This window comes from Schistocerca americana, chromosome 2 (assembly GCF_021461395.2).
Source record: "Schistocerca americana isolate TAMUIC-IGC-003095 chromosome 2, iqSchAmer2.1, whole genome shotgun sequence".
NCBI classification, from domain to species: domain Eukaryota; kingdom Metazoa; phylum Arthropoda; class Insecta; order Orthoptera; family Acrididae; genus Schistocerca; species Schistocerca americana.
Window position 1 is genome coordinate 289,661,614 of NC_060120.1, and position 1,153,433 is coordinate 290,815,046.

General features: G+C 42.8%; 5 protein-coding genes, 1 non-coding gene and 1 pseudogene across 11 annotated transcripts; 3 read left to right on the forward strand and 4 right to left on the reverse strand.

The window, feature by feature from the left end:
- Positions 1-23,321: 23,321 nt before the first annotated feature.
- Positions 23,322-160,898, forward strand: LOC124595731 (ATP-dependent DNA helicase Q1-like). 5 transcript variants are annotated; one of them, XM_047134602.1, is made up of 13 exons: positions 23,322-23,472; positions 47,878-47,996; positions 67,367-67,540; positions 70,953-71,132; positions 71,286-71,416; positions 91,094-91,268; positions 98,260-98,426; positions 104,574-104,804; positions 112,734-112,835; positions 114,288-114,442; positions 128,237-128,415; positions 154,357-154,539; positions 160,262-160,898. In XM_047134602.1, exons 2-13 carry the CDS (start codon positions 47,945-47,947, stop codon positions 160,798-160,800), a joined length of 2,268 nt encoding a protein of 755 aa, XP_046990558.1. In that variant the 5' UTR covers positions 23,322-23,472; positions 47,878-47,944; the 3' UTR covers positions 160,801-160,898. The 5 variants fall into 5 exon arrangements, with proteins under 5 accessions (XP_046990558.1, XP_046990559.1, XP_046990560.1 ...); XM_047134603.1 differs by having other exon boundaries at positions 23,323-23,468; XM_047134604.1 differs by having other exon boundaries at positions 23,323-23,459.
- A 5,383-nt stretch (positions 160,899-166,281) lies between these two features.
- On the reverse strand, positions 166,282-752,743 carry LOC124592476. The gene is made up of 5 exons (XM_047131839.1): positions 752,616-752,743; positions 683,823-685,940; positions 621,897-622,061; positions 620,006-620,407; positions 166,282-166,599 (listed from the first exon to the last, which is right to left on the reverse strand). Exons 2-5 carry the CDS (start codon positions 685,823-685,825, stop codon positions 166,410-166,412), a joined length of 2,760 nt encoding a protein of 919 aa, XP_046987795.1. The 5' UTR covers positions 685,826-685,940; positions 752,616-752,743; the 3' UTR covers positions 166,282-166,409.
- LOC124592492 (protein yellow-like) lies at positions 176,388-181,260 on the reverse strand. Its single transcript, XM_047131840.1, has one exon. It carries the CDS (start codon positions 181,041-181,043, stop codon positions 179,676-179,678), a length of 1,368 nt encoding a protein of 455 aa, XP_046987796.1. The 5' UTR covers positions 181,044-181,260; the 3' UTR covers positions 176,388-179,675.
- Positions 752,744-842,559: 89,816 nt separating the features above from the next.
- On the forward strand, positions 842,560-922,890 carry LOC124593673 (putative pyridoxal-dependent decarboxylase domain-containing protein 2). Its single transcript, XM_047131966.1, has 16 exons — positions 842,560-842,712; positions 842,913-843,095; positions 848,922-849,148; positions 852,464-852,653; positions 866,670-866,817; positions 868,012-868,184; positions 875,010-875,081; positions 880,152-880,310; positions 880,586-880,687; positions 907,450-907,521; positions 907,752-907,862; positions 908,018-908,182; positions 914,601-914,829; positions 917,114-917,266; positions 918,164-918,325; positions 919,379-922,890. The coding sequence occupies exons 1-16, from the start codon at positions 842,650-842,652 to the stop codon at positions 919,612-919,614; spliced, it is 2,445 nt and encodes an 814-aa protein (XP_046987922.1). The 5' UTR covers positions 842,560-842,649; the 3' UTR covers positions 919,615-922,890.
- Positions 922,891-965,896: 43,006 nt separating this feature from the next.
- On the reverse strand, positions 965,897-1,144,283 carry LOC124595736 (protein tweety). Of its 2 annotated transcripts, none has more exons than XM_047134612.1 (10): positions 1,144,117-1,144,283; positions 1,032,424-1,032,584; positions 996,660-996,771; positions 993,045-993,283; positions 982,382-982,477; positions 982,217-982,289; positions 981,020-981,375; positions 979,197-979,298; positions 976,072-976,164; positions 965,897-966,524 (listed from the first exon to the last, which is right to left on the reverse strand). In XM_047134612.1, exons 1-10 carry the CDS (start codon positions 1,144,249-1,144,251, stop codon positions 966,350-966,352), a joined length of 1,542 nt encoding a protein of 513 aa, XP_046990568.1. In that variant the 5' UTR covers positions 1,144,252-1,144,283; the 3' UTR covers positions 965,897-966,349. The 2 variants fall into 2 exon arrangements, with proteins under 2 accessions (XP_046990568.1, XP_046990567.1); XM_047134611.1 differs by having other exon boundaries at positions 976,003-976,164.
- LOC124597429 lies at positions 1,017,730-1,017,847 on the forward strand (annotated as a pseudogene).
- On the reverse strand, positions 1,134,387-1,134,460 carry Trnat-ugu. The gene has a single exon. It is a non-coding gene; the product is annotated as a tRNA-Thr (tRNA).
- Positions 1,144,284-1,153,433: the final 9,150 nt, after the last annotated feature.

Sequence of the window (1,153,433 nt, forward strand, 5' to 3'; positions counted from 1 at the left end):
CTCAAGTACAGATAGTGTTGAGGATCAGTGGACAAAGTTCAAAACCATCGTACAATATGCGTTAGATGAGTATGTGCCAAGCAAGATCGTAAGAGATGGAAAAGAGCCACAGTGGTACAACAACCGAGTTAGAAAACTGCTGCGGAAGCAAAGGGAACTTCACAGCAAACATAAACATAGCCAAAGCCTTGCAGACAAACAAAAATTACGCGAAGCGAAATGTAGTGTGAGGAGGGCTATGCAAGAGGCGTTCAATGAATTCGAAAGTAAAGTTCTATGTACTGACTTGGCAGAAAATCCTAAGAAATTTTGGTCTTATGTCAAAGCGGTAGGTGGATCAAAACAAAATGTCCAGACACCCTTTGACCAAAATGGTACTGAAACAGAGGATGACAGACTAAAGGCCGAAATACTAAATGTCTTTTTCCAAAGCTGTTTTACAGAGGAAGACTGCACTGTAGTCCCTTCTCTAGATTGTCTCACAGATGACAAAATGGTATATATCGAAATAGACAACAGAGGGATAGAGAAACAATTTAAATCGCTCAAAAGAGGAAAGGCTGCTGAATCTGATGGGATACCAGTTCGATTTTACACAGAGTATGCGAAGGAACTTGCCCCCCCTTCTTGCAGCGGTGTACCGTAGGTCTCTAGAAGAGCATAGCGTTCCAAAGGATTGGAAAAGGGCACAGGTCATCCCCGTTTTCAGGAAGGGACGTCAAACAGATGTGCAGAACTGTAGACATATATCTCTAACGTCGATCAGTTGTAGAATTTTGGAACACGTATTATGTTCGAGTATAATGACTTTTCTGGAGACTAGAAATCTAATCTGTAGGAATCAGCATGGGTTTCGAAAAAGACGGTCGTGTGAAACCCAGCTCGCGCTATTCATCCACGAGACTCAGAGGGCCATAGACACGGGTTCACAGGTAGATGCTGTGTTTCTTGACTTCCGCAAGGCGTTCGATACAGTTCCCAACAGTCGTTTAATGAACAAAGTAAGAGCATATGGACTATCAGACCAATTGTGTGATTGGATTGAGGAGTTCCTAGATAACAGAACGCAGCATGTCATTCTCAATGGAGAGAAGTCTTCCGAAGTAAGTGTGATTTCAGGTGTGCCGCAGGGGAGTGTCATAGGACCATTGCTATTCACAATATACGTAAATGACCTGGTGGATGACATCGGAAGTTCACTGAGGCTTTTTGCAGATGATGCTGTGGTGTATCGAGAGGTCGTAACAATGGAAAATTGTACTGAAATGCAGGAGGATCTGCAGCGAATTGACGCATGGTGCAGGGAATGACAATTGAATCTCAATGTAGACAAGTGTAATGTGCTGCGAATACACAGAAAGATAGATCCCTTATCATTTAGCTACAAAATAGCAGGTCAGCAACTGGAAGCAGTTAATTCCATAAATTATCTGGGAGTATGCATTAGGAGTGATTTAAAATGGAATGATCATATAAAGTTGATCGTTGGTAAAGCAGATGCCAGACTGAGATTCATTGGAAGAATCCTAAGGAAATGCAATCCGAAAACAAAGGAAGTAGGTTACAGTACGCTTGTTCGGCCACTGCTTGAATACTGCTCAGCAGTGTGGGATCCGTACCAGATAGCGTTGATAGAAGAGATAGTGAAGATCCAATGGAGAGCAGCGCGCTTCATTACAGGATCATTTAGTAATCGCGAAAGTGTTATGGAGATGATAGATAAACTCCAGTGGAAGACTCTGCAGGAGAGACGCTCAGTAGCTCGGTACGGGCTTTTGTTAAAGTTTCGAGAACATACCTTCACCGAAGAGTCAAGCAGTATATTGCTCCTCCTACGTATATCTCGTGAAGAGACCATGAGGATAAAATCAGAGAGATTAGAGTGCACACAGAAGCATACCGACAATCCTTCTTTCCACGAACAATACGAGACTGGAATAGAAGGGAGAACCGATAGAGGTACTAAGGGTACCCTCCGCCACACACCGCCAGGTGGCTTGCGGAGTATGGATGTAGATTTAGATGTAGATATAGCAGAAGCCTTGATAGCAGTTGTTTTTACTCACCTTCATTTATCGAACCAGTGAAACAAGTATCATTACAACTGATTCATTTTGTACAAGTTATTTGATGAGGTGGCAGTAGTATTACAAACTATAAGTCCCAAATACATTTCCTTAATCTCTTATTTCCTTCATTGCTCTTAAAACAATATGCAATAATAAAGTTGAAGTAGCCTAGCTGACAAACACATGAAAAATGTGTTTTATTATGTGAGGAAAAAAATTCAAAATCATCTCATCTGACAGCTTCATTTGAAGCTCTGTTAAAGTTTCATCCTGTCTGATAATTACCTTGTGTAAAACACTCGATTTTTGCCGTATGTTGCTCATTGACACTCTAGGATCATTCTAAGTCAATAACAGTGTTGTGGAGAACATGTACAGTTCACAGTATCGTGAGCAAATTCTGGTGATGTTTGTACTGGCTTCCAAAATATGCTCAAGTTAGCGCTTATTATTCCAAATGTACATTCAATTAATTGTTGTGGTCTGGAAAAGCGTTTGTCGAAATATTTCTCTCTGGATCGAAACCCATCGACCGAAAGAGTTTATAAAATATCTCAACAGTGGATGTGCCTCATATCCAATGAACACAAATGACAACACACCTGATGCCTTTAGAAGTGTTCATCACAGACGAGGGCATCCTCAGGAGTGTCCCAGAGAAGTGTGATAGGACCACTATTATTCTCTGCATACGTAAATGATTTGGCAGACAGGGTGGGCAGCAATCCGTGGTTGTTTGCTGATGATGCTGTGGTGTATGGTCAGGTGTTGAGTTGAGTGACTGTAGGAGGATACAAGATGATTTGGACAAAATTTCTAGTTGGTGTGACGAATGATACCTAGTTATAAATGGACAAAAATGTAAGTTAATATGGATAATTAGGAAAAACAAACCCATAATGTTCATATACAGCTTTAGAAGTGTCATGCCTGACACAGTCACATCGTTTGAGTATCTGGGTGTGACATTGCAAAGTGATATTATGCAATTACCATGTGTGGATTGAGGTAGGGAAGCATATGGTTAACCATAGTTTGTTGGGAGAATTCTAGGAAAGTGTGGTTCATCTGCATATAGAACACTAGTGCAACCTATTCTTGAGTATTGATTGATTGTTTGGGATCCATACCAGGTCACATTAAACGAAGACATCCAAGCAACTCAGAGCTGGGCTGTTAGATTTGTTACTGGTGGATTCCAGCAAGATGCAATTATTACAGAGATACGTTTGGAACTCAAATGGGAATCCCTTTAGGAAAGGCGACATTCTTTCGAGGGACGCTTTTGAGGAACTTCAGACAACTAGCATTTGAAGCTGACTGCAGAACGATTCTATTGCCTCCACTATACATTGCACGTAAGGACCACGATTAGACACGGGAAAGTAGGGCTCATACGGAGGCATATAGATAATCGTTTTTCCCTCGCTCTATTTGCAAGTGTAACGTGAAAGAAAGTGACTATTAGTGGTATGGGGTACCCTCTGCCACGGACTGTATGGTGGATTGTGGAGTATTTATGTAGATGTAGTGGCGAGTCTGGCGGTATATTAAGCTCTCCTTCTGCACCAAGCGCAGTACAATAGAAGAATGAAACCTAGCACCTTCTCTTTACTTCTCATATCACCCAACATCGATTATAAAGGATCTGAAACTGCTTGTAGGAAGATTGAATTTATTTTCTTTCAACATCACTGACTGCATTCAGGGCTTTTGTTTATAGTATTTAGAAAATCATCTTCAAAAGGCAATCGTGTAGTGGCTAGAGGCAATACCGCAATACTTTGGTAGTTGACTCCACAATTCTTACAGTGGCTCTGAATTGTATTTTGAATGTCATGTTTCGAAAACTTCTTGTGGTTTCTAGGAAGCTGTAACTATTATCTTTTCACCAGCTGTCGATGACCTTTAAAAATTACATTATTTCATCGAAAAAAAGAATCTGGTATTACTTGTATGTCGCGCTAGATAAGGAAGTTACGCACAGTAAGCATATGGCAACATACTGTCCTATTTGCATGCTATCCCTTGCCAAAACTCTTTTTTAAGATATAAGTCAGTTTATGAGATACAGGGGTGTTATGAATATTTCATTCTACTTTTATCATTTGGGCATGCGAGTGAAATGGAGTGCACTTTATGCGACACATTGAGTGAGTTATAGATCGCATCTCAAGTTTAAAGAATAGTTCAGTATGTTAACTACATTTGATATGTGACAAAATACAACCTAACATGCACCAAATGCAAATTCATAGCGACCTCTGTATTTCATTGTAAACTATTCGATTTTCTTGCAGCAGTTTCCTTACTTTTGAAATATCTTAAAAACTTATTTTACACCGAGTGGTTTCCTTACAATCGTTTGAGAAAAATTGCGCGTTAGCCATCCACATTGTCAAGTGAGGCTGCCGCGCCGCGCTCTGCCTCTCTATACCTGTGTCGAAGGACCCTTGCAACTTTGGGACTGATGACCTTCGCTGTTTAGTCCCCCTTAAACATGGCAATAACCACCACCACCCTTGCAACAGCTGGCCTACATGCAGTCCCGCTTTGCTCTGCTGCGCCGTTCTACTATAATCCGAGACTGAGGAGTGCGGTACGTGGCGCCCATGCAGCGACTACTGAAAACTTAATGCTCAGACAGTGGCAGACCGGTACCCAGTACCCCTGCTGCGGAATTACAATTACGCTTCACAAGGCGCAAACGTGTTCAGCACTGCACTAAGGCTTTCACTCAAACCCCAGTAGCAGAAGATGACGTCCCTAAAACAGCCATAATCACTCCACTTGGTTTATTTGAGAGTCTTTTATGATATTTCGCCTACATAAGTCTCCACAGTCGCGGCAAAGGTTCATAGACTCAATATTGCAGGGAAATATCACAATAACTATGACGACTGACGAAATGATGAACAGTTTATTCTGAAGCTGAGGAATAAAGCTATACGCGAAAACGTATTGTGTTTCGCGTACTTGGACAGAATCCTTGCCTTTTCGGCCACTGTGTAACACCACCAACAACACCTAATCAAAATGTTGAAATGCACAGACCATCATGGAGTGGTGCTGAACACTGCTGTGTGTGTGTTTGACCAGTCACAGATTAGCTATGTAGGCCATCAGATTACCTCCCCAGGCTCACTACCATCGCTAGAAAGAGTAGAAGTCACTGCGAAGATTACATGACGAAATACTGATAAAGAATTACCCCACTTCTTGGATATGTTGAATTTTTACCGTCACCATTTGCCACATTCCACTGAACTGCAGGAACCACTGACTGCAGCACTAGGTGGTCCAAAATTCAAAGTAAATTTTCTGATTTAGTAGACAGACACAGTGAGCTCTCCGTTTGAAGTGGCAGAACAGAGCGTGGCGAATTCTGCACTCCTGGCACACCATGAATTGGATGAACCACTTGCGAATTGGATGAGCCACTTGCTTTAGTGGTAGACTTGAACCAGACTGCTATCGGTATGACATTGCAGGAATTACATGATCTGAATTAACCGACCTGTGCTTGGCATGAACAAACTGTGTCTGGAGGTTTCACAGAACAAAATTCTTTATTTTACTAACAAAAAATGGTTCAAATGGCTCTGAGCACTATGGGACTTAACTTCTGAGGCCATCAGTCCCCTAGAACTTAGAACTACCTAAACCTAACTAACCTAAGAACATCACACACATCCATGCCCTAGGCAGGATTCGAACCTACGACCGTAGCAGTCGCGCGGTTCCAGACTTTTACTAACAGTGTCTGCCATAAAGATGGGACAAGTGGTTAATAATTTGGATACAAATCTGAACGTTTAACTCGCAGCTGAAACGTTCTGAACATGCATATAACTCAGGAAGAGGCAGAACAGTAAAATTTCCGTTGACACACACTGTCTTCCAGAGAGACTGGAGAAAACATACAAACATAGACCAAACGAAATCATGTAAAAATTCACATGTCAAGGAGTAAACAATACAAAAGAATATAAAACGTATAATGAAACACAGTGCCACTGGTGGTAGGCACAGAAGCTGTTTGATGGCTGCGATTTCTTTGTTAACAGGGACCACACCATACACAACACTGTACCACTGAACACAATAACAACATCAGTTGGTGCGAACTGTGTAGCAGACGCTACATCAGCCCCTGCAATGAAAGTGAAGTCTTGTCATAGAACTGGGCAGCAAAGTGTACATGACGGCCTGAACGAGTTGTGCGCTCTTGTCAGTCGAATTTGGCCGGTCTTTGCAATTTACCACACTGTCTAAAGTCTGCATGCTTCATTGTAGCACACAGTACGGGCCAGTGTTTGATGGTTGCAGCGGTGGCTTAAAACTGTTCAAAGCATCACGTGTGTGCAGCTTTCCAAGTCACAGGGCACATAATTGGTTGCCATACTATGCCTGGAGGCTGTGGGGGGCGTACACGTGTGATATGGTCTCTTAATTCTTGAAGAAATTCGGACTAATCTGAGTTGGGAACTGTAGAGAGGTAGCCTCAACAAATTTCCCAGAAGAGACAGTGGTTCAGCGTAGACTAATTCTGCAGCCAAGGAGTCCAAATCTTGCAAATGCATTGTCTTAGGCCCAGGAGAACAACCAGAATGGCGGAAATACAGGATGTACCACGGTACAGAAGTGCTGCCTTCAGGGAATGGGGCCATCTCTCGACCATGCCGTTAGTAGCATAATGGTAGCTAGTAGTTTCATGATGCACATACCTGCAGAATCTACCCAGCTCGGTGAACAGTTCTGATTCAAACTGCCTGCCGTGTTCGGTAGTTATATGGAGCGAGCAGTCAAACCTAGCTAGCCAAGTTGGTGTGAAGACAGAGGCTAAGGTTTCTGTGGTGATGTTGCTCACAGGTGTTGCCTCCGGACAGGGCGTAAATCATTTGATCACTGTAAGGAAATATTGCTGGCCGTTCAATGGGGAAAGTCGTCCTACAACATCAAGACGTACATAAGTGAAGCGAGAGGTTGCATCTCAAAAGTTACCCACGGGCAGATGCACATAATGGGACACTTTGCAATGCTGGCATTGAAGGCATGTCCACTTCCACTCTCAGCAATCCCTCTCCATACCTGACCAAACAAAGCACTATGACACTAGGCGAAAGGCAGGATGGAATCTAGGGTAACTTAGAGTGTGAACACTGTCGAAGGCTTGTTGTTCAAAGGGTGACGGGAGAAAAGGGTGAGGTCTTCATTGGGAGGCATCATAATATTGTCTGGCATCTTCTGCCATAACACCGACGAGTTGCAGCTGCAATGCTGACGTGGGATCGGTGACAAAAGTTCGGAGCTCTTGGTCATCTAGTTGTGCATGTGCCAGTTCCGAAAAGTCAATTGGGCTCACTAAACTGCTGACACATGAGAGATAGTATGCCACTAAATTATCGATGCCAGATAGGTTCCTTAAGTCCATACTAAAGTGGCTTATAAACTTCAAATGGTTGAATCGGCAAGAAGAGCAGCTGACGCTATTCCTTTTTAGTGCATAGATCAGTGTTTTGTGATCTGTGTGTATTGTGGATGTCCTAACGTCTATCTGTGGACGGAAGTATTTAATTGCCACATACATGGGCACGAGTTCGTGATCATATGCACTCCACTTACTCTGCGATGGTGACAATTTGTCGGAGAAATATGCAATAGGTTGCCACGAATCTTATGGCTATTGTTGCAGTAGTGCGCCGACAGCTGTTTGACTTGCATCTACCACTAACACAAAAGGTACGTCCAGCGTAGGGTGCACAAGCAGTGCTGCATTTGCTGCGCTCTTTTTTGCAGCCTCAAAAGTGGAGGACATAGTTCCAGTCCACTGCCCTGCAATGCTGCCATGAACCTTGCGGCCATAAAGTGCTGCATTCAAATGCTCTTGTAGTTCCACTGCACAGGGAAAGTTTCGGCGGTAATAGTTCAGCATGTCTAAAAACCAGTGTAATTCCACGACTGTCATTGGTCGTGGTGTTTAAAAGATTGCTTTGACCTACTCAGTTAGTGGTGGGAGCCTGTAGATAAAATGTGGTGGCCTAGGAACATCACCTCAGGCTGTCGACACATACGAGGTGTGGCTAGAAAAAACCGGACTAGTACTGGTGAAACAATAAAACGAATGCAATAAGGCTGAAAGTCGCGTGGCCTGTCACGTGACTCTCGCTCCTCCTACTGCTCGAGTTTCATCTGCCTCCTGCACTCAGTCTGCCCGTGGCGTCTGTTTTAAGTAGTTGACGTTTTGTCTGTGCGTCGGAAAATGTTGAGTGTACAGAAAGAACAGCATGTTAACATCAAATTTTGTTTCAAACTAGGAAAATCTGCAAGTGAAACGTTTGTAATGTTACAACAAGAGTACGGCGATGATTGTTTATCGCGAACACAAGTGTTTGAGTGGTTTAAACGATTTAAAGATGGCCGCGAAGGCACCAGTAATGACACTCGCACTGGCAGACCATTGTCAGCAAAAACTGATGCAAACATTGAAAAAATCGGTAAACTTGTTCGACAAGATCGCCGTTTAACAATCAGAGCAGTGTCTGAGTTAACAGGAGTTGACAAGGCAGATTCTTCATGAAAGTTTTAACTTGAACAAAGTGTGTTCACAAATGGTTCCAAAGCGTCTCACAATTGAACAGAAGGAACGCCGAAGAATGATTTGTTCTGACATCCTGGAAAACATTGAAAGTGATCCCACCTTCTTACAAAATATTACTTGCGATGAATCGTGGTTTTTTACTTACGATCCCGAAACTAAACACCAATCGATGCATTGTAAAACTCCTGGTTCTCCACGACAAAAAAAAAAGCACGAATGTCAAAATCGAAATTCAAGGCAATGATGATTGTTTTTTTTTTTGACATCAAAGGGATTGTGCACATTGATTGGGTACCAGAGGGACAAACAGTGAATCAGCATTACTACATTAGCGTCCTGGCTACCCTACGTGAGCGAGTACGGAGAAAACGGAACGATTTGTGGAGAAAAAAGTCATGGATCCTTCACCAAGACAATGACCCAGCTCACAGTGCGTTGTCAGTGAAGACGTTTTTGGCAAAACACAACATTCCCATCTTAGATCATCCACCCTACTCACCTGATTTGGCCCCCTGTGACTTTTTTCTTTTCCCTAAAGTCAAGTCAGCTTTGAAAGAAACTAGATTTGAGACTGTTGAAGCAGTAAAAGAAAAAGCGACGGAAGTAATCTATGGACTTACCGAAAATGATCTGCAGCATTGCTATGAACAGTGGAAAATTCGTATGGAGCGGTGTAGAGACCGAGGAGGAGAGTACATTGAAGGAGATAACATGAAATTGTAAATAATTGTAAATAAATGTTTTTTCCAGCATCAGTCCGGTTTTTTTCTAGCCGCACCTCGTACTTGGTCACATTCAATATCACGGCATGTTGCTGTAGATGCTCAAATATTTCTTATAGGTACTGGTTATGTTCTCTGGTGGCAGGAAACACACCAATATGTCATCCAGGTATGTGAAGTAAAGCGGCAGTCCTCGTAGAACAGAGTCAGTAAACCTCTGCCAGGTTTGTGCAGCATTCTGTAACCCAAACGTCGTAAATTTGTTCTCAAAGAGCCTGATTGGATTGATTGTGTCCATCTTGGGAATGCCCTCTGTGGCACAGGTACACTGAATATCGTTGCACTGTGCTGCGCTTAATTATAGTCATGCAACAAAGGCACTGTGTATCGATCAGGCACAGTTCTTGCATAGAGAGCGCGATAGTCACTACGTAAGCGCCAGGCTACTCCTTTCTTTGGAACAAGGTGCTGCACAGACGGTCACAGGCTGTTTCATGGCCGGATTATACCTTCCTTAAGCATCACATTGAATTCTACTTTAGCAATGGCGAAACAATCATGTGCCAATCTCCTGGGTCTACAACACACCGGTGGGCCATACGCGGTTTCTATATGGTGTGCCACGTGCTTAGGTGCACCTGGTGGCCTGGTCAAGGTCAGATATTGCCACAACAGTGCAGCATACTTCTCGTCACGCATCTGTATTAGCTTGGCACTATGCACTAATGTGTCATGGTGAAAACCCGCTGCAGTCAGTCCAGTAACACTGTCAGTCAGTTTGGCATTGGTTACATCTGATAAAAGATGGTAACATGCCAGAAGTTCAGCTGTTATTATCGGCTCCATAACATCAATTATGGTAAAGTTCCATGTAAACGGATGGTGTAATTCCAAATTTAACTCTTCCGCTGCATTCCATGTGTAGAGATGGATGAGTTGTTTGCAGCATATAAGTAGAACACAGTAAGCGGTCTACAGCGGCGAACTGGAGTTTGTAGCAGGATGCTTAAGTCTGAGCCAGTGTCTGTTAACTATTTTTGACCATATCTCTTGTCTCTAACAAACAGGCACCATGACTTTATTGAACAGTCGGTTGCACTTACTTCCGGCTGCCACTCGCATTTGGGTGGGGACGTGGTGCTGTAAATTTATGTGCCTGTTCGCCAAACCTAGGGTTGTACCAGTTCCGTGTTCGACGATGCAGCTTTAGTTGATGACCGGCTTCTGAATCTCTGGCGATTACATCCTCTACCATTTCAAACACCGCCCTGAGACAGTAGCGCTCCGGTCTGTGTGCTTAGCGTGTATACATAAAAGGGGCGTTCAAAAAGAAACGAGCGAGAGGCAAAATTACAGAAACCAGTATCTGAATGTTATAACTATTGACCCTGCCTGTTGAGACACTTGTCCCACTGTGACACAAGGTGGTGAATAGCTGTCTCATAAAATTCCCAGTGCTGCGCTGTTAACCAGTTCTGCACAGCCAGCTGTACGTCGTCGTCCGAGGTGAATCGTTTGCCCCCTTGCTGACGTTCTTCTTTGACCGAGATGGCCCCCTTCTGATTCACTTCCTGCAGCACGGGACTACAGTAAATGCCCAGTATTACTCGCAAACCTTGACCACTCTCCGCCAAGCGATCAAATCAAAATGACCAGGCAATCTCACCCATGGGGTCACTCTGCACCATGACAATGCAAAACCTCGTAAACCCAACACAGTTGCGGCACTCCTGCAGAAATTCAAATGGGAGGTTCTCTGCCACCCTCCATACAGTCTGGACCTCTCACCCTGTGAGTAAGCCATTTTTGATCCCCTTGAAAAGGCTCTGAGGGGCAAACGATTCGCCTCAGATGACAACTGCCAGCTGTACGCGCGGGACTGGTTAACATCGCAGCACCGGAAATTTTATGAGACAGCCATTCACGGCTTGTGTCACAGTAGGACAAGTGTCTCAACAGGTAGGGTCAATACTTCTAACATTCAGGTAATGGTTTCTGTAATTGTGCCTCCGGCTCATTTCTTTTTGAATGCCCTTATACTTTTGCTGCCAGCAAGTTCATTCCATGTGCACAATTGTCGGTGTTACTGTCGCTCTACTGAATGACACTGTCACTGCACTAGCCTGTGTGGGTGCGATGGCCCCTTGAATCTGATCTCTTAGCCCTGCCACTGCATCCAGTGACATTTCTGTCTGTGACGCAACAATTGCTTTGACTTGCGGAGATAATCAGGTACTCCACAGGGTGCATAGCAAGTTGTTAAGGACGATAACTGTATCGACTTTGCTCCACACATGACGCAGATATTGCGATGGCTTATGGTCACCAATGTCTTCTTGCACCTATATCTCTCTGATCCACTCTTCGTGCTACACAGTGACTCTCCAGATTAATTCCGATTTGAGCTTCTCATTTGAATTTTCGTCTTGCGGTGCAGTGATCATGTCTTGTACCTCTGCAGCATAGCGATGGTCAATTTGGCTCTCAACGAGGTCGAATTTTGTTGAGTCAGCTGTAATTCCTGAGTAGCTGAAACTGGCTTCGGCTTGAGAAAACCATGAAATCCGGTTGTTTGACCAGAACGGAGGTAAACGGATCGCTAGTGTACACACACTTAGCTCATCTGTATCTAGCATGATATTTAAGATCCATAGTAGTCGCTCAACCATTTTCTTCATCCCAGATCACGTTGGGGGATTAGTACGATTCGAACTGACCAGCCTTTGCTTGGCGTGAACATACTGAGTCTGGAGGTTTGACAGAACAGAATTCTTTATTTTGGTAACATTGTCTGGCAAACAGAATGGACACTATCTAATCTGGATGTCAATCTGAACGTTTAACTCGCAGGTGAAACGTGCCGAACGTGCATATAGCTCAGGAAGGGATGAAACAGAAAAGACGGTCGTTGACACTGTCTCTCACCCACACAAACTGCACCATTGAACACAATAACCACGCCACTTCGTAGCAGATGCTACAACACAATGGTGCATGGCAGCTGTTCACTTTTTATTCGCATAAGCTGTCACCCTAGCAGCGAAAGTGTGGTGCATATGATCCAGAAGTTCTCACTCTCTATGAAGCAATCAAGTAATTCCCTTCAGAGCTGGAAGCCAGAGAGTCCATCTTCATGGACCATAAACCGGTCACCTATGCCCTTTGACAAAACAATCAATCACATCAATACAGCCGTTTGAAATTTATCTCTCAGTTAAGGACTGATATCAACATATCTCGGGCATCAACAATGTAGTAGCTGATTATCTTTCTTTCACCAGCAGTGTGACGAGAACCATCACAGTTTGCCAAGGCACAATACACAGACCAAGAGCTTCAAAATATCCTAAGTGATGAATCATCAACCTTAAATTTGCGACTAGTCGATGTTCCTGGTGCAGATGTCAAATTATAGCGTGATGTCTCAAGTTGAAGGCCTTGCCCCTTGTTGCGAACTACATTCTTCAGATGTGCCTTCGACAACATGGATAGCTTGTGCCACCCAGCTGTCAACCATCATTTCGCCTGGTCTCGAAAATATTCGTCTGGCGTAGGATGCAAAAAGACTGTCGCAAATGGACTTGTATATATATCCAATTGTAATGTATCATACTATTATTATTTATCTTTTCTCTCTTGCTCGTTTCTTTTTATACATATAGGATTAGATATATAATTTTGTACCATAGATAATACTGGCATAGAAACAAAACAAGTAGAGATACGCTCTTCAACTGTGAATTTTTGTATGTTCACCTGACTGTCTCAATAAGTGATAGTGCGCGGACATATTACGAGTTCCACTGAGTTAATATTGTAAAAAAAAATGTGTATTCTAATGGTACATTAAAAAGTATTATAGAAAGTTATCAGAATAGCAAAGTTTATTCTCACAGTCATATTCTGTTCGTTATTCCGCGACGCGCCGAGATCCTGCATCAAGAATATTGAAGCTAACAAGAAGAATTTGCGTGAGCAGAGGAGAGGCGATCCGGAACCAGTATTGTCATATCAAACTCCATGCACAATAGTGGTAACAAGAAAAGGCTGTACGTAAATTTACGAATGTTAATCTAAATATGTATCGAATATTGATATTAATGCCAGCTAAAGTTACTCAGGATATGAGTACTTTCCATTTTTTTCAATTATTCTTTCGAAATTTCTTTTTTGATCATCTAACCAATAATTTTAATCAGTTTCCATTATGTATTATATTTTATGCACGACACCCTATTCTCCTATTCCTCTCAGCAACTATTAAATGGCGGCCACTCAATGGATGGCGCCGAGCGGAATATGAACAGACCTTTCAATTGTTGAGATAAAATTTTTATGAGACAAATGATCCATTTTATCGTTACAAGAAACTACTGAGGCATTTGTTACATGTACGTGGGATTGGAACTATTAACAACTTGAAGGAGCAAATTGAAATTAAATACTGCCAGAATACGTGACGCGGCCGGAATGATGATTTCAGCGATAAAGGGAGGAAGCTGCTACGCTGTATGCTTATATGGCCGCTCTTGGCGTCGTCTCTCTCGCAGTAAATAATTCCTTTACCTTCCAATTAATATCCTTTACGGAAAGTGCATTTGTATACGAAAGACGAAAATTTATGTAAAGTCAAGATTAAAGTGCAAAATAATTCATTCAAATTCTGTAAGACTGTATCAGAGAAGAATCAATTTCATTAATGAATACGCATATAAATCTGCTTTAATTGAAAAATACCGATACAAACAAAATTTCTTGTTTAATTTTTTTTTCTTTTCATAATTTTGTTAAACACTGTTCACAGTGGAGTCAAAGGAAACGGCCATTGTTGAAAACTCATTAAAAAATGGAGTATGCCAAGATGGCAGAAATTTCCCTCAGCAACTCTTCACGGTGTAAATGGAGCATGGTACACTGCCATGTGCCTACACCAGTGAGAGGCTGCCCAGACGCAACTTTAGAATTTGCAGATCAATGTTGTAGGCTTACTATCACCGGGAGATGGTCAACGTTTCCTTCTAATAGTGATTGATTGCTTCACTTGCTGGCCTGTAGCGGTGGCAGTTGATAACATTTCAGCAGAAATGCTAGCCTCAATATTGGTATCAAACTGGATATCTTGTGATTTATATCAGCGATTGTCTTGGAATTACAGTTATCAAGGAGAACTGTAAGTGTTAGTCTGATATAAATGAATGATACAAATGAAGTGAGAAGAAAGCATGGTCGAATCCAAGACTAATAATGGTTGATGTCATGAAACGATTCAATTGAGCCCTCTTGAGCAATAGTATGGAGATCACTTGAGGTTGTAGAATTGCATAATAACCACCTTTATGTTGTTTACGTTTATTCCACTTCTCTTGCATTGGACGAGGGTAAGATGCGTGATGTTATGCATATAATCCGTATACGGTGTTTTGTAGTCAAGAATACTGCCTGTTGAAATCGCTTAGTTAGCTAAGATGATCACTTCCTTGTTGTATTTTATACCTGCATAAGAATAATTTGGCCTTTCTTAGAGCAGCGATTAATTTCCTTGATTAATTTCCTTGATCACATCCAGAATACAGTGGTTATTGATTTATTCCAATGCCGAAGCTTGGAATTTTTCAGGACACTATGGGAATCCAACACAATTAAAATCCTAGAGAATGAAGTTGAAAATATAAATTTAAGAGCCTCTAAAATTGCTACTGCTTCTGTCGTGAATATAGAAGTTGTCTTGGGTAATTTGTATGTCTTCCAGATTTGAAGCTGGGGGCAAATATAAGCGCATCCAGTATATTCCTCTTACGAATCTTTTTAATCCATCAGTATAAAGATAAGTGAAATCTGGCAACTTTTCTGTAGAGTAGGAGTGAAAATAGAGTTTATTAAATATATTATCCCAAGCGATCTGTCCAAAATAACGTACTGGTATTTGAAAGCTGAGTACATCTAGATCGTACTCAGATAGTGGGAACAGAGTGGAACATTTAATGTCTGAAGTGATAGTGTTGAAACTGGAGCAGATGGCATGATTTTTAATTCTTCTGTTAGAAACCACACTAATACATTAAAAAATGCTATCTTTACTTTTATAGACTGAGCTGTCCTTAAATACAGTGCCTTGAAGATAAAATTTATCAGCAAGTTTTTATCGCCGAATGTTAAGGGGATAGCCTTCACCTCCGCTAATAGTGCATTTGTAGGTGTCAATCGCTTAGCCCAAACACAAGTAGGAATGGTTCTGAATTGTAGAGTGTCTAATTCTGATGCCAATAGCTTCCTTCTTTATGGATTCATTATTCATACTCATGTGTAAAAGTTCTCTCAACTGCGTTTTCTTATCGAGAAATGCTTTGTCTATGTTATCCTGAATAAAGATATTTTCCAAGGTAGGCAGAAGTTATATTTCTTGTATCAGCCAGGCTGAACATTATGAGAAGCATTTGGTCAAATTGTTTGGATGGCCTCTGCTTTAGTCTATTCGAAACACTTTTTGCAGACGATACCTGTATATACCACGAAACGTATCTGCAAAATTATATCATTGTATGATACACAATTCAGGGAATATGACACCATACACAATTAGATGCGTGAAAAACTAGATTCTGCTTAAAATGATTTACTTTATAACATCATTAGTACTAATTCGCAGCACACTTTGCTGACTGCATCCACATGGATCACTGTACCTGCGAAATTATATCATTGTATGACAAACAGTTTATCAGATATGACGTAGTAAACACTGAGATGCATGAAAAACTAGCCAAATGGTAATCATCAAGTGTTTCGTAATAAAAACACTCAGCGACTTCCAACAATTAGCCTAATTTCAAACCTTTCTGAAATATTTAACACATTAACTTGTCTGCAAAATAATCAGATGTTTAAAGTTGTTCCGTACATGGGCGTTCGATTCTTTACAGAACTGGCGCTTCCCTGATACTGGGGATATTGAATAGATACAAAGAAGTGTAGAGTAACACATACGGTCACAGGTTTGTTCCACCCACGGGAGAGTGTCACAAAGATGTTGAGACAACTTTACTGGCGGACACTATCCTGTGAAAGTCTACTTAGAAAGTTACTAGAAACAATTTTAAGTGATTGATATAGGAATATACCACAAACACTATATAGGCCTATAATATTGCCATAGGTCTCACAAAGATAACATCAATTATATCGCACACAGAGGCGTTTAAGCAATCGTTCATCCTGGCCTCTTTATTTGAATTGAGCAGGAAGAAACCTGTGGAACTCCAGTACATAGTGATAGCGAATGATAAGGGACACATTAGTATGGAGTACACAACACACTTTATTTTATACAAACTCGATACATACAAGAATAGACAATGTAACACACTTGAGTCACAGAGTGAACTGACTTGCTACTGTCAACCGTCATAGCTAAGACTGTGAGTCTGAGTCGTTTTCTCTGGCCAGCGATGCTAACGTTCCCACAGAGCCTCCCCCTCCATCCTCGGTAGTGCGTAGAATGGTGTAGATGGGGCAATGACTGGGGAGTGGAAGTGCTGCTCTGGTGTAGGGTGTAGAGATGATAATCATGGTAATGGGTGGCCATGTGGATGGCGTGGCCTGCATGGGGGGGGGGGGAGGTGGGGAAGATGTATCCCCCAGTATTTGTGCATGAGGTGGATCTGTTAGGAGCTCTCTGTCCAGAGGGGGCAGATGAGTAGTGGAGATGGCCAGGCAGCCATCATCAGTGACATGTGCATGCGGAGTTGTGGGGTCGACAGGTGAAAACTTCCTGGAAATGGTGTAGCATGGACCCAGGTGAGATTGTATAGTCATCGTGGGCCCCTGTGACTACCAGCTCCTTTCTGTAACTATGAGGCTAAGATCCTCTAGGCAGAAACAGCACACGAGTAGTGTCTGGAAATGAGGGGATGCAGTCACAGGAGGAGTAGGGTCAGGAGTAGGGGGGATCCACATGATGGTAGAGTCTGTATCAGGGAGACAGTCGGTGAGATACCATTCAGGTTTCAGTCGGTTGATGGGGACAGTGGCTGGCTTCCCTCTAAGCAGAATGTTATAGGTATTGGGACTGCATGTGGGCCCAAGAATGGGGGTCTGAGTATGTTACGGACAGTACCATCATGCAGCATGATGTGGTCGCATGTGGTTATGTCTTTGGAACTAAAATTTTTGGATGGGATGGGGGAGGGTGGCAAAACATGAAGGTTGGCAATGTGACACCAAACATTGTCAACCAAGTTGGGAAGTGCAGCTGATGTAGATGGGCAGTCGGAAGAGACAAAATCACCGGGGACGGACAGTGTCTCACCATATAAAATCTTTGGTAGTAAGGCATTGAGGTCTTGTTTATTTGCCTTGCTGACACCCAGCAGCACCCATGGGAGTGTGTCAGACCAGTCACCTCTGTAACCTTTAGGGTTCAGTGCCACCTCTCAATAAGCCCTTTAGCTTCAGGGTGTTAACTGGAAGGAACCCCAGCATTGGCCGTATTTTGTTGTTTTATTGTCCACAAAATCAATTTTCGGTCACTTAGTGACCATCCTCAGTGCTGTAATATACAATTAAAATTGGTAGGCACTGGTATCAAGCTATAACCACAAGCTTAGAGCGTTTATGTGATCGCTCTAAGCTTGTGGTTATAGCTTGATACCAGTGCCTACCAATTGTAATTGTATGTTACAGCACCGAGGATGGTTACTATGTGACTGAAAATTGATTTTGCGAACAATAAAACAACAAAATACGGGCATTGCTGAGTTTCCTTCCAGTTCTATCCACTATTTGGTCGTGGTGCACAGAACACTCCATGGAGTCGCCAATCAATTGAGGGTGTCAGGCGGTGGTTCAGTAATGGGTAATCCCACACAGTCTACAGAGTTCAGCAAACAGCAAGGACTAGAATTATCTACCTTGGTCTGTGATTATGGAGGCAATGTGGCTGAAACCCACAAACCATAGACACGAGAGCACTGGCAACTGTTTCCAGCAGTGATGTCTTGGGGATGGTGTACTTTCTACCCAGTGTTTTACCCAGTCAACAATAGAGATGAAGTAGCAGTAGTTGTCAGATGGGGGAAGGGGCTGACCAGGTTCACATGAATGTGCTGGAGGTGTCTCTTTGGTGTGTGGAAGGTGCCTAGTGGGGGCTAAGTGGGCTGGGTGGTTTTACATCGCTGGCTTGGTACACAGGACTTCATCCACAACTTTCAGTCTCACTTAATATAGAGCCAAACATATTACTCAGTTATGAAGCAAGTAATAGGTTTGAGATTGGGGTAGGTGAGGTTGTGAAACAGGTAGAAAATAATTCTGCAGAATTATTGTGGGATGATGGTCATGTGCATCCCTGGGACGTGCCACAGAGAACAGGGCAGGTTGAATTGGGGATCTTTGGCTCAGCGATGAGGGTGGAGGAGGCATTATTTAACAAGTCCTATAGCTGACACTCGTCCTGCTGAAACTGCACGAACTTGGGCTTCTATCCCTAAACAGCTTAGGACAGCAGTGATGGACAGGGGAGCTTCTGGAATAGGGTGAGCGAAGGTGGCTGTCTGAAACAGATCGTCCTTGATCACTTGGAAGGCGCACTGCATGTCTGTGGTCCATGTGAGCTTCCTGTGACCAGCTGTATATTTGCTTTTGAGGGCCCATGTTAAGGGTGCCTGCAGGGCAGCTCATTGCACTCTGGAGTTGCCAGAAGTGTTAACGATGTGCCCCAAGATGGTGACATGCACCCAATGGAGCTGACATCAAGAGCACCGAGAATTGTTTGATATGAACAGAGTGTGAGTTAATATCTGGCGAAAAAAATGAGGATATATTTCAGATATGCATAGCAAAAAGAAAATTTAAAAAGCAGGCTGTCTATAAAGTGTTGCCATAATTGCGAAGCGCTTTTTAGTCCATAAGGCATAAAAAGGAGCTTCAACAATCCAAATGGCATGGTTATGGCAGTCTTGTGAATGTCATCTTTGTACATTGGTATCTGAAGATATACCTTCTTACAATCAATTACACCGAACACTTTAGCACTGGCGAGATAGTGTGTGAAAACTTGGATATTAGAAACATGATTGTGTGAGCATTCCAGGCATGATAGTCCCTGCACAGTCTGACTGAGCCATCCTTCTCATGGACGAGGCAGATGGGTGACGCCCAGCTGCTATCTGATGGGTGAATGATACCAGCTTGTAACATCTCGTCCACTGCTGCCTTAACCATGTGGAGGCAATTGGGGGGTAGACATCAGGGGTGCTAACTAACTGGCGGGCTGGGTGTAGTGTTAATGCAGTGCACGATGTTTTAGTGGATTGCTGACAAGATAAAAAGATCACATGGGGTGGAGCCACTGGTTGTGTGAGCATGTGCAGTGTGGAGGACAGTGTCCTGAGCAGCAGAAATGAAATTGGGTTTCAGCTGTAGAGTGGAGCCAGATTGCCTGACTGAGCAAGGTGGCAGTCTGTGTGTGCACGGCGCAGTCAGTCAGCTGTGGAGTTTCAAGTGTGGTGCAGTGCTACGTGCAGGTGCTGGCTTGGCCTGGGAGGCAGTGGCGTCAGATGGAGGCTGCAAACTGGAGCTGGGCTACCTGGATGAGGCCAGCGCTTGCACGTGCCTAGTGACGTTGACGAGTTGCAAAGATTCGGTCATGGTATGGCAGGCAGTGCTGGGTGCAGGTGCTGGCTCAGCATGGGCAGTGGTGTACCGCATGGGCGTGGGTGTGGTGCAGGTGAGGCTGTTCTGCACAGACTCAGGTGTGGAGCAGGAGGCAGCGTATTGTGTTGGTGTGGACACAGCATGGCAGGCATCATCTGGCATAGGCGCAAGGGTGGAGAAGGTGAGCAGCAGTACTGTCAGCATAGCAGAGATGGCAGCAGGTGGTGGAGCAGCAGGCACAGAATAAGCGGCAGGCAAGGTAGTGACCTGGGTGAACAGTGAGGCAGGGGCGGCTGCGTCAAGCAACTTGAAGTATCAGGTGACAGGTGCAGGTCTCCAAGCATAGGCAATAGGTGAGGTTTGGAGGCACTCGAGGCTGGAGCAAACCTCTGCAAATTCTGCCTGTGCTGTTTGGATGCGACTGTGTGGGGACACGTTGTCCTGTCGGAGGTGAGTGAGTGTTTCTTGCATGTCCACACACTGTTGACAGATGTGTAGCAAGCAGTCAGCGTAGTCCACACACTGTTGTATGTACTGTTGTGTGGGCATGGCTGAGGGTGAAGGAGAACTGGTATCATTGCATTGTGGCTGTGTGGTGGGCATGGTGTGTGTGCTGTTAGCAGTGCAGTCAGGAGACATGTAGGTGAGCTTGTTTGTGTGCAGTAAGGCCACAAGGTGAAAGGCCCATAGGAAATAAACACACAGGACCAGCTTCATAACATCAGCAACAATGAACAACCACATGAAAGCTGTTGTCAAGCCAAGATCTAGAGTGCATGTCCGGATACCCCTAACGGCGATAGGAAAGCAATTAGAAGCTGCCAAGTGAAAGCGTGAGTCTTCAGATGTAGGCAAGACAGGCATATGAGGCGTCATGCAGATCTGCGATCTGCTGTCGACCAGGAAATGCAGTCTGCTGATGCGGTAGAGGATGTAGAAATGATTGTTCAGAGTGACATCAGAAGCCAGCAGCAGGTGGCCACTTAATGTGTGTCAAGGCAGCCTATGCATAGTTCATGGCTCATGGCACCTCAGGTGAGGCGAGTACAGTGTAGTCACAAGGTTGATGACAGAGGCACACAGTGTCAGCAAAGCACACGTGGTGCCAGCAGAGGCGAGACAGTGTGTGCACGGCTGCTGATTCATTGGGAGTGACAGCTGGAGCCAACTTTGATTTGTATACACAGTGGGTGGTGGTCATTGTGACGCAAACATTAGGCATGGCCGACTGTCGATGGCTCCAGGAGGTCGCGCACGTGGCAGTGCAGCGTGGATACCCATACCATTGTTGGGAGCTTTGTTGTTATTGTGCCTATGTCGAGAAATGACAAAAATTCGGTCGGACAAGGACAACCAGGCGTCAGGAGTCTGGTTACGAGTGGCAAGTAAACTCATCTGTACCTAGGATGGGAGCTTGATGATCCAGATCGTCCACAGCACCTCTTCAGACATGATGCGTGGGTGTATTTTGCTGCAAAGTAGCCGCCACAATTAGGAGGAAGTCCCATTCTGAAATTGTTCATTGTAAAGTACCTGTTGCAGTTGCTCTTAGGGAGTCTGAGAGAGATATCATAAGAGGATTGTTTTGGCGGTCACATACTTGCCATAGACGGTGGTGCCAGGATGACGTTGTAGATAACGTCAGTGTGGGTTCCAAGGTGACTGAGTGGAGTGACGTACTTCATGTCGTCAGTGACGATGGCGTTGGAACCTTTCGACGATCGTGAACCACAGGCGTCTGTTGACTGTATGGAACGGAGGTAACGTGAGCCATGAAGCAATTGTATGGTAACGTGGTTGGAATACAGCCGCACAGCATTGGGAGAACTGTGAGTGAGTGGTGACAGATAATACAGGCGTCTGCATGGACTGGGACGGACGGCCCGTCACGCGGCGTGGCTGAGACGGGACGCATATTGGGAGGACACGTGTACGGTACGTACGATAGTGGCCACGACGCGGTCGGCACGGATCGGTAATCCAGGTCGTGAAAATGTTGACGAAATGAAAGGGTAAAAGTTACACTGGTAGAGTCTGTAACAAAGTCAATAAGCGAGTTGTCAATTGCTTTGCACTGCTGTGCCCCTGCGATTTGCAATGAGAATGCAATGTGAGAAATGTCACTGTCTCTTTTAGTCACTTGGGCAACATTCGGAGCACTGTTCATCTCTGTCGATAGCAAGAGGCGCGATAGTTCAACGAAATTCGCCGTCGGCGTGACGCAATGGGGGTGTGATGGTCAGATTGTCGTGACGCGAATTTGGACTACTTTAATGTTCACTCGTAGTTCAGGGTCCCCAATGTGGATCTTTGGTATGTAGTGATAGTGAATGATAGGCGATGCAGTGGTATGGAGTACACAACACACTTTATTTTATAGAAACTCGATACAGGCAAGAATACAGAACTGTCTTGCAACCATCATAGATAAGACTGCAAGGCGTTTTCTATACAGGCGTCTAATAAGCTTTAGACGCCTGTGTTTTCTATGGCCAGCGATGCTAACCTTCCCAAATGCCCTACTAACTTGTCCAATGTAAAGTGCCCCATGCTATTTACTTCACAGTGATTTGAGGAGCGTAAATGTAGATGTGGACACTGCCTCAAAAGATTATAACGGAGGAGATTATTGTGTGCAAGTGTTGTAGCAATCCCGCATGTAGGCTAACATATTGAGGTTTCTAAGCTCAAAGCAAGCGGAACTAATAATTTGTTTATGGTCCATGGGATGTTTTTTCTTTTAAAATTACAGTTTGCTGTTTGCTGCTGCGTCAACTCTCTTATTTTCTCTATTGAAGAATTGAGAGCAGCTGCCTTCTTATCTCAATCACTGTAATCTTTGAGCCTCTCCTTCCACAAACATGTGACTCCTATATAGTTCAGTACATCCACCAATGAATTCGCGAAAGCACTGTCGTGTATCAATCACTACAGAATTGACTGCTTTCCCAATAATGAGAACTACTACACTGAACAAACAGCAGACTCAAAAACTTTCACGCCCCGTATTTTCGGCAATCTTCTCTGCAGGCGCTACTATTTTCCTGGACCGATGTGATTTATGACCACAGAATTGGGCAGTTTTACTCAAACCAAATTCCAGGTTTATGCACATCTTTCCACAAATCTCTTGTTCACACGCTTAGGTCTGTCTCCGCCGTTGAGATGTCCGGTGAGCACAGATTTTTGTGCAGGCACATCGTTCCGTGTTGATTTGTATCAAGGATGTAACCACCACACTACAGTAACCACTACAGTCTTGATCAGTATCTGGGATTCTGGGAGAAACGAAGTTATTCATCTATCATCTATGACTGAGGAACTGTAGTCTTCGTAGTAACTGCACTGAAACTGGCAGACGAATTGAATAATAACGTTTATAAACAAGAAGTAATCCATTCCAAAACAGAAGAGCAGGTATATAGTGTAGGTGGGAAACCATAACTTATGTATTTAAAGCTGCACAAATAAGTATATCAAATATCAATGCCAGTCAGGGTGAACTCCATTTACTGTCAGTTACCTGTGAAAACAGGCGGATGGACAGCAGTCACTTTGCAGTGAAGCGAAATCGTGACACTAAATAATAATAATATGCAAGGGACTTTGATTTCAACGCCGCATTGAATTTTATGAGGTCATTTACTACCTTAATTTCTTTTGGCTCCTTATTATAGATAATTTTACCATTGCGTATTGTTTTTCTTTGGCAAAGACACATTTTTATTTGTTGCTTGTTTTCTGCCAGGTGTTATGATAATGAATATTTTGATTTTTGCATAAAAAATATAGAATATGAACAGAAGTTTGTTGCTAAGGCAGAATATTCAAAATTTCTGGATGTGTGCATTGACGAGAAATTGAATTGGAAGAAACACATTGATGATCAGCTGAAATGGTTAGGTTCACCTACTTTGGGTTATTGCAAATTTTGGCCTACTATGCCTATTTTCATTTACTGCTTTCATATGGCACTATATTTTGGGGCAATTTATCATTAAGAGAGAAAGTATTCATTGCACAAAAGCGTTTAATCAGGGTAATAGCTGGAGCCTGCCCAAGATCACCTTGCAGGCATTTATTTAAGGAACTCAGCATGTTCACAGTACCTTCACAATACATATATTCACTTACCGAAATTTGTCATTAATAACCCATCCCAATTCAAAAATAAGTTAAGTGTATGGCTACAACACTCGAAGAAAGGATGATCTCCACTATTCTGGATTAAATCTCACTTTTTCACAGAAAGGAGTGAATTATGCTGCCACAAAAGTCTTTGGTCATTTGCCGAATAGCATTAAAAGTCTGACAGATAGCCAAACAGTCTATAGCCAACCAACATTTAAAGACAAATTAAAAGAATTTGTGAATGAGAACTCCATTAACTCAATAGATGAATTTTCAGATACGAAGTTAAAAAAAAACCTTAATTATATCACGCAAAGAAAACCTGTGTTAAAGCGAGATGTTCCACACCATTATGAAATGTCGTATTCACGATCTATGGAACAAGGGTTAATGTTGAAATGTCGTATTCATGATCTATGGAACACGGGTTAATGTATGTATACCAGGACATATTATTGAATACTCCATAATAAACACTGCACTTTCGAGACTGTAAGTCAAAGAGGAAGCATCCCCAGCTTTTAAGAGTCATATACAAGGTTTGATCTTTTCGGTTCATCATGATTCTCACTATTCTTTTGTGCACGCTAAAGAGTTGTAATGAGAATGGTGGGTTGCCCCAGAAAGAGGTCTCATACATTAGGGGAGGACATAAATTAGCATAGTACACAAGTCATCAGACAGTCCTTATGAAACAAGTTTCAGGCTTTTCATTAAGTAGCACAGGGTACTTAATCTGTTAAACATACCATCAATATGTGAATCCAATATAGGGTTGTCTTGAAGCCAGATCACTAGAAATTTTGCAGTGGCTGCACTAACAATAAATGCGTCCGACAAACTGACTTTACATGTCCTCCTCAGTCTCTTTGTCACTGTTATGGAAATTTAATGCTACGATTTTACTTTTACTCATTATCAGCTTTCTTTTTTTCTTTTTGGCTGAACAAGTTTGAAGTATTTCTGCTGTCTCACCACTGATTAATATGCTTCTTCAATCAGCAAACTGAATAATGTTGTGAAAGTGTACGTTTCCTGTTAGATCCCTTAGATAAATCAAAAATAGAACGATTCGCCATACTGACCTTAGTGGCACATTTTATTTTTCTTCATTGTGAACAGAACAGTGGCTGGTTAATTTTTTTTTTCATTAAATTGTATTTCTACTACTTGCTTGTAGCCAGTACGATCTTAGTCAGTCATTAGGTGCGCTTCTGATACCAACACTATCAAATGTCTGCAGCAATAAATTATGGTCTATAATGTCGAAGGCCTTGGACAGGTCAATACATACACCTGTAACTTTTTTGCCACTATCAGGCTCTCAGAGTTCTTCATTGAGATATTCAAATATTTAAAATTTCTGTTGATCAGCCTTTCTGAAAACTGCATTGGCTGTAGTGAAAATATTGTATTTTCTACAAAATTAACACCTTCTTCTGGAAAACTTTTTGTCCAGTATTTTTGAAGACGAAAACAACAGAACAATGGGTCTATAATCAGATAACTCTCCTTTTTTCCCCCATTTTGAAAAGTGACTTGAGCATCATGATCTTTAAATAGCAAGAAAATATTCCACTTGTAAATGTAGTGTCGAACAGGTGGACTAACGTTATTGCAATGAGGTCACCAATGTTTTAAATGACATAGTCCGGCACTTTATACTTCCCAATTGAATATATTGTTTTTAACATTCTAATTACTTGCATAATCCTGTGGGTTGGTTGGAGAAAGGAAGAGGGAGTTAGGTTTTGTATTCAGTTATACAGATGATATTGTACAATATCACCACTCAATAACTGATCACAGATATTTGAAAAAAATGTGGAAAAAGTAGTAGAAGCTGACCTTAGAAATGTAGGACCACATGAGGCAGGGAAAGGTGGCAGGAGAGGGGGGGACCCCTACCACTTATCTTAGAAGACAGGTTAAGGAAGGGTGAACCTACATTTGTGTTTATAGCATTTGTAGACTCTGAAGAAGCTTTTGACAATGTTGACTAGACTACTCTCCTTGAAATTCAGTACTAACAGGAGTAAAGTACAGGGAGCAAAAGGCTATTCACAACGTGTACAGTAACCAGACAGCAGTTGTTAGATTAGATTAGTACTTGTTCCATCATGAATACGACACTTCGTAATGATGTGGAATGTGTCAGGTTAATAGTGGGTGTCTATACAAGATATTACATTACACAAAATATTACACAACACTCAATATTTTTTTTGTGGTGGTTGGGGAATTACCTACCCACTTACTATATCCAAAAATTCATCTGATGAGTAGAAGGAGTTGCCATTAAGAAATTCTTTTAATTTCATTTTAAATGCTATATGGCTATCTGTCAGACTTTTGATGCTATTAGGTAAGCGACCAAAGACTTTTGCGGCAGCATAATTTACCCCCTTCTGAGCCAAAGTTAGATTTAACCTTGAGTAGTGATCATCATCCTTTCTCCTAGTGTTGTAGCCATATACACTGCTATTACTTTTGAATTCGTTCAGATTGTTAATGACAAATTTCATAAGTGAATATATATATATTGTGAGGCTGCAGTAAAGATCTCTAGCTCTTTAAATAAGTGTCTGCAGGATGATCTTGGATGAGCTCCAGCAATTATTCTGATTACACGCTTTTGTGCAATGAACACTCTTTTACTCTATGATGAGTTACCCCAGAATATGATGCCATCCAAAAGCAGAGAATGAAAATAGGCGTGGTAAGCTAATTTACTCAGATGTATATCGCCAAAATTTGCAATGACCCTAATAGCATAAGTAGCTGAACTCAAACGTTTCAGCAGATCCCCAGTGTGTTTTTTCCAGTTGAACCCCTCATCAACGCATACACCTAGAAATTTTGAATATTCTACCTTAGCTACCGATTTCTGATCGAAGTATATATTTATTAATGGTGTCATTCCATTTGGTGTGTGGAACTGTATATACTGTGTTTTGTCAAAGTTTAATGAGAGCCCATTTGCAGAGAACCACGTAATGATTTTACAATTTCACCAATTAATTCTTGTCTGTTGGGTGTGATAGCTATACTTTTATCATCAGCAAAAAGTACCAGCTTTGCATTTTCGTGAATATAGAATGGCAAGTCATTGATATATATTAAGAACAACAGAGGACCCAAGACCGAACCTTGCAGCACCCCATTCTTGATTGTTCCCCAGTTTGAGAAATCACCAGTTTTTTGCATATTGTATGAACTGTTTATTTCAACTTTCTGTGCTCTTCCAATTAGGTATGATTTAAACCATTTGATTCATACCACAGTACTTGAGCTTATCTAGAAGTATTCCATGATTTACACAATCAAAAGCCTTTGATAGATCAAAAAAAATCCCAATGGGTGACTTCCGGCTTCACAGAGCATTTAATATTTCATTAGTGAAAGTATATATGGCATTTTCCATTGAAAAACCCTTCTGGAAACCAAACTGACATTTTGTTAAAACTTTTATTTTACAAAGGTGTGAAGCTACTCTACAATACATTACTTTTTCAAGAATTTAGGATAAGGCAGTCAGAAGAGAGATTGGGCGGTAGTTGTTGAGATCAGACGTATCCCCTTTTTTATTCAGTGGTTTAACAATGGCATACTTCAGTCTATCTGGAAAAATACCCTGCTTCAGAGAGCTGTTACATATGTGCCTAAAAATCCCACTTATTTCTTGGGAACGCGCTTTTATTATCCTGCTGGAAATGCCATCAATTCCATGTGAGCTTTTGTTCTTGAGAGAGTTTATTATCTTCCTAATTTCAGAAGGAGAGGTGGGTGGAATTTCAATTGTATCAAATGGTGTGGGTAAGGCCTCTTCCATTAACTGCCTTGCTTATTCTAATGAAAATTTAGATCCCATTTTCTCTACAACATTTTAAAAATGATTATTCAAAATGTTTTAGACTTCCGGCTTGTTGTTTATCGAGTTTCCATTTGCTTTGATGGTGATGCCGCCATCGTGTACTCTTGGTTGCCCTGTCTCCCTTGTAATAATATTCCAAATTGTTTTGATTGTGTTATCAGAGGTATTAATCTCAGACAGGATGCACATGCTTCTGGACTTTTTAATAACCTTTCTTAATGGAGCACAGTAGTTTTTATAGTATTTGGCTCCTTCTGGGTCATTACCCTTTCATGTTGTTAGATACAGTTCCCTTTTGTGGTTACAAGATATTTTTATTCCTTTAGTAAGCCAAGGTTTTTTTGCATGGTTTCTTATAATTAGATTTAACTACTTTCTTGGGGAAACAGTTTTCAAATTCTCTTACAAGTGTATCATGAAATAAGTTATCTTTTAAATTAGCATCGGGTTCCCTGTACACCTCATCCCAGTCTAACTGCTGAAGATTTTCTCTGAAATTTCTAATTGAGTCATTAATTGAACGCACAACTTTGGAGGGTAGTTTTGAATTACTGAATGGAGCTATGTCGTATACTGTAACTAGCTGAGCATCATGATCAGAAAGTCAATTCTCAACAGGACAATAATTTATGTTTTTAAACCTATCTTGGTCTATGAAAGTGTTATCTATCAATGTGCTGCTGTCCTTTACTACCTGAGTAGGAAAATTAATGACAGATGTCAAATTGAAAGAACCGAGCAAGACTTCCAGGTCATTCTTCCTATTACACTCTTTCAGTGAATCAACATTGAAGTCCCCACAAATAATTATTTGCTTTCCCCTATCTGACAGATAGCACAACAAGGGATCCGAGGAATAAATGAAAGTTTCCTGAAGGGGACCTATATACTGTTGCAATTATAAAAGAGCCCTCCTTCAGTTTAAGTTGACAGGCACATGCTTCTATATGTTCCTCTAGACAAAACTTTTTTGTATGTAAGCTTTCTACACAGTGATAACTTTTGACATATATGGCAACTCCTCCTCCCACCTTATCCTCTCTACTCATATGTGCAGCTAGTTTATAACCACTGATATTTACCTTTTCCATATCAGACACAATGTGATGCTCAGACAGGCATAGTATATCTATTACATTATCAGATTCAATGTCATCTAAACAAACCAGGAGCTCATCTACTTTATTCTTCAATCCTGGAATATTTTGGTGAAAAATGGTAAAATTATTTTTTACTTTACTTTTGTGAGGATCTACTTTTTTCTTAATCCAACAATATTTTGGTTAAATATGGTGTACCTCCTTTTTAGACTAATACTAGTGTCCAATGAGAAGTTTAGGCAGGCAGGTGCTAAAGAGGTCCAAAACTCACAAAATTCTCACAACAGGAAAGTACTAGTCCCCACCTTATGGATTTCGCTAACAACCCTGCCAGTTTACCCTTCCCTTTCCTATTGAGGTGTAGGCCATGCCTTGTGAAATCCCCCCCTATCAATAGCCTCAACAGGAACCAATCCAATGTCTAACAGAGTGGCCGCCGTACGCAACTGATCCAACTCCATGTTTACCCTCCTGACAGAGTGGTTCAACTGGGGCTGATCATGCCGCATGAAAGCAGGCACCAGCCCAACATTGGTATGGGTCGTTGCCAAGGCTATTTTCACCAGGTCACACTCAATACTGTAGCCCTGATCCCTATCAATACTGTTTCCCACTCCACCCACTATCATCACATGATCCTGCTTTGTGAATCCCTTGCACAAGGAACCTATATCGTCTACCACCTGGCTAAGACTTGCACTTGGCTTGAAAAAGTTTGTGACCTGGTACCTCTCACTTAATTTTTCCTGCAAAATCTGGCCCACACCTCTTCCATGGCTGCTACCTAGCAACAGAACTTTCCTCTTACTATCTGCTTTTTTTGAAACGGTTTCCTAGTGAGATTCTGTTGCATCTTAACTACATCTACTTCTACTGGAGCCTCTTCCTTACTTAACTGTGGTTAAGTGGCATGTAAAGTAATCAGTGGTTGAGAAGGTAGTGAGACAATGTTGTAGCCTATCGCTGATGTTACTCAATGCGTACATTGAGCAAGCAGTAAATAAAACAAAGAAAAAAATTGGAATAGGAATTAAAGTTCAGGGAGAAGTTATAAAAGCTTTGAGGTTTGTTGCTGACATTTTAATTCTGTCATAGACAGCAGTGGACTTGGAAGAGCAGTTGATTAGTTTGGACAGGGTGTTGAAAGGGAATATATCATGAATAGCAACTAAACCAAGGCAAGACTAATGGAATGTAGTTGAATGCTGAGGGAATTAAATTAGGAAATGAGACATTTAAAATAGTAGATGAATTTTGTTATTTGGGCAGAAAATAAATGATTGCCGAAGTAGAGAGGATATGAAATGTAGACTGGCAATAGCAAGAGAAGCGTTTCTGAAGAAGGGAAATTTTTTAACATCGAATTCAGACTTAAGGGGAGTTAAAATGCAAAAAAAAAATTTTTCACATTTTCGGATTTTTATCTCATTATAAAATTTGCAATTTTCCAAATAAAATGATATGTATATATCACTTATAAACTCACATGGGAAGTAGTTCATTTTATTTTTTTAAAATATAATCTACACTGTAAGCGTAGGCTTCCGCGGCCGTTGTCTTCTTCAATAAAATTCTTCAGGGTATCAGACCACATCGTCATAATTTTAAAATGCGCCAACGTTTCGGCCAGCGTTGCAGCTAGCCTTCATCAGGGCCATACGTTAACTGCTAAATGAACACACTTGGTTCCTTAAATAGCTGCACGAGAAAACCGTGTCGTTACTTGATTGGCTGTAAAAGGAGGAGGAGGAGGGGTGAAAGATATGCTTTATTGGTGTTTCCTTTATTATCTGTCATTGGCTGAAATAGCTGTTTTCTATTGGTCTTTATATTAATCCACCCCATTGGGGGAGACGGACGAATAGCGAACAGGTGATGGCTGTGACGTCACACTGTTTCCATGCTGTCCAGAAGCCGGCTGTGGTGTGCCATTGCTTTGTGTGCTCGCGACCACTACTGCGGCTCTCCGCGTGTCTGCATGGGCCGCCACGGCTCTGCCGCCGCTCCGTAGCCCTGCTATTGCAGGCAGCCAAGCCCTCGGAAGCTTGTACCCGTCCTCTCTATTCATGTTGGCGGGTCTTTTGGCTATTTCTATCGCCTCTCTAATCTTTCTTTTGAAAGTGAGAGGCTGTTTCGCCAGGACGCGGGCTTCTTGAAAAAATATTGGTTTCCCGCACTCGTCTCGGTGTTCCGCCACTGCTGACTTAGTGTGTTGTTTCAGGCGAATATATCTTTCATGTTCCGAGAGCCTTGTGCTAATCGGACGTCCCGTCTCACCTATGTAGACTAATCCACACGCACAACCAATTTCATACACGCCAGCTGTGTGTAGTTTGTCAACTGCATCCTTGGTAGAACCGAGCATGTCTGATATTTTGTTTCTGCTTCGGAAAATTGGTTTGATGTCGGCTTTTCGTTGAATTTTGCCAATACGTTCGGTGACCCCTTGTACATATGGTAACACAGCAATGCTCTGTGCCTCCTTCTCCTCTTCCCTATTAGTCTTCTCCCTTGTCGACATGGTGCTGTCTATCATCTGCTTCCCATAGCCATTAGTTCCGAAGATGGACCTGAGGTGTTCAAGTTCTGTCTTCAGATGTTCTTCGTCGCTTATCCTGTACGCTCTATTCGTTAGCGTGTGCAGGGCGGACTTCTTCTGCGTGGGGTGATGGTGGGAGGAGGCGTGAAGGTACCTGTCCGTATTGGTTGGTTTCCTGTACACTTTGTGGCCAAGTTTACCATCAGGTTTTCGATAAACTCAAACCGAGTCCTACGTTAAGGATTCCACTCACTTCGTGTCTCTCCTAAAGGAAATGCGTGTTACGGACCAAGATCTGATGGTTAGTTTCGACGTCAAATCCCTATTCACGAATGTCCCAGTGTCAGATACTGTGAACATCCTAGAAGAACGCGTGGCACCTGATATATGTGAGTTTGTGCGCCACTGTCTGACGACCACCTATTTCAAGTGGAGAGATCAATTTTATGAACAAACTGACGGTGTAGCTATGGGCTCACCCCTATCGCCTATCGCAGCAGAAATTTTCATGGAGGCATTTGAGGAAACAGCCCTCCAGTCCGCACCATTACGTCCAAATTGTTGGCTTCGCTAAGTCGATGATACTTTCGTCATCTGGCACCACGGAGAAGAGGAGTTACAGAACTTCCACAAGCACCTTAACCAACAGCATAGGAAAATTCAGTTTACAATGGAAACAGAGAAGAATGGGGTGCTGCCTTTTCTCGACGGGGAAGTTTATCAGACATGCTCGGTCTACCAAGGATGCAGTTGACAAACTACACACAGCTGGCGTGTATGAAATTGGTTGTGCGTGTGGATTAGTCTACATAGGTGAGACGGGACGTCCGATTAGCACAAGGCTCTCGGAACATGAAAGATATATCCGCCTGAAACAACACACTAAGTCAGCAGTGGCGGAACACCGAGACGAGTGCGGGAAACCAATATTTTTTCAAGAAGCCCGCGTCCTGGCGAAGCAGCCTCTCACTTTCAAAAGAAAGATTAGAGAGGCGATAGAAATAGCCAAAAGACCCGCCAACATGAATAGAGAGGACGGGTACAAGCTTCCGAGGGCTTGGCTGCCTGCAATAGCAGGGCTACGGAGCGGCGGCAGAGCCGTGGCGGCCCATGCAGACACGCGGAGAGCCGCAGTAGTGGTTGCGAGCACACAAAGCAATGGCACACCACAGCCGGCTTCTGGACAGCATGGAAACAGTGTGACGTCACAGCCATCACCTGTTCGCTATTCGTCCGTCTCCTCCGATGGGGTGGATTAATATAAAGACCAATAGAAAACAGCTATTTCAGCCAATGACAGATAATAAAGGAAACACCAATAAAGCATACCTTTCACCCCTCCTCCTCCTCCTTTTACAGCCAATCAAGTAACGACACGGTTTTCTCGTGCAGCTATTTAAGGAACCAAGTGTGTTCATTTAGCAGTTAACGTATGGCCCTGATGAAGGCTAGCTGCAACGCTGGCCGAAACGTTGACGCATTTTAAAATTATGACGATGCGGTCTGATACCCTGAAGAATTTTATTGAAGGATAATCTACACTGGTTGAAAATGTTAAAAAATTTTATGTGCGTTACTTAAAGATCTAATAAAAATCAGTAATTTTTTGTATAGTAGGCTGTGGATTGCTGTGTTACAAAGGTTAACAGTGGTGGTCATGTCCAGAAGATGATGGGCACGAGGTTGAGGAAATTGAAACGAAGTTTGAGAGACAAGAAACATTCTGATGGTAAAACCATAAGAGGCAGGCTGGCAGACAGAATGATTGATGAACTACAGCAATATTATGGGATAGCGATTAGAAATAATACTGAGGATTTGTTGAAAATGAAGCAGGCAGTATGGGCTACCTTCTTCCATGGACTGTCAACTGATGAAAGACCAGTACACCACCTTTGCCCTCCTGGACCTGAGTCATGGTGCAATTACTGCAATGCCCAGTACTCAAATAGTTCCTACAGCCATAAACATTTCATCCTAGCAGCAGTCATGGATATCATAAAACCTATTTACAGAGACTGGTAAATCCTGAATTACTGAAGAAGCGTCTGCATAGTCAGACTCAAAATCCCAGTGAGTCATTCAGTTATCTTATATGGACTCACTTACCAGTAAATGTTTTTGTTGGAATGAAGACACTAAAGTGGGGCATCACTGATGCTGTTATTGCTTTTAATGATGGCAATGTTGGTAAGGTGAAAGTGCCACAGCATAAGGGAATTAATCCAAGAGCAAACTGCATCAGAGAAATTGAACAGATGGACAGGTTCATATTGATAAAGAAGAGTATGCATCACAGCTGGCCACTACGGAGTCCAGAATAAAGAAAAGAAGAAAAAGCTTGGAAAAAGATCGAGAGGATGCTATACCTTACAGTGCAGGGTGCTTCTGAGTGACTAAAAATAAAAAAATAAGCATATATTAACATACATATCCTGAGGCTACTACATTAAAAGAACAACATAATGTTATGTATAATTAAAATTATTTAGGATAACGTACAAAAAAGTACACAAAATTTCAACTGTGTAATTAAAAAACCGTATTTCTGAAAGCAGTGACTGAAATGCAATTATTTGTAGTTCAGTAGACTCAGAACATGCATTTTAATGCCATGTAAAAGTTCCATGTCAATGGCTACAGTGGTTCCTGAAATATAGGGAAGCTAAGTCACTAAATTTAATATTGTCAGGATAGGGCATTCCAGCTTCCCTTAAGTGTTAAGAAGCCTTTTCTCAAAGTATTTGTATTGAGTGTAGTCATGTATGGAAGTGAAACATGGATGATAAACAGTTTCGACAAGAAGAGGATAGAAGGTTTTGAAATGTGGTGCTACTGAAGAATACTGAACATCAGATGGGTAGATCACATAAGTAATGAGGAGTGCGAACAAACACACACACACACACACACACACACACACACACACACACACTTTTTTTCCAGTTTATATTCTCATCAGTATGGACACCTAAAATTTCTGAAGTTTTCACTCTATTTAGTATATCCTCATCACATGTTACTTATCATTGATGTGGTACCTCTAGGTGTGCAAAACTGAATACATTGTGGCTCTTAAAATTGGGAGTTAGCCCATTCGCAGAAAACCAGTCAATTGCACTTAAAAAAAAAATAGTTTATCACTGTTTCTCTTGCTGCATGTATACTTGGATTGATTACAATACTAGTGTGATCCGCAAAAAGAACTATTTCTGTATGTTGCATTTTACTGAAATCAGTATATATATGAGGAACAGTAAGAGGTCTTAAGTTTGAACCTTGGGAAACCCCATACATGAATTCTCTCTAGTCAGAATAATGTTCCCTGACTACATTGGTTGAATTAGTAAGTAACACTTTCTGCAGCCTTTTGGCTACATATGACATTATCCATGGTTGACTATACCGTCAGTCCTATAACACCTCAGTTTATCCAGGAGAATATTGTGAGTCACACAGTAAAATGCCTTAGATAGGTCACAGTAAATACCAACCAGTGCAGTTTTGTTATTTAATGCTTGTAAAATAAGGCGAGTGAATGTTTAAAAGGCATTCTCTAAAATCCAGACTGCAAGATATTACAGCACATAATGTACATTGTGTGAAGAGTGCTGCTAGAAACTTGCTTTCAGTGAGTGAAATAGTAAGGACAGTAAATTATTTTTTTATTTAAATTGTGCAGAAATAATTGATCAGAGTGGCTTTGTAATAGCCACAGTAAATAACGAAAGCAGTATTTATAAATTAGATGCTCTTCAAGTTGGAAATTGTTATCCAGTATATCCTGCAAAAGGTTTTTTGTGAAATCAAAGACTTGGCTATCTTAATTGGAAAGGTATTGCCTTGTGAAAAGGTATGGCAACAAGGGTAAAAGTAACTTATGAAATTTGAATACAAGGAAAGCTAGCCAGATTACCATTCAAAACAAGTAAAAGTAGATTTATTGAGCTTTTACAGCTGATACTCATAAAAGTGGGCCTGTGGAAAAGGAATTTATAGGAGGCAGTAGTTATTTCCTTAACTTTATTGATGATTTTTCAAGATATACCCATTTTTATTTCCTTAGAAACAAGGACAAAGTGAGTGAAATATTTGACAGTTTTCACGCTATGGTTAAAAGAGATACTGGTAAGAAGATAAAAATTCTCAGATCAGACAATGGTACCCAATTTGTCGACAAACAGCTTAGGCAACAACTGAGTGAATTTGAAATCAGACATCAAACTACGTTATTAGGCAGAAGCAGCATCAACTGCAGTGTATCTAAATAATAGATTACCTTCTGAAACTGTACTAAACAAGATTCCACATGATATTTGTACTGGAAACAAAATCCATCTAGATCATCTAAGAATTTTTAGATGCAACACCATGATCCAAGTTCTCAAATGACTTAGAAGAAAATGCAACCGTAAATCTCAAAAGTATATTTTATTGGTCACTGTGAAGATTCCATATGTTACAGACTTACAAATGCTAAAAAGAAGAAGATAATAACTAGCAGAGATGTAATATTTTTAGATGTGCTTAAAATGAATCAAAGGGCGAAAAAGTATGTGAAGATATTAATCCTGAATATGATGTACAAGAGAATGCAAAGGCAAAGTTAGAAACTAAAAGACTTGAATAAGTTGTTCAAGAATAGTTATATATATGTTTATTTAAGATGAAATGGATGATGAGATCCAGTAAACTCCAAAAGCAAAGTTCTGTACATGTACATGGCTGCTCAAACATCCAACAATAAACATCTTACAGCTGAGGAAGCTGTGGCCAGACCGAATGCAAATAACTGGAAGAAAGCTATAGAAAAGGAAGGTAACGGCTTGCCACATAGTTGAGGTGCTGTGTCATCAAGAGTTACATGAACAAAGACAGAGAATGCTGCTAGCTTTGAGCATCCTTCTTTTGACTGTGATTGACTGACATGCGGACACACACACACACACACACACACACACACACACACACACACACACACCTGTTCACTGTTAGTGAAAGCTTCCAATGTTCTCAGTCTTTTTTTATGTGCCCGGTGACGACTTGGAACCTCATCTATCCACACCTATAGAACAGAGTGTACAGCTGATAGTAAAGAAGATGAAATGTATGAAAAGGAAGTACCTTATTTGGAGGCAGTGGAAAGTCCTGTACATTTAGCTCAAATTTCCATGCCAGATATTGTCTTAGCAACGAACACTGTGAACAAATTTTGCAGAGACTATAGAATTGTACATTGGGTTGCAGTTAAATAAATATTTAAATGGAACAGTTGATTACAGATTAAGGTATTGTAAGGCAGGAAACTGGAATGTCTTATTGATGCAGATGGGCGAAATGAACTGCATAACAAATTTCTGTTACAAGTAGCTGTTTCAAGTAGATGGGAGGAGTAATATTCTGGTCTTGTGAGAAACAAAGAGTCTGATTGTCTCTCACCTTACGAGGAGTGTTACGGTTAAGAACTCTGAAAGGTGAATCTGAGCCGCATGTGATTACTGAACCGACCAAAGTGCATTGAAAGGAAATGAGAGCTAATCATGTTATCTCAGATTGAAATAACAAGTGTGAGCTCCAAGCACATTGATATTAGGCAACATCTTATTAGGTACCACCGAAAAAAGAATGATATTACTATGAAATATTTGTGTACAAAGGAAATGCTTTGATTTATTGGCCAAGCCAATCCATAAAGACAAATTCCAAAAATTGGTAAACTTGTGTGGTTTAAATGCATAAAGTTCCATGCGTAGTGCTTTGAGATGGTGTAGCGTTCTATATTATTGTGAGCACATAAAAATATTTGTTCAGAGTGGGGTGTTGGGATTTGGCGAACAAAGTATTTGTTGTGTTTGTTGGCAGTGAGTTAATTTGTATTGAGTCTCTGCCTATTATATGTATTCTTAAGTGCTCCGTAGATGGTCAATAATATTGGCAGTATTTCTTGGATGCACAGTAATATTGACCAACTAGGAGTGAGATTGAGAGGTTGCGCAATAACGTTCAGAACATCAAAAACTTTGAAAGTATGTTGTGGACCCTGGAAATATTGTGCTGACTGTGTGTGCAGTGTTGATGATATCCTTGACAGTCCCTTGGTGTTACATAGACAGAGGAGATTGTTGTTGTGTGGAAAATGAGTTCAAAACAAGACGAGAGAGCATTATGTGTAAATCATTGCTGGCATTGTGAGATATAAGGTCACATCAATATAAAAAACTGATGTGTTAAGAATGATGAATTATGTGTCATGTTGCTCAGAAAATAAATCGAATGACCACAAAGGAAGATATTAAAAATTAATTAATGCAAAGTTTTGAATAAAACTATGTATGGCTATTTATCCATGTGTTTATGTTACTTATTTTACTGTTTAGTGCACATATTATTGCATGGTATGTTTCCATAACTATGTCTCCTCGTGAGTCACTTGTGTCCTATATCACTGTAGTGCCCTTAGTGGCATATTTATATATTGTTTTAAAGTTTTGACTATACCTGTTATGTATTCAGGTGGAAAATGTTTTAATTGTGGTTTTAATGTTTTGACTAGAGCAATGCCTCTCAAATTTCCTTTTAACCACAAATAAGGTAACAGTTTCTTCTGAAGAAGGTGCCCCTAGTTGGTGTTGAAAACTAATTAAAGCATTTTAAATTCTATTTGCAACCCGTTGGCTGGAAATTTGTGACATTGCCAGAATATGAAAATAAACAAATTTGTTTTGGCTTCTTACTACTGCAGGAAAACTGGCAATCAGGGTGGGGTGGCAATTTACACAAATGAAAATGTAGATTTTATTACCCTACCTGACTTAACTAGAACAAATGTCGAAAAGGATTATGAAATTGCAACTATAAAAATTATTTAGTTCAACCTGGTTATTGCCACAGTTTACCGATCACCACCTGGAAATTTTGAACTCTTCTGAAACAAAATGGAGTCATTGCTAAATAAAGTAAATAAAAAGGATTATGAGTTGATAATCTGTAGTGACTTCAATATTGATTTCGTTACAAATAGTGGAAATAGAGAGACCTTTTTGAACCTCACAACATCCTACAATTTAAAGGCTGAAGTAAAAGTGGCTACCCGAGTAACAGAAACTTGCCAAACTGCTCTAGATCAATTTCTAGTCAAGAAGTCTTTACACACCACTTCATTAAAAATTTTCAATGCAGATTTTAGTGACCATCTTGCTCAAATATTAAGCACAAAAGTAATAGGCAGTATTATTAACAAGATGTCTTTAAGTATCTCGTGTAGAAGTTATAATCAGGATAATGTAAACAACTTCAACACCTTATTACAGAAAGAAAAATGGTCAGAAGTGTACAAAATGAACAATATAAATGAAAAATTCAACACCGTCACTGATACATTAACCCATTTCTATCAAATTGCATTCCCACTGAAAACTGTAACCATAAAGGGGAACTCTAGAAAAAACAGCTGGATCACAAGGGGAATAAGAATTTCATGCTAGAAGAAAAGACTGCTTCATGAAATATGTAACTCAAAAAATTCCTCACTTGAAGTATGAGCGTACTATAAAATATATAAAAAATACTCCTAGATATTAAGAAAAGTAATAAAAGCAGCAAAAATAATACATAATGATGAATTCATTTATAATTCGGCTAATAAATCAAAGGCTATCTGGAGTGTTATAAAAAAGAATCTGGAGAATATAGACAACCTTGCAAAAAGATAACACTATCACAAAAAAATAAAAAAGTAACAAACACCTTAGAAGTAGCCAACACATTTAACAACTTTTTCACAGGTGTTGCTGATAATATGTTACAATCGAACTTACATAGGAGCACCCGGGCAAATGAATATAAAATAAGTGCATGTAGAGGATCAATGTACATAAGTTCTGTTTCACAAGATGAAGTAGTTAAAGCAATGAAAGGACTGAAAAATTCCAACCCTGTAGGCATTGATGGTGTACCTGCAACAAAATTAAATAAGAATGCAAGATAAGAAAAAAATTACGTATGAGAAAGTTATGAAATTTTTAAATAAAAACTACGTTGTATGTAAAGAACAACATGGATTTAGAAATAAGAGGTCAACAACAACTGCTATTTACGAGTGCATCAGTTCCATCCTAAACCTGATGGACAAAAAACAGGAATCAATAGCACTAATTGAACTGTCAAAAAGCTTTTGATATGGTGGATCATAAAATTCTGCTATGAAAGCTTGAAAGATACAGTATTTGAGGTCTGTCCGACAACTGAATCAGTTCCTTTCAGACTAATCGAAAGCAGACAGTGTGCATCAAGCACACACATATCAAACTAAAAACTGTACCTGAACAGTTACCTGACTATAAACAAATTAAATGTGGTGTACCCCAAGGATCAGTAATGGGACCCCTTCTGTACATAAATGATCCGAGCTTAACTGTTGATGCACATAAAACAATCATATTTGCAAATGACACAACAATTCTACTAAAAGGAACAGCAACGAAAAGTTACAGCAGTCAGTAAACACGGTCACAAAACAACTTAGCAGCTGGGCATAGAATAATCAGCTTGTAATAAACATTAAAAAAAAAACATTTCACTAAAATTCCACAATGCTCCTAACAAGGACATGTTCATCCCGTCAGTCTCTATCAATGGCAAACTTGTTGGTAACAGTATTGAAACCAAATTCTTAGGACTTTCGCTGCAGAGTGGCTGATTTTTGCCCGGACATGGCTGCTTGTCCTGTTCCAGAGGTTGCCCCTCAGTCTTCAAGATCCGGGCGGTCGCAGAGGGTGGGCTTACTGGTAGTTGGGAGCTCCAATGTCAGGCGCGTAATGGGGACCCTTAGGGATATGGCTGCAAGGGAGGGGAAGAAAACCAATGTGCACTCCGTGTGCATATCGGGGGGAGTCATTCCAGATGTGGAAAGGGTCCTTCCAGATGCCATGAAGGGTACAGGGTGCACCCATCTGCAGGTGGTTGCTCATGTCGGCACCAATGACGTGTGTCGCTATGGATCGGAGGAAATCCTCTCTGACTACCGGCGGCTATCTGATTTGGAGAAGACTGCCAGTCTCGCTAGCGGGATGAAAGCAGAGCTCACCATCTGCAGCATCGTCGACAGGACTGACTGCGGACCTTTGGTACAGAGCCAAGTGGAGGGTCTGAATCAGAGGCTGAGACGGTTCTGCGACTGTGTGGGCTGCAGACTCCTTGACTTGCGCCATAGGGTGGTGGGGTTTCGGGTTTCGCTAGATAGGTCAAGAGTCCACTGCACACAGCAGGTGGCTAGAAGGGTAGCAGGGGTTGTGTAGTGTGGGCTGGGCGGTTTTTTTAGGATAGATGGCCTCGGGCAAGTACAGAAAGGGCAACAGCCTCAAAGGGTGCAGGGCAAAGTCAGGACATGCGGGGACCAAGCAGCAATCGGTATTGTAATTGTAAACTGTCGAAGCTGCATTGGTAAACTACCAGAACTTCAAGCGTTGATAGAAAGCACCGAAGCTGAAATCGTTAAAGGTACAGAAAGCTGGCTGAAGCCAGATATAAATTCTGTCGAAATTTTTACAAAGACACAGACAGTGTTTAGAAAGGATAGATTGCATGCAACTGGTGGTGGCATGTTTGTCGCTGTTAGTGGTAGTTTATCCTGTAGTGAAATAGAAGTGGATAGTTCCTGTGAATTGTTATGGGTGAACGTTATACTCAACACCCGGGCTAGGTTATTGATTGGCTCCTTTTACTGACCTCCCAACTCAGCAGCATTAGTGGCAGAACAACTGAGAGAAAATCTGGAATACTTTTTACATAAATTTCCTCAGCATGTTATAGTCTTAGGTGGAGATTTCAATTTACCAGATATAGACTGGGACACTCAGATGTTTAGGACGGGTGGTAGGGACAGAGCATCAAGTGACATTATACTGAGTGCACTATCTGAAAATTACCTCGAGCAATTAAACAGAGAACCGACCTGTGGAGATAACATCTTGGACCTACTGATAACAAACAGACCCAAACTTTTCGACTCTGTATGTGCAGAACAGGGAATCAGTGATCATAAGGCCATTGCAGCATCCCTGAATATGGAAGTAAATATGAATATAAAAAAAGGGAGGAAGATTTATCTGTTTAGCAAGAGTAATAGGAGGCAGATTTCAGACTACATAACAGATCAAAACGAAAATTTCTGTTCCGACACTGACAATGTTGCGTGTTTATGGAAAAAGTTGAAGGCAATTGTAAAATGCGTTTTAGACAGGTACGTGCCGAGTAAAACTGTGAGGGATGTGAAAAACCCACCATGGTCCAACAACAAAGTTAGGAATCTACTGCGAAAGCAGAGAGAGCTTCACTGCAAATTTAAATGCAGCCAAAACCTCTCAGACAAACAGTAGCTAAACGATGTCAAAGTTAACGTAAGAAGGACTATGCATGAAGTGTTCAGTGAATTCGAAAGTTAAATTCTATGTACCGACTTGACAGAAAATCCTAGGAAGTTCTGGTCTTACATTAAATCAGTAAGTGGATCGAAACAGCATATTAAGACACTCTGGGATGATAATGGCATTGAAACAGAGGATGACACTCGTAAAGCTGAAATACTAAACACCTTTTTCCATAGCTGTTTCACAGAGGAAGACTGCACTGCAGCTCCTTTTCTAAATCCTCGCACAAATGAAAAAATGGCTGACATCGAAATAAGTGTCCAAGGAATAGAAAAACAACTGAAATCACTCAACAGAGGAAAGTCCACGGGACCTGGCGGGATACCAATTCGATTCTACACAGAGTACCCGAAAGAACTTGCCCCCCTTCTAACAGCCGTGTACCGCAAGTCACTAGAGGAACGGAAGGTTCCAAATGATTGGAAAAGAGCACAGGTAGTTCCAGTTTTCAAGAAGGGTTGTCGAGCAGAGGCACAAAACTAAAGGCCTATATCTCTGACATCAATCTGTTGTAGAATCTTAGAACATGTTTTTTGCTCGCGTATCATGTCATTTCTGGAAACCCAGAATCTACTCTGTAGGAATCAACATGGATTCCGGATACAGTGATCGTGTGAGACACAACTCGCTTTATTTGTTCATGAGACCCAGAAAATATTATATACAGGCTCCCAAGTAGGTGCTATTTTCCTCGACTTCTGGAAGGTGTTCGATACAGTTCCGCACTGTCGCCTGATAAACAAAGTAAGTGCCTATGGAATATCAGACCAGCTGTGTGGCTGGATTGAAGAGTTTTTAGCGAACAGAACACACCATGTTGTTCTCAATGGAGAGACATCTACAGATGTTAAAGTAACCTCTGGCGTGCCACAGGGGAGTGTTATGAGACCATTGCTTTTCACAATATATATAAATGACCTAGTAGATAATGTCGGAAGTTCCATGCGGCTTTTTGCGGATGATGCTGTAGTATACAGAGAAGTTGCAGCATTAGAAAATTGCAGTGAAATGCAGGAAGATCTGCAGCGGATAGGCACTTGGTGCCGGGAGTGGCAACTGACCCTTAACATAGACAAATGTAATGTATTGTGAATAATAGAAAGAAGCATCCTTTATTATATGATTATATGATAGCGGAACAAACAATGGTAGCAGTTACTTCTGTAAAATATCTGGGAGTATGCGTATGGATTGATTTGAAGTGGAATGATCATATAAAATTAATTGTCGGTAATACGGGTGCCAGGTTGAGATTCATTGGCAGAGTCCTTAGAAAATGTAGTCCGTCAACAAAGGAGGTGGCTTACAAAACACTTGTTCGACCTATACTTGAGTATTGCTCATCAGTGTGGGATCCGTACCAGATTGGGTTGACAGAGGGTAGAGAGGAGATCCAAAGAAGAGTGGCACGCTTCGTCACAGGGTTATTTGGTAAGTGTGATAGTGTTACGGAGATGTTTAGCAAACTCAAGTGGTAGAATCTGCAAGAGAGGCACTCTGCATCGCGGTGTAGCTTGCTGTCCCGGTTTCGAGAGGGTGTGTTTCTGGATGAGGTATCGAATATATTGCTTCCCCCTACTTATACCTCCCGAGGAGATCACGAATGTAAAATTAGAGAGATTTGAGTGCACACGGAGGCTTTCTGGCTGTCGTTCTTCCCGCGAACCATACGCGACTGGAACAGGAGAGGGAGGTAATGACAGTGGCACGTAAAGTGCCCTCCGCCACACACCATTGAGTGGCTTACGGAGTATAAATGTAGGTATAGTTGTAGAAAATGGAATAAACATATGCAGTACTGAGAAAAGCATGTTACCTTCTTTGCTCAATAAAATTATGCTGTAGTGAGAAAACAGTAATGAACGCATATCATGCTTACTTTCATTCTCGTATTAGATATGGGATCACTTTCTGGGGAAACTCTAAAACTGCTAATAGCACTTTTAAACTACAGAAAAGGGCCATGAGAATCTTATTTGGGTGCAAGTGTAGAGACTCTTGTAAACCTCTGATTAAGAAATCTGGTATTCCTCCATTACTCCCCCAGGGGGTCCACAGATCTTTTGTGGATACGTTTGTGGCAAGCACGGGACCCTGAGCTAGTGCGGCCCTCTTTCCTGTCCGGGCTGCATACCTTCCTTTTCCACATCCTTCCCCATCCCCCATCCTACCTACCCCCCTCACCTCCGCCTCTTCCCTTCCCCTTCTCCCCCTCTGGGAGTATGTTTTGTGCCTACATCCGGAGATGGACGCTTGTAACTGTAAGACAGTCTCTCATCTTCACTTTTTCTGCTGGAAAGTCTCTGTCCTTCTCTTTTCCTTGCTTCTTTTCTCTACCCTCTTCTCCGCTGCAGCGCTTGAGACCTCTCTTCTTTCCTCTCCTTTTCTTTGTACATCCCTTTCTCTTATTTCCCCCCTGTGCGTGTCTGAAGGCTGACCCACGCATTCCCATGTGTAGCTGGTGACGGGGTAACGCGTAATTCCCCACCCCGGGTGGACAGGTAGGACACACACGTACTCTCTGGTAACGGCCAAGCCCAAGGAGGGGTGATTACCCGAGCTGGTACCTTCCGAAAGTGCCGATTGGTTCCTCTGTCCGGTTCTCGGGAGGTGTGAACAATCACCTAAGATGGGAGTGCCCTCAGAGAGGGCCCCCACAAGGAAGGAGCGTGCCATCGGAGACGTCGGTAATCATGGGGGATACTTCCACAATGGTTTCCTCATGATCTACTATGTCTGCTCACAAGCGAAAGTTAAATCAGTCTCAGCCATGGACAATTCTTCCACTAGTGCCACAGTTACTTGTTGTTTCTTGGTCGGACGAAGGTCAAGACTTCTCCACAGTCAGCTCTTTCATTATTCAGAAAGGTGTCGATGCAATTGCAGGTCCTGTAAAGTCTTGTTCCCGATTACGAAATGGCACCTTGTTGTTAGAAGCAGTCAGTGCCCTCCGGGCTCAAAAATTGCTGCGAACTTCACTGCTACACGCCTTCCTTGTCCGAGTGGAAGCGCACCACACTTTAAATTCATCACGCGGGGTAGTTTATACATGCTCCCTTGACGGATTTTCTGACGAGGAAATTCAAAACTACCTGTCTGACCATGGTGTAACAGCTGTTCGAGTCATGAAAAGGATTGACAAGGACCCGGTTCCAACCCGTACTATCTTCTTGACATTTGACAGAGTTCAACTTCCATCGAACATAAAAGTCGGCTATGAGATAATTTTAGTTCGCCCTTACATCCCCAACCCTACTCGTTGCTATCGGTGTCAGCGGTTCAATCATACCAGCCAGTCGTGTTCCAATCCAGCCAAATGCGTTACATGTGGCAAGGATGCCCATGAGGGTGCTTGTCCACCTCCATCCCTCATTGCATCAACTGTATGGGTGACCACTCTGCTTCCTCTAGAGTTTGCCCCATTTTTAAAGATGAATGGCTCATTCAGGAAATCAGAATGAAGGAAAAGGTGTTGACATTTGCTGATCGAAAGTTATTCGCCAGTCGAAAGCCCACTGTGCCTCCCGCAGGTAAATATAGCACTGTTCTTGCATCTCCTCAGCCTACTAAGGAGACAGCCACACAGACTTGTGATCTCACCTTTAGTGCCACGGTCGTCAGATTGGCCAGTGCAAAGGTTGCTCATTCAACCTCCCCACTATCACCTGCTCACTCTATGGCTCACCCTTCATTGGCTTCTGCTAAATCACAAGCCCCAAAATCAGAAACCCGGACTTCCAAAAAAGAGCCTACTCGCGAAGATTTTTTACGTACCCTGCCTTCACAACCATCGATTCCTCCCTCATCACAACGTCCTATTTCCAAGAAGGCTCATAAGAAACCCAGTTCCTCTCCTCTTCCATGGCGTGTCTCATCTACAGTGCCACCTGACGGTAACCGCCCTCGGCCGTCTTCCGTGTCGCCAAAGCGCACTGCTGGCTGCCAATCACCCGCCCTATTGCTGGTGGCAGGAGCTGCTCCTGAACAACCTATGGATCAGGATCTTCTGCCTTCGGCTGAATGCCGTTCCATGCTGTCGGCTGCCAGCTCTTAGCAGTCGTTGAGTTGAGAGCAACCGTGGTAAGATTCTTCCCTTTCTGTCCACCCTATGTCCATTATCCATTGGAATATCCACAGCATTAGAGCCAATTGGGATGAATTGTCGATCCTATTATGATCCTACCGCGTTGTACTGTATATATTCCATCGTCCACACCGATGGCAAGAGCTGATCTCCTTCATCTCCTTGGTCAGCTCCCGCCCCCTTATTTGCTGGGGATCTCCACGTCCTTGTCCGCAAGGCTCCTCATTGATTGATGTCTTCCACCAAGTGGATCTTGTTTGTCTCAACACTGGGGACCCTACATTTTTGTCTGCCTCCATGACACATTTCTCTCATTTGGACCTTTCGGTCGGTACTGTTCAGCTAGCTCGGCACTTTGAATGGTTTGCTCTTGCTGGTACACACTCGAGTGACCATTTTTCATGTGTCCTTCGATTGTAGCAACAACTGCCATCTATGCGCCCGAGATGCTGGAAGTTTGGCCAAGCCAATTGGACACTTTTTTCGTCTCTAGCAACATTCGATGACCGTCACTTTCCTAGCGTCGATGATCACGTCACTCATATTACAGAAGTTATTCTTACAGCCATGGAACGTTCAATACCTCGCACCTCAGATTTGCCCCAGTGCCCCCCAGTTCCTTGGTTGAACAAGGCGTGCCGTGATGCAATATGTGAGCGGCGACATGCTCTTCGCATTTTCTGCTATCATCCTACCTTGGCCAACTGTATCCGCTATAAGCAGTTACGTGCACAATGCCGTCGCGTCATCCGCGGTAGCAAAAAGGGAGGCTGGGACTTCTTTACTAGCTCTTTTAACACCCTCACTCCCTCCTCTGAAGTTTGGAGTCAAATTCGACGGTTATCTGGTGCACCTAGTTCCCCCCAATCTCTGGGCTCACTGTCACGCATGATACTTTAGTGGACCCCGTCGCAATTTCTAACTCATTGGGTCAACACTTTGCTGAGATTTCGAGCTCTTCAAATTACCCACCAGCCTTTCTCCCAAAGAAACGTGCTGTGGAAGTGCGACCTCCTGCTTTCTCCTGTCAAAATAGTGAAAGCTATAATATTGTTTTCTCCATGCGGGAACTCCAACACACACTCTCTTCTTCACGCTCTTCCGCCCCAGGACCAGATGGTGTCCACATCCAAATGTTGCCCACCCTATTTGCCAAATCATTTATGTAAATCGAGAACAACAAAAGCCCCATCAGACTTCCCTGGGGCATTCCTGGCTATACCTTTGTCTCTGATGAGCACTCGCCGTCGAGGGCATACTGTGTTCTATTATTTAATAAGTCTTCGAGCCACTCACATATCTGTGAACTTATTCTGTATGTCTGATTCATCACTTAGAACTGTTTCATCCAATTTTGTAATCAGGATTTCAAAGGATAGTTTGCATCTATCTTCAAGTATCTGCCAGTTCAATTTTTTCAGCATTTTAGCACTTTACTAGTTTCCTACCAGTGAATTGAGGGCTGCTGCCTACACAAAATTTTACTTGGTTTTCACTCATGGTATTTTCTATTTCTGTGGTCTCAGTTATGCTGTGAGGAGCACAAATTTCACTGATATGTACTTAACATCTGTGTGACTGGCAGTGATTTATTGTAAGAATAGTATGTGTGTTAGGAATTTTATGTAAATTTGGCTTTCATTCATAACCCTTTGACATATTTTCTATTTACAACTCCAGGTGACTAAAGACATTGATAATCCTGAGCAAGACATTCATGTAACAGCATAGAAGCTAAAAAGAGGAGATGGCTTCTCATTCGTCATCTAGTAATCCAGACAAAGAAGATAGCTATGAAGGTGAGTTTGAGTTATAAACAAACACCTTCCACACTGACTAATTTGTTCATTTCTAATGTCATTATTGTTACCTCTCTCATCATTCTGAATTTTTTTATTTTACTTACCTTTTAACCAAAACTTATTAGAAATGTATCAAACCGTTAAATTTTGGGAGTGTTACTACTAGATAATCTCATTTCACATTTTAGTAATTTTGAAATAACCCAGATAATAATTTAACTACAGTTAGCAGGAAGAACAGTCAGATTACGAGGGTAGTTTATAAATAGTTCTCTAAGTGGAATAGAAAGAAATGACTTACCTCAGTGAAACATTTCTATTTTACAATGTAGTCTAATACTGACAAAGAGATAGAGGGGCTGGCCAGTACTTACCTCAGCTCAGTACAGCCGATAGATACACAAAAAACAGAACCGAAAATTTACGTTCCTAGCTTTCGGAACAAATGTTCCTTCATCAGGGAGGAGAGAGGGGAAAGAAAGGGAAGAAGGGAAAGTGGATTCAGTTACTCACAACCCAGGTTATGAAGCAACAGGGAAAGGAAAACAGGGAGGGTAGCAAGGATGGAGGCATGGTTGTCAGAGGGAAGCCAAAGATATTCTACTGTAAGTACTGTGCCAGCTTCAAACCAAAGAGGATGCATACAGAAGTAAAGAGGTATACAGTATAAAGATAAACACAACTATGTAGGATGAATAGATGTATGAATGGCTAAAGAGGAAAGGGAAACAGGAGAAGACTGAAGAGTAAATGGGAGTGAGGTTGTTTAACATAGGTTCAGTCCTGGGGGATGGCGTGATGAAAGGATGTGTTGGAGTGCAAGTTCCCATCTCCGCAGTTCAGAGGGACTGGTGTTGGGTGGGAGAAGCCAAATGGCACATACGGTGTAGCAGGTTCCTAGGTCCCTAGAATTATGCTGGAGGCATGCTCCGCTACTGGGTATTGGACATCTCCTAGGCGCACACTTCGTCTGTGTCCGTTCATGCGCTCAGCCAGTTTAGTTGTTGTCATACCGATGTAAAAGGCTGTGCAGTGCAGGCATGTCAGCTGATAAATGACATGTGTAGTTTCACACGTGGCCCTGCCTTGAATTGTGTATGTTTTACCAGTAGCGGGGCTGGAGTAGGTGGTTGTCGGGGGATGCATGGGGCAGGTTTTGCAGCGGTGTTGGTTACAGGGGTAGGAACCGCTGGGTAGAGAAGGTAGTCTGGGAATATTGTAGGGTTTAACAAGGATGTTACGGAGGTTAGGGGGGGCGACAAAAGGCAACTCTGTGTGGTGTGGGGAGAATTTTGTCAAGGGATGATCTCATTTCAGGGGTTGACTTGAGAAAGTCATATCCCTGGCGGAGTAATTTGTTGATGTATTCGAGGCCAGGATAATATTGGGTGACAAGGGGGATGCTTCTGTGTGGTTTGGGGGTAGGAACATTGTTGTTGGACGGGGAGGAATGTATTGCTTGGGAGATCTGTTTGTGGATAAGGTCTGCAGGATAGTTGTGGGAGAGGAAAGCACTGGTCAGGTTATTGGTGTAATTGTTGAGGGACTAATCACTGGAGCAGATACGTTTGCCACGAATACCTAGGCTGTAGGGAAGGGAACGTTTGATGTAGAATGGATGGCAGCTATCAAAGTGAAGGTACTGTTGTTTGTTTGTGGGTTTGATATGGACAGAGGTGTTTGGGAGAAGGACCAGGTGAAATTCAGATTCTAAAAGGAGTTGAGGTTATGGAGGAAATTAAGGAGTGTTTCTTCACCATGAGTCCAGACCACAAAGATGTCATCTATAAACCTACACCAGGCCAGGGGAAGCAGCTGTTTGGTCTTCAGGAAAGCCTCCTCCATGCGGCCTATGAAGAGGTTAGCATAGGATGGAGCCATCCTGGTTCCCATGGCCATTCCCCTGATTTGTTTGTAGGTCTGGCCTTCAAAGGTGAAGTAATTATGGGTTAGGATGAAGTTGGTAAGTGTGATAAGGAACGAGGTTTTTGGAAGATCTTCTGGTGGGCATTGGGAGAGATAGTGCTCAAGAGCAGAGAGACCATGGGTACGTGGGATGTTTGTGTTAAGGGATGTGGCATCTATGGTGACAAGAAAGGTTTCAGGTGGGAGAGGAGTGGGAATGGATTTGAGGTGTTCTAGGAAGTGGTTTGTGTCTTTGATGTAGGATGGGAGTGTGCGGGGGATAGGTTGGAGGTGTTGGTCTACCAGAGCTGAGATACGTTCTGTTGGGGCTTTGAAGCCTGCTACAATGGGACGGCCAGGATGGTTCTCTTTGTGGATTTTGTGTAATAGGTAGAAGGTAGGAGTACGGGGCTCAGGTGGAGTGAGTAAGTCTGTGGAAGCCGTTGTGAGGCCTTGTGAGGGACCTTGGATTTTTAGGATTTTCTGCAGCTGAGTCTGGATGGAGGGAATGGGATCCTGGGCAACAGCTTTGTAGGTTGAGGTGTCGGAGAGTTGATGCAGTCCTTCTGCCACATACTCCACACGGTCAAGTACCACAGTTGTGGAGCCTTTATCCGCCGGGAGGATGACAATAGAGCCGTCTGTTTTCAGCTCCTTAATGCCACGGGATTCAGCTGGGGTGATGTTGGGGGTTGTCGGATGTTCTTCAAGAACGACTGGGAGGCAACACTGGATGTGAGGAATTCCTGAAATGTCTGCAAGGGATGGTTTTGGGGGAGGGGAGGAGGATCCCTTTGAGAAGGCGGTCGGAACTGTTCCAGACAGGGTTCAACACTGGGTCTAGTATTTGCGGGCTGTGTTTGGGTAGTGAAGTGATATTTCCAGTTGAGGTTCCGGGTGAATGAGAGGAGATCTTTAACCAGGGCAGTGTGGTTGAATTTAGGCGTGGGGCTAAAGGTTAAGCCTTTTGATAGAACAGATGTCTCTGGAGGAGAGAGGGATCTGGATGAGAGGTTTAGAACTGAATTGGGACTGGTGATATGTGGCATTTGACTGTGGTTATAGTTGAGATTTCGTCTGTGTGGGGTATGTGCTGGGATGGGAAGATTGAGTAGGGTGGCTAGGCTAGGTTTGTTGGCTATGAGGGGGGTTTGTTGAAGGTTCTGTTGTGGTTGGTGTTTGTGAGGAATAGGGAGAGGGACCCCACTTCTTAGGTGTTGCACTAGCACTGTGGATAGTTTTTTCAGGTGGTGTGTGGCATGGAACTCAAGTTTGCAGCTGGCTTCTAGGATGATGTTCATGAGTGTGTTCTCCAAGCAAGGGTTTGAGAGGTGGAGGACTTTGAAGAGAGATAGGAGCTGTTGGGAGTGGTGGTTACATGAAGTAGTGTAGAGATTCAGGACAAGTTGGGTAAGGGCTAAGGATTGAAGGTTCTGGAAGTCCAGGAGAGACTGGTGGAAGGAAGAATTGCACCCAGAGATGGGAACTTTTAAGGTAAGTCCTTTAGGGGTGATTCCAAAGGTTAAGCAGGACCGGAGGAAAAGTATGTGGGATTGCAGTTTGGCTACGGTGAATGCATGTTTCTGGAATGAATGTAAATAATGTGGTATAGGATTAGGGTACATAGTGGGTAACTGGTGGGTAGGGAAGTCAAATAACTAAAGTTAAAATAGTAATCATAAGAAGGAATAAAACACGGAGGGAAGGACGATAAAGAAAGAAATTTTGTTGGTAATGTTCAGTACCAAAGGAAGACCACTAAATAAGAAAAATACGGAAAAAGTTGACCAGACCAAGCAAGTATGTCCAGATCAGGGGAAAAGAACACACGTTGCTCAAAAACTGAGATAGCGAGTGGCAAAAAAAAAGTCGCGCATGCCGCAAAAAAGATCGCGCGTGCCGCAAAAAGTTCGCGGGTGGTGCAGAAATGTCCCAAAAAAATTTTCCTGTGGCAGAGAAAGATAGCCAATGACACAAAATTATCCCCAGCAACACGAAATCGACGGAAATGGATGATACTGGTAGGTGTGGAAGAGATTGTTGGCTGGAGAACAGCGAATAACGAACGTTAAAACTATGGAATGTTGGTTGGTTGGTTGGTTGGTTGGTTTTGGGGAAGGAGACCAGACAGCGTGGTCATCGGTCTCATCAGAATAGGGAAGGATGGGGAAGGAAGTTGGCCGTGCCCTTTCAGCGGAACCATCCCGGCATTTGCCTGGAGTGATTTAGGGAAATCACGGAAAACCTAAATCAGGATGGCCGGACGCGGGATTGAACCGTCGTCCTTTCGAATGCGAGTCCAGTGTCTAACCACTGCGCCACCTCGCTCGGTCTATGGAATGTTAAATAAATAAATCAATAAATAAAGAAGGAGAAGTGGACTATAAATGGAACAAGATAATAGGAGGAAAATGAAACTAGCACAGTTGGTGACGAAACTATTTATTTATGTATATATAAAACACTGAAGAAGAGAAAGTGTATAGATGACAGATGTAAGTGATAGCTAACAAAAGGGACAAAACAATGAAGGATGTGGACCATATAGGTGATCTAAATGATTAATGGAAAATCTCATATAAAGATGTGAAACAAATACTAACGAAGAGATAGAGGGGCTGGCCAGTACTTACCTCAGCTTAGTACAGCCGATAGATACACAAAAAGCAGAACCGAAAATTTACGTTCCTAGCTTTCGGAACAAATGTTCCTTCATCAGGGAGGAGAGAGGGGAAAGAAAGGGAAGAAGGGAAAGTGGATTCAGTTACTCTCAACCCAGGTTATGAAGCAACAGGGAAAGGAAAACAGGGAGGGTAGCAAGGATGGAGGCATGGTTGTCAGAGGGAAGCCAAAGATATTCTACTGTTAAGTACTGTGCCAGCTTCAAACCAAAGAGGATGCATACAGAATTAAAGAGGTATATAGTATAAAGATAAATACAATTATGTAGGATGAATAGATCCGTGAATGGCTAAAGACGAGAGGGAAAAAGGAGATGACTGAAGAGTAAATGGGAGTGAGGCTGGTTAATGTAGGTTCAGTCCTGGGGGATGGCGTGATGAAAGGATGTGTTGGAGTACAAGTTCCCATCTCCGCAGTTCAGAGGGACTGGTGTTGGGTGGGAGAAGCCAAATGGCACATACAGTGTAGCAGGTTCCTGGGTCCCTAGAATAATGCTGGAGGGCATGCTCCGCTACTGGGTATTGGACATCTCCTAGGCGGTCAGTTCGTCTGTGTCCGTTCATGCGCTCAGCCAGCTTAGTTGTTGTCATACCGATGTAAAAGGCTGTGCAGTGCAGGCATGTCAGCTGATAAATGACGTGTGTAGTTTCACACGTGGCCCTGCCTTGAATTGTGTATGTTTTACCAGTAGCGGGGCTGGAGTAGGTGGTTGTCGGGGGATGCATGGGGCAGGTTTTGCAGCGGTGTTGGTTACAGGGGTAGGAACCGCTGGGTAGAGAAGGTAGTCTGGGAATATTGTAGGGTTTAACAAGGATGTTACGGAGGTTAGGGGGGGCGACAAAAGGCAACTCTGTGTGGTGTGGGGAGAATTTTGTCAAGGGATGATCTCATTTCAGGGGTTGACTTGAGAAAGTCCTATCCCTGGCGGAGTAATTTGTTGATGTATTCCAGGCCAGGATAATATTAGGTGACAAGGGGGATGCTTCTGTGTGGTCTGGGGGTAGGAACATTGTTGTTGGACGGGGAGGAATGTATTGCTCGGGAGATCTGTTTGTGGACAAGGTCTGCAGGATAGTTGTGGGAGAGGAAAGCACTGCTCAGGTTATTGGTGTAATTGTTGAGGGACTAATCACTGGAGCAGATACGTTTGCCACGAATACCTAGGCTGTAGGGAAGGGAACGTTTGATGTGGAATGGATGGCAGCTATCAAAGTGAAGGTACTGTTGTTTGTTTTGTGAGTTTGATATGGACAGAGGTGTGGATGTGAGCTTCAACAAGATGAAGGTCAACATCCAGGAAGGTGGCTTGGGTTTTGGATAAGGACCAGGTGAAATTCAGATTCTAAAAGGAGTTGAGGTTATGGAGGAAATTAAGGAGTGTTTCTTCACCATGAGTCCAGACCACAAAGATGTCATCTATAAACCTACACCAGGCCAGGGGAAGCAGCTGTTTGGTCTTCAGGAAAGCCTCCTCCATGCGGCCTATGAAGAGGTTAGCATAGGATGGAGCCATCCTGGTTCCCATGGCCGTTCCCCTGATTTGTTTGTAGGTCTGGCCTTCAAAGGTGAAGTAATTATGGGTTAGGATGAAGTTGGTAAGTGTGATAAGGAACGAGGTTTTTGGAAGATCTTCTGGTGGGCATTGGGAGAGATAGTGCTCAAGAGCAGAGAGACCATGGGTACGTGGGATGTTTGTGTTAAGGGATGTGGCATCTATGGTGACAAGAAAGGTTTCAGGTGGGAGAGGAGTGGGAATGGATTTGAGGTGTTGTAGGAAGTGGTTTGTGTCTTTGATGTAGAATGGGAGTGTGTGGGGGATAGGTTGGAGGTGTTGGTCTACCAGAGCTGAGATACGTTCTGTTGGGGCTTTGAAGCCTGCTACAATGGGACGGCCAGGATGGCGCCAATTCCTGTTTTAGTTCATGTATTTTTGCCATGACAATGCCACTTGTGCATGGGCATACATTGTCATCTAAATCTGCGTTACTACTCTGCAGTTCACATTTAAGTGCCTGGCGGAGAGTTCATCAGATCACCTTCAGACTATCTCTCCACTGTTCCTCTCTCAGAAATTGCGTGGGGAGAAATGAACACACGAAATTTTCTGTACCATCTTTGATTCCTATTGTTTTATTATGATGGTCATTTCTTCCTATGTAGGTTGACTTCAGTAAAGAAATTTAGCATTCAGAAGAGAAAGTTGATAATTGAAGTTTTATAAAAAGTCCTTGTTTTAAAGATGGCCACTGGTTTATCATATCCATGGCACTCACTCCCCTATTTCACAATAATACAAAATGAACTACCCTTCTTTGGACTTTTTTGATGCCCTGCATCAATTCTATCCAGTAAGGATACCATACCATACAGCAAAATTGTAACAGAGGATAGACAAGTAGTGTAATCTTTTGTTTGTCTTCCCCACATCATCATCTATGTGATCGTCCCAATTTAAGTTGCTCATAATTATAATTCCCAGGTATTTAATTGAATTGACAGCCTTTAGATTTGTGTGATTTATTGCCTAACTGAAATGTGATGGTTTCCTTCTAGCACTTGTGTGCATGACCTCACATTTTTTGTTATTTGGAGTCAACTGCCTCTTTTCGCACCATACAGATATTGTGTGTAAGTTATTTTTCAATTGGTTTTGGTCTTCTGATGACTTAACCAGATGATGACTGACAGAATTGTCTACAAACAATCTAGGAAGCGTGCTCAGATTGTCTTCTAGATCATTCATTGTATTGCCTTTGCTTCCTTTGGTGGTGATGAATCAATGTTTTCATTACATTGACTGTTTTGTCTGTGGGGTAAAGTAGTGGATCGAAGTTTCATCTTGAGGGGTCTTGTTGTAGATTGATTTTAAGTGATAAATATATTTCAAGATGCCAAGTCCTTACTTGTTCCCTGTAATAACAGTTACCTGATTCTCCATCCGTTGCTGTCTAGTTTTCTCTTGATTATTTTAATAATGTGGTTTGTTTGTTTACCATGAGATGCTAAATTTCGCCCGCCATTTATCTTAAGGAGTTACATGTTAGAATTTCATCTTGTCTTACTTTCCACATTTACAAATCTCAGAATTGTTCTTGTTCAATGTGTATTCAAGAAGGAAAAGTCTGCAAAATCAGTCAGGTCCTGGTAGGTCCATATGCTTTAACTATTGTCGAGAATACTTCCTTGTTTTCATTTAATTTACTTTCCTAGTTTTGTATTTTTACATTTGCTGCATGCTCTCATAAACCAGCTTTCTGGTTCTTCCTTATTTGAATCCACCTGATGTTTTAAGCTATAGGTTCTCTCTTTCATAGGTGTAGGTAAGCCTCCCTCTCATTCCTACCAAACCTGTTCAGGTCCTTTCTTCTGTGAATTCACCTGACCTCAGGTATAGGTTCCCTTTTTCTAGGTAAACCTACCTTCTCGCCCCCCCCCCCCCCCCCCACCTCTCTACAAATCTGGATACACGTCTCCTTCATGCTTACAATCATATCCCTAGTCTCTGACCATACAGCTTTTACCATTTCTAATATTGAAGATTTCTCCTTAGCAAAGTGATCTTACCCAAAAGCTACATAAAACATTAGTTTCTTACTTCCTTCATTTCTCTTATCACTCCTCTTTCTCAACCTGTTGTTATTTGTGTGTTATATAAGTGCCTTTGAATAACTTGGCTTATATTACTATGTCCTTCCTCTCTAATCAGTGCGGGGTTGTAGCCATCTGTTGTGTGTGGCCGAGACTAATACAGTGTGGTTCATAAGTAGAGCGTGCAGTGAGGTTCGTAAGGTACCAAAAGAAACACAGGAACAAAGAAAAAGAAGAATGGACATTGAGTATAGTAATGCATTAGAAAATAGTAACAAAGGATTGAAGAAAACATAATCTAAGCTTTCGGCCCTCAGAGGTTATTGTCAAAAATAGATGACACACACACACACACACACACACACACACACACACAGGACTGCAGCATCTGGCAGCTGAAGCCACACTTTCAGCTGCCAGAGGCTGCAGTCCTGTGTGTGAGTTTGTTTGTTTGTTTGTTTTTTGTGTGTGTGTGTGTGTGGGGGGGGGGGGGGGGGGAGCGAGGGAGGGAGGGAGAGGGGGGGGGGGAGCGCACGTGTATGTGCATGCTGTGTGTGTTTTCCACAAAGGCTTTTGATGGCCAGAAGCTTAGATTGTGACAGTCTTTTTTTGTGCCTATCTGCGACTCAGCATCTCCGCTATATGGTGGATAGCAACTTCCCTTTTCATAACATTGGTGCAACATCTTATTTCCCACATTACTCCCGCCGATATCATTAATCCTATACCTTCAAATTGATTACTCTGCCTGTTTCACTCTCCTGTATTTTTGTGTGTTATATCCCACACTTTTCTGGTGCCTCATGATCTTGTATCTCATCATACGAACCCCTCCCCACCACCCACTCTTTCTCCGTTCTGTCACAGTTTGCTCCCACTCATTCCCTCTAATTCACTTCGTCCAGTCACATCAACCATCCCCCTTCTTCGCACGTACCCACCCTCAGACCTGCTACCCACAGTAAAACCTTTTTTAAAATTATTTCTATCTTTTTTTTGGTCTCATTGTCACTTATCACCAATTTTTGTGAGTATTCACCTTTTGCTGTCGTCGACTCCATCAGATTTCATGATGTTTCCCCCATTTTAATCCATTTCTTCCTTCTCATGATTTTTCCCACATATTTGGCTGTATTTTTGCGAATTTTTCAGATGTAATTCTGTCATTTATGTAATTTTTCGCATTTTTTCCACCACCATGGATCCTTGCTCCTTCCACCTGCATCAATACAGAGAAGTTCCCTTATTCCTAGCCAGAACCCAGTCCCACATACTGTTCCTGCATTGTTGCTGGGCACATGGAATCCCCCAAATGGCCTTACCATCAAATTAACCATCTCTGGCTGCCACCCCTTCTTCCACAGTTACCTCCATCTGTTCAGATTCCGCCAGTCCTTAGCCCTCACCAACATAGTCCTGCAAAACCATATCAACCTAGCCCCTACCTCCTTGCAATACCTTCTCTCCATCCATAAAATTCTCCTGCTATACAATCCCAAATTCCTGGAGCCCATAACACACATCGAAACTCTAGTGTCAATTTTTCTTGCGAACTTGTGGACCAATATTTTCTCTTAAATTTTTCCTAAACATTTTCCCATGATTTAAATTCCTCTGAATGAGCTGTTCCCCATTCTGCTGTATCAGCTCATAAATTTCCTAGTGCAAGATTTACTTTTTTAGTATCATCCCATTTTGTGAAGCATAGATCGAGAAAATACTCCCAAGAAATATGTCGGCTGTCCTCCTCCTTCCAGCTTAAACTTTGAAAACTGCTTAGTGCAACTAGTTCCATTTCTATGAGTAATTCTTTTAATAATGCTTGTTTTCTTTGTTCTCGAATCAGAAACATACAAATTTACAGTAGCCATACACATCAATAAATATGTACATATATATACACAAATTGTATTTATATTACATGTGCCCAGTACTTTGCAACCTCCAAGGTGCTTGGAGTGGCTTGCAGGAGATCAATCTTTGTGCAGGAAGTAGGGCACAAAAGGCACTGGAGCATGTGGCTTGTGGTTTGTTCTTGTCCACAATCACAGGACGTATCTTCTGTTATGAAGCCCCATCTCTTCAGGTTGTCTCTGGATCGTCCAACTCCTGATCATAATCTGTGTAAAGATTTCCACACCAGCCAGCTCTCGTTTTGTCCAGGTGGTAGTTCTTCAGCTTCTGGCGTCTGTAGGTGAGGCGTCGACTTCTTCCATAACTCTAGCCCTGCCTTCTCTGGTGAAATGGTGAGCTTCTCGGATGTTGTCAGGAAGCTCTTTCGCAATCTCAGCCGTTGCTGTGGTGGATTATGTCCGTGTAGTGGATGGGTACTGGCCTGTTCCACTTTCAATCTCTCCTTGTTGGCAGCCACTGTTCTGCGTATCCATGGTGGCGCTATTCCAGTCAGGCAGTAGAGCTTATCAGTTGGGGTAGGTCTTAAACAACCTGTGATCAACCTGCAGGTTTCATTGAGAGCAATGTCTACTTATCTGGCATGAGATGACCTGTACCAGACTGGAGAAGCATATTCAGCAGTAGAAAAGCACAGTGCCATTGCAGAACAGTGAATAGTTTGTGGATGTGATCCCAACTGTGTCCCCGCTAGTTTGCGAATTAGGTTGTTTCGAGCGGAGATTTTCATTTTGGTGTTCTTGCAGTGAGTTTTGAATGTCCGAGTTCTATCGAGAGTGACTCCCAAGTATTTAGGTGCATGATGATGCTGGAGTTGGATGCCTGACCATGCAATATGTAGCTCACGATTAGCTTCCCTGTTCCTTAAATGAAAGGCACACATTTTTGTCTTCGAAGGGTTTGGTCTGAGTTGGTTCCGATTGTAGTAGCTTGACAGTGTTCTAAGTGCTGTTGTCAGGTTTCTTTCCACTCTTTCAAAACATGTGCTCTGCATAGCAAGAGCTCGGTCATGTGCATATAAAAATCTCCTTGTGCCTGGGGTCAATGGCTGGTCGTTGGTATAGATGTTGAAGAGAAGTGGAGCCAAGACGCTTCCCTGAGGTAGACCATTTTTCTGCACTCTCCAGCAACTGCGTTGTTCTTGAAATTCAACAAAAAACCTGCGGTTTTGGAGGAGGGTGCTGAGTAGTCTAACAAGGTGGGCGTTGTTGATCATATTGTATAGTTTTGCGTGGAGTAATCGATGATGGACAGTATCATATGCTGCTGTGAGATCCACGAAGATCACGCCTGTTACTTGACGGGTTTCAAAACCATCCTCTATAAACTGTTTGTGATAATCCTATGTTAGATGTAGCTATTTTGCTTCTGAGTTCCTATTTAGTATCTTCTAATTCTTTCCATAATTTCTGTAACTTTCTCATATTAATAATAGTATTATCTGAGGAATTACTGGTAGTGCTGTTGGAATCTACTTTTTCTTGTACTTTTTGCTCTACCATTTCTTCTAGACGCTTATCCAAATCAGGTGAAGTATTTGGATCACTAGAAATTTCAATAAGTTTTTTATTTAGTGCTGATATTTCTACCCTACCTCATGTCTCTAAGTTTTGATTGCATATAGTTTTGTAATTGCTTGAAGATGGTTTCTGTAACTGTCATCTTATCATTTACATTTTTAAACTGGATTTTTACTTCTTGTGTAACTATATCGCAACGGTCGACTACTTATGTTTCGAACTCCTTAGGTAAATTAGCTAAGGTTTCCTCTAATTTGGAATTTTTTTTTTTTATTTTGTGGCTAAATTGTCTAATTTTTTATTATTTTGAAATAGTTCATGTAGTTTATCAGCTCAATTTTTTCTATTTTGGGATAGTTCATCTAATTGCTCCATTTTATGAGATGTCTATTTTATTTGCTTGTTCTTCTAGTTTATCTGCTTGACTTTTATTGTTTTGACATAGTTTATCTAATTTTCTAATGCTGTAATTTTATCTAGAATTTCTGCTAAGACCATATTGTCCATACTTCTGGTTGTGATAGGCATGTAATCAAAATCACTGTACTACTTACATCACACTAAAAACCTTCATTGTTAAGCAGTGTATTTGCATCATCACCCAATGTTGTTCACTGTCAATTATTTCAGATTAAATAACTACTCACAAATTCTATACAGCTCACATAATTTGCGTAACCAGGTGCCATAGTGCCCTGCCGATGCCATCGTGTGTAGTGCAGTCTAAGGCAGTTGCTCAGTAGCCGCTGCCATAGTCTGCTGCACTGCTGCTGACTATGAAGCGATGGAGTGTTGCCGTTGGAAGCCTTCACAGCACTTGTCATCATTGAAACCACTCGCCAAAAATCTTCTCTGTAGTCAGCTTATCTTCATGTGATTTACATGCCAAGAACAACTCCAACATGTGAATAATATTTGTTGTTGACCTGATTGCTATGGCCAACTGGTATTCCTTTTGTTATAGATCATGACAATCTAAGTTGTTTGGGTTTAATTAAAGCCACAGTCTCTTTAGTTGGAATAATTCGCTGTTGTTTGTACTGTTGCAGCATATCTGCTTACGATACAGTTCTTGATAGCTTGTTTTCTTTTGTCGCCATTGGCAGCGATGTACATCTTCCCATTTTTTGTAAAATTTTAGTTTTAATTTCTTGTTGCTTCACTTATGATGCCACATAATGTGTTTTTGTTGTTCTGGGTTGATTTTAAGTGATCAGTATATTGCGAGATGGCAAGTCTTTACTCGTTCCTTGTAATAACAGTTACCTTCTTTTCCAAATATCCCAGCCCCTGTCTTGTTTTCTGTTGATGCTACAGTCCTGCTATGTAATGCTACGTATTTGACTGCTGATTTCTTTTCCAATTGCAGGGGGCAGGGGCTGTAAAAAAGCTTCTGCATCTAAACAACTCACTATGAAATCACAAAACACAGTTTCCATAATTCTTCTGTATTCAAATAAATTCTCAAATCACAACTGATAATTAACAAAGCTTTTCAAACAATGTGTTTGTACATGATGCTTCAGTGCTTGTCCACAACTATAAGTTCATACTTAACTACTTAACTTGAGATAGCATAGCATAGAGTCCAAATAACAACTTTCATTTTTCTTTAGTGCTTGACCATTGTCATCAGGCCCCTTTCATGTTTGGAGTCCACAGCACCCCCAAAGCCCACCTGCTAAGGGTAAGTGGCCCCTCATTGGCCAGTCCGAATTACACATATGTTGTCTCTTTCTAGTATCTGCACATAAATTCCAACAAACCTGGGCAAAGTGGATGCTCTTTATGCTACTACTAATTAAAGTCACACTTTTCACATGCACGTCTTTCAGCAGTCTAGTAAAGGGTAAGTGAGACGTATTGCTGTGCTTTATAGCAACATTCACCATACAATGTGCTGTCACAAACCAGTGCAAAAAATCTTGTTGGTTGCTCTGGAAGTGAGTCAAACATAGTTTGGACATTTCCATTCTGATACATTTTTTATCTTGCATTAAGAATTGCAGCACCCACCTAACAGACAAGTTTCTCATGTTCAGTTCTACTGGCAAAATGTGATGTGCCCATTCAGGTGACATCCTTACAGCTTCAGCAATTTTTCCCACTTTCAGTCGGCACTCCTCCATGACAATTTTATGCATTTTCCCAATAATTTCTGGGGTAGTAGCGTATCTTGGCTGACCACAGCACAGACATAATCTAAGCTGTCCTGATAATGTTTAAACTCTTTTGTCCACCTGGCAGTATTTGAATATGAAGGAGCGGAGTTCCCCAGTGTGTTCTGAAAGCCAGCATTAATTTCCTTTTTCTGTCATTCTTTTCTTTATCAAGCACTTAATCACTGCTTGAATCTCAGTTTTTCCATCTTCACAAATAACTACACAAGAACAACAACAGTGGGAGATACTTGTATCACAGAGCTCCACCCAGAGTGTGCATGCGCGCGCGCGCGCGCGCTCACACACACACACACACACACACACACACACACACACACACACACACACACTCTCTCTCACTCTCTCTCTCTCTCTCTCTCTCTCTCTCTCTCTGCGTGTTTCCTTATGAAGGATGACCTGTTATGCAGGAATTTCGTTGCAGTAGTTCTGACACCTGGTGGTGATTCCGTGTACTTTTAAAACCACTCTTGCTTCACCTGGTATTTGTCATTCATATTTGTTGTGTCTTATGTAAATTACTTGAGACAAAGTGTACCACCTCATGGCAACAATCTGTCCCATTTCAACTGTTATGAATTATCCCTTATGAAGGAATAATGTGTTTATGTGTTGATGAAACAATGTCAAAGATTTATGTGTTGTGGGAACAATAAGGCACTCACTAATTCCATAAAAGTGGTGAACATTTGGGCAGTAGGCCAGTGGAAACACCTATTCATCCAAGAGACCCTTGGAAGAGTGCCTCCCTGATCAGGTATCATTAAAAGAAAAGTACTGTAAAAGAATATGCCTAGCATGTCAAAATGTATGAATAGCCATTAAGTGGCAAGAAGGTACATTCAAAAAGGGTACATCCTTTGGCATCCAAAGAGCTTCAGAAGTTTAGGTGCTTCCCTAAAATCAGTCAAAAGACTGAAGTACAATTAAAAGCTAAGAGAAAAGGGAGATGTTAGGAAAACACCAGAGAGCGAGAGTGGGAGAGCAGAGGTAGCAGGCGAATAAGACTTAATAATAAAAAACACAATAAAATGATGATAGTGGAAAAATAATGACAGTTGAAAAGAGGAGGTGGTTTATGTTAATGGAGATTAAGTTCAGAAGAGTATTGGGATGCAAAGATATGTTGCAGGGTAAGTTCCCCTCTCAGAGTGGAGGATCACTATACTTCGTTTGTCATAAGAATAAACCTGATGTAAACAAACACAAACGCTATGATTGGTCAGCAGCCATAGCTCTCGTAAACTGTTGTTGTTGCTCCACTCTTGGAAGTAGGTGCCACTTATGTATGTATGTATGTATGTATGTATGTATGTATGTATCAAAACATGTGGTGCATGCTAAAAATCTTTTCAGTGACAAATCTAAAGTGTTCAGTGAGAAAGATTTACGTGAGCAACGATAAGAATGTTATGAAAACAAACACTCCAAACTGACATTTCACATAAGTCACATCCAATGAAAATCTGTAACGCAACCATCTGTGTGTGGCATGCTTATAATTATGTATTATTTATATTTTAGGACAATTAATCTGTAAAAAAAATGCACCACATGTTGTAAGGAAAGCATGTAAACCGTCTGAAGATGAATCACAATGATTCGAAACTGGTAACAGTACCCTGTGAATAAAGGAACTGAAAGTAAATTTGTGGCTGGTTGCTGCCAAACACCATAAACATTTGTCTTCGTATAACAGCCATGGTCTCCAACCATGCCATCATATGACAAAATTGCAAATCATTGAATATTTTGAAATGGGTAGCTGACGGGTTCTACCTCCTGCAGCTTTACAGGGCATTTTTCAGATAGATTATGGGAGCATGGTTTGTGGATCAACATGCACCTCCTATCTCAAGATGTTAGATGCTGCCTACCATGAGGGCATTCGGATATCAACTGGAACCTATCGGACTGGCCCAGTTCAGACACCTTGTGCCGAGGCCAGTGAAATACCACTCCAGATTTGGCACCAATCCTTCTGGCTTGACAGGCCCTGAAAATCTTTGCATTGCCTCAGTCATCAGCAATAAATCTGGCCACCCATCTCAAGTCTGAGCGGCTGTTCAGGAATAGGCCCCATATGACCAAACCATTTATGATATGTGCTACTGACTGTCTCACAGATATATCGTAGATATGCAGCCAGGGATAGAACGAATTGCTACACTGGTGTCTTCAGAGGCCCAAAATAATTGTAAGCTTGATGCAGTTCTATAAACATGCGCCCCAGAGTACATTTTACATAATTTATTTTTATCAGTTTTAAGTATATACCATGGTTTTATCATTGTATATACTGATGGCACTCAGCACAGGAATGCACTCACTATGTTCTCTAATGGGGTACTTTCCAAGTACACCTTCCAGAACATTACAGATTATAATGTGGATTATGAATGCACTGGATTGAATCCAGATCATCACAGTGTGAAGTTTCTCAGCTACTCAGACTGATTCAGTGCATTACAAGCAATCCACCAAATGTATCCAGTAGACCTGTTGACTTAGATCATGCACGACACACAGCAGATTCCACACCAAGAGGGAGGAGGTGGTGTTTTGTTGTGTACTTGTACATGTCAGTATTGTTAGTATACAGGGTAATGCCATAGCTGACAATGAAGCCAAAGAAACATCTAGCGATGTTGTGCATCGATGTACCTTGTATGCCATCATCTCATTGACAAAAGAATTGTGCGTCCCAAGTGGTGACCAACAAACTGCGGTCACTTGTATTGACCACACAAGCTTGGTGGACTCATGCCAGCCACACAGGTAGAAGGAAGTGCTGCTCACTAGTCTCTGAATAGGACACTAACACATGGTTTCCTCTTCCAATGGGAGGATCCACCACTCTGTGAAGTTTGTGGTGATCTCTTTCCAGTTCAGCATGTTTCGGCTAAGTGTGTTTTACATACTGACAGTAGAGCAACCCCCAGTTTGGCAAGATATCTGCCCTCCACCATCGCTGATACTGACACCAATGCAATACTGGCACTGAAATTTTGTAAATTGCTGTGCCTCATCCATAAAGTGCTGGGGAGGAGAGGTCAACATGCTCTGGTTGGATAGCTTGCCCAGGCAGTTTGACATTTTTATTAAATGGGTTTCATTTCAATAGTTCAATTAATAATGAGAGTATTTTTTTTATAATTGCTAGGTGGTGTGTCAGACACTATAATCAACTCCATCTGTGAGGACAGCCTTCGTGCCCCCCCCCCCCCCCCCCCCCAGCAAATGGCATGCTGACATTTCATAATGGTGCTGATAACTATGCTGTTGGGTGCCCCACACTCAACATCATCATCATCATCAGATAGTTATGATTCCAAATCTCTGAAGTCAGATTAAAATGGAATACTTGTTTCTCTTCGGCCAGTGCCGTTGGGCCCTGATGGCCTGTTTTGGCGGAGGTTTTTTTTCCCTTAATGGGACTGGACCACACACAATGTGCAGTAATAATAATGTCCTCTTATTACCAGAAATAGCACTTCATGATATGTTAAATGAAAAATGAGTAAAATTATGTATAGTCCAGGTAGCTAACAAACTAAAACACAAGCAACATCTGCTAAAGCAAAGAATTTGTTCCTTCTTTCCTTCCTTCCTTCCTTCCTTCATTCATTCATTCATTCATTCATTCATTCTGTCATCCATCAAGTCTTGTAGATATGAACATGAAAATTAATTCAACATGATGACCTCCCAAGTGCAAGCTTATCTTCTTTTGCTTTAGCTTATAGTTCACTGTAGGACTTAAATGTGCCCAAGATCGTTAGCTAGCACTGATCCAGAGCTGTGTTACTGTCAGTGAGAACTTGTGGCCTATAAATGCCTGTAAGTTGTTTAGGTGTCACCATACAGCCTCACACTGTGTCCCCGAACTTAAATAAAAATGAGTTTATATTCATAAAAGAGAGGAATGTGGTTGATTCTCTTAATTAATGTTTGGGCAACCCATAGTTTGAATTTTAAACAGATAGCAATCTGTTTCACCCCACACATCTCAGATGTGAGACAAAAAAGCATTTCATTGGCAGGACACTTAGAAGATGCAACAAGTCTACTAAAGAGACAGCTTACACTACACTCGTTCGTCCTCTGTTAGAATATTGCTGCGCGGTGTGGGATCCTTACCAGTTGGGATTGACGGAGGACATCGAAAGGGTGCATAAAAGGGCAGCTCGTTTTGTATTATCACGTAGTAGGGGAGAGAGTGTGGCAGATATGATACGCGAATTGGGATGGAAGTCATTACAGCAAAGACGTTTTTCGTCGCGGCGAGATCTATTTACGAAATTTCAGTCACCAACTTTCTCTTCCGAACGCAAAAATATTTTGTTGAGCCCAACCTACATAGGTAGGAATGATCATCAAAATAAAATAAGGGAAATCAGAGCTCGAACAAAAAGGTTTAGGTGTTCGTTTTTCCCGCGCGCTGTTCGGGAGTGGAATGGTAGAGAGGTAGTATGATTGTGGTTCGACGAACCCTCTGCCAAGCACTTAAATGTGAATTGCAGAGTAGTGATGTAGATGTAGATGTAGAGGATTTAGCCATAGGAAAAACTGACTAACACTAGAAAGCATGAATTAATGTTTTGCAGAATTGTATGCAGTGGGCCAAAAATGAAATTGTAATTTGCAATTTGGCTAAGTACCAGAATAACTTTTGTCGTTGTTTCCAAGTGCAATAACAAGTAATTTAGAGTCTTGTAAGAAGCTCCCAAAAATGACACAAGTTCTGTCTAACTCTGCATTAATTTTAAACAGTGGAAAATCCAGGATGGAGTAGCGACAATATTATGGAAAGGATAGATTGCTACTCGCTACTTGCTACTTTTAGAGGAGATGTTGAGTCACAGACAGGCACAGCTGGAAAACTGCTTTACACCTGAGGCCACCGAGGCCTTAGTGGCCAGAGACAGTGCTTTTGTGTGTGTGTGTGTGTGTGTGTGTGTGTGTGTGTTTTGTGCTTGCATGAATCTGTGTGTTTTCTATGTTAGAAGAAGGCCTATTGACCAAAAGCTCACGTTTATAGCAGTATTTTTGTTGTACCTGTTTTCAACTCAACATCTGCTCTATATGGGGAGTAACGATCTATCCGTTCCATAATATTTTCGACACTAATTTTATAAGAGATAACTAGTATTACTGTTTTACTTTGTGTATGTCTTTTGGCTCAACAGTTCTCAGTCTGTGGTTGTTTCCTTTGATAGAGCTGTGCATCTAATTAATTAAGATAGCAAAATCCTCATTGGACTTCTGACCTCTAACTAATGGGAAGAACTCCTAATTACAATAGGGACCTCGTAAGTCCTGTTACAATCTCTCATAAGCAACAAATGTCCCTGTTCTGCATGCAAAAATATTAAGTTCCATGCTTTTTCTTTCTTTTATATTCAAATAAAAAGTCAAGTAATTGTGTTTACGCATGACCTCGATCATATATCATATTAATTCTTTGATCACATGCTGTATTAATACTTTGAAATCATGTAATTACGCCGATATTACAGAATATTACAGACTGTAGATATTACCTGCTTTATGCATTTTAAAATGATTTATCCTTTTTCAGCAACTGCGGAGGAAAAGCTTGCTGCAGTTGATTATGAACTGCAAGAAATTGAAGCTAAAATTCAAAGTTTACAGGAGAGAAAAAATGCATTGGCGAAAATGAAAGAAAAACTGAAGGATGAAATGCTTTTGAGGAAAAGCGAGCAGGCAGCAAGTCGTAAATGGGATACAAAAGGTAGGACTGTTCTAAATAATCTAGTTTCAGTACTTGCAAGAGTAATTACTCCTCAAATGAATGGCAGGAAATCCATTCATATTAAACATGGGATTGAGAGAGTTGAACCTTTCCTGACATTAATGTTTTTGTAATACTTAAGAAATTGCTGGCTTTTCAGTGTAAAGCTTTATAAAAAGAAGACAGTATCAGAGGTTTGAAACTTTGTTAAAGAGTCTGTGAGTCCATGATATAGTCAGTACCATGGTTTTCTTTCTCAAAACAGCTACAGTAATACTTCACTGTATTTTAAGTGTATGGGAGAACAGAAAGGTGGAACGAATAATGAAATCCTCCATCTTCTGGTGGAAACTGGCCATCGTATAATTTCTGGTGATGACTGGTGTAGCTTAACTCATCCCATATGCTAAGATAATGCTGACTCAGGGTAAGTTAAACAAACTCAGCAGCCTACTTAGTAAGTAAAAGTGAACAGAGATATATGCAGCCAATGGCACAACTTTGAAGAAGCATTACCACAAAAAACCAGTATGGTTTAAGGGAAACAAGAATGATTACACCAGCTATAAAAACCTCCTACGAGAGTGAAAGAATATTCCACAAGTTGCGCAAACAAAGTAATGGCTCCCGTCAGTTACTCAAATACTATAAAAATTATGTTTCTATCCTGAGGAGTGATAAGACAGGCAAAAGGTTGCACAGTGATGAGTGCCTTGACAAACACAACAACAAAGTAAAAGCAGGTTGGAGTATTATGTAAAGAGAAAGAGGGGAAATCAAAGCATGCACGCAAACATAGAAATTAAACACAACAATAAAGTAGCAAACTAATCTGGAAACTTTGGTGACCACTGCCAGAAAACTCTTTTCAGGCATTAACTAAAAGTAATGCAGTCACAAAATATCAACCAGAAAACTAAAAAATGTGCATGTGCAAAGAGTCAATGTCTTTTAGTACAATCACTAAAGGTAGCAATGAAAAGCCTTCAGAGGGTTAAAAAGTTCTTATGCAGTGGGCTTCGATGATGTTCCAGCGATCGCCAAAAAATGCGGGCATACTATGGTATTGCTGAACCACTAACTCACATCTGTCACTGTTCTTTGCAGGCAAGTAATTTCCCAGAGTCACTGGGAAAGACAAAAATAATTCCCATTTTCTAAAAAAACATGACAAAATGGACATGAACAGTTATTGGCCTACATCTGTAAAATATTTGAGAAAAAAAATTATGCCCAAAAAACTGATGGGCTTCATTGGCAAAAAAGTTGTACTAGCATACATGTACCTCAGCGTGGGTTTAGACACAAGTCTACACAAACAGTTGTATACGGCTGAATTAATATGATACTAGATTCAAAATGATGGAGCACAGCAATCAGTCATCCTTTTCTTTCAGGCTTTATTAAAGCAAATCTGGATTTCAGCTAGTGCCTAGCCATTATCAATGCACACTATTTCATAGTTTCAGTACATGTCCTAGTCCATCAGTCCCCTGTTGTTCGGACTTCTGTCATAATTCTTTCAAGACTACTGTATAATGAAAGTAGGCTTTGCGAAGAACTTGTTTCTCTGCAAAGCCAATGTCCTATCACAGTCATGGAGTGTATCCACATTCCTAATGGAAGGTAACGTGATGGTACTAGATCTTTTGGATGCAAAGTAACCTGCCACAGGCATATTTATAGGTCTGTCAAAGCCTTTCATACAGTGAATAATAAATTATTGCTGCTAAAAATTGAACAGCATGATATTAGAGGACTCGCAAACAAATGGATTGCATCATTCCTAAGCAGTTGTGTACAGGAGGTTCAATGTGACATGCACAGATGACTAACTTATTTCAGCAAATGACATGTTTATCTGGAAGTAAAACAGTCAAGCAAGGTGTGCCTCGGGGCTTGATACTGAGACCTCTTATATTCCTCTTGTATATCAGTAACTTAACTGTGAATATTGATCCCCACCGAACTGTTATATTTGCAGAGGATAGAACTGTTTTCCTTAAAGGGGATAACACAGAATACTGTGAACTTAGCTACTTAGCGACTGAGCCATAAATAGCAGACTAATGATCATTGTTATAAAGAGTGTTTCACTAAGTTTGGCACCACACAAAATACAAACCCAGTCAACTATCTGCAACAATTAATAAGCAACCAATAGAAATTATCACTGAATTCACAGTTGTGGATCTGTGGTTAAAAGATAATCTGAAATGGAATGAATATATTGACCAGACAAATGTTAAAATAAGCACTAGCTGCTATGCCTTAAGTGTGGTGTGAGCATGTACTACTCAGAAAACAGTAAAAAGGGCATACTATACATACATAACAAGTTCACTTAAGGTATAATTTGATATTCCAGGTAATTTTTGAACTGCTCTTATCATTTTCCAAATCAAGAAGAGAACCGTGAGGAACATTAATGAAAGCAAAACTAGAGACTCTGGCAAACCCATTTTTTAGGAAACTGGAAATCCTAACACTACCTTCTTATATATTCTCGAGACTGTAAAATCCTCAAAAAATCTCATAGTGCCAACTGAATGCAGACTGAAGAAAAACAGTGAAATTCACAATCATTACACTATAATATATTCAAACCTGTATTTGTTACATGCTAATACATGACTTTGTTCAAAGGGATAAAGTTCATGGGCCTTCAGCTGTTGAATAAGCACCCCACAAGTGTAAAGCTTATTGAAACTATCCACAATTTTATGGGCCATACTGTATTTGCTGTGGCACTGTTCTTACTTGTAAAGCAATACCTAGAACTGTAAATGTGCTGGTTATGATTAAGTGCAACACATGAACTATCCAGTGAAGCAAATTTTATACAGACTTGTTGCAATATATTGTAAACCATAATTTACCCAGTATAAATATTATCACACCTGTAGCACACTGATGATTTCATATCACATGGACCAAATAAATAGAAGAAATGACACATTGCAGATCATGTGCATAGTCCTTGTGAAACTGAAAAAATATAGATGCATTTGTAACATGAAATACCACACAATGTCTAACATTACGTACATATGTTATAACAGCATATTAATTGCAATTATTTTTTGACAAGTTGTCTTACTTGTTGTCATGCATGTGGAAAAGACTGCAGTGACAATACAGTGTGCCAAGAGATTTTACACAATAGTGCTATGACACATCAAGAGATAAGTGATTAAGTGTGTTAAGTGCTATAACCACTTTTATCAGCTCTTTGTTTTTTGTCTTTGAGTAAGGTAATGGTCTTCTGTAAGTCAAAGGCAGTTCATATATGTTAGTTTTACTAGGAAGGTTCTAAAGTAATAGGGTGGTTTGCCCTTTGCTTATATGTAAATAGCTTTTATAACTATTTATGGAAACACTGACTAAATTTATATATTTTTGTTTGGTCCAGAATTTCCATGGTCAAAACAGCTTGATGAAGCACTGCACAAGGTTTTTGGCCTGACAGACTACCGTTCATTACAGTTGTCTACTATTAATGCTGTTTTGTCAAAGGAAGATGTAATATTAGTTATGCCTACTGGGGGAGGAAAGAGTCTATGTTACCAGTTGCCAGGTGTAGTTTCTAAAGGTAAGGTAGGTAACACTATATTGTTCTGTGTGTTTTTCACTTCTGTCAGTTTATCTTCTTGATCTTTTCGTGTTAATAATGTGGTGAAATATCATAATGCTTTTTGTGTTGTTTAAAAACAGGTTGGTTAATGTGTATTTTCTGTTTTATAAGGTGTTACTCTTGTAGTTTCACCACTAATTGCTCTGATGGAAGACCAGATAATGGCATTAAAGGCTCTGAAAGTGGGAGCAGAGATGTTAACTGCTACAGCTACAAAAGCAGATGTTAACTCTATACAGGCAGTAAGTATACATGATACATCTGATTCAGTTACTGTAAATTGTCAGTCTGTGCTTCAAACAATTAAATAAAATGTGTACGTTTCTGGACGTAGCATGGCATTAAGCTTCTGTAAATAAAATGTTGACATCTGCTAAACTCATACTAAGCTTCTGAAGATTACAAATTAATTTATCAAAACCGGTAAAGCATAAAAAAATTATTTGCAACTGATGACTGAATTTTCTCCTGAAAAAATACATACTATAGTTTCTGTAAATTAGAGCCATGTACAAAATAATATGTATATGTTGTGTTAGTAAATCACAGTGGGCTACTCTCATTTTCAAATTTGTCTTAATGTCAATAGTATTTTTACAGCAGATAGAAAATAAGCATGAAATTTTGCTTAGTTGCAGCAAAGCTGTAGCTTAAGCATTGGGTGTCATTAACCTATAATAAACTAGTGAATTTTACTGAATATTTTCCAAAATGTGTAGTGTACATTATATCTGGCCATTATGCTTTACACTAATAAAATGCCAGATGAATGGAAATTAGTTTTTGAACATTTGTAGAGTGATTGTCACTGCTTAATTGATATTTTGAGTAACTTGGAAACATTGTGTTATTGGAGTGAGTGGTGTGTGTAAAGAAATAAGAATATAAAGCTACTGACATCTGCATCACTGCTCTGCATTCCATATCCAAATGGTTGGCAGAGGTTTTTCGGAACTACTTTTCGATTATTTCTCGACCGTTCCACTCTCAAATAGCACATGAGAAAAATGAAAACCTAAATCTTTCTCTTTATTTTCTATTTATTTTACTATGATGGCCATTTATCCTTACGTATGTGGGAGTCAACAAAATATTTTCACGTTCTGAGGAGAAAGCTGGTGACTGGAATCTTGTGAAAAGATAACTGGTGCAACGAAAAGTGCTTTTGTTTTTCCCATTGCCATCCTGCTCACACGTCATATCCATGAAACTCTCATCCCTATTTCGCGATAATAGAAAATGAGCTGCTCTTCTTCAGCCTTTTTCAATGTCCTCCATCTATCCTTCGTGGTAAGGATTCCATACTAAACAGTAATACTCTAGTAGAGGACAGACAAGCATAGTGTGGAGAGTCTCTTCACTAGGTTTGTTGCATCTTCTAAATGTTCTGCCAATAAAACACAGTCTTTGGTTTCAATTCCCCACAACATTTTCTCTGTGATGTTTCCAATTTAAGTTGTTCACAGTTGTAATCGCTAAGTGTTTGTTTGAAGTGAGATACTTTAGATTTGCACCATTTATCATGTAACGGAAATATAATGGATTCATGTCCACCCCAATAGCTGAATGGTCAGTGTGACGCGCTGCCGTCCTAAGGGACCCAGGTTCAATTCCCGGCTGGGTCGGGGATTTTCTCCACTCAGGGACTGGGTGTTGTGTTGTCTTCATCATCATTTCATCCCCATCCGGCGCACAGGTCGCCCAATGTGGCATCGAATGTAATAAGACGTGCACCTAGGCGGCCGGACCTGTTCCGTAAGGGGCTTCCCGGCCAATGACGCCAAACGCTCATTTCCATCTTTGTACTCAAATGGAGGACCTCACAGTTTTTATTGTTCAGTATCAATTGACACTTTTTGCACCATACAGATATTTTGTTCAAGTTATTTTGTAATTCAAATTGCTCATCTGGTGACCCTACTAGATGATAAATAACAGCATCATCTGCAAGCAATCTAAGAGGGCTGTTCACATAGTCTCCCAGATCATTTGTATAGATAAGGAACAGCAGAGAGCCTATAACATTTCCTTGGGGAATGCCAGTGTAGCTTCTGTTTCCCTTGATGACTTCACTCCAATTAGTAGGAATTATGTCCTTTCTGATGGGAAATCACAAATCCAGTTGCACAGCTGGCAAGCAGTTTGATTAGAAGTCACTTTTGAGGAACAATGCTGAAAGTCTTCTGGACATCTAGAAATATGGAGTGAAATGAGATACCCTCATTACTTCATGTGAATAAAGGGCCAGTTGTGTTTGGGATGAACTGCAAAACACATTTCCCCTGGGGGGGGGGGGGGGGGGGGGGGGGGGCGGGGCAGTTGCAGAGATACGTTATGTGGGACGATGATGCAGTGGAGATACAGTATGAGGCTAGGAAGGGTTTAAGAGAGAGTGCAAAGTAAAAATGGCATGATCTAGACATTACAATGCTTTGTTCTATAAAATAAATTACACTGTTATTACAATCAGAATGCCTTTTATGTACACAGTGTTGCAGGGCTTGTAATTGATTCTCATTTTGAGAATAAGATATTCATATCAGAGTATTTAATTTCTTTGCTAAGTTTTCAGCAGTATAATTCCTCAGAACTACAATTTTCTAGCTAATATGAAAAATACAAAGGTCATTTAGAAAAATTTGTGATTGCACCCAGAGCCGCCATGTTGATAAACTGGAATTCATGTTTATAGTAACAGAGAAGGGGTATGAGGCAATAATGTGGTGCAATTTCAATGTTCTGATGTCAGTTTTTATGTAACAGTTCTAGGAAAAAATGGGAGTGTTAAGATTGCCTCCAACTAATTGTGAGCATCATGCGGTTGTATTTCTATGTTCTCAGAAGCAAACACCAGCAGAGACACCATGAGCTGAGTCATGTGTATCGACCTAACATTATGAGAGTGTGGTCGGAAATAAGGTGCAAGAAATGCAGTGAAGGCTGAACCAACGTGCAAGACAAAGACCATTGTGACTGGCTACTCTGGGAAAATCAGGGGCACTTTTAATTAGAATTTTGACTTTCCGATAAAAATATACGCTGCTCAACCAAATCATTGTGATCACCTAGCTAATAGACAGTTGTCCACCTTTGGCATGGATAACAGCAGCAACACGTCATTGCATGGAAGGAGTGAGCCCTTGGTAGGTCGCTGGAGGGAGTTGGCACACCTGCACACATAAGTTACCTAATTCCTGTAAATTCAGGGGAGGAGGGTGATGAGCTCTGATGCCATGTTCAATGACTTTCCAGATGTATTCGCCCAGGTTCAGATCTGGTAGGTTGGGGGGACCAACACATTAATTGGAAAACACCATTGTTATCGGGACACATGAGCACCATCAAGGTGTGTATGTTGTCTGCAACCAGTGTGCGATGCACCTTGGCCATCATGATACCTTGCACGAGCTCCACTGTACCCATGAATGTCCACGTGAGTGTTCCCCAGAACATAATGGAGCCACCCCTAGCTTGTCTCCGTCCTGCAGTACAGGTGTTAAGGAGCTATTCCCCTGGAAGATGACCGATTTGCGCCCTCCCATTGGCAAGGCGAAGAAGGTAGTGGGATTCGCCAGACCATGCAGATCTCTGCCACTGCGGCAATGTCTAATGCCAATGGTCACATGCCCGTTTTAGCTGTAGTTGCCGGTGTCATGGTGTTAACATGCCCAGCATTAAATCATGATGTTACTTCCGCCACAGTTCGCCTCCTGTCCTGTTTTGCCAGTCTGCCCAGCCTACAATTTTGGACAAAAAGTAATGAGGGGTGGCTGTACGACCCCATGATGTCTGGACGTGGTTTCACCTTGGTTTCGCCACATGTTGAAGACACCACAGCACTCCTCAAACATCCGACAAGTTGTGGAGTTTCCAAAATGCTCGTGCCGAGTCTCTGGGCCATCACGGTCTACCCTCAGTCAAACTTGGAAAGAGTGTGCGACCTCCCCATTCTACACAAGGATAGCATGTTCACTGATACTACATGCACCATGCGTGTGTCTGACTAGCAGTCATTCCTTGCCAGTTGACACTTCTATTACCCAGGTGGGTTTATATTGATAGTAAGTCAGTGGTGATAATCTTCTGACTGATTAGTGTACATCACAGAGTTGAGCAAGACGAGTATTTTTGGGTGGAATGGTCTTCCTCATTGTCAAATGTCTCATCATACATTGTAAAAGCTGCTTGGCCACCTCACGAATTCACCAATAGAACGAAGTTGTTGTTAGCAATGTAAGTTTTTAAATGTTGTTTCCAGAAACTTTTCATAAAGCTCTTTTGTTAGTGTTAATGACTTGAAGCAAGAAACGATGATATTCTTATATTCTTCTTCTGATTTTTTCACGGTACCAGCAACTCGAGGACCAAATTTAGTGCCAGGCTCCTGCATACATAAAAACACAAGGGATAACAGTTTCCATCAAGCAATTAAACTGTACTGTGCTGTGCAACAGTGGATGGTTTGGGAGAGAGTGAGTTTGTTCACCAAAATGGTCTTCGAACTCTTGTAGTTGTGTGTGCTGCTGTACACTGATTCATACTGGCATCCAGTCTGGTCAGTGTTAATTACATAATCAAGGTTGAAGTTTTGAATTATACAGGGTGATTCAGAGAAATGGGAAATATTGAAAGTTGTGTTGGTAGTCATGGGTGATTAGTAGCACTGAATAGAGTATGCATGTCAATGATACCCTGCCATGTAGTTATCACTGATGCTGGGAGTGGTGTGCAATGTGCATCTGCAGTCAAAGCGTTTTACGAGAACAATGATTGTGTTGAGGGGGCACATAGAGAATTCTGCTGTCATTTTAATTTAGTCTGCCATGATTGTGTTCCATCAGCACATACAATTAAAACATGGATATGTAATTTTGAGGAAACTGGTTTGGCAATGAAAAAGAAGCCTCCAGGCTGTGTGCAAATGGTTCATACACTGCACAATATAAAAATTGTTTGAAATGCTGTCATAGGAAGTCCATACCTGTCAATCTGTCGCTACACAGCATCTTTACGGTTGCATAGTTCAAGTGTTCAAAGAATATTAGTGCAAGACTTGTAATGCCATCTACAAGTTGCAGATCGTCCAGGAACTGATAATCAGTGATCATGTTCTGGAGATGCACTTCTGTGAATTAGTGCTTGGAAAGATAATTGAGGACGAGGAGTTTATTAAAAAACTATGAATATCAGATGAAGTCCATTTCCAACTCAGTGGACTTGTTAATAGACTAAATTTTAGATATTGGCACAAGACAGTCTTACGGAACTACACAAGCATTCATAGCACAACCATAAAGTTGCTGTGTGATTGCTATGTCGTCATATTATGCGATAGGCCCTTATTTTTTTGAGGATGAGACTGGCCATGCAGTTTTAGTCACATCATATTGTTCCATCACCATACTGTAAACCTTTCTTGTGGAACAACTTCAGAGATTTCCACACATTAATGGCACAACCTGGTTTCAACAAGATGGATCAAGGTCACACACGTGCAACAATGCGGTTTCTATGTGCTCGTCCAACAGAAATAATGTTCCCTCACTTTATGGTGAATTTCTTCTTCCGCATTCTGGTCCACACACCTTCCCTGTAAAAAAGGAATGATGTTGTTCTTCTGGAATAGCTGTAGTAGAACCAGTAGCATTATATCAATTGAGCAGGAGCAACAAATGCTTTTCAGTATCAGGTTAACTGAGCAATTAATAAAAAGATACTTTGTGTGTGAAAACTTCAATATATTGTTACTTTTTTATACAAAAACACTGTTAAGCCTGTGCTAATCTTAAGTTCTAGTTTCAGCACTCTCAATCAATCATAGTCGCTCGTAATAGCCAGCTTATGGTATTGATTCGAACATGTTACCTGAAAGGATTACAAAATGGATTAACCATGACAGTATTCTCGCTCAAATATTATACAATTTAACCACCAGAAGTGCTCAGCTTGTGGGCACTACTTGTATAACATGCCACAGGGATTTCATGTGTTCAATTTTCTCACATGTCCACATCCACTTTGCAGCACTTCACACTCAAGTTTTAATCATTATTCTGCAAAACCAACACATGTGTTCAGAGATCCTTATATCCACATCTGAACATGATGATGGCTGAGTGCTGAACTGGACCGTAGACTTCACAAAGAAATTCTTTAGCCCACAAAATTCGCTCGTACATACTTTCCTTTGATTGGCTGATACACATCATAGCCAATCTGATCCTAGTATTAAATCGTGCAATCCTGAGTCTTTTACCTTTGACCGATCACAACTTTATACATTTTATGAATAATTTACTAAATGAACAAATTCAGAAAATGCACAGTTATAAAAATAACTCCTCTTTAAATAACAGACTTATTATAATATATTTTTTGTTTCCCCAGTCCCTTAAGCTGGCTAGTTGCGCCTTACAATTTCCCCTGAATATGATTCACTCTCACACTAATGCATACTCAGTTAATAGACACAGCATTATTAATTTCTTATCTTATTTTCCATTCACACCATCATTCATACTAATAAACAAATTAAATTAACAATAATTAATGAAAGTTGTAGTTGTCACAGTAGGGCAGTTTTGTTTCTAAAATATATTTTAACTGCATATTATTTTATAGTATGTAAGATACTGATACCTTTCGACCACAGTCATAACTGCTTGCAGATAGCTACTGGATCAGAGCACAACTGTTATGTGATGGTATGAATCGTTGTAACTATCTGCTTGCTTCGGTCTCATACTTACATAGGTGCGAAGTAAGGCACTGCGCCTTACAGCATGAATATCGATGGCTGCTTTACAACAATTGTTTGGGGAATGTGTAATTTCAGAGAAGTAATTGCTGAAATTCCAGTTGAGATGTTACATCAAAGTGTGAACAAGGTAACGATGAAACTGCAGGAATATTTGCTTAAAGGAGGAGCTCACCTGCAAGATGTCATCTTCAAAAAATAAACTGTACTTTATGTATTCCAAAAAGACATTATGTTTACTACCAAATGATACAGATAAATATTTTTAAAAAATTGTCTTCATGAAATTATATAATTTTCTAAATTCCCAATTTATCTGTATCACTCTGTATGTCTTGTCTGTATATAAAACTTCTCTGCTGCTTCCACCGTTTCTTCAAAACTAGCAACTTCTTTTTTGCTGACAAACTTGGTGATTTTTCACTGCCTTATTGAATGTTCGTGTTTGAAGGCTTTTGTTCAGATATCACTAGCAATAAACTGACATTTTTCTGCTAAATATGGGAATGCGACTGCCATTGCCCATTGTTGTAATGTTCTCATCATTACTTGTTCATAACAGCCTTGTACTTCTTGAAATCTTTACCATGTTTTGGAGCTGATGAATGCAGTTTTGTCATTTCTTGTGCCACCTTGTCCTGTTTCTTTACTCGAAATCTGGAGATTTTTTTCTCCTCCAAGGTTGAAAATTGTGATTTTAGTGATGGGGACTCCCATTTGGGATGGATATCACCAAAACAGATCACTTTCTTCTTATGAACCAGGGGCGCCAGAGTGTGAGAAGTATATTTGTCTGGATCATACTCATCATCATTCATGGCTGTACTTGAAGAAAGAACCTGTTACAAATAAAATAGGACTGCATACAGCAAAAGTGTATGTGGACACATAGAGGAAGAGAGAATGAGAAAATCCACATACCTCTTCATAGAGATTTTGTTCATTTGGTTCAGTGTGTAATATTAAAGCTGTATCATTTACTATGAAATTATCAGTCATAATTTCAGTAACCTGCTCTGCAGTTGCTTGACCTATGGCTGTTGCTGCAGGACCCACAGGTGTGTGAGGATTGTCCGTTATCATGCATTTTTCTTTACGAAATTGAATAAGTGTAACAAAGAGCACTGGTGATTTTTTTTTAATCTTCATCAAAAGTTTTATTTACAATATTTTCACCAGTCACTTCTCTGGTAGAAAATCCTTGCTTGGTTTCCATTTTCCAATAAAATAAGTTTTTATGATAGATCACCGCAGACACTTGGTGAAATACTGTTCACAGTTGTAGAAATTGTTACATTATCTCTTAAAACGGGTGAAACAACAAACTGTTAGAGATGAATCATTTAAAATCAATCCCAGTTTAACTATTCTCATTATTCAAATTAAAGTAATCATAACTAATTGTAAATTGTATATATTAATGTTGTGTACATAAATTGAACTGTTAAACTATATTTAAATTTTGTAAGCGATGATTTAACTTTGTGAGGAATAAAATACAATGAATTAAAAAAAAAAAAAAAAAAAAAGAAAAATAAAATAAAATAAAAGAATTGGGGAACAGTGAAAATCAAACTTGAGCCACGGAATTATCACTCCATTATACTTTCCAACTGTACCCCACCACTAAGTGGACAATAGTTATTCCAACATTACTCACAACGTAAGCAAAAAACTTTTGAGAGCATTTTCCCTTTTTCTTCGGCCCAGTCAGACAAAATATTTTAGGAACTTCAAAGGATCAACATGTACTTGTTTCTACTCACACAATTTGAGCCAAATCGATGGGACTCATCCCATGCTCTCCCCTTGTCAGTTTAAAAAAGAATGCAGAAATTTTTAGAGGAAAAAGTTAAAAGAAATTTGTACGTCTAAAAAATGATTGATGTGTGAAGCCTACAACAACTTCCACCATGATATGTTAGGGGAAGATCTTGCTGAGAACCTGAGAAAATTCTGGTCCTACATAAATTTGCTGAGCAGGTTGAATGCTTCTCTCATATCACACATTAACCAATCTGTTATGACAAGAGAACACATCAATAGGAAAGCTTAAGTTTCAAATTTTATGTTTAAGAAATCATTTGCACAGGAGGGCTGTACAGACATGCCATTGTACAGACTTTTGTGTGAGGGACATAGTAATACGAATCCCAGGTGTTGAGAAGTACCTGAAAGGGTTGAAAACAAATAAATTGCCAGGTCCAGGTGGAATCCTAATTCAGTTTTACAGTATTTGACATCGGCTCTTTACTTAGCTTGTGGATATGACAGATCTCTAGCCCACCAGTGCAGAAGCCCATGTGACTGGCGGCGGGGGGAGGGGAAGGTGGAGGGGGAGGGAATGGGGGGGGGGGGAGAGAGAGAGAGAGAGAGAGAGAGAGAGAGAGAGAGAGAGAGAGAGAGAGAGAGAGAGAGAATGCAGTTGACCCCTGTGGATCCACAAAATTACAGACGAATATCCATAAAATGCAGAATTTTGTAACATTTGGTGTAGAAAGCTTGTTTTTCAATTAGAGCAACTGGAGACTGTTTCGTGATGAGCTTTCGATATTATTAACTTGAGATTTACCAACAGTGCAAATGCCATTTATATGGCAGGTAAAGCTATATGTTCCAGGAGGTTGTCTTGGTATATTTTATAGATTGAACTATGATGCACATAACTATTCACATCTTATCAACAATATTAGGATAAGAATAGACTGCTACTCACCATAAAGATGATTCGTTGAGTTACAGATAGGCACAAAGTTTTTGTTGTGTCTGTCTGCAACTCAATGGGTCATATTTACAGAGAGTAGCAGTGTACCATTTTCCTAATATTGTTGATATTCCAACCTGGAATTTCTATTATTCACGTCTTATGTTTCATAACTTGTCCCGATAAACATTTCACTACCTTAACCTCATTTGTGATCTACTTTTGCACACTTTTACATATATTTGTTTTGTTTTGTTTACTAACCTCATTCTCTTCTTGAATGTTCCTGTGTTTACTGTTCCTGGATTGTTGCCTTTGTTTACATTTACAGGGTTATTACAAATGATTGAAGCGATTTCACAGCTCTAAAATAACTTTATTATTTGAGATATTTTCACAATGCTTTGCACACACATACAAAAACTCAAAAAGTTTTTTTAGGCATTCACAAATGTTCGATATGTGCCCCTTTAGTGATTCGGAGACATCAAGCCGATAATCAAGTTCCTCCCACACTCGGCGCAGCATGTCCACATCAATGAGTTCGAAAACATTGTTGATGCGAGCTCGCAGTTCTGGCACGTTTCTTGGTAGAGGTGGTTTAAACACTGAATCTTTCACATAACCAAATGGTTCAAATGGCTCTGAGCACTATGGGACTTAACAGCTATGGTCATCAGTCCCCTAGAACTTAGAACTACTTAAACCTAACTAACCTAAGGACAGCACACAACACCCAGCCATCACGAGGCAGAGAAAATCCCTGACCCCGCCGGGAATCTAACCCGGGAACCCGGGCGTGGGAAGCGAGAACGCTACCGCACGACCACGAGATGCGGGCCTTCACATAACCCCACAGAAAGAAATCGCATGGGGTTAAGTCGGGAGAGCGTGGAGGCCATGACACGAATTGCTGATCATGATCTCCACCACGACCGATCCATCGGTTTTCCAATCTCCTGTTTAAGAAATGCCGAACATCATGATGGAACTGCGGTGGAGCACTATCCTGTTGAAAGATGAGGTCGGCGCTGTCGGTCTCCAGTTGTGGCATGAGCCAATTTTCCAGCATGTCCAGAAACACGTGTCCTGTAACGTTTTTTTCGCAGAAGAAAAAGCGGCCGCAAACTTTAAACCGTGAGATTGCTCAAAACATGTTAACTTTTGGTGAATTGCGAATTTGCTGCACGAATGCGTGAGGATTCTCTACCGCCCAGATTCGCACATTGTGTCTGTTCACTTCACCATTAAGAAAAAATGTTGCTTCAGCACTGAAAACAAGTTTCCCACTGAACGCATCCTCTTCCATGAGCTGTTGCAACCGCGCCGAAAATTCAAAGCGTTTGACTTTGTTGTCGGGTGTCAGGGCTTGTAGCAATTGTAAACGGTAAGGCTTCTGCTTTAGCCTTTTCCGTAAGATTTTCCGAACCGTCGGTTGTGGTACGTTTAGCTCCCTGCTTGCTTTATTCATCGACTTCCGCGGGCTACGCGTGAAACTTGCCTGCACGCGTTCAACCGTTTCTTCGCTCACTGCAGGCCGACCCGTTGATTTCCTCTTACAGAGGCATCCAGAAGCTTTAAACTGCACATACCAACGCCGAATGGAGTTAGCAGTTGGTGGATCTTTGTTGAACTTCGTCCTGAAGTGTTGTTGCACTGTTATGACTGACTGATGTGAGTGCATTTCAAGCACGACATACGCTTTCTCAGCTCCTGTCGCCATTTTGTCTCACTGCGCTCTCGAGCGCTCTGGCGGCAGAAACTTGAAGTGCGGCTTCAGCCGAACAAACTTTATGAGTTTTTCTATGTATCTGTAGTGTGTCGTGACCATATGTCAATGAATGGAGCTACAGTGAATTTATGAAATCGCTTCAATCATTTGTAATAGCCCTGTATATAGGACTATTCATATGCCTTTGTTAAAGTGACTAGCATTTTTTCTATGAAACTTCTTCTTTGTATCAACATTCCCAAGTATAACAACTTTGTAAAATGTAAAGCTAGGCTTTCATTACTTTGATATGGAGAGAGGCAGTGGAAGATTAAATGGAAAACTGCCTTGAGTTGCGCTCGAGTTGCTAAATTTATAAGAGCACTGCTCTAAATAAGCAGGCATCTGTGTTCAAATTCCATCTGGTTCACAATTTCCATCTTGCAATTAATGTTTAATTCTTAACTAGAACTGAAAAAGGATATATTTTTAAAATTACATTATTAAAAGGTATTAACAATATTTCTGGAATCCTCAGATGTTAATTAACAAATATATATTTAAAAAAAATTACAGCATTTGTTAGTGAGAGCACTGACCGTGATGTAATGGTACTAATTTTTCAATATTTGGTATCGTGTTTGTCACGATCAGTTTTAAATCACCATGCTCTGTGGTTGACAGTATGTTTCTGTTCTTGCTAACCACGCTAAATCCTCTTTGCACTAAATGCTTCTTTGTTGCAGCTCATAAAGGTGTATGTACTATAGGAATTTGCCTTTGAAGCCATAAATAAATCTTGATATCCCTCTTGGAATTTTAATTTTAACCTTTAATTTGTTGAAAGTTCCATCAGTGGTTCCTGCAAGGATAATGCTGACATTTGTGGGTCAGAGAAAGGTGTCAGTACTGAACCTGAAATGGTCACTTGATGATCCTGTAATCTGTTTGTAAAATCTTCCACAAGTGCGTCCGAATGTTGACAACAATATCCTAAAATGTCTTCATCATTTGTTTCCACAGGAGAAAGATTTGGAAACTTTCATACACAATGATAAGGAGAGGTGGGCTCCAGAGCAGCACAGCAGTGTTGTAGGGAAGCTGGACAGGAGCAGAAATGATTAGCAAACACGTAAATACAGCAAACAAAAGTTTTATTTAACTTGTTACTTTCTCTAAGTTTTGTGAAGAAACTGTAGAGAAGACCAAACAGCAATAAAGTCCAGCTATTCCAAGAAGCAAACTAAAGAGCCTCATGCAGTGTGAAGCTCCCACTTCTAATGCATGGGTGAACTGTTGAAGGCTGCTTAAGAATGAAGATGGTCAATCACTGCAGCTGAGACTGGGCATGTAGCTGCTGCAGGTCATCCTATATCGCGGTGGCGGAGGGAACTTGTAGTCGGTGCTGCTGAAGGTGTGGAGCAGTGGGCACACACTATCGCATCTGCTGGGTCCCCACGTGACTTTTGTCGGTGTTTGTCAGAATGTGCGTTTCCATTTCCAGCTGAGAGACGCGAGTGAGCGTGCTATCGATCTATAACACCACAGTTTTTGATAAAAATTATATCTGTACTAGACAAGTTTTGACACAAAAGTAGAAATATACTACACAACAGTTGAAAGGATTACTCTTTCAGCGTTCTGTAATTGTTTCCCTTTGTGCCACACAAGTTTGAAATTTGGCTTGAAGGTGCCTACAACCTTCATCTGTAATGGTGCAAAATCATGACATTCTGCTACATGACTCTCATGCTGAGCGATGATTCAATCAGCAAGGTGTCAACATGTGGGAAAGAAAGGCCACAGCTCAGAAGTTTATGTGAGCTATAAGGTGGGCTAATGCTGTCATTTTGGCACCAAATTTCACCTTAATTCTGCTCAACACCACCTCAGTTGTGTCACACAATGAGAAGGTTGTCACAGCCCCTCTTACCCACATTTCACCCCTTCTTTTGACGTCTCAGCAGTGGAAGTCAGAGCCGTGACAACTGGCACTGAAGTAATGCAATTTTCTGATTTGTAGCTGAGCAAAACATTTCGGACACACCACTGCTCAGAATTGACATGAAAAGGCCACAGGGGATGGCATAAATGGCGTCAATGAAACTATCCCTTTCCCCGGGGCACTCGTTCTCACACATTATGTGATTGAAAATGATAGTTCGCAGTGTTATGAGCAGCAGGAAGAAATTCTTGTCGCCCTGACACTGCTGACACCCTCATACACTTCAACCTTTCTCTGAGGACATGTGGGGCTACATTCCCTCTGAGTGTGATCAAACCCCTTTGGAGTGCGGTCCGAACACAAGTTTTGCTCTTGTGTATGGGTTGGAGCCACTAGGAACCGTTCAAAACCATCTGATGAAATTTGAACACGATCTGAGGCAGTGAAGGATATATATGTTTTTTCAACTCTCCTATTTTTCACCCTCCTATGGCATGATCACATGTGTGTTAATAAAAGAGCAAAGGGTCTCTCTAAGACCCTCCAGTTTGGTAATGCCCTTGGTGCCAATGATGCACCTATATTGAGCATGTTAGAAATGTACCTTCAGAAATTTTGACACCAAATTAGCCTGGCAGCTACTCTAGCAGTTGAAGGTTAGGCAACACGTTCACCACCCCTCAGGTGCGGTTTACCTATCTTCGGACTCTAGAGCAGGTGCGGGCTGAATTGGTGTCAAAGTTTCTGACAGGTACATTTGTAACACACTCAACAAAGGTGGGGTGGGTGGTTCCAAGGGTGTTGCCCAACTGGGAGGTCTTAGATGGACCCTTTGCTCTTTTATTCGTGTATATGTTACAGTTGCACTCCCATGTGATAGCACCACAGGAGGGTGAAAAACAGGGGGGCTGAAAAATCATAAGTATCCTTTGCTACTTCGGATGACATTTGAATTTCATTGAATGATTTTAAACATTTCCTAATTGTTCCAGCTTGTAAATGAGTGCAAACGTTATGATCACGCAGCACTCCAAAGGGATGCCATCATGTTCAGCAGGGATGCAGACCCACAATGAACTTGGGGAAGAATTGAAGCATATGAGAGTGTCATCAGTGTCAGGGTGATTGCACTGTGAACTATCATTTTCAACTGCATAATGAGTGAGAATCGGCATCGTAGGGAAAGGGGTGGTTTCATTGAAGCCATTTATGCCATATCTCCCAAGCCCTTTTTATCATGTCGATTTTGAGGAGCGGTGTGTCTGAAATGTTTTGCTTAACCACCAACAAAAAAACCACATGATTTAAACACTGGTTGTCGTGTCTCTGACTGCCACTGTTGAGATGTCAAAAGAACGCATGAAATGTGGGTAAGAGGGGCTGTGACATGTCCACGGTGCTGGGCAGAATTGTGCTGACATTTAGTGCCAATGTGACATCACTGACCCACCTTACAGCTCACATAAACTTCTGAGCTGTGGCCTTTCTTTCGTGCTTGTTGACATGTTGCTGCTTGGAGTGTTGCAGAGCCTGAGAGTGACTTTGCAGGGTGCCATGATTATGTGCCATTACAGAGAAAGGTTGTGCTCTGCTTTGAGCCAAAATTTCAAACTTGTGCATTGTAATGGGAGACAATTATGTGGTTAAGAAAAAGTGATCCTCTAAATTTGTTGTTCTGTGTAGTTGCTGTTCTGTAGATTAAATTGAAATCCTCACCTTGCAGCTATGGATTTGTGTCATTAAATTTACTCTGTAAGTAGTGAAATATGCTATATCATTCTTAAACTTCAGTAAATTATCCCTCAAAGAGTGATCTTTGTTTGCAAAAATGTTACAACTGTATCAAAGAGGTTTTAAAATCTTTTGAGCAGGTACCCTCTGACAGCCAATGAACCTCTGTGTGCAGGAGCTGGCAACTGAAATCTTCGTTGCTTTCATCGCATAGATTCTGAAACTATCTATCATTGAGCGTGCTGCTTCTAATCTTGTTAATTATAGTAATTTTGTACTGTAAGGAGCTATGAGTATGATAAGGAAAGTTTTTTGCCACCAAATGTTGTCTGTGAATAACACAGTGTATGACTACTATGTTTGGTACCACCTTTTTTTGAGTATGAAATGAGCCCATGATATCATCCTACCATTGTTGAGATAATATTTTGTTGAGGACCATCTTTTTCTTTAAAAATAGTGTTCCAGTAGATAAAACACTGATTTTCCTTAAGAATTGGTTTATAATTTTCTGGCAAATAATGATGCGTGACAGATTTTATCATGTTTTATGAAACGAATGTAAGCAAGAAGCGAATGGTCATTATTTGGTAATATTGATTCATTGACCTGCAAAGAAAATTAACATGTCATTAAAAAAATAAAAAAATAATAAAAAATAAAAATTGTTAGTGTTCTTGACATTCTCGGACAGTCCATTGATTCATCCCTGTACTGAGCTGTTACTCAGTGGGACTTTCTTAATGGTATCTGACAATGGTTTATGCAATGCAGTTTGCAAGACCTCACTAACAGTTGTAGTATCAATTCCTCTCCAATAGTGTGGGGTTTTTCAGATTTAGCAGTAAGTAAAGAAATTTTATAAGAGGCAAGTAACCCATCCTTATTTTGATTCAGTGCCACGCTAAACGTATTAGGTATCATTTGATGCATTGAATGTCATTCTTTGAGGCTTTGTAAGTAAGACAAATTTTTATTTTCTTTATCAGGATGCATTTTTATCAAATGTTCTTCTAATCACGAAGATTTCGTGACTTCATTTGGAAATACTTTCTGGCATATCACTCACATTGGTAATTTCTAAAAACCTGCTTTAGCCGCCACCATACAAATCATTGCTATATTAAATTAGTTATTATGATTTAATTGTGTAAATATAAATGACATTTTGATTTGTGTTGTTATTAGAGTCTGCAAATACAAATATAACATGAAAAAATAAAAATTTGAAGTTTAATTGAAGATAATATTTCCTGCATGTTTTTTTACCTGTGTTTTCTATTGTAACTCGTCCCTCATGGGAAAAATTTATGAAGCTGTTCCGTAGTATCTTAGTGCACTATTGGCCTATGATGCACAATTTTTGTATTTTTTTGTTGCTGAGTGTTTTACCTTTCAAGTGCATACAACAATAACTGCTTACAAGATTTCGCAATATAAGGTGAAATGGTGGAGTACAAAATACCAGCATGCAGTAATGGATTTTTTCTCTAGCTATTATTCAGTTATGGAGATAATATATCAACTTTCGGCGCAACACTTCCCAAAGTCCCACCTAAGTAAGCTATACTTCAAAATATGTCTTTTTGAGAAATAACTTGCAGTGTTGCCCTTATACAGAATATATTTAAGGTCTGTGCCAATAAACCAACAAATGTTCTTTAAAGGTGCCATAAGAAAAGTAACTGAATTCCTATCAAACGAAATACTTTTTTACATCATGGAACAAGTGTTTGTTCATATGATATTATTATTATTATGTAATGGTAAGACAGAGATTCATGAACCAGGTTTTAAATTGTAAGACATTTCCAGGGGCAGATGTAGACTCTGACCACAATCTATTGGTTATGAACTGTAGATTAAAACTGAAGAAACAGCAAAAAGGTAGGAATTTGAGGAGATGGGACCTGGATAAACTGAAAGAACCAGAGGTTGTAGAGAGCTTCAGGGAGAGCATTAGGGAACGACTGACAAAAATGGGGGAAAGAATGGGTAGCTTTGAGAGATGAAATAATGAAGGTAGCAGAGGATCAAGTAGGTAAAAAGACGAAGGCTAATAGAAATCCTCAGGTAACAGAAGAGATATTGAATTTAATTGATGAAAGGAAAAAATATAAAAAATGCATTAAATGAAGCAGGCAAAAAGGAATAAACACATCTCAAAAGTGAGACCAACAGGAAGTGCAAAATGGCTAAGCAGGGATGGCTAGAGGACAAATGTAAGGATGTAGAGGCTTATCTCACTAGGGGTAAGATAGATACTACCCACAGGAAAATTAAAGAGACCTTTGGAGAAAAGAGAACCACTTGCATGAATATCAAGATCTCAGATGGAAACCCAGTTCTAAGCAAAGAAGGGAAAGCAGAAAGGTGGAAGGAGTATATAGAGGGTCTATACAAGGGTGATGTTCTTGAGGACAAATTTACAGAAATGGAAGAGAATGTAGATGAAGATGAAATAGCAGATATGATACTGTGTGAAGAGTTTGACAGAGCACTGAAAGACCTGAGTCGAAAAAAGGCCCCGGCAGTAGATAACATTCCTTTAGAACTACTGACAGCCTTGGGAGAGCCAGGCCTAACAAAACTCTACCATCTCATAAGCAAGATGTATGAGACAGGCGAAATACCCTCAGACTTCAAGAAGAATATAATAATTCCAATCCCAAAGAAAGCAGGTGTTAACAGATGTGAAAATTACTGAACTATCAGTTTAATAAGCCACAGCTGCAAAATTCTAACACGAATTCTTTGCAAATGAACGGAAAAACTGGTAGAAGCCAACCTCGGGGAAGATCAGTTTGGATTCCGTAGAAATGTTGGAACAAGTGAGGCAATACTGACCCTATGACTTATCTTAGGAAATAGATTAACGAAAGGCAAACTTACGTTTTTTGTATTTGTAGACTTAGAGAAAGCTTTTGACAGTGTTGACTGGAATACTCTTTTTCAAATTCTGAAGGTGGCGGGGGTAAAATACAGGGAGCAAAAGGCTATTTACAATTTGTATAGAAACCAGATGGCAGTTACAAGAGTCGAGGGGCATGAAAGGGAAGCAGTGGTTGGGAAGGGACTGAGACAGGGTTATAGCCTATCCCCGATGTTATTCAATCTGTATATTGAGCAAGCAGTAAAGGAAACAAAAGAAAAATTCGGAGTAGGAATTAAAATCCATGGAGAAGAAATAAAAACTTTGAGGTTCGCCAGTGACATTGTAATTCTGTCAGAGACAGCAAAGGATCTGGAAGAGCAGCTGAACAGAATGGACAGTGTCTCTTAAAAGGAGGATATAAGATGAACATAAACAAAAGCAAAATGGGGATAATGGACTGTTGTCAAATTAAATTGGGTGATGCTGGGGGAATTAGATTAGGAAATGAGACACTTAAAGTAGTAAATGAGTTTTGCTATTTGGGGAGAAAAATAACTGATGATGGTCGAAGTAGAGAGGATATAAAATGTAGACTGACAATGGCAAGGAAAGCATTTGTGAAGAAGAGAAATTTGTAAACATCAAGTATAGATTTAAGTGTCAGGAAGTCATTTCTGAAAGTGTTTATATGGAGTGTAGTAATGTATGGAAGTGAAACGTGGATGATCAATAGTTTAGAGAAGAAGAGAATAGAAGCTTTCGAAATGTGGTGCTACAGAAGAATGCTGAAGATTAGATGGGTAGATCACATAACTAATGAGGAGGTATTGAATAGAATAGGAGAGAAGAGAAATTTGTGGCACATCTTGACTAGAAGAAGGGATCAGTTGGTAGGGCATATTCTGAGGCATCAAAGGATCACCAATTTAGTATTGGAGGGCAGTGTGGAGGGTAAAAATCGTAGAGGGAGACCAAGAGATGAATACTCTAAACAGATTCAGAAGGATGTAGGTTGCAGTAAGTACTGGGAGATGAAGTAGCATGGAGAGCTGCATCAAACCAGTCGCTGGACTGAAGACCAGAACAACAACAAGTAAGCAGTGTTTCATTATATTTCTGGTATTTCATTTATCATATTACATACATTATAGGCTACTTTGTTCTTTGTCAGAAAGCTTAACAGACACAATTATAATCTGTATAAATACAAGTTCATTTGCCACCCTGAAAATTACTAATATCAGGTGCTAGAAGAAATACTAAACATATAACTCTAGAAAATGTGATTGTAAACGTACCTCTGTTGTAAACAGTTATTGCAACAGATATGTGTTTTTAACGAGCGGTCCGTGTAAGTAATCCTTTGAATTGGTGTGCAGTGGTTCACAGTTGCTCTGAATGACCTTTGAAAAAAAATCTACTGGAAACAAAAAGCCTTGGGTGTTTGAAATACTGTAAAGCATAATGAACCATCGGGGGAAAAAACAGGTATCTTCACTATTCTGCACATATGTTGATCTTGCCACAAACCACTGCAAACTGGTATAATGTAGGCTTTATAGATTCAGCCACATCAATTGCAGATTATTCCACTTGGTTTTGCTGTGTGTCAGATAGCTAGGTGCATCAGAAGGTGTAACGAAGAAAAGACAGCAACATAAAAAAAGAGGAACTTATACTTACTAAGTAAACTGTCATGTACTCCTTGTCAAAAATGTAGTAAGGATGAGAGCTGATTGTACTGCACCTTTCCATTGTGGCTTTGTGAGTATTGCCTGAAGGGAGAAAGGTGTGTGTGTGTGTGTGTGTGTGTGTGTGTGTGTGTGTGTGTGGTGGCGGTGTGGGGGGCGGGGGGGGGGGGGGGGGGGGGAGGTGTGAGTGACCATCAATACCCTTTAAATTTGCTCTGGATCAACCCCCCCTTCCCCTCCCTTTCCCAGCCATCATGACTGGCCACCGGTGGGTGGTTCCACCCCAGTAAGAACTGCTGCACTTGAAATAACTATAAATGAGAAATATCTTACATGAATAAATCAAAAGGTCCAGTTTCAGATACTGGAAACATAACTGTGTGCAGCCTCTCAGTGATACTAGTTGCCGGAGAGTATTTCTCTGGAGATAATTTAATAGCCTTTTGTTTCTTTTTTATTTATCTTGTTTCTTTCAAGGTTGTGTTACCTGTTTGTGACTTTCCAGGCTATGCTGGACCATAAGGCTTCATTAAAACTGTTGTATGTTACCCCCGAGAAGCTAGCTAAGAGCAAACGGTTTATGGCAAAGCTGCAGAAAATGTATTCAATGGGAAGACTGTCACTTCTTGCTATTGATGAAGTACATTGCTGTTCCCAGTGGGGCCATGACTTTAGGCCAGGTACGACAAAAAAGTACTATAATGCTTGTGTGAGTGTGTAAATCATTTGTTTCATTGTGTTTCTTAGTATAGACGTAATATAAAACTGGACAGGACATCATAGTAAGTAATGGCATACCATTTGAAAATGTTATTCTTGTTGAGTTTGTGTTAGTGGTGAAATTTTTATTAGATGAGTTTTGAAACTGATATCAGGCTCATTCTTTGAAATATATACAATTATAAGTGTGATAGATCACAGTTTATTGAATAGACTGAATTATGGCTTTTAATCAGAATATATGGCAAAGATGCAGTGAACACCCGAAACCAAGAATTTCCATTTTTAACTTGAAACAGGTTGTGGGATTGAAAGGACCAGACTGCTGCGGTCATCGGTCCTAACTTGAAACAGGAAAAATAATGCTCATACATCAATATTTGTGTTGGCCAAAAATTTGTGTTTTCTAAGGCTTTTCCATTTCAGTTTTGTTAAATTCTTCTAGCTATCAAAAGGAGTCAGGTGTTCCCAATTTCTTTGATGATAAATCCCATCTGAAATGTCTTCAATTTGATCACCCTATTGGTGTGACATGTTGAAATACACACATCAAAAATAGTTTTGCATCAACCCGGTTCCCAGAATTTCTGAAGATAGACATTGATTGTGGATATTGTATCACAGACGCAGTCCTTTCGACTGTTCAGAGATCTCACTAAACCCGCCCAAAGACGTAAACAACCATGCATGAGCAGTGCCTATTAGACGGAGGGGGTCGGACAGCTGATCAGTTCCAGTCATTCCACCAGGAAGGAGGTACATGGCTCGTGTTGTCTGTAGTTCAACTGTGCCTAGACGGTCAATACCTTGGTTCGATCACACCCGCATTGTTACTTTATGCCAGGAGGAGCACTCAACAGGGGAAGTGTCCAGGCATCTTGGAGTGAACCAAAGCAATGTTGTTTGGACATGGAGGGGATACAGAGAGACACTGTTGATGACATGCCTCGCTCAGGCTGCCCAAGGGCTACTACTGCAGTGGGTGACTGCTACCTATGGATTATGGCTCAGAGGAACCCTGACAGCAATGCCACCATGTTGAATAATGTTTTTCATGCAACCACAGGACTCAAACCATGCGCAGTAGGCTGCATGATGTGCAACTTCAGTCTCGATGTCCATGGTGACGTCCATTTTTGCAACCACGACACTGTACAGTGCTGTTCAGACAGGCCCAACAACATGCCGAATGGACTGCTCAGGATTGGCATCATGTTCTCTTGACCAATGAGTGTAGCATATGCCTTCAATGGAACAATTATCGGAGACGTGTGGAGGCAACCCGGTCAGGTTGAATGCCTTAGACACATTGTCAAGCAAGTGCAGCAAGGTGTAGGTTCTCTGCTGTTTTGGGGTGGCATTATGTGGGGCCGATGTATGCCGCTGGTGGTCATGGAAGGCACTGTAATGGCTGTACAATATGTGAATTCGCTGTACGATATGTGAATTCCATCCTCCGACTGCTAGTGTAACCATATCGGCAGCATATTGGCGAGGCATTCGTCTTCATGGACTACAGTTCGCACACCCGTCGTGCACGTCTTGTGAATGACTTCCTTCAGGATAGCAACATCGGCCGACTCGGGTGGCCAGCATGTTCTCTAGACATGAACCCTGTTGAACATGTGTGGGATAAATTAGAAAAGGCTGTTTATGGATGACGTGACCCACCAACCACTCGGAGGGATCTACGCCGAATTGCTGTTGTGGAGTGGGACAATCTGGACCAATAGTGCCTTGATGAGCTTGTGGATAGTATGCCACAATGAATACAGGCATGCATCAATGCAACAGGATGTGCTACTGGGTATAAGAGGTACCAGTGTGTATAGCAGTCTGGACCACCACTGCTGAAGGTTTCGCTGTATGGTGGTACAACATGCAATGTGTGGTTTTAATGAGCTATAAAAAGGGAGGAAATGATGTTTATGTTGATCTCTATTCCAATTTTCTGTACAGGTTCCAGAACTCTTGCAAAATGTTTTTGGTTATGTGTACTTTTCACTGCCTCAGAAATATGTTCTTTTACTTTTGTATTTTCTTTTTAAGTAATAAAACAACATTCAATGCAATGCTTCTTATCAGTCAATTATTTTCTGTTCCTCAGTTTTCATCTCATAAAGATTATCATTTTTTCCAGCATATTAACACTTTCTTTTTTCTGTACCCCTTTTTTCTGTCCAACACTTTCACAAAGCCTTCAGACCCATTGTAATTTTAGTTTTGCATGCTTCCTGATGGCTGAGCAAGGTGGTGCAGTGTTAAGACATTTGACTTGTATTCAGGAGGACAGCAGTTCAAATCCACATCCAGCCATCCTGAGTGAAGTTTTCTGTGATTTCCTTAAATCACTCAAGGCCAGCATCAGGATGTTCCGTAAAAAAGGCATGGCCAGTTACTTCATGCAAACTGGTTTAGTGCTCTGTCTCTAATGAACGTATCACTGATGTGATGTTAAACCCTAACCTTCCAGCTTCCTGGTCATTACAACTGTAAAGTAATGTACACAGTTGCTTTCTTTTGTCTGTTCGAGAAAGCAGAAAATTAACAATAATATGAATTAGGTCAGATTGCTACTCCATGCATAGAGGAGGCATTGAGAGTCATATGGGCACATGTAAAATAAAGAGTGGGGCTGCAACATCCAGACTACAGATGACAGTGGCCATATGTGTTTGAGTTGTGTGTGTATGAATGTGTGTGTGTGTGTGTGTGTGTGTGTGTGTGTGTGTGTGTTTCTTTGTCTGATGGAGGAGGATGACTAAATAATTAATATCCAGCAATCTGCTTTTAAATCTACCTGTCTGCTGTACCACACATCCTCCATGTGGTGAGTAACTATCCACTACAATTTATAGGCTTGTTCCGTCTTGTATTTTCTGTTCTTTTGTTTCAGAATTAAGCTATTCTGCCTGTCAATTAGTCCAGAAAAGATGTCATCTGTGAGCTGTGTCCTGTGATAAGCTCTCAACCCTTGAATTTATTTTGTATGTTCCATTTTATGATGGTTCTTTTCAGACAATATGCTTGTAGGCTAGGAGTGGGCAGGGGGCATTAGGAGTGTGGTTGCATTTCCAGCATTTGGTTTCGCTGACAACCAAGAGAAACCTCCTAAAAATGTTTCTAGGTAATGGGGGCTTGGAACTATTATTTCTGTACATGACGTATGTATGTGTGTGTATGTCCTAGGACCTCAGGGTAACACATTGTAGCAGATCCCTGAAGACATTTACATATGAGTGAGCTATTCAAGTTTTAGTAGTTGTTGCATAATGCATTTGTAATTTTTACCATCGTAGGTGACTTTTTGTCAAAATGAGGTTTTAGGGTGATAAAAATGATGCCTTTATTTGCAGTCAATATGGTACTGGGAAAGGGCATGGATCAGGAGCATGTAGGCCTTGTATATGTGCACTGTTAGTATGGTGTGATGTGATAACAGTAATGGCAAGAAGTGTGTTATGTTGGAGTACAGATTTGAGCCAATTAAATCTGTGGTTAGTGTCCTGTGTTAAGGTTGGGAATTGACAGACAATGACATATAGTTGGTAAACTAATGGCAATGTATGTTGAGTGGAAAACTTAAAGGTAGCAACAGGATGACTGCCAACATGACTGGGACAGTGTCTTAGGAAATGAGTAGAAGATACAAATGCAAAATTCAGACTGTGTGAGAAATTTAATGGAGCCAGGAGCTACACACTTACCTGAAACAGCTGATTTTGAAGGCCTTTGAAGTAGGCTCAGATTTTTCACATAGAATCACAGGGATAGATTTTGTGCACTGTGTGTAATTGAAGAAGGCCCTTGACCATATAAAAATTACTATGTAGCACAAATGTAGTGGAATCTTTGTCACCTACGAGGGTTATATACCATGAGCACAAGAGCAAACAAATGATACAATGTTTAGCAGGACTTTATTGGGATTCTGAATGTCCCTGTATAAGGACTGGAAATAACCGAGTTCTAAAAGGTTATTGGGAAATGGTGGAAAATCATAGTTTGCTGATGGACAAGATTATTCTCATTCAGGGTCACATATAGCAGCTGATCGTGCTGACAGTTGATCTTTCCACAATAGGGCAATGCATTTCTCACTCACCAGTTGTATGTAATGTGTTAATATAAAATGAAAATGGAAAATCTGCGATGGAAAAACAAAAATATGAAATAGGATATATCACTGCCCATGACATGAAGGAGGTATTGAGCAGCAGACTTGCATATGACTGCAGCGAACCAGAATCTCAGATGGGATGGAAGATAGCAGGCATGTGCGATGCCAGAGTGGGAGCTTAGCTTGTAGATCACATGGGACTAGCGAAGGTTGAAGTGGGGTAGGTGGGTTAAGTGAGTGTAAGTAAATGAAAGATATGTTGTGGGGAGAGTCCCCACCTGTGCATTTCAGAAAAGCTGGTGTTGGTGAAAGAATCCACATGGCGTGGTCTGTGAAGCAAACAGAGAGAGAGAGAGAGAGAGAGAGAGAGAGAGAGAGAGAGAGTGTTGTATGTTTATGTGTATCTGGTTTTCTATCTGAAGAGTACTCTTCTATCCATAGGTTATGATACCTAACAGTCTTCTCTCAACATGCCTGTCTGCTGCTCAGTGCCTCCTCTATGTGGTGAATAGCAATCTGTCCTCTTTCATATTGTTAATATTGATGCTCCGTGTGATTCTTTTTCCTTACAGCCTATTTTGGAGGATGAGGAAACACCTGGATTGTCACTTTATATGCTAATTTTTCTCTTCATTCACTTAAAATAAAATCTGTGATTCTGAAACTAAATAGTTCAAATACTTGTCTTGTCTGAAAACAAATTGTTTTTCTAGCTCTCCTCTCTGTGTGTCTCCTTCTCTTCATGTACCTCTTGTTCCATATCTTTCTTATTTATCTTGTAGAGATATGGAAAACCAAACAATGGAAACTCCAGGATGGAATAATGACAATGTTGTGTGAAGATAGATTGCTACTCATCATGTAGTAGAGATTTTGAGTCACAGATAGGTACAACAAAAACATTGTTAAACAAGTAAGCTTTAGGCCAAAAAGGCCTTCATCAATATTGAGCAAAAAGAAAAAAGAAACACCCCACAAAGACACACACACACACACACACACACACACACACACACACACACACACAGATCACACACACACGACCAGGGTCTCCATCCGCTGAGACCAGACTGTAAACAGCAGCACATGATGGGAGGAGCAGTCTAAGTGGTGGTGGTGGTGAGGGAGGGGGGTGGAGGGTGAAGCGGGGATCAGAAAAGGAGAGAAGTAAAAAGACTGCGGGTGTGTTGGTGGAATAGAGGGCTGTGTAATGCCAGAGTGGGAACAGGGAACAGAATAGACAGGTGTAGGACAGTGACTGACAGAGGTTGAGGGCAGGAGGGTCACAGGAGAATAGGATACATTGCAGGGGGAGTTCCCACCTGTGCAGCTCAGAAAATCAGGTGTTGGTAGGAAGGATACAGATAGCACGGGCTGTGAAGCAGTCATTAAAATGAAGAATGTGTTGGGCAGTGTGCCCAGCAACTGGGTGGTCCAGCTGTTTCTGGGCCACAGTTTGTTGGTGGTAACTAATGCAGACCGACAGCTTCGTTGGTGGTCATGCTCACGTAGAACACAGCACAGTGGTTGTAGCTTAGCTTGTAGATCACATGTCTGGTTTCACAGGTAGCCCTGCCTCTGATGGGATAAGTGATGCTTGTGCCTGTACTGGCACCGGTGGTGGTGGGAAGATGTGTGGGACAGTTCTTGCATCTTGCCTATTACAGGAATATAAGCCATGAGGCAAGGGATCGGGAGCAGGGGTTTGGTAATGACGGAAGTGGGTATTGTTTAAATGGAACATTACTATTGAAGGAGTGGGAAGGGTAGTGGGTAGGACATTCCTCATTTCAGGGTAGGACAAGAGGTATTTGAAACCCTGATGGAGAATGTGATTCAGTTGCTCCAGTCCTGTATGGTAATGAGTACCAAGGGGAATGCTCGTCTGTGGCCAGACAGTGAGACTGTGGGAGGTGATGAGTGACTGTAGAGATAAGGCAAGTAAGATCTGTTTGTGTACAAGGTTGGGAGGATAATTACAGTCTGTGAAGGCCTCAGTGAGGCCCGTGGTATATTTCGAGACGGACTGCTCATCACTAAAAATGAGACATCCACACGTGGCTTGGCTGTGTATAGAGGGGACTTCTTGGTATGGAATGAGCAGCTGTTGAAGTGGAGCTATTGCTTGTGATTGGTTGGTTTGACATAGACGGAGGTACTGATGTAGCCATCTTTGAAGTGCGATCAGCATCAATGAAGTGGCTTGTTGAATTGAGGAGGACCAGGTGAAGTGAACTGAAGAGCAAAGAGCTGGACCACCCAGTTTCTGAGCACGCTGTCCAACACCCAACACAACGTTCTTCATTTCAATGACTGCTCATTGTGGAAAACACACACACACACACACACACACACACACACACACACACACACACACACACCTATGCCCTTCCCTGTTCCCACTCCAGCACTACACAGCCTTCTATTCCACCAACACACCCACAGCTTTTTTACTTCTCTTCTTTTCATATACTTGCTTCAAGGATAGGAAAGTCAAGGCAAAGGGAACAGAACGTTCAGAAGAAAAAATAGCGTGTAGGTAAGGTTGTAACGGCCAAGATTTGACTTGCACAGTGCCAATAATAGAAACTTTACAGTTACCAAATCAAAGATAATATAGCAAAAAACTGAAAAAGGATTATTATGTGCAGATAGAAATGTAAGTTTACAGATTGAATTAGAGGTGTGGATGAGAACTTAAAAAGGTGAAACATCATGTTAGAGAAACACTTTATTAATGCAGAAATGTTTCATAATAATTGAGAATCTACATTTTACCATTGCAATACATTGATGATTGCCTATTTTGATACCATTTTCTCTTATTTCAGATTATAAATTCTTAGGAGTGATGAAGGCGATGTTTCCTGATGTTCCTATTTTGGGACTAACAGCTACAGCAACTGCAAAAGTGATTACAGATGTCCAGAAAATGCTCAATATTCAAGGGTGCCTTGTCTTGAGAGCTTCATTTAATAGGCCTAATTTGTATTATGAGGTAATATTCAGTTCCCCTACACATATGTATCACTTTTTTTCATGATGGTATAACAACAGTATTGTGAAAAGGATAGATTGCCACTCGCCATATAGGGGAGATGTTGAGTCACAGACAGACACAATGGAAAAACTGCTATACATTTTAGCTTTCAGCGAAAAGGTCTTCGTCTGAAGTGGGAAACAAACACACACACGCACACACACACACACACACACACACACACACACAAAGAATCTTCAAGGATTGAACAAAAGACACATGGGTGAAACACAGGTTGCTTTATTCACACCTAACATATTGCAAATATTAGATGTAGGTGAACAGATATCTATAAGCATTTGACACCATAATTAATTGTCAATGTGATCATATGGATCATCGTCACAAATATGTGATTAGTTCATGGAATATTTGAGTAATAGAGCACAGTATGTTATTTTGAATGTCAGATATTCCATTTGGTGAGCAGACATTTCAACTCCAGCTCAGATTATCTAATCCTATAACATTTTATACAACAATGTAACCAGGCACTACTAAATTTGTTTTTAATTTTAAAATGTGAAAATTCAAAACAAGATCACGATGATTTGTTGTGCTGTTTTATTTGTGTGTAAAACGTGGACCTGGTCTACCCACCATTGTTATTTTTAATGTCATCTGTTCAACATAGAAAAACATGGCCTTCAATGTTGAACCTTTATATAGGTTAGGCAGTTATGTCATCTTTTTCTGTGTCTGTCTGAGAGTCTAGCCAAGACAAGTGATTGTGCAGTGGTTTTTGTCTTGGTTAAACCATTAGCAAAAATTTGGAACACTCGCTGTGGGTTCAGGAAGATCCTCAGACATCCCACATCATCATCTTCAGAGAGAAACTGGGCTAGATGGTGCAGTGGTTATCATGGTGGACTTACATGTGGGAGGATGGCAGTTCAGATTCGTTTCTGGGCATCATGATTGGATTCCAGGGTTTCCGAAAATCAGATGAGACAAATGTCCAAGTACTTCCTTTAAAAAAAAATATGGCCAATTTCCTTCCACATACTTTCTAATCCACATTTACATCTGTACTCTGCAAACCATTGTGAAGTGCATGGCTGAAGGTACTTCCCATTGTACCTTCCCATCCATTCACTTACGGAGTGCAGGAAAAATGATTTCTTAAACACCTCTGTGCACATTGTAATTAATCTAATCTTGTCTTCATTGTCTATGAGAGCAATAGATTTATTATTTATATTATTATTTATATTCCTAGATTTTTCATTGAAATTTGTTTCTTGAAATTTTGTTAATAGGCTTTCACTGGATTGTTTGCATTTATGTTCCGATGTCAGTTAATTTTTTTCCCTGCATCTCCATGATTTATTTCCATGTCTCAAGCAAATCTGTCACAGTTTGTGCTACTCTTCTGTATATATGATCAATATCCCCTGATAGTCTGGTTTGATACAGGTCCCACACACTTCAGCAATACTCTAGGATGGGACACAACCTGCTTTGTTATGATTGAGCCTCTGTGATCATTCATTTTGTATCCCAGTTATAGGATACTACGTGTTTTGTTTTGTGAAGTGTGCAATTTTACATTTTTGAACATCCAAAGCAAGTTTGCTAGTCTTGTCACCACTTTGAAATCTTATCAACTGGATGTCCACTTTTGTTTTCCATGGTTTCCCAAAATCAGATAAGATAAATGCCCAAGTACTGCCTTTGAAAAAGTATGGTCAGCTTTCCCCGTTCTTCCTGTATCTATATTTACATCTATGCTCTGCAAACCACTATGAAGTGAAAATTCGTGCAGCCTTTTTTGGTAAGTGCTTTATTACAGACAACTGTAACTTAAAAAGGTCTGAAGGTACTATTAACATTATGTGCGAGGTCATTAATATGCAGTGTGAACTCCAAGAGTCCCAGGACATTTTCCTGTGGCACACCTTAAGTTATTTGTACCTTTGTCAATGACTCTCCATCCAAGATAACATGATTGCATCCTTCCTGCCAAGAAATCATCAATCCACCCATAAATTTTGCATGATACAATACAGTTCTACTTTTATTAATAATCATTGGTGTGATACTGAGTCAAATATTCTTGGAAATAGAGTATCACTGCATCTACACGACTGCCTTGATCCATGCCTCCTGAGATATCATGTGACAAGAATGCAAGTTGTTTTCCACAGAAACGATACCAGTTTTGACCCTTTCCTCAGACCATCTTCAGACTTTTCCTTGCTGTTATGGCTGGTGGTGGCAGCAGATGGAGCAAGATCTGTAGAAGTAAAGTTGTCACTGCTGCTGGAGCTTTGTTCAATTTGAGTGATTTCAGCTTTTCCACAATATCACTGGCACTAATAACTTATCTCACTCATCTTTCCTGTGGCATGAGAATTAAATTGGGGCAATATTCCTGGGTTTTCCTGTGTGAAGGAACATTTGACAATGAGGTTCAGCATTCCTGCTTTTGCTTCCCTAACCACAATTTCAGTTTCAGTGTAATCTATTAGTGTGTGAAATCCGACTTTCATGCCACTGACAACCTTTACATAAGACAGAATTTCTTTGGGTTTTGTGAGAAATGTTGTGATAATATTCTGCTGCGACAGTCATTTGAAAGCCTTATGCCATGTGTTCTTGACAGTGAAATGAATTTCTTTTAACATTTCCCTATGTATAGATCCATGCTTTGTTTTGCAGGTATTGTACAGTAGTCTATTTATTTATAGTGGCTTATACCATGGATGGTTGTTCTGATCATGAACTGTTCTATTAGGTATGTTTCTATCCAGTGCAGGGTCAAAAATGTTGTAAACATGAGTCACATTTATTCTGTGTGCTCCTGGCCGGAGATAGAAGTTTTCAAGTTCCCTTTTGAGATACACACAACTCCCTTTTTATTTATTTTAACAACAACATGAAAGGAATAGATTGCTACTCCCACGTAGAGGAGATGTTGAGTCACAGACAAGCACTATGAAAAAGACTGGTAAAAACTTAAACTTACAGACAAAAAAGTCCTTTTGAAATAGAAAAGATTTGCACATTCTCACAAGCACAACTCACCGTTGTGCTGCCTGTGTGGATATGCAAGTGTTGGAAGGCTGAGTGGGGATGGTGGCAGGAGGAGGGGGAGAGGAGAAGAGAAGAGAGAAGTAGAGAAGGGGAAAAGACAAGTAGGTGCATTGGTGGGAAGGGAAGGGATAGGTAGGAGAAGGACAGGGATTAGGGAAGGTGAAGGCCAGGAGGTTTACAGGAATGAAGGATATATTGTAGGGAGAGATCCTACCTGCACAGTTCAGAAAACCTGGTGTTGGGAGGAAGAACCCAGATGGTGTAGGTTGTGAAGCAGCCATTGAAGTGAAGCACATTGAGTTGAGCAACAAGTTCAACAACTGGGTGGTCCAGCTGTTTCTTGGCCGTAGTTTGGCAGTGGCTATTCATGTGGACCGAGAGCTTGTTTTTGTCTTGCTCACATAAAAAGTGGCACAGTGGTTACAGCTTAGTTAGTAGATCATATGGCTGCTTTCACAGGTAGCCCTGCCTTTGATGGGGTAGCACATGGCTGTTACAGGGCTGGAGTAGATTGTAGTGGGAGGATATACGGAAAGGGTCTCGTATCTAGGTCGGTTGCAGGGATGAGAGTCATGAGGCAAGGGGTTGGGAGGAGGAATGGAATAGGGTTGGGCCAGGATATTGTGTGGGTTTGATGGGCAGCAGAATACCACTGTTGGAAGGGTGGGGGAGGATGTTCTTCATTTCAGGGCACAACGAGAAGTAATAGAAAGCCTGGTGGAGAATGTGATTCAGTTGCTCCAGTGCTAGGTGGTACTGAGTCATGAGTGAAGTGCTCCTTCATGTCAGATTGTGATTATGTGGAGGATGGTAGGTGACTGGTGAGACAAGGCACAGATTGTGATTATGTGGAGGATAGTAGGTGAGTGATGAGACAAGGCACAGGATATCTGTTTCTGGGTACTGCATCCGGACTGTTCCAAGCTGTCAACAAGAAGAGTTCTAAAGTCTGAAGCACTAAACCAATTGAAACAGAACATGAGCAAGAACGTCAAAAGGGCACATAACGTGACAAGAGGCAAACTGAGAAAAAAAAAACCCCTAAATATGAAAATGTGTAAGTGTGGTAGAATGTAGGCAGGTCAGGCTTCTAAGGAAGCAAAAATACAACTGACGTGAGTCAGAGGCAACCTTAACTCCTCACCGCGGAGGCTCTCTCCAGCACCGACAGCACGGGCATGCTCTGCCAGTGACCACAGTGACTAGTTCGCTGGCTGCCAGCACTGTTGGTTCTGCATCCTCCATTGCCACGGCATTATCAGCAGCCACAGACACCAAACTGAACAAGGTTCGTAGTGTATTTTCAGTCTGAGAAGGCCGCAGTGAGACCCTTGGCATATTTGGAGAGGGACCACTCATCACTGCAGATGTGATGACCTTGATTGGCTAGGCTTTATGGAATGGTCTTGTTGGTATGGAATGAGAAGCTGTTGTTGAAGTGGAGATATCTTTATCTGGTTTGCTTAACATATGAATCATTCTACTTGTTTTAGTTGCCATTTGTACTCTGGTAATCATTGTTGCTATAATTATTTCATAGTCTGTGACCTTAGTTTCAGCACGGACATTCTCAAAGAGATCAGGTTTATTTGTTCCCATTAGGCCCAATATATTTCCATAGTGAATGGCTGCCTGAACTGTTCTACATATTTTACAGAGAAGGCATTTAGTATTGTTCCACAGGATGTCTTGTCAGGGTCATCACTTACAGAACTGTAATCATCTCAATTGATTGCTCAATGACTAAAGTCTTTGATTATAACAGTGTGATTGGAACTTTTCTACTAGCGAAATGAGTCATTCCCCTCCCCCCTCCCCCCAAGGTTTTCAGTCAAATTTGAAGGTGAGTCTCATGGTTGAAAGAAAGATCAAATTGTAGGTTTACACCCATCCTGGGGACTGAGTTTTGTCATGTAGTCTTACATAAAGTTTCAGTTTTTATCTCAGTGGAACTGATTTTCTTGTTATTGTGACCAATTCACAGTCTCTGTTTCCTATTAGGCTATCCCACTGATATTCGCCTAAATTGTGCCCAAAAATCTCACTGCTATCATTTTTGTGTTTTAACCAGAATCTTGTGCTCAGTATTATGTGAGCTCCACTGCATTTTCAAACTCTGGTGCATTGTTGTGAGTGCTTCGGTAGTTAAACTCTAGGATTTTAGTTTTCTCACCTGTGGATGGCATTCTGTGGCTGTTAAATACTTTGGAGTCTCCTGCAGTTCTCATTCCATTGAGTGGCTGCAGAGATGCCTCATTATATATTATTGATATTGAGGTAAATCAACAATGTAGGAAAAGATAGAGAGCCACTTACCATAAAGAAGACATGGCAAGTTGCAGACAGGCATGATTATAAGACACTCACATGTTGCTTTCGGCCACAGCCTTTGTCAGTCAATACACACACACACACACACACACACACACACATGTGTGACTGTTGTGTGTGTGTCCCTCTTTACTGACGAAGGCTGTGGCCAAAAGCTACATGTGAGTGTCTTTTAATCGTGACTATCTGTAACTTGACGTGTCTACTTTACGGTAAGTAGCTGTCTGTCTTTTCCTACATTGTTGATATTGAGGTAAAATAAGTGTGACAACACAAATGTATTGTAATGTAATGTTTATTGTCTCTGTAGGCAATATACATTGTATAGACCAAGTCAAATTTGTACTACAAGCATGGAAAAAATATAAACTACAATGTCCAATTTGTAGCATTTAGCAAATTATAATGATATACCTCAATATTGTAGGCCTATGTCATACTAAATTACAATTTTGTATGTGCCACCTATGCTGTGAGCAAGTTTTATTTTAACTAAACAACCTTTTCCATAACTAAAGATTTCATTTTATTGTGGTGATTACTATGTGAAATTGTAATCTATGCTCATGACATGAATATAATGATATTCAACCACCTGAGCAGACAGTGATTGCCTTAGTGTTAGAGAGAAGCCAGGCATCTTTCTGTTGTTGGTCTGTTGAAGAATTCTAATTGCTAAAAATATGACTAAGATACAAATAGATTCCTGCTATAAATTAAAACCCTTCATTTGTAAAGGTACGCCCAAAGCCAAACAGTCAAGCTGATTGTGTCGCAGAACTTGTAGACCTCTTGAAGCACAGATTTGCTGGCAAGTCTGGCATCATCTACACAACATCCATTAAGGATTGTGGCGATCTAATGGACGAGCTGCGCAGCAAAGGATTGGCTGTAGGCATGTACCATGCTAACCTGGATGCTCAGTTACGAAGCCGCTGCCATGCCAAGTGGCTTAATGGTGAATATCAGGTGTGTTAATATGTTAACATGACTGATTCATTAAGTGAACTATTTCTTGAATCATTGTTTTCTTCTTCGTGACTGTATTATCTTACTGTCAGTACTCTGTAAGGTTTTTTTATCTAAGAAATTATGTTTTGGTTTTGTATAACCTCTGCACAAAGGAACTACCTTTTTTTATATTGGTTAGATAAAAAAATCTACTCACCAAGCGGCACCAGAACACACACATAAAAGGAGGTTGCAATTTGGCCAGCCTTGGGAGCCAGTGGCTCCTTCTTCAGGCAGAGGGGTTGGAGGAGAAGGAAGAGGGATGATGGAAAAGGACTGGAGTGGTGTAGGAAAAGGGATAGATTTTGAGAAAGTCACTCAGAACCGTGGGTCAGGGGAGACTTACCACACGGGAGGAGACGGAATGAGTCTTTCCTTTTCATCCCGTGCGGTAAGTCTCCCCTGATCCATGGTTCTGGGTGACTTCCCCGAAATCTACCACTTTTCCTAGATCTCTCCAGTCCTTTTTCCTCATCCTTTTTTCTCTTTCAACCCTTCTGCCTCAAGAAGGGGCCACCGGCTCCAAAAGCTTGTCTAATTACAACCTCCTTTTATGTGTGTGTTCTGCTGCCTCTCGGTGAGTAGATTTTTTATCTATCCAATTAAATTATTCTGTCACAAATTGATTTTAAGAATGTGTATGTTATTTTTTTCATGAAGTCAGCAGACTTACATATTTGGCAAAAGTTAGAAATAATAGTATTACAATAGTTATGCTTATAATGTATGTGTTTGAATGTCCCTTTACTCTGATCAGTGTACATTAGGATTTTGGAAGCAAGGCTGTTGGTTCCAAATACTGTCAGATCTAAATGGTGATATGAATTTAACTCACTGCTGAGAATGGGAATGACGTGTCACTCAACTGCAATACTTTTGATATGAAGTTATTAATGAATACAATGATTTAAGTTGCTTCTAATGTTCTATGGAAATTAATATTTACGCTGGCTGAATAATTCAGTTGCTTCAAATAAACTAGGATAATTTTGAAGTTTATGCAGTTGCCAGGCCAGCTCAACAAACTTCACTGCAAATCAGTTGATTACAGCAATATGTAAAATAAGGGAAAGGCAACCACTCACCCTACAGCAGATCCATGCATAGTGCACAGACACACACAGCAGAAAGTAGCAGTCACGCATAATGTTGTGGGTCAATACTGTAGTCTACCACACAGATCTACACTGGTACAAAACACAATATTCTAGGTAAATTAATTTTTTCAAAAGAGTCACTGTGATAGACAATTTGAATTATTGATGACTCTATGTGTCAATCTTACATTCTCGTGATGCTGATGTGTCAAACATCGCACTCTTGTGGAGATGTTGGTCCTTGACAATAATGCTCCTGAACAATTCCATTTCTGAAGTTTGCGACAGCTCATTAATATCGTGCTGTGACGTAAACTGGTGGTCCAGTTTTCTTCTCTGCCTACTGCAAACCATAAATGCCAGGATTGTGAGAAATCACATGCTGTTAAAGTCACACCCCACAAATGAATGTGAGTTCAGTCTGCCATTTATGAGCCCACCTTGTGGCTCAAACCTGCTGCTTTACAATGCTCTTTGCCCTGTCGTATTCCAGCAATTGCAAGGATTACACATCAACACTAGAAGTAAGGAATGTTTGATTAAAATAAACTTCATCATTGCTCAGGAACAGTAAACCTGACTATGTTACTATATATTAGAGAAATAAAAAAATAAGAAAAAATATGCGTAACTAACTTTGTTGTGCTTTTATATGTGCCTTACGGTTTCTCGGTGAATGATTACAACATGAAAACAAGGCAACATCCAAACAAACAATGTGTCACAACGCTCAGGAATCTACAATGTTTCCTTACAGTACCAAAATTTCTTACATAAAAGAATCTCCACCACTGTTAGGCTCTGAAGATCAAGTGATTGTCTGTTGGTCACTGTGTCATCCTCTGCCATGGCGTATCATGTGGATGCAGTATGGGAGGCATAGTTCAGCACGCCGCTCTCATAGGTGTTCTCGAATTTTCAGACCTTGGAGCTGCTTCTCAGTGTACTCTGTTCTAGTCCTTCGTATGAGTGTCAGACGTCCTGACTACTCGGCTGTGGAGGTGGACTTCTTACATAGAGCAGTTAAAAAAAAAAGTGTGAATTATCTTTTTTGCATGAAATAGAAATGTGTACCAGTTACATTATTGTGTCTGTGTAATGTTCTCTCATACATAGTGCATGTTGTATATGAATAAATTTTTCATGTTCACAGAAAAAGCTTACACAACAAATTTGTGTCACAGTCACCTAAAACACAATTGTAACATTTTTTCTTGTGTACTTCAAAACATAGTTGTAAAACACCTTAAACTGTTAATTAATGCACCAAATTGTAAAAATGTTATGCACATATGAAGAATATTGAAATCTTAAGGATGTAATGCTTTTTTAAAATACTATTATCGAAATAGAGTGATGATAACGAGCCTTTTATTTACCACAAAATGTATATTGAAAACCAAAAGATGTGTTGTGCATCTTGTTGTACAATATATTTAACAAATATACATAATTTTATTAGTTAACTGAAAACAGAAAGATTCAAATGGTCATTTGTTGCAAAAGAATCAGATTAATACAAAATTCTCCTTTTCTCCTAATACAGGTGATATTTTTAAGGGTGAATTCTGTAGCTTAATTCACAGAATTATATATCTTTTTCCATTATTCCTCAAATATGCCCCATGTGGACACATTTTACCACTTAGTTTTGCACGTGCAAAGGTTCAGTTGACATACATCTGCCTTTGCTCATGCATCATATCACTGACATTCCCTTTCCTCTTTTTTCCTCATAATCACTGGATGACTTACAGTGTCCAAAAACAGTGCTTTTCACCTGTATGTTATACAGTTGTCTAAGTACATTCACAAAATAGAAAATGTTTTGCTCTTAAAATGTTTTTTGAGCTGCATCTACGACCTTAGTTTAAGATTTCTTTAACCTAATACTTGGTGTCATAGATGATCACTATTGAGACTGCTCACCATGCAGTTAAAAGCTCTTGATTACATTTCAAATAAGACTTGCATAGGTATCGGTGTGCTGTATACCAGATGTTTTGAAATGACCTTGAAAACAAATCTGGACTTCGAGATTTCATTATTCAGTTCACATGTGTTAATGGGGACAAGGACACCTTCCTTAAATTTCACAGGTGTTTTTTTTTTTCACTTGTTCGTGTGATACCTCCTTTTTCTGGACAAGGTCCAAGTCATGCCTTAGTGAAAAGTTAACCACTTCTCCCACTAACTTTTTCACCTTTTGTTTTTCAGAAGAAAACTCTGTACATTCATGAACTAAAGTGTATAATGTGAGTTTGAATTCAGGTACTTATTTGCTCCGTACCCTGTAGTTATGATGACTACACAGTCTTAAATAATCTGGCTAGCTCATGCATGTAGTGTCCCATTGTCCTCTTGTAGAACGTTTTTCTCTACTGCCAAGCCATTCCATAACAGACCTTTCAGTTTGCTGTTTCTTGTCTCATCTGCTTGGTTTCTTTCTTTTTTTTCTTTTTTCCCAATTGCTTTAGTAACTTTGTAGTGATGCTGTAACAAATGTCTGTCTCTGTCGGGCAGTGTTTTCACTCTTTTTCTCTCTTCAGTCTTTTGCTACTTTATTTCAGTTTTGCATGTGCCTGACATTTCATTAGTGTATGACTGTTTCTCATCTGACTCCTCATTATCAGACCATTTTATGTCCATTTCACTTCGTAGATACTGAAATCTCTGTGTTCCCCAATGATATATACATGGTCATCAGTTTTACCTTCCTTCCACCCCCAAGTGCTGTCCTTGCTCGAAAAGTTGTGTTAACAGGTCAGCATGATTTGGCTATGGCATCAACAATGAACTGAGCCACTTGCATCTGTTGCATGGTGCACTTCTCTTTAAACTTGCTAATTCATCCGGGTCAGGTGACCTATGATAACTTTTCCCACCATTTCCCCCTTTCTGTTCTCTGTCATGATGTACAAGCCCTTAATACAGTCAACCAAGCTGCTTAAACCAAATCACCAAATATTCTGATTCATTATCCTGTATAATGGCAATTTTATCCATTTCCAGATGATGTATTCCAAAATGCCCCTTTGTTCAACAGGGCTATTTCCTTGAGTGGTAACTTTCACCACAACTAAATTTTCACTTTCGACCATTATTGTTTTGTCTTTATGTATGCTAGGTTTGTCTCCTCTGCAAATATCACATTTTAATTCTTGGGTCACTTTGTGAAGCTCATGCATCTTTGTGTTCTCTAATTCAACTTCATGGCAGTTTTCTGTCAGCTGTTTTCACCAGTAAGGTAAGCCATTGATGTTTTTAGGCTTTTGGTTGTGCTGAAAACACCTCCCTGTGCCCACTTTGCCCATAGCTAAAGGTTCTACAGATTTCCTGCTCTTCCCATAGAAGCACCATTGCTGTTCTCTCTTTTTGTTTAAAGAGGTGTATTATTCCACCATCCTCTCCTCCCATCATTCCTCGCCATATTTACATGCTAGCTCTTTCATTCATTCCTGTAATGTTCCCTGTTCCTATCTTGACCACAATCATAGCTTTGATGAAAAGTTCTCTGGTTTCCAGCCAGGTGGTAGTGTTAAAATACCGTGACGTTTCGAAGAGTGTCATATTCGTGATCTTCTGGCAGAGCGTTGGGATGTTGTAATATTTACACTAGCAGTGGACCCTCTCTTGGGTACTGTCCGACTGGCGGGCGGGGTGAGGGTCGAGGTTGCAGTGCTTGGTATAACAGGTGTGCTAGAGGCTGTGCATGAATCTCTGTCTGGCTGTTCCAGTTGCATCTTGGTGTTGTGGTGTTCTTGTATTGTCACTAGTGCAGGATTCTATTCCAGACTAAGTTATTATCCTTCATCCCTATTGACCAGGTACCACAACATCTCTACACTTTCCCAGATGATGATGATTATGTCACTCTTCAAGACATCACAGTATTTTAACACTGCCACCCTCTTGGACAACTGAGCACTTTTCATCAGTAGTACACACTGGAAAAGTCAACATTCCCAAATAATTCCTTAATTATGATTATCTGGTTATCATAATTATTTCTTCAATAGTTGTCCTCATTAACATGTCAATTGTCTTCATTTTCAAACTGAAGCGAATGCTCTGCATTTGCAACCTATAATCTAGAGTCATCTGGCAATTTTTTCCAGAGCTGTCAAATAATTTTCAACTCTGCACTGCCTTGCAAGTACTCCACTCTGCAAATCCAACCTTAGCAAAATTCCTTGATTATCAGCCTATTTGCGAAATGTCATGCCATTCGGAGGTAAATTTAATACTCACCCCTTTGCAGATCCAGCAAACACATCAATTACAACATTAATCTTTTCACTGTTGGAAATTACTGCAAGTAAAACAGATTCACAGTTCCTTATGAATTCCACGCCGGCCGAAGTGGCCGTGCGGTTAAAGGCGCTGCAGTCTGGAACCGCAAGACTGCTACGGTCGCAGGTTCGAATCCTGCCTCGGGCATGGATGTTTGTGATGTCCTTAGGTTCGTTAGGTTTAACTAGTTCTAAGTTCTAGGGGACTAATGACCTCAGCAGTTGAGTCCCATAGTGCTCAGAGCCAACCTTATGAATTCCACAGAATACCAGCCGCCCTCTTTCTTGTGGATTGAAATTTTCTTCTTTCAGTCACACTTCCATGTAGTCCATTTACCTGCGGCATGTTTTGACTGTTCAAGTAATCTTCTTTCTGTAGCAGCCAGTTTGTTACTGAGTTCAGATGTGGTAGTGGTTAACATATCTACTGACTAACCTTTCTGTCTGCAGGATTGGTGTGTATGTTAACTTCAGATTTTGAAATTTTGGTTCTCACATTTGAGACCTCTACATAAGTAACTTGCTTACTTTCATGTTTTACTACTGAAAATGTAATTCAATGACAGTATTTTCAAAAATAGGACTTATATTCTCCTCTATTTTTGTAACTTTTTAACTGCATTGACTATTTATCACATCCACAGTGCATTGTGTTGACTTCTGGTTTCAGGATTCGTTGTCCCAACGGTATTATTTATAGTATTCACTTTATCATCTAAACTACGTACTTAGCTTGCCATTCAGTGCTGATGATTGTGTATTAAGCTATGATTTTATTGTTGATGCCTATGCATCTTGCTAGTCAAAACTGTTAATAAATCAGAAGTGAGGTTATCAGTTCTGAAAACTGTTGAAAGGGGAATCACATACAGCACACTGCCATGAATACCAGGGGGGATTAGAAAACTCTTCAGTCCCACTAGAGTTTATCACTCTTATCTTAGGCTCTTAAGTGACCATCCCTCCCTCACAACCTTCCCCAACCTCTCTCTTGCTGCTCCCCAAATAAAGAACTAATAGTTCCAAAACCTAAGAATGTACTATTTACTTTTATATATGTGTATTGGTAGTAGTAAACATTTCGTTTCCTGAGGGTAAGGGCTATCCAGAAATTCTACATCATAATTTTGTATTTTTCCAAAGTGTATTTTCCTTTTTATACAAAGTATAAAAACAGTAGCAGTTATCTACCATGCAAGAATAAACACTATGAGTTACTCTGAAGAGAACTTGAAAAAGGCCTTAATGGCCGAAAACTATAATTGTGTGAATCTTTTTGTTGTGTGTATCGCGACTCAGCATCTCCGCTGTATGGTGAGGAGCAACTTTCCTTCTCTGGTATTGTTACATTCCATCCTGGATTTTCCATTGTTTGACTGTAACCCTTCTCAGATCAGAATCTAAGCATAACAGATATGCAGTCTACTGGATTCTGGAACAGCCAGACACAAAAAAAGTTCAGCTTAACAATGCACTCCCCTCCATTCTCTCTCTCTCTCTTTCTCTCTCTCTCTCTCTCTCTCTCTCTCTCTCTCTCGCTCGCTCGCTCGCTCTACACACACACACACACACACACACAAACACACAAGTCTTTCTTACAGAGTGACAGCATCCAGTATCTTAGAAAGATAAAAAAAAATAATTTTTCTATTACCAGGAATGAAGTGCTTTAGAACCCTGTAATAGAAAATTGGGAGAATGATACTGTCAAGTACATTGCAAATAGTAAAGAGGGAGGAAGATTAAGACTTAACATTTCATCACTGACATATTCACTAGAGACAGAACACAATTCTGGATTGGGAAAGAATAGGAAAAGAAGTTGGTTATGTTCTCTAGCAATTAACAATTTAGGAAAAGTGTAACAAGCCAAAATTTGGATGGACAGGCAGATGTTTGAAACCCAATGCTCTCAATACAAACCAAGTGTCTTAAAAACTGCACCTCCTCGCTTGGAAAGAAACAGAGACGAAAGAAACTGGTTTTAAAATACCTGCTGTTCATACTGTCAGAAATTACAAAACTATAGGACTCAGTCCTTTAATGAAGTCTATGACTACCGGCACAACAAAAAGTTTATAATAAGATAGATGGGGGAAAACAAGAAAGGAATGGATTGAAATGATGGGGCTTGAGAGAAGTGGATCAGAAAGAGAAATAGTCCTGGATCAATAGTACCAAGAAGAAACCTCAAGTGCTTCAATGCTGTACCTGAGAAACTGGACTTGAAAAATGGTGAGTTTGATGATGATGATGGAAGAGTAGAGGTATATGAGCAAGGGTAGCAGGACTGAAATATAAATAGACCACAGACAAAATTTTGCACTCATCTGATACTCGCCATAGCCTCACCTAAGGGTCCAATACATTATATTTTCGTTACTCCTGTATTTGTAATTTTTTGAACCATCCTAAAATAACAGTTGTTATAAGTAGTGTAATACATTAATTTAATGTATCCTGGCTTTGAGTAACTGCATAAATTACATTAATTTCAGGCAGTTGTGGCAACAATAGCATTTGGACTCGGAATTGACAAACCAGATGTACGATTTGTAATTCACCATGCCTTATCAAAGTCCATGGAAAATTTTTATCAGGTGAGGAACATGATGTGTTTTTAATGTTTTTTTTTTCAAATTAATGTATTTCTGAAGATATTTTTGAGCTAACAAAAACATTGTGTAATATTTGTGAAGAGGACACACTCTTGAAATGCATTTGCATATGCACTATATAGCTTTTGCAGAGGTAATTTGTAGAAAAATAAAAAATTCCATGTTGACATAAGATTTCAGTTTGCACAGAATACTTTAAAAAGCACTGAGAAGCAACTCAGTTTTTCGCTGTGTATTGGTTGGATTAATAAATGGTCTCTTCATTAACTTGTTGACACCTCTTCTCCATTGTTAGCAGCCACTAGTTCTAACTAGATCATCTATTTCATATGTTCATTGATAGTATTGCTGGGCACCAGTAGTAGATGACATTAGAAAACATGCAAGTGCAACATGGATGCATATAGCCAAAGACTGTAGTGCATGGAGAATTCTAGAAGAAGCCTTCATCCAATGGTGGATGTCAAACGGCTGATGATCTACTTCAGCTTCTTCCAGGACTTTATAATTCTTACAGTTGTTGGCTGGAACTTTTAGTTCTTATTACTCCCACACGTATGAGATGGGATCTGGAAACTCTAGAAATTCAGAACTTAATTAAAAGCATTTCTTAATTACTGTTGTGTCTGTAAATCATCTGAATATCTCGATTCTGAATTTGAAATATTGCCTTACACAGTGATAAGTTTACTAAACAGGAAAACAGAAAATTTATAGTGAAAGTTAAAATAATGTGTAAATTATCAATCTGTGACCTTTTTTGGTAATACTCACTTTTTTAATAACTTGTTATTTTCTAACTGTAGATAGAAGACAGCTATTGTTAATGGTATCTGTAGTTTTAATTTGCAAAAACTTTCATCAGTGTTTTTTTGTATATTTTGACAATTTCCACATACACAAGCTTTCGTCGGAAGGACATCTGCAACTGAGCTTCATTGTAGAATCAGAAAATTAATAGCTTCATTTGTAAATAGGTTTACTGCTTCAAATGCACAACCAGTTTCAGGCAATTACAAACCCATCTTCAACTGTACATGAACAGTGAGATGTGGGGCCACCGCACACTGTGAACACTAGGCTGCCGACAGGTGGCTGCCGCACGTGATGCCGAGATGCCTGTATCTCAGCTTCATTTGCGGCGGTCACCTGCGCACAGCCTAGTGTTCACAGTGTGCATCAACCACATGCCTCATGGTTCTTGTACACTTGAAGATGGGCTTATAATTTCCCAAAGCTGGCCATATTTTTTCATCTACATTGTCTCCAAATTGGATCTACAGAACATTGTGTGGATTAATGTCTTCAACATGATGGCCACCTCTAATTTGTCTTCAGTGTATTTTAGATTTTTCATTACATTACTTGATATTAATGTATTTTTTTCATAGCTTTCAGTTTTTTTGCAGTAGTTGATAAGGCCGTCTGTTGTAGGAAAGCGGTCGTGCAGGGCGTGATGGGAAACCTTCAGACTGCATTCTCTTCTATAGGTTTGCTGACATTTTCCGTTTAAGTACCATGGTATTTTCTCAGCAGACTGGTCTGGAGAATCTTTACAGTATTGTAGATTACTGTCTTGATACAAAGCGGTGAGTACATGATGTATATGATTGATTGTGCATTTTCCACCTTTCCTCTTATTGTTACTTTAAGAACCAGCTAGCTTTCAAATCACCTATGTTGGGATTAGTTGTTGTTGTTATTGATGATGATGACAGAAATAGCAAGTACAAGGTTTTTTTGGCACATGGCAAGGTCTTTAGTGTCTGTACTAAATTGTTAAAGTGACTTAACATTTTTTTAAAAAAGAACTACACTAAAATGAGAATAAAATATTTTCATTAATCTTCTTTTACTCAACACACACACACACACACACACACACACACACATACAGACACAGAAAGTAATACAAAAATGACTAGTGCAAATACACAACACTAACGTTAGCAGACAGCAGTCTGGTAATGCTTTGGTCAAGTTTTGTTGTGCCACCAGTCTTGTTCTAGAATACAAATTATATGCACGAAAGTCTATTAAAAAAACTGAAAGTAACCCTAAAAGTGAATGAAACTTTCAATAGGGGGAAAATAATTATACTAATAATAACAAAGACAGAAAATTAATATTTCTCTTGGACTAGGTTGAGAAATACATTAAGTGTATTGTAAAAGTGCAGTGCATCTGCAGAGTATCTCCACAGCAGCAGCACATATCGCACAGGCATGTTCCGTGGACCTGCAGTGATAGGGTGGGTGTAGTACTGTTGCGTGTGTGTTGCAGTTCAATTGTTAGCTGTGTTATTATCAAGTTCTTGTGTAAGGTGAGTGTAGTGAGAATGCTTACTATTGCACAGAGTGCGTTTTTAGTGGAAGAGATTTTTTTTTTGTGCAGCAGGAATTACGGAGCATGCGGGGCAGCAATTTAGATTGCATTTTCCTGCTTCGAGGTGTCCACATTGTTACACTGTATGTGGTTTAATTAAAAAATTCCAGCCAACAGGTTCAGTTCATGATGCACCACAAACTGGTAGACCCACAATTTTAACAGAATGGAAGCTTGAGATTTTGGGCATCACGTTGTGGAGTTCGACAAAATCAGTGATGAGATTGTAGCAGGAGGCGAAAGTCTCTCATACAGCAGAACACAGGACCTTACCAAAGATCTTGGGGTGTATTCCATGTAAAATTACTGTTGTGCAACAATTAGATTCTATGGACCATGTGAAATGAATAGTGTTTTGTGAATGGTTTCATCGATTTGTTAACTCATGTGGAGTTGGTGTTTTAGATCAATTTTTTTCACTGATTAGGCTTGGTTTCATCTATCTGGCTACATTAGATCCCAAAATTCTTGAATTTGGTCATCAGAAAATCCATATGCCTTAAGAGAAACGCCATTTCTTGCAGAGAAAATTGGAGTGTGGGCTGCCATAACACGAGTGTGAATTGTAGGGCTGATCTTTTTCGATACTACAGTCGCTTCTGACGCATATTGGTCCCAGATAATTTATCCATTTATTGCCCTGCTGAATGAAAATGAGATCAATAATTCATTTTTCCAACAAGACTGCTACTGCTTATGTGGCACACCAGCTTCTATGGCTTTTAGATGAAATCTTTGGAGACAGAGTAATTATGAAAGGTCTGTGGCACCCGTGCTCACTTGGTCTGTCTCCACCTATTTCCTTTAGGGTGCAGCTAAAACAATTTTGTTCTGAAATAACCTGGAGACTATAGATGAACTGAAGATTATCTGCATTTAATTATGCATGAAGCACTGGTAAAGGCATTCACAAATAAATGTAAATGGCCTGAGCTATGCCTTCAAGAAAGGAGAAAACATTTCCAGCACCTACTATGAATTGGTGAGTACAGTTTATTTCATTGCAATTATAATAATTAATTAATTTCATTGTTTTAGTTGTAATAATGTTGAATCTCAGCCCCTAGCTTATACGTTGACATGAATGTGCTGCCAAAGTTACGCACCCCGCAAGGCAAGACACGTGGAGCTCGCCACAGTTGAGAGACTTTGCGGATGCACTGTATCTCTAGGAGAATGAACATATTCTTTTATATGCTTAGAGCTCTCCATAAGCACACTAAACCAAGAACTTGAGTTCCTGCTTCAGGGTTTCTGTAGCTGTTGATCACAAACTGGACAGAGGAAGGAAGAAATACAAACAGTCATATTGTTAATTTTTCCTTAGGAGGTAAAATGCTTATAGGTGATCTGTTCAGTACTGAAAGATAACTTTTCACATTGCCCTGTGATATGCAGATGACTCGTGGAGTGTGAAAGGAGAAACTTCTTGAAGAAAATGTTGCTCCGTTATGGAAACTAGTCCAGAAAAACCAGTGTGTGTCATATTTGTGGAGATATCATGTGCAAATCCCCAATTCCCAGTGCTATGCAACACCACATTGATGTAAAAAATTGTTCTTTGTGGGTACTAAAATCTTATAAGGAGGATCTGATGGCACATTGTGTGTAGTGATTCAAAGAAACTGTCAAAATATTTTAAACTGTTGTGTTTCAGCATGTAATCAGAATGTTTACATATCACAAAAACTGTATTTAATTTCCATGCTGTTCCAACCGAATCATTGAACAAAATGTGCATGTTTAATTTGATCATTCACTCACTCATTTACTCATCCGTCACATTCTGTAGAATGTTTGAAGGTGAGGGCACACCTATTGCAATCTGAATTCTCTGTTTGTAGAGAAGAAAATGATTACTATAATGAATTTATTGAAATCTTTCACACCCTCCCCACTCCCTTACACACACACACACACACACACACACACACACACACACACACACACACCCTGACAGTGACAGTGAATGACAACCTGAAGTTCCAAGGGCACTCTAAACTATGTGTTTAAGGATGAAACATTTTTAAATATTTGTGTTAATCCTTTATACAAATTTGATATCGGCATTTTAAAACTGCAGTAAATTGCAAAGTCCTGGAGCAATCTCCCACCAACCATGATACTGTCATATGTAATGATGCCCTGCTTCCACAGCCACAGACTTGAATAAAAGGTTGTAGAGAAAGATAGATTGCTACTTACTGTAAAGAAGACACATTAATGTAGACAGGCATGATTAAAAGACACTCACATGTAGCTTTCAGCCACAGACTTCATCAGTAAACACACACACACACACACACACACACACACACACACACACTTATACACATACACATGTGTGTGTGTGTGTGTGTGTGTGTGTGTGTGTGTGTGTGTCCCTCTTTACTGATGAAGGCTGCGGCTGAAACCTACATGTGAGTGTCTTTTAATTGTGCTTGTCTGCAACTTCATGTGTCTTTTTTATGGTGAGCAGCAATCTATCTTTTTTCCTAGATTGTTGATATTCCTACCTGGAGTTTCCATTGTTTGAATGAAAGGTTGGTTAGTTTATGCAGATGAGGAGTTGATGTGTTTCTAGGGGACAGTGAATGTGCCTAGTAAAATATACAATTTTCACCCCTTGGAACAATGTTTGATGTTTTATTTTCTTGATTTAAAAGCAGCATTATGTGTTGTGTCAAGTGCTGTAAAAATTAAAACAAATTGATCTGTATTTCAGTATTTTGCAAGTTCCGTCCCTAACAGTTCACAGTTCTGCTGCATTCTAACTACTCACTGCCATAAAAAAGTGAAACAACATTAATTTCTGTGTAATGAACCTGAGCTGACGATTGAAAATTCTTGCCAGACCAGGAGTCAGACCCTGATTTCCCACTTATTGTAAGCATTATATTTAACCATTAGACTGCCCCAAACACACCTCGACTCTTGACTCAAACTTTCATTGTCGCCCCCCCCCCCCCTGCGGGTTCGGGGGTAAGAATAGGCCCGCGGTATTCCTGCCTGTCGTAAGAGGCGACTAAAAGGAGTCTCAAACGTTTCAGCCTTCTGTGATGGTCCCCTCTTGGGTTTGACCTCCTTTTTTCCAAATTTCCGTTGTTAGTGCGTGCCATTTGGGGAAGGACACCTTATGTGGTGTTTTTCTATTGGTCCATCATGCACCACCATCTTGCATGTTACCTATTGTCGTGTGGGGGGGACTACACCCAACATCTTCTGGGTTGGCTCCTTCTCGTCTTGTGCGCAATCCTCTTCTTAGCGCCCACGACAACTGTGGAACCTTTCAACACCTAAAATCCAGCACGGTAGCCTGTCCGTTGTGGTGGGGTCGTCATGTACCCTCTTGGTGGTAGCCCCCTGACCACGCAGGGATCGCACTACAGATGCCAGAGCTGTTTCCTCCCCATGCATGCCAAGGAGTATGTGCCCATCTTGTCTGGGGCACGGGGACTCCAGGCAACGGGATATCGGCCAGGTACCCGTTGCTTTGGCTGGGTGGCGCCCTTGGGGAGAGCCCTCGTTCGGAGTAGGTGGCATCTGGGCGGATGTGGGGCAATGAAGCGCAATAAATCACACCAAGCTGGTGGTCGCACGGCCACCAGCGTCTCTAACCGAGGTAGAGTAGACTTTGATGCTGCGCAATATGACCCTCAGTCGTTCGCCTCGTTGGCTGCGCCATGGGAGGGACGCCGATCTAGTGCCAAGCGGGAGCCTTACGTACAGCAATACCTTGTCTGCAGCAGGACTGATGGTGACTCCTTTCTTACGACGAAGCCTCTGTTTTTTGTGGAACACCTGGAGGATAAGTTTGGGGAAGTGGCGGGGTTGTCTAAAATGAGGAATGGGTCCATCCTCCTCAAGACGTCCTCCCCAGCCCAGTCACGAGCGTGGCTCTTTTGTGATAAGCTGGGTGACGTCCCTGTTACCATCACTCCCCACAGTAGCTTAAATATGGTCCAGGGGATTATTTACCATCGTGACCTCTTGTTACAATCCGATGACGAGCTGAGAGCCGACTTGGAACGACGTGGTGTACATTTTGTCCGTCGTGTACATAGAGGACCCAAGACTAACAGGGTGGCCACCGGTGCCTTTATCTTGGCCTTCGAGGGTGATGTCTTGCCCGAGAAGGTCAAGTTGATGGTTTACCATTGCGACGTCAAGCCATACGTCCCTCCCCCAAAGCGGTGCTTCCAGTGCTGGAAGTTTGGGCATATGTCCTCCCGTTGCCCGTCCAGCGCTACATGTCGAGATTGCGGACGCCCCTCTCATCCCGATTCTCCATGTGCGCCTCTGTCTGTATGTGTCAACTGTGGGGAGCACCACTCTCCATGCTCACCGGATTGCCCTGTTCTTCATAAGGAGCGAAAGATCATGGAATTTAAGACCCTGGACCAGCTTACTTATCGAGAGGCAAAACTGAAATATGAAAGGTTGTATCCTGCTTCCCTTCGAACATCTTATGCTGCAGCCACGTTATTGTCGCCCACGCGAGCGATGGTTGTCGCCTCATCTGTGCCGCCTTCAGTGGGCCCTCGGGGCCTTGCATCTCTGTCTGCCCCCCTCGTGCCTGGGGGCAAGCCTTCCTCTGTTGCCCCCTTAGCAGTTGGGGGCAAACCCTCTTCTGTCGCTCCCCCCACGCTTACTTCGGGAGTGACATCTCCTCCAAAACCGGGGGGCTCGATCCCTCCCCCTCCTTCTCCGCCGGCGTTGCCTCTGCCGGTTCCTCTCTCGCGGAAGGGGTCCCTCGGGGCTCTCCCTTCCTCCGTTTCTTCTCCTACCCAGCCGGATGTCAGCCAGTGGCTGAAGGTTCCGCCACCTGCTGGTCGTAGGGCTTCTGCGTCGTCGTCAGCCTCCGACGCTCCTTCAGAGAAGCTCTCCCAGCCCTCTCACCCTAAGGGCCGACGTGAGAAGAAGGAACGGAATGTGTCCAAGAAGAAGGACGTTCCGGCGGTTTCAGTACCGCCTGCTGTACATAGTCCTGGCTCCGGGGATGAGGTGGAGATCCTCGCCTCTGCCGCGGATCTCGCCCTCACGGAACCCTTGGGGGCCTTTCCTATGGACTCAGCTGACTCTCCCCCGGTGGCGGCAGTTGGCTCTGAGGCGCCGTCTGCCTCTTAGTCGCATTCACGCCCTCCAAGTCCCTTCCTGCTTCCATTCTCCAGTGGAACTGCGGCGGTTATTTCCGCCACCTGCCTGAGCTCCGGATGCTTCTGAGTGTTTCCCCTGTTTGCTGCATTGCTCTGCAGGAAACTTGGTTTCGGGCAATGCGGACCCCCGCCCTTCGCGGTTATCGGGGATACTATAAGAACCGCGCTGCCTGTCAATGAGCGTCAGGTGGGGTTTGCCTTTTTGTTCACCACTCTGTCTGTAGCTCGCCAGTACCCCTTCTGACGCCTTTAGAGGCAGTCGCTGCCAGGGTTGAGCTCTTGCCAGCTATTACTCTTTGCTCTGTTTACATTCCTCTGGATGGGGAGCTCCCCCGACATGTCTTGGCTGCGCTGCTGGCTCAACTCCCGCCACCTTTGCTGCTTCTGGGCGATTTCAATGCCCACAACCCTCTGTGGGGTGGGACTGTCTCCGATGACCGCGGTCGGGCCGTGGAGCATGTGTTGGCTCAGCTCGACCTTAGCCTCTTGAATACCGGTGCTCCCACGAATTTCAGTGTGGCCCATGGCTCTTTGTCGGCCATCGATCTCTCTCTTTGCAGCCCCGGGCTTGTCCCATCCCTCCACTGGAGAGTGCATCCTGACCTGTGTGGTAGTGACCATTTTACCATCTATTTATCACTGCCCCAGTGTCATTCTTCTGGGCGCTTGCTCCGCCGGGCTCTCCACAGGGCTGACTGGCCGGCTTTTACTTCTGCTGCAACCATTGAGTCTCCCCCACAGGGTGACATTGACGAGGTGGTCCGTGTCTTAACCACATCCATCATTTCGGCGGCCGAGGCTGCCATCCCCCGCTCTTCTGGACTCCCTCAGAGGAAGGCTGTACCCTGGTGGTCGCCGGAGATTGCTGAGGCTATTCGCGACCGTAGGCGGGCTCTCCAGCGTCATAGGCGGCACCCGTCTCTGGAGACCCTCATCGCCTTTAAGAGGCTCCGTGCCTTGGCCCGTCGTCTTATTGCCCGGCGTAAGCAGGAGTGCTGGGAGAGGTATGTCTCATCCTTGGGCTCTCGTGTCTCCCCCTCACTAACGTGGTCCCGGATCCGGCAGATTTATGGATACCAGACCCCTATGGGTGTACCTGGGCTCTCCTTGGACGGCGCTGTCTTCACGGACGCTGCCGCCATTGCTGAACTGCTTGCCGCGCACTTTGCTAAGAGCTCTGCGACTGCATCTTATCCCCCCGCCTTTCGCTCTCTAAAGGAGCGAGCCGAGCGGACGCCTTTCTCATTCCACACGTGTTGTTCTGAAAAATACAATGCTCCTTTCAGCGAGAGGGAATTCCTCGCTGCCCTCGCCGATTGCCCTGATACAGCACCAGGACCAGACTGCATCCACGCGCAGATGCTGAAGAATCTCTCCAGGGACTGCCAGACACACATTCTCGCGATATTTAACCGCATTTGGAGCAAAGGCGTGTTCCCGTCGCCATGGCGAGAGTGTGTTATTGTCCCCATCTTGAAGCCCGGTGCGGACCCACTGGCGGTGGACAGCTATCGTCCCATTACCCTCACCAACGTTTTGTGCAAATTGCTCGAACGTATGGTGGGGCGGCGTTTGTGTTGGGTCCTCGAGTCGCGCGGTCTCCTCGCTCCATCCCAGGGTGGCTTCCGTCGGGGCCGGTCTGCAGCGGACAATTTGGTGCGGCTGGAATCTGCTGTCCGTACGGCCTTTGCCCGACGTCAGCATCTCGTTGCTGTATTTTTTGATCTGCGGAAGGCGTATGGCACCACATGGAGGCATCACATCCTTGCTATGTTACATGACTGGGGTCTTCGTGGTCAGCGCCCGGCTTTTCTTCAAACCTTTTTATTGCGCCGCTCTTTCCGGGTGCAAGTGGGTGCCGCCTCTAGTTCATCTTATATGCAGTAAAATGGGGTCCCGCAGGTCTCGGTGTTGAGTGTCTCCTTATTTCTCGTGGCCATTAATGGTCTGGCTGCAGCCGTAGGGTCGTCGGTGTCTCCTTCTTTGTATGCCGACGACTTCTGCATCTCCTTTAGCTCCACGACTACAAGAGTCGCCGAACGCAGGCTGCAAGTAGCCGTTCGCAAGGCAGCATCATGGGCTCTGACTCACGGTTTTCAGTTCTCTGCAGCCAAGACTCGAGTTATGCACTTCTGCAGGCGTCGGACGGTCCACCCTCATCCTGAACTTTACCTCGCCGGGCACCTGCTTGAAGTGGTGGAGACTTGCCGCTTCTTAGGACTCGTGTTTGATGCCCGGCTCACGTGGGTTCCTCATCTTACTCAGCTGAAGCAAAAATGCTGGTGGCACCTCAACACCCTCCGCTGCCTTAGCCACACGTCTTGGGGTGCAGATCGCTGCACGCTGCTGCGATTGTACGGAGCCCTTGTGCAGTCCCGACTTGATTATGGGAGCCTGGCCTATGGGTCTGCATCACCCTCAGTGTTGAAGTTGTTAGACCCCATACACCACTGTGGGGTTCGGCTTGCAACTGGCGCTTTCCATACGAGCCCCGTGGATAGTCTCCTGGTGGATGCCGGGGTTCCCCCGCTGCGGATTCGCCGCCATCGACTGCTCGCCGACTATGCTGTCCACGTGCATTGCTCGCCCGGCCATCCCAATCATCGCCTGCTTTTCCCTGCCGTGGTCCTCCATCTGCCCGAACGGCGACCTAGGTCTGGGCTTTCCATAGCTGTCCGCGTCCAGTCCCTGCTGTCCGAACTGGGGTCATTCCCTCTTCTGCCTCCCTTCCGGGTCCGTGCACCTACGCCTCCCTGGTGTTTGCCCCGGCTGTCCGTCCGTCTGGACTTGGCACAGGGACCCAAGGACTCGGTTCCGCCTGTGGCCCTCCGTCGCCGTTTTCTTGCGCTCCTCGCCTCATTTTCGGGCTGTGAGACTGTCTACACTGATGGTTCCCTGGTTGATGGTCGCACTGCCTACGCTTTTGCTCACGCTGCCCATGTTGAACAGCGCTCCTTGCCGGCTGGCTGCAGTATTTTTACTGCAGAGCTGGTGGCCTTATTGCGCGCTCTTAAGCATATGCGTTCCTGCTCAGGTACGTCCATCGTCATCTGCAGTGACTCCCTGAGCAGCCTCCAGGCCATCGACCGTTGCTATACCTCTTCTCCTCTTGTGTCCTCTATTCAGGAGTCTGTTTCCGCCATTACCCGCTCTGGTCGTTCGGTGGTCTTTATTTGGGCGCCAGGTCACGTTGGCATCCCGAGGAACGAACGTGTCAACAGGCTGGCCAAAGGGGCGATCGACGCCCCAGCTTTGGAAATCGGCCTCTCGGCTCGCGATCAGCAGCTGGTGTTGCGCCGTAAGGTGCTTGGAATGTGGACTGCTGAGTGGCGTGGCATGACATCCCCGAATAAACTGCGGGCTGTTAAGGAGACGACCGATGTGTGGCGCTCCTCCCTGCGGGCTTCTCGCAGGGACTCTGTTATCCTGTGTCAGCTCCGCATCGGCCATACATACCTGATGCACGGCCATCTTTTGCGTCAGGAGGATCCCCCCCTGTGTCGGTGTGGGTCCCGGCTGACGGTCGCCCACATTTTATTGGAGTGTCCCCGGCTGCGCACCCTCCGGCAGTCTTTTAATCTCCCGGGCACTTTGCCTTTGGTTTTAAGCGACAATGCCTCCATGGCTGATGACGTTTTAAATTTTATCCGTGGTAGTCCTTTTTATGGTTCCATTTAGGGAGGTCCTGCTCCTTTCCCTTTGTGTGTCTCTTGTCCTCGAGTCTCTCATATTTGGGTGCAGATTTTAGTGTGTAGTCGGTTGGTTGACTCTTTCCCTTTTTTTGTTGTCGTGGTCAGTCAACCAGTCTCCGGCCATCTTCTTTTCTTCTGTTTCCTTTTGTCTGGTGTTCATCTGTCCTCTTCGTGTCTGTAGTGTTCGTTACCGCATTTGTGTTCTTTTAGGGCCTGGGGGGGGAGTCTCCTTCCCCTTGGGGTTTTACCTGCTTCGTGCATTTATGTCTCGCCTGTTTTTGGAATGGGGGACTGATGACCTTAGCTGTTTAGTCCCCCTTAAACATCCCAACAACCACCACCACCACCTTTCATTGTCACTAATATCGCCACCTACAGTAGTGCTTAGGCAGCCTTGTGATTAAAGTGTCTTCTTGAGACAAGGAGGAAAGGTGAATTTTCACCTTGGCAGTCACACCTTTGTGAGTATATTTGAAAACTGTTTCACTAAGAAAACAGTGAAACATAATTGGAAGAACCCACCTAAAATTCCATGGCTTACTGAAGGGATAAAAATACCTTGTAAACAGAAAAGGGAAATGTATCTTATAGCTAGAAGGGCTAATGATCCAGAAACAGCCAAACATTATGAAAACTACTGTACTGTATTAAGAAAAGTTATTAAAAAGTTCAGAAGTGTGTACATTAGACTGGGATTAGTACCTCCGATAATAAAATTAATACATTTTGGAATACTGGTAAAAGGGAAGCAGGGTAACTGAGAACACAAGAAGGCTGTGTTTTTATTGAACTCAGTGAAAAGTTTGTTAGCAAAAAGTCAGAATGAAAATAATTAATAATCATTTTTAAGTGTTGTAGAGAAAATAGGATCCAGCTGTTCATTAGAACATGCAAGGCTGCATATGGAATAGGTAAAACCTATGCGATTTGATAAAATTGGAATTCAATCCACCCCTGCTACTGAAATTAGGAAAATAATAAATTCACTCAAAAGTAAAAGCTTGCGTGGAATTGGTCGTATTTCCAACAGAAGACTTAAAGCTTGTTTTCAAAAGACAAGTAGGATTCTCAGCCATGTATTTAGTAGTTCATTGAAACAGGGCACTTTCCAGATAGACTGAAATATGCTATCATGAAACCATTGCAGTAAAAAGGGGATAGGTCTAATGCTAACAGCTACCGCCCACTCTCACTTCTGACAGCTTCATCTAAAATTCTTGAAAAAATAATGTATCAAGACTAGCTTCACATATTTGTGAAAATGAAGTACTAACAGGATGTCAGTTTGAATTTCAGAAAGCCTTTTCAACAGAAAATGCCATATATGCTTTCATTGATCAAATATTAAATGCTCTGAAAAACTGATCATCACCCATTGGGATATTTTGTGATCTCTCAAAGGATTTTGACTGTGTAACAATATTCACCACATAATGGAGATGCTGAGTCACAGATAGGCACAACAAAAAGACTGTCACAAATAAACTTTCAGCCAGCAAGGCCTTCACCAAAAATAGATCACACACACACACACACACACACACACACACACACAAACGCAACTCACACACATGCATTCCATCCTGGATTGTTTGAATCACAAAATTCTTTTATATAAGCTTAATTATTGTGGTATGAGTGGGACAGTGTACAAATGGTTTAATTCATATTTAGCTGGAAGAATGCAGAAGGTTGAAATTATCTGTACAGGTCGTCTGCAAACATTGGCAGAGTCCTCTAACTGGGGAGCTATCAGGAATGGTGTCCCACAAGGTTCAGTTTTTTTTTTTTTTTGGGGGGGGGGGTTCCTTATTGTTCTTAATATATATTAATGACTTGCCACTCTATATTCATAAAGATGTAAAGCAAGTTCTTTTTGCTGATGGACAAGTATACTAAGCACACCCAACAAACAAAAATTAGCTGAGGAAATTGTAAACGTCGTCTTTCAGAAAATCTAGTTTGCAAATGGACACACACAAAATTTTGAGAAAACACAGTATATACAATTTTGTACAGTAAATGGTAGTATAACACCACTGATAAATAAGGACTTTGAACAGAAGTGTGTTGCTAAGGCAGAATACTCAAAATTTCTGGGTGTGTGCATTGATGAGAAATTAAATTTGTGATGAAGCAAGCTGGGATCTCTTTACTTCCTCTCTTGTTTTGTCATCTGACTCCTTAAATTCATTTTGTTTTAATTTTTGCCTAATACCATTAACATGCATGAGTATAATCTGCATTTCTATAAAAGAGAAAGGTTGGCCCTCAGTCTTAAAGAATATAGCACCAGTTCTAATTATGTGCTTAGTTTTGTGTATGTAATTTATTTCATAATTTATTTTTACCATTCCTAGTTAACACCTTTGTTATAAGATGAAATCAATAATTGTTTTGTGACTTAGATTCAATTGTTGGCTTACAAACAATTATAAATTGTGTACTAATTATAAACATTTGGAAGACATACTACTAGTATTCTTATAGTATTTATTTGGCCCTATTTGAAAACACATTAGCAAAGCCACCACTTAATTAATTTCAAAATAATTACCATGTTTGTCAAAAGCATTGTTTATGTAACTGTGTCTGTTAATTTCATTACTTAAACAAATGATTTGGCGGAACCTTTGTAGTAGAAGAAACTGTTAAAAAGAAGGAATTTTTCGATGAATCCAGTTAATTGAATGAGTTATGTTTTAATTGTAATTTCTGTAACTTAAGCATTGAACAATGTACAGTTTCAGTGCCTATTATTGTGAGGATATATAAAGGACAGATTTTTGGTCTAGAGGCAGTCAGTCCACAGTCAATTTTCAGAGGGGAATAATATACTGTTTCAAGTAACAACAATGCATCAACTTAACAATAGAATTAGTGTAACACAAATAGGCCATGCGTTAAAACAATGACAGTGTATGTTCAATTTATTTGAGAAATAGTGTCACACGTACTGAATTATTTTCCAAGAACTGTGAACTCTGTGGTTAGGTTTTTACTGCTTGTAGATGTTCAACAGCAAACTTGTAGCAGTGTGTGGTGTTTGCCTGCACACTATGAATGAGGCTTATCAAACTTTACCAAAAGTGAAGTGGCCATATAACTATGTAATATTGGGGGGTTGTGAACAGTGAAGGGGGGTGTGCAACTGTTGGCTATTTGATTTAAAGTAGTCAGTGTTGAACTTCTATCCCCCTCCCGTTTTTCAGCCAGTATAACATTGCAGTATGTCGACACCGAGGACTATCAATGAAGGAATAAAGCAGGCGACCATCATAAATTGGAAGAAACAATTAGGTTCAGCTTCTTATGCTACTAGGGTTATTGCAAATTTTGGCGATAGACATACCAGTAGATTAGCCTACTATGCCTATTTTCATTCACTGCTTTCATATGGCATCATATTTTGGGGTAATTCATCATTAAGAGAAATGTATTCATTGCACGAAAGCATATAATCAGAATAATATCTGGAGTGCACCCAAGATCACCTTGCAGACATTTATTTAAGGAACTTAGAATGCTCAAGAACCTTCGCAATACATATATTCACTTATGAAATTTGTTATTAATAACTCATTCCAATTCAAAAATAATAATGAAGTGCATAGCTATGACACTAGAAGAAAGGACAATCTTCACTATTCTGCGTTAAATCTGACTTTGGTACAGAAAGGGGTAAATTATGCTGCCACAAAAATCTTTGGTAATTTGCCAAATAGCATTAAAAGTCTGATAGATAGCCAGTCAATATTTAAAAACAAATTGAAAGAATTTCTGAGTGTCAACTCCTTCTATTTAATAAATGCATTTTTAGATATGAAGTAGTAAAACAAATTTTATATATATGTGTATAAATAAATGAAAACTTGTGTTAAACTGATGTATTCCACATCATTATGAAATGTCATTTTCACGATGTGTGGTACAAGAATGTAATGTAGGTTCAGTGCATTTGAACAAATTGCAGTGACATCATTTCATGTAACAGCATCTTCATCAATTTCACAACCATCTATCAGTTATTTCATTGTAGCGCAGTTAATTCCTTTTAATTAATCTCTCTCTCTCTCTCTCTCTCTCTCTCTCTCTCTCCGCCTCCCTTTTTTCCTTAAAGTTATTTATACATTTTATTTTTTACTGTAAGGTGTCGACGGTCAGTCATAGCATCACACTTCGATGAGACATGGGAACCAGAACATTGCAGGGCTATGTGTGATCACTGCAGATCTCCACGGGAATCTAAGGAGATTGATATCACAAAATATTGCAGACAGCTGTATCAAATATTGCAAAATGCTGCTAAGGGTGATGTTAAACTTACAGGTAAATAATAGTAATTATGTTTAGGAATGATATATTTGGACTGCTTAAATAATCTTTGTTCATGTAGCATGTGAAGTTTTGTTGGCAGAGGCGTACTGAAATGTCTGTGTTCACCTGTAAAATGAAATATGTTGGCTGCAATCTGTGGTACTGTTAGGGAAGGAAACTGATTCCACTTGTAATAGGAAATGTATGACTTAGTAATGTATTTTAATTCTGTTTCCAGCATGCATACCCGCTTCTCTCTCTCTCTCTCTCTCTCTCTCTCTCTCTCTGTGTGTGTGTGTGTGTGTGTGTGTGTGTGTGTGTGTGTTGGTTTACAGAGTATAGATGTAGAAGTGGCCTTTACAAATGTCTGCTTGTGTCTGTGTATGTGCGGATGGATATGTGTGTGTGTGCAAGTGTATACCTGTCCTTTTTTCCCCCTAAGGTAAGTATTTCCGCTCCCGGGATTGGAATGACTCCTTACCCTCTCCCTTAAAACCCACATCCTTTCGTCTTTCCCTCTCCTTCCCTCTTTCCTGATGAGGTAACAGTTTGTTGTGAAAGCTTGAATTTCATGTGTATGTTTGTGTTTGTTTGTCTGTCTATCGACCTGCCAGCATTTTCGTTCGGTAAGTCACATCATCTGTGTTTTTAGATATATTTTTCCGAAGTAGATACAAATATAGATTTTCTTGACTGGACAGGTGTGCACAGATGTCCTTGTTAGCAGGTAATGCTAAGTTTAAAAGCTAGGCTGCAGATTTTGGGACAACGTTCTTGTCACAGTGAGATGCTCAACAATTTTCTTATTTGGTGAGTACTTGTCATTTTGCTCATAATTATCCCTTTTTCATAAAAATTAAGCACCCATGAATTTTAAAATTTCCCCAGTGAATCAATGCGCAAACAAATTTCAGGCTTGCAGCCGGTTGTTGTTGAATTCATCGCACGATATTTCGACTGGGCACCTACTAGTCATCTTCAAGTGACCCATCAAAGACTGGCGAAGACTTGCTCTTCCACCGTATACATCACGCAGTGGGTATTCCGCACGTGCATCAAAATTCAAGTTGGCTGATGGACCACACATTCCGGCAACAATGCCCTGGCTGGTGGAACTGCGGAATTTAGCTGTCCACTGTGTTACCTGTCACCGCAGCCATTGGTGCACTCTGTTGACATTAATTAGAACAAATTGTGGAAATTATGGGGTTCCATGAACTCCCCAACTGATAGCTGATATCACAGTTCATCAGATTTTCTGCCAGGTGAATTTCCACTGATTTTTTAATGTTGGAGTCCCAAAACCACACACACTGTGAAAGAATGCTGCACTGAGCATCAACATAGCACTCACCTTTTGCATACAATCAAGTCTGCCATTGCTGAACACTGTCTTTCAACTGGACAGTCAGTGGGGTATGATTAAACACAGATTCTGAACAAAGCAACATGTTTTTGAGATTACATTATTGAAGAATCTGTGGAAATATGCTGGAGGAAAATCTGATGAACCGTGATAACAGCTAACAGTTGGGCAGTGCATGGAAACCCATCATCTCCATGATTTATTCTAATTGAAAATGACAGAATGTGTGAATAGCCACGGTGAGTGGTAATGCAGAGCACAGCTGAGTTCCACACTTCACCAGTGAGGTGCTGCCTCCGGGAAGTGCGGTCTGTCTGTCAACTTGAATTTTGTCGAATGCACGGGATACACACCACACTATATAGGGTGAAACGGAACAAGTCTTTGATGGCTCATCTGAAGATGTCTGGCAGGTGCTCAGTTGAAATATCTACTTCTACATCTACATCTACATCTACATCTACATCCTCACTCTGGAAGCCACCCGATGGTGTGTGGCGTAGGGTACCTTGAGTACCTCTATAGGTTCTCCCTTCTATTCCAGTCTCGTATTGTTCATGGGAAGAAAGATTGTTGGTATGCCTCTGTGTGGGCTCTAATATCTCTGATTTTATCCTCATGGTCTCTTCGCGAGATATACGTAAGAGGGAGCAATATACTGCTTGACTCCTCAGTAAAGGTATGTTTTCGAAACTTCAACAAAAGCCCATACCGAGCTACTGAGCATATCTCTTGCAGAGTCTTCCACTGGAGTTTATATATCATATCTGTAATGCCTTATTCATTACTGAATGATTCTGTAATGAAGCGCGCTGCTCTCCGTTGGATCTTCTCTCTCTCTTCTATCAACCCTATCTGGTACGGATCCCACACCGGTGAGCAGTATTCAAGCAGTTGGCGAACAAGTGTACTGTAACCTACTCCCTTTGTTTTTGGACTGCATTTCCTTAGGATTCGTCCAATGAATCTCAGTCTGGCATCTGCTTTACCAATGATTAATTTTATAAGGTCATTCCATTTTAAATCACTCCTAATGCCTAGTCCCAGGTAATTTATGGAATTAACTGCTTCCAGTTGCTGACCTGCTATATTGTAGTGAAATGATAAAGGATCTTTCTTTCTATGTATTTGCAGCACATTGCACTTGTCTACATTGAGATTCAATTGCCATTCCCTGCGCCATGCGTCAATTCGTGCAAATCCTCCTGGATTTGAGTGCAATTTTCCATTGTTACAACCTCTTGATATACTTCAGTGTCATCCGCAAAAAGCCTCAGTGAACTTCTAATGTTATCCACAATGTCATTTATATATATTGTGAATAGCAACGGTCCTACGACACTCCCCTGCGGCACATCTGAAATCACTATTACTTCAGAAGACTTCTCTCCATGCTGTGTTCTGTTATCTAGGAACTCTTCAATCCAATCACACAGTTGGTCTGATAGTCCATATGCTCTTACTTTGTTCATTAAACGAGTGTGGGGAACTGTATCAAATGCCTTGCAGAAGTCAAGAAACACGGCATCTACCTGGGAACCCGTGTCTATGGCCCTCTGAGTCTCGTGGATGAACAGCACAAGCTGGGTTTCACACGATCATCTTTTTCGAAACCCATGCTGATTCCTACAGAGTAGATTTCTAGTCCCCAGAAAAGTCATTATACTCGAACATAATACGTGTTCCAAAATTCTGCAACTAATCAACGTCAGAGATATAGGTCTATAGTTTTGCACATCTGTTCGACATCTCTTCTTGAAAACGGGGATGAGCTGTGCCCTTTTCCAATCATTTGGAGCACTATGCTCTTCTAGAGACCTACGGTACACCACTGCAAGAAGGGGGGGCAAGTTCCTTCGCATACTTTGTGTAAAATCGAACTGGTATCCCATCAGGTCCAGTGACCTTACCTCTTTTGAGTGATTTTAATTGTTTTTCTATCCCTCTGTCATCTGTTTTGATATCTACCATTTTGTCATCTGTGCGATAATCTAGAGAAGGGACTACAGTGCAGTTTTCCTCTGTGAAACAGCTTTGTAAAAAGACATTTAGTATTTTGGCCTTTAGTCTGTCATTCTCTGTTTCAGTACCATTTTGGTCACAGAGTGTCTGGACATTTTGTTTTGATCCACCTACCGCTTTGACATAAGACCAAAATTTCTTAGGATTTTCTGCCAAGTCAGTACATAGAACTGTACTTTTGAATTCGTTGAACGCCTCTCGCGTAGCCCTCCTCACATTACATTTTGCTTCATGTAATTTTTGTTTGTCTGCAAGGCTTTGGCTATGTTTATGTTTGCTGTGAAGTTCCCTTTGCTTCCATGGCAGTTTTCTAACTCAGTTGTTGTACCGCGGTGGCTCTTTTCTAACTGTTACGATCTTGCTTGGCATATACTCACCTAACGCATATTGTACGATGGTTTTGAACTTTGTCCACTGATCCTCAACACTATCTGTACTTGAGATAAAACTTTTATGTTGAGCCATCAAGTACTCTGAAATCTGCTTTTTGTCACTTTTCTTAAACAGAAAAATCTTCCTACCTTTTTTAATATTTCTTTTTACGGCTGAAATCACTGATGCTGTAACCGTTTTATCGTCACTGATTCCCTGTTTTGCGTTAACTGTTTCAAATAGTTCGGGTCTGTTTGTATTCAGAAGGTCTAATATGTTATCGCCACGAGTCAGTTCTCTGTTTAATTGCTCAAGGTAGTTTTCAGGTAATGCACTTAAAAAAATTTCACTGGAGTCTTTGTTCCTGCCACCCAATATAAACATTTGAGTCTCCCAGTTTATATCTGGTAAAGTAAAACTCCACCCAAAACTATAACATGTTCGGGAAATCTACTCGAAATATTTTCCAAATTTTCCTTCAGATGTTCTGCCACAACAGCTGCTGAGCTGAAGGGCCTATAGAGACATCCAGTTACCATGTTTGAGCCTGCTTTAACTGCAACCTTTACCCAAATTATTTCACATTTCGGGTCTCTGTCAATTTCCTTTGATACTATTGCACTTTTTATCGCTATAAACACGCCTCTCCCTTCACTGTCCAGCCTGTCTCTGCCATATGCATTCCAATCGGAGTTAAGAATTTCATTACTATTTACGTCTGGTTTCAGCCAACTTTCTGTCCATAGTACTATGTGGGCATTGTGACCGTTTATTAATGAGAGCAGATCTGTGACCTTTCTATAGATGCTCGTGCAGTTTACTATTACCACATTAATATTGTCATTCCCTGTTGCGTTTCGCCTACTGCTACCTTGTCGTGTCTCAGGAGGTGCCTTGTCGGGCCTAGGGAGGGAATTCTCTAACCTAAAAAATCCACATGTGCACTCCACACATACTCCACTACCCTTGTAGCCGCTTCCTGAGTGTAGTGTGTGCCTGACCTATTCAGGAAGATCCTACATTTCTCCACCCGATAGTGGAGGTCGAGAAATTTGCAGCCCAGATCTCCGCAGAATCGTCTGAGCCTCTGGTTCAAGCCTTCCACTTGGCTCCAAACCAGAGGACCGTGATAGGTTCTGGGAACGACACTACAAATACTTAGCTCAGATTCCACACCGCGAGCAACGTTTTCTGCCTTCACCAACTCCACCAACCGCCTGTATGAACTGAGGATGACCTCTGAACCCACACAGCAGGAGTCATTGGTGCTAACATGAGCACAATTTGCAATTTGCATTCGGGTGCTCCCTGTGCTCTCTATCACTGCCGGCAGGGGCTCCTCCACGTCTCGGATGAGAGCCCCCGGCAAGCAGACAGAGTGAACACTGGCCTTCTTCCCTAACCTTTCCGCTATTTCCCTAAGGGGCTCCATCACCCGCCTAATTGGAACTCCCAATCACTAATAACCCCCCCCCCCCTCCCCCCCTGTGTGCCTGCTTGGACCTTCCTGAAGGAGCGACCACATGTCCATTCACAGGCAGAGCGGGCGATGCCACATGGCCAGCCTCCACATTGACCCTCCGCCTCGTGCGACGTGAATGCCGTTGAACCCGCCACTCCCCTTGAGGAGAGGGTGTCCCAACCGCGTCCGGTACCCGTGAAGATGTCTCGACAGCAGGGACTGTGAGTGAAGCGTGTAACACTGGGGTGTACCATGCGACGCACCAGACTCCCCACTGCCGCTACACTACGAGGCAGCAGCCTGAAACGGCTGACCGCGGCCATCAGCATGCTCAGCTGTTCGTGAACAGTGGCCAGCTCCTCCTGCATCCGTATGCAGCAGTCACACATCCTATCCATCCTAAGAAATCAAAGGTGGCTGATAGCTGACTAAACTGTGGTTACTAGACACTTCTTGTTGGAAATAATGAAAATAAGCACTAACTGTCTCTGGACTGTATTCAAAACAAACACAAAATCTGTGGAACACTATTACTAGTATTCGAAAATTAAAGCTTCCTAAAAGCAAAAACACACGGAAAAATAAGTGACAAGTAAGAAAAACACAGTTATTACTTAAATTTATGTAGCTTGCTGCACAGGAGATGTGAAGCAGATGGCAGTTACGACAACACTCATGAATTAAACGAGACTGCCTACAAGCCGGAAATTTGTTTGAACAATTAAGTACCCAATAGCAAATGTCAGCATGTTGTAGTTTAAAACATGAAAGCTGTCAACAAAAGGATATGGATATGTGGTTTGGCAAACATATGATTGTTGCATTCTTCAGGTAGCCAAATCCTCTCCTAATTGTGTGATGTGAAGCTCAGTCTGTATCTAAAACTATCAAATAATTTGGCTGTAAATTTCCATCTGAGATGCGTTGGACTTCCTGTAAGGTCAATCCAGAACAGAAGGTTGATACCAAATGTACAATTATTTATAAAATTAAGAATGTTAATTGCAAAATACCTCATTTGCTCTGGATTGTCCTCAGATGTTGTCTGCAGCAGCAAGGAGAAAACATTTGGGGTCACACTGTTTCCGTGGCCAGGGTAGAAATTGATGATGTTAATTCACCACGTTCTGTTAACTGAATCTTCCATCAGTTCTTGGTAGAACAACATTATAATCAATGAAAAGCACTAGTTTGCTTTTGTTCTAAAGTATTACTTTTCTTGCGTTTACTGGTTTTCGGATTACAAGGCCATCTTCAGACATTTACTGAATTTTGTCACCAAAGAAGCTACAATGTTTGTAAACACCATTGGAAGAGAAGTTACACATGCAGATTGAAGCAGAAATGTGCAGCAAAAAACATGTTTGACAGTGTGGTGATAATGCAATGTAAAAAGTAAGTTGAATAGTTAATAAATAAAAATGGAGTAAACAGGAAAAAACTTTAACACAAAACATGTACAGCAAGCCTACATAACAGTTTATATTAATAAACAAAACCAATAAAATTAGTACTTGACAAGGCTACTTCAGGAGGTATAAAACATGGAGAGTGATACACAAACCAAGTAAAAGAAGAAAGTATTATCGATGTAATAACAGAATATACAGTAGAAGAAGAATGGATAGTTTTGAGAGATGAAATAGTGAAGGTAGCAGAGGATCAAGTAGGTAAAAAGACGAAGGCTAGTAGAAATTCTTGGGTAACAGAAGAGATATTGAATTTAATTGATAAAAGGAGGAAATATAAAAATGTGTTAAATGAAGCAGGCAAAAAGGAATACAAACGTGTCAAAAATGAGAGCGACAGGAAGTGCAAAATGACTAAGCAGGGATGGCTAGAGGACAAATGTAATGACGTAGATGTGCATATCCCTAGGGGTGAGATAGATACTGCCTACAGAAAAATTTAAGAGACCTTTGGAGAAAAGAGAACCACTTGCATGAATATCAAGAGCTCAGATGGAAACCCAGTTCTAAGCAAAGAAGGGAAAGCAGAAAGGTGGAAGGAGTATATAGAGGGTCTATACAAGGGCGATGTTCTTGAGGACAATATTATAGAAATGAAGAGAATGTAGATGAAGATGAAATAGGAGTTATGATACTACGTGAAGAGTTTGACAGAGCACTGAAAGACCTAAGTCGAAACAAGGCCCCAGGAGTAGACAACATTCCATTAGAACTGTTGACAGCCTTGGGAGAGCCAGGCCTAACAAAACTCTACCATCTCATGAGCAAGATGTATGAGACAGGCGAAATACCCCCAGACTTCAAGGAGAATATAATAATTCCAATCCCAAAGAAAGCAGGTGTTGACAGATGTGAAAATTACCGAACTATCAGTTTAATAAGCCACGGCTGCAAATTACTAACACGTATTATTTACAGACGAATGGAAATACTGGTAGAAGTCGACCTCGGGGAAGATCAGTTTGGATTCTGTAGAAATGTTGGAACACATGAGGCAATACTGACCCTACGACTTGTCTTAGAAAATAGATTAAGGAAAGGCAAGCCTACATTTCCAGCATTTGTAGACTTAGAGAAAGCTTTTGACAATGTTGACTGAAATACTCTCTTTCAAATTCTGAAGGTGGGAGGGGTAAAATACAGGGAGCAAAAGGCTATTTACAATTTGTACAGAAATCAGATGGCGGTTATGAGAGTCGAGGGGCATGAAAGGGAAGCAGTGGTTGGGAAGGGAGTGAGACAGGGTTGTAGCCTATCCCCGATGTTATTCAATCTGTGTATTGAGCAAGCAGTAAAGGAAACAAAAGAAAAATTTGGACTAGGAATTAAAATCCATGGAGAAGAAATAAAAACTTTGAGGTTCGCCGATGACATTGTAATTCTGTCAGTGACAGCAAAGGACCTGAAAGAGCAGCTAAACGGAATGGACATTGTCTTGAAAGGAGGATATAAGATGAACATCAACAGAAGCAAAACGAGGATAATGGAATGTAGTCAAATTAAATCGGGTGATGCTGCAGGAAGTAGATTAGGAAATGAGAGGCTTAAAGTAGTAAATGAGTTTTGCTATTTGGGGAGCAAAATACACTCCTGGAAATTGAAATAAGAACACCGTGAATTCATTGTTCCAGGAAGGGGAAACTTTATTGACACATTCCTGGGGTCAGATACATCACATGATCACACTGACAGAACCACAGGCACATAGACACAGGCAACAGAGCATGCACAATGTCGGCACTAGTACAGTGTATATCCACCTTTCGCAGCAATGCAGGCTGCTATTCTCCCATGGAGACGATCGTAGAGATGCTGGATGTAGTCCTGTGGAACGGCTTGCCATGCCATTTCCACCTGGCGCCTCAGTTGGACCAGCGTTCGTGCTGGACGTGCAGACCGCGTGAGACGACGCTTCATCCAGTCCCAAACATGCTCAATGGGGGACAGATCCGGAGATCATGCTGGCCAGGGTAGTTGACTTACACCTTCTAGAGCACGTTGGGTGGCACGGGATACATGCGGACGTGCATTGTCCTGTTGGAACAGCAAGTTCCCTTGCCGGTCTAGGAATGGTAGAACGATGGGTTCGATGACGGTTTGGATGTACCGTGCACTATTCAGTGTCCTCTCGACGATCACCAGTGGTGTACGGCCAGTGTAGGAGATCGCTCCCCACACCATGATGCCGGGTGTTGGCCCTGTGTGCCTCGGTCGTATGCAGTCCTGATTGTGGCGCTCACCTGAACGGCGCCAAACACGCATACGACCATCATTGGCACCAAGGCAGAAGCGACTCTCATCGCTGAAGACGACACGTCTCCATTCGTCCCTCCATTCACGCCTGTCGCGACACCACTGGAGGCGGGCTGCACGATGTTGGGGCGTGAGCGGAAGACGGCCTAACGGTGTGCGGGACCGTAGCCCAGCTTCATGGAGACGGTTGCGAATGGTCCTCGCCGATACCCCAGGAGCAACAGCGTCCCTAATTTGCTGGGAAGTGGCGGTGCGGTCCCCTACGGCACTGCGTAGGACCCTACGGTCTTGGCGTGCATCCGTGCGTCGCTGCGGTCCGGTCCCAGATCGACGGGCACGTGCACCTTCCGCCGACCACTGGCGACAACATCGATGTACTGTGGAGACCTCACGCCCCACGTGTTGAGCAATTCGGCGGTACGTCCACCCGGCCTCCCGCATGCCCACTATACGCCCTCGCTCAAAGTCCGTCAACTGCACATACGGTTCACGTCCACGCTGTCGCGGCGTGCTACCAGTGTTAAAGACTGCGATGGAGCTCCGTATGCCACGGCAAACTGGCTGACACTGACGGCGGCGGTGCACAAATGCTGCGCAGCTAGCGCCATTCGACGGCCAACACCGCGGTTCCTGGTGTGTCCGCTGTGCCGTGCGTGTGATCATTGCTTGTACAGCCCTCTCGCAGTGTCCGGAGCAAGTATGGTGGGTCTGACACACCGGTGTCAATTTGTTCTTTTTTCCATTTCCAGGAGTGTAATTGATGATGGTCGAAGTAGAGAGGATATAACATGTAGACTGGCAATGGGAAAGAAAGCATTTCTGATGTAGAGAAATTTGTTAACATAGAGTATAGATTTAAGTGTGATGAAGGAAGTCGTTTCTGAAAGTATTATTGAGTGTAGCCATGTATGGAACTGAATGTGGACCATAAATACAGGGTGTTCGAAAAGTCTTTCCCTGATTACATAAATTGATAACTCAGGCTAGAAGTAAGATACAAATATGAAACTGGTGTCTAATTGTTTACAAACTATCAAAGTTTTTTTCACACATCAGAAAACTTCCACATGAGCACCCTTGGTAACATGTAGCACATCTAGGCGACATTCAATTTCCGTCCACACATTAGCCAACATCACTGGAGGGATCAGTTCAATGACTGTCGTTGCCGCAGGGTTTCAAGATCTGGTACACGTGTTCGGTAGACCTCATCCTTGACATAATCCCATAAAAAGAAGTGTAATGGGGTTATGTAAGGGGAGCTTGGAGGTCAAACCGTTGGCCCATCATGACCAATCCATCGCCCAGGAAAGGTCGTATCGAGATAGGCACGGACGTCCAAACCCCTTGCTGAAACAAGACATCGGGGTGATACTGAAGCAGCTGAGGAACAGCATACAGTTGCAACATGTCCAGATACACTGCAGATGTGATGGTAGCCTCAGCAAAGAAGAATGGCCTGATAATTCGATCGTGCAATAGCGCGCACCAAACATTCACCTTTGGACTGCCTCTGGTGCACTCCGTGACCTCGCGAGGGGGCTGTGAACCCGAAATGCGCACATTATGGTGAGTTACTACTCCAGTGACAAAAAAGGTCGCTTCGTCGGAAAAGTCAATTCTTCTGAGATAACCATCATCGTCCTCAATAGGTGATAGCATTTTGACCGCAAAGTCATATCGACATGTACTGTCATTCGGCAGCAAGGCCTGAATGATTTACACTTTGTATGCACGAAACAATAAACGTTTGTGTAAAATGTCATGGAGAGAGCTGTAATTCACGTGAGGCCCTGCGCACCAATTTCTTCGGACTTTGCAGAAAAGACTGCCTTACAGCTTCCACCCTGTCTGCTGAGGTTCTTGGTCGACCAGACCTCGGAAGGTCAGCAACCGATCCTGTGTTCTTGAACTTCTCATACCAGGCTTTAATGCTCCTGATATCAAGTGGATTCCTTCCAAAGGTTGTCTGGAAGTTTCTCTGCACTGTGGTTGGTGATCGTGTCTCATGGTACCACAGGACACACTGTGCCTTCTCCTGATTGGTTAACATAGCTTCTTGGGTACTGCACCTCATCCACTACTTACGTACTGCAAATCTAAAACAGAAAAAAAACTTTGATAGTGGTGAACAGTTCGACACAAGTTTCATATTTGTATCTTACTTCTAGCCTGAGTTATCAATTTATGTAATAAGGGAAAGTCTTTTCGGACACCCTGTAGTTTAGACTAGAAGAGAATAGAAGCTTTCAAAATGTGGTGCTACAGAAGAATGCTGAAGATTATATGGGTAGATCACATACGTAATGAGGAGGTATTGAATAGAATTGGAGAGAAGAGAAATTTGTGGCGCAACTTGACTAGGAGAAGGGATTGGTTGGTGGGGCATATTCTGAGGCATCAAGGTATCACCAATTTAGTATTGGAGGGCAATGTGGAGGGTAAAAATCATAGAGGGAGACCAAGAGATGAATACACTAAACAGATTCAGAAGGATGTAGGTTGCAGTAGGTACTGGGAGATGAAGCTTGCACAGGATAGAGTAGCATGGGGAGCTGCATCAAACCAGTCTCAGGACTGAAGACCACAACAACAACAACAACAGAATATACAAGAAACTTAAGCAATATCAATAAGATAAACAGAAATGAATAAATGCATGAAAAAGGAGTGTGAGGGAACACACTGTAAATGAAATCTTTCAGAGTGTGTTGGTACTGCATTTTAAAAGGTAAAAAAGCTAAAAATATACAAATACAAAAGGAGTGAACAGGAAAAACATTAACACTATACTCAAAACTGTGCCTATATAACAGTTTGTATTAAATAAGTGAACAAAGTAAAATAAAAACTATACACATTCTCGTAGTAATGTGAAAAGTGATAATGGAACAAACAATGAAAAGTCCAGTATGGCCTAATATATTGCTCATATAATAATAGCTCGAAGAATTTACCTCAAATTGGTGCAGGTATTATAATCAACAAACAAATCCGAAGTATGACTGAGGAGCAAGCAAAATGGAATACAAGCAGATTGTCTAACCTTCTCAGATGATATTGTGATGTCTTGGAATCATTAGAAGAGGCAGCTAACCCAGTCCACGCAACTCCAGAGATGAGCAAGTAAAGTATAGCTACAAATTTCTATAGAGAAGATGCAGTGTATGGCAGACATCAGAGCAGTTCCTAGGTGGAGGTCAATAGAAGGAAGAAAGATTCAGAAGGGGGGGCAGAGATACCTGGGAAAATGGAACATTTACAGTAAGAAGACTATTTCAGTCAATGGAAAATTGAGACATTATCATACAGTGATCTGCCCTGAAGTGTTTTAAGTAGCAGGAACTCTTAGCCTAGTAAGAACAGGAGACCAGAATTGGTGGAATGAGAGATTCTCAGGAGGATATCAGGACCTCGAAGAACAGAAAATTGCGTTCATCCAGTTGCAATTCAGCTAGTGCACAAAATCAGTTATTGTTATTGCATCAGAATATCCAAGGGCTAAGGGGGTAAGCTTTAATGAGTTGCTTATTTGTGTTGAAGAATTAGAGTTGAGCAAACCAGTTGATATAATCTGCCTATCTGAACATTACATGACTACTGGTATAGATATGTTAAATGTTACAGGATTCAAGTTAGCTTTTTATTTCTGTAAAGAAAATATGGAGAAAGGGGGAGTTGCCATATTTGTCAGAAAATGTTTTGATTTCAAGAATATTGATATTAATAAATTTTGTTTGGAGCAGCACTTAGAAGCTTGTGGAACAGAAGTAGTGTTTCATAATAAGTCCTTCATAATAGTAGGTATATGCAGAACACCTTCAGGAAATTTTAACCTCTCCACAAAAAATCTGGAATGTCTGCTGTCCCATCTCATGGGGAAAAAACAAGGAAATAGTGATTGCTGGTGATTTTAATGTGGATTTATTGAAAAGCTCTGTCAGTGAACAATTATTGCAGTCAGTAACACTGTCATTCAATTTAGTTCCTACTGCGAACTTTAATACTAGGATATGTGAATGCTCCAAGACTGCTACTGATAATATCTTTGTAGACAAATCTATGGAAAAAAGTCATATCACAAAACCAATAGTAAATAGGCTATCTGATAATGACATGCAGCATATTGTGTTAAATGTTGAAACTTGTCAGAATAAAAAATCTATTAAATCTGAGTAGAGTCAAAAATTGAGAAATTGAGGAAATTGCTCAAAGACATGAACTGGATAATGTTTACAATACTTCTGGCTCAAATGGAAAATACATTCAGTAATAAAGTTACCTCCACTTTTGAAAATTGTTTTCCTCTAAAGGTAACTCAAATCACACAGAAGTCAAAAAATAAACTTTGGATTACACAAGGAATAAAGATATCATGTGGGACAAAAAGGAGACTGTGTCTACTATCTAGGAACAGCTATGATGTTAGAATTCTAATGTATTACAAAGAATACAGCAAAATATTGTAGCAAGTAATCCAGAAATCGAAGCAGCTTTATTATGAGAGAAAGATAATTACATCAGGCAACAAAATAAAAACTGTATGGGATATAGTGAAGACAGAGACAGGTGGGGCCAAAAAGGTTAACAGTGCAATGCATTATCTGAGACCAGTCTTTAAAAATAACTTCAATAAAATGGACATGACACTCACATCTCCCAAAGAAGTAGCATCCATCATAAAATTCTTAAAATCTAGGTATTCCAGTGGGTATGATAACATATCAACGAAGTTAATCAAAGAGTGCTCATGTGAGTTGAGTTCTATCTTAAGTTATTTGTGCAATCAATCTCTTATCAGTGGAACGTTTCCAGACTGGCTAAAATATGCTGAAGTTAAGCCTCTTTAGAAGAAGGGAGATAAAGAGATACCATCAAACTATCAACCAATACCACTTTTTCCGGCTTTCTCAAAAATATTTGAAAAGGTTGTGTTTCAGTGTCTTCTTAAGCATCTGACTGCAAATAATATATTGTCCAAGTCACTGTCTGGATTTCTTAAAGGTTCTGATGTAGAGAAAGCTATTTCCACTTACAGTGAGAATGTACTTAATTTATTAGATAATAAATTAGAGGCTACTGGCATTTTCTGTGACCTGTCAAATGCTTTTGACTGTGTGAACGACAGCATTCTTTTAAGTAAATTAGAATATTATGGTGTATCTGGTTCTGCTGCCTAATGGTTTGAGTCTTATCTATCTAACAGGAAACAGAGGGTGTCGTCGTGAAATACCTTTGCAGTAAGCAGTCAGTCTTCATCTGACTGATAATTACTTTCATATGGTGTTCCTCAAGGTTCCATCTTGGGTCCATTGCTTTTTCTTGTGTACATTAATGACCTCTCATCTGTTACATTGCCAGATGCTAAGTTTGTTTTGTTTGCATATGATACTAACATTGCAATAAGTAGCAAGTGAAATACAGATTTAGAAATAGCTGCTAATCAAATTTTCACTGTAGTGGTTTAAAGCTAATTCACTGTCATTAAACTTTCAGAAGACACAGAATATGCAGTTCAGAATCTGTAAGAGATTTCCTTCCAGTATATGTATAACATATAAAAACGTGCAGATTGAAGAGGTTGACAGTGTTAAATTTCTATGATTACAACCCGATAATAAATTCAGTTGGGATGGGCATACCACAGAATTGCTTAAGTGTCTAAACAAGTCTATATTTGCCGTGAGAATGGTGTCAGATGTAGGAGATATAAATAAACATAAGAAAAGTTGCATACTTTGCTTACTTTCATTCTATTATGTCATAGGGGGTCATATTCTGAGGCAACTCACCAAACCGAGCAAAAGTTTTTAGGGTGCAAAAGCGTGTTATAAGAATCATTTGTGGTGTAAATTTAAGAACGTCATGTAGAAACCTGTTCGAGGAGCTTTATATTCTAACCTCTGCTTTTATTCTTAAATGAAATTTGTTGCAAGCAATACATCTGTTTCCAACCAATAGCTCAATACATAGCATCAGTACTAGGAATAAGAACAACCTACATAAAGACCTAAAATCACTTATCTTGGTCCAAAAAGGGGTCCAATATTCAGGAACGCACATTTTCAATAAATTGCCGGCAGCCATTAAAAACTTGGTTTCAGGTTAAGCACAGTTTAAACAGAGTTTGAAAGACTTTTTGATAGGCAACTCCTTCTACTCCATTAATGAATATCTTAACAGAGACTGTTAGGCCAGCTTAAGTAAAAATATCTGTTAGATTTCAGATTTGACAGCATTTGGTCACAACAGTCATAATTAGATATTTTGTGTATGATAAATTTATTAACAGTAAATAACAGTGTTTCATTCTGACAGCGTGTTACTTCTGTAAATATTAGCTGTTCCAGTTTACCACATTGCATTCGCCTATTTCGACAATCTCCTGACAAATGATCAGGGTAGTAAGTATTACATTCAAATGTTTTATGTTATACTTTCTGACATGTTCCACACCCATGAGAATCATTTTATTTTTTGGGTCTGTGGAATGAAACCTGAACCTAATCTAATATATGTATAGAACACTAGTGTGACCCATTCTCGAGTACCACATGAGCATTAAGGATCCCCACTAGGTCATAATCAAAGCAATTCAGAGGCTTAATGCTATATTTGTTACTAGTGGGTTCTGTCAGCACACAAGTATTATGGAGATACTCCATGAACTTGAATGGGAATCCCTGGAGGGAAGATGATGATCTTTTCATAAGGCACTATTGAGGAAATTTAGAGAACAGGCATTTGAGGCATATCACCACAGAAAAATTATGCTGTTGACTGCATACATTTTGCTTAAGGACAATAAATATAAGATGAGAGAAATTAGGGCTTGTACAGAGACTTTTAGACAGTCATTTTACCCTTGGTTTATTTGGAACTGGCACAGGAAAGCAAATCACTAGTAGTGGTATGTGGTGCCCTTTGGTATATGCCGTATGCTGGCTTGCAGAATATGAATGTAGACATACTTGTATTTCACATGTCACAATCAAATAAATAATGACTTCAGCCTGTTAGTCCACTAGTACTTGACTGCCACCAATAATGATATACGTTTGGTCACCCCTGTCACGATCTTCCTCAAACAAGGGATCGCTATTGCTATTTGTGATCTTTTGTACATTTGTGATGTCAGATATGTCAGTATTAATAGAGCATATGTATGTAAAATACTTTTGTTAGCACCATCTGTGAGTGCCACTTATATCATCTCAGATCATCTATTAACAGAATTTTAATATGTGAAACAAATACTAACAAAGAGATAGGGGGGCTGGCCAGTACTTACCTCAGCTCAGTACAGCCGATAGATACGCAAAAAGAGAACAGAAAATTTACATTCCTAGCTTTCGGAACTTTGTTCCTTCATCAGGGAGGAGAGAGGGGAAAAAAGGGTAGAAGGGAAAGTGGATTCAGTTACTCACAACCCAGGTTATGAAGAAACAGAGAGGGTAGCAAGGATGGAGGCATGGTTGTCAGAGGGAAGCCAAAGATATTCTACTGTTAAGTACTGTGCAAGCTTCAAACCAAAGAGGATGCATACAGAAGTAAAGAGGTATATAGTATAAAGATAAATACAATTATGTAAGATGAAAAGATGTGTGAATGGCTAAAGAGGAGAGGGAAAAAGGAGATGACTGAAGAGTAAATGGGAGTGAGGCTGGTTAATGTAGGTTCAGTCCAGGGGGATGGTGGGATGAAAGGATGTGTTGGGTGGGAGAAGCCAAATGGCACGTATGTTGTAGCAGGTTCCTAAGCCCCTTGAATTATGCTGGTGAGCATGCTCTGCTACTGGGTATTGGACATCTCCTAGGCGGACAGTTCGTCTGTGCCCGTTCATGCGCTCAGCCAGTTTAGTTGTCGTCATACCAAGGTAAAAGGCTATGCAGTGCATGTCAGCTGATAAATGACGCGTTGTTTCACATGTGACCCTGCCTTGAATTGTGTATGTTTTACCAGTAGCGGGACTGGAGTAGGTGGTTGTGGGGGGGATGCATGTGGCAGGTTTTGCAGCAGGGTCGGTTACAGGGGTAGGAACTGCTGGGTAGAGAAGGTGGTCTGGGAATATTGTAGGGTTTGACAAGGATGTTACGGAGGAGGAATGTATTGTTCGGGAGATCTGTTTGTGGACAAGGTCTGCAGGATAGTTGTGGGAGAGGGAAGCACTGGTCAGGTTATTGGTGTAATTGTTGAGGGATTAGTCACTGGAGCAAATACGTTTGCCACAAATACCTAGGCTGTAGGGAAGGGAGCATCCAACAACAATGTTCATACCCCCCAGACCACACAGAAGCATCCCCCTTGTCACCCAATATTATCCTGGCCTCGAATACATCAACAAATTACTCCGCCAGGGATATGACTTTCTCAAGTCAACCCCTGAAATGAGATCATCCCTTGACAATATTCTCCCCATACCACCCAGAGTTGCCTTTCGTCACCCCTCTAACCTCCGTAACATCCTTGTCAAACCCTACAATATTCCCAGACCACCTACTCTACCCAGCGGTTCCTACCCCTGTAACCGACCCCGCTGCAAAACCTGCCACAAGCATCCCCCCACAACCACTTACTCCAGCCCCGCTACTGGTAAAACATACACAATTCAAGGCAGGGCCACATGTGAAACAACACATGTCATTTATCAGCTGACATGCCTGCACTGCACAGCCTTTTACATTGGTATGATGACAACTAAACTGGATGAGCGCATGAACGAGCACAGACGAACTGTCGGCCCAGATGTCCAATACCCAGTAGCAGAGCATGCTCTCCAGCATAATTCTAGGGACTTAGGAACCTGCTACAACGTATGTGCCATTTGGCTTCTCCCACCCAACACCAGTCCCTCGGAACTGCAGAGATGGGAACTTGCACTCCAACACATCCTTTCATCCCGCCATCCCCCTGGACTGAACCTACGTTAACCAGCCTCACTCCCATTTACTCTTCAGTCATCTCCTTTTTCCCTCTCCTCTTTAGCCATTCACACATCTTTTCATCCTACATAGTTGTGTTTATCTTTATACTATATAACTCTTTACTTCTATATGCATCCTCTTTGGTTTGAAGCTGGCACAGTACTTAACAGTAGAATATCTTTGGCTTCCCTCTGAAAACCATGCCTCCATCCTTGCTACCCTCTCTGTTAACCTTTCGCTGTTGCTTCATAACCTGGGTTGTGAGTCACTGAATCCACTTTCCCTTCTTCCCTTTTTTCCCCTCTCTCCTCCCTGATGATGGAACAAAGTTCCAAAAGCTAGGAATGTAAATTTTCTGTTCTGTTTTGTGTATCTATCGGCTGTACTGAGCTGAGGTAAGTACTGGCCAGCCCCTCTATCTCTTTGTTAGTATTTGTTTCACATCTTTATATAAGATTTTCCATTAATCATTTAGAATTTTAATATGTATATTTCTTACCCAAACAGTTTCTTTACAGAACGACCATTTTGTGTCTCCCTCTTTCAGGGTCAGGGATGAGTCCATTCCTCTGAGCACAAGAGATATCCCTTCTCTCAAACGGCATCTTCGTTTTCAGTTTTGCCACAGTTGTATCCATACACTAACCTTCTAGAAGCTGCTGTATCATGTAAATCTTCCGACCATGTCAGCGACCCCACTCAGCCGTTTCTTCTCCCATCTTCTGAAACAATGGCAGATATGGCTATCTCTCACTCCCTTGAATTCTGCTGCTCCACTGTCTTCAAAATTGTATACAAATCAAACTGTAAGTCTGAGTTAAATGCTGATCGCATCAATTAAGTGGAAATTTTCTACTGCATATTTTCGATCCAAGTACCCATAGTTTATTCTTTATGTTAACTTATATTATAATGAAATTTATTTTTGGTGATGAGCGTGGCCACTGCCTTGTGTCATGTGATTAACATTTAACAATATGCAACATGAGACAACTTGTACGATGTTTTCTTCTCAGCAAAAGGTCTTGAATGTAAATGAGGATCAAAAATTGTTTTGTATCACTCTTAGATGCAGAATGAAATGTTTATATTTGATATGACTGACACCGAAACATGCAAAGCTTCAGAATAGAGAACAAACATCTGTAGACAAAAATTCAGGCTGTGTGTGAGCCTATTGTGAAGTCTATTGTCAGAACTGCACCATACTAAGTGGATTAAAATGCTTTATCAAACTTTAATGTCTTCAGATTCTGATCAGAGACATGAACGTGCAAGTGTGAATACAGATAAGGACTTGTGTGTGGATGCAGTGTGGATAGGGATAGCATACCTCTACCAGTATGATATAAGCATCACCACCAGCATATGAAACTACTAATGGAGACACACATCTTTCTGGTAATATTTGTAGTGGTGTCGATAATGTTCATAGAATGTAACAGTGGTAACTCAGCAACTATTTGCACCAGTACCCTACAACAAACTCCATTGCAATTTACGTCTTTTCTACTATCACAGTAGTACTAATAGCATAGTACTAATAAGTTGAAAAATGTATTTGGGATGCTATTAAACATTATTATTATTTAAGCTAACTTCATGAGTTCCATTCAGTATAAACAACTCTCTGTTACACGTCTCTTATGGGAAATATTCATGGTGAGAGATTCCATTGAATCACGTGGTGTACAACGTGACGTATATTGTGCAAAAATTAATAAAATTCATTTAAGTACTACTCTAGGTTTCGGTAATACTTTACTTAATTTGAATGTCATTTTGTAAATTAGTATCTGGTATGTTGTTGTGCTCTTCAGTTTGTAGACTGGTCTGATGCAGGTCTTTATGCTACTCTATCCTGTGCAAGCCTCTTCATCTCTGAATATACCTACACATGCACACACGTGCATGCATGTAGCTACATTGTACCAATGAAACACACAATGCCAGGGCTACAGTGTGGCAGGTAGTTTGGCATCAAGAGTTGTGTTGGGTGGGATGGATAGAGGGAGAAAGAAGCAGGGAGGAGGGGAGTATTGGAGATGGGTAGCTGATGGCTCAGAGGGAGGCAGTAAGTGTATAGGGTAGGAATGCAACACACAGGGAGTTTGTGCAGCACATGATAAAATGAGGTGGAGAATGGATTGGGAGGAGGTGACAGGACACAGGAAGGGGAGATTGTTGGGTAGAAGATGTGGGTATAGTGAGTTAGCAAAGATTGAGGCCAGGAGGGTTAAGGGAGTGGAGGATATGTTCAAAGGATAAATCATATTTGCATAGTTCAGAGAACATGATGGGATGAAGGATCCAGATGGCACCAGTTGTGAAGCAACTATTGAACTCGAGTGTTTTGTGCTCAGCAGTGTGTTCTGCCAGTGGGTGGTCAGCTCTGGTCTAGGCCACGGTTTGGTGATAGGCATTCACTCTTTTGGACAACTGATTGGCGGTCATGCCCACATAAAATGCTGTGAAGGAATTGCAGCAGACACAGATGCTTCCACAGGTGTCCCTGCACCTATCAGTATTGGGTAAGCCTGTGACAGGAATAGAGTAGGATCTGCAGGGTGGGAGACTCAGGCAGGTATCGCACCTGGATCTTCCACGGGGATATATGACCGCTTTGGCAAAGGGTTGGGAGTGGAAGTGGCATAAGGATGGACCAGAATGTTTTGTAGCTTTGGTGGCGGCTGAATAACACTTCAGGAAGGGTGAGAAGGATTGTGGGTAGGATTACCTCATATACAAGCCTGGTGATAGTTAAATCCTTGACAAACAACTTGGTTCATTTGTTCCAGGTTGGCAGGATATTGGGTAATGAGAAAGGGGGGGGGGGGGGGGTACTCTTTTACCTTTTACAGCTGGTTCTTGGGGGATGTGGGATTAGGGTGTATTTGAGAATATGGTGCAGTTAATCTGTTTGTGGACTGGGTTTGGTGGATGGTGCCTGTCTGTGAAGGACTAAGACTGTGAGCAAAGGAATTCTCATCACTACAAATACACTTTCCACAAGTGGGTATGAGAAATGGCAGCTATTTTTTGTGTGGAAGAGATGGCAACTGTCAAAATGCAGTTACTATTGGTGGTTAGTGGGCTTGAGATGGACAGAGGAGTGGATGGAGCCATCAGAAGGATGTCAGTGTGTGTTTGTCTTGGGTCCAGATCTTGAAGATATCATCAATTAACCTGAACCAGATCAGGGATTTGGCAAATACTTTCATTATTTGCAGAATTATGTAGAGAACTTTAAAAAAAATCATTCACATAGCTTATGAAGGGATATGGAGCACTGGAGCACTGAGGAACACCAAAATCTGTATATCTTATTCTTGACCATCTCATCTCTAGTACTTCTCAATTTTCTTATGTAATTTCTCAACACTGTTGTTTAATATTAAATATGTTGCTAGTCATTGTATGGGTTTTACAATGACACCACCTATTGTAATTTATGACAAGACTGCATCAAGATGTTCTGCGTTGAGAGGTCAGTTAATAGTTCTGCTGCTGACATGGGACTTGAACCATTTCTCAAACCTGGAAATCCCTTAATATATCAGCGTTGTTGTAATGTTCCAAGATGCTTTTTAAGATAGTTTCTCAACCAGTTTGCTGTATGCGGTTTCATGCAGACACCACTTTCAACAGTATCTATAAAGTAATGAGTAAAAATATTGCTAAGTAGAAAGGAATCAGAAGTGGTATAGTTATTCACAGTTAATTCTACATTATTAATATTAATTTATGTTGCATGGTTTCTGATTATATTTATAACTGACCAGCAAGACTACAAAATTTTACCTTAGCATCCCATAGGAAACTTCCTGACAGATTAAAGCTGTATGCCGGACCGAGACTCAAGATTGGGACCCTTGTCTTTTGCGTGTAAGTGCTACCCAAGCACGACTCGTGAACTGTACTCACAGGTGAACTTCTGTGAATTTTGGGAGGTAGGACATGAGGAACATGTGGAAGTAAAGTAGTGAGGACAGGTTGTGAGTCTTGCTCCAGTGGCTCAGATGGTAGAGCACATGCTCACAAAAGGCAAAGGTCCTGGGTTTGAGTCCCAGTCCAGCACACAGTTTTAATCTGTCAAGAAGGTTCTTGAGAACTCTCATGTTTGTTGCACTACTTCAGATGTTGTATGGATGTCATCACTAGCTGAGTGAATACATTCAACAAATCTTGTGGAAGTGTTTTCACTGTCAGAGTATAATGATGTGTAATGCTGTGGCTGATCATTGCATTTGAAGCAACCTCTTTCACCAATGTGCACAATCCAGAGTGAATGCTCACCAAGGAATATGCCCTGTATGTTCATAACACCTGCCAGCTTTGACCAGTGCAATTCAGTATCCTCAACAAAATTCTTCAGTGATTGGAAACCAAGTTCCTCATGTGTAGAGGTGTCCATTGAATCTGAGAACAAGTATTTTTCTCTCATTTTCTTTCATGACATCATCTTTTGTGTGTTGAATGTAAAAAAGCAGCAGTGAATGAAATCCAACATTGACCAGTTTATCATCCCATGAAAGGAAAAAATCCCACAGCAAACACTCTTTCTCCTCACTCCTTATGATCAGGTATGTCATGAAAAGCATAACAGTATCATTGCACACTTATATTTAAATGAGGAAATCTGACTGTGCCACAACTTCCAAAAATGCTCTCTTTATTCTGCACCTTTGTATTTTGTACTTCACAATGTCTTGTGAGTACAAGTCGTGAGTCATGCTTGGGTAACTCAGTCGGTAGACTACTTGCCCGCAAAAGGCAAAGGTCCTGAGTCGAGTCTGTGGCACACAGTTTTAATCTGCCAGGAAGTTTCATATCAGCACACACTCTGCTCCAGAATGAAAATTTTATTCTGGAACTATCCCCCAGGCTGTGGCTAAGCCATATCTCCACAGTATTCTTTCTTCCAAGAGTGGTAGGCATTCAGGCTTTGCAGGAGAGCTTCTGTGAAGTTTGGAATGTAGGAGGTGAGATACTGGTGGAAGTAAAGGTGTGTGTTTGGGTTGTGAATCATCCTTGGGTAGCTCAGTTGGTTGAGGTAAGGCAAAGGTCTTGAGTTCGAGTCTTGGTCTAGCACATGGTTTAAATCTGCCAGGAAGTTTTGTACCAGCACACACTCTGCTGCAGAGTAAAAATTTCATTTAGGAGCTTCATATATGTTGGGTAATTCTTTTCTGCATTCAATCTCCTAACTTATTTTCAGACCTGATATTTGTGCTGCTTCTAGAATTGTTTATATAACTTGTAGTTAGTCTGTGCAAGCTATACAATTTTCAGAACTTTTGTTATTACATATAATGGCAAAGGTTTTTATTTTAAAGGTGGATTTTTATAGATATTATTCACTTTTTTTGAATGCGATTGGTACTGTTTTTGTCCAGTGGGGACTTCTAAGAGGAGGTTCCATTTATTGTTGACCCACGACTGTGTCTACGCATAGCAATTATGTGCAGATATATATCTTTTGTGTTTGTACATTTTTCTTGGTTTTAATTTGGTATTGCAATATCTGCTGAGATGATGTGGTCATAATGATCTATTAAAATACCGTTTGTGTTAACTGTATTGCAGGTACTTGTCATCATAGATCTTTAACCTCATAAGATAGGATGCAATATGTTAAAGTTTGCTTTCCTGACAATCATGAGAAGTGTTCATTTTTAGATCTCCGGGTATGGTGTTATTTAAATTCCTACACCATGGCATTAATTTATTCAAAACTCCATCAAAAGATTTCAGGAATGAATTAAGTTTTCCAGATGAGAGTATGTATCTACCAACAACAAAGAAATAAATAGAGTGAAACGTGAATTGAAATTTTGACTCTTTGTCAACATAAAACTTATTCACGCATGACACTTTCCCTGTAGTGCATAGAAGCTTATATTTTCTCAAGTATATGACGATGCCACCTACTTTATTACGTGTCATGCAGTAAGATGTTTCTAGTTTATAATTTGAAATAGTGAATGTTATCTACTGATTTCTGGTGTTCTGTTACAAACTACTGTAGATGGAGTCAGTCCTGTAATAAATGATGCAAAAGCATCTCATTAACATCTTGTACTTATAACGCAAAAATGATAGCGTACTCTTTCATGAACTTAAGGATGTATGAGGCATATATGAAACATATTTTCATTTTCCAGGCCTTTATTGTGTTTCTTCATGGGATCAGAACGTCAATTTTTGGATTTGGCATTGTTAATGTTAGAGTATGGCCAGATGCATTTTCTGTCACCAGCTGCAAATGTCTGAGTCTAGTATTATCTCGTGTAAAAGTGTGCAAATGTTTTCTGTACATTTAGAAATTGTGTAACTGAGGTAGGACATGAGAAGCAGCCTGGTATTCTCTTGTTGAATGTGAGAAACTGCCTAAAAACTACATCTGTGCTTATTGGCGCTCTGAATCTCATTGTTAATCCACCAGGTGAATTCCAGCCTGCTGATGTGTGCGGATAACCATGTGGGTCCATAAGTGAAACACACACGCTGGTGTTATCTCATGTAGCACCAATACAGTGTTTATTTGTCCTTAAAAAAAAGGTCACGTTTGTCCTGCATGTGCATTGCTTCAGTGACATAGTATTTCAGGATTAACTCTCCCAAGAAATTGTAATTTTTGTCCTTGAGATGAATGACCTCTGCAACATTACATTGCACATTCAACTTATTGTTTACTATTTCTAGAAACTGTGTTTATTACCAAGTCCTTCCTTAACCTACTGAGATGTAGATAATGGGTCATATGGAATTTTCTTCCTGTGCAGCTTATGTCAGCAAATGTTATTTTATTAAATCTTGTGTATGTATTTTGTATCTCCTTATTTACACATGACCAGTCTGCTTACTCGTTATGATGCTTCTCAGTGTGTGCAGTCTTCTTTTGTCAAGATCACTAGATCTTTTGTTTCATTACTTGCTACATGGTTCGTTTCCACTAAGATCAAGAAAAAGTCTTTGTTTGATAATGGTGACATCCGAACAGAAAGCATCCCATAGAAGTTGCTGCCTGCAATTTTGTGCCTAGTTTCACTGTACTGGTTATATTTTGATGTATGTATGTATGTACTACTTCTATTTTGAAACTTTGCAGCTAAGATTTGCCCTTCCATATAGAATTATTTTACATTTTTTGACAGTTTACTGATTTTAGGCATAATAGTACTTTGGTGCTGTGTGATGACACTGTTTTGTCTTTTGCCCATAGTAGCTGATAATGCCGTATGAGAAATTCTTTCAGATCACTTCATTATCAGTGACCACACTATGATAGCATTATTTTTATAATACTGAAAATGTCTGTGTCATGCTTTGATTTCAGTTTAGTTTTTCTTCTCGTGTGATTCGAGACTGCTCATTGCACTCTCACAGTCTGTAACTAAAAGCCCATAAAAGGGGTTTGGGTTTTCATGTACAAAATTTGTGTTGCATGCACTGTTTACATGATTACAGACTTCTTCCATGTTGTATTTGTGTGTAACTTCCATCCACTTTCAGAAGCAGATTAGATACTTGCACAACTTCTAGCATATTCAGCTTACTTGTTCCTACATGAAATTTCAAAGTGTCCATTTTCAGTGCATGAATTGTAAACTGTAACCTCTATGCATTCAACTTCATGATTTTCACATGCTTTCTTTGTAATGGGGAAAAATTAACATTTTTATGAAGAGAAATGTGATCAACGTACACATTGGATGCCATCTTGATCTTATCTGTGTATTTTTCTCTGGCATTTCAGTGAGTTCCCTTTCACAGTATGGCAGTGGCATGACTGCAGTTCTCAAAATCTCTGTACACAAAAATTTGGCGTTTTTTTCTTTGTACATCTTCCACGGTTGTAATCAGACATGATTGGTATGGTTGCTATGGGTCCCACACACAACTGCACTACTACATACGATGTCTTACCAGGAAAAAGTACTCTTCTTGCTTCACCTTTCTCAACCAGCCCTCCAAGATTCTTGTCACTTCCAAGAAGACCCTGTTTGCCTTGCAGTCCACCCCACTTTCATGCATTTGTGTTTTAAGCCAAAATAATTAGATGGAAACTTTGGTTCCCTACAGGTCAAATGTTGATCGATGCCTGGCTGGGTAAAGGAAAAGCCAACCTCAGGGTGAGTGGTGTTCCTGTACCACAGTTCAGCCGTGAGAATTGTGAGGCAGTGGTGGCATATTTATTGATCCAAGGGTTCCTGCAAGAAGATTTTCATTTCACCCCATATTCAACTCTTAGTTACGTCAAAAGAGGTAGGTATTTAGCTTATCACAGTTTTGAAAATACCATTTTGATGAAGAAATTTTAAATTTTTGTGTAAAATAATCATCATTTTCTAAAATTTTTGAGAAGGTAATGTACTCCATGATTGTTGCCCACCTGTATAGTAATGGGGCAGCCTACTTAGCCAATCACAGTTTGGATTTCAAAAGGGCGCATTCTATTGAGTCAGCTTTTTATACATTTATACCCCACATAATACAATCATCAAATGATAAAGTATAATCAACTGGGATCTTCTGTGACATGTTGAAGGCTTTTGATCATGTCAGTCTTTATATTCTATTAGAGAAGTTAGGTTTTCATGGCATGCATAACTCACCTAATACCAAACAGTGTTGTGAAGCTGAGCAAAGCAGCATCATCAGAGAGGATAGTAAATGATGATTTTGTGATAGTTACTGAATAGTTTTGCATAAAGGGCTAACTTTAAACTTTAAAAAACACAGTTCATCCAGTTTTGTACTGTCAAAAATATCCCACCTAGTATGCCAACAATAAATAATAGAGTAGAAAATAATAAGTTCTTAGATGTACATGTTGATGAAAACTTAAACTGGAAAAACCATTTAACTCAGCTACTTTTGCCACAAGAATAATTGCCAACATTGGGAAACAGAAGTCAGTAAGATAACATATTTTGCATATTTTATTTCATTGATGTCTTGTGGGATAACATTCTGCAGTAACTTCTCAATTAGGCAAAAAGTATTTATTGCACAAAGCAAGATAATTAGAATTATGTGTGGAGTTCACATGTGTACATCTTGCAGGGATCTCTTTAAGCAGCTAGGAATACTAATGACAGCCTACAGTAGGTCTACATTTATTCACTTATGAAATTTGTAATCAACAATCCATCTAAGTTTAAGATGAACAACACTAGAAGAAAAAATGATCTGCATTACGCTTCAGGGAATGGCACTTTATCACCAAGTGGGATGAGATACGCAGCTATAAAACTCTTTGGCAATATACTTGTGGAAATAAAATGTCTGGCAAGTGGCTGAAATGTTTTCAAATGTAGATTTAGCAACCTCGTCTATATCATACAGGAATTCTTAAGTAGAGATAGACATTTTTAAATAAAAGCACCTGTAAATGACCAGCACATAGCCTTATAATTATTATATTTTATTTTTTTAAATTTGTTAGTTTTTTGCATTTGTTCTGTTGAAATATTGCATATAATAAGGTTTATTGTGAATTTAATGTGTATAACAAGTAACTAATTAAACTAAAAAAAGGTGTTTTCTGTAATAAATTAAAGTTATATGTTAAATACAATTACTGGACAACAGTCCTGACACCATGCATTTAAAATGGATAAGCTGTTGCACCACAGTTTGGAGTCCACATTAAACTGTAGGTCCCCCAGTAACAGATGAGGTAAGTCAGTGCAAAGGCTGAAGGAAGGTAATGGCATACCATCTCCATTAGGACCATGCCTAGTAAAGCACTGTGGCATACAAACCAACCTTTGGGTTGATGATAGCTTTAGTTTTTTATTTCTCATAAACAGTTTTTATATGCATCTGTAAGAGGTAGTTCAGGTTTTGTTCAGAAAAGGGAAGGGAAGGGATATGTAACACAAAAGAAATTTTTCCGCATGTCTTATTATAAGAAGCTAAATAAAAATAAGAGGTGGTAGGAATCAGTTGGAAGTAGTTGGTCCAGAATGGTCATGGAGACTAGAGTGAGAGGAGAGGGCAAATTAATGCCTTAACATAATTCGTGAGTTATCTTGTTTTATTATTTTGACAGAAACTTAAAATCCTGAGCATACTTGGGCTATTTAAGGACAGATCTCGCGGAGGGGGGACCACTTGTATCTGTTTCAACACTTATAATTAAGTGTGCGGCTGTTGAGTTTTGGTTCAGGTTGTTGCCACTAGGTATCCTCTTTACTGTGTACGGCTTTGGATACTTGACAACAAAACACGCACTTTCAGCCCCTCTCCTGTGGTGTTGTCAATTCGACACTTTCAACAGAGGATGGCGATAGTGATTCTGAGTTTGAAGTTGAATATAGCAGCTCAGAAAGCGAAGAAGAAATTGATGTTACTGCATTAGAGCTGAAAGTGACAACAGTTTGTCAGTTGAATGACAAGTGCTTGCCAGTGGTACGAGATAAATACACCCACTGAGCTTCAGACAGCTTCTCCATGATTTTTGTTCACATTAAACCATTGTAAAATACATGGTTAGACTTCATAGTTACACAGAAACTAAAAAATAACTTCAAGTTTCAGGATATTTTAGTGAAAGTCCAGTGCATGAGTATACTACGGATTTTATTATTGGTGAGATTCAATTTTTTTTAACCCATTATTTTGAGCTTTGAAAGCTATCTTTATATTCTGTGTGTAATGCCCTTCATTATAAGATGTTTTTCACCAGTAAAAAAATGTTTTTGTAACATAATTTGAAAAAAAAGTCATTAAGTGAAGCGGTTGATAAATTTGAAAAAAAAAGCAAAGTTTAGTTAACTTACAAAAGTTGTTCAAGGAGAGGAAGTATTTATCTAAAGCTGATATGAAGTTAGACTGGCCAGTTGTGTTACCAAAACAAGAAAATAATTTGACTGGATAGATAAAAAATCTACTCACCAAGCAGTGACAGAACACACATGTAAAAGACAATTGCAATTGTCAAGCTTTCGGAGCCAGTGGCTTCTTCTTCAGTCAGAAAGGTTGAATTGGAAGGAAGAGGGGTGAAGGAAAAGGACTGGAGAGGACTAGGAAAAGTGGTACACTTCGGGAAAGTCACCCAGAACCATCGATTAGGGGAGACTTACCACACAGGATGAGAAGGAAAGACTGATTGTTGGGGCTGCATCGGATGAGATTTGAAAACCTGAGAGCTTAAAGGTTTAAGACAGGGTAACATGCAGACAGAGATTACTGCTTAAATATCATGCATGAGTTAATAAGGGGGAAAAACTAAGTGCATTGTACGTAACAGAGGTGGGAGGGGGGCAGTGAAAAATATATGGGTGAGACAATGAAAGATGTAGAAAACTAAACTAGAGTGAAGCAAATAGTAGTTACTGTGAAGAAATGCTGAGACAGAAGAAATTAACATAAATTAAGGCCAGGTGGGTGGCGAGAACCAAGGACATGATGTTGTGCTAGTTCCCAACTGCGGAGTTCTGAGGAACTGGTGTCTGGGCAAGAATCCAGATGGAACATGGGGTGAAGCAGGCGCTGAGGTCACAATTGTCATGTTGTAGAGCATGCTCTGCAGCAGGATATCGCAAGTTGCCAGTATACACCATCTGCTTATGCCCATTCATCCTAATTGATGATTTGGTGGTAGCCATGCCAATGTAGAAGGCCGAGCGGTGTTTACATAACAGCTGGTATATGACGTGTGCCGTTTCACAGGTGGCTCTTGCTTTGATAGTATATGTTTTGCCAGTTACAGGGCTTCTATAGGTGGTGGTAGGAGGGTGCATAGGGCAAGACTTACAGCGGGGACGGTCACAGGGGTAGGAGCGATAGGGTAGGGAAATGGGTTCAGAAGGAGCATAGGGTCTGACAAGAATATTGTGGAGATTGGGAGGGTGACAGATAACTATTCTAAGTATGGTGGGCAAAGTTTCAGACAGAATGGATCTCATTTCAGGGCATGATTTTAGGAGTTTGTGGCCTTCGGTGAGGACAAGATCAACATCAAGGAAAGTGGCATGGGATTTGGAATAGGACCATGTGAAATTTAATTGGGAGAAGGTAGTCAGAGATTCCAGGAATTTTAGCAGGTCAGCCTCACCATCAGTCCATATGGTAAAGATGTCATCAATGTATCTAAACCAAACCAGGAGCTGAAGACTTATGGATCCCAGGAAAGTGCCCTCCAAGCGACCCATGAAACGGTTGGCATTTGAGGGAGCCATCCTGATTCCCATGGTCGTACCCGTGGTCTGTTTGGACGTCTGTCTGTCTGAGGTGAAGTAGTTGTTGGGAAGTATAAAGTTGATTAAGGTGAGTAGGAAGGATGTCATAGGTTTGGAAATGTTCAGCCGCAGCTGACCATGTATGTGGGGGCTGTTGGTATAGAGGGAGATGGTGGGAGTGGGACGGGCATGGATTTCAGACGATCTAGGACATGGTTGGTATCTTTGATGTAGGAAGGGAGTCTTTGTACTGTGGGTTGCAGGTGTTGATCAACTAAACTATGTTTAGTGGGTGCTTTGAAGCCAGTAACTATAGGATGGTCAGGATTATTGGGTATGTGGATCTTAGGAAGAAGGTAAAAGGTGTGGGTGTGTGGTTTGGATGGGGTGAGAAGCTCTATGGATTGAAGTGTTAGCCCTTGTGAGGGGCCTGATGTTTTAAGGAGGGACTGCAGGTCAATTTGAATCACAGGGATGGGATCTTGATGGCAGACACTGTATGTAGAGGTGTCAGGCAGCTGGCATAGACCTTCACTAACATACTCCTTTTGATCAAGTAATGCAGTGGTAGACCCTTTGTCTGCTGGGAAGATAATGATGGAGTCATCAGCATTTAGGGAATGTAGAGTCTGGAGTTCTGCAGAGGACGGGTTAGGGTCATGTTGTAGGGAAGATGTTTGAAATGTCTCATAATAAACATAGAATGTCAATGCTGTGTAAGGTAGTGATGCACTGCAGGAATTCTTGATTTCACCTAATCAGTGAGAAAATTCCACTACCAAATACAAAGATATCTGATTTAACTATGAATGATTGTACTGTGTTGTGGAAGATGGCCAGTGGTTTGTAGGTCTTGAGTGAAGGTGGTTTGAAACTCAAACACTGCATTAAATTTGTTGATGGTCAGAGCTAAGTGTTTAATTCTCTGTGTTCACATAGGTCTACATTATCAGGACAAATCCTTGATAGAGAAGTACACATGGTAAGAATATGTTTTTGACATGAGTAACATTCTAGTTTGAAGAATACTTTAATGTAAAAATTGAAAGCTTTCTGACAGCATGTTGTAAATTAGGCAGAGCAGTTGTCATAAGCTGTGATTTGCAACTAAGATATCTAAAGAAGAAAAAGCAAACAAGAAGAGATGTACAAGAAAGTAGCGTGCACCAGTCTCTTGGCATCCCACTACAAAATGTTTCCAGTGGATGAGGGTTCTGGACTTGTGTTGACCAGGGCAACAGTCAAATACCTTCTGGCTCCAGAAATAGGCCAAGATGGCACGGGAAACGGGCAGTATTGCATTATCCAAAATAGAATGTCAAGAAGACTTCGAAGATAGAGCACAGTCACCAGACGTAACACATCAAGAATGAAATGCATATTATCTAAACAACTTTAACAATTGTTGCATGCAATCTTCAAGGTGTTGCAATTTTAATGAGCAGTGTTGTATGCGGTGTTGGATCACAAGCCTTGCCACATCTCATATTATGAGCATATGCCAGACATTGGTGACACATAATTTGATTGGTTGATTCAATGGAGCATGTACCACTTCTTTACTTGTGTAATAGTCTCACATGTAATAGTTTGCTGAACACATGTCACACTAGTTTTTGGAAAACGGGGTGTATACTTCTCCTTGTGGTGCTTTCATAGAAGTTAGCAATGATGAGTAATCTTCCTGTATGAAGAAAAATTTGAAGAGTCTGTTAATGGTGATGTACATTTTCCCCTGTCTTTGCTTATCATTTGAAAAATTTTTGTAATTTAATTACTGATGTGATTTTTTCCCCCAGGGCCGAGGGCAGCAAGTGTGTTGGCGAACAGCTACTGTATAAAGATGGCCGTCCCTGGCAAGAAGCTCCCAATGCCAGTCGTGGTGAAACCTGCACTTGTGTCATCTGGTGCAGCTGAGAGAGAACCAGGAGCATACAAAGAGAAGTGTACAAATAATAAGACTACAATTGTGATAAGTCCTGATAGGGAAACGGATGTGAAAAAGGATAAAATGAAACAGGGTGGTGGGCACTCGGACTGTGGCTCGAAGTTGAATGGTGGTCCGAGTGCTTCCTCTGCAAAGAAACGTAAGAGTGATCATGAAACATTGTCCAACAAAAAACACAAATCAGAATCAAAATCTGATGTGCTTAGTAGTTCTTCTAATCATATTACCAAGAAATCAGATTTCATACCTACAAGCAGTGTTGAAACTGTGACGTTAGAGGACTCTGATAGTGAAGAGGCACCTGTTTTGAAGAGCACATCATTTTCGGCCAAGAAGCACAAGAAATATATTAGTTCAGGTAGCAGTGATGAGGACTTGGAATGTGGTTGAAATATGACCAAATGAGACTGTAATATGGCTATTTTTGTTACAAATGTATTGTGTAAAATACTGAAATATTAATATCCATTGCATTTTTCTAAAAGTAATTTACATATTTATTTATTTATTCATTCTGAATCATTCCATTAATGTGGAATAAGAAATAATCAAACAAACTTTGATTTGTATATTTTCAACCTCAGCTTGAGTATTTTGTGTATTATACAAGTAAATATGCAATAAGTAGATAGATCAAATTGAAGTGTATTTTGACATCATTTAATATTGTCAGTCAGCTTCCAAAACAAGAATAGCATGATCGTGCTTGACAAGCCAATAAAACTCTTTAATTACACCACTTTTAAAAAGACACGTCTGTAGGAGAAACAACAAATTAGAATGTAAGATGGGAGGAAAGTAAGCATGGGGACTTTAAGAAAATATGTGTTAACACTTCGAAGTGTGGGATTTGGGGAGTAACAAACTGAAGAAAAGTATTTAGAAATAACAGTGAATTATAACATAAGATTCAGGTTCCAGTTTGCTTACAATGCATTGGCAGAATTTTATATGTAAAAAAATTGAGAACTTCATTTGAAATAAAGGACAAGATAGAAACAAAAATAAAAGAAATGGTGAGAAAGGAGAAAAAAGCGAGGCAAAGATTAAGGGGGAAGTGAAGGTGGTAGTTTTTTGAGAGGAGGGGGAAACAACACAATAATAATAATAATAATGTAGCAAGCCTAATGTATATGTCTCTGTTATCTTCAAAAAGGCCTATGACTCAATCCACAGACCCCCACTATTTAGGATTCTTGAAGAAAAAGGATTGGATTGGAAAATACAGAAAATCATTCAGCAGACACTAACAAATACAACATCCAAAGTGAAATTTGTGGAAAAACTTTCAAAACCATTCGAGATAATAACATGGCTTAGACAATGTGATGGGTTATCGCCTTTGTTATTCAGTGTAGTTCTAGATAGAGTCATGGAAGAATGGGAAAAGAAACTTCAAGAAAATTGCTGGAAACCAATTTCATTAGGGGGGGGGGGGGGGGGAACCTATGAATCCCCTACTTAGCCTTTGCGGATGATCTCCCAGTAATGGAAGATTCTTGTGAGACGGCTATAAAACAGATAGAAACTCTAAAAGAATGCACAGAGAAAGTCGGCCTGTAGATCTCATTTGAAAAGACAGTGTTTATGACGACAAATTTAGACATTTTCAAATTACAAACCAAATATGGAGAAATTAACAGAGTATCACACCTTAAATACATAGGAGGAATTATCTCTGAAAAATATGAACAACAAGAAAGAATACAAAAGCTCGTAAAGGTTTAGGATTTGTGCAAAACCTCTATAATAAAAAATGCTTATCTTTAAATGCCAAAATTAGACATTACAAAACAGTAAGTAAACCATCAATGTTATATGCCAGCGGAACCTTGGCACTAAACAGGAAAACGGATATAGAAAATCTAAAGAAAGAAGAAAGGAAAATAATTACAACAATTTTTGGACCAAGATGGACCGCGTATGGATGGAGACTACAGAAAACGTCCAAAATTGAGGAATATTCTAACAAAGAGACAGACATGAGGAAAAGATGCCTCAAATTCTATGCCTACATAATAAGGCTTCCCGAACACAGACTAACAAAAAGAATAGTAAAATACATAGATTCCCTCGCTAATGGAGGAGAGTGAATCCAAAATGTTAAAAAAGACTTGCAATTAGCCAAAATCACCAAAGAAGAAATAGACGTAAGGAACAGTTTTATAATAAAAGTAGAAAAATTGGAAGTTAAATCAGAGACAAAAGCCCAAAGAACCGGAATGAAATGGAGCAAAGAAAGAAGAACTAAATTCTCACAAACAATAAAAAACTCATGGGCAAATAAAAAGAACCAGAAGAACAAGAAGAACAGAAAATGAATGATCCTTACGTAGCGTCCTCCACTCCGGGAGCTTTAAGACTAATAATAATAATAATAATAATAACAATAAGGACAGAAAAGGCAATATATACAGTGAGACGGAAGGATTCATGATTGCAATACAGGATCAAACAATAAACACCAGATATTACAGCAAGCATATTATTAAAGATCCCAATACTACAACAGATAAATGCAGACTTTGCAAACAACAAATAGAAACAGTAGATCACATCACAAGTGGATGTACAATACTAGCAAATACAGAATACCCCAGAAGACATGACAATGTAGCAAAAATAAGACATCAACAACTTGTCATACAACATAAACTAATAAAACAACACGTTCCCACATACAAGTATGCACCACAAAATGTACTGGAGAATGATGAATACAAATTATACTGGAACAGAACCATTATAACAGATAAAACAACACCACATAACAAACCTGACATCATACTCACCAATAAAAAGAAGAAATTAACACAACTAATCGAAATATCCATACCCAATACAACAAATATACAAAAGAAAACAGGAGAAAAAATTGAAAAATACATCCAACTGGCTGAGGAAGTCAAGGACATGTGGGATCAGGATAAAGTTGACATTATACCAATTATACTATCAACTACAGGAGTCATACCACACAATATCCACCAGTACATCAATGCAATACAGCTACATCCAAACTTATATATACAACTGCAGAAATCCGTAATTATTGATACATGTTCAATTACCCGAAAGTTCCTAAATGCAACATAACATATACTGTACAGTTAAAAGGAAGTGACGCTCGATCAAGGTCCGCGTCACTTTCCATTTTTAACCAGACTTAACGTCTGAGAAAGTAAAGAAATAACAATAATAATGTAGAGGGAGACAACAGCTGCTGATAAGCCAAATAGTAAAATGCATGAATCTATATAGATGGGGTGGGGTATGTGTTGTAAAGTCACTTCTTGCCTCTGAACTTGAGTAGTGTTGTTATTTGGATCGGAAATACAAATGATGTGAGTGGTTAGGTGTGAAGGAGGTATACAAGTTGTCTCTGTTATACATCATAATGTGCTTGAGAACGGAATATTGAATTTTGTTTGTGGACATTCATTCTGAGCGTGACTTGTAACATTCACCTGCTTTAATTCCTCATTGATTGTCCTCAGTGTCGACACACAGCGTTGCTACACTGGCTGAAAAATGGGGCGTGGAAGTTCATCACTGACTACTTTAAATGATGTAGCTGACAGGTGTAGTTCTTTACTTTCACGGTTCATAACCCCCCAATAATACACAGTTATATGGCCAGTGCGCTTTTGTTTAACTTTCAATAAGTCTCATTAATAGGTTGCAAGCAAACATCAACATACTGCTACAGTAGTTTACTGTTGAACATCTATGAGCAGTAAAAGCCTAACCACACAGATCTTGCCGCATAATATGGTACGTATTGAACAGACACTGTCATTGTTTTAGCACATGGCCTATTACACTTATTTCACAGTTAAGTGGATACATTGTTGTTGATCTAACCAATGTTCCTCGTGTGATATTCGGCTGTGGACTGACTGTCTCGGGGCCAAAAATCGAGCTCTTATATATCTTCACAATAATAGGCACTGAACCTACACATTGTTCGATGTTTAATTTAGAGAAATTATAGTTAAAACATACCTCATTCAATTAACTGAAAATGTGGAAAAATTCTTTCTTTTCAACAATTTCTTCCACTACAAGGGCTAAGCCGAATTATTTGTTTAAGTGATGAAATTAACAGATATAGTTATGCGAACAATACTTTTGACAAAACTGGTAATTACTTTGGAATTAATTAAGGGCTGACTTTGCTAACATTTTTCGAACAGAGCCAAATAAATACTTAAAGAATGCTATTAGTTATTCCTTCAAATGTTTGTAATTACTACAGAACTTATATTTGTTTATAAGTCAACAATAGAATTTAAGTTACGAAACAATTACTGATTTCGCCCTAAAACAAAAGATATTAACTAGGAATAGTCGAAATAAATTAGAAAATTACACACATAAAACTAAGCACTTACATAAAACAAAGCACAAAATTAGATCTGGTGTTATATTCTTTAAAACTGAGGGACAACCTTTCGCTTGTATGAAAATGCATATTAAACTCACACATGTTAATGGTAATTAGTCAGACATGAAAAAATGAATTTTAAGGAGGCAGATGGCAAAACAAGAGGGGAAGTAAAAAAATCCCAGCTTGCTTCGTCACAGACTGGTGCAGGTAGAAATTTAAAAACGGGGCTAGGCACAATGTTCACAAATATGAATGTAAATTAATAACAGTTTTTCTCTCTTTGTAGCATCTTGTCCTGTAGAACTCCATACCTACATATTTTTGGTATTCTGTATTCAGTCAAATACTTCCATAAATTACATTATCATCATTCTTATGGTTATAACTGAAAACCAGACGATTCTGCTTATACTTTGATATTGAGCTTTTGTCCAAATGAATTACACGACATAGTGCTTGTTACTATGCAAGATTCGTAAATGTATTTCTGCCCTTTCTGTCAGTGTGAAGGGAGTCGTTGACTGGTGTAAGTTCATGTAAGTGTGTAAACAACCTGGCACAATTATTGTCATAGTACTATCATGGTTGAAGCCCTAATAATTCCAAAACATGTTTCAATTCTTCAATGAAAAAATTATAGATAGGTGGGTGAGCTACCGAAGCCTGTTTCACAAATGAACTTTGGTCTCTCTTGTACCCTGCCAACAACAAATAACAATAACTTTTCCCCATTTCAAGTTGAACTAATGAAAGCCTCTCTATTTTTCCCCTCCTCATGCGGTTACTCCAGTTTTTATAGCAGACGTAGACATCATATTTTCAGGCGTCTAGTTGGATGTGTAATTCCATTTCATATGCTGAATATTCCTGTGAGTAATAAAAAAAGTACAAAAGGCAATCATTCAGTTTTAGTTAAATGATGGGTGGTGCTTAGGTACACTTAACAGACAAAAAAATCACTCTTGGTTTCAAACTTTTGTTCTTCTGCCATTACCCATTGTTGGTCATTGTTCTCTCTATCTCAATCAATCAGAATCATCATCATAATCATCATCATCAGAATGATCATCATTATTTTTTGGGTGTGTGTCCGGGATAGCATTTTATCTTCTTTCAACATTTTGGCTGGTAACCTCACAGCCATCTATTAGGTGAGTTGCTGGCAGTATTTCAACCACTTAATGCAGTACTGTGAAACTGTGGATTAAATGGATGTGTGTCAGAGGTAACTTTGTCAATAACCCAACTTGAAGATGGCTGTAAGATTATCAGCTGAAATATTGGAAGAAGAAATAATACTGTCCTGGGTTCATGTCCAAAAGATGATGGAATATTTTATCTGCTGGTAAAACCTCAAGGAACACATGATAAACCTCATTCATTCTAATGGAACAACATCCAATTTCATTGTGTTTGTATTGTATCTTTAATGTCTTTGAATTTATATTGAAAAATTTTAATCATATCATCTGTATTGTTTATATTTATTTCACCATTACATCCAACTCATTAGGAAATCAATAACAGTCAAAACAAAAGCAGTGACAGGTGGAACTGTTCAGTTTCACTAACAAACACAGACATCTAATTCCTGTGTTTGTTAACTGTTCTAACATTCAATTCTGTGACTCTTTTTAGCTTGCTGATATTCATCTCGTTGCAGTGCCTGTACAAGCCAGTCATCTGTTTCAGCAATTTCATTTTCTTCTCCATCACTGCTGGCATCAGATTCGGTGGAGGCAATAGAAAATGAATGTTGTCGTGCCTGCTGCCTCTGGTTTGCAGTACACCTTGCCACCCTGAAAATGAGTAAATGAACCATTGTCACCCATGAAAATATTCTACAAATTGATGTATGTTTTTCTGCCTGCTTTTAAAGCAAACACAAAAAAAGGAAATTTAAAAATGATTTTTATTTGCTGACAATCATAATTGTGTTTTCAGACGATGGGTTTCAACCATCTGCAATGGAATCCTCAGACATTTGTGTGCTGCACAGCAGTGTCATGCATTGTCCAGGCAGTACATGGATATGAGGATGGTTGTTGGAGATGTTTGGAACCTGTTATCTGAAAACACAGTTGTGATTGTGTCAGAAAATTAAAACAATTTTAACAGTTGCAGCAGTTATGGTTATCTTCACTTTATGATTAAAATATGATACCGTACAATAAAATATGATGTCGTTCTGCAGTTTCTCTAAGTACATTTGATGGCAACAAACTGCTTCCTATTTTGTCCAAATGGTACAGTATTTAAGAGTGTGTCCAAGACAAAATAACAATATTATGAAAAGGATATAAATCCAACATGATTTCCAGCCCCTCCTCAAATCTGTAGGTCCGCCCCAGAACCACCCCCTGAGTCTGTCTACCTCCTGATCCTACAACTCCCCACACTCCTACCTTCCTGAAGTCAATAAACCCAACCACCCAGATTCCTTTTGTGGCCAGTTACTGTGCCCCCACTGCTCTTGTGAACCAGCACCTTCAGCCTATTACCCATGACCTACCTTCCGATATGAAAGACACCAACAATTTCCCTCACCAACTTTCCACAGTTCCTGTTCCTTTACCACACATTACCCTGCTCATCATGGTTGTTACTACCTCTCACTACACTAAAACCCCCAATGCTGTAATTACTTCTCCTTTGAAGGCATCACCTGCAAAAAATTCATGTCACCATCCTGTGTCAATCTATTCAAGGGTCATCCAGAGGAACCACTCCTAACCACTCAGAATCCCAAGCCCCTCACCTGGTCCAGATTCATTGATGACATTTTCATGATCTGGACTGAGGATGAGGACAACACTATCCACACTCCTCCAGAACCTTGACACCTTCTCTCCCATTCACTTCGCCTGATCCTCTTCAACCCAACAAGGCACTTTCCTCAAAGTTGACCTCCACCTCAAGGGTGGCGGGTGGCTACATCAGTACCTCTGTCCATATCAAACCTACCAACCTCTAGCAGTACCTCTACTTGAATATCTGCCACCCATTTTAGAATGAGCGTAGCCACCCATGGTCATTGCATCTGCAATGATGATCAGTCCCTCTCCAAATATACCAAGGCTCTCACTGAAGTTTTCGCAAACCAAAATTACTCACCCAGCTGTGTACAGAAGCAGATCTGCCATGCCTTATCCCTCCAGCCACGTACCACCTCCCACATATCCACTGCCTGACCACAAAGTAACATTCTGCTCATGTTCAGTGCCGCCCAGGACTGGAGCAACTGAATCATGTACTCTGCCAGGGTTTCGACTACCTCTCCTCATGCCTTGAAACGAGGAACATCCTCCTCACTATGCTTCCCACCCCTCCCACAGGGGTATACAGCTGTCTGTACATCCTGCCACCACTCCTGTCAGATCATGAGCATCTTCTATCCCATCTGGAAAAGTAGTCCGTGATCTACAGATTAAGCTGCAATCACTGTGCTGCTTTCTATATGGGCATGATGACTGACAATCTGTCTGCCTGCATGAATGGCCACTGCCATATTGTGGTCAAGAGACAGCTCAACCACCCAGTTGCTGAACATGCTGCTCAACAGTGTGTTTTTCTTCAACAACTGCTTCACAGCCTGCACTATCGGTATCCTTCCTACCAACACTAGTTTTTCTCAGTTGTGTAGGTTGGAACACTCCCTGCATTATATGAGGGTGGTTTTTAAAGTTCTCGGAATCACCATGAGAGGTCAGTGCTAGCGCAATGAGTTGTTCACGTGATATTCATCGGGCTGTGGCCTGTAAACACATGTCACGTCAGTGCTCTTGGAAGAGATCTGTGGCAGTGACGTGGCTCTGTTGTTGTTCCCGCATAGTGATTTGCAAAGATGGGAAAAATTGAGATTAGAGCAGTGATCAGTATTTCATAAAGAAAGGTACGAAAGCAAAGGACATTCATGCTGATTTCCAGAATACACTGGGCGACTCTGCTTTTTCATAATTCAACTGTTATCAAGTGCACAAATGAATTTAAATTTGGTCGGGAGAGCTTCAATGATGATCCACAGGGTGGTCGGTTAAGACGTGTCAATACTCCAGAAATCATTGCAAAGTGCACAAAATGGTCATGGAGGATTGCTGATCGAAAGTGCATGAAGTTGCTCATGCTTGCCATATCTCATCTGAAAGGGTATATCACATTTTGACAGAAGAATTAGAAATGAGAAAATTATCTGCAAGATGGGTGCCATGACTCGTGATGCACGCCCGCACACGTGCTGTCCCTATGGCAAAATTATATGAACTCAGGTATGAATTGTTGCCACATCTACCTTATTCACGTGATATGGCTCCATCAGACTTCCATCTTTTCCCAGAACTGAAAATTTTTCTTGGTGGTCGAAGATTCACTTCAAATGAAGAATTGGTAGCCGGAGTTGACAGCTGTTTTGCAGGCCTGGAGGAAACTCATTTTCGAAATGACATTCGCAGCTACATGGTTCTCTACTCGTCTCTTTTTACGTCTCTACTACAGCTGTTCACATCACTGCAGGTTAGTTGGATCACTTCCCTGGCCAGTGCTGTCCAAGTTACATGCGGCGGTAAAGCTGTTGCCCCATATTATCTGTGAGCCAATGGACACGTAATGTACAGCATAGAACATATCCTCATCATCATACTTGACTGTATTCGAACATCTTCACTTCTGCTCCATGTGAAATGAAATCCAATGAGCTTCCAGCAAACGAGGAAAAATACATCATGTAAAGTTTACAAGAGATTTATTCTTAAGATGAATGGAGTATAGTTATTCAACAACAGCTCCAATGGCCATGCCATTTTTATTCCACCATTCTCCATCACTGTCTTCTCAGAACAGTCTTTCTATCACATCCTTCAGTCTTGCAATCCCTTCAGTCTACACCTCATAGTTTACATACACAGCTGTCCTAAAATATATGGTAGCTTTTTGAGAGCAGTAAGGAAAGATTTCATTCATTCAGAATATCAGTAATTAATTCAGATGCTGCCTTCCCCATTCTGCAGTCTTTATGGGATTCCAGTTCATAATCCTAATTAGAGTTGTCATATTTATATACTTTAGAATCCTACTCTTCTTCTTGACCTACATAAATAACTTACTAAGACATTAGAGAATTTGAAACAAATACAATGATAACGGATCCAAACACATTCATGCCAGAGGCAGCATGGAGAAGTGCAATATGGGCTTACAACTGGTTCACAACAAACAGCTCAACTCTTTGATCTTACAAAAACTCATATTATTCACTTTCTAGCCAACAAAAATGTCTTACAGGTACTGGAGATATTTATTATTTCCTCCTCATGTGTTACACTTAGCATTGATGTAGTACCTCTAGATGTGCAGAACTGAATACTGTATATTGTGTCTTTTAAAAACTGAGGGTGAGGCCAATTGCAAAAAACTAGTCAATAATACTTTTAAGGACCTTGTTTACTATTTCTTCTGTTGCTATATGTATGAAAGGACTGATTACAATACTAATGTCATCTGCAAAAAGAACTAATTCTGCTGGCTGTATATTAGATGGAAGGTTGTTTACACATTCGTATATGAGGCACAGTAGCAGACATAAGACTGAACAATGGGGAACCCCATATGTGATTTCTCCCATCGGAATGATGTCCCCAGACTACATTGGTTGAATCACTAAAGGTTGAACAAGTATGTAGCCTACAGAAATGTACAATAACAACACTAGCAGAGATGCTGAGTCACAGATAGGCAAAACAAAAAGACTGTTGAACATGTAAGCTATCAGTCAAAAAGGCCTTCATTGGAAATAGACAAAACACACACACACACACACACACACACACACACACACACACACCCGCGCGACCACAGTCACTGATTAATGCCTTTTTGGCTGAAAACTTACTTGTTTGACAGTTTTTCTGTTGTGCCTATCTGCGACTCAGCATCTCCACTATATGGCGAGTAGCAGCTATCCTTTTCATAAAATTTTCATTATTCCATCCTGGATTTTCTATTGTTCAGTATCAATGTTTGTTAGTTGCGTGGTCCATAGACCATTTTGCATGATAAATCACAATGATGTGGAATGAAGCATGTATAGCTGATAACCCGACTGCTTACATTAACTTCTTCAGTGGCCTTGGATTCCTTACACTTAAATGATAAGGAATTTAGTCCCTAATGGTATTAGTGGTCAATGACAAGAGTGGAATGAATGTGAAATACACAATCACAATACATCGCAACTGGTTTTCAGTATGCTTTACAGTAATAGTGTGCAGTGGCTACTTCTGCCAATTGATGTATTTTGACTGCCCCAAATCCCTAATGATTTTTGTTAGTGATGGGATTTGCAAAACATGATGTGCAAATTAATTAATTTATTTGTATACCGTAGTATTAAAAATATTTGAGTTCATTGGGATGTTTCTGAATGGATGACCCTGTAAAGACAAAGACTTCCTTTTTCTTCATTGTTTATCTTCTTCTTCTTCTTCTTCTTCTTCTTCTTCTTCTCCTACTCCTTATGCTCCTTGTTTGTGGCTTTTATACCAATCTTAATGGGGTCAGTATGTTAATTTATTGATTTGACAATGTTAGTGGTAGAGGGTGGCCAGATGCCTGTTCGTGAACCCCTCCCCCTCCCCCTATGGGACAGACGTTATATGTCCCATCTGTCTGTGTCTAGTGTTACACCATGTGAATGTGAGTGAAAGTTTCCGAAATGTTTGCCAGTTGTGTGTCTGGAGCTAGCCTGCTAATCCGTGCAGGCTTCAGAAAGGACTTCCTAACAGTTAAATTTGTATTAGAAGTTAAGACATTCCTCTTTTTCAGATATGTGTTCTTGCTGTTTCCTGTCTGCATTTTATATCCTACTAGCTGACAAACCCAACATTGCCTGGGTATTAATTTTGCCAATTTTCTATTAGAAACAAAAACGAAAAATTAACTGGGTTTGTAGTGTAATACCTAAAAAATTTAATTTCCATGTATTCGTAGAAACACCTGAGAAATTGTGTGAGAATTTGTGTGTGCTGGGCACAGCTGCTTCATGCATTTACAATTTGATGTTGCAAGTGTCTCTGTGACAACACCTCTTCATAACTCTGTAGGCAGCTATTGTTTTTGCATACAGCCGTTTGCACTTCACATTTGAAAGCTGTCAAAAGCTTTGCCAGGTATCAGGGATTTCCTTAAGTTGACTTGACTGTATCAGTGTCCTAGTAGTAAAGAACAAAAGTATTAAAACTTCATGCATGATACAGCATTTTTTCACACATCTCAGTATTAATGATCTCATATCTCCTGAATTATGTGTGTTATCATGACATAATTTTGTAGGTTCATTTTGTGGCATATGTGGATACTGTCTGTGAATTTTTTTGTGAATCGAGCTAGTAGGTAGGTGGTTCTTATGCCAATAGTGATTTTTGCCTGGCAGTAAGGGATACGTGTACCAAGTTTGGTTGAAATCGGCCCCTTTGGTTTAGGAGATATGAAACATACACTTATATATTCTAGGGATGGCCATTATTTCTGAAACAACAAATTTTTTTGTCTGCAGTTAACCTGACTATTAAAGCCATTCAAAATAGCCAGTTTCTGAAACAAGTAATTTTTTAAAAATTGTTTTTACTTCCAGTAATAAATGTGGACTTCATACAAAGATTGGAAAATTATAATGAAGGTGAAGGTACACTAGATCACAGTCAACATGGGGTTTAGGCTGTGTCATACATCAGTCTCATTGTCCCCATGAAGGACTGTGATGGTGTAGGAGATGGGTGCGACAATATTGAGAGAGAAAGTTCACAAGCTGATGTCTTCCCTGTGTCTTCAGGATGGTATCAGTTTTTCACCCTAAAGCAACCACAAAATTATGAGTTCAGTTATTGTCTCGAGTTTATAGCATGTCAATAAAATTATAGCTAGGAGGATGTGATGAAAAGTGATGATGATGATGAGGTCCCATACTCGAGGAGCGTAGGGGACGATGCGAGAGACCCGCACCGCTGTACTAGGCTAGGTCCTAGTGGAGGTGGTTTGCCATTGCCTTCCTCCGACAGTAATAGGGATGAATGATGATGATGAAGGTGACACAACAACACCCAGTCATCTTGAGGCAGGAAAAATCCCTGACCCTGCCAGGAATCGAACCCGGGACCCCGTGCGCGAGAAGTAATGCCTCCAAATTTTTTATGTGAAAATGTTAAAGCTTTTTATATAAAACAAACATGATTAACATTGTAAATCATTATTCTTGATATCTAGATAATTGCAGCCCTCTGCCACTAGAGAGCTCTGAATTGTAGCATGTAACAGGGTGGTGTGTAATGTAACTGTCGGTGCGTGAGGAACAGCTGCTGTAATCGAGTATCGATTTCGAAAAGTTTATCCACACATGAAGCACCTTCTTCTTCAGCTTCACAATGCTAGACCGCACATGAGCACTGCGCCATCTGCAACAATCCAGGAGCCTAGATTCACTGTCATCAAGCACTCTCCATAATGTACAGTCCTGACTTGGCCCCATCTGACTTTCATCTGTTCCCAGTACTCAAAGAACTACTTCAAGGACTTCACTTTGATAGTGATGGAGTGGTGCAAGCAGAGGCGAGGCTGTGGCTCCATCAACAAAGTCAAATATTCTACAGTGACAGCATCGACAAACTGGTCTGTGGTTGGGAGAAATGTGTTTGTCTCCAGGGTGACTATGTTGAGAAATAAACATGTAGACATGAAGAATAAAGATGCTGAATAGTAATGATGTTTTGTTGTACTTAAAAACTTTAAAGTTTTCACATAAAAGCTTCAGAGGAATCACTTTTCAGCACACCCTCATACATCAATTAAATTTACCTTCTCTTCTGTGGAACATTGTGGACGTTTTCTCGTTATATGATGTCGCAAGTTTGTTGTGCCTCCTCCCATCTTTAATCTTTGAGAGCAAATGTAACATTGTACTTCACTGCTACTGCACTTTCTAAAATACTTGCAAACAAGGGATGGTATCGTTCTGCAATGCAACTGATGTCCGAGGCCATCACTGAGAAACTATCATATAGACCAGGTGGCGGCAAAAGAAAGGAAGAAAGATCAAGATTTAACGTCCTGTTGACATCTAGATAATCAGAGATGGTGACGAACTCTCAATGTTTCAAGGATGGGGAAGGAAATCTAATTTCAAAGGAACACCTGATGCAATTTAGGGAAATTATGGGAAGACTAACTCTGGATGGCTGGATGCAGATTGGAATTGTTGCCCTCCCAAATGAGAGTAGTGTGCTAACCACTGGGGCATCTTGCTCAGTCAGTTTGGGGGCAAGTCTTGCACACTGCATGTTCACGTACACCGTCTGATAGGCCACGCCACACGCCAACAGATACATTATTGTCACTGCAGTGTTGAACTAATTCTTATGTCATGTGTAGGCATTGTTATTAAAATAGTGCTAAAAGCATTCCTCAATTTCTGTACCAGTCCAATATTTCAAAGTAATATAAATTCTATGAGAAAACTTAACTCATTTCTAAAAAAAAGTTTTATTTAAAAACCAAAAATTTTACTGCTGTTACTACGGCAAATAGATTTGCTGGTTTTATACCCGATTATCAGTAAAAAATGAAAGAAACTTGTTATAACTGAGACTAAACAAGTACTGGAAAATAATGGTCATTCAGAACTAAAATACTGGTATCATTTTTAACCAGTCAGTTTTTCCCATCCCTAGTATATACATCAATTTTTATAACATCTGCTTAAACTATCCTAAGTTATTTTGCTGCCCAAATAGCAAAACTTATCATTACTTTTAGTGTTTCACTTCCTAATTTAATTCCTTCAGCATTGCCTGATTTAATTTGAGGACATTCCTTAATTTGACTACATTCCATTATCCTTGTTTTGCTTTTGTTGATGTTCATCATATACTCTCTTTTCAAGACACAATCCTTCCCTTTCAAATTCTCTTTTAAGTCTTTTGCTGTTTCTGACAGAATTACAGTGTCATCAACAAACCTCTAAGTTTTTATTTCTTCTACCTGAACTTCAATTCCCTTTGCAAATTTCTCCTTTACTGCTTGCTCAATATATAGATTGAATAACATGGGGCTTAGTCTACAACCCTGTTTCACTTGATCCTTAGCTACTGTCCTTTCACTCCCTGTATTTTACCCTGCTACATTCAGAATGTCCAAGAATTATTTCAGTCAACATTATCAAAAGCTTTTTCTGAGGCTACAAGTGTAAGTTCGCCTTTCTTCAACCTATTTTCCAAGATAATGTGTAGGATGAGTATTGCGTCACATGTTCCTGCATTTCTCCAGAACCTAAATTGATCTTTGCTGAGTTCAGCTTCCACCAATTTTTCCATTCTTCTGCAAATAATTTGCATCAGTATTTTGCAATGTGACATGTTGAAACTGTTTTACCATCAGGTATGATGCTAATAAGTGCAAAACAAGGCGTGTGTGAGGTATAAATAATTGAATATTTGCTGTCCACACTTAACTCATTAGTGAAAGTGCCAAAATTGCTGTTGCCTCTAGTTTTTCTTGATAAATGAAAGAAAACTAAGATTGGAGAAGTTCATAAACCAGCCTTTCCAGCATCAAATTCCATACTGTTTTCTTGGACACTTAAAGAATGATCAATACACTAATAAATTTCTTTTGTGACTGTTCCTTCCACGCTGGAATGTGAACAACTTTAATGTTGATATGTAAAAAAAGAAGGCATTTGAAGCACATACATGCACTAAGGTATAATTTTCTGGCCTGATTTTCCCGAGATGATCTGTAGAATATTTATTCGCGAAAATTGAGGAGTAAGAATGTAGTGCCGTGTAGAGAAATGTACATCTCAAAGCTATCTTTATGGTAAATGTCCATTTGCATGACAGTATTTTTAAACAATATTATGAAAAGGAAAGTTGCCACTCAGCTTACTGGCCAAAAGCATTATTTGTGACAGTCTTTTTGTTGTGCCTATCTGCGACTCAGCATCTCCGCTAATGGTGAGTGGCAACTTCCCTTTTCATAATATTGTTACATTCTATCCTGGATTTTTTACAGTATTTTTAAAACTTTATGATTATTAAGGAAAAGTTGCAACTGTGTCAGAGCAATCTGTACAACTTCAGAAGTTGTCTGGATTGGGTCGCCGAAGCCATAACATTTCCACTGCTGGCAAAAAGGAGTTACTGCGCAGTGCTCCACTTTTTCAGTGAGCTGCACCTTCTTATTTTGTCTCCTCTGGTGGTGTGCTATGATACCAGGATTCCTGACTTGTACTTGCAAACAAACAACAAATGAATTACAGAAATTTATTTTTCGAAGTAATGATTAAAACTGTATGGTTACCCCTCATACATATGAGGAGCGCATTGTCAAAGACGGTCAACTCCACCTTTCATTACTATGATCCTTTAAAAGTAAATTTCAGTTCATTTTTTTTATATAGAGTGAATAACAAAGTTGAAATTTGTGAGTAAATTTAGGAGCTGTCCAGTTATGTTGCACATATGAGTATTCTGTGGTCATGTTCTGATTACTTCTATCTCTTGACTTTTCTTACTTGTTTAAAATGAACTTCTTACACATTCCCTTCTGTAATTGCACTTTATTATGTTAAATTGTAATGTAAGATACAACTGAAAATACAAAATCTTACAACATAAGCGGTTCCGCCAAACTGGATATGCGTAGCAGTATGGGAATGCCAGAAAGGTGATCCTGTCATTTTATTGGCTGCTGCTGATGTTGGCCTGATATGAAGCTGAAATATAATGGAGATGCCCAAATTTTGTCCATTTTTGAAACTTGAGAAGTTTATGATTAGCTTTGACTTGAAAAGTACTACTGGAATCAGTTAACATCTAAACTTAATGAAAAATGGAATTGTCCATCTTTGTAATGAACTCATTTGAGTCAGAGCCATTTGACTGAAGAAGATGATGAATACTATTTCTATTCTTTGGTATGATGCATAGACAACCAAAATCAGTGCTTCCCTATTCTTTTGCATATGACAGATCACTTTATGTTTGCATGTGTTTATTTTGATTTTTGTTGTATAATTTGTTTGGTTCAATTTAATGAAACACTGCCAGGAGAAGAAATGAAGAAACCACTGAAATGTGACACTCTTCATATATAAAAGAAAAGGAAATAATTCTTCATTCTCCTTATGGAATTGGTTGTTGCATATCTCAAGAAATCTAAATTGACTTGCTGAATCTAAAGTGATACTTTTAATAGTTTTCAACTATTGAATGTAATGTTTTCTCTGGCAGAAACAGAGTAGGTGATTTCTTAATGACTGGTTGACAGAAACATTTTAATTAAATTTTTCCAGTAATATTTGATTAAATCATATATGCAATATACCTGACACATTAAGATATATCACAGTCACACATTTAGAGCTAGATTAACACTTCACCAAGAATTTGATAATGCTTCATAGATGTTGAGAACTATATCCCAGCCTTATGAGAGTATTTTACCACTCAGCATGGTTAGCAAATTTTCTGGTTCAAGGTAAAGGTTGATTCCCTCTTCTCTCTCTCGAAAGTATAAACAGAATGTGCTATTATAATACATGAGACAAAAAAGGCCAGAATTTTGCCATTTTTGCACTATTTGGAGATTGAGTTCAGAAATGGAACTGCATACTGAAAGAATGATAAATATCTATGACATAAGCATGATGTGAATGCCACACAACCAAAGATTATAATTTGCTGTGGATGAAAGCGACTCTCGAACATTTGAAAATATTGTAAATGGGTTCTCTGAAAGCAAAACCAAAACTATGTTAAGTAAATTACACAATGGAAACTAATAATTGTGAAGATAAATTTTATTATAGCCATTATCACGAGGTCAAAGTATACATTATAAACAGTTTCACATACGTACACACAGTGTTTAGAGTTAGTTTTAGGTAACATTAAATTTCTGGATGTGTGCTCAATGATTTCACAAAGTTATGTGTCACTAATGAGTAATGCAGTTTATTTCATACAAACCTTAGCAGTTATGAATATATAGCTACCTCATTTGTCAGAGATTTTATAATATTACAGTTATAGAACACAATCTATGACAAATATTTTACCACTCAAATGAAAAGATAAAACTGCTATTAAACTGAGTGCAAAACTGAAGCTGTAAATATGTTTAATTTGATACGAGTTTTAGCTGAGAATCTGAAGTTATATGCTTAACTATAAGATGTGTTCAGACTGATTTTCTACCTCTGATGTCATATAGCCTGCCTCCCTTTGTTGAAAGTGGAACAGATTTCATGAACAGCAAACAGTTTCATTTAACAAGGACTCACACACCACACAACATCCAGTCATTTATCATTTGGATCACAGTTCTTATGAATTCTATATTATTACTTGCTCAGTGGATCAGTACATACACAAATACATATTTACAAAGTGGACACAGTATTTTTACAGATAACACAAGTAGCTGATAGCTTCCAAATACATAGAACATCTCTCAGACCATCTGCAGAATTTTCTGAAGAAAATAACGAAATAATATGCACACTCTCTCTCTCTCTCTCTCTCTCTCTCACTCACTCACACACACACACACACACACACACACACACACACACACACGCGCGCACACGTGTGCACTGAAGCTAAAGAGGCAGCTGAATGGGAGGAATGATACAGCGGACAATGCTGCCCTGTAATACTATTGGGAATACCAAAACCCATTTTAATTCTTATGCTGATGATGTTACATTCAAGGTAATTGTCAAGTATTTCTGTTACTGAACAGCGTAACGTGGAGGAGGAGGAAATAAGTCTGTTCTGTATTAATTTTGTGGTATTTTTCTGTCCAAGTGATAACAGATTCTGTGCCAGATGACTGCCTTTTGCTGGTGAACTCTCACTTTCCACATACTGACAGATTCAGCCTCCTTCCTTCCACAAATCCACCTCACAGCCAGTCTTCTGACAATGTAAAGTGGTTTTGTTATCTTTAAACAATTTGACGGTGAAATTAGACACACTCAAAGTGTCGCTGTAGAATGTAAAAGTGGCCAGCACAGACATGTCACTGCTAGCTAAATGCCTGTCTTCTTTTACAAATGGAAAACTTGGTACTTAAGTCCGTCTACAGGGTTATCAACGGCGTTTTTACTACGCCAATGTGCATTTCAAGGCACAGCTCCATCACCAGGGGTTAAGTCTCTTATGGAAGGAGCTTCTTGTCACGTGAAAAAACCAGAAGCTCGATTATGGATGATATCTGTCGTAATGTATCCGACATCGGATCCAAATACATAGAACATCTCTCAGACCATCTGCAGAATTTTCTGAAGAAAATAACGAAATAATATGCCATAAAATACACAACTCACATCTGTCACGTGCCCAAAATTTTGAAAGAAGAATTGTACCGATGCATTTTGTAGGCAAAGGTTTAAAAAATATTTCCCTATCCTACAAGTTGTTTACACTATTGTACGATCACAGACAGTTGTCAACGATGATATGGAGTTACTTCAGTGTAATGTTGTTTAACTCAGAAATTGGAAAAATTTGTAGATTCGCTTTTCTAGTGTGCTGGCATAGAAATGAAGGTCCTTTGACAACTCGATGAAGCCTTTACGTGGATCTGTGCTTCAAAGTGTCCATTGGCAGTAGAGGGGGCTCGTTTATTAAGTTTTCCATTTATTTCACTGTCTCAGTTTTGCGAAGAACAGAGACTACGGTTACCACGAAAGAAGTACAGCGAATTTTGAAAATGTTGGTCGAGTGCCACACTCTAATAAGAGTGTTCTCGCTTGTAGCGAGCGTCGTGCGGCGCGACTAAGTACGAGTGCTCGGTGATTTTTACTTCACAGTTATTACTGAGCACCTCAGGCTAGAACGACTAGCATCGGTAACAGCAGTAACGAGTAGAGTAGCACCGTGACGGCCGGAGCGGAAGCCCCGCCGTCTGCGTGCAGCGGCACTGTAGTGGTGGTGACGAAGCTACTGGTGCTGCTGCGGGTGGTGGCGGCTGCTCCGGGCACGGTGAAGGCGCTGCCCTGCTGCGGCGTCCACGCGTCGTCGCTGTACAAGTACGACTTTGCATCGACGAAGGCGCGGATGACGCGGTAGTTGGGCGTCTGCTGGTTGACGGTGCCGGCCATGAAGTTCTGCAGCCGGTTGCTGACGACCCAGAGGTTGCGGTCGGCGTCTACGGCCAGCGACGAGATCCACTGCAGGCGCTCCGGGTCCTGCGTGAGCAGGCGGGCCTGCGCCAGCGGCTGCGAACTGTCCCAGCGCGCGACGGCGTCCTGCTGCAGGTAGCCCAGGTAGAGGTTGCCGTGCCAGTCGGCCGCCGCCGCCTGCACCGGCGACTGCATGCGGCCGTGGTTCCTGACGAGCGCCGAGACGGCGACGCCGGGCGCGGCCAGCGCATCCGCGGGCAGCGAGAACAGGTCGTAGCTGCTGAGCGGCGAGTAGAAGAGGCGGCGGGGACCGGCGCGCGGCCGCGGCGACAGCGCCAGCGCGAACACGTTGTGGCGCAGCTCGGTGCGGCGCTGGCCCACCTGCACGAAGGTGCTGTCGGCGCGCATGGTGCGGTCGCGCACCTTCCAGGCGCGGCTGTCGCGCGCGCTCACCACCACGATGCCCGGGTCGCTCGGGCTCGCGTCGCTCACGTACGCTACGTCGTCGTCGCCGACCACGACGTCGGCGAGCAGCGAGTCCGGGGCGAGCAGGCCGGGCTCGAACTGGACGGTGCGCTGCACGCGCCCGCTCTCCACGTCAATGACGAGCAGCTTGGGCGGGCAGCGCGCGTCCGCGTTGCCCGACTGCGTGTTGACGCGGCCCGAGTCGGGCACCCACATCCTGCCGGCGGCGTCGATCTCGACGCTCTGCACGTACTGCAGCGCGGTGCAGTTGCCGACGGCCTGCATGTCCCAGGACGGGAAGGGGTCGAGCGGCGGAGAGTAGGCGGCCGGCGGCGCGGCGGCCGGCAGCGAGGCGAGCGTGGCCGGCACGCCCGGCAGCAGCCGCGGCACCGTTACGTACAGCCGGTCGCGCCACGCGCGGATGCCCGACAGCGCGCAGTTGACGGGCTGGAAGCGCGCATCCGACAGCGCGCGCAGCCTCGCCGACTCGTCCGGCCACTTAAAGTCGAACTGGTTCCACATGTACACCTCTTTGAACTCGTTCAGCTCGGGCCTCTGCGCCGCGGCGACGCAGAGGAACGGCAGCAGCAGCGCCAAACACCGCATGGTGCTACGGAGACTTCGACGCGCGGACGGAGCGGCAGCTCTAGTCGATTGGGTTCGCACGCGTGCGCGCACGCTCACAGAACGGTCGCGGAGGGACTGGAGCAAACCCCGCCTGTGCGCGACCCCTCTCTATATACCCGGTGGCGATACGACGCGTCACGCGGACCCACACGGCGCAGTCCGAAGTATCCCGAAGCGTGACTGCCTAATCTCTCGACTGTAGTGCGCGCGACTGTGGCCTGCGGCTGGCGGCAAGCACGAGGCCGTGGAGGGGGGCGGGGGCGTCTGTGCCCGAGGTGGGGACGGCGGCCGCCTACGCGCAGACGGCTCCCTCCACTCTCCGCGACAACTCGGTTTAACCCTAGCGTACTACCAAGGGGTGGGAGGGTGAGGGGGTAGAGGGGCACTTTATACCCAATTTCGTCAACTGCTGTTAATGTTCACTAGCAACATCCTTTTTAAATAGATACTGATGCATAACAAGGATGCAGGACCTGAAAATATCTTCTGCGCAGTCCTAGCAGTACCAACGCATTTTCCGTAGAGTGTACACAGAGAGGAGGGGTAGTTTATGACCACAAAAAAAAAAAAAAAAAAAAAAAAAAAGATTTCGTTAGTTATCGTTAAGTTTTATTAGTTTTATTCACACCATACTTTTTAAAGATACAGGGATGTGAAGGAAGGGAGCTGAACTTGAAAATACCGGTATGACATCGGTCCGAATCGCCTAGTCACTCATCATCAGATGGTACATATATTAATTGTTTGCAACAGTGAGGCAGTCATGTAGCTGTGCCAAGATGTGTAAATGAAACATGTAAGCACTGAGCGTGGCGAGAATTATTCACATTTTGAGGTAGGTTTTGTTGCTTTATTTAAAGCGATAAGTATCCGTTGTACACCGTATTCTGGAAAACGTAGTGAATGATTTCCGGGGATTTTTGCGTTACATTTAACTGAAAAAGTCAAAACAGTTACGCAGTCAGCTTTAGGAAAGCATTAAAACATATTTTTTCAGAATTTTAAGATATGTTACTAGGGTACGATATTTTCAAAAGGTGAGCATAAAGCACCCTCGCCCCTCTCTTCGCTTGGTGTTGCGAGGGTTAATACGACGCAAAATGTACCACCTGACAAATTTTGTTCACAAACAAGTTCTTAAATGCCCCGCCTCGTGTAGTGCAAACCGACCAGGTAAGTTGTAAGAGGACGACGTAACTCGAACCTGTACCGAATACGAACGGCTGACTGTTGTAGCATCCCAGCCAGCTTGAATGAGGCATTTAGGTTTTCTTCCTACTACCGACTAAGCAGTACGTCTCAGAAACCTTGCAGGTAAATAATTTCAAAAGGACATGTCTGAGTAACAGATAGCGATTAGTTTTGTTTTCCACACTTAAAATGAAAGGTAATGTAATTTTACAATTTGGGATAAAAATAAGTACACTACAGCAAAGAATAGAGAGTATCATGCCCGGCTCGACGTACCACGTTTCGTACCAAGTATCTCGTCAAAATCACTCCGCGTATAACGTTTTAACTGGTCTGAAGATGACAAACGTCCGAAACTAGTCATTCCTGAAGTAATGTTCCGAAGTGACGGGCGAAAATATCATTGACAATGAAAGCCTGGAGGTGTGTTCAAATGGCGTACAAGTTGAAGCGAGTACTCGCTAAAAGCAGGAAATCCAGGTTCGAGTCACCGCCTCGCACAGCTTTTCACTTATCACTCCAGACGCAGCAGTAACTGATGAGAGACGAGGAGATGCGTGAGCTTGCGCGGCTGTGTTCCGCACCCTTTATTGCGTAAGGCCGGAACTGTGGACGCCGCCGTCTCTACCCCAGCGATATCGACCACCGCGTGCTCGGTAAAACCCAGACAGCTGACACGGCGTCGATTTTCGACGGGGGAACGCGTTAGGCGGGCAACACGGTGTGGGTTACCCCACAGCACAGCACTGCGCTGCCTTGCCGTGCCCTGCCCTGCACTGTCACTGACGAGGTGGCGCAGTGGTTAGCACACTGAGCTCGCATTCTGGGGGACTGTTCAAACCCGCGTCCGGCCATCCTCATTTAGATTTTCCCTAATTCGCTTCAGGCAAATACCGGGATGGTTCCTTCGAAAGGACACGGCCGACTTTCTTCCCCATTCTTCCCTAACCCGATGGGATCGACGACCTCGCTGTTGATCACCTCTTCCCAAATCAACCGTCTCTCGCCAGAAGTAAACCACTGAACTGGGTACCACAGCTGTAAAACAGTGGAACTCAGCGTCTCAGCAGAGACTTCCGTTAACGTATCCGAAGATCTGCTCAGAATTTCTACCATTTCGGGGGATCACACGTGGTCAGTATGACAACATGATAACAGGACATTCTGGCTGTAGACTGATAGATTCAAAATGTCTGCAGAAATGACACTGGAGCTCAGACCTGATGGTTTTCTAAGGATTCGCATAAAGTCTATAATAGAGTGTTGCAGCAACTGTTAGAAAATTACAACCGACTATTTATTTCAGACGCAGTTCCGATTTTAAGTCTACACACAGCCGTCCTTTGAAATACAGTTCGGTATAATTCACGTTATGGGACACAGCTCGTATTTGAAGATCAGTAATCTAGATCTACACATACTATGCAAACCACTCTGAGCGCATGGAGATGACGCTTACGCTTCTACGAACTGAATAGACTTGTTCCAATTCCATTAGGGTACAGATAACGGGAGGAATGACTGTTTAAATGCCTCCCTGTGCGCTGCAATGTTAGACTAATCTTGTCTTCACGTTACTGCACGTTGGTGACTGAAGCAGATTCCTACATTCTTCATTTAATATTCAAATAAAATGTGTGTGAAATCTTATGTGACCTAACTGCTAAGGTCATCAGTCCCTAAGCTTACACATTACTTAACCTAAATTACCCTAAGGACACACACACACACACACACACACACACACACACACACACACACGCGCGCGCGCGCGCGCCCGAGGGAGGACTCGAACCTCCGCTGGGACCAGCCGCACAGTCCACGACTCTAGCGCCTTAGACCTCGCGGCTCATTTAATATTGGTTCTTGTAATTTTAACGTACGCTTTCGCGGGAGAGTGATATTTACCTTCAAGCGTCTCCCAATTAAAATTTTTCAGCATCTAGGTGACATTCTCCCGCGGGTAAAACAAAGCTATGACTATTCCTGCAGCCCTTCTTTGTATAGCCTACCTACAGTAACTTCTGATAGTCCTATTTGGTAGGAGTCCTACACACCTGAGAAATGCTGTAAGACAAGACGCACAACCGTTTTGTAAACACTTTCCTTTGCAGACTTACTGCATTTTCTCAGCGATGAACCCGTCCGCCACGTGCCGTACCTACGATTCCATTTCATGTCTCCACAAATGGTTATTCCCCGGTGTTTGTATAGGTTCACTGATATCAGTTATTAGTCACGAAATTTTAGTCATAGAATACTACTTACCAGCGTTTTCTGACTTGCACAAGTTCAAATTTAAAACCAGTTGCTAAACTCTGCAGCTCTCTGAACGCTTATCAATATCTGCTGGGATATGTGTGCAGCTTTGTTCGTAGAGCACTTCGTGGTAGATAACCACATCATCTACAAAAAGTCTGAGGTTGCTGTTATCTGCCAGATCACAAATATACAACATGAACAGCAAGGGTCCTAAAACGGTTCCCTGAGCCACTCCTGAAGCTATTTTCGACTCTCCACCTAACACAACGTGCTACGTCCTCCATACCAAAAATTCATTTTATACCCCACTGATAGAACATTCTCTCAGTAAAATTTTGTATGCTACTGAGACAAATGTTTGTTGGAGTCATGAAATACTGGATCTACATGACTGCCTTGAGCCACGTCTTTCAGGATGTCATGTGAGAAAAGCACAAATTGGATTTCGCATGCTAGATGTTTGATCTTCGGATACCTTAAGCTTACTTACGGGGCACCTCGTTAACGTTGTATTTCAATGCTGAGGGAGCCACATACGGCGAATAAGTCGATGAGTTACACTGTAAGTAATGTGAAGAAATGTGAAGATGGCTACAACGCTCTGAAGTAAATAATGATATATTACTCCTGAAGTTTTGAACTGGCGTACAAGGCGTGCGCAGTTGGGAAATGTCATGTCTTACGGTTGGATACTTCCTCTGCTAGCAATCCCTTGTCGCGTTTCTGACAACTGGGAGAATCTTCTTTAACTGATTATGCGCAACTTTTTTTAATTTTTCATAGTAATGATCAAATTTATATTAAGATATTGTGTCACTATCCGCAGCTCGTGGTCGTGCGGTAGCGTTCTCGCTTCCCACGCCCGGGTTCCCGGGTTCGATTCCAGGCGGCGTCAGGGATTTTCTCTGCCTCGTGATGACTGGGTGTTGTGTGATTTCCTTAGATTAGTTAGGTTTAAGTAGTTCTAAGTTCTAGGGAACTGATGACCATAGATGTTAAGTCCCATAGTGCTCAGAGCCATTTGGACCATTTTTGAAGGTGATGGCGACCTGGGGAGAGGTCCGACTCTTCCAATGTTTTGGACAGGCACAGTGATGTTACTCGTGGCGTCAACGCGTGGGGAGCGGTCGAGTATGATTGCAGGTCAGAGGTGATAGCGATTAAGGGAACTCTGATCGTTCAAAGGTATGCTACGGACATCCTGCGTCCTCGTGTCTTACCTTTCGTGCGGCAGTATTGTGGTGCCATTTCTCAACAGGACAATGGTCGCCCACACTTGGCGATTGCGTGACGTTTAGGTACTCCCATTACCAGCAAGATTCCCACATCCGTCCCACACGGACCTCAACTCTGTGCCGTTGCCGATAGCCAGGATATCAAGGATCATTTGCAACAGTCGGCGCTAACTTGCCTCCGGAGAGAACAGAACGGCTTTATGACAGCATTCCCAACCGAACCAGTGGATGCGTCCAGGTCAGAGTGAGTGCAACGTCGTACTAATACATGGGCCCATACTGCTAAGTTCTATATAAATCTGAGTCGATTTTGTAATCGCTGAAATAACACCCTCTATGACATTCAATGGGGTGCTAACAAGCCCTTCCATGTGAAATGAATGTACATTAATTCTGATGTTTTGGCATTAACCCTTGTTCTTTACATTACACGTGATAGTAATTGCGCCCGCATCTCGTGGTCGTGCGGTAGCGTTCTCGCTTCCCACGCCCGGGTTCCCGGGTTCGATTCCCGGCGGGGTCAGGGATTTTCTCTGCCTCGTGATGGCTGGGTGTTGTGTGCTGTCCTTAGGTTAGTTAGGTTTAAGTAGTTCTAAGATCTAGGGGACTGATGACCATAGATGTTAAGTCCCATAGTGCTCAGAGCCATTTGAACCATTTTTTGATAGTAATTGCATAGTAATAACATTGGTTTTTATTTTTCTGGGCAGATTTGAAGTGAACATGGCTGCAAGAAAATAGGTAATTCGTAGTGAAAGAGAGTCGTGCTGTGATTGTCTTCTTTTTGAAAATGTAACACCGCTAAACAAATTTATGATGATATGTCAGTTACATTGAGCGGTAACTGTCCGTCCTACTCCACTATCAAGGTTTAAAACAGTGCTAAAAATCAAGCGCGTCCTACAAGGCCAACTTAAGTCACAGTTCCTCAAACCGTGGATGCTGTTCATTCCATCACAGGCTGTGTGCATATCCCGAGAACTTCAGCGTAATATTATTCATCAGATTTCGGACATGAAGAAGATCTCGGTCAAATGAGTTCCCAAATGTTTCAATACAGACCAAAAGCATGTACGAGTGATTCCTTCACTGTCCGTTTTTGTCCAATTTCGCCGGAATCCTGAGAGATTTTTGGATCGTTTCGACACCATGGACAAAACGTACACTTATGATCCAGAGACCAAAGAATGGAGACACAGTGGTTCTCCACGTCCAAAGTAGTTGAAAACACAAAGATCAGCAGACAAACTGCTCATGTTCGTCTTTCGGGATAAAGATGGAAGCCTATTTATTGACTACTTACAACAGTGTTAAACCATAACGGCAAAGTACTATGTTGAATTTCGCGAGGTCTCCAAACGTCACGGCAAGCTGAGAAAAGGAACCTAGATTTTGCTGGACAATGCCGCTCCTCACAAGATGGCCATCACGCAGCAAAAACTGGCAGATATTCATTCTGAAATACTCAAACGTCCACTATTCACCTGACTTGATTATTTGTTCCCAAACCCCAAGAAACGTCTCAAGGGAAGACGATTTCTGAACTCTGAGGAAGCCAGAAAGGCTGAGGATGAGTGGGTTGCAGTACAATCGAAACAACTGAAGTTGGAACAAAGCCGTCATAAATGTGTTGAGCTCAAGGGGAAATATGTTGAGCAAATAATTTTTTGTCAATCCTGTAACAGTACTTTTTCTTTATAAAGCCGAGGACTTATCAGCACCTTCTCATATATACGTAGGAGGCTGTTGAATATTCGTAGTTTGTTCCCTGAGAGTCGGTTCTTGAAGTTTCCTCAGGCTTGCCTGCCTGCCTGCCTGCCTGCCTGCCTGTCTGTCTGTTAAGATTTTTAGACGTTTCTGTTATAGGTCTCTCGCTGGTGAAACGAATCTGTGACCATTCGCGCCGCCTTTTCTGTATGCCCGCTGTCTCCTGCTGGTCCGACCTCATTTAGTAGAGAAATAGTATGAAAATGGTTCGATGAATCCTCTGCCAGGCACTTAAGTGTGTGAATTGCAGAGTAACCATGTAGATGTAGATTTTGATCACAAACACTTGAGCAGTGTTCAAGTACGGGCCTTTGAAGTGTCTTCTGTGCACACTCTACTGTAGACGAACAGCAGTTTCCCAGTCTCCCACCAGTGAATGAAACGTAGCCTGCCATTTGGGTTACCTACAACTGAGCTTCTGCAGTCGTTCCATTTCACGCACAATGTTAATCTGCAATGTCCGTACGGCGTGAATGACTCCAAATCGCGTGATATACAGAACTTTTCATTTCTCTACATCAAGACCGAGGCGCCTATCTTTCCATCACGCTCGTATTTTGTTGAAATCTAACTGAACATTGTTTCACTTTTTGCCAGGTATAATTTTCTCATAGACAACCGAAACATGTGCGAAAAGTTTTAGACTGCAACTAATATTACCCGCTTAGTGATTAGTGTATAACATGTACAGCAAGACTCCTATTACACTTCCGAAGGTTGTCTGGGATGCATAAGCGATTCCCGTTACTGATTACTTCTGAATCGCTGAAACAATAAGTGATGAATTCTAAGCAAATCTTGAGGGCCAACCGAGCAATGATGAGCGCTCACGAAAATCTTCCTGCCAGTGCCTTCGCTGTGGAACAACAGAACGATCTGAAGCACGATTTGCAGGGATCTCCATCCCACCCAAGAGATTTGGCTTTCTCATACTTCTACCTGTCCCACATGCAAAGAAATTTGCGACTGGAGAAATATTTTTGGTTTAAAACAGAGACTGTGCTATCCGTAGGTGGATATCTCCCAGATCTTCCGAAACTGCAATTAAAGTATAGAAACAGCTTTGCTTAATAAAGGTTCCAGAATTGATGTGATATCTGATAGGAGAGAGAAGTAGTGATTTCGCTGGTTCCCTTATACAGGATGCGCAGGTAGGAGTGGTCAAACTTCGTGGACAAAACAGGAACGATCATTCGAAGTAATAAAGTCCAGTAAACGTGGAGCCGGCCGCGGTGGTCTAGTGGTTCTAGGCGCGCAGTCCGGAACCACGGGACTGCTACGGTCGCAGGTTCGAATCCTGCCTCGGGCATGGATGTGTGTGATGTCTTTAGGTTAGTTAGGTTTAAGTAGTTCTAAGTTCTAGGGGACTGATGACCACAGAAGTTAAGTCCCATAGTGCTCAGAGCCATTTTTTTGTAAACGTGGATTCTAAAAGCATACCTTAAAAGCTGTGAGCATTTGTTCAGTAGAAGAGTTGTGTTTCACAGTAGCAATGATGAGTAAGTGCCTTTTAGAGCGTGTGTTTACAGAGACATTTTTGCTTTCAATGGTCGTTTCTGTCATATCCCGGAATAATGACCATTCCTCCTGCATAACCCGGTATAGGAGTACTGTTAGATTACAGTCAAAGGCTTTCTAACTTTCAAGTAATGATTAAAAACTCTGCTCGCCGTTTGGTGTTGCGGAACCTCTAGACCGGCGGCAGAAGGCGTTACGCCATCGCCCGTAGCTAGAGCGATTACTTTTCCTGAAAGGGTCAAGACTTTCAACTCTGCTCTACTGGTCGTGGGAACACTGGGGGAATATCACTCGTATCAACAGTTCCCACGAACATACGTCAAGTGGCGAAAATTTATTGGACTATCAGTGACACAAGTCAAAAAACGCACTTGTTTTTCTAGCTCCCATTTAGGGCTGTGTGTGATGATTAGCGTGTGTGAAACTCTGAACAAATGGAACATAAGAAAAATTGAAGTCAACGAAATGAAACAAACTCTCACACATCGACAACATCACACAGAAATGGCATAATACACAGAAAACGCACTTGAAAATGGGAATCATTTCCCGAAACGCGTAGTGTGAAAAGCAAAAAAACAATCGTGACTGGTAGCAGAAGAATTATTTATAAACAAACCTCTCGGCAAGTCATGACACTAATGCTACTAACAACGCACGTGCTTCACAGCGATCAACATCTGACGCTGTTGACGCCTCTTACCCTACCCTGCCAGGCCTGGTGACGGCATTAAACACTAACAACTCTACTGCTCCCTGGTGGCTGTACTTCCTGTCACAGAGAATTGCAACTCTAATCACTTACAAGCCCGCCGACGGTGTGTACGCGTACCTAGTTACACTGACATCCGACTATGTTTTCCGAATGTTTCACATTTTTTTGTCGGTCAGTGTATACAGTGCAGTAGACAAGGACCCTTCGCCTTGCCTTTAGGGAGATGTAGGTATCAAAACATTTCCAGCACGTGAAATCGACGCCTACATCTCTGGTGTCGGGCCCTCGACTTCCTCCCACTTCTTAGGCAGATATTTCGTTTCTGCTGTGACTTTATTGAACTAACGACCCACGCTCAGCAACAAAGCGACCCACAACAATTCCCGGATTCATCTTAAAATGGTCCAGTTGCTACTGAAACGTTGTTTTCGCATTGACCTTTGAAAGTTGGAAGTTGTGGTAAGGTTCTATGGAACCAAACTGCTTAGGTCATCGGTCCCTAGGCTTACACATTAATTAATGTAACTCAAAGTAACTTACGCTAAGGACAACACATACACCCATGCCCGAGGGAGGACTCGAACCTCCGACGGGGGAAGACGCGCGAACCGTGACAAGGCGCCGTAGACTGCGCGGCTACCCCGGCGGCATTGACCTTTCGTCTACTTTTGTCTCAGCCAAATCTTCAAGGATGACGTACCGCTCCCTTTCTTCTTATTGGCCCGCGTCGCCAGCTGTACGATACACTATTACCCGTCGACCCTCCAGTACCGTACTGTCTACGCTGCCAATGTTTCCTCTGTCGTTGCTGGCCGCGGTGGTCTAGCGGTTCTAGGCGCGCAGTCCGGAACCGCACGACTGCTACGGTCGCAGGTTCGAATCCTGCCTCGGGCATGGATGTGTGTGAGGTCCTTAGGTTAGTTAGGTTTAAGTAGTTCTAAGTTCTAGGGGACTGATGACCACAGTAGTTAAGTCCCATAGTGCTCAGAGCCATCTGAACCATTTTTTTTCCCTCTGTCGTTGAGTTTGGAGCATCCATCGTGTGGATTGTCTGTTGTGCAATAGAAGTACGGCGACGCTTGAATTCATCTCAAAAAGAAGAGAAAGAATGTAATGTATTAGAACTCATGTGGTGCTGTTCTCCACGTTTTACTATCTTGGACTGAAGTTTTAACCTATAATTCTTGCACCCTATGGTCTGTATAACCTGTTTTATGTATTGTACCCTTGGTCTGCTTGTGTTACTTTTCCCCTCCATTACTTCCAGTGCCATCTGTTAACTGTCCCTGGCGGCCGTCGAATATGTCCCAGTAAGCGTCCCTTCTCCTGGCAAGTGTCATACACAGACTCGTATCCGCACCCGTTCTTGTTAAAGCGTGTTTATTATTAAAAGCAAGGACGTAAACATCAAGAGTGCAGTGGGAGAGAGAGAGAGAGTGAGAGAGAGAGAGAGACCGACCGTGTAAGTGGAAACCAGAGCCCTACTGAGCCCACGGCGAGATAGGCCCCCGCCCAGGACGCAGGTATACAGAGGGCGCAGAAACTGGATGAGGGTGAAAAAATCACGGAGGTCGGTTTAACACTAACTGCGAGAATTGCGTCAGTTCACTTGCCGTGTGTTACTACCTTCTGCCTGCGAGGAGTCGAGACCGTAGACGAACACTGCTGTCACAATGTCAGCTCCTCCAAGTACCATCGTAACGAAGTTACTACCGAACAGGCGTCACAGAGGTTATGCGCCAACGCTGCAGTTGCTTCATACAACTGCCGCCTGCACTGTTTGCTCCTGGTCAGCAACTGAGTTTTAAAGATTTCGCTGCAACTTCGCAATGTTATTAGAGGACCTCGAAGGTTCGCGAGTGGGTGCTGAAGCAAATATGCTGCCTGACTCAAAGCATACGATTTTTGTCGATTTCTGTACTACTCCAGTTTTCATTTTACAGCCTCTGGCTCATTTCTGCTTAAATGATGATAATATACAGCGTCATTTTTTTCCACCGTGTACAAACTCTAGGGACTGATCGATGAGAGGATACGAAACAAAGGAGGTATAATGGGTTTATGTCCGGAAATGCACGGTTTCCTTGCTACAGACCACTTATTCAATCATACATTGTCACAGAGACCGCGGTCTAATGCGCGGTGTACCATGCAGCCACAGTTACAGTATGTGCTGAAAATGGTTTCCATGTACCTCAATGCATGCGTGTACGCGCCATAGCATGTTCTGTCTTACATGTTCACATCGGCCAGGCTCCATCCGAACAGATTCAAAGGCAGCATGAATATGCCGCTCCAGTGTCTCCACACCTCGAATGAGCTCTGCGGACACGATACTTTTGAGGTGGCCCCATAACCAGAAATCGCATGGGCTGAGACCCGGCGAACGAGGAGGCCATGCAACTGGATCCCCTCGTCGGATTCACAACCAGGGAAGACACGATTGAGATTAACCCCTTGAATCATCAATGGCACTTCTTCCAGCAGGGAAGGCGTAGTCACCCGTAGGAAACGCCGATAGTTCCGGCCTATTACGCGACGTGGAAGGAAGACTGGTCCCAAAATACAGTCGCCAATTACCTCGGCCCACACATGCCGGCTGCACCGATGCTGATTATTCGCCTTCACCGTTCCGTGGCGATTCTGCATACTATCCCACAGATGACTGTCATGAAAGTTGAAGATACCACTCCGCGTAAAGGTGACCTAATCTGTGAATAGGATGGATGACACAAACCCCGGAAACGTGGTTACCTGGTGAAGAAAACAGTGACGAAACTGCTCCCGATGTGGAAAATTTGTCTCTAGTAGGCCCTGCACACGCTGTAACTGATAAAGGTAGTAACAATTGTCACGGAGAATGTTCCACGCGGTCATCTGGCTTACCCTGTATTGGCGGGCCAACTGCCTGGTACTGACACGGCGGTCGCATTCCACAGTGTTAATCATATTTTCCTCCAAGTCTGGTGTCCGAACATTTCGGGTACGTATTTCATGATTTCGTGCTTCCTGAAATGACCCTTTCTCAGATAGACGGTGAAACACTTTTGCAAATATTGAATGCTGTGGTTGTTGTCTGTGAAGATAGGTCTCCTGATGAAACCTTGCTGTCCGCCGCCCTCTGCCATCTGCCTTTCCGTAAGTAAACACCATGTCGGCAAGCTCTCGATTCGAATACAGAACCACTGCGTACAACGCTGTATCACATCCACTACATGGTGAGTCAGCAAGAGAAGTGAATCGGACACATTGCCAATGACTGTGGCAGGAGAGAGCGCGAGTGCATGACGTGTGAGGAGCAGTACCACCCTCCAGCCGCAAACCATGCATATTGTAAATGTGGCTACAAGGTACAGCTCGTATTAGACCGCAGTCTCTGTAACAAAATATGATTGAATAAATGGTCTCCAGCACGGAACATGCATTTCCGGACATAAGTTCATTAGACCTTTTTTGTTCCATATCCTCTCGTCGATCAATCGCTAGAGTTTATACACGCTGGAAAAAATCACCCTGTATAGCTCATTTAACTAATGTTTTCCAATAATGTTAAATTTTTTGTAACTTGTGAGACAGAAGTTACAAAAATGTCCTAAATCTATACAGAAAAAATTGCAGAGTGTTAGTTTGTGTGTGTGGGGGGGGGGGGGGGGGGGGGCGCAGACTTTGCATTCTGCCAAGGGCACAGGACCACCACCGTTCAGCTCTGGTGGAAAGAGTACACGACCTCTACGAGGGGAAGGACGCGTCTGATGATGTGATAGAAGAAGAAATGAGAGTCGATATGAAATACGTAAGGAGTCCATATTAGAGTCAGAGCTTTGGAAGACTTGCGATCAAATAAGGCAGAAAACACAGATAATGTTCCTTCGGAATTTCTGAAATCGTTGTGGGACGTAGCAACCAAGCGACTATTCAAGTTGGTATGTAGAATCTATAACTCTGGAGACATGTCGTCACTCTTTCGGAAAAATATCACCCACACAGTTCTGAAGATAGCCATCGCGAGAACTACCATGCAATCAGCTTAACGGCTCATGCTTCCATGTTCCTGACAACAGTAATCTACAGAAGAGTGGAAAAGGAAACTGAGAATCTGTTAGGTGACTATCAGTGTGGCTTTTGGAAAGGTAAAGGCACCAGAGAGGCAGTTCTGTCGTTGCGTTTCATGATGGAAGACTTAAGAAAAATCAAAACAAGTTCGTAGGATTTGTTTACCTGGAGAAAACGTCCAACAGTAGGGAATGGTGCAAGACGTTCCAATGTATGGGGAGGGAGGATGGCGGCGGGGTGAGCAACACAATTCTGAACGTTATCCAGCAACAGAGTTTGATTTCACTCATGTGCACCTTAGAACAGGCTACCTTTATTCTAGCTGTTGTTTTGTTTTTACTCCACATCAAAAGTTTTTGGTCAGATGGGGCTGCTAAGTGCTATACCACCTACTGCACTCCCCTGACTTAAGCCTTCGTGAGTTCAACTCGGTTTCTAAACTGAAAGAAGCACTTCACGGCATTCGCTTCAGAACTGCTACAAATTCGTCGGACAATAGACCGCGCAGCTCGAACTGTCAGCACAACTGGCACTGCTAAGAGTATCCTACGACATCCACAACGGGTTATACACAATGCTGGTGACTACTTTGAAGGTCAATAAAACTTTGAAACACGTATCTATTTTGTACGAGCTGTAAATAAATAGTTGCCAGTATTAAAATTCCAACCCTCGTATATTACACATATATTTCATTTGCTTTTGAATAATGCTAGAAATCATGTACAACAAATCAGGCGCGTCAAATATTTCTCTTAAGTAAAAAATTTCACAAAACATTTCACAGATTTTTTCCAAAATATTTTGTTATTCAGTTTAATGAGGCTTATTCTTTCTTTCTCACTCACTCCTGGATATATTTATGGGTCGTGAAACGCGTTTGAGCTGTTTATTTTAATAACTGGCAACTGTTTGTTGTCCATAATGATTTCCACATTACACACAAGCGTCGAAAGCCAAGGATTTCATATCCGTTATTGTATTGCTTGTAAGCGTTGACGAGACTCATAAAAAACAGTAAACAGCCCTAATCAGTCAAACCATTTAAATGGCTGTGAGTAGTAGTACGAAGCGATGTCAATGAAACGAATTTGTGGTTGTAAGACAGCGATTTTTTGGGTGAATAACGCGGTGTGTTAACGAAAGCGCATGCAGTACTCCAGTACGAATACTCGTCCAGTGTTTGAATCCTTGTCGAATGGATCTGATGGCTGACGTTGAAAGAATTTAGACTCGCGCTGCTTGTCTGATAACACCTCGAGCGCTTCCCTTACGAAAGTGTAACGGAGATGCTGAGAGAACTCGAAGTTGAAATCTTTGGAAGAAAAGTGAATTCGTTCTCGCCATACACTATTGGATAAATCTAGAAAACAGATATTCGAAGCAGGCTGCAGTACATCTACAACCTTTGGGCGTGGGTACCATGCGAATGAGATACTGGACATGAGCACGCACGTCATACGCGAACGGGATACGTTAGGACTATGTAAAAAGATTACGAAATACCATCCGCAGTTGTCCTTAAGTAAGAGACTAGCAGTAAGAAGATAAGTAAAAATAGAGGGTAGCAACAAACTGTTTGCTAAAAAACAATTGCAAATCGGATTTTTGGCTATTACTTATCAGTATGGGGCCCTTATTGATTTGGATTAATGAAGGAGACAGAGAAAATTCACAGAAGAGCGGCGCGTTTCGTCAGGGAATCATTTAGCCAGCGCGAGGTGCCCAACAAACTTCAGCAGCAGACGCTATGAGGAAAAGAGGCGTTCGTGCATCATAGAGAGGCTTATTGTTGAAAAGTCAGAGAGCGTACGTTCCGGTAAGGGTAGGACAACAAATTAATTCTTCATTTTCTATGGCAGGGTGTCGTCGTCGTCCCAAACCATCTCGTGAGATGAGTCTGACGAGAAAAATCAGAGAATTCGGAGCTCATACGTTAACTTTACGGACATTCATTCCTGCTACGCACCGTTGGCGAGTGAAACAGGAAGGGGCAGAGGTACCCTCCACCACAAACAGTAAGGTGACTTGAGGAATGTAGATGTAGAGGTAAATAGTGTAGTTTTCGGAATGTGGATTGAGCGAAGAAAGCAAATTAAGAAATGGAGGAGAAAAAAACCAGACAAATCTATTTAAACCTACTGAAATTTCCCAAGAATGGCATAATTCATGAACCACCCCTCCTCCCTCTCCCTCCTACACTATCCATATACCTTCATTTCCTTTGCCAGGAAATTTTGGATACAGATCACAGTCCGTTAGAGCACACCACATTCTAGAGAACCTTCTGGTGGGGCATTAAAGTGCTCGATCTCTGGATGGATGCAACACAAGATTCCATCTCATATCTCTTACCTATTCCTGTGCATATCAGTGACCTTTCAACAGTGTCATTACCTTATGCCAAATTTTTATTGATTGAAGAGAATACAAAAATTGCAAAATAGCAAATGTTTTATAATTTTAGAAAGCCCAGTTTATGAGATTTTTGTAAATGGTTCCTAGCCAATTCTTTGTCAATAAACTTTGAAAAACACACTACATACAGTTCAGAACTTGTAGGAGGTTTCCCGGCAGTAAATGCCTCAAATATGATAATAAGCAGATGGAAACAGTTACAGCGTTAAATTCTTGCGATTACAACTCGATAATAAATTCAACTGGGAGGAGCATACCGTAGAACTTGTGAAGGGCCTAAGGAAATAATTATTTGCAATACGAATGTTGTCAGACGCAATTAGGTGATATAAAAATAAAAAATGCTAGCTTACTACGCTTACTTTCATTCCATAATGTCATACGAGGTTATTTTCAGGGGTAACTCATCAAGCCAAACTAAAATTTTCCGCGTCCAAAAACGTTTAATCAAGAATTATTTGTGGCGCGAACTTAAGCACGTCCTGTTCAGGCGTGTTTAGGAAACTACGGACACTAACTTTTGCTCACCAATATATTTATTCCTTAAGGAAATTTGTTATTAAAATGTATCTCTTTTCCAAATCAACTTAACTAAAGTCGCTTACTTTCGGCCAGAAATGTGTCCATTATTCAGGAACGCACATCTTCAATAACTTGCCAGCAGCGATAAACAGTTTAACTTCAGATAAAGTTTAGATTAAGAGGAAAATAATGGATTTATTGGTGGCTATCTGCTTTTTCTCCATTGACAAAATGGTTCAAATGGCTCTGAGCACTATGGGACTTAACATCTGTGGTCATCAGTCCCCTAGAACTTAGAACTACTTAAACCTAACTAACCTAAGGACATCACACACATCCATGCCCGAGGCAGGATTCGAACCTGCGACCGTAGCAGTCGCGCGGTTCCGGACTGAGCGCCTAGAACCGCTAGACCACCGCGGCCGGCTTTCCTGTTTTGTGACAAGATTGTTATTACCTTTTAAATGAAAATATTTAAGATTTTTAACTTATTCCATACCCATAAGGACCACTTTACTTGGGGTTTGGGGAAGGTACATTGGCATATCTGTTGTTCTTGTTCTCTGACACAGTCTGCATCCTACAGGATCTCCTCACTATGGATCTATTGGAACAATAGGATCGTCTAATCTAATGTAGACGACAGGCAGAAGCAGCGGCAATGCTGGCTTCTCCGTCGTGATCGATACGCAGAGCCCGCACTTCCCGGGTTTTCCCAGCCCCACTGGGTTATCCCCGCCTAGGAAACCGCATTGCGGAGCAGCAGAGAGAGGTCTGTGGCACAACTGCAGGCCGCGTACCCCAGGCGCCCGTCACATCCTGAGGTTTCTCGTTTCCTGTGGCAGGTGGCCTCACGGTCCCGGACCGCAGGCATCACGGTTCTCAGTGTGTGGGCGTGCTGAGTTCGCCAGAGCGAAATGACGCAGTGGTCAAGACAGACAATGGACTCTCATTTGGAAGCAGTGGGGTTCAAATCTAGTCCAGCCATCGAGATTTCTGTTTTTGCTGGTTGCCCTGAAACACTTCATCTACAGACATAACTCCGCAAGCTACTGTATTAGTATCCATGCGACAGCACGCGTACGTAATATGTTCTAAAACGCCGCGCATAAAAACGGAGTTTTATGGTGCTCATACCACGGGTTCCATTGGTAATGAAAAGGTAGGGTAAAGTGTTTTGGATAGCCCCTGGCCCAGGGACCATTTGTCTACGCAACAAAGGATTGTTCTATAGTACATGGTCAAAGTGTGAATATCACACTTCCTCCTATTTACGAAAAAGGACGAAATAGTTTGGTTCTTTTGCATCTGATGTGGTCTATAATGGGCTTGATAGGAGTTGTGGAGGCACCAATAGTTAATGGGCACTTTGTCGGAAAACCGATCTCGAACAATCTTGAAAATTTTCTGGATGTCTTTATCCGTTTCCGAGACACAGAGGTTCAAATCTACCCCTACTTGTACGCGTAAAATCCGGTGTGAGGCGAAAACGTTGTTTATAAGATGATGTAGCACGGAGAAATATGCTGTAAAGTATCTCTGTCATCATCTTGGAATCCCATGTTATAGTACTGAAGCACATGCAAAATTTTTTGCACGTAAAATCATGTCTGAGGTGTGAAGTTAGTTTAGCGTTATTTCAGTTTCACATAAATATCCTATCTAAATTTTAATGACCCATTACATTTCTTTTCATATGAGTTACATGCCCTGCTGCAGCAGGGAGAAGATGGGAACAAGCGGAAAAAAGGTTCCTATTTGAGCACAAAAAATTGCAAATATGCTGCTGTTTTTTTAAAGACTCTGACTGAAAAGTGGGGTATGAGCTGCATTTTTCTACCTTCCTCAGCACCTTTAAAAATGTTCCCAAAAATTTTGGGATGCGAACATATTCGCGCTTTTTTTCTGAGAGAGAAGAAGACAGGAGCAATGACAAAGAGACGGAAAAGTAATAAATACTGGAAGATAGGAGACAATGGGAATGTGAAAGAAAGAGAGGGACACAGTGGCAGTGGAATATAGGTGACAGTGAGAGAACAGTGATAAGAAAGGAGTGAAGGGACAGTGCCAGTGGGAGAGGAATAAAGAGGAGAAAGGGGAAATGGGTGGGAGCCAGTGATAATGAGAGACTGGGTATATGACGACGACTACGAAGAAGAGAGATAGTGACAGTGAGAAGACACCACAGCAGTGTGAAGGAATAAATGAGCCAGTAGCAGTAAACGAAAGCAAGAGGGAGACAGTGCAGTGGCAGTGACAGTGACAGTGAGAGGAGACTGGAGACAATGACAGTGAGAGAGACACAAACGGATAACGGCAGTGGGTTTGGCTAAATGAGTGAATGAGAATGGTCAAGTAGTAGAATGGATGGGTATGAGCGACTTACAGTGATGGATTAGTAAGTGTGAATGAGTTACAGGTAGGGGAGTTTGGGGGAGCGAGAGATGAGTTGCATGTTAAAGAGAATGCGCTTATGTTAGCACTCCAAAATGTTTGGGAAAATTTTTAGAGGTGCTGAAGAAGGTAAAATGAGGCACCTGGTACTCCACTTTTCAGTCAGAGTCTTTTAAATAAATGGCAGCATATTCGCAATTTTTGTGCTCCAATAGGAGTATTATTCTGCAGGTAGTACATGGCGGAGTGTATTTCGTACCATTGCTAGGCATTCGCTTTCCCTTCCACTCGCAAACAGAGGGAGCACAAACGACTGCTTGTGTTCCTCTGTATGAGCCCTTATCTACTTAGTCTTTGTAAGATGAAACATTAGAGGCTGTAGAAACACCTTGCAGTCTGTTACAATTGTTGGTTCTCTAAACTTCCTCAACAGCAAACGCAGTGATAGAAATTAACGTACGTACGAATCCGCCGCAGATCGCGTGTTATTCTTTGCCTTATTATTAGTTTAGGTCTTCAGACGAGAGCATTCTCAGATATTCATTGTCCTAAAGACAACGCATTCAATGATTTAAAGTTTTCTAAGCAACCATTGTCAACACAAAGTGTGAGTTGGATAGATGAGGTACAGAATTTCAGAATTATTTCGTCTTATTAGGAAAACGTACGAAAGACGACTATTTACAGAAAAAGCGTTACGGTGATACTAAAGAGGAAACCAGAACCGGACAGATGTGATAATTATTGGACCATCAGACTGACTTCTCATCTACATATCTAACTCCCTTTAGTAATATACAGAAGAATAGAAAGAAAAATGTAAGCGTTACCGGATGAAGATCAGATGAGCTTCAGAAGATGCGGGTTACAGGAAAGCTGCTCCTCTATATCGCTGTGGACGGCGGGGCGTCCGATGTGTATAAAGATACATCAGGATACCTTCATCACTTTTATGGACCCAGACAGACGCGTCAACATTGTAGGGTGTAATACGATGTTCGGAATTTGGATGATGATGATGATGATTGGTTGTGGGGCGCCCAACTGCGCGGTTATCACCGCCCGTGCAAATTCACAACCTTTCTCAGTCCACTCTCGCTACTTACACAAATGATGATTAAATGATGAGGACAACACAGACACCCAGTCATCTCGAGACAGGTGAAAATCCCTGACCCCGTCGGGAATCGAATCCGCGACCCCGTGCTCAGGAAGGGAAAACGCGACAGCGAGACCACGAGCTGCGACGGGAATTCGGAAAAGAAGAGGATAAATGAATGATCTTATACCCGTAAAAATTTAAAAAGTAAATAAAGATGAAAGAAATAAAACTGAAAAATTGAACACTAATTATTATGGTGGGCGCTATTGTGTTAATAAAACTCGATTTCAGAGCAGAAAAAAAATTGCAAGCATAACAGATGCCAATTCTCAAGAACTTAACAGAACTGTTTAATCGAATCTACAACGTATGTGCTGTACAATATGTATCAATGAAAACAAATGAAAGGAATTCATAATAGTTGAAAACAAATTATCGACTTCCTAGACATCAGATTAAGGGAAGATGTGGATTGCACAAGAGAGCCAATGAGAGGATGTCATCAGAAGCTGATAGAGCCAAGCGAAGAAAGTTTTCCCATACAGCAGAGCATCACTATGCGTCACATTTTGGCACATAACAGCGAAAGGATATGTGTCACGCTGTTCCTTCTGAGGAAAGCATTGAATGAAAGTGTAATAGTAACACACGAGAATGATCTGAAATCATCTGAAATGTGCTGTTGCAAAAGGGTGTAAAAATTAATCGGATAAGTACTTTACGGAAAGAAGAGAAAGTAAGTATAATAGTGTAGGAAGGAAGTCAATTACCGGCAGAACGGGACGGGTTAGTGGGTACACGTGTCCAAAACTAGTTACCTTGTAGACCAAGAAACAGTACAAGGGAAACGCTACGGAAACACAGAGCACTGAAATAAGACTTTTCATATCTGCGTGACTCCTGCAACCTATATCCATTCCAACCTGATTCCTGTATTCATCCGTTGGTCTCGCTTTACAATTCTTACTCCCCACACTTTCTCCTGGCGATTCATTGATGCTTCAGAATGTGTCCTGTCTAACGATTCCTTCTTTTAATCACGTTGTGCCACAAATTTCTTTTCTTCCCATTTCGATCCAGTACTTCCTCATTAGTTATTACGACTATCCATGCAATATCCAACATTCTTCGGCAGCACAGCATTTAAAAAGCTTCTATTCTCTTCTTGTGTGAACTATTTATCGTCTACGTTTCACTTCCGTACAAGGTTACATTCCAGACAAAAACTGGCTGCAAAAGACTTTCTAACACGTAAATTTCTTGTTAGCAAATTTCTATTTTTTATAAACACTTCTCTTGATATTACCATTCTGCATTTTATATCGTCTCTACTTCGGCCATTGTCAGTTATCTTGCTGCCCGTGTACGAAAACTCAACAACTACTTTTCGTTTCAAATTTACTAATCTAGCTCCCTTTGCGTCGCCTGACTAAATTCGATCACACTCCATTATTCTTCTCTTTCTTTTTCTTCCAAATCGTTTTCAATCTCCCACAGAATTATAAGATCAGATTTTATTTCTTCTACCCGAAGTTTCATTTCCTTTCCAAATTTTCGTTTGGTACATATGTACAGCTTGAATAACGTAGTGGATAGGCCATAACTATGTCTCACACCTGAATTTTCAAACACTGTTTTCCGGTCAACATTGTCGAATACTTCGTCTGTATTTGCTTAAGGCAATACTGTTTTTCTCCGCAGTGAGTTTTTAACGTCAGTTGAGTAGCGAGGTCGCAGAAATCCTCGTCCTGTGCCATCAGGTGACGCAACAACGGAAGCATCCGTGGCCGTCATGGGTCACATACAACAATTCCACTCTGACGTGAGAGGAAAGTCAGCGTGTGTGTGTGTGTGTGTGTGTGTGTGTGTGTGTGTGTGGGCGCGCGCGCTTCGGGGAAGTTGCGTGCCTGCTGAAACCACGGCCATTGGTTTTGAACTTGACTTATCACAGTGACGGATCAATCAGATATCATGGCTGGCTGCATATTATACGACGAGTTCCTCAAAAACACACCTTTTTCTCGACACACCCCGCGTGTACCAGCTGTAGAAGTATGAAACCGGAATTTGGTTGCAATAATTACACGTCTGTTGTTTGAAACGGATAAAAAATATTTTATTAAAAACAAAATCCATTCCTATTTATACATTTCTCCCACCTCTCCAGCAGGCTATGAATGACACGCCACTAAAACAGTTTTTTCTTTTGAAGCTAACCAGTCAGCGAACTTATTGAAGCTTTGCTCAGCGAGAGCGTACCCCAGTGACGCAAATAGATGATATCGGACGGAGCCAAGTCTGGAGGATAAGCCGTATGCCCTAGTGTCTCCCAACTGAACGCTTCGATCGTTTCCCTAACGCGTTTTTCTGTGTGTGATGGGGCGTTATCATGGAGCACCATGACTTTGTGTTGCCTTTTCCCATATTCCGGTCGTTTTTCATTTAATGCTCGATTGAAGTCGATCATTCGCTGTTGGTAGCGATCAGTGGTAACGGTTTGACCAAGTTTTACCAGCTAATAATAAACTCCTGGAAATTTAAATAAGAACACCGTGAATTCATTGTCCCAGGAAGGGGAAACTTTATTGACACATTCCTGGGGTCAGATACATCACATGATCACACTGACAGAACCACAGGCACATAGACACAGGCAACAGAGCATGCACAATGTCGGCACTAGTACAGTGTATATCCACCTTTCGCAGCAATGCAGGCTGCTATTCTCCCATGGAGACGATCGTAGAGATGCTGGATGTAGTCCTGTGGAATGGCTTGCCATGCCATTTCCACCTGGCGTCTCAGTTGGACCAGCGTTCGTGCTGGACGTGCAGACCGCGTGAGACGACGCTTCATCCAGTCCCAAACATGCTCAATGGGGGACAGATCCGGAGATCTTGCTGGCCAGGGTAGTTGACTTACACCTTCTAGAGCACGTTGGGTGGCACGGGATACATGCGGACGTGCATTGTCCTGTTGGAACAGCAAGTTCCCTTGCCGGTCTAGGAATGGTAGAACGATGGGTTCGATGACGGTTTGGATGTACCGTGCACTATTCAGTGTCCCCTCGACGATCACCAGTGGTGTACGGCCAGTGTAGGAGATCGCTCCCCACACCATGATGCCGGGTGTTGGCCCTGTGTGCCTCGGTCGTATGCAGTCCTGATTGTGGCGCTCACCTGCACGGCGCCAAACACGCATACGACCATCATTGGCACCAAGGCAGAAGCGACTCTCATCGCTGAAGACGACACGTCTCCATTCGTCCCTCCATTCACGCCTGTCGCGACACCACTGGAGGCGGGCTGCACGATGTTGGGGCGTGAGCGGAAGACTCGCCGATACCCCAGGAGCAACAGTGTCCCTAATTTGCTGGGAAGTGGCAGTGCGGTCCCCTACGGCACTGCGTAGAATCCTACGGTCTTGGCGTGCATCCGTGCGTCGCTGCGGTCCGGTCCCAGGTCGACGGGCACGTGCACCTTCCGCCGACCACTGGCAACAACATCGATGTACTGTGGAGACCTCACGCCCCACGTGTTGAGCAATTCGGCGGTACGTCCACCCGGCCTCCCGCATGCCCACTATACGCCCTCGCTCAAAGTCCGTCAACTGCACATACGGTTCACGTCCACGCTGTCGCGGCATGCTACCAGTGTTAAAGACTGCGATGGAGCTCCGTATGCCACGGCAAACTGGCTGACACTGACGGCGGCGGTGCACAAATGCTGCACAGCTAGCGCCATTCGACAGCCAACACCGCGGTTCCTGGTGTATCCGCTGTGGCGTGCGTGTGATCATTGCTTGCACAGCCCTCTCGCAGTGTCCGGAGCAAGTATGGTGGGTCTGACACACCGGTGTCAATGTGTTCTTTTTTCCATTTCCAGGAGTGTAGATGATACCGCCGAAGCTGGCCGGCCGGTGTGGCCGAGCGGTTCTAGGCGCTTCAGTCTGGAACCGCGCGACCGCTACGGTCGCAGGTTCGAATCCTGCCTCGGGCATGGATGTGTATGATGTCCTTAGGTTAGTTAGGTTTAAGTAGTTCTAAGTTCTAGGGGACTGATGACCTCAACTCTTTAGTGCTCGGAGCCATTTGAACCATTTGAATAGATGGAACCCTTCTGATCCCACCAAACACAGAGCATTATCTTCTTTCCAAAGCGATTTGGTCTTGTGGTGAATGTGGATGGTTTGTCTGGATTCACGCATGAATTAGACGCTTAGAATTCTCAAAATATATCCATTTTTCATTTCCTGTCACTACTCGATGTAGAAAGACTTTCTTTTTTATCTGGTGAGCAGCATTTCACAAGTAGTCCTTCGATTTGCTTGCTGTCTTTCATTCAGTTCATGCGGAAGCCATTTTCTCACTTTCTGTACCTTTCCTAGAGCTTTCAACCGAAGAGAAACGGCTTTCTGTGTCACATTCAACACATTCAATTGTTGAGTTTGAGTATCATCTTCATCCAATAAGTCCTGCAATTAGTTGTCTTAGAACTTTTTCTGTGGTTTCTCGCGCTCGTCGTTTCTCACGTCAAAATGACCACTTTCGAATTTTTTTGAAGCACAGAAAGCTTCGAAAAGCATTCAATGCGATTCTGCAGCAGTTTTTTCAAATGATGACAGAAAACCAATGCTGCACACAAATCGTAGTTCGTAGGCACAAAACTTGACATTTTTATGGGTTTGAAACAGATACCGATGTATGGAACTTGGGTTACTGAGTGTTGACATTCGTCGTCAGCCGTTACAGGAAGCAGATGGCGCTGTAGACGAGGTCTCAGGGCCCCTAATCTGACGGCTAGCACCATCTATAGGGAAATTTCGGTTTCATACTTTCTACACCTGGTAATTCGACACAGATACTTCACCAGTTCTGTGTTTCCGAGTCGTAGAGAGGGGAGAAAATCTTCGCACGTATACGTCAACCTGAAGCGTCAGCAGAGTCATGCCAAAGGGTTCTTGTCCCGCATAGATCTTAGAATTCAAACTCTTTCATCAATCTACATAGAGGATGACTCAAAAGTAATGTTCCACAGGGCAAATAGAGCGAACCACCACTCCACCGACAAACAAACAAATGCTAATACCTTGTAAGATACGCATTTTAGTGCCCATGTTCACTAGGTACTTTTTTTTCTTGTTTTGGTCCATACTACCACCTCTATAAAGTTCTTCGGTGGAGTTTTGGTTCACCCTGTTTGTCCTACGGGACTAGACTTGAATCACCCTGTATACACTAAAATGGGATTTGTTGTCGACTATGTCGACTGACTCAGAAGAAACTGGAACATTCATTCATTGAACACCAGATGGAAAACGATTTGCAATTGAATAAAACTTTCTTAAGCGTTGTAAAGAAACGTGTGAACTTTTCAGCAGATTTCATTTCCAACAAGGTTCCAGCGGAACCGAAAAGAAAGTGACTGACAAACCGCAAATCTTCAAATACAAGCGGAAAGATTTCTGTACAGGAGTTCCTCGCAGAAACTGATGACCTTTCTCTATAATCTGTTATGCGCTGCTGGGAAAAAATGCAGCACCTTCAACGACTATGTTCAGCGGAACCTGGGTGTAATGTGTGCACACTGAGGAGCTGTTGTGATTCATTTGTCATCGGCGTGCGTGTGTGCGCACTGTCTTGACTCTGCAGGCTCTAACTTTTCTGAGTTTAGATGTGAACGGTATCTGCAGTGTTCATTGTAGGATACAACCTTGTCCCACAGACGAGTACGTAATCCTGTTGAACAGCTTCAAGCATTTGAAAGGGGTCGCATTGTGGCATGCGGGAAGCTGGGTGGGGTGGCCGGCCGAAGTGGCCGCGCGGTTCTGGCACTGCAGTCTGGAACCGCGAGACCGCTACGGTCGCAGGTTCGAATCCTGCCTCGGGCATGGATGTGTGTGGTGTCCTTAGGTTAGTTAGGTTTAACTAGTTCTAAGTTCTAGGGGACTAATGACCTCAGCAGTTGAGTCCCATAGTGCTCAGAGCCATTTTTTGAAGCTGGGTGGGCGTATCGAAGGACTGCTGCTCATGTTGGGCACAACTTATCGGTGGTGGTCGCTGCTTTCAACAGTGGTATGCGGAACATTTCCATGTCTGTAGACCAGGTTATGGACGTCCGCGTAGTATAGACTCACGTCAAGGCAGACGCACTGTGCGTGAAGGAGTGGCCGGCCGATCATCGTCCAGGGGCGAAATGGGGTAAGTGTTGCCGTATCATCAGGGACCATAGGGAAGCGCCTACTTGCAGCAGGATTAAAATAGCGTGTGCCTCTGGCCAGGCTACCACTGATAGCACGATACTGCCAAGCGTGGCTACTCTAGTGTTGCGAAAGAGACGACTAGAGAATTGAATGGCGCTCTGTTGTCTTCAGTGATAATGGAAGGTGCTACCTGTATGCGGGTGATGGTCGTACACGTGTACGATGTAGGCGTGGTGGACGGCCTATTCCGGAGTGCATCCACCCACGCCACACAGGTCCCACTCCGCGCGTCATGCTGTGATGGGCCTCCAGTTACAACTCGCGGCCACATTTGGCGTTCTTTCAGGGTAAAGTAACCAGTGTCCGCTACAGTGCACAGGCTGTTGGCCCAGTGTTACTACCATTTCATCGACAGGAAGGTAATATGCTTTTCCTGCAAGACAATGCAGGTCCACTTATAGTTGCTGCGACACAATGTACCCTTCGTGGTGTGCACCAACTTCCCTGGCCAGCAAGAACACCAGATCGCTCGCCAATTGAACACGTATGGAACATCGTGAAGCAGGAACATAATGGTTCTCCACAGCCCGTAAGAACCAGTGTCGAATTACAAAAAGAGGCGCATTGTGCTTGGGACAATCTATCGCAGTTTCATGACGTTTGCGTTCCGGAATAACGCCTGTGTTGTTGCCAGAGATGGGGTGCACTGTGTATTGATGCGACTGTTTGGTAACTCTTTACCGTGACGTGTGCGTTTCATTTGGTCTGAATTTGTTATCATACACTCCTACAATGGTGATCTACCTGCGACCTTACCTGTCAATAAAATGACTGGTCATTGTGGTTCAAAAAAAAATGGTTCAAATGGCTCTGAGCACTATGGGACTTAACATCTGAGGTTATCAGTCTCCTAGAACTTAAAACTACTTAAACCTAACTAACCTAAGGACATCACACACATCCATGCCCGAGGCAGCATTCGAACCTGCGACTGTAGCGGTCGCTCGGTTCCAGACTGAAGCGCCTAGAACTACTCGACCACAGCGGCCGGCCGGTCATTGTGGACGTTGCATTTGTAGTGATATATACATATCTCTTGATGTGTGTGTTGTTGAATGAAATGTGGGGTTTTATTATTTAATATAATTTATATTTTATTTTTATTTTTAATTTGATTTTGGTTTCACTGCAAAGAATGCGAAGGCACGGATCGTTTTTAGATTTTACTGACACAAAAATGTAGCGTGAGATCCTGTATAACTATTGAAATTACTCAGACGAATCCATGCTCAAAAACAGTTAATCATTATAGGCTACATACACACACAAAAATGTATTTCACCATTTTCAATACGTAAGGACCTACGTAGGATTTAATTACGTCTTAGTGCAGGCCAAATCTGTCTCCTATTGCATGTAACATAAATCGTCTGAATAAATCGTTAAGTACTTTGAAAATAGTTTCCCATAGATCATAAACGAAAGAAATAACATCGCCGATCTCCATCGTCCCCTATGGAAAGAACGAGATAAAAATTACGATAATTTCAAATTGCCGCTTAATGGCGGCCAATTGTCGCCGCCCAGCGATGTTCAGCTTGCTGCCGGCGCGGCGTCTGAAATTCTTTTAAGAATGATGGGACAAGCAAACGGAATATGCGGTGCAGGTTACAGTTAAAATTAACAACATCAGTACTGTAGACATATATTGGAACTCACTGCTCAAATAATAAAACGTGTACACACCTTGTTATGTAGACTGCGCACAATGGCGTCCTATCCGAACAAGACAAAGCAGGATAGAGCCTGGCGCTTTTTGTTTCACGCCGATACCAAAAAGAACAAAATAATGCTTATGTTACAGATAATAGTTTTTCTTTATAATCGCATTATTCCTTAACTTTCAGTGGAGTTTCTTTTACACATGACAATTATAATTGCTTAATATCGTGGAAAAATATTTAATCATTTATAGTTAACCTAATGTGAGCCATGGGACCTCATACGAGGGCAGTTCAATAAGTAATGCAACACATTTTTTTCTGAAACAGGGGTTGTTTTATTCAGCATTGAAATACACCAGGTTATTCCCCAATCTTTTAGCTACACAACACTATTTTTCAACGTAATCTCCATTCAATGCTACGGCCTTACGCCACCTTGAAATGAGGGCCTGTATGCCTGCACGGTACCATTCCACTGGTCGATGTCGGAGCCAACGTCGTACTGCATCAATAACTTCTTCATCATCCGCGTAGTGCCTCCCACGGATTGCGTCCTTCATTGGGCCAAACATATGGAAATCCGACGGTGCGAGATCGGGGCTGTAGGGTGCATGAGGAAGAACAATCCACTGAAGTTTTGTGAGCTCCTCGTGGGTACGAAGACTTGTGTGAGGTCTTGCGTTGTCATGAAGAAGGAGAAGTTCGTTCAGATTTTTGTGCCTACGAACACGCTGAAGTCGTTTCTTCTATTTCTGAAGAGTAGCACAATACACTTCAGAGTTGATCGTTTGACCATGGGGAAGGACATCGAACAGAATAACCCCTTCAGCGTCCCAGAAGACTGTAACCATGACTTTACCGGCTGAGGGTATGGCTTTAAACTTTTTCTTGGTAGGGGAGTGGGTGTGGCGCCACTCCATTGATTGCCGTTTTGTTTCAGGTTCGTAGTGATGAACCCATGTTTCATCGCCTGTAACAATCTTTGACAAGAAATTGTCACCCTCAGCCACATGACGAGCAAGCAATTCCGCACAGATGGTTCTCCTTTGCTCTTTATGGTGTTCGGTTAGACAACGAGAGACCCAGCGGGAACAAACCTTTGAATATCCCAACTGGTGAACAATAGTGACAGCACTACCAACAGAGATGTCAAGTTGAGCACTGAGTTGTTTGATGGTGATCCGTCGATCATCTCGAACGAGTGTGTTCGCACGCTCCGCCATTGCAGGAGTCACAGCTGTGCACGGCCGGCCCGCACGCGGGAGATCAGACAGTCTTGCTTGACCTTGCGGCGATGATGACACACACTTTGCCCAACGACTCACCGTGCTTTTGTCCGCTGCCAGATCACCGTAGAAATTCTGCAAGCGCCTATGAATATCTGAGATGCCCTGGTTTTCCGCCAAAAGAAACTCGATCACTGCCCGTTGTTTGCAACGCACATCCGTTACAGACGCCATTTTAGCAGCTGCGTACAGCGCTGCCACCTGTCGGAAGTCAATGAAACTATACGAGACGAAGCGGGAATGTTTGAAAATATTCCACAAGAAATTTCCGGTTTTTTCAACCAAAATTTACCGAGAAAAAAAATGTGTTGCATTACTTATTGAACTGCCCTCGTACATCTTTGTCCCTGGCTGTATATTATTACACTATCTCATATTTGTTTTCGTGTTTCATGAACTCTGTAGTTTCTTTTCTTATATACGTTTTCTAACCAGCGTTCTGTAAACCATATACCGACTCGTATGACGAAGCAGTTTTGGCTCGTCGGGTCTCACGGAACCTGACAAATAAATAAATAATGTGCAGAAGTCTATGAGAGACTGCCGATAGATATCAGATAGAAAACTGAAAATCACCGGATATATTGAAAAGCGAAATAAAAGAGTATCTTATGAGCCACTCTAACAATTGGTCAGAATACCTGGACCGTGGGATCTAAGTTCCACTGACCACTCAGCCTATGTTCGTGTTATACACGTTTCCAACTTTACCTGTATATAGACAGCTGAAAGTAGTGACATCGGTAGAGTTACATAAATGCTTAGTATGAAGGAGCAGAACGAAAAAGAAGTTAGTGAGTGAAAGAGAAGGATCAGTGTTTTTCCCCAAATTAGCAGCTTCTTCTCTAATATAAATCAAGTTATTTGGAAGTCATTGCCATAATTATCAGCGCGAGTAAATATGCATTAGTTGTAAATTGATGTTAGTATACGTTACAGAAGCAGCCAGGACTATTTGCTCCTGCCTTTTGGTGTGTAATTTGAGTGTTTCCTCAACCCTGAAACCTCTACTTTGTCATGGGATTTATGAAGCACAATGTGTGACTGAACCAGAGATTGAATGAATCAGTGTGCTTTGTCACTGTACTCTCCTAGTAGATATTCAGGTGAAAATATGGATCCAGGAGGTGACGTCTGGCGTTAAAATCACAAGCTGGGAGGCTTGTTTCTTCCTTCACGTCCCTCCGCTCCCGACTCACGAGTCTCCGCCGCCACTCATCTAACTGAAAACTCTTCGCTTGAGTCTTTTGTCGGGAATAAGGGGCTCGACCCGTCTGGGAAGGAGGCGAGCACACGAGTTTACAAGTATAACCGCCGACTAGTGGCACTGCCACTACATACGCAACGGTTGGGCATGGCGATTATTATATACCAATAGAGTGGCTGACGGGAAAAAGATCGCGAAAACCAAGCAGGAGTAGTGCGACATACGAGGTGCGGCTAGCAAAAAACTGGACTGATGCTGGAACTAACATTTATTTACAATTATTTACAATTTCGTGTTATCTCCTTCAATGTACTCTCCTCCTCGGTCTCTACACCGCTCCATACGAATTTTCCACTGTTCATAGCAATGCTGCAGATCATTTTCGGTAAGTCCATACATTACTTCCGTCGCTTTTTCTTTTACTGCTTCAACAGTCTCAAATCTAGTTCCTTTCAAAGCTGACTTGACTTTAGGGAAAAGAAAAAAGTCACAGGGGGCCAAATCAGGTGAGTAGGGTGGATGATCTAAGATGGGAATGTTGTGTTTTGCCAAAAACGTCTTCACTGACAACGCACTGTGAGCTGGGGCATTGTCTTGGTGAAGGATCCATGACTTTTTTCTCCACAAATCGTTCCGTTTTCTCCGTACTCGCTCACGTAGGGTAGCCAGGACGCTAATGTAGTAATGCTGATTCACTGTTTGTCCCTCTGGTACCCAATCAATGTGCACAATCCCTTTGATGTCAAAAAAAAAAAACAATCATCATTGCCTTGAATTTCGATTTTGACATTCGTGCTTTCTTTTGTCGTGGAGAACCAGGAGTTTTCCAATGCATCGATTGGCGTTTAGTTTCGGGATCGTAAGTAAAAAACCACGATTCATCGCAAGTAATAACATTTTGTAAGAAGGTGGGATCACTTTCAAAGTTTTCCAGGATGTCAGAACAAATCATTCTTCGCCGTTCCTTCTGTTCAATTGTGAGACACTTTGGAACCATTTTTGAACACACTTTGTTCATGTTGAAACTTTCATGAAGAATCTGCCTAACACTTTCCTTGTCAACTCCTGTTAACTCAGACACTGCTCTGATTGTTAAACGGCGATCTTGTCGAACAAGTTTACCGATTTTTTCAATGTTTGCATCAGTTTTTGCTGACAATGGTCTGCCAGTGCGAGTGTCATCACTGGTGTCTTCGCGGCCATCTTTAAATCGTTTAAGCCACTCAAACACTTTTGTTCGCGATAAACAATCATCGCCGTACACTTGTTGTAACATTACAAACGTTTCACTTGCAGATTTTCCTAGTTTGAAACAAAATTTGATGTTAACATGCTGTTCTTTCTGTACACTCAACATTTTCCGACGCACAGACAAAACGTCAACTACTTAAAACAGACGCCACGGGCAGACTGAGTGCAGGAGGCAGATGAAACTCGAGCAGTAGGAGGAGCGAGAGTCACGTGACAGGCCACGCGACTTTCAGCCTTATTGCATTCGTTTTATTGTTTCACCAGTACTAGTCCGGTTTTTTTCTAGCCACACCTCGTAAACGGAAGTTGGTAGGCGTGTTTCTACATCTGAAAGACGATGTCTATGCAGACTTCGTGACAGTCGCATACGAGTGGCGCTAGCAGAGCTACTATGGATGCAAACCAGGTCTGCTTTAAATACACGTCGTAACGGTCGTGAGCGTTAGATACTTTTGAGATTGGACGTGGTGAAGTGACGTTAGACAACAACGAGTTTGAACGAGTCGTGTAATAGGACAAGAAGAAGCTGGACGTCCCTACTGCAATACTGCAGTGACTTGGAAAGAATGCAGCCAGTGTACATGATTGCCGGCAGCGGTGGTCGCAAGAATGCACGGTCGCAAAAAGACTGGGCTCCAGACGGCCACGTGGCACTACCGAGAGGGAAGACCATCGTCTTCGGCGTATGCCTCTGGCGCATCGTACTGCACCTGGAGCACCAATCTGAGCAGTAGTTGGCACCACAGTGACACAACGAACTGTTACAGACACGTTACTTCAAGGAAAGCTCCGACCTAGACGCCCTGAAGTGTGCATTACAGTAACCCCATACAACCAGTATTTGCGACTTCAGTGATGTCAAGCGAGAGCTCATTGGAGGGCAGGGTGGAGGTATGTTGTGTTTTCTGATGAGAGGTGGTTCCGCCTCGGTGCCGATGTTGGTTAGAAGAAGGCCAGTTGAGGACCTTCGCCGCGCGGGATTAGCCGAGCGGTCTAGGGCGCTGCAGTCAAGGACTGTGCGGTTGGTCCCGGCGGAGGTTCGAGTCCTCCCTCGAGCATGGGTGTGTGTGTTTGTCCTTAGGATAATTTAGGTTAAGTAGTGTGTAAGCCTAGGGACTGATGACCTTAGCAGTCAAGTCCCGTAAGATTTCACACACACATTTGAGGACCTTCAACCAGTCCATCTTCGTAGTAGGACCTACTCCTGGAGCTATGGTCGGGGTGCTATCTTGTATGACAGCAGGAGCACTGTCGTGGCTATCCCATGCACCCTGACCTCAAATTGTACGTCAGTCTGGCGATTCGACCTGTTGTGCTGCCGTTCATAAACAGCATTCTAGGTGATGTTTCCCAACAGGATGACGCTGGCCCACATACCGCTATCGTAACCCAGCACGCTCTACAGAGTGTCGACATCTTGCCTTGGCTTGCTCGATCACCAGATCTGTCCCCAGTCGAGCATACGTGGGACATCATCGGACGACAACCCCAGCATCATCTACAAACAGCATTAACCGCCCCTGTATTGACCGACCAAGTGCCACAGGCATGGATCTCCAGACCGAAAACTGGCATCTGGCACCTGTGCGACACGATGCAAGCACGTTTGCATGCTTGCGTTTAACATTCTGGTGGTTGCAACGGTTATTAATGTACCAGAATTTCACATTTGCAATGGATGATCTTGCGCTTACATTAACCTTAGGTATTGCAGCGTTGATCACTTAAATATGTTACCTAGATGAATGCATTTCCGAAACTACATTACTCTACATTAATTATTTTTTGTGTTGCGATTTTTTCCCGCCAGTTGGTTGGTTGGTTTGGATAGAAGGGGTCCAAACTACATCTATTCAGGGAATGTCTAATAACTACGTTGCCATACACACACTTTTAAGGCGCTGCCAAGCATGTGATGACAGTACAAGAAAACATGACATGAGGACGAAGTACTTTCTCTAAATGGTGATTATTTATTAAAATAGATTTACAATAGTCTACAACATAAATACAGAAGCGAACGATAAATTACACAACTCGCTGTTAGTCCACAAACGAATGTTACCATGGCCATGATCGATGGAATAGCGCGCTTTTTGGTTGCGGGGCAGAACAGTGACGTTCCTCTGTGGCCAGTTTTCGTATGAAGCAGCACACATGTTTTCTCATGTTGAAGGTGGAATAAACAAGAATATAACCACTTTGTTTGCACTGGACGAAATTGCTATGTTTTGCATCTGAAGCTTGGACTGTAGTATGGAACTTATTTAAGACATCACTCCTCTTCTAATGGAACACATTTGCAATTGTATAGACTGCATCGCTCAAGTTCCGCCTTACACCATCCACAGTCTCAGAAAACACAGTTTCGTTGGCCATCTGATCCTGACAATTGGTCATTTCGCCTTGTTGGTACTACTTTACAACAGCAAGATCGTGTACTCAACTTCCATATTAACAAGTAGTCACGACTAGCCTTATACTCCTGCACGCTTAATTTATGAAGAAAAAGTCTACAAGTATGAAGCGACTGCAGCGCCACATTTCTCGGGCTCATCACACTCGCGGAACTACAGAAGGAAGGCAGGCAGGGAGGCAGGAAGGAAGGACTGACGTAACAGCGGCGCCTTGATTTGTTAGGTATGCAACTCTCAATGTTAGACTCTTAACGCGCTCCATTTGTGATCTCCACTGCTGACTCATCGGCGCGCCGGTTTACCGCCTCGCGCTGCCCCACCACTGCCACAGCTTGTTAGTCGAGGTAACAGGCACATGGGTATTTGAAAACACCAAACAGCACATCTGTTTCCACCGAGTGAGTCAGTGGAGTAGGTAAGACACAAAGTTTCTGTCAGGCAGCAGTTGGATTCAAATCCCTGCTGCCCCTATCGAACACAGTTTACCACATGTTCCATGCAATCAGCTCTGGCCAATTCTAAGATAATTCCCTCTAAAAAAAAGTTGCAGTCGATTTCCTGTTCCCTACTTGTCTGACTGTAGTAGTGTTGCATCTCTAGTGATGCGGCATTGATAGGCCATCACCCCATCACCTCTAACCTATCTTCCTTTCTTCCCTCTTTTGACCCTTCTCTGCACCTGCATGAGGCCCCATCATAGGATGTCTTAATGCCTCAGTGCCATACTTGGAAAGGTGATAGCTCACATGGATAGTATTACTCACTGTTCACGAAAATAATGCATCAACTTCTCATTCATGATCTATGCACCTGAGAAATCTGTAACATTCCAAAACCTTTCACGAATTATATTTCATTTTTAATGTATTTAGGTACTGTAACACTCAAGTTGTAGCAATACCCAGCCTTATGAAAAGAATGGAATCTCCCTAGCATGACACATCACAGCATCTGAAAAAGCTAACTCTGTAAGCTGTTCCCTCCGTGAAGCTGCATATGGAGGGCAACGTCGGACAAATTACGAGAGCGAATTCTTACAGTCTGCATGTCATGATTGGTTGATTGTAAGAACAGAGATCTGCTCATCTTGTGCCATCTAAAAATGTCTCGTTGTCCCAATTGGAATTGCTCTCCATAGGTCAAAGCTTCTAACTTAGCTATTTTCAACAGTGAAAATAAGTGTGGCTATGGGGATCGCTACTCATGGCACTACAGGAATGTTCATAGTTTTTGACTTAATAAAAACGGACGCCATCTTATTTATCTGTATATCTGCTGAAATAATGGAAATGCTTATATCGGTAGGTATGGTAATATAACTGCCGCATGAGAGCCAGTAAAAATGCATAGATCAATGTTACAATCGCGATGTCTAATCATGACATCGGACGCAGCAACTGTTGTGCATAATATCACTGTCTTTCCTTGAGAACCACTTGGAAGGGTTGTTGGAAGAAGTCTCTGTTTTGCATGGATTAAAAATGGTTCAAATGGCTCTGAGCACTATGGGACTTAACTTCTGAGGTCATCAGTCCCCTAGAACTTAGAACTACTTAAACCTAACTAACCTAAGGACAACGCACACATCCATGCCCGAGGCAGGATTCGAACCTGCGACTGTAGCGGTCGCGCGTTTCCAGACTGTAGCGCCTAGAACCGCTCGGCCACTCCGGCCGGCACTGCATAGATTAGTCTGATCATATTAACAGTTGTGTTTTCGAATGCACATCATGCTGGTAACACGTATTTCAATTGGTACCGCTAGGAAGAACTATTTTCTAAGTAAATTCTTTTGTCTTACTCTGCAATTATGTTTTTGTATTGGAAATTAAACGATCGTAAAAGGTGCAGTAACTCAAAATGAGTCTCTCGTGGGTTACCACTTTACTCCACAAATCCCTTAATTTAATATTGCATTAGGCGTCGTCGAGGCACTTTTAACATGTATATCTTTCGTTAACGAGTTAAATGTTAAACATTACCGAGCAACCGAGCTAAACTGATTGATGACCACATCTAACAGATTGCTCCCCTGGCCTCTCAAGACGCATACCCATCAGAGATGGGCGCCATTTCTGCTGACATTCGTTACGTTAATTTGGTTCATTTGTGTTTTTTCCGAAAGCTTTTGTTAAAAAAATAATGTTGCATTTATGAAACTTCAGCATGAATAAGGATTCCCTTGTGGTCAGCTTGCTTTTTGATGAAGTGTTTATTAGTTACCGTAAGTTAAAGCTGTAGCTATTACCGTCAGCTTTTACGGGAGTTCCAACGGTCTGGTTTAGCTCGCGAGCAAAGTCCTCGGCCGGATGAAACTCCCCCTCACTCAAGGTCCAGATGACCATTCGTCATTTCGGAGTGTGTAGCCCGACTACCTCTTCTGACGGGCACAGCCATAGCACTGAACGTAATTCTGTATCGGAATTACAGTACGATAAGCAGCGTGGTATAAACGCCACAACGTGTGAACCTCACTGCAAGCTGCATACCAGCCAGAAGGAAGGAAGCTGAGGCAGGCTTTAACGTCCATCTGCGACGAGTGGGATTGACGCCCCACCACGGCGAATTCATTAGACACAAATCTCACGGTTTGGGTAAGGAAATCGGTCGTATCCTTTGCAAAGGACCCATTCCGGCGGTTTCCTTACGCAATTCAGAGAATCCTAGATCTGCATGGCTGGACAAAGATTCGGACAGCTTTCTCCCGGTCTAGGATGGGAGTTCCGTGTACTGACCAAACGACCTGGGTCCTGGGTTCGAACCTAGCCCCTCCTTAGATATTGAAAAAAATTATGAGCAATACTGACTGGAGACTACCTTCATAAGAAGTCACCCTCGTTCGGCCAAAGGCCTTGTCAAAGAGGGCGGAGGAGCGGACAGAGGTTCAGGCACTCTCTTGCCTTTGGGGCGGGACACTGCCCCTAAAAGACGGAAGAATCAGCAATGACCGACAGCATGAGAATGCAGAGGCAGCAGAAACCACTGACTTAAGGGCATGTAAGATGTATCCACAAGATATGTGACCTGTAATTAAAAAGTGTCTTGGAGATCTCTCTATTGCCAAAAGATTCCGAACTAGGCCCCTATTCAGATCTTCGGGAGGGGACTGCAAAGCGAGAGGTGACCATGACAATGATTTCTGGGCAGATGAATACTGGGTAATATCAACAGCAGCAGAAAAGGGACGCAGGATGTAGAATTCAATTATGAGTAGGAAGATCGGGCAGCGAGTGAGTTATTGTGTAGAGTGCATGATAGGATTGCTCTTATCAGAATCGACAGCAAACCAACACTGACAATAGGCCAGGTATACATGCTGACATCGCAAGCAGAAGACGAAGAGATAGAGAAGGTATATAAGGATACTGAAACGGTAATTCAGATGCAAAGGGAGCTAGTCATAGGCGATTGGAATGAAGCAGTAGAGAAAGGGATAGAAGAAAGGTTGGGGGAGAACGTGGGCTTGGTAGTAGAAGTGAGACAGGAGAAAGGCTCATTGAGTTCTGCAATAGATTTCAGCTTGTTATAGCTCATTTTCTGTTCAAGAATCACAAGAAGAGGAGGTAACCTGGGAAAGGCACGGAGACACGGGAAGATTCCCGCTGGATTTCATCATAGTTAGACAGAGATTCCGAGATCAGATATTGGATTGTAAGGCGTACCTAGGAGCAGACACAGACTCAGATCACAAATTAGTAATTATGAAGAGCAGACTGAAGTTCAATGGAACCATCTGGAGGATTCAATGTGGAACTAAGTAGGATACTGATTAAGAATGAAATGCGTTTCATGTTCTCTGAGGGCATGGGTAATGTGACAATGAATATCACAGTAGGCTGTTCAGTTGAAGACGCATGGACATCTTTAAAAAGAGCGATGACAGAAGTTGGCCTGCCAAACATACGTTCAAGGAGGGTAACTGCGAAGAAACACCGGAAAACGGAAGTAATACTTCAAGTGATCAACGAAAGAAGGAAGTACAAAAATGTTCAGTGAAATACAGGAATACAGTAACATAAATGGAATGAAATAAACAGGAAGTGCAGGGAAGCAGAAGCGAAATGACCACAGGACAAATCTGGAGAAGTAGAAAAAGAAATGTTCGTCAGAACGATTGGCTAAGCGTGTAGAAAAGTCAAAATAATCTTCGGTGAAATAAAAAGCAAGAGTGGTAACACTAATTGTGCTATGGGAATTCCATTGTAAACGCAGAGGAGAGAGCGTATAGGTGGAAAGAGTACACTGAAGGCCTCTACGAGCGGGAAGATTTGTCTGATGACGTGATAGAAGAGGAAACTGGAACTGATGTGGAAGAGATAGGGAATCCAGTATTAGTCAGAATTTAAAGAAGCTTTGTAAGATTTAAGATCAAATAAAGCAGAAGGAATAGATAACATTCCATTGGAATTTCTAAATTCATTGGGGGAAGCGGCAACCAAACGACTATTCAGGTTGGTGTGTAGAAACTATTAGATTGGCGAAATACCATCAAAGTTTCGGAAAAACATCAACACAATTCCGAAGATAACAAGAACTTACAAGTGCGAAAACTGTCGCACAGCTTAACAGCTCATGCATCCAAGGCGTTGACAATATACAGAAGAATGGAAAAGAAAATGAAGGATCTGTTAGATAACGAGCAGTTCCGCCTTAGAAGGGTAAAGGTACCAGGGAGGCGTCCTCACGTTGTGGTTGATAGCGGATGCAAGACTGAAGAAAAATCAAGATATGTCCACAGGATTCGTCGCCCTGGAAAATGCATTGGTCACTGTAAAATGATGGAAGATGTTCCAAATTCTGGGCAGAATATGAGTAAGCCATATGGCAAGAAGGATAATATTCAGTATGTACAAGAACCAAGAGAGAACAATAATAATGGAAGACCAATATCTATATGCTCGGATTAAAAAGAGCGTAAGACAAGGATGTAGTCTTTACATCGAAGGAGCAGTGACTGAAATGCAAGAAAGATGCAAGACATGGATTAAAATTCAGGGTAAAAGGGTATCAATGACAAGATTCTCTGATGACATTGCTACCCTCAGTGAAAGTGAAGAAGCGTTACAGGAAGTACTGAACTGAATAACAGCCTAATAAGTACAGAATGTGGATTGAGAATAAACCGAAAAAAAGACGAAGGTAATGAGGAGTAGCAGAAATGAGAGCAGCCAGGAGCTTAACATCAAAGTTATTGACCACGAAGCAACGAAGTTAGGGAATTCTGCTACTTTGGAAGAAAAATAACACATGGCGTGCCAAGCAAGGAGGACATAAAAATCTGACTAGCACAAACAAAGAGAATGATGCCAGTGGCGGAGGATGACTCGGCGGTAGATCGGTATCGATTGCTCCCCAGGGCCTGTGGACACAGCACAGTCAAAGTCGGAATTCATGGCCAAGAGAAGTCTGCTAGTATTTCGATGTCTTCACATCACACCCTTCATCGCCAACATGCTCACCAAGTAGACTCCCAATTTTTCAAAAGCCTTGATATTGTGCAGCAATTTTACTTTTTTATTGTGTACATGTACTTTACACAAAAACTTCTGTATTACTGACGTTTACTTCTGTTTTAGATACGTAGCATGGTATGTCGAACCTAAACTTACATTCAGGAACATTTACATACAGTACGCTGTCCATTACATTTTGCTTTGATGAAAGTCATTTAGTATGGTACGGAATGTTACAGGACGTCTAAAAACGCTTCGAGGACCGGTAGGAACGTCGCAGTGGTTCATTTTGTGATGAAGAATACATCGTTTATTACTGATAACTGATGGAGACACACAAAGCAGATTAATGCTGCGACGGAGCAACTTAAGATGCGGTGCATATTGACCAAGCCACCTAGGTCTGAACTGCCACGCAAGATCTGCTCCGTTCTTAAACGAACACGATCCAACACTGAAAGGTGTGCCGACTCTTTTTACAAATGGAAGAAAATAATTTCTCCAAGTTGTGACTGTGGTGTTGAAAAGCAGACTATATGGATCAAGAATGTCCTCTGAGACCTTCTCCTTGAGATCCAACAGAGTTCCTGGTGGTGACGGAGAGACCAGTAGACTACATTCGTGGCCTGGATGTTACACTACTGGCCCTTAAAACTGCTACGCCAAGAAGAAATGCAGATGATAAACGGGTATTCATTGGACAAATATATTATACTAGAAGTGACATGTGATTACATTTTCACGCAATTTGGGTGCATAGATCCTGAGAAATCAGTACCCAGAACAACCACCTCTGGCCGTAATAACGGCCTTGATACGCCTGGGCATTGAGTCAAACAGAGCTTGGATGGCGTGTACAGGTACAGCTGCCCATGCAGCTTCAACGCGATACCACAGTTCATCAAGAGTAGTGGCTGGCGTATTGTGACGAGCCAGTTGCTCGGCCACCAAATACCAGACGTTTGCAGTTCGTGAGAGATCTGGAGAATGTGCTCGCCAGGGCAGCAGTCGAATATTATCTGTATCCAGGAAGGCCCGTACAGGACCTGCAACATGCGGTCGTGCATTATCCTGCTGAAATGTAGGGTTTCGCAAAGATCGAATGAAGGGTAGATCCACGGGTCGTAACACATCTGAAATGTAACGTCCACTGTTCAAAGTGCCGTCAATGCGAACAAGAGGTGACCGAGACGTGTAACCAATGGCACCCCATACCATCACGCCAGGCGAAACGCCAGTACGGCGATGACGAATACACGCTTTCAATGTGCGTTCACTACGATGTCACCAAAAACGGATGCGACCGTCACGATGCTGTAAACAGAACCTGGATTCATCCGAAAAAATGACGTTTTGCCATCCGTGCACCCAGGTTCGTCGTTGAGTACACCATCGCAGGCGCTCCTGTCTGTGATGCAGCGTCAAGGGTAACCGCAGCCATGGTCTCCGAGCTGATAGTCCATGCTGCTGCAAACGTCATCGAACTGTTCGAGCAGATGGTTGTTGTCTTGCAAACGTCCCCATCTGTTGACTCAAAGATCGAGACGTGGCTGCACGATCCGTTACAGCCATGCGGATAAGATGCCTGTCATCTCGACTGCTAGTGATACGAGGCCGTTGGGATCCAGAATGGCGTTCCGTATTACCCTCCTGAACCCACCGATTCCATATTCTGCTGGATCTCGACCAACGCGAGCAGCCATGTCGCGATACGATAAACCGCAATCGTGATATGCTACAATCCGACCTTTATCAAAGTCGGAAACGTGATGGTAAGCATTTCTCCTCCTTACACGAGGCATCACAACTACGTTTCACCAGGTAACACTGGTCACCCGCTGTTTGTGTATGAGAAATCGGTTGGAAACTTACCCCATGTCAGCACGTTGTAGGTGTCGCCACCGGCGTCAACCTTGTGTGAATGCTCTGAAAAGCTAATCATTTGCATATCACAGCATCTTCTTCCTGTCGGTTAAATTTCGCGTCTGTAGCACGTCATCTTCGTGGTGTAGCAATTTTAATGGCCAGTAGTGTAGATTACAATTTGAGGTGATAGTAATTTTTTGTGATCTAGCCACACGCTAAGGAAATAAATAAAACGTGTCGTTTATGAGAAATATGATTTGGAGAGAAGGACTGCTCACAGGACACCAAGCGCCATCATGGTGAACTTGTAGTTTGTTATTCTGATCCTAGGCCTGAAACCTCACCAGTTGTTGTTTACACGTGACGTTTTGAGTCCAGTATATACTACGGACTGTATTACCCACCGACACGATTTTGTATTACAACGAGTCGCGTCTACTACTATCGATTTTCAAAGAGAAGACATTCCTCTAGATAAACAGTATTATCACACTTGCGTACATTTCAAAACAGAAGCTTACCAACATTTAAAAATTCTGACAACTGGCTGTCAGATGTTACTTCTTGGTCGCGAAGCTTTCCTTGAGACAAGTTCTTGTGGTTCGGTACTGTGCTGAAACTAGCTCCTTAATACTATAGTTAAAGACATAACATTAAGAACATCATTGTCCATTCTGAATGCAATAGAGTGTGCATATTTGTACGTGTCTTTCTGCTTGTGAACTATGATTCTAGGAGGGTGAGGGCGCAGCGTAATAGAGATAGATATGCCTAGGTCTGGCTATGCGTAAGTAAACTGTTCGTGCCTTTTCACATCAGTTCAGACAGAAGAGGCTTGAACATTCGCAGTAGCACACATCGTTTTCTAAAGCGGAGTATTGATTTCACAGTCGAGGAGTCATGGGAATGCCAGAGGAATTAGGCGGGAGATCCCACATGTAGCATCAATACCCGGGTTCCGCAGCTCCGGAAAAGAGAGAAAACTGAGCCGGATTTTATCCAGATACAGTTACAAACTTTCCACAATTAGTGATAAGCTCAGTCGCCTTTTGTAACACTCGCGGCTTTCCAGCCGAGTAAAGTAGTTAAATCCGCAAAATTTACAGCCAGAAAATCTTTCTAGAGTCACTGAGTTCAGTAGAAATGCTGTTACAAGCTAGAATGAGTTCACGTCAGGATCAGCGGTCGTTATTTCTGCGTAAAATTCAGCTTCTCGTCCCGGCAAGTAGTCCACCTGTGCAGGATAGCTTCTACGCCGATATACACCGAAACGCCATAGTAACTGGTATAGGTATGCGTATTCAAATACAGAGATAGGTAAACAGGCAGAATATGGCACTGCGGTCGGTAACGCCTATATAAGACAACAAGTGTCTGGCGCAGTTGTTGGATCGGTTTTTTCTGCTACAATGGCAGGTAGGTTATCAAGATTTAAGTGAGTTTGAACGTGGTGTTATAGTCGGTGCACGAGCAATGGAACAATGCATCGCCGGGGTAGCGATGAACTGGGGATTTTCCCGTACGACCGTTTCGCGAGTGTACTGTGAATATCAGGAATCCGGCAAAATATCGAATCTCCGACATCACTGCAGCCAGAAAAGATTCTGCAAGAACGGGACCAACGACGACTCAAGAAAATCGTTCAACGTGACAGAAGTGCAGCTCTTCCGTATATTACTGCAGATTTGAATGCTGCGTCATCAACAAGTGTCAGCGTGCGAACCATTCAACGAAACATCATCGATATGGGCTTTAGGAACGAAGACTCATTCGTGCGCCCTTGATGACTGCATGACACAAAGATTTACGCCTCGCCTGGGTCCGTTAATACTGACATTGGACTGTTGATGAGTGGTAACATGTTGCCTGGTCGGACGAGTCTCGTTTCAAATTGTATCGAGCCGATCGACGTGTACGGGAATGGACACACTTCATGAATCCATGGCCCCTGCATGTTAGCAGGGGACTGTTCAACCGAGTTGTAAGTGGGCTGCTTCTGTGTTGGCAGCGCTGTGTAGCGCTTGGCATTGAATCTCTGACTGCCCTTTATTTGTAAGAGACTCTGTGACTGGTTGGACTCGTTGTTGGAAGATAATCGCCAGTAGTGTTGGGTAGTTGGAAGTTAGTCGCCAGCAGTGACGAAAGTACTGTTGGGCAGTTGGAGGTGAACAGCCAGCAGTGATGGATGTTAAATGTGAGAAGTTAGCACTGATGGAGGGTAGAGGTCTGAAGTGTTAGCGTAGGCTAACGATCTGGAAGTATCCGACTTGGAGATTGAAAATTATTCGTGATAGTACTGGATTTCAATGACGATTTATATTCGTGTTTGAACTGGGTGTCATATTATTAAGGTAAAAAATACATTATTTGGTTTGCAACAAAATCTTTCCTTTGCTAACCTCATGCCTATTAGTAGTTAGTGGCTTTAGTAGTTAGAATCTTTTATTTAGCTGGCAGTATTGACGCTCGCTGTATTGCAGTAGTTCGCGTAATGAAGATTTTTGTGAGGTAAGTGCTTAATGAAATGTATAGGTTATTGTTAAGATTTCTTTTTCGTCAGGGCCATTCTTTTGAATTAATTATTTGAAGTCAAGTTGTAATTTTTTGAGCAGTCAGATTGCGTTGCGCTAGAATATTGTGGGTCAGTGTTGACATGATAAGAAAAAGTAAAGAGAAAGTAGGCTCAGTACGTTAAGTTTTGCACAGTTGTTTCAGAATCAAATGACGTAGAAGTTTCATCTTCTCAGTCATTCAGCAATTTAAGTACATACACACACATTTAAATAAAGAAGTTTTAAAGTGGAGGCTCTGTAATGGTGTGGGGTGTGTGCAGCTGGAGTGATATGGCAGCCCTGATACGTCTAGATACGACTCTGACAGGTGACACGTACGTAAGCACCCTGTCTGGTCACCTGCATCCATTCATGTCCATTCTGAACAGAATTCCGGCAGGACAATGCGACGCCCCACACGTCCAGAATTTCTACAGAGTGGCTCCAGGAACACTCTTCTGAGTTTAAACACTCCCGCTGGCCACCAAACTCCCCAAACATGAATATTATTGATCATATCTGGGATGCCTTGCAACCTGCTGTTCAGAAGAGATCTCCGCCCCTTGGTACTGTTATAGATTTATTGACAGCCCTGCAGGATTCATGGTGTCAGTTCTCTCCAGCACTACTTCAGACATTGGTCGAGTCCATGCCACGTCATGTTGCGGCACTTCTGCGCGCTCGCGGGAGCCCTACACATTAGGCGGGTGTACCAGTTTTTTGGCTCGGCAGTGTAATTTGCGCTGCGTCATTGCTACTGAGTTGGATGAAATCTTTTCATTAAAATGAAATACATTGGCACAGTAGATAACGTCAACCCCCAACTAATTTCGCCCTCCTCTCAGGCCTAGGAGCATGAGAAGTGGAACACAATTCGCCATTTCAGCATATAGAAGGAAGGCAAAGTCGTAATAAAAGCATGTCCGCTAAATCAGCGGCCGTCTTTTCAGCTACAAGTCTTTCACCAGCAAGTCTATTTCTAATTTAATGAAGAAACCAATGAATGGATCTCCGAGTTTAGCGTCCAGACGGCATCGAGGTCGTTACAGATGGAGCATCAGCCCAGGCGAAAGAGAGAGCTTAGCAGGGAAGGGACAGGGAAAGCAGTGCATGATTATCTTAAGGACCCATCCCTGCATTCGTCTGAACCACAGAAAAGCCAAATAAAAATCGTGGATCTGAGCTGCTTTCCTACCGAATCCATCGCATCAAACACCTCACTTGATGATGCCAAATGAATCTGAACCCTATTTCCCGATGACGTCAATATTCCCAGGATATACCGTTTGGTTTTTCATTATCAGTACTATGATGTTCCTCTGTTGAAATTTGTCTGGTATGAATATTTGTCAGTAGGAGTACGCTTCTACATCAGCTTCAACTAAAGAAACCACTACTATTGTTTATAAATGCACAATGATGACTCAGAAATATGACGATGTATGAACAAGCTGACCAACTACAGAGCGATGTAGTTAGCTACAGGCTTTAGCCTTGAAATTAAATTCAGCACATACACCTTCAGTGCTGTAATGTACACACTTTAACAAGTAACTCCTGATAAAACAAGTCTCCTTACGGCATAACTGTGTATAAGATAGTGAAAGAGCTAATATAAGAGCGATGAGTGAAAAGTGACGTGACCTTACACAGAACTTCTTAGGACGTGTCTTACAAAAGAACATTACTTGAAAATTTTCTGTCACATCGAAGTAAGAGTAACAACACACACAAGATTCATGTCCACGGAGGGCAGATAATTCAGACGCAGACTTATTTACTCAAACCATCACAGAAGGTCAAAGTAGCAAAAGAGATCATCTGGCAGAAATGCTCACTACCACCAAGTCAACCATTTCGATGTGAAAATGTCGTTTGAACAGCTCTATAAAGCAGACGCAATAAAAAGCAGACGAGGTGCAAGTATGGAGAGTCATAAGGGAGGAAGCTGCTATTAACATCGTTGTGCAGCCTCAAAATTAATTTTACGTAATACCACAAGACGAAATCGAAAGTAACTGTAACGACAGAAGTACAATAATTATAATGTGATTCCTTACGCTCTAACTGAAAACAGGTTTCTAGAATAAATAATTGCATCGGATTCTGCCTGTTGAGGCAAAACACCAATTCTCCTTACTTTAGTTTCTTGTTCACACACTTTACAGCACATCTTAGTGTTCTTCCGTCGGTACCTAATGTATTGAAATATGAAGTTACATGATATTTTACAGTAACAATTGCCAGAGAAAATTAGCGCTCAGAACATTTTTTTCAGTTATTAAAAAAATCACAGTCACATTTGCTGACCACTAAGTTGCCCGCAGCCACTGTTCAGTAAAAGTGGAAACAGTTCTAAAAGAACAACTTGCACCAAAAACTTGCCATTCAAGAAAACTTTCTTTTTATATCATTACATTACGCTATCCAGCACAATGTTTAATACATTCAAAGAATTATACAGAAAAGAGCACACATATAGAGTTAGAAGGTTGGAGTGCACACACACACACACACACACACACTCATATACGCGCGCGCTCTAGTGCTTGAGAAAACAAGATCAAGACAGAAATTCAAATGATGCGCCATATTAAGTAGTACAGCAATAGGATATCGACGTATAGCAAGAGCATGAGCATTGTGTTTGCAGTTAACGAACTTGTAAGTGCCGTTACAAAGAATAACATGTGCAGCGTTTTTACACCCCCATTTTCACTGGAAGAACATATCCTTAATGTTAAGAACGTCTAAACGAACTGTTAGTACACACGAAATATTTTCACAGAATTAGAGTGAAAGAATTGAGTTTCAATAACTTCTTAATTATTATCATGAAATACCATCTTGTTGCAGATATGCGACCCATCCAGTTAGTGAACATTCTATCTGTCCATACATCTTCTTCAGTGTGTCTTCTTCTAATGAAGAGGCCGGCCGAGACACAAGCAGCAAAAGGGAAGTAACCGATTTTGTGACATTTTAAGAGATCCTAACCAGGAGCGGATTACATAGTTTCACCTGTGTGCTTTAGTGGTTTAGTTTCTTGAATTTCTGGGTGTTTACGTTTGTGTCGGAAAGTAAACAGATTTTTGGAGATTCAAAAGGATGTAGGTTGCAGTAGGTACCGGGAGATGAGGAAGCTTGCACAGGGTAGAGTAGCATGGAGAGCTGCATCAAACCAGTCTCAGGACTGAAGACCACAACAACAACAACAACAACAATTACAAGTTCCTAATCAGGTGCGAATTATTTAGTCTCACCTGAGTGCTTTGGTAGGACATGTTCTGAGGCATCAAGGGATCACCAGTTTAGTATTGGAGGGCAGCGTGGAGGGTAAAAATCGTAGAGGGAGACCAAGAGATGAATACACTAAGCAGATTCAAAAGGATGTAGGTTGCAGTAGGTAGCGGGAGATGAAGAAGCTTGCACAGGATAGAGTAGCATGGAGAGCTGCATCAAACCAGTCTCAGGACTGAAGACCACAACAACAACAACAACAATAACAATTACAAGTTCCTAATCAGGTGCGAAATATTTAGTCTCACCTGAGTGATTTGGTAGTTTAGTTTTTGTATCTCTGCATGTTAATCTAATTTATTAGACACCTTTCTTGCGTTTTCGTCAGTGTCGACAGTAGAGTTCCATACCGTGTGTCGCTAGTCCTTTGTCTGTGTAGTGTAGTTTTCCGTTACCTGTAGTACGGATAGCGACTGTGATTCTTGTGTGTGGATGCGAGCCAAGTTGGTGACACTTCGCTCTCAGCTCCAGGATGTGATAGCTTCGGTTTCACAGCTTGAGGCTGCAGTGGATGGCCACCTCTGTTGAGGGCCGGCCTTGGCGATCCAACGGACATCCATCCCGACTCAACAGTCAAACCAGTTATTGTTCCCACTGAGATTGACCCCTCACCGGACCGGTGGTCGAGTGGGAGGTCTCCTCGGGGCGTGGCAGGCGCCGAAAGATGTGCTGGGGGGGGGGGGGGGGGGGGAGGGGAGGCGAACGTAAGGCCTCCTCGGTTAGTCTGACAAAGACGTTGCAGGTGCCGTCCGTGGCTGACACTGCCGCTCAGCCAGATGTAGTCACCTGTCCAATTTTAGAGGAAAGCACTCAGCCTGCATGGAATGGGAGACCACAGAGGGTGGGCTTATTGTTGTTTCGGAGCTCTAACGTTAGGCGGATTATGTGGCCACTTAGGGACATGGCTGCCAAGGAGGGGAAGAAAGCCGGCCGTTGTGGCCGAGCGGTTCTAGGCCCTTCAGTCCGGAACCGCGCTGCTGCTATGGTCGCAGGTTCGAATCCTGCCTTGGGCATGGGTGTGTATGATGTCCTTAGGTTAGTTAGGTTTAAGTAGTTCTAAGTCTAGGGGACTGATGCCCTCAGATGTTAAGTCCCATAGTGCTCAGAGCCATTTGAACCATCTGAGGGGAAGAAAGTCAATGTGCACTCCATGCTCATACCAGGTGAAGACATTCCAGGAGTGGAACGGGTCCTTCTGGATGTCATGAAGAGCACAGGGTGAAGCCAACTGCAAGTGGTGGCTCACGTCGGCATCAGTGATGTGCGTCACTTTGGATCAGAAGAGATTCTCTCTGGTTTCGAGCTGCTAAGAGAAGTGGTAAGGGCTGCCAGTCTTGCTCGCGAGATGAGAGCAGAGCTCATCATTTGCAGCGTCGTCGACAGCACACATTGCGGACCTCTGGTACAGAGCCGAGTGGAGGGTCCAAATCAGAGACTCAGATGGTTCTGCGACAGTGTAGGCTACAGGTTCCTTGACCTGCGCCATAGGGTGATTGGGTTTCAGGTTCCGCTGAATAGGTCAGGAGTCTACTACATGCAGGAAGCGGCTACACGTGTAGCAGGGGCTGAGTGGAGTGGACTGGGCGGTTTTTTAGGTTAGAAGGTCTTGGAATTACACAAAAAGGGCTTCAGTCTCAAAGGTTGCAGGCCGAAAACAGGAAGAACCTAGACCCAGGAACCATCGAAATAACAGCTGTAAACTGTCGTAGCTGTGTTGGGAGAGTACCAGAGCTCCAAACGCTAATAGAAAGCACTGATGCTCAAATCGTTATAGGCACTGACAGCTGGCTAATGCCGGACAAAGGTTCAGCCGCAATTTTGCGAAGGACCTAACGGTGTTCAGAAAGGATAGGCTAAACAGAGCTGGCTGTGGCGTGTTTGTTGTTGTTAGAAGCAGTTTACCTTGTAGCGAAACTGAAGCAGGTAGTTCCTGTGAGATAGTAAGGATAGAGGTCATTCTTGGCAACCGGAATAAAATAATAATTGGATCCTTTAACCAATCGCCCAACTCAGATCATAAAGTTGCTTAAAGGTTCAAAGAAAACTTGAGTCTAATTTCAAACACATACTCGACTGATACAATTTCAGTTGGTGGTGACTTCAATTTACCCTCGACTTGTTGGTGAAAATACATGTTTAAATCCGGAGGTACTCACAAAATTTCGTCCGAAATTGTGCTAAACGCGTTCTCTGAAAATTATATTCGCGCATTTAGTTCATGAGCCTACTGGAATAGTAAGCGGTTGTGAAAACACTCTGGAACTCTTAACATCAAATAGTTCTGAGCTAATAACGAGCATCAAAACTGATTCAGGGATTGTTAAACTCAGGGTTACCGGAGGGAGTCACTGTAACTCCCAAATACTCAAAAAATAAATGAAAAATATATCCATTTAAAAAAGAAGATAAAAATTCGCTTTACGCCTTCCTGAGAGACATTCTCCACTTCTTCCAAATTAACAATGTAAGTGTAGACGAGATTGGGATTGAATTCAAAGAAATAGTATCGACAGCAACTGAGAGATTTATAAATAAATTAACAAACGATGTAGCTGATCCTCCATGGTACACAAAACGGGTTAGAATATTTTTGCAGAAACAACGGAAACACCACGCCAAATTTAAACGAACACAGAATCCCCAAGAGTGGCAGTCTTTTACAGAAGCTCGAAATTTAGCGCGGAATTCAATGCGAGATGTTTATAATAGTTTCCAAAACGAAATTTTGTCTCGAAACCTGCCAGAAAGTCCAAAGAGATTTTGGTCGTATGTAAAGTGTGCTAGCGGCAAGACACAATCAATGCCTTCTCTGCGCGATAGCTATGGAAATACTATCGACAACAGTGCTGCTAAGGCAGAGATACTAAACTCATCCTTCCAAAATTCCTTCACCAAAGAAGACGAAGTAAATATTCAAGAATTTAATCAACAACAGCTGCCAATTTGAGTAGCTTAGTAGTAGATATCCTCGGAGAAGTGAAGGAACTTAAATCACTTAATATAAGCAAGTCTTCTGGTCCCGAATATATACCAATTAGGTCCCTTTCAGCGTATGCTGAGACAGTAGTTCCGCAGTTAACAGTCATATACGTCTGCTCGCTCGATGAATCATCCGTACCCAAAGACCGGAAATTTGCACAGCTTAAACCAATATTCAAGAAAGGCAATACGAGTAATCCAATAAATTACAGGGGCATATCATTAAAGTCGATATGCAGGAGGAGTATATATTCTGTTCGAGCATCATGAATTACCTCGAAGAGAACGGTCTATTGACACATAGTCAACACGGATTTAGAAAAGATTGTCGTTGTGAAACACAACTAGCTCTTTACTCACACGGCGTGCCACGTGCTATTGACAAGGGATTTGAAATTGATTCTGTATTTTTAGATTTCCATAAGGCTTTTGACAACGTACCACACAAGCGACTTGTAATCAAACTGCGTGCTTATGGAATATCGTCTCAGTTATGCGAATCGATTCGTGATTTCCTGTGAGTGAGGTTACAGTTCGAAGTAACTGACGGAAAGTTATCGAGTAAGACAGAAGTGATTTATGGCGTTCCTCAAGGCAGTATTAATTGGCCTCTGCTGTTCCTTATCTGTGTAAGCGATTTAGGTGGCAATATGAGCAGCCGTCTTGCGTTGTTTGGAGATGCCGTTGTCGTTTACCACCTAGTAAAGTGATCAAAAGATCAAAATAAACTGCAGAACGATTTAGAAAAGATATCTGTATGGTGCGAAAATAGGCAATTAACCCTAAATAAATGAAAATGTGAGGTCATCCACATGAGTGCTAAAATGAATCCGTTAGACTTCGATTACACGATAAATCAGTAAAATCTAAAGGTCGTAAATTCAATTAAATACTGAGGAATTACAATTACGAACAACTTAAATTGGAAAGAACACATAGAAAATGATTTAGGGTTCAAATGGTTCAAATGGCTCTGAGCACTATGGGACTCAACTGCTGAGGTCATTAGTCCCCTAGAACTTAGAACTAGTTAAACCTAACTAACCTAAGGACATCACAAACATCCATGCCCGAGGCAGGATTCGAAACTGCGACCGTAGCGGTCTTGCGGTTCCAGACTGCAGCGCCTTTAACCGCACGGCCACTTCGGCCGGCAATGATTTAGGGAAGGGGAAACTAAAGACTGTGTTTTATTGGCAGAACAGTTAGAAGATGCAACAGAGCTACTAAAGAGACTGCCTACACTAAGCTTGTCCGTCCTCTTTTGGAGTACTGCTGCGCTGTGTTTTGTATTATGGCTATATAGGTGATTATGCAGGATTTGGGATGGACCTCATTAAAAAACAAAGTCGCGTCTCATTGCAGCGAGATCTTCTCACGAAATTTTAATCACCAGCTTTCTCCTCCGAATGCGAAAATATTTTGTTGACTTCGACCTACATAGGGAGAGATGAGCATCATAATAAAATAAGGAAAATCAGAGCTCGCACGGAAAGATATAGGTGTTCGTTTTTTTCTGCGCGCTGTTCGAGATTAGAATAATAGAGAATTATTGTGAAGGTGGTTCGACGAACCGTCTGCCAGACACTTACGTGTGATTTGCAGAGTATCCGTGCAGGTGCAGACGTAGGTGTAATGTCTGAATTCCTTGTACCTATGTGACCGGTGTCTCCCTCTTTTCTTCCTTCGTTGTGATTCCCGTTCCGTGATTTGTAGTGGCTATTTGTCCTCTGACGTGCTTTACGTATGTAGATACCATAAGAGTTGTTTTTCTTCCATAAAATCAAAAATCAAACTTTTAATATTTATTTTCATCCCCAGAACTTCATTTCTGACCCTTTTACGCTGGATACCCTGTAAACCGTCTCAAATAGTCCACCTGATTTGCTTTTGACTAATTCGGATTGAACTGTCGATGCTACTGATCCACATGTCATAACGTTTCTGATAATTGTTTTGAAGACTTTTTCATTTGTCTCCTTTCTGATCTGTTTATCCCATAGGGCGCCTACCCAAGTGGCGGGTGGAGGAATGATCATTAAATACGGCGTATCTCGGAAAAATGAAATACTCCGGGCGGACCAAAACTGCCAGCTCGTGCCTGTTGTTAGATATTAACTTATCAAAGGCTAAAGGAAGACAACAGTGAACAAAAATTATCTGGTCCTCCAGGCTGGGGGTTGATCCGATAGATGAAGTTCCCCATTCATCGTAAAATGGACTCTGAGCACTATGGGACTTAACATCTATGGTCATCAGTCCCCTAGAACTTAGAACTACTTAAACCTAACTAACCTAAGGGCAGTACACAACACCCAGTCATCACGAGGCAGAGAAAATTCCTGACCCCGCCGGGAATCGAACCAGGGAACCCGGGCGTGGGAAGCGAGAACGCTACCGCACGACCACGAGCTGCGGACTCATTGTAAAAAAACAGATGTTAACGAAGTAGTAACTTAAGTAAAAAATCGCAATAGACGCTAACATATTTTTCGACACTGTCTTCATAAAAGTTTTGTATTTTCAGATTTGATTAAAACCCCACTGATGACGGCGCAGATTTGTTGAAACACGTCTAGGGAGAAAATTAAGATAAAAAGTTTATTTTTCAAAAAACGGAAGGAACCGAGTCATATAACTGGACTGCCCAGTTACGTTCATGTGACCGCCTGTCAAAAGCCGGAATAACCACCTTTTTCAGCCTGGACTGGTTCGAGACGTGCAGGAAGGCAGTCAGTGAGATTCTGGTTGGTTCAAATGGCTCTGAGCACTATGGGACTCAACAGCTGTGGTCATAAGTCCCCTAGAACTTAGAACTACTTAAACCTAACTAACCTAAGGACAGCACACAACACCCAGCCATCACGAGGTAGAGAAAATCCCTGACCCCGCCGGGAATCGAACCCGGGAACCCGGGCGTGGGAAGCGAGAACGCTACCGCACGACCACGAGATGCGGGCAGTGAGGTTCTGGAAGGTATCACCAGGGACGTGTAGCCATGCCGACTCCAGCGCCGTGGCCAGCAGCGCCAGGTTTCTGGGTTGCCGCTCCATGGCGAGAACAGCACGATCGAGGTGGCGCCACAGATTCTCGGCTGGGTTTTAAATACGGGGAGCCTGGTGGCCAGGGAAGTACTATGTAGTCATGCTAGTGCTCTTGGAACCACGCACATACGCTGTGAGCTGTGTCACACGTTGTATTGTTCTGCTGGTAGATGCCATCGTGCCGAGGGGCAGACATGATCCCCAAGGACAGATGAATACTTGTTGATCCAGTGTACCTTTGAGAATGATGAGGCTACCCAGGGAGTGCCACTAAAACATTCCCCAGACCATTACACTTCGTCCTACGGCCTGGACTCTTCCGATGATTTTTGTAGGATGTTTTTGTTTCCAGACGTTTCACGACGGATGGGGCATAAAACGTGATTCATATGAAACGGCCACCTGTCGCCACTCAATTAAAGTCCAGATGCTGTATTGGCTAGCAAATACCAGCCTACGACGTGGGTGCTTGAACCAAGCGCCTGCCACAGAGGCCCATACGCTGCAACGTTCGCTGAGTGGTCGTTGACGAGACACTGTTGGTAGCCCCTTCTGACATCTGGGCGGTCAGTTGCTCAACAGTTGCAAGTCAATTCGGCCGTCGTTCATTCTCCTGTCATCTATGGCTCGTGATGCACCATAGTTGTCTCGGCACCGGTTTTGGATGGCGCCATTTTACCATGCACGATATACTTTAACCACGGCGGCATCCGAAGAGTTTAGAAACTTATGCTTCCATGCTTGGCCCGAAAGCCAATGACCACGCCCCTTTGGACATCTCATAAATAGCTCCGTTTCCGCTTTATGACAACGAGTGCATTGTTTTCCTCATTCCCCCGACACGCTTTATATACCGTCCACTGCTAGTACTGCCCCCTCCGCTCTGTGAGTGATTCTTGAACGTTGACCTCGGATATAGGCGGCGGTCACACTAATGTGACTGGACTGTGTATAATTTGCGAGAGATGCAATACTTTCTCGAATATCTTCTATACATCTGTAAACTGAATACGCGAGACAATAATAGGAAACTTGACCAAAGTTGTATACATCAGTAGCACCCAAGAGTGGTTTTTTATATACTTATTCCAGAACTCAATTGTCCAAAATACTTTATGCTCTCGACGATGTTTACCTCGGAATGGCATTATTTTTGTTTTATTACTAGAAAGTTTAAAGTTGAGTCTCTTACGTATTTGATTCAGCTGGTATATTGAACTTTGGATGTCATCTTCACTCTTTTGAATAATAAAAATGTCGTCTGCAAACGAAAATACATTCAGGTATTCCTCATTCGTACTCTTAATCCCTTTATTTACTTTACATTTCCATTATTTAGGCTGTGTCATAAGCTTCGATTTTGACTCTGATATTGAGAGTAAAAGCAAACAGATTCCAAGCTGTCCGTAGCACCATTAGGAGAACATTGGGCCATAAAGAACAAAAAGAGAGCGTCATGATATTCTACACTGAAGCGCCAAAGAAACTGGTACAGGCGAGCGTAGTCAGATACAGAGATATGTAAACATGCAGAATACGGCGCTCCGATCGCTAACGCCTATACTACTGCTACAATGGCAAGATGTCAAGATTTAAATGAGTTTGAACGTGGTGTTTTGGTCGGCGCACGAGCGATGGGACTTAGCATGTCAGAGGTAGCGATGAAGTGGGGATTTTCCCGTATCCGGTAACACATCAAATTTCCTAAGAGAATCGTTCAGCGTGACAGACGTGCAATCCTTCAGCAAATTGCTGCAGATTTCAGTGCTGGGCCATCAACAAGTGTCGTCGTGCAAAGCATTAAACGAAACATCATCCACATGGGCTTTTGGAGCAGAAGGTCCAATCGTGTAACCTTGATGACTGCACGGCACAAAGATTTACGCCTCGCCTGGGCCCGTCAACACCGACATTGGACTGTTGATGACTGGAAGCATGTTGCCTGGTCGGATGGGTCTCGTTTCAAATTGTATCGATCGGATGGATGTGCACGGTAAAGGTGACAACCTCATGAATCCATGGAACCTACATGTCAGCAGGGGACTGTTCAAGCTGGTGGAGGCTCTGTAATGGTGCGGAGCGTGTGCAGTTGGAGTGATATGGGACACCTGATACATCTAGATACGACTCAGACAGATGACATGTACGTAAGCATCCTGTCTGATCATCTGCATCCATTCATGTCTATTGTGCATTCCGACGGACTTGGGCAATGCTAGCAGGATAATGCGAAGTCCCAGACTTTCAGAATTGCTGCAGAGTGGCTCTAGGAAAACTCTCCTGATTTTAAACACTTCCGCTGGGCACCAAACACCCCAGAAATGAACATTATTGAGCATACCTGGGATGTTTTGCAACGTGCTGTTCAGTAGAGATCTCCGCCCTGACGTCCTCTTACGGATTTATGGACAGGCCTGCAGGATTCATGGTGTCAGTTCCCTCCATCACTACTTCAGACATTAGTCGAGTCCATACACGTCGTGTTGCGGCACTTCTGCGTGCTCGCGGGGGCCCTCCACGATATTAGTCAGGAGTACCAGTTTCTTTGCCTCTTCAGTGTATATGTGCTCTCATTTACTTTACATTTCCATTATTTAGGCTGTGCTGTAAACTTAGATTTTGACTCAGATATTGAGAGTCAAATAAACAGCTTCCAAGCTGTCTGTGGTGCCATTAGGAGAACATTGGGCCGTAAAGAACAAAAAGAGACCCTTCATGGTATTCTCTAAAGTGATGGCAGTTCCTGTGTTATCCCATGAAAGCGAAAGCTAGGTTACCACAAAAAATAAAAATAAAATAAAAATCAAACAGGAAAGATGAGGTTGCTAAGGAAGAGGAAGGGCTGCACGAGAAGAGATGTGATTAGAAATGAAGACATTAGGGCAGAATTAAATATCTGCAAGATAAATGAGAAAATTCAAACATATGGTGAAGACTGGAGACAATACGTCAGGAGAATGACAGGTTACAGAATCCCGCTTATCCTGATCAACAGACGGAAATGGGAGAAGAGATACCAGAAGTCCCCGAAAAAGATGGGAATGTTTTTGTGAAGTCGGAACAGGCAACAGGATAATCCTTGAAAGGATAATGATGATGTTGATGATGATGGTGACGGGTTTTTTAACACATTGGGGACTGTGTATTTGCTACGCCATTGTAGCCTGTTTAACACTTACAGCACGGTGCCCGTACGCCATACGGGCGCGGCCGCTCTGACGTTGGCGACGGCGCCCGTATACCGTACGGGCGAGACTTTATTTCGCTCCGTAAGCGCGTTTAGCGCGTCTTCGAAGCAGTTTCGTTAACTAATGTGGAGGTATTTCATTCTTCTTCCGCAAGAGGCAAGCACTTATCGGCTATCTCATCATGGGAGCGGCTATGAGCACTGCAATGACGAAGTTACTTGCAGTTCATTCACAGGTGTTTACGACCGTGAAAATATCGTGCAGCGAGTTGACGGAGGCAGAGATCTTAGATATTCTTTATGGAGATGCAGGATCTGAAATTGACGATTCTTACAAAGAGGATTCGTACTCTCCAGACGAAAGTACAAGTGATGATTCAGGTATGTATATGTCTCAATTGTTCATAAAGTGAAGAGTTCATTACCGCATTTTGTATTGTGAGTAATGTTCATTACTTCACTTGCATTTAGTACCTTTTAGTACCAATGTTAGTATTATTTTTTTTCTGTGCAGACAATGGTACAGACCATCAGTCACCGTCTGTGGTACCTGGTCGTGTGTGCCTCACTGAGCACAAAGAGCAAGATTGGTCGCAACTGGACGATCAGCCAGCACTGCCGGATTTCCAGAAAGTAGTCGGCGTAGCATCATATTTTTCAGATGCCACTGAGGAGCTTCAACATTTTAGTTATTTCTTTGATGACAATCTTATTCGGCTCATCAAAAGTGAAACCAATCTGTACGCTGGTAACGTTATTACGATAATGAAACGCAAAGGTAGCTTGAAAATAAACTCTGTTTGGCATAAGTGGTCTGCAGTAAAATTGCAAAAGATTTACTGGTCTCTCAGTATTATTTTGCATATGTGGGTCGTCAAATTGCCGAAAATCAGTGATTATTGGGCAACAGATTCGTTTCCGCAGAAATGATTTGAGAGTAAATTTTTGAGTCGCGATCGATTTTGCGCTACATTGTCGAAGTTACACTTGAATGACAATGCTACGTTAATTAGCAGAGGCGAAGAAAAGCACGACCCACTTCACAAAGTGAGGCCTTTGTTTGATTTCTTTGTGAATAAAAGCAAAATTAGTTTTCGTCCAGGCATGAATCTGACATTAGCTGAGGCAATGTGTCCCTTTCGTGGTAGAACAAGCTTCAGAGTATACATGAAAAACAAACCCAATAAATATGGAATAAAATTGTATGCTCTCTGCGATTCATCAACTGGTTATATGCTAAACTGTGATGTACATACAGGTTCTGCAGGCAGTGTTGACAATAGTATCCAGGACATTGTAAAAAGGTTGTGTTCACAGTACTTTGGCAAAGGACATTGCACTTATATGGGTAGGTACTACACCAGTCCATCTCTTTTGGACATGTTATGGGAAAAGAAAGCTCTTGGAGTGGGAACTACACTCCTGGAAATGGAAAAAAGAACACATTGACACCGGTGTGTCAGACCCACCATACTAGCTCCGGACACTGCGAGAGGGCTGTACAAGCAATGATCACACGCACGGCACAGCGGACACACCAGGAACAGCGGTGTTGGCCGTCGAATGGCGCTAGCTGCGCAGCATTTGTGCACCGCTGCCGTCAGTGTCAGCCAGTTTGCCGTGGCATACGGAGCTCCATCGCAGTCTTTAACACTGGTAGCATGCCGCGACAGCGTGGACGTGAACCGTATGTGCAGTTGACGGACTTCGAGCGAGGGCGTATAGTGGGCATGCAGGAGGCCGGGTGGACGTACCGCCGAATTGCTCAACACGTGGGGCGTGAGGTCTCCACAGTACATCGATGTTGTCGCCAGTGGTCGGTGGAAGGTGCACGTTCCCGTCGACCTGGGACCGGACCGCAGCGACGCACGGATGCACGCCAAGACCGTAGGATCCTACGCAGTGCCGTAGGGGACCGCACCGCCACTTCCCAGCAAATTAGGGACACTGTTGCTCCTGGGGTATCGGCGAGGACCATTCGCAACCGTCTCCATGAAGCTGGGCTACGGTCCCGCACACCGTTAGGCCGTCTTCCGCTCACGCCCCAACATCGTGCAGCCCGCCTCCAGTGGTGTCGCGACAGGCGTGAATGGAGGGACGAATGGAGACGTGTCGTCTTCAGCGATGAGAGTCGCTTCTGCCTTGGTGCCAATGATGGTCGTATGCGTGTTTGGCGCCGTGCAGGTGAGCGCCACAATCAGGACTGCATACGACCGAGGCACACAGGGCCAACACCCGGCATCATGGTGTGGGGAGCGATCTCCTACACTGGCCGTACACCACTGGTGATCGTCGAGGGGACACTGAATAGTGCACGGTACATCCAAACCGTCATCGAACCCATCGTTCTACCATTCGTAGACCGGCAAGGGAACTCGCTGTTCCAACAGGACAATGCACGTCCGCATGTATCCCGTGCCACCCAACGTGCTCTAGAAGGTGTAAGTCAACTGCCCTGGCCAGCAAGATCACCGGATCTGTCCCCCATTGAGCATGTTTGGGACTGGATGAAGCGTCGTCTCACGCGGTCTGCACGTCCAGCACGAACGCTGGTCCAACTGAGGCGCCAGGTGGAAATGGCATGGCAAGCCGTTCCACAGGACTACATCCAGCATCTCTACGATCGTCTCCATGGGAGAATAGCAGCCTGCATTGCTGCGAAAGGTGGATATACACTGTACTAGTGCCGACATTGTGCATGCTCTGTTGCCTGTGTCTATGTGCCTGTGGTTCTGTCAGTGTGATCATGTGATGTATCTGACCCCAGGAATGTGTCAATAAAGTTTCCCCTTCCTGGGACAATGAATTCACGGTGTTCTTATTTCAATTTCCAGGAGCGTATAATGAAAAACAGGAACGGTTTGCGACGAATATTCAGAACACTAAAACTATAAAAAAAGATCGTTTTTAAAAGGAAACACCATCTCTTGGCAGTGAAGTGGAAGTCAAAACTAGATTTTTTTTGTCTTGCCACAAAGCATAAGTCTACCAGCACTAATATTCAAGTGAGGGCCAAAGGTGGAATAGCAGAAATTGTAAAGCCAGACGTTATTATTGATTACAATAAGAATAAAGCTGGGGTAGACAGAGCAGATCAGTTCTCCAGCTGTTATCCGTTTGACCGAAAAACTTTGAAGTGGTGGTAAAAGCTGTTTTTCCACTTGTTTATCGTGTCAACTGTCAACAGTTTTATTTTATATAAAGAGAACTCTAGGAAGAATGTATCCCTAGTAGACTTTATTCACAGAGTGGGGAAGAAATTGGCTGAGAAGGGCGGAAATATCTTTCAGCAACAAGCCGCTTCATCCTCACAAATTGAGAGGACATTTGCAAGGCACTTTCCAGAGACGTTCCCACCCACTGCAAACAAGGTGAATACTACTAGGTACTGCAAAGTATGTTCAGACGGGGGGAAGAAAGAGACGGGTAAGCGCATCAGGAAGGAAGTAGATGGTGGTGCAAGGACTGTGGCGTTGGCCTTTGCCTCCCACAGTGTTTCCAAGATTTTCACACAAAGGCTAACTACATCTGAACTATTAAAATACTCTAGTTTACAGGTACCTGCAGTTAGACAGTCCAGTGATATTTTGTTTTAAATTTAGATACAGTAATAATGGCACTACTCAAGAGAGAGATCATGTAAAACTTCTTTATCCACGATATTTTTGTGTTTTCTTTTTTTAATTATAACACCCATTTGTATTTTATATTGTAAAATAGTCTCAGATTCATGTAAAGCTCTAACTTTTTCCTTTTAAATGATGCAATTCCTATAATTTTTCTGTTCTTTGTAATCTAATTTCAAACATCCATTAAATATGCCAGTTCACAGCCGGTTGTAAAGAGGGCAGTGTTGAAAGTGTTAACATAAATAACTCGACTTTTAAAAGTGAATTTAGAGGACTTCTCGGGACCGGCAGAAGACGGCCTGGAGATTGGTGGTCCCGAAGTGAGTGCGGGAGGACGGCTACAGGACGTACTCTGACTCTCTGGGCACCACAGGTGAGTCAGCACGCCGTGCGTCACCGGCGAGCCGCGTCCAGGTGCGTTGACACCCGCCCGGCAGGCCGCGGCGGACTCGCCTGTTAGCGGCCACGGGCGCTGTTTGCGAGCCACTTCTGGCCGTGACGGCGTTCCTCGAAAATTCTGCGGACGGCGCCGAGGAAGCGACTCTGCGCTCACAGTGTGGGAACGCCGGGCTGCCCTCAAGATGCAGCACTTGCCCCCAAAACAGTTTAGTTACCCATATCTACGAACGTAGTCCGTAAGCCAATGGATAGCGCGTGGCGGAAGGTGATTCGTAACAATATTAGCGATTCTCTCTCCTAATCGATTTGCGTACTGAGCGCAGAAAGAAAAATGATGTTTATATACCTGAACACAATCTGATCAAGAGTATCAGGACATCTACTGGGGGATATGAAAATGGGATGTGTCACGCCTTCGCCCTTATGACGGCTTCAGCTCTGCTGGGGACGCTGTCAATGAGGTCTCTAAATATCTGTGGACGAATGGCAGCCAGTTCTTCCTGAAGAGCCGGAACGAGAAAAGTTGGACGCTGGGGTCTGCGGTGAAGAGGACGCTCTAACTCACCCCAAAGGAGTTCCAAAGGGTTCAGGTCGGAACTGCAGCCAGGCCAGTCAATTTCAGTAATGTTAATGTCCACAGACCTCTGCCTCGCAGATGCCGCTTTATAACACGGTGCATTGTCATACTGATACAGTTGTTGCTCTGCTGTACGCAGTAGAAAATGCTGTAAAGTGAGTTCGTATTCTTCCGCATTAAGAGTTTTCTTAAGTGCAAAAAGTGGACCACACCCTAACTACGAGAAACACCCCCACGCCGCAACACCATCTCTTCTGTACTCCACTATTCGCACAGCAGGTCATGCATGGCACGTAACGACCTCCAGCCAGTAGACCAAATCAGATCTTTCCTGTCATCCACTCTCTCTTTACACCGTCTCAAGCGGTCATCTAGCATTGACTATAGAAGTACGTCGATTATGAAGAGCTCCTCGACCATTGTCCTCCCGCCCCCCCCCTCCCCCCCTCCTCTCCCCCGCACCGATTCCTTTTGAATCCCTTCGCACAGTTATCGTGCTACCTAGACTGTTGGCAGCACTTTCGAGCTCACGAGTGATTCCTTCGCCTGATTTCACGTGATTTTTTACAATTACCCAATACAATCCTCCTTAGTCCCTATCCCTCAGTACATGACCTCTGCCTGGTCTCGGTTTAGCTGTGATTGTTCCTTTGCGTTTCCATTTCACAATCGCATCACCAACAGTGGATGGAGCAGCTGTAGAAGGACTGAAATATCCCTAATGGATTTGTTGTTCTGGTGATATCTAAAGACTGGTCCACGTTCCAATTCAGTGAGCTCTCCTGGACGACCCATTCAGCTGTTCCTGGTTCTCCACTAACAACGCAGTACTAATGGTTCAAATGGCTCTGAGCACTATGGGACTTAACGTCTGAGGTCATCTGTCCCCTAGAACTTAGCACTACTTAAACGTAACTAACCTAAGGACATGACACATATCCATGTCCGAGGCAGGATTCGAACCTGCGACCGTAGCAGTCGCGCGGTTCCAGACTGAAGCGCCTAGAACCGCTAGGCCACACCGGCCGGCAACACAGTACTACCCGCCAACTTTTGTGCTTGCGTGTCTGCCTCTCGTGACATCTGGTGGTCAGTTTCGCATTACACAGCGGTTACTTTTGATCAGATAGCGCATATGGCCTTCAGTTTGCTTTAAGACACCCAGGAATTAATGACATTTATCTGACAGCGGACACTGATTTACACCCATGGGGGATGTTTAAAATTTGTGCTGGAGTGATATTTGAATCCAGGCCTCCTGCTCGCTAGCTAGACGGTCTGACCACTAAGCCGTCCCGACACAGTGGTCATCACAACTGTACAAACTACCCTAGCATGCTTCCCGTCAGGTCCAAATTCTCACCTTATCCACACACTACTGACGTAGTGCCCCTGCCCACTATGCTCTTTACTCGCGGCATTTCGTCGATTCCCGTTAAGAGTTCGAGCGTGGTGTGCATCTGCACTTAAGACATCACTGGCCCAGCTTTGATTATATACGTGTTGTCTGTTCTTTCGGACATCTCCTAAAGAATTGACACAACGTACATGTCAATTTGTTTTATTTTATCATCACGGTTCCTCCGCGAAGCATACGATGGTGGCACCAGAATTCTCCTAAAATTTCCCTTCAACAGAGGTTCTCTAAATTTACCCAGCACGTTTCGCGACGGTAGCGTCACCTTTCTTACAGACGTTCACTGAAGGAAAAAAAATCTCAACTCCAATGAGTTGTGCGACATAATCGAAAGTTCGTAGGCGTGTTTCTACATCTGAAAGATGATATCTGTTAAAATTCCGCGCCAGTCGCGTAAGAGTGGCGCTAGTGAGTGAGGATCCAAATCATGTTTGCTTTACATACACACTGTAACGGTCGTGAGCGTTAGTTACTTTTGAAATTGAACGTAGTGAGTTAATGTTAGTCAAGAATGCCTTCAAGGCGACAAAGACGTAGTTATCAACACCTCACTCACTTTGAACGAGGTCTTGTTATAGGGCTACGAGAAGCTGGATGTTTCTTCAGCAATATCGCAGAAAGAATTGGCAGGAATGTAGGCAATGTACGTGACTGCTGGGAGTCACTGGCACGAGAATATATGGTCGCAAGAAGACTGGGCTCAAGCCGACCATGTGGCACTACAGAGAGGGAAGACAATCGTTTTCCGTTTCTGGCTCTGGAGCATCGTACTAGATCTGCAGCAGCAATATGAGCAGCAGTTGGCACCACAGTGACACAACGAACTGTCACAAATCGGTTACTTCAAGGACAGCTCAGACCCAGACACCCTGTACCGTGCATTCTTTTGACCTCAAACCACCGCCATTTGCGACTTCAGTGGTGTCAAGCGAGAGCTCATTGGACGGCAGGATGGAAATCTGTCGTGTTTTCTGATGAAAGCTGGCTCTACCTCGGCGCCAGTGATGGCCATCTGTTGGTTAGGAGGAGGCCAGTTGAGGTACCACAGCCAACCTGCCTGCATTTTAGTCACACTGGACCTACACCTACACCGCGCCCAAGCCATAAATCCATATTGTCTGTGATGAGATTTCGAATGACAGTTCCGGCGCTCTCGTCGTTGTCTCACGCATCCTGATTCCAATTTGTGCGTCAATCTGGTGATTTGACCTGTTGTGCTGCCACTCATGAATAATATTGCTGGGGGTGTTTTCCAACTCGATAACGCAATCCCACATACAGTTGTTCTAACACAAAATGCTCTACAGAGTGTCGACATGTTTCCTTGGTCTGCTCGATCACCAGACGTGTCTCCAATCGAGCACATATGGGACATCACTGGACGACAATCCCAGCGTCATCCACAAACAGCATTAACCGTCCCAGTATTGGCCGACCAAGTGCAACAGGCATGGAACTCCATACTACAAACTGACATCCTCACTTGTACGACACAATGCATGCACGTTTGTATGCTTGCACTGAACATTCTGATGGTTACATAGATTACTAATATACCACCATTTCACATTTGCAATGGCTTATCTTTCGCTTACATTAAATTTTGATGTAGCGATATTAATCACTTAAATACATTACCTAGACAAATGTATTCCCGAAATTTAATTACTCTACATTAACTGTTTTGGAGTGTTCCAATTTTTTTCCGTCAAATTCCTCAAAAACCTCTTACATATTTAGTACGATCTTGACCAACCCGTTGCGATTCTGACAGCGTGTTTTTGAATTCGTTCCAAGTCTGGCGCGATGCCTATTTCCTAAGGACCCGAGAAGCCGGAATAAAACTCTACAGTGGTCGCATTAATGTCTTGTAAGCAATTTACCTTACAGATGCAATGGACTTTTCTAGTACCCCACCCGTCACATCGAGTCACTTTCCTTAATACTGATAACATCTGTCACATCTGTTCATATTACTTTTCAATATTATCCCTCGAAATTTATGCGATGTGACATGCTCATAACATTCGGGCCTAATCTTGTAATTGGTTCTTTCTCTTTGTTACAGGTGTTTCGTGTATTTATCCACACTGAAAGAGAACTGCCATGGACTGTGCGGCTTGTCCCGGTGGAGGTTCGAGCCCTCCCTCGGGCTTGGGTGTGTGTGTTTGTCCTTAGGATAATTTAGGTTAAGTAGTGTGTAAGCTTAGGGACTGATGACCTTAGCAGTTGAGTCCCATAAGATTTCACACACACACAAAGAGAACTGCCGTAACATAGCACCAAGTAGGTATTTTATCCAGGCCTATGTACACTTCTGTACGATCATTCTACATAGTACTTTCGTGCAGACAACAGCATCGCCAAGTTACAGACTGTCAGTGTTGTTGTTCTTTGATAAACCATTTATGTATACTGAGAACTTTAGAAATCGTATTCCCCTTTTTTGGGGGCACGCCCATTATTTATTTTCTGTGTGTGGAACTTTCTCCGCCCTATAAAATAGTGAGTTCTATTAGTAAATACTTCATCGAACCAGTCGCATATCTCTTGCTCTACATGATCATATATAGGGTGTTAATCAATATGTGATACAGTCCTGAACGCCTTTCATAACCGAGGACGACGTAATGTAGTTGTTCACCTCCGTCTGTTGTTTGCAAGATATCATCTGAGAATAAAGCAAGCTTTGTTCCACATTTATGTGGGTTCCCAAAATCTTTACACGACTTTTTAGATTATCAACATTAAAAGCTTCGTTCGCGTTGGCCCCAACTCTGAGTATATAGTGCTCTGCTTAGACTGGCCGTGCTTTTGCCGGGTACTCACTGGTCATCCTGAAGGAAAAACTGATTATTACCGTGTGCACGTATTTTTTTACACTCTTAGTTTCATTCCCAAAATGGGATGCATCCGTGGAAGAGACGTGGAGAGACCGAAAGTTTTCAGACTGTTTACATAACGGCAAGGCAGGGTTTTCAAAACCAAATTTTAATTTGCACATCATTTCTGGGGGCGGTAGATGAGAACCATGACCATTTGTTCATGAATTGCAGATCAAAACTCATGAAATTGCAGAAAGACTGGAAATTAAGGAGGTGACTCCTGGATAAATTGATAGAACCAGAGGTTGGTGAGAGTTTCCAAGAGACCACTAGGCACGATTGACTGAAAGGCGGGAAGGACTACATAAATGAAATGGTGAGTGCAGTAGAAGTCAAACGGGGAACATTACATTGAGGCGTCCAAAGTCATGGGATAGTGATATGCACATATGCAGATGGCGGCAGTATCGTTTACACAAGGTATAAAAAGGCAGTGCATTGGCGGAGCCGTCATTTGTGTTCAGGTGATTCACGTGGAAGGGTTTCCGACGTGATTGTGGCTGTACGACGAGACTTATCGGACTATGAACGCGGAATGGTAGTGGAGATAGACGCATGGGACGTTCCATTTCGGAAATCGCTGGGGAATTCAATATTCCGTGCTGCACTGTGTCAAGAGTGCGCCGAGAATGTGAAAGTTAAGACAAAGCTGTGGCCAACGGCCTTCGCGTAACTACCGAATACATTGACATTCGCGTAGAATGGTCAGTGCTAACAAACATGCAACACTGCGTGAAATATCCGCAGAAATCAATGTGGGACGTACGTCGAACGTACCCGTTAGGGCAGTGCGTCAAAATTTGACGTTAAAAGGCTATGTCAGCAGAACACCAACGCGAGTGCCTTTGCTAACAGCACTACATCCCTGCAGCGCGTCTCCTGGGCTTGTGACACATCGGTTGCGCCCTAGATGACCGGAAAACCGTGACGTGTTCAGATGAGTCCCGATTTCAGTTGGTAAGAGCTGATGGTGGGGTTCGAGTGTGGAGCAGGCTCCACGAAGCCATAGACCCTAGTTGTCAACAAGGCACTGTGGAAGCTGGTGATGGCCTCATATTGTTGTGGGCTGCGTTTACGTGAAATGGACTGGGTGCTCTGGTCCAATTAAATCGACCATTGATTTTAAATAGTTACACTCGTCTACTTGGAGAGCATTCGCTTTCATGGACTTCATGTTCGCAAACAATGATGTCACCGGGCCATAACTGTCTGCTATTGGTTTAAAGAACATTAGGGACAATTCGAGCGTTTATTGGCCACCCAGACATCAATTCCATCGAACATTTATGGGACGTAATCGAGAGGCCAGTTCGTGCACAAGATCCTGCACCAGCAATGCTTTCGCAATTACGGACGGCTAAAGAGGCAACATGGTTCAGTATTTCTGCAGGGGCTTCCAACGACTTGTTGAGTCCATGCCACATCGATCTGTAGTACTACGCCAGGCAAAAAGAGGTCCGCCATGCTATTAGTAGGTATCCCACGTCTTGTCTCACTTCAGTGTAAAATGAAGGCTTTCACGACCGGATCACATGGCTGCTGGTAAACCTTTCGGGATGTGAGGTCGTGGTCCAAGAAACTCTTCCGTTCCTGACGTTTCGTCCAGGACTGCGCTGGACATCTTCAGACGCACTGAGTCGACATGACTCAAAGGAGGAGCGCCTCTGAAGATGTCCAGCGTAGTATTCGACGAAACGTCAGGAGCGGAATAGTTTCTTGGACCACGACCTCACATTCCGAAAGGTTTACCCGCAGCTACTTCAGTGTAAACTGGAAACTTACGAATGAGTAACTGCAAGTCTGACAGCCTTCAAACTTACAGCTTTACTTGAAATGTAGAAAAACATTATTTCATATCTCTGGTATGACATGGCTTGATAGCTCCCTACCAACGTTTGACAACGTTAAGAAGGGGAACCGGCAGTGGAGAGGGACCAGCAGCACACACGACGCCCGTGTGAGCTTCCCGCTGTCGTCTGGTGAGGTGAGGTCACCCAGCGTGGGAGGGCAGAGGCGGCGCTGCGCTGCGTTGCGAAGTTCGCCCTTCGAGCACGCGCCGCGCTTCCGCCGCACTTTACGAGCTGGGGCCAGGAGCGTCCAACCGCGCAGAAAGCGCGCGGGCGTGCGTTGCTCGCGACTGCGACTGCAGTGCGCACCTCCTGCCTCAACACACTGACAGGTGGGCGGGAGAAAGCACTGGCCTACTTGTGAACGTTATCAAGCTATAATCTGTCTTGTCCACCCGATCAATTAAAAAAAAAAATAAAAAAAAATGGAAATGTTGTGTGGCTAGGGCCTCCCGTCGGGTAGACCGGTCACCTGCTGCAAGTCTTTTTGGTTGACGCCAGTTCGGCGACTTGCGCCTCGATGGGGATGAGATTATGATGACAACACAACACCCAGTCCCTGAGCGGGAAAAATCTCCGACCCAGCCGGGAATCGAACCCGGGCCCCTTGGCGTGACAGTCCATCGCATTGACCACTTTTTTTTTTTTTTTTTAATATTTTCATTTTGTTCGGTATTGTTCGTTGCGCTTGGTCTGGGCGGACGTCACAAGACTTCTGTTCAAGTTGATCGTTGATTCCTTGACTCAGTTTTTTTTATTTTTTATTTTTTATTACAGAGAACACGCAGCCCTCTGACCGAACACGCTGAGCTACCGTGCCGGCACACAATACCCAGTCCTTGAGCGGGAAAAATCTCCGACCCAGCCGGGAATCGAACCCGGGCCCCTTGGCGTGACAGTCCGTCGCGCTGACCACTGAGCTATTGGGGTGAAACCGATCAATAAATGGACGGCGATCTGATCGCTTTTCAGCACGGAAACTACCCCCGGATATTCGTTGATCGGGCGTTGTGCGAGGTCAAATTTTGTGAACGGTTCGGATGTGGTGACTGGGCGTGCCCTCCACAGTAAGAAACAGAGCACCGAGCAACAAATGCCAATTCGGTACGAAAACGTTGACCTCCAACCCACTTGCACAGTGCGCGTCGACAGCGTAAAGATTGACGCGCTTGGTGGGCTACAATGTGTGGCGGTGCGCTCAGTACTAGGTTGGTGCATAATCCGTAGCGTTTTTCCACAAGTTTACTAAACACAACAAACAGACATAGCAGAGACCTTAGTTCAAAATGGTTCAAATGGCTCTGAGCACTATGGGACTCAACTGCTGAGGTCATTAGTCCCCTAGAACTTAGAACTAGTTAAACCTAACTAACCTAAGGACATCACAAACAACCATGCTCGAGGCAGGATTCGAACCTGCGACCGTAGCGGTCTTGCGGTTCCAGACTGCAGCGCCTTTAACCGCACGGCCACTTCGTCCGGCAAGAGACCTTAGTCATCAATAATGTATTTTCCTTTACAACCGCCTGCCAATGTAGAAACTACTTGGTTTTGAAGCGAAGAACTCGTTGCGCCGTGCTCGGAGCGCATTTTCTTTCGGAAAGGAAATTCCTTGAAGGTTGTTCGATAGAGGGCGGAAAATGTGAAAATCTGAGGGCGCAAGATCAGGTGAATAAGGAGGTGCGGATTGACTTCCCTACCCAACTCCTGTGTAGTGCCTTTTGTCAGACTAGCAGAGTGCGGACTGGCGTTATCGTGGAGTAGCATCACGTCACGCAGTCTTCCTGGTCGTTGCTGCTGGATTGCGTCTGCAGGACGTCTCAATTGTCGAGTTGGATTGTTTTGCCGGCCGCTGTGGCCGAGCCGTTCTTGGCGCTTCAGTCCGGAACCGCGCTGCTGCTATGGTCGCTGGTTCGAATCCTGCCTCGGGCATGGATGTGTGTGATGTCCTTAGGTTAGTTAGGTTTAAATAGTTCTAAGTTCTAGGGGACTGATGACCGCAGATGTTAAGTCCCATAGTGATCAGAGCCATTTGAACCACGTTTTTCTGTTAACGTCATTTGCATCACTGATGTGTGGTTTTGCAATTCCAGCTCGCCATGCAATTGTCTGCTTCTGGAGCTCCCTTCGTGTTGTTCTGGTGCTGATAGGGTTCACGAGTGCGACATTCAGTTCTACAATGACTTTTAAGCTGGCGTCCTCATATTTTTCTTCACAATGGTCTTCAATGACTGCCTGTTACGATCAGTCAACTAGCGCACACACTTTCGTCCGCGTTGTGACTTAGCATATGGTGCTTTCCCGCTTTCGTCGTATGCGGTACCAATCTTCGATGCGGTTCCTTTTGAAACATCAAACACTTCTGCTACCTTGGTTACGGAATCACCTAACGACAGTTTGCCCGCTTTCGAATTCACTTTGCTCCGACATAATGCACTCACTACGACACAAAACACTGTTCGCACCACAACCGACACTTATAAGTTATTCAGGGCATTTCACAGGAGCCATTCGTGGTCAAATGCAGCAGCGCCACCTACAGGCTTGGCTAGCATCTAGATTTCTCGCGATGTTTTCATATTTTCGTTCAACCACCGTATTGTTACAGTGTTGCTTATGGAAGGTATGGGTGGGGATTCCGGTGCCGGCTCTTGGGAGGCAGGCTACTCATCTGCCAGGAAATACCGACGGCCCGGAGGACCGCGCATTCCCTTCCTCTAGATGTATCTGCGTCACCGTTCTAGCGCAACCTCACCCCGCAACACACTGCCGGCAGTTCTAACTGCAGGTACTGACACAGGGGCCGTCTGCTGGCGCTGAACCGTACACCGCACGCTCTCCTTCCTTCCTTGTCGGTAATGAATGTTCGTAAAGCGAAAATCGTGATGACCAGTTAGCGTCAGCTCGTTAATAGGTGTCAGCCGTGAAGGTAGTCCTAAGTAATGGTGTACTTGAGAATTTTTCCATTGCCTGATCCTGACACACACACACAGGATGTTTCAAAAAGGACTTTACAACTTTGAAAATTCATATAAATTAATTGACAGTACTTACAGCGGTGATTGTAGTGTCAATTTGTAGGGAAATACATAAAGTTTTGTCTCGCGTACTTCGCTAGTGCAGAATCGCACCGTAAGGAGCGCTAGCTGCAGTTGCGTTAAAGATGGCTGTCTTCATTGGACCCGAGCGTGTTAGCTGTGTGTTTTGGTTTGAAGAATCGAAGTCGGCGAGAACAGTTCAGGGTAATTTCCGTACCAAGTACGCTAATGATCCTCCTAAAAGGCCTACAATTTATGAGTGGATTAATGTTTTGTAGAAACAGGTTGCTCGGTAAGATACGGGAAATCATCAGGTCGTCCAAGCACATCTAACGACGTCATTGAGCGAGTGAGACAACGTTTTGTCAACAGCCCTACGAAATCGACCCGGCGTGAAAATCCCACATACTGTTTGGTGTATGTTCAGAAACCATTTGCATTTGAAACCGTACAGATTGATGATCGTACAAGCAATAAAAGACACGGCAAAAATTGCTCGCAAGAACTTCTGTGCGGATATGTTAAATCGATTACATGAGTATGAACATTTCTTGGACAAAATCATATTTTCTGACGAGTCGACTATTCACCTAAGTGACAAGGTTAACACACACAACTGTAGGATTTGGGGCAGTGAAAATCCACATCAAACATTATAACATGTTCGTGATAGCCCTGAACTGAACTTTTTTATGCATTGAGCAAGAACAAAGTGTACAGGTCCTTTTTTCCATGAGGGAACCATCAATGGGATAGTGTACCTGGATATGTTACAACAATTTTTGATACCACAGATCGATGAGGATGACCAAGAACGAAATGTTTACTTCATGCCAGATGGTGCAAAACCCCACTACCTGGTTGACGTCCGGGATTTTCTCAATGACCGCTTTCCAGGTCAATGGATTGGCCGTGATGCGCCAATTGCATGGCCCCCACTTTCCCCAGACCTGACACCATTCGATTTTTTTATGGGGATTCATCACAGATATAGTGTTTCTTGCTCCTGTGCCGGCTTCCCTACCAGAAATTAGAGCAACAATTTACGCCGCCACTAAGAAAGATACACCTGCAATGCTACAGCGAGTTTGGGAAGAAATTGACTTCCGATGGGACGCGTGCAGGAGAACTTTAGTCAAAGGTTAAAAAAAAAAAACTTGATGGGTTTCCCTTCAAAATAACACTAAGCCCAGCTCTATATCTTCTTTCAATAAATTTATATGAATTTTTAAAGTTGTAAAGTCCTTTTTGAAACATCCTGTAGACTAGGTGCCACGTCCAGTGACGTACAGAATTGGTGCATGCGCTGGATGAGTATTTTTGTAACAGGCGGAAAAGCTGAGGAAGGGCAAAAGGAAAGGGAGAGTATAGCAGGAGAAAGAGGAAGAAGAAGAAGAAAGAGGAGGGCAGTGAAATGGGAAGGGGACGGAGTTGTGTGAAACTCATCACGCTGGAATTCAGATCGAGCAAGAGCTCCGTAATATGTTCTTACTGCCACAGAGGCGCTCTGCACGCGTACTGCCATTCCGAGGTAGCCTTGTTTTGAACATTTCAAGCTGCTGTTGAGTGCAGCTGGTCATTGTCGCTGCCGCCCCCGCTCCCCCCCCCCCCCCCATTGCCACGTCAGTACAACACACAGAGCATACACACAACCATGTGAAACTATCAGAGAAGTCCTTCTTTTTCGGATGTTGCTCAACTCGCGCGTCACATTGGCTTGAATTTCAGTTACGTCATTAAAGCGTTTGAGCCATCATGTGAATTTCTTCACATTGTCATTTTTTAATATGTGAATTTCTGGACATTGTATTTTTGTGGTGTGTGAATTTCTGTACATTGTCTTTCTGAGGTAGGTTCGTACTGATAACACCAAATCTCGTCACCTGTGATGGTTTCTTCCAGAAAACAACTGCCCCGCGTTTTTCATTTCCTCTTCTTCAAAACATTCTGGAAAAGTCTTAACAGTCGGTTTAGAGGTGTTTCTCTACTGCGAGTTTTGGCACAGCAATGTTGACGCACTGCGGCCGCAGGTCCACTACTTAAGACTGCTGCCCACAACTGAATGGTCGAATGCAAGCCTGCTGCTTACAGTTGTTAGTTGATGTTGCAACCGTAATTACTGCGCTGACGTTGCTTACACGCAAGGATTAACATCAGCCTCGTATCTTTTTTGACGGCTGTTGTATGTCCTATGGAAGAGCGGTTGCGGTATACAAACAACGCGGCGTTGGTATTAAGCACAGAGTGTGATTTTAATGCGACGTATTGATGGTATAAAAACGCCTCATTTATTGTAGTAAACTGCATTCTGGCAAAATCTGGTGAGCAGAAGGCGACTGATTACCGGAGCAATAAGTACGCACTCATGCGGTACATCTGGGGCGGTAATACGACGAACTCTAAAATATTTTCGGAACACGATCAGACAAACCCCTATCGGGGCTGAGCTAGAGCCAGTGCAATTTCGGCAATTGAAAATGGCACCTCACGTAACTACCGTGAAGCATTCAGGACTTGTAATTGCAATAATGGCCGGCCGTTGTGGCCGAGCGCTTCTACGTCCTTCAGTCCGGAACCGCACTGCTGCTACGGTCGCAGGTTCGAATCCTGCCTCGGGCATGGATGTGTGTGATGTCCTTAGTTAGGCTTAAGTAGTTGTAAGTTCTAGGGGACTGATGACGTCGGGCGTTAAGTCCCATAGTGTTCAGAGCCATTTGAACCATTCAGTGCAGCAATAAAAGGACTGCGCAGCGATGAAGATAAAAGGGAATAAAAAGTGGGAGTAATGATGGCAGGAGCGGCGTGGGAGCGCCAAGCCGACGTTCGCTCAGGGGACGAACGAACCACTTCCGCAAGGTGTGCTGCCGCCGCGCACGTTCCTCCCACGCAGCGAAACCCTCCACCTGCAGGGCGGTGCGGCGGGACGCAGGAGACTGGGACTTCCCTGCGCTGACGTGGCACCGGCTCACGTCACACTGACTCACCCCTGCTCCGCCGGCTGAATCCCGAGGCGGCCGCAATACTATACAGGACGTATTCTGCAGCCGCGTTGCTGTGGTAGGGAGGGGCGGGTTGCGACACGCGCCACTCACCCACTACCTGACCGGCTTAGCGAGTGCCGACGCCACAGCATCCTTCTGTGGTTATTAACGTACCTTACAGCATGCTGCGATGGAAACGTCCGTCCCATTTGGGCCCTGGTAGAAAATTGGTAAAGGGCGCCCTGAAGCAACAATCCCTAATAAGTGAAAGTTTATTCACATATTATCTACGATCTTTTTTTAATTCCATATTTCTGCCTCCTGTCATCCTCAGGTTCCTTTGTAACACCGAAAATGCAGATAAAATACTTTCTGCACCATACAAAAATATTTGCCGTTTAATATCCGTTGATAACTCGTACTGTACTTCTGTTTATGAATCTCTAAGCCGTATTACAGAAACCGTATTTCAAAAAATGGCTCTGAACACTATGGGACTTAACATCTATGGTCATCAGTCCCCTAGAACTTAGAACTACTTAAACCTAACTAACCTAAGGACAGCACACAACACCCAGCCATCACGAGGCAGAGAAAATGCCTGACCCCGCCGGGAATCGAACCCGGGAACCCGGGCGTGGGAAGTGAGAACGCTACCGCACGACCACGAGATGCGGGCAGAAACCGTATTTAATGCGTAATCGATATAATAGTGTATTTATTTTTGACTGTATATAATTGATTGCAATTATAACAAAAATATTGTAAATTGCTGGGTGATAGCCGAGGGAACTTTGTTTAAATGTATCGATAGCAACGACGAAACGGCAGTAGCTGTGCCGTTGTTTATCTTCGCGTATGGAGAGTCTCTGTCGCGCCGCGAGCAGAGAGGAGACAGAGCAGCTTGAGTTATGAGCCGCACGGGATTAGCCAAGCGGTCTCAGGCGCTGCAGTCATGGACTGTGCGGCTGCTCCCGGCGGAGGTTCGAGTCCTCCCTCGGGCATAGGTGTGTGTGTTTGTCCTTAGGATAATTTAGGTTAAGTAGTGTGTAAGCTTAGCGACTGATGACCTTAGCAGTTAAATCCCATAAGATTTCACACACATTTTTTTTGAGTTATGAAAGAGTGCGGAAGTGTTTGTTGTGCGCTCCCGCAGACGCGGTGTACAGCAATGCTTGCACTAGTGTTGGCGCGCCTAATTCTTTCTAAACTCCTCCTGAACAGGCCATGAAGGCCCAATGGTACCGACTGGCTGCCTTGTCATCCTCAGTCCATAGGCGTCACTGGATGCGGATGGGGAGGGGCATGTGGTCAGCACACCGATCTCCCGGCCCTATGTCAGTTTCCGAGACCGGAGCCGCTACTTCTCAATCAAGTAGCTCCTCAGTTTGCCTCACAAGGGCTGAGTGCACCCCGCTTGCCAGCAGCGCCCGGCAGACCGGATGGTCATCCTTCCAAGTGCTAGCCCAGCCCGACTGCGCGTAACTTCGGTAATTTGACGGGAACCGGTGTTACCACTGCGGCAAATCCGTTGGCTGCCTAATTCTTTAACAGGCAGTTACTGAGAGCACGGTAGGAGTGGACAGGCGGAGGAAGCTCCAGTTCCAACTGTTGCCTGTGCCATAATTATCCGTGGCTCTGGAGACAACACCAGGGTTCTCACCGAACAGCAGCAGCAGCAGCAACAACGACAGCTCAGCATTGTGGTCGGCTACATTCTTCGTCGTCGCAAAGCTACAATATCGTAAGACTGTTAAGTGAAAAATTATAAACTTACGTAGATATTACCCAACAACATTTCTTTCATAAAGTATGGCTAACCTGAATAATAACATGCAATAGTTAAAACTTGTAGCGCACCAGTGTTGTCATTGACCTCAGACATTATTAACAAGCAGGGTCACTTTTTATTTCCATGCAATCACCGAATGTCGTAAGAATATGAAAATTGATTAAATATTTACGGCCAGTTTTGCGTGTTTGCTATTGACAAGTTTCAGTCTAAATTTTCTGCCTCTGTAACTATTCATTCTCGTATTGCATGACAAAGGCTACTTAAAGTAACCTAAAATTTAACTGGCAAAACTAATAACTAAAAGATACAGCACAAATTAAGAGTGCACGTTTCATTTATTCTGTATTTGCCTTAGTGAGTGACTTCTGCTGGATTCGTATATATCTTATTGCTATTATATTAAAAGTAAAATCAGTTGCTCATTTGCTTAAACTAAACTTAATTCAATCTTTCAATATTAAAGCAAATTGCTTGCCTTTTTCTAAATTTTGCATTACGTTACACTACGGTTACTGAAAGTAATTTTTTCTTTTTACATAATAAAGTTTTAGTTACATTTAACCAGTAATTCCATTTAACTTTATTTTCAAAATTTAATATTTCAGAATAAGTAACTGCAAAATCAGTGCTTTCTGATTCATTTATTTTCTCGTGAACTGTTGTGGTGCGGAAAAGGGTGACAATCTTCTGTTGCTGCGCCAGTGATTATTGCTTAAATTTCTTTGCCATTGCCTTTCTTAAGATTCTGGAGCTAATGAGTGTTTAATTGTATTATCAGTAATATTGTAGTAAATATTAATGCTACCCTCCCCCTCTCCCCCATGTGTGCTTCGTGAGCGATTGCAATATATTCCACCCATTTCAAAATAATCATAAGTGTTCAGCTTAAGTTTAGAACAGATTCTTCCTTCAGAAGAGTCTGTTGAACATTTTCCTCCAACTGACCGGTGTTATTTTCCTTCCATAACGATAGTCTTACTACTCACTGTAAAATTTCATTAGGCATATGCGATCACGGTCAGTCATATTGCAATCCAGTAGGCCGATTAGGAAGGTGCAGGTTACACCTTACATTTAAAAATTACCAAAAAGTTCCGTATCTGATTTTTTTTCCTGGCGTAAAAGCAACGCCAGCGCAATAACTGCGGTGGCAGCTGGAAGTAAGAAGTATAAACAAGAGATATGCACGTCCGACCATTCAGTTGTCAGCAGGCAGTGGTAAGCAGTGGCCGGAGGCCATTTCGTGTTGACGTCGTTGTGTTACAAATCACAATGCAGCAACATGTCTAAACCAAGGGTTCAAGACATTCTACAGAAGGTTTTAAAGAAGAGGAAAGTCTGAGCAAAGTTTGTCCCACACACTTTGACTTCCGAAGAAAAATAATGGCGCGTGGAGCCCTGCCGTGACTTGCTGTAAAAGCAAAACGCGGACTGGAAAACACCATCAACGGTGACAAGACGTGGTGTTATCAATGCGAGCCTACCAGATGACGATACAGTGTGGAAATTTCAGTGAAGGGTCAACGGTTTGACGACATGACGACACTGAAACCAAATGGTGCGCGAGTTGATTAGATTCACTTAATTACATAAAAGTTGTGTCCGTTGTACTCAAGTGCAGGGAGACTTTATAGAACACCTGAATCATTAAAACCATGATCTTAACTTTTCTCTGTTGTTTATCAATCCGGACTCGAAACTTTATGGGCTGATGGGGTACGCAATACTGCAATAGAGGTTCAGGAACCAAGGTGCATAAACTGAATAAAGTATAAAGTATCACAAACAATATTTAAAACAAAGAGTCAAAAAAATGAAGAATATGACAGGATAAATGAGATACTCTGTCTAATCGTGCAGAATACACTTATAACTTCCTTTTTACACTGCCAGACAAAAACAGTGACGCATCGAGAAGACATGGTGGGAAGTCAACGTATCTTCACACACCCGCTGGGTATGTAAACGATTAGAGCTGCAGTTCTCTGTGGCAGGTAGAACGGCCACCAGAGTGCATTACATTAGTTCGTGTTTGGTGTTGTTATCAGGTCTGCTAGGGTGTATAATGGGCGTGGACACTGTCGTATACTGAGTGATTTCTGTGAAGGACACGGAGATGCTGCGCACTCGTGTGACACAGTGTTATCAGCACCTGACGGAGTTTGAAAGCGGCCTCACAGTGTGTCTCCATTTGGCTGGCTGGTCAAGTCGTGCAGTATCCAGATTTGTGGGACATCGTGGAAGTCACAGTTGCCAGATGTTGGGAACATGAGGACAGGTTCAATAGGCGTCAAGGTTCCTGTCGGCAACCTCTGACCACCATAATGGAGGATCACCATAATTTGCACCAGTTGCTTACTAACCCCTTCACGTCTACACCTGCCAAGCGAGGATATGTTGTGGATTCTCTGCAGATTCTGTGTCACTTGCATCATTGGTCAGACACTAGCAGCAGCTGGACAAGAGAATTACCGTCCAATGTAGGCTGCCGTTGTGGGGCCATTTTTCAACAGTATAATACTCGTCCAAATATGTCTCGCGTCTCTATGAACCATCGTGGTAATCACGTGGCCAGCAAGATCCCCCGATCGTTCTCGACAGAACATGTGTGAGGCCAGGTCGGACATTAACTCCGTCCCAGTGCCAATATCCGGGATATCAAGGATGAGTTACAACAGCTGTGGGCCAGCTCGTCTCAGGAGAAGATACAATGGATTTATGGCACCCTACACCGATCGAGTCAGTGCGCGCATTCGGAGCAGAAGGGGTGTAACGATGTACTGATAAGTGGTCCCATACTACCATGTTCTTTGTAAATTTGGTTCTATATTGTAATCACTGAAATAACATCACACATCCTGTCAAGCTTTGACCCGCCAGGTTAGCCGAGAGCGCTAATGCACTGCTTCCTGAGCTGGAGTAGACGCGCCGGCCCCAGATCGAATCCGCCCGGCGGATTAACGGCGAGGGCCGGTGTGCTGGCCAGCCTGGATGCTGTTATTAGGCAGTTTCCCACATCCCACTAGGTGAATACCTGGCTGATTCCCACGTTCCGCCTCAGTTACACGACTCGCAGATATTTGAATACGTTTGCACTATTTCATGGTTTACACTAGATGCAAATAGCTGGGGTACAATACTTCTGTGCCAGGGGGATACGGGGTGGTGACAGGAAGGCCATCCGGCCACCCTCTGACACTAACATCGCCAAATCCATAGTAACAAGGCCGACCCCGCGTTGAAGTGGGACAAAGACCCAACAAAAATGATGATGATGATCCTGTCAAGCTTTGCTTTCATTTCTGAGTGATTCACTTTCTTGTCAGGCAACGTATAAGGTATAGACACTTTCCACGTCCCTCTAGATCAGTATAAACCTGCCTAAAACTGGTTATGCGGCTAAATGTGTTACAAATGTTGAAGGCACAGCACGAGTTCCATTAGTTCAGTAGCTCAGTTTCCAATAGTGACTTGTTACCGTTGATTGTTAGCTCGGACAATAGTCGATAAGATGCTAAATCGTTTAAATCTAAGTGGGTTTGGATTCTAGTTGGAAACTGTTGGCCAAGTTTTTTAAGATTACTTTCGAGTATTTTACGTGCTCGTTCTCCCTGACACATCGAAAAAAGAACGAAAACTTGTAGTTTGTATCACATAGTGGTCTGGTACTAAGGCTGACCCTGTGAAGATGTTTCTTGAAGTTCCAATGATTAAACTTCAGTCTTGAATAGCTGTAGTGTTTTTCTCATGAAAACCACGTAACTGCAGGGTTATTCGATTAATTAATGCATAATAGCCACCTTTGATTTTAGATATTCTTGACCATTCACCTTGCGATTTGAATCTCATCTGCTGTTTGAGCAAGGGAATCATATTCTTTACAACGATTTTCTCGTATTTAACGTTCCCATTTGCAGATGCCTGCTTAGTGAGGATGTTTACCTTTTCATTTCCAGGTATTCCAGAGTGGCCTTTCATCGCAGTTATTCCGATTTTTCGATGTTTTCTATTCATCTCGAACATGACAAAGGCCATGTTAGCTACTGGATTTGTATGGCTACTGTGGTGCTTTCTGATTAATTGCAGGTCGGTTATGTTGTCGAATGTTTCGACTGTTGTGATCTCTCAGTGTTTCTCGTCGCCGTTGATTAAAGGCGTGCTTCGGCGTGTTCTGGAAACGCACTATTAGTTATGATTGTTTTTCCTTCAATGGTCGTCTGCGCAAATATCAAGGCTCCCAGTACTGTAATCATGTCAGAAGTCACCACGGTATAGTCTGGGTCCAACTTATATTGTATGATCCTCGTTGTTAGGCACATTATATTCTTTGTACATGCTACTCCCATTTGTTGTAGCTGTTGCTCAGTGTAGGCCCCGGAATATAAGAAACATCCAGGGGAGTAAGGTGGGTCACGTGCGAAGCCTTCTGCCCTGCTGGAAGAGCACGCCTTCCTGGATGTTGTGGTCCGACGCACTCTGAAGGATTTCCCTCTCCTGGTCGAAGCGTCACCAAGCGGGTCGAAGCAGTGACACGAGAGGGCTGCGGCTTATGTCTAACACGCCTTCTCAGCCTACAACGACGCGCGAGACAAGAGGCCGCTCCCCATGAGACACACATTCCCAACTTAATGTCACCACACTACATTCGTAGTGCCCCTGCCCATTACACTCATTACTCGTGGCAGACGATCTTACCGACTCCCGTAAGAGTTCGAGCAATGTGTGTTCATCCAGCACAGAAGAAGACGGTCAATGGCCGGTTAGCCTTAACTATATGAAGATGGTATCTGTTCTTTTGGACATGTCCAAAAGAACAGATACCATCTTCATAGAGTACACTGTTTGTTTGTTACATATTTTTACGAGCATCCAACAGGAGCGACTTCAGTAATGCATAGGAACAGTGATTGCTGTGTGCAGATGCGAGCTGAGTTTGTGAACGTTCGCTCACAGCTGCAGGCAGTGTTGGCTTCTGTCACACAGCTTGAGGCTACTGCCAAGGGGCATCACTTTGGGGGGGAGAGGGGGGGGGCGGACGCCGGGATGCAGGGGACGTCGAGCACGTCCCACGTGTCCCCCGATCAGTCCACTGACTGTACTGAGGTCGACTTGTGGTCGAGTGGGAGATCATTCCAACATCTGGCAGCCAGCGAAAGACTCTCTGAGGGGCCGATTGCTGAGCCTCCCCGATTCGTTTGACGAACAGGTTTCGGCTCTTATCTGTGGCTGACGAAGTCTCCAAGCCGGATGCAGTCGTCCACCATGTTCCGGAGGAAGCTTCTCGGCCCGGAAAGTCTGGGCATTCACAGAGGGTGGGTTTGCTACTCTATCCTGTGCAAGCGTCTTCATCTCTCAGTACCTACTGCAACCTACATCCTTCTGAATCTGCTTAGTGTATTCATCTTTTGGTCTCCCTCTACGATTTTTACCCTCCACGCTGCCCTCCAATACTAAATTGATGATCCCTTGATGCCTCAGCATATGCCCTACCAACCGATCCCTTCTTCTAGTCAAGTTGTGCCACGAATTTCTCTTCTCTCCAATTCTATTCAATACCTCCTCATTAGTTATGTGATCTACCCATCTAATCTTCAGCATTCTTCTGTAGCACCACATTTCGAAAGCTTCTATTCTCTTCTTGTCTAAACTACTTATCGTCCACGTTTCACTTCCATACATGTCTACACTCCATACAAATACTTTCAGGAACGACTTCCTGACACTTAAATCTATACTCGATGTTAACAAATTTCTCTTCTTCAGAAACGCTTTCCTTGCCATTGCCAGTCTACATTTTATATCCTCTCTACTTCAACCATCATCAGTTATTTTGCTCCCCAAATAGCAAAACTCATTTACAACTTTAAGCGTATCATTTCCCAATATAATTCCCACAACAACACCCGATTTAATTCGACTACATTCCATTATCCTCGTTTTGCTTTTGTTGATGTTCATCTTATATCTTCCTGTCAAGACACTGTCCATTCCGTTCAACTGCTCTTCCAGGTCCTTTGCTGTCTCTGACAGAATTACAATGTCATCGGCGAACCTCAACGTTTTTATTTCTTCTCCATGGATTTTAATTCCTACTCCAAATTTTTCTTTTGTTTCGTTTACTGCTTGCTCAATATACTGATTGAATAACATCGGTGAGAGGCTACAACCCTGTCTCACTCCCTTCCCAACCACTGCTTCCCTTTCATACCCCTCGACTCTTATAACTGCCATCTGGTTTCTGTACAAATTGTAAATAGCCTTTCGCTCCCTGTATTTTACCCCTGCCACCTTCAGAATTTAAAAGACAGTATTCCAGTCAAAATTGTCAAAAGCTTTCTCTAAGTCTACAAATGCTAGAAATGTAGGTTTGCCTTTCCTTAATCTATTTTCTAAGATAAGTCGAAAGGTCAGATTTGCCTCACGTGTTCCAACATTTCTACGGAATCCAAACTGATCTTCCCCGAGATCGGATACTACCAGTTTTTCCATTCGTCTGTAAAGAATTCGTGTTAGAATTTTGCAGCCGTAGCATATTAAACTGATAGTTTGGTAATTTCCACATTTGTCAACACCTGCTTTCTTTGGGATTGGAATTATTGTATTCTTCTTGAATTCTGAGGGTATTTCACCTGTCTCATACATCTTGCCCACCAGATGGTAGAGTTTTGTTAGGCCTGGATCTCCCAAGGCTGTCAGTAGTTCTAATGGAATGTTGTCTACTCCCGGGGTCATGTTTCGACTTAGGTCTTTCAGTGCTCTGTCAAACTCGTCACGCTGTATCATATCTCCTATTTCATCTTCATCTACATTCTTTTCCATTTCTATAATATTGTCGTCAAGGACAACGCCCTTGTATAGACCGTCTATATACTCCCTCCAACTTTCTGCTTTCCCTTCTTTGCTTAGAACTGGGTTTCCATCTGAGCTCTTGATATTGATGCAAGTGGTTCTGTTTTCTCCAAACGTCTCTTTAATTTTCCTGTAGGCAGTATCTATGTTACCCCTAGTGATATGTGCCTCTACATCCTTACATTTGTCCTCTAGCCATCCCTGCTTAGCCATTTTGCACTTCCTGTCGACCTCATATTTGAGACGAAAATGGCTCTGAGCACTATGGGACTCAACTGCTGTGGTCATAAGTCCCCTAGAACTTAGAACTACTTAAACCTAACTAACCTAAGGACATCACACACATCCATGCCCGAGGCAGGATCGAACCTGCGACCGTAGCGGTCGCGCGGTTCCAGACTGTAGCGCCTTTAACCGCGCGGCCACTCCGGCCGGCCATTTTTGAGACGTTTGTATTCCTTTTTGCCTGCTTCATTTACTGCATTTTTATATTTTCGCCTTTCATGAATTAAATTCAATATCTCTTCTGATACCCAAGGACTTCTATTAGCTCTCGTCTTTTTACCTACTTGATCCTCTGCTACCTTCACTATTTCGTTTCTCAAAGATACCCATTCTTCTTCTACTGTATTTCTTTCTCCCATTCTTGTCGTTCCCTAATGCTCACCCTGGAGCTCTTTACACTCTCTGGTTCTTTCAGTTTATCCAGGTCCCATCTCCTTAAATTTCCACCTTCTTGCAGTTTCTTCATTTTTAATCTACAGATCATAACCAATAGATTGTGGTCAGAGTCCACATCTGCCCCTGGAAATGTCTTACAATTTAAAACCTGGTTCCTGAATCTCTGTCTTACCATTATATAATCTATCTGATACCTTCTAGTATCTCCAGGCTTCTTCCATGTATACAGCCTCGTTAAATAATTCTTGAACCAAGTGTTAGCTATGATTAAGTTATGCTCTGTGCCAAATTCCACCAGGCGGCTTCCTCTTTCATTTCTTCCCCCCAATCCATATTCACCTACTACGTTTCCTTCTCTCCCTTTTCCTACTATCGAGTTCGAGTCACTCATGACTATTAAATTTTCGTCTCCCTTCACTATCTGAATAATTTCTTTTATCTCATCATACATTTCATCAATCTCTTCGTCATCTGCGGAGCTAGTTGGCATATAAACTTGTTCTACTGTGGTAGGCGTGGGTTTCGTATCTATCTTGGCCACAATAATGCGTTTATTATGCTGTTTGTAGTAGCTTACCCGCATGCCTATTTTCTTATTCATTATTAAACCTACTCCTGCATTACCCCTATTTGATTTTGTATTTATAACCCTGTATTCACCTGACCAGAAGTCTTGTTCCTCCTGTCACCGAATTTCACTAATTCCCACTATGTCTAACTTCAACCTATCCACTTCCCTTTTTAAATTTTCTAATCTACCTGCCCAATTAACGGATCTGACATTCCACGCTCCGATCCGTAGAACGCCAGTTTTCTTTCTCCTGATAACGACGTCCTCCTGAGTAGTCCCCGCCTGGAGATTCGAATGGGGGACTATTTTACCTCCGGAATATTTTACCCAAGAGGACGCCATCATCATTTAACCATAGAGTCAAGCTGCATGCCCTCGGGAAAAATTACGGCTGTAGTTTCCCCTTGCTTTCAGCCGTTTACAGTACCAGCACAGCAAGGCCGTTTTGGTCAGTGTTACAAGGCCAGATTAGTCAATCATCCAGACTCTTGCCCCTGCAACAGCTCGTTTTGTATTATCGTGAAATAGGGGAGATAGTGCCACAGACGTGATACGCGAATTGGAGTGGCAACCATTAAAACAAAGGCGTTTTTCGTTGCGACGGGATCTTCTCATGAAATTTCAATCACCAATTTTCCCCTCCGGTTGCGAAATCATTCTGTTGGCACCCACCTACATAGAGGGAAATGATCATCACTATAAAATAAGAGAAATCAGGGCTCGTACAGAAAAATTTAAGTCCTCGTTTTTCACTCGCGCCGTTCGAGAGTGGAAAGGTTGAGAGACAACTTTAATGTGGTTCATTGAACCTTCTGTTAGGCACTTTGTTGTGAATAGCAGAGTAATCACGTAGATGTAGATGTAGATGTAGATGAAGAGCGGAGAAAGCATGACGTAGCTTCGAGTCCTGAGAGGTCGTGAGAGGGGTAATGCTTACTTGTTCCTTGGTCCGTACTGGCAACCAACGGATGTGCTCGGCTGGTACCGATCAGTAGCTGTAGTATAAATAAAGCACGGAACTAACAAGGACTCGCGAAAGCAGGTTATAGGGACATTCGGGTTCAAACACACTCGTTATATTATATACTTCTCAGCTGACCTGCACAAGGTTACTGTCAGCTGTGTAAGCGTGACTTCAGAATGGCTCAAAGGGTAATGTCGATTAAAATCAACGTTCTTGTTACAGAAGTTCATCATTGGAACGACAAAGAAGTGAAGGCGTTCTCAAATCTACTAAAATATTTTGGTAATGGCAGCAAGGACATTAAAAGCATTACAGGTGAGCTAGCCATAGTTATTCACATTGTCAAAGATAGTATCAGCAACAGAAGTATGGATTGTGGAAATAAATTATCTACTGATGGATATTTTCCACGATTCCAATTTAGGAAAGGTTATGACATGTGCTGGAACTAAGGCAGAAGCATCTGTGAAACAGGTTTTGGCTACAAAAAGTGTTGAGAACTTCAGTGGTGTCTTGAAAGATCCAGCTAAATCAAGCAACTTTTTCGCTCCAACGAATAAAATAGAAGGTATTTTGACCATGAAAAGGCAATAAGAAATATGTTTCTATACGTTACTGAACAGGCTGATGTTCACAGACTCATCAAGCCTTCACTGAATCATCACTGCATACTGTGCCGATAATTAAACGTTAATAAACGAAAGCATAACTGTATGTTTGAATTGTTTCAAGAAGACAACAGGGACTTGGTGAAACCACATATTCAAATAACATGCTGCATAATGCAACAAAACATGCATGTGATGCAGTAGATATAGAAATTGAAACACTTTTCTTTAAAATCTATGGACATTTGTCTGTATCACCAAATCCAAGAAAACGCGATGTAGTCGTGCAGTTGAAATTTATTGCGACTAAATTCCCCTTGTTGTTGTTGTTGTTGTTGTCTTCAGTCCTGAGACTGGTTTGATGCAGCTCTCCATGCTACTCTGTCCTGTGCAAGCTTCTTCATCTCCCAGTACTTACTGCAACCTACATCCTTCTCAATCTGCTTAGTGTATTGATCTCTTGGTCTCCCTCTACGATTTTTACCCTCCACGCTGCCCTCCAATGCTAAATTTGTGATCCCTTGATGCCTCAAACCATGTCCTACCAACCGATCCCTTCTTCTAGTCAAGTTGTGCCACAAACTCCTCTTCTCCCCAATTCTATTCAATACCTCCTCATTAGTTATGTGATCTACCCATCTAATCTTCAGCATTCTTCTGTAGTACCACATTTCGAAAGCTTCTATTCTCTTCTTGTCCAAATTATTTATCGTCCATGTTTCACTTCCATACATGGCTACACTCCATTCAAATACTTTCAGAAACGACTTCCTGACACTTAAATCTATACTCGATGTTAACAAATTTCTCTTCTTGAGAAACGCTTTCCTTGCCATTGCCAGTCTACATTTTATATCCTCTCTACTTCGACCATCATCAGTTATTTTGCTCCCCAAATAGCAAAATTCCTTTACTACTTTAAGTGTCTCATTTCCTAATCTAATTCCCTCAGCATCACCCGACTTAATTCGACTACATTCCATTATCCTCGTTTTGCTTTTGTTTATGTTCATCTTATATCCTCCTTTCAAGACACTGTCCATTCCGTTCAACTGCTCTTCCAAGTCCTTTGCTGTCTCTGACACAATTACAATATCAGCGGCGAACCTCAACGTTTTTATTTCTTCTCCATGGATTTTAATACCTACTCCGAATTTTTCTTTTGTTTCCTTTACTGCTTGCTCAATATACAGATTGAATAACATCGGGGAGAGGCTACAACCCTGCCTCACTCCCTTCCCAACCGCTGCTTCCCTTTCACGCCCCTCGACTCTTATAACTGCCATCTGGTTTCTGTACAAATTGTAAATAGCTTTTTGCTCCCTGTATTTTACCCCTGCCACCTTTAGAATTTGAAAGAGAGTATTCCAGTCAACATTGGCAAAAGCTTTCTCTAAGTCTACAAATGCTAGAAATGTAGGTTTGCCTTTCCTTAATCTATTTTCTAAGATAAGTCGTAGGGTCAGTATTGCCTCACGTGTTCCAACATTTCTGCGGAATCGAAACTGATCTTCGCCGACGTCGGCTTTTACTAGTTTTTCCATTCGTCTATAAAGCATTCGCGTTAGTATTTTGGAGCTGTGACTTATTAAACTGATAGTTCGGTAATTTTCACATCTGTCAACACCTGCTTTCTTTGGGATTGGAATTAATATATTCTTCTAGAAGTCTGAGGGTATTTCGCCTGTCTCATACATCTTGCTCACCAGATAGTAGAGTTTTGTCAGGACTGGCTCTCCCAAGGCCGTCAGTAGTTCCAGTGGAATGTTGTCTACTCCCGGGGCCTTGTTTCGACTGAGGTCTTTCAGTGCTCTGTCAAACTCTTCACGCAGTATCGTATCTCCCATTTCATCTTCATCTACATCCTCTTCCATTTCCATAATATTGTCCTCAAGTACATCGCCCTTGTATAGACCCTCTGTATACTCCTTCCACCTTTCTGCTTTCCCTTCTTTGCTTAGAACTGGGTTTCCATCTGAGCTCTTGATATTCATACAAGTGGCTCTCTTTTCTCCAAAGGTCTCTTTAATTTTCCTGGAAGGCAGTATCTATCTTACCCATAGTGAGATAAGCCTCTACATCCTTACATTTGTCCTCTAGCCATTCCCCTTAACATCCCTTAAAATCAAGGCCAGGTGTTGATCATCTCCCTCAAAACGATCTTCAAATGCTGGTCACCCTATTTCGCTTCCAGACCATAAAGTCAATCCTGAGCTCTATCCAATCAATTGTAACCTGCTCCACCTCTTCCATTCCAAATTAAGGCTCCAGTTCACCCCTCCCCTATATTCTGCCCACCTACTACCCTACTGCCTGCAGTGCATGCTGTTGTGGACCTGAATGGGTATGCCTGGGACCAGTTCAAACGCCAGCCGCATCGCCGTAGGAATCGTCTTCTCACCTGGGTGACGTCGTTAAGACAGTGAAATCTATGTAGAACAGAGTGAGGCACTGACGATATGAGAGACTGACTAGCAGTCCTGATGGTATATTTTCCAGTGACCGGTGACGCTGGACTTCGGGCTGCTAGATGTTTACGCCACTTTACATAGACTTAGAAGAGACGTCACAGAATGAAAGACCGGGCAGTTCCTCGTCGCAGCTCGCTGGCACTCTTCTTCCGGCTGCGATGTGTTTAGTTTGCTGGGCAGGTGTTTAGGAAGCGCAGACGCGGTGCTCGTTCACCAGGAGGCCCACACTCAGCTGGAGCACGTATGCAGGAAGCAGCGACTAATTCAGCTGAGTAAATCGTCGTTAATGTTAAAATAAGCACGATCTGCAAACTAATTTTTTTCACTGAGGAGTTCATCCGGTTCTTTGCGTTTCAGAAAGTAAAACACCAGTTATTCTGAACTTTCTAACCATCTTCTTGCTTCGACACTGTGTACGATTTTTAGTTATTGGCAATGCTACGAATATTATGTCCCTCATTTTGCGTATGTAAACCTAATGCTGTTTTTATTGCTGGCTTAGGTATATTATTTGAATCTCAAGTCAAACGCTGGCCGGAGTGGCCGAGCGGTTCTAGGCGCTACAGTCTGGTGGTGGTGGTGGTTAGTGTTTAATGTCCCATCGACAACGAGGTCATTAGAGACGGAGCGCAAGCTCGGGTTTGGGAAGGATTGGGAAGGAAATCGGCCGTGCCCTTTCAAAGGAACCATCCCGCCATTTGCCTGAAACGATTTAGCGAAATCGCGGAAAACCTAAATCAGGATGGCCGGAGACGGGATTGAACCGTCGTCCTCCCGAATGCGAGTCCAGTGTGCTAACCACTGCGCCACCTCGCTCGGTGCTACAGTCTGGAACCGCGCGACCGCTACGGTCGCAGTTTCGAATACTGCCGTGGGTATGGATGTGTGTGATGTCCTTAGGTTACTTAGGTTTAAGTAGTTTTAAGTTCTAGGGGACTGATGACCTCAGAAGTTAAGTCACATAGTGCTCAGAGCCATTTGAACTATTTTTTTCAAGTCAAACGACATGCCAGTTTGTCCAATATACTGTTTCTCACAGTCATTACGTAGTATTGTGTAAATGCCTGACTTATGGTATATATTTGATTCCCCAGTTGCGTGTTTCAGTTTCATCTTTAGTGGGTTATTGCTTTTAAATGCTATTGTCACGCTTGTATTCTTAAATAAGTGGCCGTAACTTTCTAACACGTATTAAGGATCATACTACTGGTACTGCACGTACCAAATCAATATTTGGTCAACATCTTGATGGATACAATCATTCTGAGGGTTGCATTTCTAACAATTTGAAAATATTACATACTGTGCCAAAAGGACTACTGCTAAATACTTTAGAAGAAATTGAAATCTTTTCACTTCACAAAAGTAATCCGTTACCTGTATTAAACGAACAACTTCAGTTCAAAGACAGACATTTCTTTGAGCTTTCCGATGATCTGCTTTAGAATGTTCACTCTTCTGTCCTTCGTTTTTAAAATTATTAAGACTTTTAGGAAATATTTTGTCTTTACTTTATAATTTTATTTCACCAAACATTATTTTATGACTGACTATCTGTTTTTAGAATATTTGCTTATTTGCTTTCAGACTGCATATTGCTAATTCACATCCCTTTATTTTTGACAGTACGGCTCGTAGTATTATAATTCTAAATTCATTCCATTTTCATTATTTTTTATAAGACTGGCATGCAACATAAGTAATAGCAATGTCTTTTTAAAAGTTGTCACATGTTATTTAAAAAAAATGGAATCTACATACGAACTTCGTAGACAATATTTCATAAATACGCACAACTACTGTGCCCTCTCGATTTTTTTCTCTTAGTATTGATCTGTAAGAATTATTATGTAACCTATGTAAATGAAAGTCTCTTATTACACCAGTAAATCGTATCTGTGCAGCATGTACTGTACATACCAGATAAAGATTATTGCAACCTACTCATTGAAAATCGTTTCAATAAAGACATGGCCGGCCGCGGTTCTAGGCGCGCAGTCCGGAACCGCGCGACTGCTACGGTCGCCGGTTCGAATCCTGCCTCGGGCAAGGATGTGTGTGATGTCCTTAGGTTAGTTAGGTTTAGGTAGTTCTAAGTTCTAGGGGACTGATGATCACAGCTGTTGAGTCCCATAGTGCTCAGAGCCATTTGAACCATTTTTGAATAAAGACATGTTGCTGCTCAATAGTACATCGTCTGACGTGACAGTCTTTGCCATTCCACTTTCGCAAGAACTTCGTTTGAAAGAAGCCTGCTGCCACATCTCTGCACTGGCGTTTACCCTCACGATGGCAACCACTAGTTTGCCTATCGACTTTACAACAACTTCAGTGGAAAGGAGCCTGCTGCCTCATCTTTGAAACGGCATCCAACTTCACCATGGCAACCAGTGGTTCCAAATGGTTCACTAACAGGCCTTGAGAGGGCAACCCATGTACTGTCAAAACGAAGTTCATTTATCCCACATGTTTAAATATTTTTAACGGTTCTTAATTGACAATAGCTGTTAAATGAGCTAAGTTTAGTGTGTGTTTATTTTTATTTCTTGACAATGTTCTTTTAACTGAGAAATTTTACATTGTTATTCGACCTATAACCCATTGGATAGTAATGACATCATTCCGTCAGAAGTGGGCCTAGCCTCCATTATACAGGGTGAGTCACCTAACATTACCGCTGGATATATTTCGTAAACCACATCAAATACTGACGAATCGATTCCACAGACCGAACGTGAGGAGAGGGGCTAATGTAATTGGTTAATACAAACCATAAAAAAATGCACGGAAGTATGTTTTTTAACACAAACCTACCTTTTTGTTAAATGGAACCCCGTTAGTTTTGTTAGCACATCTGTACATACAAACAAATACGTAATCAGTGCCGTTTGTTGCATTGTAAAATGTTAATTACATCCGGAGATATTGTAACCTAAAGTTGACGCTTGAGTACCACTCCTCCGCTGTTCGATCGTTTGTATCGGAGAGCACCGAATTACGTAGGGATCCAAAGGGAACGGTGATGGACCTTAGGTACAGAAGAGACTGGAACAGCACATTACGTCCACATGCTAACACCTTTTTATTGGTCTTTTTCACTGACGCACATGTACATTACCATGAGGGGTGAGGTACACGTACACACGTGGTTTCCGTTTTCAATTACGGAGTGGAATAGAGTGTGTCCCGACATGTCAGGCCAATAGATGTTCAATGTGGTGGCCATGATTTGCTGCACACAATTGCAATCTCTGGCGTAATGAATGTCGTACATGCCGCAGTACATTTGGTGTAATGTCGCCGCAGGCTGCCACAATACGTTGTTTCATATCCTCTGGGGTTGTAGGCACATCACGGTACACATTCCCCTTTAACGTACCCCACAGAAAGAAGTCCAGAGGTGTAAGATCAGGAGAACGGGCCAATTTATGCGTCCTCCACGTCCTATGAAACGCCCGTCGACCATCCTGTCAAGGGTCAGCCCAGTGTTAATTGCGGAATGTGCAGGTGCACCATCATGCTGATACCACATACGTCGACGCGTTTCCAGTGGGACATTTTCGAGCCAGCGAGGATTGTCCACGAACCAGTAATGCATGTTCCGTAGATTCACTGCCCCGTGGTTTGTGAAACACGCTTCATCGGTAAATAGGTAGAACTGCAACGCATTCTCTGTTAATGCCCATTGACAGAATCGCACCCGATGATTAAAGTCATCACCATATAATTGCTGATGTAGCGACACATGAAACGGGTGAAAGCGGTGACGATGCATTATGCGCATGACACTACTTTGACTCAGTCCACCGGCTCTCGCAATGTCCCGTGTGCTCATGTGTGGGTTCATGGCAACAGCAGCTAACACACCAACTGCACCCGCTTCTCCTGTGACGGGCCTGTTACGGACCCGTTTGCGTGCTACGACCATACCTGTTGCATACAGTTGGCGGTAGATGTTTTGCAATGTGTGGCACGTTGGATGCTCTCTGTCCGGGTATCGTTCTGCATACACCCTGCAGGCTTCAGCTGCATTTCGTCGGCACTCGCCATAGATGAGTATCATCTCCGCCTTTTGAGAGTTCGAATACACCATGGTCACAGTTCCTACAACACTACACTATCACAGACGTCTGGTAACACGGTGTACTACAGTTGGTCTGCGTGCGGAGACGAATGCAGGATAAGAATAGCAGCAAGCGCTACGTGCGGACACTGCGACAGCTACACCAAACCACAACAGTGCACTACAGCCACACTCGTAAACACGGTCGTCATCGTAAACATGTCCCTGCAGATGCTGCTCGCCGACCGTGGCCCGTGTTTGTTACAACACGCAACTGAACGTCGGAGGTTTCAAGCGCCAACTTTAGGTTACAATATCTCCGGATGTAATTAACATCTTACAATGCAACAAACGGCACTGATTACGTATTTGTTTATATGTTCAGATGTGCTAACAAAACTAACGGGGTTCCATTTTAAAAAAACGTAGGTTTGTGTTAAAAAAATACTTCCGTGCATTTTTGTATGGTTTGTATTAAACAATTACACTAACCCCTCTCCTCACGTTCGGTCTGTGGAATCGGTTCGTCAGTATTTGATGTGGTTTACGAAATATATCCAGCGGTAACTTAGGTGACTCACCCTGTATATAGTAAGACGAAATGGTTCAAATGGCTCTGAGCACTATGGGACTTAACATCTGTGGTAATCAGTCCCCTAGAACTTAGACCTACTTAAACCTAACTAACCTAAGCACATCACACACTTCCATGCCCGAGGCAGGATTCGAACCTGCGACCGTAGCGGTCACGCGGTTCCAGACTGAAGCGCCTAGAACCGCACGGCCATACCGGCCGGCATATTGTAAGAGGTGCACTGGTTTCTCCAGTAGTGATTCTCCAGCGGAAGGAGATTCTTACTCATTGGTAATTCATCGTTCTATAGCTTTATAACTATATGTATTTTCTTTAATGTATGTAGCCCTCTAATTAAAGCTTTGTATACGACTTGTAGGTCTGAAGATGACTGCAATAGTGGTCGAAACCGGTCACCGTAATAAATAAGTTGTGATCAGGACTGTTTTTGATAGTAAATATTTGTAACACATTGATCACTGTCACTCCCATAATGTATTCAAAAGTAATTAACTTCTTACTGGTGGCTGGAAGAAGTAGCGTCATGAAGTCATGCGTGAACTTTTCAGCGCAGCCTCTTTTTCGTTTGAGGAATTCAATGTCTTTTAATCTCCCGGATTTCATACTCTCTTCTGTTATCATTCCACTTGACAAAACAAACTGCGCTTTTCATTAGCTTTATTCACTGTCATGGTAAAATCCCGTTTCAGAAAAGCTTCTTTGTATGGGTTTTTCCAGGTGGTATGGCCCTTAAAGAAGGGAAGAGTGTGTGAAGAACGGGTAGCGGAGAGCGAGAAACACACGGTAACGTATTTCTGAACAAAAGTGTCGCGAAAATGTAACATTATTTGTCAAGAATGTATTGCAACTGACATTTACTATACTGATGAGTTTAATATTACGTCTATTTGCAACTGAGTTAATACAATTTATATTTCGCTACGAACTTTTCACCTCAATTCATTATTAAGCACCTTCAGTAGCCTTACATGCTGCGCATGCCATTTTTTTTATCCGTATACGCAAGTAATCTCAAAATTCTCAATACAGTATTGCTACATTTTGTTCATTGTAAGATTAACACAGATATCATTGCGCTGTGTATTACCCGGCAAAGGACAGTGTAACGGCACCGTGTTTACAGCCCCGTACAAACTGAGCGCTCACGAAGGCTCCGTTTCCTCTGACGTACTGACGGCACGCTCAGTATGTACGCGCCTTAACATATTCAGATAGTATTTGCCAGGACACTTTGAATTTACAGTATATGCAGAAAGAGAACCACTGCTAAGAATAGCGTTAAATTTGAACAACATATTATGGACGGAGAGGGAACCGCAAAAAAAAAAAAAAAAAAAAAAAAAAAAAAAGAGAGAGTCAAATTTTACCAATAAATGGCGCTCTAGGCGTCTTAACGTAAATGGGTCGGCTACAAAAGATAGATGAATCGCAATACGGCGGCTATGGTTTGAGTTACACATTACACTATCCATACTGTTCAATGTGCATCACTGCACAAATTCGACAGTCAACAGTTGTTTCACTGTCAGTTAGGTAAGCCCATGCGCCAAGGCACGGTCGTACCACACCGGATGGGAAAAGTCGGTTTTTAAGTGTCCCGAGGTCAAAAACATCATTAAAAGCAAAATGAGCCGGCCGAAGTGGCCGTGCGGTTAAGGGCGCTGCAGCCTGGAACCGCAAGACCGCTACGGTCGCAGGTTCGAATCCTGCCTCTGGCATGGATGTTTGTGATGTCCTTAGGTTAGTTAGGTTTAACTAGTTCTAAGTTCTACGGGACTAATGACCTCAGCAGTTGAGTCCCATAGTGCTCAGAGCCATTTGAAAAGCAAAATGATAGCGGTTTTTAAATGTCTTGGAGCCAAAGACTGGGTAAAAAACAAAATGACATCGGTTTTAATCGTCGTGAGACTGGCGTAAGACATGTTCAGTATGCTGTCCACCGTTTTGTACCACAAATTGAAATAGAGCAACATCATATTCCACAACAGATCGCAGTGTCTTGGGGATGACGTTCAAATGGCGTTGCACTATGCGAGCCTTCATTTCAGCTATGTTCGTAACTGGAGCACTTAAAACAACATCTTTCACATAACCCCATAGCCAGAAGTAACCCGGATTAATATCAAAAGATCTGGACGGCCAGGCTGTAGGGAAACAACGGCTGATAATTTTAGCATTTCCGAAATGCCTCTGCAGCAGCCGCTTCACTGCTTGTGGAATATGAGGAGGAGCGCTATCTTGCATAAAAATGATCATACCCACACATCCACGCTGTTGCAGGGTTGGTATGACGCTGGCGTGCAAAAGACTCCCATAGCATTTACCAATGACGGTACAGGTAATAAGACCCGCAGGACATATCTCCTCGAAATAATAAGACCGTGTGATAAACGATGCCGCCAACCTGTGGAATGAAGTGATACCGGCTGATGTGCGAGTGGATTTTCTGTTGCTCACAGTCTGCAGTTCTGCATATTGACATATCCTTGGAGTTGGAAATGGGCTTTGTCTGGCCACATGATGTTCCATGGGTATCTTGCGTACAAGAAATTCCAGATCGAACGTTTGTCTCGTTGGCAGGTCAGCAGGAAGCAACTCCTGAACTGGGTAATTTTGTATAGATAGCAATGCAGGATGTTTCGTGGGATTTTATGCACTGTGCTCGCAGGCATGTCCGATGTTCGGGCGATTCCCCGTGCACTGCATGTTCGCACACACCTCTCGACCCCTCCAGCAATGCCGTGGCCACAACTTCAACAGACATCGCGTCAACTGCTTTCCTCCCTCTATCACATTGCGCTTCAAAAGAACCCGCCTTTTCGAATTCTGTAATCATTTACTCCAGATTTCTTGCAGACAACGCACCAATGACTTTTTCATACCGTTGAGTGTCCGAAATTTCTGCAGGGCTACTGGCGTACAGTCACTGTTCTTGTAAAAGAACTTTACCAGCCGTTATGCTGGTAGTGATGGGGTGGAGTAGCAGTCATGGAGGCAGGCATGTTGGCCGTCTCTGACGCACACTGAGGAACAGCCGTGTGCCGTGCGTCTGTTGGCGTGCATATTCTGACGCTTGCAGCGTCACCTATTGATCAAAGTTTCGTTAAAATATTTGTTGTTCTCATAATGAGCAGTGGCTCTCTTTCTACAGCGTTGTCAAACTGGAACTTTAATTATTGATATCCTGTCTAAGACTGGTAAACGAATCCCCACAGGCGAGAAAGATGTACAGGTATTTTACAAGCACAAAAAATTATTCAGATGTGTTAGCTGCATTTGGTACATAGCAATGTATAATATAAAGTACACCAACCGAAAAGTAGCAGAATTTCTCATAAACAATGGTAGATGCGAGAGCTTCTTGAAAGAATTTTTATGGCAAAGACGCTAAAAACGAAGGTTGTGATGGAATTCAGAAACTCCTTGCTGGTGACTACAGAAGTTTTCGAAAGACTCCTAGAGTTGATTGAGGAATGCATTTCGAAAGAAGACGACAGTGTGAAGCTCCCAATTTCTGCTTTCCTCACAGTATCAGTCGCACTTCGCACTCGTGAGTCACTGAAAATACTTCGAACAACGGGCAGTGAGTTACTTAACTTCGAATATCGTAATAAATATTGTCAGTAATGAAAAGATAGCCACTTCATCGTCTAGCTGCGATGTGGGACTATGAAATACAAAATATTTTTACCGAATAGTTTCCCAGAAATCATTTGAAATCGACGGAATAGCGAGAAAACAAGCTGATCCAAAATCTGTGGCTTTTAATTTTTTATGTAAAAACTAAACCTTTTTCCGAAAACCTACTTCAGCAAGCGATGCAGCTTTGTTTCGTTTGCATAAAGAAATTTTTTTCATCAGTGCAGCAGATGACTGACTTTTGAGCTTTCTGGTTTCCTTGAATTAAACCTAGACACAGACACGATTATTTGCACGGTAGCGTGAAAAAGTCTGCGACAAAGAATCCGCGACAGAGGACTGAGGCACTTAGTCTGAACAATGAACGACCACAGTGCGCACTGAGGTTATCAAATGAAGTGCTGCCACGGGCTACACGCCCAGATCGGTGGAGCTCAGGACGCGCCGTGATGAAAGAGGGCGACCAGACGGACACTGCAGTCTCTGCGCTGGTTACATTTGTTGTAGCGTTCATCCCATGCAAAGACAATTGCTGTACTGCGACAATATCGAGTATTTCATCCTTTTATGTTCATGAAAACATTGTAACAAATTACATCTCATAGAATTCTGTAAGGATTTTCCTCACCCTAAATCTCCTCGATTTCAAAAGCTTGAAACCACTATTATCTTTGAAATCATACGTACGTATGTGCAACTTTCATTCCACAGTGAAAAAGCTGACTTAAACATCATTTCAGATGTGTCTAGTGATCTTTTCATGATTACAGCTCAGTGGCAACGGAACTAGAAAGGAACTTATACACCTATTTACATCTTGTCAAATGGGCTATTTATGTCTGATAGATAAACGACAATCAGTGGTCCCAAATTAGCAATTTCTTACCCGAGCAATGGCACTTGGATAGGAAAATTTTCACTTACTCGCTTCTCTTTCCTTCTGGTTCTCGTTGAGAAGCTAGTGAAATCAGAGGCACCGACAATGCATTTATTCACGTTTTCATCATCTTGGTTGGTGAGTGAACGACTTACAAACGAAAGAAGAACAGTGAACGAGCCGATAATTCGTTGGAACCAATAATGGACGTCCCACGCCAAGCAAGTGGCCGGCAACCCGATAGACAGCCCTTAGTTTCCGCATGCCTGCAAACAGGAGCTAGAGCAGCAGTAGAGCTTCGCTCAGCTGAATGAGCATCGAAGTTTCTATACAGGTACGGATTTGAAGTGTTCAACAAAGGTGTACAGGTGGAGCCAAGGTTGTTGCCGAACTAAGAGGGATCCTTCACCATTTTATTCACGTACATGCCAATGCTACACCCCCCCCTCCCCCCCCCCCCCCCAAATCACCACGCCCACAGGGGCGCGTAATACAAAGGGACTCAAAAACACAAACATCCTTTGCTACCTCGGATCTCATTCAAATTTCGTCGAATGGCTTTTAACAGTCCAAGCTGTAAAGCAGAGCAAAGATTGTGGTCGCGCTACATTGGAAATATATCAGATCTCGTTCAATGGTGTTGCAACCCTACGATGTCCTTAGTGAAGTGTTCAATCGTCCGGTGGTTGTCAGCAGACTCTTTGGCATTAGTCAGTCATGCAGGCAGGCAGCAGCAGCCGACCGTGACAGCGGCAGCAACAACACGGAAGCAACAGATTTTGTGATATTCATAAAATGTCTAACTAGGAGCGAATCATACAGTTCCATCTGTGTGCTTTGGTAGTTTAGTTTTTGAATCACTGCGTGCTAATCTAATTTATTAGGCACAGGTCTTCCGTTTCCGTCAGTCTGTACAGTAGAGTTTCGTAGCGCGGGTCGATAGTTGTTTGTACGTCTGTTTAGTGCAGTTTTCCAAGGTCGTTAGTATGGATAGGGTCTGTGATTGTTGTGTACGGATGCGAGCCGAGGTGATCATACTTCGCTCTCATCTCCATGCTTCATTGGATTCAGTTACTCGTCTTGAGGCTGCTTTGGATGGGAATCACTGTTGTGGGACGGCCGTGGGGATCCAAAGGACGTCCAGCACACCTGAGTCCTCTGATTGGTTCTCACTTGTGCCCAGCCCAGTTACATTTCGCACTGAGTTGATTCCTCACTTGCGGTTGAGTGGGAGGTCGCCCCGGGGCGTAGCAGCCGGTGAAATACTTCCCAGGGGGTTGTACGTAAGGCCTCCCCAGTTAGTCTGACAGACAGGTACCAGGTGCTGTGTGTGGTTGTCATTGCCCTCAGCCAGATACAGTCACTTGTCCTATTTCAGAGGAAACCTCTAAGCCTGCAACATCCGGGCAACCACAGAGTTATTGATAGTTGGGAGCTCCAATGTTAGGCACGTTATGGTGGCCCTTAGGGACATGGCTGCCAAGGAGGGGAAGAAAACCAAAGTGCACTCCGTGTGCATACTGGGTGGAGTCATTGCATACGTGGAACGGGTCCTACCTGATGCCATAAAGAGCACAGGGTGCAACCAATTGCAGATAGTGGCTCGCGTTGGTACAAATGACGTGTGTCGCTATGGATCGGAAGAGATTCTCTCTGGTTTCGAGCGGCTATCGGAAGTGGGAAAGGCTGCCAGTCTTGGTTGCCAGATGAAAGCAGAGCTCCCTACTTGCAGCATAGTCGACAGGACCGATTGCGGACCTCTGGTACAGCGCCGAGTGGAGGGTCTGAATCAGACGCTCAGACGGTTCTGCGACCATGTAGGTTGCAGATTCCTCGACTTGCACCGTAGGGTGGTTGGGTTTCGGGTTCTGGGGACTAAACAGCGAGGTCATCAGTCCCATCGGATTACGGAAGGACGGGGACGGAAGCCATCCCGGCATTTGCCTGAAGCGATGTAGGAAAATCACGGAAAACCTAAATCAGGATGGCCGAACGCGGGTTTGAACCGTCGTCCACCTCGCTTGGTAAATAGAAAGCGCTGATGCTCAAATCGCTATACGCATGGAAACCTGGCTAAAGCCGTAGATAGTTCAGCCGAAAATTTTGCGAAGGACCTAACGGTTTCAGAAAGGATAGGCTACACACAGTTGGCGGTGGCGTGTTTCTTCTTGTTAGAAGTTGTTTATCTTGTAGCGAAATTGAAGTAGATACTTCCTGTGAGTTAGTGTGGGCAGAGGTCATTCTTGGTAACCGGAATAAAATAATAATTGGATCCTTTTACCGACCTCCCAACTCAAATGATACAACTACTGAAATATTCAGAGACAACTTGAGTCTAATTTCAAATACGTACCTGGCTCATACAATTACAGTTGGTGGTAACTTCAATTTTCGCTCGATATTTTGGGGAAAATACATGTTTAAATACGGAGGTATGCATAAAACTTCATCTGAAATTGTGCTAAATGCATTCTCTGAAAATTATTTCGAGCAATTAGTTCACGAGCCCACTCGAATAAAAACGTTTGTGAAAACACTCTTGACGTTCAAAATGGCTCTGAGCACTATGGGACTTAACTGCAGAGGTCATCAGTCCCCTAGAACTTAGAACTACTTAAACCTAACTATCCTAAGGACGTCACACACATCCATGCCCGAGGCAGGATTCGAACCTGCGACCGTAGCGGTCGCGGTTCCAGATTGTAGCGCCTAGAACCGCTCGGCCACCCCGGCCGGCCACTCTTGACATCTTAGCAATAAGCTAATAACGAGCATCAGAACGTATACAGGGATTAGTGAATGCAGCGTTGTCGTAGTGAGACTGAATACCGTAACTACCAAACCCCGCCAAAAATAAACGAAACATATATCTATTCAGAAAAGCTGGGACAATCTCCACTCCTTCCAAACTAACAATGTAACTGTAGACTAGGTATGGCTTACATTCAAAGAAATATTATCGATAGCAGTTGAGAGATTTATACCGATTAAATTAATAAACGACGGAGCTGATCCCCCCATGGTACACAAAGGAGATCAGAACAGTGTTTCAGAAACAACGGAAAAAGCATGCCATATTTAAACGAACGCAAAATTCCAAGGTTGACAGTCTTTTACAGCAGCTCAAAATTCAGCGCGGAATTCAATGCGAGATGCTGATAGTAGTTTCCACAACGAAACTTTGTCTCGAAACCTGGCAGAAAATCCAAAGGGATTCTGGTCGTATTTAAATTATGCTAGCGGCAAGACAGTCAATGCCTTTTCTGCACAACAGCATTGGAAATACGAGTACTATCGAAGACAGTGCTGCCAAAGCGGAGTTCTAAACGCATTCTTCCGAAATTCCTTCAGCAAAGAAGACAAAGTAAATATTCCAGAAATCGAATCAAGAACAGCCGCCGATATGAGTAACTTAGAAGTAGATATCGTCGGATTAGTGAAGCAACTTAAATCACTTAATAAAAACAAGTCTTTCGGTTCAGACCGTATACCAGTTACGTTCCTTTCAGAGTATTCTGATGGAGTAGCTCCATAGCTAACAGTCATATACGACCGCTCTCTCACCGAAAGATCCGTACCCAAAGACTGGAAAATTGCATATATCACACCAATAATAAAGAAAGGCAGTAGGAGTAATCTACTGAATTACAGGTGGATACGCAGCAGGATTTTGGAATATCATGAATTAACTCGAAGAAAACTGTCTATTGACACATCGTCAAACCAGATTTAGAAAATATCGTTCTTGTTAAACACAACTAGCTTTTTATTCAGATGGAGTGTTCAGTACTACCGACAAACGATTTCAAATTAATTCCTTTTTTTTGTTTAGATTTCCAGAACGCTCCAAACACCGTACCTCACAAATGTGTCGTTAATGTCGATGCTGAAGTTCAGTTTACATCCACAGAAAACTGCGGGTCCATCTAGAAGCGAGTGTGCAGCAACAGATTTTATTGTATTCTTCTTTTTGTCTGCAGTTGAAGTTGTCATTTCCACATCTTCAATGGTCTTATATATTGTATGTCTTGCACGACGACGTAGTCTTCTGTACCGCATGCTGGCGGCGTTCAATGCAGTTGCCTGTGCGACAGCAGCAGCGCGTATGAGCCGCTGGCGCGGGAACGCTCGCTTATGTAACCGCGCGATAAGCGCTCTGTAGCGGCCGCTGTAGCAACTCGTCCCAACGCGTTATCGACCCCGTGTCAAATAGCCTGCACAACTCGGTGGCTCGGCCCTAGTAATTTTAAGGGCCGAGCCTACTGCTGGCACGGTGACGCAATCGCGCGGTTGCGCAACCAGCGGCCGCTTATGGAATATCGTCTCAGTTATGCGATTGGGTTCGTGGTTTCCTATCAGAGAGGTCGCAATTCGAAATCATCGAGTAAAACAGGAGTGATTTCTGGCGTTCTCGAAGGTAATGTTATAGAGCCTCTACTGTTCCATATCTATGTAAGCGAATTAGGAGACAATCTGAGCAGTAATCTTGGGTTGTTGGCAGATGGGGCTGTCGTTTACCGGCAAGTAAACTGATCAGAAGATCAAAATAAATTGCAAAACGGTTCAGGTAAGATATCTCTATGGTGCGAAAATTGGCAACTGACCCTAAATAAATAAAAGTGAGAGGTCATCGACACGAGTGCTAAAAGGAATCCGTTATACTTCTAATACACTATAAATCAGTCAAATAAAAGGACGTAAATTCAACTAAGTATCTAGGAATTGCAATTACGAACAACTTAAATTGAAAGGAACATACAGAAAATGATGTGGGGAAGGTGAAATAAAGACTGTGTTTCATTAGCAGGACACTTAGAAGATGGGACAGGTCTACTACATTGCACTTGTCCGTCCTCTTTTGGAGTACTGCTGCGCGTTGTTTTGTATTATGGCGAAGTAGGGGAGAGAGTGTCACTGGTATGATAGAGGATTTGAGGTGGGTCTCATTAAAAAACAAAGGCGTTTCTCGTTGCGGCGTTATCTTCTCAATAAATTTCAATCACCAAGTTTTTCCTCCGAATGCGAAAATATTTTGTTGACGCCGACCTACATAGAGAGAAACGATCATCATAACAAAATAAGAGAAAGCAGAGCTCGGATGGATAGATATAGGTGTTCGTTTTTTCCGCGCGCTTTTAGAGATTAGAATAATAGAGAATTTTTGTGAAGGTGGTTGGATGAACCCCCTGCCAGGACTTACGTCTGATTTGCAGGGTATACATTTAGATGCAGATGTAGATGTAGCGATGTCGAAGGGTGTCAAAAACATCCTTCTGTTGCTTATCGCATTCCGAATTGTCGTTTTTGACCTCGAAATGTGTGCGAATCAACGCCCCAAGTCAAGGGGTGGTTTTCATTGACTCCCTTTATGCCACCTCTGAGACCTTTCCGTGTTGATTCCGAGCGGCGGCGTGCGTGAAATGTTTAGCTCGGCCACCCAGAAGAACCGCGTGATTTTAACGCTGGGTGTCGCGGTTCTGACCTCCATCGCAGAAGCGTCGAAAGAAAGGGTGAAATGTGGTTAAGAGGATGTGTGTACCTTACCATCGTGCGACATGTGCATGGTGGCGCTGGGCAGAACTGTGGTGAAATTTGGTGCCATTGTGACATCATTAACTCGCCTTACAGCTCACACGAGCGACTGAGCTTACTTTTTTTTTTTTTTCTTTCCGCGCGTGTCGACACCTCTCTGTTTGAATCGTTGCCGAGTTCGAAGGTAACGTCGCAGGACGGCCCGCTTTTTCACCATTACAGAAGTATGTTGCACGCATCTTTGGGCCAAATTTCAAACTTATGCGTTGGAAATGGAGACAATTACCATGCTTCGAGAAAGTGATTCTTTAATTTTGTTGCACAGTGTGTGTCTGGAAACCAGTACCCGTGGATTGTAACGGGACGTCCTCCTCTAGAATTACTTTTCCTCAACAGTAGTTGTCGATAGCAGTATTATTTTTCGAATTTTGGACAGGTCAATATTATCTCAGTTGCTTTTCTGAAAAAATTCATATAATTTTATACACGGTATGGTATATTTCAAGCTAAATTTTATGAAAAAGAATTACTGTATAAAGTATTTTAGTCTCGGTGTTATAATCGATAAGTCCTAGTTCTGAACACACAGTTGAAATTATTTTTGTTTAGAAACATTTGAAATTACGAATTATTGACACACTTAAAATTTCTATTATTAATTACTCAATTGTGTACTGTTTACTATATTTATTTCTGGATTTATTTATGATATAATAATCGAAATTAATAATGTAACGAAAACTACTAGACATCAATTTGTTAAGAAAAATTGTAAACCCTTTGGAATATTGTTATTTCCTCTGAGTGTGAGAGTCGTAAGTATGCCTCTTATGTGATGGGACGTATTTTTGTATTTTTGTGCGAACAATTTAATTTCGGCTTTGGTAATGTTAAAAATCAAAATACTGTATGGTACACTAAAATTTGAGAAAATATATTTACATAAAAACAAAAATTCTGCAACAACAATCTTCAAATTTGTTTAGTTCAATCCACCGGTGCGGATTTAAGATGTAACGTTTTCAGCTTCATGAATCAGACCCCTAGACATGACAAGCTAAGTAAACTAGAAAATTTTCAGTAATCTTCGCTTCTCTCAAATCTTGATAAAAGACATTGAGCAAAGTAGACTATAGATGGAAGTAGGAAGGAGCAGGTGGATTGCAGGAGGTAGAGCCAGTCTGTCCTCTCATCACAACCTGCCTGTTAACGGGGAAGTAGGTACTATAGGCATATCCTGACACATACTTCAGCCCCTTTTAGCAGTGAATCACACACTCTATCAACTGCAACTGACTCATTTCGGATTCCGTAACAGGCATCGGTGACACACCCCTGTAACATCTGCAAATTGTCGATAGCTTGGGCTTACCGAACGCCTTTAAACGTTGAAAGGGTACAGTACCGCCCGACATTGAAAATAGGTACAACATACTTCACTATTTTTTGTCATAACAACACATTTTTTTGTAATAATAACTCAATTTCAATTAATACAGTGAAGCCGGATACCAGTGTGGGAAAGAATGACAATTTATTTATTTAATTGATCACATGTGCACTCCCACAAAATAAATCCCTACATCCAGTTTGGTGAGATCTGTGAAATGAATGAATGTATGGTCGTCTGCTAACCGCAGATAGTGAATTTGAATATATGATCATCTTTGAGACGATCCTTTGGCCACCTTTGGTGGGACCAAAGAGATGAAATTTACCTGAGCTTTGAGCACCTGAAATGTGGCTGACCAATACGGTAGCAAGGTGCTCCCCCACTTCGACAGAGGTGCGAGAGGACCTGAAGAACGGCCATGTTTCAGCACTCTGCCGCTGGATCTTGTGCTGTTAAGACCTGTCTTGGGTGTGCTCCGTAAAGACAAAAGAGTGGAGACATGGTATGCATGTAGAATATTTAAGAGTAGTTTGAAATAATAATTTCTCTATTTCAGGAACTTTTGTGGGGAGAATTAAATGTCAGGCAGGTAATATTAATGGGATCGTAGTAATCTTCGGAAGTGACCAACGGTCACAATGAAACCACGTGTAGCAATAAGTTGAAATACTTCCGTGTGCTTAAGTTAAGCTGAATTACTAGCGTGTGTACTATAAGTTGAAATATTTAAGAAATAGCGTGTGCAAGACTTGAATTAGAGGCGAGTACTTCCACGTGGTGAGTACTGTGTGAGTCTCAATCTGTGTATGAGACAAAGGATAAAGAGAAGTACTCGCCCATGGTATCAGTTGAGGACTCGTGTGTGTGATGAACATGTTCTTTATATTACTTTGCGTGATATGTTTCCGTGTGACGCTTGATTCAATCTATAATACTCTGAGAGAGAAGCAAGGTGAGTCAGCCGTCTATCCAGCAACGCCACTTGGCTTGCATTGCACAGGAAGATGTGCATATATCTCCAGAATTCATAGTAGGAAAGAAGAATTACGAAGTGGGGCAGTGTCGTGTGAAACTGGGATAAATACTAATTGAAGTGGGAAAGCTGAAAGTGATAATGTTGTGACTATTCCTTGTGTTGTATTCCATGTTGTAGTGTGGTGTATGTCATGTAATTTAAGTATGTGTGGTTTGCATTGGAGAGTTGCAAGGTAGTTTCAAAGGTAGTGGGTGTGCATGTTCCTTTTGTACCGCTCGGTCTGGAGGAAAGTTTCATGATGATGGTTGTGAGAGTCGAAGTGTGAGATATAGCAAAAGATCCACCATCCTATCCAGAAAGTGCACTGTAGCGTTAAATAATTACGAGACCATAAGGTAGAGAATCACCAATGTAAAGCCATGCCCACTGGGCGGAATTTCTCATGTGTTATTGTTGTAGATTATAGAATTTGTGTGTTTAGCTTATAGAATTTATTGGAATAAATACGATAGTGAAAAGAAAAAGATTGGTGGACTTTTCCTTCGAATTGTATGTTGTCATGATATCCCGAATTTATAATGTGTGCGCCATTCATATTCAGTGCGATGGCCACGTGTTGATAAAAGCCGTTAAATAAAAGAAAAAAGAAAATGTGGTATTGCCAGTGCGTAGTGAACAGTCAGAGTAGTGTAAATTACTAATAGTCAGATGTGCGTTTCCGTTGCATAATATTCACACAGGAGGATAATTTGTAACTTAATTGTGAGTACGAGAGTTCATGTTACTTGATAAATAAGAATGAATCCACTCGCTTGGCAGACCACTCATCTTGCAGGCCTGACTGCTTGATGCCACAGTATGAGCAAGGCATGTGGGTGCCTGTCAATGTAATTACAAATTTCCAAAGGATTCGGGTCCACGAACATTCTACCTGACCTAGACCAATCCATCGTTCATGAAACTTTGCAGTAAGGTAGAGTCGCACGATCCGCCGGGAAACCAATGGAGCCCCATAGTGCATAAGCCACAATCGTCTTTCGCATAGGTAAGTTTCAGCAGTAGCACTGGTAGTCCATCGCCCAGACACTGGTGTTACACAACATCTTTGAATCTGTTTGGTAAAGTGTATGACCCTGTAAGTCTCTCGCCGACAATTTCTGCCAGTACAGTGATAGTGAAGCTATCCTGAGGCCTCACCTCCACATTTGCTTGAGAACGCCCACACGTGCGTATTGCGTTTCTTTCCTACGCCACCTCATGTGAATCCTACCCTATCTCAAAACAAAATGCAGGCTGCGGATTGCTGATCTTCCACGACCCGCATTGCAACAGCTTTTGGTGTCCGGACACATCATTATAGGAAATCTTCTTCTGTTTTTGACCAATACTTCATGTGACACTTTTTTTAAACCCACTGTATTTCTTAATTCAAAGCAGCTGTGAGTTTCATTGCGTAACATACGAGCTTAATTATGCTACATTGTGGAAATGTCCGATTCTGAAACGCAGCATACCTTCTTGCATTGACGTGCACCGAAATTTAATATCATGTTGGCAATAGTAACCATGTGGAACAGATGTGCTATTATCAACGGAAACGAATTACCCTGTAATTTGTTTAAAGACCTAGGGAAAGCTCCGTTTCATATAATGCTTTTGTTCCTCTTCCTGTTCACATGAGACACGGAAGTAATTGCTAAGGCCGTAACGAGAGACAGGAATAATGCCTTTCCTTAACGACTTCAGAAGCAATGATTTGCAACTGTCGCCAGACAGTACGGAGTCGCTTGGTGCCCTCTGCTGCACGGCCAGAACTGAACAATGGCAGCGAGTTCAGTAGGTGAGAGAGAACAAAGACCCAGCGGGGCCTGGGGTTCCCAGAGCTACTGCAGTCCATCAGCAGAAGTAACGTGAGAACTGTGATCTCTCTGGTGAGATACAATTCCAGACCGGGCCGCGTGGGACGCTATATACACAGTTGCATTTACTTTTCCCAATCTGCTTTAACGTAGATGCGAGGATGCAGCTCTTTTATCACTCCCTGTTAACTGTTCCGTTTTTGAAAGTGGATTAAAACATTTTGTAGTCGAATATTTGCTCGATAAAAAGAAGAAACTGCGCAGCTAGTTTGGTCTCTCATAGTTGCAAGATGACCCTGTTTCCAGTGTTAGACAATAGAAATACGCTCGGTCACAGCTACTGTCTCAAGAGGGGCAACACGGACGGGTCTGAATAATATCCGTAGATAGCTCGATGAATACTCGTTCTTGGTGTTTTCTGAGTTCGCCTTTACCACGACACGAAGACTTATTTTTCTACTCTAAATTTTTCTCTACGTTTCTGTAACACCCTCTGAGTAGACAAACAAGCCTCTGAACATTAGAGTCCGTGTACCCTGGATGACGGTAACGTCACCATGTCAGTGAACAGTATTCCATCGTACGCCATATAAACGTATAGTACAAAATGTTCTTCAGAGACATCTTACCAATGAAACAAAGCTTTCCTCTTGTTTTATATACGTTTAAGTTTGAATCAGAATTTCACTTAATACACATAACCATTGTTGTTTCATGACCATGGACTGACAAAAGTCTTTGATCTTGATAGGCAGTAAATGACATCTGCATTTATATTCCACACACCACCTTGCCGCCGGCCGAAGTGGCCGTGCGGTTAAAGGCGCTGCAGTCTGGAACCGCAAAACCGCTACGGTCGCAGGTTCGAATCCTGCCTCGGGCATGGATGTTTGTGATGTCCTTAGGTTAGTTAGGTTTAACTAGTTCTAAGTTCTAGGGGACTAATGACCTCAGCAGTTGAGTCCCATAGTGCTCAGAGCCATTTTTTGAACCACCTTGCCGTATATGGCAAAGCTCTTTCGTGCAGAACTACGATTTTGCCCCCATTTCCCTGTTTCCTTCGCTTATGTCGCCGTAGTATCAGGTCGAATGTCCCTAACTTTCTCGTCCAAGTCAGTTCGCAAGACATATGTGGGAAGACGGAATACGTTACCCGATTCTTGTTGTAACGTACGCTAGTCAAATTTTAACAACAATCCTCTGAGTGACTCACAAGACTCTCCTGCAGCGTCTGCCCCAGGTGTTTGTTCAGAATCTCCGTAACGCTTTCGCGGTAATTATACAATCTAACAACGAAATGTGCCGCTCTTCGTTCTTCTACTAACACTTAACTGCATAGTGTTCCATATTTGAAACATGGATTGTAAAAATTGTTTTGTGCACCTCTAGTGGAAATTTGGTGAACTAATCAAGTTTTACAGATGCAAAGAAGCTCACAGAGAGAATCTCTGATACTAGGCATGTAGTTGTTGGCTGCACTGCGGACTTCTGGTAACCTCTTTGGATGAGACCAGAGAAAGCTGTCGAGTACGAATTTTTCTTGGTTTTGGATTGCGTTAGCCTTACTAAGAGCCAGCTTAGGAAGTAGGGGAAAATCACACAAACTAAAGCAAGTATGTAGAACCATATTAAACAAAAACAGCTGTGCAAGTTATACAACTTCAGACTGTGTATGTTGCATGTGTGGAACCTAGTGTGAATACTGAAACACAGCACTATTCAGACCGCTTTGCTTTGTCAGGATTTTTTACGTAAGTATTCTCATTCAATGTTCTGTTTTTGTGTTGGGTGTTATGTTTTAGGATGGTACAGGTACTACAGCAGTTAATTATTGGCTGTTTTTTTGTGGTGGTAAGACCCTGTGGAACCAAACTGCTGAGATCATCGGTCCCTAGGCTTACACACTACTGAAACGAACTTACGCTATGGAAAACACACACTCCCATGCCCGAGGGTGGACTCGAACCTCCTATGGTGGAAACCGCGCGAACCGTGACAAAGCGCCCAAGACCGCGCGGCTACCAAACGCGGCTGTTGGCTGTGATTTAAAAAAAGTGTTTTAGGTTAATCACAGTGTTTTCTTACCTTATGGGAATGCTGATGAGCTTAGTGACTTTGGCGGTTGCAGTGATGAAGATCCTGCAGCAAATCCGAAGAAGTAACATGTTAACACCAGTTCTGAAAATGATCTCTCAGCGAAAGATAAAACAGAGACTGTAGAGTTATGACACATCCCTGCAAGTAGTTCACAAAGGGTTGGAAATGAGCATATTTCTCGTTATGTTAAATGAATAATTGAGTACCATAACAGCAAACCCAATGACTGTGCTCATAAGCATTCTCACAAGAATGGTGAACCTAAAAGCATGAAAGCAACTAAAAAACTCAACCAGTGCATATGGGAAAGAAAGAACCTCTCCCTCATTGAGGAACTAAATAAATTTAAAAGGAACTTAAATTATCGAGACGAAAGAAAAATATTTCAGGCTGGTTTACCGTTTGCCTGATCTTTCAATCAGAAATTTTTGGGCCGTTTATAAGGAAGTAGTGCTGAGCAACCCTTAAATCAGCAACAGTTCAGGATTAAGATGGTGCAATTTTTTCGTAACACAGAAAGATCTGGACGAAAGAAGGGAAGATCAAACAATATAATACAGCAGTAACTAGAGACAAGAAAGAAGTGTCCCAGGAGTATTCTCCCACAATAAGATGTGCGAAGTGACACTAATGGCCACTGCCCTATATCTGCGTCATGCTCCGCAACCACCTAATGGTGTGTGGCAGAGGGTAGTTTTGCACCTTAAGTGGAATGCCAAAAGAAATCGATGCAGGTATCTTCGATGTCGTGGGTATACTTTCGTTTCTTGTAGAAAATGTGATGTATACCTTTGTTCAACAAAGACAAGAACTGCTATTTAAGTTTCCATCAGTAGTTGGAACTTACTGTTACTACGTGGAACATTGGTCAAAATTCATACGCGATGTTACCATTGCAGTTTGTGTTAGTTACATATTTGTAAAAATGTCAGATTGATGTAGAGTAAGTATGTGAGTTTAATTTCAAAATATTTTAGAAACAAAATTGTAGGATTGATGTTTTTCTACGTTGTATTGTGTTGTTTATTGACTGGCAACGGTATGATTCCACACGGTGTTGCATACAGTGTGCTCAGAAAGCAATTCGATACGTTGAGCTGTTTCCTGGTTAACTAGCATTGAAGTTAGCCAGTCTGGCCGTTGAGCGCCCAGATTCTAACGGGCCGCCACATACAATTAGTATCAGTTGTTTTCACAGCGTAGATGATAGCACACGAGACTGCTTATAGTCCGTGAGACGAGTGATTGGTACTGACAGTTCCGGCGGGCAGTCGGCGCTGTTGCCGAACGTGGCTCACAGCACGCGGCGCCCTGTCTGCTACACGCATTCTCTAGCAGCAGAAATAAAAGCGAGACAAAGTACAAGTCGTATTGGTACGCGTGAATTTATTTAAAGTTGATGCTTGAAATATATTAACTCGAAAACTGATAAGAGCTATTTGGTACAAGTACCTAAGATGCTGAAACATAATAAAGTTATTTGTTAAACTTCACAACTGAAATGAAAACTATTTTCGCAAGTTGTTGAACATTAGCAGTTTTGGTTTCCACTGTTAAGTATTAGCATTATTAATTTGTTCTACTACAAGCTACAGAATAATTGGTCAGTGTATTAAGAGTTATAATCTGAAGAAAGTACTCGCAATATGATGATCTGGTTGTAGACCGATAGCAAACTCCCTCCTTACATTCCTGAATACGTTGTAGTTACTGTAATGGAAAAACACCACTCACATCACTGTCAGAATCTGATTTGACATTGTCTTCCTCAGCACTACTCGAACTATCACTGCTCTCTGCCAGATGTATAATTAAATTTTCGATGCATTCTTCCACAACCCCTTCGGTTTTGGCCGCCTCTCTGATGGCACTTGCAGTGCTGTTTACAATTTTAGCCCACGTCTCGCTTGTCACTTTATTGATAGCTGCTGGAAGGAGAGTTTCCACTTAGATCGTGATTTTTTTATTGTTTGCAGCAATGTAATTTTTTATCTGCGCCCACACTCCTTCAATTGCATTGAAGTGACAGTGGTATGGAGGAAGCCGAACGATTTCATGCCCGTGCCTTTTAGCAATCTCGTCAATTACATATGTTAGAAATTGGGGTTTCTTTTGTGCCACAATTTCGAGCAGTTCCACCTTCCTTAAATCTTCTCTGAAATCTACTTTTTGCCGTTTCAACCACTGAATGATATCGTCTGTTTTTGTTGCCAAGGTTGGTGCCTTATCGTGAACAACGGAATGATAAGGCGCATTGTCCATAACAATCACTGATGGACTTGTCAGATTCGTCATAAGCGATGTCTCGAACCATTCTTGAAATACTACACTGTTCATTTCTTCATGGTAATCTCCCGTCTTTTTTGACCGAAACATTTTCAAGCAGTTTGGCACAAAACCTTTCGATGTTCCTGCATGTAAGACAATAATACGCCCTCCTTTGCCAACAGGCACTGCCATTGTCCCCTCGGGCGTTCCATCATTCCAGCCACTACGTAAAGAATGGCTGGCATTGACCCAAGTTTCATCTAACCACACTATACTTTCGAATTCCACACCCATGATCCTGCGCAGCAATCTGCACTGCCATGCAACTACATCTGTCCTTTCCATTAATATTTTGCGTCCGTTAAACAGTGAATAGCTGAAGCCTATGTCTTTCAACACTGTACGCAATGAAAATTTGCTCCCTTTAAAAAGATCGTCTTTCTGAAGCGACACCTGTAATTTAGATAGAGTGGGATGTTCCCTTCTCTTATAATAGCTGTATATATGACGACGAATAGCGTCTTTCTGAAAATCGTCCAAAGCTGTCACCTGCTTATTTCTCGGTCGCTTCTTTCCTGGTGTGTGCAGCTTTGTTGTGCCACTCTCGTCACAATCTACACTATACTGTTCTTTCCCTATCTTTACAACAGTGTTCTTACATATTTTCAATGCTGCTGCAGTTCTCTTCACAACCTGAACAACAGGAATTAAGGGCCCACCTTTGTCCTTTTCTTTCTCAAAGTAATCCCTCACAGAGCACACGAATTGCCCGCATCTCGTGGTCGTGCGGTAGCGTTCTCGCTTCCCACGCCCGGGTTCCCGGGTTCGATTCCCGGCGGGGTCAGGGATTTTCTCTGCCTCGTGATGGCTGGGTGTTGTGTGATGTCCTTAGGTTAGTTAAGTTTAAGTAGTTCTAAGTTCTAGGGGACTGATGACCATAGATGTTAAGTCCCATAGTGCTCAGAGCCATTTGAACCATTTTGAACCAGCACACGAATTCACGGGCCTGGGTGTGTAGCACACTTTTCTTCCTCCGTTTCACTTACAACGAAACATAAACAAAGAAACACTAAAAACAACAAAAACGAAATAAACTGCTAATTCAACTTCAGACAAACGGCGAACGACCCCACCGCCTGCACGCGAGACACTGGTAATTTTCATAAGCGCGCGCGACCGGGTTTCAGAGCGGCAACGTGGCCCTTGCTACCCGCTCAAAGTCAGGCCGTCATTGGCTGCCTGCCTGCGGTCGCTAGGCAACGGAAAGACGCTACCGAGCTGTCAATACCAAAGACTCGTCTCCCAGACTATAACCATTGGGTTGGGTTCAGCCTTTATTACCGCCCGATGTCCAATTGTTGCATCGCTCTCTTGTTTGGTTTTAGGAAACCAAACGAGGAACACGTTTGGCGACACCATCTCTGGTGGGCCGCTTGAATTTGCGCGCGCAACGGCCTAATTGACCAACTCCAATGGTAAATAACTGGGAAATAGCGCATCGTATCGAATTTTTTCGAAACAATTATTTCTCAGTACAATCTACCCTGCAATACAATCTACCCTGCAACCCTTACACGCTTTTCAGACTTTTTCTGACCACTCCGTATACGCAATATGTGGAAAATATGTTTTCTTTTTAAGTTATTGGTTTTTTGTTTTTGGAAACTGATAACGCAGGATTTTGCCTCTGTTGTCCCCTTGCTATGAACCTACTTAAAGCAGTGGACGTCAACCTTTTTTGTCCAAGAGCCAGTACTAACATGGTGGGGCGTCCTCTCGGGCCGCATACGTACCGATCTTACGATTTATTTGTAAGCTACGTAAATTAGTGTGTTACAAGCCGCCAGCAGAGTAGCTACAGTAACGGCTTCGTAAGTCGGCCGCTGGCTCCCAAGTACTGATCGTTAACAGTCGGCACCATTCGGAACGCTTTATGGTGACTCTTCTGTTTCATATTCCTGCCACTCTGAGTGACCCAAAGTACTGTACTTGCCTGACGAAGTTTTGTTGTGTTGTCTGTGTGAGCCGATGATTACTTGATTAATAACAGTAACTCCGCTTATACGAGGGTAATCCCAAAAGTAAGGTCTCCTATTTTTTTATAAGTACAGAACTCTGTTTGTGTGGCAGTTGGTCACGCTGTTATGAAGAATGCTTCACGCCATGTGTGTAAACATGCGCACGCCGCGCTGAGGCGCTCGGTCTTGGCTTGGCAGCCGTTGAGAATGGAGCTCCCGTTGCATGTTGCCGCCAAGTGCGAACTGCGCGCAGTTATTCGGTTTTTGAACGCAAAGGGCACTGCGCCGATTGAAATCCATAGCCAATTGACGGAAGTGTATGGTGAGTCGTGCATGGATATCAAAAATGTTCCTAAGTGGTGTAGAGAGTTTGCAGCTGGTCGGACCGAAATTCACGACTAACAAAGATGCGGGAGACCGTCAATTTCTGAGGAGACAGTGTTGAAGGTTGAGCAAAGCATGCGTGAAGATCGGCAGATCACCCTGGATGATCTTTGCACGTTGGTTCCTGACGTTTCCCGAAGCATCGCTCACAGAATTTTAACGGAAACATTAAACCACCGGAAGGTGTGCGCAAGATGGGTGCCACGCATGCTGACTGAGGACCACATGCGGCAACGAGGTGATGCTTCCCGCGCTTTTCTTCACCGCCTTGCAGTCGAACAGGACAACTTTCTGGACTCAATTGTCACGGGTGACGAAACCTGGGCATACCACTTTACACCTGAGACCAAGCAACAGTCACGCCAGTGACAGCATCCTTCTTCAGCATGGCGGCGAGCTAGTATGACATGGGCATACAAAAACTGCCACAGCGTCTACAAAAATGCATTGACAGAAATGGTGATTATGTCGAAAAATAGCTAAACGTTCAAGCTGTAAACTGAAGTAAATCATTGTAGAAATAAACAGTTCTGTGTACTTATAAAAAACTAGGAGACTTCACTTTTGGGTTACCCTCGTATTTAAATACACTATTGAACGTGAGACACCTCAAAAATCTTACGAAGTATTTTGAATGTTATTTTTCTTTTATCGTTTTGGTATATTGCTGCACTCTTAATTTAATTTCATGTTACTTGCTACAAATATGTGCCGCATTTGAACACGACAGTCTCTATAAAGCGCACTAACGAATCCATGTTACTTCCGTGTCAAAATCTACGGTATACCGCCGCAGTGGATCGGTGCGAGCAGCGCACGACCGTTAGTGGTCAGTACTGGAAGACAAACAGTAAAACATTCCCAGTCTCGCATCTCTAACCCCGCAGTGACCACGCTATTTGAGGTATGCACACAACTTTACTTGGCTGGCAACCAAATTCACCAACTTCAGTTAAAATTAAGCACATATTGAAATGCTACTGCCTCTTAAAGTACTTCTATACCTCACAGAGCAGGAAAACTACTTTGTTAAGAAGCTCTTAACGTCGGTTGACTTTTTGGATTCGGCTGTTATTTGCTACATGCACATTATGATAAAATAGGCTGAGAACCGATAGCCACACTAACACTTGATTGAACACTAGCCATACCAACACCCACTAACACGGGCCACCGTTTGACGACCACTGTCTTAAAGATTTCAAAATTAACTTCTGAAGAAAACATAAAAAAATCGTGCATACCTCGAGATGCCTGGATGTTGTTGTATCGTCTTCATCATCATCATTCATCACCATTACGGTCGGGGAAGGCAATGGCAAACCACCTTCGCTAGTATCTTGCCTAATCGGCGGTGCGGGTCTCCCGCATCGTCCCCTACGCTGCTCGGAGTATGGGACCTCATCATAATCATCATTTAACGATTAACACTTCCTGGTAATCGTTGCAAGCTACAGAGCTATCTGTCAAACGACGGCCGGCCCCTGTGGCCGAGCGGTTCTAGGCGCTACAGTCTGGGGCCGCGCGACCGCTACGGTCGCAGGTTCGAATCCTGCCTCGGGCATGGATGTGTGTGATGTCCTTAGGTTAGTTAGGTTTAAGTAGTTCTAAGGCTAGGGGACTGATGACCTCAGATGTTAAGTCCCATAGTACTTAGAGCCATTTGAACCATTTGTCAAACGACGGTTTTACAAGTTACCTCCTTCGTGAAAGAACTCTTCCAATGAATCTTAGCCTAGCAAGTGCTTTTCCTGTGACTCGCTTTATGTGGTCGTCCCGCTTGGGCGGTTCTGTACGATTACATCTGTGTGTTTTACGGCTGTTGCTGTTGCCATTGATTTATCGCCAACCGCGTAATCATCCAGTAGTATCTCTTCGCCTGTTTATGTGCAACACGTCACACTTATTCACGATCAGGGTCAAATGCAAGTCTCTGCGCCAATCTTAGATCCTTACATACCTCCATACATTTCCATACAATCTACTGGTATTCTAACCTTTGTATAGACAACAAAATTGTCCATGAACAGCATCACGGATTTTCCGACTTTATGCACTGGATCATTTATATGTATTGTATGTAGTAATTTTCTCAAAAAACTCCCTTGGAACACTCTTGAAATTACCTTTACAGTTATTGAACTTGTCCCTTTAAGAGCGGTGTGTTAAGTTCTGCCGGCCGGAGTGGCCAAGCGGTTCTAGGCGCTACAGTCGCAGGTTCGAATCCTGCCTCGGGCATGGATGTGTGTGATGCCCTTAGGTTAGTTAGGTTTAAGTAGTTCTAAGTTCTAGGGGACTGGTGACCTCAGCAGTTAAGTCCCATAGTGCTCAGAGCCATTTGAACCATTTTTGTTAAGTTCTATCTGCGGGGAAGTCCCGATCACATTCACAAATGTGACCTGATACTCAGCAAGGTCATTTTTTTCACTTATCTACATAGCGGAATTGTGTCGAATGTCTTGCGAAAGTGAAAGAAACATGAATGTTTTCGATCTCCGAAAAGGCCTTAATATGTGAGCACAAAACAGGTTCCACACTTGTATACAGTGCTGCGTTCTCCTTACGGGAGACGAGAAACAGTGCTGCGCCCTATTGTCAGTCGTATTTTGCACACCGTTTTCTATTTTTGTGACTAGGAGGATGTCGCCGTGGCAGACTGGCTGGTTTTATCTTCGCGTGTCGTTATTGTGTACCTCGAGGCACTCATTGTCATACAACGCTTCTCACCAACAAAGAGGCAATAACAGCCAAGAGAAATGACGTGTTAGTGCATTTTCTTCGGAGCAAGCGTCTCTTGCTGCCGTGCCTTCTGGCTCGTTTCACTGGTTTCGCACTTGATCTGGCACCCAGCAGAAGGATAAAGCCTTCCTCTGTCGGTTTTTTAGGTGAATGGTGTCTTGTACATCATGTGCCAAATTGTCTGCTAGGTATGTCTGCATAATTTATTGCTATATTTCGTGACGGAACCTATACGCTTTACAAACTCCAAGGAGAAACTATGGAATATTTAACATGACATGAGTGTTTGAAACGACGAAGACTAAGACATTTCTAACAGCAGCTTAAATTTTCTTGTGATAATATTCTGCCTGTTTTGTTGCTTAGACGGCCGCTAATAGTAGAATCGTCATGCCGCACGGCGCGGCATTTGAGGTCAGGTTAAAATATGCGTCATTGATTGACTTTTTCACATATGAGACCCGGGTCTTCTAATATGAAGCACTTAACTAAATTATCTTTTCACGTGTCTTCTTCAGTCCTCAACCGCTTAAGGGTTCTGCTACGCAGTTTCTTCAGCAGTTCTCACCCACTCACTCGCGTTGAAAGAAGTTGCTTTCTTTTGATCCACACGAGCTTTCTCTGGTGATTGTGCTGGCTCTTGGATATTCTTTATAAAGCTCCTCTTTGACCTAAATCGCGACGTGCAGTAAATGTAACAGTAATAGGAACACCTACTGCCTCACAGAGACTTATAAATTTCACATCAGTACAGACTATTCTTCTAATGTTTGATCGCAGACTTCGTCATGTGATTTGGGTATAAGACAACCAGTGACAAACCGTGCAAGTGTTTTTGAGTTCAGTGTCGCCCACCTAATGGTCTGAACGGTACTTACACAATCAGAACATACCCTTGAATTATTACATAGCTCAGACACACGTCATCTGTTGCAGGGACTTTAGGACCGCGCAGTGTTCTGCGTCAAATACCGCAAATTAATTTTCAGACGTCATGGAAAATTACCGAGGCAGCGGAATTTTCTGCTAACTTAGACCCATCGCTACGTACAACTGTAAAGAACAATTACCCCTCTAAAAAAACTTTGTAACAAGAATATTTATTAATTCAGTCTTGTGTACAGGGGCTCTTGTCCTTGGGCAAGTGTTAAAATGGCTCTCACTGCCGGCTAGGGACAAAACTTACTGTAACACTGTGTCATAACGTTCAGCTTTGCTACACCAAGAAACATTCGTCAACCATCTTACATCAACTGATAGAAAACAGTGTTCCGGCGTAAAGACTAGCGCGGGCACAAAGATCAAGAACGATACAGCAGAGGGGGCTGTGAGATGACGTCACGCTGACGGGGACCGCGCCACGACGGGAGCGGCCTCTACACGAAGAGAATAAAAGAGACGCGCCGCCTAGCCTCGGCCGCTCTAGTAGACCGGCACCACACGACGGACTAGAAGAGAGGCACTAGAAGAGCCGTAGTCATATTAACGACAGCAGTGACGTATGAACTTGTGTGATTAGCTTCCACAGAAATTGTATCTGTCAAAGGACACTCGAGCAGTACTCAAGACTGGGTGACGCTATTATTCTACATGCCGTCTCGTTTATAGATCAGCTACACTTCCCCAAAATTCTTCCAATAAAATCAAGTCGAATATTCACCTTCCGCACTACCGTCATTACGTGCTCGTTCCAGTTCACTAGCTTTGCAGCATTACGTCCAGATATTAAATTGATGTGATTGTGTCAAGCAACACGCCACTAATGTTGTATTCGAAAATTACGGGTTTGCGGAATGACATTTTCGCTACCACTAATGTTGTATTCGAAAATTACGGGTTTGCGGAATGATATTTTCGCTATGGAGAGAGTATGTGCTGGTATGAAACTCCCTGCCAGATTAACAGTTGTAATGCCGGCTTGAGTGGCCGAGCGGTTCTAGGCGCTACAGTCTGGAGCCGCGCGACCGCTACGGTCGCAGGTTCGAATCCTACCTCGGGCATGGATGTGTGTGATGTCCTTAGGTTAGTTAGGCTTAAGTAGTTCTAAGTTCTAGGGGACTGATGACCTCAGAAGTTAAGTCCCATAGTGCTCAGAGCCATTTGAACCATTTTTTGAACAGTTGTAATCTGACAGGAAGTTGCGTTACAGATTTGTTTTTCTTACTCATTTGCATTAACTAACATTTTTCTACATTTAGAGCAAGCTACCATTCATCATACTAACTAGAAACTTTGTCTAAGTCATCTTACATCTTTTTTCAGTTACTCAACAATGTCATCTTCCTGTACACCGCAGTGTCATCAGCAAAAACAGCCACAGATTGCCGCTCATCCTGTCTGCCAGAACATTTACACATGTACAGAACACTTTGCAAGACTGTACTGCACTTGCGGTATGTTTTGGAAGGGGACAGGCGACTCTGGTTTACCGCGCTGACAGAAATCGCTTTAACGAGTAAACCTTCCGCTTGCCTACCTGTCCCAAGCATCTGATACATCGATTTTGCCCTTCAACTGTGTGTGTTACTGATAGAATCTAAGTGAACATGAATGCTGAAACAGTGTTGTCGAAATGGTGGTCGTGTCATTATTTTTGTCAACAGTTGATGGGTGATTAATGTATCAGTAGGGGATTGGTCTTTTATAAAAGTTATGGCACAAGTTTATTGGTAAAAATTGGACAAAATACATGTTAAGCATGATGATAAAAAATAAACATGATCTGATGGTAGCACAAATATGCAACGAACAATTGACAACCGTGTGGGATGGCTGGTTGGCGAAGACTAACGTTTGTCTGATTGAACTATTTACTCTGGCTCTAAATATGGATAACTCATTTTGAAATTATCTAACACTCAATAAACCTTGATGCATTTATTCTACACAGAAGCTATACTACGTTGGTGCACCTGAGAACAAGTGGCAAGATTGTCATCTTGTTTGCCCTAGCAAGCCAGAGCAGCTTTTCTTGATTTGCAGTACTGTCTCAGGTGACAGTCGTGGTTCAAGCGTCTGCAGAGCAGCGATGTGTGGCGCCTGTAACTCCCTATCGTGAGCACAAAATATGCAAAGTCGCTGCTAGCGATCTGTTAGATGGTTCGCAAATACTCTCTAATGGAGCTCTGAAATCGCAGCTGATCCAGCGTGTGACACTCCCGCTCACCAGTCGCACCGTGGACCAATTTGACTCACTTCTTATACAGCAGTGCACACAAGGAGATCAAACGTCAAAGCGGCAGACCTGTCAAGAATAAGATTACCTCGGCACAGCCAGTTATCCGTGATGACTGAGGCCTAAACTGTCGCTACATCTAAGCATTCACCACAGGTTCCCCAGTCAACATCAGCGCTAGCGCAGAGTCATGCTCAGGTTATGTGTCCCAAGTGCAGCCCACTCGTAACAAAAGTCAAGACCAGTATCCTCTCTAGACCGAAGTCTGAATCAGAAGGCCCACTACAACCCAGAGTCTGAATTGGAAGACCCACTCCAGAACAGAGCCTGAATTGGAAGACCAAATATCTCCTCTCCTCACTTTACATCAAACCTTGGTAAACTCTACAAAAGCATTCCTGCAACTGACCCAATAAGGGTTTCCTGCCAATCACAAGTCTCCATGAGTTCCATGTCTCCCCTGTAACTCATCTGTTCTACTCATCGACCAATCATAAACAAAGTTCACAATATTCTTAACTTTTCAGGAGAAGCGGCCAATCCCTGACTCAGAAATTCCTGTGCAGAGAGGAGGAGCCGCTGCGCTCCCGATTTTTTTTTTTTTTTTTTTTTTTTTTTTTTTTTTTTTTTTTTTTTTTTTTTTTTTTTTTTTTTTTTTTGGCAGCATGTTATTTTGAGTTTCCTCGTAACTCTAGAGTGAACAACACATTTATCATGGAGATCATTTTCTGGACGGCCTGAATGCTACCGCGTGACCGACCATTTGTCCTTGTCAAACCAAGAGAAGTGATTTTGTATCTCAACATCATCGTTTCAGAGCTCCCATAAATGTTCTATTCCTTCTAAAATTGATTGTAATGTCTGAGGCTTCCCAAAAAACTCTGGCAGGCTGAGGGATGACAGCACCTGATGGCTCCCTCAACAGCGTCCTGCCACGATCAGCATGGAAACCGCGAATTTTTATGGTCACCATCACTGTTCACTAAGGCCGTTTGTGATGCTGTCGTAACGTATTGGCCTGGTGAAGTGGATTTCTCTCACGCCCCCGACCTATGCTGTGGCAAGGTGCGTCTAACAGATATATCTAGGTAGGCCGTTTTTCCACATCGTCGACCGAATGCATTATCTGCACTCCATGGGAGAAGTTCTTGGGCCCAGAATTCTGTCCCCAGTAAGTGCTTTGAGACGTCCCTTTAGCTAATAGGTGCATGTGGCTTTCAAGCCCCAAGCGTTCACTGCAAGATTTGTTGTTAAATGACCAAAGTGCCTCTTGTTCTCAACTCCAGAAAAATACTGTTGGAAGGAGGGCCACCATAAAAACCACGCGTACATTAACAATGTGCATGCTTCCATCATTCCCTGCTCATGATGATACTTCAAGACGTCTCACAAATTTGATGTCAAAAAAATGGTTCAGATGGTTCTAAGGACTATGGGACTTAAAATCTGAGGTCATCAGTCCCCTAGACTTAGAACTACGTAAACCTAACTAACCTAAGGACATCACACACATCCATGCCCGAGGCAGGATTCGAACCTGCGACTGTAGCAGCCGCGTGGTTCCGGACTGAAGCGCCTAGAACCGCTCGGCCATAGCTTGTGATGTTGTAGGAGAGAAATCAACATCACTAAATTGTACCCTTGAGAGAGGAGAATAGTGAGAGAGTGACTTGTCCTCTCTCAACTTCCCTGGGGCACTCCTGACGATACCCTTGTCTCTGATGAACATTCGCCGTTGAAGAAACCTACATGGTTCTATTACTCAAGAAGTCTTTGAGCCATTCACATACCTAGCAAGCTATTCGGTATCTCAAACTTTTGTTAACAGACTGCAGTGGGGCACTGCATCAAACATTTTTTGTAAATCTATGAATATTTATGAGACACTGTGGGGTAGTTTGGAATGTAACCCAGAAGATTGGCATAGAGAGAGAGAGAGAGAGAGACATGATCAGAAACTTTACGCCGCCACCTCTTCTCCCCTCCCCTTGCCGGCCGATTACTGGCAGTGAGAATTTCATCCACCACCAGGATTCAAACCGGCTTGCCTCCGAGTCTGTGCTGACGCACAGGAGTGCGTTGGTGACGTATGCGGGATTCACTACGGTGATGTGATCCCCCACTGTCACTGGCCCAACGTCGCAGACGTCCATTACTGGCATCCTTGTGAGCTTCGCGCCCGAAAGTATTAAGCTACATATTGCACACGAAAATGTCAAATATCCGATCTCTGCCAACTCATCTCGACGAGTCCCCGGTATATATTTCAAGACACAGAAATGCATCTAATACTTCTGTCAGAGACCTGGCGCAAACCTAGTATTCCCACAAGTACGGTAAATCTAGAGGGGTTGGAGTAGGGGATTTCTCACCTAGGTGCTACACACGTCCAACAATATCGAAGATAGACAAGTGGAATTTATGTTCATAGAGACTAAATCCCTCAACAGAGAGTGCCTGATATGTCTCCTCTACAGAATAAAAAAAAAAAAAAAGGGTTTGCGTCTTTCGAAACTGCTCTTTCAAGGTCCGCAGCTCGTGGTCGTGCGGTAGCGTTCTCGCTTCCCGCGCCCGGGTTCCCGGGTTCGATTCCCGGCGGGGTCAGGGATTTCCTCTGCCTCGTGATGACTGGGTGTTGTGTGCTATCCTTAGGTTAGTTAGGTTTAAGTAGTTCTAAGTTCTAGGGGACTGATGACCATAGATGTTAAATCCCATAGTGCTCAGAGCCATTTTTTTTTTTTTTTTTGCTCTTTCAAGTCTCGAAGCGACACACGAGCACGTAATTATAGTTGGTGACACTAATACAAATTTGATGTAAAATAGTCCATACAGTGCGAATGTAGGCGGGTGCTTTCTTCTTCAGATGGGTCACTACTTCAGGCTACTCCTACCCATCACACCAACAGTAGTCACACTCTCACAGATATATTTGCAACTAAATCCCCAGAGTAAATCGTACTTCTCTATTGTCTGCATTGCTCTTGTCCGCCCATGACATAATTTTTATGACGTATTCGTTAGAATATCCCAGAAAGAAACCGCAGTTGACTACATAGCGAGACTTCAAATGCATTAATTTATCTGAACTTGCAACTGATGCGAAATAAATAGCTTAGGGGACGTCTTCTATTACTCTCTCGGAGATAAAAGAAAAACTTCGTAGGTTTACTAATAAACTCGCTCAACTACGTGACAAACATGCCCCCTTAAAGACCAGAAAAATAAGAAGGAAAGCTGCACCTTGGCTAACATTCCATTAACCACGTTTTGCTGTTATTGATGTTCATCTTTATGCTCCTTTCAAGACACTATCCATTCTGTTCAACTGCTCTACCAGGTCTTTTGCTGTCTCTGGCAGAATTACAATGTCATCGGCAAACCTCAAAGGGTTTATTTCTTCTCCTTGGACTTCTACTCCAAATTTTTCTTTCGATTCCTTTATTGCTGGCTCAATATACAGATTGAATAACATCGGGGTAGGCTACAACCCTGACTCAGTCCCTTCTTAGCCACTGCTTCCGTTTCGTGTCCCTCGACTCTTACAACTGCCATCTGCTTTCTGTACAAATTGTAAATAGCCTTTCGCTCCATGTATTTTACCCCTGCCACCTTCAGAATTTGAAAGACTGTATACAGGCCAACATTGTCAAAAGATTTCCCTAAGTCTACCAATGATAGAAACGTAGGTTTTTACCTACGTATGTTCTAAGATAAATCTTAGGACTTTGTAAGGAACGGGAAGAAAGGAGATTCATCTGTAGTGATTCACATTAGATTTGTCTCCTTTTCAGTGAAGTGGGTGGATGAGTGCGCATTTCCAGTCGTCTAGGAGTTCTTCACTTCGCCATATGTTCTGAATGATCTGTGTGATTTCCTCTAATGACTGTATTCCGAGTTTTTTCATTAATTCTGTCATGATCCCATCTTCTCCTGATGTCTTTCAGTTCTTCAGTTTTGTGATGTTGGGTCGGATTTTTTTTTTTTGTTTTTTCGGCGGATCGGCGTCGGGTACCGTGTGACTTGGGGATGTGTGTGGGAATCGTTCGGATGGTTAAGGGCAATTAAGAAGGTCGGAAAAATAGTGTGCTAGTTCTTTGCAGTTCTCGGTTGGCGAGTGCGAGTTTCCCATATTTTTTCATGAAGGTTAAATTTCGTGGTGAGTAACCTTTGATTCGGTTAGCGAAAGCTCTATAGAAATTTCTGCTGTTGTAATTTCTGAAGTTGTCCTCAATGGAGTTGAGCTGTTCGGTGATGTAGTCACGTTTGGTTTCCCTGATGGTTCTGTTGGTCTCTTTGTGGATACAGAGGAAATGTTGTAGGATTTCCGGCGAGTTGTTACTGTTATATTTCTGAAAGTCTATTCGGCGATTGATGCTGGCCTGCTCGCAGTTGGAATCCCACGATGGGTGTTACGCCTTTTCCTGAAGTGGGATTAATTCTTTGGCTTTGGTAATTATTTTACAACAGAAGTCAGTCCAGTTGTTTGTCTTTTTTTTTCATTCTTCTGTGATCTTTGTTTCTTGAATTCTATATGTGTCGAACTTTTCGGTATGCGGTCACAATTATTGTTGTTATTATTATCATCGAATTTTCTCATTTTGAGAATATAGAAGGAGCGATCTGTTTTACTTGCTAAAACACTCAGCAGCCTAGATCATTTAAATATTTCTTTAAGACTGGTTGTCTCAAAAATAAAGAAATATTTAGGCGATCTATGCTCTTGAATGGTTTTAGCAGTTAGTGTTGTCACTATTTGTGGCTGCAGCCGCAGTAGCAGAAGTAATGGCAATATTAACTTTGTTAGTTCATAGTCAGTATAATTTAGTCATACCGCCAATGCAGACACTCGAATCATTTTAATACTAGTTGTCATACTAAAATAGTTATTGTGTTATTTATTTATTTATTTTACACGTCTAGTTTCTTAGGACCAAACTGAGAAGCAAATCTCGAAGGTCATGCAACGTGTTAGTACATTAAATTACAACATAAAAGTAATAACAGATAACATAAAATGTTTATGAACCCAAAAAAGACAAATGGTACGTTTACGTAAACGCAGTCAACAATATAACACAGGATACAGGTCAATTTTTCAAGCAGCTCCTCGGCAGAATAGAAGGAGTGACCCAGGAGGAAACTCTTCAGTTTCGATTTGACAGCGCGTGGATTTTTGAATTCTTGTGGTAGCTTAACGAAAATGGGTACGGCAGTGTACTGTACGCCTTTCTGTACAAGAGTCAAGGAAGAGCGAATCAAATGCAGATCGGATGTCTGCCTAGTATTAACTAAGTGGAAGATCCTAATTCTTGGAAATAAGTTGATATTGTTAATAAGAAACGACAGTGAAGAATACATATATTGAGAGGTCAGTATCAGAATGCCCAGACTAGTGAAGAGAGGTTCGCGAAGTTACACCACTTATTGCCCGAACCGCCCATTTCTGAACCAAAGATATCCTTTGGGAATGGGAAGAGTTGCCCCAAAATATAATACCATAGATCACAATCGAATGAAAACAAGCAAAGTAGACTACTTTTCGTGTCGAACTGTCACTTACTTCAGATGCCCTTCGAATAATAATAATGGCAGCATTAAGTCTTTGAACAAGATCCTGAACGTGGGCTTTCCACAACAGTTCTATCTGAACACCTAGAACTGTTGAATTTCACCAATGGCATGCCAATTCTGTGAAATTAAAACGGGTTTTGTTGAATTGTGTGATAGAAAATGCAAAACGGAGTCTAACTGTGATTTAACGTTAGTTTATTTTCTACAAGCCATTAAGTTATGTCATGAACTGCGTTATTTGAAACAGAGCCAATGGCACACAATATACTTACTACCAACCTAGTGTCATCATCAAACAGAAATATTTTAGAATTACCTGTAATACTAGAGGGCATATTATTTATATAAATAAGGAACAGGAGTGGTCGCAGCGAGGATCCCTGTGGCACCCCCCATTTGACCGTATCCCCTCAGACCCCACATCATAGCCATAGGTAACTATGATGTAATATGTAGAGTATGTGTGAAGTCCTCGTCCGGTGTAAGAGAGGGCCTGATGGCCCCTATCAGATAGGGTGAAATAAATAAATAAAATGAGAATATGTTGATAATTAGGCCGCCTGGGGTGGCCGAGCGGCTCTAGGCGCTTCAGTCCGGAACTGCGCGACTGCTACGGTCGCAGGTTCGAATCCTGCCTCGGGCATGGATGTGTGTGATGTCCTTAGGTTAGTTAGGTTTAATTAGTTCTAAGTTCTAGAGGACTGATGACCTCAGATGTTAAGTCCCATAGTGCTCAGAGCCATTATTTTGTTGATAATTATGTCGCCTTCCGCAGTCTGCTCTCCGGTCAATTCGTTTGTTTGTTTTTTCTTCAGCCTTTCTCGTAATTCCCAAAACACGAGCACGGTTTCCGTCGGACAGCAGACGATTGGCCGTAGTCGGCCTCTGTCTGGTTTACCTAGAGTTGTCGATGCCGCGACGCAGCGAGGACGGTCGCGCCGGCGGCAGCTGTCGGGTGACCTCTGTGTCTTCTGTTGGAGGTCAGACTTGCTCGTCCCCATTGCATGCTGTCCTAGGACGAGGCCACCGCGAACGGCAAGTGGCGCTTGTGTGTCACACCTCGGCTGTTGCTGCTCCTGTTGCGCGAGCACCGCCGACTCGGCGCTAAACGGGTTTCTCGGGTGGAAACCTTCCACCTTCCTGCCTGTCACTCAGACCGCAAGTGAACCTCGCCACCGGAGGCGGCACGCAGCGGCGGCCCTCAGTAGTCTGATAGGCCGGTCAGCCCTGTGTATCAGCCACGGCCTGAGGCCAGTATTCATATGTCGCTAGTCGAGGTCGTACGGCTGCCAAGTCGATGATCGAGGTTATTCCAGCACTTTATCGCCGCACACGTCCGCATCAGAAACCGTCCCAAACGTTATGATTCTCTCACTGATATACGGGCCGCTTCTTTGACGATGTTGCAAACTTTCAGGTATGATAGAGAAGGGTGAGAGTGTCAATTTGAGGTAAGGGACTCTGGTTCGGAAGCAACCGAGCCGGAAGTTATAAGCGAAAATCGTTTTTGGAAATTTGTGGTAAGGTGTTATGGACCAAACTGCTGAGGTCATCGGCCCCTAAGCCTACACACTACTTAATCTAACTTAAAGTAAGTTACGCTAAGGACGACACACACGCCCATGCCCGAAGGAGGACTCGAACTTCCGGCGGGGGGAGCCGCGCGAACCGTAACGAGGCGCGTCAGACCGCACGGCTACCCCGCGCGGCGAGCGAAAATCGTTCTGATGCCTCTGACAATCGACCTCTTGTACTGCAAGCTCTCCATATTTTGAGGGGAGCAGAATAAAAACAAAAAAATTGGTCAAGTGCCGCTGGGACTCGTCCACAGAGGGTTCTGTACAAACTTAGCTATGTGTATAGATAGTTCATCCATCCCGGGAATCGAGAATCTCGGTAGTTTTTGCCTGTTGTCGATGTCGATACTGGCAAGATATCGGTCCCAGGGATTCGAATGCCGTATAGAAATGTCCACAGTAGCTCCTGGGACTAGCCTGGACATACAGAATGGAGCGAATAGGTGACTTCCATTTATATATCTATAAAGAAAGTATTTAATAAAATATTTTTTATTTACTTACTAGAAGACCACAACTTACATTTTATGATTGCATGCGGTAATATTTTTTCAATTACGCTTCTGACGCATGATGAATGCAGTTTAAGTTATAATGGCGAAAAGATATTTTTTATATAATATAATTACAATTTAAATATTTTCGGGCTTCTTTTTTCTATACTTGTACTGTGAGAGATCGTCTCCTGTCAGATTTGTTATGCTCCAGGATAGTACTCCCGGCGGACACTAAAATCTCGTTCAACTTCTACCTTGGCAGCTGTTGGAAGCCGAACCGCCTGTGTCAATGACCAGTAGACCGCCAGCTAGGAGGAAATGCTGAGCGAGTTGCTGCAAACACGGAAGCTGTCGCAGCATGGGGAACGACCGAGAGCCCTAGTTTACAAGCTAAGCGTAATGACTTTAAGGAAGCTGAGAGATACTGTCATACTAATGACAGAGTTTCGTAAGGAAGGCTAGTTACGACGCAACAATGATTATTCAGGTGTTGAGCCAGCAGAAAAGAGCCTCTGAAAGGTGAAGTTGCGAAAATCGGAAAACATTAGGAGAACTGACAGCGAAGGAAAACCAGGACACATGACGTCATTGCCACCACCACAAATACCCCGCACATTCATAACAAATGTCTCACTGCTGAATGGTGATAGCTGACCGCCCAGTGCGTAGTCTTAGTCCATTTGTCAGTTGCATCTACCGAGTGTGAAGGGAGGCTATGGAGGTCGACCCTCGGCAAGCGTATCTGTCTTCGATCTTCTATGGAATGACGAATTTGGTTGGAAGGACGCTGCTGCTGCCAGCAGCACTGCCATCTTCTGAAAAAACAATGATGGGGCGCGTCTTTGCCGGAGTCTTGACCTGCATGACCTGGGCAAAGTTCGTCATCCGCCTCCGAGAAGGGGGGTACTGCAGCTGCTATTCCCGCTCCAGTGGTAGATGCCAATGCTGCCGACTTCTAAACAGGGCTGAGAGCCGACACCTGCATGCCAGCGAGTACTTCCGGTGCAACTGCGCGAGACTTCTGACTGCAGATCTTCGACGACAATTAGTGCACTTTGGGGATCGACACGTACAGCTGGACGCCGCAGATCGACGGCCGCTTCTTGATGTAGCAGCCGCCACCCGAAGCCTCGGTGTCCTGGCAGTATGGCAAGACAATCACTGCTCTGCTGGCCCAACTGTGGCGTGGCGCTCTGGAAGATAATTGTTTTTACTGCCCAATAAAACTACTATTGTCAAAGACGTATTCTTGGCACTCATGAGCGTAGCTATGTCTTCGTCACCGCATCCCTTCGAGCGCTCTCCTGACGACTGTAAGAGTCTGGGACTGGATTCCTGTAGATTTCATGACTGTAGGTAAACGAGAAGTAGCCCTTAGGTTTTGATGAGTGAATCTAAGAGTATCTTTTGCTTGTACCGAGTTAGAAGATTAAATATTTTATTCCAAGAGAGCGTAGACCTTAATACACTACTGGCCATTAAAATTGCTACACCACGAAGATGACGTGCTACAGACGCGAAATTTAACCGACAGGAAGAAGATGCTGTGATATGCAAATCATTAGCTTTTCAGAGCATTCACACAAGGCTGGCGCCGGTGGCGACACCTACAACGTGCTGACATGAGGAAAGTTTCCAACCGATTTCTCATACACAAACAGCTGTTGACCGGCGTTGCCTGGTGAAACGTTGTTGTTCAAATGGCTCTGAGCACTATGGAACGTAACATCTGAGGTCATCAGTCCCCTAGAACTTAGAACTACTTAAACCTAACTAACCTAAGGACATCACATACATCCATGCCTGAGGCAGGATTCGAACCTCCGACCGTATCAGTCGCGCGGTTCCGGACTGAAGCGCCTAGAACCGCACAGCCACCATGGGCGGCAAACGTTGTTGTGATGCCTCGTATAAGGAGGAGAAATGCGTACCATCACTTTTCCGACTTTGATAAAGGTCGCATTGTAGCCTATCGCGAGTGCGGTTTATCGTATCGCGACGTTGCTGCTCGCGTTGGTCGAGATCCAATGACTGTTAGCAGAATATGGAATCGGTGGGTTCAGGAGGGTAATACGGAACATCGTGCTGGATCCCAACGACCTCGTATCACCAGCAGTCGTATCGCGCAGCCACGTCTCGATCCCTGAGTCAACAGATGGGGACGTTTGCAAGACAACAACCATCTGCACAAACAGTTCGACGACGTTTGCAGCAGCATGGACCATCAGCTCGGAGACCATGGCTGCGGTTATCCTTGACGCTGCATCACAGACAGGAGCGCCTGCCGTGGTGTACTCAACGACGAACCTGGGTGCACGAATGGCAAAACGACATTTTTTCAGACGAATCCAGGTTCTGTTTACAGCATCGTGATGGTCGCATCCGTGTTTGGCGACATGGCGGTGAACGCACACTGGAAGCGCGTATTCGTCATCGCCATACTGGCGTATCACCCGGCGTGATGGTATGGGGTGCCATTAGTTACACGTCTCGGTCACTTCTTGTTCGCATTGACGGCACTTTGAACAGTGGACGTTACATTTCAGATGTGTTACGACCCGTGGCTCTACCCTTCATTCGATCTTTGCGAAACCCTACATTTCAGCAGGATAATGCACCAATTGAAAACGTCTGGTCAATGGTGGCCGAGCAACTGGCTCGTCACAATACGCCAGTCACTACTCTTGATGAACTGTGGTATCGTGTTGAAGCTGCATGGGCAGCTGCACCTGTACACGCCATCCAAGCTCTGCTTGACTCAATGCCCAGGCGTATCAAGGCCGTTATTACGGCCAGAGGTTGTTATTCTGGGTACTGATTTCTCAGGATGTATGCATCCAAACTGCGTGAAAATGTAATCACATGTCAGTTCTAGTATAATATATTTGTCCAATGAATACTCGTTTATCACCTGCATTTCTTCTTGGTGTAGCAATTTTAATGGCCAGTAGTGTATTTTATTCCATGAGAGCGTAGACCTTAATATGCGACAACTTGATACATTTATCTGTACCTGAGGAAAAGGGTTCTAAACAGTCGGACAGATAGAGAGCAAAGCTATCCTATGAGGGTCCCCTTTTTACGGATTGGGGTGTATTAAAATGCAAGCCTCTCCAGTTGTGAGCACTTCTTCTGTTGCAAGAGACGTGTTTCAGAGTAACAAAGATGAACAAGATCTCATACCTCGTAATGTTTGCAGTTCGCAGCCCATGTTTACCGGAAATTTCTTTCTTGTTTTGGTCCATATTACCTCACCCCAAAACATGGAAAGCAAAGAACCTGCAGTAGCAAAGGTCCACTGTCAGAGGTATGAGAATTATCTTCGCTTATAACTTTCGATTCTGTCGTTTCCGAACCACGGTTCCTGACCTCAAATTGATACATTTACCCTTCTCCCTCATCCCTCAATGTTCGCAACCTCGTCACCGAATCACCCTGTATACTGGTGAGCCACAGCGCTTGCCCACACTACGTGTGAATTGTCGCCTGGTGACGTTGCTGGCACGTGACGCCGTAAGGAAAGTACATAAGCTGGTCAGAGACAAATAGAGGGTCAATCCTCAAATGCGTGTGTGTGTGTGAAATCTTATGGGACTTAACTGCTAAGGTCATCAGTCCCTAAGCTTACACACTACTTAACCTAAATTATCCTAAGGACAAACAAGCACACCCATGCCCGAGGGAGGACTCGAACCTCCGCCGGGACCAGCCGCACAGTCCGTGACTGCAGCGCCTTGTCTGCTCGGCGCTCAGTCCTCAGAAGCGCAAAATTTTCGCTTCACAAAACGGGAAAATGTAGTACCCTATGACTGCAATATGAATGAGACATCTCTGGAATCGGTTAACTCGTATAATTACCTGGCTGTAACGATTTGTAGCAATACGAATTGGAACATTCACATAGACTTAGACGTAAATAATGCAGACGACAGACCACGGTGGATCGGTAGAATACCAGGGAAATGCACGAAGTCTACAAAGGAGATTGAATACAAAACTCTCGTGCGACGCATACTAGAATACTGGTCAAGTGTGTGCGACACTTGAAATAAATTGTCGTATTTACTCATTTTTATGTCAAAGTACAAGATGTGAGGCATAACATATTTATATGGATGTTGTTACGAGACTGCCACACTTTGTGTGACATTACAAGCATAATGCCCCAGATAAGTCTAGTGAATGGTAAACGTGCACTCAAAATTCATCTCATAGACAAACTGTTGTGATAATTAAACTATTACAGATAAATAAAGTTTCTGTATGACGAAGCTCACGGGAATGAAAGAGCTGCCCGTCGCATTTATCAAGATCGTTAGCCACAACGTCCGGCTCCATCGCATACCCTTTTCGCCACAATTACGCAACGGCTTCGAGAAAGGGGAACCTTCAACGTCAGCAGGCGTGACTCATGCTCCAAGGAGACGCCGCAAACCTGAATCGGAAGAGGCACGGTATTCATGAAAACTGATTAATTGTTTGTTTCTTTATTAATGAGTGGAGTTGTAAAAAAAAGATGTACTGGGTTATACCTAATAAATTACTTGTAAAAGTGGTCGCGTCATCAACATGCTTTTAAATGGTTTTAGCGCGAAAATGATACTTTTCAGGACGACGGGTTCCCATTCAAAATATTATCGTCTTTGTCCCCTCTACAAGTCCTAGAACTTTTTAAGGGGAATTTTAGAGCACCCTGTAGATAAAGGCTAAGGTATTCTACATGTGTGGGGCGAAAATGCTACCTGTTCACCACCAGATATTTCGTGGAACTATCAAACCTCCTTAAAAAATTTATATACAAAGTGTCCCAGGAGGAACGGTAAATATTTAGGGATATAACGGAACGATCATTTGAAGCATTAAACTTCACACAGACGTATGTCCCATTCCAAATGGTTTTTCGAGACAGAACAATTTAATATATAATGTTATTTATTTTCCCTACTATTCGGTACATTGTCAGGTTTACACTTCCACAACAGTTAGTGAACATTAAAACACGCGTTTTACAAAGTATCAGTTGATAAATACGTATTTTAACACACTCACCTCAAACCATTGTCGTACACGTCACATTACAGCTGCTGTACTGTTCACAATAAATGTTCGAATATCCCACGGTCAGCTTCAGTGCATTTGTGCGCTCTTCAGAGACATATGTTGCTTGTCTGAGTGTGTGTGTGTGCACTTTCCCTAAGGACGGCAACAGCGTCCATTCTGCGACCAAGCAGTTCATCTCGCTTCTTTCGTTTGTAGATCTCAGACTTCATCCAACACTATAAACAAAACTCTAACGGTGTAAGGTCTGTCGATCTCCGTGGCCGGTTAATTTTGTTACAACGAACAATCCAGTGATTAGCAAAAGTGTGGTTCAGATGTCCCCTCACATGACTGAACCTATCAAAATGCTACCGATCATGTTGCACCAAACAATTATTGAAAAACAAACCCGGAAATTGGTTTCCGCTGTAGCGTGTGGATTTTCCTGCTACTGTAGATGATTATTACGTGTGTCGTTAATTCCACTCCGTGTACACGTGGCTTCCTCAGTGAACAGTATCAACGGGAGCAATTGAAGATTGTCATGCAATCATCGACAAAATCCAAGTAGTGAGGCATTGTCGCCAAAGCGAAAATTGTGGACACACTATACATATGTGCTACGGACACAAGTTTTCCACATGTAATGTTCGCCATACAGTTGTTCGTGGCCCATTGGTACGTGCAGAAAGTCTCTGTGTGCTGGTAGCAGCACTACGCTGCACCATTTCAACGCTGTGTTGCTGTTGCTGGAGAGGTTGTTGAACTGCACGTTCAGAAGAAGAATGGGAACTTGGTTGAATACTTGTTTCAAGCAGTGTGCTAAAAACTCTGGTAAATGCTCCACGACCAGGTATTCGGCATGTCGGAAAGGGCGGACGGGATTCTTCGACAGCAGCAGGAACACTACGGTTGCAGAAGTCGTAAATATACACCTTACCTGCAATTTCAACATTCGTGTAGATTTGTGGCATTTTGGCCAGCGCGTGTACAAACACAGTTAACCGATGCTTCTGTCTGTTACAGTATCCCGCACTATTTCACTCACAAACAAACCAGGAACAACGGCACGTTCAACGAGCTAGTGTAATAGCGGAAAGAGATCCTGAGCGAAGAGGTTGGAAACAGCGAGGTAGTTTGGGCTGGAGTAAAACATTACAGAGGCTGACTGTCTAGGGTCACATACTTTGATGAGCCAAAACATTGTGACCACTGCCCACCGCGAGGTTGAGTTCCTGGTACTGTTGCAGACGTGTGAAGCAGTAAGGAAAGAATACGAGCGGAAGAGAGACGAACGGGCAGTCACTAAAGCGGATATACGGGCCGCAAATGCGGAAATCCACTGATATAAGCGGTTTTGACAAAGGCTAGATCGTTGTGCCGCTGCGGCTGGAGACGAGAATCTCTGAAACGGCGAATCTGGTCGCCTGTTGGCGTGCTAATGTCGTGAGCACGTATGGGATGTGGTTGAAGGATGGTGGAATAATGCGTAGGCCATATGGTACTGGGTGACCACGACTCATCACAAAACGTAGAGGTCGGAAGGTCCCCCACTGTGTAATACAGGATAGGCAGCAATCTGCGGCAGATCTCACGACATAATACAATGGTCGTGCAGTCACAAATGTTTCGGAGTACGCCGTTCAAAGCCATTGTTGAACATGGAGCTCCACATCACACGACCCCAACGTGTGCCTGTGTGGACTCAACTACATCGTCAGTTATGATTGCAGTGGGCACAGATTCACTGGGTTTTCACCCTGTCGCCTGTCGAATGAACCGCAGGCATTTCTTATTACACCAGGTCGATGGCTGGGTCCTCACACGCCGTCATGCAGGCGAATGGCTGCAAGAAACATGCACCGCGCCACACGTGAAGGCCGGTAAGGGCAGAATTATGCTGTGTGGCACAATGAGCTGGGCTTCCATGGGATCTGTGGTGGTAATCGAAGGCACTGACATCTTCTAGCGGGATAACTGTCCGTGTTGCAAGGTCAGAATCGTTCTACAGTGGTTTCAGGGGTTTTGTAGTGAACTCACATTGATGTCTTAGGCAGAAAATGTGCCTGATCTGTATCCATTGGAACACATATCGGATGCCAGCTGCGTGCTCGTAAACCACCATTCTGTAATTAGCGAGAATTGTTTGACGTTTGCGTAGACGTCTGGTGCCTCATATTTCTGGAATCCTGTCAAGGATTTATAGAATCAATGCTAAGCAGAATTTATGTTGTATTGTGTTTGAAAAGTGGAACAACACGCTGTTAAACAGTTGGTCGTAATGTTTTGGCTCATTGGTGCACGTGCGCGCTACTAGCCCAAAAACGAATTTAAATTAAGTGAGTTTTGTCTCAGAAGCCATCAGGAATAGGGCATACTTCCATGTGAACTTTTTTGCTTCAAACGAGCGTTCCTGTTATATCCCTGAATATTGACCATTTCTACTGGGAAACCCTGTATGTACAAGAACACGTCACAAAGGGGATATTTCCAGTTGACGAATCATATGCCGACGGTTGGTTATCGTCACAGTAAGTGACATTACGAGTGAGACAATGCGCTGGAGGTGAAGTACCGTTGCGAGTGTTTGTTTTCGCGAGGAGGGGGTAGGGGGAGCGCAGTGAGCGCGTCTTGTACGCCGCAAGGGCCCACGGCTGATTGTGAGCGGTCGACAATGCGCATTGTGCGCGTCTGACACGCACGCCACGCATGCCGACGCGTCCCTCACGCACGCTGCGTGCCAACGTCCCGGCACAGCGCCACAACGCCGCTTGCGAACCGTCTTCCAATGCTGTCTTCTGAGCAGGACGGTACCTTACCGGTATAGCTTCACTGTAGCTGTGTGGTCTTCAGTCCGAAGACTGGCCGGATGGAGCTCTCCACACTACTCTATCTTCAGTGTATCTTTTCGACACTGCATAACTACTACAACCAGAATCCACTTCAGCGTGCTTTGTATACTCAAAAACTTAGTCTTCCTCGACGACATTTCACTCTCACACGTCCCTACATTAGAGTATTACCTACTCCTTGAGCAGCAGGATGGAAACACTTTTAGCTATGTTGTGTAGTAAAGTTCTTTTCTTCACAGCTTAATCTCTTCGTTAGTTACTTGAGCTACCCATCTAATCTCTAGCATTCTTCTGCTGCCCTACATTTCAAATGTTTCTATTCCTTTGCTGTCTGAACTCTTTACCGCGGACCTTTCACTCCCGTGCAAGGCTAACCCTAGACAAATCTTTAGGAAAAGGTTTCCTAACACTTAAATTTAATTTGATGATATCATATTTGTGTTTTTCATAAATGATTTTCTTAATGTTGCCAAACTACACATCAAAATTTCACATACTATCTACTTTGGCCATCGTCAGTTAACCTACTTCCTCCAGCATCACTTACTTCGACTTACTCCTTTACCCTCTTTTTACTTTTATTGATTTTCTTCTTGTAACCTATTTTCAGGACACTGTGGATTCTGTTTAACTCATGTTACAAGTAGTTTGCCGTCTCTACCTGCCGGCCGCGGTGGTCTAGCGGTTCTAGGCGCGCAGTCCGGAACCGCGCGACTGCTACGGTTGCAGGTTCGAATCCTGCCTCGGGCATGGATGTGTGTGATGTCCTTAGGTTAGTTAGGTTTAAGTAGTTCTAAGTTCTAGGGGACTGATGACCACAGATGTTAAGTCCCATAGTGCTCAGAGCCGTCTCTACCAGAATCACAACACCATCGCCAAACCTCAAAATTTTTACTTCCTCCCGCATGACTTTAATGCCTGTCCCAGATTTCTTGTTGGTCCCCTTTACAGCTGCTCAGTGTACAGATGGGCCAGAATCCTGTCTTATTCTCTTCTCATTTATTGCCTCAGTTTCTTGTACTTACACTCCTACAGATGCACTCTAGTTTCTGTTCTAGTTGTAAATAACGTACTATTAGTGCTACAAAATATATGGATTTATAACTGGAACAATAATTTTTTCATAATTCGAACACGGTAGCATCTTGTGTGTACAATATCTGTCCTGTGCATAAAATGCAACTTGTCTGTAGCGAGCGCTTGTACAGTGTGGTGTAGTTTCTTGTTACAGTTTTGGACGATGGAAGCGCTGCATCACATCTCCGCTGTACCACAGCGGTAACTGCCTACGGTAGGGTCACTAATGTACCCCGGAAAGATGACGTTCTGGATGAAGACAGTTTCGTTGGCTGGGAGGAGCTACACGTTGAGCAGATAGCTGGTACAATTGATGGGAATATCTTCTGCCTCACTTCCTGCCACTCTCCCAGTCAAGGATGCATGAGGCTGTGGAGGGACAGTGCACGTAGGGGGACTACGTGCTAGGTAATGTGCAGACTTCCCATACTACTGTATCCGCCGATTTATCTTTCCGAGTTCCGAAATGCTCTGCCATCGAACTAAGCATTACCTTCTTCCATAGTCGGAACAGGAGGTGGACGAAATCTTCAATTCATTAGGCTATGATTACATTTCCCCTGCTTAAGTAACCTTAACATCAGAGGTACCTCGATGTAAACACTGCAGTTGATTATCAGAGGCAGAGCAGACGCTTAGACGAACCAGTGTAATTTGAGAAATAACTACGTTGTTTACTTAAGAGGTCGTGGACTAACCATTTAAATTTGCAATCCAGAATGTAATTTCTCTTGTACTGCAGGAGATCGGAAATAGCTCGGAATCTCTTGACCATCCAGTACGACAGTCGGCTTTAACCGTGGACTGACGCTTATCTCCGGTCTCCTTCGTTCCCGACTGGCTTTGTGGATCGCTGGTGATTGGAGGAACACGACTGTATAGCGGGAGCGATCAACCGAGTGGCGACGATAGTCGATCGAACAGGATGCTGTATGACGCAGCTCGAGGCGCTTCAGTCAGATAGACAGTGGTCACTTACTAATTCCAGCACAGAAAGTGTCTATGCCGTTGGTCCCGTTGTCACCTGTGGTCAGCAGAATCCTCTCATGGTGGACAGCGTAGATGATATTTTAATGCATATCTCTTGGTACTCTTTTCAGCTGGAATTCATGCAGTCCATTCCAGGCACAACCATCTGTGGACTTCAGAAAGTTGTAGCAGATACTCTCTGTCCTCTTTCCAAGAACTGAATCTGGAGCATGCAAGAATGCCTATTAGCTGAGCTTGCTATCAAGTATGATCCTCGTTATGTAACTGGCCTCTCTTGTACCTCGTCTCTCTGAATCTGAAGCACTGAGAACATTTACAAAGCATGTGACTTAAAAAGGAGCCATGAATGCTGCAAATGGACGAATCCAAACTTATCTGTAGAAAATCTAAACCCAGAGCATCCCATGACTGATCCAAGGCTTTTACCTCACTACAGTCAGTTGCAAAATCATTCACAAATGTGGAGGGCTGAGTTAGTCTCCTAATGGAGAACATTTTACTGTTGATGGCTGGTTATGACTATTACTTCAGTTCTGTACGGACTTCTTCAGGCGACGCTTGCTTATGCGAAATTAATGAGGTAAGAATGAACATTTATTTTTTCGTGCAGTTAGAAGGAATTAAACGGAGCACATCGAATTCAAAAGGTAAAACGATGTGTAACAGTCATTGGAAGGAAGGATGATAGGTGGCGTAACGTCGATTAAAGTATGTTCAACTGCTCGCTGCAATGTAGCCACGAGATGTAAACAAAGATCAAACAGAGCTTGCTTCACTCACATGCGATTAGCTTCGGACTGCGGACATCTCAGGTTTCCGAAAGACTGTTGTTGATAATTCTTCCGGGTTATATGGCCGTGGTCTATGGAATACTTCTATTCCTAACGTTTCGTCCAATACTATGTTGGACATCCTCAGAGGTATGGCTGGTCCTGTTGAGTCCTGCCGACTGACGAGTGGGGCGTCGGAGAGCGGCCTAAATACCGAGGAAAGTGGGCGTGGTCTAGCTTGCACACAGTAGCAGAGGGAAAACTAGTCAAAGATAAAATGTAACTATCGATAATAGTCCGTCATAAATAAAAATCACTTATCGATCCTGTAACGCCACTGTCCATATCTCGCTTAATTTCAATGCCTCTTCTTTTCTATTAAAATTATCTTCATATTTATAAATTTCAATAGCCTCCCTATACAGTCGTGGATAATAGTTCGTGGTAGCACTTAAAACTGTAGTTTCAGAAAACTTAACTACATGGTCACCGGACTGAAGTGCATTTCCCGCAACGGCCGATTTATCTATTTTGTCCAGTCGGCAAAGACTTTTATGCTCCTTTACCCTCGTATTCACACGTCTTTTCGTAGTACCAATGTAGACCTTGCCACAGGTACACGGAATTTTATACACACCGTTAGATGATAATGGTGGCCATCTATCTTTAACAGAACGAAGTACTTGTCCTATTTTTCTGGTAGGTTTGAATACCGGTTTCACATTATGTTTCAGCAAAATTTTGCCGATTCGATCTGTAACCTTACCAATGAAAGGTAAAGACACCGTGTTCTTCCATTGTTTGAACCATCCTTGTCCTTTGGCCTGCTGTAATTAGGTTTTAAAACTCTAATAATTTCTTTGTTTGAATACCCATTCTTTTCGAAGGCCTGTTTCAGATGATTCAGTTCCGTATCCAGATGTTCCGGCGTATAAATCTGCTTTGCCCTGTCTACTAAACTCTGAGGATGTCCAACGTAGTACTGGACGAAACGTTAGGAATAGAAGCATTCCATGGACCACGGCCATATAACCCGGAAGAATTATCAACAACAGTACCATCCGGTCGTGAAAGCCTTCATTGTTTCCTAAAGACGTCCCCTACTGTACCACACCATCCAGGTGACTCTCATTACTATCTTTACAAATATGTAGTTGTGTCGAGGACTTTTGGCAACCGAACACAGTACGTTATACTGGGCAGTGGACGTTCAGCAGAAAGGAAAGTTCCAGTGAAGTCTAACAGGACCTCTGATGCTCTCCGTGTCCACCTTTGTAGCTGGTCAGCATGGCTGCCTTCCATGCGGGGTACCAGGTTTCGACACCCGGGGTTTTTCCTCGGTCGTACGGGGTGCACTCAGTCTCGACCGGTCAGTAGCGGTTCGAAGGTCGAAAAACCCGACAAACGCCGAGAGAGTGCTGTCCTGACAATATGCCCCTCAATACCGCATACGATGACGCCATTGTCGGAGGATGGCACGACGGTCGGTCGGGCCCCACTGACCCATCTAGGGCGAGAACGCGCAAGTCTACCATCACCTTTAGTGTCCTCTGTACACATTAACGATGGATCAGATAGGATCTACAACATTGTCAGATTGTTCGCTGACGATGCCGTCTACAGGAAATTATCATCGATATTCAGAAAAGTTTGCCCAACATTTCAACGTACTGTAAAGAACGGCAACTCTCTCTGGTTGTGGGTAAACGCAATGTAATTCCCAGAAGAAAGAGAAACAGCCCGATAGTAGGTTACTCGCTTTCAAGGTAAGTGGTCAACATACACGCAGTATATCACGTCGTCTCAGTTTTTAATGTAATACTCGAGAGATGGGAGGCGAAGGGATAATGAGAATAAGATACGGGTCATTAGGGAGTAATTCAGAGGAATACAGACCGTCGCTTTTCCCTCCTTCAGTACGTGATGGGACAGGAAATGTACTTTCAAAGTACCATCCGCCACGCAGAGGACAATGGTTTGGGAACTATACGTGTAGATGTAGATATGGATATTCCGATTAGGCGCGCGTTCGCATGGCAGTTAACGCTTACATACATGAGATGAAGTAAAACAGACGTCCACGTGGTTCCTTTCTTCTACGGGTTTCGGCAGGTTCAGTCGGAATCTACGGATGGCAAGTTAAATATTCCGCGGAGCTGTGGAGATAGAAGAGCGCCGCTTGGCACAGAAGTCTGCCTGTTCTGGAGCCGTGGTTCCACGTGCAAGCAGTCGCGGTTTCTGATCTCACGTAGGCAGATAGCGCGCGCACCTCCCGCGCGGCTTGGACTGCCTGCCTGTGTGTGTGTGTGTGTGTGTGTGTCTTGTCTCCAGTCTGACGTAAACGCGCTGTTGCGCATCGTCCGCTCTCCATGGTCGCCTGTGAGACGCATCTTCAGCAAAAACCAGTGCCAGGATATGTTCCGCGGTGTTAGGCCGGTGGCCATTAGTAACAAACTGATCAGAGCAAGTTCTGTAGTAAATTAAACGAAACAGTTCTACATGACAAAACCACTTCCAAATGATGAGTACGAAATTACCTATTAAATATGCTCATAAAGTTTCGCACCGCCTTCTAGCTCTGCATAGTTTGTGGCTTTTGAGCGGAAACACTTTTCTCAACATTCTTTTGATCGCAGGTAATTGCTATCTGTGTAACAGAGGTAAAGTAAACCAGCATTCAAGATGAAATTTCGTAGAACTCGCTGTACCTCCAATCATGAACGGGACAGTGCGGCGTTGTGAACGATCTTCAATCCGTCCCTTTACACCAAGAACGGTTTTCAGTACGCGAAGTTTCCTGTTGAACTGACGCACCCCACCGAGCATTAAACCACTAACGCGAGACACAATACATAAAAGATCTGCTTTGTGGTCACATACGATCAATAACATCAGTTGATAGCCGCTGTTTCCTACCTATAGCTCAGAGGTACCCCGATAAGAACGCAACAGAACTTTCTGGAGGGAACTGGTGGACTCTGTCGACTGTACGTAACCGTCTCCACACTATCTACAACTACAACTACACCGCAAGCCACAGTACGGTGCGTGGAGAAGGGTACCCTGTACCACCAGTTGTCATTTCCTTTCCTGTTCCCATCGCAAATCGAGCGAGGGAAAAACGACTATCTGTATGCCTCCGTATGAGCCCTAATTTCTCGTATCTTCGTGGTCCTCACGCGCACTGTATGTCGGCAGCAGTAGAATCGTTTGGAAGTCAGCTACAAATGCCGGTCCTCTTAAGTTTTCTCAGTAGTGTTTCTCGGTCAGCGTGGTCTCTGGGCGTGCCCTACAAAAAACAGTAAAAAGCTCCAAGCCTGTGGTGCTTGTAAATGATGGGCAATGAAATATCTGGAATCCAACCTGGATCAGTGGCAACGGATTATCTTGACTGACGAGTGTAGCATCTGTCTGACGCTTACGGTCATCGTAGAAGTGTGTAATGGCGGCCAAACACCAAAGTACAGCACATCTCAGACATACAGCTCCATGGCCTCAGAAGGAAGCTGGGTGAGACATGTTTTGGGCTGGTGTCAGGTGCGAATGTCGGACGGCTCTCAAAGCTATCTAGCACAATTTGAGGGCTGTGCAGTATGGGAGACAGGATCCTGTAACCTATTGTCGAGACCCACACTCAACATTTCGGCGATGGGTTCGTCTTTCAATACAATAATGCCTGAATACACTGCGCCCTCCTCGTGAACATATTCCTCCAACAAGCAGCAATCATCCGAATTGAACGACCTGCGGTACCTGCTTCCGAGGTCCCCAACCGAGCATGCCGAGCTGAAGTCCGCAATGCGTCGTCGTATGGGCCCTCCTCGTGCACTGTAAGACCTCAGGAGAGATGCACATTACGGACTTGAGCAGCAGCGCCTCCACCACCTCGTGGATAGCTTGCCAACTAGCACCCAGGCGCGTAAGAGTGCTAGGGATGGAGAAAGATGGTACTGTATTTCACCCAGCAGTAGATTTTGATTTCACAGATGTGGAAAGATGTGTACTTTCGAACAGACTGGCTGTTCAATTCCCTGCTCCCCTTGAACCAAAGTCCACTTATATTTGCGGAAATATTGTGGCACTAACCTTTTTTGAGCTGTTTATGTCAGAAGGCGCGGGCGTGTGTGAATCTTCTAATTTAACACTGGAACTGCTGGCAAAATTTCAACCAATCTCGGTACACATATGAAAAAAGTGATGTATGGTAAGTCACTGTTAGGAGCCACAGTGAAAAAAAGTCTCCAACAGACTGTCCACATCAGAAAATACTGACTTTTATTTTATTTAACACATCGTTCAAGTTGTTCACAGTGAAAATATATATATATATTGGCGGCCGTTGTGGCCGAGCGGATCTAGGCGCTTCAGTCCGGAACCGCGCTGCTGCTACGGTCGCACTTTCGAATCCTGCCTCGGGCATGGATGTGTGTGATGTCCTTAGGTTAGTTAGGTTTAAGTAGTTCTAAGTCTAGGGGACTGACGACCTCAGATGTTAAGTCCCATAGTGCTCAGAGCCATTTGAACCATTTGAAAAAAAATATTACTACGATAATAGTTCCGAACATCGATCAGCGGCCACGACAGAATATCAATGGGAAAGCTCATGTGGCAGCGAAGGCGAAGGCACGGGAGCCTGGGCCACACCTTCCCGTATGATGTGTTTCCAAACTCTGCTGTCAGCTCCTGGGACATAAATAAACCAGCTCACATGTGTCTGAATGCGGACTCCATCGGGAGCTGCGTGAACTACCACGACCACACCAGTATTAATATCAAAAGATGGGTCAGCATTGGTCGTTGAAGTAGAAATCTTTATTTCTGGTGCAAATATGTTTCGATCACTACGTCATCAATGCTGTAGATAAAACAAGAATAACATAATCAGACTTGACTACAACATACAACATCCACCCAAATATACAAGTAAGGACATACAGAAGCGATCGTTTACATTAACATATTTGGTAGTACAGCCTTGTGGACTCATAAATGCAAGCAGTGAAACTGTAATATCTGCATATATCAGTGACGAGTACTAGTAGAACTGAAAATAAGAGTGCAGCTGTGCTGGATGCTTACACTGGCCTACGCAGCTGCGCTCACTGCCAACGTCGGACGCAACAGCGTCCTCTTTAATTACCATTATCACAATTTTTTTATTAATAAAAATAGAAGACATGACGAAGTATAGTATCTAATCATCGCACGCATCAAGAACCTTAAACGTATAAATCTGGAGGATTAATAGTAAAATCATAAAACTGACAGTGCTCACGCCTTCTACCGTGTGTTACAAGAACCATGCCCCGACGCATGCGGTGTACCATGAGACATTCGAGAACATAGCATTACAACCATTATATTAACATAACACTGAAATAATTCCAGCGAAACCAAAAGAATTGGGTTACACTGTTATGCAGTTTGATATTAATTTTTATGCTCATACAATTTCAAATACCCACATGATACACATGTTTAAAATACAATGTAGGTATGGAAATACACAACACCGAGTAAAAACTTATAAAATCCAAATTCCACATTCGTCATTAATCATATTTAGGTAGAGTGACTGTACTCACACCTTCGGCCTTAATTTTGACGCTCATATGTATTTGAATGACGAATGAAAAACATCTAGATGCTAACACAGATAAAACACCATCTAAAACCTTTTAAAACCAGCATAGAAAATTTTCATAATCATATTTAGGTAAAGTGACATTGCCATCATGTATTGACATAACATGCTCATGGCGTTTTGAATCCGAAGAATGATTACCCTACTTTACTGCAGTTGAGACTTAGTCTACAATAAAACATTACAGTTTGCTATTATGAAGTGGTTCTTGTTTATCTTCTATATGTTCTTACTTGTATGACTGGGTAGATGTTTTATGTTATGGTGTAGTCTGATTATTTTATTCTTGTTTTATCTACAGCACTGATGATGGCTACTCAATGATTGAAATGGATTTGCAACAGAAATAAAGATTTCTTCTTAAACAAGCAATACTGCCCTTCCTTTTGTTATTCATATTTTTTTACCATGATAATCTTAAATCTATGGATCAAGGCGGTCAGGCAGATGTAACTTTTCTTGACATCAAAAAGGCACTGGACTCAGTGCTACACACATGCTTATTAACGAAGGTGCCATCATATCAGATGCAATTTGTGGCGGTATTCAGGATTTCCCGGTAGGGAGCACGCAGCAAGCAATCTTGAATACACGGTCATCAACAGATATACACTGCTCAACAAAAGTTTGCAATACTTTTGGAAAATGTGGTCTACTATCCTGGAGGCCTTATTAATATAGGCACGTCATGCATTATCCAGTCAGAGCCCATGTACTGTACGGTGTTTACTACTGGCATAGTTTGCGGCCGTTTCCCAGCCATGTAAACATACCGTTGCCGCAGCGACATACTGCGAGCAGTCCAGCAGCGACAACAGCTTCATTCAGGTTAGTGTTCCGCACTGCAGTAACATGCCACATGCGGGCATACAACACTTTGACAGAGTCAGCATAGTGGCTTTACTTTCAGCGGGTCATACGCAGAAGATGTTGCCGGTCGGTCACATGTCACTCAAAGTGTTGTGTCTAAGGAGTGGAGAAATTACAGAGAGAAGGGAAACGTGAACGACAGACCTCGCAGTGGTCGTGATTGTATGACAACACCAATGCAGGATCGTTTCCTCCAACCGTCGGCTCGCAGGCGCCCGGCATCAACTGCCAGAGATATTGACTTCTCCCGGGCAAAAGGGATTCGTATCTCAGACCAAACAGTGCTTGGAAGATTGCGTCAGGGTGATCTTCATTCCAGAAGACCAATGAGAAGCTTTGCACTGAACCAACGGAACCGACGCAGTCGAAGGACCTGGTCTCTTGCACATCAACATTGGACCATTGCAGAATGGAGTAACGTCACGTCTGCTGACCAGACCAACAAGTCCTACAGTCCTGCTCAGGAGCACATTCAAACCTCTCGAGATTTGTAGTCTCTTCAGAAGTTGAAGTATAGATCGGTCGTTCACCGTCCAGAATTAATCACTTATAAGACCGAATCACGCACTTCACTGCAGGCAGGTCTGCCTTCTTCAAGAACTCGACGCAAAGTGCCAGAATCGCTCCCTTGAGCTCTTCACTCGAAAAATCCCAGTCTCCAGTTGACTCCCGTAGTGTTCCGCTTCCGTCGGCTTTTTCATTGGCCGATGGCTATCTTCACCAAAAGTACACCGTTCTGAAGCTCTACAGATACGATTTGATTCAGGATGACCACTTCCCGAACTAAAGTAATATACAGAGTCCGCCAGAAAAATGTATACACACTTTAAGGAACGAAAAGTATTACTTCTGTGTTTATTTTACATTTAATAATTGATCACACATGTTGTACAACCTTCAGTTTAGCACATGGTTACTTTAAATGTTCAAAACGTTCACCGTAGGCCGCTATACACATAACAGAACGATGAGCGGTCGCCCCAACTACGTCAATGTTATAGTGGAGATCGCTGCACATGTCGCTGTAATCTCCTGACGAAGTTCCTCCAACGTGCGTGGCTTACGTCGTTAGGCGTTATCTTTCCCAGTTCCCCGCAAGTAAAAGTCCATAGGTGTTAGATCTGGTGACCGTGGAAGGAACTCAATGGGCCCTCTTCGTCCAATCCAGTGCCCTGGAAAATTGTCATCCAGGGAAGCTCTTACGGATAGGTGGTAGTGTGGTGGCGCCCCGTCCTGTCGGTAGAAGATCTCTTCATCAGCTATATAAAGTGCACGTTTACCTGGCAAAATTAGTGTGCGTAACATTTCCAGGTACACTTCTCCAGTGACAGTAGCATCAAAGAAAAAGGGTCCTACGAAGCCCCTAGATGACAGTCCACACCACACATGAACCTCTGGTAGATTGACCGCTTTATCCAGATAAACATGCGGATTTTCCGGTGCCCAGTACACACTGTTACGCCGATTCACGGTTCCATTAAGTTTAAATTGTGCCTCGTCACTCCACGCTACCTTGGTCACAAATTGTTCGTCATCACTTACCATTTGCTGGTACCATTCGCAAAATTGCATTCGGCGATCAGAATCGTCATCTTTAATCTCGTGCAGTAATCGTGCAATGTGAACTTTCCACTTTGCAGCTTTCAGAATTCTTCGTACACTGCAAACCCCCACTTCACGTGCACATTGCGTAGCAGACTTCTATGGAGAGTTAACAAACGTCTCCAACACGAGAGCAGACGAAGCAGAACTTGTAGCTGTACGCTGTCTTGCCGGTCTTCCATTGTGAATATCAAAAATCGTTCCATGCAATTCAAACTTGTCAATGATGCGTTTAACTGTTAGGCGGGTTGGCGGTACAGTTTCAAACTCCCGCCTCCATTGACATCGCACTTCAGTGGCATTGTCAAACCTGAAAAACCACTTTACAATACATTTTCGTTGCTCGAATGTCAAACGTGCTCCAGCCATCTTGTTTTCTCAATACCTAGATGAAAGTACTAACATCGGTTGAGCCAAAGACCATACTACAGCACAATCGTAACTCAAATCGAACGACAATATCGATATCTCGATAGAGCCTGACAAAGAGTGCATACATTTTTCTGTCAGACTCTTTATTATAACAAAATTTAAATAGCTAAATGTTATAAACATTTGGTCACAGTCAGACCATTAACAGTAAATATAAATAAATTTTGTCCATACACAAATAAGCCTGTATTCTGGCATAAGTGTGCTCACGATAACAGATTGTACGCTATATATTGTTTAATGAATTGTTTAGACCTGCTTGTCAGAAGTGTCTTTTGGTACTCTTTTGCAAAGATGGTGTCAGAGCTAACACATGCAATTGTCCACTTCTTAAAATAGCTCAGTTTTTAATAACACTTACAGTCATCATTTAAATAAAGTTACTGGCTAAATAGGAAACTGTTCATTAAATAAATACGCAAGTATTCATACTGTGTTCATTTTCTGTGTAACTTTGGAGAATACGATGGTCTGACAAATATTTGTTTAATAAAAAAGATACAAAAGACTTCATAAGCCAATATAAAAAAATAAATACAGATAAATGGCTTTCTGAGATGATAGCTACCGTGCAATGCTTTCATACGTGATAGCGTTTGCTGACATCGCACGAAGCGCTTAAAATTTGCTAACTCAGAGGTTCATCATATAAATGTTTACTCACAGTGATACATTAACTTCTGCAGTTTTAAAAATATTGAAATAATGTCGTGTATTTCGATGCACCTCGTTTATCTGGGGTCTCCGATTATCCAGATTTGCGTTAATACACGACTGTGGGCTACTGTCGAATCTCAGAGAGCTGTAACTTAGCCACCTTTAAGACTCTGTGACACTCCGCCATTTTTGGAGTATCGTCTCCTGCACAAAGGCCATGTGAACAACAGCCGTCACAATTCCCGTACTAGAATTTTTCCCATTTCTGGCTCAACTGCTAGTCTTTGTACCTGAATTCGCTCGTAGCGTTCACCTAGCCGCAAGCCGGAACTGCCGTGGTGCGTCCTGAGACCTTTGCCCGCTAGTGTTCAGCCGTACAACAAATTCATCTTACAGCGTACAAATATTGGGCAACCGATTAGCTGGCCTAAATACGCGTGAGGTTATATGGGGGAAGGTGGTAGAAATCGCAACAGAAATAAAAGATTTAGAAAGTAGCACAAAGACGTGTATCCTGAACCAGCGGAGAACAACGTACTCTTAACCGAGGGCGGCCTGCACTGACATAGATACATTCAAAGAGTGACGTATAGAGGTAGAATTCATGTATAACTACTCATGTTTAACTGAGAACACTCCTGAAGGAGAATACTGAACCATGAGAACTAGGTTTCGGCAATAAAAGAGGGGAAAGGGGGGGGGGGAAGGGGTGGCAGACTTGGGTGAACCTTACCGCATGGCTGGCGCTGCTGCTCTCCCGTAGTATCGCGAAATACTCGCCGTCGCTAAACGACCGTAATAGTGATCGAACCCGGGCATCGTTATTAGACTGTGCCGGAGCGCACACCTATAGACAACAGGCGGTCGAGCGCGAGACGGCAGCTAGTGGACCTCCCACGAAGACCTTCTAGAACGGGCCGGAGCGGCGATGCTTGAGTATTTTGTTAGCTGGCCGGCACCTCACACTAGTATGGCTACGGCTGAAACAAGTAGTTCCGGTTCCAACTTGCTGGATGGTCAAGCCGCTAGCTGCCGCGTGCTGGGCCATAGAAGTGATAGCTTCCTTTCTTTCCCCAGAAGTTTGCTAACCTGGTACAGCCTCGGCCGTTGGGATGGCTGGATGTTCTGTGTTCGTAGCTGCCTCAAGAAAAAGAAGACGCTCCGTTTCAACTTGAACCTTTCTAAAGGCCGCCGCCATTTTGAAGAGTTTATTAATTCCTCTCAAAATGACGCCAGACGTGGTCTGTTTACGGTTTTCGGTTTCTCTGTATCTAGAGAATTATTATTACAAGGTTTCTTTAGTTTCTGTATTATTTAGCTGCTTTAATTCGCGGTTCAGTCCTTGTTGTTGTTATTGTGGTCTTCAGTCCAGAAACTGGTTTGTTGCAGCTCTTCATGCTACTCTATACTGTGTAAGCCTCTTTATCTCCAAATACCTGCTGCAACCTATATACTTCTGAATCTGCCTAGTGTATTCATCTCTTCCTCTCCCTCTACAATTTTTACCCTTCACGCTTCCCTCCGATACTAATTTGGTGATCCCTTGACGCATCAGAATCCGTCCTGTCAACCGATACCTTCTTCTAGTCAGATTGTGCCACAAACTCCTCTTCTCCCCAATTCTATTCAGTACCTCCTCATTAGTTACGTTATCTACCCATCTGCTTCAGTCCGGAACCGCGCGCCTGCTACGGTCGCGGGTTCGAATCCTGCCTCGGGGTCTAAGGCGCCTTGTCACGGCCCGTGCGGCTCCCCCAGTCGGAGGTTCGAGTCCTCTCTCGGGCATGGGTGTGTGTGTTGTCCATAGTGTAAGTTAGTTTAAGCTAGATTAAGTAGTGTGTAAGCTTAGGTTCAAAAATGGCTCTGAGCACTATGGGGCTTAACATCTGTGGTCATCAGTCCCCTAGAACTTAGAACTACTTAAACCTAACTAACCTAAGGACATCACACACATCCATGCCCGAGGCAGGATTCGAACCTGCGACCGTAGCAGTCGCGCGGTTCCGGACTGAGCGCCTTAACCGCGAGACCACCGCGGCCGGCTGTAAGCTTAGGGACCGATGGCCTCAGCAGTTTGGTTCCATAAGATCTTACCGTAAATTTCCTGCCTCGGGCATGGATGTGTGTGATGTCCTTAGGTTAGTTAGGTTTAAGTAGTTCTAAGCCTAAGGGATTGATGACCTCAGATGTTAAGTCCATAGTGTTTAGAGCAATTTGAAACATCTACCCATACAATATTCTGTATTCTTGTGTGGTAGCACATTTCAAAAGCTTCTATTTTCTTTTTGTCTAAACTATTTATCGTCCATGTTTCACTTAGATACGTGGCTACACTCCATACATATACTCTCAGAAAAGACTTCCAGTCACTTAAATGTATACACGACGTTAACAAATTTCTCTTCTTCAGAAACATTTTCCTTGCCATTGCCAGTCTATATTTTATATCCTCTCTACTTTGATCATCATCAGTTATTTTGCTCCACAAACAGCAAAACTCATTTAGTACTTTAAGTGTCTCATTTCCTAATCTAATTCCCTCAGCATCACCCGACTTAATTCGACTACATTCCATTATCCTCGTTTTGCTTTTGTTGATTTTCATCTTATATCCTCCTTTCAAGACACTGTCCATTCCGTTCAACTGCTTTTCCAGGGCCTTTGCTGCTCTGACAGAATTACAATGTCGTCAGCAAACCTCAAAGTTTTTATTTCCTCTCCACGGATTTTAATTTCTACTCCAGATTTTTCTTTTGTTTCCTTTACTGCTTGCTCAATATACAGATTGAATAACATCGGGGGTAGGCGAAAACCCTGTCTCAGTCCCCTCTCAACCACTCGTTCCCTTTCATTTCCCTTCGACTCTTATAACTGCCATCTGGTTTTTGTTCAAATTGTAAATAGCATATCGCAACCGGTATTTTACCCCTGCCACGTTCAGAATTTGAAAGAGAGTATTCCAGTCAATGCTGTCAAAATCCTTCTGTAGGTCTGCAGACAATAGAAACGTAGGTTTGCCTTTCTTTAACCTATCTTCCAAGAGAAGCTCAAATGGCTCTGAGCACTATGGGACTTAACATCTGAGGTCATCAGTTCCCTAGAACTTAGAACAACTTAAACCTAACTAACCTAAGGACATCACACACATCTATGCCCGAGGCAGGATTCGAACCTGCAACCGTAGCGGTCGCGCGGTTCCAGACTGTAGCGCCTAGAACCGCTCGGTCACACCGGCCGGCTCAAAGAGAAGTCGTAGGGTCAGTATTCTGTGTTCCTACATTTCTACGGGATCCAAACTGATCTTCCGCGAGGTCGGCTTCTACCAGTTTTTCCATTCAACCATTAGATACTTCGAATTAAAATTGATACAAATTATAGATAGAGAAGCGGTCTATTCCTCGTCAGAAAGTCCCGAATCTGTCACCTGATTTCATATTCATTAATTACTTATCGACTCATCCCGTGTTTCCAGCCTTGCGTGGCCGCCCACGCCCTCCTCACTGCACGTGGCAAACTAGGGATGGTTCGCAATTCTATATGTTACAAGAGTACGGTGTGGAGTGGCGGACAGCTTTCGCAGCTGATGACGGCACAGTGGAATGTTTGCGCTGGCTGGAGTGGCGTGCTCGCCAGTGCCGGGTACCACGTTACCGCGCTACCACGTGCAGGGGGCGCCCCCCAGCTGACCGCAGTGTGTGTACACTGTACAGCGCCGCTCGTACCCAAGGCCGACCGGTCTCCGTCTGTTTACCGTGGCGGCTGTGACGCAAGCGCCTCGCCTCGCTACGCCGCCCCCTCAAGACGGCACGCATTAGGCACGCCGCAGCACGGCACACCAGGACGTGTCGTGCCGCGCTACGGCAGGGCCCGAGCGAGTGCCCACCCGTTGCGGCAGTGGCTGCCGCAACCGCCTTGTACACGCTGTCGGCGATGCCGATGTGGCCCTTATCGGAACATCATACTTCACTTCCAGTATGCCTCTAGTTGTAAGGACTCGCAATGTTCGTAAGGCTAATGAGACTGAATCTGTTTTTGTACGGTGGTGGTTGTTGTGCAAAAGTAGAAATTCTAGCTTATTTTACGAGGGTCGTTCAATAAGTAATGTCCCACATTTTTTTTTTTTTAGAACGTATTTATTGTTAAGAGTCAGAATTTGGTGACAATATACATCAACATGTCTTATCCATGTCCTATCTTTCTACGTAGTCTCCGTCACATTCTACGGCCGTACGCCAACGTTGTGGAAGAGCATGTATTCCCTGCTCATAAAAGCTCTAGCCTGCCGTTGTGGCCGAGCGGTTCTAGGCGCTACAGTCCGGAACCGTGCTGCTGCTATGGCCGCAGGTTCGAATCCTGCCTCGGGCATGGATGTGTCTGCTGTCCTTAGCTTAGTTAGGTTTAAGTAGTTCTAAGTCTAGGGGACTGATGACCTCGATGTTAAGTCCCATAGTGCTTAGAACCATTTGAACCATCATAAAAGCTGTTGTCCTGTAGGCGTAGCCATGTTTTCACTGCATGGCTGACAGTCTCGTCATCTTCAAAGTGTGTTTCCCGCCCAAAGAGATGGAAGTCCGAGGGTGCCAGGTCCGGATTGCAGGGAGGATACACTGCACACAAACGTTTATGGATGTTCACCACGGTTTCTTTTTCTGCACACAAGAATTCAATAACAGCACGCTGCTTATAGCGTGAGTCCTATGTAGGAGCCATTTTGACGCTATGCTATGGCTCTGCCATCTTCCACAACGGTTGCAAACTTCACCGGCGCACAGAACAAACATCAACTGTGAAGCGCCAACAAGGACGTTTGTCTGTGTATATTAATGGCTTAAAAAAATGTAAACGACTTTGGTACAATGTCAGTCGAAGGAGGTCAGACAAAGCAGGGCACGAGGTGACCTACAGAAGCGGGACGACGGCGCTAGTTTCGAAATGGAAACGCAGGTGGCGGTAGTGAGTCATGAGCAGGAGATATGGCGTCAGCTGGTTCGTCATAGGAAACGCAAATTAACGCTAACGACTCACCGAAACGTATCGTAGCCCATTAAATGCATGACAGTAATTTTATCTCGTTATCCAAAATTATGAAACAAAGATTTACCCACTAAATAATTGTAATTGCTGACTTCACTCTTACGTTAGATAACATCCCACCTCCACGACACTGCTTCCATCATTTAGCGACTGTATATCGAGAAACTCTTTTTCATCCTCTCCCCCTTCTCTAAGGAATTCTACGTCATATATGTGGTTAAAGAGTGAAAGTGCCCCTATCCCACTCAGCTGAAATCTTGGTTGTGGTGGCAGATTGATCTTTACCATACCTCAAGGTCTAAATTAGGTCGGAGGGTGACAGTTTGCTTGTGAGTTGGCGAAGCCAACGAATGTGAATACGAAATGAAGTTTGTAGTATCGGATATGCTTGTAGCATAGTACAATGTCTGCAGTCGCGCCATATCTAATGCACTATTCGTTATGATAGTTAAAACTGCAAAATAAATGCAAAACGCTGTATTAGATAGTAGATAAATTTACGACGATTATTTTAGAGTATATTATGCACGTGCTTCTACCTGCATGACCCGTTTCAATCGTATCACACTACTCTCTTGCCGGGCTTTCCAATACACTGGCCTGCAATCGTAAATCACTTTTGGTATTTTTCCATTCCCCATCCTATTTAACTGCTCCTTCCAGTTCCTTCTCATATCTTTTATTTTATAATTGATACCAAACAATTTAAGTTCTTCTCTGACTACATTAATTGTTATCTTTTGTATGTCCCTTGACTGATCTAAGGAATTCCTTCTCCGCCGGCCGGTGTGGCCGTGCGGTTTTAGGCGCGTCAGTCTGGAAGCGCGAGACCGCAACGATCGCAGGTTCGAATCCTGCCTCGGGCATGGATGTGTGTGATGTCCTTCGGTTAGTTAGGTTTAAGTAGTTCTAAGTTCTAGGGGACTGATGACCTCAGATGTTTAGTCCCATAGTGCTCAGAGCCATTTTTGAATTCCTTCTCCGCTACGTAAGAGTAACAGCTGTCACGAATATCAGATAGATGCGATTTCACAACGCATAACAAAATGCGAAAGCAAACTGACACGGCTACTATCCACAACAACACACATAAAACTTAAACAAAAAATTTAAAAAATCTCCGACTCAAAAAAATCTCTAAAAAGAATATATATATGATGTTTCACTAAATCTGTTTGCCTCTGTAAGTTACGAAGTAATAGGCGACGAAAATATTTATTGCGGTAGGCCACCATAAGAAACGTTACACTGTCTGCGGAGCTATGAACATAGTTTATTGTGTTATTATCCAAAGAGTTACAGCGAAAAGCTATAATTTTTTAAATGGAACAATAGTTGTTTCTATCATGCACTGGAATTAGTAACACGAGCTGTGAATACATCAATTTAATTACATTCCTATCGCTATTAGTTTGGGAGTTACAACCTTTCTGAGTTTCAGGGGCAGATACCACATACGGTGCGCATAACGCAATGCGCCTTCTAAATGTGGTGCGGCCGAGTTGTAACGTCGCCGGTGTCACGGAGCGAGAAGCTTCCTCGATGCGCTGTTAGACTGCCTGCCGACTGTTGCCGCACACGGCCGTATACCCGACAGTGCGAGTCACACAAACAAACGGGGCTCAATATACCACAGTTACTGACATCGGTTGAAGATGGCACACACGAACAACGAGTTCGCTGACATGTTGCTGACGCTCGGCGAGTGCCAACACGATGCCACTGAAGCTGACATTGCGCACGCTGTGAGTAGGCGAAGAGCTCCGGCAACCATTACAACGACTTCGGGAAACAGGCAGCTTGGTAATACGCCGCAGCAACAGACGAAGAACTGAAAGAAGTGAGGAGACGGAGGTGTTTGTTTTAGCTGCAGAACACCACGATCCTCATGTCAGGTTACGAGCCGTTGCTGCAGTCGCTGGTGTCAGTCTCACATCTGTGTAGCGTATAGTACACAGCCACAGATTTGACCCGTATCACCTGTCACTGACCCAGGAGCTGCATGGGAAAGATTTCTGTGCGAGAGTTACATTCTATGAATGGGCCATGCATAATTTCATGCTGTAGTCTTTACAAGGTGTTATGTTCTCTGATGAGTCCACGTTCACAAACTATGGTGCAGTGAATTGCCGTGACGTGCACTACTGGGCTGCAGACAATCCTCGGTGGATATGACCTGTCGACCGTCAACGCAGGTGGTCTATTAACGTATGGTGTGGAATCCTTGGGGATGAAATCATCTGTCCAAGTTACTTCCCAGGTACACTGACAGGTGAGTTATATCGCGCGTTTGAAGTCGACTGTTTGCGTGGTCTCCTTGAACATGTGTGTTTTCACACGAGAGCCCATATGTGGATGCAGCACGATGGTTACCCAGCCCATTCTGCGCGTGCTGTTGTGGAAAAACTAAACAACAGGTTTGCAGGAAGGTGGTTGGGGCGCCATGGTCCTCATTCATGGCCCGCAAGGTCGCCCGATTTAACACCGTTATATTTGTTTTTGTGATGACATCTAAAGGATCGTGTTTATGTCACTGAGCCCACATCCCCAGATGATCTAAAACGGCGCATCGAGGACGCATGTTGCTCCGTGACACCGGCCATGTTACATCTCGTCCGCAGATCCTTTAGAAGCCGCATTGCATTGTGCATTCAGGAACATGGACACACATGTGAACATCTCATGTAAATCAACTTCCCACCGCCAGAACATCCATCACACAGCACACAGCCATGTATTAGGTACAGCGTTTGGTATCTGCCCCTGAAACTTTGAAGGGTTTTAGCTCCCCAACTAAAAGTGATAGGAATGTAATTTAAATTGATGTATACACAGCTCGTGTTACTAATACCAATGCATGATAGAAACAACTATAGTTCCATTAAAAATATTTTCTTTTTGCTATAACTCTTTGGATAATAACCCAATGAACTATGTTCATAGCTCCGCAGACAGTGTAACGTTTCTTATGGTGACCTACAGCAATAAATATTTCCGTGCCTGTTACTTCGTAACTTACAGGGGCAAACACATTTAGTGAAACACCCTATATATCTCTAAGTTTAACATAAGTATTAATATTCTGATCCAAGCGCCGTCGCCTCGGGGGTCCGCTAAGTAAATAAAATAAGTAAGAAGTTAACAAAAATGGCTCTGAGCACTATGGGACTTAACTTCTGAGGTCATCAGTCCCCTAGAACTTAGAACTACTTAATCCTAACTAACCTAAGGACATCACACACATCCATGCCCGAGGCAGGATTTGAACCTGCGACCGTAGCGGTCGCGCGGTAGCAGACTGTAGCGCCTAGAACCGTTCGGCCACCCCGGCCGGCAAGAAGTTAACAGCAGCTATAATTTCTGCAACAGCCTACTTTCATTGCTTGCATAAGGCTTTTCTGATTGACGTCATCTCTTCCAATCCTGTGCATCCCGCAGTTGCACCTCAGAACAGCTAGTGAAGTTACAATTACTTATCATATAAAATTTGAGAACCAGTCCGTCCTTAATAAACCTAACGTAGTTAAAGAATGAGGTTACCTATTTATGTTTACCATATTTTACATAATTACGTACGAAGTTAGTTTGATGCCTTGATCTGTCTTACGAGGCCAATGTCCTGCACTGGTTTGGCTACAGCGTACTAACTAACTCACGCTTCATCAAAGCCCGGGGCGTTACGTTATGGTGGTGGTTTTATTATTATTTTTTTATTTTATATTTTATTTTATTTTTGGAATTTAATTACCACCATCAAGATTCATATTTCTTTAGCTAGGCTTATCTACCGGGATTGTCTATTGGTGAATATAATTTTGGGACGTGATTTACTTCTAGCAGCTATCGTACTTCGTTTTGCAAAAAGTGAAATTTTAGATGCAGGTTCTATTTTGAAAGCAAACCAAACGTATTACACTGATTGGTGCCGTTAATATGCGTTCATTCACCAACAAACATCCCCACACAAAGTAAGCCACATTTACTTTTCAAATTCATGAGAAAAGCTGAGGAAAAAAGGTATGATTAGTCATAATGATAAACAGAATCAAATTAAGTAGTTATTGTTACGCAAAATGAGCATAAAAAACATAATCTCTACGTAAGACAGATTATTGCGACCGTACCGGACAATGGCTGAACAGGAAGAGAGCGAACAAAAGGTTGTCGGTCCGGTTCATTTAAAATTACATAGATAATGAAATTACAGAGAGGTTTTATTGTAATCACAGAGTCTGTTAAGCAGCGATAAAATCGCCCCAGCGCTACTGCACGAAAGCACACTGTCACGAAATCCGCTAACACTTGGGGAACATTACAACGTGATCAAGTACGGCGATCCGAATGTGCATTCGTGTGAGGGCAGGTGTCAATGGCGAATGTGTGTGTATTGCGAATTATTCGGAGTAAATTATTTAAAGATTAGGTAGTGTTATTATGATATTTACCTACGTTGCCTAGGTGGCTTACTTGTATTTAAAATTCATACTTAATCATTTTTAGATGTATTGTGTTTTATTTTATTTACTTAGTGGTTCATCGACGCGACGACACTTGGATCATAATATTACGACTTATATTAAAATTAAAGGACAATACATATTTTTTAAAATTTTTAGACGATTTTTTGTCAGCGTTATTTTAAATTTTTAATTCAAGTTCTATTTCGTACTTTCCATACTTTATATCTTACTAGTAGACACGGCTCTATCGCTACTCTATCCCCATAGTCACATAAATACTTTTCGGAACGAAGCACGAAATTGCGACGCGAGATATTGCCTCATCGAAATCTGCGTATTCCGACAATGGATGTATTTTCGTAAATATTGCTACAGTTACACGATTTTGGAAATGTAATATCGCATGTACGGTTTTGAGTTTCAATCTGAAATTATTATTCCGACTTTTTTCTTTTATTTGATATTTTCTTCACTTACTCGATTTACGTGTTTCTGTTTTTGATTCACAAGTATATTCATTAACTGTGTTTTAGTCTACCGTTGGCTAATTTAGGTGACATAAGCAATAAGCAGTGGCAGTAGTTCTATATCAGATCGGAAGAAAGTGGGTTGCCATTGCGCTCTCTTGCAATAGGCTGGCTAAACTATTAGGGCACAATTATTTGGTTTGGTACCGAAATGTGGAGCTCAAAAAGAAGTACAAATGTATGCGAGCGCTTATGTTTATCTTTTACAGTTGAGTCACAGTCACCCTTTTTCTGCTTTGTAGGTGCTGAAACAGGCGACCTCAAACGACCGAAGTCATCATTGTTGGTCAACCGTAAACGGTAAACATATATTCTCTTGGATGTCTAAGATCTTTTTGAGCTCTATAGTCTAGTGCTACGTAAATTGATGTAGCTCTTATGTATTACGTAGCACATATCAAGGGACCGTTCTGGAGGAAAACATTTCCCTGGTGAAATTTAAGCGGCTGAACAACAGAAAAAGATAAAAAAATTATCAATGTTGGTCAACCGTAAAAATAGATATATGTTCTGCGGACTTTTATTTGTATCTTTTTGAGCTCTACAATCTGGTACAACGTAAATGGATGTAGCTCTTATTTATTACGTAACGTATGTCAAGAGAGCGCTCTGGCGGAAAACATTTTTACTTAATGTCTCTGATAAAATTTAAATAGCTGAACAGACTCCCATGGAACATAGATAAAAACCATCCCGATTAAATCAGCTTTCAAATATAAAAAACTGCATTAAATTCGGGCCTTTCGTTTGGGGGCCACAGACAGATACACATGTTAAACTTATAATGCCCCTCTCTTTGCATCGGTGGTTAAAAACTCGTAACTCCCTTCTCTTTGCGGCGGCAGTGAAAAAAACCTAAGTATATAACTGTACCATTTTTAGGAGTCACTTCACACAAAATAACCAGCCTTTTTAAAAACACAGCTATGAGGGTCACTGTTGCCACCACCAATACTTAAGGAACAGACTAATGCATGACATCTCACAACCAGTTGACAAACTGAGCAAATAAGGAATTAGCTAACTAATATGCAGTCACTGCAACAAATACTACATTGGCCAAAGGCGTAGAAATTTTAATAGTGTTACAATAGACAATATTCTGAAGTACTGCATGCTTTACTAAAGAGCTGGATCATGTACATCTCGGAGGAAATGGAAATATTCATACATTACCAAAAGTTGAAAAATTAGATCCTAAAAGAAATTACAAAGTTAAAGACCTCACATTTTTTTACGTATTTCAATTCAATACTCTTAATATGAAACATACGCAAAAATTACGGACGTACATGAAACTGTGTTCCAGAAATATATTTGTAATTCTTTAAAATAATTTTGTACTGTCATTTTTAACATCAGATTGTCACAGTCTCGCTAATTGCAACATATTTTGTCTACTAAAATCAGAGATGCGACAACGAGTTGCACAGAAGACATTAAATCGAAACAAGCTTTGTTTTGACTGCCATCTTGTTTCTACTACATAATAATTGCTTGTGATGTAGTGTTTTAAGTATCCCTTACAGGTTCATGAAGAGTAGTTAACAGCATCCTAGAAGCCATAGCAACGGAAATATATGAACACACCACAAGAAGAAAGCCATTTAATATGAACACAGTGGGCGATTACTTAAATTTTTTTATGTGAGCTGCAGGCCAACAAAAGAAATGAATACTTGCTCATATTATGTTATCCTTCTCTTTCTCCATAGGACGACCGCAGCACGTGCCAGCACCCTACAGAACAACTCTGAGATCTACCTGGATTTTTATTAAATTATTTTTGTATTTGCTCTTGTAGCTTGAAGATGAGGTTTGTACTTAGAAACATGTTGCTGCTTGGGCAGTTAACAAATTTTGTGAACGGTACCGGTCTCTGAAGAAAACCTTTTCATATAGTGAGAAACTTGTCAAACAGGTTTATTATCGATAGTTATTTTTTGCTCAACACACGTATGTTGCTACGAATGCGGTTACTTGATTTTTTGAGGTCAGTAAATTCTAGTCAGTGCAGATCTGATTCATTTTATGAACAGAGAATTGCAGACCGATTACTGCGTTACCTACAGTTAAAACATCATAAGCAGCAATAAGCCCCTGTGATATCCTACTGTCGCCAGTTTTCACTCATTTGTGTTTCAAACTGAAAGGTTGCATCCGTTTCGGAGACCATGATCCATAATTCTTTTTTCATCATTTGACTTTTGAAGGTCGATGACTGTTTTGGTATTCTTGCTGATTTTAGTTTTATGGACATGAGGCTGTGATCTAAGGCTTCTACATCTACATTCATCTACATTTATACTCCGCAAGCCACCCAAAGGTGTGTGGAGGAGGGCATTTTACGAGCCACTGTCATTACCTCCCTTTCCTGTTCCAGTCGCGTATGGTTCGCGGGAAGAACGACTGTCTGAAAGTCTCCGTGCGCGCTCTAATCTCTCTAATTTTACATTCGTGATCTCCTCGGGAGGTATAAGTAGGGGGAAGCAATATATTCGATACCTCATCCAGAAACGCACCCTCTCGAAACCTGGCGAGCAATCTACACCGCGATGCAGAGCGCCTCTCTTGCAGAGTCTGTCACTTGAGTTTATTAAACATCTCCAGCTAAACTCACCAAGGGTGTAAATGCTGGCCGGGAAAAACTACGTTGCACTAAGTATTGTGTAACTTTCCAATATTGTGTATAAAGTCTATCAGGTACCTGTATTCTTTAATGATCTGCCGTAGCAGTTTTCTGCCAACTCAGTAGAAGGCTTTTCACAATTTATAATTGCCTTGTGAGTTGATTTATTGAATTTGCTGCGCTTTTTAATTATTTGTTTATTAACACGTGTAGGATAGGCGAAAAGTCATGAAGGGGTTATAAGTGTGCATAACTTTTTTATTTATTGTGCTCAATAATTATGATGTTTTTGAAGAAGCAAAATCAGTTCTATAAAAATCAATATGAATTCCGCAAACTGAGATCTTTCGAGACCCAGCTCACTCTGTTCCTCCATGAGATCCATAGCGCCGTAGACAAAGGCGCTCAGGCGGGTGCCATGTTCCTTGGCTTGAGGAAGGCATTTGACACTGTCCCATATTGCCGTTTAGTGAAAGAAAAGCGAGATTACCGAGTACTGGGCCAGATTTGATACTGGATTCAAGACTTCATTGCAGATAGAACTCAACACGTCACTCTTGACGGAATAAAATCGACAGATGCAAAGGTAATTTCCGAAGTACCCCAAGGAAGCGTGATAGGCCATTACTGCTTGCAATATATACAAATGATCGAATAGAAAAAAGCGTCGGAAGCTTTTTAAGACTGTTCGCAGATGATTCGATTGTTTATAACAAAGTAGCAACGCCAAAAACAGTGACCATTTGCAGACTGACCTCCAGAGAATTGATAAATCGTGCATTTTGTGGCAGTTCACCCTGAACGTGAATAAATGTTAACATATTGAGCAAATATAGAAAATAAATGAGCTACTGCACAACTTCACTACTGACGACGAATTACTGGATACAGTATCTACCGTAAAATATCTAGGAGCGACTTTAAGTTTAAAGAACGCATAAACCAAACAGTGGGAAAAGCTGATGCCAGACTGAGATTCATAGGCAGAATCTCATGGAAATGTAACTCATCCACGAAGGAAGTGGCCTATAAGGTGCTTGTTCGACCATTTCTTGAGTACTGTTTATCAATATGGCCTCCCTACCAGGTGGGATAGACAGAGGAGACAGAGAAAATTCAACGACGAGCGGCGCGTTTCGTCAAGGGATCGTTTAGTCGGCGCGAGAGCGTTACAGAGATGCCCAGCAAACTCCAGTCGAAGACGATACAAGAGAGGTGTTGTGCATCACAGACAGGTTTACTGCTGACATATGGAGAGACCGCTTTGCGGGAACAGTCGTGCAACATATTACTTCCTCCTATACATCTGGCAGAATGACCAGGACGAGAAAATTCGAGAAGTTAGAAGTAACATAGAGGCTTGCAGACAGTCATTCTTCCCTCGCGCCATTCGTGAGTGGAACAGTGAAGGGGGGATCAGTGGTAAAAGAAGTACCCTCGGCTACACACAAAGGTGGTTTGCGGAGTATTGATGCAGGTATAGATATTCTTTTCCCCTTTTTTGCTTCAGAGTCTGACAGAGGAAGGAAGGGAGATTGACCACGAAAAAACTGAGTAGCTACTGTTCAACGAATCATGAAAATTAATGATAAACGTTATTTGCAGCTATAACCCTTTCCTGACTTCGTGAGTTTCGGCCCACCCTGTGTTTCAAAATCTGTTTTATAAATGTTATCAAGTAATAAATAGGATTATTTCTCTATTTAATTCTCTATTTACCCCCAAGTCCTGGAATATACAAATCTAATATCGATGAACCTGAGTTTTCTCCCTCATTCATAGTGAAAGGGAGTCAGTCTACCGTGTACATAGCGTACCTGCTTCCATCCAACCACCACTCCCTAACACTACATGTAAAGAAATATTTTTTTCGTTCTCCACAACATTTAGCATTTCAGCTGAATGTACGAATTGCAGTTTGTGTGTGTGTGTGTGTGTGTGTGTGTGTGTGTGTGTGTGTGTGTGTGTGTGTAGTGCCTTCTCTTTATAATTTTAGCGTCTATTTCTTCGTTTCAATTATTTCAGAGACGTTTGTAGCACTATTAACAACGCGAAAGGGCCCAATAATAAGCAAGCCGGATAAGGAATTAGTCACTCCCAGGAGACATGACGTTAATACTGTGTAACACCGCTTGTAGACTTCATCGTGTCCTCAGTTCGGTGAGGAAGACAATCGATACGTTTGTTCAAGTATACCATACCGAGGTGAAGCCAGCCATTTATGATTAGATACCGGAGAGCTACCAAATTACGGGGATGTCAATTGCTACGCTACACACTGTGTTCCAGATAGTCTCAGACATTTTCTATGGAATTAAGAACGGGCGATTTTGCGGGCCAGTCGTGGTGATACAGGCTGAGTTTTCGCCAAACCAGGAACGTACGCGTGAAGTACTGTGAAGGCGGTTGTTGTATCTTGGAAGACAGGAGTGTCCGCGGCAGACTCGTCACGAAGGTGAGGGAAGGGCGACATTTGGTTACCGAGAACGTTGAAATACTTCACGTTGAGAGTTAACCGAAGTCATGGTTTGCGAAATATCTCAAAAGTATCACGGATCCGTATCTGGCCTCAACTACCCTCTCCAAACGCTCTAGGTTAAACGCCTCATTTGTCCGTCCGTGCACCCGACGCCTTTCTTCGTTTGAAAAGAGGCAAAATTGCGACCCGTCGGACCACAGTACATTCCCGTCATCTTCTCTCTAATTCCTGTGATGTATTACGCAGTGAAGAAATGCAGCTTTCTGTGCCGCTATGGACAATCGCCTTTTTAGAAGTACCCGATTCCAAATGTCCATTGCATGCACTTCCCGTAGCGACGTTCACTCGGAAACTGGTTTAGACTGACCTGCGTTGGCTGAGAGCAGCAATTCCTATCGAATTTGAAAACGATTGTTGTAACACTTGTCTGTCGTTCCTGTCGGGTTGGGTAAGAGACCAAACAGCGAGGTCATCGGTCTCATCGGATTAGGAAAGGATGGGGAGGGAAGTCGGCCGTCCCAGTATTTGCCTGGAGTGATTTAGGGAAATCACGGAAAACCTAAATCAGGATGGCCGGACGCGGGATTGAACCGTCGTCCTCCCGAATGCGTTCCTGTCGGTTACGTTCTTTCTAGAAACACTGTTCTCACGCCCTGTTACAAGGCCGCGAGCGGCACATCATTCTTCGTAGATACGGAAGCAAATCATGTAAGCTACTGATAGCTTGGCAATGAACACGTCCAAACAAGATAGCTCGTTTCTGCCATTACGTCACATGGACTCGTCGACTCACGTTCCATACAGCCGACTGGCTCAAGCACACCATTTTACTACCGTGACTTAATGCAATCGACTTCACATGACAGTCTGGTAACAGATCTACGGCGCTCCACAGAGGTCTTTGTGTTCTTTAAGGCGTCACTAATATTTCGTCCCGTCTGTTTACAAACACAGTCCAACAACACTCGTACTCGGGGTGGTCATTACTACTCTTCCGTTTCTTAGGTGCAGTATAAAGCAGACTGTAAAGTGATAAATTCAGCGAAAAAGTAGTATACTTTAGAAATGCTATCCAGAACGTGGCTTTAGCGTGGGCTTGCGGAAACCAGCTGCTCGGAGGACGTTGGCTTCTTTGCCTTCAGCGCTCGTTTTTACGACTGCCACCTGAGCGTGTGGCATCGCCTCTTGGCCGTGAATGTCTTGCGTGCGTGCAGCCAGTACTGACTGGCCGTTTCGGCGACTACCGGTCGTGCGGTCGGTGGACAGTGACCTGGGCGGCAGAGGACGGCTGTATAACGTGGTCTGAAGGTGTTAACAGAAACAAAAATCAATGATGTTTGCATCTGTAGGATACTTGAACTTAATGCTGTGACAGATTACATCAAAATCCGTCATCTCTGTGGAAGTGAACCGTCAGTTTACTGGAGACATGTTGTGAGGAGTGTGTCAGAACTCTCCATTACATTGGAAACAATAAAGTCAGCTCAGAACTCTCCATGACACTGAAAACAATATAGTCAACTCAGAACTTGCAACGTCCCCTTAGAACAATTTTACACGACTGTTCTTAAACTGACACACAATATTTTTAGCGCAACGCAATCTGACATTCAAAAATCCCTACAAAAAAATGGCCCTGACTAACATTAACCTATACGTTCCACAAATCGCTTACCTCACCAAAAATCTTCGTTAGTCGAACTACTGCAATACAGCGAGCGCCACTACTGCCAGCTAAATAAAAGATTCAAACTACTGAAGGCACTAACTACTAATAGGCATAGTTAGCAAATGAAAGATTTTAATAGAGAACAAACAATGTATTTACCTTAATAGTGTTGAAAAATCATAATATACATAGCAGTTCATGACATCCAGTCTTACAAATTTCAAAACTCCGCCATTTCTCTCCCCACATCCCCCACTGCTGGCAGCTCACCTCCAACTGCGCAACGCTACGCGCTGTTAACAGCCAACTGCCCAACGCTACAATGGCAGACAACAATGCAAACTAGCCACAGACTGTACACAGCACAGCCAGTCATTTTTCACACAGAGCGCTACGTGGCGTTACCAATAAGAAAACCTAAACAGCCTACTTACATAGCCCCCATGCTCCCCACAAAAAATTTTACAAATTGTTTTGGGCACTGGCCAATACAGATTTGAAAAAAATTTTCATAATTACAGTAAGAAAGATATCAAATGCACACACTTATTGATACAATGTTGGACAAAAGCTAAAATTTTCTCACAGTCTATATGGCACTTCTCTCAACTAGCAAGACAATAGCCGTGAAATGTTTCTCATCGTTTCATTAGGCATTTTTAGTAAATATCATAAATTAAGAGCACCACAGTATAATCATATGTTTTCAAGTTTGAGCGAGTCATATTTGCGATGCTTTCTACAAAGGAATGTCAATAGTGAGGATAATGGCCTCTTTTTCTTTTTTTTTCACCTGTGCCTCTGAAAGGCACACACTAATGGCTTTTTCTCCAGGCATCTGACACAGCAGGGTGCCCATGACACATTACATGCAGGTCGTCACTTAACTTTCTTACGGAAATATTTACGACAGCAGTTTCCGCTACAGTGACAGTCTCATATAAAAATATTTCACAGGTCAAGAATTTGCGTTAAAAATCTGTAGAAACAAAATCCTATTGATATAACAGAGTCCAAAAAATCTTCGTTGGCATTGTAATACATTCACGCATTTACATACATTTCATAACTCTTTAAGTACGATTCTTGGTTTCCAACATCCTTTTTCACAAACCAGAGTCCCTAACCACTACTCATTATTCCTTACCTCATTCGTCGACACTTCTTCAATATTTCATCATAACAGATACGTAGCATACTCAAATAACTCATATAGCATCAGCTTATTGATCATAAACATACCGCAACAGCATAATACACATAGTCATCGTAATAATAACATCATAAGACCTCAGTCAACTCTCAAAATCTTCGTAGCTTCCTCCAATAATTTCAAAACCTAAAAAAATTCTCTGCTCATTTCAATAGTGTCATCTACCTCAAACGTACTTTAAAAATCATGATCCCATACCAAATATATCATTCAAAGCTCTCATAGTATCACAAGGGTTCCGAAAAAATATGAACAGTTCACAAAGTACAGACGAAATACAATTTCGTAAGTGTGAAGTTATCCAACAGTGTAATTGCGTAAACATGTGTCACTGATGTAGTAAAAAAAAAGTTTATCTCTCAGTTAAATGATCAGATAGCTGTGTAATTTGTGTGTTAGAGAAATATGGTACTGATGTGTAAAGTTGTATAAGCAAATACCATATTAGCTAGGGCTCCTTGTGCTTGCCAAACACATGGTACACAAAGTAAGCGTGTACCCCCCTGAGGATTAATGGATAATACCCTCAGGTGTTACAGATTACAGCAATGGAATGAAATGTATCACGGAAAACCTTTGTATCATTATATTTCAAATATCTTTAAAAATAAATGTTTTAAGTACAAAATGAATCACTCAAATACGTGTACTGTAGCGCTAAACTGTGCGTCTTGTTGTAAGATAATCTCTGTGGAAGTGTCGTATTTATCGTCCTCTGAAACCTAAGTTCTGCAAAAGTCAATGTACTTACCTCATGATAAACAAAAGTGAAATGCTTTGCGTATAGATATCTTACTTATTACGCTTATTGTCGTGATGAAGAAAGTACTGTGCTGTAACATATTGTTGTGCTACGGAAAAGGCAGTCTCATTGTAGCTATACCACAAAAGTTACTACTAAAACATGTTTTACTTTCCAGAATAATACAGAAAAACTGTGCAGATATAAAACAGAAACACTGCAAAAGCAACATTGTAAATTGTCACTCATTAGTAGCGTCGTGATAAAATCGTGTAGCTGTCAGATAAACTAACCACTGTGTCATCTGGTATCTCACAGAAAGTACTTTAAATCCAGAATATATTTTCAAGTAAACCAAAATGTTGCATTAAAATCTCATTAGCAGTACCAGTATATGTTCTAAGTATGTAAGCCTTATAGTCGTTACGTAATCGTGCAACTAACAAGCAAGAATGTACACACACAATAAGACTGTGTGGCCTGTTCAGTATAACAATGCTTTTGTGAATACTGTCTAAAATGTTCCCTTGGTTCTAGGCTGGATAGTTAACTTCAAAACATTGTTGCATATTAACAGATTCTAAGTCTGACAAAGCATACTAGAAATGTGAAGTGAAAAGTTTTATGGCAAAGACAAAGTTAAAAAGCAGATTATCTTTCAACAAACGGTTTTACATGTGAAATGTGGTGTAAACCTTTACTCTTACTGCTATGCAGAGCTCCAGCTTCAACGGAATCATCGTGTGGTATATGTCGGTAAAGAATACTGGAATTTTTCTCAAGGTTAGCATCTATGTTATTTTTCTCTGAGCCAGCTGGCCCACGCGGCTGCCTGCTGTGCGAGTCATTGTCTGTCTCTTTGTTGGCGCGCGTCGTTATTAGGATTAGGAGACCTAACTTCTACAAATTCACCTTGCCGAGAAGGCCCTACCCTGTTTAAATCCCGCCAGTTCTGATGCAATTCAGGTCTGTCGTTACGAATATATGGTCTGTTGTAATGTCGGTAGATTCCGTAGTTTCTTCCTTGTCCGTCACGTGGTGGAGAATTTCTCACTGAATCGTAACTGTGCGCCGAACTGTTGCGTCTGAAGTTATTACGTCTCCCTTGATAATAATTGTTTTGGTACCCATATTGTTTGTTTCCATGGTTATCTCTATCATATTCATTACTACGGAAATGCGATCTATCTCTGTAACTATTACTCTGCCAGTGGTTGTCATACGGGTGGTGTCTGTTTTGGTCACGATTTGCGTTGTAAGAATAGACTTGTCGTGTCCATTTATTGTTTCTGTCGACACGGAATTGTGACGGATGTGACCTGTAGTGATTGTTTTCCTGCTTTCGCATCTGGCGACTGTCTGTGTCAATTTCTAATTCTTGTAAGAGTCCCTGAAAAGCTTCAATGTCGTCTTTGCAACGTCCTGCCAAAATAATATTTCTTAAATGTTCAGGCAATTACATTAAGCAAATGCGGATGAGTTCTGAAGGGCTGTATGGGTTTGAAAGATACTGATTCTTATGCAACATGTCTTCAAAATATTTCACAAGACTGGAAAATTCAGATTGTTCGAAATGTTTCATCATTATGATGCTATGTTTTACTCGGTCTTGTGTAGCTTGAGACCAATATGCTGAGAGGAAGGCATGGTAAAATTCTCCTTCACTGTGACAATCGTGAATGATCGATCGCATTCTTACAGCTGGTTCATTCTCTAAATAACCACACATAAATTCTAACCTGTGCTCTAATGACCAGTTGGGAGGAAAACACTGGGAGAATTGATGGAGCCATGCTTGTGGATGAATGTCGTTGCCAGAATTCTTAAATGTTTTAAATTTACTTGTAGTAATAAACAGCTTATAGTCAGAATCATCATGTCGGCGAGTCGCATATCGGTCATTGTTACGTCGTTTCGGCAGTTCCATTTCAAAATTCGGTGTACCTTGCCAATTTCTTTGATAATTTCCGAAATGCGCTGTGTTATTATTTTGTGGCTGTTCCGTATTTCTATGTCCCTCTTCCCATATTGGGGCGCGAGTGTCCTCTAAAATGCGTAATTCTTGTATTACCTGTGTCAGCTGATCTTGTACTTCCCAGATTTCTCTTTGGTGTTGTGTATTAATTTGATTCTGATTTTGTTTGAATTTCCTAATTTGTTCGCACTCTTCTGTCTCATTAAAGACTACCGGTTTTGTGTCATTCAGATTATCATCTACCTTTGTGGATAAGTTAGTGAACTGATCCGAAAGTTCGGCTACTTTCTCCGATAGTGAACACATTTCCTCAGTGTGTTTTTCTGAACCAAGTTTCATAGTGTCCATTTGTGTTGAAATCGAATCTACTGTGTCCTTTAAGTTTTCCTGAGTTTTTGCAAGTTGCGTAACCGAATCGGTAGATGCAACTGAGTCAATTTTAGCCCACAAGGTCTTATGATTTTCATGAACAATGGTTTGCAGTTCTTTTATGGCTGCTTCGTGATTCTGTAATGCATTTTCATGCCGCGAAAAAATAGGTTGAAAATGCTCACAAATTTGTGTTTTTACGTCATTACAGACTTTTTGACATTTCGATTCAATGTTATGTAACTCAGTAGTTAAATCTTCACGTGTTTGTTCAAGTGTGGTGTCTAACTTCCGAAGATTTTGTTCCATTGTGGCTAACTTTTGAAGATTTTGTTCCATTGTGTCTAACTTTTGAAGATTTTGTCCCATTTGTTTCTGATTTTGTTCAAGCGTTGTGTCTAACTTTTGTAGCCTTTGTCCCATTTGTTGCATTAACTGTAATAACAGTGCACTGGTGTCTGAAACATGTTCCTCAGTGCTATTCGGCAGTGCATTTGAACCGACAATATTCGCATTTCGAAAAGCAGAAAATGTGTCTTGATTTATTTGAGAAAACGGTGAGGACGCAAAACCTGAATCTACAGTATTTGCAAGATTGTGTCCTGTCATTTCGGAATCCTGAGGCGAGCTGTTGCCGACCGATCGATCGATAATGCTTCCCTGTTCACTAATTGTTTCACTGCCTACACCATTATTTGCAGCCCGCTCCATTTCCCTATGCACAATTACCAAATTACTACTTTGAACATTAGTTAATTCATTACTCTGCGGCGCTAACACACTGCTTTCGTCTTCACTGTCATTTCTCAGTTTACTTTGAAGCCTAGTATTACGTTTTTCACACGCCATTATTGTCACAATATTTAACACGACAACATAGAAAAACACAATTTGAAGAGCAAAAATAAGAGAACACATTAACATAGCACTGAAAATAATATCTAGTTAATTGCAAGCGCAGCAGCGAAATACTTAGTGCAAATCTACATGCATGCCACAACAACAATGAAAGACTGTAACTACAAAGGAGATTCTCTCTACAATTACGCGCTAGCAATAAACAAAATCTGCACTAATTACACGAACTACAAGAAAAAAAATCAGAAGATTCCAGTGAGGTATCCTCGGCTAAGGGTCGACATATGCAACGTCCCCTTAGAACAATTTTACACAACTGCCCAACGCTACAATGGCAGACAACAATGCAAACTAGCCACAGACTGTACACAGCACAGCCAGTCATTTTTCACACAGAGCGCTACGTGGCGTTACCAATAAGAAAACCGAAACAGCCTACTTACAAACTCTCCATTACACTGAAAACAATATAGTCAACTCAGAACTCTCCATTACATTGAAAACAAGACAGTCAACGCTATTCTTTGCATTGTGTAAGCACCTAGATACAGATAGTAACAATCTGAGGGCTAAATATGGGAGCGCGATTCTAAGCATTGTTCTGTGACGAGGTCTGTCTGAGAGAGTGGAAGTAGTAGTGTCGGTCGAGAGATCGGAGACAGAAGACGTGTCACGCTGCCTTCACGTAAGTGGTGGCAGATCTGGCCACAGTCACGGCCTGATTTCATTGATATAGCCGGGAGAGGTTTAGATGCCATAACTACGCCTGAAGATGGAATTCAAGGTAAAATTCGCAAGCATAGCCCAAAAGCAATTGCAGGGTTAGGCTCGTGATTGTTAGTCCGACTTTGCAACAATCCAGTGTTTTGCTTGTCAGTCAAAGAAAGCCTCCTTATCCTCCAAATAATAATAATTATTCTCCACATCTAATTAAGTAATAAATGCTGTGGTGATTAAATGTTAATGTAACTTTAAAATTGAAAAAACTTGTTAATCTGGCACTCAGCGATGATTGATACCTATGTCATTGTCACTTAATTAATGAAATCCCTTCTCACAAGCTATTTAGTAGTTAACAGGACCCAAACAAACTCCTTTTTATTAAATTCATTCTTACTAACAAGAAGCTTTAGCCGCTGCCGCTGCATCCTGCTGCGAACTGCTGTAAACCACATGGAAAAAATCAGTCTAAAGAGGTGAGGGGAAAACTTAGGGCCAAAACAGAGACGCTGACACACTACAACACGCCATGTACTCTAATCCAGTAAATTCAGTTGCACAAGTCAGATTCTGTATCACTTGCAAATTCTTGTTCAAAAACGCAGTTAGGTAGCTTAGGTATTCATTGTTACAGGTTCTTCGTATTCAAATACGCAGTCAGATAGCTTATCCAAATGTTAATTTTAAGTTTTTCATGTAACGATCTGTTGAGGGCTTAAATGACAGTGAAGCTGACACTCTTACAACACGCACACTGTGTTGTGCAGGTTAGATTCCGTTTACTGATAGCTCAGGATGCTTACCGAGTCCATTTTCACAGACGAACATAGGCAACATTGGCTGTAGCTACGTTACTTATATTAGTTGTATATACGTTACAATGTCTTGCTCTCCGCCGCAAAATGTGTGTGAGATCCGACACAAGAGAATACAGAATGATGATGCCAATACGCATACTAGCCAAATATGATCTGTCAGTGGTGGTTATCTTGAAAAGTAGGACACACATAAGCCCACACACGTCTGTATTTGTTCCAACCACATCTCTTCGTAGGCTGAAAGAAAATTTGCAGAAGGAAATAAACCTGAGAAGAGAATAGGCGCAGGTACTACAGTTCGCAGGCGACATAGGTCTCATAGACGGATGTATAGAAGCAATGGATAGCATATTAGCAAAGAATACAGGTGACGGGTAAATAAAGAAAAGGTAATGAGCAGTAGTGATAAGGAGGGTAATGATTCGCTTCAAATCGAAATTGGGACAGACACGATAGTGAAAGAAGTGAGGGAATTCCATCTACGAATTACAATAATTCGCAACAGCCTAAGCCAGGAAGGTATTGGAAGTAGCAGGTGGTTATAATTAAAATGCAGCTATTCACGGAGGTCCATTGTGGGCTGTTATTGTCATATGCCACCGAAATTTTGTGGATATGCTAATACGTTAATGCAGAACCAATCTACGCTGGAAAAAAATTAGTTCCAGCCGTGGGAACCAGGCGCAAATCTGACGCTGTACACTGTTTGTATGACGGATGACTTTCACACTGTCGTTTGACAAGCCATAACGTGAGGGAACAGTAGGCTGTAGAGCAGAGAGACCGTGCGCTTTCAGTGAAACTGTTTGATAGTTCAAATGGCTCTGAGCAGTATGGGACTTAACATGTGAGGTCATCAGTCCCCTAGAACTTAGAACTACTTAAACATAACTAACCTAAGGACATCACACACATCCATGCCCGAGGCAGGATTCGAACCTGCGACGGTAGCGGTCGCGCGGTTCCAGACTGAAGCGCCTAGAACGGCTCGGCCACACCGGCCGGCAAAGTGTTTGATGTAAACGGCAGCAATTGGAGTGCTGCATTGCCAGAGTATCGCCGACTGAAAGGCGAGGCACTATGTCATTAAATGGTTTAAAGAAGATGATAATGGTATTCGAAAACAGGGGTGAGCTTAGTGTGATGCCTAGAAGAGGAAGGCGTCCTATCCTGGTGGAAGTTACTGACAAGGTTGCTGTTGCTGGAACTGACCATGTGCCACGTGCCCCGGGTGGTGCAGTGTGTAACGAGAATTGTCCACCCCACGATCAACAGAGCGGAAATTTTTGGGTCTGTTTTACAGTGATACCCGTAAAAGATGTAACTGAAATCTCAAGATCCGCAGCAATGTTCTGAATTTGCTCTTCGGTTTCTTGCATGGATCGAATTTGTTGACACGTGGCCGGTCAATATTCTTTACAGTGACGAGGCACATTGTACACTACAGAATACAGTGCTTACATAGAACTGTCGAATTTCGGTTACTGTTAAACCGCATATTGTGCGCCAAGAGCCACTGCACTCTTCATATGTGACTGTGTGGCGTGGATTCACAAGCACCTTACTCTCGGTCCATTCTTCTTTGAACAGAATACCGCCAGAGGGCTTGTCTGGTGTACCGTGACATCGGCACGCTATCGATATCTCCTTATAAATCATGTAATTCCTGCTTTGGAAGAGCGCAACTGTGTGGAAACCACTGTTTGCATCCAACATGGAGGCAACACCTCATGTCGATCGTTCAGCGGAAGCTTTGCTTAATGCAACATTCCACGAATGTTTTATGTCCAGAGGCTTTTGGCCTGCAACATCACCTGATCTGAATTCGTGTGACTTTTGGCACTGGGGACATCTGAAAGAATGCGTTTGGCAGGGACACGTTCGGTCTCTACCTGGTCTGATGGCCAGTATACAGGAACGCATCGCTCAGATTCCACCGCAACTGCTGCGACCAACTGTTGTTTTACGGATGACGACGTCACCAGTGTTCATATTGAACAAATTGTGTAAGAGGAAGGTAGTATTAAAATCAAAATTATGCTTTTGTCTCTTGTTTGACCTTTTATGCCCACGTCCCGCTCCTAATCCATTGCATATGGAAACATTTCTATACGTCTCTCTTGCATTCTCAGCGCTAGATTTCTCACACCTGGTGGCCAAAATTGGAACTAATTTTTTTCGAGCGTAAATTGGTTTCGCATTAACGCATTAGCATATCTATCACGTTTCTCTGTCACACGTTAATTACAGCCCACAATGGACGTCTGTGAATAACTGTAATGTAATTATAACCACCCGGTAGACTGGCACAGGTGAAGAATATTTTGTACGATAAACCAATTCTACTGATATCACATATTTGATATTAACATGGAACTAGGGATACGTTCGTGGAAGAGTTGGTCTGCAAGACAGTATTGAGTGGAAGTGAAACATGATCCATCGGAAATCTTGAAAATCAGGAACTCGAAGCATTTGAAAAGTGGGGCTCCCGAAAAATGTCAAAAATTAAGCTCGCAGCTAAAGTAGAAAATGAAGAAGTACCAAGGAGAGTAGGTTAGGATAAAGGCCCATGGAAGGCCTCCACTAGAAGAAGGGGCAAGCCAATCGGACATCTGTCGAGGCTCTAGGAATTTGTTAACTTGGCGCTGGAAGGAACAGTGGAGGGGAGAAATAAAGGGAGCAAATTAAGACTAGAATATGCACAGCAGATTGTAAACGGTGTTTGGTGTAGTGGTTGCATGGAGATGACAAGTTTCGCACTCGGTAAGAAAATATGGATGTCAACGTCTAGCCTCTCGAAAAGTTGACGGCTTTTTTCTTTTTTTAAAAAAAAAACTGCCCAGGAATTCCGCCATTTTTACCTTCCCGTTGAGCGCTTGCACGTCTAATGGTACTGCGCTGATCGAGTTTTATGAAATGTGTTGCAGCCAAAGGATACAGCGTTAGTTCCAAAAACAATGGCGCACCGATACGTCACGGCAAGCACATCGTTGTTTGCGAAAAGTCTCGTATTAGAAAATCTAGTATGATTGGTGCACGTAGCTTGAAAGACATCTTGCTGTACGCCTTGACCACATGAAGCTCCTGGTGTAAAGCAAGATATTTTTTTAACAAAATGTGGTTTGTTAAACTGTACAAGTACGCCGATTATTCCTGAGATCTCTATCCTTTATTGACGGCCCATGTTGTGAAGTCTCAGATTCAACCGTTGGCAAGTGTTAGACATAGGTAAACGAGACTTGACGTGTTGTTGATATCCAGTTTACATAAGGCGCGATACAACTCTAGAAATGTCTACGTGCAAGGCTATGAGCCGAAGAGGCCAGGACGATTTGGTAGTAATGCGACACAGAGTCCAAAATGTGAGGAAATTGTGGGATAACAGAGATCTCCACCATCTCGTCAACAGAGATTTCTTCATCTCGAGTGTTAAAATAATAATAACAGAAATACTCCATACCACTTCCTCATGTACGACACCTCTTTCTGCTTTTACAAGAGAAGTACACTTACTCGAATGCCTAAAACCTATTAAAAATTCTTATAAAATACGGAGATGTGTCTGTTTTACCACTAATTAAGGAAATTTGTCTATTAAGCTTTGTTTGCGTGTAAAATTGCAGCTCATAAACAAATGAATCTAGAGTACAGAAGGACAAATCACTGAAGAAAGAATTCTGTGAAACAGTGTTGATCAGTAGACTCATGAGAGTCACGCATGAGATGATATTTGAAAAAAAGCTAAACATTTGCCTGAAACAATGTATGCTAACATACGTAGTACCTACAGAGTCACATTTCTCACACGAGAAGCATCTGAGTTGTAGAAAGTTCGTCGCCTATTCGTCATCGACGTCCAAATGTGTTCCATCTAGCGGATTAAAACTATATATAGGAGCGGGACTCGAATCCAAAACCCGCACTCACAGACCTACTTCTATCAGTAACTCATCATCTACCGCGCATACTTTACGGAAGTTCTCGCGCATACCTGCAGGATCAGGACATATGTAAGAAAGCATAAGGGGGAGAAATGGATTAGCTGGAGATTGTTTACGGAATGCAGGGCTTCTGGGTTCGAGTCCGGTCTGACAGACATGTTTAATCCGCCAGGAAGTTCTAAATTTCACAAATTTGCAATGAGCTTGTGCATTTCACAAGTAGCATAATATTAGAAATGGCTTTCTACGACAGATCGATGCAGCAGTTAAGTAAAGGCATCTTATCTTTCGGCTTATGAAGTATGTGTTTCGAGTCTTATCTGCCTCCGAAGCAGTCCGGAAAAAGCGCAGCAGACAGGTTTACTGCACACAACACTTTGACCCCTGCGTTATGAAGCGCGCAGGAGGTTGTTCTAAGGGCACACCAAGGCTGTTGTAGTTTTTACTCTCCTGCAGGCGCGGATTATATGTAAGAGCGCTGATTGCAGTGCTGCGGAAAGTCGTGTAATACGCCGCATTCCACCTCCTCCAACCTGTGTTACGTGCCACCATCACTGGCTTCCGGTAACAGCGAATATTTGCAGGAAAATTACTGCACCTCTCATCAAAAGGACTCTCACAGGCGCCTGCCAGCTTAGGGTCTAAATGGGTACCATAAGGACGGGTACCATGAGGCGTCGGACCAGGCTAACGAGGTGTTGTATTAACAGCCAGGCGGCTTACTCAGACAAACAGTGTGCGCCGTTTTCGGGATTTAGAGCAAACTTCAATGCGAGATACTTTTAGTATTTTCCACAGCGAAACTGTCTCGCCGCGCGGTGTGGCCGCGCGGTTAGAGGTGCCATGTCACTGATTTCGCGGCCCCTCCCGCCGGAGTTTCGAGTCCTCCCTCGTGTTGTTCTTAGCATAAGTTAGTTTAAGTAGTATGTAAGTCTAGGGACCGATGACCTCAGCAATTTGATCCCTTAGGAATTCACAAACACACTAACTCTGTCTCGAAGTCTGGAAGAAAAACCAAAAAGATTCTGGTCGTATGCAAAGTACACCAGGGCAAGACGTAATCAATACCATCACTGTGCGATAACAATGGTGATGTTATTGATGACAGTGCCACTAAAGCAGAGTTGCTAAACACAGTTTTCCGAAATACCTTCACAAAAGCCGGCCGCGGTGGCCTTGCGGTTCTGGCGCTGCAGTCCGGAACCGCGGGACTGCTACGGTCGCAGGTTCGAATCCTGCCTTGGGCATGGGTGTATGTGATGTCCTTAGGATAGTCAGGTTTAAGTAGTTCTAAGTTCTAGGGGACTTATGACCTAAGATGTTGAGTCCCATAGTGCTCAGAGCCAGCCAAACCTTCACAAAAGAAGATGAAGTAAATATTCCAGAATTCGAATCCAGAACAACTGCCAACATGAGTAACTTAGAAGTAGATATCCTCGTTGTAGGGAAGCAGCTTAAAACAGTTAAGGAAGGCAAGGCTTCCGGTCCAGATTATATACCAGTCCGGTTTCTCTCAGAGAATGCGGATGCAATAGCTCCATACTTAGCAATCACATACAACCGCTCGCTCGTAGCAAAATCCGTATCGAAAAACAGGAAAGTTGCAAAAGTCAGACCAATGTCTAAGAAAGGAAGTAGGAGTAATTCGCTGGATTACAGACCCATATCACTAATGGATCAAAATGGCTCTGAGCACTATGGGACTTAACTGCTACGGTCATCAGTCCCCTAGAACTTAGAACTACTTAAACCTAACTAACCTAAGGACAGCACACAACACCCAGCCATCACGAGGCAGAGAAAATCCCTGACCCCGCCGGGAATCGAACCCGGGAACCCGGGCGTGGGAAGCGAGAACGCTACCGCACGACCACGAGATGCGGGCATATCACTAATGGTGATTTGCAGTAGCATTCTGCAACATGTATTGCGTTCGAGCATCATGAATTACCTCGAAGATAAAGATTTATTGACAAACAGCTAACACGGATTCAGAAAATATAGTGCTTGTGAAACACAACTAGCTCTTTATTCTCGCGACGTAATGAATGCTATCGACAGGAGACGTCAAATTGATTCCATATTTTGAGATTACGAGAAGGTTTTTGACAGCGTTCCTCACACGCGGCTTCTATTCAAATTGTGTGCCTATGGAATATCGTCTCAGTTGTGTGATTGGATTCGTGATTTCCTGTCAGAAAGGACACAGTTCGTAATAACTGACGGAAAGTCATCGAGTAAAACAGAAGTTATATTTGACGTTCCCCAAGGAAGTGTTATAGGCGCTCTGTTTTTCCTGATCTATATAAACGATTTTGGAGACAATCTCAGCAGCCGTATTAGGTTCTTTGCAGATGCTGCTGTCATTTATCGAAGTCAAGTCATCAGGTGATCAAATAGAAGTACCAAATGGTTTAGAAAAGCTATCTGTATGGTAAAAAACTAGAAACCCGCATCGATTGCAAAAAAAACACCTAGTGTTAAACTAGGTTTCGGCGTAGATAACTACACCTTCTTCAGAACAATAAAACCCACAGGTGCCTAAGAAGACCTTTGCCAATGATTAAAAGACCACCATAGCTATACATTTATAAACGAAATAAAGGAAACCACAAACAGTACATATGTACAAAGCCTTTTAGACTTTATTTCGTTTATAAATGTATAGCTATGGTGGTCCTTTAATCATTGACAAAGGTCTTCTTAGGCACCTGTGGATTTTATTGTTCTGAAGAAGGTGTAGTTATCTACGCCGAAACCTAGGTTAACACTAGGTGTTTTTTTGCAATCGAGGCGGGTTTCTAGTTTTTTAATATATTAACCAACGATTGGTGACGCGCTGCGATGTTGAAGGTTCTTATATCTGTATGGCGCTAAAAGTGGCAATTGACTCTAAATAATGAAAAGGGTGAAGTCATCCACATGGGCACTAAAAGGAATTAGCTAAATTTCCGTTACACGACAAATCACTCAAATCTAAAAGTTGTAATCTGAACTAAATACTTAAGGATTACAGTTACGAATAACTTAAATTGGAACGATCACATAGATAATTTTGTGGGAAAAGCAAACCAAAAACTGCGATTTATTGGCAGAATGCTTAGAAAAAAAAGAGACTGCCGACACTACGCTTTTCCGCCCTCTTTTAGAGTAATGTTGTGCAGTGTGAGATCCGCATCACATAGAATTGACGGAGGGCATCCAGAAAGTTCGAAGAAGAGCAACAAGTTTTCTAATATCGACAAATAGGGGGGCGAGTGCCACGGATAGTATACACGAAATGGGATGGCAATCATTAAAACAATGGCTTTTTTCACTGCGACATAACCTTCTCATGAAATATCTCTTGCTGACTTACCTTGTAGTGGATGTGATGCAGCGTTGTACACAACGGTTCCGTATTCGAATAGAGAGCTTACCGACATGGTGTTTACTTAAGGAAACGCAAATGGCAACAGACAGCAAGGTTGTATCAGGAGACCTATCCCCGCCGACAGCAACCAAAGCATTCAATGTTTGCAACAGTGTTTAGCCGGCCGTTTCTTTGAGACAGGGTCGTTTCAGAAAGCAGGAAATCATAAAGGGCATACCCGAAATGTTTGGACACCAGACTTGGAGGAAAATGTGATTAACACTGTGGAAGGCGATCACCGTTCCAGTACCAGGCAGCTGGCCCCCCAGTACAGGGTAAGCCAGACGACCGTGTGGAACATTCTCCGTGACAATAATTACTACCTTTATCACTTACACCGCGTGCAGGGCTTACTAGCTACAGATTTTCTGCATCGGGAGCAGTTTTGCCACTGGTTTCTTCACCATGCAACCACGATTCCGGGAATTGTGTAATCCATCCTATTCATGGATGAGGTCACCTTTGCGCGGAGTGGTTTCTTCAGCTTTCATAACAGTCATCTGTGGGGTAGTATGCAGAATCGCCATGGAATTGTGACAGTGAATCATCAGCATTAGTGCAGCAGGCATGTGTGGGCCGAGGTAAATGGCGACCCTACTTTGGAACCAGTCTTCCTTCCATGTCGCATAATAGGCCGGAACTATAGGCGTTTCTTGCGGCTGACTTTGCCTCCCCTGCTGGAAGAAGTGCCATTGATAATTCGAGAGGTTACGTGGCTGTTCCATGACAGTGCTCCAGCAAACTTAGCCGTTAAAGTCCAGATGCATCTCAGTCGTGTCTTCCCTGGTTGATGGATCGAACTTGGGGGTCCTGCTCATTGACCAGATCTCAACTCAACCCATGCGATTTCTGGTTATGGGGCCATCTAAAAAGTATCGTGTATGTAGAGCCAATTCGAGGTCTGGAGACACTGGATTAGCGTATTCATGCTGCCTTTGACAATATTCGGATACAGCCTGGCCGATGTGAACCTGTGAGACAGAACATGCTATGGCGCGTACCCGCATGAATTGAGGTACATGGAAAACATTTTCAGCACATACTGTAACTGTGGTTGCATGGTACAGCGCGCATCACATCGCAGTCTCAGTGACAATGTATGATTGAATAAATGGTCTGTAGAGTGAAAACCATGCATTTTCGGACATAAATCCACGAGACCTCTTTTGTTTCGTACCCTCTCGTCGATCAATCTCTAAAGTCTGTACACTGTGGAAAACATCACCCTGCACGTGACGCAATTCTGGCAGCAGTAATCATGTATCTTGGAGTGGCAAGGTTCTGCTCTGTGTCTGTAGACGGAGATGACGGCGTCACGGGTGTTGAGGTGATCGATGGATGATGACATTTCCGAGAACACGCGGACGACGAAAGAGGGGCCGGAGGAGTTGCCGCTACATAGAACTTATCTCATCATGGCGTCAGGGATTGATTTCTTCTCTTGAAAGCAGTAATGCTGGTTAACTGTGGCAGACTGGGTAATAAATTCAAGGTGTACTATCCCCTTCACGTCCAAAAAACAGTTTTAGAGTTGGTTGGTAAAACTAACAGTAGCATACAGCTAAAACTCATCAAAATGCCATCCCGGTGCAAGAACTAATAACGAACCCTTGATATACAGCAATGAAGACGTGTGCAATCCACGAAACGCATGTGGCATCCTATAACTATAGGAATAATGAGACACTCTTAGATTATGCTACGTCATAACAATCCAGGGTGCGTAAAAAATGTACATGCACTTTAAACTCTCAGAGAATATTTATTTTCTAGTTACAAACTTAGATTTCTGTGAAAAAGCAACGGCCGGCCGGGGTGGCCGAGCGGTTCTAAGCGCTACAGTCTGGAACCGCGCGACCGCTACGGTCGCAGGTTCGAATCCTGCCTCGGGCATGGATGTGTGTGATGTCCTTAGGTTAGTTAGGTTTAAGTAGTTCTAAGTTCTAGGGGACTCATGACCTTAGAAGTTAAGTCCTATAGTGCTCAGAGCCATTTGAACCAAAAAGTAATGTTATGTTTTCCCAACGCAGGGCAGTAGAATCACAGATCTAGCTGCGAAACCCGGTAAGTGTGAGAAGGCTAACGTCAAAATGGCCAACATTAGTTGGAGCTCTGAAGAGTGGAAGCAGAAGCAGGTTATTAAATATTACTGGAATTCTGAGAATGTTTCAATGGTTCAGAGACAGCCTAGGCGTGAATGTGAATCTGCGCCACAAAAGAAGCCCGCAAATCCCTGACCGTATTTCACTGTTTCCTAAAATCATTCACAAAATTATACCTTCCCGTCTTTATCGTTGTCGCTTAGCTGTTGCGCTAGCCTCGAAATGAAAAAACACAACGTGTTTCTCTTCAAAATGTGTCGAACACTTCTAGAACTTAGATCTTTGAACTGAAGAGCCTCGAGGTGAACACTGAAATAGTTAAGGATTGTAGCCATGAGAGGTCGCACTGATCAGCCTTCCTGCGCATCACATACTGCTCTGTGGACGTAGAAATTTTTCTTGTAGGTGTGTACTTGCTAACCTTCCAGGTGAATCATTCCCAATCCCATCTCCGATGTCTCTGAATCGCAGTAACACTCGCCTACAATCTGTTGAGAATACTTATGATTTCATTTTCTCATAAATTTAACCTTGTAGCTAGGGAAATAAATTTTCTGTGATAACTCAAAGTGTACGTACATCATGTGACATTATTGCCGTATATCCCTCAGTGATATTTATACTGGGAGTACTGGACATGTGGGCTTCGGAGGAAAGTTTTGGTTTCTTCGCAGTGGTGAGGTGTACCCCCGGCGTGGCCTCAGGGTCCTGTTGCCAGTAGAAGATGTTACGGCCACCATCTGGTGCCGGTGGAACATGTTTTGCTGGTTTTGGGGAAATGGAAATTTCGCAGTCTACGGCAGCGGGATCTGCACTCTGAGCAGCTTGCTAATTATTTGTTTTGGTATTTGATTACAATTTGTGACTCCGTCTCATTAACATAGAATTCGCGAGCTGCCCCACACAAGGATAAGTTATTGCGTTTTCTCCCCGCAGTCCTCCATATAATTCATTACATCGCCACAGTGTTATGAACATTTTTGTGTGATTTCTATCCAGAGTTTCAGAAACCTTTGATTTCTGCTACTTGTGAATTGTGACCAATAATTAGACCAAATAAAAATCTGTTAGACTTGGTTCAAACTACTAGATCATCTAATTCCTTTACATCGTTAGGCTACTCACTAATAATAAATATAACTTGTGGCGTCCCTCTGACGCTGTTATTGTCGTGCACAGTGGCCAAACACAACAATACTCTCTTATTATTCAGTGAAAGTAACGAACATTGCAATCCCTCGTCTTGTTTGATAACATTTGTTCATTGACTAGGGAGAGATGTGTCGTTTTCCCCTAGGATTATAAGTTTGCTACGTGTTGTTTCACGACTATTTGGTTAACGAGCTTGCAGTATTCAGTTGTAAGCAACGACTTTTTATAGCAAAGTCATAGCATACCGCAGGTCCAGAGTCTCTGCATTCGAAGTACCAAATTTTTTGAAGCATACTGTGCTTGGGAGTAACAGTATGCAGAGAGCTGAAATGGAACGAGCACAAAGGCTGCGTTGTGGATGGAGGAAGTGACAGGTCACGACTCAGTGTTAGGATGCCGGGAATTCCAGATCATCTGCAAAAGAGATCGCGTATAATATGTTTATAAGGCCCATAGTTGAGCTTGACTGGCGAGAAAGTGCGACAAAATGAGTCGAAAAATCTTAGCTGGAAGACAGTCGAAGAAGGATTTGTATATCTCACGAGTACCTGCTTAGAAAACTTCGAGAACCGTCTTAATGGGCAGAAACTACTAACATTCTTTCGTGCTCTCCTCATCTATTCCTTGGAGATGGAGCAGACGTTATTAGGCAAATACGAGGGGTATTCAGTAAGTAATGCAACATTATTTTTTTCTGAAAGCAGGTTGGTTTTATTCAGGATCGTAATACATCATGTTATGGCCCACTCTTTTCGCTACAAAACCCCGATTTCTATTTAATCTCCGTTCAATGCGACGGCCTCAAGTTACCTTACTGGGAGGGCCTGCATGCGCTCATGGTACCATTATACTGGTCAATGCCGGAGCCAGTGTCTTGCTGCATCAATAACCTCCCCATCACCAACCTACTGCTTACTACCAGCGGAGTGCATCCTTCATTGGGCCAAACAGACGGAAATCGGAAGGCACGAGATCCGCGCTGTAGGATCAGGAAGAACAGTTCAATAACGTTTTGTGAGTTCCTCTCGTGTCTGTAGACTTGTGTGAGGTCTTGTGTTGTCACGGAGAAGGACAAGTCCGTTTCATTTTTGTGGAGACCAACACTCTGTAGTCGTTTATTTATTTTCCTGAGGACAGCACAATAAACTTCAGAGCTGATAGTTGCAATATGAGAGAGGACATCAAATACACTACTGGCCATTAAAATTGCTACACCAAGAAGAAATGCAGATGATAAACGGGTATTCATTGGACAAATGTATTATACTAGAACTGACATGTGATTACATTTTCACGCAATTTAGGTGCATAGATCCTGAGAAATCAGTACCCAGAACAACCACCTATGGCCGTAATAACGGCCTTGATGCGCCCGGGCATTGAGTCAAACAGAGCTTGGATGGCGTGTACGGGTACAATGCCAAAGCAGCTTCAACACGATACCACAGTTTATCAAGAGTAGTGACTGGCGTATTGTGACGAGCCAGTTGCTCGGCCACCATTGACCAGACGTTTTCAATAGGTGAGAGATCTGGAGAATGTGCTGGCCAGGGCGTTAGTCGAACATGTTCTGTATCCAGAAAGGCCCGTACAGGACCTGCAACATGCGGTCGTGCATTATCCTGTTGAAATGCAGGGTTTCGCAGGGATCGAATGAAGGGTAGAGCCACGGGTCATAACACATCTGAAATGTAACATCCACAGTTCAAAATGCCGTCAATGCGAACAAGAGGTGACCGAACGCGCAACCAATGGCACCCCATACCATCACGCTGTATGATACGCTAGTATGGCGATGACGAATACACGCTTCCAATGTGCGTTCACCCCGATGTCGCCAAACACGGATGCGACCATCACGATGCTGTAAACAGAACCTGGATTCGTCTGAAAAAATGTCGTTTTGCCATTCGTTCACCCAGGTTCGTCGTTGAGTACACCATCGCAGGCGGTCCTGTGTGTGTTGCAGCGTCAAGGGTAACCGCAGCCAAGGTCTCCGAGCTGATAATCCATGCTGCTGCAAACGTCGTCGAACTGTTCGTGCAGATGGTTGTTGTCTTGCAAACGTCCCCATCTGTTCACTCAGGGATCGAGACGTGGCTGCACGATCCGTTACAGCCATGCGGATAAGATGCCTGTCATCTCGACTGCTAGTGATACGAGGCCGTTGGGAACCAGCACGGTGTTCCGTATTACCCTCCTGAACCCACCAATTCCATATTCTGCTAACAGTCATTGGATCTCGACCAACGCGAGCAGCAATGTCACGATACGATAAATCGCAACCGCGATAGGCTACAATCCGACCTTTATCAACGTCGGAACGTGATGGTACGTATTTCTCCTCCTTACACGAGGCATCACAACAACGTTTCACCAGGCAACGCCGGCCGACTGTTGTTTGTCCATGAGAAATCGGTTGGAAATAGTGATGGGGAGCTCGTGAATGAGTCGTTCAAATGAACGCTTCACTTCCGTGAAGTGTGAACTAACCACTCAATTTCAATGAACTGGTACTTCAAACTCTTCACAGATAGCACACTCCACACTTTTTTCTAGTTCACTCACTCTCTTCCCCTCTCCCTCTCCCACTACATCGGCACTACGTCACTCATCCTCCCTTCACTTCAGTCCTCCCTCCGCTGCCTGTCGACGAATCGCGCGGGGTTTGTGGGGAACGATAGGTTTACGAGTGGTTGGGGGGTGAGGGGCGAGGGGAAAGCAGCGTCAGCTGCTACGTGCAGTGCTGACATTACTCGTGACTATTTGTGCAGTTATACTTCGCGTCTACGGGTAGCCTACCGTTGGCAGCGCTTGCAGACAAATGAATATTAAAGATATAAACGAAGGGGCTGGCTGTGTGAGCACGCACAGCCAACATGAAAATAAAAGGTTTGTTAATAACACTGAAGGAGGGATTTTACCTGAAATCGTACCAATGACTACAGGTGACAGTTTACGTTTTGAATCTGGAGGGTTATTATTCTCAACAAAAATAAAATCCACAGGAAAACTTCTGAATAATTACTTAACGTAGGTATATAGACTGTGACAGTGGTAAACATACTCATTCTATTTTGGATTAAATTTTACAAGGAACATAAAATTGGACTGCATTTCGTTGGTAGCCCTATTTTTCAGTTCATGAATACAACAAATAATATTTCATTTGGCAGATAAAGACTTTTTTGGACGCTTCATGAGAAAATTTCGAGCAAGATTAAATGTAATACCTTCTTTATATGTGACAGGCTTCTCTGTTTATCTTTCTTTTGTCCCCTTCGACCATGCTCTATTTAAGTTAACTCAGACGCTGTAAGAGCGTAAAACGTTGCGTGCACGTTACTGCATATTTCGGCCATCTGTTGGTAAAATTATGAAGTATTAAGAAGCTTCATTGTACGAGCGAGGCGAAGCGAGCGTAGCAGCGGCCGAGCGGCGAACTGGGCAACTTCGACAGGCTTCCGTACTTCACGAATGAACTACTTCATTTGAACGCTTCACGGCAAAGAGTGAAATGAATGAAGTAGTTCACTGGAATGAACGAGTTCGACCCATCTCTAGTTGGAAACGTACCTCATGTCAGCACGTTGTAGGTGTCGCCACCGGCGCCAACCTTGTGTGAACGCTCTGAAAAGCTAATCATTTGCATATCACAGCATCTTGTTCCTGTCGGTTAAATTTCGCGTCTGTAGCACGTCATCTTCTTGGTGTAGCAATTTTAATGGCCAGTAGTGTAGAATAACCCCTTCAGAGTCCCAGAAGAACGTCGCCTTGACTTTGCCGCCTGAGGGTGCGGCTTTAAACTGTTACTTCAGAGGATAGGTGGCGTGGCGCCACTCCATGGAGTGCTGTTTTGTATCCGGTTCGACGTGATGGGCCCCTATTACTTCACCTGTGACTATGTTCGACAAAATTTGTCACTATCAGCCTTGCAACCAGCAAGCAATTCTGCACAGATTGTCCTTTGTTGCTCCTTACGGTCTTGTGTTAGGCTGAGAGGAACCCAGAGGGCAGTACCCCAACTGGTGGACGAGTGTACTAGCTTAACAAACAGAGACGTCCAGTTGTGCAGCGAGGTGTTTCGACCACTCGAATGAGAGTGTCCGCAAGTTCCAACATTGCAGGAATCAGAGCCATGTGCGGACAGCTGGCATGCGAGAGGTTTGCACGACCTTGTTGCGATAATGACAGACACCTCTCACAACGACTCACCGCGCGTTTCTTCTCTGTAGGTCGCCGTAGACATTCTGCAAGCACCTTTTAATACTCGTATGTTCGATGGTTTTCCGTCAAAAGTAACTCAGTGACCGCTCTCTGCTTGGGACAAACCTCTGTTACAGACCCCATTTTGAAGGCTACGTACAGCGCCGCCACCCATCAGAACTTCATGAAACCACAGGGGCTGAGGTGAGAAATTTCCATGATGTCTTGCAACAAATTCTGCATTTTTTCAGTCGCAACTGGACAAGAAAAAAGTGTTGCATTACTTACAGCAAGCCCCTCGTAGCAGCTCGCAAACTCTATGAGTGACGGGAACGAGTAATAACTGTTAATGCGTCAGGATTGGCCAGGAGCGGAAAGCGGTAGGCACCCGTTGAGGTGAAGAATAAAACATAGTTTAACCTGTGTGAAGTTTTAATGCCGTAAAGATAGGCAGGCCTGGAGAAGCCGCCGAGTGTGAATGGGCAGCCGCCCAAGAGAGCAGGTGAGGAGGGCGTCTGATCGGTTTGGAAGCTGCCAGCAGAAGAGAGCGAACGGCGTGTCAGCTCACGGCAGCCCCACTTGACCACCCATTGACGCGTAGTTGGGTAGCGTTAGCTCGTCAGCAACACGTGAGTTTAGCTGCTGATGGTTCAACACGTGAGTTTCAGGGTGGTTCTGTCCGATGCAGGGCAACGTGACAGACGCTGCAGCTTACCGCCAGGCGGAAGGCACTGACGAACATAAAGTGAAAAAATAAAAATCAAATTTTTATATTAATAAACCCATTCAGTAGCGGACCCCTACTGCACAAAACCTTAATGTAAGATACGGTACCTACTGTTACGCAGTTCAGTGTTTGGCAGAGTGTAGATATAGGTACAGATCACTTTTTTGTGTTGCCTCCCTGTGTGTTACAAAAAAAATTGGAGTTAATCAACAGGACTCGATATGAGCGAAACTGAATGCGTGGACTGGTGGACTCACTGCAGTAAGTATTTGTGCCTCTGTTGCGAGACGTCCAGTCGCAGAGGTGTGGTAAACACATGCACGAATCGCACCCTCGGAAATGATTAAAGTTTCATGCGACGGCGCGTCGCTGTGTGCATGTCAGACGACGCCGTCGAGGAAGCTCTATGTGTGATTTATACAAGCCGTCTTTAGAACAAAGAGTGTGTCGTCACACCCACAATACTTGCAAGCCCTGAGTCATGAGCGGTTGCCACGCATAGGAAATGGCTGTGGCGGTTGTGCGAACAAATGACGGGGCTTGAGGGAACGCCTTGTCAAGCACGGGAGGAGACTGTGTGCCGAGCAGTGGAGTGGCGAGGCGCGTGTGTGTGCTCCATTTTAACCGCGCATGCCGCGAACTCTTACTGCGTTTCCCAACACCGCGATCAAACGGTATCTGATCTGGAAGTAGAACACTGTTATAGAATTGATCCGAAAGACGGTGGTGAACGTGCAACGTTCTAGCTCGAAGCCCCTTGACTGGAAAGATTTAAACACTCTGGAACACACTCACACCTCTGCCACATAACAGTTTAAGAGGGGTCATACATGAATTTGGCCGAAAATGTCAATTTTCACTTTACTTTTTGTTTATTAGTAGCACTCATGGACAGTGAGTTCCCAAGGTTCAATAACGAAATCGCATCCGAAGTGCGTGAAAAATCCAGAGAAACATCCCATTCATCATCTGTGCCACATTAGCTGTTGTAAAGATCCATAGGCTCAGAGGGGTAACAACCCGCACATTCACAAGGAGGCTCTTCAAAACCGGTATGTTGCGAAGCCCACTTACTGGTTTCTGGCCGATGCTGAAATTGTAAAAGAAAATGTGTTCATGGCAAAATCCAGAATCCAACCGAATCTATAAATTCACCCATATGGAAGGTATGCCCTAGAACCACATTTTCATCTTCTAAAGTTGTTAAAATTGCAACTTGTGATCAGTTCTTGTACTTAATAGCGGGAAATTAAAGAGAATGAAGATATTAGAGATAATAGTCGTTAAGATAGGAAATTTCACTCAAGACGTCTTGAGGAAAACAGATTTACAGCGTCTCTCTGCAGCTGAAAAGTCAGTCGAAGACCAGGTAAAGGAAAGAAAGCAGAAAAAAAGAAACCTTAACAGAAAAGAGGAGCCTGAACACAAATCTACGCTCTTCTGAATAGACGGCATAAGAAAAACGACAGGTTGAGCTTCAAAATGGAGTTCCCCCAACATTATGTTTTTTAAAGTTTATGCACCTTTTTCGTAAAACCTATGAAATTTAGAATTATGAAATGTTGTACACTTATTTCTATAAACCCAGTAAATGTTGTCTCAACAGTAAATTTTGAATTCTGAATGTAAGCTGAGATATGAAGCAAAGTGCTTGAAATTTTGCATGAAATTTGTATTATACTTACATATTTATACTTAAAAAATTCGATTTTTAAAAAAAATCTCACGGGACAAGTGTATTACATGCAAAGAGATAAAGCAGAGAAACAAATTGTAGAAATCTCTTGAATAGTTTATGAGAAAAACGTACATATATTATTTTTGTAAATAAAGTTCCATGAAAAGATTAGGAACTTTGACAGTAAATGTGTTAATATCATGCAAAGCGTGGTACAAAATTTTATTGCCGTGTATTCAAAATTGTGGATTTGGTGCATCTTTCAAACAATGTGTGTTTAAATGTCCCCCTTACGCGAAGATTATGTACACCTCACAACACCCTAAGATCAGTTTCGGACACTTCTCATTACGGTCAGTGTTCGTCAGAAACAAAGGGAATGTCAGGAGTGCCCCAGGGACGTGTGATAGGACCGCAACCGCTCTCCGTGTAAATAAACCTCTGTCGGATAAGGTGGAGAATCTGAGATTTTTTTGCTGCTTACACTGTTATCTAAATGGCAGTGTTATCTTCGAATGATTTCTAGGAGGATTGAGGATGATTTGCGCAGAAAATCTGTTTGATGCGATTAATGGCAGCTTACTTTAAATGTGGACACATGTAAGCTAACGCGGATGGGTAGGAGAAGCATTCTTGTCACGTTGGAGTACAATATTATCGGTATACTGCTTAAGTCTGTCATGTCGATTAAGTATGTAGATCCAACGCTGTGAAACGATGTCAGATGGAACGACTACATAAGGTTAGTTGAAGCGAAGGTGAATGGCCGTCTAGGTTTATTGGGAGTGTTATGGGAAATGTAGCGCGTCCATGAAGAATAAACCACACAGAATGCTTGTGCCACTTTTTTCTGAGTATTGCTAGAGTGTTTGGGATCCTCATCTGATCCGATTAAAGGGACACATGAAGCAGTGCTGTACTGCCGGGAGTGCAGCCGAGTTTGTATTTCCATTTTGGCACCAGAACATCACGAAGAGTATCAGCAACGCATCCAGCTAAAACAAAAATGCAAGTCAACAATCGCCAAGCACTGCGTCGAACATAATCATGAGATGAAATATCCCACTACTACATAATAGAAAAATACATCCATATGTAGAGGCAGGCAACCATTCAAATGGTTCAAATAGCTCTAAGCACTATGGGACTTAACATCTGAGGTCATCAGTCCCCTAGAACTTAGAACTACGTAAACCTAACTAACCTAAGGACATACACACATCCATTACCGAGGCAGAATTGGAACCTGCGACCGTAGCAGCAGCGCGGTTCCAGCAACCATTCAGGTCTGGCACAATTCTGAAGTATGGAAAGTTCTTGATCGCACAATTCTTTATTGAGCTTAATAAAGAATTGTGCGATCAAACCATTTCCATATTTCAGGGTTGTACAAGAAATGAAATATGTTGAGACTAGTAAAGTAGTGCAAATGCCAAGTTTCTGGGGCAGCTTAGTTACCGAGTCCATTTAAATAAAGATGTTGGAGAATCTAACAAACGTGGATGGAAGTTTCAATATAATTTTTTTTTCAGTCTTCCATCGGTCGTGAAATGGAAATCACAGTGAAAGTAAAAAAGTCTTATTCGTAAAATTTGGCTGTACTTTGCAGCTACTTCTGCACATAACTGCCACTCTGACTTAGACATGGGTCATATCATGGTACAGACTTTCCAATACCCTTACCATAGAAGGAGCTTTCTACAGTTTCTACGCTGGTCTGCAGCCCATTGTCTGCACCTACATGCTGTGCTCGTAGCCAGGAGTTCTTGTGAGTGAAGACTTAACAATCAGAGGGAGCCAAATCCAGGCTGTAAGGTCGATATTGAGACACTTCCCATCGAAAATGCTGCAGGAGTGTATTCGCTGCATCTGCAATTGACGCCGAGAATTGTTCTAAAGAAGGAAACCCATTACAGTTACGTTATGCAGGTTGTGTGAAATCAGGCGCAGCCTCTCAACAGGCACTTCACACTTGGCGGAGACATCTGTAGGCACCTGTATGTGCTAGCTGTTCGCTTAGAACTGAAAAGTGTGACTTGATGCGATCGATGGGCACACTAGAGACACTGCTCAACACATTTGTACAAAGCTTCATCGGATTTTTACGGTGGTTTTGATTTGGAGACCGATTGGTGGTTGAAAAAAAATAGCTCTCTTATTAAGAACTCTGTGGCCATCACAAGTACAAGAGTGTGGAAACACTGAGCGACTGTGTGCTTCATGGAATATCATTGCAGTCTCTGAAAAACAAAACAGGCTCAAAGGTCCTAGTGGGCATCTGGAGTGGAACACACAACAAGCTACAAATGGCGGCTCAGGAACAACAATAGTTCACTGCCTGGTTGGAATCCAGGCAACGAATACACGTAACAGCAAAACTCGCAGCACCTGAGGAAGACAACTGGGTCGGTGGTCGAAATTGTGTGTAGATAACCGAAAAAGTGAGAAATTGGAAATACAAACTCTACTGAACACCTGGAAGTACGTCATCGATTAACCATACCAGGAAGACCTGAGAGATCGCAGGCACGAACCAGTTCGCAGGAGTGCTGTAAGACTTGTTACTGGTCTCTTTGCTCAGCAGGTGATCCATGATCTTATGTGGGACTTCTAGGGCGGAAGAAGACAACCATTTTACAAAACGCTATTGGGGAATTCTTGACACAGACTGCAGAAAGATTCTACTGCATGCAACGTACGTCTCGCCGATCGTTTCTAGGCGCTTCAGTCCGGAACTGCGCTGCTGCTACGGTCGCAGGTTCGAATCCTGCCTCGGGCATGGGTGTGTGTGATGAACTTAGGCTAGTTAGGTTTAAGTAGTCTAGGGGACTGATGACCTCAGATGTTAAGTCCCATAGTGCTTAGCGCCATTTGAACGTTCGTCTTGCATAGGGACATTGAAATGAAATGATCGTATGGCATTGTTGCTGGGATGTCCCGGTCGGGCTCGGTCGCCAAGTGCAAGTCCTTTTTCATTCGGCGCCACATTGGGCGACTTGCGGCCGGTGATGAGGATGAAATGATGATGAGGACAACACAACACCCAGTCCAAGCAAGGGAGCTGGGGGTTCGTACAGAGGCATACAAGCAACATTTCTATTTGCCAGTGGCAATGGCAATGGCTCGCCCGTGACAGACGAGAACTCCTAATAGGCCTAACGTGTGGATTACATTTTTCCACCATCCTCCACACTTATTAAGGGCTTCTCTTACCTAAACTTAAACATCGCTTACGTAGCTTGGAGCTCTACACCTACTATATTTTTACCACCCCTTACAGCTACTTCAACGTCTTGGATTCTGTCTAAATTTGTGAGTCTATCTTTCTTCTAAGAATGCATCCTGTTGCAGCTAGTCATATTTTCTCTTTTCTGTAAATTCGTCGGACATCTTCGAAAATCCTACTGTTCCTTCAACGTCAACTCATTGTAAGGTCGGGCCGCTGCCCCGCCTTCTTCTAGCACCTTCCCACGACCTCAGAGCTACTTCGGTGTGCCCCTTCTTCCTGAACATGACGTCAACTTTCCCTTTTTACCTACAGCCTGAGTCTGCCATCCTGCACGCACCGCGGTTCCCTTATCCAGTCTCACCTCTCACAACAACGGCGAACCTCTCACTCCTGCCCTTTCCCTCTGTCACGTATTGTTAATGAATTGAGGCTCAAGATTAACAATATGGTTGCTACCTAACCGACCATGGTGTGAAAAAAGGGAAACTAAGGTAGTATTAAAATACAACCAGTCACAAAATTTTAAGTATTAGTGTAATGTAATAACTATTCTAGTGGAAATAACTGCAGAACTTTCAGGCCCATTACGGATACGATAGTTACGATCCACAGATTTGGAGATGTGCAGATGAAACGAAACTGAGAAGATCAAGAAAACATATGGCGCTTAAAACAACAATGGAGAGCAGATATATTAAAAACATTCGTGTTTTAAACGGTGTATAACGATCCTAGGCTGACGCTCTGTGACCAGCAGTGAATTATCGAAGCCTGATTTCGTAAACGAAGATTCTGCTACAGTTTTTGTTAACTTACGCGTCTTTCGGTTTTGACGGGGGCGCCCATTTATATCTGCTCGGCGTTCGGCTTTTTGCAGAATAATTTCTAATTTAATGTTTTCAGTAGACGTAAATGCTGTAGCTCCGTGAAGAATAGCCATCCAGGTACTTCACACTTGATTTAAAACGAATTTGAATATAAACAATAACTAAATATATTAAGACAAATTATATTTTGAAATAAAGGATAAATTTCTACTTTTTCATGTACAAAAATTTATGTCACGGTCTACATTTTTTCATACCAATGCAATTTCTTGGAATACTGTCTTTGGTAGAAGTGTGCCTTTGCCTTCGGAAGATACCAGTCACTCAAGTCGGCATGTTTGTAACGAAGTCTGAGGAAGAAACTGTGTTAACGTGCTTGTAACTCGGGAAAGTTGAGTCACGTATGTGAACAGTTATTGGACTATGCAAAAGGAAGTTCCATTTCGCTGTTTTTACGATGAAAGTGGACTGTATCGTCTATGTCAAACTAAACGAAGAGATTTTTAGTATTTTATCAATCTTCAGCAAGTATAGTTGTATACATCGAAATAATCAGCAACTAGTTGCACAAAAGAAATTTTATTTCCTTAACTGGTTTGAGACCCGTAGTGCCCTTGTTCAGAAGTTGCGGCTACAGTTTCCAGCCCCATGATGCGATTCGCACTTTGTTTTTGCTGACAGGCTCCCTGCTACAGTCCTATCTACGAACGATGGCGGTTCGCGCATGTCGAGGCACGAATGGGGATGGTGCTGTTGCGATTTCAAGCGACAGTTGCGGTAGGCGCACGCGCGTGCTTTCCGCTTGAAGAAAGCATATAGCCCGCAAGTTATGTCTCTGGCTCCCTTATGCAGAATTTATCACTTAGCACCACCATCAGCGACAGCAAATGGAATAGAAATTCACTAAACAACTCACTACGGCCATGTTTAATGCTCGCCTGAGCTACGGCATTCGCAGCATAGTGCTCAGAACACTTCTGAATGTTCGTTGGCTGTCGGAGAATGCATGACGTAGGCGCGCAGAACACTTGTAAACTCGACCGCCATCGTTCTGACTTCAACTATAGCATGCTAGCGACCTCATTATAGCTGTTCGGAGAGGTGCATCATGGGACTGCAAACTGTAACCGCACCTTAGTGCCTCAAACCGGTGAAGGGAATCAAATTTGTTTTATGCAACTGGCTGCTGATTATTTCGATGTATGAAGAGATTTTTCTTGAATAGAATAAACAGCCAAAAATGAAGCTTGCGTTTTATTCAAGCAACTGTTAAAAATCGGGACCATTATTAACACCAAGTCAGTAGAACACAACTCTCCGATCATTTACTGAATGTACCCCACTTCAACCTACGAGGGCAGTTCAATAAGTAATGCAACACATTTTTTTTTCTCGGCCAATTTTGGTTGAAAAAACCGAAAATTTCTTGTGGAATATTTTCAAACATTCCCGCTTCGTCTCGTATAGTTTCATTGACTTCCGACAGGTGGCAGCGCTGTACGGAACCATTAAAATGGCGTCTGTAACGGATGTGCGTTGCAAACAACGGGCAGTGATCGAGTTTCTTTTGGCGGAAAACCAGGGCATCTCAGATATTCATAGGCGCTTGCAGAATGTCTACGGTGATCTGGCAGTGGACAAAAGCACGGTGAGTCGTTGGGCAAAGCGTGTGTCATCATCACCGCAAGGTCAAGCAAGACTGTCTGATCTCCCGCGTGCGGGCCGGCCGTGCACAGCTGTGACTCCTGCAAAATGGCGGAGCGTGCGAACACACTCGTTCGAGATGATCGACGGATCACCATCAAACAACTCAGTGCTCAACTTGACATCTATGTTGGTAGTGCTGTCACAATTGTTCACCAGTTGGGATATTCAAAGGTTTGTTCCCGCTGGGTCCCTCGTTGTCTAACCGAACACCATAAAGAGCAAAGGAGAACCATCTGTGCGGAATTGCTTGCTCGTCATGTGGCTGAGGGTGACAATTTCTTGTCAAAGATTGTTACAGGCGATGAAACATGGGTTCATCACTTCGAACCTGAAACAAAACGGCAATCAATGGAGTGGCGCCACACCCACTCCCCTACCAAGAAAAAGTTTAAAGCCATACCCTCAGCCAGTAAAGTCATGGTTACAGTCTTCTGGGACGCTGAAGGGGTTATTCTGTTCGATGTCCTTCCCCATGGTCAAACGATCAACTCTGAAGTGTATTGTGCTACTCTTCAGAAATTGAAGAAACGACTTCAGCGTGTTCGTAGGCACAAAAATCTGAACGAACTTCTCCTTCTTCATGACAACGCAAGACCTCACACAAGTCTTCGCACCCGAGAGGAGCTCACAAAACTTCAGTGGACTGTTCTTCCTCATGCACCCTACAGCCCCGATCTCGCACCGTCGGATTTCCATATGTTTGGCCCAATGAAGGACGCAATCCGTGGGAGGCACTACGCGGATGATGAAGAAGTTATTGATGCAGTACGACGTTGGCTCCGACATCGACCAGTAGAATGGTACCGTGCAGGCATACAGGCCCTCATTTCAAGGTGGCGTAAGGCCGTAGCATTGAATGGAGATTACGTTGAAAAATAGAGTTATGTAGCTAAAAGATTGGGGAATAACCTGGTGTATTTCAATGCTGAATAAAACAACCCCTGTTTCAGAAAAAAAATGTGTTGCGTTATTTATTGAACTGCCCTCGTAATTCGAAGTGCAAAACTGTTTGGTCTAAAATGCTTTCACCAACTAACTGTTATCAGTAATAACATTGTGAGATGTGGCTACATTTCAACGAGAGAGTACATCCCTGATTTACGCCTCTTATGCCACTTCACACCTTTCGCTGTATTTCACTCCACACCCAAACCTCTCCTCTCCCATACTGTCTCTCCATTGTGACGGGCTTATTGCTAGTGTCAAAAGTTATTTCAGTTGGTAGCAAACTTATCTTAGATGTACTTTGGCTCGTAGTAGGAAACTGAACGCCCCCTGCGTGTAAGCAGAGATTACGTCATAAATTGCGTGCTGAAAGTCTGGGCAGAGCAACAAAGCAAGCAACGTGGTTGTAATAAACGCGGTTCTGGGCGCTACAGTCTGGAACCGAGCGACCGCTACGGTCGTAAGTTCGAATCCTGCCTCGGGCATGGATGTGTGTGATGTCCTTAGGTTAGTTAGGTTGAATTAGTTCTAAGTTCTAGGCGACTGATGACCTCAGAAGCTAAGTCGCATAGTGCTCATAGCCATTTTTGTAATAAATGAATTTCGACGCAGTCAGATTTAACTTGACATATGACGACAGAATAGCGTCATTCATTTACAAAAAAAGATACCAGATTGTATGTTTTAAACCGGTGCAGTATCTCGTTTTCACTAGACCCACCGTGCGCAGTCTCTCTCTCTCTCTCTCTCTCTCTCTCTTTCTCTCTGTCTGTCTGTCTGTCTGCCTCTCTCTCTCTCTCTCTCTCTCTCTCTCTCACACACACACACACACACACAAGCACGTACATACATACACACACACACACACACACACACACACACACACGACTATAAACACGGCTATGACGCTGTAAGGCTTGGCTTGCAGAGACGACAGAAACCGGCCCGCTCTCCTTGACGCTGGTGAGCTGGGAACGATTTGTTTCACTGCCTACGGCCTTGGCCGTCACCCCGTTTCAAAAAGAAAACCGCCGGGATTATGAAAGCACGGGCAGCCTTGTACAGGGCCAGCGTTCTGCGGTGCTTTGCTAGCGATGCGACTGGTGCCCCATACGCCTCGAGTTTCCTCGTATGCGGCCACGACTAGCAGAAAGTGTTAAGGAGATAAAGCAGTCCACAACTCGAAAATTGGTCTGGACACCGCCGTGGGGACTGATGACCTCAGCAGTATGGTCCCATAGGAACTTACCACCACACCGTTGTGCTCTACTAAGTGCGGTCTTCCATCCGACTGCTGAACTCACTCACCCCACTAGTTATATAGTGGTGGACGGGGGCGAGAAGGTGGGGAGGGGGGGGGGGGGTACCTACAGTTTTGCTCAGACTCCCAACCATGGTGCAACTTGGCACTGTACACATTTACAGATCAATGCATGAAAGGACTGAACTTGGACTTTGAGAGGTTTGAAACTCTCATTGTAAAATTTGGAAATTTGTGGCAAGGTCTTATGGGACCTAACTGCTAATGTCATCGGTCCCTGAGCTTACACACTATTTAATCTAACTTATGCCAATGACGACACACACACACACCTGCCGGAGGGAGGACTCGAACCTCCGACGTGGGTACTCTCACTATAACTTCACCGGTTTATATGTAGGATATAAAAATCCCTTCTGTATACTGCTCTTTTCCTCCATAACGAACATCGAACTACATCACACTGCACATATGTTTAATAGAGAAACTAATAATTGAACGCTCCGATCGTGTCCTTTCACGCACATCATTCCAGAATTAACCACAGTGTTTGAAGAGGAGTGTCATTCTCTCTGTCCCCTCCCCCCCCAAATAAAATTGTACTGGACAAGGGGAGATGCAGATAAGGAGAAGGGCCTGACTTTGTGGGTGATAGCGATTTTACAAAACTTCCCCGGTCCCAACTCCTCCTGCTGTTGAAGCTTTTGCAGTCGTAACTCCGAACACAATAAGTTTTTTTCCTTTACAAAGATATCTAGGACATTTAGAGGCTTTCCTTAAATTTCCATTAGCATCACACACTTAAGCGTGATTTGCAAAGTATTCATGTAGATGTAGATGAAGCAGTCGTTGGTTACAATTTCAGAAGACCTGGATTATTTATTCAGGGGAGAAAGCTTCACAAAGTGGGCAAGTTAGCAACGAGTTGGTCTACCCCTTGCCCTAATGTACACACCTATTCTCCTTGCCATTGGTCGATAAAGTTGTCGGATGTCCTCCTGAACGATATAGTGCTAAATTCTGTGCAATTGGAGCGTTAGATCGCCATAATCACGAAGAGATTTGCGGGTCCTGCTCATAATGCTCCAAACGTTGCTCAGTTGCGGAGACATTCGCTTACCTTTCTGACCAACGTAGGGTTTGGCAAGCACAAAGACAAGCAGTCTTCGACGGTCATCGGGGCTCATCACTGAAGCGGGGCTCATCACTGGACAATTATGCTCCAGTGAATGAGATTCCAGGCCGAATGTGTCCGACACCACTGCAAACGACCTTGTTGGCGTACAGACCTTAATGGTAGTTGGCGCAAGGGCCTACGTGAACTCAGCCCCCTTTTCTGTGGGCCTCGTATTAATGATCCTTGTGGTCACTGAAGCACCAGTTGCACGTCGGATAGATGATAATGACGAATCCGGGTGTATGAATGCCTCTCTGACTATTGTTCGGTCCTCACACTCTGTCGTTTCTCTAGATCGACCGCTATTTTCTTGACGCTGTGTTCAGCCACGGTTCACTCTTTCCTGCCAACACCGAAGAACAGTGACATCGCTCCTATTCAAATGTCGAGCGATTTGAACATTACTACAACCGGGTTCTTTGAGCCCAACTACACGTCCTCTCTCAAATGCTGACATCTGCGTACACCCTTCACGCGCCTGCCTGTGAGGCATAGTTACTGTCCAACTGAGTGCACGGAATGACATTCGCAAAGACTTTATGCCCTTGCATCGACATGTCCCCTCTTTTCTATCCTTGGCAGCAGCGCGTTGAAATTTGTCTGCAGCGTTACACACCCATCCATCAGCCGCCAAAGTTTACAATTTTGCTTTTACCGTCCATACTTGTATGAATATAAATTTGTGACCAATTTGTATAACTTCCTCATGGCGCGTCGTTTCTCTCTCTCTTTTTTTTGTCTTACAGTGTACATAGAAACATTCGTTGCGGCTTGTTTCTGGTACGACAGCTTGCTGTTTATGTTCGTATGCTGCAAGTCTGAAACTGTGGAGAAGATTATAGCCTTGCGCGATACACATCGTCGTTCTTGCATTCATTCTGTGACCTTGTGGGACCCTTATAAAGTAAATTTCGAGCAAATGTATTTGAGGACACTCACGATTTTACGGCAGTTGCATCGTTCGTGTACAAAGACGGGAAACAGGAATTCTTTGAATCATGAGACGGTGTCACACAACTGTTGTAAGCTGCGATCTAGCAGACGCCAGAAGAAAGCCTTCTAATATTTGGAGTAAACCTACTTTGAAAAAAATCCGAGAATCGGTTTGCGGCATCGAATTCCCCAGTATCCATCTGTTCCCTACGCGGCAGCTCTGGCAGAGGCGTAGAAACACGCATTCTTCCTACTCTCGTTACGTGAGTAGTAGCTGAAGAAGTCTCTAAGGCAGAGCACAGTAAAAACTACTCTTCACCACACAGTTCGTAGTAATCTGCAGACTATGGATGTAGATGTAAATGCAAAAGCGAAATCCGTATGACAAAAAAGATGTTTCATTTAGTTGCATACGTAAGGAATCGTGAAGAGTGCAACATTACGTAACTAAGATGCAGCGTCCATACGCATCGACTTATGCATACGGTAGTCACATGCTTCTGATTTGTGTGCTAGTACATGATTACTGGCCACTTTTGGTGATGTGAGGTACAAAAGGAAAATGTTATAAAATCGTTAGAGATTTCTCATACTGATGAGAGTGCCGCTCGCTAGGTACGAAAATTAAAGCTCGCGATTTACGACAGAAGTGACTAAGCGAACGATCGAAGTGTCAGACCTCGCTCGTTCATGTCATACGTGTCATGAAAACTGGCCAACAAGCATGTGTGTCGTGATTAGCGGTTCTTATGCACGGCAGGCACAGAACGCAGAAACGAGGTCTGGCTGCTCGTTTACACGTTCGCTGGCCGTGAATTTGAGTACGCAGACCGGAGTGTCCGGTACTTTTCCTACTCTGTTCGAGGCTGCGATGAGTCAGCGACGCTGTACTGCGACAGCAGACGACACTACGTGCAGGGGAAGGTCGCGGGACCCCGTGAGCTGGTTGGTGACGGCGCGTTTGCCGGCCGCCTCGCCATTAGAGGACGTTCTGACACAGCCTTGCCGGACCACTGCTCACGTGCGTTTTCCAGGGTTTTGAGGCAGGTCTTCACCCCGTCATAGTGTTCTTCCTGCATCGTTTATTTTAATGCTGAGTAGTCTTATGGCAGTATTATCAGGTGTTTTTAATGACAGCATATGGTCATAGATGCATTGGCTGTGTGTGGTCCTCTTTTGTCCTTCATTAAATAACCTTAGGCCTTTTCAATAATTGCACTAAAAATTCTCGGATTACTTGCCGCTTCAAATTCTGATAAAATTCCAAGCTTTGGATGACTGCCTCCATCATCGTAGTCCGCGGCTCTGTCTGACGTAGTGAAAACAGCGAGGGTTCCAACTTTTATATCCAGATCACAACATCTGCTTGGCTCGATTATGTCATCATCTGACGACGGTATTCAGGAGGAAAGGGTATTTGTCTGTGATGCATGAATTGGATAAAAAGCAGTGGCAACAATGTTGTAATCCGTATCAGACTTTATTGACAGACGCTAACCATATTACAATGAAGAGCCAAAGAAACTGGTACACCTCACTTGTATCGTGTAGTGCCCCTACGAGCACGCAGAAGTACCGCAACACGACGTGGCACGGACTCGAATTATGTCTGAAGTAGTGCTGGGAGGAATTGACACCATGGATCCTGCAGGTCTGTCCATAAATCGGTTAGAGTACCAGGGGGTTGACATCTCTTCTGAACAGCACGTTGCACAGCATCCCAGATATGCTCAATAATGTTCATGTCTGGGGAGTTTGGTGTCCAGCGGAAGTCTTTAAACTCAGAATAGTGTTCCTGGAGCCACTCTGTAGCAATTCTGGACGGGTAAGGTGTCGCATTGTCCTGCTGGAATTGCCCGTCGGGATGGACAATGGACATGAATGGATGCAGGTGATCAGACTGGATGCTTATGTACGTGTCACCTGTCAGAGACGTATCTAGAGTATCAGGGGTCCAACATCACTCCAACTGCACACGCCCCACACCATTACAGAGCCTCCACAAGCTTGAACGGTCCCCTGCTGACATGCAGGATCCATGGATTCATGAGGTTATCTCCACACCTGTAAACGTCCATCCGCTCGATACACTTTGTAACGTGACTCGTCCGACCAGGCATTAACAGTCCAATGTCGATGATGACGGGCCCAGGTGAGGCGTAAAGCTTTGTGTGGTGCAGTCATCGAGGGTACACGAGTGGGCCTTCGGCTCCGAAAGTCCATATCGATGATGTTTCGTTGAATGGTTCGCACGCTGACACTTGTTGATGGCCCAGCAATTTGCGAAAGGGTTGCACATCTGTCACGTTGAATGATTCTCTTCAGTCGTCGTTGGTCTCATTCCTGCTGTCTCTTTCTCCGTCCGCAGCGATGTCGGAGATCTGATGTTTCATCGGAGTCCTGATATTCACGGTACACTCGTGAAATGGTCGTACGGGGAAATCCCCACTCTTGTATTGACAACACAGTAGTCGCTGCCACAAATGAAAGTGGAGGGTGCGTCTCTCGTGACATCTAGTCGTCAGTCCCGCGTGACATAGAGGTCTCTGGATATCTATCATCAGATAGTGTACACTGTCAGGTTCATAGTACATCATATCCCTGAGTCAAGGTTTCAAATGCAGTCGGAGCACTGTTGCTCATGTCCGCAAGGATCACCTCTCTTTTACCTCTCTGTTACTAAGCGAGGAACAACTATTAAAATGAGACGAAGCCATCTTAAACGATCTCTAGGTGAGAGATTAAGGGGTGGAGATACTCGAAGAAGTCCTTACGAGGACCTTTAAGTTCGTAAGATGAGACGTTCAAATGCCAGAGATGAAAGAAGTGATAAGTGAGAGAGGAATCCCACGGACTCATTGGGACCGAACCCCAGACTTTTGACCTTTAATCTGGCTTTTAACCACGACACATTTTTCTTTAGAATATCGTAAACATTACACACACACACACACACACACACACACACACACACACACACACACACACACACACTCGAACCACGAACTCTGTGACAGATGTAGAAGGATACCCGTAAAATGAAAGAAAGAGACAGGTTATACGCAACGCTCGGCCTATGTGGCATAACGCACAGCGCGCTAGCTAGCGGGACTGGGCTGGAAGGCAGTTCGTGTTCGAATTTACGCAGCGGATTAACCGTTACTTGTCTGATATACTGGCCAGGTTTCCTTTGGCTTTTAGTCGATTTCCTACACTCGTCTAGGCGGATACCCAGCACGTTAACCATCTTCGCGCCATAAAAAGGAGATACAAACAGTCAAAATGGGAAGTGAAATGTGCGTACGGCATAATTGACTGGTGCGAGTCCTTTTATTTGACGCCTCTTCGTCATCATAATAATGATGATGAGGACAACACAACACCCAGTCCCCGAGCGAAAAAAATGTCCGACCCTTCCGGGAATCGATTATGGGACCTCATGACCTAGAGGCATCTTCTTAATTGTGAATTATATGATAAGGAAAAGTTTTCATTTATTGGAACTGAAAAAGAAAAGTAATAATACAATAAAGTTCTTGTTTATTTTTCAGGGAAATTAGCGAAATAAATAAAATAAATGACTTCTCTTTCGTTGTAGCATTTTTTTTTTTTTTTTACTGTCTGTATCCTACTTCCAGATCGTGAGGTACATTTGAAACACACGAAATATAATCGGTAAAAGCATTAATCTTAATTACAGAGTAAAAGGAGCAGTCTATACTTAGGTCTTAATAGCCCATGTACAGAGTCACCATGCGCTTGCGTAGACTACGAAATTGTTTTGATAATTTCATTTGTTCTCCAGTTCATGGTGTAATATTGTCAGTTTAGACTTGATTCTGATGATCTCCTTACTTCTGATTTTATCACGAGTGTACAAATTGACCCGATAGCCAGCTTACCATATCGATTTTCTTGCCGGGGTATCGGTTTTGGTCTGGTGTCACAGATCCTCGTATCTTTACATACTGCGGTGTCGTCCGCAGTAGTGACGCAAGTTTGTGTTGAGTCAAATTCCAGACTCAGCGTGTGTTGTGACGTGTGAACCGGTGTATCACAATTCGGTGAATCCGCAAAATTAATAGAGTATAACTTTGTGCGCAATGGAATCATTTCATTGGCGAATTTGTACCATTCTATCCTAATATCTGGCGTAAGATGATTTTTGTGAATGTTGAAACTTCCTGGCAGATTAAAACTGTGTGCCGGACCGAGACTCGAACTCGGGACCTTTGCCTTTCGCGGGCAAGTGTTTGGCAGGTAGTAGACGAGATACTGGCAGACGTAAAGCTGTGAGGACGGGGCGTGAGTCGTGATTGGGTAGCTCAGTTGGTAGAGCACTTGCCCGCGAAATGCAAAGGTCCCGAGTTCGAGTCTCGGTCCGGCACACAGTTTTAATCTGCCAGGAACTTGCGTATCAGCGCACACTCCGCTGCAGAGTGAAGACCTCATTCTGGAAACATCCCCCAGGCTGTGGCTAAGCAACGTCTCCGCAATATCCTTTCTTTGAGGAGTGCTAGTTCTGCAAGGTTCGCAGGAGAGCTTCTGTAAAGTTTGGAAGGTTGGAGACGAGGTACTGGCAGAAGTAAAGCTGTGAGGACGGGGCGTGAGTCGTACTTGGGTGGCTCAGTTGGTAGAGCACTTGCCCGCAAAAGGCAAAGGTCCCGAGTTCGAGTCTCGGTCTGGCACACAGTTTTAATCTGCCAGGAAGTTTCATATCAGCGCACACTCCGCTGCAGAGTGAAAATCTCATTCTTTGTGAATGTTTTTCTACACGTCAGGCCAATTGACGTGAGGGTATTTAGTTTCCATTCTGTTAGAAGCTAAACGTTAATATGATGGTACCGTTTCCTTGCGTTGCTCATTTTGTCTTCCTGGGTTACGTAATGGTTATCTACTATGGCGGTTCTGAGAAAGCCGAGTTTTGAATGTATTTTGCCAATGTTGACGGTTGCTATTTGGCTTTCTTGCTGCTCTTAGAAGTATACTTGTCAGGCTGGTAGAGCTGAATTTTGACCTTTTAAGGACGTTGTGTGCTAATAATGCTCTGCATTTTGTGTCAGTATCTATTAACACTACCCCACTTTCTTCAGAGAGCAGTGTTACTGTGCTGTAATTTACACTGAAAATATTTCCACAGGATACGAAACATCCAGTCGCTGATAACAGACGTCCGGCGCTGGTACTGGCAAAATGGACGCTAGATGAATTCGTTCACTAGTTTGACTTTCTTTTACGGAGTGTAGCTGTGCGCTGGCCTTAACTTTGTTCATCATCGATCGCCACTAGCTAGCCGGCATTATTCGTGTGCCTGACACCGTCCGCTAGACCACGAGCTGCGGACACTGAAATGGGAAATCACTCAGCACATTTTTTACACGATTCACAAAGTGGTGGAGCACGCAACTTTCCCTCCCACTTCAGGTTAAAGCGACGATGCAGAGACAGATCTCATCCCATGAAGCAATGCTAAATCCAGGAATTACAAACCCGGATGCCGTCCCGTCGTGGGAATGTCGCCAGGAATTAAGAAAAAGCTGAAACTCAGCGCACAGAAAAATTAGTCACCCCGTTAAAAGACCCCACCGGTCGCTTTTGAGCTCTGAGATAACGTAGGAATCGGCCCATGCGGTCAAGCGACCCTCCAACGCTGAGGTAATGTAAGTCGTGACCACGCCCGGGTTCCCGGGTTCGATTCCCGGCGGGGTCAGAGATTTTCTCTGCCTCGTGATGGCTGGGTGTTGTGTGCTGTCCTTAGGTTAGTTAGGTTTAAGTAGTTCTAAGTTCTAGGGGACTTATGACGACAGCAGTTGAGTCCCATAGTGCTCAGAGCCATTTGAACCATTTTTAAGTCGTGACAGAAAAGTGGAGTGTGTCTGCCTCTCGGTTGTGTGGGACCGGCGTAGCGAGATGGGACGATTTGACAGAGCGGAAGGAAGAAGCTGTCGTATGTGGAGGGGACTACGGCTACACCGTGAATGTGGTTGCCCGATTGGACACGTTTCTATAAGTAATACCGCACCACTCGCAACCACGCAACGCGGTGTGACATAAGCGTTCGCACAAAGATCCTAATGGACTGCGGCCGGAGGCAGGTGTCACGCCTTCTCAACGACGGTCGATTTGGAACCCGACAGGAATTTCTGCTGTCAGTGGATGCAGGTCGGACACAGCCAGTTTCCGAGCGAGGGGAACCGCATGGAACGAACACTTATACTCGGGTGTCCCGCAAGAGTCAAACAAAACTGCACGTTTTCATACCCGCCAAAAAACAGAAACTGGTTTGTAGTTGACTGACACATGTAGTGCGGTCCGGCAAGTCGCGATTTTGCCTCTTTTCAAATGATTCGAGGGGTCGAGTGCACCGACAATCCAATGACGCGTTTACCTGCAATATGTGAAAGGTTTAGTTCAGACCTGAGGTGGTTCTGTGATATCTTGGGCGTGTTTTTTGCGATGTGACTTGGGCCTTCTCATTCACATTACCGTGGAAATGAATCAGGATGTTTATTTGAAAATTCTCGTCGACCAAATCTCGCCATTTTTTTACATCACTGTGACGAGTATGTACGGACACTCCTGTATTCCAAGAGACAACAGCCGCGGTCACACACGGCTCCCGGCGTGGATTCCTAGATTGACGACAACTCAGGCACGCAATGGCACTTCTAGTGGTCCGTTAAATCATCCGATCTTAACTCGCTAGAAAATACACTACTGGCCATTAAAATTGCTACACCAAGAAGAAATGCAGATGATAAACGGGTATTCATTGGACAAATATATTATACTAGAACGGACATGTGATTACATTTTCACGCAATTTGGATGCATAGATCCTGAGAAATCAGTACCCAGAACAACCACCTGTGGCCGTAATAACGGCCTTGATACGCCTGGGCATTGAGTCAAACAGAGCTTGGATGGCGTGTACAGGTACAGCTGCCCATGCAGCTTCAACACGATACCACCGTTCAACAAGAGTAGTGACAGACGTTTTCAATAGGTGAGAGATCTGGAGAATGTGCTGGCCAGGGCAGCAGTCGAACATTTTCTGTATCCAGAAAGGCCCATACAGGACTTGCAATATGAGGTCGTGCATTATCCTGCTAAAATGTAGGGTTTCGCAGGGATCGAATGAAGGGTAGAGTTAGGGGTCGTAACACATCTGAAATGTAACGTTCACTGTTCAAAGTGCCGTCAGTGCGAACAAGAGGTGACCGAGACGTGTAACCAATGGCACCCCATACGATCACGCCGGGTGATACGCCAGTATGGCGATGACGAATACACGCTTCCAATGTGCGTTCACCGCGATGTCGCCAAACACGGATGCGACCATCATGATACTGTAAACAGAACCTGGATTCATCCGAAAAAATGACGTTTTGCCATTCGTGCACCCAGGTTCGTTGTCGAGTACACCATCGCAGGCGCTCCTGTCTGTTATGCAGCGTCAAGGGTAACCGCAGCCATGGTCTCCGAGCTGATAGTCCATGCTGCTGCAGACGTCGTCGAACTGTTTGTGCAGATGGTTGTTGTGTTACAAAACGTCCGCATCAGTTGACTCAGGGATCGAGACGTGGTTGCACGACCTGTTACAGCCATGCGGATGAAATGACTGTCATCTCGACTGGCCGTTGGGATCCAGCACGGCGTTCCGTATTACCCTCCTGAACCCACCGACTCCATATTCTGCTAACAGTCATTGGATCTCGACCAACGCGAGCAGCAATGTCGCGATACGATAAACCGCAATCGCGATAGGCAACAATCCGACCTTTATCGACGTCGGAAACGTGATGGTACGCATTTCTCCTCCTTACACGAGGCATCACAACAACGTTTCACCAGGCAATGCCGGTCAACTGCTGTTTATGTATGAGAAACCGTCTGGAACCTTTCCTAATGTCAGCACGTTGTAGGTGTCGCCACCGGCGCCAACCTTCTGTGAATGCTCTGAAAACCTAATCATTTGCATATCACAGCATCTTCTTCCTGTGGGTTAAATTTCGCGTCTGTAGCACGTCGTCTTCGTGGTGTACCAATTTTAATGGCCAGTAGTGTATCTAGGGCTGTTTTATATAGTGGGTGCAACTTGGAAATCAACATACCGGAAATCTGTCGGCACTGCTGGATCTAAATATCAGTGTACGACTTCAGTTGGGTACACCATCATTAATGTTCTGACCTAAGGCAGATTTTCACGTCGTAACTCTGCAGGCTCTCCTGTCTTCTGCCATCCCCTTCACGCCTGTGTAATTTCCGCTTCCCTTTATGTTGTCTGTCAACTTGTACCTTCTTCTTGCTCTGTCGCCTCTTACAAACTAGTCCTTCCAAAGAATCTCATAGCAAGCACTCCCATTTCAGCGAACGTCCAATCCAGTTGTTCTTCCCTTCGCTTGTAACCTGCAGCAGTCTTCTTTCCTCACCAGTCCTTTCGAAAATTCTTTCGTTATTCACTCTTTCCAACCAGCTAATCCTCTCCATTGTCCTCCGCACCTGCATCTCGAATGCTTCTCGCATTTTTTCATTCTCTCGTCTCAGTTTCCATGTGTAGAGTGCCACACTCCAGACAAAATACTTGCCAAGCCTTTTCCTCGGACCCTTATCTATTTTGCCACGTAATAATTTCCTCTTCCTACTGAATGCCTCTTTCGCTATACCAAAGCGAGTTTTCATCTCCTGATGACAATTCAAGTCTTCAGTGATTGTGCTGCGGAGGTATTTAAATGCTTTTACTTGGCTGATAATACCTCGTCCTATGTTAATATTTGTCAATATCTTTCCTCTACCCAGCACCATACTCTTTGTTTTTACTCTATTGATTCTAATCCAATATTCCACACAACATTCATTCAGATCTGTCAGCGTTTTATTTACAGTTAGTTCACTTTCTGCCACTGATAATCAGAAAATCTTATACATTCTGGCCTCTTCCCACCAATTCAATCTTCTCTTTTTCCATGTAAACCTTTTGCAATAATCTCTGCTAGATATTAGTTGAAAACAACGGGGAGAGGCAACAACCTTATATAACTCCTCTTACAATGCTGCTTCCTTCAGACATTTCACTTCCGATCCCTATTCTTACTTTCTGTTGCAAATGTAGATTTTGTACCAGTCGTGTCTCCTTCCAATCGACTCCTCTTCAAAATATCCATCAAGTCGGCCTACTGAATCTTGCCGAATGTTTTTTCCAAATAATAAAAACAGCGTAAATTTTGTGCTTAACTCAATATATCTTTCCCCTCTAATTCCTAACAGGTCATTGGCCTCTGTTGTTCCTTTCCCTCTTCTAATTCCGAACTGCTCCTCCCCAATCCATCTATCCAACTTGTCATAAAGCCTTTTACTCGGTACTCTCAGCAGTACTTTAGCTGCACTAGAAATTACGCTGATAGTCCCATGCTCTTCACTTTCTTTGCTATTTTACTTTTTCTCAGTTGGTATCAATACCGTTGCAATAAAGTCATCAGGCCATTCCCCTGTCCTATATCTCATTACTTGCGGATTCATACAGATGACTTGAAAAACCTCGTACTCTTCGTCGGGGATTAGTGAACAAAGGGTTGTCGTAGTGAGATGGACTATTATAACCCACAAATCCTCGAAAAATAAACGAAAAATATACCTACCCAAAAAAGCAGATAAAAATCAGCTTGACGGCTTCATGAGATACAATCTCCACTCCTTTCATATTAACAATGTAGGTGTAGACCAGATTTGGCGTGAATTAAAAGAAATAGTATCGATAGCAATTGAGATATTTATACCAAATAAATTGACAAATGAAATAGTTGATCCTCCTTGGTACACAAAAATCAGAACATTTTATGAAGGAGCCAAGGTGGCCTCTGAGGGCCGGCAACCCATATTACACCACAGAGGACGGGACTGTCTATGTCCAAGGCATACCAAAAGCACCATGGTAAATACCGGCTATTTACATACAACATAATGGAAACAGACATTCCGAGCACTACTTGCTGCAGGTGGAGCTCGAGCCATGGCCTGCAGAAAGTATCACTACGCTAAAACAAGACTGGCTGGAGACAGCTATTTAGGGGCTAGAACCAGCCCAAAGTTCAGTTCACTCCTGATGCCGACCTCGTGGACGTCGACCGCTGAAGATTACGTCTTCGTCTCTGAATTGGACTTTTACTAGTGTGCGTGTGTTACCACGAACCTTTATGGAAAATTAGAAGTGAACTTTTGTTTGCCTCAATTACGAGACTTTTACTGGCATCGTTATTGTTACCTTTCGTTTGTATATTCAGTCATCAACCTTGTAAACGTACATAAGTAAAAGTTGTGTTCGTGAAAAATTGCGAAGTGTCAGTCACTACAGAACACTGTTACAGAAACAACGAGAAAGCATGCTAAACTTAAACGAACGTAAAGCCTCCAAAATTAGCGATTTTTTACAGAAGCTCGAATTTTAGCGCGGACATCAATGCGAGATGCTTATAATGGTTTCTACAACGAGACTTTATCTGGAAACCTGACAGAAAATCCTAAGAGATTTTGGTCGTATGCTAGCGGCAAGACACAATCAATGCCGTATTTGCACGATAGCAATGGAAATACTATCGACAACAGTGTTGCCAAAGCAGAGTTACTAAACACAGCCTTCCGAAATTCCTTCACCAAAGATGAGAAAGTAAATATTACGGAATTCGAATCAAGAAGAGCTACCAACATGAGTAACTTAGAAATAGATATCCTCGGAGCAGTAAAGCAACTTAAATCACTTAATAAAAGCAAGTCTTCCGGTCCAGACTGTATAACAATTATATCTTTCCTGAAGGAATAGCTCCATAGTTAACGATCATATATAACTACCTGCCCGACGATAGATCCATACCCAAAGACTGGAAAGTTGCAGAGGTCACACTAATATTCAAGAAAGGTAGTAGCCAAATTACAGGCCCATATCATACGCAGCTGGACTTTAGAACATATATTGCTTCTCAACATTTTGAATTACCTCGAAGAGAACAGTATATTGACACATTGTCAACACGTAATTAGAAAGCATCAATGTTGTGAACCACAAGTAGCTCTCTACACAGACGAAGTGTTCAGTGCCATTGACAAGGGATTTCAAACTGATTCCGTATTTCTAGATATCCGGGAGGCTTTTAACACTGTTCCACACAAGCGTGCTTATGGAATATCATGTCAGTTATGTGAGTGGATTCTTGATTTCCTGTCTGAGCGACCACAGTTCGTAGTAACTGACGAAAAGTTACCGAGTGAAACAGAAGTGATTTCTGGCGCTCGCCAAGGTAATGTTATAGGCCCTCTGCTGATCCTTATCTATATAAACGATTTAGGAGACAATCTGAGCAGCCGTCTTAGGTTGTGTGGAGATGATACTGTCGTTTATCTTCTAGTCACGTCATCAGAAGATCAAAACCAATTGCAAAATGATTTAGAAAAGATATCTGTATGATGCGAAAATTGACAACTGACCCAAAATAATGAAAAGTGTGAAGCTATCCACATGAGAGTTAAGAGGAATCCATGAAATTTCAGTTACACGATAAATCAATCAAATTTAAAGGCCATAAATTCAACTAAGTACCTGGGAATTACAATTACGAACAACTTAAAGCAGAAGGAACAGATAGAAAATATTGTGGGGAAGGCTAACCAAAGTCTGCGTTTTATTGGCAGGACTCTTAGAAAATGTAACATATCTGCTAAGGAGACTGCCTACACTACGCTTGTCAGTCCACTTTTAGAATACTTCTGCGCGATGTGGGATCCTTACCAGATAGGAGTGACGGAGTACATCAAAAAAGATCAAAGAAGGGCAGCACGTCTTGTACACACATCAAAAAAAGTTTTGCATCACCTCGGTTCCGACAGTTTCGAAACCTGTACTGAAAATTGGAAAAGAGATCAACATAAACATCATTTCCAACCTTTTTATTGCTCATGGAAACCGCACATTGCATGTTGTACCACCATACAATGAGACCTTCAGAGGTGGTGGTCCAGACTGCTGTACATACTGGTACCTATAATACCCAGCAGCACGTCCTCTTGCATTGATGCATGCCTGTATTCATCGTGGCATACTATCCACAAGTTCATCAAGTCACTGTTGGTTCAGATTGTTCCACTCCTCAACGACGATTCGACGTAGATCCCTCAGTGGGTCACGTCGTCCATAAACAGCCCTTTTCAATCTATCCCAGGCATGTTCGATACGGTTCACGTCTGGAGAACATGCTGGCCACTCTAGTTGAGCGATGTCGTTATCCTGAAGGAAGTCATTCAAAAGACGTTCACGATGGGGGCGCGAATTATCGTCCATGAAGACGATTGCCTCGCCAATATTCTGCCAATATGGTTGTACTATCGGTCGGAGGATGGCATTCACGTATCGTACAGCCGTTACGGCGCCTTCCATGACCACCAGTGGCGTACGTCGGCCCCACATAATGCCACCCCAAAACACAGGGAATCTCAACCTTGCTGCACTCGCTGGACAGTGTGTAAGGCGTTCAGCCTGACCGGGTTGCCTCAAAACACGTCTCCGACGGTTGTCTGGTTGAAGGCATATGCGACACTCAACGGTGAAGAGTACGTGATGCCAATGCTGAGCGGTCCATTGTGCCGCGCTGCATGTTGTCGTGTTTGCAAAGATGGACCTCGCCATGGGCGTCGGGAGTGAAGTTGCACATCATGCAGCCTGCTGCGCACAGTTTGAGTCGCAACACGACGTCCTGTGGGTGCACGAAAAGCATTATTCAACATAGTGGCGTTGCTGTCATGGTTCCTCCGAGCCATAAGCCGTAGGCAGCGGTCATCCATTGCGGTAATAGCCCTCGGGCGGCCTGAGCGAGGCTCTCTCTGTATCTCCTCCATGTCCGAACAACATCGCTTTGGTTCACTCCGAGACGCCGGACACTTTCCCTGTTGAGAGTCCTTCCTGGCACAAAGTAACAAAGCCTGTGCTATCGAACCGCGGTATTGACCGTCTAGGCGCGGTTGAACTACATACAACACGAGCCGTGTACCGGGGTGGCCGAGCGGTTCTAGGCGCTACAGTCTGGAACCGCGCGACCGCTACGGTCGCAGGTTCGAATACTGCCTCGGGCATGGATGTGTGTGATGTCCTTAGGTTTAAGTAGGGGACTGATGACCTCAGCAGTTAGGTCCCATAGTGCTCAGAGCCATTTGAACCATTTGAACCGAGTCGTGTACCTCCTTCCTTTTGGAATGACTGGAACTGATCGGCTGTCGGACCCCTTCCGTCTAATAGCCGCTACTCATGCATGGTTGCTTACATCTTTGGGCGGGTTTAGTGACATCTCTCAAAAGTCAAAGGTACTGTCTGTGATACAATATCCACAGTCAACATATATCTTCAGGAGTTCTGGGAATCGGGGTGATGCAAAACTTTTTTGATATTTGTATTACAGCGGGAGAGAGTGTCACTGAAATGATAGAGGGTTAGGGATGGGCGTTTTTCGTTGCGGAGGAAGCTTCTCACGAAATTCCAATCACCAACATTCTCTTCCCAATGCGAAAATAATTTGTTGACGTCGACCTACATAGGAAAAAACGATCAGGGAAATCAGAGCTCGTACGGGAAGATACAGGTGTTCGTTTTTTGCGCGCGTTGTTCGAGATTGGAATAATAGAGAGTCATTATGAGGGTAGTTCGATGAATCCTCTGCCAGGCTTTTAAATGTGATTTGCAGAGTATCCATGTAGGTGTAGTTGTAGGTGCTGTGTTACTCGCTATTGACGTAGTGTCACAAGGGGTTAAGTAATCCTTCTTGACGGTGTGTTGTCTCTCGAGCACACGGGAGTCTGTGTTGAGTTGAGTTATCGACAGAGAAAGCAAAGCGAGGCGCGGCGCTTGCCCGGTAGCCAGCCGGCGGTGGCGAAATCAGCGCCATCCGGTCACGAGCAGGTGGTTAGCGAGCGGCCACTAACCGCCGACCCTCCCGCCTCTTAGCGACGCGCCGTGACCGCCACAGCAGCCCCGGTAACAGCCGGGAGCGTCCTCGCCTTCACTTGGCGGCGGGCTGCCGCGGGCGAAAGCCTGCGCGAGATCTGTATCTCTGGGCCACGGCAGGCGTTAGCGCGAGCAAACTCGGGAAGACACCCAGGACATAACGAGAAAGTGTATCAAACAATTTCATAGCTGGTCAGCGCAGTTCTTGTGGCGTTCTTAAACCAAACTCTGCATCTACATCTACGTCTGTATCCCGCAAGCCATCTTACGGTGTGTGGCGGAGGGTACTTTTTGTACCAGTCCCACTTCCCCCTTCTCTTTTTCCAGTCGCGATGGTTCGGGGAAAGAGCGATTGCTGGTAAGCCTCCGTTTGGGCTGGAATTTCTCTGATTTTATCTCCGTAGTCCTTACGCGAGATGTACAAACGAGAAAGCAATATATTGCTTCACTCTTCTAGGAAATCACGCTCTCGGAACTTTTAACAGTTCGAGGGGCGTTTGAAAAGTCCGTGCAAACTCCGAGAGATGGCACCACCGGCGCGTATCGAGGTAATGTGTAGTTAGTAGCATCTTTGGAAAGAACGCACGTTAAGTTTCAGCCATATTGGTCTATTTCTTTGTGGCTATACGGGCACAAGTGATACTGAACGTTCTGGACGCCCTGTGGAGGTTACGACTCCAGAAATCATTGATAAAATCCATGATCTGGTAATGGATGACAGAAGAGTTAACGTGCGTGATATTGCTAGTGCTGTCGGCATCTGGAATGAACAGGTACATGATATTTGGCATAAACATTTGGACATGAGAAAGCTATCCGCAAGATGGGTTCCGCGACTGCTCATGCTTGACGAAAAACGGAATCGTGTGAAGTGTTGCAATGATGGTTTGCAGCTGTTTAGGGTTAATCCGGAGGACTTCAAGCGTTGTTTCGTCACTGTGGATGAAACATGGATGTTGTTGTTGTTGTGGTCTTCAGTCCTGAGACTGGCTTGATGCAGCTCTCCATGCTACTCTATCCTGTGCAAGCTGCTTCATCTCCCAGTACGTACTGCAGCCTACATCCTTCTGAATCTTCTTAGTGTATTCATCTGTTGGTCTCCCTCTACGATTTTTTACCCTCCACTCTGCCCTCCAACACTAATTTGGTGATCCCTTGATGCCTCAGAACATGTCCTACCAACCGATCCCTTCTTCTAGTCAAGTTGTGCCACAAACTCATCCCCAATTCTATTCAGTACCTCCTCATTAGTTATGTGATCTATACATCTAATCTTCAGCATTCTTCTGTAGCACCACATTTTGAAAGCTTCTATTCTCTTCTTGTCCAAACTGTTTATCATCCATGTTTCACTTCCGTACATGGCTACACTCCATACAAATACTTTCAGAAACGACTTCCTGACACTTAAATCTATACTTTCCGTTAACAAATTTCTCTTCTTCAGAAACGCTTTCCTTGCCATTGCCAGTCTACATTTTATATCCTCTCTACTTCGACTATCATCAGTTATTTTGCTCCCCAAACACCTAAAATTCCTTTACTACTTTAAGTGTCTCATTTCCTAATCTAATTCCCTCAGCATCACCCGACTTAATTCGACTACATTCCATTATCCTCGTTTTGCTTTTGTTGATGTTCATCTTATACCCTCCTTTCAAGACACTGTCCATTTCGTTCAACTGCTCTTCCAATTACTTTGTTGTCTCTGACAGAATTACGATGTCATCGGCGAACCTTAAAGTTTTTATTTCTTCTCCATGGATTTTAATTCCTACTCCGAATTTTTCTTTTGTTTCATTTATTGCTTGCTCAATATACAGATTGAACAACATCGGGGAGAGGCTACAACCCTGTCTCACTCCCTTCCCAACCACTGCTTCCCTTTCATGTCCCTCGACTCTTATGACTGCCATCTGGTTTCTGTACAAATTGTAAATAGCCTTTCGCTCCCTGTATTTTACCCCTGCCACCTTCAGAATTTGAAAGAGAGTGTTCCATTCAACATTGTCAAAAGCTTTCTCTAAGTCTACAAATGCTAGAAACGTAGGTTTGCCTTTCCTTAATCTAGCTTCTAAGATAAGTCGTAGGGTCAGTATTGCCTCACGTGTTCCAATATTTCTACGGAATCCAAACTGATCTCCCCCGAGGTCGGCTTCTACTAGTTTTTCCATTCGTCTGTAAACAATTCGCGTTAGTATTTTGCAGCTGTGACTTATTAAACTGATAGTTCGGTAATTTTCACATCTGTCAACACCTGCTTATTTTGGGATTGGAATTATTATATTCTTCTTGAAGTCTGAGGGTATTTCGCCTGTCTCATACACCTTGCTCACCAGATGGCAGAGTTTTGTCAGGACTGGCTCTCCCAAGGCCGTCAGTAGTTCCAGTGGAATGTTGTCTACTCCTGGGGCCTTGTTCCGTCTCAGGTCTTTCAGTGCTCTGTCAAACTCTTCACGCAGTATCGTATCTCCCATTTCATCTTCATCTACATCCTCTTCTATTTCCATAATATTGTCCTCAAGTACATAGCCCTTGTATAGACCCTCTATATACTCTTTCCACCTTTCTGCTTTCCCTTCTTTGCTTAGAACTGGGTTTCCATCTGAGCTCTTGATATTCATACAAGTGGCTCTCTTTTCTCCAAAGGTCTCTTTAATTTTCCTGTAGGCAGTATCTATCTTACCCCTCGTGAGATAAGCCTCTACATCCTTACATTTGTCCTCTAGCCATCCCTGCTTAGCCATTTTGCACTTCCTGTTGATCTCATTTTTGAGACGTTTGTATTCTTTTTTGCCTGCTTCATTTACTGCATTTTTGTATTTTCTCCTTTCATCAATTAAATTCATTATCTCTTCTGTTACTCAAGGATTTCTAGCAGCCCTCGTCTTTTTACCTACTTTATCATCTGCTGCCTTCACTGCTTCATCCCTCAAAGCTACCCATTCTTTTTCTACTGTATTTCTTTCCCCCATTCCTGTCAATTGTTCCCTTACGCTCTCCTTGAAACTCTGTACAACCTCTGGTTCGTTCAGTTTATCCAGGTCCCATCTCCTTAAATTCCCACCTTTTTGCAATTTCTTCAGTTTTAATCTACAGTTCATAACCAATAGATTGTGGTCAGAGTCCACATCTGCCCCTGGAAATGTCTTACAATTTAAAACCTGGTTCCTAAATCTCTGTCTCGCCATTATATAACCTATCTGAAACCTGTCAGTATCTCCAGGCTTCTTCCATGTGTACAACCTTCTTTTGTGATTCTTGAACCAAGTGTTAGCTATGATTAAGTTGTGCTCTGTGCCAAATTCCACCAGGCGGCTTCCTCTTTCATTTCTTCCCCCCCATCCATATTCACCTACTACGTTTCCTTCTCTCCCTTTTCCTACTATCGAGTTCGAGTCACTCATGACTATTAAATTTTCGTCTCCCTTCACTGTCTGAATAATTTCTTTTATCTCATCATACATTTCATCAATGTCTTCGTCATCTGCGGAGCTAGTTGGCATATAAACTTATTCTACTGTGGTAGGCGTGGGCTTCGTGTCTATCATGGCCACAATAATGGATACATGGATACATGGATACATTACTATAATCATGAGACTAAACAACAATCTAAACAATGGGTTACCGAGGGAGAATCTGCACCAAAAAAGGAGAAGACCACTCCTTCTGCCGAAAAGACTAGGGCGACTGTCTTCTGGAATTCACAAGGGATAATCCTCATCGACTATCTGGAAAAGGGTAAAACTATTACAGATACATATTATTCATTGTTATTGAACCGTTTGAAAACCGAGCTGCAAGAAAAACGCCGGAGATTAGACCGCAAAAAAATCCTTTTCCATCACGACAATGCACCAGCACACACCTCAGCAGTTGTGGTCGCAAAATTAATGGAAATAGAATTCCAACTCGTTTCACATCTCCACTGTTCTCCAGACTTGGATCCCTCGGACTACTGGTTGTTCCTCAATTTGAAGAAATGGCCGCCGGGACAAAGATTTTATTCAAACGAGGAGCTGATTGCAGCAACTAATAGCTATCTTGGAGACTTGGACAATTCCTATTATTCGGAGGGGATCAACAAATTAGAACAGCGTTGGACGAATTGTATAAGTCTAAAAGGAGACGACATCGAAAAATAAAAAAGGTTTACCAGAAACACTTTAGTAGTTTTTGTTTTTACACGGACTTTTCAAACGACCCTCGTACACCACAACGTGATGCAGGACGCCTCTGTTGCCGCGTATGCCACTGGAGTTTGTTGACAATTTCTGTGACGCTTTCGTGCTAACTAAATGAACCTGTAACGGAGAGCGCTTCTCTCCTTTGGACAGTCTCTATTTCCTCTGTCACTCCTATTTACTGCAGATCCCAGACTAACAAGTGATGTTCAAGTATCTGACAAACTAAGGATTTTTTTTAAGTAGCACATTTCAAAAGCTTTGATTCTCTTCCATTCCATACAATACATTCCGCACATTTTGCTTCCATAGAATACTACTGTCCAAACACTACCCACCTAACACTTAATTTGTACCAGTGTTAACAAATTACAAGGAAAACTTTTCTTGTTATTGTCAGTCTACATCTTGAATCTGCAACACTTCTGATAAGTGGAAAGGTAGCGACTCACAGAATACTGGACGTGAGTTAGTACTCGTACTCTTAAGTAATTTGTATTACACTATGACTTTCATTACTGTATTTATACTTATATTATTGTTAGCTATTTTTCTGTGCAAAGAACAACACTCATCTACTACTCTTAGTGTTGATTTTCATACAGAATTCCCTCAGCATCACGTGACTTAATTCAAGTGCACTTCATTACCACTGTTCTACATTTGTCGGTATTCACGTTATAAACTCGTTTCAAGTCGGTGAGCATTCTATTCAACTGATCTTACAAGTTCTCTGTCATCGCCGACAGGGTTACAGTGTCCCCGACAAACCTAAAACGTTTAATTTTTTCTTCCTAAACTGTAATTGCTTTCCCCAATTTCCCCCTAGTTCACTTTACAGCCTGCTCAATGTATAGATTACTTGGGGCCGCGTGGGATACCCGTGCAGTCTGCACCATTACCGCAGTCTGCTGTCGTGCTTGGCAGTTACGCTATATGGGTTACATGAAACCAGGCGGAAACCCTCACCGAATCGCAGCCAGCGCTTCACACTTCGCGGGACGCTCTACTGTTGCAGGCCTCTTTATTTCCTCACTGTGCACTCGCTATTGAAAACTGCGACGCGATGCTATCGACAGGCATACTTAAGACAGAGGGCAACACATGTGCACAAAGCTTCATCGGATTTTCGCTGTGGTTTTAATTTCGCGATCGATCGCAGCTTTAAAATAGCCCTCTTACACTGAAGAGCCAAAGAAACTGACACACCTGCCTAATATCGTGTAGGGCTCCCACGAGCACACAAAAGTGCCGCAACAAGACGTTACATTGACTCGATTAATTTCTGAAGTAGTGCTGGAGGGAACTGACGTCATGAATCCTGCTGGGCTATCCATAAATCCGTAAGAGTACGAGGGGGTGGAGATCTCTTCTGAACAGCATGTTGCAAGGCATCCCAGAAATGCGCAATAATGTTCATGTCTGGAGAGTCTGGTGGCCAGCGGAAACTCAGAAGAGTATCCCTGGACGTGTGGGGTGTCACATTGTCCTGTTGGAATTGCCCAAGTCCGTCGGAATGCATCCTGGATATGAATGCATGTAGGTGATAAGACCGGATGCTTACATATGTTTCACCAGTCAGAGTCGTATGTAGACGTATCAGGGGTCCTATATCTCTCCAACTCACCACGCCCCTCAGCACATTACAAAGCCACCACGAGCTTGAACTGTCCCCTGCTGACATACAGGGTCCATTAATTCATGAGGTTGTTTCCATACCCGTAAGCGTCCATCTGCTCGATACAATTTGAAACAAGACTCATCCGACCAGGTATCAACAGTCCAGTGTCGGTGTTGACGGGTCCAGGCGAGGCGTAAAGCTTTGTGTCGTGCACTCATCAAGGGTACACGACTGGACCTTCGGCTCCGAAAGCCCGTATCGATGATGTTCCGTTGAATGGTTCGCACACTGACACTTGTTCATGACTCAGCATTGAAATCTGTAGCAATTTTCGGAAAGGTTGCACTTCTGTCACTTTGAACGATTCTCTTCAGTCGTTGTTGATCCCGTTCTTGAAGGATCTTTTTCGGCCGCAGCGATGTCGGAGATTTGATGTTTTACCAGATTCCTGATATCCACAGTACGCTCGTAAAATGGTCGTACGGGAAAATATCCACTTCATCGTTGCCTGGTTGATGTTGTGCTCCATCGCTCGTACGTCGACCGTAAGACCACGTTCAAACTCATTTAAATGTTGATAACCTGCCATTGTAGCAGCAGTAACCGATCTAACAACTGCGCCAGACACTTGTTGTCTTCTATAGGCGTTGCCGACCACAGCGCCGTATTCTGCCTGTTGACATATCTCTGTATGCCTATACCAGTTTCTTTGGCGCTTCAGTGTATAGTTCAGTGTCACGTAAGATATTTGCGACAAGTAGACACAGGGAAGTACATAATTCAGGTCAGTATATCAAGAGAACGAACGATAGGATCCCATGAAATTCCCGAAATAACTGCAATTGCCGGCGAAGTGCTACTTTCATTTCATCATTTTCTTGCTGTTGGATGCAGTGCTCGCTAGATCAAAACTAAGTTGCAATAAGTTTATGGGGACTCCACAGCACCACCGAAGGCCGTTTACTCCTGGATGGTCGAAGGTGAAATGCTCTCCGACCGCCCTACCACCCAGTTGGGATAATAAAAACGGAGTACATAGAAAACAATCTGGGAAAGCCGAGCGAAAGGGCATTAGTGAGGTTAGACGGTAAGTATAGACATGTGAACTTAGCATAGTCTCTCGCATTAAAAAAATGAAAATGAAAATCCTGTGTGCACGATAGGAGTCGCGGTTGCTGACATTCGACCAACAACGCATCTGTAAAACTGTTTCAGTGCAGTCTTTGGTGTTGTGTAACCGCACTGCACCCCACTTTTCGCGGCGATTCGTGATTGCGAGTAAAGCGTGGATCCATCAATGCTGAGCTTAATGACAACAGCGGAAGAAATGGGAAAATGCCGATGAGAGTGCGCCGGAGACGGTATAGAACGTTTTGTCAGCTGGTAAGGTGATGACCACCATTTTTTTTTTAAAAAAAAGTTTGTCATGCTGCGATCACCACAGATAACCTGGAACACGGCAGAGAGATAACTGAACACTACTATACTTTAAAGTTGGATTATCAGAAACATGAGTGGGTGGAAACGATCATAAAGGGTTAGAATTGGATCCTTAACCAGTGGCGGACTGATAAGACACTAGACTCACATTCGAGAGGGTGGAGGTTCAGTTCCCATCCAGCCATCAAGGTATAGGTTTTCCGTTATTCCTCTCAATCGAAAAATCGGGTAAGTGAATGCCGCGATGATTCATTAAGGAGAGTACAGCGGATTCCTTCCACAGTGAGAGCGTGTGTTTCATCCTAATGACCTCACCGACCACGGGACGGTACACCCTAGCATTATTTTTTATATATCACTCAACTTTTCAGCAAGCCAAGACGTCTGGGAGAGCAGTGTTACTGATACAGAGTGGAAAAAAAATCTATAAAGGCACTGTTGCTACTGTCTAGGATGATGGTGTGTGAATTATAGCTCAAGTTCAAATTGATACACACAGACACACACACACACACACACACACACACACACACACACACACACACACACATATATATATATATATATATATATATATATATATATATATATATATATATATATATATATACACTCCTGGAAATTGAAATAAGAACACCGTGAATTCATTGTCCCAGGAAGGGGAAACTTTATTGACACACTCCTGGGGTCAGATACATCACATGATCACACTGACAGAACCACAGGCACACAGACACAGGCAACAGAGCATGCACAATGTCGGCACTAGTACAGTGTATATCCACCTTTCGCAGCAATGCAGGCTGCTATTCTCCCATGGAGACGATAGTAGAGATGCTGGATGTAGTCCTGTGGAACGGCTTGCCATGCCATTTCCACCTGGCGCCTCAGTTGGACCAGCGTTCGTGCTGGACGTGCAGACCGCGTGAGACGACGCTTCATCCAGTCCCAAACATGCTCAATGGGGGACAGATCCGGAGATGTTGCTGGCCAGGGTAGTTGACTTACACCTTCCAGAGCACGTTGGGTGGCACGGGATACACGCGGACGTGCATTGTCCTGTTGGAACAGCAAGTTCCCTTGCCGGTCTAGGAATGGTAGAACGATGGGTTCGATGACGGTTTGGATGTACCGTGCACTATTCAGTGTCCCCTCGACGATCACCAGTGGTGTACGGCCAGTGTAGGAGATCGCTCCCCACACCATGATGGCGGGTGTTTGCTCTGTGTGCCTCGGTCGTATGCAGTCCTGATTGTGGCGCTCACCTGCACGGCGCCAAACACGCATACGACCATCATTGGCACCAAGGCAGAAGCGACTCTCATCGCTGAAGACGACACGTCTCCATTCGTCCCTCCATTCACGCCTGTCGCGACACCACTGGAGGCGGGCTGCACGATGTTGGGGCGTGAGCGGAAGACGGCCTAACGGTGTGCGGGACCGTAGCCCAGCTTCATGGAGACGGTTGAGAGTGGTCCTCGCCGATACCCCAGGAGCAACAGTGTCCCTAATTTGCTGGGAAGTGGCGGTGCGGTCCCCTACGGCACTGCGTAGGATCCTACGGTCTTGGTGTGCATCCGTGCGTCGCTGCGGTCCGGTCCCAGGTCGACGGGCACGTGCACCTTCCGCCGACCACTGGCGACAACATCGATGTACTGTGGAGACCTCACGCCCCACGTGTTGAGCAATTCGGCGGTACGTCCACCCGGCCTCCCGCTTGCCCACTATACGCCCTCGCTCAAAGTCTGTCAACTGCACATACGGTTCACGTCCACGCTGTCGCGGCATGCTACCAGTGTTAAAGACTGTGATGGAGCTCCGTATGCCACGGCAAACTGGCTGACACTGACGGCGGCGGTGCACAAATGCTGCGCAGCTAGCGCCATTCGACGGCCAACACCGCGGTTCCTGGTGTGTCCGCTGTGCCGTGCGTGTGATCATTGCTTGTACAGCCCTCTCGCAGTGTCCGGAGCAAGTATGGTGGGTCTGACACACCGGTGTCAATGTGTTCTTTTTTCCATTTCCAGGAGTATATATATATATATATATATATATATATATATATATATATATATATATATATAAAATCGAGGGAGCGTTCGTTTTCAGAAATGTCGTCTAGACTAGCTACATTGAAATGCACGTGCTGATTCTTCCAGCGTCTTGCTGATCTGTGAGTGGAGATTCGATATTATCGCGCGTGTTATAATCATATGTATTCTCCGAATGACAAGCAATTACGCTACCTGCATCTTCCCTGGTTCCTTTTCTTTTATTTTCTTTTGCCTCATGTCAGAAAAGTAGCTTTAAACCACGACTGAGACGTCAATGATACGAATACCTCTACTGTGTCTGAAATTCGTAGTTTTCATGGTGCTGTACGTCTCTATGTTCAAATGGCTCTGAGCACTATGAGACTAAACATCTATGGTCATCAGTCCCCTAGAACTTAGAACTATTTAAAACTAACTAACCTAAGGACATCACACAACACCCAGTCATCGCGAGGCAGAGAAAATCCCTGACCCCGCCGGGAATCGAACCCGGGAACCCGGGCGTGGGAAGCGAGAACGCTACCGCACGCCTACAAGCTGCGGACTGTAGGTCTCTGGCAGGCGTGCTAACACCGCAGCCAATTCTTGATGGCACATGTATGAAGGCACGGATTCAATTTCAAAAGACATTCTATTCCACTGTTAAGATTTTCAGTTGAGTGAAACAAAGATAATCCTAATTTCTGGTAACGTGTAAAGATAAAAAATATGGTAAGAAGATATAGACATGAGCTGCTACGGGGTGCCGGCCGCGGTGGCCGTGCGGTTCTAGGATCTGCAGTCCGGAACCGCGGGACTGCTACGGTCGCAGGTTCGAATCCTGCCTCGGGCATGGATGTGTGTGATGTCCTTAGGTTAGTTAGGTTTAAGTACACTCCTGGAAATTGAAATAAGAACACCGTGAATTCATTGTCCCAGGAAGGGGAAACTTTATTGACACATTCCTGGGGTCAGATACATCACATGATCACACTGACAGAACCACAGGCACATAGACACAGGCAACAGAGCATGCACAATGTCGGCACTAGTACATTGTATATCCACCTTTCGCAGCAATGCAGGCTGCTTTTCTCCCATGGAGACGATCGTAGAGATGCTGGATGTAGTCCTGTGGAACGGCTTGCCATGCCATTTCCACCTGACGCCTCAGTTGGACCAGCGTTCGTGCTGGACGTGCAGACCGCGTGAGACGACGCTTCATCCAGTCCCAAACATGCTCAATGGGGGACAGATCCGGAGATGTTGCTGGCCAGGGTAGTTGACTTACACCTTCTAGAGGACGTTGGGTGGCACGGGATACATGCGGACGTGCATTGTCCTGTTGGAACAGCAAGTTCCCTTGCCGGTCTAGGAATGGTAGAACGATGGGTTCGATGACGGTTTGGATGTACCGTGCATTATTCAGTGTCCCCTCGACGATCACCAGTGGTGTACGGCCAGTGTAGGTGTAAGTAGGCTGTTTAGGTTTTTTTATTGGTAACGCCACCTCTGTATGAAAATCACTGGCTGTGCTGTGTGCAGTCTGCGGCTGCTTTGCATTGTTGTAATACTCGCCATTGTAGTGTTAGGCAGCGGCAGCTGGATGTGAACAGCGCGTAGCGTTGGGCAGTTGGAGGTGAGCCGCCAGCAGTGGTGGATGTGGGGAGAGAGATGGCGGAGTTTTGAAATTTGTCATGAACTGCTATATTTATATATGATGATATCAAGGTAAATACATTGTTTGTTCTCTATTAATATCTTTCAATTGCTAACTATCCCTATCAGTAGTTAGTGCCTTCCATAGTTTGAATCTTTTATTTAGCTGGCAGTAGTGGCGCTCGCTGTATTGCAGTAGCTTGAGCAGCGAAGATTTTTGTGAGGTAAGTGATTTGTGAAAGGTATAGTTTAATGTTAGTCAGGGCCATTCTTTTGTAGGGAATTTTGAAAGTCAGATTGCGTTGCGCTAACAAAATATTGTGTGTCAGTTTAAGCACAGTCTTGTATTATTGTTCAAAGGGGAAGTTTCATATGTCGATCCTTAGCCGAGGATACCTCACTGTAATCTTCTGATTTTTTGTAGTAGTTTGTGTAATTAGTGTAGACTTTGTTTATTGCTAGCGCGTAATTGTAGAGAGAATCTCCTTTGTAGTTGCAGTCTTTCATTGTTGTACAGTAAAACAGTTGTGGCATGCATGTAGATTTGCACCAAGTATTTCGCAGCTGCGCTTGCAATTAACTAGATATTATTTTCAGTGCTATGTTAATGTGTTCTCTTATTTTTGATCTTCAAATTGTGTTTTTCTGTGTTGTCGTGTGAAATACTGTGACAATAATGGCGTGTGAAAAACGTAATACTAGGCTCCAAAGTAAACTGAGAAATGACAGTGAAGACGAAAGCAGTGTGTTAGCGCCGCAGAGTAATGAATTAACTAATGTTCAAAGTAGTAATTTGGTAATTGTGCGTAGGGAAATGGAGCGGGCGGCAAACAATGGTGTAGACAGTGAAACAATTAGAGAACAGGGAAGCATTATCGATCGATCGGTCGGCAACAGCTCGCCTCAGGAATCCGAAATGACAGGAAACAATCTCGCAAATACTGTAGATTCAGGTTTTGGATCCTCACCGTTTTCTCAAATAAGTCAAGACACATTTTCTGCTTGTCAGAATGTGAATGTTTCCGGTGCAAATTCACTGCCGAAAAGCACTGAGGAACATGTTCCAGACACCAGTGCATTGTTATTACAATTAATACAGCAAATGGGACAAACACAGCAAAGGTTTCAAAAGTTAGACACAATGGAACAAAATCTTCGAAAGTTAGATACAGTGGAACAAAATCTTAAAAAGTTAGACACAGTGGAACAAAATCTTAAAAAGTTAGACACCACACTTGAACAAACACGTGAAGATTTAACTACTGAGTTACATAACATTGAATCGAAATGTCAAAAAGTCTGTAATGACGTAAAAACTCAAATTTGTGAGCATTTTCAACCTATTTTTTCGCGGCATGAAAATGCATTGCAGATTCACGAAGCAGCCATAAAAGAACTGCAAACTATTGTTCATGAAAATCATGAGACCTTGCAAGCTAAAATTGACTCAGTTGCATCTACCGATTCGGTTACGCAACTTGCAAAAACTCAGGAAAACTTAAAGGACACAGTAGATTCGATTTCAACACAAATGGACACTCTGAAACTTGGTTCAGAAAAACACACTGAGGAAATGTGTTCACTATCGGAGAAAGTAGCCGAACTTTCGGATCAGGTCACTAACTTATCTACAAAGGTAGATGATGATCTGAATGACACAAGACCTGTAGCCTTCACTGACACAGAAGAGTATGAACAAATTAGAAAATTCAAACAGAATCAAAATCAAATCAATACACAGTACAAAAGAGAAATCTGGGAAGTACAAGATCAGCTGACACAGGTAATACAAGAATTACGTATTTCAGAGGATACTCGCGCCCCAATACGGGAAGAGGGACACAGAAATACGGAACAGCCACAAAATAATAACACAGGGCATTTCGGAAGTTATGAAAGAAATTGGCAATGTGCACCGAATTTTGAGATGGAACGGCCGACACGACCTAACAATGACCGATATGCGATTCGCCGACATGATGATTTTGACTATAAGCTGTTGATTACTACACGTAAATTCAAAACATTTAAGAATTCTGGCAACGACATTCATCCACAAGCATGGCTCCATCAATTCTCGCATTGTTTTCCTCCCAACTGGTCGTTAGAACACAGATTAGAATTTATGTGTGGCTACTTGGAGAATGAACCAGCTGTAAGAATGCGATCGGTAATTCACGATTGCCACAGTGAAGGAGAGTTTTACCATGCCTTCCTCTCAGCATATTGGTCTCAAGCCACACAAGACCGAGTAAAGCATAGCATCATAATGATGAAACGTTTCGAACAATCTGAATTTTCCAGTCTTATGAAATATTTTGAAGACATGTTGCATAAGAATCAGTATCTTTCAAACCCATACAGCCCCTCAGAACTCATCCGCATTTGCTTAACCAAACTGCCTGAACATTTACGACATATTATTTTGGCAGGACGTTGCAAAGACGACATTGAAGCTTTTCAGGGACTTTTACAAGAATTAGAAATTGACACTGACAATCGCGGAACGCGAAACCAGGAACACAACAATTACAGGTCACATCCATCGCAATTCCGCGATGAAAGAAGTAATAACTTGACACGACAAGGCTATTCTTACAACGCAAATCGTGACCAAAACAGACACCACCCATATGACAATCGCTGGCAGAGTAATAATAGTTACAGAGAAAGATTGCATTTCCGTAGTAATGACTATCACAGAGACAATCAGAGAAACAGACAATATGGGAACCAAAATAATTATTATCAAGGGAGGCAGAATAACTTCAGACGCAACAATTCGGCGCACAGTTACGATTCAGGGAGAAACTCTCCACCACGTGACGGACAAGGAAGAAACTACGGAATTTACCGACATGACGACAGACGATATATTCGTAACGACAGACCTGAATTGCATCAGAACTGGCGGGACTCAAACAGAGCAGGGCACTTTCGACAACGTGAATTTGTAGAAGTTAGGTCTCCTAATCCCAATAACGACGCGCGCCAACAAAGGGACAGACAATGACTCGCACCGCAGGCAGCCGCGTGCGCCGGCGGGCTCAGGGAAAAATAGCATACACGCTAACCTTGAGAAAATTTTTAGCATTCCTCACCGACGTGTACCCCATGGTAATTCCGTTCAAGTTGAACCTCTGAGTACTATGAAGAGTAAAGGATTGCACCACACTTCACATGTAAAACCGCTTATTGAAAGATAATCTAGTTTTTAACTTTGTCTTTGCCATAAAACTTTTCACTTCACATTTCTAGTATGCTTTGTCGGACTTAAGAAACTGTTAACATGCAACAATGTTTGAAGTTAAATATCCAGTCAAGAACCAAGAGAACTTATTTAAACAGAAATTACGAATGCATTGTTATTGTGGACAGACGACACAGTGTTATTGTGTGTGTGCATTCTTGCTTATTTGTTGCACGATTACGTAACGACTATAAGGCTCACATACTTAGAACATTTACCAGTACTGCTAATGAGATTTTAATACAACATTTTGGTTTACTTGAAAATACATTCTGGATTTAAAGTACTTTCTGTGGAATTAATGATGACTTAGCATTTGGTTTCTTTGACAGATACACGATTATATCACGATGCTACTAATGAGTGACAATTTACAATGTTGTTTTTGCGGTGTATCTGTTTCATATCCGCACAGTTTTTCTGAATTCTTCTGGAAAGCAAAACATGTTTTAGTAGTAAGCTACAATGTGAGGGCCTTTTTCGTAGCACAACAATACTTTACAGTATAGTACTTTCTTGATCACAGTAATGTACGTAATAACTACGATATCTATACACAAAGCATTTCACTTTCGTTTATGATGGGGTAAGTACATTGACTTCTGCAGAACTTGGCTTTCGGAGGACGATAATTACGACACTTCCACAGAATTATCTTACAGCAAGACGCACAGTTTAGCGCTACAGTACACGTATTTGAGTGATTGATTTTGTACTTAAAATATTTATTTTTAAAGATATTTGGAGTACAATGATACAAAGGCTTTCCGTGATACATCTGTAACACCTGAGGGTATAATTACATTAATCCTCAGGGGGGTACACGCTTACTTTTTGTACCATGTGTGTGGCAACCACAAGGAACCCTAGCTAATATGGTATTTGCTTATACAACTTTACACATCGGTACCATATTTCTCTAACACACAAATTACACAGCTATCTGACCATTTAACTGAGAGATAAACATTTTTTTTACTACATCAGTGACACATGTTTACGCAATACACAGTTGGGTAACTTCACACTTATGAAACTGTATTTTGTCTGTACTTTGTAAACTGTTCATATTTTTTCGAAATCATTGTGATACTATGAGAGCTTTGAATGATGTATTTGGTAAGGGAGCATGATTTTAAAGTACGTTTGAGGTAGATGACACTATTGAAATGAGCAGAGAATTTTTTTTAGGTTTTGAAATTATTGCAGAAAGCTACGACGTTTTTGAGATTTGACTGAGGTGTTATGATGTTATTATTACGACGACGATGTGTACTATGCTGTTGAGATATGTTTATGATCAATAAGATGATGCTACCGTATATGAGGAATAAGAAGTATGTTGGAAACCAAGAATCATGCTTTAAGAGTTATGAAATGTGCGTAAATGCGTGACTGTATCACAGTGCTGACGAATATTTTATTTGGACACTTATATTTATAGGATTTTCTTTCTACAGATTTGCAACGCTAATTCTTGACCTGTGAAATATTTTTATGTGAGACTGTCACTGTAGCGGAAACTGCTGTCGTAAATATTTCCGTAAGAAAGTTAAGTGACCACCTGCACGTAATGCGTCGCGTGCACCCACCTGGGCGACAGCCGCCCGAAAAAAAGCCATTATCCTTTCAGAGCACAGGAAGAAAAAAAGAACAAAAAGGGAGGCCATTATCCTGGCCATTGTCATTCCTTTAGAGAAAGCATCGCAAATCCGACACGCTAATTACTTGGAAACATATCGTACTTTCTGATATTTACTGAAATGCCTAATGAAATGATGAGAAATATTTTTACATCTGCACACCTGATTACGACAAGCGTCTTTCTACGAGAGTTGAGAGAATTTCTACTAACTTATGAAATGTCACATGACTATTGAATGATATTTTTATGCTTTGGTTTGCGTAATTGCTTATTTCATTTGATACCTGTTTTTCAGCTGTGTTACAGCATTAGTTTTATAAAATAAACTTAGATGCATTTGGTAATGTGAACACTTTCTGTCAACAGATCTATTAAATGATAATTTTGCAATCCACATTCTTTAAAAAAAAGGAGCACTTGGAAAGGAAAGAACAATAAGAAGGGACCAGTAACAGTAACTGGACACATAATTTTCTTTTCAAGTACATGGTAATATTTCTTTTACAATAAGTTGTTGTGGTGCACCACTTTAATTACTTAGACATTAAGATGTGAATATACATTTCCCTTATCTGCATTGTTGTTTTTACTGTAATATTTTTTCTGCTTGAGCTATGTCATGTTTAGGTATAAGTTGCTGCTGTTTGCCAGGCATAGTGTTATTGAATTTGACTTTGTATTATTCTGTTAAGCTAGTTTTACTACTGACTTATCTTTCTTGTTACTGCACATTGGCTCATATTAGTCCTAATGTTGCATTGCTTGGTAATTTAGATTTACTGTAGCTTGCTTTGCGATTTTCCATTTTTTTTTCATTGCTGTTTATATTAATTGTTTTATGTGCTGCTGCATTGCCTCGTCCCTTAGTTTAGCATCTGAGCTCAGTAGATTTAAGTTAGCTTAAGAGGGGGTAGCCTATAAGAGAATGAGTTGCAATGAATTTGAAGAAATGCACTGAGAGGCTATACGAGAAAAGTACAGAAAGCAGGTATAGATAGGACTTTTGGAAATAATGAAGAACGAAGGGAGATCTCCGAGAAGTAAAGAAAGTTTTGTTTGCAAAATACTGCAGTAAAACAAACCCTGTCCTTTCCTTGTATTATTCCGCTATATGTTTGTGTACCCTTGGGTATTTATGTTTTTCCTGTATTTATATGTTTATCTGATAAGACTTATTTTGTAGAATTTTTCTAATACTAAGCTACATTCACTATGATGAGGAATACTGTTATTCTCAAATATAATTTGCTTTAATAATATGTTATTTACCTTGTAAATTTGCTTAGACATTATTTATTCTGTTTTGTTTTAATGCTCATGTACAAAGTTGATGTTCCAAAAGTTATTCTGATATTTTATGTATCTACTTATGTCATAATTCCTGTAACACAGATGTATATGTCTATTTCTATTCTTTTGTAAAGCCTGTTTTGCTACAAATGTTATGTGTATTGTTATGTTCTTTAATGATGTATTCTGTACCTTTGTTATTGTATTCTCATGTTATAAAATTGTAATTGACACCAGTTTATCAAACTAAGTAACATGTAAGCATTCATTTCACTGCACACATTTCCGTTGGTCATAGTATATGGACAATATGTGAGAAGTAGGGACTGATAGTGTTTGCACGTGTGTTAATGATTCAGCAAGGGACTGGATAACAGCATTACTGGTTCGAAGGACAATTTCAAAAACTTTGTGAGTGCACAAGTGGTTGTTTATGGACTTGCTATATTGTCCGCAAGACTCTTCGATGGTGATTGTGCACCTGCACAGCCGCAACAAGTGGCTGCTGGCCATCTCTACAAGGACTACAGTGGGTCTGCATCTTTGATGACCCACCAATACCATCATCTCTACAAGGACTACAGTGGGTCTGCATCTTTGATGACCCACCATGCCATTATTTCTACAAGGACTGCAGTGGGTCTGCACCTCTGGTGGCCCACCAATACCACAATCTCTACCAGGACTCCAGTGGGTCTGCTCTGTGATGACCTACCTACCAATATTCTTCAAAACTTCGAATGATTCTGCTGTGGGTTTGCTCCATTGTGGCCCATTACCTGTCAGCATGTCAAGAGTCAGCACTGTCTTTCCGTTGGAAGGACAACACTACTTCTTCAAGACAGCATGGAAATCCACTACTTCCGTGTGCATTGTCTTTTACTGCTCAGACTTTGAGAAAAGAAACGGCAGTTTCACTGTGATGAATGATCAGGACTGTCTTTATAGACTGTGAGAAAATTTGAGCTTTTGACCAACATAATATCAATAAGTGTGTGCATTTGATTTCTTTGTTATTGTAATTATGAAAAATTTTATCAAATCATTATTGGCCACTGCCCAAAAAAAATTTGTAAAATTTTTTGTGGGGAGCATGGGGGCTATGTAAGTAGGCTGTTTAGGTTTTTTTATTGGTAACGCCACCTCTGTATGAAAATCACTGGCTGTGCTGTGTGCAGTCTGCGGCTGCTTTGCATTGTTGTAATACTCGCCATTGTAGTGTTAGGCAGCGGCAGCTGGATGTGAACAGCGCGTAGCGTTGGGCAGTTGGAGGTGAGCCGCCAGCAGTGGTGGATGTGGGGAGAGAGATGGCGGAGTTTTGAAATTTGTCATGAAATGCTATATTTATATATGATGATATCAAGGTAAATACATTGTTTGTTCTCTATTAATATCTTTCAATTGCTAACTATCCCTATCAGTAGTTAGTGCCTTCCATAGTTTGAATCTTTTATTTAGCTGGCAGTAGTGGCGCTCGCTGTATTGCAGTAGCTTGAGCAGCGAAGATTTTTGTGAGGTAAGTGATTTGTGAAAGGTATAGTTTAATGTTAGTCAGGGCCATTCTTTTGTAGGGAATTTTGAAAGTCAGATTGCGTTGCGCTAACAAAATATTGTGTGTCAGTTTAAGCACAGTCTTGTATTATTGTTCAAAGGGGAAGTTTCATAGGAGATCGCTCCCCACACCATGATGCCGGGTGTTGGCCCTGTGTGCCTCGGTCGTATGCAGTCCTGATTGTGGCGCTCACCTGCACGGCGCCAAACACGCATACGACCATCATTGGCACCAAGGCAGAAGCGACTCTCATCGCTGAAGACGACACGTCTCCATTCGTCCCTCCATTCACGCCTGTCGCGACACCACTGGAGGCGGGCTGCACGATGTTGGGGCGTGAGCGCAAGACGGCCTAACGGTGTGCGGGACCGTAGCCCAGCTTCATGGAGACGGTGGCGAATGGTCCTCGCCGATACCCCAGGAGCAACAGTGTCCCTAGTTTTCTGGGAAGTGGCGGTGCGGTCCCCTACGGCACTGCGTAGGATCCTACGGTCTTGGCGTGCATCCGTGCGTCGCTGCGGTCCGGTCCCAGGTCGACGGGCACGTGCACCTTCCGCCGACCACTGGCGACAACATCGATGTACTGTGGAGTCCTCACGCCCCACGTGTTGAGCAATTCGGCGGTACGTCCACCCGGCCTCCCGCATGCCCACTATACGCCCTCGCTCAAAGTCCGTCAACTGCACATACGGTTCACGTCCACGCTGTCGCGGCATGCTACCAGTGTTAAAGACTGCGATGGAGCTCCGTATGCCACGGCAAACTGGCTGACACTGACGACGGCGGTGCACAAATGCTGCGCAGCTAGCGCCATTCGACGGCCAACACCGCGGTTCCTGGTGTGTCCGCTGTGCCGTGCGTTTGATCATTGCTTGTACAGCCCTCTCGCAGTGTCTGGAGCAAGTATGGTGGGTCTGACACACCGGTGTCAATGTGTTCTTTTTTCCATTTCCAGGAGTGTAGTTCTAAGTTCTAGGGGACTGATGACCTAAGATGTTAAGTCCCATAGTGCTCAGAGCCAGCCAGCCAGCTGCTACGCCCAAATCAGACACCAACATCTAGCGAAGTAAGTGCACTCAAGCCAGTCGCATCTGAAATTATTACATGTCACAGTAAGTAAGCTACAACATACGTGGCTATCCACTTCGGTGATACATTACGAACATGTCGCGTATCTTCCGCAAATACTGAGATATACAAAATAGTGACACGACCTCTTTTGCTGGGTAGTATTCCCTGATACAAAATAAAATGTTTATTATGACTGGGAATACCACTCCTTACTGTCCAGCTGAATGGAACCGCATGTTACACAGAATGAGGTAGAGAAAATCTTAGAAGGATATATGATACGTAAACAAAGGAGAGTACCTCTAATTATAACAACATAATTTATGATGATGCTGAAACGTTTAGGGTTGAATTTAGCTGTTTTCGAGGAAGCGTTATTTCACATCTTTGTTTGACAAAGAAAAGAGGAAATGTGTTTCATGAGTTTGATGACCTTGGCTGGGTTTGTCCCCCCTTACATGCAAAACATAAATTTGGTAAGCTATATGTGGAACGCGGGCCGAGCTAAACGAAGCATAAGGGAAAACAATCTGATATAGCAACTGATGCTACATGCTAAGCCATCAATACGTAAAAGAAACAGCAGTGGTTCTGTCAGACCTCCCTCACAGAAGCCCTTCATCCGGGATAACGTGCTGTGTTCCACATTACAAGAAGTTTCTGTGTTAGTCTCAAATGAGTATATGCCGTATGATGGCAGTTTTTTTAGTGGACGTGGTTGTGCTACGGAATCAAAAGCTTTCTGAGTCTTGGTACATCTTGTCCGCCTGGTTACCTCCATAATTAATATTCTCACAGCTTATGCTAGGTGGCAGGTAGAGAGTTATATTGTTCTATTTGGGACATTATGTCTTAACTCTGTATATATTCATGAAATCTATACAAGTTGAGGAGAGAGGTACAGCACAACCGTTTTGTGAATCTGTTCTGCAGACCTGTTATTTTTATTTCTTTCTTTTTCAGACGCGTGAAACTCTGCCCTTTTCCAGTCTGAGGAAACACTCCGTCGCTGGTCGGATATGCGGGACACTAATGTTGTGCTAAAATGTTGGAAATGTTAGACTTCGAGATGTGGAACTTCAGAATCGTATCATTATGGACAGAGGTGAAAAGTGTTCGACACTGTACCACAACCCAGACGGTTGACAAAGGTCCAAGCGTACGAAACAAGTTCCAGATGTTTGTGACTGGCTCCAAGACATTCTGAGTGACAGATCCAGGAACGTTGTCTAAGGCGACGAGAGTTCAGCAGCGACAATGGAGTGCCACAGGTTAAGTGCCACACGACCGCTCCTTTTTTGTACCCACACACACCATCTGTCGGGCAGGGTGAAAAGCATCTGAGGCCGTTCACTGGTGACGCCGACGTGCTCGGGAAAGCGTCGTTGTGTCGAGTGAGTGGGAGGGATTTGGAATTACTTGGACGGGATACATAAATGCGTATGCAAAGGAGAAAGAATTCCCTAATGTTCAAATACACTGCTGGCCACCGTAAATGCAACACCCTGAAGGAAGCATCCGAATCAAGTGAAATTTACACCATGGGTTTGCAGCGATGAGATATGCAACTGATTAGAATTTCAGCGCAGACGCACATCACGCGCGCCTGTGGCGCCACCTCATAGCGCCATTTTAGGCTTGGCGATTTCGGCGCGTGTGTTTACCTTGTGGTTGTTTCACAAGACGATCAGTTATGCCTCGTAGACAACAGTGAACATCGTTTGATCAAGTATCCGAGTTCGACAGAGGAAGGATAGTGGCTTACCGAGATTGTGGATTATCATACAGAGAAATCGCTAGTCGTGTTGGACGAAACCAAACAACTGTAATGCGGATATGTGACCGTTGGATGCAGGAGGGTACGACGGACCGACGTGGTCGATCGCATTCACCTCGGTGCACCACTGCACGTGCTGATAGGCAAATTGTGCGCATGGCAGTGACGGATCGCTCAGTGACATCCCGAACCATAGCACAGCACATTGCGTCTGTAACGCATCATCCAGTGTCTGCGCGTACCATTCGACGCCGTTTACAGCAGAGTGGTCTGTCCGCAAGACATCCATTGCTTCATCTACCATTGACGCAGAACCACAGACGTCTCCGTCGCCAATGGTGTGATGCCAGACGGATGTGGACGGCAGAATGGAATGACGCTGTCTTTACTGACGAGGCACGCTTCTGTCTGCAGCACCACGATGGTCGGATTCGAGTGTGGAGACACCGTGGAGAGAGGATGCTGGACAGCTGCATTATGCACCGCCACACTGGTCTTGCACCGGGTATTATGGTATGGGGCGGTATTGGATATTACTCTCGCACGCCTCTAGTACGCATTGCCTGTACTTTAAATAGCCGGCGCTACATATCCGAGGTGCTGGAGCCAGTTGTCCTTCCTTACCTTCAGGGCTCGGCCACAGCCATATTTCAACAGGATAATGCGCGACCACACGTGGCACGCATTGTCCAAAGGTTCTTCGTCAATAACCAGATTGAAGTGCTTCCCTGCCCGGCTCGCTCTCCGGATTTTTCGCCGATAGAAAACATGTGGTCCATGGTTGCTCAACGAGTGACCCAGATTACATCCCCAACTGCCACACCAGATGATCTTTGGCAACGTGTGGAAGCTCCTTGGGCTGCTGTACCCCAGGAACACATCCAACGTCTCTTTGACTCAATGCCGAGACGTGTGGCAGCGGTGATCTCCAACAATGGCGGCTACTCTGGCTACTGATTCTGGCAGGAACCACATGCCACAGACGTCTGTAAACGTAATCATTTGATACTTGGTCAACATGTTATCTACAAAATAAATTTTGTTGTGCTACCTCTTGTCTTTCTTGGTGTTGCATTTACGGTGGCCAGCAGTGTACATTTGAGTGACTTGCTGCTTGACTCAGCCACATCATTAATTATCAATCGTAACGTAACAAAACGGCGTAAACAAAACGAGCACATAAAAGCAACTGTTGTTGGGAAAGCAAATGGTCGGAAACGGTTTATTGGAAGATTTCTGGGAAATTGAAGTGCACAGAACGTGTGTGCGATCCGTTGTTGATTACTACTCCAGTGTTGGAACCGCCTAAGTCCGATAGAGGAAGACAGGGAAGCAATTAAGAGGCGTGCCGCCAGATTTGTTACCAGTAGGTTAGATCAGCACGAGAGAATTGGGAAAATGATGCGCGAGCTTAGATGGGAATCTTCTGTGGGAAGAAGATCGTTTCGCGAAGCGCTATTGAAGAAGTTTAGAGAACCAAACTTTCTGAGAAATTGCGGAACTACTGTATTATTTTCACCGTCCATTTCGCTGGACAAAATTAGAGAGTTTGAAGCATACAAGCCATGCCTGTCGTTCGGTCCATTTGGGAGTGTTATAGGAAAGAAATGACTAGCAGTGATGCAAAGGACTCTCGACAAAGAATTGCACTGCATACAGTGTGCTTCACAATTTCTACTACAGGCTTCTACGGGTTGTAGAGAGATTTTACTAGACGAAGTTTCGTTAAGCAACCCGCGTCCGGAAATGTCCGGTTTGGACGTAAAATAAGTTTGAAGATCGTATCAGTTTCAAATCTCCAACTTCACGGTACACACTCGGCAGACGAAATAAGCTCTGGCCTGTGTGCCCCTTGGGATCCCGTTGCGTGGTCATTTTTTCCGGTACTCGTGACGAATTCTCTTCTACGTAACGGACAGGGAATCTCACACTGGTTCCATATTTTTATATTTCCAGAACGCTTTCGACAAGAATTCTTATCAAATTGCGTACCTACAGATTATAGTCTCAGTTGTGCGACTTCATTCGTGATTTCCTGTAATAAAGGTCACAGTTCGTACTGAAATGAAATGATCGTACGCCATTGTTGGCCGGGAGACCCCATGCGGGGTGTTCGGCCGCCGAAATTGCTAGTCCTCTTTAGCTGACGCCACTTCGGCGACTTGCGGGTCAATGATGATGAAAGACACACAACACCCAGTCATCTCGAGGGAGAGAAAATCCCTGACTTCGCCGGGAATCGAACACGGGACCCCGTGCGCTGGAAGCGAGAACGCTACCGCAAGGCCACGGGCTGCGGGCACAGTTCGTATTAATCAACGGGTAGCCATCGAGTAAATCAGAAGTGATGTCTGGCATTCCCCAACGAACTGTTATGGTCCTCTGCTATTCGTTATCTGCACCTGCATGTACTCGATATTTTCATGATCGCTCTGCAGTTCACAACTAAGTGTCTGGCAGAGTGTTCATCGAACCACCTTTAAGCTACTTCTCTTCCATTCCACTCTCGAACAGCGAGGGGGGAAAAGGAAAGTTAAAGCTTCATGTGCGAGGTCTAATTTCCCTTATTTTATTATGATGATCGTTTCTCCCTATGTAGTTGGGAGACAATGATGATCGTTTCTTCCTATGTAGTTGTGCGCCAACAAAATATTTTCATACTCTGTGCAGAAAGTTGGTTATTGAAATTTTATGAAAAGGCTCTGCCGCAGTGAAAAACGCCTTTGTTTCAATGACTGCTACCCCATTGCACGTATCATATCCGTGGCACTGTCTCCCCTGCTTCGCGACAATACAGAACGAGCTGCCCTTCTTTCAACTTTTCCGATGTCCACCGTCGGTCCCATATGATGCGGAACCCTCACTGCTCTGCAATACTCCAGAAGAGGACGGACAAGCAAAGTGTAAGCAGTCTCTTTAGTAGACCTGCAGCGTTTTCTTAGTGTTCTGCTAGTAAATCACAGTCTTTGGTTTGCTTTCCCCGCCTCATCACCTATGTGATGGTTCCAGTTTTAGTTATTCGTAATTGTAGTTGAGTTCACAGCCTTTAGATTTGTGTGATTTATCGCGTAACTGAAATTTTGCGGATTCCTTAGTGCCCATGTGTAAGACCTCACACTTGTCATTATTTGGAGTCATCTCCCACTTTTTAAACCATACAGATATCTTGTCTAAATCATTTTGCAATTTGTTTTGATCCTCTGATGACATTGCATGACGGTAGATGACAGCTACCTGTACACTATTTAAGAGACAGTCTGAGCAGTCCTTTTAGATTGTTTGCAGGTGGTACTGAAATTTGCCATCTACTAAAGTCATTAGAAGATCAAAATCGATTGCAAAATGTCTTAGACATGATATACGTATGGTCCGAAAAGTGGCAGTTGTCTCTCAATGACGAAAAGTGTGAGGTTATCCACCTGAGTCTGCCTACTAAAAGGAATCCCTTGAATTTCGGTTACACGTGAAATCACGAAAATCTAAAGGCTGTCAGTTCCACTAAATACTTAGGGTTTACAATTACGAGCAACTTAAACTGGAACAAATAGATAATATTGTGGGCAAGGCAAACCAAAGAACACGTAGAGGATGCAATAAATGTACTACAGAGATTGCTTATACTACGCTTCAACGTCCTCTGCCAGTGTATTACGGTGCGGTATGGGATCCTTAGTAGATAGAATTGACGGATGACATCAAGAAAGTCCGAAGAATGTCAGGTCGTTTTGTATTATCGCTAAATAGGGTGGAGAGTGTCACGGATATGACACCGAGATGGTGTGTCACTCATTAAGACAAAGATGTTTTACTTTTTACTGAATTACAATCACCACCAACTTTCTGCTGTGAATGCGGAAATATGTTATTGGCGTCAGGCCGCATAGGAAGAAATTATCAATGGAATAAGAGAAATCAAAGCTCGTACAGGAAGATTTAGTGTTCATTTTTCCCGCGCAATGTTCGAGAGTGGAACGGTAGACAAATAGCTTCAAGGTGGTTGGATGAGCCCTCTATCAGACAGTTAAGTGTGAATTGAAGAGTGGTCACGTAGACGTAGAAGGAGGACGTCCTCTTCAAAGTTGAGAGTGCGGCGCGTCCGTTGAGTACCGCAGTCCACCGGGCCTAGTTGTGGACATACCGGTTTCTCGCTGCCGTTGTTTCAGCCAGACGAAAATGGTGTGTGATGTCATAACTTCGTCAGCGACTGACGACGGGGCGCTCCTCTCAGTCTGTGTGCGTAAAGTTAAGCGGGAGAGTTGAAAGTGATCCGATCCTCAAGTTTATTTTATATCCATACGGTACATTTCTAGACATGGCTTCCTTACCAAAACTTTATCAACTTAGTCTCTATAACCACTAGAAGCCTTCAACAAGAATTGTGGAAAAGCCTGTATGCGCAGACGTAGACGATCGGATAGTTATATCTGACACTGGTCCCCAATGCTTGGCCCGCCGGCTGCTGAGAACATAAGCGACGTGCAGCCGTTGAGATTCGCGAGCAGCGATGAGCGCGTGTCGTGGGAATGCTAGGCTGGGTCCCGTTGTCCCATTCCCAGCATTGTGCGCGCCCGCTGACCCCGGGGGAGCTGCACGCCGCGCGACCCGGTTTACAGGAGGTGCGGGTCTGCGGAACCACGCGCTCGCTTTTACAACGGCGACACGGTTCGCTATTATGTTTGGAGAGATCGCAGTTATTCTCCTGCAGGGGAGAACGCGACCCACTGGCAAGGGATGCGGGCACTCGACTGCGCATCTTAGGTTAGTACACTTCATCCAGACACGGGATACCAACAGCCAGCGTGGCCTTGTGGATCTACCTTTCCAAATCTAGTTGCAGGATGCGAATTTATCCCTCACACGCAACCCCAGAATAACGAGTAATAATTCTGAAATTATAGCGATTTTGATAAACAATTTTCTGTAGTGCCTTTTTTTCTTGAAAATGTACGTAAACAGTCTCGACCACGAAAACATTTATTTTGTGGTAACCGGTTTCGTTCAGTTTTTGACCGTTCTCAGTCCTTATACCATGACAGTAAGCGGTGGCCGTTAATGGTGCGGGTGTTGTAACTCCACGAACGTCAACTGCTCAAGTTACAACACCGCCCCAGTCATCGCCATCGCTTACCATCATGGTATGCGGATAGAGGATGGTCAAAAACTGAGCGAAAGCCGTTACCACAAAATAATCGTTTTTGCAGTCGACACTGTTTTTGTCCATTTTTAAAGTACTTTTTGCCAGACCGCTGTTCTCCACGACAAATGTTATCAAAAATGATATTTTTCTTGGATCACAGTAACACGAAAAGTTACGGCAATATAGCAATCTTCTACATAAAAATGGATGTTGGTGTGTACGTTTGAGATAAATAGATTTTGACATCACTTGACCGATCACCATGAAATTTGACTTATATATGTATACATGTTTTTCATGGAGAACGTTTTTATGGTATACCATTTGCTGTAACTCGACAGTAGATAGCGCTGTAGCACATCAACTTCTATGCCATTCAACCGCTCGCCATGAAAAGTGGTAAACATAGGTATTTGAGCGTGGAGAATATTTTCGCGCCGTCTACCTTGTTCCAACTCTCCACTAAATGGTGCTGCAGCTTATCAATTTCTCTATCGTCCAGTCGGTCACAAAAATCATAACGACGCCTCTGTCCTCAATAATAACAAACTCTATGGTTCGTAATTGGTGACTGAGTTTGAATTGGAGTACCATATACATTTTGTCAACACCAGCAGGCGAGACGAGCGCATGTCTGAAAAATTCGGCCCTCTGGAGAAATGTGAAGAAAATGACATTGCCGGACCAATAATGCATGTGCATTTACTTGGAGATCTTTTTGCATAAATATTAACCAAGCAAGTTTTGGATATGGACAACGGCAGACTTCCAGTTCTTCCAGAAACACAGGAGGTATCGTCGTCACGGAGCTTTTGTCTTCTTCAGTCATCAACTGAAGATTTTGAGAAGGTTTTTCTGAACATCGCGCATATTTATAGGGATCACGATTGGCTATGTGAGCTAAATATCTTAGTTCCAAAGAATGATGACGTCAATCGAAAAAATAACAAGATTCAATTGAAACTTTCTGGTGGGGGTCACGAAATACAAGTCCGTTGACACAGTTACAGACCGAGCGAGGTGGTGCAGTGATTAGCACACTGGACTCGTATTCGGGAGGACGACGGTTCAAATCCGCGTCCGGCCATCCTGATTTAGGTTTTCCGTGATTTCCCTAAACCGTTTCAGTCAAATGCCGGGATGGTTCCTTTGAAAGGGCACGGCCGACTTCCTTCCCCTTCCTTCCCTAATCCGATGGGACAGAAGACTTCGATGTTTGGTCCCTTCCCCACAACCAACCAACCAACCAACAGTTACAGAAGAGGATGAAGCTGTTAATTGTGTAGGATGATGAAATGATGAGTTCAACACAAACACCCAGTCCCTGGGCAGAGAAAATCCCCAACCCGGCTGCGAATCGAACCTGGGACCCCGTGATCCGGAGGCAGCAACGCTAGCCACTAGACCAGGAGCTGCGGACAGGAGTCCTGGAGTGACGGTTTCTTTGCACCTGAGTGGAGAGTGAAGTGTTGATCTTTTATTAGTACCTGTTATCGTAAGCCCACGTGTGTGTTAATGTTGAATTGGCCTCGTAATTTTCATTACGCCTCCAAATGATTGTGTGGATGGTCACCGGTGAGTGTAACTGATTTTAATCTGTTTATTCCAGATCAGATCTATCGCAAGTGTATGAATACTCTCTGTTGTAAACTGAGTCAAAGTAATTGTGTCTGTAATATAGTCTGTGTCGAAGGCAATGCACTGTTAAACGAGGATGTGTCCTGGTATTTGCATTTACAGGTGGTTTTAGTTCACGCCCTCAGTTTTCGTATAATATTAAGGAGCGTCAAGCTCGTGACTTGTGTGTGTAGCCACTTCCGCAATAATTGAATATTTCCTCCATCTTAGATATTGTCGCTTGTAGCGTTATTTGGACAGATTACTGGTTCCTTTCTGGTGCATGTTGGCAGGGTAGTTTTGGCAGCGGACGACGCGTTCCTGTTTGCTGGGCCTGCAGCAGAGCCGTGTTTTCTTCCTGCTGCAGCGACACGTCCGTAGTCGCACGACGTCTTAGTTCGCCCGCAGCCAGGCGCCTCTCTCAGCTGCCTCGTGTTAGCTCAAGTTAAGTAAATTTGATCGTTTTCGTACGTGCCACGGCGGAGTGTCGCCCAGTTAATTCCGGAACCCTTGATCTATTCAAATATTGAGAGTTGCGCAAGCACACAGGCCTTAAAGTGTTTTGTACAAGCCCGAAGTTCCTTGTGAGTATATTTGCCCTTTAACAACTTGTTTAAATCTTCCAGGCCCTATTTTGCTACTTCTGTGCATGTTGAGTTTAAAAGGCTTTTACTTACGAGTATCAACCGTTGAGTGTTTTTACCTGCAGTCATTAGCTAACTCCATTCATTGTCAAACTTTCGTGGTTGCTGCCAGTTTCCTGTGATAACTGGTTGCTATAATTTGTCACCTTTCTTGTATTCTGAGGGACTGTATATTTATTTAAGGGTCATTTTTAATGTTTCTACTGGTGTTTACCAATTGGGAGTCACGTTTAAATTGTATGCCTTCCGAGGGGGTTGTGTATTTTATAGCTTACGGGATTTTATTACGGTCGCAGGTTTGAATCCTGCCTCGGGAATGGATGTGTGTGATGTCCTTAGGTTAGTTAGGTTTAAGTAGTTCTAAGTTCTAGGGGACTTATGACCATGGATGTTGAGTCCCATAATGCTCAGAGCCATTTGAACAATTTTTGCTAAAGTTTTTTTTTAATGAAGTGATCCATTTCAAGTTCTTTAAATTATTGTGAGCACTGTTATTTATTTTTTTGAGGAGCCTTTTAATTTTCAACCATAATAAATATTATTAAGCAATAAAATGATTCAGTGAAATGACAAATGACGAAATATGTGGGTCCACCCTCTATCTGCTTTTCCTTTAAATTATCCCAACCCCTGTTGTGAGGTATCACACATCTTAATGCACAAAGTATAAAGATGGAAGAGGTTTCATGTGCAATACCAACGAAGTCATTAGTGTCGTTACGCGGACTTGGATTAGACAAAGACTGGAGAGCAGACTCGCTGTAGACACTTCAGGGGAAACTTCTCAGTATTTGTCCGAATCTCACTGGCAGTAAACCTAAATCTGCCTCGTGAGACAGGAATATGAATCCCTCTCTTCACAAATGAAACTCCATTTAATGCTGACCTCTTCTAAGTGTAACGCATGGTTTTGGAGGCCATTCTAAATATACATATTATTATTTACGCACCGAATTCAGTTGCTTAATATACACTGCAATTAAGGGATCAATTTTTCGAAACTGCGTAGTTGTCTCCCATTGCAATATAGAAGTTTGAAAGTTGAGTTAAAGGCGGCTGCAACCTTTCCCTATACACGGCTGCAAAAGCGTGGCTTCCTGCAACGCCACTCTCGGGCTCGGCGAAGTTTCAGACAGCGAGCTGCCGACGCATCCGAAATTAGGCAATAGCTCAGTTCGTGCGAGGACCAAGGTGGGTTAATTATCTCACGTTGACACCAAATTTCACCACAACTCCGCCGAACACCACCGTGGACGTCTCACACAATGGGAAGGTCGTCACAGCCCTCTTATCACATTTCACCCCCTCTTCGGGCGCCTCCGCAAAGAAGGTCAGAACTGTACCGCCCGGCCTTAAAATTAGGCGGTTTTATTATGGGTGGACTAGGAAAACATTCTAGATGCACCGCCGCTCAAAATTAAGCGGTGGCATAAAAGACGTCTATGAAATAACCCCTTTCCTTCGGGCGTTGATTCCCACACATTTCTCGATCGAAAACCTTCAGTTTACAGTGTGTTGAGCAACAGGATGACCTTCTTAACAACCTTCGAAACAGTTGATTCACCCCCCCCCCCCCTCCTGGACGACTCAACCCTTCTCTAAGGACATTGTGAGCCAGGAACCCCACGGAGTATGATAGCACCCTTTTGGGGTGCAGTGAAACTGCAGTGTTTGCTCTGGTGTGCAAAGTGGAATCACTAAGCGCCGTTCAAACCCACTCGATAAAATTTAAATGCAATCTAAAGCAGTAAAGGGTTCTTGGCCCTTCTGTTTCGCACCATCCTGTTGAGTGATCATGGAGAGCTGTGTCATTGACATACGCGTGAACTGAATAGCAAAGGGTCCTCCGAGAACCTCCAATTCGGTGCCGCTCATCCACCTTGTACACCACCTTAAAAATCACCCAGTATAGAGACTAACTTGTAAGGTGGCTATGATTTCGCAGCTTACAAGCACTCATCTACATACTTTGCCATGATTTACAACCGGAATTACGTATCATTTGATAGGTTGTACATCGTATATATGAATATTTAAAGAAGAATGACATTGTCGTGTACACCTTGTAAATAGTTGTTAACGCTTACTGCATGAAAAGTGATGGGGTGTCTTTATTATCAAAACGGCGTAATGAATGATTGCCTATACTAGTAGACGTGGGAACGTCAGTGGGACGAAACGGCAGGCGTAACTCAGGCCCTGGGTGGAAAGGCCCACACAGGTGTGTTGGTCCTGCTTAACAGAGGAAGTAGCCCTAGCCGGATGGTCGAGGCACCTAAGTGCTGAAACACAATACAGCTGCGGCCGGCTGATATTGTAGCGGGGTCGGAAGAATAACCAGACAATACTTCGGAAACTCTGAAAATTTTGGATGCAGCACAGAGGATTTTTTACTCTGAGAAGCGTACCATTGTATGTACTCCTAATTAATGAGGATAGGTATTTCCTCGCAAACTTTTCGCGCTGGACGACAAAAGACTAAAATATGGTTGGTCGGCGTTCAGAATAATCTGTAGAGAGGGAGAATATTCGGTGGTTTTCAGAATACGATTCGCCTTCTGCAGTTACGAGAGAGAGGAACTGAGCTTTTCTGGGAAGGCAGCGGTGGAGAAAAAGAGGTCTCCCGTTTTGAGCGCCTGTGTTTGACGGTCGCTCAGAATCAGCTTTTGTTGGTACAGACGGACTTGCTGTCTTTGCTCTCAGGAGATTTTATCGTTAGAACGGTTAGGTACTGTACTGTTGCGAACTTACACTATTCTGGACTTAGGCTCCAGGTAGGGAGTCGTCGATGAGTACGCAGTGTTCAGTGATTGAGAGCACTTCTTCTGCCTTTACTTACGTTGAGACATTATCTGAACTCCATCCTTGTGGCTGGGAGTTCGCGTTTCTCGTCTGTAGAACACAGAGAGCAGAAGACAGTATTAGATTATACTAGTCAGAGGACCGTCTTCTACTGTCCTAGTGTCCAAATGAAGTTTTTTTTATATCTTGTGGCTGGAATTGTTCCGTCGTCACAGACGTGTACGAGAACCATCACTCTGACGCACTGGACGCAGTACATACGGTGATATCGCTAATTGTTTCGGCTTATTAGGGCTATAAAGCTAAACAGCTGTGACCACGTAAATTTTATTTCCAGTAAGGTTGCACACCACTGTAGATCATCTTTGAAAGTAGTGTCCTCTAGTGTTTGGTACGTAGATGATGTCAGTCATTTCGCGTTATTGGTATTATATTGCATAGCCATAAAAAGGGACAGGTTTAGGCAATTGATCAATCATATTAGTGGATGTGTGTGATGTCCTTAGGTTAGTTAGTTTTTAGTAGTTCTAAGTTCTAGGGGACTGATGACCTCAGAAGTTAAGTCACATAGTGCTCAGAGCCATTTGAACCATTGAACATTGATATATAAACATTTGTAATATATAAAGGGGTTTTAATCCACAATAAATGTATAAGCAGAAACAGCATTTATCATTTGTAGTTACTAGTTCCCTTAATTATTCATTTATGTTTATGTTGGAATTTATATGTTAAAGAGCAAGAAAGAGGAGATAATATCACCATTAGGAGATCCTAAGATCTGCCTCAGGGTGTGGTCAGACAGGACCAAATCTTCATTTGCGTGTTCAGTATTTTCCGTTGCGCACATTCATTTTACACCTGCCTGGAGTAGCATCTTGAAAACTATGACAGGAGTCCTAGGCGCCTGCAGGCGGGTAACATTGCTGCTCTTGCGCCTGCAGCTAGCCTACTAGGCATGCAGAGTCGGAGTGTTGCCTCTAAGACTCTGTCACAGTCTTAGTACAAATAAATTTTCAAAGTGCTCAGTGAAGGTGGGCAGGTGGCACCGAAGGTATTGCCGAACTGGCGTGGTCTTAGAGGGAGCATTTTACGTTTTATTCGCAAATGTGTCTATATCATACCTCACACCGAAACACAAGAGCTGAAAACGGATAAGCACCCTTTGCTGCTTCAGACTGCATTCATATTTTGTCGAATGAATTTGAATGGTCTCTGGTAGTTCTAGCCTGCACACCAGAGAAAAAACTGCAGTCGCACTGCACTCCAAACTGGTTCGATCATGTTCAATGGGATTGCTGGTCATGATGTTCTTAGAGAAGTGTTGAATCGTCTGTGGTTGTCAGTTATGTCAATGGATGTCAAGAACGTCGTCCCATTGCTTACCACAGTGCGAACTGTCGTTTTCGAACCTGAAATAAGAGCGTGAATCAATGCTCCACAGAGAGAGATGTTTCCATTGACAGCCTTTATGCTACCTTCTTAGGCCTTTTCGTGTTGACTCTGAGTGCCGGTGTGTCTGAAATACACTCCTGGAAATTGAAATAAGAACACCGTGAATTCATTGTCCCAGGAAGGGGAAACTTTATTGACACATTCCTGGGGTCAGATACATCACATGATCACACTGACAGAGCCACAGGCACATAGACACAGGCAACAGAGCATGCACAATGTCGGCACTAGTACAGTGTATATCCACCTTTCGCAGCAATGCAGGCTGCTATTCTCCCATGGAGACGATCGTAGAGATGCTGGATGTAGTCCTGTGGAACGGCTTGCCATGCCATTTCCACCTGGCGCCTCAGTTGGACCAGCGTTCGTGCTGGACGTGCAGACCGCGTGAGACGACGCTTCATCCAGTCCCAAACATGCTCAATGGGGGACAGATCCGGAGATGTTGCTGGCCAGGGTAGTTGACTTACACCTTCTAGAGCACGTTGGGTGGCACGGGATACATGCGGACGTGCATTGTCCTGTTGGAACAGCAAGTTCCCTTGCCGGTCTAGGAATGGTAGAACGATGGGTTCGATGACGGTTTGGATGTACCGTGCACTATTCAGTGTCCCCTCGACGATCACCAGTGGTGTACGGCCAGTGTAGGAGATCGCTCCCCACACCATGATGGCGGGTGTTGGCCCTGTGTGCCTCGGTCGTATGCAGTCCTGATTGTGGCGCTCACCTGCACGGCGCCAAACACGCATACGACCATCATTGGCACCAAGGCAGAAGCGACTCTCATCGCTGAAGACGACACGTGTCCATTCGTCCCTCCATTCACGCCTGTCGCGACACCACTGGAGGCGGGCTGCACGATGTTGGGGCGTGAGCGGAAGACGGCCTAACGGTGTGCGGGACCGTAGCCCAGCTTCATGGAGACGGTTGCGAATGGTCCTCGCCGATACCCCAGGAGCAACAGTGTCCCTAATTTGCTGGGAAGTGGCGGTGCGGTCCCCTACGGCACTGCGTAGGATCCTACGGTCTTGGCGTGCATCCGTGCGTCGCTGCGGTCCGGTCCCAGGTCGACGGGCACGTGCACCTTCCGCCGACCACTGGCGACAACATCGATGTACTGTGGAGACCTCACGCCCCACGTGTTGAGCAATTCGGCGGTACGTCCACCCGGCCTCCCGCATGCCCACTATACGCCCTCGCTCAAAGTCCGTCAACTGCACATACGGTTCACGCCCACGCTGTCGCGGCATGCTACCAGTGTTAAAGACTGCGATGGAGCTCCGTATGCCACGGCAAACTGGCTGACACTGACGGCGGCGGTGCACAAATGCTGCGCAGCTAGCGCCATTCGACGGCCAACACCGCGGTTCCTGGTGTGTCCGCTGTGCCGTGCGTGTGATCATTGCTTGTACAGCCCTCTCGCAGTGTCCGGAGCAAGTATGGTGGGTCTGACACACCGGTGTCAATGTGTTCTTTTTTCCATTTCCAGGAGTGTAGTACGGGTCGCACGAGAGTTTTGTATTCAATCTCCTTTGTAGACTTCGTGCATTTCCCTGGTATTCTACCGATCAACCGTGGTCTGTCGTCTGCATTATTTACGTCTAAGTCTATGTGAATGTTCCAATTCGTATTGCTACAAATCGTTACAGCCAGGTAATTATACGAGTTAACCGATTCCAGAGGTGTCTCATTCATATTGCAGTCATAGGGATGTTAGTTGCACTGTGGATCTCCGCAAAGACTAAAGATGAGGACACGGAGATCTTCCTCATTTTTTATGTACTTCCTATTTTGGTCGTATCAGCCTTATGTCTGAATCATTCCTAATTCGTTCGTATTAAGAACTACCGTTTTTGCAGTTATCGAAAGTTGCCATACAGAGACCAGGAAGGTAATTTAGGACACTCCATACACTGGAATTTTCACTTCAGCGCCCGACTGCCGTTTGCATATCACATACGACGCGAATAATGTTCACTATTATCAACGGCTTCTCTTAAAAATGTTAACAAGTACACAAATCGTCTCTTGTTCAAAATGGTTCAAATGGCTCTGAGCACTATGGGACTTAACATCAGAGGTCATCAGTCCCCTAGAACTTAGAACTACTTAAACCTAACTAACCTAAGGACATCACACACATCTATGCCCGAGGCAGGATTCGAACCTGCGACCGGAGCCGTCGCGCGGTTCCAGACTGAAGCGCCTAGAACCGATCGGCCACAACGGCCGGCATCTCTTGTTACGTTCGGAAGTATAACACATTAATGTGATTTAACAATATGTTGAATTAACATACAGTTGATAAACGAACTCTACATCTAACATTAAGCAGTTTGCAAGATGTGGCGAAAACTTGTAACACAACATCCTAGCGTCGAAGAAATATTCGACACAACTTTTCACAAAATTCTTTTCTGTAAGGAGAACAGGAAGGTGTAATTTAGGGAACGTAGCAATAATATGACAAGACTTCTTGTATCAAAATGTGATCGCGATGGGCACTTACGTTCTTAGGCTGTGAAATGTAAATCAAAAGGTCCGACGAAAATTCAGACCTGGCGCAAGCCTACCGTCATACACTGATGAGCCGAATCGTTATAGCCACCGCCAGCTACGACATTAGCGACTTTGAGAAAGGGCAGACTGTTATTGCCCGGTGACTGGGAGCGTGATTCTCGGAAAACGGCCGGCGAACCTCGTCGGCAGTTCTCGTACTACTGTCATGAGCATCTATGGAAGGGCGGTGAAATTACAAGTAGGCGACAAGATGTTGGACGTCACATAATCGCCGTACACCATGGAAGCTGAGGGCTTGCTCGCTCTGTAAAGCTCCTTTTACACGATCGACTTTCTTGTTTCAATTGACTGCCCGTGACAAGTGAGTCTACTGCAGCGCCCCTGGCGTCTTATTCCTGTACTGAGTGTCGCCTGTTTCAAGTGTTAATTCCGTTTACAAGTCAGCACCGAAATTATGAGAGTTGTCTCTGTAGTGGACTGACAAGGCAGCCAGTCCACAGTGACGGGTAGCCGAAAGAAAGGCACGCGTACACACACGCCGACTGGCGTGAATTCTGGAACAGGGTAAGTAGTGAATTCTAATAAGAAAAGTATGCAGCTCCTCGAATACTTAACTTTTATTCTTTGTTGGTTTACAACGTTCTTGATGAGACATTTCATACGATAACTATCAAACTATGTAAGGCTAATGGCGCCTTGCTAGGTCGTAGCCATGGACTTAGCTGAAGGCAATTCTAACTGTCTCTCGGCAAATGAGAGCAAAGGCTTCGTCCGTATAGTCGCTAGCAATGTCGTCGTACAACTGGGGCGAGTGCTAGTCCGTATCTCGAGACCTGCCTTGTGGTGGCGCTCGGTCTGCGATCACACAGTGGCGACACGCGGGTCCGACATGTACTAAATGGACCGCGGCCGATTTAAGCTACCACCTAGCAAGCGTGGTGTCTGGCGGTGACACCACAGTCTCCTGTGGCGTTTGGCATCTTAATGGCGAAACAAAGGTTATGAGGGACTTCTTTGCACAAAAAACTTGGAATATGGTAACAAAATATTGCAACAAGTAATGATAGTAGTGTTTATCAATGTCAACAGCAGAACTCATTGTGGAAGTTCTTTTCAAATGTCGGATGATAAATTTTTTACACTCCTGAGAACTGTAAGAATACGAAGTGTCATTCAAACATTTCATAACATACCGGCATACCTTTTTTTTGCTCGAGAAAATGTATACCTGCAAAGCGCAAACACATCAAACGATATCCAGAACGCAGTAAAAACCTTTCTTGTTCTTTCCCCTTTATATCTTATTTTCTTGCTGAGTGCCAAATAACATGGAAAATCATTCTTTTCATCAAGTAACTCTGACGTTTTAACAGGTGAAACAATTTTCATTACATCACTTTATCTATTTATGTTCTTGTTTCTGTATACGGTAGGCTAGATTTTTTCTCTGTAATCTGCAGATATCTTTTTCGTTTCAGATATTTCGTCTGTCTTGTAAGATAACACCAGTGCGAAGAAATATCTGTACTATATGTAAGGTACCAAAGAGCCACAAAAACAAAGCAAATAACAAAATAACGATTAAGCAGACAGGAAAGTACGAAATCCATTTCTATAACAGGCGTGAGGTCGTGCAGTATAGATTAACTTCAGGTTTCGCGGTGTTGCAGCATCCTAGGATGTTTAGAAGTCCACAATCTATAGATCATTGACATTATGCACACATTCTCCTGCTGATTTACAAGCAGGCATAGCAGATGCACGCACTTTGAGTAGTCGATTTTGCCCAGCAAATCGCTCATGTAAAACGGGCTTAGCGCACGATAGGTGGTGATCAGTGGCAGATCTGACGTCAGAGTACAACACTGGTTCAGGCACAAGTGTATCGGAGCACGATGCTCGGCGCACATCGCAGAACACGAGCCTCGCTTGTGTGCCACACCTACATGCTGCCATGTTGATCCAACAATGTCGTCAGTTAAGACTGCAGTGGAGGCTGGACGATGGGGCAATGGAAACGTGTCGCCCGGTAGCGTGAATCAGGTTTCTTGTTACACCAGGCCAGTGGTCGCGTCAGGAGAGGCCCTAATCTAGGGGAAAGCCGCACCACTACACGGACGCAGGCGGGTGTGGGCGGTGTTAAAAGGAAGATTAGGTGGTAAGTTCCTATGGGAACAAACTGCGAAGGTCATCGGTCCTTAGGCTGACACACTACTTAATCTAACTTAAACTTACTTCCCTAATGACAATACACACACACACACACACATGCCCCAGGGTGGACTCGAACCTCCGACGGGGAGAGCCGCGCGAACCGTGGCAAGGCGCCCGAGACCGCGCGGCTACCGTGCACGGCTGGAAGATTAGGATTTCACGTCCTGTAGACAAATGGGACACTAGGAACGGAGTACAAGCTCGGATTGTTTTAAGTAAAGGGAAGGAAAGATGCCTTTTTAAGGTATCGTCGCGGCATTTACCTGCAGTGATATAGGAAAATCAAGGAAAATCCAAATCTGGATGGTCGGACGCGAATTTGAACCTTCGTCCTTCCGACCGAGAGACCAATCTGCTAACCGCTGCGCCCGAAGGGATAGTATCATAGTATGCTGCCGTAAGGTCTCTGGTCACAATCGAAGGCAGCAGGACACCTGTTCACTACGTTAACATAACGGCGGACCATCTGCATCCATTCATGTTTCATGTCTTCTCCGAAAGCGACGGCATCTTCCAGCGGGGTGACTGTCCGCGTCACACTTGTTGGAATTGCAAATTCGCCCGATCTGAAACCGATGGAATACATTCGGTACGGAATCGGGCGCAAGCTCTACGCTTACCAACTACCGGCTCGTAATTTACCGGAATTGTGTGTCCTGTGCGAACACGCCCAGTGCCACATACCTACGGAAAGCTAACAAGAACTTACCGAATCCTCGCCACAGCGATTGTCCAACACACTTCTAAGCAGGTGCTCATAATGTTTGGCCTCATTAGTGTAACCGCAGCACACTGAACGTTTTGGTGTACAATATTTTTTAGGTTGGTGCATAAATTTGTAGCGTTTTTTTGTTTTGCATGTTGGTATCCGGTTGGTATGGATTTATTTATCGACTATCATTTTTTATTTTTAGTTCACTGCTGCTGTCTTTTTGACATTTGGAGATAGTGAGAGGAGCTGAGGACACTAGAACACGGAGTGCCAAGTGGAGAAATCGGAACATTTCCGACATAGTCTATTATCTGAGTTCAATAGATGGGTGACAGCAGCGTAGGCAGCCAGAAACATTTGGTCCTTGTATGGGGATCATCCCGCTGGACAGAGCATGGCAAAAAAATGATTCTCTCGTTCCAAGGAAGATCGCTTTGACATTAGTGATTCTCCACTTTCAGGAAGACCTTCGGGGTTTGATGGAGATCGTTTAAACGCGTTAATCCGCAATGATCCAAGTCAGTGTTCTCAAGAACTGGGAAGTGTGACGAACGGTGATCATTTCACCATCGTGCGAAATTTGCACGCAATGGGGAAGGCTCAAAAATCGGGTGAACGAGTATCGCATGCTCTAAGCCGAAATCACCAAAATCATCTGGTGGCGTTTTATGCGCCTGTGCTTGCTCGTCATCAATTGGCTCGTGAAAAACATCAACCATTCCTATCCTGCATCGTTACTTGTGCCGAGAAACGGTGTGTTTATGCTAACATAACGAAAAGAAAGGATCGATTAAGCCCAAACAAAGCAGAAATTCCCTGTACAAACACCTACGTGCTCCCAAAAAAGATAGTGTTATGACTATGGTGGAACAACGCCGATGTGGTGTACTACGAATGGCTTCCCAGAGGTGTAACCATCACTGCTGACATTCATGTCGACAAATGAGACGTTTTGCAGACGCAAGCGAAGAACAACGACCAGGAAGACTGTGTGAACTGATGCTACTCCATGATAACGCTCGTCCGCATCCTGCTAAACGCCGGCACTTGTGGCCGAGCGGCTCTAGGCGCTTCAGTCCGGAACTGCGCTGCTCCTCCGGTCGCAGGTTCGAATCCTGCCTCGGGCATGGATGTGTGTGATGTCCTTAGGTTAGTTAAGTTTACGTAGTTCTAAGTCTAGGGAACTGATGACCTCAGATGGTAAGTCCCGTAGTGCTCAGAGCCATCCTGCTAAACTGACAAAAGCACTACACAGGTTGGGAACTGATTCCGCACCCACCTTATTCATCTGATCTTGCGCCCTCAGATTTTCGCATTTTCCGCTCTCTATCGAACATCTTTCAAGGAACATCGTTTCTGGGTGACACTGCACTCCAGATATTGCTCGACGAGTTCTTCAGGTCAAAGCCACGTGATTTCTACAGTCGCGGAATGGAAACGTTACTGCAGCGTTGGAAGACTGTTCTGAATAATGAAGGAGAATATACGGGGTGAGTCAAAAAGGACTTCACGACTTTTTGACAGAGAAATTTATTGAGATAGCTTACAGATCTGTAGATGTGTCATTTTGTAGCAAACAACCTCACGTTTGATTCACTTGTGCATCAGTACCCCATTCCGCCACCAGGAGCGTCAGCGTAGAGCACAGTTAAAATGGCTACTTTGGCTGGTCCGTAGTATACTCGCAGTGTGTTTTGGTTTCATGAAATGAATTCTGCAACAACTGCTCGGCGTAAATTTCGCACCTAATACGCTAAAAAAGCTCGAAGCAGGCCAACGGTTTACTCTTGGCACAAGAATTTTGTTGAGACTGATTGTTCACTGCGACATAAAACTGAAAGTGTAAGGCCCTTTCTTCTTCATTGAGAAAACTGTCACTGGTATTGCGCATATGGATAAACTTGAAAACTTTTTAATCCCACAGATCGATGAAGATGACCGAGATGAGACGGTTTATCTTGAAACGTCCCCTTACAACAATTTTATAAATTACTGTGCTGATAAACCTATTACGTTATTTGATTTATAAACAACTGAGCAAAACTGAACGTACTCAGACATTTCTCTCTTTACTTATTCTGATCATCACTAAACTGACAAGCCGGCCGCGGTGGTCTAGCGGTTGTAGGCGCTCAGTCCGGAACCGCGGGACAGCTACGGTCGCAGGTTCGAATCCTGCCTCGGGCATGGATGTGTGTGATGTCCTTAGGTTAGTTAGGTTTAATTAGTTCTAAGTTCTAGACGACTGATGACCTCAGAAGTTAAGTCGCATAGTGCTCAGTCATTTGAACCATTTGAACCAGTAAACTGACACACAATATTTTTAGCGCAACGCAATCTGACTTTCAATCCCTACAAAAGAATGGCCCTGACTAACAATAACCTATACCTTTCATGAATCACTTACCTCACAAAAATCTTCGTTACTCGAACTACTGCAATACAGCGAGCGCCAATACTGCCAGCTAAACAAAGGATTCTAACTACTGAAGGCACTAACTACTGATAGGCGTAATTAGCAAAGGAAAGATTTTGATAGAGAACAAACAATGTATTTACCATAATAATGTTCAAAACTCATTATATATATATATATATATATATATATATATATATATATATATATATATATATATATCAGTTCATGATATCCAGTATTACAAATTTACTCCTTCTGGCGGACACATGTCCTGATCGTCCGCTCTTAAAATTCTGCCATCTCTCTCCCCACATCCATCATTGCTGGCGGCTCACCTCCAACTGCGCAACGCTACGAGCTGTTCACATCCCACTGCCCAACACCACAATAGCAAATATTCCAACAATGCAAACCAGCCACAGACTTCACACAGCACAGTCAGTGATTTTCATATCGGGCGCTACGTGGCGTTACCAACATAAAAACCTAAACAGCCTACTTACGATCTTCAGGAAGACGGTGCACCACCAGATTTCCTCACGGAAGTGCGAGGTTTCTTCGATAATCGCTTCCCAAGTCGGTGGATTGGTCGTGAAGGGCCAATCGCGTGGGCACCTCGCTCCCCAGACCAGCCATCACTGGATTTCTTTCTCTGGTGTTTCATTAAAGGCCGTGTGCATGTTCCTCCCGTAGCGAATAATTATAGCCGACGTGAAAAGTCGAATCTACACTGCCCTTGCACAAGTTAGGCCACATTTGCTGCAACGAGAGTGGGAAGAAACTTATTATTGGTGGGATGTTAACGGCATCGCAAACGATAGTCACATCGAATGAAAATGGCACTTGACAATTTTACGTTAAACTTGAGATTGTTTGCTACAAAAGGACACATCTACCGTTTCTGTAAGTTGTGTCAATAAATTTCTAGATCATTCCGAAGTTTTAAAGTCCTTTTTTGACTCTCCCTGTGTTATCGTTGACTAAAATCTGTGTTATGTGTATCTGTTGTGTTTACGGTAAAACGCTACTAACTTACGCACCAACCTAATAATATCCGCAGATGTGGACGGGGATGACAGACTCGGGCCTTTCGGCGTGGGATGCGCACAGGACTTTTGTTACGCGCGCAGACGTGTACCGGTAGGTGCCGGTCGGCTGGCAGTGTGTGCTGGTTGAGGAGGGGTGGTGGGTGGGGGGTGGGTGAGGGGCCACATGGCTGCACGTCGCGCAGGCGCCCTCTGCATGCTGAGCACTGTGCTGCTACGCTGCGCTGTTTCGCTGGCTGTGGTCTGCTCCGCACTGTCTGGCGGACAGGAAGCAGGCGGCCAGGGCGCAGAGCTGCTGCAGTCAACAGCTTTACGGCCTCCACGTCCCACCGCTTGGCACCGATCCTTCCTCGCAGCACCAAGCTCCGCGCTTTACTTCTCCCGTGCTGCGAATCCAGTTGGACGATGCCCAGAACAGGGCGGCGGTGAGAAAGTGTTGCACTTAAACGGCCAATGAACTTGTATTTCCTTCGTGTAGATCCACAGCTATATATGTACATCTATATAGATAATCCGCAATCCACCGCGCAGCACGTGACAGAGCGTACCCCGAACCCACTACTAGTCATTTCCTTTCCAGTTTCATTCGGAAATAGAGCGAGGGAATAACGACTGTCTATACGACTAAGTACGAGCCCGATTTTTTGTATCTTGTGGTCCTTACGCGCATTGTATGTTGGCGGCAGTAAAATCATTCGGGCCGACCGCGGTGGCCGAGCGGTTCTAGGTGCATCAGTCCGGAACCACGCTGCTGCTGCGGTCACAAGTTCGAATGCTGCCTCGGGCATGGATGTGTGTGATGTCCTTAGGTTAGTTAGCGTTAAGTAGTTCTAAGTTTAGGGGACTGATAACTTCAGCTGTCAAGTCCCATAGTGCTTAGAGCCATTTGAACCATTCTTCCTTCAATCTGACCTGGTACTGATCCCAAACACTCGAGAAGTATTGAAGAATATGTCGCACCAGCGTCCTACATGCGGTCTCCTTTACAGATCGATAACTTCCTAGAACTATCCCAATAAACCGATCATTCACCTTCCCTACCACAATCTCCACATGTTCGTGTTATTTCATACCGCTTTGCAACGTTACGCCCCGATATTTAAACGACACGACTGTGTCAAGCAGGACACTAGTAATACTGTATGCGAACATGACAGGTTTATTTTTCCTACTCATCCGCATTAACTTACATTTTTCTACAGTTAGGGCTAGCGGTCATTCACCACACCAACTAGAAACTTTGTCTAATTCTTCTTGTATCCTCATGCAGTCACTCAACTTAGACACCTTACCACGGTATCATCAGCAAACAACCGCAGATTTCTGTCCACGTTGTCCCCCAAAACGGCCGCTGGTGGCCGAGCGATTCTAGGCGCTTCAGTCTGGAACCGCGCGATCGCTACGGTCGCAGGTTCGAATCCTGCCTCGGGCATGGATGTGTGTCATGTCCTTAGGTTAGTTAGGTTTAAGTAGTTCTAAGTTCTAGGGGACTGGTGACCTCAGATGTTAAGTCCCATAGTGCTCAGAGCCAACACACTTCTTTGGGGTCTCTCCTGACGATACCCTTGTCTCTGATGAACACTCACCGTCGAGGACAACAAGCCTTCGAGCCGCTCACATATATGTGAACCTCTTCCATATGCTCCGTACCTTCTTTAATAGCCTGCAATGGGCACCGTGTGAAACGCTTTCCAGAAGTCTAGAAACTAGCAGTAGTAAGAAACTATATTATATTCTGCGCACCCACAGCTGTTGAAAGCCGGAGTTAATAGCTGGTAAAATTGTTGTTTATTGAAACAACCGGTTTCGCGGCCTGAAGCCGCATCATCAGGCGCAGCCTACGTGGTAAAGAGCAATGTACAGCGTCACCACTTCGTGGATATTAATATTCATAAAGGAATGTCTAAAATATACCCACAACGTTACAAGATGATAGGCATAACCATCGCTCATAGTTAAAATTTAGTTTTCAGTGAATGTTATCAATACTACCGCGAACGAAAGGTAGCGAAGCTGTGCTCCATTCGTTTAGACAAACTGCTGATAGGTGAAATTTGCAGTTACAGAACCATGTTTCAAATTTGCCTGCATCTAAAAAGAAAAAAGAAAAATGTTTATAGTGAGAGGACGCTAAAAATATTTTTGAAAAAGAGTACAATTGGCGATGGCGATAACAAATTGTCACTGCTAACATGGTTAGTCGCGGCACTATGCAGGTTACCGTGTGGAATGTATCTTACCAATGCGACAGCAGGGCAAGCCAGAATAATACAGAATTTTATTACCTAACCGTGTAAAGAATCACAATTACCCAGAATGTTATGGTGCTTTAAATCTAATTGGTTATTCAACGTGAACTGTGCATTTCGTTTTTTACATCTAAAAATTTCTGCTTCCTCTAATACAATGGCTTTTTTGTGAAGTATTTTTAAATTTTCTGAAGGATTTGTGATACTGCACCCCTCTTCGGAATTATTTAAATTAAGATGTTCCTGAAATCTTATTCTAAATGACATACCGGTTTGCTCTACATATTTCTTAGGGCAATCACTCCATGTAACAGAGTATGCACCACTTGATTATACACTATGTGATCAAAAGTATCCGGACACCCCCAAAAACATATGTTTTCCATATTAGGTGCATTGCGCTGCCACCTACTGCCAGGTACTCCATATCAGCGACCTCAGTAATCGTTAGACATCGTGAGAGAGCAGAATGGGGCGATCCGCGGAACCCACGGACTTCGAACGTGGTCAGGTGACTGGGTGTCACTTGTCACACGTCTGTACGCGAGATTTCCACACTCCTGAACATCCCTACGCCCACCGCTTCTCATGTGATAGTGAAGTGGAAATATGAAGGGAGACGTACGTAGCACAAAAGCGTACAGGTCGATTTCGTCTCTTGACTGACAGAGACCACCGACAGTTGAGGAGGGTCGTAATATGTAATAGGCAGACATCTATCCAGAACATCACACAAGAATTCCAAACTGCATCAGGATCCACTGCAAGTACTATGACAGTTAGGTGGGAGGTGAGAGAACTTGGATTTCATGCTCGAGCTCATAAGCCACACACCACGCCTGTAAATGCCAAACGACGCCTCGCTTGGTGTAAGGAGCGTAAACAGTGGACGATTGAACAGTGGAAAAACGTTGTGTGGAGTGACGTATCACGGTACACAACGTGGCGATCCGATGACAGGGTGTGGGTATGGCGAATGCCCGGTGAACGTCATCTGCCAGCATGTGTAGTGACAACAGTAAAATTCGGAGGCGGTGGTGTTATGGAGTGGTGGTGTTTTTCATGGAGGGGGCTTGCACTCCTTGTTGTTTTGCGTGGCACTATCACAGCACAGGCCTACACTGATGTTTTAAGCACCTTCTTGCTTCCCACTGTTGAAGAGCAATTCTTTCAAAACGATCGAGCACCTGTTCATAATGCACGGCCTGTGGCGGAGTGGTTACATGACAATAGCATCCCTGTAATGGACTGGCCTGCACAGAGCCCTGACCTGAATCCTATAGAACGTCTTTGGGATGTTCTGGAACGCCGACTTCTTGCCAGGCCTCACCGACCGACATCGATACCTATCCTCAGTGCAGCATTCCGTGAAGAATGGGCTGCCATTTCCCAAGAAACCTTCCAGCACCTGATTGAACGTATGCCTGCGAGAGTGGAAGCTATCAGGGCTAAGGGTGGGCCAACACCGTATTGAATCCCAGCATTACCGATGGAGGGCGCCACGAACTTGTAAGTCATTTTCAGCCAGGTGTCAGGATACTTTTGATCACATAGTGTATTTATGCTTTTTCCTTGTTCCTGAGTTGCCTACCTAGATCCGAAAAAAGTAAAATATGCTGGAATACCGTTTTTAGGTCTCATACATCTGCCTATTTTTTTTTCTGATACTGCATCCAGATATGGTATTCTACAGAAAATAGAGCGTTCCATTGTCTTCTCGGCTGGTCTAAACGTCATAAAATCTGCCTCCGATCCGCTATGAGAAAGAAGATTTTTCCTTTCTTAATATACTTCTATAACTTGCGTTAACAAATTCGGTATCGTAATCCTTTTGATACGATATACACAGTATAATCTCACATTCAGTCTTTTGAGCTACACTAGTAAGGGACACTTTGTACATACGTTTTAACATGGCTCGAAATGCCGCGGATTTATAGTTAATTGGGTGAAATGACTCGCTATGTATAACAAGATCTGTCTCGTTAGATTTCGGTAAATATCGAAGCAAGTATTTCCGTTTCTTACGGTCACTTTACGCCACGAAATCGGTTGTGTTTCAATAAACAACAATTTTACAACTTCTTAGCTGAACTTTTTAGTAAATTTGGAAGTCAATCCGCTTCTCTACCCTACAATAAACCATCACCAGCACATCACTTCCTGCGCACATTGAGCACGTCCTTACATACTGTCCTTCTCGGTAAACTCATTGTTTCCCCCTAGTTACGAATCATGCTGACCTGCCTCAGCTTTATCAACATGTTGCAACCGCTCTGCACTTACACACCTTCCACACCCCCCGCCAGCGCCCTTTTATAATACCCCCACTTCCTGGCTAAGAAGTCCGCCTTGACACCTGTTCCTCCTACCAGATTTAGCCACCTTCTCCCTAGCCCTTTCTGATATCAGGGTTTCACCCCCTCGCTCCCTCCCTACCCTCCCTTTCCTTCCTTTCCTCGACTCTGGCCTGTCCCCCACTCTAGCTATCTGTACCCTGAATTCCACATTTTCCTGTCATCCATACTCCCGCACTGCCCTGTCCCACAACCTAATCCACCTGTACAAAGTATCTCCATAAGCACTTAAACTTCACCAAAGGATCAATTGCCTCTCCCCATTATTCATCCTAAACGCACGTCTCTCTCACGAAGTGGTAACGAAATAAAATTTAAGGCAGGACAGTGTTTAAGTTTCCTGCAACCTATTGCAATTGTTTTAAATCTCAATCAACGTTTTAGTTATATTTCAATTATCATCCATGAAACAGTTTTTCAAAACATTTGTATAAAGTTCAACCTTTTAGAATTTTAATTTCGCCGGCCGGTGTGGCCGTGCGGTTCTAAGCGCTTCAGTCTGGAACCGCGGGACCGCTACGGTCGCAGGTTGGAATCCTGCCTCGGGCATGGATGTGTGTGATGTCCTTAGGTTAGTTAGGTTTCAGTAGTTCTAAGTTCTAAGGGACTGATAAAAACATGTCATCAAATTACCACCACTCCTCACCCAAATCGAACACCTTCGTACATTCTACACTACTGGCCATTAAAATTGCTACACCACGAAGATGACGTGCTAAAGACGCGAAATTTAACCGACAGGAAGAAGATGCTGTGATATGCAAGTGATTAGCTTTTCAGAGCATTCACACAAGGTTGGCGCCGGTGGCGACACCTACAACGTGCTGACATGAGGAAAGTTTCCAACCGATTTCTCATACACAAACAGCAGCTGACCGGCGTTGCCTGGTGAAACGTTGTTGTGATGCCTCGTGTAAGGAGGAGAAATGCGTACCATTACGTTTCCAACTTTGATAAAGGTCGGATTGTAGCCTATCGCGATTGCGGTTTATCGTATCGCGACATTGCTGCTCGCGTTGGTCGAGATCCAATGATTGTTAGCAGAATATGGAATCGGTGGGTGCAGGAGGATAATACGGATCGCCGTGCTGGATTCCAACGGCCTCGTATCACTAGCAGTCGAGATGACAGGCATCTTATCCGCATGGCTGTAACGGATCGTGCAGCCACGTCTCGATCCCTGAGTCAATAGATGGGGACGTTTACAAGACAATAACCATCTGCACGAACAGTTCGACATTTGCAGCAGCATGGACTATCAGCTCAGAGACCATGGGTGCGGTTACCCTTGACGCTGCATCACAGACAGGGGCGCCTGCGATGGTGTACTCAACGACTAACCCGGGTGCACGAATGGCAAAACTAGATTTTTTCGGGTGAATCCAGGTTCTGTTTACAGCATCATGATGGTCGCATCCGTGTTTGGCGACATCGCGGTGAACGCACATTGGAAGCGTGTATTCGTCATCGCCATACTGGCGTATCGCCCGGCGTGATGGTACGTGGTGCCATTGGTTACACATCTCGGTCACCTCTTGTTCGCATTGGCGGCACTTTGAACAGTGGACGTTACATTTCAGAAGTGTTACGACCCGTGGCTCTACCCTTCATTCGATACCTGCGAAACCCTACATTTCAGCAGGATAGTGCACGACCACATGTTGCAGGTCCTGTACGGGCCTTTCTGGATACAGAAAAAGTTCGACTGCTGCCCTGGCCAGCACATTCTCCAGTTCTCTCACCAATTGAAAACGTCTGGTCAATGGTGGCCGAGCAACTGGCTCGTCACAATACGCCAGTCACTACTCTTGATGAACTGTGGTATCGTGCATGGGCAGCTGTACCTGTACACGCCATCCAAGCTCTGTTTGACTCAATGCCCAGGCTTATCAAGACCGTTATTACGGCCAGAGGTGGTTGTTCTGGGTACTGATTTCTCAGTATCTATGCACCGAAATTGCGTGAAAATGTAATCACATCTCAGTTCTAGTATAGTATATTTGTCCAATGAATACCCGTTTATCATCTGCATTTCTTCTTGGTGAAGCAATTTTAATGGCCAGTAGTGTACATCATCTTGAAACTGGTACAATAATCCCATACCCCACTGTTTGCTCCTTAGTTTCCAGCCACAGGACGCTGCCGCGCCTGTACAGTTACATCACACACACACACACACACACACACACACACACACACACACACACACACACACACAGACACACACACACGCACACACACGCACACACACACACTGATGAATACCCTCTCCCTCCCTATACTACTGCCCATGCGAGTCCCCACTTCCCTCTCAAGCCTTACCTGTTCCTCACATTCTAGTTCCCTATTCCATCCACTAGCCATCCACCATCTACTCGCCCGTTTATTCTGGACCGCTGTTAATGCCTTGCCCTACTACTGAAAAAGTTAAATACATTATAATTGAAACAGTATATGAAATAAGTACAATCAAATTGGGAAAATGCATTTTTAAATACTGAACCTTAATTATAAAAGAAATTGCCGATGCGTCTGTTTTTGTTGTCATACTAGGGTTCAGTTTATAAACCATAGACGTTAAGCACCGAGCGAGGTGGCGCAGTGGTTAGCACACTAGACTCCTATTCGGGAGGACGACGGTTCAATCCCGTCTCCGGCCATCCTGATTTAGGTTTTCCGTGATTTCCCTAAATCGTTTCAGGTAAATGCCGGGATGGTTCCTTTGAAAGGGCACGGCCGATTTCCTTCCCAATCCTTCCCTAACCCGAGCTTGCGCTCCGTCTCTAATGACCTCGTTGTCGATGGGCCGTTAAACACTAACCACCACCACCACCATAGTCGTTAAAATAGTTTTTCATCATTGGTCCATGTTTAGAACTCATGAAAAGTTTATAGTGTGTAACCAATGGCACAGGCCCGGACACCAGCACTGTGCCGTATCCAGGCCGTGAGCCGCAGCCAACCAACTCAGCATTTTGCCATGCCGGCAGCTTTCTCAAAAGCGAATCAGTTCTTCGGTCAATGAGCATCTTCAGGAAGTTTCGACGGCATTGCCTTCTGTATGAACAAGCCCCCTTGGGCCATATACTGGGGCATATACCATGGGCCAGCCAGGAAGAACGTTAGTACGCATCGACACACATCGTGTCTCGGCCTCCACAGCAGGTTGACCGCGTACTCCAGACGCAGCTACCATTGACACAGCCGGGCTGCAAACCAACGACCGTTGCCATACAGCCTAGTCACCAAGCTGCCTCTACTCTGTCACGTTCTCCGTGAGACCGTCTGCCGGGGATCCCAACAACAACTCGAAGTCCGAAGTAGGAACTGAAGTCCTCCCGATTCGGAGCCAGATGCATTCAGACGCAGTTCTTCAGCCACCTACCCACAGTTCGCCCACAGGCGACACTGCTGTCTCCCGCGTAGTTGGACGACTACGTGCCCCGATCAGGCCACACGAGACGGGACACTGAGAACGCAAGTTAAGTTTGCCTACCTTAGAGGTGAACTGTTTAATATCATCAAACCAGAAATGATCGTCGTTCAGGCGTGTTCCAATAACACGTACCAATTTTTCATTTTCCTAGTTTAAGAATTTACATCTATCTACATCTACATCATTACACTGAAATTCACAATTAAGTGCCTGGCAGAGGGATCTTCGAATCACTTTCAAGCTGCTTATACAGGGTGTTTCACTAAATGTGTTTGCCTCTGTAAGATACGAAGTAATAGGTCACCATAAGAAACGTTGCACTGTCTGCGCAGCTATGAACATAGTTTATTGTGTTATTATCCAAAGAGTTACAGTAAAAAGACACAATTTTTAAAGGGAACAATAGTTGTTTCTATTGCGCACTGGAATCAGTAACACCAGTTGCGTATACATCAATTTTAATTACATTCCTATCACCTTCAGTTTCGGAGCTACAACCCTTCAAAGTTTCAGGGGCAGATACCACACGCTGTACATAGTACATGGCTGTGTGGTGGGTGATGGATGTTCTGGCGGCGGTGAGTTGATTTAAATGAGATGTTCAAATGTGTGTCCATGTTCCTGAGTGCACAATGCAGTGCGCCTTCTAAAGGATCTGCGGACGAGATGTAACATGGCCGGTGTCACGGAGCAACATGCGTCCTCGATGCGCCGTTTTAGATCATCTCGGGATGTGGCCTCAGTGACATAAACACGATCCTTTAGATATCATCACAAAAAGAAATATAATGGTGTTAAATCGGGCGACCTTGAGGGGCCATGAATGAGGACCATGGTGCCCCAACCACCTTCCTGCAAATCTGTTGTTTAGATGTTCCACAACAGCCCGTGCAGAATGGGCTGGATGATTATCGTGCTGCATCCACATATGGACTCTCGTGTGTAGACACACATGTTCAAGGAGACCACCCAAACTGTCGAGTATAAACGCACGATATAACGCACCAGTCAGTATACCTGGGAAGTAGTGTGGACCGATGATTTCATCCCCAAGGATTCCACGCCATACATTAATAGACCACCTACGTTGACGATCGACAGGTCGTATCCACCGAGGATTGTCTGCGGCCCAGTAGTGCACGTTATGACGATTCACTTCTCCGTAATTTATGAACGTGAACTCTTCAGAGAACATAACACCTTGTAAAGACTCCAGCGTGAAATTACGCATGGCCCATTCCTGGAATGTAACACTCGCACGGAAATCGTTCCCATGCAGCTCCTGGGTCAGTGACAGGCGGTACAGGTGAAACCTGTGGCCGCGTACATTACGCCACACAGATGTGAGACTGACACCAGCGACTACAGCAATGGCTCGTAACCTGACATGAGGATCGTCGTGTACTGGAGCTAAAACAAACCTCCGTCTCCTCACTTACTGCAGTTCTTCGTCTGTTACAGTGGCGCATTACCAAGCTGCCTGTTTCCCGAAGTTGTTGTTCGGCACGTAAGAACGTAATGGCTGCCGGAGCTCTTCGCCTAGGATATCTCACGGCGTACGCCATGGCTGCTTCAGTGGCATCGTGTCAGCACTCGCCGAGCATCAGCAACATGTCAACGTATTCGTTGTGCCATCTTCATTCGAGGTCAGTAACTGTGGTATATTGAGCCCCGTTTGTTTGTGTGACTCGAACTGTCGGGTATACGGCCATGTGCAGCGACAGTCGGCAGTGTAACAGCGCATCGAGGAAGCTTCTCGCTCCGTGACAACGGCGACGCTACAACTCGGCCACACCACATTTAGAAGGCGCATTGCGTTATGCGCAGCGTATGTGGTATCTGCCCCTGAAACCCAGAAAGGTTGTAACTCCCAAACTAATAGCGATAGGAATGTAATTAAATTGATGTATTCACAGCTCGTGTTACTAATTCCAGTGCATGATAGAAACAACTACTGATCCATTTAAAAAATTGTATCTTTTTGCTGTAACTCTTTGGATAATGACACAATAAACTATGTTCATAGCTCCACAGACAGTATAACGTTTCTTATGGTGACCTACCGCAATAAATGTTTCCGTCGCCTATTACTTCGAAACTTACAGAGGCAAACACGTTTAGTGTAACACCCTGTATATCGTTCCACTCTCGAACAATGGGCGGGATAAACGAACACTTAACTTTTTCCGTGAGAGGTCTGATTTCTCTTATTTTATTATGATGGTCATTGCTTCCTGTGAAGGAGGACGCTAACAAAATATTTTCGGATTCTGTGGAGGAAATTGATGATTGAAATTTCATGAGAAGCCACGCGGGGTAGCCGTGTGGCCTTGGGCGCCTTGTCACGTCGGTGGTTCGTGTCCTTAGGTTAGATTAAGTAGTGTGTAAGCCTAGGGGCCGATGACCTTAGCAATTTGGTCCCATAGGAACTTACCACAAATTAAATTTCATGAGAAGATCCTGCCGCAGCGAAAAGGTCTTTGTTATGTAAGTAGGCTCTTTATGTTTTCTTATTGGCAACGCCACGTAGCGCTCTGTATGATAATCACTGGCTGTGCTGTGTGCAGTCTGTGGCTAGTTTGCATTGTTGTCTGCCATTGTAGTGTTGGGCAGCTGGATATGAACAGCGCGTATCGTGGCGCAGTTGGAGGTGAGCCGCCAGCAGTGGTGGATGTGGGGAGAGAAATGGTGGAGTTTTGAAATTGGTAAGACTGGATGTCATGAACTGCTATGTATATTATGATTTTTCAACACTATTAAGGTAAATACATCGTTTGTTCTCTATTAAAATCTTTCATTTGCTAACTATGCCTATCAGTAGATAGTGCCTTCTGTAGTTTGAATCTTTTATTTAGCTGGCAATAGTGGCGCTCGCTGTATTGCAGTAGTTCGAGTAACGAAGATTTTTGTGAGGTAAGCGATTTGTGAAATGCATAGGTTAATGTTAGTCAGGGCCATTCTCTTGTAGGGATTATTCAAAGTCAGATTGCCTTGCGCTAAAAATATTGTGTGTCAGTTTAAGGACAGTCATGTATAATTGTTCAAAGGGGACGTTTCATATGTCGACCCTTAGCCGAGGATACCTCACTGGAATCTTCTGATTTTTTTCTTGTAGTTTGTGTAGTTAGTGTAGCTATTGTTTATTGCTGGTGCATAATTGTAGAGAGAATCTCCTTTGTAGTTGCAGTCTTTCATTGTTGTACAGTAAAACAGTTGTGGCATGCATGTAGATTTGCACCAAGTATTTCGCAGCTGCGCTTGCAATTAACTAGATATTATTTTCAGTGCCATGTTAATGTGTTTTCTTATTTTGCTCTTCAAATTGTGCTTTTCTGTGTTGTCGTGTGAAATATTGTGACAATAATGGCGTTGAAAAACGTAATACTAGGCTCCAAAGTAAACTGAGAAATGACAGTGAAGACGAAAGCAGTGTGTTAGCGCCGCCGAGTAATGAATTAACTAATGTTCAAACTAGTGATTTGGTAATTGTGCATAGGGAAATGGAGCGGTCAGCAAACAATGGCGTAGACAGTGAAACAATTAGTGAACAGGGAAGCACTATCGATCGATCGGTCGGCAACAGCTCGTCTCAGGAATCCGAAATGACAGAACACAATCTTGCCAATACTGTAGATTCAGGTTTTGCGTCCTCACCGTTTTCTCAAATACGCCAAGACAAATTTTCTGCTTGTCAAAATGTGAATGTTGCCGGTGCAAATGCACTGCCGAAAAGCATAGAGGAACAGAATCCAAACACTAATACATTATTATTGCAATTAATACAACAAATGGGACAAACACAGCAAAAGCTTCAAACGTTAGACACAATGGAACAAAATCAGAGACACACACAGAAAAAGCTTCAAAAGTTAGACACAATGGAACAAAATCAGAGACAAACACAGCAAAAGCTTCAAAAGTTAGACACAATGGAACAAAATCTTCGGAAGTTAGACACCACGCTTGAACAAACACGTGAAGATTTAACTGCTGAGTTACAAAAAATCGAAGCGAAATGTCAAAAAGTCTGTAATGACGTAAAAACACAAATTTGTGAATATTTCCAACCTATTTTTTCGCGGCATGAAAATGCATTACAGAATCACGAAGCAGCCATAAAAGAACTGCAAACTATTGTTCATGAAAATCATGAGACCTTGCAAGCTAAAATTCACTCAGTTGCATCTACCGATTCGGTTACGCAACTTGCAAAAACTCAGGAAAACTTAAAGGACACAGTAGATACTCTGAAAATTGGTTCAGAAAGACACATGGAGGAAATTAGTTCATTATCAGAGAAAGTAGTTGAACTTTCGGATCAGCTAAATAATTTATCTACGAAGGTAGATGATAATCTGAATGACACAAAACCGGTGGTCTTTAATGACACAGAAGAGTGCGAACAAATTAGGAAATTCAAACAAAATCAGAATCAAATTAATACGCAACACCAAAGAGAAATCCGGGAAGTACAAGATCAGCTGACGCAGGTAATACAAGAATTACGTATTTCAGAGGACACTCGCGCCCCAATACGGGAAGAGGGACATAGAAATACGGAACAGCCACAAAATAGTAACACATCCCATTTCGGAAATTATGAAAGAAATTGGCAAGGTTCACCGAATTTTGAAATGGAACCGCCGAAACGACGTAACAATGACCGATATGCGACTCGCCAACATGATGATTTTGATTATAAGCTGTTTATTACTACACGTAAATTCAAAACATTTAAGAATTCTGGCAACGACACTCATCCACAAGCGTGGCTCCATCAATTCTCTCATTGTTTTCCTCCCAACTGGTCATTAGAGCACAGATTAGAATTTATGTGTGGCTATTTAGAGAATGAACCAGCTGTAAGAATGCGATCGGTCATTCACGATTGCCATAGTGAAGGAGAATTTTATCATGCCTTCCTCTCAGCATATTGGTCTCAAGCTACACAAGACCAAGTAAAACATAGCATCATAATGATGAAACATTTCGAAAAATCTGAATTTTCCAGTCTTGTGAAATATTTTGAAGACATGTTGCACAAGAATCAGTACCTGTCAAACCCATACAGCCCCTCAGAACTCATCCGCATTTGCTTAATCAAATTACCTGAACATTTACGACATATTATTTTGGCAGGACGTTGCAACGACGACATTGAAGCTTTTCAGGGACTCTTACAAGATTTAGAAATTGACACTGACAATCGCGGGACGCGAAAACAGGAACACAACAATTACAGGTCACATCCGTCGCAATTCCGCGATGAAAGAAATAATAACTGGACACGACAAGGCTATTCTCACAACACAAATCGTGACCAAAACAGATATCACCCGTATGACAACCGTTGGCAGAGTAGTAATAATTACAGGGAAAGATCACCTCTCCGCGGTAGTGACTATCACAGAGACAATCAGAGAAACAGACAATTTCGGAACCAAAATAATTATTATTAAGGGAGACAGAATAACTTTAGACGGAACGGTCCAGCGCGCAGTTACGATTCAGGGAGAAATTCTCCACCGCGTGACCGACAAGAAAGAAACTATGGAATCTACCTACATGACGACAGACGATATGATCGTAACGACAGAGCTGAATTGCATCAGAACTGGCGGGATTCAAACAGAGCAGGGCCCTCTCGACGAGGTGAATTTGCAGAAGTTAGGTCTCCTAATCCCAATAACGACGCACGCCAACAAAGAGATAGCAGACAATGACTCGCACTGCAGGCAGCCACGTGCGCCGGCTGGCTCAGAGAAAAATAACATAGAGGCTAACCTTGAGAAAAATTCCAGTATTCTTTACCAACGTATACCGCATGATAATTGCTGTGAAGTTGAAACTCTGCGTACTAGGAAGAGTAAAGGATTGCACCACGTTTCACATGTAAAACCGTGTATTGAAAGATAATCTGCTTTTTAACTTAGTCTTTGCCATAAAATTTTTCACTTCACGCTACTAGTACAATTTGTCACACTGAGGAACTGTTAACATGCAACAATGTTTGAAGTTAAATATCCAGTCAAGAACCAAGAGAACTTATTTCAACAGAAATTACGAATGCATTGTTATAGTGAACAGATGACACAGTGTTGTTATTTGTACATTCTTGCTTGTTAGTTGCACGATTACGTAATGACTATAAGGCTCACATACTTAGAACATTTACCAGTACAGCTAATGAGATTAATGTAACATTTTGGTTTACTTGAAAAGACATTCTGGATTTAAAGTACTTTCTGTGAGATACCAGATGACACAGTGGTTAGTTTATCTGACAGCTACACGATTTTATCACGACACTACTAATGAGTGACAATTTACAATGTTGCTTTTGCGGTGTTTCTGTTTTATATCTGCACAGTTTTACTGAATTATTCTGGAAAGTAAAACATGTTTTAGTAGTAACTTTTGTGGTATAGCTACAATGAGGCAGCCTTTTCCGGAGCACAACAATACGTTACAGCACAGTACTTTCTTCATCACGGCAATAAGCGTAATAACTAAGATATCTATACGCAAAGCATTTCACTTTTGTTTATCATGAGGTAAGTACATTGACTTCTGCAGAACTTAGCTTTCGGAGGACGATAACTACGACACTTCCACAGAGATTACCGAGCGAGGTGGCGCAGTGGTTAGACACTGGACTCACATTCGGAAGGACAACGGTTCAATCCCGCGTCCGGCCATCCTGATTTAGGTTTTCCGTGATTTCCCTAAATCAATCCAGGCAAATGCCGGGATGGTTCCTCTGAAAGGGCACGGCCGACTTCCTTCCTCATCCTTCTCTAATCCGATGAGACCGATGACCACGCTGTCTGGTCTCCTTCCCCAAACCAACCAACCAATCCACAGAGATTATCTTACAACAAGACGCAAAGTGTAGCGCTACAGTACACGTATTTGAATGATTAATTTTATACTTAAAACATTTATTTTTAAAGATATTTGAAGTACAATGATACAAAGGTTTTCCGTGATACATTTCATTCCATTGCTGTAATCTGTAACACCTGAGGGTATAATTACATTAACCCTCAGGGGGGTACACGCTTACTTTGTGTACCATGTGTTTGGCAAGCACAAGGAGCCCTAGTTAATATGGTTTTGGCTTATACAATTTTACACATTGGTACCTTATTTCTCTAACACATAAATTATACAGCTATCTGATCATTTAACTGGAAGAGACAAACATTTATTTTACTACATCAGTGACAGATGTTTACGTAATTACACAGTTGAATAACTTCACACTTATTAAACTGTATTTTGTCTGTACTTTGTGAACTGTTCATTTTTTTTTGGAGCCATTGTGATACTACGAGAGCTTTGAATGATGTATTTGGTATGGGATCATGATTTGTAAAGTACGTTTGAGGTAGATGACACTTTTGACATGAGCAGAGAATTTTTTTAGGTTTTGAAATTATTGAAGGAAGCTGCGATGATTCTGAGATATGATTGATCTGTTATGATGTTATTATTGCGATGACGATGTGTATTATGCTGTTGAGGTTTGTTTATGATCAATAAGCTGAGAATCGTACTTTAAGAGTTATGAAGTGTGTGTACATACGTGAATGTATCACAATGCTGCTGAAAATTTTTTGGACTCTGTTATACTGATAGGATTTTGTTTCTACACATTTGTAACGCAAATTCTCGACCTGTGAAATTTTTTATATGAGACTGTCACTGTAGTGGAAACTGCTGACGTAAATATTTCGGTAGGAAAGTTAAGTGACCTTCACGTAATGCGTGGTGGGCACCCAGCTGCGCGGTAGTGACCTGAGAAAAAGCCATTAGTGGGTGCCTTTCAGAGGCACAGGTGGAGAAAAAAAGAGACCATTAACCTCACTATTGACATTCCTTTGTAGAAAGCATCGCAAATATGACACGCTCATTACTTGAAAACATATGATTACTCGTACTTTGTGCTACTTACTGAAATGCTTATGAACTGATGGGAAATATTCATACATCTGCACACCTGATTATGACAAGTGTCTTTCTACGAGAATTGAGAGAATTTCTACAAACTTATGAAATGCCTCATGACTACTGAATTATTATTTTATGCTTTAGTTTGTACATAGTTACTTATTTTATTTGATATCTGTTTTCCAGGTGTGTTGCATTATTGCTTTTATAAAATAAAATTAAATGCATTTGCTAATGTGAACACTTTCTGTCAATAGATCTGTTAGATAATAATTTTATGATCCACATTCCTCAAAAAAAAAAAAAAAAAAAAAAAAAAAAGAACACATGAGAAGGAAAGAACAGTAAGAAGGGACTAATAATAGTAACTACATACATAATTTACTTTTCAAGTACTTGGTAATTTTTATGGTAGAATAAGTTGTGGTGCACCACTTTAATTACACAGACATTAAGATGTGAATATACATTTCCCTTGTCTGCATTGTAGTCTTTAGTGTAATATTTTTTCTACATGAGCTATGTCATGTTTAGATATAAGTTATTGCATTTGCTGCTGCTGTTTGCCAGGCATAGTGCTACTAAATTTCACTTTACATTACTCTGTTAAGCCAGTTTTACTACTGATTTTTTTTTCTTCTTTGCTGCTCATTGCCTCATATTAGTTGTAATATTGCTGCTTGCTTTGCCAATTTGCATTTTTTTGTCATTGCTGTTTGTGTTAATTGGTTTGTGCTGCTGCATTGCCTTGTCCCTTAGTTTAGCGTCTGAGCTCAGTAGATTTAAGTTAGCTTAAGATGGGGTAGGCTATATGTGAGAACGAGTTGTGATGAATTGGAAGAAATGCATAGAGAAGCTATAAGAAAATGGTTTGGCCAAAACAGTATTTTGAAAGAGGATATTACCAAAAAAGTAGGGTTTAGGGGCAACAGGTTTAGGTAGGATTTTCTTGGAAATAAATGATGAGGTAAGATAATGGAAAATAAATAATGAGGTAAGAAATATGTGAACATATAAATACAGAAAGCATGCTTGGATAGGATTTTTTTGGTGGACACAAATGTTGAAATAAGAGGAAAGATATATGGAATGAAGTTTTGGGTTGGACTGCAGTACCAAATGTCTTACTGAAAACAAACCCTGTCCTGTATTTTTGTGTTATTACACTATGTGAATTTGTGTTTTTCCTGTCTTAATGTGTTTAGCTAATAAGAGTTATGTTGTAGAATTTTTCTAATAATATGTTATTTTCATTGTTAAGATGTTTAGACATTATTTATTCTGTTCTGTTTTAATGCTCATGTGTGAAGTTGATGTTTCGAAAGTTATTCTTTTATGTATGTACTCATGTCATAATTCCTGTAACACTGATGCATATGTTATTTCGATTCTTTTGTAAAGCTTGTACTACAAATGTTATCTGTATTGTTATGTTCTTTAATGATGTATTTTGTACCTCTGTAATTGTATTATTATGTTATAAAATTGCAATTGACACCAGTTCATCATATTATTAACTTGTAAGTTCCATTTCACTGCACACGTTTCTGTTGGTAATAGTATATGGACAATATGTGAGAAGTAGGGACTGTTAGTGTATGCACGTGTGTTAATAATTCAGCAAGGGACTGATTAACAGCATTGCTGGTTCTAAGGCCAATTCCAAAAACTTTGTGAGTGCACAAGTGGTGGTTATGGACTTGCTATATTGTCCGCAAGACTTTCAATGGTGATTGTGCACCTGCACAGTCGCAGCAGATGGCTGCTGGCCATCTCTACAAGGACTACAGTGGGTCTGCACCTTTGATGACCCACCAATACCATTACTTCTACAAGGACTACAGTAGGTCTGCATCTTTGATGACCCACCAATACCATTATTTCTACAAGGACTACAGTGGGTCTACACCTTTGCTGACTCACCAGTACCATTATTTCTACAAGGACTGCAGTGGGTCTGCACCTCTGGTGGCCCACCAATACCACAATCTCTACCAGGACTACAGTGGGTCTGCACCTCTGGTGGCCCACCAATACCGTAATCTCTACCAGGACTACAGTGGGTCTACTCTGTGATGACCTACCTACCAATATTCTTCAAAACTTCGAATGACTCTGCTGTGGGTTTGCTCTGTTGTGGCCCATTACCTGTCTGCATGTCGAGAGTCAGCACTGTCTTTCTGTTGGAAGGACAACACTACTTCTTCAAGACTGCATGGAAATCGACTACTTCCGTGTGCGTTTTCTTTTACTGCTCAGACTTTGAGAGAAACACTGCAATTTTACTGTGATGAATGATCAGGACTGTCTTTACGGACTGTGACAAAATTTTAGATTTTGACCAACATTGCATCAATAAGTGTGTGCATTTGATATCTTTGTTATTGTAATTATGAAAAATTTTATCAAATCACTACTGGCCACTGCCCAAAACAATTTGTAAAATTTTTTGTGGGGAGCATGGGGGCTATGTAAGTAGGCTGTTTATGGTTTCTTATCGGCAACGTTACGTAGCGCTCTGTATGATAATCACTGGCTGTGCTGTGTGCAGTCTGTGGCTAGTTTGCATTGTTGTCTGCCATTGTAGTGTTGGGCAGCTGGATGTGAACAGCGCGTAGCGTTACGCAGTTGGAGGTGAGCCGCCAGCAGTGGTGGATGTGGGGAGAGAAATGGCGGAGTTTTGAAATTTGTAAGACTGGATGGCATGAACTGCTATATATATTATGACTATTAAGGTAAATACATCGTTTGTTCTCTATTAAAATCTTTCATTTGCTAACTATGCCTATCAGTAGATAGTGCCTTCCGTAGTTTGAATCTTTTATTTAGCTGGCAATAGTGGCGTTCGCTGTATTGCAGTAGTTCGAGTAACGAAGATTTTTGTGAGGTAAGTGATTTGTGAAACGTATAGGTTAATTTAGTCAGGGCCATTCTCTTGTAGGGATTATTGAAAGTCAGATTGCGTTGCGCTAAAAAAATATTGTGTGTCAGTTTAAGCACAGTCTCGTATAATTGTTCTAAGGGGACGTTTCACTCCTACTTCTAAGTTAGTCAAGTTGGCAGTTGTTCTTGATTCGAATTCTAGAATATTTACTTCGTCTTCATTTCTGAAGGAATTTCGGAAAACCTTGTATAGTAACTCTGCTTTAGTGGCAATGTCATCTATAACACCACCACTGTTATCACGCGGTGAAGGTATTGATTGCGTCTTGCCGCTGGTGAATTTCCGTAAGACCAGAATCTTTTTGAGTTTTCTGCCAGATTTCGAGACAGAGTTTCGTTGTGTAAACTATTAAAAGCATCTCGCATTGAAGTTCGCAGTAAATTTCCAGCTTCTGTAAAATTTCGCTAATGTCGGGATTTTGCGTTATTTTAAATTTGGCATGCTTTCTTCTTTGCTTTTGCATTAGAGTTCTGTTTAGTCTACCAACTGCCGTCGATACTATTTCTTTGAATTTAAACCACATCTGCTCTACGCTTACGTAGTCATATTGGTCGGAATGAAAGCTGTCTCTTAGGAGAGTGTCTAACGAAATTTTATTTGATTTTTTAAATGACGTATTTTGCGTTTATTTTTGGTGCGTCTGAATGTTACGGTATTCAGTCTAGCTACGACCACTTTGTTGTCACTATTCCCCGTATCTCTCATGATGCTCCTTATTTGGTCAGGATTGTATATTGCTAAGAGGTCAAGTATGTTTTCGCTCCTGAACTAGTTGTGGGCTCCTGAAGTATTTGTTCAGAATAATTTTTTCTGAAAAGGCATTCAGTACGATTTTGGACGAGTTTTATGACCACCGCCGACTTTAAAAATATATTTTCGTAAAGCTTCTTCAACTGCTGCTGAGAACAGTCTCGGTGATATGGGATCTCGTTTCTCGAGACCTCCTTCAACCGTGAATTTTTCATTTTTTTATGTCGGGAGTGGGCGAGTGGTTCTCTGATAGAGGTGGGTGGAGACACAGACGATGAAGGCAGCGAAACATATCGATGCGGATGCGAGGCTCCAGTTCCAGGAATCAGAGCCTCGGATGGATGTTGGTCCTGCATTTAAAGATATAGAATGGTAATATTATGCTCCATGGCAATTGGTAACATGAAGAAGAGCCATGTGTGAATTACGTAAACACTTACGTTGAGCCTACGTAACACTCTGTGACGTCAACGTGGACCCTCGCAACGTCACCACGAGGCGAAGTTCTGAAGTACTGTTTACGTCGGAATTCTAAAATACAAGGACCAGTGTTTAATGTGTTGACAGAATTCCGTTCATGCATTTATCCAGACTGTCAATGACTCAAGTCATGTTACCTGCGATAGGATCCTCGTCAGTATTCTAAAATCTACCTTTCTGTTTTAACTACAGCGAAAGAAAGTAAAATTTATTCTAACAGAGACGTCAGAGATTGGTTAACTTAGTTGAAATGCTTGAGAAATATATTGCAGATTGAACAAAGCACCAAGAAAAGTATCAGACGAGTTATTCCGAAGTACTGAAGTAAAATTTGAAGTTCAGTGATACAGTCACTAGTCAGAAAATAAACTGAATCTGACGGTCCTATTTAACAAATTTAAAATAAATTTTAAGTTTTGTTTAGCATTCTATTTATGTGCGACTAGAGTATATTCGTCCATGTTTACTTTCGTTAATAGAATATCTATGTAGAGAAAGTAGTAGTAGACGTTGATTTATTCAAAACCAGTCAGATTATTTTCGTAATTGTTAGTGTCAGGAAGTCATTTTGTTGTTACTTAGTGTATCACAGTAAAGAGAATGTTGAAAATTAGGTGGACTGATAAGGTAAGGTACGAGGGGGTTCTGCGCAGAGTCGGAGAGGAAAGCAACATGTGGGCAGCCGTCGTGGTTGAGCGGTTCTAGGCGTTTCAGTCCGGAAACGCGCTGACGCTACGGTCGCAGGTTCGAGTCCTGCCTGGGGCATGGATGTGTGTGAAGTCCCTAGGTTAGTTAGGTTTAAGTTGTTCTAAGTTCTAGGGGACTGATGATCTCAGATGTTAAGTCCCATAGTGCTCAGAGCCATTGGAATCATTTGAGCAACATGTGGAAAACACTGACAAGGAGAAGGGACAGGAAGAGAGGACATCTGCTAAAACTTCAGGGAGTGACTTCTGTAGAGGGGAAAAACTGTAGAGGAAGACAGAGACTGGAATACATCGAGCAAATAATTGAGGACGCAGGTTGAAAGTGCTACTCTGAGATGAGGAGGTTAGCATAGGAGAGGAATTCATCAGTCAGTAGACCGATGACTCAAAAAAAAAAAAAAAAAAAAAAAAAAAAAAAAAAAAAAAAAAAAAAAAAAATAAGAAAATTAGTAAATTAGTAAGTTAGTGAAAAGTTGATTCCACGAAATAGTTCTCTCATGGAACTGTGAGTGAAGAAACGTAATTACCTTATTTTGAGTTTAATGCTTGCAATTTCCGTGTTTACTGAAATTAATGTCCTGTTACCTCGCTACAACTACAAATAACTGCTTTGTGTAATGTAACAAAAAACGTTTCAAAATCCGCATTTTTCTGTATACTGATTATGGTATGTTTTGAAAATAGGAACTGTTAGTCCGATGACCTAAGTAAACCTCTATCAGCAAGATTACGGTTAAAAATTACTAAAATAATGACACCAGAACGAGAGACTGTTACAGGTGCTCCATCATCATGGCGATTACAATGCTTATCCTCGGCGCATCAAATTCCTCTGGCTCATCCACAGACAGCACCTGCAGCCGAAGTAACAGGCTCGAGCATGACTTCCTTCACGCGCGTTTCTGGAACTGCCCATCTTACGTGTCGACACTGCGTAATGGACCGTCATTCACCACGACACAGAACGTCTTTCCATCGGTTACAACGACTTATCGTGTCAGTCCATAGTCGTTGTGAAATACTATGGTGTCTAGCTTCTACACAGCTGACCGTTTCTGGGTAGTTGGTTTATACTCTTACGTCTTTTCACTCATAGTGTAGTAACATTACTGAGTTCCTTGATTGCAGTGGCGATGGTTGAGCCAGCAAATGTCAGAACAACATTTTTATGTTCTATACCGGAAATTTTAAGTGTGTGGTGACAGTGGCTACTCCACGATTGCGGAAGTCCTGAGAGGTGTCCATACAATTGTGAAACATGAAGCACCGCTCCGACTTTTATACAGAACAGTTCAGCATAATTCTCGCACTGTACTGTAGGTAAGGTCTCCATTTTAAAGGTCCAGTTCACTGAACTTTCGGCTAACGAAACTGCGAATAAAGGTACGATCACTGAACCTAGTTCAGTTGAAACCCAAGATATTCTTTAGTCTTAGGAGGAAGAGTGCTTACGTCTTTCTGTTCTGCCATCGGCCTTAATAACGTTCAGCCCGTGAAGAACGATATTAACCTACAACTTTCAGAGTAACAGTTATTTTAATATGAAGAGGCGATTCCACAGTGACTGAACTCCCGGTAGCATATTTTTACGTCTGTGTTCACAGAAGGATGACTAAATTACATATCGTCAGAAGCTACTCCAACGCATTTAAGTGAGAAAGGGCACAGAAGCATTCTCGCCGAATGCTTTGCTAGAGACCTTTCACACTAACTGTTCTATCGTCAGGTGATGGCCGCCGATTTGTCAGTTTGCCGTCAGTGCTTTTCCACCCTTCAGAGGAACGTCAATCCGCCAACCGTAGCGCTGTTGGGAACGTGACCACTTTGTACAGTCCAAATGGAAGTGTAACAGAGACGCTTGAGGAACATACGTAGAAAAGCAACGCTATCTTCGCAAAATATTTTTGAGCAAATCCAGAGAAACTGTATGTGAGAATGATTTGCTTCCGCCATCGTGTATCTCGCGTGGATACCGCGAGATCAAGAGAGGGATTAGGAGGATTGCAAAGACAGCTATATAGTCATTTCTCCCTCGAGGTTGGAATAGGACAGAAAATCGCCAATACTTGTCGAAGTACCCTCCGCCACGCTCTGTACAGTCACTTGTGGAGTATAGGCGTTTATGCTGATATACACTGTTCTGCAATCGAAATTTCGAAGAAGAATCTGTTAAACATATGAATAACAATGCCTGATGGCCAAATCCTTGACAGTGGCGTAATAACAACTATATTAATTGAGGGTGGAGAGGGGAGGGAGGTAGGAAAGGGAAGTCGTGGTGTCACCTGCATCGAGACTTTACACTAAGTCAGCGGCGATGAGTGACAATGTGTACCGGACAAGGATTCGAACCCGGGGCCTCCTGCTTACTAGGCAGTTACGTTAACCACGTTGCCAGCCGGAAATACTGTTTATCGCAACTGCGTGGACTATAGAAGGTCGAACGTGATAGTGCATTCGTACTGAAGGTGCTGGAGTCATAGACTGTCGAGTGGAGTCAGTTATGTGAATGCTTGGTGTCTGATCTGTCGGACGTGCCTGACTCACCTAAATGGGCAATGAATCCACAACCTTCAGTGCCGATGCACAGTCACGTTCGACCTTCTGTGAGAAAAAGCAGTGAGTAAGGGCACAAGAATGGGGACTGCGGATAGGTGGCGGTAGGTGGGAATATGGGTCGGCCGAGGGGCGTACCATGATAGTCCACGCATTTGCGCTAAACACTGTGTCTGGATGGCGCAGTGGTTAACACATCTGCCTAGTAAGAGCAGATTCCGGGTTCGACTCCCTGCTCGGCACACATTTTCACGCCGCCGCAGACTCTGCATAAAGTCCCGATGCAGCTGAAATCTACAATTTCTTATCTTTTTTTTCCCACTCCTCCCCTCAACCTATTTACATAATACGTATCACAGCTGAAGATTCCGCATGGTGCCTGTTCTTTCGGACATGTGCGAGAGAACAGACACTACGCACTCATTTAATAATAAAATACATATATAAGAAACAACACAACAAATTACTGATACTAGTACGTCGCTAGGTAGCGTTTCGGAAAATAATTTACATCTTTAGATGATGCACTTGATTCAGTTTGGTTGCAGGCTTGATACACACTTAGCTGTCATCGAAAGAAGGCCTGTGAAACCAAATTTCAGAATTTAGACTGAGGTGATGTGAAAATTATTTTCGTTCAATAAACATTGCAAGTCTGCTCACGTTATTGTTTGACAAAACTTCAGTTTACTTTTCAAGAATTGAAGATACTGCAAACGCACCAGGATGGACTGACGTCGTCCTAGGAGACAAAGAGCTTTGCGAGGTTTTCCAGAAGCCAGACACGTCTCCCTACAAGGCCGCAGCTGCTGCCGTCACCCAGGCGACACCCCGGTGACGTAAGCGGCTTCGATGCAGAACGTCACTTCGCCGTTTATTTCGCTTGTAAGATTTTGAAACAGATGCGTGATAACAGTGCAGAGGTCGACGAAATAATTGTCTCTAAAACTGAAAACTAACAACTAGAGTGACATGGTATTTCCCTTCGTAACCATTTCTTTGCGAAAACATTCATTTAGTAACAAGTGAGGCTACCTTTTAGCACCGTAGTTAAGTGAATTTATAGACAGACGGGCGTAGGTCGCAAAAGTTAGTGGTGTACTACTTCATACCGCAGTCTATATCTACATCCATACTCCGCAAACCACCTGGCGGTGTAGGGCGGAGGGTACCTTGAGCAACTCTATCGGCATCTCATACGAGAGACGTTCAGTAAGTAATGCGACGCATTTTTTCTCGGCCAATTTCGGCTGAAAAAATGCGAAATCTGTTTTGGGACATCGTGGAACATTCCCACTTCATCCGATATGTTCCAATAGGTGGCGGCTCTATACGAAGCCTCAAAATGGCGTCTGTAACGGAGGTGCGTTCCAAGTAGAGAGCTGTCATTGGGTTTTGCGGAAAAGCAGAGCATCGCTTGCAGATTGTCTACGGTGTCTTGGTAGCGAACAAAAGCAAGGTTAGTCGTTGGGCGAGGCGTCTGTCATCATTGCAACGAGGTCGTGCAAATGTGTCCGATCTCCCACGCGCCGGCAGGCCGCACATGGCTGTGACTGCTGCAATGTTGCGACGTGCGGACACTCTCATTCGAGGTGATACATCAGTTTGGAATACCTCGCTGCTTAACTGGACGTCTCTGTTGGTAGTGCTAACACACTCGTCCACCAGTTGGGGTACCCAGAGGTGTGTGCCTGCTGGGTTCGTCGCCATAAAAAAGCAACGAAGGACCATCTGTTTGGAACTGATTGCTCATTACAGGACTGATCGTGACGGGTTTTGTCGCACATCGTCACAGGCGATGAAACATGGGTTGATCTCTTCGAAACAGAAACAAAACAGCAGCGCCTTCGGAGCGCCGCAACATCATCTCTTCTTCGAAGAGAGAGTCCAAAACCGCACTCGCAGCCGGTAAACTCATGGTGACGGTCTTCTTGGGTGTCCTTCCTCGTGGTGCAACGAATGACTCCAAAGTGTATTGTGATACCCTCAGGAAATTGAAGAAATCACTTCAGCGTGTTCGCCGCTCCTGCACTACAACTCAAGATCTCACACAGGTTTGCGTATTTGAGATGGGACCACAAAATTTCTTTGGACTGTTGTTCCTCATCCACCATATAGCCCGGACTTCTCACATCCCGACTTCCATCTGTTTGGCGCATTGAAGGATGCACTCCGCAGGAAGCAGTATGTGAATGATGGGGAGGTTACTGATTCAGCAAGACGTTGGCTCCGACGTCGTTCATTAGAGTGGTAGCATGCGGCCATACAGGCCACCCAGTAAGGCGGGATAAGGCTGTCTCATTGAACAGAGACTATGTTCAAAAATATGGTTTTGTACCCAAAAGAGTGCGGTATAATACGGTGAATGAGAATCCTTAACTAAACCAGTTCAAATGGTTTAAATGGCTCTGAGCACTATGGGACTCAAGTTCTGAGGTCATTAGTCCCCTAGAACTTAGAACTACTTAAACCTAACTAACCTACGGACATCACACATATCTATGCCCGAGGCAGGATTGGAAACTGCGACCGTAGTGGTCACGCGGTTCCAGACTGTAGCGCCTAGAACCGCTCGGCCAATCCGGCCGACAGTGAAACCAGTCTACTGTCAGAAAAAAAAATGTGTTGCCTTACTTACTGAACGCCTCTCGTAGTAACTGTAGTTATAATAACGCATCTTTGTCCCTCGTAATGTAGCAATCTTGCTTTTTAGTACAGCACGTACCTGAAAACAGCTTGTACCATACCGAGAGATCTCCTTAGTCTGATTTACAGACACACAGATGTTTGATAGGCTATTCTCCTGACTGTTTCATATATAAATAAAAACACAACGCAAACAGCCACAAAATTTTAATTTTTTTAAATATTTACGATGTATTTCGGAAGGTTTGATGCATCATTAGCTGCGAGTTATGGCGTTGAGATCATCTACACTGCTCCTGGAAAACCAATGATGTCAAAAACTCAGAATGCCTTAAGTTCATCACTTTAACTGCAGAATGCTTTTGGTAGATTAATAACAAGAAATCTTTTGCAAGTCGTCTAGCATACGTGCAGTCCTCTTCATCTTAGTTGTCAAATAAGTATACAGAGTGTGGCATGAGAAGGAGTGATGTATTCAGGCGCGTAAGTCTTTGAGTAACTACTCATTGACGTAACGGTTTAATAGATAAAAAATTAACTTCAACACATGGTAAAATCATATCTGCTCGATATCTCTTTATTATTTTCAGCCATGATGGCTATGTTTGTGAACCGTGACTGTGTGGGATAATTATTTATTTCAAGTTTCTGCTACCAGTCACTTTTTATTTTATGCGTAATCTAACACAATGCAACGCGTTTCGAACATGTTCTGTTCATCTTCAAGCGTTTGTACATACATACATACATAGAGAAATGATACTTAAAAATAAACAGTTTTAAACTAGGTTAATCTAGAACACTTTGTTTTTTACTGTAGCTGCTGGTCTTCTGCTGGTTTTCTTTTTCTTCTTTGTTGTTGACTATGTATATCACAGCCTGTATCGGATGCAGATAGATTTGCATCAGTTATGTGTTACGAAAATAGTGTGAAAGGCCAGAATGAGATTTTCACTCTGGAGCGGAGTGTGCGCTGATATGAAACTTCCTGGCAGATTAAAACTGTGTGCCCGACCGAGACTCGAACTCGGGACCTTTGCCTTTCGCAGGCAAGTGCTCTACCAGCTGAGCTACCGAACCACGACTCACAGCCGGTACTCACAGCTTTACTTCTGCCAGTACCTCGTCTCCTACCTTCCAAACTTTACAGTTTTAATTTGCCAGGAAGTTTCATATCAGCGCACTCTCCACTGCAGAGTGAAAATCTCATTCTGGAAACATCCCCCAGGCTGTGGCTAAGCCATGTCCCCGCAATATCCTTTCTTTCAGGAGTGCTAGTTCTGCTTGGTTCGCAGGAGAGCTTCTGTAAAGTTTGGAAGGTAGGAGACGAGGTACTCGCAGAAGTAGAGCTGTGAGTACCGGTCGTGAGTCGTGCTTCGGTAGCTCAGTTGGTAGAGCACTTGCCCGCGAAAGGCAAAGGCCCCGAGTTCGAGTCTGGGTCGAGCACACAGTTTTAATCTGCCAGGAAGTTTCAGTGTGAAAGGCTTTTATATGACAGTTGATCACTTACAATTACATCATCTTGATGCTTCACTTGTATCACTGGTGTAATGGCGCGCCGGCCGAAGTGGCCGTGCGGTTAAAGGCGCTGCAGTCTGGAACCGCAAGACCGCTACGGTCGCAGGTTCGAATCCTGCCTCGGGCATGGTTGTTTGTGATGTCCTTAGGTTAGTTAGGTTTAACTAGTTCTAAGTTCTAGGGGACTAATGACCTCAGCAGTTGAGTCCCATAGTGCTCAGAGCCATTTGTAATGGCGCAACTGTTGATTGACATTACACTATTGCACATTATATTTTGTCACTGACTGATACTGCACAAATTGCTTCGATGTTATACACACAACACAAGATTGCGGACTGTAGCATGTGAGTCTGTATCAACTATCGAGGTTTTGTATCGATATTCTTGGTTCAGTCAATTATTTGCATTGACATTTCTTAAATCTACTGAGTTAGAACTGGCTTAATACTGTTGAAGAATTTTGAGTTTTTGAATACGGTTATTTCATTAAGAATGTTATCTCCATGCTTAGATGGAACATAAGCACAACGGTCAAAAAACTAGTCATCCCAAGGAGATAACACTCCGGTAACGCGAAAGAGCGCCTCTAGCATTGTGGTCCCAGCTCAGCGAGGAATTTAAGAATGACTTGTCTAGCTGTAGCCACACATTGATGATTAGATGCCGCTTATTACCAGTGCAGGAATCCTGATTGTTACTTTTTTCCCGTTGTTCTGATGATTTGCAGTCGTTTTCTAATGAATTACATTCAGACGGTTTAGCAGGCCGGCGGAACTGCGACGGAGTGCCCGAGTGTTCGTCAAACTACGGACACAGTGCGTGCAGCTCCGTGAACACGGCTGTCGCTGTCTTGGAAGACGTGAGTATCCCCAGTGCACTCATCATGAAGATGTAGAATAAAAGCACCGCTTGCTCACCGAGAACACTGAAACAAACATCCTGTTTTACGTTCACGGCGACCTGAATGGGTGGAAAAACGCCACTAAAACATAACAGAGGTGTCTCCAGCCCGTGTTACGCGCCACACGCACTGAGGGTTAAACGTTTCACTCGGACGCTGCCGTACTCTCCACGCTTCGCATCATTCCAAAGTGTGACTCGTCAGAGCACAGTACACGGCTCCCATCAGCGACCGTTTCTATTAAATTTTTGTTAAGTGATGAACCACACAAATCTAAAGGCTGCCAATTCATCAAAATACTTAGGGATTACGATTACGAACAACTCAAATTGGAACGATTGCATAGATAATGTTCTTGGGAAGGCAAACCAAAGATTACATTTTATTGGCAGAACACTTACAACATGTAACAGGGCTACTAAAGACGCTGCCAACACTACACTTTGTAACGTAGCAAGTTATTACGGGATAACATCCTGTACAGTATAGCACGCAACCGTGTATCAAGGTGGCTGCAGGATTTACTCTCCGCTATGACTCACAGCGCAGCTAACGCTATCGGCCGTGAGAAAGGTCTCCAGTAACATCTAGTAGGAACGTAAATCCGTACCCCCTACGAATCTAAATAAACTACAGTAATTATCATCCGATTTTGTTCAAATTTGGAATATCATCTTTTGTCATTAATTAGAAGTGCCTGTTAAAATTTCAGATTTTTGTATCATATAGTTCCGGAGATTGAGAAAATTACTTAAATGTTCAAAAACCGACACTTATGTTTCAAAACTCAGTTAGGAACAATAGCAGTTTGTCTTTTATTAGCATCTAAATCCATACCAGAATTCTCAATAAATAAAATCACTTAACTGGAATTTTTCTTTTCAAAATTACTCTGCATTTCGTAGTGTAAAAAATTATTCAAAATTATTATCTGCTTATTATTTTGTTGTGTGTATACATGGGAACGAATGAGAGAGTGTCTGTGGGACATACGAAAAAAACTTAATATTGTTTTATGTAAAACCTGATAAAGTTGAATCGTGGGAAAACTGTGGTGCAACCACGATGCTGATGACGTATGTCGAAGTGTGCATGCTTTTGTAAGAGAGCAGCCAGAATGCCAGAATAGAAGTCGGAAGTGAAATAAGTTTCTAAATTAATTTAAAGATTATTTTGTATTTCGGTCTATTTTAATAAACATTATATTAGAAATTGGAAGTGTAATGACGTCAATATTTTCTGAGTAGTGATTGGCTCAGGCAAGTTTTGCCGCGAGAACGATCTAGAGGGATCATTCTGATTGGTCAATCAGACCCATCAACCAATCAGAATTAAGCTGTTCCCGCGCACAGATAGTTAGATATGCAGAGAGTGGGGTGCCATCGAGAAAGTCGCTCGCCAACCTTCGTACGTGTAACATCATGTTAAATGTTGCCGAGAAAATAACTTGTAAAATGAAGAACTGTTGAGTTAATTGCTGTTAGAAGTGTCGTGACTCAGGCAGTTTAAGATACAAACTTTTTGAGAACAATTTGATTAATTAATTGATGTGTTATGAGCGTGTGATATTTCGGTGTTAGTGAAATTCCACGTGGCATATTCCCTATACTTTATGGACTACTTGGGTGAGCACTTCTAACTTTGAAGACCACTGATACGACCGAAGTTTCAACTCGCCGTAGTAGTGGGTCAGTGACTGTCAGATCGAATATTAATCGGGTCGGACTGGTAGATATTCTGGCTGCTTTTTTCGTGCGAGAACATTTTGTGCAGACTGTGAGATGGGAATAGCAGAGCAGTTAAAATAGTAAATTCGGACTTGATAGCAAATTTATGTGCTTCCTTAAGAATAAAAACCAATTTGCTAGAATTTCCGAAGGCTTACTGCAGGTAAACTGCATTTTACCACCATCCGAAATTTGTTAAAAATGTACTAACAGGAACTGATTAGCAACTTGAGTCATGCGGCCTCTGTGTGGTAGGTATTAGGTCGTGGTTTCATCAACACTGCTTTACACGGCGAAGTGAGTATCTACTACTGCAGAGTGAAGGGACGTCGTAAAAAAGCCCAACTGAGGTAGGTGGACAATTAATGAAGACAATACGAACGAGCGTGCGACAACAAACCCGACCCACCGCAGCTTGTCCGCCCCCTTATGGAGTATTGCTGTGCGGTGTGGGATTCTTACCTGATAGGACTTACGGATGACATTAAAAAGTCCGTAGAAGGGCAGGTCTTTTTGTATTATCGCGAAATAGAGGAGGGAGTGCTATGGGCATGATACTTGAATTGGCGTGGCAATCACTAAAACAAAGACGTTTTCCATTGCGGCAGGATCTTCTTGTGAAATTTCAACCATCAACTACCTCCTCTGAGTGTGAAAATATTTTGTTGCTGCACACCTAAACAGAGAGTAACGATCATCGTAATAGTGTAAGAGAAATGAGGAAGCTCACGGAAAGATATACGGGTTCGTGTTTGCCGCGCACTGCTCGACAGTGGAACGGTGGAGAAGTAGAGTGAAATTGGTTCTATGAACCCTCTGCCAGGCACTTAATTGTGAATTATAGAGTATTCATCTAGATGCACAGTATAGACTCTGGCAATTGTGGTGCATGGCAGTTGTATCTTTGCGTTCATCTTGTTACTGCCGTACACCAAACTAATCGGAAGACATAGGGCCTCAACAATATGTGGAGTTTCCTCAGACTAGTATGTTATTTATTTGATGGGGTACGACCCTCTTTTAGAGTAGTGTTGGGTTAATGCAAATAGTAACTGTGCCACGCCAGCTGGAGCGCAGCGTAAGACTGACTGCAGACCAGGTAAGGGCAGGCAGATCTTGACACGCAGAGAACGTGCGGAGAGACTACGAGTAGAGAGAATTAGAAATAAGGTCCGTGGGTCAATCATACCTGTCATTATTCCGCTTACGGCTGCAGACAGCTTGTTCTAACATACGTTGACGGTTTCCTTTGGCGTGTTTCTCCTATCTAGTCTAAATGGATGCGCTAGTTATTCATGGATGTACAGCCTGAAACGTTTCGAAGTTGTGCAACTCTAAATAAACGAACTATTTAATAATGGTTAAGGAAGTTTGACGTTGCACCCGAGTCCTTGAATTTCACGGCCAGTGCCCCACCAGTTGTGTTGAGATTGAAGACCAGAGCTGTTTTAATTGCACTCTGAGAAGTGCTGTGTCGTCCCCTTTCGAACTTTTCCCCCCTGTATCCACATAAAACGAAATATCACATCAAGGAGAACAATAAGCATTCAATGAATTTGAAAGATTTTTGTTTCCAATCGATTAGACTAAACATTCTGAAAAGTTTTTGTCTTATATAAAGTCAGCAGACGGGACAAATTGATCTATTTAGTCGTTCAGTGACCATACTGGTGCCGCAACGGATGGTAACGAGAGAAAGCGGAAATATTGAAGTCAGTTGTCCTAAACTGCTTCACCGTGGAAGACCGCTGCACGAATGCCGAAACGGCAGATGTTGAGATAAGTGACTGCGGAACAGAACCTCAAGTAAAGCTGCTTAGTAGCAGAAAGACACAGAAAGAGCCTGCAGATATTGTGTGAAAGAAGTTGCTCCCCTTCTAGCAGTAGAGTTGTTGGGTCGCTGCGGCGACCAAAGCGACTGGATTACAACGCAGGTAATTCGTGGGGTGGCTGCTGAGCTGCTTAGCATACCCCCAAGCTGCTATAAGGCTGACCCCTGGTGACCTACAGCAAAGCGGAATTCCCCATAAAATCACGCAAATTTAACAAAAAAAAAAGTAATGGTTCACAAGGAACATCTCACTGAAGGAAAAGTAATAGGGGTGACACAATCAAGCATGAAAATATGGGTACCACACTACAAATGGATATATTAATGAAGGGGCTCATCTGTCTACAATAGAAAAAAGCGTTTACGGTGACAGTTTCGTTTATTACTACGGAATAGGAACACATGAATTACCCACTGACATATGGACGTGAACATTTAACAACGGGACAAGGAATTGTAATTGTGAAATCTAATCTTGCCACAGGCTGCTGAACACGATAAAAGCGTAATCATGAGAATAAATTGCAGATGCAGCCAATGATTGAAATAACTGTTAGTGGTTTGAAGAAAAAAAAACACGGAAAAATAAGTAGAAACGTCAGTGGAATCGTCAAAGTGCATGAAGGAAGCAATTAGCTGGCTGCGAACATTAAAGCTGTGTGATTCAGTGACTGCATAGCCAGCTCGTTCTTACTATTGCCGTATTCTGAGTGCAGCTCGACCTCTGTACTCTGTTCTAGGATGAGGACATCATTCTGTAGGACGCCTCAACAGCGAGTCTTTACTCATCGATCTGCCAGCAGTGAGTGTGTTTACTAACCGATCGCCAGGCAGAAACTGCCCTTGCACTTAACTCTCTTAATCTCGGCTGTTTCTGCCAGTGCAGTGTATGAATCTCACTGGACAGCTACAGTAGATCGTGTGCTCTCACTTATTTTTGTCATGATTAACAAGTGATGGTCTCGCATGGTGAGGAAGGCAGGAAATCTCTCCTACTCCGTGACAGGTTTCTAACAGTGGCGTATCGAACGGCTTTCATCTAGGCACATGCAGAACAACACATGTTCTACAGAAGGGTTTTAAATGACATTCTTTCGTGGCGTGACAACAGAGAAATGGAAGGTACCACGCTTTTCCAATTCTGCAAGCTACAACTGCCTTCACCCGTTATCTTTCCAAAAGGATTCCATCAGGCGTCTCACACAATGGAGACTCGTGGCAGGCAGCCCGGCCCCTGAGTCGCCCACTAGGGATGGGGTGATGAGAATTCTGCGTTGTCTACCTGCTGTGGAGGACAACTTTCATGTCCTAACACGTTTACGACTCTGTAGTCCTTTTAAGGAAGCGTCCATGTTGCAGCAACCAGCTAGAAAGAGCTCTCAGAGGCTGCAGAAAATAGCAGGTCCCTCGCTGTAATAAAAGGAAAGGAAGAGAAGAAGTAATTAGCTTGGCAGTCGCTGGTAGTAATGAATACTGTCTGTACCTACGACGCAGCGTTACAGGTTCGACTATATTGACTAGGGGGATGTGCATATAACATTATAAAACACGCTGAGCGACAGTTTGGGGATAAACTGCCAAGTAACGCATTCCAATTTTCGACCTCGATCACAGATTGATCACTTCCAGAGCGGAGTAGACTAAGGCTCAAGGTCTGATTCCTTTTTCCTTGACTTCAGGATGGCATTTGATACAGTTCCATAGTGTCGTGTAGTGAACAAAATATTAGCTTACCGAGTAAAAGATCTGATTTGTAACCAGTTTCAGTATATCCTTGCACGCAGAATTCAACAAGTCGCTCTTATCGGAACAAAATCGACAGATGTAAAAGTAATTTTCCTGGTTACACCATTACCATAACCTTCTGTAGTGGTCAATCCGAGGATTGGTTTACAACAGCTACAATGGCAGCTTGTCTCCATTCTGTGCGTCTTTCAGTTTTCCTCTTCATTTCTTTATAGGTGTTACATCCCACATCTTTCACGATTTGATCCATGTACCTCAGCCGTGGTCTTCCTCTTGGTCTTTTTCCCTCGACATATCCCTGTACGATTGTGTTCAGGAGTCCTTTATGTCTTGATAGATGGTCTGTAAATTGCATTCCTCTTTTAACAATGAAACTCCAGAAGCTTCTCTCCTCACCTGCTCTTTTCAGAACCACTTCGTTTGTGACCTTGTCGATACATTTTATTTTGAGCATGCGTCTATAGCACCACATTTCAAAAGAATTTAGCTTCTGGTCTCCCTCTGTCCCGAGAGTCCATGTTTCGCACCCATAGCATGCCACACTCCACACATATGATTTCAAAAATCTTTTCCTGATTTCAAGGCTGATGCTCTTAGATGTTAATATGTTTTTCTTCTTGTTAAAAGCAGCATTTGATTGAGCTATTCTACTTCTCACTTCTGCCTTGCTCCTTCCATACCTGGTAATATTACTGCCCAGATAAGTAAATTTATCAACTTGTTCAAGCAGTTCATTGCCTACATGAACTTGGACTTTCACTTGATCTTCTTTGTCGCATACCATTACTTTTGTTTTTGCTTTATTAATTCTCATATTATATTCTTCACCCATAACTTTATCCATTCTATTCAGTAGGACTACAAGATCTTCTTCACTTTCAGCCAGGACAGCTATATCATCGGCATATCTTATCATATCTATTCGTTGGCCATGAATTACACCTGTCTGTGAATTTTCCCTTACTTTTTTTAGCGCCTCTTCAATGTATATGTTAAAGATAACAGGGGATAGTGCGCAACCTTGTCGGACACTTTTCCGTATCTGCAACTCTTCTTGTTTTGTCCGTCCACTGATAACTGCTGTCTCGTTTTTGTACAGGTTCCATATCATTTTTCTATCTTTATAGTCTATTGCTACTTTTTTGAGAACCTCAAACATCTTATCCCATTTAACATTATCAAAGGCTTTCTCTACATCTACGAAAGCTATGTATGTTGTCAGGTTCTTATCTAGTTGTTTCTCTATTATTATTTTTGGAGCAAATATTGCTTCTCTGGTTCCTCTATCTTTCCGGAATCCAAACTGCTCTTCGGAGAGTGTAGCTTCGAATTTTTGTTCTATACGTTTTAGGATAATTGAGGTTACTATTTTAGAGGCGCGAGTAACTAGGCTGAGCGTCCTATAATTTTCACATCTTGTAGCATTTGCCTTCTTTGGAATGGGGATCATAATGTTTTTCTCAAAGCATATACCAGCATATACATGACAGAAAAAAACATAACACCAAAAATTGATTAATATAGAGTGATGAAATTCTGGAATACATTTGTCTAGGAAACATATTTCAGTGATTAACACTGAAGATCGCAAGTAATGTAAGTCCAAAACAAGCCACTGCAAATTTGAAATACTTGTATATTAACAACCGAGGAGGTACCAGAATGTTGAACGCAAGCATGCAAACGTGTAACGTACAAGTACCGGATGTCAGTTTGTGGGTTCGAGTTCCACGCCTGTTGCTCTTGGTCAGTCAGTGCAGGCACAATTAATACTGCTGGTGGATGACGCTGGAGTTGTCGTCCCATGGTGTCCCGTCCGTGACCGACTACAGACAGATCTGGTGATCGATCAGGACAAGGCAAGACATCGACACTCTGTAGAGTCTTACGTGGGCGAGCGATGTCCCGCTGTAAAATGCTGTTTATGAATGGCAGCTCAACAGGTCGAATCACCAGATTGACGTACAGATTTGCAGTCAGGGTGCGTGGGATAACCACGACAGTGCTCCTACTGTCTGCCCCCAGACCATAACTCCAGGTGTAGGCCCAGTGTGCCTAGCACGCAGACACGTTGGTTGCAGTCCCTTAACACGGCCATCGCTGGCACCGAGGTAGAATGTGCTTTCATCATAAAACACAACAGTCCTCCACCCTGCCCTCCAGTGAGCTCTCGCTTGACACGACTGAAGTTGCAAACGATGGTGATTTGGGCTCAGTGGAATGCACGCCACAGGGCGTCCTTGATGTAACCGATTTCTAACAGTTCGTTGTGTCACAGTGGTGCCAACTGCTGCTCAAACCGCTGCTGTAGATGCAGTACGATGCGCCAGAGCCATATGCCGAATATGGTGGTCTTCCCTCTCTGTGGTGCCACGTAGCTGTCTGGAGTCCGGTCTTTTTGCTACCGTAAATTCTCGTGACCACTACTGCCAGTAATCATATACAGCGGCTACATTCCTGCCAAGTATTTCTGTAATATCGCAGAGGTAACATCTAGCTTCTACTAGGTTTATTACACGACCTTGATCAAACTCAATGAGGTGTTGATAATGCCGTGTTCGTCTTGACCAACATCAACCAAGGGCGTCCAATCTCAAAGGTAACTAACGCTCACGACCGCTACAGCGTGCACTTAAAGCAAACCTGATTTGCATTTTCATAGTGGCACTACAAGAGCCCCTCTTATGCGACCGGCACGAAATTTGAATATACATCTTGTTTCAGATGTAGAAACATGCATACCAGTATTCATTTATGTCGCACATAACATTGGTGTTGGGACTTTTTCCCGTCAGTGTAAAATGATTTGGTAGGTAACGTCGTGAGCTACGTAAGGTTGTTGGAAAACCTTGCGGTTGCTTACAAGGAGGTAGCAACGTCATAAGAGTATAGTGAAATACAGGAAGACTTCCCGGCGATCGGTTATTGGTGCGAGGACTGGCAATTCTAACGTACTGCACACAAATGGGCTAAGAAACCCATCAATGTTCCATGACACTAGTGGCGACAAATCACTAGCAACAGTAACTACAGTAAGATACCTAGGGGTAGCCATTCGGAGCGACCGTAGAGGAGTAGCCATTTAAAAGAAAAACCAGTTGCCTGACTGAAGTCCAATGGGAGAATCTTATGGGAGTGTAATCCATGCACGAAAGCAGTGGCTTACAAAACACCTCTCCGGAAGATTCCGATTGCTCATCAATCTGTGACCCTTACTAGGTTATACGAGGGGCGATCAAAAGAACAACATTGTGGCTATAAATGAAGCCTTAATTCAAAAGCAATCACCAGAGGCCTGAACACAACTAACCCACTGTTTCACGAGCCGAAGGAGTCCCTGTTCCCAAAATTGCTGTAGCTGTGACAGGCGGCAGTCCTCCACTGTTTCATTCAGTTCGTCGTCTGAGTTGAAGCGCTTCCCTCTGAGACTTTTTTTTTTAACTGACTAAAGACACGGGAGTTGCAGCGCGACATGTCCATACTGTAGATCGGATGCTAAAGCTACTCCCACTTGAATTTGCCCACTACGCTTTGTGTGACCTCGGAGACGCGTGGAAACGCGTTATCGTGCAACAGAATCGCTCCCTCCGTCAGCAGCCCAGGCCGTTTTCGATAGACTTGCGCAGGTTAGGGAGTGTTTGAGAGTACACGTCACTGCTAATGGTTTCTCCGTGCATGAGGAATTTGATGAGTCTCGGACCACAGTCGTCGAACAAGACTGTGAGCAACACCTGAGGGCACAGTTGTGACTTTTTTAGGGGGAAGTGACGAAGCATGCTTCCTTTGCCCAGATGTCTCACCGCCTAGTTTAGTTGTTACGACGTTTCATACCTTTTCATTTGAATACTCCTTATATACTGAAGGGCCAAAGAAACTGGTATAGGCATCCGCATTCAAATACAGAGATATGTAAACAGGCAGAATACGGCGCTGCGGTCGGCAACGCCTATATAAGACAACAAGTATCTGGCGCAGTTGTTAGATCGGTTACTGCTGCGACAATGGCAGATTATCATGATATAGGTGCGTTTGAACGTGGTGTTGCAATCGGTGCACGAGCGATGGGACACAGCGTCTCCGAGGTAGAGATGAAATGGGGACTTTGCAGTATGACCAGTTCACGAGTATGCCGTGACTATCAAGAATCCGATGAAACATCAAATCTCCGACATCGCTACGGCCGGAAAAGATCTTGCAAGAACTGGACCAACGATGACTGAAGAGAACCGTTCAACTTGACAGAAGTGGAACCTTTCCGCAAATTGCTGCAAATTTCAATGCTGCGCCATCAAGTGTAAGAGCACGAACCATTCAACGAAACATCATCGATATGGGCTTTCGGAGCCGAAGCCCCACTCTTGTACCCTCGATTACTGCACGACACAAAGCTTTACGCCTCACGTGGGCCCGTCAACACCGACAGTGGACTGTTGATAACTGGAAACATGTTGCCTGGTTGGACGGGTCTCGTTTCAAATTGCATCAAACGGATGGACGTGTACGGGTACAGAGACAACCTCATGAATCCATGGACACTGCATGCCAGCATGGGAGTGTTCACGCTGGTGGAGGCTCTGTACTGATGTGCGGCCTGTACAGTTGGAGTGATATGGGACCCCTGATACGCCTAGATACGACTCTGACAGGTGACACGTACGAAAGCATCCTGTCTGATCACCTGCATCCATTCATGTCCATAGTGTATTCCGACGGACTCGAGCAATTCCTGCAGGACAAAGCGATACCCCACACGTCCAGAATTGCTACAGCGTGTCTCCAGGATCACTCTTCTGAGTTTAAACACTTCTGCTGGTCACCAAACTCCCCAAACATGAACATTATTGAGCATATCTTGGATGCCTTGTAACGTGCTGTTTAGAAGAGATCTCCAATCCCTCGCACTGGTACGGATTTGTGGATAGCACTGGAGGATCCATGGTGTCAAGCCCTCCAACACTACTCCGGACATTAGTCTAGTCCATGCCACGTCGTGTTGCGGCACTTCTGTGTCCTCACGGGGCGCTATACGATATTAGGCAGATGTACCAGTTTTTTTGGCTCTTCAGTGTATTAATACACGAGATAGAGAAGATCCAATTAAGACGGCACATTTCGTCACAAGATCGTTTACCCGCCGTAAGAGAGTTACGGAGATGCTCAATGAACTCCAGTTAGAAACGCTTCTCTACAAGAGAGAGTTCGTGCAGAGTACAGAGTACATTGCGTGAAGAGGTGCACAACATATTACTTTCTCCCACATACGAGATAACAACAACGGGAAATCTGGAAAAAAAGGTAGAGCTAATGCGAGGCCTATCTTCACGCTTCCCAGGCGCCATTCACACTTGGAACATTGAAAAAATGGCTCTGAGCACTTATGGGACTTAACTTCTGAGGTCATCAGTCCCCTAGAACTTAGAACTACTTAAACCTAACTAACCTAAGGACGTCACACACATCCATGCCCGAGGCAGGATTCGAACCTGCGACCGTAGCGGTCGCGCGGTTCCAGACTGTAGTGCCTAGAACCGCTCTACCGCCCCGGCCGGCGGAACAGTGAAGGCGAGCTCCAGATGGTGGTATCTGAAGTACCCTCCGCTACACGCGTAATACGGCCTGCGCAGTACAGGACAAGGGACAAGAATAGACGAGTGTGAAGCAGGAGCGCGACGTGTTTGCCCGCCCTCGTAGCGAGAAACTTCGACCCAGCGTCGCTAACGAGCAGCGTCCACGCCTGACGCAACTTCTCCCTTCACAGGTGATGGCGATAACCATCTGCAGCTGACCGCGACGCTTGCGAGGCTGGTTGGCTCACCTAGTTAGTCTCTCGGCCGTTTCAAATCGACTAAAAAAGGTAACTGTCGTACGTTGTCTGTGACAACGGCAAACACGTAACATATTCCATTGCTTATTTCCGTCGCCTATGGGCGAAAAATATTGGTTATTTGGAACGTTGCTTTTGTGCATTTCGTTGCTCTCGGCAATCGCATATTGCTACTAACCACATTTATTTTTTAAGTCAATTAACCACCAGCGAATGTTTCCCCTGCTACAAAATTACATTTGCTTTAATTATATTCTGCACGACACATTTCAGGGAATAATTATATTATCAGGTGTGTTTTTCGGGTGCTACGATATTTTGAGACGTGGTTTCCACTGTATGAGCTGCTGCGTTACATGGGTGCCTTTACTTTAAAAAAGACATGCTCAATTTTGTAATCATCCTCGTCAGACACCAGAGGCAATGCCTTACTGCTGTAGGCCTCACCATCTTTGTAAAAAAATTTGTGGTAAGGACTATGGGACCAAATTGCTTAGGTCATCGGTCCCTAGGCTTACGCACTACTTAATCTAACTTTAACTTATCCTAAGGACAACACACACATCCATGCCCGAGGGAGGACTCGAACCTCCGACGGGGGGAGCCGCGCGAACCGTGACAGGACGTCCCAGACCGCATCGCTATCCCGCGCTCACCATCTTTACGATTTGTTTGTAATCACTGCAGCTCCTTCCCCTGCTAACACTTTGTGAGAGAGATGATCTTGGCTTAGCTCTCGATTTTTTCCCAGGATTTTTCGTTTTAATTTTTGTTTAAGCCGATACGTCTAATTAAATGTCCAGTTAATTTAGCTTTTCTTCTCTGTATCATGTAAATCACTGTCCTTCTCTCCTTAATTTCTTTTAGTATTTGTTCATTAGATTTTCTGTCGGCCCAAGATGTTGTTTTGGCCCTTCTCTGTATCCATATCTCTTTTGCTTCTAATATTTGCTTTTCTTGTTTCCACAGAGTCCACCCCTCACAACCGTAGCTTAAAATGGTTAAAATACATGTATAATTAACGTTTTCCTTGTTTCTGTATTAAGGTGATTTCTGTTAGTAAACATTATTTCTCAAGGCTTGTTTATTCATTACAATTCTTCTTTTAATATCCATGACATTTCATCTGTTATTGTAATTTCCAAATACGAAAATTCATTTATTAGCGTTAGTACTTTATTTCGTATCTTAATATTTACAACCACTGCCCTCTTTGGTTTATCTGACACGGTTATTTTAGTCTTGTTTGCGTTTATTTTCATTTTTCTGTTGTCCAAGGCATCAGGCAAAATTTTTAACTAATGCTTCAAATCCTTTTCAGAATCCGTGAGGACTAGTATATCAACAGCAAATCGAATGCTATTTATTTGTTTACGATTACTTTTGACTCCTTTCGTGTACATTTTCATTGTTTATATTGCACTTTCTATAAACAAGAAAGGAGATAGAGGACAGCGTTGCCGGACACTTCTTATCATAGCCTCCTTAATACCATCGATATCGGCTTCTGTACTTTGCTCTTTGCATAAACTGGGAATCAATATTTTGCCTCTGGACTCTGTTCCAGTTTTATCTAATTTTACAATCAGTATCTTCCCGTCCACTCTCTCAAAAGCCCTCTGTAACTCAATAAATGCAGCATACGTTTTCCTATTCTGCTTTATTCTTCTTTCTACGATCATACAGCTACCCTGGTTCCTTTTCTGCTCCTAAATCGAACTAAGCCTTCTTCGAAATGTGGTTAATCTTTGCTTTTAATCTTTCCTTGACAATACTGAGTATAATTTTTGAAGCATGACTTACAAATCCAAGGTTCTATAGCTCGAACAATCATTGGCATTTCCTTTCTCAGGCAAGGGTAATCATTTTGCTTTTTATTAATTCCACTGGTAGTGTTCCATTCTCATACCAGATACATATAGATTTGTACAGTTCTTCTCTGGCCTTGTCTCCAGCATCCTTTAACAACTCAGCACGGATGTTATCTGTTCCAGTCGCTTTGTTGTTGTTAGAGTTGTTATTGTAGAGTCGAATTCTGACTTGGTAACTGTTGGTCCTATGAGTTCATTACCACTTCTTCCGTTGTGCTTATGGCATCTGAATCATTTGTGACATGCTCTCCATCTCGTAGTATTTTTTACAGATTCAAACATAATATTACCTTGTTTATCTTTAAGCATGTTGCAACTAGTTCTGCATTTAAACAGGAGTGATTTAATTTTTGAGTTCATCTTGTCTCTTTTTCTCTGGGGTGCAGAGTGGTTTTTTTTTGTGTCGGCAAAAATCTCATTTTCTCAACCTATTTCGTTCTTCGATGACGTCCAGAATTTTTTTGTGTCATCCGTGATTTGCTTGGCTTCAGTTCCTTTTCCCCTAGTACATTCTCTGCTCCTATACTGACACATCATCTTATTTACTCCCGGCTTACAGTTTCCTGATACGTTGTATGTGTTTCCACTCTAAATTTCACACCTGTGGTTTTCTATGCATCGTTTAATCCCAACTGTTCGTTATTGCTTTTTATATCTAATACTGTTCTTGGCTGTAAGTATTACGTGATCGCAGTCAGTGTCTAAACTCAAAATAAAATACTGTAATGAGAAGAAAGTAATGAATTTACACAATGTGACAGCATCTACATCTTTTTGACACTGTTTTCGTGAAACCTTTCAGTTTGTAGACACTTATCCAAGATTGAACTGTACCACCATGAGCTGCAATAGAAAAAAACTTTATTATTGCTGCTAGATTCAGCTGTCACAAATCATCGTCAGGAACATGGAGTTTGACGATCAGAGTACTTTTGTGGATACATACAAGCTGTCCAGCCGCATTCTTCATACTCTGAAGGGCACAAAGTGAACAGCAGAAAGCGGGCGAGGCGGTGCAGTGGTTAAAACGCTAGACTCACGTTCCGGCGGACGACAGTTCCAATTCCCGTCCGCCCGACCACATTTAGGTTTTCAGTGATTTCCCTAAATCGCTTAAGATGAATGCCGGAATGTTTTCTTTGAAAGAGGACGGGCGATTTTCTTTCCAGTACGTCCCTTATTAAAATTTTTACTTTGTCCACGATGATCTTTCCGTCGAGCACCTTCCTTCTTTCTAAATATGAGAAAGTGTTAGATAAAATCTGGACATCGTTCACAAGATGTGTGAGTAATAAAACGGTACGAGGCACCCAGCTTCGGAATACTGGTAAGGTGTCATGCGTCTAAACAACAATCAGCCGCGATTAAGAGGTCTAATCGCGATTTGTAATCAGAAGATGGTAACCAGAAGCTGGATGGTTTATATCGTTTTATTTTTTGCGGCACTGGACCTTGCGAACGATGTTTAGATTTTATAGGGACGTTCTAAAGTTGACTTTCAGTTTTTGACGTTACGTAGAGTGTGGCCACCCTCATGTGCTTATCCCAACAAATGCTCTGGTTGAAAAATTTTGTGAATGTGATGATGTTTTGTGACAATCATAACTAGTACCAATAATACAGGTTTTTCGAAGAATTTGATGGTGGTACAGTATCATTTTCTATGAATAGCTTTTGTTCGTGAATTACTGATTAATACAATACAGCATTTGGATTGTACAGTCCTGACGTCACGTCCATGTTGTGATGACATTTCTTGTCTCTGCAGCTGCGGTAGTGTTCAAATGGCGTCAAAGGGCGGAATATCATCTAGTTAAATTTTGTTCGCTGTGAGGAGTTGATCGACTGAAGAATTTCCCGAGAGCTACAGTAATTCTGTGTTTATTTCAGTATTTTATGTGGCAAGATAAGGCTCTTCAGACCCTCTAATGCAGGCATCTACAGAGCCAATTGCCACAAATGTCAACTCAGCATTTACTATGTATTTTCCGCGCTCTATAAATCACGAGCACGTTACTAATGTATTCTGCGCCCAGTAATCGATGTCTGATGTGAGGATAGTCGTTTGCTAGTCGTAATGCGGAGACTTTGACGAGCAGAGTCTCAGCCAATGGGAGCTCAGAGCGGCCTCGTTCCTGTATTAGCCTGAACTGCGTTCCAATGGGAAGACGGAGAACTGGATAAAAGAGAGAGAGAGAGAGAGACTTGTTTAATGATGTTTACGGTTCGGGGCGGGATGCATGGTTCTTTTGCGTGCAGCTCTGTGCTTACACGTCCTTAGTGAAGGAGACAGCTTTGCAAACTTGCCACGAGATTGCTTTCAGCACACTCTAATTACGAGTTTCGGTGAGGCAACGCCTAGGGCTGCACAGTTTAACATATTAATTCAGTGCAACGATTGCAAGCCTGCAACGACACATATCAAGTGACAGGACTTATCGCGCTTTCTGCTGTGTGATAATGTCGATTCACGTGGGCCAAAATACGTTTCCTAATAGTACGTACGTATCGTAGGCAAACTAAATACGTCTACATTTCGTTGCCACCATTAAACTGATAACTGTAACGTAACGCTTCTATATAACTTGCCTTGGGCTCCTGTACTTTGCAGTAAAGCTAAGTAGACCTTTGTTATAATCATTTGCCTTTAGCAAAACTGTTTTTTCATGGAAGCTGCTCCACAGTCAGTACTTACATATTCGGCAGCGCCATTAGCTACCAGCTTCTCTGTATGATCTTTCAAGTTAGTGAAGAAAACTTTCGTCGAGATTTTCGCTGCAGACGCCGATATCCCATTCTCTATTCGATGTTTACTCTCGTATAATACAATTTCGTTGAAAAGTTTTGAAATGGCAGTTCGAGGCATGTCTGGCATTGCATATGCTTTCGTCTACAAGATGGGGCATTGATACAGTTCGTAAGTCAGATCATGAATTTGCCAATAGGAAATTTGATCACTATAGTTCATTTCAATGTGCATTATACACCTAACCATTGCTCAAAGTAAGCCTTCTTCTTCTGAATTTGTGCTTAAAATTATACTCAGACAGTGTTTAATAAAATTTCATGGTTCAAAAGTGCTGTGTTATAGCCAGGAATTTTTAAACAGGACAATTTTCTGTAGATCTTCTCATTTAAGATACATAGGGCAGCTTACAACTTGACACAGGAATGTGCGTGGCAGATAACCTCCACACAGTAACAATAACAGCTACAGTAATGACTATAAGTAATACAGTAATGTCATGCGTGTTAATATAATTTTGAGTACACTTCTCACAAAATCATGGTCCTGTCGCATGGGTCTATTGCCACTGTAACAGAAATGGGTACGAGTAGAGAGAAAGTTTGAAGAAATTAACTAGTCAGGGAAAGTTCGAGCTAGAAAAGGGTTAAAGTTAATAGAAGGGGCGAAAGACAAAATAAATAGAAATATGGAACGTGGCTGAGAAAGCAGGGAGTCTATTAATGTGACAGATGGACTACTTCGCTCTTCTACAGCTATGTATTTACTCCACAGACAACTGCACAGTGCACGGCAGAGGGTACATCCTTCCTTTTTGAGCGAGGGGAAGATGACTGTCTACATGCCTCTGTATCCGCTCTAACCTCTCATATCTCATTCTCATCGCTGTGTGACAGCATAATGGTCCCAGGAATTTCTTCGAACACAGCCTCTCTAAATTCACCCAATAGGGTTTTCCTCAAAGCATTCTCACTTAGGCTCCCCGAGTCTTCCTGTCCCATGCTGGTATGTGTTAAACCAACTTGTTACGATCGTCGCAGCACGCCTCCGAGTACGTTCGATGTCTGTTCTCATACCTAACTGATAAGGCCTCGAGAATTTCGTAGACTACACGATAAGTGGGCGCACTAACCTCTTGTATTCGATGTGCTATACAGATGCAATGAAATTTCCCAGAACCCTTGCAACAAACCTGTCTTCCATTCGCCACCCCTAAGATTGTTTTTATGTGACCGTCCCATTTCGTATCGCTTGTTAGCATTACCTCTAGATACAAACGCGATGCTATGTTCTCGATATATTCACCACTCATCTTGTAATGGGGAGCTTTCTCTTTGTAGTAAGAAACTTTATCTTGAATTTATCCCCATTTAAAGACAGCTGCAATTCATTAAATCAAGAGCAAATTTTATCCCAGACTGCATTTCCTTACAATCGTCAAGCGACGATATTTTGCTGTACACAGCAGGAAACAAACTGATAGTACTGCTGATCCTATCTGATAAATGGATGTGGGCAAGAGGAGGACGGTTGTAGCGCGGCCAGCTCGCCACTATTAAGGTCCGGCCACGCATGTCCAGGCCGTGTCAGGGCCGAGCATCCGACGTGTGACGCCCGTACTCCACCCTGTTTCTCTAGGAACCACACATACACGAGGCTCGTCCGCATTCCTGCTGTTCCTTGTAGTGACTTGAAGGTGGTGGTCTGTATTCCTGTTCGTGAAAGTTGTAAGTGCCTTAGAGCAAATATAAAATGAAGTGAGACAAAAAAAGAAGAAATATATGGATCCACAGTGCCTGGAAAACAACACCAGTAAGGGAGAGTTTCGAATATTATTTCCTAGTCTTATGGATGATGAGACAAAGTTTTATGAAAATTTTAAGACGGCGCACAGTACACCTGCTGTCAACTTTTAAAGAAAATAGAACCAAAATCGAGAAAAAAACATACTTTCTGGAGATTACCAATTTCACCCAAAGTACGCCTGGCTGTTTTTTAAGGTAGATTCACTAAAGACTAAACATAATGTAAACAGAAAAGAAGTTAAGAAAAGTTTACGAACTTCTTCTATGAGCCTTTCAACAACCATTTTTTGTACACCAATGTCTTTCTCAGTTGCAAAGCCTACAAATAAATTTACCGTTGCATTGTCCTTCACGTGAAAAATTAAAGATAATTTCCGGGTGACGGCCGATACTCGGACGTGTCTCGGGACGGACACACCCCGGACATGGGTGACCACACCATCGGCGTTAGCCAATCCACCAGGTGCGGTCAGCCCCGCTCGCGGCGAGGTGCAGAAACAAGAGAGCAAGTGTTCGTGGGAACTACGCTGCGTGGTAGGTACCATCGCGCGTCAACCACAAAATTAGTGGGCCAGTGAGGCACCATTCTCTTCAAACTTATTTTGAGTTGCGCGATAGTGCTGGCAAGATCAGGAAACTGCTGAGCTACGGCTGCACTTCAGCGACGCCCCGCCAGCCTCCTACGCAGAACAAGCTCACCTTCAGGATCTCCTTGAACGGCGATGCAATCACCTCTGAGTCACAAGCAAGCCAAACGCTGCCCTGCTGTTACCATCTAGGTCTTCAGTCTTTCCAGCTGGACATCCAATTTCTCAAACTGTTAAGATATACGCTGAACAGCCAAAGAAACTGATATACCTGCCTAACATCGTGCAGGTCCCCCGCGAGCATGCAGAAGTGCAGCAACACGACATAGCATGCACTAGACTGATGTCTAAAGTAAGCTGGAGGGAACTGACGCCATGATTGCTGCAGGGCTGTCCATAAATCCGTAAGAGTACCAGGGCGTGGAGATCTCTTCTGAACAGCACGGCGCAAGGCATCCCAGATATGCTCAATAATGTTCATATCTGGGGAATTTGGTGACCACCGAAACTGTTGAAACTCAGAAGAGCATTCCTGGAGCCACTCTGCAGCAATTCTGGACTTGCCGGATGTCACACTGTCCTGTTGGGATTGCCTAAGTCCGTCGGAATACGCAATGGAAACGAATGGATGCAGATGAACAGACAGGATGCTTACGTACGTGTCACCTGCCTGAGTCAGATCTATACGCATCAGCGGTGTCCCACACCATTAGCTGGCCGCTGTGGTCGAGCGGTTCTAGGCGCTTCAGTCCGGAACCGCGCGGCTGCTACGGTCGCAGGTTCGAATCCTGCCTCGGGCATGGATGTGTGTGATGTCCTTAGATTAGTCAGGTTCAAGTTGTTCTAAGTCTAGAGGACTGATGACCTCAGATGTTAATTCCCATAGTGCTTAGAGCCATTTGAACCAACCCACACCATTACAGAGCCTCCACCAACTTGAACAGTGCCCTGCTGACATGCAGGGTCCATCGATTCATAAGGTTGTCTCCATACCCGTACACGTCCATCCACTCGATACAGTTTGAAATGAGACTAGTCCGACCTGGCAACATGTTTCCAGTCATCAACAGTCCATTGTCGGTGTTTATGAGCCCAGGGGAGGCGTGAAGCTTTGTGGTGTGCAGTCAGGAAGGCTACACGAGTGGGCCTTCGACTCCGAAAGGCCATATCGATGATGTTTCGTTGAAAGGTTCACACACTGATATTTGTTGATGGTCCGGCATTGAAATCTACAGCAATTTGCGGAACTGTTGCACTTGTGTCACGTTGAACGATTCTCTTCAGCCGCCGATGGTTCCATTCTTGCAGGATCTTTTTCCAGCCGCAGCGATGTCGGAGATCTGATGTTTTCCGGATTCCTGATATTCACGGTGCACTCGTGAAATGGTCGTACGGGAAAATTCCCACTTCATCGCTACCTCGAAGATGTCGTGTCCCATCGCCCGTGCACCGACTACAGCACCACGTTCAAACTCACGTAAATCTTGATAACCTGCCATTGTAGTAGCAATAACCGATCTAACAACTGCGCGAGACCTATAGAGGCGTTGGCGACCGCAGCGCCGTCTTCTGCCTGTTTACATGTCTCTGTACTTGAATACGCATGGCTGTACAACTTTCTTTGGCGCTTCAGTGTTGAATCTATGGTAAGCATTGATTTATAGCCTCAAATCTGTCTTTGCACATTCGCGTGGCTGTGACGAGGTTGGAAGAAGAGCAGAAAACAGTAAAATCTTCCGCAAAACAAGCAGCACTGAACCAAGATCCTATTTCGTGGACGCTAACTGTAATGGCGAAAACTGTCATGAGAGACATTGTAATAATCCAGAGTCTTGCGGCAGTAGCAGTCAATGGAATGTTCTCCGGTCTCCAGCCGCGTCAAATGGTTAAAACGTCACGAACTTTCCACCAAGCACTCCTTCACCATTGTCTAATGGGATGGCTGACGATGGGCTGCCGGTAGGCCCTTAGATACTCTAGCCGCCGGCTGTGACGTCACTGGTGCTCACGACATCGCGATGTATGGGCATACGTTGACTCCGCGTACGCAGCACCCACTCCAAGCTGTGCTGTGGCCCCCCGTCTCTATTATCGGTGTTTTATTTCGGTGGCTTCTATAATCACGCAGTCCCTGAAGCCGCTAATGCGAGCCACACAGAGGTTTCGTCAAATTCGATCCGATGACTGCAGGAAGACGCATGAGAGCTTTCATCGCCTACGCTACCCCGAAAAATCCGCTTTGGTCTGTGTCACCGGATCATATTCGGCGTGGCAATGTGTGACAGAGGGTACTTCTAGTACCACTAACTCATACTCACTTCCCTATTCCTCCCGCGAATGGCGCGTGGGAAGAATAATTTCGGTAAGCCTCTGTATTAGCTCTAATTTCTCGAATGGTCTCATTGTTATCATTCCGTGATATGCATTCAGGAGGAGGTAATATGTTGTCCGACTCTTCCCGGAAAGACTCTCTCTACATTTCAATAGCAAACCTCTCCGTGATGCAGTACGCCTCTCTTGTAATGCCTGCCATTGGATTTTGTTGAGTATCCCTGTAACGCTCTCGCGCCGACAACTCGATCCCGTGACGAAACGCGCCGCTCTTCTTTGGGCCTTCTCTATCCCTTCTATCAGTTGTACCTGATAATGGTCCCAGATTGATGAACAACGGTCGAACAAGCGCCTTGTAAGCCAATCCCTTCGTGAATGAGTTATATTCCCTTAAGATTCTTTCTATGAATCTCAGTCTGATATCTTCTTTACCTATTATTTGTTTTTTGTGGTAATTCCACTTAAGGTCGGTCCAGACTGATACTCTTCGATATTTTACGAAGGTTACTGTTTTAAGCAATTTTTCATCAATAGTGCAGTTGTAGAGTAGTGGATTTCTTTTCCTATCTACGCGCAGTATGTTGCATTTATTTATTGTTCGATGTGAACTGCCACCATTCATCAATCCTCTGTAGGTCCTTCTGCAAATCAGTACTGTCTTCTGACGTTGCTACCTTGTCTGCCAACAGCCTTAAAGAGCTTCCCAAGTATTCTACTAGGTCATTTATACACTCGCACGCTGTAAACAGTAGTGATCGTAACATACTTCCTCGGAGTACTCCCGAAATTACCTTCATAGCTGTTGATTTTGTTCCGTGTTGAGATCTACAATAATTCTAAAACAGATCAACATCAGCCGCAGAGGCCTCTAATTATGTGAACTAACTGCTTCTATAGCGGTGTAAATATTAGAGAAGCGATCGAAGTATAAATCACCGATAACGCACTTAACACTGTGCGGCGTCGGATCCAGCATCACGAGGATGAAGCGGGTGCAACGAACGGGAAGTCCACGTGCGCCCGTATGTGGTGATACCGTGAGCACCAGTGACATCATAGCCGGCAGCACGAGTTTATAAGAGCGTACCAGGAGCGCATCAACAGTGATTCCACTTGAAAAAAAAATGGTTCAACTGGCTCTAAGCATTATGGGACTTGACATCTGAGGTTACCAGTACCTTAAACTTAGAACTATTTAAACCTAACTAACCTAAGGACATCAGATACATCCACGCCTGAGGCAGGATTCTAACCTGCGACTGTAGACATTCCACTTGACAATGGTCGAAAGCTCGCGTCATTCTAACCACATGACGCTGCTGGAAACCCGATGACATCCCACTGAGAGACGTTTTCGTCTTGTACAAACCCGTTTTACAAAGTTTCAAATAGTTCAAATGGATCTGAGCACTATGGGACTTAACATCTAACTTAGAACTACTTAAACTTAACTAACGTAAGGACATAACACACATCCATGCCCGAGGCAGGATTCGAACCTGCGACCGTAGCAGTCGCGCGGTTCCGGACTGAAGTGCCTAGAAACGCTTGACCACCACGGCCGGCTACGGAGTTTCGACAACAGGGTATCAAAAATAAAGCTGGAAAAGAAAAGACGGAGAGATGTCCCTACACATACAATGGGCTGTCTGGCGATACTACGCCTTCAAGTAATATCGTGTAACACTCCTGAAGTGCAAGAAGACTCCTTTTACATGTTGTCTGAGGATTAAAGCGTGCAGATGTCTGTCTCAGCAGCCTCATAATACCGACAATGGGACGCCACCACCTGAGTCCACACTGAAAGCGCCTGAGGAGTTGTATGTATCCTCAACTCCGAGCTGGCAATAAGTGGTGGACAGCCTTCCTAAAGTCTACGGAGTGAGCAACTAGTGGGGCAGCTACTGGGCTGGAGCGACGCTTCTCATATGAATTGCCAGTGGAATTGCGCATTCCATTGCCAATAATAACGATAAACATCGTGACATAAAGCGAGACCTGCTCACATTTCTATTTAAAATAAAATAAAATTATATAGTCACAATTTCGGCTTTTAAAGGTTCCTAATTAACTATTCCTTTCTGTTCAAGGTTTCACCTATGCCACAGAATCAGTGAAGGAGAAACAACTTTAACAGGTATTTTAAAACTCTACTCTTACCTGCCAAACATTTCGCTTCCTTGGCGAGACTATTAAGTACTTTTAAAGCTGTGAATGGAAAAACAAGAACGGAGCGCACAATTTAGAAAAGCCCCTACTGTTCAATCTATACATCGAGGAAGCCTTGACGGAAATAAAAGAGTGTAAACAAAATTCAGAGGGAGAGTACGGTATCGCGGTTTTAAGGCTTTGTGGCATTTATTGCATTCAATTTACGATGATAAATAATACATCAAAACTCAAACAGCGTTGTTTGTATACCTGTACACATGCGTATGCATTGTTTCCTGTGTCTTCCGTTGGCAAGCTCTAGTAGCAAAGATGGCAACTAGTGAACAGATACATTTCTGTGTTTTTAGCTTGCAAGGACTGAAGCTGTTGTTACAGTGCAATGTGCGTTCCGTATGAAGTTCCTTTGTAACCCTCCAGGGATTTGTAACATCTGTAGATAGATCATCAGTTTGAAGACACCTGTCCTTGCAAATGGAAGAGTATGAGTCGACGAACAGTGACTGAAGAACTTGTTGAAAGAGTGAGAGAGGCTTTCACGCGTAACCCAAGAAATCTTCGGAAGCCTAGTGGTGAATTAGCAATTCCAGTGATGTCTGTGCCTAGACTTTTAAGGAGATGCTTGCAGCTACATTCTCATCGTCGCAGTTGCTACAGTCTCTAAAGCCTACAGACTACTGTTTGCGTGCCAGCTGTGCAAATGGAATGTTGGCCACGGTGATTACTTTTTTCAGCTGCCCGTCGTCTTCAATGACGAATGGACGTTTGAGTTAAGTGAAAATGTGCACACACATAATGCGTGCATCTGCATGTCAGAAAGTCCCCACGAGACGGAACAGTAACAACGATACTTCCCTAAATCCAATGGTTTTTTTTTTTGTTTTTGTTTTTTTTTTTACCATGTGCCGGCAGAAACGTTATGGGCCGTCCTTTTTCGGTGAAGTGACTCTGGATGGTGTTTCTTATCTTGATCCTCTGGAGCTATGACTCTTTCCTCACTTAGAAGGAGCTGAAGCACAGAACTTTATTTGGCAGCGAGATTGTGCGCCGCCTCAATGGCACAACTCAGTACACGATTGATTCAGCGACGACGTGGCCGACCGCTGGATTGACCGCAAGGGTCTGGCTGACAGAAATTGTTTTAACTGGCCTCTATGTTCACACATGATCTGACATCATGCGATTTTTACCTTGGAGGGTTTATTAAAGATCGTGTGTATGCGCCTCCGCTACCAGCTGATCTTCCCGATCAAAGAAACAGGATTGAAGCAGTTGTTGCAACAATTACTCAAGAAACACTGATCACCGTTTGGAAAGAATGGATCTCACATTGCACACTAGTAAGAAAAACTGTCTAAGTTGTTCTTTCGTTGATGTATTATTTATAACTTTAAATTGAATGTAACAAATGCTACAAAGCCTTAAAACACCGATATTCATTTTGGGACACCTGATATAAGTGATAAGATTCTATGATGACATTGCTATCCTCAGGAAGATCTGCACCATCCACTGAATGGATCGAACAGTATAATGACTACAAACTAACTATAGATCGGCAGTAAACTGAAGAAAGACAAAAGGAATGAAGAATAGCAGAATTGAAATTACAGACAAACTTAAAGTCAAATGGTTCAAATGCCTCTAAGCACTATAGGACTTAACATCTGAGGTCATCAGTCCCCTACAACTTAGAACTACTTAAACCTAACTAACCTAAGGACATCACACACATCCATGCCCGAGGCAGGATTCGAACCTGCGACCGTAGCAGCAGCGTGGTTCCGGACTGAAGCGCCTAGAACCGCTAGGCCACAGCGACCGGCACTTAACGTCAAGATTGAGAACCGCGAAGCAAATGAAGTGAAGCAGTTCTGCAGCCTTGGAAGTAAAATAACGAATGATGGGCGAAAAAACCAGAATGTGCGCTTGGAGCACGGTATTGTATGACAGTGAATCATAGCCTGTGCGAAACCCCTAATAGAAGAGAACGGAAGAGTTGCAGATGTAGTGCTTTGGAAGTATGTTGAAAAGTAGGTGGGCTGGTAAGATAAGAAATGGGGTTGATCGCAGAATTCGCGAGGTGGGAAACATGTGGAAAACTTCGACACGAAGAAAGTATATGTCTTAAGAGGTCAAAGAATATCTACCATAGTGCTTGAGGGACTGTAGAAGGTAGAAACTGTAAGGGAAGACAGATACTGGAATGTATCCAACAAATAACTAAGGACGTTTTGAAACGATGAAATAATCAAGACACAAGCTGTCGACAGGCGTTGATATACATCAACGGGGACAGTTGAAAATGTGTGGTACGACCGGGACTCGAACCCGGGATCTTCTGCTTACATGGCAGACGCTCTATCAGCTGAGCCACCGAGGGCAAAGAGGTTAATGCGACTGCAGGGATTTATCCTTTGCACGCTCCCCGTGGGACCCACATTTCCAACTTAACGTCCACACACTGCATTCGTAGTGCCCCTGCCCGTTACACTCATTGCTCGCGGCAGACAGTCTTACCGAGTCCCGTAAGAGTTCGGGAAATCTGTACTTTCGGACATGTCCGAAAGAACAGATACCATCTTCATTTAGTTAAGGCTAACCTGCCATTGACCTTCTTCTTCTGTGCTGGATGCACACGCATTGCCCGAACTCTTACATGACTCGTTAAGATTGCCTGCCGCAAGTAATGAGTGTAATGGGCAGGGGCACTACGAATGTAGTGTGTGGACTTTAAGTTGGGAATGTGGGTCTCATGGGAAGCGTTCAAGGGATAAATCCCTGCAGTCGCATTAATCTCTTTGCCCTCGGTGGCTCAGCTGGACAGAGCGTCTGCCATGTAAGCAGAAGATTCCGGGTTCGAGTCCCAGTCGTGGCACAAATTTTCAACTGTCCCCGTTGATGTATGTCAACGCCTGTTGACAGCTTGTGTCTTGATTTAATTATCATTTAGTTCTAAGAGAGCTGCATGGTCACCGATGAAGATACCATCTTTATAAAGGATGTTTTGTGTGGGTGTTACTCTGATTGCGAGATTAAAAGGTTGTTAGAGGTGAGAAACTTGAGGCGGGACGCATCAAACCTGTCAGAACACTGACGTAATTTATATCAACTAATAAATACAGTTTGTTCGACGTCGTTGTTAATAATTTCAATTGCGTAAACAATCAGTAATGTAACGTATATTTTCCTCGGCCAATTTCAGTTGAAAAGATGTGCAATTTGTTGTGGGACATCGTGGAATATTCCCTATGAAGCCCTGTAGTGCCACAAAGTTCCGATAGATGGTGGCGCTAATCGTAGCCATCGCAGCAGCATCTGTAACGGAAGTGTGTTCCAAGCAGAGAGCTGTCATTGAGTCACTTTTGGCGGAAAACCAGAACATCTCCGATATTCATAGGCGCTTGGAGAATGCCTACGGACGCCTGGCAGTGAACAAACGCACGGTGAGTCGTTGAGCGAGGCATCTGTCGTCATCGCAACAAGGTCGCACAAACCTCTCCGATCTCCCAAGTGACGGCTGACCGCACACAGCTGTGACTCCAGCGATCTGGGAGCGTCCGGACACTCAGTCGAGGTGACAAATCACTATGGACCGCCTCGCTGCTCGACTGGAGGTCTCTGTCGGTAGTGCTGACACACTCGTCCACCAATTAGGGTACTCAAAGATGTGCGCCTGCTGGGTTCCTCACCTCATAACGCGAGACCGTAAAGAGCGACAAAGGACCATCTGCGCGGAATTGCTTGCGCATTACGAGGCTGATCGTACCCTTTTTTTCTTTTCTTGTCGAACATTGTCACAGGTGATGAAACGTGGGTTCATCACTTCGAAGCTGAAACAAAACGACAATCCATGGAGTTGGGCCACAACCACATCGGCTTCGAGGAAAACGCCGGTAAAGTCATGGCGACGGTTTTCTGGGACTCTGAAGGACTTATGCAGTTTGATGTGCTCACTCGTATTGTAACGATCAACTGTGAAGTGCATTGTGCTGCCGTAAGGAAATTGAAGAAACGACTTCAGCGCACTGGTCTCCACAAAAGTGCAAACGAACTTCTCCTTGACTGCGCAAGGCCACACACAAGTCCGCGCACCCGAGAGGAGCTAACAAAGTTCGTTGAATTTTCTCATTCTCAGGGTATTGAAGGGCGATCTGTTTTGATCGTTAAAAACCATTCAAAAGTCAAGATCGTATAAAATGCGAGCTTGTCTTTTGATTGGTTTTTAATAGTCACAAAACTTAATTGGATTGTTCTTCGCCATCCATCCTCGAGCCAGAATCTCGGACCTTCCGTCTTTCATGTGTGTGGTCCAATGATGGATGCACTCCGAGAGAAGCAATGCGTCGATGATGGGGCGGTTACTGATGTACCAAAACTTTGGCTCCGAAGTCTACCAATAGCGTGATACCAAGCGGGCATACAAATCTTCCCAGTAAGACGGCGTAAGACTGCCGCACTGAACGTAGATTATGTTGAAAGCTAGGGTTCTGTAACCAGATCAGTGGGGGACAATATGGTGTATTGTAATCCTGAATAAAAACAACCTGCTTTCATAAAAAAGTGTTTCATTACTTAGTGAACGCCCGTCGTACTTGTGTGGACCTCACACAAATTCAAATTGTTGTCTTTCCCGACCTGACTACTCGTCAAAGCCAGCGATATAATTATGTGTATTTATCCGACGCCCTTCTTGAAAACTGGAGTGACCTGCAATTTTTTCCCATTGCTAGGTACTTTCATCTACATCTACATCTACATGGATACTCTGCGAATCACATTCAAGTGCCTGGCAGAGGGTTCATCGAACCACCTTCACAATTCTCTATTATTCCAATCTCGTATACCGCAAGGAAAGAATGAAAACACATATCTTTCCGTACGAGCTCTTGTTGTTGTTGTTGTTGTGGTCTTCAGTCCTGAGACTGGTTTGATGCAGCTCTCAATGCTACTCTATCCTGTGGAAGCTTTTTCATCTCCCAGTACCTACTGCAACCTACATCCTTCTGAATCTGCTTAGTGTATTCATCTCTTGGTCTCCCTCTACGATTTTTACCCTCCACGCTGCCCTCCAATACTAAATTGGTGATCCCTTGATGCCTCAGAACATGTCCTACCAACCGATCCCTTCTTCTGGTCAAGCTGTGCCACAAACATCTCTTCTCCCCAATCCTATTCAATACTTCCTCATTAGTTATGTGATCTATCCATCTAATATTCAGCATTCTTCTGTAGCACCACATTTCGAAAGCTTCTATTCTCTTCTTGTCCAAACTATTTATCGTCCATGTTTCACTTCCATTCATGGCTACAGTCCATACAAATACTTTCAGAAATGACTTCCTGACACTAAAATCTATACTCGATGTTAACAAATTTCTCCTCTTCAGAAACGCTTTCGTTGCCATTGCCAGTCTACATTTTATATCCTCTCTACTTCGACCATCATCAGTTATTTTGCTCCCCAAACAGCAAAACTCCTTTACTACTTTAAGTGTCTCATTTCCTAATCTAATTCCCTCAGCATCACCCGACTAAACTCAACCACATTCCATTATCCTCGTTTTGCTTTTGTTGATGTTCATCTTATATCCTCCTTTCAAGACAATGTCCATTCCGTTCAACTGCTCTTCCAAGTCCTTTGCTGTCTCTGACAGAATTACAATGTCATCGGCGAACCTCAAAGTTTTTATTTCTTCTCCATGGATTTTAATACCTACTCCGAATTTTTCTTTTGTTTCCTTTACTGCTTGCTCAATATACAGATTGAATAACATCGGGGAGAGGCTACAACCCTGTCTTACTCCCTTCCCAACAACTGCTTCCCTTTCATGTCCCTCGACTCTTATAACTGCCATCTGGTTTCTGTACAAATTGTAAATAGCCTTTCGCTCCCTGTATTTTACCCCTGCCACCTTTAGAATTTGAAAGAGAGTATTCCAGTCAACATTGGCAAAAGCTTTCTCTAAGTATACAAATGCTAGAAACGTAGGTTTGCCTTTCCTTAATCTTTCTTCTAAGATAAGTCGTAAGGTCAGTATTGCCTCACGTGTTCCAGTATTTCTACGGAATCCAAACTGATCTTCCCCGAGGTCGGCTTCTACCAGTTTTTCCATTCGTCTGTAAAGAATTCACGTTAGTATTTTGCAGCTGTGGCTTATTAAACTGATTGTTCGGTAATTTTCACATCTGTCAACACCTGATTTCTGTGGGATTGGGATTATTATATTCTTCTTGAAGTCTGAGGGTATTTCGCCTGTCTCATACATCTTGCTCACCAGATGGTAGAGTTTTGTCAGGACTGGCTCTCCCAAGGCCGTCAGTAGTTCCAATGGAATATTGTCTACTCCGGGGGCCTTGTTTCGACTCAGGTCTTTCAGTGCTCTGTCAAACTCTTCACGCAGTATCGTATCTCCCATTTCATCTTCATCTACATCCTCTTCCATTTCCATAATATTGTCCTCAAGTACATCGCCGTTGTATAGACCCTCTATATACTCCTTCCACCTTTCTGCTTTCCCTTCTTTGCTTAGAACTGGGCTTCCATCTGAGCTCTTGATATTCATACAAGCGGTTCTCTTATCTCCAAAGGTCTCTTTAATTTTCCTGTAGGCAGTATCTATCTTACCCCTAGTGAGATAAGCCTCTACATCTTTACATTTGACCTCTAGCCATCCCTGCTTAGCCATTTTGCACTTCCTGTCGATCTCATTTTTGAGACGTTTGCATTCCTTTTTGCCTGCTTCATTTACTGCATTTTTATATTTTCTCCTTTCATCAATTAAATTCAATATTTCTTCTGTTACCGAAGGATTTCTACTAGCCCTCGTCTTTTTACCTACTTGATCCTCTGCTGCCTTCACTATTTCATCCCTCAAAGCTACCCATTCTTCTTCTACTGTATTTCTTTCCCCCATTCCTGTCAATTGTTCCCTTATGCTCTCCTTGAAACTCTGTACAACGTCTGGTTCTTTCAGTTTATCCAGGTCCCATCTCCTTAAGTTCCCACCTTTTTGCAGTTTCTTCAGTTTTAATCTACAGGTCATAACCAATAGATTGTGGTCAGAGTCCACATCTGCCCCTGGAAATGTCTTACAATTTAAAACCTGGTTCCTAAATCTCTGTCTTACCATTATATAATCTATCTGAAACCTTCTAGTATCTCCGGGGTTCTTCCATGAATACAACCTTCTTTCATGATTCTTGAACCAAGTGTTATTTATGATTAAGTTGTGCTCTGTGCAAAATTCTACCAGGCGGCTTCCTCTTTCATTTCTTAGCCCCAATCCATATTCACCTACTACGTTTCCTTCTCTCCCTTTTCCTACTACCGAATTCCAGCCACCCATGACTATTAAATTTTCATCACCCTTCACTATCTGAATAATTTCTTTTATTTCATCATACATTTCTTCAATTTCTTCGTCATCTGCAGAGCTAGTTGGCATATAATCTTGTACTACTGTAGTAGGTGTGGGCTTCGTATCTATCTTGGCCACAATAATGCGTTCACTATGTTGTTTGTAGTAGCTTACCCGCATTCCTATTTTCTTATTATTAAACCTACTCCTGCATTACCCCTATTTGATTTTGTGTTTATAACCCTGTAGTCACCTGACCAGAAGTCTTGTTTCTCCTGCCACCGAACTTTACTAATTCCCACAATATCTAACTTTAACCTATCCATTTCCCTTTTTAAATTTTCTAACCTACCTGCCCGATTAAGTGATCTGCCATTCCACGGTCCGATCTGTAGAACGTCAGTTTTCTTTCTCCTGATAACGACATCCTCCTGAGTAGTCCCCGCCCGGAGATCCGAATGGGGGACTATTTTACCTCCAGAATATTTTACCCAAGATGACGCCATCATCATTTATCCATAGAGTAAAGCTGCATGCCCTCGGGAAGAATTACGGCCTTAGTTTCCCCTTGCTCTCAGCCGTTCGCAGTACCAGCACAGCAAAGCCGTTTTGGTTATTGTTACACGGCCAGATCAGTCAATTATCCAGATTGTTGCCCTTGCAACTACTGAAAAGGCTGCTGCCCCTCTTCAGGAACCACACGTTTGTCTGGCCTCTCAACAGATGCCCCTCCGTTCTGGTTGCATCATCGGTACGGCTATGTGTATCGCTGAGGCACGCAAGCCTCCCCACCAACGGCAAGGTCCATGGTTCATGGGGGGGAACTCTTATTTCCCTTATTTTTTCGTAGTGATCGCTCCTCCCTATGTAAGTCGGTGTCAACAAAATATTTTTGCATTCGGAGGAGGAAGTTGGTGATAGGAACTTCGTGAGAAGATTCCGTCGCAAGGAAAAACACCTTTCTTCTAACGATTTCCAGACCAAATCCTGTATCATTTCTGTGACACTCGCTCCCATATTTCGCGATAATATAAAACGTGCTGCCTTTCTTTGAACTTTTTCCATATACTCCGTCAGTCCTATCTGGTAAGGATGACACACAGCGCAGCAGTATTCTAAAAGAGGACGGACAAGCGTAGTGTAGGCAATCTCCTTAGAAGGTCTGTTACATTTTCTAAGTATCCTGTCAATAAAACGCAGTCTTTGGTTAGCGTTCCCAACAACATTTTCTATGTGTTCCTTCCAATTTAAGTTGTTCGTAATTGTAATATCTAGGTATTTAGTTAAATTTACGGCTTTTAGATTAGACTGATTTATCGTGTAACCGAGGTTTATTGAGTTCCTTTTAGCATTCATGTGGTTGACTTCACACTTTTCGTTATTCAGGGTCAACTGCCACTTTTCACACCATTCAGATATTTTTTCTAAATCGTTTCGCAAAAAATGGTTCAAATGGCTCTGAGCACTATGGGACTTAACATCTGTGGTCATCAGTCCCCTAGAACTTAGAACTACTTAAACCTAACTAACCTAAGGACATCACACACATCCATGCCCTAGGCAGGATTCGAACCTGCGACCGTAGCGGTCACGCGGTTTCAGACTGAAGCGCCTATAACCGCACGGCCACACCGGCCGGCAAATCGTTTTGCAGTTTGTTTTGATCTTCTGATGACTTTATTAGTCGATAAACGACAGCGTCATCTGCAAACAACCTAAGACGGCTGCTCAGATTGTCTCCCAAATCTTTTATATAGATACGGAGCAGCAAAGGGCCTATAACACTACCTTGGGGAACGCCAGAAATCACTTCTGTTTTACACGATGACTTTCCGTCAATTACTACGAACTGTGACCTCTATGACAGGGAATCACAAATCCAGACAGATAACTGAGGCGATATTCCATAAGCACGCAATTTCACTACAATCCGTGTGTGTGGTACTGTGTCAGAAGCCTTCCAGAAATCCAGAAATACGGAATCGATCTGAAATCCCTTGTCAATAGCACTCAACACTTCATGTGAATACAGAGCTAGTTGTGTTTCACAAGAACGATGTTTTCTAAACCCATATTGACTGTGTGTTAATAGACCGTTTTCTTTTATTTTTCTAATTTACAGTGTTCGAACACAATACACGTTCCAAAATCATGCTACATATCGACGTTTCCATTGCAGCAACGACCTACGAGAAACTACAGCTGAGAGAGGAGCAAGATCTCTCTTTGGCGTGTTGCCTGTGGAACCTCCCCCGGTCCAGACGGAGTTCCATCGTCATGTCTAGCTTTGGCGCGTTGCGGTGAGGATGTCCCAGGAGCGCGGTGAGACACAGGGCCGTCCAGCCACAGGGGCCGCGCTCGTATCTGGCGCGGGGCCTTGCCCCAGTCCTGTCCAGGCCAGGCCAGGCCTACCAGCTGAGCAGCAGCAGGACGTACAGTAGGTGTCCTCGCACAGTGCTCGACGCGCAGCGCAGGGCCGCGCCGTGCCGCGTGCGCTCGGTCAGGATGCTGCGGTCGCGTTGTGCTCTCTCCGAGTCGCTGGCCGGCCTCGCGTGCGTTAACTGAGAGAGGCGCGAGCTTTTTCACGGACTGTCCTCCGAGCCCAAGAACCATTGACCGCAGATCGTGGTCTAGTGGCTAGAGTTGCTGCCTCTGGATCACAGACTCCCGGGTTCGATTCCCGGCCGTGTTGGGAATTTTCTCCACCCAGGGACTGGGTGTTTGTGTTCTCCTCATCATTTCATGATCAGTCGTGGTAGTGGCGAGATTGGACTGTGTAAATATTGGGAATTTGTACGGGCGCTGATAACCGTGCAAATGGCTCAAATGGCTCTGAGCGCTATGCCACTTAACTTCTGAGGTCATCAGTCGCCTAGAACTTAGAACTACTTAAACCTAACTAACCTAAGGACATCACACACATCCATGTCCGAGGCAGGATTCGAACCTGCCACCGTAGCGGTCACGCGGTTCCAGACTGAAGCGCCTAGAACCGCAAGGCCACACCGGCCGGCCGAAACTGTGCAGTTGAGCGCCCCATCATCACCAAGAACCACCCCTTTTGGGTAATAACGAATAAAGCGTAAACTAATAACCAAGGTACCGGCACATTCGAGCAGAGCACCTTCGCAGATGTGTGATCTGCTCGGTGAATCAACAGCGTGGCCCAAGAGTCCGTTAAATTTGAAAATGCACTAATTCATAGAATATTGTACACTACTGGCCATTAAAATTGATACACCAAGAAGAAATGCAGATGATAAACGGGTATTCATAGGACAAGTATATTATACTAGAACTGATATGTGTTTACATTTTCACGCAATTTGGGTGCATAGATCCTGAGAAATGAGTACCCAGAACAACCACCTCTGGCCGTAATAACGGCCTTGATACGCCTGGGCATTGAGTCAAACAGAGCTTGGATGGCGTGTACAGGTACTGCTGACCATGCAGCTTCAACACGATACCACAGTTCATCAAGAGTAGTGACGTGCGTATTGTGACAAGCCAGTTGCTCGGCCACCATTGACCAGACGTTTTCAATTGGTGAGAGATCTGGAAAATGTGCTGGCCAGGGCAGCAGTCGAACATTTTCTGTATCCAGAAAGGCCCGTACAGGACCTGCACTATGCGGTCGTGCATTATCCTACTGAAATGTAGGGTTTCGCAGGGATCAAGTGAAGGGTAGAGCCACGAGTCGTAACACATCTGAAATGTAACGTCTACTGTCCAAAGTGCCGTCAATACGAACACGAGGTGACCGAGACGTGTAACCAATAGCACCCCATACCACCACGCCGGGTGATACGCCAGTATGGCGATGACGAATACACGTTTCCAACGTGCGTTCACCACGATGACACCAAACACGGATGCGACCATCATGATGCTGTAAACAGAATCTGGATTCATCCGAAAAAATGACGTTTTCCCATGCGTGCACCCAGGTTCGTCGTTGAGTACACCATCGCAGGAGCTCCTGTCTGTGATGCAGCGTCAAGGGTAACCGCAGCCATGGTCTCCGAGGTGATAGTCCATGCTGCTGCAAACGTCGTCGAACTGTCCGTGCAGATGGTTGTTGTCTTGCAAACGTCCCCATCTGTTGACTCAGAGGACCGGCCGCGGTGGTCTAGCGGTTCTGGCGCTGCAGTCCGGAACCGCGGGACTGCTACGGTCGCAGGTTCGAATCCTGCCTCGGACATGGGTGTGTGTGATGTCCTTAGGTTAGTTAGGTTTAAGTAGTTCTAAGTTCTAGGGGACTTATGACCTAAGATGTTGTGTCCCATAGTGCTCAGAGCCATTTTTTTTTGTTGACTCAGAGATCGAGACGTGGCTGCACGATCCGTTACAGCCGTGCGGATAAGATGCCTGTCATCTCGACTGCTAGTGATACGAGACCGTTGGGATCCAGCACGGCGTTCCGTATTACCCTCCTGAACCACCGTTTTCATATTCTGCTAACAGTCATTGGATGTCGACCAACACGAGCAGCAATGTCGCGATACGATAAACCGCAACCGCGATAGGCTACAATCCGACCTTTATCAAAGTCGCAAACGTGATGGTACTCATTTCTCCTCCTTACACGAGGCATCACAACAACGTTTCACCAGGGAACGCCGGTCAACTGCTGTTTGTGCATGAGAAATCGGTTGGAAACTTTCGTTATGTCAGCACGTTGTAGGTGTCGCCACCGGCGCCTAGCTTGTGTGAATGCTCTGAAAAGCTAATCATTTGCATATCACAGCATCTTCTACCTGTCGGTTAAACTTCGCGTCTGTAGCACGTCATCTTCGTTGTGTAGCAATTTTAATGGCCAGTAGTGTAGGTATATAGGTGAAAATTGACAAACATGCCTGAAATGACCTTTGGTTTTATTGAAACCAAAAACGAATGCAAGAACCGACCAAGAGATGACGCTAGACAGCAACATGTTGGTGACGCTGAATGAGAATCGTGTATAAAATGAGCGGTAGTGAGAGAGGGACTCAGATCATCCCTACAGTGGCTGATAAATACCTGATGGAATGTACGACTTTTATGCAGGTTGGCGCTCCACCCCATATTGCTAAATGAGATGAAGATCTCTCGCGCACATCGTTTGGTGAGGATCGCGTGCTGAGCCGCCACTTCCGTCATATGCTTGGCCTTCCAGGTTCCCAGACCGCAGTCCGTGTGACTTACCTGAAGTCGCAAGTATTCAGCGACCGTCCCACCTCATTAGAGATGGTAAAAGACAACATATAACGGCAGTTTCTCACCAAACGTACTCGCATGCTGTGCAGTGCTGTTGACAACGTTGTCCCTCAAGTGCAGGTATCGTCGAAGAATGGCGGTCGACGTGTTAAGCGCCTATTATAAGGAACATCGTCGTCTCTACAAATCTGTTGTATCATATGAAACGACATCTGTTGGACTTTCTGTGTACATGTTTTTGCTTTCAGTAAAACTCCATGTCGATTCAAGCACAGGTTTGTCAATTTTTACCTCTCTACCTACGTTACTCCGTGAATTTTCAAACGTTAACGGGCCTTTGTGGCACCCTGTATATTACTAAATGACTAACCTGGTACCATTTCCAGGCTGCCTGCCTCATAGCTTCGAGCGGCAGCAAAAATTCGGTTTGAAGTATTTTATATAAGTATTAACGAAATTTGAAAATTTGAAATACTGTCATAATCTCCTCATAAAGATGTATAACCATATGCTAAAAGTGTAACACAGGAAAGTCAGTATTGCAGCTAGATACTGTGTAGGTGTCTTGACGCAGAGTAACTCACGCCGCCCAGATCATGCAGAATATGTTGTACATCCAGTTTCAGAGAAGGAGAGCACTCAGTGGCTTCCAGCAAACCTTACACATAATTTCAAACGAATTTTCAAATGTGTGTGAATTCCTAAGGGACGAAGTTGCTGAGGTCATCGGTCCCTAGACTTCCACACTACTTTAAACTAACTTATGCTAAGGACAACACACACACCCATGCCCGGGGGAGGACTCGAACCTCTGGGGGCGAGGGGGCGCGCAATCCGTGACATGGCGCCTTAAACCACGCGGTCACTCCGTGCTGCTATTTCAAACGATTTCGGACCTTTCTCTCCCTGACACTATCCACAAAATAATGAAACGAGAAAAGTTTATCGCTTACTAAATTCTCGCTGTTCGTGCGGTAAAACTCCAACGTCAGACTTTACTTTATGACTTCCTCACCACTTCGCAACACATTTTTGCAGACAGAGTCCACATATGCCGCTGAATGTATTCGCAACGTTGTATTACAGTACGGTTCACAGTTCAGGAGATATGACGTCACAAACATTGAATAAGTGAAAAAGTAGATTTTGCTTGAAACTGAACGCAAATTACCCAGCTTATACTCATCCAGTGTTTGATGATGAGAACACCTTACGAGTCCCAACAGACCTTTTCTAAACTTCTTCTCGCGTACACCTGGGACTTCGATTCTAAGACGAATCACGCAAATGTTCAAGAGAAGTAACATCGTGTGTGCCGCAAGCCACCCTTATAGGACCTCGAATGTCGTCACCACACATAGAACATTTACCAGGAAGGATCAGCAGCAACGCAAGAGTAAAGGCCGACGATGCTGTTGTCTGCACGGAAGTGTCGTAGTTTCCCGACCATAAGAAAATGCAAAGACACTTGCGCGAAATTCCCACTTGCCGTAATGAACGACAGCTCTCTTTAAATATGGATAAATGCAAAGTAACGTCTGTAACAAAGAAAAAGAACTGTATAGTACCAGATTACGAGATCAGCCGTGCACACCTTGAGCCCATCAGTTTCTATAAGTACTTACGAGTAATACCGAAGCCAGTATTAGGAAAACTGGTGCAATACTTGGTTTTGCTGGAAGGGTTCTGAGGAACAGCAGTCGATCTGTAAAGTAACTCCAACACTACACAGCAACAAATTGCTCTAGCGTTTGCGATCCTTAGAGGTTGGGTTGTTTGGAGGACGTGTCCAAACTGCGAGGTCATCGGTCTCGTTGGATTAGGGAAGGAGGGAGAAGGAAGTCGGTCGTGCCCTTTCAAAGGAACCATCCAGACATTAGCATGGAGCGATTTAGGGATATCACAAACCTAAATCAGAATGACCGGAAGCGGGATTGAGCTGTCGTCCTCCTGAATGCGAGTCCAGTGTGCTAACCACTGCGACACCTCGCTCGGTAGGATCCTTAGGCCAAAGGTGCAGTACCAGATATGTAACGAGTACACAGACTCGCTGTGAGAGTTGTTACTAGTCGGTATAGGCAATACGAACCAGTATAGGAAAGGCTTGGGAAACTCAAATGGAAATTCTTGGAAGAAAGTCAGCGTAGTTCTTGTGAAACCATATTTCGTAAATTTGGAGCGGAAGACCTTTCGACAGTTCTGCTGCCACCGCCATATATCTTGAGTAGGCATCGCGAGAACCGCAGCACACGGGGGGGGGGGGGGGGGGGGGAGTTATTTCACAGTTCCTTTTATAGCTCTAGGGGTTGTAGGGGCACTTAGTAAGTAAAGTTTTGACAAAATAAAAATTGTGATACAAAACTAGTTGAAGATCGGATCACTTTCAAATTACCCACTTAACGGTCCAGTGTTTGATGGTAAAGCTGCTCATTGGGAATATCGAGAACGTTTTCCGAGTCGCTTCAGCGCATCACATACCATTTCCAGGAGACTACAACAACGGCTGCGAGAGACTGGTACGCTCGCAACTAGGAGGGTTGGCTGTGTTATGTCACCGACGCGCACCAGGGTTTGTGGGCCGTTTTTGTGAAAGCGTGCGTAGCAAGTACACCCGGTGGCATGGACAGCAGGGTCGCCACATGGAGCAACTCCTGCAAGCACACACGTCACAGCTCATTGTCTCCGCTGTGTGCGTACCGTAAGGCGAGAGATTTGAAAATGATCCGATGTTCAAACTTGTTTTACATCCGAACAAGACATTTACAGACATGGCTTCCTTATGAAAACTTTACCTTCTAAGTCCCCTCTACAAGCTCTAGAACGGTGATTCCCAACCTACGGGATTATTACTGCCTGAGAAATAAAATGAAATTTTCTAAGAGACAAAAACTAACGGGTTCGACTGTGTTTCAGTTCAACTAAATTATTTTAAAACGTAATTACTATTATGCTACTTCGTAACGTTGTAATCCTGATTGCCCGCATCTCGTGGTCGTGCGGTAGCGTTCTCGCTTCCCACGCCCGGGTTCCCGGGTTCGATTCCCGGCGGGGTCAGGGATTTTCTCTGCCTCGTGATGGCTGGGTGTTGTGTGATGTCCTTAGGTTAGTTAGGTTTAAGTAGTTCTAAGTTCCAGGGGACTTATGACCACAGCAGTTGAGTCCCATAGTGCTCAGAGCCAATCCTGATCACATAGGTCTCGAGCAATTCATTTTTCCCCGAATACTAGCTGGAGGGAGGGGGTTCTGAAGGAGAGCTGATGGGAAGAGTTTCTGGCCACCCCTTAAAAATGAACGTGCCAGTTCCGTGAATAACGATGATGACCGTGTGTCAAAGGCACAAGAAAAAGATGAATCAATTTACTAAATTCAACGAAAAATAGTATTGAGAGCGCGGTTTTCATTTCATTCTCTCTGAACTGCAGTATATCTTTTGCAGTGCATGTTTTCTGGTATATTAATGCAGCGGAAGAGTTCCCTCTTGACAACGATGAATGATCGTTGGAGGAATAGGTAGGTGTTTCCATCAGGCTCTCGTTAAAACGACAGCAGCTGTGGCGTAGGGAAATAACGGTGAACATTACAACCTTTAAAGTGACAATCAGCAAGAACCACTACAGACACGAAAGGCTATTACAGTGGAAGTGACACACTCCAAAAAAAATTCTTTACAAGGTTTTCAGGTAGTACCCAACTGGAAACCACCGCCCACATTGATCAGGTACCCATACGCTCGTACTTGCATTGATTTCTACATGAAAGGGTTGATATATGGGTGACAACTTTCGTTCATTTTTAGTCCAGCTGAAGAGCAGTAGAAATACAGAGTTCGGTAATAGCAGATTTGTTGCCTTGGAGGAGTGCTGTACGCTGCTGGTGATCCATAATTAGTTATTGGACGTTGCGCGTGATTAAAAAAAAATGGTTCAAATGGCTCTGAGCACTATGGGACTTAACATCTAAGGTCATCAGTCCCCTAGAACTTAGAACTACTTAAACCTAACTAACCTAAGGACATCACACACGTCCATGCCCGAGGCAGGATTCGAACCTGCGACCGTAGCGGTCGCGCGGATCCAGACTGAAGCGCCTAGAACCGCTCGGCTACGCCGGCCGGCCGCGCGTGATTTGTTCTACGTAAAATATTTGATACAAAATCCTATAAATCCTGCCTTGCGCACCACTAAATCGTCTTTTATCTGTCCCAGAAGCGCCGTGAGTTTTGCTGGTGGAAAACGCACTGTTTTAATCTGTCCCTTCTCTGTACTCTATCTTCGCACAAAAATTTCCTATCTCTGACAGTAAGGTTCGTTACCCAACACCCTGCAGCTCTCCTGAAATTTCACAAGATACCTATAAGCCGGGAAATTCTTAAACTATACAGCAACCATTTATTACTGGCATAGTGAAATTTAGACAGCACTAACCAGGTATTCTGGAAAAGCTTTGTCACTGAATGGAGTTGGGGTGCACAGTTCACGAAAATAAAATTATATCTTTATAAAAGATGAGGTAGAAACATTACTTTAGCATGTGACTCTATCAGCAGGCAGAAAAGGTAATGATTTCATTCAACATAATAGAGACAAAATAGGGGCAATGTAGAAGGCACGAGAACACGCTGTGCACACAATAATAGTTTTTGACTTGCTGTCGTTCTGAACATTATTCCGAGTCAGTGAATGGGACTGCCATACCAGGATAAACTATAAACTCCATCAATTTGAATCTGCTTCCTGCAGTCAAGAATTTTATTTCAGTCTGTATCAGCAGACACGATACTTCCAAGAAAGCTCTTCATCAAACTTAAGCAGGTCAATAAAAAGAGCTCGACTTCAGTAATTATTTACTATCTTCTGTTAGTAAAATATCGATTTTTTTCTAAGTTTATTGTCACCATTTATTGTGTGTTATCGCAGACGAAGCTACACTATATCCCCCAGACGGTGTTGTCTGTCTCTACAATTACTGTATCAACGACGTTACAGTCCACGTCATTCACAGATTCATTCACGTTGTCTGCATAAATAAATAAATAAGAATTAGAGTCATTTGTCACGTTTAGTGGTTAATCAGTATTACATTTCGAGAGAAACAGAGGAACAAGAACTGAATCTTGTACCACACCTTATACCTGTTGTGTTGTTGTGGTCTTCACTCCTGAGACTGGTTTGATGCAGCTCTCCATGCTACTCTATCCTGTGCAAGCTTCATCTCCCAGCACCTACTGCAACCTACATCTTCTGAATCTGTTTAGTTTATTCATCTCTTGGTCTCCCTCTATGATTTTTACCCTCCACGCTGCCCTCCAGTACTAAATTGGTGATCCCTTGATGCCTCAGAACATGCCCTACCAACCGATCCCTTATTGTAGTCAAGTTGTCCCACAAATTTCTCTTCTCCCAAATTCTATTCAGTACCTTCTCATTAGTTATGTGATCTACCCATCTAATCTTCAGCATTCTTCTGTAGCACACTCTACGCCTATACCCACTCAAATATACAAGGTGATCAGAAACAGTCTGAAAAACTTGTAAGGGTATTGCAGTACAGGTTGTGCTGAGAAATAAGTGTTCAGAAAATAATTTGATTCGTTGCTCCGTTTCCGAGTTATTCAGGAACCAGGCCGTTGCGCGCGCAAATTCAAGCGGCCCCGCCATAGAAGCCGTCGCTCAACGCGTCCTTCGTATGATTTCCAAAAAACCAGCCAAGAGAGAGGTAAAAAAATTGGACGTTGGACAGTATTAAGGATAGAACCCGAGCCAGAGAGTGAGCAGTCTCGTGCTCTATCATCTACGCTTTGAGAACAAGTGACGCCAATTCTACACTACAGACAAAAAAAAAAAGAGGCCCCACAAAGAAATTATCTGAATGGGACGTAAATCGGTAGGTGTGATGTACATGTACACACTAACAAGTGATTACAGTTTCAGAAAATTCTATGATTTATTCAAGAGAAAGAGCTTCACGAATTGAGGAAGTCAATAAAGCATTTGCCACCTCTGGTCCTTATGCAAGCAGTTAATTGGCATTGATTGGCAGACTTGTTAGCTCTCCTCCTGAGGAATGTCATTCCTAATCCCGTCCAACCGGCGCGTAAGATCGTGAGAATTCCCAGGTGGTTGGAGGTCTCTGCCCATAATGCCCCAAACGTCCTAAGTTGGGGAGAAATTCTGCGGCGAGGCGGGGTTATGAAATTCCGTGCTCCTATGCCGGCTGCAAATTAGAAATTCACCTCCCTCAGAATGGCGTCTGCTCGATGTCCCTTCACTCGGCAGCATAGATACTTACAAGATGATGTAAAAGCAGTATTGATAAAAAACACATCTACAATTACTGCGGCCGCGCAACTCTAATAATGAAAAAAAATTTCTGTAGAAAAACTGTCATTAAAAATTTATCGGGAAGTAAGATAATGGATTGGCTTCTGGTAAATAATGTCCGAAATTTCCACACAAAAAATTTTTTGTTCTTATAGCCAAAGAAACAGTACTATTCAGTCCACATTTAAACTATTGGTTATTTTCGCCAAGTTCACATTTCATACACTCATTTCGCATGCCCAGCAGCCAGAAATCTGTCAAAATCCCACCCGAGTTAAACAACGTTACCACAGTCATTAATTCCACCACTAACATGAGTTATTACATTCGGTCCTTCTGGTGGATTTCAAAAAAGAAATTGGTTGTCAAAAATGCTCAGTGGTTGAATACTGAAACATGCCACGCGGATACTATGAAGGCCAAATCGCACATGCGAATATTTGTCCAATTAAACAGTTCTAGAACTTCCGAACTTCAAAAAACTGTCCATAACTACATCAGCGTAAGTCACGACACATATCAAATGCGAGGAACTCAATATTTCGTCATTTTACACATAAAGAGAAAAATCACATTTAACATGTACTTCCGCGACCGAAGTTGGCGAGCGACTCCTCTCTTGCAGCCTCGCTCCCAATATAACTCAGGTAACGAGCGGGAACCATCTCAGTTCTGATTGGCTGATCATAGTGACTGCCAATCAGAATCCTCGCTCATGACCATGCGCCAAAACTGGCCTGCAGCAATCCTTATACACAGACGCATTTGCGTCATTCTGACATACAAATATTAAAGCAATGTTTAATGAACGAAAACTAAAAGACAATAATTCTGAAAATATTCTTTAGATACAGATTTTACTCCAGCTAACTTTCTGGCTGCTCTGTTCGATAGCAATCACACCTAGACACACGTCATCAGCAAAGTGGGTAATTTCCCTATGATATTTTCCCACGACAGGCTTGCGTAACTCTTGCACGTTACTTAAGACGGTATGTAATGCAACATTAAAATTTGATGAATGTCACGTACACACTCTCATTCACTCACACATACTCCCACAACAATATCAGACACCAACAATAATTTTGTCTGATTTTTATATTACGAAAACAAAAAATAATTAAAATTTTAATACGGAAATCTCAATTAATTAATTCCTCTCACTGAGAGTTCTGTTTATGTTTTTAGACAATACCAAAAGATAAACTACTATATTTCCAAACTGAATTCAGTTCCGTAAGAGTCGGTTTTTTACTTTTTTAGCAATTTTTTTCTATCTCTGAAACTATGATACTTATAAATCTGAAATTTGAACACAATCTTCTCCTGAATGTCAAAAGGTAGTGTACCGATTTCGAAAATGATTGAATAATATTTAATATCATTTATTGAGGTTCTTATAGGTGGTGAATGTACGCCTCCAGTAAGAGACAATAGATAGCTTTCCCACGGCAGCTACTGACAGATGCGCGTGTGTCTTCCGGTTAGGCCGGCAGATGTCAGCCCCCAAAATTACACTACTGGCCAATAAAATTGCTACACCAAGAAGAAATGCAGATGATAAACAGGTATTCATTGGACAAATATATTATACTAGAACTGACATGTGATTACATTTTCACGCAATGTGGGTACATAGATCCTGAGAAATCAGTACCCAGAACAACCACCTCTGGACGTAATAACGGCCTTGATACGCCTGGGCATTGAGTCAAACAGAACTCGGAAGGCGCGTACAGGTACAGCTGCCCATGCAGCTTCAACACGATAACACAGTTCATCAAGAGTAGTGACTGGCGTATTGTGACGAGCCAGTTGGTCGGCCACCATTGACCAGACGTTTTCAATTGTAGAGAGATCCGGAGAATTTGCCGGCCAGGACAACAGTCGAATATTTTCTGTATCCAGAAAGGCCCGTACAGGGCCTGCAACATGCGGTCGTGCATTATCCTGTTGAAATGTATGGTTTCGCAGGGATCAAATAAAGGGTAGAGCCACGGGTCGTAACACATCTGAAATGTAACATCCACTGTTCAAAGTACCGTCATTGCGAACAAGAGGTGACCGAGACGTGTAACCAATGGCACCCCACACCATCACGCCGAGTGATACGCCAGTATGGTGATGAAGAATACACGCCTCCATTGTGCGTTCATCACGATGTCACCAAACACGGATGCGAGCATCATGATGCTGTAAACAGAACCCGGATTCATCCGAAAAAATGACGTTTTGCCATTCGTGCACCCAGGTTCGTCGTTGAGTACACCATCGCAGGCGCTCCTGTCTGTGATGCAGCGTCAAGGGTAACCGCAAGCATGGTCTCCGAGCTGATAGTCCATGCTGCTGCAAACGTCGTCAAACTGTTTGTGCAGATGGTTGTTGTCTTGTAAATGTCCCCATACGTTGACTCAGGGATCGAGACGTAGCTGCACGATCCGTTACAGCCATGCGGATAAGATGCCTGTCATGTCGACTGCTAGTGATACGAGACCGTTGAGATCCAGCACGGCGTTCCGTATTACCCTCCTGAACCCACCGATTCCATACTCTGCGAACAGTCTTTGGATCTCGACCAACGCGAGCAGCAATGTCGCGATACGATAAACCGCAATCGCGATAGGCTACAATCCGACCTTTATCAAAGTCGGAAACGTGATGGTACGCATTTCTCCTCTTTACACGAGGCATCACAACAACGTTTCACCAGGCAACGCCGCCCAACTGATGCTTGTGTATAAGAAATCGGTTGGAAACTTTCCTCATGTCAGCACGTTGTAGATGTCGCCACCGGCGCCAAGCTTGTGTGAATGCCCTGAAAAGCTAATCATTTGCATATCACAGCATCTTCCATCGGTTAAATTTCGCGTCTGTAGCACGTCATCTTCGTGGTGTAACAATTTTAATGGCCAGTAGTGTAGGTATATAGGTAAAAATTGACAAACATGCCTGAAATGACCTTTGGTTTTATTGAAACCAAAAACGAATGCAAGAACCGACCAAGAGATGACGCTAGACAGCATCTTCTTCCTGTCGGTTAAATTTCACGTCTGTAGCACGTATTCTTCGTGGTGTAGGGATTTTAATGGCCAGTAGTGTACATGCAGCTAGCTATCCTAAAACAAACGTTCGATCGGAACAAACTTGAAACGCTACAATCCGGCGACCTTGCTGGTCAAGATAGGGATCACCATGTGCAGGTGGGTGTGGTGTCACCGCCAGACACCACACTTGCTAGGTGGTAGCCTTTAAATTGGCCGCGGTCCGCTAGTATACGTCGGACCCGCGTGTCGCCACTGTCAGTGATTGCAGACCGAGCACCACCACACGGCAGGTCTAGAGAGACTTACTAGCACTCGCCCCAGTTGTACAGCAGAGTTTGCCAGAGATGGATCACTGACAATTACGCTCTTATTTGCCGAGACGATAGTTAGCATAGCCTTCAGCTACGTCATTTGCTACGACCTAGCAAGGCGCCATTACCAGTTAATATTGAAATTATAAAACATGTACCATCAAGAGCGATGTTCTCGAATTGTGGATTAAAGTTAAGTATTCCAAGAACTACGTTCTTTTCTTTATAGGATAATTACTTTACCTTGTTCCAGACCTCACGCCAATCTGCGTGAGCTTAACGCGTGCCTTTCGGCTACCTCCGAGTGGCTTGGCTGTCTTGCCACGCCACTACAGTTGGCGACGAGCTAAATCGCGTTTGTACCAATTGATCTTGCCTTAATTTACTTGTGTCATGGCTTCGCCACAATCTCCAGATGTACTGTCCGAATTTTATCGCTTGCAGAATCAGCAGACGCAGGCGTTATTGGATGCCCTTGGACAGCTCGTCCAGGGTCAACGTGCAATGCAAAACGATGCGGCCGCCGCCGCTCCACCGCTACCGCAGCCACAACACGCAGTTGCACCACCTTTTCGTCTTTTGATGCGGCACTGGAAAGCTGGACGGAGTGGTCACGCCAATTTGGATTCCATCTCGTCGCCTACAGAATTCAAGGTAACGTGCGGCAGCCTTTCTTGTTAGCATCCGTTGGGGTGCAAACGTACAGGGCCTTGGTTGCGCTAAGAACTATAAAGCACATTTGGAACTGAAAATAAACGCGCAACCGAAATTTTTCAGAGTGCGCAATGTTCCCCACACATTGCGTGATGAGGTCGCGAGAACATTACACGATTTGGAATCACAAGGTGTAATTGAACGTGTGCAGGCTTCTCTCTGGGCCTCACCCTTAGTAATTTTGCCAAAACCTTCCGGAAAATTGAGGCTTTGTGTGGACTTCAAGGCTACGGTGAATCCACAACTAGTGATTGCAACTTTCCCTTTACCCCGCCCGGAAGATCTTTTTGACAAACTGTGCCCGGGTAAATATTTTTCGAAGTTGGACCTCGCAGATGCGTACTTGCAAATACCAGTGGACGACGAATCCCAGCGCGTCTTGGTGATTAACACGCATCTTGGTTTGTATAGATTCAAAAGACTGCCATTCGGGTGTGCATCCGCCCCTGGATTGTTTCAGCAATATCTGCAAACTGTTTGTGCGTCGGTCCCTACTGCAGCAAACTATCTGAACGATATTGTGATCTCCGGAAAGACGGAAGAAGAACATTTAGCCAATCTCAGAACATTATTTCAGGTCTTGCGACAAAATGGTCTTCGCTTGCGGAAGGACAAATGTGTGTTTTTTGCTCGGGACTTACAAGGGGAGGCCGCCAATTGTGAAATTCAGATTCGATTCATACTGCGCATAATAAAAGCTCATGGCCAGAGGTGTAATGTGGCAAAGCACCAAGATGCACTTCTCGGCCGTTGTCGAGAAAATCGACAGTTAAAAGAAACCGTTGCGGTGAAATACTCTCTACGATTAATAATTCTCTACAGCGTCGTGGCGCAGCGGTAAGCGATCGCGTTCGTAATCCGAAGGTCACCGGATCGAATCTCTCGCTATGCAACCTTTTTTTTTTTTTTTTTAGTATTTGTTTTTTATAATTCAAATATATATATATATAATTCCCGGCAATCTGTGCAACAATTATGCATATAATATGTTGTTGAAAGTCGTTTGTCGTGGAAAAACTGGCGACTTCGAACATCATTATGTTTTCCGCAAACAAAGTTGTATTTCACAAATGTTATTAATTGTCTTCATAATGTTAACCACGTATAGTTAACGGAAGACGTAGAAACGATATTGCGAAACTAATACGTATAGCGTAAGTCAAACGTTCGAATTAGAACAGAGACCCCACGAATACAAATTTGCTGTGGCAGGTATGAAATATAAACTCCGTTACTCGCTCGTTACACTTGAATGACAGATGTTGAATGGGCCGAAACGAGCCGCCGCATAACAGCGTAGTTGCCTGCTAACTTCGAAAGAAGGTAGATGCGGTCCCTGGCGCAACTTATAACATTGTCGAAAATCAGTGCGGACGGGAGAGCTTTGGTACACCCTGTTAAAAAAAACGGAAAAATGGATCCGCCTTCACCAACATGCATAAGCCATTAATATATCTGAATTACAAAAAACTAATAATTAAAAAAAAATGCATGGCGCGAGATTCGATCCAGCGACCTTCGGATTACGAACCCGAGCTCTTACCGCTGCGCCACGACACTGTAGAAAATTGTTAATCGTTGAGAATATTTCACCGCAACGGTTTCTTTTAACTGTCGATTTTCTCGACAACGGCTGAGAAGTGCATCTTGGTGCTTTGCCACATTACACCTCTGGCCATGAGCTTTTATTATGCACAATATGAATCGAATCTGAATTTCACAATTGGCGGCCTCTCCTTGTTAGCCTATCTGGGCCGTGTGCTCAATACCCAAGGCATACATCCCAGTCCAGAGCACCTCCGTGCCATACAAGACTTGCCTTCGCTGCAGAATTTGAAGCAGCTACAGAGTGTGCTGGGAAAAATACATTACTATAACAAATATGTGCCCCACGCCTCTTCCATTTCAGCTCCGCTTCATCGCTTACGCCGTAAAGGTGTTCCGTTCGTCTGGACGACGGAATGCGAACGCGCCTTTCGCCAGTTGAAATCGGCGTTGCTTTCTAATACTTGCCGTACGCCATTCGATCCCCAGAAACCCCTTTTGTTGATGGTAGATGCATCGGATTTCGGGATCGGTACTGTGCTTGCGCACAAAGATGGTTCACACGATCGTCCTATTGCCTTTGCGTCCAAATTGCTCTCGTCTGCGCAAAGAAATTATTCACAGATAGGGAAGGAAGCTTTGGCTCTCGTATTTGGTGTTACTAAGTTTCATGATTTCTTGTATGGTCGTCACTTTACCATCATCACAGACCACAAACCTTTGACGTCGCTTTTTCATCCGAACAAGCCTGTACCTCCACGTACAGCGCAGAAATTCATTCGCTGGTCTATTTTCCTCTCGCAGTACCGCTACGATATCTTGTATCGGTCCACTGCTCAGCACGGAAACGCCGATGCGTTGTCCCGTTTGCCCGTTGCTGAGGATAGAGCATTCGATTCTTCCGAACTTGCTTGCATGTTCATTGATGCGGAAACCGATGACGTGGTCGACTCCTTTCCGACTGATTTTCGTCGTGTAGCTACGGCCACAGCTGCTGACCCTGTCCTTGCTACAGTTTTGCGTTTTGTTGCTACGCAATGGCCCTTGTCAAAGTCACGGATCGAGGATCCGTTGGTTCGCCGATTTTTTGCTCACCAGGAGAGACTTTTTGTTCGACGTGGTATTTTGCTGTTGCGTTCTGATAATGATCAGTCCAGGGTCGTGGTCCCGCGTTCGTTACAGTCCTCTGTCTTACGGCTTCTCCACCAAGGACATTGGGGTATAGCGCGAACGAAACAACTTGCTCGTCAGCACTGTACTTGGTTCGGAATCGATGCTGCAATTACGAATATGTGCTCTTCTTGCATGGCGTGTGCCGAACAACAATCCGCACCGCCGCGGAAATCCTTTGCATGGCCGAAAGCCACTTCCCCTTGGCAACGCTTGCACATCGATTTTGCTGGTCCATTCTGGAATGCTCGATGGTTGGTCTGGTCGATTCCTTCAGTAATTTTCCTTTTGTTGTCCGGATGTCTTCCACGACGTCATCTGCCACCATCCAAGCGCTATCCGCTATCTTTTGCGTTGAAGGTCTTCCACAGACTATTGTTTCCGACAATGGCCCACAATACATGTCCGCAGAATTTCAGTCATTCTGCAAGGCCAATGGTATTCAACATCTGACATCCGCGCCGTTTTCGCCTCAGTCAAACGGTGCCGCTGAACGATTGGTCCGGACTTTCAAGTCACAGATGTTGAAGTTGAAAGAGTCGCATTCTCGGGAGGACGCGTTCTTGCTCTTTTTGTCCTCGTATCGCTCTCAGCCCCGAGATGGTCGCTCGCCGGCTGAGTTGCTCCACAGTCGTCCTCATCGAACCTTGATGTCTTTGCTACATCCGCCGCATCAGGTTCCTGTGCAGCGGCAGCCACATGCTTTTGCTCCAGGCGACGTTGTATACCATCGCCACAATCGAGGTTCACGGCGTTGGCTCGCAGGGCGCATTCTTCGCTGCCTCGGCCGCGCTATGTATTTGGTTTTGGGGGCCTCTGGTGAGGTGCGTCGGCATCTCAATCAGCTGCGCCTCTGTCGTCGCACGGGTTCTGCCGCTCCCCGTCTGCTTTCAGCGACGGTGCCGTCCGGTCAGCGCCCTGGGGCCCATCTACTGGCTCGCCTCATCCCCAGGTGTTACCGACGCTGCCTTCCATTTTTCCCCATGGCGACGCGCCGCCGCCGCCGCCGCCGCCGCCGCCGCCGCCTGTTCTCCCGCCGGCGCCGCCCGCAGTGGACGCGTCGCTGCAAGCGCCGGGCGCCTCCCTGGGTCACGCGCCGCCGATCGCTTCCCGTGAGCAGCTGTCCTCCGACATGGAACTCTTGCCCGCTCCGGACCAGATGTCGTCTTCGCCCGTCGGGTACCCCGACGCGATGGAGGTCGACCCTTCGGCCCCTCCTGTCTCTCCACGGGCGCATACACCGTACGTTGGCGTGCACCCTGGACTAGGTTTTCAGGCGTTTCCTAGCTCCCCTCGGACCGAATGGCAGGTTGCGGGTGGCACAGCCTCGCCTGTTGTTAGGCTCCCCACCTCGTCGCATACGTCAACATGGGGTCCTCCCCACGGCGGGCGGAAGCCATATAACACAACCGTTCGCCGATTTGCGGAGGAGGAATGTGGTGTCACCGCCAGACACCACACGTCCGCAGCCCGTGGTCGTGCGGTAGCGTTCTCGCTTCCCGCGCCCGGGTTCCCGGGTTCGATTCCCGGCGGGGTCAGGGATTTTCTCTGCCTCGTGATGACTGGGTGTTGTGTGGTGTCCTTAGGTTAGCTAGGTTTAAGTAGTTCTAAGTTCTAGGGGACTGATGACCATAGGTGTTAAGTCCCATAGTGCTCAGAGCCATTTGAACCATTTTTTTGCCGAGACGATAGTTAGCATAGCCTTCAGCTACGTCATTTGCTACGACCTAGCAAGGCGCCATTACCAGTTAATATTGAAATTATAAAACATGTACCATCAAGAGCGATGTTCTCCAATTGTGGATTAAAGTTAAGTATTCCAAGAACTACGTTCTTTTCTTTATAGGATAATTACTTTACCTTGTTCCAGACCTCACGCCAATCTGCGTGAGCTTAACGCGTGCCTTTCGGCTACCTCAGAGTGGCTTGGCTGTCTTGCCACGCCACTATAGTGGGCATTATGTTGCTGAAATGTATTCCGAGGGTGGCTTCTCATGCAGAGCATTAAAACGGGACGTAAAATATCGTCGACGTACCGCTTCTCTGTAAGGGTGCCGCGGATGACAACCAGAGGGGTCCTGCTGTGAAAAGAAACTGTACTCCAGACCATCACTCGCCGTTGTCGTGCCGTATGGCGGGCCAGAGTCAGACTGGTATCCCGCCGCTGTCTGGAGTGTCTCGAGACACGCCCCCGCCGGTCATCGGAGCTCAGTTAGGAGAACAACTCTTCACTGAAGACAATTCTACTCCAGACAATGAGATTCTGCCCCGATCAACAACGACGACGTGTCTGGAGACGCTTCGGGCAGCGGTTGGAAAGAAAAGTCCGCGCTTAATACAGTGGCCTATGCACAGTGACCAATTTTCGTCCAAAGCGTTCGGCGAGTTCATTCTTTTGTTCAGAAGGGGAGGCCGACAGTGTCTGATTCCTTTCGGCCGGTCGGAGATGACAGAATCGAGGCACACACCGTGCTGTTTCTCTCAAAGGATTTTACAGTGATGATTTGGTAAAAAAAAATATTCGTTTTTGCATCACATACAGCTTTTATGTTAGCTTCATCATAATGTGCCCATCATTTTGTTAATGGTTACAGTTATCGTATTTCTTTCTGCATGGAAGCATGATACTGTGCGAAATTCGAAAACGTTTGCAGTGGAAAGAAGGGGTCGCTTTGATTTTGCCTTTGGTGCATATTACATAATATGTTGCTATGTACGAAACTTAGCTAATATACTGAATTTTTCTTTTAGACTTGGATGGAGGCCACTATCTATCACGAACCTCCAGAAAATTGATCAGATGTACACTACTGGCCATTAAAATTGCTACACCACGAAGATGACGTGCTACAGAAGCGAAATTTAACCGACAGGATAAAGATGCTGTAATATGCAAATGATTGGCTTTTCAGAGCATTCACACAAGGTTGGCGCCTGCAACGTGCTGACATGAGGAAAGCTTCCAGCCGATTTCTCATACACAAAAAGCTGTTGACCGGCTTTTCCTGGTGAAACGTTGTTGTGATGCCTCGTGTAAAGAGGAGAAATGCGTACCATCACGTTTCCGACTTTATTAAAGGTCGGATTGTAGCCTATCGCGATTGCGGTTTATCGTATCGCGACATTGCTGCTCGCGTTGGTCGCGATCCAATGACTGTCAGCCTAATATGGATCGGTGGGTTCAGGAGGGTAATACGGAACGCCGTGCTGGATCCCAACGGTCTCGTATCACTAGCAGACGAGATGACAGGCATCTTATTCATGGCTGTAACGGATCGTGCAGCCACGTCTCGATCGACGTTTGCAGCAGCATGGAATAAATGGAAATGTCGTGTGGCTAGGGCCTCCCGTCGGGTAGACCGTTCGCCTGGTGCAGGTCTTTCGATTTGACGCCACTTCGGCGACCTGCGCGTCGATGGAGATGAAATGATGATGATTAGGACAACACAACACCCAGTCCCTGAGCGGAGAAAATCTCCGACCCAGCCGGGAATCGAACCCGGGCCCTTAGGATTGACAGTCTGTCACGCTGACCACTCAGCTACCGGGGCGGACCAGCATGGAATATCAGCTAGGAGACCATGGCTGCGATTACCCTTGACGGTGCATCACAGACAGGAGCACCCTGCGGTGGTGTACTCAACGACGAACCTGGTGCACGAATTTGCAAAACGTTATTTTTTCGGATGAATCCAGGTTCTGTTTACAGCATCATGATGGTCGCATCCGTGTTTGGCGACATCACGGCGAACGCATATTGGAAGCGTGTTTTCATCATCGCCATACTGGCGTATCACCCTGCGTGATGGTATGGGGTGCCATTGGTTACACGTCTCGGTCACCTCTTGTTCGCATTGACGGCACTTTGAACAGTGGACGTTACATTTCAGATGTGTTACGACCCGTGGCTCTACCCTTCATTCGATCCCTGTTAAACCCTACATTTCAACAGGATAATGCACGACCGCATGTTGCAGGTCCTGTACGGGCCTTTCTGAATACAGAAAATGTTCGACTGCTGCCCTGGCCAGCACATTCTTCAGATTTCTTACCAATTGAAAACGTCTGGTGGCCTAGCAACCGGTTCAAATGGCTCTGAGCGCTATGGGACCTAACACTTATGGTCATCAGTCCCCTAGAACTTAGAACTACTTAAACCTAACTAACCTAAGGACATCACACAACACCCAGTCATCACGTGGCAGAGAAAATGCCTGACCCCGCAGGGAATCGAACCCGGGAACCCGGGCGTGGGAAGCAAGAACGCTACCGCACGACCACTAGCTGCGGACCCGAGCAACCGTCTCGTCACAATACGCCAGTCACTACTCTTGATGAACTGTGGTATCGCGTAGAAGCTACATGGGCAGCTGTACCTGTACACGCCATCCAAGCTCTGTTTGACTCAATGCTCAGGCGTATCAAGGCGGTTATTACGGCCAGAGGTGGTTCTTCTGGGTACTGATTGCTCTGGATCTATGCACCCAAATTGCGTGAAAATGCAATCACATGTCAGTTCTAGTACAATATATTTGTCCAATGAATACCCGTTCATCATCTACATTTCTTCTTGATGTAGCAATTTTAATGGCCAGTAATGTAGTACATTCATTTGCGATCAGTCGCGCCAGCGATAAAGCCTGAGTGAAATATCTACAACATTCCTCATTATTTCATAAACAGTTTGAGATATCGAAATGACATTTTGGCGAACGATAGCAGTCAAAGAGGAGAGTAATATATCATATGCTTATTATGCAAAACTTCGTTATCTACCGATTATTCCACTAACTACAGACGTTTCGATGAAAGAATGTAATTTTTAAGGGCCATCGATAAATGGCGAATGAGAAATCCTAGGGGCTTTAGAACAACGTAAGTGAAGATATTACAGGATTATTTCTGTATCGAGGATAAGATTTTTCAGAAGTACTGACCTTACTTTTCCTCAGTTTTTCGCTTAATAAGCTTAACCGTTTCAGAATTCTCCCGCAATTGCATCTGCACAATATGTTAGTGAGGTGGCACTGTAAAATCCGCTATGTTTTTGGGAAAGAAAGCGGATTCTAACATGGCAACCAGAGAAATGTGTAAGTCTTACTCAAAATTTGCCACTCATGACGCTTCTCTGAAAGTTACAAATCGTTAACAAGCCAGGTCATAATGTCACTTCTTTTATTGGATTTTTGCGGAATTCCTTTTAGATACTAACAACCTAAGTGTAGACTGGGAAGGCCTCCACTTCATATTTACAAAAAATGTGAGTGTGGGTTGAGTTTAGAACGCCATTTCTCCTCCAGCACTTGGTATTTCCCCTACAGCGACTGTCTGCAACCCCCACCACTACCGCTCTAGCCACACATGACCTGCCGATTGCGCATCTAGTGGCAACGTTATCCTTCGTGAACTCTCAAATGGTTCAAATGGCTCTGAGCACTATGGGTCTTAACATCTGAGGTCATCAGTCCCCTAGAACTATTTAAACCTAACTAACCTAAGGACATCACACACATCCATGCCCGAGGCAGGATTCGAACCTGCGACTGTAGCAGCAGCGCGGTTTCGTGAACTCTACCAACCTGTCATCCGCTATATGGCTCGACAACCAGTAGTGGTAGTCCGAGACCTAGCGGTATGTCGACAAATTTTATGCTTGAATTTTCTCATTTTGAGACATCAGAAGAGCGACTTGCTTGATCAACATTCAATATCGCATAAAATATATTTATTTAAAACAACCAGTTTCAACAGACTATGCTGTCATCTTCAGGTCTTAAAATCTTTTGTTGTAAAACACGTTCATTTTACGCTGAAGTCACGCACAAGATGTCAAGTGGATAAAAATAGCATATTATAAAATGTTTGTCATCGCTAAAATATTTAAAAGCGTAAAGTAACTTGTGCAACAGTCTATGTCTAAGTACATTTTGCTCACAGTTCTTTGTTGCATCGTACAAACTCAGTACACAATAGCACAACTGTTTGCACATGCTCGGCATATTCCAAAAACAGTGTGAATCCACTTTAAATAGCGTATAAGGTACCAACCTTTTATAATGTGCTTGGCATCTTGTGAGTGAGGTCAGCGTGAAATGAACATGTTTTACAACAAAAGATTTTAAGGCCTGAAGATGACAATGTAGTCTGTTGAAACCGGTTGTCTTTAATAAAAAATATTTCATGTGATCTTGAGTGTTGAATGGTTTGTAACTATTGATATTTTATGCCTCGTTTTATTGCTCTTCAATGCAAGCCGTCCTGGACTCAAATTTTAACAATATAAGGCCCGCCACGCTCATAGCGAGATTTTCTACTGCTTTCTTCGTGCTTGTCAAATCCTGCCTTGGCCAGCAAGGTCGCTGGATCTCTCCCCAACTGAGAACACTTGCTTACTTATGGGCAGAGTTCTCCAAGCAGCTCGGGATTTTGACGATCTAACTTGCCAGTTGGACAGAATTTGGAATGATATCCCTTAGAAGAACGTCCAACAAGTATGTCAATAAATCCAAAGCCGAATAACTGCTTGCATAAGGGCCAGCGGCGGACCAACGTTTTCTTGACTTGCTTAGTTTGTGAGGCTCTTGAATAAATTATCCAATTTTTCTGAAATTTTAATCATTTGTTTATCTGTACGCGTACATCACATCTGCCGATTTCCGTCGCATTCGGATAATTTCTGCTTGGCAAGTGCTTTTTTATAGATGGGCTTCTATCGATCTTTAAGAGCTGTTTTTTGAAGAAAATAATAGACGATGGTATTAATAAGACATTGAAATGCACTGAATTACATAAGAAATCAAAAGTCATGTTCAAGGAAAAGGAATTTTTCAAATATTTAGGACAAACAAAGAAATAGGACTGCTAACGTATCTCAAAAAAACTTTGCTGTCTTTTGAAAAATGGTTAAAAATCAAAATGTTTAATGTATGAAGCCAGTTATTCAGATAATATCGTGTGACTAGGGCCTCCCGTCGGGTAGACTGTTCGCCGGCTGCAAGTCTTTCGATTTGACGCCACTTCGGCGACTTACGCGTCGATGGGGATGAAATGACGATGATGATTAGGACAACACAACACCCAGTCCTTGAGCGGAAAAAATCTCCGACCGAGCCTGGAATCGAACCCGGACCCTTTCTTTTTTCTTTGATCTCATTTTGTTCGAATAGTTCGTTGCATTTGTTCGGTGCGGATGTCCCATGTAACTAGTTCAATTTCAGTGCTGTGCCGTTGACTCAGTTTTTTATTACAGAGGGCAGCTAACCCTCTGACCGAACACGCTGAACTACTGCGCCGGCAAGTGTTGTTTATACCGAGATTATTTTATTTTTTTTTGCATTTTGTTCGGTATATTTGATCGTAGCGTACGTCACGCGACATCAGTTGAAGTTCGTTGTTTCGTTGTTGATCCTTTCGCCCAGGGTGGTTTTTTTTTTTTAAAAAAAAAAAAAAAAGAACAGAGGCCATCCAGCTCTCTGACCGAACACGCTGAGCTACCGTGCCGGCGTGGGTCTTAGGATTGACATTCTGTCGCGCTGAGCACTCAGCTACCGCTACCGGGGGCGGACATTCCGCTAATAATATTAGATATATATGGGCAATAAAAGAAAGCAGGAAATTAGGTAAGGAGTATGGGGACTTTACTACTAAAGAACACAGTTGAATGGTAAATGACGGTATGCTGGCAGATAAAGTATTTAATAACTACGGTCTTTAGCAGCTCAGACGCTTGGCATGGACAGTTCAAGTGATACGTAAATATAATATGCAAGTAGCAACGCCTCATATGTACAGATAAATCACAAATAATCCACGCCCTGCCAAAGATTTTAAGAATGTAATTAACTCTCTCAAAACGAAAAAGTCACAAATAATGGACAATACATCAAGTAAAGTAAAGAAATCCCGTTCTTTAGAAACATGCAGTGTATTTAATGGTATATGTACCACGTCAGTACAACAGAGTATATTTCCAGGCAGACTTTAATATGGTATTATCAGATCCATTTATAATAAGGGTAGTAAGAGAAATGTTAATAAATCCCGACAAATCTTACTACTTATTGAACTTCTCTCAAAACAAGATATTAAGTGAATCTCAGTTTCATAAAGGTTCCTCCATGGACATGCTACACTCCTGGAAATTGAAATAAGAACACCGTGAATTCATTGTCCCAGGAAGGGGAAACTTTATTGACACATTCCTGGGGTCAGATACATCACATGATCACACTGACAGAACCACAGGCACATAGACACAGGCAACAGAGCATGCACAATGTCGGCACTAGTACAGTGTATATCCACCTTTCGCAGCAATGCAGGCTGCTATTCTCCCATGGAGACGATCGTAGAGATGCTGGATGTAGTCCTGTGGAACGGCTTGCCATGCCATTTCCACCTGGCGCCTCAGTTGGACCAGCGTTCGTGCTGGACGTGCAGACCGCGTGAGACGACGCTTCATCCAGTCCCAAACATGCTCAATGGGGAACAGATCCGGAGATCTTGCTGGCCAGGGTAGTTGACTTACACCTTCTAGAGCACGTTGGGTGGCACGGGATACATGCGGACGTGCATTGTCCTGTTGGAACAGCAAGTTCCCTTGCCGGTCTAGGAATGGTAGAACGATGGGTTCGATGACGGTTTGGATGCACCGTGCACTATTCAGTGTCCCCTCGACGATCACCAGTGGTGTACGGCCAGTGTAGGAGATCGCTCCCCACACCATGATGCCAGGTGTTGGCCCTGTGTGCCTCGGTCGTATGCAGTCCTGATTGTGGCGCTCACCTGCACGGCGCCAAACACGCATACGACCATCATTGGCACCAAGGCAGAAGCGACTCTCATCGCTGAAGACGACACGTCTCCATTCGTCCCTCCATTCACGCCTGTCGCGACACCACTGGAGGCGGGCTGCACGATGTTGGGGCGTGAGCGGAAGACGGCCTAACGGTGTGCGGGACCGTAGCCCAGCTTCATGGAGACGGTTGCGAATGGTCCTCGCCGATACCCCAGGAGCAACAGTGTCCCTAATTTGCTGGGAAGTGGCGGTGCGGTCCCCTACGGCACTGCGTAGGATCCTACGGTCTTGGCGTGCATCCGTGCGTCGCTGCGGTCCGGTCCCAGGTCGACGGGCACGTGCACCTTCCGCCGACCACTGGCGACAACATCGATGTACTGTGGAGACCTCACGCCCCACGTGTTGAGCAATTAGGCGGTACGTCCACCCGGCCTCCCGCATGCCCACTATACGCCCTCGCTCAAAGTCCGTCAACTGGACATACGGTTCACGTCTACGCTGTCGCGGCATGCTACCAGTGTTAAAGACTGCGATGGAGCTCCGTATGCCACGGCAAACTGGCTGACACTGACGGCGGCGGTGCACAAATGCTGCGCAGCTAGCGCCATTCGACGGCCAACACCGCGGTTCCTGGTGTGTCCGCTGTGCCGTGCGTGTGATCATTGCTTGTACAGCTCTCTCGCAGTGTCCGGAGCAAGTATAGTGGGTCTGACACACCGGTGTCAATGTGTTCTTTTTTCCATTTCCAGGAGTGTATTTTTCTGTTCAGTTTTTGCTAAGATTGTAAGGCAGACAACTTTCAGAGGTGGTAGTATGGACCGACACAAGGAATAAAGTCTATTAAATGTGGGCTCGGATATGCACGCCTTAAGAGCTATGGGATTTGTTCAGTAGAAGATATGTGTTTCACAATAGCGAATATGAACAAGTGCTAATAGCTCCTCAGGTATGCATTGTAAACCCCATGTTTACCAGACTTTTTTTCTTGTTTTGGTCCATAAACTGTCTCTGAAAGTTGCCCATCCTATGATCTTGGTAACAATATGACCGGTTCATGTACTCCACTGTTAGGGTATCAGAACGATTTTCACATATAACTTTCGACTCTGTCATTTGCGGACCAGGGTCCTTACCTCAAACTGAAGCATTTACCCTTCTTCACCATCCCTGAAAGTTTGTAGCATCATCACGGAATAACACTGTATATATACCCGTCAGTTCATCGTTGCTTCACGACCTGATATGGTCACCGATGTCTCATGTATTAACTGCGAGCAGGCAATCTCGCTGTCGCTTAATACTATAGTTAATTTATTCAGGATGTAAGTTGATATGTCAGACACGACAGCAGTGTGGCACAAACTTGTCTTTAAACTATACTTCTAATGGTTGCTAGAAGTCCTCGTTTTCTGTACAGAGAGCGCAATTGTCGTTTGCGGTGAAGTGAAGACGACCATTTACTGCAACTGCTCACCGTAATATACAGCAGTTCTCGCCGTTTCTCTTTCGACGACGTTTTAAAGTCTTCAGCGTATTCCTTACCTCGCCTTCCTGCCGGTTACACGTGTGCTATACTTTAGGACATTAAAGTAATAGGTAAACTTGGTCTGACCCCACACCCAGAAATAAAAAGAATTTGACTACCTTCTGCTACTAGCCCCTGTTTACTTGCCACAGATTGTTCTCAAGCCGCTTTTTTTTTCTACTCAGAGCAGCTCTCGCTCTTGTCTGGTGACCTTGGCGCAGCAAAGCACACAACATGTTTACGTTCTGCTTTATCGTCCCGTCACGACCCACTGTGGCTCTTTGCTATTTCCTTCTAGGATACCTATCTGTAGAAACCCTTTTCTTGTCTTTCTTTTTTTAAGAAAAAATGTCTTAAGAGATATTTGAGCCACATTCTCCTCTTGTTTGCAGAGTAAATTCAATTGTGCAATTGTGTTTCACTGTTGCTGCTCCAAAGCAAGACTTTTAGTAAAAACACTGGAATGACTGCAAGCCAGAAAACACAAATTGTTATTACCAGATGACGTGCTTAACGGAAAGAGGAATAGTTTTCCCCGTAACCTGTAAAGGGCCTCTCGGAGATTAAACGACTTTTGATTATTTTTTATACGTTCCATTATCGCTGTTGGATTTTCAGGAGCGGTAACTCACACAGTGGCGAATGTTAAGTGGCGAAGAATATACGTTGCGCATCGTAACAATTGCAAGTAGATATGATTATAGAGTGAAACGTACGGCCCTTTCTAGTTAACAGAGGAGGAACAAAACTGTACTGATAAAAGGTTCCCTATGTCTGCCCGAGGGAAAACTGGGACGCAATTCTACGTTGGGCTTTCAATAAGTAATGCAACACGTTTTTTTTATGAGAGCAGATTGGTTTTATTCAGGATTCCAATACACCATATTATTCCCCACTTTTTTGGGAACAAAATCGTATTTTCCAGCAAAATCTGCGTTAAATGCGACGGCCTTACATCACCTTGCTCGGTGGGCCTCTACACCTGCATGGTATCATTCTACGTAGATGCCAACGAATTACCGCGTCAGTTACCTCCCCATCATCCACGTAATGCTTCCTGCGGAGTACATCTCTCATTGGGCGAACACATAGAAGTCGGAAGGTGCGATACGGGCCGTGGGGTGTATGAGGAAGAACAGTCCAATCAAGTTCTGTGAACTCCTCTCGGGTCCGCAGACTTGGGTGAGGCCTTGCGTTGTCACGGAGAAGGAGAAATTCGTTTGCACTTTCGTGACGATGAACACGCTGAAATCGTTTCTTCAGTTTCCTGAGGGTACCACAATACACTTCAGAGTTGATCGTTGCACCATGGGTATGGACGTTAAACAGAATAACCCCTTCAGAGTCCCAAAAGACCGTCACCATGACTTTACTGGCTCAGGGTGCGGCTTTGAACTTTCTCTTCGGAGGATAGGTGGTGTGGCGCCACTCCACAGATTGGCATTTCCTTTCCGGTTTGAAGTGATTAACTCATGATTCATCGCCTGTGACGATGTTCGACAAAAAATTGTCAAGATGAGCTTCGTAACGCGCAAGCAATGCCGCACAAATGGTCCTTCGTTGCACTGTATGGCCTTCCCTCCGTAAGGGACGAGAAACCCAGCGGGAACACACATTTGGCTATCCCAACAGTTGGACAAGCGTGTCAGCACTACCGACAGGGACGGATAGTTGTGCAGTGAGGTGTCTGACTGTGATCCGTCGATCACCTCGAATAAGAGTTTATATGGATATGGTGTCTGTTCATTCGATCATGTCCGAAAGAACAGACACCACTGATGACCTGCAACCGTCTAGCACAAAATTAGAATTATATATTAATACATTCAGCTGCTGACAGGCGTTGATATACAGTATATCAAGGGGACAGGTGAAAATGTGTGCCCCGATCGAGACTCGAACCCGGGATCTCCTGCTTACAAGGCAGACGCTCTATCCATCTGAACCACCGAGGGCACGAAGGATAGTGCGACTGCAGGGACTATCTCGCGCACGCCTCCCGCGAGACCCACATCCTCACCTTATATGTCCACACACTACATTCGTAGTGTCGCTACCCAACACACTCATTTCTCGTGGAAGACATTCTTACCAAGTCCCGTAAGAGTTCGGGTAATATGTAATAGAACCAGATACTTTGGAGAACGAAATCCAGTGGGCCCTTGAAAATATGGCTGATAACAAAACTAGTGGACATGATGAAATACCAGCAGAATTGTTTAAAGTCACTGGAAAGGATGCAGTGAAAGTGCTGCACTCAATATGTCAAAAAATATGGATCACGCAGCAGTGGCCAGAAGACTGGAAAAGATCAGTATTCATCCCCATTCCAAAGAAGAGAAGTTCTAAAGAATGCTCGGATTACCGAACAATCGCACTTATCTCACTTGCTAGCAAAATCATGTTGAAAATCTTACAAAATAGACTTCGCCAATATCTAGATCGAGAGCTACCAGAAGAACAACCTGGATTTAGGAAAGGAAGAGGAACTAGAGATCAAATTGCTAACATTCGGTGGATTATGGATAAAGCAAGAGAATTCCAGAGAGATGTGTACCTCTGCTTTATTGACTACGCAAAAGCCTTTGACTGCGTCGATCACAACAAATTATGGAACGTATTGAGCAAGCAATAAAGGAAACAAAAGAAAAGTTCGGAGTAGGTATAAAAATCCATGGAGAAGAAATAAAAACTTTGAGGCTCGCCGATGACATTGTAATTCTGTCAGAGACAGCAAAGGACTTGGAAGAGCAGTTGAACTGAATGGACAGTGTCTTGAAAGGAGGGTATAAGATGAACATGAACAAAAGCAAAACGAGGATAATGGAATGTAGTCGAGTTAAGTCGGGTGATGCTGAGGGAATTAGATTAGGAAATGAGACACTTAAAGTTGTAAAGGAATTTTGCTATTTGGGGAGCAAAGTAACTGATGATGGTCGAAGTAGAGAGGATATAAAATGTAGACTGGCAATGGCAAGGAAAGCGTTTCTGAAGAAGAGAAATTTGTTAACATCGAGTATAGATTTAAGTGTCAGGAAGTCGTTTCTGAAAGTATTTGTATGGAGCGTAGCCATGTATGGAAGTGAAACGTGGACAATAAATAGTTTAGACAAGAAGAGAATAGAAGCTTTCGAAATGTGGTGCTACAGAAGAATGCTGAAGATTAGATGGGTAGATCACATAACTAATGAGGAGGTATTGAATAGAATTGGGGAGAAGAGGAGCTTGTGGCACAACTTGACTAGAAGAAGGGATCGGTTGGTAGGACATGTTCTGAGACATCGAGGGATCACCAATTTAGTATTTGAGGGCAGCGTGGAGGGTAAAAATCGTAGAGGGAGACCAAGAGATTAATACACTAAGCAGATTCAGAAAGATGTAGGCTGCAGTAGGTACTGGGAGATGAAGAAGCTCGCACAGGATAGAGTAGCATGGAGAGTTGCATCAAACCAGTCTCAGGACTGAAGACCACAACAACAACTGAAAAACATGGGTGTACCAGATCGCCTCATTCATCTGATACTGAGTTTATACCTAGACCAAGAAGCCACGGTGAGAACTACGTATGGAACAACGAAATGGATAAAGATTCAGAAAAGGGTCCGGCAAGGCTGCATACTGTCACCGTACTTATTCAATCTGTAGGCAGAACATGTTACGAGGAATGCGAGGCTAGACGAAGGAGAAACGGGAATTAAAATAGCTGGAATAAATGTAAACAACCTCAGGTACGCGGATGATACGATCCTGTTGGCAGAAAGTGAAGAAGAATTGAGAGCATCCCTGCTGAAGGTGTAAGACGAAAGTGAAAAGGCCGGTCTTAGGCTGATGGGAAGAAAACGAAAATTATGGCAATTACACCTACCAATTCGTGGGATATAGCAGGAGAAACCATGGAGGTAGTGACCACATTCAGTTATCTCGGTTCCCAGATCTCTGCTGATGGCGACTTCAGCCTTGAAATCCGGAGACGCCTGTTGCTCGGTATACAGGCGATGTCAAACCTTGACAAGGTTATAAAGTCCAGAGATATAACACTAGCAACAACGATCCGTAATGTGAGGGCTATGGTCTTTCCAGTTGTGATGTATGGCTGTGAGACCTGGACCATTAGAAAGACTGAACGGCGAAGAATTGACTCCTTCTAATTGTGGTGTTGGAGGAAACTTCTTAGGGTTCCATGGACTGCAAAGAGAACCAACAGATCAATATTGGAGCAAATAAAACCATATTTCTCCCTGGAAGGTCTAATGTTAAAGCAAAAGCTGACGTACTTTGGACACACAATGCGAAGGCATGCCTCGCTGGAAAAAAATATTAATGCTGGGGAAGATTGAAGGAACTAGAAGAAGATGTCGTCAGAGGATGAGATGGATCGATGGCATCACAGAAGCTATGTGTTCCAACCTGGAAGGTCTACGGGAGAAAGTGCAAGACAGGAAAAAGTGGCGTGATTTGGTTCATGGGGTCACGAAGAGTCGGAACCGACTAAACGAATAGAGACAGAGAGAATATGTTTGCATCCGCACAGAAGAAGGAGGTCATGGCCGGTATTGCCAGAACTTTATATTTATATGCATATGGTGTCTCTTCTTTCGGAAATGGGGTAGGGACACTACGAATGCAGTGTGTGCACATTAAGTTGGGAATGTGGGTCTCGCGGGAGGCGTGCAGTCGCACTATCCTTTGTGCCCTCGGTGGCTCAGATGGATGGAGCGTCTGCCTTGTAAGCAGGAGATTCCGGGTTCGAGTCTTGGTCGGGGCACACATTTTCACCTGTCCCCGTTGATATATATATCAACGCCTGTCAGCAGCTGAAGGTAGTAACATATAATTCTAATTTTGTTCTAGACGGTTGCAGAACTACGTTGTATTCATCGTAAGTTAAACACGGAAGCCAACATTGGGCCCTATGTTGTTTTTCGTTTGTACTAACTCCACTGGATTCTCCTACTCGCGGGACTGAATTTACGCCCTGTCGAGTACAGTCGCTTACGAATACAAGGGCATGTTTATGCTACAGGTTGTGTAAAGTACTAGAGGGATCTATGAAATGCCGTTAAGGTCCTAGACACGACGAAGGGAAACTCCTACACCTCCTCCTAATTGGGGGGGGGGGGGGGCGCCACTGTGTGTGACGACTAACCACTTGGAATGTGAGAACACTGCTGCAGCAAGGGAAACTGCAAAACCCAACACTTGAAGTCAACAACTGTAAATCGGTGTCCTTGGCATATCTGAGATGAGATGGCACCTACCAAGAGACTTTTGGCATTGGAGAGTACAGAGTCACGTCGCATTTGATCAAGACAGTCCAGACGTAAAAGGAATTGGAGTGATTTTAAGAAAAAATCGCTGCCTAACGTGTCAACCGATATGAGCAATACAGCTCTAGGATAATACTGGTAAAAGTTCAAATTAAACTAAAGTACACTATAGTAATACAATTGTGCACGCCAACATCCAAAGAAGTGGCTGTGATAGTTGACGAAATGTTGTTGTCGTCTTCAGTCTAGAGAATGGTTGGATGCAGCTCTCCATCCTAATCTATCCTGTGCAAGCTTCTTCATCTCCAAGTACAATCTGCTTAGTGTATTCATCTCTTGGTCTCCCTCTACGATTTTTACCCTTCACGCTGCCCTCCAATATCAAATTGGTTATCCCTTGATGTCTCAGAATGTGTCCTACCAACTGATCCCTTCTTCTAGTCAAGTTGTGCCACAAATTCCTCTTCTCCCCAATTCTGTTCAGTAACTCCTCATTAGTTACGTGATCTGCCCATCTAATGCTCAGCATTCTTCTGTAGCATCACATTTTTAAAGATTCTATTCTCTTCTTGTCTAAACTATTTATCATCCATGTTTCACTTCCATATACGGCACACCCCATACAAATACTTTCAGAAACGACTTCCTGGTACTTAAATCTATACTCGATGTTAACAAATTCTCTTCTTCAGAAACGCTTTCTCTGCGATAGCCAGTCTGCATTTTATATCCTACTTCGACCATCATCAATTACTTTGCTTCCCAAATAGCAAAAGTCATCTACTACCTTAAGTGTCTCATTCCCTAATCTAATTCCCCCAGCATCACCTGATTTAATTCGACTACATTCCATTATCCTCGTTTTGCTTTTGTTGATGTTCATCTTATATCCTCCTTTCAAGACACTGTCCATTCCGTTCAACTGCTCTTCCAGGCCCTTTGCTGTCTCTGACAGAATTAGTGTCATCAGCAAACCTCAAAATTTTTATTTCTTCTACATGGATTTTAATTCCTACCCCAAATTTTTCTTTTGTTTCCTTTACTGCTTGCTCAATATACAGACTAGATAACATCGGGGATAGGCTACAACCCTGTCTCACTCCATTCCCAATCACTGCTTCCCTTTCATGCCCCTCGACTCTTATAATTGCCATCTGGTTTCTGAACAAATTGTAAATAGCCTTTCGCTCCCTGTATTTCACCCCTGTCACCTACAGAAGTTGAAAATTAGTATTCCAGTCAACAATACCAAAAGATTTCTCTAAGTCTACAAATGATAGAAACGTAGGTTTGCCTTTCCTTATCTATCTTCTAAGGTAAGTCATGGGGTCAGTATTGCCTCACGTGTTCCAAAATATCTACGCCATCCAAACTGATCTTCCCCGAGGTCGGCTTCTACCAGTTTTTCCATTCGTCACCAGATGGTAGAGTTTAGTCATGGCTGGCTCTCCCAAGACTATCAATAGTTATAATGGAATGTTGTCTACTCCCAGAGCCATGTTTCGACTTAGGTCTTTCAGTGCTCTGTCAAATTCTTCACCCATTATCGTATCTCCCATTTTATCCTCATCTGTGTCCTCTTCCATCTCCACAATATTGCCCTCAAGTACATCGCCCTTGTATAGACCCTCCATATACTCCTTCCAATTTTCTGCTTTCCCTTCTTTGCTTAGAACTGGTTTTCCATCTGTGCTCTTGATATTCATACAAGTGGTTCTCTTTTCTCCAAAGGTCTCTTTAATTTTCCTGTAGACAGTATCTATCTTACCCCTACACCCTTACATTTGTCCTCTAGCCATTCCTGCTTAGCCATTTTGCGCTTCCTGTCGATCTCATTTTTGAGACGTTTGTATTCCTTTTTGCCTGCTTCATTTACTGCATTTTTATATTTTCTCCTTTCATCAATTAAATTCAACATCTCTTCTGCTACCCAAAGATTTCTACTTGTTCTTGTCTTTTTACCTACTTGATCCTCTGCTGATTTCACTATTTCATCTCTAAAAGCTATCCATTCTTCTTCTACTGTATTTCTTTCCCCTGTTCTTGTCAATCTTTCCCTAATGCTCTCTCTCACACTCTCTACAACCTCTGGTTCTTTCAGTTTATCTAGGTCCCATCGCCTTAAATTCCCACCTTTTTGCAGCTTCTTCAGTTTTATTCTACAGTTCATAACCAATAGATTGTGGTCAGAGTCCACATCTGCCCCTGGAAATATCTTACAACTTACAACTTGGATCGTAAATCTCTGTCTTACCATTATATAATCTATCCGAAATTTTCCAGTGTCTCCAGGCCTCTCCCAATTATACAACCTTCTTTCATGATTCTTAAACCAAATGTTAGCTATGATTAAGTTTTTCTCTGTGCAAAATTCTACCAACGGCTTCCTCTCTCATTCCTTACCACAATATTGACGAAATATACGAGAAATAAGTAGCGTGATAAGACATGTTAAGGGAGTGAAAACTTGATTGTCATGTGGGGGGGGGGGGGGGGGGGATGCTTGTCTGGATGAAGAGCGCAAAGTGGGGATTGCCGGTGACTATGCACTTTGAAGAAGTAATGAAGCTAGAGCCCGATTAATCGTGTTCTGCTAGAGGCTGGGGCGGTGGCAAGGGGGGGGGGGGGCTATAGTTCCTCAACCTCCCCCCCCCCCAAATAGAATATCATATTACACTGGATAAAATGACTTCAGAAATCATCAAATATCTTACTTCAACAAATTCACTCTCTTTTTTATAATTATGTAACAATATAGGTTGCAATGTATTTCAACATTTGAACAAAAGAATAAGAGCGGGAAATAGCGTACTATCCAAACCAATAAATATCATTTAACTTAAAACGGACGTCTTATTATTTATTAATATACTGGATGTATATTAATGCACGAATACCACTCAATAATCAAGAAAGCTAAATATGCCGGGCATGCCTACAAACACTTAAATTTCTGACCCCAGACAAAAACTTCGAATTCACCGGAGATCTGGGTCAAATCGTATTATTTTCCCGGGCACACACAATCTGTAGGCATGCTTTTACCCTGAACTCCAAAACAGTTACCAAAAACCAAGCAACACCAAATTTTACCAATTTGTCGGTGGAGGACCCCAACTCTCCTTTTGTTAAGCGATATTCCATTCCCCCAAACCCCCTTCCCCCCGCCATTAGCCCTACTACCCCCACCCTTGACCGATTTCCAACATAACAAGCGATGAAGATACACCCTGACGGCCCCATGAATCGTAAGGAGACAACAGTCGATTACACTTTTAATGAAACCACGTTTCAGAAAGCAAGTTAAAGATTTTAGCTGGTATCCAACTGCAAACATAGAAAGTGACTACAGCCTGGTCCTGATGAAAAGTTCGCTCACATTCAGATGTCTGAAGAAAAAGACAGTAAAATAGAAATGGGAAATAGAAAAACTGAAAAAACAGAGATTGCCAAGGCATTATGAACAGCAAACGACAACATAGCTAAAAATTTCCAAAATGGTGGAGTAAAAGAAGACTGGGAACAAATTAAATCTGCTATATACAAATCAGCGGGAGAGAGAGTTTGGAAAACTAAATCCAAAAATAAAAGGAAATGGATTACACAAGAAGTTAATCGGCTTACCGAAAACAGAAGACAACGTAAAAACGCAACTGATGAACAAGGAAAAGCTGATTACAAGAGACTGAGTCCATAGAGAAGCTAGGAAAGCAAAAGAAAGTTTTCTCGAGCAAATGTGCAGAACAGTGGAAGAAAAAATACGAGAAAGGAGACCCGATATATCCTACAGAACAGCAAACAAATTTTAAAAGAAAACTCCAAACAAAAATGTCGCGTACAATCGAAGATCAAGAGGAAAAAATGCTGTTTTGTGAAGACGTCGCGAAGAAATGGAGAGAATACATTGAGGAACTGTATGATGAAACACGTTTATCGTCGGATATAAAAGGACAAGAAGAGGAAGCAGACAAAGATGACAAAGGAGACGACATTCTGTAGGAAGAATTTGAGACATCTCATAAACATGTACAAGACAACAAAGCAACGATCTTGACGACATTCCTGCAGAAATAATCAAGAATGTTGGTAAAAACATGAAAATGATGCTGCTGAAAGTTATTAGGTCCATCAGGAGACACAGCAACCGAATTCCAGAAACGCATCACGGTTCTCTTACTGAAGAAGGCGGCAACTGCGAAATGTAAACAGTATCGAACCTTAAGCCTAGTGCCACATCCATCAAAAATTCTCATATTATAATTCTGAGAGGAACTGAAAAGGAAGTGGTTTCAAGAGGGGATTAGGTACCAGAGATGCGATTGTGGCACTGAAGCTTCTTATCGGAAAGCAAATAAAGAAAAATAAACCAACTTATATTCCCTTCGTAGGCCTGAAAGAGACATTTATTTTATTTTATTTACACGTCAAGTACCGCAGGACCAAATTGAGAAGAAAATCTCCAAGGTCATGGAACGTGTCAGTACATGAAATTACAACATAAAAGAAATAACAGATAAAAATAAAATGTTAATGAACATGAATAAAGTCAATCCATAAGTTTAAGTAAACGCAATCAACAATACAACAAGAATCAGCTTCATTTTTCAAGGAACTCCTCGACAGAATAGAAGGAGTGATCCATGGAGAAACTCTTCAGCTCAGATTTGAAAGCGTGTGGATTAATGCTAATATTTTTGAATTCGATTGGTAGCTTACTGAAAATGGGTACAGCAGTATACTGCAAACTTTTCTGCACAAGAGTTAAGGAAGTCCGATCCAAATGCAGGTTTGATATCTGCCGAGTTTTAACTTGGTGAAAGATGCTTGTTCTTGGGAATGAGCTAATATTGTTAACGAGAAACAACAGTAATGAATATATATATTGGGAGGCCAATGTCAAAATATCCAGACTCGTGAACAGAGGTCGACAAGAGGTTCGTGAACTCACACCACTTATTGCCTGAACCGCCCGTTTCTGAGCCAAAAGTATCCTTGTAGAATGGGAAGAGTCACCCCAAAATATAATACCATACGACATAATTGAATGAAAATAAGCAAAGTAGACTAATTTTCGTGTTGAAGTATCACTCACTTTTGACACCGTTCGAATAGTAAAAATGGCAGTATTAAGTCTTTGAACAAGATCCTGAACATGGGCTTTCCACGACAGCTTACTATCTATCTGAATACCTAGAAATTTGAATTGTTCAGTTTCACTAATCATATGCCCATTCTGTGAAATTAAAACGTCGGGTTTTGTTGAATTGTGTGTTATAAACTGTAAAAACTGTCCCTTGCTGTGATTTAGCGTTAGTTTATTTTCTTTAAGCCAATAACTGAGGTCATGAATTGCACTATTTGAAACCGGGCCAATGTTGCATCCTTTACTACGAAAGTAGTATCATCAGCAAACAGAAGTATTTTAGAGTTACTCATAATACTAGAGGGCATATCATTTATATAAATAAGGAACAGGAGTTGCCCCAACACTGATCCCTGGGACACCCCGCACTTGACTGTACCCTGCTCAGACCCCACATCACAGACATTCTCAGCATTGCTGTCTGGAGCAATATTTTGTGATCAACACATCAAACGCCTTCGTTAAATCAAAAAATGCGCCTAGCGTTTGAAACATTTTGTTTAACCCATTCAGTATCTCACAGAGAAAAGAGAATATAGCATTTTCAGTTGTTAAACTGTATATTTGATTGCAAATCGTGTGATATGAAATGATCAATTATCCTTTCATACACAGCCTTTTCAATAACTTTAGCAAACACTGATGGCATAGAAATAGGTCAAAATTGTCTACATTATCCCTTTCCCCCGTTTTATAAAGCGGCTTTTCTACTGAGTACTTTAATCGCTCAGGAAACTGACCAAATGAAAAATTGCAAATATGGCTAAATACAGGGCTAACATGTGCAGCACAGTACTTTAATATTCTGCTAGGCAGTCCATCATATCCATGATAATCCTTGGTCTTCAGTGATTTAATTATTGACTCAATCTCCCCCTTATCTGTATCACAGAGGAGTATTTCAGACAGCAAGCTCTAAAAGTCATTTGCGAAGAATGTTATATGATTCCCTGTAGAATTTACGCCAGCAATGCTCATAAAATGATTGTTAAATACTGTACATATATTTGATTTATCAGTAACAGAAATATTTTTACTACGAACTGACTTTATATTGTCGACCTTGTGCTGCTGACTAGACACTTCCTTCATAACTGACCATTTGGTTTTAATTTTATCCTGTGAAACAGCTATTCTATTTGCATACCACATACTCTTTTCTTCCTAATAACATTTTTAAGCACCTTACAATACTGTTTGTAATGGGCTTCTGTAGCTTGATTGCGACTACTTCTAACATTTTATTATAATTCCCACTTTGTTCTAGATGATATCCTTGTCCCACTAGATCATATGAATTTAGGAGATCTACCAACATCCTTTTTCTTCCACCATCATATACAAAATTTATATTTAAGTCACCACATACAACTAATTTCTGGTACTTCCTACAAAGTGATTCAAGAACCATCTCTAGCATGAGCAGAAATGCACTGAAGTCAGAGTTAGGGGGCCTACAAAAAACAACAATTAGAAGATTAGTTGCACTAAATTCAACTGCCCCTGCACAACATTCAAATATCTGTTCAGTGCAATATTGTGATACGTCTATGGACTCATATGGAATACTGTTTTTAAGTACATAGCCACTCCCCCACTCCGCAAGTAACTCCTTCAACAACTATAAGCAGATCACTAACTTTATCTCTAATACCTCTTAAAAAATGGCTCTGAGCACTATGGGACTTAACATCTGAGGTCATCTGTCCCCTAGAACTTAGAACTACTTAAACCTAACTAACCTAAGGACATCACACACATCCATGCCCGAGGCAGGATTCGAGCCTGCGACCGTAGCGGTCGCGCGGTTCCAGACTGAAGCGCCTAGAACCGATCGGCCACACTGGCTGGCCTAATAGCTCTTATATTTTGATGAAATATGCTAATTCCTTCTCCGCTTGAAAACATGAAGTCCTCTGAAGGTGAGCCCTTAGTTAGAGGGACTTCCTTTAAGCAGATATACCTATCAGCTGACTTCAATCGAAAAAAACGTGCAGCTTTAACACCGGCTACTACAGGAATTTTTCCATGGGTGATCCCACCACCACGCACTACACTGTCACCTATAAGCTTTGCCAGCCTCCCCTTCCCATACCTGTTGAGGTCCAGGCCATGCATAGTGAAACCCAATCTACTGATAGACCTAACTGACACCACTGAAATGTGACCCATGCCCTCTGCCATCAGCGCCCCCTCCAGTCTCATGTTAATGCTCCCAACAGCCGCATTAAGATTAGGCTGACCATGTCGCTGAAACAGTTGCACGAAATGCATATTAGTGCCACCAGTTTGAGTAGCTATCTTTACCAGATTACCACCTACATCATATTCCACGTCCCTATCAAGGCTGTTACCTGCTCCACCCGTTAATACTACCTGATCCTCCTTCATAAAATTCCTACATAATTCCCCTATGCTGTCAGTCACCTGAGCCAACCCTGCACTAGGCTTCACAATGCTGGTGACCTGGTATTCACTCCCCAACACTTCCTGCAGCTGCTGGCCCACACCTCTACCGTGCGAACTACCTAGCAGCAGAACCACCTTCTTTCTGTTAGACTTTGCTACTGACCTAGGCCTCCTAACTGCTGAGGACTGCTGCATGTTCCTACATCTACAGCTGCAAGGGGCTCCTCTCCACTCAACTCTGACAACTGGTCAAATCTATTGTACATATATGAAGTATAACTCTCCTAATACCTCCTCTTCCTAGCTGCCTTCTTGCCATCTGCCAGTACCCATTCCGCGCCACCCTTCACCCTCCTCAACCTATCTAGTTCTTCCTATGCGCGTTGTAAATGCACCTGAAGGGCGCAGATCTTACGCTCCTGCTTCTCTATCAACTTATTTCTACTGCAGATTCTGCTTTCCCAGGAGAGGATCTCGCTAGAATGCCCACTGGCTTCCCCTCTGCACCCCCCCCCCCCCCCCTTCCCTATGAAAATATTTTGAACAAATAACACACCGTAACCCACTACTCACAAACCTACGACAGAGCCCACACTTCTCACTCATGGCAAAATGTTACAGTCACTGAAAAAAACTATACATCTACGTTACCTAAGTTTAGTTACACCAGCAGAACTATTTATAGAGCTAATAATAGTGGTCTCGAAATTCTCTGTCTACTAAGAAAGGAACTACTTTTAACACTACTACACCACAGCTAATACCAATACCAACAAAACTTCACAAAATTGTTAGCTAAACCCAAAAATTCAAGCGGCCGCTGGAACACTCAATGAAGTTAAAACACTGACTGAAAATTTTAATGAAATATTTCACTAGAAACAATAAGAAACTTCAGCTGAAACCTAAAGCACGAAATTTACTAAACGGCTTCAACGCACAGAAAACTCTAAAAACACAGCGAGAGAACGTTTCCAAAAGTTTATTAAATCGTTATTTCGCCACAAACGGCACGAAACACCGCTGAAAACTATTAAATTTAATAACTGCATAACAGTGCACAAATAACTTTGTCAGTAATGAGGTTTATAAGCGCTACAGCAGCAACCGCACGCCGTAAAATGTAAGCACACTACATAACAATGTTATCCAGCAAGACATGAGCAGAGCGCTGACAAAAGCAGGTCAAAAAATACAAAGGCATAGTAGTGATGCTCAGCTTCTATAAGAACGTAGTGACGGTGATCACAAATTTTCACCAGAAATAAGAAGCAAAAATTAGAAAACGCTTGAGGCAAGGATGTGCTCCCTTTCGTCTTATATTCAGAGCTTACGTCCTGAATGCCACAGACCAAGTTCACGAAACTACTGATGTGGGATCAAGAGTAAAGGACAGCTAAGACAGACATCGTGCTTTATGGAGATAATATTGCTGTGGTCATGGAGACGAAAAGAGATCTAGACAAGGTTCTCAACAAAGTCGATGGATTTTCTGTAATCATTGTGATATGAAAATAAAGAATCGAAAAAAGAAGAATATGACACTCAAAGAATAAGAATTGGAAGAGAGGTATTAGAAGGGATACAAGAATGTTTCTATTTGGAAAGCAGCATCGTACGAAACGGTAGAAGCCGGAAAAAAAGTAGGCCACAATTGCATTAAATTTGAGCATTCATCAGCAAGAACATCAGTCTGGAAATAATGGAAAGGATCACTGAAGCATTGAAGCACTTGTGGCACGAGTTGTGAAAATTGGATAGTAGGAAACCAAGAGAGACAGAAAAGATGGGGCAAACTCGTAGTATACATTTTAAGACACAATAACATCATTGAAACAACGGCAGAAGGAGCTACAGAGGGAAAGTACCGCCGGGGGGGAGGGGGGCGGGAGGCGACCAAGGATGTCATGCATGCAGCATATTGTGAATGACGTGGGGTGCGCTACATACCCAGAAACGAAGAGAACGGCAAACAAAAGAGGGAAATGGTGTACTGCTGCAGATCAACCACTGGGTTGAACACTAAATAAGGAAGGATACATCCTTGCGGTTCGCATTTTGCCTCACTGGCGCACTTAATGTCAGAATACCAAAAATACTTTTCACAACTACGGAAATTATCTCCTACATTGGTGAAAGGCCGAAGAAACACAGCGTCGACATTATACACAAGCTCTTTCTCGCCACATTTTAATGGTTTTTCGCACCATTGTTTCACTTCTGAAGACAAAAGAGCCTCACTCTATCACAGTGCGCACGAACGACAATACCATATGTGCATGTGCGACAGACAGGACAGAACAAGCGACTGTCCAATGGGAATCGGAACAGTATGCTCTGCGACTGGCAAGGAAAATGAAGTCTTAAAGTTTTTCAGTTCTTTAGCGTGCCGGTTCAGTGTATCATTCGCACTTAAGATTAACAAGATACCTACCTAATACATACCATAAATAGGGCCTATTTCCAATAGTACCACAACAGCTTGCGGGTATGCACTATAGCCGACGAACAATCTTTTAAATTTTATAGACCGAAGAGCCAAAGAAACTGGTATACCTGCCTAATGTCGGGTAGGCCCCCGCGAGCACGCAGAGGTGCCGCAACACGACGTGCGTCGACTCGACTAACGACTGCAGTTGTGCTGGAGGGAACTGACTCCACGAGTCCCATAGAGTTGTCCATAAATCCGTAAGAGTACGAGGGGGAGGGAGGGGGGGAGAGATCTGTTCTGAACAGCACGTTGCAAGACATCCCACATATACTCAATAATGTTCATGTCTGGGGAGTTTGGAGGCCAGCGGAAGTGTTTAAACTCGGAAGAGTGATTCTGGAGCCATTCTGTAGCAATTTTGCACGTGTGGGGTGTCCTGCTGTAATTGCGCAACACGAGGAACTTGAATGGATGCAGTTAATCAGACAGGATGCTTACGTACGTGTCACCTGCGAGAGTCGTATCGAGACATATCAGGGGTCCCATATCACTCCAACTGTACACGCTCCATGCAGGGTTTATGGATTCAAGAGGTTGTCTCTGTGTCCGTACACGTCCATCTGCTCGATACAATTTGAAACGAGACTCGTTCGACCAGGCAACATATTTCCAGTAATCAACAGTCCAATGTTGGTGTTGACGAACCCAGGCAAGGCGTAAATCGCTGTGTCCTGCAGTCGTCAAGGGTGCACGAGTGGGCCTTCGGCTCCGAAAGCCCATATCGATGATGTTTCGTTGAATGGTTCGTACACTTATACTTGTTGATGGCCCAGCACTGAAATCTGCAGCAGTTTTTGGAAGGACTGCACTTCTGTGACGTTGAAAGATTCTCTTCAGTCATCGTTGTTCCCATTCTTGCAGGATTTTTTTTTTCGGGCGCAGCGATATCGGAGATTTGATGTTTTACGGGATTCCTGATATTCACGGTACACTCGTGAAGTGGTACTACGGGAAAATCCCCATTTCGTCGCTACATCGGAGATGCTGCGTCCCATCGCTCGTGCGCCGACTATAACGTCACGTTATAACTCACTTAAGTCTTGATAACCTGCAATTGTAGCAGCAGTAACCGATCTAACAACTGCGCCAGACACTTGTTGTCTTATATAGGCGTTGCCGAACGCAGCGCCGTATTCTGCCTGTTTACATACCTCTCTGTTTGAATACGCATGCCTATACCAGTTTCTTTGGCACTTCAAGAGTATACATAGAGTGTAATAAATAGGTATAGCCTAAGTTTCATTCCGCACACTTAGAGGAACAAAATTTTGTATGGACATGAACCATGGAGCTTGCCGTCGGTGGCGTGCCTTGCGCACCTCAGCGGAAAGATACCCGTACAGTTGGTGGAATCACAACCGAGGGGCATCTGTTGAGAGGCCAGACAAGCGTGTTGTCCTTGAAGAAGGGTAGCGGCCTTTTCAGTAGTTGTAAGGGAAACACTCTTGATGATTTTCTGATAATGATCTTGTGACATCAACCAAGACGACGTTGCTGTGCTGGTACTGCGTACAGCTGGAAGCAAAAGAAACTGCAGCCGTAATTTTTCCAGAAGGCGTGCAGCTCATCTGTATTTTTAATAATGATGGAATCCTCTTCGGTAAAATATTGCGGGGGTAAAATAGTCCCTCATTCGGATAGCGGGGCTTCTCAGAAGGATGTCCTCATCACGAGAAACAAAATTGGCATTCTATGTGTCGGAGCGTGGAATATTAGATCCCTCAGTCGGGCAAGTAGGATAGAAAATTTAAAAAGGAAGATGGATAAGTTGAAGTTAGATATAGTGTGAATAAGTGAAGATTAGTGGGAGGAGGAACAGGACTTCTGGTAAGGTGAGTAAAGGGTTCTAAATACAAAATCAAATAGGGGTAATTCAAGAGTAAGTTTAATAATGAATAAGAAAATAGGAACACGTGTAAGCTACTACGAACAGCATAGTGAACGCATTATGATAGCCAAGAGAGACACTAAGCACACACCGACCACAGTAGTACAAATTTATACGCCTATTAGATCTGCAGATGATGAAAAAATTAAAGAAGTGTTTGATGTGATAAAGTAAACTATTCAGGTAGTTAAGGGAAACGAAAATTTAGTTGTGATGCGGAACTGGAATTCGATAGTAGCAAAACGAAGAGAAGGAAAAATAGTTGGTGAATATTTACTGGAGAAAAGGAATGAAAGAGAAGTCCGCCTGGTAGAATTTTGCACAGAGCATAAATCAATCATCATTAAGACTTTATTGAAGAATCGTGAAAGAAGGCTGTATGCGCTGAAGAGACCTGGAGACAACTGAAGGTTTCAGATTGATTGTGTAATGGTAAGACAGAGCTTTCGGAACCAGATTTTAAATTATAAGAGATTTCCAGCGACAGGTGTGCACTCTGACCACAATTTATTGATTATGAACTGTAGATTAAATCTGAAGAAACTGGAAAAAGGAAGGACATTAAGGCCATGGGACATGACTAAGTTTAAGGAACGAGAGGTTGCTGAGAGTTTCGGAGGGAGCGTTAGGCAACAACTGACTGAAACAAGAGAGAGGAATGCAGTAGAAGATGAATGGATAGCTTTGGGAGATGAAATAGTGGAGGCAGAAGACGATCAAATAGGTAAAAAGACAAAGCCTAGTAGAAATCCTTGGATAACACAGGAGATATTGAATTTAATTGGTTAAATGGAAAGAATAAAAATGCAACAAATGAAGGAGACAAAAGGGAATACGAATGTCTCCAAAATGAGATTGACAGGAAGTGATAAATGGCTATTCAGGAATGGCTAGAGGACAAATTTAAGGATTTAGAAGCGTATACCACTACGAGAAAGACAGAGGTCTTTGGAGAAAAGAGAAGCATTTTTATGAATTTGAAGAGCTTAGATGGAAAACCAGTCCTAAGCAAAGAACGTGCAGTTGAAAGGTGGAAAGACAGCATAGATGGCCTGTACAAGACAGATGAAATTGAACGCAATATTATACAACGGGAAGAGGACACAAATGAAGATGAGGTAGGAAATATGACACTGCGAGTTGAACTGTACAGAACACTGAAAGACCCAAACCGAATTAATGCCTCTGAGCAGACGACATTCCGTCAGAACTACTGATAACCTTGGGAGAGACAACCATAACAGAACTATTCCATCTGGTATGCAAGATGTGTGTGTCAGGCCAATACCATCAGACTTCATGAAGAATATAATAATTTCAATTCCAAAGAAGGCAAGTGATGACTGGAGTAAAAGGCCTTTTACTTACAGAAGTTACACATGTGCTGTCGCATTTGTTCGTGGACCTTAGGGATATGATTGCGTTGCTGTATAGTTATGTCAATGGAGCATATGTTTACAGTTTTTTGTGACTTCAGTGCTATTTTTATGCACGGTTTTGACCGTGATTTACATTGTTTACATGTTGAAATAATTAGAGTAAATGAGATATTTCGGTGGCTTTGCGATGTCTATAGAACGTTTGTTCATTATGTTTTTTTTGCATTTGTTTACTCCAGTCGTTTGCTTTTATGTAATTAGGTTGTTTCGTTTTACTATTGGTACATCCTGCATTCGTAGGTGTTCCGGTTTGGGAGGTACACGACTTCGGTTACTTTGCGGGTGTAATACATTACATCACTGATTTATGTAATTATTATATACATATAAAAACATTTAAGCAATATAAATTACATGGTCAATTTTATTTTCCACGGGTACCAATGGTAAATTTTTATTATTTGATTTTATGACTATATGATTTTTGTTGTCAGCACTCTCATTATACTTTACTTTTATTCTGTGTTTGTTTCCATGTTCAGGGGCCTGAAGCTGACGCTTTTTCGCGTCGAAACTGGTAGCATTATTTAAATAAACGACGTTTGAACTACAATACAGTTGTTGGTTTCAGTGTTCATCATTCAAGTGCTTCAGGTAAGGCTGTTGTCCCACTGTCTTCGACGGATTAGCAGGCGTATCAGTATGGTGCGAAAAGTGGCAATTGACTCTAAATAATTAGAAGTGTGAAGCCATCCACATGAGTACTAAAAGAAATCCGCTAAATGCCAGTTACACGATGAGTCACAGAAACGTAAATGCTGTAAATTCAACTAAATACTCAGGGATTAGAATTACGAGTAACTTCAGGTGGAACGAATACAAAGATAATGTTGTGGAGAAAGACTGCGATTCATTGGCAGAACACTCGGAAAGTGCAACGCAGTCTACTAAAGAGACTGCTTACACCACGCCTGTGCGCCCTATTCTGGAGTATTGCTGTGCGGTGTGTTACCCGTATCAGGTGGGACTGACGGATGACATCGAAAAAGTTCAAAAGAGGATGACTTGTTTTGCATTATCGCGAAATATGGGAGAGAGTGCCACAGATATGATACATAAATTGGGCTGGCAGTCATCGAAACAATGGCGTTTTTCGTTTCAGCACGATTTTCATGAAATTTCAGTTACCATCTCTCTCCTCCAATTGTGAAAATATTTTGTTGGCGTCCACCTGCACAGGGAGAAATTATCATCATAATAATATAAGAGAAATCGCAGCTCGTACAGAAAGATTTACGAGTTCGTTTGTCCCGCACGCCGTTCGAGAGTGGAACGGGAGAGAAATAGCTTGAAACTCTTTCGATGAACCCTCTGCCAGGCACTTAACTGTGAATTGCAGAGCAGCTGTAGATATCTGTTTCATTCTTTCTTTTGATGAAACAGACGTTATGGGGGTCATGAGCAGTCGATAGACTTGCCACTGTGTCATTAACTTACCGCTCTATAGAAAATAAACAGCCTTCCAAGGGAAAACAAACTCCACGTTGTAATAGGTCATTCCTTTTCAAAATGTCAGAAAACGCCTTCTTTTGTCCCGATGGTGTCCACTGCACAAACACCTGAGTCATATAACAACTTTATTAGTTGGAAAGAAATATACGAACTGTCGAAAGCCACTAATTGATGAGCATACTTGTGGCTCAGTGTTCAAGAGAAAAATTGGAATATTGGAATCTTGTTATCCTTTCGAGTGGTGTACATGTAGAGAATTGGGTAATAAATATAATAAAAAGGAAGCAAACTGCGCTGCTGGAACTGCCTCTTCCCACCGATCTCGACACAACACTTGTAACGCCACATCCTCCTCTAGTATTACTCTTGCTCAACAGTAGTTGTCGATACCAGTATTATTTCCGAACTCTGGACAGATCAATATTATCTCAACTGGTATTCTGAAAACTTTCATATAATTTTATACACAGTAAGTTATATTTCAAGATAAAATTTATGAAAAGGAGTTACTTTACAAAATATATTATCTTCGATGTTATAATCGGTAAGCACTAGTTCTGAATGTACAGTTAAAATAGTTGTTTTTAGAAAGATTTGAAATTACGAGTTATTTGCAGACTTCAAATTTCTGTTATTAATTACGCAATCCTATACTGTTTACTATGTTTATTTGTGGGTTCATTTATGAAATAGTAATCGAAATTAATAATGTAACGATAGTTAGTAGGAATCCATTTGTTAACAAAAATTAGAAACCCTTTGGAATATCGTTATTTCCGCAGAGCGTGGGAGTCGTAAGCTTACCTCTGATGCGGTCGGACGTATTTTTGTGTAATAGGTGCGAATAATGTAATTTCGGTTTTGTTAATGTGAAAAATCAAAATACTGTGTGATATACTGAAATGTGAGAAAATCAATGGAAAACTTACTGAGTTAAAAAATTTTGCAACAACAATCTTCACATTATTTAGTTCAAACCAATCGCGAGGATCTGATGTTAGATTTTCAGCTTCAAGAATCAGACTCGTAGACAAGAAGAACTGGAACCATATCAACATGACAAGCTAAGTAAACTTGAAAGTTTATAGTAATCTTCGCTCTTCACAAATCTTCATAAAAGACTTTGCTTATCAATTAGCTGGACTGGGCATTGTTTAAAGTGGACAACAGATGGAAGAAGGAAGGAGGGGGGAGATTACACACTGCAACACCTACATTTACATCTACATACATACTCCGCAATCCACCATACGGTGCGTGGCGGAGGGTACCTCGTAACACAACTAGCATCTTCTCTCCCTGTTCCATTCCCAAACAGAACGAGGGAAAAATGACTGCCTATATGCCTCTGTACGAGCCCTAATCTCTCTTATCTTATCTTTGTAGTCTTTCCGCGAAATATAAGTTGGCGGCAGAAAATTGTACTGCAGTCAGCCTCAAATGCTGATTCTCTAAATTTCCTCAGTAGCGATTCACGAAAAGAACGCCTCCTTTCCTCCAGAGACTCCCACCCGAGTTCCTGAAGCATTTCCGTAACACTCGCGTGATGATCAAACCTACCAGTAACAAATCTAGCAGCCCGCCTCTGAATTGCTTCTATGTCCTCCCTCAATCCGACCTGATAGGGATCACAAACGCTCTAGCAGTACTCAAGAATAGGTCGTATTAGTGTTTTTAAGCGGTCTCCTTTACAGATGAACCACATCTTCCCAAAATTCTACCAGTGAACCGAAGACGACTATCCGCCTTCCCCACAACTGCCATTACATGCTTGTCCCACTTCACATCGCTCTGCAATGTTACGCCCAAATATTTAATCGACGTGACTGTGTCAAGCGCTACACTACTAATGGAGTATTCAAACATTACGGGATTCTTTTTCCATATGCATTAATTTACATTTATCTATATTTAGAGTTAGCTGCCATACTTTACACCAATCAAAAATCCTGCCCAAGTCATCTTGTATCCTCCTACAGTCACTCAACGACGACACTTTCCCGTACACCACAGCATCATCAGCAAACAGTCGCACATTGCTATACACCCTATCCAAAAGATCATTTATGTAGATAGAAGCCGGCCGGAGTGGCCGAGCGGTTCTAGGCACCACAGTCTGGAACTGCGCGACCGCTACGGTTGCAGGTTCGAATCCTGCCTCGGGCATGGATGTGTGTGATGTCCTTAGGTTAGTTAGGTTTAAGTAGTTCTAAGTTCTAGGGGAGTGATGACCTCAGAAGTTAAGTCCCATAGCGCCCAGAGCCATTTGAACCATTTTGTAGATACAAAACAACAGCGGACCTACCACACTTTCCTGGAGCACTCCAGATGATACCCCCACCTCCGATGAACACTCACCATCGAGGACAACGTACTTGGTTCTTTTACTTAAGAAGTCTTCGAGACACTCACATATTTGGGAACCAATCCCATATCCTCGTACCTTAGTTAGGAGTCTGCAGTGGGGCACCGTGTCAAACGCTTTCCGGAAGTCAAGGAATATGGCATCCGTCTGATACCCTTCATCAAAAAAATGGCTCTGAGCACTATGGGACTCAACTGCTGAGGTCATTAGTCCCCGAGAACTTAGAACTAGTTAAACCTAACTAACCTAAGGACATCACAAACATCCATGCCCGAGGCAGGATTCGAACCTGCGACCGTAGCGGTCTTGCGGTTCCAGACAGCAGCGCCTTTAACCGCACGGCCACTTCGGCCGGCTACCCTTCATCCATGGTTCGCAAGATATCATGTGAAAAAAGGGCGAGTTGCGTTTCGCAGGAGCGATACTTTCTAAAGCCGTGGGAAGCGAAAAGACGCTCTTGACGCGCCAGGTAATGGGCATGTCTTCAAACGTGTGGTACACCCAAAAATAACAGCCGTACCACATTGTCGTCTCTGTAGTCACTAGGAAACAGGAATGTAGGTGGACCACACGACTGCACTGGTTCTCAGATTATTAAAAAGCATTTTTGTTAGACTTTCCTGGGACAATCAGTACGGATGCGGAGCACGGGGAGTTGACCAAGCTTCCGCACTGGCTGCTGCTGTTGGAAACGTACGTTTAACACGGGAGCTGACAAATCGCCTGCGTCTGACCTTGGCCGTGGGCTTCCCGCGGCGTCCAACTGCTAATGAATGCTGAGCGGCAGTGGCGGAGAACACTCCTCCTCGCAGCCCGCTGGTGCGTCGCCAAGCACGTAGCCGCAGCCGCCTGGCAAGCTGCCCTCGCGCACACCGTCTTCTGCTGACATCACCGGCCGCACTCAAGTTCTGCCGCTCACCAGCTGTTCTCGCGGCAAGTACACAGCTCATAGTCCAGGGAGGCGCCTGGAAAATTTTCCAACACTACTTTCCTAGTCAGACGCACGTAGGGCACTTTTTTTGTGTCTGGCGGAGAGGAAATGTGGAATATTATACTCGGGTTGTACAGAACAGTCACCGACAAGCCTGATCGATTCCATATATTGAAAAACAACAGCAGGAATATTATATGTACAACGCTGCATCAGTATTCCTAACACACGCTGTCAATCGCACAAGGCACACAATCTAAACTTAATCACTTGTTACTGAAGCATAATGTGAACAGCACTTACACGCGTTCGGCAAAAATATGGAAGGACGTTACTGAACATAAATGCAGATACAGGTCAAGCCTGCAGCTTTCGCTGTTTATTTGACCAGAAAAGCCCCTGTGCGATGTCCTCAACAGGTTACAAGCGTCACTCGTGGCCAGAACAGTGTTCTGTGTGATTGTGAGTGCATTATGTCGGAGATGAGTGAATTCGAACTCGGGAAAATTGTTGGTGCTCTTATGGTAGGTGCTTCCGTAACCGAGGTGGCCGAAGTCTTTCGTATTTCAAGAACCACCATATCGAAGATTTATACCGCACACAGGGTGAGCGGGAAAACTTCACCCGCTAAGTCACAACGCGGACGAAATGATTGTCGGGTTTATTACATGAAATGAATACCCCTAGCTGCATACAGGCGTTGATATAAGTCAACGGGGACAGGTGAAAATGTGTGTCCCGCCCGGGACTCGAACCTGGGATCTCCTGCTTACATGGCAGACGCTCTATCCATGTGAGCCACCGAGGACACAGAGGTTAGTGCGACTGCAAGGGACTTATCTCTGGCACGTTTCCCGTGAGACCCACATTCTCAAATTATTGTCCCGCACTGTATTCAAAGTGCCCCTGTGCATTATACTCATTACTCGCGGATTTTTGCCGATACCCGTAAGAGTTGGGGCACTGTTTGCGCATCAGCACAGAAGAAGATGGTCAAATGGCCGGTGAGCCTTAACTATATATATATTGTCGGGCTTGTTACGGACGGTCATTGACGAGGGTTGTGACAAAAAATAAGAAGGCGAACTGGAATCCAAAGCCGCTCATCAGTGATGCAAATGTCCGTAACTGGAAAACGTGATGCCGAAGGTATAAAACGTGGACAATGGAACAATGAATGAAACTCATTTGATTTAATGAGTCTTCTTGCACATTGTTTCCGATGTCTTGCCGAGTTTACGTCTCAAGAGTGAAACACGGCGAAGGTTTCGTGATGATTTTGGCAACCGTATCGTGGTGTTCTATGGGCCTCATGGGTACTCTGCATTATTGCACTACTTCCAATGACTATGTGATCATTGTGGCTCATGTGGTCCATCCCATGGAACAATGTTCGTTCCCGAATAGTGATACTGTATTCCAAGAGGACAGATCCCTTCTTTCACACAGCTTGCATCGTTCAGGACTGTTTCTGTGAGCACGAGGTGGAATCGTCGCCTCTCTCACCAGATCTCAGTGTTACTGAGCGTTTGTGGTCTACTTTACAGAGAAGGGTGCGTCATCGCTATCCATCTCCGTCACCATTAACAGAGCTTGTCTCTAATTTGCAGGAAGATTGGTACACGATTTCATTTAAAAACCATACAGGATCATCATTTATCCATTACGGGACGACTAGAAGCTGCTCTGAATGGCAACGGGATTCCTAGACCGTATCTAGGCATGGAATGTGTTATCTTTTTGACGTTTAGACATTTTTGTCCACACCCTCCTCCCCTGTACAGACACTTCTCACTTTCCTGGCTCTGTTTTTGAGATAGACGTATGAGAATGAACAAATCATACAATGATGAGGCAAGGGTATCATCACTGACCTGGTGTCGACGGCAACACAATAAGTGTGTAACGTACACAGTGATTCTTGGTGGGATTTCAAGGAACAACATAAACGTTTTGAAATATTCGGTCGGTACTTGGAGCAACACACAGGGTGACAATTGTGAAACTATATGAAATTAAGTCTTCATAACTTCTGAACGTTCAAACTACACGGTTGCCCGAGGAGCATGTTGAGAATTAGTATGCGCAGTATGGCTTGGTTTAGAGTCGAAGTCCACTTTCATTTGTATGGGTCCGTCAGTGAGCAAAATTGGCGCATTTGGGTGATTGAGAAGCCGCATTCCGCCATCTAGAAGTCTCTTCACCCTCAACGGGTGACTGTGTAGCGTCCAGTGTCCAGTCACGGAATAATCTCTGCGATTTTCCTTGTTGGCACGGTGACTACCGAACGGTACGTGGTTTTGGATGATGATTCGTCCTCATTATCCAAAGTGACCCCGATTTCGACAAGATATGGTTCATGCAAGGCGGAGCTCGACCCTATCGAAGCAGGAGAGTGTTTGATGTAGAGGAGCACCCTGGAGACCGCACTCTGGCTCGGGGTACCCAAAGGCCACTGGCATGGGCCACGATTGGCCGCCATACTCTCCGGATCTGAACAGATGCTGCTCCTTTTTGTGGGGCTATATTACAGACAAGGTGTACAGCAACAGTCCGAAAACCTTTGCTGGCCGAACGGTTCTAGGCGCTGCAGTCTGGAACCGCGCGACCGCTATGGTCGCAGGTTCGAATCCTGCCGCGGGCATGGATGTGTGTGATGTCCTTAGGTTAGTTAGGTTTGAGTAGTTCTATGTTCTAGGGGACTGATGACCTTAGAAGTTAAGTCCCATAGTTCTCAGAGCCATTTGAACCACTTGAACCAAAACGATTGCTGAGCTGAAAGCAGCTATTCTGGAGGTCATCGACAGCATCTGTGTTCCAACACTTTAGCGGGTCCTGCAGAATTTCGCTATTCGTCTGCACCACATCATCTCCAATGATGGCAGACATATCGAGCATGTCATAACCTAAATCCGAATATCTTTAGTGACGTTTATGTGTTGAATAAAGTGTGTGCACGGTGTACGTTATAACTAATTTACGTATTTTCATGTAGTTCAATAATTGTCACCCTATAAATGAAACACACACTATTTTTTTAAACAAAAATACCGTGTATTTCAGTTTTTGGACAGTGTAAAACAAGTTACGCAGTTTACTAGCACAGTAAGTGCTACGTTTTATTATTGTATGAAGCTGATTGATCTGATAAATATAATTCAAAAGTTATCTGCAGATGAATAATGTGTAACCAACAAAGATCTGTCACAAGTGTAGTTAGGAAATTAAGCAGAGCTCACTTTGGCGATGGAAGAAGGAATGTTGGAATTAGATGTTTGACAACATCTACGTTGTACACGAAGCAGCATGTGCCACTTGAACAACAGCGGTATGCAAATTAGGAGACCTTGCTGCCTCATAAATGACGGAGCGTGATCCGAGTGCGAGAGCCCGGGACTAGCGTGCTGTGGCTGGACGGTGACCCTGCGGGGGAGGGCGGGGGAAGGGGGCGCTCGCAGCTCTTATCTGTTGTGGCTGCTGCTGCCGCCGCAGCTGTGCGCGTGCTGCCTCGTGTCGCTGCTAATGACCCCGCCACCTGACGGAAATAGCGCTCAGTTCAGTTCAGACACGCTCTACACATAGGCCTATTATCCTGGATGACTGTATCTAATGGCGAATTTATTTTGTTCAATGCCGCAAGAAAAGGAAAAAAAAATGTTATCTGTTTTGGTTGCAGAACACTGCAGCTGTTTTCGTAAATTACACTGCAGGAAATACAGCAACCAGTCACAGCTTTTCTCGAAATTATTTTATTATACCATTACCAGTTTCGGACCTGAGCCCATCGTCAGATAGTACCGCTGACTTCAGGCAAGTCCTAAAATACAATAAAATTTTTTGTGATGCAAAGTTTACAAAAGATTTTAAATTTCCATTCTAAAATTTAACAAACTTTTTTTGATTACACAGTTTTATACTTATCAATTTAGCGTCTAGTAAAATCATCAGACGATCAATTTCAGTTACAAAATGATCTAGAGAGAATTTCTGTATGGTGCAAACAGTGGTAATTAGCGCTAAACAAAGAAAAGTGCGAGGTCATCCACATGGATACTAAAAGAAATCCGATAAATTTTGGGGATACGATAAATCGCACAAATCTAAGGGCTATCAACTCGACTAAATACCTAGGAATTACAATTACGAGCCACGTAAATTGGAAAGACCACATAGATAATACTGTGGAGAAGGCGAAACAAAGACTGGGCTTTGTTGGCAGAACACTTAGAAGATGCGACATACCCACTAAGGAGACAGCCTACATTAGACTTGTACGTCCTCTGCTGGAATATTGCTGCGCGGTGTGGGATCCTTACCAGGTAGGATTGACGGAAGTGCAAAGAAGGGCAGCCCGTTTCGTGTTATGGCGCAATAGGGGTGAGAGTGTCCGTGATATGATACACGAGTTGGGGTGGCAGTCACTGAAACAAAGACACTTTTCTTTGCAGCGAGATCTGTTTACGAAATTTCGATCACCAACTTTCTCTTGCGAATGCGAAAATATTTTGTTGACACCCACCTACGTAGGGAGAATGATCATCATAATAAAATAAGAGAAATCAGAGCTCGAACGGAAAGATTTACGTGTTCCTTTTTCCCACGCGCCACTCGAGAGTGGAATGGTAGAGAAGTATGAAAACGGTTCGATGAACGCCCTGCCAGGCACTTGAGTGTGAATTGCAGAGTAACCATGTAGATGTAGATGTAGATGCAGATGTATGCTCCTTACATATTATAGAACAGAGGTCTGATTTTTATTTTACAATCCACACTGATCAATGACTTGAACTAAAAACAAGATAACGGACACATTTATTTATATCGACTGCTGACCTGAAGTGCCAAACAACGTGGTATGTGTACAGATATGTTACACTTATGGAGTTACTTCAAAGATATTTCTACGTAGTACAGATAATTTTATACAGTCAGATATTTAATAACTTAGGTTTGAAAGATACTGGTAGTGGCCAATGAAGAAATTTCTCTCTATCAATTGACTGCTTCTGTCGTTTCAAATTATAACAGTTGTATGGAATTTTGGAGGTACATTTGGTTTTTTAATCTTAGGTGATCATTCAGTATACAATCACTTTTGTTGTCAATGTGGTTGTATATTTCTAATTCCTCTAACAAATTCATCTATACTCTTTTTTTACAAAAAGTACTATTTCTAAGTTTTCGTCCATGCTTATGTCTGCGTTCCCGTATTGGGCCAACTGAGTAGCGACAGTTGATTTATTTAAGTTGTTGAGCCTGAGATTATCCATGTGCTCCCGGAATGGTACACTGAAACTCCCACCAGTTTGGCCAATATAGAATTTGCGGAACATAGAACAATTTAGTTTGTAAGTGCCAGACCTGTGGTGTAGCTTGGTTTTTAAATTTAAGCTGTGAACAATTTTGCCTTTCATTTTATTGTTTGTAGAAAATATAATTTTGATATTTTTTGACACGGAATAGGTTTGCAACCTGATATGACACTTTACCAATGAATGGTACCCAGACGTATTTCACAGAGTTTTGAGGACCTATTTCTGCTAAAGTGCTGTTTCCTTTGAACTTACAACTACCTTTGTTACAATATTTTAATTCTTTTGTGAAGTTTAGTGATGGTATTAGAGCTGTTACCACTATTGTGGGCTATTAGTTTGATTGAATTTAGTTCTTCTAGTTTATCTTGAGAGCCCAAGGGATTTTTTCCATTCTGTTGGGCATTGTCCTATCACAAGCCATTTGGTGTTTGCTCAGGGTTACATGATGAGCTGCTGAATGTGACATCTGTTCTAGTGGGTTTTCTGTAAATCTTAAATTTATGTTTACCACTGTATTTACTCATTTTCACCCCTTAACCGTTTAAAATATTTAAACTTATACGTCAGTGCACTCAAGAGATACAGTCGTTTATGTTACATCTTTTGACATATTGCCAGTACGGCTATCGATAACAGGCAAAAATCGTCGATTTCTCGATTCCCGGGGCGGATGAGCCATCTGTATACATACTGAACACGCGGTGTTCGAGTCCTACGAGCACTTAGCCAGTTCTTTTTGTAGGATACCCTGCTTTATTAATTCAAATTTACATTCGCAAATGTCTCAACACTAGAGTCCAGCCAAGAAATTAAATCTGACAGCAAGATAACGATTTCAAAAATTTCTAAACTAAACAAAGTTTTAACAATGTCATTCATGATAAAGGTTCTCACTTTTTTTTTGTTCTCGGGAAAGTGAGTTGTCGTTAGCATAATACAAAAAGTCCGATTATGCAAAAGAAAGTCTGCAGTTGTGCATAGGTAGCACTTTTTTCGATATGGATCAGCCCAGAAATCGGCCGTTCACTTGCAGGCAGACGCACCCGCGGCCTCAACACTCCCAAACCATCATATCAGTTTGTCTTTCAACATTGTGTATGACACATAAGATGAGATAGAATGTTGCAGACGTCCAGCCTTCCAAATTGTGAACCGACTTCTACAAGATCCTGACATTAAGCGTGAACTCCTCCACCCAATACTAATGTAAATGATCTAGGTAATAATCTGAGCAGCCCCCTTAGATTGTTTGCAGATGACGCTGTAATTTACCGTCTAGTAAAATCATCAGACGAACAATTCCAATTACAAAATGATCTAGAGAGAATCTCTGTATGGTGCGAAAAGTGGCAATTAGCACTAAACAAAGAAAAGTGCGAGGTCATCCACATGGGTACTGGAAGAAATCCGATAAATTTTGGGTATACGATAAATCGCACAAATCTGGGGCTGTCAATTCGACTAAATACCTAGGAATTACAATTACGAGCAACGTAAATTGGAAAGACCACATAGATAATATTGTGGGGAAGGCGAAACAAAGACTGCGCTTTGTTGGCAGAACACTTAGAAGATGCGACAAACCCACTAAAGAGACAACCTACATTACACTTGTCCGTCCTCTGTTGGAATATTGCTGCGCGGTGTGGGATCCTTACCAGTTAAGACTGACGGACATCGAAAAAGTGCAAAGAAGGGCAGCTCGTTTCATGTTATCGCGCAATAGGGGTGAGAGTATCACTGATATGATACGCGAGTTAGGGTGGCAGTCACTGAAACAAAGGTGGTTTTCTTTGCGGCGAAATCTATTTACGAAATTTCAATCACCAACTTTCTCTTGCGAATGCGAAAATATTTCGTTGACACCCACTTACGTAGGGAGAAATGATCATCATAATAAAATAAGAGAATCAGAGCTCGAACGGAAAGATTTAGGTGTTCCTTTTTCCCACGCGCCATTCGAGAGTGGAATGGTAGAGAAGTAGTATTAAAATAGTTCGATGAACCCTCTGCCAAGCACTTAAGTGTGAATTGCAGAGTAACCATGCAAATGTAGATGTAGATGTAGGTACACATATTTATGCACTTTTTAGCAACATCATCTTTCATCGAGGCTGGTAGTGGTTCAGGACTTACTCTCTGGCATTTAATGCAGACGTGTGGTCCAGAAGGCCGCCGTAGAACCGAAAGAGATCAGAACAGAGCACGTGCCACAGTCACTTAATCAATGCGACTTCTAGCCTGTTTCATCGCGAGTGAAAATCTTTAAAAAATACTGCCACGACGAGCGTTTTTCACACTCAAGACAAATTCCTTGTAATCTAGATAATCTTTCACATCCTCTTTAGGCTCACGTTCATGCTCCACGAACCTGCGGTGTGCGACCGAGCGGCTATCGGGTAGTTAGACTGTCGTGCCTTTCGAGCATTCTATGCCCCAACGACCGTGAGCAAAGCCGAATGCAGTTTGCTCCCCGCATCCGACGCGGCTGCATTTATATTGTCGGACTCATGCGGAACTACCTGAGCCGAGCAATTCGATTGAACATAAACTGCAGAGGCAGACCTCTATTGCACATCTATGGCGGAAAGGAAGGGAAAGGTCGTATGGGATTGTTGGCTGTGACTACCGAGGGAGTGTTCAGTTTCGTAAGCGGAAAGGGTTTCTTCCTGGTTTGTGAGATTTGTGTTTTAAATCTATCGGTTGAATGCAGGCAATTGTAATGGGTATGTGCATAATATGATATCACCTTTTTGTTGTACAATGATGAGAAAAGGGAGCCTACTGCTCTCGAATAAGACGAAGGGAGCAGCCGAACTTAGGGTCACCATCAAATGGACAAATCAGTATCAACAGAGTTATATGCCCTCACCACATAAGAGACAGCAAAGATTTGGAATTCAAATCACGAAATTGGGAAAAATCTGATGATTGTAAACTTTGCGCCAGTACTTCTCCTCCTTTCGCCGGCAAATAATGACAGTGAAAATTTCATCCCCCATCGGGATTCGAACCGGCTTTCTCGACGTCGAGTGGCACTACACGTTTCAGAGACCTTAGGTCGGGAGGTAGGCAAGTATGGTGGAAGAAATTGGCGATCGGCCACTCATCTGACCGTAAGCTTCAAATCTCTATGCCTGGACTGGATGCAGCCTCGCTCGTTTTATGCATTTCCCAGCCGTAGGTGTGATGGGCTTCAGATTTTCCACTACACTCCCTCTCCGCCGGAACACTTCTCGAAGAAAGGCTAACTCCGAGAAATGGCTTAATGTTAGTCACAGCCTGGGGTACAGGTATGTGCTGTCAGCGCGGGACGCGCCTGGTATGCAGGCTCGTCTGCAACACACCGTAGAAGCGCTGGCTGCAGAGTCCAGCGGCGGCGCGGCGCACAACTGTAGCAGGAAATCCTCTCCAGATTAGAGGTTCAAAACATGCCTTTCCAGGGATAGGAACAGAACGGCTAATTCACTGCAATGAACTAACTCTTTTTACCGAAAGAGATCTAAAGCGAATTTGTTTTATAATTATCACACACATAAACAATTTTCGTGGATTTTCCATCATTTACTTTTTATTTTTAAACAAATATATATAGGGTGGTCCAGTGGTCGTGACCGGGCCAAATATCTCACCAAATAAGCGTCAAACGAAACTTGTCTAGCTTGGAGGGGGAAACCAGATGGCGCTATGGTTGACCCGCTAGATGGCGCTGCCATAGGTCAAACGGATATCAACTGCGTTTTTTTTTTAAAAATAGGAATCCCCATTTTTTATTACATATTTGTGTAGTACGTAAAGAAATATTAATGTTTTAGTTGGACCACTTTCTTCGCTTTGTAATAGATCACGCTGTAATAGTCACAAACATATGGCTCACAATTTTAGGCGAGCAGCTGGTAACAGGTAGGTTTCTTAAATTAAAATACAGAACGTAGGTATGTTTGAACATTTTATTTCGGTTGTTCCAATGTGATACATGTACCTTTTATGAACTTATCATTTCTGAGAACGCATGCTGTTACAGCATGTTACCACATTAATGCAATAAATGCTCAATATGATGTCCGTCAACCTCAATGCATTTGGCACTATGTGTAACGACATTCCTCTCAACAGCGAGTAGTTCGCCTTCCGTAATATTCGCACATGCATTGACAATGCGCTGACGCATGTTGTCTGGCGTTGTCGGTGGATCACGATAGCAAATATCCTTCAAATTTCCCCACAGAAAGAAATCCGGGGACGTCAGATCCGGTGAACGTGCGGGCCATGGTATGGTGCTTCGACGACCAATCCACCTGTTATGAAATATGCTATTCAATACTGCTTCAACGGCACGCGATCATCTATGTGCCTGTCATCCGTCATGTTGTAAGTACATCGCCATTCTGTCATGCAGTGAAACATCTTGTAGTAACATCGGTAGAACATCACGTAGGAAATCAGCATACGTTGCCCCATTTAGATTTCCATCGATAAAATGGGGGCCAATTATCCTTCCTCCCATAATGCCGCACCATACATTAACCCGCCAAGGTCGCTGATGTTCCACTTGTCGCAGTCATCGTGGATTTTCCGTTGCCCAATACTGCATACTATGCCGGTTTACGTTACCGCTGTTGGTGAATGGCGCTTCGTCGCTAAATAGAACATCGTCCCGTAATTTCTCTTGTGCCCAGTGGCAGAACTGTAAACAACGTTCAAAGTCATCGCCATGCAATTCCTGGTGCATAGAAATATGGTACGGGTGCTATCGATGTTGATGTAGCATTCTCAACACCGACGTTTTTGAGATTCCCGATTCTCGCTCAATTTGTCTGCTACTGATTTGCGGATTAGCCGCGACGGCAGCTAAAACACCTACTTGGCCATCATCATTCGTTGCAGGTCGTGGTTGACCTTTCACATGTGGCTGAACACTTCCTGTTTCCTTAAATAACGTAACTATCCGGCGAACGGTCCAGACTCTTGGATGATGTCCAGGATACCGAGCAGCATATATAGCACACGCCCGTTGGGCATTTTGATCACAATAGCCATAAATCAAAACGATATCGACCTTTTCCGCAATTGGTAAACGGTTCTTTTTAACACGGGTGATGTATCACTAAGCAAATACCGTCCGCACTGGCGGAATGTTACGTGATACCACGTACTTATACGTTTGTGACTATTACAGCGCCATCTATCACAAAGCGAAAAAAGTGGTCCAACTAAAACATTCATATTTCTTTAGTACTACACGAATATGAAATAAAAAAATGGGGTTCCTATTTAGAAAAACGCAATTGATATCTGTTTGATCTATGGCAGCGCCATCTAGCGGGCCAACCATAGTGCCATCTGGTTTCCCCCTTCAAGCTAGACGAGTTTCGTTCTTTGTAGTTTTTTCATTTGATGCTTATTTCGTGAGATATTTGGCCCGGTCACTATCAGTGGACCACCCTGTATATAATTATCACACAGATAAACAATTTTCGTGGGTTTTCTATCATTTAGCTTTTATTTTTAAACGAAAAAGCTAATAGTTTTATTTTTAAAACAGAAAGCTAATAGAAGGCACTTTGCTTTAGCAGCTTAGTTCTACAGAACGGTATTTCTACCTGATTTGCTGATTTGGTCCTCTTTAGAAAATAAAGAGTGAAATTAGATTAAAATTTTCAGTAACGTTCTTCCAGCTACAGTTTTGGTATTTACGAAAGATCCTAAATCTATTTGTCAAAAAAGTTACAATTAGAACTAACAGATACTGAAAAAAATATTCCACGTTTGACCATGAGAAGGCAGCAAGGCACACGCAAATTACACTGACTGCCCTCATAGCTGCATCATCAGGAAGCAGAGAAATAAAGAACTTTTCCTTATTTTGCATACATATATGAGGAAGGAAGAAAACACGAATGGGGAATGGGGGGCGTACGGGGAGTGACATGTAGCACACAGAGCTGCGATCCTCTGCAGCAACAGTGAATCATCAAATCGAACTGAGCTTGGCTGACATCCTGGGACAAGTCATCCGTGCTGCTTCAGCCTCAAGCAAGTGGCTGGCGAATGCTGGCGTGCCGGTCTCTTGGCAACGAAAGTGTCACGGATGAGTGCACAAACCTCAACCAAAAGTTAATGGAACTAAAGTCGGCATTTAACATTCTTCATCGCAAAATTCTGGTGCACCGACCTCGATGAAAGTGAAACACGGGAGTTCACCGCGGTTAAATTTGACCGCCGCTGAAGCCCCGTTTCCGAGAGATGACCAGTGTCTTACAAGCGTACGGTATTAAGAGGACGGCACCTTTCGATGTACTGAGAGAGACTCAGGGCATCGTATACCGTACCCTATATGTAAGATTGACCCAGAAAGTTTATTAATTTATGAATCAAACTTACCAGGCGTGGAATTACATTGTGCATCCACATGTGACCATATTGACTGTTTTCGGTAAAAAGATTTTTGTAATTTTTTATGTTTATATTTATACAAGGTGAATCACTTAAAACTTGCACAGCAGATATTGCGAAAATGGAAAGTGCTATTGATGAGTGGTTTTCACAGACTGGGTTATTAGTCAGGGGCTCTATTGTTAGCCATTAAACAGAAGATAATAATACTTAGAAAGTGTAATTTTTGTGCAGATATACAGTTTTTTAAATCTAACAATGCCTGTTGACATTAACAGACTAAAAGTACAGTAAATTGGAATGTCAGTGGTGTTTGTTGCAGGAGGCTAGCGCGAGTCGTTTAAGAGAGTCGTATTGTGCAAAATTTCCACACAGACACTTGTTTGTGCCATTCAACATGCGTAGTTGCTACATACGATGTTGTGCTGTTTGCTTACAGTGTGCTTGCGTGTTCCTTCAGTTCATTGCGACTTGCTTGTCAGTTAGTGTGTGACAGTCCAAGCAGTAATTCGTAAGTGGAGAATGGGATTTACGAGCGCAGAAAAAGCCGACATGCACATGGTGTATCGACATAATAGGAAGAGTGCAGTTCGTTCTTGTACGGTGTATACGGCAAGATATCCCAATAGACGTCAACCATCTCAGCAATTATTTATCACCCTCTTCAACCAAATGGTCCAAATGGCTCTAAGTACTATGAGACTTAGCATCTGAGGTTATCAGTCCCCTAGAACTTAGAACTACTTAAACCTAACTAACCTAAGGACAGCACACACATCCATGCCCGAGGCAGGATTCGAACTTGCGACCGTAGCAGCAGCGCGGTTCCGAGCTGAAGCGCCTAGAACCGCTCGGCCACAGCGGTTGGCAATCTCTTCAACCAGTTATGTGAAAGTGGTAGTGTAACACTTAGACAACGTAAGAGAAGGCAATAGGTGACAACAGAAGAGGGGGAAATTAATGTCCTTGTTGACGCTGCAGTTGCTCCGCACTTTAGCTCCCACGCAATCGCACGAGGAACTGGCACGAGTCAGGCAAGAGTCCTACGCATTCTCCATCGATATACGTTCCATCCCTATCACATTTCTTTCTCTCCATCAAGAGCTGCATGGAAACAACTGTGAGAACCGTGTTGACTCTGTACATTGGCATTAAGATAGGATACCCTAGATGCTTAATGTATCTCGTTTAGTGACGAACCCACATTTAGCAATCACGGCCAGATAAACCGTCGAAACATGTACTATTGGTCTGCCGAAAATCCCCGTCGGCTTCGTCCGGTGGAACGTCGGCGTCCGTGGAGTGTAGACGGGTGATGTGAGAGAGCGAACCATCAGCTCATTGGCCCGTTGTCCGTAGACGGAACACTTAACGTGCACAACCATCGCAGCCTCCAAACAGCCCATCTTCCACGGATGCTAGAAGACGTTCCTCTGCAGACGGGGAGAAACCTGCGGTACCAACATTATGGCTGTCCAGCCCGTAGTGCACGAAGTACTACAGCATGTTTTCACGAATTGTTTCCAAGTCGTTGGATCGGACGCAGAGGACCTGTACCTTAGATGGCCTGTTCCCTCCATTTGACGCCTGTTGACTTTTTTCTGTGGGGAAAGCTGAAAGATGATGTCTACAAGGACATACCAGCTACACCGATGATATGCAAGGATGTAGTGCTGCATCCTACACTACTGGCCATTAAAATTGCTACACCACGAAGATGACGTGCTACAGACGCGAAATTTAACCGACAGGAAGAAGATGCTGTGATATGAAAATGATTAGCTTTTCAGAGCATTCACACAAGGTTGGTGCCGGTGGCGACACCTACAACGTGCTGACCAACCGATTTCTCATACACAAACAGCAGTTGACCGGCGTTGCCTGGTGAAACGTTGTTGTGATGCCTCGTGTAAGGAGAAGAAATGCGTACCATCACGTTTCCGACTTTGATAAAGGTTGGATTGTAGCCTGTCGCGATTGCGGTTTATCGTATCGCGACATTGCTGCTCGCGTTGGTCGAGATCCAATGACTGTTAGCAGAATATGGAATCGGTGGGTTAAGGAGGGTAATTCGGAACGCCGTGCCGGATCCCAACGGCCTCGTATCACTAGCAGTCGAGATGACAGGCATCTTATCCCCACGGCTGTAACGGATCGTGCAGCCACGTCTCGATCCCTGAGTCAACAGATGGGGACGTTTGCAAGACAACAACCATCTGCACGAACAGTTCGACGACGTTTGCAGCAGCATGGACTATCAGCTCGGAGACCATGGCTGCGTTTACCCTTGACGCTGCATCACAGGCAGGAGCGCCTGCGATGGTGTACTCAACGACGAACCTGGGTGCACGAATGACAAAAAGTTATTTTTGGGATGAATCCAGGTTCTGTTTACAGCAGAGGTTCCCAAACTTTTGTTTGTCACGCCCCTCTTCTGATGAAAAGAAAACTTCCGTGTCCCCCCCCCCTAAAAAAATATAGAGATTTATATTAGTTATCAAGAAACTATTGAAAAATTTGCAATGGTGACGTCATGTAACATGGTGGGCTGTTAATGTATCGAGTCGCAGTTATTACGTCATCAGTCTAGTCTAGTGTTTATAAGCCACTCCTAAAGTAAAGAAAGTCCTTGGTAAACAAGGAAAAATATTTGCGACCTTTGCAGATTAGTGGATGCGGGCCATTATTTTAAGTTGAGTGTATCTTATTACTTTCACTCATTATCAAAAATAGTCACTCAGTCGCGGTGTTAACGAACATCACTGATGTACGCCTATAGCGCTCCCCATTGTCATTGCGCATAGGTTGGCATTTATGTTAACGACGACAGTTACCGAACGGCGACAAAGGCCCAGCTCCCAGAACCAGACAAAAAATGAAAAATAAGTTTTATGAAATAATTTTGCAGACTACACAGAACTTTAAAAAATATGAATAAAACAACTTCCTTACCTTGATTACATTCCCTTGCTGCACACTAATTCTACACCAGTATACGATTTCAGAACTACTCTTCGCTTGCCGTATCTAGGATAAACTTTCGCTGTGTCTTCATCCAGAAGAAATACTATTATTAGTTGAAATAGCATACCACACGTAACATCAGAATCCATAAGGACCACATGCAGTATTTATATTTAAATCAGATTCACTATGTTTATTTTATATTATTTCTTCGAAATAGTTTTTTATAATTTTACAGTGTTACCTACATGTAGGAATAGTTAGGAGGAAAATAATAAGTTCTCTTATAATGTGACGTATTTATTATAAAAATATTTCCACACCTAAATGGCAAGAAACAAACAAATTAATCAATTTGAATAGTAGAAACTGCGCAACGTAAATCATTGGCAATACTGAGTTTGCTTCTAAGCTTATTTTTTATCGCCACTACCGCTGAAAATGCTCTTTCGCACGAATAAGTGCTTGAAAATGGTAAATATAGTTTCAGTGCTTGTTATGCGGTGCTGGGATACACCGTGAGATATTTCATCCAAAATAAAGGCTTATCCATCTTCTCAAAGTCATACTTCGCTGCAGAATCATTTTTAATTTCTAAGACTTCCTCTTGTAGTCTGTCTGGCAACACATCCACGTCAACGTGAAATGGATCCGTCGCTAACCTATAATAAATTTTAGCATCACAACTGTTAGGGAAGTATCGTTCGATTTCATCAATGAGGTGCTGCAAATGGTTCGATATTTTACTCTTAGTATCAGTATCCTTATAATCGTTTTGAAATCGGGCTTCTTCCAGAATTCCAAACAATCTGGGAAAGCAGGAATAATTGCAGGCTAACATTTTACGTTTTCATCTACATCTACATTTATACTCCGCAAGCCACCCAACGGTGTGTGGCGGAGGGCACTTTACGTGCCACTGTCATTACCTCCCTTTCCTGTTCCAGTCGCGTATGGTTCGCGGGAAGAACGACTGTCTGAAAGCCTCCGTGCGCGCTGTAATCTCTCTAATTTTACATTCGTGATCTCCTCGGGAGGTATAAGTAGGGGGAAGCAATGTATTCGATACCTCATCCAGAAACGCACCCTCTCGAAACCTGGCGAGCAAGCTACACAGCGATGCAGAGCGCCTCTCTTGCAGAGTCTGCCACTTGAGTTTGCTAAACATCTCCGTAACGCTATCACGGTTACCAAATAACCCTGTGACGAAACGCGCCGCTCATCTTTGGATCTTCTCTATCTCCTCCGTCAACCCGATCTGGTACGGATCCCACACTAATGAGCAATACTCAAGTATAGGTCGAACGAGTGTTTTGTAAGCCACCTCCTTTGTTGATGGACTACATTTTCTAAGGACTCTCCCAATGAATCTCAACCTGGTACCCGCCTTACCAACAATTAATTTTATATGATCGTTCCACTTCAAATCGTTCCGCACGCATACTCCCAGATATTTTACAGAAGTAACTGCTACCAGTGTTTGTTCCGCTATCATATAATCATACAATAAAGGATCCTTCTTTCTATGTATTCGCAATACATTACATTTGTCTATGTTAAGGGTCAGTTGCCACTCCCTACACCAAGTGCCTATCCGCTGCAGATCTTCCTGCATCTCGCTACAATTTTCTAATGCTGCAACTTCTCTGTATACTACAGCATCATCCGCGAAAAGCCGCATGGGACTTCCGACACTATCTACTAGGTCATTTATATATATTGTGAAAAGCAATGGTCCCATAACACTCCCCTGTGGCACGCCAGAGGTTACTTTGACGTCTGTAGACGTCTCTCCATTGATAACAATATGCTGTGTTCTGTTTGCTAAAAACTAGTTGCAACTTATCGATAAACACTTTGATGGCATCCCGATGAAAAATTATGTTTGACTCTCCACATTGTAATTTCAAATTCAATGTGTTTAAAGATTCGAAAATATCTGACAGATAGGCAATGCAACATGAACACCGGGCTTTCTAAATTCCACATACAATTCAGTTTGTTTGTTATTTTCCAAAAACTGCATCACTTCGTCTCGAAGTTCAAATAACCTTCCTAGCATATTTCCTTTTGAGAGCCAGCGTACTTCTGTATGAAATAAAAGTGCTTTATACTCTGCTCCCAAGTCTTCACAAAGAGCCGTAAATAACCTGGAATTTAACGCACTCTTTTTAATATGATTCACGATTCTGATGAACAATTTCAAGACATCATTGAGTTCCTTTGGAAGTGTCTTAGCTGCCAATGCTTGACGGTGTATCACACAGTGGACAGCAGTAACACTAGGTTTTTTTTTCTCTGACCGTCTGCACGAATCCTGAGCGACATCCAAGCATTGATGGGGCGCCGTCTGTGCATACGCGTATCAGTTTATGCCATGATAACTCACTTTTACAAAAGAATTCAGAGACGGCTGCCATTATATGAATTGCTTTTGAAGTTGTCTTTAACTCTGTAGAAAACAGCAACTCTTCTTTAATTGCTTCATTTTCTATATAGCGAACGAAAGCTAGCAGTTGGCAACAATTCGCAACATCGGTACTCTCGTCTAACTGTATCGCGAAAAAATGCGATTGTTTGACGGCCGTAACTAATTGATTTTGTATGTCTTCGGCCATATCACCAATCCGACGTTTCACAGTATTGTCAGTAAGCGGTATTTATGAAAGTTTTTGTTTACTTTCTGACCCAAGAACAATATCAGCAGCTTTCAACAAACAGGGTTTGACTAGTGTCTCTCCGATAATATGACTTTTCTTGGTCCTTGAAATAAGTAGCAATAACTCATACGAGGCTTCCAGTACCTTTTCTGATGTCTGAGCGAAGGCTCCACCAGTGTCCAACTTCATTCGTTTCAAATTATCACATTTTGCAGCAAAAAATTCCTTCGGCTTCTCTTTCAATGCACCATGCTTTGCCCACAAATGGCGTTCCAGACGAGAAGGTCTCATTGCTCAATACCTCATAGCAAATAACTTGCGGCTGGCCAACACCATTTTTTTGTATAGAAGCAAAACCGTATTTGGTATAATTATCATTATAATTACGTTTTTTCACGACACTCATGGTGAAGTAAAAAGAAAAAAAGAAGTTCACAATATAATTTCGCACTAGCACTGATTTTACTGAGGCACAACAGTGAAAGATTGAATGCGATTTCAGCAAAATCCAATACATCAGATGTGTCAACAACTGGAAACATCAGATGTGTCAACAACTGGAAGCAACCAACTGAAATAAGGAAAGCTACTGTCGTCTGTCGGCACCTCAGATGACTCACTGCCTGTGAGGAGTGGGGCGAAGAACGGGGAAGCCCAGCCGCAGCGCAGGTAGTTGGTGCACTGTCTGTCTGCGACCTGGTGGCCGAGTAGGGCTCTTGCTGGGAGAAACGGGCTTTTCCCGGATTAGGGCGGAAACAGCCCACAGGCACCCTAAGAATTTGCTACCTGTTCTGCGGTGCTGTTCTGAGCAGTACAGCCTGGGATTTTATGCGAAAATCGTTTTCGTGCCCCTATCTTTCGTTACTTATAAACGAAACGTTATAAGTTTTGAGATAACATCAATGAATTGGTTGTTAAATTTCACAGTAATTAAGTAAGGTCATGGATACACCTCACACATCGCTGTAAACTGTGCACAGTGCCAAGCAGTTATCTCTGTACTTGTACCAAAAGAAGCCATTGTCACACCATCTCAAACAAAATTATGCCGTATTTCAAAAAGACAGAAGAAAAATAACTGTTTTGTCAGATAAGTAATCCGAATGAAAGAGCTGTAGTACTGACTGTTCGAAACAAAATAGCCTCACTAATGGACTTCATTGTCTACCTAGCTGGATTATGTTTCATTTTTAGCAGTCACGACAATGTTTCCAGAACGGTGTGAAGTCCTCAGCTCAGATCGAACACTTGTACTAGTTTCGCATTCAAATCGTGCACATTTTTCTGGTGACAAAGGGCATAACCCTGGCGTCCAAATTACGAACCCACCAGTTCATTTGAAGCGTATACAGTCTATTAAAGTCACTGTAATCGCATCACATAAGGATCCGCGGGTTGACAGGGTAATAAAACGGCATTTTTGCAATTACGCAGTATAATTGATTATTACTCTGATGAACATAGCCTACTACGGCTAAAAGTTATAACATGATTACGTTCAGTTCATGTGTACAAATGTACGGAGTAGTTAATACCTGACTTTTCTGTTTTCCAATTGTCAGAAGTAAGTTGTTTACAAATCTGATATATTAGAATTAACGCATATAACCATCGTAATTTTGGGAGTTTCTGTGTGAGACATTCTAAACGTGATCTTCAAAAGGTATATGTTCTAGGATAGGTTATTGAGATAGGATTGCGGGAAGTGGGACGCCAAACGATTGCATTTAGCACCATAATCTATCATTAATACCTGCACATTCATTTTTATTAAAATATCGCCCGCATCTCGTGGTCGTGCGGTAGCGTTCTCGCTTCCCACGCCCGGGTTCCCGGGTTCGATTCCCGGCGGGGTCAGGGATTTTCTCTGCCTCGTGATGGCTGGGTGTTGTGTGCTGTCCTTAGGTTAGTTAGGTTTAAGTAGTTCTAAGTTCTAGGGGACTGATAACCATAGATGTTAAGTCCCATAGTGCTCAGAGCCATTTTATTAAAATATCGATATTAAAAAGAAGTATTATGTTTATACCCCTAACTCCACCCGCGCACCCCTTGGAACATCATAACGCCCCCCCAGGGGGGCGCGCCACCCCAGTTTGTGAACCCATGGTTTACAGCATCATGATGGTCGCATCCGTGTTTGGCGACATCGCGGTGAACGCACATTGGAAGCGTGTATTCGTCATAGCCATACTGCCGTATCACCCGGCGTGATGGCATGGGATGCCATTGGTTACACGTCTCGGTCACCTCTTGTTCGCATTGACGGCTCTTTGAACAGTGGACGTTACATTTCAGATGTGTTACGACCCGTGGCTCTACTCTTCATTCGATCCCTGGGAAACCTTACATTTCAGCAGGATAATGCACGACCGCATGTTGCAGGTCCAGTACGGGCCTTTGTGGATACAAAAAATGTTGGACTGCTGCCCTGGCCAGCACATTCTCCAGATCTCTCACCTGCTGAAAACGTCTGGTCAATGGTGGCCAAGCAACTGGCTCGTCACAATACGCCAGTCACTACTCTTGATGAACTGTTGTATCGTGTTGAAGCTGCATGGGCAGCTGTACCTGTACACGCCATCCAAGCTCTGTTAGACTCAATGCCCAGGCGTATCGAGGCCGTTATTACGGCCAGAGGTGGTAGCAATTTTAATGGCCAGTAGTGCATTAGCAAATCTCCGCTGAAATGCTAGCACGTTTACTGCAGTGGTTCCACACCAGACTGGAAGCGTGTATTGTCGCTGGTGGTGGTTATCTTCAACACAACTTGTGATGGTCAGCTGTCTCGTTACTCTTCAGAATCCATATAACTAGGGCATTCATTCACTTGTGTTCCTTTTTAGTGTGTGCTATCACAAGTATTGCACAAGTGTCGGTGTGGAACTTTTCAAAATACGGTATCTTGTAAGCGACTCGCACTAGAATCCTGCAACAAACAGCACTGACATTCTAATTTACCCTACTTTTAGTCAGTTAATGTCAATAGGCATCGTTCCGTTTAAAAAAGTGTTTCTTTGCAGTAAAATATACTTTCTCAATATTATTACAATCTGTTGACTGGCTAGCAATAAGAACCCCTGCCACACAATCCATTCTGTGAAAAAAACACCTCAATAGCACTTGTACTTGATTCACCCAGTATATTCATACAAGGGTTGGAACTGTGGTAGTGGCAACTAATTATTTACAGCTCGTACAAAATACACTCCTGGAAATGGAAAAAAGAACACATTGACACCGGTGTGTCAGACCCACCATACTTGCTCCGGACACTGCGAGAGGGCTGTACAAGCAATGATCACACGCACGGCACAGCGGACACACCAGGAACCGCGGTGTTGGCCGTCGAATGGCGCTAGCTGCGCAGCATTTGTGCACCGCCGCCGTCAGTGTCAGCCAGTTTGCCGTGGCATACGGAGCTCCATCGCAGTCTTTAACACTGGTAGCATGCCGCGACAGCGTGGACGTGAACCGTATGTGCAGTTGACGGACTTTGAGAGAGGGCGTATAGTGGGCATGCGGGAGGCCGGGTGGACGTACCGCCGAATTGCTCAAACCGTGGGGCGTGAGGTCTCCACAGTGCATCGATGTTGTCGCCAGTGGTCGGCGGAAGGTGCACGTGCCCGTCGACCTGGGACCGGACCGCAGCGACGCACGGATGCACGCCAAGACCATAGGATCCTACGCAGTGCCGTAGGGGACCGCACCGCCACTTCCCAGCAAATTAGGGACACTGTTGCTCCTGGGGTATCGGCGAGGACCATTCGCAACCGTCTCCATGAAGCTGGGCTACGGTCCCGCACACCGTTAGGCCGTCTTCCGCTCACGCCCCAACATCGTGCAGCCCGCCTCCAGTGGTGTCGCGACAGGCGTGAATGGAGGGACGAATGGAGACGTGTCGTCATCAGCGATGAGAGTCGCTTCTGCCTTGGTGCCAATGATGGTCGTATGCGTGTTTGGCGCCGTGCAGGTGAGCGCCACAATCAGGACTGCATACGACCGAGGCACACAGGGCCAACACCCGGCATCATGGTGTGGGGAGCGATCTCCTACACTGGCCGTACACCACTGGTGATCGTCGAGGGGACACTGAATAGTGCACGGTACATCCAAACCGTCATCGAACCCATCGTTCTACCATTCCTAGACCGGCAAGGGAACTTGCTGTTCCAACAGGACAATGCACGTCCGCATGTATCCCGTGCCACCCAACGTGCTCTAGAAGGTGTAAGTCAACTACCCTGGCCAGCAAGATCTCCGGATCTGTCCCCCATTGAGCATGTTTGGGACTGGATGAAGCGTCGTCTCACGCGGTCTGCACGTCCAGCACGAACGCTGGTCCAACTGAGGCGCCAGGTGGAAATGGCATGGCAAGCCGTTCCACAGGACTACATCCAGCATCTCTACGATCGTCTCCATGGGAGAATAGCAGCCTGCATTGCTGCGAAAGGTGGATATACACTGTACTAGTGCCGACATTGTGCATGCTCTGTTGCCTGTGTCTCTGTGCCTGTGGTTCTATCAGTGTGATCATGTGATGTATCTGACCCCAGGAATGTGTCAATAAAGTTTCCCCTTCCTGGGACAATGAATTCACGGTGTTCTTATTTCAATTTCCAGGAGTGTAGATACGTGTTTCAAAGTTTTACTGACCTTCAGAGTAGTTACCAGCATTGTGTACAACCCGTCACCAGCGATGTGGAAGTCGTAGCATACTCTTAGCAGTGCCAGTTGTGTTGACAGTTCGAGCGGCGCGGTCTATTGCCCGACGAATTTGTAGCAGTTCTGAAGCGAATGCCGTGAAGTGTTTGCTTCAGTTTAGAAATCGAGTTGAACTTACGAGGGCTTAAGTCAGAGGAGTGCAGTAGGTGTTACAGCACTTAGCAGCCCGATTTCTAAACTGAAGGAAACACTTCACGGCATTCGCTTCAGAGCTGCTACAAATTCGTCGGACAATAGACCGCTCCGCTCGAACTGTCAAGACAACTGGCACTGCTAAGAGCATCCTACGACTTCCACATCGCTGGCAACGGATTGTACACAATGCTGGTAATTACTCTGCAGGTCCGTAAAACTTTAAAACACGTATCTATTTTGTACGAGCTGTAAATAAATAGTTGCCACTATTAAAGTTCCAACCCTCGTATTCATATGTATGCTCCTTGAAATTCAAAACTCAAATACATCCCTCCCAAAGCAGTTCGACGAAATTCTCAAAAATTCTCGAGAAACACGATTTCTAAGTTGTCCTACCATGTTTAATATGCTAAAATAAGTAGATATTTTTCGACAACCAGTGTTTACTCGCAGCGCGAGGGGTCTGGGTTTCATTTCTAGATAGACTCCAATTTTTAAACAAAGATGCATGTTCTACGAACATTTCGTGGTACTTAAAACACAAAGAGACAGAAAAAGTTAATTTGTTGTTTTTTAATTGTACAACGGGATTTTTGTATACAGTATGTACATTAGTCAACCAGGACATTGTGACTACCGACTTACTATAGATACAAAATCGTACAGCCGATAGGAGCCCCACCTGGCGAGGATTGGCTGCTAGTCAGACTAACGCACGGTTCATATAGTGTCAGTGAGCGTGCTGTCCGTCTGTAGAATGTGTAAGGCGCGCGATCTATCCGAGTTCGACCGATGGCTGATTGTGAAGGCCCAGAGGCTCGGCTCGAGCATTTCGGAAACTGCACGTCTAGTTGGCTGTGCGGAAAGTGCTGTAGTGTCTTCAGCATATGGTGAAACCAGGCGTCGTGGACACCCTCATTACAGGTGTCGGACGTCGTGGGCTGGGCAGACTGGTAAAACAGGACAGGTGGCGAACTGTGGCGGAACTAACATCAAACTTTAATGTTGGGCAGAGTACAAGTGTGTCTCGACACGCAGTGCACCGAACACTCCTAAAGATGGGCCAACGCAGCCGACGACCTATGCATGTGCCAGTGTTAACACCACGACATCGGCAACGACGACTGAAATGGACGTCTGACCATCGGCACTGGACGTTGGCGCTGTGGCAGAGCGTTTCATGGTGAGATGAATCATACCTTCTTTATCATACCGATGAGAGGGTGGGAATCCGTCGTCTTCCAGGGGAACAGTTCCTTGAATCCTGTGCTGCAGGACAGACAAGCTGGCGGGCACTCCATTACGCTCTGATCAGTTTTCAGTTAGGCGTCCATGGGTCCAGTCGAGCTCCTGCAAAGCACCATGACGGCCAAGGAGTATCGTACACTGGTAGCACACCACATACACTCCTTCATAACGATCGTGTTTCCGATGGCAGTGACATTTTTCAGCGAGATAATGACCCGTGTCAAAAGGCCAGGAGTATGATGGAGTGGTTCGAGGAATACAGTGGCGATCTCCAATTGATTTGCTACCCCCCAGCTCGTCAGCTCTCAACCCTATCGAAAAAATCTGGAATTTGACTGAACGTGGCGTCAGAGCTCATCGCCTCCCTCCCCGGAATTTACAGGAATTGTCTACATCTACATCTACATGGATACTCTGAAAATCCCTCCGAAGTGCCTGCCAGAGGGTTCATCGAACCACCTTCACAATTCTCTATTATTCCAATCCTGTAGAGCACGCGGAGTGAACGAACACTTATATCTTTCTGTACGAGCTCTGATTTCCCTTATTTTATCATGGTGATCTTTATTTCCTCTTGTGGTCTGCGTCAACAAAATATTTTCACATTCGAAGGAGAAAGTTGGTGATTGAAATTTTATGACAAGATTCCTCCACAACGAAATACGCCATTGTTTTAATGATGTCCATCTCAAATGCTGTATCACTTCAGTGACTATCTCTCTCCTATTTCGCGATAATACAAAACGTACTGTCCTTCTTTGAACTTTTTCAATCTACTCTGTAAATCCTATCTGGTAGGGATCCCACACGGCGCAGCAGTATTCTAAAAGAGGACGGACAAGCGTAGTGTAGGAGGTCTCCTCAGTAAATCTGTAACATTTTCTAAGTGTCCTGCCAATAAAACGCAGTCTTTGTTTAGTTTTCCCCACAACATTTTCTATGTGTTACTTCCAATCGAAGTTGTTCGTAATTGTAGTTCTTAGGTATTTAGTTGAATGTACGGCCTTTAGATTTGACTGATTTATCGTGAAACCGAAGTTTAACGGATCCCTTTTAGCACTCATGTGGATGACCTCACGCTTTTCGTTATTTAGGGTCAATTGCCAATTTTCGCACCATACAGATATCTCTTCTAAATCATTTTGCAATTTTGTTTTGATCTTCTGATGACTTTATTATTCTATAAACGACAACGTCATCTGAAAACAACCTAAGACGGCTGCTCAGATTGTCTCCCAAATCGTTTATATAGATAAGGATCAGCAAAGGGCCTAAAAGTCTACTTTGGGGTACGCCAAAAATCATTTCTGTTTTACTCGATGACTTTCCGTCAGTTACTACGAACTGTGACCTCTCTGACAGGAAATCACGAATCCAGTCACATAACTGAGACGATATTCCATAAGCACGCAATTTCACTACAAGCCACTTGTGTATTAGAGGGCCGAAAGCCTTCACGAAATCCAGAAATACGGAATAAATTTGAAATCCCTTGTCAAAAGCACAACACACTTCGTGCGAGTAAACAACTAGTTGTTTGTCACAAGAACGATGTTGTGGTATCGACAGCTTCGATGCCACAGTGTAGGTACTACGACACCGACGACAGCGCCCTCTAGCCCGGGCTGTGCAGCTCTATGAGCGCCGCTCAGATTCTGCCCATTTGATTCCGAGCAGACGACCAAGCAATTTAGCTTCTACTTCATAGGGGGCTAGCTATTACAGACTTTGCCTTTGTTACTTCAATGATATTTTGCCCAACTACTAGTAACTGCTAGCTTTGATACATGGACAACGGCTTCGCACCCACATGCTCATCTTTACCAAAAGTTACGTGTATGTCACTGACTAATATTCTCTATTAAATTTACTCTTACTTTAAAAGCAGTACAAAGAGTTTTTACCTCACCTGCTCCTACTCGCTTCCTACATTCGGCCTACCCTTCGATTTACAGGAGCAGGCCCACGCGCCACCTTCCAGGCGGGATACAAAAGATGTTTTCTAAATCCGTGTTGACCATGTGTCAATAGACCCTATTCTTCGAGGTAATTTATGATGTTCGAACACATTACATGTTTCCAAATCCTGCTGCATATCGACATGGGCCTGTAATTTAGTAGATTACTCGTACTAACTATCTTGAATATTGGTGTGCCATGTGCAACTTTCCAGTCTTTGGGTACGGATCTTTCGTTGTTAAGTATGGAGCTATTGCATCAGTACACTCTGAAAGGAATCTAATTGGTATAGTCTGTACCAGAAGGATCACTTTTATTAAGAGATTTAAGTTGCTTCACTACTCCGAGGGTATTTACTTCTACATTACTCATGTTGGCAGCTGTTCTTGATTCGAATTCTGGATTATTTACTTAGTCTTCTTCTGTGAAGGCATTTCGAAAGGCTGTGTTTAGTAACTGTGCTTTGGCAGCACTGTCTTCGATAGAATCTCTATTGCTATCGTGCAGAGAAGGCATTGATTGTGTCTTACCGCTAGATTCTTGACATACGGTCAGAATCTTTTTGGATTTTTTACCAGGTTTCGAGACAAAGTTTCGTTTTGGAAACTATTATAAGCGTCTCGCATCAAAATACGCACTAAACTTCGAGATTCTGTAAAAGAACACCAATCTTGGAGATTCTGTGTCTGTTTAAATTTGGCATAAGTTTCTCATTGTTTCTGCCACAGTGTTCTGACCCGTTTTGTGTACCAAGGAGGATCATCTCCGTCGTTTATTAATTTAATCGGTATAAATCTCTCAATTGCTGCCGATACTATTTCTTCGAATTTAAACCACATCTGGTCAATTTGGAAGGAGTGCAGGTTGTCTCTCAGGAAGCCGTCGGGTGAATTTTTATCTGCTTTTTCGAATAAGTATATTGTTCGTTTAATTTTGGAGGATTTGGGGGTTACAGTATTCAGTCTCGCTACGACAACCCTGTGTTCACTAACTGCTGTATCCGTTTTGATGCTCGTTATTAACTCAGCGTGTTTTGTTGCTAAGAGGTCAAGTGTATTTTCACAACCATTTACCATTCGCATGGGCTCATGAACTAACTGCTCGAAATAATTTTCAGAGAATGCATTTAGCACAATTTCGGATGACGATTTATGCGTACTTCCCGAATTAAACATGTACTTTCTTCAACATATCGAGAGCAAATTAAAGTCACCAACAACCATAATTGTATGAGTCTGGTACGAATCTGAAATCAAACTCAACTTTTCTTTGAACCTTTGAGCAATTATATCACCTGAATTGGGAGGTCGGTAAAAGGATCCAATTATTATTTTATTCTACATCTACATCTACATTTATACTCCGCAAGCCGCCCAACGGTGTGTGGCGGAGGGCACTTTACGTGCCACTGTCATTACCTCCCTTCCTGTTCCAGTCGCGTATGGTTCGCGGGAAGAACGACTGCTGGAAAGCCTCCGTGCGCGCTCAAATCTCTCTAATTTTACACTCGTGATCTCCTCGGGAGGTATAAGTAGGGGGAAGCAATATATTCGATACCTCATCCACAAACGCACCCTCTCGAAACCTGGACAGCAAGCTACACCGCGATGCAGAGCGCCTCTCTTGCAGAGTCTGCCACTTGAGTTTCCTAAACATCTCCGTAACGCTATCACGGTTACCAAATAACCCTGTGACGAAACGGGCAGCTCTTCTTTGGATCTTCTCTATCTCCTCTGTCAACCCGACCTGCTACGGATCCCACACTGATGAGCAATACTCAAATATAGGTCGAACGAGTGTTTTGTAAGCCACCTCCTTTGTTGATAGATTACATTTTCTAAGGACTCTCCCAATGAATCTCAACCTGGCACTCGCCTTACCAACAATTAATTTTATGTGATCATTCCACTTCAGATCGTTCCGTACGCATACTCCCAGATATTTTACAGAAGTAACTGCTACCAGTGTTTGTTCCGCTATCATATAATCATACAATAAAGAATCCTTCTTTCTATGTATTCGCAATACATTACATTTGTCTATGTTAAGGGTCAGTTGCCACTCCCTGCACCAAGTGCCTATCCGCTGCAGATCTTCCTGCATGTCGCTGTAATTTTCTAATGCTGCAACTTCTCTGTATACTACGGCATCATCAGCGAAAAGCCGCATGGAACTTTCGACACTACCTACTAGGTCATTTATATATATTGTGAAAAGCAATGGTCCCATAACACTCTCCTGTGGCACGCCAGAGGTTACTTTAACGTCTGTAGACGTCTCTCCATTGAGAACAACATGCTGTGTTCTGTTTGCTAAAAACTCTTCAACCCAGCCACTCAGCTGGTCTGATATTCCGTAGGCTCTTACTTTGTTTATCAGGCGACAGTGCGGAACTGTTACGAACGCCTTCCGGAAGTCGAGGAAAATGGCATCTATATGGGAGCCTGTATCTAATATTTTCTGGGTCTCATGAACAAACAAAGCGAGTTGGGTCTCATACGATCGCTGTTTCCGGAATCCATGTTAATTCCTATAGAGTAGATTCTGGGTTTCCAGAAATGACATGATACGGGAGTAAAAAGCATGTTCTAAAATTCTACAACAGATCGAGGTCAGAGATATAGGCCTATAGTTTTGCGCGTCCGGTTGTCAACAATGACTTGTCCTCCTACTAATTCACAGGAATTATCTACTTCAATTTCGGGAACGATCTGAGCGTCAGTGCATTCTATTAGCGCTTGTAGCTCTGGTACTTCCTAACACAGATACACTTAACAACTGTTATAAGTAGTATAGGCCTAGGTATGGGACACCACATATTTTTCACTTAAAAATATTTTCACATATTTTTCTCTTAAAAATATTTTTGTCTTATAAAGTTTCCACTTAAATTTTCTCTTAAAATTATTTTTGCACATAGTTTTCTCTTTAAAAAAATTCCCTGATAAACTCCTGTCATAAAAATTTCCTGTTAAATTCCTGTTAAAAACATATATCGAGAAGACTATTTTCATCATTTCCACATGTTTCCCACATAAAAATATTTCCACGGAGTTTCCACATAAAAATTTTCCACATCTTTTTCACTTTAAATTTTAAAACATTTTGCGCAAAAGTGGTCGCCTCTTTGAACCCACATCTTTTTGTTTGCGCAAAAGGTGGCAGCCACTTATTAGTAGACACTTTTTTGCGAAATCTTGGTGATTTTAAGTAAGGGAGGATGTTTGGGACAAACCCGCATCTTTTTGACGAAAAGACGGCGGCCCCTATTTGCGACAACTTTTTTACGACCACTTTTATGTGGCCACTTTTTTGCGATTTCGAAGCAGCGCTCAGTCGTCGCTCGGTGCGCACTTGGTTGCGATCACTTTTTGGCGGCCACTTCTTTGTGCATTTTTGCAACGACTTTTTTGCAACAACATCACACCAAAATTTTAAAAGGCGTCCACCCTTCAAAATCAGAATGTTGCGATGTAGTTATGAGTTACCTCAATTATTTCCTCGCTGATAGGTATCACTTTAATTATATCTGTTTTATCATCCACCAGCAGGTCGTACCAACGATCAGTATCATCAATGCGTTCTGTAATCTCTGTGGAAGTGTAGCTGTCCTCCATTTATATATAATTTTATTTCATTATTAATAACTCCAGGGAAGTGTATCGATTATTCCATCATTCTCTTCTACAACCATACGTTTGTCGTAGTTAAAGTTAAATTCCTTAGCTGCAGCTTTATTTACCAAGTTCTTTTCTCTCGTTATCATATCGTTGTTTATTTTTGTGGTGTCACCGCCAGACACCACACTTGCTGGGTGGTAGCCTTTAAATCGGCCGCGGTCCGGTAGTATACGTCGGACCCGCGTGTCGCCACTATCAGTGATTGCAGACCGAGCGCCGCCACACGGCAGGTCTAGAGAGACTTCCTAGCACTCGCCCCAGTTGTACAGCCGACTTTGCTATTGATGGTTCACTGACAATTACGCTCTCATTAGCCGAGACGATAGTTATCATAGCCTTCAGCTACGTCATTTGCTACGACCTAGCAAGGCGCCATTGTCAATTCCTATTTATCTTGTGATGCATGTACAGTCAGACCGATGTTCACCAATTATGGATTAAAGTTAAGTATTCCTGAAGCTACGTACTTTTCTTGATAGTATAATTACTTTACCTGTTCCAGACCTCACGCCAGCCTGCGTGAGCTTAAACGCGTGCCTTTCGGCTACCTCCTAGTGGCTTGGCTGTCTTGCCAAGTCACTACAATTATGACTTTGTCTTTCGAAACGTGTACCAGCTCAGCCATCGTTTCCATATTCAAACCGTTAGCATTACGATGGTTGAGAGTGAAGCCTTTAATTTTGGTAGTCTGTTTGCCTTCATATGTTTTGTATGCATAAATTTTTGGTCCTGTGCTTATCGATTCAGTACCGTAATCATCTTAACCAAACTCGTCAGTCCATTCATTGAGCATGCAACCTGTTTCTACGGTATTTGTACCATAGACAATATAAACAACAGAGTCGGTGTCGTAGTACATAATTTTATCACCTAATCTATCGAAGTTCTAGCGTTGGAAGTGATGAAGGCAGCCACAAGTATGTTTGTACTTCTGCTATCTTCGACGCAGAAATCATCGTAGCGATATGTCACCTCAGTTATTGATCGGTATCACGTTAGTTATTTCTGTTTTATCGTCGAGTAAGAGCTCGTACCATCGCTCAACGTTGTCTATAAATTCTGTTTATGACAAGTTCTGTCTCTGGCCGAATTTTCCCCACAGGGAATTAGGCATATTTTGGCAACAGACCGCTTGCTAGCATTTGGGTCAATATTGTTAATATTGAGAGCGATATCTTGCTTTTCCTCGGTAATTCGACCGTACCTTATTTCTACTTGTAATTATCTTCACAAGAACAAGTTTCCAGTTTGATCTACATGAAGGTTTTAACGTAGTCTCTGAACAACTCTTTACTTTTCCGTTCAAAATGCCACACCTCGTAAATTTTCTATATTTTGTAGCCTTTCTCGATGGCTTTATTGAGCTCTATCGCTGTCCACGCTCCTACAAATGCTCGCTCATCGTCACTATGGTTGCAACAACTATGAGGCTTTTCTTCTACACATTTCGCACGTAGAGCGAACAAATGCTTTTCCTGCTTAACTGGAAGCACAGGATGCGCAAGCACTTTGCATTTAACAAAACCAAACCATTCTTCGTCGAATTTTTCTGGTGTCAGTATCTGTACGGGATGACCAATAGGATAATCGTCGTGAAACATCACTGTTCGATATACACTGCAGATGTCTTATTACAACTCCACATCTCGGCAACGTTACAACCAGCATTTCTCAACTCTTGCGTACGGTCTGTTGTCTCTGAAAAGAGACCATCCATGGTTTCGTTGTTGAAGTTATTGATACTATCGGGCGAATAACACTCTGGACAGCCGTGCCAGAAACAACCGTGATTCTGGTAAACTGTTTTCGTGTTTGCATAGTAGGCGTCAACTTTTGCACCATATATTATAACTTCCCCACCGCTCAATGCATGTTGTACATTAGGAAATGAATTTAACCACCCAACTGACTCTTTGCTGAACGTTTCCTTCTTTTGATCTTTGACTACAGCAGTCGCGTTAGGCTCAAGGTATTCTGACCTGTAAATAGCCATACAAACAATAGCAATTGCTATGTATTGGAAAGAATCAATGTTTGCTATTTCCAGGAAAATCCTCCTAAATTCAAGGCAGCCGCGGCGCAATATGTCGACATCAGAATGGCAATACTCGGCATGGGCGTGCCATTCTAAGAACGCTTTTCTTGCTTCAGGTTTCATAGTATCAACACCGTAGTACTTGGTTGCTGGAAGTCGCCCTACGTAATTCTGATTTTCGCGCCTATTGAAGAAGTGCGGAAAGTAACCTTTCTTCAACTGTTTCAAACCGAATGTCTTGGGAAACGTCACGAGACCTCCTTGGATAAAGTTTATGCTGTCAATTATTTTGGGCCTTAGGGAAGGAATTTTTGGCTCCATAATCTTCGTTCCTTGGTATATGATTTTGATCTTAATTCCGTTATTCACACAATACTGTAAAATGAAGTACGCATCCTTTGCATTGTGTGCTATACACGTGTACCCCCTGTTACTGTGTGATAGCAACCACTCACAAAATTCATTGTTATTTCTAAATTCGTACCTGTTTCCTTTGAAGTCAAGCACAGCCACAAAGTTTGGCATGTGTACGCCTGTATCTTATTCTGCTTCGAAATCGAAAAAGTAGTACCTTTCTGTGTAAGTGCATTTTTTAAAAATATTTTAATGCCACTCCCATTGCAAGTATGTTTATCATCGCAGTAACCACCACAACTTTTTCCCCTTTCTATGTAGCATTTGTGTTCATTTATCATCACACATTCTTCACCACAATTACGGCAATCAGAGAAGCCATAGTTGTGTCCGCCGAGGTTTCTTCTACATATTTTTTTACACTTCTCGCACTTGTAAACCTTTTCACACACTCGCTTGTTACTATCCATCCTTTACCAAAGCAATATCTGTTGCACTTTTTGCAATAAATTATTGGTCGTTTACCTTCATGCTTTGGTCTTAAACACAAATTGCACACATTTCCTTTATCTTTTTTGCAAGAGTGTTTGTCTTTATGGTCATAGGGTTCATCAAACTTCTTGCAATAAATAGTACACGCTGCCTAAAAAACCCTTCATTTTGTTGATGACGTCATAGTGGTCATTATTTAAGTACAAATAAAATATTTCCTTTTCGGCGCCAGAGGAATGAACTACCCTGTTAAAATTAACAGCTGAAACACCTATAATCTGAACATTCAAAAAAGCTGCTGCATCGTTGATATCGTCCAGACTGAAACTTTCTTCACAGTTCTTTCCGAGTCTTGCGCACAACTCTTTTGCTAATTCTTCCCGCAGAACTCTCCCTTTCCTAATGTAGAGAACTTCGTTATCCATCAATTCCTTGCCCAGTATGTTTCTAGTTTTGTAGGGAAGAGCTGTGATTACTGCTCGAGGAACGCACAGGTTATCCTTGTTGGTTATTTTGTTTATACTTCTCTTGCCAATTATATCTTAAGCAATATTCACTTATTTCTTTCCCTTCGAACCTTTACCTCTAGGTATTTTGCAGACCTCAAAGTAAAATTTGGTGTTGTTTATGTCTACATTTTTGTTGGATGTTACTAGTCTTTCAATCTGATCAAGTAGCCGTGAAGCGTTGACTTTTAAATTCCTTTTCGACGAAATTTCATAATTAAAATGATCATTTTCAGCAACTACTTTCTTTTTGTCTCCTTGCTTGGAATCCGTTAATTTTCTTATTGCTTTTATAGCTGCGTGTACAGTGTTTCTGACAGTTTTCATTTCTTCCAAGGTATTACCTTTCTTCAAGTCTTTGATTTTAATAGTGTAAGCTGTCTGCCAAACATTATATTTCTTTAACAATACCGTACGATCATATGGTTGAATCTCGAACGGTAGTTTCTTTTCTTTCACTGAAGTGAACAGTTTTTTCTTGAACGGGAAAATTTGGCCTAGTTTTTCTGTTTTCCTGGATCCTCGTTGTTATTGTTGTTGTTGTTTTTCTTCGAAAACCTATAGAGAGAATTGGAAGTGCCGAATTCTTTCCAGACGTTCCTTCTCTGAATTTACCAAGTTCAGCAGGCCTTTCTCTGTATGTACTAGAGAGCAACCTTTGACCCTATTTTCCCTCGCTATTTTTTTTTCAGTTCACAAGTAGTTTTCTGAGACAAGCCTCCATAGTTAAACAAACAATCCTCCATCAAAACATGCAATCAATAAAAAATAAAATGCAACTATTAGAAGTTGAGCTCCAATCTTTGAACTGCACAGTAGTTTGTGTTACTGAGCACTGGTGTAGAGACACAGAAATCCAACATGTAGTATTATCATTGCATGAAAGGGCAAACTCTTACTGCAGAACTGCTTCAAGCGGTGGAGGATCATGCACTTATATCAGAAAAGGAACATAGTTCAAATCAAGACAAGACCTCAGTACAGTAAGTGAAGACAAACACTTTGAAACATCATCTATTGAATTTACTGGGCTTGATATCACCAAGAAATTAATCATTTTGTGTGTATATAGATCTCTCAGTGGTAGTGTGGACACTTTTTACAATAAATTAACAGAAGTTCGTGATAAAGTCTCAAGTATAAGGGTGAACATAATTCTGTGTGGGGCCATTAACATCAACACTAATGTCATAAATGAATCCAGCAGCACTCTCATAAATATCCTTCAAAGTTTTGGCATGTTCCTATTGGTCAATAGCGCAACAAGGGTACTACAATGACTGTATCAGTAGTTGACCATGTGGCCACAAATATGGACAGGGAAAAATGTGATGTAGCTGTAAAAGATCTCGGACTATCAGACGATCTCTGTCAAATAACAACATTAAAATCAGGCATCAAATCGTTCCCTAAACTACAAGCCTACAAACGCATCTATTAGAAATCAAAATAAAAGATTTTTCAAGGGAGAGCAGTTAAAACAGGCAAGAGTTGTACCTTTGCTTAAGAAAGGTAATGCAGAAGACATGGAAAATTACCGGCCCATTTCTCTGCTGTCACCATTCTCAAAAATAATATAAGAAATTATGAAAGACAAATTAATGAATTACCTGAATAAATACAATCTTTTAAGCGAATCACAGTTTGGTTTCCAAAGTAGCAAAAATATGGAGTCATCCATAGTAGAATTCAAAAAAATTGTACTTGATGCTCTTGATAAAGATAAGTGTGTCACAGGCATATTTTTGGATCTTTCTATGGTCTTTGATACAGTCAACCACAAGATTCTATTAAATAAATTAGAAGCATTAGGAATAAGAGGAGTAGCTAATGACTGGTTCCGATCATACCTAGCAGATAGAGTACAAAGAGTAGAGATAAAACATACTTCAAATAGATCTAAACATTTAGTAAAACTCTTATCAGAACCAAAATACATTAATATAGGGGTTCCGCAAGGTAGCATATTAGGACCAATACTATTCCTGATACACATCAATGACTTCCCCAGTAGTGTAACTTATTGTGAAAAAATTCTCTTCACCGATGACAGCAGTATTATAGTCACTGAGAAAACAAGAGAACTCCTTGCAGAGAACGCAAATGAAACTCTCAAGGAAGTTAACAGCTGGTCAATAAGTAATAAAGTGATAATGAACATAAAGAAAACTAACGTCATCAATTTGAGTTTTACGAGGAAAAATGACAATGTTAAATTAAATGTAGATGGCACCTCTACACAGTGTGTAGCAAATGCAAAATTTCTAGGAATGAATATTGATTCTCATTTGAAGTGGTGTGAACACACAAAGGTACTTGTAAACAGAATGTCATCAGCATGTTATGCCCTTAGAATCCTATCATCAGTGTGTAACATGCAGTGTCTTTTAGTTACATACTATTCGTATGTACCCTCAGTTCTTAGCTATGGCATTCTTTTTTAAGGGACAAATGCACAAAATATGAACACAATTTGCAAACTCCAGAAAAGAGCCATAAGAATAGCAACCAAAAATAGCAGTCGAGCTCATTGTAGAGATCTGTTTAAAACACTGTGGACTGTAACTGCTCCATGTGAATACATTTACCAGTCAGTTGTACAGATCAAAAACAACATTGGTAATTACTGCACAAACAGTTGTTCCATGAACATGGAACAAGAGCTCGACTCAACTTACATTTACCAATAAAAAATAAACATAAAACTCAAAACAGCATTTTCTACCAAGGAATAAAACTGTACAATAAATTACCAAAAGAGCTTAAAGAAATTACAAAAATACACTTATTTAAAAAGGCAGCTAAAAAGTACCTGTGACGCAATACATTTTATACATTGAAGGATTACTTAAATAAACAGCGTAGGGGTTTGGTAAAAAAAAATGTTATACAAATAAATAATAATAGTGATTATAAAACATCCAACATTCTATATAAAACCTTCACACTATGTTTTTTCCTTCTTTTTTCCTTTTCTAGAAATAGTTATCCCCAAGCTATGCATAGCACAGTACTAACACCTCTTCCTCTTTTTGAGCTCAAAATCTCACTCATTATAGAGGGATACTGAATCAGTTTTTCAGGATAGCAAATGGGAAGTTGCGGTACAGAAAATGGCCCAGAGATCACCAGTGTGTGTGTGTTTGTGTGTGTTATGAAACAAAGTGTGTATTGTGTGTGCAGTGACTGATAGTGACATATGAGTAAACAGTGTGTATACCAGGAGTAAATGCAATGATTTTCTCGAACTAGAAGTTTGTAAATGTACGTGTATACGAATTAGCTTATTTTAAATTGGTCTAAACTTACAAATACTTCGACATGTCGTATATCCTTGTAAAAAGAGATCTACGGATGAATAAATCTGCTACTGCTACTGCTCCCTGGTTTGCCTCAGGCTAGGGAGCTGGTCTGGCCACCCAAAGCAATGAGGATCATCATCATCATCAAGTCGCTGCTGTTCCTGTGCCCTGCCCCCTCAATTAGAGACGACGGGTGACAGATGCAAGAAGGAGCAGCTTCCATCTCGTCGCGGATCATTGGACCTGGCAATGGACTTGGACATCGAGAGAAAAAACTCCGGAGGTTAAAAGATGAGAGAGAACTTGGAAGAAGAAAAAACTCCCTCCGGGCTTTCCTTCAGGTGGCGCCGAAGGTTTTGCACCCTTTTAATGGATCTCGATCCATTAAAAAATTATGCCAACAGCTTAGCCTCATGGAGATACTTGATATCGTTAATCAGTTCATCTTGCGTGTAGTTCATGTGGTAGTCTATGTTCAAGTTTTCCTTCATTATTTGGTAAAAATATATCGTACTTGATCGTACTCGAGCCTCAGCATTTCTTCGCTATTTGAATGTCTGTCCATAATACCGTACAAATGCTTTTGCAAATTTCTTCTCTCACTCTGATGACGTAGTAAGCGTAGTTGTAATCATCGTCAAATAATATCAAGAGTACAAACATGTGTCTCAAATTTTCATTGACTGTTTGAGGGTCAACATGAGGTAATAATTCATTTAAAAGTTGAATGTGCTATTCGTGAATTCTACTTAAATTTTCCAAGTGAGTTTTTGGCCTTGATACATGTCTTTAATTCTGTACTCACCGTGTTTTCGAATCCAAGCCAAGGCTTCGCGGGTGACCCATTTTCTAACCTGTTTAGCCTCATTTTTAGTGGATGTAAATAGCAGTGAATAAAGTGCAGATTCGTTGATGAATATTGATGACTTCGTTACCTCTTAACTCGCTATCCGATAGCGGGTTTAAAATTTCTTCATATTTTAATATGTCACCTTCATCATCATTTATTGTAATACATTTGAATGCAGACGTTCATGAAAAAATTGAATTGCATGAAAAGTAATAATAATATTTTTTCTATGAACGGAATACTTGTTCTTTCAATCTTTTTATCCTTATTAGTATCTCCTCTTGATGAAACAGCAATAAAGTACTTGCACAACTTTGGCTATCTGGCTGCCCAAGGAGAATATCAGCTTTCTAAACTGAGTGACGAAGTGTTCAAAGAGGCGCTTACGTTATTTCACCAGAAATATAATCTAGTGGCTAATGGCGAGCTGACTCACGAAACTTTGCAATTAATGGAGAAAGTAAGATGTGGCGTGTAAGAGGATGTTTTGAGCTTTACTACACACATCTACAAGTGCAACACGAAGAATATAAAATGACATTGCTATCTCGCGACTAGAAAAATGTTGCAGGTAGCTGAAGCAGCTTTTAAAATGTGCCAAGATCACACATATCTTACTTTTGAGAACAGCAACCAAAATCCTGATATTGTCATTTCGAACAAGAGAGGAGGTCATAGAAGACAAAATACAGTGCTGCAATTCTGTCAACGCAGTTTTGATGGGAGAGGTCACATGCTGCAGATTACCCTAATTTGTACAACGATCCTATTGAAATTCACGTTGAACAGGATGAATACTGGTACATGGAAACGGACAATAATACGCCTTCTTCGTAAACAAACTTGCTCACTTAGTTCACGAAATTGGCCACACGCTAGGTTTGGCGCATTCAGACGTCGATGAGTCTACAACAGCACTATCATGCAGCTATCAGAAGACGATGTACGCGGTTTTCAAAGTTTATACGGCAAACGTGCTGCTGCTGCTTCTGAGCCTACTCAGCCGTAGACGCCAGCAGTGCCTGAAAAAGTTTGGAAGCTGTGTTGGCTCTGAGCACTATGGGACTTAACAGCTGAGGTCAACAGTCTCCTAGAACTTAGAACTACTTAAACCTAACTAACCTAAGGACATCACCCACATCCATGCCCGAGGCAGGATTCGAACCTGCAACCGTAGTGGTCGCGCGGTTCCGGACTGAAGCGCCTAGAGCCGCTCGGCCACACCGGCCGGCTAAAGCTGTGTTATTGTGGAAGAGTTCCTGTACATTTTCCACGGAAGATGGGTTTGGATGAGCGCTCTTAATACTAATGACGAGCACGCTACTACTAACCCTTTGCTAATCACAGACTGGATAAGATTTCTACCTCAGAACTTCGAAAATATATCTGCTGTTTATCAGAGGCCACCAGGTCAAGTCGCGTTGATTCTCGATAATATGGTATACATGGTTCAAGTGCCGAGTTTAGCGCTAGAAGCTGGCTACCCTCAAAAAGTGTCTGATATAGGCCTGCGGCAAAACTCTGTCATCCACGGAGCTTTAAACACTTATTCAGGCAGAACGTTTATTTTTTATGACGACGTATACTTTGCAGAAATAGAGGCATGCAGCTTTAGAGCAAAGGCCTATGGCGTTATCAGTAAAAGTTTTCCTGGCGTGCCGTCAGCATTAGACTCTGTATTTAGATACATAAACGGCATGTTGTACTTCTTCAAGGACGACATATTATACGAATACAATGAATTCTCGAACGTTCTAGTGAGAGCAGGTAAATTTGAACTGTCATTATTTTGCATAAACTGCCCAAAGACATCTTCTTCATTCAGGGCAATAATGAAGACATTAAGGAATACTGTGGCCCAACTAGAAGCGATAAATCGGTAAAAAATATATATTTCGTACAATAAAATGGAGCCGGCCGGTGTGGACAAGCGGTTTGGTCTGGAATCGCGCGACCGCTACAGTCGCAGGTTCGAATCCCGCCTCGGGCATGGATGTGTGTGATGTCCTTAGGTTACTTAGGTTTAAGTAGTTCTAAGTTCTAGGGGACTGATGACCTCAGATGTTAAGTCCCATAGTGCTCAGAGGCATTTGAACCACTTTTAATAAAATGGAACGAGATAAGTTGATGACGAAACTCAATAACGTGAACGCACCAATGTGTCATAAAAAGGTTAGTGACTTAGAAGAAGAACGTTTATACTCAATTACAAACGCCAGCAGCGTAAATATGAGACATGGATATAAAACATCTTAGTTCTCGATGGCGAGTTTAAGATTCTTTTACCAGATAGGTAAAACAAAGTGCTGACTTACGAGGGCTATGCAATGCTGATAGGCATGATGATGATATATAAAGGTTACAAGAATGTCAATGGCTATAACGTTCACGATATCGAATTCTGTTAAATTTTTATGGTTGATAAAACCTGCCAGGCGGGTCTCAAAATATCCGCAAAGCAGTGGCTAAATGTTTGCATGCTCAGTGAGACGTGAAAACGTAGACGTAAGACGTGCATCTTTAAATGTTTCTCCTTAAACAAAGATGTTTGCAAAGTATGATCAAAAGCTTGTTAAACAAGCAAAGAAGAACAGAAAGAAGTCTGAACAGCTGAAAAACCAGTTCAAAGAGTGGAAGATGAAGCCGATAACAGAACACGGGAAGTATAAGAAAGAAGACCAGCCTGTTACTGATAAACTGGACGCTTTAGGGAAAGAAGTTATCAGTGTTATCGTGAAAAATCTAGAGGTTGAAAAACAGCTAGTTCCTTACAAAGGGAAATATGACGATGTGTTTCCTATCCCGCCTACACCTAAGGAATCATATTTTGAAAGAAGCTTATTTGTTGATGATGAACCGAACATGCCAAAGACGCGTAAGAGACTTGAGCCCATGTTGCAGCAAACTGAGGAAAAAGAGCGGGAGAAGATGAAAGCTGTTACAGACTACTCGACAACATATCTTGGGCCAAAAGTATCAAAATACTTGGGCGGTCTCGGTGATACAGTATTTGGCCTAAAGTTTGACGATGGAAACCACTGCATAGGCGATTCCGAAGTAACGTTTCACAATGACACTATTTCTATCAGAGGTAACGGTTTCCCTGCCAGCGACGGAATGATGAAACTGCTAACCCGGAAAAACGTATAATTCGAAGACTACACACCTGATGACCTTGAAGCATATACAACTATGCTGAAGGAAACGAATGCAATATTTCACCACAAAGGTCCAAGTACGAATAAACCAAAGTCAAACAGCAGCGAAAAGTGCAACAACATCATTAAGCCGATATGGCAGTCGTTAAGGAAAGTACGTAGTAATTCGACGTCGAAGTTACCAGGCAACAGCAGCAGAGAAGGGATGGGCTTTGTAAAAAACTATACAGCAAAACCTGTCGAGTATGTATGGATGAATGACGTCAGAGATTTAACCGACAGCCTGATAGTGATTCGCGGTGAAGAGGATGCAGGAAATAATAGTTATCGTGTGTGACGTCCTTAGATTAGTTAGGGGACTGATGACCTCAGCAGTTAAGTCCCACAGTGCTCAGAGCTATTTGAACCAGCCAATAGTTATCATAACGAAAAAGTAGGTATAACTAAAATTTTTACCAGTAAATTTAACGACTTTATTGTGAACAATGCGAAGGGAATTCCGTATTTGATTTCTGAATAATCTCCCTCACACGTTCTGGAAGTCAGAAAAGCATGGTAAAGGCCCAGTCAATTGGGCATTTAATAATCTGCCAATGTTCGAGATGCATCTGCCTGGCTACAACTTTTGCGGGCCTTTTAGTAAATTAGACGAGAGATTAGCAGGTGGAGATGTAGGAATTAATCGTTTAGATGAAGCTTGCGAGAGACATGGTACGGCAAACAGAGACCATAAAAATCTGGAAAAAAGACATGAAGCAGACAAAGAATTTCAGAAAGCAGCAAAAGAGAGAATTTTCAGCAAAGACGCATCGCTAGGCGAAAGATTAGCTTCTACTGATGTTGCAGGGATAATGTATGGAAAGAGAAAATTAGGCATGGGCTTAGTAGACGATAATGGTTGGACATTATAATTTTTCTCTCCTGTTAATAAATGAAAGGATTTAGTATTGATTTTAATGTAACATCTAGTGGTAAGCCAAAGCTATTAAGCTAAAGCTCTCCAACGACGAACTGTAAAGTCACGCCTTTCTTGATAATTTTCTTACTGAATCACAGGTGAAACAGAAAGCCAGTAAGTTAAAAAAGGCGGTGGTTTACTCCTACTTGAATATCTTACAGCAGAAAAAGAAGCTAAACACGAAAGCGGCTTCTTACTGCTGATTCTAGCTGCATTTGGCGCAACTGGATCATTGGCCGGTGGTGCTGCAGCAATTACGAATGTTGTCCATAAAAAACAAAAGGAAGATGCAGTGTTAGTTTAACAGAAGAGACATAACCTAGAAATGGAGGAAAGAAAAGTGGGGGCAAGTTTACATAAGAAGTCATGCCTTACAAAGAAGAAGTCAAAGAAATGATGCAAAAGTATAGCCACCCGCTAACCAACTTTGACATAGAAAAATTAGTAAATCAACTGAAAATTGCAAATTTTAGGGGCGTCTTTATGATCGATGAACTACCGCAAAAAGCAGCAAACGTTGAAGCAGAAATTGTTAACATAGACACGTCTGATCTCGTAGGCACTCACTGGATATTTTACTAGTGAAAAATTTGTGTTTGACACGTTTGGTGGCGATATTCCACAAGCGTTAGTGAACTATCTAGGCCGGGATGACTTGTCTTACAACGCAGAGGGGGTTCAATATTTTGATCAGCGCCGTCCGCTGTGGCCGAGCGGTTCTAAGCGCATGAGTCCGAAACCGCTCTGCTGCTGCTGTCGCAGGTGACCTCAGATGTTAAGTCCCATAGTGCTTAGAGCCATTTGAACCGTTTTTTTTTTCTTTAATCAGGTGATCATGACGCTGCATATAGACGGGTGGTCGTTTGACAAAATTCTCGATATAATAAATGGATATATTTGGGAATAAGATAAAAGAAGGGGTTAAGGAGCAACTAGAATCGACTGCCAGTAAAGCTGACTTGCGGGAATTAGCTTCAAAAATCAAACAATTTTATAAGGAACTAAGATCGACTGCCAGTAAAGCTGACTCAAAAATGGAAGGTGAGGCTGAACAATTTCGAAAGTAATTAAATAGCGTTTTTAAAATAACGAAAGGTTATATTGACTTCAAAGGTAAGAGATAAGTAAATATAAAAGACCCTATAGATGGCCATGATGTAGTTACCAAAAGATATCTAGAAAAGCAATTAAGTAACTACGCGAGCAAAGCTGAATACACAAGTATTCTCACACTATTGAATAACTGCTCGAGCAAAGCTGACCTCGGCGAATACTACAGCAAAAATGACTTATAGGTAAATAACATGAAAGGCAGGATTGATGCACTAGAGAGGAGGATGAAAAGTTAATTATAAATGAATGACGACGAGAGGCGTACTTGGTGCTTGAGGTGCAAAAGAATTACTTTTACAGTTCACCCTCAGTTACCACAAAAAATGGCCGAGCCAGAATCGAGGGCAATTGTGCAGAATGTAAGAGTAAGAAGAGCAAGTTTGTAAAAAAAAGCTGAAGTGGTCGACTGAGAATATTCGTGAAGAAATTGTGAACGAGCTGCACAAACCGTTGAGAAAGAACTTCCCAAGAATAGCTGTTGTGGCATTTGGTATGGACGATTTGTGGCAAGCTAACTTGGTTGAGATGGGTTCTGGTAATCTAAAGAAAGTATCCAAAATCAATAAAAATATGCGGTATTTGTTGACTGTGATAGACGTGTTCTCGAAATATGCTTGGGCGCTTCCTGTTACAGACAAATTGTTGAAAACGTTACTAGCGCTTTCAAACATGTATTGGCAGAAAAGAAGCCGAAAAATCTGCAGAGAGATAACGGTAAAGAATTCTACAACAAACACTTTAGAGAGTTGATGAAGCTTGAAAACATAAATCACCATTATACTTTTTCAGAGATTAAGCCGTCTGTCGTCGAACGGTTTAACAGAACACTCAAGGAAAAAATGTGGAAACAGTTTGCACTTCATGGTAATTACAGGTGGGTCGACCTACTGCCAAAGTTAATACACAAGTACAACAACAGTGTGCATAGTTCAATAGGCATGAGCCCTGTAAATGTAATTGATTCGCTACGGCAAAAAGCGGTGGAATTCAGAGGTGAATCAGCCAAGTACGCATCAGGTGATAAAGTAAGAATCATCAAAATGAAGGGTTTGTTCGAGAAAGGTTACACAGCAAATCGGTCTACTGAATTATTTGAAGTCGTTGATGTCAGCAACACAAATCCGTCTACTTATAAGTTGAAGGATATGAGTGGTGACGAAATTAAGGGAAACTTCTATGAGCAGGAATTACAGAAGACGAAATACTTAGATGTTTACCTCGTATAAAAAGTTCTGAAAAAGAAAGGTGATAAAGTTTATGTGAAGTGGCTAGGCTTTGATAGCTCACACAATAGTTGGGTGAATAAAAGCAGTGTATGGATCTTGATTCATTAAAATCTGATAAACGTTTTAACTTTATCTCTGTATTTTCCCGAATTCGCTTTCCGAATCATATCGATAGTTATAAAGCCAAAATTCTCGTTCCAAGATTTACTGCAAATTTCCGTAAAGTCGTTCCACTTCAAATCTCCACCCACAAACTCGTCGTAGATGTGCTTTAAATTCGTGTCATATTGCCTAAAAACGTTGAGAAAATTAAGGTTATCTCTCACCAACTGATTGGAATTTTTGAGTACGTTTGTGCAAAATAGAAGAAGTCAATGTTCTTATGTCGTCCTCTGGTAAAATATTCTCTGACTATATCTTGATTTACAAGAATGAAGTCGTCAAAAGAAACAGCGGAGTTGTCTATACATTCATCTAGTGGAATAATTTCATCAGTGTTGCTGATAAAAGCAGTAGTTTTTTCTTTGTGTTTATCTTCCCTTTTTTGCATGCTTTTATAAATTCTTGATATTTCGGCTTATTTAAACTTCTAGAGTAAACATACAGATGGTTAATTTTTTCCCAGTTCAACCATCCTGGCGCTAAGATATAATTGTCAATTATTAACGTTGATTTCCCACAGCCACTTGGGCCTATTAGGTAAGAGATCACCATGTCTCTTTTTCTGTTTCTTTACACGAATTCTGATTTTTGGCTCCCAATCAGTCGTCATTTATTATAATAATAAATGAACAGAATTTTTGAACTCAGTGGTAAGTCTTCGACTTTAGAAAAAAGACTGAACGTACCTATACGAGGTGTGGTTACAAAAGTAGGACTGGTTGGTTTTTACTTAACATTTTAACTCCAAATGTTATATGTGAAAACAACATACTGTACTTTGAGAAAGACTGTGTCATTAACACATTAGCTATTCCCACAGGCCAGTACAGTGTAGATAATTTAGAGAAATATATACAGAGTCAGCAGCCATTCAATGTTGATAATTTAAAGACTAAGCCAAATAGTACGCTCAACAGAGTCGAAATTCAGAGCACTCGCCGCAAGCTGTATTTTGGTAGAGAGCACAGTATTGGGCGGTTGCTGGGTTTTACGGAGAATCAAACTGTGGAGCTCGCAGTAAACGCTGTTTTAGCACAGCTGCCGAAAATCATACCTTTCGATAAAATCAAAGTCCATTTGAATTTAGCAGATGGCATGTTTGTAAAGGACTCTGATCATTTTCATAGGGAAACGAACATTATCGCTTCATTTGAACCAAACATCTACATCTACGTGATTACTCTGCTATTCACAATAAATTGCCTGGCAGTGGGTTCAATGAACCACCTTCAAACTGTCTCTCTACAGGTCCACTCTCGAACGGCGCGCTCTGATTTCTCTTATTTTATCGTGATGATCATTTCTCCCTATGTAGGTGGGTGGCAACAGAATGTTTTCGCAATCGGAGGAGAAAACTGGTGATTGAAATTTCATGAGCAGATACCGTCGCAACGAAAACCGCCTTTGTTTTAATGATTGCCACTCCAATTCACGTATCATGTCTGCGGCACTATCTCCCCTATTTCGCGATAACACAAAACGAGCTACCCTTCTTTGTACTTTTTCGATGTCATCCGTCAGTCCCACCTGATGCGGCTCCCACAGCGCACAGCAATGCTCCAGAATAGGGTGGACAAGCGTGGTGTAAGCAGTCTCTTTAGTAGAGCTATTTGAACTAGCTGATCATTTGCAGTTTGGCAGTTCTATCATATATGAGCCAAGCTATCCGTTATTTTTCCCAATTCATGATAAGTTCAAAATGTGCAAGTCACTATAACGGATGAAAACGATTCTGTCATAGATTTTGGTGGTGCGAATGTAACTGTACTTCTGGAAATGCTATAATAAATATGAGCAAGATAGAAAGTTATCAGTGGCAGTCTTTTCCAGTAAACGAGAGGACTAAAAATAATTTGGACTTGCCAAACAAAGATGTAAAATAGACGTCAAAGTTGGTGATCGCTGGTTTGATAATGATGCTTATTTGTACATGACGTTTAATGGGACACACGAAGACGGCTCAGATTACACTGCCTATGAATGCAAATCGAACGTGAAACCAGTTGAGAATTTTTCAAGTCAACTATGGGTTGTAGTAATTGTCAAGAAAAGAGGACAGATTATATACATGCTAGAACATCCAAGTGTTTCTTCAACAGTTTTGTATCACCTAACGCCTTCTCTGGACGATGACACAAGATTCGAGGGAAATTTCATTAACAATGGGAAATTGCAAAGAAAAGAAAATTAAGTACTTTACACGCTGAAAATGCTGGGCGGTTTTTTTAAAGATTATAGAGAAATCATATGGGAAGGAGATTTAACGATAACGTTGTAGGAAGTCCAAATGCTGGCGACGCGTTATGTAGATAGTTTTCAAAGAAGGGTGAAGGCACTGACATTCCAGGTTCTCGGTCATACCATGGTAAAGTTACAGTTACGAATATGGAAAATCGAGTAGCTATTGTAAAGTACGAACCAAACTATGAAATGGAATTGAGAGAAAAGATGCTTAAGCAGCCTGAAATACCTATTTCATTTTTTTACCTCCAAATGCAGGAAGTAGCGGGAATCAGCGGCAAAAGAATTTTTGAATTGGATATAACAAATTACTATAATTCTATGGAGATTGACATGCAGTATTTTGTGTTTGTGGTGTTTCAGACCAACAGGAAAGGAAATCAAGATGCCGACTTGTCACTGTATGATCATGTTAAGCTGCAAAACATCTATTTGAAGAACGGCAGGAGCAAGATATTTCCCGAAGAGCTGTGGAACATTAACCCTCCAGCCACTGGTTTGAAGGCATACAGTGCATTCACAGATTTCAAGAGAATAACTGAATCGAGTAATGGCGCTAAAATTAGCTCATACGCTTTCGTTCATTCATATCCAATTTATGCTATCAATATGAACAAGTGTAAGAATGTTGCTACTGCTCAAAAGACAGCCATGAAACTGTCAGCGACTTTTAATGAACCTATTCCTGATGGCATTTTGGCGTACATCATTAGGTACGGCAAGAGGAATTTGACTTATGATCTTAAGCATGGAATAATTACTGAGAATTTTTAAACGAGTTGAGAGATATAGTGCTTTTTAATGGATCTTGATCCAGTAAAAAGGTTCACTCTCACGCTTAGAAGAAGTACGAAAATAAATTGTGGATGCTATTGTTGGTTGTTGTTGCTGTTGTTCTCTAAGATAGTTGTTCTACACATTGGACAATTTTATTGCATTGCTCGCCACTTTATGAAGAAAGTGCTTGCAATTTGTCACCACAAATTGCCGTTGCTGGTTTTCTTCTTCAGCTAAGCAGATGGCACATTTTTCCTGACACTGTTCAATTAGATCATACTTTCGAAACAATTTTTCAAAGAATGATGCAGACAGTGTTTGGTACATTGGAATTACTTCCAAAATCTAACCCATCTCGAAATTCCATTATAAAATCTTCCGACAAGTCCTGTATCTTGCTATCTTGTACCAGTCTACTTTATGTTGAAATTCAGGAATGAAATTTTCAGATAGCTTTTGTTTTTCGGATGTGATATGCCAGTCTACTTTATCATGAAATTCGAGCATGAATTTTTCAGATAATTTTTGCCAGCATGAAATTCCCTCCCAGTCTACTTTATGTTGAAATTCACGATGAATTTGTCAGATAATTTTTGACAGTCTGAAATTCCCTTCCAGTCTATTTAAATTGAAATTCACAAATGAATTTTTGAGATAATTTTGATTATATGAAATAAATGGCCAGTATACTTTATGTTGAAATTCCCGTATGATTTCTTGAGTTTGTTTCCGGTACAATGGCTTCTCTTTCCAGTCTAATTTATGTTGGAAATCACGAATCAAATTACCTGACAGCTTTTATTTGTTACCGGATATTCTCTCCCAGTCTAGTTCATCATGAAATTCGCGCATGAACTTTTCAGATAATTTTGTACATTTTGAAATGGCACGCCAATTTAATTTAATTTCTTCTCTCATGATTAACTGCACAATTACTTCTCTGCATTTTTCATTCATTGAATACAATTTGTATAACTCTCTAAAGCCTAATTGTTTGCACACGTAACTCAACCCATTAAGAAATTGTTCTTCTGTAGTGTAATTCTTCAGTTCTTTGGTAACCACTTAGAACACAAATAATTTTAATTTTTTCAATAATGCAATTCAGTTTTTTATAAGACAACTCGTCAGTTGCACTGACCAACGCCTGTCCGCAGGAAAGTGGTCGCCAAAAAGTGGTCGCCATAAAGCGCCTGCCATAAAGTGCTCGCTATCTTTTGCCCAAAATGTTGAGGGTTTGTCCTCAATCTCCGCACTTACTTTAAGCCGCTAAGATTTCCAAAAAAGCGCTCACCTGAAAGTGTCCGCCATCTTTTGTCCAAAAAGATGCGGATTCAAAGCGGCGACCGCTTTTCCAGTAAAGTCGCCATGATTCCGCAAAAAAGCGAACGCCAAAAAGTGGCCGCCAGCTTTTGGCCGAAAAGATACGGATTCAAAGAACCGGCCACTTTTGCACTAAATGTTTTAAAACTTAACAGTGAAACAGTTGTGAGAATTTTTTATGTGGAAACTCTGTGGAAATATTTTTATGGGAAAAACATATGGAAATGATGAAAATAGTCTTATCGATACATGTTTTTAAAAGGAATTTAACAGGAAATTTTTATAACAGGAATTCAACAGGGATTTTTTAAAGAGAAAACTATGTGGAAATATTTTTAGGAGAAAAATATGTGAAAATATTTTTAAGTGAAAAATATGTGCCGGCCGTTATGGCCGAGCTGTTCTGGCGCTTCAGTCCGGAACCGCGCTGCTGCTACGGTCGCAGGTTCGAATCCTGCCTCGGGCATTGACGTGTGTGGTGTCCTTAGGTTAGTTAGGTTTAGGTAGTTCTAAGTCTAGGGGACTGATGACCTCAGATGTTAAGTCCCATAGTGCTTAGAGCCATTTGAACCATTTAAAAAATATGTGGAATTATTTTTAAGTGAAAAATATATGGAAATATTTTTAAGTGAGAAATATGTGGTGTCCCATACCTACGCCTGTACTACTGTTACACCTATGGGTCCTGTATCTACATTCTTCCTGTGTTTGCCCTGCACCCTTTGTGACTGAAGCCCTTTTTGTGTTTTCCCGAGGGCCTCTAACCTAGAAAACCGCCCAGTCCACGCCACACAGCCCCTGCTACCCGTGTAGCCACCTCCTGCGTGTAGTGGGCTTCTGACCTATTCAGCGGAACCCGAAACCCAACCACCCTATGGCGCAAGTCGAGGATTCTGCAGCCTACACGGTCGTAGAAACGTCTGAGCCTCTGATTCAGACTCTCCACTCGGCTTTGTACTGGAGGTCGCAATCGGTCCTGCGACAATGCTGCAAATGGTCAGCTCTGCTTTCATCTCACAAGCATGACTGGCACCCTTTACCACTTCTGTTAGCCGCCCGAAACCAGAGAGAATCTCTTCTGATCCAAAGTGACACACACCATTGGTACTGACGTGAGCCACCACCTCCAGTTGGCTGCACCCTGAGCTCTTCATGGCATCTGGAAGGACTCACTCCACATCTGGAATGTCTTCACGCGGTACCCACACGAGTGCGCGTTGGCTTTCTTCCCCATCTTGCCAGCCATGTCCCTAAGGGACCCCATTAAGCACCTAACGTTGGAGCTCCCAACTATCAATAGCCCCACCCTCTGTGATTGCCCAGATCTTGCAGGCTGAGAGGTTTCCTCTGAAAAAGGAAAGGCGATGGCATCTGGCTGAGCGACAGTGTCAGCCAAACAGCACCTGGAACCTGTTTGTCAGACTAACTGGGGAGGCCTTACGTGCGGCTCCCTGGGAAGTCTTTCGCCGCCTGCTACGCCCCAGGGCGACCTCCCACTCGACCACAAGTGAGGGGTCAATCTCAGTGTGAGCAGTAACTGGACTGGCCACCGGTGAGGACCGATCGACGGACTCAGACGTGCTGGACGTCCATTGGATCCCCACGGCTGGCCCAGAACATTGGTGGCCATCCTCTGCAGCTTCAAGATGTGTAACTGAAGCCATGACAGCTTGGAGCTGAGGGCGAAGTGTCACCAACTCGGTTCGCATCTGCACACAACAATCACAGTCCCTATCCATACTAAAGACTGCGGAAAACTAAATATCCAGATAAACGGACTATCGGCAAGTGCTATGGAACTCTACTGTAGACGCTTACGAAAACCCAGGAACTGTGTCTAATAAATTAGATTAATACGCTGAGACACATAAACCTAATTAGTGTAGCACTCAGGTGAAACTAAATAATTCGCCCCTGATTAGGAACTTGTAATATGTCAAAAAATCAATTTACTTTCCGACGCAAACGAAAACGCGGGAACAGTGGTTATCAGATATAAATTAGCTCCCGGAAACCCAAGAAACTAAATCATCAAAGCACACAGTTGAAATTATAGAATTCGCTCCTGGTTAGCAACTCGTCAAAGTCATAAAGTCGGATACTTCCCTGTTGCTGCGTTTGTCTCGCCCAGCTGCTGCTGCCTGAATGTGACTTCTGTGAACAGATGTGGTGCCAACTCCCTCCAGTGACTTAGGAATGCCTTATTGCTTGCATGCTAAGACTCGTCGACTCTGTCATCCGTGCCAAAGCTGGACATACTGGCTATCAAGTAGGTGGTCATAATGTTCTTGTTGATGAAGTAAATATTCCAGAATTCGAATCGAGAACAGCTGCCGACATGAGTAACGCAGAAGTAAATATCCTCGGAGTAGTGATGCAACTTAAATCATTTAATAAAAGCAAGTCTTCTGGTCCAGACTGTATACCAATTAGGTTCCTTTCGCAATATGCTGATGCATTAGCTCCATACTTAACAATTATATACAACCGTTCGCTCGATGAAAGATCCGTACCCAAAGACTGGAAAGTTGCACAGGTCACACCAATATTCAAGAAAGGTAGTAGGAGTAATCCACTAAATTACAGGCCCATATCGCTAACGTCGACATGCAGCAGGATTTTAGAACATATATTGTATTTGGACATAATGAATTACCTCGAAGAAAACGATCTATTGACACGCAGTCAACATGGGTTTAGAAAACATCGTTCTTGTGAAACACAACTAGCTCTTCATTCACATGAAGTGCTGAGTGCTACTGACAAGGAATTTCAGGTCGATTTCGTATTTCTGGATTTCCGGAAGGCTTTTGACACTGTACCACACAAGTAGCTTGTAATGAAATTGCGTGCTTATGGAATATCGTCTCAGTTATGTGACTGGATCTGCGATTTCCTGTCAGAGAGGTCAAAGTTCGTAATAATTGACGGAAAGTCATCGAGTAAAACAGAAGTGATTTCTGGCGTTCCCTAGGGTAGTGTTATAGGCCCTTTGCTGCTCCTTATATATATAAACGATTTGGGAGACATCTGAGCTGCCATCTTCGGTTGTTTGCAGACTATGCTGTCGTTTATCGACTAATAAAGTCATCAGAAGATCAAAAAACTGCAAAACGATTTAGAAGAAATATCGGAATGGTGCGAAAAGTGGCAGTTGACCTTAAATAACGAAAAGTGTGAGGTCGTCCACATCAGTGCTAAAAATAACTCGTTAAACTTCGGTTACACGATAAATCAGTCTAATCTAAAAGCCGTAAATACAGCTAAATCCTAGGTATTACAATTACGAACAACTTACATTGGGAGGAACACACAGAAAATGTTGTGGGGAAGTCTAACCAAAGACTGCGTTTTATTGACAGGACACTTAGAAAATGTAACAGACCTACTAAGGAGACTGCCCACACTACGCTTGTCCGTCCTCTTTTAGAATACTGCTGCGCGGTGTGGGATCATTACCAGATAGGACTGACGGAGTACATCGAAAAAGTTCAAAGAAAGGCAGCACGTTTTGTATTATCGCGAAATATGGGAGAGAGCGTCAGGGAAATGATACAGGATTTGGGATGGACATCACTAAAAGAAAGGCGTTTTTCGTTGCGACGGAATCTTCTCACGAAATTCCAATCACCAACTTTCTCCTCCGAATGCGAAAATATTTTATTGACACCGACTTACATAGGGAGCAACGATCACCAAGATAAAATAAGGGAAATCAGAGCTCGTACAGAAAGATACAGGTGTTAATTCTTTCCGCGCTCTATACGAGATTGGAATAATAGAGAATTGTGAAGGTGGTTCGATGAACCCTCTGCTAGGCACTTAAATGTGATTTGCAGAGTATACATGTAGATGTATATCAGTGTAATTAGAAATAGGAAGACAAGCATTTTCCATAAAAATGATAGATGTGATAATGAGCATATGTTTGATGATTTTTATATTTAACTAACTGAGGTATTCGAACTGAACGGAGTCAGTTCTTTTATTTTCAAGAATTGATGCACTCGCACCTACCAATCCGAGAAGTTTATCCATTTCGTAGTTTGAAAAATTTGGTGTTCTTCTATTTTTTTCCAAATCACCAAACACTAACGAATGGGCTGTTAGCGAGGTATTAAGACATTCCTACTTGTAAAATAAAATGTAACAATGACGTCACTCAGCACTGATTGTCTAGGAAACTTATGTATACAGGCAACTCTCTGCAAATTCATATCTCTATTAACATGTTCGCTTCTCGAGGGCGCCTTCCATTGCAATACATGGAGATAACCATGGTCAAATGCACGTTTAGCTGACCGGCGATTAATATTGGTGCACCGCAGAGACACTGTAAAGGCGGTTTGCTTTTAACTGTGGTCATGGGACCTTGGCCACCTTGCTTTTTGACCGAGGTTGGTGCACTCGGCAGTCAGTATAACGCCTGCTGTGTGATTGTATTGTATGTGAACCGGGGACCTAGAAACGAAGGAGAGGCTCCGTCCCCGCCGCAGTCGCAGTGGTCCACAACCACACGACGACTACCGCAGTCCACTTTACCCCTCCGTCGCCCACCACAGAACCCAGGTTTATTGTGCGGTTCGGCCCCCGGTGTACCCCCCAGGGAACGTATCATACCAGACGAGTGTAACCCCTATGTTTGCGTGGTAGAGTAATGGTGGTGTACCCATACGTGGAGAACTTGTTTGCGCAGCAATCGGCGACAAAGTGTAACTGAGGTGAAATAAGAGGAACCAGCCCGCATTCACCGAGGCAGATGGAAAACCGCCTAAAAACCATCTACGGACTGGCCGGTTCAGCGGACCTCGACACAAATCCGCCGGGCGGATTCGTGCCGGGGACCAGGCGCTCCTTTCCGCCCAGAAAGCCGTGCGTAAGACCGCACGGCCAACCGGGCGGGCGCTGTGTGATATGCGGGAGATCTGGAGGGCGTGCTTACCAAATTAACGGTCTGTACATCAGGACAGCATGGGAAACATTCGGTCTTGCCTTATGTTGTTGAAAGATAACGCCACGTAGTTATCGAAGACGGGGAACAGCCACCATCCTTAACACGCCAGAAATGTAAAGTCAACCCTCTAAACAGCCTTCTCCGCGAAGCAGACGTGATCGTGTTGTTTGCCCAATGGCACTTCGTACCGAGTGCTGGGCCAGGACGACAGTAACGAATGCACACATGGATGCCCCACCATGATGCAATACACAGAACCGGGACTCGTCTAAGAGGCGGCGCGCTGCCACTCCTGCGTCCAGTGCCGTTGTTGCGGCACCACTTCGCTGCGCCCCTCTCTGTTGCGCCATCCAGGGAAGCGTGCCGGAGTCCATGGCGCGCTACACGTCGTCGCTCTCTTCCCGTGCGTCCTCGGCCAATTCGATGGCAGCAGGTTCCGCAAGGCCGTTGACCCGTCAAAATGTTTGTCAGTCACCTACTGGCGACGAATTGGTCGAACACGAACCTCGGAATGTGCAGGTGGCGAAGAAGGCATCCCATAACGTACTATCTCGGGGTGTCCATTGTCTGCCGATGTTGCCGATGCTGATCGGCAGCAAGTGAATCAGCACGGAAGACTCGACGCCAAGGAGATACTACGTTCCGACACAGAACGGTAGATTCTGGAGAATTCTGCCGAAGCTACCATATTTTACGGCCTATAAGACGCTACGGAGTATAACACGCATCTTAATTTTCAAGCAATTCTTTTAAATATCATTTTTATCATTTTTATTATTACATTACAAAGCCAGACTTAAAAGGATTCTTAGTTTATAAAATTGAACTGACCCTTAAAATCCCTGAAAATCGTCATCTAAACTTTCTTCTTGTTCTCCGTCATTATCGTTGCCCTTTTCGTATATAAAACAGTCTTCATTGCTATCGAGAGCGTTACTCATGCCGCACTTCTTGAAAAATTTAACAGTAATGTCTACTCTCACTCTAGACCATGACTTTTTTATGCACTAACACATTTGTTTTCTTGTAGAATCCAGGATGTAATGTATTGTTTGATTGTAGATCGTTTTATAGCTCCCTTCGGCGTGAATTCATCCATTTGTTCCATTCCTCTCTCATATACTCTTTAAATGGTTTATTTGTCGACACATCAAGAGGCTGCAATTGTGATGTAAGTCCCCCGGGGTAATAGCACACTCTGTATTTCGCTGTCTCAGTTTCTCTTTTACAGAATTTTTCAAATGACTACTAGATGGATCTAACATAACAAGATAACTCTTCTTCAGTAAAGCACCTTTCCTTCTCTCCCACACTCTATTAATCCATACTAATTTCATACTACCCTCGTCCATCCAATCCTATCATGTAGGTGAACAACACCTGGCGGTATTTCAGAAGATTTTGGCATTATTTGGAGCTTGAAAATGTTCAACGGATTAAGTTTAGTACAGTCAGCACAACATAAGAGGCCAACAGCGTTGTTTATTTTTTCATGTTCACTTGTTTTTATAGTTACAGTTTTAGCAACTTTCAAGTCAACACTTTTGTCACTTGTCGCATGAAATGTCGGAGGAGTTTCGCCCATATTCGCTATTTGGCTTAGTTCCACACTGGTTTTCTTTCCATACTGAATAATAAAGCGATGTAAATCATAACATGTAAGCTTTCACGGCCGGCGTCTTCATTAATTAAAACTTTCCGGGCTGAATTGCCGTGGTCCATATATAAAACTTCTTCTCCTTCCTAACGTTTCGTTGCCTACTGCGGGCAACATCTTCTGCGGTGAGTCGGCGATGTAAAGATAGTGTTTTCTTTTTATACTGTTGTGGCATTTCCTGAGATATTTTGGTTTTAGTTCGCATGCTACGTCCATGACGCCTCATACACTTGTAGCACCAACCAACTCAACCCTAAAGTCTGTTCCACTGTAACGCTAGCTTCCGAGTGTGTGTTTGAATCGTTTTTGTATTAATTCCAGTGCCGTTTTGACAGTGTTCTTGAATTCATTTCAATATGTCACCTTCTAGTTTTGGCCATTTTGCATTCAGTCCTCAATTTACACATTTAGTCTTCCTCATTTTATACAGTTCTTCTTTACCAGCCCGCCAGTAGCGAATGGTTTTTTTACTGTTGGTGGAGGGCCGAAATGCCGCTCTGCTGCTTTGTCTCCATCTTGCTCTGCATATGCTGTTATATGCTATTACTTTCAATTTATGACTCGCATTATTTGAATACCTTTTATTTTTTTCCATTACTAAACTAGCTACTAATAAAAGAAATTGTACTGTTACCGATACCACAAATCACTTTCAGTTCCAGTTGACTGGCGCTGTAGACTGCAGTGACGCACCGTAGACTAGACAGGGGCATGATAGGACGATGATTTGAAAACACTGAAGAAGTCAAGCAAAAACTGAGGGAGGAGCTGTCAGCCATTTCTAAAGATGATTACAAAAAATGTTTCGAACAGTGGAAGTACCTGTCGGACAAATGTATTAGTTGTAAAGCATAAGGTTGTTTTGTAACTAATTTGAAAATATGTAGCTTTTAAAAAATAATTCCTGCTTTTTCGGTACTCCTTTGTAATTTCTAGTATAAAACGCGCCTTAATTTTGGAGACAATTTTTTGAAGAAAAAAGTGCGTCTTATAGTCCGTTACCTTGTAAGTTAACCCCCATGTATTCCATGCCGTGGCAGAAGACCGAGAAGCAATTCAGCGAAGACATCTGAGATCCACAGTAGTGACAGACAAATCGACAACAGCGCCAGCACGCAGATCGTGACAACGCCAGAGTGGAAGCGCGGCTGTGGATCTTGTCTCGTGATCCAAGGAACAAGTACCAGGGTGACCTGTGTCGGTATGTTGCTGCACTCCTCTCCGGGAGAAACGATGCTCGCTCGGAATATGGAAGTGGTCACGTGCAACTAGGAAGCCTACGAACATCGGAAGAGGCCGACAAAATCACAACACCGTGCACAGTGCCCAAGGAATCGCCACGGTGTGCCTACGGAACGGGTAGCGATGGAGTGGATTGTGGAAAATGCCAGTCAAGACCTGGCGTTATTACTGTTTATAACCTTTGTCAGTTGTTTATAGGGTTTACCAGTGACAGACAGGAGGGAAACAAGCTGTAGGGCAATAACAGTGGCAGACATACTTAGATTTGGAAGTGGGTGTCGTTTTATTAATATGGTTCAAATGGCTCTGAGCACTATGGGACTTAACTTCTGAGGTCATCAGCCCCCTAGAACTTAGAACTACTTAAACCCAACTAACCTAAGGACATCACACACATCCATGCCCGAGGCAGGATTCGAACCTGCGACCGTAGCGGTCGCGCGGTTCCAGACTGTATAGTTTAGAACCGCTCGGCCACCCCGGCCGGCGTTTTATTAATAGTACGAATAGTAGTGGTGGCGGGAAGAAGTATTGTTTAGGATGTAATAATGCATATTGTATCATTGATTGCTGCCGTATAGGAAAAAATTAGCCTAGGTTTTCAATAATTTGTGTAAGAATGAATACAGCCTGTGTTTAAATTATACATAACAGGCTAGACTGTGGTGTGTGACGTTGCCACACGATCCTCCATGGCCGAGCAAACGTGCCCACTCGGGCGCTAGTCTCGCGGGGCCGTTGAGATCCAGCGTAGCACTGAACATGGCCATCCTGAACTCATCGATTCCATATTTCCATAAAAGTCTTGGGATCCTGACCAACACGAGGAGCTGCACCGCGGAACGATTTACAGCAGTCTACTTAGGTCATGACCACGCCTCTGTCGAATTCCAACCCATGCTGATGGAAATTTCTCGTTTTTACGCAAGACATAACGCGATCTTCTTGCAAACAATATCATTCAGATTTTATTTCTGAATGATAAACTCCGTACTTAACCTTTCGATATGTACGGAATGTAAGTTGCACTACTGCTATCTACTTCGTTAAGTTACAATTAAATGCCAATCATCTGCGTATCTAAAGCAGCACACGTCATGCCATTTGACGTTTGTTGCGCGCCACATTCATGGTGTGTATAAATCACGTATTAGCAAACCTGACACACCTTTGGCCAATTGAAAAAATGATTCTCCCGGTTCGCCACGCTCGCGTTAGAATCGAACAGTCACGTGACCACAATAAACGTATTCACATTTTTACGTAATATAAACGAACCTACAGATGTCGTTGTACAGGGTGACCCAAAAGACCGTTAACATTTGAAAATTCGTTACTTCGCGGGATAATGTAGATCGACAGATAAAAGATGACACGCGCGCCTGAAATGACGTGGAGTTTTATTGAAACGAAAACAGAGCTCAAGAACCGGCCAACAGGTGGCGCTGGGCAACAACACGTCAGTGACGCCTCACGAGGGTGCGAGGTACGCCCCATACGTTAGAGGATCGCATCATCCCTAGCCTGGGTGATAAACACCTGCTGGGAGGTACGATTCATGCAAGATGGCGCTCCACCCCGTACTGCTACCCGTGATAAAGACCTCTTGCGCACATCGTTTGGTGAGGATCGCCTGCTGAACCGCTACTTCCACTGTGCTTGGTCTCCGAAGTTCCCAGACTTCAATCTGTTTGATTATTGGTTGTCGGGTTACCTGAAGTCGCTTTAAGTCAACCGCGATCATCTGACCTCATTAGGGAAGGTAATAGACAACATACGACGGCAGTTTCTCACCATACCTAGCTGGAAGTTGAACAGTGTTATTCACAACATTGTCCCTTGACTTCAGGTATTGTTGATGAACGACGGCCGACATGCTGAGCGTTTGTTACAAACAACATCACCTTTTCTAAAAACCAGTTGTTCCGCTAATTACTGCTTTTTTATCATATGAAGCGCCATCTGCTCGTCATTTTGTGCACCTTTTTTAGTTTCAGTTAAGCTCCATGTCATTTCAAGTATGTGCGTCAATTTTCACTTCTTTACCTACATCATTCCGTTATGTATATAGTTTTCAAATGTTAACGGAGTTTTGGGTCACTCTGTACATCATCCAAATAGATAAGTTACGTATTAATTAACATAAAATTTATTTTATTTTTATTAATTTTCCTTCATGTCATATTAGTAAACAGTGTTTTTTAAGTAAGTCCTCTGAAAATGTACCTATAACATTAAAAAAACAAACGACTTTAAATCACCTTTATTTCATTCCTTTGCACTATAGGCGCACTGTAGCTTGGCGTTTCGCGCAGGTGATGCTGAAAGCAGAAGCATGTGGTCCGTTCCCCCCACAAACGCTAGTCTCGTAAGGTGGACCGCATACAAAACAACCGTGCACTCGCAATTCTACGAAAGCAGAGGTGACATCTAAGATAACGATCGCTTACATATTTCTACGAGTACGTATGTAGTCAAACAAAAGGTTTTTTTTCCTGTATGGAATTTACAGAATACATTGTTAAGACAATAGGCTCGCATTTGGGAGGACGTCGGTTCAAATCCCCACCCGACCACGCAGGTTTACGTTTGCTGTGATTTTACATAATCAGATCAAACCGGTAAGCACCCACACCCGAACCCATCCACAAAATACCTTCAATCGTCTGATATTTGCAAATGAGTTTGTGTTGAATATTTGACGTTCAGCATGTGAGCGAGAAAAAGTTTAGGTGAGGTTTGAAATTATGTTTAAAGTTTGCTAGAAATCGCTAAGTGCTCTTATCATAAAACACCGGATGTATACATATAGTCTGGGTAGTCTATACTCCTTACAAGCAGAAGCCAGTTCTTCATGCATCTCAGTGTTTACGACATATCTTCTCCAGTACGTCTCGTATAATCATACCGAGCGAGGTGGCGCAGTGGTTAGCACACTGGACTCGCATTCGGGAGGACAACGGTTCAATCCCGTCTCCAGCCATCCTGATTTAGGTTTTCCGTGATTTCCCTAAATCGTTTCAGGCAAATGCCGGGATGGTTCCTTTGAAAGGGCACGGCCGATTTCCTTCCCAATCCTTCCCTAACTCGAGCTTGCGCTCCGTTTCTAATGACCTCGTTGTCGACGGGACGTTAAACACTAACCACCACCACCAACCACGTATACTCATATAATTTTGCAGGTCCGTTCAGTGGTATATGTGGATACCGTCTGCAAAATCTGTTGCTAATGCAGTTAGTAGTACGGAGGGATATTTGAATTGAAATTAGTCTTGGGTGCAATTTATTCTTTTATTAAGAACGAGTTTCGCCTTCATAGAGCATCTTCAGATTATCTTAAAAATGTGATTCCACAACATTAAAGTAAAACCATAAAACGGATCTAAGCCACACTGACGCACGCGTCGAATCAGATGAATGGGTACTTCAGCCTAGCACAGAGCCGATTTATGGTTTTTAAATATTGTAAAACAAAAATTTTAAGATAATCTTAAGATGTGATACGAATGAGAAACGCGTTGCTAATAAAAGAATAAATTGCAAACAAGACTGATTTTAGTTCAAATATTCTACATACGATTGCTGTGGCAGACAGCCTAATGGAGTGGTAGGTAATTTAAAAGAAAAAATAAATTAAACGTCATGCCTGCTACTGAAATTTTACTGCGCGAACGAAAATATGTTAAGCGACAAACGTTTATCCTTTTCCCATTTTACAGGATTGTGCGCAAGGAAAAGTTCCGTAAAGATTTGAAATTCTGTGTAAAGTTTGTTCCAAGCTGCTGAGTGCTCTCATTATCGCATAGTGTATGCATATAGGCCGGGTAATTAGCACCCCGCGAGCTACGATTCCTCAAGGTACACAAACTGTAACACCTGTCTTACTGTATGAAACCATTAACGTAAGATTATACGTCGTAATGACTAGATTTCGAAAGCGTTTTAAATTTTTAAAATCGGTCAGTAATTACGGGCAATACCGAAAACCAAATTTTTGTTGCCCAGACAGGACGTTAGATGGGCAACCTACAACTAGGATTGTGCACCATGACACATGAAACGGGTTGCAGACTATAGATGCCGGGCTGCCATCCATACAAAGTTGAAGTATTTATTTATTGCCCCTGAACTTTCATCCACTTTCCAAACTTCTCCTTGGTCTGCTTTACTTCATGTGCATTTTGAATAACTTGTCGGATAGGCTACAACTCTGTCTCACGCGACCACCGTTTACCATCATGGGATGAGGGTCTGAGAATGGTCGAAAACAGACCGAAACCGATTATTTCTGGGGAAATTGTTTGGGTCCATTTTCAAAGCATTTCACTACAATTCTAAATTACTTCCTTAGCCTTAGACTCATGGGAGAAGATACGCTAGTAGACAGCCCCCCTTTCATGTCCTGCGACTCTGAGCACTGCAGTCCGAGTTCTGTACAGGATGCACCTAACCTAGTTCGTGGAGCTGTAACAGAGATATCTACGGAGCCTCCTAAAATCTGCGGCAGTGTGGAGGTGCCCCCTGCGTGCCTGGGAGGAGCCCCCCGCGCTCCCGGACAGACGGAAGCGCCAGCTGAGGCTGCCGGCGGTTGCGGCGGCCAAAACGCAGTCCTTGACCCGCGGTGAGCGGCGGCCTGGGAGCCCCTCCCTCCCCCTCCAACGGCCAGCGCTCTGTGCCGTGCCGTGCTGTCTGCTGTGCCTTCCTTTGTTGCCCTGCTGGTGCTACGTGGCCGGCTTCCCACGGCCCAGGCAGCCGCCGTTACTCTTACTGCTGGACGCCTACTCGTTCACTCCGCTCCTGCTCCGCGCTTTACCTCTTGGTGACAGGTCGCCTCCGTCCCTCGTGTCGCAAGGGACCAAACGCTGTACCTCGATCCCTCACAGCTCGATTTCTGGATATACTCACAAGGGGAGGCCACGACGTTTGGAACGCGGATTTACTGTAAACTTCGTACACTCGTAGTACCCCACGGGGACAACAAAATGTGTAAACAGTAGTGCGTACTTCTCAAGCGTTATTGATAAAATCGCAAGATAACTTCGGTCGTCGAATGTATACTGTATTTGTGCGTGGCCATTTTAACAATGAAGCGGCTGCGACCGAGTGGTGCTGGCACGGAAGCTCAGTATGCCGGCACGGTAGCTCAGCGTGTTCGGTCAGAGGGTTAGCTGCCCTCTGTAAAAAAAAAAAAAACTGAGTTAATCGATCAACGACGAACTTAAACGGGTGCCTTACGACGTCCGCCCCGAGCAGAGGCAACGAACGAAAACGAACAAAAATGAGATTAAAAAAAAGAAAAAAAAAGCGTGTTTGGTCAGAGCGTTAGATACCCATTATATAAAAAAAAACTGAGCGAACGGATAAATGAACAAACTGCACTGGTGGCATCGGACGTCCGCCCTGAACAAATTCAACGAACAATATAGAACAAAAAGTTAAAAAAAAAGTGTTTGGCGTTCAAGCTGCTGGATCGAGTTCCGTTCGTCAGATTTTTTTTTATTTTCAACACAGTCATTTTCTTTATTATTTAAATTACTGTGGTGTCCGTACTGTAAGACCTTCGGTACACACACCATCAGATTATTTGACTTGTCGCTCTAACGAAGTAGGCGAGTGTCAGCAATATGTCTTATCGTGGCGTGTTTATCTTCTGCTGTTAGGTCAGACGATAGAAATGCCACTTGCACGCTTAGAGTAGCAGATTGACGGTGACCAACTTTAAACGGGACTTGATTAATTTTCACACACATTTATTAAAATAGTAACAAGCATAAAGCTTACTTAACTTGATTCTGGATGCTATTTACAATTGACAATCTGAAGTTCCTATGGTCTTGGTATGTTAATCTTATTCTCACATATCTCCGATACTTGACAAAGTGTCTATTCGTTTATCTTCATGGCTATGTACAGGAATATGATAATCTTATTAGGCGCAGACTGAAACTTGACTATAGACTGGTACAGACTAATGCAGACTCGTACAGACTAATGCAGACTGACTAACTGGAGGTCTGTAAACTCGTTATAATACCTCACGCATTCATGTATCACTGCGCGAGTGTGATCCGCAAGGAGAAAAGGTTCTATGTTAGCAGCAATCTAATTGGCTGCATTACATATTAATACGCGGATCAGCAGAAGCAGAATTTGGTCCGTCTCTAAGGTAGCGCCATCTCGTAGTGCGAAGATGGACGAGCGCTGCGCCTGCGCTGTTGTGCTTAGTGGGGCGCGCTCTAGTGGGAAAGTTGTGTACGCGCTGACTACGCGGAACTATGTACACAACAATTACAATTGATATAATGGCGAAAATACGTGTAATCAGATGAATTTATATTAAATTTACAATGTTATTTGGCAGTCTATATTTTTACTATCATAAATAATGTAATATTCATAACTATCGACTAGTAAACGACCAAACGCATAAAGTGATACTAAAAATGTATGCTTGTCCGTGATTTGAGAAATCCCTTATACCCGGAAGGAGCCCGAAACGACTTGTTACCTCCAAGTTTTGAGTGGCACAGATGGCTTTCGAAAGACGTACAATTAATCGTCGCTTTCGACATTACGAGTACAAGTTGCAGGATGGTATTTTTCGTAAAAACATGGAAAACATAAAGTTAAATGGCACCAGCTGCATTGAATAAATGCCATGTTTCCGCATACGCAAGGTCTTTTGACGGTTTCCGTGGAAAAACAAACTTCGTTAACATTTTCAAAAACCTCTCTTTCAGACGATAGTTTGGAAGCAAACCATGCATAACGCTGTATTTCCTTAAAAATCGGCGCTGATAATTGGTTATGCAATATCGAGTGTATTTTAATAGCGTCTTCCGAGAAGCAATTTCTCGTTCTCTTTAGATTAAATACGAACAGTTTTGAAGACACGGACAAACATACATTTTCAGTATCACTTTATGCGTTTGGTCGTCTACTGGTCGATAGTTATGAATATTACATTATTTGTGATAATACAAATTAGTAGACTGCATTGCGTGGCCCTTCCCACCGGAGGTTCGAGTCCTCCCTCGGGCATGGGTGTGTGTGTTGTTCTCAGTTTAAGTTAGTTTAAGTACTTTGTAGGTCTAGGGACCGATGGCCTCAGCAGTTTGGTCCCTTAGGAATTCTCTCTCTCTCTCTCTCACACACACACACACACACACACACACACACACACAAAGATAATTTTTTTTTCTTTCTCCTGTTGGTGCTCCTGTTGCTGTGGGAACAGTCTAACACATATATAACGACACTCCTCTAACTTTTGGTCTATACTGCAAAAACAGCACTCCCTGCGGCCTGTAAGCTACACTTCTGAATACGATGTCAGATGAGTAGAAATAGTATCTTTTATATTGATTTGCAACACAGTCTTTATAGTACGGAATGAACACAGTACCCTAAAAACTGGAAATAATTAAAAAATTACTCCACATTTGTATTTCTTTAATTTTCTAAGGACCCTGGGACGTAGAGTATGTTATGGGACAGTTTATTTACAAGTCTCTTGTAACCTACAGATATTTACTGAAGAATATCGTTTTCTTTTAAGAACAAAAAAGGCTAGCAAACAACAGAATATCTGATCTTTTGTAGAAAGGCTTCGTATAAGTTTTCATCACTACACTTCCATTCAAATTGCTGAATGTGGAAAGCAGGAAACTTGTGTGGAATGCAATACCCGTACGTACGTTATTTAACCTATTAAATAAGGCATCACAACTGTAGCTGAAGTGAAAATCAAAAAGACGTCATAATAAAACGTCGAAAAAAAACTAATTCCCAACAGAGACGAAGCAAATTTCACAATTGTTACTACATATAAGCCACATACGGAAGGAATCTTCAACAGTTTCGCTTTTGAAACAAAAATAATTACAATTACAAAAATATTAGCATATTAGAAAGTCTAGTGAAGTGCAAAAATGTGCGAACAAGAGAAGTGCCTATCATAATAAGAACAGACAACAACAGTAATATTTGCGTCTCATGCACGAAATGCGTGTTTATATACTCTTGCTTTCAGTGGAGTAAGCTGTAATTATACATTTATTCGAAAGTATTTCTTCACGAATAAGATGTAGCTTAAATCACTAAATCACTGAGATTTCGCTGTTTTGGCATTTATTTCATGATTATCCGTGTCTCTTGATAATTTATCAGTGCTTGGAACACAAAAATATAATAACTATTTTCTTAATTACGCAGAAAATCAATTAAAAACAAACATTAATCTTACGACTCGTTTCACGTCGCTATAATCCGTTCATCATAAGAATAAACCTGATGTAAACAAACACAAACGCTATGATTAGTCAAAAGCCGTAGCACACGTACACAGATGTTATTACACTCTTGGAAGTAGGTCCAACTTATGTATTAGATATCTTATTACTAAGTTACGTTAAATGAAACTTTAAAATATTCAAATGTATTAGCAGCCGTCAACGCTTTTGTTAATCACGCCGTAGCTATGTAGCTTTTATTTCAAAAATCGTGTACAGTCGCAGCCTCTGCAGGATTGTGCTCTGTCGCGCTGTTAATGCGCAGTATGAAAATGGTTAAGACTGCTTTCTGTTCCGTAGTGAGCCACCGCCTGGAACAGGGTTAGAAAGTGCCGAGAAATAGGCTGTTCTTATTGTTTTTCATAAATTTACGGAGATAATCGGCTTCAAAGTTTTTCCAGAGCTGTACACAATGCAGTTATAGATAAATTTGCGTTGATTGTGTAGCGCAGTTGGTCGAGTATTGGCGCCGTCATTCGTACGTTGGTTCAAATCTCCAAAGTATCAGTTTTTTTTCTCGTTCATTTTGAGATACCTACATCTCATAATTATAAAACTCATCGTTTTTTATGAATAATGCACGTCTTCTTGTTTCTAATTACATACTGGACGCGAAATTCCTGTTTCCATTTCAAATACGAATTCTTAATTATCGATATTTTATGAAAGACTGTTAATAAAAGTTGCTTAAATTAACTCTTCAGGCGAAAATGAAAAATCAAATCCTCTTTATCTGGACTATGTCCATAGTTTTATACCACAGAGGTAAATAAGTATCGTAGAAACATGAAAAACAATCATTTTCACAGCATCGAGCACGTCATACAAATGCTGCATTTTTACATTTGCTACTGTACCACTGCAATATGAACCCAACAGAACTGATCTGGACCCAAGGCGCACGATTTGGTCCGGGAAGTAACAAGGCTGTTAAACTGCCAGTCGTACTGGAACTAACGCACGCAGCTTTTTCAGACGTCACTGCCGAACGGTGGCGGGATGTAGAACGGCTCGTCATAAAAGAAGAGAAAATGCTGCGCCTGGTTGGCTTCGTGGATTATGTTGTTGATAGGCTCGTTATAAACGTAGCAGGTGACACTCCCAGAACTGAAATGTATTTCTCGGATTCGGAAAAGGAAGGAGCTAAGAGATTACCAAGCGAGTAACTGTAAGAAATGCCATCAGTGGCTTGAATATTTATTTATACGGTGAAATCCTTCAATACCCACTTACGTTTACACACAGCTTATGCAGGAAAATTACCCTGTGGTTAAGTCAGGAATCTTCATCATTCTTGTTTTTAATTACAATCGTACGTTAGCTAAAAAAAATAACGTGTTGCGGTTTTCGTCTAGTCGTCTAAGGAGTGTATTGTGGTAGATTTGCAATGTATTATTTCATTCTGCTTAAAAATTAAAAGACACTGGAAGCTGTATTGCTCCTCTGCTCGTCTCTTGTTAACGTGTGTACTGCAGCTGGCCACGTCACTGCACGCTAGCTGTACCAGCTGACCGGCCAGTGCCAGTGCTGTCCAAGCTAAATGCGCCGGTAAAGCTGTTGTCCCTTATTATCATTAAGTCGGTGTGCGCGTAACGCACAGCACAAAACATACCCTTATTATAGTACATGATAGTACTCGAGACGGCTTGGCAGCAGTCCCACGTGAAACGGAAATACAATGAGGTTCCAGCAAACGCGGAAGAATACATAGTGCAATGTTTATCTTAGGTTTATTCTTATGATGAACAGATTATAGGAACTCTACTGATGTTTCAATGTCAGACTGCAATAACTTTCTCAGCAGTAAGAAAAAAATGGCTCTGAGCACAATGGGACTTAACATCTATGGTCATCAATCCCCTAGAACTTAGAAATACTTAAACCTAACTAACCTAAGGACATCACACAACACCCAGTCATCACGAGGCAGAGAAAATCCCTGACCCCGCCGGGAATCGAACCCGGGAACCCGGGCGCGGGAAGCGAGAACGCTACCGCACGACCACGAGCTGCGGACTCGGCAGTAAGAGTTGCGATTTTATGTGTTAGACTGCGCTGTGCGCTATGCGCTTATTGATCGATTGTCATCTTCGTTTGTTCAACTTCTGAAGTTGAACTCGAGGTTACATAAATGTATTTTTCTACTGTTATTTGCATCTGTAGGGTCACTTCTGCGTATCGCTCAGGCGGGCCGCACGTACGTACAAATAATGAGAACGCCGATATCGTATTTGAGTGCGGGTTGTGTAACCAGAAACGCTGCTACTGATTGTAGGATAACACGGGAGACGATCTGATAGCCACAGAGTACCAGATTCATGATTGTTTCCTCGTAATTTCACCAAACAGCATGAGACGGATGCAGTCCATAGCAGTCATAGTGTATTAATCGGAACGTTCAAATGAACAGATTATAAATACAGTAAAAGACATTATTCATCTCGTACAACGTAGACGTTCAACAAGGACACGCAGAATTTCTGCACGTGTCAGTATTCCATATACAAGAATATAGCAGATATTACGTATGTACAGCCTCTTGTGGAAGATGGGAACTTTGTTGTTGGTTAATTGCAAACCGCCAAGAAATTCCATTAATTATGTTTACTGGTGTTGCCACTTTTACTTGTGACGATATCAATAACACTCGCAACTGACATCAGTGCTGAGAATAATATCCACGTGCATTTTCAAGGATGCTTCCCTGTTAATGTGTGGTGTGGCGTGTGATAGACAGTTCATATGGCCTGTTCCATTACGGCATCGTCTTTTTTAAAAACGAGCTCTCAACATTACTGCAAGAGGTTCCTTTGGCTACGAAAATGAGTGTGTTCTTCCAGCACGACGGGAGCCCTACACATTCTAGTCGCCAGGTGACACATCACTTAAGCCTGACACTCACCGGAAGATGGATCGGGAGAAATTGTCACCTTCCCTAGCCACCGAGGTTCCCGAACCTGACCCCTTTACATTTTGCCTACGAAGTTGGTTCAACGCGAAGTATACAAAGGAAAAGTGAACACAAAAACCGACTATGAATTGCGCTGTCCTCGTAAAAAAAGAGGACCTCAGGGTTATGTGAAATGTTTTATTGGTCTGTACTACTATCTCCTAAAAAAATTACTATTCCTGTCGGTCTTTTTCGTTGTTCTCGTTGTTATAATTTGGGACCCGTTCCGGAACGTGCCTGCTTTTAGCTGTTCGACCTCTCACAGAGGAAAGCACCTCCTCTAGGAGAACTGTTCGCTATGTATACACGACGTCTTATGTGACATACACACTATTTGCTAAGAATAGCGAATGAAAATAAGCATAGTAGACTAATTTACTGACATGTGTATCACCAAAATTTGCAATAACCCTAATAGTATAACCGGGTTCGATTCCCGGGCGGGTTGAGGATTTTCTCCGCTCATGGACTGGGTGTTGTGTTGTCCTCATCATCATTTCATCCTCATCACCGCACGCAAGTCGCCCAATGTGGCGTCGATTGAAATAAGACTCGGCCGAACTTCTCCGGATGGAGCCTCCGGCCAACAATGCCACACACTCATTTCATATTTTTATCATCAAAAAGAACTAGCTTTGCATCTTCATGAATATACAGTGGCAAGTCATCAAAAACAGTTTTGCATCACCTCGGTTTCGGGAGTTCCGGAACCTGTATAGAAAACTGAAATAGAGATCGACATAAACGTCATTTCCGCCCTTTTTATTGCTCGTGGAGACCACACATTGCATGTTGTACCACATACAACGAGACCTTCGGAGGTGGTGGTCCAGATTGCTGTACACACCGGTACCTCTAATACCCAGTAGCACGTCCTCTTGCATTGATGCATGCCTGTATTCGTCGTGGCATACTATCCACAAGTTCATTAAAGTACTAGTGGTTCAGACTGTCCCACTCCTAAAAGGCGATCGGCATAGATCCCTCAAAGTGGCTGGTGCGTCAGGTCGTCCATAAACAGCCCTTTTCAATCCATCCCAGGCATATTCGATACGGTTCAAGTCTGGAGAACATGCTGCTGGCCATTCTAGTCGAGCGATGTCGCTATCCTGAAGGAAGTAATTCACAAGATGTGCACGATGGGGGTGCAAATTGTTGTCGATGAAGACGAATGCCTCGCCAATATGCTGCCGATATGATTGCACTATCGGTCGGAGGATGGCATCCAAGTATCGTACAGCCGTTACGGTGCCTTCCATGATCACCAGCGGAGTACATTGGCCCCACATAATGCCACCCCAAAACAGAAGGGAACCTCCAACTTGCTGCACTCGCTGGACAGTGTGTCTAAGGCGTTCAGCCTGATCGGGTTGCCTACAAACATGTCTCCTACGATTGTCTGGTTGAAGGCACATGCGACACTCATTGGTGAAGAGAATGCTATGCAAATCCTGAGCAGTCCATTCGGCATATTGTTGGGCCCATCTGTACCGCCCTGCATGGTGTCGTGGCTGCAAAGATGGACCTGCTAAGGACGTCGGGAGTGAAGTTGCGCATAATGCAGCCTATTGCGCACAGTTTAAGTCGTAATACGACGTCCTGTGGCTGCACGAAAAGCATTATTCAATGTTCGAACAACAACGCTTTGGTTTACTCCAAGACGCTTGGACACTTCCCTTGTTGAGAGCCCTTCCTGGCACAAAGTAACAATGCAGACGCGATCGAACCGCGGTATTCACCGTCTAGGCAAGGTTGAACTACAGACAACACAAGCCGTATACCTCCTTCCTGGTGGAATGATTGGAACTGATTGGCTGTCAGATCCCCTCCATCTAATAGGCGCTGCTCATGTATGGTTGTTTACAATTTGGATGGGTTTAGTGACATCTCTGAACAGTCAAAGGGACAGTGTCTGTGATACAATAGCCACAGTCAACGTCTATCTTCAGGAGTTCTGGGAACTGGGGTGATGCAAAACTTTTTTTTGATGTTTGTATATTAAGAACAATGAGGGAGCCAAAACTGAACCCTGTGGGACGCCATTCTCCATACCTCCCCAGTTAGAGGACGCTGGTGATTTTTGCAGACTATCTGTACTGTTAATTTCAGCCCTCCAGATTCTTTCAGTTAAATATGAATTAAACCATTTGCGCACTGTCCCATTCGTACCACAATACCTAAGCTTGTATAGAAGAATTTCGTGATTCACGCAGTCAAAAGCCTTTGAGAGATCACAAAATATTCGGTTATTCAAAGCATTTATTATTTGATCAGTGAAAGCATATACAACATTTTCTGTTGAAAAGCCTTTCTGGAAACCTAACTGACACTTTATTAGCCGACTGGTGTGGCCGTGCGGTTCTAGGCGCTTCAGTCTGGAACCGTGCGACCGCTACGGTCGCAGGTTCGAATCCTGCCTCGGGCATGAATGTGAGTGATGTCCTTAGGTTAGTTAGGTTTAAGTAGTTTTAAGTTCTAGGGGACTGATGACCACAGATGTTAAGTCCCATAGTGCTCAGAGCCATTTGAACCAATTTGACACTTTATTAGCTTCGTTTTTAGAAATACATGATGCTGCTGTTAAATACATTACTTTTTCAAGAATTTTGGATAAAGCTGTCAGAAGTGAGATTGGGTGGTAGTTGTTAACACCAGGCCTCTCCCATTTTTTATGAAACGGATGCAATGGTTTAACAATAGCGTATTTAAGTCTATCTGGAAAATGCTCTTTTTCAGTGAGCTACTACATATGTGGCTGAGAATCCTACTTATCTGTTGGGAACAAACTTTTAATGCTCTGTTGAAAATGCCATCAATTCCATGTGAGGTTTTATTTTTGAGTAAATTTATTAGTCTCCCAATTTCAGTAGGAGAGCTAGACTGAACTTCAGTTTTATCAGATTGCATAGGTATTGCCTCTTCCATATAAGACTTTGCATTTTCTAATCAATAGCTGGTTCTCTCTTCTCTACAACACTTAAAAATGGTTATTAAAAACGTTTTCTACTTCTGACTTTTTGTTAACAACATTTTCATTGAATTTGATAAAAATACAATCTTCCTATGCTCTCAGTTGCCCTGTTTGCCTTTTAACAATATTCCAAATTGTTTTAATTTTATTATCAGATATGTTAATTTCAGACATAATGCACATACTTCTGGAGTTTTTAATAACTTTTCTTAATACAGTGCAGTAGTTTCTATAATGTTTCACTGTTTCTGGATCATTACTCCTTCTAGCTATAGGATACGTTTCCCCTTTCTGTGTACAAGATATTTTTATCCCTTTAGTAAGTGTCTTTTTAGATGGCTTCTACCGGTTATGTTTCTCTGTTTTCTTAGTGAAACTGTTTTTAAATATGGTCACAAAGGTATCATGAAATAGGTGAAATTTTAAATTAGCATCAGGTTCCCGTACACCTCATTCCAGTCTAACTGTTGCAAGCTTTCCCTAAAATTTTCAATTGTTAAATCGTTAATCGAATGCACTTTTTTGGAAGACTGTTTTGCGTTACTGTGTGGAGCTATGTAATACTGTGACTAGCTCTGCATCATGATCAGACAGACCATTCTTAACAGGAAAAGTTGTTATTTGATTAAATTTATCTTGGTCTATAAAAACGTCATCTGTTAAAACTGAAGGTGTAAAATTTGCATGTAATAGTGCTTCTATAGATTGTTTTATGCTTTGTATTATTTGAAACTTGCTACCAAAATTAGATTGCCGCAATAGTTTCTTGTCATACAAAGATAGTTCTCGATGTAGATGAATAAACTATTTAAGACATTACATTCGCTGTCTGATAATTTAGTTTGACAGAAAAATCATTCAGCCATAACGAAATTCCAAACAAATACCGATGCCTGCTAGCGTAACAGACAAGCAATATCACGTTCCTGTGCATACATCGTTGCTGACCGAATACTCGTATTTCAGAGGTGGAGACCAGTAAAATCAGATTATGTAGTTTACTATCGTCTTGGATCGCATTAACTTCGTGTCTCTAACTGAAAAATAATTATTGCGAAGGAACGTTTTATACGATTTCGAGCAAACGTACCCAAGTGCTTACTATGTTACAGAATTAAAGGAGACCAAACTGGTGAAGCGATGGGCGAAAGGTACTCGTCTGTAAATCACGCCAGAGCCAGTCATACCGGGGTATTATTATAGACGCAACACTACTACAATTGCAAAAGTTTATTCTGTACCGTTTCTCAACCGAAGCGCTACATCATTATGTAGTGTACATTAAAGCGCATGGTCCCGGCGGAGGTTCGAGGCCTCCCTCGGGCATGGGTGTGTGTGTTTGTCCTTAGGATAATTTAGGTTAAGTAGTGTGTAAGCTTAGGGACTGATGACCTTAGCAGTTAAATCCCATAAGATTTCACACACATTTGAACATTTGATTTTGAACCTCAGATGTTAAGTCCCATGGTGCTCAGAGCCATTTGAACTAGAGCATTTTCCGCCAGCATTTCCAGAACACAAATGCATTGACCATTCGTTTGTTCCCAGATTCAGACTCGACAGTTTTCGTTTGTAACTTGAAGTTCCTTTCTAGTTTCAGTATCATTTTGATTATGTGCACATTACCAAGGCCAATTCCAAATCATGCGCCGATGTTTAGTTTCCACTTGGTCATTTGTAAGGTTAAGTCTGTCCGTTTACTATATATTTTCAAGAACGGTAAACATAAACAGTCTAAAACCTGTGTTCCTTTTGATACGCTATCCTTATCATAATTAAGCTCGATAATTATGCAACTCTAATAAAACACGCACTTCTCTCATAAACTTGCTAAAGTTGACAGTTTCGGCAGCGCAATAATGAAAAACAGTAAGTGTTGGCCACAAATCCAGTTTAGTGGGAAAAAGGAAACTCAGTCCATAACAGTCAATCATTACTTCAGTTACAACAGCTATGTGATGGGCTGCTGTGTTCTGCCGCCATATTTGAGTTCACCCTGTATTGCAGATTTGATTCTTCCATCCTCTGTTCCTCAAAGTTGTGCTGCACCTTCCGCATGACTCCTCTACGCGGGAACTGCACGAAGAGTGATGCCCGTTGTTCCGGCCACCATGCAGTCTGACCGCACACTAGTTTTCCGGCAAGACACAGTACACGGATAGTCAAGTGACTTGACTCAAGTCACAGTCTCATCTCGAACGTGTAACATCAGATAACGAAACAGGTTTTACCTTGCAGTAAAATCGCAGTGAGGGTATTTATAAAATACTAATTGCATGGTACTTTTTCCACTTTTATGAACTGCAAAACTACCTTTTATGTAATCTAAAAACAGGTAACTTTTTCTCTCTGATTGTCTTCGAAGGAATATTTGTACCTTCGTTTAATGCAAAATTCTTTCTTTTAAAGTTACCACATAAGGGTGCACTCAGCCTCGTGATGCCAATTGAGGAGCTACTCGACTGAATAGTAGCAGCTTCGGTCAAGAATACCATCGTAACGACAGGCAGAGGGGTGTGCTGACCCCACACACCTCCTATTCGCATCCTCCACTGAGGATGACACGGAGGTCGGATGGTTCCGGTAGGCCACTCATGGCCTGAAGATGGAGTGGTACATAAAGCTATGCCTCAAACGTTTTGGCCTCAATGTTTTGACGCTCAAATGTTTTTCATCAAAGGAAAACTGAAACCAGATGCTGTGCACCAATTTTTCATTTTCCTGTGCGTGTAACACTCCAAGAAAAATGCGAAAACCACCAATTCATAGAAGTATGAAAGAAGTGCTACCTGGATTAGAAAATGAAGTTCAAGATCTTATTTATACTTTTGTCAACATGCCAGTTAAGAAAATAGTTTCAGTTACTGAAAAATCCAGGTTCATACCATCTGAAATGCCATTTATCAGGAGTTTGTAGAAAATCTACAAGAAACCCTATGAATGGTGTTGTTGAATAAGAGCAGCTACTATTGGAGCTTTCATAGGATACTGAAAACAACACTTCAATGAATATACTTTTAAATTTTAGCAGTAATTTTTTGTCAATTTCAGAATGCAGAAAGCTTGTTTAACATAACATAACTGTTTTTTCACTGTATCACAAACATTGTCTTCTTTACGAACAACTCTTTGTTGATTTTTTTTGCTGTGCATTTTTACCACCTAAGAAATGTGCTGAACTTCCTGGCTTCAGGCCAAGAAGTCAGTTTTACAGACACTAGAAATGCACTTATGATTCACACTTCGTTAGGTAACGCTTTCATTCTCTAAAATATATTACATAACTTACAGCTTATATTATCTCACTCACAACTACAGTTTTCTCAATAATCAGTGTCTGGTAACATATTTTGCTCCATAGTAGGTTGATATTGTTTCAGTATATGGAGTGGTTTTGGAAATATCCTAAAATCTGAATACTCATTTTGTGTAAAAATAGAACTTCACTGATAAAATATGTCATTTCCTATAATATCATAGCATAGTTTTTTTTTCTCCCATGTTTCTGGAGTAGTCATTTGAAAACAAAATGCATTCTATCGAACTGACATTTTGTCTTCCAGTTTTGTGGAAGAATGAACTACATGATACACAGAGTAGCAAAAAGGGGCATTCATTGAAGAAAATGTAATTATGGTCTTTGTGAAAAGTATACATAGAACTGTTAGTACAAAGCATCAAAATCTGTTTATTGAACTTTCATCTGGCTGACTGTTAAAATAATAAATGTTGAGAATTTTGCAGAAATTATGTTAACTGCAGTGCTATAGCAGATATTGTATGCATTACTAATACAAGAAGACACTCAGATGTCAAAATCAGTGCTTCATTTCAGCTAAAAATTAGAAACACCTGTAACAGTTTGCTCCATTTTGCATCATGCAGAATGACAGAGTATATGGCTTTATTCCAGCCATCCATCATGTGACTGAGATGTCGGTTTCAAACAGTGACCTTTATGGTGTATGAGTGCAGAACTCTGGTCTGGGAGTGCAGTACTTTCATGTGCCTGCGGATTTCTGCTTCATGCTTTGTCCAGCATGTTCTAGTCAGACAAAATGTTATCATCGGTCTGTACATGATTATGAATTACATTCTTATTTGTTATTAGCTTTTTGTCACTGACTGTAATAGCTACTGAACCAGAAGACTATCAGATCAGCGTAAATATGCAACACTTTGTTAGAAGATGCCCACAAAACAGAATAATTTCTTCCTCACATATACTGCAAACCCCACAATTTCTCTTGTGGATTTGTTTAGCAAATGGTAGTAGAAAGTTCAGTGCTCCAGAAACATTTTTTGTGCTTTGTATCATTATTGTGTATGTCTTGTTAATAGGGCCAGATTAAGGTCCAAGTGACACATTATGTTCAGCTAACTTTTGAAGAACAAAAGACAAGGAGAACCAAAAGTCTTGAAAATGGCAAGAAAATTTAAAAGAAATCACAAGCTTAGTTTAGCTTAGGATCTCTTCCCTGAGGGGAACTCGTGTGAGTTTGTTTGCAGCCCAATGGGCTGCAGTAAACATTTCAACCAAGAAATGGCACAGACTTACAAGCCTGACCATGCCTGCTAGAAACAACAGATATGACATGGTTTCTGAGTCCACAGGCTGGATCAACAAAACACAGTTGGTTGACTAAGGCAAGACAGAAGGGGAAAGACACTCCACTGAGACAAAAACGACAGAAAGACTTCACACATCAATTTTCTAACACATAAATTATCAAGTTATAAAATTAAGAAAATGTTTACATTATTTGCTTGATACCAGTACTCCAAGAATTTTTAGATAGATGATATTTAAATGATATATTTCACTGTATCGCAATTTCTTGGAAGCTATGCTATATTGATGTACCGGTATTTCATTAATGTTAATAAGAACTGCTGCAGCTGTATAAAGGTACATTTATTATGTCACAGCTTGTTTCATTCAATGTATGTCACCAAGTGGTGCTCCCAATAGTCTTCCTGACAAATTCTCACAGATTTCACCAAATTGTTATTATATTAAAGCATTTTATGTACTTTACTGTCACTGTTATTAAAATCTTAGGCATCTGTATTTCATCAAAAGTGGGGATGACAGCTGGTTTTATTTGTGTGTGGGGGGGGGGGGGGGGGGATTCCCCTCAGAATCCAAACCAAAACGATAGATCTGTGTGCTTATGGTTTCAAACTATTACAGTGTTACACAAATATCAAGCAAGATGATGTACAACATGTGTTAAAACAGGAAATGACCATTTAATTAGTATTTCAAACATTTACTTGGCTGATGTATAGTTTTTCCCTTTTTTAAAAAAAAAATCATGATGATTTCATGAGGCTAGGCTTTGATGTTAATCCTGATTCATCGCTTCAAGAGTAGGATGCGGAGAGTTACATAACTATGCTACCTTTTTTGTGAGTGAAATGAAGGTTTCTCTTCCAAATGTGATGCACGAAATTTTATTTCTAGGCTGTTATTTTAAATCAGCATATAAAAGAAATGTATACTTACCTTTCACTCACTGTGTTCATCTTTTCCAGGTTATTTCATCTAGCATGCAATTTAGAAGCCGTTTCACTCAAAAGTTGCTGAGGATCAACTCATGACATTACATGTTCAATGCAAAAATAAGTATATAAATTCATTCAGCAAGTAACCACACTATATGATATGACGTGTCATGTGTTCTGGTTTGACATCTAATGTGCAGATATGGGAGTTATACAAACAGATAAATAACACAAAGCCTTGAAAGTAACATCGGATAAATGGCCATGGAAAAAAGCTAATGAGTAACAAATTTTGCTCTGGTAAAGATCAGAGTTATTAATCTATAGTTCCTACAAAAATAATTTATGTTTAAGAATGACTATCTGCAAACTGTGGTTCAAACCTGGAAACTGAAGTCTTGTCCTGGAATATTAAAAGTGTATGGTATTGTGTGACTTAGAGCCACCCCTTACCTTTCGTCTCTCTATTTGTTGGCTGAATGTATTAAACTGGAGAATTTTAGTAATTTTAACCATTCTGCATATGAAGATTTACATTTTATAGCTTCAAGCTTTGTCCTTAACAGCGAGGCACACTTGGTATTTAAATTGAGAGGTCACTGAGCACAAAAGGGAAATTCAGGGTTTGGTTCTGCTCTTGTACTCATTAACTTGCTATATATTTTCAAATCAGGGAATGTCACCAAGAGGAAAAACTTACATCAAAGTTGGCAAGTCTGTTCACTAATCAAAATTTTACTATCAGCGGTAGATACCAAGTGGAAGCACTGTGCCTTCTCTTCAGCAACAGAACTGAAGTTAATGCCATTCCTAATTGCTGTAAGTAGTGCTGCGGAAACTAAGCAGCAAAATAAGTTGAGACTTACCCCCTAATGATGGCTGCAACTGCTGCACATGCTGAGGTTCCCAGGCTGAGCACCTGGAACAGTACAGCTGCTCCCCACTTCTGGACGATGAAACCCGCAACCAGGCAGCCGCACCCATAGCCGATACCGTAGCTCGTCCTCACACTCCCAACTGTTCCACCTGAGGACAGGGCAGATCCAGCCCCCTGCAGGGTTCCCAGCAGTGGTGGCAGCACCCACACTGGCTGAAGCTGAGCTGCCAACTGCTCGACACCAAGCAGCAGGGTGCCAGCCTCCCACAGCCACCACCACCGCTGGTGGCCGGTCACTTCTGTCCTGAGCAGTTGCCAACGTCCGCCCCCTGTCTCGTCGTCAGACTCACTTTCAGCATCCTCTCCAGCTTCAGTTCTCTTCCTCAGTACCCTATTTGAACAGTAGTGTTTACCCTGTTCCACTATGTCATAACCAGAGAGAGTACATGTACTTATCTGCACATGTATCTATATTATGACATCATGTAGCCAAAATTAAAGCAAAAATTAATTCTAGTAACATTCATCACAGAAGACAAGTGTTGCTTACCAGCTACCAAATCAGGAGCATTGCATCAATTATCTCTCTCCATTGCCTCCTAGATAAAATTTAAATTGGAATACGAATACTGATAACCTATTAGGGACATTGTCCTGCTGTGCATTTGCAATGCAAATATTATTCAGAGCCACTGATGAGAACATTTGAAAAACTGCATACTGCAGCTATTTTGAAACAATAATCAAGTATGGCATTGTTTTCTGGGAAAGTTGTAGTAACACATCATGTATACTGGAGTCCCAGGAACAAATTATCAGAAATGTGTGGTGCCCATCCAAATAGCCTTTATCTAAAAACCTGGAAATTTTAAAAATCCCCTCCCTATACATCCACGATATAGCAGTCTTTTTAAACAGCATACCACAATTATTCACAAAAAATAATTTTGATCATTCATGCTGTATCTCTTGTGCAACAAATGATTTATGAACCAAGAAAGCAGAATTACAGTTACAATATATTATACAGAATAAAGATCATTTTATGGCCCTTTGCCGCATTAACATTATATGCCCCGACTCCTCAACATATGGGAATGAAAATCTCCAACAGGCTAAAAGACAAGAGCATTTGGAATGTGAAGTTAGATCTACTAAATAAAAGCTAGATGATACCCTAATACGGAAAGGTTACCCCTCAGCTGATAAGGATGAGCTGATAATTCAAGCAGGATGTCTGTCAATGATCATTAGCATTATTGTTTAAATATAACATGAGGAAAAAATATTAATTTTAGAATACTGCTTCATTTCATTAGCTATAATTTTACCTAATTAAAATGAATTATTGATTTATGATGTCTCTCATGTATGCTAATTTGATGATTAATGAACATTTATGAGATGAATAAATCACTATTCATTTCTCTCTCTCTCTCTCTCCCTCTCTCTTTTCAGAGGCTATGCTCAACTATTTGCTAGTTGTAACACTATTCAGCTACTAACTTCAATGTTCTTTGCTCTTACTGACTATGAGATTGTTCATTTCAACATTTTCAAGAGCTCATTCATGCTGAGAGATAACTCAAGGAACCCATACAAAGGAGACAGGAAATCCAGTATCAACCTTCATAATAATGCAGAATAATAGCTATCCTCCTAGAAAGCAATGTCTTAATATTACCCTATGGTAATGCTCTAGGGACAGGGTACAACTATACAGATGAGGTGTTATTAATACAACAAAGTTCTGTAAGGTTACGGGAAAAACAATTTTTTTTTCTGTTTACTCTTTTTTTGGAAATCAGCACCAAATTTATTTATACTCAAAACATCTTAGTGGCTTGTTTAATGAGGGAAACATTAAATTTCATACTGACCTATTTAACAGAAACTGTGTGATTGAAGCAGTGGCAGAATATCCACAGTACAAGTATTCATAGTTGTGAGAGAATGTTTCTTGTGCTTCCATGTACCACATCATGAACTCCATGTTACATGCTGTTATAAATCCTGTTATACCCATTCTAAGTGAGAAGGAAAATCTGAAAAAAAGATTGTCCATACATAAGTGGTGTTTTTGGACCAAAGAAATATTTTGTAGGTGGAAATGAAAGCAAAAAAATATGTAAGGAACAATGCATATATTCAAACAACTTAACAGTTTGTAAATTGTAAACAGAAGTGTGTTGCTAAGTGTACTACCAAGAACTCAACTTATCGAAAAAATAAAATTAAATAAAATCGTAAAAATGATCGTAAGAAATGTGAGACAGCATGACAAACTAGATGAAGTACATCAGAACAAAATTTGTGTGATTATAGCAATTAACAATAAGTCAGTACCGTTTCAATGAATATGCTGTGCCACTAATAACTGCAGGCATGGATTTGGGAAATTCTTGTAGATCTCAAACAGCTATGGCTGGAAGGCAGTAGATGAGGGACCAATCAGCACATCGGATGGCAGGCGCGGGTGATATTTTGCTTACAATTATGTGAGGTAGGTTTACAGCACCACTCACAGACTAGAAGTGGACACTATATATGAATTTGAAGTAATCAGGGCACCACAGGGCACAAATGTGCTGGGAAGAACCCATGCATTGCAGTTACAATAGCACCTAGTGTCCTGTAAGTAGGGGTCGCAGTGGGCTGAGGAAAGCTGATGTTGTAATTATCAAAGAGCACTCCACTTTTCCCCTCCAGAGGAACTACATCAGAGGCATAGGCAAAAGATATATAAATAAGGGAGCCCAGAGGCTTTGAGCAGGCAGTCGTGCCACCATTTTGTCGCATCTAGGACCAGAGAGAATGACGATTGTTTAAGTTGCAGGTAAACCACAATGACTTTCTAGTGATGGATATAGGCTGGCCCGCTGCTCAGATGAGTCACTGCTGTAGCAGGGTGAGTCGCACCTTGGAGCTACACTGGCAGAGGGGCGAGAGGGCTGCTAGCCTCCACTCTCTGGGTAGCATCGACTGGTGGACTGCACGCTGCCGCCTACAGGGGCTGCACCAGGGCTCGAATTTACAGCCTCCCAGGTGCAGAGCTGTTGGTGGACACTGAACGAGCTGCCCTGGGCGGACGACCAGAGCAGCTAACGCTCACTACAATGATGGCAGTTGGCCCCTTTGGTGCTCTACACAGGGTCCACAAGTCACACTTGAGGAAGCAGTCAGCCGTGTTCTGGGCCATGGGCACAGTTAACATGCACAGTGGCCACTTAGCTGTGGCATGAGTAAGACCTCTACATCAGCAACCAGATGCCGATGCTGCAGACTCGGACATTCGTGTTGGCTGACCCAAGCATTCACTGTGCGATGCCATCACCAAGTTCAGTGCAAGGCTGGCTGTGTACCTTCAGTGTAATAAAGTCAATGACACACTTGCCTGTATTCCTCTGCATGCTTCAGCATGAGTCACCCCTTGCTCCCAAACCATACCTCTTGTTTGATCTGACATACTACAACCCGTGAGTGAAAGTGGTTGTAACAGTGTACTGCAGAAGAAAATGTGTTGCACTGTTTACGCAGTTAAAATTCAAGCCATAAACCCATCACAGGTTGTTTATTGTTTGATTTATTGGGTAGTTTTGTTCATCAAATGTGAGCACCATCGGATATTTATTTCTTAATTGGCAACTCGTTACAGGTTTAAGCCACCATTCGACACCATCATCAACAAAAAGTATTTTGTATATATACCTCTGGTATTTGTTGACAGAACACCAAACAATGTACATCTACATCTATACTTGGCAAACCATTATGAGGTGCATGGCAGAGGATACATCCCATTCTACCAGTGTAGAGTGCGTAGAGACTATTGTGCATTCAATTCTATTGCTGTTTCTACAATGTCGAGAAGATATGCACTTCCAGCAGGTCACAACCAGTGCACAAACACCCATATTACCCAGTGCTATGCAATATCATTGCCAGCTTTTTTGGCCAACAGAAACACTAGATCCCACTGGGCATGTGTTGGCTACACTGGAAAAATGTGTATTGTTTATTGAAGTATTGTCAACAGTGTTTAACCAGCTGCAACAAAAGATGGAAGAAACTTCTACAAGTACTTCTGTGCTCTGCAAACCACTGTGAAGCGCATGGCAAAGGGTATGTCTGACTGTACCAGTTATTAGGAGTTTCTCATGTTTTATTTCCATATGGACTGTGGGAAGAACAGTAGCTTGAATGCCTCTCTGTGTTCTGTGATTATTCCAGTCTTCTCTTAGCAATCCCTATTGGAAATACACATGTGCAGTTGTAATTAATTCCTAGATTAATCACTTAAACTTGATTCTAGAAACATTCTAAGTAGATTTTCTTGGGTAGTTTGTGTCTGACTTAAAACATCTGTCCAATCAGTTCTTTCATTATATTTGTGACACTCACAAACCTGTGACCATTCATACTGCCCTTCCTGTAGCCATTCAATATATACTGTTAGTCCTGTTTGGTATGGTCCCATGCACTTGAACAACATTCTAGGAGTGGGTGCACAAGCGCATTGTATGCTGTCTCCTTTGTAGACCGATTGCATTTCCGTAATAGTCTATCAATGAATCACAGTCTGCCACCTGCTTCACCTATGACTGAGACTACATGAATATTCCATTTCATATTCCTACAAATTGTTACATCCAGATATTTGTGTGGGCTGACCAATTCCAACTGTGACTCATTGATATTATAATCATAGCATGCTTTTCATTTTTTTGAAGTGCACATACTTACTGAATGCTCTTTCAAATTAATTCTGTAAATTTTAAAACTATGTGTGATTATTTGGCGTTATTAAACTAATGGGGCACAAGTACAACAACAAGACATCCCATTTTAAACAGATATCAAATTTACATAAATTTGAAGCAAAACTGAAGGAGAACTGCAGGATCCCAGTGTGGTACTCCTGCACCATTTGGCTGTACCATGTCACATATCTATACACCCTTCTGCTGTGCCCTCACTACAACCCAGCTGCTGGAAAATAAACATGAGACTTCATACTTGCAGCTGTAAACATAAGCATATTTACCAACCAACTTATGGAAAGCACCTCATGGTGCCATAGTGCCAGTGTCACTCCAGGTGGCACCACAATTGTGGACCTATTTCCTACAAAGGGCATATGCCACCCGGAAACTGTCCGTGTTTGCTTCTGCTGGGCATGTACTTAGACAACCATGTGGCCCACAGCCATCCACTTGTTCTGCAGGTTCCATCTTTCCAAGCAGCCAAACCAGCAGCAACGCCATTCACAGCCACAAAGGACTTCACCAGTAGCACAATTCATAATTTCCTTGCTATTGCCCTAAGTGTTCTTTGCTTGCCACCATCCACAGGCTCATTAGTCTAGCATCTTATGCTCTCTGAGCTGCTATTTTGTCACTGTGTAGCCATTGCTAACACGCAAACCACGGCCTCGCTGTAAGCTGCCTGGCTGACATCCCTGACCTGCTCAGCTGTCACCAGACGCTGCCATTGCTCACCACAAACCCCTACCCCATGGGACTCAGCAATTATAATTGCTACTAGTCAATCCTACTTCAGAGAACTAACCTAGACTCTGACTGAACTATCTTACTTGTGGATACAGTGTAACCTTGTTTTTTGTTATCCAGAAGTGACTATTTTGTTCTTAACATCAAGTGGTGGCTCTTTATATTCCTATTACTCATGTTCCATGTTTACTGACTTAATAAACTATGTTGATCATTACCAGTGGCACACCAATAAGTGTTCTCTCCTTGCGGTCACAGACATGAAAGGAACTATTGCCTGTATTCTGTTTCCAGGATTTTGGAATACCACAAAAATTAGTATAATTGATGAAATATTCTTACCATACTATTCTTTCAATTGTCTTATTTTTTATAAACATGTTACCAATATACAATTATTATTCAAAATCGTAATATATATAATTGTATTTACTACATGAAACCTGACTTGTCCTATTTTGTTTGTGAAAACTACATATGAAATCATGATTTTCAAGACCAACAAAGAAATATAGATCCAGACTGCCAAATGGTGTTGTAGGAATGACAAGTAATTCTTGGTCGTGGTCAACTTGTAGATTCTGTTTCAGTGAGCTTGAAATTTTAACTACACTTGTGTAACACATATATGGTTATGAAATGTATTGTACATAATTCATCAGGTTTAAAATACTTGTACATTACCAATATGTAATTACAATAACTAACAAAAATACTTTCACCTGACTCCATCAACCTCCTGACCCCACCGACACACCGCACCCCTACCTTCTACCTTCTTCCTAAAATTCACAAACCCAATCATCCCGGCCGCCCCATTGTAGCTGGTTACCAAGCCCCCACAGAACATATCTCTGCCTACATAGATCAACACCTTCAACCCATTACATGCAGTCTCCCATCCTTCATCAAAGACACCAACCAATATCTCGAATGCCTGGAATCCTTACCCAATCTGTTACACCCGGAAACCATACTTGTAACCATTGATGCCACTTCCTTATACGCAAATATTCCGCACGTCCAGGGCCTTGCTGCGATGGAGCACTTCCTTTCACGCCGATCACCTGCCACCCTACCTAAAACCTCTTTCCTCATTACCTTAGGCAGCTGCATCCTAACCCACAACTTCTTCACTTTCGAAGGCCAGACATACCAACAATTAAAGGGAACAGCCATGGGTACCAGTATGGCCACCTCGTTCGCCAACCTATTTATGGGTCGCTTAGAGGAAGCCTTCTTGGTTACCCAGGCCTGCCAACCCAAAGTTTGGTACAGATTTATTGATGACATCTTCATGATCTGGACTCACAGTGAAGAAGAACTCCAGAATTTCCTCTCCAACCTCAACTACTTTGGTTCCATCAGATTCACCTGGTCCTACTCCAAATCCCATGCCACTTTCCTTGACGTTGGACTCCATCTGTCCAATGGCCAGCTTCACACGTCCGTCCACATCAAACCCACCAACAAGCAACAGTACCTCCATTATGACAGCTGCCACCCATTCCACATCAAACGGTCCCTTCCCTACAGCCTAGGTCTTTGTGGCAAACGAATCTGCTCCAGTCCGGAATCCCTGAACGATTACACCAACAACCTGAAAACAGCTTTCGCATCCCGCAACTACCCTCCCGACCTGGTACAGAAGCAAATAACCAGAGCCACTTCCTCATCCCCTCAAACCCAGAACCTCCCACAGAAGAACCCCAAAAGTGGCCCACTTGTGACAGGATACTTTCTGGGACTGGATCAGACTCTGAATGTGGCTCTCCAGCAGGGATATGACTTCCTCAAATCCTGCCCTGAAATGAGATCCATCCTTCATGAAATCCTCCCCACTCCACCAAGAGTGTCTTTCCACCGTCCACCTAACCTTCGTAACCTCTTAGTTCATCCCTATGAAATCCCCAAACCACCTTCCCTACCCTCTGGCTCCTACCCTTGTAACCGCCCCCGGTGTAAAACCTGTCCCATGCACCCTCCCACCACCACCTACTCCAGTTCTGTAACCCGGAAGGTGTACATGATCAAAGGCAGAGCCACGTGTGAAAGCACCCACGTGATTTACCAACTGACCTGCCTACACTGTGAAGCTTTCTATGTGGGAATGACGAGCAACAAACTGTCCATTCGCATGAATGGACACAGGCAGACAGTGTTTGTTGGTAATGAGGATCACCCTGTGGCTAAACATGCCTTGGTGCACGGCCAGCACATCATGGCACAGTGTTACACCATCCGGGTTATCTGGATACTTCCCACTAACACCAACCTATCAGAACTCCGGAGATGGGAACTTGCCCATCAGTATATCCTCTCTTCTCGTTACCCACCAGGCCTCAACCTCCGCTAATTTCAAGTTGCCGCTGCTCATACCTCACCTGTCATTCAACAACATCTTTGCCTCTGTACTTCCGCCTCGACTGACATCTCTGCCTTTACAAATGTCTGCTTGTGTCTGTGTATGTGCCGATGGATACGTGTGTGTGTGCGAGTGTATACCTGTCCTTTTTTCCCCCTGAGGTAAGTCTTTCCGCTCCCGGGATTGGAATGACTCCTTACCCTCTCCCTTAAAACCCACTTCCTTTCGTCTTCCCCTCTCCTTCCCTCTTTCCTGATGAGGCAACAGTTTGTTGCGAAAGCTTGAATTTTGTGTGTATGTTTGTGTGTCTATCGACCTGCCAGCGCTTTTGTTCGGTAAGTCACCTCATCTTTGTTTTAGTTTGACAAATACAGGCAAGAGGTTGGCTGTGGCCTTAAAGTAGGAACCATCCCAAGTTTCCATTTTGTGTACCACGACTTTCCATTCTCTCTATAATGAAGGGGACTCAAAGCTCAGAAATAGGGTACGGTGCTAGTATTATACATTGCATAAATTTAGCAGCAAGATTTCCCCAAATTGAAAAGAAGAGAAAAGAAAGAAAGTAAAAAACAAAGTGTGAAAGTGTTATGTGAAATGATAGATGTTTTATTATCATTATTACTATTTAGTAGTGACAGAATTTCTTTCTATACCCCTACTGTGTGTTATGTTCAGTGAATAGGACATATTGCTTAAAGTTTTATTCTGTGGTAGATAATGCTGTTTTGAGTTTTATGTTTATTCGTTCTTTTTAAATGTTAGTTCAGTCTAGATTTTGTTTCACGGTCATAGCTGTGAGGTGTCTGTGCAGTAATTATCACTGCTATTGTTGATGTGTACAACAGATTGGTAAATATACTCACATGGTGTACTTTAAATCCCCTGTGCTTTGAATACTTCCTTACAATAAGCTTGACTACAGTTTTTGGCTATTATTTTTATGAAATTTTTTTGTAGTTTGAAAATTGTGTATATATTCTGTGTATTTGTTCCCCCATCAAAGAATTCCATAACCAAGAACTAGTCTTACAAACAACAGAAAAGACAAAAATGTGTGTCAGAGAGGTCACCCGTAAAGACCATTAATCTCACAACACACAAGCACAGAAATACATCACTGCCACACAGACCACTCCCTCCCCTATAGTGCAGAGCAATCTGTGGGTATGTCATGATATTTGAACTTGGCCTGGTGACCATCTATTGTAGTGATTGGATGGCGCGGTGGCATCAAAGCTGTCTCGTCTGTGAGTCATTGCTGGTTAATGTCCTGGAAGTGTGATCTGGTGCAATTCTGCATGTATGCAGTGAAAAGAGTTGTCTGAGCAAGACATGGAGGTGTTCCTCAGAAGCCTGCGCAGGGCGACTTGTGGTCTCTCATACTGCATTGTTGTTGACTGTGTTTAGTAATGTAATGTGCCCCCTGAAGACTGACTGCTAGCACTAAGTGTGTGAGGAAGTTGGTGACCAAAACAGGTTCAGTGACATTGGCAACTACAAATGACGCAAATGAAAGGATTAGAGAGCCTGACAACAAAGGTGACCACTTTGTGGCTATAAGTGTTGATCACAGTGTTGTTACTCACTTTCAACAGTGATTTAACATCCTGTTTGTTTTCTGGTGCATAGTTGGCAAGCTAGTGTGCTGACATTAGAGCCAATATCTGTCAGAAATTCTGTCCTGGCATGCCTGACTGTTACATAGAGTCTTTTAGGCACACTGATATGTGTGTATGTTGAGATGGCTGTTGAGAATATTGTGTAGACACTGTACTGCTACCATGAGTGCATTGGCTGTTTGAGTAACTGCACAGTAAAGTACATTTTGCAGCATGCTGGCCAAAATGTTTGTGGTACCCCTGGCGTTGTTCTGCTGCTGTTGTTGTTTTCATGGTGATAACACCACGCTGAACTGGTCCCACGCTTGACTATCAACACCCCATAGTTACTACTGCATGCACATCTGTTCTACCAAGGCATCCAATGTAGTTTTGCAAGCTATGGATTTCCTCAAAAATTCTAGACGGGTATCATGTCATGATGGCTGCATAGTTTAGAGTTGACTCCTTGGGTGAACTTGGTAGGCATCTGTCATGTTCAGTCAGCCAGTATGCCAGTGTTGTTGTGACAACTGTTGCGGATAATTTGAGTGTTACACAGGCTCTATCAGTGACCTGTAGTAATTTGTTGGGTGATTTATTGGAGCATATTGCCAATGCTGTTTGCAATTGTGCCGGTAGTTGTTACTGCTAAACATATAGTTATAAATTGTTGGAAGCTGTGGAGCTGTCTACTAAATTGTGTAGATGTCAACAGAACACTGAGAGGGTCTTGTCACTAATTTTCTCATCATATATTACTTGTTTCACTCTGAGGTCAATGGATATCACACAGCAAGAAATAAACTCATTTTTCAGCTTGTTGTAAGCTGTGTCTGGTAGTCGGTGCACTATAATATCCAGTACCAAGACTGTGGTTTGTTGGTCCAAAATGCCTATCTCAAAGGTAAATTTCTCATGGTCATTGGCTACTTGTTATTGCAAAATTACATTCTCCATTACTGTGAACCAAGTGCATGGAACTGTGGTCACAGCTCTGTTATAGAGCTCATCATTACACGTGGTTGCAACCAGGAATACTTAGCTGAGCCAATAAAGTCTTTAAGTCTGGGTTAACATCTTCTTCTGCCTTTGCAGAAATGTGCACTGTGCTGTGATATGTGGCTATCGCAGGAGTAACACCATTTCTGTTTTACTGGTTAGGACTCACATTCAGAGTCACTTAGAGAGCAAAATACAAGATCTGTATATTGTTACATAGTTTGTTCTTCTTGTCAACAGGGGCATGGAATGGCCTGTTGCCATCATTTGTGGTGCTCATGCATATTTCTGCTGTTTGTTGAAAATACCATTTCTGGGAAGGAATGAAAATTGAGGATCATTAATTATGTGCCCTCTTTGTTTAAGCATATAATCAATTACTCAAAGCTTTTGAATACCCAGAATTAACTTTTATTCATGGACATCAACATACAAGAGCATTCAGTAAAGACAGGTATTAAAAGCATAGTACTTACAAGCGATGTAAAAGATAAAAATGCATGTCAGAGAGGCCAGCTGTCACAAAAATGCATCACTGCCAGTAGGATATACTCTTACTCTAGAACTGTGTGTTGTCACAGCATTGACTTGCAGGTTATGCTTCTGTCTAGTATCATAAAAGTGAGAATCACAGTTAGCTTGAAGAGTTATCTTCTTTAAAGGCACTTTCTTTTGTGAAGACTAGTGTTTGTGTCTATGGAATCTCGGTGTTTAGCTCGTTTTATTATTCTGGAAATCTTTTCCTGTAGTCTAAATTTTTTTTCTGATAATTATGGAGATCCTCCAAAAGATAATTCAATACATCAGGAGTGACTGGATTCTGCTGTGGTACATTGTGACCACTTATGCACATCTTGTATTTTGTGAAAGGAATCTTACAGAATATGTGTATATATTTAACTTTTTATTCACATTATTCAGGCGAATCTCTCAGTTCATTTTTTTCTGAATATATATACCTAAAAATTTTGTCTTGCTTACCAATGAGATAAGTTTTCTGTCAATGTTAAAAATTGGTGTTGCAGGGTGGAGTTTCTGTGCAGTGTGGAAATTGACTGTCACTGTTGATGAATTTTCAGTTCTCACCCTTAAATAACATTCACAAAATGTTAGAGACACACAAATGTTAGGGACTATTATCAATTAGTTTTATTAAATTGAAAAATAACTGAAGACATCTGAGCACAGACCTCTTCCTTCAAAATCTTATAGTAAAGACGTTTATCTGCTTATGACAGAGACTCTTATAGAGATAAGAAATGTATGAATAGAATGATCCCATGCTAGTAATGCTTGCTTTAAGCTGTATAAAGAGTTCTGTAACCTTCAAACCAAACCAGTTGTGTCTTTCAGTTCTTCAGGAATAGCTGCTCCTTCAGGAATAACCATGTATATTTCCTCCTTGACTAATCAATCAAGAAAAGCACTGGCAACAACAAATTGTTCCAGAACTAGTCCTTATTGGATTTCAATAACTGACATTATTCTAACAGTTGCAAGCTGAGCCACTAGCGCATATGTTTCCTCATAGTCAGATCCTTTTGATTGTGAACATCCTTTAGCCACAAGTCTAGCCCTGTGTCTTATAATATTTCCATCCTTGTTCTTCTTCAGTTTGAATACCCATTTTCTGCTGATGATTTTCCTTCCAGGGTGTAGTTTAACAAAGATCCAAGTCTTGTTTTCCTTTATGGAGTCAGGTTCATCCAATATAGCTTCATTCCAGTATTCCTTATCTTCACGAGTTGCAGCTTCCTTGTAGCTTTTTGGTACATCATCAACAAATGCTTCAGCATCAACTGCAAGAACAGTGTAGTCATCTAAGTATTTGGGAGGGTTCCTCTTCCTGGTAGAACATCGAATAGCATTCTTTTCAGTTTCCTCTTCATCACTGGCGAATAGCTTTCTTTTCAGTTTCCTCTTCATCACTGGTCAGTTCTGGTATGGGAATTCTTTCATGACCTCCACCATTTGATGTAACATCGTCTTCCTAGACAGATTCTGGAATCCAGTCCTCAACTGGTATACGTTCAAAGTCAACTCTACTTTCATAGAAAACAATGTTCCTTCCTGTGACTATTTTTCCTTCCTCCGAATATCGAAGTCTGTAGCTATCAGGACAATTGCCAGCGAAGTAGGACTTCAAAGATTTTCTGTCAAGCTTCCCTGTTCTCAATTCCTTTGGTACCAGGAGATAAGCAAAACCTCCAAAGACTTTCAGCTTCTTCAAGTTAGGTTTCTTATTGTACCACAAAGCTACAGAAACCTTTCCTTCCAAAGCTGTAGTAGGAGTTCTGTTTACTAGATCTGTGGTGTCACCGCCAGACACCACACTTGCTAGGTGGTAGCCTTTAAATCAGCCGCGGTCCGTTAGTATACGTCGGACCCGCGTGTCGCCACTATCAGTGATTGCAGACCGAGCGCCGCAATATGGCAGGTCTAGAGAGACTTCCTAGCACTCGCCCCAGTCGTACAACTGACTTTGCTAGCGATGGTTCCCTGACAAAATACGCTCTCATTTGCCGAGACGATAGTTAGCATAGCCATCAGCTACGTCATTTGCTACGACCTAGCAAGGCGCCGTGTTCAGTTACTATTGATATTGTGAATAATGTACAGTCAAGAGCGACGTTCACCATTAATGGATTAAAGTTAAGTATTCCACCAGCTACGTCCGTTTTTCTAAATTCTAATTTCCTTGTCCTGTTCCAGACCTCACGCCAGCCTGCCTGAGCTAAAACGCGTGCCTTTCGGCTTCCTCTAATAACACGGTGTTGGCTCTCCTGCCAACCCACAACATTGGCGATGAGACAATACCGCTTGCGTAACTATACTGTCCTGATTTACTTGTGTAATGGCTTCGCCACCATCTCCAGATGTACTGTCCGAATTTTATCGCTTACAGAATCAGCAGACGCAGGCCTTACTGGATGCCCTTGGACAGCTCGTCGAGGGTCAACGTGCACTGCAAAACGATGCAGCTGCGGCCGCTCCACCGCTAACGCAGCCACAACACGCAGTTGCACCAACTTTTCGTCCTTTTGATGCTGCACTGGAAAGCTGGACGGAGTGGTCACGCCAATTTGGATTCCATCTTGCCGCCTACAGAATTCAAGGTAACGAGCGGCAGCCCTTTTTGTTATCTTCCGTCAGGGTGACCACATACCGTGTGATAGTCAAATTATTTCCCCGACGCGGCGTAGCAACTCTGTCCTACGGAGAAATTTTGTCTGCATTAGATGCATATTTCAAAGAATCAGTCAATGTAGTTGCCAAATGGTATACCTTCTTTCGTACAAAACATACGGCAGGTCAGACTAATCGGGAGTGGGTTGGAACCTTGCAAGGCCTTACTAGGGATTGTGCTTTTGAGTGTCAATGTGGACTCCCTTATTCAGATACTATGGTATGTGATGCAATTGCACAGAACGTTTCTGATGTTCGTATAAGGGAACAGATTTTGGAACTAGTCAATCCCTCCCTTCAACAAGTGATGGACATATTGGATCGGCAGGACACACTTGACTTTGCTCAGGAATCATTTGAAACTTCGCCACCCGTGTGTCAGGTTAACCAGCCCGCCGGGCGAGCTGCACGGAACAGTAAACAGTCCTCGCGCCCAGCTGCGCCGCTGCCGCCAGGCTCTCAGCCACGTGTACCACGCCGGCAAGCAAATGCAGTGCTAAAACCATGCCCGCAGTGTGCTACTAGACATTCACGTGTTGCCCCTCACGCCAAGCTATTTGCTTTTACTGTAATAAAAAAGGACATGTTCAAAGTGTTTGCCAGAAAAAGCTCATATCGGAAGCTCAAAACCATTCCAGGCCCTTTGCTTCACGCTGGAATCGGAATCGAACCAAGGTTACTCAGGCTCGCGACACTTCGCCCGTGGAAATTCATATAGTTCATGCCACTCCGCCCAGTGCCACTCTCTCTAACAGTGACTGTGTTCGTCCCACAAATAGTGTGCGTCGACATCGCAGGATCTCCCGTCAAGTCGCAAGTGATTTTGTACCAGTGTCAGTTCACGCTGCACGAGACAGTCGCTCTTGTCGTCAGCAGGGCAATAAACTTTTTGTGGACTTGGACATTAACGGCAAAGTGATACCATTCCAGCTCGATACCGGGGCTGCAGTTTCACTGATCAATCAAGACACTTACAAACTGCTGGGCACACCTCCGTTGCGTGCCGCAACTGTTAAGTTAACTACCTATTCAGGTCACAAGATCCCTGTGTTAGGACAGTGCAGCCTTCTTGCAACATACAAGGGACAAACAAAACTTGTGTCATTTTACGTCCTTCGTTCTTCTTCTGCAGTGAACTTGTTTGGTTTCGATTTATTTCAGTTGTGTAACTTGTCTATAGTAAATCAGGTCCTATCAGTGAAGCAGACTGTGCCTTCCGGCAGTGTTTCTCGTCTTTGTGACGAATTTGCAGACATTTTTGCACCGGGCCTCGGTTGCGCTAAGAACTATACAGCACATTTGGAACTGAAAGTAAACGCGCAACCGAAATTTTTCAGAGCGCGCAATGTTCCCCACGCATTGCGTGATGAGGTCGCAAAAACATTACACGATTTGGAATCACAAGGTGTAATTGAACGTGTGCAGGCTTCTCTCTGGGCATCACCCTTAGTCATTTTGCCAAAACCTTTCGGAAAATTGCGACTTTGTGTGGACTTCAAGGCAACAGTGAATCCACAACTAGTGACTGCAACTTTTCCATTACCCCGCCCGGAAGATCTTTTTGACAAACTGTGCCTGGGTAAATATTTTTCGAAGTTGGACCTAGCAGATGCGTATTTGCAAATAGAGGGGGACGAAGAATCCCAGCGCGTTTTGGTGGTTAACACGCATCTTGGTTTGTATCGATTTAAACGACTGCCATTCGGGTGTGCATCCGCCCCTGCATTGCTTCAGCAATATCTACAAACAGTTTGTGCGTCGGTCCCTACTGCAGCAAACTATCTGGACGATATTGTGATCTCCGGGAAGACGGAAGAAGAACATTTAGCCAATCTCAGAACGTTATTTCAGGTCTTGCGACAAAATGGTCTTCGCTTGCGGAAGGACAAATGTGTGTTTTTTGCTCGTGACTTACCCTACCTGGGACATGCACTCAATGCCCAAGGCATACATCACAGTCCCGAGCACATCCGTGCCATACAAGACTTGCCTTCGCCGCAGAATTTGAAGCAGCTACAGAGTGTGCTGGGCAAAATTAGCTATCATCGCTATGTTCCCAATGCCTCTTCCATTTCAGCTCCGCTTCATCGCTTACGCCGTAAAGGTGTTCCGTTCGTCTGGACGACGGAATGCGAACGCGCCTTTCGGCAGTTGAAATCGGCGTTGCTTTCCAATACTTGCCTTACGCCCATCGATCCCCGGAAGCCCCTTTTGTTGATGGTGGATGCATCGGATTTCGGGATCGGTGCTGTGCTTGCGCACAAAGATGGATCGCGCGATCGCCCTATTGCCTTTGCGTCCAAATTGCTCTCGTCTGCGCAACGAAATTATTCACAGATCGAGAAAGAAGCATTGGCTCTCGTATTTGGTGTTACAAAGTTTCATGATTTCTTGTATGGTCGTCAATTTACCATCATCACAGACCACAAACCTTTGACATCGCTTTTTCATCCAACCAAGCCTGTACCTCCACGTACAGCGCAGAAATTCATTCGCTGGTCTATTTTCCTCTTGCAGTACCGCTACGATATCTTGTATCGGTCCACTACTAAGCACGGAAACGCCGATGCGTTGTCCCGTTTGCCTGTTGCTGAGGACAGAGCATTCGATTCCTCCAAACTTGCTTGCTTGTTCATTGATTCGGAAACCGATGACGTGGTCGAATCGTTTCCGATTGATTTCCGTAGTGTAGCTACAGCCACAGCTGCCGACCCTGTCCTTGCTACCGTTCTGCGTTTTGTTGCTACGCAATGGCCCTTGTCAAAGTCACGGATCGGGGATCCGTTGGTTCGTCGATTTTTTGCTCACCAGGAGAGACTTTTTGTACAACGTGGTGTTTTGCTGTTGCGTTCAGATAATGATCAGTCCAGGGTCGTGGTACCACGTTCGTTACAGTCCTCTGTCTTACAGCTTCTCCACCAAGGACATTGGGGTATAGTGAGAACGAAACAACTTGCTCGTCAGCACTGTACTTGGTTCGAAATCGATACCGCGATTACGAATCTCTGCTCTTCTTGCAAGGTGTGTGCCGAACAACAGTCAGCACCACCGCGGAAATTCTTTGCATGGCCAAAAGCCACTTCCCCTTGGCAACGCTTACACATCGATTCTGCTGGTCCATTCTGGAACACTCGATGGTTGGTTGTGGTAGATTCATTCAGTAATTTTCCTTTTGTTGTCCGGATGTCTTCCACGACGTCATCTGCCACCATCCAAGCGTTATCAGCTATCTTTTGCATTGAAGGTCTTCCACGGACTATTGTTTCCGACAATGGCCCGCAATTCGTGTCCGCAGAATTTCAGTCATTCTGCAAGGCCAATGGTATTCAACATCTGACGTCCGCGCCGTTTTCGCCACTGTCAAACGGTGCCGCTGAACGATTGGTCAGGACTTTCACGTCACAGATGTTGAAGTTGAAAGACTCGCATTTTCGGGAGGACGCGTTATTGCTCTTTCTGTCCTTGTATTGCTCTCAGCCCCGAGATGGTCGCTCGCCGGCTGAGTTGCTCCACGGTCGCCCTCATCGAACCTTGATGTCTTTGCTACATCCGCCGCATCAGGTTCCTGTGCAGCGGCAGACACCTGCTTTTGCCCCAGGCCACGTTGTCTACTACCGCCACTATCGAGGTTCACGGCGTTGGCTCGAAGGGCGCATTCTTCGCTGCCTCGGCCGCACTATGTATCTGGTTTTGGGGGCCTCTGGTGAGGTGCGTCGGCATCTCAATCAGCTGCGCCTCTGTCGTCGCACGGGTTCTGCCGCTCCCCATCTGCTTTCAACGACGGTGCCGTCCGGTCGGCGCCCTGGGGACCCATCTACTGGCTCGCCTCAGCCCCAGGTGTTACCGACGCTGCCTTTCATTTTGCCCCATGGCGACGCGCCGCCGCCGCCGCCGCCGCCGCCGCCGCCGCCGCCTGTCCTCCCGCCCGCGACGCCCGCAGTGGACGCTTCGCTGCAACCGCCGGGCGCCCCCCCTGGGTCACGCGCCGCCGATCGCTTCCCGTGACCAGTTGTCCTCCGACGGAACTCTTGCCCGCTCCGGACCATATGTCGTCTTCGCCCGTCGGGTGGCCCGGCCCGATGGAGGTCGACCCTCCGGCCCCTCCTGTCACTCTGCGGGCGCATACACTGCATGTTGGCGTGCACCCTGGAGCAGGTATTCAGGCGTTTCCTACCTCCCCGCGGTCCGAATGGCAGGGTGTGGGTGGCACAGCCTCGCCTGTTGTTAGGCTCCCCACCTCGTCGCATACGTCAACATGGGGTCCTCCCCACGGCGGGCGGAAGCCTTATGCCACAACCGTGCGCCGATTTGCGGGAGAGGAATGTGGTGTCACCGCCAGACACCACACTTGCTAGGTGGTAGCCTTTAAATCGGCCGCGGTCCGTTAGTATACGTCGGACCCGCGTGTCGCCACTATCAGTGATTGCAGACCGAGCGCCGCCACACGGCAGGTCTAGAGAGACTTCCTAGCACTCGCCCCAGTTGTACAACCGACTTTGCTAGCGATGGTTCCCTGACAAAATACGCTCTCATTTGCCGAGACGATAGTTAGCATAGCCTTCAGCTACGTCATTTGCTACGACCTAGCAAGGCGCCATGTTCAGTTACTATCGATATTGTGAATAATGTACAGTCAAGAGCGACGTTCACCATTAATGGATTAAAGTTAAGTATTCCACCAGCTGCGTCCGTTTTTCTAAATTCTAATTTCCTTGTCCTGTTCCAGACCCCACGCCAGCCTGCCTGAGCTAAAATGCGTGCCTTTCGGCTTCCTCTAATAACACGGCGTTGGCTCTCCTGCCAACCCACAACAAGATATACAGCAGTACAAACAGTTTCTGACCAGAACGTCTTACTTAATTTACATAGAAATATCAAACAGCGAGCTTTCTCAATCAGAGTTCTGTTCATTCACTCCGAGGCACCTTTCTGCTGAGGAGTATATCTGATTGTAAACTCAAACTGTATTCTTTGTTCTGCAAAAAACTGCTTTAACTCATTCAACATGTAGTCATGACCATTGTCACATCGCACTCTGCTGATCTTCAATATGAAATGAGCTGTAGTCATGGCATGAAACATCTTCAGATAGTGAGTTACCTCCAACTTTGATTCCAGTGCGTAGGCCACTGTGAAATCTGTAAAGCCATCAATGAACGTGAACACATACTTCATAGTTTCGAATGACTGGTGAAATTGGGCCACACAGGTAACTGTGGATCAACTCAGGAGATCTGGTGCCACTTTTCCTAGTATGATTGTTTTCCTTTGACACAATCTGAGCGTTGTTCTGTGGGGAATGTGGATGTGTCCAGTTCCATACCAACAACTTGTGACTGCAGGAATTCATACCAACAACTTGTGACTGCAGGAATTTAATGCTATCATAACTCAAATGCCACACTTTCACATTAGTTTCAGCTGAAGTAACTGACAAGGCTTTATGTTGCAAAAAAATTAAAACCTTTAGCTGAGATTTATTCCTATTTGCAATGATAATGATTTCTTTTTCCTTTTTAATAGAAACCTTGAGTTTTTTCAAATGTGATACTAAAACCATTCATTTCCAATATTCTAACTGACAGCAAGTTATAATTAAGATCAGGCACAGATAAAACATCTTTGATTGTTATCTCAGTTTCCTTTCCTTTCGCAACACCATGAACCATGGACATTGCCGTTGGTGGGGAGGCTTGAGTGTCTCAATGATACAGATAGCCGTACCGTAGGTGCAACCACAATGGAGGGGTATCTGTTGAGAGGCCAGACAAATGTGTGGCTCCTGAGGAGGGGCAGCAGCCTTTTCAGTAGTTGTAGGGGCAACAGCCTGGATGATTGACTGATCTGGCTTTGTGACACTAACTAAAATGGCCTTGCTGTTCTGGTACTGCGAACGGCTGAAAGCAAGGGGAAACTACAGCCGTAATTTTTCCCGAGGGCGTGCAGCTTTACTGTATGATTAAATGATGATGGCATCCTCTTTGGTAAAATATTCCGGAGGTAAAATAGTCCCCCATTCGGATCTCCGGGCGCTGACTACTCAGGAGGACGTCGTTATCAGGAGAAGAAAACTGGCGTTCTACAGATCGGAGCGTGGAATGTCAGATCCCTTAATTGGGCAGGTAGGTTAGAAATTGAAAAAGGGAAATGGATAGGTTTAAGTTAGATATAGTGGGAATTAGTGAACTTCGGTGGCAGGAGGAACAAGACTTTTGGTCAGGTGAATACAGGGTTATAAATACAAAATCAAATAGGGGTAATACTGGAGTAGGTTTAAAATGAATAAAAAAATAGGAGTATGGGTAAACTACTACAAACAGCATAGTGAACGCATTATTGTGGCCAAGATAGACACGAAGCCCATGCCTACTACAGTAGTACAAGTTTAAATGCCAACTAGCTCTGCAGATGACGAAGAAATTGATGAAATGTATGCTCAGATAAAAGAAATTATTCAGATAGTGAAGGGAGACAAAAATTTAATAGTCATGGGTGACTGGAATTCGAGAATAGGAAAAGGGAGAGAAGGAAACATAATAGGTGAATATGGATTGGGGCTAAGAAATGAAAGAGAAAGCTGCCTGGTAGAATTTTGCACAGAGCATAACTTAATCATAGCTAACACTTGGTTCAAGAATCATGAAAGAAGGTTGTATACATGGAAAAACCCTGGAGGTACTAAAAGGTATCAGATAGATTATATAATGGTAAGACAGAGATTTAGGAACCAGGTTTTAAATTGTATGACATTTCCAGGGGCAGATGTGGACTCTGACCACAATCTATTGGTTATGAACTGCAGATTAAAACTGAAGAAACTGCAAAAAGGTGGGAATTTAAGGAGATAGGACCTGGATAAACTGAAAGAACCAGAGGTTGTACAGAGTTTCAGGGAGAGCATAAGGGAACAATTGACAGGAATGGGGGAAAGAAATACAGTAGAAGAAGAATGGGTAGCTTTGAGGGATGAAATAGTGAAGGCAGCAGAGGATCAAATAGGTAAAAAGACGAGGGCTAGTAGAAACCCTTTGGTAACAGAAGAATTATTGAATTTAATTGATGAAAGGAGAAAACATAAACGTGCAGTAAATGAAGGAGGCAAAAAGGAATACAAAAGTCTCAAAAATGAGATCGACAGGAAGTGCAAAATGGCTAAGCAGGGATGGCTAGAGGACAAATGTAAGGATGTAGAGGCTTATCTCACTAGGGGTAAGATAGATACTGCCTACAGGAAAATTATAGAGACCTTTGGAGAAAGGAGAACCACTTGCATTAATATCAAGAGCTCAGATGGAAACCCAGCTCTAAGCAAAGAAGGGAAAGCAGAAAGGTGGAAGGAGCATATAGAGGATCTATACAAGGGCGATGTACTTGAGGACAATATTATGGAAATGGAAGAGGATGTAGATGAAGATGAAATGGGAGATATGATACTGCGTGAAGAGTCTGACAGAGCACTGAAAGACCTGAGTCGAAACAAGGCCCCCAGAGTAGACAACATTCCATTAGAACTACTGACAGCCTTGGGAGAGCCAATCCTGACAAATCTCTACCACCTGGTGAGGAAGATGTATGAGACAGGCGAAATACCCTCAGACTTCAAGAAAAATGTAATAATTCCAATCCCAAAGAAAGCAGGTGTTGACAAATGTGAAAATTACCGAACTGTCAGTTTAATAAGTCACAGCTGCAAAATACTAACGTGAATTCTTTACAGGCGAATGGAAAAACTGATAGAAGCCGACCTCGGGGAAGATCAGTTTGGATTCCGTAGAAATGTTGGCACACGTGAGGCAATACTGACCCTACGACTTATCTCAGAAGAAAGATTAAAGAAAGGCAAACCTACGTTTCTAGCATTTGTAGACTTAGAGAAAGCTTTTAACAATGTTGATTGGATTACTCTCTTTCAAATTCTGAAGGTGGCAGGGGTGAAATACAGGGAGCGAAAGGCTATTTACAATTTGTACAGAAACCAGATGGCAGTTATAAGAGTCGAGGGGTATGAAATGGAAGCAGTGGTTGGGAAGGGAGTGAGACAGGGTTGTAGCCTCTCCCCGATGTTATTCAATCCGTATATTGAGCAAGCAATAAAGGAAACAAAAGAAAAGTTTGGAGTAGGTTTTAAAACACATGGAGAAGAAATAAAAACTTTGTGGTTTGCCGATGACATTGTAATTCTGTCAGAGACAGCAAAGGACTTGGAAGAGGAGCTGAACGGAATGGACAGTGTCTTGAAAGGAGGATATACGATGAACATCAACAAAAGCAAAACGAGGATAATGGAATGTAGTCGAATTAAGTTGGGTGATGCTGAGGGAATTAGATTAGGGAATGAGACACTTAAGGTAGTAGATGACTTTTGCTATTTGGGAAGCAAAGTAATTGATGATGGTCGAAGTAGGATATAAAATGCAGACTGGCTATCGCAGAGAAAGCGTTTCTGAAGAAGAGAATTTGTTAACATCGAGTATAGATTTAAGTACCAGGAAGTCGTTTCTGAAAGTATTTGTATGGAGTGTAGCCATGTATGGAAGTGAAACATGGACGATAAGTAGTTTAGACAAGAAGAGAATAGAAGCTTTCGAAATATGGTGCTACAGAAGAATGCTGAAGATTATATGGGTAGATCACGTAACTAATGAGGAGGTATTGAATAGAATCGGGGAGAAGAGGAGCTTGTGGCACAACTTGACTAGAAGAAGGGATCGGTTGGTAGGACATGTTCTGAGACATCAAGGGATCACCAATTTAGCATTGAAGGGCAGCATGGAGGGTAAAAATCGTAGAGGGAGACCAAGAGATGAATACACTAAGCAGATTCAGAAGGATGTAGGTTGCAGTATGTACTGGGAGATGAAGAAGCTTGCACAGGTTAGAGCAGCATGGAGAGCTGCATCAAACCAGTCTCAGGACTGAAGACCACAACAACAACAACAACAAGTGGCTTTAATTTCTCCTTTTACTTTAAACCTCAAGAAAAATGTCTGATGTACCTACTTTAACTTTAATTGGTTGTTCCAGTTTCTTCAAATTAGTGAGAGGCATCTTACTGTTAATGAAGTGTTCCATTGCCCCAGAGTCGAGGAACCAATTTATGTCGTTCACTGACTGATCTTCACTTGATGCTAGAAAACAAAAACTTCAATTGTTGCTGCAAAACTAAAACCATCTTCCTCTTCTACATTAGACAAGACCACTGAACTGCTGGTTCCTGACTTCTTGTTTGGTACCTTAGCTCCATAGGTAGCCCTTTTGTGACTACAAAGCTGAATGAGATCCCTGAAGTTCCTTGCTGATTATTTGCTTTACTGGCATCTGACGAACCTTTTTCTGATACCGTTGGGTCTGATTCATTTTTGTTTTACCCAGCGACTAGCTTCCCATTTGACTCTTCATCCAGTAGCCTATTTTTCACGAAGCTCTGCGTCAAGTCTTTCATTGAGATTGTTTCGATTGCAGTGACCACTACGCTGTATTCTGTAGGTATTGTTAAAAGTATATGGCATACGATGTCGATTTCTTCCATAGTAGCTCAAGTCAAACGTAATACTCGAATCTGTTTATCAAACTTAAGAAAGTGATCAATTAGCATATCATTTGTCGCATTAAATTTCGTGGTTAACAACTGTTTTCTCAACAAAAGTTGACTAGCAATGCCTTTTCTCCCAAACGTACTGCACAGAGATGTCCATAAATCGAAAGTTGTTACCTTATCTTTCATATATTCCAAGTGACTGTCAGCGATGCATTGAATAAGCTGTGGCTGAATAAGCTGACCTCGTTTAGCCAGTTCAACCAGTCGTGTTCCTTTTGCGACACACTACGTGTCTGCCTCTCCGTCCATAACTTTGTGAGATAATTCGCTTATACAAACGGTAAAGTTCCAGTTCCTCGAGAAGGATTTCCATCCAGAATTTCCCATTTTGAAATTTGTTCCATCAAATAAAGGAATATGATTTTTTTCCGCTTCGGTTACCATCTTGAAAAAATTTTACCTGAGTGTCCACTCATGGCCAGGTATTTTATTACAAATTCCATTTTAAAACAACCCTGGACCCAAAACCTGATGCATTTTCAGTTTTTCACCCTTAAATAACACTCGCAAAATGTTGGAGACTATCCTTAATAAACATACACGAATTTTAGATACTATTGTGGTAGCAGAGCGTGGTTGTGGACCTCTGCTACCATCATAGTCTTTAACATTTGTGAGTGTTAATTAACGATAGTTAAGGGTAGTCTCTAACATTTTGTGAGTGTTACGTAAGGGTGACAAACCGAAAATTCATAACTGTTTTCTCAGAATTTATTATTAGCCTGTTAGTTCTGAACAACTGTGTTAAATCTTGTCTTACATCTATAGCTGTTTTTTGTAGGCTGTCTTCATCTCACTGGAAACCTTCTTTCTAAAGGTGAGATGCACCAAATTGTTGCTCCATAACTCAGCAATGAATTAAAATGAGAGAGTCTTGGTGACATATTGGTCTGTTTGTCTCCAGAACTTGCAAAGATACATTGCTGAATGCAGCAGAGTTATAGGAATTTGTCCATTTACAAAAGATTAATATAAATATGAGAAATTGGGATGTCAGTTGTTATCAGTTTACACCGTTTTATGCCAGTTATAGATAAACTAAAATTACTAATAATTTATAAATACTTTGTTTTGAAATAATCTGTTAGGATGTGGTGACTCAACATCGATTCCCTTAGCAAACCCTTTGGTCAGCGCAGTAGATATCTGCTGTGGCACTTTCTTTGGCCAGCAGTTTGCTCTGAACAATAGCTGTGTGTGTGTATGTGCTCTCCAGTGTAGCACAGTATTGGTCATAAAGTGTAAATTATATGCAACTGCTGCCTACATTATCCAGCTATGAATATCCACAACTAGATCATCTCCATATTGGTGACCCTGCGATGAAGGTCAGTACCCACTATGAAATGCTCAGCATACCCCATCTCATGTGCTGACAATGCAGTCATTTGTGTGACGACTCCATTGTCGGCACATAGGTAATGAGATGGAGTATGCTGAGCATTTCATAGTGAGTTCTAGTGAACTCCAAGTGCAAGACAGAGACTCTCCTAATGTTCTGCTTAGTGCTCCAAATCAGCAGGAAAAATCTGAGTTTTCTGTGAAATGTGGAAGTGATGCTTTTCCGTACTATGCTGTTGGTAGCAACAATGATCCTTGTGTATGTAGACAATGTGTAGTGACTGCCGACCTTCTGGGTGATTTCAGTAATGAGTGTAGCCTGTTTGTGTACCAATAAGACAATTTATATCAGACTGTCGCAGACGGACACAGTGGCATGCTATCCAAGTACGAGTACATCGCACCAGCTGCGTCAAAAACTTTTCTGCCAAACCCATCTGTGATGTCATATGGAGCCCAGCTGGACTGGGATTTTCTTCCACGCCATGTCTGGACTAGGGAAACTCGTCCGCTGTTGCTGTCCAATCTTTCATGTCATCACATCTATTCCAAAATTCTTGTGTAACTTTTATTTGACTGGGATCCCACCCCAAACTAACACCCTTCCGCCTGGAACAACCAGCGATGTGGTTTCCTATCAAGGGGTGTATTCTACACAACTACATAATTTTTGATGACAGCTGCAAGTTTGTCACACTGTTGAGCCATATAGTGGAGCAAGACAACATCATCAGTGACATCATTCAGACATCTCTGACTATAGACATGTACAACACGGTGAAGGCAGCATACTTCACCAGTTATTGAGGACACCAGAACAACAATTATGCTAAATCATTTAAAGTGAGGGACTAGGCACCTGTGCCCTCTCAAGTTTGGAGCTGTCTAGGAGAACCACATCGAAACATTCGTGATGCTCGCATGCGTGCAATGCTTCTTCATCGGGTCTCAAACGTTTATGAGTTGCAGCATGTCCCTTTCTCTGAAGCCAAATTGCTCTCCAGAGAGCAGAGAGCAGGCCCAAACTAGTTTTGCTGCGATTTCACAGGACAGTGCCAGACTACATGCGGTACATCACTTAAAACAACTAATACTTTCTCATCGAGATGTGGTGAGAAGTGAGTACCTCTCCCAGTGAGGAACCACGACACTTTGTGCCACAGACGATTCCTCCATCACAATTAATGGAACTGCCTATCAGAATGTGAACCTTGTGTTGAAGGACATGTTCCCTTGGCAGATTTTAGTTGCCAACACCAGAGAGCCTGTACTGCAGGCGGATTTCCTCTGACATTTCCATTTTTCTCTCGGCTTGACTCTCCAACCAAAAGCAGCAGAGAATCTGTGACCAGCATAATCGGCACACCACCACCACCATACACTCAGCCGCCGTTGACAGATACTGATCAGCAGCTATCTCACTCCATCTCTGCGCAGGATAGCTGCTGACAGAGCCTCCAAGACTGCCAGGTGTTGGAGTTGGAATTATGACAGATCACCCTGCATTGTGGGTATGTCAGGCGAGAAAGTCTCGGTTTACGATGAGAACTGCGACCTGCGCATCAGAATTCGTTAGATTGCCGACGAGCTTAACGCTGCATGCTCTTACTAGAAACACCTCACAGGAAAGCAGTCACATTGTTCCAACACCACCGTCACACACGAGGTAGTGGCGGTGAGGCGCCAGAAGCAGACGCACAGCCTGCAATGTTCGTGCCATCATCAACAAGAGGTCACTACAGCGAATTTCTCACAGTGCCTGTACACCCCTCTCCACCCCCCATACGGACTTCCCCAGCCCTCAGAACTTACATGTGACGTTATAACAGAGTGCTATCCAACGCATAACTGCATATAAGATTTCCAGTTATCCACAATGCTTGACGACTAGCCCCTGACAGATTTCATGCAGCCAAGGTGGCTATAGGCAATTATTACTATCCAGAATTGTGAGACAGTCTGATAATTCCTGGGCCTCACCAATCTAACTCGTCCCAACAAAGCACGTATAGATTGTGCGCAATTGCTGGCCTCTCAGTGCCCAGCTACCCAATCCCAATCCCGAACATTCAGGTCTTCACCCATAACTTACTAGGTGCCCCACTGTTCATTGTTTTAGATTGTAGAAAGACATAATCTAAGACAGCGATTATCATCACTCCATTTGGACTTTAGGAACTTTTTTACATACCCTACCACCAGAAACGTGGCACAGACGAGGGAGAGGTTCACAGACAATATTCTCTTCAAGTTTACCTTCTGCTACACATACCTCAACGATATGCTAGTCTTTTTCACTTTCCCACACATAAACGCAAGGAGCATCTCAAATTCGTTTTCGAAACATTTTCGTTTTGTGATCAGTGACGACAAGTATCAGCTGTAGAAACACGAAGTTATCGTTTTTGGTCATTCCTTCGGCAATGAAGGCATATGGCCTACAACACAATGCACGGAACTCATCTGTTGGCTGCCACAACCATAAAACTACGCGAATTACCCTGTCTTCTCGGAATGGTAAACTTTAACTTCTTGTATGTAACTCCTGCTGCCATTCAGGCCCCACTGATGAACACTCTGGCATAAAAACACGCATTCAGCAAGCGAGATCTTGTACGGACCCCACAGATGCAACGGGCGTTCGACCAGTCTCTCTCAGGCTACGACGCTGGCATACCCACTTCCCACCACAGCCTCTCTCGATCATTTCCAACTTGAGTGATTCTGCTATTGGAGTAAAGCTTTAGCAGGTGTACAACAACCGCTACATTTCTTCTCTAAGGCACTGACTGATTCCCAGTACAAGCGGTCGGCATATGATAGGGAACTGCTCATGGAATATGAAGCAATGCGCAATTTGAAAGACGATACTGAGGGCAGACCACTTACCGTCTATACTGATCACCAGCTATTGGCGGATTCCATCTGCAACCTGTAAAAAAACTTCAGCCCACAGGGTTTCAGTTTCTAGATTATATTGCACGACATTCCACTGATATCCTACGTCTCTGTGCTACAATGTCATCACAGGCTATCTCTCTCAGATCAAGGCACTCTCAGTGAATAATGATTACGATGAGGTGATCGAGGCACAAATACAGGACACACAATTGCTTGATTTCCTTTGCAACACCAGAACTGAGTTGAAAACTGGACGTCACATCATTCCTGGTTCACCAGCAGTAGTTTTGTGACGTGTCGCAGGATCGCCCTAGCTCCTCGTTCCACTCATCATGTGGAAGGCTGTTTTCGGCCGACTGTTCAGGCTGTCACATCTGGGTGTCCATCCGACAGCTAGATTTATCACAGACTTTTTTGTATGGCCGAATGTAAACATTCGACCCAAGCTTGTACAGCCTGTCGACACCCTAAGAAAGGCCGGCAGGCACAGCTAAAACACGGCCGCTACCCCGTACCAAAGGGTCGCTTCCAGTACGTTCACCTGGACCTCATCGAGCCCCTCCCTGAGTCAGGAGGCTTCTACTACATTCTTTCGACCACCAAACGAGTTACTCGCTGGTGTGAGGCCATGTCACTCTCTAACATCATGGCATAATCCATGCCGAGGAAATCTGTTCACTTGTGGATTTCCTGTTTTGGCTGCCATGCCTCTGTCACGACTGATCAAGGCTACCAATTTGAATTGGTTCTCGTCACCGAACTCTACAACTAATGTTCAGTGTTTCTGAATCGTAGCATATCACCGTCAAAGCAATGGCTTAGTGGAGTGTTGACACAGCACAGCACACTTAAAATGTGTGATGGAGGTGATTGGATAGAATCCTTACTATAGGTGCCCTTAGGAGTATGTTGAGCATATAAACAAGACCTCCAGGGTCCCCTACTCGAAATCATATGCTGCGAACCTCTCACACTACCGGCAGACTTTATATCACCAACATCAATGGATAAGAAACTCACAATGTGCTCATCCACAAGGTTAAACAGTAGCTACATCTACAGATACTCCAAAAGCCATCGTACAGTGTGTGCTCTATACGACTACTAGACATTTCCTTTCCTGTGCCAATCGCAAATAGAGCGAGGGCGCAACAACTGCCTGTATGCCTCCGTATGAGCCCTAATTTCTCGTATCTTATCTTCATGGTCCTTACGCGCGATTTATGTTGGCTACTGTAGAATCATTTGGCAGTCAGCTTTAGTTGCCACTTCTCTAAATTTTCTCAGTAGCGTTTCTCGAAAACAACGTCGTCTTCCCTCCAGGGAGTCCCATTTCAGTTCCCGAACCATCTCCATAACACTTACATCGTATGCTTCAAGATATCCACCTGCAGGCCCATGGATCACACAAAAACTTTGTCCATCGACCCCTGAAAGACTGGACTTTGACATGCTGAGGGATGACACGGTCCGCCCTGTCTTGCAATCATCTTATACTGGCCCTCTCAGCATGATAAAATGAGGAGTCAACATCTCTGATATTCTACTACGGGAAACTGACAACTGTAACAGTGAATCGTCTACCCACGTGGATCCTATGAGACACACCAATTAGCACACCATCTGAGACAATCTCAGTCTGCTGGATATGTAGGATGAGAAAGATACATGCGTAATGCGACTCGATATGCAGCACTTTCAAACAGATAACGTGATGGTGAAACTACTCGATGCCTTCCTCGCCATCGAAGAACAGTATGGGGAATGGCAGGCCGACGAAAGGTCACTTCCTTGGCCATTTACCCACAGACTCCCGTATGACGTCGATCGAGAGACGATTACGTCAACGTTATGAGCTGACAGAGCCCTTACCGTCGTGGCTGCATGATGACGACATCCACTTCGGCACGCGCAAATAAAGTTTGATGTAACTCCCACTACAACGTCGTCGCCTCCCGCAGCCCATCTCCCAGTACACCCACCCCACTCCACAGTAGGACTGTTGATATTTTTAATAATATCGGGAATCTGATACATCGAAATTTAAAAAAGTATCATTATCGGCCCTCGGTATTTCGGTATATCGGCGGAAAACATATCGACGGACCAGCCTATAAAAATATCGACTACTTATTGTAAATATAGCGCCGGGTTTAGAATTGTATATTAAAATATTGATTTATTATTGGACAGTCTGTACATCAACGAGCTAGCGGGCTGCTTATCTCCCTTAGAGGAAGGGCTGAAAGGAAAACGATCCACATTCACGTTTGACGATAACTTTGCTAGCAATGGTAACAGCATTTAAGTAGCACAATAAAAGGTGTCCAGTGGGTCCGTCGACCGGGTTTTGTCACATATCGGATTTGCGCAGAACAGTTCATGTCGATTTCCCTGTTTTTTTTTTCATTTCTGCAAACGTAAGCGGCCTAGTAATTGTAGTGTTAAAATTGCGTGCTTGAGTTACACGTAGCACTTTCTGTTGGTAGCGCCGAGCGCCGATTACGTCAGCATTTCCTCTCACACGTCTCCACCAACCAGTAAGACCAGTTTTGTCAATTAGATTTTTGTTCATCTTCCCTGTTTTTGAAGAATGCCAATGTGAAGAAACAGCACACTAGTTGGATTAAAAATCACTTTTTAACGCAACTGGTGTGCTGTTTCTTCACATCGGAAGTCTTTTTATTCTGTTCACACTGCCATCCCCAAGGGCAATCTGACATCTTTTGTGCGACCTATACTTGTTTCACACAGTCAAAGAGACCGACTGGACGTGATGGAAGCTCAAAAATTAGCTAGATTCCTTCACACAGTGAAAGTAAAATTGTTTTCTACTACAATTTCATAATAACAGTTTCAAATATTAACCGAAAATTGCGAAAAAAATATGATCTGAAATAAAAATATCGGCACCCGATATTGCCATTTTGATACCGAAATATCGATACATCTGTGAGAAAGATATTGCTGACATATGTCTACATTTCGTGGAAACTAGCGATGTATCTATATTTTATCAACAACCCTACTTGAAAGCAGACGATCTATCACATTATGCCTGACCACGCCGTCTTCTTCCTCATCTCACACAATATAATCTGTATTAAGTCGTGACAAGGACTGCACCCACAAACGGTCCAGCCGTGCCCAGTACAAGCTGCCAGCCACAGCACTGCCGGTCACACACATCTGCGTGAAGATGTTACTTCACGCTCCCGTGAAAGGGTGGTGGGGACTTTGTAGTGACTCAACATCTATTGCCCTTTTATCTTTCTTTTCTAAGTCATCAGTTTTCTGACTAGTTTGATGTGGCACGCCACAAATTCCTCTACCATGCTAACCTCTTCATCTCAGAGTAGCACTTGCACTCTACATCCTCAATTATTTGCTGGATGTATTCCTATCTGTCTACCTATACAGTTTTTACCCTCTACAGCTCGCTCTAGAACCATAGAAGTCATTTCCTGATGTCTTAACACATATTCTATCATTCTGTTCCTTCTTTTTGTCTGTGTTTTCTACATGTTCCTTTCTTCAGCGATTCTGGGGAGAATCTTCTCATTCCTTACCTTATTAGTCTATCAGATTTTCAACATCATTCTGTAGGATCACATCTCAAGTACTTAGATTCTCATCTTTTTCGGTTTCCCACATTCCTCCATTCACTACCATAGAATGCTGTCTTTCAGATGCACATTCTCAGATATTTATTTCTCAGATTAAGGCCCACGTTTGATACTTGTAGATTTCCTTTGGTCAGGAAAGTCCTTTTTGCCAATGCTACTCTGCTTTTTATGTCTTCCTTGCTTTGTCCGTCGGGAGTTACTTTGTTTCCAAGGTAGCAGAATTCCTTAACTTCATCAAATTTGTGATCACCAACATAAGTTTCTACCTATTCTCATTTCTGCCACCTCTCATTATTTTCGTCTTTCTTCGATGTACTCTCAGTCCACATTCTGTACCCATTAGACAGTTCATTCCACTTAAGACGTCCTGTAATTCTTTTTCGCTTTCACCTAGGATAGCAATGTCATCAACGAATCTTATAATTGATATCCTTTCACCCTGAATTTTAATCCGACTCTTGAACCTTTTTCTTATTTCTGTCAATTGCTTCTTCGATATATAGATTGAATAACCTTGTTATCCACAGATAAACAGGCATCAAATTTGTAATTTTTAATAGAATAATGCTGCATTTTTGCCGCAGAATGGAACTGACCCAATAAAACTCTTTCATAATTCTGAAGCTTCGACCACACTGGTGACCCGCAGAACTTGTAAGCTATGCGTCAAGGTAAATATCACTGAAGAATTAAAAGATATTTGCAGCAAGAAGATTCACTCGCCCAGTCTGCAAAGAGATAGGACTGCAGTTTAGAAATCTAGTGAGCAAGATGTATGAGACAGGCGAAATACCCTCAGACTTCAAGAAGAATATAATAATTCCAATCCCAAAGAAAGCAGGTGTTGACAGATGTGAAAATTACCGAACTATCAGTTTAATAAGTCACGGATGCAAAATACTAACGTGAATTCTTTACAGACGAATGGAAAAACTGGTAGAAGCCGACCTCGGGGAAGATCAGTTTGGATTCCGAAGAAATATTGGAACACGTGAGGCAATACTGACCCTACGACTTATCTTAGAAGCTAGTTTAAGGAAAGGCAAACCTACGTTCCTAGCATTTGTACACTTAGAGAAAGCTTTTGACAATGTTGACTGGAATACTCTCTTTTAAATTCTGAAGGTGGCAGGGGTAAAATACAGGGAGCGAAAAGCTATTTACAATTTGTACAGAAACCAGATGGCAGTTATAAGAGTCGAGGGACATGAAAGGGAAGCAGTGGTTGGGAAGGGAGTGAGACAGGGTTGTAGCATCTCCCCGATGCTATTTAATCTGTATATTGAGCAAGCAGTAAAGGAAACAAAGGAAAAGTTCGGAGTAGGTATTAAAATCCATGGAGAAAAAATAAAAACTTTGAGGTTCGCCGATGATATTGTAATTCTGTCAGAGACAGCAAAGGACTTGGAAGAAAAGTTGAACGGAATGGATAGTGCCTTGAGAGGAGGATATAAGATGAACATCAACAAAAACAAAACGAGGATAATGGAATGTGGTCGAATTAAGTTGGGTGATGCTGAGGGAATTAGATTAGGAAATGAGAATCTTAAAGCAGTAAAGGAGTTTTGCTATTTGGGGAGCAAAATAACTGACGATGGTCGAAGTAGAGAGGATATAAAATGTAGGCTGGCAATGGCAAGGAAAGCGTTTCTGAAGAAGAGAAATTTGTTAACAACGAGTATAGATTTAAGTGTCAGTAAGTCGTTTCTGAAAGTATTTGTATGAAGTTTGTTTGTTGGGTTGTTTTGGGGGAGGTCTCATCGGATTAGGGAAGGATGGGGAAGGAAGTCGGCCATGCCCTTTCAAAGGAACCATCCCGGCATTTGCCTGGAGTGATTTAGGGAAATCACCGAAAACCTAAATCAGGATGGCCAGACGCGGGATTGAACCGCTGTCCTCCCGAATGCGAGTCCAGTGTGCTAACCACTGCGCCATCTCGCTCGGTGTATGAAGTGTGGCCATGTATGGAAGTGAAACATGGACGATAAATAGTTTGGACAAGAAGAGAATAGAAGCTTTCGAAATGTGGTGCTACCGAAGAATGCTGAAGATTAGATGGGTAGATCATATAACTAATGAGGAGGTACTGAATAGGATTGGGGAGAAGTTTGTGGCACAACTTGACTAGAAGAAGGGATCGGTTGGTAGGACATGTTCTGAGGCATCAAGGGATCACCAATTTAGTATTGGAGGGCAGCGTGGAGGGTAAAAATCGTAGAGGGAGACCAAGAGATGAATACACTAAACAGATTCAGAAGGATGTAGGTTGCAGTAGGAACTGGGAGATGAAGAAGCTTGCACGGGATAGAGTAGCATGGAGAGCTGCATCAAACCAGTCTCAGGACTGAAGACCACAACAACAAGTTAATTCCCATATGTTCATTGTTAATGATGTACTGAGTTACAGAATTCCCCTGGAACTGCAACAGAACTAGCCATCTATTTTAATCTGGCTTGTTAAACTTGATTTCTTCAGAAATGTCACTCATTAGCGACGAATTTTGAGTAACGCATACGGTATATTTATCTAGATGCTCTTTTTTTCCTTCTTTTGCCCAACCAAAGCAGAAATTGAAATAAGTTAATGGTTTAGGAGTAAATGGAAAAATAGTTTATCATCAGGCTGCACAGTAAGTGTGCAAAATGTTTTACCAAATTGTTTAAAATCGCAAGAACAAGGGCATGTGCTAGTTCTTGTTCACACAGCTGCCATTCGAACAATAATCCGATACCAGAATGAGATTTTTACTCTGCAGCGGTGTGTGCGCTGATATGAAACTTCCTGGCAAATTAAAACTGTGTGCCCGACCGAGACTCGAACTCGGGACCTTTGCTTTTCGCGGGCAAGTGCTCTACCATCTGAGCTACCGAAGCACGACTCACGCCCGGTCCTCACAGCTTTACTTCTGCCAGTATCTCGTCTCCTACCTTCCAAACTTTACAGAAGCTCTCCTGCGAACCTGCAGAACTAGCACTCCTGAAAGAAAGGATATAGCGGAGACATGGCTTAGCCACAGCCTGGGGGATGTTTCCAGAATGAGATTTTCACTCTGCAGCGGAGTGTGCGCTGATATGAAACTTCCTGGCAGATTAAAACTGTGTGCCCGACCGAGAATCGAACTCGGGACCTTTGCCTTTCGCGGGAAAGTGCTCTACCAACTGAGCTACCGAATCACGACTCACGCCCGGTACTCACAGCTTTACTTCTGCCAGTATCTCGTCTCCTACCTTCCAAACTTTACAGAAGCTCTCCTGCGAACCTTGCAGAACTAGCACTCCTGAAAGAAAGGATATTGCGGAGACATGGCTTAGCCACAGACTGGGGGTCGGGCACACAGTTTTAATCTGCCGGGAAGTTTCATATCAGCGCTTACTCCGCTGCACAGTGAAAATCTCATTCTGGAAACACTCCCCAGGCTGTGGCCAAGCCATGTCTCCGCAATATCCTTTCTTTCAGGAGTGCTAGTTCTGCAAGGTTCGCAGGAGAGCTTCTGTAAAGTTTGGAAGGTAGGAGACGAGATGCTGCCAGAAGTAAAGCTGTGAGGACCGCGCGTGAGTCGTGCTTTGGTAGCTCAGATGGTAGAGCACTTGCCCGCGAAAGGCAAAGGTCCCGAGTTCGAGTCTCGGCCGGGCACACAGTTTTAATCTGCCAGGAAGTTTAATAATCCGATTCTGTGTTTCCAGCATCACCAGGGTGCTTGTGGTGAGAGGGCAGCGGGTTTACGACTTGGTTTAGATAGTCATCTCCGTGTTCAATTTCTGTTGTGTTTTGGCAAAAGAATCAAAAGTCAACGTGGAATCTCGACAAATGCACCATGTATTACTCAAAACTCTCTCTGATGACACTTTAAAGAAAAAAAATTTAACAAGTCACATGAAAATGAATTGCCAATTCTGTAGCGCTTCCAGGGGAATCCTGTAACCCAATGTATCTTTAACAATGAAGAGCTGGGACTGGAAGCGCGTGCATCTTCTTACTACAAATATCTTCTATGTCATCAGTGGTATTTACTTTGAAAAAGATTCGGCAAAGTTCTGCAAGTTGACAATGTGTTCACAGCTTCAAAGTTACAAAATGGCTCTACTGGGCCAGTTCTACTCTGCAGCAAGAATTCAGCCTTGTTCTATTAGAAGAAACAAGTTTGATGCCTGTATACCTGTAGATAACAGGGTAACAGAAACGTGATATTTATCACCTTATGAATCGCTTGACACTACTCATTACGGTTAAAATAGATTATAAATATAAATAATCTACTGCCTTTAACACATTACAAAATAATTATGGCGAAGTAGATCACCACAGCACCCTCAATGGGGATAGGAACAGAAATATGGTACACTATTTGCTGCGAATTATTTTCATATCTCTCAGATGAAGAGCAGGAAGAAATTCCTTTGGTAAGTTCCATTCCAGTCGTTCACTATTAAAAGAACGATGGGTTCCACCTAAATTGCAACAGAATTGGCGACTAATGTTTATCTGGATTGTTAACCATTTCTCATTTGAAGAAACATCATCAGTTATGAGTAGCGGCTGCATTTCTCTTGTTGACTCGTTGAATTTTGTTTCTTTTGCCAAAACACAGTAAAAATTACACAAACCCATCTTGCAATAGCTATTGCGACAGAATCTTGAAATCGAGTGTTTTATTAAACAGGTAATAGGTGATCAGAGAGATCATTACCTTATAGAAAAACTCATTATATCGGTTTGCAGTAACATAACAGAACAACTTTAACGTTTATTTTCATACTAACAAATTGTTTTTCCTGTAGCTACCGACGAGTTTTAAAAATATTACAGTAGGCTAGATTGGAAAAAAAAATTAAATAAAAACTGTATCTACAGCTATCTCGATGTAGTTAAGAAACTTCAATATGTTAAGCATATGGAAAAATACTCTCTCCTTCGTGTGCTACTGTTAGTCAAAATCTCGGTTTAGGAGATATGAAGTGTATTATGAATATTTCACTGTCATGCTTGTGCGATTGTAAGTGAAGGTGCTACATAAAATCCATTATCTTTAGATTCGAGACAGAGACTTCCTCTAAAGTCAAAAGATATTTTCAATGCATTAGCTAAATTCCATGTGCAGAAACCTATGGTACAATATGCACCAGACGCAAAATCGTAGCGACCCATATTTTTCATTGCAAATTCCTTCAATTTTGTGCAGTATCGTACGTAAATGCGAATATCATAGAAAGTAGGACTCTTTGGGAGATGATGAGTATTTCATCATTAAGCTGAGGTAAAAGCTAAAAGTAAAATAAAAATTTAAAAAATTAGATTAAGTAGAAAATAAAATTTTACCGAGTGTGGTGGCGCAGTGGTTAGCACAACAGACTCCCATTCTGTAGGACGACTAATCAGACCCACGTCTGGCCATCTACATTTGGGTTTTCCATGATTTCCATAAATCACTCCAGACAAATACTGGGATGGTTCCTTTGAAAGAATACATTCGATTTCTTTACTCGTCCTTCACACCATCCGAGCTTGTGCACTGTCTAATGACATCGATGTCGATGGGACGTTAAACCCAGTCTTCCTTTCTTCCTTAAAATCAATTTTTTAATGTATAGTGTATGTAAAATAGTTGAAAAAGATGGTAGCATGTGTGCCTCGATTTTGTCGGCACAGCGCTTCGCCAACAGGTAAGGAATGTCTCGGTCACTCTGGCTCGCCGGCAGCTGCACGAGCGCTCCAGTCAGCGCCACCGCCCAGCGACCATCGTGTGCTGCCTCATTAGATAACACCGGGACATCTACCGTGCTGGTTCGAGCGGCCTTGCGCTTGGCCATCCCGGTGCACCTGACTCGCTTTCTTTCTGTGTGCTCCCTAACAGGCTGTGAATTTGGGTCAGATGGGATGCATGCTCAGATGGCTGAGGCGAATAAGGCGACTGCTTGCATCGAACGGGAGATCCAGTTCTCAGTCCCAGCGTCCTGGCCTGGCATAAATTTTCACCTGTTACCGGTGATCCATTTCAATGCCCAAATGTGGCCACCATAATTGAAAACCGTTAAGTAGTATTTGTTTGGCAGCTGGATTATATAATATATATATATATATCATAAAGCTTATGACAGTCTGGAGGTGCGGTGGAACAGTGTAAGCAATGAAATTGTCAAGTATTTCAACGAAAGCTACCTAAATGCAGTTGCTTTAGTGACTGCAATAATGAAATGTAACACCAAGAAACGAACAGAATTTGGTATATCCACAGAAAACAAAATTTTAAAAAAGCCAAAATGAAAAAAAAGTCTTCAGAATCACGATCGAGGACGACTTCAGGTGGGAAGTGCATACATATTCCTTAGCTTCCAAGCTGTCTGCAAATATATTTGTCATAACCATGATTAGCAAATATTGTAAAGATATGTATGTACTGATAACTGCATGACATTCACTATGCTCTTTTAATTTAAACTATGCAATAGAAATACGGGATGCAACAACGCAAAACAACCTAAGTACATTAAAATTGCTACACCACGAAGATGACGTGCTACAGACGCAAAATTTAACCGACAGGAAGAAGATGCTGTGACATGCAAATGATTAGCTTTTCAGAGCATTCACACAAGCTTGGCGTCGGTGGCGACATCTACAACGTGCAGACATGAGGAACGTTTCCAACAGGTTTCTCATACACAAACAGCAGTTGACCGGCGTTGCCTGGTGAATCGTTGTTGTGCTGCCTCGTTTAAGGAGGAGAAATGCGTACCATCACGTTTCCAACTTTCAAAAATGTCGGATTGTAGCCTATCGCGATTGCGGTTTATCGTATCGCGACATTGCTGCTTGCGTTGGTCGATATCCAATGGCTGTTAGCAGAATATGGAATCGGTGGGTTCAGGAGGGTAATACGGAACGCCGTGCTGGATCCCAACGGCCTCGTATCACTAGCAGTCGAGATGACAGGCATCTTATCCGCATGGATGTAACGGATCGTGCAGCCACGTCTCGATCCCTGAGTCAACAGATGGGGACGTTTGCAGACAACAACCATCTGCACGAACAGTTCGACGACGTTTGCAGCAGCATGGACTACCAGCTCGGAGACCATGCTCCGGTTAACCTTGACGCTGCATCACAGACAGGAGCGCCTGCGATGGTGTACTCAACGACGAACCTGGGTGCACGAATGCCAAAACGTCATATTTTCGGATGAATCCAGGTTCTATTTTTCAGTATCATGATGCTCGCATCGGTGTTTGGCGACATCGCAGTGAACGCACATTGGAAGCGTGTATTCGTCATGGCGTGATGGTATGGGGTGCGATTGCTTACACGTCTCGGTCACCTCTTGTTCGCATTGACGGGACTTTGAACGATGGACGTTACATATCAGATGTCTTACGACCAGTGGCTTTACCCTTCATTCGATCCCTGCGAAACCCTACATTTCAGCATGCACGACCGCACGTTGCAGTTCCTGCACAGGCCTTTCTGGATACATAAAATGTTCGACTGCTGCCCTGGTCCAGATCTCTCACCAATTGAAAACGTCTGGTCAATGGTGGCCGGGCAGCTGGCTCGTCACAATACGCCAGTCACTACTCTGGATGAACTGTGGTATCGTGTTGAAGCTGCATGGGCAGCTGTACCTGTACACGCCATCCAAGCTCTGTTTGACTCAATGCCCAGGCGTATCAGGGCTGTTATTACGGCCAGAGGTGGTTGTTCTGGGTACTGATTTCTCAGGATCTATGCACCCAAATTGCGTGAAAATGTAATCACATGTCAGCTCTAGTATAATATATTTGTCCAATGAATACCCGTTTATTATCTTCATTTCTTCTTGGTGTAGCAATTTTAATGGCCAGTAGTGTACATTACTGACACTTCAGAAAAAAGTTAACATAATTAACTGTGGTGCTCAACCTAGAAAATCATATCAGAAACTCTTTCCCAAATTAGGTGTGTTACCGACGTACACTATGTGATCTAAAGTATCCGGAAACCCCATAAAACAAACGTTTTTCATATTAGGTGCATTGTGCTGCCACCTACTGCCAGGCACTCCATATCAGCGACCTCAGCAGTCATTAGACATCGTGAAAGAGCAGAATGGAGCGCTCCGCGGAACTCACGGACTTCGAACGTGGTCAGGTGATTGGGTGTCACTTGTGTCATACGTCTGTACGCGAGATTTCCACACTCCTAAACATCCCTAGGTCCACTGTTTCGGAGGTGATAGTGAAGTGGAAACGTGAAGGGACGCGTACAACACGAAAATGTACAGGTCGCCCTCGTCTATTGACTGACAGGGACCGCCGACAGTTGAAGAGGGTCGTAATGTGTAATAGGCAGACATATGTCCAGACCATCACACAGGAATTTCAAACTGCATCAGGATCCACTGCAACTACTATGACAGTTAGGCGGGAGGTGAGAAAACTTGGATTTCATGGTCGAGCGGCTGTTCATAAGCCACACATCACGCCGATAAATGCCAAACGACTCCTCGCTTGGTGTAAGGAGTTCAAACATTGGACGATTGATCAGTGGAAAAACGTTGTGTGGAGTGACGAATCACGATACACATTGTGGTGATCCGATGGCAGGGTGTGGGTATGGCGAATGCCGGGTGAACGTCATCTGTCAGCGTGTGTAGAGCCAACAGTAAAATTCGGAGGCGGTGGTGTACGGTGTGGTCGTGTTTTTTGTGGAGGGGGCTTGCAGCCCTTGTTATTTGCATGGCACTATCACAGCACAGGCTTACACTGATGTTTTAAGCACCTTCTTGCTTCCCACCGTTAAAGAGCAATTCGGGGATGGCGACTGCGTCTTTCAACACGATCGAGCGCCTGTTCAAAATGCACGGCCTATGGCGGAGTGGTTACACGACAATAACATCCCTGTGATGGACTGGCCTGCACAGATTCCTGACCTGAATCCTGTAGAACACCTTTGGGTTGTTTTGGAACGCCGACTTCGTGCCAGGCCTCACTGTCTGACTTCGATACGTCTCCTCAGTGCAGCACTCCTTGAAGTATGGTTTCCATTCCCCAAGAAACATTCCAACACCTGATTGAACGTATGCCCACGAGAGTGAAAGCTGTCGTCAAGGCTAAGGGTGGGCCAACACCATACTGAATTACAGGCTCACCACACACAATTAATGTCAGTTGTTCTCATAGCATAGACGCTAGCACATGAGACTGCTCAGCCTTTGGCTCGGGTACGATCCTTACTACCGTCCCATGTCCAATTTTCGTACCGCTTTCTTGTTGAGTTTTAGAAAACCAAGTGAAGAGCACATTTAATGATATCATCTTTGGCGGCCTGTTTGAATTTGCATGCACAAAAATCTGATTGGCGAACTTCAATGCTAATTATCTCGGAAACTTTTTTTCTTAACAATTCACTCTCAGCACAGCATAACATGCAACATCCTTACAAGCTTTCCAGACTGTTTCTGATCGCCCTGTATATTAAAAGTATAAATGCTTGTGAGAACAGTAATTCCAAACTTAAACTGTGTCCTACACCAGCGTAATAGAAGATAAAAATTAAGATACCATGTAAATTGCCACAGAAAACCTTTATATGAAAAAAATGCATTTCATGCTGGGCTGAGTCAGTTTCCTTCCGAAGAATCTCATAGCTCTTCCTACTGGTAACTTAAGAGCCCAACTAAAAAGAATTTTAACTGAAAATCCATTTATTCCCTTGATGAGTACTTTAGATTCATCTTGTGAAAAGTGCTGTCGTAGTATTGTAAACTCATAGTTTTAGGTAGTTAACAAGTGACCTAATGATAACAAAAAATTTTTACCACTGTTATTTATATGTTGACAAACGTAAAAAGCATTAAAATGTAAAAGTTTAATTTAGTTTGTAATTTTCAAACTGACGTATTCACAAGAACAGTCTATACAATACCCTGGAATTGTATTAATTCTAGGGATTGTATCTGATTATTCGATGCTGAATAACTATTATTATTATTATTGTTATAATTATATCCTTGAGCTTTGATTGTCAAGATTATACTTGTCTGACGAGTTTACCAGCAGACATTTTTAAGTGATACAGGCGCTCGTAGAAATGCTTCCTGCTGCCTTGAAGTATCAGAGGCAGCAAACACAATTGAAAAAAATTTTAAAGATTTGGAACCTAACGAAATCCAAATAGACTCCCTCTTAGGGGTGAATCATAAGGGATGTTTAAATTGTGCACAACATACTGACAGGTAAAAAGAACAACCATTTTTTACACGGCAGAAGAAATATGGATAAATAAATGAAAAACAACAACAAACCTACCAAAGAGAAAAACATTGCTGGAAGAAGAACTATTCAGGAGTTACGCGAAAAAGTCATCCCAGACCTTGGGTGGTGGGAAATTAATAGAAAATAATGACTTAAAATGTGAGACAAGTCAGCAATCATACATACACCCAACAATGTGTAGCATTGCATCCTTTTTACGAGATTTAGCCCTGTTCTCATGTCTTCTCAATTTATCTAGGCCTTGGCAGTCTACAGTACAATTGATAGGATTGTTAAAAGTCATACTGCCATGTGCAAAATCCAGGCATGTCAGATCCTGGTACAGTAGTTGGGATTAGTCCACTGAGGAAAATCGAAAAACTGCTGCTGTAACAGCAAGCATCTTCTGCATCCATATCACGCTACACGAAGTTTGGCTATATAGACAATAATATGGACCTTATAACTCCACCTGCCTCTGCCATTTTTTAGGGATGCAAAGAAAACTCAGCGAAGTTGAACGAAGAGTTAAAAAATAAAATCACCAGAATTGAGTAGAAGAAGTTAATGCAACCAAGACCATTTTACTGCAGAGAAACAGAGCTTGGGGAACATTCTAATGAATGCTTTGTAATAAATAAAGAAAATTGAAATCAATTTTAGAATATTAGACAGAAGTGCTAGACTTGTTTTTAAAATTTTGGGGATATTGATAGCAACCTGTATCGCCGGCGAGCGAAAGGAGGTTTATCTTTGGACAGAGCAAAGTCTTCAGTGCGTTCTGTGTCATGATTGAATGTGGACGTGTCTTTATATTGCAGCTTGTAACTAAATCATTCATACAACTAACAGTTTCAACTACATCACTGGCACATTCCATGTCATCCGGTTGGGGAATGTCTCTTCAAAATTAAACAAAAATTATTCCATTCCAATCATTCATTATTGTCATTACTCGTCCATTTGACTGCGAGTGGCGTTTCTACGGTAGATCCAGGCGCCTTGACCAGGGCGGACTGACGGTGTTATACCGATTCCCCTAAGCAAAATGTTCGAGGTGCTGTCTTTCGCTGAAACTGGAACTGAGCTGAGCCAGTGGGAGTCACTTCAACTGATTTGATGAAACCTGTCTTGTCCAGTGTCAAGAGGAGGGAAACGCAAAGGGTAGGGATCTATTAATCGTTGTCAGTTCAAACGTTTGGTGAATGATGGCACCCGTTAGGAAAATGGCAGCAAGGGACAGGGTAGGACACCAGGTGTACTCAGTGTGTATGCCTGAGGGCCTCATTCAACATGTTGTGGAGGCTAATCCGGCAGCCACTGCGCGAACAGTGCATCCAAATGCAGATTGTGGCGAACGTTGGAACACCTTATGCCTGTGGTCTGGTCTTCTAGGTCGTATTTCGGTTGTTCCAGTGCCTAGCAGAGGGGGTGGAGAATACCAACCTCGCTCAAGGAGTTTCAAAAAAGCTCACAATTTGCAGCATTGTCTCCACATCATACCATTGTCTCCTGGTTCTGAGTCCAGTGGAAGGACTGAGCCAGAGACTTGGAAGGTTGTGTGACAAGCTAGGCGGCGACTTGCTGGACTTGCGACATAGGGTCAGGTGTGCACTATACATCAGAGGTTGCTACCCAGGTAGCTGACTGTGTGTGGGGTGCACAGAACGGTTTTTTAGATTAGGAGTTCTCAATCCAATAACGATAACTATGGCTAAACGAAATCTAGAAACGTTTCCCACAGCTGAGAGTATTAAAATCTTATAGGTTAACTACTGAAGGATTCGCAACAACGTGTCATATTTCAAAGTGCTTCTGAAAAGCAGTGAAGCTCACATAATACTAGGTGCAGAAAGCTGGTCGAAACCAGTAACTGATGGCAGTGGCATTTTTGGCGAAAATTTAAATGGATATCGATAAAATAGGCTAATGGGAAATTCATATCCACCAAGATAGAAATAGAAGCTTCATGTGAGATTCTCTGAGCAAGACTTAGTATCAGGAGTGGGCATAAAATGGTAACTGGACCCTTCTATCGCCTACCAGAGACATCTCCTAATGCAACGGAAAACTTAAGAGAAAACCTCAATTCACTTTCCCAGTCATACTGTAATCGTCGATGGAAACTTTAATCATCCAACCATCAATTGGGAAAATTACAGTTTTGTTAGTGGTGGGCGCGATAAGACATCCTGCGAAACATAACACAAAATGTATTCTCCGAAAACCGCCTATAACAGGTAGTTCGGAACGCCATTCATGGTGGAAGTATGTTCAATGAACTAGATATAATGTCGCTAGTGTCATATCTCAATAAGGAACTTGAAACTTTCAGCAGAGGGCAGGAGCATGTAGAGGAACTATGGCTCAAGTTTAAAAGAATAATTGCTCATGCACTGGATAGATATGTACCCAGTAGAAAAGTTCATAATGGAAGAGACTCTCCATGGTGTATAGTCACTGCGGAGAAACTTCTAAAGAAACAGAGATTGTCACATAATAAGTGTGAAACAAAGCATAGGACTATAGGTAGAGAAATAAATAAAACGCGTTTGGCTGTCAAGAGAGCAGTGCAAGAAGCCTTCAATGATTACCGTAGCAGAACTGAAATTGAGGGCAGCAAAGCAAAAGCTGAAATGCTTAACTCTGTTTTCAAATGTTTATTTTCAATGGAAAATCCAGGAATTTCTCTAAGCACGTCCGACGTTACCTGAATGACACCATTCCAAGACGTTGGATTGGAGAGGAGGAGCAGAAGATGACCTACACCGCCGGTCGCCTCCCATGTCACCAGACCTCACACCTTGTGACTTTCATCTGTGGGGTTACGTGAAAGACAGCGTTTTCATCCCCCCTCCCCCCTTCTCTATGCCTGACACTTTTGAAAGTCTGCGACATCGCATTGTTGAAGTTCTGAATTCGGTAACTAGAGACCAGCTTCTAGCAGGAAATGAGCCACCGTTTTGATGATTGTCGTGTAATATATAGTCCTCACATTGAATGCATAAAAATTTGAACTTTTCTTTTCCCAGTTAGTAGTTGTTAAAGTCACAGTGCAAAACAAATTGTAAAATTTTATTATATGGAACTGAATAATAACTGTGATCAGCCGCAGAGCTAAATGATACCATGGAATGAGATGATGATGAACAAATGAATAATTGTTAATACAGTGAAAAATCAACAGTGTAATTAAGTCAACCATCTATTGTAAGGTAATTTTTATTATTTTTATTGGCATGCGCATAGTTAAGTCACTTGTCTGAGATGTTAATATTAATTTGTTTCAATCTTTTCTTTTGGGATTCGTCAGCACCAGTTGACCCAGATTTGTAATATATTCAATTTTCCTGTGTAATGGATTGTAGATCTTTATCAATAACGTAAAAAATTTTCAGCTATAAAAGTATAATTTCCCCTTACGCCACTGCCAGTCCCGATACAGTCATTTATCTAAATTAAAATATTCCAGAACTTTTGTCAGATCTTAGTCATGTGCTCATCAGACGACCAGCTGTGCAGCTGTGTCACTAAGTAAAGTCAGTTTTTCAGGTAATTCTGATCTCAGACAAATGTTATCCAGTATTAGTAGATAGGCCAGCATTGCACTAAGCTGTGTCATTTACGAGGAGATATATAGACAGCGTTATCCAGCGACACCATCACGAGGTAAGAATTTTTCAGTTTATTTCTCACGGACAGATTCAGATTGATTTCGCAGGGTCATGGCATAGCGCTGCTTACGTCAAAATTTATTTGTTTTTCATGAGTTGAGATTTATCAGTTTTCATACATCAGAACTTAATTATCCAAATTTCATTATTTTATATTTTTTTGTTTACACGGGAAGGTTACAATGGTGAAGAAACTGAACTGGCAGACTCTTGAAGGCAGACGTCAACTATCCCGGGAAGATCTACTAAGTCACAAGAACCGGCTTTAAATGATGACTCTAGGAATGTGTTACAATCCCCTAGATATCGCTCTCATAGGGATAGTGAGTAAAGGTTAGAATAATTACAGCACGCACAGGGGCTTTCAAACAATCATTTTTCCCACGCTCCATACGTGAATGGAACAGGAGGAAACGCTAATAACTGCTACAATGGGACGTACCCTCTGCCATGCACCTCACGGTGGTCTGCAGAGTATAGGTGTAGATGCAGATGTAGATTCTAATGTATGCACCAATGTGCTAACAACCAGCTGAAGAGGCGGAAGAACGCTATGAAGAATTACAGGAACTGGTAAATAACACCAAATCCCACTCCAAGACAATCATTGCCGATTTTAATACATGTACTGAAGAAATCATTTGTCACAAGTGTCATACACGACGGCTATTCGGAAAGTGTGGAACGATCGGTCGCGAAATGTAAACCACTGCGAAAATCCAATGAGGCTTTTCACAGATGTTTTGGGCAGTGTCTCTAGTACGCCCGTCGATCGCATCAAGACGCTCTTTTCAGTTGTGAGCGCACTGTGAGCTTGTAAAGGTGCCTCGAACAACACTGTCACCCGCCAAGTGGGAGGGCCCGCTGAGAGGCTTCGCCTTAATGAATGCAGCCCACCTAACACAACTGACACGCACTTCCTTCTTCATGGCAATTCTCAGCTGCACTCTGCAGGGGCAGTGAAGACGCCCCTGCAGCCTTTTCGATGCAAAGTGTTCGATCACCCACAACACAGCCCTAATTGTCTCGTCCTGAGTATCATCTCTGTTCACATGAAACGCTGGATACGAAGACAACACTTGGACGCAGGCTACGCGCTATAGACCAGCGTAGAGAATTATCGGGAAGCACAGGCAGCTGCGTCCTATAACGACGGTGTTGGAAATTTGATATAACGATACGACAAATTTCTAAGTCGGAACGGCGACTATGTGGAGAAGTACCTGGAACGTGTAGCTAAATGTGCAAAGAAAACAGTTTTGATTTTTACTGCGGTTTCCATTTCGCGACCGATCGTTCCTTACTTTCCGAACAACCCTCGTATTAACAGAATTTGGAAAGAACAAAGTTAACACACTGCTCAACAAAATTAAAGCATCATTTATTCGAAACCCGGTAACTGTATCCCATTGCGACGCATGGGTCTGGCATTTGGCTCAACGGTGCCTAAAACCTTCCGCTGTAAGGGTGCAAAAGCGCGGCTGGGCGACGCTTGAGACAGCAAGTGGCGACACATTAAAAAAAAAGGTCAGAGCTTAGAAGTTCAGCCGGCCGAAGTGGCCGAGCGGTTCTAGGCGCTTCAGTCTGGAACCGCGCGACCACTACGGTCGCAGGTTCGCATCCGGCCTCGGGCATGGATGTGTGTGTTGTCCTTAGTTTGGTTAGGTTAAGTAGTTGTAAGTTCTATGGGACTGATGACCTCAGATATTAAGTCCCATAGTGCTCAGAGCCATTTTAGAAGTTCATGTGAGCTGTAAGACGGGTTAACGATGCCACATTGGTACAAGACTTTACCACAATTCTGCCCAACGCCACCGTGGATGTGTCACATGATGGGAAGGTCGTCACAGTCCCTCTTACACACACTTCACCCCTTATCTTGACGCTTCTGCGATGGAGGTCAGAACCGCCACATCCAGCGTTAAAATCACTCGGTATTCTTATGAGTGGCCTAGGAAAACATTTCTCACACATCGCAGCTCAGAATAGACACGAAAAGGTTCCATGAGGTGGTATAAAGGGCGTTAGTGAAAATCACCCCTTCGCTTGGACCGTTGGTTCTCCCACTGTTCGCGGTCGAAAACGGCAGTTCGCAGTGCGACGAGCAACAGGACGATGTTCTTGACAACGTTCAAAACCGCCGACATCCCCGTGGGCGTTTCAACCCTACACTGACGACATCATGGGGCTGCAACCCCATGGAACGTGACAGATCCGCTTTGGAGTGAAGTGTGACCGCAATTTTTGCTCCGGAATGCAGGATGGAACTACTAGGCACCGTTCAAAACCATTCGACGAAATTCGAACGAGATCCGAAGCAGTAGAGAGTGTCTATGCTTTTTCAGACCTCCTGTCTGACGTCCTCCTTTGGCGTGATCACACGAGGAGGGGGGGGGGGGGGGGAGGGGCGGGGCGGTACATTAACAAATGCATGAATAAAACAGTGAAACGGTAAAGGGCCCCTATAGGACTCCTCATTCCGGCAGCACCCTCGGGACCACACACGCACCTTTGTTGAGCACGTTACGATTTTGGAGACAATTTGAGGAGCCGTCTTAGGTTGTTTGCAGATGACGCTGTCATTTATCGACTAATAAAGTCATCAGAAGATCAAAACAAATTGCTAAACGATTTAGAAAAGATATCTGAATGGTGCGAAAATTGGCAGTTGACCCTAAATAACAAAAAGTGTGAGGTCATCCACATGAGTGCTAAAAGGAATCCGTTTAACTTCGGTTACACGATAAATTAGTCTAATCTAAAAGCCGTAAATTCAACTAAATATCTAGGAATTTAGGTTATGAACAACTTAAATTGGAAGGAACACGTAGAAAATGTTATGGGGAAGGTTAACCAAAGACTGTGTTTTATTGACAGGACACTCAGAAAATGTAACAGATCTACTAAGGAGATTGCCTACACTACGCTTGTCCGTCCTCTTTTAGAATAATGATGCGCGGTATGGGATCCTTACCAGATAGGACTGACTGAGTACATCGAAAAAGTTAAAAAAAGGGCAGCACGTTTTGCATTATCGCGAGATATGGGAGAGAGTGTCACGGAAATGATGCACGATTTGGGCTGCACATCATTAAAGGAAAGGCGTTTTTCGTTGCAACGGAATCTTCTGACGAAATTCGAATCTCCTCTGAATGCGAAAATATTTTTTTGACACCGATGCACATAGGGAGAAACGATAACCAAGATAAAATAAGGGAAATCAGAGCACGTATGGAAAGATATAGGTGTTCTTTCTTTCCGTGCGCTATACGAGATTGGAATAATAGAGAGTTGTGAAGGTGGTTCGGTGAACCTTCTGCCAGGCACTTAAATGTGATTTGCAGAGTATTCATGTAGATGTAGATGTTACAAATGTACATGTCAGAAACTTTGACACACATTCAGCATAGGAACTGCTCTAACACCTGAAGGTTAGGCAACCACTTCGACACTCCATGGGTGGGGTTTGCCTGCTTCAGGCGCTACAGCAGCCATTTTATTGTCGCACATGTTAATGTTGCAGCCCCCTCCTCCCTCATGATCACACCACAGCAGGGCTCGAAACAGGGGGGCTGTAAAAGTATTAACACCCTCTGCTGTTTCGGGTAGAGGTTCGAATTTTGTCCGGTCCCTAGTGGTTCCGCACTGTATACCGAAGCAAAAATTGCGGCCGCAGTACACTCCAAAGGAGACAGATCATTTTCAATAGAGTTGCAGCCCCATGATGCCCTTAGTGTAGGATTGAAAGGCCCTGGGGGTGGAAGTTATCAAGAATGTCGTCCTGCTGCTCGTAGCACTGAGTGCTGTTGTTTTCGACAGCCTAATGTGTGGGAATCAACGCCCCAAGAGAAGAGGTAGTTTCATTGACGCAATTTACGCCACCCCCTGGTCCTTTTTGTGTCTGTTCTGAGCGGTGGCGTGTCTGAAATGTATTCCTCGGCCACTCATGAGAAAACAGCGTGATTTCAAAGATGGGCGTCGCGGCTCTGACTGCCATCGCAGAGACATCAAAAGAATGGGTGAAATGGGTGTACGAGGGACCGTGACGAGCTTCCTATCATTTAACACGTCAGCAGTGGCTTTGGTCAGATTTGTGGAATAATTTGGTGCCAATATGACGTCATTAACCCACCTTACATCTCACGTGACCCGGCCCATTTTTTCTCTCACTTTCTCGTGTGTCGACACCTTGCCGTTTGAAATGTAGTAGGGCCTAAAGATGACGTTCCAGGGTTCAGCACTTTTGCTCCATTACAGAAGATGGTTAGCATTTTTGAGCCAAATTCGAAACCTATACGTCGGAATGGGAGACAACTACTGGGTTAACTTCGTTGCGTAGTGTACATTCCTTCATCCATTCTTTCATTCACATATCATGTCACATAAATCTCACCTTCACGCAGGGACTTGACGGATATGGAATAAATCAGTTAATACATTGACAGGCAAAAGCAGCGACACTTCACTTACTCATTTAATTGTGTTGTGCAGATCCCATCAGAAAGAAGAATCATCAGGTATGTGGAACAAGTCAGGGAATACATTAACAAAAGACAAAAACAGATAACACAAAGTTAACCTCTAAAATGTGTTAATAATAATTACTATTTTGTTTGAGATTTTCACGTTTATGACAGCTAAATTTAACATAGTAAATTAGAGGACCAGGTCTAAACAAGACAAAAGTGCACGACAAGCAGGATTGCAAAATTCTTCAGAGTATGATTAAGAAGGCAAAAACCATGTACTATGCACAAAAATGTGAAAGTCCCAAGAACGAGACAAGAAAAATTTGATGAGTTTTAGGCATAAGCTAAATGTAAGTTGTAAGACAAATCGCGTTCAATTCCCTTATGATAGGGAGATAGATGATATGAGATTCATGTCATTAATTCTTCCTAACAGCGACTGAAAACACAGGGACAATGAGTGGTCCATCAAAGACAGACCCAATAGATTTACTTATACAGGCATTACATTGTCCTCTAAAAGACGTCAGTTTTTTTAAAATCATATGTTAGAAGATGACAAAAGTTATTGGGTCACTAAGATTTTGTCATTTTTCTGGTTGTGCAGGTACTTCAACAAAATTACTAATATCTTGTAGTAGTGCCACTCTTGTGGTACCTTTGTAGCTAGTCAATCACCCAACGTATATTTGCTGAAAGGCCAAAGTATATAGTAGCTACACCATTTACAGAAGTGGTGACGTGCAAATGACGTCTAAATATAGGCGGTTCTGTCTCCTTTCGACGATCTCAAACATATTTGAGAAAGTAGCTTACAACAGAATATTGAATCATCTTTCTGAGAATAACTTGTTCATTATAGTTCAGTTCGGCTTCCATAAAGGCTTCTCCATTCACGAAGCAATATATGATCTCACTGATTCCATTTCAGTAGAACTAAACAAGAAAATGTATCCTGTTGGCGTTTATTGTGATCTTGCCAATGCCTTTGATCGTGTAGATCATAAAATCCTACAAAGGACCCTAAAATGATACGCCATTGAAGGCTTTGTATGTAGAGACTCTTACCATAACAACAGAAAAAAGGGGTTCACTTTAACAAATAAAGCTACAAGAATAAGATTAAATTCAGAAGGGAGAACATTAAATATGGTGTCCCACAATGTTCATAACTTGGCCTCTCATGTTTTTGGTCCACATAAATAAATTATTGTGGATACTGGAGAACTCTTCAGACTCGTACAGGTACTTTATTTATTTGTTTGGTATTTTATTTTAGTGTATTACCTAGGTACAAGAGCAGACCAAATGGCGCACAGGAATCGGTATGAATGTAAGATGTAATACTTTTACATAATTGCGAATATGTTAGTTTAGTTAAACTTGATGGTGTTTAAGGAAGAAAAGAAAATAGACATAAAATTTGTTCATAAAAATATTATAAAATAATTTTTAAAATCCACATTCTACCCTTTGGCATCTGGCGCACAGATATACCTATGTTCATGTGGAATCCAGAAGGCACTTGCCACTGGTCTACTGAACAATGCTCCACTGCTACATCACAAATTTTGTAGTTTATAATTCTGGACTACAATACCATGAACTCCACAGCACTACACTGCACTACTGTACTTGGTATTATAGCGAAGTTAGGTTCCCAAGTTTGTCTGGAAGGTTACGACCTGGTATGTCGAGGCACAACTCAGGATTCGGAGAGGCGGTTGCTATGACACCCAGGGTGCAGAGATTGAGAGATGGTTGACAGGATATGAGGAAATCCCTCCTGGTCCTCCCTAAGGCTCACCTCCTCACTGCTTCCAGAATGTTGTTGTAGATGTATGTTCTACCATCTTGCGTCTAACTGCCTATGGTGTGTGACCTCTTCTTGGTTGTCCCTCTGCCATATAGGGTTTGCATTTCATAAACTGATATTTTGGCCGTCAGCGAGCTCAGGTAGTGCCACAGCTCCTCATTCCTTATTATGTTGTAGACTGGTGTATTATGAAAGATGTTCCTATCCTGATCTGTAACATTCTGCGTAATGGCGTACTCCCAGACGATGTGGTCCGGCATGGTGATTGCTCAGGATGCACAAGTGTCTGTGGTGTGTTGTCCTACTTGGGATATGGACTATGTCCCAACTGGTAGTGTGTATCTCCCTTCGTTGGTAGGAAGTTCTTCATCTTTCTTCCCAGACAGCCATGCACATTAACACACCACTGCCGGGATTTGGGGAGGCATGCCGCCCCTGACCGAATCCGCCCAGGCCGTTAACACACAGTTCACAAATATTTCGAAAACGTTCTTACATATTCATATGGTTAACGCTTGACACAGACTGATTTGGTGCACAAATTTCGTCCCGAGGGACGGGGGGCGGGGGGGGGGGGGGGTCTAGGGGAGGGGGAATAATCTCACAAAGCCTCATATTATGCAGTTAAAGACAAATGAAAAACCCCTCAAGATACTAGAAGTACGGATTGGTGGGCACACACTGGATGAGGCTCCATGTGTGAAGTTCCTGGAATCTTGATAGTTCATAAACAGAGATGGTACCGGAATACGAATGAATTAACCAAATCATTCAGTTCCGCCTGCTCTGCTCTTAGGAATTTCTCTCAGTGCTTAGTCTTACTTATTAGTCTTCTGCGGCGTTATCTTCTGAAACAGTGCAGACAAGATGACAAAAGAATTTACATCGACAGATATGTGCATTAAGAATACTGTGGAAAATTGAAAATCTAACGTCTTCAGGGACATAACTAGTCTTAGGCTTGCGTGCCAAAACATGTAATTCCTAATGGTATTTGCGGTTAATAACAAGAGCAATTTTAGGATAAATTCTGCAGTTCGCTCACAGCACTGTGGAGTCGTTAAAAAACGAAACTGTTGTAGGGATGTTTGAGGGCAGTTCCTACTGAGATATAAATGCTGAGAAAAAGATTCGATATGTTGTGTTGTGTTCCGAGTTATTTAGCATTGAAGTTAGCCTATCAGGACGTCGCACAGCCCACAATCAGTCAGCCACCTGTGCTCTATTTGTTTAGCCTGAACTTGAATTTGAGCCGGCAACGTCCCGATTGGCTGACTTCGATGGTAAATAACTAGGAAACGGCGCAACATATTGAATTTTTTCTCAACTTTTATGTCTCCTTACAACCTGCCCTGTAACATCCCTACAAACATTTCAGACATTTTCTCACAACTCTACCCCTCTCTAGCCATCAGTATTTCTACTGTATTTCGAAAGTCTATAATAGGTTTAGTCAGAAATCGATGTAATGTGACATATCACTCTAGTAAAAAGATACGCTGGTTGAGCATTTACCAGAATTGGGGCAAAGAGAGTCTGGTGCCACTCTGCATTGTTGCCACATGTATCCAAGATGGTGTCGATGACGTCATCCAAGGTAGCGGCGTGTAGGCTTGGCAACAGCGCATTATGTCACCCAAGATGGCGGCCATAACGTCATCCAAGATGGCGGCCGTGACATCAGCTGATGACACAGGTAGCATTATCCAAGATGTTGGGGGAGTGCCACACCCCCATGCCACACACACACACACCCTTGCCACGTGTCCCCCCCCCCCCCCCTGGTGGGAAGTTCAATTTCCTTCAGGACAATTCAGCCTCCACTAACCTAAGAAAATGGCGAGAAAGAAAGGTCACTTGGGTTACCTCCACTAACCTAAGTCATCTGACTGCCACCTCTTCCTAGGGATTGGTGTGAAGTTTGAATTTTGGCAGTAAAGAAAGATCACTTGGGCTATCTCTACTAACCTAAGAAAATGGTGGGAAAGAAAGAGCACTTGGGCTACTTCCACTAACCTAAGTCACCCGACCGCCACCTCTTCCTAGGGATTGGCGGTACAAGGACTTGACCTGTGTGGGACATGAGTCTTTATTATTTTGCATGCACCAGTCTTTATTTAAACAATTAGAGGCAGTACCACCATCCAGTGTGTTCGCCACGAGGTCTGGACTCCAACTGACCTAGTACACAGTACCACTGCCAGGGGGTGCTCTCATCCATGACATAATCCAAGATGGCAGTCATGACGTCAGCTGATGACACAAGTACCATTATCCAAGATGGTGGGAAACAGTGTGTTCACCACGAGGTCTGGACCTAGTACACAGTACCACCACCAAAGAGCACTGTTGTCCATTCCATGACATAATCCAAGATGGTGGGGGGAAATGGTGGGAAACAGTGCAGTTGCCATGAGGTCCATAGTCCAACTGACCTAGTACACAGTACTGCCACCATAGGGCGCTGTCATCCATTCTGCGGTGTAACCCAAGATGACAGTCTAGGGTGGGGGAAAATGGTGGGAAAATGACTCTGCCTGTGCTGGACATAAGTCTTTATTTTGCAGGCAACTGTCCTAGTAAACAATACTGCCGCCAGAGAGTGCTGTCATCCTTAATGTGACATAATCCAAGATGGTGGTCTGGAGGGGAAAATGGCGCGAAAATGACTCAGCCTGTGCTGGGCTGCTGGAGAGAGTAAGAAAGGAGTGTACTTTATTTATTTTGGAACAGTTTATTTAGTGATGGATTTTAAGAGATAGTATATATATCACACTGATACAAAACACATGCTCTGACATGCTGGTGGTCATGCCACACAGTCCACAGACCTGTAAATTACTCCTAAATAACACCCTGCACACACACAAACAACTCCTAAATTACTGAAATAATTTCAGTACAGACATGCAAACTCCTCCTAAATAATGCACTCCACTGATGTTCAGAAATGAAATCAACTCGTAAACTGTTCAAATAATGCACAGCACAGCCTACAGACCTGCTAGCAAAATAATGCAACAGTCACACAATCAATGTGCACAAGCACCGCCCGACACCCCTGTCCACAAGACCACACGGGAGGCTACCGGCAGCCCCTATGAAGTGACGCGGCCATCAGCTGTCAAACCACGTGCAAGTGCCCTCAAGCATGAGGCAGCGACATCCCTTTCATACTTGACACATGAGAAATTTCTCTCAAAAATACGTGATCACCTAGGCACCATTGCTGACACGACCGGACGGGAGCGAAGACCTATTTGCAGAGCGCAGACACTCCAAAGGCGTGCACGCATTGAAGCCACCACAGGACAAAAGCCAGTGCAAGACATCACTCTCACGCCGCTGCTGCCTGCAGTGAGCAGGTGAGAGTTTCTTCTATTTTCGGGTATACAGTTAGAGTTCTATGAGTGTTATACTGATGTCACAGAACTCCAATGCACCCATATGTGAGACACCTTTGGGCAGCACATGTGTTTTACCATTGCTGTTGCGATACCTGGTGATACTGATGTCACTGAACAGCACAGGGTACATTGTTCCTAGCGCAACATGCGAGACACATCCAGCCATGCTTACCTGCCCCAGCATGACTGACGCCTCGCTGCGAAACGTCCACGTGGCAACTCACCATCCCAAAGGTTCTCAATGTTATACTGACATCACATGGCTATGTAAAATAAGAAGTGACTCGACCTCTCAGAAATTGTATAGTGTCCCAGAAATAGTTAATGCTCGCTTTCTTGATGTCACAGCTTCTTTGCACGGAAATTCTTGTCCTAACAGAACCTGTTTACGAAAATAGCTCAGAATATCGTCAAATGAATTCTTCCTCGCAGTCCTAACGTGGCACCACGTCCATCACATGTTACCCTTCCTGCTTTCAACATACACAAACGTTCTCATCAATATGTAGAGACTCCTATACCCAGCACAAAAGGATGTCATGTGAATAAATGGGGGATTATGATTGGCTCTTATGGAATTTACCCACCGAATTACTGATGCAGCCAGTGTGGAAGCACCGTCTGCCCTTTCTTTTCGTTTCTGCAGACAAGACTTTCAGCAAGAAAAAAAACTATTTTACACAGATCGCCATATTGCACCGACAATTAAACCCTGCAAAGTGCCCATACATATCGCCAAATACAGTAAGACTCTTACTCAATTACACTGCCCTTCCACTGAGAACAGGAGCTTGAATATTAGCGACCTAGTACACAGTACCACTGCCAGAGGGTGCTCTCATCCATTAAATAATCCAAGATGGCAGTCATGACGTCAGCTGATGACAAAAGTACCATTATCCAAGATGGTGGGAAACAGTGTGTTCACCACGAGCGAAACCGATCTCCAACCCAACAATATATCACTGAATAACGTGTTGGTGTAGTAAACATATATTTCCTATCCTGCGCCATACAGAAATCATCCCTTTTACATCATTCATACATATACCGTGAAGACAGACAGCACCGTATATACTCCTCACAGCACTAGAAATTTCCATATGAAGTCAGCGGTCATCCACGTCTGACAGGCGACCAGAGCACCCTCAGTGGACCGAAGTCACTCTCAGAACTGTTCAACAAATTCGGGCGTGAAATGTGCAGAAGCAATCAACCAAACAATGTACATTGGAGGGAATAAAGGTCCAGCGCAAACACACCTTCACATTCAATCTTCTCCAACTTACATGTGATCACCAAAGCTATCCAACACATACTAAGTATTAGTTCGCTATCTGGCTGTCTCCATTTGGACAGTCTCTGTCGTTAGATGTAAACGTGAATCATTCCCACCACAGGCCATGCATAGATGGAAATATCCTGGGAAATCAGTCACATATATATTTGATCGTTATACTTACAATTAAATGTTACGAATACGGTTTAGTTGAATGACATTTGACAATGAACGAAGTATCGGAAATACATCCTGCTGATGACTGTGGCTCTGGAAATAGAAATATCTGTACCATTCTTATGACTTGACATATTATCCCCTTTGCTATCACAGTATTCCACAGTCATCTCCTCTGCACATGTCAGAACACAAACACATACTTTATAAGCCTGATGCTCAAGGTGAACCTTTCACACATCCCCTACTACTACTAAGTATAATACTTCATCAATAACTGATTGCCTACGATACGAAATAATACTGAGAGAAAATCAGCGTGGGTGGACATGTCTCATAAGTTTCTGTTGTGAGTGATACCAATGTGTCTTAGAAAGATAGGCGTAATCGTCTCATCTGTTAAAAACCGCAACCGCAACTACTACTGTATGTTACTGTCACAAGCAGTCTTGATTCTCCAGGTGCACACAAGTATTGTTGTTAAAAGCTATACCGGCTTTATAAATCGTGGTACGACATTACCTCTGAATTATAGATGATTACCTCTGAATTATAGATGGTTTTGTGGCCAAACAAATACCGAGACAGTCATCACTGGAGTGTATATTATCAGAGCAGCAGTCCGCTTACACATAGCCCACAATGCAACCTCATGATAAAATCATTGAATTTTGAAAGTGATTCAGCTAAAGAACGTGGTATGTATGCGATATTTGCGACTTCCTCACGCTACCCCAGCTAGATATTTCTCCAATATGTGTAACGTATTCTGTCTCGATACCATGTCAGAGGTTCTGCGATATACCCACTGATTTAAGGGCAATGACTGACTGAGAAGGATCACAAACAGTAGTAGTAGATGTTGTGCTGACTGTGGTCATAAGAAAATGTACAGTAGCTTTTCAGGCCTCTAGTGTAATGCAATCTGCTAGAAATCATGTTTATGATTTGGAATACGGTCTTTCCATTCAAGCACATACCTGCATTGGATCCTATTGACAAGTCCTTTAATGATTACAACCACTACTCAGTCATATTTCTGGCACTCTTATATATCGAAACAAGTCATCTTTCTCGAACCTATCTGCTACAGTAAAATTCCCGCCTCGTTTTCGATAGCCCTTATGCAATCTGCAACTGCCCTCCTCAGACTCTATGCTACCATCCCTGCAGCTTTGCACACATGATCGTTCCCATGTTAGTTGGAACTGAGCAGAAATCGGAGAAAGTCATATCCACTACCTTCTACAACCCGTGTAGAAACAGAATGACCTTCGTTAGTGCAACAGAACCGTGTTTTGACCATTCAGTGGAAATGCGTGCATTGTGGTGGTTCTCCAAACTACATACAAGTACTACAGATCCATGTCCATTCACATCTATCTCCCCAACGTGCTATCTTCGTTATTCTGTACCATCCATCAGAGAAAAATTACGAACTACAAAAGCTCAACTAACTTCATCCGATAGATAATTAGATAAGATTTTCACCGCATCTCTCTCCTACCATATATCGAAAACAAATGCTGCATGTGTGCAGATATGGAGCATGTGTGACGATCCTATTAAATATACAGGTATTGATCAACTGCACAGACCAGTTTAAAGTTCCATCACCTGTACTCTAGGGGGATGATCGTATCCCGCAGACTATATAGTAAGTCGCAAGAGACGCCCCCTGTGTCCCTGTCTCATTGTTTGGAACATTGTCTTTTTTTCTACTCTAACACGCTTTGTACACTGCCAAACATTTTGTTTTTCTGCCATGACTTCGAGATTTGTGTCAGGTTCTAAACTGACATTAAGACATTCTGAACCACTGCCTCTCACAGACAACAAGGACATCACCCCAAAGTACCATTATCCAAGACGTCACACTGTGATGCAATTGACGTCATTCAAGATAGTTGCTGCGACGTCAGCTGATAATGCGATTGACGTCATTCATTAAGACGTTCTGATCCATGGCCTCTTGCAGACAACAAGGAAATCACCCCAAAGTATAGTTATCCAAGACGTCGCACTGTGACGCGACTGACATCCGCTGACATTGCTGCCGGGGGCAGATACCCCGATTTGATCCCCCCTACATCTGGGCCTCGCTGGAAACAGCATTTGAACTGTAAATGACACTATGTTTCTTGGAGTGCACATCAGTGACAGATTAAGCTGGAAATTACATCCAGATGTTGTGTAAAAAAAAACTTAACAAAGTCTGTTTCTTACTGCAATCAGTAATAGATGCAACTAGTGTAGACACTTTAAAACTTGAGTACGACGCCCTATTTGAGTCTGTTAGCAACTAGGGTCTGATTTTCTGGGGGAAATAGCTCTGAATCTCTTATCATTCTAAAATTACAAAAGCAACAAGTGAGGAAGTACGAACACTGTACGCCACTTTTAAAACAGTTTAAAACCTTGCCCTTAGCATACCTGTACATAATTAATTTGGTTTGTTTCACACTACAGCATTCAGAGTCCCTAAACAATAGCCCAGATCGCCACTCCAAAGATTCAAGAAACAAAAATCACTCATGGATTGTACCACACAATACAAAATTTGATGAATACTGTGCAGAGTATAAGGGAATCAAAATATACAGTCATCTTCCACTAAATTCAAGAGAATTAAATCAGATGGAAATGAAAGGCAAACTGAAACAACTTTTATTACAACATTGCTCTCATTTGGTTAAATCATTTTTAGAAACAAAGTTATGATTTGAAATTCACATTTTTTTCCCACTACATGATTTATGTAGCAATATCAACATCCCCCCACCATGAACCATGGACCTTGCCATTGGTGGGGAGGTTCGCATGCCTCAGTGATACAGATAGCCGTACCGTAGGTACAACCACAATGGTGGGGTACCGTAACTGTCGCGAGGCCAGACAAATGTGTGGTTTCTGAAGAGAGGCAGCAGCCTTTTCAATAGTTGCAGGGGCAACAGTCTGGATGATTGACTGATCTGGCCTTGTAACATTAACAAAAACGGCCTTGCTGTGCTGATACTGTGAACAGCTGAAAGCAAGGGGAAACTACAGCCGTAATTTTTCCCGAGGGCATGCAGCTTTACTATATGGTTAAATGATGGTGGTGTCCTCTTGAGTAAAATATTCTGAAGGTAAAATAGTCCCCCATTCGGATCTCCGGACGGGGACTACCCAGGAGGAGGTTGTTATCAGGAGAAACAAAACTGGCGTTCTGCGGTTCGGAGCTTGGAATGTCGGATCGCTTTATCGCGTGGGTAGGTTAGAAAACTTAAAAAGGAAAATGGAGAGATTAAAGTCAGATATAGTGGGAATTAGTGAAGTTCGGTGACAGGAGGAACAAGACTTCTGGTCAGATGAATACAGGGTTATAAATACAAAATCAAATAGGGGTAATGCAGGAGTAGGTTTAATAATGAATAAAAAAAATAGGGTAAGCTACTACGAACAGAATAGTGAAAATATTATTGTAACCAAGATAGACATGAAGCCAACGTCCACCACAGTAGTACAAGTATATATGTCAACTAGCTCCGCAGATGACGAAGAGATTGAAGGAACGTATGATAAGGTAAAAGAAATTATTCAGATAGTGAAGGGAGATGAAACTTTAATAGTCATGGGTGACTGGAGTTCGATGGTAGGAAAAGGAAGAGGAAGCTGCTTGGTGAAATTTTGCACACAGCATAACTTAATCATAGCTAACACTTGCTTTAAGAATCATGAAAGGAGGTTGTATACGTGGAAGCGGCCTGGAGACACTGAAAGGCTTCAGACAGATTATATAATGGTAAGACAGAGATTTAGGAGCCAGATTTTAAATTGTAAGGCATTACCAGGGGCAGACGTGGACGCACCACAATCTATTGGTTCCGAACTGTAGATTAAAACTGAAGTAACTGCAAAAAGGCAGAAATTTAAGGAGATGGGACTTGGATAAACTGAAAGAACCAGAGGCTGTAGAGAATTTCTGAGAGAACATTAGGGAACGATTGACAAAAACAGGGGAAAGAAATACAGTGTAAGAAGAATGGTTAGCTTTAAGGAATGAAATAGTTAAGGCAGCAGAGCATCAAGTAGACAAAAAGACGAGCGCTAATAGAAATGCTTGGGTAACAGAAGAGATATTGAGTTTAATTGACAATAGGAGAAAATATAAAAATGCAGTAAGACCTTTGGAGAAAAGAGAACCACTTGCATGAATGTCAAGAGCACAGATGAAAAACCAGTTCTAAGTAAAGAAGGGGAGGCAGTAAGGTGGAAGGAATATATAGAGGGTCTATACAAGGGTGATGTATTTGAGGACAATATTACGGAAATGAAAGAGGACGTAGATGAAGATGAAATTGGAGAAGAAGTTTGACAGAGGACTGAAAGACCTAAGTTGAAACAAGGCCGCAGGAGCAAACAACATTACATTTGATTAGAGCTACTGATAGCCTTAGGAGAGCCAGCCCTGACAAAGCTAAAAAAAATGGTTCAAATGGCTCTGAGCACTATGGGACTCAACTGCTGAGGTCATTAGTCCCCTAGAACTTAGAACTAGTTAAACCTAACTAACCTAAGGACATCACAAACATCCATGCCCGAGGCAGGATTCGAACCTGCGACCGTAGCGGTCTTGCGGTTCCAGACTGCAGCGCCTTTAACCGCACGGCCACTTCGGCCGGCCTGACAAAGATCTGCCAACTGGTGAGCAAGATGTATGAGACAGGCGAAATACCCTTAGACCGCAAAAAGAGTATAATAATTCCACTCCCAAAGAAAACAGGTGTTGACAGGTGTGAAAATTACCGAAGTATCAGTTTATAATCCACGGTTGCAAAATACTAACTCGAATTCTTTACAGACAACTGGGAAAGCTGGTAGAGGCCGACCTCGGGGAAGATCAGTTTGGATTCCGTAGAAATGTTGGAACACATGAGGCAGCACAGACCCTACGACTTATCTTAGAAGATAGGTTAAGGAAAGGCAAACCTACCTTCCTAACATTTGTAGACTTAGATAAAGCTATTGACACTATTGACTGGAATATTCTCTTTCAAATTCTGCGCTAGCAAGGGGTCAAATACAGGGAGCGGGAGGCTATTTACAATTTGTACAGAAATCAGATGGCAGTTATAAGAGTCGAGGGGCATGAAATGGAAGCACTGGTTGGGAAGGGAGTCAGACAGGGTTGTAGTCTATCCCCGATGTTGTTCAATCTATATATTGACCAAGAAGAAAAGGAAACAAAAGAAAAATTCGGAGTAGAAATTAAAATCTGTGGAGAAGAAATAAAAACTTTGAGTTTTGCCGATTACATTGGAATTCTGTCAGCGCCAACAAAGAACCTGGAAGAATAGTTGAACGGAATGGGCAGTGTCCTGAAAGGGGGATATAATATGACCATCAACAAAAGCAAAACTAGGATAATGGAATGTAGTCGAATTAAACCAGGTGATGCTGCAGGAATTAGATTAAGAAATGAGACACTTAAAGCAGTAGATGAATTTTACTGTTTGAGGAGCAAAATAACTGATGGCTCAAATGGCTCTGAGCACTATGGGACTTAACGTCTAAGGTCATCAGTCCCCTAGAACTTAGAACTACTTAAACCTAACTAACCTAAGGACATCACACACATCCGTGCCCGAGGGAGGATTCGAACCTGCGACCGTGGCGATCGCGCGGTTCCAGACTGTAGCGCCTAGAACTGCTCGGCCACCCCGGCCGGCCAAAATAACTGATGATGGTTGAAGTAGAGAGGATATAAAATGCAGACTGCCTATGGCAAAGAAAGCGTTTCTGAAGAAGAGAAGTTAGTTAATATCGAGTATAGATTTAAGTATCAATAAGTCGTTTCTGAAAGTATTTGTGTGGGGTGTAGCCATGGATGGAAGTGAAACAAGGACGATAAATAGTTTAGAGAAGAAGAGAACAGAATCTTTCAAAATGTGGTGCTACAGAAGAATGCTGAAAATTAGATGGGTAGATCACATAACTAATGAGGAGGTACTGAATAGATATGGGGAGAAGAGGAATTTGTGGCACGACTTGACTAGAAGAAGGGATCGGTTGGTAGGACACATTCTGAGGCATCAAGGGATCACCAATTTGGTATTGGAGAGCAGCGTGGAGGGTAAAAATCGTATTAGGGGACCAAGAGATGAATACACTAAGCAGATTGAGAAGGATGTAGGTTGCAGTAGGTACTTGGAGATGAAGAGGCTTGCAGAGGATAGAATATCATGGAGAGCTGCATCAAACCAGTTTCTGGACTGAAGACCACAACAACACATCAAGGACATGTGTCGTTATGACTGTGACTCTATATTTTTCATATTTAAGTCACTGAAATTTGTAACCACACTGTTTGTTTATCTTGTAAATAGCAGCATATCTCCGTCGTTGACATAGGACTCTAAGTAGATTATTCTATGTGTACATGACATATTATGTTGCATATGTAAAAGTGTGTGTTATGTAGGAATCCACAAATTGTGTGTATGCATCTCATACATATGTATGTATGCAAAAATATGAATGTAGCTGATGAAACTCATGACAAGTAGGTGGTTGGTGCATGATCAGTGGTTGATTAACAAATAAGAAAAACAAAATAAATCATTTTCTGTAGTTTTATTGCTAATATGGGGGAAAGTAGGGGATGAGCGTATTTTGATTGTGTTGTTGTAGGTATCTGAGCAAAAATTGCAAAATATTGTATAAAATAATAGTGGGACAGTTGAATGCTTGGTAGCAGGGAAGAATGAGTTGTACAGCATCAAGTGTATATGTTTGTAGATAGAAAGAGTAGATTTCTTAACATCAGTGAAATTTTAATAGGGTCGCTTGTAGGCTGAGGATGACACAGCGGCCGGTCGGTACTATTAGGCCTTCATGGTCTGTTCAGGCAGAGTTTAGTTCTTTTTTAATATTTAATGAGAGTTAAAAAATAATTAAATTAAAAAACAGGATGAAGTGCATTGCTAGAAAAGCAAAGACTTAGAAGTAAATTAATTTTAAGACAAAATTCAAAGATTTTATGTTTTTTTCCGTTGACCTAATGAAGTATTCTTTCTCGTGCAATTCTAGAAACGCTGCAATATCTATGAAGCAAAGGTAATTCTAGGGCAGCTAGCAGCACATTAAAAATAGTCGCTGTACTCCGATTAGAAGTTCTTTTTTGAAGTTGAAATTATGATATTACCACCTTACTAAGAAAATTCAGAGTTGGTGATGAAAGTTCTAACGTTTTTTTTAATTAGTACCTGAATGCGATGCACTCAGCATATGTCGTCAAAGACTTAAGAAAAATCTGAGAGATTTTTCACAATGTTATAAAAAAATTAAGACTGGAGGTTCTTACGAAATCACAATGTTTAACCGGCTACAACTGTAACAGTTACACGGAGCATATCAGATGCCACTATTTTAAAACTATACGGGCCAGAAGATTAATACCCAGCGCTATGTGACGGGAAATACTAAAAAAAAGCTATGGTATCTAATACCTTTGTGTCTGTGGCAACCCTACACCACAAACACTTTTGGCTAATAAATTTACTATCTTGTCTTTACTCCTCCTACTCCGATGAAAGCAATGAAAAGGCAACAACCTGCAGACTGAGAAATGTAAGAAGTCCAAGCATACCTTGTAATGAGTGTGGCATGCATATCTTCATAGGTTTTCCGGTAGGACGGTTTCGATGGCTTCCTTTTCCTCGATCTCGACACTGGAGCAACCAGTGGCAAAAGAAGGAGAGCGCAGAAGGTGAGCGCGGCGGCGACCGCCATGTGTGCTGTTATCTGGAACGGGCAGGGAGACAGGGCAGCCACCACGCCCCCCAGGGGACACACGACGAGCGACCACCCAACCAGCACCTGGCTGCTCGTAACGAGTTCCCCGAGCACCGCGCAAGTGTCCCGCGTCATTAGTCCGCACAGTCTCAGCATCCAGACCAGAGCTGACTGGCACCCGGTCTCTAGAAACAGTGATATAGCAAACACCGTGTAGAATACAGTTGACCACGAACCGTACTTGCTGGCACCAAAGTCTTCAAGAGTAGAAAAATATGCGATGCTGTCCGTGTACATAGAGTTTGCATCTGGACGTGAACTATTTCGTATTTGGCTTTTAACGTTCAAGTGGCTATTCAGTGCAGTATTCTTTTGTAATAACGGTGATAAATCTGTTACACTACCCGACGCTCCCCTCCTCGTCGTAGTTTCACTCTGTAGCACATGATCAGAAGTAACTGGTTCCAAATGGAACAGATCAACACTGTTCACGACGTCACTATTTGAAATTCTATTATGAACACTGCGTACACTACGCTTGACAATGCCATTTTCATTCATATATTGCGATGGTAATTGGTATTGGTATAACGGTTTTACACTGTCATACTGCTGTGATAAGTCCAAAATTTGATCTTTTTGTTGTTGCTGATTTCTGTACTGCTTCTTGGGACTATTGGAGTAGTCCAGATCATTATCAGCGCCATTTAATTGTTGTTCGCGATATCTGGGAGTGTGGAGAGGCTGTTTATGCTGATAAGGATTTCCGACGGTCGGCATATTGTTAACGCCGTTTGGCTCATTCTGTTGGAAAATTTTCTGAAACATCTTCCTCCTAGGTTTTGCAAACGTCTTGCTGCCACCTTCGGCTTGTCCTCCTGAAACGCCACCATGTTGCATTTCATCAAACTTACTCTGGTCAATCCACTGGTAGTGATGACTGTCTGAAGGCTTGGGCTTCAAGTATTGTGATACGTAGTCGTAGTCAGTATGCTCTGGCGTTACCAACATATTGTTATCATTTTCACCATCTGCAATATACGGTGGGCTATTTTTCTGAGAATTCTCCGCGACTGGCAAATCATAATTAAAAATGAACGGAGTGTTAGTGATTTTGTGGTAGGAATTGAGAATTCCCTTCCTTTCCTCCATTTGCCAGGAGACTGGCGAAGTCTTTCTTTCTGACGATTTGTCGTCAGATGTTTGCTTGGTGTCAGTATCAGCAGAATTATGCTCAGGCGAATCGTTATCCTCCATATCTCTGTTTTTCTGCCCGATGAACTTGTGCCAGCTGTAGTCACCTTTCGAAGTCTCAACTCTCTCTGGTGTAGATGCAGTGGTTTTGCTTTGTACAGTCTCTGGATCGACTGCAGTTTTTATCTCTGGCGCTGAAATGTTGAATGTCTTATTTTTGGTCTCCTGTAAAATACGACTGATTGATTCGTGGGCCTCTAACTTCGTAGTGCCGTTTGGGTCGTCCAGAACGAAGAGTCCCCAGCCTGGCCCTGGAGTGGCGGTGTGCGAGCAGTGAGTTACATCCCTGGGAACGGCGAAGGGCGGCACGAAGACGAGGCTGACGTAGGCCGCCACGGAGGTGAGCAGCAGCAGCGCAGCGAAGGCCCCGCGGCCGCGGCCCGAACCGAAGAGTGAGCTGGACAAGGCGGCGGCCGCCGGCGCCGCAGCGACGCCCGCCCACGCCTGCAGAGCGCGGACAGCGCCAGCGTCGCCGGCCGACAGGCCCAGGTACTTCAGGTACAACGAGAAGAACTGCGCCGCAGCGCTCTGGGCCGCGAACAGCAAGAAATACGAGAGCCTCGCTGCCGCCGAAAATTCGATGGGATCTGTTTCGTCGATCATAGTGCGCTTTTGTTACCTCCGCTTCCATGCGAAGTCGACACCTTTGTATCCAATAAATCTGGGGGCTAGCTGCTCGTCGCAGGTTTTCACCATTGGCTTCTTTAAACACGTCTTCCTGCACAATAAAAAATATTATTTACTTTATTATGATTATTGCTTAATAATTTCAATTATGACCAACTATTGCAGTAAAGTATATGCAACGGAAATTTGTAAAAGTAAAGTTTCAGAATTTAATTATGAGAGAAATAATCCAATCAAATTCTCAGAACAAAGCAGGTAACATAAACAGAGCCAGAAAAATGGAAATGAAACTCTACTTAACAAAGAACATTTACAATAAAAAATCCTTTTTAATAAAATAAAATACACACAATAAAAATCTGTTTAATACAAAACTGAGGCAGTACAATATATCGATTAAGATCAGATGTCTTTATGCCTCAGAACACCTCGCCATAAACACAGCCAAACACTTAAATAATTTTGAGAAGTAAGAAAAGGATAATTTCCAAAAAAATGGATCCAAAGTACCAAAATAGGGCTTCGAAACTCAGAAGCATCTATGAGTTGTATGAAAAAACTCAGAATATTATCGATACAACGAGACAGCGGAGCATTACACTTTATGCCCATTTAAAAAGAACTGGCAACAACAGACAGATAAAAAAATACAGAACTTCTTTGCAAAACCCAGAAACCAAAATTCCGTGGTTTATAGAAGTTACGAGAGATATGCAGGGCCGTCCGCTGTGGCCGAGCGGCTCTAGGCGCTTCAGTTCCGTACCGTGTTGGTGATACGGTCGCAGGTTCGAATCCTGCCTTGGGCATGGATGTGTGTGATGTCCTTAGCTTAGTTAGGTTTGAATAGTTCTAAGTCTACGGGACTGATGACCTCAGATGTTAAGCCCCATAGTGTTTAGAGCTATTTGAACCATTTCGATATGCAGGAAGTGGGGACAAAAGACAAAGACGTAGAAAACAGACACGACTTCAAGGAAAAGGTTCAAAAAGTCGAAGGGTTTCCAGAAGAAAACACAAAAGAATAGATGAGGGACATGGATAGCAGAAAATGGTTCAAATGACTCTGAGCACTATGGGACTCAACATCTGAGGTCATCAGTTCCCTAGAACTTAGAATTACTTAAACCTAACTAACCTAAGGACATCACACACATCCATGCCCGAGGCAGGATTCGAACCTGCGACCGTATCACTCACGCGGTTCCGGACTGAAGTGCCTAGAACCGCACGGCCACCACGGCCGGCATGGATAGCAGAAAGAAGAGAGCAACAACGATGAAGTGTTTGCTAGCCAAGTAAAATAAAAGATTACGATGTCATAAAGCAGCTGTTTCACATGGTCCTTAGTTGGCCATCTTTGAATAATAATAACAACAAGAGCTCAGAAGTTAGCAAACTCTCGATTTCAGTTTCATTACTTAAATCACCTTGAAACGTTTTCGTTACCATTCACGAACATCATTATGAAAAGCATCCAGTTGAGGTGACTCTTGATACTTACAGGCCCTAGGACAGAAAAGTATTGGGCATTACCTACCAAAACCTGGACAGGCTCAAGAATATTTTTCAGACAAGCGACTTATCATTTAGCGCCCCCACGGCCCACCCCCACCCAGCCTCCCCCATTTTCCCACGTACATCTCCACCAATTGTCAGTTTTCAAATGGTTCAAATGGCTCTGAGCAGTATGGGACTTAACATCTGAGGTCATCAGTCCCCTAGAACTTAGAACTACTTAAACCTAACTAACCTAAGGACATCACACACATCCATGCCCGAGGCAGGATTCGAATCTGCGACCGTAGCGGTCGCGCGGTTCCAGACTGAAGCGCCTAGAACCGCTTGGCCACACCGGCCGGCTGTCAGTTTTCGCGACTAATTGTGACACGCACTGTATACAAATCTTGCACTGCCCCTCTGAACTTGGCGCTCCAAGCAGCCTCTACTAATTTTATGTCCTGTGTAGAAATCTCAGTTGTGCCACATCTGGCGCCCCTTTCAGTATGGCGATCCAAGCGGCGGCTTACGTCGCTTGGGCCGTAAGCCTCAGTGGGTGTTATGGAGTATACGAGTAAGAATAGCCCATCCATGTTCCAATGCACGTAAGGCCAGAATTTTCCGATGTGCGCACTTCTGCTTCTCAACGTTGTTTTGAGCGTTTCTTTGTTTGATTAGGAAAGTGAAGTAAGTTGCTTGGGGTAAGCCGCTCCCCGACCGCACTGTTCGCTTTACAAATAAAATAATTTTAGGCACTTTATATTTTTATTATTTGCACAACTATTGCTATGGCTAGCACATCTAAGGACACTGTGTGTGTTGGGGATCCAAATTAAAGACACATTCTAACTCAGTGGTTAAATAATGTTGATGATTAGTTATTATTAGTTTTCCGTCTTGAGCTCACGGCAGTTTCATTAAAGAGAATTACACCAGACGTATGTCGCTTTTATTTATAAAGCATCTTCCGTGGTTATTCTACAAATGGGATAACACGTAAAGAATATGCATATACGCCGCTGAATGTACCTGCAAAATTATAAAATTTTACGACACGTAATTCAGAAAATAAGACATCGTAAACATTGAACCACGTGAAAATCAAGTTGCAGGACGAAATTCGCTATATATATGGGTGAAATATGCGTACAAATATGTGTGAAATATGTTAAATGTACACTGAAGTGAGAAAAGTGGATGACATCGGAAGTTCACTGAGGCTTTTTGCAGATGATGCTGTGGTGTATCGAGAGGTTGTAACAATGGAAAATTGTACTGAAATGCAGGAGGATCTGCAGCGAATTGACCCATGGTGCAGGGAATGGCAATTGAATCTCAATGTAGACAAGTGTAATGTGCTGCGAATACATAGAAAGATAGATCCCTTATCATTTAGCTACAAAATAGCAGGTCAGCAACTGGGAGCAGTTTATTCCACAAATTATCTGGGAGTACGCATTAGAAGTGATTTAAAATGGAATGATCATATAAAGTTGATCGTCGGTAAAGCAGATGCCAGACTGAGATTCATTGGAAGAATCCTAAGGAAATGCAATCCGAAAACAAAGGAATTAGGTTACAGTACGCTTGTTCGCCCACTGCTTGAATACTGCTCAGCAGTGTGGGATCCGTACGAGATAGTGTTGATAGAAGAGAGAGAGAAGATCCAACGGAGAGCAGCGCGCTTCGTTACAGGATCATTTAGTAACCGCGAAAGCGTTACGGAGATGATAGATAAACTCCACTGGAAGACTCTGCAGGAGAGACGTTCAGTAGCTCGGTACGGGCTTTTCTTAAAGTTTCGAGAACATACCTTCACCGAAGAGTCGAGCAGTATATTGCTCCCTCCTACGTATATCTCGCGAAGAGACCATGAGGATAAAATCAGAGAGATTAGAGCCCACACAGAAGCAAACCGACAATCCTTCTTTCCACGAACAATACGAGACTGGAATAGAAGGGAGAACCGATAGAGGTACTCAAAGTACCCTCCACCACACACCGTCGGGTGGCTTGCGGAGTGTAGATGTAGATGTAGATGTAGAATAGCGATATGGACATATACAGACTGCGGTATTATCACGTACACAAGGTATAAAAGGGCAGTGCAGTGGCGGAGCTGTCATTTGCATTCAGGAGATTCATGTGAAAAGGTTTCCGACGTGATTATGGCCTCACGACGGATATTAAACGGACTATGAACGCGGAAAGGTAGTTAGAGCTAGACGCATGGGACATTCCATTTCGGAAATCGGTACGGAATTCTATATTTCGAGATCCACAGTGTCAGGAATGTGCCGAGAATACCACATTTCAGGCATTAACTCTCACCACGACAATGCAGTGGTCGACGGCCTTCACTTAACTACCAGGAGCAGCGGCGTTTGCGTAGAGTTTTCAGTACTAAAAGAAAAGCAACACGGCGAGAAATACCAATGTGGGACGTACGACGAACGTATCCGTCAGGACAGTGCGGCGCAATCTGGCGTTAATGGGCTGTGGCAGCAGACGATAGACGTGAGTGCCTTTGCTAACAACACGACATCGCCTGCAGCGCCTCTCCTGGGCTCGTGGCCATATCGGTTGGACCCTAGACGACTGGAAAACTGTGATCTTGTCAAATGAGTCCCGATTTCAGTTGGTAAGAGCTGACGATAGCGTTCGAGTGTGGCACAGACACCATGAAGCCGTGGACCCCTGTTCTCAACAAGGCACTGTGTAAACTGGTGGTGACTCCATCATGGTGTGGGCTCTGTTTACATGGAGTAGACTGGGTCCTCTGGTCCAATGGAACCTATGATCGACTGGAGATGTTTTGTTTGGCTACTTGAAGACCATTTGCAGCTATTCATGAACATTATGTTACCAAACAACGATGCGCCACGTCATCGAGACACAATTGTTCACAACTGGTTTGAAGAACATTCTGGACAATTCGAGCGAAAGATTTGGTAACCAGATTACCCGACGTGAATCACACCGAACATTTATGGAACATAATCGAGAGGTCATTTCGTCCACTGAACCCTGCACCGGAAATTATTGATGGCTATAGTGACAGCACAGCTCAATATTTCTGCAGGAGACTTCCAACGACTTGTTGAGTCCATGTCACGCCGAGTTGCTACACTACGCCGGGAAAAGGGGGTTCGAAACGATATTAGGAGGTATCCCATCGCCTCAGTGTATGTGAAATATACGTGAAGTACGTACACAGAAGAAGCCAGAGGCAAAAAGTTCCTCCTAAATCCTGGATTCATATCAGCCAAACATGGTACAGATGTCAGTTACTAACTGGAAAGAAATACTGCGGTGGTAAGAACCACCAGTTTCCTATTTGAAAGGAAGGGATGGAGAGAGAATCATGGGAGAAGACTAAATGAGAAGACATAGAGGGGAAAGGAGTAGATCGACAGATATAGGGGGAGGAGGAGATGGACAGAGGGAGAGGGAAGAAGAGATGGACAGAGGGAGGGAGATGAGGAGACAGACAGAGAGAGGGCAAAGGTGAATGTGGACAAAGATAGGGGAGAGGAGATGATGGACAGAGAATGGGAAGAGGAGGAGGAGAACAGATAAAAGGGAAGAGGATGAGGTGAACAAAGAAATAAAGAGGCTGAAGGGATAGAAAGAGGGGGAGGAGGAGATGGACAGAGAGGTGGGAGGATAACTTGGACAGAGGAAGGAGAAGGAGGAGATCTTCAGAAAGAGGGGGAAGATGGACAGAGAAAGGGAAGAGGATGAGGCGAACAGAGAAAGGAAAGAGGATGGAATGGACAGAAAGAGAGGAGGAAGAGATGGACACAGAGAGGGGGACGATAACATGGGTAGCAGAAGGAGGAGGAGGAGATGGTCAGAGAGAGGGGGAAGGTGGACAGAGAAAGGGAAGAGTATGAGGTGAACGTAGAAAGAAAGAGGGTGTATTGACAGAAAGAGTGGGAGGAGGAGATGGACAGAGAGAGGGGGAGGATAACATGGACATAGGAAGGAGGAGGAGGAGATGGTCAGAGAGAGGGGGGATAACATGGACAGAGGAAGGAAGAGGAGCAGATGGACAGAGAGTGGGGAAGGTGGACAGAGATGGGGAAAATGATGAGGTGATCAGAGAAAAGAAAGAGAATGGAATGGACAGAAATAGGGGAAGGAGTTGATGGACAGAGGGAGGGGGAGGATAACATGGACAGAGGAAGGAGGAGGAGGAGATGGTCAAAGAGATGGGGAAGGTGGACTGAGAAAGGGAAGAGGGTCAAATGTACAGAAAGGAAAGAGGATGGAATGGACAGAAAGAGGAGAGGAGGAGATGGACAGACAGAGAGGGAGAATAACATGGACAGGGGAAGGGAGGAGATGGTCAGAGAGAGGGGGAAGGTGAACAGAGAAAGAGAAGAGGATGAGGTGGATAGAGAAAGGAAACAGGATGGAATGGACACAAAGAGGGGTAGGAGGGGATGGACAGAGAGAGGGAAAAGGTGGACAGAGAAAGGGAAGAGTAGTAAATGGACAGAAAGTGGGGAGGAGGAGATGGACAGAGAGACGGGAGGAGGAGATGGGCAGAAGGTGGGTGAGGATAACATGAAAGAAGAGGAAGAGATGGTCAGAGAGAGATGAAGACTAGCAGGGAAAGGGAAGAGGATGAACAGAGAGAGCAAAGAGGATGAAATGGACAGAAAGAGGGGGAGGAGGAGATGGACAGAGAGAGGGAGAGGATAACATGGACAGAGGATGGAAGAGGAATATGTCACAGAAAGGGAGAAGGTGCACAGAGAAAGGGAAGAGGATGAGGTGAACAGAGGAAGGAAAGAGGATGGAATGGACACAAAGAGGGGGAGGAGGAGATGGGCAGACGAAGGAGAAGAAGATGGATGAGATCAGGGGCAATAGGAGATGGAATTAGACGGAATGAGAAGGAGATAGGAGTGGTAGGAGGAGGCTTGAAGGCAGAGAAGGAGATGGGCAGAGGGAAGGAGCAGGTTGGATGGGGCAGCTGGGGGAAGGGGGCGAAGGAGCAGCTGGGCAGAGATATGAATGAGGAGGAGATGGATAGAGAAAAAGATGAACAGAATTTGGACAGAGAGGGGGTGAAGATTGACAGACAGAAGAGAGAGGTTGAGGTGAACACTGAGAGTGGGGAGGAGTAGTCAGAGGGTGCAAGGAACAGGTAGAGGGGATGGACGAGATGGGCTTAGAGTGGGGAGGAGGCGATGGACAGAGGGGAAGGAGCATATGGACAGAGGATGGTAGGTGAAGCAGATGAGGAGAGAAAGGAGGAGGAGGAGATGGGCTAATAGAACATTCTATTAAATACATATCTGGGCAACATCGCATACTCAGCTAGTATTTCATAAAAGTACCACAATACTGGTTCAGGTTTACACTGGTCCTTCCCTAAACATAATAGAAAAAGTGCGACATGGCTCATAATTCGCCTAGTTGTCAGCTGAAACACGTTGGCAAAATGTCGACATCTTCTGGCTGCAATCCCGAAATACCCTGAAGTATTATTACGGCGGTAAACTTCAAGACTAGCAAGAGCATGCATGCCTTGTTAAGTACTGTGGCGTTCAAACCAACCCTTAGGCTGAGGACAGCTTAACCTTTCTCCAAGATCAGATGCGTTATGAATGTACAACATATTTGTACAATATATTTACGTTCCACTGTTACTTATACAGGGTGTTACAAAAAGGTACGGCCAAACTTTCAGGAAACATTCCTCACACACAAAGAAAGAAAATATGTTATGTGGACATGTGTCCGGAAACGCTTACTTTCCATGTTAGAGCTCATTTTATTACTTCTCTTCAAATCACATTAATCATGGAATGGAAACACACAGCAACAGAACGTACCAGCGTGACTTCAAACACTTTGTTACAGAAAATGTTCAAAATGTCCTCCGTTAGCGAGGATACATGCATCCACCCTCCGTCGCATGGAATCCCTGATGCGCTGATGCAGCCCTGGAGAATGGCGTATTGTATCACAGCCGTCCACAATACGAGCACGAAGAGTCTCTACATTTGGTACCGGGGTTGCGTAGACAAGAGCTTTCAAATGTCCCCATAAATGAAAGTCAAGAGGCTTGAGGTCAGGAGAGCGTGGAGGCCATGGAATTGGTCCGCCTCTACCAATCCATCAGTCACCGAATCTGTTGTTGAAAGCGTACGAACACTTCGACTGAAATGTGCAGGAGCTCCATCGTGCATGAACCACATGTTGTGTCGTACTTTTAAAGGCACATGTTCTAGCAGCACATGTAGAGTATCCCGTATGAAATCATGATAACGTGCTCCATTGAGCGTAGGTGGAAGAACATGGGGCCCAATCAAGACATCACCAACAATGCCTGCCCAAACGTTCACAGAAAATCTGTGTTGATGACGTGCTTGCACAATTGCGTGCGGATTCTCTTCAGCCCACATATCTTGATTGTGAAAATTTACAATTTGATCACGTTGGAATGAAGCCTCATCCGTAAAGAGAACATTTGCACTGAAATGAGGATTGACACATTGTTGGATGAACCATTCGCAGAAGTGTACCCGTGGAGGCCAATCAGCTGCTGATAGTGCCTGCACACGCTGTACATGGTACGGAAACAACTGGTTCTCCCGTAGCAGTCTCCATACAGTGACGTGGTCAACGTTACCTTGTACAGCAGCAACTTCTCTGACGCTGACATTAGGGTTATCGTCAACTGCACGAAGAATTGCCTCGTCCATTGCAGGTGTTCTCGTCGTTCTAGGTCTTCCCCAGTCGCGAGTCATAGGCTGGAATGTTCCGTGCTCCCTAAGACGCCGATCAATTGCTTCGAACGTCTTCCTGTCGGGACACCTTCGTCCTGGAAATCTGTCTCGATACAAACGTAGCGCGCCACGGCTATTGCCCCGTGCTAATCCATACATCAAATGGGCATCTGCCAACTCCGCATTTGTGAACATTGCACTGACTGCAAAACCACGTTCGTGATGAACACTAACCTGTTGATGCTACGTACTGATGTGCTTGATGCTAGTACTGTAGAGCAATGAGTCGCATGTCAACACAAGCACCGAAGTCACCATTACCTTCCTTCAATTGGGCCAACTGGCGGTGAATTGAGGAAGTACAGTACACACTGACGAAACTAAAATGAGCTCTAACATGGAAATTAAGCGTTTCCGGACACATGTCCACATAACATCTTTTCTTTATTTGTCTGTGAGGAATGTTTCCTGAAAGTTTGGCCGTACCTTTTTGTAACACCCTGTATAACTGTGATGAATTATTACCTTTCAGTCGTTGCCTTGTGAACAGACGAAAGTTGTTTACATTGCTCAATTTAATGACAAGGAGTGGATTATATTAAAAGGTTGGTTGTTGCTCTAGTTTTGGTGGGGTCTTAACAGTAAAGTCGAGGGAGTACTTCACTAATTTATCTTAATAGAATACAGAAAGCTATCAATACTGAGTTATTAGGTTTATGATTAAATAAGCAACATAAAATAATTACATATCTTTCACTCCCAAATTATAAATGGGGTGTTTTCATCTTCGTAAGCGTAAAACTGAAAATACAGATAAATAATGGGTTGTCGTGTTACGTGAGGTTGGCGGGGTGGGAGGCGGGGAGGGTTTCGTGACGCTGGAAGAGCGAGATAGTTGCAAGTGTCAGATTGTTGCCGATTTAGATTATACTTTGTTTTAAAGTGTGGCATTATTCCTAGTGTGAGCGGATTGGAAGTTTAAATATTGTCAGTAGGGCTATATTAGTCAAGTTAGTTTTAGTCGTTGGTGTAGCAGCGAGTTGATATGGGCATGCTGGTTACAACTTGGGTATTATTGACAAGTGTGCGTAGTTTTTGAGAGGTGCTGTGTGTGACTGTTCTTGATTTGGTCAGAAGGGCAATGCATTTACATCACGTTGGTTGGAGGATAAAACAAGTAACAGTATAAACATACAAAAGTCAGAATTTTTGAAAGTTTCTGTCCAAATTTCGGCGCCCTGGTAGATAGACTATTAACTGTTTCTATGGAGCTGGCACTGCATCCATCACTCTGTTGGCTGCCCTGTATTTTCTAGCGCTGGACGACATGCGTTCTAGAAGAATCTGCACAGACACCTGAGTCTAATGAAGAGTCTGCTTTGTGTGAATGTCAACTTGTCAGAGCATACTTACAAAGCAGATTCAGAGAATGCTTAAATTGTAACATTAGCCGCGTGGAGGTGATATGACAGGAGGTGAATTTGTTGTGTGGCTGAACGATAGCGGACCAAGGACTCAAGGCACGCAGTGGCAGGTCGTGTTAGGTGACAGGTACTGGCGAGACCAGGTACAAAGACTAGAAGTTTGTCAGAAATGAGGCAAATCCCAGTACGGGGAACTTTGATGGCTGTTGCCCACATGGTATTTGTGCAGGAGATGCACCAAAATGTCGGAGTGTCAGACAAGCTCAAAGACGGCTACAGTCAAGTATAAAAGCTAATCTGACTATATTTGCGATATCAAAAAAGTGAGGCGCATCAAATGACACAACAATATTTTCAATATATTTGAAAATATGGAAGTTTATATTTTACAGTGAATAAATATTTTCAGAGTGAACCACTGATTTAACAACTATTAAACGCTTTATGCGATAGCATTACACTAAAGTTATCATCTCTGAAAGCTATGTATCTGCATCTATTTTATTTCTTGATTTAATACGTTTTTAAATTTTTTCATTATGTAGATGTTTGTCAGAAAATTGTATCCTCCACAATTACATAGCAAATGAATGCAGCATGAATACCTCATATCTTGACATACTTTTGTAGTTAATTAAAGAACAATTTACTATATTGCCAGTAACTTGATTTAAATGTTGATTGCAATATCTATTTAAAGAAGTGTGCTAATTTAATAAGCGATCAGCCGCAGGTGTTAGCTGACAAAAGAGTGCCAAAAGACGCTTCTGACAAGCAGGCCTAAATAACTGCTTAAACAATATTTAACGACCATTTCTTGTCATCTATTGTGAACACTCTTGCAGAAGAATACTGGCTTATTTATCTATGGACAAAACTTTATTTATATTTATTGTGTGTGGTCTGACTGTGACTGAACGTTTATAACATTTCTCTATTTGAACACTATTGAAATATATTAGTTTACTCGGATAAGTGGTGAACTTGAGTCAAATCATGCCTGTAGAACTTAAGAATGATGTATTTTTGGTGGGGACAGCCTTCAGTCAATGGAAAAGCAGACAGTAGTGAAACATTTGGGAGTCAAGTTGAGAATGGGACTTTTTCGAGCGAAGAGGTCAAGGGAGCGATTCGACGCACTTTTACGTGATTTCTGTAAGAATGTACACCTACCTGTGCTAACAAGTGGTATTCGATCATGGAGGGTTTCTTAATTTGGGTGCTGAACGTGCACTACCATATTTCAACTTCTGAAGGGACTTTATATTTTGAGAGGTCTGAATCTTCTCCACAGTAGAACTCTAACTTTTCCGCTTGTATTATGAAACTGAGGACAGAGAAGGTATGAGTGTCTGCTTGTCATCTCAAGTGTGTTAATATGTAAATCATCGCGTTGAACTTTGAACTCTTTTGAGCTGATGAATATTTCGTGTATTGTGATCACGAAATTGACTTTGTTTTCGTATACTTTTGATGACTATTTAGTTTGGAGTTATTGCTATCATTCTCGTAAAGCTCTCAATATTACTGCAATTGAAGAAGATATTTTTTGTCTGTATTTTAACTGAATATCGTAGGACCACTTCCTGTTTATTTAAGATGTCTTTTTTTGAATAAACATTATTCAACGTAATTCTCTGTCGTCTACATCAATTACGGACATTATCAAATTACTCATTTATCTTTTATTTTGTATTGCTGTGCATTTTATTAACTTGCAATTCTAGCCAATGCATAGACTATATGAGTGCAGAATCACAGCTACATATTATTTGCAGCGAATTAGCTGCGGGGCATCAAAGCAGACGTGCGCGGCTCGATCCTATGACTACATCGAAGCCGGCCGGAGTGGCCGAGCGGTTCTAGGCGCTACAGTCTGAAACAGTGCGACCGCTACGGTTGCAGGTTCGAATCCTGCCTCGGGCATGGATGTGTGTGATGTCCTTAGGTTAGTTAGATTTAAGTAGTTTTAAGTTCTAGGGGACTGATGACCTGAGATGTTAAGTCCCATTGTGCTCAGAGCCATTTGAACCATTTTGACTACATCGAGGTATTCTTTTTAAACAGAGCTGTGCATAACCCAAGTACGTAAAGTATGAGTAACCACGGGCAAAGAGGCAACTGGTTTGCTCATATGGGATACTGTTTGGGAGAGAAACTACACTAGCTGTAACTGCTAGGTACCGTCGCACAATAATAAGGGAAATGCCTGAGAATTACTTCATCAGTTACGCCGAAAGTGAAAATTTATGAAAGAGTTGGGATCTGGTCCGGACTATTATTGTTGGCTCGCTGTGTAATACAAAACAGGTTTTTCCAGACACCAAGACGACTGACAGCCTGTGAGGATACCACACTTGAAATTGTAATTGGTTGTTCAACCTAGCAGGTAACGAACTACAACTGTACGTAGCAATGTGAACAGCTAACGGCTGAGTATTATCGGGTGGTGTAACGAGCGCTTAGTGGCTCAGCACTGAGTAGGCCAGACGTGTATCATATGCAGCGCATATTTCGCTGCCATAAAAATATGCTGATATACGTCGTACCAGCTTAAAAATGAAGGAAGGGAGCAGTGGCTGCCAGTTGTCATTTGCTGATGTGTTACAGCACAGCGTAAATATTGCAGTAATTTACGCCGTTCCTTTTCGAATGCGAGCCAGAAATCGCACTAAAATTGCGCCATTTCTCTTCGAATACGTGCTGGTATGCAAATGAAACGTACGAAAACATGTTTTGTACTACTCTCTCCAAGATAACTAGAAACCAGTGCTGGTTGCTGAAATGGTGGTCAGCCGTACTACAATCAACTCGTTGATGGGACGCAGCGAATTTGTTTTCGACTGTGCATTCTCTGATGTGATGTCTTCCTTTCAGTCACTAGGAGTGTTACAGTGCTCAGAGCAACAGGTGAGTATTTTCCTTTGAAACTTCTTGTAACGGATTACGCCAGTGTAGAGTACGAAGGGTTTTTGAGGAGCTATTCTAGTAACGGCAGCGCGACCGAGTCCCATAGTGCACTGACTGGCAATTCGTCGACTCGGGTTTGATGCTCACTGTCAAGAGCCTTTTATTTTTCTCAATGTTAAATTGCTAATTATAAAATGCAAAAATATTTAAATACTTCAATTTATATACGTAAAATTAATATATCCAATATAGTTACGACTACAACCCACGTACGTCAAAAGTCTGCAGGCCACCACATTGTGGCATACTGGAGAAATTTAGCACAAACCACCACTGGAATGAATATTAGGTTTCCACGTCCTGTCGATTACGAGATCGTTAGAGACGGAGCACAAGCTAGGACTGGGGAAGGAAATCGGCTGTGTCCTTCTCAAAGGTAGCATTCTGGTAAAATTCTAAGGCCCCTGCTAATGATCAGATTTGTTTATCAAGTTTGCTGTTTCTTATCCACGGGTTTGTCAAACGAGAACGCAGAAGTACCAACTAAGTCTGTCAAATTTAACAGCACTTTAAAATCAGCTGACAAGCTGTGCGTCTCGTGTCATGAAGTATTCTGATACTAGTGGGAATGGCTACCAACGCTAAGGAAGCATTCCTTGTGTTGAAATTAGCACCGTGTGTATGTAAGAAAAAGGAAACAAGACGCTGGTCCAGGGAATGCCGGTGTTGGTTTGCTGTTGATTATGATGAGAACAACACTATCACTGAACTGTTCACATAGCAGTTCACTCTCTGTCCTGCCCTCCAATTCATAACCAGTCCTACTCCCATTATATCATTTTCTGCTGCTGTTTATATTACCCTATACTCGTCTGACCAAAAATCCATGTCTTCTTCGATTTCATTCCACTTACACCCAATATAGAAAATGGTTCAAATGGCTCTGAGCACTATGGGACTTAACTTCTGAGGTCATCAGTCCCCTAGAACTTAGAACTACTTAAACCTAACTAACCTAAGGACATCACACACATCCATGCCCGAGGCAGGATTCGAACCTGCGACCGTAGCAGTCCCGCGGTTCCGGACTGAAGCGCCTAGAACCGCACGGCCACCGCGGCCGGCTTATCTAGATTGAACCTTAGCATTTACCACCGAGCGAGGTGGCACAGTGGTTCTACATCCACATCTACGTAATTACTCTGATATTCACAACTAAGTGTCTGGCAGAGGGTTCAATGAACCACCTTCAAGCTGTATGTACCGTTCCACTCTCGAACGGCGCGTGGGAAAAACGAGCACTCACATTTTTTTCTGTGCGAGCCCCGATTTCTCTTGTTTTATCGTGATGATCATTTCTCCCTATGTAGGTGTGTACCAACAGAATGTTTTCGCAATCGGAGGAGAAAATTGGCGATTGAAATTTTATGAGAAGATCCCATTGCAACGAAAAACGCCTTTGTTTTAATGATTGCCACTTCAATACACGTAACTTGTCTCTGGCACTATATCCAATATTACGCGATAATACAAAACGAGCTGCCCTTCTTTGAGCTTTTCCGATGCCATCCGTCAGTCCCACCTGATGCGGATCCCACACCGCACACCAATACTCCAGAATATGGCGGACAAGTGTTTTGTAAGCAGTTTCTAATACATCTGTTGCACCTTGCAAGCATTCTACCAATGAATCGCAGTCTTTGGTTTGATCTACTCACAACATTATCTATGTGATCGTTCCAATTTTGGTTACTTGTAATTGTAATCCCTAAGTATTTAGTTGAATTTCCAGCCTTTAGATTTGTTTGACTTACCGCGTAATTAAAATTTAGCGTATTTCTTTTAGTACTCATGTGAATAACTTCACACTTTTCTTTATTCGGGGCCAATTACCACTTTTCGAACCACCCAGATATCTTACCTAAATCATTTTGCAATTCGTTTTGGTCATGTAATGACTTTACAAGACGGTAAATGACAGCATCATCTGCAAATAGTCTAAGAGGGCTACTCAGATTGTCTCCTGTGTCGTTAATATAGATCAGGAACAATAGAGAGCCTATAACACTTCCCTGAGGAACGCCAGATATTACTCGATGACTTTCCGTCTATTACTACGAACTGTGACCTTTCCGACAGGAAATCACGAATACAGTCGCACAACTGAGGCGATATTCCATAGGCACGCAGTTTGGTTAGAAAATGGTTCAAATGGCTCTGAGCACTATGGGACTCAACATCTTAGGTCATAAGTCCCCTAGAACTTAGAACTGCTTAAACCTAACTAACCTAAGGACATCACACACACCCATGCCCGAGGCAGGATTCGAACCTGCGACCGTAGCAGTTTGGTTAGAAGACGCTTGTGAAGAACGATGTCAAAAGCCTTCTGTAAATCTAAAAATATGGAATCAATTTGACATCCCCTGTCGATAGCATTCATTACTTCATGAGTATAAAGAGCTAGTTGTGTTTCACAAGATCGATGTTTCCTGAATCCGTGCTGACTATGTTTCAATAAATCGTTTTCTTCGGGGTAATTCATAATCTTCGAATACAGTATATGTTCCAAAACCCTACTGCAAATCGACGTTAGTGATACGGGCCTGTAATTCAGCTGATTACTCCTATTTCCCTTTTTGGGTACTGATGTGACCTGAGCAGTTTTACGGAACTTTCTGTGAGCGAGCGGGTGTATATAATTGCTAAATATGGAGCTATCGCATCAGCATATTCTGAAAGGAACCTGACTGGTATACAATCTGGAGCGGAGGCCTTGCCTTTATTAGCACACTGGACTCGCATTCTGGAGGACGACGGTTCAAACCCGTCTCTGGCCATCCTGATTTAGGTTTTCCGAGATTTACCTAAATCGATTCAGGCAAATGCCGGGATGGTTCCTTTCAAAGGGCACGGCCGATTTCCTTCTCCATCCTTCCCTATCTGAGCTTGTGCTCCGTCTCTAATGACGTCGTTGTCGGCGGGAGGTTAAACACTAATCTCCCCCCCCCCCTCCCCCTTAGCATTTACCTTTTCAGATTTTCTTGCTTCCCTACCACGTTCAAGCATCTGAGATTCCACGCCCCTCCTCGTAGAGCGGTTATCATTTCATTGGTAATTCAATCTTTTTCTCATGGTCACCTCCCCTTTGGCAGTGCCTTCCCGGACTAGTCGGAAATCTTTTGCCAATGGAGAGATCATCGTGACACTTTTTTCAGTTATGTGCCACATGTCCTGTGGATACTCGTTATGTGTCTTTAACGCAATGGTTTCCATTGCCTTCTGCATCCTCATGCCGTTGATCATTGTTGATTCTTCCGCCTTTAGGGGCAGTTTTCCACGCCAAGGGCAGGAGTGTGCCCTGAACGTCTGTCCGCTGCTCTGCCCTCTCTGCCAAGGCCGTTGGTAAAATGAGGGTGACATCTTATGCCGGTGGTCTTCGGATGCCATTGCTGATGATTTTTATTCAAAATTTAAGTAGTGGCGGGGTTCTAACCCGGGACCGAGGACGTTTTGATTGCTAATCAAAGACGCTACCCTTAACTTATTATAAAGCGCAACTGGCACTTCCTGAGCAACGAACACTCTGAGGGCTACAACATTAGCCCTATATTATTGAACTATTCGGTAGTGTTGTTCAATAGTTCACACACCCACCTGGCTGATGTTCTACTTCGACAAGCCATAGAGACTGCATCTGGCACACATCTGCCTTGGCCTGTTCGGGGCGGCCATCGTTCAGTAGCATCACTCGACCTTACATAAGAAGACAGCAAGTCGCTCATGGGAACGAGTGCAGAGGGACCTCCTACGTGCGATAAAATCCAGCAGGGCTCTCAGTTCGACTGACTCCTCTTCAGGCAGCCTGTAGAGCCACCGAGGGCTTTTCAGGTGCGATTCCACTGTGTTGGATGTGATGACACATTTCGCACTGCAGTAGCCACGGGCCTCTGCAGTGGCGCTCCTCTATTGTGACTGAATGCAGCCTCATCCAGTGGTGAGTCTGCAGTGGCGCGACACTAGAGACGGCAAAACGGCGCGTAAGGTGACTGCTGCGTCGCACCTTTAGCCACCGCTTCCAACCACGAGACTGACTGGCATCGTCACCCTAGCAACGCTTCATGCTAGCCGAAAACCTAGCTCTCAAACTTACACACGAGACATTGCTAAATTGCGCTAATATCCTGTGTTTAAACAATTTCTCCCACCCACTCATGCTGCTACCACCACTAGGACAGCTATGCACTGTAAAAAAAAATAATAAAAAAAAACTTTGACTCTGAGACGTCGCCAGCAGCAACAGAATTAAAGCTTCCCCCCCCCCCCCTCTCCCAATCCACCTCCATGCAAGTACGGTGCCAACGGGCTTACAGGATCCATTGTATGATCTCCTTCTACTTGACTAGGCACAGAAAGCATGCTGCAGAGACATGAATCTGTGCACAGCCGATAAAATACATGTAGACAGTCTTAAAATGTAAGAATTTTGTATAACTTGTCTTTTAGTCGTTGTGCATATTTCAAGAAACGAAGCTTTATAAACATCAGCGGAAAAATGTTCCTATGGAGCACAAAAAAGGTGAATATGCTTCTGTCTACAAGGCTGACTAAAAACTGGGGCACAATCTGCCTCATTCTATCTTCCTCAGCAGCTTCAAAAATTTTCCCGAAAATTTTGGCATGCAAACATGTCCGTGCTCGTTTTAACATGCAACTCACCTTCACTCCCACAACTTCCCCTAATTGTAACTCGCTCTCACCCACTAGTCCATCACTGCTGGTCTCATGTCCATCCACTCCCAATTGGCCACTCTCACTTATTCATTAGCCTGAACTCACTGTCATTATATTTTTGCGTCTCTCTAACTGTCACTGTTTCCTGTCTCGTAGCCACAGTAGTTCTGTCCTACTACTACTGGGTCCTCTCCCTGTCAGTTTCTCCCTCTTACCCTCTCTTACTGCCACTATATCACTCATTCCGTCTCACTGCTGCAGTCTCTCCTCATTGTCACTATCTCTCTCCTCCTCGTTATCATTGTCATAGACTCCGTCTCCCATTATCACTGACTCGCCTACTTCCACTTTCTCTCTCTGTTTACTCCTGTCCCACTGGCACTGTCACCTTACTCTTTTCGTAGCACTGTTCTGTCACTGTCAATTATGTTCCACCATCATTATGTCCCTTTCTTTGTCTCACACCGTCATTGTCTCCTTCGCTCATCCTACATTGAAGAGCCAAAAACACTGGTACATCTGCCTAACATCGCGTAGGGCCCTCGCGAGTACGCAGAAGTGCCACAACACGAAGTGGCATGGAGGGAACTTTAACCATGAATCCTGCAAGACTGTCCATAAATCCGTACGAGCGGGTGGAGATCTCTTCTGAACAGCACGTTGCCAGACATCCCAGATATGACCAATAATGTTCATGTCTGGGGAGTTTGGTGGCCAGCGGAAGTGTTTAAACTCAGAAGAGTGTCTCTGGAGCTACTCTGTAGCAATTCTGGACCTGTGGGGTGTCGCATTGTCCTGCTGTAATTGCCCAGATCCGTCGGAATGCACAATGTGTATGAATGGATGCAGATGATCAGACAGGGTGATTACGTATGTGTCACCTGTCAGAGTCGTACATAGACGTATCACGGGTACAATATCACTCCAACTTCACAGCTCCCATATCACTCCCACTGCACACATCCCACACCATTACAGAGCCTCCAGCAGCTAGAACAGTCCTTTGCTGACATGCAGGGTCCGTGTATTCGTGAGGTTGTCTCCATACCTGTACATTTCCATCTGCTCGATACAATTGAAACGAGACTCGTCCGACCAGGCAACAAGTTTCCAGTCATCAACAGTCGAATGTCGGTGTTGACGGGTCCAGGCGAGGCGTACAGCTTTGTGTCGTGCAAACATCAAGGGCACACGAGTGGGCCTTAAGCTCCGAAAGCCCATACCGAGGATGTTTCGTTGAATGGTTCGCAGGCTGACACTTGTTGATGGACCAGCATTGAAATCTGCAGCAATTTGCGGAAGGTTTGCACTTCTGTCGCGTTGAACGATTCTCTTCAGTCATCGTTGGCCCCGTTCTCTCAGGATCTTTTTCTGGCCACGATTCCTGATATTAGCGGTATACTCGTGGAATGGTCGTACGGGAAAATCCCCACTTCATCGCCACCTCGGAGATGCTGTGTCCCAACGCTCGTGCGCCGACTATAACACGACGTTCAAAGTCACTTAAATCTTGATAACCTGCCATTGGAGCAGCAATAACTACGCCAGACTCTTTTTGTCTTATATAGGCGTTGACGACCGCAGCACCGTATTCTGCCTGTTTACATATCTCTGTAGTTGAATTAGCATGCCTATACCAGTCCCTTTGGCGATTCAGTGTACACTACTGGCCATTAAAATTGCTACACCACGAAGATGACGTGCTACAGACGCGAAATTTAACCGGCAGGAAGAAGATGCTGTGATATGCAAATGATTAGCTTTTCAGAGCATTCACACAAGGTGGGTGCCGGTGGCGACACCTACAACGTACTGGCATGAGGAAAGATTCCAACCGATTTCTCATACACAAACAGCAGCTGACCGGCGTTGCCTGGTGAAACGTTCTTGTCATGCCACGTGTAAGGAGGAGAAATGCGTACCATCACGTTTCCAACTTTCAAAAAGGTCGGATTGTAGCCTATTGCGATTGCGGTTTATCGTATCGCGACATTGCTGCTCGCGTTGGTCGTGATCCAATGGCTGTGGGTTCAGGAGGGTAACACGGATCGCCGTGCTCCATCCCAACGGCCTCGTATCACTAGCAGTCGAGGTGACAGGCATCTTATCCGCATGGCTGTAACGAATCGTGCAGCCACGTCTCGATCCCTGAGTCAACAGATGGGGACGTTTGCAAGACAACAACCATCTGCACGAACAGTTCGACGACGTTTGCAGCAGCATGGACTATCAGCTCGGAGACCGTGGCTGCGGTTACCCTTGACGCTGCATCAGAGACAGGAGCGCCTGCGATGGTGTACTCGACAGCGAACCTGGGTGCATGAATGGCAAAACGTCATTTTTTCGGATGAATCCAGGTTCTGTTTACAGCATCATGATGGTCGCATCCGTGTTAGGCGACATCGCGGTGAACGTACATTGGAAGCGTGTATTCGTCATCTCCATACTGGCGTATCACCCTTAGTGATGGTATGGGGTACCATTGGTTACACGTCTCGGTCACCTCTTGTTCGCATTGACGGCACTTTGAACAGTGGACGTTACATTTCAGATGTGTTACGACCTGTGGCTCTACCCTTCATTCGATCCCTGCGAAACCCTACATTTCAGCAGGACAATGCACGACCGCATGTTGCAGGTCCTGTACGGGCCTTTCTGAATACAGAAAATGTACAACTGTTGCCCTAGCCAGCACATTCTCCAGGTCTCACACCAATTTAAAACGTCTGGTCAACGGTGGCCGAGCAACTGGCTCGTCACAATACGCCAGTCACTACTCTTGATGAACTGTGGTATCGTGTTGAAGTTGCATGGGCAGCTGTACCTGTACACGCCATCAAGGCTCTGTTTGACTCAATGCCCAGGCGCATCAAGGCCGTTATTACGGCCAGAGGTGGTTGTTCCGCGTACTGATTTCTCAGGATCTATGCACCCAAATTGCGTGAAAATGTAATCACATGTCAGTTCTAGTATAATATATTTCTCCAAAGAATACCCATTTATCATCTGCATTTCTTCTTGGTGTAACAATTTTAATGGCCAGTAGTGTATAGTAGAACCACTGTCTACTATCCTCTAGCACTTATTGCTTTTCCGTCTCTTTCCCACTGCCTCTACCTCATTCAATCTCAGCCTAAAAAAGTTGGAATATGTTCCCATGCCAAAATTTGTGGGAAAAGCTTCAAAGATTATACGGAGGTAAGAGATGCCTTTTTGTGCTCCATTAGAGAAATTTTGCCGCTGGTTCCTTTCTTTTTCCTGGAACAGCAAGGCATGTCACTCATATGAAAACCACTTTACAGGTCAGTAAAACTTTGACAGCGTACTTATACAAAACTGAAATAACACAAAACTAATTTTAAACCTTAGACAGGATTTTACATACACAAAAATATTGCTTGTGCATCAGTACTACAACATAGAGTTTCTAGAACCCATTTGATGGTAGGGGAGACACTTTATAGCATATTTGTCGGTGCTACTTCACTTTATAAACTTCACCGGATTTTGCGTGTACAAGTAGCGTAACTTTAAAATTCTGTATCTCGGAAAAAGACATGCAGAAAATTTTCAAGGGTGTTCGAGATCGGGATCTTAGGAATATATCGTGAAAATTGTTGCCATTTGCTGTGCATAGCCTTCTTGGAATCCGCGGCCCGATTTTGGCACGAAAAAATTGTAAAATACGCTTTTTGGAGCTTTTCTAAGGAACCGCCAATGAGCTGATGGTGCCTCCTAAGCCCCTTAGGGCCATCGTGGACAACAGACGCGAAAAGAACCAACCGCTTTATTCCATTTGTCTGAGCAGGAAGAACTGCTTAGTATTCATACTTTCACACTATAATGTGGGATAGCGACACTAAGGCGATCGTTCTGTTGGATAGACAAATGGTCTGTAGCCCTACGGTTATCCACAGCACTTGACGCTAATCTTTATATCACCAACAGAATCCGAGGTTTGGGTCCCGGAAGAGCCCCGTTTATATGCACTGCGCTGTGGAACTTGTTACTTAGTTCCATCACCCTAACATATTTCCTCTGTAGCAATACCTGTATAGTAACCCTTGTGGCCGAGTGGTTCTAGGCGCGTCAGTCTGGAACCGCGCGACAGCTACTGTCGCAGGTTCGAATCCTGCCTCGGGCATGGATGTGTGTGATGTCCTTAGGTTAGTTAGGTTTAAGTAGTTCTAAGTTCTAGGGGACTGATGACCTCAGATGTTAAGTCCTATAGCGCTCAGAGCCATCTGAACCATTTTGAACTTAACATCTGAGGTCATCAGTCCCCTAGAACTTAGAACTACTTAAACCTAACTAACCTAAGGACATCACACACATCCATGCCCGAGGCAGGATTCGAACCTGCGACTGTAGCAGTCGCGCGGTTCCAGACTGAAGCGCCTAGAACCGCTCGGCCACACCGGCCGGCTCGTCACCAGAGAGAGCACTGTCAGTCGTGGACTACTTTTCTTCCGCCTAGTATCAGAGGTAGAGAACCTTCCGCCAACAAGCAGAAAAGTTGACAGGCCAAGGACAGTTTCTCAGTTCAGTTCTTGCGACATCAACAGTTCCGTCTGCAGTTCACTTAGTAAACGAACCCATGAGGAAATTTGCCGATTCTGTTAATCTAATCCGGTCTCATGCTGACGAGTAGTACTTCTGTACATCTGTCAAACCATTGTTTTGTATGTCACTTCTTTCGTGGACAAGATTCCGCTCTGCTTTCTCTGCTACTTACTTCATGTGCAGACTCGACCTTAAATCGGTCCGATTGCTTGCTCCCAGATATTTTACGATTGCTCCTGTTTCTAGTGATTTGTAATCAGTAGTGCATTAGAACAGTAGCGGCTCTCTTCGCCTACTTATAAGCAGTACATTCAGCTCCTACTCCCATTCTCGGCAACAATCGTCAATCGTCTGCAGCCCTTTCTGCAAATCACTCCAGCCTGCTGGCGTTACATCCCTCCTACAGTAAACAGCATCGTCTGTGAACAACGTACATCTTCACACATATTCCGCGGGCAGGGAACCGTAGTCACAGTATTATCGGTCTTCGTCCCACTCCCCTCTCGAGCACTGACTGAGGAAAAAGCATTTATCTATATACCTCTGTATGTACCCTTACCTATTTATGATCATTGCACTAGATAAACAGTTTCTCTAAATTTACCCAATAGTGTTTCACGATAAAGAACCTCGTCTTCATGTCCAGGGATTTCCTGAGATTTTCTATCACATTTTACTAATAGGGTATAGCGACCTGATACGATCCGCTGGATGGTTTATATTGCTACAGTTTATTTGCGGGTTAATCATAACCAATGAATCATGTAAGGTTATTTTATTAGTAGTAGTGCCAATAAGTGATCCATGGGTATCGCTTTTTCCTGCATTTTGTTTTTATGTGATCATTCCAATTTAGATAACTCTGGACGGTTACTTACATATATTTTACGATTCTAAATACTTATGACACACAACATTCAGAATCCAATTAAACCATATCCTAAAGAGCCAACTTGGACACAACAAATCACACTCCACTAATCTAACATCAGTAATAAAACATCTCGAGGGAACAGCACTTAACATACCTGCCACCACCCTTCTACTACATGTAACATAATAATAATAAACCATCCCCGTGTGAGGTTGATAGATCCTCCATCGGGCGCCTCCCCAGGTGGCGGACAGGGGAAAGCCTCCCAGATATGGGTGGCACCGAGGAAATCAAATACTCGGGGCAGACCAAAACTATCACATCCTCGAGGATAAGTACCCGGAGTAAAAACCGGCGAAACGAAGAAAACTAACACAAAAGCCCAGACACGTCTGTGTGGTAACCACCGGTACTCTGGCCAGCGTCTGTCACCAATGGTGCGGCTGATACGAGCTCCAGGAACTGAAAATCCCTGGTTCTACCAAACTGGCGCAAGCCAGACGAATTACAAGCATAATGGCAAGTACACCTAAAAACAACATTACCCCAGGTGGACGATCCACCCGTCGCAAGACGGCAACCAGGCACTCGGATTCTGGGGGACCTGGAGATGTACTAAAGGGCGAGTCGGAGCGCTCTGGCAAACTACCCAAGAAAACACACACATACTTTGGCACCTTCAACATACAGACACTAATACAAACGGGAAAATTACACAATCTAACAACGGAACTCACCAGTCAAAAGATCTCGATCCTAGCGCTACAAGAAACAAGATACACGGATTCAGACACAATAGACTACGGAAACTACAGATTCTTCAAGAGTGGAACCAACAGGAAAATCGGCAAAGGAGGAGCACTCCTCGGCATGGCCTTCGCAGTAAACAAAAACATCCTAGACTCAGTAAAAGAAGTCAACGCGATCAACAACAGGCTCATGACCATGCGAATCAAACACGCCAACAAGAACTACACCCTCATCAACGTACATGCCCCCACGAACGCAGACAACAAGGACAAACCAGAAGAAACAGACAAATTCTGGGACAAACTCGAAACCACCCTGGCAAAAATACCCCAAGACAACGCGAAAATTCTACTAGGCGATTTCAACGCACAAATCGGCAGAGAAAAACGCTACAGAAAAACAGTAGGAAATTTCCCTGCACACAAATTCACCAACAAAAACGGCACCAGACTGATCGAACTCTGCCAGCAAAACAACCTCAAAATCATGTCAACCTCCCTGATGAAAAAGCCCAAGAAACAAAAGACGTGGCGATCACCAGTCCACTCACTAGGCGAATTCCAGATAGATCACGTGGCAATCTCCTATGAATACCAGAAAGAAATCCACGACGTCCAAGTGAGAAAAGGCGCCAACATAGATTCGGACCACTACCTAACAAGAATCAAAATCAAACTCACACCAAGAAGACAACACAAAAAGAAATTGACCTCACCGAAATTTGATACAAGAAAGATCAGAGAATCGAACATCACAAAACACTGGGAAAAACAAGAGGCGAAAGATTGGACCAGCTTTAAACAAAAAATTGTGAACACAGCCAAAGAACTGATCCCGCTGACTAGAAAACCCAGGCACCCTTGGTGGAACACTACCTGCGAAATCGCCCTACAAAATCGAAGAACAGCTTTCACAAACTACAACAGCAACAAAACACAAGAAACACGGGACAACTTCTATGAAATTCGAAGACAAACATCGAAAACAATAAGACAAGAGAAACGCAAATACATCAACGATCAGCTAAACTCCATCGAAGAAGACTTCAGAAATTTCAACACACGGGATTTCTACAGGACGTTCGCCAACCAAGTCAAAGGATACTCACCACAGAACCTCTGCTTCAGAAAAGAAGACGGAAAACTGGCACTTACCAACAAAGAAAACTGTGAAGAGCTCGCGAAGTACTTTTCAAAATTACTAAATTGCCCGGAACCTAACTCAACCTTCGAACCCCGAGAACCGGCCAACGCACCGGAAGACTCACCATCACCAACAAAAGAAGAAATCCTCCACTGCATAAAGAAACTGAAAAACAACAAGGCAGCCGGTGAAGACGGAATAACGGCAGAACTGCTGAAGAACCTAGGACCAAACTCGCTAAACGAAATCACACAAATCATACAGAACACCTGGACAACCGAAATCATACCTGACGACTGGAAGACCGCACTCATTCACCCGCTACACAAGAAAGGTGACAGGACAGACACAAACAATTATAGAGGAATTTCCCTGCTACCGGCCATCTACAAAATTCTATCAACCTGCCTTCTCACCAGAACGCAAGGACAACTGGAACCCGCCATCTCGGAATACCAAGCGGGTTTCAGACCCAACAGAGCCTGCCCCGAACAAATCTTCAACCTGAAATCAATCATAAAATCCCACATGACAAGCCCCAAAAAAATCATCTGCACTTTCGTCGACTTCAAAAAGGCTTACGACTCGATCGACAGAAAGTCCCTCATCCAAATCCTCAGAGAAAAAGGCCTAGACCAAAAGACCCGAAGACTAATCGAACAGACACTAACCAATACAAAATCCAAAGTCAAATTCATGGGCGAAATCTCGGACCCCTTTGAAATCCACACTGGCCTAAGACAAGGAGATGGACTATCCCCGCTATTGTTCAACATCGTCCTGGACAAAGTAATGAGCGAATGGGAAGCTGAAGTCAGGAGACAAAACACCTGGAGACCAGTCACATTAGGAAGGAAAAGACTGGAAATCCCTTACCTAGCATTCGCAGACGACCTAGCGATACTGACCTATGACCCAATATCAGCAAAAACACAGATCGAAATCCTGAAAGAATGCGCCGAGAAAGTCGGCCTACAAATCTCTTTTGAAAAAACGCAAGTCCTAACAAGAGAAGGCGACGACATCACAACCAAGTACGGCAAAATTAAAGGGGTCACACACTTCAAATACCTAGGCGAAATCATCGAACCGACCGGAACAGAGAAACTGGCTTACGAAGACAGACAACAGAAGACACGGAAATCACTAGGCATGGTACGAAACGTCTACAACAAACAATGCATTTCCAGAAACACCAAGATCAGACACTATAACACAGTGATCAAACCCGCCGTACTGTATGCCAGCGAAACACTAGCACTCAACAGGAAAATCAAAATTGAAGAAATCAAAAAAGAAGAACGCAAAATCATGAGGAAAATTTTAGGAGGAAGACCCACACCAGATGGCTACAGACTACAGAAGAACTCAACAGTAGAAGCATATTCGAACATCGAGAACGATATGAGAAAAAGGCGCCTTAAATTCTACGGACATTTAGACAGACTCCCTGAAACAAGGCTCACCAAGAAAATTCTAGAACACATCAAGACACTTAAAGTCTCGACACCCTGGATGGAAGGAGTCCGAAAAGACCTACAAGCAATTGGCACCACAAACACCACAGACAGAAGCACCTTCCGAAAACACATAGACAATTGGGAAGTAAAGTCAGAAGCGCTAAAACAGCGGACCAAACAAGAATGGTCTGAGGAGAGAAAAGAGGCCCTCTCCAAGAGAATGAAGGAGTACTGGAAGGACAAGAAGAACAAGCCTTCAAAGTCATAAGCTTAACGATTTCCTTTTAGGGAAAATTCGCCAACAATAACAATAATAATAATAATAAACCATCAGTTTATACGTTATGATGATGAGGTTTAGGTCTCAAGGTACGGTTTGTAAAATTACACAATGTTAATCCTATAGAAAATGCGTGGGATTGTTCGGAACAACGAGTGAAACGTAACAGACAGCATCCCCACAACCTGATAGGTCTACTTGATTTAGTCATCAATGATCAGGTCAGCTGGATATGGCATACCAATACAAACCTTCTCCCCAAATTGAGAGCATTATCAAGGCTAGAGGCGGTGTTGCACCGTGATGTAACTAAGTCTTTGTCTGGTGTGGTTCTCTTAGATTATGTTTTGATATTCTAGCGTATTGGAGGTACAGATGCAACTATGCAGATATCCATATATATTATATAAATGGCTGCACGTGTGTGTGTGTGTGTTGCACATCTCCTCCTAAACAACTGGACCGATTTCAACCAAACGCGATACGCATATCCCTTACTGCCAGCCAATAATCGCTGTGGGAATACTTATCTGTCATCGTTCAGAAGATGATACAAAGTCATAAGGAATGAGATACTTGAAAAACTGCATCATCAAGCATGAGGTTTTAAAACATTTATTCTTTATTACTAAAATCCTCCTACAGTCGAATCAACTTAGGGAAATCCTTAAGACATGGCAGCGCTTTTGACAGCTTTCAACTGTGAGCGAGAACGACAGCCATCTCTAAAGGTATGGAGAGGCGTTGCCGTAGAGACGTTTACAAAATTGCGCTGTAGACACGAGGAGCAGCTGCGCCCAGAGAACAGAAACTATCTGGCATCATGTTTCTTAATCTGAACATTGTACTTATATATTTGTACAGTGTGCGCATTTCTCTGGCGACTATACCATAATTTCGATGATGTTTTCACGAATGCATGGAAATGAAATTTCTTCGATAGTTCACTTTTTGGCAAACTGCCAGTTGGCTTCTGTCTCGGGTTCTTCGGACGCCGTTCGTCTGATGATTTTTCTGTCGTTTCACCAGCAAGACCCTATTCACCGCCTCTCAAGCACATCGTATGTACGACAGAATGGAACCCGCTTTTCTTCGTGAGTGAATTCATATAACACGGAGATACTTAGCAACAACGGGTGAGGAACTTTTGGACATTTTCTATCAACTAAGTAGCAGAATGCATCGAGACGACTGGGACAAGATCGACAGCATCACTCACAAGAGCATGCAGAACGAACTCGAGCACTGCGCTGAATGACAGAAGGAAAAGTTTGAAAGATGCCGGAAGCAGACTGACAAGGCGATTCCCGACATGTCACGCACAGTGGTCAACCTCACTGAAAGACAACTGACCGAAGAGGAAGAGTCTGTCCTTCAAAAAAAAAAAAAAATGGTTCAAATGGCTCTGAGCACAATGGGACTTAACTTCTGAGGTCATCAGTCCCCTAGAACTTAGAACTACTTAAACCTAACTAACCTAAGGACATCACACACATCCATGCCCGAGGCAGGATTCGAACCTGCGACCGTAGCGGTCGCGCGGTTCCAGACAGTAGCGCCTAGAACCGCTCAGCCACTCCGACCGCCAGACCGCCAGTCTGTCCTTCAAAAAGGAGGAAATTTTGCTCTCATCCCTAGAACTGTACCTATGGAAGAAATGGTTCAATTGGCTCTGAGCACTATGGGATTTAACTTCTGAGGTCATCAGTCCCCCAGAACTTAGAACTACTTAAATCTAACTAACCTAAGGACGTCACACACATCCATGCCCGAGGCAGGATTCGAACCTGCGACCGTAGCGGTCGCGCGGTTCCAGACTGAAGCGCCTAGAACCGCTCGGCCACTCCAGTCGGCACCTATGGAAGACATGCTGAAGCGGCCATTCGTACCCCTTCCTTGTGAAAGAGCAGACGAAATACGCAATGCAACAGCCAGGATACTGCGCCGAACCAAACCACGAATCTGCAGCCTGAAGAAAGAAGAGGTACAAACTATTAAGAACCTTAATGCCGACAAGAATATATTGGTACTGCCTGCCGATAAGGAAAATGCGACCGTCGAAATGAAGACTGAAGATTATGAGCAGAAGATCCGGGACCTATTAGATCCGACCACGCACAGGAAACTAAGCACAGATCCGACGCAGCGTATCACGCGGAATACGAATCGGTTAATCAAGGAGTCTTCTCTGCCGGCGGACATACAGAGGAACCTGCGTAACACAGAAGCCCTACCACCTCCGCTGTATAGATTACCTAAGATCCATAAGAATAACGTTCCAATGAGACCGACTATTGGCGCTGCTGCCTCACGGACATATAAACTGCCAAAACACTTGGCCTCTCTGCTCCAGCCACACGTGGAAAAAACTGACACATACATAAAGGACTCAGGACATTTCATTGAGAAGCTGAAGAAACTGAAACTTGCACCAAACGACATCCTGGTCAGCTCTGATGTTGTTTCTTTGATTACCAAAGTGCCACTCAATGACTGTCTGGAGCACATCGGTTCCATTTTCCTGCAAGACGTCACAAAGCTCTTTCATGCATGTCTCACCACGAGCTGTTTCACATGGAAAGGCGACTTCTACGAACAGATGAAAGTCGTCTTCTTAGTTGAGTGATGGCCAACTTCTTCATAGAACATTTCGAAGCCCAGGAACTGAACCCGCTACCTTGTAAACCTAAGGTATGGTACAGGTACGTCGAAGATACCTTCGTTGTGTGGAACCATGGTGAGGAACAGCTCCGTGACTTCATAAGACACTTGAAAAACCTCCATGCCAACATAAAATTTACCATGGAAGTAGAAAAGGACAAAAAAGTACCACTTCTAGATGTGCTAGTCACAAGGGATGGTGAAAACCTGGGACAGCGTGTATCGAAATCCGACACACATGGACCGATACCTGCACAAACTATCAAATCGCCACCCGAGTCAGAAAAGAGGCCTGGTTAACACGGTTGTAACGCGAGCAAGACGAACATGTGAGCCGCACCACCTCAGACGAGAAATACGATACTTGGAAACTGTTCTGAGGAGCAATGGGTACTCCACAAGTTATATTAGCAGTATATCAGAGTCAAACACTCGGCGAAGTGACACATCAGAGAAAGAAATGTCGGTTACAGCCTTTCTGCCATACATTACCAGAGTGAAGGACAGAATCGGCCGTATTTTGCTCAAACACGGCGTAAAGACTATTTACAAGCTGACAAAAATGATCGAAGAGTTTCTGAGATCGGCAAAGGATAAAAGGGACCCTCTTGCAATGTCGTGAATATACAGCATACCATGCAGATGCGGAAACGATTGTCGGACTGACTGGACGATCAATCACGGAACATAAGCTGCATTTCAGGTTGGGGTAGGTGGAGAAATCGTCCGTGGCAGAGCACGCACTGTGTCAGGCCGACCGCGTAGTAAAATTCGCCAACACGGAAGTTCTGGCTGTGGAGAAGAGTTATCACACCCCCTTCTTCAGAGAAGCTGTAGAAATACACAAACACGAGAACAGCTTCAACAAGAAAGAAGGAAGTCTCAAGGTAAACGGATCCTGGCTTCCCGTGCTGCAGAAAACGACCGTTGCAGGAGCAAGAGGAGAGCCACACCGGAAATGACCGCGGAGAAGCCCTCGGACGTTGGTGCGGCAGATACATATAGTCTGCGACCGCGAGTTCGGCTCCAGTCCACCACCAGCAATGGAGGGTGAAACTTTAACAACGCCAGCCACTCGTGCTGGCGAAACGTCAGAAAAATAAGCAGACGAACGTCGGCCGAAGAACCCAAGACAGAAACCAGCAGGCAGTTTGTCAATAACTGGGCACAAAAGCCTCAACAACTTTTTACTTCGTTTTTTGTTTTCGTTTCTAATACAAAATTGACTAAATGAATACCCAACAATGACATGTTTGTCAGCTAATGTTACATAAAATTAGGGTCACCCTAAGAATACACTCTAATTAAGCAACATACAAAAGGATCAAACAGTTAATAGTGCGGTAGGACGCAAGAAATGTTCTAGATTCAATTCCCTATCCTGGGCTACTACACTGCCAGTATTCAGCAGCAGTGTGCGTGTTTTTGATGAGAGGCAAAATATTGTACATCTATTCCACAAGCTACTGTACAGTGCTGGGTGCAGTGTTGTTGAAGTAAAGTTAGGTGTTTTCTGTTCCATTAAGTGAAGCAAAACTGAGCTGCTTCTATAGTCTAGCGCGCTAACATGCCAGGCAGGTATACGGCATCAAGCCCACACGGTGGATTAACGACCTTTGGTCCTTTGCACTAGCCGGCCTAAGGGTGATTTTTGGACAGCTCCTCACACTAGCTTAGGCAAATGCTGCGCTGCACAAACTGGTTAATGTGATTCACAGTCAGATTGAGCCCAAAACTTCCGATTCTTAGGAAATGTTATGTACTTGGTCCAAGAGGTTCACGGCACTACTGCGAGAGGCTGCCACCACATGGGAACAGCCACTCCCTTGGCGTGTGACTCAGGTTCGTGCAGCAGCCTCCAGATGACGCTGGCAATCCCCGCACAACGTCCATCACGAGTCGTATTTGTTTGCCGATAATGTCACCGGTCACTAGAGGGAGCGCTGTCAATCGGGATCCGGCTAGTACCAGAGATAGTTGACACGCGTTCCTGCTGCGGATCACTTAGTACAGCGCCAATGTTTCCTGCCCTTACGCTTTGGAGCACAGCTCTGTAAGCTCCACTCAGGAGACAACAGTTAACAAATGCTAATAGTTATTTCTTCTTGAAGAAACAGGAAAGAATCAATGAGTTGCAAAACAGAAGGTTTATTTAAACCCCTTAAATAAACCTTCCATTTCGTAACTGAATGGCTGTTTATTATTTCTTCAAGAAGATTTCATCCTACGGTTGCTGCTGCAGCCATGTACAAAATTTTGCGATCATTTCTTATTGTGTTGCTGCATTTCTGTTCTAGCCCCATCCTGTCAAGCAAGCATTTAATAAGTAATAACTAGTGTACAAATTCCCACCTATTTTATTGAACTCTAGTGGAAATACGTTCTGTGCTACCGCAAATGTTTGGGCTGAATAAACACTAACATTCAGTTACAGCATCCCAACAGGTTAAATGACGACTGCGATGAGAGGATGCATATAAGCTCACGTAGTTAAATCGCATTAATACACTGACGGAAAAAATCTCAACATCAGAAAGTTATTAATGTAGAGTAATGAAGTTTCGGGAATGTATTCGTCTATGTAACATATTTAAGTGATTAACATTGCAAGATCAGAGGTTAATGTAAGAGAGAGATAAGCTATTGCGAATTTGAAACGCTGGTACATTAAAAACCAAAGTAGCCGCCAGAATGTTGGATGCAAGCATGGAAAAGTGCACGCATTGTGTTGTACAGGTGCCGGCTATCAGTTTATGGGATGGAGTTCCTTGTCTGTTGCTCTTAGTCCATCAGTATAGAGACGATTAATGCTGTTTGTGGATGACACTGGAGTTTTCGTCCTCTGATGTCCCCTATGTGACCAACCGAGACATATCTGGTGATCGACCAGGCCAAGACAACAGCGGTATGAAGGAGAGCGCATACTGTTGGAAAACACCCCTGAGATGCTGTTCATGAGTGGCACCACAACATGTCGAATTACAACACTGACGTACAAATTTGCAGTCAAGATGCGTGGGATAGCCACGAGAGCGCTCCTGCCGTCGTACGAAATCTCACCCCAGACCGTAACTACAGGTGTAGGTCCGGTGTGTCTAGCACGCAGATTGTTTTGTAGCGAGCTCTCAACTGGTCTCCTGCTAATCAAACCATGGCCATCACCGGCACCGAGATAGAACCAGCTTTGGTCAGAAAACTCAACAGACCGCCATCCTGCCCCCCATTGAGGTCTCCCTTGACACTACTGAAGTCGCAAACGGTGGTGGTTTGAGGTCAGTCGAATGCACACTAAAGTGCATCTGTCTCGGAGCTGCCCTTGAAGTGAGCGATTTGTAACAGTTCGTTGTGTCACTCTTATGCCAGCTGCTGCTCAGATTACTGCTGCAGATGAAGTACGATGCGCCAGATCCAAATGCCGAACACGATGCTCTTCCCTCTCGGTAGTGCCACGTTGCCATCCGGACCCCGGTCGTCTTGCGACCGCACTTTCCCGTGACCACCGTTGCCAGCAATCATGTATAGTGGCTACATTCCTGCCAAGTCTTTCTGCACTATCGCAGAAGGAACATCCAGCTTCTCTTAGCTCTGTTACACGACCTCGTTCGCCGGCCGAAGTGGCCGTGCGGTTAAAGGCGCTGCAGTCTGGAACTGCAAGACCGCTACGGTCGCAGGTTCGAATCCTGCCTCGGGCATGGATGTTAGTGGTGTCCTTAGGTTAGTTAGGTTTAACTAGTTCTAAGTTCTAGGGGACTAATGACCTCAGCAGTTGAGTCCCATAGTGCTCAGAGCCATTTGAACACGACCTCGTTCAAACTCAATCAGGTGTTGATAATGGCGACCTTGTCGCCATAAACGCATTCTTGACTAACATCAACTCAGGAGCCGTGCGGAGTGGCCGCGTGGTTTGAGGCGTCATGTCACAGACTGCGCGGCTCCTCCCGCCGGAGGTTCGTGTCCTCCCTCGGGCATGGGTGTGTATGTTGTTCTTAGTATAAGTTAGTTTAAGTAGTGTGTAAGTCTAGGGACCGATGACCTAAGCAGTTTCGTCTCTTAGAATTCACACACATTTGATTAACATCAACTCACCACGTCCAATTTCACAGTTTACTAACAGTTACAACCGTTACTGCATGCATTTAAAGCAGGCCTGTATCCTCATAGTGGCGCTACTAGCGCCACTCTTATGCGACTGGCGTGAAATCTGAATAGACATCATCTTTCAGATGCACAAACACGCCTGCCAACTTTCGTTATTGTCGCATAACTCCTTCGTGGTATTGCGATTTTTTTCTGTCAGCACATTAATAAATACTATTGATCATTTCTTATTGTGTTGTCTCATTTCTGTTGTAGATCTGCCCTGTCAAGCGAGTGTTTAAAAAGTAATAACTAGCGTGTAAATTGCCACCCATTTGATTGAGCTCTAGCAGAATTATGTTTCTTGCTACCGTGGATGTTTTTTCTGAATTAATAGTAACATTCTGTTACTACATCCCAACGGGTTAACACTGACGACTGTGGTGAAAGGATGGTTATCCGGTCACAAAGTTAAAGCAAATAGATATTTCTAAACCATGCAAACAGCAAACCCATCTTTACGGTATAAACGCTAGGAAACAGAGAGGTTAAGTGAAATAAAACGCTCCCTAATCTCCCATGATGCTTCCGCTAGATACCGCGAATAGACAACTGGACTGTCGCCCAGTCTTCCTCAAATAACAGACCCCTAAAGCCTCGATTTGAAATTTTCTAAGCACCTCTGCAACTATGTCGTATGAGCTGTACCAGCCTGCCACGACCACAGCAGCGCGTCTCTGGATTCGATCGATTTTGCTGTCACTCCCTACTGATAAGGACTACAAACGTCATAGCAATATTGTCGTTTGCTGCTCGTCGTCTGCAGTGCCGTATCTGCTGTAATTGCTGCCTGGCAACGAGTGGGGTAAGCGATTCGATTCTCACTTCCTGGAATTATTTATTGTTTAACGTCTGTGATTTCTGGAAGGTCCAGGGATTTACTTGTGTACGGAATACTGGAGTTTGCTGAAACATTCTACATATGTATAAATATGAGCACTCTCTCTTGAGGCAGACTTTTGAATCCGTCCGTACGTTCGTCTGTTCTGAACACGCTTTCAGTGTGTAGTGATACTTCTCGTTGATGACCCGACTGTCGTAACTGGTTCTTAATTCAGGATTCTACGAGACAGTATTCTAGAACTCGTCTCACTGGCGTCTTGTACAAGGTTTCCTGTACAGGTCTACCGTACCTCCTAAGAACCCAACAAATAAATCTAAGTCTTCCATTTGTTTTACCTATTACAGGTCGTACGTGATCGTCCCTTCTCGTATCGCTTCTTAGCATTACATCTAGATGTGACGTGCTGTCGAAGTTCACCACTAACCTGGTAATCGGATACTGTCGGGTTATTTCCCTTTTCTACGGGCTTCACCTTTCATTTATCAACATTTACGGAGAGATATCATTCATCACACTAAGATGACATTTCTTACGCTCATCAAACGCCAACACGTTCCTATAGATCCCCATTGAACAATCTCATAATACTGTTGGCCGTATTTGATAGAGAATTCATGTACAGTATATTGAGAATATTTGCTGTCCTTTTTCACTCTCTTTGAATACGCCCGAATTTACTATTGTTTCTGTTCAACATTTGTCGCTCATCATAACGAAAGAAATATCTTTGACCAACAACATATGAGTAAAAATACTCCGTATGATAGAATCTTGGCCATCAGTGGACAAAGAAATATACCATCGAACCATTTTTGGAAATGTAGGCAGGCGAAATCTGTCTCTTCACACACATTTAAGATTTACTTTTTCTCAGTGCGAGCTGGCTCTTTGAAACAGCTTAATTTCCCTCAGGAACGTCACAAAGTTTGAGTTTAGAATATGCTCTTGCTCTGTAATTCTGTGTAACTGTTATTTTAGCCTTTTTAAGTAGGAGTAACGTGCAGGCTTTTCCATTCATGCTGGATACCTTAACTCTGTCTGCAATAAAAGGTGAACTGAAGTTCTATAGAGTGTTCGAGCGATGTACGATTCCGTTTACTAACAGAATTACGAAGACAACTCAAATAAAAGCTTTTAGTGTATTGTAAACTTAATGGACCGAAACGCACAAAAAAGTACTGACCTTCCAGTAAGCACAGCGTCGGTCCCTGTCGTTTACAGTAATACCAGGCTGTACCACTTCGGGTACAGGTACAGACACAAGGGCAGACATTTAACAATTAAGGAAAGGCAAAACTTAGGACAGAAACCGATAAGGCAAATCGTGTAAAGAAAAGCGTCCTGTGCTACAGTGGTATAGTATACCCAAAACATTAACAGCGGGAAAATGCTCCAACAGGAGCACAAAAAATGCGAGTATGTTCCTGTTTAATTTAAGACTCTGACTGAAAAGTAGGGTACCAGCTATCTCAATCTACCTGCCTCAGCACCTTTAAAAAATTTTCCGAAAAGTTTGGCGTGCGAATATATTCGCGCTCTTTTTAACATGCAATTCACACCTTACTCACACAAGCTCCCCTAACTGTAGCTCTCTCACATTCACTGTTTCATCGATGTAAGTCGCTCACATCCACCCATTCCCACTTATCCATTCTCACTCGCTCATTCAGTTCAACTCATTGCCATTACCTCTTCGTGGTTACCAAACTGCCACTGTTTCCTGTCTCTCAGCCATAGTTACCTTCATTCTGTCCTACTGCTACTGTTTCCTCTCACTGTCACCTGTCACTGTCTCCCTCTTGCTCTCTCTGACTGCTACCATTTCATTCATTCCTCCGCACTGCTGCTATCTCTTCTCACTGTCATTACCTCTCTCTCTCTCACTCTCTCTCTCTCGCTCTCTCTCTCTCTCTCTCTCTCGTTGTCACTATCATAGACTCTGTTTTTCATCATCACTGGTTCTCTAAGACTTCCACTGTCTCTTTATCTTCATTCCTCCCTTCCTTCCCCCCCCCCCCCCCCCCCCTCCTGGCACTGTCTCCTTCACTATTTCCCTAGCACTGTTCTGTCCCTGTCAAGTAGCTTCCACTGTCACTGTGTCCAACTCTTTCTCTCACACTGTCTCTGTCTTCTTCGGTGTTTCTACGACATAACCATCATCTACTATCTTCCAGTGTTTATTCCTTTTTCGTCTCTTTGTCACTGCCATTGTCTTCTTCTCTCTCAGTATAAAAAAGCGCGAATATATCTGCACACCAAAATTTTTGGGAAATTTTTTAAAATTGCTGAGGAAGCTAGAAAAAAGAAGCTGTTGCGCCACTTTTCAGTCAGAGTAGAGTACTTTAAATTAACACGAAGATATTAGCGTTTTTTGTGCTGCGATAGGAGCATTTTACCGCTGTTTTTTCCCTTCTTTTCTCTGATGCAGCAGGGCGTGTAGCTCATATGAAAAAAATGTATTGGTCAATAAAATGTAGAAATTAAAAAAACGTAAAACTAATTTTACATCTCAGACCGAGTATTACGTGCAGAAAGTTTTGCACGTGCTTCACTACTACAACATGGGGTTCATAGATGATAACGAAATCCCTTCACTGCACGTTCCTCCGTGCTACGTCACTTTATAAACCATGTTTTCAGCTCACACCAGTGTTACGTGCGTTTTTACGTGTACAAATAGGGTAACTTACAACCTCTGTATCTCGGAAACAGGTAAGCTTATGAAGAAAATTTTCAAAGTTGTTCTGGATCGAAATCTTAGGAATATATCGTAGAAATTACGGCTATTTGCTGCGCTTAGCCGTCTTGGATATTGCGAGTAGGTTTTGGTACCCAAAAAACAAGTTATTGTGGTGTTTCTCGATAACGGATAGAGATTTTTGAAAACGGGGAGATGGGTCTTCTAGATAAATGTGTAGCGAATATACTGTTCCAATTTGAGCAACTTGCCGCAGTTATTTATTATTTAGCTTTCGCCTTATACCAGATTTTAAGGGTAGAAGCAGAGTAAGTTTTAATCTCCGTATCTTGGAAAGGGACAATGATATCAAGAAAATTTTGAAGTTTGTTCGAGATCCGGATCTTAGGAGTATACCGTAAAAGTTTTAGCCATTTGCTGTGCGTAGCCATCTTGGAATCCTCAGCTAGGTTTTGATGCGCTGGGGTTTTTTTCCAAGGAACCGCCAATGAACTAATGGTGTCTTCATAAGACCGATAAACCCCACTGTAGACCACATAAAATGCAAAAAGAACCGGCCATTTGCTCCGTCTACGTAATTAGGATCCTGTCTGTATGATAGTGGCACTAAGACGATCCCTCTGTTGGGTATACATATGGTCCCTAGCCCCAGGGCTATCCAAAACACTTGACCCTTACGGCCAATAGAAACCGAGGTATGATATCGGAAACTCTAATTTTTATCCGAGGCGTTTTGGAACATATTACGTATGCATCCCGTCGCATGCTCACCGATGACCACTGCGCCCATCGCAAGATCAATGCCGCCTGTGGGGCTTTGGGCACATAGCGCGATAACGAAACTATATGAGCGAAGCAGAGACGATTGGGGCTCATACTAGTGACTACACAGGCCGCAAATGAGGAAATCCACTGACAAGAGAGCCTTAAACAAAGGGCAGATTGTTATGCCCTGGCGCCTGAGAACGAACATCTCGGAAACAGAGAAATCTGTTGTATATTTGCGTGACATTGTAGTGAACATCGATGGAAAGTGGCTGAGGGACGATGAAACCACGACTAGGCGACAAGAATTTGGACGTCGGCGCTGCAGAGAAGCGCTTCTCGGTGGTTCGTGTGAAGCAGCCCTTAACCATCTTCGGGCTCAAGAATGAGTTTTATGGTTGCTTGTTTTAAGCGCACACCTGTGCGGCAGTCGTTAACGTGAATTGTTCAGATGTCTGTCGCGAACTCTAGATCGGAGAAAGCGAAGTAGCAGCGTAAAACTGACGGAAAAGTTCAAAAAACATTTTATGTTAAATATCTGTATATCGGTGATGAAAATTCTTTTATTTCAGTTATTATACTTACTGTCCGAAACTTCTTGATTTGTGGCAATGGCTAAATGTACAGTATTCTGTAGTTCTATGGGAATGTTGATCGTTTTCAAACGGATGGTTTTTTATTAACTTTTTTAATGAGCTAAAACTTTTATTCGTGTGACTGGCGTAAAACAAACCATGCTTCTATGTCGTGCATTAATCCTTCACAACGACAATTATAGCAATAACAAAAGATAATCTATTACACTTACCTATTTGTGGATACATAAATCGAACTTTGCAAATCCTTGATAGAATCAGAGTGAAGTTGTTCGTTTTTTCTCGAGCGGTGCTTTTATGAATAAACATTCGTGACTGCGGAAGAATGTGACCTGACGAATGCAACAACAGTTGTCTATAACAGTCTAGTAATGGAGTGAGGAGGTAATTGTTACAAGAGACTGGGTGTTAACTTACGAATTTGGCACGTAGCACGCAGTTCTGTTTGTTGCTTCGTACAGTTGAGATCGCAACGGTTGTCACTGTGAAAATGGCGCGTGTGTACAAACGTAAATCGCGTGAATTGAGAAAATATAGCCTGGACGTTTTAGAACTGTGTCTCAGAAATTTTAAATGGAGAAATAAGCATTAAGAATGCTAACCGAGTGTATAAAATTCCAAAAGGAATCCTGAGAAATAATATTCATGGTCATCATTCGGGAGGACCACGGTTCAAACCCGCGTCGGGTCACCCTAATTTAGGTTTTCCGTGATTTCCCTAAATTGCTTCAGGCGAATGCCGGGATGGTTCCTTTGAAAGGGCACGACGACTTCCTTCCATCATTCCCTAATGCGATGGGACCGATGACCTCGCTATTTGGTCCCCTCCCCCGAAACAAACAACCAACAGTTTTTAGTGCTAAAGAAGAAGAGTGTGTGTCTCTTCGGAATTTCATAAAGCAAATTTGTGATCACATTTTTTCTCCTTAAAAATTGTTAGTATGTTACTCTGAAATTAGTATTAAAATTTAATTATTATTTAGCCAAATTTATTTTTCAAAATGGTTCAAATGGCTCTGAGCACTATGGGACTCAACATCTTAGGTCATAAGTCCCCTAGAACTTAGAACTAATTAAACCTAACTAACCTAAGGACATCACACACACCCATGCCCGAGGCAGGATTCGAACCTGCGACCGTAGCAGTCCCACAAATTTATTTTTCAATTATTGACAAAGTTTCATCACCATAGAGTTATAAACAATCCACAATTGTCATATAACAGATAATCGGTCAACTCACCCTCTGGTTTTATTGATTTCAAAGCTATTTAAGTTCAAAGTCCAAATTCGATCAACTTCACTCGATCTGATGGTACTGAAATTTATGGTCAAGTGTTGGAAGAATGCTGAAAGGTAATTCGCAGATAGAGTATGTTGTACAAGAATGAAGTTTTGTTCAAATCTCGTGGCATGAATTTATTACTGTGATTCAGTAACACCTTTCGACAAAGGGTACAATAGACCAATAGTGCCAGCTCAATCCACTCTGTTTAATTGACTTCACACAACCGATCACCAAAAACTACGGTAAGGAGAAGGGTAAATATAGACCTACTGAGGCAATGCGACTCGAGACTTTTTTGATTCTTTTTGTTTGTTAGCTTTCGTTACGTGCGCATACAGCCATCTCAACAGTGAAATGTCATTTATGACGATAGGAACGTAAGGACAACACAACAATCAGTCCACTAGCGGAGAAAATCTCCTACCCAGCCGGGACGGCCGCACTTAGTGCACAGTTACTGACGCGGATGAGCCTTACAGCTTCGTACTCTGCAACCGACAAACCCAGGTGTTTCCATGTTGACCCAAAGTCATCGTCAGTTAAGATTGCTTTGGGGACGGGATCGTCGAGTTTGGGTTGTGGATCGACGGTAACGTGTCGCCTGTCATATGAATCACGTTTCTTGCTAAATAAATTTAAATACATTACGTTGATGGTTGTGTCGAGATCTGCCTTCATCCAGGTGAACAGGTTCTCAACAGTTTCACCGCGCAACAGACTGGCCGGTGGGGGCCGTACTGCGCAATGCCGGACGTTCACCTGGGCTTCCATAGAACCCGTGGTAGTAGTCAAAGGCACCATGACACTTTTAAGCAGCTGGTCGTAATAATTTGGTTAATCAGTGTCACTGTAGGCAGGAAATCCGGCGCGCAGGTCGCCCAATGTGTAACAAGGCCTTCACCAACGTGGCGGGACCTGCCCCGCAAGGAGCCTCCCTGCCAATGGCGCCAAACGCTCATTTCCACTTACGCTGGAAGCAAAGGAGAGGCTGCGGTATAACGTCTCATTTGGATCAAGGCACCTAGGAACGGAATATTATTTTGAGGAACATCCTCAATAACACTATTTTCCATGTCAGATAAAAATTATCAACCGCTGTATTGAACAATATACCAGCAACTCAAAACATTAACCAAATTTGTCAGTCCCACTTGTTTGCTTAAAAAAAAAAAGTGTTGTCACCTGGATACAAAACCTGCAGACCCACATAGTACATGTATCATATTTTCCAAGGCTGCGAGCAGGGGGATTAGGAGCTGGCAAGGGGGGCTATGGGAGAGTGGGGGAAGCCGTCATCCGACTGGCTATTGTGTACCTTCTGGTATATGGGAGGGGGCTGGGCTTTTTCTGGTGGAAACGAGCTTCCGTAATCCCCTGACAAAAAGCCAAATGTTATTGATGTGATTAAGAAATGGCCAATGAAACTGTTTGCATTCTGCCCCTGAATTTGATTGGTGAAAAGGCCAGAATGTAAAAACAATTTTCGTCAGCTACTTGGAACTGACGAAATCGATAGTCGTTTAGCAGCCCTCAGGGATTGGTGAGTAGTGGGGGGATGTAGGAATCATTTCGTGAGTCCTGTGAGGTGGGGACAATATTGTTAGTGGTGCGTGTTCGACGTCGGGAGTGAGTGAGCCTCAGTGGTAGTTAAAATTATTTTGCTAGTACGGAAGACTAAACAAATTTGAAACTTCTTTCCCGTGAATGGTCGTGGATCGTGGCTTAGTCATTTCTGATCAGCTGTTGAGTGGAGAGTGTGCGCTCGACACACAGATTTCTCATACCAGAACGTGAAGCCATTAGCTGTCTGGAGGTGGTGTTTAAGAAAAATGACGGATTTGTTGTGCCCTAATTGAATAACAAAATTGTTTTCTTTTCTTCGTGAAAACTAGAATTTTGGTTATGCTATGTGTGCTACATCCTTTTTTGACATTGAACTGAGACCGTGTTTTATTTCTCGAAAGTCAGATTGCTGCATGACATGCAGTACAGGAGTAGTGACAGTTTTAATCCTGTCTTGCAGATCTAAATGATGCTGGCGACCATTATAAGGAACGATTTGTTGACTCAGCAATGAGTGAATAAATAAGTCTCAAATGCCAGAATATCGGGTATTCTTTTAAATTTAGGGGCCCATACGTATCTGGAACTTGTGCTGACATGTCGTGTGGAAGGTAGCCTATATTCTGCGGCCGTTGGTTAATGATCTGCAGTCAGACCGAGACGGCAGCTGTGCCCTCAGTGTATACCCGACCGGAACATCGCGATTTTCTTGAGCCGAGGGACTGTCCGCAGAGCACGCCCATAGCGAAATTCGTTCGGTACATGGTAAGAACTGTACTTCATAAAAATTCGTGTTCAACTGTATACAGGAATTCAGCAAAGGACAAGAAAAAGTCACAAACAAAGAGCGTCCTTGCCGCCACGGTTATCCGGTGATGCCACATTATTTCGCCATCAAGGGGTATTTCACTACCCCTTGGACACATCGGTCTTGTGGGTTGCAGCAACGTAAGGAACCAAAGGACCTCCTGCGAGGTCAATCGTTAGATACGAACGCTGCCACATTAATTCTACACTGAAGCTCCAAAGAAAATGGTATAGGCATGCGTATTCAGATACAGAGATATCTAAACAAGCACAATACGGTACTGCAGTCGGCAACGCCTATATAAGACAACAAGGTCTAACGCAGTTGCTAGAGCGATTGCTGCTGCTACAATGGCAGGTTATCAAGATTTAAGTGACTTTGAACGCGGTGTTGTAGTCGGCGCACGAGCGATGGGACACAGCCTCTCCGAGGTAGCGAAGAAGTGGAGATTTTCCCGTACGACCATTACACGAGTGTACTGTGAATGTCAGGAATCCGGTAAAACATGAACTCTCCGACATCGCTGCGGTCGGAAAAAGATCCTACAAGAACGGGACCAACGACGACTGAAGAGATTCGTTCAGTGTGACCGAAGTGTAACCCTTCCGCAAATTGCTGCGGATTTTAATGCTGAACCATCAACAAGTGTCAGCGTGCGAACCATTCAACGAAACATCATCGATATGGGCTTTCTGAGCCGAAGGCCCACTCGTGTATCCTTGATGACAGCACGACACAAAGCTTCACGCCTCGCTTGAGCCCGTCAACACTGACATTGAACTGTTGATGACTGGAAACATGCTGCCTGACCCGTTTCAAATTGTATCGAGAGGGTGGACGTGTACAGTTGAGGAGACAAAAAATGGTTCAAATGGCTCTGAGCACTATGGGACTCAACTGCTGTGATCATAAGTCCCCTAGAACTTAGAACTACTTAAACCTAACTAACCTAAGGACATCACACACATCCATGCCCGAGGCAGGGTTCGAACCTGCGACCGTAGCGGTCGTGCGGTTCCAGACCGTAGCGCCTTTAACCGCTCGGCCACTTGAGGAGACAACCTCATGAATTCATGGCCCCTGCATGTCAGCAGGGGACTGCTCAAACTCGTGGAAGCTCTGTAACGGAGTGGGACGAATGCAGACGGAGTGATATTAGACCCCTTATACGTCTAGATACGACTCTGACAGGTGACACGTAAGTAAGCATCCTGTCTGATCACCTGCATCCATTCATGTCCATTGTGCACACCGACAGACTTGAGCAAATCCAGAAGGACATTGCGACTCCCCACATGTCCATAATTGCTACAGATTGGCTCCAGGAACACTCTTCTGAGTTTAAAGGCTTCCGCTGGGCACCAAACTCCCCAGACATGAACATTATTGAGAATATCTGGGATGCTTTGCAACTTGCTGTTCAGAAGAGATGTCAACCCACTGGTACTCTTACGGATTTATGGACAGCCCTGCAGGATTCATGGTGTCAATTGCCTCCAGCACTACTTCAGACATTAGTCGAGTCCATGCTACGTCGCGCTGTGGCACTTTCGCGTGATCGCGGGGGTCCTACTCGATATTAGGCAGGTGTACCAGTTTCATTACTCTTCAGTGTATGTTGCACGTTTTTGACGCCTTATCGAACGATGGTACTAAGTGTTAAAGCTTACGAGGGGAGTATGTTGAAAAGGAACAGGAATTTTAGGCTGGTAGACGCCAGTCTGATGTCTCTATCCCATTTTGCGACTTATTTATTGACTCGCCCTCGTAATAGTGTAGCACGTGTGCTGCACATATCCAGTAATTTGTGTGTACACTTAAAGAAACACACCTATATACGCACTACACTTCCATGTTTTCCATTTGTGACACATTAAATATAGTTCCAATCCCCAATTTTGACCGGGGTTTTCGGGAGGTTTCCCCCTGGTTGTAAGGCAAATGCTGTAACTGGGAACCCTCTCCCAAATATTCCCACTTGGGACCTCCTTTACCCGACTGCCAGCTCGCCTCGTATTTGTCTGGGAAGTCCCTCACTTTCCAATGGACCGCCACCGAAAGAGCCCGCTCTAGCTCTACCTCGCGTAATTTGTCTGGCACACTGCCAAGAACACCGTTCTGCAACCGTGTAGGCTGCGTGTTTCTTAACTTGCACCACTGGGTGGAAAGTGTCGGGATCCGCACAATGGTCAGAGGTCCACAACACGCAGGAGGCGACTTACTGGAAGCGGGGGCTGTGTGGAATGGACTGGGCTGTTTTCTAGGTTAGAGGGTCTCGCAAAACTACAAGGAGTGCTGTTCAAACACAGGACGAGGGTAGACCTAGTAAACAGTCATATTATAGTTGTAAGCTGTATCGGGAAAGAACCCTCACAGAAAGCACTGAAGCGGAAATCGTCATACGCACTGAGATATGGCTAAAGGTGCAGGAAGTTTTACCAACGATGAGATAGTGTCCAGAATTCTGTTGTAGAGTGCTTTTGTTGCTGTTAGAAGTAAATTAAGTAATTTATCTTGCACTGAAACCGAAGTAGATAGTAGGGTTAGAGGTTATACTCGGCGACTGGAAAAAATTAATAACTGGTTGCTTTTACTGAACCCCCGAATCACACGATACGGTTGCTGAGGAGGTCAAGGAACAATTGAGTCGCGTTTCAAATAGACTTAAGGGGGGAGGGGAGGGGGCACTATTTACAAGTGAGAGAACAGCAGTTTTTTAGGGTAGAAAGGACAGAAACAGAAGATGTTCAGAGACGTGTTGAAAGTGACATTGATAAAACAGCTAGCCAGAAAGCAAATTAAATACACAATTCATGCAAAGAGCTGTTGACTGAAACTGAGATACTCAAAACTTGACAGAAAAATTAGGTTCATCAATTTTTAATTCAGACAATGCGCAAAATAATTTGTCCTTATTGCGTCAGAATATCCGAGGGCTAAGGTGTAAGCTTAATGAGTTGCTTATTTACGTTGAAGAATTAGAGTTGAGCAAACCAGGTGATATAATCGGCCTCTCTGAACATTATGTGACCACTGGTATAGGTACGTTAAATGTTACAGGATTCAAGTTAGCTTCTTACTTCTATAGAGAAAATATGGGGAAAGGAGGAGTTGCCACATTTGTTAGAAATTGTTTTAATTTCAAAAATACTGGTATTAATAAATTTTGCTGAGAGCAGCACTTAGAAGCCTTTGTATCAGAATTAGTATTTCATAGTAAGTCCTTTATATTAGCAAGTATATACAGAGCAATTTCCGAATGCTTTAACTTCTTCATAAAAAATCCGGAAGCTCTGTTGTCCCATCTCACAGTAAAAGACAAGGAAATAGTGGTTGCTGGTGATTTTAATGTGGATTTATTGGAAAGCTCTGTCAGTGAAGAGTTACTGTAATCAGTAACATTGTCATTCAGTTTAATTCCTACTGTGAACTTTGCAACTAGGGCGTGTAAATGCTCTTAGACTGCTATTGATAGCATCTTTGCAGACAAACCTAGGGAAAAAGTCATATTACAAAACCAATAGTAAACGGGCTATCTGATCATGACATGCAGCTTCTTCTGTAAAATGTTGAAACTTGTCAGGATAAAAAATTTACTAAATCTGAGTACAGGAGGGTAATAGATAAATCAAAAATTGAGAAATTCAGGAAATCGCTCAAAGACATGAACTGGATAGATGTTTAGAATATTTCTGACTCAAAAGAAAAATACAGAGCTTTCATTAACAAAGTTACTTACTCTTCTGAAAATCGTTTTCCCCTAAAGGTAACTCAAATACAACAAATGTCTAAAAATAAACCATGGATTACATAAGAAATAAAGATTTCGTGTGGGGCAAAGAGAAGACTGTATCTATTATTTAGAAATAGCTCTGATGTTTGCATAGTAATGCATTACAAAGAATACTACAAAATATTGAATCAAGTAATTCAGAAATCTAAGCAGCTTTATTAGGAGAAAAATATAATTACATCAGGCAACAACAAAAAAATGTATGGGAATAGTGAAGTGGGCCAGGAAGGAAGAGTAACAGAGAGCTCTAAAAATAGAGTGCATGTACTGTTGCAAACCTCTTAAACAAGTATTCTGTTTCTGTTACTGACAGCTTGAAGTTATCAGGTTGAGTCAGTGTAATGGAATATCTGAGACCAGTCTTCACAAGTAACCTCAGTAAAATGGAAATGACATTCACATCTCCCAGAGAAGTAGCATCCATTACAAAATCCTTAAAGTATTCTAGTGGTTATGATCACATACCAGTGAAGTTAATCAGAGGGTGCTCATGTGAGTTGGGTTCTGTCTTGGGTTATTTGTGTAACCAATCTCTTATCAGTGTTACATTTCCAGACTGTCTAAAATATGCTGAAAGTAAGCCCTTTTACAAGAAGGAAGATAAAGAGATACCGTCAAACTATCGACCATCTTCACTTTTGCCGGCTTTTTCAAAAATATTTAAAAAGATTGTGTTCAAGCGTCTTCTTAAGCACCTGACTGCAAATAATATTTTGCTCAAGTCACATTTGGTTCCTTAAAGGTCACGATATAGAGAAGGCTACTTACACGTACAGTGATAATCTACTTAATTCATTAGATAACAAATGAGAGACTACTGGCATCTTCTGTGAGTTCTCAAAAGCCTTTGACAGTGTGAATCACATCATTCTCATAAGTAAATTAAAATAGTATGCTGTCACAGGCTGCTGCGAAATGATCTGAATCTTATTTAACTAACAGGAAACAAAGGGTGTCGTAGCAAAATACATGTGGAGTAAGTAATCAGTCTTCAACTGGTACGGAATTAATTACATGTGATGTTCCTCAATATACCATTTTGGTTCCATTACTTTTTCTTGTGTACATTAATGACCTATCGTCTGTTACTTTGCCAGATGCTAAGTTTTTTTCAGATGATACCAGCATTGCAATAAATACCAAATCAAGTACAGTTTTAGAAATGGCTGCAAATCAAAATTTCAATGACATTAATAAATGGTTGAAAGCTAATTCACTGTCATTAAACTTTGAGAAGACCCACTACATGTAGTTCAGAACCTGTAAGAGATTTTCTTCCAGAAATTGTATAACATATGAAGACAGGCATGTCGAAGGGGTTGACAGTGTTAAATTTCCGGGGTTACAACTCGATAATAAATTCAGCTGGGAAGAGCACATCACAGAATTGCTGAAGCGGCTAAGCAAGTCTGTGGTTGCAGTGAGAATGATGTCAAATGCAGGAGATAAAAATACAAAATAACTTGCATACTTTTCTTACTTTTATTCTATTACGTCATAAGGGATCATATTCTGGAACAACTCGCCAAACCACTCAAGAAGAAATTTGTGCCTTCGAGCCTGTTGCAGAAATTAATCATTTTTCATGTTAGTGTTTAGCGTTGTTACTAGACCTTGTAGACTGTATTATGGGCGTGAACAACGTCAGATGTTGAGTGATCAGCTGTGAAGGACACGAAGATGCTGTGTACTCATATGAGCCAGCGTTATCAACAACTGACAAAATTAAGAAATGGGCTTCACCTTGGTTCTCCATTTGGCTGGCTGGTCCAGTCGTACAATATCCAGATTTGTAGGGCATTTGGATGTCACATTTGTCGGATATTCACACTCCTTGAGAACGTGAGGGCACTTATATTCGTCACCAAGGTTCCATCCAATCACATCTGACCGTCACGGGACAGGATGACCTTATTGTGCACCAAGCACATCGTAAACCCTTCACATCTGTGCTTGCCTTACGGGAGCAAGTAGTAGAATGCCTGTAACATTCAATGTCATCCCATACCACTGGTCAGAGACTAATAGCAGCTGGAATTACCGCGCCATGCGTCCGCTGTCGTTAACGCCACAACATAAACGGCTGCGTTTGGGCTGGTGCCTTGACCGGAAAGCACGGACTGCTATTGGATGGCGCCAGCAGTGTTTCAGCGTTTAGAGTTGCACCACTGCAGGTCATGCCGCCTACACAACACAGGGTGTTTCAAAAAGGACTTTACAACTTTGAAAATTCATATACATTAATTCGTAGTGCCTACAGAGGTGATTGTAGTGTCAATTTCTAAGGAAATACATCAAGTTTTGTCTAGCATAGTTCACTAGTGCCGAATCGCACCATAAGGGGCGCTAGCGGCAGTTGTGTTAAAGAAGGCTGTCTTCATTGGACCCGACCGTGCTAGCTGTGTGTTTGAGTTTGATGAATCGATGTCAGCGACAACAGTTCAGCGTAGTTTCCGTACCATATATGCTAAAGATATTCCTAGTAGGCCTACAATTTATGAGTGGTATAAATGTTTTGTAGAAACAAGGTGTTCCGCAAGACATGGGAAATCATCAGGTCGTCCAAGCACGTATGACAACGTCGTTGAGCCAGTGAGACAACGTTTCTATAAAACATTTATGCCACTCATAAATTGCAGGCCTACTAGGAGGATTTTTAGCGTACTTGGTACGAAAATTACGCTGAACTGTTGTCGCAGACGTCGATTCTTCAAACCAAAAACAGCTAGCACGCTCGTGTCCAGTGAAGGCAGCCATCTTCAACGCAACTGCACCTAGCAGTAGCGTCAGTAGCGAACTGCGCGAGACAAAACTTGATGTATTTCCCTACAAATTGGCACTACAATCACCTCATTAGGTACTATGAATTAATTTTTTGAATTTTCAAAGTTGTAAAGTCATTTTTGAAACACCCTGTAGATGGCGAACGAAGTTCTTTATTTCAATGTATGGCAACTATTTGTGTTACATTAAGGACAATTTGCAAAATACTAAAAATTTTTTCTGTTTCTTTTGTGTTCAACGTCGAACTTTGGCGTTAGCGAAAGGATACTCTGCTGCAGTTATCCGGCTTGAGGTGCTGGGCTAAGTTAAGGCTAGACCGATACTCAACCCTCTGCGAAGGATGCGTGCTAAAATGCCGCTGGTAATTATAGAACTTGCGATTATGCAATAAATTCTTGTGGTGTGCTGAACGTTAATCTGGTGGTTGACTGATGAATTTTTATCGAAAACCTCTCAGCTAAAACGCTTAAAGTTTGACTACTGGAAGAATAATCCAGATATGCATTACTAACACCGAGTGAAAATACACTCCTGGAAATGGAAAAAAGAACACATTGACACCGGTGTGTCAGACCCACCATACTTGCTCCGGACACTGCGAGAGGGCTGTACAAGCAATGATCACACGCACGGCACAGCGGACACACCAGGAACCGCGGTGTTGGCCGTCGAATGGCGCTAGCTGCGCAGCATTTGTGCACCGCCGCCGTCAGTGTCAGCCAGTTTGCCGTGACATACGGAGCTCCATCGCAGTCTTTAACACTGGTAGCATGCCGCGACAGCGTGGACGTGAACCGTATGTGCAGTTGACGGACTTTGAGCGAGGGCGTATAGTGGGCATGCGGGAGGCCGGGTGGACGTACCGCCGAATTGCTCAACACGTGGGGCGTGAGGTCTCCACAGTACATCGATGTTGTCGCCAGTGGTCGGCGGAAGGTGCACGTGCCCGTCGACCTGGGACCGGACCGCAGCGACGCACGGATGCACGCCAAGACCGTAGGATCCTACGCAGTGCCGTAGGGGACCGCACCGCCACTTCCCTGCAAATTAGGGACACTGTTGCTCCTGGGGTATCGGCGAGGACCATTCGCAACCGTCTCCATGAAGCTGGGCTACGGTCCCGCACACCGTTAGGCCGTCTTCCGCTCACGCCCCAACATCGTGCAGCCCGCCTCCAGTGGTGTCGCGACAGGCGTGAATGGAGGGACGAATGGAGACGTGTCGTCTTCAGCGATGAGAGTCACTTCTGCCTTGGTGCCAATGATGGTCGTATGCGTGTTTGGCGCCGTGCAGGTGAGCGCCACAATCAGGACTGCGTACGACCGAGGCACACAGGGCCAACACCCGGCATCATGGTGTGGGGAGCGATCTCCTACACTGGCCGTACACCACTGGTGATCGTCGAGGGGACACTGAATAGTGCACGGTACATCCAAAACGTCATCGAACCCATCGTTCTACCATTCCTAGACCGGCAAGGGAACTTGCTGTTCCAACAGGACAATGCACGCCCGCATGTATCCCGTGCCACCCAACGTGCTCTAGAAGGTTTAAGTCAACTACCCTGGCCAGCAAGATCTCCGGATCTGTCCCCCATTGAGCATGTTTGGGACTGGATGAAGCGTCGTCTCACGCGGTCTGCACGTCCAGCACGAAAGCTGGTCCAACTGAGGCGCCAGGTGGAAATGGCATGGCAAGCCGTTCCACAGACTACATCCAGCATCTCTACGATCGTCTCCATGGGAGAATAGCAGCCTGCATTGCTGCGAAAGGTGGATATACACTGTACTAGTGCCGACATTGTGCATGCTCTGTTGCCTGTGTCTATGTGCCTGTGGTTCTGTCAGTGTGATCATGTGATGTATCTGACCCCAGGAATGTGTCAATAAAGTTTCCCCTTCCTGGGACAATGAATTCACGGTGTTCTTATTTCAATTTCCAGGAGTGTATTTTGCCAATACGACGGGGGAATATTAATATAAAATGCATCTCCGGTGTTAGAGAATTACGACGACTTCAATTTACAGAGGCAGATTTTATTGCGTTTTAATACAGAAGATCTACAAGTTACCTATTACAGAAAATACGAGGTTCACCTGTAAGAAAGTAACAAGCGATAAGAAATGTCTGAAAGTCAAAAAGCTAGCTGCGATTCATTTAAAAGTTTTAATTGCAAGATATGAGAAGTTATTGTGTCCCCTATTCTTTAAAGATTTTCTGAGTGGTTCTACACACTGTCGTGGGCGGGTATTACGACAACCTCCGGGGGGGTCCCGTTCTTCCAGTTTTTTCGAGAGACACAGCAGGAATAGTAAATACTGTGTTTTAGGAGTTGCTAGTATAGACTAATTCCAATAAAAACAGTCAATATAATACGCGTACAATTTTTATTGGTTGCAGAGATACAGAGGTTAGAAAATAACCCAAACAAACACTCACAGAAAAAAAAATTGATTTTTAATTTGATTTTCATAAACTCTATCTCCGACTTCTCTGGAGATGTGCGATATGGTGTAACAGACAATTAGGAGACTATGCCCGTTGTGCCACCGTTTCGTCCTACATGGCCCCGACACCTCGACTTACTTGTCGAAAATCTTCTAGCTTTATTGGAAAAGGATTCTTTGACTAAAAGGACGGGTACGTTCTTCCAGCGTGATGGGGCCCATGCACATCCTAGTCGTCTTCTAAACCTGGTCGGTCACATTTCCTGCCCACAAGGGTCACTGGACGTTATATTTTTAATTTTTTGCACGTGGTAATGGTTCAAAAGCGAAGTCTGGAATGGGGGAGTACACACAAGAGAAGAAGTGATCGTTGAGATTATCAGTAGTGCTGCCCCCACACAACAACGCAAGTAACAACACAAACACCATGTGTCGTCAAGAGAATTCGTAAGAGCATTGACATCGGAAATTGAATTTATGAAAATTAACTTTCGGCTTACACCTTCTGCGAATATTTGTTTAGGTTACAGTCTTACACCTCTGATTCTGTAATCAATAAAAATTGGTCACATGTTACACGGAATGCTTCATTCGAACGGGTCTTTGCTACCACCTCCTCAAGCATTTACTATTCTACCTGGTCAATATTCGTGGATGTGACAGCAACGATCATTCTACGCAAAAGTTTAGCAAAAATCGGCTCTAAACTGATGCCTTAACAGCTATGAGCATTTCTTCATCTTCCTTACTGTAAAACAAATCTCTTCCGTTGCCTGCTGACAGCTACGGTCGCAGGTTCGAATCCTGCCTTGGGCATGGATGTGTGTGATGTCCTTAGGTTAGTTAGGTTTAAATAGTTCTAAGTTCTATGGGACTGATGACCTCAGAAGTTAAGTTCCATAGTGCTCAGAGCCATTTGAACCATTTTTGAACCGTTGCCTGCTCTTCGCTTTCTATATTTTTCCAGGTGGCAGCATGGACCAAAACAAGAAAGAAACGTCCAGTAAACATGTACTTTAAAGAGTATACCTTCAGAGCTATGCGTACATATTCATTTTGCTGCTGTGAAACACATCTCTTCTACTAAAAAAGTGCCAACAGCTCATAAGGTACGCGTTTTACAGCCCAAGTTTACTGCCCATATTTGCTTGTTTTGGTCCATACTGCCTCCTCGCGAAATATTGAAAGCATAGAGCTTGCATTTTAAAACGACGCATTCCGTCGTCGCTGAGCGTTGCCCTGAGCAGCATTTGTTTCCTGACAGGCCACGGACCGTATACGGTACACTTAAACCACATGGGAGTACCTAACGACGCTCAGAGCCATTTGAACCCAATACCTAACGATGAAACAGGCGTTTGCGGAGAAACTGGGACAACAGGACATGTCACACTGCTATGCAACACGCTGGCACAAGTGAGAGCTATACAGAACGACAGTAATTTATTGTCGTTCGCCGGGTGGAAGTCTTTCGATTTGACGCCACTTCGGTAACTTACGCGTCGATGGGGATGAAATGATGATGATTAGGACACTTTTTTCCACTAGCTGCTTATATTTTATGACCCACCGTCTAATTTCTTATGGTGGGTCGTATGTTGCCATTTAGCCGCTGTGACTGGGTCCGGGGTCCGGTGTGGCTGAAAGTAACACCACCCCGGCTCCCGTCCTCACTCACACCGTTGCCCGTGTCCCGCCACGTGGAGGCAGACTCTATTTGTTTACATCCATTTGATATCTTTTTTTTGTGCAGCATTAGAAAAACTTATAACTAATACAAACAATTAGGACAACACAACACCCAGTCCCTGAGCGGAGAAAATTTCCAAGCCAGCCGGGAATCGAACCTAGGCCCTTATGATTGACATTCTGTCGCGCTGACCACTCAGCTACTGGGGGCGGACAGAACGACATGTGACATCGTCAGAATAATACGTAATCCCGATGACTGGAACACAATAAATAGCGTAGCCCATATTGCACCGAGCACACTACATGAAGAATACAAGCGCCAAAACGCATATGGAAGGAGGCGTAGACAAGCACAAGCAACACAACAAACCACATGGGAGGACACAAGCACGACCACAGATTCCGAAACCGAGGAACGAACCAACACACTAAATGAACGTGACTCAGAAGGGATCAACACGTAAGGGACCCGAACCAACAACGCTTGACACTGCATGGAACAACACAGTCACAAACAACACAACAGGCAGTAACAATAAAAAAAAACACCGACACCACATACTAAGACTCTAGTAATAACGTAACGCCGCTAGGGAGGAGAAGGCTCGAAAAACTTTTATTCTGAGGCTCATACCCGCCAACGACATTTTTCATAGTGTTTTCATAGTGTTTAAAGCAGTAATGTATTGTGCGAAGATAGAAGTACATTCTCTTCTCTGTTTAAAGCGACGATGAATTAATTTTATATATCAAATATACGTTCCGTATAAAGTATGTATAAAACTAAAAATGTAGAGTATTAAGTTATTTAAGGAATAATGCATTCAAGTAGCAAAGATCTATATTCTATTTCTACGAACAAGTTTAAAAACGCAAGTGTATTTCTCATGTAAAGCTACAATTCATGTATTACATGTATCAAATGCTCAATCAGTATTTAATCTGTATAATACCAGGTGTATGTATCTAACGTATAACATAGAATCTACCACAACTACCAACAATAGGATAAACAAACAGCTGCTAAATATCATGTAGTGTCCTGACTTGCAACACTCCCAGTGATATACCAATACACACAAACACAGTAAACACACATAAGAACAAACCATTTCAGATGAGAATAGCTCGAGGTTCTATCGAGACCTTCTCACCTGAAATCAGTAGAAATAGGTCATTACTAACCAACATGCTACATAGGCTATACTACACATCCATATAGAGTATATCACTTCCCTCTATATATTGCAAATTATTCTCACCACACTTATTGTATTACTTATTTCTTTTTTATTATTCTTTGACATTTGGATTACATAAACTATATTCTCATCAACTAGGCAGAAACAAATTATATAGAACCATTTTAACAATTTTTAAGTGCCGGCCGGTGTGGCCGAGCGGTTCTAGGCGCTTCAGTCTGGAACCGCGCGACCGCAACAGTCGCAGGTTCGAATCCTGCCTCGGGCATGGATGTGTGTGATGTCCTTAGGTTAGTTATGTTTAAGTAGTTCTAAGTTCTATGGGACTTATGACCTTCGATGTTAAGTCCCGTAGTGCTCAGAACCAACCAATTTTTAAGCACTCAATTCGCTATAACCTTAGAGAAATTTTTATATATTATGTTGTTTATATTATTTAAAATAGCGTGAACAACTGTATACCAATAAGACTGTAATAACGAGAAGTGCTTGCTGTTGGATTTAGAATCATCCGACCCATCTTGCATTTCATGGCGATGGGTTACTCTGCACTGTTAATGAAATGAATAAATACATTTGTTTGGACTGACTCCAGCTACACGGTGCGAAAACAAAATTCCAAATGTCTAAGGAGAGACACCAAATGCAATCCTGTTTTCGCAACGTGTAGGTGGAGTCAGTCCAAACAAATGTTGCTCATCGCGTCTTTCACGTAACGCCCAGCGTCGACGGAATTTCAAACAAAATGATTTTTAAATCAGAATTTTACGTGTCTGTTCAACACAGCACTACCAGTTTTATTCGTATCCAGAAAGACGTACAGTATAAGGTGAAGAATACAGGATAATGCAGCAGCGACAGTACCGCCCTGGCTCGTGTTTTACTGTGCCTGTTAACAGATATGAGAAAAACGAAGATCGCACTACCCTAATCTGGTAGTGCTCTATCGATCAGGCACGTAAAATTCTGACTTAAAAACCATTTTGTTTGAAATGTGAAACAAACCGACGCGTTCCTTCGACACTGGGCGTCACATGAAATGTGCTGACCAGTATCTCTTTGGACTGACTCCAGCTACACGCTGGGGAAACGAAACTGCGTAAATCTGGTGAAACTCCAGAGAAAATGGCTCTGAGCATTAGGGGACTTAACAGCCGAGGTCATCAGTCCCCTATAACTTAGAACTACTTAAACCTAACTATCCTAAGGACATCACACACATCCATCCCCGAGGCAGAATTCGAACCTGCGATCGTAGCGGTCGTGCGGTTCCAGACCGAAGCGCCTAGAACCGTTCGGCCACAACGGCCGGCGAAACTCCAGGGAGAATGAGCCCTATGACTCTTAGGAGACACACTGGGTATAGAAGATGATTCAGCTGACCCTACCGATCTGTTTTATATAATCCACAACGCCTTCAAAAACGATGCTGGAGATTTCTATATTCTCTCGCTCACTACACGCGAATTATTAGTGCCACATAAAAAATGTACAGGACCTTTTTGTGGTAAATTTAATATACTTAAATTTTGTACTGGGATACGTTTTAGCCAGAGACTGTACTTTTCGACTTATTCGAGAAAAACGTACAAAGGAGACTATTAAATAACTCGAAAACCATGGCCTCCAATGAAGACGTATCCCCGTAAGAAATATAACTACATTACATTTGCCTCAAAAAGGTCCCGTACATTTTTTATGTAGGACTAATAGTTTCTGCCTAGCCAACGAGAATATGAAAATCTTACACGTGGTATCTTACACGTGGGTTCCATAAAACCCGTAGGTAGGGACACTTGAACGACCGTACATGCCGCCTGTCTCTCCTGATTGTCAGAGTGGACAGGCTCAGTTTCTCTGCTGCTTCCTGTAGTTTCATTTTTGCAGCGTTTACCGATCGTCAAGTCTTTCATGTGACGCCCAGGGTAGAGGTAAATTTTCGATTTGTTACCCGTTACAAACAAAATTGTTTTTCAAAGGCACTTTTACGTGCCCATTCGACAGAGTGGTCCCAGATTAGTCCGGTGCGATATTTGCTTTGTCGCTATGCTTTAACTGGGACAACAAGACACGAATAACAACAAACACTACCCCGGCAGCGCCAGCACCGGCGCCTGGCTGTCGCTGACTACTGCCGCCACGGAACAGCGCTGCTCGGTAATTGCTTGTGGAGTACTCATTCTGTTATATCCTAGCCAGTAATGCCACCCGAGCCCGCTGCCAAAAGGTTGGCAGCATCAAAGTCCGGACGCCGTCCGCATAAGCAGCGCCAGCGAGACAGGAAATCGCCGCAAGTCTGCGCGCGCCACCGCTGGCTTCTGGGTTCTTAAGCGCTGGAGTCGCGAGCGCTAGGACAGTTCTGTATTCGCCGCTCAGTTGTATACTCGCCACCGAATTGTGTACTTGCTAGTCAGTTGTGTGTTCATCGCAGCAGAGTTGTTGTTTGTCGTCAGCCGACGCTGACCTAGCCGCTCCGACTCGAACTAGACAGATTTCTGTAGACACGGAGTTCACTACTGTTTCTGTATCTTCGTTAATAAAGATAAGTACCGACTTTTATTTAATCAGTGTTTGGGTTTTCATCTTTCTGTTCACTGTTCCAGCGGACCGGTCGGCCCGCTATTAAAAGTGTGGCGGTGACTTCGTAAGCCGTTTCTACAGCGAATTGCTTGTCGCTACGAACGCCGCCACAAAACTGGCGACGAGGACTTCTGAACTCGTGTGCAGGGCTGGTTCAACTTGTTTCTGGTTATACTAATTATAGCGATAAAATTTTGGGGGCTGGTTTAATTTGTGTTCACTATGTCTGCCGACTTACAACAGTTGATCTTGTTACAGAGTCAGCAAATACAAAGTCTGGTGGAAGCAATCGCCAAACAAGCGGCTAATCCTCCAACACAAAAGGAACAAGCACAGGCAGCACCACCTTTCCGTGCTTTTGATGCATCACGAGAAGAATGGCGAGAATATTTCGCGCAGTTGCAGGCGCACATGACAGTCTACAAAATCACGGGTACTGAGCGGCAGCTTTATTTAATTTCCACTGCAGGCGTGGAAGTCTATCGACTACTTTGTAAGTTGTTCCCGGAATCCAAGCCAGAAGCTTTAGACTATGACGTTGTTGTTAACAATCTTCCTGAGTATTTCGAGTCGCGAGTTCATGTGGCAGCAGCCAGATTCAAGTTCTTCAGATTAAAGAAACTGCCACATCAATCTAATACACAGTGGTTAACAGATTTACGGGGCCTCACCCGTCAGTGCCGATTTAATTGTGTGTGTGGAGCTTCCTACAGTGATGTCATGTTACGAGACGCTATTACTCAAAACATTGCAGATTCTCGTATTCGTGCTGCTATCTTAAAGTTGCCTGACCCGTCGTTGGAGACTGTGATGAACATCATTGAAGCCCAAGATACTTTTGACTATGCTGAGTGTGAGTTAGATCAGCCATGTATTTCTCAAATTGCCTGTGCTAAGCAAGTTATGTCACGCCCGCGGCCCCACCGGCAGAGTCAGACTGTAAACACTAGCCGGCCGCGTCATGTTAAACACATTCGTCAGCCGCGTGTGCAAAATGATAGAGTTAAGTCTTGCCCTAAGTGTGTTCTTGCTCATCCTCGTGAACGTTGCCCGTTGAGAAACGCGGTTTGTCACTTTTGTCAAAGGAAAGGACACATCCAGACTGTTTGTTTGCGTAAACGCAAGAACAATTCTAGTGCTGCCCAGCCCATGGATATTCATGTTCTTCAAAGCCAGCCCGCCCAGAAGGTCGCGTTTAAAGACTCTTCCACGGTTCGTGTGGGTAATAAACTTGTTCGCAATAAGCCACCCACCCAGCCCTCTGCTATGCGACCCAGGCGTAATTCAAACGCTGTAAAAAGTAATGTACAGACTGCAAGTGAAGCGGGAGTTGTTCCACCCGCCCAACCCACGAGTTGTCGTAAGCAGCGAACACGCGCTAAACGCGCTGATTTTGTGTCTTCCGCCTCCACTGCACCAATCCAGAGACAGTGTAATAAACTATTTGTGAAGCTGCGCATCCAGGATAAGACCTTCAATTTTCAATTAGACACTGGTGCGTCTGTGACTCTCATAAATAGTGCTACGTATGCGGCTATCGGCCGCCCTAAACTTTCAGCGGCAAAACATTCTTTGGCTACTTATAGTGGAGAACAAATTCCTGTGTTAGGTGTATGTAGCGTGCCAGCCACATTCCGTGGCAATACGAAAACAGTTTCATTCACAGTGCTCCGCGCTACAGACAGTGTAAACATTTTCGGATTAGACTGTTTTGACTTGTTTGGCCTGTCTATCCAAGACAATGTGTTGCAAATTAATTCTGTTGTTGTTCCCCAAGACAGCATAACCGATTTGTGTAAACGATACAGTGACATATTTAAAGACGAACTAGGTTGTGCTGCGAACTTTGCCGCTCATATTACGTTAAAAGATAATGCTCAGCCTCGATTTTTTCGTGCTCGTCCAGTGCCTCACGCCCTCCGGGCACCTGTAGCAGATGAACTTCGTCGTTGGCAAAACAACGGTGTTATTCAACCCGTTTCAGCGAGCCAGTGGGCTTCTCCCTTAGTTATTATAAAGAAACCGTCTGGCAAGTTACGTTTGTGTGCTGATTTTAAGTCGACAGTTAATCCTCAGACTGTCATTGATTCTTTTCCTTTGCCTAGACCGGACGAGCTGATGGATAAGTTAGGGGAAGCTCGTTTCTTTTCCAAAATTGATCTCCGTGAAGCATATTTGCAATTGCCCCTCGACGAGCAATCACAACAGTATTTTGTCACAAACACGTCGTTGGGGTTGTTCCGTTTTCTGCGTTTGCCTTTTGGTTGTGCGTCAGCTCCAGCTGTTTTTCAGCGTTTTTTGTCACAACTTCTGGCTAATGCGCCATCGTGTTGCAACTATTTAGACGATATTGTTGTGTCCGGTCGGACGCCTGCTGAACATTTCCGTAATTTGGAGTGTTTGTTTACAGTGTTGTCTCAGGCAGGCCTACGTTGCAACATCGATAAATGTTCATTTTTCCTTACGGAGATGGAGTATCTGGGACATGTTATTAATGCTCAAGGCATTCATCCCTCCCAGTCACATTTAGCAGCTATTCGTGATTTGCCCGCCCCTCGCAATCTGCATGAATTGCAAGCAGTTCTTGGCAAATTGACATATTATATTAGGTTTATACCTAATGCATCACAGATTGCTGCACCGTTGCATCGTCTCCGCCGTAAGAATGTTCCGTTTGTGTGGTCAGCTGATTGCCAATCAGCCTTTCAGCAACTTAAAGAGGCTTTATTGAATGATCGTTGTCTGGTCCATTACGACCCTAACAAGCCTCTGGTGTTAGCTTGTGATGCCTCTTCTTTCGGCCTCGGTGCTGTGTTGTCTCACCGAGTCGGTAACACCGAACGTCCTATTGCGTTCGCATCTAAATTGCTAAACAAAGCTCGGTATAATTATAGCCAATTGGACAAGGAAGCGCTGGCTATTGTGTTCGGTGTCACAAAATTCCATCACTACCTCTATGGTAGACCATTCTATTTAGTAACAGATCACAAGCCCCTGACGTCACTGTTTCATCCGTCTAAACCAGATCCTCAGCGGACAGCTCAGAGACTACAACGTTGGGCTCTTCTGTTATCACAATACCAGTATGAGATACTGTATCGCCCTACAGCTCAGCATGCAAACGCTGACGCGCTTTCTAGATTGCCGATTGCTGCGGATGATATCTTCGATTCCTCTGACGACTCTTGCCATCAGATTGACGCCGATGAGCATCAATCCCTCCGGGATTTTCCGATTGATTATCGTCAGGTGGCACGTGAGACGGCTACGGATCCTCATCTGAGTTTACTATTACTTTTTGTTCAACGTGGTTGGCCGTCCAAGGCAAAGGACATATCGGATCCTGTGGTTCGTCGCTATTATCCGCAACGTCATCTGTTGTCTGGTTCGCACGGAGTTTTGCTGTTACGCACCGAGAATGACCGGCTTCGTGTAGTGGTTCCCCAAGTGCTCCAATCCAAGGTCCTCGACTTGTTGCATCAAGGTCATTGGGGAGTGGTCCGCACCAAGCAGCTTGCCCGCCGTCATTGTACATGGATCGGCATTGATAAGCAGATTACGCAGATGTCTACAGATTGTTCGACGTGTGCCGAACACCAAGCTGCTCCGCCTCAACGCTATTTTGAGTGGGCACGCCCTGTCGGTCCCTGGCAGCGAGTACATATTGATTTCGCTGGTCTATATTGGAATTCTCGTTGGCTCATCGTGATAGATGCATTTAGTAATTTTCCGTTTGTTGTGCCCATGCAGTCTACAACGTCTGCACAAACTATACAGGCGTTGACTTCAATTTTTTGTATTGAGGGTCTTCCAGAAGTTTTAGTGTCTGACAATGGTCCGCAATTTACCTCTGCTGAATTTGAAAGTTTTTGTTCTGCCAATGGCATTCGCCATGTTCTTACTCCGCCGTTCCACCCTCAATCGAATGGTGCAGCGGAACATTTTGTACGCACATTCAAGGATCATATGGACCGCCTTCGTGCTACGCACTCTCGTCAGCAGGCCCTCATCACGTTCCTGTCGTCGTACCGGACCACGCCACGCGACGGCCCTTCGCCTGCGGAGCTTCTTCACGGCCGTCGTCATCGCACCCTACTACGGTTGTTGCACCCCCCGGATCGACCCGCCGCTTCTGAGCATCGCACGCGTTTTCAGCGCAACGACGCCGTTTTTTTCAGAGTTTATCACGGTCGCCGTCGTTGGGAACGTGGTACCGTGATAAGTGTCCAGGGTCGCGGTTTTTATACTGTTCAAGGTGCTACTGGGGTGCACAGGAGGCATCAGAACCAGTTGCGCCGCGCTGGCCGCCCGGATTCTGCCGCTCGTTCTTTGTCCACAGATTTGGTCCGCGGCGGGTTCCAGCCGCGCCTTCCGACTTCGCTGCCACCCCCAGGGCAGCAGCAGCAGTCGTCGCCGCTACCACGCCGACAGCCCGTCCCGTTGATGCCTCCCGCGCAGCTTCCGCCGGGAGCGCCCCAGGTGGTCGCTCCGGCGCCTGCGGTCCCTCTTCAGTCGCCACCGCCTTCGGAGCTGATGGACGTCGACCCCTCAGCCGGGCCGCCTTCCCAAGCGGTGGCTGTGCAGCCTGTCCTGCAGCCGCTTTCCTTGGGCACCCCCAAGGAGTCTAACACCGCAGCGCCTTGTCCGGCGCCCCCTCAGCAGCCGTCGACGCAGCGTCAGGAGACGCTGCCTCTCTTCGTGGGTCCCGACGCCCCGTCGCGTCCAGTACCAGAAGCTGCGCCCGTGGTCACAGGCGTGCACCCTGACCTCGGTTTTCAGTCGGTGTTTCCCGAGGCCCCGCGCAGCCAATGCTGGGGTGCGGACCGGGGACTGCCACCGACAACAGTCTCCGCCCCGGTCTCGTCCGCTACGCCTGCGGCCAGACCCCTCCCCCGCCGTCGACGCTCGCCACGTCATTATTCAACGACGGTGCGGCGATTTTGGGGGGGGGGGGGGAGGAGTGCTATATCCTAGCCAGTAACGCCACCCGAGCCCGCTGCCAAAAGGTTGGCAGCATCAAAGTCCGGACGCCGTCCGCATAAGCAGCGCCAACGAGACAGGAAATCGCCGCAAGTCTGCGCGCGCCACCGCTGGCTTCTGGGTTCTTAAGCGCTGGAGTCGCGAGCGCTAGGACAGTTCTGTATTCGCCGCTCAGTTGTATACTCGCCACCGAATTGTGTACTTGCTAGTCAGTTGTGTGTTCATCGCAGCAGAGTTGTTGTTTGTCGTCAGCCGACGCTGACCTAGCCGCTCCGACTCGAACTACACAGATTTCTGTAGACACGGAGTTCACTACTGTTTCTGTATCTTCGTTAATAAAGATAAGTACCGACTTTTATTTAATCAGTGTTTGGGTTTTCATCTTTCTGTTCACTGTTCCAGCGGACCGGTCGGCCCGCTATTAAAAGTGTGGCGGTGACTTCGTAAGCCGTTTCTACAGCGAATTGCTTGTCGCTACGAACGCCGCCACAAAACATTCTTCGTCGTCTTTTACTGCCCTTGTTAATAGATATCGATAAAATGAACGCGGCAATAGACTACTTCCAGCACGTAAAATTCCGCTTTAAAAACAATTTTGTTTGTAACGGGAAACAAAACGAAAATTTCCCTCTACCCTGGACGTCGCATGAAAGATGTAGAGATCGGCATTTGTTTGGGCTGCGTCCAGCTACACGCTGCAAAAACGACATCTGCAGAAACACAGAGAAAATGACGACCCTCAGTAAAGTCACCCGGGCATTTGAGTGAACCTCTTCCAAGCAACCACGGAAAGCCTAAATCAAGGCAGAGAACATCGGTCCTTCCATATATGAAGATGGTACCTGTTCTTTCGGACATGTCCGAATGTAGTGTGTGGATTTTAAGTTGGGGATGTGGGTCTCACCGGGAGCGTGCAAGAGATAAATTCCTGCAGTCGCACTATCGTCTGTGCCCTCGGTGGCTCAGATGAATAGAGCGTCTACCATGTAAGTAAGGGATCCCGGGTTCGAGTCCGGGTCGGGGCACACATTTTCAACTGTCCCTCGTTGATGTATATCAACGCCTGTCGACAGCTTATGGTCTTCATTTAATTATCATTTCGGTCCTTGCAATCTTCCTTAATAGCTACACAATCTCGTCTACTGACACGAGAAACGCTTAGGGCATTAGAACAGCGGAATATCAAGCAGGTAGTTCATTCTAATAGAATACACGGCAGCTGGAGACGTATGTGCTTCCAGTTCGAACTGAATGCGTTGTGGTGATCGTACTGGACGACGGCTTGTTACAGCAGTCTTCCTGTGGTATTGGTCACTACAGTACGCATTTGTAGTCGTAGCGGACACTATAACATAATGGACTTCGTGGGAAAAACTACTTCGCAGCGAACATCATGGATTCCGAAAAACTCAATCCTCCGAAACACAACTCAACAAACGCACTGTTGATGTCCTCAGTCCCGTGAACAAGCGAAGCCCGGTCGATTCGATGTTTCTAGACTTCCGGATAGCTTTTGATTCAGTACAACATCCAGACCTTCTAAAGTAAATACAGAACGTCCCGATGAGAAATCTAACCATGCTTGCGACTCGATCTAGAATCTTCTAACAAGTAAAACGCAGCACACCCTGGGTGGAGAATCATCTACGGAGACTAAACTATTATCTGATGTGTCCCAGGGCAGTCTAGAAGGGCCAATCTTGTTCATATTAAACATTAATGACGTAGCTGAAGGTCGTACCAAAGAGTGCTGAAAATAAATGCTTCCGAATTTTCAGTATGAAATCCCTTAATGATTTTTAAATAAAGCAAATATTATTTACATTCTACTTCAAGAAGCACCCTCTCCTTCATCATGACAACGCTGGGAGAAATGCGTTATCGACAGTGTGACTATCTTCAAAAATAAATATGTAGACATGAGGAATAAAGATATAGAATGTTAATAACGTTTGTTTCATTTAAACAGCTTCACGAGTTTTCGCAAAAAAATTCGGAGGCATTGCCTTTCAGTGCGCTCTCATAATTTCCTTCACGGACTTTTCGCAGATGATGGGAAAGATTTATAGAATAAAAATTGCGGTATTATCCATTGAGATCTCGGCACCATATTACACCAGTCCAAATCCGACAATGGCTATTTATGTTGAGTAATGCAAAGCCGTTCTTCAAAAGACGTAAAGCCGTGGTATCCTTTGACTATAGAACTTAGGACACAACTAGACTTGTGTCATGTCATACAAATATTTTGGAGCAAGAACGTGAAGCGGTATGAAGTGAAACTAGCACATAAACTCAGACTACGATTTGTGAGATGTATGTTTACCCTTAGTGCCCCTGTTTTGTGTCGATGTGTTGAATGATGTTGCTGCGTGTGCCTGTCCCTGAATTATACACTGTTGTGGGAACGTGACAGTTCCTTTGCTTCTGATCTCAACAATGGGCCTCCTTTGGCGCGCGCCAGCATGCTGCGAGTGTTGTGTGGGAATATTCGTGAAAGTGAGACGACGTCGTCCAATAGGCGGTAGAACTGTTGATATTTTTAAAAATATCGGGACTGTGCTATATCGATATTTATAAAGTAACATAACCGGCCCTCGTTATACCGAAAAGAATTATCCGTATATTGACGGAAAAAATATCCACTGACTGGCAAAAAAAAAAAAAAAAAATCGACTGCACATTGTAAATATATTGGCAGTTTTAGAGCTGTACACTCAAGTATTAATTTGTAATTAGACATGCTGTAAATCAATAATCTAGCAGCCTGCTCATCCCCATTAGAGCAAGAACTGAAAGAAAAACGATAAACATTCACGCTTGGCGATAACCTCTTTGCTAACAATGGTAACTGCATGTAAGAAGCACAATAAAAGGTGTCCGATGGGTTCATCGTTTGGTTTCATTACATGTCGGATTTGTCTGGGACAGTTCATGTCGATTACCTGTGTTTTCGTTTCTGAAAATCGCCAGCGACCTAGTGTCAAAATTGCGTGGTGAAGCTAAACGTTGCAGTTTCTGTTGGTAGCGCCGAGCGCCGATTACGTCAGCATTTCCCCTCACTCGTCTCCGCCAACCGCAAAGACCAACCTCGTCATTTAGATTTTTGTACATCAGTTTCAGTAACTGTATTAGAAGAATGCAAGTGTGCAGAAATAGCACACTATTTGCGCTAAAAATTATTTTTTAACGCAACTGGTGTGCTACTTCTTCACATCGAATGTCTCGCTATTCCATTCACACTGTCACCCCCCCAATGAAATTGGACTTCTTCTTTGTGCCATTTGTACTTGCTTGACACAGTCAAAGAGAAAGACTGTACGTGATGAAAGCTCAAAAACTAGTAAGACTACTTCACACACTGCAAGTAAAATTATGTTCTAGTACAATTTCATAATAACAGTTTTAAATACTTAAAGAAAATTGCGAAAAAATGCAATGTAAAATAAAATATCGCACTCAATATTGCCATTTCGATATCGATATATCAGTGAATATGATCTTGCCGATACGTGTCGATGTATTTTGGAAAAAATCGATATATCGATATTTTATCAACAGACCTAATAGGCGGCACTGATGTGGCGCGTTTCTTGAGTAACATGATTAATATTTTGGGTGTAGGACTGTCTGAATCGTAGTGGCACATGACCATAAAAAATTTAAAAAGTGTCACGGCAGACTTTCGAGGAATCAATAATATAAACGTATTCTTTGTTCCGCATTAGTCGACTTATGTATTAACTTGCGACCATCACAGACCTAACGTGAACCTGGCAATCAGGGTCCTATCTATAAAAATTGTAAGCTAGCTGCCTATGCAGCCCGCAAGTCAAAACGAAGACGAAAAATACACTCTGCAAGAGGATAAGTAGGGGGTACATGGTTTGTATACTGGGAAACAGCAGCGTGTCTAAGAAAGAGATTGCATACGAGACACTACGTGAATGATGTTCGGGTGTGTGGGACCAAACCAGGTCGGAGTGACAGCACAGACGAAGATGGGCGGCGCGAATAGCTATAGGCTGGTTTGCCCGTCGAGAGAATGTAACGGAAATATCGAATAATTTTAGGTGGCGTACACTCATAGAAAAACGCCTACATGTCGCGAAATCTTGCTTCGAAAACTTCAAGAAGCATCTTTGAAGACATAAACTACGAATATTCTACAGCCTTTCAACTACAGGGTATCCCCTGGAGGAATGGTCACTATTTAGGTATGCGACAGGAACGATTGAAGCAAAAACATCTTGTGAACGTGAGCTCTAAAATGCGTAGCGTAGGAGTTATGAACATTTGTGGGTCGTCAGTACTGTGAAACAAATCTCTTCTACTGTAAGATCTTTACTTTCCATAGTTTGGGAGGTGGTAGTATTGGCCAAAAGAAAAAAAAATGCCAAGTACACATGGGCCTTGAAATGCATACGTTAAGAGATACGAGTACTTGTTCATCTTCGATGCTGTGAAACAAATCTCTTCTACAGCAAGCTCTTTGCTTTCCATATTTTGAGAAATGATAGTATGGACTAAAATAATAAGTAAATGCTGTAAAGTGCAGACGTTAAGAGCTATGAGCACTTCTTCAGTAGAAGAGATGATGAACACGTGCTCGTAGCTCTTAACGTACGCACTTTAGAGCCCGTGCTACTACCGTGTCTCAAAGTATGGAAAGCAAAGGGCTTCCTCTAAAAGAGATTTGTTTCACATCATTGAATATAAACAAGTGCTCGTAGCTCTTAAGGTATGCATTTTAGGGGCCATGTTTAACAGATTTTTTTTTTTACTTAGAATGATGGTTTCTGTCATATAACTAAATAATCACTGTTACTCCTGGGACACCCCATATTTCCCGTGTAAGAAGAAAAGATAAAAACCATGCGAATATCAGCTCGCACTTAGTTGTACAAGCAGTAATTCTTCACGTACTCCTTTCGTGAAAAGAAGGTTCAAAATGGTTCAAATGGCTCTGAGCACCATGGGACTTAACCTCTGAGGTCATCAGTCCCCTAGAAATTAGAACTACTTAAACCTAACTAACCTAAGGACATCACAGACATCCATGCCCGAGGCAGGATTCGAACCTGCGACCGTAGCGGACTTGCGGTTCCACACTGTAGCGCCTAGAACCACTCGGCCACTTCGGCCGGCTGAAAGGAAGGGGATGAGACTTTAATGTAAGATACAACAAAACTTAGCCTCTGCCTTGTACTTCACAGTTTTTTGAACAGTACAAATATCAGTGTAGAACCAGTATTTGGTCGCTTTATGTAATAGTGAAATATAGAGATGACTTGAACGACATTGACAACATGCAGTTTTGGGTGATTCATGTTGACAGCGAAAACATCAACTTGATACATTTCTAATGTAAACGGTCTGGTCTAAGTTACTCTCTAACTTTCCGAAAAAGCATTCGTTGGAAAAGAAACGATACACTAAACGGTATTTTCAAGAAATTAATAAAATTACGAATAAACGGAACCAATAAGAAATAAAGAATTACAAACGGCAACTACTCGTAGTTTACAGCTAAAACAAGGAACTTACGATTCGAGGTCAAGAGGGCACAAATCTGAAACACATCCCGCTCAATCCGGAACGCGGAATCAGTCACACACGTCGGCTAGCTCTGCCGTATTGAAACTACTGTCGGCCGGAGTGTGGGCACCGGCGGCTGCCCGTCCGGGTTTAATTTCCGACTGCAGGGTATTGCACCATACGGCGGACCTCTGGCTGCTATCAGCAGCGCCGGAAACCCACAAGCGAGATAACTGCCCTGCTGTGTGCCGCGCCATCTCACCATCAGGTGGAAGGGCAGTGCCCCAGCCAGTCAGCGAAGGGGTCAGCGCAAAACGGGGCCACGTACACTCTGAAGCCGAAACTTCCCGACAGACTGAAACTGTGCGCAGGGCCTAGCTGCTCGTGGACAAAGCTCCATCCATTTTTTTGCAAAAACAGACATAATGTCTTATGGGATAACAGCAATCAGTGATTTTATAATGTTACTTTAAATCCGTCTTGATTGCAATTTTTTTTTTTTGCAATTTTTTTTTTATTTTATTAAATAAAAAAAAAATTGCAATCAAGACGGATTTAAAGTAACATTATAAAGCTCCATCCAAATGACCGATCTGGACAAAGAAGTGATTCAACCATTTTGCTAAACTTCCCGACTTGTCACAGCCTTAGGAATGTAACGGTCTTTTCGTATGCTTATAATAACCCTCAGCTGGAGATCTAGTCCGACTAGCCAACCACACCGCACCAGTGTCCACTGTGACACTTACGAGGGTCACTCCAAAAGAAATGCACACTATTTTTATAGAAATACAGTTTTCATTCTGTATGTGTCAAAGTTTTACAGTGTGTAGATACATCCTTTCCACCTGTTTTCAAACTTAGTTCAACCCGTTCCCGCGAGTGGCGCCGCCACAGCATGTCTTCAAGATGGCTGCTACACTTGACGTTCGTCAGAAGCAACGTGCTGCCATAGAATTCCTGTGCTGTGAAAACGAGACAGTGGGAAACATCCACAAGAGGTTGAAAAAGGTGTATGGAGATGCTGCTGTCGATCGCAGTACAGTTAGTCGGTGGGCAAGCAGGTTACGTGATGAGAGCGGGCACAGCAATATTGAGGATTGTCCTCGCTGCGGCAGGCCTCGTACTGCTGTAGTGTAACGACGTAAGTTTTGTATAAATGATTTTCTTTGGACGTATGACCATGTGCAGACTTCGTCACCTACGTCAGTTACAACACACTTCAAAATTATTTAAACTCTTTTAAAATTTGTCTCTGAATGGTTCTTGAACGAAACTGTAATTAAAACATCATCATTTGAGTCGTAAGCGCAGAATTACGTCACTCAGTCCAATTGGTTTGCGCAAACTTTTTCCAATTTAGACGTCGTTTGTTTCTCCTCAGAAATTATGTTAATGCAAGTTATCTGCTTTACTAGATATTAGAACCATACTGAATAAACTTTCGAGATTCAAACTCGCGATGAACGTTGTCAAAAATTAATAATCTTGTCAAATAAATTACGTAACATAATTCTTCATAAATTAATTCTCGGAACACGTATTTAAACTTTAGTAGCATCCACTAGTTTATTATCTTCCTACATATAGACGTGAACCTGAGCCTTGACAAGACAGAACTGAACATTTACAACATGATTAAACTTTCTATGACGTCATTGTTGTAGAAACATTACAAAATTCTTAATTTTCAATTTTTAGAAGCACGACGCAACAACTCGGTTTCAGGATCTTCTGTTGCTCTTTGGCTGTCGACCCGCGACGTATAGTGGCCAGCAATTTTCTCTCTGGTCCCGGCAGCGAAGATGCTGTCTCCGTTCGTTGCGCCGCCCTCTCCGTACATGAAACATAAAAAATAAATACAAAACTTTAGACAATTCACAACCATTACAAATATTACAAAAATACATAAACAAAAACTAAATTAACTTATATTCACCTGCAAACTGGGCTGACACTGGTGGATGGGTGACGCTTCAATTTCACGTCCCACTACATACCCCACCCACAAGCTCAGTTTGTTAGGTGTTAACCGAAAATAAAACTTCTTCCATATACAATATTTAACTGTTAATATTATACATTTTTCTCACATTTTCCGTAATCTAAAGTCCTTGTTCTTAGATATATTCAATCCTTTTATGACAATATTGTTGTGACTATTTGTCATTCACTTTCAATTGTGCTATTATGGTAATTCACAACCGAATATATGGAGATTACTCCTTTTCATTTAATAGCTGCTAGAAAATAATAATTTAGTACGTTCTTTAACGTTGTTACATTAGGACAAAGCGTTCAATTTGTGATAGATTAGTTTTAGTTTAATTCATTTACTAGAGTTATTCTTTCCAAAAATGTATATTACTAATAAGTTTCTCACAATAACTAATAGTACTATTTACTTTACGTCATTCTTTTCCATAATGCTTTATTTATGCATGGGGTCAAGAAGAAATCAAGCAAAACTTTCTTTAGAATCTCGGCACGGCTTTCTTTACCATCGGACACTTTGGTGGGTAATGGCAATTTATTTAGGAGAAACAGGCGAGAGAGCCTCGTTTGGTGTGTTCTATATTAACACTATTACAAATCTCTATTAAAGGCACTCTGCTATGTTCTCGTGAGCCATTCAGCTCTGGACGCCCATGGTTCCTAAAATTATTAACCATCCCCTTTGGTTCCTACTATCCGAGTAAATATAAAATATACAAAATTCCTTCTGACCTAATAACATAATTTCTTCCATATAAATCCCCTTTTAGTTATCTTTCTCCTTTTGAAGTACCGGTAGATTATTGTAGAACACTTGTTTAAACTTTCTGTTATTTCTTTAAAATAACATGTAACTATCACGAAAAACTTCACATGAATAAACTATGAACGCTCTTCCGTATGTAACATATACTAAATATTAACTTATTTAGGAATGAAGGGTTTCATTTGATCAACACTATATAATTCTTTAATTACACCTAATGAAGGTTCCATAAGAAGTAACGCTTTGGGATGTGCAATCTTATGACCAACATATGGACCTTCAAAGATCAAAAAGAATTTTCTACATTCCTTATTGATCTTCGAACTTTGAGGATGAGATCGTGCTAATACAAGGTCTTCCTTTTCCTGTTCAGATGGACAATTCGTAGAATAACATTTTTCTTTCCTTTACATAATACGGTAATCTACTAATTAGGACTCGCAGTAGATGACTTTCAATAATTGGTTCTTCAATTAATTTAGCACGGTTAAAATGCCATTCGAAATAATTCCTATAACGTACCCACCGTTTAGAATATGGAGTCTAATATGGGTCTAACAACTCTAAAGTTAAGTGTTGTTGTTTTCCTCTTGACCAATATTTTTGTTTAAACTGCTTAACGAAATCATTCCAGTCCCTAAATTCAGTTCTATGCAGTACTGCCCATTCCGCAGCTTCTGCTTCTAAATGTCCTATTACAAATTGAATCCATTTTTCATTACTCCATTTAGGAGATAATGAAGTTTCAAAAGCTTTTATAAAGATTATAGGGTGAAGTTCGCCTTCTGATTTGAATACAGGAAATCGACTTACTACATTTGAATTTGTCGATATATCATCCCAACATTCTGCGAGAGACATAGTTGGATTTTGTTTAGATTGCAGAGACGGAGTTGCGTCGGATTTGCTTGCCGTGATTTCTTTATTTGTATTGTTGTCGTCCGAGCTAGCAAACACGATGCGACTGTTGTCTCTGATTACGTTATTACTTCTACTACTTGAAATGTTTTCATTATTATCTAATTCCGATAACCGTTTAGTAATTTCCTGTATTCGCATTTCTGTATTGGATACACGGTTAGCTAATATCGATTCTTCACTGTGTTCACGATGTGAACGCTCTGCACCTTCGTCAATGTTATTATCTTTGGAAGTCTCAAGATTACTGCATATTTCGGTAATAAAAATTTCATGTTTTCTATTTCAGTATGATCTTTTTCTACTTCATGAGTTAATGTCTCTAATTCTACATTATCTATTGAAGAAATCTCTACAGGTTTGGTAGAAACCTCTTTAATACACTCCTGGAAATGGAAAAAAGAACACATTGACACCGGTGTGTCAGACCCACCATACTTGCTCCGGACACTGCGAGAGGGCTGTACAAGCAATGATCACACGCACGGCACAGCGGACACACCAGGAACCGCGGTGTTGGCCGTCGAATGGCGCTAGCTGCGCAGCATTTGTGCACCGCCGCCGTAAGTGTCAGCCAGTTTGCCGTGGCATACGGAGCTCCATCGCAGTCTTTAACACTGGTAGCATGCCGCGACAGCGTGGACGTGAACCGTATGAGCAGTTGACGGACTTTGAGCGAGGGCGTATAGTGTGCATGCTGGAGGCCGGCTGGACGTACCGCCGAATTGCTCAACACGTGGGGCGTGAGGTCTCCACAGTACATCGAAGTTGTCGCCAGTGGTCGGCGGAAGGTGCACGTGCCCGTCGACCTGGGACCGGACCGCAGCGACGCACAGATGCACGCCAAGACCGTAGGATCCTACGCAGTGCCGTAGGGGACCGCACCGCCACTTCCCAGCAAATTAGGGACACTGTTGCTCCTGGGGTATCGGCGAGGACCATTCGCAACCGTCTCCATGAAGCTGGGCTACGGTCCCGCACACCGTTAGGCCGTCTTCCGCTCACGCCCCAACATCGTGCAGCCCGCCTCCAGTGGTGTCGCGACAGGCGTGAATGGAGGGACGAATGGAGTCGTGTCGTCTTCAGCGATGAGAGCCGCTTCTGCCTTGGTGCCAATGATGGTCGTATGCGTGTTTGGCGCCGTGCAGGTGAGCGCCACAATCAGGACTGCATACGACCGAGGCACACAGGGCCAACACCCGGCATCATGGTGTGGGGAGCGATCTCCTACACTGGCCGTACACCACTGGTGATCGTCGAGGGGACACTGAATAGTGCACGGTACATCCAAACCGTCATCGAACCCATCGTTCTACCATTCCTAGACCGGCAAGGGAACTTGCTGTTCCAACAGGACAATGCACGTCCGCATGTATCCCGTGCCACCCAACGTGCTCTAGAAGGTGTAAGTCAACTACCCTGGCCAGCAAGATCTCCGGATCTGTCCCCCATTGAGCATGTTTGGGACTGGATGAAGCGTCGTCTCACGCGGTCTGCACGTCCAGCACGAACGCTGGTCCAACTGAGGCGCCAGGTGGAAATGGCATGTCAAGCCGTTCCACAGGACTACATCCAGCATCTCTACGATCGTCTCCATGGGAGAATAGCAGCCTGCATTGCTGCGAAAGGTGGATATACACTGTACTAGTGCCGACATTGTGCATGCTCTGTTGCCTGTGTCTATGTGCCTGTGGTTCTGTCAGTGTGATCATGTGATGTATCTGACCCCAGGAATGTGTCAATAAAGTTTCCCCTTCCTGGGACAATGAATTCACGGTGTTCTTATTTCAATTTCCAGGAGTGTAGATTCTAATAATTCTCTACGAACAGTTTCTGTTTGCATAGAAAATTCATCTCGTAACTTATCGTTATTTTTCTCTATTTCATTTACAACTAAGACATTGACATTATCTAGTCTCTTGGTTAAGTCAGTAATATCATTTCGCATGCGAGCTTTTTCCTCACGTGATTCCTGGATATGTTCTTCTAACCTTTTGCAATTATCAGCAATCTTATTACTAAGTCCTACTAGTTTTTCCTGCATTTCAACTTTAGAAGCCTCTATTTTATCACTTAATTCTCGACTGGTTTCATTAAGATATTCCTGTAACCTGTCTGTAGATTTTGTTAGCTTCCCTTTAAATTCCTCTTTTAATCTGGCAGTATATTCTTCGTTAGCTTGTTTTAATTCCGCTTTTAATCTAGCAGTAGATTCTTCGTTAGATTGTTTTAATTCCTCTTTTAATCTAGCAGTAGATTCTTCGTTAGACTGTTTTAATTCCTGTTTTAGTTCCTCTTTTAATCTAGCAGTAGATTCTTCGTTAGATTGTTTTAATACAGCCAAAAAATCCCCATTAGATTGTTTTAATTCAGCTAAAAAATCCCCGTTAGATTGTTTTAATTTAGCGATCGCCCTAAAAAGGGATCTCATGCTCCTATCGGACATAGATTGCTCTTCGTCTGACATTTCACTTCCCGACATTATTGTTAAGATATTAACTAGTTACACACGCAGCCTTGTAATCAACAATCCTATTAAAAGCACACTCTCTATGTACAACACTCCACTTCCAACTTGAAACAGACTCACCGGACGCTAATATTGTAGTTTGTAGTTCTCGGTGATCAGTGTGCTGCTATGAGCTGCAGAAGTAACAGCCGTCGATGCAGCCGCTGAGATGCTGCGACCCCGCTTCTGCAACCGGCAGGACGCTGAGTCGAACACGGGAGACGTCACTGGCTGCAACCATGCCCGGCCCCACCGTAGACAGGCGAAGCCCGCAGCAACACCTCTAATACCAGCCGGACGAACGAACGTGTACCTCACCCCTCATGGTAATGTACATGTGCGACAGTGAAAAAGACCAATAAAAAATTGTTAGCATGTGGACGTAATGTGATGTTCCAATCTCTTCTGTACCTAAGGTCCATCACCGTTCCCTTTGGATCCCTACGTAATTCGGTGCTCTCCGATACACACGATCGAACAGCGGAGGAGTGGTACTCAAGCTTCAACTTTAGGTTACAATATCTCCGGATGTAATTAACATTTTACAATGCAACATACGGCACTGATTACGTATTTGTTTATATGTTCAGATGTGCTAACAAAACTAACGGGGTTCCATTTAAAAAAAGTAGGTTTGTGTTAAAAAAACATACTTCCGTGCATTTTTTTATGGTTTGTATTAACCAATTACACTAGCCCCTCTCCTCACGTTCGGTCTGTGGAATCGATTCGTCAGTATTTGATGTGTTTTACGAAATATATCCAGCGGTAACGTTAGGTGACTCACCCAATATATATATATATATATATATATATATATATATATATATATATATATATATATATATATATAGTGTGTTGTGACTGTGAATGAATGATCTGTGTGTAATGTAGTTATAACGTGCATTATGAAACTGTCTTTTAAACAGATAACGGTGAATTATTTTTATCACAAATCACCTTACAATCTTTTAAACTGTGAAAATGTTAACACATACTTATTACACTCAACACTTCGGTGCGCTAAATAATTGATTATAAATTTTTCCTTTTATTGAAGTTACGTTATCGTGCAGATAAGTTAATGCACACCGAAGCAAAAACAGCATATGAGCATATCTCTTTTCAGAATGAAATTTTCACTCTGAAGTGGATAGCGCGCTGATATGAAACTTACTGCCAGATTAAAACTATGTGCCGGACCGAGACTCGAACCCGAGACCTTTGCCTTTCGCAGGCAACTGCTCTACCAACCTTTTTTATTTTATTTTAATGGTATAGTAGATCAGGGGGCAGAGTGGGCAGGGATCGTACTTGGAGGCCTGGCCACGGTGTCCCCGTCTCCTGTCAGGATAAGGGAGAGGCAGCGGGAAGGAAACATTGTACATGTATGTAATTCTTTTTTATTATTTATTTATTTATTTACTTAATTTTAATGTCCCAGAAGAAAAATCATACATGAAAAAGAAAGGAAAGAAATATAGGGCCGAAGTGACATCCTCGTCACTTCACTGGGAGTAATAGCCTATCCCTCCAAGCTACGTAAACTTGGGGCTCCCCACCGCATCGGGGGGTACTGAGACATGCTGCCTAAAAAGTTCGCAAAGTGCGCTTTATATTTATAGTGGCGTCGGATTATTTCGTGTTGTTCTAGTAGATAATGCCAATAGTCCATGCCCGATATCAAGGTCCGCGAGAGCACGCAGTACGATGAGTGTCCTCCAGCGGTTTGCCGATGCTTTCTGTGAGGGGAAAGAGACAGCGTCAGGGAAAAATAAAGCGTCCGCTGTGATCGTGGAATCGTCGGTGCGTCGGAGGAGTGCCATGGTACGTTGCGTCAGTCGCCAAACATCCTTTGCCTCACCACACTACAGAGAATGTTCGGCGGTGTCCTGCATGCCACATATAAGGCAGAGCGGGGAATCTACCACGCGAATATCGTACAGTCGTTGGCGGTTGACTGTCTTGCGGTTGATTAATGTATACCAAGACGATCTTGCTGCAGTGATGAGGAGAGGCGTATGGACAGCTTGCCAGATCTGTCACCAGTCCCGCGTTGGGTATTTAAGTTCGACAACATTGCTGCCATGATGACGCCTCAAGTATCGATATATCTCACGGGTAGGGGGGATTCTCGTAGTAAGTAGCTATAACTGAACATAACTAAAATCAACAAAGAATCGTGCGACGTGAGAAAAAGAAGGCGATATTGTGCCTACCGCCACCCGCGGTTCAGAGGAAAAACTGTGTGCCGGACCGAGACTCGAACCCAAGACCTTTGCGTTTCGCAGACCAACTGAGCTACCCAAGCACGACTCACGACAACTCCTCACAGCTTCAATTCCGCCAGTACCTCGTCTCTTACCTTCCAGAAGCACTTGCCCGCGAAAGGCAAAGGTCCTGAGTTCGAGTCTCGTTCCGGCACACAGCTTTAACCTGCCAGGAAGTTTCACGATCTCTTTTGGTGCCAGGGATTGAAACTTTAGGGTTCTTACGTATGTACACTTATTAGTAGCACAATTTTTTGTTAATTTTAATTGCACGAAGCGTCTTTAGTTACAGCTCTCTCTGTAACGGCGCCTATGTGAAAAATAATGTACTCGATATTTGTCTCCCAGCACGGCAAAATTTGCATCAGAAAATGAAAATAGTGACGGAGGTGCTTTAATATTTTCCTAAATGCATAATCCAATTTAGTTATCTAAATCATATCGGGGCTAGAAGAGTCGTAATTACCAAAAATAGTTGTGCCGACCGTGATGGCGAACAACAACAGGACAAAATCGTAACTAATAAAACTTTTAATAGCTGTTGGAAAGGAAGGAATTCTCCAACAAATAAAAGATGGTTTCAATAGTAACAAATAACATTTTGTATTCTGACAACGATTTAGATAAATTAACAATGATTGCACTTATTACATACCTCTTAATATGGAACGCAGGAAGAGTGCGTATTGCTAGATCAGCGTAAGACACTATTTGGTTATGGTTCATCTATATTTTTTTAAATTTTTTCCTTTAAAATTTTCGCGTATTGGTACTATATTTCCTGTATATGTAAAGTAAAGCGTACTATATTGGAGACTGAAGTTCTTTGCATTGTATGTGAGTAATGTATGTAAAATACGGCGTAAATTCTTTATTACGTTAAAAAATTTTCTGATGACATTTGTATTTAAAAACATTTGTGTGTGTAAACTATTCATGTTGATGTAAATTTGACAATTTTAAGAAATGATCACCCTTAGGAACAATGTAAGAAATAGTTGTTATGTAAAAGCCAGCGCACTTTTGCTTGAAACGAAAGTGGCTCTGGGAGTGGAAAAGATGGCAATGGCGAATTGTCGCGCTCCCTAGCGCAAGCGCGGGAAGTAAGTCACACAGTCTGTAGGCAGCAGTGGTTGAGGCAACAACCTTGTGGAGCAGGAGAAACTTTGCCTGCAAATCTGATCAAAAATGCCTCTGATGAAGACTGCAAACGGCTTACGGCATAGTTGCGAGTTGTTGGGCTACTATATGTAAAATTGAACGACGGCAAGAAGAGAATTTGAGGCCATGCAGCAAGATACTTGCAGGCCGTACTGTGGGAGTGTAGGAGTGTAGCCGCTATAATTGTTCGCCACTATCAAGCCTACAGCCACCAGACAAGATTTTTTTTTTTGTATTCTACTTTTTTACAGCGTGAACCATTAACATAAACATATGAAGATGGTATCTGTTCTTTCGGACATGTCCGAAAGAACAGATGCCATCTTCATATAGTTAAGGCTAACCGGCCATTGACCTTCTTCTGTGCGGATGCACACGCATTGCCCGACCTCTTACAGCACTCGGTAAGATTGTCTGCCGCGAGTAATAAGTGTAATGGGCAGGGGCACTACGAATGTAGTGTGTGGACATTAAGTTGGGAATGTGGGTCTCACGGGGAGCGTGCAAGTGATAAATCCCTGCAGTCGCACTATCCTCTGTGCCCTCGGTGGGTCAGATGGACGAGTTCCGTTTCAGTCGTGATGCATTTCCGTGTTTACATCGCTGTACTTGTGCTTCGCCGAGTGCTGTCTGTCCGTTAATCTCCGTGTTCGTTCATATTCCTTGTGATCTGATCGCTCTTTCTGGTCTTGCTGCTTCTAATTGGAATTTCGGTTGTTTAACCGAAATTGCGTCGCTGAATTAACCATAGCTACAAACCTCAGGAACAATACTCTGGTATTTCCTTTTGACAAGGAATCTCTTGCTGTTCAGCCTACATCCCTGGAAATAGATGACTGGATTACATAGGTAATTGGTCTCAATTTTGAAACCGCCCGTACCTGGCAACTGGATCAGGAAAAATACTGAGTTGATAAAGTGTTACGAAAGAGGGGCTATGAAATACATTTTGTGCATAAAAATGGTTATAAAAGTAAGGTTTCCATCTACAGAGCGGACATTCATTACGAAACCGCTCGTGTCTTGAATCTTTCCATTGAAATTGAAAATGATAAGATTAAGGAAGCTCTTTCAAACTACAGGGACGTTAAATCAATAGCAAATGAAAGACTGTCGCCTCGCTTTAAACTGCAGTGTTTCAACGGGGTCAGTTGTGTAGAAATGGGCGTTAAGACGAATATTCCGTCTCACATAACTGTTTGTGGGTATAAGGCACAAATTGTTTATACAGGTCAGGAAGCTACATGTCATACATTTAACGAAACCGTCCACTTCAGACAGGAATGCCCGCGGCGAACTGTTGTTCTTGAAAATTAATTTGATACAGCGTCAGAAGCTTACCTTCAATGATCTGTTACCAAAGAGTAGCCAGGATCAACTGGTTGAGGATGTTAACGCAGCGGGCCAAGCTGATGTCTCCCATCACGATAAGTCCATTTCCCCCGTTAACAACAAAGGGAAACCCCGTTACCACTACTCGTGAAACTGAACTGCAACCGAAAAACCGACCTCTGGAGACAACTGACAGTTGTTTAGAGGACGAGCTGTCCTGTCCAACTACCTCACTTCGCAAGCAAAAACAGTGCGATGAGGAGGCAGAGGAACCGGAAGGCAAAATGCGAATGGAAACTGATGAACAGAAAGATAATACACATACGGTACCAGAAAATGAAGGGGGTGTAATCAGTATTAATTTGCAAGAAACAACAAGTGCAGCAGCCGATTGCAAAGATCAGCAGTGCAAATTCAGTGAGAGGTTGCAAAACTGCAGTCTCCATTTGTTTCCCTCGATCAGGAAGTAAGTGAAATTAATAAAGACCGAGGAAGTGGTGGCCAAACTGAAATCACGGTCAACACTTCAGGGCAGGCGCCGGCAACCGAAATTGCGAAAGCGTCTGCTGCTGCTCCAGACGAGCCGCGAAGTAAAATACCGACGCAACCAAATGAGTATGTAGCTCGTAACCAAGGGAAGGGAAAATCTAGTAGAGGCGACCCAAGCTCAAAGAATGGCTCTGAGCACTATGGGACTTAACTTCGGAGGTCATCAGTCCCCTAGAACTTAGAACTACTTAAACCTAACCAACCTAAGGACATCACACACATCCATGCCCGAGGCAGGATTCGAACCTGCGACCGTAGAGGTCACGCGGTTCCTGACCGTAGAGCCCCTCGGCCACTCCGGCCGGCCCCAAAGAATGTTATGTCCGAAACGGTCCTACACGAATCACTGGAGGAAAAATCAGTAAGTTTACCAGGAAATCAGTCTGCTTGCGGTACAAAAGAAAACATCAGAAGTAGAAAAAAAACGGGACAGTAACTAATAAACTAATTGAAGTGTTATTCCATGTTCAGCCTTCCGAGCAAACTGTTACAGCTAAACTGAACCCTTAACCACAGAAAACTAAATTAGTTCATCAAAACAGCGATATAGTGGCAGCGCAATGACGCAATCTTATTCTCTCACCACTACAAACATAAATAAAATTACGTCCGGTTTGAAATTATCGGCCCTTAAGAAATTTTTGTACGAATCAGCGACTGATATTGCCCGTTACAAGAAGTTCTAATTTCGGATTTAGTAATTTCCGGTTTAGTCAGTTACATAAATGTGTCTCCCGAAACAAGTGTTCGAACAGCTGTTTTGGTGAAGGAAAGGATTATAGTAAGCGAGGTGGAACGACTGGAATACGGAAGGGAAATAGGACTAAATATCTATGATGTGGCTATGATTAACTTGTATGCCCCTTCAGGAAGTTCTCGCCGAGCTGACAGGGCACATTTCTTCAAAGATGACCTGATATACTTGTTAAGGAAAACTCCAAGACAGTTATTACTTGGAGGTGATTTTAATTGTTTTTTAAATCGAAAATATCAGTTACCTAATTTTAATTTCTCAGGTGAACTAAAACAACTAGTCACTGGTTTAGAATTAAAGGATATATGGGAAATCAAATACCCCTCCATTGTTGAGTTCACTTATGTCACGGCAACATCACGTAGCAGGATTGATAGATTATACATCTCTAAAAATCTTGAAACTTCCGTGACGAAAGTAGAAACCATTCCTACGTACTATTCAGACCATCCAAGTGTCTTAGCTTGCATGAATCTAACAAGACAGCCAGTTCGCTGATTCAAGAGTCGGTGGAATTTGAACACTTCCTTGTTAGTAAATCATGATTTAGAAGACCTGATTAAAGACACGTGGGCAATATGCCACTGCTATCGACTGGTGGGTTAAAATGGCGAAGCCAAAGTTGAGAAAGGTTCTTATTCAATACAGTGCCCAGAGCGCAAGAGAAATGAAATACACTATAGAATATTACTATTCCGTTTTGAGCGATCTACGTATATGATCAAGTCTCAGCAGGTTCCTCACTGGGGACAGCAGATATTAATAAAGTCAAAGCCAAGTTACTTAATATCAAGAGAAGTCAAATGGAAGGGTTGAAAATAAAACCGAAGGCAAATTCTGTGTCAGAAGATGAAACTTCTTCCCTGTATCATTTAGTGAAGCATACGAAAAACAGGAGAAGGACTTTTATTGATGAAATTAGAAGAAAACACGGTACGATTCTCAGAACCCAGCAGGTGATCATGGACGAGATTTATCGCTATTATTGCGAGCTATATTCTGTGCATCAAAGTAGAGATGCTTCCTTGGAAGAATTACTTGATATCCTAGCCCCACAGCTGACAGAAGATGACAACGAAAATTTTCTCAAGGTTGTCGGTGAAGAGGACGTGTATGAGACTCTATGCGCCTCACCACCAAAAAAATCCCCAAGACCGGATGGTCTGCCAGCAGAGGTTTACATTCGTTACTGGTCGATAGTAAGTGCGAAAATCACGGACATTGTAAATGAGGTTATTCAGGGTAAAATGATTCCGGCTGAGTTTAAGGAGAGTAAAATTGTTCTGATGCCAAAAAATAATGGAAACAAAGATTTAAATAATTTTCGTCCAATTTCACTGCTGAATTCTGACTATAAATTAATAGCTAGAATAGTAAACAAGAGAATTTCATGCCTACAGATAAAATTATTAGTCAAGATCAGAACTGCGCGCAAGGCAGAACCATTTTTCAAAATCTAGCAGAATTCAGGGATTTCATTGCAATTACTTCTGTAACAAACATAAAGTGTGCTTTATTTTTTTTTTTTAGATTTTTTATAAAGCGTTCGATGTAGTAAATCATGAATATCTTCTACAGATATTGAAGAAAATAGGTTCCAACGATAGGGTCATACAGTTGATTAAGAATATAGCAACTGGAATAAATGCTAAAATAGAGGTGAATTGTCAACAATCCAGACCGATGCAAATACAATGAGGTGTTCCTCAAGGAAGTCCTCTGTCCATGTCGCTCTTCGCCATTTCGCTGGAACCTTTCCTCCGACATGTCCATGCTAGATTAAAAGGCTTAACATTATCAGGGCATAACACAGTTATAAGAGCCTATGCTGACGATATAGGGGACATTATAAGGAATAATGACGAGGTAACCACGCAAGCAACAGTGATTGATTCGTACTGTAGAGCATCTGGAGCCAATGCAAACGAAAAAAGAGTAAGATGTTAAATCTCAGAGGTTTTGATGATATCAGCATCGAGTGGGAAAAATTAGTCCGACAACATAAAACACTTGGGATCACTCTGACAGCATGCCCCATGAAAAAGACTGCTTTAAATTGAAAAGTTGCAGCAGATAAAGTGCGAAGAGCCTTTATAGAGAATTTAACTCGATACATGAACCAAATTCAAAGAACAAAGTATATCAACTCATGCATCCTTGCTAAAGCTTATTATACCGCCCAGCTGTTTCCAATACCGAGAATGATAGCAATTGGAACAATGTCCAAAATCAGCAACTTTTTGTGGAGAGGTGAAGTGTTCAGAGTACCTGCTAAATCAGCCACTTCAGATCCTAAAAATGGTGGACTAGGATTAACTGATATAAAGCATAAAGCCTCTGCACTTTTTATCAAAAGGCAAGTTAATTTAATAAGAGACTCACGAGGAAGCATAACCAGCCAACTTTTCGAGATCATTAAACCTCGAAGCCTGCTTCCCCCGATTGACGTGCAGAATATCAACAGTCGTTTACAGCATGTGAGGATTTTCTATGTTGAGTTTACAGCATGTGAGGATTTTCTATGTTGAGTTTAGTTATGTAAGTGTCGAACGACACTTAACATCAAGAGCCACAATGCGGGAACGAAAGAAAAGTGAAGGAAGGAACAAAATAGAACGACAGTTTCCAAACATTGAGTGGACTGAGATTTGGAAAAACATTAGTTCTAATGTGGTCACGTCCAATATAAAAACTTCATGGTGCAAAACATTTAACAAAATAGTTAGCACCGTTGAAAGACTGTACGCAAACGGACTCTGTGAAACAAATTTATATCAACAATGCCATCTAGTTGACATAATAATTCATAGATATACTTGCAGTGGTCACGTGAATCGTTGGAAGTGGATCAGGGAGCAAATAGCTCTGATTACGAGGACATCCCTTGAGTATATATCGGTGTCATTGATACACAGGCCTGAAGCACGCTGTTTCCCAGAGGCAAAAAATAACGCTGTGTACTGGTTGCTGGGAAATTTTGTTAATTACGTCCTTAACGAATTAGGATCCGACAGCACCATAGAGTTAAAGGTACACATGCTGTGTAAATTCCACAAGATTAGAAGGTATTCGAAACACAAGAAAAAGTTCGATAATATGTTAAAAATTATATTTGAAACAATTGGCATTTGTTAATGTAAAAAAGAAGACTGTGTTGACAGTGATGTATTGTAGTTACCTTAAGGATATTATTTAAAATTTTACTGTACATTTTTGGTGTGTGCTCTTTCTACTTCAGTGAGCAGTTTTTGAAATTTTGTAGGCTAATGTACAGAACTTATGTGACAGTCAGATTGTGTGTCTAATAGTGTCAAAACACAAAACATTAAAGCTGCATTATTGATTTATATTATAAATCTGGAAATTGACAGTTTTTATGGAAATGTCCTTATCGATTGGTTAAAACCATAAGATTCTATCTGATATAATGTATTATTCAATGGCTGGCACATTGCACTGTTCACTTTTGCAATGTGATGTGTAAGTCAGTTTTGCAGTGAAAGACTTGTGATATAGGTCTGATCACTCCATATACTTAACATTCAATTAATGTCCAGAGAGTGTAGTTGGGAGGCTAGTCAACTTTATAATATCTCTTTTCCGCGATTCTCAAGTATTTCAGAAATTGTCTAATATGATTATTCAATTGTTTTAATGTGCGATGTGCATAAATCTTCCTTATTCTGTATTTGGTGACTTCCATACATTTGTGTGAAATGCTCATAGCTAGTCTGACTAAGCTGAGAAGGTTAAATCTCAGTTTCTACCCTTAACCTGTCTCTCACAGAGACGATTTCCTTGTGTACATTTATATATTAAAAATTATCCCACCAACTTGCTGATATCCTTCATAAAGAGATGTTTATGTTTCTGTAAAGATTGGAGCACATGTAATTCTAAGTGCGGATTTTATTTCTTCATGTTTGAAGTTTCAATGTCTTTAAAAAAACTTTTCTTGATGTTTAGCTTAATTCTTTCTGTTAATTTAGTCGGTAACACAATCTTCTATTGTATTTCTTTAACATCAGTATAATTTCAATCATCAAACTGTTTTTGTTTAAATCATTTCATGTATAACATGTGTACATGGTTAGTATATGTACTTCATATGTATTTGGAATGTGTAACATTGTTTCTTTAATAATTTTTTTTTTAAAAAAAGGATGAATAGAGCGTCTACCATGTAGCAGGAGATCCTGGGTTCGAGTCCCGGTCGGGGAACACATTTTCAACTGTCCCCGTTGATGTATATCAACGCCTATCGGCAGCTTAGGGTCTTGGTTTAACTATAATTTCATTAACTTAAACCGTGAACAATCATTCTTGAACTTGAAAGAAACTGGTTCGCCCTGTTATTTCATCCTAATCATACAGCTATATATATGGTGTTTGATTGATCCGAGTATCCTGTTTTACAGACTTATAAAGTGCCAAGTTAATATAAAGATGCTCAATTTAAATTGTTTTTCTGTAAATAATGAGATAATTGCAAAGTGTTATAGTAAAAGTTTGCATACGTAAAATTCAATCAGAGTGGAGCCAAGTTACTAGAATCTGTTAAATGCCTATACAGAGTTAGTTCAAAGCATAATAGTTTTTGAAAGTAAATTCCAATAAGAAAGAGGTTTTTTCAGTATAAAAAGTGTGTGCTTTAGTATGCAAGAATTTAATATTTAAGTTTTTTGATTATGTAAAGTGCTTTACTAAAGGTCCCTCCAGGAAAAAACTTTTTTTGGCTTCCTTGAAATTATCTACTGGGATTTTTCTTTTTTAAAAACGTAATGTATAAGGGTGCACCCCAACATTGTTTAGGTGGAGTAATATTTATTTGAAAAAGCAACTTAAACAGTAGCAAGGAAGTAGACAAAATTTATACTTCTGCTTTTCCAATACTTCAATGTTTCATATTTTAAACCATTAACTGAACTTGGAACTGAGTTGTCCTAGCTTCAATATAATACTATTCATACTGCGTTTCTTTCTAACCGCTGGGTAAGATCTTAGGAAAAGAATAATCTCATTTAGTTATCCATTAGACACAACACACGGTCAAATCCTACAAAAAGGGTATCTCTATTGATTAGCTTTTCTATTAACAGGATTACCCTCCCATTGTGTACATTATTTGGAAACTAAACTAAATTTAGTAAAAGGGTTATACGTGGCAACTTAGAGATAGAGTTTTCTGTTTTTTAGGTAAAAGCATACTAAATTACAATAGTAGTGGTAGGGTTAAAAGAGGTACTACTCGAAAAGGTACAATGTCTTCTTTTTTATTAGACAAATGAAAATTAACAGAGTATGTATTGTCTTCTTTAATCATTGTCTACACAGATAAAAAATCGTGGTTATTGTCGTTGTCCTTTTCACTCGATGCACTTCACACGAAAAAAGTCAATGTTTTTCACATATTACAGAAAAAAAATGTGAAGTTCCTTTTTTTTTCAACCATATTCAAAGAGGAAAATACCCAAGGAGACGGCACAGTGGACACTGGTTTGCAATAGACTGTTTCATCTGCTACCACATTTGAACATACCGTAAGGCGTTGGCTTTAATCTGGCATCAACTAGTAGGTAGAACGGCCGTATCTGTGCCACTTACGAAAGCTATCTTTTGTTATAGTCTGTAGCTGAGTGCTTTTCATCCTGCGAGGCTACCTAACGAAGTGTCTAGCTTGCGGTCTGGCAGAATCATGGCTGCTGGCATAGGTTTGGCCACTCTCCCTGCCTCCCACCCGTAAAAATGTGTTTACACGAAGTCTGCCGCTGACACTGACGCAAAACATAGTGACATGGTTGGTTGTTGCTTGCATTCTGCTAGGGACGTTTTTCTGTGTCTCTATAACCAACGTGCCTTCTCGTACTTATTTCAAAGTTTCAGTGTCGCTAATGATTTTCACGGATCGTTCACCTGTCAACAAACACTCAGCGACGAGCGTTCGTAGTACTTGTCTCACAGTGTAGTTGTATGGAGTGCGCACATTCCTAAGTTTGCAAGTAAAGTGGCTGTTGACCCCGATACTAGCTGTTGACCCCGATACTAGCGTCGTGACGACAACGATGTGCGTGCAATTGGACAACGCTGCTATCGTAATGGATCCAGAGTTGGTGAAACTCTGGCAGCACTTGCTGTCACTCGAGGGTGCAGCCAACTGCAGGTGGTGCCTCACGTCGGTACCAATGATGTGTGTCGCTGTAGATCGGAAGAGATTCTCTCTGGTTTCGAGCGGCTCTCACAAATTGCAAAGGCTGCTACTTTTGCTTGCCAGATGAAAGCAGAGCTCGCCATTGGCAACATAGTCGACTTGCGGATCTGTGGCACAGAGCCGAGTGGAGGGTCTGCATCAGATTGGTTGATTTGGGGGAGGCGACCAGACAGTGAGGTCATCGGTCGCATCTGATTAGGGGAGGATGGAGAAGGAAGTTTTAAAAGCAAATTTTCATGCTGAGCTATTATTGGCAGAAAAAGGAATTATAAGTAAGGAAATAAAGAAATAATTTAAGCCACAGATATAGTCCACGGCTGTATAAATATTGTATGCAGCCGCTAGAAACATTGGAGGATTTTTCATCGTCAGATTATTGGCGGAATAAAAGGCACCTTTTGTTTTCTAGGTCTTGTCCAGATCGGACGTATTTTGGCACATCGCCATTAATATTACATTATTTTATTAATACATGCACGAGTTGCAACCAATCGACACTTGTAATTGCTTAAAACAAGTCTCAATGTAAGTGTCGTAATTTAATTGTGTTTTGTTTCAGAATATACTGTTATTACTAACCTAGGTATGTTTTATTTTGTATCTCTAGTCATTTTAAGATTTTTGGGTGACTTGGCATGGCAAAAGGCTACGATCTTCTAAGCAAAAAGTCATCCAGCTCGACCAGCCGTCGTCTGAACGTCAGTTCAGGCGTGTTTATCACCGCATTGGATACTGTACTTGGTGATGAATCAGTTGCTCGCCTGTTGATGTCCTGCTCATAGCTAGGAAGACTTGGTCGGAACACACTCATACTTTGCAAAAGATTCTGCATAAATTCTCACAAGATGGAGTGACAGCTAATCTCAAAAAGTCGAAATTTGCTTGCAGTGAAATTAAGCATCTAGGACATATTATTAATGCTCGAGGTATACGTCCTAACCCAGGTAAGTTAGACGCAATTAGGAATTTTCCCAGTCCACAGACTAGAAAGCAATTGAAATCTTTCCTTGGACTTTGTTCTTTTTTTTGACGATTTTTACCACACCAACTTTTAAACAGCAAACATCTATGGAACCTACTCAAAAAGGAATCAGATATGGATATGGTCTGACCAGTGTCAGAAAGACTTCGATAGTATTTAGCATTCTTTGGTTATCGCAAACACTTTGGATCACCCTGATTTTAATTTAGATTTTTGTATGACGTGACGCCTCATTCTATGGCTTAGGCTGTTTTGTTTCAAGTTGTAAAGAACGGAGAACAAGAACATGTGAAAACTATTGGTTTTGCGAGCCTCACACTTAGTGAATGTCAACGCACTTATTCTACCACAGAACTTGAAACACTCTCTATTGTGTGGGCCTTTAAGAAATTCAATTATTGTTTTTATGGTTAGCACACTAAAATTTATACTGATCACCAAGCTCTCACATTTCTTTTAACTTCTAAGCTTGTACAGCCCAGATTATCACGCTAGGCTTTATCTCTGTAAAACTATTCCTTTGAAATTGTATATAGTAAGGGCAAAGACAACATCATTGTCGACGCTTTGTCTCGTCTGTCTCAAGGCTTGAATGAGCGTAACTCTGACCTGGAGAACGTGAATGATTACCGACTACTTCTTATGCAGGATAAGCTATATCACCAATGTTATATCGGCTTATGCAAAAATATGTCAACGTTGTAGAAATCTGATCCGCACTTGAATACGGTAAGAGTTTTACGTACAAATCAACTTGACCATCCTCTGTCTAACCGATATTTGATACATAATGATGTGCTATTTTATCACCGTCATCCTGAAGCCACTACTTGGTGTGTTTGTGTTCCTAAGGATTCTGAACGCAACCTACTTTGTCGCACACATTTTGTTTGGGATGGTACCAAGAAGTGCCTAGCAAAGCTTAGTAACTACTGTTACTTTATCAGTATGAGACGTAAGATCCACAGTGTACTCAAAACATGTGTGATTTGTCAAAAATCTAAACCGCTGAACTTGTCTACGAAGACTGATTTGCATTCTATTCTACCAAGTGAACCTCTAGAAATTGTAAGTTCTGATATAAGTGGTCCACATCCCACAAACAGTGGTGGTGTGAGATATATTCTTGCATTGTACGACTTATTCTCCAAGTATGTTAAACAGTATGCTATAAGATCTGCTACTGCCCACTGCCATCATTAGTCGTATCTCATGTGACTACATTCCTCACGTGGGAAAATCAGAAGCTATTTTATCCGACAATGCTGCGTACTATACTGGGTACAAGTGGCGTAAATTTCTCAAAGACAATAGTATATGTTTATCTCAAGTTACAGTCCCCAGTGTAATCCCACTAAACGTGTGTTCCGTGAAATTAAGAGATTTATGAGAATCTACATTTCTACCAAACATACCAATTGGGTAACATATTTGTCTTTATTTGAAGAGGTACAGAACAACCTCTATGTTTATGAAACTCCGTATACTACTAATGAGCTCATTTTCGATCGCAAAGAAGAGAACGATTGGATAACGCCGTTACCAAAACTTTCTTTTCAGCAAACAACATACGTCGAAAAGGTTAGGGAAGTCTGTGCGACGCTGTCTACGGAAGCCAAAATTAGGAGCAAAACTAATGCGCGCACTGTCAAGAGGAAGCAGGAATTTAAAGTTGGAATGTTAGTGCTTTTGCGTACTCACCATAAGTCGTCTGCTCTTCAGCGGCGCAACGCGAAGTGGCGTCTGCTGTACAACAGTCCTTATGTTATTGTCAGCATTCCGCAATCTGGTGCATATCTGCTGCAGCATCCTAAGACAAACAGAATTGTTGGACTATATGCTCGCCATTATCTTAGAGTATACCATGCTCAACAGTAGACACATCTATGGATCACGCTTAAGTTATACACAACTATTAAATACACGTACATAACAGTACTTTTACATAGAAGCTGCGTAGTATGAGTTTTATTTCAGCTGTTCCTGTCAGCAGCAGAAGGAGAAGGAAGAGGCTCGTCTTCGCCGAATACTTACAGCAGCAACTTAAAATTTTAAAGCAAATTTTTTATTAACTTTTATGCAGGTGTGAAGAAGATATATTTTCAGCCTAGAGATTGACTATGTGCACCGTCAGTCGTCGATTACTCACAATTAATTGACGTGAATACTTAATCGTTCTACACTCTTACACTTTCAACTTGAAACTGACTGGATACGCATCTCATCATTGAACACACACACTTACGATTAGCTGAAGCCGCGCGGAAAAGCCGAGCGGTCCAAGACGCTGCAGTCATGGACTGTGCGGCTGGTCCCGGCGGGGGTTCAAGTCCTCCCTCTGGCATGGGTGTGTGTGTTTGTCCTTAGGATAATTTAGGTTAAGTAGTGTGTAAGCTTAGGGACTGATGACCTTAGTAGTTAAGCCCCATAAGATTTCACACACATTTGAACATTTTTGATTAGCTAAGGCCATGCTTACACTGCACACTTACACTCGTGCCGAGAGTATTTTTTGAGTTTCATGTTAGTTCATTGCTTTTGTTATTTGGCTATTTGAAGTTGTGTGCTTGATCTCATTGCTGGTGTGGGATGTCGTGTCTAATCCTCTATTTCAGGTGACAACATTTGCAAAAGCAAAACATGGATCTAAACTTGTAATGATAGTAAATAATGTAAATATTGTAAACTTATGTAAAGCTACATAAAAATATTTCTGTGTGTGCAATAAAAGTTGTGTGGAAATGGAAATGCCGTGTGGCTAGGGCCTCCGGTCGGGTAGACCGTTCGCCTGGCGCAAGTCTTTCGAGTTGACGCCACTTCGGCGACTTGCGTGTCGACGAGGATGAAATGATGATGATGATAAGGACAACACAACACCCACTCCACGAGCGAAGAAAATCTCAGAGCCAGCTGGGAATCGAACCCGGGCCGTTAGGTATGACATTCCGTCGCGCTGACAGCTCAGCTACCAGGGGCGGACTAACTTGTGTGAAGACAAGAGAAATATTTTTATATGTTTATGTAAAGCCAATATGTAATATGTGTGCGTGTATTTGTACTTATGTAAAAACCTATATGTAATATATTTCTGTGTATTTATCTGTATTTAGGTAAAGCTAAATGATATATGCTGGCTTGTGTATGTTATCCGTACTTGTTACATGTGCCCATACGTGAAAAGTTATGAGACTTGTATAACCTGAAACTATTTGTGGACGTTTACTATACGTCGCTGAACTGGTGTGCAAAACCGCATAATTGAGAAAGACTATTCAGATGGTGTGCTGATTGAGATCATAAGACATGTACACTAGCTTTTCAGATCTCTAGTGCCACGCTTTTGGTAGAAACCCATGTAGAAACAGGCTAAGCTGAGTTACTGCGACAGGACTGTATTTTAACCATTCGATGGAAACGGGAACTGGGAGAAGGACGAGGATCATGCTTGTACACTGTGGTGCGCCCCCAAACTACATACAAGTACTACAGATCCGCATCCTTCAGGACCCATTCACGTCTATCACCCCAAAATGCTATCTTCGTTATTCTGTACCATGAAACAGAGAAGAATTACGAACTATAAAAACTTGACTAACTTCACCCGATAGAGAACTCGATAAGATTTTTACCGCATCTCTCTCCTCACATATAACGAAAATAAATACTGTCTGCTTTCCGACATAGAGCACATGTGACGATCCTATTAAATATACAGCTATTGATCCATTGCACGGACCAGTGTAAAGGTTCATCGCCTGTACTCTAGGAGGATGACCGTATTCCACAAACTATACTATAAATCGAAGAGACCCTCCCTGTGACCCTGTGTCGTTGTTTGAAACATTGTTTTTTTTTCTACTGTAATGCACTTTGTACACTGCCATACATTTTGTTTTTCTCCTCCACGACTTCGAGGTCTGTGTTAGCTTCTAAACTGACATTAACACATTCTGATCTATTGCTTCTCACAGAAAATTAGACGTAGCACGGTATAAGTAATGTTGCTACTGCTGCTGCCATATCACACCACACACACACTGGATGATTTTAAATAAAATACAGTTACAACATAAGGAAACTGGAAGAGTTTGGCAGCGTTGTGTAGAGTTTCCACACTGCTATCCGAAGGTGGTTTATGACCTCTACTTTTAAACTCATCTGTCACAAGGATAGAATAGCTGATGGCTCTGCGTTCCGTTTCGAGTGATACCTCATACTGTAGTCACGTACACCATCATTGTTTCGGTGCTAGCCATCCCCAGAAGGTGTTGCCTCTCCACCAAAACTCTTCCTCCAACTCAAACAAGCGCTATCAGTCAATCATTATGTAGTAACCAACAGAGTACCAGTGGATGGATTGGATGGAAAAGACACCGTCGATGTACTGTAATAACAAGCATCACAGCTGATAGTGCGAACAATTTTATAGTAATTTCAACACAGAACAGTGATGCGACAGCATATCTCCCAATTTCACTATAAAAGCTAAACCGCCCCTTCTCTACTTTGCGAGTATCATTGAAAACGTAGATAGATGACTGTGCAGTAGCTCCATTCATTGCTAACTCTTGAACATGTACATCATCAAAGTATACCAGACACACTTCTAGCTCCTCGAGCATAGTGCTTAATTTATGATCTCTCTTTCTATGTGAAAGGGAGTCACAGGGCATTCTCGCACTTAGGGTAAAATTAGAGACTGAAAGACCCCTCACACTGTCTTTGTTTGACCATCCCAGTGGATGGATTGGATGGAAAAGACACCGTCGATGTACTGTAATAACAGGCATCACAGTTGATAGTGCGAACAATTTTAACAATTTTATAGTAATTTCAACACAGAACAATGACGCGACAGCATGTTTCCCAATTCACTATCATAGCTAAACCGCCCCTTCTCTACTTTGCGAGTATCATTGAAAATGTAGATAGGTGACTGTCCAGTACCTCCGTTCATTGTTAATTCTCGAACATATACATCATCAAAGTATACCAGACATACTTCTAGCTCCTCGAGCATAGTGCTTAATTTATGGTCTATCTCTATGTGTATGGGAGTCACAGAGCATTCTCGCAGACTTAGGATAAAATTAGAGACTGAAAGACCCCTTCACACTGTCTTTGTTTGACCAACCCACTCTGCAGCACCATTTCCGATTTAATCTGCAGCTGACCAGAAGTAGACCGCTACATTCCGCATCTCATGAATGAATGGAGTTGCTGAGTCCTCGCCCATCCAAGCGCACAAGATTTCTCCAGACGCGCCCATGTCGAGGAGGTTAGCACCCCTTATCGGTGTATAGTAGCAGATTTGAAAGTGTTGAGATTTAATAGCAGACTGTTAAGAATAACAAGAAACAGGTGATTTTTTTATGCATGATGGTGCTCCAGATGGATGGACTTCGAAGCATTTTACGTAAATCGAATATGCTATCAATTTTATAGTATTGTTCCAGTGTCTGGGATCAGTACCAGGAGGGTATTGGTAAGAGGGAACATAAACACACACACTCCTAAGGCTACACGGTTCTGCACTTTAAAACAGGCTATAATGTTAGATCGCTTCAGTTTCCGACCTATCAGTCGTGTGGAATGCAGTGCTGTTAATATTCCAATGTAAGAAATATATTTCAAGTGCATGACATACATCCTTCTTGCGGGTTTCTCTACGATAAACTGTGGTAACTCTAAAACGAAAAAACTACTTATTTAAAACAGTGGCTCTGTGTGATACATGCACAATGTAGCTTTCCAGATATGTATAGTGTCCACTGTTCACATCCGATCATGGTTCAGAAATTATACTATGCCTACATCAGCTCTATATAAAATGATCGTTAGTAATGGAGAATACCTCTTACAAGGAAACAAATAAATGAATAGCAGTGGCGTCCGACATGTGAAATTACTAGTCATGCCCCCACTAACTCTGTAAATAGCACATCTGTCAAGCAGATGTATACATGGGGATTGCAGTGTCTCACAAACACCTATCGCTAACTTAGTTATGAAACTGAAGTCTCGATTTTATACCCAAGATGCGACAATGGGGTGGAGTACATTGCATAAATCTTCTTACGTGTAGCGGAATATGTCACATTTCATCATACATGAGATGGAAGTCCTCTGATGACCGAGAGGTTTACTGCTAATGATCGCAAGTAGGCAGTGCTCTAAGTCAAATACAGAACACGTGGTTGCACACGAGTCAAACACAGGCTATGTCACACAACTGATGCATCCTGACAGAACATCATGAAAAAATGGTCAAATGACCTGCAACAACTTCTCCCTCCCTCTCTAGAATGCATCATCAGTCAACCATTAAATCGTACCTCGTTACAGCTCTATCTCAGTCAGTCACCCCGTCCACTCTATGTCATCCTTAACGCAGATGGAAGTGAGTTTAGAGGCAGATGGTTCTCTGTCTTCCTCAAAAGCGTCAAATACAATAGTCAGGTCGCATGAATCACTGTTACCTCAATAGACATACAGTAGAATGCTGCCTCGATGGAAAAAAGTGACTCCCTGGTTCCCGTCGCTACCACGTTGACTTTTTCTTGGGTTCCTCTTGCTGTAGCATACTTGTTTCCATGTACAAACTGTTCTGTGATAACAAGAAGACACACAAGTAGTTCCTCAATTTCACCGCATTTCGGTGTATATTCCTTCAATTTATATGTATTTTACGCAATTATATCAATTTTATGTCAGTTCTACCCACGCGATCATGACATAACCTCTCGTTCCATGTTCTAAAATTGCTTGTAAATGTAGTACAGCTGCCGACACCTACCACAAATGCACTGATTGGGAGGCATAGTATAGCACTGTACTCGATTGTATCCAGTCGCCTGCACACCACATATTCCACATTTGCAGAGTGCAAGCAGGTCGGGTCCAGAAACAGTAACGCGTTTGTGCCGAGGTGAAACGAGCCCATCTTTGCACAACAGTTCTGAGAGTGACTTCAATCCATTGAGGGTGCTGTGGTCACACATTGGGAGTGGATGACTACCCGACCTTGCAGGAAATACTAGTGCCGCGAGTATACCTATGGTACATGTGCTTGTGCTGCCTGTCTCTGCGATATAAGTACAAATGATGTGTAAGGGGCGATTTTGTATGGCACAGGATATGAACTGTATGTTTACTACATCGACATGGTATGCGGTGATATATTGCTGGGTTTGAGACCAGTTTCATGCTCTAATATTCAAGCTCCTGTCCTCAGTGGGAGAGCAGTGTAATTGAGTAAGTCTTCCTGTATTTGGCGATATGTAGAGGCACTTTGAAGGGTTAATTTTCGGTGCAATATGGCGATCTGTGTAAAATAGATTTTTGCCACTGAAAGTCTCGTCTGCAGAAAGAAAGAAAAGTTGGATGATGATTCCACACCAGCGGTATCAGTAATTCGGCGGGTAAATTCGATAAGAGCCAATCATAATGCTCCATTAATTCACAAGACAAGGAATGCAAGGTTTCCAAAAACTCTGGGTTTAACGTGGAGTTCAAATATGTCAGATTCCACACTGGTAAATCTCCAGAACCCCTTCTGGATAAAACAACGTTCCCTCTGACAAAGTTAAAGCTGTTTCATCCGTAGGTGTTGCTGGAAGATGGAAATCCTCCCCCTCAATTTCACAAACCGTACCATTTATAACTATTCCACTCTTCCGCAGTTGCAACCTCCTTATTTTATCCTCTCTCTGATTGGTATAAAAAGTGACCAACACCCATATCGGTGTAAATACCGAATATAACCAATGCCTCCCTACCTTCTGGAAGTAGGAATGTGTCGATAACACCTCTTTCTCACAATCTGAGCCATTCGTAATCCCCAGGAACAATCCAACTTCGCATGTAGTACTATTCGAAAAAAACTGGTCGATTAGGGCAAATCATCACTCGTCCCTGCGGAGAAAAGGAACGAAACATGCCTGTACCACCCCTTTCCACTACAAGTTACTACAACATAATACGACATCCTCAAAAATTCCTGATAGTTCATTCTGCCCCTATCGAATTCTCTGAATAAAAAAAAAAATAGTCTCCCCATACAATGACAAAACTAAAACAACAAACAAGAAAAACGCAACTATTATCGAACCCACCAAAACACGAGAAAAAGAGAGAGAAAAAAAACACACACACGCAAGAAACAAAACGCAAATGACCGCTTGATACAGAAACACAGAATGTAAACATGCCATACAATATTACACATACAATAATTTACTCCCTCCGTGATCGTAACTCATACAGCACGTTATGCGTCCACTGTTGCCCTTCCGTTTGCTATGCCTAGCCTCTGCAGCCGGGTCACTTCCTTGTAATTGAGGTAATCCGTCCACCATTCCTTTAAAAGGCTTTACTTTACTCACGTGGATAATGGATGTTTTTGTTGGCAGGTGCACTTTAACATTCACAGGCACAGTCATCTCCACGACCTGGTATGGTCCATGGTACTTCGTCAAGAATTTTTTCTTCTTTCCCTTAGGTGTATATGGATTCGTGATTAATACCCATTGACCTACCCTGTACTGTGGTAAGGGTCCCAACCGCTTATTCGGTTCTTCCTGCCTCTCTAACGCTTTCGTATTGGCCTTCTGTACCCTCTTGCAGACTTCCCGTGTTGTTCGCGCAAATTCCCTCACTACGTCCCCTTTAGCTCCCGATTTTGGACATAGAACGTCAAATGGCGATGGCATCTTCTTTCCATAGACCACCTTGAACGGTGACATTCCGACCACCGAATGTATTTTATTGTTATAGCTCGATACCACGTATGGAAGATAAACGTCCCAGCTATTGTGGTTTCCATTCACAGAATAACTTAGCATTTTCGAAATTGTCCTATGTACTCGCCCCGTTCTCCCATTCTCCTGCGGATGAAATAGACTGGTCCGTAATTTTTTAATTCTCAATAGACGACACAACTGTGACATTAATTCGGACATGAAGTTCGTTCCCTGATCCATAATTATGGTATCAGGCACCTGAAACTTCAATAACCAGTTATTGACTAAAGCTTGGCTCTGAGCACTATGCGACTTAACTTCTGAGGTCATCAGTCGCCTAGAACTTAGAACTAATTAAACCTAACTAACCTAAGGACATCACACACATCCATGCCCGAGGCAGGATTCGAACCTGCGACCGTAGCGCCTAGAACCGCACGGCCACTCTGGCCGGCGGCTAAAGCTTGTTCTACCGTATCTGCCTGCTGGTCTGGTATCGCGACCATGGCTAGAAACCGCGAAAAGTGATTAATTATAGTTAAAACATAAAGATTCCCTGCCGGTGTTTTGTTGTATGGCCCGCAAACATCTAGCCCGATGAACTCGAATGGTTTTGAAGCCTCTGGTAACCGTTGCAATGGAATTCTTGCGCGCATCACATCCGCTTGCTGTGCACATGGCACACAATTTGCTACATATTGTTCCACATCCCTTCTCCGAGTGCGCCACCAAAGTCGTTCTGCTACTCGTCTTCCCGTTGCTCAACAACCACCATGCCCCGAGAGCACATGATCGTGGGCCTGCTTTAAGACTTCCTCGCTCAAACTCTTTGGTACCACTACCCGTGGTCCGCACCTGGTAACTCTACACAACAAATTTCTCTCCACAATGAAATGCGGTTCACTTCTAAAACCCTGGCACTCCTCATCCTCTGCTTGTGCCCTTTGCCATTCCGCGACACTCTTACCCATTACTTTTAATGCGTCTAACTTGTGACTCAATGCATCTGCATTCTCGTCTTTCTTCCCTGGCTCATGAATTCCTTCAAAGTCAGATTCACTTAATTTTAGAGCCCACTGTGTTAATCGACTAGAAGGATCCTTGAGTCCCAGTAACCATCTCAACACTGCATGATCCGTCACGACCTTAAACTTCCTACCATAAAGGTAACAACGAGAATACTTTACTCCATATATATTACAGCCAACATCTCCTTTTCCGTTGTGGAATAATTCCGCTCTGCCCTATTTAACAGTCCGCCGGCTCTTTCTGGGGGGTCTCAGCCACCTTTCACCAAATTGTGTAAAATAATGAGTAAAATTATTGAATAAAAATGTGAAAATCAAATTCATCACTATTTTTTTTCGTGTGAAAAACATGTACTTTTGCTTCAGGTCGTATTCCCAAGTAGCCTTTGCGATTCCTAAGTGAAAACGCATACACCGTTTAGTGCTGGTGAATGTGGCTTCTCTGATCGACTGTTTCGCAACAATACGGTGGTCGTTTGTGTGCCGACTCACGGCGCTAGATGCGCTGAAACCTTTTACGCATGCGCGGAGCAAGCTTTGTCGACCAGTCACAGCGCTTGCCGGCACGTATGCGGGCCCAGCCATCATTAAATGTTAAACTTGCCTTGTCAGTGCACTACCTATTTCATAAGTCGATTTTTGACCAATTTATTACTTCTAACATGGACCGGTGGCTGAAGTCAGGATCATTGAAGATGGATGCAGTTTCTCCATCGCCTTCACAACAAAAGAAGTTTCCAGTTGAAATGAATGAGGAGGGGGGATGATCCAAGGAAGAACAATCACAAGAAGCTCCACAGCCTGATTTATTACGTCAAAACGCTGCAAGTACTCCATTGGTTGCAATATCCTGTGGAAGTGGAATAACCAAGAAGCGTAAGTACAACGAAAGCTATTTAGAAATGGGCTTTATGGAGACAAAGGAGGGTAAAGCTCAGTGTGCAATTTGTGCGCGAGTCCTTCCGAAGACTTCAATGGTTCCAGTTAAACTGCGAGGTCATTTTGAAGGTACTTACCCGGATTTCCAGGCTAAAGACATCGATTTTTTCAAAAGGAAGAGTGCTGAACTAGCGGCTTCTCAGCATTGCATGAAAACTCATGCAAAAACAATTAATGAAAATTCATTAAAAGCTTCTTTCTTGGTTAGTTATCGAGTGGCAAAAAACAGGCAAAGCTCATACCGTTGCAGAAAATCTCATAGAGCTGTGTGTTAATGATATTGTTTCTTGCATGCTAGACGAAAAGGCAGTAAAGCTTGTATCTTCGGTGCCATTATCAAACAATACTGTCAAGAGACGCATTGTTGACATGTCGAATGATGTGAAAGACACTCTGGTTCCTCGCATCCAACACAATTCATTTTCTCTGCATATAGATGAATCCACTGATGTTACAGGATTAGCGATTTTATTGGATTTTGTCCGTTATGAATATTCTGGATGTTTTGAGTAGGACCTCCTATTGTGCAGACCACTACCTGCCAACACAACAGGTGCTGAAATATTCCGTCTATTGAATGCTTTTTTAAGGACTAACGAAGTTTCATGGTCGAATTGCACAGATGTGTGCACAGATGATGCAAAAGCTATGACGGGTCCTACAGTCGGAGCAATAACGAAAATAAAAGAAAATACCAAGAATTGCAGCAGTGGTCATTGTGCTTTCCACAGATACGCTTTAGCTACGAAACAAATGCCTGTTTCGTTCAAGAAAGTCTTACACGAATCCATTCAAATCATTAGCTACATAAAATCAAGGCCGTTGAATTCAAGACTTTTCATAATACTGTGTGAAGATATGGGAAGCCTTCATCGTTCCCTGCTTCTCCACACAGAAGTGAGGTGGCTCTCACGTGGGAACACACTCTCTCGGTTGTATGAATTAAGATTGGAAGTCTCAGCTTTCCTTTTGGAGCATAACACCAAATTAGCAGACCTTACTAATGAGGAAAATTAACAGTGTATACTTGCCTGTTTGTCAGATATTTTCTCCAAAATGAGCGAAATGAATATTTCACTCTAAGGGCAAAGTAAAATAAAGGTCACTGCTATCGACAAGTTCGAGCATTCAAGAGAAAAATCAATTTTTGGGCAGAGAGTGTCGAGGAGGTGGAGGTCGAGTGTTTTCCTCTTCTCAAAGAGTTTTTGAAAAACAAAACATTGGCACTTGGGAAGAATTTGTTTCATCAAATCCTGGAACATCTCCTAAGCTTAAAGTCATTGATGGAGCATTATTTCCCAACAGCTGAAGATGAGAAGCTGCAGAAATACGAATGGGTAGTCAACCCATTCACTGTATCCAAAAAGCCGAACATTCTACCATCAAATCAATATGAGTTGTTGATAGAAATTGCCACAGACCCTACTTTGAAATCAAGTTTTAACATTGACGGTTACTCATACTTTTGGATCCGTTTGGATAACAAGAAATACTACCCCCATGTTGAAAAGGCAAAACGTGTACTTCTTCCGTTTGCCACAACATACATGTGTGAATCTGGATTCTCGCTCTATGCTGCCCACAAAACTAAGTACCGAAGCTGTCTAGATGCGGTACCAGAAATCCGTCTCCAGTTGTCAAGAATCGAACCCAACTTTTCAGAATTGTGTCAGCAGAAGCACCCTCAACCATCACATTAGGATTCCTTTATTATTCCTACAGACTCACCTATAGTAAAGAAGAAAGCATTTTTCCTCGTAGATGCTCAGTTAACGTACCTGAACTATAACTCTGTAGGAATTTTGTTTCTGTCTTCTATCATTTACAAAATAATTATTAATTGAATTCTGTTGGCATTGATATGTTTGTTACGAAAATTGAAATGGTCTCTAAATCTAATTTCTTTTCTTTATAATATATTCCGTCCTCTCAGTTAAAAATATGTCCTGCCTATACTTCAATTACAATTACTTGCAGTTCCCATGGGTTTTGCTCTGAAATTTAAAGTTACTGTTCTCTTGACTGACTAGGGGTCCGCCATGGATTTTCGACTGAAGAAGGGGTCCACCAGCTGAAAAGGTTGGGAAGCCCTGGTCTAGAAGCATACGCTCCTGTCCATTCACCATCTGCCCCAAAACGCATCCTACTGCACCATTTGAAGCGTCACATGATAAGATGAAGTCTTCTTCAAAATTTGGAAACACGAACACCGGACCAGAAACTAATCTCATCTTTAATTCATCGAAAGCTTCCTGTCATTCCTCCGTCCATTGAAATTTAACCCCTTTCTTTAAAAGCTTTGTTAACGGCTCGGCTATTTTAGCAAAATCTTTTACAAATTTATGATAATATGAACATAACACAATATACGACTGTAATTGCTTCGTTGTACGTGGTGCCGGAAAATTTTGAACTGCCTGTGTTAACCGAGGACCGGTTTGAACCCCTTGTTCACTAATTACATGACCTAAATATTTGACATGCGTCTGCGCAAAATTACATTTTTCTAAACTTAACGTTAACTGTGCCGACCGCAATCTTCCAAAGACTTCTCTTAAACGCGATACATGATCTAGTATACCCTTCGAAAATGCTATAATGTCGTCTAGGTGAACCATACATGTCTTTAGTTTCAATCCCCTTAAAAACCTGTCTAACAATCGCTGAAAAGTTGCCGGTGCATTCTTCAACCCGAACGGCATACGTTTATACTGATAGTGTCCCCCAGGAACAGTAAAAGCTGTCTTCGCCCTATGCTCTGGCGCTACTTCCAACTGATGGTATCCACTCCGTAAATCCATCGTCGTAAAATCCTTACATTGTCCCAGATTGTCCAATTTGTGCCCGCATCTCGTGGTCCTGCGGTAGCGTTCTCGCTTCCCACGCCCGGGTTCCCGGGTTCGATTCCCGGCGGGGTCAGGGATTTTCTCTGCCTCGTGATGGCTGGGTGTTGTGTGCTGTCCTTAGGTTAGTTAGGTTTAAGTAGTTCTAAGTTCTAGGGGACTGATGACCATAGATGTTAAGTCCCATAGTGCTCAGAGCCATTTGAACCATTTTTTTGTCCAATGTGTCCATAATATTCAGAATCGGATATGCGTCCGAAATGGTTTTCGTATTCAGAAACTTATATTCACAAGAAAATCTATATTTCCTTTTACCATCCACCGACTTCTTAGGTACGAGAACTACACTGCTTCAATACGGACTATCGCTATGCTCTAAGATTCCATCCGCCGGCCGAAGTGGCCGTGCGGTTAAAGGCGCTGCAGTCTGGAACCGCAAGACCGCTACGGTCGCAGGTTCGAATCCTGCCTCGGGCATGGATGTTTGTGATGTCCTTAGGTTAGTTAGGTTTAACTAGTTCTAAGTTCTAGGGGACTAATGACCTCAGCAGTTGAGTCCCATAGAGCTCAGAGCCATTTTAAGATTCCATCCCGTAGTTGTTGTTCTATAAACTCCTCTAGTAGCGGTTGCATATGACGTGCTATCCTCTATGGTTTCTTAAACACTGGTGTATTATCCTCCGTTTGTATGTGAGGCTTCGTAATCTGTGTTGTCGGTAACCTCCCCTCCGTTCCGAATAAATCGCTAAATGTCATTAATAATTCCTCCAAAGCGACCCTGTCGTCTCCCTGCAAATGCTGTAATTTTCCCCTTAATTGCGCTGCATCGACGTTTTGCTTATGGCTCGCCTCTAAATCCTCCCTATCGAGATCGCCTTCATCAAAAAACCCCAACGTGGCCAATAACAACCATTTCGACAAGCTAAAATCCGCTCTGCCGAAGTTATCTGTACTTACAGGAACCCTATAATCTCCTTGCACGTAACTTGCGTGAGCTTAACTCCTCCGCACAAAACAGTGCGCATTATCCAACTCCTCAATACTCGGGAGTGGCTCCACCATGTTCAACGTCTCCTTTGGTAAGTCCGTGTTTATCGAAACCCAGACTACCTTCCCTGTAGCTGCCGGCATGTTATCCTGCTGATCGACCTTTAATGAATCCGTTCGCAGTTTAGCTGGCGTCTCCTTCATGTAAAGTGCGCCTTGCGACATTCGTCCATTTCCAACCGTTTCCCCCATGTGAAACATTGTTCCATCGAGTTCCACTGTTTGTTGCCAAAGATCTATCTTCGCACGATGTTTGTCAAGGAAGTCCAGTTCGAGAATCACTGAATACCCCTCATCCACGCACGGTAACACCTCTACCAGCTCACTGAACTTAGATCCTACGATCACAAATCGAAGTACCGTCGTACCCAATGACTCCACTTTATTATCCCCCACCCCACTTAACCTATAACGTGGTGTCTCAAGCCTTTTCCTGCTAACCAGGTCCAGAGCAATAACAGACACGTGTGCCCCGTGTCAACCAGAAACATTTGTTAACTCCCATTCACCAAGCCTATTAAGCAGCATTCCGTCTGTGAACCTACAAGCGCATTACCTAATTTCACTGGGACTGCTCTCCGACGGTGGAAGCAATCCCGTTCTCGTTTAACGGCTGCTGCCGCCGTGGTTCCCCCCTACTTTTACTCCTGCAGTTCACTGCCCGGTGACCCATTTTCCCACATGAGTAACACCGCAACTGACGCTGACAATGCCTTCTAATGTGCCCTACCTGACCACAACCAAAATACCTAATTTCCGCTGCCAGGACTCTATGCCCCACCCTTTGCTTCGTTGCATAATCTACCTCCTCTAAGTATGTGGCAATCCTTAGAGCCGCCGCAAGATTACTGGGATTCTCCATTCTCACCTGACGTGACATCTCCGGCGGCACTCCCCACAAAAAGACATCTAACGCCCTGTTCTCGGCCTCTTGTAACAGCACTTTATTAGTCTCCCCATTCTGTGACAGTTCGAACTTTTGTACATCCAGTTTTCAAATCCTGTCTGAGAAAACCTCCATAGTCTCATTTCTCCTCATAACTAACGCACTTAATTTTTCACGAAAATACCTGGTATTATTCTGTTTTTGATACCTCTGACGTAACCCAGCCTCAAGCTCTGAAAACGTCCCCTCATTGTTCAACGTTTCATGCTACAATGTGTACGACTTGGCCTCGCCTATTAAGCGTAACTTAGCCACTCTCAACATTACAACCTCCGACCACCTATTGGCCTCAGCCATTGTGATAATGTCATTAAGGAATACCGACACATTCTCCGTTGCTTTACCCGAAAAGGGGTTAATCAATGCCGTGACTGCCGGGTCAAAGGGTCTATGACACTCCCCGACCTGCAATTTACTTTCACCCGACGTCCCTTCCCCTACTCGCAGTGCCTCAAATCTCCCAGCTAATCCTTCGTATTTTTTTTCTTCCCCTTATACTTGCCTCCGGCAATAATCGAATTTGCTCTGTTAGAGCGGCTACAGCTTCTGCTGTAGTTACTGCCGCAGCATCCGCTGCTTGCTGTGTTTCCACCACTCTTGCTTATAGCTCCACTGTTGCCATTAATTTCACTCTGCTACTCCATAAACTTAATTCTAGCGGTGAATCTAGCGGCGAAGATGTATCACCCATCTACATTCTGAACAATTGCGCGCCAAATTACCAAATCTCTTACAAATAAAACAATTTTTTGGCACCCACTTTGTACACGGTAATCCGTGGCCTGACAGGTTACAAAAGTTACATCGCTTAGGCGCTATGTTATCATGTCCCCCATTTCCCCTCCGGCCTTACAAAAGACACCTTTAAAAAGTCCATCCTAATTAACAAAAGAATGACACTTAAACTATAAATCAAATGTCACTCACCCCTCCACATCGTGCTCGTCTACAGGTGAACAGTCCTGCTTTCTTCCCTATACTGGTATGGACGAACACCTCCCGAACGACAAGACGTAACAAGAAGTGCACTACCACCCATCACGAACGCAACCAGACACCTCAACTACCCCTCGACACAGACACAAATCAACGCTACTTGTTCGACATAAGATGTGGGAATCGAAATCCGGTACCAGTGTTGTAACCGGCACCACTTCTGACACCACTGTTTCGGGGTCGGGGGGGTCGAACCTGAGACTCCAGTTGTCAGAGCTGAAGCCGGATCCCACATCGCCATATTTTGTCAGGAGGCCGAGCAAGTTCAAGAGCGTCGAGGGGCAGTGCAGAGTGATACAGAGGTATTCAATAACATTCGTTTACTCAGCTAATTTACAGTACTCGATGTGTGAAGCGTAATGTCGGTGTGGCGCCGCGCGCTGTCGCATGAGTCCAGCCGGCTCAGCAAACTCCTGGTATGCCGACGCTGCTGCTGCCATCATCAAGCTCGCCTGCCAATGGAAGTCAGCCGTGCTGTTCCAGTCGCCGCCCGCCGGGACATTGTTCCGCTGCCCGTGGCTCCGGAGACTGCTACAGTCCCTGGACCTCGCCGTCCTCTGCCAGTTTGACCTGCTCTGTCCGACCATGGGACGAAGGTGGGTGTACTGGTCACCCGTGGCCCTCGGGCCGCCGCTGCTCCCACGACAGGGCCGGACTCGAAACCGCGCCCTCCTGAACGCTGTGCCACAACTTGCCGCTAGCGGTGCTTGCCGGATGGCAACACCTGCCGCCGTCTCTGGCGCTGTTGCAGCGCTTCTGCGCCTCCCGCAGCGTATGCCTCGCCCGGACCCCGGACCCCGGACCCCGGTACGCCAGGTGGGAAGCGAACGTGGCCCGTAGACTCAAGTGGAACGGAGCCCCTCCTCGACCCACTGCAGACTGCTGTCACTGCCCTCCTTCAGGCAGACCACGCAATCTCAAAGTTCCTGGCTGCCGTTCCATCCTGCCCCAGTGTTGTGTTCCTGGAGGCGGAATATAACCCGAGCAAGTACGTATAAACAAAGTACAATTTTATGCAGAATACTTATAACATAGCTGCCAGACTGGCCCGTATAAGTGTAGACCAGCACAGGTCCATCCCAATGCTCGACTGACCTGGCACACTCAGTCCCAAGCTAAAATTGCCCATCTATTTACATTGGTTTCTCCCTCGCTTCTGACGTAGTGTCAGAGAGAGACAGAAACTATGGGAGGGATAAATTCCCACACGTCAGCCATTTACAAATCGCCACTCTTGGCTCTGGCCTAGTGCCCTACCTCATACATCGCAATAACTTAATGCAATGCTGCAGTTTCCTGACTCGTTGTTGTTCCACTCAAAACAAATCATGTGTGCAATACCGCCATCGCAGCTCTGTGCCCGTGAGTGCCATGTTTACCTTGCCTGGCCCACTGGCTGTCAATTGTTACCACACTGTGCCAGCGGCCCCAGATTTCATCGACCAACCGCGCCTTCAATGAATTTTGATAACATTTCCATTTCCCTCGACTGGGACTGACACTAGCGCAGCAAGAGGTAGCTGTGGTGTGTTGCATTGTCCTGATGGAATTTGAACTTCCCACCATTTTCTGGGGAAGGGGAGAGGGGGGAGAGGGTTTACCAGAGGGGGTGAGATTAATTAATTGATCAATTTAATTAAATAGTCAATCAAATTGATAAGAGTGAGAGGGGCTATTCCAGTAACTCAGTTCTGAAAGTGTACCTGCAGCAGCGAGGGGGAGAACAATAGATTAAGGACCCGTCAATCAAAGGAGAACAATAGATTAAGTACCTGTCAATCAAAGGAGAACAGTAGGTTTGCCCCTAAGTGCATACCTGCCCCTAATGTAGGCAACATGCACTAACAAAATGCGCCACAAACCGCCTTGCCCACCTACTTCTCTACACTGACGCTGTTGATAAGGTAAGACCTGTTTGTAGCTACGAGGTCTAAAATATGTACATTGCATTGGGCTGCAGAACTAGCTACTCGAGACAGTTTTCAGAAAATATGTTCAAAAGTACATCGCAAGACTGTGTGTCTGTACCCCGTATAATGAATCCATGGATGTCGCAGTCTATACTCAGTAGCTTAAGGTCGCCTCCAACTAGTATCGCATGATCTAGGTATTTACGCGCTATTGAGCGAAGACTTTCTTTGAATGGCTCTAAAGTGGAATTGGGTGGCTGGTAAGTACATCCAACAATTAGGCCTATGTTGATTCCACCTGTATCTGTCATACGTAACCAGATAACTTCGCTGTCAGACTCAAGTTCGACTTCAATAGGGACAATTTTTTTGTCAACTGCAACGACCACTCGCCCTCCTACGGCGTCTACGTCTTTCCGATATAAGTTCCATTACTCGCTAAATATCTCAGCGCTTCCTTCTTCGGATTTCAGCCGGTTCTCGGTCCCGAGAATAATTGAGCGCGAGAACTTCCCTGGAGGACAGTAAATTCGGGGACTTTGTTTGCATCGACGACTCACTGATAAAATTTTGGCAGTTTAAGTGTCTTCACCCCGAACACGGTCTGATTTCGCTCTCTGCATATCGTCTGGAGAGCGTTCATCAGAGTACCCCAACATACCGCCTAGCCTAAAAAAACCATATGCGTTCCACAAGAACTCTGGAACTCTGCTACCTGGGTAGTTGCTTCCTTTGTGTAGTCCACCCCTAAATCATCAAGGTGTATCCTACAATTCCCCACCAGATAACCCAGGTCCAGAAATCCGCAGCCAAGACCGTCACACTGTAAAAGACTCGACGAAGCCTTTGGTTGAGACTTTCCACTCTGCTCCAAACCAAAGGATCCAGCTCACCTCTGGGTACCCTTTCAGGTTCGGGGGAGGGGGGGGGGGGGGGGTTGGAACCCTAGGGGGACTTGTAGCTAGGAAAAACATGATACAAAATTTCCCATATTGGTTCCCAAACGCCGGCCGCTGTAGCCGAGCGTTTCTAGGCGCTTCAGTCTGGAACCGCGCGACCGCTGCGGTCGCAGGTTCGAATCCTTCCTCGGGAATGGATGTGTGTGATGTGCTTAGGTTGGTTAGGTTTAAGTAGTTCTAACTTCTAGGGGACTTATGACCTCAGAAGTTAAGTCCCATAGCGCTCAGAGCCATTTGATTTGGTTCCCACACTCGTCTGACACTGGTAAAACGTTGTCGTCGTTGAGAGTGAAAGCAAGAGGGGAATGTCCTGGTTCTTGTCGTCCACAGCAGCTGATTGGAACGAACAGCACAAACATATATTTATTATTATGAGATTCTTCGAAACTATTTTTTACATTATAATCGAATTTGAACATTCTACGGCAGGAAACTGAATCTTGTTTTATTGCTTATGAGACTGGGTTGCAAAACACTGCCGATCACAATAAGTTTGGAGGTCCTGTACGCTAGACGTACAAACGGAGGGCTGCAGTAGTTTCAAAGCGTGTCTTTTGGATCCACGAGATTTCCATGCGGAGACCTCTGAACAGACGGGTCGTAGCGTGTGAGACGCCTTTTACGTCACGCCGCCTACATGACTGGGAAGACAATGGTCGCGTGCGTTCACAGCTGGTCCCGTCGCTGCTGGTGCGAGGCCAGCCATCGAGTGTCAGCCGGAACCTCTGATCCTCACACACGGCGGAAAGTTCGTACGTGTGACTGGTGATGGAGAACTGGATATGCTTTGGCGGAACATCCAGGAAGCAGGAGAGAGGATTAGTATTTAACGACGAGGTCGCTGGGCACGCAGTAGGAGCCCCGAGGGTTGGAGGATGTGAAACAAAATCGTAATCAGTAATATGAAAAGTTCTTTGAAATTCCGAAGATCTCGGGAATAAAACACACGGACTGAATGGTTGCCTCCAGTTTGTACACTAACCAGACAGTACTTACAGGCGTTGGTCTGAAACATGAAAACACTGTGAGAAATGTATGCTTAAACACATGGTAGCCAAGCCTGCAGGTTGCACCGTTGTATCTGGCCACGAACGGCACCTGTGCAGTGCTCTCAATACGGTGCAAGGGTCAGTCGCGGTCAGAACAGTAAGTTCTGAGTGCACTGTGTCGTAGCTACGTGAATTCGCACGTGGCGCTCGTGTGGTAGGTGCTTCCGTAACCAAGGTAGCCGAAGTGTTTGGCGTTTCAGAATCCATTGTACCGAAGATTTACACGGCATAGAGTGGAAGCGGAAAAGCATGATCTGCTAAGTCACAACGCTGACGAAATCTGTGTTGAGTGATCGTGACGGACGGCCATTGAACAGGATTGTGACGAAAAATAAGAGGACAACAGCTGCAGAAGTCACTGCACAACTGAATGTCGCGTTCTAGAACCTTGTCAGCACCAAAACAACACGAAGGGTGCTCCATAAGCTGGCAATTTCAGGGTGACCTGGACACGGACTACATGGGTAGAGGGGCTGTGTAGAAGGGACTGGGCGGCTTTTTAGGTTACAGAGTCTCAGGGAACCACAGAAAGGGCGTCGGTCTGAAAGGGAGCAGGTAAAACACAGTAAGGTAGTTGTAGAAACGATCGGTATTGTAGTTGTAAATTGTCGTAGCAATGTTGGGAAAGAACCAGAGCTCCAAGCCCTAATACAAAGCAATGAAGCTCAAATAGTTATATGTACAGAAAGTTGGCTAAAGCCGGAAATAAGTTCAGCTGAAATTTTTTCAAACGATCTAACAGTGTTCAGAAAGGATAGATTAAATGCAGTTGGTGGGGGAGTATTTATTGCTGTCAGAGATAGTGTGCCTTGTAGTGAAATTGAAGTAGATAGTTCCTGCGAAATAGTATGGTTAGAGGTTATACCTGACAATCAGACTAAACTATTAATTGGATCGTTTTATCGAACCCCGACTCAGAAGATATAGTTGCTGAACAGTTCAAAGAAAACTTAAGTCTCATTTCAAATAGGTACCCCGCTCATACAATTATAGTCGGTGGTGACTTCAATCTACCCTCGATATGCTGGAAGAAGTATACTTTTAAAGCCGACGGCAGGCATAAAACGTCATCTGAAATTATGCTGAATGCTTTCTCAGAAAATTGTTTTGAACAATTAGTTCACGAGCCCACTCGAAGCGTAAATGATTGCGAAAACTTACTTGACCTCTTAGCAACAAATAATCCTGGACAAATAGTGAGTATCGTGACGAATACAAGGATTAGCGACCACAAGGCAGTTGCTGCTAGGGTGAATACCGTAACACCTACAACATCTAAAAGAAACGCAAAGTATATCTATTTAAAAAAAGCTGATAAAAATGCTCTTAACGCCTTTTTAAGAGACAGTCTTCACTTCTTCCTCTCTGATCATGTACGCGTAGAAAAGTTGTGGAATGGTTTGAAAGAGATAGTATCGACAGCAATTGACAAATATGTACCATATAAATTAATAAGTGATGGTACTGATCGCCCGTGGTACACAAAACGGGTCAGATCGCTGTTGCAGAGGCAACGAAAAAAGCATGCCAAATTTAAAAATCCCCAAGACTGGCAAAGTTTTGCAGAAGTTCGTAATATAGCTCGTACTTCAACGCGAGATGCTTTTAATAATTTCCACAACGAAATTCTGTCTCGAAATGTGGCAGAAAACCCAAAGAGATTTTGGTCATACATAAAGCACACCACTGGCAAGACGCAATCAATACCTTCACTGCGCGATAACAACGGTGAAGTATTTTTTTTTAACTGTTGACAGTACCACTAAAGGAGAGTTATTAAACACGGTTTTCCAAAACTCCTTCACCAAAAAAGACGAAGTAAATGTTCCTGAATTCCAATCAAGAACAACTGCCAAGATGAGAAACATAGAAGTAGATATCCTCGGTGTAATAAAGCAGATTAAATCAATTAATAAAGCCAAGGCTTCCGGTCCAGATTGTATGCCAGTCAGGTTCCTCTCTGAGTATGCTGATACAATAGCTTCATATTTAGTAATTATTTACAATCGCTCGCTCACAGAAAGGTCAGTAGCTAAAGACTGGAAAATTGCTCAAGTCACACGAATACCCAAAAAGGGAGGTAGGAGTAATCCGCTGAATTACAGGCCCATATCACTAACGTTGATTAGCAGTAGGGTTTTGGAACATATACTGTATTCGAACATTATAAAGTACTTTGAAGAAAACGATTTATTGACACATAGTCAGCACGGATTCACAAAATATCGTTCTTGTGAAACACAACCAGCTCCTTATACTCATGAAGTAATGAATGCTATCGTCAGGGGATGTCAAATTGGTTCCATATTTTTAGATTTCCAGAAGGATTTTGACACCGTTCCTCACAAGCGTCTTCTGACCAAACTGCGTGCCTATGCAGTATCGCCTCAGTTGTGCAACTGGATTCGTGATTATCTGTCAGAAAGGTCGCAGTTCGTAGTAATAGACGGAAAGTTATCGCGTAAAACAGAAGTTCCCCAAGGAAGTGTTACAGGCCCTCTCTTGTTCCTGATCTATATCAACGACATATTAGACAATGTGAGTGGCCGTCTTTGATTGTTTGCAGATGATGCTGTCATTTACCGTCTTGTAAAGTCATCAGATGACCAAAACGAATTGCAAAATGCTTCAGATTAGATATCTGTATCGTGCGAAAAGTGGCAGTTGATCCTGAATAAAGAAAAGTGTGAAGTTATTCACATGAGTACTAAAAGAAATCCATTAAATTTCGATTTCGCGATAAGTCACACAAATTTGAAGGCTGTAAACTCAACTAAATACTTAGGGATTACAATTACAAATAACCTAAATTGGAACGATCACAAAGATGACGTTGTGGGTAGAGCAAACAAAAGACTGCGATTCATTGGCAGAACACTTAGAAGGTGCAACAGGTCTACTAAAGAGACTGCTTACACCGCACTTGTCCGCCCTATTCTGGAGTATTGCTGTGCGGTGTGAGATCCGCATCAGGTGGGACTGACGGATGACATCGAAAAAGTACAAAGAAAGGCAGCTCGTTTTGTATTATCGTGAAATAGGGGAGATAATGGCACAGACATGATACATGAATTGGAGTGGCACTCATTAAAACAAAGGCGGTTTTCGTTGCGACAGGATCTTCTCATGAAATTTCAATCACCAGTTTTCTCTTCCGATTGCGGAAACATTTCTGTTGGCACCCACCTACACAGGGAGAAATGATCATCATGATAAAATAAGAGAAACCAAGGCTCGGACAGAAAAATTTAAGTGCTCGTAACGGTAGAGAGACAGCTTGAAGGTGGTTCATTGAACCTTCTGTCAGGCACTTTTTGTGAATAGCAGGGAAATCACGTAGATGTAGATGAATTCCAAAACCACTCATCAGTGATGCAAATGCTCGTAAGAGAGAAACGTGGCGTCGAAGCAATAAAACCTGGACTACGGAGCGATTAGCCATTTTCTCGGCTGAATGTTGATTCACACTGTTTCCAATTTCTGGCCAAGTTCTTGCTCCAAGAGTGAAACATGCTGGGTGTTCAGCGATGATTTGGGCAGTGGTATTGTGGTATTCCATGGGCCGCATGGTTACTCTGCAAGGTAGCGTTACTACCAAGGGGCAGTGACCATTCTGGGAAAAAAGCAAAGCCCTTTTTGACAAAACTGGCATCGCCCAGGACTCATTTTGTGTGCACGAGAATGAATTGTCGTGTCTCCCCTGGCCACTGCAGTCACCAGTCTCAATATGATTGAGCCCTTGTGGTCTGCTTTGCAGAAAAGTTTGCGAGATCGCTATCCACCTCAATCAGTGTTATTTGAACTATCCTCTATTTTGCGGGAAGAATCGTGTAAGAGTCCCTTGAAAACCATACAGAATCTGTATTTATCCATTCCAAGACGGCTGGAAGCTGGTTTGAACGGCAACAGATTTCCTGCATCGTATTACGCACGGTAACGTGTTCTGTTGTTGGTACTTCCACGTTTTTGTGCACACTGTATACATCTAAGTCTACGTCTATACTCTGCAAGCCACCCCACGGTGCGTGGCTGAGGGTACTGCTGGTACCACCGTCGCCCTCTTCTCTGTTCCTTTGCTGAAGGGCTTGGGAAGATTGATTGTCTGTAAACCTCCGTACTTCGCCGAGTCTCTACATCTACATCTACATTTATACTCCGCAAACCACCCAACGGTTTGTGGCGGAGGGCACTTTACGTGCCACTGTCATTACCTCCCTTTTCTGTTCCAGTAGCGTATGGTTCGCGGGAAGAACGACTGTCTGAAAGCCTCCATGGGCGCTCGAATCTCTCTAATTTTACATTCGTGATCTCCTCTGGAGGTATAAGTAGGGGGAAGTAATATATTCGATACGTCATCCAAAAACGCACACTCTCGAAACCTGGCGAGCAAGCTACACCGCGACGCAGAGCGCCTCTCTTGCAGAGTCTGCCACTTGAGTTTGTTAAACATCTCTGTAACGCTATCACGGTTACCAAATAACCCTGTGACGAAACGCGCCGCTCTTCTTTGGATCTTCTCTATCTCCTCCGTGAACCCGATCTGGTACGGATTCCACACTGATGAGCAATACTCAAGTATAGGTCGAACGATTGTTTTTTAAGCCACCTCCTTTGTTGATGGACTACACTTTCTAAGGACCCTCCCAATGAATCTCAACCTGGTACCCCCCTTACCAACAATTAATTGTATGTGATCATTCCACTTCAAATCGTTCCGCACGCATACTCCCAGATATTTTACAGAAGTAACTTCTACCAGTGTTTGTTCCGCTATCATATAATCATACAATAAAGGATCCTTCTTTCTATCTATTCGCAATACATTACATTTATCTATGTTAAGGGTCAGTTGCCACCCCCTGCACCAAGTGCCTATCCGATGCAGATCTTCCTGCATTTCGCTACAATTTTCTAATTCTGCAACTTCTCTGTATACTACAGCATCATCCGCGAAAAGCCGCATGGAACTTCCGACACTATCTACTAGGTCATTTATATATATTGTGAAAAGCAATGGTCCCATAACACTCCCCTGTGGCACGCCAGAGGTTACTTTAATGTCTGTAGATGTCTCTCCATTGATAACAACATGCTGTGTTCTGTTTGCTAAAACTCCTCAATCCAGCCACACAGCTGGTCTGATATTCCGTAGGCTCTTACTTTGTTTATCAGGCGACAGTGCGGAACTGTATCGAATGCCTTCCGGAAGTCGAGGATAATAGCATCTACCTGGGAGCCTGTATCTAATATTTTCTGGGTCTCATGAACAAATAAAGCGAGTTGTGTCTCACACGATCGCTGTTTCCGGAATCCATGTTGATTCCTACAGAGTAGATTCTGGGTTTCCAAAAACGACATGATACGCGAGCAAAAAACATGTTCTAAAATTCTACAACAGATCGACGTCAGAGATATAGGTCTATAGTTTTGCGCATCTGCTCGACGACCCTTCTTGAAGACTGGGACTACCTGTGCTCTTTTCCAATCATTTGGAACCTTCCGATCCTCTAGAGACTTGCAGTACACGGCTGTTAGTAGGGGGCAAGTTCTTTCGCGTACTCTCTGTAGAATCGAATTGGTATCCCGTCAGGTACAGTGGACTTTCCTCTGTTGAGTGATTCCAGTTGCTTTTCTATTCCTTGGACACTTATTTCGATGTCAGCCATTTTTTCGTTTGTGCGGCGATTTAGAGAAGGAACTGCAGTGCGCTCTTCCTCTGTGAAACAGCTTTGGAAAAAGGTGTTTAGTATTTCAGCTTTACGCGTGTCATCCTCTGTTTCAATGCCATCATCATCCCGGAGTGTCTGGGTATGCTGTTTCGAGCCACTTAGTAATTTAACGTAAGACCAGAACTTCCTAGGATTTTCTGTCAAGTCGGTACATAGAATTTTACTTTCGAATTCACTGAACGCTTCACGCATAGCCCTCCTTACGCTAACTTTGACATCGTTTAGCTTCTGTTTGTCTGAGAGGTTTTGGCTGCGTTTGCACTTGGAGTGATGCTCTCTTTGCTTTCTCAGTAGTTTCCTAACTTTGTTGTTGAACCACGGTGGGTTTTTCCCGTCCCGTCCCGTTACTCGGCACGTACCTGTCTGAAACAAATTTTACGATTGCCTTGAACTTTTTCCATAAACACTCAACATTGTCAGTGTCGGAACAGAAATTTTCGTTTTGATGTGTTAGGTAGTCTGAAATCTGCCTTCTATTACTCTTGCTAAACAGATAAAGCTTCCTCCCTTTCCTTATATTACTATTAACTTCCATATTCAGGGATGCTGCAACGGCCTTATGATCACTGATTCCCTGTTCTGCACTTACAGAGTCGAAAAGTTCGGGTCTGTTTGTTATCAGTAGGCCCAAGATGTTATCTCCACGAGTCGGTTCTCTGTTTAATTGCTCGAGGTAATTTTCGGATAGTGCACTCAGTATAATGTCACTCGATGCTCTGTCCCTACCACCCGTCCTAAATATCTGAGCGTCCCAGTCTATATCTGGTAAATTGAAATCTCCACCTAAGACTATAACATGCTGAGAAAATTTATGTGAAATGTATTCCAAATTTTCTCTCAGTTGTTCTGCGACTAATGCTGCTGAGTCGGGAGGTTGGTAAAAGGAGCCTACTATTAACCTAGCTCGGTTGTTGAGTGTAACCTCCACCCATAATAATTCACAGGAACTATCCACTTCCACTTCACTACAGGATAAACTACTACTAACAGCGACAAACACGCCACCACAGGTTCCATGCAATCTATCTATTCTAAACACCGTCTGTGCCTTTGTAAAAATTTCGGCAGAATTTATCTCTGGCTTCAGCCACCTTTCTGTACCTATAACGATTTCAGCTTCGGTGCTTTCTATCAGCGCTTGAAGTTCCGGTACTTTACCAATGCAGCTTCGACAGTTTACAATTACAATACCGATTGCTGCTTGGTCCCCGCATGTCCTGACTTTGCCCCGCACCCTTTGAGGCTGTTGCCCTTTCTGTACTTGCCCGAGGCCATCTAACCTAAAAAAAAACCGCCCAGTCCACGCCACACAACCCCTGCTACCCGTGTAGCCGCTTGCTGCGTGTAGTGGACTCCTGACCTATCCAGCGGAACCCGAAACCCCACCACCCTATGGCGCAAGTCGTGGAATCTGCAGCCCACACGGTCGCAGAACCATCTCAGCCTCTGATTCAGACCCTCCACTCGGCTCTGTACCAAAGGTCCGCAGTCAGTCCTGTCGACGATGCTGCAGATGGTGAGCTCTGCTTTCATCCCGCTAGCGAGACTGGCAGTCTTCACCAAATCAAATAGCCGCCGGAAGCCAGAGAGGATTTCCTCCACACATCATTGGTGCCGACATGAGCGACCACCTGCAGATGGGTGCACCCTGTACCCTTCACGGCATCTGGATGGACCCTTTCCACATCTGGAATGACTCCCCCCGGTATGCACACGGAGTGCACATTGGTTTTCTTCCCCTCTCTTGCTGCCATATCCCTAAGGGGCCTCATTACGTGCCTGACGTTGGAGCTCCCAACTACCTGTAAGCCCACCCTCTGCGACCGCCCGGATCTTGCAGACTGAGGGGCAACCTCTGGAACAGCCATGTCCGGCCGAAGATCAGTATCAGCCTGAGACAGAGCCTGAAACTGGTTCGTCAGACAAACTGGAGAGGCCTTCCGTTCAGCCCTCCAGAATGTCTTTCGCCCCCTGCCACACCTCGAGACGACCTCCCACTCTACCACAGGTGAGGGACCACCCTCAATGTGGGCAGCATCACGGGCAGCCACAGTCGTAGTCCGATCGGGGGATGCGTGGGACGAGCTGGCCGTCCCCGACAAACCCCCATCCGGACCCCCACAGTGATGCCCATTGGCAACAGCCTCAAGCTGTGTGACCGAAGCCAACACCGCCTGAAGCTGGAAGCGAAGGGATGCCAACTCAGCCTGCATCCGAACACAGCTATCCATGCTAAAAACTGTTGTGCAAAGAACGTCTGAGCTAATCTAGAGAGAGCACAAACAATTCGACACAAAATTTAAACGGTTATTAAAATACAAGATTGCCTAATAGATGCAGTAATGCTGCTACTTGCGCACTGCTGACACACTGCTCGGCGGCGGAAGGAGACTACGCGATTTTACACTACTCAGGTACTAAAACGCGATACTACACTCTCAAATACTATAATACGCCCGAAATTTATGAATTAAACAATGCAAGTACTAAAAACACGCAAAGAAATTAAGAATTAAACTATGTAACAAATAAGTGAGCTAAGATGTTGTGGTCTTTAGCGATACGCACGTGGGAAGAAGTAATACGTCTCGTATCGTTTCAGTGATACTTCTCACGGCCTCTCTCTTGTAACTTTTGCCGCTGGAGGTTGTTGTGCAATCTGTAACGCTCTCGCGCCGACTAAATGATCCCGCAATGTAACGTACCGCTCTTTGTTGCGTCTTCTCTATCAATCTCCTATTAATCCACCTTGGTAAGGGTCCTAGATTGATGGCAAATACTCAAGAATCTGGCGAAAAATATTTTGTAAGCCACTTTTTTCGTGGGTAAATTACATTTTATTACGACTATTCCAGTGAATCTCAGATCTGCATTTCCTACTAGTTTTGTGGTCATTCCACTTTGGATCGCTTCGGACGCTCGTCTCTAGCTATTTTGCGTCAATAACTATTTTCAGGCCGGCCGGTGTGGCCGAGCGGTTCTAAGCCCTACAGTCTGGAACCGCACGACCGCTACGGTCGCAGATTCGAATCCTGCCTCGGGCATGGATGTGTGTGATGTCCTTAGGTTAGTTAGGTTTAAATAGTTCTAAGTTATAGGGGACTGATGACCTCAGAAGTTAAGTCCCATAGTGCTCAGAGCCATTTGAACCTTTTTTTGAACTATTTTCAGTGACTTGTCGTCATTTGTGTAGTCGAACATTAGTGAGTTTCTTCGCCACTTCATGCATAATATTTTGCTTTTGTTTACGGTCAACGGCCAGCCCTTCCCTCCATCAATCATCTATCCTCCGCAGGTGTTCCTGCACTTCCCTACTGTCCTCTGGGATTATTACGTTTGCACAGACAAGTGTTTGGTCTGTGAACAGCGTCACGCAGCTCCCATCGCTATCTGTAATGTACTGCTACGTCGTAAAGAAAAATTAACTTGACCTTTGACTTTGACACAGATAAGACAGGTACTGCATTTAAACTCTCTTTTGATTTTTTGCCTAGATGCATAGATTTTAAAATTTTGACCTGTCTAATATAAAAAACTGAAAAAATTTGCCTACAGATGAATATGTTTTCCTCGTGGCTGCTGTAAGGAGAGCACAGGTTAGGTACAGGATGAGTTGGCGGTCGGAGGTTTCTGTTTCTTCGGTTCTCAGAGAATGCCAGCCGAAGTCGGAGAAACCTGCTACAACTCGCGAAAAACTCTGTCTCTCGTGGCAGCTAAAGTACTCACAGTCACCGTAAGATTTTCTGGAAACGCTTTCAGAATGAGAAGGCTGAACAGCAGTCGTAGTATGATATCTTCTAACAGACTGGTCGCTTAGGGAAAGTCTTTAATACACAAGGTGACGGCGAAATACTGCGCGTCTTTCGGGCCGCGATAATAGCAGCTTCGCGCAGTATTGTTAATTTGCGAAGAAATCACTACGCGCTGGATTGCTAAACACACTAATCGTTTTATGAAGACCGGGAGATCCAACATCGAATAAAAGTTCGTAGACGATATTAACCTTCTTTTTAACAAGATAATTTTTTTATTCTTGATAATTGCGATTACAAATTGTATCTCCTCTGCACTTCAAATTCCGTCTATATGCAAACAAATTATCTCACCCCCAAGAAACAAAGTCCAATAGACATTCCATATCTACAACAATTACAAAAGACATAGATGCTCTTCTTCACAGCAAAGAGAGTTGTCGTCTCAATTACGATAGCGCATCATCTCTGGTACTCGCAGCCGGAATATTACAATAATATTAGTTAACCGCTCCGCAGGGACAATGCTTGCGATAATTGTCTTTAAATCTTCTAAAGGTATTGCAGTGTAGCGTTTACTTAGAGTTAACTATTACGAATCTTTCGCGCCGTTTCCGAGTTAATGGGTAAAGTTAGCTAATCAGGTCTTTGCGCTCGCAAATTCAAGCAGCGTTTGTTTTTCCTAAAACCGAACAAGAGAGCGATACTAAATTGTATGGGGACGATAGTAAGGATCAAGCCCGAGCCAATGGCCGAGTAGTCCTAACAGGTGGTCCGGGAGTCCGCGAGCTATGCCAGAGGGGTCCGCAAGATGCTATTAGAATAAAAAATACATTAAATATATTTCGTGTGATAACAGATTTTTTTGTTTTGGCCGCTTCCTGCATGAGCAGAGCTTTAACGACTTCTAACTTCTGCGTCTAGCGTCATCCTAGAGCCAACTGACACCAGCACACTCTAGCGCAAAACTAGAATTAGATAGAGGCAAATAGTTCTGCTGTATGCCGTTAGACTGCGCTAGCGGCCTCTTTGCAGAAACTACAAGAAACTTGGAGATAAGGCAATGAAAAAGATCGTTCCATTTGCAACCACATATCGGTGTGAGCAATCATTTTCTTCCATGTGTTCCATGAAAAACAAATATAGGAATCGGCTCGACATGCGGTCGGATTTCAGAGTGAAAGTTTCAAGTTTGGAACCTAATATTCCAGAAATAACGGACTCAAAAGTCAGATTGAACTCATCTCATGAAGAACTGAAAATTAAAACTAACTGGATACTGATGGAGTACTCTGTTGTAATTGTATTTTTCAAATAAATAATACCTTGTATGAAATTAGTGGTATCTTATTTTTCACACATGTTTACTCAATGCAATCTCAAGTGTAATACACTTGAAAGACCAATACACTCAGTTATTTTCTGTCATTTTCAGTTCATACTCAATTTTTATTTTTTTAAGGAGTTTGTTATACTAGACACAGAGATTTGAAGACAAAGATTTTGGATCAATAATCAAAAATTGAACGATAACGATGATGGCTACATTGAAAAAGTTTTAAGCTCAATATTTTTTCAATAATGAATATGTCAATGTTTTTTCTAAGTACCAAAAATAGAAAAGTTTAAAAAGACTCTTAATTTGTCTTTTTTAGGTACTTCATACTGTGATATGACAAGGTACCAATCATGCTCGCTGAGGGGGTCCTCGAGAAAATTTTGTTGGGAGCCATGACAATAACAGATACTGACTATGTGGCTTGAATCTGCGGACGCAACGGCCTGATTGGCTAACTTAAATGCAAATTAACTTGGAAAGGGCGCAACGTATCGAATTCTTTTCATAAGAGTTATTTCTCAGCACTATATTTCCTGCAACACTCTTACAAGCTTTTCAGACTGTCTCTGTCTACATGCTGGTACACAGTAACAGTCCTATCACACTTCCTTGACGTACTCCAGAAATTCCATTCGACACTGCCAATTTTGTTCCGTTAAGAGCGACGTTTGAGTATTATCTGATAGAAAGTCTTGAATCCAGTCTCAAATCTGCCCCGATGCCTCGCACACTCGTATACTTTTACACACTAATCGATAGCGCTGAACTGCATCGAAGGCCTTTCGTAAGTCAAGGTACACGTCAGCAACCATGGCGCCTTTGCCTGGGACGTTCTGAGTCTCGTGGACGAACAGAATGATTTCAGTTTCGCAGTTATAACAACCAAGAAACTTGAAAATAAGACAGTTCAAATGCGTGTGAAATCTTATGGGACTTAACTGCTAAGGTCATCAGTCCCTAAGCTTACATACTACTTAACCTAAATTATCCTAAGGACAAACGCACACATCCATGCCCGAGGGAGGACTCGAACCTCCGCCGGGACCAGCCGCACAGTCCATGACTGCAGCGCCTAGACCGCTCGGCTAATCTCGCGCGGCTAATGAGACAGTAATAGAGAATGGAGTGACCCAGGGTTTTAGTTTATCCCTCATAATATTTAATCTGTACGTAAAACAAGCAGTAAAAGAAAGCCGAGAAGGAAAAGTGGGAAAGAGATTAAAACTCAGAGAGAAGAAATATGAGCTCTGAGATTTGCCTATGACACTGTTGTTGCGTCAGAGACGTACAAGATCAGTTTATCAGAATGCGTAATACAAGCATAATTTGAGTGTAGTCGAATTAAGTCAGGTGATGTTGATGGAGTTAGAATATGAAATGAGACTAAAAGTAGTAGATAAGTTTTGCTATTTGGAAGGCAAAATAACTGATGTAATAACAGAATTAATAAGGATATAATATTAGAGTCGACACAGTTGAATAAGTAATAGTGAGTAAAGACGTTTAGTGCCAGTAACTATATTTGCACTTCCAGGTAAAACACATCAAACACAACAACCAAGGAACATTGCATTACACACATAAAACTCAGAGCCTTACAATAGCACCAGAGAGGTCTATAACGAGGTGCATTCAAGTTCTAAGGCCTCCGATTTTTTTTCTCCGGACTGGAAAGAGATAGAAACATGCGCATTGTTTTAAAATGAGGCCGCGATCATTGTCAATACGTCCCAGAGATGGCAGCACCGTACGGCAGATGGAATTTTACCGCCAGCGGCGAGAATGAGAACTGTTTTAAATACTTAAAATGGCGACGTTTTCCTTACTTGAACAGCGTGCAATCATTCGTTTTCTGAATTTGCGTGGTGTGAAACCAATTGAAATTCATTGACAGTTGAAGGAGACATGTGGTGATGGAGTTATGGATGTGTCGAAAGTGCGTTCGTGGGTGCAACAGTTTAATGAAGGCAGAACATCGTGAGACAACAAACCGAAACAACCTCGGGCTCGCACAAGCCGGTCTGACGACATGATCGAGAAAGTGGAGAGAATTGTTTTGGGGGATCGCCGAATGACTGTTGAACAGATCGCCTCCAGAGTTGGCATTTCTGTGGGTTCTGTGCACACAATCCTGCATGACAACCTGAAAATGCGAAAAGTGTCATCCAGGTGGGTGCCACGAATGCTGACGGATGACCACATGGCTGCCCGTGTGGCATGTTGCCAAGCAATGTTGACGCACAACGACAGCATGAATGGCACTTTCTTTTCATTGGTTGTGACAACGGATGAGACGTGGATGCCATTTTTCAATCCAGAAACAAAGCGCCAGTCAGCTCAGTGGAAGCACACAGATTCACCGCCACCAAAAAAATTTCGGGTAACCGCCAGTGCTGAAAAAATGATGGTGTCCATGTTCTGGGACAGTGAGGCGTAATCCTTACCCATTGTGTTCCAAAGGGCACTATGGTAACAGGTGCATCCTACGAAAATGTTTTGAAGAACAAATTCCTTTCTGCACTGCAACAAAAACGTCCGGGAAGAGCTGCGCGTGTGCTGTTTCACCAAGACAACGCACCTGCACATCGAGCTAACATTACGCAACAGTTTCTTCATGATAACAACTTTGAAGTGATTCCTCATGCTCCCTACTTACCTGACCTGGCTCCTAGTGACTTTTGGCTTTTTCCAACAATGAAAGACACTCTCCGTGGCCGCACATTCACCAGCCGTGCTGCTATTGCCTCAGCGATTTTCCAGTGGTCAAAACAGACTCCTAAAGAAGCCTTCGCCGCTGCCATGGAATCATGGCGTCAGCGTTGTGAAGAATGTGTACGTCTGAAGGGCGATTACGTCGAGAAGTAACGCCAGTTTCATCGATTTCGGGTGAGCAGTTAATTAGAAAAACAATCAGAGGCCTTAGAACTTGAATGCACCTCGTATATTCCACATGATGCACTTTGCCGCCGCCTCACACGAAATATATTGTTCATACAATTCCAACACTCCCCTGTGAACATATATTTTGTGGCTTGCCTTCAGAAGATAAACCAAATAGCTCCACAATCTGTTCAAACTTTTCTTTTTCCAAGGGTTTTGTAAGGTCAGCCAACATGTCTTCTGTGCGCAGATAGTCCACGGCCATGTTCTGTCGCTCTATGTGGTCCCGAATAAAATGGTGCCTTATATCAATTTGTTTTGTCCTAGCACTAGTAACATCATTTGCAGCTATGTTAATGGCTCCTTTACTGTCACAGAAGATAGTTATAGGTTGCACGAATAAATTGGGATCTATTTCACATATTAATGTTCTTAGCCACAATGCTTCCTGTGTGCTGTAATATACCTCCATATACTCGGCCTCTACGGTACTCAATGCAACAGTTTTTTTTCTTTTGACAGGACCACGAAATGAGACCCCACCATTAATTTAAAGCAGCAGCCAGTAGTGGAGTGCGTATCTCCCAATTCACTCCCCCAGTTCGCATCGCTGTAGCATTCTAGTTTTGCATTACCTTCTCTATGGTACTTTAATTCGTGGTTTGAAGTTCCTCTTAGATATCCGAATATCCTTTTCACAACTTTCCAGTGCTTCTCCTTTGGGTCTATGCAATATCTGCTCACTGCGTTGGTGGCAAAAGCAGTGTCGGGTCGTAAAGTTTGAGACAAATACAACAGACTGTCTACTGCTTCTAAATATGGAACATTCTTATCACATTCCACATCTGTCACATTTATATTTAACTTCACTTCTACTTTCATTGGAGTATTATGGGTTTACAATCACTCGTACCACATTTCTTTAAGATTTTTTCCGCATATGATGATTGATTTATGCCTAATTCTTGTCTCTCTTCATCCTAAGTGATTTGGATACCTAAATAACGTTTAACTTCTCGCAAATCAAGCACCTTAAACTTGGTTTCCAGCTGTTTCTTAAAAATTCTCATTTGGGTTTCGTTTTCAGCCAGGATAAAGAAGTCCTTCACCCATATTGCCATTATTATTATCCCTTCTCTTCCCCTTTTATAGTATATTTTGGGATCTGCTTTAGATTGCTTCATATTCATATTTTTAGAGTTTTATGTAGACATCGATTCCAGAAATGTCCACTCTGTTTAAGTCCATAAATACTTTTTCGCAAACGCCAAATATTTTTCCTTTCCGATCTGGTTTTCAGGCTTCTCCTGGTGGAACGCCATGTATCACCTCCTCCAATTTCCCACTTAAATATGCTGTTTTTACATCCATATGATGAATTGTTAAATTTCGTTTTGCTGCCAAGTGTAAAAGATATCTCAGTGAGGGATACTTGACTACAGGTGAAAAAGTTTCTTTGTAATCTACCCTTGTTTATGTGAATATCCTTTTATTACAACTCGTGCTTTATATCTTGGTGGTGAATTCTCGGAGCTCTTCAAAGTGAATACCCATCTTGCCTGTAATGGTTTCTTATCTGCTGGCATATTTACCCATTCAAAGGTTTCGTTCTGAGATAAAGCTTCCAACTCCCTCTCAATTGCTTCTTTCCATCCTTGACAGTTCGGGCCCCTCATCCGTTCTTCTGCTGTTGCTGGTTCATCTTTAAAAGACGGGGCTGCGTGCATCTCAAAACCCAGATATTCTTTCGGTTTTGGCACGCGAGAAGAACGCCTCACAGTGTTCTCTTCATTTTGTTCGTCCTCAAACTTATCGTCGTCATAAATAGTCTCCATGTGCTATTTGACTATCCTCTTCCTGTTCTTCACTTTCTATTTCTTCACATAAGGTTTCGCTCTCAGAACTAGGTGCAGTTACCTTAGTAGTCTTGCCCTCTTCAGAGTTCTTCCTATTTTCAAAGGATACTACATCTCTGCCTGTAACAATCCTTTTATTCAATGCATCCATTAATCGGTAGCCATTTGAATTCTCACAATACCCTACAAAAATATACTTTTTAGCTTTTGGGTTCCATTTTCCTCTCAGCTATTTTGGAATATGCACCATTGCACCACATCCAAAAACCCTTATATTGCTTAGGTCAGGTTTCCTTCCTACCCATATCTCATAGGGGGATTTATTCCTTAATGCTTTTGTAGGTGGTCTGTCGTTCAAATATATGGCCGTTGACACCGCCTCTACCCAAAAATCTTTTGATACTCCAGCATCAGTTATCATGCTCCTTACTTTTTCGAAAATGGTCCTATTAGCCCTCTCAGCAACTCCATTTTGAGATGGGCTGTACCTTATGGTAGTTTGACGCCTGATTCCCATTTTTGTCGGAAGTGTCTTCAATTCTGGTTAATATATTCTCTCCCACTATGAGACCTGATGATCTTAAGCTTCTTTCTTGTCCACCTTTCGACCATATTACGATATTCCTCAAAAATGTAACTCACTTGGTCTTTGGAACTAAGAAAATAAACACATCGTGAATAATCATCAATAAACGTAAGAAAATAATAATTTCCACCTGTGGATTAGCACTCCATCGGGCCACATACATCGGTATGGATTAACTGTAAGACCTCTGTAAATGTACTTTTACTAGTCTTAAAAGGTAGCCTCGCTTGTTTCCCTTTTATGCATATCTCTCAAGGTTCCTTATACACTATAATTCTGTATTCCCCTTTGCCATATTCCTGATTAAGGACATACTCTTTCTATTTAGGTGTCCAAGTCTGCGGTGCCATAAAAAACCTTCCGCTGAGTATACTGAATGACTAACATTTCTGTGTTTACTGTCAATGGTATCCAACTTAAAAATACCCCTTTCTTTGCTTGCTGTAGCTGTAACTTCACCATTTTCGTTGATTACTCTTGCTCCGTGCATGTCAAAAATAACTGTATTTCCCTTCTTGACAATTTCCCCTACAGTCAGTGGGCTAGTCGCAACAGTTTTTACATTATGAACATCATGTGCCGTAACCATATTGTGTTCACCGTTTACACTTGCATGTAGGTCTAGTTCCCCAGCCAAATGACGCTGGAGCTTGCTGCCATCAACAGTAGATATTCCCATATGAGTCTTATCTTTAACATCATAAAGAAGAGATTTGTCTTTAACAATATGCACAGATGCAACTGAGTCTAAAATCCATTCCAGCTGACAATTACCCACATCTCCAAGAGAATAAAAACATGAGAGTACCTTACCTTTATTTTATTGGTCCCTCTGTCTGGGCTATCAGCAACATACCTCTTTTGCTGCGTGTCTGACTTTCGATTTACCTATTTTTCTCTGCAGTGCTGCACTGATATGCAATATGCCCCTTCTTCTGACATCTATAGCACCTCACTGATTTCTTCGTTTTGTTTTTTGAATAAAGAGCAGATGCAGTTTCCTTCTCCAATTCATAACAGCTTGAAGTACTGTTTACATCCTGTAGGATTTTCACTTTAACACAGTCGCCCGTGGTCGGTATAACTGAGCTTTCCAGCTCCTTAATCATAGGCGCACACCTTTCGGGTAGTCCAGCCAACACTAGTGTCCCTATCCACTCGCCAGCGATCTCAAACCCAATGTTTCTCAGTCGGTCCCACGTGGCTATTATTTTGTTGACGAGTTCGTCTACACTCTTGCATTTGTCCAGCTGAGTGGTAAATAACTCACGTAATAATCTTACTTTCGTTGTAAGACCTCAATCCTCAAATGCACTTCGTAATTTGTCCCAGACTTCTTTCGCCGTTGCAGCTCTTTCAGCGTCAACACAATTCACTGGGTCAACTAGTAATATCAACTTTGATTTTGCTTTCCTAGCCTTACTTGAATAATTCTTATTTGTGCGTTTCATTGTCCCATCCACCACATACCAAAGGTCGTCCAAACGTAAATACGCTTCTACTGCAAATTACCACGTTGCATAGTTTTCGCGACCCATAAGTCTTTCAATCTGCGATATTTGTGCCGCGCTCATTTTAACGGTAACGTTGATCTTTCTTGACGGAAATAATAATACCGAAGAATAATACAAAAGAGTTACGTTCGTCTTGTAAGGATAACTCGTACTTCACGCGAGTGCACTAACTGAAACTTTTTCAATACTTTCTCACTATTATATTACTCAAAATGCATCGGGAGAACCATAACCTATTAGAGTCGACACAGTTGAATAAGTAATAGTGAGTAAAAGACATTTAATGCCAGTAATTATATTTTCACTTCAGGTAAACACATTGAACACAACAACCAAGGAACATTACATTACACATATTAGAACACAGAGCGTACAATAGCGCCAGAGGGGTCTGTTATATTCCACATGATGCACTTTGCCACCGTCTCACACGAAATATACTGTTCTACATATAACATGTCGACTGCGACTCACTGTCACGACAGTCGTATTTTATTAACGTACCAGATGCATTCAAGGTTCAACATCTCCGATTTTATTTCTCAGAACTGAAGATAGATGGCAACGTACGGTTGTTTCAAAATACGCGTGCACTCACTTTCGATGGTTGCAGAGTTGGCAGTACTGTAAGACACAGAACTCTGCGGCCAGCAGGGAGAGTGAGGGCTGTTTTTGACACTTAAAAACTGACGACGTTTTCGTTACGAGAGCGGTGTGGAATCATTGTTTTCTCGATTTGCACGGAGTGACGCCGATTGAAATTCATCACCAGTTCTGTGAGACATGTGGTGATGTTGTCATGGATGTGTCTAACGTGCGTTCGTGGGTGCAACGGTTCAAAGAAGGCAGAACGTCGTGACAACAAACCAAGACAGTGTCGGCCTCGCACCAGCCGGGCTGGCAACATGATCTAGCGGGTGGGGAGAGCTGTTTTGGAGGATCGCCGAATGACTGTGAAACACATCGCTTCCAGAACTGGCCGTTCAATGGGATCTGTGCACAAAATCCTGCATAAAGAACTGAAAATTCGGAAAGTGTCCTCCAAGTAGGTGGCACAAATGCTGACGGTCGACCACAAGGCAGCATGGTTGGCAAGTTGCCAAGCAATGTCTATGCCTGATGACGGTATGAATGAAACTTACTTTTCATTGATTATGACAATGGATGAGTCATGGATGCCGTTTTTCAATCCTGAAACGAAGCGACAGTGAGATGAACGGAAGCACACTCACTCACCGCCAGCAAACATTTTCGGGTAAGCGCCAGTGCTACAAAAGTAATGGTGTCCATGTTCCTCCACGGCTACGATGCAATCCTTATTCCCTGCGGTCCAAAGGACACTACTGTGATAGGTGCATCCTACCAACATGTTTTGAAGTGCAGGCTCCTTCCAGCATTGCGTGAAAAACGGCTGGAAAAGGCTGCTCTTATGCTCTTTCACCAAGACAAAGCGTCAATGCTTGGGGCAAACACAATGCTGTAGTTTCTCCGTGACAACAACCACACTGGTTCGGCAACCACGCCGAAAGGAAAGCGGGACATCTCTTGCGGGCACTGTCCCTACGGTGCGACAACGTGCAGAACACACGTGCCACACAACCTAGCAAACACGGGAGCAGCAGCGAGGCCGCTCAGGTTTGAGAGTCTCTCCAACCAAAGGTGGGTGGAAGGTTTCAGGAATTAGGAAGGGCTGTAAGGGGAAGTAGAAACTAAATTACAAGACACTCTGCACACATGGAGCTACTTCGCCCATAGGTGGACTATCAATTAGGGGTTACCGAGAATAAACAGCAGTTACTTAGCTGAACGTCAACAAAAGCAAAACGAGGCTAATGGAATGTAGTCGAATTAAATCAGGTGATGCTACGGGAATTAGATTAGGAAATGAGACGCTTAAAGTAGTAAATGAGTTTTGCTATTTGGGGAGCAAAATAACTGATGATGGTCGAAGTAGAGAGGATATAAAATGTAGACTGGCAATGGCAAGGAAAGCGTTTCTGAGGAAGAGAAATTTGTTAACATCGAGTATAGATTTAAGTGTCAGGAAGTCGTTTCTGAAAGTATTTGTATGGAGTGTAGCCTTGTATGGAAGTGAAACGTGGACGATAAATAGTTTAGACAAGAAGAAAATAGAAGCTTTCGAAATGTGGTGTTACAGAAGAATACTGAAGATTAGATGGATAGATCACATAACTAATGAGGAAGTATTGAATAGGATTGGGGAGAAGAGGAGTTTGTGGCACAAATTCACTAGAAGAAGGGATCGGTTGGCATGGCATATTCTGAGACATCAAGAGATCACCAATTTAGTATAGGGAAGCATGGAGGGTAAAAATCGTAGAGGGAGACCAAGAGATGAATACACTAAACAGATTCAGAACGATGTGCGTTGCAGTAGGTACTGGGAGATGAAGAAGCTTGCACAGGATAGAGTAGCATGGAGAGCTGCATCAAACCAGTCTCTGGACTGAAGACCACAACAACAACAACTTAGCTACGAGTAGTATAGTCGAAGATGAGAACCGTACCAAGATGCCTACAGAACAGCAGCATAGCCTTAACGTTACAGAACTGGGTGCCTTGCAGCAGTAAGCATTCTAAGAAGAAGTCTGTGTTCAGTTCCAAGGAGTAGTTGATTTAGATAACTAGACAGCAGCACGAATACTGGCTGTCTTTGTGTGTCAGATAATAGTTTAAAGGACAAGATCAGCCTGCATGTGAGCTAATAGCAGTGGTTCTGTAAAGAGTTCAAATGGCTCTGAGCACTATGGGACTTAACATCTGAGGTCATCAGTCCCTTAGACTTAGAACTCCTTAAACCTAACTAACCTAAGGACATCACACACATCCACATTCGAACCTGCGACCGTAGCAGGCGCGCGGTTTCGGACTGAAGCGCCTAGAATCACTCAGCCACAGCGGCCGGCTTGTAAAGAGTTAGAGTGAGCCATGGCATAGTACTCATCTCAAACAAAGCTGAATAGTTAAGAGAACAGACGAGGTATATGTATTTCGTATACGTAAGCAGCACTCGTCTGTGGTAGCTAGGAACCAATATCGTTAAAGCAACCAGAGCAGTTTGCTATAACGCACCTGTCTCTTGGAGGAATTAAGACAGCAAACCTTCAAGGTAAGTCCACTATAAGACACCTGAAGCGATTGGATCAAATGGCTCTGAGCACTATGGGACTTAACATCTATGGTCATCAGTCCCCTAGAACTAAGAACTACTTAAACCTAACTAACCTAAGGACATCACACAACACCCAGCCATCACGAGGCAGAGAAAATCCCTGACCCCACCGGGAATCGAACCCGGGCGTGGGAAGCGAGAACGCTACCGCACGACCACGAGCTGCGGGCTGAAGCGATTGGGACGTGGCCTCTACGGTGATGGGTGAATTGGGTGACGGCAACTCACGATGAAGCACCACCTCCTTCTCGGACATGGGCTACGGGCGTGGTGGTAAATGGAGTCTTACGGCAACCCACCAGTAAAACATCCCTGGTCATGACAGTCCTCGTAAAAGTCTGTTTCAAGGATGGAAAACGTAATCAGAGAGAAGGTTCAAAAAATGGTTCAAATGGCTCTGAGTACTATGGGACTTAACATCTGTGGTCATCAGTCCCCTAGAACTTACAACTACTTAAACCTAACTAACCTAAGGACATCACAGACATCCATGCCCGAGGCAGGATTCGAACCTGCGACCGTAGCAGTCGCGCGGTTCCGGACTGAGCGCCTAGAACCGCTCGGCCTCCGTGGCCGGCTCAGAGAGAAGGTTATAGGGAGGGATGAGCATTGCAGTTGTTCATGGATCACATGCTGTGGTGCCTGACATGACGGAAAATGATAACGTGTACTTGCCCCATGCGAAAGTCAGTGGCAATGTATCCCTGTATAGGGTGCATTACGGTGGCAGTGTAGCTGGGCAGCAAACTAGACCAGGCTAGAGCTTATGGACCGCCGGGAAGGGCGCCAGCAACAGCCCAGCAGGTGACTAAGCAGAGTAGAGGCACCAAGTTGACAACATGCACATCTCAGTTCAGGCCGCAGCCTATAGCAGCATCTGCATCTACACAGAGACTCCGAGGCCTACGAGAAAAGACAGGCCGCGGCGCGTACGTCAAGAAGGTAGTCCTGCGCTCGCTCGCTCGCTCAAATCAGCAGACAAACTACGTTTCTACACCTGTTAACTCGTAACTAGGCATGCCAGTACAAACGAAAACTGAATTTTCTACTGGAATGCGCTATTATGGAATCTTACTGTTATTAGTCCTATAATGATGGGAATTCCATGGGCCTACTTATAATTTGTTACGGCTGTACTGGCGTACAATAAAATAAAATCATACTAAAATGACTATCAGTTGCATAAGGCACCACTTCCAGCATGTAATGAGTACTGTTAAGCAGAAGAGACCAAATGCTATAAACAAGCCGTTATACCGTTTATATCGAGCACTGATCTTAAATTAAATTTTGCTGTAGTACTGTTAATCAGTAAGACTTCATAATAGCAGATTCCAGTGGAAGATGCAGTTCCCGTTAGTACTTACACTTCCAGCTGCGAGTGAACAGGTTTAGCAACGCATTTTGTCTGCTGAGCTGAGCGATCTAGCGAGTTGAAGATTACCTTCGTGATGTACGCGCCGCGGCCTGCGTTTCTCGTGGGCCTCATATACTCCCAAAGCCACCGAGAGTACTCGTACGACTACAAGTCATTTGCCCTCCTGTTCCACTCGCAGATAGAGCGAGCACTAATTTCTCGTGTCTTATCTTCGTGGTCCTTACACGCAATGTGTGTTGGCCGCAGTAGAATCGTTTGGCAGTCAGCTTCAAATACCGGTTCTCTAAATTTTCTCAACAGTGCTCCTCGAAAAGAACGTCACCTTCCCCCCAGGGATTCCCATTTGAGTTCCTGAAGCATCTCCGTAACATTTACGTATTGTTCGAACCTATCGGTAATAAATCCAGCAGCCCTCCTCTGAACTGCTTCGATGTCTTCCTTCAATCCGACCTGGTACAGATCTCAAACACTCGAGCAGTATTCAAGAACAGATCACACTCGCGTCCTATGTGCGGTCTGCTTTACAGGTGAATCACTCTTTCCTAAAATTCTCCAAGTAAGCTGAAGTTAACCGTTCACCTTCCCTACCACAGTTCTCACATGCTCATTCCGTTTCATATCGCTTTGCAACGTTACTCCCAGATATTTAAACAACCAGACTGTATCAAGCAGGACGCTAGTAATATTGCCGGCCGCTGTGGCCGAGCGGTTCTAGGCGATTCAGTCCGGAACCGCGCAACCGCTACGGTCGCAGGTTCGAATCCTGCCTCGGGCATGGATGTGTGTGATGTCCTTAGGTTAGTTAGGTTTAAGTAGTTCAAAGTTCTAGGGGACTGATGACCTCAGATGTTAAGTCCCATAGTGCTTAGAGCCTTTTGAACGATTTGAGCTAGTAATATTGTATTTGAACATTACAGGTTTGTTCTTCCTACTCACCCGCATTAATTTACATTTTTCCACATTTAGAGCAAGCTGTCATTCATCGCACCAAGTAGAAGTTTGGTCTAAGTCGTCTTTTATCTTCCTACTGTCACTCAACTTCGACAACTTACTGTATACAACGGCATCAACAGCAAACCATCACAGATAGGTGCTCACCCTGTCCGCCAAAACTTTTGTGTATACAGAGAATAACAGCAGTCCTATCACACTTGCCTGGGGCACTCCTGACGATACCCTTGTCTCTGGTCTCTGATGAACTCGACCCATCGCGGACAAAACACTGGGCATTGTTACTTAAGAAGTTTTCGAGACACTCATAGATCAGTGAACTTATTCGACATGCTTGTATCCTCGTTAACAGCCTTCATTGGGGCACAGTTTCAAGTGCTTTCCGGAAACTAGAAATATGGAATCTGCCTGTTACCCTTCATCCATAGTTTGCACTACCTACTGATGGCAAAGCCCATGAACCACGTGTGGCTGTGTCATCTTGTGCTGCAAGCAGTCGCCGTATTGTAGTCGTCAGCTGGCATAGACTGTGTCTTGCTACGTACCTGGATACTGCTGGATAAAACGAACCTCTCAGAATGTCGGTCTGATTTGAAGGTATATGTTATATAGCTAGAGAAGGCCGAAATGCACGCTACTAGCTCACGCAGGATGGCGTGAGGTCTGAAACAGGATACGTAATGAATGCTATAAAGAAAAGTACATAGCTTCTGGAATACTTAACTTTAATCCATCATTTGTATACATCGTTCTTGATGAGACATGCTTCATACGATAACTATCAGTTGCTATGGCGCCTTGCTAGGTCGTAGCCATTGACTTAGCTGAAGGCTATTCTAACTATCTTCTCTACAAATAAACGAGGCTTCGTCAGTGTTGCATCGCTAGCTATATAACAAGTGGCGACGAGGATGGGATCACGTTGTCATTAATGTCCAAGTGTACAAAAAGTTTATTGTCCTGCTGACGACAAGAGCGACTGTCTCTTGCAATTTGAACAGACACTGGTACAGAATCACTTGCTAATTGACGTGATTTCCGGCGACGTCGACGCACACTTTTTTTGGGACGAACACAGTCACTGTTAGAGAGAGTGGCACTGGGCGGAGTGGAATTAACTACATGTATGTCCATGGGCGAAGGTTCACGAGCCTGAGTATTCTTGGTTCGATTCTGGCGCGAAGCAAAGGGCCTGGAATGGTTTTTAGTGTCCATTCTGAGCTTTTTCTGGCAAACACTTTGAACATGTCCTTTTTTATTACAGAAAAAGCAAATAGCTTGGCGTGACGGGCAATTCTCACGCGAATATCTAGTAGCACACCGCGGGCATGACTTTAGTACTGCATTTGCATGCTGGCGCGGGACACGTGGCTGCGCAGACGTGCGCGAGGGCTGTTTACCGTTCCGTGCAGCTCGCCCGGTGGGCCGGTTAATGTGACACACAGCTGGCGAAGTTTCAAATGATTCCTGAGCAAAGTCAAGTGTGTCTTGCCTATCCAATATGTCTATCACTTGTTGAAGGGAGGGATTGACTAGTTTCAAAATTTGCTCCCGTATCCGAACATCAGAAACGTTCTGTGCAATTGCATCACGTACCATAGTATCTGAATAAGGGAGTCCACATTCACACTCAAAAGCACAATCCCTTGTAAGGCCTTGCAAAGTTGCAACCCACTCCCGATTAGTTTGACCGGCCGCACTTTTGTACGAAAGAATGTATACCGTTTTGCAACTACATTAACTGATTCATTGAAATAGGCATCTAAAGCAGACAAAATTTCGTCGTAGGACAGAGTTGCTACGTCGCGTCGGGGAAATAATTTCACTATCACACGGTACGTCTGCACCCCTACACACGCCAATAAATGAGGCTGCCGCTCGTTACCTTGAATTCTGTAGGAGGCGAGATGAAATCCAAATTGGCGTGACCACTTCGTCCAGCTTTCCACTGCCGGGTCAAATGGCCAGAACGGGGGTGCAACAGCATGTTGTGGCTGCGGTAGCGGTGAAGCGGCGGCTGCCGCATCGTTTTGCATTGCACGTTGACCCTGAACGAGCTGTCCAAGGGCATCCAATAACGCCTGCGTCTGCTGATTCTGCAAGCGATAAAATTCGGACAATACATCTGGAGATAGTGGCGAAGCCATGACACAAGTAAATTAGAGCAATACGACCATCCCATCCTCGTCGCCAAAAATGTTGTGAACTGGCAAGACAGCCAATCCACAGTGACGGGTAACCGAAAGGCACGCGCTTAAGCTCACGCAGGCTGTACAACTGGGGCGAGTGTTAGTAAGTCTATCTAGACCTGCCGTGTGGCGGCGCTCGGTCTGCAATCACTGATAGTGGCTACACGCGGGTCCGTCGTATACTAGCGGATCGCGGCCGATTTAAAAGGCTACCACCTAGCAAGTGTGGTGTCTGGCGGTGACACCACAGTATATATGTGAGCTGCTTATTTAGTATTTCTCCAGTGGCAGCATTCAATCCCGGAACTCATTGCAGGCCAGAGCGCCAGGACATCGCCAATGGGCAACAGTGACTTAATGTGCTCCAGTTTTTTCTTTAGTCATTTCCCCTAGAAGCTCTGTCGGAACCGTAAGGTTTCACAACTTTTACTTTCAGGGCTACTTGCTGGCGTCTTCCGCTTTGTCAGCAACCTGAATGAGTGCTCTTGCACTCTGAATACGCCTTCTTCCATATGGGCGCCTGGACTTCAAGGTGACAAACACTTCCCTCTCTACGACATGTTCCGCTCATCGATGCAGGAAGAGTTCGTTGCCCCAGTGAAGTCGAAGAGCAACAAACCTTTAACAGTAAGGCATATAAGAAAAATAACCTGTTTAACTATTTAAGCTTTAACTGTTCGAAATTCAAAATACTTCCTAGTCTTGTAACAGCTCAGTCCATTGCTCTCAGTTCTCGTAAGCAGGTAAGTGAGGACGACTTCTACTCCCTCTTAATTCCTACGTCGTTATAAGGGAGACAGTTCACAAGTAATTGTCGCTCAGGTCCTATCAGCAGCTAATGTGCATGTGACATATTTACAAATTTTGGGTACCGGGAGCGTGGAGTGAAAGCGTTTTTGATAGCCAAGATCGAAAATTAAGTGTAATAAAATAGAAGGAGAGAATAGGAACAATATCTAGTCAGACTCCTGAATGGTTATTGACATACGATAAACCTACTGAGACCTATATAGATAACATAGGCCAAAGAAAGAAGAAGTCTACTTTGAGGCCCAGCTGAGCTTGTCGAAGTCAACAAGCTGAAGAAAAACGAATGAAGGCAAAACCAAAGGACGGATGACTTCGCCATCACCATTGCCACCACAATAGAAGACCACACAGGAAAGTGACAACAGCACTAATATTAAGTTCCTTTTTGCTTGCGTAATGAATCCCTCCAGTAGCAATGACAGCGGAGTCAGTACTAGGAATGCATTAGTGTTAACAAGTAACTCTTTTGATAGGAATAAGTTAGAGCTAAGAGAATTCAGTGATAATGTAAATGCAGAATTTTAGATCGTGTAGCATGAATATAATTCAGATATTGTTGTTTCAATATGTAAAGTTTAAAATTGGTGAGGATGCAAGGGCCAAGTTAACCGTATGGAGAACGAATTGCACGTGGAATCATGCAGTCGAAATATTAGAATTACTGAAATAAACGACTATCGATTCTTAGACATGCTAGATGTTTCAAGCCGGGCACCCACCAGATGAAGCAACCTCATCATGCGAAAAGAGAATCGATGAGCTGTCCACAGCGGCCATAACAAGAGTGGCAGACGCAGCACAATTAAAAGATACTTACATTTGCTATACGTATTAGGGCAGTCATGCTTTATCCGGGTTTTAGCGAATGACTGAATTCAAAGCATTGCACGAAGTCGCGATGGAAAGATAAGTTGAAGTGATGCAGTGGAAGTGACACTAAAGAAGAAAGCGCACTGCTGTCAGTAGAAGAAGGGCATCTGTTCCCAAGGACTACCCACAGAAAAATTATAGAAAAAATAACACAGAGGCTAAACGGTATAATTGTGGATGAAAAGGCCAGCTAACTGCACATTGCCAAAAACGAAAGACAAATGCGTAACTACAACAGGTAATGACACCCATAAAAGCACAAGGTGACAGAAAGTTTCGGAATTATTGTCACCATTGTGAAACTGGGAACATACAGATGCCAAGCGGGAAAAATAATTATCTGCAAACAATTTCACAGATGTAGCATGTTGTCAGACATGAAAAGCCTATAGCTGGAACAAGTTTGGGATATTAGGCTTTTGTATAGAGAGAAAGTGATAGAAAATTCGGTGGACGAAAAGGAAAACGAATAACATGGAACATGAAGCAGTTATATGTTACCACAAAAAAGACGCCAAAAATTAGAGCCATGAACAGCAAAGCAAAAAACGAGATAATTACTACACAGTGTTATGACTCAGGTAAAAGTTTATGGTTATCAACTGATATGGTGGCACATATAAGATAGTGAAGGAAGAGTGGCTAGAAAAGAGAAGTCAATAATGGTTCAGAAATCGGAAGACTGGAAGGCACCATGCAAGGAACGTTGGACACAATGGGGACAAATGATCTGCGATTGATCATAGCAGAGAAAGCACAAGTAGAATACAGATTTTATGTCATACGAAGAGGGAATGATACCCCTTAGGCTGGTTTAATATGACGATTCTTTTCGAAAACGCAAGGCATTGTAACAGTTTATAGTGATAATGTGTTCAGAATCCGGGGTCAAAGTATTCCACTGCTCACAGTGACCAAAATAGACAAAGTAATGCAGCAAGTTTGCAAGAAACGCGTATGTGTGTGGAATCAGTATGGAACACAAAAAGAAGTGTTACTTGTCGAACGGAATTACAAGCGTTATATGATAGTTGGCTCTAGAGAAGCGAAAATCTTGTGGATAAGTGTAGAAACAGAAAAAACTCCTACGGATGCAAAGGATGTGATTACGCGCAAGCAGGACATAATGAAAGGCGTATGTGTAACAGAGCTGATGGTACATGTAAGATAAGGAAATGTATCAGTGTGCTAAATATTAATGAAGTTGACTGTGGCAATACTCAGTGAAAGTAATAACAGAACAACCAGTAAAGCTAATGTCAATGAGAAGTATAAAGGTGAGAGCAGACAGGTTAGAAACATATAGGTCCGTATGACTCGAGTAAAAGCAGTGACCTGCACAGAGCATTTGAATAGAGAAGAGAAATATGAATTAGGGAAACTATGTAGCGAGTATTGTAACATATTTTATTTGAAAGATCACCGATGCCAAACAGTGAAGCATGCTCTCCCTATGTTATCACTGCTTAGTGTTTGTGTTTAGAATACATTTGTACCAACTAGGAAAATGTATCGTACTGGAGTCGCGGCGCCTCGTAACAACACACATTCGCAGTTATGTCGCAAATGGTGCACTTACAGACTGTATCTACTGCAACGGTTTTGTTTTAAATTGGTGCGTTCACCAGGAATCAAACTCAGGTCCACCTCATGATTTCTCTTTTGTATCAAACGCAATTTGTGTTTTCCTTTTCAGTTGTATATATAAACATTTTGATAGCGATTATCTACTTTCAACCATTTTCATAGCAAATGCTTAGCACTGCAATACGAACCAGAAATTAATTTCTGTTACAAAGGAATGTTCAAAAAATGGTTCAAATGGCTCTAAGCACCATGGGACTTCACATCTGAGGTCATCAGTCCCCTAGACTTAGAACTACTTAAACCTAACTAACCTAAGGACATCACACACATCCATGCCCGAGGCAGGATTCGAACCTGCGACCGTAGCAGCAGCGTGGTTCCGGACTGAAGCGCCTAAAACCGCTCGGCCACAGCGGCCGGCCCAAAGGAATGTCTGTGTAACAGTTACTTTAATATAAAAAAAATTCTATATCCACGATCACCAGATTTACTTCATTTATAAGCCCACAGAAAGACAACTAATATCTAAGGGATGGGTTTGGGGCAGTGCGATCGCCACCAAATGATATCTGGGTTGCGTGGGGAAGATGTTTTCGAGCCGGCCCTGGGTGTGCCAATTCGTTTTTGGTGTTTGACAACACTGTAAATGTTTGCGCCGCCCAGGCGCCGTCTCATGTTGTGGTGCATTGTTGGCAGACGCTTTCACCACACTAGCATGTGTTCTTGCAGCGTTGTTCTCCTTGAAATTCATAAAACTAATTACCGCTCCATCCTCCACTGTACCAATGACTGCTGCATTTTTATCTGGGTCCTCTAGCTGCATGCTGACGGTCCATGGCGCGGGGATTTCAATATGTGCCCGTCTGCAAACATGTAACTGGAACTAACTAAAAGTTAATTACGTAACTTTATTTCTTCGATCCCACAATTATAATTTTCTGGCTAGTTGTCGTACAGTCCCCCCAAAGGGAGGAGTACTGTGATCATTCCATTTCACAAAAAGACAGCTAAAAAGTGTTGCTGTATCACCCTTCTCTTTTTCATGTACAACCTTGTCAAATGGCGTTCATAAGAAAGATAGGGAACATTTTGACTCGGTTTCAACTAATGTTTAGTTACAGGCAAATTCTGTTATTTTGACTTTAGTTGTGCAGGTGTCACCAGTTTCCCATGAAAATTATGAAATTAATTCGACGCGCTTTGCTTCGAAAACATATTTCTTGCCGTAGCATATTTTGATGGTGTTTCCTCGAGCATCAGAAGAGACCTCAACAGACACAACAAAACAGTAATTTTTTAGATCCTCCTCTAGGCATCACCAAAATTTGGTGTGTGCGGGATTCCTCGTGAATGTGGAATGACATACACTAGCTAGACTTGTCATACAGTGTATCTCAAACAACTCACCTATCTGGGCAAAATGGATAAATCTGCAATAGCAGTCCTTTGCCTTACTACATGATTCATGATGTACAAAACGACAACCATTATATTCTCAGTCTTTCTGGCACCGTGTGAGAAAAGAGGCAATACATATTCACAGCACGGATAACCCAATAAATGGGGACTCATGATTCCAGTTAAGAAGAAGCTGGAAACCTATGGTACCACCATTAGCTATAGGGAGAAACAAAGAATATTCTGATGACAGTTACAGCCGAAGTGACACTCGGTAGGATCTGCACAGAACACCGTGGCCGGTAAATTCGCAGACGACAGGGCACACGGTGGTGGTGAGGCTCGTGGAAAGTGCTGTAGGGGAAATGCCGAGCGCTGGAGGGGAAGCTCTGCTCGAAACTGAAGCCTACACTTGCATTTCTTGTAAATATTAAATGAGGTCCGTCCACGCCCCCATTTTTATGGTGACCCTTTAAAAAGATCTGTTATCTCTGCTTTGTTTAGTATCTAAAAGAATTCTGCCGAAAATGCAGTGATTTATTTTCGCCTGACTTATTAATCATTTGTAACTTTCAGAGAAGCATCATGAGTGTCGAATTTTGAGTAAAACCCACACATTTCTCTTGGTGTCATATTAAAATTTTCTTCTTTGGCCAAAACATAGCGGAGTATACACAGTCTCACCTCACTAATATACCATGCAGAAGCAATTGCGAGAGAATTCTGAAACAGCGGTTTATTAAGTTTATTAAGTGATGCACTAGGAAAAAGTAAGTTCAGTATCTTATGAAAAAGTACATCCTCGGTAGAAAATAAATTTGTAATGTCTTCACCTATGTTGTTCCAAGACCCATAGCAATTCTCGTTTCACCAGCTATCGATGCCCCTGTAGTTGGTGGAACAACACGTTAGATAATGAAGTTTTGCCCAATAACCGTACGGAAAAACGCATATATCTTTGCGTGCTACTATTTTCCAAAACCTCATTTCGATAACTCAAACTGTTTAAGAAATATGAGAAATGTTGTGGACATTTCACTCTGGCTTTACCACTGGCGCGGTTTGACCACAAATAAGTCTGTTACGTCATATCAGTTTTCTGGAGACTCTAAGAAAAAAGTCTAAAGAAAAATTCAGTATTTTAACTAAGTTTCATATGCAGCAACATATTGTGTAATATGCTACAAGCACAGTATCACGGCAACCCCTATTTTTATTGAAATTTTTTTCGAATTTCGTGCTGTGGGGTGACTTCCACGTAAATATCACAGTAACTATAACCGTTAAAGAAATGACTGTACATCATCATGAACCTGACATATAAAGCTACAAGTAAAGAAAAAATGAAATTTTTCTACTGAATAGTTTGTGTAAAATCGTTTGAGAATGGTCGTAGGGGGTGCCCCTCGAATCTGTTATCACCGACCGGCCGAAAGGTGGCAGACAGTGTGTAGGCCTCCCCTCCCGAACAAACGAAGGAACTCACCAAGCGCTTTGGACTAAAACTGGTCACTGCTCATCGGCCACCGTGTCCTGCATAGATTGGAGGAGCAGCGGTTACCTGGCCCATGAGCGAAGAGCCGCACCTCGGCTCCCAGTGGGGACTCTAAACACGCTATGACGCTGCCGTCATTTGTCTGGAAGCTAACAATCGTTCACGCGCAGCAGTAAAACAAGATATCCGTGCAAATAGTCACAATGGACACACCAGAAGTTGCTACATTCCAAGCAATAAGAGACAGCCACCGTCTGACGATATCAACTAGTTGCCTCGAAGAAATATCGTGGGGTACACGAAATGACGTACCTGAGAGCATAAATTGATCATCTCGTATTGCTTGTGAAAGGCTATGATCAGGAAAATTTGGGGTCCTTACGTGAGCTGGACAAGGATAAGGACGATCTTGTATGGTTAATATGTAAAATGGAAAAACAGAGGTACACTCATGCTCATACATTAAGGATAATTGCAGAATGTGGTGCCACACAACGTGGGAGAGCAAGGAGCAGGGAAGGCGGCGGGATGAAGAGAGTAGGGGCGTCAGCAGGTACAGAAAGAGGCAGGAGACTGGTGGGGCAGAAGATGAAGAGGGAAGACAAGGCAGGAGGGAGTGCAGAGACACTGAAAGGGAGCGCAAGAGAGAGGGGGGAGTAGGAGGGGGAAGCCGCTCAGGAGAAGGGAGGGGGAGAAGAGGGAGCCCTGAGGAGGAGGCAGGAAGATAGGGTTAGAGTTGGTAGGAAGGGTAGATGTCGGGGCGAAACTCATCATCCGGGAGGGGTAGATAGTGGAAGTTGCATTCGGAAAGGAGGCGGAGGGTGTGGAGATGGAGAGAGGGTGGGACACAGCCGTAAAGGTGTGGCAACAGATTGGGGGTGGAGAGGAAGGGCGACAACAGGGGGTGAGAGTGATGAAGGTGGCAGACGATATATAGTGTGCGGATGTGTTCAAAGAAAAGGAGAAGGTGGGGGAAGGGATGAGGTCGCAGAGGATGTGTGTGGGGGACTGAAGGCAGATGAGGAAGGCGAGGCGGAACGCATGGCGTTCGAGGATTTGGAGGGCGTTATAGAACCAGGGAGGGGCGGAAATCCAAGCTACAATGGCGTAACAGAGGATTGGGTGGATCAAGGATTTGTAGGTGTGAAGGATGGTGGAAGGATGCAGACCCCACGTCTTGCTGGTCAGAAGTTTCAGGAGGCGGAGTCTGTTGTGAGCTTTGTTTTGGATGGTAAGGAGTTGGGGAGTTCAGGTGAGCTGGCGGTCGAGGGTGAGGCCAAGGTATTTGAGGGTAGGAGTGAGGTGGATAGGACAGACATAAGTGGTGAGGTAGAAATCATGGAGACAGAAGGAGCGGGTGGTGCAGCCTATGATGATCGCCTTGGTCTTGGGGGGGCTGATACGGAGGAACCACTGGTTGCACCAAGCGGTGAATTGGTCAAGGTGGGTTTGGAGGGAGCGATGGGACTGTTGAAGGGTAGGATAAAGGGCTAGGAAGGCGGTGTCATCAACAAACTGGAGAAGATGAACAGGTGGGGGAGGTTTGGGCATATCAGCAGAGTACAGGAGATAGAGGAGAGGGGAAAGGACAGTGCCTTGGTGCACGCCGGCAGAGGAATAGATAGTACGGGAGTTGGAATTGTGGATAGTGACATAGGAGGGATGATGGGAGAGGAAGGAAGCAACGAGACGGACGAAGTTGATGGGGAGAGCATAGGTCTGGAGTTTGAAGAGGAGCCCGGGATGCCAGACACGGTCATAGGCGTTCTGGAGATCAAGGAAAACAAAAATAGCGGAGCGACGGGAGTTAAGTTGGAGGGAAAGAAGATAGGTAAGGTTAAGAAGCTGGTCGTCAGAGGAGGAAGAAGCTGGCTGAGTGAGAGGCTGGCGCTTAATTACGCTATCGGGGGCGCCGCTATTGGCCGCTGGAACCACGTGTTCCACTGTGGCGCCCTCACATTAAAAGCGGGCCAGGAGGCGCGCGCCGCCACAGCTTACGGTGCGACGGTGCAGAGACGTCTAGGGGTCTCCAACGTCCATGACGTCTGGCGCGGATTCAAATTCCGCAGTGCGCGGTACCAGAGAGAGGTTTGCCGTTAACCATTGCAGACAGATAGTGCTATAAGTTAGACAAAGAACGTGCGATTGCATGCGAGTCGAACGCAGGTTATACTACACAACTGATACACCCCGAGAGAACAACGGAAGAAAATGGTTAGATGTGCGATAGATGACCTGCAGCAACAACTCCCTCTCTCTAGAATACATCATCAGTCTACCATTAAATCATATCTCGTTACAGCCCCATCTCAACCGGTCATTCTATCCACTCCCTGTCGTCCTTTAACGCAGATGCAAGTCAATTTAGCAGCAGATGGTTCTCTTTTCCAGGAAAGCATCAAAGACAGCAGTCAACTAGCATGTACCAACATTACCTCAATAGACATACAGTAGAATGTTGTTCAAAAAACCATACAGCAACTGTTTTTATGGTATTTGTTAGCTGACACCGCAAGATTGTGACTGGTGGGGGATACAGAAAAGCACACTGTAAATACTGCTTGTTAGAGTGCAAAACACCTAAACAGTCCTGCACGTGTTCAAACACACGATCCAGTCTGTAGCTGTCTATTGAAGCCACCCCAGCTCTTAATACAACGCTCTTTAGGTAAGGACAGTTTATAAACATCTATAAGGTGGCTGCCAACAACTCTGGGGCCACAAATATATAAATTTATTAATCCAAATTTGGCCAAAACATTCTGTTCCAGCCGCTGTTGACGAAAAATGATTGTTTCCCTGGTTCCTGGCGCTTCAATGTCAACTTTTTTTGGTAATCATCTTACTGCCACATAATCGTTCCCATGTACAAGAATTTTCCTGCACCAATCAGAAGATATGCAAGTACTCCCTCAATCCCCACCCCCCACTTTTGATGTATCTTTCCTCAAGTTATAAGTAGTTTCCGTCGTTTTTCATAATTTGATCGATTTTATGTCATTTCGGCCCATGCGATCCTGACATTACTTCTCGCCACGTATTCTAAAGTTGCTTGTAAATGTAGTACAGTTGTCAACACCCCATCCTCCCACTGGTGGATCCTACTTCAGATATAGAACAAATCTCCAGACGTAACACGTGGTGGATCCAACTTGGAACCCTATCCTGGATTTGGCGTATTGTTGATCGCCTCTGAACATTGCTCCGCATGTAATGTATGACAGATCCACAATCAAACACTACCTCAGGTCTACTTTTGGTCGTGGGAACCATCCACAACACACGCAAAAAAACAGACATACAGAAAACTAAGTAAACGCACTGCAACTGTATAGTATGTGGTTGGAGGTGACTGGATGCATTCAGCTATAGTGCTTTACTATACTGTCCGATCAGAAAAGTAGTGGATTTGCAGGGAGAATGTACACCCTGTGATGGAAATATATTTCTTACATTGGAATATTGACGGCTTTGCATTCCACACGACTAATAGGTCGGAAACCACCTGGCTTCAACATCATAGTGTATTTAAGTGCAGAACCGTGTAGCCTTAGGAGTGCATTTGTTTGTCTTACAGTCATTTCTCTCTTACCAATAAATACATTTTCGGTACTGACCCCAGACGCTAGAACAATACTTTAGAATTGATAGTGCAGTAGATTTACGGAAAATGCTTCAAACTCAGTCTGTCTGGAGCTCCAGCACGCATAAAAACACAATTTGGTCTTAACTGTCTGTTATATTGTCACAACACTCTCATATCTACTATACACCGATAAGGGATGCTAACCTCCTCAACATGTCCGCATCTGGAGAGAACTTGTGCACTTGGATGGGTGCCATGAGTAAGATTGCTGAGGAACAGTCTTCGCTGAACAGCTGTTAAGGGCTCGGCTCGCTCTGACCCTTCACGAGACGTGGAATGTAGTATGTATAGTAGCGTCCTACCTCTGGACAGCTGCAAATTAAGTCGGTGACAGTGTTGGAGGGAGGGTTGGTCAAAGACAATGCGGTGAGACCTTTCAATCTCTAACTTTATCCTAAGAATGCGAGAATGCTCTGTGACTCCCATCAGCATAGGGAAAGATGGGTAATCGTAATCGTAAAATGCGCACTATGATCAAAGTGATAAAAATATGTAGACAACATAACTACATCGGAATAGGACGCTGTCTGGTATACTTTAGTATATGTGGTGGTCCATTGATCGTGACCGGGCCAAATATCTCACGAAATAAGCGCCAAACGAAAAAACTATGAAGAACGAAACTTGTCTAGCTTGAAGGGGGAAACCAGATGGCGCTATGGTTGGCCCGCTAGATGGCGCTGCCATAGGTCAAACGGATATCAACTACGTTTTTTTAAACAGGTTCCCCCATTTTTTACTACATATTCGCGTAGTACGTAAAGAAATATGAATGTTTTAGTTGGACCACTTTTTTCGCTTTGTGACAGATGGCACTGTAATAGTCACAAACATATGGCTCATTATTGTAGACGAACAGTTGGTAACAGGTAGGTTTTTTAAATTAAAATACAGAACGTAGGTACGTTTGAGCACTTTATTTCGGTTGTTCCAATGTGATACATCTACCTTTGTGAATTTATCATTTCTGAGAACGCTTGCTGTTACAGCGTGATTACCTGTAAATACCACATTAATGCAATAAGTACTCAAAATGATGTCCGTCAACATCAATGCATTTGGCAATATATGTAACGACATTCCTCTCAACATGGAGTAGTTCGCCTTCCGTAATGTTCGCATATGCATGTTGTCAGGCATTGTCGGTGGATCACGATAGCAAATACCCTTCAACTTTCCCCACAGAAAGAAACCCGGGGACGTCAGATCCGGTGAACGCGCGGGCCATGGTATGGTGCTTCGACGACCAATCCATCTGTCTTGAAATATGCTATTCAGTACTGCTTCTACCGCACGCGAGCTATGTACCGGACATCCATCATGCTGGAAGTACATCGCCATTCTGTCATGCAGTGAAACATCTTGTAGTAACATCGGTAGACCATTACGTAGGAAATCAGCATACATTGCGCCATTTAGATTGCCATCGATAAAATGGGGCCTATTATCCTTCCTCCCATAATGCCGCATCATGCATTAACCCGCCAAGGTCGCTGATGTTCCACTTGTCGCAGCCATCATGGATTTTCCGTTGCCCAATAGTGCATATTATGCCGGTTTACGTTATCGCTGTTGGTGAATGACGCTTCGTAGCAAAACAGAACGCGAGCAAAAAATCTGTCATCGTCCCGTAATTTCTCTTGCGCCCAGTGGCAGAACTGTACACGACGTTCAAAGTCGTCGCCATGCAATTCCTGGTGCATAGAAATATGGTACGGGTGCAATCGATGTTGATGTAGCATTCTCAACACCGACGTTTTTGAGATTCCCGATTCTCGCGCAATTTGTCTGCTACTGTTGTGCGGATTAGCCACGAGAGCAGCTAAAACACCTACCTGGGCATAAACATTTGTTGCAGGTCGTGGTTGACCTTTCACATGTAGCTGAACACTTCCTGTTTCCTTAAATAACGCAACTATCCGGCGAACGGTCCGGACACTTGTGTGATGTCGTCCAGGATACCGAGCAGCATACATAGAACACGCCCGTTGGGCATTTTGATCACAATAACCATACATCAACACGATGTCGACCTTTTCCGCAATTGGTAAACGGCCCATTTCAACACAGATAATGTATCGCGAAGCAAATACCGTCCGCACTGGCAGAATGTTACGTGATACCACGTACTTATACGTTTGTGAGTATTACAGCGCCATCCATCATATAGCGAAAAAAGTGGTCCAACTAAAACATTCATATTTCTTTACGTACTACAAGAATATGTAATAAAAAATGGGGGTTCCTATTTTAAAAAAAACGCAGTTGATATCCGTTTGACCTATGGCAGCGCCATCTAGCGGGCCAACCATAGCGCCATGTGGTTTCCCCCTTCAAGCTAGACGAGTTTCGTTCTATGTAGTTTTTTCGTTTGATGCTTATTTCGTGAGATATTTGGCCCGGTCACTATCAATGGACCACCCTGTATATGTGTTCGAGAATTAACAATGAATGGACGTGCTGGACAGTCATCTATCCATATTCACAATCTCATAAAGTCGTGGAGGAGTTATTTAGTAATGATACAGAAATTGGGAAGCATGCTGCTGTGTCATTAGTCGGCATTGAAATTCCGCAAAAACTATAAAAAATTGCTAAAATTGATCACTCTATTAACTGTGATGCTTATTTCAGCACATTGTTCCATACTGACGGTGTCTTTTCCATCCCATCCATCCACTGAGGGTATGCTGTTGATTACCATGTAACGGTTGACTGACATCACTTGTTTGAGATGGAGAGAGAGTCTTGGTGGGAGCAACACCTTCCAGGAATGGCCTGCACGAAACAGTGATCGCGTACTTGCCTGCAATGTGAGGAATCAATCGAAATGGAACATCAAGACATCTGCTAGCCCATCACTGTGGAAGATGAGTTTAATGTAGATGTTGTCAGTTACCGTTAGGCAGCTGTTTGGAATCGCCCCACAATACCGCACACTCTTCCAGTTTCCGTATGTTTTGATGTCTTTCACATTTTTTTGCCAATAAGAAACACTGCCTCTGTCTTTTATTTCAATCATCCTGTGTGTTGTGAGAGCAGCAGTAGTATAATTTACACCACGCAACATCTGCAACATCTGCAACATCTGGCTTTTAGTCACAGTCAATGGACCGAGACGTGTTAATGTCTGTTTAGCACCTGACACAGACACTGACGTCAAGGTACAAAAACAAAATGTATAGTTGTGTACACAACTGCAATCATACACTGCTTTGATACCTTACAGCAAAAAAGCAAATGTATCAAATAACAACAACACAGGGACTCCCTCTTTTGACTGATAGTCTGTGGGATGTGGTCCTACAACAGCACAGATGTTGAAACTTTACACTTCCAGAATGAAATTTTCACTCTGCAGCAGAGTGTGCAGTGATATGAAACTTCCTGGCAGATTAAAACGGTGTGCTGGACCGAGACTCGAACTCGGAACCTCTGCCTTTCATGGGCAAGTGCTCTACCAGCTGAGCTACCCAAGCATGACGCACGACCCATCCCCACAGTTTCGATTCCGCCAGTAACTCGTCTCCTACTTTCCAAACTTCACAGAAGCTCTCCTGCAAAACTTGCAGTACTTACACTCCTGGAAGGAAGTGCTTCCAGGAGTGCTAGTTCTGTAAGTTTTGCAGGAGAGCTTCTGTGAAGTTGCTGAGGTCATCAGTCCCTAGACTTACACACTATTTAAACTAACTTATGCTAAGAACAACACACACACCCATGCGCTAGGGAGACATGGTGCCTCAAACCACGCGGCCACTCAGCGTGGCCATCACTTTGTACATATCCTAATTTCCCTTATCGTGTTCCAATGATTACCCAGAAATACGACAGAGTAATTGTGACCGAACCTTCACTGACAGCACAGTGTCTCTCCCCCCCCCCCTCCCTCTCTCCCTCTCGTTATTTTAGTAACATCCAATAGAGTAAAACTACGAACTATAACAACTTCGCTAACATTGCCTGTTAGAGAATTCAATAAGATTTAACTGTATGTCCCTCTTCTGATATATGTTGGAACAAATACCGCCTGCAAGCTGAAATCGACCATATGTGGTGATCCTCTTAAATATAAATGTATTGGTCCACTGGAGCAGACGACCAGTGATCGAAGTCACTTCCACAGATGTGTGTAAAATCTTGTTGCCTGTACTGGAGGAAGACCATGTGTTGTTGTTTGATAAGCCGTTTGATACATTTGTTTTTTCTGTGACACATCGAAGCAGTGTATGACTACAGCTACTCACACAACCATACATTTTGTTTTTCTACCATGACTTGAAGTCATAGTCAAGTGTTAAACCGCCATTAATATGTTTCGATCTATTGGCTCCCACAAAAAGCTGGACATCGCTTGGTGTACATATGCTGCTCTCACAACACACAGTATGGATGAAATAAAAGACAGAGGCGGTGTTTCTTATTGACAAAAATGAGGAAGATATCACAACAAACGAAACTGGATGAGAGTGTAACATTGTGGAGCGTTTCCAAATAGCTGTTTGAAGATGATTACCTCTACATTTAACCTCATCTTCCGCAGAGACGTGGTAGCACGTGTCTCAAGTTACATTTCGAAGAGATCAAGAGAATTTATTTTTCATATTGCACCCATGTTCGTGATCACTATTTCGTTGCTGGCTGTCCCTGGGAGGTGTTACTCCCACCAAGACTCTCCTAATCTCAAACAAGTGATGTCAGTCAATCATTATGTGGTAATCAACAGCGTACCAGTGGATGGATGGGTGGAAATGACACCATCAATAAGGGGCAATGCACTGTAATAAGCTCCATTGTTGATAGTGTAATCAATTTTAGCAATTTTACCATCTTTTCTGTATTTTCAGAGACAAACAATTCTCAGTTTCTGTATCATCGCTAAACCACTCCTCCACTGCCTTGTGAGTAGCATGTACTAGACTGCGAATAGATGTCTGTACAGTACGTCCATTCATTACTCATTCTCAGACATATAGACAAAATTATGCCAGACAGCGTACTATAGCGATGCAGTTAGGTTATATACATGTTTCTAGCACTTTGATCATAGTGTGGAATCTACGATTATGGTTGGTCATCTTTCCCTTATCGGTGTATAGTAGATATTGGAGTGTTTCAGTGATATAACAGACTGATAAGAATAAACATGTGGTTTATACATGATGGAGCTCCAGATGTATGGAGTTTGAAGCATTGCTATCAATTCTGTGCTATCAATTCTGAAGTATTGTTCTAGTGTCAACAAAGTATTGACAAGAGAGAAATGATTATAGAACATAAACACGCTAAATGGCTCTGCACTTAAAAATGCTGTAATGATTGAGTCATGTGGTTTCCGAAATATTAGTCATGTGTAACGCTATGCTCTTAATACTCCAATGCAGGACATGTAAGTCCAACATCTGATGAACATCCACCCTGCAAGTTTTCTATTTAACTCACTATGATGACGAACTTTAAGATGATATACTACTTCCTTCTACACCCAGAGTAGACTTGAATTAGCATTTGAGCATTGAGCGTTTGAGCGTTGAGACCATGTGTTATATCTGGAGCAATGTTCGGAGGCAGATCCCCAATACACTATGTCCTGGATAGGATTCAAAGGCGGATCCACCATGTATTCAAGTTATGTGCAGAATGGTGCCTAGGGGTGGACCCATGATGCATCACATCTGAGATAGAGATAGGATTGGAAGGTGGGTCCATCACACCTTATGTCCAGAGACGTGTTCTATATCCGAATATGAATCCACCAGCAGGAGGACTGGTTCATGGGAGCCATCCGTGACACAGACATGCAGAAAATAGAGCAAATGCAATGCAACTGTAAAATACGTGGTTGGAAGTGAATGGATACATTCGAGTACAGTGCTATACTATACCATCAGACTAATGTGCTGTTCTATCTCTTACATAAGAAAGACACTCATGAAAGACTGTCTTGCTCCAGTCAATGGACATCTAGCAAACAAAATAGTGTGAGTGGGATGAAAATGTGCCATTATCAAGGATCCTTAGAGTATAAAAGGAGGTGTGATAGACACAGTGGGACTCCTAGGAGGGTTTTTATTACTGGAGAATCTAGAAAATCTTGTTACAAATGCTAATAGTATAAATTATATGGACGATGTTATGTTCTTTAGCAGGATGAATTTCAATGTGCTTACATGGCTGCAAAACCGTTTTGCAAAGAGTATTTCACTATTTGCAGGGCTGTAGGACTGTCGAAAATAATGTACAAGTGGTTGAAAGCGAGATGTCACTATTTGTAATATGGGTCCAGAGTCTCTATTTGTGTGTGTGTGTGTGTGTGTGTGTGTGTGTGTGTGTGTGTGTGTGTAGAGCTTTCAGCAGGTGATAGCTGTAGTTTGGATGCATAAACTGCTCACTGGCCATCTATAAATAAAGCTGTCGGTTAGACTAATTATGTACACAGTGTACATAGAGGAGGGAAACTCTTATGACCCAATATGTTACCTGCAATCGACACACTGTCAACTAATGAATAACTTATTACTGGGGTAATAAAAATAAATGCCCGATAGCTGTAGTTTGTAGATGGCCTCACAAGGTTATGGGTACATATCTGAGTTATAAGGTACAAACAGAAATAACAAAGCACATCTGCTAAGTAATAAGAACATATACTCGTGGAAAAAATCTGAGCAGCAACAGAAATCAACTCTACACACATGTCAAATCCATGTTGCAGACCCCTAGACAATGGAGTGGACATCAAATGAACATGTAGAACTGTTTCCAGACATTAACTCTGCATCTAGTGCAGCACTACGTGAGTCTTCAGACCAACTCTCTGATGGGTCAGACTAGTACTCGAAATTGTTTCCAGACTTCGAGTTTTCAATACATCCATTATCTGCACCACTCGTTGAGTCTCATATAGGTACAAAGCAACAGATACTAGACTTTTCATGATCGTCCTATTTAAAATGCATGCGTTTTGGAGGACAAGTCTTAGGCTTTTTTAGTATGTTGGTGTATAAGATGTGCAAATATTCCCACAGAAAATCAAACAACATGTGGGTTTGTCAGCAATATGACAATACACACATGGAAAACTATCAAAAAAAGAAAAATGGCATAAAATCGGTAATATTCGAGGAAAACCTAGTATAATCATGAAAACGTGATGTGAAATACTTAAAAATTGAGGGAAATATTATGAAATATGTATAATCGCGATAACCTGGTAAAATTACAGAAACTGATTCAGAATACATAAAATTAGAGAAAAAATACAATGAAATGAGTACTGAGCGAAATCAACAAAAATTGCATGTTCTGGAGGAGGAGAGTGGACTGATGCTACATATACACGCCTTAACAGTCGAAAGAGGTGGAGGCATTCTAGAAACATGAAGTCAAGGCGAAACAGCAATATTATCCTCCGCATGAGTAATTCAACATGATATCAGACCATGACTTCTGGCTACTGATCATGGTCTTTATTTCCTTATCAGATGTCACTGTTTCTTTACATGCATTTTCGGCTGCCGACGATAATTTTATAGGACTGTTGTGAAGATACCATAATTTCTGATCCGTAATCGAGCTTGAACTTCGTAAACAGCAGGTGTCGTACACCACCAGAAATCTATGTAGTGTTTGTATTACAAAGACACGATGTATTCTTTGGTGCACAAGGTAGTTGTTTTATCACCTTACAGTTTGTTACCATAGTTTATAGGAGAGAAATTTGCAGAGAGAATGTGTGCTATGCACTGGAAATATATTTCTTACATTGAAATATTAATTCCACACGACTAAGGGGGTCTACTATCATAGCATGTTTAAGAGCAGAACTGTGTAGCCTGTGGAATGTGTGTATGTTCTACAAACACTTCTGTCTTGCCAATACCTTCTTGGTACTAACCCCAGAAACTACATCAATACTTCAGAAGTGATAGTACAGTTGATTTAAGTAATATGCTTCAAACTCCTTCCATCTGGAGCTCCATCATGCATAATCCACATGTTTATTCTTATCAGTCTGTTATATCACAACACCACTCCCATATCTACTAAACACTGATAAGGGGTACTAAACTTCACAGATCTGGAGAAATTAAGTGCACTTGAATGGGTGCTGTGAGTAAGATTGGTGCAGAACAGTATTCACTGAACAGCAGTTACAGACTCAGATCGCTCTGTTTCTTCACAAGACACAGAGTGTATGGGTGTACCTCCCGCTTCTGGTCAGTTGCAAATTAAATCAATAACAGTATTGCAGGGCAGGTTGGTCAATGACAATGTCGGGAGATCTTTCAAACTCCAACTTTATCGTATGAATGCAATAATACTCTGTGACTCACAACCATATAATGAAAGGTGGCTAGTTGTAATTCTAAATTCTGCACTATGATGAGGTGCTAGAAACATGTATACAACCTAACTGCATCAGTACAGGTCGCTGTCTGGTATACTTTGGTGTATATCTCCGAGTTTTAATAATGAATCGACTTACTGTACAGTCATCTATCCAATTCGCAATCTAGGGTGTGGTATTTGCAAAGTAGTGGAGGGGTAGTTTAGTGATGATACAGAAATTGGAAAGCATGCAGCCTTGTCATTGTTTGGTGTTGAAATTACCTACAAGCATGCAAAAGGACTCTCATAATCTATTTAATTACTCTATCAATTCGATATCAATGACATGCCACCAGGTGTGTGGAAGCAAGGGTGGACATGATTCAAGAGTTGAAGTAGAAATCAGAAGTTTTTTCATTGTAGCGAGTTCTTTAAACAGTGTTTCAGTCTCCCACCCACATAAAAGGAGATGATCATAATAGTAAAATCAGCTATATTATCAAATTTATAAAGTGATTCACAGTATAAACGTGATATATACAACTTCTCTGTGCTGTTGCCTTGAGAGAATTTGTATGTGATGAGACATTTGCTTATTTTAAGAGATATCGAAAATGAGGAGGCATCTTGAGACAGGGGTAGAGGATGCTCTTAGCACTCTGTCATAAGCCAAAAACGAGATAATTTTCTAGTCCTGCGATGCAGGATGTGGCAGATAAGACCAGATATTTTTCTACCTGATAAGAAAATACTTAGAGGTAATAGAGCCTGTGCCACAGTGTTGTACAGGATTTTCACAACAAGTAACGATACTTTAGCAATGTGAAAACGCATCCATGGTGCGATTTCTTCTATCTTCGAAAATAACTCGCATGAAAGGGAGCAATTTAAATTTCACATTAGAAATTAGAGGTGTATGAATAAAGAACATCCCCATTTCGGATTTTGTGAAGGGAGGAGTCTGTGACAGGAGTGGAGCTGGAGTTAGTCCACGTCACACCCACTGTGCCACGGTCAGCAATAAGGGTGTCAGAAGTAGAGGCTTAAGAAGTCTGTCACTAGCCACGATTTCCCAGCTGGCCAGATCTTCAGGTACACAAGACACTTGGTAGATAGTGCTTAACTAGACTGGAGGTGACTGGTCAGTTTTCTTTATAGTCTTGAGACACGTTCAGGTAAGTTAATGAACACTAAAGACATAAAAATTTCGTACAATACATTTCCCATGTTTCTGTTGGCTGGGATACGACTTGAGACTCATAAATAGGTATAAGTGTGTTTCATTCCCAAATGATGTTGCTACAAGAGTACTGTGTACAGGGGGAAGGATGTTCCTGGTGCAGTGGGACAAGTGGGTTGCTAATCTAATGTTATTATCACCCATCCTTATGTTCCTCCCAACCGCAGCTTTTCTCTTGTAGATTGGCAGGAGGCTACTTCCTTGTACTTCAGTGTTAGCTTGATGTCATATCATTATTATCCATCCTTCCCATAGAGAGCTATTGGCTAGACTGGCTGGAGCAACTCTCTCCAGTGTTAGACTAATAGCGAAAATATCCACTCCACATCCAGCTGGTATTCACTTGTAGGTCGGCAGGAGGTTGCTCCCCTGTACTCCAGTGATAGCATGCTGCCCTATTGTTATTACTACCCTTCTATCCCTTTTAGAGCTATTGGATAGACTGGCTGCAGCAACTCTCGAATGCTAGACTAATAGTGAAAATATCCACTCTGCCTCTAGCAGTTGTTGCTGAAACTGGGTAGAGGTATTGTCTAGTGTTCAATCAGAGGCAACCCGAATTGTTTAAATACGCAGTATTCTGCACTGTGTACAAAATAATAAAGACTTACATCCATCTTATCCAGCAGCCCTTCACAGACTGAGTTTTTTTCCCACCAGTTTCCAGATGGAGGATGGGAAGGGAGGGGAGAGGAGTGAAAGGGAGTGGGGGATACCCAGCAGCGCCCTCTGGTGATGGTGTTATGAACTAGGTCAGTTGGTTTCCGAACCTCTAGGTGAACACCCAAAATTTGATATTGCCCCCAATGTATTTGAGTTTCCCGCCATTTTCAGGGGTAGGGGTGGAGTGGGAGGGGATGGGAGGGGAAGGGACATGTGGCAGCTGCGAAAAACCCATGACATCATCAGTGCTAATTAATTGAGCAATTTCATTTATTTGCATAATTAATTTGATACTAATTTAATATCAAAATTGCGTCAGAAACAGCTTTGTCGCACTACTTGCATCACACTGCTGAGTCTGGAGACCATATTGAACACATGATCTAGCTTGTGACCATATCATAATGAATATGCCAGAATTGTAGTGTCTTGATTGTTCCTTTACTGAAGCCACACTGCATTCTGATTGCTTACAGTGCGATAGTTTTACCTGTTGGCAGGAAGTGGAACTATTATTTTTTCAGCATACTACAGGAGTATACTGATTAATTAAAATACCTATGATGTTTCAGCATCATGTGATGTATACAGTCCATTGCAGCTCTCAGAACACTGTTAATTTAATTATAACCACACAGTACTTCCACACCAAAGGTATAGCATTTCTTATTTTTGTAACTCTCTTTTTCAATACAGGAACACAGAAAAATGTATCACTTATTGAACAATAAATAATTCACTAGACAATATACCACTCTTCAGTTCATGTCATTTCACTTCAATTTTGATCATACTATTACACTAACATCTCAACTCCTTTCTCTGTCATACAAAATTTTTCAAATTCCACATGTTGTCCAGAGATGTCACCATGTCTGCCCAACAATATTATAGGACAGTATGTCTTTTTGCACATGCTGCGCAAACCATAGTACTAACACAAAGCACCACTTTAGAGAGGAGAAATAGATATATAGACGTACAATGAAACTGATGTGTATGATTGGATACAGAGTCAAGTAGATCTCTGAAGCAGAAATACAATAAATAATTAATAGCAATTGCAGTTTTATATCCACAAAAGAGATCAACTACCAGTTTATAACACTCATTGACATTCATCGACTGAGCTACATACATATTTGATTGCATACATAATTAACCAGTGAAAGGCAATTTAACTGGATGCTTAATGACGTCAGCTTGATTAATAAACCAAAGCAAGTACGTGATCATCACTGCAGTAAGTGTTTTGAATATACATGTGCATCACTTACAATGTTTACATTATAAAAATTGTTAAGTTTAATTGTCAATTTTAATTAATTATTCAATATTTTCATATTTTTGTCCATAATTTAAGTATGGTTAGAGACACGTGTATTCAGATTGCAGCAGTGAAATGAGCAAGTCATTTCCTGTAAGGATAAGCTGCCTTATATTTGGGTGTACACTAATTATTTAAGACATGGAGGGCAATGAAACTGATCATGGCAATTAAAATATATATTTATTCAACTGTGATTTGTGGGAAAATTACTAGACACAGGATCAAATATAAAATGTCCAGTTTTGAGGTTGAATTTTTGTATGAAAAGTTATATGTAAGGCTGGTGGTTGCTCAGACTTGTTAAGTGACATAGATGATTGGGATTTCCACAGTAGGTTGGCTGTGGGCATGGTGCTCATTCATATGTGCTGGAGTGGAACTGAAGTGGCAGTACCAATGATGGTCTCGGCAGTGATCGAGTCGCACGTTTATGGAACATCGAAGATTTTTTTTGTGATGATGGTCATGACACTATTCCATGCAGTAACTCAGTGGAGACTTAGAATAGTCCGCAGTGGTCAGCATTCTGATTTATGCTACCAGAAGCACTGTAGAACTTGCATCTTTCGCATGTTAAGCAGGTTTCGACTTAGAGTGATCTTATACTGTGTCGAACTGTAACTCAGTCTCTTTGGTAGGAACTCTGCTTATTTCAGCGCCGATTGACATATGGAATCATTCTCTCATGTGACCATTCGACTTGCGTATTTTAATAATGTAATAAGTTTGATGTCCACTGTATTGGGTCTCAAGCTATTTAAATCCACTTAATGTCACTGTTGAGATTTATCACGTCTGCATTCAGTGTGTGGAAGAATAATAAACTATTATTATTGAACTTAAAAATTTATAGTTCAGAACATCATTTAGACTATTGCACTTATATTCAACCTAACATTGTCTAATCTGATTCATAGCTCAGGAAAAATTTGTTGGTAGGACTGCGAACATCCCCTACCACAATGCAGAGACAGCCAAACAACATTTTTTGCAGTTCTTTCAGTGAAGTTGTGCCATAAATTTCTTATCTTCTCAATTCCATTTAGCACCTCTTCATTAGTTATACAGTCTTCCTCTCTAATCCTCTGAATTTTCCTGCAGCACTACATTTCAAAAGAAAGCTTCTATTCTCCTCTTTGCTGTAATGTGTATCATCCTTTTTTCGCTTCTGTACAAGGCTACACTCTGTATAAGTTCGTTCAGAAACGACTTCCAAAGATTTAAATTTACATTTGAAGTTAGCACACTTCCACTTTCCAGATACGCTTTTCTTGATATTGCCAGTCTGCATGTCATATCATCTCTACTTTGGACCTCAAGAGTCACTTTGCTGCCCAAAAATCACAGCTCAACTACTACCTCTAGTGTCTCATTTCCTAACGTAATTCAATCAGCACTATTGAATTTAATTCGACTAGGCCTACATTCCATTACCCTCGTTTTAGTTTTGGTGATATTCATGTTATAATTACTTTTTGTGCACTACCCACTCCATTCAATTACTCTTGTAAGTCCTTTGTTGTCTCTGACAAAATCACAACAACATCAGCAAAGTGCGAAGTTTCTTCTTCCCAAACCTTAATTCTCTTTCCAAATTTGTCCTTGGCTTTCTTTTCTGCTTGCTCAGTGTACAGATTCAGCAACATTGGAAGTAGATTAAATCCCTGTCTCACTTCATTCTTATCTGCTGACTCCCTTCCATGTTCCTCAACTCTTTATAACTGTTGTCTGATTTCTTTACAAGTGGTAGATAACCATATAATTAAAAACAGTGTTTCCTTTTTTGCTATTAGTTATGTGTAATGCATTAGCCGGGAATCAGGAGGTACACGTATGTATTGGTACTACTACTCGCCATCACGTCACGTCATATCAAGTCAGAATATTCCTCAATAAATTTCAGATCGTGTCATTCACACTGGCCGTCAACGGACCGTGGTGTCACGCCAGTGTTTCTTGGGAAGAACTTTACGACAAGGGTTTCGTCTGCCAACATCGGAAGTTAATCTATTTTTGCCGCTCTCACACACACATGTTATAGTAGTGGATTTTGTGCTTTTGTTTCTTTGTTTGGTCCTTCTTTGATAATTGTGATTTGTTTTCCAGGTAAACTGCAAATGTTCCAAAGCGATTTGGATATTAGTTTCCATTGGCTATTCTTCTACAGGCGGGGCCAGATATCTGAAAACGAAAAATTGTTTAAGTTTTACGACAACAGGACAGAACTCACACCCATACCGTTTATAAAGAAGCATATAAGTTGATGAAGCAATTTTTTTAATAACGCTTTGAGTGAAAAAAGTCAGAACTAACAAGGGAGGAAAAGGCAATTGTTTATGATGTTATTAGTTACATAAGGAAAAAACATCTTGTTTAAGGCTCTCTAGTCCTGTATAAATATTGTTTGATTTGTCTGTATGTATATATTTTCGCTAGCACATAAATGTCAAAGTTTTGAAATCTTGTTTCCCTTTTCAGCACTTTACTACTCAAAAATGATCAAGAACATACGTTATGAAGTTTGATTTGAACATTAATAATTTTTTTCGTTGTTTGTTCCCAATTCCGATATTATACTCCGACTTTTTCTAACGTGGATGTTAACTTATAACCTCACATTCACAGTTTCGGTATTGAACTAAGCCAATTGTCGTGACGTCACGTGATGGACAGTGTGAATACATCCTGGCATGGCTTGACATGACATGACGGACGGTGTGAATGGCCTGTAGTGTGGTGCAACCTGCATGCAGTAGACCTACCGTCTCACAGGGCACTGTGAAAGTAGATCGTTTATATGTATATAATAAACAGATGCCGGTATTTAGATAAAAATGGTTGCGGGCATATTCACTGTATAATACTGCGGTACAGAAATTGTTTGTCGTAGACCACCAAAATATTTAGTTAAATACAAAAGAACATGACATTGTATCTCTCTTTCTCGCAAGAATTATGTTATCTCTCTAGGCAATTTTTGACGCTAAAGTTTCAAACAATAACACTAATAAAGCAGTCCGATGGACAGTGTCACGCATGTCGGTGTCAATGACCTGGTGATAAAGTATGAATCTGACATTGCTACCATCTAACGACAAACTCCTGAGGTCAGAAACGGGGATCCTTACACCATATGAAGAAAAATCTGTATTTACCACATATCGCGGTCTTCGCGCATCCGGTTTTGTCAACAGCTTGATGTGGCGCTTTCGCTTGGAAATCGATTAGCCGTCTTCTTTTTTTTTATCTAGAAAAATTGCAGTCTCGAAGCTACAGTCGAGTTACCGTGTAATCGATTACTGCATAAAGTACTGACGTATGATAATGCCGCACGTTGCGAAGTGGTGTTCATTTGTTTACTGTGACGTTCGAGTTTTGTGTTTCTATGAAGATAAGTAATTGCCACGATGGCTGATGCCGGTGTAAACATTGGGAAAACGGAAATGGAAGCCAGTGACAAGCATCTCGAGGTATTTGTCGCGTAATGAGTAACATCTTATAAAAAACATAAAAACTCGATTCATCAATCGCCTCAGTAAACACATCGCAGTTTTATAAAATAATGTACCAAGAAATGTTAAGTCTTTGGAAGAGTTCTTTTTATTTACTGTTGTCACCTTACGCACAATTGTCTCTACTTCTGGTAAAAATAATATCATGTTAATTTCAGGAACCTACACAGGCTTTGACAGATATTGAATTCCAGGCGTCCCAAGTTATTGAACGCCTCGAGGAAGCTGTGGAGAAAGCAGAAAAAGGAAGAAGTGAAAGCAATGGACAGGCCTGGGAAAGTTCATATGGATTTTTACCATTCCCACGGAAGCCAAAGGATGAAATAATGAATATTTTGGAGGTATTCGCTACACCTTTCATTTTGATTGTTAGGTACTTGTAATGATGCAACGAATACGTACCTTGTCTTCCCAGCGACGCAGTAGTGTTTCTTTCCATGCAAGTAATTGTAACAATTGCGAAGAAATATTATTTCAGCTAATAAGCCATCTTGTTGAAGGTTGGTGCACCTCTCTTGTATCCATTTTACTCGTGTTTTCAAAATAATAATTTATGGGTCTTGCAGACAACCTCTTCCTTCAACAAAACTTTGTATTAAGGTAATTCTCCTGTATTTGTTGTTCAGCGTACTAGTATCTTTATGAACACTGATTGTTAGTTGTACCAATATTCTCGGAGTCATAAATACACTAGTGGAATTTATAAATTTTTGGAGTGTCCTTTATACACCTTTACAACATACATTGTCCCTGTATTTGTTTCTCTCCAACATCTTTTGGTTACGCCCAGCATGTTAAGGCTGATTAAAGCTCAGACGAAGGCATGATTCTGTATTATTATTATTACGCACATAAATAAAATGAAGAAAATTCTGTATTCATCCATACATCCAAAGAAATATAAACTGCAGTGATTTATTGTGGCTTAACATAGTGCTGCTTTTGTTTCGAAAACCCAATGTCTTGAGATTTACATACACAGAAATGCAGTGATGGTAGTCTGTTCTCGTTTGTATGTGAACACCATTGCACTTACACATATCGGAAATTGTGGATCTTCACTGTTCATATCCACTTGACAGTGTAATTTTCGAGAATGACAAAGGCTGCTGTACACACACAAGAATACGATTGATATGATATACAATTTTTTGTGTATTTGCATCTATTGATGTACAGATAATTTTATTTTAAACAATAGATGTATACATAATACACTACACATGTAATATGCCGTTTCTCACAACTACATCGATACTCTGCAAACCACTGTGACGTGCATGGCAGAGGGTACACCGCACTGTACTAGTTATCAGGGCTTCCTCCCATTCGGCTCACGTATGCAGTGACTGTTCGAATGCCTCTGTTAATAGACTTTCTCAGGATAGTTTACTTCTGTCTTAGAGTGTGCCATTTCAGTTCCTTCGGCATCTCTGTGACACACTACCATGGATTAAACAAACCTGTGACTATTCATGCTGCCCTTCTCTATATACGTTCAATATCCCCTGTTAGTCCTATCTGGTATGAGTTCCACGCACTTGAGCAGTGTTCTAGGATGAGTCGCATAAGTGATTTGCAAGCAGTCTCTTTTGTAGACTGATTGTACTTCGCCAGTATTCTACCAATAAAGTCAGTCTACCAAATGTTTTTTTTACCCATGATTGAACTTACGTGATCATTCCATTTCATATCCCTACGAACTGTTACACCCAGGCATTTGTATGAGTTCACTGATTCCAACTGTAACTCATTAGTATTATAATCACATCTCTCCTGCAATAGCCTGAAAACTTGTAGTTGTATAAAATGGAATGGCTTTTTAACTTACTGTGTAAAGCTAATGTTCACAGCCTGCTCGTTCTTCTCATTAAACCAATACACAACTGTGTTCAAGGACATACCGCAACTCAAATCTGAGGAAACGCTGACGCCAAGTCCCTGGCAAATGGTTGGGAAAGAGTTGCAAGCTATTCACTGAGGAGTCACTCTGCAGTCGTGCCTTCTGCGGAGTGCTATTTAACTGTACAGGAAGCAATTTGCTGCCAACCTGTTTCCAACTCCCATTGTTAACATTACTTTGTGTGCGGGGGCCTGAGTTGTTCAATTTTAATTGCACATACCTAGGGCAGCCATACTGTTTTAATAGTTATATTGAAAAAAATCAGTGTGCGACCATGAAAATTGGTAGTGGTGTCAGTCCTCTTCCGCATGTTCACTCTTCAATGCCGCACATTTTTCACAATGTAGAGTGGTTTGGTAGAGAGATTGGTTGTAGAAATCTGTCTTTTGGCTGTACAGGAAACATTCCACCTTAAAAATCACGTAGTCATTGTTCTGGAAATGCCCACCACTCAGCAGTCTCTTCATTAAGGAAAGTGGAAGAAGTCATAGGGTGCCGTATCATTTCTTCGCTGTTTTCATCGGTGGTGAAGCCACGTTCCCATTGGTTCTTTGTCTTTGGGTCATTGTGATACTTATGGACACTGTGGTTAGCACACTGGACCTTAATTCAGGACGACGATGATTCAAACTTGCGTCCATCCATCCTATTTAGGTTTTCCGTATTTTCCCTAAATTGCTTGAGGCAAATGCCGGGACGGTTCCTTTGAAAGGGCATGGCCGACTTCATACCTGATCCTTCCCTAATCCAGCGAGACTGATTACCTTGCTGTTTGGACCCGTCCCCTGAATCGAACAAATAGGTAACTTAAAAATATACAGACATGAAGAATAAACAAGCATGCTTCATGAAGATAGGACAGGTAGTCAGTTGTGACCTTAATGACGGAATCAGCCTGGCATTTGTGTGAAATGATTTAGGAAAGTCATGGAAAACCAAAATAAGGATAGCCGGACATGCTCTTGAATGTGAGGTCAGCATCTTAACATCTGCACTGCTGCATTTAGTTGGTACTTATCGTACAGTGTTCTTTGATATAAACAAAATTTTGCTCCTCATCGTTGCACATGTCAAGGGCACCAGCTGGTGATTGAGGAACTGTGAACTTGCTGCCATGTCCCATGCACCAACTCTAGACCGTTTGGGAAACTATCTCCAGGCGTGCCATCAATAGTGTAGCTGTATTTTCTCCTTTTGTTTGTGCTTATCGACAACTTAGTGCTTCTGCCTTTTGGTGAGTGGTCTCCGTTAATTCTAAAGTATTTATGTTCTACAAGATCTTTCCTATAATGTTTGACTATAGAAATAAATAATCCCATTCAGAAATTTGTGAAATATACAGAGGCAGGTGTCCAGCATCTCCGAGAAATAGAGAAACAATAAATAGCTACGCCCACATCTCGTGGTCGTGCGGTAGCGTTCTCGCTTCCCACGCCCGGGTTCCCGGGTTCGATTCCCGGCGGGGTCAGGGATTTTCTCTGCCTCGTGATGGCTGGGTGTTGTGTGCTGTCCTTAGGTTAGTTAGGTTTAAGTAGTTCTAAGTTCTAGGGGACTGATGACCGTAGCAGTTAAGTCCCATAGTGCTCAGAGCCAATAAATAGCTACAATGATTTAAAGTTTTGGGATTTGCAACATGAGTTAAATTCTCATGACAACTCTTTAGTTGTCTCTCTCGGGTGCATGCCAACCTTACAGTGAACGGCACATGTTGTGTGTCACTCTAGCAGTTGTTTCCTGCTCCAGAAGAGGACGGACAAGTACGGTGAAGGCCATCTCATTAGTAGACCTGTTGCATTTTCTAAGTGTTCTGCCAATAAATCACAGTCTTTGGTTCACTTTCCCCAAAACATTATCTATCTGATTATTCCAAGTTATTTAGTTGAATTCACGGCCTTTAGATTTGTATGCTTCATCAAATAACTAAAATTTTACACCTCACACTTTTCATTACTTAGTTAGTTGCCACTTTTTGCACCATATCTTGTATACCATCATTTTGGAAATTTTTATTCTTGTCTTTGCTTCTTCTTGATACTGTAGCCATATCATGTATCCTTTGTTATACCATACCCAAAATAGTCTACTTTTCCTATACTTTTTTGCCCAGTTATCTCATTCCACAAAGTTGTTTGCCCCCCATCTTTTAATGTTGCTTGTTCTTTCACAAACTAATGCTGCAGCTTCAAGAGTGTTGGCTTAATTTTTTTTAAATATTTGTGTCTTGTTTCCAAACTTTTATTGGACTCACCTGTTGTGCTCTTAAATCGATCCTGGCTATGAGACTCAGGACTGTTAGTCAGTGGTCACTATCTAAGGATTTTAGTAGCTAAGAGTACTGTTGTTCTTTATTTTTTTTTTGCTTTTGATCACTGTACTGAGAGCTGACCCTTCAGAAAGTAAGTAGGCGTACTGCTCATGTCACCTGCCTCTTCCTAAAATGACCATTGTCATGATGTAGCAGTAAATGTGATTCATATGATCCGGTGACATATTTCCATTGGTCCACAGTTCAATGTCAGTGATCGCATGCCCACTGCAGTTGTGGTTGACAATGTTGGGTTGACACAGAAATAGGTAGGGGTCACCTGCAACAGAACTCTGTGTTCAGCAGTGTGCACTGAAGGGCTTGCTGAGAAATATTTTTGCCTGTGCCAGCACTGAACTGTATTAGATCTGCCACAGCTCGTACTGTAGCCTGCTTTATGGAATGGGTAAGCCTCCACATTCTGTGATGAGGTGGCATTGCCCAATACCTTGTTGCTTTCTTGTGGTTCACCAGCCGTCAACCACTTTCTATAGTTACTCACAACAGTAGCAAGAGAATAGCTGACCAACTTTGCTGTTTCTGATTGTGAAATGTTTGTTCCCATGCAGCAGATCCTAACAAACTGATGTTTGTCAAATGGGCTAATGTAACAATGAAAATATCAATTATTGATACTATAATGTGTAGTGAATGATACTATAATGCATACTAAATAATGCTATAGTGTATAGTGAATAATACTATAATGTAATTGTAGTGTCAATGATGTTTGTCAAAGTCACTCATTTGAAGCCCATATTGCTGCTAGAATGATTCCTTGTTGCTGTCTGCTGCCCTTGTATAGTTTCCTTATCATGTCATGTGACCACTATGCCAGCAGCTAGCATTCGATGGGCTTTATGTTTTGGTCCATCAGTGCATATTTTGTACGGGTATGGACCAGTTCATTACTTTCTTAAATTACAGTGGATAATCGGACGAGCATAAAGTCTAGTTACCACTTACTGGTTTCCGAGGTAACCTTTCTTGTAAAGAGGCCCAACAATATATATTTTAAGTTGTATAGAAAATTACCCAGAATTAATTATCCTTGAAGCACGAGACTAAGAATATGACAGTATTGAACCCCAACTTTTTAGTGTCTTCCTGGAAATATGTGGCTTTGGTTAATCATAGTAGAAATTAGTTCATTTGTAAATATGTGTCTTTTCGATTGATGTTGTGCACTTATGTTTGCAGAATGGGACCATACAGTATTCTAATGTAACAATGTTGTCAGTCAAGACTGGAAAAATAGAAAAGTATTACAATCCTGAAATTATATTCTTCTTGAAAACTTCAGTATTTTCTACATTGCTTTGTCTGTAAAACATGGATACACACCAGCCTGCTCCTTGTTCACATTCCAGCACTACACAGCTGTCATTCCACAACCACATCCAGTCTTTTTATTTCTTTCCTTTTCCGCTCCTCCCCCTCCCGCCCCTCCACCCCAGCCCTCCGTCTAACCTGCAGCACTTCACTATCCGCCACCCCCACCATCCTCCTCACTCCCACCCAGTCACCACTCCCATCGTGCACTGGTGCTGCTGCTCGCAGTGTAGTTTCAATTGCCTGAGACTGCAGTCGTGTGTGTGTGTGTGTGTGTGTGTGTGTGTGTGTGTGTGTGTTGTCTATTGTTGACAAAGGCCTTAATGGCCAAAAGCTTTAATTGTGAGAGTCTTTGTTGTGCCTCTCTGTGACTCAGCATCTCCGCTATATGGTGAGTGGCAACTTTCCTTTTCATAATATTGTTACAGTCCATCCTGGATTTTCCATTGCAGAAGAATGTAATGTTGGTGGGTAAATAACTAACTGAAGGTTGCATGTAGGATTTCACAAGGAGCAATTTGATTGTATTATAGCTGTGCATTGGATTTTATCACAGCTTGGAAGCAGATTATCTGGCCACTATACAGACAGTTGAGATTTTAATTCTGGATATCCCTTGTTTTTCAGGATTTAATAGTATTTGAGGAAGGTAAAAATCGAGATGATGTTGCAGAAGATGAGGGAGTCAGCACTCCAGCAGTTGCAGTTCTGCCTCCCCTGGATTCCATTTCGAGGCTAGCAGTGCTGACCCAAAGCATTGCTGCATACGCATCGGGGCTGGAGAGACAGCATCTTCAAAGACTTGTCACTAAAATAACATCAGACGTTACGAGATGGCTGAGTCACATATTCAGGTATTTATACATATGTTTTATATGTGACATACTGTTACTCACTCTTCTAATGAATTTTGCTGTTCATATAAATTTGTCTAATTAATTTTTACATACAAGCAGGAACAAAACTTCTATGTAGCCTAAACCACCCGTAAAAATGAGCCCACATCATCAAAGGAAAATTATTTTTATAACTAATATAAATGAAATAGCAGCTTTAAAAAGAGTCAAAAAATAGCGACAAAGTGAATTGATGCAGTGGTAAACACTCTGCACTTTAATTTGGGTGGACAGTGGTTCATATCACTAGCTGATCAGTTGGATACAGGGTTTCTGTTTGTTCCTTATGACCAAGAAGTGTTCCTTTGTGGAGAAGCTGGCAGATTTCCTTCCCAGTCTGAGCGTTTGCTCTGTTTCTAACGAGCTTCTTGTCAGCAGCGTGTTAAACCTAAATCTTGTTTCTTGACAAAACAGTGATGTGTGGATCTATGTGAGCCAATTCCACAAGGCTTTTGCAATAAAAGATGTATGTAGGTTACATGGACATATCTGTAGCTATTTGGTTATGAGAAAATGAGAGAAGCTATAGGTTACTAAAGACAGTTTTAATCTATCTCAAGCATCTTCTAATGCAAAATCATCAATTTGTTGCACATTGTGACAATATGATTCCACAGAAATAAATAAGCATGTGACACACAATGTTAGTGCAGTTGTAAATGAAGAAATGTAATTCATATCCCTCCTCTGTTAAATTAAGTTTAATTGATGTGTACAAGACAGAACTGGGTAATGACAGTAAAATAAGCTTTAAAATGTAACCATTTAATCTTGTATGAAATACATATTTTTAATTTTTAATAACTCATAATATGTCTGTCACAAGTGACAGTATCTTTGGTTGTGACAGTTATTATCTGCTAATGCACTAAGCAGTTGAAAACTGGGTAGCAGTAAAATAAGAATTGTTGCATGAACCTCATTAAAGACTAGGAAACACGCGGATGTGATTTGCAGCACTACGGAAGGTGTCTGCACCGTTTTTCAAATTTCACAATGTGCAATCACTCAGCTATATAACAAACCTCTATTTTACAAGAAGTTTGTTTTACAGTTTGACCAAGTGCGCTTGTCCACTTAAAAGGTAAGAAAATGTATGTCAGATTGTAAACCTTAAGTTGGTTTGCTACATAAGTGATTGCTTGTGCATCGTTAAATTAAGTTAAACAATGGAAAATCCAGGATGGAATAATGACAATATTATGAAAAGGATAGTTGCTACTCACCATTTGTTGATTCAATGTGACTAAGGAAGCATAATATTGTGTTGAACACTGGTATTACCATCAGGGAATAGCTTGAAACTACAAATTTGATTCATGTATCATATTCAGACTTAACACTTGTACGTCACAGATTTATATGTCATCTTCAAAAGGCTATGTCTTTGCACTCGCTGAATGTTGGACACTGTTCATATGAAAGTTTTATGTCGAAATTGTCTGTTTAGCTGCCTCCTGAAATAATGAAATATTTGTCATTCGTCCTGCAAAACCCTGTATTTAGGAGTGTATGTAGTGCACTGCACTGTAGTTAACCTTTATAGATCCTGCCACATAGAATGATATTTTTTCTTCTGCTTATTTCGCCAGCTAAATTACAGCATGCTCGGTCAGCAGTCTTTAAACTCTGATGACAGTATCATCTTTGTTTATTGTATTGAGTTGTGGTTATGGGCCACTTCTCTGATAAACATTTTATATTCCATTTTTCAGAAGAAAAAGGAAGAATATTAAGAAATTATCTTCAGGAGACATCTCTTTATTGGACAATACAGTGTTCTGTCAAAATTATTGTGTTGCTTTGTTAAATTTCATACAAAAAGTTTCTCTTTGATTTGTAATTGCAATTACATTTCTGCCAGTAGGTGACTGTAGAAGTATTTAGCTTCCGTATTTACTTTCGACTATAGTGAGCTTGGGACAGCACAGTTCCTTCCATCCTTTTTACTAGCACCTACCTGTGAACTAGTCACAGCAGATCGCCGGTAGGAAAGCCGAGCAGAAATTTACCGTACTGCGACTCGCACCAAGCTCAATATATGACATAACTACTCTGAAAATCGGGAAAAGGTCTTAATTTTGAATGAAAGGTGGAAATACTGGCAAAACTTTGGTATATTCTGAAGTTGAGAATTACACATTCACTGCCAAGCCTATGCTAATCCTAACATGTTAGCAAGTTTATGGTAATTTATTTCCCGAAATCTGAACAGCTACTAAACACAGACTGTTCCTAAATGAAAATGCTCGTTATGCTATTATGTTTATCGGTGTCTAATGCACTCAAGCTTTCGCTCACCAATCTGCTGAATATATGATGTGGGTTTACTGTCTTTTCTCATACAAAAAATTACTTAAGAAATTTGTACTTTCTAAAAGAAACACACTGGTATAAATATACCTTCAATTTAAAACACGTTCAAAACATGTAGCACAAATAAAACCTGCAAACTATAACTTCCTTCGGAACTCCTCCTACACATGGCCGTATCATCTAGGCTCCAACTACTTAAGACTCATGTTAGCATTCTATATCTCGGAGAGAAAAGACGCACCAAGAATACTCCGTTCTCATTGGTCAGTTTTTTTAAGGCCAATAGAAAAACATCATTCTCCCACATTAGTCCATGCTTTTCATGGCTAACCAATCAACAAATAACACACTTTCGACCTGTACTTTTCCCGAAATAAATATTTAACATTTTGATATTTGTATTATACTTTACGTTATTAACTATTTTCATTTGCACTCGAATTAGCTTTCCTTTTACCATAAACTTACTTAACAAATTATGATACAAAATTCTCCGTCATCTGCATTCACACTGTTTCAAAACTTCCTCTTACTACAGCATTCATGAGCAGAACAATGATTTACATATTTACTTTAGATCACATTCATGCATCATTCACACTACTAAAAGCAACACAGAACTGTACAAACATAAATAAACAAGAAAGCCTTCGAGAAATAAACCGAACAATTCACAAAAACATTCTCTTGACCTGTTTCTTGAATGTCTCTGTCCGCTACTGTACTCCGGTGGATGAAAATTAGAACTACGTACTCGACTGAACCCACTTCAGACCATCTGTCACTGTGCACGCACGGGTCATTCTCCCAATACACAGGCTCTAGATAGGAGCAATATAAGACGTCATGTCTCAAGCATTATTCTTGGATTGCTTCTTTAAACTTAAGGTCATAATAATATGATATAGCCTAATCCTTGAAGTATCAAAAGATAAAAAGAATTGTTTATCCTTGCAGGTTTCTTGACAGTGCTTCATTTTTCCATGATGATCCCATGGATGGTGTTGTACGGCTGACTCGTATGATGCTGCATTATAAGTATCCGAAATACCTAGAGGATGGCTACGAAGCCCTCTCGTCACACCCTCCTGTTATTTACAGCAGTGTTGCTTCACCTCTAGGAGTTGTTCAACATATCTGCCGTCAGGTAAACCTTTTGTATTTTATGTAGAAGCACTTAATCGTCATAATGCAACTAAATAGAAGAATAACTTATACCTAGTTTTGTTGTCATATTTTTGCTGCCACTAGATAGCTTGGCTTCCTTGCAGGATGGAAGTAAAAAAGAGAGAAAGAAAGAAAAGAAAAAGAAGTGTGTAATGCAGATGTTCAGTTACTGTACAGTGCAGACAATTTTGTATTTGTATGTGGTGGAGGAGGCACTTAACTGTTTTGGATAGTATAGCTAGATCATTTGGTCCACACTAGATTTTATTTTGAAGGGATTTCATGGATTTGTTATTAGATAATTTATTGTAGACTGCTGTCAGGCTATATATCCTCCCAAAAGTTACTGTGTTTGAAATCTCTTATGATATTTCTGTCGTGTCTATTACTTTTTTATCTTCTTAAAAATAAAAGTTAGTGGTGGTGTTGTACGTAATGAAGCTTTTTTTTTTTTTTTTAATTTCATGTGGATTATGATGTTAAGTTGAAGAAAAAATTGCAGTGTTTCAATAAATCTGTGGTGTACAATTCATTTATCACAAATCAACTTTCCAGACTTAATGCATTCATATGAGGAGCTGAAATGAAAAATGTAAATGCCATTTTTCTGAGAAACATGTAATCTGTGTTTCTGCATTCTCAGTACTCTGTTGCACATTCCTAGACTTGTTCCAAGTGTCAAATCGGAGAGAAAATGTTTTAGACATTCATTACTAGAAGGTGCATGGTCTTTGTGTCAAGCAGTGCTTCGCTCAGGAGTTCAGTCAGTTAAAGCTATGAACCCATTCCATGTGATTCCAGTGCACGCAACTGACTTCTTTGATTTTAAAGGTACTGCTGAAACATTGTTGTCAATGCAAGTAAGTAAAATCTCCAAATTCAGTATGATCAAAGTGTCTTATACTCATTCATCTCAAGTAGCTATTTAAAACTCTAATTCCGAAACAGAAGAATGGAAAAATGTCAGTTTACTTAGGAGGAAAGACCATGGCAGACACAGGCTATGCCATACTTCTTTCCATGCCAATGTTTATTAGCTGCAAAACAGGAAGAACTGTTTAGTTGCCATTTCCTTAACAGCATGAGAGTTTACCGTAAACTTTGCCACATCTGATCACAATAATGGAGTTGTATAAGAAACAAGTCAATACTGAGGGATGTTTTTTTTGTGAATTTAATATTTTTATGCTGCAGAAATGTGAAAGAAATGAGAAACGATTTTTTGTTGACTACAGTTCTGCTAGTTTAAATATTATTGCTTTACTCCTCTACTTGTATTATCACAAGTAAAACATAGTGCCTGTGTATTAATGGCACTTGGAACTGTTAGGATTAGGACTTGAAATTACAGTGACGACATGTGTTTAACGAACAACTTTATTCGTAAAGGACCGCACACTGATCAAGGAACACACACAGACAGAGAACACACACTGCTAGGACAGCTGTGTACATAACAACATCTGTGGACACCAACAATATTATGTGGCGGTAAAATTTGAATCTCAACATGCCCCCTCAATTTTTACACACAGGTATAAATCGATGAACCTGAGTCCTTAAGTTTGTGGTTCTAGGTTCACAGTCAGTCCAACAACACACATCTCATGCTTCGGCGCAGGAAAGGCCTTCGTCAGCACATCTGCTACCATGTCTTCTGTTGACCGATATTCCAGTTTCAGTGGATAATCTTGCAGGGCCTGGCGAATGAAGTGGTACTTTATGTGAATATGTTTTGTCTTTGAGTGGAAAACTGGATTATTTGCCAATTTTCCAGCTGACTGGTTGTCATTGAACAGTACAATGTTTGACAGCTCCACTAAACCCAGCTCCTTCACGAAGGTTGATAGGTGAATCACCTCCTTTGCTGCTTCGGAGATACTCATATACTCAGCCTCAGTTGATGAGAGAGTGATGGTCCTCTGCTTGCGCGAACACCATGAGATTGCTGACTTGCACAAGATGAAGTTGTAACCAGTATAAGACTTCCTGTCAGCATCAGAATTTCCCCACCCTGCATCTGCAAAACCGAATATTCCCTCTTTATCCTTGACGTAGGTTAGTTTCTTGTCAATTGTTCCCTTGAGGTATTTAAGGATTCGTTTAGCTGCCTGCCAGTGAACAAGATTATGGCTGTTGTTGTATTGGCTTAGCTTATTGACTGCATGGCATATATCAGGTCGAGTGCCAATGACGATGTACATCAACGCTCTGAGCAGTTCCCTGAATGAATGGATACTGAGTCCCATCCGCTGTACTTGCAGCTGCAATATCCAGTTTGATCCTGGTCACCAACAGGGTTCTTACGGGCTTGCAGTCATCCATTCGGAATCAGTGTAAAACTTCTCTGATGTAGCCACTTTGACACAGCGTGAGTTTGTCAACAGGCTGATTTACATCAATGCCCAGGTAGCATTTCACAGGACCAAGATCCTTGACGTCAAATCTGACAGATAACTTGTCCTGGATCTGCCTTGTCCTTTCCGGGTCTGATGATGCAATTGTGATGTTGTCAACATAAGTGAGCAGGAAGACTTGACAATTTCCCACACTGTCCACATATACACAAGGATCTGCACTAGTGAGCTGCAATCTGATTGACATCAATGTGGTGTTTAATTTGGCATGCCACTGTCTGCCAGCTTGGCACAATCCATAGGTGGCTTTTGTAAGCTTGCACACTTTGTCACCAGATTTTAGCTTCTGGAGCATATCATCTGCCTTTTTGGCTATGTGATGGTCCTCCTCTACATCTCTCATCTTCTGTAAGAACTTGGCTAATTAGTCCGGCTTTTTCATGAAGATTTCAGTATCTATTTCACCATTGAGGAATGCAGTGGTGAAATCCAGCTGTGAGACATGCAAGTTAAACTTCACTGCCAGAGCCATGAGGAGTCTGAATGATTCTTGCAACTGGAGAGAATGTTTCCACAAAGTCAGCTCTGGGTCTTTCGTTGAATCCTCGTGCAACTACTCTGGCCTTTCTTTGTAGCAAGGATCCATCACTACCGTATTTGTTTCTTAAGACAGTTCTGCAGTCAATTATTTTTCTGTTTGCTGGTCTGTCCAGTGTCCCAGGTTTCATTCTTGACTAGCGACTTGACTTGATCGTATATAGCGCGAAACCATTCTTGACTATCTGGACCGTTCAATGCATCCTCAACACTCATTTCTGTTGCACTAGCAGCAAAGCTGATGTGATGACTTGAAACATCTGGTACAAGCTGTGGAGCAGGTGTGACACTTGAGGAATTGCTGTCCTCACCACACGACAGGTTATCATCTGAAATGATATTGTGTGGTAGCAAGGTGACTTCTTCTTCTTCTTCTTCTTCAAAACTGTAAAGTGGTTCTTCATCAGAGAATGATTCTGACTCACAGCTTCTGTTGTCACTCAAGTCTCCTGGTGAAAGCTCCATGCAGATGATTCTTCTTTGGCAATGATGTTGTTCATCTGCAGAGAGGTCTACATAGGTTTGCTTGGGTTCAAAACTGTTATGATCAAGGAACCTGACATCTTATGATGTGTTTATCTTGTGGTCTTTTGGCACCCACACACGATAGGTACTTGAACAGTCTGAGTAGCCTACGAAGATTCCTTGGTTGCCTCTCAAATGGAACTTCCCCTTATTTGGCAATTTGTCCAGGATGATGACACTTTCACTGAATACACGAAGATGTGACAGGTCTGGTGTCTTCTCCATCCACTTTTCATATGGAGTTCCACCTGAAAGTCCTTTGGTTAGTCAGCGATTTCGGATGTGGTTGTCTGTGTTAATAGCTTCGGCCCAAAGTGATGGTGGCTGTCCAGACCCCAGCATCATGCAGCGAGCCACTTCAACCAAGGATCGGTTCTTTCGCTCAGCAACACCATTCTGTTGTGGTGAATAAGGAACTTTTCAACATCGCTGTATTCCTGCCGCTCGGAAGATGGAGTCCATCCTTTCATTGCAGTATTCCTTGCTGTTATCTGACTGGAAAGATTTGATTTTACATCCAGTCTGATTTTCAGCAAAGTTCTTGAATTCAACAAATCTGTCCACAACTTCCCCCTTGTGTCAAAGAAAGTAGACTTGACACCATCTGCAGTTGTCATCTATGAAGGTTACAAAATATCTTGCACCACCTAGAGATTTTTCTCTCATTGGCCCACAGACATCTGAATGTACTAACTCCAGGAGGTCACTTTTGTTTTCATCCCGCCTGGTGAAGGGGGTGGATGTGATCTTTCCTTCAAGACATATGCACTTGGTGAAGTCTGCATCACTGAATTTTAAGCCTGTCACATACTCATCCTTGAGCATTCTAATATCTCCAGAGTTCAAGTGTCCTAAATGAGCATGCCAGATTTGCGTGTCACATTTTGTAATTTTTGTCTCAGCAGCTGTACAGGCCTTTGGGCTTTTTTCATGCAAGTAAAACAGGTTACCAACTCTGTTTGCAATCACCTTAACTTTATCGTTAGTGTCCCTTATAAATGCGCGATTTTTCTCAAAGGTAACAGTGTGATTGCTGTCCACAACCTTCGTGACTGAGGTTAGATTGGTTCAGAGTTTTGGCACATACAAAGTGTTTTTCAGCGTACTGGAGTTTGTATCACTGGCTGAGATTTTGATGCGTACGCCACCTTTAGCTGTCACTTGCGTAGCACTGTTGTCTGCAAGCGTTAAACTTTCATGCACTTTGGTTACACTTGTGAACACTTTAGGGTCATTACACATGGATGATGTGCAACCACTGTCTATACACCACAAAACGTTTGGTTCACGAGACTTCGGAGCATGTTCGTTAATGGAAAAACAGCAATGAGCTTCATCAACTTTATTTGCAGCTTGCGCAATTAGCTTTCTTTTGAAGAAACACTCTTCTTCTTTGTGGTCTTTCTTGTTGCAAAAACTACACCTGAATGATGATTTTTCCCGCCTTCACTTCTGTTTTGATTTTTGTTCCGATTTGACATAGTCACTTAAGGCGCCTTTTGATTTGTTTACGAAATGTTTAGGCCTGACCGGTTTGACAAACATTGCAGCACTCGCATTTTCACTGTCTTTCTGAACTCTCACGTTGTTTTCTTCCAAGATTTTCACTTTTAGTGTCTCGACATCAGCTAGGTCATCACGAGATTCGATTGGACACCTAAAATTACCATAACTATCTGGCAAACTGTAGAGCTACATTATCGACAATAAATCATCGTTTATATCGACGTCCATTGCTTGTAATTTTTCCACTGCATCGAAGAATTCATTAAGATGTGGTACATCGTCACTAGGTTGCATCTTGTGAAGAGTGAGACGTTTCAGTAGCGTTGCTTTGTGAGCAGGTCCTTTGGATGCATAAATTGATTCAAGTTTGAGCCATACCTTACGTGATGTGCTGCAGTTCTTCACTTGCTTCAGTTCCGTGGGGCTGGTGGATAGAATGAGGTGTGCCTTCGCCTTCCTGTCTGCAGTTAACCACGCTTTGTACGCGGCTTGTGCAGCGGCGAGTGCGGCGCCTTCACCAGTCACTGCTGTTGCGGTATGTCTCCAGATACATACCCCCACGTGTAGTTCTTGATGAGTACTGCTTCGATTTGAATTCTCAATATGTCGTAGTTATCGCATGATAATGTTTCCACTCGAACTCCGTGTCCAGCAGCCATGTGCACTATATTTGTCGTGTTAACAGACTCAGTTTATTCCCACACTTCAGCTTACGAATTTCCGTTTTCATATAAACAAAAGAGTATCGCTTTTACTGCTCGCGTGAAACCTGGGCCCATAACCTGTTAGGATTAGGACTTGAAATTACGGCAACAACACGTGTTTAACGAACAACTTTATTCATAAAGGACTGCACACTGAACAAGGAACACACACAGACTGAGAACACACACTGCTAGGACAACTGTGTACATAACATCATCTGTGGACATCAATGATGTTATGTGGCGGTAAAATTTGAATCTCATCGGGAACAAAACCTTTCTTATTAGCACTAAGAACCAGTTAATTTCCTGATATGGCACTTAGAACATTCTTGATAAATTAGTTTTTTTTACAATTTTTCTCATTTTTTGCAGTCATAAGGTAGGCAGGATAATTATGTGGTGTCAGTACCTTCTCATTGTGTGTATACAAATAAGTTTTGTTCAAAAACAGATATATTGGTTCTGATTCTCCTGACAAATGTGAGATTTGCAATTTAGAATGTTTCCCACTTCCACTCTTCAGATGTTCATAAAAACCATTTTCCTCCATAGAACTGAAGTAGTAACTGAATTCACTGTCACAAAATTTCTAATTGGGCGTCAGATGAGAGTTAAATATCTGGATTTTTAGAATTTTATCATTTCTTACAAATCCTTCTTGCCTTTTAAACGATAATAATCAGCCATCATTGGTTGGATTTAAAATATTCTTCTTTTAAGTACTGAAATTCTGTTCAGTTTTGCTTGTGTAGAAATTTTCTTGTGAGTGTACTACTGTATAATGCATGAAACAGATATGCTGTGGTTACAGTCCAAACATTCAGTCAGTCATACATAACTAAAATTTTGTGAGTTAGCCAGACAATAAAATTAAATCATAATTCCATGTGTTTCCAGAATAGTAGTGAAGTAACGTATCATGTATGAATAAGAGTGTTTACTTCACTACATACTGCAACATCACACATCTATCGATCCGACTGAAGGGCAGTTAGTGTCATTAAAAAGACCCCATAATACTGTGACAGGTGCATAGGTAGTGTGTACACTTGACGGGGTGTCTTTTTGTCAGTTGTTAGTTCCACTCTCTTGTTTGCTTACCTGTCTGAAGATGAGGTTGGGTCAGGAAGGAAGAACACCAAACAGTCTGAATTTTATTGCAAAAAGAAAAACAGTAAAACAACAGTGCTTACAACCAGTGTCACACAGCCACGTGAGCTATATGTAAAAGACAGCATGCCAGAAAACACCTGGTGTGGTCACATTGATATGCAGTCATGCACTTGTAGACTACAATTTGAATACAGAAATGCATATAGCAGTCATTACAAAAGATACAGCCAGTGACCAAAGTGGTAGGCATTTAATACAAAAATGAAATCTGTTGCTTGCAAAAGACTGCAGGTGCCTTTCATTACTTCATATCCAAACATTCACACCCTCTGTATGGGCATACCATTAATTACATCAGACTCAACCATTTTGTGGTGTCACTGTCAGACACCACACTTGCTAGGTGGTAGCCTTTAAATCGGCCGCAGTCCGTTAGTATATGTCGGACCCGCGTGTCGCCACTATCAGTGATTGCAGATCGAGCACCGCCACACGGCAGGTCTAGAGAGACTTCCTAGCACTCGCCCCAGTTGTACAACTGACTTTGCTAGCGATGGTTCACTGACAAAATACGCTCTCATTTGCCGAGACGATAGTTAGCATAGCCTTCAGCTACGTCATTTGCTACGACCTAGCAAGGCGCCATTACCAGTTACTATTGATATTATGAATAATGTACCATCAAGAGCGACGTTCACCATTAACGGATTAAAGTTAAGTATTCCACCAGCTACGTCCATTTTTTTCTAAATTCTAATTTTCTTGACCTGTTCCAGACCTCACGCCAGGCCTGCGTGAGCTAAAACGCGTGCCTTTCGGCTTCCTCTTGTATCCCGGTGTTGGCTCTCATGCCAACTGACAACACATTTTATTGAAACAAATTACAAAAATCAATGTACATTTATTGCATCATACTGTAGGCATATAATGTGATTTTTTAAAAAAGTGCATAAAATGGGTAAACAATTAAAAATGAAAATATGTAATAGCTAAGGTATATTGGAATAAAAATTGCATAGAAAGAACACACACATCCTCTATAAGAGTTGGGCAAAAACATTGGTCCAGTAATTCATGTTGCTCTAATTGCACATGACACTCATGTTTCCAAAACACGCAGAGGCTCTTGACATAAGTGATAAGGATTTTCAGAACTCCAGTGTTGATTATTCTGAGAGTTCATGTACCCCGATAACCACAGGCATTCTTCTTCATCAGTTAAAAAAATATTAAATTAGTATACAGTTGTCTGAGCTGATGCTGATGACACGCCTTTCTAAGTGGCAGAATGATTTTATTTTCTCTGGCTTCCTTCCAAGGCTGCTCGTAATGCATCTAGTTAAGCTAAAACCGATATGCTACCAGTCAGTCCCAGAAATGGGGCAAAGAGTATGCTGCCTCTCCAGCATCAGTCCCAGTGCAACGCCAGACACAACGTTTCTGTCGTACATGAAACCCCCATGTACAAATGAGCAGCTAATAAGACTTGCATAGAAACAATAACCACAAAAAGATTGATGTATTCTTTTGAGTGTGGCCCACTTTAGGGCTAAATGATAAATTGAGACAGTAGTCATATTCGATTTAACATAATCATGAGATTGTTTGAACCATGCAAACACATGCACTAATTGGAAAATTATAAAATTAGAGGAAGGATAAACAATGCTTCATTACTCACCTGCGATATAGGAAACAGAGCATGGCTGCCACAAGTTCTGGAAATCAGGAAATATCAAGAAATTTCAAATGTTTCAGGGAAATTTGGGGGGAAAAAATTGGAAAAATCTTGTTTTTGTCTTGGTAGATGTAAAGGTTTGTTTACTGAGAAGTCATGTATCATCACTGGCTTGGCGCAGCTTAGTACGTGCGTCGCTTCCCAACACTCTCATTCTTACTGCTTCTCACCTTGCCGCTAGCCTAGCAGCTGCCGACAAGAGGCAGGGAGGCATGAGGAGTGGTTTGTTTGGATATGATTCTCAGAGACTGTTGACACAGTGGCCAGAGATGGCAGTCGTATGCACAAGTTGTGTTTGAGTGATTGTATGAAAATGTGTGAGCCCTCATTTTCTGACAAAGCCTATGGCCAAAAATTTCGTTATGAGAATGTTATTGTCATTTCTATTTGCCTGTCTGCGGCTTGGCGATCATCTTTATAGTGAGTTGCTACCTATTCTGATTCGTACTGATTCTCTGAGTATTCACGCAACTTACCTGTTGCATGGATTGATCACCATGGTCTCATTCATCAACATGGTGTCTGTGACATGTTAATAGCTGGCCACACGAGTGGATTTCCATCACAGGCCAAAACCGTAGGTCATTGCTGTGGGTATCTCTAACAGATCAGGCTTGCCGATCTGAAGCCATTCGGTTCCCACTAATGTGCAGACCCTTCCCACCAGATCTAGTCTCACCAATCTGCCTGCAGTCCAGATCTGTCTTGTGTGTGGCTTAATGCAGCGGATTTTTGTGGTTTATCCATGGATCCATCCCATGAACCATGGACCTTGCCGTTGGTGGGGGGGGGGGGGGGGGGGGGGGCCTTGCGTGCCTCAGCGATACAGATAGCCGTACCGTAGGTGCAACCGCAACAGAGGGGTATCTGCTGTGAGGTCAGGCAAACATGTGGTTCCTGAAGAGGGGCAGCAGCCTTTTCAGTAGTTGCAGGGGCCACCGTCTGGATGATTGACTGATCTGGCCTTGTAACACTAACCTAATCAGCCTTGCTGTGCAGGTACTGCGAACGGCTGAAAGCAAGGGGAAACTACAGCCGTAATTTTTCCCGAGGACATGCAGCTTTACTGTATGATTAAATGATGATGGCGTCCTCTTGGGTAAAATATTCCGGAGGTAAAATAGTCCCCCATTCGGATCTCCGGGCGGGGACTACTCAAGAGGGCGTCGTTATCAGGAGAAAGAAAACTGGTGTTCTACGGATCGGAGCGTGGAATGTCAGATCCCTTAATCGGGCAGGTAGGTTAGAAAATTTAAAAAGGGAAATGGATAGGTTAAAGTTAGTTACAGTGGGAATTATTGAAGTTTGGTGGCAGGAGGAACAAGACTTTTGGTCAGGCGAATACAGGGTTATAAATACAAAATCAGATAGAGGTAGTGCAGGAATAGGTTTAATAATGAATAAAAAAAATAGGAGTGTGTGTAAGCTACTGCAAACAGCATAGTGAATGCATTATTGTGGCCAAGGTAGACACGAAGCCCATGCCTACTACAGTAGTACAAGTTTATATGCCAACTAGCTCTGCAGATGACGAAGAAATTGATGAAATGTATGATGAGATAAAAGAAATTATTCAGATAGTGAAGGGAGATGAAAATTTAATAGTCATGGGTGACTCGAATTCGGTAGTAGGAAATGGGAGAGAAGGAAACTTAGTAGGTGAATATGGATTGGGGCTAAGAAATGAGAGAGGAAGCCACCTGGTAGAATTTTGCACAGAGCATAACTTAAACATAGCTAACACTTGGTTCAAAAATCATAAAAGAAGGTTGTATACATCGAAGAAACCTGGAGATACTGACAGGTTTCAGATAGATTATATAATGGTAAGACCAAGATTTAGGAACCAGGTTTTACATTGTAAGACATTTCCAGGGGCAGATGTGGTCTCTGACCACAATCTATTAGTTATGGACTGTAGATTAAAACTGAAGAAACTGCAAAAAGGTGGGAATTTAAGGAGATGGAACCTGGATAAACTGACTAAACCAGAGGTTGTACAGAGTTTCAGGGAGAGAGTAAGGGAACAATTGACAGGAATGGTGGAAAGAAATACAGTAGAAGAAGAATTGGTAGCTTTGAGGGATGAAATAGTGAAGGCAGCAAAGGATCAAATAGGTAAAAAGACGAGGGCTGGTAGAAACCCTTGGGTAACAGAAGATATATTGAATTTAATTTATGAAGGGAGAAAATATAAAAATGCAGTAAATGAAGCAGGCAAAAAGGAATACAAACGTTTCAAAAATGAGATCGACAGGAAGTGCAAAGTGGCTAAGCAGGGTTGGCTAGAGGATAAATGTAAGGATATAGAGGCTTGTCTCACTAGGTGTAAGATAGACACTGCCTCCAGGAAAGTTAAAGAGACCTTTGGAGAGAAGAGAACGACTTGCATGAATATCGAGAGCTCAAATGGAAATCCAGTAATAAGCAAAGAAGGGAAAACAGAAAGGTGGAAGGAGTATATAGAGGGTCTATACAAGGGCGATCTACTTGAGGACAATATTATCGAAATGGAAGAGGATGTAGATGAAGATGAAATGGGAGACATGATACTGTGTGAAGATTTGACAGAGCACTGAAAGACCTGAGTCGAAACAAGGCCCCCGGAGTAGACAACATTCCATTAGAACTACTGACAGCCTTGGGAGAGCCAGTCCTGACAAAACTCTACCATCTGGTGAGCAAGATGCATAAGACAGGCGAAATACCCTCAGACTTCAAGAAGCATATAATAATTCCAATCCCAAAGAAAGCAGGTGTTCACAGATGTGAAAATTACCGAACTATCAGTTTAATAAGCCAGGGCTGCAAAATACTAAAACAAATTCTTTACAGACGAATGGAAAAACTGGTAGAAGCCAACCTCGGGGAAGAACAGTTTGGATTCCGTAGTGGATTCTGTAGAAATGTTGGAACACGTGAGGCAGTACTGACCCTGACCCTACAACTTATCTTAGAAAATAGATTAAAGAAAGGCAAACCTACGTTTCTAGCATTTGTAGACTTAGAGAAAGCTTTTGACAGTGTTGACTGGAATACTCTTTCAGATTCTGAAGGTGGCAGGCGTAAAATAAAGGGAGAGAAAGGCTATTTACAATTTTTACAGAAACCATATGGCAGTTATAAAGAGTCGAGGGGCATGAAAGGGAAGCAGTGGTTGGGAAGGGAGTGAGACAGGGTTGTAGCCTCTCCCCGATGTTATTCAATCTGTATATTGAGCAAGCAGTGAAAGAAACAAAAGAAAAATTCGGAGTAGGTGTTAAAATCCATGGAGAAGAAGTAAAAACTTTGAGGTTCGCCAATGACATTGTAATTCTGTCAGAGACAGCAAAGGACTTGGAAGAGCAGTTGAACGGAATGGACATTGTCTTGAAAGGAGGATATAAGATGATCATCAACAAAAGCAAAACGAGGATAATGGAATGTAGTTGAATTAAATCGAGCAATGCTGAGGGTATTAGATTAGGAAATGAGACACTTAAAGTAGTGAGTGAGTTTTGCTATCTGGGGAGCAAAATAACTTATGATGGTCGAAGTAGAGAGGATATAAAATGTAGACTGGCAATGGCAAGGAAAGCGTTTCTCAGGAAGAGAAATTTGTTAACATCGAGTATAGATTTAAGTGTCAGGAAGTAGTTTCTGAAAGTGTTTTTATGGAATGTAGCCATGTATGGAAGTGAAACGTGGACGATAAATAGCTTAGACAAGAAGAGAATAGAAGCTTTCGAAATGTGGTGCTACAGAAGAATGCTGAAGATTAGATGGGTAGATCACGTAACTAATGAGGAGGTATTGAATAGAATTGGGGAGAAAAGGAGTTTGTGGCACAACTTGACTAGAAGAAGGGATCGGTTGATAGGACATGTTCTGAGGCATCAAGGGATCACCAATCTAATATTGGAGGGCAGCATGGAGGATAAAAATCATAGAGGGAGACCAAGAGATGAATACACTAAGCAGATTCAGAAGGATGTAGGTTGCAGTAGGTACTGTGAGATGAAGCAGCTTGCACAGGTTAGAGTAGCATGGAGAGCTGCATCAAACCAGTCACAGGACTGAAGACCACACAACAACAACAACAACAACAACAACAACAACATCCATGGATGCGGGACTGTGGTGCTCCAGGGCAGGCCAGAGGCCACGGGCAATGGTTTTCAAGAATTGTGACTGTCTCACTGCAAGTATATTGTACAGTGTGGCGTTTTATAGATATTCTGTTTATTCTAGTACATTTTGGCACTTCAGAAGTAGTTTATATATTAGAAAGTATGGATGATGAGAAGAAGAAAATTGTGCCAGTCCCTGGGAGTTTTTATGCTATGTACTCATGTATTTCGTGAAAGAAAAATCACACATTACCTGTAAAATAATAGAAATAACACAGTGGGTAATAACCAACAATAACAAACATAGTAGAACCATCATTTCATTGGCAGTCACCTATAGTGTTGGTTTACACAACTCCTCCCTGCCTTGTTCACTTCTTTCAAGAGGCCTACTTTTTTCTGATGTTATTTCTGAAATCAGTGAAGGTATTTTAAATCTTCTTGCCATTCCAACGAAATGCATATTTTTGTCACAAAAGGTTTATTGAAATATATGACATCAGTGGTCTTAATGAAACGTATATACCATTTCACTTGCTTTCTCCATCTGGAAACAGTTCATCACAAAAGATGTTGATGTTAGTACTTAAGAGTTTTGCTCACACATTTGGAAGTACAGAAGTCCTTTTCTTTTTGTCAACTTAAATCTTTTGTTACCATTGAGATCTCAGAATTTGTCAGGGAAAAATGCTAAAACTTGTGTGGCAATCAGGGGATTTCACAATGGGAAACTTGTAGCAACCCTGCAGAAGTTTGCATTCCAGTGTCAATAAACAGGGAATTGATTTGATCTGGATGGGATTATGTAAAGTCGGAGGTGCCTCTGTTCTGGGTTCATTGCTTTTATTAATTTGTATCAGTCATTGGCCAGTAAAAGTGGTACCGGATCTGAGGATGATCATTGTCGCCCGAAATCGATAGTCCAAGGACAATATCTTGTGATTGTAGACTGGAAATGTCAGATGGACAAAAGAGCATACCTACTCCAATAGAACTGTGCTTAGCTAAGTATTATGGGGTTCAAATCAACCTTTGTTTTGGGGACAGCTCTCCCTCCTCCCAATCCGAAAATCAAGAAATTCCTGATGGCTATTATGCTTTAGCTAAGTCTTATTGGTTAAGTGAGCACTAGCAACTGGGACATAGCGTAGCACCCATATCATCCAGATTTTCATTTTATTTTTAAAAATAATTAAACATAGAAATAGAAATGTGAATAGTTTTATGTATGTTAACGCCTCTGTCTCTTCACATCAGCTGAATTCATTCACTTTTTTCGTGTTTTCTTCCATACGTTTCATCAGTGTCAACCCAATTTGTATTAGCATTTTGTCCTTTTAACAGTTGGGTTTGCCAATGTTCTGTGTTCGCCCAGTGCCTTGCAACACAATGTTTGGATCGCAGCAGAAAATTGATGTCGCTGCCCTTGAGAGGCTTATGGAAGAAGATGCTGCTGGAGGGCGGATCCCTCTTATTGTTTTGGCAGATGCAGGTAATAACATATGGAAGAAAAAAGCAATTTTTATCATATTTAAAAATTGCTTTAAATGTTCCAGTTCTTGTACTTCTTTCTATATGTTGCACTGTTTCATTATGCAAGTAACTTTGAAAATTACATATTGATTTAATGATAGGTAATTGGTGTTTGAGCTGTTTCCAGAATTCCAACTTGAAAACAACTAACAAAAAGTGATAAGATGAATGCAGGCAAGTTCAAGTAACCTCACTTGCCATTTTTTGTTTGATGTCTGAATTCTTTAGTAACTGATGTACTTATTCTTTTAACCAGACTCCAATCTAACTATTTGGCAGTAATTGGTTGAAGGTAGCACGTATTTAATTAAATGTGAAACCCTCCATGGTAATACAGAGTTGGTGCCTGAATACTGCCCCCAGAGCTTACTGTTTAGGACCAGTGAACTCTATGAGCATGTAGTGCTATGACTGCATGATGTGTTGGACAAAATCCACGCACATGTAGCCATATTTTTTTAATTCCCAGTGTCAGACACTAAAAGGTAGAGAAAAAATTGGATACCAGAAATTTTGATCAGTTAGTGTTTGATTGTGCAACAAAGTATAGTTTTGTAACGGTGTTGGGATGGATGAAGTGAAGTGAGCACGTGGTTCTCTGCTATAGGTGGAGGGAGGTACAGACAATGAAGGCTGCCAGATGTTGTCAAAGTTATTCATTGTCAACCGTAAACAGACGCCGTGCAGTGTGCCTGCAGTAATCGGATGACAGACATCAGATGTTCAACCCTGGACCTAAAATGTAACGGCCGGGTGTGCAGCGGTCACCACAGAGTGGTCATTTCTGGGAACTCTGAGATTCACACCCACTCACTCACTCCAACGCCCAACCACCCACCTACCTTCCTTCCTTCCTTCCTACCTACCTACCTACCTACCAGATTAAGCAGTTGAAAACTAAGCTCATTACTTCTGCTTTGTAAATGTAAATCTCCTCATCTTCATCCACAATTCAGAAGCCCCTTATGGTATGTGACCAGGGGTACTTCTGAATTTAATTTTGTATTATATGATGTCAAAAAACAAAACAAAAAAAGCACCTTTTAAACTTTGACTTTACTATGCTAGTTTGTGCAAAGTAGCATAAAATAAAATTAGCTTTCGCTTTGTATGGAAAAACTGCCAGTCCTCAATCCAACAATGTACTTTTCAGGGACAGCTGTTGCCGGACACGCCGATTCAGTTGCTAGGATTTATGAATTGTGCAGACACCACGATGCGTGGCTTCACCTCCGTGGTCACGGCTTGGCTGCACTGGCCCTTGCTGCTCAGCCCAGCATTGCAACTCCAAATTCTCAGCCACCATCTCCACTTGGTGACATAATGGTAAGCAATTATTTTGTCTAATACTGAACAATAACAGATATATTGACAGAGAGTGAAAACTTTAGCACTGTTTAGTGCCGTTACGTTCATTGCCATTGTTGGATGATGATAACTCCACGGCTCCACAAACAGAGTGATGATGGGGCAGAATACAATCACTGGGCACTTGTTTGGGAGGAGCAAGGTTCAAATCCATGTCTGGCTCTCTAGGTTAAAGTTTTCTTTAAACTGCTTCCTCCAAAAGCCATGATGGTTCCTTTGGCAGGCCACACTTGATTTCCTCATTCATCCTTCCTCAAATAAACCAATGCTCTGCCTCTAATGCCTTCACCATTGATGAAAGGTTAAACCCCAGTCTTACTTTTGGTTACTCTGTCTGGTCCAAACTTTACTCTATGAAATAATAATTTATTTTGTAAGTTAACTCTCACATGCAGTTTTATCAACACCACAACAAATTTATAACAAATAACAAAAACATAACAACATTTGTTAAAAAGAGTTGTTACTCTTTTCCATTAAATTGAGGAAACAAATTGTTAAATGGAGAATAGAAGCTGAATTTTGTTATTGGTGTCATGTCATTTTAATTGAAATGGTCAGTGAGAAAAAGTGCCAGTCTTCAATTTCATAAGGATTAGTGTGATTAATTTATCTTTTGCATTTTTGAATGCATCACGTGCTGGTAACAAGTAGTTTCACACGTACCTCTAGAAAATGCTGTCTGCTATATAGACTGATTTGTCTTATTGAGCTATGTTCTTATCTTTGAGTTTAATGAAACATTTAACATCCACTAACACAAAATCTCGTGATTTAGCCTTTTCTTCTGCCAACCCCATTCAATTCAGTGTTACAGTATCTTAATTTGTATTACAGTTTTCAGATTCATCTTCTGGGCATGATAGTATTTTCTTTGTTTCCCTTGTATGTCTCACATGCTCGCATGCACTAATTTTTCTGTTAGATTTAAAAACTGCACTTTGCCTCTCTGTTTGCAGTTGCTCAGCTAATAAATAAATAAACAGTAGGAGAGCATTATCAGTCTTCAGCAGCTAGTGATGATAGTTGGTTCGTGAAAAGTAGGCTATAAATAATAATTTAAGAGATGTATCAGTTTTTTCACAGGGCTTTGTAATCAAAACATTTAAGACAAGGGTTTATCTTACGAATTAATGTGTACACATAAACGTTGGAAGCCATTTGATACATACACATGCGCAATGGAAGAGATCACAGGAACCTGGTGAAGCAGGTATTGATGATGTCATGGCTGTTGTGTTGTTGAGCATGCTTAGCGATCAGGTGTTGCCCCATAAAAGTATTTCATCAGTTTCTGTTAAATCTTACATGTGATTGCTAGATGTCAAGCCACTGCGGAAAACTCAGTAGTGATTGCATATGAGCTTGTGTATGACCTTGATCATTTGAGAGATGGGTGGTCCTTCACTTGGTAAACCAGATCGTAGCCAGTGTGTGGCTGATGTAGGAAATGGTAGGGGATATCATGCTAGGTGCGTTCATTAAGTTCATAGGCTAAGGCAGTAATAAATCCTTAATCAGAGATATGTGGATTTGACTGTATTTATTCTAAGTGTAATGTGACACATTGCTCAGCATTAGGCACAGACCCGTCAATGTTTTGGAGATGTTGGCTTTCAGAATTGCCCTGAGTGTGCCACAACCTTCAGTCAGCCATCAAATCAGTTGAATCCAGACCCTTCATTTAATTTTCAGTTTTAAGAAGGCGAAATAGTCCAAATGTGACAAATCTGAGAATAAAGTTATGTTGCATCATTGAGGTTTTCTTTTCAGTGAGGAATCAGAGATTTACGGTTGCCAAATGAGCCAGGGTGTTGTTATGCAAGGAAAAAGTAGAAGTGTTGAAGATGTCTAAGATGTCTCTTTGAAATAGTTGAATTCAAGTCAGCAAGTTGTTCATTGTTCTTGTTGATGCAGCTGCTGTTATATGCAGTCCTGAGTGTGTACTCATGCGACTTTCCATGCTAGTTTATGCTCTGGAAGTCTCTTCGTATCTGTATCCATTTGAACCTGCTTACTGCAGGTAAGTTTTGATCTCCCTCCTACTGACCACTCAACCTCTCAGCTATTTGGATAATCTTCTCCTTTACTCTTTCCATTAGTTATATTCCACCTAGAGCTTTCCATTAACACATTTGTACCACCTCAAGGATTCCTTGTACCCTATTACCTTGTACTGAGTGCGGTTGCACAGTGGTTAGCACATTTAGATTTTCCATAATTTCCATAAATTATTTAAGGCAAATGCAGGGATGGTTCCTTTGAAAGAGCATGGCCGATTTTCTTCCCCATTGTTACCAGTACAGATTTTGTTCTGTCTCTAATGACCTTTTGTCAACAAGATGTTTAACACTAATCACCCTTGTTGCTTTTATTACCTCATGTCATCCACTCTTTATTGATGTGAGGTCTACATCTTATTTTCTCTCTCATGTTATCCATCCACATTGGTCTTGTGTTTTTCTTCGTGCCTTTCTCACACCACCTCAGTAAATGTTTCAGCCGGGCGATAAGATACATAATTACACTGCCTGACAAAAAAAATGAACATCCCAGTATGGGAGGATAAATGAAATGAAATTTCATGGGTTTACCGTATTTACTCGAATCTAAGCCGCACTTTTTTTCCGGTTTTTGTAATCCAAAAACCCGCCTGCGGCTTAGAATCGAGTGCAAAGCAAGCGGAAATTCTGAAAAAAGTTGGTGGGTGCCGCCACAACTTACTTCTGCCATCGAATATATGTAGCGCTACACAGGCATGCTTTGTAGGCACAAAGATAAATACTGGTGCCAAAACCTCTGCGTCAGTAAATAAATTTAAAAAAAAAGGTGGAAGACGAGCTATTTTCTCCGCCCCGAGTTTTGACCAGTGCATTTTCATACATTATCCGACGAAGTAAATACAAATTCCATATTGTTTATCTTCGAATGTAGCAGCATTTCAATGTACTACGAAAATCCGACTGGCAAGACTGTTTGAGATGTTTGTCAATATAGCCAACTCTACATTCTGAATTTTTTCCAATCTGTGAGAAGGGATGGTTGCTAATAGGAACTTTTATAAATTGTGAATCACATGCAGTATTCTCGTCACCATAAGAAGAATACACCTATAAACATTTTGCCATTTATTGTTTCATGTTTGCTGCTATCTCATTTAAATCCTGTCTGCCTAATAAACTATGAAACTAGACCAAGACAACAGCAAATGCTGAAGAATGTAGCCTAAATACCATGTCATGTTTATATTCGTAATATTCTTATGCTTAATAGTGATACCGTCAGAAATGAAGCACGGCAATTTACTAGATTTTTAAATCTAAGATGACTCTAATTTCTGTGTAGAATGTAATGGCGCCTGCAAAGATTTTCAAACTGAGAAAAATTTTCGCTAAATTCTCGTTCAGAACATCTTCTATCATACGCAGTCTATTATTTGGTTCTTGTTGATCATTATCAAAGAAAGCAGCAGTGTAAGTAACAACAAATAGCAGTTTCTTGCCATTGTTTCGCTAATGAGACGATTTCTCTCGCTCTCTCTCTCTCTCTCTCTCTCTCTCTCTCTCTCTCTCTCTCTTTCTTTTTTTAAATTTTAAGCAGCGGTAGCGCGCACAAAAGCAAGCCATGCCGCGAGCGGCGACAGGCCGTTAACACGCACTATCAGAATGCGACAAACAATGCACGACAGTACAGTAATGCATTTTCAGCTTAGAGTGACGTAAACACCTATAACAAAGAAAACTGCATTTATCAGATCAAAGAAAAATAAGCAATCAATTCAAACCAGACGAAGCACGTGGAAAAGGAAGGGTACCCGTATAAATACGGACGGAGCGCCTGACGCATAGCAGTGGCTACCTGGTAAAGCTTAACTGCTAAGCTTACGACTCGAACCAAACTACTGTAGCTGTATCATCATTCATTCCACCTAAATTGTGTCTCATATTACAATGGACCAACTTTGTTTCGATTTGGAGATGCGGCCTATAATTTTTCTCTCCCCTTGAATTTAGAGTCTCAACTTTCAGGTGCGGCTTAGATTCAGGAAAATTTTTTTTCCTTGATTTCGAGTCTCATTTTTCAGGTGCAGCTTAGATTCGAGTGCGGCTTAGATTCGAGTAAATACGGTATGTTATTTCATTGATTACAAAGTAGAGTGATATTTGCAAAGAACTTGGCAGTATGAGAGACCACTTATCAGTATCGTGTTGCACCTGCTGTTACCTTGATGCATGTACTGATTCAGTTCTTAAGGGTGTCATAAAGCTATTGGTTCCTCTCCTGAAGCAAACTTGTCCATAACTGCTGTAACTGGTCCTTGATATCCTGGATACTGGCAATAGGATGGATTTGAAATTAAGAGTTGACTCCTCACATGTCACTTTCGGGAGAAGATTGGGAATCTTGCTAGCTACAGGAGTACCTCATAACATCACACAGACAGTTCATAGAGACATGGTGTATCTAGATGAATATTGTCCTGTTGAAAATGTCACCATACTACTGTCGCATGAGAAGCAACAGGTGAGGATGCAGAATGGCCATTGCATACTGTTGTGGCTTCAGTTCTCTTGGTCTTTACCAATTGTGACTTGAAGTCATACACCATGGTTCCCCATACAATGACAATAGGAGTAACAATGCTGTGCATCTCCAAAGCAGTGGAAGAAAGGGACCTTTCCCCAGATCACTGCCATACTTGCCAATGATGGTCATGTGGGGTAGGGCAGACAGCGATTGATTGCCGAATACAATGCAGTGCCATTCAATCACAGTCTGTGCTTCTTAGTCATGGCACCACTCCAAACATGTTTGTGTTGTGTTGTTATTGGCAGCCTATGCGTTGGACAGTAATTCCCTAGTCCAGCAGCTGCTGGTCTCCAATCAGTTAAGGTTAATGATACAGAATGTTCCAGGGAGTCCAGTCTTGTTCTAGGATGATAGGCACAGACTGAAGCAATTATGATGTGCTTGATGCACAATGGGGGGACCCTCCCTTGGGGCGGTCAAAGGTGGTCAGCCAGAACCTTGTGGTAAAGCTCTGACAGAAGTATGCAGCATCTTAGTGTCATCCACAGTGATCACTCAAACATGTGGTACTGTCCACATCCCTAATATACCCTACCAAGCGTGGTAATGATACTAAAGACGAACAACACTAATGTATGCTGTTGGCCACTCTGTCACAGAAAATTGCAACTCTTAATCATTTACTTACCCGCTGACAGTGTGCATCTACAAAGATACTTTGACATTTGAGCATGTGTTCTGGGTGCTTCATTTATTTTGTCATGCAGTGTAAATATTCCTATGGTACTGAAACATTCTGCAGCCAGTAGTGGAAAAGCTTTTTGCATTTCCTTTCCCAAGCAGTTTCCACTGATCCCTTCACATGTGTTCATTTTTCTGTTTCATGATTCTAATTTTTCTGTTTCACGTATCTAGTCCAACCTCAGATAATCTCTACAGTATTTGTCCTCACTTACTACTCCCTGGCATCATTTTTGGATCCCCCCCCCCATTTATCAGCAACCAATTTCTCTCAGAAGAAACCAGTTGACAACTTCATTCAAGAGACCAGTACATCACCAAATCATAAACTGTTCCTTCCATATTAGAAATTTAACAATTATGTTTGAGTCACATCTCATTGTCTTAATTAGGCTCCGTGGGTGCTCACTCTAGAAATGAAATCTTAGATGTACAATTTGTTGGCAGCTTCTGTTTCATTATCAGATGAAGGTAAAGCCTTTCTTCATAATATTTTCACACAGATGAAATTTGATTACACCAATGTAAATGTGAAACAAACTGTCGGTAGACAGATTACCTGCACAAAGACATCACAGCCATATAAAATCAAGACACAGTCACAGGCTTGAAAATTAAACTTTTTTGGGAGGGGTGGGGAGGAGAGGAGGGGGGGGGGAGGTTTTTAGGCTACAGCAGTAAATTTATTGCAATGCATTATTATACTCAAACTTTGGAAGCGCAGTTGAAGATAATCCAATTGACAAACACATTTATTATGAAAAGGATAGATTGCTCCTCACCTTATAGTGGATATGTTGACTTGAAGACAGGCATAACATGCTAAACAAGTAAGCTTTCGACCAAAAATCCTTCTTAGGAATTGAACACACACACACACACACACACACACACACACACACACACACACACACATGACCACTTTCTCTGGCTGCCAAGACCAGTGGAGTCTGGAGTCATATGTGTGAGTTGTGTTTGCATGAATGTGTTTATGTGCATGTCATTCAATGCAGAAGATGGCGTTTTGGCGAAAGCTTACTTGTTTAGCAGTTTTTTTGTTGTGCCTGTCTGTGAGTCAACATCTCCAGTATACAGTGAGTACCAATCTATCCTTTCCATAATATTGTCATTATTATTCAATCTTGGATTTTCCATTGTTTGATAAACGGCTTTGTTGTTTCTAAATGACAATGGTATCCACAAATGTGTGTGCCACCACGACAACCAAAAGAAACTGTCATTCAGTACTTAACTGCTTCTTCCACCGTACAGCCCATACCTGGTGGCTTTTTCCAGAATATGAGCGTGACTTTCACTATAATACCAGTAATGAAAATGTAAACAGCATTCAGGATGTGGTTGAAAAGAAGTTGAGTTGCTTGAGTTCTTCACTTAACAGGTTTATTGTTTTGTGAGATGTGTTTGTATAATGACATTAATTTAGATATTTTCTTGATGTAGCAATCATTTACTGTCCAACCAAATCCTGATCTTAATTTTTCTATTTTTCAGGTTGGAAGAATTGCAGATAGCTTTACTCTGCCGATCGGTACATGGTTAGGCATTCCTACATTGCCTATGGTTGTATCCTTTTTCCTGTACATTCAGTGAAACAATAACAGGAATTTAGAATCTTCAGTTGGTCCAAATTTTTAGTGTCACTAGTCATTATTTTCTGCCATCTAGTGAAAGTTGCTTGTATGCCAATACATCAGTGGCTCAAAGTCAGCACAAAAGTACTTTTATGAAGGTGTGGTGGCTTGGTGCGACTGTGCTGCGGATATAAAATTCCTCACCTTGTGTTGAAGCTCTTCTCTCATGCATGCCTCCTTGAACTTACTGTTGAAATCTGAATATGTAGCACAGTGCACTTTTTTTGCAGTTGTTAAGGAAGAATAGTTTCCATCCTGGCATACGTGTCTACCTCAGTATTTTCAAATCACTGTGAAGTTTTTAATGTAACATACATTGAGGCTTTTTCCCATTTGATTTACAGATTGAGCCCAAGAAGGATGACTGTTTTTATACCACTATGCAAGGTGTTGTTTGCTTATTTTCTCTGCACAGTTTCCACAGGAGAGATACATGAGGTTCAAAAATATTTGTAGCTTTACAGAAGGTGGAAGAGGGCCAACTCCTACACTTCCTGTCAGTGCTTTTCACAGTGAACATAAAAACTTCGAATGTGAGTGGTGTTGTAAGTTGACACATACAAACGGATATCTGTATGAACCTTTGAATCAAAACACAGCAGGTGCATGATCAATTTTCTTGTAGTGTGTGTGATTTAAATATGCTACACTCATGCTCATAAATTAAGGATAATGCTGATACATGGTGAAACAACGCATTGGTGGGCGGTTTGCGGGTTTAAATCTCCTCGGGGTATGACCATGTGGTGCATTTGACCTGCGGTCGTCACACGGCCGCGCTGGCAGCAGTCCACATACGCCGAGATGTGTTGGTGCATCTCAGAGTATGGTGCAGCGAGTAAGTGTGCAGATGTTTTCAGACATGCTAGTGGTGACTGTGTGTTGAAAACAGCTCAAAGAACACATACTGATGACGTTATGGGGGGTAGAATACTAGGGCGACTATAGGCTGGTCAAACACAGCAGGCCGTAGCACGGGCCCTCCGTGTGCCACAAAGTGTGACCTCAAGATTATGGCAACGATTCCAGAAGACAGGAAACGTGTCCAGGCGCTACAGTATTGGACGTCCACAGTGTACAACACCACAAGAAGACCAGTATCTCACCATCAGTGCCCGCAGACAGCCAAGGAGTACTACAGGCAGCCTTGCTCGGGACCTTACTGCAGCCGCTAGAACAGTTGTCTCCAGACACACAGTCTGCAGACGACTGAACAGACATGGTTTATTCGCAAGGTGCATTCCACTGACCCCTGGTCACAGGAGAGCCCATAAAGCCTGGTGCCGAGAAAACAGTACGTGGTCATGGGAACAGTGGTCCCAGGTTCTGTTCACGGACGAGTCCAGGTATAGTCTGAACAGTGATTCTCGCTGGGTTTTCATCTGGTTTGAACCAGGAATCGGATACTAACCCCTTAATGACCTTGAAAGGGACCTGTATGGAGGGCGTGGTTTGATGGTGTGAAGTAGGATTATGATTGGTGAACCTATACCCCAGCATGTCTTTGACAAAGGAACTGTAACAGGTCAGGTGTATCAGGATGTCATTTTGCACCAGTATGTCCGCTTTTTCAGGGGTGCAGTGGTTCCCACCCTTCTCCTGATGGATGGTAACGCAGTATTCCTAACGAAGTACCTTGAAACAGAAGATATCAGGCGAATGGAGTGGCCTGCCTGTTCCCCAGACCTAAACCCTATCGAGCACATCTGGGATACTCTCGGTCAATGTATCACTGCATGTCTTCAAATCCCTACGACACTTCAGGAGCTTCGACAGGCACTGCTGCATGAATGGGAGGTTATACCCCAGCAGCTGCTCGACCACCTGATCCAGAGTATGCCAACCCGTTGTGCGGCCTGTGTACGTGTGCATGGTGATCATATCCTATATTGATGTCGGGTTACATGCGCAGGAAACAGTGGCGTTTTGTAGCACATGTGTTTCGGGACAGTTTTCTTACCTCATCACCAATATCATGGACTGACAGATCTGTGTCGTGTTTTTTTCTGCTGTACATCTCCAGAGGGTCTGTTAGAAAGTCATACATTAGACAAGCACATTGCGAAATCATTATAGAAATAGATAGATGATCAGAAGTGATAGAAACAGGCGAAGGAGAAAAGGAGGAAGCTTACAGCATCGAAGAGTATATAGTTCACCACCATCTTAGAACAAAAATTTGTTGGCCTGACAGGAAGATCCATCAACAAGATCACTGAATATACATCAGTCACATAGTAAAATTAAATCATAAATAAGTGTTCACCGTGTAGCAGAACTGAAAGGCCCATTTGACTAGAGGAACCACTGAAATATGGAAGTGTGATATCTTCCACAGATAGGTGGGAGCTGTCGAATTAAATGGATACAGGCTCCTGTGTTGTGTGAAACTACCGTGGAAATGCACAAGGAAAGACCCGTAGGCAGTGCCATGAGGTTGATATAACCTCAAGCTGTGAGCTAAGTTTCTAGTTTGCCGCCAGTAATGAAGGTGAAATTTTGACAGTTGCAGCCACTTGTGCTTGAGAAATGTAAAAAGCAATTGAATATCAGTCCGCTGAAGATTTCAAGAACAATGCCAATTGTAACGGTATCAAGAACTCCCATCCTTAACTGCACAGAAAAGGGAAGGATGTCTTGTTTTACTGAGTACCAGATGATTTGGGAATAAAGGGCAGAACATATGAGATGAAATAGCTAACAGAACCTCCATAAGATAAACTGTTCATTTGCCTGTCCAACCTCAATGTCAAAGTGCAGGACCTAAAGTCATTTGGAGGAAGGACGAAGATAGAGAAAAATCACACTTTGGCTAGGGAAGTGTGTCACGTGGTTGCAGCAGTCCTCATTCCAGCCATGAATGCAGGAGGAATACTTGAGCCCACCACTGGGTCGAGCACTTTTCAGTACTACATGTTGCATCCAGTTCTACATGCTGAACCCTGTTTTACTGCAGTGTGTTTTATATTGTAACAAGAGCCAGTTGACAGATGTGGGGCAAATTTTAAGATTCTGTGGTCTGTTTGACCTCCTTCCCCAGTTGTTAGGTAACAGATGGTAAAAGATTTTATTAGGTTTTCCGGGCAACATCATAATATTGGACAAAAAAAGACATGTATGCGACTTTTCAGCTATTTCTACCCAAATTTAAATTTATTTGAGCAACACCATTTCAAACTACAAAAAGTTTATGCTAATTTTTGGTTTCATTTTTGGAATGGTAGGCATCTAACAGCTTCACCTGAGGATCTTAAAATATGTGATTGGAGAGACTTGCTCACCAGAGCTATGCTGAATACCAGAACTGCACTCCCCTCCAGTACTCACAGGAAAATACCTCATCACTCTGTAATTGTTATGAAAAATCCAGTGTTGTAATCAAATTTTTGAAGTATTGAAATGGTCCTCTTTTTAAAATTACATGAAAAACAACTCTTGCTGTTTTGTATCCAAATTGTGTACACTTCATGCATTACAAATTGCTAGTGTAAAACATTTTTAAATTTAAAGGAAAGAGAAATCATTTACTAAAAAGTTTCATGATTAATAATATAAAGAAAAATGTACTAATCTTTTTGCTTATCCTCAATACATTACTTATCATTTTGGTAGGAAATGATCGCAGGCCTCGGATTTTTTTTACTGACAGACTAAAAACAGTTTCTCAAATTACAGCACATTTTATTCCTCATTTTAAATGGTCACAAGAGTGAAAATCCACTATTCAGCTTTTTAGCACTAAATATAGCTTCTTACTTGTGCCTTTATGAGACAACAGATGTATTGTAGGCTGCTGAAACAAAGACTAACGCACCTCTTGACTGTCAGCTACTGACTCGTAATTTTGTATGTATTCAGTTCTCTATATTGAAACATGAACTTCTAGTGTTCTAGAAGCTGTATTGTTCAGATTAATGATTATAATGACATCAGGTTTCTGTATTATTAACAATTTTATGTAAACTTATCTTCTCTCACTTTTGCAAAGGAATAAAATAATGTTAATATTTATTTTATAAAATTACAAAAGAGAAATCTCCAGATTATAAAATATGCCACACGTAAAAGACAGTATATTTGGCTTTTATAAAATATCACATTATTTATGAAAAAGTTGTGTGTTTTTAGAACATAATAATAGTTTTGTTTAGTGAACAATAAGTTTCCATAAAATATTACGTAAATTACACTTAGAATAATATTCAAACCTTTTGGCCTTTGTTGTAACTTGTGTAAAATGAAATCTATGGGATAACTAATTTTTGTGATGGAAAAACTTTTACATTGAAGACACGATAAAACTTATGTAGAATAAATGCAAACAACTGTCTGTGATACCGTCACGTGTTCTACATTTGAACAGGGCCAATTTAAGGCGAAAGCAAAACAAGCTGCTGCTTGGGGCGCCAAAGCCAAACTGAGAGAAGTGCCAGAGGCTCAGCAACTGTACCTTTCCATGCAGGATGTATCAGTCAGTAGTTGCTGCTTGGGGTGTCAAGCTGAGAGGAGTGCCTAAGGGCAAGACTTTTATACAGTGTGTAACAGTGCTTAATAGCAAGTAGTAGCAAAAACTGACACAGGAAAATGTATGAGGGAAATTGGGGGGGCGGGGGGGGGGCGGGGGCTGAGGGGGTAAATAATGAGTCACTTGTGAGGAAAAATGTTCTTGAACAGACCCTTCCTCTGAAGGCATGTGACAAGTGTACCAGGTTCTTATCCTCCCTTTGGCTCTATTAAATATTCATCACGTGTCTTGGTGACAAGGGTTTGATGATCAAGGAAAAGGGGCATGTGTCACAATTTTTTATTTTTTCACCTTGGGCTTTCAGTTGTCATTAGTGTTTCTATGTTAACAGGGCAGGTCCAAAAGTCTTGTCTGATAGTAGACCCACAGTTTTCTATACTATACATGCAACATTTAGAAGGTGAAGCCCTAAATTGTCTTAATTTCAGTCTTTTGATTTGATTTTATTAAGATGATTTCCTTGACTAATGGAATTAGACGTTGTACAGGCTGTTTGAACAGACAAGTATGAAGCCGTCCAGGCTGGTCGCTGCTGTGGGTGTGCCTCGTGAGAGCACACTTCCAATAATTGCTGGTTTGACAGCTGACCACAGCACTCGTCGGCTGAGCTGTATGTCACTCTGGGTCACTCTTCAGGTAAGTGTGTGCAACAATTAGGAGCAGTAGCAGAGAGAAGTTAATAAACTACTTGAGAGGTGGAATGGTTTTAACAGTTTTACACCCCCAACTTCAAACATTTATTAGTCTCTCCCTCTCTCCCTCTCTCTCTCTCCATTCAACAAGTCATAGAATTCCTTCCTTCCCTTCTTGCCCCTTTTTTGTGTGTGGAATATTTACAGATGTGGATGTGTGCTCTCTAGTAATATTCTTAAAACATTTGTTGCTGTCATTTACATTCAGTTGTTTTCCAGGCTCTGGGTAGAGAAGGAATCCATCAAAGGATACGACAAGCATTTGAATCGACAGAACAACTCTGGAGAAGATTGTCAAAATATCCATGCCTTCGTTTGTTGGTAAGTCGCCTGTGTATGGAGTTGTTAACTTTGGTAAAAGTCATCGGAGGAATACATTTCTAGCTATTATACATGCAACACCATGAAGGCATCATTCAGTAAAGTCGAATTAGTGTGAAGTTTACCTACATGTGGTAATATGAAAATGACCAGCACAAAGTAGGCAGGGGAATGCCATCTACATTCAGTATATGAGGAAAGATAATGCAGCAGGTTTCCCATTCAGAAATTCCATTTGAATGTAGGTTGTTTGTGAGAAGTTTGCATTATGCCTTTTGTAGAGGAGAAAATTCAACAGTGGCAAGATAATAGTGTATCAAGACAGAGATTTATCGTTTTGCGATATTGCTGCTTGCATTGGACAGGATTCCACTACCAGCATATGAATATGGTATCAATAGGTTCATGCTGTGCCGCATAAATCGGTGATCCACATGCACCTGAGAATGCAGACATATTGTTTGCTAAGCTTTGCAGGTTTGTACACATCATCTAACTTTAGTCAGGAAATGGGGATGTTTGCAGCAAGAGAAGTATTGACATACACAATGCTGTGATGTCTGGAACACCACAGAGTGTCAGCAATGTGACAATGTTGTGGCTTCCATTGGCATAGCAGCAGAAAGATATGCGAAAAGGGGTACACAGTGAACACACTTGATGCAGGAGTGGCACCTTTTCTTCTCGGATGAGTCCTTATTTTGCATCCAGCTTGTAACTGCGGCAAACGTCTGTGTGCTGCAAGGATGACAAATGTTGCAAAACTGCCCTTGTCATTGTCAAATGGGCCCAGCTCCTGGCATGATGTTACAGAGTGCCATTAAGTATGCTACTGTAATTTGTACAGAGCTGTTAAGTTTATGATTTGTTAAGACCAGTGGCTGTGTCGTATCGTAGAAGTCTCTGTGCCGTTATCTTTCAGCAAGATGATGAAAGGCCATATTTTGCTGGTGCTGTCTTGACCTACCTCAATGCGGAGTGTGTCACTGTTGTCCTGGCCAGATCTGTCACCCACTGGGAACATCTGTTCACTGTTTGCCTAAAGGCTGGAACACCATGAGCTGCTAGCAGCTATGATACATGAACTCCAGCATAGAGTTGAAACAGCGTGTAATGACATCTGTATTTGTCATCGGAGCTCAGTTTGTCTCATTGCCCAGCTGTACTCTTCCTTCTTTATCGTATGCACATACAAGTCAAATTTTATTATTTACTTTCCTTCCTTGTGTTCCAGTTTTAATGATCAGAAATGTATAACTATTTTGATGGAGTAAGTGAACATCTCGTGGAGTAGTTGAGGTTCTGACTTGTCAATAGACACATAAACAAGACTGACAATGTTGCTATATTGTGGACAAATGCTTCTCCAGATCCGTAGGACGTGCGCAAACAAACACACACACACACACACAGTGTTAGGGATATAGATATTGGGGTCATTGGTATGTTAATATGTACCCATTTCATTGTGTTAGTTTTTTTCTCTGCACCTAACAGTCTTCCTGCAAAGACATTGCATAATTTACTACCAAATGTTCACTGCACGTTAGTAACTGTTCTTTGAAGTGAACTACAGCTAGTGGTATAGGCTACCCAATTTGCATTCACATTTCAATACCTGATCTGCTGCCCAGGAGAAAATAAACAATAATGGCTTGCATGCTATGAGGTACTAACTAACCTAAAAACATACTACTTGTAATAGCTATAATTATTAGTCTGTAAATGGAGTAAATACTAATGTACTGTTGTTCAGTACACTGTCCTCAGTTGTGAATAGAAATATCTGCACTTATACCCCGACAGCCTATATATACTCACACATATAAACTCACGCACCTTCACAGCTATATTGTATAGGTTGACTACCTTATGCCAGGACTGCAGCTCGACTGGGGTGTGAGGGTTCGACCGGGGGGTAAGGTTTCCTGTCGTGTGGAGTGAAGAGGAGGGGCATTGATGGGGATGAGGTTGAAGGGTTGTGGGTTGGTGGCTGAGGGCTGGGGGGGGAGGGTCAGTAGGCACGCAGGATAGGAATGTGGCACCACTGTGCTCCCTCTGGTTGTAGCTAATAACGACGTGGAAAAATGGATTACAAGGGAAAGATAGAATACCAGAAAAGGGAGACTATGGAGAAGAGGATATGGATGACAGATGACTGAAGTTAGGGGCAAGGGGCAGAGGTTAGCACAAATTGAGGCTGAGAGGGTATGGGATCAACAGAGTGAGGCTGTGATTGTATGGGATCAAAGGAGGTGTCACATGCGCAGTTCACACGTACATAGCTCAAGTGTGTGTGTGTGTGTGTGTGTGTGTGTGTGTGTGTGTAGCACACATGCACATGATCAGTAAAGGTGGAGGGAGCATATGGCACGGGCTGTGAAACAGCTATCGAAACAGAGCATGTGGTGCTCGGTAGCATGTTCCACCACTAGGTGGTCGTCTGTGCTATTGGCTGCAATTTGGTGGTGGCCATGTGTTCAGCTGGGTAACCACATAAAATACTATGCAGAAATTGTGATGGGATTGATACACAACATTACTTCTTAAGTAGGTGACCTTGCTTCTGACTGTACAGGATAAACCTTTGATGGGGCTAGCGTAGTATGTGTTGTGTGGGTGCAATGGAAACTTCATGCACTGTTGTCTTCCACAGGGATATGAATCTAGTGACAAGGTGTTGGGAGGATGTGTGGTGGAAGGCTGGACTAGGGTATTGTTTAGATGAGTGGATGGCAGAATACCACTTTAGGAGAAATGGGAAGATTGTGAGAAGGATAATCTTCTTTCTCAGGGATGATAAGTAGTCTGAGCCCAGACAAACGATATGATTACATATGTGTCTTTGGAGTCTGAGGCAGTGGCACATTTCAATAAAATCTTCTTGGTTTACAAGCCCTGTCGTTTCTAACGACTCGAGCTTTAAACAGCTGTCTCCACCATCGTCGTAAGGATTTGAAATCATTGACTACCAGGGCTGGCACGGTGTTCTGCTTGTATAGGTGTAATGGCTGCATCTGGAACCTTAGAGGAAGGCCAGAGTGGTGCATGCACGGAAGGCAAGTTGGGCAGCATGTAGCAGCTACGTCTGCCACAGGCTCAAGCAACATCACATAGTGCGAGAGGCCAGTGCCGCATTTGAAATGCTGTTCCCAGTTCATGTCTATTCAGCATGCACCCTATCTTGCTAGTAGTTGCTCCACAGAATGGAAGGAAAGCAGCAGGCTTGACCTCTTCTGCCGATTCACAGTGTCTTTCCTCGTTGGCACTTGAAAGCTTTAACAATTTCTCCCTTGCTTTAACCATTTTCTCTGAACACACTCTTCAGCGGCTCAAAATTCACTCTAGATGGTTGTTGTCTGATGTTATCTTTGCACTGTGTACAAATGTGTTCAGTAGTGCTTTCTTGTGTACAGGGTGTTGAAATCTGTTGGTGATTAAGTACGTAAATTTTCTGTACACTGAGTGACTAAGCTGGCCTCCTGCCTTCCTCCTTCCAACTTGACAGTAAATTTAATGTTGAGAAGAACACTGTTCAGTTGATAGACGAACTGCAACATTACATTTTCACCATAAAGCGATATGAAGAAGGTGGCGTCAGCGTATTGTAGGAAGCAAGATGGTCACAATGTATCAGAGTTCAGAGCTTGCTCCTCAAAGTACTCAATGAAAACACCCACGACGTCCAGGGACAGTGGTGATCACATAGCTGTGCCAGGCGTCATATCATAATATTTGTCGCAGAACATTAAAGTACATAGTTGTCAAGGCATAGCGGAACAGCTTGATGATCTCAGGTAGAAACTATTGACCCAAAAGATCCAGTATATCTTGTACTGGCACTTCGTAAAAAGTGACACAACATCCAGACTAACCATTATAATGATGAATAACATAATATAAATGGATAGATAAAAAAATCTACTCACCAAGGGGGGCAGGGGAAAACACACACACACACACACACACACACACACACACACACGTTTATCTATAACATGTTTTCGGAGCCAGTGGCTCCTTCTTCCAGCAGAAGAGTTGAAGGGGAAGGAGCAGGGTGAAGGAAAAGGACTGGGGAGGTTTAGGGAAAGGGGTAGAGTTCAGAAAAGTCACCCAAAAACCCCGGGTTGGGGGAGACTTACTGGACAGGATAAGAAGGAAAGACTGACTGTTGGGGCTGCACCGGATGAGATTTGAAAACCTGAGGGCTTAAAGGTGAAAGACAGGTTAACACGCAAGACAGAGATTACTACTAAAACATCATGCACGAGTTAATAAGAGCAAAAAGCTAAGTGCATTGTTTGTGACAGAGGTGGGAAGGGCGGGACAGCGAAAAATAGACAAATCAGAAAATGAAAGATGTAGGAAATTAAAATGGAGTGAAGAAAGTGGTAGTTACTGTGAATAAATGCTGAGACGGAAGAAATTAACGTAAATTAAGGCCAGGTGGGTGGTGAGAACCAAGGACATATTGTTGTGCTAGCTCCCACATGCAGATTTCTGAGAAACTGATGTCTGGGGGAAGAATCCAGATGGTGCGATGGTAAAACCGGCACCAAGGTCATAACTGTCATGTTGTACAGCATGCTCTGCAGCAGGATATTGCGTGTTGCCTGTAAACACACTCTTCCTATGCCCATTCATCCTGATGATAACAGTTGGTAGTCATGTAAAAGTCCAAACAGTGGTTACATAACTGCTGGTATATGATGTGTCGTTTTGCAGGAGGCTCTCCCTTTGATAGAATGTGTTTTGCCAGTTGCAGAGCTGAAATAGGTGGTGGTAGGAGGGTGCATAGGGCAAGTCTTGGTGGGGATGGTCACAGGGGTAGGAGCCATAGGGTAGGGAGATGGGTGCAGAAGGAGCATAGGGTCTGCAAAGGATGTTGCGGAGATTGGGAGAGCGACGAAAAGCTATTCTAGGTGTAGTGGGCAAAACCTCAGATAGAATGGATCTCATTTCAGAGAATGATTTTAGGAAGTTAAGGCCTTGTCAGCCAGTGAAGACTGAAGCATTCCACCAAGATTGACTTTGATGACACATATAATTCCTCTATGGTGATAACATAACGTGCAGAAAATCTTCAGAAGAAGAAATCACAGCTGCTCATTTCTGTGTCTCAGCATTTTTACAACAGTGCTGGAACAAGGAGGTAATTCCTTGCTTTGATGTAATCAAGTACTACATTCAAATGTTGCAGTTGGCAGAATTTTGATGAGATTAGTCACGCCATAGTGACAGAGCGAATAGGACGCACAAGGTATGTACTTGATGTTAATGCCAGAAATTTACCCTATTTTCATCTCCTCCTGGCATCAACCATGTAGGCCTTCGATTGGGAGTGGGTAGATATAGTCACAGCAATGCAACAGTGCTTAGGTTTGTGCAAGATGACATCTGAAGAACGTTCCAAGTTCGACCACTTAAGTTGCAGAGGTACCAACCTGGACTACAATAAAACCCACAAAATGGTTGATAATCATTCCAACCGAGAACTGGATGGCGGCTCTGTTGCAGCACGGAGTAAAGGCCTTAATTTTTCTCCAGCATCATGACACCTGCCAATATTGTGTATTGTTAGTGGAACAGATCAGGGCATTAGACATCTCTCATGTGATGCAGCTAAGGACATCACACTAACTACTGACCGTATGCTTGTGAAAGTGAAGCCACCAAAATGCAGTGTTAGCTGGGAGGAACAAATGGCTTATGCTTATTACATATAGAAGAGGACTTGGTTGCCACTGTGATCCTGAATGCCGAAGGCTACCACCTGACATGAAGGTGCTGAATTTATTAGAAGATGATACATATTGGACACTTAGTCACGATCCAACACAGACCATTGTCAGAAAGACAAGGAAGTGAATACAGGACTCTGGTTTGCCAGAAGAAATGATGAAGAAATTAATGCCACTTACTGCCAGATGTCCCTGGCTTAATGAATTGCTGAAGACACACAAGGAAAATGTCCCTCTGAGACCTACAGTTAGTGCAATCAGTTCACCCACCCACAGATTGCAAAACATCTGGCGTGGTTATTAGCGTCCAAACTGGGACACTGCAACAACACGATGTTAACTCACAATCATTCGTTGAGACCCTCAAGAAAATGCCTGCTGCTTTCCTTCCACTCTGTGGAGCAACTACTAGCAAGGTAGGGTGCGTGTCAAACAGACATGGACTGAGACTGGTATTCTGGCCTGCCTGCAAGATGAGATATATGTTATGCCCATTTAAAGACAGCATAGGTCTTAGAGTTCCTGGAATTTATGATGTCCCCAGCGAATGCAGTAGTATTTGCGTAGTTCAAACCATTTTCATAGTTGCCGAGTCTTGCGCAGAGCATTCATGACACATCAAAGGGAAGTTGTCCGTGCCTGAACATTTCCTAGAAAGTTAGCAAAAAATGCAATCTGAGAAAAATGTGCATTTGGGCTCAAACCACAACATACTGGTATACCGTTACCAAAAAACTTGCTGAAATTAGAATAAATAGCAACAATTTTAACAGGGGGCAGGTGTTCACACTTGGTAGGCCATGGGGGCAGGCTTTGGACACTGAGCGAAAACAAAGTTGTGTGCTTGACACTTTTAGGGAAACAGGAACAGCATTTCCAAACTAGGCATTGCCCCATTGCAATTTGTGATATCACTTGGTCCCACAGCATGTGGAGCCACTAGGAGCTACCCAATTTGCCTTCCTGCATATGCTTCACTTGGGCCTTCTCTGGAAGGTTCCAGATGCTGCCGTGTCAGTCCCAGCAACCAGTAATTTCAACTCTTGATGATGACAGCAGAGACAGCTGTCGAAAGCTCAAGTGTTTTACTCAAAATGATGAGGCTTGTAAACCAAAATGATTTTATTGAGATATGATTACATTGTTCCTGTTGGGATGGTACTGGTTGATGAGGGTGGTGTGACCCTTTGCATCTGCTTCGTAGTGGGTGGTCAGAGGATTAGGAGTATATGTGGATGCATCAGGGGAAATCTGTGTGCAGACTAGGGTTTGGTTGGAAGAGGGAAGGGGAGGGGGGGTGGTGGTGGTGGTGGTGGTGGTGGTATGCCTGCCTTGTCCTGTGTGCCTGCTGCTGCTTCCATCTAAGCTGTTAGCCGCCCTTCCCCAACCTTCTCTCCCACTTCCTCGTTCACACACACACACACACACACACACACACACACACACACACACCCTCCTCCCCACTGCACAACTCCTTTTTGGCGAGCTGCATTTCCAGAACTGTGTGTTCTGACAGGACACTGTAGCCATGCAAGGGCATGCCTGGCAATAACTGGTTTAATAATGTGTTTTAGTTACAGGCCTGTGCCCATCAGGTACAGTTACATACCTGAAATACAAATCATAGTTACTAAAACATTTCAAGGTAATACAAAACTTTGAAATTGATGAAATCTTTTAGACTTTCATCTGGGTGGTTACATTTAAATTCTGCGACAGTGGTTCCATGGTGAACTTAGCTGGTAGCCCTCATCTGTGTTGACAAGGTAGATTGTCTTGGAGCCTCATCTCGGTTGAGCTCTCTGAAAAGTCACTAACTCGGCACATCATTTTCCTTTTCCCAAATTCAAACATAGCTTCCATGTTCAGGCTGTGATCTGCCATGCTGATTTATCTTTGTCCCAGAGGCATGCATCTAATGTGTTCCATATAGCATTTCAAGATATTAGTGCCATATTCGACTGTTGTTGTACTGGAGGCCCCACTTGCAAGGATGCTGTATACACCAGATATTTGCAATTGTAGTTTGTCCTTTGCCAAGCCAAGTGTATATTTCATTTTTTGTGGTGGTTGAAAGGTGACCTTGCTGTTGTTTTTTCTGAGGATCTTGCAATTTTTGCCGAAGCAAGCCCAATGTATGGGATAAAGGCAGGTTTCTCAGCCTCTTCTTTGTAGGTGGCCATATCACTCGTTGTTTTCAGTGTGGGTTTAATCTATGCTCCACTGAACCAACTTTAGGAAACAAATCTCTAAGACATTGCAGTTCAGCTGGAGGCTGTCCTTGTCACAAATGGTACTTGCCCTGTGTGTTTGAGTTTTCAGAACACTGCATCAGGTGATGAGAGCTCATTGCATGAAGATACAGATCTATAGCTACATCTATATGGATGCTCTGCAAATCACACTTAAGTGCCTGACGGAGGGTTCATAAAACCACCTTTACAATATTTCTCTGTTATTCCATACCCAAACAGTGCACACAAAAAATGAACCTCTTTATCTGTCTGTGAGAGCTCCGATTTCCCATTTCGTGAGAAGATCCCACCACAACGAGAAATGCCTTTGTTATAATGATGTCCATCCCAAATCCTGTATCATGTCTGTGACATTTCCCTCCTCCATTTCTCGATAATACAAATGTGATGCTCTTCTGTGTACGTTCTCGATGTACTCTGTAAAACCCATCTGGTAAGGATCCCACATCTCACAGCAGTATACTCCTAAAGAGGATGGACAAGTGTAGTATAGGCAATCTCATCAGTAGATCTGCTGCATATTCTGAGTGTTCTGCCAATAAATCAGTCTTTCGTTTGCCTTCCCGACAACATTTTCTGTGTCTTCTTTCCGACTTGAGTTGTTCGTAATTGTAATTCCTAGGTATTTAGTTGAATTTACGGCCTTTAGATTTGATTAGTTTATTGTCTAACTGAAGTTTAACATATTCCTTTCAGCATTCCTGTGGATGAGCTCACACTTTTCATTATTTAGGATCAGTTCCAATTGTAGCACCAAATCAGTATCTCATCTAAATCATTTTGCAATTTGTTTTGATCGTCTGGTGACTTTACTAGATGATAAACAACAGCATCATGTGCAAACAACCTAAGACAGCTGCTCAGATTGTCTCCTAAATTGTTTATACAGAAAAGGAACAGCAGAGGGCATATAGCACTACCTTGGGGAATGCCAGGAATCACTACTGTTTTCTCGATGGCTTTCCATCAATTACTATGAATTGTGATATGTCTGACAGGAAATCACGAGTCCAGTCACATAACTGAGACTACTCCTTAAGCGTGCAATTTCACTGCAATCCACTTGGGTGGAAAAATGTCAAAAGCCTTCTGGAAATCTAGAAATATGGAATCAATTTGAAATCCCTTATCAATAGCACTCAACACTTTGTGTGAGTAAAGAGGTAGTTGTGTTTCAGAAGGACGATGTTTTCTAAATTCGTGTTGTCAGTGTGTCAATAGACCATTCTTTTTGAGGTAATTCATAATGTTCGAACACAATATGTTTTCCAAAATCCTGCTGCATATCGATGTTTAATGATTTTAGCCTGTAATTTAGTGGCTCAACTCCTAGTGCCTTTTTTGAATATTGGTGTGACCTGTGCAACTTTCCGGTCTTTGGGTATGGATATTTTGTCGAGCAAGCTATTGTGTATGATTGTTAAGTGTGGAGATATTGTGTCAGCATTCTCTGAAAGAAACCTAATTGGTATATAGTCTGCACCGGAAGACTTGCTTTTATTGAGTGATTTAAGTTGCTTCACTACTCCGAGGATATCTACTTCTAAGTACTGATGTTGGCAGCTGTTCTTGATTCAAATTCTGGAATATTTACTTCATCATCTTTATTGAAAAAATTTTGAAGGCTTCTTCTGTAGACTGCATGTCCTGTGGTACCATCCGCTTTTATTATTATTAGAATGTCCATATATGGAAGACATCCATTCTGTTCTGACTCTTTTGTGAACAGTATGATTTACTGGACGCTGGGTGGTCCACAAATTCATTCAGGGCCTCTCTACCATGTTATCACACTACGAAGGTGTCATAAACATAATGGAAGAAGTGTTCAGGTTTGACGTGTAGTTTTTAGTGCTATGTCCAAAGTGCTCCATGTAATTTGCCAATACCAGGGGAAAGCAATAAGTCAATTGGTACTCCATTTTATTAATAGAAGTCTCCACCACATTTGAAGTAGGTTGTGGTGTGTGTTCAAGTAGCTTCACTTTTTGGAACTCAGAATGAATTCCTAAGATTACCAAGACATTTCGAAGCTGTACTCATGTGAAAAGACACCTTAAGTCAAAGCCCACAAGCAGAACTGTCCTCACACCACTGCATATCTTTCAGTATGCTTAGAAATTTGGCACAGTTTTTCAAGTGATGTCAGCAGTGTCCAACTACAGGTTTCAGAAGTAAGGCTAGAGATACATGGGAACTTTATATGTGCGGTGCAGTAGTGGCGTTGTCTATAGGCTGCAGTGGTACATTTTCTTTGTGAATTTTAGGCACTACATACAAGTGTGGTGGTGCTGGAGCCTATGGATTGAGCTTGTTCATATCTTCTGTCATCAAAGCTGTTAATAAGAAAAGTAACTTAAATGTTGGGCACTTGTTCGGCTTCCTTTAGGCCAGATTCTGTAGCAAAGTGCTTAGTTGCTGGTGGTAGTCATCAGCACACATGGGACTCTCACACTTCCTTTGTAGCTGGTAGAACTACTGCATTTTTATCTTCTCTTAGAAATCTTGGTGTTCTCCATACTGCTGTTGTCATGTTTAGTTTCAGAAGTTGGGATGTGTCAAATATCCAGCAATTTTCCTGCGCCATTGCCTCTTCTGTGCTGACGGGCCATAGATTGCTTGTGGAAAATCACTAACGACATCCTTCTTCAGTTGATCAGAAATTAAAAGGATCAGGAAAATGACTTCGAAGGACTAGGCCCCTTTAATATCATTTATTTTTTGAAGTAACAACATGTCCCCTTTAATAACAACAGGTAGGAAAATTCCAAGTTAATTTGCCATATTAAATTTACGCACTTGGAAAATGTTCAAAATGGTGAGTAACGCAGTTACTGAATTACAGTGATACCCTTTTCATGGCCTTAAACAAGATGCAAGAAGATAATTTAATAATTTTAGCATTAAAAATTTAAATGAATCAGCAAAATAATTAAAACTGAACTCTGGATAAATTTCTGCAAGCAAACTCAAAACCAAGACATTAGGCAGACCCCCAGAATGTAAACACTAACTAGTTAACAAAACATAACAGTTCTCCTTTACAGCTTACCCAGGTTTACACCAAATAATCTAAAATAAAATTTAGATGAAAGTTACAATATGTATTAAACAGAACAATAACATTAAAGGTAAATTCCCTATGAGAAACCAGTTAATCAGATAAAGGCCTCCTCATTGACACCAAAACTTCATTTACCTTTGCAATTCAGATAACATAAGGTACTCAGCTTGAGCACAGATAGTCAGGACATGTGCCTGCAAATGAGTAGCAAGCCATGCTAGAAAATGCTCGATAGCCACCCACACAGTCTTAAGCAGGCCAGGCCCACCCAGCAAGAAGCCACTGACACAGAACACTCTCTCTGTAACTTACTTGATGCTTTTGCCTTCTGCCTAGTTCTGGTGAAGAAGGGTGGACGACGACCTGAAAGAGACATTGTGCCGATCTGCACTGCGCATCCATTGCTCCAAGTGCAGCTGCTGGCCCCAACTCCACACTGCATGGAGGCTACATGTAAACTGCCTGCACTGCACTGTTCGAAGGCCTCCCCATGATGCCGGTCTAGCAGCCGCTTTTGAAGCTTAAATGGGGCACTGATAACCACGCAAGGCAGTAAGAAGCGTCGCCTGGTGAGACACCAGCAAGAAGTTGTCGATAGTGGGGAAGGTGAAATGAGTCCTCTTCCCCCATTCAAGAGGGGGGGGGGAAGAGAGAGAGAGAGAGAGAGAGAATAGAAGGAGAGAAATGAATCACTTAACTACTTTTCTATTTGGCTCATGTGTGCCCTCAAGGACTTCCCAGTCACAAGGTTGCGCACTAGCAGATTAATGGGACTTAAAATCTTAACATTTGCTCGGGGTCTCACTAACCTAGAAGCAAGCTTCCTGGTAATACTGTTACACTGATTACCACCATGCGACTGCAAAAGGGTCTCCTTCCCTGATTATACTGTCTCTATTAATGGCAATGGGCTAGGTCAGTGGTCAGCAAACTCTTTCGTTAAAGGAACCAAATTCCAGTAGTATAGTGGTTAAAAAATTTTGTGAGAGCTGTTCTTATTTTCTGAAACTGTGCTTTTAGGAGTCTGTTAATAGTACTGATAGCAAATAAATATAGAGATCACAACCCTATTGATTGACAAATAAAATACAATAAATGATATATGACAATGCATGTTTAATATGAACAGTAGCCCTGCATTTCTTTGGAAATTTTGACTAGGTCTGCTTTGTATGTTGTTGTTTTTTAAGTTTAGGCTGGATTCCAGGTTGTTGTCAATAAGGCAATTTCTCAATTTACTTCTTACAAGGTTCATGCTTGAAAAAGATTGTTCACATGTATATTTGGAGCATAAAAGTGACAGAACAGCAAATGCTAGTTTCTTAACTGGTGAAATGATTCTGGAATACTTTTCCAGGTGTTAAAAATTACCATGTCTTCCTTCTTTAGATCTTTCGAAGTGGGCTGTATGTGCTGTGAACTAAGATCACATTTTTTCTATCTAATTGTTCCAAATCAGCATTAAGATGCTCAAATTTGGAGCTCTATAGGTCTTTTAGCTATAGTAATTGCATTTCAAAAGTGCCAATTTCAAAATTAAAGGGAGAAAAATTTAGTTTTGTTATGTTAGCATGGAGTGCATTTTTAACAAAGGCTAATGACACTTTGCTTTTTCTGAACTTCTGAAACCTCTGCAGGAAAGTTTCTCTCATGTTTAAAATTGTTCTTTCGAGAAAGGGAATGACAATTACCGTGTTATTTACTTACCGATATTTCAGCTGACTTGGAAAATGAATTAATGTTCTTTTCCCCCAAATCTTGTGCCAAAAGAAACAATTTATTTTTGAATCGAAAAGACTGTTTTCCCATTCTCTTGTAGCTTACAATTCAGTTCATTTAGATGGGCTGTAATGTCTACCATAATATAAAATTTTTGGATCTAATTCTCTTGTGTTAATTCAGGATAGTCAGTTCCCCTTTCTAGGAGAAATACTTTAATTTCTGATAATAAAGACGTGAAACTCTGTAGAATGATCCTCTTCCAAAGCAACAGACCTTGTTATAAAGCAGATCATCTGCATATTCACTCTTTATTTCAATCAAAAATTTCTTAAATTGCCCATGATAAAGAGCTTTAGCCATTATTGTGTTGACCATCTTAATGACTAACACTGCCAATTTCTTCTGAGAATGTCCAGGCACAAATCACTTCTCGGTGAGTGATGCAGTGATGACCAAGTACCTCATGGCTGATTTTTTTTTTGAAAAGGGAAGCAGATTCTTTTCTCTCTCCAGTCATACTGTTTGCCCTGTCTTTTGAAACTGAAACAATTCTAACAACTGGAATATGGTATTTGTTCAAGCATTCTGTGACACTATTTGCAATATCCTCACCACGTGTTTGACTTTTGAGTAACAGTAATCCTAAAATTTCTTCTTTTGGAACTGTAGGTGAAGTAAACTGTACGAGAAGTGAAAATTATGCTGTGTCATTTATGTCACAAGATTCGTCAGCAGCTGTAGACAAGGGTGAAACTACTTTCAGGTTTTCAATTAGTTGATCAATAGTGTTAGAATATATTCTGACTGTTCTTTCACTGTTTTAGCACACAGTGGTAGCTCCTTTTTAAGAATCTTTTCCTTGTTTTTAAAATCATGGGATAACACTTCGGATGCACTTACAAAATAACTTTATAAAAGAAGCCTTCTGTGTATGGTTTTCCTCTCTTGCCAATCTCTTGACTTACAACAAACATTGCAAGGTTAGTGCTGTTGGAAAATTCTGCCTAGTGATTAAATATCGAACTTGGCTTTTCTTTATTCATTTAAAGTTCCTGAACTGCTTTCTTTCTTACATCGCTGGCAGGATATTTGCTTCCAACTGACACATGTTTCGTTGCAAAGTGCCTCTCCAAATTTGAAAATTTGATTTCCTGTTATGTGCCACTTTTGGAAGACCATTTGAGTTTTGTATGAAGGAGCATTTCTCAGTCCATTCAATTTTAAATTCGCAATTTGCATCTTCCATTTTTCTTTGCTGCTTCTTCTTTGTAGCCACGGCTAAGAGGTGTCACCTAATAAGAAGGTTATTGTTTTAAGAAAACCAGAAATACTAAGTTGTAACAATTACCTAAATTGTTGTGGAAATGGTTGAGAGAACTATGGTATACATTCTGGCAATCCAGTTATTAGATCATAAAGCAATATTTTGTTTGTTTGTGCTTTCCCATGGAAACTTACATTAATAGCTTATATAATTTAATATTTTATTTGCAGCATATCAGCTTGTATAGAGTATGGATCCAGTTTCTCTATGCATGAGTATACTGTTCATAATTAGTTACAAACAAGCAAGAGGGAACACCAGCAATCAATAGTGTCCTCAGGCAAAACAGTTATTGTTGAATAAACAAGGCATAAAACTTGTCACCTCAACAGCTGCTGCTTCAGGGTGGATCACTGTGAACTTACTTTGCCATTTTCCGAAAGATACACAAGCAATATACACGTGCGTCTGAAAAATGGAGCACTATATACAAGCTGGGCGTGTTTGTTAACACATGGACAGTGTCATTAAATATAGCCTCATACGTTCTTTAAATTTAAGATGAACTTGGTGATTTTCGTAATACTTTCTGTGATAGAAAATACAAAAATGAAGAAAAATTATATTCCTTTTTTTTCTTTTTTCCTTGGCCCTTTTACCGTTCTGGAGTCGGCTTGTTTACTGATATGGGGCATGTGAATATAAAATGTGGAGTGCTGACCACTGAACTCACTCTACTTAGTAACTGGCTCATTGCAACTGTATGCTAGTCGCGTACAAAAGGTAGCGTTTCATTATAGTTTTGTTTTGTTTGTCAAGATATATTATTCAGCTTGCGAACATATGCATTGCTATGTGCACCTGGAGGGTTTCACATTATACCCTGTAGTAGGGAAAATTATGGCTGCACGAATCTTTGACGAAAAGTTGTCATGTGGGAGACTGTGTCATCTTTTGTGTTTATTACAGGTTTTTATTAAAAAAGTGGTCACTGTGTTTGGATAAATTTGAATATTGTAAAAGATAGCTAGCTTTCCAGAATGTCTTAGAAGTCTTTCCTCAATTAAAAACAAAAACATATTTAATGTATCCAAAAGAGCCATGAAATGATCCCAGGTTGGTCAATGTTAAAGAGATAAGGAGTAAATTTTTTATATAGTACTGCTAAGGATACATATCTTGGATGCAACACTAGTTAAGAAAATGTGGTCCTGTGGGTAATTTACATTCAAATCATGATCATTTACCTATATCTAGTACTTAAAATATGTGTCATATTCCAAAAATGAAATTTCTGTCACAAAGTTATATAGCTTGCTAATTTAATAGCAAAATTACCTGTAAGATTCACAGCTAGTTGAAAGGTACAAGTAGCTTAATACACCGTGTAGATATTTCCATCGAATGCGTGCTTTTTTCCGACCGACCTGGCTCTGACCAGAAAACACACTGATAACAGACTCCCTTGATATAATGTGTGTCGTGCGTACCTTCTCCATGCCTAGCCTGTAACAAAACACCAACAATACCTAGTCAATTAACAATTGCCACCAAATTTTGAGGACTGGTCTGAATATACACACTCCAAGGACTTTTGGAAACAGAGCATACAGGATTTTTTCTTTCACTATCTTCCATCAAATAGACATTTAAAATGACTGCAATAGAAAAAACAACCAATGTTCTGCGCACGTGCCCAGATAACATCAGTTTTCAGCCTCATTGTGGCCATAAAGTTTGGCAATAGCTGTAGTCGGAGTTGATCTTCAAAGAGCTGTACTGGAGTGTCCAAAGAGCCGCATGCGGTTTGCTGGCCACTGGTTGATGTTTTTTCTAGCTCTGTTCAAGTTTTCTTTAGTCAGACAAGTGATAATTCACTCAGACAATAGATCATTTATACTCCACAAATTAGCCAGGGAGAATTAAGGGAATAAGAAAACATCAAAGCAGAAGGAATTGCTTTAGAAGCCACATGCTGTGCTGAATTGAAGACAGCATTAATCCAAGGGGTGGAAGTGTCCCATTTGGTCTGATGGTTAGCATGGCAAAAAATAATTATGGTGGCCTTAAGATTACGATTAACCCCCTCGGAAAAGGAAGGTTGAGCATAGTAGGGTAGAGTGGATATGTACTTAATGGCATTACCAAAACAAAACTTTTTAAATTCTTGTGACACAAAGGCAGGAGAATTGTTACTGAGAAGTGCCTTTGGTGGACCAAAGCAGAAAAATATTTGAGTTAAATCACGAATAGTTAGTGAGGTGGTAACCCCTCTACTTGGCAAAAGCCACACACAGCTACAAAAGGGATTGACAACAACTAATATGTAACAATTCCCAGTCTTGTTCACGGCAGGGAACCCACATAATCACTGAATACTTTATCCTTAAGGCTTTGCTCCCATCCAGAATGCAATAAGCCTTTGTGAGTTGGGATTGTGCCTCACCATTTTAAGATCCCCACTCCTGAACCAATCGATGAATATCCTTGTACAAGGACAGCTATGTAACATGAGCTCGGACCTTAGTGAAGAATTTATAGAGATCCAAAGCCCACCTAATAAGGAACTATGAAAATAAAATACAGATGGCACGGGTTTAGCAGGTAAATATTTTGAGTTCGGCTAATTTCTCAACTTCATGACAAAGTATACCCTTTCTCAAGGAATAGCTGGGAAGTTCCTCACCTGCCAACAACCACGCTCTTATAGGCCTTAAATAAGGAACTTTGTTTTGCTTATTCCTAAGATCAGAAAATAATTGAGGTATCTCGCGTAACACATCAAAAACAGAAGACCTGATGATTGAATAACACAACCTGGATTTGTGGGCACCTTCCTCAAACATTTGGCTGAATGCACGTGTTTATCTGACCCCTGATTTGGTGAACCTCAAAATGAAAGGCAGGTTTGTGGATCAGCCACCTCGCAATGCTGCCAGTTTTTCTTAGGGAGGCCAAAGCCCAACCTGAGGCCTGGTTGTCTGTCTGTAGGTCAAATTCCCTGTGTTCCAGATAAAATTTAAACGTTTCCAAATTGAACAGAACAGCCAAAGCCTCACAATCAACAGGTTGTCTCAAACCAGCATCTTCCTGTAAAAGGACTGCAGCCATCCCGAAATTACAAGATTCGGTCTGGGGAATGAATCTCTTCTCAAAATTTGGAGTAGTGAATACTGACAGGTTACTTAGAGCTGTCTGTCGCCTTAAATGCTGCCTGCTGGCTCTGTCCTCAAACAAATTCCCATCCCTTCTTACAAAGATCAGTAAGAGGGGCAGCTAATTGAACGAAATTAGGGACAAACTTCTGAATGTAGTTGGCCATCCCTGTAAATTGGGTGACTCCCTTTTTGTACTTAGGTTAAGCAAACTTCATGAGATTGTAAGTACATTCTTGACCAAATCTGATTCCATCTTTAGAAACCAGATGTCCCAAAAAGGAAATTTGCTGCTTGGTGGGAGTGACCTTAGAAGGTTTAACCATCAGACCGAAGCCTCAGTATGACCGTTGAAGATGTGAAAGATGTTCACAAAGGACTGATTATACACACCAACATCGTCAAGAGAATTATAAACACAGTTGAACTTTAAATCCCCCAAAACATTGTCTGAAAGCCCGGCAGCTCAAGTGGCTAGGCCAGAGGATACGTGGTTGGATTCATACAAATTCCAGTCCATACAGAACGCTGTAACAAACTGAATCAGCATTCAAAGATATTTGATAATAAGCCTGATGGAAATCAAGCAAAGAAAAATATGTTGCATCAGGAAACCAAGTAAAGCAGGTATGGAAATCCAGAAGGGGGGACTGACTCTTTTAACATAACCCGTTCATTTCCTATAATCAACGACCAGTCTAAAATCCGTGCCCTGCCCCTTAGGCACCGAAACTATAGGTGAGACATGTGGAGAAGTTGAAAATGTAATTACTCCAGCACAAAGCATGAACTCAGTCTGTTGCCTTAAAACCTTTGTTTTAGGTGGTGACAGATATGAAGCCTGACAAACAGGAACACCATCCACTAAATGGATTTGATATTTAATCTTGTCGGTCACCCCCAACCGATCAGTTAGTATATTGGGGAAACTCACTCAAAAGGTCCCTTAACTGAATAGCCTGAGGCTCACTAAGATGACCGAGCTCCATCTCTGTCCACTCAGTCTGCAAGGTATTAATATGAACACTATTAGCGGAACAGGAACAGAAGGATATCTTCTCTGATGGACGAAATCTAAAGAAGGTAGTATTACTGGCAACACCGGGGACTAATCCAGTATGCTGGATAAAATCACATCCAAGCAACAAGGTGGCAGGTAATTTCTTCACAAATAACAATTTAACTGGTCAGGAAAAAGCAAGAATCATCTCACCTACCAGAGGTAACATCTGCCCATTGGCAACACGATATCTCTTTGGGGGAGGGGGGGTGAAGGTCTTAAAGACTAACTTACACAAATGTGGAAATTCAAATTACCAATCATAATCAACTGAAGAAAAAGAACTTCTGGAATGAAGCAGAGTGCGAATTGGTTCTCTCTTAATTTGAGCAGATGTATAAGGAAAGAAGCAGTTTATTACAAGCGCGAATATGTGCACAAAACCCAACAGACCTTTTCACTCAAGCGATTACTCGCTTACGACGGCGTCAACTATGGGCCTAGGCCCATGCTCAATTGGACACTCCTGCACTAAGTGACTCATATTATTCCTATGGTGAAGAGAATACTGCATGTGATTCACAATTCATAAAAGTTCCTAGTAGCAACCGTCTCTTCTCACAGGTAGGAAAAAATTCAGGACGTAAAGTTTCCCATATTGACAAACATCCCAAACAGTCTTGCCAGTCAGATTTTCGTAGTACATTGACATGCTGCTAGAAGATGAACAATACGAAATTTCTATTTACTTCGTTGGATAATGTATGAAAGTGCAGTGGTCAAAACTCGGGGCAGAGAAAAAAAGCTCGTTTTCCACCTATTTTTTTTTTTTTTTAATTTATTTACTGACGAAGAGGTTTTGGCGCCAGTATTTATCTTTGTGCCTGCAAAACATGTCTGTTGTAGCGCTACATATATTCGATGGCAGAAGTTAGTTGTGGCGGCACCTACCAATATTTTTCAGAACTTCCGCTTACTTTGCATTCGATTCTAAGCCGCAGGCGGTTTTTTGGATTACAAAAACCGGAAAAAAAGTGCAGCTTAGATTCGAGTAAATACGGTATTTTTCAAAGTAACAACAGGTCCCCTTTAAGAAAAACAGGTAGGAAAATTCCAGGTTAATTTGCCATGTAAAATTTACACACTTGAAAGTGTTCAAAATGGTGAATAACATGGTTACTGAATCACAGTAATACCTTGTTCATGGCCTTAAACAAGATGAAAGAAAATAAGACTTTAACAATATTGGCCTTAAAAAAGTTTTAATTTAAAAAATGAAATAAACCAGTAAAATAATTAAAACTGAGCTCTACATGAATTTCTGCAAGTGAGCACAAAACTGACACATTAGGCAGACCCCCAGATAGGAAATATTAGCTAGTTAACAAGACCTAACATAACAGTTCTCCTTTACAGCTTACCCAAAAGGTTTACACCAAATAATTTAAAATAAAATTTAGAACAAAGTTACAATATGTATTAAACAGAACAATAGCTTTAAAGGGAAAATTCCCCGTGTGAAGCCAATTAATCAGATAAAGGCCTCTTGATTGACAGCAAAATTTCATTTACATTGCAGTTCAGATAACATAAGCTACCCAGTTTGAGCACAGACAGTCAGGACACGTGACTGCAAACGTATTGCAAACCATGCTAGGAAATGCTTGAGAGCCGTCCACACAGTGGTAAGGAAGCCCACAGGGCAGGAAGCTAAGGACACAGAATGCTCTCCTGGCAACTTAGTGCTTTTGCCTTCTACCCGGTCCTGTCAAAGAAGCGTGAATGACGACCTGTAAGAGACATTGTGCTGATCCGCACCGCATGTCCATTGCTACAAGTGCTGCTGCTGGCACCAAATCCACATTGCACAAAGACTACACATAAGTTGTCTGCACTACGCTGTCCGAATGTCTCTCCTGACGACAGTCTACCAGGCGCTTTTGAAGCCTAGCCAGGCCAGCGATAACTACACAAGGGAGTAATACGTGCCACATAGTAACACACCAGCTAGAAGCTATCAATAGTGGGAAAGTGAAATGAGCCGCCATGGCTCATCAGTATTGTGTTTGGAACAGGAGTGGAGTTCAGCCTTTTGCAGAGGGCTGAGGTAGCAGCATCCAGTTCTTTCTGTGTCAGATGGATAGTTGTCCTTGTACCATTGATATCTTAGGTCTTCATCTGAGCTCCCGCCAGCCTCCGAAACTTTTTTGCTGTCCGAAGTTAGCACACTGTCTTTGTCTTTCACTGTTGACAAATGAACTGCAATCTACTCATTCCCAGGACTATTCTGACAGTGTACCAATGATACGTAGGTGCCATGTGGGTAGAGGCTGTGTATCCTTGTTGATTTCTCTTATTGCGAAGCAGATGTGTTCGCTCATTATGGCCTGGCTCACTCTTGTAGTATCAGATCTGTCAACAGCCTCCCAGCAAAGCAGAAACACCTTAGAGATGTACCAAAATGGGTACAGCGAAGTGCAGATTAAATGTTAATTGAAATCATATAAATTAACTTTTCATAACTGGGATTCACAGTCATGTAAAATTTGTTGAAAGACATAATGTTTACGTCAGTGACTGTTAAAATTTTTATTTCCACTATTGCAATTTCAGCCTTGGGCCATTATCAAGTGCAGGTGTTTTGGCTTTAAGCCATGTCAACTTTATACATTACAAATGTATATAACAGCAAATGATGACATAGAGCCAAAACATCTGCGCTGGATAATGGCCGAAGTCCGAAATTGCAATAGTGGAAATAAAAAGTTTAACAGTCCTGGCGTAAACATGATGTCTTTGACACCATATAGCCTTCCACAAAGAAGAGGTTTGCAAAGAGGCAAAGAAACTCACCTGTATCCCCTGTACTAGACCTCCTTCGCCCAAGGTGAAGAATCGGAAAAATTTCAAGGTCGCCTTTCAACCACCACAAAAAATGAAAGACATGCTTGGCTCAGTGAATGGCAAACTACAAATGTAAATACCCAGTATATATAATGTCCCTTGCAAGTGTAGCCTCCAGTACACTGAGCAAACACAGCTGTGCATCTTGCAATGCTGTGTAGAACACATGCTTCAACAATGACAAATATTCGAATTTGAGAAAACAAAAATATTGTGCCAAGCTAGTGGCGTATGGGAGAGCATCATTAAAGAGTTAATTCTGATAAGGCTCCATGGAAGTCTCACCAACAGGGATAAGGGCTCCTAGCTAAGTTCGTTATAGAACCCTGTGCTAGCAGCTGTGCACAAAGACTGCACCCAACAGTTGACACTTCGCAAGTCTTGGCAAGACTGAATGCACTGGGAGTCAGAAGATGGTCCGCAACTCTCCAACCACAGGTCACTGACCCCAAAGGTGGAGGAAGGAATGGAGAGATAAAGCCATAGCTAGTGTGTGTGTGTGTGTGTGTGTGTGTGTGTGTGTGTGTGTGTGTGTGTGTGTGTGTGCGCGTGCGTGCGTGTGTGTGTGACGGAGAGAGAGAGAGAGAGACCTGCACAGAATCCCGACACTTTGTCAGAAAGTGATGAGAGTGACAGACTAAGTAAACCAATGTTTCTATAGAAGTGTTCTGAGTAATCCTATTTATTGATTCTTGTTTACAACTGCACCTGATGGGCATATGTGTGAAACACAACATTAGTTACTGCCACATGACGTGTTGTAGGAAATTTGTCTTAATGCTTTCTTAGAAGTAAACTCAATAAGAGTAATAGCTAACGTGGGGGGCTTCCTACTACACATTAACTCAGCCAATGAACACACCCGTCAGCTCCTATCCTTAATAAAAGTCCTCAATCTTTCCTCTCCCACATTCACACCAGCTGTTCAGAGCATCCTCCTACAGGCCAACAGCAAATTAGAACAGCATGCCACCCTCCACCTCAAAAAACTATCCAATCTCCTGGTTTCCCACCTCCGGAAAGGCAACTCACTCACCCTTCACAAGCTTTCCAGCAAACCTCAACCTCCTCTCATTGCACACAGACCCAGTCTCTCCCATCTACTCAATCTCCCACTTCCAGCTCCACTCCCCCCAAAACCTCAAAATTCCAATCAACACAATCAGGAACCACAACACCCTAATTCAGTAGTTAACCTTTCCTCCAAACCTCTCTCCCAATCCGAAACCTCTGTCCTATCCAAAGGCCTCACCTTCAGCCCCACTCCCAGATTCAACCAAGCAGCCCTTGTCAAAGATTTACTGTCCTACACCTGTACTCTCTGCTGGAAATATCACTTTGCCACGAAGAAAAATGATCCTAATCCTACTCCTAATGATCCAACTCCCCAAGACACTATCCAAATTGAACCCTGCCTGGAACAGTTCCGTCCTCCGTCACAGCGGGACCCACCTCCTCTTCCTCAAAATCACCCTCTCCAAACTTTCCAGGAATTTCTGACTTCCAGCCTTGCCTCTCAATCCTTCTTAAAAAACCTTAATCCTACTCCCAACATCACCACTGCTGAAGCCCTGGCTATCCGTGATCTGATGGCTGACCGATCCATCGTCGTACTTCTGGCGGACAAGGGTTCCACGACCGTGGTACTTGATCGTCGGGAGTATGTGGCTGAGGGACTGCGTCAGCTTTCAGACAACACTACATACAAAGTTTGCCAAGGTAATCCCATTCCTGATGTCCAGGCGGAGCTTCAAGGAATCCTCAGAACCTTAGGCCCCCTACAAAACCTTTCACCTGACTCCATCAACCTCCTGACCACACCAACACCCCACATCCCTACCTTCTACCTTCTTCCTAAAATTCACAATTCCAATCATCCCGGCCGTCCCATTGTAGCTGGTTACCAAGCCCCCACAGAACGTATCTCTCCCTACGTAGATCAACACCTTCAACCCATTACATGCAGTCTCCCATGCTTCATCAAAGACACCAACCACTTTCTCGAATGCCTGGAATCCTTACCCAGTCTGTTACCCCTGGAAACCATCCTTGTAACCATTGATGCCAGTTCCTTATACACAAATATTCCGCACGTCCAGGGCCTCGCTGCGATGGAGCACTTCCTTTCACGCCGATCGCCTGCCCTACCTAAAACCTCTTTCCTCATTACCTTAGCCAGCTTCATCCTGACCCACAACTTCTTCACTTTTGAAGGCCAGACATACCAACAATTAAAGGGAACAACCATGGGTACCAGGATGGCCCCCCCGTACACCAACCTATTCATGGGTCGCTTAGAGGAAACCTTCTTGGTTACCTAGGCCTGCCAACCCAAAGTTTGGTACAGATTTATTGATGACATCTTCATGATCTGGACTCACAGTGAAGAACAACTCCAGAATTTCCTCTCCAACCTCAACTCCTTTGGTTCCATCAGATTCACCTGGTCCTACTCCAAATCCCATGCCACTTTCCTTGACGTTGACCTCCACCTGTCCAATGGCCAGCTTCACACGTCCGTCCACATCAAACCCGCCAACGAGCAACAGTGCCTCCATTATGACAGCTGCCACCCATTCCACATCAAACGGTCCCTTCCCTACAGCCTGGTACAGAAGCAAATAACCAGAGCCACTTCCTCATCTCCTCAAACCCAGAATCTCCCACAGAAGAACCCCAAAAGTGGCCCACTTGTGACAGGATACTTTCTGGGACTGGATCAGACTCTGAATGTGGCTCTCCAGCAGGGATACGACTTCCTCAAATCCTGCCCTGAAATGAGATCCATCCTTCATGAAATCCTCCCCACTCCACCAAGAGTGTCTTTCCACAGTCCACCTAACCTTCGCAACCTCTTAGTTCATCCCTATGAAATCCCCAAACCACTTTCCCTACCTCTGGCTCCTACCCTTGTAACCACCCCCGGTGTAAAACCGGTTTCATGCACCCTCCCACCACCACCTACTCCAGTCCTGTAACCCGGAAGGTGTACACGATCAAAGGCAGAGCCACCTGTGAAAGCACCCACATGATTTACCAACTGACCTGCCTACACTGTAAAGCTTTCTATGTGGGAATGACCAGCAACAAACTGGCAGACAGTGTTTGTTGGTAATGAGGATCACCCTGTGGCTAAACATGCCTTGGTGCACGGCCAGCACATCTTGTCACAGTGTTACACCGTCCGGGTTATCTGGATACTTCCCACTAACACCAACCTGTCAGAACTCCAGAGATGGGAACTTGCCCTTCAGTATATCCTCTCTTCTCATTATCCGCCAGGCCTCAATCTCCGCTAATTTCAATTTGCCGCCGCTCATACCTCACCTGTCTTTCAACAACAAATTTGCCTCTGTGCTTCCATCTCGACTGACATCTCTGCCCAAACTCTTTGCCTTTACAAATGTCTGCTTGTGTCTGTGGATGTGCGGATGGATATGTGTGTGTGTGTGCGCGAGTGTATACCTGTCCTTTTTTCCCCCTAGGGTAAGTCTTTCCACTCCCGGAATTGGAATGACTCCTTACCCTCTCCCTTAAAACCCACATCCTTTCGTCTTTCCCTCTCCTTCCCCCTTTCGTGATGAAGCAACCGTTTGTTGCGAAAGCTTGAATTTTGTGTGTATGTTTGTGTGTCTATCGACCTGCCAGCACTTTCGTTTGGTAAGTCACATCATCTTTGTTTATATATGTATAATCTAAAAACAAAGATTCTGTAACTTATCAATCGAAAGCGTTGCTACGTTGATAGAAACAATAACACACACACACACATTTCAGGCTTTTGCAATCCACGGTTGCTTCATCAGGAAAGAGGGAAGGAGAGGGAAAAACGAAAGGATGTGGGTTTTAAGGGAGAGGGTAAGGAGTCATTCCAATCGCGGGAGCGGAAAGACTTACCTTGGGGAGGAAAAAGGGACAGGTATACACGCGCACCCACACACATATCCATCTGCACATACACAGACACAAGCATACATGTGTAAAGGCAAAGAGTTTGGGTAGAGATGCCAGTCGAGGCGGAAGTACAGAGGCAAAGATGTTATTGAATGACAGGTGAGGTATGAGCGGCGGCAACTTGAAATTAGCGGAGGTTGAGGCCTGGTGGGTAATGGGAAGAGAAGACATATTGAAGGGCAAGTTCCCATCTCCAGAGTTCTGATAGGTTGGTGTCAGTGGAAAGTATCCAGATAACCCGGACGGTGTAACACTGTGCCAAGATTTGCTGGCCGTGCACCAAGGCATGTTTAGCCATAGGGTGATCCTCATTACCAAAAAACACTGTCTGCCTGCGTCCGTTCATGCGAATGGACAGTTTGTTGCTGGTCATTTCCACATAGAAAGCTTCACAGTGTAGGCAGGTCAGTTGGTAAATCACGTGCGTGCTTTCACTAGTGGCTCTGCCTTTGATCGTGTACACCTTCCAGGTTACAGGGCTGGAGTGGGTGGTGGTGGGCGGGTGCATGGGACAGGTTTTACACCGGGGGTGGTTACAAGGGTAGGAGCCAGAGGGTAGGGAAGGTAGTTTGGGGATTTCATAGGGATGAACCAAGAGGTTTACAAAGGTTAGGTGGACGGCGGAAAGACATTCTTGGTGGAGTGAGGAGGATTTCATGAAGGATGGATCTCATTTCAGGGCAGGATTTGAGTAAGTCATATCCCTGCTGGAGAGCCACATTCAGAGTCTGATCCAGTCCTGGAAAGTGTCTTGTCACAAGTGGGGCACTTTTGGGATTCTTCTGTGGGAGGTTCTGGGTTTGAGGGGATGAGGAAGTGGCTCTGGTTTCACAAGTCCGTTCCAGAAACTACTTTGGTGGTAACCATACTCCCCAAGAACCATTAAATCATCATTGTTTGGTGGGATATATATTTCCCACAGTCCTGAAGGCTACATTTCACAACAAACAGAAACAGCAGGTAGTACAGTGGAATGCCACTAGATGCCAGGAGTGTACAGAAGTGGTAACACATATTCCCTTAATATTAATATGTTATATATAAAATAACACAAAACAGCACACAAAAGGGAAGTGGGAAATCCATTTACCACCATAGTTTTAATACCTCACAAGGTGCTGGGTGATATATGTACCACCATAGCTTCTGGCCGTAAATCACAAAAATAAAATTATCAAAAAATAAGTACAGTCAGTTGATCATAATTCTAATAGGATAGAAAAAAACCTTTGCTCAGTTGCTACAAAAAATTTGCCTGTGAAAGGGTTAAAGAAAAGCTTTTGAACATACATCAATTTTCAAATGTATATGACGTTCTGAATATTAAAATGTCACAGATTACTTATAATAGAATATATGTTCAGCCAGGGATTTTTGAGTATAGAACATGAGATTATCAAAAAATAACACATTTAACCAGTAGGCACTAAGGATTATGCTTAATGAATCATTAGCAGGTAGGGTTCCTATGAAAAACTACTAAGCTACCATTATCTTTCTCACACACTTTCGCATGTGGGCACCCCATCCCCTTACACACACACACACACACACACACACACACACACACACACACACACACAAAATCACACAAATAAACAAACAAAATACTTAAACCTTAGTTTTAAACTTATAATTACTATTTGGAAATATCATACTTACATTATGTACAATTGTGATAGTTCTTATTGCTTCTTTTGCAGAGCCAACAGCCAGGTGGTGAGTCTGGAACAATTACTGTCAATGAATTAGTGACCCGTCCAGTTAATACCTCAGTGAGTCCAATATTTATTACTAATAAACATTAACACCTAAGGACAGTTATGAAAGCCAAATTGCTTAGTATCTTTAAATAGCAGTTATATTTCTTCAGTGTTTGTGTGTGGAATGGGGAAGGCAAGAAAAACTTATTGTATTGAAGAGTACAATTAAGCAGTATGATTATGTGCATTGGGGATTAGATTAAACTGAATGTGCTTCCACCGTGGATATTTCTGCTTTACAGATGCTTTTTGAAGTTGTTGCCTCCACAGTTGTGTTCCAGTTCATTCCTGAAGCAAGTGAAGGAAATGAAAGTGGACGTGTGCCCTCGTACTATGACAAGCTCAATTCATGGGTACGTTTGAGGTATTTTTAGGTTCTCAATTCACCTTTGCAAGTGCCTGTAATAATAATCCGTATTGTTGCATGCTGAGTGTTTCTGAATGGCAATATTTCATTTTTCATTTTCTCAAAATACCTCTTTAAAACTGAATATTATTGTTGTTGCAGCTCGGGCAGATCCTTCAGCGAGATGCCCCACAAGTACCAGTGGAAATATGTGAACTGGAAACTAGCGGTGTGGTTTTACGATACTCACCTCTGGAGTTGGGGCAAGACAGGCAACCTACAGTAGAAGACATTGATTCATTTATTATTTGTCTAGAGCAACAACTGGTATGTAAAACGGTTGTAAAATGGAATTACCACATCAAGAACTTTGAATGATACAATCTTCCTTATAATTTTAAATTTTGTCACCACCTTCAAACTTCCTACCACAATGAAAATGGTCAAAAATAGCACTCTGTTGTTTGTTCTTTGCTTTTTTTTTTTTTTTGTTCTATGCTGCAAAGTGGTTATAGATTCGCACCAGGTTTGTCCCTACATTGGCACACAATCCCCACCCCCTCTTTTCTTATTCTAGGCCGTCACCTTACTACTCCTTCATTGCAAAAGCCACCTCAAAATATTAAGTCTTTCTCTTTTTATTAATTAGCAATGTAATAAAAGATAGATTACTACCTACCATAAAGATAACATGGTAAGTTGCTGACAGGCAGAATTGAAAGACACTTAAAATCAGCTTTCGGCTTCAGCCTTCGTCGGAAAAAGAGCAAAAGCAAGCACATGACCATCAACTCCAGCATCTCGGGCCAGAATGCCTCTATCATCTGAAATGGTAGAAGCAATCTGCGGGGGGTGGGGAAGGGGAAGATATAGCAATGTACAGGTGGGGTAGAGAAGACCGCTGTCTGGGTAAGTGTGCAGGGGCTAGAATGCCAACAAATGCAGCATCGGTAGGTTGTGAACAGGGATATGGAGAAAACATAACGAAAAAGGAGAGGAGCGGGGAAATATTGGCAGGTGCCATGGCAGAGGGTGGCAAACAAAGACTAAAGGAGATGGGAATGGGGAGGAGGTGGTAGGGCAGAGGGGGTGGAAACTGTTGGGTTGTAAGGTTGAGGCCAGAATAATGATAGGAGCAGAGAATATGTTATAAGGATAACTCACATTTGTGAGTTAAGAAAATCTGGTGGTGGTGGAGAGGATCCAGATGGCTCAGGTAGTGAAGTAGAGATTGAAATCAAGGTTGTTATGTTAGGCTGCATGTTGTGCCACAGAATGGTCTACTTTGCTCTCAGCCACAGTTTGGCAGAGGCCATTCATCGTGGTGAACAGCTGGTTGGTAGTCATACCAATATAAAAAGCTGTGCAATGATTGTAGCGTAGCTGGTAAATGGCATCGCTGCTTTCACAGGTGACCCAGACCCTGATGGGGTAGGATAAAACTGTGACAGGTGCTGAATGGTGGATTGGCCAGGTCTTACACCTGGGTCTTCCACAGGGATATTGTCCTTGTGGCAAGGAGTTGGGATTGTGAGTGGCAAAGGAATGGACTAGGATGTTGTGGATGTTGGGTGAGTGACGGAACATCACTTCAGTAGGGGTGGGAAGGATCTCACGGGTAGGATGCCCCTCATTTCAGAGCATGATGATAGGTAATCAAAGCCCTGGCGAAAGATGTGTTTCAGTTGTCCCAGTTCAAGGCAGTATTGGGTGACAAAGGGGAACTCTTTTGTTGCTGATTCTTGGGGTTGGTGGGAGAGTTTGGGCTGTGAGGGGAAATGGCATGGGAGATGTGTTTGTGGATTGGGTCTGGGGGTAGTGCCGGTCTGTGAAGGCCTTGGTGAGAACCTCAACACACTTAGCAAGGAAGTTCTTGTCACTGCAGATACATCGTCCCCTGGTGGCCAGGCTATATGGGATTTTTTTTATGTGAAAGGGGTGACAGCTGTCAAAATGCAGGCATTGTTGATCTTTGATGGTTTTAGTGTGGACAGAGGTGCAGATGGAGCTATCAGAGAGGTGGTGATCAATGCCTGGGAAGGTAGGTGGCATACTGGGTTGAGGAGGACTGGGCGAATTGGATGGGAGAGAAGGTGTTGAGGTTGTGAAGGAAAGAGGATAGGGTGTCTTGGCCCTGCCAGATCATGAAGATACCATCAATGAACCTGAACGAGGCTAGGGTTTTGGCATTGGAAGGCTAGGAAGTTTTGCTCTAGAAGGCCTGTAAAAAGGTTGGCATAGAAGGGTGCCATCAAGTGCTCATAGCTGTGCCGCAGATTTGTTCGTGTACTTTTCCTTCAAAGGAGAATTAGTTGTGGGTTAGGATAAAGATTACTAAGGTGTATGAGGAATGAGGTAGTCGGTTTGGAGTCTGAAGGACTTTAGGAAAGGTAGTGTTCAATAATGATAAGACCATGGGCGTGAGTGGTGATGGTGTATAGGGAGGTGGTGTCAACACTGATTAGTAGAGGTCTAGAAGGTGAAGGATTGTGGACAGTGGAGAGTCAATGAAGGAAGTGGTTGGTATCTTCGACATGGGAGGCTAGATTACAGGCAGTTGGTTGAAGATGTTAGTCAATGAGGGCTGAAATTCTTTCAGTTGCGCAAAATAACCAGCTACGGTGGGGCATCCAGGATTTTTGCGTTTGTAGATTTTGGGGAAACTCTACCATCTGGTGAGCAAGATGTATGAAACAGGCGAAATACCCTCAGACTTCAAGAAGAATATAATAATTCCAATCCCAAAGAAAGCAGGTGTTGACAGATGTGAAAATTACCGAACCATCAGTTTAATAAGCCACAGCTGCAAAGTACTAACACGAATTCTTTACAGACGAATGGAAAAACTAGTAGAAGCCGACCTCGGGGAAGATCAGTTTGGATTCCGTAGGAATACTGGAACACGTGAGGCAATACTGACCTTACGACTTATCTTAGAAGAAAGAATAAGGAAAGGTAAACCTACGTTTCTAGCATTTGTAGACTTAGAGAAAGCTTTTGACAATGTTGACTAGAATACTCTCTTTCAAATTCTAAAGGTGGCAGGGGTAAAATACAGGGAGCGAAAGGCTATTTACAACTTGTACAGAAACCAGGTGGCAGTTATAAGAGTTGAGGGACATGAAAGGGAAGCAGTGGTTGGGAAGGGAGTAAGACAGGGTTGTAGCCTCTCCCCGATGTTATTCAATCTCTATAATGAGCAAGCAGTAAAGGAAACAAAAGAAAAATTTGGAGTAGGTATTAAAATCCATGGAGAAGAAATAAAAACTTTGAGGTTCGCCGATGACATTGTAATTCTGTCAGAGACAGCAAAGGACTTGGAAGAGCAGTTGAACGGAATGGATGGTGTCTTGAAGGGAGGATATAAGATGAACATCAACAAAAGCAAAACGAGGATAATGGAATGTAGTCGAATTAAGTCGGGTGATGCTGAGGGTATTAGATTAGGAAATGAGACACTTAAAGTAGTAAAGGAGTTTTGCTATTTGGGGAACAAAATAACTGATGATGGATGAAGTAGAGAGGATATAAAATGTAGACTGGCAATGGCAAGGAAAGCGTTTCTGAAGAAGAGAAATTTGTTAACATCGAGTATAGATTTAAGTGTCAGGAAGTTATTTCTGGAAGTATTTGTATGGAGTGTAGCCATGTATGGAAGTGAAACATGGACGATAAATAGTTTGGACAAGAAGAGAATAGAAGCTTCCGAAATGTGGTGCTACAGAAGAATGCTGAAGATTAGATGGGTAGATCACATAACTAATGATGAAGTATTGAATATGATTGGGGAGAAGAGAAGTTTGTGGCACAACTTGACCAGAAGAAGGGATCGGTTGGTAGGACATGTTCTGAGGCATCAAGTGATCACCAATTTAGTATTGGAGGGCAGCGTGGAGGGTAAAAATCATAGGGGGAGACCAAGAGATGAATACACTAAGCAGATTCAGAAGGATGTAAGTTGCAGTAGGTACTGGGAGATGAAGAAGCTTGCACAGGATAGAGTAGCATGGAGAGCTGCATCAAACCAGTCTCAGGACTGAAGACAACAACAACAACAACAGATTTTGGGGACCATGTAGAAGGTAGGTGCATGAGGTGTCATAGGGGTGAGGAGAGAAATGGATTCAGGGAAGAGGTTCTGGGAAAGGCCTAAGGCTTTAAGCAGGGATTCAGTGTTGTGTTGGACTTCTGAGTGGGATCATTCTGTCAGTCTATTGGTGCAGGAGTCAGATAACTGGCAGTCACTGTGATTCATAACAACAATGGCGGGATTTTGTCTTCAGGTAGGATGATTAGGTCAGGATTTGTTTTGGGGTTGTGTATGGCTATTCTCTTGTCTGCTGAAAGGTTAGTATTCTGAGAAAGGGACCTGGGGAAGGATTGTGAGGCTGAGTTGTAAGTTGGAGGTAAGGAATTCCTGGAAGGTGACCAGCAGATGATAAGATGGGTGGTGGGGGGAGGGGGGGGGGGGATTGCAGTTGGATGGTGATATGATCTGGGAGAGGCAGGGTGCAATGTTGGAATTTGGTTGGCTTTGTTTGGAGGGATTGGCAGTAAAGAAGTGTTTCCATTTCAGGGATTGGGAGAATAAGAGTAGGTCTTTCACAAGTTCAGTGTCACTATATTTGGGCTGAGAATATAATTTCCGCAGTAACTTTTTTAACACCAATCTGTTGTTTCATAGGGTGTATGTCAGGATAATTATATCTTTTTCTACAATAGTCTGTCCAATGGACGCAGGGTTAGCATGATGTGATAACATTATTGCAGCACTCTGTTGCAGTGTTTACCACATCTAATTACAGTTCCACAGACTACGTCAGGACTATTGACACCCTCATATACCGGGTGTTGAAAAGTGTCTTGTATTCTTGTAGAAGACAATACTGGTAAAAATGCATAGAGAAAACATCCTATGTCCAGAAATATGCTTATTGAGCCATGGACCATTTTACTTGTGCCAATAAATGAGTACTTGGATGAGTAGGCTGTCGTCTTGTTTATGTTCATTGCTTTATTGGTTGTGTTTGGTACCCCACTGACTGTGATGCTGTTGTGAGAAATAACACCTAAAACTGTGTCCTACATCAACCTTTCCATACATATCGTATAGAGGTTGTGCTGGCATCAGAAAAAAGATTAATGATTCAGTAGAGTATGAACAACATACACAGAGAAGTGGCAGGCATAATATTCTGCTATGGTTTAGCCAACAGTATTAATCAACTGGCACATGTCATATATGCCACACAACAATGCCAATACTGCTGGACATCCTTAATGTGGTATTTCGTCTGAAAAAATCTTCGGAAAATTGTTCCAATGACTTGCAGGTACAAGGTTCTTTGCAACAAGGGCAAGAGTGTTTAGTAAAGTTATCACAGTTTGCATTCTGGATACAGAGGAATGAGTATTGTGATGACCAGATAATGAACCTGAAACAAGTGTGCAATGAATTGGAGCTACTGAAGGCAAAAACCACGCACTTGTATGAGCAAATCTTCACAGTCAATTAATGTATCTCATAATTCACAGTTCATTCAGTGGAAGAACATAAGGATGTGTAAGAATGAATTTGTTAAAGAACCTTTTTCCTAAATTTCATCAGTACTATTTCCTATAAGAATATGGGACTTTTTGTACATCCAGTATTTTTAACTACAGAGATATAGAATTACTGTCCAATTCCTATTTTCTAGAGATGGAATTCAGGCACTACTGGCACAAAACATTCCTAGCTTTTGCAACTGTTCTTGCACAGGGAGGAAAGGTGGATAGGTTGAGAAAGTTTATAATGGAGGGCCAGGTTACTAAGACCCTAGGTTGATACTCCTGTTGTAAGAATGAGGAGATCTGTGTGACTGACAGCCTTCGTCCCATCACATCCTTCTTTCATCCATGATGAAGGAATTAACGCTTCTGAAAACTAGAACTGTGTGCTGGCCGGCCATTGTCTCCCTGTTATTTTCAGTTTACTCAAGTGAATTGTCTTTTTGATATACCTGTCTCTTACTGTTAAATTTGTTTTATGCAGCTATTATCAGTATGAATCAAATTTCTTACAACATGTTCTCCTGGCCTGAAGTTTTTAGTGTTGTAACTACATTCCATTACCAGAGACAAACTAGCACCCTCAACAATGTATTTGTAAATAGACTTTTCTCAGCTTTTTATAGACAGAAATGAGGGAAGTCAGCCATATACATGTGCAGCTGATAAGTGTGTGGCACATAAAAACCACAACACTTCAGAAATTGCTAGCTTTCAGCGAGGGATGTCACGCGATTTATAAACTTGAGACTCTGGCTGTTGTGGCAAACTTGCATCTCCTTACCGTACCTTCATTCTGCGATGACTTGCTGTGTGTTTCACACTTCCAATATAGCAAAACATTTATGCACTAGAAGCATTGCTTCTTAATTTTTGTAATGTTTTAATGTCCCATCAGAAACTTTCTTTGCAGTATTCTGTGTTTTCTGAATACATGCATATGTGAATTGTATCATTGTTAATAATATTGTTCTTGCTTTTTCTTGTGATATCTTTCATTTTTGTGTGTCAGAAATTATTAAAATGTTTTGATCAATTTTATTTTCTTGTCTCATTTGAAAGGATGGAAATAAGTTATTTTCAAGAATAAAAGTTAGTCACTGTGAAATTTGTGGGGAAGATGTTAACTTATGATGTATGTGCTTCCTGCTTTTTCTTTATTGTTATTGCCATTACAATATTTTGTGTTGTTCAGGACATTCTTTCAGCAACAGTTGCACATAAAGCAACATTTCAACGACTTGTGTCATCTACGCCAAATCTGTGCTTGGTTGAAATGGAAGGATGGGCCGGCTTGGGTGGTGTCCGCTATGTGCCAGAAGCGTGGCAAACTTTACTTACTGACCAGGCCAAAGAAGAGCTCAATAAACTCAATGTATCGCTCGTCGAACAGCTGCGGAGTACAGATGCTGCATTTTCTTTGGGTGAGGCAGCACTTTAAAAATATTTTTTTGAGTCTTCAGATATACGGTTCTGCATAAATATTGGCCTTTACAATCTGTTATTTGCCGATCTTTAGGGCATGCAGTTTTGAATAATGAATTTTTGTTAGACCTGCATTACAACCGTGACTCTGTAATCAATTTAATGTCTTTTATCACATAACAAGAATACATACGTTATTTTTAATTGTTGTCTGCCCTCTACTTTAGCTGGTGAGAAGACATATGGTGTGTATCTTATAATTGTGTGTGTTGTTTCTCAATATTGGATAATTTTGACCATATAGTCATAATCAAGTGTCATGTACTTGTGGTCATATGTATCCTGACAGCAGATTGTATGTGCACTCATAAACAAAAAAGGAAATGTCAGTTTTTTATTTAAGACTGCATGTATGATTTGCTGTTAATATATTTACCATTTAACCCCCATCCCCAATTCCTTAAGGAATCAAATCCAGTATATAAATGCCATCTCCCCCAAACCGTGTGTCATACACCTGTGATATAGTTTTGCAGTTACATTCAGTGGTGTATGTGAGTACTGTCTGCAAAATGTGTTATGAATAGAGTTAGTAATAAATGAGTAATAAGCTTCATCGTTATGCCTGTTGTTGCAATTTTAGTGAATGAACAGTGAAAATATAGTAAGGAATAGTCTCTCTTCCTTTCATGATTTGGTGGGGGTGTGATGTACACTGCCTCAAGACATATATACAGACATAAATACATTAGAAATGTCCTGCCCACTATCCTTCCCACCCCTCCTACAGTGGTATTCCGCCGTCCACTGAACCTACACAATACACTCATCCATCCCTACACAACCCCCTGCTCCCAACCCACTTACCTCATGGCTCGTACCCCTGTAATAGACCTAGGTGCAAGACCTGCCCCATACATGCTCCCACCACCACCACCTACTCCAGTCTGGTCACAAATATCGCCTATCCCATCAAAGGCAGGACTACCTGTGAAACCACTGTGCTGCATTCTGTGTGGGCATGACAACCAGCAAGCTGTCTGTCCATACAAGTGGCCACTGACAAACTGTGGCCAAGAAACTAGTGGACCACCCTGTTGCTGAGCATGCTGCCAAACACAACATCCTTCATTTCAATGACTGCTTCACAGCTTGTGCTATATGGATCCTTCCCACCAACAACAGCTTTTCTGAATTGTGCAGGTGGGAATTTGCCCTGCAATATACCCTACGCTCCCATAACCCTCCTGGCCTCAACCTTCGTTAGTCATTTTCCTCATCCATCCCCTGTTCCCATTCCAGCACTACACAGCCCTCATTCCAGCATTGCACCCAGTCTTTTTACTTCTCGTGATCTGAAAAAGAGTTATCATATGTCAACACAACATGTTCCATAATTCTGCAACAGACACATATAACAGTGTTCTACATTTCTTCCCATTTGTCTTTAAAATCTTCTCAAAAACAGACCGGACCTTACCAGACAAGGTGTTGCATGGCCAAAATTATTTAAGACAAATGCCAGGATGGTTCCTCTGAAAAGGTAATGGATGATTTCATTTCTCAATCTTGCCCAATTACTGCCTGTGTTCCCTCATCACCATGGATGGGATGTTAACTTGTTCGCTGCAGGTTTGTGTGGCTGACACGTAACTGCTCTGTGTGTTGCTAGGTGTATGTCATTCTCAGGCTTACATTCTCTTTCTATAATCAGCAAGAATGTGTGTCTTCCTCCTTCACTAAATGGATGGTCATTGTGTGGGGCCTACTATACTGAAGTAGGGCCACCATTGTTCTTTAATTTGTTGCATTATTTTAAAAGTCAATAATGACACTACTTACCTCTATGTATATGTAAGCAGTTAAAAAGACCGGAAATTTAACAGATTATCAGCTGGTGCAGTTGTTATATTAAAAAAAAAAGCCTGTTCACCAGGTACCTGGATATATCAACAAATTGCTAATGAACGAAATGCAGTTTCTTGTGTTATGAAAATGTTGTCAAGGAAGTATTACTCCTGTGCAGTTTCTTGTGCTGTCAAAATTAACAGTTTAGTTCCGCCGTTGATACCATATTATATAATTATTGAGTGTCTTTACAGTGGTAATCAAAACAGTAGTTAAAAGAGAAGATAATATTTATTGTTCGACAGTTTTAATGAGATGTATGGAGATTTAAAAATTGGGTGCATTAGAAGCACTTTTGGTGGAGAATGATATGCATATATTATTTCTTTGACCTTCATCGAAGTACTTACGAACTGGAAGGAATTTTGTCTGTAGGAGAGGGACCAGATGGCCTGGCTTGTGTAAGATTTGGCATGGTGACAGCAGAAACAGATGTTGAGGAGTTGCTGGGATTGGTGGTCAGTTTCGGGCAAGAAGTTGAAGAGTCTTCACGTTTCCTTGAAACAATGACGGAGATAGTGAAAAAAGGTAATGTCACTTCCCGCTTAAAATGGATTACTTCTTTTTTAGACCAGTAGTGTACACAGAATCTGAAATGTTTTAAGGTTATGTTCGAATATTAGAGTTGTTGAGTTGTAAAAAATGCACATAAACAAGACTGAAAACTTTTCTAGAATGAAAAAGGATTTGTCCAAAAGTTAGCGAAGTTAACATTGCTGTTTTTATTCCTGTCGTTGCCTCTACATCTTTCCTATTCATATTCATGGAGTTGGGTTACCTTTACTTATAGATTATTTACATTTTACTAGGACTACCCATTATCATAATTGTGTTCTCACTTATTACTTGAAAAGTTTTCGAAGAGTAATTAAATAGCTTATCAGTTTCGTATGCCTGTGGAGGTGTCATCCATTGTTCACACGCTTTTGTTTGTCCCTCAACCCCCTTAATGCTGAATTGGCAGAAACCATAAGATAGATGACAAATAGTGTGATTGCTAACCTGCATAAAGCAAAGTCAATGGCATTATCATTTGAAAGACTACGATTTCTATGCTTTTAGTACATTTGTGCAAAAACAAGTGATGCAGAAATTTCCAGTCTATCAAAAGTATCACCCACAACTATTCCTTTAAGCAACCTCTGTAGGTTAATTTTAGCTTACTGGCAACAAATGTAACCATCTTAAAGAGCTGCTTTGTAATTTTTGTGAAATATGACTGCATATACTTCAGAATTATCTATCAGATGATATGGTTGCATAACTATTTGGGCATTGGTGGCAGTACGAGTAATCATTAGGGATAATTGATATAGCTGCACAGCAAATTCCAAGGTTATGTAATTGTTGCTTGAACCTCTATAAGTATAGTGCAGTTTGTAACATTCCAAGTCCATTACTGCATTAGTACTATAATTTTTACAGGTATTGAAACAGCTACACTAGATTTACAGAAGGAAAATGAAGAAAGGCTGTGGCAAGAGGGTATACTGAGGCATGTTCCAGTATTTGGTAGTCTCGTGAACTGGTGGTCACCTCCAAGCAAAGAGGGAGGTATCAAAGGGCGCAGCTTAAATCTTACAGCAGGTAATGTGTCTGCAACTGCACTTGTGCTTGTTGGTAATTCATTATGTGTTCGATGACAAATGTTGCAAACCTAGTTTAAGTTATTATTTATGTCTTGTGTGAGCAAGTTGCAGAAGGTGAAAATAAGGTCTTATCTGTGCAAACGTAAGTAAATGCTTTTGCCAGCAATAGAGTTGAAAGGAGAGTAGATATGCAGTATCAGGTGATAAAAAATCAACAATGGTAATAGTAAATATGCTAGGCAGACACTGCTAATTGCAGAATGCAAATCATCATCCTTTGGTTTTAATACTGTAACAACCACCTTGTTTGCATGATAAACTATAGCAGTTGTAAGAACTTGCACCATGCTGGAGTATGCGCTGCGAATGTAAATTACACATTTTGTTGACATCTTTGGAAATCCCATTTTCGACTTTGTTATGTTGATTTGAAAATGGGTCACAGCCCAAAACTAGTTATCGAATGAAAAATAAAATATTTGCAAATTCTGCTTGTTTATGCAAACCACAATATTTTCTTATTACTCAAACATGTTTCGGCACATTTGTGCCATTGTCAGTGGGCTACAAGCTTTACCACAGAACTTCAAAACACAGTATATATTGTACAGATGTAAAAATTGTGTTTTGAAATCTGCTGGTGAAAGATGAGTGCTGCTCACTAAAAATAATGTACTGTGTTTTTGCTCCTCTCTTTGCAAGATAACAACATACCTACAAAACCAAATCTTATGGAGATTAAGACTTCAGTAAAATATGATACACCAATGATGACACAAATGTGCTGAAATGATTTTGTGATTTACATAAACAAGGGGAATGCAAATCCCTATAAAGCAGAATGAAAACTTGAGAGAGTTCTAACAATTTGTTTCTTATTTATAAAATTGAATTGTTATGACTTGTTGCTATAATTGCACTGATTTCATCCAATCATGTTAAAGAAATAATTAAAAATTAAGTGTTTAAATTCTCCCAGCATTGCCTGACTTAATTCCACTACACTTCATTATCCTCATTTAACTTTTGTTGTTGCTTGCTTTCACTGCAGGTGTCGTAGAGAGCACAGAGAATATCTACCGGTACCACATGCAGCTGCAGCAGGGCGTGCCCCCAGCGCCCGGCACACGATCACCGCCGCAGCCGCAGGTGCAGACTCCGATCGCTCCCCCCAGCGGCAAACATTCACGTTCGTCATCGCACAGTTCACAACAGTCTCAGTCGCACACCACTCCCATTGGAGCTGTCGGCAATACTCCTGTCGAGCAACACCAGACTACTCCATAGAAAATTTTGTCTTTTTAAAACTAATTATTATTGGAATCATGCACGAGCTATCAGCACAGCTGCCAGGTGTCAATAATGCCTGTTTATGCATTTGTGCTGCTACCAGCAGCTGAGGAGCAGGTAGAGTTTTGTTCTCACCGTGAGTGTGATGGAGCTCCGTTCTGGATGAGAGCTCTTATTCACATCACAGTCCAGAAGAAATTCTCTTGTGAAAGGCTTTCCTGGTTATTATCTTGTGTTGCTAAACTTGTCTGAATCACTTGAGAAGTGACGTACTTGAACATTACTGTTGCCAGACATTATGCCTGTCCTGATAGTCCATGAGAATGTTCTCTATTTGTCTGGGACAGGGCTGCTGGATAGGGAGTTTACATTTTATGCTTTTATAAATTTTCTGTTTGGTAAAATACTGCTCTCCACTGACATATTGAATTGCACATTTAGATGTAATTTTTATTCTTTGGTACTGTATGTATTCTGTTCTTAAAGATCAGTACAGAATGACTATATGATGATACACATGTTCATCCTTGGTGAGCCACAAAGAGAGATTGACAATTTATGGTGCTACAGTTATTATGCAGTTTAGTGTATATTAAACCCAAGAAAATGATTTGGGTTAGCTAGGTATCTCCGCTGACAGCTGCAGTATATCAGGACAATAATAGCACTGCTCTGATTTTTCTCATAATCTTTTTACTGAAATACATTTTTTGAGGTACAGTTTATGTGCCTGTCTGATTATAAGTTCTTGGTATCTAAATGGTAATTCACTTTCAGATTTAAAAATACAGCTTTGTTACAGAAACTTTGATGAATGTATCACACAGTTTATTGATAAAGAATATTGATTGGATTTATAAATTCATTAATCATCAATTTTCTAGAAATACTGTCGTATGTGAAAGCTCAGCAGATTTGGGTAACATTCAAACGGTTTTTGACCTGGAAAAAATTCCCGTAATGATGGTTGACTAAATGAATATCTCTATGAACCCTATGGAAGTACAGGAATAAAACCCATTTTTCTGTTTGATACTCTATATGAAATTTGTGAAGTTTAAAATTATACAATCATTTCATTTGTCTGTAGAAATCTCCAACTTTGATGTAATAGATGGGGAAAACTGTTGGTATTTGCTGTGAAAAATTGTAATGAGATGAGAGAAGACAGAAAAAGAAAATGATTTCAGGACTGTCTCAGTTGCAGGAAGTATTTATTTAGTGCAGGTGTGTGTTTTGTGACCACAAAAAACATTAATTTGGCCATTGCCAAGTATTTTTCACTTCCCATTAAAAGTACCAAACCACAGTATTTTTTTCTGTTGCAAAATCATGTACTTCTCATACTTATGATGCGATTTATTTATGAATCGTAGTGTGTGTGTTTTATTTGTGCTGTCAGTGCCTTATTCAGTGCCTTGTATTTTTATTGTTCTGTAACTGTGCACATGAGTGTAGACATTTATTTTCCAGTTTGATCAAAATACCCCTTACCTCAGCGACATGTTCACTGACAAACATTGTGTAAAGGGTCTGCAAAAGAGGTTCTTTCTGCACAAAGCTTAAATAATTCACATTTGTTTAATACTGACAATCAGTAATTGCAGTGAATGTACTGTTTCATTTTACCCCCTGATGCAGTTCACTTACTATTGCCATTAATCATGTGAGCTTCATTGAAATTCCACTTGCTACCATGTAGATCAAATTTTAAATCTTTTGGATCTCATCAGTTGCTATTGAAGGAATTGTATGAAATCAGCTAAAAACTATATGTATGATAGTGTAGTCACAATTTCTTCTGGTGTTTTACATTAATTATTTTTTTTTTTTTTTTTTTTTTAGATGGCCAGCCATTCTCCTGGTTGTAATAGTTCACATGTTATTGTGAGACTGAAAAGTATGTCTAATTGTAAGGATTTTTAGTAGAAGTTACTTCTATATCCATCAGTTGAATAATGTAGGTATGATAAGCTATTTAGCAAACAATCAGAAACAAAACACTATGCGAAGTAGACATAAGCGCTACTACTTTTGGATAAAGCAACTCCCAAGGCACAAAAAAGAAAAGCTAAAATGCACGGAAGTGTATGTTTCTTCTTCTAGGTAGACAAAACTGTGTATAATATAACTAAACGGGATTAGCAAAGAAGATCAGGTGGTGAGAGAGAAAAGATGATAATAGTGTAGAATGTGACTGGTGACATTTTGTTTGGTGACAACCAAACAAAATGGAGCCTATCTGTGACAGAGAGAACAATAAAGTTGGAAGTAATAAAGTGAAACTGGAAGTGAAAACTTAAGATTGAACAGGAGTATGGAAAGAGGAATGAGTAGTAGGATTAGTATAAATGGGCAAACATTTGTGGCTAGGTCTTTCTTCCTCTTAATTTCTTCATTCATCATTTGTGTTCTTTTACTTTTGCCAGCTGTATTATTTATTTTGCCATGCCAAGCTATAGATTTTTCTGTTAATGTGTCACTCAGTTCATAATTCAACTCAGTGTTGCCCTTATCTGTGTCTCGTTTCCCAGGGTCGTGGGTATTTCATTTTATTTTATTTTTAAAGTCCTTATACCTTTCCCTTCCCACTCCACTCCATTTACTGTAAATTTGAAGTACAGTAGGCTATTAATTGTACCTGTGAAACTGCTGCAGCTGCTGCTCCAACCTGCATTGCCTGTAGGCAGACTCTCTCTCTCTCTCTCTCTCTCTCTCTCTCTCTCTCTCTCCCCCCCTCTTCTCCCTCTCTGCCTCCCCCACCCCCGTCATGTGAGTATGTGTTCGTTCTGTGTACTGTGGATTTTCTTACAGTATAAACTCTTGAGTGGCATATTTTCTTGTAGTATTTAAATCAAGCATCAAATATGTCTTCCATAACATGTTTAAACTCACGCATCTGGAAGGACTTTGTCAATGGATTAAACAGGGAATTCCAGTACTGCAGCCTGGACTCTCTGCATTGTAAGAGACTGCAAATGATACACCAAGTTTTCGAGAACAATCTTTAAGAAGCTGACTTATAAGAGTGTTTGTCTATTTTTCAACAACAATTGTAACAGCAATAACACCTGTACTACTACTATTTTATAAAATGTAATGTTACTTCCAGAAAAGGACAAGAAATTCAAGCAGTTTTTTCATGTATTTATTTAATTATTTGCCACTGTACAGGAAATTAATGCAGCCTCTGATTATGAAATACTGCATTTGTTGAATTTTGTTATTTATTTTCATAGATTTAATAAATAAGAAAACTACCAAACATGTAAACTATACTTTCAGTACACAAAGTAGTTCTAGAATTTTATTTTTAAATGTGCCTGAGAAAAAACTATGATTTCACCTGTCCTATTCCTTTTAGATTGGTACAATAATTGTTAATAGCATTGATTTCACCCGTAAGACACCTGCAACACCTATGAAGCTAGAGTTCATTAACTTGCTCTTTCTCTTCCATTACAAACTTGTGTGTGTGTGTGTGTGTGTGTGTGTGTGTGTGTGTGTGTGTTTCTCATAATACTGCCATTCATATTGGTGCGTCAACCCATTAACATATTTCTGACTAAGCACTAGAAGCTTTCCTGTCACGTCATGGCAAGTTGGCCCGGAGCCTAAATAAGCGTGTGAATCAGGCTTGCCGGTCACCATGGGTTTCCCACATCTGAGCTTAATGTTTGACTTGTTAAACAAGCTGACTGAAGCAAGGACAGGTTTGAATAATTTTCAGAGGTAATCTTGTTACAACCATTCTCCAGTATTATAAAAAATGGAAATGCTTTCTTCAAGTATGAAACAGAGTTAAGGTCATGAAGAAAAAAATGTGAGAAAAGGTAAATTCATAATATGAATACCAGTGAATATGATAAGGAACAAACCATAGATTTCATTGTTATTGACAGAGAGCACAGACCTGAACCATATATCCATTGTTTTCACTCTCTAAAAATTTTTCTGTTGTGCCATAGTTCATATTCTGAACAAATATGTTGTGCAGCTTGTCATTTGAGAAATAGTCACTCACATTTCTTAAAAATTGTATATTTTTTTCTAATTGACTGATCTCCACACAAAAATGGTGCAGAAGAAACAACTTTAATCTGCACGCTACTGATGCAGACATTTTATCTTTGTTGGTAGTTTATTATAACTGTCGTTTTCACTTCTTTTTGTACCAAAATGATGTTTGCTAGAGGTTAGTGCAGATCATGTTTACTTTTAATACTTCTTATCAGTGTCTATTACTGTCAGACTCAAATTGATTATGGACATTGAAAAAATCTCATATGTAGTGTTACAGTTAATGTCCACAACTTCATAAATATATTGCCTGTAACACCCTCCTCCCAGTGAACATTTTATGCTAAAGAGCTGAAATCTAGTGGGGGTAGCTGTCCTATCTTGGATATTGGAAGAAAGGGGGTGGGGGTCGTATAATTCAGACTTACATTCTTCCCCGTGCATTCACAATATGCATGTAAAAATATTGTAGTATTCAAAACAGAACTTTCATAGAGAACAATGTTCATTCTTATATTTTTTGCTATGGACTAAAGTGAACATCTTCACTACATTCACCACTCAGTGAAACCATAATTGTAATGAATTCAGATCATAACTGAAATTCATTTTCTCCCCAATTGTGATTTTGCTGGTAATATGTGTGTGTGTTTTCTGTACTAGTTACCTTGGTAGGGGGACATCATCCAGAAGCTTACCTCAACTGCATGGTGAGTTGTTATATTTAATCCTCTGATTGTTTAAATACTTACTCTTCTTTAAGCACACAGAGTAAAGCTAAAACAGAACAACATTGGCTTGAGATAGAAGATAGTCTCAGTCTGGCATATGGGATTAATTGGCCAGCAAATTTCATATCAGTCTACACTCCGCTGCAAAGTGAAAATTTCATTCAGATAGTGTTGCGTTTGAAAAGTCTTCGTGTTCTGTGGATCATTTGTATGAATAATTATAATGATGTAGAATGAGTCATTTATCATTGACATTACACATTCATATGTAAATATGGGTGCATGCTTGCTTGTGTGGTGGTGATGGTGATGGTGTGTGTGTGGTTTTATTTATAATGAAAAGGATAGTTGCTACTCACCATGTAGCTGAGATGCTGAGTCACATAAAGGCGCAACAAAAAGACTGTCGACGGGAGAGGCAACCGGGTGGGGGTAAGGAGGAGGCTGGGGTGGAGAGGGGGAAGGATAGCAGAGTAGGAGTTGGAGACCATAAAGTGCTGCTGGAGCATGCAGGGATGAGGCTGAGAATGGGTCATATGATGCAGTTAGGAGGTTACACGGAGCACAGGGGAGAAAGTGGCGAGTTAGTGGAAAAGGAGTAAAAAGACTGGGTTCATTTGTGGAATAGAGGGCTGTGTAATGCTGGAAAGAGAACACTTCAAGAAAGAAAGTTAAGTGGTCCCAGAACATTGTTCCATAGGAGATTACTGAATGAAAATACACAAAATATGTCAGCTTACTGATTTGTGTAAAACATGTTGTTTCAAACGAGAGTACTTTTGAAGCTTTAATAGGATACACTATTTGTAAATGAAGCGTCGTCATCGATATCATACCCTATCCTCTTTTTTTTTTTTTTTTTTTTTTTTTTTTTTTTTTTTTTTTTTTTTTTTTTTTTTTTTTATGCTGCTTGGTGCGTAATCTTTTTTATCGATCCAATTGTTGGTTAGTGTAGTAGGGATCCATATGCAGTTACAATCAAAAGTGAACTGCGTTCTGCCTTAATTTATGTGACAATTCGTCTTTTTCCTATGCTAGTTCTGCTTGAGTAAGATGCTAGAGATAATCTTTTATAATTAACTTCCCTAACCCTGTGGTTATGTGGTGCTTAGATAGGCACAGGATGCCTGTGTATTCAGAGCTCTCTAAATTTTCCAGAAGAAAAAAAGTCTTACTTTATTACTTAGTACCGAAGTATACTGAGGAAATAAGCTTACCTTAACTTTTCTGTGCTTTCTTGAGCATTGTGTGGAACTGTTTGTCGTTTCAACTTCTTTCACAACATAGTGCCTAATTCCTGACAGACCTAGAAAAGGTTCCCCTCTGTCAACATTAACCACAGGGATCTTGCTATAATGTCATAGCCCCCTGTACATTTTGTACAAGAAGCTCAGCCCACTTATCTTCCCTCTCTTATTCATGTCTAGGGCATGTCTAGTATGTCCCCATCTACCAGTTGTAGCAATGGGCACACTGCACTCATATGAGAATTCATTTTGTACAGTAGCAGACTGCTGAACTGTGTTCATATGGCCCACAACAGTGTTAACCCATAGCTGGTCATTGCACCATAGACCTCCATATAACTCACACTTGTGTGTGAAGTTGCTACAGCTATTCCATAAGGTCATCCCTAAGGCTGCAATTTCTGTCTTTAGCCAAGCTGTTTCTTGCTCCACCTACTATGATCTCATGATCCTGTTTATCAAAATCATCACACAAATTCCTTGTGTCCCCTGCCACCTGGCTAAGACTTGCACTTGTCTTCACAATGTTTGCGACCTGGTAGCTTGTTCCTTATATGTCGTGTATCATCTGGCCTGCACCTCTGCCATAGCTACTGTCTAGCAGTAAGACTCTTTTTTTCTAACTTCTTTTGTTACCAACCTACACTTCATTTCTTTGCTAGAAGTCTCCTGCACCCTAATGTGGCCTACAGCTGGATGAGGTTCTCCCCCTCCTACTGGAGGTAACAAGTCAAAGTTATTAGATATTGTAAGCTCAAATGTAAATGAAGAAACTGAAAGGCTGTTCTCCTTTCACTTGTCACCTTCACCAATTTCTCACAAATTTTATACCCCTTCAACCTATGTAGTTCAGATTTTGCGTGATCTAATTGAGACTGAAGGGCACAAATTGTTGCTTTCTATTCAGTAATTCCCTCATCTTTTTTGCAGAGCCAACAGTTCTATGGGAGAGCCTGACTGCTTTCCCCATTCAGGTCCCCAGTACTCACACACTAGTGGAACTCACACACACAATCTATCCCTGTCAGATTACCATACAGAAATGTCCACACTAATCAAGCATTGCAACACAGACTAAGCTCTTAAAAGTTGAACCAGATCGCTTAAAAGTATTCAGTCTTTTTCTGTGTAGGATGTTAGTATATGTAGAATCCATGAGTTACCTGTGAGTGGTTACTATGGAACATTTCTTACAGGGTGTTAATTATGAAGATAGCTTTCCTCCTTCAACTAGTGGCTGATGAGAGACGGGAGGCGGACAGAAAATGTTCTCTCTGGGCTTCACAAATATAGTGATCAATGGTGAAGAGTGTGTTCAGTGTGAGATTTGTGTAGCCATTTTAGCTTCAGATAGTATAAATAAATGTATTTTGAATGATCCAGCTCCACGCTGTTTGAGGTGCCATGCTGCAGATTGCGCGCCCCTCCTGCCGAAGGTTCGAGTCCTCCGTGTGTGTGTGTGTGTGTGTGTGTGTGTGTGTGTATGTGTGTGTGTTTTGTTCTTAGCAAAAGTTAAAGTAGTGTGTAAGTCTAGGGGCCAATGCCCTCAGCAGTTTAGTCCCTTAGGAATTCACACACATTTGAATGATTCAGCATTATCTGGGCTGTATTCAGTCACTCAGAGACACAGTAAGAATCCTGAAGAAGATTCTAGCAGAGGACTGGAAATCTCAAATAATTTAGGATTTTGAAGAGGAATGAAGTGGCCCAACGACTCAGAAGAGTTTACCAACAGTGACAACAGCCATAAAAGCCTGCATACGTATCGTAGTTTCTGTTCTAGAAGCAAACAGTACTTTGCCACCAGAAAAATGATGGTTCAGACAAATTTCCTGAATGTCTATGAACAATAGTTGGAAAAAAGAATCAGGCAAGGCAATTATTTGTCAGTTAAATTTCTCACTATTCTTTTAAAGTCTATTAAAAGCTGCAGTATCAACATATACAGGGTGGTCCACTGATCGTGACCGAGCCAAATATCTCACGAAATAAGCGTCAAACGAAAAAACTGCAAAGAACGAAACTTTTCTAGCTTGAAGAGGGAAACCAGATGGCGCTATGGTTGGCCCGCTACATGGCGCTGCCATAGGTCAAACGGATATCAACTGCATTTTTAAAAAGGGAACCCCCATTTTTTATTACGTATTTGTGTAGTACATAAAGATATTAATGTTTTAGTTGGACCACTATTTTCGCTTTGTGATAGATGGCGCTGTAATAGCCACAAACGTATAAGTACGTAGTACCGTATCACGTAACATTCCGCCAGTGCGGACTGTGTTTGCTTCATGATACATTACCCGTGTTGAAATGGACCGTTTACCAACTGCAGAAAAGGTCGATATCGTGTTGATGTATGGCTCTTGTGATCAAAATGCCCAATGGGCGTGTCCTATGTATGCTGCTCAGTATTCTGGACGACATCACCCAAGTGTCCGGACCGTTCGCCGAATAGTTACGTTATTTAAGGAAACAGGAAGTGTTCAGCCACATATGAAATGTCAACCACGACCTGCAACACATGATGATGCCCAAGTAGGTGTTTTAGCTGCTGTCGCGTCTAATCTGCACATCAGTAGCAGACAAATTGCGCGAGAATCGGGAATCTCAAAAATGTCTGTGTTGAGAATGCTACATCAACATTGATTGCACCCGTACCATACTTCTATGCACCAGAAATTGCATGGCGATGACTTTGAACGGCGTGTACAGTTCTGCCATTGGGCACAAGAGAAATTATGGGACAATGACAGATTTTTGCACGCGTTCTATTTAGCGACGAAGCGTCATTCACCAACAGTGGTAACGTAAACCCATAATATGCACTACTGGGCAAAGGAAAATATGCGATGGCTGCGACATGTGGAACATCAGCGATCTTGGCGGGTTAATGTCTGGTGCGGCATTATGGGAAGAAGGATAATTGGCCCCCATTTTATCGATGAAAATCTAAGTGGTGCAATGTATGCTTGTTTCCTATGTAATGTTCTATCGATGTTACTACAAGACGTTTCAATGCATGACAGAATGGCGATGTACTTCCAACATGATGGATGTCCAGCACATAGCTCGCGTGCGGTTGAAGCGGTATTGAAAAGCATATTTCATGACAGGTGGATTGGTCGTCGAAGCACCATACCGTGGCCCATACGGATCTGACATCCCCGGATTTCTCTCTGTGGAGAAAGTTCAAGGATATTTGCTATCGTGATCCCCCGACAATGCCTGACAACATGCATCAGCGCATTGTCAATGCATGTGCGAACATTACAGAAGGCGAACTACTCGCTGTTGAGAGGAATGTCGTTACACGTATTGCCAAATGCACTGAGGTTGACGGACATCATTTTGAGCATTTATTGCATTAATGTGGTATTTACAGGTAATCACGCTGTAACAGCATGCGTTCTCAGAAATAAGATAACAAAGGTACATGTATCACATTGGAACAACCGAAATAAAATGTTCAAACGTACCTATGTTCTATATTATAAAATGTTCAAACATACCTATGTTCTATATTTTGATTTAAAAAACCTACCTGTTACCAACTGTTCTTCTAAAATTGTGAGCCAAATATTTGTGACTGTTACAGCGCCATCTATCACAAAGCGAAAAAAGTGGTCCAGCTAAAACATCCATATTTCTTTACGTACTACACAAATATGTAATAAAAAATGGGGGTTCATATTTTAAAAAACGCAGTTGATATCCGTTTGATCTGTGGTAACGCCGACCAGCGCGCAAACCATAGCGCCATCTGGTTTCCCCTTTCTAGCTAGACCAGTTTCGTTCTTTGTAGTATTTTCGTTTGACGCTTATTTCGTGAGATATTTGGCCCAGTCACGATCAATGGACCATGCTGTATACATTCTTCGGGTTATTAATCAAAGACTGAATAAGCACCTGTTTCTCAAGGGCTGTCAGCGCAGATTTCATTGAAACTGAGTCGAACACATTCTCGAAACGAATTTCACACAAAGTGGTAATTCATGCTCATTGCTAGGTTGTATAATTTAGTTTATGGGTTGCCAATGACCCATTACGCTGCACTACCTGCAAAAGACGGTTTCTTTTATTTAATGTTTTTTCGTATGTGGATGGTAGTAATTTTAATCATCTTTGAACATTACTTAGAAGAGACATTTTTAAACCTTTGTCCACTATGTTATGATAAAGATTAATTACAGGATTACTCATATTTCTTTTTCGTAAGCATGCTGTAAATAACAAGTTTGTTATTTTGGCCATTTTCTATAGCACGTGCATAATTATTTGTTTATAAACGCCGTCTTACATTAGTCCAGTAAAACTAGATCAAAGCGGAACGTGTACATTCGGAAATCTGCCCAAACCGTTCAAGCATTTCAAGCCCACACATTCGATACACTTTCGTATGCAAAATTTTTGTATAAAGCGGAACGTGCCTAACACGGAAATGGAATGAAAACTTTAAGACTTAATTAATAATCCACTGTATAATGCGGAAAAGGTCATGTACAGTACTACTGTATTACAGTCTACATTATTCACGATTCTACAAGAAAGCTACTTTTAACACAGTCTACAGCACTTCCGGTGCTCTTAACCGGCGCAAAACCAAGAAATTCCGTGCAGCGCTCTGTGCAACAACGAGAGAGATCAGCACAGTGTCGGTACTTCAAAAGAAATGGTTCGTTCGTGAGCACTCTGTTTGTCGTCGTATCTCGTTTCCCATTATTATTGACACGCGCGGGCGCACACTGCAACATTGTTGAGCACCTATGAACATTCTGCTGCAAACTCCGTAGTGGAAGAGGTGGGTATTGTTCCGTTAAACAATGGTTTTGCCCGGCAAGGTCAAGCGTTCCAACAAAGAAATGCATTGTTGCATTAATTTGAGGTGTAAGCGGTGCTGATATTCAAGACCATAAAAGTGGGTTAAAAGTTGTGAGCTATGTGGGGAAGTTAACCTTGCATTACTGCGCAACTGTTTCACCAGGTATCCAGTCTAGCTTACCAAATTCCCAACCAGACTAACATTAATTATAATCTTTTAGTATTCATCTTACGATAACCAGTGATATACATATAAAAAGACAAGTTAAATAAAAAGAAGTAAATCAGTTTATATTTGGACATGTATTTTAACATTGATCATTGTTCCATTAAAATTTCAGCATATCAAACTTGATTCATAACTAAACTGGTGCCTTATTTAGGATTGTGAAAATGTGAGTTTGTAATCTTGCGGAACACATCAAATAGGGAGCCAAGATTGGGAGACTACATACAACACTGCATTCATAAAATAACACACGAAGAACGTTGAAACATATCCAAGAGGAAATTGACCACAACCAATCGATCCAATTTTCACCCAAAGAAGTTACGTTCGTAGCGCAGTCCTGTCCGTCATGAAATTACCACACACTGGCATACTAAATTCATACTAACTCTCTGTGAAATCTTCCTGAAAAGAATAGCTGAGGGCTACTTTGATGTTACACCACCTGCTTCACGTGGTCAACTTGGTTTACACAAATAGTGTAACTCCAAAATAATTTTGATAATTAAAATAAATTAGATCGAAAAGCAATTTACAAAAGAAAACTCTCGAACTGGTTACTATCGTCTCACTACTAACCTGATGGGTCAAACAATTGTATAAGCACGTGGCACTGGTCTCACAAAGTACACCCCATGTGGGTTGAACATAAAGAAAAGTTGCTATACTGAAAAATATTGTCAAGACGAGACGTTACAATCTCACGCACATTCGCATTTAAGATTGATAGTCCTAGTTAGCGTTACTGATCAACACGTGGTTCCACTTTACTCACAAAGTAGTGAACTTCACACTCAAATACACTACGTTGCAATTTAAGATAACATTAGATATTTTAGAGCTAAACCTGGAATAAAGGTGATTAAATTCTCAGTTAGGCTGAACTTAAGAAATCCATTGTCCTACGGACTTCGCAGACACGCGCTTAGCCGGAGATCACACTACTTCAGACGCTCGCCGGGGACAGACTGCCGTGGGTCCCCTACCAAGGGTGCTTCCCTTCAACCATAGATATGGGTAGTATCTATGGTCGAAGGTGCTTCCCGATACAAAACAGAAGTGACCAGAGGGGCAGCTTCCTATACCAACATGACAAGGGACGGACAGGACCATACTAAGAATAGAAACCTCTTTGCTTCTAGAAAGCGTAGCTACCTGTTCCGACGTTGGTCCTACTGTTCTCTAGTAGACAGGCTTGTCTGCTACCATCAAGCATGCAACTACTAATACATTTGCTCATTCATCCTCTCACACAGAAGGGAATGGGGATGACAGTATCTTATCATATACAGTATATAAAAGAAATCAGATGTAGGTTCCGTATGAGACTGTGTGACATGAATTGTGTTTTAAAGTGTAGTAGTGTGACAGATCATTCTTGTTTACGTGTAAAAGTAACACGTTCCACTGCTGAGTCTCCTCCCAGATAGTCAGAAACACCACAGTAAATTTAGAAGAGGAATTTATGCCGTAAATGACAACAGATTTAAGAAATTAACATGAAAGGAATCCAACAGAAACCTTTCATAACCCCAATGCTCTGGGAAAAGACTGTGCAGGGAATTTTCTGGCCATGCTAGGACATTCCCAAGCAGGCTTCTCACACCCAACTTAAACCAAAAATGTAAAGAAAAGGCAAAAGGTCACCAGCTACCTGCTAAAACAATAATTTCAACATATCTTTAGAATCTACCAATTTCAAAGAGAAAAAAAACAATCTGTGACACCTATTTAAAAGATAGTGTAGACCTAATCCGGTCAGCAAGTAAAAACAATGGTTCTTGTGTCATTAATATGAAAACAATTTTTGGTTGTTATCCTTATGGAGTTCACAAGTATTTGCTCATTGCAAGAGCCAACTGATCACAGGAAAATTTATGACTGTTTATTAACAAGTAAAATTTATGAAAATAGCAAAGGTGCCACAGCAATTAAAAAAACATGAAAATAATATCAGTATTATAAAGCAGAACATTGCAATGCACAATCCGCAAAGGCAAAAAAAAGATATGAGGAAAACCATGTTTTACAAAGTGGTTATCGCAAAAAAATTCTATATCTTATAAAACTAATAATTTGTAGAATTAAAATAACTTTGTGGCACTAATTTAATCACTCTACTATATTTCAGTTAGTTAGCAAACAATAAACACTGTGTCATTATACTGAAACTACAATTAATTATGTGATTGTTACCCTTATGGGGTTCCTCACTATAAATATGCCCCATGCAAAGGCTAATCGATCACAGTCCAATGAGAATGAATAGCTATCTGACTGATAAACGGAGCAATGCCACAGGAATGAATTTACGAAACAAAACATCACAAATCTAATACATCACACAAGAACAAACATTGATCAATAAAACTGCTCTGAAAGTACAATAGTCAACGCCTAAAAAAAAAAAAAAAAAAAAACCTGCAAAATACAAGAGTCAGTCTGATAAACACCAATAATTCGAACCCCTGCAAAACACACGAGTCAAAGTTTCTCTGACAGAAACACACGTATATGCATTGAACTAAGAACCGTATAATCACTGTTCACTGACACACTCAGTAGTTCCACTGTTCCGAGGCACAATATAAGGGGGGGGGGGGGGGGGGGGGGGTTCGTCGCCGCAGCTGTCAGTAGGGATTTTTGTCCATCTGTTGCGTGCAATCCCGTCGTCTCTGCGCTCTCATAAAGTTTCTCTTGGTGGCCCGTGTCACGTACAACTCGATTTGGTTCCATGTTTGTGTTGTCAAATTCGTGCGGTATCCTCGTTTGACACGCCAGGTTGATATTCCTGGGCAAGGATGACACTTAATGGCTCTTCTTTGTGCCCCCCTTAGCTACCAGAGAACATCGAACTATGGTTTATTGTCGCTTGACAGTGGGCATCCGCCAGGAAATGTTGATAGTCGTCGTTGACGCCTGCAAGTTTCTCTGGACAATACCTGTCAAAAGGCTCCACGCCCCTTTCTCCCCTGTCTTCTGTCGTTTCACCGCGGCCGTCTCGTCACGGTCGCGTGCGTGTGGTGCGTTGCCAGCAGATGGATTTCCGCGCGGTGGACCGCTCGGCCATCTCATGTCATCGCCTCCACGAAGGGTCGCACTGGTGCGGCCGGCCATTAGCTCCGGGTGCAAGGGAAAGTGTTTCTCCCGTACCCTCCTTTTGTTGTGACCGCGCTCCCGAAGTGGCCCGGTGGACAGTGTGTCCTGCTGGGAAACCCGCCTGTTTACAACTAGTCCTCCTCCTCGCTGCTCCCGCTGTCTCATAAGAGTTGATCCGGTTTGCTTTCACGTTCTCAACTGCATTCACAGAAATTGTTCATCATAGTTATGTGATTACATAGTGTCATACATAATACCACTTAGTATTGTCTTTCACAATTTTTAAGAACAAAAGTGAGACTTCATTTTTTTTAAATAAAAAAGTTAGATGAATCGACAATATAAAAATAAAAGTTAAATGACTTGACAATATAAAAAGTAAAAGTGAAATGACTTGACAGTATAAAAATAAAAATTAAATGAACTGACAATATAGTATCTAAATTCACATCACTAATGTGGTTCACTTGCGTTTTAATAAATCAAATGCTACTTATTAATTCACTAAAATGAACAGGATTATGCCTTGTGTAAGAGTAGGTCAGGACAGCATAGGGTTCAAATGTTATTTACACACACACATGCACACCTGTTGACTATTCTACAAACTAACTACCCATAAACATGAATTACTCAAAATTCTACTTCAATCCACTACTAGTTAATCCAACAGGCTACTTCAATGCTACTTAAACACCGTGTTTATACCACTACAACATTGTTCTAATTCGTCCTCTTCTTGACGCTCGCGGCATATGTCTTGTCACATGAAAAATATGGAGAAACTTTCCTTAAACATACATAGTAAAAAGAACAATGATTATTTGCACGCCGAAACATTTACACCAGTTGACACACCTGATAAGAGACTCGCAATTACTCATTTATCATACTCATATGTTCGTACATAAAACAATAAGACAATTTCATCTAAGATTACGTTATCACAAGAATTAATCACACAGATGACTCTGAGAAGGGTAAAAATATTTTCATTATACAGGTTATACTACATTTTCTTACCCATTTCGTTCCTTCTTTAAGTTACCTTTCGCTTCCAAATCAGTTATTTCGCCTGTGGTGATCATTCTGGATTCATTTCTCATGAATGGCAAAATTGTGGTCACGTCTATTCTGTAAAACAGTTTCATCTTAACATCCTATTGAACTTACAACTGACACAAAAGATCCGAATCCTCCTGTAGTTTAAATGACAAATGTTTTGCTTCATCCTTATTACATTAAACCAAGCTTTCCTTCGGTACCATAATCAAAATTATTTAATCTTCCTCTACCTTCAAGAGGGCAATTTCCTCAGTACGAATCATATAGGCTGCAGTGCATAGTCGTGTGAAGTTAGCACCCCTTTTTCGAGAAATATACATTTTTTCACAGTTCTTGATAGATGTACCATAGTTCTAGAGTTCTTTGCACAAAATATCAATAGTTCTGTAGAATTTAGCGAAGAAAATAACAATACTCGAAAAAATTTTCGTATTGAAAACATTCTTTGTCAATTTCCGCAAAATGTAAATAAGTACAAGACTTCTGAGCACAGTTCTGAACAGAGCTCCAAGAGTTCTTTCGAAAATCCAGGTAACATTTTTTTGTGCAGCTAATAGTTTACGAGATAATTGCATTTTAATGAGAAAATCTTTTCACTTACTGTTAAGTTGGCACCCTTTTTTTCAGAAATATATATATTTTTAAGAGTTCTTGATAGATATGGCATAGTTCTAGAGTTCTTTGTACAAAATTTGAATAGTTCTGCAGAATTTAGCGAAGAAAACAACAATATTCGAAAAAAATTTCGTATCGAAAACATTTTTTGTCAATTTTCGCAAAAATTAAACTTGTGCAACAGTTCTAAGGACAGTTCTGAACAGAATCCAAAGAGCTCTATCGACAATACCAACAACATTTTTCTATGGCGATAATAGTTTATGAGATAAATTGATTTAATGTGGGACACACTTTCTCTACGAAAAATATAAATATATTCGTACAACAGTTCTGATGACAGTTCTGGACACCACGTGAAGAGCTCTATCGAAAATCCTAGTAGCATTTTTTTGTGCAGGTAATAGTTTAAGAGGTAATTGCAACTTAATTAAGAATTCGGGACTAGTGCAGCAGGGGATACAACCCGTCGGCTTTGAACAATGACGTCACAAGTCGCCAGAGAGCATGTATTACAGAGATGAAAGAGCTGAGGAGAATGTTGAGAAACAAAGGAATGCGAGAGAGATAAACATTGATCTTGTCAAAAGCATAAGTGTTTTTTGACTTAAAAAAAAAAAAAAAAATCTCACGAGATAGAATAAACTGATCCTACTTTATTAAGCAATATCTTGTCAAAAGCCGAGAAGCGATTCTTCTTAGTGTTCTAGCTCCCTTCAGTTCGTAATAAGAGTTTTTTGGCTTTTTAAAAAAAAAAAATCTCACGAGATAGAATAAACTGATCCTACTTCATTAAGCAATCAGTAAAGAAACGAAACACATAACAGCAAAAGCTTTTAGATTTATATTCAATTATTTTAATGATAGTGCTTATTAGAACACAGAACTGCTTTATTATCTATGCCTCGAAGTGAAGTCTTTACGATCTATGACTAAGGAATGACGTCATCGTTCAAAGCCGACGGGTTGTATCCCCTGCTGCACTAGACCCAAGAATTCCATAAGAGTTCCTACTGTGAAGCTAGCACCCTTTTTTTCAGAAATATATATCTTTTTCAGAGTTCTTGATAGATAAGTCATAGTTCTAGAGTTCTCTGTACAAAATTTCGATAGTTCTGCAGAATTTAGCGAAGAAAACAATACTCGAAAAAATTTTCGTATCGAACACATCCTTTGTCAATTTCCGCAAAATGTAAATAAGTACAAGAGTTCTGAACACAGTTCTGAACAGAGTTCCAAGAGTTCTTTCGAAAATCCAGGACACATTTTTTACTGCAGCTAATATTTTACGAGATAATTGCATTTTAATGAGAAAATCTTTTCACTTACTGTGAAGTTGGCACCCTTTTTTTCAGAAATGTAAATTTTTTTCAGAGTTCTTGATAGATATGGCATAGTTCTAGAGTTCTTTGTACAAAATTTGAATAGTTCTGCAAAATTTAACAAAGAAAACAACAATACTCGAAAAAAATTTCGTGTCAAAAACATTCTTCGTCAATTTCCGCAAAATGTAAATAAGCACAAGACTTCTGAGCACAGTTCTGAACAGAACTCCAAGAGTTCTTTCGAAAATCCCAGTAACATTTTTTACTGCAGCTAATATTTTACGAGATAATTGGATTTTAATGAGAAAATCTTTTCACTTACTGTGAAGTAGGCACCCTTTTTTTCAGAAATGTATATTTTTTCAGAGTTCTTGACAGATACGCCATAGTTCTAGAGTTCTTTGTACAAAATCTGAATAGTTCTGCAGAATTTAACGAAGAAAACAATAATACTCGAAAAAAATTTCGTGTAGCAAACATTCTTTATTAATTTTCGCAAAAAGTAAATTCGTACAACAGTTCTTAGGGCAGTTCTGAACAGAACCCCAATAGTTCTATCGAATATCCTAATAACAATTTTTTGTGCAGCTAATAGGTTACGAGATAATTGCAATTTAAGGAGGAAACCACTTAATGTGAAGTTGGCACCCTTTTCTGCAGAAATATATATTTTTTCAGAGTTCTTGATAGAAATACCGTAGTTCTAGAGTTATATGTACAAAATTTGAATAGTCATGCAGAATTTAGCGAAGAAAAGAACAATACTCGAAAAAAATTTCGTATTGAATACATTCTTTGTCAATTTTCGCAAAAAGTAAATTCGTACAACAGTTCTGAACAGAACACCAAGAGCTCCTAATAACATCTTTTTGTGGCGATGATAGTTTATACGGTAACTGCTTTGATGTTAGACCCACTGTCTCCACAGAAAAAAGTGAATTCGTACAACAGTTTTGATGAACAGTTCTGGTTAACACCCCAAGACCTCTATCGATAATCATTATAACACTTTTTGTGGTTATAATAGTTTGTAAGGTAATTGATTAATTGTGGGCCTCACTTACGCTACAAAAAAGTTATGGCTATTCGTATGTTCTGATGACAGCTCTGGATAGCATTCTAAGAGTTCTATCGAAAATACTAGTAACATATTCTGTACAGGTAATTGTTTACGTAGTAACTGCATTTAATAAGGAATGCTTATGAGCATTTTCCGTGAAGTTTGAACCCCTTTTACGAGAAATATACATTTGTTTCATAGTTCTTGATATATCTGCAATAGTTCTAGATTTCCGTGCTCAAAAAACGAATAGTTCTGCAGAATTTCGGGAAGAAAACAATAACTCAGCAAAATTTTGGTATGTTAAAAAATTATTTGTCAGTTTGGAAAAAATAGCACCTGAAGAGTTGTATTGAAAATGATATGAACATTTTTGTGGCGATAATATTTTATACGTAATTGTTTTAATCTGATACTCACTTTCTCTACGATAGCAAAATTGGTAGAGTAGTTCTGATGACAGTTCTGAATAGCACCCACAGAGTTCTACCAAAAACTATACCAACATTATTTGTGACGATGACATTTTATGAGATGATTAATGTGGGACTCACTTTTGTCATGTAAAAGTAATAAATTCGTACAAAAGGTCTGATGGAATTTCTTAATAGGACCCTAAGAGATCTACCGAAAACTGTAATAACATTTTTTGTGGGGATAACAGTTAATGAGATAATAGCATTTTCGAGAGACACACTTGGTCTAGATTATAATAAATTGGCACAACCCATTTGCTGACAGTTCTGGACAGCACCGAAAGAGTTCTTTTAAAAACCCTCATAACATTTTTATGGTGCCAGTAGATTATGAAATAGATTGTGTGTTCACTCTGCAGTGGGTGTGCGCCGATGTGAAACTTACTGGCAGATAAAAACTGTGTGCCGGACCGGGTCTCTAACCCCAGGCTATGACGTAGGAATGTCGTCACAATATCCTTTCCTCCAGGAGCGCTACTTCTGCAATTTTCGTAGGACAACTTCTACGAAATTGGGAATGAAGGAGATGAGGTACTGCTGGAAGTACAGCTATGAGGAGGATCGTAAATTCTCACTTTTATTTTGGAAAAACCGGAAACCCGGATGTATATTCTACTAAATACAAAAAGTCTAAATGTTCAGCACTATACAAATGCCAGTACACCTCCTTAAGACTGACTGTAGTAACTGTAGGTGGAAGCGTGGGATGTGCACGCTTAGATGATTCAAGGAGAGACGGCTCGTCAGTGCAAAACAAACAGATGGCTGAGAGAGCAGATACATTCACACGCGCCACTAACCAGATGGTGTCACACCTGTCGAGAATCGCACCAGAGGTACAATGAGCTGTGGTAGAGTGCTGTTGGCGTGGTTACTATGCAACTTACTTGATGGGCACCAATACACCGTTATATTAATGTACAATACTTGAGAAACAATGTCATTCACCCACTCTGAGTTCCTTATCACTCAGTACTAGACTAAATTACCGGCCTAGTGATAAGCAGCCTATGTACCTCACCGACTACACATCTTCGTGTTACAAGAAAAAAAGAGAAAAATACCAAGGGACACAAAATATGAATCCAGAGAAACCGGAAATCCGGATTACTGAGGACAAGGTAAACGAGGTTCTTGTTTACAAATTTCGAACTCCTTATTAACGTTAATACTGTATCCCCTCAACGTAAGAGAAGCAAAACTAAAGAAAATGAAAAGGACATGAAAGGTATCAACAGGATTATGGAGCAGGAATGGTTTGCAATGTCGTCATTGAGAAGAAAATGACATACAAATCTTTAGTTTCAATTTTCTGCAGTCAACGTGTTTGTATACAGAGATACTGTTTCTGGTATCTCATTCACTATTAAAGCTACATAAACAAAGCTATGAATGAATAATAATAAAGTGCTTGCCTACACACTTAACCACATTATTCAACAATGGATTAAATATTTTAACCTGCAGTATGTCATATTATGTTCTTAAAGTATTAGGAGAAAAAATTTTCTCTTAAAATACATTGTTTTTAAAATAATCAAAACATGAAACTAAAAAATATTACTGGTTTGCTGTTTCAACAAGGTAATAATTCAAAGAATAAAATTTGTTTTTTATCTTTTATTTCGAAAAATGTGTAAGTACAGTGAACCTAAAATAACAATTACGTGTAATTCAGTATGTAAGAAAAACATCAATATTCACTGCACAATGTATTGCACAGATTTACAATGTATTTCACCTAGAGCTCACAATATACCAATTCTTTGATAAAAGTTTCATTCCGGAATCTATTGACAGTCTTGCATTATTAAATTTCAAAGTACAAGGAAAAACTACAGGCCGTGAGGTACAGGTCCCCTTAACAGCTCTTCTTCAGGATACACTAAAACCGAGAAGGAAATACATATGTAGGGAATTCAGTAATAAATAAGCATAGAATTTATGGGGTGTGAAACAACTATGAAAAATAAGTACAAAAAATATATACGTGAAATTTAGGGCATAAAATGCTCTTATTCTAGTAACTAAAACAGAAGGGCTGTGGTTCCAGAAAAAAAGATACGAAGAAGTAACATAAGAGCTGTATTTGTAATATTTAGATATCAACTTTTAGCAATTGCTTACTTTATAAAGCAAAGTTCCTATGTAGGAACTACTTGTTTCGTCTCGTCGGTCTTGTAGCTGCCATTTGAAAATTTTCCTGTCTTGACATACATGAACAGATGTGGAGGAATTATCGTTTCTTTTGAAACTCTCTGTACATCTTTATACAGGTCATCGTACTGCTTCCAGTAGGTTCCATCGAAGACATATGCCGTGTAGTGTTTGATGGAGCTATTATAATGAATGGCACCAACGAGAGTGTACTCGTGATTGTCGACTACGATTTCTTTCGTGATCGTTTGCAACACACATTTCTTCCTTTGATTCGGAGGAAACTGATCTTCAGTTAGTGGACAAGTTGTTATACTAGTATCCATCATCAAGTAGCATCCGAATTTCTTTCCTTCGACTGCTTCTCCTTTACATTTTTTGCATTTTATAATTGCATCTACAGCCTCTTGCATGAAATTATAACCAAGTCTGAAAAGCACATACGTATCAATGGAAATATAAGTCGTTTCACATAGCGTGACTTTAGACACGCCAGACACGATATCTTTTTGTTGCAAATCGGGTTATCTTTTAATATTGTCTCGTATAATTCCCCAACATTCGACTCTGCATTCAGAGACAATATTTTTCGAGAGATTACTCCTTTTTTTTAGGAACGGTATCACATATAAAATATCAAATCTCTGCTTAAAATGCGGGAGTTTATAATTTTTTTTGTCCAAAACATCCAAAGCCAGATCCAAAAATGGATGGCTCACCATTTGAATGGTACTTTTGAAATCATCACTGAGTGATATTGCTTGCATGCATAAGGTTATCAAAGAATCGAAACCGAACGTTCCCTTCAAGTTGTAGGTAGCAGATTTAAATTTGCTTGAGGACCCATTTGGAAAAAGTGGCAAATTAATGTCTATGAATTTCTAGTCGAATTCCAGTTTGGGCAATCATCTAAGTAGTTTTTCTTGCTCTTAGTTTGCATGCTCGATGTGACAATGATTTCATTTTGAAGCTTTTTCAGCATTTCACTCTCCTCAATTTTATTGTTACCGGTCTCTCGGTTTTCTTCTGTTTTCGAACCACAGGATGAAATTTCAGTGACATCCCTGGTGAAGCATGATTCTCGATAGTCTTTTGTGGAGTGACATATCTCTTTAGAGTCCAAATTCGGCAGTAAATTATTATCTGGAGAGCGCTGAAAACACACACTATCACTTTTGACTGAGAGACTGTTGTTCTCCGCATTCATAACAAGTGAACTCGAAGTAGGAGAAAATCTGTATTCAAAACTATTAAAAATTTTGTTTAACTCTGTCTCACTGGCATCATCGAGTTGGGTCTCACTGCGAAAGGTATTGTTCAGTGTGCTCTCAGAATTATCAAGGATATGATTGCTTTTGGGGTTTGTTATCTTCAGCTTCTTATTTTTTCCTCTCCAGTTTTCTTCTTCATGGTAAGGCAACGATGCTTCAGTTGGTTTGTGCTTCACAGCTTGCTTTGAATCTTGTTTTTCCATCATAAGTGGCGCTAACAGTTTTGTTTCCTCACGCAGCCACTTTAAATGTTGAAAAATGAATTTGTCTACTCGTAAAGGCAGCTTGTCAAAGCCCATTGTCTTTAATTTTGAAAACTGTCCTTCAGTCACTGCTGACGAACGAATAGATAGAGGAATATGGAAAGAAGGATACATCACAGCTGTCCACAGTGGTATATAGTACATCAACTCTTTCAGCATCTCTGCAGCATTAGGAATGTTGTACGGATTCACATCAAAGAGATTGTCATCCTTAGTCTGATTTGCGATGACTTCAGCTTCATTGTAGATACGTTTTGCCCAATCAATCCACGCGTTTGCAGTAGATTCCTTAGAGTTCAAAATTGATTCCAAAAGACAGTCATCATCGTTTTCAACATCATCAGTTTTCTTGTCATCATCTTTCTTTTCGTCAATACATGCATGATGTGGACCACCTCTGATAATGTTATCAAGGTGGCGCTGATGTTCCATTGATGAATATTCTTGACCGCGCTCATCAATACCAAGATGTTCACTCAACGCAAGAACCAAAAGTGAGCGTAAAGCACTTTCAATATCACGAAAATCTGTCATCATGTAAATATGGGCCAAAACTCGAAGATAAAGTTGTTTGACTTGTGATTTACCTCTCGAGAAGCATTTCCATCTCGAAATCATGACCATAAAATGGTTTAAGTCTATTCTCAAACAACACGAGGGTAGAATTACTCTTTCATGCAAAACAATATGACTGTAACACCTATTCAAATAATCTGTTAAGTCCGAGCAATCGGCTATTGCTCTAGAAATGGCAACCAACAAAGCCTTACCAAAATCAGTTACCATGATTTTTGGTCAGGGAGCTCCAGATCTGACGATTTCCATAAAGAAAAATGACAAGAATGATGTGTCATGCCTAGAGGATATCATCTGATAAGTTGGGCAACTGATTGATGATCGATTGATGATATTTGGATCTTCACTAGTGACGTTTACCTTGCGGATGCACATGTACTGATACAGGTATATGTACTTTGACTTAATTTCCACACAGTCAGCCCTGTTTGACAGATCCCCAAATCGTGGAATAACTCGAAATGCAACGCCACCTGTAGCATCTACTGAATCGTATACACTGCTATTGATTTGATGACAATATTTGTGCAACTGACTTTGATCTTTCGGCCAATATATACAGAAGAATGGGTCCAATTCGATTGCGTGAATTTCGTCCCGATGCGTTGTATGTTTCGCAATTTGCAGGTTTTCAACAGGCTTACTAGTTGTTATACCAAATCGTTTGTCCCTTTCCTCTTCTTTAGCCTTTCTCGAGACATCAGCATTTGGGAAATTTGGAGGAATCATGTCTCCGAAAGACATATTTTTCGCTTCATAATTTCGCCAAAGAGCTGCAGGCATCCTGTTATCAACCAATTTAGCAGCTACCTGTTGTCTTCTAGTGTCACGAAGTTGTCTTCTTTTCAGGTGAATACTATCGTCTGAAAAGTTTGAAAGTCTGCAGTTTAGAATAATATCGTTGTCCTTTTTTGGCTTCTTCAGAGCAATCCCTTCGAAAGTGGCTCCGCATTCTGTACATCTTCCTTTGATCTTCAAGAAGTACGTTGATCTTGAAATTTCACGTATTTTCAAGGAAAGGCACATGGAATTCTGTGATGTTCATAAATTTTATCAGCCATCAAATCGGTCCATTTCCCTATTTCTAGTCTTGAAGGCTTCCCAAGTTTCCTCTTTGTTGGTTTTATGCTAGACCTTTTTTCTGCTGACAGTAGGAAGTCGAATTGCTTTGTCATGTCCTTGTTGCACGAAGAACCAAAAACATTCCACAACTCATCTTTGCTGTCGTCGTCTTTTTCTTCAACGAAACATTCCAGCCTGAAAGTGTTTCTAACAAAAGTAAGCAGATCATGACGATCTTCTTTAATTGTTGTGTAAATATGTTTTGAAGACATTTTCGAGCCGATGTCGGCCATGGCATCGGACAGTTTTTGGAAGACCGGATGAGACGGAGTGAATTGAATGCCTCTATCATCGATTACTTTAAATTCCTCCATGCTGAGAAGACGTTTCAATTCTGGTAGATTGTACATTTTTATGGGTATTACGGTTCATAAATATCACTTACACAATAGCACCGACTGCACAACAGGCACCGACTGCACAAGAGCTCTGACTGAACGAGCATAGTGATTATTCGCATGAGAGTGAGCAGTATTGTTACGTTTAGTCATTAGGGGCAGATCAAGGAGCGAAATGTAGCACAGGCGGGCGGCTTCACACGACGCGGCGCGCGCCACCCAAAAAGTGCAGCTGTTGTTGTCATTAGCTTTGATGCAACCGCGAGAAGCTTTGATGCTACCTTTATTGTAACTACTACACTGACGTCATTTGCCGATTGTTTAAAAGACGCAGTTCACGTGTTCATTGTTTCCAGATGTAGTGCCACGACTTTTGCATTGTTGCTGTGCTTTGTTTATTATTTTTTGGTCTTGAGAGGTCTCAGGGACGTATCATAGTTTTCATTATCCTTGCATCGGGCGCAGCTGTTCAGATTGACACATGTCGAAATTTTCTGTAAATTACTTGTCAACAATTGGCAGCACTGGTCTCTTCTCGTTATAGCTTCCTTTCTGTGTATGTGTTTCATTGTTGTATGATTCAGTATCGACGCTAATGCTCTCTTGATGAGATATGAGCCGACTGCTCATTTTTATCCACTGTGCCCTTTCGTATTTCATTTCAGCAATTAATTTATTTGTTTATCAACGTAGTAAGTAGTACAAAGCTAATCCAGAATGTAAACTGCACTTAAATTCTGTTTGAACTGTTTAATCGTCAGTGTCCGCTGTTTGAAATCAAATATCAGATTACTACACTGCGCCTGGTTGCCTTTTTTTATAGGAATTTTATTAATTTAGGTGGGAAGTACTAGATCATGTTGAAGAAATCCAAAGCATATTGTTCGAAGAGGATAATATTATTCGAAATTTACCTGGACCAATAGGTGCAGCCAAAGCAGCCTTGTGATGCTGTAATTACCTCATAGATGACGATATTTGTCTATTGTAGTTTTGAATTCCAATCAGAATTTTGAGAGCATCAAAGCTTCATTTCAGCGTGAGAGAGGGGTAAAATCAATAGATGTTATTGAATTGAAAGCCTTCATCAGTCTCTTGTTTCTAATTGTTGTTAACAATAGTAACAGATAAAGCCTGGAAGATCTGTGTGGAACTGATGGTAATGGCATTGAAAAATTTCACCTCGTAAATGAACATAAAACGTTTCAAATTTATTGTGGAGTGCCTTAGATTTTACAGTCGCGCTATTCGTGATGAAAGGAGACAACTAGACAAGCTAACAGCAATTTGGGAAATATTTACTGTGTTTGTACGCAACTACCACAAATCTTACACCCTCGGAGTAAATGTTGTAGTAGACAAGAAGCTGGAAGGATTCTGTGGAAGGTACAGTTTTCGCCAATATGTACCTACCAAAACAAACTAGTATGGATTCTTAAGTGTGGATTCTTAAGTATTTTACCTGTACAGTTTGGAAATATACGCTGTGTTGCAACCAGAAGGATTTACCAATTGAGCAATAAACATTTTGATGTTGTTCTGTGACTGTGTAAACCTATATATCAGTCACGTCGAAGTGTGAAAGCGACAACTGGTTTACTAACACTGGAATGATAATAGAGATATGAAGGGAGAATTTTTCTTTTGTTGGCATGATAAAGAAAAACAAGCGTGAGATTTCTCTAGAGTTTGCTATCAGTAAAAGAAGGGCTGACCACATTTCCTTTTTTGGCTTCCACAAGACTGAACTCTAGTTTCCTCCGTATCTAAAAAGGGGAAGTGTGTGATCCTGGCATCACGTTTGCATGAAGATAATTCGATAGATGCTGACACTGTAGATAAACGGAAGCCATCCATCGTAAATTTTACAATAGCATTAAGTGTGGTATTTTCACAGCGGATAAGCCAAATGCTTTGTACAACGCTGCAAGAAATGTGCGCCGCTGGTCAATGGTTATATTCTTGTAATGATCAGTACAGTTGGACTCTATGCACAAGTGATTTATTGTGGCAACAGTAAGAATTGTATCAGAAGGAAAGGGTTCCTGAATCAGCTATCTTGTACATTGTTGTTTTCTTCGCTAAATTCTGCATAACTCTTGAAATTTTGTACAGAGAACTCGAGAACTATGACTTATCTATCAAGAACTCTGAAAAAAATATATATGTCTGAAATAAAAGGGTGCCAGCTTCACAGTAGGAGCTATTATGGGGTTCTTAATTAAGTTGCAATTACCATTTAAACTATTACCTGCACAAAAAAATTCTACTAAGATTTTCGATAGAACTCTTCACGTGGTGTCCAGAACTGTTGTACGAATATATTTATATTTTCTGTAGAGAAAGTATGTCCCACATTAAATCAATTTATCACAAACTATTATCGCCATAGAAAAATGTTATTAGGATTTTCGATAGAGCTCTTGGGGTTCTGTTCAGAACTGTCCTCAGAACTGTTGCACAAGTTTAATTTTTGAGAAAATTGACAAAAAATATTTTCGATACGAAAATTTTTTCGAATATTGTTGTTTTCTTCGCTAAATTCTGCAGAACTATTCAAATTTTGTACAAAGAACTCTAGAACTATGGCATACTTGTCAAGAACTCTGAAAAAAATATTCATTTCTGGAAAAAAGGGTGCCAACTTCACAGTAAGTGAAAAGATTTTCTCCTTAAATTGCAATTATCTCGTAAACTATTAGCTGCACAAAAAAGTGTTACTGGGGTTTTCGATAGAACTCTTGGAGTTCTGTTCAGAACTGTGCTCAGAACTGTTGTACTTATTTACAATTTGCGAAAATTAACAAAGAATGTTTTCAATACGAAAATTTTTTCGAATAGTTTTCCTCGCCAAATTCTGCAGAACTATTCAAATTTTGTACAAAGAACTCTAGAACTATGTCATATCTATCAAAAACTCTGAAAAAAATATACATTTCTGAAAAAAAGGGTGCCAACTTCACAGTAAGTGAAAAGATTTTCTCCTTAAATTGAAATTATCTCGTCAACTATTAGCTGCACAAAAAAATGTTACTTAGGTTTTCGATAGAACTCTCGGAGTTGTTCAGAACTGTGCTCAGAACTGTTGTACTTATTTACAATTTGCGAAAATTGACAAAGAATGTTTTTGATAAGAAATTTTTTTCGAATATTGTTGTTTTCTTCGCTAAATTCTGCAGAACTATTCAGATTTTGTACAAAGAACTCTAGAACTATGGCATATCTGTCAAGAACTCAGAAAAAATATACATTTCTGAAAAAAAGGGTGCCAACTTCACAGTAAGTGAAAAGATTTTCTCCTTAAATTGCAATTATTTCGTAAACTATTAGCTGCACAAAAAAATGTTACTTGGATTTTCGATAGAACTCTTGGAGTTCAGGACTGTTCTCAGAACCGTTGTACTTATTTACATTATGCGGAAATTGCCAAAGGATGTTTCCGATACGAAATTGTTTTCGAATATTGTTGTTTTCTTCGTTACATTTTGCAGAACTATTGAAATTTTGTGCAAAGAACTCTAGAACTATGGCACATCTAATAAGAACTATGAAAAAAATGTATATTTCTCGAAAAAGGAGTGCTAACTTCGCATGACTGCAGTGCATCCCGCACCAGCGGAAACAGTAAGCTGTAATGCTCACAGCATCAGCAAAATACATAAACGTCGCTTTTCTAGGACAAGCATTAACGCAGAATAATTTTTCAGGCTCTGGCTCAACATCAATCAAGACTACAGAAAGGATCCATATTTCTGTTCCATTCTCCATTTGCTGAAAAACTGCTCGTATTTGACTACCACAATAATATTTCAAGGGCACGTAAATTACACAAACCACAATTCTTCTTTCACCTTGAAGGGAATCAATATACTGACGAAATCCACAGACAGCACTGTACATACTCAGCTATAAAGAACAAAAAAGACATATATCATCAATATTAACATATCATCGCATATTGGGAAGCCAATGGTTAAACAATCGTATTATTGCATCCTGTTTTCAAGATTCTAAACTTACTCATTCCTTTCTCAGAGTTCTCCTATCTTAAAATATTCATACAGCACACATAGTAAGAGATCCTCATTTATACTGACAGATATAGAATAGTAATAGATAGATAGTAGAACTGAAAGCAGACCCATAATACCCACAGATTGGATATTCCCCTGAGTTTTGCATTAATTCAACACAGATCTTGCTTCTCTCAGGAGCGACTCTTTTCAATTTACACCAAAAAACCATAAACAGCATTTCACTCGTTCACAAAGAAACCTTTTATCTTCACATTTGAACCAACCTAAATCCTAATTGCACAAGGAAAGAAAAGAAAACTAAAAACATCACTTGAATCACATAGAAACATCTTTATCATTATTTTCACCGACATATTATTCAAAATGCATATGTCACAAATGTAAACTAATCAATTCATTCTCCTCTCTATATGCCCTATGTACTCATTTGCCATGTCGCTCATTTGTTCTGATTGGGCGCCTTCTGCGCTGATCGTTTGTCATTGCCGATTTTGTTCATTTCCATTTGCTGGATTATGTCTAGGGTTAGTCGGCCGAATTTCAAAATCGTGAGGTGCTCCGCCTACAGTCCTATTCCCACCGTCTTCACCGTAGTATCGATTCTCGTTGCCGTACCTGTAGCGTTCACGATATTGTCCACGTCCTCGATCATTTCCGTTGTTCCACCTGTGTTCGCGAGTGTTACCCCAGTTTCTATACGGGCGGTCCCGATTATTGTTCCGTTCGCGTCGCGACGACCAGTCACGCCGTTGATTAGTACTAAGGCCACGACTGCGATCGCGCTGCTGTGCCCCGTAACAACTTTGTGCCTGATTAGGTGGGCATTCTGCTGTATTATATTCCAACTCTTGGAGAAGTGTCTTAAACGTTTCCACATCCTCTTTGCATCGTCCCGCAAGAGTGATGTGGCGCAAGTGCATCGGCAATTTGGTGATGCATATCCTAATTAGTTCCGCAGGCCCGTATGGGTCGTATAGAAATTGATTTGCCTGCAGCATGTGGTCGAATAGGCGTGCTGGGCTGCTGAAACCAGACTGGTTCAAATTTGGCAGCATAATTATCCCATGATTGACCCTATCTTGTGCCACTTCCGACCAATAGGCGGACAGAAAGGCTTGTCGAAACTCCCGAGTGGAGTTGCAGTGACGCGCTGCCGACCTCATGCGAATTGCCGGTTCACCTTCCAAATAGCCACACATATGTTCTATCTTATGTGAACTTGCCCAGTCGGGGGGAAGACAGAACTCAAATTCCTCGAGCCATGCTCGTGGATTTATTCCTTTTTGGGAATTTCGAAATATCTCAAACTTTCTCACCGAAAGGAAATGTTTGAAATCAAATCCCCGCATTTCCTCCCGGCGAGGCCCTTGAATGATTCTATTTTTCTCATGTCTGCCCCTCAAAATACATTCTTCCCTGTTGTCAAAATCTCCCTCGTGGCCGGAATCCCTCTCTCCACTGTTCGTACGGCTATTTCTAGTGCTATTGGCGAGTTTGGAATCACATTCCATGCGGCATTTCAAATTCACCACGCGTTCTTGTAATTCGCCTGTTACGGCTTTGTGTCGCCTGTTCACTTCGAACTGTCCGTTCTGAAATCTAAGAAACGAACGCACTTCTTTGGTCTCTGCGACCGCTACTGGTGTAGTATTGTTATCGCTCTCTGTCACCTTCATCGTGCCTACGATGTCCGCTAATGCCGCAATCTTATCATGTATTTGTCTGTTGCCCTCCGCCCCAGTCTGCTTCAATTGTTCTACTTGCTGTTCGAGTGCGTGAATCGTTTGACTGTAACTTCCTGGCAGATTAAAACTGTGTGCCCGACCGAGACTCGAACTCGGTCGGGCACACAGTTTTAATCTGCCAGGAAGTTTCATATCAGCGCACACTCCGCTGCAGAGTGAAAATCTCATTCCGTTTGACTGTTGTCCGCTACTGTGTTGCTAACGGACGCGGGACAATGCATTTCTGCCTCCTGGACCCTGGAGAGTACCTGCTGGTATTCCCCTTGGCATTCTTCTTTCAGCGCTTGGAAATTCCTAAGTAGATGTTCCTTGCTCTCTTTAGTTTCCGCATCGTGACTCCGCTTGCCCTCTTCTAAGGCTTGCAGACGATCATCGATTTGTTCAAATGTACGGCCTAATTCTTTCATAATATCACTTTTTATTTCACTTGCCAGATTGTTTAATCTTTGTGAGATATCATCGGGACACTCTCTGCATCGATTTGTCGACTTTATTTGTCTGCTGGATTAGTTTTTCGTCTATTTGTTCGCCTAGCTCGCGGATAGATTTTTCAGATTTCTGCGTCATTTGTTTGCCTAGGTATCGGATCGTTTTTTCAGATTTCTCTGCGTTTTCTTTATTTTGTTGCAATAAGGCTTTCATGAGTTCTGCCAAATCAATTTGGTTAGTTAGAGGCAAATTAATTTCTGGCTCTGATGTGAGCCCGTTCGCCCTGTTTTGCATTTCCTCTAAAGTATTCCCCAATGTATTTTCGGAACCGTCCGACGCGTTAATATTCGAAATCAAATTATCCCGTTGATCCATGTTGCTTAAGTTGTTGGACAGCCTACTTTTAGCTTGGTTACGTGTCTGCATTAGTTCAATTTATACCCAGTACGCAACACACTAATCATAATAAATGTATCCCCCAAAAATTACGACAGTCACACGAAAGGTACCCAACCTAGTACGCAGTTTTTCACACACAAAACAAATTTATATCTTTGATCGAAGTCAGTGCAATTTACAACCGAGAAAAAAAAACACATACATATAAAACACACAAATATAGAAAACAAAACAAGACAAACAATACAACGCCGCTCAACAACGCCGTGAATCTTTTGAAAGTCTGCTCAGAAACAACGCAGAAGTTGTTTGAGCGCTGCAGGGAAAAAAAATGAAGATTATACAACGCTCGCAATCTAATGTTTCAGAGATTCCAGAGTCTAGCAGAATCACAGAACAGGGTCGCCATGTGTAATGTTGTTGCATTAATTTGAGGTGGAAGCGGTGCTGATATTCAAGACCATAAAAGTGGGTTAAAAGCTGTGAGCTATGTGAGGAAGTTAACCTTGCATTACTGCGCAACTGTTTCACCAGGTATCCAGTCTAGCTTACCAAATTCCCAACAAGACTAACATTAATTATAACCTTTTATTATTCATCTTACGATAACCGGTGATACACATATAAAAAGAGAATTTAAATAAAAATAAATAAATCAGTTTATATTTGGACATGTATTTTAACATTGATCATTGTTCCGTTAAAATTTCAGCATATCAAACTTGATTCACAACTAAACTGGTGCCTTATTTAGGATTGTGAAAATGTGAGTTTGTAATCTTACGGAACACATCAAATAGGGAGCCAAGATTGGGAGACTACATACAACACTGCATTCATAAAATAACACACGAAGAACGTTGAAACATATCCAAGAGGAAATTGACCACAACCAACTGATTCAATTTTCACCCAAAGAAGTTACGTTCGTAGCGCAGTCCTGTCCGTCATGAAATTACCACACACTGGTATACTAAATTCATACTAACTGTCTGTGAAATCTTCCCGAACAGAATAGCTGAGGGCTACTTTGATGTTACACCACATGCTTCACGTGGTCAACTTGGTTTACACAAAGAGTGTAACTCCACAGAAATTTTGATAATTAAAATAAATTAGATCGAAAAGCAATTTACAAAAGAAAAACCTCGAACTGGTTACTATCGTCTCACTACTAACCTGATGGGTCAAACAATTGTATAAGCACGTGGTACTGGTCTCACAAAGTACACCGCACGTGGGTTGAACATAAAGAAAAGTTGCTATACTGAAAAATATTGTCAAGACGAGACGTTATAATCTCACGCACATTCGCATTTAAGATTGATAGTCCTAGTTAGAGTTACTGATCAACACGTGGTTCCACTTTACTCACAAAGTAGTGACAAAGCAACTACCGGAAGATATTCTGAACTTCACACTCGAAATACACTGCGTTGCAATTTAAGATAACATTAGATATTTTAGAGCTAAACCTGGAATAAAGGTGATTAAATTCTCAGTTAGGCTGAACTTAAGAAATCCATTGTCCGACGGACTTAGCAGACATGTGCTTAGCCGGAGATCTTACCACTTCAGACGCTCGCCGCGGACAGACTGCCATGGGTCCCCTACCAAGGGTGCTTCCCGATACAAAACTGAAGTGACCAGAGAGGCAGCTTCCTATACCAACATGACAAGGGACAGACAGGACCATACTAAGAATAGAAACCTCTTTGCTGCTAGAAAGCGTAGCTACCTGTTCTGATGTTGTTCTCTAGCAGACAGGCTTATCTGCTACCATCAAGCATGCAACTACTAATACATTTGCTCATTCATCCTCTCACACAGAAGGGAAGGGGGATGACAGTATCTTATCATATACAGTATATAAAAGAAAGCAGATGTAGGTTCCGTATGAGACTGTGTGACATGAATTACATATAAACTGTGTTTTAAAGTGTAGTAGTGTGACAGATCGTTCTTGTTTATGTGTAAAAGTAACACGTTTCACTGCTCAGTCTCCTCCCAGGTAGTCAGAAACACCACAGTAAATTTAGAAGAGGAATTTATGCCGTAAATGACAACAGATTTAAGAAATTAACATGAAAGGAATCCAACAGAGACCTTTCAGCATTACCTGCATTATTTTCTGTCAGTATTATTTGACTAGTGGCACTTTAAGCGATAACACGATCCCGAACAAAACATGTGTCGCTAACACTTAACGAAAAGATAAAAATGTAACGGAGGCGAGTGAAAAAAACACACACTGTGCGCGAAATAATACTGTATTTCAAATGCTGTAAGACACAAATCTATGACACTTCAAGAAACAAGACAGGGGAAGAATGGATGGAAGGGGACGGGGAAAAGAAAAGAAAGGCGAGGAAGACGGGAAATGAAGAAATTAACGAGGTAGTGTGAGAATGAGTCGTAAGTGCGCGTTTATAAACCTATCTTTGTCTGAAACCATGTTGGCAGAATGAGACTCTGAAAGTCACTAAAGAGCTTGAAAATATGGAGTTTAAGGCATCCACAGGACGGCTGGACAGTTCTGAAATTAGGCACAACATCGTGTGGAGTGACATTTGGAGAAGCAAGGTGCAGGGAAGTGTAACAACAGAATGGAAGAGAATACTGTACTACCTAAATGTGAATTATGACCCGAAAGACATGTTCAGTGCCGATGAAACGAGACTTTTATCGCGCGCTGCCTTCAAAATCCCTACCAGTTGAGGTGAAAAGTGCACCGGCGAAAAATATCCAAGGAAAGGCTCACCGTACTACTGGGTGGAAACATGTGAGGTGAATGGAGAAGCCACTGGTGATTGGAAAGACACCAAAAAACATAGATGCCAATAAGCCTCCTGGCACATGGCGAAGCAATGAAAACGCGTGGATGGTGAGTGGTCTTCTGGAAGTATGGCTGGGTTCTTGCAATCCCAAAATGACTAAAGGAAATCACCAAGTTCTCCTATTGCTAGACGGTGCAACCTGCCACCCGAAAGTCAAGTTATCAGACGTTAAACTGGCTCGGTTCCCGCCTGGTTCAACCAGCCCCACACAAACCATCGACCAGGGTGGTTAGTTTCTGTCCTTGATGCAGTAAATTCGATTGTCTTGACAGTAAGTGAAATAAAGCCCGAAAATGTTACCAAGTTCTTCGGCAAGGCAGCATTTGGAGGTCAAGAATTAGACGTTTCTGTTGCCATCGAAGTTTAAGAAAATACAGCAAAAACTACTGAATTAATTGAAACGCGTAACATTTCACACAGTACCGATGACTACATTCGAAGTGATGTTCAAATGTGTGTGAATTCCTAAGGGACCAAACTGCTGAGGTCATCGGTCCCTAGACTTACACACTACTTAAACTATCTTATGCTAAGAACAACACACAAACCCATGCCCAGGAAGGACTCGAACCTCCGGCGGGAGGGGCCGCGCAGTTCGTGACATGGCGCCTCAAACCGCACGGCTTCGCAGTGATGACTTTCTTTCAGATCAATCCATTTTTACCTCAGTAGCAGATTTAATAGAAATTGGCAACAGAAGAACCAAAAGAAGAAGAAAAAAATGATATCCCTAGAAAAATTCATGCGCCTGAAGCAGCTGTTGCATTGATAAACAAAGTTAACGCACTTTGCAGCACACACTAACTCTCCCAATCCGTTGGAACTACTGCATAGTGCAAAAGAAAAACAGCAGTAAGTCCCATAGTGCTCAGAGCCATTTAAACCATTTTTTTAGGAATGAAGGTACGCAAATACATACATATTTACAAATTTATACCTTTGCGCATGATACCTGACAAATTTTATATATCCTATTGAGTTTTGTGTAATCAGGAAACGTCCAATTTGCAAAATTATTTTAGTCCCACATGATTCTGTTTTCAGTAAGTTTTACTGATTAGTATTTAATTTCCAGACATGTTGCACCTCTGATTTAAAAGGCATCTGCTGTGCATTTTTATGTAATAATAGTAATATTGCAACAAGGAAAATGTATTTAAATTTTTTTAATGAATGCTCTGTAAATAATTTGCCACATCCCTTTGTATGACTTGTCCTCCAGGTAAGATCGTGTTCTTTCTCATGCCCTCCCATTCTTCGTACTGGGATTTAATTTGTACACATCACCTAAGTCCTAACATTACTACCAAAATGTCAGTTTCATAATTAACTTTTTGTCTTGCTGCATAATTATAAAATGCACATTTCTAATTTGTTTAAAACATTTTTTATTTTTTAAATGCTCAGGAAATTGCAATTTACAACTTGCTTTTCAGATAGCAGCATCATTAAGTATTAGTGTTTGTCCATAATTTTGAAGCCACCTTCTCAAATTTATGTTCTTTGGAAGAATAATATTGCGTGGTCATTCATTTCATGCACATAGACAAAAATTCAGTTTGACAACAGGAACTGAAGTACAAAAGTTAAACTCAGCAGTCAGGCCCTGAAGACTATGGTTTCTTGACTAGCTGCCACGTGTCGTCATGACTATGTGGTATTGAGGGGCACGGTGCCAGGCGCCAGCAGACTGCTGTCCCAGCTGTTGTCAACTTTCCAGACCTGGGAGCTGCTACTTCTCATTCAAGTTGCTCCTCAGTTCCAGAATGAAGGTCCGAAAGGTAGGAAATGGAGTTCTGGCAGAAATACAGGTGTGAAGACTGATTGTGAGTTGCTCGGGTAGCTCAGTCGGTAGAGTTTTTGCCTGTGAAAGGCAAAGGTCTCATGTTCAAGTGCTGGTCGACACACATTGTTAATCTACCAGGAAGTTTCAGCTTCCCAATTGGCATCACGAATGCACCCCATTCGTCCGACCATGAAGGAAAACTTCTTGGTAGGACCTGGAATTGAACTTGGGCCTCTTCTTTAATTATGGGGATGATTTTCCATAGCGGGTTTCTAGTTGCATAGCCGCGCGGCCTAGGGCGTCTTGTCACGGTTCGCGTGGCTCCCCCCATTGGAGGTTCAAGTCCTCCCTCAGGCATGGGTGTGTGTGTGTTGCCCTTAGCTTAAGTTAGATAAAGTGGTGTGTAAGCTTAGGGACCGATGACCTCAGCAGTTCGGTCCCATAAGACCTTACCACAAATTTCCAGTTTAGTTGTGTTTGCTAATAGCAATGATAAGCACTACGAAGACAAAAACAAATTACGAGGGTCATCCACAAAGTAAGTTCCGTTTCTATTTCTATCCGCGGCAGCGCTACGATCGCAGTTCCGAACATGCGCGGCAGTTACTCTGACTCAAGGAGAAGACATGCACGCCATTTTCAGATCGCTGCTGTCGACCTATTCTTTGTAGTGCTTCTTCATAATGTCAGCCATAATTGAAAATGCCCCCGCGTGTGAAATCAGATCTGTGATTCGTTTTCTAAATCCAAAGAAAGTTGAACCAAACAAAATTCATCGGCAAGTCTGCGAGGTTTACGGACAAAATGCTATGAGTGATTCAATGGTTAGAAGATGCATCAGACTGTTCAATGAAGGATGTGATCAAGTGCACGATGAAAACCGAAGTAGACGCCCGTCTGTGGTTACAGATGAACTGGGTCACACAATGGAAGAGAAGATTAAGCACAACTGTAAGTTTACACTTAGTGCCCTTGCTATGGAAGTTCCGCAAATCTCACGATCACTGATTCATGAAACTGTTACCGAAAAACTGAAATTTCGAAAACTTTGCTTACGTTGGGTACGCAAAGTTCTTATACTTAACAACACAAAAAACAACAGACTCACTTCAGTTTTTGACACGCTATAATGAAGAAGGCGATGGTTTTCTTTCTCGGATAGTAACGGGGGATGAAACTTGGGTCTCGTACGACACTCCTGAAAAAAAAAAAAAAAAAAACAGCAATCAATGGAAAGGAGGCACACTTCAACCCCCAACGAAGGTTAAGTCTGAGCAAATCTTGACACCTCGAGAAGTCTTGTGCACCGTTATTTGGGACAGAAAAGGCATTTTGCTGATTAACTTCTTACCACGAGGTCAAACGATCAGTGCACATGGTTACTGCGAGACCATTAAGAAATTGCGCCGCGCAATACAGAACAAGCGCCGAGGATTATTGTCAAAAGGTGTTTTTTTCCACGATGATGCCAGACATCACACGGCGAATGTGACCAAACAACTCTTGCGGAAATTTCACTGGACGCGTTTGATCATCTTCCATACAGCCCGGACCTCGCTCCTAGGCAGTTTCATCTCTTCTTACACCTATAATCTGTCCCTTAGTGGTCATCACTTCAACAATGATGATGAGCTGAAAAAACATGTTACCACATGGTTGAATACACAGGCGGCAACCTTCTATGAAGAAGGCATACAAAAAATTGTGCCACGCTATGACAAGTGCCTACATAATTTCGGAAGCTATGTAGGAAAGTAGTTTAACAGTTGTAGATTTTTGTACAATAAATATTTTTTCTGTATCTGTACACGTTTGTTTTATATAACCAAACGGAACTTACTTTGTGGACATACCTCGTAAATTAATTCTTCGCAGAAGTTCGCTTCCCAATACAAATACACTCCTAACTTATACCATACTAAGTTTGCTTCTCAATACGAACATTCTCCTAGCACATACCATACACGTAGCTATCGTACTTCTCGGAACCAAACAATGCTACGGAAAGAGACGATACAAGCACATAGTTATATTGTCGCATAATGGCAATATCCTTCTCTGACCTGATTCTTAACGGGAAATGCTTTTATGTATTTCAATATAAATTAATTTGACTTATTTAATGAAAGCTGTTATCTTACTGTTACTGAGCGATGATATTATTACTGATACAGGATAGAGCTTTGAAATTTATTCTGCTTTAAATTCAGGTTGTAATCACTGTCAAATATTACGCCAAACTGATTGAAAATATTTCCTAAGCTTAATTTGTCGGGTGAAGCCCATAAATAATTATTGTTTTTGTCTAGAGGAATGTTCGATACTTTGACCTGTGATGTGACGTCACGTTTTGGTGCGTAGTTTGAAATGAATTTCTGTGTAGCCTTATATTCTATGGATCGTAATCTCGTTGACTTATACAAAAAGTAATTTGTTAATCTTTGCGCGGGATTTAAAATTGCTTTTCAAGTATTAGTAGCATCGCGAAATATGGAAGGAAGTGCGGGGCCAAGTCCTGCCCATGATTTTGATGTGGAAAATAGTGGTAACGGGGAACAACATATTCCTCATGTTCGTTTCGCTATTGTGAACTTAGCTGATGAATTGAGGGAACCAGTTAATGTGTCACTTTTGGTAGAAAGTACAATTTAATTGCTTGCTTCTGTAAGTGTAGTCGGTTCTAGGCCTTCAGTCCGGAACCGCGCGACTGCTACGGTCGCAGGTTGGAATCCTGCCTCGGGCATGAATGTGTGTGATGTCCTTAGGTTTGTTAGGTTTACGTAGTTCTAAGTTCTAGGGGACTGATGACCTCAGATGTTAAGTCCCATAGTGCTCAGAGCCATTTGCACTGTAAGTGTAGTGTTTGTGGCAACGACACATTGTGCAAGGTTTCGAAGAAACGCGCGAGCCATCTGTATAGGTGGCGCTGAGCACAAGATCGTGTGTGGCGGTCTATTCGTAGAGGGACGTGGTTTGCGAAATCTAGGCTTCCTATGAAAACTAGGTCTCCTATTTGGTTTGATGCTCATGAGATAGAAACAGACTGTAAAACTGTTATAGACTGCTATTCGTTTTGCAGGGAAGTTTGTTTGGATTTAATTATGAGAAGGGGGAAAATTGGTGGGCCGGGGGTTATTATAGAAATAGATGAACTGAAAAAAACGATGAGAGGACGTGACGTCGTTGTTCCATGGGGGTGCGTCTGTGTGTGTGGGGGGGAGGGGAGGGGGGGGGGGCAGTTGTTCCACGAAATCATTCTTCACCAGGCATGGTTTTTAAGCGAATTATACGTAGGATAGCTTTTACGATGTTTTAGTTACTAAAAAGTTACATAGCAGATGGGACAATCATAATGTCAGATGGATGAGCTAGTTACAAGGGATTAGACGAAATTGGGTACATGCATTTGGCTGTGAATCATTCCGTTGACTTTTTAGGGAGTAAAGAACGGGGTCATGAACAAATGGCTCTGAGCACTGTGCGACTTAACTTCTGAGGTCATCAGTCGCCTAGAACTTAGAACTACTTTAACCTAACTAACCTAAGGACATCACACACATCCATGCCTGAGGCAGGATTCGAACCTGTGACCGGAGCGGTCGCTCGGCTCCAGACTGCAGCGCCCAGAACCGCACGGCCACTCCGGCCGGCATGAACAAACAATACTGAAGGGCATTGGGCAGCAATAAAAATGGACGTTTCAATTCTTGAAAGCCATTTAGATGAGTATGCCTGGAGGAAGAATCTTCCACAAAATTGGTGCTCCTTTTTTTTTGAGGTGCGTATTTAGTTTTTTCTGTTTCGTTAATTATGTTTCATGTTTGCGCCTTGATTTGTTGGACGTCAACCTTTTGGAGATACTAATATGCTATTGGTAAGTACTGGTGTGCATCTTGTTACTGTAATTTTTATTTCTATACTCATTTTGTATAAGTGACTTGCTGTGTGATGGTTCTTGCATTGTGTGCTGATGCTGACAATTGTTTGACATTGGTGTTAACGAATTTGTAGATAACAATTATGCAAATGTCGAGGAGGCGATAGATTGAAAAGAGAGATGTACACTATGTGATCGAAAGTATTCGGACACCTGGCTGAAAATGACTTACAAGTTCATGGCGCCCTCCATCGGTAATGCTGAAATTCAATATGGTGTTGGCCTACCCTTTAGCCTTGATGACAGCGTCCACTGTTGCAGGCATACGTTCAATCACGTGCTGGAAGGTTTCTTGGGGAATGGCAGCCCATTCTTCATGGAGTGCTGCACAGAGGAGGTGTATCGATGTCAGTCGATGAGGCTTGGCACGAAGTCGGCATTCCGAAACATCCCAAAGGTTTTCTATAGGATTCAAGTCAGGACTCTGTGCAGTCCAGTCCATTAAAGGGATGTTATTGTCGTGTAACCACTCCGCCACAGGCCGTGCATTATGAACAGTATGAACAGGTGCTCGATCGTGTTGAAAGATGCAGTCGCCATCCCCGAATTGCTCTTCAATGGAGGGAAGAAAGAAGATACTTCAAACATCAATATAGTCCTGTGCTGCGATAGTGCCACGCAAAACAACAAGGGGTGCAAGCCCCCTCCATGAAACACTCGACCACACCATAACAACACCGCCTCCGAATTGTACTGTTGGCACTACATACGCTGATGACTTTCACCCAGCATTCGCCATGCCCACAACCTGCCATCGGATCGCCACATTGTGTACCATGATTCGTCACTCCACACAACGTTTTCCCACTGTTCAGTCGTCATTGTTTACGCTCCTTACACCAAGCGAGGCGTAGTTTGGCAGTTACTGGTGTGATGTGTCACTTATGAGCAAACAGCTTGACCATAAAATCCAAGTTTTCTCACCTCCCGCCCAACTATCATAGTACTTGCAGTGCATTCTGATACAGTTTGGAATTCCTGTGTGAGGGTCTGGATAGATGTCTGCCTGTTATACATTAACACCCTCTTCGACTGTCGGCGGTCTCTGTCAGTCAGCAGATGAGGTCGGCCTGTACGCTTTTGTGCTGTATGTGTCCTTTCACATTTCCAGTTCACTATCACATTGGAAACGGGGGACCTAGGGATGTTTAGGGGTATGGAAATCTCTCGTACAGACGAATGACACAAGTGATACCCAATCACCTGACCACGTTCGAAGCCCGTGAGTTCCGCGGATTGACCCATTCTGCTCTGTCACGATATGTAATGACTACTGAGGTCGCTGATATGGAGTACCTGGCAGTAGGTGGCAGCACAATATATCTAATATGAAAAACTTATGTTTTTGGGGGTGTCTGGATACTTTTGATTACAGAGGTTTTTTTTTTTTTAATTTTTGAATAAGTTACGGATTTCCGAGAGAATGATCACTTCGTGAGTCAGTACAACAGCTTAATGTCACGATAATGGATTGGTTGCGCCAGAGGTCTATGTTAGGACAGAATGTGACGATTTGGAAACATTGGCAAAGCCAACGAATCTTGCAGTAGAAGAAGGTGTCTGTGGTGACACACTGATCTGTAATGTAAAGTGAAGTCTAGGCTATTTTGGAATCCAACAATTTGTTTGTGAGTTATCGAAGCCAACGAATCTGACAGTGGAAAAGATTTCTGTGGTGACAAACTGATCTGTAGCGTAACCTGATGTCTAGGTTTGGTTGGAATGCAACAGTTTGGTTGTGAGTTATCAAAGTCAACGCATCTGACAGTGGAAAAGATTTCTGTCTTGACAGACTGATCTGTAGCGAAGTCCGAGGTCTAGGTTAGACTGGAATGCAACAGTTTCGTTGTGAGTTGGCGAAGCCAACGAATGTGACAGCCGATAACATTTCTGAGGTGACAGACCGATCTGTGGCGTAGCCCAAGGTCTAGGTTAGGTTGGAATGCGACAGTTAGTCAGTGGCGAAACCAACGAATCTGACAGCGGAAAAGATTTATGTGGTACCGGTAACAGACAGATCTGAAGCGTGACCAGAGGTCTAGGTTACGTTGTGATGCGACAGTTTGGTTGTGAGTTGCAAACGAATCTGACAGTGGAAACTCTTTGTGTGGTCACAGACTGATCTATAGCATAGCCTGAGGTGTAGGTTCGGTTATAATTCAACAATTTTCTCGTTAAAGCCAAGAAAACTACGTGTGTTACGAGACTCGCCTGTAGTGTAGCGGGAGTTCTGTGTTAGGTGTAATGTGCGAATTTCGTTCAGGTGTCGAAGAAAATGAATACCAACATGAATGTACTGTGCCTGGTTGATCTGTATCGTATGTCGTGATATATGATGTTCTTCGCAATATCCTAATTGTATTTACGACTTTGCCGAATATTTTGACTGTGTGGTTCAGTTATGTTATTGGAAAACCGCAGCTGATATTATGAGTGTTGACATTGGCTGACAGCATACTAGTGATTTAACGTTATCAGTTTGTTCGTTGTGATGCTATGTAGAATTAGTTCCGACTATTACTCGATTTACGAGGAATTATTTATTACAGATATTTCGCTGTTTCCGAGTGTAACATGAGTTACGGTTGTTCGCGAAGCAAATATTATTTCCGAGATTTATGGGAGTCATTATCAGCAGTAGCAAACTTTGGAAAAGTCCCTGCATCTGTTAAGTGTATTTTTAGTTTCCGTTTTTGAATGATAGTTTTGAGTCTTTCGTTTAGTAGCATGTTTTTTTTTTTTCAGTTACATGGGCTGTACTTTGAGAAGATTAATATGTATTTCTTACTTTGGTAGTTACTGATGCTTTCAACAGACAGCGGTAGTTATAGTTTTCACCAGAATCATTTCTTTCCATTTCGTATTTTATGTTCTGGCGTCCATTATAACGGTAGTGTGTGTTTTTATGATAGGGGCTACTCGAATACTTTTTAGTTCTCTAAACTATTTATTTCATTACAATATTCATAATCGCAAGTGTTTGTTTTGAGACGTTGTCATTTTTTTTCTTTACTCACTGTTTCTGGTCTATTACGGTGAAGAAATCGACGTTAATACGACGCCACATTGGGAATAATGTTTATGACGTTTGTCGCATGTTATTTACGTCACTTGCCAAAGCCAACGGCTGTTACCAAAGTCTTTATCTGCTTTGAAATTTATTCTCATTTAAATTCAGATTGTAATCAGTTTGACTTTAATGCTATTACCTTCAAATATTACGTAAAACTGATTAAAACTATTTCCGGAGCTTATTTTGTCGGATTTTGAGGATCAGTGGACAAAGTTCAAAACCATCGTACAATATGCGTTAGATGAGTATGTGCCAAGCAAGACCGTAAGAGATGGAAAAGAGCCACCGTGGTACAACAACCGAGTTAGGAAACTGCTGTGGAAGCAAAGGGAACTACACAGCAAACATAAACATAGCCAAAGCCTTGCAGACAAACAAAAATTACGCGAAGCGAAATGTGGTGTGAGGAGGGCTGTGCGAGAGGCATTCAATGAATTCGAAAGTAAAGTTCTATGAACTGACTTGGCAGAAAATCCTAAGAAATTTTGGTCTTATGTCAAAGCGGTAGGTGGATCAAAACAAAATGTCCAGACACTCTGTGACCAAAATGGTACTGAAACAGAGGATGACAGACTAAAGGCCGAAATACTAAATGTCTTTTTCCAAAGCTGTTTCACAGAGGAAGACTGCACTGTAGTTCCTTCTCTAGATTGTCGCACAGATGACAAAATGGTAGATATCGAAATAGACAACAGAGGGATAGAGAAACAATTAAAATCGCTCAAAAGAAGAAAGGCCGCTGGACCTGATGGGATACTAGTTTGATTTTACACAGAGTACGCGAAGGAACTTGCCCCCCTTCTTGCAGCGGTGTACCGTAGGTCTCTAGAAGAGCGTAGCGTTCCAAAGGATTGGAAAAGGGCACAGGTCATCCCCGTTTTCAAGAAGGGACGTCGAACAGATGTGCAGAACTATAGACCTATATCTCTAACGTCGATCAGTTGTAGAATTTTGGGACACGTATTATGTTCAAGTATAATGACTTTTCTGGAGACTAGAAATCTACTCTGTAGGAATCAGCATGGGTTTCGAAAAAGACGGTCGTGTGAAACTCAGCTCGCGCTATTCGTCCACGAGACTCAGAGGGCCATAGACATGGGTTCACAGGTAGATGCCGTGTTTCTTGAATTCCGCAAGGTGTTCGATACAGTTCCCCACAGTCGTTTAATGAACAAAGTAAGAGCATATGGACTATCAGACCAATTGTGTGATTGGATTGAGGAGTTCCTAGATAACAGAACGCAGCATGTCATTCTCAATGGAGAGAAGTCTTCCGAAGTAAGAGTAATTTCAGGTGTGCCACAGGGGAGTGTCATAGGACCGTTGCTATTCACAATATACATAAATGACCTGGTGGATGACATTGGAAGTTCACTGAGGCTTTTTGCAGATGATGCCGTGGTGTATCGAGAGGTTGTAACAATGGAAAATTGTACTGAAATACAGGAGGATCTGCAGCGAATTGACGCATGGTGCAGGGAATGGCAATTGAATCTCAATGTAGACAAGCGTAATGTGCTGCGAATACATAGAAAGATTGATCCCTTATCATTTAGCTACAAAATAGCAGGTCAGCAACTGGAAGCAGTTAATTCCATAAATTATCTGGGAGTATGCATTAGGAGTGATTTAAAATGGAATGATCACATAAAGTTGATCGTCGGTAAAGCAGATGCCAGACTGAGATTCATTGGAAGAATCCTAAGGAAATGCAATCCGAAAACAAAGGAAGTAGGTTACAGTATGCTTGTTCGCCCACTGCTTGAATACTGCTCAGTAATGTGGGATCCATACCAGACAGGGTTGATAGAAGAGATAGAGAAGATCCAACGGAGAGCAGCGCGCTTTGTTACAGGATCATTTAGCAATCGCGAAAGCGTTACGGAGATGATAGATAAACTCCAGTGGAAGACTCTGCAGGAGAGACGCTCAGTAGCTCGGTACGGGCTTTTGTTAAAGTTTCGAGAACATACCTTCACCGAAGAGTCAAGCAGTATATTGCTCCCTCCTACGTGTATCTCGCGAAGAGACCATGAGGATAAAATCAGAGAGATTAGAGCCCACAATATCAGTAAAAGTATCACTCTTCTGCATATCTTCCTGACTTTCACTACAGTTTTTTAACATTTCAACTTCTCTATTTATGACAATATCATCTGTGATCAGTCTTGTGGAACTTCCTGTGCTATCCACTAGGTCATTAGGAACGATAAGGGTCCTATAATGCTCCTTTGGGATATGCCTGACGCTGCTTATATGTTTGGAGATTCCTCTCTATTAAGATAGGTATGCTGTGCTCTATTGGATAGGAACTCTTCAATCTAATCACAAATTAAGTCCAATCTTCCATATAACTCAAATCTACTGGAGGGGGCTATACAGCTATACAAGTAACACCAAATAGGTAAATTTTTGGACCACGTGGGGTGGGCTGACGCTACTATTTGAAGTCATGATATCCTCAGACCACTCCATGCATGGGGCATTTGGAAATGTTGTCTAGTGTTTTTACAGTCTTTCCTTGGTGATATTATTTTGTAGCTCTAGTTACACATTTGCTATCAGATCATTTCAGATAAGGGAACTGAGTTCCTCTAGGCAGTATTTTAGGTCGTATTTTGTCTTTAATAACATCATTCTTATGTTAAAAGTGGGGACACCATTTTATTTTTATAGAGTCTGTTAGATTCAATGGCCTAGCTTTTCATTGGAAGCTTAGAAGGCTGCCACAGCCGAGGGACCTGGTAACTTGATCCTCCTGAGCACCTGGTATTTTATGATGTACTGTATGTACAGAACATGTTGAGCAAATCAAGCTGTCTGCTCCTGTTTTATAGAGTTTATATGTCATTGTGGTTTGATTATGTGGATATACTCTTCTAAAATTAGGTAACAAGATAAATGATATAAAACAACACAGTCTGTATTTTTATTGACATTCTACGGTGTCTGGTGTGATGTAAAGAATTGCAATTTCTTGAAAGTGTGTATGGTATGTAGCAGTGAGACATTATGGCAGAAAAATATTACTATGACTCCTAATTGTTCTCTGAGAATGTTCCCTATGATACTTAATATGCACTGCATAATCTCTGCATCTGGAAACACATTTCTGTCAATCTATTTTTTTTTATTTTCTACAAAATACTATTATTAAAACTAAATTGTAAGGAACTACTGCATTGTTTTTGTGCCATTTCTTTATTTTTCTTGAAATGCAAAAAATGTCTCAGATGTTTTTCCACAAATTGGAAATGTTTCACTTTTTCCAATAAAAGCAACTTCTACAAGTAATCAAGGACAATGAAATGCAATAAAATTTCTTGTATCACATGATCAAAATGTCTCCAAATAGGATACTTCTTAAAAAGTCAATACAAATTTTTTTAATGTCACAAATGATCCCACAGCTATAAATATTTGACATATCATTTCCTATACAGTCTCCAATACTTGTAATTTTTGTGACGCTTAATATTGTGGAATTGAATACAAACACGTATCTAAGTTTACTCGACAGTAACATTCATCTCACAGTTGTCCAGTACAGCCAACCAGCATTCAAAAAGTAATCCCACGTATGACATTTTGTTATTACTCTTCGTACATAAATACTATTTATTATTCATTCTCTCAAAAACCAGAATTTTTTATTGAAAGTCCTCTGAAGCTTATATACGATATCATACCACTGTTCTAAATGTTGAACTCAATGATCTCTTCATATTTTACAGAGATAATGGTGTTTTCATAAATCACTTTTTCTTTTTTACACATAAGTCTTGTGAAGGTATTTGGTTCTTCTATGCCATTTCACAATCAACGGTTACACACACTTCCTTGGAAATCCTCATTTACCACTCATTCACAGGTAGGAGTTGTCACTATTATCCATTCACTCGATTGATCAATCCCAAAGTATTCTTCTGAACCTTGTAACCTGCATCGTTTCTCCAGTGACTGAGGTTACCTCCTACGAGCCCACCACCCCCTGACATAGAAGAGCCAGTTGCCGACAGCCGACCGCCGCACGCAGCATCACAGCTCAGTCACCTGGTAGGGGGCGTGGGCTGCCTCTCAGTAGAAGTCAGAGGACTCAAGCGTCTTGCACTGCTTGCTCAGAGTCGCGTACTGCCCATGGTTTGGTCCAAGCATTGCAGAGGCTCCGGACCCGTGCTCGTGCCCTCCGCCGCCTGCTGGCTCATGATGGGAACCGTGCTGGGACTTTTCCTCGCGGGAACTCCGGCCATCTCTATAGAGAAACACGTGCAAATAAGTTAACACTGCAACTTGATTTAGCACATGGACCATGTAGATATTTAAGCATTCTAGGCATGCTAATTTGTGGTTTTGTTGCTTTATAGTGTTACCTGTTTAACAGTTACACAAGTTATGCAAGAAATTGTTGGTGTATATACAGGAATCACCCAGCTTCTGTTCAAGATCACAAACAAACAAAAAATGCAAATTATTACAGAGTAGTCATACTGTGATGCAAGGAACAAACAAAAGTGTCTTTCTTTTTTGGGTTCCTCTTTCCACTTATTTAATGCTGCAGTATTGTGAAAAAAAGGAAAATTTGAGGGGGAGACAAAGTTGAAGGGGTGGGGGTGGGGCACCAGAGAAACTTTCCTTCCCATTCTTGGGTGTGAGTGATCTGCCCTTCCTTCCCCAATCCATCTCTCTTTCCTCTGCCGAGAAAGGAGCTAATGGTTCTGAACCCTATGATAGTTTCTTACACTTTTTTGTATACACCAACAGTACTAAGAATTTTGCCAACTGAAGGTGAGTATTGGATGGCAATTCTATCTCATAATTTTACAGTATTCTCATATGTAAATCACCCATTTGTAATTTAAAAAAATAGCTATGCGAGGAAAATGATCGCATCCTCCTATCCTGAATTGAAAGCTGATTTTCTTATTTACAGAATTGTCCACTAGACTACAAATGTTTTGTTTTATTTTTTTTATTTTTTTTAGTACTGATGAAGCAACATTAGTCAAACTGACTGAAATAACTGAAAAATGGTAGCCATTAAGTGAAGTAGATTGGAGAAATATCAAAAATATGTCACAATGATTACACTGCAGTAAATGCGTGACACGTAGTATGCTAATAGAGATACAGAGAGAGAGAGAGAGAGAGAGAATACCAGTGCAGTCAAATGTTGCATTAATGCTTCAAGCACTTTAGTTGGAAGTATATACACTTTACTTTTTTTTGTATGTAACCAGATTCATTTTAAACATTTAATTTTATATTTCACCTGGGACATGTTCATTTAATTATTCACTGTAAATTACTTTCAAGACTAAAAATTACCAGGCTAGTAAATCAGACATTATTAAGACCAGAGTGTAAAGGGTAATGAGGGCTGTCATTCAAATACTTGTGGGACACGTGCATAGTAAGTGCAACTGTTAATCAACTGCATGCAAAAATCAAAGAATGATTGTAACCAGTAACTAGATTGAACAGACTGAGAACACTTACAAATTGTCTAATTACAAATTAAAACAAATAATAATGCTACATTTGTAAATACATTTATGTTGCATTACACCAAACGAGAAAATAAACTTAAAAAGAAAAGCAACGACATAGAGCCATGAAGCTATGTAAAAAAAATAAAATAAAACAAAAAATAAAATAAAACAAAAAATAAAAAAGATGAAACTTCTACATGTTTCACCAACAATTTTGTCTGTCAGCAACTGAAATGGAGTGACCTGTTCTTTGTCATGTGCAAAGAAACAACTTTTTGCATGCTAAAGAAAGCTATATACGTTCAAATAAACAAATGGCTACTCTTATTGGTTAAGCATACGAGCCTGTTCAGTATCTGAATTTTATGGAATAAATGTCACATGTGGGCTTTAGGAATTGTACATTGACAGACATCTTTCCAAAGGGTGAGTGAGGACACTGACAGTCACTTTTAGCACCAGCACATAACAAGTGGCTTGCTAAGTCCAACCAATTTTTAGAAGTCTAGAGATTGTGTGCTGCCATCTTCCTGTGAGTACACCTACATCCTCTAAGAGATACCTCAGGAGATATGGAATGCATCACGTTCCATCACCTTACATGGAATTAAACATCTATCAACCCCTCTAGATGGGGCCTCAAAGAAGATGCATTGATCTGGAGGGCGTCCAATGATTGCGAAGATGTAGATGACTTCCAAAAAACACTGTTACATTATATCTTCAAATATTCTCTTGAAAGTGACTGCACTATAACTAATTAACTGTTGAGAGGCACTTTTTTAATTGTAAGCAGTTTTTTGGCTTCTTGGACAATGATTTTCCAAATGCTTCTCACAATAAATACAATGGCCTGGTCCTGTCAAGTAATTTCAGATAGTTTTCCACTGCACAATATAGATGAACCACATATAGTAATGTTAACATTGTTATAGCTGAATCTGGAAGTCATTAATGCCAAATTTGATGACTATGGTGGGAATTTCAGCAATTTGTTTGGATGCACCTCAGTTTCTCCATTGCTAAAGCCACTTTCATTGTCTTGATGAGCAATAATGTTCTTATTTTGCAGTCCAGTCCTTTGCTCTTTCTTTCATCCATTGTATGCTAATCAGTAATGTCTTCTGTGTCACAGAAAACAAAGGCCACAAACTTTCTAGCACGCAAAATCAGTTGCATTCTTGTTAAAGTAGTCCAAACATGGCAGAGTGATTACTTCTGCATTTTGTGGCACATATCATGAACAAAAGTGGAAACATAGCTAAATGGAGTATCTTTGTTTGCCCTGATATCACTCCTCTTCCGAACAAATGCTAACTTTTTATTCTTGTTTGCAATTTACTTCCGAAATGCAATTATCTAGTTAATATCAAAATTATTTCAGAGAATATGTTTTCCAAATTATTGCCATGCAGACTGTAATTTACATTAGAGGAATTTTTATTTTACAGATTAACTTGACACACAAAGTTCATTGTGCCATTTGCTCTAAAAATTCTGCACTACTTTGCTCTTTGTCACAGTGTGGCAGTGGCCGTTCATCCTGGTGGACGGCTGGTTGGTAGTCATACCGATGTAAAATTCTGTGCGATGGCTGCAGACCACCCTGTGGCACAACACACAGCTGAACACAACATGCTTGATTTCAATGGCTGATTCGTAACCCGGGCCTTCCAGATCCTCCCATCCACCAACAGCATTTCTCAACTGTGCAGATGGGAGTTATCCTAACAACAAATTGTCCACTCCTAAAATGATCCTGGCCCCATTCTACGATAACCTGCCATCCCCACATCGTCCATCCATAGTTCCCACCCCCTCGTCCTATCTCGTCCTCCCTTTTCGCTTTCTCTCATCCTCTTTGTGTGCCTCTCATCCTCTTTGTGTGCTGGGCTCTGCCAATGTACCCACCTGTCCTTTCCCTTTCCCTGCACTTCTCATTTTCAGCTCCTCTCTTTTTCACTGCCCAGTTTTCCCCAACTCATGACCCTGCACATGGCAGTCTAGCCCTGCTTGCCCCACCAGACAGCGCTTTTCTCTCCCTCCACCTGCACCCTTCTCTTCCCCCCCCCCCCCCCCCTTTCCCTGGTCAGAGTTACAGGTGGTAACGGTCATGTGTGCAAGAAGTGCACTTCCTTGTGTGAATGTGTGTTTTCTTTGTTGAAGAAGACTTTGGCCAAAAGCTCTAATGTGTAATTGTCTTTTCATTTTGCCTGTCTGCAACCCAATGTATCATATTTATGGTGTGTAGCAATCTATCCTCTTCCTAATATTGTTGCTATTTCAGTGTGGAGTTTTAATTGTTTGAATATGTGTAAGTGCTATTAATCAGATTTTATGATGTGGGCAAAATAACAGAAAAAGTAGAACAACGTTATTGCGTCAAATTTTGTTTTAAGTTTGGTGATTCTCAAGTTGAAATAATTTTCAAGATTCAACAAGTGTTTTGGTATGAAGCAAAGGGCTCCACATAGATAAAAGAGTAGTAATCACTTCAAAGATGACCACTGAAAGGGTACAGATATCATGTACTTGAAGAATCAGATCTACCCTCATGTTCTTTTGCTACAGCAGAGCAACATCACTGACAGGAATGCTCCATTGTTCTAGAAGGGAGATATTGGTTCCTGGATATCTTTTTGTGTGGAGTGAATCAGTTGAAGCTTAGCAAGCCTGCAGGTCAGGTCCCAAGAGCTCATGCTCCACGCATTGTGTGTAAAAGTGAAGTATTTTATTGAAAGATTATACTGAAAGCTACATCAGAGTTAAAATGCAAGTAGAATGCATATGTGTATGAACAAAGTGAGATTTTGAAGCTCAGATTTTAATTTCATTCTGAGGGAATTGTTATGTAGTGGAAAGGCGATCATGTAATAATGAATCAGCAATGGTAAACTCATACAGGCTTGTGATAACTGAGTCAGGTAGCATTTGCAGAGTGAGTCTCTGCCCCCGTTAGCTGAGTGGTCAGTGCGGCGGAATGCCACGCCAAGGGGCCTGGGTTGGATTCCTGGCTGGGGCAGGAGATTTTCTCTTCATTATTAATAAAAATATTTTGTAAGGGAGAGAATTGTTGCACAGTGTGGGATAATATGGCATGCATTTTAGGCTCATGGTCAGGACTTTAATTATTGGTGCATGTTCCTTGGAAGTAATTTCACCTGCTACTTCTGGCTATATATTAATGTCCAATGCCTAATTTTATTAACCAGGCAGACAACAACAAGAATAATCAACTTTAAAATCAGTAAAATAGAAGGGCAGAGTACATTCGTTGACCACTGACAAGACTGAGATGTTTGTATCTTCAGATGAATGTGTGGAGAGAAAAATAAGAAGCCAAAATATATTTGTCATTTGGTGATAATACCGAATTGTTCAATCTTCATACACTGGAACATCCACTACAAGAAAGATGTTGAGCTGAACCACGGGATAAGAAAGGATCAAGGGGATGCCACATCACATTGAACAGCACCCGGAAATAGCAGAAAATATATAATGTAAGTGTTGGGAGTTAATGTAGGCCATTAACAAAAATTATTGCTGTAGAAACAGTTAAGTCGTCCAGCTGGGCAAGAAAGTGATTGAAACTGTTTGAAACAAAAAAGTGTATTTCGGAAGTTTTAAATACTGATAGAAATTGTGAAATCTTCAGGATACATAACAGTAAATTTAAAATTGAATAAATTGAGAGATAGCACAGCACAGGAAAGTACTTTTAGTAGGCCATTAAAACAACATAATGTGCAACTAATAAGGTGCACTACTCTGGCAATTCCAAGAAAATTGCAAGAGAAGATTTATGCATCTATTATGTAGCATATGTATCTGTGCATTAGAATTCATGGTGATCAAGTGTTTGGTGTTCAAGCTTCACAAGATGAACATATATGAGGCGACAGTTTGACTTCCACTCAAAATTTAACTATTAGTCAATTTTTTGCATCACTGGTCATATTATTTAATTTGTATGGCCTTTGAGACGCAATCCAATGGAGAAAAAAAACGTGTACTTGCATAAAGTTTCACTTTATGTTTTCCATATTTGTATGACAAATACCGTCCTGCAGCATCCGTTGAGTAATTTGTTGCTCTTGTGGCCTGGCATATTATGACTTACTTTATTATTGATTGTGAATAACATCATTCGCATAATTATTTATCGATGTTTGAGTTGGGCTTTCCATGCCTGTCCCTTGTCCTTGAAAATTTAGCTACAAATCGTAAATAGTCAAATAACATGAAATTCACTACATCTTCATGAAAATGTGTGTACATTTTTTATTATATTAGCTCTCAAATCTCATATAAATTAAATAATGTGACCAGTGATGAAGAAAATATAGATTAAAACAATGGGTGATAGTGAGATCCAAACCGTTGTCTCCACCATGACCTGCTTGGTATGCATGCACACTAACTGCTTTACCACAGTGACTTCCTATGCCTGGTACCTTTGCACAGTTGTATCACAAACATAAAAGACACTAAAACTTCTCTTGCAGTTTTCTCGGAATTACCAGAGTAGTAGTACATCTTACTACTTGCACATTATGTTGTTTTCATGGCCTACTAAAGGTGTACAAAGCTTGAAGTAGATCTGTGATCACAAAGTCATGGCCTCACCTTGTAAGACAAGATGCAGGCAGGCATACCATAATTAATCTCTCTGACAGACATCCGGATGAGGATAGTTAATTAGTCAATGAAGATCTTTGCTGAAAAGCTAAATGTCATACCTACTCCAAAAGTGCTATCAGTGGCAGATTACATGAATTCTCCGGGGAACTAATACCTAAAAAGTTCAACAGTTGCTTCATTGACTGAACTTTTTAAACACATTCTGACATTGAATTATTTTCTGATTGAAGGAAAATGTTATGAACAAACTGATGCCATGGCAATGGGTAATCTGTTATCACTTGTTGTTGCAATCTATATGTAGAACACTTTGAAACAAAGGCACTAGAATCCATCAAGTTCAAACCGACATGTTTCTATCAATACATGTACGACATGTTTGTTGTGTGACCACATGGAATGAAATAAACTTTAAGAGTTCCTGGAACATTTAAACTCTATCAACCCTTAAACAGATTCATGATGGTATTTGAAAAAACTTTCATTGGGGTGTTAGCCATGAGAAAACCCCAACAAGGTCCCTGGGTTACAGCATATATAGGAAGTCAATGCACACTGACCTCTATCTCTATGCCTCACATCATCGTCATCTGTCACAAAGGTATCTGGTGCAAAAGATTTGGGAAATCACTGTATGGAAATGACATGTGGATGATAAATGACTCAGACAAGAAGAAATTGGAAGCTTTTGAAATGTGATGCTACAGAAGACTGGTGAAGATTAGATATTTAGATTGAATAACTAAATCAAATTGGGGATAAAAAAATTATGACACAATTTGACCAAAATAAGGGATCAGTTAAGACAAATCATAAGGCACTGAGAAACCATCAGTTTGGTAGTAATTGAGAGATGTGTAGGGGAGAAAATTGTAGAGGGAGATTACACTAAGCAGGTTCAGCTGGATGTGTGTTGTAGTAGTTACACTGAAGAAATGAAGAGGCTTGCACAGGATAGGCTAAAATGGAGAGCAGCATGAATCTAGTCTTCAGACTGAAGACTATAACAACACATTTCCTTTTTTTCATTGGATATTTTGCCACATTCCTGTTCTTGTAATACCATCCCTTTTTCTACAACATAGCGTCTTCCTCCCACTTTGTTTCTACTAATTTTTTCTTCCATGAAGCTCTTTCTTTCACCTGTACATCCACCACTTGCCTTTACTACAAGTTTTTTTTTCCTTCTATTGCTTCTCATAGACCTTGTATGTAATTTTATTCATGGGCTCCTTCACATAAATGTTAATAATAGTTCATATCAAACAGCACAATATGATAAGAGCAACTGTTCGTCACACAAAAGGGGAGAAGAAAATGTTCTAATTGTTTTTTTGAACTAAGAGACATTTGACACAGGACAACGCAGCAAAAATGACTGTAACACAACAGTGGGTCTTAGCATCTGGAAATGACAGTTGCCAAGTGTTTGTGAGTTGTACGTGTGTTTTTGTTTTGTTTTGTCTACATCTGATGAAAGACTTAGTCCAATAGCTGATAATATCTAGCAGTCTTTTCAAAGTTCATGTCTGTCACTCAGTGTAATGAGCAGCAATATAAACTTTTCATATTGTTGCCATTTATCCTGGATTTTTCATTATTTGTGGAACAACAGTTGTTTCAAGGCACATGCTGTATTTTAGACATATTTGCCTGTGGCAGGTGATAGAGCTCCAACAGATGTGCTGTAATAATTTAAAACAGCAGTTAAACTGTACCAGTGTTGCTACTATGTCCTTATATCATTTAAATAGTGCGAAACATAGTGCGAAAGTGGTTATTCATCCATCACATAATTGTCATATCGTTGCCCCAAAATACAGGGTGATTCAAAAAGAAAAAAAACAGATTTGTATTGTTTATTACAGACAGACTATGAAAGATAGAGACACATTGTGAATATCACTGGATAGAAAGTTTTGTGTTCACTCAAAATGATCACCATACATTGTTCAAGAAACATTGAAATGGCAGTTCAATTCATGCCACATGTGAATCACCAGATTCCTGTTTATTGAACTGCCAACTTCGACAATCAACAGTTGGATTTCTCAGCTCTTGAACAGTACCTGCCATAGGTGGGACAAAGACTTTGTCTTTTATGTACTCTTTTATGTATAAATAGACAAAATTGCAAGCTGTGAGGTGAACTGGGAGACCAAAAGCAATTAACAAGATCTTGTTGCCTACCTCTTCCAATCCAACATTGTGGCATGGTGTTGTTAAGATAATGCTGCATTCAAGCTGAAAGTGATGTGAGGGCGTAGTGATGCATAAAAATGAAATCATTGGAATCTTTGTGTAGTTAAGGAAACAACCAATTTTGCAGCATGTCTAGGCATGACATTCCTGTCACAGCTTCCTTCACAAAAAGGAAAGATCTAAAAACTTTGTGAACATAAATGGCACAAAACACATTCAGTTTCAGGGTGAGAGTCTTTCATGTTTGATGATAAGGCCACGATTTTGTGACCCTCGAACTCTCACAATATTTCAGTGTACTTCACCCAGTAGATGAAATGTCGATTCATCTGAAGAGAACTGTCATTTGGAAAAAGTGTCCTCTGCCATATCCTGGAGAACTGAAATGCAAAATTCATACCTTGTGTTATGGTTACCAGGACCCAGTTGCTACAGTTACTGCAATTTGTAAGACTTCATATGCAGACATCATTTCAGAACACACCACGTGTTGCGTGTGAAAGTTGAAGTTCTTGCTCTGCATGTCTTGTGGACTTCTGAGAGCTACAAATGTACATATCTCAGATACTCTCTACATTTTCATCAGATGTGCATGGCTGACCAGTGCCCTTCCCTTTGCATGTGTAACCAGCTTCCAAGAATTTTGTGTGTCAGTCATAAATCAGCTTGTGCAGAGGCAGCTTCTTGTTGAATCGATAGTGGAACACACGTTTATCTTGAATAGTGGATTGACTTTGCACAAATTTCAACACAAAAAATGATTTCTCTTGTGGTGTAGTTTCCATGTTACTACAAACAAACAACAGCACAGCTGTGTCAGATCTTTGGATCTTCCTCTATCCAGTGACAAGCACAATATGTTTCTATCTTTTATGGTTTGTCTGTAATAAACAACTGAAATCCACTCTTTCTTTTTCAATCAGCCAGTACAAAACAACAACAAGTAATACAGTTTTCAACATCACAGCATAAAGTGAAAAGTCAGATAAATAAGAAGAGTGACAACTTGAGAGAGTAAACTAAAAGATGGAGAAGTGTCCCTCTTTGTGTGACAAAAAGAATAGTTGTTCTAAAGTTCCTTAAAATTTGTAGCTACCAGTTTAAAGAGAGTGTGTGCAGAAAAGATACTACGAAATAAGATATAATAGTGAGAATCTCTTTAGAACAATCTACAGAAATTTTTGTAGGCTATACACTGAACAAAAAAGTAAAGAATTGAAAGCAGTGGTTTGTAGATACTCATATAAAATTTCTTTCAGTATTGGCCTACACAGTACATACCATGCTTTATTTGAAACTGCAACCAATATAAAAGGAGAACTTAAAATAAAAATACAAATATTAGAACTACAATACCAAGAACTAAACAGAAAAGGCAAACTGAACCATGCATACAGGACATGTGGGGAGTAGTAGTGGTGGGGGGAGTTTCGCGGCCGGAAGTAGCCTGTGCTGCCATACGACCCTTGGCTCCTCAGAGTCCTTGCAGCGATAGCCTGCGAAGCGGCAGACGGCGGCAGGAACGGGTCTTGTTCGTCCACCTGGAGGTAGTCTCGCCTGCAAACAAGTGAACATTTAGCACTCACTATAACTGCCATCACTTACATTTGCAAACAGTTAGCAGAGTGGTTAAAGTAAGGAGTGTAATACAGTCTGTTAAACTACAAATAATTTGTCACATTTTTAGTACTCAATAATGTATTGTCATAATAATCCCTGTGGATAATGACAATGTGAAGCTAAATGCATTGGAAAAAGAATAAAATTGTGATGTGTTTTGAAACAAAGGCACTGGAATCTGCCAAATTCAAACCAAAGTGCTTCTAGAGGCAGGCAGCAAGTACACCTGATAGCAAAACTTGCAGCATCTGAAGAAGATGGCTGGATCAGTCATCCAAATCTTGTGTGTAAAATGGAAACGACAACTTGGCAGAACACCTGGAAGCAAGAGGCCTGTGCCTGGGGCAAGAGGGTCGTCCGCCCCCCCCCCTTCCTCTTCCCCCCCCCTCCCTCCCCCATCCCTCCCCCCTCCCCCAGCTTTCAGGGAAATGAAAATGATTTGAAAGTTGGTATTACTTTTTTGCAGCTACTTAAAAGTTGCTATTCGTCTTCCAAAATATTAAAAATACCCCCATACCCCCACATCTAGCCCCCCCTTCCAAACTATCATATGAGCGCACTTGCACCATTAATAAAATTATGAGACACTTTGACTGACCAGTGCTCATCTTCAGGAGACAAAGCTCTTCGAAATGCCGACAGACACATTAAAGTATAAGAAACTTCAAACTTCTGAAACTATTGTTAGCTTCTTCTTTGGGAAGGAATGAGGGATATGTTACAGGAGGTTACAATGGAAGGCCAAGTCACTCAGAGGAGAGGGACTCTCCTGTTGAAAGGGATTAAGAGTACATGTACCATTGCTAAGAAGATAAGATGAAAGGAAAGTGATGTAATTCCTAAGGTTTTCTCAGCATAGTTAATTACTGGTATGTCTTTGTGTTTCAGGTCAGGCTGACAATTTCGTTTTGCACAAAATACAATAAAGACAACATTAATATTGTGTGTCTCTCTCTACAAATTCTAATAAGAGCAGCTTTACATCAATGTATCACATGAGAGAACCATTTGATGTTTGTCTTTGGTATTACTCAGCAGAATGTTTCACTTTTATGAATTTCATTAATCATGGACAGTCCAGTTTCTAATGAATATTGCCCCTCACATTTTTAATCACCAACATCTTAGATGAGACAAAACTAGTTAGACCACACATCAATAAAGTAGCTATATCTAGATCATAGAAATAGAACTTATTAACATTATCTGAATGCTCAGAAGCAGATGAGTTAAGGTTCCAAAGACATGGCCATTTGAAAACTGGTTGGTAAAGTTACTACTTTTACAAGTAATTGATTAGGCATGATTCAGTACAACACTTGTTTTTCAGTTCCACTCACTAATAGCAGAAGAAATTGCTTGTGTAATCATTGACGGGCTCTCTTCAATGTGATGAAGTATGGCCTCTTTTTAATTGAGGCAAAAACAGTATGTCATGGAATGGGATGTTGTAAGGAATGATCTTGATGATAAAGGTGATAAGCAACTCTTCCGTTACCGTGAGCTTCATCATCCAGAAGAATCATATCAGTATATTCTGCAAATTTGTATTCAATCATCTTGCTTTAACACTCACAGACACTGAATGAGGTTTGAACCAGGTCAGAGAGGTAGGACAGGCATCAAATGAAATTAGCTGATCTGTTGTAGGCACCGCCCCACCATGAAAACCCTGTTACATACCTAGAAAACATGTTTTCAATGGCTGTAGCACTGAAATGGCATGTTTCCAGACATGGGTTCCTATTCAAAATATTATGTACTCACTCCCCTCTACAATTCCTAAAATTTTGTAATGGGAATACCCAAACACCCTGTAGTAATAAAATACACACAGCTTAATTTTTCATACACTTAATGACATTCCCGTATTTTGTTGTGATGTGAGAGGGGTGTGGTCATCAAATATGTCAGCAAAAGATAATACTGACTGTTCAGTGATGTTATACTGCTGTTATTATTATTTCCTGGAAGTGGGGAACAAAATTGCTATGAAAACTGTATTCGTGTTAATAAGACAGATGAGGTTTCCAATACAGTGAAGCTCCATGTAATAATATCATACCTTTCACAGCTTTGGCAGTGAGACTTCTTGACATTTGGAGTATTTTTAAGCACTTTAAGTGTTTTTGGTGAAAAATGACTTATTAGTAGAGCAATTGTTAAAAAGCACTACAACAATGTCTTCAATTCAGTAATTTAACTGCAATAAAAGTGGCATTAATAAGCAACTGTTTCATTGTAATGTTTTTAGTTCTTAGTAATGAATTGTAGCAGTTTAGATGAATGAAAAGGCTTTTTCATCAAGTTGTGACTAACTGACAAACTGAACAGCCAAATCTGACATATTAAGTGCAGCAATTTGATAACTTCTGTCTCCTGACAAAGGGATTTTCTTAAATAGAAGCAATGCTCCCTTTTTTTAAATCTCAGTGCTGTAGAAGGAAAAGAAGGAAGATTAGACTTGAACGTTCCATTGACAATGTGGTCATTAGAGATGGAGCACAAACTTGGATTACAAAAGAACATGGAAGGAAATTGGCCATGCCCTTTTCAAAGGAACCATCCTGACATTTGCCTGAAGTGATTTAGGGAAATCATGGAAAACCTAAATCTGGACAGTGATTTGAGAGTTGTTCTCCCAAATCCAAGCTGAAGATGAGCCAGTGCTATTTTGGCAATACATCTTGTTCAACTTCTGAGGATATTTTTGTTCCATCATTACAACTACAAGCAAATGTGTGTTTTTCTCATCAGACACATTTCGCTTTGCTGAAGTAAGACATTATCAATAAAGTGAAATGCACCTGGTGAGGTAACTATGCATTTGCTTGTATTTTTAACAGTGGACCAAAAATATCCCTCAGAAACTGTAAAGCAACTATGAACAGTAAGGCCACACAAATGAAGAAATCTTGTGCAGTTCATTGTATCAGTTTCATGTTTGCAATACTTCATTCTTAACTTACCTTTTTCTAATGTATATCCATGTATGAGAATCAACCCACACCAATACTGTGAAGAAAAATCCTGCAGAAATGCTAGCCACCAGCATGAATGTTAATCCATACCTATAACAAAGAACAGAACATGAAAATTTTCACTGGTTCTCTATGTGTCACAAAAGGTACAAGGGAGGGAGGAGCAGATGGGTTGGATCCCCCTCATACTGGGCTATGAGTGACCTGGCCCTTTCCTTTCTAAATTTTCCCAAACTACCCCTCCTTTCTTCCTCCTTGCCTTCTTGAGGAAGGAACTAACGGTTCTGAATGCTAGGAATAGTTTGTTCACTTTTAAATGCTACTATCAGCAGTACTGGGATTTTGCCTCCTTGAGGGATGTGATGGCCAGTCATTCCCTCTCTCTGTGATTTTATGAAAAAAATCCTCGACAATTTTTAGCTGACAATTTTCAACATGTATACAGCATCAGATAATATGAGTATTTTCATGTATTCTATTAACAGAGTGCATCTCTTTGCCCAGAGTCCACAGCATATGACCCAGAAAATCTATAGCATATTCAAAGAAATATGCTTCCACTGCATATACCTAATACTTTGTGCCTATGCAGCTATCACTTAGTAACAATTTTAAAATCGTGGTAGCACTTACATTCAGAGAACAAAACTGGAAAAAATTGTTCTTGTTCCTGCAAAATGTAATTAATTCAGGATTTCAAAATTATGCTATTTTATTATTTATGTCTTAAGAAATATTGCAAAAATACTGTAGGATGCAATTTACTGTTTGTTCTTAGCGAGTCCCTGTACAAGAAATAAAGTACTGAAACTGTACATTATGAGGTGCTAAATAGGAGATAACCACTCCCTTGATTGTCTGGAAACTGATTTCCCAATGAGAACCTTCTGCTTGACATACTAAGCCCCTTTATGAAATGTTCCTCAAACACATGGCTCTTCTACCAATGACCATTTCATTTCTCAGTGATAGTGCAGTTAAAAGACCACAATTTCATTACTTTGAGTAAATAATTTTTGGCTCTTCATTTTTGAGAGCACAGACAGATCAAAGTTGCATTCATGGTATCCAGTATAGTTCCTTCCATGTTATGCCACAAATTTCCATGATCTGACATGCTAATGTGCCATAAAAGTCTGGCTGTGACATAGTGTAAAATTGTAAGACACAGAACAGCTGGTTGGCATTTAAGAAAGTGGAATCTCAGTATTTCTGACAGATACATTTAAAAGTGAAAAAACTATTCCTAGCTTTCAGATGTGTTAGTTCCTTGCTGAGGGAGGAAGGAAGAGTTGACCAGTTATTCCCGGGTTGTGAAGGACCCAACTGTTATTAAGTCAAAGTGAGACAAAAATGAAGGCATAGGTGTCAGAGACAGTAGGAGGCAAAGATGGTACAATGGTAACCACTGTGCCAGCTTTAGAGTAGAGATCATAGAAGGAATGACTGAGAAGTAAAGATAGATTGTGCAGAAGAAAAATGAGTTCGGGAATGAATGGTGCATAACAAACTATGAAGAAAAGAGACAAGGAGATGGGGGTAAAACCTAAAAGACAAACAGGAGGTAAGCTGACTCTAAACAAAGGAAAAAAAGGAAGCAAAAGAAAAAGGAAAGGAAAAAAGAAAAAGTAGAAGTAAAGTAAAATGTTTAACAAATAAGGAAATACTATCAACAAAAAAATATGGGAAAGACTGTGTTATAATACAGACAACTATATAACATGTTTCATGAACATCATTTATCCCATGAAAAATATTTTGTAAATGTAGCATTATTAAAAATTTCTCTAGTAACATTAACTACTACTTACAGTCCCAAGTCGCACAAGCTGTTGGCAGCAGAGACGTACTGCTGGTGGAGTCGGCGGCAGTCCACCATAGCCGTGAGGCCAGTGACGAGGCCTTCAACGTGAGCACGCTCTGTGATCAGCATGTCAAGAGGGTGCAGCTTGCCAGCATCGTACAGTTCGCGGGCAATGCGGCCAACAAGTGACAGGCCTGCACCCATTGCCTGAACTGCCCTTTGCCCTGCCTGGAGGCGCTGGGAGAAGGGATTTGCTCGTGAACCTTCACACCGTACATAGTACGTGAGAATTTCTGCCTGTGTAGCGCCGGGGGCTTCTCTCTCCAGAAAGGCCTCTGGGGCCACACACAAATCTCCCAGGGCCTGATACAAGGACAATTTTGTTACTCAAATAGAAGAAGAAAATAGAAAACAGCAAATGAATATAGACACAAATCCATTTTTTGACAGAATCAGTATTCTCATTTAAACATGTTCATAACAAAATGGAGGAAGACAGTCTGTGAATACCAACTGATAGTTTACTGTATGATGAAATCTGCAAGGTAGTTTACCATTTGTAGAGAAGAACATACATGAAATGAGCAAATATTAACAGAAAAAACACTTCCTTATTCAAAAGAATATTGCACCAATATGGGAGAAGCATGATTTCTTACTTTAAGCATACTAAAATCTGCAATCTCATAGTCATGTTGGACTACAGTCAACCATCCCACCATTTGCTTCCTTTCTGCTGCTGGCACCCCTCACCTCCCCTTGCCCCATTTCTTTTGTAGGCTTTAATTCCCATCAATATCAATTGTTGTTGTTGTGGTCTTCAGTCCTGAGGCTGGTTTGATGCAGTTCTCCATCCTACTCTATCCTGTGCAAGCTTCTTTGTCTCCCAGTACCTACTGCAACCTACATCCTTCTGAATCTGCTTAGTGTATTCATCTCTTGGTCTCCCTCTACGATTTTTACCCTCCACGCTGCCCTCCAATGCTAAATTTGTGATCCCCTGATGCCTCAGAACATGTCCTACCAACTGGTCTCTTCTTCTCGTCAAACTCCTCTTCTCCCCAATTCTATTCAATACCTCCTCATTTAATATTGATTACTTGAATGCTAAAAATCAATTGAAATTTTTTCACTAACAAAATGTTTGGGACCTCTGCAGAAATGTTAGAAGTAGTCACTCAAAAAAATTCTAACAAATTCTTACCACTGAAGAAGCAAGATATATAGAGGCCATTATCCACGAAATAATAACAGCAAACAGGCCAAATACTGAGAACCTGGAAAAAGAAATAAATATTTTTGTACCAAAACAAGGGAAGTTATTACTGAAAATTATGTGCATTTTTTATGTTTATTTCCTCAAACTCACGTTATAAGCGCACAACGGGAGTGTCTTGCAACTCCAAACAATAGCACCATGCAGAATACCAACAGTACACTAAGAATTGCCATTGTCACAGGCCACCTGCAAAGAAAAACAGAATGTGTGGTGCAGTTTGTTCAAGAGTACAGGAATAGTATGTTCTCTTACTATCATTTCACATGAGAATGAGTATTAAAGTCCTAAAGAATTATTGAAGTGCAGTAAAAGAATTTTTCTACACAGATGCAGAGATTAATTACAAATGTAGACAAGTGCTACATCTACATTTTGTTGACAACAGGAATCATTCAAAACAATTAATTATTGAAGTAGTTCATTAAAACACTGCGCACTGCAGATTAAAATCAAACAAATCTGTGGTGGAAAAAGAAACTGATAACAAAAAGTGACTTTAATATACCTTGCTAAAAAGGAGGGATTTGTATATAGAATAGAGGTATAGTAAAAACCTAGCAGTGCAATTGTGATGAGCAGGGCACTGTGTGGTTACTTATTTATTTATTTATCATATGGCAATACATATATGAAGATTACAAAACTACTACATGTCAACATTTAAGCACAGCTCTCCAGCATAAAATAACACAAAAAACAACAGCTATACATGGATATAAAGGTCTTTTATGTATTTTATAGCATAACTCATCACTGTGAAGATATCTTCAAAAGGACTCTTGAGGGCACGTGCGAGACATGTCAATACAACATGAGCAACTGTCTGTCATTCCACATCACAGTCACAGGATGGTGATGAAAATTTGCCACACTTGTAGAGAGTGTCTGCACATTGTCCATGGCCCAATCGGATGAGGATCAAGATAATCCAAATTGCCCAAGGCTGGTTGAATCCAGGGGATTTCTTCTGGATGCAACGCAGCTCCAGGCATTGTGGGGAACAGTTTTGTTGCCAGCAGCATTTCCATTCATTGATGAGACTGAATTCTGGCTGTGATGAGAGTGGTATGTTCTGATCTTAGTCTTTTTCAATTTGTAGGGAATGTATTGTCCATTACTGGAAGGTCGATGTTATTAGCAATCTCTGGTACTCAACGCAATAGTGTACTCTTCTGTCTGATATCAGGAGGCGGAATGTGTCTCAAGGTAAGTTGCCAATATGTGGGAGTAGATCATACTGACCCACTAACAATGTGCATGGCCTCATTAGGTTGTATGTCTATCTTTTTAACACGTGGGCTATTAAGCCATACAGGTGCACAGCACTCTGCTGCTGGGTATACCAAGCTGAGTGCTGATAACCGGAGAGTGTCTGCTGAAGATCCCCAATGAGAGCCGCAGAGGTTATGGAGAATATTGTTTCTGGTTTTGAGCATAGCAGATGTTTGTGTAAAGTGCTCCTTAAAAGAAAGTGTCCTATCTAACATGATCCCAAGGTATATTGGGTGCATATTATGATGAAATGTGTCTCCTTCAAAGTAGTCACCAAGGGCTGTGTGTGGCAATCTATTGGACAGATGAAAACATGAAACTTCTGTTTTATTTGAGTTTGGTTGTAACCTCCGTTTGTGGAAATAGTGGCTTAAGATATGTAGATCAAAAGTTAGGATTTCTTCAGTTCTTTCAAAAGTTTTGTGTTGGGTAGCTATTGCCCAGACATCTGCATAACCAAACTTTCTGAACTGTGTTTGGGTGATATCAGATATATATGGATTAAACAAGAGAGGAGCAAGAATGGATCCCTGTGGTAAGCCATTATTTTGTACTTTTGGGCAGCTAGTGTCTTTTTCTATAGTTACAGTAAATGTTCTTTCAGTTAACATATTGTTCATTAGTTTAATTGTCCATTTGCATGAGACAAGTTGCAATAATTTATAAAGCAGTCCTTGCCCCCAAACTGTGTCATATGCTGCACTTAGATCAATGAAAGCAACTGGTGTTTTCTGCCTCATTTGGTATCCTGGTTCAATAAATATTGTTAAAGATAAAACTTGCCATTCTGGAAGGAATCCAGCTTGCTCAAGAAGAAGGTTCAGAAACATTACTGGCCTAATGTAATTATATAGAATTCTTTCAAGGAACTTACAAATAGTGCTCAATAGTGTGACTGGGCAGTAGTTCTTAGGCTAGTCTTGTGCCTTGCTGGGCTTGAGTATTGCTATGATTTTTGACTGTTTCATTTTTGTGGGACTGAACCAGATATCATAATGTCAGAGAAAAAAATCAGCCAGTCATCTCTTTGTTTAGTTCCCACTATGCAGAAGAAATTCTGGGTGAATTCTGTCACTTCCCCCGAGTCTTTTCTGCTCTTAGAGTTTTAAGAGCAGCAGAAATTTTGGGTATAGAGAAAGTTCTTGAGAAGTCAGATTGTTCATTCGTGTTTTTTTTTTTTTTTTTAAAGCAATGTAAGTGTGCAGCTAATGTATCTTATATTAATTTTATCCGTTGGTGCTCCTGATGTGGACAGTAGATGTGGATGTTTGAAAATTGAGTGCCTCGGCAGTCTCTGTCCACCTAATTCATCTGGCTGTATTGAGGCTATCTGCTCTATCCAGGTCCCCACTTTTCAGAAATCTATGATACAGCTTATCAGTAGTTTCATTTCAACCTGGAATATATTGCTTCCAGTAGCCACTAGGGATGGCCTTCTTTCCTGCAGTTATAATAGCTCCAATGAGCCTCTCATAGCTTTTGCTTTTGGGGGAATCCAACCAACACATTTGTCCAGATTTTTAGCACATACATCCCACTTTGCTTTTCTGAAGTTCCATCTAGGTCATGGAAAAAAATGAATTGAGTGGTATATTTGTCCATATTTCAATTAAGATTGGACTGTGTTGGCTGTGTGGGAAGTCTTGTTATACCAACCATGAACTTTGGAGAGGTAATTTATTTTAATTTGTTGTTACGAAGCATAGATCAGGATTATACTCCTGTCTCCAAGCTGCTGATGTGAACATTCCTTTATCCTTTTCATCAAACACCAAATATAAGCTATTGTCTTCTGCCCAATTTACAATGGCTCCACCATTTCCACCACTTTCCTTATATTTCCATTGAGTATGATGTCTGTTAAAATCTCTGAGATATACGAAGAGGTGCTGTGATACCAGATGACCAGCGGAGGCCAAGAGATAGCTGGGGGTTTTTATACATTAATTATTGTTAGTTCTCCTATTTTTACTGTAACTTCTTGGCTGTCATTGAGATCAGATACAGAGCATAGATGTGCATTCTTGACTGACGATCATACGTGTGCTGCCACTCTGTAAGCATGGTGGTACGTTGCTCATAGTAATTCAAAGCCAGGAATTTTTCTTCTCTAATTCATTTGTTCTTCATTTTCAGTATGAGTTTCCTGAACAACAACAACATCGATGTTATATTTTGATAAAATCTTCTGTAAGATTTGGCATTTTGATTTACTTATGCCTTCAATGTTGATTTGACATATCTTGATGACCGGTCCAAAGTTTACAGCTGGAGGGTCCTGAGAAGAACTGTGTGAGTCTATGTTTTGTGACAAATTCACTTTAGCCAGGAGATCTTTGAGATTTTCTGGCTGCCTCTGCTTCTTGGCTTTAGATATTTGCCTTGAAGTGACTGTTCTGTAGCACTACCCAGAGAACACATGTGACTTATGGAATGTCACGGATATGAACCATGTGATAAAGGAACAGGAACCATGGAGAGTTGGTGGCGGAAATGGTTGGTATTTTTTATATTGGAGGGTAGGTTGTGGGTAATGGGCGAAAGGTGTTGGTCTATGAAAGAAGAAATTCTCTCAGTGGAAGCACAGTAACTGCTCACAAGGGAGCATCCCGGGTGGTTGGGTTTATGGTCTTTAGGAAGCATGTGATAGGTAGGAATGTGGGGAGTGGTAGGGGTGAGGAGAGTGATGGATTCTGGGGAGAGTTGGTTGATTGGCTGATTTGGGGAAAGAGACCAAACAGCGAGGTCACTGGTCCTATCGGATTAGGGGAGGATGGGCAAGGAAATTGACAGTGCCCTGTCAAAGGAACCATCCTAGCATTTCCTTGAAACGGTTTAAGAAAATTAACAAAAACCTAAATCAGGGTGGCTAGACACGGGTTTTAACCATCATCTTCCCGAATGTGAGTCCAGTGTGCTAACCCCTGTGCCACCTCACCCTCCAGGGAGAGGTTCTGGGATGGGTCTAAGGATCTGAGGAGAGACTGGAGATCCTGGTGGATTTCTGGAAGGGGGTCACTGTGACAGGGTTTGAAAGTGGATGAATCTGACAGCTGGCAGAGTCCTCCTTCCACGTAATCCTTGTGGTTCAAAACAACAATGGTGGAGACTTTGTCAGCAGGTAGGATTATGAGGTTGGGGTCAATTTTTAAATGGTGTATTGCAGTTCTTTCTGCAGATGTAAGGTTAATTTGCATGTTGAGATGTTTGAGGAATGATTGTGAGGCAAGGTTCAAGGTCAAGAAATTCTGGAAAGTTAACAGGGGGTGATTTGGGGGCAGTGGGGGTGGATGATGGTCGTATGGAGGAGTGAACTGAGTCAGGCAGGGTTCAACATTGGTCTTTGGTTGAGTCTGATTGGAGGGGTTGGTAGTGGAAAAGTGTTTCCACTGTAGGGATTGGAAGAAGGAGAGAAGGTCTTTGGTCCTGCATGATTGAATTTGAGGGGTGAGGTAAAAGGTGAGGCCTTTGGAAAGGGCTGATGCTTCTGTGGGGCTAAGACTTTTGGAGGAAAGGTTCATGACTGTGTTTTGAGGGAGTTTCCGAGGATGGGGTAAATGTAGTAGGTCTGTGAGACAGAGTTAGTCAGCTATGAAGGGACATGGGAGAGGTTTGGAGGTTATTGTAGAGGTAGTGTATAGTGGTAGTCCAAGGTGAGAGTGAACAGGATGGAGAGGTTTTTGAGGTGGTATTGTGCATGTTGCTCTAGTTCCTGGAGGACAAGAGTTTCAACATTTGACATGGAATCCAGGAATTTGGGATTGTATAGCAGGAGAATTGTGCAGATGGAGAGAAGGTACTGCAAAGGGGTTTGAGCCTGATTGATATGGTTTTGCAGGACTGTGTTGGTAAGGGTTAAGGATTGGCAGAATCTGAACAGATGACTGTCCATGCTGAAGAAATGGTGGCAGCTGGGGATGGGTAATTTGATGGTAAGGCCATTTGAGGAGAGTCCATAAGCCAAGTAACAACACAGGAACAGTATGTGGGCCTGGTTCTGGCTAGGTATAAGAAAACTTTTCTGTATTGACACAAAAGGAAGGAGCAAGGATCCGTAGTCGAGGATGAAAATGCCTAAAAATACATGAATAACGTAGAATTATGTTCAGAATTAAGTTCACATATTATCCTTTCCATTATAGTCTTGGCATTCTTAGAAAGCTGTATTTAGTTTGTTTAAGATGGTAGTAATTCACAATGGGTAAAAAGAAGAAAATTATCTTAGAAAAAATTATTCACTCATTGTTCAGTATGTTGGCCTTGCTCTTGGCATTGTGTTACTGCTTGGTTGTTAACTGTTCCTGCAGATTCTAAATCCCTAAACAGGAGAAGACACTTTTTTTGTAGATTCTTTTTTTTTCCTTACGATCAGTTTTTACCATGTATCCTATGGCTATAGCTATTTACTTCTCTGCCAGTAGCTTCTAATATTAGGTTTTCCTTATGAACATATTGATGCATTTTCAATTCTTTTGTCAGTGCTTTAGACATTGTACTTTATTTGTTTTTTGTATTGTAATAATAGAGTGAAACAATTATAAATACTCACAGAGACTTCTGAGCTAATGACTACTATAAACTTGATGAAGCATTTAATATTTAGTCCAAGTGACACTAACTATGCAATAAAGATATCTCTCTTAATTCTAATGTGCCTTTCTACTGCAATGCTCTGTGGTTATATATTGTCATTCAGATTAACTATGTTACCTTATATTTTGGTTTCCGTATGAATAGTGCTTTACAAGTACTTTGCATTTTACCATTTACTGCTAATGTGGCCCAATAACATTTTTTTTTCCATTTCAGTCCCAGTTCCTGGTGGCAGTTACTATTAGCTACTTTTTGAAAAGTTATTTATTTTGTGTGAATAATAACATTATGAGGATTTATATTTTACTATTTACTTGTAATATGGTGCAAATAAACCATTTTTCAACTTGGGCTCACTGTCTGGTTGGCAGTTCATGTGAGCTACTTTTTGTAAAGCTGTTTATTGTATTCTGTACACACTGTTGGGTATTTCAACTATTTATATGGGCACAATACAGTGCCACTGACCTTATCCATTTACACCTTCTGATGGCGAGTGATATCAGTTAAGCTTTGGAATACCATCCTGCTATCAATTAAGTTCAAATACTGATGAGTAATACACATGAGTCCATACTCTGTATGAAGACTTTGTTCTTATTTTTGGTGTGTGTACTCCTGTACTTTATATAGCACCTTTTGTAAAATTCACTTTAACTGATGCGTTGTTAGGTACATTGGTAGTGCTGACTGCATTCTTCCTCAGCAGATATTACTGATGATGGGCAGAGTGTGAAATGCAGCAATAAATCATTTGTGAACAGCAAAGTGTATAACTATCTCAGTGACCTATTCAGTAGTGAATAAAGATCCAAATAAGAAGCAATCTCCAACAAAAGCCTTAGAACTACTTAATCATGTGGAAATTACACCAAGCATAGCACTCCATTTCAAAAGCACAATTCTTAAAGAAAATGAAAAAGCTGTAAAATTGCTTAAAGGCTCTCAACTCTCTGGATATGATGGTGTATCAAGTTACTTTTACTTTACTTTACTTTACTTTACACGTGGCTAAGGCCTTATCGACCATACACCTGCTCTACGAGCCTCTTCCAATTATTTCTATCCAGGGAAATTGTTGTCCAATCAGAGTTGATGCCCATCCTAGCTGCATCTTCCCGGATATTCTCCATCCACCTAATTCGAGGTCTTCCTCTTCTTCTCTTTCCTTCTAATTTCTTAGTGGATGCTATTTTGGGTAGTCTGTTCTCCGGCATCCTTGCTACATGACCAGCCCAGTTCAGTCTTCTCTTCTTTAACATTTCCACAGTGGTACTATGTTTGTACAGCTCCTGTAGTTCTTCATTTTTCCTTATCCTCCACTCCATGACATTTTCATCGAAGATTGGTCCAAATATTTTTCTTAGTATTTTTCTTTCAAATATCAACAGTTTTTCTTCATCTTTTTTCCTGAATGTAATAGCTTCACATCCATATAATGCTACTGGTACAATAGTTGACTGATAAAAACGGATTTTGAATTCAGTACTAAGTGATCTCATCCTTAAAATTTTGATACAGCTGTAAAAAGTTCTATTAGCTGCTGCTAGACGGGCGTCTATTTATATTTCTGCTCTATTGTCTCTGCTAAAAAGACTCCCTAAGTACTTGAAGTGGTCAACTGCCTTGAAAGTGAGACCATTTACGGTCAGTGGTGTATTCTTTTGGAGTTTTTTACTTATGACTAGATATTCTGTCTTTTCTTCATTCACATGAAGTCCAGCTTTCTCAGCTATTTTGTAATAATTTTGCATCATCCTGATTAATTCAGCTTTTGAAGTGCTTATTAAGGCTACATAATGGTGTATCAAGTAGGATTTCAAAATCATGTCCAGACTCAATCAGTCACATTTCGTGTTATTTGTGTGAACAGGCAATGCAAAGTGAGGTATATTTGGTTAGACTAAATCGTGCAATAGTGATGCTGGTTCATGAAAGCGGGGCAATGAATATAATATCCAGCTATCAGCCCACTTCTCTGCTGCCAATGTTCACAAAGGTATTTTAGGGAATAGTGTATGACAGGATTTATATCTGCACTACACAAAATCACTTACTGACACCTACACAGTTCGGCCTTCACAAGGGATTCTACACAGGTAGAGCTGTGTTTAGTGTAGAGGATGACATTCTAGGTGAACTAAATTTCAGAAGGTATCCAATGGGAAACTACTCACTGATGATGTTTGTATCTGACAACAGGGAATTATTTCAGACAAATTGTGATGTTCACAACTGTGACACAGAACAGGTCAAAAATTTCCACCAAGGCACTACAACTCTCACAAAAGTAAACAAGAGAGTTACTGACCCAGGTATAAAAGCATCAGCAGAAAAATGCTCCTATTGGAGCACAAAAAAGTGAATATCTTCCTCTTTATTAAAAGACTGACTGGAAAGTGGGGTACCAGTTGCCTCATTCTGTCTTCCTCAGCACCTTTAAAAATTTTCAAAAAAATTTTGGCATGTGAACGTATTCATGCTCTTTTTAACATGCAAGTCACCTCTCACTCCCACAAGCTGTCATAACTGTAACTTGCTCACATTTACAAGTCCATCACTGTAAGCCTCTCATGCAACTTACACTCCCAATTGCTCATTCTCTCTCACTCATTCAGCCCAAATCCTGGTCATTATCTCTTTGTGGCTATCAAACTGTCACTGTTACTGTCTCCTGCCTCACAGCCCCAGTCTCCGTTCTGTCCTACTACTATTGTCTCCTCTCACTGTCACTGTCTCCCTCTTGTTCTCTCTTACTGCTACTATCTCATTAATTCCTTCCCACTGCTGCTATCTCTTCTTACTGTCACTAACTCTCTCTTCTTCATTGTCACAGACTGTCTCTCATTATCACTGGATATCACCCGCTTCTGCTTTTTATTTCTCTTTATCCCTCTCCCACTGGCATTGTCTCCTTTACCCTTTTCCTAGCACTATTCTCTCACTGTCTACCATGTTCCACTGTCACTATGTCCCTCTCTTTCTCTTACACTGCCATTGTCTCCTTTGCCCTTTCTATTCCACACACAGTCTAGTAACTTTCAGTATTTATTACTTCTCTGTCTCTTTCCCACTGTCACTATCTCCTTCTCTCGCAGCACAGAAATGTGTTAATATGTTTGCATGCCAATATTTTTGTGAAAATTTTTAAAGGTGCAAGGGAGGTAGAATGAGGCTTCTGGTACTCCACTTTTCAGTCAGAATCTTTTAATAAAGAGGAGCATATTCACCTTTTTCATGCTCTGATAGGAGCATTTTTCTGCTGGTTCCCTTCTTTTCCCTGTCACAGCAGGTAAAATTTTGATAGTTTGCTTGTGTGAAATTGAAATAATGCTGAACTAATTTTACATCTCACACTGGATTTTACATACACAGAAATTTTGGATGTGCTTCAGTATTACATCACAGAGTTGTCAGACCCTTCTGATGATAATGGAGATGCTTTACATCATATTCTTCTGTGCTATGTCACTTTATAAACTACATTTGTGCCTCACACCGCATTATCCATGCAAATTTTACAAGCACAAGAGGGGTAACATTGAACCTCTGTATCTCGAAACAAAGATATCTAGAAAATTTTCAGGGTTGTCCTAGACCAGAATCTAAGGAATATATCATGAAAATTACAGCTGTCTGCTGTGCATAATCTTCTTGGAATCCGCGACTGGGGATGGTCAGCTGCTGGCAGCGAAAAACACATTTCTTTGGGCTTTCCTCAGCGACCTTTCATGAATTTATGCAAATGGATCATTCATTCAATTTTTTCATTCATTCACAGGTATACCTGTCAGTTTAATTAAATCACAGGTTTGTCATGGATATACCCATCACTACTCAGTCTATTTAATTTTTACTTGCATATTTTACATGTATGAATACTATAACTTTGAATCTCTGTATCTGGGAAGGGGATAGAGATATTTGTTGTTTGAGATCAGGATCATACAAATACATTGTAAAAATTTCAGCCATTGGCTGTGCATAGTCATCTTCGAATCCTCGGCTGGGTTTTGGTCTGCTAGTGAAAGTGATAATATAGTAAAAAAACCATTTTTTGGGGAGTTTTTCTGAGGGACTGGCCATTAACTAATGGTGCCTCCATAAGTCTCATCAAGCCCACTGTAGACCACAAAATGTAAAATGAACAAACCAATTTGCTATATTTGCCTATGCAAGAGGAGGTGTTTAATATTCATACTTTGACCTTGTACAGTAGGACAGTGACACTTAAGATGGTACTTCTAATGAGTATAAAAATGGTCCCTAGCCCAAGGGCTATCCAAAACACTTGACCCTACCTTTTTAGCACTATTAGAACCTGAGGTACGAGCATAGTAAAATCCCATTGTTATGAGCAGCGTGTTGGAAGATATTGGTAAGCGTGCTGTCACATGCATACCAATACAACAAGCCTCCCACAGTATAAAAAAGAAATTACTAATGTACAGGCATTCAAAAGGACACTAAAAATGTTCCTCATAGATCAACCTCTTTATAAAATGAATAAATTCTCATAGTTATAAGGCGAACATTTATGTAAGAATAGAGAAAACCAATTAGGTAAAAATACACTCTTATAAGAAAAATGTGATACTTTTACTTATGTTCTGAAAACAAAATTTTGTATTTTAACTTAAATTATGATAATTAATGTATATTTATTTTTAAGATAAAAACGCGTACTTTCATTTAGTCTACTCTTTCAAATATACCGTTTTAAACTTACCCCAATTAACCGCATGTTGTAATATTAAATGCAATCTACTGTTCTTAAAAATGCGTAACATAGTATATATGTGATATATAAAACTCTCATGTAATACTGTATTGTTTCACTTGAAAAAGAAAAGAAAAAAAATAGCACAGATCAATTGGGAATTTATACCTAATAGTCTCTGCCTCCTGAACAATAGAAACCACTGGAGACAGGCTAATGCCATGAAGTGGTCGGCTTATTTCCTGCATGTTGGCGAGAGCTGTTGATGAATTTCCATTTATATAAGCCATGGTGGAAAGAAGCAGTGCTCTGGCTGTCTGATTAGCCACGGGTCCATCGAATACGTCTGACAATTCTGTCAACAATGGCTCCACTTTTGTTTCCAGTAGATTTTCTATGGCAGCAGTCTATGAAAGAAAGAAACAAATAATATCTGCTTTATTAACAGAAAAAAACATTCCCATACATTAGAGACCACAAAGTAATGAGTTATAAAAAAAAAAAAAAAAAAAAGTTCAAATGTGTGTGAAATCTTATGGGACTTAACTGCTAAGGTCATCAGTCCCTAGGCTTACACACTACTTAACGTAAATTATTCTAAGGACACACACACACACACACACACACACACACACACACACACACACCCATGCCTGAGGGAGGACTCGAACCCCCGCTGGGACCAGCTGCACAGCCCATGACTGCAGTGCCTTAGACCACTTGGCTAATCCCGCGCGGCTGAGTTATCAAAATGTCTGATTAAGCTGATGCTCAAAATTTATTGTAGTTTGCAACAGATATTTTCCCCCTCAAATTAACAATCTTTAGTTGCTGTGTTTCTCAAATGTTAAAAATTCAGTGAAAATATTTCATTATGACAACTCTATAAACAGTATCCACAATTCTTGCGTTGTGGCTTCTGCTGTGTGGCATATATACAGTGTTGTATTCATTGTGCATTAGCATGAATAGAACTTAAGTAGAACTTATAGTATGAGACTAATGAAATCAGTCTACTTTGCAGTGAAACTATATTATCGTTATTGGCCTTTACTCGTAGGTTTGTCAGTAAAAAAATTACTGGAAAGCTTAGACTTTTGAACAAGGGCAACTAGCCATATAAGGAGAATCACAAATAGGGCATGCTACATTCAGTGTACCATTTAAAACAGCACAGATGCCACAGTTTCAGATCAGCGATTTGCAACCAAGCTCAGAACATGTTTGAAGGGTTCAAAATAAATGTGTCACTTAAGTGCATCACAAATAATGTGAAGTGTGATTATGAAGAACAGCAGTTTTGTGATACCTGTTGGTGTTAATGAAGGTGTCTAGGAGTTACTCTCAGCTGTGTGCAGAGATGTTGATCCACAACATGAGTCGTGTGATCTAGTATTGTCATCTTGCAAGATGAAATAATTAGCAAGTAACTGGTATAAGGACTCATATGACCACTGAGTACGTCAACACTGCAGACTGGACTTTACAGAGCCACACATAAACACTGAGAGTCATATCCATTCACCTAAATCCATACCAAACCACACAGGGACACTGACTTATCTGAAGGCATCACTTTTACAGATGTTTGATGGATAATGATAGTCATCATTACATTAGTACTTGTTCCATAGATCATGAATATGATATTTTATAATGATGTGAAATGTGTCCGTTTTCTTTACACATATTCGGTTACTACTTCATATTTAAAAATTCATCTATTGAGTAGGAGGTGTTGTCATCGAGAAATTCTTTAATGTGCTTTTAAATGTTGGTCAGCTATCTGCCAGACTTTTAATACTATTGGCAAATGACCAAAGATTTTTGTGGCAGCATAATTCACCTCCTCTGTGCCGAAGTGAGATTTAACTCAGAATAGTGAAGATCATCCTTTCTTCCAGTACTGTAGCTCTGAACTTCACTATTATTGCAGCTATGCACTTCACTATTGTTTTTGAACTGAGATGGATTATTAATAACAAATTTGATAAGTGAGTATATGTATTGTGATGGTACTACGAATATCCCGAGTTCCTTAAGTAAATGCAAGGTGATCTTGGTTGGGTTTGAGCTATTATTCTGATTACTTGCTTTTGTGCAATTAATATTTTCTCTCTTAATGATGAATTACCCCAAAATATGATGCCATATGAAAGCAGTGAATGAAAACAGGTATAGTGCGATAATTTACTGATATGTTTATCACCATAATTTGCAATAACCCTAATAGCGTATGCAGCTGAACCTAACCACATCAGCAGATTATTAATGTGATTCTTCCAATGCAGTTTCTCATCAGTGCACAAGATTCTGTTCAATCTATATTTATCAATGGTGTTATGACATTTACTGCATGGAACTGTATGTACTGTGTTTTCTCAGAATTTAGTTAGAGTCCATTTGCAGAGAACCACTTAATAATTTTCTGAAAGACATTATTTACAATTCTTCAGCAAATCATTAACATATATTAAGAATAATAAGAGACCCGAGACTGAACCCTGTGGGATGCCATCCTTGATACCTTCCCAGTTACAGGACTCTGATTTTTGCAGACTATCTTTACTGTTAATTTCAACATTCTGCATTCCTCCAGTTAAATATGAATTAAACCTTCTGTGCACTGTCTCACTCATATCACAATACTTAAGCTTATCTAGAAGAATTTCTCGCCTAATCAAAACATCTTCCAATACTTGTACGTAATTCACATCAAAGGCAAGGGCAACAATATATGTCTGGTAGACATGGAGAGCTGCATTCTTAACAGATATTGACAGAACTTACTTTTTGACTGACTTGTCATTTTTGGTTATATCACAATTTTCATACACAAACATGAACTTTGTTTTGAATATGTTGTTGATTCTGTGTCTTTGATATTAGTCTGTATTGTGGTTATAAAGAAATTCTTGACTCATCAACATATATGTCTGGACATCCATTTGCAAATATTTTAGTTGCTAAGATTGGTATACTACTGAAAGTCAGGGGCTAAGAATCTAATTTTTATTTATCTTCTCAGTTTATGCAGGACCTCCTGAACCAAAACTAACTGGTCACAGGAGGAGTCACTCCATACACATTTCCAAAAATGCTGATCAGGGGACAAGGAGAAGAAGAAAAAAGAAGAAGATGAAGACAAAAATATGAAAATAAGAGTTTTGCGATAGTATCTGCCTCCAAGCAACACAGTAGATTACAAGGATCTGAATGTCTGTGAGAAACTTCTATACAGAGAAAAAGGAGTGTGCACAAGGAAATTTTTTCAATTTGCATTTGAAAATCTGGGGTTTTTCATTCAAATTTTTGATTTCTGCTGGAAGCCTGTTGAAAATCTAGCCTGCAGAACAGCACAAATATTTCTCTACAATGATAAAATGTTAATCAAGTGCATTTGTTTTTCAAAAAGCTCCAAGTGCTGCCATTGGTATAATGCTTAAATACAGCACCACCAGACAGATACTGATAGCAAGAACAACTTCTGTTTATTGAAAGTTACCAACAAAATCTTTGGGGCTGGAGCAGTGTGGGGACCAAAGGCACAATTCTGACTGTACAGTAATCCACAATAACTTAACCCCCTCCCTTTCCATCCAATTTGCTTTTCTTGTCCATGACAACATAAGCCTTCTTGTGTCAGTGATAGGATTAGTCAGACTCCACAGTGACATGCTTTGTCAAGAGGTGTTTGTGAATTACACAATTAAAACCAATTTATTTTGTTTTTCGTATCACAAGCAAACAGTATGCAATATATGTCATACATATCACACTCACCCTGTTTTTGACACTTGAAATAAGATCATCAATGTTCGCTGTGGCTTCAACAAACTGGAGTAGCCCATTGTGAACATCATCATTTCCATACAGCGCTACACCCACTGCACCACTGTTGAAAAAAAAACAGAAGGGAAAAAGAGAGATTTAAATCTGTGACAATTCACTAGAGCTTACACAGGTCAGTTTTGATGAAAAACAGAATAATATTCATAGATGTTATTGGTTACCTGACTGGTATAATCTTCCTGTGTGTGAAAGTAATTAAATACTGTAACAATACCAGAGAAGGAAAGTTGCTACTCACCATATAACAGAGATGGTGAGTTGTGATAGGCACAACAGAAAGATTCACACAATTAAAGCTTTCGGCCATTAAGGCGTTTGTCAGTGTAGACACACACACACACACACACACACACACACACACACACACGGAAATGCAACTTGCATACATGTCTGCAGTCTCAGAGAGCTGTGGTTTCAGCTCTCTGAGACTGCAGACTGTGTGCAAGTTGGGTTTACAAGAGTGTCTGTGTGTGTGTGTGTGTGTGTGTGTGTGTATGTGTGTGTGTGTGTGTGTGTGTGTGTGTGTGTGCATGTGGTATGTGTGTGTGTATGTGTGTCTACACTGACACACACACACACACACACACACACACACACACACACACGGAAATGCAACTTGCATACATGTCTGCAGTCTCAGAGAGCTGTGGTTTCAGCTCTCTGAGACTGCAGACTGTGTGCAAGTTGCGTTTACAAGAGTGTCTGTGTGTGTGTGTGTATGTGTGTGTGTGTGTGTGTGTGTGTGTGTGTGCGTGTGGTATGTGTGTGTGTGTATGTGTGTCTACACTGACAAAGGCCTTAATGGCCGAAAGCTTTAACTGTGTGAATCTTTTTATTGTGCCTAGAGTGACTCAGCATCTCCGCTATATGGTGAGTAGCAACTTTCCTTCTCTAGTATTGTTACATTCCATCCTGGATTTTCCATTGTTTAATTAAATAGTCTAATTTATTTCGGATAGCTGAAAGCAGAAATTAATTGGAAACTTCCTGGCAGACTGAAACTGCATGTTGAACCAGGACTCAAAGCTTTGTGTTTCACGGGCAAGTTGTCTATCAACTAAGCTATCCAAGTACAATGAACGACTGGCCCTCACAGCTTTACTTCTGCCAGTATCTAATCTCCTACCTTCCAAACTTCACCATTCTCCTGCATACATTGTGGGACCAGTAGTCCTGGAATAAAGGATAGCTCAGAGATTTGCTCATGAAATGCAAAGGTCCCAGGTTTGAATCCCAGTATGGCACACAGTTTTAATCTGCAAGGAAGTTTCAGATCTGCATACAATCCATCACAGAGTAAAAATTCATTCTGGAAACAATCCCCCAGATGGTGGTTTAGCCATGTTGTTGCAGTACACTTTCTTGCAGGAGTGGCCTCCAAGGTATGAAGGAGCAATTCTGTGAAATTTGGAAGGTAGGAGAAGAGGTAATGGCGAAATAAAGCTGTGAGAGCAGATCGTGAGTTGTGCTTGGGTAGTTCAGTTGGCAGAGCACTTGCTTGTGAAAGGCATAGGTCTCCGGTTTAAGATCCGGCTCAGAACACAGTTTTAATCTGTCAGTAAGTTCCAAATCAGTGCTCCCTCCAATGTAGAGCAAAAATTCATTCTGGAAAGGAATTAATTTGCCCATTATGTGACAGATTATGCTTTTCGGGGAATCAATAGGAAAATGAACTGACATTTGTTTCCATTCAAGAAAAATAAAAACATGGTTTAAAACACAAAGCTTAGGTCACACAAGCATAAAGAATAGAAAATCAAGCAAAAACAAATTAAAAAATCAGTATGTATGTATGTATGATATGTGTAATCCAAGGGAAGCATGTAGAAATCCCAACAATATTTGGTACAGAACACTGTGTAAACAAATTTCCAGTTTTTGAGAATCTGAATAATTTTATGTATAGTGCAACATATACATACTGTAACAGGCACTTTTACTTTCTTTTATTCTGTGAAACAACATCTACTATCAACACTTTATGGTTTGTAATTAGTCATAACACTGTGCTATGTCTGTGTTAATTATATCAGAGATCACACTGCTCAGAGAGTAAGGTGCTTTCTAAATCTCTTTCGAATATATATTAAACCAGATACATCACTTGCAGTACCCATAGCTTACAGTTTGTGTTCAGTCTAATTTCCTATGTGGTTATGCTTTGATTTAACCAATAAGCATATGGCTTAATATTTAATTTCTTTTCTTCCTTTTCTCTTAGCAAGAGCTGCTTTCATGTGGAGCTTTCACAATATGATATTGTTATGTATTGCAGCCATGCAGGGTCTTATTGGAGGGTATGGTTGCTGGTCACAAACAGCTGGGAGATGCATTAATGACTGTTTGACTAGCTTCATGTGGTTGCTGTGAACACATTTGCCCCTCCCCCCTCATCCCCCAGCTCCTTGCTTCCATCAGACATAAGTTGCCTCTCCACAGGCTCTTGATAAGACCATTAAAAATAAATCAAAATCTAGTGATCACAAAAGTAAATAGCTTTTTGTTCTTTTAAAATAAGTACTATATACACATTCCTTTATAACACAAATACATTTCTAAATCTTATTCTGTTACTAAATATTAATACTAGAAACATTTCCATGTAAGGTAATTTTAGAGATCTTTAAAAGCTTTTGGTGAATATACACACATCAAAAAAAGTTTTGGAAAACTGCAGTTCCCAGAACTCCTGAAGATAGACGTTGACTGTGGATATTGTATCACAGATACAGTCCCTTTGACTGTTCAGAGATGTTACTAAACTTGCCCAAAAATGTAAATAACCATGCATGAGCAGCACCTGCTAGATGGAGGGGGTCCGCCAGCCAATCAGTTCCAGTCATTCCACCAGGAAGGAGGTACACAGCTTGTGTTCTCTGTAGTTCAACCATGCCTAGATGGTCAATACCGCAGTTTGATCGCATCCACATTGTACTTTGTGTAAGGAAGGGTTCTCAACAAGGAAAGTATCCAGGCGTCTCAGAGTGAACCAAAGCGATGTTGTTTGGACATGGGAGATATACAGAGAAGTCACATATACAGAGAGACAGGAACTGTCAATGACATGCCTTGCTCAGGCTGCCCGAGGACTACTACTGCAGTGGATGACCGCTAACTGCAGATTATGGCTCAGAGGAACCCTGACAGCAATGCCACCGTATTGAATAATGCTTTCGTGCAGTCACAGGACATCATGTTACAACTCAAACTGTGCACAATAGGCTGCATGATGCGCAACTTCACTCCCGACGTCCATGGCGAGGTCCATCTTTGCAAACACACCACCTTGCAATTTGGTACAGATGGACCCAACAACATGCCGAAAGGACTGCTCAGGATTGGCATCACGTTCTCTTCACCAATGAGTGTCACACATGCCTTCAACCAGACAATCATCTGAGACATGTTTGGAGGCAACCCGGTCAGGCTGAACACCTTAGACACACTGTCCAGCGATTGCATCAAGGTGGACGTTCCCTGCTGTTTTGAGGTGGCAGTATGTGGGGCCGACGTACGCTGTTGGTGGTCATGGAAGGCACTGTAAGGGCTGTACGATATGTGAGTGCCATCCTCCGACTGATAGTGCGAGCATATTGGCGAGGCATTGGTCTTCATGGACGACAATTCGCGGCCCCATCATGCACATCTTGTGAATGACTTCCTTCAGCATAATGACATCACTCGACCAGAGTGGCCAGCATGTTCTCGAGATATGAAACCTATCAAACATGCCTGGGACAGATTGAAAAGGGCTGTTTATGGACGATGTGACCCACCAAACACTGAGGGATCTACGCAGAATCGCCATTGAAGAGTGGGTCAATCTGAACCAACAGTGCTTTGATGAACTTGTGGATAGTATGCCGCGACGAATACAGGCATGCATGAATGCAAGAGGATGTGCGACTGGGTATTAGAGGTACCAGTGTGTACAGAAATCTGGACCACCACCTCTGAAGGTCTCGCTGTATGGTGGTACAACATGTGGTTTTCATGAGCAATAAAAAAGGCGGAAATGATGTTTATTATGTTGATCTCTATTCCAATTTTCTGTACAGGTTCCAGAACCGAGGTGATGGAAAACTTTTTTTGAATCACAATTAATAACAAAAAATTACAGTGTGAAAGTTTTATATTATATATGTGTCCACAAACAATCTGTCTGCAGAATAATTGGGAATGTGAGATTAGAAACCACCACTGACACCAGTATCAAATATTGCGCTAGTTAGTACAAATGTGTTAGAAATGGAAACTTTTCAATCAAGTTCCCATCTAACTGGGTTAAGTACCACCCAGGCCTGCCTTACTTTAAGCAACATGTAGGAATTTGGGATATGCCTGAGTGGGCACAGGTACATTTTGCTGCTGTACATGACAACATCTAATGAGCATATTTTGTCCATGATGAATATGTCAAAAACAGCCTGGCCTCCAAGGATTTTTTAATAGAGTGTCATCTCAAAAGTGAAGCGTACAACAACATTGGCATTGAAAAACTGGAGCAGTGGATCATATAGTCTTATCAAGGATTATGAAATGTTCCAGGGATGTCTAAAAGATTTCTTAACTCACTTCCAAATGTGAGCACGAAACGTGCAACATCACCAATAACAGATAAGAGTTTCGAGTGTTCAGTAATTTGTGACATGTAACGTATTGAAGTAGTATCATCTTTCCTGTTAATGTACATTTTGGGTGGAATATGAGCCCAGCTACATGTGGACTCAACTGAAGAGTTCACATTTCAAGTACATTTGTACTGACCAGGACATGAGTGGTGCCTCATATACACAGTTATTTCACAGATGGCTCATTTGCGGTGCCATGTTTACTGGAAGATTTTTGATTCTATAAGTATCATCATATACACTCTGTAACACTGATGTATTGTGCTACTCAGCTACAGAAAACGTGGACATTGTGCTGCATATCCACAGAACATGTGGGGGCAAAAGTAGCAGCTAGTTCAACCCTCTGATAAAGGGAGACTGCTCTAATAAAATTTAATCAATACTTTTGATTACAAATTTAGCTTCGTTTTTAGATTACGATCTATTGATGTAAGTCATGGGCTAATCAGCCCAGTAATTTACAAGTCGAATTAATTAACTGCCCATTAAATGCTATCAAATGAATGTTCCCTGGCAATTAGGGACCTCCGTACGCTTGCCTAACAACACGACTCCCCGCTTGTCAAACTGGATATCAAGTTCAGTCACTGAGGCTAGAGAAAAACTAAGATGGTATGAGTATGCTATGTTAAATGACTTTAGCAATAAAAAATTAAAAGAAGAGTTCAAAAAGTATCAGAAATACTATGTAGACCTCCTAATTTCAGAAAAACAGAAACATTTTGAAAGTGTCATTCAGAACTCAAATAATATCTCCAAAACATCATGGTCACTAGTAAATAGAGAAATAGGTAAATCTGGGAACCATACAACTGAAAATCACTTGCTGATAAACAGCACAATAGAAACTGATCAGAATAAGATAGCAGATCTATTTAACAATTACTTTGCTTCTGTTGGCTCCAGCATAAACAATCAGCTTAAAAATCATAAATACAAATTCAGAGGAACACCAGTGTCAGGAAGTATATTTTTGATGGCAACAAGTAAAGAAGAAATAATTAAAATAGTGAGTAGCTTAAAGAATTCCCATCCAGCAGGATGTGATGGTCTTAGTCTGGACACTCTTAAGAAATGTATACATAAAATTGCATCACCTTTATCAACAGTTATCAATTCTCACATGAAAGATGGTCTATTTCCAGATGAGTTGAAAATTGCCCGAGTTGTGCCTATTTTCAAGAAAGGAAACGGGAATTTAGTAGAAAACTTTCGACCCATTTCTGTTCTTCCAATAATATCCAAAATCTTTGAGAAAGTAATATACATAAGAATCTGGAACTTCCTAGTATGCAAAAAAGTGATTTCTAAGGGGCAGCATGGGTTTGTCAAGGGCTCATCCACCATTACAGCAGCATCCAACTTAATCGAAGGTGCCACTCAATCAATAGATAATAAAGAACATGTATGTGGCATCTTTCTAGACTTACAAAAAGCATTTGACTGTGTTGATATGACCATATTGCTGGACAAACTGTGGAACTATTGCATTCGAGGCACAGCCCATAATCTGATGAGGTCCTACTTGACAAATAGGAAGCAGTTTGTGTCTATTAGCACTACAGAGGGAACATACAAATCAAACACCACTTACATAAACTTTGGTATCCCACAGGGGTCAATATTAGGACCACTTCTTTTTATTATCTATGTAAATGATATTCAGTCCGTAACAAACCATGCAACAGCTATCTTATATGCAGATGATACCACGTTAATACGCAGCAATCCAAGCTATTCACAGCTCGAAGTGGAATCCAATACTGCAGCAGGCTTAATTCTGCAGTATTTTAATGAAAACAAACTAAAATTAAACACAAATAAATCTGTCTATATTGAATTTGATCTTGGGAGGCAAAAAACTCATGAAAACCAAATCTTAATGGGTGACAAATACATTAAAAAACAATACTCGACCAAATTTCTTGGCCTGACACTAGATGCAGAGTTAAACTGGTCTGATCGTGTGAATGATATTTGCAAAAAGCTATGTACTACCATATATGTCCTAAGAAAACTGACACCTTTTTGCAACATTACCACTCTGAGGCAAATACACTCCTGGAAATGGAAAAAAGAACACATTGACACCGGTGTGTCAGACCCACCATACTTGCTCCGGACACTGCGAGAGGGCTGTACAAGCAATGATCACACGCACGGCACAGCGGACACACCAGGAACCGCGGTGTTGGCCGTCGAATGGCGCTAGCTGCGCAGCATTTGTGCACCGCCGCCGTCAGTGTCAGCCAGTTTACCGTGGCATACGGAGCTCCATCGCAGTCTTTAACACTGGTAGCATGCCGCGACAGCGTGGACGTGAACCGTATGTGCAGTTGACGGACTTTGAGCGAGGGCGTATAGTGGGCATGCGGGAGGCCGGGTGGACGTACTGCCGAATTGCTCAACACGTGGGGCGTGAGGTCTCCACAGTACATCGATGTTGTCGCCAGTGGTCGGCGGAAGGTGCACGTGCCCGTCGACCTGGGACCGGACCGCAGCGACGCACGGATGCACGCCAAGACCGTAGGATCCTACGCAGTGCCGTAGGGGACCGCACCGCCACTTCCCAGCAAATTAGGGACACTATTGCTCCTGGGGTATCGGCGAGGACCATTCGCAACCGTCTCCATGAAGCTGGGCTACGGTCCCGCACACCGTTAGGCCGTCTTCCGCTCACGCCCCAACATCCTGCAGCCCACCTCCAGTGGTGTCGCGACAGGCGTGAATGGAGGGACGAATGGAGACGTGTCGTCTTCAGCGATGAGAGTCGCTTCTGCCTTGGTGCCAATGATGGTCGTATGCGTGTTTGGCGCCGTGCAGGTGAGCGCCACAATCAGGACTGCATACGACCGAGGCACACAGGGCCAACACCCGGCACCATGGTGTGGGGAGCGATCTCCTACACTGGCCGTACACCACTGGTGATCGTCGAGGGGACACTGAATAGTGCACGGTACATCCCAACCGTCATCGAACCCATCGTTCTACCATTCCTAGACCGGCAAGGGAACTTGCTGTTCCAACAGGACAATGCACGTCCGCATGTATCCTGTGCCACCCAACGTGCTCTAGAAGGTGTAAGTCAACTACCCTGGCCAGCAAGATCTCCGGATCTGTCCCCCATTGAGCATGTTTGGGACTGGATGAAGCGTCGTCTCACGCGGTCTGCACGTCCAGCACGAACGCTGGTCCAACTGAGGCGCCAGGTGGAAATGGCATGGCAAGCCGTTCCACAGGACTACATCCAGCATCTCTACGATCGTCTCCATGGGAGAATAGCAGCCTGCATTCCTGCGAAAGGTGGATATACACTGTACTAGTGCCGACATTGTGCATGCTCTGTTGCCTGTGTCTATGTGCCTGTGGTTCTGTCAGTGTGATCATGTGATGTATCTGACCCCAGGAATGTGTCAATAAAGTTTCCCCTTCCTGGGACCACGAATTCACGGTGTTCTTATTTCAATTTCCAGGAGTGTATATTTTGCACTATTTGAATCCCATCCAAGTTATAGGATAGAGGTATGGGGATCCAGCAGTAAAGATAATATGAAAAGTGTACTTACCTTACAAAAGAAGGCACTTAGAATTATGGGAAAGAAATTTGTTTAAAGAATTTAAAATACTAACTGTTCATAACCTGTCTGTGCTGAAGATAATCATTATGGCAGTAAACAGTAACAAAACACTTAATAAAGAAATACACGATCACAACACTAGAGGTAGAGAGATACCCCACATCATCTCTCATAGAACAACACTTTATGAGAAAAGCCCTCACTATGCAGGCATAAAACTACTGAATTGCTTCCATCCTAATATCTCCAAATTGCCCATTACAAAACTAAAAATGAAATTAAAATTATGGTTCCTAAACAATCCTGTATATTAAATAGATGAGTTTCTAGATTTAGTACACTCGTATGATGGTAGACCATCTATCTAAAAATATATGTAATCTCAGGTCTTAGACTGTGTCACAAACTGTAAATATTTGAATGTCAGATATGAATACTGTGTTACAAACTGTAGATTCCTTAATCTAAGTATGGCAATAACAATTTTTTATGTATAGTCCATATATGTAACTCTGTTCTCTCAACTAAATTTAGAAAAAGTTGTGTAGATAAAAGTGACAGCCAATAATATGTAATCCTAGTAAGTAAGGCTCTGACTTATCCAGAAGACTGGAACAAAAAAAACCTTTTTTTGTAATCAGTTGATGTTGGATCAAAATAAAAAAATAAAAAGATTATAATTTTCTGTCGCCTGGTTTGATTAATATAGAACTGGTACAATGTGGCTTGTTACTAGAAGGCTAAAATAGCTGTTAGTTTGAATCTAAGTTCGTCTTCGTCAGCGTTGGAGGGACACATGCCCCGCGCGCCGTTTTTGCGGACGATCCGTTGTTCTAGGAGTCCGAACTGTGAGGGCGCCGGCACTAACGTCACGGGCAGCAACGAATGCGCGAGGGCCGCACCTGTTAGGTTGGTCACACACGGAGCTCTACCTCCTGTCGGCGGAGGCAGATAGTGTCGTTGGATCTCGGGATACAAAAGTGACGGCAGACGCTCTCGACTTCCCAGTCGAAGCCAGTGCATCAAGTTCGTGACCATGGTCCGCGAGCGGCCCGCCGCCATTACGGACAGACGTGCATGCTTGTTATGCTTGTAGCGGCCATTGATGGCGCGACACAATACAGCACGGCCAGTAATCAGTTTCCGTGTGCTAATCGGTACGCCAAACGGTTCGTGCGGGAATCATGTTTCCGTAAAAACAGTCTCAGCCGCCCCCGGCTGAGCTGGTCTCGTCAGTTCTTATGACTTTTGGTGTTTCAGCTACCTCTCAGCGCACGGTCTCTCTTAATGCAGGGGTGGACCAATCAATAAAAAACCCTGCAGCAACCCGGCTCTTGCCAGTTTCTTCACTTTGTTGGCGAGTAGTAACCATTACTCACGTTTAACAGGCTACCGTTCATTTGAAATGTTGTCCTGACTCGATATGCAGCATCATACCAGAACTGTCTTTCTGTTTTCTTGGTCTGCGGATTCCCCCTGTTGTCTTTTTCTTTATCGATTAATCACTGTAACCGAGCTAGACGGGACAGAGCCTGGTGTCATCAGAAGAATATCAGGTGAGATTTAACATCGCCAGTTATTAGGAAACAAGAAAAACGGACAGTCAGATTAATTGCACAATCGTTCTTCATTCAGCTACGTAAACCCCCTTTAAAAAAAAAAAAAAAAAAAAAAAAGAGAGAGAGAGAGAGAGACACACTATAAAGGAATTATCTGAATGTGACGGATATCAGTAAATGTGATGTACATGTTCAGACAAACAGGTGATTACAGTTACGGAAAAATTTGATGATTTTTTCAAGCGAAAGGGATTCACACATTGATCAAGTCAATAACGCATTCGTCCACCTCTGGCCATTATACGAGCAGTTATTCGGCTTAGCATTGACTGACAGAGCTGTTGCAAGTCCTCCTGGGGCGCATCGTGCCAAATTCTTTCCAATTGGCGAGATACATCATCAATATCATGAGATGTTTGAAGGTCCCTGCCCATAATGCTCTAAACGTTCTCAACTGTGGAGGGATCTGGCGATCTTGCTGGCCAGTATATGGTTCGGCCATGCCTGAAGACAAGTAGTAGAAACTCTCGCTGCATGCGGATGGGCATTACTTTGCTGAAATGTAAGCCAGGATGCCTTGCCATGAAGGGCAGGAAACCGGCATGTAAAACATCGTCATGTGCCTCTATACTGTAAGGGTGTCATGGATGACAACCAAAGGGGTCCTGCTAGGAAATGAAATGTCATCCCAAACCATCAGTCTTGGCTGTCAGGCTGTACGGCGGGCGACAATCAGGTTGCTAACCCACCACTATCCAGGACATCTCCAGACGTATCTTGCTGGTCATGAGGGTTCAGTTTGAGCAGTGATGGTCTGGAATGCCTTCGTACAGGATCCCTTTGGTTGTCATCCGCAGCACCATTATAGCACAGCGGTTAGTCGGCGATATTCTACACCCTGTTTTGTGCCCTTCATGGAAATCCATCCTGGGCTTACATTTCGGCTTGCCAAATCCTACCTCGGCGCAAGTCGCCGGATCTCTCTCCAATAGAGAACGTTTGGAGCATTATGGACGGAGATCTCCAACCAGCTGGGTATTTTGACGATCTAATGCACCAATTGGACAGAATTTGGCCGAATAGCTGCTTGCATAAGAGCCAGGGGTGGACCAACACATTATGGACCTCCTCAGTTTGTGAAGGTTTTTTGCCGGCCGCTGTGGACGAGCGGTTCTAGGCATTTCAGTCCGGAACCGCGCTGCTGCAGCGGTCGCAGGTTCGAATCCTGCCTCGGGCATGGATGTGTCTGATGTCCTTAGGTTAGTTAGGTTTAAGTAGTTCTAAGTCTAGGGGACTGATAACCTCAGATGTTAAGTTCAAAATGGTTCAAATGGCTCTGAGCACTATGGGACTCAACTTCTAAGGTCATCAGTCCCCTAGAACTTAGAACTAGTTAAACCTAAGGACATCACACACATCCATGCCCGAGCCAGGATTCGAACCTGCGACCGTAGCAGTCTCGCGGTTCCAGACTGCAGAGCCTAGAACCGCACGGCTACTTCAGCCGGCAGATGTTAAGTCCCATAGTGCTTAGAGCCATTTGAACCATTTTTGTGAAGGTTTTTCGCTTGAATAAATTATTCAGTTTTTCTGAATTGTAGTCTTTTGTCTGTCTGTACATGTACACAGTGGCGGATACAGGAATACCTCAAGGAGTGAGCTACCTTTACTTTCACGGTAATAAAAAAAAACAATCAAGTCACATGCAAAGTTCAAGAAAGTTTTATCTAAACTGATTATACACATATGCAAGACAATGCAATCTCTGATATAAAAAAGTTACAATTGTGCTTCTCTTCCTTAAATGATGAATTCTATGCGCCTATTCTCCCTGCCAAAATGGCGTGTGCCAGACAGAAAAGTATAAAATACGATGCGTGGACACGCATGCTACATAGGAAAGTACAACTTCTCGATAACTCGATTCAGTCGAGTCGACTGACGAAAGAAATGAACGAATAGCGTACGGGCTGACTGCCGGGGGCGGCGCGGGTGGCAATGCCGTCGGCCCCGCAACGGTGGGGGTGGGGCACCCCCATATGTATGCGCCACTGCATGTGCATCACATCTGCTGATTTCCATCCCATTCGGATAATTCATTTGTGATGCGTCCTTTTTTTTTGTCTTAGAGTGTACTTTCATCTGTGTCAGTTTATGCTTCTAATTATTTTTCACCCTGTATACCAATTTCGCATTTGCGCATTTCTGGCACCTGTTCCAGCTTGGCTCGCCAAGCGACCACTCGTGTCGTTGGAGCCTTAAACCAGCTCAGATGGAGAGGCAAGTAGTCAGTAGTGATTGGAAAAATGCCTTGGAGTTTGCCAACTCTCCTGTTGCATACTTCATTTACAGAGAAGTCTGATCCAACGGCTACCATGTGATAGCGTCTGGTGGGTTGTGGCCAGATCTGGTGCCGTTTCACGAGCAGGATTGTACACGCTAAACGGTAGATGCGAATATGTTTGAGGCACTTTGTTGCACTGACAGTGAAACAGACTTGCATGTCCTGCCTGAGCATCAGGCTCTCTCTTCTGTGAAGACCTGGGCACCAACAAAGGAAAGTAAGGGGCTGTTAGTTGTAGGCAGTTTGAACACTAGACACACTATATCCGCTTTTAGGGAAAAAGTGTCACGAGAGGGATACAAATGAAATTTGCACTCTGTGTGTATCCCAGGAGCAGTTGTGTGCGAGGTGAAAGAGGTCGCGCCGGGGGCACCTGGTTGCACAGTTAGTAGCTAACTGCAGACTTTCTCTCGTGTCGGGAGCGACAATGTCAGTTGTCTGGTGTCTGAGAACATTCTCCACTCTTTCTCTAGATTTGTGGATGAAGCGAAAACAGACAACCTCACTGGTGAGATCTCAACGTAGCTGTCGATTTGCAGCCTCGTTCCGAGGAGCAGTTGGGGTGCTCTGATCTGTAGCTGAGTGGAAGGTCTCAATTAAAGACTTTGTCCATCATGTGGCGTATTAGGCTGTAGACTCTTCGACCTGGGAACTACTTAAACCACCTTAGAGACGTTTAGATTCACTAGATTACAACAAACACGATCTTTTCATCTTAAAAGATGAACTGAGAACATGCAGTTCAAGCCTGACAAACGCAGAATACCTGTGGCTTAAGACAAAGACATCACAATCAAGCTATAGGTAAATACATACCAAGCAAAGTAATAAAATGTGGCAAAATCTACCTCAGTTTACTGGTACCACTCGGAGAATGTCGCTACAAAAGAGAATATAGGGGAAACAACTCATTTGCAAATCGTGGATCCATAAGAAGGGCGATGTGTAAAACTTACAGCAGTGTTCACAACCAGATCCTGGAGAAAGAGCTATCAGAAAATCTTAGGAAGTAGGCATACTGGTCAGTGAACGAATCCAAACCTTAAGTCAATCTCTCGTGGAAAAGCCTGGTGTTGAAACTGAACACAGCAGACGGAAAAGAGAATAATTTATTTCCACATTTAATCATTCGAATGGGAACCATTGGATGAAAGATGGCTTTCTAGCGGAACCCAACTCGATAAATTTAGAGAATCGGTATTCGTGAATGACAGTGCGACCATCATACTGCCATCTCTGTGTATCTGACGTAGGGATAGCGAGAACACGACAGGAGAGGTTAGGGGACGTACAGAGGCGGACAGGCAGTGCTTTTTCTCTGGCTCAAGCTGCAGATGGAACGGGACAGGAAATCGGTAATATTCGTACCAAGCATCGCCCGCCATGCACTGTAGAGTGGTCCGCAGAATATGAGTGTAGATGTAGATGTACAGGGTGGTCACAACGTCGCTGTACACGCGAACTGAATGCGTGTAATATACACAGTAAGATACTTCAGATTTGAACCTCCCATCCTGATAAATGACATGGCAACAGAGTACCTAACGCGAAATGCAACGTGATTGCCATGATGGGCCACGCGACTGCCCAGGGAGGAGAATACAGTCTGTGCGTTGATCACTTCATCGTTCACCTTTTCGTGTTTGGTGAACAACAGTGGAAGATACCGGCGACTTCATTTGGGCGAGCACATGGTGACAAGTGTGTGGACCCCTGAATGGAAGTTCAACAACGAGAATATGACACAGGTTAATGGATAGGCTTCGTGAACAGTTCGGAAGGGAGCCTCCAAGTCGTCAGACGTGGGAGGACGACGAAATGCTTTTTGCCTGGGAAGTGTGTTGGATACCTCCCAATCTGATCGGCCATCAAGCTGAAGAGAAACACGTGTTGAATGAAGCTAGTCCGGCAGTGATGCGCTCACCCCACATATCGACCAGAAGTCGTGCTGCTGAACTTGGAATTAAAACTAGCATATTGCAACTCCACAGGAAAATGGACTTAGACCTGTTAAAGTGGACGAGTAGGACGACATGGAGCGACATGGAGTCTACGCGTAAAATACACTCCTGGAAATGGAAAAAAGAACACATTGACACCGGTGTGTCAGACCCACCATACTTGCTCTGGACACTGCGAGAGGGCTGTACAAGCAATGATCACACGCACGGCACAGCGGACACACCAGGAACCGCGGTGTTGGCCGTCGAATGGCGCTAGCTGCGCAGCATTTGTGCACCGCCGCCGTCAGTGTCAGCCAGTTTGCCGTGGCATACGGAGCTCCATCGCAGTCTTTAACACTGGTAGCATGCCGCGACAGCGTGGACGTAAACCGTATGTGCAGTTGACGGACTTTGGGCGAGGGCGTATAGTGGGCATGCGGGAGGCCGGGTGGACGTACCGCCGAATTGCTCAACACGTGGGGCGTGAGGTCTCCACAGTACATCGATGTTGTCGCCAGTGGTCGGCGGAAGGTGCACGTGCCCGTCGACCTGGGACCGGACCGCAGCGACGCACGGATGCACGCCAAGACCGTAGGATCCTACGCAGTGCCGTAGGGGACCGCACCGCCACTTCCCAGCAAATTAGGGACACTGTTGCTCCTGGGGTATCGGCGAGGACCATTCGCAACCGTCTCCATGAAGCTGGGCTACGGTCCCGCACACCGTTAGGGCGTCTTCCGCTCACGCCCCAACATCGTGCAGCCCGCCTCCAGTGGTGTCGCGACAGGCGTGAATGGAGGGACGAATGGAGACGTGTCGTCTTCAGCGATGAGAGTCGCTTCTGCCTTGGTGCCAATGATGGTCGTATGCGTGTTTGGCGCCGTGCAGGTGAGCGCCACAATCAGGACTGCATACGACCGAGGCACACAAGGCCAACACCCGGCATCATGGTGTGGGGAGCGATCTCCTACACTGGCCGTACACCACTGGTGATCGTCGAGGGGACACTGAATAGTGCACGGTACATCCAAACCGTCATCGAACCCATCGTTCTACCATTCCTAGACCGGCAAGGGAACTTGCTGTTCCAACAGGACAATGCACGTCCGCATGTATCCCGTGCCACCCAACGTGCTCTAGAAGGTGTAAGTCAACTACCCTGCCCAGCAAGATCTCCGGATCTGTCCCCCGTTGAGCATGTTTGGGACTGGATGAAGCGTCGTCTCACGCGGTCTGCACGTCCAGCACGAACGCTGGTCCAACTGAGGCGCCAGGTGGAAATGGCATGGCAAGCCGTTCCACAGGACTACATCCAGCATCTCTACGATCGTCTCCATGGGAGAATAGCAGCCTGCATTCCTGCGAAAGGTGGATGTACACTGTACTAGTGCCGACATTGTGCATGCTCTGTTGCCTGTGTCTATGTGCCTGTGGTTCTGTCAGTGTGATCATGTGATGTATCTGACCCCAGGAATGTGTCAATAAAGTTTCCCCTTCCTGGGACAATGAATTCACGGTGTTCTTATTTCAATTTCCAGGAGTGTAGATAAACGGCCATGAACTTTGTATTACATTTTACAGAAATAAATTTGACCCACGGGAGATGACACATAGGCGTCGAAACAAGTGTGGGTAAAAAAAAAAAAAAAAAAAAAAAAAAAAAAAAAAAAAAAAAAAAAAAGCTTTGCATAAGTTGGGATTGAAACAACTCAAATAAATGTAATAAAAGTTACAAGGACATAACCGTACGTGTAAAGGGACTTTCTGGTCACCCTGTAGAAGCAGCGGTGCAGTCTGTACTTGTACAGAAGTGCGGGCTACTGAAGGGAGCATTATACTACCCTGAGACGGATCAAAAGTTTGGCCGACTGTTAGCCATTCACAGTTTCGCTGTTGTACAATAATTACAGCCTGCAATGGACCTCTGTGAGTAGCTGCACTTTAATAATTGCCCCCCCCCCCCCCCCCCCCCGGCGCAGCAGCTACCTCTGCCACACACGGCGATGAGCCGAAACATTATGGCCACTGTCCACCATGAGGATTACTGCCCTGTGGTGACATTACGGCCACGTGACGCGTCGAGAAAAATATACAGGGGTATACGTAAAGTCCGGGAACACGTTCAGTTATTTATTGCACGAGAACCAAACGTTGAACAGATATCATACATATGTCATTTTGAGGAGAAACCATGAAAGTTTTTTTTTTCCTGTATACCGCCACAGCGTAGTTTGGTAATTTGCCGATAGCGCTAGTAGCAAACATGGCTGTGTTACAGAAGGGGACAGCTGTTTCATGAAATGACCTCCCCCAATCACCTGATCTCACTCCGTGTGACTTCTTTCTGTGGGGACACATTAAAGATCTGGTGTATGTACCGCCTCGACTATGTGATGAAGCAGAGCTCTGGGAGAGAATACGAGAAGCGACTGCCACAGTCGACGATGCCATGCTGGGAGGGTATGGCAAGAATTAGATTACCTTACTGACATCTGCCGGGTCACTCGTGATTCGCATATCGAATGTTTGTATAAAAAAAAATAAAAAAAATTTCAGAGTTTCTCTTCAAAATGCAATATGTATGACATCTGTACAATGTTTAGTTCTTGTGCAATAAATAATTGAAAGTGTTCCCGGACTTTGTGTACACCCTGTATAAATGGAGCAGAGACAAATGGGGAATCATTCTAGCGACTATATGGGTCACTGATGGAGAAATCCACTGACATGAGAGACGTTCGCATAAGCCAGATTGTAGTGGCCCGGCACCTTGGAACGAACGTCTCGGAAACGGCGAAGATGGCTGGCTGTTCGCATGCTGCTGTCATGAGCATACGTGGAAGGTGATTGGAGGACAGTGTAACTACGAGTAGGCAACAAGGCACTGGACGTCCACGCCGCATCATAGGAAGCAGATGGCAGAGGTCTGCCTACTCTGTAAAGCACACGTGGCAATCTGTGGCAGATCTGACGACAGAGCACAGTGCTGACCCAGGTATGTGTTCTTTAGTACACCACTCAGCACAGACTGCTGAATGTTGGGCTTCACAGCAGATGACCCCTGCGTGTACCCATGCCGACTCTACGAGGTCGTCATTTACGATTGCAGTGGGCACGGGATCATATGGATTCGACCGTGTATCAATGGCAACCAAGTTTCATCTCACTTCATGTGGATGGTCATGGCTCTCACGCCATGCTCCGTAGTTATATGAAGCATGTAAAATCAGGCGAATGGCCGCTAGATACATGTCCCACGCGACGGACAATGGTCGGGGGGGGGGGGGGGGGGGGGGAGGGGGGGAGGCGGATATTCACCTGGGCTTCTGTGAGAAATGAAGTAGAAAAGGCACCACGAAAGCTGCAGATTACGTATATATTGTTGTGGACCACTTGCACCTGTTCAGGCTCGATGTCATCCCCAATGGTGTTGGTATCTTCCAGCAGCTATGGCAGCTGTCCGTCTCACAAGACCAGAATCGTGTTACCGAGATTTGAGGATTGTGACAGTGAATTCACGTTTATGTCTTTTCAATCAGTTGTACCTGATCTGAACTCGATAGAACACATCTGGGAAGCTGTTGCGCTCCAGCTCTGTGCCCACGTACCGCCGGTCCGTAATTTCCGGGACCTGGGTGACCTGTGCATAGGTGTCTGGTGCCACATAGCTCCGGAAATCCACCGAGGACTTGCCGAATCCGAGATCCTGATAAGCTGGTTGCGTAACATTTTGTCCCGTTAGTGCATGCTTTTCTTACGTGATAAATAAAATCTACTTTTATGGGCACTCACGCCATGCTCCGTCGTTACATGAAGCACGTAAGATCGAACATATTTCATTTTGACTGTACTTTACACTACATAAAGACATGATCAGCTGCGACCATTGTGAATGGAACTATAAGGTAACTTCTAGTGTATCATTAGCCGCTTAGTGTAACGACAATGCGCCACACAGTTAAAGGGTCACTTTTTTGAAATCCCTGCAATGCCCTCCCACTGCGATGCAGAAGTTTGAAATTTTGCTCAAAGGTGTCTACAAACTTCCTCTTTAAGTTTTTGTATGTCCATCTTTGTGATTGGGGGTGTGAGGGACACCAGCCTTTCACTTATGTAATAAAATGGAACTCCTACTGCCATCTTTATGACGTTATTTATTGTATGGTATCAGTTTCGGTGCTTCAGTGCACCATCTTCAGGCCTTAGCTGACGCTGAGGGGGTCAACACCATCCATATACACGATTCATTGGTGGCCAACATCTGTAACTGGTTTTCGCAGTTACCTACAATAGCGATGTTGTCTCTCTAACTAACAACTCTGTAATCGTGCAAAATGGTGGCGCCGTGTGATGTCACCCTCGGGTTTGCCGACGGTTCAGACAGCAAGGTATGGATGCATGCGAAAAAATGCCCAGAACTCCCAATTTCTTGTAAGGTGTAGAGTGGGTTAATGATGTCACATGAACACCAAATTTCACCACAATTCTGCACAACACCCATGTGATCGTGCTATACGATGGAAAGGTCGTCACCCCCCCCCCCTCTCCATATTTCCCACAGTTTTCAGTGGTATTTGCAACAGAACGACATTCTTGACGACCTTTGACACAGTTGACACATCTCTGACGATTTAACTCTTCTCCAAAGACGATGGGTCTGCAGCCCCGTTGAACGAGTCATGATCCCTTTGGGGTGTAGCACGACCGCAGTTTTTGTCCTAGCATTCAGGATGAAAACACTAGGAACCATTCAAAATCATTCGACGAAATTTGAACGTGACCTGAAGCAGGAAATAGTGTTTATGCTTTCACAGTCCGTCTTTTGCCCTCCTGTAGTGCGATCAAAAAGGGTGGGGGTGGTAACATTGACACGTGCGTCAATAAAATGGTGAAGGAGCCCCGTAAGACACCTCAGTTCGCCAACACCTTCAGTTTGCAACCGCACACCTTTGTTGAGCGCTTTAAAAATGTACCTATACAGAAACCTTGACACACATTCCGCTGAGTGTCGTTCCGCCGCTGCCCTAGCACCTGCGGACAGGCAACCCATTAGACACCTCTTCGATTCCGCATGCCTGCAGGCAGGCGCTAGACCAGAAACGGAGCGCCGCTCAACTGAATGTGAATCTCTGTCCTGATAAAATTTTAATAATTTTAATGTCCTCAACAAAGGTACATGGGTGGAACCGAGGGTGTTGCCGAACTTGGGGGGGGGGGGGGGGGGGTCTTACATCTACATCCATACTCCGCAACCCACCTGACGGTGTGTGGCGGAGGGTACTTTGAGTACCTCTATCGGTTATCCCTTCTATTCCAGTCTCGTATTGTTCGTGGAAATAAAGATTGTCGTATGCTTCTGTGTGGGCTCTAATCTCTCTGATTTTATCCTCATGGTCTCTTCGCGAGATATACGTAGGAGGGAGCAATATACTACTTGACTCCTCGGTGAAGGTATGTTCTCGAAACTTCAACAAAAGCCCGTACCGAGCTACTCAGCGTCTCTCCTGCAGAGTCTTCCACTGGAGTTTATCTGCTCTCCGTTGGATCTTCTCTATCTCTTCTGTCAACCCTATCTGGAACAGATCCCACACTGGTGAGCAATATTCAGGCAGTGGGCGGACAAGTGTACTGTAACCTACTTCCTTTGTTTTCGGATTGCATTTCCTTAGGATTCTTTCAATGAATCTCAGTCTGACATCCGCTTTACCGACGATCAACTTTATATGATCATTCCATTTTAAATCACTCCTAATGCCTACTCCCAGATAATTTATGGAATTAACTGCTTCCAGTTGCTGACCTGCTGTATTGTAGCTAAATGATAAAGGATCTTTCTTTCTATGTATTCGCAGCACATTACACTTGTCTACACTGAGATTCAATTGCCATTCCCTGCACCATGCGTCAATTTGTTGCAGATCCTCCTGCACTTTCAGTACGATTTTCCATTGTTACAACCTCTCGATGTACCACAGCATCATCCGCAAAAGGCCTCAGTGAACTTCCGATGTTATCCAAAAGGTCATTTATGTATATTGCGAATAGCAGGGGTCCCACGACACTCCCCTGCGGCACACCGGATTCACTCTTACTTCGGAAAACTTCTCTCCATTGAGAATGACATGCTGCGTTCTGCTTAGAGGGCTACTTCGCCATTGTTTTCACGCAAGTGTCAATGTTGCACACCCTCAGCCTCCGTTGTTTATGCCACAGGAGCGCGCGAAGCAGGAGGACTGGAAAAGCATACATACCCTTTGCTGCTTCGGACCTCATTCAAATTTCGTGGATTGGTTTTAAACGGGTACTAGTGGTCGCACAGTGTGTATCAGAACAAAAATTGCTGTCGCGCAACACTCCAAAGGGATCACATCAAGTTCAAAGGGGTTGAAGCCCCACGACGTCGTTAGAGAAGGACTGAATCGTCTAAGGGAGGGGGGCGCTGTCAGCAGTATCAAACGTCGTCATGAGTGTCGCCCTTTTGCTCATCGCCCTGAGGCCTTTTCGTGACGATTATGAGCGGTGGTGTGTCTGAAGTGTCTTCGTCGGCAGCCAGTAAGAAAACGGGGCGATTTCAATGCTGGATGTCGCGGTTCTGACCCCACCACAGAGGTGTCAAAATAAGGGGTGGAATGTGGGTAAGAGGTGCTGTGACGACCTTACAATCGTGTGACACATCCACGGTGGCGCTGGGCAGAACTGTGGTGAAATTTGGTGCCACTGTGACATTATTAAACCACCGTATACTTCACACGAACTTCTGACCTGTGGTCTTTTTTTTCGCTTGTGTCAACACCTAGCTGTTTGTAGCGTCGCCGAGCCAGAGGGTGACATCGCAGGGCATCACGCTTTTGCATCGCCATAGAGCAAGGTTGTAGGCAATGGGAGACAATTACAGGACATTAAAAAAAAACAACCCTTTAAATGTGCCGTGTAGTGAAACTGAGGCAGCAGCCTTACCGCAGTGGATACACTGGTTCCCGTCAGATTACCGAAGTTAAGCACTGTCGGGCGTGGCTGGCACTTGGATGGGTGACCATCCGGGCTGCCATGCGCTGTTGCCATTTTTCGGGGTGCACTCAGCCTCGTGATGCCAATTGAGGAGCTACTCGACCGAATAGTAGCGGCTGCGGTCAAAGAAAACCATCATAACGACCGGGAGAGCGGTGTGCTGACCACACGCCCCTCCTATCCGCATCCTCATCTAAGGATGACAAGGCGGTCGGTTGGTCCCGATGGGACACTTGTGGCCTGAAGACGGAGTAGTGTATTTGAAATGTGTGTACGTACACATGTTTGAGTGAACAGCTTTTGTGGAAACGAACAAACAGCGGAAAGACTTGATGCAGCGGCGGAGCCTGGCGTGAGAGATACACCTGGCGAAGTTTACACATCAACAGCACATTTCTCGCATAATTTTGTGGTAAGTTTCGACCCTGATGTTAATAACCTTCACTTGATTGTACTCCGTCTTTTCAAGAGCTTTTAAATGCACTTAACAAAAGTACATCATTCCATTAAGAAACTATACTTGTTTTAACATCCCGGTTGACGCAGGAGTCATGTAGATTGAACATGTAAGAGAATTACGTGCCCTTCTGCATACTGTCGTAAGCCGGAAACCTCGATCTGATAACTTGAACAGCTCAGGAAATAAAAGGGCTGCAAGGTTACACTGCCTGAGAAAAATAGAGATGCGCCTAGAAGACTCGGTCTGAAAATAGTGTAACGTGGTACACTTACACACACTCAACGTATACATAAATGATTAGAGCTGCTGTAATTCTAAGGTCAGTCATCAATGCTGGAAATGCCCATAACAGAAAACTGTGCTACCGAAGCCATTAAAACTGCACTATGGAGCAATGGTAGGATGTCATTTGGTCGGATGAGTCTTGTTTCATTCTATTTCCAACTTCTGGCAGAGTTTACGCCCAAGAGTGAAAAATAACGGGGGTTTGATGATGATTTGGGCAGCCATATCGTGCTATTCGATGGGCCACATGGTTCCTCTGGAAGGTAGCATCACTGCCGAGGATTCTGTAACCAGTTTGGCTGAGCACGTCCCTCACGCGGTACAATGTTTGTTCTCCAATGCTAATGCTATAATCCAGGACGACAAGGCCCCTTTTCACACGGCTCGCATCGTCCAGAACTGGTTTTGTGAGCACCAGGATGAACTATCGCATCTCCCCTGGTCACCCCAGCCTCGCGATATAATTCAGCATTTGTTCCTTACGTTGGGGAGAAGGGTGCGTGATCCTCATCGTTACCAGGAGTTGCCAGTATTTTGTAGAAATGGCTCTGAGCACTATGGGACTTAACATCTGAGGTCATCAGTCCCCTAGAACTTAGAACTACTTAAACCTAACCTAAGGACACGAGGCAGGATTCGAACCTGCGACCGTGGCAGTCGCGTGGTTCCAGAGTGGTATTTTGCAGAAATAGTGGTATAAGATTCCCTTGAAAACCTTACAAGACCTATAGTTAGACGAATGGAACCTGTTTTGAATGCCACCGTCTTTGCTACACCGTATTATGCATGGAAATTTGTTGTGTTTTTGGAGTCTCCATATTTTTTGTCTAACGTCTGTATGTATATGATCGTAAAAGTAACGCCTAATGATCCCTTCTTTTGCCTATAAAAATATACTGGTGGTAAAAAATTGCAACACCAAAGAAGAATTGATGTACAGTAATGAAATTTCTGGAACACATTTGTCTAGGTAACATATTTAAGTGATTAGTATTGCAATATCACAGGTTAATGTAAACGCGGGATGAACCACTGAAAATGTGAAAAGCAGGTACGTTAATAACCAGTGCTGAGCGCTACCGTGCAAACGAGGATGCATTGTGTTGTACGCAAGTCGGGTGTCAGTTTGTGGGATGGAGTTCCATTCCTGTTGCACTTGGTCGATCAATACAGGGACGGTAAATTCTGTTTATGGATAACACTGGAGCTGTTGTCTAACGATGTCCCATATGTGTTATATTGGAGCCACATCTGGTGATCGAGTAGGCCGAGACAAGATGTCGGCATTCTGTAGCGCATGTTGGTTTACAACAGCGGTATTTGGGCGAGCGTTATCCTGTTAGAAAACACGCCTTGGAATGGTGTTAATGAATGGTAACACAGCAGATCGAATCACAAGATTGACGATCAAATTTGCATTCAAAGTGCGTGGGATAACCACGAGAGTGCCCCTACGAAATCTCACCTGAGACCATAACTCCATGTGTAGGTCCATAATGTCTAGCACGCAGACAGGTTGGTTGCAAGCCGTCAACTGGATCCATCTCTGGCATCGAGGTAGAACCAGCTTTCATCAGGAAACACAAGAGACCTCCACCCTGCGCTCCAGTGAGCTCTCACTTGACATCACTGAAGTCGCAAATGGTGGTGGTTTTGGTTCAGTGGAATGCATTCTACAGGTCGTATGTCTCGGAGATGCCCTTGAAATGACCGATTTGCAACAGTTCGTTGTGTCACTGTGCTGCCAGCTGCTGCTCAGATTGCTGTTGCAGATGGAGTACGATGCGCCAAAGCCATACGCCGAGCAACGGTCTTCCCTCTCGGTAGTGCTACGTGGTCGTCTTGAGGCTGGTTTTCTAGGGACCGTGCATTCTCGTGACAAGAGCTGCCAGCAGTCATGTAAAGTGGTTACATTCCTGCCAAGTCTTCCTGCAGTATCGCAGAAGGAACATACAGCTTCTCGTAGCCCCTCTACACGACCTCGTTCAAACTCAGTGAGGTGTTGACAATGGCGTCCTTGTCGACTTAAAGGTATTCTTGACTAAAATCAGCTCACCACCTCCGATCTGAAAGGTAACTTAACGCCCACGACCGTCACAGCGCGTATTTAATGCAAACCTGGTTTGCATACTTCTAGTGGTGCTACTAGCCCCTCTTTTGTGCGACTGTACGAAATTTTAATATCCATCATCTTTCCTATGTAGAGTAATGACTGCCAACTTTCGTTTGTATCTCACAATTCCTTGTAGGTGCTACGATTTTTTTTTTTCGTCAGTGTAGCTTTAATCCGAGTTTGATATGAATCTATGCAATATGTTATCTGATCGACGTAATGTTCCAGACAGGATGATGATAACAAATCCGACTGATGATAGCACGGAAAGTGATGAAACGTGTATGGGTAAAACAAAAATAAACAAAATGTTCTGCGTAGCTTCAGTCCGGAACTGCGCTGCTGCTGCTGCTACGGTCGCAGGTTCGAATCCTGCCTCGGGCATGTATGTGTGTGATGTCCTTAGGTTGGTTAGCTTTAAGTAGTTCTAGGTCTAGGGGACTGATGACCTCAGATGTTAAGTCCCAGAGTGCTTAGAGCCATTTGAATTTTTGTTCTCCGTAAAGCGCATATTGTGTCCAATTTCTCTTTGCAAGCACGTGACGTTGTAAGGATGACAGAACGTCGCTCGCAGAACATACAGATATGGCGAATTGTTTCGACCGCTGTGCCGCTATGCCGCCTGCGAGACGGGCGTGCAGCGCACGCAGTGTCGCGGAGAGGTCCTCGCCCCGCACCTAATCGATAGGCAGGCAGGCAACACGGAAGCGGCCGGCCCGGGTAGGCTCAGCACCGCTTCGCAACGTATTCTGCTGTGGGCCGGCGGAGGCGGCGGCGGCGGCGGCGGCGGTCGCGATAGAGGGGGAAGCCGCTGTGTGGGGTGAGGTGGGGCGGGGGAATAACTGCTGGAGGGCTCTCCCTGGCCGACACTACTTCTGGTCCTCCGCCACCAGCACTCAGCGAGCTCGCCGGGGCGGAACAGCGCTCTCCTAACAGCCTCGATCGCCGTTTATAGGCCTACGGAACGCCGTCACCGACTTAACAAGACGTCAGAAAGTGGCCAACTTTTGTTTTGCCACGACAGGTTTCAAGTCCCTATCATCAGATGGTACACAGTTCTTAATGATCGTTTATAGCGTTGTGGAAGTCCTCGTGTAGCCGTGCAAGACATAAACTAACGAAACAAGTAAGGACGGAATGTGGAGAGGTATTATGCGGACAGTATATCGTGGCTGAAATGATAATTAAATCAAGAACCTAATCTGTCAACAGGCGTTGATATACATCAACGGGGACAGTTGAAAAAGTCTGCCTCGACCGGAACTCAAACCCGGGATCCCCTGCTTACATGACAGACGCTGTACCGGGGGGCAATCATTTAAGTGCAGCTACTGCACCTGGGCAGCAGACAATCTCACCGAGTCCCGTAAGAGTTCGGGCAATGTGTGTGCATCCAGCACAGACGAAGAAGGTCAATGGCTGGTTAGCTGGTAATGAGTGTAATGGGCAGGGGCACTACGAATGTAGTGTGTGGACATTAAGTTGGGAATGTGGGTCTCACGGGGAGCGTGCAAGGGATACATCCCTGCAGTCGCACTATCCTCTGTGCCCTCGGTGGCTCAGATGGATAGAATGTCTGCCACGTAAGCAGCAGATCCCCAGTTCGAGTCCCGGTCGGGGCGCACGTTTTCAACTGTCCACGTTGATGTATATCAAAGCCTGTAGACAACCTGGGGTCTTGATTTAATTATCATTTCATTCTAAGAGATCGGCATGGTCACCGATGGTATCTGTTCTTTCGGACATGTCCGAAAGAACAGATACCATCTTCATATAGTTAAGGCTAACCAGTCATTGACCTTCTTCTTGTGTACTGGATGCACACGCATTGCCCGAATTCTTATGGGACTCGGTAAGATTGTCTACCGCGAGTAATGAGTGTAATGGGCAGGGGCACGACGAATGTAGTGTGTGAACATTAAGTTGGGAATGTGGGCCTCACGGGGAGCGTGCAAGGGATAAATCCCTGCAGTCGCACTATTCTCTGTGCCCTCGGTGGCTCAGATGGATAGAGCGTCTGCCATGTAAGCAGGAGATCCCTGGTTTGGGTCCCGATCGGGGCGCACATTTTCAACTGTCCCTGTTGATGTATACCAACGCCTGGCGACAGCGTAGGGTCTTGATTTAATTATCATTTCATTCTAAGAGAGCTGCATGGTCACCAATGGTATCTGTTCTTTCGGACATGTCCGAAACCATCTTCATATGTATATCGTGGCAGTCGGCCGCGACCGTAAACAAACGAGAATTTGGAGTGCCCGAGGGAAGAGGAGCGGTGCGGGGGAATAAAGCCCGCCTGCCTCACGAAGGGCTGTCATACTACGCCCGTGTTCTGTGCATGGTCATAGGGATCGCTAATTCCTTTTGTTGTGGTGAGAATCGCATTCGGATCCCTTTATGCACCAGGATTAGTCTCTTCACTCACTTCAAAATAAGAAGAAGAAGAAGAAGAAGAAGAAAACAAGCAATCCACAACACATAGCAAACTGGAATACACAAAGCATGTGGTAGTAGCTACAGCGCAATTGTTTCCTGCGGTTGGGAGTGGTAGTTCAAGGCCGACCTCTATCGGTCTCTTATGTAATCGTAGTTCAAAAACTCCCCACCTAAAACTTCCACGATATAATGTCCGCATAATGTCTAGAATTATTTACATTTGGAGGTCAGTTATTTGAATCCGTAGGATTAATCATGGTCCACAAATCACTTTGGAAAACATAAATTTCAGTTTTAAATTACGCAGCCTGCACATATGCACGAACAGGCTGACAATTTTAAGTTTCAACGCGGAACTTGAAACTCAAAGCCAAGATTGATAGCCTCCAAGCAGACAACACATGGATTCAAATACACAAACAAACATTAAACAAATAGATCTAATTCAAATTATTTCATAAAATGAAATCTTTCACGGCAGTGTGTCATAGTTGCTTATGAGTCTTTCGTGCTTGAAGAAACTTCTCAGTTCCCGACGCTTCGTCCAGATCTGCGCTGGACATCTTCGGAGGTGCTCCAGGCGACGCCGAGTCGGACGTCAGAGAGCGACATAAATACTGTGTAAAGTGGGCGTGGTCGAGTTTACACGTGATCAGCAGAGATAATCTTAGACAGAGATAAAATTTAACTATCGATTCTCGCCTGTCAATGGCAAAAACTTATCTATCGACTCTGCAGAGCCACTGTCTGCGTATCATTAAGTTGCATGGCTTCTTCTTTTCTGTCAAAATTATCACTTTATGGTTATATATTTCGGTGGCAGATGTGGACTCTGACCACAATCTATTGGTTATGAACTGTAGATTAAAACTGAAGAAACTGCAAAAAGGTGGGAATTTAAGGAGATGGGACCTAGATAAACTGAAAGAACCAGAGGTTCTATCTTTGAGAGAGATTATCTCTGCTCACCACGTGTAAATTAGACCACTCCCACTTTACACGGTATTTATGTCGCACTGTTATTGTAAGACTCAGCGTAGCCAGGAGAACTTCCGAAGATGTCCAACGCAGCTCTGGATGAAACGTCAGGAACTGAAAAGTTTCTTCAACCAAGGCCATACAGCCCGCAAGTTTAAAGTTATTTGACTGTAATTCACCATACTGTATAGAGCAGATGTAGATAATCACTTTCCAGAAGCAAATTTGGTTTTCCAGGTATTCTTATTGGAAGATCTCAGTTGTAGGACAGAATCGTACTTACGCAAGCTTTCTCGCCCACATGAATTTTGTTTCATCTGTGCATCATTATTCTGCTACTACGATGATCATAGCTACATGACATCCTCCCTGTATGTTTCGCAGCCTAATCAAGATAATACTGACGCACATTATTAACAAGAAGAAGAATAAGCTGACGATATTACAAAAAAGGGGTTGTTATTGCAGTTATACTGAAAATAAAACTTGAGCTTCTCATTTAGAGAAGGAGGAGCATTATTCGCCTTTAAGTACAGTATTTTTCATACAACTGGCTTCGTCTTAGCATACCTTGAAGTACAGTTAAATACAATAATCAGTTATCGTACAAGATTACGGGAAGCAAAGAGCTCATTCAACAACTAAAAGTTTCCAGAATGAGATTTTCACTCTGCAGCGGAGTGTGCGCTGATATGAAACTTCCTGGCAGATTAAAACTGTGTGCCCGACCGAGACTCGAACTCGGGACCTTTGCCTTTCGCGGGCAAGTGCTCTACCAACTGAGCTACCGAAGCACGACTCACGCCCGGTACTCACAGCTTTACTTCTGCCAGTACCTCGTCTCCTACCTTCCAAACTTTACAGAAGCTCTCCCACTTCTTTCAGGAGTACTAGTTCTGCCAGGTTCGCAGGAGAGCTTCTGTAAAGTTTGGAAGGTAGGAGACGAGGTACTGGCAGAAGTAAAGCTGTGAGTACCGGGCGTGAGTCGTGCTTCGGTAGCTCAGTTGGTAGAGCACTTGCCCGCGAAAGGCAAAGGTCCCGAGTTCGAGTCTCGGTCGGGCACACAGTTTTAATCTGCGAGGAAGTTTCAACTAAAAGTTTGTTTTGCTTATCACTTCCAACACTGATGAGTCATAACGTTATTACCACCTGCTTAATAACGATCAGTCTTTGAAACGCAATACGACAGCGATTCTGCGTGCCATCCCTTGAACAGTTCCTCGGTCGTCTTGCAGAGGTGTGTGTGGCAGCAGACGTCTACACACAGGTCACGCGATTACCATAAATTACCCGCCGGTATTTTGTGCGCGCGGATCTGGCGTCCGGTAGCGTCCCAGGTGTGTTCTGTTGGGCTCAGACCACGCGAAACAAAGACTTCGACGTGAATTCAGTATCGTGCTTCTCAGACCACTGCAACACGATTCTGGTTTGCGGAAGGGGCAGTTATCCTCCTCTAAGATGGATCACCGTCGAGGAAGTCAGCAAGTATGAGCGGATGGAGGTGGCCTGTAATAATGTTCATTGTTTCTGTTGTCCAAAGTGATTTGTGGACCAAATTTAATTTCACGGATGCTAATAATTGCAAGTAATGCCTTCAAGCCGGACTTAAGGTGCAGATAATTCCAGGTACCACGCCACATTCAGGGCTTACTTGTTTCGTTATTTCTTGCTTGCCACAGCTACACATTGACCCCCAACTAAATATAAATCTGGCTTCTCACGGTTGGACTCGGAGCGCTCCACCTCAAGTTGCTCCAGAGAGAAATTCCTAGGTACTCGAAGGTTTTGACTGGCTGCCGATCACGTAGCCAAACGCTGTCGGATGTTTACATCCCTCTACGCGCACTAGATTACGTGCATTTTGTGTTCAGGGTCAGTTGCCACTCTTTGCACCAGATGCTGAACTTCTCGAAATATCTCTTCAAATGGTTCAAATGGCTCTAAGCACTATGGGACTTAACATCTGAGGTCATCAGTCTCCTAGACTTAGAACTACTTAAACCTAACTAACCTACGGACATCATACACATCCTTGCCCGAGGCCCAAATATCTCTTCATTTCTAAAAAAAAAATTGCAACGAAGCGGTCTCCCTGAAATACAAGTGTGTAGTCTGCAAACATCATTATAGCGCTACTGACATCATGCTATCCACCAGGTTATTACACATACTTCTCCACTAAAAACGACCAACTGAGTTTTGTTAGCTGGAAAGTGTTCAGTCCAATTGTACATCTCTTTGTATATTCCGTATGCACGTCTTTGTTTACTAGACGACGGTGCAGAATGACTACCATGAACGGATATAAGTTTGGATTCATCATGTTGATTCTAACGGGAGCCTCCTACGGCCTACCGAACAACAAAATGAAACCACTGAGACAGGATTACAGTCCTGTGCTTCGGTCCTCCAACCCTTCTTAAAGACTGCTATAAGCTGTGCCTTTTCCAGTCACATGGCCCTGGTCATCTTTCCAGAGACCTACGGCGAACAGTTGCTACAAGAGGGGCCAATACAGTGGCATAATCTAATATGCAACAAGCAGAATTAGTTCCTTTTGACACATTTGAACATGAAATGATAAACAATGTTCTTACAATTATCACTGAGTAGTTTTCTGCAAACAGTCTCATTCGCAACTTCAAAGAGACACAGAAAATTCAGTCATGCACATCTAGAAGAACTATACATACAAAACAAGGTGGGAAGTTCAAAATTTGTGAGTATCCACTGGAAAAAAGACATTTTTGAACTCCTAATACAACACAGTTCAGCCACATTTGAGCTTCGAGTTACTGCAAATGCCTCTGCACTAAGCTAATTGACATTACTTCCGAATCTAATGTGCCCTTTTTCGTAATATAACAGTCACGTGCAGACTAAAATTATTCTGGTTTTTTTTCTTTTTTTTTCTTAACATGTTCCTGAAGCCATCGTTAGGAAGCTGCAAGTTGATACCTACATATGAAGGTTTTTGCAGCTAATCAGTTCATATCAGACATTTCCTGACCCGTTTAAGATATCTAGATCTGTTTTTTACCGAAATTGAGAAAGAGTCTTCATTAAGTGATTTACAGCCTCTTTTCATAGCTGTATTACTTATGGAGATACCCGCGTCAACTTCAAAAGGGTTCAAATGGCTCTGAGCACTATGGGACTTAACTTCTGAGGTCATCAGTCCCCTAGAACTTAGAACTACTTAAACCTAACTAACGTAAGGACAGCACACAACACCCAGTCATCACGAGGCAGAGAAAATCCCTGACCCCGCCGGGAATCGAACCCGGGAACCCGGGCGCGGGAAGCGTCAACTTCACTTTTTCACAGAGAACTAAAGTAATTCTTTCTACTAGTATCGTAGTTGAACGGCGTTTCTTCAAAATCAGTTTAGTAGTTTCGGAGAAATTACAGTATTTATAACAAAGGAAATTGTCTGTTTTGAACATGAAACCCATTGCTGCCTCATGCACAAGATGGAGTTGTAATACGAGCTGTCGCGTCAGGCTGAGGCGGTGCTCTAGATTTAAGAGGCTGGGAGAGTCTGCTTACAAAAGCGGAAGAGTGGAGGAAAGCTTCGTTTAAAACTTGTATCAGTCACACCCGGCTACTTGTAGTTGGGCCGACACACCAGCTGGAATGAAAAAGGACGTGGCATCTAGCGATGCTGTTGTTGTTTCCGCCAGAGCTCTGAAAGAAAGGTTAACGTTAATTTGTAAAACAGGGAACCGAAATATAAAGATTCTTAAATAATAACTTCGGGTCATGAGTTTAATCTCAAGATACACACTTGTGTTGCAAAATCACGTCAGCAACAGCAACTAACGGGAAATCACAAAAGAATGTGAACATAAACAGTCCCTTAAAATTGTATATAGGCCTATGTCATCAAATGTTCTAAATGTCCACCATCTACTGCAATTCACGTCTGCAGTCGCTGGTGCAAGAACTTCTGGACAGTGTATGGAAATTCCTTCGATACATTCCTGCTGCAATTCTGTGACAATTGGAAGAGTCAGGCCCTCTGCTGTTCCTGATCTATGTGAACGTCTAGCTTAGCGCCCGCTGCTTCGCTCTCGTAGACTGTATGGCCTGCAGAGATTTTTTTGGTTTTCATTTAATCGTATTTTTATGTTGTTCACAAATTACAACATCTTCTGAGCTTTTCACGCTAATTAAGGTGATATAAGCATGGTCTTTTCCGAATGCACTTCTGACTAAAAAGCGATTCTGGTAGCTGGAGTCCAAAGCTTTTCTCAATCATGTGTTTTGCGTTCTTGTGGAGGTATTTCTATAGCATCTTTCATCCCCTAGCAAATATTTCTTTATTTCCAACCGAGAAGTGAAATACCAAGTTTGATAAATTTAGCTTTGAAATTTTTTAATGTAACGAAATATCTATTTTTTTTAATTTTCATCGCCTATTGCGCTCTCTTAGGGGTTGAATTCCCAGAAACACTGAAACACGTATTTTTTAATTTTTAACCGACAAGTCAAATACCAATCGTCATAGACGTACGCTTAGTTTCTTTACTAATTATTTACTTCCAAAAAACTTTCACCTACTTTTTATCCCCTTAGTGGTTGAATTTCCAAAAATGCTGTAACACTTTTTTTTATTTTCTGGCTGAGAAACCAAATACCAGTTTTCGTAGTTCTAACTTCAAAATTCCCTTAATAGCGACATAGTTTCAAAAAAATTTGTCTTCCCCTATTTCATCCACTTAGGAGTGGAATTTCGGACAATCCCTTCGTAAACGATGCCTACAGTACAAGATCGACACCCGCTCCAAACTTCAAGTTTCTGTCCATAGCGGTTTGGACTGGGCGATGACGAGTCAGTAAGTCACGACATTTCCTTTCATACATAGAGATTTAGGAGACAATCTTAGCAGCCGTCCTAGAGTGTTTGCAGATGATAGAGTCATTTACAGTCTTGTAAAGACATCAGAAGATCAGAACCAATCGCAAAATGATTTAGACCAAACATGTGTATGGTGCGAGAAGTGGCAATTGACACCAACTAATGAAAACTTTTAGTTTATACCTAAGAGTAGAGAAAGGAGTCCATTAAATTTCAATTACACGATAAATCATATAAATCCAAAGGCTGTCAGTTCAATTAAATAGTTAGAGATGACACTTATGTACTACTTAAATTGGAACGACACACAGATAATGTTGTAGGGAAGACAAACCAAAACACTTAGAAGATGCAACAAATCCACTGAAAAAACTGCCTGCACTGCGCTTGTCCGTCCTTTGTTAGAGTACTGCTGCACGGTATGGGGCCCACACCAGATGGATTGACGGAGGTCACCGAAAAAATTCAAAGAACGGAAGCTCGTTTTGTAGTATCGCGAAATTGGGGAGAGTGTGTCGCGGTATGATAGGCGAGACGGGGTGGCAATCATTAAAACAAAGGCGTTCTTCATTGCAGCGAGATGTTTTCACGAAATTTCAATCAGAAACTTTCTCCCCCGAATGCGACAGTATTTCGTTGGCGACTACCTACTGCCCGATCACGATATTACTGCACTTGGTCTCCCGTGGCCGCTACCGGATGCAACAGTGACGTTATAGCAAACAAGTACAGTGGAGACTCCTGGAGCGTCACGTCAGCGATCAGCCATCTCCGGCTGCAGCAGAAACTTGGAGCGCTGCCCCAACCACAGTGAGAGCTGGGACTGTGACGAAGCTTCTGCTGTGATAAAGGTCACAAGCGAGGGCGCTGCTCGCCACTCTATCTCTAGCACTTCATCAGTCCCCCCCCCCCCCCCCCCCCCCTTGATGATGTAGCGACGGACGAAACTTGAGGGATTAATGGCGCAAGGTTATATTTAGTCGCGACGGGAGGTTGGGATTTTGCGTCCGTGACGGTCGCTGACAAATGTGATGAAGACCAGGAACGTGGCACCTACCCAAGTGATGCAGGCAGCATTCATACGGGATGGGGTCCATGCATTACAGTGTGCAGCAGCTGTAGCCTACAGTGACTATACAACTCTGACGAGTGTTGGTGGAACCCTGACCAGTATAGGACTCTGAAAACTATCCACCCATTCTGCTGCCGTCCCTACAACGTCAGACAGGCGTGCTATTTCAGAGGAACGAAGCCTGTGCCAAAATTTCTCATGTCACCCAACACGCCCAATTTTTGTCGACACTTGTACACTACTGGCCATTAAAATTTCTGCACCAAGAAGAAATGCAGATGATAAACGGGTATGCATTGGACAAATATATTATACCAGAACTGACATGTGATTACATTTTCACACAATTTGGGTGCATAGATCCTAAGAAATCAGTACCCAGAACAACCACCTCTGGCCGTAATAACGGCCTTGATACGCCTGGGCATTGAGTCAAGCAGAGCTTGCTTGGCGAGTACAGGTACAGCTGCCCATGCAGTTTCAACACGATACCACAGTTCATCAAGAGTAGTGACTTAAGTATTGTGACGAGCCAGTTGCTCGGCCACCATTGACCAGACGTTTTCAATTGATGAGAGATCTGGAGAATGTGCTGGCCAGGGCAGCAGTCGAACACTTTCTGTATCCAGAAAGGCCCGTACAGGACCTGCTACATGCGGCCGTGCATTATCCTGCTGAAATGTAGGGTTTCGCAGGGATCAAATGAAGGGTAGAGCCACGGGTCGTAACACATCTGAAACGTAACGTCCACTGTTCGAAGTGCCGTCAATGCGAACAAGAGGTGAGCGAGACGTGTAACCAATGGCACTCCACACCATAACGCCAGGTGATACGCCAGTATGGCGATGACGAATACACGCTTCCAATGTGCGTTCACCGCGATGTCGCCAAACACGGATGCGACCATCATGATGCTGTAAACAGAACCTGGATTTATCCGAAAAAAATGACGTTTTGCCATTCGTGCACCCAGGTTCGTCGTTGAGGACACCATCGCAGGCGCTCCTGTCTGTGATGCAGCGTCAAGGGTAACCACAGCCATGGTCTCCGAGCTGATAGTCCATGCTGCTGCAAACGTCGTCGAACTGTTCGTGCAGATGGTTGTTGTCTTGCAAACGTCCCCATCTGTTGACTCAGGGATCGAGACGTGGCTGCACGATCCGTTACAGCCATGCGGATAAGATGTCTGTCAACTCGACTGCTAGTGATACGAGGCCGTTGGGATCCAGCACGGCGTTCCGTATTACCCTCCTGAACCCACCGATTCCATATTCTGCTAACAGTCATTGGATCTCGACCAACGCTAGCAGCAATGTCGCGATACGATAAACCGCAATCGCGATAGGCTACAATCCGACCTTTATAAAAGTCGGAAACGTGATGGTACGTATTTCTCCTCCTTACACGAGGCATCACAACAACGTTTCACCAGGCAACGCCAGTCAACTGCTGTTTGTGTATGAGAAATCGGTTGGAAACTTTCCTCATGTCAGCACATTGCTGGCGTCGCCACCGGCGCCAACCTTGTGTGAATGCTCTGAAAAGCTAATAATTTGCATATCACAGCATCTTCTTCCTGGCGGTTAAATTTCGCGTCTGTAGCACTTCATCTTCGTGGTGTAGCGATTTTAATGGCCTGCAGTGTAGCTGGCTTGCCAAGGATTTGAGCCCTACTGAATTTGTGTGGGGCGCGATGTGATGGCGTCTGGTCCCAACTTATCACCAGCAGCATCCCCATATCAGTTGCGATCAGTAGTAGATATGATGTAGAACATTTCTCGAGATGAAATATGACACAGGTACAGTATTGTGGTCTAGATAGCTGATCCTGTACAGGATGACCCAGGAGGAATGGCCAATATTCAGGTATATGACGGGAACGATCATTAGAAGGTGGAAAGAAATGTAGTGAATATGATGGTCTCCAAAACGTATACCTTAAGAGCTACAAGAACTTCTTCATCTTCGATACTATGAAATAAATCTCTTCTACTGCATGTTCTTTGCTTTCCATATTTTCAGGGAAGGTAATTTAGACCAAAAGAAGGAAAAATTTTTGGAAAACATGGGCTCTTAATTGCAGACCTAGAGAGTTATGAGCACACGTTCAGTATGGGAGATGTGTTTCACAGTAGCGAAAATAAGCAGGTGCTCATAGTTCTTAAGGTATGCATTTCCCAGGCTACCTCTCCCAAAATATGGGAAGCAGAGAGAGTGCAGTAGAAGAGATTTGTTTCACAATACCTAAGATGAAGAAATGCTCATAGCTCTTAATGTATGCACTCTACAGCCCACCGTTGCTGGACATTTTTGCTTCAAATGATCGTTACTGTCATATCCGTGAACATTGACCATTCCTCTAGGGACACTCTCTGTACTTAGGGTCCAGAACTTTTTAGAATACCACAGGAGTGGGCTACTCACCAGCAGAGCAAGGTGAAGAGCGCGAGCGTCCACTTGAGCACGGTGATGCTGTGGCGGGGCCGCGGCTTGCGGTCGCAGCAGCGCGTCAGCAGGTACACCAGCAGCACCAGCAGCGTCAGGATGAGCCACGCCGCCGGCAGCGAGCCCAGGATGCCCAGCGCCTGCAACACCACGCGTCCCATCACGTCACCACACACATCACATCACGTCAGTAAGGTGACACAGACACACACCATCGGGCGGCGGACGGCGAGTATCGTCTACACTGTATGGTCAAAGGTATGAGGGCACTCCTATGTATTGCGAAATTAACAGCTAGATGTCATGACCTGCGGGTCTACCAGTATTAAGAAAAGCCAGAATGGGCCGGTCGGGAGAGTTCAGTGACTCCGAAAGTGGACTAGTCATTGGATGTCGACTTTTGGTGATGCCATTGTGGAAAAGCAAGACCGAGCAGATTTCGTGTATTGACGTCCACGGACCGTCAAGCATTGCGGAGGGTGATAGCAAAAAATAACAAGGGTTCGGTTGAAGGAATCACTCCTGAATTCCAAAGTGCTCGCAGCAGCCCAGCTAGCACGGCGACTGTGCGTTGAGAGTTACAAATAATGGGGTACAGGGGTCGGGCAGCTTCTCATAACCACACATTTAGGTACTCAACGTTGAGCGACGCTTCAAATGTATAAAGAGCGGCGCCGCTGGACAGGGGTGATTGGAAATGAGTGGTAACGCTATACCCTGCGACAATTCGATTGACAGGCTCAGAGAGCGTTAGTGCGATCATGCATAGTGCCAACAGTGAAGAACAAAGAACGCGAGTATTTCGGTCAGGGGGTGTTTTTCGTGGTTAGGGTGTGGAAGTATATGAACACATTTTCCACCATTGTGTATTGCTTACAGTAGAGAATCCGTTCAGAGATGATGACTGTATCAGCAAGGCAGTGCACCCTGTCAGAGCACCGACCATGAGGCAATGGTTTGTGGACGACAACATTCCTGGGATGAACTGACCTGCCCAAAGACCCGACGTGAACCCAATGGAGCCGGCCGGAGTGGCCGTGCGGTTCTAGGCGCTACAGTCTGGAGCCGCGTGACCGCTACGGTCGCAGGTTCGAATCCTGCCTCGGGCATGGATGTGTGTGATGTCCTTAGGTTAGTTAGGTTTAACAAGTTCTAAGTTCTAGGGGACTGATGACCTCAGAAGTTAAGTCCCATAGTGCTCAGAGCCATTTGAACCATTTGAACCTGTTTATTTCTACAATGGTTTACGTCAGTTTACAGCTTGAACATTTAGCTATTTTTCGACATAATCACCATTTCTGTCAATGCATTTTTGTAGATGCTGTGACAGTTTTTGTATGCCCATGTCATGCCAGCTCGCCGCTATGCTGTTCAGTAAGTTATGAACCTCTTCTTTCACCTCGTCGTCGGAGCTGAATTGCTGAGGCCACAATTAACGCTGACAGGTACTGTGAGACTCTGAAAAAACTCAAACGGGCAATTCAGAACCGGAGGAGAGGAATGTTGAGCAAGGGCGTACACATTCTCCATGCCAACGCTCGCCCACACATCGCTCGGCAAACCGTTGCTCTCCTGCAACAGTTTCAGTGGAACGTAATCACCTACCCACCCTATAGTCCTGACTTGGCGCCCAGTGACTATCTCCTGTTCCCTAGGTTAAAAGAACATTTGGCCGGAAAACGATTCAGCTTCGACGACGAGGTGAAAGGAGAGCTTCATAACTTTCTAAACAGTATGGCGGCGAGCTGGTATGACATGGGCATACAAAAACTGCCACAGCGTCTACAAAAATGCATCGATAGAAATGGTGATTATGTCGGGGATTACCCTTGTACCTCCTTCTATACACTGCAAGACACCCTACTGTGTGTCGCGGGGGATACTTTGTGCAACAGTGTCTCTTCCAATTGTTTTTTATTCCAGTCTTTGATCACAATATGAATTCTTTAGAAGATCCAATGACTGTTGTGGACTGACAAGACAGCCAATCCACTATGACAGGAAGCCGAAAGGCACGCGTTTAAGCTCACGCAGGCTTGCGTGAGGTCTGGAACAGGACACGGATTTTAGACTTCAGGAAAAAGGAGGTAACTGGTAGAATACTTAACTTTAATCCATAATAGGTGAACATCGCTCTTGACGGTACATGTTTTACAGCATCAATAGTAACTGGTAATGGCGCCTTGCTAGGTCGTAGCAAATGACGTAGCTGAAGGCTATGCTAACTATCGTCTCGGCAAATGAGAGCGTAATTTGTCAGTGAACCATCGCTAGCAAAGCCGGCTGTATAACTGGAGCGAGTGCTAGGAAGTCTCTCTAGACCTGCCGTGTGGCGGCGCTCGGTCTGCAATCACTGATAGTGGCGACACGCGGGTCCGACGTATACTAACGGACCGCGGCCGATTTAAAGGCTACCACCTAGCAAGTGTGGTGTCTGGCGGTGACACCACAATGACCATCCTCAGATCTAATATACAAATATATACAGCTAGCCAGCCGTGTGTCTTTCAACATAATACAGCAATACGTATCACAATGTACTAGCATACAACCAGGGAGATGTACAGAAAATACGGTAAAACGTACTTTTTTACACCATGTCTTAAAGAGATAAGCCCATAATGGCATCGTCAAACCATATATATATATATATATATATATATATAATCAGCATAGCATCGTCATATAGATCTAAAATGTTGCTGTTGTTGTTGTTGTTGTCGTCTTCAGTCCTGAGACTGGTTTGATGCAGCTCTCCATGCTACTCTATCCTGTGCAAGCATCTTCATCTCCCAGTTCGTACTGCAGCCTACATCCTTCTGTATCTGTTTAGTGTATTCATCTCTTGGTCTCCCTCTAATATTTTTACCCTCCTAAAATAAGGTGTAGAGTAGGCCGCATCGTCCACACAGTCATTATTGCAACTGGCTACTGAAGTACAGTAGCGACCAGAAATCTGTTTGCCTACATCATCCCTAGATGCCGCTACTGTCGGCTTAGATGTAGTCATCATATAGATCTAAAATAAGGTGTAGAATAGGCCGCATCGTCCACACAGTCATTATTGAAACTGGCTACTAAAGTACAGTAGCTACCAGAAATCTGTTTGCCTACATCATCCCTAGATGTCACTACTGTCGGCTTAGATCTAGTCATCATTTACGCTAAATTTATATGGGTAACTGTATTCGTCTTTTAATGTATCACAATTTAGTTTGCCTGATTGTATGATAGTACATTGTAATACGTATTGCTGTTTTATGTTGAAAGACACACGGCTCACTACGTGTATATATTTGTATATTATAGGTCTGAGGATGGTAATTACGGACTGAAACCGGTCATCGTCTAAAGAATTCATATTGTGATCAAAGACTGGAATAAAAAACATTTGACAGTATTGGATCACTGTTTGTATACGCGACCACGTCGCAGTTGGGTGAAAGAGTCTCTTCCGCCCTTCCTTGTTCCAGTCGCAGATGGTGCTCTGGTAGAACGACTGCTGGTAAGTCTCTACATCAGTTCGAATCTCCGTAATTTTACCTTCAAGGTTTTTTCGCGAGTTATACGTAGGAGAAAGCAATACATTTGTTTACTCTTCTAGGAACGTACGCTCTAGGAATTTTAACAGCAAACCACATCGTCACGCAGAACGCCTCTCTTGCAGCGTCCGCCTCTGAAGTTGGCTGAGTATCTCCGCGAACCTTTCGCTTAGTCAACCAACCTGAAACGCAGCGTGCTGCTCATCTTTGGATCTCCTCTGTTTCCTCTGTCAATCCTATCTGGTACGGACACCAGACTGACGAGCAGTATTCAAGTACTGGTCGAACGAGTGTTTTGTAAGCTACTTCCATTCCTGATGGACAACTTTTCCTGAGGATTCTTCCAGTGAAGCTCTGTTTGCAATTTGCCTTAAAAAATGGTTCAAATGGCTCTGAGCACTATGGGACTCAACATCTGTGGTCATAAGTCCCCCAGAACTGAGAACTACTTAAACCTAACTAACCTAAGGACATCACACACATCCATGCCCGAGGCAGGGTTCGAACCTGTGACCGTAGCAGTCGCGCGGTTCCGGACTGAGCGCCTAGAACCGCTAGACCACCGCGGCCGGCGCAATTTGCCTTATCCGCGATTAATTTTATGCTCTCATTTCACTTTAAATCGCTCCGCATACATAGTCCTACATATTTTATGGATATCAGCGCTTCCAGTAATCGTTCTGGAATCACGGTATCATACAATAATGGGTCTTTCTCCCTATTTATCATCAATATGTTACATTTGTCTATGGCGAGTGCCAATAGCCATTCCCTCCACCACGCGTCGATCCTCTTCAGATCTTCAAGCATTTCGCTACAATTTTCTAGCGTTGCGACTTCTCTGTGTGAAAAAGCAGTATAACACTTGCTTGGGGTACGCCGGAACTTACCTTTAAGTCTGAACATTTTTCTCCGTTCAGAGTGACATGTTCTGTCACACAGTTGGTCTGATATTCCGCACACTCGTGTTTCTCATCAGGCGGCAGTGTGGAAGTGTACAGAACGCCTTCCGCATGTGAAGGAACATGGCAAGAACCTAAGCACCGGTATCGTCTGCTTTCTGGGTCTCTCAGACAAACAGAGCGAGCTGAGTTTCAGACGATCGTTGTATTCGGAAACCATTTCATTCCCACAGAGGAGATTTTCGGTCTCCAGAAACTGCATAAAACGCAGAGCACAAAATATTCTCCACAATGGCACAAGAAACAGACGTCACAAGTAAAGGCCTATAGTGGTTCGCGTCTATTAGACGACTCTTCTTGAAAACGACAATGACCTGCGCTTTTTTTCCAATCATTAGCAACGCTTTGCTCCTCCAACGACATACGGTACATTGCTGCTAGAAAAGGAGCCAGCTCTTTCGCATACTCGTCGTAGAATCGTACTGGTACCGCTTCCGCTCCAGTGGCCTTTTCTCTGTTGAGGGATTTCAGTTGCCTCTTATTTCGGTATCTGCCATTTTGACATTCTGTGGCGATTTAATGGAGGAACCACAATACGATCTTCCTCAGCGAGACAGTGTCGGGCAAAGATGTTTACTGTTTCGAGCTTGATTATGTCCTCACTCGTTTAGATGCCACTATTGTCGCAGCCATGACCATGGGCTGATGCAAGGCCTCCCTCCAAGTTCATGCGACTGTTCGCTACAGCACAGCACCAGAGGAGATATTTCAGTGGGCCATGCCTCGCTGTATACTAGTTTCTGGGTGAGTGAAATTGCTCGATGAGGGCCAGGAACCTATGAAAGATGACACCCGATATGAAATGACAAGAAACAAAAAATTTACAAAATGGGTTTCATGCTGTTGATCTTGTGAACACCGACCACTGAATGATTGCACAAGTGACAGCAAAGACTCTACTACGAGAATATGCTCAAGAGATTAAGAAATAAACGCGCTAGACCGTGAAAGGCGATCGCCCAAACTTGGCACCTGTACCACCGCCACCACGATGACTTCCAGCTCCCAGCCACAACTTTCTCCGCATTTTGAGACTTCTAGCCAAGAATACAAAATTGAAACTTGTCTCCGGTGCCCTACTTATTTACCTGTCTCCAGCAGACTTTTCTATGTTCCCAAAAACCGAGAACAGCCGGGAAAGATTAAAAGTGAACCCTTTTGAGACGATCGAAGGGATCTAAACCGACGTTACAGAGCCCCGAAACTGGGACCCAGTCGACGCCTTCATAGGTGTCTACCGCGCGTGACAGATGCATAGGAAACAGGGGTCTATTTCCAAGAATTTTATACGTTTGTAACAATATCTTGGATATTTTTTACGCATATATTTGCATTACTTTCCACAAACGGCTTCCGTTTAAACTGCAATGGCTGAAAAACGTCAGTGGAGCGAGATAAGGGTGGCTAAAGCCCGCAGCATTCCATGGTGAGGTGAAAACAGCAACGCTTTGCTGAAGCTGCGACGGTAGCCTCAGTGAATCGACAGCTCGCTGCCTGCCCAGATGCGGTGTTTTGACACATTATACCATAGCAGCGGTTTTTTCAAACTTTCGTTACATGTAAAGAAGAGGTATACATGTAAGAATTAAAACAAGTATCATGAAAAATCAGAAGTGAATGAAATGAAACCCGTAATCACCTGATACAATGAAACATTCTGCAGAGCAATAAAAGAAAGTTACATCCAGAAACCAGTATTTCCTTGATGTACTATGCGCTGGTGTACGAACTTCTACGTATAGAGGCAAAGAACCAAGCAAGCTTTGAAATCTCAGTATTCCTAGCAAAAAGTGGACCAGCGGCATTCTATTGGAATGAGGCTCAAAATACTAAGGGCAGTCAAATGAAAACGAGACAGATGGGAAAAAATGTAAGTGAACTCTTTATTATTTCAAAAGTAATCGCCCTCAGTGTTAACACACTCTAAGAGAAAAAGAATGAAAGAAAGAAACGACGCACCACGAAAGAATTATCCGAATGGGGCGGAAATCGATAGATGTGATGTACATGTACAGAAAATCAGTTTATTACATACAAAAACTGGACCATTTATTCCAGAGAAACAGGTTCAAAAATTGAGCAAATCAACAACTCGTTGGACCACCCCTGTCCCTTATGCCAGCAGGTATTTGGCTTGACATTGACTGACAAAGTTGTTGGATATCCTGAGGGATGTCGTGATAAATTCAGTCGTTGGATATCCTGAGGGATGTCGTGATAAACTCTGTCCAGTTATCGCGTTAGACCGTCAAAATCCGAATGGTTGGACGGCGCTGACCATAATGTTGCAAACGTTTTCTCACTTGAGGATCTCTCCTCAAACGAGGAAATGTTTGCAACATTATGGTCAGGGCCTTCCAACTTGACGATCTAACGCGCCATTGGACAGAATTTAGCACAATATTCCTCTGGAGGACGTCCAACAACTCTGTCAATCAATGCGAAGCCAAATAACTGCTTGCATAATAGTCAGAGGTGGACCAAGATGTCATTGGCTTGCTCAATTTGTGAAGCTCTTTCAGGTGAATAAATCATCCAATTTTTCTGAAACTTTTACCATTTGTCTGTCTGTACTTGTACGTCACATCTGCTGATTTCCGTCCCTTTCGGATAATTCATTTGTTGTGCTTCTTTTGGTCTTAGGGTTTACATTTATCGCACTGTGAAACAAGATAGTCAGTATCTTCGTGGAAAACTGTTTGTGGTTGGCTGTGGAACCACGATTGTACCCAGACGTGCACCTCTCCGTCCGAAGCAAATCGACGATCACAACAGTCTTTCTTGATGGCTCCAAAAATATGGAGATCTCGTGGGGAGGGATCGGGACTGCAAAGAGATTGTGTAAGGGCTTCGCAGCGAAATATCTCCAGCGTAGTCGAAACTACATGCCGACAAAACACCCCCCCACTTATTGCCACGGTTGCCTTGAGAACGCTGCAGAAGTTTCGCTGAGACGCTCTTCCACATCCTGGGTAGAGTACCGACCCGTCCTCAAGAGTTTCCCATATTTTTAGAGGTCTGAAGAGAGACGTTTATGGCCGTCGGTTTGCTTCCGACGAAGAGGTACACGCCTGAGTACAATCATGGTTCCACTGACAACCACAAACATTTTTTAGTGAAGGCATTGACCGTCTTGTCTCACAATGGGATAAATGTATTAACAATTACTTTTGAAATAATAAACAGCTAACTTACTTTTCCCATCTGTCTCGTTTTCATTTGATTGCCCCTTATAGATTAATGTTCCAGCTATGCACCTGTGGTCGTGAAATTTGAACCAGCCGGGATCGTCCACGATTCCGCGCATTGGGGCTCCGGAAGCGTCACCTGGAGGAAGACAGCGTTGTGCCTTAAACAGAAGCGAGGCGTCTCGCAAATTGCTGGGCTGTTGACTGCTGCGTCCACGAATCGTTGCATTCTTTTCCGACTTCCTTACACATTGCACTGGAGTGGCGTTGCGTCCTGTACGAATTTTAACAACAGTGAAGGAAAGCACATTCAGAACAGCTATCACCACAGGTCATTGTCGACGGGTTGCAGCGTCTCGTGACATGACGTTTGCTTCACAGACCGATCGAAAGTCCTCAGCAAACGGGGTGTGGTCGCTCCTACACGTTTCATAAACTGTGTATCGAATCGAAATAGAGGTTTCGGTAGCATGAGATTTTGCTGTGCGAGTAATATCAGTAATTATCTTAACGGAAATAGTTAAAGAATCTCTTTGAATGAAACTGTTCTGCCCTCCGGAAGATACGGAACATAGACACGCGTGGAGGAACGCCGAGTTGCCTAGTAGGTGCCACTGACAAGGGGACCGTGCCTAATCGTTGTCATCCATTTCGTCCACTTTTAAGGTATACGCAGGGCTTTTCCAGAAATGAAAGAGACTGAAGTGGGGGCTCGAGATGGCCATGCGTTTAGAGAAAATAGCATTGTCGGCGTGAATCGGGTGAGGCATTAGCGTAATCCCCAGGCAGCGGTTGCGGCGCAGCACAGAACGGTAATCCGATAGTCGCGTGGTCGAGTCCTTATGCAGGAATATTTTTGTCAACTTTTACGGTGCTTAAACTGCAAATAAACATAAATAATGTTTAACATATTGCACCTATAAATAATTTCATATAAGACACGAAAAGAATATGTAAAGGAAAATTTCGGATTTGAAATTACAGCGACGTACAAGAGTATTCAGACACAGGTTACATGCGTATCTCACGGTCGACTGTGACTGATGCATACACGGAGCGTGTATCTGCCTGCGTATGTGCCATAATGCAGGGAATATTTCCAAAGACGTCGACTATGAGAATGTCACCGTACCCTCTACCTGGAACGATTAGTTCTGTGTAACCATCACAGGCGTGTGTTTTACTCTGGACAAAAGTAATCAGACATAGCCCAACTTGACAAGTTAACCGCAGTATCAAGGCACAACTCGGCCGCAGCACGCAGTCAGTGTACGCAAGGCAGCTGTCTCGTACTACAGGACAGCACAGGTCTCGCCAAAAGACACCAGCGTAGCACCATGCCTCGTAAAGGTAGGTAAACGACAGCGGGAGAGCGAAGGCTTATCGTGCGGGTGCATAGTGAGGGAAAATCATATGCAGGAGTAGGCAAAGTCGTCAACCGAAGCCGAAAAACTATATTTAGTATCGTCCAGAAATGGAAAGAAGAAAAAACTCTCGTCAATCGCCCACGACAGGGGCGTCCTCAGAAACTCACGAACAGAAACAAGAAGAAGATAGTCCGAATGGTGAAAAACGACCCGCGGACAACGGCCCCTGCTATATCTGCAGAACTGGCAGAAGGCGTTGGTACCGAAGTTAGTTAGAACGGTGCGCAGATGCCTGCACGGTGCTGGCTGGGTACGATGCCAGAGTGCCAAGGCGCAAACCGTTCGTCAGTGAGTGTAACGCAAAAAAGCGGATGGTTTTTGCAGAAGAATTTGTCGGCAACGATGTGATCTTCTGGGACAAGATTCAGTGGAGTGATGAATGCAATTTTACTTTGAGCCACGTCGATGGCCGCAGTTTAGTGTGGCGTCAAGCAAGTGGGAGCCCAAAAGCATGAAGGAGACAGTGTGATGGAGTGGGGATGCATGTCTTCCACAGGTGTTGGCGAGCTTGTCTTTATTGAAGGCACCATGGACAAATTTGTCTATCTCGCTATACTCAACAAAAGCTGACGAAAAGTGCTGCGAAGTTGGATCTTGGAGGTGACTTTTATTTCCAACAAGACAATGATCCTAAGCATACGGCGGAAATTTTCAAACTGTGGATACTACACAACACGCCTCATCTCTACATTACCCCACCGCAGTCTCTGGACCTCAATCGCATCGAAAACATCTGGAATGAACTGAAAACGAGACCACAAAAACGACATGTGAGCAGTTGGACACATTTGCGCGCATTGATAGTAGAAGAATGGGTGACTATCGGTTCGGATATAAAGAAAAAGGTTGTTTACTCCATGTCACAAAGACAGGGCTGTAATACAGAGAAAGTGACACATTACCAAACTCTGACTGCTGAGAGTCTGAATACTTTGGCCCATTGTGTATTTCGAATTTCTTTGTTTCTTTTTTACATAAGGCGTGTCGTGTTACTTGTTGTTCTGCATATGTTCAGATTGACATATGTATTACACATTTATAAAGAATAAAATATATGTTTTGAGTTAAAAACACATGTAAGGTTTCCTTATCTGATTACTCCCAGCGTCTGAATACTTTTGTCCGCCTCTGTAAGTTCCAAAAGGTTATTATACGACGTGCATGACTGTTTTGTGTATAAAATTAAATCCGTTATTATTTTACGGTGTATGTTTTACGTGTGCTGGGGTATACTGAACGTAAAAACAAGGGAAGAAGAAATTTTCTCGGCCTCCTGCACACGTTATAAACGCAGAATTTTTACAATTACATAATTCTTTCAAAATATCTCCACCCTGCGATAAATTGAGAATTTCGGTCGGCAGTGAAGCGTGGACGGCTAACCGAAGCAGTTAAGACGACCGCCCGCGTAAAGCGGGGACTCGGGGGTCGAATCACGGTTCGGCACAAAATTTCAACTTTGGCCACTGAATTATTTAAATGTCCAATTGCGACTGACTTCGGTACCTCCCTCGAAACACTGCTTATGTTTTTAACGGTATAGGCGAGCTTTTAAAAATAGCATTGTGATACACACCTTGTTAAAATTACTGAAGAAAAGGGAGAGAGAAAGTTGCTAAACAACACTGCCAGTATGGCACAGTAGTCGTCCTGTTGTGCAACGTTCATGAGGTAATGGAGCTGGTAACGGACCGTTTTGGTGGCCTTCGAATCTAGTTCCAGCATAAGTCTTGCATCTTTTTTAGTGATATGTATGACTGCGAACATTAAGAAATGTTACGTCACTATATGGTTCCTTATAAAAGCTTTCTGATATTTTTTCAATAGATAACTCAGTTTTAAAAAAATGGCCAAGTGCCAGTAGGACTCGTAGACTCAGGTCCCGTAGAGACTTAATTATACATTAGTTTATTCATCCTGGGAATCTAGGGTTTCAGCGATTTTTGTCTGTTTTCGAAATAGACACTGGCAAGACATCGGTCCCGCGAATTCCAAGGCCGTATCAAAATCTCTGCAGTAGTTCCGCAGACTAGCTCGGACGTACAAAAAGAAGCGAGGAGGAGAATTGAGTTTATATATGTAGATAGGGAAGATTTAATAGGATATTCTTTATTTACTTACCAAAACATGGCTACAACATTTTACGTTTGCACGCAGTAATGTTCGTCTGTATTGCTTCTGATGGATGATGAATCCAATGTATGTTCTAATGGTACAAGGATATTTTTATGTGATGTAGTTACAGTTTAACAATTGTCATATCTTTTTAGTTTACCGGTACTGTGAAGCCTTGTTTGCCGAATTTCATGATTCCAGGTCAGCGGGAAGTGCCCTGTAGGTTTGAGTGGGTTTGCGAGTTTCAAAGTGTGTGACAAAAGTGGCCGTATCTCTTGACTGAATTGACTTAGAAGGCTAACATTTTTACACTCTCGAGGGATCACTGATCTTAATACATGACGTAACTTTGAACTTGATACGTCCACTCGTTCCTGAGAAAAAGGGTTCTTAACATTCGGGCACACCGACAACAATGCGCTCCTATAAGGGTTCCGCTTTTACGGAATCCTGCCTAGTCGTCGACTATGGGGTGGCTAGGAAACCTGCTATCTCGGATCGCTAGACAACATTCAAGCAAATCGTATTAATGAGTCTTATTACAAAAAAGTAAATGACAATACTTATCAATAATACACAGATGTGTCGCAAGCAAAGGGCGACGTGCAAAATAATCAATGTTCTTCAGTATAACATTTCCAAGTTTGAGCTTCATAGAATGTACGAGCGAAGTAACGAGCTTTTACGCTTCTATTCAGGTCGCTAATCTTGAAACTTTTCCTCGACTGGGGCCGCGACTAGTCGGGCGCGGTGCTTGTGTTCTCTTGGCAGAGACGCCGCTGCTGTCGTATTGTCGTCCTGAAGAGGGGTCGGTCAGCGTGCAATTGGCTGACGCATTGTCACAGCCCTCTCTGCTTTATCGCTCCCGACTGGCGCGCCGGCGCTTCACTTTACGCCGCAACACTAAAAACAATGGTTATTTCATTGTTGCTGCGGAGAGGGAAGTTTCGAGTATTAGTCAGATAATGCAGACGCGAAGTCACTTGGGAATATCTTGAAACGTTGATGGTTAGGTACGGCTATTCAAACTGCTCACGAGTTTTTGTGTCCTGTTCTAATTAGTTATACTAGAACAGAAGTTACCGTAGCGCCGTAAACAGAACTGAAAAGTAGCTCTGGAAACGTTAATTCAAAGAGACGCGATAATCTTTGACCCGGCCAACGGAACTGATTAGGTTTTTTCACCTAAAGTGATAACTAGCAATGGTACAAACCACTCCTAACCATGCAACATGTTGTGCCACGTGGAGTATACATGTAGACATAGATACAGAATGATGCTGGCCTATTTGCTTGATCGTGACGTCCACTCCACGCATCAGAGAGCCAATGCTGAATTCGGATTGGTGCTACGTTGTGGGAGAATGATATCCTTCTGAGAGACCTGTACTCGAAGAACAACCAAGAGGCGCCATTTCAAGGCAATGCTGAATTCGGATTGGTGCTACGTTGTGGGAGAATGATATCCTTCAGAGAGACCTTTACCCGAAGAACAACCAAGAGGCGCCATTTCAAGGCACTGCCATGGCAGTTCTGCGAGCGACTGGAAAGCGCCAACGGGCACTACGACAGGCGTCTCCCGTACCACTCTCTTTTCACATCGTACGGTCTTCCTCGATTTAGGGAAGTAGGAAACTTAATTGCTGTACAACCTTCCAAGGTTTAGAAAACATCGTTCCTGTGAAACACAACTAGCTCTTTATTCACATGAAGTGTTGAGGGGATTTTCTCTGCCTCGTGATGACTGGGTGTTGTGTGATATCCTTAGGTTAGTTAGGTTTAAGTAGTTCTAAGTTCTAGGGGACTGATGACCATAGATGTTAAGTCCCATAGTGCTCAGAGCCATTTGAACCATTTTTTGAAGTGTTGAGTGCTATTGACAAGGAATTTCAGATCGATTCCGTATTTCTGGATTTCCGGAACGTTTTTGACTCTGTACCACACAAGAGGCTCGTAGTAAAATTGCGTGCTTATGGAATATCGTCTCAGTTATGTGACTGGATTTGTGATTTCCTGTCAGAGAGGTCACAGTTCGTAGTAATTGACGGAAAGTCATCGACTAAAACAGAAGTGATATCTGGCGTTCCCCAAGGTAGTGTTATAGGCCCTTTGCTGTTCCTTATCTATATTCACGATTTTGAGACAATCTGAGCAGCCATCTTCGGTTGTTTGCAGATGACGCTGTCGTTTATCGACTAATAAAGTCACCAGAAGACCAAAACAAACTGCAAAACCATTTAGAAAAGATATCTGAATGGTGCGAAAGAGGCAGGTGACCCTAAATAACGAAAAGTGTGAGGTCATCCAAATGAGTGCTAAAAGGAACTCGTTAAACTTCGGTTACACGATAAATCATTCTAATCTGAAAGCCGTAAATTCATTTAAATACATGGGTATTACAATTACGAACAACTTAAATTGGAAGGAACACACAGAAAATGTTGTGGGGAAGGCTAACCAAAGACTGCGTTTTATTGCCAGGACACTTAGAAAATGTCACAGATCTACGAAGGAGACTGCCTGCACTACGCTTGTCCGTCCTCTTTTAGAATACTGCTGCGCGGTGTGGGATCCTTACCAGATAGGACTGACGGAGTACATCGAAAAAGTTCAAAGAAAGGCAGCACGTTTTGTATTATCGAGAAATATGGGAGAGAGTGTCACAGAAATGATACAGGATTTGGGCTGGAAATCATTAAAAGAAAGGCGTTTTCCGTTGAGATGGAACCTTCTCACGAAATTCCAATCACAAACTTTCTCCTCCGAATGCGAAAATATTTTGTTGACACCGACCTACATAGGGAGGAACGAACACCAAAATAAAATAAAGGAAATCAGAGCTCGTACGGAAAGATATAGGTGTTCATTCTTTGCGCGCGCTATACGAGATTGGAATAATAGAGAATTGTGAAGGTGGTTCGATGAACCCTCTGCCAGGCACTTAAATGTGATTTGCAGAGTATCCATGTAGATGTAGGTGTTCAAATAGCTCTGAGCACTATGGGACTTAACATCTGAGGTCATGAGTCCCCTAGACTTAGAACTACTTACACGTAACTAACATAAGGACATCACACACGTCCATGTCCGAGGCAGGATTCGAACCTGCGACCGTAGCGGTCGCGCTGTTCCAGACTGAAGCGGCTAGAACCGCTCGGCCACACCGGCCGGCGATGTAGGTGTAGGTGTAGATGTAGAAGGACGAGGACTCTTCCTTGGCGTTGTTGCCGCTTCCTCGCGCTGCACTCTCCGCATTCGCGGGTGGGAGAGTACAGTGCGGCCAGCAACAGCCACGCCGGAGGCGCTCGCGAGTGGAGTGCGGTGTGTGGTGGAGGGAGTGGTGCCCGCCGCCACCCCCGCTGCTGCTCCTGCCCCACACATCGGCCGCCGCGGATGTTTACTCTCGGCCAAACAACAGCCGGCCACAAAAAGCCCTCCGAGACTGCTCTCGTCTGCTGCGCTGCCTCTCTTATCGCAATGAAACGTTTCAATCACTGGCCCGCCTCCTCGGCCCTCTCCGGCGGCTTTCGCCACGTCTGTTCAGCGTCTGCACTACAAATGTTTAGAAGGTTCTCCTTATATCGACAAGGGCTCTTTTTTTTTTTTTTTTTTTTTTTTTTTTTTTTTTTTTTTTTTTTTTTTTACAACCGCTACGGTAGTGCTCCCTTCCACTGGATACGCACAGGCGTCACAATGAAGGTCTTAGCTTTCTGGTAGAAAGCCTAGGTAAACTTTTCTGACAGCTTCTGTTGCGAAAGAGGTTTTGGATAGTACCAGATCCTGCCTCCTGCCTCTACAGATTCGATACAGTTACAGTGAAGCAAGTACCCATTCAACACCTTACGTCTACAGTTATACAATGCTGCGAACCATTTTGAATTGTGCTGCAGAGGGTACTTGTTACTGCATAACATATTAAGATTTCTTTTAGTTGCTTTCACGGATCTAGCGTGCGAGGACCACTGCTTGAGCGTTTGTTTTATCCGCACCATCCCTATGGTACAGGTAAGTAGGAGACTTGACAGTAGTAATTGTTTCTGACTTTGAAGGCCGTTATGAAAGTTTTCTCATCAGGTTCTCAAGACATGTACAATGTGTTTCTTCGAGAGTTTGTCAGTTAAATTATACCAACATTTCTGTTACAAGCTCTCGCCAGTCAATCAAGTCTGTGAAATTCGTTCAGTCCATCTTTGTAAAATAGGTATAAACGTGAGATTTTGTTTACTCTCAGAGAGCTGTTGTGCGCGTAGACGGCAATCTCCATCTCTCGAGAGCTGCTCGCCGTAGCTCTTAGACAAGAAAAACTATACCGGTATTGTCGGGACAGTTGAGTCGATAACTGTTGCGATGGATGTGCACCGTGAGTGAGGATGTGAGAAATAAAAAAGAAAAAAGTAGTGAAGAAAGCTGCCAGGAAGCGGAATCAGGACATAGTTTTGCATTTCATTATTTTACACGAGGAAAGGACAGCATTATGGAATGTATAGTTACCGAACTACAGGAACTGAGATAAGAACCAAATCTTGTGGCTGAAATGGTAGCAGTTTTTAACAACTTCAGGGAAGAAATTTGCCAGAATCAGGCAGAGAAGTGTTGAAGAACAGACCTTGAGTAATTTATGAGGGATTTCCGTAAGTCAATATACTTGTAAAAGTAAAAACGTCCAAACAAATTTACCGGTATGTCCGAAAATACTTTATTCATCAGATATCCGCGTTACTTGGTTTTTGAACATCTGTGGGTATCAAGATGAAATTGATTTAATGTTACTGTATACTCCAATATCATTCCGCCGCCTAATTCTCTCTTATACGCAACACTAATTCGGTCGTATACGTTTTTTCTTTGCTACTAAAAGTATACCCGGCCGTGGTGGCCGAGCGGTTCTAGGCGCTTCAGTCCGGAACCGCGCGACTGCTACGGTCGCAGGTTCGAATCCTGCCTCGGGCATGGATGCGTGTGATGTCCTTAGGTTAGTTAGGTTTAAGTCGTTCTAAGTTGTAGGGGACTGATGACCTCAGATGTTAAGTCCCATAGTGCTCAGAGCCATTTAAACCATTTCAAGCTAAAAGTATTAAAATTTAAGCTGCAGCCCGACGCTCTTCCAACACAGCCTCTCCCTTCACGCACGAAACTACGACACAAAAATCTCACCATGAGAGATGTTTCAGCTTTCACAGACACTCTCACCCTGCTGTGTGTAGACTCTTCCGACATCGGCTCTCGTGAGACCCTCAGACATTTACGGGAAGTACTCGCAAGGAACCATCGGACGATACCTATCAGTGAGAATTCGCCCCTAATGTAAACAATTCTGCGAGTACTATCTGAGCGTATCAAATTGCCTGAAGGGGAAAAAAAACTCTCACTTGCGTCCCAGCCCTAAGGCTCTGTGTCCCCTGTTAATCCGATCTGTTATAGGGCCCATAAAGCTGATCAGTACTGAAGTACGGGCGAACTTTTTCATGCAATCCCTTTTGTAAACAAACTGCAACATCTTGCTGTTCTAACAATGAACAGTAACGTGCCCTTTTCATTATCCACAACTTAGCCTACGTGTTCGTTCCATTTCGTATCTACATACACCGTTACACACGTCGCTGCGGTCCTGACATTGGCTGGTAGTGTGTGTAGTGCTACATTACGAAACAATCCCTATCTATTGTGTGTAGAGTGATGGGAGAGAGAAATGAATGAACTATTTAGCACAAGCCTTTTACATTCTTTAGTAACTTCCTTGCATAACATTACTACACGCTAGAAATATGCCGAATGTGGAAGCACTGTTCTAAACTCCAGGCAAATGCCGGGATGGTTCCTCTGAAAGGGCACGGCCGACTTCCTTCCCCATCCTTCCCTAATCCGATGAGACCGATGACCACGCTGTCTGGTATCCTTCACCAAAACCAACCAACCAACTGTTCTAAACACAGTGGCCCTGTTTTCGGGAGGGTCGGGTGGAGGGCTTCAATCTTCATCCGGTCACCCTGATTTAGATTTTCCGTGGTTTCCCTAAATCAAGCAAATTCCAGGAAGGTTCCTATCATAAGGTCACGGCTGATTATCTGTCCCATCCTTATCAATCTAGAACAGGATGTGTCTACATGTCGGTATATATGAATATACTATTTTGTTGCTCTTGAATTATATTACCAGTCCTTGTAAAAGTGAGCTACGGGAGAGTAAAGCTACTACTACTTCCAAATGTTGGTAGGCTATGATGTTACAGACCCTGGTTGCAATTCATTAATCTTTGATGTAAGGATACCAATATTTTAAAGTTTCGTGAAGTTCATAAGTCTCCATTTCTCTGAATTAAGAACAATACGCCAGTCTTTTGCACAGAGGTGATACTTTGTCGGTGCGTATCTAGATATTACTACAGTTTCTACCTGATAGCCTATACGGCACAGTACAGTCATGCACGCATACGGAACGTTTCTCACGAGACGAAACAAAGGCACACCTGCAGGCAGAGAGTTTACCACTAGACCAGCTTCAGGACGACTCCAATCTATTGCAAGAACAGTTGCGTACAGGGCGGCCGTTACACGATAATGGCGAAAAGTGTACAGACCTGCACACGATCAGTGCTTGATGCACCGCGGACTAGCATTGATGCTCAACATGGCATGGTGAAGTCGCGCGGGACCTAGGCGGATGTTGTTTCGTTCACTCTCTCACAGACTGATCGCTTGAGAGAGTCGCAACAGTGAAATATCCGCGTTGGACGACCACATAAAGGAGAAGGACGTTAATTGGAAGAATACGATGGAAGTGTAATCTTTCCAGTAAGGAAGTCCCTTCAGATTCATAGTGTGATCTACTCGCGAGTACTGTTCGTCGACATGGGAATGTTACTAAGGTTGGTTGGCGGAAGTGATGTAGAATATTCGGAGAGGCTGCTCGATTCGTCACGCAAGTTTAGCAGTCTCAGAGACGCCATAAGGAAAGTGTACGCAGTGCGCGGCCTCACTCTCAAGCTTTCGAAAAAAAAGACGATGCAAGAAGAATGGATGAACACATCTACATCCATACTCCGCAAGCCACCTGACGGTGTGTGGCGGAGGGTACTCTGAGTACCTCTCTCGGTTCTTCCTTCTATTCCAGTCTCGTATTGTTCGTGGAAAGAAAGATCGTCGGTATGCCTCTGTTTGGGCTCTAATCTCTCCGATTTTACCCTCATGATCTCTTCGCGAGATACACGTAGGAGGGAGCAATATACTGCTTGACTCCTCAGTGAAGGTATGTTCTCTAAACTTCAACAAAAGCCCCTACCGAGCTCCTGAGCGTCTCTCTTGCAGAGTCTTCCACTGGAGTTTACCTATCATCTCCGTAACGCTTTCATGATTACTAAATGATCCTGTAACGAAGCGTGCTGCTCTCCATTGGATCTTCTCCATCTCTTCTATCAACCCTATCTGGTACGGATCCCACACTGCTGAGCAATATTCAAGCAGTGGACGAACAAGCGTACTGTAACCTACTTCCTTTGTTTTCGGATTGCATTTCCTTAGGATTCTTCCAATGAATCTCAGTCTGGCATCTGCTTTACCGACGATCAACTTTATATGATCACTCCATTTTAAATCACTCCTAATGCGTACTCCCAGATAATTTATGGAATTAACTGCTTCCAGTTGCTGACCTGCTATATTGTAGCTAAATGATAAAGGATCTATCTTTCTATGTATTCGCAGCACATTACACTTGTCTACATAAAGATTCAATTGCCATTCCCTGCACCATGCGTCAATTCGCTGCAGATCCTCCTGCATTTCAGTACAATTTTCCATAGTGAACTTCCGATATTATCCACAAGGTCATTTATGTATATTGTGAATAGCAACGGTCCTACGACACTCGCCTGCGGCACACCTGAAATCACTCTTACTTCGGAAGACTTCTCTCCATTGAGAATGACATGCTGCATTCTGTTATGTAGGAACTCTTCAATCCAATCACACAATTGGTCCGATAGTCCATATGCTCTTACTTTGTTCATTAAACGACTGTGGGGAACTGTATCGAAAGCCTTGCGGAATTCAAGTAACACGGCATCTACCTGGGAACCCGTGTCTATGGCCCTCTGAGTCTCGTGGACGAATAGCGCGAGCTGGGTTTCACACGATCGTCTTTTTCGAAACCCATGCTGATTCCTACAGAGTAGATTTCTAGTCTCCAGAAAAGTCATTATACTCGAACATAATACGTGTTCCAAAATTCTACAACTGATCGACGTTAGAGATATAGGTCTATAGTTCTGCACATGTGTTCGACGTCCCTTCTTGAAAACGGGGATGACCTCCCTCTTGGGTCTCCCCTCCCCCCTCCCTCCCACCAAATCTTACGTGATGTCCACAGGAACTCTGGGTTTATGGAGAGGGTTAGCAACACACATTCTTTCCGCGTGAGAAACGTTGACCTACGTTGGAGGTGATTGCACTGGTCTCTCTCTCTCTCTCTCTCTCTCTCTCTCTCTCTCTCTCTCTCTCACACACACACACACACACACACACACACACACACACAGATTGAGAGAATAGAATTTCACCAGACACGGAGTCAGACTTACGCACCGCTAATTCAGTACGCTACTGGACCATATCAGAAGGTCGTACCATTGCGTAATACAGCAGCATGTAGATTACGCCACGTAACGAGTTATAGATTCTGAGGTAGATCCAGGTATTGTACTGGCAATGAAGGCGAAGAGAAACATCTGAGAAGCGCATGAGAAAAACGGTGGGAGATATAATATCTTTGTTATCGGATGGACTATTTATAATAACGCTGTACAAGAGCAAGAGGTGAACGGCGATAAACGATAGGAGTTTCACGCTATTAAAAAGTAGGACACGAGATTAATAGAGGCAAGCCCCAACAGGCGATCGATGACGCAGCGGGCTGCGAATCGCGGCGGTCGCTGCATTAAGCAATAACAAACACTGCACAGAACAGCGCTGCACGCAGCAAAAAGACGACATCCCACTCGCCGCTGTCTTGAAGCTCAACAGGCGGACAGCCTGCGTCCCGCGTGAGAGTTGCTCCACAACGGGGACACTCATGAGAAGCTCTCTGATGTTGTGTTAGGAACAGAGAGAGAGAGAGAGAGAGAGAGACCACAGCGTGTTACACCAACTATTAATGTGTTAAACTTTGCTCCCTAACTAAAACGTATAAATATTTAATTTATAGCGATTTGTACACAGCTGCTCAAACAGGTCAGCTACATGAGAGAAAAAATGCACTATTTAAAAAATTATAACTTGTTACTGTAACTCTCTCGAAAAACAAACTACATTGATCAGCCAAAATATCATGACCACCTACCTAATAGCCGGTATGTCCACCTTTCGCACGGAAAACATCAGCGACGCGTCATGAGAAGCAACGAAACCTTGGTAGGTCGCTGGACGGAGCTGTCACCACATGTGCACACACAAGTCACCTAATTCCCGTAAATTTCGGTGGCGGGGCAATGAGCTCTGATGCCAGATGTGTTTGATCAAGTTCAGATCTGGCGAGTTGGGGGAGGTGGGTGGGGGGCAGAACATCAATTTGAACTCGCCACTGTGTTTCTCGAACCACTCCATGACACTCTCGACCCTGTGACACGGTGCATTATTGTTGAAAAATGCCGCTGTTATCGGGAAACATGATTGTCATGAAGAGGCGTTTGTAGTCTGCAATCAGTGTACGACACTCCTTGGCGTACATGATGCCTTGTACGAGCTCCACTGGACCTATAGATGCCCACTTGAATGTTCCCCAGAGCATAAAGGAGCCGTCACCAGCTTGTCTCGGTGCGGCAGTACAGGCGTCAAGGAGCTGTTCTCCTGGAAGACCACAGATTCGCGTCCTCACGTCGGCGTTATGAGTAAGGTATCGGGATTGATCAGACCATGGTACAGCTCTGCCACTGCATCAATGTCCAGTTCCGATGGTCACGTGCCCATTTCAGTCGTAGTTGCGGACGTCGTGGTGATGGCATTGGCAAATGCATGGGTCGTCTGTTGCGGAGGCCCATTGTTAGGAGTGTTCGGTGCACTGTGTGTTCAGAGACATTTGTACTCTGCCCTATGTCGCACAGATGACAAAATGGTAGATATCGAAATAGACGACAGAGGGATAGAGAAACAATTAAAATCGCTCAAAAGAGGAAAGGCCGATGGACCTGATGGGATACCAGTACGATTTTACACAGAGTACGCGAAGGAACTTGCCCCCGTTCTTGCAGCGGTGTACCGTAGGTCTCTAGAAGAGCATAGCGTTCCAAAGGATTGGAAAAGGGCACAGGTCATCCCCGTTTTCAAGAAGGGACGTCGAACAATTGTGCAGAACTATAGACCTATATCTCTAACGTCGATCAGTTGTAGAATTTTGGAACACGTATTATGTTCGAGTATAATGACTTTTCTGGAGACTAGAAATCTACTCTGTAGGAATCAGCATGGGTTTCGAAAAAGACAGTCGTGTGAAACCCAGCTCGCACTATTCGTGCACGAGACTCAGAGGGCCATAGACACGTGTTCCCAGGTAGATGCCGTGTTTCTTGACTTCCGCAAGGCGTTCGATACAGTTCCCCACAGTCGTTTAATGAACAAAGTAAGAGCATATGGACTATCAGACCAACTGTGTGACTGGATTGAAGAGTTCATAGATAACAGAATGCAGCATGTCATTCTCAATGGAGAGAAGTCTACCGAAGTAAGAGTGATTTCAGGTGTACCGCAGGCGAGTGTCGTAGGACCGTTGCTATTCACAATATACATAAATGACCTTGTGGATGGCATCGGAAGTTCACTGAGGATTTTTGGGGATGATGCTGTAATATATCGAGAGGTTGTAACAATGGAAAATTGTACTGAAATGCAGGAGGATCTGCAGCGAACTGACGCATGGTGCAGGGAATGGCAACTGAATCTCAATGTAGACAAGTGTAATGTGCTGCGAATACATAGAAAGAAAGATCCCTTATCATTTAGCTACAATATAGCAGGTCAGCAACTGGAAGCAGTTAATTCCATAAATTATCTGAGAGTAGGCGTTAGGAGTGATTTAAAATGGAATGATCATAGAAAGTTGATCGTCGATAAAGCAGATGCCAGACTGAGATTCATTGGAAGAATCCTAAGGAAATGCAATCCGAAAACAAAGGAAGTAGGTTACAGTACGCTTGTTCGCCCACTGCTTGAATATTGCTCAGCAGTGTGGGATCCGTACCAGATAGGGTTGATAGAAGAGATAGAGAAGATCCAACGGAGAGCAGTGCGCTTCGTTACAGGATCATTTAGTAATCGCGAAAGCGTTACGGAGATGATAGATAAACTCCAGTGGAAGACTCTGCAAGAGAGACGCTCAGTAGCTCGGTTCGGGCTTTTGTTGAAGTTTCGAGAACATACCTTCACCAAAGAGTCAAGCAGTATATTGCTCCCTCCTACGTATATCTCGCGAAGAGACCATGAGGATAAAATCAGAGAGATTAGAGCCCACACAGAGGCATACGGACAATCGTTCTTTCCACGAACAATACGAGACTGGAATAGAAGGGAGAACCGATAGAGGTACTCCAGGTAACCTCCGCCACACACTGTCAGGTGGCTTACCGAGTATGGATGTAGATGTAGATGTAGATACATTAAAGGCTGATGTTAGTTCCGGCACAGTTCGCCGCCTGTCCTGTATTATCAGTCTGCCAAGTATACGTCGTCCGACATCGGTAATGAGGGGTGGCCACCCAACCCCACGACGTCTGGACGTGGTTCCACCTTGGTCTCGCCACGTGTTGAAGACACTCACCACAGTACTCCTCGAACACCCCACGAGTCGCGCAGTTTTCGAAATGTTCGTGCCGAGCCTCAGGGTCATGGCGGTCTGTCCTTGGTCAAACTGAGATAGATCGCGTAAATTCCCCGTTCTACACACAGACAGCACGCTCACTGATACTACACGCACCGTGTGTGTGTCTGACTAGCAGTCATTCCTCGCCAGGTGACGCTGCTATCGGCTGGACGGATTTTGTATCGATAGCAGGTCGGTGGTCATAATGTTCTGGCTGATCAGTGTATGTTAATACTCTCGAAGAAAGAGCAATGTTTGTTATCTTTACCTATGTAAACGAAAATTCGTTGTATCTATTGTTTTGTAAGTAACAAAAGAAGTATCTTAACCGAATATTTTTACTATCGAGAGAAATGTTGAAAGTGAAGTTCTCACAGATTAACCTTTATCCAAGCAAGGACCAGGGCATGATCAGGCCTTTAAAAACACACGCAATTCAAAATCACAGAAAGCACCAAGTTGCAACAGTGTAGTTGGCCGCGCTTGCATCCTTTCTGTTAATCAGCTATCGATTATCGAAAACTACCGAAATTCGCAGAGCGCAGCGGATTTAGCGTATTGCAGGCACTTAACGTAACGTTGCAATTAGGAAAATAGCGCGGTTATGGGATACAAACAATTAAGGTAATTGTCCCACTGCCACAAGAGACACGTCGGCCGTTTTTGGAAAGTCGCGTTTTAGTTGCCAGTTTCCCAGGCACGCTGTGCTGAGTTGGCTCTGTGTTGTTCGCCAAGATTATGCAGGGTACACGTTTCGTGTATAAAAGATGAATTTGAGTCTGGTGGCAGAAACAAAATGTTAGACCAGTGCTTAATTTCTAAACTTTTAGGTGCAGCAACGCGCCCCCTTCTACCACTCCCCCTCCGCCCCCCCCCCCCCCCCCCCCCGCCACCCTGCCAGCCAGAGAGAGAGACTTGTGATAAGACTGCACCCTGCACCACATACACACACACATACACACACACGCGCGCGCGCACACACACACACACACACACACACACACACACACACACACACACACACACAGTAGCTAGTGCCTGTCACATCACGTTGGTGACCCATTGTGGCACGGTCACTTGTGCTGGCGCAGCGGCAAATTAATCTCGGGTGTGTGTATAAAAAAAAAAAAAAAGTCTCTGGGAGGTGCCGGAACGCGTTCCGGCCGGAATTTAGGCCCTGCGTTAGACCATAAGCAGAGTGAACCAGGCACTAGATTGCGATAGTGGTTGTCGGCTTTTGGCGCTCAACAGCACAGCTATTCTCTCTCTCTCTCTCTCTCTCTCTCTCTCTCTCTCTCACACACACACACACACACACACACACACACATAAACACACACACACACGCAAGCGCGCGCAAATAAACAAACAGAATAAGCTAAAAGAGCCCTTGTGATAGAAATCTCTGCATGGTTAATATCCAAGCTACATTGACTCGGATCAGACGCATCTGCGGCCTGGAAGGGCAACAATGCGAGCAGAGGCCGCAGTTCTAACATCAGCTACCTACGACCAGGCCTTACGGACGAAAAAAAAAATACAACAAAAACTGAATATATAAGATATAAACTGAAGCTAAAATGAAAACCATTCAAGACGACAGATGTCGACTTTGTGGAGTACACCCTTTTTCAAAAAACAATATTGTATCAGGCTGCCCTATCTCTAAGACGACTGAATGGAATACTTAAGGAGACACAGTAGGGTGTACTCCTGCCTTCATTGGAAAATACGCACGGCTATAGGTGGACACCAGCTCTCCTCCATCAATATGACTAAAGTGGTCACAGCAGCTGGACGTAACACCACCACTTTGCACGATCAAGAGCTACATATCGCCCGAATGTTAGCAGTTAACAATAAGTCTGGCCTCAAGTGAGTTTTATCCGCAATGGATGTTGACTGCTAGCGGATCTTATTCTACAGCTCGTCACCGCTGTGCATCAGTTCCGTGTAATGCGAACATTGATCAGATTGCTCAGAAGAATTTGAGATGCAAGTATCTAATCATCGGGGTCAGTCGAACTGGGAAAAGAAAAACCTGTGTCACGTCCATGATCATTGTTTTGAGATCAATAACACATAACTTGAAGAGCGCTCTCTCCAGAATCCCAAGTGTACAGTAAAGACAGTGACATACAAGATTTACTAACGTTCGGATACGGCGATACATTCCGTAAGTACTGCAAAGTCACAAGGCCATCTCCTCCTGAGAGTGTAAGTAACTCGGAGTAGACTTTATTGTAACCAACAATGCAGTCCTTGTTGCGAAAAACAAAAAAGGATGAAGATGATGATAACGACTATGTTGTCGCCGGCCGCTGTGGCCGAGCGGTTCTAGGCGCTTCAGTCCGGAACCGCACTGCTCTTACGGTCGCAGGTTCGAATCCTGCCTCGGGCATGGATGTGTGTGATGTCCTTTGGTTAGTCAGGTTTAAGTAGTTCTAAGTCTAGGGGACTGATGACCTTAGATGTTAAGTCCCATAGTGCTTAGAGCCATTTGAACCATTTTTGACAATGTTGTCTGTCTCCCAGCCTGGTGGATGCCTGTCAGTTTGACGCGACTTGGGCGGTTTGCGTGTCAGACTGTCAGTTAGTCTGCTTATTTATTCAAGCAACTCGTCGTGTTGTAGGGAAGCAGCCTACTCACGCCGTAGTAAATTCACATCAGTCTTTCCATTGTGTGCCAGCCAGTCCGCTGTAACTAGCTCTGACGTCATAAATATTGCGCAATACTTTAAAAATCAAGTAAATAACCTGAAACGTTTCTAGCATGTCAGGAGTAATACTAAATCAACATGTGTTGAATGTCAGTTCAATAATTTTAACCATTTTCGAAATTTGGACGTTTTTCTGTAAAAATCATTGGCGCAACAGAAAAGAGCTAGAGACTTAAAAATTTATATTTAGATTCCTTTTTCATAATAATTTAATAGAAACAGTACTTTTGATCTCACAAATTAAAATTTTTGTTGAAATTCATAATTTTCTGGTTTTTGTCTTAAAAATTAAGGAAGCAAGATAGATTAAGTAGGCTAATAAATAAGGGTAGGATGTTTAAATTTAAGTAGAAGGGAGATTCGCTATAATCATAAAGATGTGAGAAGTTTCAACTGAATGACTATAAAACTATAGTGATAGCGTATTTCCAAAGGGCAAGTTCAGAGCTCGTCTACTGCGTGTAGTGTAATTAAATTCATTCTCTCGCCCAAAATAATTGACTTAGCCACATCAGAATTTTATTATGATTGCTTACCTGTGTGCTGAATGCACATTTAAATTGAGAGCTTCATCGGCCATCAGCAAAAGAAGCTATGATTTATTCGGTAACTTAAGGTGGTGCATTACTGACCCAGCGGCTAGTCGGGAGAGCCTATTTGATCAGGCGTTCTCTTAGCCGTCCGCACTGCGGCTTTATATAAAGAACGCTGCGCGAGGAAGTAAGGCCCCAGTTCTCTCCAGACGCTGAATAGCACACCATCTGTGTCGGGAGTCGCGTCGCGTCGGTATCATTGCTATAAACAGTCTCGGATGCCGTATTAAGTTACTCGGGATTCGCGTAATCATGAAATCATTTTCCAGTGAAGTGTTAATTCTGGGATGACTTTAATCATCTATCTTCAGTTTGCATATGTCGTATTTTCACGTGCCGTCGCGGGACAGACTTTCTACCATTATTTAGCGTGGCGTTTGATGAACATTATCATCAAATTATGGCGAGCATTCACTTAAACATTTAATTTGGACAGTTATAGTTGCTTCAACGCATTAGACTCTGAACTGTCCTGTTAGTCAGATTGTGTGGATTCTTTTTTTTTTTTTTTTTTCATCTGTGACTTTCAGAATTTATCGAACGTTTTTTTTTTTTTTTTTTTCACGATCGTTTTTGATTATGAATCCCAGACAATCTCCTAATTCCTCAGAGCTATAAGCTGTAGCTATAAGTGTATTTCTCAGATTAAGTGGGCAGCCGGCCGAAGTGGCCGCGCGGTTCTGGCGCTGCAGTCTCGAACCGCGAGACCGCTACGGTCGCAGGTTCGAATCCTGCCTCGGGCATGGATGTGTGTGATGTCCTTAGGTTAGTTAGGTTTAACTAGTTCTAAGTTCTAGGGGACTAATGACCTCAGCAGTTGAGTCCCATAGTGCTCAGAGCCATTTGAACCATTTTGAAGTGGGCACTAGGAATTCTAATTACAGGCTTCACGTTTTGATAATCACTTTCTGGTTGCCAAAATTGTAGTTAGAGATCCAATGTTGAGAACGGCAAAACAACAGCATAAATAACAGGAACATTTTAAACAACATAATTCCACCCGCCGCCCCACAGTGTGGCCTGACAAGGCTGATTGAGCTCGCCGCAGAAAAATCTGAGTCAGTGATCGGAAATCGAACACGGGAGCTTGGGGTCAGCAGCCAGCGACACAGGCCGTTACGCCACACTTTTTTAAAACGTCTGATACCATTTCGAAGTTTGCATGTGAAGTTGGTATACCAGTACACTGCAGAACAGAAGCTGAAAGCGGTAGGAAAAGAAATGTGGCGGGCTGATCAATTGGGGATGAGCCGGACTACGGAAACACCCCCCAACCTGCTACCTGTAAACATGGCAGGATCAGAAAATACACAGAACTTTAAAACTTTCGTAAATCTTGAGGCGCTACATCCCAGTAATGCCTACGAAAAACTTTTAACAATAGACGTGGCCATGCTCGCGCGTCCTGTCATAACACCGGCAGCCGAGTCGGCGGCCAGGAGAGCGAGGTTTGGCAGTTGTGGGCCACGCTAGGCCGTCGAGATTTGCTGAGTGAACAATAGGTGGCCCGATTATTAGCGGAGCTCAAAGTATGTAAAAATCCTGAATGCAGGTCAGATAGCCTGACGCTCTGACACGTAGTGGGGAAATCCCGACTGTTTGAACGAACTGCAGAGGATAGTCGACATCGTCGAACTAGTTTTGAATAACGAAAATACGAAATAAGGCAAACTCTAAATAAAAACTGAACGAAACCAGTGTCAGAGAAACCAATCACTTTTTTTTATGTAAGACAAAAATCGAAGAGTGCGTGAGTGACGGCGCGCCCTCGCTAGGAAATTTAGTCTACACATTATTCACTGTTAAACGTAACATCAAACAATGGAATATTGAGGGTGGATGTAAGAATATAAAGAAAAGAATAACTGCTACTTACCATATAATGGTGATACTCAGTCGCAGAGAGGCAAGACTAAAAGACTGTCGGAAAGTTAGCTCTCGGCCAACAAGGCCTTTGTCAAAAATAGTCAACATGTATACACACAAACGCACACACACACACACACACACACACACACACACACACACACACTCACTCACGCAACAAACGCAACTCACACGCACGACCACAGTCTCTGACTGATGGAGCCAGACAAAGGCCTTATTGGACGAAAGCTAACTTTTCAACAGAGATTTTTGTTGTGCCTTTCAGCGACTCAGTATCTCCGCCATTTGACTGTTAATGTTTTGAATATAAAACAATCTCCCTAAAAGTTAATAACTCACGAGCGCCTTAAGCGTTTCAGACAAACGTGGTGTCAGTAGATAGGACTCCGTGAGCACTATCGAACTGTTCCAATAGATTTTCTGTGAATATTTCGTATTTCAAACTATAGGCTGATGTACATTCCGCACACGAAAGAGTTAATTTTCTAGCAAATAAAATATGAAACAGTGAAAGTAACGGGAGCATTAGGAAATAGAGCTATTTAGAGATGCATGACTATAATTAGTTTAATTGTTAATATTAATTAGTGATATTACAGCACAAAATATCGTCCATATGAACAAATTTTTTTTTGCGAAAACCATTAAAGCTACACAAAAACTAAGAGCAGCATTGAAAAGCTGAAGAAGTTACGTCCAAATTCATGTGTAATATGTCTATCTAATACTGCATTTACAGTTTATATATGCTTTCGAAACTCGGAAATGCCTGAGTTTGACTCACGTTCAGTGCGAGACTATAAGTATCGGCAGCCATGTTCGCGCGACAGACTGCGATTTCGGTGCTGAGTTGGGGCGGAGTTTGCGGACTTAGGTGAGGCGGCTGGAAGTCGCCTCGTGTGTGTAACCGAAATATTTTCTAAGTACCCGGTCGGGACTCAAAGTTTCGCATGTGACAATCGCGACAAGATTGAAACATTGTTCAGCGTTTGTACTGTGAATAATATTGGGTCGTGCGACTTTGCCTAAACATTTAAGAACCGTTCTGCAATTAACTTTGATGGTGACCTGCAATTAAAAATATCGTTAGTTCGCTGTTATAGAACTTAGAATTGCGTCGAAACACTTTGAATAATTTTCGTGGATTTTCTGAAGGTTAAGTGAACAAGTGATGCCGGTCGGCTTACATAAGTTCCCGCACTGACAATTATTATTTTAATAATAAACTGTTGTGAATAGTGACACAGCATACTTCATTTGTTTTTTTCTGGAATAAATTCTGTTTGTTAAAATAAACTGTTGATAATAAACTGTTGTGAATGGTGACACAGGATATTTCGTTTGCTTTTTTCTGGAATAAATTCAGTTTGTGAAAAGAGAGAAGTGAACATTATTGCAATGCAAATCCATGCCTTCAATTTTAATACACTTGTGACTGCTTTCATTTTGGGTTAAATGTGATTTACTTGCTTTATTTATTATTCGTGCCGACACACCTGGGGTTTCACGAGTCGAACTTTGCTGGAACCAACAGTTAATAACTTCACGATTAGTCATTTACATTCTTCATTAAGCAAACACTAATAACAACAGAGCATCTTAAACGAAACATTTTTTTCACCTCAAATGTTACCCCTTCTACGCCGCAATCTCCACATGAAGTGGATGGCAGTTAACCAGTTGCCCCTGCCTCCTTGTGACGACACCAGTCAGTCAGAATGCGGCGCTCAGCAAGCAGCACAAGCACGGCACGCCGGTGGCCGCTCTCGTTGGAAGAGGAAGACAAACGTCGTTGCAGGACAGTTACGGGTCAGGCTGTGCCGACAGTACCTGCCTGCCGTACACCACAGCTGGAGAGCAAACCTAGCGCACAGCAGGTACGGTGGCAGCGAACTATCGGCACCGGATCAGCCTCAACGTGTGGGCGGGGATTATTGGCGACCGACTCGTGGGAGTAGCCGTCTGCCGACAACGCCTCACAGGCGAGGCATATCTGCATATCTGCATTTCCTGTCTCCACTGCGGGAAGACGCACCTTTGGTGGAAGAATATGTAATGTGGCTGCTACGTGGTGGCGCCCCAGCTCACTCTCCTCTTCAGTGTGGAGTTAGAACACTGGTACAGATAAAAACGTTCGCACTTGCTTGGTGTGTTCTCGTGTATGCTTTCAACCACTAAATTTTACTCTGTCAAAGATCTGTTACCCTCACCTTCAAGTGGGTGTACGTCCCTTGGAACGCGTTTACGTCCCCGTGACCTTTCTTGGTCCTTACCCTGTCAGGGGGTCCATATTTTTAGTTTGTCCCCATCTAGCAAAATAACCCTGAATACATGTGGTGAGTGCAGTATTCTCTTCACAATGATTACCTCCAATAACTGTTCAAACTTCAGTTGATATACATAGCTTATTGTGCTCCTTTATGCACCTCGAGATTTTTGCTGGAATTATACTTGAACATTCAGGAAATCCAAACCGAGTTCCCTCCAACAGAGCGCAGAGTTACGTGCCGTAGGGCTTACGAAGAAAGCCTGCGTTGCCTGAAGCTAACGTCTGCTGCCGAGGCCGCGGTATGGATTAAAATGAGGGCGGTTAGCATGTGCGTAAATAAGTGATGGCTCTTGCTGAGTGGAATCGATGCGCCTTCCGTGTCTGGACGGCGTAAAGCTGAACGCAGCCAGCACGCGTCGCTCACAACTGATGTCATGCACTTCCAAGTGTCGTGTTGCCATAGGTACGTAAATGAAAGACAGTTTGCCTTTTGTCTGTTCAGCCATACAAACTCGAGGACAGATACAGAAAATCATTTGCAGTGAAAAATAACGATCGTAATTTGCGGCTAAACTGAAGATATCTTGGGTGGAGAGTCGTCAAGAGATGAAGTAACTCCAGGCGGGCCAAGGGGCAGTTTATTGAGTCCCTTTCTACTCGTACTGTATATTAATGACACATAGACGATATTAGTAGTTACCTCACATTTTTTGCAGATGATGCGGTTATCTGTAATGAATTACTATCTGAAAAGCCAGCCCGGCTACTCGCGCGGTCTAACGCGCTGCTTTCCGATTTCCGAGCGGGAAGGCTTGCCGGTCCCTGGCACGAATCTGCCCGGCGGATTAGTGTCGAGGTCCGGTGTACTGGGCAGCCTGTGGGTGGTTTTTAAGACGATTGCGGGCTGGTTCCCCTTATTCTACCTCAGTTACACTATGTCGGCGATTGCTGCGTAAACACTGCCTCCACGTACGCATACACCATAATTACTCTACCACGCAAACATTTGGGGTTACACTCGTCTGGTTTGAGACGTTCCCGGGGTGGGGGTGGGGGGAGGGGGGTCCACTGTGGGCCGAACCACCCAATAGCCATGGGTTCGGCGTGGGGCGGCGGTAGGGTGAGAATAATCAAATGGCTCTGAGCACTATGGAACTTAACATCTGAGTTCATCAGTCCCATAGAACTTAGACCTACTTAAACCTAACCAACCTAAGGACATCACACACATCCATGCCCGAGGCAGGATTCGAAACTGCGACCGTAGCAGTCGCACGGTTTCGGACTGAAGCGCCCAGAACCGCTCGGCCACCACGTTCAGCGCGGCGGGGTGAGTGGACTGCTGTAACCTGTTGTGGGGTTGTGAACCACTGAGGGCCACAGCGGGGACGAAGCCTCTCCGTCGTTTCTAGGTCCCCGGTTCCATACACACAATACAATACACTATCTGAAATGCTTGCAAAATATATGCAGTCAGATTCTGTAAGATTACAAAGTGGTGCACAGACTGACAGTTTTCAATATACAAAAATCTAAAATTGTGAACTTCACAAACCGGAAAAAGGTAAGTACCCTATAATTACGTACAAGATCAGGGAGCCACAACTGGAAGCAATCGGCTCATACAAATACTGGATGTACAAATTAGCGTGGATATGAAATCGATCGATCTCATAGGTAAGGCACGTGGCTGACTTCCGTTCGCTGCTAGGTTAGATTATTGGGAAATAGCAGTCGGTCTACGAATATTTGAACCATAGGAGTGTGTCAAGGAGATGCTGGAAACACTGAACTGGCAGACACCTCAAGACAGGCGCAAATCATCCCGTAATATTACTTGAAATGCACGGTATTGTAATAAGAATCCATCAGAGCTGCTGCTTTAAATTTTGTTTACGCAACTGTCATTGACCACTCTTACGGCTAACAAGTTTATGCTCTTGTCTGTTTCGTAATCGATGGTTCATTTGATACTATAACGCATTTTAAATATTTGTTGCTGACATTACTTAATTAAATTATTTATTCCCATTAAACAGAACGAGGGTATCGCCAACATAACTTCGATAATAAGTGACTTACCACCCATTATTTTTTGTTTCCTGAAAAATTTACTTTGTAAGTGATCTAAGAAAATATTTGGCAGGTCTCCCGGAAGGCACTTTCTCGTAGGAAACACACCATTCTACTTGTATCTCTCTCCTTGGAAAGTGAAATAATAATGTGATAGCACTATTTCCAGGAAATTTATCAGATGATATATTTCTGGTTGGCTAATCTTATCAAATTTCAGTAAGTTGTTTCTTATAATGTTGATACAAGCAGTACGAGGTTTGAGAATGGTAGGCTACCTTCCAAGTGCCCTAACAAATATTTTCTTACGTGACTTAGAAAATAAATTTTTGAAATAACAAGTCCAATGGACTGATTTAGTCACTTATTATCCAATTTACGTTGATGGTACCCTCATTCTCTTACTGCAAACAATACCAAAAGAATCAGTGTCAGCAAGAAATGAATAAAATGCACAACAGTATCAAATTTAACATCGAATATCAAATAGGCAAGAGCATAAATTCCTCAGACATAAAAGTACCTAGTGATAATGTTGCAAATAAAATATAAAACATCAGCTCTGGTGGCTTGTGTGTGTATTTCGTATACTTTGTCCAGGCTACAGACCAGCATGCACGAGAAATATCTCGTGAAAGCGTACCCGGAAAGTTTCAATAACTAATTTTAAGTTATGAGTCTCGGAATATACTACAGTCCCACAAGTATCGCTCCCGTAGAGATGGCGAAACAAAAGTTAGATTAATGAAAGTGAGCATAGAGGCGTTTAAGCGGTCTTTGTTCTCGGTCTCCGAGCACGAATAGAACGGGAAGTAACACTAAAACGTGGTGCAGTGGGGACTCCCCTCTGCCATTCACTTCACATCGATTTGCAGAGTATGGACGTAGATTATTCTTTTGTATAACGGCATCAGCCCTAGAAAATTTAAATTTTAATTGCACTGTGTGTGTGTGTATGGAGTGAGTGAGTGAGTGAGAGAGAGTGAGAGAGAGAGAGAGAGAGAGAGAGAGAGAGAGAGAGAGAGAGAGATTGTTTTAGGAAATTAAAAAACTAGCTTAAACAATAACAAGGGTTTCCGCAAATAAAATTTTTAACTCTAGTTATCATTTTAATGAAGTGACATTTTTTATTAATTGGGATGTATCTTAGCCGGCCGGTGTGGTCTTGCGGTTCTAATCGCTACAGTCTGGAACCGCGCGGCCGCTACGGTCGCAGGTTCGAATCCTGCCTCGGGCAAGGATGTGTGTGATGTCCTTAGGTTAGTTAGGTTTAAGTAGTTCTAAGTTCTAGGGGACTGATGACCTAAGATGTTGAGTCCCATAGTGCTCAGAGCCATTTGAACCATTTTTTTTTTTTTTTTTTGGATGTATCCATGTCTCGAGTTTGCTCCTAGATTCGGTGATCCGGTTGCCTGCACAATATCGCACTGCACAGGAACAACAATGGATAGGGCGGAATATATGTCTATAACTCTAAATCAGTATGGGAGACACGATTCTTTGTACCGTAGGAAACCAAATAGATGAAGTCATAGGAGGAAGTTATTATTTATTTTTATTTTCTTTTACTCTTATCAGATAAAGAACAGACCAAATGTTGTACATTAATTGATAGATTTAAGTGTAACACATAATGCTGTAACATAAAATTTGAAATGAATTAGTATAACTCAGCATTACGGTGTTCAACGGAAAAAAATCGGCATAAAATATCTACTTAAACAAAGAAAACAAGAAAGACAGAAATCTGAAAAATTTCGAATGAACCTTTCAGATGACACCGAGTATGGGAAGAATGCAGAGGAGAAAAGAATAGAAGAAAGAACGCTCGTCAATGTCTGCGGCCCATTGTGTTAATACGGACAACGCTTGACATGGACGAGACAAAGCGAGCCTTTCCCGATAGGCCATTATGTAGGTAGGTAGGCGACCAAGCGCCTGTCTACTAAATGAAGATCGATACACGTCTGCTCTCTGCTCTGCTCTGGACCCTGGACAGTGGAGAACAGAGCACTCTGTATTGCGGGTTGCAGAGGCCACCGGCGGCAGGCGCACGCCGTGGAAACACAAGGGTGGCCCCATCTGTTAACATTGTGTATGAGTCACGTCAGCATTAGGAGATCCCCTCAGGTCATTTGGAAAGAGAATTAAATTTCAGGAAGAAGAAATAAGAGAGATAAAGGATTTGAATTATGACGTTGCGAGACGAATTCGACATTGCACTAAAGAAGCCAAGTGGAATATAGTTATATTGGCATATTGGTATAGTTGACATTCCACCACACTTACTGAGATTCTTGGCACAGCCTGTCATGAGAAAAGTATTCCACATTGCATGCAAGATATAACAGACAGGCGAAATAGCCCCAGACTTCAAGATGAATGTGGTAATTCCAATTCCAAAGAACACAGGTACTGACAGGTGTGAATATTACCCAAGTGTCAGTGTAATGAGTCATGGTTGTGAAATACTGACACTAATTACTTACAGAAGAATAGAGAAAGTGGTAGAGGCAGTCCTCGGGGAAGATCCGTTCGAGTTCCGGAGAAATGAAGGAACACATGACGAGAGTTAGAGAAAGTTTTTGATAATGCTGACTGGACTACAAAAATGGTTCAAATGGCTCTTAGCACTATGGGACTTAACATCTGAGGTCATCAGTCCCATAGAACTTAGAAATACTTAAACCTAACTAACCTAAGGACATCACACACATCCATGCCCGAGGCAGGATTCGTTCCTGAGACCGTAGCGGTCGCGCGGTTCCAGACTGAAGTGCCTAGAACTGCTCGGCCACAAAGGTCGGACACTGGATTACGTTCTTTAAAAGTATAATGGTAACAAGTGTAAAATAGAGGCTGTTTACAACTTGTACTGAAACCACACCGCAGTTACAGTAGTAGAAGGGATGGAAGCGAAGTAATAATCGCAGAGGGAGCGAAAAAGGGTTGTAACCTAAGTCCGATGTTCTTCAACCAGTACATTGAGCAAAGCAAGCAGTAAAGGAAACCAAGCAGAAATTTTCAAAGGAAATTAATATGCATTGAGAAATAGTAAAAACAGCTAAATAACTGACGATGGCCGAAATAGACAAGATATAAAATGCCACTAGCAAGTGCAAGAAATTGATTTATGAAAGAGATAAATTTGTTAACATCGAGTACAGATTTAACGACTTTCTGAATGTTTTTGACTGCAATGTAGCGTTGTATGGAAGTGAAACGACGACAATAAGCAAGTCAGACAAGAAGAGAAAAGAAGCTTTTGAAACGTGGTGCTACAGAGCAATGCTGAAGATTAGAGGTTAGATGGAATTACTAATGTCGAGGTACTGAATGGAATTGGGGGAGATTAGAAATTTATGACGCAATGGGATTACAACAAAGGATCGGCTGCAGGACTCATTCTGAACCATCAAAAATCGTCAATATGATAAAGGAGTGGAGTAAGGAGAAGGAGGGAGCAAACATTGTAGACAGAGAAGAAGACCATACTACAATAACCAGAATGAGACGTGTGGTGTCACCGCCAGACACCACACTTGCTAGGTGGTAGCTTAAATCGGCCGCGGTCCATGTAGTACATGTCGGACCCGCGTGTCGCCACTGTGTGATCGCAGACCGAGCGCCACCACAAGGCAGGTCTCGAGATACGGACGAGCACTCGCCCCAGTTGTACGACGACTTTGCTAGCGACTACACTGACGAAGCCTTCTCTCATTTGCCGAGAAACAGTTAGAATAGCCTTCAGCTAAGTTCATGGCTACGACCTAGCAAGGCGCCATTAGCCTTACATAGTTTGATAGTTATAGTATGAAATGTCTCATCCGGAATGCTGTATTCACAACAAGGATAAATAAAAGTTAAGTATTCGAGGAGCTGCATACTTTTCTTATTAGCATTCAATACTTATCCTGTTCCAGAATTCACGCCCGTCTGCGTTAGATAGCTTCCATTTCGGCCTCATCTATCTACAAGGTGTTGGCACATTTACCAACACATCAAGACGGATGTAGGCTGGTTATACAGAGGAGAAGAGGCTTGCCCGGCATAGAGTAGCCCGCAGAACTGCATCAAACCAGTCTTCAGATTGAATACCACAAAAACAAGATGTTTCCTTTTCTTCGTCACTTTTTTGCCTTCTGTCTCTTCTTAGAATACTCGTCCTCCTCACATTGTGGGCTGTGATTTGTTGTTATTACCTTTTTTTAACGCGCTCCTTCGCTTCTTATGATTCCACATTCTTGGTAATCTGATGATCAGCTATTACAAAATATGAATATCTCCAACAGTAGTCATTAATTGTGCTATAGTGGTCGTCACGAAAATAGATCAAAGTCATCTTATCGTCTTACAGCATTGCAGGTTAATGATAATTTCAGATATGTGTAAAAATTTCAAAAAGGATGTGTTACATCTCTACTTTTAGTGTAATGAAGGATGCGGTACAGCCCCAAAAGAAAGTTATCGGCAGTCGTTAAAAAAAAATAAAAACTAACGTTACAAGAAACTTTGGAGAAAAAAATTTGTTTACTTCAACTGTGGAAACAGCCAGAAACACTAACCCATTTATAGATCCATGCGATATATATTTTATCATGAAAGCATAAACATACTGCGAGATAAAAATTAAATACATGTGTGAGGTAATATTTTTTCATCTGTATAACGGTACCTGTCATCACTGAGAAATTTGAGTTCTGTTGGAGCTCGTAGAAAATTCCAGGGAGTAGATTGCGAAGAAAATTATAAAATTAATGCTGTTAAGATTGAGACATCATTGCTGTATCGTGTCACCTACGAACGAGATCGACTTGCCAGATATTTCGTGTGTGAGAACTTTGCATGTCACTGCCAGGATTCTTACTCCCTAGAGCCCAAAGCGATTATATTTACTGTTCACACAAAACTCTTCATCGCTACACCCAATACAGAAAACACCGATATGCGCTGTATAAAAGCGCCTCCAGACAATTTCGGGCCACCATTTTCTTTAGAGTCGTGCCGAGTATATTTATTTGTATGATTTTCCGAAACCCAAGTTTTGTCCAGATAAATCATAGGCCTATAGTCTTCCGCATCCGGAGGTAGAGCTGTAAGAGCAGGCACAGCCCGTAAAAATGTAGCTCTCGAGGTGGCAATATCCTTTCGTTCCATAACAAATTTCCGTTCATCGTTAAATTTTCTGCACTTAAAACCGATATCATAGAACGTACGTCTCCGAGCCTTCATACTCAAATTTTGTGGTATACTTAGACAGTATCACTCATACGAGGTGTGGCTAGAAAAAAACCGGACTAGTACTGGTGAAACAATAAAACGAATGCAATAAGGCTGAAAGCCGCGTGGCCTGTCACGTGACTCTCGCTCCGCCTACTGCTCGAGTTTCATCTGCCTCCTGCACTCAGTCTGCCTGTGGCGTCTGTTTTAAGTAGTTGACGTTTTGTCTGTGCGTCGGAAAATGTTGAGTGTACAGAAAGAACAGCGTGTTAACATCAAATTTTGTTTCAAACTAGGAAAATCTGCAAGTGAAACGTTTGTAATGTTACAACAAGTGTACGGCGATGTTTGTTTATCGCGAACACAAGTGTTTGAGTGGTTTAAACGATTTAAAGATGGCCGCGAAGACACCAGTGATGACACTCGCACTGGCAGACCATTGTCAGCAAAAACTGATGCAAACATTGAAAAAATCGGTAAACTTGTTCGACAAGATCGCCTTTTAACAATCAGAGCAGTGTCTGAGATAACAGGAGTTGACAAGGAAAGTGTTAGGCAGATTCTTCATGAAAGTTTCGACATGAACAAAGTGTGTTCAAAAATGGTTCCAAAGTGTCTCACAATTGAACAGAAGGAACGCCGAAGAATGATTTGTTCTGACATCCCGGAAAACATTGAAAGTGATCCCACCTTCTTACAAAATGTTATTACTTGCCAATCGATGCATTGGAAAACTCCTGGTTCTCCACGACAAAAAAAAGCACGAATGTCAAAATCGAAATTCAAGGCAATGATGATTGTTTTTTTTGACATCAAAGGGATTGTGCACATTGATTGGGTACCAGAGGGACAAACAGTGAATCAGCATTACTACATTAGCGTCCTGGCTACCCTACGTGAGCGAGTACGGAGAAAACGGAACGATTTGTGGAGAAAAAAGTCATGGATCCTTCATCAAGACAATGCCCCAGCTCACAGTGCGTTGTCAGTGAAGACGTCTTTGGCAAAACACAACATTCCCATCTTAGATCATCCACCCTACTCACCTGATTTGGCCCCCTGTGACTTTTTTCTTTTCCCTAAAGTCAAGTCAGCTTTGAAAGGAACTAGATTTGAGACTGTTGAAGCAGTAAAAGAAAAAGCGACGGAAGTAATGTATGGACTTACCGAAAATTATCTGCAGCATTGCTATGAACAGTGGAAAATTCGTATGGAGCGATGTAGAGACCGAGGAGGAGAGTACATTGAAGGAGATAACATGAAATTGTAAATAATTGTAAATAAATGTTTTTTTCCAGCATCAGTCCGGTTTTTTTCTAGCCGCACCTCGTAACTGCAAGTAGAGAAGGAGTTCACGGAACCAAGCGTAACGAAATCCACCGGAGTAGCCAACTGTGCCGACAGATTAGGCAGTTCCTGACACGACAACAGAGGGGTGCAGAGGGGTGGGGTGAGCTCGAGCCATCTACTTCCGTGACGGAGGCTGTACTAACGTCACTGATACTCGTTAATATTTTGCGGTCCCGAGCGGCTCTGTACGTGTGCGAAGGAGAGAGACAGAAAGAGAGAGAGAGAGAGAGAGAGAGAGAGAGAGAGAGAGAGGGTGGGGAGAGAGGTTAAGAGAGGGTGGTGGAGGGAATTGTCTCCTGTGATTCTCTGTCAGTGTGGCCGACCTGCTTCACTCAGAGCTCTCTCGCAGCTCTCTGCAGACGTCTTCATCTGCATAATGCATGCAAAATTCATTCAGCAGCGGGCAGAAACGCCTCAGCCGACGCGGGGGGGATCAATGGCCCTCGAGAAGAGCAACAAACACGTCACGTCCCGTGGCAGACGAACCGCCCTGGCCCGGGATTCCAGAGTCTGTCCGGCAGCGATGTGCGAGGCGGCAGACACGGGCCGTCAGCGGCGGGTGCTGGCCGTCCCTGGACCTCCCCATCCCTCTCGTTGCCTCTCCGCCTCTCTCACACACAAACAAACTCCCAGCTCGATACGCGGCAGGGACCGCTTTCATGTATCCCGCCTGCTCTCGCAGGATGCGGTCGGACTGGTACGAACGGTAAACAGACGGCGCCTTCTGTCGACTTTACAAATCTGTGCGTGGCATCAACATTACTTACTAGTTTTGCTTCCGCCGTGGTTGCTCAGTTGATTTTGTTCTCTTGTTTAAGGCCTTCGCCTGACAAATTTTGCCGCGCGGAGTGGCCGCGCTGTTTGAGGCGCCATGCACGGATTGCGCGCTCCCTCCCGCCGGAGGTTCGAGACCTCCCTCGCGCATGGCTGTGTGTATTGTTCTTAGCGTAAGTTAGCTTAAGTTGTGTGTAAGTCTAGGGACCGATGACCTCAGCAGTTTGGTCCTTTAGGAATTCACACACATTTGAAAATTTTGACAAATCTTCGAAAGGAGTTTCACAGTCATTCACAGTTACACAATTCTGTCTAGCATAAGAATGCAAAAAGAACATAAAAATACAGTGTGTCTCCAAAACTGCCTCATTAAGTATCTACATCTACATGCACACTCCACAAGCCACCTTGTGGTGTGTGTGGGAGGAAGTAACACGTTGCCTGGCTCTTCCCGGAACGTACGCTCCCTGAACTTCAACAGTAAACCTCTCTGCAGTGCACGGCGCCTCTCTTGTAGCGTCTGCCACTGGAGATATTGAGCATCTCGCACCGACTAAGTGACTCCGTCACGAAGCGCGCAGCTCTTCTTTGCGTCTTCTGTACCTCTTCTATTAGTATAACCCACACTGATAAGCAATACCCAAGGTTCGATTGCTGAAATGTTTAGTAAGTCACCACATTCATTAAGATTTCTCAAAGAATCTCAGTTCATCATTTTCTTTTCTACTATGTATTTTACGTGGTCATTCCACTTAGGCTCGCTCCGATGGTTACTTCTAGATATTTTCCCGTAGTTGCTGTTTCCACTGATTTACGCCAATAAACTAATCCAACAACAGTGTATTTTTCCTCCTCGAAGAGGGCTGCTGGGCTTAACAACCTCACCCGGCGACGGATCACCTCCAACAGTTTAGCGCGGCCTCCTTGTGGAGAGGCTAAGGATAATGGCTCACGGCTGTCTAGCTGGTCTTTGTCGGACAAACACTTGCGATTACAGCATGTCCGATGGAAAGGATTCGAAGTGTCCACCTCTGCAAGGATGAGCAAGGTAGGGGTTTAATGTTCCGTCGACGACGAAGTCATTAGTGATACAGCAAAAGATAGGATTTTGGAAGCAAATCTGACGTCCCGGTTCAAAGGAACCGTACTAGCCTTCACCATAAACGATTTAGGGAGACCATGGAAAGCCTTAATCCGGATGGTTGGACCGGAATTTCAACTGGCGTCTTTCAGAATGCGGATCCAGTGTCCACTGCAGCAGCTCAGTAGGTGCTCCTCCGGGTTGGGCAAAAAAAAAGTCACCACAGCTACCAGACTCTGCTCTTTGCCCTTGCTTTGCGGCTGCAAGTGTGAGACAATAAAGATCGTAGTTTCTTGACTTCAACCTGTAGCACTGCTTTGCCTACACTTGAAAAAAGTAGCACAGTTTGTAAGATGGAAGAATAAAAGAATGTCAATTTCGCACCTTACAAGAGAGATTTTATACATCGTAACAGGAAGGTGAATATGTCACTTGACATACTTGGCGAAAATGAGCAGATTTGCCTATTAAAATGTACAGTATGCAGTTCAAAGGAATGACACTGAGTTGGCGGTATTAACACACCGAGCCCAAATCCTGCATGTCAACGAGCAACAAAAGAAAAAAGCTGCTGGAGGAAACGTCTTAGTTTGGGAGCAGATGCGAGTTGCGTCGTCACGGCCCGAGTACAACGGAACACTCTTAAAGCGACCCATGGCGAGGGACAACGAACGCGCTGGGTGACTCATCGAAGCGGGCAGGTAGTAAGCCAGTGGCGTGGTACGGGGAGATTCTTTAGAAAACTGCATTGGGGAACTTCCAGATGGGTACAAACAGACCAGCCGCGCTGCAGTCATGGACAGCGCGGCTGGTCCCGGCGTAGGTTCGAGTCCTCCCTCGGGCATGGGTATGTGTGTGTGTTTGTCTTTAGGATAATTTAGGTTAAGTAGTGTGTAAGCTTAGGGACTGATGACCTTAGCAGTTAAGTCCCATAAGATTTCACACACATCTGAACAAACAGACAAGCGACGCAGTCGATCACATGAACTGCGCGTACTAAACTCTTGATGTACGTGTGTAACTTTTAGGCATCTGGAGCGGGCACAAAATGTCCGATTGGCTGACATGAACTAGAAAGGAGTAAAGTTCCGAAATTTCGATGCAGTTTCATGGTAGGCCCTTTGCGATTGGCAGAAATAGTTTTCACAAGATGAAACGAACACTCCTATTGGTCGGAAAAAGCCATAACGTGGAGCACGAAAGTACCCAGGTGGGGGTCAGTTTTGCTACGAGAGACACAAGACCGAAAATTTCGGGGACTCTCCTCTGAACCAGCGTCAAGTACAGAACGGGGCGCATAACGCTCTGTACGACGCAAAGGAGGAATTTGGTGTGAACTCTGTGTTCACTTCGGCTGTCATTCAGCTAGATATTAGCTGTAGCATCGTTGAGCTCCAACGGTGGAGAAAAGAAACAGCCACGTAGTTAATTGTTCTTGCGAGAACTGAGAGGGCATTGTAATATGCACGCTGCTCCATCTATACACGTACATATCCCCATTTTTCAAGACTAGGGATGAGCGCATGTTTTCTCACCTAACGAGAATCATAGGACAGTTTCTGCTGATAAAATCAGCAAAGATTTTGATTAGCTTTTGTAGGACTTTCAGAGGACGAGAGACGCAATGCAGTCGACAGCTAATTGCAGCTAAAGTAAATACCGCTAGCAGAGGCGTAAACTTATTGTTTCAACAGCTTGCATCCACTTTCAACTCGAGCAACCTTGAGTAATCTTTTTCTCAGCTTGTCACAAAAACTAACCATCCTCCATAGACTTTATTTTCATCCTAAATAGTACCGAACTTAGAACCGGAATCGGATGATTTATCGTAATATTGGCCAACTTCACGATGTAGTAGTAAGAATAATTTTGTAGAGAACCTACTGATTAAAATTTGATATTGTTGTGTTCAGAGTTATTTCGATTACACAGGACGAAATGCGTTATCTTGACAAATGTCCTAACATTGTCATGTTACAACCTATGTAAATTCGTGTATTTCTCTGACAATAATTCTGAATTAAAAACAATTTGTGTACAGCTAAACAATGTTGTGCTCTGTCATAGAATAAGGGTCCACTGCTTACCTGCTTACCCCAGTCATTTATTCTATAGACGCTAACGCACTCAGAGGGTGTTTTTGCTGATGTCTGACGATAGATGAAAGGAGTGGAGTGTCAGAACTTCTGCGTAGTCCAGGTTAAATGGTAGCCCCGCCCCCGTATAACGACTGTCTGTGTATGTTGATTCTTAAGTGTGCCGAGAACGTCCTACAGGACCAGGTGTGGTGAAGCACAATCTGATTGGTCACAGCTTTCCTTTACTTAGGAACAGACTACCAAACCATCACCACCTGCAATGCGGTGTAAAATATACTGACTAGTAAAAAGTATCCGGACTCACCTACTTAAGGAGGACTGACCACTAGATGTCACGAGACACGGACCAACCCGTCTGAAGGAGGCGAGTAGTATTGTGCTGTCATTTGAGAAGCAGTAATAGCAGAAGGGGCCGATCAGGAGAGCTCAAACGTGGTCTAGTCACTGGTTGTAACTTGAGTAACAAAACCATGAAGGACATTTAAATCCTTCTACAGCTCTTGGTGATGTGATTGTGAAGTGGGAACGCGAAGGAATATCCACAATTAAAGGAAGATCAGGTAGACCTCACAAACTGACCGACAGGAACTGTCGCGCATTGCGGAGTTTGGTCGTATAAAAATCACATGAAATCACCAGAAAGAATCACTCGGGACATCAGATTGGTACCAATAGACGTCTAACACAATGGCTGTACGCAGGGAGTTAAAAAGAACAGGAAACAAAGGTCGAGCAGATCCACGAGTTTCTGTTATCACTGCTAAGGCGGCTACAGGTGGTGTAAATAGCGAGGCCACAGGACAGTGGACGACTGGAAACGAGTTATTTGGATTGCTGAATGGCGTTACATCCTGTCGCTTGTTGAGGGAAGGGTGTGGGTATCGCGAATACTTAGAGAACGTTACCTGCCATCTTGTGCAATGCTATGAGAGAGATACGGAGGAGGTGGTGTTACGGTAGGGGAGTGTTTTTCGTGAGTAGGGTGTAGTCCACTTACTGCGGTTAAGCAAACGCTATATGCGGAAGTGTGTGAACACATTTTACAGCTCATGTGTACAGCATACAGTAGAGGAGCAGTTCGCAAAAAATGATTGTTCCTCTCAGCACAACAGTGGATCCAGTCACAAACAGCACCTGTGAGGTAACGCACTGTGGACAATAACATTACTAGAATGGATTGGGCTGTCCGGACTCACAAGTTGAACCCAATAGAACACTTCTGGGATGAGTTAGAGCGTCTACTCCGCTCCAGGGCACAGCTTCCAACACCAGTACCTTCTCTGTTTTCGGCTCTGGAGGAAGAGCGGGCTGCCGTTCCTCCACAGTGATTCAGACACCTCGCTGAACGTGTCCGCAGAAAAGTTGAACCCGCCGAAAGGCCCGAAACTGACGTCTACTAGTAGGTGTCCACATACTTTTTATCAAACCGTGTGGAGCTTGTTTGACGCCATAGGAATGACATCGCAGCCTAACATAATAAAAGGCATCTCAGCTGGATGTGGGGAGTTGTCGACAGTTCTGGGGAGTGCTCAGTTGGTTAGGCCAGTTACCAGTAAAGTGACTGTTAAGAGTCGATCCTGTTCAACAGCGTGTTGGCAACGCCAACTACGCCGTGTTGAAGAGGAGCAATGTACTGTACCTCCGTTCTGTTCTGAATGATGACAAAGAAACATGACGGAAAGTTTTTGTTTGTTTTTCAACCATTTAAAATCATCTCAGACATTATATAAAGCCGTGGACCTGCAGGTTTGAACAATACAACGACCGCAAGGTAAGTGCGAGGGTCACTCCCAAAGAAATGCACACTATTTTTGTAAAAATACAGTTTTCATTCTGTATGTGTGAAAGTTTTACAGTGTGTAGATACATCCATCCCGCTTGTTTTCAAACTTAGTTCAACCTGTTCCCGAGAGTGGCGCGTTAGAGCATGTCTTCAAGATGGCTGCTACATTTGACGTTCGTCAGAAGCAACGTGCTGTCATAGAATTCCTGTGCTGTGAAAACGAGACAGTGGGAAACATCCACAAGAGGTTGAAGAAGGTGTATGGAGATGCTGCTGTCAATCGCAGTACGGTTAGTCGGTGGGCAAGCAGGTTACGTGATGAAAGCGGGCGCGGCAATATTGGGGATTGTCCTCGCAGCAGCAGGCCTCGTACTGCAAACACTCCAGACAATGTGCAGAGAGTTAACGAATTGGTGACTGCTGGCAGACGCATCACAGTGAACGAATTGTCACGCTACGTCGGGATAGGGGAAGGAAGTGTTTGCAGAATACTGAAAGTGTTGGCGTTAAAAAAAGGTTTGTGCCACGTGGGTTCCCAGGATGTTGACAGGGGCTCACAAAGAAACAAGAAAAACGGTGTGCAGCGAACTTTTGGAACAGCACGAGAATGGTGGAGATGAATTTCTTGGAAGAATTGTGACAGGTGATGAAACATGGCTCCATCATTTTTCACCAGAGACGAAGAGGCAATCAGTGGAGTGGCATCATGCAAATTCACCCAAGAAAAAAAATTTCAAAACCACACCTTCTGCTCGAAAAGTTTTGGCTACGGTGTTTCTCGATTCCGAAGGACTCTTGCTTGTGGACATCATGACAAGTGGAACCACCATAAATTCTGATGCATATGTGGCGATACTGAAGAAACCTCAAGCTCGACTGAGTCGTGTTCGACCACATCGGTAAAAGTTGGATGTTTTGCTGTTGCACGACAATGCACGGCCACATGTCAGTCAAAAACCCATGGAAGCGATCACAAGACTCCGATGGACAACACTGAAACACCCGCCTTACAGTCCTGACCTGGCTCCATGTGACTAACATCTCTTTGGGAAACTGAAAGACTCTCTTCGTGGAACAATGTTTGAAGATGATGACTCCCTTGCGCACGCTGCCAAACAGTGGCTCCAACAGGTTGGTCCAGAATTTTACCGTGCGGGTATACAGGCACTGGTTCCAAGATGGCGTAAGGCAGTTGAGAGGGATGGAAATTACGTGGAGAAATGAAAATATTGTTCCTAAAGGATGTATCTACACACTGCAAAACTTTCAAACATGTAGAATAAAAGATGGATTAAAAAAATAGTGTGCATTTATTTTGGAGTGACCCTCGTATAAATAAGAGCACGGAAGTTCTGTATTTCAATACCTACTGGAGGGTCGACTGTTATAAACAGAACAACGACTTGTAGGTAGATCTGAATAGTGCCGCTGCTGATAGAGGTGCTTCTATTAAAAAAGACCTCAGCCGCCCCAGGAGAAGTGCCCGCCGGGTATACCGGCACACTGAGGCAGCAGCAGACAGCAAACACGAGAGCCCCAGACGGATGGCCGCCTTGGGAGGCGGCTCGGGCGGCGCACAAACAGCCGGCCACCCAGCCTCCCAGAGGCCGTCCATCAGGCCCCTACTCTGCCCGCATCGTACAACAGGACACTGCGGTACGTCGCCAAGTTCCCGGTAAGGCTATGACGAAGCGGCGTACGTAAGGCCACAATCATTTTAAACTGCCAACTCCCAGAAACTGCGCATTACTTCGATTTCACATCCATTATTTGAAGGCAGTACCCATATCTATACAGGGTGGTCCAAAAGTCCGGAAACACCCTGATAAAATCCAAATGGAGTAGCAAACAAGGAAACAGAGTCCCTACACACGAGGAACGGGAACGGGGAAACTTTATAGGCTATGCCACCAACATGGCGGCCATCTTGAAAGCCGCCATCTTGGATTCAACTCCAAAATTTCAAATGGGAATGTGGTCATGTGACCTATCAAACAGATAGAGAATTTCACCAGAAAAACAATGACGTTGTTATTTTAAACATAGATTTATTCATTCTTGAGCTATAGCCAATTACTTGCGGCAGCAGTGGGGCGCTCGGCCGCGTGAGTATTACGTACTGAGAAGTCATAAAATGGAGTCTGAAACGGTGGAAAGTGACTATCCCATGCCTGATATGTTACATGTGTTTAACTGTTAGGTATCATTTACTCATGCTAACGTTTTAATCATTGTTTCCTTATTACAGGTTACATAATGTCCTTAACACATGAAGAACACGTTGAAATCATCTTGACATCAGGAGAAAGAAGCACACGGGTCATTGCTGAGGATTTCAACAGTCGTCACCCAACCAGACAGCCCATCACTCACAGCGCAGTTGCCAAGCTTTTCGCCAAATTCCGGACAACAGGTTCTGTCGCAGATAAACCTAAGGCTGGAAGACCAAAATCCGCCACCGATGAAGCAACAACAGTGGGCATGTTGGCACCATTTAGCAAGAGTCCGCAACGGAGTACTCGTCGCCTGTCACAAGAATGTGGGGTTAGCCGTACCTCCATACTGCGAATTTTATTGCAGCACAAATGGCACCCGCACAAAATTCAGCTGCTCCAACACCTGAACGGGGATGACCCAGACCGTCGGGTACAGTTCGCAGAATGGGTAACACAGCAGCTGCAGATAAACCCATGTCTCCCCTATCAGGTGCTATTCAGTGATGAAGCCAATTTCTGTATCAATGGTGAAGTGAACAAGCAGAATCACAGATACTGGTCCGACACAAATCCGCACTGGATTGATGATTCCAAAACGGTCGACTCACAAAAAGTAATGGTCTGGTTTGGTGTGGGGGTACCAAAGTCGTTGGACCTTTTTTATTGATGGTACGTTAACAGCCAATGGTTATCTGAGGTTATTGGATGAAGAAGTGTTTCCCTCGTTGTTAACGGAGGACGGGACATTTCCGGAATTCTTCCAGCATGATGCAGCCCCACCACATTATGGGCACAATGTGCGAGGATACCTGGATGTGCAGTTCCCTCAAAAGTGGATTGGTCGTAGGGGTGCCTTGGAGTGGCCACCACGTTCACCAGATTTGACTCCTTTGGATTTTTATCTTTGGGGTCATGTCAAAGCACTGGTTTATTCTGTGAAAATACGGCATTTGCATCATCTAAACCAGCGCATTGTTGATGCATGCGGTCAAATTCAGCCAGATGTGTTGGTCAAAGTTCATCAGGACTGGGTTCGGAGGATAGCATTAACAATCTAACATAATGGACAACATATCGAGCCATTCCTATGACTGTTGGTGGTCTCTCGGGACTGTGTAACATCGGCGTAATCTCTCTTCGGCACATAACACACATGCTGCCAAGCGTCCCACCGCTGCCACATGTAACTGGCTATAACCCGAGAATGAATGTTTAAAATAACAACGACATTGTTTTTCTGGTGAAATTCTCTATCTCTTTGACATGTCATATGACCACATTCCCACTTGAAATTTTGGAGTTGAATCCAAGATGGCGGCTTTCAAGATGGCCGCCATGTTGGTGACATAGCCTATAAAGTTTTCCCCTTCCCGTTGGTCGTGTGTAGGGACTCTATTTCCTTGTTTGCTACTCCATTTGAATTTTATGAGGGTGTTTCCGGACTTTTGGACCACCCTGTACATGCATCTTTATTAGTCTGGAACGCCTAGGGAAATTACAATAATAAATAGTGAACATACAGGTCACTATCTAGGACAAACTAGCTTGCACTGATGTAAAAGCAATCTCTCTTCAGCTACATCGTTCGTGAATGGAACGGAACGGAAAGAAACTGCAATACAAAAAGTAACGTATGTCTACGCTTTATAGTGATTCACGTACGTGTATTTAGTGTAGGGGTCGGTGATATATGACACCAACAGACGCAGGATGACGGAGCGTGGAGTGGGCGCTAACAGCCTGTCAGGCTTGGTGCTGATAAGACAGCACTAGTGGTTTACTCATTTTGCTTTTGCAACTGAATTCGAAGCAGCGGCGACGGGAGCAGAAGTTGGCACACGGGTTTGGAATGTGCTGATGCGTCCAATTCACCTCTCGACAGCGTCAGTGTAGTCAGTGTCACAAGTAAAGCAGAAGTGGCGCCATGAGAGGTAACGAGCTCAGCTGGTGGTAGGTGCTGTCCGTCCAGCAGACGCCCAACTACACGATTTACTAGGGTGCACTCATGGACATCAAAGATCGGGCCCCACTAAGCTCCCAGTAACTCTGCAGGAGACGGCAGCGGTTGTGCAGAGTTATGTCGTGGCCTCTTCACCAGAGGAAGGCTATGGACACTCAGTGATACAAGTCGAAGGAGTTCTGCAAGTAATAGCTGCAATGTTTCTGTGACTGCTTGGGTTCCTCACCTGTTTGCGGGACATGTTACAGATAAATGACTACAATAGTGAGCTAAAATGATGTGACCACATGCTTAACAGCGTGTTGGTGCTCTTTTAGATTGCATTACAGAAGCGATTCTATGTGGAACGACTTGCAAAAGCCCTTCGTAGGTTGTTGGAAGTATTAGCACCAGATCTGCATGCCAGGTCGCATAATTCCTCTAAATTGCGTGCTGGAGGTTTAGGGGTGGCGTCTTATAGCGTCTCACATGTGTTGCACTGGGTTGTGGTCTGTCGAATTTGGAGGACAATGTGAGTTCACTATTACGAAGAGGGTATTTGCTGGAAGAGGCCATCGCCTTTGGAGTAGCCTCAAGCGTGAAACCAAGTTATATGACCCAGTGAACTTGCATTCGGGAGGATATTGGTTCAAATTCCCTTCCGATGATTCAGATTTAGGTTTTCCGTGATTCCCCTAAATCACTCCAGAGAAATTCCAGGATGGTTCCTTTCAAAAAGGCACAGTTAATTTCCTTTCCCATCCTTTCTTAATCTGAGCTTGTGATCACATTGTAGTGATGTCCTTAGGTTAGTTAGGTTTAACTAGTTCTACGTTCTAGGCGACTGATGACCTCAGAAGTTAAGTCGCATAGTGCTCAGAGCCATTTGAACCATTTGACCATGCTGTTGACACGATGTTGACTTCTGCCGTTCTGTCTTCAAGCAAGTTGGGATGGAGGTGGTCTGCAACCATGTACCCGTAGTGCACAGCTGTCATGGGGACTTATATAATTACTACAGCCCCTGCGAAAGTCCAGATGACTGCTCCCCATTGCGTAATACTGTCCCAAACGGCCTGCGTCCGTAACGCAGTGCATGTTTCGAGCAGCTGTCATGCTGCATGACGGCGTCTGGTTATTCATAGTCGAATCTTGATGATCCCAGCCCACTGCCATAGTAACTGATGATGATTTTGGGTCACTAAGGAAACACATACGGCTCGTCTGCTGCGGAGCCCCATGTTTGTAATGTGCACTGAATGGTGTGCTCCAAAATACTTATGCAAGCACCAGTATTGTACTTTGTCATGACTTCTGCCACAGATTACCGCCTATCCTGGTTTACAGAGGAGGGAAGCCACTGACCTCTGTGTTGTGTGGCGAGCCATGTAGCCGAATACCTTGCCACCTACTCACCATATTTTAACCGCTTTCCATAGATGCTCACGACTGCACATGAAGTGCCGACCAGGTTCGCCATTTCCAAGATACTCGTTCCCACGCACCAGGCCGCAAAACTCTGCGCTAAGTCCAATTCGCTTATGTTGGTGGATTTTACCATTTGCAGTCCTTACCATCGGTAGAATGATTCCCCATTCGTCTCTGCTCTACTTAAATATTTTCGTTAGCATGACATGTGCCCACAACGCCATCATGTGGCACTCAGTGTCGTATGCCCAGTCGTCACAATGTTTCTAACAATCAATGTAACTAACAGTAGCAAACTGAACTGACGACAAGGTATGTTAACGTTTGGCACTCGGTTAAATCAGTTACAGGAACAATCACGATATCTTGATATACGCTGAGAAGAAGGTTGACTTGGGGACAATTTGGACTATTACTACCACACTTACCGCTCACATTAATGTGACCACCTGCCAAAAGCCTGAGTAACTATCTTTTGCATTGAGGACCATTGCGAGATGTGCAAGAAGATAGTCAGTGAGGTTCTGGAAGGTGCCAACAGGGATGTGGGGCCAGCTACTCTAGGTTTCTCGGTTGAGAATCCAAGACGCGAACAGCCCGATCGAGATGGTCCCTCAGATTCTCGATTGGGTTTAAATCTGGGGAGTTTGCTGCCCACTGGAGTACAGTAAACTCATCCTGCTGCTCTTCGAACCACACACGGTACACTACAGCTGTGTGGCACGTTGCATTTTCCTGCTGGTAGATGTGATCGTGCTGAGAGAAAACAAACTGCATGCATATAGGGGTCCATGTTGTGACACGCCAGTCATTTGTTGTCCTTTGGAGAGAGAAGTTTGATAGCTAGTTGCGCTTAAATAGTGCGCTCTCGGCGGCCGGTGAGGCCGGCGGAAGAATACGGCGGCGAGCGATTGGTCAGCGGCAGATCGCTCCCGCGTGGACCTCAGTTTCAGGCGGCTGGCAGTTACGTGACGTCACGAAGGTTTACCCCGTTCCAGCTTTAAGACAGTACTTTATCCATGTTTGCGTTGTTTACACGCAAACGTAAATTAGTATGACAAGGTACGATATGGCAAATGAAAGAGGATTTTTAGGCGAATCAGCCGAGACGCTGGTACGATTTATACGAATTTTATATCAAGAGATATTAAATAAACAAATCTGCAATACGTGCTATTTACTGAATAATTTGTAACTTTTGAACTAATGCAGACAGAGTAGAGGGAGTGCTCATTTTGAAGGTCTCGTCGAAATGCAACGACTGACGTACTTTTATAATTTGCAGCATTAAAATTTCACTGGTAAAACACCAATTTTATTAATTTGTTGCTAAAAATTAATTAAAACAAATAATACAAGACAGATACACGGACAGCAAGGCAGTGTATGATAGCAGGTGTCGTTATATACATTTCAGTATGATTAGTTTGTGATATTTATAATTACTATGATATGTTGTCTTTGTTTATTAATAATTTTGCATAGTTTTGCCCATATTTTTTAGGGTTTGTGTATAAGTAAATTCTGATCAGCCATCAGAAAGAGCGCTTCATATCCGAATGGGAAAAAATTTTTTGGCGAACAATCCGGAATTAGGATACTTTCGGTGTTGAACACAGTTGGAACTTGTGTTTTCCACGCGTTTTGTATTTTGGTAAATGGTTTTTGCTGCAAAATCGTAGGTGTGGGACTCTGCATCCAATTGAGTGCCGCCACACTTAGCCGTTAAAGCGCTACTGCGGAACTCTCTTTATTTTTGGACATTCTCAACTGTGTTTCGCGATACCAACGGGAGTTAGTTTCTGATAGAGTCAGGTTGGAATCTAAATTATTTTCACCAGGTCGGAGTGATTTATTCTGAAACAGTGCCACTGGACTTCAACTGTTTTTGAAACCAGTCGGGACTTTGACTATTTTGTGGCATAGCCGACTGTGGTGGTCGAGTGGTTCTAGGCGCTACAGTCTGGAGCCGCGCGGCCACTACGGTCGCAGGTTCGAATCCTGCCTCGGGCATGGATGTGTGTGATGTCCTTAGGTTAGTTAGGTTTAAGTAGTTCTAAGTTCTAGGGGACTGATGAGCTCAGAAATTAAGTCCCATAGTCCCATAGCGCTCAGAGCCATCCGACACTTAGCAATTCGCGTTAGTGTCGAGTGAACTTTAGATCATAAGGATTAAGCAGCGTTTTAGCAAACCGATTGGAAAGGATGTAATTGGAAGGAACACATAGAAAATGTTGTGGGGAAGGCTAACCAAAGACTGCGTTTTATTGGCAGGAAACTTAGAAAATGTAATAGATCTACTAAGGAGACTGCCTACACTACGCTTGTCCGTCCTCTTTTAGAATACTGCTGCGCGGTGTGGGATCCTTATCAGATATAAATGACGGAGTACATCGAAAAAGCACGTTTTGTACTATCGCGAAATATGGAAGAGAGTGTCACAGAAATGATACAGGATTGGGCTGCACATCAGTAAAAGAAATGCGTTTTTCGTTGCGACGGAATCTTCTCACGAAATTGCAATCACCAACATTCTCCTCGGAATGTGAAAATATTTTGTTGACACCGACCTACATAAGGAGAAACGATCACCACGATAAAATAAGGGAAATCAGAGCTCGTACGGAAAGATATAGGTGTTCGTTCTTTCCGCGCACTGTACGAGATTGGAAGAACAGAGAATTGTGAAGGTGGATCGATGAAACCTCGGTCAGGCACTTAAATGTGATTTGCAGAGTAGCGATGTAGATGTAGATTTGCTAAATATCAATCGATGCTCTTCAGCATTCGACAACTTTTATTAAAATTTATAGCGGGTTCAGTGTTGCTATTGAAGGCTCGAGCAGTAACTAAAACGGCTTGGAAATACTTGGAAGATACCACCAATGTACCGTATTTAGTTATGAATAAAAATTGTGAATTTTAGGAAACTTAACACACGCTTTCAAAAATGGTTCAAATAGCTCTGAGCACTATGGGACTTAACTGCTGAGGTCATCATTCCTCTAGAACTTAGAACTACTTAAACCTAACTAACCTAAGGACATCACACAGATCCATGCCCGAGACAGGATTCGAACCTGCGACCGAAGCGGTCGCGCGGTTCCACACTGTAGCGCCTAGAACCGCTCGGCCACTCGGGTCGGCCACACGCTTTCGGTTCGTCATTTAACTTCAGCCTCCTAGACTGTACCGTGGTTAACATTTGTTCTTGTCGGTCAGCGGCATAGAGAGTATTTTATTTATGCGCTTTAACAGGTATTAAGCGCACACGTCTGGCGGAAGAGAGGGTAGGACATCATCCCCGAGTTAGACGACGAGAACCAGCGAGCAGAAGCATTTGCAGCCCATTCCCCGTTCCGCCGACCGTAGCAACGTGGACCCCAAGGATAGATGCATATTTGTGTTGATCCATTGTGCCTTCCAGAATGACGATATGACACAGGGAATGCCTTGAAAACATTTCCCAGACCATAACGCTCCCTCCTTGTTAACTTTCAGACGTATACCCAAAACCAGGGCTTCCCAACCTTTTCAACTGGCGGACCCCTTCTTCAGTCGAAAATCCATGGCGGACTCCAAGTCAGTCAAGAGCACAGTAACTTTAAATTTCAGAGCGAAACCCATGGGAACTGAAAGCTTCTTAATACAAGTGCCATGTTCCCAATGACCCCCCCCCCCCCCCCCCCCTCCGAAGTATCAATAGTCTTTGGTTTAGAGATGAATGAATACAACTTGAAATTAATGATCCAATATGAGTTCCCACTGTATCCAGACACTTACTAGTGGATTTACTCCCTTTGTTCAACACACTATAGCCTGATTAAAATTACTTGGTAATTGACGTTTCACACGTTGGAGCTGCCTTCCTCCAAGAGCAATCAACGTCACGTATAAACTGTTCGCTGTTGACAAGTTGCCGCTTGTGGTCTGTTCACTTCCACTGTTTGGCTACTGATGTGTAAGGAGAATGCATATATTTTAACAGTCGCGCGCGCGCGCGCGCGTGTGTGTGTGTGTGTGTGTGTGTGTGTGTGTGTGTGTGTGTTTGTTTTCGTGAAATCCGAAGAAAAACGTTCAAATGTATTTGAAGTCTGTGGAACCGAACTGCTGAGGTCATCAGTCCGCCAAGGACAACACACACACACACACACACACACACACACACACACACACACACACACACACACATAAGCCCGAGGGAGGACTCGAACCTCCTGCGGGAGCGGCCGCGCAATCCACGACGACATGGCGCCTCAGACTGCGCGGCCACTCCGCGCGGCTGTGAAGAAAAGAGGCAGACCCATGATTCGGGATACACACACATCACGAAAGAAAAGAGGCCAAGGACTTATCTTTAAAGGACTATTGTGACATCTGTTGTGCAATGTGTGGGGATACATTCACCCAGTTTACATGCATTTCCAAAACCAGATTTCGTAAGCTGATGTCCCACTTCCGCTTTTGGTTGGTCAGGTTAACACTTCAAAATCGATTGTGGAAATCTGCTTTTATAAAGCCGTTTTCCAGTTCCACAATCGATTTTCGTGCCAATGTAAACAGCTCGGAAAGTCTAGTTATTTTTACGTCTTTGCGTATCTACTGAAAGGCAGCCGATCAGAGAGGCAGCATTCTCCGGCACTAAACGGTGTATGCGTTCTCACTTCGGAACTGCGAAGGCTGCTTGGGTATACGACCCGAAGTAAAAGTACACGTTTTTAACACGGAAAAAAGTAGTGATGAATTTGGTTTTCAGATTTTTTATTCAATAATTTTACTCATTATTTTACACGATTTGGTGAAAGGTGGCCGCGGACCCCCTACAAAGAGCCGGCGGACTCCTAAGGGGTCCGCGGACCACACGTTGGGAAGCCCTGCCCTAGGCCATTGTCCGATGGAGCATAAACGTGATTCATGTGAGAAGGTCACCGTCCGCCACTCAGTGGACGTCCAGTTGCAGTACTGGCGAGCAGATTCCAGCCTCCGTCAGTGATGAACAGCACAGGTGCGTATACCAGGCGCCTGCTGCGTAGGTCCGTACACAGCAACGCTCGATGAACGGGCGTTGCAGAGACACTGTTGGTAGCCCCTCGGTTCATTTGCGATATCAGCTGCTCAACAACTGCACGTCTATTCGCGCGTACTCAGCTCCGTAGCCGTCGTTCACCGCCGTCATCTGTGGCCCGTGGTGCACAACAGTTGCCTCAGCGCCGGTTTTGGTCCGCGCCATTTTGCCACGCACGGTATACTTTAACCACGACTGCGCGCGGACAGTTCACAAAGTTAAGCTTCCACCCTCGGCCCGAACGCCAATGATCATACCCTTTTAGACGTCAGTTAAATCACTCCCTGCCGGCCGCTGTGACCGAGCGGTTCTAGGCGTTTCAGTCCCGAACCGCGCTGTTGCTACGGTCACAGGTTCGAATCCTGCCTCGGGCATGGATGTGTGTGATGTCCTTAGGTTAGTTAGGTTTAAGTAGTTCTAAGTTCTAGGGGACTGATGACCTCAGCAGTTAAGACCCATAGTGCTCAGAGGCATTTGAACCATTTTTTGCACTGTTTTCCGTGTCTCCCTGACGCACTTTATATACCCTCCACTGCTAGTACTGCCACCCGTCGTCTGCGAGTGGATTATCGCACGTTCACGTCGAACACAGGAGCTGGCCACATAACTGTGACTGGAGACAACCTTGTAGGTGGGCCAACCACACCTCTGAGTAGTCATCTCGGCTGGTAATAACCGCTTCATCTGCGTTCATTCCTTTATTATTGGATCACTACCGGTTTCATGGCACCTGACGATGTGGTTTTTAGTGCCAGGAAACCGGTAGTGATCCAATAAATGGCTCTGATTCAAAAATGGTTCAAATGGCTCTGAGCACTATGGGACTCAACTGCTGAGGTCATAAGTCCCCTAGAACTTAGAACTACTTAAACCTAACTAACCTAAGGACAACACACACATCCATGCCCGAGGCAGGATTCGAACCTGCGACCGTAGCGGTCGCGCGGTTCCAGACTGTAGTGCCAGAACCGCTCGGCCACCAGCGGCCGGCGGCTCTGATTCAAATGGCTCTGAGCACTATGGGACTTAACATCTGAGGTCATCAGTCCCCTAGAACTTAGAACTACTTAAACCTAACTAACCTAAGGACATCACACACATCGATGCCCGAGGCAGGATTCAAACCTGCGATCGTAGCGGTCGTGCGGTTCAGGACTGTAGCGCCTAGAACCGCTCGGCCTCACCGGCCGGCCGTGATCCGATAACAAAGGACTAAATTCAGCTGAAGCTGTCATTAATACGCAAGATAATGTGACTGGACCGCGTATACCAGGGAGGGGGAAAAGATGGTTCTGTTAACTCACTAACGTCAGCTATACTCGTCGCCCATTGCTCCAACGCTCGAATCTAATTCTCAGTAAAACATTCAAAATTACGACATAGAGGAATATATCTTACCTTTTGACACTAAGCACACCCATTAAATAACACCCAATCGCTCACATTCCACCCATAATTTTGTTCACATCAAACGTTTCAAAGATAGAAATTTAAGAGATGTAAATGAATTACCGATCTAAATTTCAGACAGAACGTTCGTTACCGAGAACGTACACGTGGCACTGTAATGTTTTATGACCTTGTACAAAAATGTTCAAATGTGTGTGAAATCTTAAGGGACTTAACTGCTAAGGTCATCAGACCCTATGCTTACACACTACTTAACCTAAATTATCCTAAGGACAAACACACACACCCGTGCCCGAGGGAGGACTCTAACCTCCGCCGGGACCAGCCGCAAAGTACATGACCGCAGCGCCCTAGACCGCTCGGCTAATCTCGCGCGGCTGACCTTGTACAACGAATGCGCTGTAATGGAAATCTGTGAAATTAACCTCTTACCAGTAGGTACTGGTAACGTTGCTAGCCGCAACTGCAGGAGAAGTGGCCCAAATTTAGCCCAAATTCCGCGAAATGTTAGGACGCATACGGCGGTCACTGGTGCGAGGTCATCGGGCTTTGTAGAAATGTAGGTGGCGGAACAGCTGCCGTTGTGAACGAGCTGAGATCCTGATTCCATACACGTCGCTACTGAATCGCTCGATACCAAGATATTGGAGACCGTACCTTCGTCGGTAGCATCTCCAACCAACCAGTACCAGTTTACCAATTGAGATGGCGCCCGGTATAAATGACGAACATGAAAGCGAATGCGTTGCACAAAGCAACAGTTGCCGCTTCGATAACCACAGCGATATTACGTACATATGAGCGCATGGGTGGGTGGGACAGTTAGCGTGGGTCTGGGGGTATGGCGGAGGGGAGCTAGCGAGATTAAATCTGTCGCGTGTGCGTGACACAAACAAATGACAGCAGGGCAGGTGCAGCGGTTAGCGGAAATCGATCGGTCGGCGGGCGGGTGCAGCCACTGCAGGTGAGGTTAATAGCCGCGGGTCGGGTCGGCACAGGCCAGACCTCCGGGTCCACTACAGAAACCGAGCAATCGTCTCACACCTACCAGGGTCATCCGACATGTGTATTCACGTGCAGTCCACGTGTATATTGGCTAACAGGTATAACAAGGGGTTTAGCGGTACAAACAACACCTTTCCTTAAAAGGTCGCTGAGCTCCTGTACGTAATAATTTTCCTTACCCTAGAGGCCACAGCCGTAACGAGTTACTATTGTTACGTGACAGGAATTTCCGGCATAAGCTGTTGCATTATTTGAAATGGACAGTTACTACAAACAAGCGGTCAATTTCGAGACGTTTGTCATTTTCCAGTTAATACGGTACGGTCCTTAGGGCACCGACCGGTGTCACACACGGGAGCGAGAGAATGTTACGACTTTGGCAGGGCCCAGACGTCGGAAGCGGCGGCGGCACTCCGCTCTGCGTGCAGATGACAGGATTCGTCACGTGTCTGCCCAGAGAATTTTCCGATAGATGCGTTTCTCGAGGTACAAGGGTAGCAGGCAGTCGAGTTTGTCCACAAACATTGAAACGCGTATGTATTCATTACCAGCGATGGCGAGGCATGACAGAATCTCTGACCAGAGAGTTTTTTTATCGTTGCTAGTCTGCGCTTGACCGCGCGAGAGTTCAGTAGTGTGTGGCGAGTGGGCAGAGAGAGTAGACAGTTGGAGAGTAGTAGCAGTCTGGTGTAGTAGTCGGTGCTAGTCTGCGGGAGTCGGCATGCGTCGACGGCGTGCTGTTCTTCCGAATCTGGTCGGGATTGTGGTGGACGATGTGTATTGTTGTAAAAGGTAATGAAGCAGCATTGCGCTCAGCTAATAACGTATGTTAATTCCAATTAATTTGTTCAAAAAATGCCCCAATAATAATTTTTCTATAAAGTAACTTTTTAAAGAAAAAGATTCATTTCAAGTTAAATAACATTTCCTACGCATTCCCTCCAAGAATCAAAATTAAATATGGGCCAGCATTGCACGGAGGTGTGCCGAAAAATAAGAGCAGATATAGATGCAGTTTTACTGAGGTAAGAATTTATCAGGTTTAATTATTTCACATGGCCGAAGGTCAGCGCTGCTGCCCTTATAAAATTTACCAGACATTATTATTTCTGTTAGGAAGTTACATTTCCTATATGGTTCATTATTTAATCAATATTATTGTGTGGGTTTGTGATCAATCTTCATTCCTTAACGTTAATTTTGTGGGGAGTTTATATTTGGGCCATTATTATTCATTAATTTTGCAAGGAGGCTACGCTTGGCTCATTTTTATTATTCACTTTTGTGGGACTTTTTAATTTCTCACGGGGAGGTTACACTTTTATTTTTTAATAGAAAAATTATTATTGGGGCATTTTTTTGAACAAATTAATTACAATTAACATACGTTATTAGCTGAGCGCAATGCTGCTTCATTACCTTTTACAATAATACACATCGTCCACCACAATCCCGACCAGATTCGGAAGAACAGCACGCCGTCGACGCATGCCGACTCCCGCAGACTACCACCGACTACTACACCAGACTGCTACTACTCTCCAACTGTCTACTCTCTCTGCCCACTCGCCACACACTACTGAACTCTCGCGCGGTCAAGCGCAGACTAGCAACGACAAAAAAACTCTCTGGTCAGAGATTCTGTCATGCCTCGCCATCGCTGGTAATGAATACATACGTGTTTCAACATACGGTGCGATCCGTGGTCCTTTGTGTCCGAAAGCATACGATCGCCTACCGGCCATTTTAAAAACGTAGTAACAAAGATAAGTGCATGAAGCAACATAATTATGTAAGAATGAAGCACATAAAGTTAAAGACGTCATCGAGACGAAAGAGACAAGCTACACTGAACCAGGTACCACAATTAGGCCTCTTACAAACGGGCGACTTTCAGCAGCGTTGCTGAGCAGCATGCGTCGGTCACCGCGGTCTTTTGTTGTTGTTGTTGCTGTTGTTGCTCTGCTTGGCAGCGCGCTGCTACGCGTAATCGGCGATGCTCGCGCGGTGTACATCTCATTCAGTCGATAATATGGGCTCAGCCGAAGAAGTACTGGCTCTGGCTTTGTTGATCAAAAGAAAATTCAGGCGCGAACGTCGTAAACGTAAATAATGGCAACACTCAATGTGCACCACTCGTACAGTATATGGACACTTCTATACTGTATATAATGAGTTGCGTGAAGACAGTGCTAAGTTCTTCAACTAATTCAGGATGTCAGTACCGAATACATTTGCTGGAAACACATATTTCACGCCAGAACACTTGCATGAGAAACCGTATTTCTGCATGGGAAAAGTTGGCCATCACATAGAGGTAAGTACAAATAGTTGATGTAAAATGATTTTATTTAAAAATTGGTGTTACGAGGCGTGTTTATAAGTAACAATCGTTTTGAAATTAAAAAACGACGTGCTAAGATATCTCAATAATTTTATCTTTACATGAAAGCCTGTACCTTAATCTACTTTTCTACATAATTTCCGGCCTGCCGGAGTGGCCGAGCGGTTCTAGGCGCTGCAGTCTGGAACCGCGCGACAGCTACGGTCGCAGGTTCGAATCCTGCCTCGGGCATGGATGTGTGTGATGTCCTTAGGTTAGTTAGGTGTAAGTGGTTCTGAGTTCTAGGGGACTGAAGACCTCAGTAGTTAAGTCCCATAGTGCTCAGAGCCATTTGAACCATTTACATAATTTCCGTCAATATTGAGGCACCTGTCATAAAGTTCGTTGAACCAGTTTTTGAGTACCCTCCTCATAGTAGTCTGCCGCCTGACTTGTTAACCACTGCATCACCACTGTTTTGACTTCGTCATCGTCTTGAAGAGGCTGACCGCACAGGTGTTTCTTCAAGTGCAGGAACAGATGGTAGTCACTGGGCGCAAGATCGGGCCTGTACGGAGGATGATCTAGAGTTTCGCATCGAAAAGATGTGATGAGATCTTTTTTCTGACTCGCCACATGCGGACGGGGCATTGTCTTGCAGCAAAACGATGCCCTTGCTCAACTTCCATGGACTGTTGCTTTGATTCTGGTGTGACATAGGCCACCCATGTTTCATCACCCGTAACAATTTGGCTTAAGAAATCATCACCGTCGTTGTGGTACCGCTCAAGGAAAGTCAATGCACTGTCTAAACGTTTGGTTTTGTGCACAATTTCGGTACCCAACGTGCGCACAATTTTCGGTAATTCAAGTGCTCGGCCACAATGCCATACAAAACACTACGAGGAACATTAGGAAAGTCATCCCGCAAGGAGGAAATCGTAAACAGTCTGTTTTCTCTCACCTTATTGTCCACTTCCTGAACCAAACTTTCATTAACGACCGAAGGACGCCCACTCCGTTGTTCATCATGCACATTTGTGCGGCCATCTTTAAATGTTCTCACCCACTTTCTTACCATTCCATCACTCATAACGTTTTCTCCGTAAACTGCACAGATCTCACGATGAATATCGATCGCTTTTAGGCCTTCAGCACTAAGAAATCTTATAACAGCCCGTACTTCACAGTCGGCGGGACTCACGATTATTGGAGGCATCTTAAACACTCAGTACACAACGTAAACAAGAAAGAATCAGATTGTAATGGCGCCAGTGCGTAGATTAAGGAACAGGCTTTCATGCAAAAATAAAATTATTGAGATATCTTAGCACGTCTTTTTTTAATTTCATAACGGCTCTTATTTAAAAAACACGCCTCGTAGATAAGAAAATTACAATATGTGTAGACATCCTAAAACAAATCTCCGTACACTGATGTATCAGAAAACTGAGATGGTGATTCCAACGACGTCCTTTGTGCTGACTGAACCAGCTGTTCCTCATAATTCGCCACGGAAGCAGATGAGAAATGTGTGTGTGAAATCTTATGGGACTTAACTGCTAAGGTCATCAGTCCCTATGCTTACACACTACTTAACCTAAATTATCCTAAGGACAAACACACACACCCATGCCCGAGGGAGGACTCGAACCTCCGCCGGGACCAGCCGCACAGTCCATGACTGCAGGGCCTTAGACCGCAAGCAGATGAGCCATGCTCCACAAAGTGCGTTCCACTTACATTTCCCTGTGATACAGCCACGTTTCCATCAGCAGTATCGTTTGTAATGTATTTTTGCAACACATTAAATTAGAATTTCGCATTAAATCGCTTTTCTTCAGGTATGGCCTTGAAATGAGGTAGCAAAGACAAGAGAAATAATCTATCAGGACCTCCCTCCATCACTTTTGATTTGTTGTGAACACTTTCTGCAAGTATCCTAAACAATTTCTGCTCTTCTGAAAGTCTTTTTGGAAATGCTAAACCCTGAGACATTATGAGATGGTTCTTGGTAAGTGCTTGACTCATCATTTGTCCATTGTCTGTTTCTTTCTCAACAGGCGGTTTAGTTCCAGATGTAGGCGCTACAAACGGAAGTTGCTTGAAGAAAATGTACTGCTTTCTGTCATCTGCCGCTGAACCACTCTTCACTTTTTTTTTGTTTTTGCAGCTCTCGAGTGTACGAATCTCTTACATTTTTCCACCTCTTTGACAAATGTGTTGCTGAATAAAGAGATTTCTTTTCTGATATCAGGTATTTTGCGTCAGGAAATACGTACACAGATCTACATTATACATATAAATGTGGAGCTTCTACCACCTCAAGCATAGTAAAGGACTCTTGTCAAAATGTTGGAATGTTCTGAAAGAGTCTACATTTCCGATGCTTACTGAAGAGGACTGGTTGACAATTGCAGAAGGTTTCAAGACAAACGCAGATTTTCCAAACTGTATAGGGGCTATACAGGGTGTTATAAAAAGGTACGGCCAAACTTTCAGGAAACATTCCTCACACACAAAGAAAGAAAATATGTTATGTGGACATGTGTCCGGGAACGCTTACTTTCCATGTTAGAGCTCATTTTATTACTTCTCTTCAAATCACATTAATCATGGAATGGACGCTGACATTAGGGTTATCGTCAACTGCACGAAGAATTGCCTCGTCCATTGCAGGTGTCCTCGTCGTTCTAGGTCTTCCCCAGTCGCGAGTAATAGGCTGGAATGTTCCGTGCTCCTTAAGACGCCGATCAATTTCTTTGAACGTCTTCCTGTCGGGACACCTTCGTTCTGGAACTCTATCTCGATACAAACGTACCGCGCCACGGCTATTGCCCCGTGCTAATCCATACATCAAATGGGCATCTGCCAACTCCGTATTTGTAAACATTGCACTGACTGTAAAACCACGTTCGTGATGAACACTAACCTGTTGATGCTACGTACTGATGTGCTTGATGCTAGTGCTGTAGAGCAATGAGTCGCATGTCAACACAAGCACCGAAGTCAACATTACCTTCCTTCAATTGGGCCAACTGGCGGTGAATCGAGGAAGTACAGTACATACTGACGAAACTAAAAAAAATGGTTCAAATGGCTCTGAGCACTATGGGACTTAACATCTATGGTCACCAGTCCCCTAGAACTTATAACTACTTAAACTTAACTAACCTAAGGACATCACACAACACCCAGCCATCACGAGGCAGAGAAAATCCCTGACCCCGCCGGGAATCGAACCCGGGAACCCGGGCGTGGGAAGCGAGAACGCTACCGCACGACCACGAGCTGCGGGCAACGAAACTAAAATGAGCTCTAATATGGAAATTAAGCGTTTCCGGACACATGTCCACATAACATCTTTTCTTTATTTGTGTGTGAGGAATGTTTCCTGAAAGTTTGGCTGTACCTTTTTGTAACATCCTGTAGATGGTAGACACAAGCGTTAGATTAAGCGCCTACATAGTGGCTCACTTTACTTTAACTACAAATACGTTTTCTCAATTGTGTTATTAGCAGTTTGTGATGCAAATTATAATTTCGTTTACATAGATGTCGGGTCTTATCGCAAAACTTCAGATTCACAAATCTTTTAAAACAGTACGCTATTCAATAAGATAAGAGACGACAAACTGAAAATTCCTAGACCGACACAAATATGTGCTGGTGGAGGGCCACTGCCGTTTACATTGGTTGGTGATAAAACATTTGGTTTGACAGAATATATGCGAACACCTTATGGTGGAAATAATTTGCCAGTCATCAAAAATATATATAATTATTGTTTATCACAAACGAGACGTTTCTTAGAGAGTACATCTGGAATACTCAGCAACAAATGGAGAATATTACAGCGTCCACTCAATGTTTCAATTGATTTGGCCTCAGATATAATAAAAGCATGCTGTATATTACATAATTTCGTTCGTCGTAGAGATGGGTATACATTCGAAGACACACTGAATATCGTTGGACTACATGGAGTCGACGAAGCCTTAACGCCGAGAACAAGGAACAAATCAGCCTCTGCTGAATTCTTTGCAAGTGAAGAAGGTGCAGTGAGATGGGGACTGGGGACTTCTAATATTTGTACATAATAATGTAATATATCGTACATATAATTCTAAATACATACTTTTTGGTTTGGAATCTGTTGTTTCATTTGCAAACCCTGGAGTAAACAGTTCACACAATTCTTCCCATGATCTGCGTTTCACAATGCAGTTGCTGTATTCGCTACGTCTTGAGTGCCAAACAGCAGGACGCATAATGAGATTTTCACTCTGCAGCGGAGTGTGCGCTGATATGAAACTTCCTGACATATTAAAACTGTGTGCCGGACCGAGACTCGAACTCGGGATCTTTCTTTCAGGAGTGCTAGTTCTGTAAGGTTCGCAGGAGAGCTTCTGTAAAGTTTGGAAGGTAGGAGGCGAGGTACTGGCAGAAGTAAAGCTGTGAGGACGGGGTGTGAGTCGTGCTTGGGTAGCTCAGTTGGTAGAGCACTTGCCCGCGAAAAGCAAAGGTCCCGAGTTCGAGTCTCGGTCCGGCACACTGTTTTAATCTGCCAGGAAGTTTCAGCAGGACGCATTTCTACTTCACAAATGTAACGCTCAGTATCAAAACTCTGATACGCTAATGAAACACCATGTGTGAAAGCTAACTGGTGTCCAAAGGCCGCTGCCAGCAGCGGGCAGCCGCTCGTGCACAGATGGTCGCGCGATTGCCCCTGCTGCTGGCGTACTAATCGCCACGTGTGTAAATGCCCCATCTATTTGCATTATGGAACGCTGACCGCTGCCGCCGCAATGCTCAGCAGCGCTGCCGGAAATCGCACGTGTGTAAGGGGCCGGTACGGAGTCCCGAAGATTAATGTATTATCCGTAAAACAAGAAAATTGATAACTTTTGTTGTATCCAATGTACAGAGGTGGCTCAGAAGAAGTGTAATCCAAAGTAGAACGCTGGTCTAGTATCAAAAGCTGGGATAGTTAGAAGTTTTACACATTTTACAAGCAATTTTATCTAAAAATATTGTTAATGTTAATTAACAATGAGAAATCCGATGCAACACGAAGAAGTAGAGTTGAAGGCGATTCGATTGAGACGCCGCAAGCAATGATCCACTCAACCTGACTCGGCAAAATCGACTTTAAGCCGTACAAAAGAAAAGATCGCAATGGCGATTACAGAAAATAGCACCTAATCTTACTACTGGCTGCTACGGTCACCCACCACATAAAAGTTGGTGATTTACACTTCATCAAAATGTGTGTTACAGTTCTATGCTATTTTAAAGCAATCTGTCTTTTTTGTAAAGTTTTGTCTTACAGAGCACGATGTCAGTAGTATACGTGGAGATCAAAAAATTTCCGTTCAAGGGCGTTGCTGCAGCGTGTAAGCAGCGTAGTGAGATGCCGATGCATGTATACAAGCACCGACAAATAGGCTAGGGACCAGTGTGGCCTTCGTGCATTTCCGACAAGCGTGTGGTAAATGTGGGAACAGAAGTATGGCGAAATTCTTACGAAATACGTGCAAACAGGACCATCGTGCTGCTATTCGTTCCTCGGCTGCTGAAGAGCAAACACCGGTAGCCATCCATCGGAGAATGATTAATGTGTGTGGGGCAACATGTCTGTCGAGAAAAACGTTTAGGAAAACTGCGACAGGGGGTACTGCTACTTCACGATAACACACGCCCGTCGCCATATCGCGAATGTCGTAACGCAGAAGTTAGCCTATTCAAGTGGGAAACTCTCGGGCACTGGCCCCGTAGTTCTGGACTCTCGCCACGCGATTATCACACCTTAGGTCTCTTAAAAAAGGACTTGGAGGGTCGACGATTCCTGTCGGACGAAAATGTGGAGCAGGCAATTAAGGCTTTTTTCAAGCAGCAGGAGGCGGTGTTTTACCAAGCGGGTACCTCCAACCTGGTGCATCGGTGCGATGACTGCCTCAGTAGTCACAGCGACTTTAATTGATGGGCATATCGATTGTGGACTATAAGGCCTTGGAGAAGAAACTTTTTGATCGCCACTTATAGATTGTGGGAGAAATATTTGCCACAGAGAACTTATAAACCGAGCGAGGTGGCGCAGTGGTTAGACACTGGACTCGCATTCGGGAGGACGACGGTTCAATCCCGCGTCCGGCCATCCTGATTTAGGTTTTCCGTGATTTCCCTAAATCACTCCAGGCAAATGCCGGGATAGTTCCTCTGAAAGGGCACGGCCGACTTCCTTCCCTAATCCGATGAGACCGATGACCACGCTGTCTGGTCTCCTTCCCCAAACCAACCAACCAAGAACTTATAAACAAACCACGGGATGTGGGCTGGAAAGAGGCATAATTTGACATGTCTGTTACCCACGTAAACTGAGAGACTTACAGCGAAGACAATGACAAAAAATAAACTGGCCTGAAACGCACCTGAATCCAGATATTTAACAGTGTGTCGCTGATGATGGTCTTGTAACTCGACACCGATGCGGTATAATAAATTTAAAATGAATCCTCTGCGGGAGTTGTCGACATTTTTGTCACACAAACGATAAAGTTCCAGAACGTACAGTGTGCGGCAACGAAGCTTGCTGATTTTAGTGAGGCGCTGTGAAGGGAAGAGTGGTAGACAGAGTTTGGTGATGGTCTGATTCGAAGCTGTGGGCCACTAACTTCGTTTACGACCTACCTCATAGGGAAAATTCATTGGTTGAAGAAGCAATGTGCGAATCTCATGGATGCGTACATCCCTAACGGTCGGTCAACTGTCAACGCACAGCGTGCAGTTCGTGCATGCTTCAATGTTCCCGCCAGAAATACTGCTCCTGGTCGGAAATCAATCATTTCTTTGGTAGACACCCCCAAGGCTACCGGAAATGTGCAAAGAATGAGAACGGAGACACCACCGCCCGTGAGACTACCATACAAAACACGGAAGCAGTGAGACACGTCATTTCTGAGATCCATGAAATGTATTCTCAGTTGCGAATACGAACAACCATCAGCTATATAAGGGAATGACGGACCGGGACTCAAACCCGGATTTCCCGCTTTATGCGAAAGGTTGCCTTAATCGCTTTAGCCATTCGTGCACGACTCACGGCCAGACCCAAACGTGCGTATTTCATCGTTTCTGCGTCACACCCGGTGCTCGTACACACACTATACAGGGTGTAAATTTTAAGTTGACAGACCAAAATAACTCGAAAAATAAGCTTCACACGAAAAAGTGTGTAGAATCCAAAGTTGATTATTTTCGAGGGGGACATCTGCTGGTGCTAAAATTAGCCAGCCACCCCAGCCCCCTGGGGGTGGGGCAGGAGGCAGTTTTAAAATTTCAAATGAGAATCCCCATTTTTTATTGCAGAATCGGCCTACTTGTTGTCCGTAAAACTCTTGCATCTCACCGTTTTATGAAATCAAATGTTCAAAATGATGACCTCCAACTTCGATGCATTTATTGACTCGTGCTGTAAATCCCTGCACACATCTTGGTAACATGTCTGATGTAATTGCAGCACAAGCATATCCTATTCTTTGCATCATGTTTTCGCGAGTGGAAAAAATTAATATTTGGGTCAACATTTGTAAAACTCTAATTCCTCTCTCTCAAACCCCACCCTATGGGGAGAGAGTGAAAGCTTTAGTTTTAGCGAATCAAAACTTACGAAGTAAATAAGCATTTTTTATTTATCCGTAACCATTTTCCAAGCATAAATGAGAACATGGATTTTCTTGAATTACAGCGCCAAGTACCAAGAATCAAAACATATGTTTAAGACAAAATGTACGTAGTGTTTTATGTAGAATCTGATTCTGCAATAAAAAATGGGGGTTCACATTTTAAATTTTAAAGTTGCCTCCCGCCCCACCCCCAGGGGGCTGGGGTGGCGGGCTAATTTTAGCACCAGCAGATGTCCCCCTCGAAAATAACCAACTTTGGATTCTACACATTTTTTCGTGTGAAGCTAATTTTTCGAGTTATTCTGGTTTGTCAATTTAAAATTTACACCCTGTATAATTTCCGCACAGGGGAGGAAAGTTTTATTGAAAGTCGTTGCGTGATATTGGCGTATAAATACAATATTGCAGTGCAGAGTTGTTAGGAACGATGCGACGCTCCTTCGGATGTGTGTATACTGTATGCCCAAAGGAATATTGCATCGTTCTTCATAATAACAAAGGCACTGCAATATCATGTTTCCCAGATCAGTTCTTGGCACGAAACTGCCCTTCGATTTTCGGATAATCTTCCATTTAGTTTAACTTAAGACATGAAATCGTGCTGGAAGCCTGTGACCGTTATATAAATAACACAGCACGTCCTTATCATCGCTTTATGGTAACAGTAGTCCACTTGTTACTAAAACTCTTTTATTAACGCGTTTCTGGTATGATCCATTATAATAACGCCAAAGAAAAACGTGATTCATAGCATCGTGTCGACTGGTACATACAGTAGCAGTGTTGGTCAACCCGTGTTATCAACGACTCAAAACCGCCGTAATGTCGTGTTCTGTCGTCCTCCATTTAGATGCAGAACAAACCGGCTGCAGTGCGAAATCTCAGCGAAGGCGACTCCGCCGCCCGGGAAACAGCACAGTGAGAGTTGCGTGGGAAGCTGTGTCCCTGCGCACTGCCGTTCTTTCATATGCGCGCGTGTCACCCGGTGAGGAATGACTGCTAGTCAGACACAGGGACGGTGTATGTGGCACAGGTGAGCGTGCTGTACATGTGTAGAAAGAGGAAGGCGTGTAAATAGGTGCAACGCTGTTTCTTTACGCAGTTTTCTCTTCTGTTTTTCTTTGTGGACGGTCTTTCCCTTTCTGTCTTCTCTTAGTGCCTGTGATTTCTCGGTTCCACATGTGGACTAACGAACCACATCACATTTGTTGTTAATATCGCGCTACTGGAGAGCTAACAGAACTTCGCAAGAGGGCACCTCCCTTCAGAACGTGTAACTATTTGGTGTGCGTTCTCGAGAATAGGAATCGTCGGTCCTTGCATTTCTGAAGAAAACGAGCGTGCTGCAATAACTTGTAGCGACTTCTCAACACGATTAGAACTTTTTTTGGCGGTATCTAAAATGCATTGTTTACACGTATCGTCTTGGCAACCTTGCAGACCTGAAGGACAATATGTACCAAGCATAATTATCGGCGTGTTCGAAAGAGTCGACCAGAAGTTCAGTATTTCAGTACCTCACTGTACTGATAATATGGGGTGTCATTTGCCTAATATCGTCTACCAACACGGGTACTTTTAAATGTCCAATTACATAGAAACACATGTAATGAAATTAAAACGATATTGTTTTTTAGATCCATCCTCCGATTGTGGTTGATCAATAACTCGTAGAAAAAGGATACCAATAGCTGTAAATCTCAACATTCTTTTAATTTTTTAATTTAAGCAACCAGTTTCGACGCTTCATTAGCGTCATCTTCAGGCCCCTATCCGAAAAACGAATGGAGACATGCACACATTGACGCACACAGAATGTAAATATTCCGTATATACTGAGCTGAATGCCGTGAACTTCGGCGTGTACACTCGAAATGCACCACAGTTGGAGTGTACAAGCCGAATAAATAGAAGTCCACGGTACCCGTTGTGTGTGCACCAATGTTTGGATGGTTCCATTCGTTTATTGCATAAGGGCCTGAAGATGAGGCTAATGAAGGGTTGAAACTGGTTGCTTAAATAATTAAAAGAATCAGGAAGAGCTACGGCAGTTGGTATCCTTTTTCTACGAGCAATTTTTTGTTTTGTTTTACTGATCTTTAAAATAAGCAAGTTTCGTAGACACTGCCTGCATATGTGCATACGGGAATACTTCATCTATACTTGGACAATATACATGCTGACTGAATGCGTGGTCTTTGTGCAGAGGACAATAACATATATAAATAAATTGTCAGAGGAGCATTTCGTTTGGCCTCACGAGGTCACTCCATTCCAGAGCTTTGTAGCAGCAGAAAACCGAAGTTGGATCAGGCGTGGATCCAAGGTGAAGGGGTCGGGGGTGGAGGCATCATGGCTGCCCTTTCGCCCTTCCCCCTCCCCCAAAACACATTTTAGTGGAAGCACTTGTGTTTCTACTTCTATAAATTTCGAAAGTTCACAGCTAACTTTCAGAGATTGAATCGTCATAAAAACTAAGTGTCTCTAAAATAGCGAAGCTATTACAAGCTATTTTTAACAGAGTATGTTTATCAGTTGCTTGTGAGAATTCCTCCCCACGTGGGTGGGTTTGTCATATGACAGGTTTCATTGTAGCCAGGTAAAGGCGCACATTGTTACGGTGACCATAACTGATATTAACAACAAATGTGATGTGATTCGTTAGTCCACATGTGGAACCGACAAACCACAGGCACTAAGAGAAGACAGAAAGGGAAAGACCGTCCACAAAGAGAAACAGAAGAGAAAACTGCGTAAAGAAACAGCGTTGCCCCTATTTACACGCCTTCCTCTTTCTACACATGTACAGCACGCTCACCTGTGCCACATACACCGTCCCTGTGTCTGACTAGCAGTCATTCCTCACCGGATGACCCTGCTATCGCCTGCACGGGTTTATGTCGATAGTACGCCGCTGATCATAATTTTCTGTCTGATCAGTGTATGTTAGCTTTGAGTAATGCATTGCTGCTGTCCGTAGTTTTCGGAAGCAGCAGGCTTTTCGAACATATATTGTGTTCGAACATTATGAATTACCTCGGAAAGAACGGCCTCTTGGCAAACAGTCAAGACGGTGTTAGAAAACATCGTTCTTGTAAAGCACAGCTAACTCTTCACTCACACGAAATGTTGAGTCCTATCGACAAGGGATTTCCGTGTTCTAGATTTCCAGAAGGCTTTTGACACCGTGCCTCACAAGCGGCTTGTAATCAAATTGCGTGCTGAAGGAATATCGTCTCAGTTATGCGACTGGATTCGAGATTTCATGTCAGAGAGGTAACAGTTACTAGCAACTGACGGAAAGTCAAACAGAAGTGATTTCTGGCGTTCCCCAAGACAGTGTTATAGGCCCTCTGCTGTTCCTTATCTATATAAACGATTTAAGAGACAATCTGAGCAGCTGACTTAGGTTGTTTGCAGATTATGCTGTCGTTTATCGTCTAGTAAAGTCATCAGAAGATCAAAACAAATTGCAAAACGATTTAGAAGAGATATTCGTATAGTGCAAAAATTGACAGTTGACGCTAAATAATGAGAAGTGTGAGGTCATCCACATGAATGCTAAAAGGAATCTATGCAGATGCAGATAGATGTAGTATTTTTTCAGTAACGTTTTCAAGTTGTTCGATGATTTGATGTTACACGCATATACTCGAATAATACGTTTTGTTATTCCCCTCATAGTAGTAGAAATTGAAGTTTGACAGGTAGTTGTGTAGTCAAAAACAGACTTCAGGCACACACTTATTTTAAAAAAATTGATTGAAATTTTATATATGGACAACGGATAAGCAAAATACTAGAGATTACAATCACGTCAATAGCAGTTCCATAGATACACGACCCTCCACAACATAAATATCTTTGAGTAAACAACTGGCTGTCAAACTTGAATTTCTATGACTGTCAGAATAACAAAAAACGTATTGTAATACACGAGCAAATCAAGTCGTGGAACAACTTTACAACGTTACTGAAAAAATATTACTTCCGACAACTACGGCCGGCAGCAGTGGCCGTGCGGTTAAAGGCGCTGCAGTCTGGAACCGCAAGACCGCTACGGTCGCAGGTTCGAATCCTGCCTCGGGCATGGATGTTTGTGATGTCCTTAGGTTAGTTAGGTTTAATTAGTTCTAAGTTCTAGGGCACTAACGACCTCAGCAGTTGAGTCCCATAGTGCTCAGAGCCATTTGAACCATTTGACAACTACGGACAGCAATAATAGTTTACTCAAAGTTGACATATTTCCGCTTACAACGTCAGGACGTGAGGGCAACATCCAGTACAAAATATAAATAAATTCGATCGTTTGCAGATGTAATGGTGTTGTGAATAAAGCCTAAATAAGATTATTTACAAAATAAAATATGAATCAGCATGTTGTTTTTTTTTTTTTTTTTTTTTTTTTTTTTTTTTTTTTTTTTTGTGGTGGTCTTTTGTCAGAAGACTCGATTGATGCAGCTCTCCACGCTACGCTAACCTGTGGGAGCCTCTTCATCTCCAAGTAACTACTGCAATCTACATTCTTCTGAATGTGCTTACTGAATTCATCTCTTGGTCTCCCTTTACAATTTTTACCCACACACTTCACTCCAGTACTACACTGGTGATACCTTGATGTCTCAGAATGTGTCCCACCAACCGATCCCTTGTTTGGTCAACTTGTGTCTCCAACTTTATTCAGTACCTCCTTATTTGTTACGTGATCTACTCATCTAATCTTCAACATTTTTCTGTAGCACCACATTTCGGAAGCTTCTATTCTCATTTTGCCTAAACTGTTTATCGTCCATGTTTCACTTCCATACATGGCTACACTCCATACAAATACTATCAAAAAAGACTTCCCGACACTTAAATCAATACTCGATGTTAACAAATTTCTCTTCTTCAGAAACGCTTTCCTTGCCATTGCTAGTCTACATTTTGTATCCTCTCTACTTCGGCCATTATCAGATATTTTGCTGCCCAAACAGGAAAACTCGTCTACTACTTTAAGTGTCTCGTTCCCTAACGTTTTTCCCTTAGCATTACCTGATTTAATTGGAGTACATTGTATTATATTTGTTTTGCTTTTGTTGATGTTCAACTTATATCCAAGTTTTAAGACAATATCGATTCCGTTCAACTGCTCTTCCATGTCCTTTGCTGTCTATGACAGAATTATGTCATCAGAAAACCTCAAAGTTTTTATTTCTTCTCTCTGGACCTTAATTCCTAACCCCAAAATTTCCTTTTGTTTACTTAGCTGCTTGCTCAGAATACAGATTGAATAACATCGGGGATGGTCTACAACCCTGTCTCATTCCATTTCCAACCACTGCCTCCCTTTCGTACCCTCGACTCTTACAACTGCAGTCTGGCTTCTGTACAAGTTGTAAATGGCCTTTCACTCCCTGCATTTTACCTATCTACGCTCAGATTCTCAAAGAGAATGTTGCAGTCAACATTGTTAAAATATTTCTCTAAATCTACAAATGCTAAAATCGTAAGTTTGTCTTTCCTTAACCTGACTTCTGAAATAAGTCGTAGTGTTAGTATTGGCAGGCGTGTGCCCAGATTTCTCCAGAATCCAAACTGATGTTCCCCCGATGTCAGCTTCTACCAGTTCTTCGAATCGTCTGTAAAGAATTCGTATTAGTATTTTGCAACGGCGACTCATTAAACTGCTTTCTTTGGGATTGAAATTATTATATTCTTCTTGAAGTCTGAGGGCATTTCGTCTGTTTCATACACCTTGCTCACGAGCTGGCTGGCTGGTTTCTCCCAAGGGTATCAGTAATTCAGAGCGAACGTCGTTTACTCCGGGGCCTTGTTTCTACTTAGGTCTTTCAGCACTCTGTCAAATTCTTATCGTAGTATCATGTCTCCCATCTCTTTTTCATCTACGTCCTCTTCCATTTCTATAATGTTGCCTGCAAGTTTATCTCCCTTGTACAGATCCTCTAAATACTCCTTCCACTTTTCAGCTATACACAAAAGCAACAAGTCAAGCAGCGTACAGTCTACCATTTCTCCGCACACTTTTCAGACTATCTCTGATTATCCTGTAAATTTCATTACTATTATTGAAGTCTGAACGAAACACGTGCAAAGGTGAAGATGGGAAATCGCGTAACTGAGGAGTTTGAAATTGACAGGACTCAGGCAAGGAGATGGATTGTCGCCTATCCTGTTCAACTTTGCCCTCGAGATGATCGTACTGATCGTACGAGAGACCTTCCAAGATAACGAAGGGATTGAAATTGAAGGAAACAGATTGGCATACTTAGCCTATGCAGACGACATCTGTTTACTCTCTAGGTCGGAAGAGGAGTTGGAGCAAATGACCAAAGCACTAAAGGAGGCTGCCAGCAAATTTGGGCTAAACATAAACGAAGCCAAGACAGAGTACCTCGTTACGACGCGTGGTCATTGTCAGACTGCTGGCCATCTACAATCACTGCAGATTGGGGACCAGTCCTACAAGAGAGTGCAGGAATTCAAATACTTAGCGGCACTTTTCACTGAGAACTGGTCATGTGAAGCAGAGATCAAAGCCAGAATACAAGCAGGAAACCGTTCTTACCACAGTCTAGCACAACTGCTTCGGTCCAGATATCTCTCCAGACACTTCAAGATTCGACTGCACAAAACCCTGATCCAGCCTGTTGGATTTCACACCTACAGGTCAGAGCCCGCCAGGGAGACCCAAGAAGCGTTGGAGGGATGGACTCCATGAAGATTTAAACCAAGTGTCAATAGATGTGAACGGATGGCGGATAGCAGCAATGGACAGAATACAGTGGGGGAGGAAGCTTATAGATGCGTGCGGTCCGCTGGGCCTGATCACGTAGTAGTAGTAGTATTAAAGTCTTAGGGATCTGTGGCACTTTGGAAGCCTTGGTGACAGCAAAATAACTGGGGGACGGGGGACGGGGGGCGGGGGGGGAGGACGGGGGGGGCGGGGGGGGGGAGGACGGTGGGGGGGGGGAAGACAGTATCAAACTGTGATCTTCCGCGCCGGCCGGTGTGGCCGAGCGGTTCTAGGCGCTTCAGTCTGGAAACTCGTGACCGCTACGGTCGCAGGTTCGAATCCTGCCTCGGGTATGGATGTGTGTGCTGTCCTTAGGTTTAAGTAGTTCTAAGTTCTAGGCGACTGATGACCTCAGAAGTTAAGTCGCATAGTGCTCAGAGTAATTTTGATCTTCCGCCCCCCCTCCCCTTCCCGCTGTTCCCCTCCCCGATGCCTGCCCGGGACCTGGGCATCAGCAGTTACAGAGACGTCTGCTCAGGACCCAGCCTCAGGCAGCGGCTGACTGCTGACTGCCGACGGCACCGTGTTCTCTCGTGTAGCGTGGCGTGATGCCGCTGACACACACACACACACACACAGTAGAGCGTGCCGGACCAGGCCATGCCACGCCACGCCACGCCACGCCACGGCAGATCAATACGCACCGCCCGCCGCCACCGCCGCCGCCGCCGCCGCCGCCGCCTCCGACCCGCCATTAATAATGCAGCAGCGCCGGACCCGCTACCTGCTACCTGCTCTACACCGCTGGGCCCCGCTGTCGTATCGTCCGTTGTGCTCACTGCCAAGTCCCGCACGTAAACAAACAAAACACACACACACACACACACACACACACACACACACACACAGCGCTACTCTCTAAAACAGTCACATCTCGCTTCCCGCAGTCAAACGCCGCGCCCTAACAGCTGCACTAACAATGAGAGGTTCCAGCGGTGGGTCGACTTTTGAAATCATCTACACGGTGATAAGGTTAAGGCCCAGGTATCACATCCTGTAACCATTCACCCTGGTGGGCCCCCGTTTGCGAGTATTCGACGAAAAGAAATTAGTCATTTCGCGTGACCCTCTTCACTCTAAAACAGGGATGTGTAAAAGATTACTTGCCCAGCGTAATCGTTAAGGTACTACCCTAAATTGCAAAAAGTTTTAAGTTAGAATCTGGTCAGGTTTGCTGAAATTTCTTATCTTTATCGAAATGGCTTTGCTCATAATTTTTCTTCACTCAGTTTGCTTAAATGTAATTTAAATAAAAAATGGTTCAAATGGCTCTGAGCACTATGGGACTCAATATCTGAGGTCACCAGTCCCCTAGAACTTAGAACTACTTAAACCTAACTAACCTAAGGACATCACACACATCCATGCCCGACGCAGGATTCGAACCTGCAACCGTAGCGGTCGCGCGGTTCCAGACTGAAGCCCCTAGAACCGCTCGGCCACACCGGCCGGCTGCAATTTAAATCATCTTATTAACTTTTACAATTGGTTACATCTTTTCTCCCTGTCACTCTTTTTCCACGTGGGATCTTTGGGCATGTGAATTTAATTATTTTTTATTTATCTGTCATAATATTTAAACTTTTGAAACTGCCGATGTATCGGTTAAAAAAGACGAAATATTCTATTTAGATTGACTGCGCAATTGAGTCAAAAATCTATTTTTCGTTCCAAAATGTACATTTTTTTGGATGGTTAGCGTCATAAAAACATTTAAAACATTAATTGTTATTCCACTATGGACAACGTAGCGCAGATGAAGATTTAAATAAGCGCTTATAAGTAAAAGTAAATTCGATCAAAATGTGGAATGGAAATAATGAATGCAGTAACACGGACAAGTATATAGGATGATAAAACGAAAGAAAATAGATCGAAGTTAATAAACGAAAATAATTAAAATCACATGCACAAAAGTTTCACGTGGAAAAAGAACGATAATAAGAAGAAATGAAGGAATTATAAAAGATAATATATTGATTAAAATGATGTGACAAAGGAATAGAAGTAAAAAATTTCATTTGACCAAACTAATTGAGTAAAATAACGATCAATGTTATTTCGTTACAGATAATAATTTCACGACACTGGCGAAGATTCGAACCCAAAACCTCTTCCATACATATGGAGCCTGTACCTAAACCGTTATGCTGTGCAAGCAGTCCGCTACAGGTTCCAAACTGAGGAGAACCACACGCAGTCCCGAATTTTCTTTTCACTTCGGTTACTCGCAAATGAGGGTCTACCAGGATGAATGGCTATAGGGTTTGAAACTTGGGACCTTAACCTACATCACGGTATAGATGGTTTCAAAAACTCTATCGCACCGTTGGGGACCTCTCCTAGTAACTACACACTGCTTCTGGTACCTGTCTTCTCAGTTTACTTCCTAGGTGGGAACGCACTCTCTTTACCCAGTAAAGGTAATCGTTTTTTTGTCCGTCACCGAAACTTCAGTGGTTTCAGATACTGCTCCGGGGTCCCACCACGCGGCCAAAGCATCGTTAATAACGAGCCGTTAATCGTGCCGGGGTTCCATTCCCGACGTCGGCTACGCTCTTTGATACGCGTTTGTATTACGACACATTCTCTGCCATACGTTAAATATCTTCTCTTTTCTGTTTTGATGAATATGATGATACGATGAATCTGGCTTTCAGCTATTCAGCGACGCCATTACTAGTGTCCACTGCTAAAATAGTAGAATATGCAGTAATTGGTAACATTAACTACAATTCGATTGGCTACCAGATTTCTCCAGTTGTATTTTTAAGTACAATTAATATAAGATGCAGTTCACTTGTAGGCATGTGGTCCTGCTGTGGTACATTTAAGTTTGGTGTGTGTGGTACGAGAAGACTCACTGCCCTCCCCTTATTTACACTCCGCAGTGATGAGACGGAACACCACGTTTACGTGAAAATACCTTATTTCGTAGTAACTTACAAGTGGACAAAGTGATAATAATACATTACAAGCTACTCGCGAGCTGCGGCCCTTGCCTGGCCGAGACATACACTGTGTGATCAAAAGTTTCCGGTTTCCGGATACCCTCAAAAACATACGTTTTTCATATCAGGTGCATTTTGCTGCCGCCTACTGCCAGCTCTACATATCAGCGTCAGTAGTCATTAGACATTGTGAGAGAGCAGGATGGGGCGTTCCGCGGAACTCAAGGACTTCGAACGTCGTCAGGTGATTGTCACTTGTGTCATACGTCTGCGCGCGAGATTTCCACACTCCTAAGCATCCCTAGGTCCACTGTTTCCGATGTGATAGTGAAATGGAAACGTGAAGGGACACGTACAGCACAAAGGCGTACAGGCCGACCTCGTCTGTTGACTGACAGAGACCGCCGACAGTTGAAGAGGGTCGTAATGTATAATAGGCAGACATCTATCCAGACCATCACACAGGAATTCCAAACTGCAAGTACTATGACAGTTAGGCGGGAGGTGAGAAAACTTGGATTTCATGGTCGAGTGGCTGCTCATAGGCCACACATCTCGCCGATAAATGCCAAATGACGCCTCGCTTGGTGTAAGGAGCGAAAACATTGGACGATTGAAGAGTGGAAAAACGTTGTGTGGGGTGACGAATCACGGTACACAATGTGGCGATCCAATGGCAGGGTGTGGGTATGGCAAATGCCTGGTGAACGTCATCTTCCAGCGTGTGTAGCGCCAACAGTAAAATTTGGAGGCGGTGGTGTTATGGAGTGGTCGTGTTTTTCATGGAGGGGGCTTGCACCCCTTGTCGTCTGCGTGGCACTATCTTAAGCACCTTCTTGCTTCCCACTGTTGAAGAGAAATTCGGGGATGGCAACTGCATCTTTCAGCACAATCGAGCACCTGTTCATAAGGCACGGCCTGCAGCGGAGTGGTTACACGTCAATGACATCCCTGTAATGGACTGGCCTGCACAGAGTCCTGACCTGAATCCTGCAGAACACCTTTGGGGTGTTTTGGAACGTCGACTTCGTGCCAGGCCTCACCGACCAACATCGATACCTCTCCTCAGTGCAGCATTGCGTGAAGACTGGGCTGCCATTCCCCAAGAAACCTTGCAGCACCTGACTGAACGTAAGCCTGCGAGAGTGGAAGTTGTCATCGATGTTTAAGGGTGGGCCCACACCATACTGAATTCCAGCATTACCGATGGAGGGCGCCACGAACTTATAAGTCATTTTCAGCCAGGTGTCCGGATACTTTTGATCACATAATGTATGTCTGCTCTGTGCAGAGTCCCCACACTGCCTGAGGCATCCGCTCTCAACCGATTCTAGGGAGTACCTGCCTGAACAAACTACCTGGCAAGTCCAGTTTCATACCCACCAGGTTACAATAGTTCCCTACAGGAAGCGGATTAAACAGGACCGGCCAAGCTTGCAAAATGCCGCTAGATGGCACTTGGAGTGGCAAATGTGTTACAGAACTTAATATAAGGAGTACTCAAATGAAAAGATACGAGACGTCGTAACAGTGAAACCGGTCAAAATTTGTATACGCCGCTTTGGGATAACGTAGTGAGACATCTAGGGACGCGAATATAACGTCGTCACCTCCCTCTAAATAGATTCGAAGCTGTGCCCCCAGTAGGCAAGGCGATGCTCACCGTCTTTTTCGACGTCCGAGATCTGATACTCATCGAATTCTTCGAGCCTGGAAAATCCATTACAAGTGACGTGTACTAGAAAGAAGGAGGAAGGGTTTAACGTCCGTCGACTTCCAAGTCATTAGATACAGACCACAAGCTCGGAGTGTGTCAAGGATGAGGAAGGATGGGACTTAACTGCTGAGGTCATCAGTCCCCTAGAACTGCTTAAACCTAACTAACCTAAGGACATCACACACATCCATGCCCCAGGCAGGATTCGAACCTGCGACCGTAGCGGTCACGCGGTTCCAGACTGTAGCGCCTAGAACCACTCGGCCACTTCGGCCGGCCTCGGCCGTGCCCTTTCAAAGGAACCATCCCGGGATTTGCCTGGAGCGATTTAGGGAAATCACGGAAAACCTAAATCTGGATGGTCGACACAGTTTTAAACCGTCGTCCTCCCGAATGCGAGTCCAGTGTGCTGACCACTGCATCACCTCGCTCGGTATGACGTGTACTCTCAGATACTCTGTAGCCTACGCAAGTCCATAGAGAGCAAACGACCTGCGCTGCTCACAGAGGGAATGGTTCTGATCCACGATAACGTGAGATCACGCGTCCCCAGGATAATACAAAGTGTAATGTCCAAGTTCAAGTAGGAATAGCTTGAACATCCGTCCTATAGCCCGGACGTATCACCCTGCGACTTCCATGTGTTTGGTCTGCTACAAAAATATCTCAAATAGTAGCGTTTCAACTCGGACGACGAGCTGACGGACAGAGTGAAGGACTGGCTCCTGTCACAGCCACAGGAATTCTGGGAACGGAGACTCCTTCGGCTCGTGAAACAGTGGGATAGTTGTGCTCAGGCCTCTGATAAATAAATTCAATTATACCCAAATTCAATTATACCCGAAGTGTTTTTTCATACCTTTTCTTTTGGACATCTTCAATAGTTACCATTTACGAGTATTTTCAGAGGTTGAAAATACCCCTTCAGTTGTAAAGTTCTTTTATTATCACGCGACCGGTTTCGGGCTCTTATAAGCCCATCTTCAGGTGTCGTGACTTGGTGCTGTGGCCCTGGAGCGCCGCGGTGGACGTGTACTAGGCCCAGTGTGATACCTATGAGCGCAGAATTCGTATAGCTCCTTCTTTCGTTTATATAGGCACGACACTAACCCTTTTAGCTTCACTGATGAGATGAGGTTGCTTTGATGCAGCTCAACATTCCTGACGCTTGTCAACCGTCTTCTCCACACCAGCATACCTCCTGGACCCCACACCTCATACATTAGCCTGCCCCAAAGACCTTTTGCCTCTCCCATCACTTCAACTACACTTTTCAGCAACGGCTAAAGTCTTAATATTACGTTGGCGCGTAGGTTCGTAGCGTTTAAGTTTTGTTGTTGGTTTATTTATCGATTATCATTTTTTATTTGTAATTCACTATTGCTATTTGAGTTTACATACTCTCATTTTCTCATTTGGAGATAATGAGTGGAGCCACGGACGCTGGAAAATGGAGTGCCAAGTGGAAAAATCGCAACATTTCTGACATATTCTTTTGTTTGAGTTCAATAAAGAGGTGAGAGCAGCGGAATCACCCACAACCATTTGCGCCCTGTATGAGGATAATGCCACTGAACAGAGCACGGCAGAAAAATCGTTTTCTCTTTTTAAGGGGGATCGTTTTGACATTAGTGACTCCCCACGTTCGGGAAGACTTCCAGGGTTTGATGAAGGTAGTTTAAACGCATTAATGCACAGCGTTCCACGTCAGTGTACTCGAGGACTGGCAAATGCAATGAACTGTGAACATTCAACGATCGTGCGACATTTACATACAATGGGGAAGGTTCAAAAATCGGGTGTACGGGTACCACACGCTCTAAGCCAAAACCACAAAAATCGATGTGTGGCCATATGTGCATTTCTGTTTGCTAGTCATCAAATGGCTCGTAAACAACACCAATCATTCCTATCCTGTATCGCTACTCTTGATAAGAAATGGTGTCTTTATGTCAACGTAAGGAAAAGAAAGGAATGGTTGAGTCCAAGCAAAGCTGCAACTCCCCATACAAAGACCTGCAATCGTGCACAAACAGTATTATGCAGTACAACAAAAAACCAGCCCGAAGTTGCAAATTTTACTTTTTTTATTCACTCGGTTCCTAGTTTCGGGCCGAGACCCATCTCAAGTCATCGTAACGTAGTCAAAAATTAAATTTCTGAAGATGTGAAAACCATGTCAAAAATGTGCATCTAACAGTTACAGCGGCCCAAAACTAGTCATCGAGTGAATAAAAAAAGTAAAATTTGCAACTGCGGGCTGGTTTTTTTTTTTGTTATACTGATTAACAGAAGTTGCTGAACCGCAGCTATTCCAACATGCTAGAGGTTCGTAATGCTATGCATGTGGTAGAACAGCAACGGTGTGGTGTACAACGAATTTCTTTCCGAGGTGTAGCCAACCATCAGTGCAGACATTTACTGTCACCAACTGAGGCGTCTTGCAGACAGAATCGAAGAACAACGGCCTGGAATACTGCGCGAATTGACGCAACTACACGATGACGTCCGCCCGCATTCTGCTAGACTGACGCCTGCCGCAGTGGCCGAGCGGTTCTAGGCGCTACAGTCTAGAACCGCGCGACCGCTGCGGTCGCAGGTTCGAATCCTGCCTCGGGCATGGCTGTGTGTGATGTCCTTAGGTTGGTTAGGTTTAAGTAGTTCTAAGTTCTAGGGGACTGATGACCTCAGAAGTTAAGTCACATAGTGCTCAGAGCCATGCTAGACTGACAAAAAGCACTACACAGGAGTTGGGTTGGGAAGTCATTCTGCCCCTACCTTGTTCACCTGATCTTGCGACCTCAGTTTTTCAACTTTTCCGCTCTCTACCGAACAGCCTTCAAGGATGGATATGCGCTCCGAAAAAATGGCTCGACAAGTTCTTCGCCTCAAATCCACGTGATTTCTACAGTCGAGGAATCGAAAAGTTACCCCGTATTGGCAGACTGTTGTAAACAGTGAGAAACAATATATTATTGATGACCAAAGTCTCTGTTATGTGTGTATGTTATGTTCATTAAACTTCTACGAACTTATGCACCAACCCAATATGTGCCCAACCATCCTTTCCAGTCCACCTGATCTTCAACAGTCTCTAGTAACTCCACATATTAAAGACTTCTAACTTTGTCATTTCCATCTTCCGTCTGCCCACGTTTCGCACCCCAGCGAAACATAACTCGGTCACGCGCGCGAATCACAGAAACTCAGGCAGTGCCCGCGGACTTCCATTATCTGCCGAGTCAATCCGGCCGACAGAAAGTTCGCGTGAGCGCGTCCACATCCAGCCATCAGAGTGATTGGATTCACCTCCGTAACGTAACGGCGTAATCAGCGGTCACAGACCTCGCTAGGCAAAGCGCAATTTAAAGCGACCATTCGAGGAGAACTAAATACCATTTAAAAATATTTGTTACCGATATAAAGCAAACCTCAAAACAAATTTTGGTACGGGTGTTCCACGATCAACATATTGTATACACAGCGCAGGTAATCAAGGATATACCAACTGGAATTTATGAAATTGAACGTGCACAGGAGTTATTTGTTCAGCATCGTACGCACATTTATCTTTGAAGAGATGGGTTGTCTGTCATCAGTTATCCACAAATAATGAAGTAAAAAAAGTCAACTATAAACTTCATTGTGTACTCCCAGAAGAGAACTCGTCCCGAAAATTCGAACTGTTGACATATCAAAATGTGTTTCTTTTTTTCAGTCGATTGCGACAATTCTAAACTGGTAAAAATTTGCTACCCGTACAGAAAGCAATAGGAAAATGCGTAAAGGGAACTCAAATAAAATGAGACAGATGGAAAAAAAGAAAGTAAACTGTTTGCTATTTGAAAAGTAACCGGCATAACTGTTAATGCATCTGTCTCACTGCGACATAACTACGCAGTGCCTCCACGGAAAAATATTTTCCTACGGAACTATGATTTTACCTAGGCGTGTATCTCTCTGTACAGAACAAATCGACAGCCACGAATGTCTTTCTTCAGGGCTCCAAAAATATGGAATAACGTCCGCTCACATGTTACTAAGATTGTTTCTTGTACGCTGCATAAGTTTCGCTGGGAAGTCCTGACGCCTCGTCCAAACACTCCCTATTTCTCCCCATGCGATTTCCATATTTTTGAAGCTCTGAAGAAAGACATTCGTGGCCCTCGATTTGCTTCGGACGAAGAGGTGCCTGGAAACAATCATGGTTCCTTAAGCAACCGCACACATCCTTCCACGAAGCCATTGGCTGTCTTGTCTCACAATGGGATAAATGTATTAACAGTTATGGCGATTACTTTTGAAATAATGAAAGGTTAACATACTTTTTTCTCCTACCTGTCTCTTTTTAATTTGGCTGCCGCTAATATATTAGAGAGTAAACATTTATAAACAAGATGCAGTGCTATATAGCAATGTCAGTTCCACTGGAGATGTGGAATAAAGTCGACTTCGAAATGTGTAACTAGAGAACATCCACCGCAGACAAGTACGACGCTTTGTTCATGATGCTGATGATGATGATGATGATGTTTGGTTTGTGGGGCGCTCAACTGCGCAGTTTTCAGCGCCCGTACAAATTCTCAATCTTTACTCAGTCCAATCTCGCCACTTTCATGAATGATGATGAAATGATGAGGACGACACAAACACCCAGTTCCCGAACGGCTTTGTTCATGCTTGCTGCATTATTCACGGACAGTAGTAGGCGGCATGTTTCCTTTAATAAAGAAAGTATATTCGTGTCAAATACTCGCATGAATTATTTCAGTGACTAGGTCGGTTTCAACATGTCAGTCACTTTCAATAGCGCATGGAATGATCCTTCGGCAGCCTAATCCCAAGAAGCATTCTTGAAAATGGCTGATATGTCGAAAAAGCCAATCAAATGTTCCATACGAGGACTTGACTGTTACTCGATGCCTCGGTAAGCATGACTCGGCCAATAATCTTGAGGTCCGTGTTTCGAGCCGCAGGAGGTCCTAGAACCTTTTACATGATATTTAGTTTGTTTCTAGTTTAGCATTGAATTTCTGATGTGAAAAACAACAACTGACAATCTGGCTAGGGAGGTATATTACACTTTAGGTCTACCAACACGTGGTTACTTGAGTTTAATTACCGTTCTCGCCATCTTAAATAGGAATACGCCTAGTCGAACACTGCGGCGCTGACACAGGCCTTCGGATTTCGCGCAGTTTTAAATTTTATTAAAAGAAACCGTACCATGGTATGATATCAGTGATCGCAGTGCATGCAGATTTTCTCTGTTCGGACATGGGATTGCGACGAAAATTTTTGTACTAATTCTTGCACTGGTATTGCCATATGAGGAACATCCTCCGACAGAAGACCGTAACAAGTACCTATAAGTAGTTGTAAGTTCAACTAGACAGTGCTCGAACTCTTCCAGTCCCGCAGCTGTATCAGAGTGATTCAATACATTGCTGTAACAAATCTATATTGACTACTGAAGCGTTTTACCAGTCAGGGACAGGAAGCAGGATTTCCGCTTACGGCGAGCGGCCGCCTTAACCGTCAGTTCATCTGAAAACGCCCCCAAGACTTATTCAGACTTTCACTCTCACTCATGTTCCCACATAAGATTTCAAATTCCGGCTAACGTAAGTCCTCCCACGAGATATGACGGAATAATCAAAGGCAAGAGAAGGAAAGACAGGTTTGAGTCTGAGCCAGACATAAATTTTCAGTTGTCACTTGATACTCATTACTCGTTTACTGTCTGGCAAAAATGTGAGTCATCCAGAAAGGGAGGAGGAAACGAAGTCAAAATTCATTGCATGTGACGGTGCGTGACACAGCAGTGATTAGAAATTCGACAGAAGAGCAACGTGACAGAAGAGAACCCTTCCGCAAATTGCTGCAGATTTCGAAGCTGGGCCACCAACAAGTGTCTGCGCTTTCGGAACCGAAGGCCCACTCGCGTACCCATGATGACTGCACGACGCAAAGCCTTACGTCTCGTCTGGACCCGTCAACACTGACATTGGGCTGTTTAGGACTCCAAACATGTTGCCTGGCCGGACGAGTCTTGTTTCAAATTGTATCGAGTGGACAGGCGTGTACGGGTATGGAGACAACTTGATGAATCCATTGACCCTGCATGTCAGCAGGAGACTGTCTAAGCTGGTCGAGGCTCTGTAAGCGTGTGAGACGTGTGTAATTGGAGTGATATGGGACCCCTGATACGTCTAGATACGACTCGAACAAGTGACACGTACGTAAGCATCCTGTCTGATCACCTGCATACATTCATGTCCATTGTGCATTCCGACGGTCTTGGGCAATTCCAGCAGAACAATGCGACATCCCACACGTCCAGAATTGCTACAGAGTGGCTCCAGGGACACTCTTCTGAGTATAAACACTTCCGCTGGCTACGAAATTACCCAGACATGAACGTTATTCAGCATATCTGAGATGTCTTGCAACGTACTGTTCAGAAGACAGCTCCACCCCCTCGTACTCTCACTGACTTATGGACAGCCCTGCACGATTCATATTATCAGTTCCCTGCAGCACTACTTCAGACATTAGTCGCGTCCATGCCACGTCGTGTTGCGGCATTTCTGAGTGCTCGCGAGGGTCCTACACAATATAAGGCAGGTATAGCAATTTCTTTGACTCTTCAGTGTATAACAATTTTACTTTCTCCTCCACGTGCGAGAATAAATTAATCCTTGTGTCCATACTCTATTGATCAAGCAACATGAAACTGCCCATGAGAAAAAAGGAGATCCGAAACCCATATCACAGTACTTGATAAATTACACCTCTAATTTATTAACCAAATATTATCACTGGTAATTGCCACTCGTTAAAGTCAAAACGGAGATTCATCGGTAAGAGTGGTGCCCAAGGGATGTACACTGTTACATCCTATCCCTTTCTTGTTATGATTGTCTCTTCATTTAAATTGCCTAGCATCGATACAGACGGCCTTTTAACGATCGTTCCTGACATGCTTTACACGTCATGCCTTCCTAGCAACATCTCGCACCCCTCCCCAGCCCCCTAGGGATTAAAGATTATCAGGATTGTCATCAACTACCACAGTGAGTCCGAAAACTGTGCTTCCGGCATTAATATCGATCGTTTTCCATTATTTTTACATATCAACGGCTTCCTACTTCAGCTCCCACAAATAAAGACGGTCTTACCTTAACAGTGATTGTTTCCCGATAATAAGTCACATGCGCAACAAGTTTCCTTGAAATTGTTCCAGGAGTTCTTCAGCTATGCTCGAGAAAAACACACGCACACACACACACACACACACACACACACACACGCACATACGCACACACACACACATACACTCACTCACACACACTAATGTAGTCAAATTAAATCAGGCAATGCTAAGAGAATTAGATTACGATTAGAGACTAAAATTAGCAGGTGAGTTTGCCACTTGGGCGTCAAAATGAATTACGACGGCCGAAATAGAGAAGATGTACCATGGACACTGGAAATAGGAAGAAAAACGCTTCTGATAAAGAAAAATTTACTAACATCGAACACAAATTGAAGTGTAGGAAGTCTTTTCTGAAAGTATATGTAGCCTGCCGCGGTGGCCGAAAGGTTCTAGGCGCTTCAGTCCGGAACCGCGCGACTGCTACGGTCGCAGGTTCGAATCCTGCCTCGGGCATGGATGTGTGTGATGTCCATAGGTTAGTTAAGTTTAAGTAGTTCTAAGTTCTAGGGGACTGATGACCTCAGATGTTAAGTCCCATAGTGCTCAGAGCCACTTGAACCATTTGAAAGTGTATGTCTGAAATGAAGGCTTACGGGATACAGACATCAAACGTTGACGATACACAGTTCAGACAAGAAAAAAGTAGAAGGTTTAGAAAATTGGAGCTACGAGAGAATGGTAAATAATAGATGGGTAGATCGAGTGACTAATGAGGAGGTATTGAACCGAACTCGAGAAAAAAGAAGTTTATGATGTAAATAACTAAATGAAGAGACAGATGGACAAGAGACATCGTGAGGCGTAAAAGAATCGTTAATTTGGGAAAGAAATTAAGTGTGGGTTATAAAGACCAAGGTTCGACCACAGTAAGCAGGCTCCAGTGCATGTAGGTCGCAGTAGTTTCGCGGTGGTGAAGAGGCCTGCACAGCATAGACCTGTGTGGAGAGCTGCACCCACAACCAGTCTTCGGACTGAAGACCACGACAACAACAGATAAGATAGAGGAAAATTTTAGACTCGTTTTCCATCAACTTTATCCCCATAACAACATATGACCTAGAAACCTGCACAACAACCAAACAAGTCGCCAACAATCTCCACGCTGCAGAAATGAAGTACTTTAAACTAGATCTATAAAACTAGTAAGGATACGGTAAGAAAAGAAGAAATAAAGGAAGACGCTGGAGCGTACACATTCTTGGAAAAAAATGCAAGGTCCAGTTTGAGACATTTGGCCATGTCAAACGAATGGAAGGATAGCAAAACAACATACTGATATAGCTGGTAGAAGACCCGCAGGAAGACTAGGGAAGAGATGGCCGGACCAAGTGAAGGAGGATACAGGAAGAAGAGGATACAGCCCTGAGAGAAGAATGGCACACAGACAGACCCAAGTGGAGGGTACTAGTAACCCACACCCGGGCAACTGGACTGGAAAACCGATGATGATAGTAATAGTCTTTGATTCATTGATCTTCAAGTTGCAAAAGCTAGTGTTGAGTTAAAACTTGCTAATGCTCAATGAGTAGTGAAAGCTAAAGAAACTCTTCAACACTCTTCCCAGGGTGACGACCTGTCGAGAGCATTTGTTCGTTTCCCTGTAGTCAGCACACTTTCATTCAGTACGTCGTCTGCCGTAACAGCTGAATAATTCAAACCACTGTAAATATTTCAGCGATCATCTCCCGCATTAAAAATTGTAGCCGCTCATTAGGGTTCGTTGTAAATTGAAGCCGCTGATTTTCCAGCCACCCCCTCATTCCAGAGACCCAAAGAGCGCATTCTAATTTTATTAATATCCGTAGTTTTACACATAAATTAAACGCTGAAATTTTCTGTTATACGAGTTTGCCCCCCGAAAAAAGCACAAAATACGCCCCAAAATTGTTTCCAGAGTAACGCACATACTTTCAGTCAGTCGAAAAAAATCCGCTCTGGCTTTTACACCCTGTTAATTGTGAATTGCAGTGCAATCATGTAGATGTATTTCTGTAGTACACCACAGTCATTTCTGTTGCGTGGGGTATTGCTGTCCTAAAGATAGTAAAGAACAATAAGATGATTTCCTCGAACATTTCGGAAAAAGTAGCATCAAATGTGATGCGTAGGTTTGTGAAGTACTTTGTCGTGACATGTTTTGCTTTTATTTCGTACTTCTGCAATAGAACGATTAAAGAGTACGCGAAAATAAAGCAGAATCAATTTTCTTGTCATTATATCAATGTAGAGATCACACATGAGTTTTCAAACGACATAGCACAATTGTTACCAATTTCTTTGGACTAGTTCTGAAACAGCTCATTTTGTTCTGCTCCAGAAATGCGGAATATCCGATGTAATCGGAAACTATTTTTAATTGTTGTTCTAGTGATACTTTGTTTTTTGCCTAAATACAACATGACAGCCGTGAAATAAAAGGATATTTGGCCGGTCCTATCAGACGGCTGCAGTTAGTCGTGAGCGGCAGCAGGAATTAATGCCAGAGGGGTGGTGAGTTGTGGGGGGGGGGGGGGGGAACAAGATCCTAAAATACAAATTTTTTTTGCAACTGATTTAGTGAGTTAGGATATGCGTCCTGCCCCAAGAACTAACATTTACAGGATGTATACAAAACTTATTTTACCGCAAACGATTGATAGTTATTCAGTTACTACTTTTAAGGTAGATTATTTAGGTATCGAAACAGCGTGCACATTTAACAGCTTATGGAAAGTACATCTTTTTTAAATTATTAGTGTGAAAGTCGATGTTACGTTTTTTATTCAACGATCTGAAATTATGTTCTCATATTATTAAATTCAGGATATCCAACGAGTTATAAAATATAGCTAGAAAATATAGACAAAAAGTTAATTCATATTGTAATAATATTAGACTGACACTGAAAGTTAAAAATATGAAATTTAAAGGAGTCGGAACAATTGAGAAAAATCCTGTTGAATATTAACAAAAATAAAGGAAAAAGGCACAATGCACCTCGGAGTAGATAAACAGGGTAAAATTTAGACGTTGCTTACTGAACTCTCTTTTTGTGCATACAGAACTTCTCATATTAATGCATTTATTGCATTAGTTTTATGATTCCTATTTTTTAGCGCACACTGGCATAAGTTAAGCTGGACGGTGGCTTTGTAAGGTAAAATTTTTAGGTTGATTGGGAAAAGTGTAGTCCCAGTTCATGCAGCGGGCATCTTTTCGCCGTCGAAATTTTATACTTTTTCCCTTCTCCCAACGAATGAAACTATTTTCTTTTCTTGACTGATGTATTTCGCATCACAGGTTAAGTATAGACGTACACATAGGGTGACAATTGTTGAACTATATGAAATAAAATCGTCATAACTTCTGAAAGGTTTGCCTCAGGACGTTTAGATTGCATGGTTCGCTGCAAGACATGACGGAAATTATTATGCGCAATATGGTTTGGTTTAGCGACGAAGCCCACTTTCATTTGGATGGGTTCGTTAATAAGCAAAATTGGCGCATTTGGCGGACTGAGAATCGCATTTCGCGATCTAGAAGTCTCTTCACCCTGAACGGGTGACTGTGTGGTGTGAAGTGTCCAGTCACTGAATAATCGGTGCGATATTCCTTGATGGCACGGTGACTACCGAACGGTACGTGAAGATTTTGGAAGGTGATTTCATCCCCACTATCCGAAGTGATCCTGATTTCGACAGGATGAGTTCATGCAAGACGGAGCTCGACACCATCGAAGCACGAGAGTGATGTCCTGGAGGAGCACTTTGGGGATCGCATTCGGGGTCTGGATACCCAGAGTCCACCGTGATGGGCCTCTTTTGGCCGCCATATTCTTCGCATCGAAACACATGCAACTCCTATTTGTGGGGCTACACTAAGGACAAGGTGTTCAGTAGTAACCCCAAAACCATTGCTGAGCTGGAAACAGCCATTCAGGAGGACATAGACACCGTCATGTTCCGACATTTCAGCGGGTCATGCAGAATTTCGCTATTCCTCTGCGCCACATCATCGCCAATGATGGCACGCATACCGAACATGTCATAACCTAAATCTCAATATCTGTGGTGACGTTTACATGATGAATAAAGTGTGTGCACGCCATAGTTTGTAACTAATTTACTTTTTTTTCAAATAGTTCAGTAATTGTCACCCTGCACCTACACTATAGCCTAGCTGTGTTGTTCCGAGTCTGCCGCGCGGGATAGCCGTGCGGTTTGAGGCGCCTTGCACGGTTCGCGCGGCTGCCCCCGTCGAAGGTTCGAGTCGTCCCTCGGGAATGGGTGTGTGTGTTGTCCTTAGCGTAAGTTAGTTTAAGCTAGATTAAGTAGTGTGTAAGCCTGGGTACTTACCACAAACTTCCAATTTACAAATTTCAGAGTCTACAACAACAGCTTTGTCGTGTAAAACTGAAAGTAGAATCACCATCGCATCACGTGCGTTCTTTGTCTACACACAAAAAGCTAACTTACGTTGTTATACCGTTGTGCAACAAAGGGAAGGTGGCGAACTTATGGAGATTGTGGATGGATGACGTGCACGCATATTGCAGTCATTTCAATGTCGTGATGGGAACTGACGTCGGAATCGGTGCACCAGGATGTCGAATCAGCCCTTTTCTTCTGCCTGATGTGGGTTAAACGAGACAGCGAGAGAGGCAAAGGATTCGGGACTCTCTTTCTGCATTTTTTTGTGTAGGTTAGTATCCACCTTTACTGCAGAACAGCGCCAAAACCGCCGCCACTTCAAGCCATCAACATAATTGTCCATTGACAGCGTGACAACCCTAAGAAAGCAAAGACGTATTGTGGTAGCCACAACATTGCCCGTCAGCTGGACAGTATTAAAACTGCAGCTAAGCAGCGTCGCAAACAGTCGTTGCTAGCAATTCCAGGAGAGGGCGAGAGCCCTCCCTTTCCCACCACCTTGCGGACGCCTGTGGAATTGTACATTCAGTTTAGGTAGAGATCACTGTACGTTATTCACAGCCGACATCTTTGTTTGCTTCTGTACCTCTAGTTGCATAGTCTTCTGATCAGGCGTCACCGCGTGTAGCTGTACCTCGGAACATCAGAAGCGAGACCGCTTTCATTTAGTGCTTTACCGGCAGTACTCCCGCGTTTCAGTGGCGATCTCAGCTGCGGACGGCCCTCCACCGCTAAGTTGCGCCCCTCCTGCGATCTGCCGGATAAGATGCGAGCAGTTAAGGTCTCGGGGTCGATACCGTAACGGTGCACTTAATTATGCAGACGGCTCTAACGGTTGGCTACACGAGGCGCGCAAAGTGTTTCCGCAGTCGCTCAGCCCGAGTCCTGCCAGACCGCACTGCTAATGCGACAACACTGCGCTCTTACAGGAGTCGGTCTCTCGTCAAGCAGATTGGCTACTTGTTCCGTAGGGTCACGACACTCTTCACTGTAGGCTACATGTGACTGTATGCTGATTACACACACGCTCTCGTTATTCAAGACGCTGTCTGTGGTGAAGAAGAAACAGTCAAAAAGAAAATAATTTAATCCACCGGTAAATACACACATACTACCAGTCGGTCATCTTATTGCCCTGTTTACGTCGCTGAACAGCCCTGTAACTCACTTCTAGTAGAAACTAGGTCTCCTAAAAGCAACCATCTTCGTTTTTCCTTCTATAATTTTAGACATAATGTCGACAGCAACACAGCGATTGGAAACAAAGTGGTAATCTCCTCAACCCGAAGGTTTGTCTGAGCACTGCAGTACTTTACTGGCATGGTTCTGTTGAAAGGTGTACTGTGCCCTTACCTTCCTTCGACCGTTAGAACTGATGTAACCTGTTAGTTACGGCAGGACTGCAGTTTAATGACTCCGAACCATGGTCTAAAATGGCATTTTTCACATTAATAAATCATTGCCAGAAGGATAGAGTGACAGAAAACAATTCTAGGACGACTGGGATTAGTATTCTGGCACTTACAAACTGAACCAACATGCAGGCAGTGCTCTTACCAACAGCTTTGCAGGCGCGAGTGACTACCTCATGCCCTTCCCCCCACCCCCACCTAATCTTTGGAAAGTAGGGACAGGCGCCCGCTCAAGTGCAGCTGTGAAGACGAGTTAAAGAGTACTGCCCCCCCCCCTCCACCAAAGACAAGATTTCGCGTTCGAATCCCGCTCCGCTACTCAGTTTCAATCTCTCAAGAAATTCCACACATGGTTCGCTATATGATTTTAAGAGTATGACACAGCAGGGATGAAGTTTCGCCACGACTCTTAATGAAGCACCGACCATAGCTCTATCCGAACAGCCTAGCGACATCAGAAACTATGTATTCGGGACTTTATTCGACTTCCATTATTTACGTTTCCAGTTACGTTTACATGCCACCTACTTCGCACCTGGGCGCCACAACTTAAGCGTGCTGGCGGAGTCTTATGAAGACGGCACTTTTTCCACATAGTAAGTCATACACCACCCACCTAACCTCAGTACCCCTGGTCGCTAACGCACGCCAGTGCGGTGGCGCCCCACTCGGAGGTGACCGAGTTCGAATCCCGCTGCTGGGAAATTTGCGCTGCCAGTATTTGGCCGGCGAAGGGAGGTGAGGCGCTAGCGTAAAGATCCCGATTACCAGTTGTTGCAGCAGTCTCTTGGACTGAACTGCAAACCTCTCCGCAGCATCTCATGAAGTGAGGGCACGTGATGGTTGGTGGTCGATGATGATCTGTCCGTCAGACGGGGGCGTTAAGATCGGCGGCCCCCTGGGTGCTGTTCGAGAGAAGTGCTCTAGATGTGTCGCCCCACAGTATTTTCTCCAGTAAACTCATACACGCTCTAACTATGGTTTCAACTTCCCGGAGCTTTGCGGAGTTATGCTACACCCTACCGTAATCCCTGGTTATCGTAGGGGTTGTTTGGATCCGCAGTATTTATTTTTAAAGATGGCAAATCAAATTCGTACTAAATTTGGTTTGCAGTCCTTAAAGCGTTCCAGAATTGCGTTCTACGTGTCATTCCTTCCTACTGCCGCCCTCACCCACAGGGGTTAAATGTCGCCAAGACCTCTCAGCAATCATCCCTGCAATCTCTACAATTACAAATTCTACGCAAATATAGTCCGCAGCTCGTGGTCTTGCGGTAGCGTTCTCACTTACGGCGCACAGGGTCCCGGGTTCGATTCGCGGCGGGGTCAGGGATTTTCTCTGCCTCGTGATGACTGGGTGTTGTGTGTTCGTCATCATCATCTTTGAATCGCAAGTCGCCGAAGTGGCGTCAACTAAAAAGAACTTGCAATACGGCGGCCGAACTTCCCCGCATGGGGCCTCCCGGCCAACAATGCCATACGATCATTTCATTTCATTACGCAAATATAGATTGTTTTTGATAATTATTACACGTAAGTTCCTTCATATTCCTACCACGCCACCCTCTTACAAGCTCTCCACACTAGCCTAGCCTGTGCAATTCTCTTCACCTCTACATCACTATTGCAACCTACGTCCATACTAACTTGCTTGATGCTCAAACCTTCGTCTCCCCCTACAGTTATTACTCCCCAACACATCATTTCATTACTAATTGCATTACTGCTTCGCGCCTCAAGATGTCTCCTATCAACCAAGCCCTTATTTTAGACAAACGCTGCCATAAGGATCGTTTCTCCTCCTCTCGATTCAATATTTCCTCATTAATCGCTAAATCTCCCTTTTAACTTTCGGCAATCTTTCTAAAGTTTCTTTAGTCTTCTTGCCCGTACTATTTATAGTCCACGTTTAACTGCTGTACTGCGCTATATTCCAGACTAATACTTTCAGAAAAGGCCTCTTGACAGTTAAATTTAAATGTCTGTTGGCTTCTGTCTCGGGTTCTTCGGCCGATGTTTGTTTCGTGATTTTCCTGATTCTTAGCCAGCACGAATGATTGCTATTGTCGAAACTTCACCCTCCATTCCTGGTCGCAGCCTAAGTGTCAAACAATGAAGGGTGAAATTTCGACAATGCCAGCCAATTAAATTTATGTTCCATATTACGGTATTTATTTTTTTCAGAAAGTTTCTTCTTACTGTCACAAAGGAAACTCAATAAGAGAATTGCTTTAACTTTTTGCATTTTATATTCTTTTTATTCCTGGTATCGTCAGTTATATTACTACCTAGATATCGTCACTCGTCTGTGACTTCTGGTATGTCATTTCCTAATCTCATTTCGTCAAGAACGCCTAATTTAATTCGACTAAAGTCTATTACCCTACTTTTGTTGACGATCATCTTAAAACGTCTTTTCACGATAATATATCTTCCGATCTGCTGCTCTTCCAAGTTCTTAACCGCCTCTGACAGAATTACAGTGTCAATCGCAAACGTTAAGGTTTCAATTTATTTTCACTGAGCTTGAAATCCCTTTCGAGATTTGTCCTTGCATTCCTTTACTGCAATTTCAACATGCAGATGGAATAACATTGGTGACAGCTACAAGCCTGTCTCACTCCCTTCTTAATTACTGCTTCCCTTTCGTGCCTTTCTACTCTTATACATTGATCAGCCAGAACATTATGACCGCCGACCTACGATCGATATAAACTCGTCCATGCGATAGCAACGTCACCTGGCGAGGAATGACTGCTAGTCAGAAACACTCATTGTCCACGCTGTGTCAGAGAGCGCGCAGTCCGTGTCTCGACTGAGTCTGATTGTGATGGCTGGGAGGGTCACCACGACTATTTCGGAAACAGCACGACTTGTCGGGTATTAGTGTAATGCTGTGGTGTCTTCAACACGTGGCGAAACCAACGTGAAACCACGTCCAAAAGTCGGGGGGTTGGCGGCCACCCCTCATTACGGATATCGGACAATGTAGGGTGCGCAGACTGGTAAAACAAGACAGGCGGCGAACTGTGGCGTAACTGACATGAGACTTTAATGCTGGGCAGAGTACAAGTGTGTCTGAACACACAGTGCACCGAACCCTCCTAACGACTGGCCTCTGCCGTCGAAACCCAAGAATGAGCCAATGTGAACACCACGACATCGAAAATTGCGACTGAAATGGGCACAGGGGCGGAGCGTAGCATAGTCTGGTGAATCCCGATCCCTTCTTCATCATCCAGATGGGAGGCCACGAATCCGTCGTCTTCCAGGAGAACAGATCCTTGACAGTTGTACTGAGGGACGGAGGCATATTGGCGTTGGCTCCATAACGCTCTGGGTAACACTTACGTGTGCATCCATAGGTCCAGTGGAGCTCGTGCACGGTACCTTGATGGTCAAGAAGTATCGTACACTGGTTGCACACCACGTACACCAATTCATGACAGTCATGTTTCCCGACGGGAGTGGCAATTTTCAACAAGATAATGCGACATATCACAAGGCCAGGAGTGTGATGGAGTGGTCGAGGAAGACAGTGGTGAGTTACAATTGATGTGCTGGCCCCCCACTCGCCAGATCTGAACCCGATCGAGCACATCTGCATGTGATTGAACACGACGTCAGAGCAAATCGCCCACTCCCGAAATTTATGGGAATTAGATGACTTGTCTGTGCAGATGTGGTGTCAGCTACCTCCAGCGACCTACCAAATGCCTCTTTGCTTCCATGCCACGACGCGTCGCCGCTGTTATCCGTGCCAAAGGTGGACATAGCGGCTATTAGATAGATGGTCATAATATTCTGGCTGATAAGTGTAATTACAGACCGGTTTCTGTGTAAGTTGTAGATGACTTCCCGCTCCGTAAACTTTGCCCGTGCTACCTGCAGAATTTCAAAGCGTGTAGTCCAGTCAGCATTGTCAAAATGTTTCTCTAAATCCACAAATGCTGTGGAAATTAACTCCTAAGATATGTCGTTGGGTCAGCTCTGCACATTCTTCACCGAGGTTGGCTTTCTAGATGAGAAGTCACATATACACCACATTATGGCAACAGGAAGGGTATCTGTCCACCCTTTAGGACTAGTACTGCCAAATTCAGAATAGCGCACCGAACCTGTGAAGACACGGGATAGGGGCAGCAAAAAGGAGAAAGGAAGAAGTACTGCATATATCGCGTTTGGCTGACTCTGCTCCAGGCTTTCCAGAATTATGGTTTACTTGATGCCATTTTCGCATCCACACTCCCACAACGCTAGAGGCGTCTTACCTCACAAGTAATTTTTTTATTGTAGTAAGCATACATGTAAGAACTTTGAATTGCTTCAGACGTTCGGGACGTAAGCTTCGAAATACGCATGCGCGCACACGCAAGCACCCACGCACGCACACACACACACACACACACACACACACACACACACACACACACACACGCACACGCACACTTGCTTTCTTATCTGTCTATATCGGTAACAGTGCCTCCCCGCCGTGTGGTAGCTGCTGGAGCACTTCCGCTAGTGAGCGCGAGTCGTTTGTCGGCACTCGCTCCTTACTCCCTCCCCCACTCCTGATCCCCCCTCCCCCACGCGGCGCTAGGATTTGCTGCTGCCGCTCTACCTGTTGCTGCAGCTGCTGCTGTCAGGTATTTGCGCCTCGCTCTTCCTGCAGAGCCTTGCCGAGCCGCTTTGAATTTGCGAACAAGTCACCGGAAGGACACCACCAGGCACGAAGGGAAAGCTGGCTGCCGATGGAGACACGCTCTCCCGGCGCTAGCTGGCGGACTCCCACTCCGTAGGCATACGTACGAAACATCCGTCGTGTCCTCAAGATACATCTCGCTCACGAGTTTATTTTGTTCGACGAGGGCAATGGAGCAGACGAGATGTCTTACGGATGCTAAATTTCTTGTCTGTTCCGATTCCCTGATTCCCCTTCACACTCTACAACGTTTGTATCCTGCAGGTAAAGCAGCCGAGAATATCCAGGACGCTCTACAAAGCCCGCCGAGGTGGCCGAGCGTCTCTATGCGCTACAGTCTGGAACCGCGCGACCGCTATGGTCGCATGTTCGAATCCTGCCTCGGGCATGGAAGTGTGTGATGTGCTTAGGTTAGTTAGGTTTAAGTAGTTCTAAGTTCTAGGGGACTGATGGCCTCAGAAGCTAAGTCCCATAGTGCTCAGAGCCATTTGAACCACTAGAGCTCCACAAAGGCTGGGGATGCTACTGTCTTTATGCTGGGTGCCAGCGTACGTGGGTGTTAAGGGGAATTAAAGGGCGAATACATCAGCCAGTCTCCTACTTCTCAATTAATTCAGTGTACCATCGCCCTACGTGGTGCAGCCTCGCTGTTGAGATACGGTCTTGGGTCGATGGGAGAATGAGTGGGTGAAAGTGACAGACAATAAGCTCCGTCTACTAAAGTCCACAATGCGGCATGGCGTTTCTCCCTCCAGCCACGTAGGTGGGATGAGGTCCTCATTATGTGTCTTCGTACAGGTCAGGGCCCTGTGACGCATGGCCTCTCGATCCGGCGCGAGAACCCTCCAGTGTGTGGTTCTTGTGATGTACAGATCATAGCGCGCCATATTTAATTAGACTGCGTTTCGATTTCAGGCCAGAGGGCAGCAGCAGATTTCAGCAGATCGGTCCTCTACTTTAAGTGACGTTCAAACGAACGAGAATTTTAAAGTTTTGCGATAAGTCCAACTTGTTTCCTAAAATTTTAGGAAGTTTTTTATTTGTAAGTGGTCAGACAGTTACATTTCCCTGTGTCGTTACTTTAGCTCCGCTGTCGTGTTTTTATCCCACTTATAGCACCTTTCACCCTCTCTCCTTTGTTTTAAATTGATGTTAGTCAAGAATGCCTTTAAAGGGAGGTTTACTATCTTCAAACGCGTGTTTCTCGAAATAACGTTTTTTTTTTTTTTTTTTTTTTTTTTTTCGCGTGGTAACTTCAAATCTACTGTTTCCGACGAAGCTAACTAAATTGTCTAGGAGTTGTACCACTTTTATTCCGATCCATCAACTATAAATATTTTTACTTGGCCGACGAAGTCGAAAAATCGATGAAAAAACCCTATTTTTTCTTCAAATGGCAGCAATTTTCTTTCCTATGGTCCCAATAACTTAAGCGAGGTACAACTCCTAAAGAATCTTGTATACTTCGCTAACGTCAACTCAATTTTGATTTCAGACGAACCGGCTGACTTGTGGCATACCGCGCGTAGGGGGTCTACATCGAAATTTTGTTTCGTTCCTTAAGGCAACAAATACGACATTATCAACACCTCACTGAGTCTAACGAGGTCTTATAATAGGGCTACGAGAAGATGGACGTTTATGCTGCGATATTGCAGAAAGGGTTGGCAGGAATGTAGCCACTGTACATGATTGCTGACAGCGGAGGTTACAAGAATGTACGATCGCAAGAAGATCGGACTCCGGACAGCCACGTGGTACTACAGAGCGGGAAGACCCTCGTCTTTGGCATATGGCTCTGGCGCATCGTACTGCACCTGCAGCAGCAATTTGAGCAGCAGTTGGCACCACTGTGACGCAACGAACTGTTACAAATTGGTTACTTCAGAGGACAGCTCCGAGCCAACCGTCCTGTAGCGTGCATTCCATTGACCCCAAACCAATGCGTTTGCGATTTCAGTGGTGTCAAGCGAGAGTTCACTGGAGGGCTGTTGTGTTTTCTGATAAAAGCAGCTTCTGCTTCTGCGTCGGTGACAGTAGAGGTCGTTTGGTAATTAGAAAGCGGCCAATTGAGGACCTGCAACCAACCTATCTGCGTGATAGACACACTGGACGTACACCTAGTCACGGGTGGAATTTCGTATGGTAGCAGGAGCACTCTCTTAGTTATCCCACGCACTTCAATACGGCGAGTCAACTTGTTGGGCTGCCATTGTTGACGAGCATTCAATAGCGTGTTTTCCAACAGGATAACGCTCGTCCACATACCGCTGTTTTTACCCAATATACGCTATAGAGTTCGACATGTTGTCTTGGCCTACTTGATCATGGGATCCGTCTCCGATCGAACGCATATGGAACATCATTGGACGACAACTCCAGCGTCACCCACAAACAGGATTGACCGTCCCTGCACTGACCGACCAAGTGCAACAGCCATGGAACTCAATTCGACAAACTGACATCTGGTATCTGAAGAACACAACGCATGTACCTTTGCATGCTTGTATTCAACATTCTGGATGTTACACCGGTTATTAATGTATCAGCGTCAGCGTTTAACATTTGCAATGGCTTATCTCGCCCTTACAGTAACCCGTGATCTTGTACTTCCGAAATTTTGTTACTGTATATTATTTGATTTTGGTGGGAAAAAAATGGGAACACCAAGAAGGAGTTGTACGACATAAACGAAAGTTGGTAGGCGCGTTTTTGTGACAGCTGCTCAGCTACAAATTCGAGCAACTTACTGCGGTGCATTTCTGATGTACTTCGATTCCTAGTTCCGGTGAAGTGTGCAACGGGAGGCAGTAATAAAATCGAGGGTATCGAGCAGTTCATTAAAGACTGCCGAGACGAGAGGTATCGTATCAGTTACAAAATGATGTCGATGTTCTGGCGACTTATACGGGGCATGTAATAAGTGGAACTGTGATTCGTAAACAACGTATTTTCAATGTTTGTTAATGTATAAGAAAGGATTAATTCGTTTTGTAACGTCAAATATTTCATTAGAACTTGTGCAATCATTATACTGAAGTTAGTCAAATGAAAACGCAACAAAATTCTGAATATCCCTTATAAAAGAAAAGGAAATAATTAACTGAAAAGCAGTTCGGTAAAATGTAACAACTGAACTGTAATAAAAGTCAAGGTATTTTGTATACCACTTTTGCAATAAAATTTATATCAGTTTCCTGTGATCGGGTGTCATGACTGGCAGGCTTGACTGTGTACTAGTTAGTCCTTTGAGAGATGTCACGTAAAGTATCGTGTCTGGAGAGACTCATGACGAGGAATTTATAGATATTTAAGTAATTTCGTGTATGTAACCAACAGCATGGAGGTGGACAATCTGAACTTAAAATTCAACATTAAGAATGAGAACCCGATTCCATTGGATTTGCATGTTCCAAGACCGAGAAGATGAGATTCGGTTGCGATCTACGAGACTGCAGGCGAAGCAGATACACTACTCTGACATTTATTGTGACTGCCATCTTTTCAATTAAGACACAAAATGATCTGCTGAAAATTGTTTATACATTACAAGATACAAGCTGTTTTATAGGAGTAAGAACTACCCTCCTCCGCATTCCACACGGAAGGGATCGGAGCGAGATAACTGTAGATGCAGAAGTACTAGGATGGAAAAGCGAACGTGTTTCGCAGCTGGCCTTGTTGTGAACTACTTAAGATAAAATCTTTAGGCACGACGCGTAATGCGTCCGCTACGTAAACTCTTTTGCGTGGCGCTGAAAGCCAGGCGAGTAATTAAGCGCTCCGGCCATTCACGGCTTTCTGGGCGCGCGCGGTAATACGGTTGCTTTTTCCCAGAGCAGATGATTAGCGGCGCTGCGAGTCCCCGCAAAGTTTAAATTGCGCCGCTAAGCGACGCCAGGGCTGCACAATGCGTCGCAGAGCGCCGAGTAACTGGGGAGAGAAAAAGAACTTTGCTGACGAGCTGACAGCGGCCTTTGCCTTGCATTCTCTTTAAATTAGCGCATTAAGAAATCACTCTCTCACCCCACCTTTAGTGGATTACATTCAGAGATACTGTTTACTAAACGGAAGTTAACCTTTCATACGTCTATCGCAGATGTTATTGTCAGTACATTGGACAAGCGGTAAAGGAAAGTAAGGCCAAGTTTGAAATTAAAGTTAAAAAAAAAAAAAAACTTTGGCAGTTTCTGGTGACACTGTAACTCTTTCAGAGACGGCAAGCGACTCGGAGAGCTATTTAACAGAATGGATAGAGTCTTCAAAAGAGATTGCAAGATAAGCACCAATAAAAGCAAGATGATGTTAATGTAATATAGTGGAATTAAACCAGGCGATGCTGCGAGAGTCGGATTAGCAAAAGACACTCTGAAATACACTGGTGTCCAAAAGTAAAGCAACAAACCGCTATTTTCCCGTCCTGTGTCCAATTCACCATATAGTCATACAAACTGTCAACAGATGTCCGTACGATTGTGTTCTGCGCGGAAGATGGCATTCCGCTCAACAGACAACGCCAGCAGTGACGTCGGGGCAGCTATCAAGAGGGGTAGTGTTTCCTGGATAGTCCCACATCCACAACCGCTGTGTACACAGTCACAGACGGTGCAGTATGGCACAGAGAAGACACCTACCAGACTGATGTGGCCCAATGGCTTAACATGAATCTACAACGAAATGAAAACCCTTAGCTGCTTACAGACGTTGACATACATCAACGGGGACAGATGAAAATGTGTGCCCCGACCGGGACTCGAACCCGGGATCTCCTGCTTACATGGCAGACGCTCTATCCATCTGAGCCACCGAGGACACAGAGGATAGTGCGACTGCAGGGATTTATCTCTGGCACGCCTTCCGCGAAACCCACATTCTCAACGTATTGTCCCGCACTACATTCGTAATGCCCACGCCCATTATACTCATTACTCGCGGCGCGTTGCCGATTCCCGTAAAAGTTCGGGCACTGTTTGTGCATTCGCACAGAAGAAGAAGATGGTCAAGTGGCCAGTGAGCCTTAACTATATATACACTAAGATGGTATCTGTTCTTTCGGACATGACTGAAAGAACAGATACCATCTTAGTATGTATATTAATGCGAATCTTTGTTTCTCGGACGTGGCGACTGTTTATAGAGACCGAAACAGTATCCCGAGGAACGGGGTATGGCCGACCAAGTGTGATATCAAAAGGAGAGGACCTATCTGTGCACGGCAACTGGCATCCGAGCTCACAGCGTCCACTGGACGTGTTGTATCGAGGCAAACGGTGTACAGAAGGCTTCGGCATGGTGGCCTTCATTGTCTGAAACCTGCTGTATGTGCACCTCTGACGCGTCTCCACAGCAGGCAATGTCTAGAGTGGAGCTCTAGAGTGGAGCCGTCAACATGCCACCTGAATGGTTTAACAGTGCGCCAATTTTCTTATTACAGATGAGTCCCGATTTGGTCTTGAGAGTGATTCTCGACGATTCGCACCTGGAGGGAACGTGGAACACGACCCAAAGATTGTGGAAAGAGACTGAAATCGAGGAGGATCGCTAATGGTGTGGGAAGGGATTATGTTGACTACGCGAACACCTCTTAATGAAACTGTACGGGAGAATCATTAAGGTTTAACAGCTATCAGGTACAGTGAGGAGATCTTAGAATCTCATGCGCGGTTGTTGCGAGTTGCTGTGGGCCCAGACTTCGACCTGATGGACGATGATGCTCGACCTCATAAAGCACGGGTAGTTTAGGTGTCTTTGGAAACGGAAGATATTGCACGAGTGGCGTGGCCTGCTCGCTTCACGATCTGAATCCCATGTAGCATGTCTGGGGTGCACTAGGGAGATGGGTTGCATCACGTCAGCATCCACCAACCACTCTCCAAGACTTGTGAGCAGCTCTGCAGGAAGAATGGGCTTTATTGCCTCAATATGAGACTGATGACACTATTTACAGCAAGCCCCCTGGTTGTCAGGCGTTTATTGCTGCAAGAAGTGGTCACACGCCATACTGAGCACATTAACCAGCTGTCGCAAAGTGTGTGCAAATCCGATAAATTGGGAAAAACGAAGAATATGATTGTCTAGCTCTATGTTTACGTTATGTATTATTTACATAGTTTCTTCTTCACTGTCATCTGTTTATACTGTTTTGTGGCAAAATAAACGTAACCTTGCAAAATTTCCGTTTGTTGCTTTAATTTTGGACACCACTGTAGTCGACAAGTTTTATTATATGGAGACGAAAATAGCTCACGACATTAGACAGTAGAGAGGGTATAAAGTGCAGACAAGAAATAACGACGAAAGATTTTCTGACTGAGAGAAATACACTGGTGCGTACAACGTAAGGGAGAAAGTAACTTTCGCATGATGTGTTACTGTCAGGTGGTGGTGTTGGTGGTAGCAAGTTCCAATGGGATCAAACTGCTGAGGCCATCGGCCCCTAGGCTTACACACTCCTCATGCTAAGGGCAATACACACACGACTCGAACGTCTGACGGGTGAGGGGGAGGGGGCGGGGGGGGGGGGGCGAGAACCGTGGCAAGGCGCCCAGACCGCGTGGCTACTCCGCGCCGCTACTGCCAAGTAACACAGCTCGATGAAACTCGGTCCGTACGTAGAAAGAACTGCTACAGTAATAGTGTAGATGGTAACTGACAGAAAAATGCAATAAGACGAATACAAACGACACTTTTACTCAAAGACGATAATTATATTGAAGTCGCCGCGACTCATGATGGACCCCTTGAGGTTGTAAGTAGGCTGTTACGTTTTTATGTTGGTAACGCCATGTAGCGCTCTGTATGAAAATGACTGACTGTGCTGTGTGAAGGCTGTGATTGGTTTGCATTGTTGGAGTATATGCTATTGTAGTGTTGGGCAGTTGGCTGTTAACAGCGCGTAGCGTTGCGCGGTTGGAGTTGAGCCGCCAGCAGTGGTGGATGTGGGGAGAGAGATGGCGGAGTTTTGAGAGCGGATGATCTGGACGTGTGTCCGTCAGAGACAGTAAATTTGTAAGACTGGATGTCATGAACTGATATACATATTATGACTTTTGAACACTATTAAGGTAAATACATTGTTTATTCTCTATCAAAATCTTTCATTTGCTAACTGTGCCTATCAGTAGTTAGTGCCTTCAGTAGTTAGAATCTTTTATTCAGCTGGCAGTATTGGCGCACGCTGTATTGCAGTAGTTTGAGTAACGAAGATTTTTGTGAGGTAAGTGATTCATGAAAGGTATAGGTTATTGTTAGTCAGGGCCATTCTCTTGTAGGGATTTTGGAAAGTCAGACTGCGTTGCGCTAAAAATATTGTGTGTCAGTTTAGGCACAGTCATTTATAATTTTTTTAAGGGGACGTTTCAACATCACAAACGGCGGTATATGGGTCCTAATAGGGTGTGTGATAACCGCGTACGGCAATGCACGTTCTGAACCGTGCACCAGTGCTTACCACAAGGCTTTTTTTTTTATTTCAGTTTATTGGCTTTAGTTTCTTGCCCATGCAGCGGTCTCAAAACTGGAAAGATGATACGACTACGTGTTTGAGACGATCTTCGTGTCACTAATGGCGATAGGAATGTAAGGAAAACGCAACACTCAGTCCCTGAACGGAGAAAATCTCCGATTCGGCCGGGAATCGAACCCGGGCTCCTTCGGTTGGCAATCCACCTCGTCGACCCCCCAGCTGCCGAGGCGAGCTGCCACTATGTTGGTATGCAGTTCTTGAGGTAGGGCGTCCCATTCCTCCACCTGCGCGGTCGACCAGAACTGGATGGCCGTTGTTGCATGTGGACATACTGTAGTGCGTCTCTCCAATCCATTCCACAGGCTCCACAGGTGTAATATGTGATTTAACTCGGTGTAACATTATGCTTCCCAACACGATGTCACCTGGATCAGCAAAATGATCCTGTTCTACACTGCTGGACGTATCACCACGTGACGTGAAGTGGGAACACGGTCTGCATCCACGAACACAGTCGTACATGATCGTGTCGGTGGTCCACATATTACGTATGCGCAAGTATAATGTTGCATGGGCGTACTGACCAAATCTTTGAACAGGCTTCACTCGCTGGTCAACGTTATTGCGACACTGTACTCCTTCCCCATGTGCGTCTTTTCAAGGGTGCATTTGGCCCTCACTTCACTTTTATTGATGACAATGAGGGATCCCACCGAACTGAGTAGCTAGAGGACATCTTCCAACGAGAGAATGTTCGGCGAATGGACTGGCCTGCCCGTCGCCTCGACTTTAGTCCCATAAAGGATGTGTGGCACGTGTTGGGGAAACGTTCTGCAGTACGTCCTCCATCCAGCAGTTGTCAACCGCGCTGGTGCAGGAATGGAACGACCTGCCAGAACAGCTCCTTACCAACCTAGTGGCCAACATGGCAATACGTAGCAAAGCACCGCCGTCGGTGGTGATCACACCCTATTAAAAAACATGTCCCGCCGTTTGTAATGTCCAATGGACCATCATGAATCGCGGTGACTTCTTTCAATTATCATCTTCTACATCTACATGTACATGGATACTCTGCAAATCACATTTAAGTGCCTGGTAGAGGGTTCACCGAACCACCTTCACAATTCTCTATTATTCCAATCTAGTATAGCGCGCGGGAAGAATGAACACATATATCTCTCTGTACGTGCTCTAATTTCCCTTATTTTATCTTAGTGATCGTTCCTCCCTATGTAAGTCGGTGTCAACAAAATATTTTCGCATTCGGAGGAGAAAGTTGGTGATTGGAATTTCGTGAGAAGATTCCGCCGCAACGAAAAACGCCTTTCTTTTAATGATGTCCATCCCAAATCCCGTATCATTTCTGTGACACTCTCTCCCATATTTCGCGCTAATACAAAACGTGCTGCCTTTCTGTAAACTTTTTCGATGTACTCAGTCAGTCCTATCTCCCACACCGCGCAACAGTATTCTAAAAGAGGACGGACAGGCGTAGTGTAGGCAGTCTTTTAATAAAAGTGTCATTTCTGCTCGTCTCGTTGCGTATTTCTTTCAGCCACCTCTCATGCTGCAGTGTGGCAGTTATTTCTATCTATGGTCCAACTTTTATCGAGCTATGTCACTTGCCAGTAATACATCATGCGAAAGTTACTTTCCCCTTCAGCTTTACACACCAGTGTATGTTGAACACGAAACATAAATTCTACGGTTTGGAAGTCTTCTCCGAAAATATTTGGTAGTAGTGAAGCTTCACACGGAAGTAAAACACACACTATTTCAAAAAGGCACCAAATTCACAGTTTTGGAGACACGGCAATGAAATTTTCTACCAGTCTTTACACGAAAGTAACACATTTGCATATAAAATCCTTTGATTACATATATTCAACTTTTATTTTAATGGAATTTGAAGTTTTATTTTCAAAAAATATTGTATATTCCTTTTTCTCAGAAAGTATTCAAGAGATTTCTACAAAAATTTCTATGTTTCATCTCTTTATATGTAAGCGTCTCTCATGAGGTTTTTGGAATAGGTGAAATAGGAGAATTTTCATAATTTTTAAATTATAATTCCACAATTTTAAATTCATGCAAAATTCCAAGCATTTTGCCCCATATCACGGCTTGCAATCAGAATTTCAAAATTTGCGCTTGAGACAAGGTTTATTAGGTTTACACAAATATGTGTACAAAATTGCATAATTCTATTATTCATAGAATCTGAGGAAAAGGTACATAAACTTTAAAAAACAGACTTTTCAGGAAACGCAATTTAAAGTTCAACCTAACTTTTTTCCTTATGTCACTTCTTCAGAAGGCATCACATTTGTAATCTGGGTCGTTTTTCCCTTCAAGGCTGCTCTTTTGGTTTCTCGTTGTCTGTCATCTTTCCTTTACTAGGTCTTCAACTGACTTTTCAGCTGCAGAGACACGCTGTAAATCTATTTTTCTCAGGATATCTTGAGTAAAATTTCCTAACTTGAAGCCCAATATTTCTATTACTTTCATCCTCCCCACGTTCCCATCATTAAATACAATAACTGCATCATAAGCTGCAATTGTGACAACTGTAGCAGATTCAAATGTGTTTTTAGGGCATCGTTTCCATATGTGTGAATGTAGAGGCTCATTTGGATTTTGGATTTTGCCATGAACACACTTTTTGAGAAGTGCAGCATCGGCCAGAAACCTGTAAGTGGGCTTGACAAGATCCAGGATACAATTTGGAAGTCTCTCCTTGTGAATGTAGGGGTTGTTATCCCTCTTAGTTTGGCGTGGCAGGGAGGCCGCGTCACACCTTTAATTAATTTTCAGGCACTTCGAATGCGATTTCAACATTGAAACTTTGGGAACTTATTGTCCATGAGCTGCACTAACAAATAAAAAATAAATCGAAAATTGACACTTTTGGTCAATTTCATAAACATCCCCCCTTAAAGAGTACGGACAAGAAGGGAATACATCCAAGCTTTTGAAATGTGGTGCTACAGAAGATTAGATCCGAAGGCTTACGTAGGTATAGGTGGCACCAGCTAAGTAGACGTGAAGAGTCCTGCCCAGAATACGCGAGCACTGAGAGCTGCATAAAACCAGTCTTTGGACTGAAGACCACCACTACAACAACAGTGTAATACAACAGTAAAGGGTCTTCCACACTATTAATGAGCAGCGCGCCCCATTTGTTTACATTTTCATCTGCCAGTCATTGCACGAATCGTCGACCTTTTGCATTTCGTTGCAATTTTGCGCCTGCTCATCCTTCCTGTAGCCAAGAACATCGTCCCCAGACGGCCTAACGGAGTTTTCGACGTTGTCCACCGTATTATTTATACTTACAGTGAACATTAATAGCCCCGTAACTCTGCCTTGGGAATCTCCGGAGGTTAATTATGCATCTCCCAGTTTCATTCAGTTGAAGAACATCGGAAGAACAGATTATTGATGAACGGGGTCATCTTTCAGGGGCTTTCATTTCGTATTCGAAACAGCGACCTTTTTGAAAAACGTGAATGCATCTGAAGAGAATAAAAGAAAGGTTAGACGGTGTTTATCGACGAATACCCTCTCGAGTTTCATGCAAAAGAGCAGCTGCTGCGTTTGCAGTACCCCGAGACACACGCCGCGAGCGCTCCACTGTTTCCTTTGACACTGGAAAATATCGCGTTACAGCCCGGTACAGTCGTGCCCTTCAACGAAAGGCCCATGGAAGTTGCATGACCATACTTTCGAATAAATATACTCTCTCTCTCTGTCTGTTTGTGTATCTGTTGCGCGCTAACGGACACTGGTAAGCGTAAGCGACGACGTAAACGCAATGACGCACGCACGCGACGCGCACGCGCACCACACACACACACACACACACACACAAACACACACACACACACACACACACACACACACTGTACTTCCAGAGTGCCCAGAATGACATAAGTTATGTAACTGCTATTATTTATTTTGGATCGGTTAACAAAAAGAGGCGTCTGCTCGGCAGGCTAATGTATAAAATAGTGAGGTTCAAATTAGCCAGAAGCAGATTGTAATTTTCAAGCCTCGAAATAAAATTTTTAACTTGGGGATAAAAATAAACAATACATGGGTGGCACACAGGTGTGCAGTTTGGCGACACTGCTACTACCGTGCAAGTCGGTTGACCCTCATCATCCGTGAGCATGCTACCATACATGAGGGTATTACTTTGTCCATTCCAGGAGTCCAGTATCAGACAACCTTGTTGTCAAAAACATAGCGTTTTAAAATGCTCTCAAGATATGTTTCGTAAACTGAATTTGTCATTTTCCCGGATGTGGAGCAAGTGAAGCACACATTGTTTAACGAGTCGGTTATACGATTGACCTCTTCTCTACGTAGAGGAATAAATTAATCATTAGTTTTTTACAATCACAGGAAAACTTTAGGCAACAATTTTGCACACGTTGTGAGGGAATATTGCGCTCTGAAAATGTTTTATTTTATATATACTACGACTTGCTACAATGGTTCGTTTTTCTCCCTTATGCCATAACGTACATAGAAATCTCGTCTTTGCAACAGTCTTACTCGGAATTGTTTTCGTACAACGAGGCTTAAAATTTTCATTCTTTACTAATCCAAGGCGTTTGAGAATTTTATTTGACCACTTTGTTGTTATTCCTTATTGATCTGCTTGTCTTATTAAACCTCCTATTCCTAACAGTTTCCGATACAGAAAAAAATTAAAACGAAAAAAAAAAACCTGCTGAATACATCTGGCTCCCCCGACCAGGTGCTTGGGTCGTTACGCCAGAGCTGATTTCGGTGAACAGCGTTTACCTCATGGAACATAAGCGACAGAAGTAATAGTTTCTTTTCTCGATTTCTAGGAAAATATGTGTTTGTGAACCCCATATACGACGACGAAAAATGCTCACTACCGATTCCGTCAATACTGGGTCGCTAACGCATCGTGAACTTTAGGGGTGGTTTTCTCAAAAACAGATGGGCGTTGAGCCAAAATATCTTAAAGTCTTTCGCTTCATGTTGTGATCAGGCGACCTACCAAATATGAGCCGAACCGGTTGGCCGTGACAGGCCTTCCCCTTGTAAGCGTCCTACCGTTCTCCAAACATGTGCTACTCAAACAAAATTACCACACGTGATACGCAATGTTAGTTCTGACAGATCCGAGCGCCGACACACTTTGCAGTGCGTTGAATTTCAGCACATCTCTTCCGTAAACAATCGGGATGAGTTCGGCTCCTTTCGAACTAGCATTTTGCTTCACAAAACCTATATTCCAGTACAACTGAAAACAGTAGTGATACAAAAAATACACGAAAATATTTACCGTTTGATCCTCGTTGTTGGCCATTGCCTGCGACACTTATTAGCTGTTACTGAACCATTCTGCTCTGGCGTCTGAACAGCAAGCACCAGCCGCAACAACAGCTCTCCTCAGAGCCCTCTCCCGCAGGACCGGCTGTCCGAGAACGCGCGGCCTGTGTTCACCTATTTTGGCCCACGGCTAGTCGCTGGTTCTTAACTGCAGTCCTGCCCACGTCTTTATTGCGCATATCGAAAGCTTACTTTCCTTCAAAACAAATAAACAAAAAATTCACAAATTGTCTTCGCGACATCTACATCTACATGACTACTTTGCAATTCACATTTAAGTGCTTGGCAGAGGGTTCATCGAACCACAATCATACTATCTCTCTACCGCTCCACTCCCGAACAGCGCGCGGGAAAAACGAACACCTAAACCTTTCTGTTCGAGCTTTGATTTCTCTTATTTTATTTTGATGATCATTCCTACCTATGTAGGTTGGACTCAACAAAATATTTTCGCATTCGGAAGAGAAAGTTGGTGACTGAAATTTCGTAAATAGATCTCGCCGCGACGAAAAACGTCTTTGCTTTAATGACTTCCATCCCAACTCGCGTATCATATCTGTCACACTCTCTCCCCTATTACGTGATAATACAAAACGAGCTGCCCTTTTTTGCACTCTTTCGATGTCCTCCGTCAATCCCACCTGGTAAGGATCCCACACCGCGCAGCAATATTCTAACAGAGGACGAACGAGTGTAGTGTAAGCTGTCTCTTTAGTGGACTTGTTGCATCTTCTAAGTGTCCTGCCAATGAAACGCAACCTTTGGCTCGCCTTCCCCACAATATTGTCTATGTGGTCTTTCCAACTGAAGTTGTTCGTAATTTTAATACCCATGTACTTAGTTGAATTGACAGCCTTGAGAATTGTACTATTTATCGAGTAATCGAATTCCAACGGATTTCTTTTGGAACTCATGTGGATCACCTCACACTTTTCGTTATTTAGCGTCAACTGCCATCTGCCACACCATACAGCAATCTTTTCTAAATCGCTTTGCAACTGATACTGGTCTTCGGATGACCTTACTAGACGGTAAATTACAGCATCATCTGCGAACAAACTAAGAGAACTGCTCAGGCTGTCACCCAGGTCATTTATATAGATCAGGAACAGCAGAGGTCCCAGGACGCTTCCCTGGGGAACACCTGATATCACTTCAGTTTTACTCGATGATTTGTTGTCTATTACTACGAACTGCGACAGGAACCTTGGAACGATGACCGCCCAGAACTTGTAGGTATCTCGAGGACAACCCAGCGGAACTGCGCGATGTGGCTTTTGGACACAACCCTCACTGCACAATCAAATGGCTCTGAGCACTATGGGACTCAACATCTGAAGTCATCAGAACTACTTAAACCTAACTAACCTAAGGACATCACACACATTCATGCCCGAGGCAGGATTGGAACCTGTGACCGTAGCGGTCCCGCGGTTGCAGACTGAAGCGCCTAGAACCGCTCAGCCACACCGGCCGGCACTGCAAAATCAATATGGCCTCTAGATACCCATTAAGAGTGACAGTAGAAATCCTCTAGCACCGTACTGCGAAAATGGTGCACAAAATAACACGTAGCGCGGTAGCTTCTCTCCGCCGGCTCAGCCTAGAAGCGTGGCGGGCGACTCACCTCGAGGTAGACATCGCTGTCGGGGGCGAAGGTGTTGTTGACGAGGTGCAGGCTGACGTTGAGGTGGGGCAGCGCGTGGAAGAAGCGCGCCAGCGGCGGCGGCACGTACGCGTACTGCTCCTCCTTGCGCTCCATGCCGGCTCCTTACCCTCCTCCGCACCCTCCTCCTCCTCCTCCTCCTCCTCCTCAACCTCCTCCTCACAGCCTGCAACAACACCAAAACACCACCTGTCTTATAGGCACACTACATCATAAGTACAGGGTGACAATTACTGAACTACATGCACTGGATTCGCATTCGGGAGGACGACGGTTCAATCCCGCGTCCAGCCGTCCTGATTCAGGTTTTCCGTGATTTCCCTAAATCGCTCCAGGCAAATGCCGGGATGGTTCCTTTCAAAGGGCACGGCCGACTCCCTTCCCCGTCCTTCCCTAATCCGATGAGACCGATGACCTCGATGTCTGGTCTCCTTCCCCTTAAACAACCAACCAACTGACCTACATGAAATAAAATCGTCATAACTTCTGAATTGTTTGCGTCAGGACGTTCAAACTGCACGGTTGGCCGCGGGGCATCATGGTATGTATGCTTTGGCTTAGCGAGGAAGCCCATTTTCATTCGAATAGTTTGGATTTGGGGGACAGAATCCGCATTTACATCTACATCTACATTGATACTCCGCAAGCCACCCAACGGTGTGTGGCGGAGGGCACTTTACGTGCCACTGTCATTACCTCCCTTTCCTGTTCCAGTCGCGTATGGTTCGCGGGAAGAACGACTGTCTGAAAGCCTCCGTGCGCGCTCTAATCTCTCTAATTTTACATTCGTGATCTCCTCGGGAGGTATAAGTAGGGGGAAGCAATATATTCGATACCTCATCCAGAAACGCACCCTCTCGAAACCTGGACAGCAAGCTACACCGCGATGCAGAGCGCCTCTCTTGCAGAGTCTGCCACTTGAGTTTATTAAACATCTCCGTAACGCTATCACGGTTACCAAATAACCCGGTGACGAAACGCGCCGCTCTTCTTTGGATCTTCTCTATCTCCTCCGTCAGACCGATCTGGTACGGATCCCACACTGAAGAGCAATACTCAAGTATAGGTCGAACGAGTGTTTTGTAAGCCACCTCCTTTGTTGATGGACTACATTTTCTAAGCACTCTCCCAATGAATCTCAACCTGGTACCCGCCTTACCAACAATTAATTTTATATGATCATTCCACTTCAAATCGTTCCGTACGCATACTCCCAGATATTTTACAGAAGTAACTGCTACCAGTGTTTGTTCCGCTATCATATAATCATACAATAAAGGATCCTTCTTTCTATGTATTCGCAATACATTACATTTGTCTATGTTAAGGGTCAGTTGCCACTCCCTGCACCAAGTGCCTATCCGCTGCAGATCTTCCTGTATTTCGCTACAATTTTCTAATGCAGCAACTTCTCTGTATACTACAGCATCATCCGCGAAAAGCCGCATGGAACTTCCGACACTATCTACTAAGTCATTTACATATATTGTGAAAAGCAATGGTCACATAACACTCCCCTGTGGCACGCCAGAGGTTACTTTAACGTCTGTAGACGTCTCTCCATTGATAACAACATGCTGTGTTCTGTTTGCTAAAAACTCTTCAATCCAGCCACACAGCTGGTCTGATATTCCGTAGGCTCTTACTTTGTTTATCAGGCGACAGTGCGGAACTGTATCGAACGCCTTCCGGAAGTCAAGAAAAATAGCATCTACCTGGGAGCCTGTATCTAATATTTTCTGGGTCTCATGAACAAATAAGGCGAGTTGGGTCTCACACGATCGCTGTTTCCGGAATCCATGTTGATTCCTACATAGTAGATTCTGGGTTTCCAGAAATGACATGATACGCGAGCAAAAAACATGTTCTAAAATTCTACAAGAGATCGACGTAAGAGATATAGGTCTATAGTTTTGCGCATCTGCTCGACGACCCTTCTTGAAGACTGGGACTATCTGTGCTCTTTTCCAATCATTTGGAACCCTCCGTTCCTCTAGAGACTTGCGGTACACGGCTGTTAGAAGGGGGGCAAGTTCTTTCGCGTACTCTGTGTAGAATCGAATTGGTATCCCGTCAGGTCCAGTGGACTTTCCTCTATTGAGTGATTCCAGTTGCTTTTCTATTCCTTGGACACTTATTTCGATGTCAGCCATTTTTTCGTTTGTGCGAGGATTTAGAGAAGGAACTGCAGTGCGGTCTTCCTCTGTGAAACAGCTTTGGAAAAAGGTGTTTAGTATTTCAGCTTTACGCGTGTCATCCTCTGTTTCAATGCCATCATCATCCCGTAGTGTCTGGATATGCTGTTTCGAGCCACTTACTGATTTAACGTAAGACCAGAACTTCCTAGGATTTTCTGTCAAGTCGGTACATAGAATTTTACTTTCGAATTCAATGAACGCTTCACGCATAGCCCTCCTTACGCTAACTTTGACGTCGTTTAGCTTCTGTTTGTCTGAGAGGTTTTGGCTGCGTTTAAACTTGGAGTGGAGCTCTCTTTGCTTTCGCAGTAGTTTCCTAACTTTGTTGTTGTACCACGGTGGGTTTTTCCCGTCCCTCACAGTTTTACTCGGCACGTACCTGTCTAAAACGCATTTTACGATTGCCTTGAACTTTTTCCATAAACACTCAACACTGTCAGTGTCGGAACAGAAATTTTCGTTTTGATCTGTTAGGTAGTCTGAAATCTGCCTTCTATTACTCTTGCTAAACAGATAAACCTTCCTCCCTTTTTTTATATTCCTATTAACTTCCATATTCAGGGATGCTGCAACGGCCTTATGATCACTGATTCCCTGTTCTGTACATACAGAGTCGAGTGTAATATTAGTAATTTCCGCCTCACAAACATTAATATACGCTCAATAGTAAACGCCTGATGGCCTAAAGTTATCGAACAATTGTAAAGTAAAAGAAATAAACCATCGCATAGCAGCGACAGAATCTATTATTCTTTATCTTTGAAGTTCTTGCGCGGTGCCTGTAAATCTCTATGTACATGTATCGATTAATGACATAAAAAGAATTCTGTTGTTTCGAGACAAATGAGGCATTGGGCGCCTCACCTTTTACTGTTTGTATTCCATGAAAGGCGGACGCGGACTTGCTGCGTTCCGCATCGGTATTTTATATTTTATGTGAAAATATTTAGTAAATATGCTAATTTTTATTTTTTCCCATCAGAAAACATGTAGTTTCTTGTAGTTGATTACGAACAGACAGCATCAAGAGGACATGTTGACTGTTATGTATAAAGTATTTAACCACAATGGTCATCTATTGTAATTTAATATGAAAAGGTACATAGCATTAAAAACGTGTGTTAAAGATAAGTGTGCTTATTTTAGTAAAGTCACCTTGATGATTTCCATCTCCTCATTTACTTAAATGTTAATTATTTTGTGTTAGTTAATCACCAGAAATTACGATCACGGTGATGGGCCGAACGCAGCATGAGGCAGAAGGAACATTATCGTTTTCCTATTATTTCTGAATTTTTTTTTATTGTGTAGTGTTGCATTTCTTTTAAACTCTATAAATCTTCTGATCACTTAGTGTTGTTCCGGGTATGACTACATCGCGACTATAAAAATGCACAGAAATGATAATGTTTCTTCCGAACGATCTCAAATACATCAATCTGCTGCTCTTATTCTGGTATTTAATGCTCTACGTATGTTATTATAATAGTGTAATCAATCCCTGATTGTGTTGCCAAGTGGCCCACCAAAATATTCACTTTTTCGACATTTAAAAAAAAAACAATTCTTTTTCTTTTCGCCCCCCAAGAACAACGCTACACGATCGAGAAGCCTCTTCACCCTCAACGGGTGACAGTGTGGTGTGCAATGTCCAGTCACGGAATACTCGGTGCGATATTCCTTGATGGCATGGTGACTAACGAAAGGTACGTGAAGGTTTTGAAAGATGATTTCATCCGCACTATCCAAAGTGACCCTGATTTCGACAAGATGTGGTTTCATGCAAGACAGAGCTCGACCCCATCGAACCAGGAAAGTGATGTTCTGGAGGACCACTTTGGGGACCGCTCTGGGGTAGCCAGAAGCCGCTGGCATGGGCCTCGATTAACTGCCCTGTTCTCAGGATCTGAACACCTCCGACTCCCTTTTTGTGGGGCTATATTAAAGACCTGTGGTCTAGGGCTGCCAGCACGGTAGCTCAGCATGGTCGGTCAGAGGATTAGCTACCCTCTATAATAAAAAAAACTGAGTGAACGGATCAACGAACAACCTCAATGGGCGTCATGAGACGTCCGCCACGAACATATACAACGAACAAAATACAACAAAATGAGATTAAAAAAGGGGGGTAGCGTCTTAGACTACTAATCAATAAACCGTCCTTGGTCCCGCGTTAGAAACTCGCCACCACTTAAATTTTGATTAATAATCAGCATTGCCGGCCGAAGTCTACCGGCATAAGAAGTCACTTTCATTCTCGCAACGGTCTTATCAAAGAGCGCGGAGGAATGGACAGGGGTTCAGGGTACTCTCTTGTCCTTGGGGTGGGAAACTGCCCGCAAGTGGGATTTTATTCCAAGAGCCACAACCGAGGGGCCAAATAGCCGCTTGTGACTCGCGAGCCGATGCTTGCCAACCACTGATCTACTCGGTAAAATGGGAAGTTCCCTGCTGGTATGCAGTGTCAGAAAGAGTGTAGCGAAATGCAGGAAGACGAGCAAGGATCTACACTTGCTAGAGAGACTAGCTGCTGACCTTAAAGGTAAATAAATGCAAAATATTGTGAATTAAAAAGAACAAACAGATTCACTACTCTTCGATGACACTATTGGTGGTAAGTCATTGGAAACAGTAACAACCCTACCACGTCTGGGCGCAGCCGCCACGAGTGACCTAAAATGGAACGTTAATATAAAATTAGCTGTAAGGAAAACAGATGTCAGGCTCAGACTCAATGGAAAAATTCAAAGGAAATGTGTTGTATCCATGAAAGAAGTGCTTTACAAAACAATGGTTTGATCGATTCTTGAGCATATCTCGTCAGTCTGGGAATATTACTAGGTTGGATTAATAGGAGATGTGGGAAAGATTCCAATGGAGAGTTGTGCATTTCATCAAGTGACCATTTTGTCAACCCAGAAGCATTATTGTGAAATAGACAAAGAACGGGCTTGCTGGTATTAAAAGTGAGGCGTTGTACGTCATCGGTAGTTTTTAATGCTGGGCAGTGTATCATTTCCTGCCACGTACGTCTGATGAAATAATCACAATAGGACAGTCGGAAAGAAGTGGAAGTGATACGTAAGTGTACACAGGGTCGTCGTTTCCACGCACCATTCGCGAATGGACAGAGAAGTTCCGAAATGATAGTGGTACCAAAGTAGTGTCCTCATATGGCTTGCGCAGTACAGTGAAGATGTCGATGAAATGCTCCGCGGTAAAGAAAGCGGCCAGCGTTGGAGGTGGGTCGGCAGTGTGTCGGCCACGTCGTGGGAGAGAGAGCACTGCAAGTTGAGACGGTGTCCGGGCCTCCCGGCTGCATTAGCGGCCCACAAGCAGCAGCAGTAGCGCTCCGCTGCCTTAATGGAACGACGGACCCCATTAATAACGCCGTGCAGCTCCACGAGACGAATTTGCGTCGAGCCGAGCGCCAGCGCCGAAACTCGGGCCCGGCAACTTGCCCAAATAAAAGCGACGCCGCCGTGTCAAGGGCCGGGTCCCTGCGTTAATCCTCGCGGACAGCTTCAGGATTTATTTTCGCGCGGAACTGCGACGCACAGACCGAAGGGTCAAGGTAACGGGAGTCGTGTCGTCGGCAGTACACAAGACGGCAGCACCGAAGGTGTGGAAGTTGTGGCGTCAATAGTAATACTATTACGCCACAAACCCATCTTTATGCATTCCATACACAAAAAATGATGGATTACACCGGCTGCACTCCATTCCAGGAGTCTACGCCCAGCGTTCACTTGTGCTTAAAGGCGCTGTGTTGTATGTGCATTTGCAATAACTGATAAGATGTAATGTTCGGATACAGCATTAGTAGTGTCCTGCTTGACACAGCCATGTCGATCAAGTACCTGGGCGTAACGCTAGAAATTTGTGGTAAGTTCCTGTGGGACCAAATTGTTGAGGTCATCGGTCCCTAGGCTTACACTCTAATTAATCTAACTTCAACTAACTTACGCTAACACACACACCCATGCCCGAGGGAGGACTCGAACCTCCGACGGGGCGAGCCACGCGAACCGTGGCAAGGCGCCCAAGACCGCGCGGCCACCGCGCGCGGTGCGTAAAGCTGAAATGAATCGTGAACGTGAGAACTGTGGTAGGGAAGGCAAATGATCGACTTCCGATTGTTGGGAGAATTTTAGGAAAGAGTGGTTCACCTGTAAAGGAGACCGCATATAGGACGCAGGTGCGACCTATTTTTGAGTACTGCTCGAATGTTTGAATCCATATCTGGTCGAATTGAAGGAAGACATCGAAGCAGTTCAGAGGCGGGCTGATCAAATTTGTTACCGGTAGGTTCTAACAACACGTAAGTGTTACGGACATGCTTCGGGAACACAAATGGGAATCCCAGGAGGGAAGGCAACGTTCTTTTCGAGAAACCCGATTGATAAAATTTATAGAACCAGCATTTGAAGCTGACTGCGGAAAGATTCTGCTACCGAAAACGTATATTTTTCGTAAGGACCACGAAGATAAGATACGACAAATTTGGGCTCATACGGAGGCATACAGACAGTCCTTTTTCTCTCGCTCTATTTGGGAATAGAACAGGACAAGCAGTGGTACAGGTTACCACCAGGGTAGATGTAGATATAGATTATAAAGTTACAGTTATTACGTAAGCGCAGTCCACAGACACAGTCATAATATGATCGGCCATGTCACAGTGATGAAAATTTAATTTCGGAAGACAACCACAAAACTACAGCTATTGTCGTTGACTACGACCTACCTCAACATTAACTCACCATGCCTGTGGCATCTCTTAAAAATCTATATACAGCCATGTTCCTCCCGGCCAGTTTAAGCTATGTGAGGCTACAAAACCGAAGCACAATTAAGCTACCTAATGGTTATTATCATTTTAATCTATATTAGGTTTTCCTTATAAGAGTGTGTACCTTGTATAATAAATTAATCTTAATATATATTAATGTGGTAGCAACAATATTTGAGTCAGCTACTCCCTCCACACTTCATCTTGGCAAAATAAAATAAATGTAATTTCTAAGAAATTAAAAACGACTGTAAAATGTTAAGTAAAATGTTTCACCTTAAAGGAAATTCCAAAACCGAAAGTCTGCTGTATCTCCGAAATTATTGGGAATTTAATATTATGATTAATACTTGAACAATATCAAATCATTTGATGTGTTTAGGTTAAGTTATATGTACAAACCATGATCTTTTCTTCTATAATATTACTTCAATGAAAGTTACTTTTGAAAACAGTAGTGTAATTGAAATTCAGTATTGCATGCAAATTCTGTCGTTGATAATTGACACAGTTTGGGAATTAGCCAAATGAAAATGTCGCCCAAAAAACCTACTACCGTATTATGATCCTTAATCGTTTAAGATCTTCAATTGATGGTAGCAAAATAGTGACTGATGAATATAACTGGTTTCAGTTTGAAAATATGGACTCACGTGCACCCTGAAACATAATTTCAGGATGATTCTATAGTATGTATGGAGTCAGAGACCAGTCCGCAGTGTACTGCTGTTGTCGTAAACATGTATTATGTATTAAAGAGAATTTACGTAACATCAGTTCAGCTTAGGGTCGAAGACGCTTTGGTCGTGATCGATCTTGCTTAGTAATCGATAGTCGACTATGTATTATATAACAAGGCGGATCAGTCTTGCGTCAGCAGGATTCATGGTTTTGTAACAAAATCCTTATTGTTAATCTATATGGAAGTACAAACATCAGCCGGGGAAAAACAACGAGCTGTGAGAGAGATAACTGCAGAATATGTGAGAGATGCTGTGATGCGGGGCAACACAGGAGGTCACAGTTCGCGAGCAGGTGACGTCTCGCAGCCGCCACATTCAGCGCAGATGACGGCCGTTGCGGGTGCGTCTTTTCAGGGGCGCATTCGGCCCTGACAGCATTTTTATGGATGACAACGCGCGGCCGCGTCGAAAAGCGCAGGTGGAGGAGTTCCTGGAATGAGAGGATATTCGGCGAATGGACTGGCCTGCCCCCCCCCCCCCCCCCCTCACTTGAATCCCGTTGAACACGTGTGGGATGCGCTGACGTGAAATACCGCAGCACGTCCACATGATGCACCTACGACCATACAGCGGCTATCGACCGAGCTGCTGGAGGAATGGAACGTTCTACCATAAGATCTCAGTACCAATTTTGTGTCCAGCACAGGATCATTTTGCAGAGCGTGCACTGCCGTGCGTGGCGATAACACAACCTATTAACCCTAGATTAATAAATCCTCGTGAAATTTACGATTGCGGTTGGTATCTCGTCGCGGTTCCCGCCAGTCTGGACACATTAGCGACACGTGCTGTTGAGTACCTTCATGGAAAACACAGTTATTAACAATCGCTGAATAATTTATTGCTTGACGCCAGCGGTTTGCTGGCACTGGTGCCCTTGCTGTAAGTATTATTAATGTTTAGTAGTGGTATACCTGTTTTCTAATATTTCAGGAAAACTCATAACACTTGGCTGCATTAGAACAATTTCCTTATTTGCTACCGATTCGTCAACGACCATCATCTCACACTAAATCAACGTTAAAAAACAGAAATTATAACAATACCTCAATGTAAAAAACGTCATATAGACACGAAAATACAAAACTTAACGATAAATTAGGTAATGCATGTCACATGTCAATCAGGTTGAAACATAAAATCGCATTAGCTGTCAAGTTGTAACTGTAGTTGTTTTTTATCTTAAAATTATCTTTTTGTGTCATGATTTATATCGAGTGAACATCTTAGTGGTCTTATCTTTGAGGTTATAAGTACCACCTACTCATGTTATCACCACACTACATATGTCTAGTTTCCTGCTGTCTGTGCATGTCTAAGGATGATGATGTGGGGAAATGACTGTTATTCGGTATTTTTATTCATAAACTTGACAGCTAACGTGATGTTATGGTTCAACATGATTACTGACAAGTGATTTGGACTAGCCACTTTTTCGTAAGTCACGTTTTGTATTTTCGTGTCCTTGTGAAGTTTTACACATTGATGTTTCATTGTAATTTCTGTTTTTCTTTTTTGTGTGTGTGTACAGATGACAATGATGCA

Excerpts from the sequence above, each read along its gene's own strand:
- LOC124595731 (XM_047134602.1), top strand. The coding sequence starts at position 47,945 with ATGGCTTCTCATTCGTCATCTAGTAATCCAGACAAAGAAGATAGCTAT. Across the intron at positions 71,417-91,093 it reads ATGTTAACTCTATACAGGCA|GCTATGCTGGACCATAAGGC; the intron begins GTAAGTATACAT and ends GTGACTTTCCAG. Across the intron at positions 154,540-160,261 it reads TCTTAGTTACGTCAAAAGAG|GGCCGAGGGCAGCAAGTGTG; the intron begins GTAGGTATTTAG and ends TTTTTCCCCCAG.
- LOC124592492 (XM_047131840.1), bottom strand. The coding sequence starts at position 181,043 with ATGCGGTGTTTGGCGCTGCTGCTGCCGTTCCTCTGCGTCGCCGCGGCG.
- LOC124592476 (XM_047131839.1), bottom strand. The coding sequence starts at position 685,825 with ATGATCGACGAAACAGATCCCATCGAATTTTCGGCGGCAGCGAGGCTC. Across the intron at positions 622,062-683,822 it reads CATGCCACACTCATTACAAG|ATTTTCCTTCTCACTTAGAA; the intron begins GTATGCTTGGAC and ends TCTTTTTTTCAG. Across the intron at positions 166,600-620,005 it reads GTTGCAGCCATCATTAGGGG|GGTGGCAAGGTGTACTGCAA; the intron begins GTAAGTCTCAAC and ends ACTCATTTTCAG.
- LOC124593673 (XM_047131966.1), top strand. The coding sequence starts at position 842,650 with ATGGCTGATGCCGGTGTAAACATTGGGAAAACGGAAATGGAAGCCAGT. Across the intron at positions 842,713-842,912 it reads CCAGTGACAAGCATCTCGAG|GAACCTACACAGGCTTTGAC; the intron begins GTATTTGTCGCG and ends TGTTAATTTCAG. Across the intron at positions 880,311-880,585 it reads CACTCTGGGTCACTCTTCAG|GCTCTGGGTAGAGAAGGAAT; the intron begins GTAAGTGTGTGC and ends GTTGTTTTCCAG.
- LOC124595736 (XM_047134611.1), bottom strand. The coding sequence starts at position 1,144,251 with ATGGAGCGCAAGGAGGAGCAGTACGCGTACGTGCCGCCGCCGCTGGCG. Across the intron at positions 996,772-1,032,423 it reads CTCTTCACCTTGCTCTGCTG|TGGTGCAGTGGGTGTAGCGC; the intron begins GTGAGTAGCCCA and ends TTTTTTCAACAG. Across the intron at positions 979,299-981,019 it reads AGCTTGTGCGACTTGGGACT|GTATGGATTAACATTCATGC; the intron begins GTAAGTAGTAGT and ends TCTTTGTTATAG.